Source organism: Phymastichus coffea, unplaced genomic scaffold (assembly GCF_024137745.1).
Source record: "Phymastichus coffea isolate CEN01 unplaced genomic scaffold, Cenicafe_Pcof_1.1 PCOF00004, whole genome shotgun sequence".
NCBI classification, from domain to species: Eukaryota; Metazoa; Arthropoda; class Insecta; order Hymenoptera; family Eulophidae; genus Phymastichus; species Phymastichus coffea.
In genome coordinates, this window is record NW_026706815.1 from 2,071,456 (window position 1) to 3,184,527 (window position 1,113,072).

General features: G+C 38.9%; 2 protein-coding genes across 2 annotated transcripts; both read left to right on the top strand.

Annotated features, from left to right (window-relative positions):
• Positions 1-654: 654 nt before the first annotated feature.
• Positions 655-957,767, top strand: LOC131666732 (protein unc-13 homolog A-like). The gene is made up of 16 exons (XM_058939609.1): positions 655-703; positions 101,871-101,942; positions 167,409-167,628; positions 191,159-191,279; positions 244,749-244,855; positions 356,048-356,189; positions 389,233-389,679; positions 449,342-449,492; positions 498,833-499,558; positions 499,631-499,852; positions 564,289-564,729; positions 577,923-578,054; positions 684,788-685,013; positions 784,546-784,644; positions 888,392-888,554; positions 957,158-957,767. The coding sequence occupies exons 2-16, from the start codon at positions 101,874-101,876 to the stop codon at positions 957,450-957,452; spliced, it is 3,561 nt and encodes a 1,186-aa protein (XP_058795592.1). The 5' UTR covers positions 655-703; positions 101,871-101,873; the 3' UTR covers positions 957,453-957,767.
• Positions 957,768-962,554: 4,787 nt separating this feature from the next.
• LOC131666967 (uncharacterized) lies at positions 962,555-964,213 on the top strand. The gene has a single exon (XM_058940100.1). It carries the CDS (start codon positions 962,555-962,557, stop codon positions 964,211-964,213), a length of 1,659 nt encoding a protein of 552 aa, XP_058796083.1.
• Positions 964,214-1,113,072: the final 148,859 nt, after the last annotated feature.

The window sequence follows — 1,113,072 nt, forward strand, 5'->3', positions numbered from 1 at the left end:
ACCGCGAACTAACGCACGGCGCGATTACAAAAAATAACGCTATCACGAATAAACAAAATATCAAATATATTTTGTATCGCTTAATATGACGGGAGGTGCACCTACCATGCGGTGCAATTACGGTGATCAACCGTAATTGTTGTTGTAAAATTTCAACTGCCGCTGCTCCTCAATTATCAGCTGTTCCGCCTTATATTTCCTCTATCAGCTTTTATCTGCTGCTTCTATACCGCTGCTTGCTGCTGCAATATCGTCGTTGCACACCCGCACGTATTTGTCCCAGAGAAAACTTATTATTTTTGCGAATCAAAGTGCAAAACACAAATCGGCGATAAACTCGCGTAAACAGCTGAGGCGTAACTGCTTATTCAAAAGATCGCGCGCCCCCTCTCTCTCTCAATAGTTCGAACTAACGCGCGAGAAGCAGAATCGCGAACGGTTCGATTAATTAAATCGACTACCGTTGCATATATTATTTTAAATAATTAAATATTATATTATATTATATTATATTATATATATTTTTTTCATATTGATTGAATATTGAAGCCCATAAAAAATAATGTTATTAAATAAATAATATTTTTAAATAATTGATTTTTTATTTGTTATCTATGGTGACGGCTTACATGGCATACTCTACAACTGGATACACTGACCTTCCAACTAACAATTATCAATCAAAAATTTGCAGGTATTAAAGGTATTTATAATATATTTCTCATAAATTTATAAATTTATTTACAAAATGATTATATAATTGTTCATATTTGTATTCCAACACAGCAGAAGACTTCTGTAACTAAATACTTAATTTATGTAGGTAAAGAAACAATAATATTCAACCGCCAAATGTTAAACCGCGCCAAATGAATGCGAATAACGAATGAGAAAAAAAAGAATTAACTTTATAAGGCGGTACCTTGTCTGGTATGTTAGAAATACAACAGAGTTAAATGAAATTTGTACGTTATTTAGAACTAATATTTTACATGGCTTAAAATTTACTTGCAAAAAGCATCTAAGCATCTATAATAGAGATAAATATTTAAATATAATTAAAACTGAGATCAAGCTACGCGTATATAACATTGAACAACAAATAGACTATTAATAACAGTCACCCAAACAAAGTGGTCTGTATCAAAAACGACATATATATATTCTTATGTACTTTGATACGTTTAATCCAAATCCGCATTTAGTTTGACCTCATTATGTCAGATTCAAGGGTATTTGTAGGCCACATTAAGGAAAAAGTTGTTTAAAAGAACCTAACTAGTGTTTCTTTGGTTTGAGGATTTTTGGTTGTGAATCTAGAGTTTGTTTGATCTTAATATGTCTCTCAGTCAAGTTCATTTTAAGGTCAAATGTTTACTATGCAAAAACTTTAATTTTGATTGGAAATTCGGAAAGTACATTTTAGAAAGAAAATTTTACGTTATTTTAATTTAAAAAATTTCACGATATTTTTAATTTTTTTTGTTATGACCTCGAATATCATTTCGAATGTCATTTCAAGGTCACTGTATATTGATATCATGAGAATTAGTTTGACGATTTCAAAAATAAAAAAATATGCTTTCATAGAACTAGGCAATGATTTTCATACGCTTCGAGGATCGCTTAATGCGGGTCCGAAATTCAGTTGATCCCATTCAGTTCAGATCGAGGACAGCTTAAAATCAACAGAAAAGATCACTATAGTCCAAAAAATTACTCTCGTGATTTCAGCGGTCGCTGAATCTGACTCCAGAATTAAAATTGCTCTAAGAATACCCTAATCACGTTTGGTATGCAAATAATTCGTGGTACTTTTATCCAGACATAGATGAAATTTAAAGAAGCAGCCGCTAACATAAATCGAGTTTTGAGAAGTAATCATTAACGAAGTAAATTGACCACTGCTCTCATCAGTAGATGCACTCGTCGAGACTAATGTGTCCTCCAGCAATATAGTCGTTTCCGTACGAGTTAAAAAAGTATACTGTGTTGCCGATACTGGTGTGAGTGCATGTTCTGATGCTTGCAAATACTTTAAGGAATTTGGTACTCAGTGAAAAAGTGCAGTGGTAGTGGCAATCAGGTACCTCTTTCTGTTGTTATAGCTGCATCCCATCAAAAGGTTTGTTTGCTCTCTCTCTCTCTCTCTCTCTCTCTCTCTCTCTCTCTCTCTCTCTCTCTCTCTCTCTCTCGTTTGAAACGATGTCGCCGGCAATCAATGGTGTAATAGGAGAAGCTCGACGCGGCGGTCCTTCGCCGGAGCCACGGCGCAGAGTTACGGTGTTGGAATACATTCGTGCTCGTCATCGCCGAGTTTCTGTGGTCCTTCTCTAAAACTCTCTGGTGACTCGATGACACGCATCAGAATCTGGCTCTCATACATTTGTCGTGAGGACCTGCAAATAACCGGTCGCACCAGAGAGAGAGAGAGAAAGAGAGAGAAAGAGAGAGAGAGAGAGGGAGAGAGAGAGAGAGAGGAAGAGAGAGAGAGGGAGAGAGAGAGAGAGGGAGAGAGAGAGAGGGAGAGAGAGAGAGAGGGAGAGAGAGAGAAGAATATCTTTGTCGCTGTGGGTTTATCAGCAAAAGGTACGAAAGCTGAAGATCATCCTGTGAGGCAAGCTATCCTGTCGATCTACGAGTCATTCGAGCCATTCTGCTGAGCTATTATCTAGTCTACAGGTCGCTTCCTTTCCTCTCATTTCTCTTTCTCATTTTGGCAATTCGCGGCTCATGTGGTGCACCAGGTTCTTACGGGTCGGCACGATTATTAGTAATAGTTGGGTTAATTGTTTAGGTCCGTAGACGTGTTGGCAAGGCGCTCACGTGCTGGTTATCTCGTCTTATAATAAGTATTTATTAAGTTAGATTAAGTTGTATATATGTTTTGGTTAACACTTACAAAAATGCTTTTGTAATAAAGAAATGTTCGAAATCATTGTAATTATTTTCCTCTCTACCTTGCTGGAAGCGATATACTGCCTCCCTTACCTCTCGTTTTCAAATAATTAGTAATAAGGATAGTCGGCTTTCGACGGCCGACGCTATTACAATTGATTACAACTCTATTGATTGATTTTGCCTGTTCTTCTCCTTATCTTTTCCACGCGTGCAAAAAACGTTGTCTCTTCGTCCACTTGCAAAGCAGTATAGCTTTCGGACTCCTTCTTTAATAAATAGTTCGTCGGCTAATCTTTCAGAGAAATGCAAATAAAAGAATAGTACGACAAGTTTCGCATCACTTATATCCGAAAACATCTGTCCTAAGTATCCAAAATATTCTCCATACTTGTCTAAAGCTTTGACAAACTTCTTCATGAGACCAAGTTTGATGTAAAGAGATGAATGCATAATTTTTGAAGGATCTGTTAACAGTTTAAGAAAGATAGTTTTTAATCCTAAATTAAAATTTGTTAAATTCGGTCACTTTTTCTGTTTATAGTGATATTTTTCTATCTTTACTATCCCATAGTCACACAAAATAGGCATGATTTATAACGTGACTGTTGTTCCAAAATTAGAGTTGAAATTTTAAAATCACTACAAACTTTTCATTGGTGTTCTAATTTTCTTATTCAAATTCTCGTATGTTTGCTTCAATTCCGTTGAATGAGCTGTTGGGATAAGTGCAAATATGTTTTTATTGTTTAAAAGTTTTAGCTTTTAGGTTCCGCTTAGAAGAGTCGATAAATAACATTCACTCTTCATCTTTATAAATATTAGATTCCAATTCAATGATTAACCCTCTTCTATTTATTCTGAATGTGATAGAATTTTCTCTATCTTTGGCAACGAACTCATGAAACTTCTTTTCCCTTAACCGACAAAAATAAACTTTAGTCCACTTGGACAACAGATTTTTCTTTTTCAATATTGCGGCAACATACTCAGCTCCATCTTTGGATAATACTAAATCTCTTGAGATCATTCAACTTCTTTTTATCGAAGATTTCTGGTACTCATTTTTGATAACGGCTCATAAATCTTTATTTTCCTCGCTATCACCTTGACTGTCGCATTCCTCATCCGAGCATTCACTAATTTCCATTTTCCCTGACGCAAATGATTTGTTAACTTTCATAGGTTCTTTGACTATTGAACTTTGAACATTGAAAGTTGTCATTTAGTAAATTGTTGATATTTTTATTGATCGAACATCTACATACAAGATTTTAGATTTCGGAATTGCGCTAAAACTAAACATATTGATCATACAGAAATAGTAATCCTCTCAATACTATGGCTCAGACCATATCATAGGCTGAGTAAATACGATCCCGATTTTTCTCCCATCGCAATAACATTGTTCTTATAGTAGAGTAATTACAAATCATGTGAGATATACTAACTTCTTCGTAAATAGTTATGAACTTCTCAGATAAATTTCTTCAATGTTTCGGTACTTCAAATTTTTCAAAAACCATAACAAAAATTATTAGATTTTCCATCACATGTATGAGATGTAGAGTCTATTCTTAAAATATTATACTCTACAGAGGCCAAGATTTCCGTTATTGTAGATCTGCGGTTACTTGACGACGATTGCGGGCCCGTTTGCTCACCCTAACCAACTACCGATACTGGGAATCTAAAACTCTGTATCATACACTCTCATATATTAGCCATGGTGGCATTATATCTTTTCTCCAGGGTTTCACTGAAAAACAACAAACAGAAAAAAAGACATTTTCTGCTGTCATTACGTGGAGGTGTCCAGGTGGAGGCACACAAAAACTTTAAGTGTGATAACAAATCTTATGATTTCTGTTATGTTGCGGTGAATTTTTAACTAATAAAAAACAGAAGTTATCTAATATGTTGATGATAAATTACAAAAAATGTTTTGATTCACTGGTAGTAAATCAAAATATGTACTAGATGCTTCGCATAACTTGTAATTATTGCATAAAGAATTAAAATATTAAATCATCTGAAATACAGGAAACCATTTTGCCAAGAAGATTACTTTTTTTATGACCAATCCATTTCGATTCAATGTAACCAATATATTTGAAATTATGTATGGTAATATATCTTCAGTAAAAACATCCAACAACCGAAAAATAGAAACTGCAGTCCAAGAATTTATGGAAGTTGAGAAATCATTTGCGCCAGATAAAATAGGACTTATTGTTAGTGAATCTTCAGATGAGCAATATGACAATCAAAGTGATAGTCAAGAAGATAAATATTTACCAAGTGTTATCAAGAATAAGACCTTAGACACTTTCTATCAAAAGGAGTTAAAAAATCTCATAAAAGATTTAGAATTACCCAAAGATGGAGCTAAGTAACTAGCCGCAGTATGCTATTAACAAAATTCAGTTGGAAATTCCAGCTGAATTTCTATAGGGAAATTCAATTGTATATCTATATCGATTGATATGAATCCGATATAGATTCCATAAGATTTTTAGGATGGGTTTTCAGCTGGATCTACGTGGATTTTTAATAAATTCAGGTGTATTTCCTCTAAAATGCAGGTGGATTTTCATTGTGTTATTTACAAAAGATTTTTTTTTTCTAAAGTTATCCATTTAAATAGTTTTTAAATATCTTTTAAAATATTAACACGAATAAAAAAGAAACAAAAAAAAACAAATAAGAAAAAAAAGAAAATAGGATAACAATCGTAGCTTAAACCCAGGATCTCTTGCTTTTCAACCTATTGAATTATTTTTTTAATATTACATTAGAATATTTCACGTATATAACTGATTATTAGGTTTATATTGTATTTATCCCATTAAGTCTCAATCCGATGGTTAAAACTTGTAAATTTATTTTCTCACTCTAAATATTTATTTATTATTTAACTGTTTCCATTTACTTAATCCTGCAGGTGTGAATCAATTAGTAATAGAACTTATCTGGTTTGTTCTTTCTTCCGCCTTTTGCTCGTGTGCTGTTATAATGCGCTACTCTGTTCACTTAGTTTTTTATTTAACACTGGCAATTCGATTTGGCTTTTCAATGAGGTGACGACAGCATTAATAAATATACGCAAACACTTAATGTTCAATGATATAAATTGTGCTTCTTTTATAAGGAAATAATATATAAATTCACTAATTATTAACATTGTTAAACGGACAATGTGTAAGCGCTGTAATTAGTCGTTCATCTGTCGCGCGTTGCGAATCAACTATCGAAAAATTGAGGTGTTGTTAAGTGTCTCGCCTTTTAGACCTACTGAATTTGCTGAATTCTATCAATTGCGAAGCTTCTGTAAAGAAAGAAAGAAATTATATTTCACCTTCATGCCGAGATCGTTCGATATCAGTGCGATATCCAACGTAAACTAATGGAAAAAAGGTAATTTTAGCAATTAATTGATTTTAATAAATATTATATTATATAATAAATACAAGTATAATACTTTTCGTTACAAAGTATTATACCATTGTAGAATTACATTTGAGGATTCTGTATTTAAATCATGAAATCTCCTCTTAATGTAGTTCTAACGTGAATTGTGAAATGTGCTGTTTTACATTTACTGAAAGGATATTTGAGAATAGAGTTATCATTTTTTTTCCAGTTATTGTAGAAAAGGTATAGTATTATGTTTGGTAGTATGAATGGAAGGGGTGGAAGTATTTTTGAGCTTAAAATTTCGTTTATTTCTTCTTCTGAATAAATCCCACTGGCTGTCAATGAATCTAATTTTGTTGGTTCCCATGTCATTTTCGTTGAAGATTCGAGCGTCATAATCTTGTTAAATTAATCCACTCTTTACCGATTTTTTAATATTGCGGTGTTATTCTTTTGTAATTTATTTCCTTTCCTTTTTGAGTAATATGTATGCTTTCGGAGTCATGTATACGAGGTCTGTCCGGAAAGTATCGGGCCTACCTTTATATTTTCGTGCTAGCGTTATTCTTTATCATCTGGTGGGTGGCATTCTTCAAAGTAATCCCCACTTGATTGAATAACACGGTTCCATCGATGTTTCCACTTTTCAAAACAGTCCTGGAACTCACTTTTAGGGATAGCCTTAACTACACTCATCGCATTATTTTCAACCGTTGTTTTGTCATCGAATCGGTGTCCTTTGAGTGGTTTTTTTAGTTTTGGAAACAGCCAAAAGTCACAAGGGGCTATGTCGGGACTGTATGGAGGTTGTTGAAGCAATGCGATATTGTGTTTGCTCAAAAACTGCTACAAAAGATTGGATGAATGCGCTGGCGCATTATCGTGATGGAGAAGCCAATTACCACTTTCCCAAAAGTGCGGCCGTTTTCTTCTTACTGCATCACGCAAACGTTTCAAAATTTAAACGTAGTATTCTGTATTGATTGTCTGACCTGTTGGTATATAGTTGTGATGTATAACACCTTCGCAATCGAAAAAAACAATCAACATTGACTTAACATTGCTCCGACTTTGACGTGCTTTTTTTGGTCTTGGCGATTCAGAATGCTTCCACTGTGAAGATTGTTGTTTTTTTCAGGATCATAACCATAAACCCTTAAAATTTCCTGAATAAATTTCCCAAAAAACTAAACTACTGTTTTAGAAAAAAAAATTTTTTTATTCTTTACATTAATTTGAAAAATCAAGAAAAAAAGAGTATTTGGTGGCTTTTAGGATATTCAAGTGCTAAGTTGGAACTATCGAGAAAACCAGAAATGTTAAGCGTGTCTTTTACAGTTCATTATGTCCACAAAAACCCCACAAAGTTTCAATTCAATCGATCAAGCCGTTTTTTTGTTTTATTCAATCAAATTTTTGAAAAAAATTAAAGGATCACAATTTTGACTTTAAATGATCATAATCTTGAAAAAAAGGCAAAGAAAATTTTTTTGTTTAATTTTGAAACTTTTTTTTAATGACTCCAAAAAATTTGGAACAAAAACTACCACCGGCATCAGCATTACCCGAAGCATAACCACATGGAGGTTGCCCGGTCGGATTTACGATCATAAATGATCATAATCTTTGCCCTTTTTAAAGCGATTCTGTTATAGCATTTCATAATTTTCCTTATTTGTAAACTTCAACTAAAATTAAAATTTTAATTAAATTGTAAATAAAGTTGATATACCCAATCGAATTTCGAACTCGATCTACACGTTTTTCAGAAATTGCTTATCATTAATTTTCGTGAACTCTTGCAGCGCTAAAAAAACAGTTTTTTTTCAAAACCACTCCTTTTGCATTACAAAAAAAAATTCATAAATTTGCAAAAATCAAAAATTCATTTCATTTTCGATCATGGTTAGACGGCATTTATCAGAACCGGAGGTTTCTCGTTTGATCACCCTGCTTGAAGAAGGTTACAGTCAACGTGATGTTGCTATCCAGATGAGTCAATCCAGATAGTCAATCTGTCGTATCTCGAACGTATGCGCGATACCGGGAGACGAACCAATACAATCGTCGCCTTGGACAAGGTCGCCATCGTGTCACGATTATTTGCGATAATCGGGCGATTGTCCGACAAGTTCGACGTGAATTTTCATCAATGCAAATATCGTGGCAAGAAATTTCCCAAAACGGGTACAACAGCGATAAAGACATCGACAACGGCATCAAGTGCGAAACATTTCTTCCCGAACAGTAATCAACCGTCTTCACGAAATTGGGTTAAATGCACGACATCCTAATCGTGTACCCCTTTTGATAGCGAGACATTGCCGAGCACGCTTAGCATATGCTAATGCATATCAGGTTTGGACATTAAGACAATGGGGAAATATTTTATTCACTGACGAATCCCGGTTCGTCCTTAATGGGAGCGACCGACGTCCCCTTGTTTGGCGTTGTCGTGGAGAACGTTTTCGCCAGAATTTTGTTCGTCCAATTGTTGCCTACGGCGGTGGATCAGTCATGGTCTAGGGCAGCGTTTCACAAAATTGGAGAACACCTCTGCTGATTGTACACGAACACTTAACAGCTCAGCGCTACATTAACCAAATTTTAAGACCGATTGTACTGCGCAGACGACAACATCAGAGGGCGTTTATTCTAATGCAAGATAACGCACGTCCACACATAGCTAACATCACCAGACGCTTCTTAGAACGACATGACATCACATTGCTACGGCACCCACCAATGAGTCCAGATCTCAACCCCATCGAGCATGTTTGGGACATAATGGGTCGTCGTTTGTGCAGAGAGTATCCAAATTTGTACAACTTGGCCGCATCAGAGCGTGCACTTCTACAACACCATTCCGCATCCCAGATTACCCGCTGCATTAATATGACTGAACGCTTGGCACCCGTTATTGAGAACAGGGGTGGCAATACCCGTTATTAAGAGAATTGCAATGCTTTTTTTGAAAAATTTTTTTCCCTCATCACATACACACACACACACACACACATACACATTCTTAGGAGAATGAGTTTGGCGTCATTAACTTCGGAGGAACTGATGAGCCTCCGGGTCTCATTTCTCCTAAAAAAACACACATGAAGCGTAAATCCAACCGGGCAACCTCCATGTGGTACGCTTCGAGTAATGCTGATGCCGGCGGTAGTTTTTGTTCAAAATTTTTTCGAGTCATTGAAAAAAAAGTTTCAAAATTAAAAAAAAAATTTTCTTTGCCTTTTTTTCAAGATTATGATCATTTAAAGTCATAATTGTGATCCTTTAATTATTTCAAAAATTTCATTGAATAAAACAAAAAAACGGCTTAATCGATTGCATTGAAATTTTGTGGGGTTTTTGTGGACATAATGAACTGTTGTAACGGTCGTTGATTTATTAAGTGTAATAAATCGTCGTCCGTTAACAAAATCTATGTACTACCGTCGTCCGTTATTTTCCTCTTCTGACTAGCTCTGTGCTTGTCGCGCAACCTGAAAACGGGCGCGAAAGCACGAAATAATAAGGGAAAGCAATGGTCGAAGGTTCTTAGAAAACGGTGCGAAGGAAAAGGGAACGTAGAGAATATTTGGGATCATCGAGTGAATATGCCGGCTTATTTAGTATATCTCTGCCGAATTTATTAACTGCTTATATTCACATCAGCGCACTATTTAGGCTGGCCGAGAGATTCGCGATACGCAGCCTAATCGTACGAACGCGTGAGAGAGAGAGACGGAAAATACAACTCTGAATAACACGCAGCCGATGCTGTTTACATGCGCTCGCTGCTCGGAATTCCCGCTCACAATATCGAAAAGAAACGGACAACTTACGCGGGCGAATGCTGCTGCAGACAGCTACGCCTTAATTCCCGGGTCTGATTATGCGAAGGTCATCGCCCAAGGTTGTCGAGATTGGGAGGCCTATGGGTCGATCCTCGTGGATGGTGGGCGACGGATCGGATCTCCCTGTCCGGGTGACGGCCTTCGATTCGGTCGTCCTCACACGCCAGTCACTGCTGAATATCTCCCTCAGTCACAGTGTTCACACTTCTCAATTTCTTGATCTCACTCCGCCGGAATCGGTACGTCGCTCGATTTTTCAATAAAAAAACAAAGGGATCTCGATCGCGTGCGGTCTCCTTGTCGGTCTCACGTGTACTCTCGAACCCGCGTGCCTTTTTCTATTTCTCTCTCTCTCTCTCGCTGCGCGGGTCTTCCGCGCATGGCGCGCTATTTTAAAAATCGCTCATCTATCTCTTAACGAGCCCACTCGTTACAGCCCCTTCCTAGTCTAAACTTACCGGGAGTTTGGACGAACCCCTTGTTTGCGCGATGATGAGCGAGGGTGGCCAGGGGTGATCATGAGGTGAAATGAATGTACGACTTGTTATGGTAAAATGAGATCTCTTTATTCAAGGAGAGGAGCTAAGGGGGTCGGCTTGGTTTTCCCACTGGCGGGTGGTTGAGGATGTTTGGACATCTGCTGGACCGGGTCACACCCGGATGTCCGCATCGGGCGCATCCCTGCGCCTGCGAGAGGGAGAGTCCTTCCCTCCTATTGCTGGGGTCGAGCTGGTTCGGGTTCACCTTCCTTCGGGTTGCGCCGGCTCTGCTTACTATAGAATTCCTCAGGCAGCACTCGTCCGCGCTGCCCACTCTGGCTCCTTTCCCTACTCGGGGCGATGGTGATATTCACCGTCCCTCCTCTGGACGAGGATGCCTCCATGCTGATGTTGGCGCTGGAGGTTGACCCGGGACGGTGGCTATGGGTCTCGCCCGGAGCCTCTCTGTGGCCTCTGCGAGCCCGATCCTCGTGCTCTTGGGTCCGGGTGGCTCAGATCTTCCTGATGGCCGTGGTATAGGACTGCCAGGTGTCGATCTTCTCAGTCCATCCCCCGGCCATCTGGGCAGCGCCGGCATAGTCTTGGAATTCGGCGAACCTCATGGTGGTGTTGTAGGTGAGGAGTCGCACGAAATTCCAGGCACTGTCTACCTCTTGGAGGGCATTGCGAAGGATCCCCCACTTTTCCTCCAGAGAAGATTCCATAGGCCAGACCAAGGGGGAGGTAGGCCAATCATCCCGGTTGTACGGGCGGTTTCGCCTGGGGTATTCCCGCTGATGCCATGGTCTCTCCGATTGTGGGGCAGCAGCGTCCTCTGGTCCCGTGTCTGTTGGCCGCCGGCTCGTGTTGTGGCTGCGGCGCTAGGACCGGTGGTGGGCTCCCGGTTGGCCGAGGAGCCCATGGAGGAGGGAGGAGCCTCCGTGCGGCCGGGTGTATCGGTGGAGAGAGCAGCCTCGGTGTTAGTGGCTGCCTCTGCCGTCCCCACTCGTCTCGCCCCCGCTGGTGAGTTTGGGTGTCCCGGGGCTGGTCGTGGTCGCCCATTACTCGTGGGCATCGGCAGTAACTTCTCCCAGAGTTCCCTCAGACCGTCCGATGGAGGTGGTGGGGCCAAGCCCGATCTGTGGGTGACCACTGGGATTCCCGGGGTGGGATTCCTCACCTCGGCGATTCGAATTGGATGATCGTTCTGCCGATCTCCCGGGGCGAGCATCGCTTCTCCTTGGCTGTTGGCGCGTCCGAGTTGAGCGAGGAACCGTACTTTAGTGTGCACGATCAGTTCCCTCGCGACGCGCCCAATGTTCACCTCGCTTAGTTCGTTGAGGGCCGCGTCGGCCACGTCCACCATCATTTCCTCCACGCGGGTCGGGTCTTCGAGGTCTCGGGTCTTGACCAACTTTCTTTTCATCCGGCCCAGGATCTCTGTGACTCTCGTCTGCGCGGAGTCCGATAGGTGGAGGTACTGGAGCTTTTCCTCCATCCAGTCCACGTTCCCTCTGATGATTGTCTCCATCCTGGGGTTGGGAAGGAGGAAGACATCGGGTTGAGGTAGATGAATGATGTTTGACATGAGTACGATATATGATATGATAGAAAAAGATAAAAAGATAAATGGTTACATAATATGGATTTCTCGTATCCCGGGGTGGGTATTACAATTAACGAGTTTATGCTACGATTTCCGAGGTTGCCCGCGTCTTCGTATGGGAGGCTCGTCTCCCCGCTTTTCGCTCGAAGCCGCGCGCTCGACTACCCGACGCACCACTGGTACGGTTTTCTTTGGGCGACCCCTGCTTCTCTTTTCAGAGATCGGGGTTCCCTGACTCTGTGATCTTCTAGGGGACCGCCCACGTCGTCGCCGTCCTGGTGCGTTCCCCACCTCGGAATCCTTGGTTTCCGATTGCGGGGGTGCATCAATTGAGTCCGTGGTGCGTTCGGGGCCGTCCCTCTCGCGGTTGCCGTCGTTCGATTCGTCGCATGTCGCTGGCGGGTCGCACTTCGCCTCGATGTCCCTCGGCGGTCGAATGTCTTCGCCTTCTTCTTCCTTGGTCGCTTCGTAGAATGGTTTGAGGTCTTCGGCATGTACCGTGCCTTCGATAGTCTCCTGGTGGTTGGCTATTCTGAAGATATTCGCACCCAGTCTTTCAATGATGACGTACGGGCCCTTATACAGCGGCGCCAAGCCAGCCGCTATTCCCTTTGCCGCTGATGATAGGACGCGGTTACGGTACCACACCCAGTCGTCAACCTTGAACGAGACTTGGCGTCGCTTTCGGTCGAACATTTTCTCTGGCGTTCCTGTTTACGTCGCGCCTTTTCAGTGGCTGTTTCGAACAGCTCGGGCAGGTGACTCATGTAATCCGCCCAGTCTTCACGTGATTGGTCTGCTTCGTTCTCTGCCCTTACCAACTCCTGTTTGCGCCGGACCGTCGAAGGCGGCACCGGTTGTCTCCCATAATTCAGCATGGCGGGACTAACCTTGGTTGAGCTGTGGACGGCGGTATTAAGAGCGAAACAGAGATCACGAAGTTTCTCGTCCCAATTCTTGTGTTACTCCTCGAGGTATGATTTGATCATACGTAGTCTTTAGGGTACGGTTATATCTCTCCGTCGGATTCGCTCGTTGGCAATAAATTGGTGGCAGGTCCCGCGATATTCCATTACTGTCGAGATATTCTCCCACCAGTTTATTTTTAAATTCCGTGCCATTGTCCGACAGGAAGATCTCTGGCGCACCGTGTGACTATTTGATCGTGGAATTCTCGTACTATATACTTGGCTGTGGCCTTCCGAAGGGGGTACACTCTACCCATTAAGTGAATAGATCCACGAACACCAAGATATTCTCATGCCCTCTAGGACTTCGAGGAAGGGCTCCAGCTATATCCGCGGTCACTATCTGCCACGGCTTTTCTATTTGGCGGCGCCCCATCGTGCCATAGGGTGGGCGTTGTTCCACCTTGCACTGTTGGCACACCGTACAACTTCTTACATATTGGGCGGTGTCGCCTAGGAGAGTTGGCCAGAAGTAAAAGCGGCGTCTTTTCCCGCCCAAGGTGCCCAGCCGTCGGGGCGTCGTGGTACTCGGCCAAAATTGACTTCCTTTGTTCTTTGGGCACTACTAACTTCCATGCTTCTTCCTCATCGCCCAACTCACCGAACTATGTGTCTGGGCGGTATGTATATAAATTTCCTCCCATGACTTTCCATGTCGAGTTCTTCTCCGGCTCATCCGTCACTGCCTGCAAGGTTTCCAAGAACCACTTATCCTGAGTGCACTCACTCGAGGTCATGGCGCACAGGATCGAGTCTTCCTCGCCATCCTCTTCATAAGCTCTTGAGAGGCAGTCAGGCACATGAGTAGGGCACCCTTACGATGTTCTACCTCAAAGGTATACCCCTGTAGCTTAAGCGCCCATCGAGCTAAGCGGCTTGTCGGATTCTTCATGCTCCTCAGCCACTTGAGGCAACTATGATCGGTTATCACCTTGAAGTGATAACCTTCTATGTATGGCCGGAATTTCTCAATGGCCCATACTACTCCGAGGCACTCGCGTTTGGAAACCGAGAAGTTCCTTTCTGGTTGGCTCAACGTACGACTGGCAAATTCGATGACTCTTTCACTCCCTTCCACTATCTATGTCAGCACCGCCCCCAAGCCTGTATCACTTGCGTCGGTGTGTCTCCTTCGGATCGGGTGGTTGGAGGATTGGTGCCGTCGTCATCAACCTTTTTATCAGGTCGAACGACGTTTGTTGCTCAGGGCCCCATACGAATGAAAACTTCTTTCTCAAGAGCGTGTTGAGGGGTTCTGCGATCGTGGCGAAGTCATCTATGAATTTCCTGTATCATGAGGCCATACCCATGAAGCTACGGAGTTTTCTCACATTCCTGGGAACCGAAAACTCTAGGATTGGGCGTACCTTCTCGGGATCCGGACGTATCCCGTCTCGATTCATTAGTACGCCCAAGTATCGTACCTCCGATTTGCAGAAGGCACTTTTCTCCAAGCTTATGGACATGCCGGCTTCCTTGAGCGCCTCTAATACCTTTCGCAAATGCTCCTTGTGTTCTTCGAATGTCGATGAGACGATTATTATGTCATCGAGATACGCGAAGGCGAAAGGATCCATATTAGGGCCGATTACTGAATCTATGGCCCGCTAAAAGGTCGCGCCGGCGTATGAGAGGCCGAATGGCATTCTCACAAACTGGAAGTGACCCATACCTGGTACTGTGAACGCCGTCACCGGACGGGATTCCTTCTTCAGGTTAATTTGATGGTAGGCCGAATTTAGGTCGAGGGTCAATATGAACTTGGCATCCCTTAGCCTGCGTAAAATATCTTGCATGAAGAGGATGGGGTAAGCGTCTAGCTCCGTGACCGCGTTCACCTCCCTCAAATCCACGCAGAACCTCCAAGTTCGGTCCCCCTATTTGACCATCACTACGGGGCTAGACCATCCACTCTTGGATGGCTCGATGACCACCGCCTTCAGATCTAATTCAACGCGCACATCGAGGGATAATAATAAATATAAATATGCCAAACATGAGATACATGGATGACACAGAAGTAGAAATAGAGGAGTGGATAAGTAATCTAGATAATTATCGACTAGATCAAACTCTAGCAACTTTGGAATTAAGAAGCGACGGTGAAAAGATAACCAGGGCAAAGAAACTCCAGCGTTGGTTAATGGGCGACTATACATCGGCTGATTTCGACGAAACGACAGCCCAAGAAATCGCCCAAGACCCTATTCGGAGAAACGAGTTAAGATCCGCCTACATCTCCAAGGAATGCAAAGCGCTGGAAGACACGGGAGCAACCGATCGCGAAAACCACCCCCTATATAGGTTACTTACCGACGATGAAATCGCAATCAAGCTCAATCTAACAGTGGGCCAATCCCTATCAAAAGGAGCAGAAAAGATCTCAAAAAGCGACGGGCTCGAAGAAGACCAAGCTTCGATAACGTCAGATACCGAGATGCTCACGCTATATTATGAAAGGGTCAACCCCGTTACAATCCTTGCAGAGATCAAGGAAGTAATGAACGAATGGATACATCGACTTAAAAGAGTCGAAAAGGCAATGGAAAGAGAGCGCCAGTACGTGTTATCAATAGCACAGACGGCACAAACCATATGCGCTACCCAGGCCACGGAAACATCCAGGATGACTAGGGCTCTGCAGAGGATAGGCAATATAGAAAATAAAATATACTTGCTCCAGGAAAACCAGCCATCGTCGCCAAGCAAAGAAACATAACAGCCGCCCGGTAGAACAGTGAACTTTCAAGACACGGTGACACTGCACTATGACACCGTGATTCCTGCAAGCACTTCAAAGAGGCCACCACCAACGAAACAGCCACGATGGAACCCCCCAGCACAGCCCTCGGGGGGGAGTTGACAGTAGAATACGGCGAATAATTCTGCTGAAGGTGGTTTTACGAGACACACAGGCAGCTATGCGCAGAACACGTCGATGGGTCTGTCAACCACACGATGTAGATGTTTGTTTTGTGTGTGTGTACTTTTATATTTTTATAATTTTCGATACCACTTAAAGAAATATCAGAAAAAAAATTTATCCAAAATCAAAAAAAATTATTATAATCCGTTAGGGTGATTAAATTTTAATTTTTACTGTGGTATTCACCGCGAAGTTTCTTAATTTGCCTTTTCTACGCTGATTTTACAATTTTCCTACCTATTAATTTTCTCTTACTGTTTGTAGGTGAAAATTTGTTAGTTTTTATCGGCGTAATTATTTGTATAAATTTGTCGTCGTACAGTGAGCAGTTTTCTATTTTCTATATTTTTCTATTTTTAAATTTTCTATCAATAATTTTAAAAAATTTGAATATTTTGAAAAGACAATTTTATTGAAGCAAACAATTTTCTCGCGCCGTGATATTTTTGCCGAGAGAGCGGGCTCAACTTGTTTTAGTCTATGTTGAAAAGAGAAAGAATGAAGGGAAAAAAATAAGTGTTACAAAAAAAATGTGCACGTGAAATTCGATTCTCTTATTAAATATAAGTCTGTTTGAATAGGTAGTATTCACTGCTCTATGCTATGCGACGAGCCTGTTACCGCTGTGTTTTGCTCGCTCTCTCTCTTCACGGCTTATGACGTCACGGTGTCGGTGCTTCTTGAGCGCGCTACAAGTACTACAAGCTTACGCGCTCACTTTATCGTGCTCACTGTATTCTTCTCTGGCCTCGAAATTTTGTTTTCGTTAGTAGCTACTCTCGGCCTTACAATGGTCTGTTTATACAATATGTTTATTTCGTGGCCAGAGTACGTTCGACAAATTTTACCGCTTTGAAACTCCGTGGTGTTTGCTTTTATACACACACACTTTTATTTTTAATTTAGCGCGAGTCTCTCTCTCTCGGAATTTTCTTCGTGCGCGCCCTGTCAATTCTCTCGTCGGGGTTCTTTATTTTTCCTACACTTTGTTTTCGTGTAAGTTGGGTGCCACTGTAACGGTCGTTGATTTATTAAGTGTAATAAATCGTCGTCCGTTAACAAGATCTATGTACTACCGTCGTCCGTTATTTTCCTCTTCTGACTAGCTCTGTGCTTGTCGCGTAACCTGAAAACGGGCGCGAAAGCACGAAATAATAAGGGAAAGCAATGGTCGAAGGTTCTTAGAAAACGGTGCGAAGGAAAAGGGAACGTAGAGAATATTCGGGATCATCGAGTGAATATGCCGGCTTATTTAGTATATCTCTGCCGAATTTATTAACTGCTTATATCCACATCAGTGCACTATTTACGGTGGCCGAGAAATTCGCGATACGCAGCCTAATCGTACGAACGCGTGAGAGAGAGAGACGGAAAATACAACTCTGAATGACACGCAGCCGATGCTGTTTACATGCGCTCGCTGCTCGGAATTCCCGCTCACAATATCGAAAAGAAACGGACAACTTACGCGGGCGAATGCTGCTGCAGACAGCTACGCCTTAATTCCCGGGTCTGATTATGCGAAGGTCATCGCCCAAGGTTGTCGAGATTGGGAGGCCTATGGGTCGATCCTCGTGGATGGTGGGCGACGGGTCGGATCTCCCTGTCCGGGTGACGGCCTTCGATTCGGTCGTCCTCACACGCCGGTCACTGCTGAATATCTCCCTCAGTCACAGTGTTCACACTTCTCAATTTCTTGATCTTACTCCGCCGGAATCGGTACGTTGCTCGATTTTTCAATAAAAAACAAAGGGATCTCGATCGCGTGCGGTCTCCTTGCTGGTCTCACGTGTACTCTCGAACCCGCGTGCCTTTTTCTATTTCCCTCTCTCTCTCGCTGCGCGGGTCTTCCGTGTATGGCGCGCTATTTTAAAAATCGCTCATCTATCTCTTAACGAGCCCGCTCGTTACACTGTAAAAGACACGCTTAACATTTCTGGTTTTCTCGATAGTTCCAACTTAACGCTTGATTATCCCAAAAGCCACCAAATACCCTTTTTTTCTTGTTTTTCAAATTAATGTAAAGAATTGTAACAAGCTGCCGTTTAACCACTAATCCCTATCTATTATGATTATTCGTATGGTCAAACGACGCCTTGTTATCTATGTGCTATAAGCACACTAACTCACCTTGTCCTGGAGTGCGCCTGCGCAGAGTTCTCTTACCGTCCCAAGTTGGGTTCTCGATCTCTCCGCTAGGGGCGCTGGCGCGCTCGCTTCGCAGCGCTCCGTCGACCACTGCCGACAACTCGGTTGACGAGCAGCTTCGTATATTGCTTAGGTGTTTCGTGCTGAACTACCGGCGCGTAAGAATCGAACGTAAACAATAACACAGCTCTCGGACAAAGGGGAGACAAAACAATGAGATCGTTACGTTTTAACCTCAGATCACTTTATTTATTCAAAACTTGTATAAGGGAGGGATTTGCCAAGAGACTTTCGCACGCAATTTCGAATGACAATACAAACGAGGAGAGAGAGAGTGAATTTCGCGATCGTCGCGGACTATTCGCTCGCACGCTTTTAATAATATCACCGCGCACGCAGCGCGGGATCGCAGGCCAATTATAATTAATAAGGCTGGGCACCTACCGCGGAATTGATCGGGATACGGTGGCCAACCGTATCCGATGCACGCGCTTCGGATCAACTGCCTCTGCGGTTGCTGATCTGCTGTTGTAGCTCTGCTGTTGCTGTAGCGTGGTAGCAGGGGACGATGAGGTTGCTCTAGCAACTCCTGTAGCCGGGCACGTTTAACAGTGCACGCACTTGTCACTCCCTTCGCTCTACTCTCACTAATTATGCTGCACTCCCTGGATCTCACTCAGAAAACGGTAAAACGTTTGGAACTCGATCGCTATGATGCAGCCGGACTGAATGTCACAGTCATACTGGCTAGCTAACTCTCCCCTCCCGGTCATTGCCCCTAACACGCCCTCTCTCTCTCTCTCTCTCTCAAACCGATCGCGGCTGTTACGCTCAACCGCTTAGTAACCCACGCGAGTCAAAACGATTTTCGTCGATCGTTGCAGAATAAAAAAAAATTTTTTTTTCAAAAACAGTTGTACAGTTTTTTGGGAAATTTATTCAAGATTTCAAAACCTACCTTCATTTTTTTGTGCAATCAGCGGTTGCTGAGATATTGATGGTTAAAGACAAAAAGATCCTTTTCCATTCAATGTTCAATATCTTAGTGAGAGGTGGGGGTATTGAACTTTTCAAATATGAAAATTAAAGCTGAATAAACAGTTATCCGATTCATATAGTGGCTGAGTTAGAAAAATTTTTTCCAAGTTCGTAGACTAAAAAAAAACTGAAAAAATTTCACAAAAAAATTTTTTTTGGTATTCATGAGGATTGAGCAAAAATGTTGCTTGAAAAATTTTTTTATTATGAGATCTCAAAACTAGAAACTTTAAACTTGAAAACGCTTTTTTTTTAATTCCAGTACGACCATTTTCAAAGGAAATACAGCCATTTAAAAAGCATCAAAAAATTTTGAATTTTTTTTTGATCCTTTGATTTTTTCCACAAGTGTAGTATACATTTTTTTTGAAGTTGCGATTTATTGAGTAAGATGAATCGCTAATATAACGTATATATCGTTGTTAGAAAAAAAATTTATGTCAAATATATTGTTCAATATTATCATAATTATAATGACGAATTTCTTGAAATATTCAGGTCATACTATTTGAAAAATTTGAAAATGATATTAATAATAATAATATTATATTGCATATTACAAATATAATAATTTAAATATAGATGAGCTACACTTACGAAATGTATATAAAGAATATTTAAAATTATTTTATGGTAGGGATTAAAGGTAATCATAAAAATAGAATAATGTGTGTAAATGTTTGATTTCATTCACAATTTTACTGAAAAATATTACAATGTCAATACAAGGATACGAAAAATTAGATAAAAATAGATATAATAACGATACGTACAACGAAGTTGCAATAATAATTGTTGGGTAGAACAGGCAACCTCCAAAAGAACGTGATCTTAGAATATACTCAAAATATGAAAAACCTATTAGTATTCTGCCTATTAGTAAACATACCGATTCAATGACGTATCCACTTATTTATCGTAACGGTTAATACGGATGGATACCAGGTATGAAAACTAATGCTGGGAATAGGAACATATCAAATCTTCAATTTTACAATTACAGAATGTGTGTAAGAAATGGATTCAATCCATGTGTAAATCTTGGAAAAATAAGTCAACAAGCTACGGTTGATGCATTCGTAAAAGAAGGAAGCTCAAGATTATATTACATAAAAAAAATCAAGATAGATTGAGAAGTGAATGTTATAGTGGCATTATTTACGTTGAAAAAATTAATCTAAAAATATGAAAATTTTAATAATGGTTCTCTTACCATCAAATTTTACGGGCAGTTCGAGGTTTTTAAAACAAAATTATATCGATTCTATGAAAATTGTAAATCACTATAGGAAACCAGATTTATTTATAACAATGACATGTAATTCAAATTAGAAAGAGATTACTGAGAATATAGAGGAGTATGAAAGTCCTATAGATAGCCCTGATATTATTACCAAGGTATTTCAGCAAAATGTGGAAGAATTAAAAAATGAAGTAATAAAAAAAGGGATTTTAGGAAAATGTACCATATAACCATATAACCCATATGTATTGCTGAAATTTGATGGGCATATTAATGTTGAAGTATGCTCGACTGTACAATGTATCAAATATTTCTTCAAATATTGTTGTAAAGGTCATAACTGTGCATTTATTAAAATAAAAGACGCAAATGTAAATTTGAAAAAAAAATAATGAAGATTCGCTTGAAAAAGAGTAAAGTGATATCGATGATAAATATAATAACTATGATGAAATTAGGCAATATCTAAATACGAGATATTTATGTCCACCAGAAGCTATGCACAGACTACTAGAGTAGCCATTACATGATATTTCACATGTAATGCATCGTTTAGCTGTATACAAAGGAAATCAATAAAAAGTAAAGAAGAGAATGAAGAATCAATTATCAATATAATTATAGAAACTATATTAACAGCATATTTCGAATTGAATAAAATAGACTGAAAGGCAGGAGAATATTTATAGTTAGTTAGTTTAGTTTAGTTTATTTATTTACATCTTATATGTTACATTTGGTTTACATTTCTTATATTACTATTTGTGTCTCGTATCTAGTTTGTGTAGTTGATTATGTATGTGTTTTGTGTGTGTGTGTGTGTGTGTGTGTGTGAGTGCGCGCGTGCGTGTGTGTGTGTATGGGTTGTGTAAATATGTGCGTTTGTAGGTGTGTCTGCAACTCTTGTGTCCGTCTTCTGCGCCTGCCTTTTCCTCTTTTCTTCTCATTTTTCTTCTGATTAATCTTCTCTTCCTCTTTCTCTCTCCACAATCTGCCTTTTCCGCTCTTCTGTTTATTTTTTTTTTCTCTCTTTCTTGCATGTTTTCTTTTCGGCTTTTCCTTTATTACTTTCTTTTGCCTTTTCACCTTTGCCTTTCCTTTGCTTTTGCTCTCCTTCTTGCTAATCATTTCATCTATCTTTCTCCTTATTCAGGCTTTGACACCTTTTTCTTGTTTCCTATTGCTCCCTCTGCCTTTCCTTTCCTCAACCTCACTTATTTTTCCTTAGTATCTTATGATTTGCCTTCTAGTTTACCTGTTTCTTTCTCTTCTTCGATTCTTCTTCTTTTACATTTTGCTCCATCCTTCAATACCTGATTCGTCTCGCTTGTGTAGTTGCTGGTACTTGTGTCTTGTGTGTGTGTGCATGTGTATGTTTATGTTTGCGCGTATGTTTGGGTTTAGTGTGTATGTGTGTGTATGTATGTGTGTGAAGATGTGTCTGCGAGTCTTGCTTCTCTGTCTTCTGTTTCCGTCTCTTCTTAGGGTCTTGCAGCTTCGTCTTCTTGCTTTTCTTTTTCTTTCTTCTCTTCGTTTGTTCTTCTTTTCCATTTTATCTCCATCATCCACGCTATCTTTTCTTTGCTTCCTATTATTATTTCCCATTCTTCCCATTCCTTTCTGCTTTTTTCACATTTTTCTACCATGTGCTTCCAATTTTCTTCCTCTTTCATACACATTCTGCATCTCTTATTTTCTTATTTTTCCCAATACCTGCTACTCTCGTTTCATTACCTAACCTAAACCTTTCCCTTATTTGTAGGCCTTTTATTCTTCCCTCTCCTTGAATTTCCTTTAACTTATACCTTTTCATTTCTTCTTTCAGCTCTTTCCACTCGTTTATGTATCTTGATTTTTCTAGCTTTTCTTCTAGTTCTTTTTCATCTTTTTTCTTTAGCTCATCTCTTATTTCTTCCCAAAACTCTTCCCTCATTTCATCTCCCTCTTCTCTCTCTCTCTCTGTATATTTTACTTTTTTCCAGCCTTTCCTCTCTCTCCTCCTTCTTACCCTTTATATTTTTTTCATTTCTTTCCCTTTTCTTTAATTCTCCCCATGCTTCTTTTTTTATTGAGTCATCTCTTTCTTCTCTTATTTTGTTTTCATACTTCATTGCTCTTTCTAATGCTGTTTCTTTCATTTCTTGTCTTCCTGTTTCCCATCGTATTAGGTAACTTGGCGTGTTTCTATCTAATCCTAATACTCACTTTATGTATTTTAGTTATAGTCTCTCTATTTCCTCATATCTCTTCCATCTCCAGATTTCTGCTCCATACATAATCACGCTTTTCGCCAGAGCATCGAACAGGTTCATCCTTAGCTCCCAGTTTTCTCTAAATAGCTTTTCTCCTAGTCCCCATATCTTTCCGAGTCCCATATTTATTTTACCTTCTACCTTCTTTATCTGCTTTTTATTTCCATTATTTCTGCTTATCACATATCCTGAGTAGTTGTACTCTTTCACCATCTCTATCTTCTCATCTTCCCATTCCAATTCTTCTTCCTCCTCCTCTCCTGCATTTCATCATCTTTGATTTTCCTACATTTAACTCTAATCCCCTTTCTTCCAGATATCTTTTTAATTTTTTCAGCATTGCTTTCATTCCACTTTAACTCTTTGCCATCATCACTATATCATCTGCGTATCCTAATGTCCATATTTTCTTCCTTCCTATCATTACCCCTCCTTCCTGCACCTGCTTGATCTTCACTTCCAGGTCGACGAAGGCAAGATTAAATAGCGTGGTGCTCAAAGGGCACCCTTGCCTTACGCCTTTGTAAGTCTCAAACTCCCCAATTATTTCTCCTCCAACTTTTACCTTACTCCCAGTTTTCTTGTATATTTCTTCTATTCTTTTCCTAATTTTTCTATTTATCGCTTTCTCTTCCATTGTTTCTCATATTTTCTTTCTCTTTATTTTATCAAAAGCGGCCTTCATGTCTGCAAAGAATACGAACAGTTTTCCTCCTTTTCCCCTTATTTCCTTCCCTATTATTGTTTTTAATATAAATATCGCGTCCATTGTTCCTCTTTTCATCCTAAATCCCATCTGCGTATCACTTAGCGTTTCTTTAGCTTCTAGTTCTCTTTCCAGCTTTTTTCTCAGTATTTCCGCATATATTTTATATCCCGCATCCATCAGCGTTATTCTTTTATAGTTTCCTACTTCTTCTTTCCTCCCTTTCTTATATATTGGTACTATTATTCCCTTCCTAAATTCTTCCGGATATCCTTCTCCGTTCCATATTCCTTTTAAGCATTTTGTCATATCTTTTATCAAGCCTTCCGTGCTTCATTTTCCACGCTTCATTTTCTATACCATCTTTTCCTGTCGCCTTTTTCTTTTTCATTCTTTGTATTACCTCTTCTACTTCTTTTACTTTAATTTCTTCACCTTCCTCTCCTTCGCTGTTTCGGTTTCTTCCCCTTTACTTTCTTCCTGTTCTTTCTCTCCCAATTGTTCCTTGAAGTGCTTTATCCATTCTTCTTTTCCTATATTTTCATCTAATCCAATTCTTTTCTTCCTATTGCCATTCACTTTATCCCAGAATTTTCTTCTCGTCTTATCTGTTCTTATTTCTTCTGCAACTCTTTTCCCTTCATGTTCTTTTGCTTTTCTTATTTCCTCTCTGTATTCTCTCTTTGCTTCTAAGTATTTGCCTCTGTCTCCTTCCCCTTTTCTTACCTTATTTAACTCTGCCATCACCCTTTCCCTTTTTGCCTTACATTCTTTTCTCCACCAGCTTTTTTTTTATCCTTTTTTTTCCTTAACTTCTTTTCTACAACTGCGTTCTTCACCCTATTTTTTATATCTTTCCATTTATCTGTTCCCGCTATTGCGTCTATCCATCTCTGATACTCCCTTATACCTTCTTCACTCCAGTCGTCTATCATTCTTTCTTCCTCTTCTTTTCTTTCTTCCGCTATTTTGTCTCCCAATTCCACCTCTATTGTAAGTGGTCCGACTTTACCCTCTCCTTTATTTGAACCTTTTTTATCGCCTCATCACATTTCTCTTTACCTACTACATAGTCTATCGTTGACATTCCTCTCGCTCCTATATATGTTATTTCTCCCTCTTCATCTCCTTTTCTCCCATTCGTTATCACTAAGCCCATTTCTCCTAGCCATTTTATCATTTCTTCTCCCTCCGCGTTTTACACTTTATCTTCAGCCTTAATTTCTTCTAGGTTTTCTTCTGTCTCCTATTCCCTTCCTTCGTTTCCTGATCTTGCGTTGAAGTCTCCTATAATTACACAGGCCGACAAAATTTAAAAAATGGAAAAACCCAGAAACCAGACAGTACGTTCCCAAACGTTTTTGGTGCGCTGAAACCGAATCTGACCTCAGAATTGCTCCATCACCCTAGGTTTTCGAGAAATCCTAACCTAAAAGTTCAAAAAACACGATTTTTCACTATATTTCGCGTAGTATTACGTCGTAAGCCAATTTTATTTTAAAAAACTAGCAATGCTATCTCCAAGTACTACTTTTACCCTTCAAAACCCTTTTTTCAGATTTAAAAAATCTTTTTTTTCCATCGAGATATCGTAAATTGAATTTGAGTGATTTAGCGATATCGTTACAGCACGAAATAGTGGCGAATTTCCGAATAAGGAGTTACAGTGTAATTATATGTTTTTTCGGTCACTGAATCCAAATTTAACGTCAGAATGACTCTATAATCTCATATCCCTTAACCTTAGAGCCCCATAACCGGCGACGCTGTAACCCCTGACCGACATACTCCAAAGTCCTTAACTCTCGAGCCCTTTAACCTGCTGCGGTATAACCCCCGACCCTCACACCCCAATTTCCTTAACCCTCGAGGCCTTTAACCTGCGCAGCTATAACCCCCGGCCCTATCGAGGGTTAAAGAAATTCGGGTTTAGTTAACGGGGAATACCGCTGGGTCAATTGAACAACGATAGACGTCATTTCTGCGGTAAAAGAAGGTAGAAGAATTTGTGTCTGTGATAGGAAAATTCATATCCAACTTACGTATACAAGTACAATTTACGTTTACTTACAAGTGTCTATAACTTGCGAAATCGATCAGCTAGGATTTTTAATCTTACATTTTTCTGGTCTACTAACGATGAAGAAAGTATCTACGTTAGCAGATATCGGATTCACTTAGGGCCTACATTTCCTTACTTGAGGATAACCGTGTATGACATTGCTCAAGAACTACAAATTTTTGTGTTTCGTTCTTCATCCCTGTTAGAGGTCATGTTTGAGCGGCAGGCTAACGGAGAAGTCACTGGAATTAAATACTTTCTATTATTTCTCATATAACACTGCGTGTAGTACTTTTACTGATCTTTATTATTACTTTGTCTTCTAGAAATTTAATTATATTTACCCATTTCGTTATTAGAATAAGTTTATAATATTACTCGTGATTTCCCATTAACTTATAAGTTATTGAAGATGTCGGCATGTCGAATTCCATGCAAAGGAAAAATCGATTCCTTTTGTAATATCTGCGGTAAATTTGAGGTAGCTCGACTTCGTCGATCAATCACTGATATTATTAAAGATCAGTTTGAAGAATGTTACGAGACACCTATGAAGAATTTAGACAAACCATGGGTTCCTAAATATATTTGTGAAGACTGTCGCCGAAGTTTGAAAAACTGGAATAAAACTAAAACCGCAGTTGTTCTTCAACCAACAATATGGCGTGAACCTAAAAATCACCATGATAACTGTTACTTTTGTAAATGTGATACTTTAGGTTTTAATCATAATAACAAAGCTTCTCTCCTTTATCCGAACGTTTCTAGTGTAACAGCAGCTCAGTATGGAAAAATAGAAAGAAAAAAAAATTCTGATTCTGAGCCAAAAAAACTTCAACCAATAGAAGTTCCGGTAACAGACAAAAGCAGCAGTAGTGATGAAGAAGATTTTTCTGACTCAGAAAAGCCCAAACTTTTCGACCAAAATTCTTTGGATGATCTGATCCGTGATTTGAATCTTCCGAAAGATTCTTCAGAAGTCTAAGCTTCAAGACTAAAAGAAAGAAATCTTTTATTACCTGAGACAAAAGTTTCTATTTACAGGAAGAGAGATATTAAATTTCGGCCATATTTTACTTGCGTGGATAACCTTGTTTACTGCAACGATATAAAGCATCTCATCAGTTTATATGGAGTGCAAGGAGGTTATAATCTAGAGAACTGGCGACTCTTCATGGATGTATCTGTACAAAGTCTCAAGGCAATACTTCTGCCCAATGGGAATGAGTATGCAGCTATTCCCGTTGCTCATTACACTGTGATGAAAGAGTCTCACGATAACTTTCGATTCCTTCTTGAGAAAATCAATTACAATGAACACAAATGGCTCGTTTGTGGCGATTTCAAGATGATCAATATATCAGTTGGCTTGCAATCTGAAAATACGAAGCACCCCTGTTTTTTGTGTCTCTGGGACAGTCGTGCATGAGAAGAACATTGGGTTCGGAAAGAATGGACGAAAAGAATCGGAATGGTTGTTGGATCACACAATGTCGTCCATGAGAACCTTGTTGATACTAAACATATCTTGTTACCTCCACTCCATATAAAACTAGGCTTGATGAAGCAATTCGTCAAGGCACTAGATAAGGAAGGCGAATGTTACAAGTATCTTCAGGGCAAATTTCCTAAATTGTCTGAAGCGAAAATTAAGGAAGGCATATTTGTAGGGCCAGACATTCGAGCACTTATGAAAGATGATGAATTCCTCTTGACAATGACGACTAATGAGAGAAATGCTTGGATAAGTTTCAAAAGTGTCACCGAGAATTTTCTCGGAAACCACCGGGACCCTAAATACAAAACTATTGTGTCGACAATGCTACAGAATTTTCAAAAATTAGGATGTTTGATGAGCCTGAAAATACACTTTTTGTTTTCACATTTGGAATACTTTTCGGACAATGTTGGGGAGTTCAGTGAAGAAATGGGTGAAAGATTTCATCAAGATTTCAGCAACAAAGAGGAACATTATCAAGGTAGATGGAATGAGAGCATGATGGTTGACTATTGCTGGGCTCTACACCGATACGATACATTGACAGATCATCATCGACGCAAATCTCTTAAACGTTCATTTCAAGATAAACGACAGTGTTTTCATAAAAAAAAGAAGTGAAAAACTGTAGGGTTGCACATTCAGATGCAACACTCACAAACTGAATAAATGAGATTTAAAACGCATAATTGAAAGCTGCGTAGAATACAAGGCTTGGATATTGAAGGGATTGAAATGTAGAGACATACGGTTATACGATAGCAGCTTGAAGTGCTGATTGAGGAAGTTCTGGCAAAGGAGTCTGAGGTTGCAGACTTGCAGGGCTCGGCGGTTGAATATTATTTGGAGGCTTGAGGTATTCTGCGTAGCGAATTTTGGTATGAGGGTTGGGGTTATAGCGTCGCGGTAATAGGGCTCGAAGGTTGAGGAAATGGGGTGTGAGAGTCGGGGATTATAGCTTCGCAGGTTAAAGGCTTGAGGGTTGAGGAAATTGGGGTATGAGGGTCGGGGGTTATACCGCAGCAGGTTAAAGGGCTCGAGGCTTAAGGAAATTGGGGTGTGAAGGTCGGGGGTTATACCGCAGCAGGTTAAAGGGCTCGAGGTTTAAGGAAATTGGGGTATGTCGCACTATAGGATAAATCGGGAAATTTTGCTCAAAATAAAATATCTTGCGAACGAATAAAGATAAAAAGATGCGCCGGGCGGCATTTGAAACATGAAAAGATGTTGAATAAGGGAAAAATAGTCCGAATTCCGGGAATTGTTTATAGGACCTTCAATTTCAAGGTCAAAGTTTCAATTTTTGAATTTTTGAGCACTTTTCTTCAAAATGCGTCTAGTTACGGAAATATTTTTTGACAAGTAATATTTTTTTGCAAAAGTAGATCAAAAAACAAAAAAAATGAGAGGTCGCGCGTCAATAAAGATTAAAAATTCGCGGAGATATAGGCTTTTGAAAACATGATGTTTTATTGAACTTTCAGGCAAAAAATTTATAGATATACAGGGTGAGTCATTTTAATTTCCCCAGTCTAATAACTTTTGAAACAAGCAAATTACGCAAAAATGTTTCAGACCAAAGTTGTAGGGGTTCAAGGGGGACATCTAGGGGTGACTTTGAAATTGACCTTGAGCTTGACCTTGACGGCTTTCTCAAGGTCAAGTCTATTTTTTTATTGGGAACCCCTATTTCTGACCTCGGAATCGGAAAGAGCGGGAAATTTTACATCCAGATAACATCTTTTAACATGAGTCAAAATAAACCCTTAAGGTCATGCTAAGGTCAAAACTATCCTGGAACAAGAATCGAACAATGTAAGCAAAATACGAAAAAATGACTCAGAAAAAAGTTGTAGGAGTTCAAGGGGACGTCTAGGGGTGACTTTGAAATTGACCTTGAGCTTGACCTTGACGGTTTTCTCAAGGTCAATTCTATTTTTTTATTGGGAATCCTTATTTCTGACCTTGGAATCGGAAAGAGCAGGAAATTTTACAGGATTTAAATTTTTTAAATTTAAAAATTTTTAAAATTTAATTTTTTTAAATTTTACGGGACTATTCTTGTTTCCGTTCCCTATCCTTTTTTATTTTTCACCGGACTGTATGATTATTATTAATAAATTTCAAATATTGGAAGTTGTTGCTAATAATTTGCTATTACAAGTCTATTAAATTAATGAAACTATTTCAGTATCAATCTGATGTTCTGCAAAGAAATAAGAGTAAAAGTTAAATACATAAGGATAAATTTCATGTTCAATGAAGAATCTATTACATTTGGAAGTCGTTTAGAAAGTAATCGCAATACGTTCAGTCGTGATTTCAATTTTGAAAAAGCTTTAAATATTACTTTTGTTTTAACCATGCTTGTGTTCATTGTATCACTATCATTATTTCTTCATATTTGAATAAGAGACCTTTCTTATTGCCATCGATCATATGAAATCTAATTTGGACAATATTGCCTCTGTTTTCAGTAATATTTAATTTGTATCATCTTTCTATGATCTTTGCCTTTGTTGATTTGTATTGAGGTTTTTTGAAAAAATCTTTTAAATATGGCTGATTTTACCCCAACAGAGATAGTTGATATGATTTGGATTTTAGGAGAATGTAGAGGTAATTACCGTGAAGCGTCAAGGTTGTATCGAATTCGATACCCACAAAGGCGCCATCCTGATCACCGTACCATTCATCGTCTTGAAGAAAGAGCTCGACAAGGGCATCTACGAAGAAGTCGACCAAGACATGAGTATGATGATAGAGATGCTAGGGTTTTGGTTGTCTTAGGATTGGTTCACCTAAATCCTCATATCAGCAGCCGACAAATAGAGAGAGAAACAGGAATACCTCAGAGAACCGTTATTAGAATTTTAAGAAGTAATAGATATCATCCGTATCATATTACCTTAACGCAAGCATTAAACGCTGATGATATGAGAAACAGAGTAAATTTCTGTCGGTGGGCTCTACAGATGATTTTGCAGGATCCGAATTTTTTTAATTATGTCCTTTTTTCTGATGAAGCTACGTTTCATAGTACTGGCCAATTGAATCGTCACAACAGTCATTATTGGTCTGATCAGAATCCTCACTGGTACAGACCAGTCGATAATCAACATCGTTGGAGTGTAAATGTATGGTGTGGAATAGTTAATGGTCATCTCATCGGGCCATTCTTTTTTGAAGAAAACGTCAACGGCAATGCTATTTTAGAACTTTTAAGGGATCATCTCCCACTTTTACTTGAAGACGTAGATCTTGAGACTAGACGTCGAATGTAGATACAACTGGATGGTGCAGGACCGCATTTCGCTTTAATTGTACGAGAGTTTTTAAATAGAAATTTCCAACAAAGATGGATTGGAAGAGGTGGTCCAGTTGCTTGGCCTGCACGATCACCGGACTTAACTTCCCCAGATTTCTTCCTTTGGGGATACTTAAAAAATACTGTGTTCGCCGAAGCGCCCACAACAAGAGAGAATATGATAGAAAGGATTAGAGTTGCATGTAGACAAATCTCTAGAGATATCTTACTGCGCACTATTGAAAGCTTCGAACAGAGGCTCAGGCAATGCATCGACGTAAATGGTAATAATTTCGAGCAAAACCGATAGGAAATAAGTTTATTCTAGTTTCATCACGATTTGTGAGAGGCAAGGGGACTCACATTAATAAAGCACCCCAAATCATGAGAGGCAAGGGGATTCACGTTAATAAAGCACCCCGAATCGTGAGAGGCAAGGGGACTCACGTTAATAAAGCACCCCAGAGGGAACATAATCCTATTACGTCCACGTCGTTGTTCCTGGGTAGTGCTAAAGATAGGAAGTTTATGATCTTAAACATCAGCATCGTTAGTACATGGCCAGTCCCTTATTCTTTGGAAGTTTATTTAACAACGGTCATATGCGATAAAAGCTTCGCCTCGAAATGTAACAAAAATAAGAGAATTTTCAAGAATTTGACCTTTGCTTCACATTGAGAATAGAAGTACGACAAAGGTCTTCGATGCTCGTTAAACCTTTTGATGTTTGAAAGCGGCTTCAATTTCTTAAGTAAAAACTGAAATATTGTTTATGTTCTTATGAAAAAAAACTAAATAGATACTTGAACGTAAAATTTCCCGCTCTTTCTGATCCTGAGATCAGAAATAGGGGTTTCCATTAAAAAAATAGAAATGACCTTGAGAAAACCGTCAAGGTCAAGCTCAAGGTCAATTTCAAAGTCACCCCTAGATGATCCCCTTGAACCCCTACAACTTTGGTCTGAAACATTTTTGCGTAATTTGCTTGTTTCAAAAGTTATTAGACTGGGGAAATTAAAATGACTCACCCTGTATATAAAGTTTGCAGAGCTGAATTTGCACAGCTTTTTACTATGTTTTTTAGATCAGTACCCATATAAAACACTACGTTACCATTTGCGGGTACTGTTTATATTGAGGATGGTTAGGAAGGTTACTGTAATGAGGCTCATTTATAGAATATTACGCCTGCTTTCTAGAGTCAACTAATGAGCAGGCCTTTCCTGAGGGTACTTCCCTTAGTACGGATCGGTACACATGTACATTTGCGTACACACACACACATATATATATATCTTATCTTTTTCAACTGCTTATGATTTATTTTTGTTATTGTTTTATTGTTTTCGGCTCTGAAATGAAAAGATCTAACGATTATTTCTTAGAAAGCAATGATCACTGTTTGAATTTGAACCTCACATTAGGAAACATCAATTTTGACATGAACAAAGGAAGACAAACCAGGTATTTTATTTAAATATTTCTTACGTAATATCATTGTATTTTAAAAACTAGATTTTATTATACGATTATTTGTATTTACATATGTAAACATGAAAAATTAATTTGTAACAGTAAAATAAGGAAGTACCTAAGATTACATGAATGGTAAAAAAATCTTTGGGTATCAAATATTATCCTGAAAGGATATATAGTTTTTTTTTTTCAAATTGCGTGTATATGCAGAATACAAATAATTTCTGTTACGTGTCAATTCATATTTTAATACTTTTTCGATAGTTTTCGATGTATTTTGTGAAAATAGAGCTTTTCAGAAAAAAGGCATTTGTCAGATAGACTGATTTTTAAATAATTTTGAAAAACTTAAGATTAAAAAGAATTTTAATTTATTTAATCGAAGTTGTGCGCGATGTTTTTTAGTCAAGAAATATACTTTTCTATTATCAATGACTTTTTGATATTAATGAATTAAAAATTTGTATGTATCAGACAGTAATTGAAAATGAGTCGAAGTAATAAGAATAAAAGATCAAAAGGAATAGGCAGGCCAAAAAAGAAACAGCACTCTAGCATAAAGGGTGGCCGAAAAAAAAAGCCGTTGAATATTGTATCTCAAATGACTTTGTACCGACGAGCTCAAAGTTTGCTCAGCGATCCAAACTACAATTCTACAATCATAAATATTGCAAACAAAATAATAGGCAAGAATAGTTCTACTCCACATCCTGAAGTGCAAAAAAAAGATAATCTTCCAAAAACTCATACGCCTAGTTCAGCCTTAGCATTTATTATAGAAAATAGTTTAACTAAAAGTCAATACGAAGCAATAGTGAATGATACAAAAAATTTAGATTGTAAAATTTATCCAAACTATAAAACGATAATTGCAGAGAAACAAAAATGTTATCCACGTAAATATGAAACACTCAATGAAATTGAAATCTGTGTTTCTTTGCAAGAGCTACTCAACATTACTGGTGAGCGTTTATGTGAAGCGATAGTTCTTGAATGGCCTGAAAGTATATATCGTAACTTACAGATGCGCGTATCCATAGGATTTGACAGTTCTTCGGGCCATAAGAATCCTCAGCAAAAGTTCGAAAACGAAGAGTATGAAGATAAAAATGCTCAAGTATCACTTTTTGTTACCTGTATTGGAGTTATTCAGCTTTTTCATTCAAGAAGTGATGAATATAGTTGGATAAACCCTACTCCCATGAGTGTTAGATTTTTCAGACCTGTGAGAATATGTTTTGAGAAGGAAACTCCGGAAAATACAAAAAAAGAATACGCACGAATAGAAAAAGAAATTACTAGTCTTTCTTCTCATTCTTTTACTTTGTCAAATGGGAAATCGGTACGTTTGAAATACGAAGTTTTCAAAACCTTATTTGATGGAAAGTGCTTAAATACCATCACTGGTAACCGTTCTTCGTCAAGGTGTCTATGCTGTAATCTCACAACTTCTTCATTTTGTGATTTGGAAAATGAATTCATACCAAAACCTGCATCGTTGAAATACGGGTTAGGTATTTTGCATTGCGAAATTAAGGCCTTGGAACATTTAATGAACTTAAGTTATCGCAAGCCCTTCGAACAGTGGGAAAGAACTGACCCAGATAAAGGTGTGTATTTTAATTATATATATTAACATACAAAAATGTATTGCGTATAAAATATCCCTCTTTTTCAAGTACAAATGGAAATATATGAAGGGTCCAGGGGAAAAAGAGGAATTGTCAGTTTGAAATTACGTCTGTTTTTTCTATTTGTAGTCGATTTTTAAGCGTGACAATTATTACCAAACTGATTAAGATTAGAATTAAGTTGTTATGTAACTATTTAAGAATGTTTTTTAATGTATCAAAAGATGAAAATACCAGGGAACTACGATTTTCACATGCAAAACAAAAAAATTTTTTTTACGACAATCACCCTTTTTTCCACTGGACCCTTCATATCATCTAATAGCAAAACTCATAAAAACTTTTATGAATGCTTTAATCTTCAAAAAAGCTACCCGTACAATAGGCAGCATTTTATAATAATGTCCATGTAGGACGATAGAATGCCTGGACGAAAATTCATTATTTTATCAAATTGACATATCACTTAAAATGTAATCATTTTGCAGAAAAATATAAAGAAAGAGAAGATTTTGTTAAAGAGAAATTATATGATAAATTCAAAATTAGAGTAGATCAATTATTGCAAGGTGTCAGAGACAACTAACACCGGAAATTTAGCTAGAACTTGTTTTAGAAATCCATCAGCTTTTGCAGAAGCGTTAGAGCTTGATAAAGAATTAGTTACAAATATTGCCATCATTCTTGCAGCATTCAGGTGCAAAAAACTATTAAATTTACGAAAAATGAGAGCATTTTGTTGGGATACTTATAAACTATATTATACCTTATACAAATGGGCTAAGATGAACCCAACTACACATAAGCTTCTGATACATGGTTGCCAAATTGCTGAAAATTTTCCTCTTCCTATCGCATACTTTGCTGAAGATGGCTTAGAATCATCGCATAAATATTATAGATCGAATAAAAATGATCATTGTCGTCAAAGTTCGCGACTGAATCGTATAAAAGATCTATATAATAGGGCTATTGAGATGAGTGATCCTTTAATATCATTAATAGGCATAAAGAAAAGAATAGCACTTTTGCGTAAGCAATCCATTGCAGTCGAAGTTGAAAAATATATACAAGAAAAGTAGGTATCATAACTAAATATTTTATGCCCGTGACTTCCATCATAAAAAATAATAAAATGTGACTTTTCAGTCTTCTTCAGTCAGTATCTGATGAAATGGAAATCGATGGGCCAAGTGATATAGAAGAAAACGAGCTAAGTGATGAGTGATGAATTATTATAGAAATTAGATTTGCGATTCTTAAATTGAATATCGTGCCAATAATCTGATTATCAAAATCTAATTTGCATGTATCAATTTTTGTCTGTATATCTAACATTAAAACTAAATGCCAGGATCCTACGAACTGATCAAAACGAAATTTAGGTAAATATTTTCTTTAGATTCATTAATGATTTGTTTCAGCAGTAATTGTATATAATTATTTATAAACAGTGTAACCTTCGTATACGGATTGGTGTTTTGATTTTTCAAATTCTATTAGTAATAAATGAAAATATGTTTGCAACGATATTACAGTTGGATCGTAAATATGCAAATACACAATATATATATATATATATATATATATATATATATATATATATATATATATATATATATAAATGTACGAAAATGTACACATGAACCGATCCGCACTAAGAGAAGTACCCTCAGGAAAGACCTGTTCATTAGTCTAGAAAGCAGGCATAATATTCTATAAATGAGCCTTATTACAGTAACCTTCCTAACCATCCTCAATATAAACAGTACCCGCAAATGGTAACGTAGTGTTTTATATGGGTACTGATCTAAAAAACATAGTAAAAAGCTGTGCAAATTCAGCTCTGCAAACTTTATATATATCTATAAATTTTTTGCCTGAAAGTTCAATAAAACATCATGTTTTCAAAAGCCTATATCTCCGCGAATTTTTAATCTTTATTGACGCGCGACCTCTCATTTTTTTTGTTTTTTGGTCTACTTTTGCAAAAAAATATTACTTGTCAAAAAATATTTCCGTAACTAGACGCATTTTGAAGAAAAGTGCTCAAAAATTCAAAAATTGAAACTTTGACCTTGAAATTGAAGGTCCTATAAACAATTCCCGGAATTCGGACTATTTTTTCCTTATTCAACATCTTTTCATGTTTCAAATGCCGCCCGGCGCATCTTTTTATCTTTATTCGTTCGCGAGATATTTTATTTTGAGCAAAATTTCCCGATTTATCCTATAGTGTGTCGGTCAGGAGTTACAGCGTCGCAGGTTATGGGGCTCTAGGGTTAAGGGAATTGAGATTATAGAGTCATTCTGACGTTACATTTGGATTCAGTGACCGAAAAAACATATAATTACACTATAACTCCTTATTCGGAAATTCGCCACTATTTCGTGCTGTAACGAAATCGCTAAATCACTCAAATTCAATCTACGATATCTCGATGGAAAAAAAAGATTTTTGAAATCTGAAAAAAGAGTTTTGAAGGGTAAGAGTAGTACTTTGAGATAACATTACTCGTTTTTTAAAATAAAATTGGCTTACGACGTAATACTACGCGAAATATAGTGTTTTTTGAACAAATCGTGTTTTTTGAACTTTTAAGTTAGGATTTCTCGAAAACCTAGGATGATGGAGCAATTCTGAGGTCAGGTTCGGATTCAGCGCACCAAAAACCTTTGGGAACGTACTATCTGGTTTCTGGATTTTTTTCCTTGTCGGCTTGTGTTATTGTTTTTACTCTGTTCTCCTCTATCTCTTCACTTAGGTATTCATATTTATCTTTTTTCTCATGTTGCATATACACCGATGCTATCATGTATTCCCTCCCTCGGATTTTTATTTCTCCTACTATTATCTCACTTGTCCTTTCTTTCTTCCATTCAACCTTATTCATCCCTTTCCTCTCTCTTACCGCCATTATTCCTCTCCCTATTACTCTCCCCCTTCTTCCTTCCGTTCTTGAGTCCCTCCACTCTATGCTGTACCCTTTCAGTTGTTTCTCCACACCAGTTCTTGTCCCTTGCCTCTTCACCCAGGTTTCCGTTAGTATGTCGAATTCCCTAACATATTCCCAGTCGTCTTCCTCCATGCTCCTCACCCCCGCCACGTTCCAGAATAGTATTTTTACTGCCTATCTCCCCTCTCTCTCCCTTCTCTCCTCTCTCTCTCTTTTATCCCTATTGTTTTCGAAACCCTTCCACCCTCTTTCCTACCATTTTCCCTCTCTCTCGCTCCACCACCATTCTTCTTCCTCTGATTTCACCCCGTTATGCCACATCTTTACCTCTTTACCTTTACTTCTTATTTCTTTCGCTTTCCTTCTTACTTCCTCTCTTATCCTTCTCTGCTTCCACATCCAGTCCTGATCTATGTATATCTTTTTCTGTGCCAGATTCTTTTTCTTCTTCATAATTCCTTCTTTTTATTCCCATGACGCGCATCTAATTTGCCACATGTTTTTTCTTCTTTCTCTCCGATCATCTCTCTCCGCTGTTCCTCCTATTCTTCTCAGATTCACTATCTCTCCTTTCATCTCTAGTACTTCCCTTAACCAGACCTCTGCCTCTCCCTTCTTTTCCATCTTAACTCGCCCTCTAAGTCTGTCACTATTATATTGTTTAACCTACTTTCTCTATCCATTTTTTCTCTCATATGCTCTAATTCTTCCTTATTGCCTACTTCTGTTCCTCTTTGCTTCTTGTTTCCTCCTTCTATGCTTTCTTTTAGTTTCACGCACTCTTCTTCCAACTAGTCCATCCTCTCTCCCCATTTTTCCTGCAGTTTCTTTTCTCTACGTTCTGCTTTTTCCCTTTCTTCTTTCGTCTCTTTCTTTGTTTCTTCTCTCTCTCTCTTGTTCTTTCCTAACTTTTCCTGTTTCCTTCTCCCACCTTTCTTCTCTTCTTTTCCCCTCTGCCTCCCTTCTTTCCATTTTTCCCATTATATCTATAAACATTTCTGTCCATTCTTTCCATGCCTCCTCCCATACCTCTCTTAATTCCCTTATATCTGTCCGTATTTTTTCCATTATATCTTTTGCACCACTACTTTATCCCACTTCTCTTATCGTGTTGTCCAATCCTTCTCCCCCCTCCCCATCCATCTCGCTTCCCTCGCTCTCACTCTTGCATCTCTTTGCCTCTCTCATTTCTCCTCTAATATTCTCCCTCAGCCCCTCCCCGCTCTCTCTCCTCCTCACCGCCTTTACTCTTTTCTTCTTTTCCTCCTCTGGGCCTTTCTTATCCAACCTTCCACCTTTATCTCTTAATTTTTCTGTTGTCACAAATCTTTCCATCCTATCCCGTACGCCTTAATTCGACTCTCTATAACTACCCGTGATCCCACCTTTATTCCCTGTCTTACCTTTTCTGTCTCTGCCTTTACTTCTTACCGCTCCTCCTCTCTGCCTGCATTTCCCGCTTTCTGATTTTCTCTCTTAACCTCAACTTTTATTTTTTTTCTTTATTGCTCTCTCTCTGCTTTTTCCTGCTCTTCTCCAGGCCTCTCTCTCTCTCTCTTTTCCACTCCTCCTCCGCCTCCACCCTCTTTTCACCTCTATTTCTCTCCTCAAAGACTTTTCCTCTTTGACTTTCTCACCAAAGCTCGCGCTCACATCCAAGACACGTCCACACTCCCCTCGAGTGAAATCTAACCTGTATTGAAATCAGGAGAATATTTATATTGAGACATACACATTGTTAATCCAAGCATGGATATAATTAGTAATACTTAGTTTATTGATTTAAAGTACGAATTAGTAGCTTAAGAGCTGAGGACGGATGAGCTGCGTGACTGAGAGCAAGGAAGCGTTTGGGGAGGGTAGAGGGAAGAGAAAATAAAAGAGAGCGAAAAAAGAGGAATAAAGGACAATTTTGTGTATAGATTCGGCTCGGTGGGTCGCCGGTGGTAGCAGCAAGAGAAGTGATTTAGCTTCAATGTGATAGATTGCAGCAGAGCGTTACGGTTTGGTTTGTTGTCGTTGGCGATTGATTTGGCGAGCCTGGTCGTTTCCAGCCTTTGCAGGACATCCATCAACGTTGTGCTTCATCATCACCGATGTCCAAGTCCACCACAGGAAAAGATGTAGCAGCTGAAGTCGATCAACCTAGTATGAACTCTCTCTTTCTTTTCTCTCTTTCCCCGTTTTTCATTCATCACCGGTGTGTACATGACGACTGCGGTATCTCAAATTTCGAATGACCTAGTGCTCCGCTGTGAACAAAAATGCAACAACTAAGCGATCTTTGGTTGTCTGAGTCTGTAACATGGTGTTTTGCCGACTAATAATCACCACGGTACTCGGCGTAATATAAATAACAAATTACGATAATTAATTTATGAGATTATTGGGCACCAGGCACTACTACTAATGAATTGGGCATAATTAATTTTTCAGGGGAGTGCCACCCTTAATAATAATTGGTGTTAAGAATTTTAGCTGACACTGCAAGTGATTTTATATAAAGCAGTCTAATATTTCGGCAGACTAATTCATTTGAACTATGAAGCTGACAAGATATTATTCGCGATTTAATAGGGTATAGATATGTTTACCCGCGATACGTATCCGTGGCTAAGCTCAATTTGATGCTGAGTCGTGGCTTACTTTGATAGCAAACAGTCGGAGAAGATTCAGCTCAACATGTTTACTAACTTCCTTTGTTCTCTGTGGGATTTGAATAATACTCAAGGTCGGATAGACAGAGGAAGCAGGTTAGTGGAATAAGTAAAGTAATTCGAGTGGTATAAAATTGAGCCGATTTATTAAATAACAATCTATGTAATTGTTTTGTTAAAACTAGTAACAACTGGAATAACTGTTCGGCTAGGCACACATAATTTAAGGCTAATAACAAAATAAAAAATTTAAACTTTGAAATTAGGTACACATACAATGAGTTTCGAACGCTGACGCGCTAGTACGTACTCTTCTTTGCACTATTTACCTAACTCTTAATTTCGCTGATGTGCAATGCAGTGAAATTACTGGTTAACAATAAGTCGTGCAGAACTCACTTTTAGACTGGGGTAGATTTGATATCTTTATGCAATCTAAATTTTCTATTGTCAGTTTAGCGGCTTCCGTATTTAGCAAAGTAATTTTTATACAATTCCAAATCAGGCACGGTGAGCACGAGCGAGCTATGGTGCTTCCAAATAAATGCACTCCGATTCTAGGAAAATCACGGGGAAAATCTGCAAAGCAATTCAAGGACACAGAACTATACGTCTGTATTAGGTAAAAGCCATCGGCAAACTCCGGCTAATTCTCCGTCTATCTCTTTCTCCTAGTCATAAATTTTCGTAGTCGTAATATAATTTCGATTTCGATGATTTTTGTGCTTAATGTTATTTCTCTCTATCGCATCAATCCATGTACAAGCTTGTCTCTGTCTATTAGGCAAGTTGAATGTGATGCGCCGTCCTTTTCTATCTATTAAGCTATCTCTTTCTATTTAACATAGGCATAGATACAAGTGGGCGTGGCTAATGCAGCATATGAATATGTATATCAAGCAGCATTTTAATTGCTGTTACACTCACGATATACGAGACAGATTTTACAATTATTTTGATAGATATTTGTGAGAAGATAATTTAAATATTTTAACATACACTTTTGCGGCAATTATTAACACGCTTTCGCATATTTTATTTTGATATTGGAAATATGAAATATTTATTGCATACGCAGGCCAAATCAGAAAAGCTGCCCTGTATACATTTAGGCAAAGTCAAAAAGTGTTTTTAACATACGCTTTCGCAAAATTAAAGAAAAGTTATAACGGGGTTCCTGCTCAGCTTCGCTCGAGCGGGACACGCTATATAAAAGTAACCGCGGAAGAGTAGATAAATGGCTCTCCAGAGCAGATCGGCACTCTTGCACCGAACGTCCTGGGTCCAGCAGCTCAGTTGCCTCCTTCTCGAGTCGAAAATTTGGCCCGCGGAGAGTGTCGTAGGCTACGCGTGAAGATGCGCGACGTCCAAGAAGAGAGACTCGCGCGGGTACAGTCGCACACACAATTACGGTTCGAGGAACGGGGAGTCGGCGGACAATAAACACTCGAATACGATTAATAGTGGATGCGTGTAAATGTTAATTAGCAACAATGGAGTACATAATATCACAACGCGTCGATATAAACAAAGTCAATCGTAACGCAAGGAAACTCGCAATAATTTGACGGAGAAGCGGACGAGGCTGCGCACGCGCTGTGCGGTTATGGTCGCGCAAGCACTCGCTCTGTTGTGAGCTGTGCACAATGACGACAGTGAACCGGCGCGCACCGTTCGAACGAGGAGGCGACAGCGCTTAACCTTGTCGGATCAAGTAGCAGCAAAATCGCCTTGTAGGAGCCGGGTGTTCACAAACGGCAAGCGGCACTTATCCAGTTAAAGTACGACGAAAGTACGAAAGCGACAGCGCACTCGCGGAGAGAGAGAACATGCCGGTATCAACGGTGGTCGCGGCGCAACGCGTACAAGAGAAAAAGGCGAGCGTAAACGCGCGACTTAACTAACGTAACAAAAGGGAGAGAGAGCGGTATAGAGAGAGAAGACAAGCGCTAGACCTGGTACTTACAGTATCGCCGCTTGCACGCTTAATCTAGCCGCTGTCCAAGAGCGTTAAGTAGCGAACTCGCTTCTGTCGTGTATCCGCTCTTGTCGTCGATAAATTGGCGATGACGCTTCTCCCCTGATAGGAGCGGCGCTGATCGTCCGTAGCAGGCCTCTGCTTCAGCCCCGCTGCAGCGATATTCTCTGCTACCTCCTAATACCGATTCGTCGAGAAGAAAAGCCGGAGAATTTGTGGTGACTCGTGCGAGAAGTCTTAGCCGGTCGCGGATTGCAAGCCAACTGTCTCGATTTTCGAAACTCTCTCTCTCTCCTCGCAAGGAAGCGTCTCTCCGCGAGGTCCGCGCCGCGAGTCGATATCGATTATCGTACGCCAGTCGCGTCGCTTACCAGTTCGCTGACGTCCGCAATGCTGTAACTATTCAAACGATATGAAAATTTATAATGTTTAATAAATATATTAGTCACTGGCTTCTTGGGGAGAGAGAGACATAACGAATATACAAGCGATTCGTTATAAAGTAAAATACATGTTAGATATATTTTCCGGACGCGCTTCTTGAGTTAATCGGCGTATCTTAGGTGATTGTTCAGTAATTCCATATTCTTTTTTCTTGCAATTTATGTTTACGGCAGCGTTGGTTAGTTTCTGCTTTTTGAAGTAAACAACCTTTATTGGTGTGATGACTTTCGGAGAAGGTTTTGGAAGAATAACAGGTTAGAATAATTATTTAATAATAGTACCGCTGGTGCTCATCGTGTAACAGCATATGAAAAAAAAAATAAATTGATAATTGTAAATTATTTTACAATTCACTGCGCTAGTGTAATTTGGAGTACGGAGAGCTGTCGCTGGACTTTCCTGGACCACCTTGCAGTAATTCACCGGTTTTTATTATTAATTATCAAACAGCCCGTTACAAGTCGGCCGATGAAGCTCAGTACCATATGCCGAGTATAAATGTAAAGTTTACGGTGGTTGAGCGACTCTTCGTGAACGCCGCTTTACCCACAAAAGATTTTGTTTTTTTTTATTATTCTTTTTTTGTTTTTTCTCTTAAATTAAAATTGTAATTTTTTTTCAATTGTAATTGAATAAATTGTCAATATTTTGATTTTCAATCGTATAATGTAATTTACACTTGACTTCCTGTTTCTTCTCGTCTTAAGCTTTCTTGCACGTGAACGTTGCTACCTTCATACCCAGCAGGTTGCTCAGTAGTCGAAGCATTTTTGCTTCTCGGATTCTCACGTAAATAATTCAGTAAATACACTCACGAGCAAATATTTATTATAACAACGAATCTCTCTTTACAATTAAAAAAATTTATTGCTAAGAAATACTATACAGATTTTTTTTATTTATGTAAAAATTTTTATTGAATAGTAGACAAATAGTTTCGTTTTCTACCGCTAGGTGGCTACATAATTTGTAAAAGTGAGTAAGTGTACTCTTTAACTTATATAAAAATATAAATGTTGATTTTATAGCAAAATATTAAAACTTATATTTGAAGTATAAGTAATGTTAGAATTGCCAAATAATAAAGATTGCAGGAGAGATCGATATTATAATCCCTTTAATGAAAAGGGGAATAGAGGAAAAGATCTGCCTACAATTTCATCCGAATTATATGCTAAACATATTAATATTCCTGTTAGTGCTTTGCTTTGTCAAAATTATAGGAAAAAGAGTTACGTAAATTCTCCCAACTATTCATAAATTTATATAAATGATTTATTTTTGGAACCGGAGAATGAAATTGATGAAGCACCTGAGCCTAATAAAATTTGTTTATTAAGAAAAAATAATTTAGTACAACTTATGGATGGATTGAAAAAAAAATGTTTTTCGCTTCCATAAAACGATCCGCTTAGAATATTGATGTTGATAATAGTACCTAATTGCTAAACATTACGAGATATTGCAGAGTAATTTAACGTTTCTATGAGAATTGCGAAGAAAACGAGAAATCTAAGCTGAGGGTAGAACGCAAGACATGAATCTGATGTTTTAGTAAGTCGTGATCTAAAAGAAGGTAAGCGTTTACCTGTAACTTATAAGTATAAGTATAACTTAATATCTCTAAAATAGTACATTACGATACAAGTGCGGGAAAGTAGATTCTTGTCTCGTCTGGCGTTTATTTAAAGTCATAGAACAAGTAATGTATTTATTTTTAAATATATTTATTATCACAATTCTAAAAATTACACATTGGAATACTTAGAGTTTTGGAAGAAGTGATAGAATAAAAATGAACGATATACTGTTATTTGTAACATATACGTTGAGTACTAGTCACCAATAATTTAAATACATTTTACATAACTCTCATTCTTGCCGGGCCTCTTGCCATCATTATAATCAATAATGAATCAAAATTTGTCTTCTGATTAGAATAAATATTAATTAAAAAAATTTACCCTGATTTAAATGTTATTACATACTTTTTCAATCAGAAAAATGAATCTGATGTATGAAAATAGATATTGACATGTCATTATCAAACGCACGTATTTGTTTTTTAGACCACAAGATGACCTTGAGGTTGTTTTCTACTACCGTCTAGTAAACTAATTTCAGTAAATTATAAATGCATTCTTCTGACGATTCGTATTATCAATAAATTATAAATGCATTCTTCTCATTATCAATGACTTTACGTTTTAATCAGTATTTGTTCTTCTGATCTAAACTTGTTATGTTATCTATTACCATGATTTATGAAAAAAATTATGAATTTGCCGATTTATCCAAAAAGCTAATATCTTGATATTGTAGTTGTAAACTAAAAAATAATTATGTGAAATCATTTATATGCACGTATAGACGAGTAGAGTTAAATTATACGATAACATGCATGTATTAAGTCAGTAGATTATATGATATATAAAATTGCTGAAAATACAAGCTTGTAACGGGGTAAAACCGTTTAATTATTTTATGCGCGCAAATACACTAAAAGGACGCGCGCAGTTAATTATGCTAAGTATGTAAATCGGAGAGCATGCAAAGACAGGCGTCAGTCAACCAGTAAGTTCTCTTATCGAAGGAAAGTGAGTGGAAGCTATGAGGTATAAGTGAATCGAAAAGCACTTGTTAGTAATACGAATTAGATCTTTTATTATCCCTCATACCCTACAGAAGGTCGGCCCGCGCGTTTGTTTACGTTGACGCTCGCTCATCGACAACACGCTTTGCCGGTATGCTCGCTGCTCTTTGTTATTAGAGCCGTTACATGCACGCATCGAATATTAGAAATTGATTATTAATCGCGCAATCGCGATCGCGAAATTAAGCTGGCCGGCTTACCTTATATTTGCAGGCGATCGGAGAACACAGCGACAAATCGCACAGCACGGAACAGTTTCTAATGTTTAGTTCGCGGGTCGCGAATGCGCGCACGGAATGGTTTCGCCCTCGATGGCGAAACCTCACACACACACACACTCGGCTTGGCCTCAAGCTGGTAGCTGGATGGCTCCTTGGCGGCTACAGTCCTGGATAACTGGCTCTCAGCTGGATATCACTGTCTCAGCGTATGGTGGTCAAGGGCACGTGAATCGGCGGCGGTAATAGCGAAAGCGGGCGGATACAACAACGGTCAATGCTTCACTGGTTCGAATTCAATCGCGCGCGTTCCGTCTGCTCGCGTGCCGAATTCCTTAGTTACGAATTTCGTCCCCCTCGGCAGGTGCTGCCCTCACAGGCGGCAATTAAGCTAAATAATCAGCGCTAATTTGATGTTTACCGTCACAGCCCCCTTCCAGTCTGGACCTATAGGGTCCTCGACGATAATTCCATTAGCGCTACCCTTTCCGAGGAGGAGAAGAGGAAGGATAATAAAGGATTATAATCCATGTGGCGTCAATTAACAATTTATTTGCCGGATGACATGATAGTGCCCCTTCCCACGGGGGCAGGGGGAGATCACCTGGCTGGTCTTCCGGGTATCTCCTGGTCCTGGTCATCTAGTGGAGGATGGCCGCGCGCCTCCCACCCCAGCCTCTCTTGGACCAGGTCGGCATGTTGTCGCACGCGGGGGCAACGATCCGTGCGGGTCACCCCGGGGTAGTGGCATACGTTGCACCCTTCCCACTGAGCGTGGGAAAGGCTGCCCCGTGGGAGACCGCGTTCTCTGGGGGTCAGAGGCAACCCGTTTCTACGGTTCGGGGCGGACCACAACGGTCTTTCAACCGTGGGGTTCTCACCCGCGGGGCCTAATACCACATTGATGTGGATGGGCCCCGTTCCTTGACCGCACTGGCTCCCGTCCACATTCATCACCAGGTTTACCCCGCACGTTTGCGGGCCCTGGTGCGACGTGATCCCCGACCTGACCTCCGAAGCCATTGTTCTGGCTCCGGTGATCGGAGGCTGAGGGAGGCTCGTGTAGTTGCCACTCGCCGGGCCCTCGATGGGGGCCCTCGCGTCGTCGCGCGTGATGCCGGGTGTTGTCGCCGGCGTTGCGGTGGTCTCCTCCGTCGGGAGCTCTTCTATGAGCACGGAGGACGAGCTCTCGTGAGCTCGTACCCGTGCTCGCTCCTCCTCTTCCTTCTTGGCTGCTATAAGGTGCAGGGCGGCATGCATCACCCCTTCAACGGCTGGACCCAAGTCTAAGCCGATGAGGGCGGCTGCCGCTTGCTCGAACTGTTCGAGTGTAATCTGCATCCTGTAATAACCCAGCAAGTTAGTATCCTGAATATCATTGGATATCGAAGGTCGGCGCCTGTTTGGCTGCCCAGGACCTTCGTCGCCGGATTCGAAGGTGGGGTCCTTGGCGTCGGTCTCCCAGGTCCTTCGTTCGCCGTGTATCATGCATTTACGGTTGGCACTTTCGGTGGTCTGCCCCTCTTCCTTTTCCCGATGATGGGAGGAGGGGCTCGTGTTGTCTGTCGATGTTGTGTGATCCGTGTGGTTAGTGTACACTTACGAGGTCTCCCTCGTGGGCGTTTCGCTGTATTTGTAGGAGAGGTATTTAGTGGGACTCGGCTGGGGGGATTACGGCAGGTACGGCGCGGTGATTTCGGAGTTGTCGCGTCGTCATTTCGGAGTGTATTATCTGTAGTGTCGGCGCTCCCGTTTCCGTGTATCGATGTATCGCTCGCGTTGGGCGGTACGCTCATCGCCTTGGTTCCCTCGGTGGTAGAGGTCTCGTCGTCATCTCGTGTTCGGGGCCCATCTTCCGGTGTATCGTCCTCTCGTCCATAATAGGGTTTGAGGTCCTTAGCGTGTATTAGCTCCGTGACCTCCTCCTGTTGGTTGACGAGGCGATATGAGTTGGCGCCGAGTACCTTCGTGACGATAAAGGGGCCTATGAATTTGGGTGCTAGTTTCGCGGAAATGCCCTGCGCCACGCAGGACAGTACGCGATTCTTTTTCCACACCCAATCACTTTCTTTAAACCTGTGGTCCCTGTGCTTGGCGTTGTAGTACTTGGACTGCCTCAGGGACTCATCCGAGGCGCTCTCGTGAGCTTGCTGAATGGCGGAACGGCGATTCTGCATGTCCTCGTTCCATTGCCCGATTCGAAGCAAGCTCCCCTCTTGTGCGGCGAGCTCGTCCATCCGTTTCCGAAGAGTATTCGGGGCTCCCGGTTGTCTGCCGTAATTGAGCATGGCCGGACTAACCCCGGTGGAACTATGGACGGCCGTATTCAACGCGAACATGAGTTCGGGTAGCGCTCGGTCCCATTCCCTATGATTCCCCTGCAGATACGATGTTATCATCGTCTTCAAGGTGCGGTTAACCCTTTCCGTAGGGTTAGCCTGCGGGGTATAGGTTGGGGTGAAGGTCCGTTTTATCTCCTGATCTCTCAGGTACCCGTCCACCAACTGATTGCGGAACTCGGTGCCGTTGTCGGACAAGAAGATCTTTGGCGTGCCGAAACGTAGGATTATTCGTTCCCGAAGTTCCTTCACTATCGTCTTGCCGTTAGCACTACGTATGGGTATACATTCGACCCATCGTGTGAATACGTCGATGAATACCAGGACGTATTCGTGCCCTCGTGGGCTCTTCGGAAAGGGTCCGGCGATGTCGCCCGCGACCACTTGCCAAGGCATAGACCATGTTCGGTCCTGCATGAGCCCGCGCGGCGGTCGCTGCTCGACCTTGCACTGTTGGCAGACCTGGCACTTTTGGACGTATCCCTTCACATCCGTGTATATTCCCGGCCAGTAATAGGACTCGGCGACGCGGGCGAAGGTCTTCTCGCGTCCCAAGTGTCCTGCCGTCTCTAGGTCATGATTTTCGAACAACACCGCTTTGCGTTCTTCCGGGGACACGACGGGTTTCCATTCGTCGCCATATCCGTCTCCTCCTTGGTGATCGTAGTTCGGCTTTCGGTGATACATCACCCGGCCGACGACCTTTCAATTCGGGTATCTCTCTGGTTGGCTCTCGACGCGTCGGAATTGATCCGTGTACCAGGCGCTGTCCCTTGACTTCGGTTGGTCCATTGCGCCAACCTCTGCCTTCGTGGGCTCAAAAGCGTGTGATAAGGCGTCGGGCAACACATTGTCTGCCCCCTTTCGGTATTCGATCTCGAAAGTATGGCCTTGAAGTTGCAAGGCTCATCGGGCGAGACGTCCAATCGGGTTCTTCAGGTTGTATAACCATTTCAGGCTATTGTGGTCAGTTACCACCCTGAACGGGTACGCTTCTATGTATGGGCGAAATTTTTGGATGGCCCACACGACCGCCAAGCACTCGCGCTCCGTAGCTGAGTAGTTTTGCTCAGCCGGATTAAGGACTCTGCTAGCGTACTCTATGATTCGGTCGCCATCTCCTGCTTTTTGTATCAGGACGGCCCCGATTCCGGTAGCACTAGCATCTGTCTCCAGCACGTACTGCCCATCGGGTTCCGATAATCCCAGGCATGGTGCAGACATCATGAGTGCCTTAATTTTGGCGAAGGCTTGTTCCTGTTCCTCTCCCCATACATATTCGCTCTTTTTTCCTGTTAACCTCGTTAACGGTTGAGCGTGTGTGGCGAAGTCGGTCAAGAATCTGCGGTACCACGAAGCAACCCCCAGGAAGGTGCGCAGCTGTCGCACGTTTCCTGGTCGTGGGTACTCCATGATAGAGCGCACCTTTTCAGGGTCTGGCCTGATTCCCTCGCGGTTGATCAACAGGCCCAGGTATTTGGCTTCAGACTTGCAGAAGACGCTTTTCTCTCGATTAATCGAGAGGCCAGCTTCGCACACCCTGTCCAATACGGTTTTTAGATGTCGTAGGTGATCCTCGAAACTGGACGATACCACTATGATATCGTCCAAATAGGCGAAGGCGAATTCGCCTAGTTAGGGGCCGATCACACTATCGATCAACCGCTGGAAGGTGGCGCCGGCGTACGAGAGACCGAACGGCATTCGTACGAACTGGTAATGTCCCAGTCCGGGTACGGTAAAGGCCGTAATCGGCCGAGATTCGGTCTTGAGTGGGATCTGGTGATACGCGCTACTGAGGTCGAGCGTCGATATATAGCGTGCGTTTCGCAAACGCCTTAAAATATTTTGCATAAACGGTAAGGGATACGCATTCGGCTCGGTGACTTTGTTGACCTTTCTGAAGTCAATACAAAATCTGTACGAACCGTCCTTCTTGCGTATCATAACCACTGGGCTCGACCAGCCACTGTCTGCTGGTTCGATTACCCCTTGGGTTAACATTTCCCTTACCAGTCTATGCATTTCCTGCTCGACCTTGTGCGATACCGGGTAGTAACGCTGTTTAATTGGCTTCGTATCACCGACCCGAATCTCGTGCTCGATGCCTGCCGCACATCCCAAGCCCGTCGGGGCTCGAGATAGGGCCTGGTCGATGGTCTTCTGAAGCATGGTCTGTTGTGTAGCCGTAACCTCGTCTAGTCCGATTGTGGCTAATCTCGGACCAGCCTCCAAGCTAGCTACTTCTAGCTCCATTTTGGCCTGCGATCCCTTGAACAGCAACGTGTTATCGTCTGGATCAAGTACCGCTCTGAACAACCTGATGAAGTTCACTCCTAAAATACATTCTTCGACGAGGGTAGGGAGGATGGCTACTCTCGTCGGCATCGTCAATCCTCCCACGGTGAAAGGTAGCATGGCGTGACCAACGATCGTTAACTTACGACCGTCTGGTAATCCTGCTGTTCCTGCGTGGGTGGTGTCCAATCGGACGCCCAGCACAGACGCTATTTGTAGAGCATTACTACCCATGGCTGTGGTGGAAGCTCCCGGATCATAGAGGGCCCGTATTTGGAAGTCCCCTATTTTCACCGGTAGCCACCAACGCGTCTCCTGTTCCGGGGAATATCGGGAAACAGCTTCGACGGCTCCACAGCTTTGCTCTTTATTCATCATAGCGCTAACCACTGTGCTCTTGCGTGGTCGAGTGACGTTACTTGTCGTCCGAGCCCCTTTGGTTCGGACGATCGGAGTTTCCATGGGGTTCTTCTTCGTCGATTTATCCGCCTTAACCCGTGCCCCCGAGGGTGTGTGCGATCCATACGTCACCGCCTCGGCTGGTTTAGGGCCTTTGGCTCTGTTAACGTCATTACCCTCATTCTCCGCACGCACTCTACCGCCACGCTTATCTTTGGCGTCACTAAGGGAGTTCTCGCTCTCGTCGCTCAACACGCTCACTACTAACGGCGTGGGCTGTGTTGGCGGAGGCTGCGAGATCTCTTTGACGGGGTTTGGGTTACTGGATGAAGGAGTGGGATCAACCCCATCTATCCACTCCTTTGTTCGTTTCCCTTATTGCATTGGGGACAGAACTTTCTGTAGTAACCCAGTAGGCCGCACTCGGCACATTTGATCGGCCCTGAGAACTCTCTTCCTCGTTTGCGGGGAGTCTCCGGCCTTTTAGTTCGGTCCTCGGAAGTCAAGCTTTTGTCGGCTCGGTTATTCTTCATTTCCGCCGTCATTTCCTTGATGGACAACAGCAATTGGTTAAACATGTCGATGGGTAGAACCTTTTTCTCGCCATCGACGGATTCCAGACTCGGATTAGGTGTCGCCCCCGAGGGCGTCGGCGTGTAGACGACCTGGTGCGTCACCTTCTCGAGTACCTTCTCCATGCGGTCCAATCTATCACTGAGTTCCGGTTTGTCACCGGACATAGCTGCCACCTTCCCCTTACGACCCTTGCTCGCGTCGGTGCGGGGGTGATACGCCAACTCGGGATATAGAGTCGACTGAGGGTCTGGTATCGTCCGCTCCATCCTCCGCTGATGCAAGTTGTTCTGGGCCGTTGTGGCCAGGTCGTTTAGGGTCCGGACGGAGTCCACTTCTGATCTCCGTATTTGGCTCTGGATTTCCGGTAGGAGGTTGGCATGTAGCAGGTCCAGCTGGCTCTCGTGCGTCATTCTGGAGTTTAGCCGACTCATTAGGCCCATCATGTTCGCGATGTATACGTTCGCGGGTTCGTCTGGGCCCTGGTATCGGCCCTGGACCTCTTTGGTTAGACGCTGCTGTTGTTGCCTGCTGGTCCCAAACCATGCTCTGGCGTCTGCCTCGAAATCCGCGTAGGAGAACCACTCGTTTCGCATTGCTTCGAACTAGACGAGGGCAGGACCGGCGAGTAGCTCGGAGACAGCTGTGAGCATCTCGTCTTTGGTGAGTCCGGCGCTGCTCCTCGAATTGTCCAACCTCGATAAGAAGGTGTCGATGCTCGCGTTGCCTTCTCCGGAGAACCTGAGTTTCCATCCCCGGACGATGCGGCCGACGTCCCTTGTTGTCGACCACGGGTTTGACGTCTGTTGGGATGACCACATGCTCGGCGGGTGGTTGTCCACTTCAGCATTAACTCCACCGAGTTGATGCTGTCCACCCTCTCCGAAAGGGGGCGCCCGGCGGGGGGTCCTGCCGGCGGCCCCCGTGGGCCTCAGTCCGGGTCCGGCTGGAGTGCTCTGGGGTAGCCTGGCGTCGTAGTGGCATGTAAATGTATCCTGGAATGCGACGCTCCTACGCGTGTTTTCTCGTTGCGGTTCCTCATTGGAACTGTTTGACTCGTCTTACCGCATATCACTGTGTACGGCATTTTCCAGTTCCTTCATCCTGGTTGACAGGTTGTCGATTTGTTCCTGCACCTTAATGTTGGTCCTGACAATTTGTTCTACAATTTGGGTTAGGTTAGACGCGTTCGAATTTCGTGAGTCTTGTACCTCCCATTTCCTCTCATGTTCTCTGGACCGGAAAATGAGGTCTTGAATGCCGGCGGGAGTTTGAACTGGCTGCCATCGTCAGCCGTTATAGTAATTTCCTTCTTACTATTTGTGTTTTCTCCGCTGTCCAGGGCATTCGCGATATTTATCGCGGTTTTTTGAACTCGCGATATTACGTCCGCACTCTGCATTAACTGGGCTAGCGGATGTTCTCCCTCCTACTCGGATGCTGTGTGTTCCTGGCATAAGGATACTATTAGCTCCGAGCGTAGGGCGGCTCTTTTGGCTGGACTGCTGTGCTGGTTGTTGACTTCTGCGAAATCTGCTGCCGAGTAGTCACCAAGCAACCAGTGATGTAGTCGTGTAGCTCTCGAGAGCCTGGTCCCGCTTGTTTTGAGCTCCAGTTGCTCGAGGTATTCTTCGATTTCCTCCTCCTGGAGCGTCAATACCCAATTTTCTATCTCTGTCTGAGTGCGGTCCATAATTGTCTGTTTGATTACTAGCGTTGGATTTCTTTGTAAAATTTACAGTTATGTTACGCGGGTGCGAGTGTTGTACTAAAATTCGTACGCCAAATGAAAATAAAAAAAATATTTTATTAGCCAACACTGGGCTTGATCAACGGCGTTTTACGAATTATTTGCCGAAAGATTCTTCGCTCGTTAACACGCAATATACTGATCCTGCCTATCAGACGCACTAACTGTTTGTTAGTACGGCTGTGTGAGTTAGTATCTAAAATATGGTAACGAGCGTTGTGCGCAATCACCAATAACCGCAGTTAATAATATTATAAAACATTTACGTTAAGACAATATTATGTCAAATAAAATTATTCAATTGAATTAATTTTGTTTGAAAATTGTCGGTGTTAGTTTTCCCCGGGCCAACGGGTATAATATTATTTGCGGCAACTTTCAAAATTCGTTGGTGTTTACGCTTGAGAATCTTTCGGTCGCACTCGCACGCGTTCACAGCTATTATTTACAATTTTTCGCCGCGGCGGGCCTTCGCAAGCTAGCTAACAGGCTTTGTTTACTAACGTGGCCTTCGGTATCAAGTACGCACAACAACACTTGACTGCCACCTAAGTTGCTGGTTGACTGGGCGCGAGGTTACTATTGAGAACCGGTGTTTTGAACAATCAAAAACACCGTAGGTTCTTTTGCGTTGGGCGCCATGTAACGGGGTAAAACCGTTTAATTATTTTATGCGCGCAAATACACTAAAAGGACGCGCGCAGTTAATTATGCTCAGTACGTAAATCGGAGAGCATGCAAAGACAGGCGTCAGTCAACCAGTAAGTTCTCTTATCGAAGGAAAGTGAGTGGAAGCTATGAGGTATAAGTGAATCGAAAAGCACTTGTTAGTAATACGAATTAGATCTTTCATTATCCCTCATACCCTACAGAAGGTCGGCCCGCGCGTTTGTTTACGTTGACGCTCGCTCATCGACAACACGCTTTGCCGGTACGCTCGCTGCTCTTTGTTATTAGAGCCGTTACATGCACGCATCGAATATTAGAAATTGATTATTAATCGCGCAATCGCGATCGCGAAATTAAGCTGGCCGGCTTACCTTATATTTGCAGGCGATCGGAGAACACAGCGACAAATCGCACAGCACGGAACAGTTTCTAATGTTTAGTTCGCGGGTCGCGAATGCGCGCACGGAATGGTTTCGCCCTCGATGGCGAAACCTCACATACACACTCGGCTTGGCCTCAAGCTGGTAGCTGGATGACTCCTTGGCGGCTACAGTCCTGGATAACTGGCTCTCAGCTGGATATCACTGTCTCAGCGTATGGTGGTCAAGGGCACGTGAATCGGCGGCGGTAATAGCGAAAGCGGGCGGACACAACAACGGTCAATGCTTCACTGGTTCGAATTTAATCGCGCGCGTTCCGTCTGCTCGCGTGCCGAATTCCTTAGTTACGAATTTTGTCCCCCCCGGTAGGTGCTGCCCTCACAGGCGGCAATTAAGCTAAATAATCAGCGCTAATTTGACGTTTACCGTCACAAGCTATATTATTACAGAATTATTTTTTGTATATATATGAGCTTGATACTATTGGCGAAGAGGCCCGGTAAGAATGAGAGTTATGTAAAATGTATTTAAATTATTGGTGACTAGTACTCAACGTATATGTTACAAATAACAGTATATCGTTCATTTTTATTCTATCACTTTTTCCGAAACTCTAAGTATTCCAATATGTAATTTTTAGAATTGTGATAATAATTATATTTAAAAATAAATAAATTACTTGTTCTATGATTTGACGACGGGTCATATATGATCAAAATTTTATAAATTTCAAAAGAATAATTTTTCCTAATATTAAGACCAACGGCAGAGTTGAAACCGTTTGCCATGAGCTGTGGGAACTGAGTCGAGTGTCGCAGGGAAATTTTTCTTGATAGTCTCCAAACGGCAATAAAATCTATAGTCGAAATTTATGTAAGCGTGCATTCCTTTTTTTTCATTACGCTCTTCTGCCCCTCGCACCATCGCACTTGCATATGAAGTGTATACAGCCTGCGAACACGTGGGCGCTGAGATGCCGATGAGAGACGAGGGTCATGGGATCGCGTCTGCATCCTATTCACATCATAACTAACGAATTTTTCCCTTTCCAACTAGAAATTAGATATTAGAAATTATGAAATAATATTTTATGAACTTTAATATTTTGACTTCAACAATATATCAGAAATAATTTTGGCCTCTCAAAACCTCTTATCGAGTTTCCGCTCCGGAACTTAGTTTAAGCAGAAAATAGAGAAAAATAAAAAAAATATATGTAAATTTTAATGAATACACAGTTACTTAGGGAACTTTTATTTTAAGAAATTAATCTACGAATTTATACAACGTAGCGTGCGAAATAACAAGCATCGCTCTCATATTTTATTATTAGATAATTATTGATAACTATATTTTGCGGCGAATTTAATTATAATGTTGATTTTTAATATAAGTAGTTATGTATTGGTCAATTATGTTTGTTCCGACTGTTACGTGACGGCCTATTATATTACAATTATATACTATCGAATAATATTTTGCTTTCGGCATTTCCGTTCGGACACAGTATAGCTAGCAGTATTCGTATGCGCGACTCGGTGGGAATGAGCGGCAGAGGCTGATTCACGCTGCGTCAGCATGCTGGGACAGCATGCTGCAGTCGGCGTGCTTAGCTAGGTAAGACGAGCCGCTACGAGAAGCGTAAACGTCTAAAGCATATGCGTGAGAGAGAGACGGTATGCTAGGGACAAAGGCTATATAATAAACCAGCGAAAGCAGAGCAGGAGAGATTTAGTCAGTTAGAAGCGAGCGCTTAATTAAGAAGGCCGCATATTTTTCCTACTGAAATTAAAACCATAATAGAAGTTTGAATTTTTAATTGTTTTGAGTTATAATTAAATATTAGAAGTGTCGAGTACGATTGCTTCAATAATTTTGCGTAAACAGAAAATCACAGGAATTATCATTTTCTTGCGTGTTGTTACGTTATTGGATAAAGAGGATATTAGACAACTAAAATCATAGCAACTAGCATTGTCTTGCGTGTTACTACAGCATTGTATAAAAAAACATATTGGACCAGTTGATCTGATCAGATTTAAAGAAAAAGTGATTGGCCATTTCACGAAGCGAATAATATTCTGGACCAATTTATATTTACAATAATAATACAAAGTAAGTTATACTTTTTATGTAACCGAAAGAATACTAGACATCGCGACGCGAAAATTACGCGTCTGAGAATAAATTCTGTTTAACTTATTTAAGTTGTGAAAGAAACTAGAATAAATATTATAATTGTAAACATCCATAAGTGTATCCATATGCTTCCCCACTATATTAAAGAGAATCGCTATTACATTTTTGGTTCTAATAAGTAAGCGAAGAACGTTATAAACGTTCAATTATTTATTTTACGAAAACGTTATCGAGTATCGAATTATAATTAACAAAGATTTCATTATTGACGCGCGAACGGGCCGGGGTGCCCAAAAGCCTGACTACCGCCCGAGTCTAAGGCCGCTTGGCTGTTAAAAGAGCCTTCGTACGGGACACTCGACTCGCGCGAGTTGTCACCTATCACCGACTTCAGTTAATTAATAATTACGAAATTTTAAACTAATCTTGGCTGCGAATGATACTTGAAGAGCCATCTTACGAGCTATTTTCTCCACGCCCCCGCTCCAATCAGGGCCCGAAAATCCAGCGAGGAAAATCAGAAGAAACAAACAGACCAATTAACACATCGTTGCCTGCTCCACTCCTCCCGAAACCGAGAGGCTGAGAGAGGGACTTATCACCCAACCACCCACCTGATATAAAAAGGGCTGCACATGACCCAAAAGTCAGTTGCCGTAGTTGTCAGTTGCCGTTGTTGTCAGTTGTCGTAGTGTCTGTGCAAAGCATAGATTGACTACCAGTGAGTGCTGAAGGAAGTACAGAAATCAGTAGTGTCAAGAAGTCAGCCAAGGAGTTAGCAAAGAAGTCAGCCAAAAACTCAACAAAACTCGGTCAAGAAGTCAGTCAAAGAGCCAAGCAGCCAAGCAGCTAAGCAACCAAGCAGCAGAATAAGAAAAACGAGAAAAATCAGTTAATATAAAATAAGGACGCACAGACCGAAAAGAGTGAATAATTCAATAAAAACAAAGAGTAAGCAAACAAAAAAATTTTTTGGTAATTTATCTATCTCTCCACTTTCGTAACGTAAAATTCTTCCTTTTTTTGTATCTGAAGACTACTTTTGATAGGCTCTAGGTACGATTTTGATAGGAAAACCGGGTTCTAATATTGATAGGATCCAGAGTACCTCCCGTTCTCGGATTACAACTATTGATTGGAATCCAAGAGTAGAAGTACAGGTTTAGTGGCACTGCCCCCTTCGGTATTATTAATTTTCGAATAGTGATCCCGCTAGTTTATGCGAGAAATCGCAGACTAGCAACAACAGAGCCCTGAGACTGCGCTAAGCCTCAGGTGCATCTGAGATGTGTCATTGCCACGACGTCACAATGACATTAAATATGAAAGCTATTTTCAACTACATTTTTCAGTATCCGTTCTATTTTCAAATAATATATCAGACTCATTGATTTGCTAGATGCGTACTTAATTTATTCAAGTCATGTGTATTAATCAAATTAGCCTTCGTGCCATTATAAAATAGATTTCACTTCTTTCACAAATTGAGAAACAATTCGTAAAAAATAGTAAGACTCAATTGAGGTACATAAAAAAGTGTATTTGAATACATAAATAATTTAAATAGATATTTGATAAGAGTAAATAAAGCAACTGTTTACGCAACAGTTTACTTTGTAAAACATTGTATAAATGTATTTAAATAAGATTTATATCAAAATAGTGTATTTAAAAGAGAAGTAGTAATAAAAAAAAACTAATAAATATAATATAATTATAATTTTTGTTATTGTACAAAAGCTTTCATGCAACCTTTTTCTTTGTCAAAAGTTTTTTGTGTTTAAAATTCACTAGTTTCAATGTAAGCCAAAATAATAATAATAAAATACGAATTGACAGCAATCAGTTAGTCTCCATATGTAAATCATTTAAATGGAATAGTTGTTAAATGATAAAGGTATCTTTATTATTTAAAAATTTTAACACTTCTGATTGAATAATAATTTTTCTTTATATATCTATTATAGATTAATGTCTTTTTTGAGGGGCATTAGTTTGTTCTAAAAATATTATATAAATATCTTTCGCCCACGGTTTTTTAACAATTTTCGAATTAGAAACATGAAACCAGTTAGTGTCTTCGCGTAGTACGTGGAAATATTCTCCACATTCCAAATTTCGCCCACTATGAAAAATTGTATTATTGGTATAACAATAATAATCATTGCAAGCAGAAGAACCGAATGGTGATGGTGATGACGAGGTAACTCAAACGGAAAGGCGGTTGATTAACAATTCATATGTCTGCAGGTTGCAGTTTCAAGTCAGACAATCGATCGAGATCTCGAAATCGATTATCGAGTGTGTAACGAAACCTCGTTCGTTAACCATTATTTAAAGGTGGGCAAGTGAGGCGCACTCGCTCATAGCAATTGAGGCGGGAAGGGGGGGAAGAGGCAAAGAAATGAAAGTGGTTAATAAATTATACACACATAACATTCGCTTTTTAACAAATCTAATCAAATCAAATAAAAGTTATATTACACTCAAACTTCGCAATACCGTACATTAACAAATCGCATAAGAATAAGCAGCATTACACAAACTCTTAATCTAATAAATACAACGACGTTCTTAACACCTATTACAAAGAGAACAAGTTAACTAACTAATGGCGCCTACAAATCTATAGAAAACACAATGCGAGTCGCCTGGCAGATGACCGCCTTGACGACAACTCGACTTAGGAAAACATTCTGACTCTGCCCTCGACTTACTACCGTCTGTCGATCGTTTTTCCTCGCGACCTACAGTTTCTTCGTCGTTCTTTTTCTCTTCCCACTTGACCTACTTATTAGGCGGCGCGCGACCAATGCGCTAATTTGTTCGAAACACGCGCCTGCCTAATCTTGCGTAGGGCTCGCACGCCCCCGACTATTTTTCTCTCTATCTCTAACACCTCTATACTCTGTCACCAGCGTAGCAGCTACGGGCCTGCTCGGCCCCGCTCGGCAATCTCCGTCAGCTGAAAACAGAGACCATGCATTAGATGCATTCTTAAATGCACCTAACGCTAGTCACCGTGCCTTGCCGAGAGAGAGAGGAATTTGGAAAAATTCCGACGAGAACAAGCGCAATGCTTGCTCTCGTCACATCCCCTTCCACGCCAAAGTTCGTACCTGCGAACGGCCTAATCCCCACTCTCACAATCCCTCTCTCTCTCGACTGGCAACTGGCATCCACACATAGGTCCTTAGCAGCCGGAAATTTGAACAAAAATGACGACAAAAAGTGGCAACGGGGTTTCATTTGTTATCACAAAATATACTAAAATTGACTGGAATGAAAATCGGCGGAGCAAGGATATTTGTTTTTTACACAAATTTTGATTTTTTTCATGAATTAATTTTTTTCATATATTTAATATTGCATAGCTGTCGATAATTTCGAAGAAAGTATTGTTTTTAACTGCGAGCGTGAATATGGCAGTAAGCAAAAATACTTACTTTGTGTATCTAAGTATAAGAAATTTTGCACGATACGGGTATGTGGCGAAAAGTAAACAAAGAACAGAAAAGAAAAACTGTTAAGCTAGTGTACATGTTTATTTTTGTTTATTCGGACAGATTTTGTGTGGTGCTTTGTATTTTTGTTAATTTTGAAAATGCCTCCTCATTTAAGTCACGAAGAAAATAGAAAAAAAGTGTGCGCTGTTTGTGGTAACAAAATATTCCTTAGACAAAAGAAGCTTGAGTTTTATTTAATTAATGAAACATGTAGTGCTTTAATTAGAAAGTTAATTAACAAAAAATTTACAATATGTGACAATAAGTTTCCATTAAGTATCTGTGTGACGTGCAGATTAACATTGAATGAGCACGATAAGAAACAGAAAAAAAGGCCACTGCCCTCAATGCCTAATTTCAGTGATATTCAATTAATAAAAGAAACCAGAAATGTCAACAGTGATGTTCAGCGTTGTTACTGTTACATCTGCATTACAGCGAGAAGTAGTGTTTCAAGAAAAAATGTTAAGGGAAGAGGAATGGTTCGGTCTAATATTTCAAACAAAATCACTACCGCAAATGGAATGTATGGTAAAGAACAAAAAATTAATTCTTCTAGCGCACTGCCTTCTAGTAAGATTGGTGTTGTGAAACCAATAGAAAGAAATGCACAAAAAGTTATTAAACTTTGTAAAAAATGTTTACAAGAAATAAAAAAAGGTATTAGTCACAAATGTCAAAATATCAGTGAAAATATTGAAAACTTAGTTTTTAATAATCTTTCCGAAAAATCTCAAATGCAAGTTGCCTCTTCTATTATAACGAGAATGCAAGAAAAACAGTCTAAATCCATAAGTTACAACAATAATGTTGAACTAAACTTAAATACTAAAGGGCGTAAAAGAAAAATCATTCTCAATAGTAAAAAACAAGAAAATGTATCTTTTTCGGAAGAAAAATTAGATAGTCTTAAAAGTACTAGTGGTTTTTCATCGAAACAAATGAAAAATTTAACAAATTTCATACGTTGTTCTGCTGGCAAAAAATCCGTACCTACAAATTATCAGTATATGACTGAAAAATCTTCATTTTTGAATAATTTATACAAATCCAGTGGTTTCAAATTTGATGTCGGAAGCGGTAAAGCAAAAGAAGACAGGACTGTGATTTGGGCGGATGCAAGTGAATTATTAGACGCTATATTATGTGAACGATATGTAGTCGGCAACTATATTGTAAAAGTAATGGCCGACGGCGGACAAGGTTTTTTTAAAGTGTGTATGTCGATTATACTAGCTGATGATGTTATAGAAAACAATGATCAACCTTTCAAGAAAAAAAGAAAAACGTACCACGAAGGAGGAAGTGTGAGTGCAAAATCCAAGATAACTAGTGTTTATCGTTTGATAATGCTGTGTATAGTTCCTGACATCAAAGAGACCTACGAAAACGTTAAAATTTTATTTGATTTAATACAGATCAATAATATTTCCTTTAATTTTGCTCCGATTTCAAGCTGCTCTTATTAATAAATGGTCAACAGACTGCTACTTCTTCTTTCCCTTGCCCTTACTGCAATATAACACTGGACTCTTTGAGACGTTCTTCAAATCGTAGCGATGTATTACCATTGAAAACTTATGGGATGCTTGAAAATGATTATGAAGCCTTTTGTTCTATCGGAAAAGATAAGAAGGTAGCCAAGAATTACCACAGCGTTATTAATCGACCTCTATTTGAAGAAAAGACCGATTTTTGCGTGTTGGAACGGTGTGTGATTCCTGAATTACACGTACTTCAAGGTTACGTGAACCATATTTTCTGGCAGGGATTAGTACCTCTATTAGGTCGGGAAAAAGCTCTTACGTGGCCAAAAAAATTGAATGTGATTCCAAAAAACTATCATGGAGAAATATTTGAGGGCAACGCTTGTCGGAAACTTTTAAAAGAATCTGATAAGTTGTTTGATTCAGACATTTGCAACGGAGTAGAAAAATTAGCACTCTTACGCTTTGTGAACGCCCTGAAAGCCATGGATAAAGTAGTTACTGCCTGCTTTTCAACAACGCAACCAAAAAGTGATATAGATACTCTCATCGTAAATTTAAAAAAAAGTTTTCAAGCGACAGAATTATCTACAACGTTAAAAGTTCATGTTGTGACGGAACATTTAAAAGATTGTTTAGGTTTCTTGGATAACGTTGGCTTGGGGGTATGGTCTGAACAGGCTGGGGAATCAGTTTACAAAGAATTTTTAAAATACTGGAATAAATATAAAATAAATGTAACAACCGATGCTTCATATCCTCACAGACTAAAAAAGGCCGTTGTTGAATTTTCATCTCTGCATATTTAATTATATTTATTTGTCAATGCAATATGAGTTCGATGTTTGTAAAGTTTGTAAAGCGTTTGTAAAGCGTTATTTGTATAATAAAAATTGAATAATTATGTATCGAAAATAAATCTAGCTTAACAATTAAATTATTTTATTAAATTATTAATGGTTGACTAGAAAGAAAGAAAAATTGTGTAAAAAACAAATATCCTTGCTCTAACTTTAGTATATTTTGTGATAACAAATGAAACCCCGTTGCCACTTTTTTTCGTCATTTTTGTTCAAATTTCCGGCTGCTAAGGACCTATGTGTCCAACGTTAAACGCTCATACCTAAATAAACAACTTAAACACAGCTTAATTAAACTTAAGTCTAGGTTGGTAACAACCAAATTAGACCAAGGGCAAATGTTTATAGTTTTACCCGAAACGTCAAATCGAAGTACCACGCCCGTCATCGCCGAGAATCGACTAATCCACGATGCTTCAAAGATCGCGACTTAACCAAAACTTAAACTAGACAAAAGGAACTTACCACTATTGTTGTCGCCCAAGCGACTCCAAATACGGGAGCCTGAGCGCTCGGAGTCCTTCCACTGTAAGTGGAGGTGAGTTCGATCCGGATAGTCTACAGCCGGCAACCTCAGCCGCCTCGGACACGGTTACCCTGGCGTCATGATCCATCGACAGACTCGCGGATACCGGCGCCTGTTTCGTCCGCGCCGCAACCTCTACTCGCACGGTGCTGGTCGTACTGGTACCAGCTTGGTTTCCCTCTACGGCAAGTATTCTACGCCCGAGCCTCTCCCTGTGCTTCTTACCGCACCTGTGTAGGGGTTTCTTCGCCTTTGGCTCCCCGACGGAAGACTCGGGACTGGCTATCTTTGGCTTCGCTTCAGGGACCCTTGTCTCCGGCTACACGGTTTTTGACCGCGAAGCCTGGAGTCCTACAGGATCACTGGAGTGTTCCCGAGCTCTTCCCTCCTCCACGAGCATCCTGCGCGCCTGATCTGCCCTAAAGGCATCGCAGCAGCGTGGACAGTCATGGACGAGAACGCCGAGTCGCTCGCAATTCCGGCAGCAGTGCTCGTACCAATTCTCGAGGTCCTTTCTCCATCTGCCGCCGAAGCAACCGGTGGCTGGAGAGTGTTTATAACAACAGCTCCCTCCGCCGCCCGGGATACTGTTGACGTCTGACTGGAGGATGGCCTCTCGAAATTGCATGCGGAGAGGTTGAAACGCATGGTGCACTTCCTCTTGCCCGCATTTTGCCGAGCCTCAGCCTCCCTTTTCCGCTGATCCTCGAAATAACTAGCTGGAGGGAATCGCGCGGGCCCACCCCTGCGAACAAACTAGTACGCAGGTTCCGACCTCTGGTGCGCGAGCGGCTTGTATGGGAGAGGAGCATGGACGTGCGGCGTTAGAGCTACTCGAGGTAGCTCACGAGCCGGTATCGTCTCTTCCTCGGAGTCGCTCGAGCTCAGTACCACCTCCAATATACCATTGGTGGCACCTTGCAACGAGGGACTCCTGCTCCCACTACCAATCGAAGCCCTCATGCTTCGGACCCTGTTCGCTGCTCTACCGGCGAGGTGGCCAGCCGCGGCCGCTCGAGAGCCCGGCGATCTCTCGCCTTGGCTACTTGATTCCGCCTGCGGGAAGACAATTCCTCCTTTTGCCGCAATAACCTTCGACTTTTCTGACGCTTCACGGATACAAAGTGTCATAAACCTAAACGTTGCGCTCCGACGTACCGCTTCATCCCAGGTACGCGTTGGCGCCGCGAGCCGGATTATCGAGCGTGCCTTTCGATTACCCGTTAACAATAGTACCCCTCGTCGATTGCTTACGAACGGCGTCGGAGGTGAGGGCAAAGTCGGCGGCAAAGGAATTTCCTTCGCCTTTTCGTCCTCGCCTTCAACGACCGACGTCTCGGCCAACTACGAGGTGCAAGAGGCAATGTCGGCGTCGTAAGAGGCCGCCTGCTCTAAGCCCGAAAGCGGGGCGGCAAACCTCGACGCCTGGTCAACCTCCATTATCTCAACAGCTTCCGGCGAATTTACCAGTTCGGTCGTGACGCCTGAAGGTACTTGGCCCTCGGCGATGTGAGAGATGCGGCTCGAGTCTCCGGACTCATCCATCATCACTTTCGACACTGCACTCGATAAACCTTAAAAAAGAAGAAAGAAACAAACAAACAAAAATTATCACACCTGAATCATCCCATGAACGTATTTCTTTATCTTTTGCGAAGGCACTTAACGCTTAATTTCAGAGACATGTACTCGAGTAGTACGATGTTTACTGTCTGTCGCTAACTCGTAGATCTCGGGCGAAATCACTGAAATAATTTCAAACGGTCCGTCGAATTTCGGATCGAGTTTCGCTTTTTTACCATCCGCTGCGTTCGAAAGCGTATGCACCTTGCGCCAAACCAAATCACCTACCTGGAAAAGCACCTGACGCCTACCCTTATCGTAGTTTATCTTTTGCTTTTCCTGAGTTTCATAAATATGCTTAGCTACCAGGTCTCGTAACGCATTTAAACGTGATAGTCTGTCTTCCCATGCCTTCGTATCTATCTTAATAATAAGGGCTTTTACTTCAATCTCGCGCCTTAACCCATTAACGACCAAAGAGGTCAGTTTTTGGACATATTTTTGATCGCAAAACTCATTTGTAAAACGAAACAATAAATTGATCCAGGGTACCATACCATATGTTTTTGGGTGTGCTGAATCTAAATCCGGGCTCAAAATTCAAAAATTTTGCTTACATAATTAAATATGGCCGTTTTTTTATAAAAAAATAGGGAAATATTGAAAAAGAAAATTTTTTGGAATTTTTTTCTACCATAACACATGTAATATCGAAATCTTTCTTCAACCATGAGTGTACAAAATTGTTAAACTTTAATAGAAAATTTTTATATTCAAAGGTTTTTTTCCAAAATGGCGGAAAAAATGCTAAAATCTGCAAAAAAAATGCGTTTTAGGTTACTATTTTTTTCTCAAAAACTATGAGGTTAAGGAAAAAGTTTTATATAACAAAAATGTTTTATGATTTGTCAAGGAACACTCTAAAATTTTTTCAAATTTTTTGAAAATTTATTTTAATTTTATAAAAAATTACAGAATTGAAAATTTCAAAAAAATTTCGAAAAATTCTGGAAAATTTAGAGAGTATTCTTTGACTAAGTCTAAGACATTTTTGATCTTATAAATTTTTTCCGAAAGCCTATAGTTTTAGAGAAAAAAATTCTCAAACAATTGTGGAAATTCTATTCAACCGTTTCAACTTTTGGAATTTCATAAGATAAGATGTACGGGATTTCCATTCTCCATGAGGTTGGAAGAAAAAATCGTATTACCTGAGTATTACCTGAGTGCTCATAACATTTATATTTAGATTTTACTCTCAGCGTAGCCCATCTCTTCTCTTAGAAAAGTTTTACCAAAACCTATTTGGGCAGATCGATTGAAGTCGATAAACATAACGTAGTTTTTCAACTCAAAAGTTATTCAAATTGATCCTTTGAAATTAGGAGATTTTCTTAACACTTTCGTGTTTATACTAGCAATGCCTCGAAAAAGATCGAGAAATGCTGTTTCTTCTGAATCTGGAAGTGAATCTGAATTATGCACCACAGACGATGATGAAAATTGCATGATACCAAATGCAGAATATTCTGGTTCGTCAGATTCTGAAAATGATTCAGATAGTGATTCAGATAATTACCGTGATGGAAAAATACCGAAAGCTACTTACAAGAGAGTTTCAAAAAGTTATCAAGCTAAGCTTGAAAAAGATCATAAATTTGATTGGGTAGATGGTGAAATATATATTCGATATAATTGAAGATAAACAATTATTTCCTAGATCTACAAAAGAAAAAATTAGAAAATGTGATCCAAGAGAACTGTTTGAAAATTTTTTTTCTATTGAAATGAAAAATTATATTATCGATGCATGTAAGGAAAATTATTTTGACTTATCATTAGTTGATCTAAATACATTCATCGGAATCATTATAACAAGTTCATTCAATAAACGACAATCTCAAAGAGATTATTGGTCAACTGACCCTTTTTTTCTTGTGAACAAATTTCTTCAGCAATGTCACGATCTCATTTTGAAATGATAAAGTCTAAATTGAAATACTCAAAGGCCAAAGATACAGATCCACAAGATAAGGCTTGGCGAGTTCGTGCCTTGTTGAAACTGTTTCAAAAGAATATTCTGAAGTTTGGCTTTTGGAAATCAGCTTTATCAGTGGATGAAATGATGGCTAAATCGTATGCTAGAACGTGTTTGAAACAGTTTATACGAGGAAAACCTACACGATTCGGTCTTAAATTTTGGGGTTTGTGCGCTGCTAATGGATACTTATTCAATATAGATTTATACTTTGGAAAGAACTCTGTAATAGGAGATAAGTTATCTAAATGCGCTTGAGGATCTCGCGTGGTTTTACATTTATTGAAGCCTTTTTTTGAATTGACTTCTGATGCAAAAATTCCTCTTTATCATCTTTATTTTAACAATTACTTTACAAATTTAGATCTTGTTGTGCATTTAAACCGATTAAAATTGAAATGTACTGGAACTGTTAGAGACAATCGTGTCCCAGTAAAAAATGTCATTCATAAAAAGGCTCCGCGTGGAACATATGCAGTAAAGCATGAAAAAAACTCTGGAATAAATTACATCACGGTTATGGATTCAAAGCCAGTATTAATACTATCTACAGCTGCAGGGGTCACTCCATTATCATCAGCAAAGAGATACAGTTCGATCGAAAAAAAAAAGTCTATATACCAGTTCCGCAAGCTTTTCATCTATATAATCAGTCCATGGGTGGAGTTGATGTACACGACGGTCACTGTAACAATTTGTTGCCAAGTATTCGTTCAAGGAAGTGGACGTGGGTGGTTTTCATTAGACTTATCCAAGCAGCAATTACAAATGCAGTTGTAATATTCAATGTTGCTGATGATAGTAAAAAAAAGTTGGAACTAAAGAATTTGCAATGTCAATAGCGAAAAGTTACATTCATGATGCTGAAAAAAATAAGGAAAAGCATACAACAATTCGAAAAAAGAAACAGAACAAGTGTTCCATTTGTCCAATAAGAACATATGTGTACTGTGAGAAGTGCAATTTGTTTTTTTGCAGTGCATGCATGAAAGCAAAGCATGTCTGATCACAGTGAGAGACCAGGGAACTCACTATAAAAAAGCACCTCGTAGAGTGAGAGGCGAGGGGACTCACTATAAAAAAGCACCCCGAGGAGTGAGAGGCAAGGGGACTCACTATAACAAACACCCCATAGAGTGAGAGGCAAGGGGACTCACTATAAACAAGCACCTCGAAGGAGACATGATTTTACTACGTCCACGCTGTTGTCTCTGGGTTACGCTAAGAGTAAAATATAAATATGAACTGAAAGTAGTCATACTTTAGAGGTACTTACGCAATACTTTATTTAGAACCTCTTGATAAATTAAACTTAGGTACGTTTATACCCCAACTTATCTTATAAAATTCCAAAAGTTGAAACGGTTGAATAGAATTTCCACAATTGTTTGAGAATTTTTTTCTCTAAAACTATAGGCTTTCGGAAAAAATTTATAAGATCAAAAATGTCTTAGACTTAGTCAAAGAATACTCTCTAAATTTTCCAGAATTTTTCGAAATTTTTTTGAAATTTTCAATTCTGTAATTTTTTATAAAATTAAAATAAATTTTCAAAAAATTTGAAAAAATTTTAGAGTGTTCCTTGACAAATCATAAAACATTTTTGTTATATAAAACTTTTTCCTTAACCTCATAGTTTTTGAGAAAAAAATAGTAACCTAAAACGCATTTTTTTTGCAGATTTTAGCATTTTTTCCGCCATTTTGGAAAAAAACCTTTGAATATAAAAATTTTCTATTAAAGTTCAACAATTTTGTACACTCATGGTTGAAGAAAGATTTCGATATTACATGTGTTATGGTAGAAAAAAAATTCCAAAAAATTTTCTTTTTCAATATTTCCCTATTTTTTTATCAAAAAACGGCCATATTTAATTATGTAAGCAAAATTTTTGAATTTTGAGCCCGGATTTAGATTCAGCATACCCAAAAACATATGGTATGGTACCCTGGATCAATTTATTGTTTTGTTTTACAAATGAATTTTGCGATCAAAAATATGTCCAAAAACTGACCTCTTTGGTCGTTAATGGGTTAAACTCTTACCGGACGCAGATCCCTACCAAAGTTAAGAAACGCCGGCGATACCTTTGTAAACGCCTGAGTCGCCATATTGATAGCATGACGAAATTCATGCATGTACCTATCCTAGCTCCTGTGATCGGAATCTACAAACATCGCTATCATCGTTTTTAGCGTTCGATTTACACGCTGAACCGGGTCACTTTGCTGATGATACGCAGGGCAAAATACATGTTCGATACCGTATTCTTGCAACATATCTTAAAATACTTTGCTCCTATATGCCTTCGCATTATTACTAACGATATATTCCGGAGTTTCCCACCTAAACAGGATTAACTCCTCAAGCGCGGCAACAAGAGCAGAACCGTCCACCGAACGTAGGTTTTAACTCGACCCACTTTGTAAATAAGTCTTGAAAAACCACAAGGTATTTAAACCTATTTTTGCTACGGGGCAGCTCTATCACGTCAGTCGCTACCACGGCCCATGGTCTTTCTACTACGCGTTTACCCATTAGGCTTTGGGGCGCCTGTTGGACTACCTTGTACTTCTGACATTGAGAGCACTCATCTACGAACGTCCTCACGTCATACCACACTCCTGGCCAGTAATACTCGTGAGTAATTCGATCGTAAGTCTTTTCACGGGCGAAATGTCCGGAGAACGGTTTGCAATTAGTGTCTCTCAACACCCTTTTCCGGTACTTCAGCGGCACCACAATGCGCCAGCATTCCTAGCGATAGTTATCGGATCGAGCAAGTGATCGCGCATGAACCGATACAGGATGTTATTCTCTACTCTCAAATTCTCGAATTTCTTCGGTCTTTGAAGAACGTCTTTCACGCGTTGTAGATACCAAGCATCCCGTATCTTATCGAATGTGCAAACTTCGAGCTCGTCCTTAAATTCTCGCGAAACTGCGTCCGGCACATGGTACAACGCTCACTTTCTATGTACTATTTCGCAATCTAGCTGTTGAAATTCTAGTACTCATCTTTCCAATCAACCTGTACGATCTCGTTTATTGAGGATTCTAGTGAGTGCACTATGATCCGTAACGATGACAAAATGTGAGCCTTCTATATAAGGCCTAAACTTTTTTACAGCAAAAAGTACTGCCAAAAACTCGATTTCGCTCACTGTGTAATTTCGCTCGTGCGCGTTTAGCATCCGACTGGCGTAGCATATGGGATGCTCGCCGTCATCGAATACCTGGACCAATCACGCGCCAACCGCCAAGGAAGAGCCATCGTAATACAAGTAAAAGGGGCGCGCGAGTACCGGTGCTTCTGTTAATGCGCGCTTTAACCTCTCAAATACAACTTGCTGTTCTTCCTTCCATTCCCATGACTGGTCCTTTCGAATAAGCTTGGTCAACGGGACCTGTATCTCACTCTCGTGTTCGATAAAACGCGCATACCATCCTACCATACCAAGGAATCGGCGTAATTGAGCTACGTTATTTGGCGCAGGATAATCTATTATCGACTTCACCTTGTCATCTTCCGGACGCAAACCCTCGCTATCTAACCTGTATCCTAAATAGGTTACCTCGGTACAGAAAAAATCGGACTTTTCTAAGTTGATTTCTAGACCGACACTTACTAAATGATTCAGAACCTTCTCTAACCAAATCACGTAGCTATCGAAATCCGCGCTAACTACCAGCAAATCGTCGAGATACCAAAAAACATGCGACTCTTATTCTGGTCCGAAAAGTGCATCCATAAGATGCGTGAAAGTAGCCGGCGCGTTTATCAAACCAAACGACATTCGCTCGAACTCCCATAAATCGAGACCAGGGACCGCGAACGCTGTACTTATATTGTTTGCTATTATCTGATAGCGGAGTTTGCCAAAACGCCGCTCGCAGATCTACGAGGGTGGTCCGATAAGTACTTAGCCTACAAAAGAAAAACGAAAATTTTGGAAAAGTGGCGTTTTATTTTTTAACATAGTCTCCTTTTAGTTTGATACACTTGGCCCAGCGATGCTCCAGCTTCTTTAACCCGTCTGAAAAATACGTTTTCTCAAGGTCTCAAAAGTAGGCTTCCGTGGCAGCGATTACCTCCTCATTCGACTCAAATTTCTGCCCGGCGAGTGACTTTTTCAAGTTCGGAAACAAAAAGAAGTCGCACGGAGCTAAATCTGGAGAATACGGTGGATGGGGCAGCAGTTTGTAGCCTAATTCGACAAATTTGACCATGGCGACAGCGGAGGTGTGAGCCGGTGCGTTGTCATAGTGGAAGACTACTTTTTTCTTCGTCAAATGGGGCCATTTTTTCTGCAATTCGACGTCGAATCGGCCCAATAATTCGGCATAGTGACCGTTTTGCCCCTTTCCAGGTAGTCGATGTAGATCACACCTTGTGAATCCCAGAAAACGGTGGCCATCACCTTTTCGGCCAATGGGGCTGTCTTCGCCTTCTTTGGAGCACTTTCGCGGGGTAAAGTTCACCGTTTCGACTGTTCCTTGGTCTCTGGTGTATACCAGTGGATCCATGTTTCGTCGACTGTCACGAAACGACGCAGAAACTCCTTCGAATTGCGCTTAAACAGCGTCGGACATTGCTCTGAAGTTGTCTCATGGTTGCGCTTGTTGCCCGGAGTGAGCAAATGCGGCACCCATCGCGCCGACAGCTTTTTCATGCCTAAAATTTCATGCAGGACATGACCCACGCGGTCTTTTGAGATGCCTACGATCTAAGCTGTCTCGCGCACCTTCAATCATCGATCTGCTAAAACGAGATCCTGAATTTTTGTCACGTTATCCTCCGTGGTAGCCGTTTTCGGAACACCTGGACATGGCTCTTCAAAAATCGACGAGCGACCACGTTGAAACTCGTTAAACCAATTTTTGACGGTCACCATCGAAGGAGAAGAGTCACCGTACACAGCATCCAAGGGCTTTTTGATTTCGCTGCGCGATTTCCCTTCCAAAAACAAGAATCGAATCACCGACCGATACTGCTCTTTTTCCATTTTTCAAAAATCAACGGACACACTGGCTTTCACACGCTCTGAAAAATAAACTACAACTCCGATCCGGCTAAAATCTTGACAGTAACCATCGAGAAGGTTGTACTACGTGATAGAATATTTCTTTTGCGAGAGTGGCGCCATCGGGTGGTGAGGTTAAGTACTTATCGGACCACCCTCGTATCTTCGACAGGTATACTGCTCCGCGTAGCCTGTCCAGATTTCATGAATGCTAGGCATCAGATACGCATTTACTTTCGTGACTTTATTTACCGGTCTAAAATTGAGGCAAAATCTATAACCACCGTCCTGTTTACGTACGATTACCGGCGCGCTACTCCATTGACTATTCGATGGCCTAATTAGTTTTGCTTTCCAAAACCGCATAGTTTCTTCTTGCGTGAACGCTAATATCGGAGGCGACATTCGACGCATCGGAGTCTTTATCGGGTGCGCATCACCTATATCGATGACGTGCTCGATAACTCTTCTAACCGCCGGTGATTCACCAGGCTCAGGGACAATCCGGCAAACTAACGCCAGGATTGCCTCTCGCTGAGCTTCCTCGTACTTACTTAAACCTGCGCATTCCGCAAAAACGACTATCTCGTTACTACTCTGCTCTGCTAACGGATACCAATCGCCTTGGTTACCTGCTCGCCAAGCGCGATTACTGTAGCTAATATTTATATTCCACGCCATCCAAAAGTCGGCTCATAAGATCAAGTTGTGCTTAAGCGTAGATACTACCGTCGCAATTAACCAATCCGTCCTGCCTTCAATTTCAAAACATTTTCTTCGGAATTTCTAAGTTCCACTCAGACCCTCCCCTCACCAAAATGGAAGGTGCGTCGGAACCGACGACCGAACGTCTAAACCCTATTATCAACAAGCTTACTTCTATCACGCGTGACCATGACCTTTGTTGCAGCCCGCTCCGATGGGAGCGCAGCGCCTGAGCTCGCTTTCTCACAAACAAATTCTACCGCAGGTTCGCCCTGATTTCCTAAAGCAACGGCCTTTTCTGAAGCCTGCCCAACTGTGGGCGAAATACTCGAACCCTGCCTCACTCGTGTTCGTGCGGAACGATGGCAATTCGTTTTACCTCGCTGGGCATTTCTCGAGCGAGCTAACTATCGCGCAAAATTTGTTAAACTCGATCACATCATGCGCATCCTTATTGGGCAAAGTTTACCGCGTATTAGTGTCTCGACCTTTTTGAAGATTTTCCGCATCCTGCTGTAACGAGTCGCATTTATTTGCCTCTTCGGATTCATTGCTGATCCTACTAGGGAAACTCACGCCCTCGTCACTCTGCATCCGAAACTCTTTCAATGTCGAACGACTAAACTCGCCTTTAAACACGTTTTTAAACTTTACAATTTCCCTACTACCTTTTTCCGGATCCTCATATTCTACAAATACTGCACGCTTGACTTTAGCCTTAACTTTCAAATATTCCCCTATTACCTCGTCTAAGAGAGGACGCGCAGAACTGGCAATTTCTGCCTTGTTCTCACCTTCCCTTTTTGCCTCAACTCTATACCTTTCTTCCTCGGTGCCTTCGATCTTTGCGCGAAGCACTTTCTCTACCTCAATGGCCCGCTCGATCCATCTTAGGCAGGAGTCGTCGAGCGGTCAACGGCTCACAGTGGGAGATTTGGAAATTTTTTTGGACAAAATTGAATATCTTTTGATTGGAAAAAGATATCGACATCAATCCAAGGGCATTTTGAAGCTTAATTGATGCTGAATAAAGGAAAACTATCAGCATTATCATTATATATATCTTTGACCTTTAAAAATAAGGTCAAAGTTGGCATTTTATGAAAAAATTTCATTCTTTTCAATTTTTAGCCTTTAAACGGATGATAATTTAATATAAATATATCGCATTTTTACAGGATTTTGAACGAGGATTCCGAATCCGTTATCAGAATTTCGATTAAGTATAGTAGTCATTGAGAAAAACGAATATATATTTCATTAGGAACGAGAAACCCGAATTTATTGTCAGAATTTCATTTATCTATATTGTTAATTGGTAAAAGCACTTGCAAAGTCGAGGAAACCCCGGTTTTCCATGACTCTTGTTCTCTAACTAATTGACTATACTAAATAAAAAATTCTATTACCTAAAATGACAACTATAATGTACGCCATAATAATTAAAAATAATTATTTTATTACAACAATACATTATCAAGAGAAATTATTTTCAAAGTTCTTTATTCTACTTTCACATTTGTAGTGCTCTTCTAGATTTTACTTTTTTATAGTAGATTTCAATTCTATTATCCCATCCAGAGTGCTTTTCGGGATTCCCATTTTGATAGACGCTTAGAAAAGTTATATATTTACTTCAATAAGTAGACCTTTAGATTTACTAAACTTACAACAATACTGGTGAGTTATTTTCGTTATGAATGTTGTTAGCTGTAGTTTTTCATATGATATTCATGATATTATGTGTTTCTATGTTTATTCTTCTTGTTGATGTCCATTTCATATTGAATTTCATATTGAATTTCTCCGTACCCATTCATGGGGAAATTCGATCATACATAAAACAACAACATATGTTTGTCATGAAAAAGACGATATCCACAGTTTGCAGGGAGATAAACCACAAATAACAAGGAAAACCGGGCTTTCCTTGGCTTCGGACGCGTTTTTCTCAATGACTACTATACTTAATCGAAATTCTGATAACGGATTCGGAATGCTCGTTCAAAATCCTGTAAAAATGTATATTTCGTTTATGGAATAAGACGATATCCACCGTTTGCAGGGAGATAAACAAGAAATAACAAGGAAAACTGGGCTTTCCTTGGCTTCGGACGCGTTTTTCTCAATGACTACTATACTTAATCGAAATTCTGATAACGGATTCGGAATTCTCGTTCAAAATCCTAAAAAAATGCGATATATTTATATTAAATTATCATCCGTTTGAAGGCTAAAAATTGGAAAGAATGAAATTTTTTCATAAAATGCCAACTTTGACCTTATTTTTAAAGGTCAAAGATATATATAATGATAATGCTGATAGTTTTTCTTTATTCAGTACCAATTAAGCTTTAAAATGCCCTTGGATTGATGTCGATATCTTTTTCCAATCAAAAGATATTCAATTTTGTCCAAAAAAATTTCCAAATCTCCCACTGTACGGCTCCCGCACTGAAGATTCCCTTCTTCACCTGGTTGCAAGTAGGGCAATCTCTGTACACGTATCTGATTGTCCCACAAACCTGACAGTAAAGCGTCGGCTCCGAAGTTTGCGTCGGGCAGTTATTAGCATAATGCCCTGGTTGTCAGCATTTGTAGCAAACTACCTGCGAATTAGCCTGAGCTAGTGGGCATTGAGCTTTCCTATGGCCTAACGCGTTGCAATTAAAACAGGACCCCGTAGATGGCCTATTTGAATTACTACCTCCTTGATTGCGCTGCTGCGGAAACAAGCTAGGGGCTACACCTGCACCCGGGGCCCAGGAAGCCTGCGCGCTATGACGAGCAAGCGCGGCTCCGTTCGCAAGCAGGTTCGTCGTCTGTGGCTGTTGTTTATTAGCTGTAGCCACGGCAATTTCACCATTTTGCTTCTTGCCCTTCTTTCCTAGCTTCTTGCTCCGCTGCTGCGCTGTCTCTTTAGAAGGTTCAATTGTTAGGACCTCATCAATCGCGTCGTTTAAACTGTCTATGGTTTCATTTACTGTAGTTGTCTGTTCTCCGCGCTCCCAGTCTTCTACCCAAGAACTTACCCTAGGCGCGTGGTACTTCCTACTCACCGATCTATCTAAATCGACGTAGATGGACCCTACTTGCTAAATTGTTTCGCGCACTCATGAGCAGGTGGTTCAGTCGCAACCACTGGCACGTTTATCGCCACGCAATCACTAAGCGGCTTGGCCTGAGGCGGCAAGGGATGCTGCTCAGCCTGAGTCGCTCCACTGTGCACCGCCTCACTCTCTACTCTAAAAACTGCATTCGCGCCATCCGTGATACACTGTCTCACTTCGCGTTTATAAATCCACCACGGTACTGACGCAAGGGCCCCCCAGATTTGGCTTAGCGCACTGGTGCTGCTTTCGCTCTGTTTTCGGCGTTCCAGCTCACGTAAATTCGCGCCATCCGACGGCAACCGAGATGCTGACGGTGGCTGGACTGCCGAACGTAGCACATCTCTGTTGACAGCCGCATCCGTGCCTTTGCCCGGCGACTGGGTTTGCGTGCGCGGAGCGGCGACGCTTGTTACCTACGTTGGCTTCTCTTGTTCGCGTGGCAATTCAGCCGCCAAGGGCGCAGCAGCTGTTGTGGACACGTCGCCGAAATTTGCGTGTCGCGCGCTGTCTGCTGCCGCCTCATGCGATTCGTCATGCAGCAACTCCGGGATCCAATTAACCCATTTCTTCCCAATCAACCATGAGACTACCGATTGGTTTATCGTCTTGTAAAATGGGTAGAATCGCTTGAAATTGACATGCAAAATACCATTTCCGAAGCAAAAAGACTTGCTCTTTTCGAACCTGCAAACAGATTTTCCAAATTTTGCGATCCAAAAACAATATGGCTGCTCAAACTTAGTGAAAATTTCATTTTTTATTTTAACTGAATTTCCTTTTTTTTCGAGTAAAGTATGTAACGTATACCTACTAAACAATTTTATTTCACTATTAGTATGGTTGTAGGACTTCTGTTATCGATTATTGATATTTTTGAAAATCTAAAATTTAATATGGCGGACGGAAAATAAAAATTCTGAAAAATGAAAGAAAATGAGAAAACATATATTTCTTGTGTTTTTGAGGGTGCTGATTTGATATCTGGTGTTGATTTTTAAAAATTCTTGCACCGGAAATAAATATGGCGCATTCAAAATGACTGCCAAATTGAATTTTTTCGAAAAATCAAAGTTTTTCGCCAAAATACATTCTTTTTGCGTTTTTGAGGGTGCTGATTTGATATTTTATGTTACTTTTTGAAAATTCTTGCATCGAAAATCAATATCGAGCATTAGAAATGGCTGATAAACTTAATTTATTTTATAAATATATTTTTTCTAGCGAAAATCCACAGGTTTAGCATTCATTAATTTTCTAAATAATAAAAGTTACAATAAAATTATTTGAAATCATATTTCACTTATAAAACGGCCGCTAGGTGGCGAACAGTCATTTTTTTGTACTTGCAGTAAAATCTGCAATCCAAAATCCATATAGGTACCCGATATTTTCCGCAAATTTGTATACTTAAAAAAATAAACTACAAAATTTATATTACTATTGTATTACAATAATAATAATTTATATAAAAACTTCGACTACTACTGCGATTGATTTATTATAATATTTTTGAACCTCATAATATTATAATTTTGAATATCTTTACAAAATAACATCTGGTGTAAAGTATGCCAAAGAAAAACGCAAAGCAATCCGACAGTAGCATTACTGTTGAAACTATTAAGCTTATGGATTTAGATTCCGATCATCTTGACGGAACAGATAAAACGTTTTCTAATTTACCCGAAAGTTTATTCAGAAACGTTGCTGTGATTCCTGATGATATTGGAAGTGGAGATGAATCAAACAATGAAAACGATTCAGCTGACAGTTTTCAGATAATTGAAGGACGCAATTGTCCAGAAGGGTATCAAATAGTTGACGAATCCCTCATTTCTTCAAATAAAAAACTAGAACCTTCACATGAGTATGTATGGAAAGATGGAGAAAAATTTTATTATTCGATAACAAAATCAGAAATATTTTTGAATGAGGAGATAAAAAGTAATTTGCGTGAAAAAACATGCGATGAGTTGTTTGAGTTATTTTTTTCAGATGAAATAAAAGATTATATAATTGAAGCAAGTGCTGAAAATGATTTAGATATTGATACTGATGATTTGAATAAATTCATTGGGATAGTTATGTTTTCTATTATCAACAGTCGTAAATGTTATAGGGATTATTGGTCTAACGATTCTTTGTACCATTCCGATACAGTTTCTGAAACCATGTCGCGTAATAATTTTGAAAATATAAAAAATAAATTTAAAATGAATAAAAAAGAAGGTAGAAATGATGCAGATAGAGTGTGGAGAGTCAGAAAAATAATAAACATTTTTCGAAAAAATATTCAGCAATTTGATTTTTTTTGTTCTGCCCTTTCGATTGATGAGATGATGGTTAAATTTTTTGGTCGTACCATACTCAAACAATTTATAAGAAATAAACCTGTACGATTTGGAATAAAGCTTTGGGTGCTTTGTACAATTCAGGGATATTTATTAGATTTTGATGTTTACTGTGGTCACGATTCAAGTAGCGAAGAAAAATGTGCTTTGGGTTCTAGAGTAGTGATAAAAATGTTAAAAGAATTTTTTCAGAGAAAGTCGGCAAATGAAATTTTGAAATACCACGTCAGTTTTGACAATTATTTTAGTTCACCTGATTTACTCGTACGATTGAAAAAACATGGTCTCAGAGCAACTGGGACAGTAAGAGACGAGCGAGTTTTTACTAGAGATATGTTCAAAGAATTATTAGCTTCTAATCAAGAGAAAAATAAAAGAAAAACAAAGTCTCTAATTTCAAATAAAGTTAAAACTGTTAAAAGATTGACTAATAAACAATCAGCTAAAAAACAACCAGCTAAAAATAAAAACAGCTAAAAAACAAGCAGCTAAAAAAGTAAAAGAAAAATATACGAAAGCAACGAAAAAAAATAATGCAAAAAATGTAAAAAACAAAATAAATAATCTAACAAAGAAAAAATCAACTTTGAAAGCAGGCAAGCAAACAAAACAGAAAGCTAACAAACAAGAAGTAGTTTCCTAACTTGATACTTTAAAAAAAAAACATACCATCGATAAAAAATCTGAGCGTGGTACTTATGTAGTAACTCACGAAGTAAATACTGGCATAAACTATGTTACAGTAAAGGATTCTAAAAATGTTTCTATCATTTCAACTGCAAGCTGTGTTACACCACGATCTGAAGTGGAAAGAACTGATAAAAGTATAAAAAAAAATTCCACTAGAGTTTCCTCTGGTTTTTATAATTTATAATATGTTTATGGGAGGTGTTGATCTTCATGATCAACATTGCAGTGATTTTCGACCAACTATTCATGGTAAAAAGTGGACATGGCCTATGTTTTGTAGGTTTATACAATCATCACTAACTAATGGTATGGTCTTATATAATTTAGTGCATAGTAAGAAAATATCAGCTAAAGAGTTTGTCTCGAATGTCATAAGAGTATACTTGAAACGAAGCGAAGAATCACTATCTCAACATTCACTCGTCATGATTCCTAAGGCACGCAAAGTATGTAAGGTATGTAAAGATCGAACTACTTATTATTGTTATGATTGTAAAGAACATTATTGTGTTCAATGTTTCATGAACATTATTGTGTTCAGATCCTACCATGGTTTGCATCAAAGTTCTCAAAGATATATACAACAAACATGTAAATTAGGAGAAAAGTGTGATAAACAACGTACTAACAACTTTTGCGAAAAATGCGATAAATACATATGTTGTAAATGTTTTGACAGTTATGATCATACTTTTTCGACATCTCAGTAACTCAATTATTTACTACTACTATTCACTAAACATAATTTTTACACTGAAAATGATTTATAACTATATATAATGAAATATCAGTTTATTAGCTTCAAAAGCATATAAAAATGTGTACTTTTTAAAAAAAAAACTCGAGTAAAAAAAATTAAGTTTATTAGTCATTTCGAATGCTCCATATTGATTATCGATGCAAGAATTTTCAAAAAGTAACATAAAATATCAAATCAGCACCCTCAAAAACGCAAAGAAAATGTATTTTGGCGAAAAACTTTGATTTTTCGAAAAAATTCAATTTGGCAGCCATTTTGAATGCGCCATATTTATTTTCGGTGCAAGAATTTTCAAAAATCAACACCAGATATCAAATCAGCACCCTCAAAAACACAAGAAATATATATTTTCTCATTTTCCTTCATTTTTCAGAATTTTTCAATTTTTCGTCCGCTATTTTAAATTTTGGATTTTCAAAAATATCAATAATCGATAACAGAAGTTCTACAACCATACTGATAGTGAAATAAAATTGTTTATTAGGTATACGTTACATACTTTACTCGAAAAAAAAGGAAATTCAGTTAAAATAAGAAATAAAATTTTCACTAAGTTTGAGCCGCCATATTGTTTTTGGATCGCAAAATTTTGAAAATCTGTTTACAGGTTCGGAAAGAGCAAGTCTTTCTGCTTCGGAAATGGTATTTTGCATGTCGATTTCAAGCGATCCTACCCGTTTTACAAGACGATAAACCAATCGGTAGTCTCATGGTCGATTGGGAAAAAATGGGTTAAGCGCAAGGTCGCTCGGATATACCGATGGCTGCAAATCTGGTCGCTTTTTTCTTAATAAAAAGCGCAAGTATCGGTCTCGCAGCTCTTCTAAGGCACCGCGCAGAACAAGTCCGCGATAGCTCATTAACTCAAACAGTACGGCCGGTTCTATTGAGTCAATTTCGCGTTTAAGACTTTTCGCGTGCGCGTCGCGTAATATTCTGCACATTATGATCCTGTCTCTACAAGCTAGCGATATTTTTTGTGGGAAACCAAAATTCAAAATATCGAGGCAGCGTGTATTTATCGCGTGTTATTTTCAAATTTATTTTCGAATTCTCTTTCAGGCTTTCAGCCAGCGAGCGATCGCCTTGCATAAGCCTCACAGAGAAAACTCGCCATATGCCCAATCCAATGTTTAAGTTTGGGTCCGATGTCAAAACAACCAAATGACGCTATCGCGGCCACTCGACTCCCCCACTGAGAAAAGGTCACTGGTAATCCGAGACAAAACACTCCTAGAAAAGTAAACACGGAACTAGAGGTTCTTTTCTTTGTGCGCGTGTTTTGCCCTTAGTATACAAAGGAAAACTCCTGATTATCCATCTATTAATTTACCATTCCTGATCCCGTTACCTTAATTGCTAGACCCAAAAGGGTTGCCATGTAACGAAAGCTCGTTCGTTATCGATTATTTAAAAGTGGGCAAGTGAGGCGCACTCGCTTATAGCAATTGAGGCGGGAAGGGGGGGGGGAAGAGGTAAAGAAATGAAAGTGGTTAATAAATTATACACACATAACACAAATTCGCATTTTAAGAAATCTAATCAAATCAAATAAAAGTTATATTACACTCAAACTTCGCAATACCGCACATTAACAAATCGCATAAGAATAAGCCGCATTACACAAACTCTTAATCTAATAAACACAACGACGTTTTTAACGCCTATTACAAAGAGAACAAGTTAACTAACTAATCGCGCCTACAAATCTATAGAAAACACAATGCGAGTCGCCTGGCAGATGACCGCCTTGACAACAACCCGACTTAGGCTATTTAGCTAAAAGAGAAAGTCGCCCGGCGAGGGATCGCCTGGACGATTTCTCTTTGAGCGATTTATTACTCGTCCGTAATCAGGGCAGGTATCCGACGTGTGCACGCCTTGCTACACACCTAATATTTAAATTTACGCACAGTGCAGTCGTTGAGAAGAGAGAGAGAAAGAAAGAAATTAATTTGCGAACTTGACCTTTGATGCTGGAACGGGAGTCATGGCTGCGCCCTGCTCACGATGTTGTAGGTTGTCACTGGGCAACTCCTGCTGGCTTCCCAGGTAGCGTCCCGGGTAGATGTAAGACCAAGTCGTCTTCTCCTCTCGGTTTTCTTCTCGGTCCTTTGTCCTCGGTTGAGCTTCTAACTTTTTCACCGCTGGCCGTCCACCGTCTTGCTCCGATCGACTCGGAAAACCTTCTGACTCTGCCCTCGACTTACTACCGTCTGTCGATCGTTTTTCCTCGCGACCTACAGCTTCTTCGTCGTTCTTTTTCTCTCCCCACTTGACCTACTTATTAGGCGGCGAGTGACCAATTCGAAACGCGCGCCTGCCTAATCTTGCGTAGGGCACGCACGCTCCCGACTATTTCTCTCTCTCTCTAACACCTCTATACTCTGTCACCAGCGTATCAGCTTCGGGCCTGCTCGGCCCCGCTCGGCAATCTCCGTCAGCTGATATAGAGACCATGGATTAGACGCATTCTTAAATGCACCTAACGCTGGTCACCGTGTCTTGCTGAGAGAGAGGGGAATTTGGCAAAATTCCGACGAGAACAAGCGCAACGCTTACTCTCGTCACAAGTGCTTGATGATCGAGCATGAGCAGTAAAAATGATTAGCGCCTTACCTCAATAAAGACAGAAACAAGCAGGAGACCAAGCTCTCAACGCACAAACTCGCAACTTGGCATGGTGCGCGAACACAGTGAGAGCCTGACGGTAGACCGTCAGTCATGCAGCGGTTCGGCGAGTTCAGTTTCCTCGCGGCGGGACATACCGCTTCAATTTCTTCACATTAACGGAATCCACCTGCTTCTTGCTATCTGTACACATATTATACTATTTTCAAGAGCATCTTTATCACTTTATATGCTCCGATGTACGAAGGATTCAGCTTAGCATTCCTGCCTTTAACTGCGTTAGAGAGCGTGTGTGACCGTCGCCACACCAAATGACCTTCCTGAAACTGGACAAACCTACGGCCGCTATCATAATGCCTCTTTTGTTTCCCTTGCGCGGTCAGGAGCTTCATTTGGTTTGATCATTCCTCAGGAGAAAACCGCACGAATGGCTCTCATTTCGTGAGCTCTCTACGCAGGCTCTTCGCTTGACACGATTCTTTACCAAAATTCAGTAACGTGGGCAACACCCTCGTACTTGATTCAACAGTCGTATTCATCGATTGCTGAAACTAGTGCCGGTGCTTATTCCAGTCGCGGTGATCATGATCCACGAAAATCGATATTATGGTCCGTGTTATTTCTTTTGTTTGGCCGATTGGCCTTTTGCGCTAGGGGCAAGCGTTATGTGTTTTGCCTACTGTTTCTTAACTGAAACAGCGTTTTCAGCTCCACCACGTGAAGCTACACACATTCGCATTTGTGATTGCAAGTCTTCGTTCAAATACACATTGCATTCACTTCGGATCGACTAGCATTAATTGCTTGTCGAGGGCAATCGGTGACGCATTTTGTACTTCAGCATTTGCATTTGCATATGCCCGTACAGGTAAGAGAAGTTTACGACATCCTCTCCCAAAACAACAAGTTGTTTGTTTGAGAAGTCTCCATTCTCTGTTGAGGAAGACAATTACTGTCCGCCGCTTTGACAAAAGATTTTTGCACAAAGTAACCTGGCCAGCCGCGAGGCTGGCCATATCATGCACTATGTGCATCATCTATGTTTTTGCTAAGCGGACTATAATCGAGCTTCCTGAGAGCGTCGTGATTGCAACTGCCGGGGCGTTAGGACAACCAGCGCTCGCAACGAGTAGCATAGTTACAGAGAACTTGAATGAAAACAGCCTAGCTGCAGCTAGCGCAAGTACAGCAACCAAGCCGACGGTAGCATCAGTAAATGAAATCACGAAGGTGCTTGCTGATTTAAATTTATTAGAAAAAATGACGAATGAATCAGTTAGCATAGCAACTGTTTGTCAACAACTTATATGTAATTTCGAAAAGATTAATACTAACCACAATAAAGATATGGAAGAAGTCATTAAAAAGTCAGAACAAGATACAGCTGATATCTTATAACAGCTTGAATTTAATTTATGCAAAATATGTATGGATGCGAGAATTGGTGTTGTGGCGGGGAATTTCGGGGGTGTTGACCGCGCTCCGAGTTTCTTCCGCCACAAGGCCTGTTTGGCTCTACCCCCGATTATTTAGGGCGCCAGACCGTCGGCTGATTACGGCGATCGTCGGGGGTAAGGCCAGTAGGGTTGTCGCGTATCCCGGTCTGCCTAACGGCGACTGCGCAGATTGGGCAAACGGGGATACGCGTTGTATCCTCACTTCAGGCCTTGGTGTCCAACTCTCAATTCCAATTTTCCTCCTTAATTAGGGTATGCCGGCAGCTCAGGTGATGGCTCCTTGATTCAGGTCGTGAATATGTTCGAAATCGCGCGTATGTTACCTATCGAGTGACCCGAAAATATAGCGAATTAGTGATACCCGATTATGACCGCTCGCGGCTGAAAATCACTAACATACAGTCGAGGTGGGATATCAAAGTAAATTATATGTACATAGATAATTAATTACTTTATTGATATTTTAATAATTTACAAGTAAGAGGTCGGAATGAATAGAGTCGGTAAAAATCTGAATAACTATAAATCCGTAAGGATACAATTTAATCGGAACGTTAATAATTTTCCGGTCGGTCTTCGGTTAACAAAGAGAGAGGGTCAGCGCAAATAACTCAGTCACGAATTTCCTTTGTCTGATCTTACCGCTCACACTCGGTTCATAAAATGGCGGAAAGGTCAGCGCGAATATCCTCGATCTCAATTTTCATGGGTTAATCCTAACGCTCACATTCGGTTTACGAAATGGCGGGAAGGTCAACGCAAATAGCTAATCAAGACAATTTTATTCGATTAAACCTACGTTCGTAATAAATAACTAACGAAAGGTCAGCGCGAATCCTAACTCGCAATTTTTATTCGTAACATCTAAAACTCAATAAAAGTTAACGAAAGCTCAGCGCGAATACTAAATCGCAATTTTCTTTCATAAAATCTAACACTCAATAAATAGTTAACGAAAGGTCAGCGCGAATCCTAAATCGCAATTTTCTTTCGTAAAACCGAACACTCAATTTACATCTACGGAATGGCGGACAGGTCAGCACGATTCGATAGGCACCGGCGTCGACGGATCCACGCGTCGCGACGATCTACGGCACTGAACGATTTATTCCCGCACTCCGCGATTAAATAAAAACGAGTAGCACTTTGCCTACTTACAATTTTTTTCTTGCGGTATTGGCAAACAAAATTGGCAAAAATATCTGAGAGGCGTCTAGCGCTAATAATTCGGCAGCGAGATTAGCTGATAGAGAGGCTCCTTCTATCTAGATATCCAGTGGCAAAATGGACGAGAATCGGCTTCCCGCGGTCAAAGATCGCTTTACTTCTCCTCTTTCCAAGAAGAAATGTTATTATTGGTCGGTATGCTAATTCGGATATCGGTAGCGCCCTCCGAATATTTTATTATTGGTCCGTATGTAAATTAGAAGGATACAGCGCCCTCCTTAACTCTCCTACTTTCGTCATTATTTACCCTCTCTCACCCCCCACTAAGGTAGCTATCGTTAGTTGTTGGAAAAGATCTACCCCTACTCTTATCTATTTGTCTATCCGGACGGAAATCAAATTTTATTCTAATTTGCTCATTGGTCGTGACGTCACTAGCGAAATTTGTCAGAGGTTCAAATTCGGTCAGTTAAATTATTATTTAAACCTAAAGGGGTAGTTGTCGTTCGCTATCATAATAGGGGTGTCGGTCGCGTGCGAATTTTACACTTCGATATTTGTTTCATGTTCATTCTTTTCTAATTTATAATTTTAATTTTATTGTCAGAGATACGTATATAATATACGCCGTTTCATTTGTCGCGCCCTCTTCTTCGCATTTGCATATTATTCTATCTATTATTTTATATCGTCTGTCTCGCTCGCTCTTGTTTCGTTTATTTCGCTCGCTCTGTCTCGCTCGCTCTGTCTCAGTCTGTCTCGCTCGCTCTTGCTTAGTCTGCTTCGCTCGCTCTGTCTCGCTCGCTCTGTCTCAGTCTGTCTCGCTCGCTCGCTCTCAGTCTATATCGGCGGTTCAATATGGCCGCTCAGTTCCTAGCGCGTACGCCTCGTGTCCTTGTGCCGGTTGTTGGAGCGCCTCCTGCGGCGCTCCCGTGTCGGTTCTGTGATGTTCCCCCGGATATTTGTGTGTGTGGTTGCTGATATTCGTGTGTGTGGTGCTCAGGATGTCGCCGATGGTGTTCGGCAGCCCGACACAGCTGATTGCCGGCTGCCACTTCATCGGCGATTTTCTGCTCGCCCCAGGAGTGTCAGTGCCTCGGGAGTGTTAGTGTTGGTGTCTGGGAGTGTAACGGATCTGCATGTGTCATCAACATGCATTTCCGTTGCATTTCCAAGTCAAGTTTTGCATTTTTCTTTTGCCGGTCGGCAACACGTGGTCGGGAGTGTATGTGAGTGAGTGTGTGCGTGCGCTCTCTTTTTCTGTGGTGCGCTCCTTTTTTTCTGTCTGCTCTTTGAGCGTCCGTCGGATCGCGTTAGACAAGTTTGTTTCATCCATATCTCCGGCGTGGTCATTCGGACATAAAAAAGAGTAATTGTTCGGTATAGGGCGCGTTTAACTTTATTTTATACAACCGGTTACGGGGCGGCAAGGGACGGGGATGGCCTTTCTGAGGTGTTGCAAATAATGCAGCACTCAGGAAAGGCCTTGTAATGTACCGCATTACAGTGTAGTCTTTTTACCATGGGCGCATGTTGTTTCATGAGGTGCATGTGCAGTACAACTCAATCACTGTCTGATATATCGCCAAGTAATTACGAGACGTGTTCATGCTCATTTTGTATAAATTTTCTTTAATAAAACATTTTTTATTTTAATTGTGCGTATTAGTTTTGTTACTATCAATCAGTGAATTAATTTCCACAAAAGGATTAAATATTTCAAATTGTTTATAGTAAGATATTCATTTCATGATTAAAATCATATCGAGAAGACTTTTTTTAATAAATCAGTATTTATTTTGTTTTTATTTTAAGTTATATAAACTCTGATACATAAAATAATAGTGTAATTATAAATGATATCTAATTGTATATTTAACAAGCAAGCATCCATTTGGTAATAGCAAGTGCGTTTTTGTAGGCACACGATGGATTTGAGCGACACTTGGTGTGGTTACTGCATAAAAAAAAAGTTTGATTTGATAGTTTCTTGAGTGAAGGACAACCCAAATCTTTAGCATTGATCACAGTTGTTCTTTAAAAAATAAAATAAATAATATAATAATAAAAAATAATATAAATGAAGTACTCACTATTCTAACAGCAACTAGCAAGAAGAATACGCTGAGTGTTCCAAAGACAATTTTTGACGGAATACTTCGTAAGTGCACAAAACAATGTATATCTAAGAAGATGAATTCATAAATTTTAATCGAAATATTTAATATTGTTTTAGAATTTATTAATAATGCAGTGCCAGAGAACGAGAAAATTTCGCGAGGTAAATATAGAAAAATACTGACAAAAATGTTACACAACTTTCATAACCATTAAAGTTATAAAAAAATGAAATACATGGAGAAGTCCATCAAAAATTCTTCGAACAATTCTAACATAAAATACACAAAAAAGTCATTGAAAAAGTTCTCAAAACAGTATTTAGAATAGTTCTCAAAGAAGTCCTTAAAAAACTTCATGAGAAAGTTCTCAAAAACGTACATAAAAATATTCAAAGATGTATGAGGACTTTTCTGACAACTTTTTTGATGACTTTTTGGGGAATCCTATGTGGACTTTTTTGAGGACCTTTTCGAGGACTTTTACAAGGACTTTTTCGTGCATATTTTTGAGGACTATTTTAGGTACTTTACGGAGGGCTTGTTTAGGTACTTTTTTGAGAAATCTTTAGATACTTTTCCGAAGACTTTTTTCAGCTATGTTATTAAGGGCTATTTAGCGTATTTTCTTGGATTCATCTCTAGATAGTTTTCCCTGTACTTTTTTTACGACTTTTTTGGGTACTATATTGAGAATTTTTCGAGCACTTTTACAGGATATTTCTAGGACATGTACTGTCCCTGAAAATTTCGTAAAAAGTACTTAGAAATGTCTTCGGAAATCATTTAAAGATTTACAAATTCAAGTAGAATTTTTTAAGAACTTTTTGTAGAGTTTTCGAGAATATTATGAATACTCTTTAAAGACTTGGAGTATTTTTTAAGAATTTTTTGGAGGACTTATACAGAGGGCGGTCAAACAACGGATGGGAGAATTGAGGATGTGGAAAGAAACATGTAAATCGAAAAAACATTTTCGTCCACTAAAACTTTTATTTACATTGACATGTAATAATTTGATGATTATGAATATAAATATTTTCATTTCCATTCAACACCAAGCAACTTATCATCGGAACTAAATTAGACTTCCTATAATTAAAACCTTATAATATATAAAATATATCAACAATATTTACAATAACATAATTAGATATGCCAGTCAGTTTATCGCTATTGTCTTCATCAACTATATCTATGCTTCATCATCTTCATCAACTTTATCTAAATCTTTATCTTTTTTATCAACTCCATCCATATCTTCATAATCTCCATCACCTTCATCCATATCGTCAACATGTCCCATATCATTATCTTCATCGTTATCATTCTCTTCCGCCACCCCACAACCATCACTATTCAAGCACTACTCAAAATAATCTTCTCTTTGTTGAATACACAAAAAAACTCTGTGTCTTATCTGATGTGTAGTCCTTTGTATTTTGTTGGCTTCTAGGTCATCGGCGTGATCGTGAATCCCTTCGCGCATATTATCGCGATTTTCAGGATCATAGCGATGATAAACTTCTCTTTCCGATGCCTCTAAGTAGAAGTATTTTAGTGGATTCACGTTAGGTGACCACGCAGGTCATTATATTGGTCCGTTGTTTCCCATCCAATGATCAGAATATAAGATACAATACATAAGGTTATCAAAAATAATAATGGATTGGTATGCATGACTATAAGTAATTGAAAGAGAATGACAGCGTAATATTATGATATAAACAAAGTTTTCAATAATTATTATCAAAGAAATAGCTCCAGAAAGTACCGAAATTGAGCAAAGCTCTTTTAAATATCTAATTTATAGAGCTATTTTTTCCATAATATCATGCTTTCTCCTGAAGACGAACCTTATATAAAAAAAGAATGTAATAGCATTTGTTTAATATAACAGGAAAGCATATGGATACACTTAAGCGCGTTTATAATAATTTATGATATTTATTCTAGTAAGTTTAACTACATAAATAACTTAAGTAAAAATAGAGAGAGATATATAGACGCGTAATCTTTACCTCGCGTTGTCTATTATATTTTTCATTACATAAAGAGTGGTACTCACTTTTTGTTAATATTGTAAGTATAAAACTGGTCCAATATATTTTTTTGTTTTGTTATGTAAGCAATCGCTTTTCCTTTTTTTCCAATTTAGACAGATTAACTGGTCCGATATATTTTTCATCCTATTATGTAGACAATCGCTTTTCCTTTTTTTCCAATTTAGTCAGATAAACTAGTCCGATATATATCTTTTTTTTATCGGATAATATAATGATACACAATAAAATTTCCTGATATTTCGTTTTACACAAAATTATTAAATACAATTATTATAACAAAATTACTATATTTTATTATGACTCAAACTCTTATAAGAGATTTAAATACAGTCGAAAAAAATTGCAGGCTTCTTGATTGAGCGCTCACTGCTAACTGAAGAATCTGCTCCGCTCGTTCTCACCAGTTGGTTATACGAGTATATCCTTTGTTTCCCTCTCGTTCCTCACACTCCATCTCTCTCTAGTGCATACTTTTTAGTTATTTACGCGTCTCTAATTGCTTCATATTACTTAGCCGAACATACTGAGTGCAGCATGCTGTCGCAGCATATTGCAGCAGTATGCTTAGTTTCTCCCACTTATTCCTGCCAAGCCGCGCAAACGAATACTGCTGGCTATAGCGTTTGATCGCTATGTTGTTGGCCTTGGCGCGACTCGAATGGGACTCCCGAAAGCGAAGTTCTAATCGGAAAATAAAATAAAATGGTACGTCACTTAACATATATATTTCTGTCGTTTACAGTTCTGTCAGCCATCCATAGCCTAGTCTTACAGAGAGTGTATGAAGGAAATCGGTGCACTTTTTAAGAATTATTGGAAAGACAAACACACGTATTGGCTTGTGCACTGATAAAAAGAATAACAACTGTTAAACATAGCGATCCATTTTAGAACACGTTGTGCTGCAAATAAGATGCATTTTAGCTTGCCAATACAAAACGAACTAATTAAATTATTTTACTTTCTTACTTCAAAATATTTTAATATAACTTGCAAAACAAAATATTAAAAAGAATTTGAAAGCTCGTACCAAAAGTTAGAAGTCATCTAAGGTATTTATAAAACAGGGAGATTAAGTAATACTCAGAATTTATTTGTGTAAAAAATTTTTGTTAGTGAAAATGGAAAATATAATTAACGCCTGTCAACTTTTAGAAACAGTAAGTAATCATTTCTTTTTAAATTAAAAATAATTATATATATAATAATTTTAATAATTTTTATAATTTATAGAATACTAATACTATTCCGCCTGAGTTGCTGTTTCGCCGCTCATTGTCCTGTTAAACGCAGTTCTTTTTTTTATATTATTTAATATTTAATATTTTAATATTTATTTATTTATTTTCATTTACTCAGGTATACAAGCAATACAGAGCACATTGCCCAACTCACACAGATGATTGCGGTTGCTCGTGAAGTAAATGTATTTATATTTTTTTTTACAAGGAGTTGCGGAATCCTTTTTGCGAATTCCCCTTAATCTTTCTGACTAAGGAGTTATGTGGGACTCTCCGAAAAAAACAGGCCTACCCACTAAATCGCCATCTCCTTGGTGTCCTTCCCCCAGCCAGGGACTATATGGATATTACCTCTGACTGGAGGTTCTGTCTGTGTTTGTCCGTTCGTGTCATTCCTACGTATCTCTTTACGTCGCGACACTTCGTCTGCTCAGTCATCTGTCAGGCAGCCGTCCACGTTCTTACGTCTCAGTATAGTTTCCGTATGGTAGCGACTAAGCGCCACCATTCGGGTTCACGCAGTATCACAGCCACAATGTTATTGGGAGTGATGCTGCCGATGGTTTCTTCCAGTTCTTGTCTGAGTCTTGTCCAACGATCACACGCGAAAAACGTGTGTTCCGCGTCGTCTCGTTCGTGTCCACAGTACTTACAATCGGGTGTTCGTACTCTGTTCATATTGTAAAGGTACCGTCGGAAGTACCCGTGGCCCGTCAAGAGCTGAGTGACGTAGAAATTTACATCAACAAATTTCCTTCCGAGCCACAGCCTCAAGTCCCGTATCAATCGTCTCGTCCAGTTACCACCTCGTTCCTCTGTCCATCGGCCTTGCAAAAATGTCAATTGTCCTGTCTCGCTCAGCGATTGCCGCGTTCTTTCGTCTTATGTCCGCACTGCTCCCGTAGATCCTTTTGCGTTCAAAGGCCAGAAGATCCACGGGTATTACACCGGCCACCACCAAAACAGCCTGCGCAGAGACTGTTCGGTAGGAGCAAGCGATTCGCAGTGCACCGTGTCTCTGTACCATCATTATCGACTTGCAGTATTTCTTTGTCTTCAGGGAGTCTGCCCATATTGCGCAGTATAGAAGGATCAAGTGAGCTGTCGCCATTAACAGTCGTCATTTTCCCGATCTCGGTCCCGTCGTATTTGCCATCAGGCGCCTCAAGGAAGTTATCCTCTCTACGGCTTTACGGGTTGTTTTCTGTATATGAGGCCAGAAGGTCATCTTCGTATCGAGGGTTACCCCAAGGTACTTGACTTCCCTCTTGGTCTCTATCTCGCATGTCCCCACCCTCATGTGCAGTATCGTCTGTATGCGTCTTTTCGTGAGAAACATCAGTTCCGTTTTTTCCGTTGCGAGTTGTAGTCCGTGGTCTGTCATCGATCGTCCGACTCGTCTCATGGTCTGATTCAACGCCAACTGCGCCAGATCGGGGGACCTCTCCGTAACCACCGCCGCCACGTCATCGGCGTAAACGACGAGGGTCACTCCGAGCAGCATCCCAAGCCGAAGCAAGCTATCGTATAAGCCATTCCAGAAGTCAGGTCCCAGTATCGACCCCTGTGCCACCCCAGCGGTGACCTGTCTCGTTACTTGTCGTTCGATCGTCTCGTACGTTATCCGTCTGTTTGTTAGGTAATCCTCCACAACCCAAAGCATGTATGGCTGGATCCCGAAGTTGCTTTTCAGCGCCTCCAAGATATCCTTCCACCTGGCCGAATTGAAAGCATTCCTAATGTCGAGTGTCGCCAGCAACACTATAGGTCGCGCAGCGTGGGAGTGTCTGTCTAGTTCCAGGAAAGAATCGACCACCTTTTGGATCGCTCCAATCGTCGATCGACCCCTCCTGAAACCGAACTGCAAATCTGATAAACCTCCTCCGGTCTGTATCGCATCCATCAGTCTCGGTCTCAGTAGTTGTTCAAAGAGTTTACCAGTCGTGTCAAGTAAACTCAACGGTCGGTAAGCCGCTATATAGCGACTACATACTTGTGTCGTTGCAAGTTCGGGAGAGAGGAGCGTGACGATCGGCGAGGTGTCGCCGTGAGTGCGAGTGGGAGCGAGAAGAGCGAGAGAGAGAGAGAGAGAGAGAGAGCGATTTTGACTGATTTTTGACGGCGAGAGAAGTGGGAGCACGGCGGCGCAAGGCTTAGAAAATTAAGAGAGAAGAAGGGCAGTTAGGCGCGAGCTCTCGAGTAATTAGGGCCGCCTAAGGAAAGACTGGAGAAGACAAGATTTCGGCAGGAAAGGAACTACCGCCAAGAGTGCGACTGCCACGATTGCCAGGAGAACAAGTTGTTCGAAGCTGAGCCAGTGCAAGCAGCGACCATTCGCCGTCCACGAGGCAAAGGCCGTGCTGCGACCCTTCCTGCAGCAACCTCAATCGTCACCAGGACACCGTTTCCTACGGGTCTATACTTTCGCCGGCGTCGCCTCTCTACCGATGAACCGTCGGCATCCGGTGGGTATAAGGCCAGTTTGTCTCTCTCGCGCCAGCTCTCGCTCGATTACGGACATTAGCTTATTTTGAAAAATTTATCGCGCACGCTGAGCGATCTCGCTCGCGTGATCCCGCGAACTCTGGTCGCGGAAAGGCTGAGCGAGCCCGCTTACCTCGGTGAAGTAGATCTTGTAGCGATATTTGTGGAAAGACGTCAATAAATAAGATCGCCATATGTAGTATAAGTGAATTAAAGTGTCCGATTATTTGTATCAACCTCCCGAACCAGAGCGAACTTCGGCCTGTGAAAGTCAGCGCCGGCTTTCTTTACCGAGAAAGAACCCAGAAAAATTAGCAGAGACCAGCCCAAGGCACACGGTGGCTGTCCCCTCTCGCAATTTTACACGTTCATTTTAATTAAAATTAATTACTATTTTAATATTTTACTGAGAATTGTGCCGAAGAAACCACTAATTAAGAGCAGTGAGGCTGTTCGGCGTAAAATAATTGTGATTCCGACTGAACCGATAATAAGAAAGCCGATTTGCCTCCTCAAGGTAGTAGGAACACATAAGAAGAAAGAAGACAAAATAACATAAAATAAAACAATGTTTTTTTTTGTAACTATTAATGTATATTTTAAATAAAATAAATTAAAATAAAATGCTTTATTATTTTTGTTGTATTAGAGAGAGGGAGAAAAAGAAGTGATAGAGAGAGAGTGAGACAGAAATAGATATATAGATAGAAATATCAACCCAAGCGATGATGTGTGGGAGAGAGAGATAGAGAGCATGCATTTACTATTATAAAAGTGCATCCACAAGCTAGAACTATAGACAGCATGCGCACCATGGTTTTATTTTATTCATAAAATTTAACGTGGTGTACAGTATGTTACACATTTTAATTTGTTTAGCTTATATTTAATTGTATTAATTACATTTTATTTAGAGAATAAACTATATTAAACTAATTTTTTTACATCACTCGTGATAGGATTATACTGTACAATTCGATCATGTAGAATTAAATAATAGGCTGCAGTATTATCAGGAAAATCTTCTCTCGTGTCAAACTCTAGGCGGACGTCTACAGGAGCACTTTTGATAAATTCATTTTGTTTCGAACAATCTATCACGATAAAGGTAATTTTTCGATGAAATTTATTTTATCAAGCAATGGTTCATTTTCTTTTCCATAATATGCGCTTTGAAAGTTAGCTTACATATCATAAAGTACTGCATACTAGTTTTGATTAATGTTTAAATTAAGATTTATATATGGATAGCATTGAGAGTTTGGAAATAATTTAACATCGCAAATGTTACAATGGTCAAAGTGACTGACAGCAGCGGATACTTCATTTTTTCGTTGTGTTTGAAAGGCTAAAATAACGAAACGAGGTTTTTCCAATTGATTGGATGTCTTCATACTCCAAACATGTTTAGATGTGCGAGGTAATTTTGGATACTCGTATAACTTCCAGATGCGATAACTCATAGTGGTCGCTCTATCATGATTAATTTGATTAAGTAAATTGATTTCTTCTCTGTCAGCTGCTACTATATATGGCATTAACCATTCAATTTTATTCAAAGTAATTTAAATTTTTTCATAAGTAATTATTTCATTTGTATTGGAAGGTGTAGTTATGGTAGCATTCAAATCATTTCTATTGTAATAATAAGCTCATGTTTAACATTTACTACAATTTTTCAATAATTTTCAGCAAATCCAAGCAGCATACTGAGGGGTATAGTAACATCGAAATAATCTTCGTCATTTGTAAATGATACTTCTTTGTCACTAGGCCAACCAGCATTTTCAACTATTAAATTTTACTCGGATTGAGTGATAGCTAGTTCTTCATAAGACTTGTCAAGCCAACATTTTTTACTTCAATGATAAATTTTGTAATAATGGAAAGAAAGGAAATAGTGAGAGATGGAAATTCACTTAATTTTAATTATATTCAGCAAAGTTTCGTCATCACATTTACTGACCTGTTCAGGGTTTATTAACCGAAAAACAACAAATTATTAACAATAAAGTTGCTAATCTAATTTTAAAGGCAAATTATATGTATATGTGTGTACCTGATTTCTCTCGTAGTCAAATTACTGTAGGCTAAAACGAACAGCTCGTAGTCAGTCACGTTGCAATACAGCAAGAAATCAAGTATTTCAACACACATATATATATACAGGGTGGTGAAAAAGTATGGAAACACCTGAAAATCTCAGAGGGTTGGTCATAAAAATAAAATTCTTAAGGTCAGGTCCTATATAACTTTCAACGAGGAATCCAGTGATGACCTTGAATTTGACCTTGGACCTTACCTTCAAGGTCATTTCAAGGTCAACCTCATTTTTTCAAATGAGAACCCCTATTTTTGATGCCGGAATCAAAATGAGCGGGAAATTTTACGTCCGGATACGTGATTAGGTATGAGGTTAAAGTAACCTCTGGAGGTCAAATAGAGGTCAATGTCGGAAAAAGTATGGAAATCCCTGAAAATCTGAGCGTTGGTCGTAAAACTAAAATTGTTAACATCAGGTCTTATGTAACTTTCAACGATGAATCCAGTGATGACCTTGAATTTGACCTTGGACCTCACCTTCAAGGTCATTTCGAGGTCAAATTTCCTTTGTTCAATGGGAACCCACACTTTTGACATCGGCAATTGAAAGAGAGTCAAATTTTACGTTAAAATATGCCTTGAGGTCCAAGGTCAACGTGACCTCTGGAGGTCAAATAAAGATTAACAGTATATTTATATCGAAACTCCAAAAATGTGTCTATTTTGATTATTAAACAAGAAAACTAGTTTCTCAATCCAGAATCCTTCTTTTAGCGCTATCCAGGAACAACGACGTGGACGTAGAAGGATTCTGTTCCCTTTGGGGGGCTTTTTTAGAGTAAGTTCCGCTTGCCTTTCACGTGGGGTGCTTAGTTGAATAGGTTTTAGTATCACTGATCTCGATCACGCTACCCTGAACCTGAATCGGGATACACGGCTACACGGAAACACGGCGATTTCCAAAATCACTGAATAAGTTGGCTAAAATAAGAAAATAATTTAGAAAATCGGATATGTAGTTTGTAATAATTTGCAAAAACGATTCACTTGCAGAAATTTGCAAAAACTATTCATTTACGAAAATTTGCTAAAATGATTCATTTGCATAAATTTGGTAAAACGTTTCATTTGCAAAAAATTTCTAAATCGTAGCCTTTCAAACAAATAGCGAAAACGAAGTTGGATCCCGCAAAAATTCGTTTCTATTTTCATTAACATTCATTTACCATTCAAACCGTTACATTAAAAAAGTATTGCTAAGTTTAAATTAGACAAGAAAAAATTATTTTCGTTACGCCCGCTTCTACAAGAAAGAAAGAAAAGAAAGAAAGCCAACGTATACACATTTTCAAATGAAAATCCGACGTGTCCGCTTTTACAAATAAAAACTCAACTTGTCCGATTATTCCGCCAAACTGACGAAATGTATCTTTAACAAAATAGCTGTCTCATTAAAAGTCGAAAATTCAATATTATGTGTGGCTTTTTCATGTCCGCGTAGTTACATAAATGATATTGTTAAAAAAAGGTTTTCTTTAGATAGAAAATAAATTTATGAATGAATGAATTTTTATTTCAATTCGCTTGACGAATACATTTTTGGTATTACTGCATAAATAACACTCTGTAGTTGCAAGAGATAAAATTTGACAAAATCACCAAATATTTTTGTTGTAAATTAGTTTTGTACGAAGAAGTCATTTTGAAACCAAAATGTTTCGATTGTCCGAAAGAGAACGGATATCACTTTTGATGATGAGAGGTTGGGTTGATATGCATAGGTCATATACACAGGTAACTAATCTGTTTAATGCAACATTTCGAAACGATGGTATTCCTATATCAAGAGGAACTGTTTCAAAAACAATAACACGTTTTGATAACACGGGATCTGTTCGAAATCGTCCTGTTGCTGGTAGACCATCGACAGCAACAAACGAAGAAAAATCTTTACATGTTTTACAGTCTTTTGTAGAAAATCCTCATGAGACTCTTCGATCTGCAGCTTTACAACACGACATCCATCACACATCTGTTCTTCAAATTTTGAACAGAAACAAATTGCATCCCTTCAAAATTAAACTCGTGCAAGAATTAAATGAAGATGATCCTGATCGTCGCACTGAATTTTGTGAGACGATGATGGAAATGATAACTGACAATCCACAATTTTTAGGAAATATTGTCTTTTCAGATGAAGCAACGTTTCAGTTAAACGGTAATGTCATTCGACATAACTTTCGATATTGGTCTGATACAAATCCTCACTGGATGGACGCAACTCACACTCAATATCCTCAAAAACTAAATGTGTGGGCAGGAATTGTAGACGACACAATAATAGGTCCCTTTTTTATCGAAGGAAATTTAAATGCACAAAATTATGAACAGCTATTGCGAAACCAAATTGTTCCAGCAATACAAGCTGTAAAAGGAGACGATTTCAAAAACACATGGTTCCAGCAAGACGGTGCAGCACCACATTTTGCAGTTAATGTTAGAGGATTCTTGAATGAAACATTCTTCGAAAGATGGATAGGTAGACGAGGTAGCATAGAGTGGCCTCCAAGATCTCCAGACTTAACACCATTGGATTTTTTCTTATGGGGTTATTTAAAAGATCGCGTTTACAGAACAAATCCAGAAAATCTTGATGAATTAAGACGTAGAATTATTGAGGAAACTGCTCTCATTACAAGAGATATGATTCGACATGCAGTTAAGTCATTTTACATCAGGATTGGTTACTGTCAAGAAACAAATGGAGAACAATTTGAGCATCTGTTATAAATTTACTCATCTACTATAATAATTCATAAAAACGCCCTAAGTGAGAGGCAAGGCGAACTCACGATAATCCAGCACCCCGACGTGAGAGGCAAGGGGAACTCACGATAATCCAGCACCCCAAAGGGAACAGAATCCTTCTACGTCCACGTCGTTGTTCCTGGATAGCGCTAAAAGAAGGATTCTGGATTGAGAAACTAGTTTTCTTGTTTAATAATCAAAATAGACACATTTTTGGAGTTTCGATATAAATATACTGTTAATCTTTATTTGACCTCCAGAGGTCACGTCGACCTTGGACCTCAAGGCATATTTTAACGTAAAATTTGACTCTCTTTCAATTGCCGATGTCAAAAGTGTGGGTTCCCATTTAACAAAAGAAATTTGACCTTGAAATGACCTTGAAGGTGAGGTCCAAGGTCAAATTCAAGGTCATCACTGAATTCCTCGTTGAAAGTTATATAGGACCTGACCTTAAGAATTTTATTTTTATGACCAACCCTCTGAGATTTTCAGGTGTTTCCATACTTTTTCACCACCCTGTATATATATATTCTTCATCTATCATCTTTTCTTCATCGATCTTAATAAAGGCTTATAAATATGACTAAGATATTGTATATCCTCTTTTCTATTTAAAGTGTTTTTATGTAAGCCGATGTGCAACATTTCGAATATTCTGTGTTTCTTGTAATTCTTTTCATAATCCAATATCTTAGCTTTGTCCCAGTCAAATTCGTGTGAGAGAGTTCTTCTATGTGTAGCTACTACTGTATCTGAGTAAATGCTTCTTTGTTTTCATTTAATATAATTTTTCAGGATCGCTTACTTTCACCTATGTAGACAGCTGAACATTATTTGCAGTTAAAACTGTAGATAATTCCAGTGTTGTCTAGTAAATCAGATTTGTTTTTTCCTAAACGAATGAATTCTTGTAATGATTTTTGTAATAAAGATATTGGAGTAATTTCATGTTTTTTTAACACAGAAGAATATTTTTTAAAGATGTTGCAATTATTTGGAATAGCGACTGTAGGTAGTTTTTGATTTATCAATTTTTTAGAATTATTCTTCCATTTTTATATTTGTCAATCCGTTTGTGTACGTGTTTTTTATTAAAATCAGATAGATAATTATTCTTTTTCAGGATATGAGTAACTATTTATAAATTGCGTGAACGAAATTTTTTGTCAGCAAGTAAGAACACCCGGTCAACTAAATTTGAAACTATATTAACTTTTTAATGAATTGTATGTTCTGAGTTAAATTTTAAAATTCTGTCAGTTTGTGTTATTTTTCTACACGAGTCAAATTCTAAATTATTATTTTTTTTTATCAATTTTAAGTCGGAAAATGGAATAAAATTATTCATTTCAATTTCAAACGTAAATTGTAGTCTATTATGATATGAATTAAACGTCCCGACAACTAAATCAATTTTATCATTTCGAACGCACATCAAAGTATCATCAACATATCTATAGTAGAAAACCGGATTGGAATGATAATGGTTTTCTGAATAGATATTGGCATAGTAATGATTTGACTCAAACCGACATATCTACAGCAAAATGCTATTGATTAACAAAAATACATAAAGTAAATGTGCCACTACGATCAATAATTTTATCAATTAATAGCTCTACTCATAAATTAGAAAAATTCTTATATAATGCTCTTAAAACAGTTATAAATAAATTTACCTCTCAGATTTTAAACAGTGGACAGTTTAAACAGAAACTGAAAGATTTTTTTATTCGAAACGATCACGTTTTAATATCATTAGATGTAAGGTCCTTATTCAAGAACATATCTTGTGATTTAGCCTTGAAGGAATTGAACAAACGTAATGCACAAATTAAAAATTGTGAGATTCCCATGAAAGAGATTCGGAGAGCTATAAAATTTTTTTTAATAACACATATTTTGTGTTCAACAAAATTTATTATAAACAAATATTTGGAAGCCCTATGGGTTCCCCCACCTCTCCGTTATTGGCTGATATTATAATAGAAGACTTACAAGGGAACCACCCCAACCCGACCTCACCGATTTAAATGATTTTGGTATATGTTGTAATACTTGAAAAAAAATTAGATACGTGTTTTTTTATCGGCACATAAGGGCTTTTAAGGGGTGAAATCCACCCTGAAAATCAACCCCTAAAATCAGTTTTTTTAATATTTCTCAGCATCAAATGAATATTTTTCAGTAAACTCAACGTTAAAAAATTTCTTATAAAAAGGAGCTTTTAAGAACATAACATTTATACCGAAGGGTTGCAACCCCTTTTTAATAGGGGTAAATACACTATTTTTTGTACTGTTTTACGACATGTAATATATGCAGATTTAAAAACTGCACTGATAATTTAAAAATACCAAAATTAAAATGATGTGTTTCCGGATTTAAAAAAAATTATATTTAAGGGATGTTTTACCCCCTAGAAAACACCCCCGTCAAACTATCAGCAGGTTAATCCACCTAACCCTGGGATAAACAAGTTTAGAAAATGTGCATTTGGAAGGTTGGGGTTTCCCATATTAGAGAAACACTGCCTGAACGTGTTGTGGAATAAATATCAAATTAATCCTGTTTTCTACTATAGATATGTTGATGATACTTTGATGTGCGCTCCGAAAGGTAAAATTGATTGATTATCGAGACGTTTAATTCTTATCATAATAGACTACAATTTACGTTTGAAATTGAAATGAATAATTTTATTCCGTTTCTTGACTTAAAATTTATCAGAAATAATAATAAATTAGGATTTGACTCGTCTAGAAGAACAACACAACTGACAGAATTCTAAATTTTAACTCAGAACATACAATTCAAAAAAAGTTAATATAGTTTGTAACGGAGGAGTTTATCTGAAAAAATGTGAAATTTATTGAAGCACAAACTCCCACGATGCAGAGCTAACCGCCGCTCCGTTAAACACGTATAGTTGTACGTGTATTCGCCTTTATGTCTGAGGATTTTGCTTACGTGTCTTCTATCAAACGGAGTTGAACTCACCTTAAGTCACGTGACTTGTGACACTCGATCTATCTTAGGTGTGGGCGACTTTAACCCTAATCCGCTTAATTCCCTAGATGTAATCGGATTAAAACCTAAGCCTTTACAAATCGCTTAAGCTAATGGGAAAATTAATTGACGTAATCGGCGAATGAATGAACTTTAATTAGTAAAAATAACTACAGTTCTTTATGGGCCGAAAAACTAATGCACGCGAACAGGATTTTACAATGAAATATTATTCGGTGAGAGAGGGAGAGAGAGAAGATTCGAAATTTACCGCGAGCTAACGCTCGGCGCGAAAACAAAAAATCGCTATCACGATTGACAAAATACCGAATGTATTTTGTCACGCAATAATAACGGGAGGTGCACCTACCCTGCGGTGCAATTACGGTGTTCAGCCGTAATTGTTGATAAGATAAATCAACTGCCACTGCTTCTCCTATTTATCAGCTGCGTTGCCTCACTCTACCTCCAATCAGCTATGATGTGGCTTCTGCACTGCTGCTACTTGCTGCTGCAATAAAGTCTTTGCACTCACGCACGTAATATTGTCCCAGAAAAACTTATTATTAGGCGAAACAAAATGCAAAATAAATTTGGCGATATCGACACGTAAACAGCTGAGGCGTAACTGCTTATTCAAATTCTCGCGCGCCCCCTCTCTCTCTTAATTGTTCGTACTAAAGCGCGAGTTATCGAATCGCGAACGGATCGATTAATTGAATCGACTACCGTTGCAAGTTTCAAATTTAGTTGACCGGCTGTTTTGACTTGCTGACAAAAAATTTCGTTCACGCAATTTAAAAATAGTTACTAATATCCTGAAAATGAATAATTATTCATCTGAATTTATCTAAAAAAAAAAACATACACAAACGGATTAACAAATAGAAAAAAGGGAAGATTAATTTTAAAAAATTAATAAATCAAAATCTACCTAAAGTCGCTATTCCCGATAATGACAACATCTTTAAAAAATGTTCTGTGTTAAAAAACATGAAATTACTCCAATATCTTTATTACAAAAACCATTACAAGAATTCATTCGTTTAGTAAAAGACAAATCTGATTTATTAGACAAGACTGGTATTGTCTACAGTTTTAACTGCAAATAATGTTCAGCTGTTTACATAGGTGAAAGTAAGCGATCCTGAAAAATTAGATTAAATGAACTAAAAGAACCATTGACTCAGATACAGTTATACATATAGAAGAACTCTTTCACACGAATTTGATTGGTACAAAGCTAAGATATTGGATTATGAAAAGAATTACAAGAAACGCAGAATATTCGAAATGTTGCACACATCGGCTTACATAAAACCACTCTAAATAGAAAAGAGGATATACAATATCTTAGTCATATTTATAAGCCTTTATTAAGATCGATGAGAAAGTGATGATAGATAATGAATATATATATATGTGTGTGTGTGTGTGTGTTGAAATACTTTATTTCTTACTGTATTGTAACGTGACTGGCTATGAGCTATTCGTTTTAGTCTATAATAATTTGACTACGAGAGAAATCAGGTACACATATATACATATAATTATATGCCTTTAACATTACATTTGCTACTTTATTGTTAATAATTTGTTGTTTTTTTGTTAATAAAGCTTGAAGAGGTCAGCAAATGTGCTGACGAAGCGTTGCTGAATAGATTTAAAATTAAGTGAAGTTCCATCTCTCACTATTTCCCTTTTTCCCATTATTACAAAATTTATCATTTAAGATAACTATGAAGGAATCAAGGTAGTATGTTACGTAACAAATAAAAACTGTAAGTAGAGAATAAATTAGACAAAAAATGCTAAACGAAATAGGACATGAAAAACAAGATACAGATGGTCAAAAAATGGAAACAACTACTTTCGAAAATTATGATGAATTACATGCATTAAAACTAAAAAATAACTTATTAAAAGAACTTTACGAAGAAACGGCAAGAATATTATAAATTTATGTGATAATGTGATTTATAAGTTTGTTATTGTATAAGCGACATATTGATGATGGTCTTTTGATTGTAAAGAAGGATAATGAGGATAAATTGTAAGTTTTTAATATCTTTAATGCCTTTAATACTTTTCATACCTATCTCGAATCCAAAATATTCTGAATCCCCGTCAAACTGGATTTCTTTGTGGCTATAATGCTTAGACAGTTCTAGTAGTACCGACTGATAATATCAGGCGTGCCATCGATAATAGAAAGCTTACCATGTTAATTTTGCTCGATTTTTCAAAGCGTTTAGCTCCATTCCGTCTAATATTTTGACATGCAAACTCTGCTGTCTAAATATCTTAATCACTACTTATAATTGCATTGTACTTACTATGATCCATAATACTATTGAAAATACTCAACTCGAAATCAGTGAAGTTGTTCAGTGGGCTTCATAAAATGGGTTGGACTTGATTAGATTAAGAACAAAGATAGTATTGATTGTAATAAACTGTGTATTGGCAGAATGTTTCAAACATTATACATTATTTAACAAATTTTTAAACATAATCCTTCTAGCTCTCTCTCTCTCTCTTTCTCTCTCTATCTCTCTCATACCCAGCCCCTTGCATCGGTCTGGAATCGATCGTTTACTATAACTGGAGCTGGACTTATTAATACTTTTCCAGAAACTAATTTCGATTTTAATCGCTTTGATAAATTTTAGTTGTAGTTGAGAGCTATGACCTTTACAAGCAGGCAAACTAAGGGTCATTTTCGAAAATTTCACCCATGAAATGAGTCTTCTACCGGTAAAAAAAGAATTGCTGGTAAAGAACTCATTTTTACTTTACATGAAAGCTCGTAAGATCGAATAATTTTTGTAATTTATGATTAAATAACAATTTTTAATATTGTAATTTATGTTTGCGACTATTTTTCGACAATCCCTTCGCTAACATATACTTGTTGTATAATACGTTAATGTCGATGGCTGTTAATAATAATAATATATCATCGGTGTGTCCATTCCCTTAAAGTAAGTTAATGAATATTTATAATAATTGACGGAAGATGACCAAGCGTAGTGTATTACAGTTTCTGTCCATGTCAGTAAATATACTGTCAAGTTAAATAAAAGCCATTCACGACTTTTATTATTGGAAAGATGAAAATTTTTAATCGAATGAAAATATATATTTTTTGAAAATATGAATTTTTTTCTTTGAATATAAAGTTCACAACAGAATTTTTGATTCACTTGATGAACATTGACACCATACTTTTTTAAACGAATATTTGAATGTATGTTTCAGACTATGGCTGCTACGAAACGAAATGCTGGTTTATCATCAGTCGCACGACCCACTCTCAACGACGAGGAACTTGTAAGTAAAAATTTTAATTTAACTCACGTGCTTGAACAATATATTCTATATTACTTTTCTCATCTTACTTATCAATAAATGTTTTCTGGCAGGGCCGTCTATTTATGCTTATTGATAAAATACAGTTGCGTGTAAGAATGTTCGGCTAAAGATAATTTTATGTTTTCATAATGTATGAAGAATAAAACGTGAAAAAACAAATATACCTTCGTCGAGGACTTTTATCATAATATCAATCTATGTAAATTAACCAATCATTTTAACTATTAACAAAATGTTAATCCGAAAATAACAATTTTTCCTCTTCCATAACTATCCGGCCAACTACGAATTTGACACTTATATATAGAAAAAATATAGTAATATGAAAAAGAAACAGCTGAACATAGTATTAAATCTAACATAGTCATTATGACCTCGTAGTCATGCCCTTATATCCTATCACGGCAGCACAATGGTGAGGCATCAAATCAATAAGTTACATAATTTTATCATGAGAGCCATTTTTTCTCTGTTCATGAGCATTTTCCCACAAAGTAGTTTTAATAGCATAATTTTGAATCTCTAACCATCATTTCATCGACATAAATTTTTAATATGATTTAAGTCCAGAGACTGATTTGACCAGTTTAAAACTCGAATTTTGTTCTTGATAAAGACTTGATAAAGAAAGATAAATGCTGAAGGATCTGTGATCGATGTTTGGGATCATTATTCTGCTAGAATATTCATACTTTTAACATGTTATGATAACCAGAAGGTTGCATTTGCTGCAATATAATATTCTTGTATATGACAGAGTCCATAAGGATTTTTATTTTAAATATTGGATCTATACCTTTCTAAGAAAATGCACTCCATAGCATAATACTACCTCCAGTGTTACATAGTCGGTATTTGATATCGGCAATCATATTTACTACCCTTTAATAGCCGTACATGCCTTCTGCCATAATTTCTAAAAAAATTAATTTTCGTCTCATCCGATAATCAGTATTTGATCTTTGAGAAGAGTAGATGTGATGTCTCTACGCTCTCCTCGAAAAGTATTAGTAAGTGAAGTGACAGGTAATTCAAATTTACTGTTAAACAACACAATACAAAACAAGTAACTGCTTAAATGATTTCTCACTCAGGGGATACAAAATCTAATCCTACGCGAAATAACGTCGAAGAGTGGAAATCCGTAAGAAATAAAAGATAACGAAGTAGTCCAGTAGATCAACTACAAAACGAGAAACAAGTAAATTCAGTTATCAGATTACTGGCTAAGTCAATCTATAAACAAATATGAGAAAAAAATACACAATTTTATACATATCAGCACAAAGAAGATAAGGAATTTAGAGTAATATTGAGAAAGATGCAATCTTTAGTTGATATTGAAAAGTTAAAAACTATTATAGAGAAACATGGACATACAGAATTTTTTTTATTTATTTCAAAATTTATTTACAATCTGTCTTCATTTATAAACACAATAGGTAAATTTTATTGCTATACTAAAATCTTTTCATGAATTCAGCACAGTATTCCAGTGAGCATTCTATGATGGTCTTGAAATTTGGAAGTACTTATGTGGTTGTTATCTTGAGTTTTGATTATGCTTTCATTATTTTATGTTTCTTGAGTTTCATGTTTGTAATTGATTTCAAGAGAAATTTGCTAATAAGTTTGCTTAAGTGGTATTGTAGTCTTATGTTGTATTTTACGTAAAAGTTTTTAATTTCGTCTTTTACTGTTGCAATCAGTAAATTATTTCGGATAATGTTGTTTGAAATGAACTACAGTGCGTGTACTATGTTACATAAAAAAACTAAAGTAGTAAAGCGTGGAAATTATGACGGGAATCCTACTGGAAGTTATAAATGATGCCCAGTCCGTAAACAACTTCAACAAAAATTATATTCCAGAGTAAGAGAAAAAACACGAAGTTAAAACAATAGTCATCTCTTATTCAATTTAAATATAAATATAAACAAAGTCAGGCCAAATAAAATATATGTCCAAGCAAAGACAAAATAAAACAAACAGAGTAAAACAGAAGAATAAAATCAATTAGATTGTGGAGCTAAGTATTTAAAGTATGTTAAACATGACAACGAACAAATAAACTTGAACATATGATGGAACAGTTAATGTGAAGAATGGACAATATGATATATATAAACATAATAACAGTATTAGTAAATATAATTCCGGAATATATAGTTTGAATATCGCTATCTGTAACGCAAACGGTTTTATGCAGAGACACTTCGAATTAGGAATATTTTTAACCAATGAAAATATGGGCATAATGTTAATATCAGAAGCATACTTTACATATGAAAACTATCTTAATATACCAAACTACACTGCATATAAAACCAATCACCCGCTTAATAAAACACAAGCGGGTACTGCAATTATAATAAAAACAAAATTATTCCACGTTTCCACACATAGTACTAAAGTAGTATACGTAGCAATGTATGTTCCAGCACACCTGCGGAGGGGAGGTCCATAACCCTTTGGTCCCCCCCCTGGCTTAACCCTTTCATGTTAATAATAATTGGGTTATTGTTAACAATTATTATTAACAATATTCGTGGGGGTCCCTGGTTTAACCCTTTGGTTCCCTGGCCTAACCCTTTCATGTTAATTATTATTTATAATAATTATTATTATTTTAATGTTAATCTTTGATTATAATTTTTTGAGGAAGGTTTCTAGGGCTCCTAGTCTTTAGGAACCCTATACCTAGTGCTTTTTGTCTAATTTAATTAAATATATTTTTAAAAAGTTATAAATATATTATTGACAATTTACTTGCTACATTGAAAATGAATGAAGTCAAAATGAAACGAAGAGTAAATAGCGACGATTAAAAAAAATGAAGAGACAGACCGGAGAATCGAATCGGAGTCCTGTGGGTTGGCAGGCTAGCGCTCTACCACTAGAGCCAATGCCACATGTACCTTAGAGGATGCATATTGTGTATATTAGCTACACGCGCATACATTTGGTATAGGACCCGAGCGTGCGGAGAAGGGGGGAGCGCAAGCTGTCTATAGTTATAATTTGAGGATGCGTGCTCTCTCTCTCTCTCCTATGCTCTAGCTAATCGTATACCACGGTGCGCGGAGGGGAGCGTATACTATCTATAGTCAATGCGTGCTTTCTCCACAAAGGGAACTTCACTTAATACCATAGCTGTTTTCGTGAGAATGCTAGAGACTACGAGTGCAGTCGCTCGACTGACACCTCCTTGAGATGTTCCTCCTAAAGATCTCTGCTAGGAGAGAACCTTATTCCCATCTGTTTGCCCTTTCTTGCAATCGTTATGATTATTTTATTATTTAAATAAGTTCACATTTTATTATCTATTTTTAATTATACATTGAGTAGAGTACATTATGTCTATAATCTTTATGTTCAGTGTCCGACATAGCTATTTTTAAATATTCAGTTGGATTTTTAAATGAATTATAGTCGTCTGTAAATCTTTCGACTGTATCGATCTCTTTTAATTTTGCTTGTTTTTGTCTTTCCATCATCCAATCGTTATCTTTTATGTATTTACCGTAGCACATACTATATTCTCGCGATTTCGACTATGATATATGCATGGGATTTAAATTTAAGACTTAAATCTTCCAATCGCGAACATCTCATTTCTGTTTCGATATCTAAAATGTTTCTGTAATTTTGTACTATTGTATATTATTTGAACCTACTTTTCAAGAATAATTTTTTGGCGCCATTGCTTCTTTTGTAGTCCTTTCACATAAATATTTGTACAATTATGTAAATGATTGCGAATAATACAATTTCAAAAATTATATGGTAAAATACCATTTCTCCATAATATACCTATAAAATTGATTATATTAAATATTTCAAATAAAATCAATGTTAATTAACGATAATAAAAAATAAATACCATGATGATGTAATTCCAACCACTTATTCACACTTTGATATTCAATAGGCGGTTTGAGCCAATGATATGGAGGTTTAAAAAGTAGTACTGTAGGTGAAGTATTAGAACATACTGGTAAATAGGCAAACTCCTTACAAATAAAAATATTATTAGGACTCTGAAAGCCTTGAATATCTAAAATATAGTCCATCTTAGAGTATAAATCCAATTATTCTCTATGATAAGTGAACTGAATCGTATCTCAAAGCAATAATGACTATATTTTTATTCGAAAGATCTATACATAAATCCTTTAATACGAAATTAATAAGTTGGAGGGTGCTACAATCGGTTCACCCCCACTCTTTCGTTTTAGCTTTCCCTTCCATATACTGCCTACAGCGCCGTCATAGGCAATGCCTTTGTAGGCAGTGCCCTCAGTTTGCTGGCAGCACCCTCACTTAACCTTTATAAGCCGCTTCGACCTAGCAAAAGAACGCAGTCTTTCGAGACAGCCTGCGAGCTAAGCTTGCCTTACCTTACTCCATTTGCAAGTAGTTCCTCAGTAGTTAGTTGAATCCTTATTGATTTGTTAAACAAATCAATATTAATTACCAACTGAGAACAAGTTCATTTTAGAGCTGTTCACTAGCTTTTCCATCCTTACATCATAATAATCCTTTATACAACTATAGAAAACTATAACAAGTGACTCTACAAAACAATAAAAACCAGATAACTAACAACATGACTTCTATCGCCTATTTTGAAGAAACAATGTAACGGCCCGGAAAATAATTAAATTATTCTCGCGGCCTGTTAACAAATTTATCTTCGCTGCTCGGTGCGAGGCTTACCGCCGCCCCGATCAGGTGGGTGCTTCCTGGTGTTCCGCCGCGTACGGGCGGACACGTGGCTGCCCTGAAAAGGGATCGCGAAAGCGCGGCTAAGCACGAGAGCGTGTGTGGATTTTAACCACGGGCGTGGGAAGGGACAAAGGTGCCTTCCTGGGTACGCCCAACACAATGGCAACACTTGAGTAAGTCAAACCGCACTTTATTCACTCAATCAGATTTTCCTTTTTACACAATACCGCATGCCGAGATTTTGCTTCGAGTACTATCTTAGAGAGAGAGAGACGCTCGCTCGCGCAATTAACGCACGCTAAGTAATCGCTTACGAACGCAAAGAAACTCACCGGGAAGTAGCTGATGCAGACAGACTACTCCTTCTCGCTAATCGCCCTCGCTATCGCCCTTGTTCGGGCGGACAAGCTCTGCTCCTTGAATCGCCCACCGGAGATGACGGTCCACGGGCCCTGGTGATCCTCGGGGATGGCGTCAAACTTTCTAGCGCACTCACACTTTCCTTTTTCCACGATCGTTTTCCTTTCGTTTGCGCGCGCACGTGACGACAGCTCGAGCTCCCCGGTATCAGTTCCCGAAAATCGTCTCCTCTCCCCACTCTACCGCTACGGCACGCGCCTCATCGAGTCTCCCCCTGTCTCCCTCTCTGCTTCGCTTCGCGCTCGCTGGCCCGCTTGGCCATGCTCGGCCTTGTGCGCGGGCAACTTTCCGCGAAAACGGCCCCGGCCGTTATAGTTCCCTCCTAGTCGGATGATACCCGAGGTAATCTCCGACGATCATAGCGTGGAATGATTGTGCGAGGGTGAGGACTGGCGAGGTGAGAGGGGTGAAGTGTAATAAATGTGACGGTGACATGAGATATAAATCTTTTATTTAGTTGCCCCAGTGGGCAACTGTCAGCGACGCCGATGGCTGCAGTCGCGATGGAATTCGCCGTGGCGGGCGAGGTTCGGGCAGCGCGATGACTTGGAGACGCCGGGATGTCCGCAGATGTAGCATCCCTCGGCGTCTCGGTGCGATTGGCCCTCTCGGCGACCCTCCGGGTGGACGACGTTGGGGTTGGGGGTCCGGCTCGCGCTCCTCACGCGGCTCCGCTCTCTTCGCTCCAGGGAATGGGCACTCCGTTGGCGATGATGCTCTGACCAGCGCCCGTGACGCTGACTGATATTAATCGTCACCGTGCTTCCCCCAGAGGAGTTGGCGTCCACGCTCACGCGGCCGTGATGGGCTGACTCGGGGGTAGCTGCGTCCTCGACGTCTTGGTTGGGCGTTGCCTGGGCTGCGGGCCTAGTAGCCCTGGGCCCTTGGGGGCGCTGGTCTTCCATGCTGGGCGCCCGGCGGAATTCCGGGTAGGGCAATACTGGAGGGGGCGCCGTAAATACAGGTGACTGCCCCTGCTGTATTGCCCGGACCGCCAACTCGTAGCGCTGCCACCGCTCGAGTTTCTCCAGCCACGGGCCAAGGAGGGTTACCGCACCGGGTAGTTCTAAGAACTGCGCCGACTTGGTCAGGACTTGGCGTTGGAAGCTCATGACGAACTTCCACGCGTTTCCGAGTTCGGTCAGCGCTCGCCCGATGCTTGGCCAGCCCTCCTCACTCGATCGGCTCGCCCGCTCGCTCAACGGGGAGGTGGGCCAATCCACGCTTTCGTACGGCCGGTCGATGTGGGGATATACGCGGGCAGACCAGGGGATGTGTTTCGGGTTGCAGCCCACGTCGCGTGTCCTGCGGCCGCACTCGAAGGGCGCGCTTCTTTGGCTCGGGGCCTCTTCTCGGCCCGTCGCGGCTCCTGGCGCGCCCGTGGATGGCCAGGTCTGCGAGGCCACCTCCTGCTGGTCAGGGTAGGCCTGAGTCGATCGGGCTAGCCGGGTCGGTGTCGCCTGGGTTGACACCGCCCAGCGGAACGGCCTGACCTGAACTCCGCAGCGTACCGTTGAGCGGGGGGTCTGGGTGGTCGCGTCCCTCTTCTCGCCGGTGGTCTGTGAGGAGGCATCCTGGGTTTTGGGCGCGGGGCGATCCGGACTTGAGGCGGGTCTTCCGGTGGGTACGCCCTTGGGCGCGTATCGCCCGTACAGCCACGCGTGTGCCGACGTCTTCGGCGGCGGGGCGGGGTGGCTTATGTGCCCGCCGCAGGTCGGCCAGCTTTCCGGGACCTCACGGACCTCTTCCAGGGTGAGCCCTGGATTCGGCCCTGGGCGTGGCGGCGCGATGACGCCCTCTTCCTGGAGCTGTTGTACCCGCAGGATGAGTCGAGCTCGGGCGTCATCGAGCCGGCGGAGCACGGTGTCTTGCGTGATGCCCTCCCGGATCTGGTTCGCAACCCGGTCAAAGATGCGGGCGAACTCCGCATCCCTCTTCTCTTCGCCCTCCAACTCGAAACGCATCCGCTCGAAGGTCTTGTGAGCGCCGAAGAGGGTTCTTTTCTCCGGCCGTTCGAGGTCCTCGTGTCGGGCGTAGCTGAAGAACCAGGCGGCGACTTCGACGACTGCGTCTTCCATCTGTAATGGGGTGACAATGGATGGTATGAGGTGAATGAATGATCATGGCTGATGGGGGTAATAATTGCGAATGACGCGGGGGTGACTGCTAAGCCTTTCGCGGACTCCCAGGCTTTCGCTTGTTCGCTTCGACGGCTCGGCTCGGATTCGGCATAACCCGCGTCGCTGTGCGAAGTACTAGGCGTGCCGTCTTTCTAGGCCGGCCTCGTGGCTTTCTCGCGACAGTGGGCTGTGGGCTTGCCGCTTCGCCTTTGCGGGGCTGGCCCGGTCCCCGCTTCGCTGGCGCCGGCGCGGGTGTCGGATCCAAAGGCTCGCCCGGTTCGTCGGACTCGCGCTCGCTCATTTGGTCGCACACTTCGGGCGGGTCGCCTTTCGCCCTTGTTTCCCTCGGCGGTCAAGCCGTGTCTTCCCCATCTTCCGGCTGGGTTTGGTCCTTGAACTCGGCCGAGTCCTAAAACTGGTGGAGGTCTTTGGCGTGGACGAGGGTGTCTAACTCTTCTTGGTGGTTAGCCAGTTTGAACGCGTTGTTGCCGCAAACTTTCGTGATGACGTACGGCCCGGCATATTTCGGTGCCAGTTTTGCCGCCACGCCTTGGGCCGCCGAGAAGAGGATCCGATTCCTCTTCCACACCCAGTCTCCGACCTTGAACTTATGCGGCCGATGTTTTTTGTCATAATGGGGCGCCTGGCGCTCTTGCTCATCCTTTGCGGCCTCATCATACCAGTCACTCAGTAGCCCCAAGTGTTCGGCCTATTCTGCTCTAGCTTGTTCTTCTTCGTTCTCAGCTCTTGCGGAATCCTGTTGGCGGCGCTGAGTGCCGGGCGGAACTGGTTGTCGACCATAATTCAAAAGGGCCGGACTGACCTTGGTGGTGCTGTGTATGGCCGTGTTCAGGGCGAAGGACAATTCAACGAGCTTTTCGTCCCAATTTTTATGTTGGTCTTCCAGATAGGTGACGATCATTGTCTTGAGAGTTCGGTTGTATCTCTCTGTCGGGTTGGCATGAGGGCTATACGCAGGGGTTAGCCCGGACTTTATGCCTTGCTTAGCCAAGTAGTCTTCGACGAGTTGGTTTTTAAACTCTGTCCCGTTGTCCGAGAGGAATTATTCCGGCGCTCCGAATCTCATTACGATTTTGTCGTTTAACTCTTTAACGATGGTCTTGGCGTTGGCTCGGCGGATTGGTACGCACTCCACCCAACGCGTGAACAAATCGACAAAGACTAGGAGATATTCGTGGCCCCGGGGGCTGCGCGGGAACGAACCGGTAATGTCGCCGGCCACTACCTGCCATGGGCGCTCGACTTTGTGTCGCCCCATAAGCCCATAAGCGCGTCGTTGCTCTACTTTGCACTGTTGGCAAATTTGGCAGCCGCGCACGTATTCTTCTACGTCGCGCTTAAGCGCCGGCCAAAAGTAAAGGCGGCGTACGCGGGCGAGTGTTTTGTCTCGCCCCAAGTGCCCTGCTGTCACTGCATCGTGACACTCGGCCAAAACTTTCCCCTTCTGCTCTTGGGGCACTACTAGCTTCCACGCCTCATCGTCCTCAAGCAGTTCGGAGAAAGCTCGGTCGGAGCGGTAAATGTACAAGTTACCGCCCGTGATTTTCCAAATCGGATGGGCACCGGGCTCATTCTTCACCTCTTCGATTTTGGACAAGTTCCACTCGTCTTTAGTTTCTTTGGCCCACGTGAGAGCACTTATCGTGGGCCCATCTTCGTCGTCGTCCTCGAACGCGCGTGACAGTGCGTCGGGGACCACGTGCAGGGCTCCTTTACGGTGCTCGACTTCAAATTGATATCCTTGAAGTCGTAGAGCCCACCTCGCTAGACGGTTCGTCGGGTTTCTCATGCGTTTTAGCCAGCGCAGAGAGCTGTGGTCCGTTACCACTTTGAACTTGTAGCCCTCTATGTAGTGTCGGAATTTTTCAATTCCGTACAGCACTGCTAGACACTCACGCTCCGAGACCGAATAATTACGTTCTGCTGTCGACAAGGTGCGGCTCGCAAATTCAATCACGCGCTCTTCACCGCCAACCGACTGGACTAGGACGACTCCGAGTCCTGAGTCACTGGCGTCCGTGTGTAGCGAGTAGTCTCCCTTGGGGTCTGGTGGCTGTAGGATTGGGGCTGACATCATCAAGTTCTTGATGGTTTCGAACGCCTCTTGCTGTGCGGTTCCCCACACGAATGGTTCGGCCTTTCTGTTCAGCTTGACGAGGGGTTCAGAGATCGTGGCGAAGTCTTCGATGAATCGCCGGTACCTTGAGGCCATGCCCATGAAGCGCCTGAGCTTCCGAACATTGCTGGGCCTCGGGTATTCTACAATCGGCCGGACTTTTTCTGGATCCGGCCTGATTCCGTCGCGATTAACGAGTAATCCGAGGTATCGCACCTCAGACTTGCAAAACACGCTCTTGTCCGAGCTCACTGTTAGCCCTGCCTCTATCAAGCGGTTCAGAACTTTCGCCAAGTGGAGCTTGTGCTCTTCAAATGACGAAGAGACGTTGATGATGTCGTCTAGGTACGCGAACGCAAAAGGGTCCATGTCTGGACCGATGACGCCGTCTATCAGGCGTTGGAATGTCGCCTCCGCATATGCAAGGCCGAAGGGCATCCTCACGTATTGAAAATGCCCCAAGCCCGGTACGGTGAAGGCTGTATACGGGCGACATTCCTTTTTCAACGGGATTTGGTGATAGACGAGGCTCAAATCCACTGTTGATATATACTTGGCGTTGCGCAGCCGCCTCAGTATATCTTGCATAAAGGGAATTGGGTAAGCATCTGGCTCCGTAATCGCGTTCACCTCGCGGAAGTCGACGCACATCCGGTATTCTCCTTTATTGCCTCGCGGTACCATCACGATTGGACTTGACCAACCGCTTTTCGATCTTTCTATCACGCCGGCCTCGAGCAACTTTGCGACCTGCTTGTGCATTTCCTGCTCGATCTTGGGTGAGACCGGGTAATATCTCTGCTTGATCGGTCTGGTGGACGTCAGCTTGATGTCATGCTCGACGTCTTCTCGCCGCCCCTAGAAGTTTGCTGGGCGGTGGCAGCATACTTTTCACCAAACTTTCTATCTCCCCACGCTGCTCTTCTGTCGTGTCAGCGATACCGATCGTGGCCATTTCGGCGGCTCCCTTTAAGCCAGCCATCTCCATTGGTACCGTTACGTTATCGTCTTGCAGAAAAATGGTATTATCAGTGTGGTCAGTCACTGCCTTGAACTTTTTCATGAAGTTGACCCCTACATAACATTGATCTGCGAGCTCTGGGATTATAGAGACGCGTACATCTTTGGTCACGCCTCCGGTTGTGAAAGGCATCGCTAGATGGCCTATCACGGGCACTGATCGGCCGTCCGGCAACCTGCACGACCCAGCCTTGGTTACTTCCAATTTAAGTCCGAGTTCAGCGGCAATCAGCAGACCTAACGCTCCCATCGACGTGCAGGAGGCTCCTGAATCGCATAGGGCACGAATTCGGAAAGTCCCGATCTGCACGGTGAGCCACCACCTCGACTCGTCCTCCGGCGCGTATTCTTTCTCACGGCTTACGGTATGGCGTTCCTTTGCGACCGCGGCAGTCGCCGAAGACTCGCCGCCCAAATCACAAACTCCATTAGCTACAGTGAGCCCTTCTCTCGCTGCCTGCTCCGTCTGGGCTTGCGTAGATGCGCGGGATCCTGAGATCTCCGGGTTCTCTGGTGCCGAGGCCGATACCTTGCCATTGCTGTGGAAAGAATGTCCGTCGCGCTCATCTGTGAGGACTAATTCGGCGCTGCTGGGTCCGCTGACTCTCTTTTCCTGTGTTGTAGCCGAATCTTTGCTACCTGCCGCGGTCCCACAGCCGATGTTACCGTCGTCACCGCTTCCTCGCCCTTATGTCAGCTGGGCGCTCGCTGGCTTCAGCGAGTCGTCGTTGCCCGCCGATTGCGAGTTTATTCTGGTGACCGGCATCGGGGGCATCGGGCGCTCCTTATCGCCCGGGGTTTGCCCTGCCTGTGGGATCTGGGATTTGGGGAGAGCGGTAGTGATCCCTTCTAACCGCTTCCCGTCCCGTTTCCCGCCGGCTCTGACGGGTTACAATCTGGGCAATACGTAACGCTGAAGTCGAGTCTGCCGCACTTGGAGCAGCTCAACGGTTTCGAATAGTCTATGGCCCTTCGCTGACCTCTTGGCCTGGGTGTCGTCTCGCCCTGGGCCTGCGGCTTGGGCGGTGCTCTTGTTGCGGAAGGAATCTGGGCGAGTTTTTTACTGAGCTTATCCATTATGGATTTTTCCAGCTTCTCCATCCAATGGCTCGCCGCCCTCTTGTGAGCGACCGCCGCGATCTCTGCCTCGGCCGGTTCCTCTCCTTCCTCGGGCTGTTCGGCACTCAGTGCCGACACTTTTGCCTTTTTTGCCCCCGCCCCCGGTGGAGTATAAGTCCATTCCGGAAACAGGGCGGCTTTCGGCTCCAGCATCACTCTTTTCTGGCTCGCGTGAATTAGGTCGTTCTGGACCTCTGTGGCCAGGCGGTATAATTCACGCACCGCGGTCACTTCCGTGCGTCTGATGTGGCGCTGGGTTTCCGGCAGCAAGTTGGCGTATAGCAGTTCAAGTTCTTCCGACGCGGGCATGGGTGGCTGCACTTTTCTCACCATGGCTTGGAGCTTGGTAATATAATCCCTTACCGGCTCATCTTGCCCCTGGTAGCGCGCATGCACCTCTCTCTTCAATCTCTGTTGCTGCACGATGCTGGTGCCAAACCATTGGCGCACGTCCTCGAGGAAGTCCTGATAGCTGATCCAATCCTGGTGGTTGTTTAAGTACCAGGTTTGGGCCGCCCCCGTTAGGACGTCGGGCAAGCCCATCAGCATCTCTTCCGCGGAAATTCCGGCGGCCATCCGTTGCGCTTCCAACTTATCTATGAAGACGTCCACACTTTGGCCTTCACTTCCAGCGAACCTGACCTTCCATCCTCTCACTATTTTTCCCGCATCTCAGGTCGTGGAAAATCCGCCGGTATTTTGGTGTGACCCCGCCGACGGGCCCATGCTGTACCTGGGCAGATAGGTGCTGTTGAACTTGTTCTGCCCTGCACTGCGTCCCAGTCTGTCGGTGGTGGTCGGTTCTGTCTGCCCAAAATTCCGTCCGACTGCGGTACTATGGTGAATCCTCGGCTGCCCTGCTGAGTTCGGTACAGCGGAATTCAGGTGGGCATTCTGCTGTCCGCCTCCTCCTGAGGGCTACGCTAGGGGTGGTTGGTACGGCGCCCCGGGCATTTGATTGCCTCTCAATGGCGTGCTGCCGCCCGTGTCGCTCGGGTAGTGAAGCGTGAACGTGTCCTGGAAGCGCGCGCCCGGGCGCGGATTGTCTGATGGCGGGGCGTCTTGTTCAGCGTGTGTCTGCGCTTCTTGCGCATCCTGCAGGTCATCCATGTCGTTTTCTAGCATTCCCACTCTGTGCTAGAGTGTCTCGATTTGGCTGACGATTTTGGCTTGTGCTGCGCACACTCCTTGCATCAGCTGCGTCGCTTCCCGAACCCTCTGGTTGTTTAGGGCCACGGACTTTTCCACAGCTCGGAGTTGCTTCAGCCAAACTCCTATTGCTTTTATGAACTCCCGTGAGACCTGCACTGGGTCTCCTCCGGTTGTCAGCAGATCGTCGGCCTCATCCACGGGTTGCTCTGGCCTTGGGGGCGATGTTGGTGCTTCGCCCGAGTGCATCGACTCCTCCAGAATCAGCCTCGTTAGCTGCATATCCATTTTTGATATGAGCATGTCATTGGTCAATGCTATTTGCAGTGGATGTTCTGCGACGCCCGTCGCCTCCGCCAACGCTTCCTGCTCTTGCAGGATAAACGTTGTCCTCCGTTCCATCCTGGCTCGCATAGCCGTCGCTGCTGACGCTTGCATCGTCTGCTGAAAATCTGATGCGGTATAGTCTCCCAGTATCCATTTCTGCAGGCGGCTCTTCTTTACTGCTATGTCGCCGTCTTCTTTCAAATCTAGGGATGCCAGTGTCCTATTCAGCCCATCTTCTTGCAATTCGGCGATCCATTGCTGAACGCTTACTTCCGGGTCTCTTAGCGTGTCCATTATTAATTGGTTGCGAGCGCTGTTGTAAATGTCAATAATCGCCTAGTACGATTTACAACCTCGCTCTGACAACCTAGCGCACGTGAGTGTATTCTTGATTAATTGGTGGCCAACCAAAAACAAATTAATTAATCGCGTCTTAAATTCCAACGAATTCAATGCTCCAACGCGAGCTTTTATCTTAATGGCCTCTCAACACGCGGCTTGGGGCGCGCCACTCTACGCAAAAAAAACAATAATCCTACCTATCAGCAGTGCTAACTGTTTGTTAGCGCCGGTGCGTTATTCATTCAATTTTGGGCACGCCCGGTGTTGCAGTTCGTTGGGGTTATATGTGACGATAACTAGAATCTAAGAAAAGTTCGATTCGCTTCGTCTGCTATAAGTTCGGCGTAGCAAGGCGGCTTACGACGAGTCAAAAAAAAAAATAGTGAGAAGGAGAAAAAAAAAATTTTCAAACAAAAGCAAAAACAAAAAAAAATATATCGACCGCTGCGAGGAGTCACACACTACTACGAAAAAAAAAAAACAAAGGAGAAAATCAGAAAAAAAAGAAACAAGTAAAATAAAAAAAAACAATGATAGAAAAAAAAACTTCTCGCAACTGTCGATCGCCTTGCTCGCGCGGGCGGCGGCACAATTTTCGCTGTCCGCGCGACTGCCGTCGAACCTATCTAATGGCGTTGACGACTACGAATTTTAGTAGTCGCGATACTCGGCTACAATGATAAAATTTTGAACGACATAAAAGTCGTCAAGGACGCTATTCTCCCCACGAACTCTAGCTCAAGCCGCTTGTTTGTAAACACTCACGCGCGCCTGACACAAAGACTCTCTCTCTCTCTCGCGCCGGTTTCGACCTGTCGAAGGTTGCCGCGCGCCGGTCAACCGTCGTTGCCCGTGATTTTAGCTAGTTGGGCGCCACTGTAACGGCCCGGAAAATAATTAAATTATTCTCGCGGCCTGTTAACAAATTTATCTTCGCTGCTCGGTGCGAGGCTTACCGCCGCCCCGATCAGGTAGGCGCTTCCTGGTGTTCCGCCGCGTACGGGCGGACACGTGCTGCCCTGAAAAGGGATCGCGAAAGCGCGGCTAAACACAAGAGCGTGCGTGGATTTTAACCACGGGCGTGGGAAGGGACAAAGGTGCCTTCCTGGGTACGCCCAACACAATGGCAACACTTGAGTAGGTCAAACCGCACTTTATTCACTCAATCAGATTTTCCTTTTTACACAATACCGCATGCCGAGATTTCGCTTCGAGTACTATCTTAGAGAGAGAGAGAGACGCTCGCTCGCGCAACTAACGCACGCTAAGTAATCGCTTACGAACGCAAAGAAACTCACCGGGAAGTAGCTGCTGCAGACAGACTACTCCTTCTCGCTAATCGCCCTCGCTATCGCCCTTGTTCGGGCGGATAAGCTCTGCTCCTTGAATCGCCCACCGGAGATGACGGTCCACGGGCCCTGGTGATCCTCGGGGATGGCGTCAAACTTTCTAGCGCACTCACACTTTCCTTTTTCCACGATCGTTTTCCTTTCGTTCGCGCGCGCACGTAACGACAGCTCGAGCTCCCCGGTATCAGTGCCCGAAAATCGTCTCCTCTCCCCACTCTACCGCTACGGCACGCGCCTCATCGAGTCTCCCTCTGTCTCCCTCTCTGCTTCGCTTCGCGCTCGCTTGCCCGCTTGGCCATGCTCGGCCTCGTGCGCGGGCAACTTTCCGCGAAAACGGCCCCGGCCGTTATAACAATAAAACTTGTGGAAAGCTTATCATTCGAACGAGTTAGATATAGACGATTGTATTAGATGAAGAAATCTAACAATTAATGCTATAATTTCAATTAATGAAACGATCTGATTTAAGTAGAGCAATCGACAAAGATGTCAAACTTCTGCTTGTCATTTCAATTCTATTGAAGTCAATTTAAGTAAAACTATAAAAGTTGGTGGAAGTATACATCCATTAACAGCTATTCAGGATGAAATTCCAGGAGATGGAGTTGTTTGGAGGACAATTCATTCAGCCTTTGAAAATCGAATTAGTACAGTCTGTAAAGTTAATCAACATCATTTAGATATAAAAACATTTCTAGTTGCCGCAAACCAACTTTCACAAATTAAAATACCTCAATTTCTTGGTATCCATTATAACTTAAAAATAATTACAGAAATGGCGTCACAATTTGTCACAAAGAAAAATCAAGAAGAAGATATTCAAATCAAGTATTTCAATACAGAAAATGTTTGCATTTATAAGACTACTGATCTTGATAGATGATTTTAAATTAACGTTAAAGATATTATACTTAAACAAATCGAAGAATTTTAAGAAAGAGACTCAGGCTGGTCGTTAAAAATTATTGTTGGTCTCACTATTAATATAAATAAGTATAATCCATTTAAAGCATGCACATATACACCATTACTGTCAAGCATAGATAATAAAAGAGCCTGTGTTAATGTTAAAAATGAAGACAATTAATGTTTTAAATGGGCTATACTTTCATGCCTTCATCTAGTTGAAAGAAATCCAAACAGAGTAATTAAGTACAAGCCCTATGAGAATGAACTGAATTTTGATGGTATAAGCTTCCCTGTAAAAATAAAAAGTATACCTAAATTTGAAAAGTTGAATAATATAAGTGTAAATTTAGATATACAAAAAAAATATGGATCGAAATATGAAGTCTTACCGTGCTATATAACGAAATTAAAACAAACTAAACATGAGAACTTACTCTTAATACAAAACGAATATATTGATGAAAATGATACTAATAGACCTCGAATATCAATAGATGATGAAAAATTCAAATTAGAAAAATTTATCTGCTCTTCCTCGTAGTTAAATTACTCCACATACTGAAAAAATTTATCTTTGTGAATGTTGCCTTCATTATTTTACTAACGAGGAAAATTTGAAATCTCATGAAGTTGACTTTTCCAAAATAAATAAGTGTCGGATTAATTTACCTGACGATGCTACTTTAGAATTTGAAAATTTTAAGCATAAAGAGGAAGTTCCATTTATTATATACGCCGATTTTGAATGTCTGTTAAAACCTATAGAAGATGCGAATAGAAATCTCAATGTTAAGAGAAATAGTTTTATTTTTTTTAAATAGAAACATGAAGCCTATAGCATTGGATTATATGTAAAATGCCGTTATGATGATAGTAAGTCGATATACGAGGTCTGTCCGGGAAGTATCGGGCCTACGTTTATATCTTCGCGCCATAGTGTTCGAGCGACCTCTACCGGACAGAAACGTCAATAGTAAAGCCTCACGAATCTATTGGTTACTTACTGACACCTGCCGGACGTATAGTTCATGCGCAGCGTGTCTTTGTTTACAGTGCCTTTATCGCGTTCGTCGGATTTTGATATTGTCAAAAATGACTGAAAAACAAGATCAACGAATTTGCATCAAATTTTGCTTTCAACTCGGAAAATGAGTTCGGAAACTATTGAAATGATGAAAAAGGCCTTCGGAAGCGAGTGTATGAGCAAAACACAAATAATAGAGTGGTATAAACGGTTCAAGGATGATCGCACTTCTGTCCATAGTGATTCTCGTTCCGGCCGACCTTCGACGACAAAAACCGCAGATAATATTGAGCGGGTGCGACTTGCAATCGAACTAGATCGTCGTATGACTGTACGAGAACTAGAAGAAGACCTTAGGATACCAAAAACTATCATTTCAGAAATATTAACCGAAAATTTAGGAATGAAACGCGTGTGTGCGAAATTCATCCCAAAATTGCTCACAGCAGAGTAGAAGAGCATTCGCTTAGAAATCGCTCTGGACAATCTGGAAATGGTCAATAATGATGATAATGTGCTTAGAAAAGTTATTACAGGTGATGAATCATGGGTTTATGGTTATGATCCCGAAACAAAACAACAATCTTCACAGTGGAAGCATTCTGAATCGCCAAGACCAAAAAAAGCACGTCAAAGTCGGAACAATGTTAAGTCAATGTTGATTGTTTTTTTTCGATTGTGAAGGTGTTATACATCACGAATATGCACCAGCAGGTCAGACAATCAATAAAGAATACTACGTTCAAATTTTGAAAAGTTTGCTTGATGCAGTAAGAAGAAAACGGCCGCACTTTTGGGAAAGTGGTGACTGGCTTCTCCATCACGATAATGCGCCAGCGCATTCATCCAATCTTGTGCAGCAGTTTTTGAGCAAACACAATATCTCATTGCTTTGACAACCTCCATACAGTCCCGACATAGCCCCTTGTGACTTTTGGCTGTTTCCAAAAATAAAAAAACCACTCAAAGGACACCGATTCGATGACAAAACAACGGTTGAAAACAATGCGACGAGTGTACTTAAAGCTATCCCTAAAAGTGAGTTCCAGGACTGTTTTGAAAAGTGGAAACGTCGATGGTACCGTGTTCATCAAGTTAAATGGGGATTACTTTGAAGGATGCCACCCACCAGATGATAAAGAATAACACTAGAACGAAAATATAAAGGTAGGCCCGATACTTTCCGGACAGACCTCGTATATTTGATTTATCAATTTATTTTATTGACAATTAGAGTAACTTTACTAGAAACAAATTCTTACTCATTAACACAACTAGATACGAGAGTATGAATTGTTATTTATAAGTGATACGAACATATGAACATCACATTTAAATTCAAAGTTTGAACCGACAATATGATAAATAAACAGCTCTTTCTTCTCACTAGACTGGTGTAGGGTTTTCAAAATTTCGTCATCTTTTTCGAGAACTATATTTACTCTTTTAGGTAAGAATACCTCAAATTCATCATCAATTGTAATAACAACACTAAATCCGTATTTTGTTGTTAACCATCTAACTTTTGTAACTTGGTATAAAGTATTCGATGTAAGTTGGGACATCGCCTTCTGAAGAAGGAAAGTCGTCTTGGGAATCTTATTTATTGCTGAGAAATCCATTCTGTAAAATAAAAAATCAAAGAATTAATTATTTATTTATTTATTACTAAGGTATTAATAAACTAAAATTATTTAAATATCTTACTTGTTTGAATGGTTAGTAGAAGATGTATTGGAGGTTGAGGGTAAGACTGTTGCTTGAGTGAGAGCTGAGCAACTGTTTCGAACTAGAGTGAGGTCTCAGTTTTATAAGTTTAAACCCCACTCTTAAAGCTCAAGCCGCCGTCGACGCTTTCCTCTCTTTCAGTCTCCCCTCTCTCATGATTCTTCATCTAAAACCATTCTTCCACTCTGTAGACTCAGGTATGCATTGTTTCTCCCTCTCCATTACTAGTCATCAGCGCCATCTAGTAACTGTCGAAGGATTAGAATTCTCTCGCTAGTGCTGCCCTCTTGAATTATTTTCTTCAATTCTGGATCTTTTAATATTACTATTTTCTTGTATCACTTCGTCTTCTTCTCTATACCTCTTTCTTCGTAGCTGTTCAACTCTTTCTTTCATTTCGGCAATTTCGAGAGTTAAATAATGCCCCCACGGAAGTGTGTCCGGATTATTATCAAAAATACAACTTTTATCATCATGAGGGCTTAGTGCTGTCTTTTCCTCTCTCTCTGTTATTACTTGATGTAATTTAGATCAAATATTACATTGGGTACATTTAATAATTTCCATTTCGTTTAAACACTTTCGATAATCTGAGTGAGTGATTGTATTTTTTACTGTATGATTTTTCACTCCTTTTGCCTTTTTCAAGGGCTCCTTATTTATTATTTCGATACTGTATAGTTTACTTCGTAACCCAATGTACTCCCTCATAATAGCAGCATTGCACTCATCCTTCATAACACCAAGAAATTTTTTGTTAGCTAGAGGCATTCCAAATTGATTATCAGCAGGATAGTCCGATGTGTCAAATTTATCAATGTCTACTTTCATGATCTCATATATATCGACATCTTGAATTTCATAAATGAGGCTGTCAGTATCAGTATAAAGTAATTTACATTTTTCACCAATTCGTTGCTTCATGTAACCATAGTGAAAGTCATAGACTAATGTTTTTGAAAGATCTAATACACATAGATCGATGTACGAGGTGTGATCAAAAAGTAAGGTGAATTTTCATTTTTCTCAAAAAATATTTATTTATTCATCAATTTTTATTTTATCTCCTTCAAAGTAATCCCCCTCGGATATAATGCACTTGTGCCAACGCTTTTTTCAATCCTCAAAGCATTTCAAAAAATCATTTTTTGTGATCTTGTTTAGTTCATCCTTCGATGCCGTCTTTATCTCCTCAATCGTGGCAAAACGCCGTCCTTTCATGGGCCTCTTCAGTTTTGGGAACAAGAAGAAGTCACAGGGAGCCAGATCTGGGGAATACGGTGCCTGTGGCATCGTTACTGTGTTGGTTTTAGCCAAAAATTCGCGCACAAGCAACGATGTGTGAGCAGGGGCATTATCATGGTGCAAAAGCCAATTTTTATTTTTCCACAAATTCGGACGTTTCTGGCGGATTGCTTCGCGCAAATTGCGCATAACTTACAGGTAATATTCCTTATTTACTGTTCTACCCTGTGGCAAGAACTCATGATGCACCACGCCCCTGCAGTCAAAGAAAACTGTAAGCAAAACCTTTACATTTGATCAAACTTGGCGTGCTTTTTTTGGTCTTGGTGATCCAGAATGCCTCCACTGGGACGATTGAGTCTTAGTCTCGACGTCATAATCGTATACCCATGTTTCGTTACCTGTTATAACCTTGTTGAGTAAATCTGGATCATCGTTGACGTCATTCAGTAGCTCTTGGGCGATGCTCATGCGACGTTTCTTTTGGTCGAAATTGAGCAATTTCGGAACAAACTTCGCTGACACACGTCTCATGTCTAAAACACTCGTCAAAATTGATTGGCACGAACCAAATGAGATGCCAATATCATCAGCAATTTCTCTAATGGTAATTCGACGATTTCCCGACACTATTTTCTTCACTTCTTCAACATTCTCATCAGTTGTTGATGTGCTGGGGTGTCCAGAACGAGGTTCGTCGTCGGTGTCTTCTCGGCCTTCTTGGAAGAGTTTATACCACTTGTAAACATTTTTTTGGCTTAAAGTAGACTCACCGTATGCCACTTTCAGCATTTCAAGTGTTTTGGAACATTTGATTCCATTTTTCACACAAAATTTAATGCAAACTCTTTGATCCATGTTTTTAGACAGCAGCAAATCGTGGAGCACGCAAAACACTTCTAACCTTGATGCCTCTCACAAACAAACCAAACATATTACAAAGCTGAAATTTGGAACGTATGTTCTAGACGAGTGTACCGACATAACCAAATAAAAAAGTCGAAGATCGAACGGACGTAGCCAGCTAAATTTCAAAATTCACCTTACTTTTTGATCACACCTCGTATATAGGTTTTTTAATACAGATAGTTGTCCAGGATAATTGAATAGCAGCTAAATTTTCATGAAAGATGGAACTACTATGGAAATTTGGACTATAATTCATTTAAAAATTCATCTGAATATTTTAAAATAGCTTGTTTGGATCATCCCTATATACATAATCAAATAACGTTCCTTTTCTAGCTATTTTATAGTTAGGAAAAAGACCTCTTCCATCAATAGTCAATTTTCGCTTCTTAGTGCTACTGCTCAAAGATATATTTGGACCAATATACTTTTTGAATTTATTTACATGCTTATTGTGATATTCTCCATTTGTTTCGTATCTATTTCGATGAGCGTTAGTGATTTCAAGAATTTTTATATAATTTTCAATATCCAATGAACTGATTAATTTAGAATCAGATTCTTTACGAAAGCGAAGTTCCATTAAACCAGGCGTCTTGCTGTATGCTTTATCATTCACAGTCACGTTATCGTTTTGGAAGGAATTTGGAGAATTGCCTATGACATATGTATTTTCATGCAAGCGAACCCCAAATGTCTAAATTACTTTTCTGCTGAGGTTCATGCAATAGTCGAACATAGTTTCCTACCATCAAATCATCCAATAGCTGTTGTCTCTGTTCTGTAATTACATTTGAACTACTTTTGTTCAAATTTATAGCAGTTGTATCAAGTGATCATTCATCATCATCATCATCATCATCAATAGAAATAGTAGACTCAAATGTAGTATCAAGCGGTTGCAATGTAGGATTTAATTCATTAGCAGTACTATTGACATATCTAGATTTGTAGGGAGTGTCAGCTGCTACTTCTGACTTGAAAACAATATCGAACGAGATTTTCTTTTTCTTTTTCGTTGGCTGTTCAGCAGTAGTAGTAGTAGTAGTAGTAGCGTTACTTTTATCAGTAGTTACCTCTACGAGTTTCTTCAATGGATCAACCATAGGTTTAAAAGTTTCATGAAATGTCTTCTAAATCAACATTACCGCGTTTTATTAGTTGATACTTGCGTCTTATGGCATCACAAGCGATGGATAATTGCTCGAGCACCTTCTTGTCTCTTTCAAAGTCAACCATGTTTACGCTTGTAATTTCTAAAGGTTAATAATCTTCATCCACTCACTCCTTTATATTTATAGCAAAAGAATCAAATCCCTTTCTATATCATCCATGATTTGTTGGTCTGTCTCAGACCAACCAAAAACACATGATTTATCGTCTCTCCAACATTTTGAACAAATTGCTTTAAACTTCTAAAAAGACATATCTGAGTTAACATGATAATTGTAAATGTGCTTAATATTCACGTCATCTTGTCGAAATAAAACAAGTAAATTCACATTATCTCGAATGAGATGCTTCGAAATGCGAGCGTACGATTGACAGAGATAGAAACTATCTACTATCTTATGTCTTCCGATATAGAAGAATGCTCTTACGTTATCTTGCTTCTAAGTGGCTATATCGTCTAAAATTATGATAGGATTTGGTCGTGTTTTATCTGGTGAAACAACTGTCTCATGCTCGCTGAAAGCATGATACTCTATACCATTAATAGGCTCTAATAAATCTTTCAAAAATTTATATTTAGGCTGATTAAGGGATTTTGAATAGACACATACGTTTTCAAATCTAAGACCATTAGGATGAGTGATTAATGTTAATTAATAAATAATTGGTTTTTCCACAATTACTAGGTCCACAGAAAACGGCACGGATACTATTGGGCAATAGTTTACTATATTTTTTTTTTATTTTTCCGTCTCTACCACTATATCGAAATTAATGACTTTAAGCTTAAAAGGCTGTTCTTTGAAATCCATGTTGTTTACTCGTCATCGACACCTCAATGAATGAGTTTGTTAGGTATAAAAAGACTGCTTATATATCTTTTATTTCATTAACATACTGTCTTTCGAAGAAGTATGATCACGTAATGTAAAAGAAAGACAGGTGATGATCTTGTGAACAAGATTATAAATAACTTGCCTATTGAAGCTCAGTTACCTGGATATCAGTATTGCGGTCCTGGTACAAAATTAAACAAACGATTGGGACGTGGAGATCCTGGTAAAAATCCACTAGACGTTGCTTGTAAAGAACACGATATTGCTTATGCGCGAAATCTGGAGGATATTGCGACAAGAAATAAAGCTGACGAAATTCTAGCTAAAAAAGCTTGGGAAACAGTGCAAGCTAAAGATAGCAGTTTTGGTGAGAAAGCAGCTGCTTTGACTATAGCCAACATTATGAAAGTTAAAAGTAAGCTTGGTATGAGTGTTGATATGAAGAAAGGTAGTAAGAAACGAGGTAGAGGATTCAAAAAACGCCAAGCACGAAAGAAATGTAGAAAAATCAAAAAGCCGTCAGTGACATCGAATAAAATTATTAAGACGGTCTAGAAAAGTAGTGTGCCTCACAATATAGCTCTTGTAGTTATTCGTTCGACTATAAAAGGAGCCAAAGAAGCTGCGAAAAAGGCTGGCGATAGAAGTAAAATAAATATACCACGTATTTTACCTATTCCCAGTAAAGTTGGTGGAGCGCTTCCTTTTTTAATTCCATTATTTTCTGCTTTAAGCACCACTGGAGCTCTAGCTGGAGGAGCTGCTTAAATAGCAAAAGCCGTTATCAGTGCTAAGGCCGCTCAAAATTAATTGAAAGAAGCTCATAGACACAATAAAACTATGGAAGCTATTGCTATTCGTAAAGGACTTTATTTGAAACCATATCGTAAAGGTTATGGTCTTCATCGAAAACCATATTCAAGTGCAAAAGGTTTAAAAAAAAAAGCTCGAAGTAACTTTATCTAATCGAGCACTGACAGATCATGATATAAGAAAATATGCTAAAATACTAAAAATTGCAAATATTCAAGGTGTTTTCATGCGTAATGCTCTGCCAGCCGATTGACCACGATATAAAGAGACAGCTATTGTAAATTTAGATGATAAACGTGGACCAGATACTATTTGGCTAGCATATAAAAGGAAAGATGATGAGGTTATGTATTTTGATAGTTTTGGTAAACTACTGTTACGTCTCGTGCATAAACTACGAATAGCAAATGTGCGAAACGTACCAATATAGTACTAGTGGCTGATTGAGGCTCACAAGTAATGAATAATATACGATGTATGAATAAGAATGAATGTGTTCATTTATTTTGTTGTACTTACAGTTTCTAGAGTACTTTCAGTATCGTAGATCTTGGTATTTCGATAGGTTCAATAATGAATTTGCACGTTCTCACTTTTAATGGATCGCGTATTTATTGAGATCAAATAATATAGTTTGACAGATAATAATTGAATAGTTAGCCAAATTGTCGAACAGGCTTGCACGCGACTGTAGTGTCGATACGTAGAGTTTATTCGTCAATTGTCGAACTGACGTGTACGGAGTAACGATAATTGCTGATCACCTTTCGGGTGGTTCATCTTATATACATAAATTTGTGCTCAATTAATCGCTGATGTTTCTGTGTAGTTGAGTAATTTTCCTTTTGAGTTCATTGTGTGTTGTGTAATGCTGAGTACGGTCTTTGTGTTTTGCTGCCGTATCGTTTTCTGGTGGACGTGTATATAGTTTTGATTTTACGAAATTCGGGATTGCACTTTTAAAGAATGTAAATGAGTAAAGATGCGTCTTGAGACGTAACACCTCGGGGCATAAGATATTGCAATTAATATGTATTGATTGCAATGGTTGGTTTTCGGTGGAAAAGATTATTTCATTATGTGCATTTCCGAGTTTCGGAAGTGTTGGAATTTGATTGCGTCGGTGGGATCATTTTTCTGCAAAGTGTACAAATTATTTGGTATATAAAGGCTGCGTCGCTTCAATAGTTTACAAAGTGTTCTCTGCGCTTGTGACAAAAATACAGAATTCAACATGTATGGTTTCTCGAGAAAACGCCATTTGATGGTTTGCGTAAGTATTTTACAATTTGATTTCTTATTTATTGTTATTATTATCATTATATTTCTTTATTCTAGTTTGCGGATTGGCAGTATTCCCGTGCGGTAAAGAAAGCCAGACGGGAGGGCTTGCCTTTACCAGTCGCACCTAAGCCCGGGACCCGAAAATATGTGAGAATAGATGTAAGTGTTTTACAATGTATGTTTGTATATTGGTATATTGATATGTCTGATTAATTTGTTTCCTATTTGTTTGTTAGTTTCAGAGATGGCAGTTAGTGCGTACTCTGAGGCATTGCGATCGAGTGACGCAGACGGCCTTCTTCTTGGGGGAGTATGGTCCAGATGAAGATACTTGGAATCTGCGCGAACTATTTTTTTATGATTTGTTAGTGTATTGTAATGGTTTTCGTCAAGTATGCGTGGAGGTTTTTAGTGAGTTTTACAATGTAATCATAGGTCCAAGTGTAGATCATCGATACAATTGTAATTGTATACAGGGTGTCCAAAAAGTAACGATACACCTGAGAAATTTTTAAGCCGGTTATTTTTTTAACCGGGTGAAGGTTGTTCTTGAAGTAACTTTTTACGAGGAATCCGATGGTAACCTTGGATTTGACCTTGAACCTCATTTTCAAGGTTATTTTGAGGTCAACCTCATTTTTTTAAATGGAAACCCCTATTTTTTATGGCGGAATCGGAAAGAGCGGAAAATTTTACGTCCAGATATGTATTGAGGTATGAGGTTGAGGTAACCCCTAGAGGTCAACTAGAGGTCAAAGTATGAATTCTTATAAATCTCGCGAATTCAGTGGTTAAACAAAACAAACAAAAGGATAACCCCAGGTAACTTTCAACGGTACTCTTTAATTTGTTCTTGAACCTCATTTTCAAGGTTATTTTGAGGTCAACCTTATTTTTTTTAATGGGTACCCCTATTTTTTATAGCGGAATCGAAAAAAGTGATGAAGACTCTCACGTATGGATGAGTTGAGGTTTGAGGTTAATGTGACCTCTAGGGGTCAGATGAAGGTCAAACTGTGGCTTTGTAATAGTACCGGGATTTTAGTGGTACAAGGAAGCAAATAAAGGTCATGGAAACCCCCATTTTCGACAGCGGCAATCGAAAGAGCGGAAAATTTCACATCCAAATATCTACTTAGATCATAAGTCAAGGGCGAACTTAAAGTTTAAGGTCAGTCAAAGGTCATCCAAACTTAAAGACGCCCTAAAATTTTTTAAAGTTTTTTTCATAATGGAGAAGGGTATTTATTTAATAATTGCCCATCGGAGATCCGTAACCTTGAATTTAACCTTCAACCTCATTATCAAGGTTTTTTCAAGATCAATTTTTTTTACTTTTAGCGTTATCCAGGAACAACGACGTGGACGTAGTAAAATCTGTCCCCTTGGGGTGCTTTATTTTCGTGAGTTCCCCTCGCCTCTCACGATCGGGGCGCTTGATTTTCGTGAGTTCCCCTCGCCTCTCACGATCGGGGCGCTTGATTTTCGTGAGTTCCCCTCGCCTCTCACGATCGGGGTGCTTAATTTTCGTGAGTTCCCCTCGCCTCTCACGATCGGGGTGCTTGATTTTCGTGAGTTCCCCTGGCCTCTCACGTATGATTTATCTTACATCAGCACATCTTATTTTAAGTGCTCGAATTGTTCACCGTTCACTTCTTGACAGTAAGCTAATCGGTGGTAAAAAGCATCAACAGCATTTTGGATCATTTCAGTGGGAATGAGAGCTGATTCGTCTATGATCCTTTGACGTAATTCGTCCAAGTTTTGGGATTTAGTTTTGTATACCCGATCCTTTAGATAACCCCAATAGAAATAATCTAAAGGCGTCAAATCCGGGGACCTAGCTGGCCATTCAATTGTGTCTCTCCTTCCTATCCACCGATTATCAAACACCTCATCTAAGTAAATTCGAACGTCTCGTCCATAGTGAGCTGCAGCACCATCCTGCTGATACCATGTATTTTCGAAGTTGTCTCCGACTATTTCTCTAATTGCTGGAACTATTTGATTACGAAGCATCTCTTCATAATTGTGAGCGTTTAAGTTACCATCAATAAAGAATGGCCCTATGATTCGATTATTCACTATTCCAGCCCAAACATTCAACTTCTGCGGATATTGCGATTTATCTTCTCGCATCCAGTGTGAATTTTCCGCAGCCCAGTACCTGCAATTATATCGATTTAATATTCCGTCAAGTTGAAAAGTTGCTTCATCAAAGAAAACTATGTTTGATGGAAGATTTGGATTTTCAATTATGCGTGCCACCATATCTTCACAAAACTCAACACGACGATCGAAATCGTCTTCATTCAACTTGTGAACCAGGTGTACTTTAAACGGATGGAATTTTGCTGTTTGTAAAATGATATGTACGGACGATGTACTTATGTCATGCTCTTGAGCAACTCTGCGGATGGAATTATGTGGATTTTCAGTGAATGATAATAGAACATTTAATAAATTCTCTTCATTTGTTGCTGAGCGTGGTCTGCCTGACTTAGGTAGATTTCTGACATGGCCAAAATTTACAGACCTTGAAATAGTATTCTGAACAGTAGACACAGCAATTGGAGTTCTATTAACCCGAAATGTCTCATTAAAAAGATTTCTCACTGCCCTGTAAGATCTTTCTACTCCACCCCAGCCTCTCATCATAAGAAGTGATATTCTTTCTCGTTCAGTGAGGCGTTCCATTTTAAGTCAGCGAATCGAAATTTACTCAAAAATCAATCAGAATTAAAAACAAAAAGTTTGCAACCCATATAAATGTTTTCAAAAAATGAAAATTATAATTTGAGTACTTTTACAAAAAAGTTCTACTACAGTCCGACTAATGCACTAATGCTTTATGGAGATTTTCGAATGGTAAAATATTTTCAAATATGTTGCTTTTTTAAATATTAATTTTTGAAAATGCAATTGTCCCGAAGAATAAGCTCAAAACGATAAAGTTAGGCATAGTACATTTCCTAAGGATAAAACCAAGTAAAATTGTTAGTGGATTTTCAATGAATAGGTATGGGATAGTAACCTTAAAAAGTTTAACCGGCTAATCAAGTTATTAAGAAAATAAGCGTAAAAAATCATAGTTGATAGGCGAGGGGAACTCACGAAAATCAAGCACCCCGATCGTGAGAGGCGAGGGGAACTCACGAAAATAAAGCACCCCAAAGGGACAGATTTTACTACGTCCACGTCGTTGTTCCTGGGTAACGCTAAAAGTAAAAAAAATTGATCTTGAAAAAACCTTGATAATGAGCTTGAAGGTTAAATTCAAGGTCACGGATCTCCGATGGGCAATTACTAAATAAATACCCTTCTCCATTATGAAAAAAACTTTAAAAAATTTTAGGGCGTCTTTAAGTTTGGATGACCTTTGACTGACCTTAAACTTTAAGTTCGCCCTTGACTTATGATCTAAGTAGATATTTGGATGTGAAATTTTCCGCTCTTTCGATTGCCGCTGTCGAAAATGGGGGTTTCCATGACCTTTATTTGCTTCCTTGTACCACTAAAATCCCGGTACTATTACAAAGCCACAGTTTGACCTTCATCTGACCCCTAGAGGTCACATTAACCTCAAACCTCAACTCATCCATACGTGAGAGTCTTCATCACTTTTTTCGATTCCGCTATAAAAAATAGGGGTACCCATTAAAAAAAATAAGGTTGACCTCAAAATAACCTTGAAAATGAGGTTCAAGAACAAATTAAAGAGTACCGTTGAAAGTTACCTGGGGTTATCCTTTTGTTTGTTTTGTTTAACCACTGAATTCGCGAGATTTTTAAGAATTCATACTTTGACCTCTAGTTGACCTCTAGGGGTTACCTCAACCTCATACCTCAATACATATCTGGACGTAAAATTTTCCGCTCTTTCCGATTCCGCCATAAAAAATAGGGGTACCCATTAAAAAAAATGAGGTTGACCTCAAAATAACCTTGAAAATGAGGTTCAAGGTCAAATCCAAGGTTACTATCGGATTCCTCGTAAAAAGTTACTTCAAGAACAACCTTCACCCGGTTAAAAAAATAACCGGCTTAGAAAATTTCTCAGGTGTATCGTTACTTTTTGGACACCCTGTATAGGTGTAATTATATTTGTAAACATAATTGTAATTTTGTAAAAATATATTTTTCTTTTGTTTTTTAGATAAGGAATTTGTTTTTTAATTTAGATTCCTAAAGCGAACATCTCGCTTCCCTCCCCGCTTAAAATGTAGCAACATTTGAGGAGTGTCATGTTTGTATTAGTTTAATTCTAGTGAAAACAAATGTTTATGTGTAGTTGAAAGAGCGGTTTGATTGTTGAAGGTAAAAGGTGGTCTGTTTGGTAGAGGAGGTGGTGTTATGCATCTAGGTGTTGAGATAGGTATTGTGTGGATAATCTTGATTTCTGGCAGTTCTATGTGTTTTTCTTTGTCGTTGTCTGTTCTGTTTTTGCTTGGTTTCTCGAGTTTGATGAGGAGGTGTGTAATAGAGCTGAAGATGGCTCCGAGTAGGTGGAGCGACCAGCCGTAGATTGCGTGTAGTGCATATCCTCTAATTATTGTATCTATTATTAATTTTATTGTGTTTATTAAGATCAATGTCATAATTATAACTGAAGAGATTGATCCGCAAGTGATCATTTTGTTTATGATCATATTCCAGGTGCTGACTGCAATGTTTTTTATGGTATTTTCTGAGAAGATGCTTCCACTCGTTGTCACGTCTCCCGTTATTTCTCTTGCTATGTCATTGAGTATTGATGTTCTCTCCATAGGGAACATTATTTGTTGTTGTAGTTCGTCTAGTTCGTCTTGAGAGTATACTCCGCTTGTTGCTAATGAATTTATTGATTTGAAATTCCATCCTATTTTTGTGTTAGGTCTGAGTGTGTTTGGTGCTACGCATGGTTGAGGTTTGGGTGTGAGTCTTACCCATTCCTCTTCGAGTTTGTAGTATGTTGGGACGAGTGCGTTACAGTTTATCTGTTCCCCTTTCTTTTTGAGGATGTGTGTTTTTGGTGTCAGGAACCATGTTTCATTTCCAGAGGTTACTGGGAGTTCGTTGTAGCATTCTTCTAATTTAATTATTTTTACTGTCTTTGGTACACATTTTATTAAGTGTACTGCTTCTCCTGCAACTCTTGCGATGTATCCTGGTTTTTTCATGATGTCGTATGCGAATTCGTCAGGGGAGAGGGTGGCAATGGATAGGGCATTTTGTATTACCTTTCTTTCAACTTCGCATCTTTCTGTTATTAAATTCAAGTATAGTTTGTTCAATTGACTCCTTAAATGTTTTTCTACGTATACAAATTTAGAATTGACATATGTAAATAGGTCTAGGTTTACGGTGCTTCTTGTACTTACTAAATCATTTTCTAGTTGGTATGCGTTTATGTATTTGTCTTCTTCTACGATGAATAGTTTCGGGTGTTCCGTTCTTACAAGTTCTCTGTTGCAGCGTTGTATTTTGTTTCTGGCACTTAGAGCAAATGTTATTTCACTATGATTTAATGCGTAGATTATTTCGTGGTCGTAATCACTAGAATATTTCGTTGCTATGCCTTTAAATAGTATATCAAATTCATTTTTGAAGCATTCTTCTCCTGGTAAAATATCCCAGAAGGTATAGCCTGCTTCCATGTCTATACATGTTTTGTCAGAGAACTTGCATACGGTCCCTGTGTTTAGTCTTAATTTATCGTTATCTAAGTTTACTTTAGCTCTACTTTGTATTAATGTTATTTTGATAAAGTCATGAACGAATACCTTATTCCATGATCCGAAGCTATCAGCGTAGGCTGCTCCATAGCAGGAGTTTCCTTCTGCGCTACCCGCGAAATCGATACTTTTTGAAGTAGTTGCGTTTATTTTTAGATTAACAATTTTATGAATATTGTCATATACGAAAGTTCCCGTTTCATGGATAAATTTACATTGTTCATGACTTATTTCGTAAATGTACTCCTGTTCTCCAGTTGGTGTGGGTATTAAGTGCCCGAATATTCCACATGTGGAGACAGTTCTATGTATTTCTATTTTACATTGTAGTACGGAAATTTCGCGGAATTCCGCGGTTTGTATTAATTCTATATATACATTTGATTTATTTACGGGAGTGTTGTGAAAGTCGCATTCTCCCGTGTCTACTAAGGAGTACGTCGTGATGTTTGGCGTTGTTGTCCCGCAGTCGTATCCAATGATGGCTGATGTTATTTTGATAATTGTAATTATTATTAAGAATTGTTGATACATATTGGAGTGGTCAGTTTCTAGAACATAAATTATTGTTAGATTTTTTTCTTGTGCATAATTAATTTATTTGCATGGACTGTATTTGCATTTCCACCTTTATTTATGATAACATTATTTTTGTCTGTAACCTTTAAGATTTCAAATGGTCCCAGGTTTTGGTTCTTTTCAAGTTTGCCTGGTTTAGGTTCTTTTATGAGCCAGACCTGGTCTCCAACTTTGAAATCTGTTGGGTTTATGAAGCGATCGTAATATTTTTTTGATCTTTCTTTAGTAGTTATTAGGTTTTTTCTTGCAAAATTTGCAATATCTTTCATATTTGTGATTAACTGTGACAGGTAATTATTGAAAGTGGGTAGTTGTTCTGAAGCTTTTAAAGCTTCACTTGAAGGTAATCGAGGTGGATAAGCAAAAACTAGTTCATGTGGTGTGAATCTGTGGGCGCTGTGTACGCTTATGTTATAATGGAATTGTGCTAGTTCTAGTAATTCGTCCCATTCAATTTTTTTGGTTGAAAAATTTTTTAAATATTCGCACAATGGATGATGGGCTCTTTCTAATGAACCGTTTGATTGTGGCGAAAAGGCTGTTGTTTCTATTTTCGTGAATTTAAATCTGCGCGCTATGCATTTCAAGAGTTTGCTTGTAAAGTTTGCCCCTCTGCCTGTGAGCACGATTTTTGGTGAACTGAAAACGCATATAAATTTTTTTATGAACGCGTCTGCGATTGATTCGGCAGTTTGATCGGGTAGAGGTATTACTATTAGAAATTTTGATAATAAATCTTGAATGGAGAGGATGTATTTATTTTGATTTTTGGTAATATTTAATGGGCCTACTATATCCATAGCGATTTTGTCGAAAGTTTTAAACGGTGTTTCCGTTATAACCATTGGTTGTCTTGTCTTTACTCTTTTTAATTTATTTCTTTGGCAGTCTTCACAATTTTTTATTCTTTGTTCTATGTCTGTTTTTAAATTTTCCCAATAATACTTAAGTTTGATACCATTTAATGTTCTATTTACTCCTGCGTGTCCTCCTAAGGCGGATGAGTGGTTGAGATTGAATATTCTATCTCGGTCTTCGATTTTGATATATTCTATATAGTTTAAGCAAATAACTATGTTAATTCCTGAGTTCTGAAAGGTTTTTGTGATTATTTCTTCTATTTCTTGCCAATGGATATTGTTTATCTGTAGGTCTTTTGAAATGCTGAATCTATTTTCTTTTTGTTGTGTCATAATTTCTTTCAGGGTTCCTAGGATGTGGGTGATATTTTGTTTTATTGTTATTGCTGATTGGCCTGAGTCTATGCATAGAATGAATAATTTTTTTGAATTTATTTTTATAATTTCGATTTCATTTGTGCGAAGGTCTTTATTGATATTGATTTTCTTTGACTTAATAAATTGTTCCATTTTTTTGTCTAATATTTGTCGTGATTGGTTTAAAAATATTGCAACGTTGTCGTTCCGTGATTCTATGGATTTTTTTGTGAAGACTATATGTTTCTGTATTTCTAGGTCTGCCTTGCTTGTCGTGATTTCTGGTGGGTAATCTTGAATGTTTACTATTGTTTTTTCCTTTGGGCTTGTTTTTTGTTCTCTTTTTTTCTTGATTGTTCTTTTTATTGTTGTATTATTATTTTGTATGTCTGTTGTTTGTGTTTTTCCTGTTTCTTTAGCTTTTTGTGCTCTGGTTACGACTGTTACCATGGTATTTTCTACGGGATTTCTTGATAGTGCGTCTGCGTTTGTGTTTATCTTCCCAGGTTTGTAGATGATATCATAATCTTAATTCAGTAAGTTGAGTCTCCATTTTTGTACTCTGGAGTTATTATCGGCAGATTTGAAAGATAGCAGTGGTTTGTGGTCACTTACTATTGTGAATTTATTTCCATATATGTAATTTCTGAATGTTTTCACAGCGAATACAATTCCTAATGCTTCGCATTCATATGTGTGGTACTTCTTTTCTGCTGGTTTTAGCACTCGTGATGCAAATGCAATTGGTTTATCCTCGCCTATTTTGCCTTGTGAGAGTACACACCCTAATGCGAAATTTGATGCGTCTGTTGTTATTATGAAGGGTTTTGTCATGTCTGGATATTGCAGTATTGGTGCAGAGCATAGAGCTTTCTTTAAGTTTTCGAATGATTTTTGTCTCTCTGTATTCCAGACAAATTCTATGTCTTTTTGTAATAGCTGTATTAATGGTTTGGCTATATCTGAAAAGTTGTCTATAAAGCGTCTGTAATAGCTAGTAAGTCCCAAGAATTCTCTAATATTTTTGACTGTTTTAGGGATAGGAAATTTCTGTTTTGCTTCGATTTTCTTTGGGTCAGTTTTTACGCCTTCTTCATTTATGATATGTCCTAGAAATTCTACTTCTTTTTGAAAGAATTTGCATTTGCTGGTTTCTAATTTGAGTCCTGCTTCTCTTAGCTTTTGTGCTATGAGCTTGAATCTTGCGTTGTGTTCTTCTACTGTATTTGCCACAATGATTACGTCGTCAATGTATACATAGCAGAAGCCTTTTTCTCTTAAGTCTCCGAGTACTGTTGTTAGTGCTCTTTGAAAAATTCTTGGCGAATTGATTAGTCCAAAAGGTAGCACTTTAAATTCGAAGCGTCCCAAACCAGGTATGCTGAAGGCGGTCTTTGTGTTTTGCTGCCGTATCGTTTTCTGGTGGACGTGTATATAGTTTTGATTTTACGAAATTCGGGATTGCACTTTTAAAGAATGTAAATGAGTAAAGATGCGTCTTGAGACGTAACACTACAACCGCCTATAGATCTATTTCTTTATCTCAAAGTAAATAGAATCATGTATAATTATATTAGATATCAAGATTTTAATACATATAATTGCGGCCATCTTTGTCTCAAATTTCTTTTAAACAAACTATAGAAAAGACGACTAGTATAAAAAATACTCATTAAAAGAATGACTATCATTTGATATGAATCTGTCATGCAGAATACACTGACATTGAGTCTTTTGGGAACATCATCCGTACTCGGAACATATTATTTTCCACCGATGGAATTGATACCAAACAAAAAATACGTTCTTGGTTTAGTTGAGCTATTAACATTTAATTCAATACCAAACATTGACGTTGGTTATAATAAGTTTTACATTGAAGGTCAAGAAGCTATCACTTTAGCGACTGGTAGCTATGAAATAGAAGATATTGATAGCTTTCTCAAAGAATCATTAGTACCTAAAGATATATTGTTTAGCCTGAAATCAAAGAATAATACTTTACGTAGTGTCATTCAGTGCAGTCGAAAAATATATTTTGAACCAGAAGTTTCTATTGTATTAATTTTAGGCTTTTCTAGACGCACGTATGTTGAAAACGTAACACATAGTTCTGACTTACCCGTCACTATTCTCAAAGTTAACGCTTTACGTGTAGAGTGTAATATTACTACAGGCTCTTATATAAAAGATCGCAAAGTACATACTATATATGAATTTTTCCCAGCAGTCCCACCTGCATATAAGGTTATAGAAGTTCCCTCTTAAGTAATTTTCCTTCTAGTCACTGTGAGGAGCATTGATCATTTTCAAATTCGTATAGTTGATCAAGACGAAAACCTAGTTAACTTTCGAGAAGTCATCACAGTGAAAGTACATATAAAGGCCATACCTTAGTAATGGGTATCATTTACAATATAAAGACCGATCGAGGCTATATTAAAAGACGAAAATATCAATCAGCAACCAGTCAACAGCGAGCTATCAGACCGCTCACACCTCAGAACATTCAATTCCTGAAAAGCTTGAGACTAAAATTCGTCGAAAATCGTGGAAGAAAATATTTTGTATATCAGTGTGCTGTATAAAACAACAACAACAATATGGAGGGAATTCTAGACATTTATTTAGGTGTCGGTCTCGATGAGTCTATAGCTCATTATGAAGTTCATGCGCATCAGCCTTATTCATTATCATATTTCAATAATAGTGATGAAATCCATAGAGCAATTCAACGTCAAGATTTATATCTGCTTCCATTACGCACTATGATTCATATTTGCGGTCGGTTGACCAAGCCGGACGGTACTACACCAGTGGAGAACACTTTCTTAGTCAACAACGCCCTCTGTCATTTGTTCGAGGAAATACGATATGAAATAAATGCTATTGAAAAAATCTGAAATAAATGCTATTGAATAAATTTTATAATAAATATAAGTGTTTTCTTACCTTAGTATACAAATCAATTACCTCATCATGTTGCAAAATGTCAAGCGAAGGCAGCGATGATGTCGCAGACGCAGATATGGTAGACGCAGATGAAGACGACTCAGACGTAGACGTCGTAGACATAGACGACGCAGACATCGCTGACGTAGACGATGCAGACGTAGACGATGATGACAATGTCTCCGATCCTGAAGATGTTGATGGGGGCGACGCTGATGAGGATGATTTTACTGGAACTAATCTCTTTTTTATTTTGTCTGCTAATTCATCCTGCACCGTCTTGGTCAGCTCAGCTTTTCTCTTGCACTCTAATCGTGAGAATTCTTGTTTTTTTCTCATTATTTCTACGCGCTTCTGGCGACATAGCTGCGCCCTCACTCGATCTTCTACGGTCTTTTCAATTTGATAGGCTAATTGTTGCACGACCAACCTTTCAGTCAATGATTCTTTCATCCACTCAAAAATAAAAAATCTGTATAAGTACATGTATAGAATTAAATAATAATAATAATAACATACTTACTTCACGAACAACCGCAATTATCTGGGTGAGTTGGACAACGTGTTGCGCGTTGCCTGCACACCTAAGCAACTGAAAATAAATAAATAAATAAATATTTTTATATTAAATATTAAATAATATAAAAAAAGACCTTACTGCGTTTAAAAGGACAATGAGCAGCCGATACAGCAGCTCACGCGGGATAGCATTAGTATTCTATAAATTATAAATAAAAATTATTAAAATTATAAATAATTATTTTTAATTTTTAAAATGATTACTTACGGTTTTTAGAAGCTGACAGATATTAACTATATTTTCCATTTTCACTAACAAAAATTTTTTTACACAAATAAACAGAAAAACTAAATTCACAATGTGCTATGACCAACTCGAAGTTTTCCTTGAGACTGACCGTTGAAAATCCTACCGAACGCTCATAATATTAACACGTAATATTTTTCTACAATATGAGTTGTGACGGGGGAGAGGGAGGGGAAAAATGAATGATAGACAATTTTTCTAGTCTCGACAGCCGCCAGCGGCGCAGTTAGCCGATGATGTGTGCAGCTTTTATTTAATTGCGATTTCGCGCGGGCTATCACCTATGAGAGAGGAGAGTGGGAGCACGAAATCCTATATACGGGTTCGTTAGAGACCTAGAATATCGAACGAAAGAGAGAAGGGACAACGGGTGGTTTTGAGCCACCCACGGCTGCAGCTCGTTCGGCTAGTCAGGTGTAGTCCGGGGCACGATGGCTCTTGGCTCAGAAGCGGGTATATCGAGGAGCCGTCGCAAGTGCGCCTCGACTGATGGATCAGTAACCGGGAGAGAAGGTTCCCTCCGGTTCTTCGTTGACTGGTGGCGTGGTTCGCGCGACATCGGTCATTGGGGCTGGGCGGCAATCAAGTCGTTTGCATGCGCGCTCGTTAATCTTGGAACCGATCGCGATAGCTACGGGGGATGAGGTAATCAAGAGGGCAAAGTCAATAATAAACCATAATTAATGAGGACTTGCATTTATTAGATCAACTACTTCCTAGGTCAGCCTAGTAGTCAGTCCCTCGCGATGGTCAGCCTGATCTGAGTTAATAGGGGCACGAATGGCCTACCGCGACGCAGCGTCGACTTAGGTGGGCGATCGTTGATACGATCGGTCTCGATGGATCGCGAACGCGTAGTTACGCCGTACTCGAACTATTTGCTTCACGCACTAGCTCAGGGATTTGCTCGAGTAAACACACACGCACGGAATCGGTCGGTCGCGCGAAGGTCGGGCTACTCAATCGGCAATGCTAACATCTCAAAGCAATAATCCTATGGTGAAAACAAGAGCTAATAATGCGCACACAGAACTCGTCGGTCGAACGAAGGTCAGACGTGACTCGCGCAGTATCCGATCGGCTTCACGCAAAGGAATTTGTCAACGCTCTTAAGAGACTCGTCGTCCGCGCGAAGGTCGTGCGGTATTCACTCTTGTTTGGCACTTAATAAAGCCCAACAGGAAGAACGTTTGTGAATAGACGCGCGCACTGGAAATCCGTTGCCCACGCGAAGGTCGTACGGCACTCGACAATTTTATTTAACAAGAATATCGCATAAAGGGAATCAACGAAACTGATGCGCGTACGGGGAGTTCATGCCCGCGCGAAAGCCAGAAACTCGTTAATTTTAACAACTTAGTCGAGGAAACTTGCGTAAGAGAAAATCGGCGGTCAACCTATCCACGCGCGAAGAACTTACGAATGTACGCGCGCGCGTGAAGAATTTGTCACTTAGGCGACACTCGACATGACGGAAACAAGAAAGGCGTCCGAGAGGTCCATGGCAAAGGTGCGCACTCGAGATAATCTTATCGGACGCGCGAAGGTCATGCGGCACTCCCGAGAACGCGGACACGGACAATTACTCGACTCACAGACGGAAAAGGGACTCGTTTTGAATCGGCAACTCGTTAGTTAGGCGGAGGTTTTGCGGCACATGGACGCGCGCACGCGAAAACTCGCCTTGGATACCAGACGGCAACGACGCAACAATAAACTTCGCCCGGAAGGTCGATGACAATGAGGTGCGCAAGTAGATCGGACTGGCGCGCGGAGGTCATACGGCACTCCCGATAACCTAGCATTTAACATTCGCGCGAAGGTCGCGCGGCACTCCCAATAACGCGGAGGTTCGACAATCACGAGATCTTTTAAAAAAAGAAAAGCGTACTCACTCGGGCGCTTCCCTGGTACGATCGCGATCGCGAACTGTTGAGACTATTGCTTGTGGCTTGCTGGCCTGTTGCTGCGGCTACGTTGCTCTGCTTCTGTTACTGGTGCTGTTGCTGCTGCTCCGCTTCTATTACTGTTGCTGCTGCTCTGCTTCTGTTCGCTCTGCTGCTCACGGCACTCGCGTTTTTAGGTCTGGCTCGCTCCAGGGTCTCACGGGATGTCTGGTCGACACCAGGGCTCAACGGGTACTGGCGCGGCGTTTTTCGGCGATGCGCCGCTTCTCCTTAGCGGAGGTAATCCCCTTAGCGGTTAGATGATTGGTTAGCCTGTTGCTAAGCCAGGTGTCAGCGCCGTCTATATCGGTATTTCTCGCGCGCGTAATTTATTCATTGGTCGTGCCTTGGCACCTAATTACTGGCTGCGAAGATAACGTCGGTTTCGTTCTATTAGTCTAGCTACCCCTAAGCCGATAATGATTGGCTGACCAGTTAGCCTCGCTTGCCTATCCTTGTCTATCTATTGCTCGTTGGTCTTGCCGATTCCCCTCACTCGCGTCCGATCGGTCTCGTATCGGCGGTCTCGCTTGCTCTCACGCGCTCGGTTGTCCCTACTTTAGTCTAGCCAGGTCTGCCTCAGTTAACGGGGGCTGCGATCAGCTGATCACGACTGGAATCTTTAAGGGCTTCCAGCTTCCCGGGGGAGTGTCGGACCGGATCGTGAGTGCGCGAGGGGTTGTACGCGGGCGTAAGGGTCGTGCGCATCGATCGGGAAGACTTCGGGGGACCATAGGTCGCGAGATCCGGACGTGCGTGGGCGGGTGCATGCGGCAGTAGCTGTTCGGTCGCATTTTCTAGCCGGAGCGGGGCTAGCACAGGTAGCGTATATTTTCTTGTGATGATGCATCATCACAGAGTATAAAATAAAGAGGGTTGGTAACAAAACATAGCTGCTCTCTCTTTCTCTCTTCCAGAAAGTAGTGGAGAAGCTTGATCACCATCAAACCAGCTGTGATCTACATTTGTGATAGACATAGTCAACTTATGATAAGAGGGTAAGTAGTAAGCATAGCTGTACATGCGCTCCTCTCCTCCTCCACACGCTGTGGTCCACGCTGAGTCGGAGCTAGAGAGAGAGCACGCATTTACTACTATAGCATCGCATCCTCAAGTTAGAACTATAGACAGCATGCGCTCCCCCTCCTCCGCACGCTCGGGCCCTATACCAAATGTATACGCTTGTAGCTAATAAACACAATATGCATCCTCTAAGGTACATATGGCATTGGCTCTAGTGGTAGAGCGCTAGCCTGCCAACCTAGAGGACTCCGGTTTGATTCTCCGGTCTGTCTCTTCATTTTTTTCAATTGTCGCTATTTTCTATTCGTTTCATTTTGACTTCATTCATTTTCAATGTAGCAAGTAAATTGTCAATAATATATTTATAACTTTTTAAAAATATATTTAATTAAATTAGACAAAAAGCACTAGGTATAGGGTTCCTAAAGACTAGGAGCCCTAGAAACCTTCCTCAAAAAATTATAAACAATTATTAACATTAATAATAATTAACATTGAAGGGTTAAACCAGGGACCTCCCACGAATATTGTTAATAATAATTGTTAACAATAACAATTATTATTAACTTGAAAAGGTTAAGCCAGGGGGGACTAAAGGATTACGGACCCCCGCAGGTGTGCTGGAACATACATTGCTATACTAAATTTTATTTACAAGGAACCAATGTAATCATACATGATTATAATGGCCAGATAACAGTTTCAGCTGGTTAGTATCCACGAACAAAACAATAACACAAGAAAACTTGACAAACTGTAGGAAATCGCTTTATAGCAGGAAGCGATTATAATGCGAACCATCAAACTGGCCTACAAATGTAAGTAAGCTTCTAGATTTGACAGATTCTGCAATCGCAAAAGGTGTGAACAAAAAATATTCTGAAATATTATTTTGCCTAGAGATAGCATCAGACCATTCTTGAGTATTAATTAGTTTGCTCTCCTGCGTACTCGCGTTTACGAGCGTAATTTTTTTTATAAACAATTAAGTCTTCCAAATTTTTTGTATTTTCCCACGCTCTACGGAGCCTTCTAACATTCTCGCACTCTCAGTCCCACCTGGAATCTAGGTTATGTCGTCATCTCTATTTTTGTTATTAAGTATTCTTTTAGAGTTGGATAAATTTGTTGCGTTTGCAATGATTTGTGTAAAATAATTATATTTGTCGCTAGGACTTAGACTCTCAAAATCCTCTTTAAGAAGTTTACGTATGAGTTTTCAAGAATCGCATGAAATTTTTCCCAGTCAATAAGTTTGGTTTTTAACTTGAAGAATAAACATGAAGGTTTTTTACAGTATATATTTTTTTCTATCTGTATATCTATAAAGATAGGATAGTGATCAAATCTCCAGATCTCATCTTTAATTTTAACAAAATCTTTTTTTGCTATTATGGCTGAGAAGAAAATGAGATCTAAGTTTGATTGGTAGTCTCGTCGCTCATTTACGTATGTTATTGCGTTGTCGTTATGTAAGATAAAATTTTTAACTGCGAAGAATGATTTGTGACACTATTCTTTAAATTTGCCAACGCGGTTTGGGGGAATATACTTTTTAATAATTCCCACGAGCCAAGCAAAGGCCCGTGCCCAAGCGCCGTGTCACAAATTATTTAAAAGGGGAAAGTAAGGAAGGCTCTTTCGCTCCTCTGAACGGTGATGATGAGCCTCGTCACTAAATTGGCGTTTTGGGCTTTGAATTGAGAGGAAGGGAGTGACGGACGTACACAATGATCACTCCCAATATTCCTTAATAATATTTATTCCTCAACGTTTAACAATCAAAAGAGCGACGACGCGGGTTTACGGCCGTGTGCCTGCGCACGTGCGGACAATCGCACGGGGGCACGTTACAATAGTTTGAGAAGACTACAAAAGAGGGACTCGCCTTGTTCGCCGATTTCGCCGTGATCGCGGATGATCGCGAACACTTCGCCGACGCGACGCGCACTCGCGAATAGAGAGAGATAAAGAGAGAGAGACGACCTGACTTTGTGAAGGCTGCTAGAAGGAAGCGTTGCTGGTGCTGCTGGCAGGAAATGCTGCGAATGCTGCTGGTAGGAAATACTGCTGGAGCGGCTGTCAGGAAATACTGCTGGAGCTGCTGGCAGGCTTACGGCATGTCCAATTGGATTCCACAATGCCTCAGGTGTCGATGGAAATTCCCTCCGGGCTATACTCTGCTCGACGTGGATTAGCTCCTTTGATTCCGCTTAGCTATTCGGTTTTCTCGCGTGCGCACGCTTAACCATCAATATTGATCCTTATTACTCAAGATCTCGGCTTGAACTCTCATCCCTATCCGTTCGCGCACCGGCTTGAGCAACGCCGGCGGCTTTGCTCTTGCAAGCGGATCGCCGCGGGTCGCTCGCGCTCGCTTACACTTTACTCGCGACGCGTCTATCTCTTTTTTCATCTTGCTACAGTCGTTCTCGCTACTAATTAACTCCCAATAACGATGCCCTGCTCAGGTATTGACCCTGAAATAAAGCGGTGCGAGCATCGGTATCGGTTTGTAATTTCCACCATTCTATTAACCTATTGGCTATTTACGAAATGGCAGACATTGACAAATTTCTTTGCTAATCCTTGATTTTAATTATAACAGTAAGTTTGATGAGTTATATTAATGCCAAATATAACACGTTATGCAGCAATATTAAATGTTCAGAAGGTATTGATTTCCATTTTCAAGGTTCGATTGGTGAACTATTATGCTTTACAGCACGTAAATTAGAAGAAAAAAGAAAAAGTAACAGCTATAACCTAACTGTTTGAATTCTTAAGGCAAACACTTTAAGAATAGAATATTATATGATCACAGGAGCATCTATAAACAAAAAGAAAGTTTACAATATTCATGAATTTTTTTTCAATAGTGCAATCTAAACATAAAATCAGTGAAATTCTTTTATCTGTGATTTGTTAATCAGTTATTATGAAAAATATAAATCAATTACAGTTACATATCTTCGATTAGAACTGAATTTCGATGTATTTTCATGGTGAAGTTGTAACCATCAGATTACATCATAAAAGTGTATAATCTAAATAATTTATAATTACCAAAGAAGCTGTATAACCATTGTGATATGTAACCCAGCTATCAATTTCAGCGAAAAGTGAAAGCATTACATGTTCAGATGTCAATTATTCACGAAAACTGAAAACGTTAACTAGTATATAGATTCTAAAAATTCTAGGTGTAAAAGTAGCTGGTGATAAAAAACAACTTTCATTGAACTTGATATTTCAGACTCTAACAGCTGTCATACTATCGGTTGATCTATCATTTAATAGGTTGTGAGCCTCTTATTAGTGTAACCTCTCAAGGCTCCACTGAGCATTCTCGTATCGATTCTAATAGTTTCATCAGTGATTTATTCTCTCGTCCTCTATGATGGAGCTTTTCTTACTTAATATACTAGACTCTGAGGAGCTGGTTGTGTCCCAACTGCGTATTTCTTACTATCTCTACCTACTATCTCCTAGGCCTTGGCTTCGGTCAAGCCGTCTCGTTCGACTAACTTCACGATAGGACTGAAGAACAGGCGCTCTTGTTAGCGCTGGCCGCAGCTCTCCTTCTGCAGCTCTTAAATTCACAAAGTACTGCGGCCACTCGCAACCGTGCTTACGCGCCCCTTGCGCTCGCAGTTTTTTTTCTCTGCAGTCGTCGGCCGCTCTTGGCTTAACCGATCAGCTCATCCTCCGCACCTTAAAATAGAAAATAGGTATAAGTGTTTATACACTTACATACACACACACTCATTCTCAGTCCGGAACCGGCGAACGATCGATTATGAGAGCCAACGTTACATGAAAAATTGGCTATATCTCAATCAAAGTCAAACTTTGATTTATTAATAAGCTGGATGAGTACACATAGGAGAATGATTTATTAACCATTGCAAATTGTTACTGTAATGCTTACAGATTACTGCAATGTTCCAGTGAACTTGAAATATGATTATTTATCATTAAATAAATTAATGAAGAAAATCTTAATCATAAGTTAAGAAAATGATAGACAACGTCAAAATTGATATTACACATTACGAGTGGCTTACGTTATATGTAACTGTATCGAATGCTGATAAAAGCCATCTATTTGATTTTTTGAAAAATGAAAGAAGCATTTTGATGACCTTGAGCAATTGGCAATTATATGAGTATCTCATTCAACCTACAAATAGAAACCATTTTTGGATGGTTAAAACTACAGAAACATTGGAAAAACTAGGCTGTTATTTTAGCTTTATAAACCGATCGAAAAAATTATCAAGGCATCCAATGTTCATCGATTCAATTATTGCAATATCAGAAATGTAAAACTTAACCTCAATTCCCAGGTTATCCATGTTATCCTAATATTGTAATGTGATTCTTACGTTGGATTCGTAGCAAGACTTATTATTTATTAAAGGTAAGTAACTCTCGCGTCTTTTCAACACTACTGCTCCGCGAAATTGATCGAAAGAGTTTTTTAGTAGAAAATGCCGGGAATCAGTTTTTATAGATTCACACCTGTTGCTACGCTTTACTTTGTAACACGATGGAGAGATTTGTTCAATTTCTAGAGCTTTATATGTAGGTTGGATATCGGGAGAGGATCGAAGAATGATTGGATCCGTTGCTAGTTATGTGTGAGTTCCAATTCGAGTTCTGTCCAGTTTGGAAGTCTCAGTAAGAGTGCCGGCTCTAGCTTATACCTTACATGAGTTGAGCATCGCATTCGAGTCGGAAGTTCGTCGTACTAATTACAGTTAAAGTTGTTTATCTATCTCATAGATATTCAACTTTCTCCAATAATGTTACTGTGTTGCGTAGTTACAATATCGATATAGATAAAAACCAATGTGCTGTATTGTAAATATTCATGCTAATTTTGAAGGTTCGTATTGTGGGAAGCATTCTTAATCAGTGATTAAGCTTAGATTTTCAAATTTACATTACATAGTGATTGATTATTTCAAGTAAAACGAAAGTAAAACGAAGTCTGCTTCTGTTTTTCATTTAATTCATCATAATAATAACATAAAGATTCGCAGTGGACAATGATTTTCCGTTATTAACTTAATTTTAATAATTATTTTTAAAAATTTGCTTTGTAAATTGGGTTATATATACTTATTTCTGTACTTCCTATAATTAAATTCTGTAACTCATAATTTCATAAAAATATACATCTTATATTTTGTAACGTTAGACGATAGTTACAAGAAATGAAAGTCGGAATATACTAATGTGATTATAATATGTATTTAGGGACTGGTGTGCATTAACTACATCTGTAGAGTGAGTGAGAGAGAGAGGGATTGATTGATTAATCTTTATTAAACCATGGGGTAGGACCCCGTGTGGTTGGAAGAAATACACAGTTGACAATATATAATAGTGATAGTGACAATAGCAGTATTGTAAGCGTACAAACGGCATGTTTTAGCAAGCGGATTGTTGCAAGACAGCAGTCGAATCTAGTTGATACATAGAAGTGCAAGGCAGCGCAAATGTACATGTAGAGACTAAGCTAATTATATAATCTAAGAATACAAATAAGAGAACCTCAGAGAGGTGCGCACGAGCTTAATATATAAACTTAATTAACGTAGTGGGAGGGGGCATATTTACAGTTTAGATTGGAGGGAGAGATTTGGTTCATCATTCAGGAATCGATAACGCAAATATCTGCCGCCCACCAGTAGATATGAAGGATTAGGAGCGAACGCAGAGACGTTGTACGGGCGTGAAATATGGGGTAGGTAAGCGAAGGAGGCTGTACTATACCTGTCATTTGCTCCTGTGCAACCCGGATAGCGAATCTGTCAATTTCAAGGAGGAAAAGAAGATCAAATAACCAGTATTTGAATTCAGTGAGTCGTTCCAAGGAAAAAGTGGTCACTGCAAGTTGGTTTAGGAGATCCATACCTCTGATTGCGAATGATCTCTTCCAGGACTCAGTGCGTGGAGCACGAAAGTGGAAGGCCGCGGGTATATTGCGAATAGAGCGGCGGGCGATAGTAAGTTGGTTCAGTAGTGATATGTGGCCAGTCAGATACGACGGGCCATTGTTACAAACGACCTTATAAAATAGTTTCGCGAGGGCTAGTTGACGTGTCGATGAGAGTGTGAGCCAACGTAGTTTCAGGCGGTGGAACGTAACATGAGAGGTGAGGTTATTATTTGGTAGGAATGGGATGTTACCAGAGATGAATCGGACACAGGCATTTTGCGCCACCTGGAGGTCACGAGTACGTGTCTTGTCAAGATCCATGAAGACGGTGGACGAGAAGTTTAGCAGTGGGAGTACCAGTGACTCAACCAAAGTCTTGCGGAGAGCGAGCGACAAAGAACGGCGATAGAACTTAAGAGAGCTGAGAGAGCCGTAAACCTTCCTCACTACGTCTGAAGTATGTGACTTCCATTGGAGCGTAGGAGAGAGGGTGGCCCCAAGGCTCCTTGCCGCCATCACGAAGGGGATCTTATGTCCGTTGACGGTGATGCAAGGCAAACTGGTGAGGTCAAGGGCAGTCACATACAATTCGCTGCCCAAGATCATAGCCTTCGTTTTGGCAAGGTTGAGATCAAGGCCATTGCCCAAAGCCCAATCAGCCACCGCTTGTGCATCTCGCTGGGCCTCCACGATGCCACGCTCAATGTCCCGCGGGGAACAATGCACATATATTTGCGTGTCATCCGCATAGATGATATACTTGGCAGATGACAAGACCATCGGAAGGTCGTTGATGTAGATGGCAAAGAGTAGAGGGCCAAGGACACTCCCCTGCGGGACACCGGTGGAAGCGCGGAGCCACTCAGAGACAACGCCTCCCTCATCTACCACCGCCTGAACGCGATCCGCCAAATAGTTGAAAAACCATTTGAGGACTTTGTCGGAGAGGTTTATATTGCGCAGTTTAGTGATCAGTCGCAAGTGGCAGATGCGATCAATGGCTTTTGAGAAGTCAAAAAGCACAAGGATGGTGAGAAGCCTATTTTCGGTAGCAAACCGAACATCGTCGAGAAGACCAAGGAGCGCGGTCTCGGTAGAATGTCCCCTTCTAAATCCGGCTTGGCGGGAGTCGAGCAGGTGATGCTGCTGAAGGTAGGCTGACAATTGACGATGGACGAGGCGCTCGAAGAGCTTCGAAGGCTCACACAGCTTAGCAATAGGTCGTGTGTCCGAAAGGGGGGTAGGAGACTTCACTTTGGAGAGCGGGACAATTTGCGTGCGCTTCCAGAGCGTGGGGAAAAGTGAGTTGGCAATTGAGTGATTAAAAAGCATGGTGTAGTACGGAAGGACAGTTTGCGAAACCATCGAGAGCATTCTCAGCGAGATCCCGTCCTCTCCTTTTGACTTTGAGTGGGCATCCGCGAGAACATCCTCCACGTCCTTGACTGACACCGGGTTTAGATTGAATTGGGGAAATGAGAATGAGCGAGAGAGTGGTATCGATGTGAGATTGTCGTAGCAGGAAAGAGTAATAGGCGGAAGCTGGTTAATGATTTTGGCGAAGTGACAGTTTAACGCTGTGGGTGAGAAAAATGATAGTGGAGACGGCATGGATTTTTGTGCAATACCGAGACAGGGAAGCTCTCTCCATTTGGTCTTGGGATCTGTGGCAGATGCAAGTTTGGCCGAGATGTGGTTATTTTTTGCAGTGTCAAGCTGGTTTGAAACACGGTTTCGAAGGTCTTTGTACCTCCGAATGTCACCTGGAAGCGCAGTTATTTTTGCTCGCTTGTACGCCGCCGTGCGAGCACGCATGAGGATGCGAATGTCAGCTGATACCCACGGCTTAGCCTTGGCAGACAGTTTTGTCTGGCGAACCGGGGCAAGGTTGTCGAAGGCTTTCAGCACGGCGTTTGAGAGGAAGCGTTCGAGTGAATCCAGGGACAATTGACTTGGGTCAGTAAGAGTAGTCTGCGGTGGTGGATACTGTACGGCAACGCCCTCGGCAACCAGTAAATTTAGCTGTACTGTGTCAACACTTTTCAGTTTGCGAATGAAGATGGTTTTCGTGGCTGAGGGGGGAACCGTGGCGTAGATAGAAAGCTCGATAAGGTCGTGACAGTCAATAAATGGGGCCGGCGTTTTTGAAAAGGAGTGGATATCTGTGTCATTTTTAATTAAGAAGAGGTCCAGAAGAGTGTGAGAAGCATGACCATCCTGGAATCGATGACAAGTAGGCAGCATGGAGACGACTTTTAAGGCGTAACGCTCGATTTGTTCTCGGAGCACGTTGACGTAGTGTAGTGTGTGCGATAAGAGATTGCAGTTGAAATCTCCACAAATTATCACGTCATGATAATTTGGGAGAAGAGGGACAATGGTTTGGAAAAAATTCAGTGGAGACAACGCAGACGGGCGACGATAGACTACAGCAAGTAGAAGTTTTGCATGTTGTTGTAATTCCACCACCAAAAATTCTGACGCATTGTAGTCATCAGGATGCGATTTGGCAATTATGCGAACGGAGAAGCTGTCACGAATGTAGAGAGCAACACCACCACCTTCCATGGCTGAGCGATCATGTCGAAATAGGTTGAATCCAGAGAGAGAGAGAGGTGAGAGTCAGCCACAGTATCCTTTAGGAACGTTTCTGTGATGGCAACAGCGTCATAGTGTGAGTGGGATACTCTGTCCTCAAGAAGGGCGAAATGGCCGCCGTGGTTCAGGCGGTTTACATTTGCATGTGCTACACAGAAAATGGGAGGGGGGGCAACAATTGAGGGCTGTATTGACCCTGAGGGTTAATCAATGGTAGGTGGATTTCCCATAGTGCATTCAGTGGGAAGGGATGCATCATCTGCGATGTGGGAAGGTTGACGGTAGTTCGTCCCACTTGAGAGTGAAGGCTCCGCCGTATCCATTGCCAGTGAAGACATTCGAGGGGCAGCATCGGGACTGATGCTCGGATGATTTAGAAGTGGGGGTTGGCCAGTGTGAGAATTGGAGGATGCTGTAACAGCGGATGAGGGATGAGCAGGCAGAACGGGGAGCAGATGCGGACCAGAGTTTTGCCCCGTTTTCCGGCCACGGTTTTTCTGCAAGCATTTTTATTGGTGCGTGGCTTGCAGGTGCGGTAGCTGGGGCTGTTGGAGTGGCTGATTCTGGAGTTGGGCATGGAACGTTTGGGGCTGGTGATATTGTTGCTGCAGGGACGGGGGTTGTTGATGAAGCTGTTGAGACAATTGGGGTGGCGGATGCTGTAGTAGCTACTGACTATGCAGAGGTTCCTGTTGTTGCTGCCGTTGAGGTGGTTGCTGCTGCTGTTGCTGTGGTTGCTGCTGCTATTGCTGTGGTGGTTGTTGCGCTTGTTGGTATTGTAGTAGTGAAGGTAACTGATGCGGGTATTGATGCTGATTACTTTGTGGTTGCTGCAGTCGCTGGGACTTTCGTGGAATGAATGGTCGAGAGCCACGAGTAGGGGTAATAGCGTTGAGTGAGAGGTTTGCTGAGCGATTTTGATTTTGATTGGGGGGGGGGGAGACAGTGTAGATCCTCCTCGCAGAGAATCGGCAAAAGCTCAGAATTAAATGTCGGTCGCACGAAGATACGCAAATTGCGGACTACAGGACGGAGATAGCCAAGAGATGTGCAGGCAGCTCTAGCTTTTGTGAGGAGATCGTAGATGACTTTGGGGTAGACTGGGCGCACGTAGACAGGGGTGCTTCCACCGCACCCAAAAATGGATAGGGCGGTGAGCTCACGAATACGAGCTGTTGCAGCGATAACGCGATCGCGAGAGGAGGTTGATGAGAGGTAGAATGAGAAAATGATAAAAGGGGGGCATGGGTGAGAGGACTCTGCGGGGGCGTCAACATTTTGTTGCGCATTTTGGTAGCGGTTTGGCTGATCCCATTCTCGGGTGGCCTCGATAGCAGGCATGTCATGGCCGTGGCCAAAACCAAGAGCGCTTAATATGTAGCGAGCGGCATCATACAGCGAGCCATTAAACTGCGAGGGGAGCCCGCGAACCATAACCTCTGGGGTATCAATGTGTGCAGCAAGTTTATTGTTGATATCATTTTGTTTGACGGAATGCTGGAGAGTGGAGCTGATAGAGTTGATATCGCTTCTGAGGTCTTGGAATTCCTTGAGGAAGCCAACAAACCAAGTAGGTGGTTTATCAGACATGATTGGCTCAGATGTAGGCTCTACCTGTATAGTCTGGTGAGAGGCAGTAGAGGAATTCTCCAACGATGCAGGCGAGGATCTGTCTACAGTTGTTGAATTGCGGCGTAACAATGGAGGACCCAGGCAATGGAGTTTCGGTGCGTGTAAGCTAGACAGAGTGGGCGAGGCGAGCCGCTTCTTGGAGAGATAAGGTAAGAGGGACGCACCAGCGGCCGGTGGACCTACTGGTGAAGACTGGGGAAAAGCCTCGACGACAGACGCCAACGACGAGTCGCTGCTACTTGTATGTTGATGACTCCTGCAGATGAATGGTTCAGATCCCCTGGGACGCAGTGACGGCGATACACAGTCGATATGAAGGAGCGCGTTACATTCAGTGCATAAAAGAGTATTGTCAATACGGCGCAGGGAAAACAGGCATTTAGCGCATTGACTGGACATAGAACCAGGCCGGTGTAGACAGACAGGGGAAAGCTACTTGAGCGAGAGATGCTGGCAGAGGCAACAGTTGATTGTCCGAACGTGAGAGTTTGACGAATTTCGAATTTCGCGGGTGATTGCGTGCCAAGCAGACTCTAGCCAGCAACTTTGCCCAGCTGAACAGGTATACAAACGTACAAGCAAAATGTAAACATAAACACAGTATATGGAAACTCAGCAATACTTATAAGAACGTATTATATGAAATGCACGATAACGCAAGGGAATACAATAATGCAAATTTATGCAACGCATATAAGGATGCAGATAGGCATGCACGAGATTTGTGTTTTTTCTCTCTCTCTCACCAACATGTAGGTAGAATACAGTCGAGAACAGCTACGGCAGGTTGGAGCAAAGTCGAGTGTGTTCAATGAGTGCAGCAGCAACGATATGCAGCTAGTGCAGTGGACGCAGATGAGAGCGTAGTGTGTAGTAGCACAGATGAAACCGTAGTGTGTAGAAGCGTAGGTGTGCTGAAGCGTGTGTGTGTAAGGCGTTATTGCTTAAGTTTGTAGGTTATGTTGTGTAGCCGGGTATTTAATCGCCTCCGCGGCTCGAAAAAGGCAATAAAAATTGCGATTTATTGCCCAGGCATAAGAGCCGCAGTTGGCGAATACCCTGCAAAATGAGTTTTCACTCCAAGAAGGAAAACAAAATGAGTAAGGCAGAGTATTAACGGAGCGGAAGAAGAAGGTGTTGTACGTACCACAGAGAGAGAGAGAGAGAGATAGAGAGAGATCACGTAAAAACAGAGCAAGCAACGTTGTTATAAAGTTAAAAATACGTATTCATTGTGTGCATCAACGCTATCCATTGAAAAAAGGAGTGTGGTGATACATAGGGTAAGCGAAGATGCACTGTAGAATCTAAATGAACTCGGATCTGGCTTTTGAAAGAGCCGTTACTTTTTTTCGTGTGTAATGCTCGGCATTACCAGGCTTATCTTGAGAGCACTATATTATTTGCAATACCTCAGGAAAGTCATCTCCATCCTTTGCCACCCATAACCAACAGAATAATTATGCCCTACTTGCGCTCTAATAGAAACAACCTTCTATTTTCAAATTCGTTCACCCACATCCGACAGAATGACGTTACAAGCCGGTGACGCGATCCGACGGAAGGCGAACTACGAGGAGAGCAGCTGAGACGAGAGAGAACATTAAAAACCGTAAGCGCTCTACCTTGCACCGACATCGCTACGAAGCGAAAAACAATGCTAATTCATGACTACGCAAATGACACTCGGCGACCGCGGAGGAGTAAAAATAATTGGAAAAACGATGACAAATTCGTCTAAAATATGAGACGGCTGAACTCGCGTACTCACAGGGAAAGCATACCGGCACTCGCTGAAAAACTGCAAAAGAACGAGCAAAATCACTGGAAAATCCAACGTATCGGACACTTACGCGCCACACACACTTTTTTCTGGCGCCCAAGGTCAAATCGATACTGCAGTTGACGGAGACAAGCGATCGACAATCAGCTGGCATCGATTGCTCATACGAGAGTGGTTCCAGAAATACCCGGCGTGACCTAGAGATGGGAGTAGTTGTTTGAAAAATACCACTGTTTTAGAAAGTAAACAATCTATAAAGTATATGTTTCAACTTTCAAGATCCCACATTGTTTAGTCGTTGTTTGGCAGCTATTAATAGCGAACGTTGACAATGAATTTGTGAAAATGGAAAAAATTGGTCATCGATATGTGATACAATACCTTTATTTGAAAGGTCTCAGCCCAACCAATATAAAAGATGACCTAGATTCTACTCTGGGTGAATCTACTCCTTCGTTTACAACAGAAAAACATTGGGTTTGCGTCCGAGCTGTCAAGACGAGTATCGCAGTGGTTGACCAAATGAGGTGACGACTCCAGAAACGATGAAAAAAATCCACAAACTGGTACTGGTTAATCGTCGACTGAAAGTGCGCGAACTAGCAGACATAATAGGCATTTCAAAATGCGCAGTACATCGCATATTATCTGAAAATTTGGACATGAGAAAGCTGTGTGCAAGATGAGTGCCACGTCTGCTCACACACAAACAAAAACCGTGTCGTGAGGATGTTTTAATTGAGTGTTTAGCGGAGTTTCACAATAACAAAGCAGAATTTTTACGCCGTTTCATAACCATGGATGAAACATGGGTCCATCATTTCACACCCGAGATAAAAGAACAAAAACAATGGACTAAAAAGGGAGAACCGACTTCAAAGAAGGCGAAGACCGTTCCATCTGCAGGCAAGATCATGACGTCGGTTTTTTGGGATGCGCGTGGAATAATTTTCATTGTTATCTTGAAAAAGAAAAAACTATAAACGGCGAGTTTATGCTAATTTATTGCAACGTTTGAGTGAAAAAATCAAGTGAAAATGGCCACATTTGGTTAAGAAGAAAGTGTTGTTTCATTAAGAAAATGCACCAGCTCACAGATCCGTTATTGTGATGGAAAAAATTAACGAATCAAAGTTTGAATTGCTACCTCATGCACTCTATTCGCCAGATTTAGTTCTGTCGAATTATTATCCGTTTTCAAATTAAAAAAAATGACTCAGTGGGCAAATATTTTCCAACGATGAAGAAGTGATATCAGCAGTTAGTGGCTATTTCGAAGAAAAAGACAGTTCCTATTATAAAAAGGGTATCAACCTCATTGAATATAGATACATTAATATCTTTTAACATATTAATCTATTTTCCACAGAGTAGGATAGTATTTTCTAGAAGAATATTATGCCTCATTACTAGAGCGATTCATGCTATACTGAAGGAAAAGTACCTCTATTTGACAAAAAAAAAAGTTATTTTCCACCTACATACTCGTAATGCACCAGCTCATATAATTTCCATTGCAACGGTCAAATTATTTGATTTACGCTACGAAATATTTCCTCATCCACCTTATTCTTCAGATTTGGCTACTTCTGATTATTTGTTGTTTCCTGATATGAAAATTTTGGTTGTGGCTAAAAGATTTTCATCTAAGGAAAAGATATTGCTCCAATAAATGAGTATTTTGAGGAGTTTGTTAAAAATTACTTTTCAGAGGGCAAAAAACAGTTCGAACACCGCTATAATAAATGTACGAGGTCTATTCAAAAAGTATCGCAAATTTTGTATGTTTTCAAAAATTATTTATTTATTCATGAATGTATATTTTATCTCCTTCAAAGTAATCCCCCTCGGATATAATGCATTTCTTCGAACCTTCTTTTTCCTGGCGCCTTCTTTCCAGTCCTCAAAGCACTTACAAAAATCATTTTTTTGCTATCTTGTTCAGCTTCTCCTTCGACACATAGGTCCTTAGCAGCCGGAAATTTGAACAAAAATGACGACAAAAAGTGGCAACGGGGTTTCATTTGTTATCACAAAATATACTAAAATTTACTGGAATGAAAATCGGCGGAGCAAGGATATTTGTTTTTTACACAAATATTGATTTTTTTCATGAATTAATTTTTTTCATATATTTAATATTGCATAGCTGTCGATAATTTCGAAGAAAATATTGTTTTTAACTACGAGCGTGAATATGGCAGTAAGCAAAAATACTTACTTTGTGTATCTAACAAGGAAGGTACCCGAGGTGTACCTCACCGATTTTCTTGAAATTGTGATATGTTGTAGAACATCAAAAAATATTCGACGCGTATTTCTTTATACGTGCCCATAAGCCTATTTAAGGGGTCAAACCCACCCTTGAAGTTCACCCCTAAAAACAAATTTTTTTTAATTTCTCGAATACAATTCGTAATTTTTTACTGAAACAAAGTGGGTAACACTTGTTATTGAAAAGCACATATTTATGCATTGTTTTTAGTCATCAGACTCGTAACCCCCGTTTTTTATTAATGAAAAACTATATTTGATGACCATTTTTTTCACTATACACATTCCAAAATCTGTTAAATATTGACAAAATTAATTGTTTTATGCACAATAATCAAAAATAAAGTTGACCTGTTCCGGCATTTACAAAAAAAAAATCCCTTGAGGGGGTGAGCTACCCCTAACATTTATACTATTATATTTCATTATTCCATCACGATATCATGGTGTAAATCTCTTGGATACTATTAAAATTGTTAAGTAGTTGATGTAGTTTGAAATTTTCTGAAATCAGCCTTTACAAATGAATTCATCCCTAAAACTCAATCTCAAGTATTATTTTTTCATTACTTGAAAATACCCTAGGACTATTCAGTGGCGTAAAACGTGTAATAATATTAGTTCACATCCTTGGTATTGAATTAGAATTCTTCACCCCACTAATGTATCAACCCCTATTTTTCAATAAAAAAATGACACCCTTTTCCATATGAAAATACTAGTTTCTTGAGTTTGACGAAAAAAATTTTGGCAGTATGCACAATATTCAAATACGAAATCGACTGTTCTCACCTTAATAAAAATAACCTATAATAAGGGGTGTACCAGCCCCACAGGAGATATTGTCGTATCTCTATGATTTTATTCTTTTTCTATGGGACTTTCAAAAGTAATAAAAAATTAATGATTCAAAGCAAGAAGAACTAACTAATTTTCGAATAAATGCATACGAAGAATAAACGTATAAACGCTTGGAAAACAAATTAAGAGAAGTGAACAGCTTAAAATAACAAGATAAGATTAAATTTATCATTTTCTTGTTGTTGTTGTCGAGATCGGACGGTGGGAAAAACCTCAACGGTTAAATTATCGTCTTGCTATGTTTTGGATAGATAAGACCTTTTTCGACGATGCGATCACACTCTTGAACTCACAATCAGCTCGCCAAAACAACACTCGAATACTCGATATTACCTCTCTTCATCAGTCTTTAGTCAGAGCTTCATCGAGCTCGTTTGAATCAGTATATTAATTGTGAGTGCAGTGTTTGTTGAATTTACAAGAAATTACATTGGAATCCAATAAATGTGCAACCAAATTTCAAACTTCAAATTTCATCAAAGTATAACATAGTATTTTGGAATTCGTACATATTAATTCTACCATATAATTTTTGGTCAATACTTCTTTCCTGATTGTAAGTAAAATTTCCTTTTGCGTAAAATTTCTTAACGCGGTAATTGATAGATATTGTATACATGCCCTCGCCATTTTTCAAAAAACGCACAGAAATTGAAAGTACTCTATTTTACAGCTCTTTACAAGCCCTATCTAAAGAAACTATAAAAAATTATTTTCATCATTTTTTTTACTCTACATTTTTGAATTAAATATTTTTCCGAAGAAAAAAGCTCAAAAATTTTCATACTCACATCGTATTTGACGAAAATAATTTTTTAATTAGTTATTTAGATATAGCTTATAAAGAGTTATAAAATGCAATACTTCATATTTTTATGTGGTCTTTTTCCAGAATTGGTGAGGGATCAAAGATGGACAAGAAATTTTGGAATTTTCAATATTCAATTATCGTTCGAAGAAATTAGAAATGAAATTGATACGTAATTGTCAGTGTAATGTTGATTTAAATGATATTAAAAATTATTGCCTGACTTTGTAAAAAAATATTCAAATTAATGCACTTCGGATTTCATCATATAAAAAACAAATAATAATTATTATTTCTAGGTATTGGAAAAATGACTATTAATCCAATAAATGTTATACAATTATTATTATTATCTTTTCAAGCTATGAATATACAAGAAAGTCCCATTACTAAAGATGAAATTGCTTTGAAGGATAATATAGAAAAACTATTACTTGATTGTATAAATAACTTTGAGGATCCAGAATTCATTGTGGAATCTACATTAGCTTTTCAAGAACCATTTAAGGATATTGAAATGCATATTGTTGAAGATATTGATAAAATCTAGTCAGCGGATGTTGATGAACACTCACTAGTATGTACAGCGGATACAGAAGATCTATCTTGGGATTACAAACGAAAAGCTGTGGACTATTGGAAAAGCGGAGTTACGAAAAATCTCGCTCTGTAAACTGTGCAGCATAGATTTCGAAAAGTCCAATCAATTACACAGTTGAATCGATGGGCGCATACTTTGAATAAAGGAGGCACTTATAAAGAAAAAATTGGAAGAATCAATAAATTTGTATTAGATAATTTTCAGTCGGCTTCCGATGTCGGTTATATAATTCACGATAGAGATTTACAAAAATGGGCATTACAAGCTCAGAAAATCGTTGGACATGAAGATATAAGGTTTAAAGCGTCACGTCATTGGCTACAAAATTTTAAAAAGGCTCACAGAATAGTCAGCAGAAAGATAAATAAATTCGTAACAAAAAAGACTGTTGAAGGGAGAGAATATTTACAAAAAACAGCTGATGATTTTGTTTCAGATGTGAAAAAAATAATTAAAAGCAAAGGTTTGGAATCAATTTACAATTCAGATCAGAGTGGATTTCAAATTGAAATACACTCGGGAAGAACACTAGCTATTGAAGGCGAAAAGCAAATTGAATGTCTTGTAGAATCTGTAAGTTCGACGACTCACAGTTACACAATTCAACCACTCATTTCAGGTGATGGGAGACTGCTTTCCCCATTATTCATTGTTTTAAAAGAAAGTAAAGGAACCTTTGGACCGGTAGTAGAATCCAAATTATTCAAGCCATCAAATATTTACGAGATGCCTTCCGCTTCTGGCAAACTGACTTCAGGTATGATATTTATTATTGATGATTACAGTTTTTAACTTATGTCATGTGAATAAAAATGAGTTTTTTCAATGGTTACAGAACATTTCAAAACATGGCTGAAGGATGTGTATTTTCCCAATGTTGGGCATTCAAGTGTCTTATTAATTGATTCGTGGAGTGGGCATTGCCCTGATGCTGTAAAGGAAGCAGCACCTCCAAACAAAATTGTTGATGTAAAAATAATTCCAAAAGGAACAACAGGCAAAATTCAGCCACTAGATGCTTTCGGCTTCCGAGTGTGGAAAAATTACGTCCGTCGCTTCGAGGACAGTGTAACATTAATGAATGAGGATATAGAACTTCATAAAAGAAATAACATTATAAAACTCCAATCCTTGGTACATAATCAATTGTCATCTCCTCGATACAATAACCTATTCAAATATTCATGGTATAAAAGTGGCTACGTTGAATCAAAGCCAGATAAATTTGATAACCCCGTAGATTTTAGTTTTGGTAATGATTGGTGAGATGCTCTTGGTGTAAGAAATCATTATGCTTGAAACATTTTTTTAATGATTATCATTATTACCAGGATTATAAAAAGTAACATTAAAACTCGAAACTATTGAAATATTAAATTTAAAATTTTTTTGTACTTTGAATCATTAATTTTTTATTACTTTTGAAAGTCCCATAGAAAAAGAATAAAATCATAGAGATACGACAATATCTCCTGTGGGGCTGGTACACCCCTTATTATAGGTTATTTTTATTAAGGTGAGAACAGTCGATTTCGTATTTGAATATTGTGCATACTGCCAAAATTTTTTTCGTCAAACTCAAGAAACTAGTATTTTCATATGGAAAAGGGTGTCATTTTTTTATTGAAAAATAGGGGTTGATACATTAGTGGGGTGAAGAATTCTAATTCAATACCAAGGATGTGAACTAATATTATTACACGTTTTACGCCACTGAATAGTCCTAGGGTATTTTCAAGTAATGAAAAAATAATACTTGAGATTGAGTTTTAGGGATGAATTCATTTGTAAGGGCTGATTTCAGAAAATTTCAAACTACATCAACTACTTAACAATTTTAATAGTATCCAAGAGATTTACACCATGATATCGTGATGGAATAATGAAATATAATAGTATAAATGTTAGGGGTAGCTCACCCCCTCAAGGGATTTTTTTTTTGTAAATGCCGGAACAGGTCAACTTTATTTTTGATTATTGTGCATAAAACAATTAATTTTGTCAATATTTAACAGATTTTGGAATGTGTATAGTGAAAAAAATGGTCATCAAATATAGTTTTTCATTAATAAAAAACGGGGGTTACGAGTCTGATGACTAAAAACAATGCATAAATATGTGCTTTTCAATAACAAGTGTTACCCACTTTGTTTCAGTAAAAAATTACGAATTGTATTCGAGAAATTAAAAAAAATTTGTTTTTAGGGGTGAACTTCAAGGGTGGGTTTGACCCCTTAAATAGGCTTATGGGCACGTATAAAGAAATACGCGTCGAATATTTTTTGATATTCTACAACATATCACAATTTCAAGAAAATCGGTGAGGTACACCTCGGGTACCTTCCTTGTAAGTATAAGAAATTTTGCACGATACGGGTATGTGGCGAAAAGTAAACAAAAAACAGAAAAGATAAACTGTTAAGCTATTGTACATGTTTATTTATTTATTCGGACAGATTTTGTGTGGTGCTTTGTATTTTTGTTAATTTTGAAAATGCCTCCTTATTTAAGTCACGAAGAAAATAGAAAAAAAGTGTGCGCTGTTTGTGGTAACAAAATATTCCTTAGACTAAAGAAGCTTGAGTTTTATTTAATTAATGAAACATGTAGTGCTTTAATTAGAAAGTTAATTAACAAAAAATTTACAATATGTGACAATAAGTTTCCATTAAGTATCTGTGTGACGTGCAGATTAACATTGAATGAGCACGATAAGAAACAGAAAAAAAGGCCACTGCCCTCAATGCCTAATTTCAGTGATATTCAATTAATAAAAGAAACCAGAAATGTCAACAGTGATGGTCAGCGTTGTTACTGTTACATCTGCATTACAGCGAGAAGTAGTGTTTCAAGAAAAAATGTTAAGGGAAGAGGAATGGTTCGGTCTAATATTTCAAACAAAATCACTACCGCAAATGGAATGTATGGTAAAGAACAAAAAATTAATTCTTCTAGCGCACTGCCTTCTAGTAAGATTGGTGTTGTGAAACCAATAGAAAGAAATGCACAAAAAGTTATTAAACTTTGTAAAAAATGTTTACAAGAAATAAAAAAAGGTATTAGTCACAAATGTCAAAATAGCAGTGAAAATATTGAAAACTTAGTTTTTAATAATCTTTCCGAAAAATCTCAAATGCAAGTTGCCTCTTCTATTATAACGAGAATGCAAGAAAAACAATCTAAATCCATAAGTTACAACAATAATGTTGAACTAAACTTAAATACTAAAGGGCGTAAAAGAAAAATCATTCTCAATAGTAAAAAACAAGAAAATGTATCTTTTTCGGAAGAAAAATTAGATAGTCTTAAAAGTACTAGTGGTTTTTCATCGAAACAAATGAAAAATTTAACGAATTTCATACGTTGTTCTGCTGTCAAAAAATCCGTACCTACAAATTATCAGCATATGACTGAAAAATCTTCATTTTTGAATAATTTATAAAAATCCAGTGGTTTCAAATTTGATGTCGGAAGCGGTAAAGCAAAAGAAGACAGGACTGTGATTTGGGCGGATGCAAGTGAATTATTAGACGCTATATTATGTGAACGATATGTAGTCGGCAACTATATTGTAAAAGTAATGGCCGACGGCGGACAAGGTTTTTTTAAAGTGTGTATGTCGATTATACTAGCTGATGATGTTATAGAAAACAATGATCAACCTTTCAAGAAAAAAAGAAAAACGTACCACGAAGGAGGAAGTGTGAGTGCAAAATCCAAGATAACTAGTGTTTATCGTTTGATAATGCTGTGTATAGTTCCTGACATCAAAGAGACCTACGAAAACGTTAAAATTTTATTTGATTTAATACAGATCAATAATATTTCCTTTAAATTTTGCTCCGATTTCAAGCTGCTCTTATTAATAAAAGGTCAACAGACTGCTACTTCTTCTTTCCCTTGCCCTTACTGCAATATAACACTGGACTCTTTGAGACGTTCTTCAAATCGTACCGATGTATTACCATTGAAAACTTATGGGATGCTTGAAAATGATTATGAAGCCTTTTGTTCTATCGGAAAAGATAAGGAGGTAGCCAAGAATTACCACAGCGTTATTAATCGACCTCTATTTGAAGAAAAGACCGATTTTTGCGTGTTGGAACGGTGTGTGATTCCTGAATTACACGTACTTCAAGGTTACGTGAACCATATTTTCTGGCAGGGATTAGTACCTCTATTAGGTCGGGAAAAAGCTCTTACGTGGCCAAAAAAATTGAATGTGATTCCAAAAAACTATCATGGAGAAATATTTGAGGGCAACGCTTGTCGGAAACTTTTAAAAGAATCTGATAAGTTGTTTGATTCAGACATTTGCAACGGAGTAGGAAAATTAGCACTCTTACGCTTTGTGAACGCCCTGAAAGCCATGGATAAAGTAGTTACTGCCTGCTTTTCAACAACGCAACCAAAAAGTGATATAGATACTCTCATCGTAAATTTAAAAAAAAGTTTTCAAGCGACAGAATTATCTACAACGTTAAAAGTTCATGTTGTGACGGAACATTTAAAAGATTGTTTAGGTTTCTTGGATAACGTTGGCTTGGGGGTATGATCTGAACAGGCTGGGGAATCAGTTCACAAAGAATTTTTAAAATACTGGAATAAATGTAAAATAAATGTAACAACCGATGCTTCATATCCTCACAGACTAAAAAAGGCCGTTGTTGAATTTTCATCTCTGCATATTTAATTATATTTATTTGTCAATGCAATATGAGTTCGATGTTTGTAAAGTTTGTAAAGCGTTTGTAAAGCGTTATTTGTATAATAAAAATTGAATAATTATGTATCGAAAATAAATCTAGCTTAACAATTAAATTATTTTATTAAATTATTAATGGTTGACTAGAAAGAAAGAAAAATTGTGTAAAAAACATATATCCTTGCTCCGCCGATTTTCATTCCAGTAAATTTTAGTATATTTTGTGATAACAAATGAAACCCCGTTGCCACTTTTTGTCGTCATTTTTGTTCAAATTTCCGGCTGCTAAGGACCTATGTGTCGATGCCATCTTTGTAGCCTCGTCCTTTCATGGGCCTCTTTAGTTTTAAGAACGGGAAAAAGTCACAGGGGGGTTAGGTATGGGGAATACGGTGGCTGCGGCACCATCACTCTTGTTTTTGGCCAAATATTCGCGCACAAACAACGATATGTGAGCAGAGGCGTTATCATGGTGCAAAAGTCAGTTTTTGTTCTTCCACAAATCCGGACGTTTCTGGCGGATTGCTTCGCGCAAATTGCGCATAACTTGTAGGTAATATTTCTTATTGACCGTACTACCCTGTGGCAAGAACTCGTGATACACCACGTCCCTGTAATCGAAGAAAACTTTGAGCAAAACCTTCACATTCGACCGAACTTGGCGAGCTTTTTTCCGTCTTGGCTCATGCGGCAACTTCCATTGGGATGATTGAAATTTTCTTTCCACATCATAACCATAAACCCATGATTCATCACCAGTTATGATCCTCTGGAGAACATTTGGGTCGTCACGGACCGAGTCCAACATCTCTTGAGCAATGTTAACGCGATGCTGTTTTTGGTCGAAATTGAGCAGTTTTGGCACGAATATTGCGGCGACCCAAGTCATACTCAAATCATTGGTTAAAATCGAATGGCATGAGCCAATCGATATGTTCAGATCCTCAGAAACTTCTCTAACGGTGATTCGACGATTGGTCACGAGCGTCCGGCACGTTATTCGTCGTTCACATCTTCTAGGCTCTCTGAGAACGTTTTGTACTACCGTGTAACAAAACTCTATCCTTTCAACGCGCACCGGTCGTCGCATCAACAGAGAGAGAGAGAGTGTAGAGAGAAAGAAGAAAAGGAAGGCTTGACCTTTTATCTCCTATTCCTCGCAACGTCGAGAATCCTGAGCGATGCGCTGCCGCAGGAAGTACCGGGTGTCGTCGCTGGTCAGATCGTCGCTAACCGCTGTCGCTGACCGGGTATCCGTAGGCGACGTTGACTCTCCTAGCAGGTGGGCTGGATGCAGTTGCTGGCAAAGCCGTTGCCGGTAGGGTTGATCTTCCTTCCTTCCGGCTATCCCAAACTGCTCTCTCTGCTGGGCTCGGACTTCCGCACTCTAGTAGGACTAGGCTTCGACTCCCTCACTCTAGTAGGACTCGGCTGCGACTCTCTCACGCACTGACTCTTGCGCTCGTCTTGCAGCCGCTCAGCGGCGCTCGCTCCTCTCCCTACCTTGACCTATTAGTTAGGCGGCACGCGACGCGCCGCTTATCGGTCACGCGTTGCGCGCCTGCCAATCCCTGCATAGGCCTAATACTCTCTCTCTCTCTCTCTCTCTCTTTCTCACTCTCTCTCCGCGCTCTTCAACTTTTTCTTGCGCTCAACTGCGCTGGCTCGTCCTTGGCGCTGAAACAAAAGGCCAAGTGTTAGACGCGTATTTTAATGCGCCTAACGTTGGCCAACACGCCTTGCCGAGTGGGGGAGGGAGAACGCAGACGAGAGAACGGCACACGGCCTGCTCTCGTCACAACCGATAAACGTTGCTTTGATCCAAGGTAGCTTCACGATATGCCACAGTCAACATTCGGAATGCATCCGCGCACTTTATTTTGTTTTTCACATAAAATTTGATACAGATTCTTTAATCCATTTTTTAGAATAGGCAAAAATCCAAGCAAAACAGCTGTCAAAAATTAGCTAAACATTCAAAATGACTGACCTTGGCAGCATAAGTAAGGGACGGTACCAACATAACGCTACAAAAAATCAAAAATCAAATTTACGTATCCCGTGGATTCGCTATACTTTTTGAACAGATATTGTATAGTGTCAAAAGGGGGCTATGTTAAAAAATAAATTAAAATTATTTAAATAAATAGTGTTTTTTTATTGAAAGTCACGGACTTATTGAATGACCCTCCTATAAGTTTCTTGTCTATCTAAATTTCTTATCTCGACACGATGAACTTAACTGGCAAGTGTTTGGGCAGAAGTGTGACTTACGAATTACCTATCTACTATACAATATTTGGTCCCTTCACATTACTTTGCCACTGTCTAACGTGCTTCCGTCAAAATTCAAAGACCTAGGAAAGTGCTCAGTTTCCTAGAAATCTAGAACCTAAAGGGACTAAACAACCTCTTAGTTAGGTAAGTTATTCCGAAACTTTGAGTGATGCGTATCCAGGCTATCTCCTCTTGAGAAGCTGCTTAGTAATTGGGTATCTCTCTCCCGTTTTAACAAATTAGTCTACCTTTTCGTCGTGATAGCATCAATGTGGTGGCATTCTATCTATCAAGGAGAAATATACAGAGTATTATTGAAAGAAGTAAGCTTAACAGAATCAAGCTGAAAGGCTAAAAAATTTTAAACTGGAAGATATTCTATCATTTTTATTTTTTTATTATCTATTATTACATTCAGATTTTCTGTGCTCAATCGAATTATAAAAATTAATTAGATATATGTTCTATTCTCAAAGAACATTCATGATAATGCTTGGTTAATCTGATTACTTATTAAACTAACTCGTAAAAAAACTTACAAAATGTTTTTGAAATCTTTATGAAACTTATTATTTCAGCAATTATTAAGTTAGTTGTTAAATTGAGATCATATATTAACAAATTTTTCCAATTGATTCTTTTTTTAATTATTTGTGTTTATTGAAGTTAATATAATTAGAGTAAATGTCGTTCTTTTCTACCACGGTATTATTTGTTTCTAAGCTCATAATTAATAGATAATAATCACTTGTAACACTAATTAAATACGTAGGGGAATTATCGTACTTCATTATTCCCACGAGCCATACAATGGGCCCTTGTCCAAGCACCGTGTCACTAATCTTTTTTTAAGGGGAAGGTGTGGAAAGCTTGTTTCCTCCACTGCAATAGTGACGATGGGCCTCGTCACGAAGTTGACGGGCGGGAAAAAAAGGGAATGACGGGCACACACAGAAATGACTCTCCATAACCTTCAATTATCTTTATTAACAGTTAATATCTACAGAGACAAAAAGAGAGAAACGACGCGAATTCACGGAAGAACGCACTAAGGTACGGTACAAAAATAGGTTTGAGAGGTACCGGAGGGAGGACTTCGCCGGTATCGCAGTACTCGCGGATGATCGGTTTCTTGCTGCTCTCCAATAGTCTATTTAAAAATCCTGTCACTTTCTGTTCTAGTGCGCGCATTCTCGGCCGTTACGGTAGATAGTGCCGATCAAATGCTCAAACTTTCTCCTCTCACCGCACGCGTGCCGGCTCAAACAACGCGACATCGTTCTCGTGAGTGGATCGCTGCGGGTCGCTCGCGTTCGTTCCGCCGTTTTACGCGGCGCATTTATTCTTCTCTTTCTTCTCGCCGCTGCTGCTCTCATTCTCAATTGGCTCTCGCTAACGAAAAAAATAAATTGAAAATGGTGTCAAATGTAACATATTCATCAGTACTTTCTAGTCATACTCTTACGAGCTATCACAGGAGCACATCGGTAAGGCATCGATTCAATAAGTTTGGTAATCCTATGATGAGGAATATTTTTCCGGACTTCTAGTTAGGATAATTTTGAGTCCCTAATCTTAATTTTAGCTCTTGCCATAAATGTTCTATTGGATTCAAATTCAGAGATTGACTAGATCAATCGAAAACTCGAATCTTTCTCTTGCTAAAAAATTATTGAAGGAGCTGTGATCGATCTTTTAAATAGTTATCCTGCTGAAATATCCATTCTCTTGGTATGTCATGACCAATAAGAGGTCATATTTACAGTAGTAAAATATCTCTGTATACGTGAGAGTTCATAGTGCATTTTCCAAGAAAATGCACCCCATAGCATAATGCTACCTCCATCGTATATCACAATTAACATTTAATATCGAAAATCATATCTACTACCCATTGGTCACCATACATATCTCCCAACATCGTATTCAAACAAATTACTTTTAGTTTCTCTGGAAAATAGCTTTTTTTCAGTCCTCAGCAGTCTAGCTTTGATGGTCTTTTCCAAAATCTAATATAACCTTCTTATTTTTCTTACTAATCAGTGGTTTTTTTACACTAATAAGCCCAAAAAGTCATACTTTTCTTATTTTGCGTAAAACAGTACTTTGAATTATATCTGCTACATTTTCTTCGCGTAACTCGCGTGCAATAATGGCAGCGTTTTTTTTTATATTTGAAAAAGCCTTTCTTTTAATAATTTTATGAACACGATTACTGGATTTTCTTAGTCTCTCGGGACATTTTTGATCTTCTAGAGTGTGAGTATTCTTAAATTTATTCATAATATCATTCCCAGTTAATTTTCCTGATGCCAAAGTTTTAGCTATTTCACGTGAAACTTTTCCTTCGTTGTATAATTTAATCAAGAGTTTTTGAAAGTCTTAACACATGCGCTTCTATATATCTATTGATTGATACTGATTTAAAAGTATAAAAGAAACATATTCCCAGCGTTTACATACCTTTGCAACCTATAACGTAAAGAAAGTGAAGCAAATTGTATCTACTTAATATTTGACCGAATACTTACGGATACGCAAAATTTATTACTTTCGTGTTAAAACTTTATTAATTGTTAAAATAAATTCTTAAATCACATGTTTTAATTAAGTAATAAAAGTACTTTACGAAGGTATGTTTGTGTTTCCACATATCACCATTTATACATTACTTAAACATACAATATCTTTGGCCAGACACTTTTGCACGCAATTGTATCTAGTTTATCAAAAATTTTATAAATGTAAGAACCTAAATGAATGACAATGAGCAGCTCTGAGTTATGAAACTAGTCATATCTATTTTGTATAAAGAATTTATTGTATGTTTCAATGAATACGTTGTTTCTTATTTTCTATTAATCTTATTAATGTGGTTATTTCCTTAAGAACGTCTAACTGTTACTATTACAAATTGAAATTACAAAATTAAAAAAAAATGTTTCACGCAATAATAAATTACAGAGATTAAAGTAATAATTAAAATGATTTATTTTCTAAAAAATACAAGTTTCATTTACATATAAATCAATTCTATATTTTCCAGAAAATGCATGTTTACAAGAAGACTCTACAAGCAATGATTTATCCAATTTCTTCAACCACACCGCATAATTTTGTTACATGGACAGCAACATCTCCCACATATTGCTATGAATGTGAAGGTCTCCTGTGGGGGATAGCACGTCAAGGTGTTAGATGTGTCGAGTGTGGCGTCAAATGCCACGAGAAATGTAAAGATCTGCTGAATGCCGATTGCTTGCAAAGTGAGTATTATGTGTTTTTTAGACTAAAATTCGGATTTCAAAGTTGTGAAAATAAAAAATATAACGCAATATTCTTTAGTATATAATTATATATGTATTTGTAATTAAAATTTCAATATCTTCTTATTGTACAATGCGAACAGGATAAAAGGTGGCACTAAAATGCAGTAGTAACTCCCGCAGTGTCTTCTCCGCACTACTATTTGTTATTCTCTTCTCTTTGTCTGTTTATCTCAGTAGTGCGAGTTATGTATATTGTATTCCTAAAATATGCTTCATTACTGAGCCGATCCCTATGCACTTTGTGGCTGAGCTCAGGGGCATGCGAGTGTCCAACATGATTACTAGGAGACTATGCTGGACTCGCCATCACACCCAAGTGTAGAACCCGACCTTATTTATTTAATCACACGTTAAGAACGGGCTCCACCTACAACTGTGTGTTGTCTGTATTGTGTATTGTGTATTTTATTTGCGCTTGTATGTATAGTGCGTATCCTCTCATTTCGATGCTGAACTGCTCCGAAGGGAGGAACTGGGTTGGGTTTCGTCAGTCGTGTTCGCGTTCCCCTAAGTTAGTTGGATCTGGGTGTAGTGAGCCAACTCAGCGATAAAGGAGCTCATTTATAGGGTTACCACATCGGTTTGTGAATCTATCAGTGATTACCTCCCCTTTTTAAGGGGGGGGGCACGTTTATTCACGTTAGACGACTCTAGGATATCCGCTTTCCGCTCTCTAAACGCCCATACGGCCTCCTCAGTGAATGTATGGCTCGTTTATAGAGCCCTTCACTTCTTTTTACTAGCGGGGTGTTCAGCAGTTTTAGCAGTAGGAGGTCCTGTTACAGATCCACCGCGTCAAGCATATCCTCCAGCTTTCAGAACAGGTCTTTCCCCCTCATCCCGCCCAGGAAGCAGTCCAGCCCTCCGTGAGATTATGTGTGTCTGTGTTGTGATTATGAGTGTGTATGATTTCGGTATATTTTTATACTGACCCACCGACGGTCCGCGTCTTACGCCTAGTCTCAATCAGCAACCCGAAAAATGTGGTGGTGGGTGCCCACTCTCTTCCCCTCGCAAGAAAAGCACAGATTAATAGTGGTAGTAGTAATAGTGGTAGTAGTAGTAGTAGCAGTAGTAGTAGTAATAGTAGTTGTAGTAACTATTAAATAGATATCGAATTCAATTGAAGTAGCATACAATTATTCTATATAAACTACTATCAAGATGATTTCTATTTTGTACTTGGAAGATCTAGTGCGAAATATTTGGAAAATCTAATACAATACAATCCAGATGTAGATGACTTGATTAGATTGAAAATGTTAACAATTCTGCTATTAATTCATTAGAAATTTATATAAAACAATCTGCTTTAGAAAGAAAAGGCTTACTGTAAAGAGGCTGAGGCTAAAGGGTGCTGTAAGAGAAGAAAAAGAAGACAAGCAGATAGGAACAATGCTCCAGTTCATGGATTGGGCAATGGACAGGAATTAAGAAAAAAAAGAAAGAGGAAAACGAAAAAGAGGAAAGCAGTTTAGGTGGGTATGGAAGATGAATTGAGGTGCTAGGTACAAAAGCGAATTCACTGTAGTACAGCACAATTGTTCAATAGCAGCTCGAAGAATCAGTTTAACCTCCTCCTCATCCTCTCTTGTAATAAAAACTAGCAAACCTCCAATAAAAGTAAGCTTTTCTAGAATTATTTGATATAACTACTAATTAAATTAATTGTAGAATATCTAATGAATGTATTTAATTGCAGAATGGGTTTCTCATCAATCAACAAGATTGACAAGTCAACTTACTTGCCGTAGAAGATCATGTCGTCATTGGAAAATAATACCACGTACATGGTTATTAAAGTGAGAATCTTGAACACTAAATATGGATTTAGTATCGTACTCACTATTAATGGTCAATTTGAGGTCTTCCTACCTAAACGAGTGAGCACTATACTTTAAACAACAGAGCAACACCAATTGAAGAATATGTTTCAGAATTTTTTTATCTTAGCTATCTTGCGCACCTTCAATCGTCGATCTACCAATACGAGATCGTGAATTTTTATCTCGTTATCCTCCGTGGTAGCCGTTTTCGGAGCACCTGGACGTGGCTTTTCAAAAATCAACGTGCGACCACGTTAAAACTCGTTAAACCAAATTTTGACGGTCGCCATCGAAGGAGAAGAGTCACCGTACACAGCATCCAAGCGCTTTTTGATTTTGCTGCGCGATTTCCCTTCCAAAAACAAGAATCGAATCACTGACCGATACTGCTCTTTTTCCATTTTTCAAAAATCAACGGACACACTTGCTTTCACACGCTCTCAAAAATAAACTACAACTCCGATCCGGCTAAAATCTTGACAGTAACCATCGAGAAGGTTGTACTACGTGATAGAATATTTCTTTTGCGAGAGTGGCGCCATCGGGCGGTGAGGCTAAGTACTTATCGAACAACCCTCGTAAGTACGATAATTTTGATTTTATAACTTTACCGAGTTGGAAAGCATATCTACCAACTAGGAATTTCCTTGCAAATTGAATTTTTTCTACATCTGCTGGTAGTTTTCGAAAATCTGATTACTTGGATAGTACTACAAACAAATTGGATACCACACTTTAATATTTCCACCTTGCATTTGAATCTGCTATTGATGACAATGACAATGGTTTTGATGATAATTTTCATAAGACAGCCAATGATTCTTTCAATATCACTACTATAGAAAATAATTCACTAAGACAATTTTTGGATGATTCATTAACGGGAAAATATATTCATCTGTTACATGAGAAGAAAGAGAAAAATAATCTAGATAAAACTTGTGGGATTCGTCTGAAAATTGGTGATTATATCATTGAAAATACACCAATTCAGTTTAAAAAAGAACAACTAAAATATAATAGGGAAGGGTAAGAGAGATACCGCAAAAAGCGGGAGAACGCGGAAAGTACTAATCTGATCAGAGTTGTGACGCATTATACGAGTGAGTGCGAAGAGAATCACGAGTGAGGCGTTAACATACCCCAAAAGAGAGACGTTTGCTCGAGCGGTGTTTAGTTACATTTTCTCAGCTCGAACTTGGAGTGAGAGAGGGTCGCGTGTCCGAGCAAGAGTGGGAAAAGCAGTTATACACTAGGCATGATTTTTGTTATCGTCACTGCGATCAGGCATAGGTAAGTGAGTCACCGACCTAACGTATCGAAGGCCGCTAAACACCATATTTACAGTATATGACCGGTGAAGAAGCAGATAAGCGTTGAGCTGTTGGGCGGATGTTGTGTTTGTGTAATTGGGATGCTTGACCTGCCTGGCCATTCTGAGTAATAATCTTTTGTTTTGATCAGTAGATTAAGGAAAGATGTGCGACGAGTGTGTTGTAGTTTTGGAATATTGTTGTGTTGCGATTTTGAATTACGGACTCAAGTTATTGCGTGTAATCCGCACTGCCAAGAATTTTATTTTAAATTAGAATGGACAGAAACGAGCTGCCCTTGGTATTGAGACAAACGACAAACGAATGCGTAGAAGTCGCATTCGTGGACGAAGTTTTTGTGTAGGTTCGAACTCCCATTTGAATAACTAGTCAGCGATGGTAAGAAAGACGCTTTGATATCATATTCTCAATTTTTTTTAATATAAGACAGCTGTGCAACAAGGTCGTCTGTTTTGCCCATACCGCGAGAGTAACGCTGGTTACTCGGGTGTTCGGGGCGGCGTGGAGAGTAAATGGTCGAGATGTTGCTGGATAAAACGACGAGAATAATAATGCGCTATATTATAAAAGATAGAGTCATGCGAGCTCTTAAGCGACGGATTAATGTGTCGCATTCTGCGGAATTGGTTGATCTTTTAAAAAGGTACCGGCGGAATGTGACAGGTAGTTTCCGCGAGTTTCAGGAGGGCATGTTGCGCTTCATAATTTCCCGCAAGTGCCCGGAACTAAACCCGCCCGTAATCCCTGGTGATTTTGAAACGGGCTTTATACCAGGCCCATCTGAAGGCATATTACAAAAGGAGTCACGCTAGGTCAATATGGATCCGCACTCCAGTAGAAGCGAGAGGAATAACGGACGAGTAGAGAGTCACACCGGGCGTGCGTCAATACGTAAGCGAGAGACCGCTGCAGCTAATAACAACCTATTACAGCGCATAGAAAAGGTACGGAACTCAACGCGTTGGATGGACGGGACGCGACGGATGGCGGGACGATGGCTGCCGCTGAGGCAAAATAGGAACTGGCACCTCACACGGGGGTAGCGTTTCATGACATCGAGAGTGAGCCGAACATATTCAGCCGGGTATGAAACGTTTTCGTGAGTCTGCCAGGATTGATAATGCGCAAGGAAGTGCGAGCGACGTGATCCGAAAGTGCAAATAATTCATATCGTGTGGAAGAGGCCACAGTGAAAATGTAGGCGGGATATCCCGAGGAATGAAGACATGACGGCAAATCGGACACCGCGTGGACAAGTGCTAGAAGAGCGATTGTCTTATTCGGAATTGCATCGATCACGGGAAGACAATCTTCACACACCGATCTCAAAGGACGAATTTTTCACAACACACACACACATACACACACAACACACAATAAATAGCAGTAACTTCAGTGAGTATACTGTCTTTGTTTAATAATATGATTGAAATAATTATGTTAATTTATTTGCGCATTCATTAGTTTATGTCTCTTCAGTCTAATATTGGCGATAGATGTCTTGAAAAGTTTGTTGACAAGCTTATTTAGGTGATTTGAAGTTTGGAATTATATTTTGCGTTAAATTTTTTAATTTCTTCTTCAACTGTAGGTATGTGTAAGTCATTTCGGATTATTTCCTTCAGTACGAACCATGGTGCCCGTGCTATTTTGCATAGGACTTTCGATTGAAATCTTTCCAGGATTTCGATATTCGAGCTAGAAACAGCACCCCACAGTTCAATGCCATATGTCCAGACTGGTTTAAGTATAGATTTATATAATAGCAATTTATTTTTAATTTATAGATCCGATTTTGTTCCGACGAGCCAGTACATTTTTCTTCATTTTAGACCCAACTATTTACGTTTAGTAAATATATATTCGTTCCATGTAAGTCTTCGACATAGGTAAATACCTAAATATTTTGCTTGATTACTTTGGGGTATATATATATTCTTTAATGTGATGTTCGTATCACTTATAAATAATAATTCGTACTCTCGTGGTCTTGTTGCGTTAATGAGTAAGAATTCGTTTCTTGTAAAATTACTCTAATTGTCAATAAAATAAATTGATAAATCAAATATATGCGAATATGAGTAAAATTCTAAGAAAACTCAGACTATGTCCTAATTTCTTATGGTGCAAATTGTCCCATAAGCAGAACTAAAGTCTTCCTTGTAAAGGATATAATTCGGCCCAAGTTTCTTATAGCGCGAGATGTTCTGTAAGTTGAGCTCGAATTATAGGAAAGAAAAGGTCTTGCTCAGTTAATCACAACGAGACAATGAACTTAGGTATTAGCCAAGTTTATTCAATCTCATGCGTTCACTTTGCAAGGCTAGAAATGAATACCAGCCTGTGCAATAGTGGGCGTATTTATACACAGATTTTCCCACCTATTTTCGCAGGAGAGTTCTCTTCGAAAAGTTTTCGAATCTTCGAGAAACATTCGCGAATTTTGAGAAATGAATTTAATTAATTTACAAGTAAATAAATATCAATACTAAACTTTCAATACATGTGAACTTTACAGCATTAGTTATTGGTCGATTTAATGTAATTTACAATTATCACAAATAGTATCGTCAAAAGTTATTGACTAATAAGGTTAATTAATGCAATATTACAATATTTACAATAGAACAATATTAAATTTTTACATAAATTTATCGTTTATTAATTTTAGAAGTAATTTCTAAAAAGAAATACTCAAATTAGTTAATAACATTTAAATTATAACAAATTTTCATATTTGTAACGGTTTTTTCTATAATTTTATCACGTGTGACGGTAAACGTCTTATTAGCGCTAACAGCCCAACCATGAGGCTGCCTGCGAGGGCAGCACCTACCGGTTGAGGCAAAGGTAACGAGGGAATTCGGCACGCGACGAGACGGAACGCGCGCGTATGAAAATGAACTATTCGAGGATTAGCTATCGATATCGCCTGACAGAGTCAAGGATTAGCTGTCAATACCTCCAGCCGCAATTTACTAAGAAATAAAGTTTTTCCCGAGTTTTTCCGGTGCTTCGAGACGAGCTGGTTAGGAGAGACAGAAGCTGTGCCTTCGCCTGACGGAGACGAGTGCGTGCAAGCGTGCGTGAGTGAGGAGTTTCGCCATCGAGGGCGAAAGCGACAGCGAGAGCTGATTGACCACAGAAGCGGACTTCTCCGAGACACGTTTACGAACTGTTTTCGCGTTCATCGTGCGACTGCTAATAAGGTAAGCTGGCCAGCTTAATTTCGCGATCGATACGTAATTGACGATAGCTAATCTCTCGTAGATCATAAGAAGCGTGCATGTATTAACTCGGCGAACAAAGAGCGGCGAGCGATCCGACGCTGCATGTTATTGTCGCGCGCGCTCTTTGTAAACATAAACACGCGGGCCGAATACAGTGTAGAATTAAGAGGCAATAAACAATCTCGCTTGTGATATTGATCGTAATTCTGATGTAGTTATTTCTCGCTTGTAGATAGTTGGTTGACTGATACCCGTTCCCTCCTGCCCTCCGATTTTCGAATTTGAATGTATAGGCAATCCCGCGCGCTCTTCGATGCGATCGCGCGCATAAATTAAATAAACGGATAGCTACCCCGTTACAAACGCAATTACTAGATTAATTATCTAAGATTTATAAATTACAAAGCTATCATTATTACGTATAAAATTAACGCTTTCGTTCTATATACAACTTACTGTTTAAATAAATTATTAATTATTTATTTATTATTAACAGTTATTATTAAGCTGTTATTAATGAAACCAATTCTTACTCATGTTCTTTAGATATTCATTTTGAATATGGTGTATTCACATTTTTTTAATAATTAATATTTATAGTGTAATAAACAAATTAACTTTGTATATTAAAATTCATTATTATTTAATAATTGAATGCAATTCGTATTATTATAATCTAAATCGATGTACTAAAATCTATATAAAAAATGCTTTGTTACATCAAAATTACGTCTAATTAACATATTTTATTCAAATAATAAAAACTATTATATTTATATCTATCAGTCTGTGACGTCACGCTCCTTATATGGTCATGAAATTAAATTCTTGTACTAAGACAATCGAATAATAGGTGAGGTGGCGCCGTTTAAGATGCTAATTTGTGTGATGAGTTTGACGGGTTGCAGTAATACAGTGAAATAATAAGTTAGCTCATAGATACGACCGTTACATTAATCAAATAGGAGGATAGGTATCTTTTCGAAGTGTGAATGTCATATGTATTGATTTTCTTTCATTTACTTTATTCTCCAGGAGTTCAACCAATCTTGAAGATGATTTTTTAAATGGTTTTGTAATGTTCTGGTTGCTATTGTTGCCTCTGAATATACTGTTAAAATTACTATATAATCTACATATTTTGCTGTCAAGATATTAATGGACTTTGGTAGGTCCGAAGTATATAACAGATATAGTGTTGGATCTAGAATACTGCCCTGCAGTATTTCTGCTATTAATTGAAGCTTTCAGAAGTTTTTATTAATGTTAACTTGATAGGCTCTATTGTATAGATACGACTGCAATAATTCTTAGTGGGCTGAGGAAAAAGTCTCTTGAGCTTGTGCAGTAGCTCTTTATGCCAAATCTTGTAAAAGCCTAGGCAACATCCAGGAATATACCAGTGCAGTATTATTTATCTTCAATGGCTTTCCTTGTGACAGATACTATTCTATTTACTTGCTCAATCATGGCATGATTACGCCTGAAACCGAATTTACGGTGATGGATAAGTTTTCTAGTTAGTATTATTGGGTTAATTCTAGATATAATTAGTTTTTCAAAGATTTTAGAAAGTGGTGATAAAATGTTAGTGAGGTCTAATGACGTTACCAATTCTGATTTTTTGCCGGGTTTAGGTATTAAAACAATCTCTGCTACTTTCCACTGAAAAGGAAAATAGCCACGACGTAAGTACGCTTTGAAAACAATTTTGATTATTTTTTTCTGTGATATTACCAGCCCTTGGATTTTTTCTATTCTTAATATTATTAATAATTTGTAATACTTCCATTATTTTAACCGAAGTTCTTGGATGTCAGAACCTTCTAGTAAAGTTTTTTCTTCTTCTATGATTATTCGTTGGTGAATGTTGAATACTGTACTAAGATGATTTGCGAACGTTCCAGCTATTTCCTCGAACTTGTCTAGTTGACATCGGATTATTTGGTAGGCGGTATAAATGTAGTTTTTATTTTACGAGGTTTATTAGCTTTTCATAACGAATAATTTGCTGCTTCTGTAGGACTCAGTAATCTGAGGTAATTCTATATTTGTGTGTGTGTTTTTTTTCATGTAAAATATTCTTTAGATCTTTGGATGCTTTAGTTACTTTAGTACTTTAGTTACTTTAGTTACTTTATTTACTTTAGTCTTGACTCAATCTAGTTATCTTTTTCTCAATAATCTCTTTTTTTTATTTTTTGAGTTATTTTAGTGGACGTCATTTGCTGTTTTTTATTTCTATTTATTGTATTAGAGCATATTTTAATAGTTTCACTTACAATTACGTTAAGTGGATTGCTGCTGCTTTCTATATTATTAGCTTTTTTAAGTAGAATGTTCACGTTATGCGTTCCTCTACGTGAAGAGAATATTTTTTCCAATCAACGTTTATGTTATTGTTTACTTTATTAAATATGTGGTATTGAAGAGTAATTAGTATCAGCGAATGATCTAATAATAAATCGAAGCATGACGATACTTCAAAATAATTTCTGTTTATACCTTGTTTATATCAGTCGACCAGTATATTGGTTCTCCAGCGAAGTAGTATAGCAATGTATGTTCAGCACACCGGAAGTGTGCTGAAACATACGTATGTTCCAGCACACCTGCGGGGGGGGGGGGGGTATTGTTAATAATAATTGTTAATGTTAACAATTATTATTAACAATATTCGTGGGGGGTCCCTGGTTTAATTCTTTCATTCCTTGGCCTAACGCTTCAATGTTAATTATTATTAATGTTAATAACACAGGCCGACAGAATTTGACAAAAATATTTTACCAAGAACCCGAGTATAGTTTTCCGAAGGTTTTTTGCGCGCTGAATCCGAATCCGAGGTCAGAATTACTCTGGTGGCTCCGGTTTTCGAGATATCCTAACCTTAAAGTGCAAAAAAACGCGATTTTTGCCTATATTTGAGGTTATGTAGCAAAGAAAAGAAATTTTTTTTCAAAAAACTGTATACATCAAATTAAAGTATGAGTTTTCTTCTTTCAAATGCCGTTGAGTATGCTCGGATATCTTTTTTTTTCACGAAGTTACACAAATTTGAAAATTTCAAATTTTATGAATTTAAAAAGCACCACATCATTCAGCCCAAGCTATCTAACAAGTAACCATATTAAAGAGCCACTCACCAATTTAAACCAAACTTGGAAATATGACAAAACACTAAAAAATATTGTGAGCATCGTGCTTCTATTTACAAAATGCTCTCTTACGGGTAGAAACCACCCCTGCCAACCCCTAAACAGGCTCACCCACATAACCCTGGGTAGAGCAAGTTTAATTAACTGCTTTTTGATAAAAAAACTCATTTTCTAATCACAGGTATGCGTACTAATATGATCTAGATAGGCCTCATCCCCAAATACCTCCTCAACCCTTTAAAACCAGCCCTCCCAACCCCTAAGCAGGCACACCCACATGACGCTGGGTAGAGCAAGTTAGCCAAGTGCTTTTTATTTCAAATTTGTGTAACTTCGTGAAAAAAAAAGATATCCGAGCATACTCAACGGCATTTGAAAGAAGAAAACTCATACTTTAATTTGATGTATACAGTTTTTTGAAAAAAAATTTCTTTTCTTTGCTACATAACCTCAAATATAGGCAAAAATCGCGTTTTTTGCACTTTAAGGTTAGGATATCTCGAAAACCGGAGCCACCAGAGTAATTCTGACCTCGGATTCGGATTCAGCGCGCAAAAAACCTTCGGAAAACTATACTCGGGTTCTTGGTAAAATTTTTTGTCGGCCTGTGTAATTGTTTATAATTTTTTGAGGAATGTTTCTAGGGCTCCTAGTCCCTAGGGATCCTATACCTAGTGCTTTCAGTCTAATTAAATTTAAATATATTTTTTTTTAAATTTATAAATATATATTATTGACAATTTACTTGCTTTATTGAAAATGAAACGAGTAGAAAATAGCGATAATTTTTGAAAAAAATGAAGAGACAGACCGGAGAATCGAATCGGAGTCCTCTGGGTTGGTAGGCTAGCGCTCTACCACTAGAGCCAATGCCACATGTACCTTAGAAGATACATATTGTGTATATTAGCTACACACGCATACATTTGGTTCTGGGCCTGAACGTACGGAGGAGGGGGAGCGCATGCTGTCTATAGTTCTAACTTGAGTATGCGTGCTCTCTCTCTCCTTCTCTCTAGCTCTGACTCAGCGTGGACCATAGCGCGGAGGAGTAGGGGAGCGCATATGCATCTATGCTTACCCTCTTATCTTAAGTTGACTATGTCTATCACAAATGTAGATCACAGCTGGTTTGAGGATGATCAAGCTTCTCCACTACTTTCTGGAAAAGAGAAAAAGAGAAGAGCTATGTTTTGCTACCAACCCTCTTTATCTTATACTCCATATTGTAGAAAAATATTATCTGTTATTATTACAAGGGTTCGGTAGGATTTTCGACAGTCAGTCTGAAGGTAAACATCGAGTTAGTCATAGCACATTGTGAAATTGGTTTTTCTATTTATTTGTGTAAAAAAATTTGTGTTAGTGAAAATGGAAAGTATCGTTAATGTTTGCCAGCTTCTAGAAACTGTAAGTAATCATTTTAAAAATTAAAAATAATTATACAGGGTGGCCCATTTTAAGTGATCCACTCAGATATCTAGATTGGAGTGAGTTTTATCGAAAAAAGTTTCAGACAAAAGTTACTCAACTTTGAGGGGGCCATGTTTCTATGACCTTGGATTTGACCTTGGAGGTCATGTTCAAGGTCATTTCAAGGTCAACTTTGTTTTTTTAAATAGGAACCCCCATTTTTGACCCCGGATTCGGGAAGAACGGGAAATTTTACGTCCAAAACGGTATTTTTAAATTTTTTTTCATGGCCTAGAGAAGGTCGATTTAAGGTCAAATGCTTGAAAAACTGCCTAAAAGCGTTTTTTTAATTTTTAAGATATCGAAAAATGACCTCTACAAAATTTGTTCAGAATAGAGTGGGCCACCCAATGCACCAAAAACCTTTGACCTTTAACCTCATTTTGAAGGTCATTTCAAGGTCGAAGTGTTTTTTGTAATGGAAACCCCTCTTTTTGACCCCGGATTCGCACATAGCGCGAAACTCAACACAATACCTTATCCAAACGTCGGATTTCGCGCTATGTGCGTATCCGGGGTTAAAAAGAGGGATTTCCATTTCAAAAAACACTTCGACCTTGAAATGACCTTCAAAATGAGCTTAAAGGTCAAAGGTTTTTGGTGCATTGGGTGGCCCACTCTGTTCTGAACAAATTTTGTAGAGGTCATTTTTCGATATCTTAAAAATTAAAAAAACGCTTTTATGCAGTTTTTCAAGCATTTGACCTTAAATCGACCTTCTCAAGGCCATGAAAAAAAATTTAAAAATACCGTTTTGGACGTAAAATTTCCCGCTCTTTCCGAATCCGGGGTCAAAAATGGGGGTTCCTATTTAAAAAAACAAAGTTGACCTTGAAATGACCTTGAACATGACCTCCAAGGTCAAATCCAAGGTCATAGAAACATGGCCCCCTCAAAGTTGAGTAACTTTTGTCTGAAACTTTTTTCGATAAAACTCACTCCAATCTAGATATCTGAGTGGATCACTGAAAATGGGCCACCCTGTATATATATAGTTTTAATAATTTTTAATTATAATTTACAGAATACTAATGCTATCCCGCGTGAGCTGCTGTATCGGCTGCTCATTGTTATTTTAAACGCAGTAAGGTCTTTTTTTATATTATTTAATATTTAATATTTAAATTGTAACAGGCTGCCGTTTAGTCTATAATATCTCTTGAACCTACCTATATAATGACCAAACGACGCCTAGTTATATATGTGCTCGAAGCACATCAACCTACCTTGTCTTGGAGTGCGCCTGCGCAGAGTCTCTTCGCTACTCCGAGTTGGGTTCCCCCAACTCGCCGCTTGGCGGCGCTGTCGCTCTTGCTTAGTAGCGCTCGCGCGGCCGCTGCTGGAAACTCTGTTGACGATTCCCGTCTACCGGTATCCGCGTGATCCGTGCTACGCTACCGGCTAATTCGAATTGAATGTAAACAGACGCGACCTCCAGACAAAGGAAAGACTAAATAACGATGACTAGATTAAGTAAAGACTATCGTTCACTTTATTCAGGCAATTCAATTACACGGGGGATTTGCCGAGAGTCTTGCGCACGCTAGCGCGAATGACAATATACGCTGTATGAGAGAGAGAGAAAACCGCGATCACCGCGAACTAACCGCTCGCACGCAACAATTAATCCCTTCGCGCACGCTGCGCGGGATCGCACGCTATTAACAATAATGGGAAGGTGCACCTACCGCGAGATAGTAGAGGATACGGTGGCCAACCGTATCCGATCAACAAGCCACTGAAAAGCTGCTTCGCTGCTCGCCGCACCGCCGCGATTACTGTTGTATCTGTTGCTGTTGCTGCTGTCGCTGCTACTGCTGTTGCTGCTATTGCTGCTGCTGCTATTGCTGCTGCTACCCACGCACTCAAGTTCACGCTGTCCGATTTAGCACCACCAAACGAAAACGCGTTGAAGGCACGGAAAAGGGTTAGCTCCACGATACAGGCGGACTGAGTGACACAGTCATACTGCCTGTTGAACGCTCCCCTCCCGGTCATTGCCCCTACGCGCCCTCTCTCTCTCGCGAACCGATCGCGGCTTCTCTCGTTCAGCCGCTCATTAACCTCGCGCGAGTCGAACGATTTTCGGTAATCGTTGCAAAATATTTATTTATTTATTTTCAGTTGCTTAGGTGTGCAGGCAACGCGCAACACGTTGCCCAACTCACCCAGATTATTGCGATTGTTCGTGAAGTAAGTATATTAATATTATTATTTAATTCTATACATGTACTTACACAGAATTTTCATTTTTCAGTGGATCAAAGAATCAATGACTGATAGACTCGTTACGCAACAATTGGCCAATCAAATTGAGAAGACCGTAGAAGAGCGAGTGAGGGCGCAGCTATGTCGCCAGAAGCGCGCAGAAATAATGAGAAGAAAACAAGAATTCTCACGATTAGAGCGCAAGAGAAAAGCTGAGCTGGCCAAGACGGTGCAGGATGAGTTAGCGGAGAAAATAAAAAAAAGATTAGTTCCAGCAAAATCATCGTCATCAGCGTCACCCTCATCTACATTATCTTCAGGATCGGAGACGTTGTCATCGTCGTCTACGTCAGCATCGTCTACGTCTGCGTCATCTACGTCTGCGTCTACCACATCTACGTCTGCAACATCATCGATGCCTTCGCTTGACATTTTACAACATGATGAGGCAATTGATTTGTCTACGAAGGTAAGAAAACACTTATATTTATTATAAAATTTATATAGTTTATGCGTTTATTTTAAACAAAATTAATTAATATTTTTAATATTTTACAGAGAACTGTGCCGAAGAAGCCACAAGTGAAGAGCAGTGAGGCTATTCAGCGTATAAAAATCATGATTCCGGCTAAACCGACAACGAGAAAGCTGACTCGCCCACTCAAGGTAGTAGGACGAGAGTTACATATGCTGTTATGATTAGTTATTATATATTTAAAATTAAATTATTATTATATTTAAAATTAAATGCTTTTATTCATAAAATTTAACGTGATGTACTATATGTTACACATTTAAATTTATTTAGCTTATATTTAATTGTATTAATTCCAATTTATTTAGAGAGTCAACTATATTAAACTAATTTCTTCACATCACCGCTGATTAGATCTGCCAGTGGGCCCTCCGACAGACTGCCTTCCCCAACAACCCATCCACCTACTCCACCCACCCACCCACACCCACCAACCTACCCTCATCAACCCACCCACCCACACCCACTTACAGAGGTTATTAAGGTAGGATGCTGTAGAAGTTGGTAAGATATTTAGTAAGCTATATGATGGTCTCTTTCATTCTCCTTCTATAGTAGGGAGCATAGTAAGCTTATGCTGGCTAAGTTTGGGCCCTCGGAGAGGGGGTAGCGTCTCTAGCTTGCTAGGTGCGTACGCCGTTTAGTGTGGATGCTGTTCTCTCTCTCTCTCTCTCTCTCTCTATGTTTATAGGTAGTTTGTATTAAATTCTAACAATATATATAGTGTATATATATAATTTTATTTTTTTATTGAAAAGCATTGTGTACATTGATCATATAATGTCTTGTTAATTTTAAATTAATTTTTTAACATCACGAGTAATTAGATTATATTGTACAATACGATCGTGTAATATTAAGCAGTAGGTTGCAGTATCTTCAGGAAAATCGGTCCGAGTTTCAAATTCTAGGCGAACATGGACTGGAACGTTTTTTAATGTTTCATTTTGTTTGGAACAGTCTATAACTATTAACGGCACTTTATTAATGAAATCCTTTTTATTGAGTAACGGCTCGTTTTCTTTACCATAGTAAGCGTTTTGATAATTGGTATACATATCGTAGAGAACAGCAAACTGATTGTGATTGATATTTAAATTGAGATTTCCATACGGATAGCATTGTGAATTGAGGAATAGCTTCACATTACTAATATTACAATGATCAAAATTACTAGAATTAACACTCGCTGAACTTTTACGTTTAGTTTGAAAAGCTAAAATAACAAAGCCAGGCTTTTTCAATTGATTGGAAGTCTTAACACTCTAGACATGCTTTGACGTACGAGGTAATTTGGATTACTCATACATTTCCCAATACATAATCCTCATACATTAACCCATACTCATTCAGTACATAAACTATAAATGATACCGCATTGAATAATAGTTTTTGCTTCTGCCTAATAATGACCATTTTGTCAATTTGAAATATCTCAGGAATTACGAAAGACAAAAAAATATCAAATATGTGAAAAATAAGGATTTGTGATTGTTATTGACCAACTAAAGATCATTTTCAAAGTTATAAACTAACCTAGTGAGGAGAAAAAAGTTCTTGGTATATTTGAGGTTCTGTAATATCTTGAATATATTTTTTTTATAAACAAAGAGAAACCACTGAAAAATTATCTCCGACTCTTCAGAATTCCTTTTTTCAGATTTGAGATATCCTCTTTTTTTTCATCGAGATATTGTTGATAGAAGTAAAATATTTTCGCATATGCTATATATGCGTACTGGAAAATTAGCTCATCGGAACGCTTCAATTATATTTCATATACATATTATTTGAAGGATCTTGAAAAAACCTCCTAAATGTACAGAGTGGAGTACATTTATTTTTCAGTTAAAAATAAGATTGAAATTTCGACCATATTTTTCTTTGGTGGGTAAAAGTAATGGCCTAGTATTGTAAATTTTTTCATTTTTAATAATTGTACAATGTTTTATTTACTATAAACAGTGAATACTTTGTTTTATGTACTGTGACGGTAAACGTCTTCTTTGCGCTATCGTCTCAATCACGAAGCTGCCTACGAGGGCAGCACTTACCGGCCGAGGATAACGAAAAACGGGAACTCGGTACGAGACGGGTCGGAACGCGTGCGAAGATGAAAGAACCAGTCGAGGATTAGCCATCCGAGAATCTAGCTGCACAGAAGAGTAAGACGCAAACAAGACCATGAAAAGAGTGCGGAAGTGAACCAGCTGACAACTGACATCGAAGTTTTCTTTGTCGTTGCCGTTTCGAGGGTGCGTGTGAAGTTTCGCAATCGTATGTGACTACGAGGGCGCGGAACCCCTCTTACGAAGTTGATAAGACAACGAGAAAAATTACAGAGACAATAACCTGAGATACCGGAAGCGGCAATACTGATTTGTTTCACTCTAATAGTGCGACCGTATATCTAAGGTAAGCTGGCCAGCTTTACACCGCGATTTCTAACGAACGGCCGCGCTTAATTGCTATGCCCTCGTACCAGCGATTCTGTAAAAATCGGTAGCGTGCATGTGATTTAACATTGCGAACAAAGAACTGTAAGCGACCTAGCGATGCATGTTATTGCCGCGCGCGCCGTATAAACATAAACACGCGGGCCAAGCATCTTGTAGAGTTAACAGAAAATAAACTAATTCAGGTTTAATTGAAACGGAAATTCATTATTATCATTAGTAATAAGTTGGTTGACTGATCCCCGTTCCCTCCTGCTCTCCGGTTCGAATTAGACAACGGCGGAAATGGTAATAGTAATAAAAATATTACTATAACGGCTAATGATGGCAACCAGTTTCAACTCCCCACTGCATTCGCTGTAATGATCCAGGTCCTCACCTTCCGGTCCCGAGAGAACGAAAAGAAGCTCGAGCTGCTAGACTCGCTAAGAGTAAATGTATCAAGTCTAACAAAGGTGTTAAACAAGATATACAATAATTGTAGCAATGTTAAGAGTCAATTTGATGACTTATCCGCAAGAATAAGCGTATTGGAAAATGCCGAAAACAGGAATACACAGCAAGATGATGAACCATTCGAGTGAGTTACGGCAGCAAGAGAACACGCGCAGGAGCGTCGCATTTCAGGATACCTTCACCTACCATTATGACACACAATTACCTCAAAGTACTCCAGCTGGATCCGGACAGAGGCCCACGGGGGCCACCGGCAGGACCCCCCACCCTACGCTCCCTTTCGGAGAGGGTGGACAGCATCAACTTAATGGAGTTAATGCTGAAGCGGATAAACAAACGCCGAGCACGTGGTCACCTCAACAAAGAACAAGTCCTTGGTCGACTACAAGGGATATTGGTCGCATTGTCTGGGGATGGAAACTGAAGTTTTCCGGAGAGGGCAACGCGAATATAGACACCTTCCTGTCTAGGCTAGATAATTTGAGGAACGGTGTAGGACTCACAGAGGATGAAATGCTCTTAGCAGTATCAGAGCTACTCGTCGGTCCCGCCCTTATCTGGTACGAGGTGATAAAGGAAGAATGGCTCTCCTACGCTGAATTTGAAACGGACGCACGGGAATGGTTCGGAAACAGCGTACAACAACAGCAACTGATGAGGGAAGTACAAAGCCGACATCAGAGCCCAGATGAACCGGTCAATGTATAGTATCAAATTAATATTTTTCAGTAAACTAAACGTTAAAAAATTTCTTATAAAAAGGCGCTTTTAAGGACATAACATTTATACCGAAGGGTTGCAACCCCCTTTTTAATAGGGGTAAATACACTATTTTTCGTACTGTTTTACGACATGTAATATAGTAAATCAGCTCGAGTGATTTAAAATCGCACTGATAATGAGAAAATACCAAAATTAAATTGACGTGTTCCCGGACTTAAAAAAAAAATAGGTTACAGGGGTGTTTCACCCCCTAGAAACCATCCCCGTCAAACTATCAGCAGGTTAATCCACCTAAGCCTGGGATAAATTATTTTAGTCGTTTGTTATTTCTTGAAATAATTTAATTTTACACCATAAGCGAGCTACCCCAACTAACCAACCTGCCTCTAACCCACCAAACCCCCATAAACCACCCTTACCGAACCAAATGCAGGCTAACCCACCTAATCCTGGAAAAAGCAACTTTAGTCGTTTGTTATTTTTTGAAATAATTGAATGTTACACCATAAGCGAGTTATCCCAGCTGAATCACATACCTCTTATCCACCTACCCCTAACCTATATAACCCCCACCCTTAGAAACCACCCTTACCGAATCACATACGAGCTAACCTTATATAAATAGCGAAAAATAAATGTATTTCTTGAATAACATTCATGTTGCATAACAATATGTCCCAAGTATTACAAATTTTATGTAATAATTATTATTTTCTTTTCATTATGAATACAAAAAAGATAAAAATAATTAATAACGGCTTATAAATATAAGATTTGAGACTAAAATAAATTATAAATAATTATTAACTATTTTGTTTTTTCGAAATTAATAATAACAGTTATAGTATCAGTTTTTTTTAATATTATTTGCATTATATTACATATAGCTGTGTATAAAAGAGAAATAATAATAGTTATTATTTTTTAAACGTAAAACTTATTTGTAATAAAGAAAAATAACAAGTAATAACAGTTAAAAATTATTAATTTCAAAAGTCGAAGTTTAATATAGTTATTATTTCTTTTTTGATCATTTACAATTTGTCAATGAGAAAAGAAATTATAACAAATAATTGATTATATTCATAGTTATAAATAGTTATTATAGTCTCAATTCCTATACTTATAAACTGTTTACTTTTTTCGATTTTCACTTGTGGTTTAGTTTACTTTTTGTTGGTACTTCACTTTGCTGTACACTTTATCTTATTTACAATTTTGTCTTATCAATGGCTCGAAGAATATAAGTTATATCAAATCTACGCCCCTTACGATAATAAGACATCCGATACATATTTCATTATTCATAGTAGTTGAAGAAAACTCAATTATTCAAAAAGTTAAAGTTTTTTTATAGTGCTGGATTTATAAATAAACTTATTTCTATATTTACATACAAATTTCCCGAACACGAAAATATAGTACATAACAAGAAGAAAAATTTTTGTCTATAACATAAGTATTTATGTTACTTATCATATATAATTTTATTCAAATATTTTTATTTGTAAACATGTGAAATATAACTCTTAAAAACGTATGATCGAATTCTATCTATAGACTAGGTTTTCTTTTGTCTTTTGTAAAATTATTCAACTGCAAAAAAGAGTATTTATATCTTGATTTTGTTTTAAATTAAAACATGAAGATCAATCCTTTGAACATAGTCAATTTATTATTTGTATATTTTCAAAGTTTACAAATACCAGATAGCGAGATTAATTTCAAATAAATTAAATTATCAGAAAAGTTGAAAGAAATATTAATAGATGCCGTGTATGAGTTTAATGATATTGATATGATTGTTGAAGAGACGTTAGATTTTCATGAAGATTATAAAGATACTGATGCTAAAATAATCGAAGATGAAGTTCAACATCACTTTCCTGATCCTGATTTTGCACCAACAAATCAGTGCACAAATGATGATGAAGAAATTACATTTGATTATAAACAAAGAGTCGTAGAATTTTGGAGGAGCGGAAAAAACAAAAACTTAAAACTAGATACTGTACAACATAGATTCAAAAAAGTTACATCTATAAGTCAACTTAAACGTTGGGCGAAAACAATTAATAAAAATGGAACTTACCGAGAAAAAATTGCGCAGATTTGTCAATACACGTTTGATAATTTAAAAGCCGCTATTGTTGGCCATGAAGATATAAGATTTAAGGATTCTCAAAATTAGTTACTAAAATTTAAAAAAGCTCATAGAATAGTATCTAGAAAAATAAATAAATTTATCACCAAAAAACATTAGAAAGTAAAGAAGAACTACAAACTAATACTGATGCTTTTGTAGCTGATGTTAAATCATGTATACCAGAAATCGGCATTGCAAACTTTTATAATTCAGATCAGAGTGGTTTCAAATTAGAAATGCACTCGGGAAGAACATTAGCAGTTGAAGGAGAAAAGCAGGTGCTATGTCTGGTACAGTCGGTTTTATCGACAACGCACAGTTATACAATTCAGCCAACTATATCAGCAACCGGGAAACTTTTATCACCACTTTTTATAGTATTAAAAGAAAAAAGTGGTCAATTCGGTCCCATAGTGGAATCTTCGTTATTTAGACCAAAAAATGTGCATGTGGAAGCATCTAAATCTGGAAAATTAACGACAAATTAGTATATTTTTGTTTATTATAATGCAATGACATAAAAAAATGTCAACATTTTTTTATTTTAGATCATTTTAAAATTTGGTTGAAAGAACTTTTTTATCCAAATGTTGGATCTCAATCTGTACTTTTACTCGACTCTTGGAGTGGACATTGAGATAAAGCTGTAAGGGAAACGATGCCGACAAACAAAATTGTGAATATAAAAAAAATTCCCACAGGAACGACAGGGAACATCCAACCACTCGATGTTTATGGATTTCGTATCTAGAAAAATTTCGTTCGACGTTTATCAGATCAAGTAATTTTGGTGGACTATAAAATGAATCTACATTTAAATAATAAAATCATAAAAATAACATCATAAAAATGCAGTCTCTTGTCCATAACCAGCTTTCTTCACCAAGATATACAAATATTTTTAAATACGCTTGGTATAAAAGCGGCTATATTGCTGAAAAACCAGCTAAAACAGATAACCCTGTTGATTTTAGTTTTGGAGATTCTTGCAATATACATTGCGAAGTAGAAGCATGTAAAAATGTTGCTATAATACGGTGAGGTTCGTATAAAAGATCATTATGTTTCAAACACTTTTTCGATGATTATCATTTCTGTAAGGAATTCGTTGAATGATATATTTTAATTTACCAATAAATAAAAAAAAGTAAAAGATGAAAATTATTATGAAAAATCAAAATATATGTAGTATCGCGTACGATGGCTCTTACGTAAATATATTTATGTATCTACATACGAATATAAATATATACTTGTATGTACGAGGTGTGCTCAAAAAGTAAGGTGACTTTGTATTTTTAAGAAAAAATATTTATTTATTTATCAATATTTATATTGTCCCCTTCAAAGTAATCCCCCTCAGATACAATACACTTATGCCAACGGTTTTTCCAATCCTCAAAGCACTTCTCATAAGCACTTTTCGGTATAGTCTTGAGCTCTTCCAGCGATGCAGTCTTTATCTCTTCAATCGTTGCAAATCTCCGTCCTTTCATAGGTCTCTTTAGTTTTGGGAATAAGAAACAGTCACATGGGGCCAAATCCGGTGAATATGGTGGTTGAGGCATGATGGTGATGTTGTTTTTGGCCAAAAAATCTCTCACAAGCAAAGATGAGTGAGCAGGGGCATTATCGTGATGCAAAAGCCATGAATTGTTTTTCCACAATTCTGGGCGTTTTCTTCGTATTGCTTCTCGCAAACGGCGCATAACTTCAAGATAATACTGTTTATTGACCGTACGTCTATATGGTAAGAACTCCTGATGTACCACGCCATGGTAATCGAAGAAAACAGTGAGCAAAACTTTGACATTTGATCGAACTTGGCGTGCTTTTTTCGGTCTTGGCTCTACTGGGCTCTTCCATAGGGACGATTGGACTTTGGTTTCGATATCATAACCATATACCCATGATTCGTCTCCAGTTATCACCTTTTTTAGTAAATCTGGGTCGTCGTTGACGTCATTCAACACTTCTTGAGCGATGCTTATACGACGGTTCTTTTGGTCAAAATTTAGCAATTTCGGAACAAACTTCGCTGACACACGTCTCATGCCCAAAACGTTAGAAAAAATTTCATGGCACGAGCCAAGCGATATACCAACATCCTCAGCAAGTTCTCTGATAGTGATTCGACGATTTTCCAGCACAATTTTCTTCACTGCTTGAACGTTTTCATCAGTTGTTGACGTGCTTGGGCGTCCAGAGCGAGGCTCGTCATTGGCATCTTCCCGGCCATCTTGGAAGAGTTTGTACCACTTGTAAACATTTTTTTTACTCAGAACAGTTTCACCGTATGCCACCGTCAACATTTCAAGTGTTTCGGAGCACTTTATTTTATTTTTTACACAAAATTTGATGCAAATCCTTTGATCCATATTTTTCGATAGCAAGAAATGCAAAACACTTATAATCTTTACGCCTCTCACAACCAAACAAAAAATGCTATACACTTGAAACTTGGTACAGATGTTTGGGAAGAATGTACCAACATAACAAAAAAAAAAAATCGATAATCGAAAGTACGTTGCCCGTGAAATTTGAAAAGTCACCTTACTTTTTGAACACACCTCGTATAGATCTATAAATGATAATTACCTCGTGTTATTCTCGTGTTTATTTTTAAGAGATATTTCTCGTCATTTTAGTACTATTAAAATAGAATGTATTAAATATATTGTTATTTGTCATAAATTATGTTTGAGCTACAGATATAATTTATCAAAAAAAATGGGATATCTCACGTACGGTGTGGAAATCAATTATTTTAAGAAAAAGCAACTGATAAACTCAATTCTCCCAAAGTTAGGTCTATTAGCCTACATTTGGTTGGGTAAGGGTGGTTTATGTAGGTTTGGCGGGTTATAGGCAGGTTGGTTAGTTGAGGTAACTCGCTCAGGTGTAGGATTAAATTATTTCAGGCAATAACAAACGACTTAACTCGTGTTTCTCAGGGTTAGGAGGTTTAGCCTGCTTGTGTTTCAGTAAGGGTGGTTTATAAGGGTGGGGGTTAGATAGGTTAGGGGTAGGTGGATAAGAGGTATGTTATACAGCTGGGATAACTCGCTTATGGTGTAAAATTCAATTATTTCAAGAAATAACAAACGACTAAACTTGTTTATCCCAGGGTTAGGTGGATTAACCTGCTGATAGTTTGACGGGAGTGGTTTCTAGGGGGTGAAACACCCCTTAAACATATTTTTTTTTAAATGCGGAAACACGTCAATTTAATTTTGGTATTTTCTCATTATCAGTGTGATTTTTAAATCACTCGAGCTGATTTATTATATTCCATGTCGTAAAACAGTACAAAAAATAGTGTATTTACCCCTATTAAAAAGGGGGTTGCAACCCTTCGGTATAAATGTTATGTCCTTAAAAGCGCCTTTTTATAAGAAATTTTTTAACGTTTAGTTTACTGAAAAATATTCATTTGATGTTGAGAAATATTAAAAAAATTGATTTTAGGGGTTGATTTTCAGGGTGGATTTCACCCCTTAAAAGCCCTTATGGGCCGATAAAAAAAAACACATATCTAATTTTTTTCAAGTACTACAACATATCCTAAAATCATTCAAATCGGTGAGGTCGGGTTAGGGTGGTTCCCTTGTTAATACACTTAGTACACTAATGATGTTATCATTAGTAATAAGTTGGTTGACTGATCCCCGTTCCCTCTTGCTCTCCGGTTAGCAAACGTGAATATTTCGATTTCTCCGCGCGCCTTCCGGTACGATTGCGTGTCGAGCGAAATACTGAAATAAAAACGGATTCTCACCCCGTTACAGTACTATAAAAAATTTTTGTCATTGGAATGTTTAACATCATTTTTATTTAAGAACGAAAGTGGTATCTGTGCGAAGAAATAAAAATATGCCTTTGATATGCACCTAAAAGTAAACAGAATCATATTGATATTTTATAGGGGCAGCAGAAAAAAGCTCAAAACATGGAGCAGAAGATAAAGCTAATAGTATCATAACAGCAATGAAAGAAAGAATGAAACAGCGAGAACGAGAAAAACCAGAAATATTTGATCTTATCCGGTAAGACTTTATGTTTATTACGTTAAACTAATTCACTTATTTATATACTACCGTTTATATTTATTTGCCCACACAGAGAAGAAATTACATAAAATAAAAATTTTTGTTATTAAAAAAATATTCATCCTCTAGAACCCTTCCGTAGTTTATTTTATAGGTTCTCGTAAGTACTTTCAGGTATAATTCCATTCCAATCGATTAATAATTTTTTTTCATGTTTTATTAATACATAAAGATAAGTTAAAAAGAAAAAAATTTTTGCCCACTTTTAAGTCCGAATATTTTTATGGGAGAAATTCCCCCACGATAAATCTAAAAAAAGGATTTGAAAGCTTCTTTAAAGAGCTTTCGAATGCAAGGTAACAGGATGTTTTGTATGATTAGCTTAAAAGTTACAGAAGTTTAAAAGGAAAAAAAAAACAGTTTTTTTCATGAATTATTATTTTGGTATCATTTATTCGTATAAGAAAATTTTACTTGGAAAAAATGTCTAATTTGTAACGTAGGATGAACTAAAATTTTCTCAGATTTATTTCGAAAAATTTTTTTCCTACATTTTGAAGTCGATTATTGTACGACTTTGTGGTATTCCATGAATGAAAGAAATCGTTATTTTTATTTTCTACAGTTTTTCAGTTCTCTGATCTATAATCAATCTAGGAATTTTCATAAAATCAGAAAAAAAATTATAACGAAAGGTTTTTATCATCTTTAAGTTACAAAGTATAAGTAATAGAAAGTCATATCCAATATATCAACAAAGTTGAATTCTTTCGGAATCATCAAAATAATATAATAAGTGTAATTCAGCTTTCTTTATAAACATAAAATAACACCGTGATACTCTAGGTAAACTGAGTTAATAAATTGCCAGTTCATTCATACTATCTTTTTAGTCGTCATAGTACGTAAACAAGAGAGATCACAGCTCAGGGGGTAACAGCTCACTGACTAGTGAACCACCCCAATCCTCCGCCTCCGATTATTCTGTAATTGAGATAAGTTATACGAGGTGTGTTCAAAAAGTAACGAGAATTTTTAAATTTCGCGGGTTTGGAGAGTCCGCTTGTATAAAATTTTTTTTTATTATGTTGGTACACATGCCCCTGAAGTACGATAAAATTTTCAGCAATATTCATTGCTTACTTTTTAAGTGGCAGCCGCTAACGTTAGACGTATTTTTCGAGCTCGGCGATTTTCGTTTGTGAAAAAAATAGATCAACGAATTTGTATTAAATTTTGCGTAAAAAATGAAATAAAGTGTAGTAAAGTTTGTCAAATGTTAACAAAGGCATATAGTGAGTCTGCTATGAGTAAAGCAAGGATTTATGAGTGGTATAAGCGTTTCCAAGATGGCCACGAAAACGTTGAAGATGACGAACGACCCGAACGCCCAAGCACATCAACAACCGATGAAAACGTGAAAAAAGTGAAAGAAATGGTTATGAACGATCGCCGAATCACAATCAGAGAAGTCGCTGATGATGTTGGCATATCAGTTGGCTCATGCCATCAAATTTTTTCGAATGTTTTGGGTATGAAACGTGTGGCAGCAAAATTCGTTCCAAAATTGTTGAATTTCGAACAAAAACAGCGGCGAATGGAAGTTGCTCAGGAGTTGCTAAATGAAGTCAATAACGATGCAGAACTACTAAAACGTGTTATAACAGGTGACGAAACATGGGTTTACGGATATGATGTCGAAACTAAGGCTCAATCGTCCCAGTGGAGGCATTCTGGATCGCCAAGACCGAAAAAGGCTCGACAAGTGCGGTCGAATGTGAAGGTTATGCTCACTGTGTTCTTCGATTTTAATGGCATAGTGCATTATGAATTCTTGCCACAAGGTCAAAAAATCAATAAGCAGTACTACCTACAAGTTCAACGTCGTTTGCGTGAAGCAATCCGAAAAAAACGCCCGGATTTGTGGCAAAACAATTCATGGCTTTTGCACCACGATAATGCGCCTGCTCACACTTCATTGCTTGTTCGTGAATTTTTGGCCAAAAACGAAACTGTAACGATGCCTCAGCCTCCATATTCGCCAGATATGGCTCCATGTGACTTTTTTCTATTTCCAAAAATAAAGAGAACATTAAAAGGCCGTCGTTTTACAAGCATAGATGACATTAAAAGCGAATCGCTGAAAGAGCTAAAAGCTATTACAAAGATTGAGTTTCAAAAGTGTTTCGAGGATTGGAAAAAGCGTTGGCATAAGTGTATTGTATCCGAAGGGGACTACGTTGAAGGCGACAACATTAATGTAGATGAATAAATAAATATTTTTTTCATAAAACGAAAATTCTCGTTATTTTTTGAACACACCTCGTAGTTCGTAAAAGAATAAAAGGCACGTATTTTTTATTATCGGCGGAAAAAGCTATCTAAGGGATGAAACCCACCCCCAAAAAACAACCCCAAAAGCAGTTCTATAGCAATATCTTTAGTTGTAATCAATATTTTTTTATGAAACAAAAAAGCACAAGATACACATCAATCTGGTCCCCGGGAGTTACAACCCCTACGTTGTATATAGAAAAAACTGTATTTTTAACTGTATTTTTACCTTACAAAATCAAAAAAATATGTTAAAAAAATTTAAAAAATGATATTCTAGTAGAAAATGATAAAACAAAATTGACGTGTTTCGGGGTTTTCCTATTATCTATTATTTCGAGGGTGAACTACCCCTTAATGTTATTAATACTATATAAGCAGTTGTTAACCGCAGATTATGCTGGTTATTTCATGTTCTATGACGCTCAAAAAAGCCAAACACATGTATACTTTTGTTCTGCCGAACACATAGGTCCTTAGCAGCCGGAAATTTGAACAAAAATGACGACAAAAAGTGGCAACGGGGTTTCATTTGTTATCACAAAATATACTAAAATTTACTGGAATGAAAATCGGCAGAACAAGGATATTTGTTTTTTACACAATTTTTCTTTCTTTCTAGTCAACCATTAATAATTTAATAAAATAATTTAATTGTTAAGCTAGATTTATTTTCGATACATAATTATTCAATTTTTATTATACAAATAACGCTTTACAAACGCTTTACAAACTTTACAAACATCGAACTCATATTGCATTGACAAATAAATATAATTAAATATGCAGAGATGAAAATTCAACAACGGCCTTTTTTAGTCTGTGAGGATATGAAGCATCGGTTGTTACATTTATTTTATATTTATTCCAGTATTTTAAAAATTCTTTGTGAACTGATTCCCCAGCCTGTTCAGACCATACCCCCAAGCCAACGTTATCCAAGAAACCTAAACAATCTTTTAAATGTTCCGTCACAACATGAACTTTTAACGTTGTAGATAATTCTGTCGCTTGAAAACTTTTTTTTAAATTTACGATGAGAGTATCTATATCACTTTTTGGTTGCGTTGTTGAAAAGCAGGCAGTAACTACTTTATCCATGGCTTTCAGGGCGTTCACAAAGCGTAAGAGTGCTAATTTTCCTACTCCGTTGCATATGTCTGAATCAAACAACTTATCAGAGTCTTTTAAAAGTTTCCGACAAGCGTTGCCCTCAAATATTTCTCCATGATAGTTTTTTGGAATCACATTCAATTTTTTTTGGCCACGTAAGAGCTTTTTCCCGACCTAATAGAGGTACTAATCCCTGCCAGAAAATATGGTTCACGTAACCTTGAAGTACATGTAATTCAGGAATCACACACCGTTCCAACACGCAAAAATCGGTCTTTTCTTCAAATAGAGGTCGATTAATAACGCTGTGGTAATTCTTGGCTACTTTCTTATCTTTTCCGATAGAACAAAAGGCTTCATAATCATTTTCAAGCATCCCATAAGTTTTCAATGGTAATACATCGCTACGATTTGAAGAACGTCTCAAAGAGTCCAGTGTTATATTGCAGTAAGGGCAAGGGAAAGAAGAAGTAGCAGTCTGTTGACCTTTTATTAATAAGAGCAGCTTGAAATCGGAGCAAAATTTAAAGGAAATATTATTGATCTGTATTAAATCAAATAAAATTTTAACGTTTTCGTAGGTCTCTTTGATGTCAGGAACTATACACAGCATTATCAAACGATAAACACTAGTTATCTTGGATTTTGCACTCACACTTCCTCCTTCGTGGTACGTTTTTCTTTTTTTCTTGAAAGGTTGATCATTGTTTTCTATAACATCATTAGCTGGTATAATCGACATACACACTTTAAAAAAACCTTGTCCGCCGTCGGCCATTACTTTTACAATATAGTTGCCGACTACATGTCGTTCACATAATATAGCGTCTAATAATTCACTTGCATCCGCCCAAATCACAGTCCTGTCTTCTTTTGCTTTACCGCTTCCGACATCAAATTTGAAACCACTGGATTTGTATAAGTTATTCAAAAATGAAGATTTTTCAGTCATATGCTGATAATTTGTAGGTACGGATTTTTTGCCAGCAGAACAACGTATGAAATTTATTAAATTTTTCATTTGTTTCGATGAAAAACCACTAGTACTTTTAAGACTATCTAATTTTTCTTCCGAAAAAGATACATTTTCTTGTTTTTTACTATTGAGAATGATTTTTCTTTTACGCCCTTTAGTATTTAAGTTTAGTTCAACATTATTGTTGTAACTTATGGATTTAGACTGTTTTTCTTGCATTCTCGTTATAATAGAAGAGGCAACTTGCATTTGAGATTTTTCGGAAAGATTATTAAAAACTAAGTTTTCAATATTTTCACTGATATTTTGACATTTGTGACTAATACCTTTTTTTATTTCTTGTAAACATTTTTTACAAAGTTTAATAACTTTTTGTGCATTTCTTTCTATTGGTTTCACAACACCAATCTTACTAGAAGGCAGTGCGCTAGAAGAATTAATTTTTTGTTCTTTACCATACATTCCATTTGCGGTAGTGATTTTGTTTGAAATATTAGACCGAACCATTCCTCTTCCCTTAACATTTTTTCTTGAAACACTACTTCTCGCTGTAATGCAGATGTAACAGTAACAACGCTGACCATTACTGTTGACATTTCTGGTTTCTTTTATTAATTGAATATCACTGAAATTAGGCATTGAGGGCAGTGGCCTTTTTTTCTGTTTCTTATCGTGCTCATTCAATGTTAATCTGCACGTCACGCAGATACTTAATGGAAACTTATTGTCACATATTGTAAATTTTTTGTTAATTAACTTTCTAATTTGTTTATATCTACTTTGTTAATTAACTGTTTCATTAATTAAATAAAACTCAAGCTTCTTTTGTCTAAGGAATATTTTGTTACCACAAACAGCGCACACTTTTTTTCTATTTTCTTCGTGACTTAAATAAGGAAGCATTTTCAAAATTAACAAAAATACAAAGCACCACATAAAATCTATCCGAATAAATAAATAAACATGTACAATAGCTTAACAGTTTTTCTTTTCTGTTTTTTGTTTACTTTTCGCCACATACCCGTATCGTGCAAAATTTCTTATACTTAGATACACAAAGTAAGTATTTTTGCTTACTGCCATATTCACGCTCGCAGTTAAAAACAATACTTTCTTCGAAATTATCGACAGCTATGCAATATTAAATATATGAAAAAAATTAATTCATGAAAAAAATCAAAATTTGTGTAAAAAACAAATATCCTTGCTCCGCCGATTTTCATTCTAGTAAATTTTAGTATATTTTGTGATAACAAATGAAACCCCGTTGCCACTTTTTGTCGTCATTTTTGTTCAAATTTCCGACTGCTAAGGACCTATGTGCGAATGAACTATTTAGAGAATGAAAGCTACCCCCGAAAGTTACCCCTCACACCATTTTATAGCGAAATTTTCGTATTTTATGCACAGTTTTCGACGAAATAAACTCTACAAAATTCTTTTAAAAAATTTCAGCTAAATATATGGATTTCGTCTACAGGGGATGCAACCCAACCCAACCCTCTAAGTCGCCTGAAAGAAAATCTATGTTTCTTTAAAATATTTTCATGCAAAATTATTTCAGAACAAATGAAGTTTATGAAATTCCGTTTAAAATCTAACACAAAAGTATATAGTATCCGTCACCAGGGGCTGCTACTCTTTCATTGGAGAGTAAACAAAGCATTCATTTGTTACCCTGATCCCCTACCACCCCGAACCCAATTTCCATAAACCTCGAGCTGGTTACCCTGCCACGCTGTAACTCCAAACTCTTAACCCCAATTTCCTTAACCCTCCAGCTGGTTACCCTGCCACGCTCAAACCCCGAACTTCTACACCCGATTTTCATCAACCTTCAAGCTGGATACCCTTCCACGCTCTAACCCCAATTTCCTTAACCCTCGAGCTGGTTACCCTGCCATGCTCTAACCCCGAACTCCTACACCCGAATCTCATTAACATTCGAGCTGGTTACCCTGTCATGCTGTAACCCCGAACTCCTGCATTCCAATTTTCTGAAATCCGGAACCCAGCTCCCTAGCATTCATAATCCCGATTTCGAAATATTTATAGTATCTTCAAATAAATGGACATATGCACATTTTTTGTAGAAGATAACGTTTAATTAATTACGTATATTTAAATATAGGTAGGAAATGGTAAATGCAAATTCGAAATAATGCAAATTTTTGAAGTTCGAAATAGCTACGGGAATTTTCATTTTTAAATCATTATGTTAAAGAAATATTACTACTATCCCTTAGGAAATTCGATTATTACGTTATTACGAAAAAATTCATTAGACAAACTGATTTTACCATACTATTTCGCGAGGCGGTTTTAGCCAATATAAAAATACTGACATGAGATAATGTTACGCTTATTTTCCACCTTAAACACACTCGAGTATGTACGTGGCAAAACAAAATCAAACTGTGGCATGACGTGGAAACCACAATCAACGGATGCGGTTCATGTGGTTCAAATAGCAAGATTGGAACTACAACTGCTTTTTTTCCTTGATAGAAATCGCAATCTTTGACGTATGTGATAAGCCAAGATCTAACAGTGGAGGAATCTCGGGCACCTCAATTTGATATCGGTTTGTGTGGTGCCAACTTCAAAACATGTTTGGTTCACTTACAGTATATATAAGCATATTCGATCAGCATACTTAGTAATAGAACTTTGCTTTACGTTTTTGAATATAAAAATTGTGTTAGAATGGCAATTGAAATTCACAACGTCATTCAAAAATTACTGAAAACATTCCACTTAAGTGCGGTTGTAGAAAGCTTACCTATATTAAACGATGCAGAGAAGCAGCTACACGATTATGTTGAAGATATATTGAGAAAAAGCATTAAAACGAATTCAGGTATTGAATGTGAGACAAGTGAGAACTTATGTTTCCTGGATGATGATTTTGATATTAACCCATTAACGCTCACAGGACGGTTTTTCGAGACCTGAGTTTGAACTATTCTCATGTCATGAATTCTCGTAGAAAAAATTCAGGAACCATTGTTTCTTATGTTTTCGAGTGTCCTCTTTCCAATGATGCTGGTTAAAATTGTCGCTGAAAAACTTTTACGGTCCAAAAATCAAAAATAAATAAAAAAAACATGATTTTCTGATTTAATTTTTTTTTTTTAATCGACTTTTCGTTCCCTAAGCATTTTTTTTTAATGCCTAAAACCCTTATAGATCGCGGCCTCGAGGTTTTAACTACAAGTTACTATGGTTCTCCGGATATGAAAATTTTTCGTATAAACAAAATGGCGGCCGAAGTGAAAATATTTATCTAAAACTTTACAAATTTTTTTCTCGAATACTATAGATTTTCATGAAAATTTTTAAAGAACAAAAATGTCTTAGAATTAGTTATAAAATACTCTAAAATTTTTTCAGAATCATCCGAGAAAATTTTGGGATTTCGGAAAAGTCTCTGAATTGAAAATTTAAAAATTGTCGGAAAATTTTGAAATAATTTGAGAGCGTTCTTTGTTTGTTTTTAAGATATTTCTATTCTCAGAAAAACTTTCGTAAAGTGCATGGTTTTTGGTAAACAAAATATTTGTTTAGCAAACTTTAACATTTTTTTTCTCGAAAAGTATACTCTTTAGGAACATTTTTCTGAGAATAGAAATGTCTTAAAAACAAACAAAGAATGCTCTCAAATTATTTCAAAATTTTCCGACATAATTTTTAAATTTTCAATTCAGAGACTTCCGAAATCCCAAAATTTTCTCGGATGATTCTGAAAAAATTTGAGAGTATTTTATAACTAATTCTAAGACATTTTTGTTCTTTAAAAATTTTCATGAAAATCTGTAGTATTCGAGAAAAAAATTTGTAAAGTTTTAGATAAATATTTTCACTTCGGCCGCCATTTTGTTTATACGAAAAATTTTCATATCCGGAGAACCATAGTAACTTGTAGTTAAAACCTCGAGGCCGCGATCTATAAGGGTTTTAGGCATTAAAAAAAATGCTTAGGGAACGAAAAGTCGATTTAAAAAAAAAATTAAATCAGAAAATCATGTTTTTTTTATTTATTTTTGATTTTTGGACCGTAAAAGTTTTTCAGCGACAATTTTAACCAGCATCATTGGAAAGAGGACACTCGAAAACATAAGAAACAATGGTTCCTGAATTTTTTCCACGAGAATTCATGACATGAGAATAGTTCAAACTCAGGTCTCGAAAAACCGTCCTGTGAGCGTTAATGGGTTAATCCAAAAGTAATTGACTATCAATTTGAAGAAATACATGGTGTAGACTATGCCGAGGTACCTACTTGTACGGTAACAAATACGGTATTCGACGATGGATATAAAAGACAAGCTATTAAATACTGGGAAAGTGGTAAGAAAAAGAAACTCTCTTTAAGTTCCGTCCAGAGTAAATATAAACAACTTTCGTCAGAACGTCAGTTGACAACATCGAAACAGCAAATTTTGACAGGCGGGACCAAAAGAGAGAATCTGTTTAAAGTTTCAGAATATACTTTACAACAACTCAAAGGTGCTTTAGATCAGAAGTTAACAGTGCATGATTTAGATCTTAAAAGATGGGCTTTACAAAAAAAGTATGAATTAGGTATGCCTTAGTTTAAAGCTTCACCCAATTGGATATAACTATTCAAAAAAAAACATAAAATTGTATCGCGTAAAATAGCTATATATGTGACTAAAGTATCTGTTGAAAATGAGGCTAGTTTAAAGTTAGATTGTAACAGAATTATCAACCAAAAGTGCTAGTAACATATATAATTCCGATCAAAATGGATTCAATTTCGAAAAGCATACTGGCAAAACATTGAGCGAAAAAGGTATGAAGGCAGTCAAATCAGTAGTACAATCAGTATCATCGACTAGGTATAGTTATACAATTCAACCGATAATATCTGCAGAAGGTACATTGCTATCACCACTCTTCATGGTATTAAAAGAAACAAACGGAACAAATATGTTAACATATTTTTTTGATTTTGTAAGGTAAAAATACTTTTAAAAATAGTTTTTCCTCTCTACAACGTAGGGGTTGCAACCCCTGGGGACCAGATTGATATGTCTTACTTTTTTTATAAGTATCTTGTGTTTTTTGTTTCATAAAAAAATATTGTTTACAACTAAAGATATTGCTATAGAACTGCTTTTGGGGCTGTTTTTTGGGGGTGGGTTTCATCCCTTAGATAGCTTTTTCCACCGATAAAAAAAATACGTGCCTTTTATTCTTTTACGAACTATAACTTATCTCAATTGCAGAATAATCGGAGGCGGAGGATTGGGGTGGTTCCCTAGTGAGCTGATTCCCTGAGCTGATGCCCATAATCTTCAGTTCGCACTGTCTTACGTGCTTCGGCACTGTCAACTCGCCCCCCCCCCCTTTCCTACTGAGTTGATGCCCGTTCGTTTGCATGCTTTCCGTTCATCGTGTGTCTGTGTGTGTGTTAAATTTTCAGCAGTTCAACAATGAAAAGAAGGACTAATAATCCTATATACACATGTCATCATTATACACCACCTCAACTATAAAAATAAATATTTTTTTTTTCATCTAAATTCTTCGAGTATGTTGTATAAATTTTTTTTTTTGATAAAAATACGAAATTTATTATAAAATATGAACTGCTGCTGCTGTGGTCGTCAGAGTCAGCGAAGAAAAAAAATTTAACAAACACAATCACATGGTAAACGGAAAGCATGCGAATGCACGTGCATCGGCTCAAAGAGCACATCAGCTCTGTAAGGGAGGGGGGCATAATGAATCGAAAGTGTGGAACACAGAACGCACGGGCATCAGCTTAGTGAGGGAGGGAGGTGAGTCGACAGTGCCGAAGCATGATATAAAACGCACGGGCATCAGCTTAGTGGAGGGGAGGGAGGTGAGTTGACAGTGCCGATGCACGTAAGAGGAGTGGAGTTGTAAGTTAACAGCGCTGAGCTGAACATGTACGGGTATCAGCTCAGTGAGCTGATACACCTTGAGCTGTGGCCTCTCTTGTTTACCTACTCGCCAGCATTGGAAAAACTGTGAATTTAGCAATAGAGCTGTAGTGAGATCGTGGCTCTTTACAAAATCCGTAAGAGCAATAAGGATATAGATAATACGCTCAATTTATCACAGCGTATTGTTGATTATAACGTAAAAAAGTTTTTAAAATTTGGCACAGCGAGCATAAGAAAAAACGCAGATAGACCGAGGAAAACGACGAAGAAACAAGATGATAATATAGTTTGCTTGAGTACTCAGAAACGCCGCCTGACAGCTGTTGAATTATATCATCAGAAGTAAGTAAAAGTATTGGTAAATCCATTAGTGTCACTAAGGTCAAATGAAGGCTCGCAGAAAAAGGGCTTCATGGAAAAATAGCATTCAAAAAACCACTTTTAAGAAAAATAAATGTGACTATGAGAATGAAATGGGTCAAAGAGTATAAAGATTGGACTGTGAATAACTGGAGGAAAGTATTGTAGAGTGACGAATCGTAATTTGAATTTTTTAGTTGGAAAAGAAAAGTATATGTTAGGAGGCACAAGAATGAGTCATTCTTGGGAGTGTATTGTACCTTCTGTCAAACAAGGTGGAGGATCTGTGATAGTTTGGGGCTGTTTTGTAAAGTCTAGAGTAGAGGATTGCATCCAAAATGAGATATATTAAATAAAGAAAAATACAAAAGTATACTTCAAAAGAATATAGAAGACGTCTACTCGGTCCCAACTTTATTTTCCAACAAGACAATGATCCGAAACATAACTCGAACATTTAAGAGATAAAAATTAAGAGATAAGAGTGGAAGGATGGATAAGAAAGGCCCGTAGGAGAAAAAGAAGAAAAGAGTAAAGGTGGTGAGGGGGAGAAAGAGCAGAGAGGGACTGAGGGAGAATATTAGAGGAGAAATGAGAGAGGCAAAAAGATGCAAGAGTGAAAGTGAGGGTAGCGAGATGGAAGGAGAGGAGGGAGAGGGATTGGACAACACGATACGGGCAGATATAAGGGATTCAAGAGAGGCATGAGAAGAAGAAAGGAGAGAATGGACAGAAATGTTTAAGGAAATAATGGAAAAAATGGAAAGAATGGAGACAGAGGAGAAAAGAAGAGAAGAAAGATGGGAGAAAGAAATAAGAGAGAACAAGAGAGAGAAAGAGAGAGAAGAAAGAAGAAGAGAGATGAAAGAAAAAAGGGAAAAAGCAGAACTTAGAGATGTGACGGTGTAGGCCTGTCATGGCCTGCACCGTGTGCTTGCCTCCCTCTCCTTCTTAGGCAAAGGCGCACGGCCGGCATCAAGCGCACGTTATTATCACGTGCCTGATGCCTGCCCTTTTATTTTTCAGCAACGCACGAGAGTGGAAGGAGAAGCCGTGGACGCGACGACGCGATCGAGTATTGAGAGTGCGAGAGAGAGAGAGAGAGAGAGAGAGAGAGAGAAAAGCAATAGTTTGAGTGTTGGGCTTGGCGCGCGGCACTTGTCGCGACCGGCATTGCCGCGTGCCGCCGATTAGGAGGAGTGGTGGGAGAAGGCGTGAGAAGCCGGCTCTCATGCACTCGCGACGGAGAGTTACGCGACGCGCGCGACAGCAATGAGTCGTACGAGCTAGTTGGTGACCATCGCTGCCTGCCCTTTGTTCGGGAAGAAGTCAGCATTCCTCAGCAGATTGGCCGGACGGAACTTCCTCTGCCAGCGACGCAGCAGTCAGGAGTTGCCCTGCAAGAAGCCGTCATCGAGGCAACACCCAACAGCCTTTTCTGCCAGGTCGCCGGCCACGCAGCAGCCAGGGGTTTTCCAGCCTAGCCGCCGGTGGGACACCTTCAAGGTTGCCAGCAACAGCGACGAAATTGGTCAGGTCACCGATTCCTCTCTCTCTTTATATCTCTTCCTTTCCTCGGCGATTCTCACGGTTCGCGTTGCTACGCCAGGCTTTTCCGAGCCGGCGTAGTTTTCGGCAGTGTGTAATTTAAGTAATTGTTTGAGCCGGTTAACGAGGTGACATGGCGCTAACGTGCCGGTCATCTCGTTTAGATTAAGTTCGCGCGTTATTGTTAATAAGTGTTTGTACTTTCACCGGCACTCTAGGTAGTGCGTTGTAATAAACGGTTTATCAACGAGTTGTGTGTGTGAAGTTATTTTGCCCGCTGTTCTCCTTCCTGCTTTGCCTGGAGTGATACACCGCCTCCCTTGCCTTCCCCCTTTATAAATAATTGGTAATAGTAGTGAATATATCGGCATTGCACGCCGACTCTATTACAGAGAAAAGAAACTGCAGGAAAAATGGGGAGAGAGGATGAATCAGTTGGAAGTAGCGTACGTGAAATTAAAAGAAAGTATAGAAGGAGGAAACGAGAAGCAAAGAGGAACAGAAATAGGTAATAAGGAAGAAATAAAATATATGAGAGAAAAAATGGATAGAGAAAGTAGGTTAAACAATATAATAGTAACAGACTTAGCGGGTGGGTTAAGATGGCAAAAGAAGGATGAGGCAGAGGACTGGCTAAGAGCGGAACTAGAAATGAAAGGGGAGATAGTGAATCTGAGGAGTATAGGAGGGATAGCGGGGAGGGATGATCAGAGAGAAAGAGGAAAAAAGATGTGGCAAATTAGATGCGCTTCATGGGAACAAAAATAAAGGAATCATGAAGAGGAAAAAGAAGCTGGGGCAGAAAAACATCTTTATAGATCAAGACTGGACGTGGAAGCAGAGGAAGATAAGAGAGGAAGTAAGAATCAAAGCGAGAGAAATAAAAGGTAAAGGTAAAGAGGTAAAGATGTGGCATAACCGGTTGAAGACAGAAGAAAAAGAATGGTGGTGGAGCGAGAAAGAGGAAAAAATGGTAGAAAAATAAGAGAGAGGAAAGGGATGAGTAAGATTGAATGGAAGAAAGAAAGGACAAGTGAGGTAATAGCAGGAGAAATAATGATCGGAGGGAGAAAATACATAATAGCAACTGTGTCTATGCAACATTCGAAAAAGGAAAACTATGAATACCTAAGCGAAGAGATAGAGGAGAACAGAGGAAAAACAATAATTATAGGAGGAGACTTCAACGCAAGAATAGGAAACGAAGGAAGAGAATGGGAGACAGAAGAAAACCTAGAGGAAATAAAGGTCAAGGATAAAGTGTTAAACGTAGATGGAGAAGAAATGATAAAATGGCTAGGAAAAATGGGCTTAGTGATAACGAATGGGAGAAAAGAAGGAGATGAAGAGGGAGAAATAACATATATAGGAGCGAGAGGAATGTCAACGATAAACTATGTAGTAGGTAACGAGGAAGGTGATGAGGCAACAAAAAGGGTTTAAATAAAAGAGAGGGTAAAGTCGGACCATCTTCCTGTAGAAGTGGAATTGGGAGACAAAATAGCAGTAGAAAGAAAAGAAGAGGAAGAAAGAATGATAGACGACTGGAGCGAAGAAGGTATAAGAGAGTATCAGAGATGGATAGACGCAATAGAGGGAACAGAAAAATGGAAAGAGTTAAAAAATAGAGTGAGAAACGCAGTCGTAAAAAAGAAGATAAGGAAAAAAAAGGATCTAAATAAAGCTGGTGGATAGAAGTGTAACGTTTGAGTCTTGTCTCACATTATCAAATAATAGTTCGGACTCTTTCTGTTGTATTCGTAATTGCGTTTCCGAGAGTAGCAAGAAGTTGACACGTGTATATTCTACTAGAAAAGAAATATCAAAATTTGTCGAGTAGCAAACGCAAAATTTTCTATCTCGATAAACCGTGTTGAAATACAATTGAGCGTGATTACATCTATCGTGGAGAGGCCCGACAGCGCCGTAACCAATACTCAATTTAACTTCTCAACAACTCATAAATTTGAAGGAAGGAGATCTCTATGGCTACTTTTTTCTCATAAGAGAGTTAGTCTTGTGAGTTGAGTGCTTAGGTATCGAAAGGAGAGAAATTAGCAGGCTAACCACTGAATAAAGAAATTAGTCTTAGGAAATTGCTGAGCCTTTATTTCTAATCAATGCTCGCGTTGCTAAGCAAGGTAGGATAGTAAATCCTCTTGCCGCAGCCACGAGCGAATTTATACTTGCAAAATCAGCTCCTTGCTACGCTTGGTAGCCCTTATTACGCTATTTTTGAAATTGATTCAAACTTTGCAAATGTTTTGTCGCAAAATGCCTCGATCAAATTTGCAATTTTATGATTTAAAAAATTAAATATGAGATTACGAGTTTTTTAACATAAATCGTTTCTCGAGGAAAAATCAACTTTTAGAGTTATAAGTAATACAATTTGATAATCAAAGAACGCCAATTTTACAATAAATTTTCGGAAAATTTTTACATAAAAAAATCGCTTGTGATTAAGGGAACATTATTCAAATTAAAAAAGATTAATATAGCTATCCAATTTTGAATAATAATTAAACAACGAATTTGCAAATTTCTTTTTTAACCATTTAAAAATCAGCAAATTAGTGACAATCATCATCATGAATTTTACAGATATGTATAGTCGACTCGCTGTCTAACAACGCAATTTTAATTATTTAAATAAATTATAAATTTTTTATTTATTGATAACTCAGTAAATAATTAGTTACCAAAATGTTAAATCCTTCTTCTCTGTTTCAATTCGTCGCGGACGTAATCGCATATTCGAATTAACAATATAATTATTCATTGCAAAATAACTAACACTATTAACTTGTAAATTAAATTAAATAGATACTGGCTTGAAAATTATAACAACATGAAATTCAAGATCAGCACATCAAAATTGACTAAAAGATTGCTTTTGTTCGTTTAAAAAACTTTACAATTGTCGATTTTGCATTGTAAACAATATATTTCCGACGGTCGTGACGTCACGCTCCTTATATGGAATTGTTTTCGCTGAGTTGCCCTAACACATTTGTACTCGTATATGTGTGAGAAAAGCGCCTTCGCTCAATGACCGCTTGTCTTTAATTGTCTCGTGTACGACGGGTTGCTATTTTGCAGCGGAAAAAAAGGGACAAATCAGACTGAACCGTTACAGAAGAATGGAGGATAAAAAGGGCTAAGGTTAAGGCAGAGTTAAATAAGGTAAGAAAAGGGGAAGGAGACAGAGGCAAATACCTAGAAGCAAAGAGAGAATACAGAGAGGAAATAATAAAAGCGAAAGAAGCTGAAGAGAAAAGAGTGGCAGAAGAAATAAGAAGAGATAAGACGAGAAGAAAGTTCTGGGATAAAGTGAATAGCAATAAGAAAAAAAGAATTGGATTAGATGAAAATATAGGAAAAGAAGAATTGTCAAAGCACTTCATGGGACAACTGGGAGAGAAAGAAAAGGAGGAATGCAAAGGGGAAGAAACCAAAGACAGCGAAGGAGAGGAAGGTGAAGAGATGAAAGTAAGAGAAGTAAAAGAGGAAATAAGAAAAATGAAAAAGAAAAAGGCGACAGGAGAAGATGGTATAGCGAATGAAGCGTGAATGGAAGGCACGAAAGGCTTGTTAAAAGATATGACAAAATGCTTAAACGGAATATGGAATGGAGAAGGATATCCGGAAGAACGGAGGAAGGGAATAATAGTACCAATACATAAGAAAGGGAGGAAAGAAGAAGTAGAAAACTATAGAGGAATAACGCTGATGGACACGGGATATAAAATATATGTGGAAATACTGAGGAAAAAGCTGGAAAGAGAACTAGAAGCTAAAGAAACGCTAAGCGATACGCAGATGGGATTCAGAAAGAAAAGAGGAACAATGGACGTAATATATGTATAAAACAATAATAGGGAAAGAAATAAGGGAAAAAAGAGGGAAACTGTTTGTATTCTTTGCCGACATGAAGGATGCTTTTGACAAGATAAAGAAGAAGAAAATATGGGAAAAAATGAAAGAGAAAGGAATTAATAGAAAAATTAGGAAAAGAATAGAAGAAATATATAAGAAAACAGGGAGTAAGGTAAAAGTTGGAGGAGAAATAATTGGGGAGTTCGAGACTTACAAAGGCGTAAGGCAAGAGTGCCCTTTGAGCACCACGCTATTTAATCTTGCCTCCGCCGACCTGTCAAGATCAAACAGGTGCAAGAAGGAGAGGTAGTGATAGGATGGAAGAAAATATGGACATTAGGATATGCAGATGATATAGTGATGATGGCAAAGAGTGAAAGTGGTATGAAAGCGATGCTGAAAAAATTAAAAAGGTACCTGGAAGAAAGAGGATTAGAGCTAAATGTAGGAAAATCAAAGATGATGAAATGCAGGAGAGGAGGAGGAAGGGGAAAGGAAGAAGAATTCGAATGGGAAGGTGAGAAGATAAAGATGATTAAAAAGTACAATTACTTGGGATATGTGATAAGCAGAAATAACGGAAATAAAAAGCAGACAAAGAAGGTAGAATGGAAAATAAATATAGGAATCGGAAGACTATAGGGGCTAGGAAAAAAGCTATTTAGAGAAAATTGGGAGCTAGGGATGAACCTGTTCAACGCACTGGCGAAAAGCGTGATTATGTATGGAGCAGAAATCTGGGGATGGAAGAAATATGAAGAAATAGAGAGATTACAACTAAAATACATAAAGTTGGTATTGGGATTAGATAGAAACACACCAAGTTACTTAATACGATGGGAAACAGGGATACAAGAAATGAAAGAAATAGCATTAGATAGAGCAATGAGATATGAAAACAAAATAAGAGAAGAAAGAGATGGTTTAATAAAAAAAGAAGCATGGAGAGAACTAAATAAAAGGGAAAGAAATGAAAAAGATAAAAAGGGTAAAAAGGAGGAGAGAGAGGAAAGGCAAGAAAAAAGTAAAATATATAGAGAGAGGGAAGAGAGAGACGAAATGAGAGAAGAGTTTTGGGAAGAAATAAGAGAAGAGATAAAGATAAAAGAAGAAAAAAACACAAAACACAAGTACTAGCAACTACACAAGCAAGAGAAAGCAGGTATTTGATGCAAGAGCAAAAATGGAAAAGAAGAAGAATCGAAGATGAGAAAGAAAAGGGAAAACAAGAAGACAAATTATAAGATACTAAAGAAAATAAGTGAGGTTGAGGAAAGGAAAGGCAGAGGGATCAATAGGAAATAAGAAAAAGGTGTCAAAGTCCTAACAAGGAGAAAGACAGATGAAATGATTAGCAAGAAAGAGAGCAAAAGCAAAGTAAAGGCAAAGGTGAAAAGGCAAAAGAAAGTAACAAAGGAAGAAGTCGGAAAAAATAAGCAAGAAAGAAAAAAACAAGAGCGGAGAAGGCAGATCTCGGAGAGAAAGAGGAAGAGACAATTAATCAACAGAAAAATGAGAAGAAAAGCTGAACAGACAGAAGCAGAAGACAGGTACGCAAGAGTTGCAGACACACACATACATCCCTACACATACGAGGGTGGTCCGATTAGTACTTAGCCTCACTGCCCGATGGCGCCACTCTCGCAAAAGAAATATTCTATCACGTAGTACAATCTTCTCGATGGTTACTGTCAAGATTTCAGCCGGATCGGAGTTGTAGTTTATTTTTGATAGCGTGTGAAAGCGAATGTGTCCGTTGATTTTTGAAAAATGAAAAAAGGGTAGTATCGGTCGGTGCTTCGATTCTTGTTTTTGGAAGGGAAATTGCACAGCTAAATCAAAAAGCGCTTGGATGCTGTGTACGGTGACTCTTTTCCTTCGATGGCGACCGTCAAAAATTGGGTTAACGAGTTCCAACGTGGTCGCACGTCGATTTTTGAAGAGCCACGTCCGGGTGCTCCGAAAACGGCTACCACGGAGGATAACGTGACAAAAATTCACGATCTCGTATTGGCAGATCGACGATTGAAGGTGCGCGAGATAGCTAAGATCGTAGGCATCTCAAAAGACCGCGTGGGTCATGTCCTGCATGAAATTTTGGGCATGAGAAAGCTGTCGGCGCGATGGGTGCCGCGTTTGCTCACTCCGGACAACAAACGCAACCGTGAGACAACTTCAGAGCAATGTCTGACGCTGTTTAAGCGCAATCCGAAGGAGTTTCTGCGTCGCTTAGTGACAGTCGACGAAACATGGATCCACTGGTATACACCAGAGACCAAGGAACAGTCGAAACAGTGGACTTTACCCGGCGAAAGTGCTCCGACGAAGGCGAAGAGTGCCCCATCGGCCGGAAAGGTGATAGCCACCGTTTTCTGGGATTTACAAGGTGTGATCTACATCGACTACCTGGAGAGGGGCAAAACGGTCACAGGGCTGTACTATGCCGAATTATTGGGGCGATTCGACGTTAAATTGCAGAAAAAAAAAGTGCTCTTCCACCATGACAACGCACCGGCTCATACCTCCGCCGTCGCCATGGCCAATTTGGTCGAATTAGGCTACGAACTGCTGCTCCATCCACCATATTCTCCAGATTTAGCCCCGTGCGACTTCTTTTTGTTTCCAAACTTGAAAAAGTCACTCGCCGATCAGAAATTTGAGTCAAATGAGGAGGTAATCGCTGCCACGGAAGCCTACTTTTCAGACCTCGAGGAAACGTATTTTTCAGACGGGTTAAAGAAGTTGGAGCATCGCTGGGCCAAGTGTATCGAAATAAAAGGAGACTATGTTGAAAAATAAAACGCCACTTTTCAAAATTTTCGTTTTTCTTTTGTAGGCTAAGTACTTATCGCACCACCCTCGTATGATAGATCATTATCAGAGACGACGTGCAGGGATTTAAATTGATCGTGAAGCTGGGCTTGATCGTCGTTAGGAACTTCAAACACTACAACGTTGTAAACCAAAGGAGACAACTGCATAATATAACTACTAGTACGAGATGAGAAAGCTACTTAGTCTCAGTGAGTCATCTGTAAATTATAAGAACAACTCTCCTTTTGGAAAAACTAGCTCAGTTTTATCAACGATGAGATGAGTTAGAACTTCACTGTTACATGAACAATACTAATAATCAACACATTTAACATAAAAATACCACAGATTAGGTTAAAAGCTGAAAATACGAATATAATTATATCCCCTTGCATTGGGGTTATAGAAACTTTTAAATTAAAGCGTATAATCTCTTTTATGGTTGCTCTTGCTCGTTCTTTGAAAGTTCAAGCTATTAAAAAACTAAATAAGAATTCAATTTCTCGAAAGAGTATCAGATTTTATCAATACATTCAAAATTCTTCTGAAAATATTTAAAATAATAGTTAAAGCATTGCAATATACGACCAACTATTCATTTCTCAAGAATGGTTAAAAATCTTAAATGTTGGTGTTGTCATAAGAAAAAATATATATGCTCTAGATGTCTGAATCAGGGAAACTAGAAGTTTCAAGCTTTTATAATCAGCTTTGACATTTAGGTTCCGATCAATAATATTCTTTGCTCTGATTGTTTAAATTCACGCGTTTGTAGGGTTCTTTGGAATTCTAAAATTTTTTTATTTTATGGCGGTATATACAGAAAGTCACGCATTTCTTACATAGATACAGTTTTAGACTTGACAATCGTAAATCAGAGATTTGTCAATCCACATTGTCATAAAATTCCCTATAATGGTTCAAGTATAAGGTACTCCATTGGCGAGAAGTTTTCTGTTAAACTTAAAACGGCAGTCCGGGTCAGTCTGGTTGGTTGTTTTTGTTGCAGATATTCTGACGATTGCATACTTGGGTGCAATTTTTTTAATAAGATTGGAATTATATAAATTATAAATAAAATTTTTTTAAATACCCTAAGTACAATCGATAGTAATGATGATAAGGAAAAATGTCATAGAAGTACAGTGTCAACTAAGAAATTTCTAGAATGCTTCAATAATAATACTCGTAGATTCTTCAAAGAGAAATTTGCTCAATTCTTGGTCAACTTTCAGAATATTTTAGAAAAATGTGCTAAATATGCCAACGATTTGAAAACAAATCGGCAAATACGACATACTTGGCGCCTAGAGTGAACTCGTGGGTTGATAACTAGGAGCTCGAAGTGAGAGTTGACAGAAAAAGTACAGATGGCATGTTACAGTTTAGGCAAAGACAGACGGAATGGTTAGAGAAGCGTAGCGTAAATGATATAAGTACGTGTCTGTTGGATATAATAGTTACGATACTAGAAAAAGTAAGTCGCCGAGAAAGAGCAGGATAATTAAAGCAGAGAGACTGATCAAAGAGAGCAGCCCTCTGTGAGTAAAGTATATCAACGTTATACTTGCGGACGGGGTTAACCCACTTAATAACATGGTCTTTTCGTTTTTCGGGTAAAGACGGTATAAACGCATTTTTTATCGGGTTTCAGCGATTTCCAGAGCTATCACGGTACCTCTAATACAGAAATTCTAATAGCCATAAGTACCGTATTTCACGAAAAGGAGCGTTCGTGGTATGAGATTCATCGCGGCATATGGAAAACGTTCAAAGATTTCAAAAGAGTTTTTAGCGAATTTTGCCGCAAATTAAACAGGAAACAGCTTTACGGCAAGTTGCATCAGAGAACGCGAGGTAAGAATGAAAAAATAGCGGACTATGTCGCGTTTTGCCAAACAACATTGCGCCGTTTTGATTTGCCGATTTCGCTAAATTGGCAATTACCGATTTTAATAGAGGGACTACATCTGTGGTATAAGCGTTATCTCGAAACAAAAATTTTTAAAGACTTAAAAAACTTTATAGACGTGAAAATAGTGTTAAAAGATCGTATGACCGGTTGAAAAAAGTGGCAGCAGTCTCCGACCGCCGATGCAACATTAATACCGGAATCTGCATACTCTTATGTCTTGCAAGTTACTAGGACCAGAGCATTATGCTAATAATTAATTGCCCGGTATACGTATATACCTGAATGTCAGGTATGTGGGTCTGTCGAATTTATTTTCAAGGACTGACCTGCTTGTAATCAAGTGAAACAGAGAAAGCTCATTGCAGAAATCATCAGCCGCTCGTCGACTACTGCCTAAAATAGATCGAACGGACAATAGAGATAGGAAAATTCTCGCTTGGTGCGAGAAACGAAGGCACTGTAGTTGAGAGAAAACACGGAAAAATCTGCCGATTATACGCCTATTTTTTAGATAGGATAGTAGAAAGGTATTTGACTGAGAATGCTAAAGTGAAACATGTGATAATTCTATAGTACGAGGGTTAGGTAAAAGGTAGCACCAATATTGTAGAATTAAAAAACGGATAGTATGATATTGTGAATACCGTGTTCGAGAGTAAACTTTCCATTTCGACATTAGAGAATTTTCAAGCGTAGAGTAGCGTAAGTATAGTTTTCCACTGTAATGAATATCAGTAATGAATTCAACCAAGCAAATAAATGCGACTTGGGAAGGGGGAGGGGGGTGTAGAAGTTCTTCGGAAGTGTTGAAACGCCAAAACGCACAATTTTTTCCCGACAAGGATGTACGGAATGCAATCGATGTAAGTAATCTACGTGCGAGGTTTAGCTCACTCGAGAATTGCGAAGTAAGGCAAATTGAGTTGTCGTCGCTGCGTATGAATGCGAAAGATGCAGGTTTAGGTATTATGCCCACAAAAATGCATGCTTTGGAAATGGTTGTTGCTTCAAGAAATAAAAAGGAACCTGTTGTTGATAGTTGATAACTTATTACGTAAAAAAATGAGCTCAATCATTGCATTCCCATCGAAATGGGCTGCGACAAAGGTCACCGTTATGCACAATCGAGGTGAACAACCGCCGATGATGCTGTTATATATAGTGGACATTCGATCGATTTGGTACGGACGTATCGTCCGTTTGGATGAGGAGTTTGAGTGTAACTCAGGATTTCCTAATCAAATGGAAGATTATTGAGATACAGCGGTTTTTACGATAATAGAAAATAGGTTCTTTATTAAGATTGACTTAGGAAGACAGGTATATACAGCGCTGTTACATTTGGATGATCCGGTGTCAATAGTAGAACCAAATCCTGGCTTACTGACTTAGGGCTTACTGGTTTAGGGACTGATTAATGACACCCACGATATTCGTGCAGGGTATCTCAAGTGAAAAGCTACGAACGTGGAGTGACTGAAAGCTAAGTTTGGAAATTGGTGGTGGAATTGATTGATTATTTGCGATGGTAATATTTATACTAACAAGGAGACTGCCAACCTTTTGGGTCATGGATTTTGATGAAACTTTGCACACACCTTTTTTAGTCGAAAATATGGGACACGTGTCTCTCAGTTTCTCTGAATAGGCTTATATTTACCAAATATCCATATATATTCATTTTTCTCTCTTTGGCCGACGTAGCGGATACTATGTTATTTTTGAAGACTACAAAAAGTTATTTCCAAATATGTGATATATATTTTCGATGTATTTTTTTACGTAGAATACAATGATGCTATTAGATTTATCATAAAACTTACCCTGACAAGCGCTAAAAGCCAAAAACTGAATTTCTTAGAGGTTTTAGTGGTTTTTTTTTGTAGTATTTTGCTTTTAGCACTTGACAGAATAGGATTTATGATAAATATAATAGCACCTTCGTATTCGACATAAAAAAATACATCGACAATATATATCATACTTTTGAAAATAACTTTTCGTAGACCTTAAAATAATACTCGACGTCCCTTGTCCGTTATCGACGAACATCGAAGACATTGATTTTACGCCAATCTCTCACGGCAACTCAAAATTTTGTTCAAAACTTATAATACGTGTTTTCAATGTTCGTCTCTATATAACTTAAGTGAGAATAGGAAAAAAGTGAAAAACAAATTTTTCACATAAATTTTTATTTTTTTGTCCACTCCACCTATCCAAAAGAAGTAAAAATGGATTGTACTCTACATGTGGCAATATAATATTAAGCGTATATGAATGAAATAAGGTCGATGACAATTTCCCAGATTTCGAGCAAGTTATAAAAATGTTTGGAAATTCTTACGACATTGCCTCTATATCTTTCACAATTTTTGGACCAAACACACCATTGACCTCTTGCAAACATATGAAAACTTGGTAGAAGTTTACCTGCAGCACTAATTGTATATTGAATTGTATAGCTATGGGTCACTTTATTATAATCATCAAGGTATGCTTCTATAGTTTTTGTACTAGCGATTTCCAACGTCCTATTTACATTTGGTCTGTATTCGCAACCTATTTGATCTGTGTTGAAAACATAGCTCTTATTCATACTTTTTATTGTATTGTAACACTCATCTTGAAATCTTTCAGCTATTGAAAATATTTCTGTAATTGACATCCTTTCTGTAGGTTTTACATATCTCGTGACTTTCGGTGCTTTATTCGGTAATGTTTTTTAAATCTGTTTACCCACGATAAGAAAGCACTAAATTGGCAGTCTTTTTGATTAAATTGCATAGCACCTTGCAATGCCCATTCTTGTAAGTTTCAAGTACTCACAGGAAGTTTTCTTTCTCTGGCATCTAAAAATCTATCATATGTCCATTTGTTTATGAATTCCTGCTTATCAAATTGAGTACCTCCTTTCTCCCATCTCTTTTGTACGTCCAATCTAGTCAAAAATGAGATCCTCTTTGTTGCAGAGTGGTAAGCGACCAACCAGGATGTTCTTTAGCTAAATTTACACATTTAATTTTAATTTCCAAATGAACATCTAAATAATCTTTTTTTATTTTTTTGGTTTCAAGTTGATAATCACTCCCTTGACTGTCAAGAAAGTTATTCACAAATGTACAAAAGCTAATGTATAAGTTTATCCAAAAATTGTTTAGTGTATGAATACTTATTTGGTGGGTTTTACAAATGATATCAATTGTTATGAAAACTTGATTTTTGTAATGCACACCCACCTTCTTCTTGACTTTCTAAATTTTCCAATATATAAAATTCTTCTCGTGAACATTGATTGATATTAATTTAATTTACATATTCAGCATCTGTATATAGTTCATCAATTTCATCTAATATTAATTCCTCTTCTAAAGTCAATGTTTCAAATTAGTCGCATAGAACTACTGCCATATCATTACCAATTTTGCAAGCTTGCTCTGATGGATCTTGTAAGAACTCTTCATTAAATTTATATTTTTAATTTTCCAGACAAACTTGTAAACACTGATTGAAAAGTTTTGAGTTTGATTCAATATTTTTGTATTGATTAGTCATTTTCGCGAACAATTATAGTTAATTATAATCGTTTCATGGAATTCTGATGGAATACTAAAATAAAAACAAATAAAAATTAAATAAATCTATCAACTTTTTAATATTAGATATATAAGAACAACTTATAATACATACTGTAATTTGTTTGAGTCCAAAATCTTTGAAAAACCTTTCACAAAGCGCAAAATAATCTTCGAGTATCACTTTTCCGTTACTATTAGTTACATATTGTCATCTATTAAACTAGACGTACACTTTTCCTAAGATTTTTACGCGCAATGTCGATGATATAGCTAGTGAGAAGCAAGATAACGTAAGAGCATTATTCTGTGTGGGAAGACATAAAAAAGTAGATAGTTTCTCGATCGTACGCTTGCATTCCGAAGCATCTCATTCGAGATAATGTCTATTTACTAGTTTTGTTTCGACAAAATGACGTGAATATTAAATACATTTACAATGATCATGTTAACTCAAATATGTCTTTGAAGAAGTTTAAAGCAATTTGTTTAACATATTGGAGAAACGATAATCATGGATTTTTGGTTATCAACAGAGACAGACCAACAAATCATGGACGATATAGAAAGGGATTTGATTCTATTGCTATAAGTATAGCGGAGTGAATGGATGAAGACTATTTAACTTTAGAAATTACGAGCGTCAATATGGCTTACTTTGAATTATCTGAGGCTCGTAATGCCATCAAACGCAAGTATCAACTAATAAAACGTGGCAAAGCTGATTCAGAAAAGACATTGCATGAATCTTTTAAACCTATGATTGATCCATTGAAGAAACTTGTGGAGGTAGCTATTGATAATGATAAAAATAACGCTACTACTACTGAAAAGTCAACGAATAAAGAGAAGAAAATCGCGTTTGATAAAGTTTTCAAGTCAAAAGTAACAGCTGAAACACCCTATAATTCTCAATATTTCAATAGTACTGCTAATGAATTGAATTCTACATTGTAACCGCTTAATACTTGAATCCGCTATTTCTATAGATGATGATGATGACGAATTTGATAAAACTGCTGAATCATCACTTGATACAACTGCTATAAATTTGAACTAAACTAGTTCAAATGTAACTATAGAACAGAGAAAACAGCTATTAAATGATTTGATTGTAGGAGACTATGTTCGACTTTTACATAAACCTGAGCAGAAAAGTAATTTAGATAAGACATTTGATGTCCGCCTGCAAGAAAATACATATGTCATAGGTAATTCTCCAATTCACTTCGAAAAAAATAACGTAACTATGAATGATAAAGCATACACCAAGACACCCAGTTTAATGGAACTTTTCTTTTGTAAAGAATCCGATTCCAAATTAATCAGCTCATCGGATATTGAAAATTATATCAAAATTCTTGAATTCACTGACGCTCATCATAAGCGATATGAAGCAAATGGAAAATATCACAATAATCACGTGAACAAATTCAAAAAGTACATTGGTCCAAATTTATCTTTGAGCAATAGTGCTAAGAAACGTAAATCGATTGCTTCTTTCTATTCATTGGTAGTCGTGAGCGACATCTATTAACTGTCGAACGAGTAAAATTCTCTCGCTAGTGCTGCCTTCTAGAATCAATTTCTTCAATTCTCCTTCTTTTCGCATTGCTGTTTTCTTCTATCACTTCATCTTCTTCTCTCTGCCTCTTACTTCGTAGTTGTACAACTATTTCTTTCATTTTAGCAATTTCGAGAATCTTATAATGCCCCCATGAAAATGTGTCTGGATTATTATCAAGAAGGCAGCGTTTGTCATCATGAGGGCTTAGTGCTGTTTCTCTCTCTCTCTCTCTCTCTCTCTCTCTCTCTCTCTCTGTTATTACTTGATGTAATTTAGTTTGAATATTACATTAGATACGTTTAATATTGATGCGTGATAATATTTTATACTATATGTTTTTTCACTCCTTTTGCGTTTTTCAGAGGCTCCTTATTTGCTATTTCAATACTGTACAGTTTATTTCGTAATCCAATGTACCCATAATAGTGGCATTGCTAACATCCTTCATGACTACAAGAACTTTTTTATTAGCTAGAGACATACCAAAAAATTATCAACTGGATAGTTTAATGTGTCAAATTTATCAATATCTGCTTTTATGATCTCATACCTACATGTCAACGTCTTGAAATTCATACATGAGGCTGTTCTTATTAGCATAAAGTAATTTGCATTTTTCACCAATTCATCGCTTCATATTTCCATAATAAAAGTCATAGACTAATGTTTTTGAAAGATCTAGTACACATAGACCGATGTATATAGGTTTTCTAATACTGATAATTGTCCAGGATAATTGAATAGCTGCTAAATTTTTATGAAAGAGGGAACTACTTTGGAAATTTGGTTGTGCAATTCGAACTTCAGCACCATATCTACCACCCCATTGATTGATCAGTTTGACATCTTTTCTTTGCCTTTCGTCTTCCATCATTTTTTCATATACTGCATTAATCATGAGCTTGTAAAATAATATTTCAAAATCATTTTTAGCTTGCTTTCTTTTTTCTGTATTTAAATCAATGTATGGTTTCAGCCATAGTTTTTTCAATTCTAGCGCTCTATACATTTTTTTGAGTTTGAGGCTATATTTAAGAACTTGGTTTAACGCTCTAAAATGAATAGCGTATCGTTTTTTATCATAAAGCGTTGTCAACAGTTCTTTTTTTTTGTTTTCATCCAGGCGGTTTAGCATGTTCAGAACAAAGAGGAAGATCTTTATGATCATCATATAGCTCTTGCGGATACTCTAGATCTACTTCTAAAATATAGCAAACGTCACTGTCATCGCTGACATTCAAAAAATTGGACTCGTCTACATTTGCAACCCATTTAAAGCCATATGGTGGTGATTGAATCATAGCCTAACCGTAAAGGTTATTTAGGCCATAATACATTAAAATTATACTTGGTTCATTCTCATTGAATTCTTCTCCCATATATTTATTTTTTATTTTTGAAAATCTGATTATTGATTAAGAATACTTTCGCGAATACTTGGGTTAAGCCAATACTCAGTTTTAATCAAGAATAAATTTATTTATGTAATCTTCAAATGAATCTGTAGTCATTCATAACTTCATCAGCAGCATCTTCAAAATCTATCTTAGCTTTTATTTGCACAGGAATAAATCCAGTTGGTAACTCAATTTGGCCTGAATTGTCTTCCTCATTATTCTGTATCATTGGATTTAGAATGAATGATATTGCTACCATTTCTCGAATAGTTTCAGATTTATCATTTGTTAGAGGTTGGTTATTAAATTAATAATAATCAGTGCGCTTTATTTCGCTTACTTTATTTCTGAATGTTATAGTCAGTAAATTTTGACTTGTGATTGCGAATAAAAATAAATGTAATAAATAATAGTTTATTACAATACCTTGAAGATTGCTGTTGAATACTCTGCAAATCAGGTCAGGTGATATTGGAATAAACAAGTCTCACTTTATAACCACTAATTAAAATTTAGCAAATAGCAGAAGGTTTAAACACGTTTACAATAAAAATGAACATGATAAGTAAAAGTAATATGCAAAAGTAATATATAAAACACCAAATTCAGTACGGTTCGAGTAGACGTGCGAGTAAGACATATTAGTCAATTGCTCTGCTCTGATCCCTATTTGATTACAAATATTCACTGCGGGTGGCCACGGTGTTACCTATATATCTAGCTCTAGCTATACGCGTAGTGGTAAAATGAAAAAGTTTACACAAATGAATAATGTTAATGAAGATGGTGATAAGATAACAGAACAAGTTCCAAATCCAATGAACAATGAAAAGTATACTCAAAATGATAGTGAAAAAGATAAAATTACCAATGAAACAGATAGTTATTCAAGCAAGACGAGTGCAACCAAGGATAACAGCACTGAAAGTGTTGGCAAAAAACACAGTTCGTTCTCCAGAGTTGTAATAAACAGCATGTTCCCTAAAAAGAATCAAGCAATCCTGATTGATACTGTTGACGGTATTGAGTTGAAAACATATATCAAAGCCATTGCTACTAAAACTCCCCCCCACTAATATAGTTACGGCGTCGAAGATTTCTGTTCCGGATGACTAAGCATTACGCGTTCGGATGACTAAGTATTTACGCGTTCGTATGCTAAGTGAGGAAATAGTCGGAATCAAAATCACGCGCTAGCTACAGAATGTCCGTTCGCGATACATTTCTTTCTTAGACCAAGGCGCAACTGCATCTCGAACCGCTAACCACCCGATATCCAAATGTGCGGGAAACATTTTAAAAACAAGCAGAGTGCGCCTAAGAATGATTTACGGCCACACTTAAGAGTAGCGCCTGCAAGAAAACCCGACCCGACGATGGCCGCTGATCGCGCACATGTTTTCGCTCAGGTTTCCGCGGGCCTTCTCAACGCGCAAAGACCTTTTCCGACTAGTTTCTTTTACTAATAATATGTTAAGAATCATAAGAAATATTGTAAGCCAGCGATAAACATAAGATAAGCACCGTAGAATTTCAAATTTGTAAGAGGGCGAGTGGCGAGTTGAACGGGTCATGAGCGATTCTGCGTGATGCGCGCTGACACGAGTCAATTTCAATTACAATAAAGAATCAAACGAGACGTTGAGATCCTCGAATTTTAAATTGTTCAGTTAGAAAAACTGCACCTGTGTGCGAAAGCCGCTGTCCGTCAAGCTCGATTAAGCATGCGCATCGCCAGAATTGATGTTAGCTTGCGAATCAAACCAGCAGATCGGAAACGTGTATTTCCGAATCTCACATCGAGATAAATACTCGAAGGTTGAAAAGGTTGAGAGCGGGGGCCGTGGGTCCCCCTCGAAAACCAATCGTGAAACGTGAAGCGAGCAGGACAGCAGGCTGAAAAACACCAACATTGGCGGCAAAGCGAAAATAAGCAACGCCCCACGGCCCTTGAGCCACGAGAGAAGGAAAATTAATGGGAAAGCGGGAGAGGGAAAATCACATGCTTTTTTTTGACTCGCTCAGCGAATTCGGGCAGAACCGTTCAACCTTTCGCCTAGGCAAGTTAGCGCCGTTTTTCTTCGTGCGATAGTTGTTCGCAGCTACTTGTGGTTTTTCCTCACTTTATAAGAAACCTGTGAACCACCTCTGTACCTAGCGCTAGTTTTATCTTTGTGTCATTGATTGTGTTTGACTTGTAATTTTTTTTTGTAATAAATCTTAATTCACCTTTTACCGATTTGTCGTTTCACTCCTCAACCCGAACAATTTCTCAGAACAGATTTTGCTGTTACTTGAATAGTGAAACACTTGTTGAAGAGCTAACGCGCGAAGGTAATAACGTAATTGAAATCAATGAACATAAACTGACTATTAGACCGTATGTGACTAAGGCTCGAAAAGTCATTCTTTGAAATGTGCACCCTTGTATTCCACACGACGAGATCACAACAATATTAACAGCAAAGGGTATTACACCAAAATCTAACATCAGCTTCATCAAGCTTGGCCTAGAAGATGAAGGCTTTACACAGATTTTGAGCTTTAGAAGACAACTATTTGTTGACCCATGCGATGTTCACAAACTGCCAAAGATGATTACCATCAACTATGACGACACACTACACAACGTACGAGGTGTGTTAAAAAAATACCCAGAATTTTTAAATTTCGCGGGTCTGGAGAGTCCGATTGTCAAAATTTTTTTTATTGTGTTGGTATACATGCCCGTGAAGTATGATAAAATTTTCAGCTATATTCACTGTTTACTTTGTCTGCGGTAGTCGTAAAGGTTTGACGTATTTTTATGAGCTCAGCGATTTTCGTTTTTTAAAAGAAATGGATTAAAGAAGTTGTATTAAATTTTGCGTAAAAAATGAAATAAAGTGTAACAAAGTGTGTGAAATGTTACAAAAAGCCTATGGTGAGTCTGCTATGAAAAAAGCAATTGTTTACGAGTGGTATAAGCGTTTCCAAGATGGCCGCGAAGACGTTGAAGACGATGAACGCTCCGGTCGACCCAGCACGTCAACAATCGATGAAAATGTGAAAAAAGTGGAAAAAATGGTTCTGAATGATCGCCGAATCACAATTAGAGAAGTTGCTGATGAAGTTGGCATATCAATTGGCTTATGTCATAACATTTTTTTCCACCTGGAAGTATTCAACGTCACCAAGAGCCAAAAAAGCACGTCAAGTTCGATCAAATGTGAAGGTTTTGCTTACAGTTTTCTTTGACTGCAGGGGCGTGGTGCATCATGAGTTCTTATCACAAGGTCGTACGGTTAATAAGGAGTATTACCTTGAAGTATGCGACGTTTGCGTGAAGCAATCCGAAAAAAACGCCCCGATTTATGGAAAAACAATTCATGGCTTTTACATCACGATAACGCACCTGCTCACTCGTCGTTGCTTGTTCGTAATTTTTTGGCCAAAGACAATACCGTAGTCGTACCCCAACCTCCATATTCACCAGATATGGCTCCGTGTGACTTTTTCCTGTTCCCAAAGTTGAAGAGACACATGAAAGGACGGCGTTTTTCCTCAATTGAAGAAATAAAGGCCGAATCGCTGAGAGTGCTCAAGGACATACCAAAAGTGAATATCAAGAGTGCTTCGAAGATTGGAAAAAACGCTGGAAAAGTGTATTATATCTGGGGGGGATTACTTTGAAGGGGACCACATTGATGTAAACGAATAAATAAATATTTTTTTGGAAAAACGATAATTCCGGTACTTTTTGAACACACCTCGTATATCTCTACAGATAAAATCACGTGTTTCATCTGCAATAAAGAAGGGCACACTACAAGGTATTGCCCCACTACTTACGTATCGTCTCAAGTTAATTCAGTCGATAAGATACTAGATAACTGTTTAAATAAGGTGATTAACAAGGTCGACGACACTGGAGACAATACGACTCAACTTATTTCCAATACACAAGGGCAGTACAAACAACCCGAGTCCACTCAAGTATACAATATAAGTGATTCAAAATATAGTGCTTTGCAATTCAACGGTACAGTTTTATTCCACAAACCAAACACTCCTGTTAACCTCTCCACTATTAAACGACCTGCCCCTTCAAGCACTACTTCTACTAAGAATACATCACAAAACTCCAACCAACCCAAACCACCAAGAAAACCAACTAAGAAATAAAAATCCGCGGAGAATAGAGAACCACCTACAATCCTGCAGTCACAGATCGAAGGCGCTTCATCCCTCATTTCTGCAGAGACTACAGCCACCTTTCCGATTACAACCGATGAACTTTACACATTCTTGGCAGACTCTTACAACTATACGTACAACGAAGTCCCTGAATTGGCCCTAAAGTATTTGACAAAGAAAAGCGCCATTGGCATCATGGTTTCTGAATTTAGAAAACATATAGACATAAGCAATCGTGCCCAAAAGACAAAACTCCAACAACAGACATGGACATTGACGAAGAAGGATCGTATACGACTGCTGATAGCCAAGAAGAAGAGTAAAAGGATATGGTAGATTGAGAAGAAAGACGAAATTATATCTTCTCTTACACATTAAATTTAATTCAGTAACTACATCGCTCGAATTATGAATTTAGACAACCAATATAACTCTGATAATAAAGTTTACTCCACCCAATTACGAGTACTGTATTGGAATCCAAGAAGCGCACGTAACAAAATTGAAGAAATACAAATAATCATTCAAGATTTTAACATCTTGATTTGCGTAGAATCTTGGCTTAAGGAAGATCACAAATTCCAATTTGCTGGATTTAATACATTTCGTAAGGATAGAATGAGCTCTAGAGGCGGTGGAATTGTTATTCTTATTCGAAAAAATTATAATTACGCTGAAATTAAAAACTTGTTAAATGACAATTCAACTGCGGAATTATGCGGAATTGAAGTTACCAATTTAAAGGAACCAGTTGCAATTATAGCTTGCTATAAACCGGCACATTTGAAACTGAGCGACGATGAGTGGCATACTATTGTAAGTAACACTAATATAAAACAACGGTGTATTTTCCTTGGTGATTACAATTCACACAATATTGCTTGGAACTGTGCTGATACGGACAATGATGGCAACTTACTACTTGAACAAACGGAAAAAATTAATCTATTTTTACATAATTCGAAAACTTTATCTCGTTTTGATCCTGCTACAAATAAAAAATCCAACATTGATCTCATTTTCTCAACGATTAACATTGCGCACCTGTTGAGAGTAGAAGTCACTGATGACCCACGTGGGTCCGATTACTTTCCCATAAAGATTTTGTACGACATTGAAAAAATTATATATAATAAAGTATCATTTAAAATTCAGTCACAACGGACAAACTGGAAATTAATTACAAATCAGCTTAATACCGAATACGATAAATTTTTAAATAATGAATATAACTCTCTCTCCTCTGCAAAAATATGACTTTTTTATTGATACAATAAAAGAAGTAATTGTCACCCATACTCCCAAAAAAAGAAAATATAATAAGACTCAGACTGCGGCAGAGCTAATCGATTAAGACAAGCTTCTCTCAAAAAATGGGAATATTCAAATGAACTACGTGATTGGATAGAGTATAAGAAATATAAGGCCATAGCGAAAAAAACCTTTAAACTTAAAAAGACTGAGAGTTATCGTGAATTTGCCGAGTCTCTTAATATCAGAACTTGCAACACGTACACATGGAATACTACAAAAATTTTCAAAAATAAATGGATAAGGGTCGATGCGACTAGTCGAAATGAATACTTACTGAAAAATAACAAGATTGAGTCTGCCCTTAATATACTCTGTCCCGAATGGGTACCTTCTAATTCAGATAACCTCCCTGTAGTTAATGAAAACCCTGTGTTCGACGAACCTTGCACTTTCACTGAATTCAATACAGCACTTAACTCTAGAGGCAATAAATCGGCTCAGGGAATGGACGGAATAAACTATGAAGTATTGCATAATTTGCCTATAAAATACCACTTAATTTTACTAAATATTTTTAATGAAATGCTAGCCAACGAAATTTACCCAGACAGTTGGACTAATATCTACATACATTTTGTAGAAAAGCCCAGCGGTAAGGGCCTGCCCCCACTAGCACTCACATCATGTATTTCTAAAGTCTTCGAACTCATGTTTTCTTATAGAATGCGTTGGTGGGTTGAGCATAACAATTGCCTACCGAAAAGGCAAACGGGATTTCGCAAAGGTTTGTCCTGTGCGGACAACCTCGCTACATTCAAACTAGACGTAGAAAATACCCTTAATAATAAAAAACAAGTTCTAGCAGTTTTCCTCCATGTTAGCAATGCCTTTAACGACGTGCATAGGCAAATACTGCTTCAGATACTGGAAGATATTGGCTGCTCGGTGAATGTTTTGAGATTTGTTAAATTCATTACCTATCACAGACAAATTCTTTCAGAAATTAATCTGCAGCTCCCAAAACATATGTACAAAGGGGTTCCGCAAGGAAGTGTATTGAGTCCCTTATTTTATATATTGTACGTTTGCGGGATATTCGAAGGGCTCATCACACATATCAAAAACTTGCAATTCGCTGACGATGTCGTTCTGTACATTGAAACGTACGATTCAGTCGAAGCTAAAGAAATATTAGAGGAATCCTTAATGCAAATCGTGAGAAGATTGAGATCAGTTAGTTTGGACGTTGCCGCAGATAAAACTAATTACATGCATTTTAATTCTGAAGGTATTTTACCGGGCGAATCTGCGATAACCATAGACCATGCAATGATAGAATCGGTCGAAACAGTTAAATTTTTGGGTATCTACTTCGACTACGAACTAACTTTCGATATACACTTGCGGTACGTACATGAGAAAGCAAACAGAGCCCTCAACATAGTAAAATTCCTTAGAGGTACTTAGTAGGGATCTGATCCCTCAAATCTTATCACCTTTTACAAAAGTTATGTTCGATCTACTATTGACTACGGCTCTTTCATATATTATTCTGTATAAAAGCTAAGGAAAGAGAAGTTAGAACGAATACAGTCCTCTGCTATACGCATGGCACTAGGGATGAGAATGAGCACCCCTACCAACGTACTTCTGGGAGAATCTAAATTGATGATGTTATAACATCGGGCAATGATGCTATGCATAAACTTCCTACTCAAAGCTGTTAGTATTAAGCACTCTCTTGTTAATGAAACCATCAAAAAATATTTACCCAGCATAATTGAGGATAGAAGGAAAAAAATTACAACACTCAATTATTGTATCATGAGAGTTATTAGCGTTGAACACCTGATTGACTGTGACCTGCATCCTACTCTGTATAATTATGAATATCACATAATGAAGACTCCAATCCCGACTGATCACGATATAGAAAAATCGATACAAAAATGCACTAACCCTAATGCCATGTTCAACCAGCTATTCAATTCCTCAGGTTCCTTACTTATTTTCACTGATCGAAGTAAAAACTACTCGGGATTATCTGTCGGTACTGCCTGTGTATGCCCAGAGCTGACTGTTCTGTTTACTAGGAGTATTATACCCAAAGCTTCAATTTATACCGCCGAATGCATGGCCCTAACAGATGCAATGGATGTTGCTCTAAAGAATGAGAATATGAATAGAGACTTTCATATTATCACCGACTCACTTAGCGCTGTTTTAGCACTGACTTACCCTAAAAATCAAGTTAATAGTAATTGATACATACTTGAAATCCGTAATAAATACTGTGAATTCATGAAAAACAGAAAAAGTAATATTGAAATCAAGATTTTTTGGATTCCTTCTCATGTAGGTATTACAGGGAATGAAATCGCTGATCAACACGCTAAAATAGCCACAGAGCAACTCCAACGACCTTATCTTTACCATATACTTATTTCAAATTAATGTACAAAAATCACGCAAACAACCAAACCATGAAAACCATCAAGAACCAAGGAATAAACAAAGGGCAATATTATTTTCAGCGATACTACCATCAAACTACAAAACATTGGTACATGAAAAGCTTTCTTAAGCGGAATGATATTGTTACAATTTGTAGGTGTAGAAGCAATCATATTAATTTGAACGAGTCACTAGCCAAGATAAAAGTTATAGAGGATCCAAGATGTGAGTGCTTAAGCGAGGTTCAGGATCTCAATCATGTCATATGGCAATGCCCAATGCACGAAAAGCAAAGAAAATGGTTGATAACGGCTTTAGCCCAAAACAAGCATTTTCTTCCTCTCGATATAAAATATTTCCTAAGCGCCCCCGACATCAACGTTATTCAATTAGTCTGTAGGTTCTTTGAAAAATGTAATATTAAACTATAAGCTCCACAGTGTACACAAAGGCCTGTTTGACTTATGTATTCTTATATATAGTCATTATACTTCCGTATTATTATCATTATTATTATTATTCTTTATTATATATATTTTTTTTCTGTAAATAGCTAAATAACCTTATAAAAAGAGTTAATAAAGCTTAATTAAAAAAAAACACCAAATTAATGAACTGGTAAAAGTACGGAGCTCTAATTCTCAATTGTCGGCAAAAGCGTATGCAAAGCATTTAATATCGTCTTTATTACATTAATCATCTTCCAAAATTTAGGAATAGTATTATGTTGAAGTAGCAATTACTTGCTATATCGCCATGTTCTTTCGACAAGTGTTCATTCATAACATAGATTTTATGAAAGTCTGACGGGTCTTGCCAACGCTTGCATAATTTTAGTATATTTTAAAGTTTGAATTTCAGAATTGTATGGGTAATGTTTAAGATAAAACTTTTTCGAAAATACCATGGCAAGATATAACATATGATATTCGATAGCTTTAGTTAAACTGTCTTTCTTTTTTATGAAAAATTAAAAATAACTAGATTCTGATTCTTTCAGTTCAAGACTTCTTCAAGGTAAGAAAGAAAAGTAATAATAGTGATTAATAATATACTTGTGGTTGAGTTATTGGATTATAATTGCAATGGTTTATAAAATATATCATCTCTTTTAAAGCAATATAAATCTTCACTTATTTTATAGAATTCTCGATTATTTTTCGGTAATGATTTATTTACATTAAACCATTTTGCAATCGTAATTTTTCTGAGTAAATAAGATAATAAGAGTCAATGAATTGTTATAAAAATATGTCGTAGATTCACGAGCTAGTTTCTCAATTTTTCCAAACGATTTGAACCTTCTACTTCGAATAATTTTTATAATCAGCCATCGGAATACAAAATTTACAAAAATCTTTATCAGTAGTCTGGAGATGGTGTCTTAAAAATATATCAACAGCTTCAATTGCTGCACATTCTTTATGGTTCAAGTTTCGAAGCCTGATAGACTATAATAGATTGCATAAGGTATATTATTTTTTATTTCTGATAAATGAAAATTAATTATGCTTTTTTCCCTTTTTTATCATAAGAACAGACGTACTTATAAGAAGATAAGATAGCTGACCAATATACAGATCATCTATATTTCCTTTCTACAATACACTAATAAACTTAGCACATAATCATTATCATTCATAGCATATAATATCTAGTTTGATGATAGTATAAAGCTAAAGGTGGATATTATAACTCGGTAGTAGTCGTAATAGATACTACGTTGTCGATAAGTTTAGACAGTAGACCATCTCCCACAATGTTTCAGCTGTGGTATACCACGGTTAAAAACTGAGAAGAGACGGAGTCCGATACAATATACATGAAAGTTTGTCAATTTTTTAACCATCTAGAAAAAAAATATATTTGCTGTATACCTGGGTGAAGAGTATTATAATTTTCATTAGGAAATCGTGTGATTGTCTGGCTTTTTGTATTAACAACATTATATGTCAAATTTAAAACTGCATTTTTGAAATTATATGATGTTTGAACAAAATAAGCTTGCGCACTTGAACAATGTTTTACTGATCCACACAACCTAGATACAGTAAATAGTTTGTAACAAAAGCTTCGCTCGTTATCAATTTTTAAAGGTGTACAAGTGAGGCGCACTCGCTCATAGCAATCGAGGAGGGAGGGAAACAGCCAAATTTCAGCCAGATTGGCCAATTACTTTGCGTTTTACATTCGTTTCAATCAAAGAAATCGAGTGGTTGTAAAAAAATGGACGAAAACGAATTTCGTGCATTGATTAAACATTACTTTTTCAAAGGCAAAACGCCTCAGGAGATTAAACAGAAGCTTGATAAACATTATGGTTATTGTGCACCTTCGATTAGAATGGTTTATAAGTGGTTTCAAAATTTTCGGAGTGGCCATATGAGCACAAAAGACGCTGAACGTTCTGGACGCCCTGTTGAGGTTACCACTTCAGAAATCATTAATAAAATCCATGATATGGTGATGGCTGACAGAAGAGTGAAGGTGCGTGAGATTGCTAGTATTGTAGGCATCTCCAGCGAACGAGTACATAATATTTTGCACCAATATTTGGACATGAAAAAGCTATCCGCTAGATGGGTGCCGCGATTGCTCTTGATTAACCAAAAACGAGATCGTGTGAAGTGTTGTAAAAATGGTTTGCAGCTGGTCCAGCAAAATCCGCAAGACTTTAAGCGTCGTTTCATCACTGTAGATGAAACATGGATACATCACTACACTCCTAATACCAAAGAACAGTCTAAACAATGGGTTACCAAGGGGGAATCTGCTCCGAAAAAGGCGAAGACAATCCCTTCGGCCGGGAAGGTTATGGCGACTGCCTTTTGGGATTCGCAAGGAATAATCTTCATCGACTATCTGGAAAAGGGTAAAACCATTACAGGCGAATATTGTCCATCGTTATTGGATCGTTTGAAAACCGAGTTGCTAGAGAAACGTCCAAGATTGGCCCACAAAAAAGTCCTCTTCCAACACGACAATGCGCCAGCTCACACCTCAGCAGTTGTGGCCGCAAAACTGATGGAGATAGGGTTCCAACTCGTTTTACATCCCCCTATTCTCCAGACTTGGCTCCGTCGGACTACTATTTGTTCCCTAATATGAAAAAATGGCTGGCGGGAAAAAGATTTTATTCAAACAAGGAGGTGATTGCAGAAACGAATGCTTATTTTACAGACTTGGAGACTTGGAGAAATCCTATTATTTGGAAGGGATTAACAAACTAGAGCAGCATTAGATGAAGTGTATAAGCCTAAAAGGAGACTATGTTTAAAAATAAAAAAGATTTATTGAAATAAATCAAGCAGTTTTTATTTTTGCACGGACTTTTCAAACGACCCTCGTATATCGCGCTACATGGAGACGATGTCGAACCGAAGACTAAACTGGTATTTTCGTAGACATCCGGTTCGCGTTCCGGGTCTGTTCCTCGCCATAGGAATCGTTGTGCACCTCTATCGCGTTCGATCATTTTGACACGTGTAACGGAATTATTTAAGCCGACTATTCGTTGGAGAATATTTGCTCGCGGCCGTCCGCACAATATTTATCAAAGGAGGGCTCGGGAGGCACGAATGCTCCCACGACTGAATGGCACACCGAGCGTGTGTGCCAATCGCGCACGAATTAAAGGAAAATCGGGAAAACGAACGGGTTGACGCAGTGATTTATGACACAAATATATATATTAACAATTTATTATTACAAACACAAGAAATGAAAAATAAAGAAATACACACAAATTAATAATTAGACGGAGCACGCGCACTCCGTCTCGCAAATCGGCCTAATACAAGAAAACGCTAATCCGCTTAATCGGATTATCGGCAATCACTGCCCGATAATCCGCTTAAGCCCAAACGCCCGCGAACGCACTCACGACCTCAACACCCGGCAACGGGGGCCGGCATCACTGCCCGACCTGCACCGTTGCACCCGCGAACACCTCGGACATGCAAGAGAGCGAGAGAAAGAGAGAGAGAGAGAGAAAACCGGCACCGACCTTCACAACGGCGACCTCAGGTGAAGATGGCCGCTCCCGGTCAACGGCTGCGGCTTGCTGCTGCTACTGATGTTGTTGCTGTTGCTGTTGCTGCTGCAGCTGTTGCTGTTGTCGCTGTTGCGGCTGTTCAGCTGTTGCTGCTGGTGCTACTGCTCAGCCGCTCGCCGGATTCGCTCGCCGAACACGCGCGCGCCAGCGGTACGGGCTTCGCCGTTACCCGCGCACACCGGTGCTGGGCGGCAAGGCTTGGCTGGGCGCGACCCAGCCACTCACTCCAAACACGAGAAAAAATTACCACCGATGCGCGCCCACACACCGGATGCGCATCCACCAACAAAACGACGACGAAGCACCGCACCGCTTCAAAAACCAACGGAAAAACCAACAAAATCGGCGACGAATGAAAGTAACGCGCGCACGCGATCGGCCAGCCCAAACGATACTACCGATTTCCCCCCTCGGCCGCGCTCTCCCCATTCCGCTCGCTCTCCCGCATGACGATCCTGGCAACGGATCGCCAGCTCGTCGGCCGCCTCCAGCTCCGCCAATGCCCGTTCGCCGCACCTCAAACAGAGAAAAACCAGGCATGAGAGCGTATACCAACACACTCTCAGCCCGGGCGTAGCGAACGGACGAGAGAGAGACGAAGGAGAAGTCGGCGAGCCGAAATTCTCCGTCACACACGTAAATACATGTCTTTTATGTCGGCTTTGATTGCTACTGTTACGTCTCGTGCATCAACTACGAATGGCTAATGAATGAGACGTTCCAATATGTTAACTAGTGGTTAGATATGTCTCACTTATAATAAATGTATGTGGAAATGTAAATATGTATGTATGATAATTGCACTACTTTGATAATCGTAGGTTTTAATTGTTGGTAGAAATGCAGCAGGCTCTAACTGCTTGTTGAATTGTATTGGATAGGTCGTTGAATAATACTTGCACGATATTACTTTGTAACAGTCGCGAGTTTATTAAGTAAAGTAATCACCAATTGTCGGACCGGTGTGTACGGAGTTGAGTCTCACAGGTACTTATTGACTGACTGACGGACTACTGATCAATTGCCCCCCGAGTAATTTTGTTCATTCCTTTTTATATCTTTTACAGCTCTTTTCAGCTCAGTATTGCGATATGGTGTGACATTTTGTTTTTGCTGAACATAAATTCTTGCGTTCGGTGACTTTATTTCGGAGTGTCATTTACCTCGCGTTTCGTCAGCTTTTTGATGACGTGCGAGTAGTTTAGCAGCTTTGAATTTCATAAATGTGCATTTGTTACAAAAAGGATGCGTCGTAAGACGTAACACTACCTTATGCTCCCGAAATCGCATTAAAACGCCATGCAGCGATTGTAATAAATCCGGCCCTATTTCGAGCATATCGTTTAGCGAAATTGCTTTGGTCTTAGCTGCCGCCTCAAATACTAGTCGAACTTTGCCTGGCTTGTTTTCGTTCTCCCTACTGAAATGTGGCAAGAACCATATTCGCGGTCTAACTAATTCTCTCGATACTTTCACGACATAACCATTGTTAACGAGTCTTTCCATTTATCGCTTGGCGTATTCAGGATTTTTGTCTAATTTTCGCTCTAATAATTCAAGCCTTTTCCGCGCAGTAGCTTCGCTGTCAATATTCGGCATTAAACCTGGCTTCTATAGTAATCCTGTTTCCCACTAATTTTGCTTAAAACGCGTCATTGCTTCCAGAATCGCCTGGGCCCTTTCAAACTTGGAATCGTCTATCGTTCTTATTGCAACCCCGAAATTTTCTGCTTCGATGTAATCTCGCACTAGTTTCTCTAGGTTCAATAATCTATGTTGTTCTTGACCGTTCCGTCTCTTTACGTTAAGGCAGTTTACGTCTAATTCTACGCTTCTATTCTCGTCGGTTCTTACTTTCGTGAATCCGTGAACTGTCCAACCAAGTCGCGTACGTGAAATGATGAGCCCACTATTTTCGAGTTTTCGCGATTCTTCAGCCATTATAAGATGCCAGTTATCTTGCCCTATTAGAATTTTTAAAGGTGCTTCGCGATATGCGCATAAATTAACATTCGCTTTTTTGTTGATTAACAAAGCTAAATCTTCGGACAAGGATTGATGTGGCAAGTTTAATGAGGAAATAATAAGCGCGTTTTCTACCTGCTGCTCGATGAACGCACCTCTTATGGCTAACATGACTCTCGCAGTTTACCTGTTCAGTGCCATATATGCCTTTTAAGGTTACCCTGATCGACCGCCATTTTAAACCTAGTTGTTGTGCAAATCGCGAGTCTATTAGAGTGACCATCGCGCTTACGTCTAACAACGTGTATGTCGCTATTTCACCCTTCGGCCCCATAGCATTTATTGGTACCACGCGTAGATATCCCCTTCTCGGTAATAGTCAATCCTTCCGCGATTGTGATGCTTGATCTCGCGTAGGAGAGAGACCTCGATTCCTGTCGTCCGCGCGTTCGTCTTGATCTCTTCCGGAGTTACGTTTCCGATGATTTCGGCCTTTTTCTTTCGAAGCCCTGCTTCCAGTCATTCCCAAAGGTATGCAATTGCGTGTGGTGGTGTTTTTTACAGACGTTGCAAGTACTTTTCGAGCTACATTTTTCGCGCACATGTCCGCTGTCTAAACACACGAAACAAAGTCTTAAGCGCTTTGCTACCCCTCATTTACGCTGTCTACTTTGTGTTTCGAACTCGCGACAATCCGTGATCTTATGACCGCCGCGATGGCAAAAAAGCCATCCCTCGAGGCGGGATTCGCATTCTTCTTCGTTATTTTGCTCGGTTTCCTTGTTCATTGGTGACTGATGCGCATACTGCCTTCTGGTGGACTCATTTCTAGCGGAAAGCACTTCGATGTTGAAAATACCCGAATTCGCATTCATTTCCGCCTCTTTCGTCGCGAATATCGACAATTTTTCTAGGATAAAAGCGTTCGCCGGTACTTCCGTCGTTTGTCTCGCAAACCTACTGTATGCGGACTTCACTTCACCCGGCAATTTGTTCACGACACTCGCGAGCAAGTCTTCGCTAGCTAGCTTGCTTGTCATATTTAGTGCTTTAACCGTGTTGACGCCGCTTCTGAGATGCGTCGCAAATAAAGCCAAGCTACATTTCCCGCTTTTAAGACACGGCAACGCGCGCAAGTTTTTCTCTATGTCGTTCGCGATCAGCTTTTGATTTCCGAAATGCACCTCTAATTCATTCATAACGTCGCCGGGATTGTCCGTCGTAGCTAGTAGCATTTTTACTAACTCGTACGCTTTACCTTTTAACGCCCGATCTAAACGTCCGATATTTTGGCGGTTGCTGTAATTGTCCGCAGTTTCTGCATACGTCCTAGCGAAATGCATCCATTGCAACGGTTTTCCGGAAAATTCAGGCAGCTTTTTATCTAATTCTAACTGCACGGACGCTCGTGAATTTTCGCTGTTTTTCGCAGTATTACGCTGTTTACTTGATAGAGGTGCAAGTAAGAAGTGAGGCACAAAGTTAAATTATACTCTGTGATTCGAAGTCCGAATGATATTGTTATTTATTTTGTTTTGTTTTAAGGGAGGTTTGGATTGACTTTACACTAATAACCAGAATTCTTTAACGTACTATTTTATTAATAAAATAAGGATTATAAATATAATTATAATTGTCAGCCGGCATAAAAAATCCCAGTCGTAGGTGAGGGAAAAGCCATTTGGCAATCACAAATATACAAATCCGATTGGTTTGAATAAACAAGGTCAAACAAAGAACAGAAAGATGTTACAATACATTACATGAACTTACATTAAGGCGCGGTTGAATGGCCACTCAACTTACTTAAAAACTACTCCGGTGACTTTCGCATACGCACAATCGGGCAGAAAGGTGTCCCCAGGATAATGAAAAGGCCCTCGGTAGCTCCGACGTCTCGGAAACGGGTCAGCCCTCGCTACCTCGTAGCCGAGAAGAGAATGGCAAAGCCGCGTGGTTGGAGACACCCCAGAGGACGCGTCTCGTCCTCTCCCAAGGCAGCAGGCTGTCCTGTCCTTGGACCTCGACGGGTCACCGGGTCGGTTGCAGCTTCGCAGAAGCTTGAGATAGCAGCGGGCACGTAGGCACAACTCACACACTTAAGTTGCACACGAAAAAATGGACGCAAAACAAGAGCGAAGTGGGCTCCTCTATCCTCTGAAGACAACTGGCCGTCACTCTGTTAGGTCTGCTGCATTGAAAACGCAGAAAACGCCTACTCTCATTAGGGGCTTCAAGCAGAAACCAATGAGGAGCCTTGAAGATGATGCATCTCTCCATCCAGACTTTTATCTAGCCGACATCAAGGACGGCTAGTTTAGGCCAGTATGACCTCAACGTATGTAACGTCTGTCATGCGACCGGTGACACATGTAGGGACCTTAGGGTTTTCCCCACACGTGTTCAGCTGTTGGTGGAGAGATGCAGCGTCCTCACTGATGATCGCAGAGATAGCGCACGAATCAAAAATATTGAACGCACATGTCGCGAACATTCCGCCCGCCTTCGTCCTCTGGACGAATTGTTACGTCAACATAAATACTCATACATGCATATACATATACACACACACTTATATGTATACATGTACATACATATATACATATACACCTTAATAAAAAAAACTACCGCAATTAATTTTTCTTGGATAGCTCTTCTTCATCTTCTACGTGAATAGGGGCTAAACAAGCAATGTATCGTCGGAGTGTATTATTTGCCGTTTTCACTGTGACAACTCGCACAAGGCCATCTTTGCCAGGATGAGTCTCGATGATTCGCCCCAGTGGCCACTTAGATGCAGGATACCTATCGTCTTTTAAGATCACAAGTTGACCTATTGTAAAATTGTCTATATCGTTTCGCCACCGTTTTCTTTCTTGAAGTTGGACTATATATTCATTTGACCAACGCTTCCAAAACTGATCTCGTACCCTTTGGAGTAGTTGGTAACGATCGAGCCGATTGAGTGGGATACCTGGTGTTTCTTTGTCCAGTATAATAACTGAAGGTCTTTCGTTGAGGAAGTGAGCCGGTGTTAAGACACGCAAGTCTTCTGGATCTGACGTATATGCGTTGAGCGGCCGAGAGTTGAGATACGTAGCTATATCCGAGATCACCGTGGAAAATTCTTCAAACGTCAGCTTGTTTTCGCCAATAGTTTTTTTTAGTAGGTTTTTTGCGGACTTTACGCCGGCTTCCCAAAGACCGCCGTAGTGAGGGGTAGTCGGAGGAATGAAAGTCCAGGATATTCCTTTCTCAGCCAACTGAGGGACTACTTCCTGATAAAATACTGAGGCATTATGAAACATGGTTCGCAGCTCGGCGTCTGCTCCACGGAATGTCGTTGAGTTATCGCTATAAAGATGTATACAATGTCCCCGTGTATTTATAAATCGACGAAGCGCTAAGATAAAGCTTGCTGATGTTAAATCGCCGACCAATTCTAAGTGTATACCTTTGCTGGTGAAGCATACGAATAATGCTATGTAGCCCTTGCGAGTAGTTTGCCCTCTTCCCTTAGAAGCACGAATATGAAATGGTCCGGCGTAGTCCAGTCCAGCGGTGGCAAAGGCACCTTTCGGAGTTAGGCGTGCAGCAGGTAGGTCACCCATTAATTGATGAGCCAGGCGAGGTTTATGTCGTTGACATTTTACACAGCTATATATCGCAGATTTAACTAAAATTCGCATGCTTACAATCCAAACTTGTCGCAAGAGATAACTTATAGTTAAGGTAGGTCCACCATGTAAAGCTTGGGTATGCGCATATCGAACAAACAATTTACTAAGTGCTGAATTTTTGGGTAATATAGGCGGGAATTTTAAATGAAAGGGCAAGTTCGCGTTACTCAAACGCCCACCCACACGTAAAATACCGTCTTGATCTAGAAACGGCTTGAGTGTATGCAGCCGATTTCGTTTAGGTAAATCTCGGCCTTTTGTCATCAAATGAAGCTCTTCCGGATACGCGTTAGCTTGCGCAATTTTTATTAAGGTATCGCGAGCGTTGTCTAGTTCTGCTACGGTAAGCCATGTTCTCGGATAAGAGCCCTGGCCGGCTTTACTTCTCACGCGCTGCAGAAATGGTCGCAGGCTCCAAGCAATTATTCGAATGAGTCTAATAAGATTTGAGTAAAGTATGAAGAATCCAGGCTCCACAACTTTAGACACAACGTGCAGAGCTTGCACTGGCTGTGAGCACGCGAGCGGGAGAGGCCAGTCTTGTGAGGGAGACTTGAGCCATTCGGGACCGTACCACCATAAAACTAGAGCTTTCAATTCTATCGGAGTAGCACCCTTAGTAGCTATATCAGCGGGGTTCTCTCCTGAGCTTACATGACTCCACATTGCTGACGGAAGTTCGGTTTGTATTAAGGATACGCGATTCGCGACAAAGGTCTCCCAATGACACGGGTGTTTTTCAAGCCAGTCGAGCACGATTTTGCTGTCGGAGAATAAGCAAACCGGTATATTTTTAAGAAAATCTATTTTTTGTAAGTGGCATACGAGTTTGACGAGCAAAGTAGCACCGAGCAATTCGAGCTTCGGAATGCTTACAGTTTTTACGGGAGATACTTTGGTTTTTGCAGCCAGCAATATAATGCGATACTTTCCGTCACCCAGGTAGATTCGCAAATAAACTACGGCGGCGTACGCACGTTTAGAAGCATCGCTGAACCCGATAAGCTCGCAAGTTTTACCCTCTGTTAGTCCTAACCACCGATCCACAGAGAGAGAAGGAAGATCAGAGAGTGAATGACAATAATCTTCCCATCTTTGAGAGAGGTCTGCGGGAAGGCGCTCATCCCAGTCATACTTCATTAACCAGATATCCTGCATTATAATTTTAGCAACAACTGTTACTGGCGCGAGCCAGCCTAATGGGTCGTATAATTGCGCGATTTCGGAACACGTTGATCTTTTCGTCAGCCCTTCTGTCTTTCTTTTGATGTTTGACGCGTTGAAGCTAAATTTATCATTCGACGGATTCCAGCTCACTCCTAATGTTTTCACGGAAACGTCACGCTCGATTTCTTTAATTGCACCTTTGTCATTCTCATCTTCGCGCACAGGTAACAGTTCCGATTTATTCGCTGCCCACTTGTCCAATCCGATGCCAGCTGAGCGAAGAACACCGATAAGCTCATCGCGTGTGTGCATAGCGGTTGCAAAGTCGTCAGCTCCAGCGAATATATCATCAACATAAGTATTCGATTCTAAGCACTTTGAGCCGAGGGGAAAACGTACTTTTTCGTCGCGAGCTAACTGCAGCAGTGTGCGTATTGCGAGAAATGGAGCGCTAGCTGTCCCATACGTAACTGTCGTTAAACGATAGTCCGCTATAGGTACTTCGTGGGACGGAGACCATACTATTCGGTGTAAATCTTGATCTTCGTGAGAAAGACGTATTTGACGAAACATTTTTATGATATCAGCCGTGAATGCATAGTGATAGCGGCGCCAGTTTAAAAGAATCAGCATAAGGTCACTCTGCAAAGGTTGACCTGTCATAAGGAAGTCATTTAAACAAAGCTTCTCGCGCGTTTAACGCGAGGCGTCGAATACAACACGTGTTTTTACTCTCTCGCCATCACCTGTGATCACAGGTGATGGCGAGAGAGTAAAACGACGACGCCTCGCGTGATGGGGCAAATACCATGCGCATGGATTGTGAATTTCGTTCTCTGGGACGCGTTCCATATGCCCGAGCTCTAAATAAGTATTCATAAAATCCTTGTATGCCTCTGCTAAACGCGGATCGCGCGCAAATCGCTGCTGCTGGTGCTTCAAGGAGCCTAACGCCATTCTTCGCGTCTCGGCAGCTACTCGTGGTAATTCAGTAGTCAACGGGAGTCGCACTGTAAAACGGCCGTCAGCATCGCGTGTATGGGTGTCAATAAAGAGCTTTTCACAAGCTTCATCCATCGGTTTAAGATTCGCGCTTGCGCTCGGCACCTCTTCTAATGTCCAGAATCGCTGAAGTACCTCAGTCAAGTCATCACTGACGGCACACCGAAGGGCCTTCACTGACGCACGTCGAGTAGCTGCCGCCCGCCGTGACGGACTTTGGTTTGTTGGTCCTGAAATTGTAATAGCGCCGGCGTGCAATGCCGATATATTCACTACTATTACCAATTATTTATAAAGGGGGAAGGCAAGGGAGGCGATGTATCGCTCCAAACAAAGCAGGAAGGAGAACAGCGGGCAAATGATTTTCACACACAACTCGTTGACAAACCGTTTATTACAAATGCACTACCTCAAGTGCCGACGAGAGTACAAATCACTTATTACTAATAACACGCGAAACTTAGTCTAAACGAGATGACCGGCACGTTAGCGCCATGTCACCTCATTAACCGGCTCAAACAATTACTTAAATTACACACTGCCGAAAGCTACGCCGGCTCGGAAAAGCCTGGCGTAGCAACGCGAACCATGAGAATCGCCGAGGAAAGGAAGAGACACAAAGAGAGAGAGAGGAATCGGTGACCTGACCAAATTCTGGTGGGCGTCGCTGTTGCTGGCAGCCTTGAAGGTGTCCCACCGGCGGCTAGGCTGGAAAACCCCTCGCTGCTGCGTGGCCGGCGACCTGGCAGAAAAGGCTGTCGGGTTCTGCCTCGATGACGGCTTCTTGCAGGGCAACTGCTGCGTCGCTGGCAGAGGAAGTCCCGTCCGGCCGATCTGCTGAGGAATGCTGATTTCTTCCGGACAAAGGGCAGGCAGCGATGGTCACCAGCTAACTCTCGACTGATTGCTGTCGCGCGCGTTGCGTCACTCACTCTCGCGAGTGCATGAGAGCCGGCTTCTCACGCTTTCTCCCACCACTCGCCTAATCGGCGGCACGCGGCAATGCCCGTCGCGACAAGTGCCGCGTGCCAAGCCCAACACTCAAACTATTGCTTTTCTCTCTCTATCTCTCTCTCTCTCTCTCTCGCACTCTCAATACTCGAGCGCGTCGTCGCATCCACGGCTTCTCCTTCCACTCTCGTGCGTTGCTGAAAAATAAAAGGGCAGGCATCAGGCACGTGGTAACAACGTGCGCTTGATGCCGGCCGTGCGCTTTTGCCTAGGAAGGAGAGGGAGGCAAGCACACGGTGCAGGCCATGACGGGCCTACACCGTCACAAAATAACCCATCCTAACGCGGTGTTTTGTCCTACTAAGAGAGTGTCAGGGAACTTCTTAAGCCCGTCGCGCAGTAACTGACCGTATAAGTCGGCTCCTACCATAATATCGACTCTGTCCGAGAGGTAAAAATCAGGATCCGCAAGAGTCATGCACTCGAATAGCTCAAGGTCAAAATCGATAGAAGTTCGAGATGGCAATGCGGAAGTAAGTTGCCGTAAAATAAACGCGTTTACTTCAATTTCAAAATCGGAATCAACATCCGATTTAATCGTGAAGCTGGTTGCAAACTTAGCAACTCCGGCTTGGCAGCCAGCGACACCCGTTAAATTGGTGTCGGTAATGCGATCTCTCGGAAGTCGGAGTAACTGAACAAGTGATTCGGATATGAAAGTAGCCTCGGAACCCTGATCAAGGAGTATTCTCGCGCGCGCCTGCCTTCCCTTTGGACCTATCACTTTAACCCGAGCCGTCGCTAGAAGAATAGTGTTCTCGTTGAGAACAGTTGTTTTGCATGTATTCACCGTCAGGACAGGTGAAGTTCGAGCATCGTTCAATTGACCTTGCGACGCGGGAATTATTTTATCGCTTGGTACGTTCGTGTCTGAGATGTTGTTAGGCTGTTTATTCGGTTTTCTGCTGAAAATATGTAATAAAGAGTGGTGTTTTTCGCGACAATGCTTACAGCTATAGGTAGATTTGCAGTTTTTAAATTTGTGGTTTCCAAGACAATTGAAGCACAGTCGTAAATGTCGTACATCGTTTTGTTTTTCGTCTACGTTTTTAGCATTGAAAATACGGCAACGCGAGATGAAATGATCGCCCGAGCAAAGAGCACATTTAGCTGCTTTAGTCGGCGTTCCAGCTTGCATGTGATTAACTCTTCTCGACAAAGAAGAGGAATTGAAGTTTGAATTTTGATATGACCTTTTGTCATCTTTATTTGCAAGTACAGCCGAAAGAGATTGAGCCCGTCTCTCCAAGAACGCGATTAAATCGACAAATTTCGGTAAGTTCGCGATGTAATTAGTCTCGTTAGTGTGCCTATCAATAGCTCGTTGGCGATCTCTTGCAGTTAATTCCGATTCCCAGGATTTTCGCGACTCGGAATCCAGACGAATTTCAATTATGTGAACGAGGAGCAGATCCCAATGTGCTACCGGTGCTTGCAGATTGGTGAGTGCGCGAATAATTCTGTGTGTCTCATCAACAAACGCAAGCAATTCAACAGCTGATTCTCTTTTTAGATAAGGTAAAGTTAAAAGGGAATCTAATAGTTTATTTATGGTTAAGCGCGGGTTATGGAATCGGTCTTGTAACGCCTTCCATGTCGACGCGTAATTGATACCGCGAACAGCTACATCTTTGACTAATTCGGCTGCCGCACCCTTCAAGCACGATTTCAAGTACTGCAGCTTGGTAGTGTCCTTGATTCGCGGCGCGTCGTGTACCAGCGAAGTGAAAAGATCCGCGAAGCTATCCCAGTCTTCGTATCTACCTGAGAAGGTTGGCAAATCAAGCTTTGGCAATTTTACTGGGTAATCATCTTTGTCATCGTCGTCACGTTCACGTCTTCAAGGATTGCGCTCCTCTCCGCTCGGGAAATTCGCGATTATTGTGACTAACCAGTCGAAAGTTTCCTCGTACACGCGACGCATATTTTGAAATACATTCTCCTGGGTGTACGGATGCTCGTCCGAATCCGCGCGCAACGTGATGTCATTATGCGTCTTGCATGCATCAGCCCAAATAGTATTGATAGTGTCAATACGGGTTTGTACTATGGTTCGATTCAGCGTGTCATTATCGCGTTCCTTCATTCGATCACCGATTTGCCGAATTTCGTTATCTCGGCTATTTTGCAACGCTACAAGTCGAGCTAACGGTATTGGTGGCATGATGCTACACTTCAAGACAATGGTAATGAACGATTAATTATTAAGCTAAGTTGAAGAATAAAGCTACAAGCTCGTGATGGACCTTCCAACTTTACACTATATTCATAATCTTACAAGCTATGATTCAATATCGAACGCACATATTCATTCTCTTACATGCGACGGTGTGACATATCTCTGTTTTGTCGTATAAAGAATTCTGATTATGCAATTACAAAATCGTGCCCCACGTTGGGCGCCATGTTTACTTGATAGAGGTGCAAGTAAGAAGTGAGGCACAAAGTTAAATTATACTCTGTGATTCGAAGTCCGAATGATATTGTTATTTATTTTGTTTTGTTTTAAGGGAGGTTTGGATTGACTTTACACTAATAACCAGAATTCTTTAACGTACTATTTTATTAATAAAATAAGGATTATAAATATAATTATAATTGTCAGCCGGCATAAAAAACCCCAGTCGTAGGTGAGGGAAAAACCATTTGGCAATCACAAATATACAAATCCGATTGGTTTGAATAAACAAGGTCAAACAAAGAACAGAAAGATGTTACAATACATTACATGAACTTACATTAAGGCGCGGTTGAATGGCCACTCAACTTACTTAAAAACTACTCCGGTGACTTTCGCATACGCACAATCGGGCAGGAAGGTGTCCCCAGGATAATGAAAAGGCCCTCGGTAGCTCCGACGTCTCGGAAACGGGTCAGCCCTCGCTACCTCGTAGCCGAGAAGAGAATGGGCAAAGCCGCGTGGTTAGAGACACCCCAGAGGACGCGTCTCGTCCTCTCCCAAGGCAGCAGGCTGTCCTGTCCTTGGACCTCGACGGGTCACCGGGTCGGTTGCAGCTTCGCAGAAGCTTGAGATAGCAGCGGGCACGTAGGCACAACTCACACACTTAAGTTGCACACGAAAAAATGGACGCAAAACAAGAGCGAAGTGGGCTTCTCTATCCTCTGAAGACAACTGGCCGTCACTCTGTTAGGTCTGCCGCATTGAAAACGCGGAAAACGCCTACTCTCATTAGGGGCTTCAAGCAGAAACCAATGAGGAGCCTTGAAGATGATGCATCTTTCCATCCAGACTTTTATCTAGCCGACATCAACGACGGCTAGTTTAGGCCAGTATGACCTCAACGTGTGTAACGTCTGTCATGCGACCGGTGACACATGTAGGGACCTTAGGATTTTCCCCACACGTGTTCAGCTGTTGATGGAGAGATGCAGCGTCCTCACTGATGATCGCAGAGATAGCGCACGAACCAAAAATATTGAGCGCACATGTCACGAACATACGCATTACATTTATTGTTTCAATTAACGTTTCGGACAATAAGAGTAACGCGTTCTCGACTGAGTTCTCGCGCAAGTTATTAGCATCATCACGCATGCTGCTAGCACTTACGTCGTCGGCTGCACTGATGTCGTTGATGTGAGGTTGATTCCTCGCACGAACAGTTATCGGGGATGATGCAGTTGTCCCCGTTGTTGTTGGTCAACCACTCTGCTTCGGCGCCGTAATTGCTCGTGGCGTCCTTAGAGGTGGATCCGTTGAAGTAGGTGCTGTTGCTTCCTCTATCGGGGCAGTTGCAGGAGCGGGTGGTAGATTTGTCGCTGGAACCTCTTGGTTAGCGTTAGGTTGACGTCTTTTAGCGTTCGTGGCTGCAATTTTTGTGGTAGCTTGTCGTTTTTTGCGGCCATAGTGTCTAGTGTTGCACAATTATTCCCTTAATTTTCACAATACTACACAGTTCACTTCCTTTTTTCCAGTTTCTGCTTACTTTTTTTTAGATTCCTCACCCGGGGCACTAAATTCGTAAGGGGTGAGGAGCAGCAGAAAAGATTATTTATAATTTTGATTGGTTTATTTATTACTTAATAATAGACCAGCATCAAAAACCTGGTATTGAACGGTAAAAAGCCAGTTTACAAAAAATTGACGTAAGTAAATTATAAGAGGGGACCGGTGTGACCGTTTTTGTCAAAGTTTTCCGTGGACTGAAACTGAACGCGTCTTAGCAGGCTATATTTACCTGATACCGTAACATGTGCAATATATTCTCGCCTTTGTTTTCTACTACTTTCGTTACTGCTTGCGCCCCTGCCCGTCAGCCTCCGGACCCAGAGTCGACACGAAGCCTACCCTGCCCGTAAACATATGACCTGCATATCAAGGAGATAATCTTCCTGTGAGATCTACAGCCTTCAAGAATTAATGTCTGGAAGCTGCAAATTGTGGCTTCACGGTGACGATGTGCACTCGGCACACGCCCACGTTAATGGGTCAGACCGAGAGCGCAAGCGAGTTCAACACGTTTTTCATTCATGCTATATCAGACGGGACGATCAACCCGCTCTCCTCTTACACTTAAACACATTGTCCTTAAACTAACGCGATACATTAATGCAACATATTTCTTTAAGCGACTCGGCATGTGTTTTATATTACGGTTATAATCGCTCTTCATTGCCCGGACCGCTTGTCGTCAGGCTATCTATGCGCACGCTTTGTTTGGCTCGCCTGTCGCACATGTGGGCCAGACTCCCAGATGCTCTAGCGCCCTTTCTCCGATGTCAGGTAGACGGGGTAGCCTTCTTACATGTTTTCTATATTACCTTAGATGGAATGAAAAAAAATGCATCTGAATATTAGATTACTTTGTGGGTAAACTTGGTGGCTTACCGGGCCAACAGATAGTACTTTATCTAAATGTATGTATCTAGAATTTCTTGCTCTTGCCGAATTCAGGAAAAAGTAGGGTTTGCTATTTATTAAAAACAAAGTTATTCTTAAAATGACCTTCACAATCAAATTCAACGTTCATGACAAGGTCCCCGCGATATGTACCTTTTTGTAACTTTTATCTAAACCATTGTTCTTGTAAACTTGTATTTTTTTTAAATATTTAAAAGAGATGTAAGGATAATCTGGAACATCCTTCATATCTGAAACATTCTATACATACATATATATATATATATGAACAAAGGTATGATATGCTAAATAAAATTAGAAAAACATACTTTTGTATCAGTTATACGTATTTAATTACAATTTAAGATTTTTTCAAAACTAACTAAGGTACATTATTTTTATACTTATGAAATTTTATGGAAATTCAGGTTGGTTTTTGGAGTGGAGCATGAAGCTCACATCGAACATATGACATCTATTAAACAATCAGTCCTAGATGGTACTAGTAAATGGTCTGCCAAAATCGCCATTACAGGTTCGTATATTCTTTAATCTATATGTGATCTATAAATTTTTTTATTAGTTTGAAAATTTTTATATATTTGGATGCTGTATTAATCAAGTATTTTATTGCTACTTGTACTTGTAAGTATAGCGTTTGAATAATCTTTACTTTTAATATTAAGTCTGCACTACATTTTATGAAATAAATCGAAAAAAAACATATTTTTTAGTGTATTAATTTTGTAAAGGTATTATAAAATGAAAATTTTTTATATTACAGGTTGAGTTTATTCGAACATAAAATTCGAATCAATGGTTATTAATCTATGCATTAAAAACCACTGAGTTATTTTATAAAAATCAAAAGATGATATGTGAATAATAAATTGGCAATTTGTAGTTGTAACAAATCATTTCAACTTTGTAAACTATTTCCTTTTGGTTCTCTCTTTCATCATTCACCTATTATGGCCAGCTAAGAGGATCACATGAAGACTTAATATTCTGATGCTTGAGCTATATTTATCTAGATATGAGCACGGACTAATAAAAGATATATACACATGAGAGAGAGAGAGAAAGAGAGAGATATGTACTTTATTTCTTCCTTAAAGTACAACTTCGTCTGGAAGGATAGAATATATTCATGAATGACAAAATTTTAAATGTACAATTTACAAATAGTATATAATAGATAAACGATAGATTGAAAATAAAATATACATATAGGCAATAGCTTAGCCAAATATAAAGAATAATATAAAAAGCTTAAAATTCCTATTATAAATATAAAGTATTATAATATAATAGAAAATCCATCTATGTATCTTAGAAACTAAAAAACTTGAAGTTAATAGGCAGAATGGAAACGACGGGGTATGGGGGAGGAATTGAATGAAGATGAACATTCAAAGAGCTTCTAGCTAGAATGTATTTCAGGAGATCAGGTAGTAATTTGTAGAGAAGTATGTAAATATCCATTCTAATAGATTTGCATAGGAATTAAAATAGGATTATATATGTAGGTTAGGGATCTATGAAATTTAGAGATAGTCGAAATAATTTATATTTGTATGAAGGAAAGGTAAAGTCAGGCGGCATCCAGGGATTTTGAAGTAGTTGTTACAGGTAATGAATGCGGCGAAATTTACAGATTGTGAATAAATAGTGTGATGATGCGTCATCACAGGGAAATCTATGCTACCTTATGCTAACCCCACTCCTGCTAGAAACGTGCGGCCAAACAGCTATTGCCCATATACCCGACCGATGCGCACGACTCTTACGCCGGCGTACAACCCGTCGCACACTCACGATCCGATCCGATACTCCCCCGGGAAGCTGGAAGCCCTTAAAGATTCCAGCTGTAATCAGCTGATCGCAAACCCCCGTTAACTAAGGCAGACCTGGCTAGACCGAAGTAGGGGCAACCGAGCGCGTGAGAGCGAGCGAGACAATCGATACGAGACCGATCGGACGCGAGTGAGAGGAACCGGTAAGACCAACGAGAAGCAGATAGACAAGGATAGGCAAGCGACGCTAACGGATTAACCAATTGTTATCAGCTTAGGAGTAGCTAGACAAATGGAGTAAAACCGACGCTATCTTCGCAACCAGTAGGGAAATTAGGCACCAAGACTCGACCAATGACGAAATGACGTGGACAAGAAATACCGATATAGACGGCGCTAACATCCGGCTTAGCAACAAACCGACCAATCGCATAACCGTTAAGGAGAGGTAAGCAAGGAGAAGCGGCGCGTCGCCGAAAAACGCCACGCCAGTACTCGTTCAGCCCTGATGCCGACCAGACGTCCCGCTAGACTCTGGAGCGAACCAGGTCTAAACCCGCGAGTGAGCAACAGCAGAGTGAGCAGCAGCAGCAAAGTGAGCAGCAACAGAGCGAGCAGCAGCAATAGCAGCAGCAATCGGCAGCAACAACCAGCAGCAGCAACGGCAGCAACGACGGCGGCAAAGACGGTGTTAATTTCGGCGACGATAGCGGCGATAATCACGATCGTGATACACCTGAACAAACGCAAGAGTGAGTACGTTTCCCCTTTCTCTCTTAAAGAGTCGCGCGATCGTTTAAATATCCGCGTTTTCGAGAGTGCCGTATGACCTTCGCGCGTCAGACCGATCTATTTGTGCGCATTTTCGTCATCGATTTTCCGGGTGAAGTCCATTGTTGCGCCGTTGCCGTTTAATGTCCGAAGGCGAAATTTTCACGCGCGCGTGTCTATGTGCCGTAAAACCCTCGCCTAACCATAACGAGTTGCCGATTAATAACGAGCCTTTCCGTTTTGTGAGTCAAGTAATTGTCCGTGTCCGCGTTTTCGGGAGTGCCGCATGACCTTCGCGCGTCCGATAAGATTTCCTCGAGCGCGCACCTTTTGCCAGGACCTCTCGGACGCCTTTCTTTGTTATTCCGTCATTTTGAGTGTCGCCTGAGTGACAAATTCTTCACGCGCGCACGTATATTCGTAAATTCTTCGCGTGTGCGTCGGTTGATCGCAGATTTTCCCTTACGCAAGTTTTTTCGGCTAAATTGTTATATTAACGAGTTTCTGGCTTTCGCGCAGGCACGAACTCCCCGTACGCGCATCAGTTTCGTTGATCCCCGTCATACGATATTCTTGTTAAATCAAATTGTCGAGTGCCGTATGACCTTCGCGCGGGAAACGGATTTTCAGTGCGCGCGTCTATTCACAGTCGTTTTTCCTGATGGGCTTTGTTACGTGCCAAACAAGAGTGAATACTGCATGAACTTCGCGCGGGCGACGAGTCTCTTATTCGCGTTGACAAATTCCTTCTCTGAAGTCAATCGGATATACATACATTACGCGGGCCACGCCTGACCTTTGCGCGACCGACCGATCCCGCGCGCGCGAGTCTACTTAAATAAATTCCTGAGCTAGCGCATGAAGTAAATAGTTTGAATATTGCATAACCACGCGTTCGCAATCCATCAAGACCGCTCGTATTAACGACCGCCCAAGTCGACGTTGCGTCGCAGTACGCAATTCGCGCCCTTATTATCTTAGATCAGGCAGACCATCGCGAGTAGCTGACCACTAGGCTGTCCCAAGGGATAAATTAGTCTAATAAACTCGAGTCTTTATTAATTATTGTTTATTATTGACTTTGCCCTCTTGATAACCTCATCCCCCGTAGCTTTCGCGATCGGTTCCGAGATTAACGAACGCACATGTAAACGACTTGATTGCCGCCCAGCCCAATAACCGTTGTCGCGTGAACCACGCCACCAGTCGACAAAGAACCGGAGGGAACCTCTCTCCTGGCTACTGATCCGTTAACGAGGCGCCCCTGTGACGCCTCTCGATTTACCCGTTCCCGAGGCGAGAGCCTAGTGCCTCGAACAACACCTGACTAGCCGGACGAGCCGCAGCCGTGGGTGGCTAAAAACTACCCGTTGTCCCTTTCTCTTTCGTTCGGTATTCCCTCCACCCTACCCGAACGACTTACGTATAGGATTTCGCACTCATCCTTTCATTTCTTACAGGTGATCATCCGCGCGAGATCGACGACGACGAGAAAGGAGACAGTGTGAAAACCACCCGATACCCACAGCGACCAGGACCCGACAGCCGACGTTGCAGCGCTACCTGTTCTCCTAACGCGAGAGCACGGTAGCTGGCGCCCAACTCAACTAAACAAAGCTGCACACCTCGGCTAACTGCGCCGCTGGCGGCAGTCATGACCGGGAAACTGACTACTACTTATTTTTCTCCTCCCTCTCCCCCGTCTCAATAGGTAATACAAATCTTGCCGGTAGATGTGAAAAATACTCATGGCATATAACATTTTCTCTTTGTTCGATTTCTAATGTGAAAAAAATGTCGGTTACCCATTTGCCTAGCTCGTTAATCCTATTTGTGTCAATCTACGTATGTCATACTTAGAGTATTTAATAGCTGCTGACCAGAATAAGCAAACGACTTAGTCTCATACTCAGAAAAAGTAGGCTTTAAATCAAACACTCGTTGCTGGAATTGAAAAGAGATCATGAGCGCGAGTTGGACATTCACAAAATGGCGTTTTAGCTACGTGATTATCACGTGGCTGAGACCAAAGACACGATTTTCGGTTTTTGAGCTTTTTGATGAATTAGATAATTCGTCTTATTGATATAAATCGAATTTTTTACTACGTTCTTGAGTACAATTAATAAGTGTAATGTTGTAATTTATTGCTTCGAATTTTTTGGACTTTAATCAGCACTAAAAGGAATAAAAAGAGAAATGCAATAGTAATTGTAATCTAGGGGTTGACTTATATTAAATCTTGTAGAACTAGCTTGTATGTTTTCTGTTATACAATGATGTACTAAAAGAAATATTATACCATTATAAAGTAATTGCATATTGACAAGAGGATGTTTCCTCATAATTGGACAAATAATAATTCAGACAAATAATCTTTTGTTTTATGTTACTAATTGAAACTTGATTAGGTAGAAAACACATCAACAAAATGTTATGGCTCGGTAGAGCTCCGCCTCGACAAACTCGGGTATTGTTGTCCGTAAGTCCTTAGTCACTTCGTCCATTATGGGTTGGTTTGGGTAGAGTCCATCAACTATTGCGTTCATAGTCTTTCTGTCCATTGGCTGTATAAAGCCTAGAGCCCATAGTTTCTTTGTTATAATCTTTTAACCTAACCTCCAGGGGTTCCACTCCACTTCTTCGCAGGGTTTTACACATCGGCTTTTGCTGTCTCTAATTAAAGCAACCGAAATCTTTCGTGTCGTTTAGTACAAAGTTACCAATGTGTCTGGTCTTCCTTTTTTTCGCGCATGGTGTACCTTCCAGCGGCGAGCAATACTTCCCGTATTGCTGTACTATTTTTTTTTCCAATTTTTTCGAAAAAAAATTTTTGTCGATTTAGAGAAAATTTTTTTTCTACAGCTGGTACGCCAAAAAGATAAAAAACTACATGAATTTTTTTTCACTCTATTATGTCTCGTAAAGTATTTTTGCAGAGGTTTTGAAATTCTTTCTCACAATTCAAAAGGAGACCAAATTTATGTATACATCCTATTGAAACTGGGACAAGCGAACGCGTACCAATAACAAAACCACTTATTCAGCAGATTATAATGTAATAAACATGGACTACTTTTAATTAGGATACTCATCTTAAAAAGAGTATAAAAAGTTTTGAATGCGCTCTTCCAGTCCAGTTCTCATCGCAAGTTTCTTTTGAAATAATTTATACGCGGAACTTCGTACTACGCCAGTCCGACAAGTTTCGGTGTTACTCTTATTAATTTGTTGCAAATGAAAGATTGTAAAAATCTGCCACCTTTTCAATAAATATTATTCTAAATGTGAAATCAGTCTAAGGTTTATTCTAAATATCAGTACGCGAACTCTAACTGGATCAACAGATATCCCTTTTAACAAGCCTTTTAAGGTATTCTAACAAATAATTATTCACTCTACTCATATTATAAATAATCAGGATTTTAATTATTTTCTCTAAAGTGAGTCTTATCTATTAGATTCATATGGGTACGCGTTGATTATTAATCAACACGTAATAATTGGTTCCGGTACAGAATTATTTAGTCCCGTTATCGTTTTTTCTCTCTTTCGTTTGCAACTTTAAAGAATAAACAAATGAATAAAAGCATAAACCATAAATCGTAGCTTCAGAAATAAATGAGCCTAAACCGAAGTATCGTAGCTCCTAAAATATAAGCATAAACCGTAAAACGTAGCTTCTATGCATAAATCGAAAAAATCGTAGTTTCGAAAATAACATAAGATAAGCATAAACCGAAATATTGTAGCTTCATTTTCTATATATAATATAATATCTGCAACTAATGCAGCATATACGATAAATTAAAAAGACTTTCAAGAATTACCTACATGGCATATAAGTTACACACTCAATAGGAGTGTTAACATTCTGAAACAACAGATGCAGAGGTAAATGACCCACATAAAACGACAACACTAGCAAAAAAAAAGAAAAAAATGATATAATGCTGCACTCTGGAGAAATACAATAACTAGTTCACCAGAATTATAAGCTCAACATTTAAAGAGCAACCTTTATATAAGAAATGTTCAAATGAGTAATAACGAAAGATCAGATAATAAATTAACAGATCAGATTAAACTTACACGTCAACAAGGCAACCAAAATTCAAAACTTAGAAATCAACTTAGTGACGCACTAAAAGAAATGGCATTCAAAAGAAGTTCAAAAGAAGAAAACACTATTTCACTTGTAAGAGCCATAGAAATCGAAAATGACATCAATAGGAGAAAGGTAATGGACAAAGTAGTCATTAACATGTGTAACGGAAATAGATACTAATTTGTCAAATTTGCATAGATTTGTAGCATGAAGCTCTTTTTTGTAAAAAAGCAGGCTGCGTATATTGCAAAGGACAAGATCATCTTTCTAACAACTGCAGAAACGGAAAAAGTAAAATCAAAATAATCTGTAGTTTTTGTAATCAACCAAGCCACTTAATTAGTACATGCAGATTAAATAAAAGGCAAAATATGCACTATCAAGACTTAGGGCATGAAGTAGATCAGTGCCCTTACACAAAAGAATATGAAGCATGTTAGAAATGTGAAGGAGTGGGTCACGACCCAAATACGTGCTCTAAAAAAGCAGAACCAGAAGAAATCAGGTGTGAATTTTGTGATAATCTAGGACATTCATGTTAAAATTGTCCAGATACAATCTGTGGTTAATGCAATAACAGAGGACATACAGTAAAAAATTGTAAAGTAGATGAACGACAAATAACATTCAAGATCTGTACAATCTGTGAAAATGGAATACACATGGAAAAAATTGAGAACAAGCTAAAATATTAATAGTAGAATATAAAATCAGACAGCAATATAAATATCAATTATGCGAATAATCTGGTCATATAGCAAAATTCTGCCCAACCTTAAAACAGATGCCGGCAAAAAGGGCATAATGTCCCGTCACTGAAACCAAAGCGGACCTTCCTGGACCTGGCCGGTCTGACTTCGGCTAGAACTAGAGCACTCCAAGATTCTATGGCCTTCTCTGTTGCAGCCATAGCGTCGACCCTGAAAAACAGCTCTATCTCGTCCGTTCCTTGGGTTATTCTGGCATTGACCGATAGTAGATAAGCAATGTATTTTCTGGGACACAAAGGAGCCGATAAAGGATGCCACCAATGTATAAAGGATATATGTATGTCTTGGGACACAAGGAGGCCGCTCGATGAAGGTGTCGCGGTATCACGCTACTCTACTATGTTATCGCGATAAGGTGAGACCCCATGCTGAGCGTCTAAAACGCATTCGATGTACCGTTTACACCTCCCGCTGAGTGTCTAAGAGATAATCGATGAACCTTTTGCATTGAAGATGCGTCGCCAATGCATAAGGGATATGTGTATGTCCTGGGTCAGAAAGAGGACGCCCGATGAAGGTGTTAAGCTTTCGCGATAATTTGAGATCTGTTTGTCTACAAATGGGCCCTTCGACAGAGTGCACCCCCCCCCCCCCCACCCACAGAGGTTGTTAAGGTAGAACGCTGTAGAAATTGGTAGGGTGTTTGGTAACCTATATGATGGTCTCTCTCTCTTTCTTTCTCTCTCCCTCTCTCTCTATCCCTCTCTCTCGCTCTCCTTCGATAATAAGGTGCTTAGTAAGCTTATGCTGGCTGAGTGTGGGCCTTCGGAGAGGGGGTAGCATCTGTAGCTTGGTAAGCTATATGTTGTTCTCTCTCTCTCTCTCTCTTTCTCTATCCCTCTCTCTCACTCTCCTTTGACAGTAGGGCGCTTAGTAAGCTATGATTTTGGGAACCTTTCAACCACTCTCTAATAACACTACATCTCATGCTGAGAGTCTAAAGCATAATCGATGTTTCTTTTTAAATGCATTTGATTTTGGAAAACTTTCGACTACTCGCACCACCTTGCACTCTCTTCGATAACGCTACACCTCATGCTGAGGGTTAAAAACGCAATCGATGATCCTTTTTCAATGAAAATGCCTTCGAAAGTATGCATTGCGCAGCGGGTGATTGGAGAGAGGGTGATCTTAATGACGAATTGTCTCTCAGTTATCTTGATCCTTTTTTACTTAGAGATAAGGTTTTTAAGTTAGCTTTGGTTAGTTGCGTTAACAATCCCTCACATGTTGACCATCTAAGACGAAATAGATGTTCCTCTTCCTTTAAAGATTTTATCGTAGTATGACTAGAGTTTCTTTCAGAGATTGGGAATCATCTCGATTTTACAGGGAAATCTTTTCCAGAGTCAATCGTTCGCCAGTTATCAACGAGAGTAAATCGCGTTCTTTCTTCTTTAGAAGAAGTTTCTTTTTTTTGAAGAAGTGAATATTTATTATGTTTTTGTAATTTTTATTGTGTTTTTGTGACTTTTTGAAAAAAATGGGTATCTTCAAATTATTGCAACAGTCAATGCCATGATTGTATTCATGGTAAACGTAAGTATATATATTTTACTAATTATTTAAGCTCGCGTTTTCAAAATAAATTTTTTATAAATTTTATAATTTTTTAGACTCCACTAGTCCTGTTGGCAAGTTTGCCAAGAAGTGTATTTTACTTTTTATTAATTTCTATTTCGAGATTGGTAGGTATAACAACCATTTTTATATAATATAAATATAAAAATATATTTATTTTTAATCATTTCATTTTTTCTTTTCAGCTTAATATAATTGTGCTATATATATATATATATAAAATTATATTTAAATATATATATATTTTTTTCGTTCTTAGTTACAGCACGTTGTTGAGAGATCTGGAAGACTAATGTGGAAACCACCAATGCAGGAAAGGGCTGCGGCCGAAAGAGCTGCGACCGAGAAGACTGCGAGCGACAAGGCCACTACCATAAGGGCTGCAGTCGGAAGAGCTGCGGTTGAGAGGGCCGCGACCGAGAGGGCCGCTACCATGAGGGCTGCGCTCAAAAGGGCTGCGTTCGAAAGGGCAAAGGCCGAAAGGGCCGCAAAGGCTACAAAAGATATGGCTGAAAGGGCTAAAAAGGCTGCTAAAGCTGCGGCCGAGAAGACGGCTAGGGCTGCGATGCCTGCAGTCGAAAAAGCTACGAGGGCTGTAGCCGAAACGACAGCTGTAAAAGCAGCACAAAATAGATGTGTAAACGCTGTATCGTTAGAAGCGTTTACAAGTCTTCCACCGAAAAAAAATTTATGAAGGTAAGATTATTCATTATTATTATATAAATAAATTTTATAATTAAATTAAAAATATATATTATTTTTAGGTCAATAATGATGCTACTGCTGTAGGAAGGCAACCAATGTGCAGCATTGAAAATGCCCTTCTGTGACGTGGTTTCGGGTAGACACACACGAAGTTAATGTACTTTTAGCAAACGAGTGGCACTTCAACTCGATGTGGTGAATTGCTGCATGTATGAGGCCCCGCTCACTTAACGCTCGCAAGTTATTTGATAAATGTAATTTATACACAAGTATATTTATGGGACATAAATGGTAATTAAGTAAATCAGTAAAGATTACTTCACAGGGTATTATGGTGAATTTGGCGATATACTATATATCCGTAAAACAAATTACAGCGTGTGATTACTCGATATCAATACGTTTACATAACTCTTATGTAACACGTACGTTAGTAATTTAAGCCCGAACAACGTTGCGTCACAAATTATTTAAGGGGAAAGGCTCGGAAGGCGCATTCGCTTCGTCGCGAAAATTTAACGAGGGCTATGTCGTCCGGTAATATCGATAATCGCAATTTAACTAATTACAAGAGAGACAGGTTTAAACAGAATAAACTCATCAGTTCAACTATTTTACACTTTATTACAATAATAACGTACATACGGCGTTTGACGTGTGCGTCGGCCGAGTCCGGGCTAAGTTCGTTCCGTGCGAATTAACGCACAGGAGACAGAACATCACCTTACAACTTGTCCCGTGAATTCCGCGAGGGCGATGCGAGTTCACGCATACAACCGCTCGTCCGCGTCCGGCCTATACGATGCTCGGAGAGAGAGAAATCGAGGCACGCACCGAGAAACAAAAAGGGTACCTGACCTTGGGAGGGAGCGCTGCTGCGGAAGTCCGCGTCCTCTGAGCCAACGATGTCGTCCTCGAAAGGCGGGATTCTGGATGCAGCCGGTCTTCCTCCTTGGTGATGATCGCTCGATGGCAATCAACTGCACGAACACTGATTCTTGTCGCGAGGCTTAACTAGTTGGCAATTAGTTGCCGGTCAAAACCCTACTGACCGCGATCTCGCGCCTTCCGCGATTTCTTACGCGCCCCTCCCTATAGGTACTCAAAAACGGCCGAGCGCCGCCGGCTATGCACACATGTGCGACTCATGCCGGCGACACTATTTCTCTCTCTCCTCCTCTGCTCCCCGCTCATGCCTATCCCTCCAACGCCAGGCATCTCCGCCGATCAGGAATCAGACCTGCAACAAAGCCATATCGTGCGTCGATACTCGGTTTTACTCAACCAAGACCGATGTGGCAGCGGCTCAGGGGAAGGCACGCGGAAGAGAGAGAGAGAGAGGCGAACAGGGCGATCGAATTCAACGATTGATTCGCCCGTCACACTTAAAAAAAAGTAAAATTATTTTCCATGTAATATTCGTGGCTACGTTTGACGAGCAATTTGAAATTAAGTTCTTTTAAATATAATAAAAAAAATCGCAGACGTACTATTTATCTTATACACATGCATATCATAATATCCGGCAACGCGCTTAATTGTTAAACACTTCGTCAGCGTAAGCTATTATACGACGTTTTCGTAGAGATCGTATGACGCTAATCCGACCGGTCGGCGCGAGCGGTATTTATAACAATAAATAAAAAGAATCGCGAGAATAAAATGCCAAAGCCAAAATAATTAAGAATTTATTAATCTCACACACACACACATATATACGAGTATACCTTAATCGAGCACTTTGGGGTGATTGCATATTTTCATAGATAGAATTATTAATATCATAGATAGGTTCTCTACTGTTAGAATATTATTGCCAATTAGACTGGTTCACTATCTATGGCTTTTTAAACAATCTATGGTCATTTATAATAATGGCACTTTGGGGAGATCTCCTTAAATTGCCATCTATGAAAATAAATTTTCAAATCGACTTTCGTAATGCGTATTTACCGTGATATTATGTTGAAACTTTTAAATACTTTGATACGTTTTGATTTAATATAGCCTCATATTCTTTAACTACGTATTAATCATAAAATAGATCCTCAAATAATAATTTCTTCATTAAGTTCTTTTAAAAAATATTAATATCATTACGTAATAAAAGAAACAATTAAAAACCGATAGCTATTATAAACAAAATCTAAAAATGAATTTTGAAAAAACTGCATTGTATTTCTGTTTAGAAATAGACAATAATTTCACAAATTAAATTTATTCTTTGAAACTATTGACTTAGGCTCTCGACTATTCGTCAATGATTATAATATTATAATAATAAAATATTGCCTATTAAACTCGCTTATTACTGCTATAATACTTCCTTTAATTAATCAATAATAAAATGAACAAACAAATCTTCCAGCATTTAATAAAATATATTTTTAGGGAGCTCAGGTTATAATTTCTGCAATTGTTGGGGCTGCTTCTAAAAAAACTTCAATAGCGCAAACGAATACCCTCTTTAGTTTAATATGTAACTTTATTTTATGGTGATATTCAAAATTGACTCAACATGACTTTTATCTTATACTCTTTATCTATTCCATAGCAGAAAATTGTAATACACACTCTAAAAACAATTATATAAAATTTACAACAAATATGTCTAATAAAATATGCAAATATCAATATATTGCCATTCAATAATTTAAACATTGATAAAATTTATAAATTAACAAAAATATTTGAGTGGGTATGTCGGTTAGTGATATGAATTATCGTTTATGCGTCGTTCGTACTAATTATTTTTATATGAAAAACAAGTAAAATAAATCTTAGGTGTTGCTTTCTGAATTCAATTTGACTCTCCAAATCCGATGGTTTATAATGTAAAACAAATTTCATTGAATAATTCAATCGAATGTGCGTCTCAAGCATGATTTGCACACGCAGAAAAATATCAAAAAACTTTTTATTTAATTAATTACAATGTCTTATCGAACTTGCGTATTGTTCCCTGCACATGGTGCTGAAGGTTTCGTTTCGATATGCTGTAATTTAACATTCGTGTAGTGTAAACATGATTTGGAACTGGATCTATTCCATATGAACTCCTTTTGGACTAGATTCCAGTGCACATGCGCAGTACACGTATTAATCGAAATGGTATAAATTTAATTGTACTAGGTAATTGATTATACAATTATGTAAATTTCATATAGGTCCAAACAAAAACTCTAAAAAATTGTTACTACTACTAGTGCAATTTTTTACATAATTAAATCGAAAATATAAATTTACAACTAAATTAGAAAATTTTTGATTGTTAGTTTTTTAGGCAAATATCACTTAGTTTAAATTGATTTTTCAAGAATACTGACATGCTGCTTGAAATAACTGAAGTCACTATAAAAACACTTTTAATAAAGTAAAAAGTTGCATGAATGATATTTAAAAAGTCTTTTAATAATGCAAAAACGTATTAAAATAATTCAAGTATTAGATTTAAAAATTCACAATATTAAATGTTAATTCTCTCCTTCTCCAGTCGTGAAAATTTCTTCCAATCCTACCTTTAGTATCCCTCAATTTTTATCCGTCTCTGCCTTATCTTCCTACCTATCTACATGCCGACTTTTATGCTTGTGCTAGGACCTAGCGCCCAAAGTAGAACAGCCCAGAAAACCGATAAAAAGTAACCAAAATTGATTGTAGGCTAATACATTCGTTTGGGCGCCCCACAAACTATTGGCGCCCATGATAAAATCCTTACTAAGTTGATTAGAAAGCGATCAAAAATCAAATAAATATTTAACATAACCGCATGCAACGATGGGTGCTGTAAACAACACACCACAGGAGAAAATTCTCACAACAAACAATCTTTATTTTGAAGGAATACGATAGTTTGCCATTGTTTGTTTTTTTTTGATTGTTTTTTTAACAATTACCGATTAATGACAGGCACAGTACAATCACGAATAAAATATAAGAACCATTGTATTTTGTGGGTTCCATTTCTTTTTGCAGCCACATCAAACATTCCGAAGTGTTTATTATGGACTTTCTCATCAGTGTGAAATATGACTAGAAAAGGCACAGATACTATGTTTCCTTCCAAATGCAAGAAAACTATCAAATAATAACGTCACTATACATTAAATTATATATTCAGTCATTATACTATATCTATAAATGTTCTTTTGAATAAACAAGATAAATAATCAACTGTTCAAAGAAATATGTTTATTATTTATAAAACTATCTGTTGTAGAATGAACTGACTATAAAAAAGTTGTATGTAATTAAAAATTAAGCAGGTGTGCTTTTTCTACATATGTTTCACAACTCTCAGTATATTTGAAATAATCTTGACGGTATATAAAAAAAATTGAAACAATAATAAATTCAAAATAATGAAATGAATTGCACAATAATTTTTTATATAGTAATAATATAAATATCATTAATGATGTTGTATTAAGTAGCTATTTAAATTGATGCTTATAATATCATTTAAAACATTTTTGTATAGTAAAAACAATATAGTTTTCCTGAATGTTTCCTTTTGTACATTCAAATAAATCAGAAGGTTTGCAATCGATGTCATTATATACCAGTTGAGGATGACATGATTCACACATTCTGCGTTACGATCATCTGTAACTTCCGACCGACCGGGTTATCAAGCCACTTTTAAAAAAGGAAAATTATCTAAATACCCCTGTGATTTGTAACGTTCAACATGTATGTATTCTGAAGTCAAATGCTTCAAAAGATCCAAAGCGTCGTAACTCAAAGCCCGCTGAAATAAATAGTGCCTAACCCATTCCGAACTTCCTACAAGCGTAACTTTCGAATGACCAGATTATGAAGCAACTAGTAACGAAAAGAAATTATCTCATGTCCTTGTAATTAGTAACGTTGCAACAGTGTCTATTCTAAAGTCAAATGCTATGAAAGGTTCTGAAACGTCGTCGGTCAATACCCGCTGAAATGTGTCGTGCTTAACACATTCTGAGCTTCGATCAACCGCAACCTCGGGTAGACCGGATTATCAGGCCACTATTAATGAATGGACATTATTTCATGTCCCTATTATTCGTATCTTCGCTCCTCTGTATTGTGAAATACAATGCTTGTGATGGTTCAGAATCGTCGTCGCTGAATGCCCGTTAAAATGTATCGTGCCTAACCGATTCTGAGCTTTGTACTAGCGTGAACTACGACTGACCAGATTATGAAGAAACTAGTAACGAAAGGAAATTATCTCATGTCCCTGTATTCCGTAACGTTACACCTCTCTGTCTCATAAACTCAAATGTCTTGAAAGATTCAGAATCATCGTAACAGAATTCCCCTTGAAATTTATCGTACTTAACAAATTCTGACGTTCAGTTAGTCGTAACTCTCAGATAGACCGGATTATCAGGCCACTATTAATGATTGGAAATTACTTGATGTCTCTGTGATTCATTACCTTGCTCCTCTATGTATTGTGAACTACAGTGCTTGGTATGGTTCTGAATCGACGACGCTCAATGCCCGTCGAAGTGTGCTGTGCTTAACCCATTTGAGCTTCAATCAACCGTAACCTCGGGTAGACCGGATTATCAGGCCACTATTAATGAATGGACACTATTTCATGTCCCTGTTATTTGTAACTTCGCTCCTCTATGTATTGTAAACTACAATGCTTGTGATCGTTCAGAATCGTCGTCGCTGAATGCCCGTTAAAATGTATCGTGCCTAACCGATTCTGAGCTTTGTACTAGCGTGAACTACGACTGACCAGATTATGAAGAAACTAGTAACGAAAGGAAATTATCTCATGTCCCTGTATTCCGTAACATTACACCTCTCTGTCTCATAAACTCAAATGTCTTGAAAGATTCAGAATCATCGTAACAGAATTCCCCTTGAAATTTATCGTACTTAACAAATTCTGACGTTCAGTTAGTCGTAACTCTCAGATAGACCGGATTATCAGGCCACTATTAATGATTGGAAATTACTTGATGTCTCTGTGATTCATTACCTTGCTCCTCTATGTATTGTGAACTACAGTGCTTGGTATGGTTCTGAATCGACGACGCTCAATGCCCGTCGAAGTGTGCTGTGCTTAACCCATTTGAGCTTCAATCAACCGTAACCTCGGGTAGACCGGATTATCAGGCCACTATTAATGAATGGACACTATTTCATGTCCCTGTTATTTGTAACTTCGCTCCTCTATGTATTGTAAACTACAATGCTTGTGATCGTTCAGAATCGTCGTCGCTGAATGCCCGTTGAATTGTACCTTGCGTAACCAATTCTGAGCTTCGTACTAGCGTGAACTACGACTGACCAGATTATGAAGACACTAGTAACGAAAGGAAATTATCTCATGTCCCTGTATTCCTTAACGATACACCTCTCTTTCGAATAAACTCAAATGCTTCGGAAGATTCAGAATCGTCGTAACAGAATGCCCTTTAAAATTTATTGTACTTAACAAATTCTGTCGTTCAGTTAGTCGTAACTCTCAGATAGATCGGATTATCAGGCCACTATTAATGAATGGAAATTATTACATGTCTCTGAGATTGGTTACTTTTCTCCATTATGTATTGTACACTACAATGCTTGTGATGGTTCTGATACGACGATGCTCAATGCCTGTTGAAGTGTGTTGTGCTTAACCCATTCGGAGTTTTGTACTAGACGGAATTTCGAACGACCGGATTATAAAGCCACTAGTAACGAAAGAAAATTATCTCATGTCCCTGTATTCCTTAACGATACACCTCTCTTTCTAATAAAGTTAAATGCTTCGGAAGATTCAGAATCATCGTAACAGAATGCCCTTTAAAATTTATCGTACTTAACCAATTCTGACGTTCAGATAGCCGTAACTATCAGACCGACCGGATTATCGGGCCACTATGAATGAATGGAAATTATTACATGTCTCTGAGATTGGTAACTTTTCTCCATTATGTATTGTACACTACAATGCTTGTGATCGTTCAGAATCGTCGTCGCTGAATGCCCGTTGAATAACATAATCTGAAGTTCTTTTCGAGAATTTGACACACCTTAATTACATCTTCAGACGGTTTGATTAAACCTCCACGATTTTTTTTATTCACTAAAGATAAATGACTTCTTTCATTTGTTAATAAAAATGGACATTGAAAACATTTCATGCGTCTGAAAATCGTTCTAACTATGTACACAACAACGTTATCTATATATAACTTATTAGTTCCAGAGCCGTAAAAATTATCACAGCTTAGTGAATAATTATTCTTTAGCTGATAGTTATTCTAAGCATTATCTCCTATTTATATCACTTTCTATCGCAACTTGCTCGTGATCCATAAAATTATCTTCTACGCTTGGTAACTGACAATCATCTAATTGTCTGAAGCAAAGAATCATATCATCCCAAGATAAATTATCATATTTGAATACAGATAAAGAAACTGATTTAAAAAGTCACCCATACCTTGTATCAAAATTGTTATCATAAAGGTCTTTAGTGATGCTGGCATCATTCGTTGAACTTGTAGATGATGGAACCATACTCACTTTTGAGGACAAATCTATTTCGTTACGAAGTAAATCACAATTATTTGTATCTGATGAACTTTGTATTGGTTCATTTTGCTCCGCTTTTTCAAATTTCGTTGGACATGCCCCCTTTTTAAGCCTTACTACTTTAGATAAACCTCCATAGTTGAAACATGACGGTTCAAAGTGCATAGCACAAACATAAGATATATTTTAAATTCTATTACAGTCTTAAAATACTTTTTTATGCTATTAGCCCATTCATTTCGTGAATCCTCATCTTTCGGTACTCTAAAAAATATACAAACAAAAATAAAAATAACGAGAAACTCGAGCCCTTCCTCGAAATTAACCACAAAATACATATATGTACTACGTATTTAACTTACCGAAAGAAATTCAAATTTAAACAGTCAAGATCATCTTTCTGCAATCTGCAGTTGGGAATGCAGCACTTTTTAACCATCTTTTATATTTACGTACATAAAAAACCATTTAACAAAATATTTGTCAACAGTCAGATTTGCGGTGGAAGACTTTTTCCAAAGTAAATATAGACAGCCAATCACGTGCGACTAGAGAGAGATAGCATATCCTCCCATACATGCTATCTCTCTCTTCGACTAGTAACGCGCTCGACCGCTTGAACGTTACCTCCAGTAGAATATGCTCGAAGTTCTATTACCTTAAATTATTTGTTTTTAGGTATTTTGATGATTCATAACGCTTAGTTTTATTCCAATGTTAGCTATTGCTTAGTATAATGTTTAGTATTTTCTGTAAGTTTGAGTCTTACGTCACAAAACAAAATTGCAAATAAGGTGCAAGAAGTTAGCTCCTAGAATATTAAATTTATGTTTTATGATAATTTGCTTTTATTAAATCGACTGCGCATTAAAAATTATAAAAAAAATTTAATAACTTTTGTTTGCTCGTATTCACATTTTCGAAAAATATTAAAATTAAAATTCGGTGCTGCCTTGTCAGCACCCAAACATGAAATCCTTGTTTTATTAATAAAATATAATATTTCATATGTTTGACCAATCATGTCGACTGCGTGTATCACGCGCGGATACACATGAAAGAATTGATTGAATATTATAACTGAATTAATTGATAAATGATTTTTTAATTTATTTTCGCTTTGCGGGTGCTAAAACATCGTTCCGGTTCCATATATTCCGGATATTCTAGTTATAGTTAGAATTACGAATATAGACGCTTATGTCTATAAAGAGGCTTAGATAGGACCTAGTTCACCATGAAACTATCTGTACCAGCGACGCGATAGTGTTACTGTCGTTCGGTGTACGGCTCTATAATTTCCCATTACAAAGCATATACGAAAGTATCCTTATATACCTCAATTAGGCTGGTATACTAAGATGTGTACCAAATGTATACCTTATTGCATTTATCCGATTTTTATGATTAAAAAACGAGAATAAATAGTTTTGCACAAACCACCAAACAATACATATATTGTGGTGAAAAAATTTTTATTAACACAAATAAACTAGAAATCGTAGTATTTTGCCAATGTCACCCCTAATAGAGATTATGTATCACCTATAGTGGCCTTATGGCCGGAACGATGTTTTGCACTCGTCAAGCAAAAATAAATAAAAGTATAATTTATTAATTAATTCAGTTGTATATATAATATTCAATAAATTCTTTCGGATGCTCTCGATGCGTGATACGCGCAGTCGGCATGATTGATCAAACATATTCAATATTGTATTTTATTAATAAAACAAAAATTATAATTTTCATAATTTTCGAAAACGTGACCACGCGCAAATAAAATTTACTAAACTTTTTTTCATCATTTTTAATGCGCAGCCAATTTAATAAAAGGAAATTATTATAAAATATTAATTTATTATTTTTGATGCTAAGAATAATATTATAAAATACTGTTACGGTTATAACCAACACTGATTTTAAATCTTCAGGTTTTTAATAGGTTTTAGTAAAGATGATGTAGTAATAAAAAAACGTCTCTGTTATAATAAAATGTACTGATTAAATAAAATATTAATTGAAATAATAAATATCGACATATTACTTACCTCTGAAGAAATCTGATATGGTATGATAATTTATTGCAATTAATGCTGAGAAGAGACTACTTAACCTATGTCACAGATCACGATTTCAATCGCTATGAGTGTTAGAATTAAATTGTCTAGGGTCTAATCCGTAGTATATTTAGGATATTTTATATTTTGTATTGAACTTGTTATACATGATTAGTAATCATGAATTTTGAAAGTCTGAGGTTGAATTTTTAGAAAGCGAGCTTAAAAACCTGTTTATTATTAATATCATTAATAAAAAATTGCAATATTATCATATCCTCAAACGGCTCATTTAAGGTATGGCACTTTAAGGAGATCTCCCCAAACTGCTCGTCTAAGATATGGCACTTTGGGCATCTCCCCAAACTGCCTCATATATCCCCAAACTACTCAATACGAGAAAAAAATCACCCTGAAGTGCTCGATTAAGGTATATATATGTGTATGTGTGTGTGTGTGTATTCACATACAAGGTGTTCCAGACCACCCGTACACCCCCTCAAGAATCCAAAATAATGGATTAATCAAAAACTGCTTCAGACAAAAGTTGCTAGGCTTCGAGGGGGACATATCCGTACGACCTTGGCTTTGACCTTGGAGGTCATGTTCAAGGTCATTTCAAGGTCAACTTTGTTTTTTTAAATAGGAACCCCCATTTTTGACCCCGGATTCGGAAAGAGCGGGAAATTTTACGTCCAAAACGGTATTTTTAAATTTTTTTTCATGGCCTTGAGAAGGTCGATTTAAGGTCAAATGCTTGAAAAACTGCCTAAAAGCGTTTTTTTAATTTTTAAGATATCGAAAAATGACCTCTACAAAATTTGTTCAGAACAGAGTGGGCCACCCAATGCACCAAAAATCTTTGACCTTTAACCTCATTTTGAAGGTCATTTCAAGGTCGAAGTGTTTTTTGTAATGGAAATCCCTCTTTTTAACCCCGGATACACACATAGCGCGAAATCCGACGTTTGGATAAGGTATTATGTTGAGTTTCGCGCTATGTGCGAATCCGGGGTCAAAAAGAGGGGTTTCCATTACAAAAAACACTTCGACCTTGAAATGACCTTCAAAATGAGGTTAAAGGTCAAAGGTTTTTGGTGCATTGGGTGGCCCACTCTATTCTGAACAAATTTTGTAGAGGTCATTTTTCGATATCTTAAAAATTAAAAAAACGCTTTTAGGCAGTTTTTCAAGCATTTGACCTTAAATCGACCTTCTCAAAGCCATGAAAAAAAATTTAAAAATACCGTTTTGGACGTAAAATTTCCCGCTCTTTCCGAATCCGGGATCAAAAATGGGGGTTCCTATTTAAAAAAACAAAGTTGACCTTGAAATGACCTTGAACATGACCTCCAAGGTCAAAGCCAAGGTCGTACGGATATGTCCCCCTCGAAGCCCAGCAACTTTTGTCTGAAGCAGTTTTTGATTAATCCATTATTTTGGATTCTAGAGGGGGTGTACGGGTGGTCTGGAACACCCTGTATATATATATATATACAGGGTGTCCCATTTTAATTTACCGCCCCCTAACACAGGTTAATAATTTGCTCTGAGAAAAAAATGTTTCAAATAAAATTTGTTGAGTTCGAAGGGGGGCATCTTTTGGCTATTTCAGCTGCGACCTTGAACATGACCTTCAAGGTCATTTGAAAGTCAAGACCAAATTTTCATATGAAATGTGCATATTTTATGGCGGATTCGGATTCTACTAAAAAAGAGAAACACTTTTTGTATGAATCATTTTTTGAAAAAATCCCAAATTTTTGTTGTAAACGGCTTTAAAAAAGTAGAAAAAATCACTAGATATCTCTACCTTAAACTGAGGTTAGAATTTTTCCCACAGTTAAGAATGATTTTGATGAATGTTACTAGATTCAATGAGGGACATACTGTAGTGACCTTCACCACGAACTTGCTTAAGAGCCATCAATGTCATTTGAAAGTCATCAAGATTTTTTGAAGGTCAAATGTTTATTTACAGGTAACCATTACATTTTATCCGAGGAATTAGAATATTAGAATTAGAATATTTTTCTCGTAAATGCTTTATTTCTCGCTAAAAGACATTTTTTTGCTTCGTTATCGTTCTATTGGTAAGGCTTATAAATTCTTACAGCTCCTCAAAGCTTCTCATCATTAGGTTTTCATTGACTTTCTGAATTTCAGATTAAAGAAAAATTAAATTATTAATTTAAGATTAAATATTTGCTAAAAAATCTACCTACAACAGATAATGGCGGACTACACGCCAGTAGAGATAGTCAACATGATCAAGATTCTGGGAGAATGTCACGACAATTATAAGGCTGCAGCGAGGCTGTACGCTGAAAGGTATCCGGACGCTCGTCATCCTACTAGGAGGAATATTAAACTTCTAACGATAAGAGCTCAAGGAGGTAACTTAAGAAGGAAGAGGCGACGGACGGGCCCAAGAGAGCATATTGCGCTTGGGGTTCCTGCTGTAATTACCGAGGATCCTCATATTTCGACGCGACAAATTCAGCGAATGCATGGAGTACCCAGATCAACAGTTTCCCGTGTATTGCGTCATTTTAGATTTCATCCATATCACTTGCACCTTACACATGCCATTGAGCCTGGTGATCCTGCCAGGCGACTTAGATTCTGTCAATGGGCGGAAACACGAATGCGCATAGATCCATTTTTCTTTGATCGGACTCTCTTTACAGACGAGGCAAAGTTCGACAATATGGGAGGAGTTAATCTTCATAACGCGCATTATTATGCAGAAGAAAATCAACATTGGCAGCGAGATCACCGTACACAAAGACGGTGGTTAATTAATGTTTGGACGGGCATAGTTGGGGAATACGTTGTGGGTCCAATTTTTTATGACCGTAATTTAAACGGCGAGCTTTATTTAGATATTCTCGAGAACCAAATTCCACCTCTTCTAGAAAACATTCCGCTAGAAATAAGAGAAATCCGCGAGACATGTGGTTCCAGCAAGATGGTGTTCCCGCTCATCGTCGACTACTTGTCAGGAGATTTCTGAACGCGACATACCCAAATAGTTGGATTGGAATAGGTAGTCCCATCTGTGAATTCCCTGCGCGATCGCCAGATTTGACCCCATTGGACTTCTTTCTGTGGGGGGGCCGTGAAGCAGAGAGTTTACGGGGAAGCCCCGACGACGGCACAAAATATGATGGAGAGAATTGTTGCAGCATTCCAGGCGTTAACCCCACAAACATTAATAGATGTCCAAAGAAGTTTTCGGCAGAGAATACAAATGTGCATTCAACAAAATGGACAATTGATAGAGCACTTGAGACATTGAAATTTCCGTGACTAGCTGAACGAAGGGGTCTTGCCTTAAGTGGTTGGACGTGAAGGTCTTGCCTTAAGTGATCCAAAGGAATTCGGCTGTCTTTGTTTGAAGCTAGTAACATTCATCTAAAACATCTTATTTCTAGAACAAATTCTCTTTTCAGTTAAAGGGAGAGCTACCTACCTATTGATGATCAAAAAATGATTCAGACAAAAAATGTTTCTCTTTTTTAGTAGAATCCGAATCCGCCATAAAATATGCACATTTCATATGAAAATTTGGCCTTGACTTTCAAATGACCTTGAAGGTCATGTTCAAGGTCGCAGCTGAAATAGCCAAAAGATGCCCCCCTTCGAACCCAACAAATTTTATTTGAAACATTTTTTTCTCAGAGCAAATTATTAACCTGTTTTAGGGGGTGGTAAATTAAAATGAGACACCCTGTATATGTAGTTACATGCAAAATGAATACGTGGAATTTGCCAAATGGTAATTACTCCAAGAATTATTATTATAGAAAAATAAGTAAGAAGAAGACAGTTTTATAATAATGAACTTTGAGTTACTTACTTGTTAAATGTTTATTTGTTATTATTATTAATAGACTTGTCCTTGAATTTATATAGTTATATATATATATATATATATATATATATATATATATATATATATGTGTGTGTATATTGTTAGAATATTTGTCCAAGAAATATAATCTTTTATTTTAACTCGTCCTTATAATAACTGTTGTCCTTGCAATAAGTAATTGTGCTGGAATTTGCCTGATCGTACGCTGTATACGTATATATATATATATATATATATATATATATATATATATATATATATATATATATATATATATACAGTGCCGCTCACGCACTTTTACCCCCCCCACGGGCAAAATCAGTCTAACTTCAAAGTTTTATATCTCTGGTAGAAATTAACGTACAGAGACGCGCGTGGGTGCGTTTGAAAGGTCTTTCGGAGAGCTTTCAAATGATATGACTCACGGTTGCCATCGATTGTTTTTTTAAATTTTGCAACAATTATGCAAAATTGAAAATTCTGAAATTTTTTTATTATTTTTGACAATTAGCCAATTTTGGAAAAAAAATCGTACGAAAATTTGAAGTACACCATTTTTTAGCTATTACCAAGCCCTATCTGAATCACTCATCAAAAATTTATTTTCGTCAAATATGACGCGCGCACGGGCATTTTTTCCTGGAAGTGACAGTTTTTTTCAACATTTTTTATCTCCGTCAAATTGTAACAATCGAAAAAAATTTATAGGAGAAAAAATGTTTGTTTTTTCACGTAGAATACTGCAATAATTTTTTTTTTTGGTTTTTCGAAAAATTTTTTTTTTCGGTTTTTTTCAATTTTTTTTTCTCACAGTCGGTACGCTAAAAAGATGAGAAACCACAAAAAAAAATTTTTTTCCACCCATTCAATAATACTACATAACAAGTATCGTAAATTACATAAAAAAAAAATCTTTTTTTTTTCGACCTTGAAAAATAATTTAAACCGAAAAAAAAAATTTTTCGAAAAACCAAAAAAAAAATTATTGCAGTATTCTACGTGAAACAACAAACATTTTTTCTCCTATAAATTTTTTTCGATTGTTACAATTTGACGGAGATAAAAAATGTTGAAAAAAACTGTCACTTCCAGGAAAAAATGCCCGTGCGCGCGTCATATTTGACGAAAATAAATTTTTGATGAGTGATTCAGATAGGGCTTGGTAATAGCTAAAAAATGGTGTACTTCAAATTTTCGTACGATTTTTTTTCCAAAATTGGCTAATTGTCAAAAATAATAAAAAAATTTCAGAATTTTCAATTTTGCATAATTGTTGCAAAATTTAAAAAAACAATCGATGGCAACCGTGAGTCATATCATTTGAAAGCTCTCCGAAAGACCTTTCAAACACACCCACGCGCGTCTCTGTACGTTAATTTCTACCAGAGATATAAAACTTTGAAGTTAGACTGATTTTGCCCGTGGGGGGGTAAAAGTGCGTGAGCGGCACTGTATATAATACGTTGTAACGGGGTAAAACCGTTTAATAAATTATGTCGCGTGATTACCTCGAAAAGACACGCGAAATTGTCAAAGCTCACTGCTATTAATACGGGAGAGCACGAGAAAGCATACGCCGGTCAACCGATTATCGTTTATAACCTAAACTAAATTGAGTGGAAGCTATGTGAGAAGAGAGAATTAATGAAAACGCTTGTTAGTGGGGACAATTAGATCTTTTATTATCTTTCTAAACTCACAAAAGGTCGGCCCGCGCGTTTGTTTACACGCACGCTCGCTCATCGGCAACACGCTTTGCCGGTACGCTCGCTGCTCTCTGTTATTAGAGCCTTACATGCACGCATCGAGAGTTAGTATTAAGTTATCATTTTATGCTCGCGATCGCGAAATCAAGCTGGCCAGCTTACCTTGTAATTGCGGGCGATCGGAGAAAATCACTGCAAATCGCACAGCACAGAACAGTCGCTTAATGTTTTATTCGCGGGACGCGAAAGCACGCACATACCGGTTTCGCCCTCGATGGCGAAACCTCACACACTCTCTCTGGATCTCTCGACCGGGCCTCTGACTCGCAGCTTGGCAGTTCCTCGGCGGCTACGATCCTAGATCACTGGCTGCTAATTGATGAAGCGTATTGATGGCTAGGGCACGTGATTCGGCGGCGGTAATAACAGAAGCGGGCGGACTCAACTACGGTCGATGCTTCACTGGTTCAAATCTTGTCGCGCGCGTTCCGTCTGCTCGCGTGCCGAATTCCTTCGTTACATATTTTTGTCCCCCCGGGAGGTGCTGCCCTCACGGACAACAATAAGGTTAAGTAATTAGCGCTAACTTGACGTTTACCGTCACAGCCCCCTTCCAGTCTGGACCTATAGGGTCCTTGACGATGATCCCGTTAGCGCTATACCTTCCGAGGAGGATAAGGGGAAGGATAATAAAGAATCATAGTCCGAGTAATGGCAAATTTAAGTTTTATTGGACGACAGGGCGATGTATCAGTGGTCCTGCCCACGGGGGCAGGACATCATCACCTAGCTGGCCTCGGCGGTATCTCCTGGCCCTGGTCGTCCAATGGAGGTCGGCCGCGTGCTTCCCACCCCAGCCTCTCCTGGACCAGGTCGGCGTGTTGTCGCACGCGTGGGCAGCGGTCCGTGCGAGTCACCCCGGGGTAGTGGCATACGTTGCACCCCTCCCACTGAGCGCGGGAGAGGGTGCCCCGTGGGAGCCCTCGCTCTCGGGGGGTCAGAGGCAACCCCTTCCTACGGTTCGGGGCGGACCACAATGGTCTTTCGACCGTGGAATCCGCACCCGAGGGGCCCAGAACCACATTGATGTGGATGGGCCCCGTTGTCTGACCGCCTTGGCTCCCATCCACATTAACCACCAGGGTTACCCCGCCTTCTTGCGAGCCCTGGTGCGGCGTAATTCCCGACCTGGTTTCCGGGGACGTTGTTCTGGCCCCGGCGGTCGGAGACTGGGGGAGGCTGTCGGTGTTGACACTCGCCGGGCCCTCGAGGGCCTGGCGGAGGCGCTGCTGTACGCCCCTGATCGCCGACGCGAACTGGCGACGGCGGGACACCACCTTATCCCAATAGTCCAAGTCTTCCGGGTGGTGTCCCGCGGCTGTGTACGCATCGAACTCTGCGTACACAGTCCGCTGGAGGGTGTTGAGGGTCGTCCAGCCGCGCTCGACTTCCCTCAACCCCTCGACGATGTCTCCCCAGGTTCGCCCGCCGGACGGGGTGTCTGGCTGGTAAACCTGGGGCGCCAGGTCGCGTCGGTGGCACCCTCCTCCGTCTGGGTGCCGATGGTCGCGGTCGGAACTTTCCGGGGAATTGGTCCCTTTGGTGGTCCGGGCAGTGGCGTGGTGTCGTCTCGCGCGATGCCATGGGTCCTCGACGGCACCGCGGTTGACTCGTCGGCCGGGAGCTCTTCGATGAGCACGGATGACGAGCTCTCGTGAGCTCGCACCCGTGCTCGCTCCTCTTCCTTCTTCTTTTCGGCAAGCAGGTGGAGCGCGGCATGAACCACCCCCTCGACGGCGGGACCTAAGTCCAGGCCGATGAGGGCGGCTGCCGCTTGCTCGAACTGATCGAGGGTAATCTGCATCCTGTAAATGTCCGGCGAGTTAGTATCCTAAAAATAACTTTAGATATCGAAGGTGGGCGCCTGTTCGGCTGCCCAGGGCCTTCGTCGCCGGAATTGAAGGTGGGATCCTTGGCGTCGGTCTCCCAGGTCCTTCGTTCGCCGTGTATCATGCATCCACGGTTGTCGCTTTCGGTGGTCTGCCCCTCTTCCTCTTCACGATGATGGGAGGAGGGGCTCGTGTCGTTTGTCGATGTTGTGTGGTGTGTGTAGTTCGCGCGGACTTACGAGGTCTTCCTCGTGGGCGCTTCGTCGGGTTAGTAGGAGGGATATCTAGTGGGACTCGGCTGGGGGGATTACGGCGAGTACGGCGAGGTGATTTCGGAGTTGTCGCGTCGTCATTTCGGAGTGTATTATCTGAAGTGTTGGCGCTCCCGTTTCCGTGCATCGATGTACCGCTCGCGTTAGGCGGGACGTTCATCGCCTCGGTTCCCTCGGTGGTAGAGGTCTCGTCGTCATGTCGCGTTCGGGGCCCATTTGCCGGTACATCGTCGTCTCGTCCATAATACGGTTTGAGGTCCTTAGCATGTATTAGCTCTGTGACCTCTTCCTGTTGGTTAGCGAGGCGATATGAGTTGGCGCCGAGTACCTTTGTGACGATAAAGGGGCCGATGAACTTGGGTGCTAACTTCGCGGAGATGCCCTGTGCCGCGCAGGACATAATGCGGTTCTTTTTCCACACCCAATCACCTTCTTTGAACCTGTGGTCCCTGTGTTTGGCATTGTAGTACTTAGACTGCCTCAGGGACTCATCCGAGGCGCTCTCGTGAGCTTGTTGAATGGCGGAACGGCTCTTCTGCATGTGCTCGTTCCATTGTCCGATTCGAAGCAAACTCTCTTCCTGTTCGGCGAGCTCGTCCATCCGTTTCCGGAGAGTATTCGGGGCTCCCGGTTGTCTACCGTAATTGAGCATGGCCGGACTAACCCCGGTGGAACTATGGACGGCCGTATTCAGCGCGAACATGAGTTCGGGTAGCGCTCGGTCCCATTCCCGATGATTCCCCTGCAGATACGACGTTATCATCGTCTTCAGGGTACGGTTAACCTTCTCCGTAGGGTTAGCCTGCGGGGTATAGGTTGGGGTGAAGGTTCGTTTTATCCCCTGATCTTTCAGGTACCCGTCCACCAACTGATTGCGGAACTCGGTGCCGTTGTCAGACAAGAAGACCTTGGGTGTGCCGAAACGTAGGATTACTCGTTCCCGAAGTTCCTTCACGATCGTCTTGCCGTTAGCGCTACGTATGGGTATACATTCGACCCAACGTGTGAATACGTCGATGAATACCAAGACGTATTCGTGCCCTCGTGGGCTCTTTGGGAAGGGTCCGGCGATGTCGCCCGCGACCACTTGCCAAGGCATGGACCATGTTCGGTCCTGCATGAGCCCGCGCGGTGGCCGTTGCTCGACTTTGCACTGTTGGCAGACCTGGCACTTCTGGACGTATCCCTTCACATCCGAGTACATTCCCGGCCAGTAATAGGACTGGGCGACACGGGCGAAGGTCTTCTCGCGTCCTAAGTGTCCTGCTGTCTCTAGGTCGTGATTTTCGAACAGCACCGCTTTGCGTTCTTCTGGGGGCACGACGAGTTTCCATTCGTCGCCATACTGATCTCCTCCTGGATGATCATGATTTGGCTTTCGGTGATACATCACCCGGCCGACAACCTTCCAATTCGGATATTGCTCTGGTTGGCTCTCGACGCGTCGGAATTGATCCGTGTACCAGGCGCTGTCCCTTGGCTTCGGCTGGTCTATTGCGCCAACCTCTGCCTTCGTGGGCTCGAAAGCGCGTGATAAGGCGTCGGGCAATACATTGTCTGCCCCCTTTCGGTATTCGATCTCGAAAGTATGGCCTTGAAGTTGTAAGGCCCATCGGGCGAGACGTCCAATTGGATTCTTCAGGTTGTACAGCCACTTCAGGCTATTGTGATCAGTCACCACCCTGAACGGGTACGCTTCTATGTATGGGCGAAACTTTTGGATGGCCCACACGACCGCCAAGCATTCGCGCTCCGTAGCTGAGTAGTTTTGCTCAGCCGGATTAAGGACTCTGCTAGCGTACTCTATGATTCGGTCGCCGTCTCCTGCCTTTTGTAACAGGACGGCCCCGATTCCGGTAGCGCTAGCATCTGTCTCCAGCACGTACTACCCATCTGGTTCTGGTAATCCCAGGCACGGTGCGGACATCATGAGTGCCTTAATTTTGGCGAAGGCTTGTTCCTGTTCCTCTCCCCACACATATTCGCTCCTTTTTCCTGTTAACCTCGTTAACGGTTGAGCGTGCGTGGCGAAGTCGGTCAAGAATCTGCGGTACCACGAAGCTACCCCCAGGAAGGTGCGCAGCTGTCGCACGTTTCCCGGTCTTGGGTACTCCATGATAGAGCGCACCTTCTCAGGGTCTGGCCTGATCCCTTCGCGGTTGATCAGCAGGCCGAGGTATTTGGCTTCAGACTTGCAGAAGACACTTTTCTCTCGATTGATCGAGAGGCCGGCTTCGCACACCCTGTCCAATACGGTTTTTAAGTGTCGTAGGTGATCCTCGAAACTGGACGATACCACTATGATATCGTCCAAATAGGCGAAGGCGAATTCGCCTAGTTCGGGGCCGATCACACTATCGATCAACCGCTGGAAGGTGGCACCGGCGTACGAGAGACCGAACGGCATCCGTACGAACTGGTAATGTCCCAGTCCGGGTACGGTAAAGGCCGTAATCGGTCGAGACTCGATCTTGAGTGGGATCTGGTGATACGCGCTGCTGAGGTCGAGCGTAGATATATAGCGCGCATTTCGCAAACGTCTTAATATATCTTGCATAAACGGCAAGGGATACGCATTCGGCTCGGTGACTTTATTGACCTTTCGGAAGTCAATACAAAATCTGTATGAGCCGTCCTTCTTGCGTATCATGACCACTGGGCTCGACCAGCCACTGTCGGCTGGTTCGATTACCCCTTGGGTCAACATTTCCCTTACCAGTCTATGCATTTCTTGCTCGACCTTGTGCGATACTGGATAGTAACACTGTTTAATCGGCTTCGTATCACCGACCCGAATCTCGTGCTCGATGCCTGCCGCGCATCCCAAGCCCGTCGGGGCTCGGGATAGGGCCTCGTTGATGGTCTTCTGCAGCATGGTCTGTTGCGTAGCCGTAACCTCGGCTAGTCCGATTGTGGCTAATCTCGGACCAGCCTCCAAGCTAGCTACTTCCAGCTCCATTTTGGCCTGCGATCCCTTGAACAGCAACGTGTTGTCGTCTGGATCAAGTACCGCTCTGAACAACCTGACGAAATTCACTCCTAAAATACATTCTTCGACGAGGGTAGGGAGGATGGCTACTCTCGTCGGCATCGTCAATCCTCCCACGGTGAAAGGTAGCATGGCGTGACCGACGATCGTTAACTTACGACCGTCTGGTAATCCTGCTGTTCCCGCGTGGGTGGTATCTAATCTGACGCCTAGCACGGTCGCTATTTGTAGAGCATTACTACCCATGGCTGTGGTGGAAGCTCCCGGATCATAGAGGGCCCGTATTTGGAAGTCCCCTATCTTCACCGGTAGCCACCAACGCGTCTCCTGTTCCGGGGAATATCGGGAAACAGTTTCGACGGCTCCACAGCTTTGCCCTTTATTCGTTATAGCGCTAACCATTGTGCTCTTGCGTGGTCGAGTGGCGTTACTTGTCGTCCGAGCCCCTTTGGTTCGGCCGATCGGAGTTTCCTTGAGGTTCTTCTTCGACGGTTTATTTGCCTTAGCCCGTGCCCCCGAGGGCGTGTGCGATCCGTACGTCACCGCCTCGGCTGGTCTAGGGTCTTTGGCTTCACCAGCGTCGTAACCTTTCTTCTCCGGGCGCACTCTTCCGCCACGCTTATCTTTGGCGTCAGCAATGAAGTTCTCGTCCTCGACGCCCAACACGCTCGTTGTTAACGGCGTAGGCTGTGTTGGCGGAGGCCGCGAGATCTCTTTGACGGGGTTTGGGTTATTGGATGAAGGAGTGGGATCAACCCCATCTATCCACTCCTTTGCTCGTTTCCCTTATTACACTGGGGACAGAACTTCCTATAATAACCCAGTAGGCCGCACTCGGCACATTTGATCGGCCCAGAGAACTCTCTTCCTCGTTTACGGGGAGTCTCCGGCCTTTTACTTCGGTCCTCGGAAGTCGAGCTTTTATCGGTGCGGTTACTCTTCATTTCCGCCGATATTTCCTTAAGGGATAACAGGATTTGGTTGAATGCGTCGAAGGGTGGGACTTTCTTTTCACCATCGACGGCTTCCAGACTCGGGTTAGGTGCCGCCCCCGGGGGCGTCGGTGTGTAGACGACCTGGTGCGTCACCTTTTCGAGCACCTTCTCCATGCGTTCCAATCTATCGCTGACTTCCGGTTTGTCACCGGACATGGAAGCCACTTTCCCTTTACGAGCCTTGCTCGCGTCGGTGCGGGGATGATATGCCATCTCAGGATACAAAGTCGACTGAGGGTCTGGCATCGTCCGCTCCATCCTCCGCTGATGCAAGTTGTGCTGGGCCGTCATGGCCAGGACGTTTAGGGTTCGTACGGAGTCCACTTCTGATCTCCGTATTTGGCTTTGGATTTCCGGTAGGAGGTTGGTATGAAGCAGGTCTAGCTGACTCTCGTGCGTCATCCTGGGGTTTAGCCGACTCATTAGGCCCATCAGGTTCACGATATATACGTTCGCGGGTTCGTCTGGGCCCTGATATCGGCCTTGAACCTCTTTGATTAGACGCTGCTGCTGTTGCCTGCTAGTTCCAAACCATACTCTGGCGTCTGCCTCGAAGTCCGCGTAGGAGAACCATTCACTCCTCATCGCCTCGAACCATACAAGGGCGGGACCGGTGAGCAACTCGGAGACAGCCGTGAGCATCTCGTCTTCCGTGAGTCCAGCGCTGCTCCTCGAGTTTTCTAATCTCGTTAAGAAGGTGTCGATGCTCGCGTTGCCCTCTCCGGAGAACCTGAGCTTCCATCCCCTGACGATGCGGCCGACGTCCCTTGTTGTGGATAACGGGCTTGACGTCTGTTGGGATGACCACATGCTCGGCGGGTGGTTGCTCACTTCAGCATTAACTCCACCGAGTTGATGCTGTCCACCCTCTCCAAAAGGGGGCGTTCGGCGGGGGGTCCTGTCGGGGGCCCCCGTGGGCCTCAGGCCGGGTCCGGCTGGAGTGCTCTGGGGTAGCCTTGCGTCGTAATGGCATGTGAAGGTGTCCTGGAATGCGACACTCCTACGCGTGTTTTCGGGTTGCGGTTCCTCATTGGAACTGTTTGACTCGTCTTGCCGCGTACTTTTGTTCACGGCATTCTCCAGTTCCGTAATCCTGGTTGCTAGGTTGTTCATGTGTTCCTGCACCCTGATGTTGGTCTGGACGATCTCTTGCATTACTTGGGTAAGGTCAGACGCATTTCTATTTCGCGATTCTTGGACCTCCCATTTCCTCTCATGTTCCCTGCATCGGAAAATGAGGTCTTGTATCATAATTGCGAATGCCGGCGGGAGTTTAAACTGGTATCCTTCGTCAGTTGTTATAGTAATTTCTTTATTACTGTTAATTTTCTCTCCACTGTCCAGGGCATTCGCGATGTTTATCGCGGTTTTTTGAACCCGCGATATTACGTCCGCACTCTGTAGTAGTTGGGCTAGCGGGTGTTCTCCTTCCTGCTCGGATGCTGTGTGTTCCTGGCATAGGGACGCAATTAGCTCCGAGCGTAGGGCGGCTCTTTTGGCTGGACTGCTGTTTTGGTGTTCGGCTTCCGCGAAATCTGCTGCGGAATAGTCGCCGAGTAGCCAGTTGTGCAGTCTTGCAGCTCTCGAGAGCTTGCTCCCGCTAGTCTTGAGCTCCAGCTGGTCGAGGTATTCTTCTATCTCCTCTTCCTGGAGCGTCCATACCCAATTCTCTACTTCAGTATGAGTGCGGTCCATGATTTACTGTTAGGTTACTTGCGGTTGACTTTTTTTTTTTTTTTTGTAAAAATACAGGTATTATACGCGCGTGCGAGTGTTATATTAAAATTCGTGCGCCGAATTGAAAAATAAAAAAAATTTTTATTTGCCAACACTGGGCTTGATCAAGGGCGCTTAACGGATTAATTGCCGAAAGATCCTTTGCTCGTCAATACGCAATACAGTGATCCTGCCTATCAGGCGTACTAACTGTTTGTTAGCACGGCTGTATGAGTTAGTATCTAAAATATTGTCACGAGCGTTGTGCGTAAACACCAATAACCGCAGTTGATAATATTAAAAAAAATATGCTAACACAATACAATGTCGAACAAAATTATTCAATTGAATTAATCCCGTTTGAAAATTGCCAGTGTTAGTTTTTCCCCGGGCCAACGGGTATAATATTATTTGCGGCAATTTTCAAAATTCGTTGGTGTTTACGTTCTAGAATCTTTCGGTCGCACTCGCACGCGTTCACAGGTTTTGTTTACAAATTTTCGCCGCGGCGGGCCTTCGCAAGCTAGCTAACAGGTATTGTTTACACTTGTGGCTTTCGGTGTCGAGTGCGCACAACAACACTTGACTGCCACCTGAGCTATTGGTTGACCGAGCGCGAGGTTAATAATAAGAACCGGTGTTTTGCACAATCAAAAACACCGTAGGTTCTTTAACGTTGGGCGCCATGTAACAGGGTAAAACCGTTTAATAAATTATGTCGCGTGATTACCTCGAAAAGACACGCGAAATTGTCAAAGCTCACTGCTATTAATACGGGAGAGCACGAGAAAGCATACGCCGGTCAACCGATTATCGTTTATAACCTAAACTAAATTGAGTGGAAGCTATGTGAGAAGAGAGAATTAATGAAAACGCTTGTTAGTGGGGACAATTAGATCTTTTATTATCTTTCTAAACTCACAAAAGGTCGGCCCGCGCGTTTGTTTACACGCACGCTCGCTCATCGGCAACACGCTTTGCCGGTACGCTCGCTGCTCTCTGTTATTAGAGCCTTATATGCACGCATCGAGAGTTAGTATTAAGTTATCAGTTTATGCTCGCGATCGCGAAATCAAGCTGGCCAGCTTACCTTGTAATTGCGGGCGATCGGAGAAAATCACTGCAAATCGCACAGCACAGAACAGTCGCTTAATGTTTTATTCGCGGGACGCGAAAGCACGCACACACCGGTTTCGCCCTCGATGGCGAAACCTCACACACTCTCTCTGGATCTCTCGACCGGGCCTCTGACTCGCAGCTTGGCAGTTCCTCGGCGGCTACGATCCTAGATCACTGGCTGCTAATTGATGAAGCGTATTGATGGCTAGGGCACGTGATTCGGCGGCGGTAATAACAGAAGCGGGCGGACTCAACTACGGTCGATGCTTCACTGGTTCAAATCTTGTCGCGCGCGTTCCGTCTGCTCGCGTGCCGAATTCCTTCGTTACATATTTTTGTCCCCCCGGGAGGTGCTGCCCTCACGGACAACAATAAGGTTAAGTAATTAGCGCTAACTTGACGTTTACCGTCACAACGTTTATTAACGCATTCGCGATTTCGTCACGCGTATACGTTAATCACTGATAAAAAGAATATAAATATACTGATTTTAGGAAATAATAATAAAAACTGGTTTACAAGAAACTGAGATGAAAACTGATATAAAGAATTATTATATCAGATTACAGAATTATTTTTGTTTAACCACAATGTCCTCTGGTATTGCCACTTACAAGTATAGAAGTGTTCATCTTCTAGTTTTGCATCGACATAATCGTCACATATCCAGCATAATACGGTTCGCTTCGCCTCTTGTTCTCGGTCTTTAGCATATTGTTCACCATACTCAGGGTTACTGTATTGTAAAGCTCTAGTTGCATCTTTCTCATCATAGTATTATACATACCCCAATGAAAGTCGTCCTCTATTGTCTCTTACTACTCTATGATATAATAGTCGTCCAAATTCGACAAAATGTTCAAAAAATTCGACCTCCCTATTTTGTTCCGGGACTGCCCAAGGCAGCTTACAAAATAATCTTTTCTTATTAATGGGTGTCTGGTTTTATTATCACACTCTTGTATATTCGAGATCTCAAGTCGGCTGAATATACGGCTTCTTTTCGAGAAGTTCCAGTAATACATTGCGCCAGCTTTCTAGCCTTTTCAGCCTGTCTGGTGTCTTGATATCGGCACAGAGCCAATTTTGTATCCGGTCCTGATATACTTTCTATGAAATGGAATTTTATAATCGTCCCTACAGATTCCAATTTTACGAGTAAGTCACTCAGCTTTATGTCGGCCGAGTACAAGAGTCTAATGCCTCTTGGATCTTCAATACTCGAAGCAGGCTGATTGTTCATTATGTCCAAGAAGAATACTAGGTCTGAAAAAGAAAATACAAATCTGTCCATCATGTTTCCATACATGAGATAAAGTCCGGTACTAGCGGTCCCAGTTGTGTTAGTTAGTAGTTTAGATTGTTACAGGGCTTTGCTTCGGAAGCCCCGATTTTGTCTCTCGACTGGGTAAGGAGGTGGGAATTTCGGAATCGGGTAACATATTAGTAAGGTCGTGTTGAGCGACGCTAGTTGTTTCCGGAGTATTGGTGAAGGTAATTATAGTAGCAGGGTTCTGTTTCATGTCCAATTCATTATTTTTCTTAGTATTGTTAGTACATGTTCCCCATTTTTTTGTTTTGCAACATTTATAAGCTAGCAAGAGTGTAGCAGCTAGGAATATAATTCCATTCACTCCCAACCCTCCGTAAATTAGATTCGAATGATAAGACGTTACAAGTTTATGTTCGCCCACTACTTTCATTTTGTCCATTATTTCGGTTAATGTTCTTTCTTTATTTTTCCAGGCAACCAATTGAGGTGCCCATTTTATTGTTTCTTGTCGTTTAGATGATGTTATTTGGAGGTTATTAGGGGATTCGTTTAGTATAGGATAAAGGAAAGTTATATTGAGGGTAAGGTCCGGTTTGTAGATATATTGCTCTGTAGCATTTCTATCCATTTCGGTCATTAACGTTGCATCAATTGTATGTCCTATACACCCTGGTGCTAATTTAATAATACCAATGCCCTCCAGACGAACAGGTTCATCTTTATGACCCGGACAACTGATACGTAAGTTTTCGGGTTTTACCGCTGAAAACAACCAAGATCCGTCAGATTCGATGTAATTCCATTGCGTTGTTTGTTGTGTCCTAATTACCAAGTCGCAATTATAGATTTCTTTTTGCGACGGTTGTAATAGCATTCGGACTTCACAATCCTGGTTGAGGTTAATGTCCAGTAGCGGTGCCTTGGTCGGGCAAATGAATGCATAATGTGTACTTATACATTCTTTTAGAGTGGCGTAATCCAAACGTATGTATTGTTTTAGATCATTGTTCAGGGCTAGATATGAGTATCTGTATCTTATGTAGGCTGAATTTCCGGTAGATGTGGATGGTTAAGGAACTAATATGGAATGCAACCTGTAAAGGTTATATGAATTTCTGTCCACTAAGGGTAGATGCAAAACTATGAATGTCTGTCCTGATTTGTGAATTGCATCTACCTTAGAAATTTTTACAATCTCTTCTATTCTTAAATATTCCGAAGGTATCGGAAAAGCCAAGTCGTGATATGCGTGTTTGATATCAGAGGTTATTTGGTGTAATACGTCGGTGGTAAGCAGGTCTGGATGTATCCTACCCTCTCTGACATTATGCAATATGACCAATAGTCTTCTGGATTCATCAATACAATGATCTAAACGTGCTTCTAGTGCTCTTCCGTAAGAATACAAGAGCATAATGTAGTCCCATTGTTTCCGGTCGTCCTCCATTTTATTTAGTACATCCGCAACTTGCGATTCTAGGTGTGTTATAATTTCGCTATCTTTGTCCATCATAGTATATAATTTGTCCATGCCAGTCAATATTACATGAGTTTTCTTTTCTACTAGATTTGCCATAGTTTTCTGATCTGCAAATAGCCGATCTATATTTTTATTTATCTCATTAGTTTCGTCCTCTGTCACTAGTCCAAATAAGCTATGGCTAAGCGTACCAATGCCTCCAAAAGGCGTTAGACGTTTAGTTCTTATACTACGTAGGCTCCTTATTTTGGGCGGAGCAATACTGTCCATTGTTTTAGAAGCATAAATGACTTCCTTGTGCAAACTATTTAAAGTTTTCATTTTTAGGTCCAATCCCTGTTCTCCCAAAGTATTGGCACAGGTCGCCATGTGTAAGTGAATAACACATTTGTTATAAATTTGGTGGAAATCCACCGATTATCGCGACTGTGTTATTAAATAAGCGATATCGAGAGCTATATAAACTTTCCACTCAGCTCTTTTCATTGTAACCTGACTCATTTGTTCATAATACAGTCCAGGATTATTGTCTAATTTTTCCATTGTATATGTTTCCTGTCCTTTTGTCCATAAGAAAGATAGAAATAGCAACGACAGTAGATAGAATCGAATACACATATTGGTTAATGTGAGAGAAGAAAAAAACATAGTAGGATAGTCCTAGAAATAGATATAATCACATGTAAAGAACAAGAATACAGATTCGTCGTAGGAGAGAGAGAGAAAAAAAAATAAACAAATAGGAACAGAAAGAAGAGAAGAAAAAGAATTTCAACATGTATAAATATAGATAATATGTACAAAGTAGCAATTATGAGAATAATAGTGCAAATAATAGTGAATAATAAATAAATAGTAAAAATTAAAATAGAATATATATATACTATAGTTTTAACTTAAGCTTGTCTACATGCTTTCTAATTCTTTTACCATTTGGCAACTCCAAAATAACATTCTTGTGTCCTAGTATTTTAATAATTTTAAGGGGGTTCTTATAATAACTATCTGCCTTGCCTACCGGGGCTCATTTAAGACCCAGGCATAATCGCCTTTCTTACCCTTAAACATGTTTACTTTACTGTCGTATCGTTTTTTAGATCGTACTTTCGCAGTTATTTGGTTCGTACCGGCAGCTAATTTTAGTTCCGATAATCTATTACTGAGGTCTATTAAATACTGATTATAAGTACGCAATTTTTCTTCCCGTGGTATCATCATTGGGAATCGGGCTACTCGTCCGTATACAAGTTCATGAGGCGTATAGCCTGTCGCAGCATGAACGCTAGTGTTATAAGTAAAAACCGCAAATGGAACCAACTTATCCCAATCATCGAAGTTATCTGAATAAGTCCTCATAAAGTCCATAAAAGGGGCATGGCTACGTTCCAATGACCCGTTCGTTTGAGGCCTATATGCGGACGTAGTGAGGTGATTTACTTTAAAGAGGTGTAACAAAGATTCAACTATATCCGACAAGAAGCTCGTGCCTCGATCTGAAAGAATAGCTCTGGGGGCTCCAAATTGACAAATCAGATGTCTAGCAAGTGCATCGGCTATAGTAGTTGCCTTTAAATCCTTTATGGATACAATGATTACATATTTCGTTAGGTGGCATTGCATTGTTAATAAATGACAATTACCACGAGGTATCGTCCTCAACTTGCCTACCGTGTCTATTGAGACTTTGTCAAAAGCTTCTATAGGAGTTTCGGTGACAATTAACGGTTCATGGGTTTTATGTCTGTCTATTTTCCTTTCTAGACATTTCGGACATTTCCTAACATAGTCCAATACATCATTTCTCATGCCCTGCCAGTAATATCGGGCCCTTATCTTCTGATAAGTTTGGTTTACGCCCTTATGTCCTCCTATTAAGCTATCGTGCAACGTTTTGACGATATTTGTTCTTTCTTCTTTGGGAGACAAAGTCGTTTTGCCGTAACATACGGTGACTGTTATCGGACTACCTTCCAAGGCTCCGATTAATAGTTCCATTAACGGACCTGGTCCCAAATCATCTGTGTAATCACCTTTTCTAGACATGCGGAAACTATTAACCTTATCACGAATTAAGAGCTTCTTTAAATTGGTCAATTCGACCTTTATAGTTTCTACGCTCGTTGAGTTATAATATTTGTCCTTACCACTATGGAATATATCTTATGTTTTTTATAATTTGTCGTTAAAATTTCTCCAATCTTAGGTTTCTTATTTTTTAATAATCTAGCTGTTGCCGTAGTATTATCACAATCCCGTGAAATCAAACGTACTATATTGTCTCTCTGGTAAGTCAAGCATTGTTGAGAGTTTCTCACATTATTTTGTAAAGTGAAATACCCAGGACCCAAAAGGGTTTCGCTATCTTCTGTACTTGAGGAACTAGGATTTTTATAATCGCTAGATCTTTTATACTGATTTATGGGTCCCTTTGCATGAGGCAGGATGAAAAAGAAATCATCATCTATTGGAGCCTTTGAAAAGTTCAACTCGACCGGGGACTGTGTAGTCTCGCTATTTATACTCTCTTTTTCTTCCGGTATTTCTTCGAGTCCCTTAAATTTAATACCCGTTTGTCCCTTATTTAATGGAGTACTTCGGCTTTTAGGTTCGCCAATTTTCACATTAGGCATCACCGATAACTCTCGTCTCTGCAAAGAGATTAGCTCATCCCTTTCGTTAAATTTTTCATGTTCACTGACATGAACAGAGTCGTTGTCCGACGTTATTGTATCGCTCTGTGGTTCAGAATTTCTTTGTTCTATTTCGGATTCCACAGCATGTTAGGACAATTCCACTAATTTTTGTATTCTTCTTTCCATTTCTTCATCTGAGTTTTCGTCACTGCATGGATCCATTTCTCCTAACACATTCTGAAATTCAGGATCTACTTCGTCCCCATCAGAGAAGTGGCTGATTTCGTACGGTTCTAAATCTCTATTGTCCCAATAAAACGTCACGTCTTCGGCACTACGGTGTCGTCTCAAACTCTCCTCGAACCTAGCATACGATTCTGCAAGTTCATTTTGAGTTAGGTTGGTCACGATTTTCTTTTCGGTAGAATCGTATTTGTTCTCAAAGACGTCGTCGTCATTGGTACTATCAGTGTTATCACTCGTTTGAGGACCAGTCACTTCAATATCTAATGATCCATCACTTTCGTCGGATTGCGACGTTTGTTGTGTAGCCGATTCAGCGTTTTCAACTAATGTTTTGTCCTTTATACTTTGAGCTGAATCTTCTAACTTTTCGGTTTTCTCCTGTTCCCTTAATCCAGTACGAGTAAAATCCGGAATCGGCGGCTCACTTTCAGAACTCCCTTGTTTACGTGCGTTAACGTCCGTTTCCTCTATACCCGTCGACGACATCATAGACCTCTGAAAAAATTTCGGGCTTTTAGCAGTGATCCTATCGGTTTCTACACTGGATTCGTCCGTTAGAGCCTCATAAGATCCTGCAGTGTCAACCTGACTCTGGATTTCTTGGACTCTCGGATGTTTTTTTATTTTGGACGTCGTTGGAGGCGTATCTTTCCGCACTAGCAGCCTCCGTGAAATGTCAGTCCTAGTTCCGCTTTCTCGGTTAGTCGAGATATTACTTGAATTTTGACCTTGCGGTACCTTCGGTCTAGTTCCCGAAGGTCGTGTCGTAGGGTCCTTTTTATTCGTAGGCAATCTAGTCCCTGCTTTTGACCTTTGACCAGATGTACTAGGCTGTGGGTCGGCGGCAGTTGTCAAGGGAGCAGGATTCTTACTCCTCGTTCTCCCAGCTATCACACTATGTTCTAACTCCGGCCTTTGTTTGTTGGTTTTAAAGCCTAAAGGTCTACCTATCGGTCTAGGTTCGCCAGCAATCGTGTTTGCTCGTTTGCGCATTCTTTTCTTTTCTTCCTCTGACTTTTCTTTAGCGGCTTCTTGTTCTTTTGATTTATCTTTCCATTTCTTGAACATCATTACCTGTATATTAGGTATATTGTCATTGAGGTCCTGTTCACACTTTTCTTTTTCTTTTAAATACACATTCAGGTCCACTGGATTGCGGGAAAGTGAATCGGCATTGTAGTTCAATTTACCGGGTTTAAATTTGAAGGTGTACTGAAAATCGGTGAACTTGAACATCCACCTCATCAATCTTTGCCCTGGGTCCTTGCGATTGTGCATATAATTCAATGGCTCGTGATCGGCTATTAGGGTGAATTTCTTGCACATTAGGTATGGGCGGAATTGATTCATGGCATATAGACACGAAATGCATTCCTTTTCTGTCGTCGTATAATTTCTTTCTGATTTATTTAATAATCTCGATAAATATGCCACCGGGCGCTCCACACCATCTACTTCCTGCGATAGGATAGCTCCTACAGCATAGTCCGAAGCATCGGTAGTCAAAGTGAAAGGTTTCTCGAAATCGGGGAACGTCAGTATGGGAGCTTTACATAAGAGTTCTTTTAGTGTATTGAAGGCTTCTTCTTGTTCGGATCCCCATTCGTATTCTCTGTCCTTTTTAGTTAGATCACTCAGCGGTTTTGCTATTTTCGAATAATCTTTAATAAAACGTCGATAGTAGCCTGATAGTCCCATAAAGGATCGGATACTTTTTACACCGGTTGGACGAGGGAAGTCCATGACTGCAGAGACCAATTTTGGATCCGGTTCTATGCCTCGTTTGCTAATTATATGTCCTAAGAATTTGACTTCTCGACGCAAGAATTCTACCTTGTCCGGTTGTAGGACCAATCCTGCATTAGACAATCTTTCGAATAGTTTTCTGACCTTTCCCTCGTGGTCGTTCAGGTCCTTTGCATAAACTATTATATCATCAAGGTAAAATAACATTTCAACGTTTAACAGTCCTCTTAGTAAATGGTCCATCATTTGTTGAAACGTAGCCGGGGCGTTCACCAAACCCTCGGGCATGCGTATATACTGAAAATGTCCTCGTAAAGTAGAAAATGCAGTTTTAGCTCTGTCCTGGGCCTTCAAAGGAATTTGTTGAAAGCCATTTGCAAGATCGAAAGTTGAAAAGTAGGTACAGCCTCCTAGCTGGTCTAAGATATCTGCGATATTAGGGAGAGGATAAGCGTCACCAATAGTTCTATTGTTCAATTCACGGAAGTCTATCACAATTCGCCAACGCGGTTTGCCATCGCTTCCGGCTTTCTTTGGTACAATCTATAAGGGCGAATTATAAGGAGAATTTGACTCCTCTATAATTCCATCCTTAAGTCGTTTTGTAATTTGTTCCTCTATAAACTGCTTATGCGCCGGCGGGTGTCGATATTGTTTAGTGTTAATGGGTACATTGTTTTCCAGGTGAATTTCATGTTCAATAATATTTGTACATGGTAGCGGCTCACCTGGCAGTAAAAATACATTTTGGTATTGTTTTATCAAACGCTTAATACTTTTATGTTCGTTTGGTGCCAAATGTCCTGTTCTCAATAATTTAAGTAACCTCTTATATTTTTGTTTGAGCTGTATTTCAGCATTCTGTGGACTAGTGCATTCGCCTTCACTTTCCGAAGACGAACTAGCCTCGGGATTCATATGCTCGAACGGCAGTATGACCCTCGGGTCCACTTCTATTGTTACGTTCTTATCAAAATGAGTATTAACAGCCATAATTTTACAAGTTCCATTTTGATTTGTCACTACTCCTTGTCCTATATATACTCGATCGTCTCCTACGTTGATTCGGGGGAGATAACCTTCCGCTAGATGTGTCCGTACCAAGTTTATTTGAATAACTTGCCGTGACCTTGCAGGTATCTTATATTTTACCTTGCCATCGTCGGTGTCAGCATCATTACATCACTTTCAGAAGAATCGGTCTCCCCTTCATAAGGAGGTATTTTACCTTCTTTCAGCATTTCTTGGTACTTGATGGGGTACATAGCGATAAGATCGTTCCGTAGATTGTTTATTGGAACATTCTCTGGCAAGAACGGCACTGGGTTCATCACATCGCTGTTTAAAAGGCATCGCTGTGATAAGATATCACAGCCCTTGTAGTTTTCAGAAATGCTCTTCCCAACATTCCATCTTCTTGAATTAGAAAATTGTCCCAAACAATATGAAATATAGTACTTCGTCCATTTATGCTTAACATAACAGTCCCCAACGTCGGTACTGTATGAGCTGTAATGCCACTAAGCGAAGTAGCTTCCTTCGGATTAAAAGTCGTTGTCCACCTTAAAGTCTTAAACTTAATTATATTTACTGAAGCGCCATTGTCTACCATAAATACTGTCCATTTTTTATTAGTTTCAGGTATACAAAACCTTACTCTCGTCGGCTCATGGACCTCACAATCTCCATCGCCAGATCCCCGATTCGCGGCAATGTAGACGCCTGGTCCTGCATACTGGAAGCCAGGGGTTTCTGTAACACTGTCATTACTGGTGCCGGTGGCATTCCCTCTTTCTGACTCGGCTGGTCTGCCAGTCGTGCTAGAACTGCCTTGACTTCCTCGATCATTGCTTGTGTTGGTTTTGCAAGGCTCGTCACCTTGATGTCGGGACGAGCCGTTTGCGAGTTTAAAGGCTCAGCATTAGTCGGTTGGTTATATGGCGGATTAGGTCTTAATTCTCGCTGATATTGTCCAACTTGTTTCAACTGGCCGTTTTGTCCTTGAGGCGATCCAAGACTTGGTTGATCATAACTAATCATGCCATACCGTCTTCCTGTAGGATACAGATATGTGTCTGTATCCGGATTGTATAATCTTCCATTATTTTGTTCATAAGAGCGGCCTTGCGAGCCTTGAAATCTCGGAATCCAATTCCCAGTCTTAGGCTGATATTGTCTCTGACCTTGAAATCTATTATTCTGAGAGTTATTTCCAGAGTAACCTCCGTTATTGGAGTACTGATTATTATTATTTTGGTAATTATTACCGTTCTCTGAATTTTGTTGAAATTGCCTTTGTTGGTACTGGCTCTTTTGAATATAGAGTTGCTGAAATGCAGCAGGCAATTCTTCGAATTCAATGGGCAACTGTTCTTCTGATTCCAATCCCTGCTCTTGCACGTAAGCAACGTCCAAATTTTTGTTGAAACCAGTCCATTTGTTAGCTTCAAACTTAGGTTTCATATTATTTCGAGCCTCAATTCTCAAGGCTTCTTTATAAGCTTCGCTCAAAGAAGTAGGGCATCCACTAGATCCCCTATTTCTTTAGGTAAACCGTTTACGAATATCTTTACTACAGCTGACTTCAATGGTGTCAACATAATCTCATTAAATTGTACTCCCAATTCGTCTTTTAATGCATGTTCTGCACAATTCAACAATATATTTATTCGGTCATGAAAATCTCCGACAGTGTCGCCCTGTTTCATTCTTAACGCGTGTAATCTTGCATCATAATAAGCAAAATCCTTACACGGTGCAAATCTTTCCTTTAAAGCTTTCGTTAATTCTTCTGCAGTATTAACCGTTTTGCCATACAAACAGTCCCTAGCCGGCCCCCTTAATTTTGCTATGACGGCCTTTTCATAGTTTGGTCTTTGGGCGACAGGTACTGTAGCAGATCCATTTTTTATATCTTGAATAAAATCTTTTAATGGAAGATTCCTTCCATCGAACTCTGGGATTCCTAACAAGGAATTTTGTAAAGCAAAACTCGCTGATGCCGATTGCAGCATAACGAGAGTCGCTTGTTGCTGCTCTTGTGCCTGCTGTTGTGCTGCTACTATTGTTGCAGGGTCTGCCATTTCGTTCTCAAATAATGCGAATGTGTACTATCAGTCTTATCTCTGATTTCTACACTAATCGTATAATATTATCCTTCTATTTTAACGTATTCAAAACGTTATCATAGGGATTGCCTACAGATTTAAGATAGATATATATAGTTAAATAGATATATGTATATATATATGATTCAGGATATATATACTTAATTAGCTAAAACTTAATATTCTGAATGTGTGTTCTTATAAATCGTTAACGTAACGTAGTTTATTACGCGTTATTTAATGTTACTATTTATTTCGGGGACGGTATCATGGGTATAAATTATACACCCATTTGGTAAATATTATATTTTTTTTTTTATTATATTTTTTTAGTTTTTTTTTTTATGTCAAAATTTAAAATTTTTTTGATATTAAATGTTAATAATTAATTAATTAAGAGCGTTAAAACAGCAAACAACCACGCTCTGCTACCATCTGTGACATGGTTTCGTCGTTAGTCTACTTTTAGCAAACGAGTGACACTACAACTCGATGTGGTGAATTGCTGCATGTATGAGGCCCCGCTCACTTAACGCTCGCAAGTTATTTGATAAATATAATTTATACATAAGTATATTTATGGGACATAAATGGTAATTAAGTAAATCAGTAAAGATTACTTCACAGGGTATTATGGTGAATTTGGCGATATACTATATATCCGTAAAACAAATTACAGCGTGTGATTACTCGGTATCAATACGTTTACATAACTCTTAAAAAAAATAAAATTATTTTCCATGTAATATTCGTGGCTACGTTTGACGAGCAATTTGAAATTAAGTTCTCTTAAATATAATCAAAATATCGCAGACGTACTATTTATCTTATACACATGCATATCATAATATCCGTCAACGCGCTTAATTGTTAAACACTTCGTCAGCGTAAGCTATTATACGACGTTTTCGTAGAGATCGTATGACGTTAATCCGACCGGTCGGCGTAAGCGGTATTTATAAAAATAAATAAAAAGAATCGCGAGAATAAAATGCCAAAGCCAAAATAATTAAGAATTTATTAATCTCTCACACACACACACACACACACACACACACACACACACACACACACACACACACACACACACACACACACACACACACACACACACACACACACACACATATATATATATATATATATGTAGTTACACGCAAAATGAATACGTGGAATTTGCCAAATGGTAATTACTCCAAGAATTATTATTATTATAGAAAAATAAGTAAGAAGAAGACAGTTTTATAATAATGAACCTTGAGTTACTTACTTGTTAAATGTTTATTTCTTATTATTATTAATAGACTTGTCCTTGAATTTATATAGTTATATATATATGTGTATATTATTAGAATATTTGTCCAAGAAATATAATCTTTTATTTTAGCTGGTCCTTATAATAACTGTTGTCCTTGCAATAAGTAATTGTGCTGGAATTTGCCTGATCGTACGCTGTATACGTATATATATATATATATATATATATATATATATATATATATATATATAATAATACGTTTATTAACGCATTCGCGATTTCGTCACGCGTATACGTTAATCACTGATAAAAAGAATATAAATACACTGATTTTAGGAAATAATAAAAACTGGTTGACAAGAAACTGAGATGAAAACTGATTGTAAACAAGAAGGACAAAAATTTCAAAAGAACTGAATAAAAACTGTACGTAATTCTGAAGAGAATTGAAATGTGGCACGACTGGACGTGATTAACTCTGGCATGAGATTACTTTATTAGGCGTGGGCGATACAGTAATGCAGCGCGAGAGTGTTACTACGCAGTCACTGCATTACTACGCGGCCGCCGAACCGCCCACGCGCGCTAAATGCGTACGATTAATACGCGCGGCGCAATTATACATAATACTAATACATATACATTATTACATATATCAGGATTAAGTGAATTTTGAAAGTTGTCACTTAACACCTTCCAAGGGCAAACACCGTTACCACCACCAGCAGCATGATGATCACCTCCACCGCTACCACTAGCCTGCAGAAAATGGTACCACGAGTGAAGAATATAGAAAATGTAAGAGACCCCAGCATATACTCTTGTTTCACTAGAAAACCGATGCGATCTACCAAACCATGCGGTAGGAAAAAAAATTGAATAAAAAAATTTATGTAATAATATTTTTATAATTTAATAAATAAATAAATAAACCATTTATTTAAAAAATATCTCTCTCTTTCTTTCTCTCTTTTTCTTTCTCTTTCCTTCGTTATAAAGGAGTTGGTAAAGCGCTTAGGTAAGCTATATGCTGGCTCGACATATTGGGCCCTCAGAGAGGGGGAAGCGTCTCTAGTTTGCTAGGCACGAACGCCGTATAGTGTGGCAGCATCCATCTCTCTCTCTATCTATCTATATAAGCAAACGCTATAGTAGTTTTATGCAATTTCGGGAACCTTTCGACCCCATTGTTAATTTTATTCAAATATTAATTAATAAAACTTATAGAATTTTTGTTTACTTATTAATTTATTGTTCAACTATACATTGAATATAATACAGTCTGTTTACAATTTTTATTTTCAGTAGTCGACATAGCTACTTCGAAATATTTAGTTGAATTTTTATATGAATACTGTCAACTTCATCGATACCTTCAAGTTCAGATTGCTTCTGTCTATCTTTAAAACATGAAAACAATTTTTGAACATTTGTAACGGCACATACAAAGTTATCTCGATTATTGTAATGATATATACACATCGTTTATAATGGGAAAGGTAATACTCTCAATGGCGGACATCTCATGTCGCTTTCAAGATATAAAATTTGTATATAAAAGGAAAAAAGAAAAAAGTTTCTAATTAATAATGATTTTAATTTCTAACAAAAAAAATAATTTTTATACTTACTTTTCAGGTAATATTTTTTGTAACCATTGTTTCTTTTTCAATCCTTTTACATAAATATTTCTGGAATTATGTAAATGATTGTTTAGTACACGTGCTAAAGTTTTATATGGTATAATGCCAGATCTCCATAATAAACCATGATGACACTTTTGTAAGAATTTATTCACTTTACGACACGTGATAGGAAGTTGAAACCAATGATACGGTGGTTCAAAGAAAAGCACAGTTGGAACAGTATCAATATCTAAAGGTAAATAGGCGAGTTCTTTACGTACAAAAGATTCTTTTGAACCTTGACAGCCTTGAATATCTAATACGAAATCCATTTAAAAAGATGAAGAAGTTAATGTGAACTCTACGAGATACCAAAGCCGTTGTGAGAGTAGATGCAAGTATTTGTTCTATATAAAGCCCATATACCTCACCATTTGAAAGTAGAGGGCGTTATAGTCACCGTACCCCCACCGAATTATATAGTATGATTATAGGTAGTTTGTATTAAATTCAAAAAATGTATATATCTTTTTTTTTTATTGAAAAGCCTTGTGTACATTGATTACATAATATCTTGTTAAATTGAAACTAATTTTTTAACATCACCACTAATTGGATTGTATTGTACAATACGATCATGTAATATTAAGCAGTAGGCTGCAGTATTTTCAGGAAAATCGGTCCGAGTTTCAAATTCTAGGCGAACATCGACTGGGGCGCTTTTTAATGTTTCATTTTGTTTGGAGTAGTCTATAACTATTAGCGGCACTTTATTAATAAAATCTTTTTTATTAAGTAACGGCTCGTTTTCTTTACCATAGTAAGCGTTTTGGAAATTAGTATACATATCGTAAAGAACAGCATACTGATTTTGATTGATATCCAAATTGAGATTTCCATATGGATAGCATTGTGAATTGAGGAATAGCTTCACATTACTAATATTACAATGATGAAAATTACTAGAATTAACACTCGCTGAACTTTTACGTTTAGTTTGAAAAGCTAAAATAACAAAGCGAGGCTTTTTCAATTGATTGGAAGTCTTAACACTCCAGACATGATTTGATGTACGAGGTAATTTGGATTACTCATACATTTCCCAAGTACGATAACTCATTGCAATTGCACGATCTCGTCCAATCTGATTGAGTAATTTGATTTTTTCATTATCTGCAACCATCACATATGGCATCAACCATTCAACCTAAGTTAAAGTAATTTTTTATTTTTCTGAAGCAGCAGGATTCCCTACTGGAGTACTTAAAATAGCATTCAAATCATCTCTTGATCTTGTGAGAATAAGTTCATGCTTGACATTGACTACAATTTTCCGATAATCTTCAGCAAAGCCCATCAACATACTAAGAGGGATAGCCACATCAAAATAACCTAGAGCATTACATATCAAAACTTCATTGTTATCACCATTCCATCCGGCATTTTCAGCGATAGAGCTCTGACATGGATTGAGTGAAAGCCAATTTTTCATGAGGCTCGTTAAGGCTACATTTTTCACTTTATCAATTTCAATAGCATTTATTTCATATCGTATTTCCTCGAACAAATGACAGAGGTCGTTGTTGACTAATAAAATGTTCTCCACTGGCGTAGTACCGTCCGGCTTGGTCAACCGACCGCAAATATGAATCATACTGCGTGATGGAAGCAGAGATAAATCTTGATGTTGAATTGCTATATGGATTTCATCACTATTATCGATATATGATAATGAATAAGGCTGATGTGCATGAACTTCATAATGAGCTATGACCTGAATGAATGTCTAGAAATCCCTCCATATTCTTCTTGTTGTTTTATACAGTACACTAGTATGCACAATATTTTCTTCCACGATTTTCGACGACTTTTAGTCTCAAGTTTTTAGGAATTGAATGTTCTGAGGTGTGAGCGGTCTGATAGCTCGCTGTTGACTGGTCGCTGATTGACATTTTTGTCTTTTCATATAGCCTCGACCGGTCTTTATATTGTAAATGATACCCATTACTAAGATATGGCCTTTACATGTACTCGCACTGTGATGAATTCTCCTCGAATCTAGGTTTCCCCGTCTTGATCAACTATACGAATTTGAAAATGATTAATGCTCCTCACAGCGACTGGAAGGTAAATGACGTGAAAGGGAACTTCTATAATCTTATATCCAGGTGGGACTGCTGGGAAAAATTCACGTATGGTATGTATTTACGATCGGTTATGTAAGAGTTTGTAGTAATATTACACTCTACACGTATAGCGTTGACTTTGAAAATAGTGACGGATAAGTCAGAACTATGTGTTTCGTTGTCAACGAGCGTGCCTTTAGTGAAGCCTAAAATTGATCCTATAGAATCCTCTGGTTCAAAATGTATTTTTTGACTACACTGAATGACACTACGTAAAGTATTATTATTTGGTTTCAGGCTAAACGATATGCCTTTACGTGCTAATGCTTCTTTGAGAAAGCTTTCAATATCTTCTATTTCGTAGCTCCCAGTCGGTAAAGTAATAGCTTCTTGACCTTTAATGTAAAATTTATTATAACCAACGTCAATGTTTGGTATTGAATTAAATGTTAATAGCTCAACTAGACCAAGAACGTATTTTTTGTTTGGTATCAATTCCATCGGTGGAAAATAATATGTTCCGAGTACGGATGATGTTCCCAAAAGACTCAATGTCAGTGTATTCTGCATGACAGATTCATATCAAATGATAGTCATTCTTTTAATGAGTATTTTTTATACTAGTCGTCTTTTCTATAGTTTGTTTAAAAGAAATTTGAGACAAAGATGGCCGCAATTATATGTATTAAAATCTTGATATCTAATATAATTATACATGATTCTATTTACTTTGAGATAAAGAAATAGATCTATAGGCGGTTGTAGTTTACCAAAACTATCAAAATACATAACCTCATCACCTTTCCTTTTGTATGCTACCCAAATAGTATCTGGTCCACGTTTATCATCTAAATTTACAATAGCTGTCTCTTTATATCGTGGTCAATCGGCTGGCAGAGCATTACGCATGAAAACACCTCGAAAATTTGCATTTTTTAGTATTTTAGTTTATATTTTTTCTTATATTATGATCCGTCAGTACTCGATTAAGTAAAGTTACTTCGAGCTATTTTTTTAAACCTTTTCCACTTGAATATGGTTTTAGATGAAGACCATAACCTTTACGATGTGGTTTCAAATAAAGTTCTTTACCAATAGCAATAGTTTCCATAGTTTCATTGTGTCTATGAGCTTCTTTCGATTGATTTTAAGCAGCCTTAGCACTGTTGGCTTTAGCTATTGAAGCTGCTCCTCCAGCTAGAGCTCCAGTGGCGCTCAAAGCGGCAAATAATAGAATTAAAAAGGGAAGAGTTTCATCCATTTTAATAGAAATTGGTAGAATACGAGGTATATTCATTTTTCTTCTTCCTCCAGCCTTCTTTACAGCTTCTTTAGTGCCTTTTATAGCCGAACGAATGACGAAGAATGATTTATTACTAGGTACAACACCTCTCGAGGCAGCGTTTATAATTTTTTTCAATGTAATTGATAGATTTTTACTTTTTCCAAGTGTCTTTCGTCGCTATCGTTGTTGTTATTTACGACTTTTTAATCGCTTGCCTCGTTTCTTTCCTCGTTTAAAAATTTTAACATCTATACCAAGCTTATTTTTAACTTTCATTATGTTGGCTACAGCAAACACAGCAACTTTCTCACCGAAACTACTATCTGTCGCTCGCACTCTATCCCAAGCCTGTGTAGCTAGAATTTTGTCGGCTTCGTTACTGGCGTCAATGTTCTCTCGATTCTGAGAATAAACAACATCCTGATCTTTACAAGCAGCGTCTAGCGAATTTATTCCAGGATCATGACGAGCAAGTCATTTTTTCAATTTATTTCTCGGTCCGCAATACTGTTAACCAGTCAAATGAGCTTCGAATGTTAAGTTATTAATCATCTTATTCACTAAGCCAGCACCACCAGTCTTTCTTTTGTGACAAATGATCATACTTTATCAGAAGTCTTAATGAAACTAAAAATATATAAACAGTGTTTTTATAGTTAGTAGTCTCATTTGTCTTTCGATCCGTGACTAGAAAACAATATGGACTTCAAACAGCAACCACTTAAGTTGCAGTCATAAATTTTGATTGTGTGGCTGAGACAGAAAAACGAGAAAAAAGACATGGTGAACTAATACCTGACAGTATACGAACAGTTTTCTGTGGTCCTAGTAACTGTAGAAAAACTAACTGTTTGCTAACATTAATCACAAATCCTAATGGACTTAGATTCGAAAACATTTATGTTTATTCAAAGTTCCTCAATCAATCAAAATATAAGTTTTTAAAAGATTTATTGGAACCTATTGATGGTATACAGTATCATGCATTCAGCGAGCATGAGACAGTTGTTTCACCAGATAGAGCTCATCCAAATTTCATCATGATTTTTGACGATATAGCCACTGAAAAGCAGGACAACGTGAGAGCATTCTTCTGTATGGGAAGATATAAAAAATCTCTGTCAATCATACGCTCGCATAACGAAGCATCTCATTCCAGATAATGTGAATTTACTAATTTTATTTCAACATGATGACGTGAATATTAAACATATTTACAACGATCATGTTAACTCAGATATGACTTTTGAGAAGTTTAAAGTAATTTGTTCAAAATGTTGGAGAGACGATAATCATGGATTTTTAGTTATCGATAGAGATAGACCATTCAATCATGGACGGTATAGAAAGGGATTTGATTCTTTTGCTATAAATATAGCAGAGTGAACGAATGAAGACTATTTAACTTTAGAAATCATGAGCGTTAACATGGTTAATTTTGAAAAAGAAAAGAAGGTGCTCCAGCAATTATCTGAGGCTCGTGATGCCATCAGATGTACGAGGTGTGTTCAAAAAGTAAGGTGACTTTGTATTTTTAAGAAAAAATATTTATGTTGTCCCCTTCAAAGTAATCCCCCTCAGATACAATACACTTATGCCAACTGTTTTTCCAATCCTCAAAGCACTTCTCATAAGCACTTTTCGGTATAGCCTTGAGCTCTTCCAGCGATGCAGTCTTTATCTCTTCAATCGTTGAAAATCTCCGTCCTTTCATAGGTCTCGTTTGTTTAGGGAACAAGAAAAAGTCACATGGGGCCAAATCCGGTGAATATGGTGGCTGAGGCATGATTGTGGTGTTGTTTTTGGCCAAAAAATCTCTCACAAGAAAAGATGAGTGAGCAGGGGCATTATCGTGATGCAAAAACGATGAATTATTTTTCCACAATTCCGGACGTTTTCCTCGTATTGCTTCTCGCAAACGGCGCATAACTTCAAGATAATACTGTTTATTGACCGTACGTCCATATGGTAAGAACTCCTGATGCACCACGCCATGGTAATCGAAGAAAACAGTGAGCAAAACTTTGACATTTGATCGAACTTACGTTAACTTAACTTAAATCGATACTTTCGATAATCGAAAGTACGTTGCCCGTGCAATTTGAAAAGTCACCTTACTTATTGAACACACCTCGTAAGTATCAACTAATAAAACGTAACAAAGCTGATTTAGAAAATACATTGAATGAAACTTTTAAACCTATGGTTGATCCATTGAAGAAACTTAGTAGGTAGCTATTGGTAAAACTAACGCTAATACTGAACAGAAAACGAACAAGGAAAAGAAAATTATGTTCGATAAAGTTTCCAAGTCGAAAACAGTAGCTGACACTCCCTATAAATCTTGATATTTCAATAGTACTGTTAATGACTGAAATTCTACATTGTATCCTCTTGATTCTACATTTGAATCCGCTATGTCTATTGCTGATTATGATGATGATGATGGTGCTGATGAAGATGAATTTGATAAAACTAGTAAATCATTACTTGATACAACTGCAATAAATTTAGACAAAGTTAGTTCAAATGTAACTACAAAACAACAAAAACAGCTATTGGATGATTCGATTATAGGAAACTATATTCGACTATTGCATGAACCTCAACAGAAAAGTAATTTAGACCAGACATTTGGTCTTCGCTTGCTTGAAAATACATATGTCATAGGCAATTTTCCGATTTCCTTCCAAAACAATAAAGCATTCAACAAGACGTCTGGTTTAATGGAACTTCTCTTTCGTAAAGAATGTAATTTTAAATTAATCAGTTTATCGGATACTGAAAATTATATTAAAATTCTTGAAATCACTAACGCTCATCGTAAAAGATACAAAACAAATGGAGGATATCGCAATATGCATGTAAATAAATTCAAAAATTATATTGATCCAAATTTATCTTTGAGCGGTAGTGCTAAGAAGCGAAAATCGACTATTGATGGAAGAGGAAGAAAGAAAATGAACATTATTTGATTATATATATTGGGATCATCCAAACGAGCTCGTTCTGGCGGTGATGCTACATGAACCCGAATGGTGGCGCTTAGTCGCTACCTATATGGAAACCATACTGATACGTAAGATCGCGAACGACTGTCTAACAGATGAATGAGCAGACTAAATAACGAATGGACAAACACAGACAGAACCTCCAGTGAGAAGTAATATCAACATAGTTCTTGGCTGGGGGAAGGACACCAAGGAGATGGCGATTTACTGGGTAGGCCTGTTTTTTTTTGGAGTCCCACATAACCCCGTAGTCAGCAAGACTAAGGGGAATCCGCAAAAAGGATTCCGCAACTACTACTACTACTACTACTACTTCTACTACTACTACTACTACTACTACTTCTACTACTACTACTACTACTACTACTTCTACTACTACTACTACTACTACTACTACTTCTACTACTACTACTACTACTACTTCTACTACTACTACTACTACTACTTCTACTACTACTACTACTACTACTACTACTACTACTTCTACTACTACTACTACTACTACTACTTCTACTACTACTACTACTACTACTTCTACTACTACTACTACTACTACTACTACTTCTACTACTACTACTACTACTACTACTACTACTTCTACTACTACTACTACTACTACTACTACTACTACTACTACTACTACTACTACTACTACTACTACTACTACTACTACTACTACTACTACTACTACTACTAATTTCCGATTGATCTCGCTGGACACTGCTGGTCACTCGTCGCTGAAGCCACTGAGCCTCGTCCATGCTTCTGGGAAAGTCCGTGACGACCTGAGAGCTGGGGTAGCCTGGATCAACTCACTCTCTGCTGCGGCGTGCCGACGACACTCGGAAAATGACTGAGGCGGTGGGAAACTGCGCCACCGGAGCCACATACCCTGCCATAGCTCGACCACCTGTACCAAACCTAAACTCTTGCAAGACCAGCACTACGAGCATGGTCCGATAAATACTTAGCCTACAAAAGAAAAACGAAAATTTTGGAAAAGTGGCGTTTTATTTTTCAACATAGTCTCCTTTTAGTTCGATACACTTGGCCCAGCGATGCTCTAACTTCTTTAACCCGTCTGAAAAATACGTTTCCTCGAGGTCTGAAAAGTAGGCTTTCGTGACAGCGATTACCTCCTCATTCGACTCAAATTTCTGCCTGGCGAGTGACTTTTTCAAGTTTGGAAACAAAAAGAAGTCGCACGGGGCTAAATCTGGAGAATACGGTGGATGGGGCAGCAGTTCGTAGTCTAATTCGACCAATTTGGCCATGGCGACGGCGGAGGTTTGAAAACGGTGGCCATCACCTTTCCGGCCGATGGGGTAGTCTTCGCCTTCTTCGGAGCACTGTTGCCGGGTAAAGTCCACTGTTTCGACTGTTCCTTGGTCTCTAGCGTATACCAGTGGATCCATGTTTCGTCGACTGTTACGAAACGACGCAGAAACTCCTTCGGATTGCGCTTAAAAAGTCGTTTTACGAGAGTGGCGCCATCGGGCGGTGAAGCTAAGTACTTATCGGACCACCCTCGTAGCTGGTCAAGCATTGCTGAGTCCATCTGCGCAATGGCTGGTGGTAAAGTAGGGCCGGAGAGTACCTCATCTCCCCTTCCAGCCCCAACACCGGGAGCCGCTGCACTACCCCGCGGTACAGTTGAGGCAAACACGGACGTCTTGTCCCCCCCCCCCTCGACCACCGATGTATTCGACTCACGTTCAGCACCCCTTTCATCGAGGGTCCGCTGTGCGATGTCGGACAGTTCAGCTAACCCTGAAATCGGAAGCGAGTGCTCCATCTCCTTACACTCGGAAGGATGAAACAAGGAGAGGTCATCATCTCCCAAGGAATTCGACTGAGACTCACGTGTCAATGTCTGTTCCAGCATGTTGGCCAAGCTCTGATCCGTCCCCATATCTCCATCATTACCGCGGATGGGTTCCGGCAACAGGCCAGATAAGAAGTTCTTGGGATACAGGGGAGCGCCGGTCTCAGGTCGCGATTTCATAACGAACGCGCGGAAAAAGCGGTTCTGAAGCACGACTAGCGTCTCCTCCGATCTTAAGCCCTCTTAAAGCATCAGCTCGATCAGCTGTTTTAGCGACATTTTTAAAATACGTGCCCGCAAATGCTGGAGTTCCGGCTACCTGAACAGGTGCCGCATAAAAAGCTCCGGCTTTCTTGAAGTGGGCGGCATCTCGATTTGTCTCCCGAATAAGGGGTGCAACACATCAGTCAACCCACAAACCTAAGAGAAAAAAAAACGGAAACTCAGACAACGACGAGATCTCCCGGTATTTGTGCGCTCCGTTAGCACGTCTGCTGGTATGGATACCTTCTGTGTACGCGCTGGGCCCTCCTAAATGGACTGCGCAAGCTCGCTGAACTGTCTACCGCGCTATCACAGTCAAGGCACCGAACCAATCTCCACTTCTTGTTACCGCACCTGTACCTATGGGTGGATACACGCCCCTACGACTAGCAATCAATAACCCAAAAACCAGGAAAACAACCAAAACAAATCTAAAAAACTACTACCCCGCAGGATGGGCCTTCTCCTTGCTCCAGTAGTACCCAGTTGATCCTGTGCAGCAGTACCCCAGTCACCACGCACAGTAATACCGCGTCTCAGTGGACAACTAAGCTAAGACTCTACTACGCACGTGCTTGAGCCGCTTGCGCACACCCTACCGCCGGCTGTTACCTACTCAGCCCGCCATGGCGTACGCGCCCCGTTTAACCGTCGTCAACTGAGATACTGCACACCGCAACGGTTGCACCACATAACTATTCGCTCTCAAAGTACCCCTACACTCAGGCAGTCACGATGCAATCAGGTAACCTACTGGAGGTCACCACCAACCTAGGAGAAAAACACGCCCTCATGACGATACCGCCCCCGCGCATACGAATCGCGATCGTACATTCCCGCGATCACCCGACTCAATCACGCGTCCGAGTAACTGTCACTCTTCAATCGAACTTCACACAAAATCTCATGCGCGTCGCGAAATCCCACAAGGGATGCCATATAACGGTGATATCGGCCATTCCCATCTGAGTAGCTCGCGGCCATTTGCACAAATTATTTATTTGAAGATTCGGGAAGCAAAAGACGTTCGCACGACTGAATAACGCGTCGAGCAATACCACGTTAAACACACGGATTCGAAGTCGGGATGAGAAGTGATACAGCGGCGAATAAACACAGCACCGGATTAACACACTAATCCTTTACTTGTCAGCAATCGACTAGAAGATGGCGATCTCACGACGATATACTACGAGCGGTACAATAACAAACACGGGTGAGAAGGTGAATCGGTGACTGGTCAGACTGCCGATTCTGTTTTTAAAGCTAATTATTACAATGAATGTCCGATAAACAATTTCCGCCGTCGTTTCGTCAACGGGGTAGCCGGCAGATCTGCCACACTACTCACCCATCAGCTGGCGCCCAAACATGCAAGAGAGAGAGAGAAAAGAGAGAACACGGCATCGATCTCGACCTTCATCCTCTCTGACGGTTAGAACGCATCACTGTATGACGTCATTGGTGCGCTCCTTCTTGCTGATCATCTCGCTGGTATTATTGTCGTCGCTGTTTGTTCTCTCGCTCGTCCTCTCGTTCGGTCTACCAATATTGCTTCCTCAACCTGTTGTTACGCTCGTTGTTGTTATTGCTTCCGCCGCGGTTACCGTTGGTCCCGCTGCCCTTCGGTCGCTCGGTGTCTGCAGCAGCGAGGAGTTCCGCTCACGCGCACACCTCGACGGTTACCCACACGCACCGGTGCCGGGTATTCTTCGGGACACGACTAGGCCCGACCCAGCTACAACACTATAATTCTTCTTCGCGCACCTGGCGTGTCTCCGAAAACATATGTTGACGAGGTCGCGGGGACAACTCCGTAAAACCGTTGACTTCGGTTAAATTCGCGTGCGTGATTTTCTCTGTTAAAGCCCAGCAGATACTCTCTCAAATTTTTGCGGTGATCCGCAACTAGAACTCTCTTTCTCTCTTTTCCGCTCTCGCTCTCTCTCTCTCTCTCTCCCGCTCTCTCTCTCTCTCTCTCTCTCTCTCTGGTGAGCGCCGCACGCACTTTACATCGGCTCCAGGTTTTTATAGTTTTACTAATATAATTTTGTTGTACTTCCGCGGGCAACTTGTTCCAGGTGATGTGTGGTCCAAGGGGCAGCTAGGCTTGAGATAGTTAGTGCATAATTTGCCCTGGAATTACACATTACCTCAATCTACAGTTGTCACATAACCTGTTCCATCTCAATCTGAATGTACGTGAGACTTCAGCAGCCACTGGTATCATCTGGCATCATTTCGCACCACATAGATTATTCCTGCACATCGGATTCCTGCAACATTGGCTGCTAAAGAACACATTGTCATCGCCTACGCACCGCTTTAGTGAGAGAGAAACATCAAAAATTTAATTTAATAACTATCGCCCCGTTATCCGGCTGTGCCCTTCATCAATTTCTCCTGTATCCGTCATCGTTGCCTCTTCGATTGAGTGATTTGTTTGTTATTTCTGTTAGTCTTCTGCCAATTTATTGTTAAGCGACCTATTTTAAATACTCATAATTCCGAGCGCCTTTTATGTTCAGTTCCTTCGCTAATTAATATTCCCGCTAAATTTTCCAATTTTCCCGCGAAATTCGAAATATCTAGCATTTCATGTAACTGCGGGTAGGAGTCACGAAACTCGCTTATTCTTGTTCGCGCCAAATTTTCTATGTATCACATTAATACTATCTTGACCATTTCGACTACGTTAATTCGCTCTTTCCTCTCCAGTTTATTTACTTGTTGAGTTTAACGTAGTTCGACTCCCTCTTAATCCTCTAATCCTTAAGCCTGTAATCCCTTACGTTTTCTTAATGTCAATTAGAGACTGCGCTAAGTGTCATCTTCCATTACGACGACTCGACAGATCTCTTTTGTGCGGCTCCTGCAATTCACTTTACCACCTTAACTGTATATCCCCAAATTCTAGGCCGATATCTAAAACTACTGAATTTATATGTTGTGCTGACTCGTCACCCTCCAACCAATTACCGATCGCCAATACAGCTGCGCTATTCGCCACGCCTACCGGACACTCTCCATCGATACTCGTTCGGGCCAAGAAACGCCTAGCCTCGCCTACTCAGCCGTTATTGTCGTCGGTAACCAAAGAACTCTGTACTGCGCCTCTTCATTCGTCACCTGAGTCCTCTGTTCCTGCAACCAACGTTTTCGCTGCGAATCAGTACCACCTTCAATCGTCGTCGCACTCAATCTCACATCTAGGCGTAGATCGCTCCACCACCATGGCGGATGCACCTGAGTGGTTCAAACAAGAGGCCCAACTAAATGCCAGCAGACACCAAGAGATGCGCGATTTGTGGTCTCAATTGCGCATGGAGCACCAGGTCAGGGACGCCCACTTTGCAGTAACAGATGAGCCGGAACTTCTCGTCCACGGTCTTCCCTCTGACTAGAAAGGCACACTCTTCCAAGCAGCAACTTCACTGCTTGTTGCGCTCGGTTTTGGCGGGATGCACAATTTGCCGCAAATCATACATACGCGTGATTGGAGCCATTCTTCTGCCACTTCCCAAAGCTCTTTACCACTTCCCGGCGCTGCTCGTCGGTCTACTCGCTCATTCGCCTTTCTTGTGGACTCTCCATCAATCAGGGACAGGATTCTGCGTTTCTCGCCGAAGTTAAATGAGCAGACCGCCCAGTCCATCTTTGGTACCGGTGGACCGACGAGAGTCTACGTTCGTCCAATATGGCCGAAGCCGGTCTTCGAACTTCTCACAAAGGCGAGAAAGGTTAGTGCTGAGCTTGGTTATGCCTGGCCAGTGGTCCGTAATCTGAGAGTGTTCTGCAGGCAGACTCAGCGCTCCGAGCTGATCCCCATTATAACTGAGGCTGACTTACGCGGGCTCGTGGCTCTCCAACGCGTGACACCGTCTGCCGTGAGGCCACCCACGCAGCATACTCATACTCACAGACGATTGTCCCCCTTACCCTCTTCGCCCCATCAAATCAATACCAACCAAATCTGACATACACTGAAATCCAACAACTTAGATGAGTCAAACTTATCTTTCACTGCTGCACACGTCAATATTAACGGATTAAATGTACCCTCTCATTTCTCTCTCCTTGAGGCTGAAGTCCAGACTGTCCCTTATGACTTAATAGCTATTTCCGAAACTAAACTCAGCGAATTTGTATCAGATGCTCACCTTGCTCTTCCGGATTACAATTTTGTACGACATGATCGTGTGGGCAAGGAGGGTGGAGGTGTTGGTTTTTATGCGCGGAACCCATTGACGATCAAAATACTAGCCGAGTCAGATCCCGTCTATGATAATACTCCCGAATTTATAATTGCCGACATTCAACAGAATCGACGTAACAGGCTACTTTTTGCCGTAGTTTATCGTCGTCCCTCAGCCTCCATCCCCACTTTCTTCTTTGACTCCATCTCTACTTTTCTTCCTTATTACAACGATATCCTAATCACAGGTGATTTCAACTGTGATCTCACCTCTGATCTTCCACATGTTCGTGCTTTTCGTGATCACCTGGACTCTCTTGCCTTAAGGGTTGTTTCTACTGCACCTACACATCATCCTATCTCAACCACTGGGGAAATCACACACACAACCCTTGATTTATTTATCACCAACTACTCAACTAACATCTTACAGTTTGCTCAATCTAATTCACCCTTTGTTCCTTATCATGACTTAATCGCTGTCTCAATCTCAGCTACATACATAAAAAATACCATGAAAACTTTTTCCTCCCGTCCTCTCCAACACATTGATCCCTCAGCCCTTAATTTGATAATCGACACTAATCTCTCAGTTTTCTCCTCCGGACCTTTACCGGACCTTTCGCACTCACTTGATCAGCTTGAATCTGTCTTTACTCTCAATGTACTTGCTGCTTTTGATCAGCTTGCCCCACCTCGCATGATCACTATTCCATCCATGAAAAAGCCCTGGGTCTCAGGGGAGCTACGATCCAAGATGCGCACACGTGATCATCTTTTCCTTCGCTACAAAAAGACAGGTTCTATTGAAGTACTTCCCCAATACCGGTTACTCCGTAACCAAATCTCAAATTCCCTAGACACTGCAAAGAATTCCTTCATTCATGACACTATCCACAATGCAAAGTCTATCACACACAAATGGGGAGCCCTCCGGGACATAGGTGTAGCTTCCAACCCTCTTCCTTCCCCACTACTCCTCTTTTCCCCTGACATTCTAAACGTTTACTACGTTTCAGTTGCCTCTCGTCACCCTGCTTTAACTAAACAAGCTTTCGATGACATAATTAATGCTCCTATATTCGAACCGATTCCCGCTCATTTTCCACAATTCTTCACCTTCTCTACTGTCTCCCAGCGTGAAGTTGAGTTCGAGGTCCTTGCCCTTCGCTCCAAAGGCAAAGGAAACGATGGCCTCTCCTCCCGAATGCTAAAACTTGGTCTTGGTTCTCTAGCTCCCTTCCTCACACTTATAATAAACCAATCCATCCTCACTTCAGTCTTTCCCTCAGCCTGGAAACGCACTATCATCTGCCCTCTCTCAAAAACTAAATCACCCCAGTCTCCCTCTGATACACGGCCGATAGCTCAGCTTTGCGAGTCCTCTAAGGTCCTGGAGCGCTTACTTCACAAGCAACTCTTGAACTATCTGGAGGCCAGCAATTTCTTTGACCCAAGACAGGCTGGATTTCGCAGGGGGCACTCAACTGAGACCGCTCTGATTGGTCTGTTGGAGGATGTCAGACGTGCTGTTGAGATGCGTCAGCTCACGATCCTTGTCTTGTTTGATTTCTCCAAAGCGTTTGACAGTATTCCCCATGACCTGCTTGTCCGGAAGCTGCGGGCCTGTAACCTGGCTGACTCAGCTCTTCGCTGGTTTTTCAGCTATCTGTCGGGTCGATCGCAGGCTGTGGTTGATCGGGCGGGCTCATTGTCTGACTGGCTGCGTGTCTGTTCAGGAGTGCCCCAGGGCAGCGTTCTTGGACCTCTTCTATTTTCCATTTTTATTAATGATCTTCCCAAGGTACTGCATTTCTGTGAGCATATGATATATGCTGACGACACCCAAATTTATCACCATTGCTCTTCCTCTGAAATTACTCCGGCCCTCACCAAAGTTCAACTTGACGCCCAGGCAGTCGCGGACTGGGCTACCTCAAATGGTCTCCAACTAAATGTTTCCAAGACCCGTGTCATTGTTATTGGCAGTGAGCTTTACTTATCCTCCTTACATCTTGACTCCCTCCCCCAAATCTCCATCAATAATATCATCATTCCATTTTCCTCATCCGTAAAAAGCCTTGGACTCACGATCTCCTCATCATTACAGTGGAAAACTCACATCAACAATACGCTCAAAAAGATCTACAGGAATCTAAATTCACTTAAGTTTTACAGGAAGTCCCTTTCGATTTCTACCCGATCCTACCTAATCAAATCCCTCATCTTCCCTCACTTCACTTATGCTTCTATTGCTTTCCACAACCTGGATAAAACCAGGCGGCTTGCTCTACAAGTTGCTCACAATGCTTGCGTCCGTTTTGCTACTGGTTACATCCCTTTCATCCCATCTTCTGACATTGAATCCCACGTCACCTTTCATAGACTACGTCTTGGATGGCTCTCCCTTGAATCTCACAGAAATATTTCACTAATCCTTCTTGCATACAAAACAGTTTGTCTTTCTCATCCCTCATACCTTACTACCTATTTCCAATCTCCAAACTGTCTTTATATAAAACGTTCCTCTCGTAATCCACCTTCAGCTTTCTCATATCCGGCTCCACGTACTTCGACTTGGAACCTCTCTTTTACAGTTCGTTCCATGTACCTCCTAAATCAATTATCCATAACTGACTTTGACATTTCCAGATATAAGGAGCTTAAGTCATGGCTGTTCTCCCTCTTTACGGTCCTGGAACATCAGCACTTCATCCAGAGGGTCACGTCCGAATCTTTAACAAATCTCTCATCCCTTCGAAAATTACCCACAGTATCCCTTCCTTTCAACGTCTCAGCCTTCACTGACAGTCCAAATTACCTGCAGACACCTGGTTCCTACCTCTCCTATAATTTCCCTCCCTTTAACTCATAAATCCTGGAGTATTGAATCTTCCTCCGTCTTCTGTCTAGATCTTATTTCTTCTTATCCCTCTTCTCCTCCCTCTATCCTTCCGACGTAGTTGTCACATGACTCGCATTAATTGTCGTTACCAACTAGATTTATCTGCCTCCTTGAGGTCATTTCTTTTTTTGAGGCCCACCTATTCTTTTTGCTCACACGACTCTCTTCCCTCTTTCTTTTATGCGACTTATTTTCTTTTTCTGTACTCTGCGACCTGTGTATCTCCAGTTTTGTATTGTTATTTATATTATTTTATCAGTGTGATATTATTGTCTCACACTCCGTCATTTCTTATTGCCTTTCTTATTGCGTCTTATCCTGTTATGTTTCTCGTTATAATGCCAATGTATAGCGCATATTATCTAATGTGTTTCATTGTTTTATTATTATTGCGTATTTTCGGTTTATTAATGTTTGTTGTTGCGTATTATTATTGTTATTTTATTGTTTTATTGTTTTATTACTATAATTGCACTTTATTTTTCTTGAAGCCTACGGGGTTATACCCCATGGCTAAATAAAAAATGGTTTAATCTAATCTAATCTAATCTCTGTCTCTCCATCTCGATCACTCCAACCGTCAACTCAGCCCGTATACAGCACCTCGAAAATAAAATCCAAGCATGAGTGTGCGTACCATATGCACACACTCTCAGCTTGGCGCGGCGCGCGGACATTGGCAACAGCTAAATGAACGAAATTGGCCCATCCGGGATTCTCCGTTACAAATAAATATATACGTATTAAAAGTAACGTTTTCGAGGATGGCCAAACATTGTGCAACGAAACAAACAAACTGACACACCTCTTATATATCACATAAAATGTTCACTAAGTAAAAATCAAAACTAAAACACTTACAGAAACTGAAGGTATAATGAACTCGAATACCGCTGAGTCATACATTCCTAAGAACTTAAATATAAGAAATGTGTTGATTATCGCTAATTAACAACATTAATTACGAAATTTTAGGCCCTGAGGTGTTACATTTTTCAATGTATTTTTGCAGAGCTTTTGAAATTCTTTCTCACAATTTAAACAGAGACCAAATTTATGTGTACATCCTATCGAAACTGGGACAAGTGAACGCGTACCAATAACAAAATCACTTATTCAGCAGATTATAATGTAATAAACAAACACTACTTTTAATTCGGATACTCATCTTAAAAAGAGTATAAAAAGTTTTAAATGAGCTCTTCTCATCGCAATTTTCTTTTGAAATAATTTATACACGGAACTTTGTACTACGCCAGTCCGGCAATTTTCAGTGTTACTCTTATTAATTTGTTGCGAACAAAAAATTGTAAAAATCTACCACCTTTTCAATAAATATTATTCTAAATGTGAAATCTGTCTAAGGTTTATTCTAAATATCAATGCGCGAACTCTAACTGGATCAACAGATATTCCTTTCAACGTATCTTTCAAGGTATAGTAACAAATAATTATTTACTCCACTCATATTATTAATAGTCAGGATTTTAATTATTTACTCTAAAGTGAGTCTTACCTATTAAATTCATATTGGTACGAATTGATTATTAATTTAATAACCAGCACGTAAAAATTCAATATTATTCCATAATACATATCATAAATTTTGCAAAAAAATGAATTTTCTTTTTTTTTTGGTTATCTGGCAAAGTCCGCTCTTGAATGACCAGCGTACACAAACATTATAAAACTAAGTTTCTAAGTCACTGTGAAAACATCATTGAAATTAGCAGAACCAAATATACCGGCATCAAAGTGTACTGTCTCATTTCTAAATAAATGTAATATAAACTTGTAATTTGATATTTTTGTGTAGCGAATAAATATATATTAATTTGAAGTTTGATAATAAAATAATACATTTTTATCATAATTAATTTGATTAAAGTATCGCAATGAATTATCATATATCACAGTATTATCACATAGATATAATACAAGAAATACAACCTCAAGGTTCGTTACCTCTTCACTAAAAGGGACAAAAGTCTTTCGAAGAACGTAAGCTGACAACTCAAACGATTATTTATGACAAATTTTACATCAATGTTGATCTATGTTTATAAGGCTATGGTACTACAAATACTGAGAATTTGACTGGAAGTTTCAACGATCTATCACTATTTGCTGGATATTTGGAATTGGATGACACGCTGGTTAATAATATAGCACAAATTTTATTTGTTTCAAGTAAAAAAAATTTGGAGTTTGATAAATTAGAAAAGGCTTGTTTTAAAACGTACGAGGGTCGTTTGAAAAGTTCGTGCAAAAATAAAAACTGCTTGATTTTTTTTGAATAAATCTTTTTTATTTTTCAACATAGTCTCCTTTTAGGCTTATACACTTCATCCAACGCTGCTCTAGTTTGTTAATCTCTTCCGAATAATAGGATTTGTCCAAGTCTGTAAAATAGGCATTCGTTTCTGCAATCACCTCCTCGTTTGAATAAAATCTTTTCCCCGCCAGCTATTTTTTCATATTAGGGAACAAATACTAGTCCGACGGATACAAGTCTGGAGAATAGGGGGGATGTGAAACGAGTGGAACCCTAACTCCATCACTTTTGCGGCCACAACTGCTAAGGCGTGAGCTGGCGCATTGCCGTGGTGGAAGAGGACTTTTTTGTGGGCCAATCGTGGACTTTTCTCTAGCAACTCGGTTTTTGAACGATCCAATAACGATGAATAATATTCGCCTGTAATGATTTTACCCTTTTCTAGATAGTCGATGAAGATTATTCCTTGCGAATCCCTAAAGACAGTCGCCATAACCTTCTCGGCCGAAGGAATTGTCTTCGCCTTTTTCGGAGCAGATTCCCCCTTGGTAAACCATTGTTTAGACTGTTCTTTGGTCTCAGGAGTGTAGTAATGTATCCATGTTTCATCTACAGTGATGAAACGACGCTTAAAGTCTTGCGGATTTTGCTGGAACAGCTGCAAACCATTCTTGCAACACTTCACACGATCTCGTTTTTGGTCAATCGTGAGCAATCGCGGCACCCATCTAGCGGATAGCTTTTTCATGTCTAAATGTTGGTGTAAAATATTATGTACCCGTTCGCTCGAGATGCCTACAGTACTAGCAATCTCACACACCGTCACTCATCTGTCAGCCATCACCATATCATGGATTTTATCAATGATTTCTGAAGTGGTAACCTCAACAGGGCGTCCAGAACGTTCAGCATCTTTTGTGCTCATATGGCCACTTCGAAAATTTTGAAACCACTTATAAACCATTCTAATCGAAGGTGACCATAATGTTTGTCAAGCTTCTGTTTAATCTCCTTAGGCGTTTTGCCTTTGAAAAAGTAATGTTTAACCCATTTCTTCCCAAGGCGCCATTTTATAGTCGATTTGTTTTTGACCGAGGAAAACCTCAAAATCATCGAAAATGTATACTAGAAGTCACTTTTCTATTGTAAAATTTCCCGCTCTTTACGAATCTGTAGTCAGAATTAAGATATTTTTCACGGAAAATTACAAAATGGCGTCTCGAATGTTGATGAAAATTTAGTCTTACATTAGAATTTTTCTTTCAGAAATTAATTGCTGAAATTTATAGAATTAGGATGAAAATGTAGATTTACATTAAAAATGTTAGTTCTTTGATAAACCTAGGCATTACGAATTTTCCTGGAACATTTTTTCAAGATGGCGGCCAGCAACATGTTGACAAGCGGGGAAATCTAAAATTTTCTAAATAAAAGCCGATTTAGAGAATGAATATATACTATCTATACTTTCGATGTCGCTGAATACAATGCTAGTGTCAATTTCAATTTTACAAAATGGCGGATCCAATATGGCGTCGTTAATACCAAAATGATGAGCACCAGTGAGTGGGTACTCAATTCCTATGTTTTCGATATCGCTGAATACAATGCTAATGTCCGTTTTCAATTTTACAAAATAGCGGATCTAATATGGCGTCGGTAGTACCAGAATCAGGTAATGTTGATAAAATTGCGAATCTAATTACTATATTTTTTTCTGGATTCTTTGTCCCTACAGTTGGATAAATCCTTTGTCTTCTCGAGTATTGTAAAGTATGTATTTCTCTAACGGTCTTTTTCAAGATAGTTGGAGCATATTCACTCTTGTTCTTCGGCTGCCTCTCCAATAGTCCTTTTCAGGATAATTGGTGAACTTTCCCATCTTGTGGAGGATTGAAAAGTGCGTATTTCTCTAACGGTCTTTTTCAAGATAGTTGGAGCATATTCACTCTTTTCTTCGGCTGTCTCTCCAATAGTCCTTTTCAGGATAATTGGCGAGATTTTCCATCTTGTGGAGGATTGAAAAGTGCGTATTTCTCTAACGGTCTTTTTCAAGATAGTTGGAGCATATTCACTCTTTTCTTCGGCTGTCTCTCCAATAGTCCTTTTCAGGATCATTGGCGAGCTTTACTATTCACCGAGTATTTTTTCAAGATAAATATTTATCAGATTCGGACTCTAAAAGAAGTTTCATAAATCTGGCAAAATCATGCCGAAACGTAAGTCGATGAGGAATGCCAGTGTTGATAGCAGTGTTGTAGAAAACAATGATCATAGTGATGAAGATGAAAATGATCATGAAGTTATGTGGGTACCCGATGATGATAATAGTGACGTAGAAGGTCTCGATAATGACGGAGAAGCCTCACATAAATACGAATGGATAGATCAAGAAAGACCATACGATGTTCAACTTGAATCAGAAATATATAATTTTGAAGCAATAAAACAAAATGTACTAGGAAAGGAACCTCGAGAATTATTTGAAATGTTTTTTTGTGATAGAATGAGAGATTACATTATTGAAGCGACAACTGAAAATGGATTTGAATTAGATCCAGATCATTTCAACAAATTTTTAGGTATTATCATTTTTTCCACTTCCAATATTCGTAAAAGCTATAGAGATTACTGGTCGACTGATGAAATGTGGCATTCCGATGTTGTTTCAGAAACGATGAATAGAAATTTGAAAAAATTAAGTCTAATTTGAAAACTTCGAAAAATTCGGATAAGACTGATAATGACAAAGTTTGAAAAGTTCGTGTAATTTTAAGCATTTTCAGAGAAAATGTAAAACAGTTTGGATTTTTTTGCTCTTCTTTATCAATAGATGAAATGATGATTAAATTTTTCGGTCGCACGCTTCTAAAACAATTCATCAAAGACAAACCAATACGTTTTGGAATAAAATTATGGGCCCTTTGTACTTCTAATGGATTTGTTTTAGAAATAGATATCTATTGTGGAAAAAATGATTGTCAAAGTGACCCGAAGTTCTCTAAATGCAGTTTAGGATCTCGGGCAGTGATGAATATGCTTCATGTTTTTCTAACATCGGTCGATAAGAATGATGTAGCTAAATATCATCTATATTTTGATAGATTTGTCACATCCCCTAATTTACTGGTACACTTGAAAAAACAAAACCTGCGTGCAACAGGTACGGTTAGAGATGATCGTGTTTTTACAAAGGAGAGGTTTCCAAAAGTGTTGGATAAATCAAGTAAAAACTCGAAAACATTGATCAAAAATCCCGAACAGAAGATATTGATAGATAAACATAAACTAGATAAAAAGAAAGCTGTTAGAGGATCTTATGTTGTAAGTCATGATAAAACTAGTGGTATAAATGATATTACGGTAATGGACTCGAAACCAGTGTCCATATTATCTACAGCCGTTGGCGTTACACCTACTATTCCAATGGAACGATTCGATAAAACAGCTAAACGTAAAGTACCAATTGAATTTCCTGGAGCATTCAAGACATACAACAAATTTATGGGAGGAGTTGATCTTCATGATCAATACTGCAGTGATCTAAAAACGAATATTGGTTCAAAGAAATGGACATGGGTTATTTTATGTAGATTGATCGAGTCTTCACTGACAAATGCTTTGATTTTGAACAATATGGTGAACAAAAAGAGAATGTCTAGTAAAGATTTTGCAAAAAGTGTTGCAAAGTCTTATTTAGAGCAACCGATTGAAAAGTTATCAAAGCATTTGAAACTCACAATACCTGATCGTAGACGAATGTGTATAAAGTGTACCATAAGAACAATATTTTATTGCTATGAGTGCAAAACTCATTTCTGTGATACTTGTTTCAGAGAGTATCATCATATCCACAATAAATCCACAAAATCTTCACAAAGAATATGCAAAGCTAGCAATGACTGCAAGAAACGTACGAATATTTATTGCGAACAATGTCAAGAGTATCTATATGCAAATTGTTTTGACTCTTACCATCTTGAAAAAACAGGTACGCTTGATGAATAATTTCTTCCACTATTGCATCAATTATTTTGGAAAATACTAGAAAAAGTGCTAAAAATTCAAGACAAAATGTAGCACTTAGATTTGCGATTTTATCAACACAAACTGATTTTGGTATAACCGACGCCATATTGGATCCGCCATTTTGTAAAATTGAAATTGACACTAGCATTGTATTCAGTGACATCGAAAGTATAGGTAGTATATATTCATTCTCTAAATCGGCTTTTATTTAGAAAATTTTAGATTTCCCCGCTTGTCAACATGTTGCTGGTCGCCATCTTGGAAAAATGTTCCAGGAAAATTCGTAATGCCTAGGTTTATCAAAGAACTAACATTTTCAATGTAAATCAACATTTTCATCCTGATTCTATAAATTTCAGCAATTAATTTCTGAAAGAAAAATTCTAATGTAAGACTAAATTTTCATCAACATTCGAGACGCCATTTTGTAATTTTCCGTGAAAAATATCTTAATTCTGACTACAGATTCGTAAAGAGCGGGAAATTTTACAATAGAAAAGTGACTTCTAGTATACATTTTCGATGATTTTGAGGTTTTCCTCGGTCAAAAACAAATCGACTATAAAATGGCGCCTTGGGAAGAAATGGGTTAATAGAAGAAATATGACAGAAAGAGATCACCAGAAGAGCAGAAAAACCAGACTTTTAGTTGTATTCAATCGGGCTATGTATTTATCAGATACAAAGAGTATACATTTACACATGGTCTAACTTTCAAAAAACTGAAAAGGATTCATAGCTATTTGAAAAATTTTTAATAAGGTAACTGTTACGAATTTTATTCGTGAAGTAATGACTAATTGGTTAATAATTCTTATTTCTAAAATGATGTCACTTATCACATGCATAATTCTTGGAACACGTACGCATACACATACAGATATATATTTTTACTATCGCTTGAAAGAATCTGCGTCTGAATCAGTTAAGCCTAAAATGCAATAAATGTGATAAAACAATTTTTTATAGCTTCGACACCAACAAAGACGAATATGTGAATTAATTAAATTGGCAAAGAATATATTGAATAATGACATTGTAATTAGATAATTAGCTTCGAAAATTGGCTGATTAGCGTTTGACTTTAGAAGTATGTGTGCTTGGTGATGAGCAGGAAGCGGTCAGAAGAGCTAATATGAGCGCGCCACAGCTGAACAAAATTGGTGCTCTACTTTAATACGTGTCGTGACATTCCCATTCCAAGGCATTGAAATGCGATTTTATATTATTAGAAGCAAGATCGATTAATGAAATTAATAAATTCATATTAATTTTGTATGCCTATTTGAGGGGTTCGATTTTTCTAAAACGTGACTGGTCGATAATATATTTTCAAATGTTAAAAATCTAAAAAAATAAAATATAAAATTTTCCATCATGCTCGGAATAATAATTGCTATCTTTTATACAACTTTTATTTTCTAGTAGCATGTCAAGTTTAAGAGAAAAAATAAAAATTGAATTAAAAAATTAAAAAAATAATATTTTAAACATGATTTTTTATACTTTTTTCTCAAATAATTCGCTCTAGCCTCGTCAAATATCATCCTCATTCATAAATTCTTTTTTCCAAATACGTATACGTAATGATTTGGCAAATACGTTAAACGGATACGAAAATCATTATGGAATAATGTTAATTATTTCTTTAATTCTAAGTAAACTATTTCGAGTCACATGTTTTTACTACACTCAACGACAAAATGTATATAACGTACACGTATATAGGAAGTTGAAGACTGAAATAACTTTCAGCGAAACATTTGTTCATTAAAAATCAATGAAGATTTCTGCTAAGTTTTAGATTGATTCAATAAATAATCGCTACATCGTGCTACGCTACCAGCCATGGAAGCATCACTTCGTTGTTGCCGCCAGTACGCAGATTTTGTATAAACGCTCTTTATCAATGATTTTTTTTTATCGATTTGAAACTTTGTAGAAATCTTTCTTGATTATTATCGGAAAAATATCTCGCTGAAGTCTTAAATTTGCCTGCATACATTTCTTTGTGGAATGGATTGAACCAATGTGACCCAATATTGTCAAAATCAAATAAATAATTAACATTATTCCCTTTTTTTTTATTCGTTCAATGTGTACATTAGATAGTGACGCGCATTAAAAAAAAAGAATCGATTTTGATAATATTTTACCAAGTTCGTAACGAAAAACAAAAATACAAAACAAATAAATACGTCGACAACTATTTTGTTTTTATAATCATGCTAAAAAAGGCGTCAGTTGGCTATTGTACTCTGATTATAGCGGATGAAATGAAAAAGTACTGTATAGTTTTGTGGAAAGGTGTGAAGGAATATAATGTGGTTCGATGGACGAATTTGAGGCGTGTGGGAAAACGAATTGAAGCCACATTCGGGAAAAATTGATTCGCGGTGGACATAATAGCGAATAGCGGTGAGTATTTTTTATATTATTTACAAACTTTGTATATTATTTATTTTATAATTTAAAGTTTGCTATATTATTTATAAACTTTTTAGCACCGAAAAAAGCGCGTTATTATTTTTACATTCAGTAACCTTTGCGTACCAAGCGTAGAACGTGTAGCGTGCTAACCGTGGTGCGCTCGGAGTCCCACTTCAAAGATGTAATGGGGAATTAGCTCGGTTCACCCCGACATAAGAGATATAAGTATATATAGGTATATCTCATGCACGCTAGGTGCGTCGTCAGGAATGCGTTTACGTCGTCTGTTGTGCGGCCCAGACGACGTGGATACGTCGTGTTAACTGAAAGAGCGCTAAATACGATGTAGCGCCAGTAGAATGGACGCAGATGAACTAGGTAAAAGGGTAGAAAGTCTATTCACAGATGCGCGATAGACATATTTAAGGAGATTCCTTATACAGAGACAACAGCGGTACACGAGAGAGGGAGAGAAAGTATGTGTCGTACCAAGCGAGAGAGAGATAGCTATCGAGCGGGTACTTATAAGGTTTACGTCCTCGCTAGTCGCAACTATAGTATATCAAGGCGTCGACTCCGCCGAATGCGTCTTCGCTCTCACCTCTCTTGTTCTGCAACACGTATACCGCACTCACCACAGTCACTATGTGCACAGAGTTCACACACGATAAGGAATCTTCTCCTTTTATCTGCGATCGTTGTCGCCGAAAATTCTGAGGTGTCGAACCCTTTTCTTTTTGTCTCTGTCTCTTCTCTCTCGAAGCTCTCTGCTAAGTTACTCAACTCGGGAGCCCCACTAACTCTCCACGCGCGCGTCTGTGTCGACCAATCAGCGTGCGCGGTAATAAGTTTGCGTCATGTGCACATGTATCTCTCTCGCAGTTTCACTCAAGCGCGTTAAGACTCCGTCGCATATGTGCCTCTCTCTCTCTTCGTACTCTCACTTACCTTGCGCTAGTAATCTTGAACAATAATTAATTGATCCGCATACAGCTGTAAATATTATTCTATAAAGCATAATCTCAAATGCAACATAATAATATTAATACATAGAAAGGTAATTTAACTAACAGGGAGAGAGAGACATAACGAGTCAACATTCTTACTCGTTATAAAAACAGACACGATTTTTCGATTGGATTTTAATTTAGAACCTAAAGTGTTTTTAGGTGCGTTGACAAGTCCCTGCGATAATACAATTTCTATTTATGTTTTTTAACATATCGAATTCAAAAATTGATGTTGCAATGCTTTCAAATAAATCAATTTTGTGTTGACAAAAAAAAGAGAAACCATAGGTTCGTAAGTATATATTGATTCATGCAGAAAATGCTTGGGCTCTATATTACGAACTACCTGACAAATTAAGCCCATCCACGGAGTAAGACCCTTAGTGCACTACGGTTGGCGTGCTATGTGTTCTGCGCCTTGTTTGAGAGTCGCCGAACAATTTAGGAATAACCCTAGTTTTTAAACCGAACCGTGACCTGGTTGCCTTCGCTGATTGTCAAAATAGCATCGAGAGTTTACACGACACTTGTGCATACTCGACCAGTTGCCTACGGCCCTAGATTTGCCTGATAGCACCCAAGCACGTCATACGAACGAAGCCACGGAGGAGTGATGTTGATTGGCCATAGTATGGAGGGCGGAAATCGCTAATGACAGACCAACTCCACAACGTAACTTACATTTTTCATTCTCACACTGTTCGCATCCGTTCGTCGCCATAGAGTGCCTCTCTTATAACCCATACATCGCACAGATTCCATCTGTTATCTACTGATCGCTCGCGCAGTGACAAGGTTGCATATCTAGCGTCGTTGCATCGTGTGTTCGCTACGCGTTTACAAAAGTCGTAAACCTACACATCTGGCCGGTCATACGAGGAGCCACTCGGCGCTGCCTCTCTTATCTGCACGTGGATCACCTCTGTATGCGCGCGTACCCTAAACGGAAACTAATTAAACAAAAGATAAAAAAGACTGAGCGATTCAATTTCTTGGCCATATCCGTACGTCTAGATTTATAAGGGACAGATGTGGCCTAAGCTTTGCCACGTGCATGGACCCTGGTTACGCGCTTACCATCCGCAACATGTATTCTTTTTTCGATGTAGGATAACCGTTGATATACTAATGCACACACATATACACCACATATTTACACACGCATATTCTCACTTGATTCATTTTGAACACATGGTATGGATGAAGCTGAAGAAAATTTTTTTATAGATGATGAAATGTATTTCGAAAGTTTGGATATTTTCACGGATAGAATGATGCTACCGAAAAATCAAGGTCACTATTTATGCCTTTACTCACTCTCAATTAAACTTTTATTTTTTCTATTGAATTAAAAAATTTTCAAGTAATATAAAATATAATAATATTAATGAATTGACACTTTTATTTTTATGAAAACGAACAGGAGGAGAAGGAGAAAAAAGAGTGAAGATATGAAAGAAGTAGAAGTAGACAAGGGAGAACTGATGCAAGAAGAATAAGGACACAACAGAGAAGAATTGCAAGAAAAAAGAGGACGAAAAGGAAAAGAGATAGAGGAAGCAAAATATAAACCAGAGAAGTAATGGAAGAAAAAAGAGGACAGTAAGAAGAAGGATTGAAAAAAAAAAGAGGACAACAGGGAGAAGGGATGGAAGGAGACGAAAGAACAGAAGAAAGGATGGAAGAAGACGAAAGAACAGGAGAAGAAATCGAAGGAGACGGAAAAAAAGAAGGCGAAGAAAGAGTAGAAGAACAAGATCAGAAAGAAAAGAAGGTAGAGAATTATATTCAATTCCGAATTTCAGAAATTATTACACAAATAAAATAAATAAAATTAATCTTCTATTTTTGTTACATAAGAAAACATTATCTACAAGAAGGGGAAGAATTAACTGCATTATGGAGATCTCTAGATGATCTTGAATAGTATGTAGTAGATTTCTTATTTTATTTGAAATATCGAATATTATTATTTTTCCCTTTTCTGCAGTGGGAGAGTAAAATTATCAACTGACCCTGATGGGGAATACGATAACTCATTTGCAATACCAAAAGGACAAATCATCTACCCTGTTACTTCAAATTCAAATAGAGTGAATACTCATATTACTAGTGAATGTAGTGAGTAATATTGCTTTGAGAACTTTTATTATTGATATTACTAGAACATTCCAAGCTATTTTTATTCGATTACATGTACTTTATTTTCATAGGCAAAACGAATAATGATTCTTTTTCTGAACCATTGAAAGCATTGAGTCCATCTACTTCTACTCATACTTCTATTGGAATGATTTCTCATGGTGATGATTTCAATTATCAGTCAGTTGTCAATCAAAATGATGTAGCTAGTGTCAATCAAAATGATGTAGCTAGTGTTAGCATATTACTAGAACATTCCAAGCTATTTTTATTCGATTACATGTACTTTATTTTCATAGGCAAAACGAATAATGATTCTTTTTCTGAACCATTGAAAGCATTGAGTCCATCTACTTCTACTCATACTTCTATTGGAATGATTTCTCATGGTGATGATTTCAATTATCAGTCAGTTGTCAATCAAAATGATGTAGCTAGTGTCAATCAAAATGATGTAGCTAGTGTTAGCAATGACTCCCAAACCAAAAACAAAACAAAGTATGTACAATATAACTTTGATTAACATAAATCTAGCTACAATGCACATTAATTTACAAAATATTTCAGCGAAAAAGTTGAAAAACACAAAAGTGGAATTTGGAATCACGCGACAAAAGTCAAGGATAAAGACGGAGAGTACTTGAAATGCTCATATTGTTTTAAAAAATTCAAAGACTGTGGCAATACGTCTAACATGATTAAACATCTGACTAACGTGCATCCACTCCTCTACAATCCCACACAAGGTAAATCACCAAAGAATGTTGTGTCAACTGGAACATCAAATTCATTAAAAAGAAAAGCTACCACTACTATGGTTAATTCAGTACAATCTAGTGAGAAACGTTGTACTTCATTCACACCTGTAAGTCGAGAAAAAATTACAGGGTATTACTGTAATATTATTTAATTTCAAATGTATTATCGATTGTCATAAAATACGTTATTTTTAGAATATCTCCACTGCTTTCAAAAAGATCGAGTCATTTCAAGGTAAGATACTGACAGTTGAAAGCATAATTTATAATGTATAGTTATAAGAGGTTTATAAAATTTTTTAGGGGGAAAGAAGGCTGAAGATTTGACAAATGCCGTTTTGTTCATGATTTGCAAAGGTATGCGTCCCATTTCCATAGTAGAATGTGAAGGATTTCGATACTTAATGAGAACGGTAGCACCCTTGTACAAAGTTCCTTCGGCAAAAACCATGACTAGGAGATTGGAAGCTCGATATGCAGTATTACACAAAGCAATGGTAGATAAGCTCAAAGAAATAACATCGTATTCTTTGACAGCTGACATTTGGACTGATCAATCAACGAAAAGTTACTTGGGAGTAACCATTCACTATTTTGACGTTACACAAAATGATAGTGAAATGCAATCTTTTCGTCTAGGATGTGTACCTTTGCATGAACGTCATACATCAGCTCATCTAAAAAAGTGTTTTGAAAAAATATTTGAAGATTTTGAAATAAAATTAAATAAAATCTCAGCTCTTATTACTGACGGGGGCGCAAATATTTCGAAAGCAGCTGAAGATCTTGTTGGCAAGGATAAACATATTATTTGTTTAGTTCACAGGGCTGCTCACATTTTACCTGACTCAATAGACAGTGAGAAACAATTAGATGAAATAATTTGCAAGTTGAAAACTATTATAACAAGTATTAGGAAATGCGGTCCTGCTTCTGACGAGCTGATAAAAGGACAACAAGAAGATATTGACCGTCATAAACAAAGATCAACAGAGGCATCGGGTGATCAAGAAGCAATTCATATCAATGAAACTCCACTAAAAATAATCCAAGACGTGGATACAAGATTTACGTCAACAGTTGACATGATAGAGAGATATCTCCTATTAGAGAATTACATGTATAATGCTTTGAAACAAGTGAAAAATGGTAGGGATCCATTAAATAGAAGGGAAGTTGAGGTGCTTAGCGATGTTCTCAATATTATGATACCTATACGACAGATAATTACGGATTTAAGTACTGAAAAGCACGCTACCTGTAATTTAGCTATTCCTATGGTCAATTGCATGGTGCATGTGCTTGAAGAATATCAGCCATCTACAGCAATCGGTAAGAGTTTCAAGGATAAAGTATTGATGAACGTCCAGAAAAGACTGTCTAACTTAGAGTCGACTCCTATGTTGGCTGCAGCCACTATTTTGGATCCGAGGTTTAAAAAACTCCACTTTCAAAAAATACAATGTGCCTCTGGGACCTTAACTAAAATTAATAAGTTATTGCAAGAAACTGTATCCTCTAACAATGGAGCATCAATGAAAGCTGTTAGTTCACGTGCTGAACCCTTAACTTCCTCAAGTAACATAAAAAATATTTGGAGTTATCACACATCTTTAATTAACAGTCAACAACAGAAGCAGCAAGACGCACATTTTCATAGGCAGGATGTACAAAAATATCACTGGGAACTTGAACATTATATGCATGCACCTTTAGCCGACAATAAGGAAAATATTTTAATTTATTGGAAAAAGAACAGCGCAGCATATCCAGAGTTAAGCAAAATTGCTTTACAAAAAGTCACGATACTCGCTACATCTATACCCTGCGAAAGATTATTTTCATTAGCTGGAAATATTAAAAATGACTTACGAAACCGATTAACTGGTATGCACTTAAATATGTTAACTTTTTTGAGTTCGTTTGGCGTAGCTGATTGGTAGTTTGTTTTGCCTAATCTTGCTTTTATGTCATGGTATTTGGAGTTTTATCATATCATGATAATCATTCATATTTAATATATAGTCAATCGTTCTTAAAATAAATCTTGTGTTTGCATGAATGCGTGCTGTTTTATATATTTAATATTTATACTATTTATTGCGGGGTTGAGTATGATTCATTCATTTCTCATTTCTTTAGGATATTAAAATTTATTAACATTTTAACATAATGAGATTGGGTATCCCTTCATTGCTTTCCTTTCTCATTTTTCATCACTTATTTATGATACATTTCATGTGCATCTATTTTTTGATTAAAAATGCTGGTGCTGGATTGTGTTTAATAAAGATAATTAAATTAAAGAATTTCTATGTTTATTTTTTTTCAGTATCAAGTGAGAAACAGTTACCTGCAATTTTGAGGTATATGCATCTATATAGAACGAGAAAATATCTAAAAAAAACACGAGGCCATTGCTGTTAGAGTGGTCGGACATGCGTTTTTCAGTAAAATATTTATTAAATATAACCAAATGAATTTTGTATATTCCTTTTATTTTCTAAAAAATAAATATAAATCAATATTTATTCATATTCATTTGAAAAGCGGTCATCTTGGAGAGCGGGAAATTTGAATTTCAAATTTTAGAAAAATTTTGATTCCTACTCGATTCCTCGATTCTTTTCGTGGTCAATCGATTCTTCAGTATCGATTCTTTACGGCGCTGTACTGAGAATCGATTCTGAGTACTCGATTCTTTTTGGAGGAATCGCCGATCCCTAATTTAAATATTGTTCTTAAATTGGAATTCTTTGGAAAATTTTTAGTACAATTTTTGATATCATCCATACCTGGAGAATAAAAATTTTGTTTACAACATGGACCATGTATCATGAATTGCTTTACTAAGTTATATATTTTTTGATAAATATCTTTATTTGGTAGCTCTGTATTAATTATTTCTTCAACTTTTTCTGGAGTTAGAAATTTATCATTCTTATTTAAAAATAATAACATATGTGTGACGAGAGCAGGCCGTGTGCCGGTCTCTCGTCTACATTCTCCCTCCTCCACTCGGCAAGGCGTGTTGGCCAACGTTAGGCGCATTAAAGTATGTGCCTAACACTTGGTCTTTTTGTTTCAGCGCCAAGGACGGGCCAGCGCAGTTGAGCGCAAGAAAAGTTGAGGAGCGCGGAGAGAGAGTGAGAAAGAGAGAGAAAGAGAGAGTATTAGGCCCATGCAGGGATTGGCAGGCGCGAAACGCGTGACCGATAAGCGGCGCGTCGCGTGCCGCCTAACTAATAGGTCAAGGTAGGGAGAGAAGCGAGCGCCGCTGAGCGGCTGCAAGACGAGCGCAAGAATTAGTGCGTGAGGGAGTCGAAGCCCAGTCCTATTAGAGAGCAGAGTTGAAGCCTAGTCAGACTAGAGTGCAGTAGTCCTGCTAGAGAGTGCAGTTTGGGATAGCCGGAAGGAAGGTCAACCCTACCGGCAACAGCTTTGTCTGCGATCGCAGCTAGCCCACCCCTGCAAGGAAAGTCAACGTCGCCTGTGGATACCTGGTCGGCGATAGCAGCCAGCAGCTAGCAACGATCTGACCAGCGACGACGACCGGTACTTCCTGCGGCAGCACATCGCCCGGGATCCACGACGTTGCTAGGAGCGGTGAACAAAGGTCAAGCCTTCTTTTCTTCTTTCTCTCTACACTCTCTCTCTCTCTCTGGTGATGCGACGGCCGGTGCGCGTTGAATAGGAGAGCCAGGCATCCACGTGCCGGCTATCTAAAGGTTCGCGCTTAAGCTTAATTTATAGTAACGTAAGTTGCGACCGGCGAATTGTCCAGGCGCCCACGTGCCGGGCAGTTCATCCGGTATAGGTTCGCGTAATTTAAGTAAGTTTGTAATAGGTTAAGTGCGCGATTGGGGATTAAAACGATATGCGAAATATTCATTTGTGAATACTATGAGTAGTTTATTATTCTATTGTGTAGTTGGTTAGTTAGTAATTAGACCATGTTATGCGCGCGTATGTTTAGTTTGAATAATGATTAATAATAATAGGTTGTAAGTGAGATTTAATTTCTGTCTTTCTATAATTCATTTATCAGCCTCTCCTCGTTCTTCTCCCTCAATTGCCTTGAGCGAAAGTGCCTCACTTACCCCGCAAAGAATTGGTAACAAAGGATCGAGTTTTGTTACATGTGCATATGCGGAATACTACGTTTTTGGAATGCAATAACGTAAGTATGAGCAATACATTTCCCTCAAACCCTTTTTTCATTACTTTAAATTCTTCCACTTTTTAATGAAATACCTTGGCAACAATATCAGGTCTATCTATAGGACTGCCATACTTCTCTATATTCCCAGTAATCTCTTTCCAATTTGGGTTGCATGTCATTGTTATGAATAAATCTGGTTTCCAATTTTCATATTTTCTGATTTATTTTTTCTATTTAAATAATCTATCAATCCACTATAACATTTACTTCTCAATCTATCTTAATTTCTTTTTTTGTAATATAATCTTGAGCATTCGACTTTTACGAATGTATCAACCGTTGCTTGCTTAGTTTTCTAAAATTTAGATATGGATTGAATCAATTTCTTACACTTATTCTGTAATTGTAAAATTGAAGGTTTGATATGTTCCTGTTCCCAATATTAGTTTCCATACTTGGCATTCATCCGTAATCACCGTTTGGATAAATAAGTAGATACGTCATTGGATCGGCATGCTTACTAATAGGCGGAATACTAATAGGTTTTTCATATTTTAAGTATATTACGATATCACGTTCTTTTGGAGGTCGCCCGTTTTTCCCAACAAATATCATTGCAACTTCGTTGTACATAGCGTTATTATATCTATTTTTATCTAATTTTTGGTGACTTTCTTATTGACATTGTAATACTTCTCAATTAAATTGTAAATAAGATTTATCAAAAATTTACACATATTCTTCTATTTTTATCATCACCTTCTAATCCGTACCATAAAATAATTTTCAATATTCTTTCTATACATTTCGTAAATGTAGCTAATCTATATTTTAATTATTATATATGTAATATGCAATATATTATTATTATTACATCTGTAACAGGCTGCCGTCTAATCAATGAATCCTTGAATAAACCTAAAAGTGATCAGACGTCGCCTAGTTATCTATGCGCTAGATGCGCATTGACCTACCTTGCCCGTAGTGCGCCTGCGCAGAGTCTCCTCGATGTTCCGAGTTGGGTTCCCCCAACTCGCCACTTGGCGGCGCTGTAGCCCGTACTATTAGCGCTCGTGCGGCCGCCACCGGAACCTAGGATGTCGACTCGCGTCTAGCGATACTTACGCGATTCGTGCTTCGCAACCGGCGAATTCGAATCGGAATGTAAACAAATATGCGCGACCTCCGGACAAAGGGAAAACACAATAACGGAAACTCGTTCGAATAAAGACCAAGGGATGATTTATTTAACAAAATCAATTACACGGGGATTTGGCCGAGAGACTGACGCGCGCACGCGTGATTGACAACACACGCTTTTCGAGAGAGAGAGAAAAAAACCGCGATTGCCGCGAACTACCTGCTCGCACGCAAAACAATAAACTCTCCGCGCTCGCTGCGCGGATTCGCACGCAAAATCGTCATTACAATCAACAAAAGGGGAAGGTGCACCTACCGCAATACCGCAGGGGATATGGTGGCCAACCGTACCCAAAAGACAAGTGCTGAAACGCCACTACGCTGCTCTGCCTCTGATGCTGTTGCCGGAGTTGTTGTTGCCGCTACTGTTGCTGCTGTTATTGCTGTTGCTGCTGTTGCTGTTGCAGTTGCTGCTGCTACTATTGCTGCTGCTGCTGCTGCTGCTGCTGCTGCTGCTGCTGCACCTCACCCACGCACGCTCACCAGGAACAATGTCAATGTCCAAAACCAAAACGACAAAACTCGGGACGGATGGAGGTTAGGCGCACGGATCGACTGAGTGGCACAGTCATACTGGCGCTCGGAGCCTCCCCTCCCGGTCGTTGCCCCTTACGCGCTCTCTCTCTCTCGCGAACCGAACGCGGCTCACCTCGCTTAACCGCTAATTACCTCGCGCGAGTCGAACGATTTTCGGCAATCGTTGCACATCATTTTCAAATTTTTCATCATTTTCAAATTGTATGACCTGAATATTGCAAGAAATTCGTCATTCTAATTATGGTAATATTGCATAATATATTTGACATAGATTTTTTCTAATAACGATATATATTTATTAACTATTCATCTTACTCAATAAATTGTAATTAAAAAAAATTTATACTACAATTGATGAAATGAATTGATAATGATTCAAAAATTCGGCGAATGTACATTAACGATAATTTGTTATGTAATTCATCATGATCTATGAAAATATAATTTTACAAATATTTATTTGCATCACATTCGCAATGAAGGTATAGTGTATTTAATATAATTTCCTTCAATAAGTTTATCATTTTCAATAAATTTGATATGTCAAATAAATTCACTTTATTCATGATCTATTTCTCTAAAAATATTTCATGTATATAAAAATTTTATTTATAAAGATACTGCAATGGTAGTCGATTTAATTAATCGAACCGTTCGCGATTCTGCTTCTCGCGCGTTAGTTCTAACAGCTAAGAGAGAGAGGGGGCGCGCGATCTTTTGAATAAGCAGTTACGCCTCAGCTGTGAACGTGAATTTACCGCCGATTTGTATTGCACTTTGTTTTCGCCGAATAATTAGTTTTTTTGGGACAATTTCGTGCGTGACTGCAACGGTATTTTCGAGATAACAAGTAGTAGTGTAGAAGCAGCAGCTTTGTAGCTAATTTGAGGCAGATCGAGGTAGCGCAGCTGATAATAGAGGGGCAGCGGCAGTTGAAATTTTTACAACAACAATTACGGCTGATCACCGTAATTACACCGCATGGTAGGTGCACCTTCCGTCATATTAAGCGAAACAAAATACATTCGGTATTTTGTCTATTCGTGATAGCGTTATTTTTTTGTATTCGCGTCGTGCGTTAGTTTGCGGTAGAATTCAAATCTACTCTTTCTCTCTCTTTCTCACGGAAAATAGTTAATTGTAAAATCCTATTCGCAAGCGTTAGTCTTTCGCTACAAATTATGCTGCCGAAAATCTAATTTCTGACTAAATTATATTTTAAGCAAATATAATCATGAACTCTTTTAATCCTTCACAATCGCTTAAAAAAGTAAATACTAATACCGCGGAATAGATAAGCAATGTATGTTTCAGGATAGATTTGTCCCTAGATTCTATGGACCCAGGCAACAAATGGCCTATGCTCAAGCATATATGTATGTTTCAGGACAGATTTGTCACTAGGAATTAGGCCTTATACTTAAGTATATATGTATATTTTAGGTCAGGTTTGTCTCTAAGGATTATAGTCTCTAGTGCTCTCGTTCTGGTAGTTTTTGATGAACAGAATTAATTTATAGGCAGATTGATTTGAGTTTAATTATTATATTTAATGCGCAATTAAATAATGAAAATAGAAAGAATGCATTGTCATGTACTTAACTAAGCTAGTAATTTTCAAAAAAGGAACGGACGGGTCGAGGGATCGAACCCGCGTTCTCTAGGTCCACACGCCGGCGCTTTACCATTCGAGCTACTGCGGGGCGTACCTTAGACAGTTCTCAGTATGTATATATGCTAGCTACGTATTTGGCATAGGGCCTGAGCGCGTGCTTTCTCTCTCTTGTCCTGATGTAGCGTGGCTTGGTCGCGCGTATTGGTGGGGAGCGCGTACTAGCTCTAGCTGAGAACTGGAGACCGCTAGCTCAGTTTCTGATCTGTTTCCGTCTTGAGACGTTGCGTGCTTCATTCTATTATTATCTTTATTCATTTAAAAAGGAATTCAAGTAGGTATTAGCTAATGTTGTAATCCATATTCGAAAGCTAGTAATCGTTACATGGGTGCAGAATATAATAAAAAAGAGCAGAGTAAGATATTGATGTATTTTGATGTCAATAAATTATACGGATGGGTCATGACACAGGCACTACCATATGGAAAATTCCAGTGGATCTCTGAAGTTGAAGAGTTAGATTTTCATAATATTTCTAATGATAATGAGGTTGGTTATATTTTGAATTAGATTTGGAGTATCCTGCAGAGCTTCATGATGAACATAAAGACCTTTCTCTTTGTCGTTAGCATGATACACCTCCCGGATCAAAACAGAACAAACTTTTAACAACTCTTTACGATAAATAACGTTACATAATTTATTATAGAGCATTAAAGAAAACTCTCAAATATGGACCTCAAACTGAAAAAGATACATAATGCTCTAGAATTTCATCAAAAAACGTAGCCCAAAACTTACGTTGATTTGAATGATGAAAAAAGAGAACGGCTAAAATTGAATTTGAAATATTATTTTCTAAGCTTATGGTTAATTCAGTATATGGAAAAACTATGGAGGATGAAAGGAAGCGAAAAGATGTTAAATTTATCAACAAATGGGGTGGTCGATATGGAGCAGAAGTACGGATTGCACAATCCAACTTTTATAGTAGCTCCATCTTTCATGAAAATTTAGTAGCAATACAATTAACATGAACGTCTATTTGTATTAAAAAATCTATATATATCGGACTGTGTGCTTGATCTCTCAAAAACAATAATGTACGACTTCCACTATGGATATATGAAAGAAAGAGTAGGTGATAAAGTTAAATTATTCTATATGGATACAGACAGCTTTATGTACGAAATTCAAGATGTTGATATTTATCAAATTATGAAAGAAGACATTCATAAATTTGATACATCCAGAAAATTTGACCATCTAGAAAATAATAGATATGATATACCCCGAGCCAATAAAAAAGTTCTCGGCATAATAAAAGATGAATGTAATGAAAATATTATGAGAGAATTCATTAGTCTTAGAAGTAAAATGTATAGCATACAAATAGAAGATCAGCAAACAATAAAGAAAGCAAAAGGAGTGAAAACGCATACTGCTAAAAAAACTATATTTCATGAAGATTATTGAAAAAGTTTAATAGAATCAGAAATTATAAGGCATGAGTAATGCTGCATACGTAGTGTATTGCACCATGTCAGAACTGGGAGGGAACAGAAGGTAACACTGAGCACTTATGACAATAAACGTTGTATAATTGAAATCAATCCAGATACACTTCCATGGGATCATTATAAAATAATTGAAACAGCAAAACTCATAATCAATGCTGCAGTACAGTGAAGGAAGAAGGCAGCTTAGGATATTTCTGGAACAAATATATTTAACTATAGTGTTGATATTCCTCCAACCTCCGGCAGATGTCGCTCGAAAGAAGCTATTAGCGGTGGGGAAGAAAAAGAGTCTATTAGGAAGCGACTAAGATTGAAAAAATAACGAAGAAGGAAGAGGAGTGGATATTGGTAATAAAACCGAGAGCTTGCTCCAGTCCAGCACAGTTGTTGAATACTTGCTTGAAAGAGTAGTCGCATCCTCATCTTTCTTCTCTCGTAGATCTTCACTAATACAGGCCGACAGCCAAAAAAACTCAGACAAGTAATTAGGTATACCCGAAGGCTTTTGATGCACTGAATCCAAATCCGGCGTCAGAATTTGCCCATCACCCCTGGTTCTCGAGATACGAGGGGGAGGGGTCAATAAGTCTTTACAAAATGAAGGAAAAAAAAATTTTGCGTATGTAATTTTTTTTATTTTTTCACATAATCTCCTTGAAGGTTGATACATTTTATTAAACGACCTTCCAGTTTTTTTAAGTCATCAGAAAAATATGACTTCTGAAAACCCTCAAAATAGGCATTTGTTTCGGCGATGACTTCTTCATTCGACGTGAATCGTTGTCCGGCAAGCCATTTTTTTTGGTTAGGAAATAATAAAAAGTCACTGAGAGCCAAATCAGGCGAATATAGTGGATGATCAATTAATTCAAACTTTAAATCGTTAATTTTTGCCATCGAAACTGCACAGGTGTGAACTCGAGCAACGTCTTGAAGAAAGAGGCACTTTTTTTGTTCAAGTGCGGACGTTTTTGTCTGATTTCTTCTTTCAGCTAACCTAATAATAACGCATAATATTGTCCAGTGATCGTTTGGCCCTTTTCCAAGTAGTTGATGTAGATGTTTTGTGGGGCTGATTCTCCTGCGGTAATCCATTGTTTGGACTGTTCTTTGGTTTCAGGAGTGTAGTGGTGTACTCATGTTTCGTCTGCAGTTACGTGTCGATGCCAAAAGTCTTCCGGATTACGACCTATGCGTGCCAAATGAGCCTCAGAGGTGACCACGCCGGTTCGTTTGATTTCAACAGTGTGTAAACGCGGCACCCATCTTGCTAATATTTTTTTCATCCCCAATATTTCATGCAAAATTGAAATGATTGTACCCTTTGATACCCCTGTGGTCTCAATTAATTCTCGCAATTTTAATCTTATATCACTCAACACCATATCGTGGATTTTGTTGACCATTTCGGACGTACTCACCTCTACGGGTCGTCCTGAACGAGGTTCATCTTTTGTTGTTGTACGGCAGCGTTTAAATTCATTTACCCAGTTATAAACAGTCTTAAACACAGGGGTAGACTTGCCATGATCGGCGTTCAACTCAACTGTGGGAATCTTTTGGTGTAAGGCTTTTCAAATGAAAATGTTTTATTACCGCTCGAAACTCTGTTCTTTCCATTTTTCAAATAAACCAATAACTTTTTGTTCAACCAACGCTCACAAAAAAACGACTTAATGAATCGAGCTGAAACTTTGTACGATATCTATTTAGTAGTATTGCTTGCCAAAAACATCTTAATTTAAGCGTGATGAGCGCCATCTCTTGGATTTTGTAAAGACTTATTAACCCCCCCTCGTATCCTAACCTAAAAGTGCCAAAAACACTGTTTTTGACTATCTTTGAGGTTACGTCACATCTTGGTTAAATTTTTTTCTTCAAATCAGAAATACTACTTTAAAGTGTAACTTTTACTCTTTAAAATCCTTTTTCCAGACATCAAAAATCTTTTTTATTCACCCAAATATCGTTATTTGAAGTTTTGTATTTTAGCGATTTCGAGAGTAACTTCGAATGCCAGGAATTCTTACTCAATCTTTTTGGAAGCTGAGAAAACTGAACTTGGATGCAAGTGATCCATATATATTCTACTGACAGTAACACTGGACCCTCACAACCCAACCCGATTTCTTTCATCCACGAGCCCTGTAATTTGCACGGCAATTGTCCTAGATCCTTACAACCCAATTTTCTCCATTCACGATCTCTATAACCTGCATGTTAATAACCCCGAACCGTTACAGTCCAATTTTCTTAATCCACAGATCTTGTAACCTGTACGGTAATAATCTTTGACCGCCACAAATCAGTTTTTTCGATATCACTAAAATACAAAACTTCAAACAACGATATCTCTCTGAAAAAAAACATTTTCCAGGTCTAGAAAAAGTATTTCAAAGGATGAAAGTTATACTTTAAAATGATATTCCCGGTTTTAGAAAAAAAAATTTATTTAAGGTGAGACGTAACCTCAAAATTAGCGCAAAACAGTGTTTTTTACACATTTAAGTTAGAATATCTCGAGAACCAGAGGTGATGGACGAATTATGACGACAGATTTGGATTCAGCGCATCAAAAGCCTTCAGGTATACCTAATCGTGAATTTAGGTTTATTTACCCACCTAACGTGGGTTTTTTCCAATTTGGAATATTGTCGGCCTGTGTAATCCTCTAGTAAAAGTGAATTTTTATATAGTTTTCTCATTATTTTCCAATAGAAAAGTAGATAGAATTAACCTATTGATTTTATTTTAGAAGAAAAACCCAAGAAAACCATCTCACAATTAGATAAAGATTACATCTACTTGATTACCAAATTGAGATGATTCATATCTAAATATGGATTTAGCATCGCTATTACTATTGATGAAGAATTTGTGATTTTCTTACCAAAAAGAGTGACCTTGGCTCTTGAAAAGGATAGCATTTTGAAGAAACTTTACGAAACATTTAAAAAGAACAAACTATTCCTTCTACATCATGAAGGATCAAATTTTTAATTTAAGAACTCTAGTATTTAATCTTCTTTTGTATTAGTAATATAAAAGTTATAATAAAATTATATTGACCTTAATGAAATCCTGTTTTTAATTATTTAATCCTTATTCATCTATTCAATTATCACCCTTCTCACCTATCCTTTTTTTCAATTCAATTTTTATTTTTGACTCTCATACTTGACATATTACTGTAAAATGCAAGCTGTAAAAACAATAGCAATTATTATTCAGAGCATGATAGCTAATTTTACTTTTTTGGATTTTCAACATTAGAAAATATATTATCGACGAGTCACATTTTGGAAAAATCGAGCCCCTCAATAACGCATAAGAAATCACTTTGGATTTATTAATTCCGTGAATTGATCTTGCTTCTAATAATATAAAAATGCATTTCATTGCTTTGGCATCAGAATCTCATGACACGCCCGCCCGCCACCGAGCGCATATACTTCTAAAGCCACGCACTTATTGGTTGATTTTTGAAGCTAATTATGTAATTACTCAATTGTCGAACAAAAAACTAATAATTGCATCTTAAATAACTTTTCAAAACGAATCCGGCAATACCAATTTCCTTTAATGTTTTTAAATCACCCTGTATATTATATATATATAGAACAGAGATCTTATTAGAACAAATTACATACAAATTTTTAAAAACATTGAAAAATGAGGTAATAAATTTTTGTATTATGTAATGATTGATTAACACGGATATTGGTGTGTATGGGATTTTACATTCACTAATTTAGAGAAAGTGTAAATTAAAATATTTATGAAAGTATACAGTTTCGTTTATGTATCTACATATTTCAAAAAGTTAAAGTCGAACGAATAGTTCGGATTTTCTTAGTTACACTTCAAATTTTTTGTCGAATTGTTGTATTATTAAGGACTTTTTCAAATTTTGTAGAGTAGGTGGTGAGTTTTTCTGATACTCATAATGTAGAAATCTTGTTAAACAATTATGAATACGTGAAAATATGTATTCAGTTTATTGAATTCAGACAATAGCTAACACATAACCTAATACTGTAGTTAACTTAAATTATAGTTTTTAAATATGTTAGTTTGACTTTTTATATCACAGTTGTAACTTGATGAAAAAAATTTTTGAAAGCCATATTCTTATTCCTCGTAAGCTCAGCGATCCAAAAATACCTTTATTTTTTAAAAATTTCGGGGTAAAGGTGATAAAATTACGAAAAACTATTTTTTTTTTCAAAAAGTTCGACCTTGAATATGAAGGTCAAAAATTCCACATATGTAAGCAGGACTATTATTCCCCTATAGTACTATTATTATTCCGCTATTATTCCGCTCAGCTTTGAAATCCTATTCCATTCGCGCGCTATTATTTTTCTTCGCGATATATTTAATTTCGTTCATTTTTGGAAAATTTCGAACACAGTGTCTGCTACTTATCCTGGAAAGCAACTGCAAAAATAAATCAACCACAAAATTCTTTCTCCCTATAATAAAAAATGATATGATATGAGACAGAATAATAATTATTGATAAAGCTAACATATTTGCCAAGCACCTACAAAAAGTATTCAATCGCAAAATATCAGATTAAGAACAATTTTTAGTAAATAACATATGAATGCTAGAAATAACTCATTTAAAAATATTCATATAAAAGATACAAGACAAAAAATTCGAAGCTTCAAAAATATGAAAAGCCCCAGGTACGATAACATAAATGCAAAGTTACTAAAAGAACGTCCCGTACAAGCAGTAAGATATATAACTATTGTGCTAAATTCAATATTCCGTTGACAATTTTTCCGTATGGTATTGAAAATAGCCACAATAATATTTATACCAAAACCTGAAAACCCCCTTCAGTACTTCTTATAAGCCAATCCGTTTACTACTGACACTATTCAAAATTTTGAACCGCATCACGTCTATAAACGAGCACTCGTAACACCACGACAACTTGGTCAATAACAGTGTAGTACCAAAAAGGAATGATATCGTTAATTGAAAATTAATAATATGTTGATAACTATGTCGGTAATACATCAACATGTAGCAATAAATAAAGTTACCAATGGTGTCAACTCATATATAATAGTACAACACAGATCTTGTTTTAAACTTAATAAAAGAAACTAATTATGACTATGTAAATTTTGTAAATGAATTGAAATCAATTTGAAAACTTAGACTTAAATCGTATCTATGCATAATACAAATTCATCCCTGAATAAATAGTAGAAAGTAATAAAAATGTATCTAACAGTAATTGAAAAAATAATCTTATATGGAGCTAGTCAGTGAAATTTACAGTTAGACTGGATATACATTTGTATTATCTTTATCAGTTTCACTAGATTATCATAATCTACTGTACATATTCCTTTGTTTTTATTATAAATTATACAGAAGTTCAAGATTATTACTTGATCGTTACGTACGTATTGTTACGTCTCACGTAATGGTCGCGAATTGACAAGAGTTACTCAAACGCGACTGTCTCTTTTCGGTCAACGCGTAAGCGCTTTACCACGGGTGCGAGACTTAAACGAGAGTAGGCCGGCAACGTATCTAAAGCACCGAGTGAAAAAGTCCCATCTTTTCATGATGATCTGTAGCTGCTCGTTAGTCACATCTGTTCCAGGTGCTAACGGTAAGAGTAAGTCGTATCCCATCATGCAAGCACAAGTCTCCGATGCCTTTCTGTAGTCCTCCCAATTTTCGTAGCACATCTGACCTAGTACTTGTGCTTGATTGATAGGGTTAACTGCTCTGGATGGTCGCCCCATTTTTACTGCTTCACTATTCAACCACATGACGATTCCACGTCGATACATCTCCGGTAAGATTACATTGTTGTATGGTTCCAGGCTGTTGAATAAATTCAAGGGATCACTTATAATCCTTTCTTCGGTGATGACAAATCCGTGACCTTCTCCATAAGCCGCCTCCAACTTTTCCAAAACTTTACTCGCGAACATGTTGCACTATCATTTGTAGAGCCATGGACACAAGATTAGTTGACACGATGATGTCTCACAGATAACTAAGTCCCTTTTATTCTGCTTTACCCTTCAAACCGGGAGCTTAATCACTAATCTAGCCATCAAATTCTAATTTTACTTCTTTCCTACTGCTAGATACTACTTAATTTATTCGAGCACCAGGTGTCGAGTTTAATGTATTATTTATCAACTGTTTTTGGAGGAGCCTTGCCGGGAAATTGCAGTATAAATTCATAATTTTTGTTTATTTATTTCTATTTTTTATATAAAAATACCAACAAAATAATTTTATTCACTAAAGATTTAGCCAATAGCTACTGTTTTCTGAATATAACTCGGCTACTTGCCTACTCCACGCCTGAACTAACTCACTACCTCCTTGGTGGAACCGGCACCTTTCGTCATCATTTTCTAATGACTTGCGATATTCTGCAAAGGGGCACTCCAAAATTTGCACCAACACGTCCTCATACTGTTTGTGCTTAAGTGTAACGCCGTGCAGTAACGACAATTATGTACTGCTAATAATGGTACTTGACACACTGCACAATATCCAAACGTAAGGCAGTTATCTGTATTAAGACTACCATAATCTATCTTAAACAGATGCTGAATAAAGATATCAGTACGTTCACTGACGGTTTGAGACAGACAATGAAGCAAATTTTGGTTTCTGAATAAATTATCTTTTGGTACTGTAGAATATTCAGGATATTGAAATATCTCATTATTGCTTCTTAATGTAAAACGTCTGCCTCTGGCTTGTTGTTGTGCCACTATGAGTCCTGGTATTACTGGACCTAGCAGTGAGTATCCCATTTTTGTTACACTCTCTTTGCATATTTCTTGAAATTCCGATGAATTATTGTATAGTATTTCCTCGATTAATTCATACGTGTTGGTTGGCTGGAAGGTTTACACTTTGTATCCGTATTAACTTGCTGTTTTATTCAACCAGCGGCAAGCTCCCCAGCGATAAACATGAAACGGTTCGGGTGTCCTACAGTAGTTTTCACTAGTTTCAAACAGTCCTAGAGGATCTCGTTGCACAACACCTTCTTCGTTAAAGAGGAAACCGTGGCAAAATCCCCTTTCACTTATGAGTTTGATGCAAACACACTAAACGTACATTTTTCACTGAATTATATCAATTACTTGCTCTGTTGTTTTCTATAGACTAACTAATTTCCTCTTGCTCCATTTATTTTAATACTGATTTTTTCTAATTCCCTACTTCTCTCTTTCTACTTTTATGTTCCTGGAAGATTATCATTTTACAATCCATGACCTACTCTAGTCACACTAGGAAAAATTTATTACCCACCCTGGCCTAATACTACGGATAACGTTCCCCCCCAAAACTAAATATTTCATATGACTGCTAAAACTGCTACTAGCCGGCTGACTCCCACAACATAAGGTATACTTATTTATTCTTTGGTATTTATTGATTCTGAGCTTTCAATACCTATTTATTTTGACGAGTCTTCCTTTAGTTCTTTATCCTGGGTTGATTATAATAGAGTTGGTAACATATTTTTATAGTCATGAATCTTTTTAGGAGGTATATGGGGTATCTCGTAAAACGGTAGCCCTGTAAAATCGTATCTAAATCCGGTATCTAATCTCGACATTGGTATATATGTTTCGCTTACTGTAATGCCTCTTGTACTTTGTTTTTTGTTGATATAGCGATATACAATTAACATAATTAGAGAGCTTATAATTAAACATAAAACTGCAATGCTGATACAAATAAAGTTCAAAGTTGACAAGTCCACTATTCTTGATTCTACTTTTATTGTTAGGGTACTGATTGGTTTTATCTTAATTTTAGTTGTACTCTCTAACCGCTAGTCTATATTTGAAAGGATTAGTCGAAATCGCGGAATAATTAGATTTTTTATTACTTTATTGCCGGTCGCATCTCTATAAATTTTTCCGTCGGCCCATATGTTACATGACCTTGGGAGTTCAATTATGCCAGAGGAAAGTTTCGGAATAGATATCAATTTGTTAGTGCATTTAATTTTTAGTGAATCATATTCTCTCGTGGAAAATAACCAGAGATGTCTCCTAGCAGTTTTGATTAGAAAATAATCTTCATCTTGACTAAATTTAACATTACATTCATTTTGATTTTTGGCTTTATTAGCATGTTGAACTCACAAGATGCTTTAGTATTTTCTATTAATTCGAAACTACATATTCTATAATATTTTACCATGTTACATAATTCAAAGGCCATTTTGCTCATAAAGAAATATGAGTTATTAGTTTCTGATACAACATTGTAATCATTCTGTGGTTCAATGTATGCAGCGATGTCTCAGATTGTTGAAAAACTGGAAAAGACATCATTTTGTACACGACAAACTGTTCGGCATCTATGAACGGTAGTACTATTTCTACTATTAGTACTTTTTCATACATCATAAAATGTAACTGTGCTATGTCAACAATATTTGCTGTATTAATACTATTAGGTTTAACAATGGATTTTAAAAGTGATGTCTTTTCAATTTCATATACTACTGCTTGTAAAGTGTGCATAGCTAATGAATATTTGTTAGATTTTAACCATTAATAACATAATTTCTTTGCTTCTATGTTGTATTTCTTTAATGCTTTGTGGAAATTTGCGGCCTGATTTTTGTCTGTTATGTTCGGATTCTGTTTTAACAGTTGCATACATCTTTTTAGATAGTCAGTTTTCAAGTTTACTGATTTAATTTGTTCATGTAGGCTTTTGTCAAAGAAATAAGTGTTCGGTTCATCGCCCATAATATAAGATAGATCGTTTATACGCATGTTAATTACTCTTTTTATAACTTTTTTAGTATTACTCAATGCGTAACTGTTTTGAAAAGATAAAGCTTTTCCTCCCCCCTTAATTTTGTCAACATGCAAAGTGTTGACAAGACGATTCAGGGAATCAAATTGTAGGAAGGAATTAATCGGAAAAACAAAAGCTTTTCTTTTCATTCAAGGATCTTTTTCGAGCGTCACTTTATTTAGCAATAATTAATTTGCCAACGTTTCGGGTGTATTATTGACACCCCTTGTCAAGGCTGTAAAGCAACAAACATACAAATAACTCACAAAATACATCACACATACATAATTGAAATTTTACAACAAATTAAAAACATGATATCTTACCAATTAAAATTAAATACAGTACGCTTGCACGATCATAATCCAAAATTTGCAGAGAGTGAGAGGTGGAAGTTGCGGTAACAACAAACACCTTACTAAGTAAACCGTTTTTAATTTAACGTGTGCTAACATCACAAAGAGATATACAAGGGGATGTACAAGGAAGATATCCCCTGGCCGTTAGTCTCATACTCCTAATACCTCTATACTCCTAATACCTCTTCGTTCCCAAGCGGCGCAAGTTATAACGTGGAAGAGTGTTAATGCTAGGTAGTGGGCGGCAGATACTGTCAACAATTGTCTTATAGCAACTTTTTAACTTGATCGTATCAGTTTGTCTATTCATATTATCCCTCGTATCATAAATATGTAGCATTTCCGAAAAAAGACGACGACCTAAGTACTGTTCACAATCGAGAACTCGTACTTTATCACAAAAAAGAACTGCCAGTACGTATCATAGTGTCTACAATCAATTCTCCTACCTATTTTCTTGACAAAGCAATTTGCACCTTTTTTAATAAATATTTGCCGAGACCGCAATCGTCGTTACGTAACACTGTTGATTTGCTTAATACTGTATCTACTCTTAAAATTCCCGACAATTATCAACTTTTATTCTTTGACGTCGTATCTTTGTTTACCAACATAAATTTAGACTTAGTTTTGTTAGGTATTAAACGTAAATGGAAGTATTTGCAAAGTCGTACGATGTTGTCTTTACAAGAGTTTCTTGACGGAATAATCTTTTTAATGAATTCAACGTTTTTCGCATTCGATGGCAAATTTTTCAGGCAGACTCTCGGTGCCCCGATGGGGGGTTGCTGTAGTCCGTGGTTTGGTGAATTGGCCCTTGAATGTTTGGAAACACATTGCTTAAATTTATTGACAAACTCGATTTTGTATTATAAACGTTATGTCGATGATTGTATTTTGGTGGCAAAAACAGACGATATTGAGGATTGCCTCTCGATTTTTAACAACTACAACGACAATTTAAAGTTTACTATGGAGAGAGAAAAGGACAATAAGATTAGTTATCTTGAGGTAGAATTAACAAGAGAAAACAATAGTGTAATTTCAAATTGGTACCGTAAACTCTGGCAGGTTTGTTAATTATTTCTCGCATCATACGACTAGTCAAAAGAGAGCAATTATATATTGTTTGGTGGACAAAGCGATAAAATTGTCACACCCACGCTTTCACATGATAATTTGAAATTGGTAAAATATTTTCTCCGTGAGAATGACTATCCTTCTAAGTTTATTGACAATAATATTAGAAAAAGACTTAGTATAATGAATTGTAACAATAGTATTAATAATAATAGTCAACTTACAAACCGTAATAAGGAAAGAGAGAAACTTATTGTATTACCATATATTAAAAATCTTAGCTGTAAGCTACAATCAATTTTGCAACGGGATAACTACAGAGTGATACATAAACCAGTCAATAGTTTTCATTGTTTTGTAAAATTGGGAAAAGACGCTATCAATAACAATGATATGAGTAACGTAGTGTACAAAATTAATTGTAAAGATTGTACTTCGTCATACGTAGGACAAACTAGCCGACAATTGCAACAACGTATTAACGAACATAAGCGCAGCGTTATTAATAAGGACACTACGTCAGCCTTAGCCGAACATGCAAATAATACAGGACACAAAATTAACTTTGATAAAGTACGAGTTCTCGATTGTGAACAGTACTTAGGTCGTCGTCTTTTTTCGGAAATGCTACATATTTATGATACGAGGGATAATATGAATAGACAGACTGATACGATCAAGTTAAAAAGTTGCTATAAGACAATTGTTGACAGTATCTGCCGCCCACTACCTAGCATTAACACTCTTCCACGTTATAACTTGCGCCGCTTGGGAACGAAGAGGTATTAGGAGTATGAGACTAACGGCCAGGGGATATCTTCCTTGTACATCCCCTTGTATATCTCTTTGCGATGTTAGCACACGTTAAATTAAAAACGGTTTACTTAGTAAGGTGTTTGTTGTTACCGCAACTTCCACCTCTCACTCTCTGCAAATTTTGGATTATGATCGTGCAAGCGTACTGTATTTAATTTTAATTGGTAAGATATCATGTTTTTAATTTGTTGTAAAATTTCAATTATGTATGTGTGATGTATTTTGTGAGTTATTTGTATGTTTGTTGCTTTACAGCCTTGACAAGGGGTGTCAATAATACACCCGAAACGTTGGCAAATTAATTATTGCTAAATAAAGTGACGCTCGAAAAAGATCCTTGAATGAAAAGAAAAGCTTTTGTTTTTCCGATTAATTCCTTCCTACAATTTGAATCATAGCACGAGCTGCTCGGTTGAGCATTTAAAGATTCAGGGAATCGTCGACACGTTTAATATCTCTCAAATGATCCTTAACATGCTGTATAATCGAACTTGCCTCTATGTTGGATATATTATCTTGTACGAAAATGCTATTTAAAGTAGTTACTTGATTAGTAAGCACCTTGTTCCAGATGAAAATGTGTTGCAGGTCAATGGTTGTTAGTAAACTCCAATTTTCACGTTCAATTTTATGAAACGCAATCCCTGGATTGTCTTCAATCAGATGTACGACGGGGTTTTCTTCTCGTCCCCTAACTGCCATAAATCCAAGAAGAAAATAAAGGCAAATTGCTGCTTTTTTCATCTTGTTTGTTTTTTTTCTGTGCGTGTTCTGCAAACTGTAATTCGATATAGATTATAATTATTATTCAATAAGTTATATTTTTTATACAAGCTTATAGGACCATTAACGTCAAATACTACTGTGGGCAAAAAGTAAGGTGTATTTGTTTGTAAAATGAAAAATCTTTATTTATTCTTCTACATCAATGTCATCCCCTTCGAAGTAATCCCCTCCCGATAAAATACACTTATGCCAACGTTTTTTCCAATCCTCGAAACATGCCAAATAGTCCCTTTCCGGTATAGCCATCAGCGCCTTCTTCGATTCAGCTCTTATCTCCTCAATCGACTCGAAACGCGTTCCCCGGAGTGGTCTCTTGAGTTTTGGGAATAGCCAGAAGTCACACGGAGCCAAATCAGGCGAATACGATGGTTGCGGAACGATATGCGTCGAATTTTTGGCGAAATGGTCACGAAGAACGAGTGCAGTGTGAGATGGTGCATTATCGTGATGCAAAAACCAAGAGTTGTTGGCCCATAATTCTGGTCTTTTTAGACGAATTGCTTCACGCAAACGACGCATAACGCTCAAATAATATTCCTTATTAACAGTTTGGCCGGGTGAAAGGAATTCATAGTGCACCACACCACGAAAATCGAAGAAAACTGTCATCATGACCTTGATTTTTGAACGACTTTGACGTGCTCTTTTCGGTCTGGCCTCGCCTTTAGCACGATATTCGCTTGATTGGTCGGTTGTTTCAGGGTCGTAAGCATAAATCCAAGTCTCATCTCCCGTAATCATGCATTTGAGCTTGTCCTGATAGTCAGAAAGCATTGTTTCACACACATCAACGCGGCGACTTTTTTGCAAGAAATTGAGCGTTTTCGGTACCAAACGAGATTTGACTTTTCGTAGGCTCAAATGGTCTTTCAAAATTGTTTTCACAGATCCTTCTGATATTCCGATCATATCAGTAAGGTCTCTAACAGTCAACCGACGATTTTCGAGCACTAATTCCTTCACTTTATTGACGTGTTGGTCATCTGTTGACGTCGATGGTCGTCCGGAGCGCTCCAAGTCATCAACACGTTCTCGACCCTCTTTGAAGTCTTTGTACCACTTATAAACATTTTTCTGCGACATGGTAGAATCACCAAAGGCCTTCCGCAACATCCTCAACGTTTCCGCAGCCGAAATTTCATTCCGCAAACAAAATTTGATGGCACTTCTTTGCTCAATTAAATCAGACATTGTAAAAATCGAAACATGCACTCTTGGTCGTTTGGTAAACACAAGCGTAAATATATTACTGATGATGACATTGACATGAAATTTGTCCCAGATGTCATTCGCAGTCCTACCAACTCAAGAAAAAAAGAACTAGCCCGAAATGTTAAGCCCGCGAAGTTTAAATTGAAAATTCACCTTACTTTTTGCCCACAGTAGTACACTTGTGACGGGGCCCTGGCTAGGATAGCCGGCCCTGTCTGGCTCGCTCTCTCTCTCTCTCTCTCTCTCTCTCTCTCTCTCTCTCTTGCAGCCTCGCTCCTTCGCTGTTGCCCTGGCGAGCGTTTGAAATTACGAACCAATACCTATGCTCGCACCGCTTTATTTCAGGACCAATACCTGAGCCGGGCATCGTCATTTGGAGCCAATTGGGAGCGAGAGTAGCTGCGGCACGAAGAAGAGAGAGAGAATGACACGTCGCGAGTAGAGAGTAAGCGAGCGCAAGTGATCCGCGGCGATCCGCTCGCGAGAGCGAAGCCGCCGGCGTTGCTCAAGCCGACGCGCGACCGATTAGAGGAGAGAGTTCGAGCCGAGATTCAGAGTTAGACGGATCGTTTGACGGCCGAGCGTGCGCACGTGAAAGAGAACAACTCGGTCAAAGAAGCAGAGGACGATTAGCAGTTAGCAGCAAAGAGAGAGGACTTCCAACGACGCTAGCATGGTTGAAGCCACATTCGAACCTGCCACGAGCCTGTCTGCAGTCCAGCAGTATTTCCTGCCTGCTAGCAGTTACCAGCAACAGTTCTTGCCAGCAACTACCAGCAACAGTTCCTGCCAGCAATTACCAGCAACAGTTCCTGCAGCGGCATCAGCGGCGATTCCTGCCAGCAGCCTCACCAGGTCAGGTCGTCTCTTTCTCTTTCTCCCTGTCTCTTTCTCTCTACATTCGCGAATGTGCGACGCGTCGGCGAAGTAATCGTGATCTTCCGCGAATGCGGCGAATTCCATAATTGTAACGAGCCCCTCCTTTGTATTCTCTCTAATCATTGTAACGTGCCCCCGTGCGATTGTCCGCACGATCGCAGGCACGCGGCGTTGGGAACGACACGTGAACTCGCGTCGTCTCTCTTTATTGTTAAAAGTCGAGAATAAATATTGTTAACGGTTATCGCGAGTGATTATTGTGTCCGCCTTACATTCCATTCCTCTCAAGCCGAAGCCCAAAACGCTAATTTAATGACGAAGCCCATCGTTATCGTTAAGAGGAGCGAAAGAGCCTTCCTTACCTTCTCCTTTAAAAATAATTTATTATACGACACTTGGGCACGGGCTCTTGCATGGCTCGTGGGAATTACCATTCCCCATGACGTGTTAGATTTTTAATCATCAGTGTCATACACTATTGTTAATTCATGCTTGGCTTATATCGTGTATTATTGTTATTACAAATTTTCTTAAATAATACTCTTTTACAAATTTTATGTAATGAATCATATACATTATGTAATTAAAAAAAAGATCTTTGGATATTTTTATATTGATCAATTGCTAAATCTGTTGTGTTTGCAATATTTTCTAATTCGTTTAGATTATTGCTAATTTGTTCAGCGTGCGCAACTGTTTGCTGTAATGAACTATAAAATTTGTATTGACGCATATATCTTTTTATGCCTTTGTTTAGGTATTCGACAAAACACATCGTTGCTAATTGGTCTCTTTCTTCCATAGTGTCTGTTACTTCATCTAACTATAACTGAGATAAATGACCTGCAATCTTGTATGATTTTAAAAAGTTTATGGCTCTTTTTCCAAATTCATGAGTTGATTCGTTATTTCTTTGGGCCATACATATTAATTTTGTCTTTATACAAATTAGATTTTCTAATACTTCGATTTTTTCTGAATCATTCATGATGACAAATCTAATTTTAATACCAATTTTTTTATTTATTCGTCCCTATCTGAACGGGCCCGTTTTTTCCTTGCAGGAATTGATCAAATGCAGGGCTCTTGTAACACGGGATAGAGACTAGTATCTATTAATCTGTTTTCTACCTGCTGTGTGTTAGTTTAAAGGTATACTCGATTACTTTCGCTTTCAATGCTGATGCGTCCGGGGAACTCGGAGCAGATAGGGAATTTGGAGGGGCGTTTGTATAACTCTTGTTGGTCTCTGATCCCCACTCGATTTTATTTTGATTCTTATCTCGTTCTCGTTCTTCCGTAGGAGTCCTAGCTAAATGGAAAAGTAAATTTGTAAGTGAATTCCACACTGTACCTATTATTTTGATAGACCATCCGGAAAGCGACTAGAGTGCGTATCCATGAATGCTTGTATGGAGTATAAATTTAATCACGCCAAAAAGCATAATTACGGAAATAATGCCTGCGCTTACCGAACCAAAACTCATAAATCTTCCCCATAATTTCGACCATGTGGATTCGGCTAATTTCTCTAGCGCTTTTTCATCAAGCATATGATAAAATGATAATTTTGCTCCGGGACGTCCGTTCAATAATACACTTTTTGCTACTTTATTCAAAATCGCGGAACATGAAGTTTTTTAATTTTTCAATATCTGACAAACTATAAATTTCGCTGTTAGTTATGTCGATGGGTGCTAGATATTTCGATGTTTATTTTGTCTGAGGCTTTGAAACTCCTGGTCCGTCTCCAAAATAGAACGGTCGTGGTAACATCTTAAACCATCCACTTTCCACCTTAAACATTACTGATACTGTCTCATCATAGACTGTTTCTGTACCGAAAAATTTCAATATGTTCATGCGAGGTATCATAAACATAGGTCTACCGTCGCGCTCTACCGGTAGTTCTAGATAGCACTCTGAAGAGTTTCTTGTGCACGCGTCTACCGGTAAGCACTTAATTATGTGAATGACCTCGCCTGCGAGTAAGCTCATGTCTGGTCCGTTCATCAAATAATAGGCCAATAAATCCTGACTAATTGTCGCGATATTTAGTGCATTCATTATAACTTTCTTTTATAACTCGCACTGTTAAAATAATACGTCATAATATAACTTTTGTAAACTTTTTCTTACGTATTTTTCAAAGAAAAGTATCTTTGCATGAAAATATGCAAGTCGATGTTTTTAATATTTTTATATTTTATTGCCGGAAAGGTATGTTTATTTTCATCGTCTAGGATAAAAATTCTCGGATGTTCTGTTCTGGTTAAGACAAACCCGCATTTAGGTAATGCTCCTAGATCTTTAATTGCGAAGGACACTCCTTGTGTATCTAACACGTATAGTGGTCACCTTTCGCTACCCTGTTCCATAACTTTTTCTACGTATCCAGTGTAAAGTTCTGTGAACTTATTTTCTTGTCACTCGTGCATTAGAATTAGGTCCTATAAAGCGTAACTGAGAATGTTATCTACGCATTTATCGTCACTGAGTTTACAAACCGTACCTGTTGATAATGTGATTTTATTATTATATAGCGATACTGTTTCCCAGTATTTTTGCAACGAAATTTTAACATAACCTGTCACAAAAACGTCTTGAAATTCGCCATATGGATCATTACACAGGCCTGCAAGGTTTTGTTCTTTTGCAACTGAGGGTCATTTCCGAAGTAATTTTTGGCGTAGAATTCGAATCCGTCATCAGAATTTCTCCATCACGTCAGGTTTTTGAGTAATTATCCCGAAAAAACACGTTTTTTGGCCATATTCAAGGCTTGATTACATCATGAGTTTATATTCTTTTCAAAAACGGTTGACGGCATCTTAAAGAAGCACTCTTACCCTTCAAAACCCATTTTTCAAATTTAAGATATCATTTTTTTTCATCAAGATATCATCAATTGAAGTTTGCCATTTTTGAGGTTTCACCATGAGCTTAAAAGTTCGGCCAATTTTCCTGGAAGAATACGATATATTTCTTAGTATTTTTTTTTGGTTCGGGGCCACTTAAAAGCCAAACATAATCGTTTATCTTAATTTCTCTCGGATTTATTTTTTTGTCGTAATAATATTTTGACTTAATCTTTGCAAGTGTAATTTTTTCACGAGCAATTTGGTGCAAAGCATTCAAACGGTTAATTAGTTGTGACACATAATCGGCATAAGTAGACACAAGATCTTCTGGTTCTAGCGGAGTTGCTGATGGTATTCTTGTAACTCTTGTAAACATGAGTTCATATGCACTATAATGCGTAACATCATGTCTGCTAGTGTTATAATTGAACATTGCCATTTCTATAAATTCATCCCAATCTTCAAACTTATTTGTAAAAACTTTTTAATATTTGTTTAATGAGGAGTGTTGTCTTTCTTTTACTCCATTGGATTCTGGATGGAAAGCGCTTGTGCGAAATTGTTTAATACGAAATCTTTTTGCAACTCTTTTCATTAATTTTGACAAAATATTTTGCCCGCAATCGGTAAGCAAACCGTTTGGTGTTCCGAATACATAGACCACGCGTTTAATAAAAGCATCTGCTATAGTAATAGCCGTTTGATCATGTACTGGAATAATAATACCTATAGCGAAACGTCTAAATATGCACTAAAATGTTAAACAGTAACGATTATTTAGTTTGCTCGTTGGCATCGGTCCCACAATGTCCATTGCTGTTTTGAAAATGGTACTGGCGGAGAATCTATGACGACTATTTTCTGTTTAGTTTTTTCACGTACTAATTTTTTTGTTTGACAGTCAACACATCGTTGTATGAAACTAAGTACGTCTTCTTTAAGATGTTCCCAATTTGATTTGTGTCGAATACGATTAAATGTTTTATTAACTCCCACGTGTCCCCCGACTGCTGAACAATGTGCTTCTCGTATAATCTCCGCTCTCTTTATGTTTTACCTCTCCGGTGCATACTATGACCTTGACATCTAGTTTTCCAAGTATTTCGTATACAGTTAATAATTTTACTGAATAACACGTTCTCTATGCTTTCACTTTTGGCTAAGCTAAAAGTGACTATCTTGTTTTCATCAATGATGTTTCTTAAATTCATGAGTAATGCTTTTAGCATCATAATTATATCCTCGGTGCTTTCTCGTTGTTTACACCTTAGCGGTATCACTAAATGATATCTTTTTCCAACTTTAATTAGTTTAGGGTATCCTATTTTTAAATTTTCTAAGCTTGGTAATTTATTTACTTCTTTTAATAGACGTGCTCCTTCATCGAGAAGTTCACCTTTATCATTGACAAAATACAAATAATTATCTTTTCTCATGAACAATTTTTCGCGACAAAAAATGATGTTGCTTTGAGGTAATTTATTTTCTATTTCGTTCTCATTATTTACGATCTCTTCTATTGTGTCTATCTTAGTTTCGTTTGATTCGTATTCATCCTCTTCCTTGATAGTTTCTAAACTGGTTTTTAATGGCACATCTGTCCCCTTGCTTTGTACGTCTGTTGCTTGGTACTGGGTTTGTTGCGTACACGGTATGTTGCCATTGGTGTTCGCAAAGGTTTCTAACCTCTTGTCTTCCCTCTGTTGTGTTGTTACGCTACTGGCACTTTGGTCTTGTCTCTTTTTCTGTTTACTAGGTTTCAGCGCGCTTATAGCTTCTTCGTATTTAACGCTAGGTTTTCGTCCAGTGCGCGATCGTGCGATCATCCCTTCCAGTTCCGGTACTTTATCATCATTTGCTTCTAATCATTTTACTATATTGATTGGTTCTTGAATAAATTGCGGATCTAATGTATGTAATTCTATTGGGTTACGAAACGAAACATCTGCTTTTATATTGGTAGCTCCTGCTCTATATTTAATTTCATATTGAAAATCTGCCACCTTCAGTCACATTCTAGTTACTCGTGAGTTAAGATCTTTGTGCAATCTTAATCCAACTAGAGGTTTATGATCAGTAATGACGGTAAATTTTTATGCATATAAGTAAGGTCGAAATTTAAGAATTCCGAAAACAATTGCTAACATTTCTTTCTCAAAAGTGCTGTAACGTCTTTCTGCGTCATTTAACGCTCGTGATGCATAAGCTACTGGCTTATCAAAGTCGTTCTTATCCTGTTTTTAAGATAAAACGTATCCTACACAGTATCCACTAGCACCTGTTGTTAAAATGAATGGTTTTTCGAAGTTCGGATGAACCAATACAGGTGGCTCACACAATTTGCGTTTTAACAGTTCGAAGGCTTTTTGCTGCTCTTCTTCCTATATAAACTGCTGATCTTTTCTTAACAGTTTGTTTAAAGGTTGCGCGATGTCAGAAAATTTGTCAATAAATCGTCTGTAATAGCTACACAGGCCAATAAATTGTTTAATATTCCTTGGATTTCTCAACGTGGGAAATTGTTGGATGGCTAAAATTTTATCGTTGTGAGGTAGTAAACCATCTTTCGGAATTACATAACCTAGGTGTTACTACCTCTGATTTAAAATACTCGCATTTTTCCGGATTTAATACTAAATTCGCTCTTCTTAGACGTTTCATTAATTCAGTAATACTCTCACAATGTTCCTCGATAGTCTTACTATGTAAGCAAATATCATCGAAGAAGGTTCCCTTCATTTCATTCCTATCGTTCAAAGATGGATTAATGATATAAAGATCGGCGTGCTTGTTTTCAATCCGAAAGGCAACCTTGTAAACTGGAGAAGGTCTTGGTCGCATTGAAATGCTGTCACCTGCCTGTCCTCTTTTTTAACTAGGCGTTAATGATATCCTGAATAAAGGTCAAAGACCGAGTATATTGTGGATTCTCCAAACGCATCTAACTGATCGTCTACATTCGGCACTGGAAAATTGTAATCCGGAATCAGTGTATGTACTGCACGGAAGTCTATTACTGGTCTTTTCTTGATTATGCCTTCAGCATTCCTTTTCTTGTCTACGTAAAATATTGGAGGCGAGTAAGGACTAAAAGACCTTTCAATTATACTTTGGTCGAGCATATTTAAAACTTGAGCATCAATTTCTTTTCTTAACTCCGGGGGTTGTCTGAAAGGTCTTATCCGAATTGGTACTTTCGACGTTAATGGAATTTTGTGTTGGAGTAGATTAGTATATCCTAATTTATCTACAGGTAAGTAATATCTGTCGTTGAATTTATTTATTATATCAACTATATGTTCCTTTTCATTTAAATTCAAATGATCTAGTTGTGACATGCCGATTATTCTTGATGCCCTATCTACCGTATTCTAATTCATACTTATTTTAGCTATCCGCACGTTTTCGTTGGTAGTAGAAGGCATTCGTGTCTTCCCCTTCAATAAAAACTTTTACGGCGACCAAAAGTTGTAAAACCATTCGTTATTTATTGGACCTTTGAAGGTGGATTATAGTTTTATATTTTTCGGTTATTTGTGTCACGCCCTCTAATAATTCTTTAATGTATTCTTTATCTTTAATTTCGTTTAATGTTTTGAGCAGGGTGGTTGCAGAATTAATTACTGATAAAAAGTTGCTCATGGAATATTGTTTATTACTTGTGTATGAATTCGTATTATTTAACCCATTAATACCCAAGCCGAATCTGGTAGAGATAGCCTTGAAATAACTATTGAGTTTATGGTATAGCTCAAAAATAATTTACACGTGTTTTTTCTTGTTGCATTTCCAATTGTTTATAAAAAGTTATTTAAACAAATTGACAAAAGTTTTAGTTTTTTGAAAAACTTTTTACGGCAATCGATTCTACGGGAAAAACCAAGGCGAAAACCTCTGTTAGATTTTCTTGTGAGACTCGATTTTGTTGGTGTATATTCTTTATAAACAATTTGAAACTGAGAAGTGATGCTGACAAAAACCTCTCTAACATTATTTTTTTCGACCAAACTGTTTTTGTTAATCATTATGGGTAAAAGAACTACTTTCTTCAAAACAGATCCTTAAAAACAATTACGATTGATTTTCTCTGTGAGTTTTGCAAAAATCAATATCACATTTTGAACAACAATATTCAGTCAATACTGAACAATTTTCGTTGTCACACTTTCTACGTTTCCCAACCTTTATTTGATGTTCCTCTGTCGGAGTTTTAACGTTTTTCTGTCGTTTGGGTCGATGAGTATTTTCGAGTTTTTGAATATAATATTCACAAACTTCCTCCACAATATCTTTTAAACCTTTCTTCTCATCTGGATGGAGTTTATTGTAAATAACAATAGCATTAGCTAATGAAGCTTGAATAAGTCTCATGAAGAGACACCACGTCCATTTTTTGCTTCAGATTGTAGGCATAAGTGCATTACAATGCTGGTCGTGTAAATCTACTCCACCCATGTGCCTATTATACATTGAGAAAGCTTGAGGAAAGAGAATTTTTTGTTTAGTTTTATTATGCCATCTTTTCATTTCAATTTTCGGTTCATCTTCGTATTTAGTTGAGAGAACTGATACGGGTTTTGAGTCCATCACCGTTATGTAACTCAGTTTTGAATTGGCTTCATGAACTGAGGTTGTGGTTCCTTTATCAGCTTTCTTTGATATATCGATTTTTGCTTTGACGCGATTTTGACGAACAGTTCGTGTAGCCGATACAATGTTTCTTAAGTGAATCATGAGATCTGGAGATGTAAAGAAGTTATCAAAAAACAAATGATATTTTGCTAGATTTTCATTTTTAACCGTCTCCAGGAACCTTTGAAGTAATTTGATAACCACTCTCGATCCCAAATAAACAGAAGCTAGAGGATTTTCAGATTCAGTACCAAACTTGCCCGTATATATATCTAAATCATATATATATCCATCTGAAGAACATAGTGCCCATAGCTTTATCCCAAATCTTATAGGTTTGTTCCTAATGCATTGCTTGATACTGAATCTTCCAAAATATTTGACCATAACTTCGTCAATTGACAAATTATAATCAAAAAATCCATATCTCATATAATTTTCCCTAAATAATTCAAATAAATATCTGACTTTCCAGACTTTATCTTTTTCATCTTTGTCTTGAAGTTTATAAAACCTAATGTTTTTTTTTTATTTTTACAAATTTTTCCCTTGGCATAAGTTCTTTTATTATTGAACATTGCAAAAGTCGTTTGTTGGACCAATAGTCAGACTGCTTTTTCCTAGAATTGACTATAGTAATCATAATGATCACGATGAATCGGTCGAAATCATAATTGGTCAATTTAAAGTGGTTTTCGGAAGTAGCTTCTATAATAAAGTTTTTCATTGATTGAGAAAAAAAGAGTTCAAACAATTCCAAAGAACTTTTTGAGTAAAATGATGAAATAGATGAAAGATCATAGTCATTATCTGGAAGATCGTCATAATTCAAAGCGCTTATCACGCCAATCATACTTATGATTCGGTTCTAGTAAGTTCTGGTCACTAGTATAAGAACTCTTTATATGTTCATACGATCCTGTAGGAAGCGGCCAAAGTGAAGTATATTCTTCTTCTTCATTACTTGAACCTTCATCTGAGCTCTCATGCTCTGTTGGAAGAAATGCAATATCAACATGATGGTCACCATCTATATCATCACCGTCAACCATCTCATTCAAATCAGCAATTCTTCGTCTCATCATGGTATTATAGTTTTATATTGAAGTATATAAAAAGAACAAAATCAGTAATTTATTCAATATAATAGAATGGTCTTCTATTTCACTGAGTGACAAGCTATCGTCGAAATAGTATATGACACCGAACTATTTAGTCGATTTACATTTGAAATGAAGATAGAAATGAAAATTAGAAAGAATTATAAAATTATGAGGAATTTCTACTTATGGTGTGATTATTTCAGTACAACCGTAAAAAATCTTTTTAAAGTTATTTTTAGTTCACATTCGGTTCGTAAAATTCAAATGATGGAAACTGCTTTATGATTTCTAATTACAATTGTATGATAAAAGGCTAAAGAGGTTTTCGCCTTGGTTTATCCCGTAGAATCGATTGCCGTAAATATTTTTTCAAAAAACTAAAACTTTTGTCAATTTATTTGAATAACTTTTTATAAACAATTGGAAATACAAAAAGAAAAAACACGTGTAAATTATTTTTGAGTTATAACATGAACCCAATAGTTATTTCAAGGCTATCTCGACTAGATTCGGCTTGAGATACAACGAGGTCAGCATCACTTCTCAGTTTCAAATTGTTTATAACGAAATTACACCAACAAAATCGAGTCTGAGAAAAAAACGCTACAGAGGTTTTCGCTTTGGTTTTTCCCGTAGAACCGATTGCCTTAAATAGTTTTTCAAAAAACTAAAACTTTTGTCAATTTGTTTAAATAACTTTTTATAAACAATTGGAAATGCAACAAGAAAAAACACGTGTAAATTATTTTTGAGCTATACCATAAACTCAATAGTTATTTCAAGGCTATCTCTACCAGATTCGGCTTGGGTATTAATGGGTTAATACGTTAATACCTTTATTAACCCTTTTCAATAGAATAGTTTCGTCAGTATTATCGTTACAATCTACACTTTTGCGATCTTTGCAACTACTTTCTCTAATCTTCGACATATAATATGGCTGTATACTTAATTTATTTTCTGTCATTGAGAGTTTCGTGGGGTGAATTTTATCATCTACAAAATTTTTATGGAGGGTGCTTTCATTACGGCTTTGCTTAACCCTACTTATTATATTGTTCTGAATAACTAATGAATTAGCTTTTGTGGAACTTGGACGTGCACTCCCGTATTCTTTGTTGGCTAATGCCAAATAGAAACTGAGTACGTACTTTGTTTTTTTCTAATTTCTGATTTTTTACAATTTTCAACATTCGAATTTCTAATTTCGGATGTACAGATTTCAGGTTCACTAATTTTAACTTCGCTAGCTATTTCCAGTCCAATTTCGGAATTATAAATCTGAGATTTTTTGTGTTGTAATTTACAGATTTCAAATTTTATTTGAACGATTGCAATTTGTTATTGATTTTGAATAACTATTATCATCTTGCGATGTTATATATTGATTATCAGCAGTTGTATTGTTGGTGGATAAACAAAATACTTTATCAGTGATTTTTAAAATATTGTTTTTATAATCTATTTTAGCGTTGAATTGACGCAAACATTCACTGCCGATTAGTCCGTCTTCTTCAATAGGTAAATCATCGAGTATCATATGAAATTCGAATTATAAATCTTTTATTGTAATATTTATTTTTCCTAATGTTACTACACTGTTATGTGTAATACCTCGCAACTCTAAAATATTCAATTTATTCAGATATACTTCGTTTGGTTTCTTAGACCATTTCAGTCGAGATGGTCCGACACCAGTATCTGATATATTTTGATTTTTATCTTCTAAAATGAAAGTTGGTGACTTACTATTTAAGTTTAACAACACCAGTCTTTTCGTTACTTCTAATTTCTTTGTATTCTTACTTAAACTCGGCGCTCCATCTGGCTGGACGTTTGCCCGGTCGCGCCCGTCACCTGGAAACCACTGGCATTTCCCTGTCGTTGTTTCCTTTGTTCATTAAAAATTCTGTTGTTACATCTTATTTTCCAGTGACCTTTAATACCACAATAATTACAAATAGTCGGATCTCTGCTTTGATTTCCTGATCCGCGATCGTTAGAATTAAAATTTCCCTGGTATTGATTTTTTGATGTAGAGTTCTGATTTGCTTGGGGCGGAGCTACTTACTGGCTCATTCTTTCTCTATTGGCTGTATTTTGACTATTCATTTGCTTTTAGCCTTCGTTACTATTGAATGTTTCATTTCTAAATTTCTTACTGCCATTGTTACGGTAAAAACAAGTATCTGCTAAATGATTTCACAACTTACAAATTTGACATACTTACAACATTATATTTTTTTTCGCGTACTGCTGCGCTTACTAATTCTCACGCTACCGTTTTAACTCTCTATGAGAATTTTACTACATTTTCTGAGGCTTTTTGCTTAAGCATAGCCAGCTCACCGGATAATTGGTTGAAAGTTTTGTCTGATCCGAAAAGATGATCTAAATACATTTCAATCTCGCTAATTGTCTCAAAATTTTTTCCATGTATACTTAATAATGCGTTCCGTATAATCTCATTTTAACTAATCTTGCTACATCCGCTTCATTTCCAGGTGGAATAACATTATAAACTTCCCAACAACCGTCTAGAAAATCATGTAGCGGAATGCAGTATCCATCGTAATTAGGAATGAAATCTACGATATCTTTCAAACCTACATTTTTCATAGAGCTAATTGTAGAATTTTGTACCGTACGGGTTACCTCTTGTGGAGTTGAATGATTGTGCTGGTAAATGATCTGCATGTTGACTTTGGTGTAAAGTATTCTGAATGCTACTTTTCTCGTTTTGACTTTTTTCAATATATTTTGTTATGAAAAAATTAACGTTTTTATGATTTATAACAGGAATTTCGTTTCTTGTCTTATTTATTTCGTCTTCGTTATCATTATCAATTGTCGAGTTTGTCAAAGCTTGAAAATATTCTCTTGACTCGTCTTCCGTTATTTCCGCGTTTGACTCAATTATTGGTTGAAACTTATTTTCAAATTGTACTACTTTGTCTGTATAATTCACTGCTTCTAGAATTTCTTGTGGATTTATATTACGTTTTGTTAATTCTTCTACAATGTGTAGTAAAAGTGGATCTTGACATGAATTCCTTATTAATTCTCCATTTATATAATGTTCTAAAATTTTTATTAATTTTTCTAGTTGTTGTTATTTTTTGCCCTCTATTTCGAAACCTAAATGCTAACGAGCGTGCAGAAATTGTATACATTCTAGTAATATTGGTTCTCTACTAGTTATATAATTCGGATCTACTTTTCCTATGCAGTTTTTTAAAACTAATAGTGCTTCCGCATTTCGTTTACCTCTCAAATCAGCTTCCGTAGCCATGTTTGTAAAAACAAATTACTTTTGCCTAGTCCTGCTTTTCGTTAAAAAAAATAAACCCGGAGGGGTCCCCAATTGTTACGTCTTGCGTAACGGTCGCGAATTGGCAAGAGTTACTCAAACGCGACTGTCTCTTTTCGGTCAACGCGTAAGCGCTTTACCACGGGTTCGAGACTAAAACAAGAGCAGGCCGGCAACGTATCTAAAGCACCGAGTGGAAAAGTAACAATTTAAATAATTTTACCTGTAGTTTAACTGGTTCAGAAACTCGTACCTCAGAAGCCAGAGATGTAACGTAGATACAAGAATTAGATATAACTCTCAAATAAATTATTATAGAAATAGAGTTAAAATATTTATTGTTCAAATTACAGAAGTTCCGTAGTCTTACAGAGTCGAATACAGAGTGTCTTTTACAATCGCTTTGCGCCCTCTTTTATGGTACAAAATAAATAAAAACTAATCAATAATGAATTGAACCCAGAAGGGATAAGTGCGTCATTGACAATAAAGTCAGCTATTAAATGACTATTACTTTAATTACGGAAACTCCCCCTTCATAAAAAAAATTCAACTTTTACCACTATAAAGTAGTCTGACTCGTCCTCGACGTAATAGTATATGAAAGATAAACATGTTTTCATCATTTTCGGAACAAAATTGAATTATGTTCATATACAAAGAGTACTATGTACTTGTCTTGAATCAAATAAAAATATATGATAAAAAGAGAGTTTAGATAAAATTCACAGTATGTTAATCTTATTAACAAAAATAAATTTCTGAAAATTACATTATATGAATTAAAATTTTCTTTGAATGAAAGATTGCAATATGAACTCTCTATTCTAGTAATAAAATAGTTATTATGTGATACATCAATTAAGAAATATTAGAAGGAATCTCGATTGCCATATTATTTGTTGTACGAGTATGTTACGTACTTTGCACCTATTTGCATTTAATTCACTACAGTAACCTTTGATATGTTTAATAAAACTTAATGAAGAAGCAATTCTTAGAAATATCTATAGAAAACAATCAATTATATCTAGTGATTATTGCAATTCTATTAAAAAAGTTTTTCTGATTCATCATTGGTCCTAAAAATTTTTATTTACAAAAAAAAATCTTTTTCTTTCGCTCATTGAAAATAATAATCAAGCAAAATGTATATAAAACCTTAATTTGTCTTATTATAATAGAAAATATTTTATTAATGCATTTATAAACCATTTCACTTTTTTCTTCCGAAATATAGATAAAAGTATAATAATTTATACTTATTATAATTTATCTTTAAAATAAAACATATTTTTTCTAATTAATGATATATTTACAGTTATATGTGCGCAAGGTCTCATTGCAAAAGATAAAAGTGGAACATCAGATCCATACGTCACAGTTCAAGTAGGTAAAGTTAAAAAGCGCACAAAAACGATGCCTCAAGAATTAAACCCAGTTTGGAATGAAAAATTTTATTTGTAAGTAAAAATACATATATTTTGATGAACAGCTAAATTTATTGATAAGAACATGCTATTTATCTAACTAAAACGTATGCGATTTTGTACAGCAATGAGATATTATTCATAGTATTTATGACTGTTCCGAGCGTGAGGCTGGAATATTGATTTTATAACAGTTGAAAAGTAAAAGACTTTTCAACATATTCATTATCTTCCGGCAGGCCAATTACTTCCTGCCGTTTCTCGCAACTATCCCTTTTGCAATAGCCACAAAAATCAAAAAATTTCAATCCGTGCTTTTTGCAACTACAAGTACACTTACACCGTTTTTTACGATTGCACCGGATGCTTTTAAAAATTTCGTTCTGCAAAAGCTTTCCATCAACGAACCCCGGTTTATAACAATTATTATTAAACTTCCAGCCCCAGTTGTTTGGTATCAAGCTTTTAGAATCGGTTGTGTCGCCCTTCTTTTGTGTAAAACCAAACCAATGTTAAATTTGGTAGTACACTCTCTATGAGTGACATATAGTTGCTAATTCACTAGATGGTAAATGTTTTAAATCGATTGATTTATTATTTCGCGTACCAAGATCGAAGCAGCGATACCGAAATTCATTTAATTTCAAGACTTGGTTTGGCTTTGCACCGTACAAAGCCATTATTGATACATTCCCGGCTGAAATTATTTCCGATTTACTTGCATTCGAATTATTGAAAATGGCTAGTTTACCTGCTAAAATAGTATTTCGTAATAAAATCTTCATCAATTTGTTTTTGCCTTGCTTGTAAAATGTCAAAGTTGTGTGGCAATCAGTAAAAGCGTGTAGAAACAAAATTAATGATTTAAATTCAGGGTAAATAAAGCTGTTCTCGTCATATAAGTTGTAACGGGGTGTGAATCCGTTTTAATTTCTTTGTCTCGCCCGATGTGCAGTCGTTCCGGAATTCGCGCGAAGAGATCGAAATAATCAATTTTTGTTAACTAACCGATAAGTGGGGAACGACAGGTATCAGTCAACCAACTTACTAATAGTAAAAGACAACAGTAAATTAATGTTTCAATCATGCACGGACTAGTTTATTTATTATGTAATCTACAACGCATTTGGCCCGCGCATTGACGCTTATACGATGTGCGCTACAATCTAACGCGCCGCCATTTCGTTTACAATCGTTCGTTTCTGTTACTCGTTTGCATGCTCGCTACCGATTTCTTTACGTTCGCAGACGTGAGGGGAGAGCTAAAATATTACGAGCGGTCCCTTATCGAAAACAATAACGCGAAGCTGGTCATCTTACCTTATGCGATTAGTCGCGCTGTCAGGGGGAGCAATTCAACGTCGTCTCTTAACACATGGCTCAGGTTGCCACTTTTCCAAATTAAAAACGAGGCTCTCTCTGTTATCCTGCTGCTTCCGTCGGACATATTCGGCGACCTCTTGGCTGGCCTCCGATGGCGTCTCGGCTAACCACTCGAAACCGCAGCAACAACAAAAACTATTAGTCGGCTAACGTTCACGCTCCTTGCGACGTTCACATGCACGCACGCTGTTGCCGATGCTAGAGGCACTCCTGAGTTCAGAAATGCTATTCGCGATTTTCGAGTAACTGCTCAACTCTAGCGTTAATCCTCGACTCCTGCACATTGTTACCGGTGTCAAAGGCGCTCTCCCACTGGTTCTTTTCTCTTTGCGTGCGTTCCTTCCCATTTCGGATTGAGTTCCCGTTTTTGACTTCCCCAGCCGGTAGGTGCTGCCCTCGCAGGCAGCCACGCGATCGAGACGGTAGCGTGAACCGGACGTTTACCGTCACAAAGTCTATCGTTTCCTTAACATCTCTTAAAAAATAGTCTTTTTTATTAAGTGGAGTTTGTTGCTTCATAATCACTAATAAGTCTGTATTTGTCCCAACGATTACAGATGCTCTTCATCTCTAGTTTTGTGAATGGTAGTTTCTACAATTAGTGTGTCAGCGTCTTTGGTACTTTGTAAAACATGTTTGTTATTACTTATTAATTTTCCCATTAATAAATTTATAAATTTATTTTTATTTTCGTCATTTGTGAAAAAGTCTGTTTGGGTTTTTGAAAGGGTCGTTTGGTCATCAAAGACTATTTCCCTACAAACACCAATGGCTTTTCGATGGATTCTTTCGTGGATAATTTTGTATCCATCGAAAACAATTGTAATTTTTGATTCGGCATATTTTTGATTTAAATAGTTAACATACAACTATGCAATATCGCCATAATTTGTAAACCTTACATTTTGTGGGCACACAACTTTTTGTAAAAAAAACCCACCATCAATAATATATTCTACTTTATCCGGTAAGGCATCTATTGTCTTAAAATTGTCTATAAACTTAGATTTATCAGTTTTTTGCATTAAGCCATTGTCAAAAATTGACACCGAATATAGAGTTAACTTAAAACTTATAAATTCTTTTAAATTTTGATTAAGGTTAACCGCAACCGTAATTCTTTGGAAAATCAAAATAGGATTGGCTATAATAATATCATCTGCAACAACAATTTTTTCAGTAGCTGCTTATAAAGATACAACGTTATTTTTTCTGAAAAATTTAACTTCATCGAACGTGGCTGTACTTTGAAATTGTTCCCGTATAAGTCGCTTACCCATCTCCAAAGTTCTATGGCAGTTTATACTGGAATCACCCATAATTCCTGTGCTAAGAGAAACTGATGAAGAGGAACTCCTGTCCTTGTTTGACCCGCAGCAGGGCTTATCCATAGACCCTATGGCGTTCGGTCACCTTTTGCCCTCTCCCCGAGCAGTTCTTCTATGGCATGGCGGTCCATAAAGCGTCTCAGGTGTTCCTGCACCTGAGACTGGAGATCTGCTGCGGACCGCCAGGCACTCTCCAGCTCGTTGAGCCCTAGACGTACATGTCTGAAGTCGAGGAGGAGAGTCGGCTGCTCAGGGATTCGGGGGTAGTTACAGACCCAGTGCGAAGCCCCACAGGTTTCCCTGGGTCGCACAGTCCGACCGTGGCTCGCACTGTCCGACGTCTGGGGTACACCGGACTTAAGGGTCTGTACCTCTAGGTCCACGATGAACTTGGGACACTTGACCTCTTCCTCTTCTTCCATCTGGCTCGAAGCGTCTCAAGAAGACTTCTACGGAGTGACCCATGTCGCATCCCGGAGAACTTCCGCCACTGATCTGTGATGGCGCTCCCCTTGAAGTGGACCCTGGTAAAGTTACGTAGATCTTCAATAAGCTGAGTAGCATCAGGGCCCAGCTGCAGATCTAACCTCATCTGGGTGACCACCTCGAAGGTCTCTTCCTCCACGACGATTCTTCGGTCCATCTGTAACATTCAAAACAAAAAAATTTTGGATGAAACTTCCTGCGCGAAGAAAATCCTATTATGCCGCATCCCACCAAGTTACGCGTTACCTCGCTTTTCCCTGCGTGAAAGCCCTGGCCCTCCTCGGTTACCGCTCCCTTCCCGTTAACAATAATGTTGTGACGGGAGCAGGCGACGATGTCTTGTCGTGCACCGTTTCCTCCCCTTCCTCTACTCTCGGCTGGCCTAGCGACCGACCTTGGGCACATTCTAAAGTGCGCCTATTATGGATTGTTTTCTATCAGCGGTGAATAATGATCAGTGAGCCGATAGTGGGGTCAGAGAGGGCTACAATGAGTAAGAAAAGGAGAGAAAGAGAAGAAAGAGAGAGAGAGAGAGAAAGAGAGATATGGGACAAGTGCCGGTATTGGGCAATGGTTCGCGACAGGTGCGCGACCGATTAGCGGCGAAATTAGGTCAAAAGGAGATGCGTCGGACGTCAAGAGAAGAAAAGGCTTGAGTGACAGTTAGGTACAGGTAGTCGAGGACTGAAGGATAGGTAGTCGGAGAGTCAAGGTGAAGAGTGGAGTACGAAGTGAGAAGTAATACTAAGTTAGTCAGCAGAGGACGTCAACGGCCAACCGCGTGCGAAGAACGAGCACAGACGAGGCTGAGTACGAGGAGCAAGAAGCCGAGGAGAAGCTGCTTAACGGAGGACAACGACACGCCTGTGCGGAAGGTGGCCCAGCACTTCCTACTCATCGAGAAGCCACAGCAGTCTCAAGGTTAAGTGCTCTTCCAGAATTCTCTTTCTCTCTCTCTCTCAGACGTGGCAATCACTCTCGCTTGTTACGGGTGCCGCAAATAGTTAGGCGTTCATCCGCCAACTATTGCGACGGTCCTTTGTGCTGGTGTTTGCGCCGTTGCCATGGCAATATTTCGCCAGGCAATAAGCTGACTGATTGTCGGGCTTCTTTATACAGTAGGTTAAGTTATTGTATAAATATAGGATAAGATTTGGAATTTACGAGATCTACACCGCTTTATTTTCCTTTCTCTTACCCAAATCCTCTCTCAGTTACTCAGAGTATCATTCCCTTTCTTTCCCGCCTCAAATAATTGGTGACGAGCTGTATTGTCTCGTTACAATATTGAAGTCATACAGCCATGCAATAATGATAATAACAAAAAGAGTATTAATGTATATAAATAAAGCTCATCATCTCATGAAAAGCTATAACGAGTAAGATTGCTAACCGTTGTGTCTCTCTCTTTCTTTATGATTTAATAATTATCATTATTTTATAATTACTATTGTATGACATTATACTTTGTATGATTCCAATTATGTATATCTATGATCTCACACAAGGTAAGTAGAAGAAAGAAATACGAATACGCAGCGATACGCTCAATGTGTGTAAGCAAGACAGGGAAAGAAAGACAGGTACATCTCAGAAGAGTAATCACGGGCGCTAATTGGTCAAGACAAACAAAATGCGAGGAGAGATCTTGCGAAGTCAGACAACAGCTTTCTTGATTCTCTTGCGAGCAGACGCACATATCTTATTCATTTCTAAAATCTGAAAGCAAAATAGAGAGGTGAATTGTCGAGATTTGAAGTATTTACATAAGGAGAAGAAAGGTAGAAGGAAGATTGTCGTTGCGACTACGCGAGTGAGGAACTGTAGAAGGTATTCTTTGGTGCTGTGCAGAACTATGATGCTATGTTAGACTGAGTTATCATGCGTGATGCTCGATTTTCTCATTGATAAAGACAAAGTGTCGTATTTAATCTCATAAGTATTTTTGTACTTACGCATTTAGCGGAACAGTTGTTTGATTGGTGTATCGACATATTTCGCGTTTTTCAGCCCAAACCACACAGCGGTGAACACGAGCGGATTAAAATAATCCGCCTAGTTAAATTTCGTATACACGAGTGAACGAGATAGTTGATAAAATAATTTCGAAATTTTAAATGACTTGACTAATTTTGTTCCGAACTTGTATTTCGTTTGTAGGTATATGCATCTGCACTAATGTGACCTCATGTTATTTATACTTATATGATAATTCTTTTTAATTCTGTAAATGCGAATGCATTGTAGTTATGTGTAAAGCATTAATTTTTTTTCTTTACATCGAAAATTGTTTGCGTTGCGTAAATGAATAATTAATAGCGTGTGTAATATATATAAAATTTTTTTTATTAGTTATCCCTGCTATAAATTCACTATCATCAAATTAATTATTAACTACACAGATAGTTTTTTTTCTTTTCTTTTCGCAATATATCTCTAGATTTTATAAAAATAAATAATGTCAAAACCAACGCAAATTCCGCCTCACATGTCAAGAACGTTGCCGTTAAACGTAAACTTGACTGCGCCAATGCAAATAGTTGTCTCTGCTTGCTCAAACTGTGGAAGAGGGTTCTTAGTCGAAGACTCACAGTCCTCGCTCTTGCAAGACGTGGTACGCAATGGAGCACAGCCAACATTGCGGCATACCCGATAGCGAATACGGAAAGCTACTACGATACCAAGTTTACTGGAGAATTTGGTATGAGTATCGAAGAGTTCTTAGAGCAAGTAAAAGAGAATTCACACGTAGATCGCGTAGTGGATGAGGAGTTGTTAGATTTGTTGATCTCGCTATTTTGAAAACCAGTTCTCTATTTTAGTACCGAATGCCTAGGCCAACGTGGCATATATACCAAGATTACGCCGCCTTCACCAGCTGATAAATGCTTATTACCAGAAGCAGCTAAGTCGGCTATAGCTTCTCTTTCCAAAAATATTTCAAGAGTTCAAAAACGGGCTGAGGAATTTATTCCAGCAGTTTTCAGACGGAAAATAAAAAAATATTGGCACTGCTCCAAGGTAAAATTTTTTTACCAGTGGAAAGAATGCCGACTAGTGGAGATGCTTCACCACGAAAGCAAAAAAGGAGTGAAAATGCGTCCATAGAGAAAATTTCAACTAACTCTCTTAGAGAAGGTCGAAGGAGGAGATGTCAGAACGTATTGTAAAATAGCGCGCGAACACTGAAAAGCGATAAGAACAAGACGCATGGTCCTGCAGAGAAGTTATTATGTTAGGGCTGTAGCTGGCCTGGCTATATTAAACGTAACTACCCGAAGTGCTTGAAAGTAAAACACAAAGAATAAGGCAAGTATATGAGGTCCCTACTGCTCCACTGAACACCCGGACCTTGGAAACTGATGGAGTTATAGGAAAAGTATCAGCTTTGTGTAACAAAATAGCTAATTGGATGCTAGCCACGAGTAGTTTAAATAATGCGCAGATACAAGGCGATGGAGCAATGGAGATACTGTAGCAAACACCTTAGTTAAAGAGTATCCCAAGCGGTGGTTGACGGCATACGTTGGGTTATTCACATATCGACCGTTATATAGTACTGGAGTCTCGCGCAGAGTCCTTAATTCTCTAAGTTTACAGATAGATAAATTGGAGGGAAAGCTAAAGAGATACTTACAGTACTCTCATATTTGCGTACGGAGGAAGCCATGTTACTAGCCTCCTTAGGTATAGAAGATGTCACAAACGGTTAGCGTGAAGAGGTAAGAAAGGTAATCGACGAATTACTGATGGAGTTTTCGTGCAAGCAAATAAGTTGCATTAATTAAATCCAGGACGACATATATGTTGGTAGAGTGAACTCGATAAAACAATGCTATTATTTCATTTCTCCAATAATTAAAAACGAGATGTACGAGCAAGTGATAAGATATATGAGGTATGTACGAGGTCTGTCCTAAAAGTATCTAGCCTACCTTGATTTCTCAGCACTTGATTTAATCTTTATTATCCAGGGGACGGCATCCTACAAAGTAGTCGCCATTAATTAAATAAGATGCTCATATTGATGTTTCCACTTATTAAAGCACTCTTGAAAGTTAGACTTCGGAATCTTTTTTAGTGCATCCGTCATATTAGTTTCAACAGTCTGTTTATCATAGAATATATGTCCCTTAAGCGACATTTTCAGTCGAAGAAACAGCCAGGGAGCTATATTGGGACTGTATGAAGGCTGGTGGAGCAGCGTAACACTGTTTTTCAATAAATACTACTGTACGAGGTTTGATGCGTGTGCTGGAGCTTTGTCGTGATGACGAAGTCAGTCGTTGGTTTCCCAAAGTTACGGTTGTTTTCTCCCTATTACATCATGCGATCTTTTTAAAACTAGTACTCTTTGTTGCTTCTCTGGTCTGTAGAAACATGATCGTGGTCCACAACATCCGTATAATCGAAAAAAACAATCAACATTAACTTAATTTTGCTTCGAGTTTGACGGACTTTTTTCTGTCGAGGCTCGAATGGAAGCTTCCACTGCGAAGATTTTTATTTTGTTTGCCACATTTTAATAGATTTCGCACAACTTTTACCGAGATTAAAGCAAAATTTTATGCAAATTTGCTGTTTGGTTCGTTCTGCTATTTTGAGCAATGAACGAATTGCGACGACGCAAAAAAGTCATTGATAACAAATACGATACACGTTGTACGAGAACTAAGGCATTTCATCGATATCTCGGGCTACTGACGAGAAGATTAGAAGCTGTGGGCGATGTTCGTACCCTCTAGAGGTCACCTGAGTCTCTCCACGCGAAGATATGAACGCAGGTCGGATACTTTTGAGACAGACCTCGTATAATTTGCAATTCGATCTCGATCACAGCATTTACTGTTCCATGCATGGGATTGTTTACGTAAGTTCGTTAGGATACCATATAGACTGGTAGGTGGACCTGTAATCTTTTAATCATTCGCACACAATGTGATCACTCCGGAAATGAAGCCTTATGCGTTTGCTAGTTCAGACGATCTAATCCTCGCGACCGAGACATTTGCAGATCACGTTTAATGGATTAGAGTAATTCTAGGTAAGACTAAAGAAGCTGATTTGACTATAAATCGCAAAAAGTTACGAATATGGATGTCTGAAGTACACTACCTTGGCGTGTTAGTTACTCGTAAAGGCTGTCGTCCTGGCTCTGTAAAAATTCATCTTATTTTAAAATACCCTGTTCCAAGAAATCTCAAGCAACTACGTAGACTCCATTGGATGGCTACATAGTTCAGGAAGTTTTTAGACTCTTATGCAACGACCTGTACCTCTTACTGTGTTTACGCGTAAAGACGTTAAGTTTGACTAGAGAGACGAACAGTGGATGGCTTATGAACGAGATAAAATACTTATTGCGATAGTATCCGTATTAGTTTGTCCAGATTATAAAGCTCCATTTATTTATGAATATGATGCTAGCGACACAGGTCATAGGAGTGTTTTACTACAACGTATCGAGAACTTCTTAGCGTGATGTGATTGATAGAAAAATATTGGCCACACATCGAGAACTATCATTTTACTGCCGTAACTGATCATCACAGCCTTACTTGCCTACGTAACCAGAAGATCTCTAACAATAAGCTAATTTGCTAGTCTTTGCACTTACAGTTGTATGATTTCGATATAATACACAGAAAAGGGAAAAATAATGTTGGGCCAAATGCATCGTCTCGTACGTACGTGACCGAAGAGGACTTGGTAGCTACTGTCACCTCTTTATGAGTTGATGAGAGCGTCAAGGACTCATGATACCGAGAGAAGATACAGAAATTCTTTGAAAGTCTTAAAGAACACTTGTAATAGAAAGTTTCCGCTGGTAAATTATTCATGTATCGGCTCAACCTAGCAGTTGATAACATGCTAGGTCATGATTATGAGGTATGTAAGCTTATAATACCTTGAGATCAGCGTGAACGCATCCTCGCAGAATGCCATGAAAAGTCCACAGCTGGACATTTAGGATATTTCAAGACTCATCAACGGGCAATCACACAATATTTCTGGTCTATGATATATAAAGATGTAACTCGTTACGTTAGGAACTGCACCATTTGTAAATAAGTGAAGACTGAGCAGAAAGCTCTTGAAGAACTTATGAAGCGGCATATAGTTGATGGCCTATGGGAAATAGTCTCGGGAAATACGATGGGGCCAACACTAAAAAAATTAAATGAGAGCTAAACGAACACATATTTCTGCGTTATGGTATTCCCGACAATTTTCTCTCTGATAATAGGACAACGCTTAAAATTAAACTTGTCGACAGCTTTCTCGAGTCTCATGAAGTAACTCATGCGACTTGCACACCTTACTTTCCTAAGTCTAACCTAACGGAAAGGGCTAATAGGACCATTAAGACCATTATAGCTACATTCATTGAATAGCGGTACGATACATGGAATAAACTCATAGTTTCTTATGTACATTTGTTTCAGTAAGAATTTTGATATAATTCTTATTATCCTTATTGTTAATTAAAAAAGTATACTAGGCTCTTTCGATACTAAAAGTTCCATTAGACCAAATGTTTTCAAATACTTGTTCCCATTAACGTTGGGACTGTCTCGCTCAAGAGTAATTGAATAATTACCAATTACACAATTTCCTCCTAGTTTGCGCATTCCATGTGATCTATATATGAATTTATATTTGTTATCGGTGTTCAGTAATCACAAGTACTTTCCCGATACAGAATCCTTGAAGTCAAGTCTGTCAAAAAAATAATGACTCATAATCATCATCGTTAGCACCATCATCATCAATTCGCTATCAGCAGTTTTGAAAGAGGTCTCGTGTGCTCGAATAGTAGTGTTGAATTCATCAGAAATTTGAGAATGATGGAATTAATGGATTCAAAAACTTCGTTAGTATGAAAAGTCACATTAACTTAAATTTATCACTCTTTTTAAGAATTGACTTTTTCATCCTTTCTTTAGTACTATTACTGATCGATGTAACAAGTTTTTCAAAAGGATCAATGATAGGTTTGAAGATCTCCTCCAGTATCAAAATTAATTTTGCTTTCCTTCAACAACTTATGGTTGCGTCTGATGGCTTCACGAGCTTTGACCATCTGCATCAACACATTCTTTTCCTGTTCAAACTCATCAATGGTAACTCTACAACATCTCTACACATAATAACCTACTGACAACTAGGACGTTATATTTATAGCAAAACAGGCAATATCATTCCTGTATTCATCATGATTGATTGCTCTATCTCGGTCGATAACGGTGAACCCATATTTTTCATCTTGCCAACATCTTATACAAATTTCTTTGAATTTAATAAAAAATATGTCAGAGTTCACATTATCGTCGTAAATGTGACGTGAATTGGTATTATTTTGATGAAATAGGGCGAATAAATTGACATTATTTCTGATTAAATATTTTGGAATTCTCGCATATGATTCACACAGATAAAAAATTTTATGTCTACCCATAAAGAAGAATGCTCTAAAGTTGGCTTTTTCAGTAGCAATGTCGTCGAACATCGTAATGGAGTTTGGTCCCATGAGATGACTATTGGATGTTCGCTGATGGAAAGTAATTGACAACATTATCGACTTCAAAAGTTCCTTAAGAAACTTTTATTTTGGTTGATCAAAGTTGGTGACTGAAAGTCTCAGAGACTGTTCCTCAAAATCCACGTGTATCGTTCATTATCTCGACTAGTTCAGAGCTCAGAATAAAAAGTTGAGCGTTTATATACCAAAGAGCTCAATCGTACAGCGATTATCGAACAGTGATGATCAAATATCACAAACGTCGATAACGTGACATTGTCAACAGACTCATCTCATCAACTCGCTTCTGTTCGAGCTATATTGATCACGAGGTTATCAATACTATAGTCCAATAACGGGACTAAAGAAATAACAGATACGTGGTGATTCAAGTTATCAATGCTCTTGACCTAGCGTGCAAGGAATATGATTTTGCATATTTGTAGAATTGAGAAGACATTGCAGCGAGAAACGAAGCAGATAGAGTTTTGACTAATAAAGCTTACAGCAAAGTACTGGCAAAGAACAACATCTTTGGTGAAAAAATGGCAACATACGCTGTGGCAAACGTCAGGAAGATTCAAATAAAGTCGGTATTTTTAATGAGTATCAAGAAAAATCGTAGGTATACTTTAAAAAAAAAAAAAAAAGAAGTGAAAAGGAAAAACAAAGATCGTTTGCAGAAACCAAAAAAATGGCGCTGGAATAAACAGGAAGAAAAAGAGCATTACACTGAACAAAATTGTAAGCGCCGCTTCAAAAGCTGCAGCAATACCAACTAATAAATCTATTACTGTTATTCTCTTGGCTTTGAAAACTGCGAAAGACGCTGTGAAAATGGTTGGTGGTAAAGATCGAATCATCATGTCTCAAATATTGTCAGTTTCAGAGAAAACTGATGGTGCACTATCATTCCTCATTCCACTATTTTCTTGTGTGAGTGTAATTAGTGCTCTTACTGGAGGTGGTCCTGGCATAGCAAAGGTTGTCAATGATCTAAAGGCAGCTCGAAAATAATTTGAGGAATCTCAAGACCATAATCAAGCAATAGAAGCTATTGTTACGGGTAAAGTTATACTTGAGACCTTACAAAAATGGGTTCGGTGTATACTTAAGACCACGATTGAGAAGAGATATTAAGAAAATTTGGAAAAAAATATATTAACGTACAAAATAAATTTTTTCATAAAGTTTTTCCAACTATTCTACCAGGATATAGAATCGTTGAAGTTCCATCTTACGTCATTTATTATGTGATAATTGCAAGTTCAATGATCATCTACAAATACGTATTGTTGATCAAGAGGGTAATTTACTTATAAAAAATTCAAAAATTATGCTGGCAAAAATAGAGTGATTGATGCCTTAGGTCGTTGTGTCAAACAGAGAAAAAATGAAATTGCTAATATTATATAGATAAGGACCGAACTACCACCATGAGTTTCCGTTCCTGGGAGTTGTACCAGTATTTAAGGTTACCGGCTACTTCAAGAAATATTTGGACCGAAAAAACATTTCACCAGCTGAAAAACTTACGCTTCATTGTATTGACTTTCCAAACTAAACGAAATAATGAGAAATCTAACAGCGTTAGTGAATTTGATTACTGCAATATCAGTAACGTCAAACTACTTCTCAATTCGCAGTACTACGCATATGAAAATCTTAATGAAAATCAGTACGTCATATTCTACGATATGTTTGCGAATTTTTAAAATGCTTTCTACAGTAGAGATGCAGAGTCTGTACTAAACAAGAAAGATTTCATAGAGAAACTGTCACTCATAGTGATTCTTCGAAGCAAATCAAAACTCTAAAGAGTACGCTGGATCGCCGTAAAAATTAAGTTTGAGTCCAGAGAGAATTTTTAGGATAATACTGTAGTCTACTGTCTAATTCTACATCATCGCATTATATAATATAATCCTATGAGTGGGGATGTGAAAAAATGATATAGTGATTGATTGAACAAAAATGGCTTAACAGGGTGGTAAGGTATGATACAAATATAAAACGAAAGCAGCATGAATAGGCATTCATATTCGAAATAGTTTTCATAGTAAACCTGCAGGGATTCCAGTAATCTGAAGGAATTGCATCCTGATGAATGCAATCAGGATTATATTCTGATACATATTATTTATAATTCCTTTCGAGTACGACGCAGATCCTCTAGTGCGACTCTTCCAGCCGTCCTTTTCCTGGAAAAGACTAACACAGAAATACAGAAAAGAGAACTCTTAGCGGGAATATCATCTTCACAGCACCTCTTGGAGTTAAGGGAACTGGTCTTACAACATAATTGCCGAAATTATCAAAGGAACTTCGTCAAAGGTAAAAAAAGCATTCATCTCTAGAGCGGCACATAGGGAGTGGTAACAGACATTCAGATTGCCTGTTCGCAACATTAACGATTTCGTCTACGGAACGACAAAACAAGCTAAATTAATTACGCTGTGTTCAAATCGCAGCAGATCATTCAAGCCTCAGTGTTCACTGCACAACGCCAGGTTGATGAAACAATTCTATCGTGATAACGTGTATCTGAACTAAGAACCTACCAGCGAATCAAATCAAACAAAAACAGAGAAGTGGATATATGAAACTTAACGATAAAGTCGGAGTAGAAAAATAAGGAGAAGTATTCTAAAAAATACTCGTCCAATACCAATTCTTTTCCTAAAAATGCTGGCTTTAAGAAGTTTATTTATTGTTATTTATTATTTAATTGTTTATTAAATAAATGATACATTTTATTAATAGGAATAAAAGTCTTCCGACATAATGTCGAGCGGATGTTTCAGCCTAAAATACTAACTGTTTCAGTACTGAAAGAGTATTGTTAATATTGTTAATTGTTATATATACATATATATATATTGTTGTATACATATACATATATACAATATATATATATATATATATATATATATATATATATATATATATATATATATATATATATATATATATATATATATATATATAATATAAATAAATGAATGTATTAAATTTTTTGTTTATTTATTACATTTACAGGATAAGATCGTCTAGACTGTCCATTGTGATGAGAGCAAGCAGTACGCTTGCTCCTCGTCTGCCCTCCTTCTCTCTCTCCCTCTTATCGCTCGGCATGGCGACGTGGTCAGCGTTCGGCGCATATATTTATTGCGCCTAACCACTGGCCTTTATGTTTTTCCAGCCGCCGAAGATTGCCGAGCAAGGTTGAGAGCGCCCGAAGAAGCAAGAGCGCAGCGACTATCAGACAGAGAGAGACAGAGAGAGAGAGAGAGAGAGAGAAAGTTAGCGAGCATGCTAGAATGCGCGTCTATGCACGCACTATGCAGGTTTGGGCTAGCGTGACGCGCGACCAATTAGCGCTTTTGTCGCACGCCGCCTAATGAGTGGGCTTGGTGGGAGAGCCCGGCGAGAGCGCGAACGCTGACCATGCGTCAAGTCGCGTGAGCCAGTTCCCGGAAGAAAGTTAAGGAGAGAAGTTGGAAGTAGCAGCGCAAAAAGAGAAGAAGTACACGTGCAGGAGTGACCAGACCAGGGCGAGACGAGGCAACGTGTGGCGACAATACCTGCAGCAGGGTACTCAGTGTCGCCCTCGCCACCGTGCACGGCATGACTTCCAGTGGGTTCACCACGGGCTACGCCGAGGAAGAAGTCCAGCCAGCGGCCAGGTCAACTCCCCGTTGCCGGCTCATCGCCAAGGACAAAGGTCAGATTATCTCTCTCTCCTGGTATTTCTCTCTCTCTCATGGTGATGCGCGGCCGCGTAGGAACGATAGGTAACCAGGCGATCACTTGCCGGCTACGCTCATCGTAATGCGGTAGAGAGGTTTCGACGTATTCTTTCCATTGTAAGGAGGCAAATGGTCAAGGCGACTTAGTCGCCGGGCCATTCATCCTCCCGCGTTGGTTTAAGTTGTTCTGTACATGTGCGCGTCATGCAAACTTTATTATAACCGATTTTGTATTTGTTTGTCTGAATAAATTTAAGTTGTATGTTCCAAGTAAGGAAAATTATTTATTCGTTCGACCTATCCTCTCGTTCCCCGATTGTTAAAGAGCGAAAGTGCCTCTCTTACTCTCCCCTTAATAAATTGGTGACGTCAGTGCCGAATAAGGCGCTACCCCCGTTACACCATAATAAATAGATTTTTTATCTATGATGGTTTTTCGTGAAAAGGTTATGCTGATTCTAAAACACTTATAACGCTTGATGACGCAATAAGTCTTTTAAAATCAGCATAGATTATCTACTATTACCGTTGACCAGATATTCACAAATTCTTTTACACTATAACGGGGGCTTCGGTCGAAGCAATAGTGATGTTCGTTGATGTTAAAGGAGGTTGACCACCTCTCGCAAAATTCTGTCAAACTATACATTAAATCGATCGACTCGTTAAGGGTAGCAGAACAGGCTACTCGAAACTTCATCAGATAGCTTAGTAATGTCTATGGCGAGCAAAAAGAACTCCTCTAAACTCAAGTAGAGTACCAAGCTTATAAATTAATAGGAGGGCATACGAAAAGGTTTAATAACATTAATCAGGATTCGTACACGGCGATGAAAAATGCGGCTTCCTGAAAACTTATGTCATGTCCTATCATGAAAAAAAAGAGAGGCCAATGTATTGTTCGGTGATTTTTCACCAAGATTCCAAGATTCTGTTCTAGGAGCATGATAGGTAAAGAGTGTGGGAGGATGTCTGAAAGAAGTTGAAGTAGGTAGTTGAGTTTTAGAGGTTAGTAACATGTTTGAAAGATAAGAGGGAGTACAGATAGCTATTAATTTAGAGAACAGAGAACCGAGAGAAAATAAACGGTTGTTTGATAATGTAAGCCATCTTAGAACAGCCTATGGTGTGTAATATGCGAGGAGGCGAGACAATTAGATATGAAAGGAAAAAAGCCAATCACAAAAGGTACAAATGCATTTTGTGCAGTCTGTAAGTCAGCAACACGTTGTTTGTCAAGGTTAAGGTAAACTGATGAGCAATAGTCGAAATGGGGAAAAACAAGTGACACAAGGAGTCTCTTTTTTAAATCTATAGATAGACTTTTTGTGAAATCTGAGGGCATATAATGTTTGATGGACCCTACGAATAACCGTACTACAATGTCGCTTTCAATCTAGTTTATTGGATAGTATTATACTTAAATTTTTAACGAATGTTTAATATTCAATAGTTACATTATTGAGTGGAAGGCGTGGGAATGTATTGACGTTTATAAGAGAAATAAATATTTCGCTGGCAAAGATAATAGCCTTAGTTTTGTTGGTATTTAATCTAAGACCATTAACATGTGCCCAATCAGTAATACCGTCAATTTCCACCTGTGCATCTGAGATTAAAGAGTGAAGATCATCAAACTTACCGTGAAGGTAAATTTGTAGATCATCAGCATACAACATATAATTGGCTCTATTAAGTATACTTGGGAGGTCATTAATGAAAATGGAAAAGAGGAGAGGCTCTAGAACGCTGCCCTGCGATACACCGGACGACGTGCTGAACCAATCTGAAAGGTTACCATCATCATCAATAACGGCAAAGAGACGTATAGTGAGGTATGAATAAAACCAGGAGAGAGTAGTGTCATCAATAAGATTAAGTAAGCAGCGTTTTTTTATTAGTAAATCATGAGGGATAAAATCGAAAGCTTTAGAAAAGTCGAAAAATAACAAAAGAGTTAATTTTTGCTTCTCTATTGTGAATCGAATATCGTCAATAACGGCAATAAAGGCAGTCTGGGTACTATGGCCTCGACGGAAGCCAGCCTGGCGCAGGTCTAGAAGATTGTTTGATTCAAGATAATTAGATAACTGATTAAATACTAGATATTCAAGTGTTTTGGCAAAGTTACATAAAATTGAAATCGTGTGAGTATCAGAAGGAGAGGTTGGCGTATTTGTTTTTAACAAAGGTTATATGAGAGATTTTTTTCCAGGTTTTGGGGAATACACCTATTTTAAACGATTGATTAAATAGATTAGTAAGATGAGGGAGTACAGCATTAAAAATAGGTTGAGTCATTTTACCGGATATTCCGGCAAACACCTGCCCTGAGGAGAATGAGCGACTTATTGCCTTACTCGCATCATTTTCAGAGACCTTACTAAGCGAAAAAGCGGACCAATTGTTTGTATCAAATGGAATATTTATAAGAAGGGTGGAAAAGTGGCGGTAATCGAATGGAAGATGACTAAAAGCTACAGAGGCATAACGTCAATTTAACTGGTTTGATGTAAATAATGTACGAGAGGACAAAGGCTACGCCATTTTGCCACAATAGTTGGAGCTTCATCGAGTTGCTTCTTAATATAACTGTTTTTTGCCGTGTCAAGAGTGCTATAGACCTGAGATCGCAGTGACTTATATAAAGTGAGGTCGTAACTAGATTTAGTTGAAGTAAAAACCTTATAGGCGCGATTGCGATGAAACATGAGAGCATGACAGTACAAACAGGAGCAACCTGATGAAAAGAAAAAGTAATTGAAGAAGTTAGGGAGGATACATAGGAATTTAAGTATGTTGTAGAATTTAACTGGGACAAGGTAAGTAGTGGTTGGTTTGAGAGATGAGGCAAGCTATCGAAGCTATGATGAAGTGTGTCCAAGAGCTTGATAGGATCGATTTTACTGGACTGACGAGTCCGAATGGACTTAATTTTGGGGCTAGTACGACTAAAGCGAATGGAGATGTTAATAAAGTCATTACCCGCTATAAATGGACTGGAGGGTTTATGAAAGTCAATCACATTGTCTGGATCATTTACAATAAACAGTTCATGGGTAGTTTGGGAGGACATTTCTTTGTCTATGCAGTGGTGACTGGGTTCAAGAGAGACTACAAAAAAATCATGCTTATTAAGGAGGTTGTTTAAGGTAATTGTATCATAAAATTTTGGTGTTGTTGTAGCTAATTTCGAAAATAATGAACTCAGGAGTATTATCGTAAAGAGGGTTAGAAGTAAAAAGAATTTTAAAGCAAAAGTGATCTCGCAAATAAAAGCCAAATCCACCGCCTCGTTTACCCACTCGTTCGTGACGGAAAAAATTGAAGCCATCCAACTGTAAATTACTATCGGAAATATCAGGCGTTAACAAGGTCTTGGAAACAGCAATGATATCATAGTAATAAATGGAGGCTTGAGTTACTAGAAGAGAAAAGTGGGAGTGACAATCAAGTCTATTTACATTAATATGCGCTAGTCTGAATTTTTCTGGAGTACAATTTACAGCTGGAGTAGGTGATAATCGGAATACATTAGAAGTAGAAGATAAAGAATTAGCTGACTTTGGGTCGAGAAATCCCGCAAATAAATGATCAAAATGAAATTTATTCAGCTGATCGAGCGATAATACAGGTATGAGCTCGGATTTAAGGTTCGTTCGTAAGCACACTCGCAGATTCTTGACAATAGGTCGCGAAATTAAGGAGCCTACTGACCTCCATAGCCTCCACAAAAAGCTCATAGATCATCTTCGGCCAGAGAGCTCTTACAAAAACCGTGGTGTTACGGCCACAGTCGAAAAAAGTTGAAGCGCGCTTATTACGGAATTCAAGAGACCTTTGTAGTATTTTGTCGCTCAAAAGAGGTTCATTGCTCTAAAATACAAAGGCCTTTGTAATTGGTTGCTGTGAGCCTATACCTGAAATCCTATCAGACGTCCATAAGCGGGTATCAATAACCTAGGGACAGTCGTGACCTTCGCCAAAGCCCAATGAGCGCAATAAACTACGTGCAGCATCCGGAAGACCACGATAGTACTCGTTCGACAGACCGTGCACAAGAAGCTCGCAGGTATCTGTCATTACCGCGTATTTATCGCGAAGCAGATCTTCGGCCGACTTACGAGTCAAGTCTGAACGGAGAGATTCGACTAGAATCTGTGTACGATAGCCCGATCAATGATAAAGAAACGACTCAAACCATGCAGGGGGGGGGGTGATATAGCTGAAGAGGTATCGAGTGAAGAACCAACTGAGGAAGAAAGAATATTACTTTGAGCCACTCTCGACTGTTTGTGCGAGGACAATAATGGAGATGAAGCTTGTCTTTTTTTGCTGCCACGCGTAGCTGAAAAGGCTGCAGATGGAGAAGAAATCGAATTTTGAGAGCGAGCAGAGTGTTCAGAATAGGTCGAGCAGGCAAAGATGTCAGGGGGACTAGTGAGTGTACCGGGACTCAGACAATCACGATGATAAAGCTGGTTGAAAACAGAGCACTGGACCGAACGTCCAGTCTTACGTTCAATAACACGCGAGCAAACAAAACAATACTTTGCGACCATTGAAGGTACTCAGCAACAGTTTCAAACAGCAAGACGAGCATAGACACTAGCATTAAATGAGTGGACCTTTAAATTTTAAAGCGAAAGTAAACAGTAGAACGTATTTTAAAACTAGTAAACAGCAAGTATATGATTTACATATGCTGTATGTGAATAAGTAAACAACAACAAATGGAAAGGCAATCCGGAACGTCTGCGGTCGCACGCAAATTTGAATTTGAACAGGCAATCGTTAAAGCAACGGACAATAGATGAATTTACATATAATGAAAAACTAGTAATATGCAAAAACTTATCGCAGAACGTTGGCTATTGCAGAGAAGTCAGCAGGTGCAGTTGGAGAGCCAGTGGTTGCTGGTGTGTAGCAGGGTAAGAGATCTTTGCAGAGTTGATTAAGCAAGGCTCAGCAGAAGAAAAGAGGTCAACTGACGAGAAGGTGGAATAAAAGAGCGACCAGTGTGCAAATTTTGCAAATAAAATTACAAAATAGTCTGTAAAGCCCCCACAGCACTGGCAGTCTCCGCCTAAAACTCAACTCAACTAGGAAAGTTGAACAAATGAGTATTAATAACAAGATTTCCGAAAGCGAAGTAAATTGTGACTGTCTATACACAGAGAGAGAGAAAGAGAGGGGGAGAGAGAGAGAGAGGGAGAGAGAGAGAGAGAGAGAGAGAGAGAAAGAGATAGAGAGACATGATGACTGTAATTTTTAATTAATATACAAGCATGACTTTTGTTATTCTTTTTAATTTCACTCATTCACTAGGTGTAATTCTAAAGACATATTGTGATGTTCGTATCACTTATAAATAAAATAATTCGAACCCTCGTATCTAGCTAATGAGTAAGGATTTGTTTCCAATAATTTTACTCTACTTGTCAATAAAATAGATAGATAAATCAAATGTCATCTAATAAATAAATCAAATATATATAAATAAGTTCAATATTTCGAGGAAAGTCAGACAATGCCCTAGTTTCTTATGGTGCGAATTGTCCCATAAGCAGAGCTAAAGTCTTTCTTTGATAGGATATAATTCGGCCCAAGTTTCTTATAGCGCGAAATGTTCTATAAGTCGAGCTCGAATTATAAGAAAAGAACAGTTTTGCTCAGTCAATCACAATGAGAGAAAGAACTTAGGTATTAGCCAAGTTTATTCAGACTCATGCGCTCACCTTGCAAGGCTAGAAGTGAATGCTAGCCTGTGCAAAGGTGGGCCTATTTATACACAGATTTTTCCGCTTATTTTTGCAGGAGAGATGTCATCGAACATTCGAGAGACATTCGCGAATTTTCAGAAATGAGTTTTCTTAATTTACAAGTAAATAACCATTAATATTAAGCTTTTAACACATATAAACTATACAAAATTTGTTATTTGTTGATTTCATATAATATACAATTATCGCAAATAGTATCGTCAAAAATTATTAACTAATAAAGTTAATTAACGTGATATTATAATATTTACAATAGAAAATTATTAAATTTTTATATAACTTGCAACGATTACCGAAAATCGTTCGACTCGCGTAGGTTACGAAGAGGCTGAGCGTAGCAGCCGCGATCGGTTTGAGAGAGAGAGGGCGCGTAGGGGCAATGACCAGGAGGGGAGAGTTCGACAATCAGTATGACTGTGTCATTCAGTCCGGCTAGGTCGTAGCTATTGTTTTTTGTGCTGCCAACGCATTGGATAACTGTGAGTGAGATCAGGAAGCCAGGGTACATTGTTAGAGAGTGCTGCAGTGGGTGTACACATTGCGAGGCGTGTGCGGAGGCGACAAGTGACGATAGACAGTGCGGTGGAAAGAGTTAGCGCACTGTTCAACGTGCGTGGCTCCAACACCTGCAATCCTAGTAGCGAGTAGAGTGCTGAGTGCGAACACTGTTCTACGTGCGCGACTTCGGCAGCTACGAGAGTATCAGCAATCCCGGCAGCAACGCAACAACAAGCAGCGGAGCGCAACAGCAGCAGATTAGCGAGCGTAGGAGCGGTTGACCTGCAGCGAGTGCGTCGGATACGGTTGGCCACCGTAATCCCAACAACTCCGTGGTAGGTGCACAATATTGCTATTGTCATTGGCGTGCGATCCCGCGCAGCGTACGCGGCGAAATTATAATAAGCGTGCGAGCGTTTAGTTCGCGTCGATCGCGATTTTCTCTCTCTCTCTCCCCTTATTCACATTGTCAATCGTATTCGCGTGCGTGAGTCTCTCGGCAAATCTCTCCCGTGTATTTGATTTAATTCAATAAAGCGAACAGCAGTTATTCGTAACCGAGTTATTGCTTTGTCTTTCCTTTGTCCGGGGTGCATGTTATTGTTTACGTCCGATTCGAATAAGCCGGTAAGATAGCACGGATCGCGTAGGTATCGAGAGAAGCTGCTTGTCAACAGAGTTACCGGTAGCGGCCGACGGAGCGCTGCTAAGCAAGCGCGACAGCGCCACCAAGTGGAGAATTCAAGAACCCAAATTAGATTGGTAAGGGAACTCTGCGCAGGCTCACTCCCGGACAAGGTAGGTTAACGTGCTTACGGCACGTAGATAACAAGGCGTCGTTTGACCGAATTAACGAATAGGTTTAATAGGTTAACGGTTAAATGGCAGCCTGTTACATGGCGCCCAACAAATATTAGGACTCACACAGGGGGAGTCGATTTGCAAGGAAAGAGAGAGCGACGCACGGGAGAGAGAGACGTTTGCGCGCGTGCGTATTAAGGTGCGAGCGGGTAAAAGAACACGTGGCTCGTTCGGCACGTGCTCTGCTGTGGGGAAAAGACGCCTCTCCGACCCAATAACACCTGCTTTTGTAAGCCGAGAGCACACTAACCCCAGAGGTCGAAGAGACGTCCGGAGTCGCTCTAACGTGAATAAAAGAGGTGACAAATTGTGTTTTTGTTTACTTTTTCGCTTTTTATTGAGTGGTGATCCACACCTTAGAGCTTAGGTGGGGGTTAGTCACTGAACGACAATATCTGCAGAGCACGCAATTCGGGTGTGTGTAGGGTTAGTTTTACTAACCCGGTGGAGCTAACAAATAGTTAGCCTCCACCTATAGGCAGGTAGTTGCGAGTGGATGTTCTTACTTCCTTAGGGTACGCGGCACCTGCACACACCCACGAGCCTCGTGGATTGTTGCCTTGGAATTGAAGGCGTATTAGTGTAGTTGCTGATATAAATTGTAACACTCCGCTCGCGCCTTGGGCGATAGGAGGGGGTAGTGGTCGAGTAGGCAAATTAACCTCAACCATCACCTACGCCCCAGCGATATGGAGGATACCGCCGACGCGATAACCCGATGGGCATCGGAACTGCCTTCGACACAGCTTGATAGATACCTGACGCAACTGGAGTTGCGTACAGACGGTCCCAAGCTCATGCAGGCAGTTCGGCTGGCGTATTGGTTATTAGGCGAATATATCGACCTGGATTTCCGAGGAGCAGCGTTGGATAGAGAGGCGGCGCAGCGGAGACGAAGAAGCCGAGAAAGGTGGCTCGAGATCAGGCGACAAGAACTAGAGGCAGCTGATGCCGAAGATCTCGTCGCCCACCCGCTCATGCTGCTAGATAGAGACGAAGCAGTAAAGGCGAACCTGACGCGGACTCTTGCGGTCTTCGACAACCTAGAGGAGGATAGTCGGAGCGAGATGGGGGAGCGAGAGCCCGTAGAGGAAGGGGGAACCGGTGAGGTCAAGGGGCCCTCAGAGGGGGTCAGTAGTGAACACAAGGGTTCCACCGGATCGCCAGATAGGCGAAGAGCTCGTCGTTTCGAGAACGCGGAGCTACAACCTCAAGAAGAAGAGGAGGAGCGGTGCGTGACCGAGCGATTGAAGGAAGAAATCGAGCGCAACCGTGTCGGGATTAACCGCATATTAGAGATGCTGGAAAAGCACGACCAGGTATGCGCGCGGTAGAGCGACCAGGTGACCGCCCTGCAGGTGGAAGTCCAGCAGTTGAGGAGCAGGGACCCCACCAATCGACAAACAACCATACCGGAGAGGCCCAGGAGAACCGTGGACTTCCAGTCCACGTATACGTGCCACTACGATCCGGGTGTACCAGGAAGTACCCCGGAACCCCAGAGACCGACCCCTGGCGAACCTCGAGAGGCTCCTCAAAGGCAGGTGCCTTTACGGACGGAGCAGCCGCCGCGAAGAGGACCAAGAGACGCCGACATGGGTGAAGAGCAGGCGATCCCGGAAGGATCCGCCTGGTATGACACCAATGCGGCGTCAGGGTACTACGCGACTCGGGATGCGGGTAGGATAGTCCGAGGATGGAAGCTGCGATACTCAGGTACGGCTTCAGAGTGCGTGGACACCTTCTTGTCAAGACTAGAGGATCTACGCGCGGGCTCAGGGCTAACCGACGGCGAAATTTTGTGCTCGGTATCAGAGCTCCTCGAAGGTGTTGCGAGGACCTGGTACGAGCTCAACAAGTTTAAGTGGAGGAGTTACGCCGACTTCGTAGCTGGCGCTCGACGTTGGTTTGGGTCGAGTGAATTGCAGCAACAAAGATTGCTGCAAGAGGCTCAAGCTCGGTACCAGGAGAAAGGAGAGTTGGTACGAGAGTATGCCTGCCACCTCCTCTTCATGCTGGCCCAGCTACGCCCGCCGCTACCAGAGCAGCGACAATTAGATTTGTTATACGCAAATCTCCTTCCCGCCATCCGAATGCAGCTGTGGAGGAACACGTTTTCCAACGTGGACGAATTCCACGTTTTCCAACTGAGATCGAGACCGCTTTGCGGGACGACGAGCGCCCGAGGACCAGGCTGGAGCCTACGTCCACGTTGTACCCCGAGCACATGGGTGTGTCAGCGAAGGCACCACCGCCCCGGGCAGGACCCCGAACGGCGGCCATGTCCAATAAACCTCGCGGTACAGAGCAGCTGCAACCCGAGTCACCGGTAAAGAGCCAGGCCAGGAAACCCGAGAACCGGCCTTCAATCTCTGCGACGCAGGCAACGGACCGTTTCGAAGACTTGTCGTCACAGGTGGCGACCCTGCGACGCGAGATAGACCAGTACTTCAAGGAGAGGAAGGCTAACTCTTACAAGCGGCCAAGGGGTCGGCCGCAAGACAGGGGGAGGAATAAAACCCCCCCTGGGTCTTCTGGCCAGCGACGAGAGGGCCAGAGGAGAAAAATAGACTTCTCCCAACCGATCAAGTGCTCGTCTTGCGGCAAGCTGGGCTTCACCAGGAGGTACTGCCCGTATTACAACAAGGGAAACGGGCAGGGAAACGGATGACGGAGGTCCCCTCCGCGTCCCCAATAGAGGTGACCTCTCGTCGCGGGTCGCTAGAACGTGGCAGAGGCCCGTCAGCGACCCCAGGGTTCAGGCAGGTCTCGGAAGGGACATTGGATCCTACGAGACCCGGCAGTACGGTGGCGTTAGAAGCGACAGTGCCCGAGCTGATGCCTGATCTGGGTAACCGGGCATTTTGTATCCTCGAAGGGTATGGAGGTCGGATTCAAGTGGTGGAGCACGGGTACGAATGGATCGGAGAGGAGACCGTCGGACCCAAAAGCTCCAGGAGACCACCCGACGCTCCTGAGGATACGCCTGTGACCCAGAAGCCCACGGGTGAGAGCACGTCGATGCGAGTAGCGGCTGCCCTTGGCAAGAAGAGCCGTGAAAGCCTCCGGTCCACAGAGGAGAGAGGGACGGAGAAAGCTCTCCGTAGGTATAATCCCGAGGATAAGACCAGATGGTGGCTCCAGGTGGACATAGGTGCCTACAAGTTAAGGGCACTATATAATACCGGGGCCTCATCGACGGTAATGGGTCAACTCGGGCTGAGGTTGGCATCGAACATGGGGCTGGGCCTAGATTTGACACGTGCGGGAGAAGCAAAGCTCGCCGACGGTCGCCCATGCCCCATCTTGGGTCATGTGATTTTCCCCTTCACGGTAGGGGGAATCACGAAGGATGTAAGAGTCGCCATAACGCCACTGCTGTCTGATGACTGCTATGTGGGCGCGAATTTCGTGAGGGAATTCAGCGCCAACCTGAACCCTGACACGGACCAGCTGTACTTGGCGAAAGCCAAAGTGGCGGTACCGTGGGAAGTGGCAAGCGTCACTGGTACGTCGTGCCTCGCACCCGTAGGCCTGGTAGAAGCCACGGAAGCACAGCGCCAAGAAGTGGCTAGCCTCGTCGATGGATTAATTCCTGACGCAGGCGAGAGTTTAGGCTGTGCTGTGGGGGTCGAGCATGAGATAGACATCGGAGATGCTCGACCCTGTAAACAGAAATACTATCCGGTCTCCGACAGGGTGCGAGACGAGATGCACGCGCTGGTCAAGGCCATGCTGGACAACGACGTCATTGAACCAGCAACCAGCGGGTGGTCAAGTCCAGTGGTGATGGTGAAGAAGGCAGATGGTAAATATCGGTTCGGCGTAAATTACCAGAAGGTAAACGCGATAACCAAGCCGGACGCCTATCCATTGCCCTTCATGAGCAACATCCTGCGAAGGATCAGGGATGCTAAGTTCATCTCGACACTGGACTTGAGTAGCGCGTACCACCAGATTCCTCTTAAAAAGGAGTCGCGCCCCATTACGGCGTTCACAGTCCCCGGCCTGGGGCATTTTCAGTTCAAGAGAATGCCCTTCGGATTGTCCTACGCAGGCGCGACCTTCCAGAGGTTGATGGACAAAGTGATTGGCCCGGATTTAGATCCTTTCGCTTTTGCTTACCTCGACGACGTGATTATTATCTCGCCGTCCTTTGAGGAGCATAAGCGACACCTGGGATTGGTTTTACAACGAATTCTGGGTACGGGCCTCACTGTAAATAAGACCAAGAGCCACTTCTGTAAATCGGAAGTCAAGTATCTAGGGGTCCTTGTGAACCGTGAAGGGGTAAGGCCAGATCCGGAGAAGATCAAGCCTATTATGGAGTATCCAGCACCACGGACCATCAAGCAGGTGAAGCGATTCATGTGGATGAATTCGTGGTATCGTCGCTTTATACCTGACTTCGCGACAATCGCTGAGCCGATAAACCGCCTGACGAAGAAGAGCATCCTGTTTGCTTGGCAGCAGGAGCAAGAGCAGGCTTTCGAAAGGTTACGAGACGCAATGGTCTCAGCACCAATCTTGCAGTCGCCAGATCCCAGCGCACAGTTTGTATTATAAACGGACGCGAGCGATAGCGGGATAGGCGCAGTATTGACGCAAGAAATCGATGGACAGGAGCGCGTAACTGAGTACGCTAGTCGCTCCCTAAACAGTGCGGAAAGGAACTATACAGTCTCCGAACGAGAATGCCTGGCTGTAGTGTGGGCTATCGGGAAGTTCCGACCTTATGTTGAGGGGCACCACTTCAAAGTCATCACCGATCATAGTTGCCTTAGGTGGCTCCACAGTATGAGGAATCCTACAGGAAGGCTAGCGCGTTGGGCGTTAGCACTACAGGGACATGTTTTCGATATAGAGTATCGAAAGGGAGACCTCAACGTGGTGCCAGACGCTTTGTCTAGGGCCTATGAGGAGAGGGTGGTAGAAGTGGGTGCCATGACTCATCAGCCAGAAACTGCCGATGCCTGGTATCTACAAAAATACCGAGAAGTATGCCAGGATCCACATTCTCAGCCTACCTGGAAGGTAGTTGGAGGGAGACTGTATCACTACAATCCGACTGAGGAGGGCGAAGGGTCCATCGACAACGAAGAAGCCTAGAAGCTAGTAGTTCCTGCTGAGAAAAGGCATCAAGTGCTCGAGGAGGTACATGATGCGCCAGCAGCGGGACACTAGGGGAGAGAACGGACGTTCTCCCGGGCGAGGCACCTGTATTTCTGGCCAAAAATGTATGAACAGGTCAGAGAATACGTTAGGAGTTGCCCGGTTTGCCAACAGTGCAAGGCGGAACAGAGGCCGCCTTGCGGACTGATGGGTCGACGAGAGGTTTCGCGACCCTGACAAGTGGTTGCCAGTGATATTACTGGCTCATTCCCAAAGAGCTCAAGAGGGTTTGAATACATCTTGGTTTTCTTAGACCTGTTTACTCGGTGGGTTGAGTGTGTACCCGTACGCAAGGCCAAGGAAGGACCATCGTGCGGGAATTGCATGAGAGGGTGGTAACCAGGTTTGGCGCGCCCGAGATATTTCTTTCGGACAATGGGACCGAATATAAAAATCAGGAGGTCGATGCCTACTTACTGAGGAACGGCATCCGGCGCGCCCTTATCCCAGTTTACCACCCACAGGCAAACCCTACAGAGCGAGTGAACAAAACCCTCAAGGCCATGCTCATGTCGTACGTGGAGCGGGACCATAAGAGCTGGGATGAGCACCTGCCAGAGTTCAACTTCGCGTTGAACTCGGCAACTCATAGCGCGACAGGCTATAGCCCGGCTATGCTCGTTTTCGGTCGACAGCTTTAGGAGAGCCCAGGATCAGTTGGCCCGAGAAGCGTCAGAGGGCCAAGAACTGACCGAATGGGGTGAGCACATGCGCCAGTTGCCTAACTTATGGGAACGCGCTGGCACTAAGTCCAGGGAGGAGGCGGACCGTCAGGCGGTCTATTATAACAGGAGGAGACGTCAGGCCGACTTCAGGGTTGGGGACTGGGTGTGGAAGCGGAACCGTATCTTGTCTTCCGCAGCTCAGGGCGTATCGGCGAAGTTGGCACCGAAGTATGCTGGTCCGTATGTTATCGAGGAGGTATGTGGGACTAATACCTACCGCCTCGGTAACCAGCAGGAAGAATTGCCCGAGCTGGTCCACGCCAAGGATCTCAAGCCCTATTTCTGCCCATTCTCGGACCAGGACGACGAGGAACCGGAAGGCGGGGACTTAACACCGTTGGAAGAAGAGGAGGGCGCAGGCGACCCGCCCGCGAAGGTTGAGGATCCCAGCGGGGTCCGATATGCGAGCGCACCGCGATTGCAGCCCCCGCGAACGAGTGTGATGAATCCGTAGCGGCTTCAAAGACGCCGATCGAGGCGCCGGCTAAGCGAGGCCGTGGTAGACCGCGCAAGAACTCTGCGAGCGAACCCCTCGCACCAGGTGGCGATGACCTGAATGGCAATACGGCAAGGGGAAGAGGCAGGCCCCGCAGAACCACCGTGTGGAAGGTAGTCCTGCCAGTTACCCCCGCAAGTGGGCCATATTCGCGAGGGAAGCGTAGGGGACTCGTAAAGTGTAGCGTCAAGCGTGACGCCACGACGGTTAGGTTAAGGGCTGAACCTGAGATATCCCTTGACCACCCTCTTCTCTTTTGCATATGGAGAGGAAGCTGGTGATCAGCGAAGAGGCGTTCGAGGTGGCCACCCGGATGCTTCTGGATCTCAGGCTGGGCCCGGACGCCGATCGGCTGATCGGCGAGGCCCGAAGATTTGTCCGGGCCCAGGTCGAGGTAGCTGCCCGGGAAGGACGCTCTCGCCAGCGGGTGGACGACTTCCTCCGGGAAGGATTGAGGCCGCAACCAAGAAAGGCGGAAACCCGGGAAGTGTCCACCCAGACCGACGGTCCGTCCGAAGAGGGTCGTCGGTCTACGTCCACGACGGACCAGGGGGTGCAGACCCCAGAGCCGAGCAAGCCAGAGGTGGCTGACTGCTCGACTCAGTGCCCCAGGCCAAAGAAGGCCTGTGGGCCGGGGCAGTGGGTCTGCAATCACCCCCGGATCCCCCAGCAGCAAGGGCTCGAAAATTCCTGGAGGCACGTGAGACTGGGCCTCCAGAAAGTGGAGAACGCATGGGAGTTCATCGGGGAACTCCAACGCCAAGTGCATGCGCACCTGGAGGAGTTCCTCGACTTCCAAGGAGCCCGAGAGATGCTGGGGGAGTGGGCTCCGGTAGTCCGGCGGCAGAGGGCCTATGGCGAGGCCCTGCTGCGCGTTGACCGGGGGCAGGAGTCCCCAGAGGCCGCGGGCCCGCCGGCGGTGTTACCACCAACGGCACCAGCGAGTAGGACCGCGGCCAAGACTCCGGCCAAGCCACCGACACAGACTCAGGTCAAGAGAGTCTCGGGGGCCCCCGGTGCCGGGCAGGAGTTCACGGTTCGTGTGGACGGGTCGGTGGTTTCCGACCCTACCGTGGTGGTGCGCACCCATGGGGGACGCACCTCCGCCACGGTGGGCGGCGTGACTTTCACCGCCGCCCCGGAAACCCCGGCCCCGCAGCCCCTTCCGCCAGCGGGCAACCAGGGCCAAGGGTCGGTGCCTGGCCCCAGCAGACAGCAGCGGAAGGGCTGCTACATTTGTGGCCATCCGGGAATCACCACCACGTCGAAGTGCCCGAACAAGGTGGAGCACTGGTGCTACCCGAGACACAAGGCACCAGGAGGCTCCGGCAAATGAAGGAGGAGAGTGGTGGCCCGGACGGGGCGAATAAAGAGTTAAATTTCTAAGGATGGAGTGTGTTGATTTCCCCCCTTCCCTCTCCTGTCCTTAGAGTCGCGAGTCGGCGAAATAGTTCGGCCCGGTAGTCCGAAGCTAGGAGGGGGCTGCAACGATTACCGAAAATCGTTCGACTCGCGTAGGTTACGAAGAGGCTGAGCGTAGCAGCCGCGATCGGTTTGAGAGAGAGAGGGCGCGTAGGGGCAATGACCGGGAGGGGAGAGTTTGACAATCAGTATGACTGTGTCATTCAGTCCGGCTAGGTCGTAGCTATTGTTTTTTGTGCTGCCAACGCATTGGATAACTGTGAGTGAGATCAGGAAGCCAGGGTACATTGTTAGAGAGTGCTGCAGTGGGTGTACACATTGCGAGGCGTGTGCGGAGGCGACAAGTGACGATAGACAGTGCGGTGGAAAGAGTTAGCGCACTGTTCAACGTGCGTGGCTCCAACACCTGCAATCCTAGTAGCGAGTGGAGTGCTGAGTGCGAACACTGTTCTACGTGCGCGACTTCGGCAGCTACGAGAGTATCAGCAATCCCGGCAGCAACGCAACAACAAGCAGCGAAGCGCAACAGCAGCAGATTAGCGAGCGTAGGAGCGGTTGACCTGCAGCGAGTGCGTCGGATACGGTTGGCCACCGTAATCCCAACAACTCCGTGGTAGGTGCACAATATTGCTATTGTCATTGGCGTGCGATCCCGCGCAGCGTACGCGGCGAAATTATAATAAGCGTGCGAGCGTTTAGTTCGCGACGATCGCGATTTTCTCTCTCTCTCTCCCCTCGTTCACATTGTCAATCGTATTCGCGTGCATGAGTCTCTCGGCAAATTCCTCCCGTGTATTTGATTTAATTCAATAAAGCGAACAGCAGTTATTCGTAACCGAGCTATTGCTTTGTCTTTCCTTTGTCCGGGGTGCATGTTATTGTTTACGTCCGATTCGAATAAGCCGGTAAGATAGCACGGATCGCGTAGGTATCGAGAGAAGCTGCTTGTCAACAGAGTTACCGGTAGCGGCCGACGGAGCGCTGCTAAGCAAGCGCGATAGCGCCGCCAAGTGGCGAGTTCGAGAACCCAACTCCGCTTGGCGAGGGAACTCTGCGCAGGCGTACTCCCGGACAAGGTCGGTTAACGTGCTCGCAGCACGTAGATAACAAGGCGTCGTTTGACCGAACTAACAGATAAGTTTAATAGTTTAGAGGTTAAACGGCAGCCTGTTACAAACTTTATAGTTGATTAATTTTCGAAGTATTCTCTAAAAATAAATATTTAAATTAGTTAATAACATTTGAATTATGACTAATTTTTTATATTTGTAACGGTTTTTTCTAATCTTATAATGTCATTATCAGATTAATTATCTAAGATTTCTAAATCATAAAGTTATCATTATCAAGTATAAACTTAATATTTTCGTTTGATATACAGCTTATTGTTTAAATAAATTATTGATTGTTTATTTACTAATAACAGTTATTATTCAGCTGTTATTTATGAAACCAATTCGTACTCATGTTCTATACTTATTCATTTTGCATATGGATTATTTATATTTTTCTCATAATTCATATTATTAGTGTAATAAATAAATTAACTTTGCATATTGAGATTCATTATTATTTAATTATTAAATGTAATTTGTGTAGTTATATTCTGAATCTACGTACTTAAATTTATACAATAAATGCTTTGTTATATTAAAATTATCCCTAATTTACATATTTTTCTTAATAACCAAAATCACTATATCTATATCTATTACTTTGTGACGTCACGCTATTTATTTTGATTTGACTCTTATATGAATACAATCGAGTAAACAGTGAGGTAGCGCCACTTAATGTATTATAAACAGATAGATACGTTAGACTAGTTGCAGTCATTCAGTGATTTAATAAATATCTCATAAATAGGACCGTTACAATGTTTATTATATTTATGTGATAATTTCTACCAAAGTTGTCGCATCACGTACGCACTTCGCCAGCGATTCTTTAAAAAGGGAAATAAGAGAGATGTTTTTACTCTCAATGATCAAAGGGACGATAGGTCAATAAATGATTTCGCGTATAAACTTTCGAAATTCAATAGAAACTTATTAGCATAAACCATACAAACAAACTAACTCGTAAGATTTACTACTAATACAAACAATTAATAACATATTAACTCGTATGTCTTACCACTAACAAATAATACCGAGAACGCGCGTACCTTATCATTACTACCAACAAGGTACGGATCGCCTGGAAACAAGGTCGCCTTTACAATCCGTGTTTCATAAGAGCGGTTGCTCGTACAAAAAATCTCGGTAGCCATCGAGTAAATGCCTGGCTACTGAGTATTGCTGTACTTAGTGTAGCCGGTGAAACCCTTGAGAGAAAGAGAGAGAAAAACGAAGAGAGTGAGAGTGAGAGAGAGAGAGATATGACCTGACCTTTGTTTTCCTGATTTGCCGGGTGATGCAGATCTCGCTGTAGAGCCAAAGTACAAAGGGATGCTATCGTCCTCATAGGCGTCTCTACAGGGTCAAAGAACTTCTCTTCACACAGGTTGGCAAATCTTATCGCGTCGAACTACTAAATACTGCTACTTGTTCTACCTTTTTACGTCAAGGAGCCCGTGAAAGAACTACTTAATGACTACTCACACTCTCTGCCGACTCACACTTCCTTTCTACCAACTTTCTCCCGCTACTTTATCACCGCTCACTTTCGTTCTACCGCATCCCTACTTATTAGATGGCGTGCGACAAAGAACGCTAATTGATCGTATGTTGCATGCCTACCTAAATCTGTATAGTTCGTGAGTACTCTCTCTCTCTCTCTCTCTCTGTCTCTCTCACTTTCTATCTACCGCTACTTTTCTTTTTCGCTGCTTTGAGACGCTCTTATTCGGGCTTGTTCCGTCTCCTCCGGCGATCATCGGTAGCTGAAACAAAGGCCAGTAGTAGTTAAGCGCATTTTTAATATATTCGTATGCTCAATGCTGACCACTATGCCTTGGCGAGTGCAAGGAAAATTGAGGGACAGCAGACGAAGAGCAAACAAACGCGTCACAAATAATACTTTCTAAATTTACAATCTCGTTAGAAGTATAAATTGGTATTCAACATTAACACAAAGTTATGATGAAAGCAACTTTCTGATGTTTCAGACTTTTTTAAAATTATCCAAAACCAATTTATATTTTCCGTATAAAATTCGGTTAAATAAGTAGATCGAAAGAGAAAAAATATTATCCTGAAGAAATATTAGGTACTGAATATAAAATCAAATAAATATACAATTAATTGATATTACATCCTTCTTTGATATTCGCACATAAAGAGAAAATAAAGAGACCTGTAGATTTTACCAGACCGATATATCTATCTATTATTTGAAACACTGACTAAAAGTCTAAATTTAAAATTGTGCATACCAATTCAACTTTTTATTACATTAATCAAGAAAGCTCCCAACAAATTTAACGCGATGAAAAATAAAAAAAATTCAGGTATTATATATATGCAACATTCCTTTTCTTTAAATTTGCATTTACTGAATCCAAATATATGTAGATAGTTAGGTTGTGGTAAAATGGTATTAATCATTTTTTTATGTGCAGATGTTATTGAAGCTTAACTATAATTATCTAATATCAACTATAGTAACTGTTATTATCTAGTTAAAAAAAATATTATTTCTAAATTGCAGTGAATGTCACAATTCATCTGATAGAATAAAAGTTCGCGTTTGGGATGAAGATAATGACTTGAAATCCAAATTAAGACAAAAATTAACAAGAGAAAGTGACGATTTCTTAGGTCAAACCATAATAGAAGTTCGCACGCTTAGTGGTGAAATGGATGTTTGGTATAATCTAGAAAAACGTACTGATAAATCTGCCGTATCTGGTGCTATAAGGTTGCACATCAGTGTTGAAATTAAAGGAGAAGAAAAAGTAGCACCCTACCATGTTCAATACACTTGTTTGCATGAAAATCTATTCCATAGTTTATGTGAAAACAATGACGGAATGGTAAAATTACCCCAAGCTAAAGGTGATGATGCGTGGAAAGTTTACTTTGACCCACCTGGCGAGGAATTAGTTGATGAATTTGCTATGCGATATGGTATAGAAAGCATATACCAAGCCATGACGTACGTATAATTTAGTTACAATAATATAACCATTTTGTGTAATATTTTGTATATTTTAAAGTAATATTTTTCAACAACGGTTTATTTGTATTAAAATATAATTTGCTCAAAGCAGCAGTGAATGTCGAATAAAAAATGACATAGTTTCCGTATTACCTACTATTGAACTTTTTATTAGCTTTAAAGATAAATAAAGACATTTGCAACGGTATTCGATTTAATTAATCGAACCGTTCGCGATTCTGCTTCTCGCGTGTTAGTTCTAACAATTAAGAGAGAGAGGGGGCGCGCGATCTTTTGAATAAGCAGTTACGCCTCAGCTGTGAACGCGAGTTTACCGCCGATTTGTTTTTCGCACTTAGTTTCGCCAAAATAAAGTTTCCTTGGGACAATTACGTGCGTGTGTGCAACGACAGTATTGCAGCAGCAAGCAGCGGTGCAGAAGCAGCAGATTGCAGCAGATAAAGGCAGATCGAGGTAGAGCAGCTGATTAATCGAGGGGCAGCGGCAGTTGATATTTTGCATCAACAATTACGGCTGATCACCGTAATTGCACCGGATGGTAGGTGCACCTTCCGTCATTATATACATTCGATATTTTGTCTAATCGTGTTAGCGTTATTTTTTGTATTCGCGTCGAGCGTTAGTTCGCGGTAGAATTCGAATCTTCACTCTCTCTCTTTCTCACCGAACATAGTTAATTGTAAAATCCTGTTCGCGTGCGTTAGTCTTTCGGCCCTACAAAGACTGTAAAGATTTTTATTAATTAAAGTCTGTTAAATTTATTCGCTATTTTCGTCATTTAATTTTCCTAGTAGCTTAAGTAATTGAAAAAGGCTTAGGTTTTAATCTGATTACATCTAGGGGATTAAGAAGATTAGGAGTAAAGTCGCTCACACTTAAAACTCATCGAGTGTCACAAGACACGTGACTTAAGGTGAGTTCAACTCCGTTTGATAGAAGACAACTAGGATAAATCATCTGACGTTAAGGCGAATGCACGTATTATCATACGTGTTTAACGGAGCGGCGGTTTGCTCTGCATCGTTGGAGTTTGTTCTTAAATAAATTTTCCATCTTTCAGATAACCTCCTCCGTTACACATTTTATTAATATATGTTAATACTTTTTTAACGTCATAAGACGTTTTATTTTATTTTGAACGAAAAAATCAAGATATAACTGAAACAAGTTTAGTCGGTTGTGATCTCTTAAATATGCAGTGTTAGCATTTAGCGTGAAATACGAAGTTTCGCGCTATATTACAAATGACCAGAAAGTCAGTTCAATTTGAGTGCTCCGTACTATTGCCGGTTTGACAATTGTTTGATATACTCGAATTGTGAATTCGTCATAATTAACTTATCTGTCATACTACATTACCTACTTTTCAAATAGCTATCAATCATGTACATTGAGCATTATACTAGTATTTCATATATTCAATTAATTTGCTTGTAAAATAACTATATGGAATAAGGTCTGAATCAATTACAAATTATACGATTAATTACAATATATAAATTATATTATTTATACGTGTTTGTGCCACATTATTTCATCACTGACTCAAAACTCCTCTCCTTTGGAATTCAATGAGATTACAATCAACTAAAGGTACTGTAATTTTTATACGACATTAACATCATTTGAAACAAAATATAAATTAAAATTAGGTAATTTACTAGATGTCATACTAATTCGTGATTGATTATTTAACGTTAACGTTCAAGACGAAAAAATTGGTTTCGGTACTAAATTTGATTTTTTTTAATTGTTCGCGACATCTGCGCTATATATATGCGCGGACGGTAACATAGGTAAATGTCATTCAGCGCGTCATTATATTTATTTTGGGAAAAACCCAAATCCTGTATGTTTAGATTCGCATCTAGACGCCTTAAACGGGGCCCGACGCGCACGAGCAAGGCTTACATGTTAATCGTGTACGGGCTGTCATGAGCGCAGGAACGGAGGATCCGTTGTCGGCTGTTGTCCTATTAGTGGAGATGGTTGGGGATCACTGGTCCCCACTACCATGCCGGAAAACTGCGATATAAGGACGCTGCACGAGAGGTTGATGCTCAGTGCTTCAAGAAAATTTGTGGCAGACAGTTCGAACTGTCGTCGCTTGACTGCTGTAGAGTGATTTTTATCGGTGCGCAGTAAGTCTACAAGTTAGTCTCGTGTTTGTGCCGTGAGCTACACCGACAAAGACAATCACTGAGTTTCCTTTTTGTGGAATTGGGCTGAGCCGGCAAATACAATGCACGGGCTATCGGTAACCTACGGCCTAGCTGAGAGTACCTGCCGTTTCGTCTAGGGGCTGCGCAGTGCGGGCTGTGCCCGTGACCAAGACGTTGGCACTGCGCGGATCCAAGAGACGCTCACCTTCTTGCACGTGTTGTACACTTAGTAAGCTGCGAATAAAGCGTAAGTTCATTTGTAATCGTTGCGATAATTTAAGTAGCATTGTAAGCGTTACGTTTAAATGGCCTTTCCCCGCGCATAACTGGGCTTTTTATGACGGCTAAGCGTAACTCTTCTATTTATTAAATAAATCAATAAAACCGATCGATTGTCTTTACTTACGATATCACACAGGCAACCCCACTTCTTATAATCCACCTAACTACATACCTCTTCAATTAATTTTAACGCGCAGAATATTCATTAATTATATTTATTATTTTATAATCTAAAATTATATGCATATTTAAATAATTTAATATAAATCCACTTTTTGTACTGAATCAGAATTTCTGTTAATGAGTTAGCATATTGGGTGAGTGAAAATACATTCAATATCGTTTCTATCTCGGTAGCTACATGTATGTCTATATATACTATGAGCAAAACGAGTTCTAGTAGTTAGTCGATTGAATATTATAGCGATAATGAAGGCATTGGCATATTTCGGGTACATGTTGTGTTACAAGCGCGGAAGCGCGCTTTAACATTTCCCATTTAAAACTTCGGATGTCGCATAGCAGTGAAAAATTTATTTTTCGGAAAAAATCTGAAAAAATTCCACAGTATTCTACATAGAAAAAAGAACATTTTCTTTCACGTGCACTTTTTTCTATAATTTTAACTTAGAAAGTAATGTAAATTTGAAAAAAAAACTTAAATTTTCGATAAAAATGCTCAAATATGGGTCATATGGATGTAAATAATTTTTAAATGAGTTTTGAAAGGAGGAAGAAAATTCTGTGCTCAAAATTTTCCTTCGATTTTTTCAAAAAGAGAGATAAAAAATGTACTTAAGATTTCGAAATTTTCATCGATGCATAATCGTTTGTAAAAAAATAGAAAAACCATTTGATTGTATTTATGATATATACCATTTGACAGCTTTTGAAAAGAGCTTTCAAATGCCCTGCTGCTTAGTGTATATTAGTTTTGAAGGAACATATGAAACTTCAAAACTTGAACAACTTTGCTCGGAGGGGGGTAAAAGTACGTAAGCCGTAATGTAAGAAAGAGAATAAAATGTAGATCTATAAATTTATTCCTTGTATTATTCGTAGACATTGTATGTATATATATAATTTGTATATATACATATAATGTCTCTAAATAATATTTTTTATTGATACCGAGAATCTCTCTATTTTTTTAGAAAAATGTCTAAATGAACAGGTATATAAATATAATAGACGCTAAGTGTAGCGTTCATCTACAAGAGTTAGCTAAAATATACCAACAAAAATAATATCTATTGAAAAGTCATCAACACGATATACACATAGTTACCATTTAAAATAACATGAACGAATTTGAAGAATCAGTTGCAATAATTCAACATCCACTTGCAATTGTTGATTACTCGGGTTATTAACAGTTTTATCAGATATCAATGGTACAGTGAAGTTTGATAAAAATCAGAGGTCTTCAGTCTTCGGAAAAATTCACAACGGTGAGAGCCTTATATTAGGCGTTTCAAAAGAGACGTACTTAAATTTGGACTAATTATCATTGAGTGAAGCCTTCCGGGAAATAGAGTACCTGAAGGAGGAAGTTGACCGCAACCGCAAGCTGGTAGGTCGAATCCTAGAAACTCTTCAGACTCTACAGGGAATATAAGTATGTGCGGAGCGCGAGGCGCAGGTTATGCGCCAAAGAATACGAGAGCTGGAAGACGGAATGCATGAAATGGCTAATGCAACCCGTTCTTCACAGCGTGACTCAGTTCAACCGCGCTCCAGACGTAATGTCGACTTTCAGGACATATTCACCTGTCACTATGATTCTGGGATTCCGGGAAGCACACCGATTCCTCCAAAGTAGAGGAGGTGAAGAGGATCCGGAGAAGTATGAGAGATCCGCACCTGTTTGACAGAGGAGTCGAAGCGGATCGTCTTCCTCCGGTCCTCAACTATCCTCAGGGCTCTCCACAACCCGTGATGTTGGAAAAATTGTCCGAGGATGGAAATTGAGGTTTGCGGGTAGTAGGGCACAGAGCATAGACACGTTTCTGTCGAGGTTGGAAGATCTGCGCGTGGGCGCAGGGCTAACTGATGATGAAGTACTTTGTTCCGTGTCAGAGATTCTCGAAGGTAACGCGAGGACCTGGTACGATAACAACAAGTAACAGTGGCTCAGTTATGCGGAATTCGTCGCTGACGCCCGGGATTTGTTCGGCACTAGTACACAACAGCAACAAAGGCTGTTGCAGGAAGCTCGGAACCGATTCCTGGGCGAAGACAAATTGGTGCGAGACTATGTGCCCAACCTGGTGACTCTTGTCAATAGACTGGAACCACCAATGCTCTTGGAGAGGTTATTAGACGTGCTCCATACAAATCTCCTTCCAAATATCCAGATTCAGCTGCGTCGGAACGAGTTGAAGTCAATACGCGAATTTAACAGAAGGGCGACGGACGAACAAAACACCTTGTCATACAGTCGTTGTCCATGCGTATTTGCAGACCCTAACTCGACGATATTCTCTCAGCACGCATACCAACCGAGCAAAAGATCAGCTGGTAATCAATCTCAAAACGCTGCAGTGGCCAGCGAAGGAAAGGCGCGTACGAAGAAGGAGGGAGATCAGCAGCGCGGACAGGGCGTCGAGAACCCTGCCAGGTGGCCTACCGAGCAAGCGACGGTATCGGCTACACAAACCTCGACTTCTGATAAGAAGATGGAGGAGCGTCTGGAAGGCATTAAGAGGATTCTGCGTAAATTAGCGAAGGAAAGGCAGAACAACCCTCCAGAAAAGCGTAAAAGTCGATGGCGTGGAGGAAGGAAGAATTCTCCTTCTACTAGGTCTCCTCGCGAGCGGCGAGAAGGACAGGCGGAAGATTGACTTCACCTAGCCTCTCCAGTGTTCCGCTTGTGGCAAACTAGGCTTTAGTCGTAAATTCTGCCCAGATTGCAACAAGGGAAACGGCAAGGCGAGCGAACATAAGAGGTCATCTTCGCGCCTCCAGCAGATTCGACAATTCGCTACGGGTCGCCGATGGGAAACAGCAAGTTGTCAGCGACCCAGGGATCCAAACAGGTCCTGGAAGGGCATCAAGAGAGCCTGGAGCGATATGTTGGAGCAGAAGGCGATCGAGACCGATGCCATCCCTCGCCAGAATAGAGAAGTGGTCATCCTGGAAGGACCAGGTGGCCACATACAGGTTTTTGAGGAGGGTGAAGACTCGATAGATCTGAGGATCGAGCAACCCTAATTAGGAAACCACGCCAACCCTCCGCCTCCGATTTTTCTACAATTAAGAAATGTTCGTAAAAAATAAAAGACCGATATTTTTTTTATCGGCTGAAAAAGCTATCTAAGGGATGAAAGCCACTCCCAAGAAACAGCCGTAAAAGCAGTTCTATAGCAATATCTTTAGTTGTAAGGAATATTTTTTTATGAAACAAAAAAAATAAGATACTTATAAAAAAAGTAACAGACACACATCAATTTGGTCTTCGGGGGTTGCAACCTCTACGTTGTACAGAAGAAAAACTGTATTTTTAAGTGTATTTTTACCTTACAAAATCAAAAAATTATGTTAAAAAAATTTTTAAAATGATATTCTAGTAGAAAATAATAAAACAAAATTGACGTATTTCGGGGTTTTTCTATTATCTATTATTTCGACGGTGAACTACCCCTTAATGTTATTAATACAATATAAGCAGTTGTTAATCGCAGATTATGCTGGTTATTTCATGTTCTATGACGCTCAAAAAAGCCAAATACATGTATACTTTTGTTCTGCCGAATAAACTATTTAGAGGGTGAAAGCTACCCCCGAACGATACCCCTCAACACCATTTTATAGCGAAATTTTCGTATTTTATGCACAGTTATCGACGAAATAAACTCTAAAAAATTCTTTTAGAAAATTTCAGATAAATATATGGATTTCGTCTACAGGGGTTGCAACCGAACCCAACCCCAATTTCATCAACCCTCGAGCTAGTTACCCTGCCACGCTGTAACCCCAAACTCTTAACCCCAATTTCCTTAACCCTCCAGCTGGTTACCCTGCGACGTTCGAACCCTGAACTTCTACACCCGAATTTCATGAATCCTCGAGCTGGTTACCCTATCACGCTGTAACCCGTAACTCCTGCAACCCAATTTCATCAACTCTGGAGCTAGATACCCTGTCACGCTGTAACCCCGAACTCCTACACCCGAATTTCATCAACCCTCGAGCTGATGACCCTGCCAGGCTCTAACTCGTAACTCCTGCATCCCAGTTTCATCAACCCTCGAGCTTGTTACCCTGCCACGCTGTAACCCCGAAGTCCTGCATTCCAATTTTCTGAAATCCGGAACCCAGCTACCTGTCATAATCCCGATTTCGAAATATTTATAGTATCTTCAAATAAAAGGACATATGCACATATTTTGTAGAAGATAACGTTTAATTAATTACGTATACTTATGTATAGGTAGAAAATAGCAAATGAAACTACGAAATCATGCAAATTTTAGAAGTTCGACATATCTTTGGGGAATTTCATTTTTAAATCATTATATTTAACGAATATTACTACTATCCCTTCGAAAAGTCGATTATTATGTTATTACGAAAAAATTCATTAGACAAACTGATTTTACCATACTAATAGGTATATGTACGTATTTCGCGACGCGGTTTTAGCCAATATAAAAATACTGACATGAGATAATGTTACTCTTATTCTCCACCTTAAACACACTCGATTATGTGCGTGGCAAAACAAAATCAAACTGTGGCATGACGTGGAAACCACAATCAACGAATGCGGTTCATGTGGTTCAAATAGCAAGATTGGAACTGCAACTGTTTTTTTCCTTCATAGAAACCACAATCAACGAATGCGGTTCATGTGGTTCAAATAGCAAGATTGGAAATACAACTGTTTTTTTCCTTAATAGAAAACACAATCAACGAATGCAGTTTATGTGGTTCAAATAGCAAGATTGGAACTGCAACTGTTTCTTTCCTTGGTAGAAACCACAATCAACGAATGCGGTTCATGTAGTTCAAATAGCAAGATTGGAACTGCAACTGTTTTTTTCCTTCATAGAAACCACAATCAACGAATGCGGTTCATGTGGTTCAAATAGCAAGATTGAATCTACAACTGTTTTTTCCCTTCATAGAAACCACAATCAACGTATGCGGTTGATGTGGTTCAAATAGCAAGATTGGAACAACAACTGTTTTTTTCCTTAATAGAAATCGCAATCGTTGACCTATGTGATAAGCCAAGTTGTAACAGTGGAGGAACCTTGGGCACCTTGATTTGATATCGGTTTATGTGTTACCAACTTCAAAACATGTTTTGTTCACTTACAGTATATATAATCATATTCGATCAGCATACTTCAGTAAATTAGTAATAGAACTTTGCTTTATATCTACGTTTTTGAATATCAAAATTGTATTAGAATGGCAATTGAAATTCACAACGTCATTCAAAAATTATTGAAAACATTCCGCATAAGTGTGGTTGTAGAAAGCACACCTATATTAAACGATGCAGAGGAGCAGCTACACGATTATGTTGAAGATATATTGAGAAAAAGCATTGAAACAAATTCAGGTATTGAATGTGAGACAAGTGAGAACTTATGTTTCCTGGATGATGATTTTGATATTAATCCAGAAGTAATTGACGATCAATTTGAAGAAATACATAGTGTATGCTATGCCAAGGTAATTGTACGGTAACAAATACGGTATTCGACAATTGATATAAAAGAAAAGCTGTTGAATACTGGGAAAGTAGTAAGAAAAAGAAACTGTCTTTAAGTTCCGTCCAGAGTAAATGTAAACAAGTTTCGTCAGAACGTTAGTTGAGAAAATGGAAACAGCACATTTTGTCAGGCGGGACCAAAAGAGAGAATCTGTTTAGAGTTTCAAGATATACTTTACAACAACTCAAAGATGCTTTAGATCGGAAATTAACAGTGCATGATTTAGATCTTAAAAGATTGGCTTTACAAAAAAAGTATGAGTTAGATATGCTTTGGTTTCAAACTTCACCAAATTGGATATTACTATTCAAAAAAAAGCATAAAATTATATCGTATAAAATAACTAAAAATGTGACTAAGCTATCTGTTGAAAATGAGGCTAGTTTAAAGTTAGATTGTCAAAATTTTATCAACCTCATCAAAACAGATTTATCAACAATAAGTGTAAGTAACATATATAATTCCGACCAAAGTGGATTCAATTTAGAAATGCATAATGACAGAACATTCAGCGAAAAAGGTAAGAAGACAGTCGAATCAGTAGTACAATCAGTATCATCGACTACGTATAGTTATACGATTCAACCGACAATATCTGCAGAAGGTACATTGCTATCACCCCTTTTTATGGTATTGTGACAGGGCTATAGCGATGCTCGCTGGCCCTGTGTGCGGTACTCTCCTCGCGTGAACGCAGCGACCAAGTGTACGCTATATGGCGACTACATACTTGTGTCGTTGGAGGATCTGAAGAGAGGAGCGCGACGATCGGCGAGGTGTCGCCGTGAGTGCGAGTGAGATCGAGAAGAGCGAGAGAGAGAGAGAGAGAGAGAGAGAGAGCGATTTTGACTGATTTTTGACGGCGAGAGAAGTGGGAGCGCAGCGGCGCGAGGCTTAGAAATTAAGAGAGAAGAAGGGCAGTTAAGCGAGAGCTCTCGAGTAATTAGGGCCGCCTAAGGAGAGACTGGACAAGACGATATTTCGGCCAGAGAGGAACTACTGCCAGGAGTGCGACTGCCACTTGCGAGGAAGCCAGCAGTTCCAAGCCGAGCCCGGACAAGCAGCGACCATTCGCCGTCCACGGGGCAAAGACCGTACTGCGGCCCTTCCTGCAGCAGCTTCGATCGTTGCCAGAGCGCCGTTTCCAGCGGGTCTATGCTTTCGCCAGCGTCGCCTCTCTGTCGACGGACCGTCAGCATCCGGTGGGTCCAAAACCTGTTTTACTCTCTCGCGCTAGCTCTCGCTCGATTACGGACATTAGCGTATTTCGATTTTCTCGCGCACGCTGAGCGATCTCGCTCGCGTGATCCCGCGAACTCTGGTCGCGGAAAGGCTGAGCGAGCGCGCTCGCCGCGGCGAAAGTTAATCTTGTAGCGATATTTGTGAAAAGGCGTCAATAAATGAGATCGCCATATGTAATATAATTGAATTAGAGTGTCCGATTCTTTGTATCAACCTTCCCCAACCAGCGCGAACTTCGGCCTGTGAAAGTCAGCGCCGGCTATCTTTACCGAGAAAGAACCCAGAAAAATTAGCAGAGACCAGCCCAAGGCGCACGGAGGCTGACCAATCTTGCAGTATTAAAAAAAACAAACGGAGAGTTTGGACCAATTGTTTCAAAAAAACTATTCAATGCACCTAATATATTTTTGCGAGCAAGTGCATCAGGAAAGCTATCGAGTGAATTACTTCAAACATGGTTGCAACCTGTATTTTTTCCTAAGTGTGGGAAAAAAGCAGTTTTATTACTAGACTCATGGAGTGGACAGTGTGAACGAACTGTAAGAGAAGTGACACCAGCAGACACAAATTTTCGATTGATGACAATTCCTAAGGGTACGACAGGCAAAATTCAACCACTGGATATATTCGGTTTTTGATTTTGGAAAAACCTTGTAAGAAAAATATCTGACGCCATTATTTTATTCGGATCAGACATCAGTTTACATGAGAGGAATAATATTACAAAATTACAGTCTATCACACAGAATCAATTATCTTCACCTAGATTCAAAAAGGTATTTAAATATCCTTGGTACAAAAGTGGGTACTTGGATAAAAAACCTGATTCGTTCGACAATCCTGTTGAATATTGCTCCGAAATTTCAGAACAGTCTATCTGCGAGATTTTTGAGAAAATAGCACTTATAAAATGTGTATGGTGCAAGAAACTAATATATCTACAGCATTTATTTATAGAGAATCATTATTTTCCACAATGTGTACAGTGATAATGAGTGCGGATCATCTTTATATATTCAAAAAATGTTATCTCAATATCAGATGTAATGAAGAATTAATATAACGTAAATATAATATAAAAATGAAATAAATTTAACGTTATGTTCTACAATTATTTCGCTTATGTCCTTTTCTTCAGAGATATTACAAATACTATATGTCGAAATTGGGATTATGAATAACAGAGAACCGGGTTTCGGACTAGAAAATTGGAAAGGGCAGGGTAACCAGCCCGAGAGTTGTTGAAATTCGGGTGTAGAAGTTACGGGTTACACCGTGGCAGGATAACCAGTTCGAGGGTTAAGCAAATTGAGTTTAAGAGTTTGGGGTTACAGCGCGGCAGGGTATCAGTTCAAGGGTTGATGAACTTTGTGTGTAGGATTTCGGGGGAAGAGCGTGGCAGGTTAGACAGCTCGAGGATTGATGAAATACGGGTGTAATAGTTCGGGGTTAGAGCGTGGAAGGGTAACCAGCTCGAGGGTTAAAGAAATTGGGGATAAGAGTTTGGAGTTAATGCGTGGCACGTTAACCAGCTCGAGGGTTAAGGAAATTGGGGATAAGAGTTTGAGGTTCCAGCGTGGCAGGTTAGATAGCTCGAGGATTGATGAAATACGGGTGTAGAAGTTCAGGGTTAGAGCGTGGAAGGGTAACGAGTTCGAGGGTTAAGGAAATTGGGGATAAGAGTTTGGAGTTAAAGCGTCGCAGGTTAACCAGCTCGAGGATTGATGACATTCGATTGTAGGAGTTCGGGGTTAGAACGTGGCAGGGTAACCAGCTCGAGGGTTAAGCAAATTGAGCTTAAGAGTTTGGAGTTATAGCGTGGCAGTGATCTCAGCTGGAGGGATGATGAAATTTGAGTGTAGGATTTTGGGGTTAGAACGTGGCAGGTTAACCAGCTCGAGGATTGATGAAATTCGCTTGTAGGAGTTCGGCGTTAGAGTGTGGCAGAATAACCAGCTCGAGGATTGATGAAATTCGGCTGTAGGAGTTCGGGGTTAGAGCGTGACAGGGTTACCAGCTCGAGGCTTGCTGAAATTCGGGTGCAGGAGATCGGGGTTAGAGCGTTGCAGCGTAACGAGCTCGAGGGTTAAGCAAATTGAGCTTAGCTGTTTGGGCTAACAGTGTGGCAGGGTAATCAGCTCGAGGCTTGCTGAAATTCAGGTGTAGGATTTCGAGGTTAGAGCATGGCAGGGTAACCAGCTCGAGGGTTTAGAAAATTGACGTTAAGAGTTTGGGGTAACAGAATGGCAGGGTAATCAGATGGAGGAATGATGAAATGGGGTGTAGGAATTCGGGGTTAGAGCGAGGCAGGGTAACCAGCTGGAGGGTTAAGTTCATTGGGGATACGAGTTTGAGGTTCCAGCGTGGCAGGGTAATCAGCTCGAGGGTTGATGAAATTCGGTTGTTGGAGTTTGGGTTTAGAGCGTGGCAGGGTAATCAGCTCGAGGGTTGATGAAATTCGTGTGTAGGAAATCGGGACTAGAGCGTGGCAGGGTAAACAGCTCGAGGGTTAAGGATATTGGGGATAAGAGTTTGAGGTTCCAGCGAAGCAGGATAATCAGCTCGATGGTTGATGAAATTCGTGTGTAAGAAATCGGGACTAGAGCGTGGCAGGGTAACCAGCTCGAGGGTTGATGAAATTCGGGTGTAGGATTTCGGGGTTAGGGCGTGGCTGGGTAACCAGCTCGAGGGTTAAGCAAATTGAGGTTTACAGTTTGGGGTAACAGCGTGGCGGGGTAATCAGATGAAGGGATGATGAAATGGGGTGTAGGAAATCGGGACTAGTGCGTGGCAGGGTAACCAGCTCGAGGGTTGATGAAATTTGGGTGTAGGAGTTTGGGTTTAGAGCGTGACAGGGTAACCAGCTGGAGGGTAAAGGAAATTGGGGATCAAAGTAGGGTTCCAGCGTGGCAGGGTAATCAGCTCGAGGTTGGATGATATTAGGTTGTAGGAGTTTGGGGTTAGAGCGTGGCAGGGTAACGAGCTGGAGGGTGAAGGAAATTGGGGATCAAAGATTGAGGTTCCAGCGTGGCAGGGCAATCAGCTCGAGGGTTGATGAAATTCGTGTGTAGGAGTACGGCTTTAGAGTGTGGCAGGATAACCAGATGGAGGGTTAAGGAAATTGGGGATAGGAGTTTGAAGTTCCAGCGGGGCAGGGTAATCAGCTCGATGGTTGATGAAATTTGTGTGTAGGAAATCAGGATCACAGCGTGGCAGGGTAACCAGCTCGAGGGTTGATGAAATTCGGGTTAGGAGTTGCGAATTACAGCGTGGCAGGAGTACCAGTTCGAGGTCTGATAAAATTCGAGTGTTGGAGTTTGGGTTTAGAGCGTGGCAGGGTAACCAGCTAGAGGGTTAAGCAAATTGAGTTTAAGAGTTTGGGGTAACAGCGTGGCAGGGTAATCAGCTGGAGGTATAATGAAATTTGGGTGTAGGAAATCGGGACTAGAGCGTGGCAGGATAAACAGCTCGAGGGTTGATGAATTTCGGGTGTAGGATTTCGGGGTAGCGCTTGGCAGGTTAACCAGCTCGAGAGTTCATGAAATTTGGATGTAGGAGTTGCGAATTACAGCGTGGCAGGAATACCAGTTCGAGGATTGATAAAATTCGGTTGTAGGATTTGGGGGTTAGAGCGTGGCAGGTTAACAAGCTCAAGGGTTGATGAAATTCATGTGTAGGAAATCAAAACCTGAGCGTGGCGGGGTAAACAGCTCGAGGGTTAAAGATATTGGGGATAAGAGTTTGAGGGTCCAGCGTGGCAGGGTAATCAGCTCGATGGTTGATGAAATTCGTGAGTAGGAAATCGCGACTAGAGCGTGGCAGGGTAACCAGGTCATGGGTTGATGAAATTCGGGTGTAAGATTTCGGGGTTAGCGCGTGGCAGGTTAACCAGCTCGGGGGTTGATGATATTATGTTGTAGGAGTTTGGAGTTAGGGCGTGGCAGGGTAACCAGATCGAGGGTTAAGCAAATTGAGGTTTACATTTTGGGTAACAGCGTGGCGGGGTAATCAGATGGAGGGATTATAAAATGGGGTGTAGGAAATCGGGACTAGAGCGTGGTAGGGTAACCAGCTCGAGGGTTGATTAAATTCGGGTGTAGGATTTCGGGGTTAGAGCGTGGCAGGTTAACCAGCTCGAGAGTTTATGAAATTTGGGTGTAGGAGTTTGGGTTTAGAGCGTGGCAGGGTAACCAGCTGGAGGGTAAAGGAAATTGGGGATCAAAGATTGAGGTTCCAGCGTGGCAGGGAAATCAGCTCGAGGGTTGATGAAATTCGTGAGTAGGAGTACGGCGTAAGAGCGTGACAGGGTAACGATTTGGAGGATTAAGGAAATTGGGGATAAGAGTTTGAGGTTCCAGCGTGGCAGGGTAATCAGCTCGAGGGTTGATGAAATGGGGTGTAGGATTTCGGCTTTAGAGTGTGGCAGGATAACCAGATGGAGGGTTGATGAAATGGGGTGTAGGATTTCGGCTTTAGAGTGTGGCAGGATAACCAGATGGAGGGTTAAGGAAATTGGGGATAGGAGATTGAGGTTCCAGCGTGGCAGGGTAATCAGCTCGATGGTTGATGAAATTTGTGTATAGTAAATCGGGATTACAGCGTGGCAGGGTAACGAGCTCGAGGGTTGATGAATTTCGGGTGTAGGATTTCGGGGTTAGCGCTTGGCAGGTTAACCAGCTCGAGAGTTCATGAAATTTGGATGTAGGAGTTGCGAATTACAGCGTGGCAGGAATACCAGTTCGAGGATTGATAAAATTCGGTTGTAGGATTTCGGGGTTAGAGCGTGGCAGGTTAACAAGCTCGAGGGTTGATGAAATGGGGTGTAGGATTTCGGCTTTAGAGTGTGGCAGGATAACCAGATGGAGGTTTAAGGAAATTGGGGATAGGAGATTGAGGTTCCAGCGTGGCAGGGTAACCAGCTCGAGGGTTGATGAAATACGGGTTAGGAGTTGCGAATTACAGCGTGGCAGGAGTACCAGTTCGAGGATTGATAAAATTCGAGAGTAGGAGTTCGGTTTTGGAGCGTGGCAGGGTAACCAGCTCGAGGGTTAAGCAAATTGAGCTTAAGAGTTTGGGGTTAGAGCGTGGCAGGGTAATCAGCTCGAGGGTGGATGAAATTGGGTGTAGGATTTCGGCTTTAGAGTGTGGCAGGATAACCTAATGGAGGGTTAAGGAAATTGGGGATAGGAGTTTGAAGTTCCAGCGTGGCAGGGTAATCAGCTCGATGGTTGATGAAATTTGTGTGTAGGAAATCGGTATCACAGCGTGGCAGGGTAACCAGCTCGAGGGTTGATGAAATTCGGGTTAGGAGTTGCGAATTACAGCGTGGCAGGAGTACCAGTTCGAGGATTGATAAAATTCGAGTGTTGGAGTTTGGGTTTAGAGCGTGGCAGGGTAACCAGCTAGAGGGTTAAGCAAATTGAGTTTAAGAGTTTGGGGTAACAGCGTGGCAGAGTAATCAGCTGGAGGTATAATGAAATTTGGGTGTAGGATTTCGGGGTTAGAGCGAGGCAGGGTAACCAGATGGAGGGTTAAGTTCATTGGGGATAAGAGTTTGAGGTTCCTGCGTGGCAGGGTAATCAGCTCGAGGGTTGATGAAATTCGTCATTAGGATATCGGGACTAGAGCGTGGCAGGGTAACCAGCTCGAGGGTTGATGAAATGGGGTGTAGGATTTCGGCTTTAGAGTGTGGCAGGATAACCAGATGGAGGGTTAAGGAAATTGGGGATCAAAGTTAAGTTCCAGCGTGGCAGGGCAATCAGCTCGATGGTTGATGAAATTCGTGTGTAGGAGTTCGGCGTTGGAGTGTGGCAGGGTAACGAGCTGGAGGATTAAGGAAATTGGGGATAAGAGTTTGAGGTTCCAGCGTGGCAGGGTAATCAGCTCGAGGGTTGATGAAATTCGTGTGTAGGAAATCGGGACTAGAGCGTGGCAGGGTACACAGCTCGAGGGTTGATGAAATGGGGTGTAGGATTTCGGCTTTAGAGTGTGGCAGGATAACCAGATGGAGGGTTAAGGAAATTGGGGATAGGAGTTTGATGTTCCAGCGTGGCAGGGTAATTAGCTCGATGGTTGATGAAATTTGTGTGTAGGAAATCGGGATCACAGCGTGGCAGGGTAACCAGCTCGAGGGTTGATGAAATTCGGGTTAGGAGTTGCGAATTACAGCGTGGCAGGAGTACCAGTTCGAGGATTGATAAAATTCGAGTGTTGGAGTTTGGGTTTAGAGCGTGGCAGGGTAACCAGTTAGAGGGTTAAGCAAATTGAGTTTAAGAGTTTGGGGTAACAGCGTGGCAGGGTAATCAGCTGGAAGTATAATGAAATTTGGGTGTAGGATTTCGGGGTTAGAGCGAGGCAGGGTAACCAGATGGAGGGTTAAGTTCATTGGGGATAAGAGTTTGAGGTTCCAGCGTGGCAGGGTAATCAGCTCGAGGGTTGATGAAATTCGTGATTAGGAAATCGGGACTAGAGCGTGGCAGGGTAACCAGCTCGAGGGATGATTAAATTCGAGTGTAGGATTTCGGGGTTAGAGCGTGGAAGGTTAACCAGCTCGAGAGTTTATGAAATTTGGGTGTAGGAGTTTGGGTTTAGAGCGTGGCAGGGTAACCTGCTGGGGGGTAAAGGAAATTGGGGATCAAAGTTAAGTTCCAGCGTGGCAGGGCAATCAGCTCGATGGTTGATGAAATTCGTGTGTAGGAGTTTGGCGTTGGAGCGTGGCAGGTTAACCAGCTCGAGAGTTCATGAAATTTGGATGTAGGAGTTGCGAATTACAGCGTGGCAGGAATACCAGTTCGAGGGTTGATTAAATTCGAGTGTAGGATTTCGGGGTTAGAGCGTGGCAGGTTAACCAGCTCGAGAGTTTATGAAATTTGGGTGTAGGAGTTTGGGTTTAGAGCGTGGCAGGGTAACCAGCTGGGGGGTAAAGGAAATTGGGGATCAAAGTTAAGTTCCAGCGTGGCAGGGCAATCAGCTCGATGGTTGATGAAATTCGTGTGTAGGAGTTTGGCGTTGGAGCGTGGCAGGTTAACCAGCTCGAGAGTTCATGAAATTTGGATGTAGGAGTTGCGAATTACAGCGTGGCAGGAATACCAGTTCGAGGATTGATAAAATTCGGTTGTAGGATTTCGGGGTTAGAGCGTGGCAGGTTAACAAGCTCGAGGGTTGATGAAATGGGGTGGAGGATTTCGGCTTTAGAGTGTGGCAGGATAACCAGATGGAGGTTTAAGGAAATTGGGGATAGGGGATTGAGGTTCCAGCGTGGCAGGGAAATCAGCTCGAGGGTTGATGAATTTCGTGAGTAGGAGTACGGCGTTAGAGCGCGTCAGGGTAATCAGCTGGAGGGATAGGATATTGGGGATAAGAGTTTGAGATTCCAGCGTGGCAGGGTAATCAGTTCGTGGGTTGATGAAATTTGTGTGTAGGAAATCGGGATCACAGCGTGGCAGGGTAACCAGCTCGAGGGTTGATGAAATTCGGGTTAGGAGTTGCGAATTACAGCGTGGCAGGAGTACCAGTTCCAGGATTGATAAAATTCGAGTGTTGGAGTTTGGGTTTAGAGCGTGGCAGGGTAACCAGCTAGAGGGTTAAGCAAATTGAGTTTAAGAGTTTGGGGTAACAGCGTGGCAGTGTAATCAGCTGGATGTATAATGAAATTTGGGTGTAGGATTTCGGGGTTAGAGCGAGGCAGGGTAACCAGATGGAGGGTTAAGTTCATTGGGGATAAGAGTTTGAGGTTCCAGCGTGGCAGGGTAATCAGCTCGAGGGTTGATGAAATTCGTGTGTAGAAAATCGGGACTAGAGCGTGGCAGGGTAAACAGCTCGAGGGTTGATGAAATGGGGTGTAGGATTTCGGCTTTAGAGTGTGGCAGGAGTACCAGTTCGAGGATTGATAAAATTCGAGTGTTGGAGTTTGGGTTTAGAGCGTGGCAGGGTAACCAGCTAGAGGGTTAAGCAAATTGAGTTTAAGAGTTTGGGGTAACAGCGTGGCAGGTTAATCAGCTGGAGGTATAATGAAATTTGGGTGTAGGATTTCGGGGTTAGAGCGAGGCAGGGTAACCAGATGGAGGGTTAAGTTCATTGGGGATAAGAGTTTGAGGTTCCAGCGTGGCAGGGTAATCAGTTCGAGGGTTGATGAAATTCGTGATTAGGAAATCGGGACTAGAGCGTGGCAGGGTAACCAGCTCGAGGGTTGATTAAATTCGAGTGTAGGATTTCGGGGTTAGAGCGTGGCAGGTTAACCAGCTCGAGAGTTTATGAAATTTGGGTGTAGGAGTTTGGGTTTAGAGCGTGGCAGGGTAACCAGCTGGGGGGTAAAGGAAATTGGGGATCAAAGTTAAGTTCCAGCGTGGCAGGGCAATCAGCTCGATGGTTGATGAAATTCGTGTGTAGGAGTTCGGCGTTGGAGCGTGGCAGGGTAACGAGCTGGAGGATTAAGGAAATTGGGGATAAGAGTTTGACGTTCCAGCGAGGCAGGGTAATCAGCTCGAGGGTTGATGAAATTCGTGTGTAGGAAATCGGGACTAGAGCGTGGCAGGGTAAACAGCTCGAGGGTTGATGAAATGGGGTGTAGGATTTCGGTTTTAGAGTGTGGCAGGATAACCAGATGGAGGGTTAAGGAAATTGGGGATAGGAGTTTGATGTTGCAGCGTGGCAGGGTAATTAGTTCGATGGTTGATGAAATTCGTGTGTAGGAAATCGGGATTACAGCGTGGCAGGGTAACGAGCTCGAGGGTTGATGAATTTCGGGTGTAGGATTTCGGGGTTAGCGCGTGCCAGGTTAACCATCTCGAGAGTTCATGAAATTTGGATGTAGGAGTTGCGAATTACAGCGTGGCAGGAATACCAGTTCGAGGATTGATAAAATTCGAATGTTGGAGTTTGGGCTTAGAGCGTGGCAGGGTAACCAGCTCGAGGGTTAAGCATATTGAGTTTAAGAGTTTGGGGTAACAGCGTGGCAGGGTAATCAGCTGGAGGTATAATGAAATTTGGGTGTAGGATTTCGGGGTTAGAGCGAGGCAGGGTAACCAGATGGAGGGTTAAGTTCATTGGGGATAAGAGTTTGAGGTTCCAGCGTGGCAGGGTAATCAGCTCGAGGGTTGATGAAATTCGTGATTAGGAAATCGGGACTAGAGCGTGGCAGGGTAACCAGCTCGAGGGTTGATTAAATTCGGGTGTAGGATTTCGGGGTTAGAGCGTGGCAGGTTAACCAGCTCGAGAGTTTATGAAATTTGGGTGTAGGAGTTTGGGCTTAGAGCGTGGCAGGGTAACCAGCTCGAGGGTTAAGCAAATTGAGTTTAAGAGTTTGGGGTAACAGCGTGGCAGGGCAATCAGCTGGAGGGATGATGAAATTGGGGTGTAGGATTTCGGGGTTAGAGCGTGGCAGGTTAACCAGCTCGAGGATTGATGAAATTCGGTTGTAGGAGTTCGGGGATAGCGCGTGGCAGGTTAACCAGCTCGGGGGTTGATGATATTATGTTGTAGGAGTTTGGAGTTAGGGCGTGGCTGGGTAACCAGCTCGAGGGTTAAGCAAATTGAGGTTTACATTTTGGGTAACAGCGTGGCGGGGTAATCAGATGGAGGGATTATAAAATGGGGTGTAGGAAATCGGGACTAGAGCGTGGTAGGGTAACCAGCTCGAGGGTTGATGAAATTCGAGTGTTGGAGTTTGGGTTTAGAGCGTGGCAGGGTAACCATCTAGAGGGTTAAGCAAATTGAGTTTAAGAGTTTGGGGTAACAGCGTGGCAGTGTTATCAGCTGGAGGTATAATGAAATTTGGGTGTAGGATTTCGGGGTTAGAGCGAGGCAGGGTAACCAGATGGAGGGTTAAGTTCATTGGGGATAAGAGTTTGAGGTTCCAGCGTGGCAGGGTAATCAGCTCGAGGGTTGATGAAATTCGTGATTAGGAAATCGGGACTAGAGCGTGGCAGGGTAACCAGCTCGAGGGTTGATTAAATTCGAGTGTAGGATTTCGGGGTTAGAGCGTGGCAGGTTAACCAGCTCGAGAGTTTATGAAATTTGGGTGTAGGAGTTTGGGTTTAGAGCGTGGCAGGGTAACCAGCTGGGGGGTAAAGGAAATTGGGGATCAAAGTTAAGTTCCAGCGTGGCAGGGCAATCAGCTCGATGGTTGATGAAATTCGTGTGTAGGAGTTCGGCGTTGGAGCGTGGCAGGGTAACGAGCTGGAGGATTAAGGAAATTGGAGATAAGAGTTTGAGGTTCCAGCGTGGCAGGTTAATCAGCTCGAGGGTTGATGAAATTCGTCTGTAGGAAATCGGGACTAGAGCGTGGCAGGGTAAACAGCTCGAGGGTTGATGAAACGGGTTGTAGGATTTCGGTTTTAGAGTGTGGCAGGATAACCAGATGGAGGGTTAAGGAAATTGGGGATAGGAGTTTGATGTTCCAGCGAGGCAGGGTAATTAGTTCGATGGTTGATGAAATTCGTGTGTAGGAAATCGGGACTAGAGCGTGGCAGGGAAAACAGCTCGAGGGTTGATGAAATGGGGTGTAGGATTTCGGCTTTAGAGTGTGGCAGGAGTACCAGTTCGAGGATTGATAAAATTCGAGTGTTGGAGTTTGGGTTTAGAGCGTGGCAGGGTAACCAGCTAGAGGGTTAAGCAAATTGAGTTTAAGAGTTTGGGGTAACAGCGTGGCAGGTTAATCAGCTGGAGGTATAATGAAATTGGGGTGTAGGATTTCGGGGTTAGAGCGTGGCAGGTTAACCAGCTCGAGGATTGATGAAATTCGGTTGTAGGAGTTCGGGGTTAGAGCGTGGCAGGGTAATCAGCTCGAGGGTTGATGAAATTCATGTGTAGAAAATCGGGACCTGAGCGTGGCAGGGTAAACAGCTCGAGGGTTAAAGATATTGGGGATAAGAGTTTGAGGGTCCAGCGTGGCAGGGTAATCAGCTCGATGGTTGATGAAATTCGTGTGTACGAAATCGGGACTAGAGCGTGGCAGGGTAACCAGGTCGTGGGTTGATGAAATTCGGGTGTAGGATTTCGGGGATAGCGCGTGGCAGGTTAACCAGCTCGGGGGTTGATGATATTATGTTGTAGGAGTTTGGAGTTAGGGCGTGGCTGGGTAACCAGCTCGAGGGTTAAGCAAATTGAGGTTTACATTTTGGGTAACAGCGTGGCGGGGTAATCAGATGGAGGGATTATAAAATGGGGTGTAGGAAATCGGGACTAGAGCGTGGTAGGGTAACCAGCTCGAGGGTTGATTAAATTCGGGTGTAGGATTTCGGGGTTAGAGCGTGGCAGGTTAACCAGCTCGAGAGTTTATGAAATTTGGGTGTAGGAGTTTGGGTTTAGAGCGTGGCAGGGTAACCAGCTGGGGGGTAAAGGAAATTGGCGATCAAAGTTAAGTTCCAGCGTGGCAGGGCAATCAGCTCGATGGTTGATGAAATTCGTGTGTAGGAGTTCGGCGTTGGAGCGTGGCAGGGTAACGAGCTGGAGGATTAAGGAAATTGGGGATAAGAGTTTGACGTTCCAGCGTGGCAGGGTAATCAGCTCGAGGGTTGATGAAATTCGTGTGTAGGAAATCGGGACTAGAGCGTGGCAGGGTAAACAGCTCGAGGGTTGATGAAATGGGGTGTAGGATTTCGGTTTTAGAGTGTGGCAGGATAAGCAGATGGAGGGTTAAGGAAATTGGGGATAGGAGTTTGAGGTTCCAGCGTGGCAGGGTAATCAGCTCGAGGGTTGATGAAATTCATGATTAGGAAATCGGGACTAGAGCGTGGCAGGGTAACCAGCTCGAGGGTTTATTAAATTCGGGTGTAGGATTTCGGGGTTAGAGCGTGGCAGGTTAACCAGCTCGAGAGTTTATGAAATTTGGGTGTAGGAGTTTGGGCTTAGAGCGTGGCAGGGTAACCAGCTCGAGGGTTAAGCAAATTGAGTTTAAGAGTTTGGGGTAACAGCGTGGCAGGGCAATCAGCTCGAGGGTTGATTAAATTCGTGTGTAGGAAATCGGGACTAGAGCGTGGCAGGGTAAACAGCTCGAGGGTTGATGAAATGGGGTTTAGGATTTCGGCTTTAGAGTGTGGCAGGATAACCAGATGGAGGGTTAAGTTCATTGGGGATAAGAGTTTGAGGTTCCAGCGTGGCAGGGCAACCAGCTCGATGGTTGACGAAATTTGTGTATAGTAAATCGGGATTACAGCGTGTCAGAGTAACCAGCTCGAGGGTTGATGAAATTCGGTTGTAGGATTTCGGGGTTAGCGCGTGGCAGGTTAACCAGCTCGAGAGTTCATGAAATGTGCATGTAGGAGTTGCGAATTACAGCGTGGCAGGAATACCAGTTCGAGGATTGATAAAATTCGAGTGTTGGAGTTTGGGTTTAGAGCGTGGCAGGGTAACCACCTCGAGGGTTAAGTTAATTGATCTTTAGAGATTGGGGTAATATCGTGGTAGGGTAATCAGCTGGATGGATGATGAAATTTGGGTGTAGGATTTCGGGGTTCCAGCGTGGCAGGGTAATCAGCTCGAGGGTTGATTATATTAGGTTGTAGGAGTTTGGGATTAGAGCGTGGCAGGGTAACCAGCTCGAGGGTTAAGCAAATTGAGGTTAAGAGTTTGGGGTAACAGCGTGGCGGAGTAATCAGCTGGAGGGATGATGAAATTCGTGTATAGGATTTCGGGATTACAGCGTGGCAGGATAACCAGATGGTGGGTTAAGGAAATTGGGGTTAGAGTTTGGAGTTACAGCATGGCAGGCTGACCAGGTGGAGGGTTGATGAAATTTGGGTGTAGGATTTCGGGGTTAGAGTGTGGCAGGTGAACCATCTCGAGGTTTGATGAAATTCGGGTGTAGGAGTTGCGAATTACAGCGTGTTAGGGTAACGAGTTCGAGGATAGATGAAATTCGGGTATAGGAGTTGGCGTTATAGCGTGGCAGGGACACCAGCTCGAGGGTTAAGGAAATTGGGGTAAGAGTTTGGAGTTACAGCATGGCAGGGTAATTAGCTGGAGGGATGATGAAATTTGGGTGTAGGAGTTTGGGTTTAAAACGTGGCAGGTTAACCAGCTCCAGAGTTGATGGAATTCGGGTGTAGGAGGTCGGGGTTACAGCGTGGCAGGGTAACCATCTCGAGGGTTGATGAAATTCGGATGTCGGATTTCGTGGTTGTTGGTATATCCCTTGGCTCGTTCCATGAAATTTTTTTAACGTTTTGGGCATGTGTCAGCGATTGACGAGACGTGTGTCAGCAAAGTTTGTTCCGAAATTGCTAAATTTTGACCAAAATAACCCTCGCATGAGCATCGCTGAAGAACTGTTAAATGACTTCAACGACGACCCAGATTTACTCAAAAGGGTCAAAACTGGTGACGAATCATTGGTATATGGTTATGATATCGAAGCCAAAGTCCAATCGTCCCAATGGATGAGCCCAGATGAGCTAAGACCGAAAAAAGCACGCCAAGTTCGATCAAATGTCAAAGTTTTGCTCACTGTTTTCTTCGATTACCATGGTGTGGTGCATCAGGAGTTCTTGCCATATGGACGTACGGTCAATAAACAGTATTATCTTGAAGTTATGTGCCGTTTGCGAGAATCAATACGATGAAAACGTCCGAAATTGTGGAAAAACAATTCATGGTTTTTGCATCACGATAATGACCCTGCTTATTCATCTTTGCTTGTGAGAGATTTTTTGGCCAAAAACAACACCACAATCATGCCTCAGCCACCATATTCACCGGATTTGGCACTGTGTGACTTTTTCTTGTTCCCACAACTAAAGAGACCTATGAAAGGACGGAGATTTGCAACGATTGAAGAGATAAAGATTGCATCGCTGGAAGAGCTCAAGGCTATACCGAAAAGTGTTTATGAGAAGTGCTTTGAGGATTGGAAAAACCGTTGGCATAAGTGTATTGTATCTGAGGGGGATTACTTTGAAGGGAACAACATAAATACTGATAAATAAATAAATATTTTTTCTTAAACCTAGAAAGTCACCTCACTTTTTGAACACACCTCGTAGATTGGATATTTTTTGTTCGACATTTCAGTAATACAATCAAAGAGATGTAAAAGATAAAAACAATTTAATAAGCTACTTATTTAAAGCCAATAAATGATATTTTCCTTTAACTCAGTTAATTTTGACAATAGAAAATTTTTGTTAAATACATAAGTAAATTAAATTGATTATTTTCTCAATCTCATTGTTAATAAGAATTTTATAATAAAAATAACTCTATAATTCATAATATTGTAATTTTATTTAAATAAATAATTTTTATAAGTAAACAAATAGTAATTAACATAAATTATGCACCGGGAGCTGGCCGAAATGCCATTATATGTTCCACGATGTCAGCTAAATGATTTAAATCAGAACTCATATTTTCAAACTCGTATCAAACAATCGCATATTATGTTTATAATTTTTTACTAAGTGAATAAATGCATTCACAAGTTCCGAATATAAGTCGCGTAATTCACGTACTTCTTTCTTTAAAGACGCATTTCTACGGCTTATATTCCAGTCGAAGCGGATCGTCTGGCACCGTTCCTCAATTATCTTCAGGGCTCTCCACAACCCGTGATATTGGGAAAATCATCTGCGGATGGAAATTAAGGTTTGCGGGCAGTAGGGCACAGAGCGTGGATACGTTTCTGTCAAGGTTGGAAGATCTGCGCGCGGGCGCAGGGCTGACTGATGACGAGGTGCTTTGTTCCATATCAGAGATTATCGAAGGTGATGTGAGGACCTGGTACGATAATAATAAGTACCAGTCGCTCAGTTATGCAGAATTCGTCGCTGACGCCCGAGATTGGTTCGGCACAAGTATGCAACAGCAACAAAGGCAGTTGTAGGAAGCACAGAACCCATTCTAGGGTGAGGACGAATTAGTGCAGGACTATGTATCCAACTGGTGGCTCTTGTCAACAGACTGGAACCACCTTGGAGAGGTTGTAATAGCGTGAGCCGTCCTTGGCCGATAACACTTTCCCGCTATCACCAAATTCTTTAAGGGGGAGATAAGGGAGGCGGTGTATCGCTCCCAGCAAGGCAGAAGAGGAAAGGCGATCGCAATAAACATTCAAACCTTTTACCAACCAAATACGTTTATTATAAAATCGCTACCTTGAGCGATGACGAACGAAACAATCAATCAAACCTTAACCTAATGCACAATAACTTCTTACCAATAAATGAGATGACCGGCACGTAAGCGCCTTGCCATCCTACAACCGACTCGATACACAATAAAGAAAGAGAATTTAATCACTAATTCAGCTGTGCCGGCCCGCGAGAGCCTGGCACAGCGCACAAGTCGTGAATAGCCAAAAAGGGTTAAAACTGATTAAGAAAGAGAAACGAGAGGAGAGAGTATGACCTATTAATAGGCGAAGTCCTCTGGGCTGGCGAGTTGATCGTTTCTCTGCCGGCCGGTGATCTCCTTCGATATGTTGTGACTAGTGGACAAAGGGCCACTTTCGAGGATACTCTTCTGGTGCACTAGCTGGTATGCTCTCGCTTGCAGGGTCAATTCCTGAATGCTCGCAAGAAGCGACGCAATAGTGCGTGAGAGACTGCTTCTCACGCTCTCACTTGCCTAATCGGCGGCACGCGGCACCGCCAAGCGTGGCCAATGTCGCGCACCTAGCCGCACTATAGTTGCACTATAGCAACACTCTTTCTCTCTCTCTCTCTCTCTCTCTCACTCTCTCTCTCTCTCTCTATGACTAACGAGAGCGCATGTTGTTGCACGCTCCTGGCCACTAATACTGTTGTTGCTCTCTCGTTCTTTCTTGACGAAGAGAGAAACCAATGCTGAAACAAAAGACTGGCATCAGGCATGAAACATACGTGCGCCAGATGCCCACTATGAGCCCTTGCCGATGTCGGAGAGAGAGTGAAAGGACGCACGGCGTAGGCCATGACCAGCCTACACCGTTACAAGGTTATTAGACCTACTCCATGCAAACCTCCTCCCATACATCCAAATTCAGCTGCGTTGGAGCGAGGTGACGTCGATACACGAATTCAACAGGAGGGCGACCGAAGTATACAACACCTTGTCTTACGGTCTTCGTCCACGTGTATTCGCCGATCCCAACTCGACGATCTTCCCTCAGCACGCTTACCAGCTGAGCAAAAGAACGGCTGGTAGTAAATCCCAAACCGCTGCAATGGCCAGCGAAGGGAAGACGCGTGCGAAGAAGGAGGGAGACCCGCAGTGCGGACAGGGCGTGGAGAACCCTGCCAGGAGGCCTACCGAATAAGCGACAGTATCGGCTACGCAAGCTTCTACTTCTGATAAGAAGATGGAGTAACGTCTGGAGGGCATTGAGCGGATGTTACGCAAGTTGGCCAAAGAAAAGCAAGACAGCCCACTAGAACAGTGTAAAAGTCGATGGCGTGCGGAAAGGAAAAATTCTCCTTCTTCTAGGTCTGCTGGCGAGCGGCGAGAAGGACAGACGCGGAAGATCGACTTCACCAAGCCTCTCCAGTGTTCCGCTTGTGGCAAATTGAGATTTATCCGTAAATTCTGCCCAGACTGCAACAAGGGAAATGGCAAGGAGAGCGAAGAGAAGAGGTCATCTTCGCGCCTCCAGTAGATTCGACCTCTCGCTGCGGGTCGTCGTTGGGAAACAGCAAGTTGTCGGCGACCCAGGGATCCAAACAGGTCCTGGTAGGGCATCAAGAGAGCCCTGGACTTAGCAGTACGTTAGAGCAGAAGGCGAACGAGCCCGATGCCAGCCCACGGCAGAATAAGGGAGTGGTCATCCTGGAAGGACCAGGTGGCCACATACAGGTTGTGGAGGAGGGGGAAGATTCGATTAATGTGAGGATCAAACAACTCGAAGACCTAAAAGGTTCGGACCTCGCCATACAAAAAGCTCCTCTGCCAAAAGAATCCACGAATGAACGCAAGCCCACCGTCGTCGCAGCAGCGGAAGGGAAAAAGCCGCTAAAAAGCACGACGAAGGGAGGTAAAGATGCGACTCGTGGATATGATCCTGAGGATTAGACCAGGTGGTGTTTGCGGGTAGATATAGGTGACTTTAAAATTAGAGCACTCTATGATACCGGCGCCTCATCCACGGTCATGGGTTAATTAGGGTTGAGATTAGCATCGGAGATGGGACTCGGATTGAATGTGACCAGAGCGGGCGATGTTCCCCTTTAAGGTAGGAGGAATCACGAAAGATATCAGAGTCGCCATTATGCCACTGCTCACGGATGACTGCTACGTAGGGGCGAACTTTATAAGAGAGTTCCGCGCAGTTTTGGATCTCGATGAGGATGAATTATGGCTTAAGGGCGCCCAGGTGAAAGTACCAATGGAAGTGGCTGGAATTGATGGTACGGCATTTCTCGCACCGGTAAGATTGTGGGAGGTCACGGAAATATAGCTGAAGGAAATAGAAGACCTCTTTAGAAGATTGATTTCTGACGGATATCAGGCTTTAGGCTGTGTACCCAGTTTCTGATAAATTACGAGAGGAAAGGCACGCGCTGGTCAAAGATATGCTGGAAAAAGATGTAATCAAACCAGCGACCAACGGATGGTCAAGTCCAATAGTAATAGTAAAGAAGGCTGATGGAAAATATAGGTTTTCAGGAGGTTTTCGGACTCTCATATGCAGGAGCGACCTTCCAGAGGTTTGGTGGACAAGGTGATAGGCCCGGATATGAATCCATTCGCTTTTGCTTACCTCGACGACGTAATAGTGGTTTCGTAGTCATCCGAGAAGCATAAATGTCGAATGGTATTAAAGAGAATTCTAGTTGCGGGCCTAACTGTCAACAAAGCTAAAAGCCACTTCTGCAAAACGTAAGTCAGGTTCTTGTGAACCAGGACAGAATAAGACAAAATCCCGAGAGTATCCAACACCCCGGAATGTTAGATAGGTTAAGCGATTGATGGGAATGACCTCGTCGTATAGACGTTTTATACCCGACTTTTTCGCTGAAACTATAAATCGTATGACAAAGAGGAATGTACGTTTCTCTTGGGAGGAAGAGCAAGAGCGAGCTTTCATGAGGTTGCAGGAGGCGATGACTTCCGCCACAATACTGCAACTGCCCGATCCTAGCGGTCAGTTTGTACTATAAACTGATGCCAGTGACAGTTGGTTCAGGGTAGTCCTCATGCAGGATGTCAATGGAGAGGAACGTGTGATAGAATACGCCAGCCGATCACTCAACAGCACTGAGAGAAATGATACGGTCTCCGAGAAAGAGTTCTTGGCAGTGGTATGGGCCATTGGAAAGTTCCGGCCATACATTGAAGGGCATCACTTCAGGGTCATCACTGATCATAGTTGCCTGAAATGGCTCCACAGTATGAGAAATCCCACGGGAAGACTAGCGCGCTGGGCACTAGTATTGCAAGGCAATGTCTTCGATATTGAATATCGAAGGGGAGATGTTAATTTAATGCCGGACGCAGTATTTTGGACCTATGAGGAGGAGGGGATTGAAATTAATACCATAAATATTCGACCGGAGACGATTGACGCCTGATATTTACAACAATACCAGGAAGTATGTAAAGAGCCACACTCACACCCTACATGGACGGTATTAGGGGAGAGGCTGTATCATTATCAGCCTGATGAGGACGGTGAAGGAATCCATCGACAACGAGAAAGCGCGGAAGTTTGCGGTGCCTAGGGAGAAAAGGCACCACGTGCTCCAGGAGATCCATGATGCTCCTACGGCAGGGCATCAAGGACGAGAGCGTACGTTCTCCACGGCTAGGCACTTGTACTACTGGCCCAAGATCAGGTCAGGGAGTACGTAAAGAGTTACCCAGTATGTCAGCAGTGCAAGGTGGAACAAAGGACACCTTGCGGGGTGATGGGTTGTAGACAAGCGTCACGACCCTGTCAGGTGGTGGCCGGTTATATCACTGGTCCATCCCCCAAAAGCTCTCGAGGTGTTAAGTACTTCCTAGTCTTTGTAGACCTATTTACTCGCTGGGTAGAGTGTGTTGCGATACGCAAAGCCAATAGGAGGACAATCGCAAGGGAATGACATGAGAAGATTGTCACCAAGTTTAGCGCGCCAGCGGTATTTTTTTCATATAACAGAACCGAGTTCAAGAATCAGGAAGTCGATTCATACCTCCAGATGAACGGCATCCAGCGCGCCTTGATTGCCGTGTATAATCCCCAAGTGAATCCCACAGAGCGAGTAAACAGTACGCTTAAAACCATGATAACGTCGTATGTGAGCCGTGATCATAAGAGCTGGGACGAACACCTGTCAGAGTTCAACTTCGCGTTGAACACGGCAACTCATATCGCCACCGGATATAGTCCTGCGATGCTCATCTTTGGGCGTCAGCTGGTACTTCCTTTGACGTTCAGGAGATCCCAAGATGAGCAGGGCCTTGAGTATTCAGAGGGTCAAGCTGTGGTAGATTGGGCTGAACATACGGAGAAGCTCCCTAATTTATGAGAGCGGGCCAACTCCAAGTCAAAGGAGGAAGTTGTCCGTCAGGCGGCTTATTACGACCGGAAGAGATGGCAACCGGAATTTAAGATCGGAGATTGGGTATGGAAGTGGAATCGGATTCTCTCTTCGGTTGTCCAAGGCATTTCAGTCAAATTGGCGCCGAAATACGCCTGTCCATATGTGATTGAATAGGTTTGCGGTTCCAACACGTACAGACTGGGCAATCAGCTCGAGATCATGCCCGAACTCTTCCATGTCAAAGACCTTAAGTCGTACTACGGTCCGGGAGATAAAGAGGATGTTACAGATGGACCGGAAAATCATCGTGGAGGAAGAGACCTTCGATGTGGTCACTCAGATGTTGCTGAATCTGCAACTCGGCCCGGATGCGACGTAGTTAATAGAAGATCTGCGTAGCTTCGCCAGGGTTCAGTTGGAGTGGGCCAACCGAAGGGAGCGCCATAATGGATCAGTGGCAGACGTTCTCCGGGACGCATCGTGGGTCGCCCCGAAGAAGGCTTCCCGGGACGCTTGTACCCAGATGGAGGACCAGGAAGAAGACAAGCGCCCCAAGTCCATCGTGGACCAGGGGGTGCAGACCCTCAAGTCCGGCGTATCCCAAACGTCGGAGAGTGCGAGCCACTGCCCAGGACCCAGGGAAACCTGTGGGGTATCGCACTGGGTCTGCAACCACCCCCGTATCCCGGAGCAGCTAACTCTTCTCCTCGACGTCTGGGGATCAACGAGGTGGAGAGTGTCTGGCGGTTCGCTGCGGACCTTCACTCACAGGTGCATGAGCAGAGAGCCCCGGGAGCTACTGGTGCTGGGCCGATGCTCACGGTCCACGTGGACTGGTGTGTGGCTCTTGACACCACAATGGTTGTCAGGTCGCAAGATGGACGTGCGACCCTCACGGTGAGAGGCTTAACCTTCACCGCCTCCCGGGGAGTCAGCGCCCAGCAGTCCCCGCGGTCAGACCACACCGGATCGGGAGGCTACTTAGTCGCGATCGCAGCTGAGGAGCTGCTACATATGTGGGGAGCCTAGGGTGACCAACTCCCCGGGGTGCCCGAAGAAGGCTACACACTGGCGCTACCCGAAACATCGAGCGCCAGGTGTAGCCAAGAAATGATGTAGGCCCTGGAGGGCTAATAATAAAGTAGCCCTATCCCTAAAGAAGGAAAGTTTTTTAATTCATTTGGTTTCTTTGCTTCTTCACTTTTTCAGGTTCCTGATGGCGGCGAATTGCGGGTATTCGTCCTGCCCGGGTAGTCAGGACTTGGAAGAGGCTGCAACGGTAGTCGATTCGATTAATCGATCCGTTCGCTATTCGTACACTCGCGCTGTTAGTTTGAATGACTAAGAGAGAGAGAGGGGGCGCACGAGGATTTAAATATTTAGTTAAGCCTCAGCTGTTTTCGCGAGAATACCGCCAACTTGTTTTGCACTGTGTTTCACCGTTTTTTATAAAGTTTTCCTTGGATTTATTAATACGTGTGAATATAACGTGGAAGCTAAGCAGCAGCAGCCTTATAGCAGCGGCAGCAGTAGTAGAATTTCAGCAGCAGGAAGCAGCCGCAGATATTAGCATCGAGGCAGCGTAGCTGATTGATCCGAGGAGCATCTATGAATTTCGCTTCAAAAATTACGAATGATCAGCGTTATTGCACCGCAGGGTAGGTGCACTTCTCTTTATTATTGCACGACAAAATACTGTGGAAAGTATTTTGACAATCGCGAGCGTATTTTTTTGTATTCGTGCCGAACGTTAGATTTCGCGGTTATTTTCGAATTCTCTCTCTCTTTCTCTCACCAAATTATAATAAATAATTGTGAATCCTATTCGCGTGCGTTAGTCTTTCGACCCATAAATGGCTGAAGTTTTTGTTAATTAATCTTTGTTAATTTTATTCACCGTTGACATCATTTCGTTTCCTATTAGCTTAATAGATCTATAAAGGCTTAAGTCTTAATCCGATTTCGTCTAGGGGATTAGGAGAATGAGGCATTAAGTCATTCATCCTTAAAATAGATCGAGTGTCACAAATCAATTGACTTAAGGTGAATTCAACTCGTTTGGAAAGAAGAAAAGGAATGATCAAACGTAAAGGCGAATACACATATAACTATACGTGTTTAACGGAGCGGCGATTAGCTCTGCATCGTCGGAGTTTGTGCTTCAATAGATTTCTCATTTTGTAGGACAACCACCCTGTTACAATATACTCATGTACGAGTATGTACTGTAAAGGAACAAACTACTTTACCAACCATTATAAGAACATGTTAAATAAAATAACTTTAATTTGGAAATTTTGTAGTCAACATGGTGATTCAAAAAGTGGTAAATCAATGTGTTTACATTATTAAATATAAAACTATTTGAAAATATACAGAAATAGGCCATGATTTCAATATGTGCAAAAATAAAACGATAGTTATATCAAATAAAAGCGAATAATGACGGAATTTATCACCATATACAAGATTATCTAGATATCATCTATAAAAACTGCAATAATACGAGTCACACAGTGAAATTTTGTAATTTTTGCTGAGAACGTAGGTTATTGTAACGGTCCTATTTATGAGCTATTTATTAAATCACTGAATTACTGCAACTAGTCTAACGTAACTATCTGTTTATTCAAATTAATACATTAAGCGGCGCTACCTCACTGTTTACTCGATTGTATTCATATAAGAGTCAAATCAAAATAAATAGCGTGACGTCACAAAGTAATAGATATAGATATAATGATTTTTGATATTAAGAAAAATATGTAAATTAGAGATAATTTTAATATAACAAAGTATTTATTATATAAATTTTAGTACGTGGATTCAGAATATAATAACCCAAATTGCATTCAATTATTAAATAATAATGAATTTCAATATGCAAAGTTGATTTATTTATTACGCTAACAATATGAATTGTTAGAAAAACGTAAATAATCCATATGCAAAATGAATAAGTATAGAATATGAGTAAGAATTGGTTTCATTAATAACAGCTGAATAATAACTGTTATTAGTAAATAAACAATTAATAATTTATTTAAACAATAAGCTGTATATAAAACGAAAGTATTAATTTTATACTTAATAATGATAGCTTTATGATTTAGGAATCTTAGATAATTAATCTAATAATTGCATTATAAGATTAGAAAAAACCGTTACAAATATGAAAAATTAGTTATAATTCAAATGTTATTAACTAATTTAAATATTTATTTTTAGAAAATACTTCCAAAATTAATCAACTATAAAGTTATATAAAAATTTAATAATTTTCTATTGTAAATATTGTAATATCACGTTAACTAACTTTATTAGTTGATAACTTTTGACGACACTATTTGCGATAATTGTATATTGTATAAAATCAACAACTAACAAATTCTGTAAAGTTTACATGTGTTAAAAGCTTACTATTGTTGCGCTCACACGTACATTCAACAAAATAATAATAACTTTGTTATAAAAAGAACGAGAATGTATTTATTTAAAATAACCACAAATATATGTTTATCGTCTCAATGCAAAACATACTCTGAGAAAACAAAGCGAACAAAACAAACTAACAAAATCGCTTAGCAACGTATTTCGTTCGAAATCAGAGGAGAATACATAACATTATTCCCCCTCTTTTAGATTATCGTCCCGACAATCTCACAAACGAAAGAAAGACCGTCCTCTTCAAGCGGGTTGATCCTTGACTCACCCGGCCAAAGGACCTGTCTCTTTAAAAGATGATCAATCTTCATTCTTGAAATTAGCGTATCATCAACTTGAAATCGTGAAATCTTAAAAATCTTCTATTTTTAAGCGGGTTAATCCTTGACTTATCTGGTTACAGGACCCGTCTCTAAAAATATAGAATCATCAAATCCAGGTAACATCAGGGTATCATCGATGAACATCTATCTTTTAGGTAATTCTTGGATAGAAGTGGGGGGTAGACTTGTCGTGGTACCGCAACTTCATCCCTGCTCCAGCATTTTCTCTACAGCTCACGGAAAAACCACGACTCAAAAACCGTGAGCGGAACAGAAGAATCTACCTATCGTGGTATGTCGCTAATCGGTCAATGTGGAGAATGTTTTTTTATGTCGTGGAATCTTCTGGATACAGAAGACTACATCATTGATCTTCTTGATAATTGTAAAAGGACCTTCCCAATTACTCTGGAGTTTTGGTGTCCTTCCTTTGAGCCGTCGAGGGTTGAAAAACCATACTTTTTGGTTGTTTGTGAAATTTATGTGTCGAGCTGTTCTATCGTAATATTTCTTCGATCGTTGTAATATAATCTTGATGTGTGTTCTTGCAAAATGATGTATTTTGTCGATGTTGTTTTTGAGTTTGTGTATGTAGCTTTTTCGTGTATGAGGAGTCTCTACTTCAGGAAGACGTCCGCGCATCAAGTCTAAGGGAAGTCTCAGGTCTGAACCGTTGTACATTTCCGTTGGACTAACTCCAGTTGTGGCATGAACAGAAGATCTGTAAGCTAAAAGGTACAAGGCAATCCAACGATCCCAATCTTTTTGATTATCTGATATGTATTTAGCTAAGTAGTCAAGTATTGTCCTATTCTGTCTTTCTACTTGGCCATCTGATTGTGGGTGTAATGGTGTTGTCCTAGTCTTTTGTATACCTAACAATTGGGATAGTTGTTTGATTAGTGTAGCGTCAAAATTACGACCCTGGACAGTATGAACTTCAAGAGGAACTCCGTATCTACATACAATTTCACGAACAAATATCTCGGCGATAGTTTTTGTTCTCATATTAGAGAGTGGAAAAACTTCTACCCATTTTGTAAAACAATCTGTTATGACTAAGAGGTATTTATTTCCTAAAGAAGAAATCGGAAAAGGGCCTAAAATATCCATTTGAACCCTTTCTAAAGGTAATCCTACGTTGTAGATCTTCATCTGACTGTGACTTTTATCTGAAGGTCCCTTTCTCGCTATACATTTCGAGCAAGATCTACATCAATTTTCAACATCTTTCTTACAAAAATCCCAATAAAATCTTTTCCGTACCTTCTGTAGTGTTTTATTAACACCAAAATAACTACCGGAAGGGGAATCATGAGTCTCTTCTAAAACCGTGTTAATATAATTCCTAGGTATTATTAATTGAAGAACTTTTGACTTCAAATTAGAAGAGATCCATTCTCTATACAAAATGTCATCTAAAATAACTAAGGAGTCCCATTGAGATGTATATGTTTTCATGTATTCATCTTCAGAAGAAATATCTTGCCATGATAATCTTTTACCTTTCTTTTTACTATTTAAAATAGTACGAATGACATCATCCTGAAATTGACGATCTTTCCAAACTGAATGAGGAGTTTCTTCCAAGACAATCCGCCCTACACAATCACCCTGTGCATACTGTGATTCTATATTAAAACAGTATCTACACGAAGAATTACTACAGGGTCGTCTAGAACAACCATCTGCATTACCATGTGACCTTTGCGGTGTAAAATTTTGAAATTATATTGAGCTAATTTTCCTAACTATCTAGCTAATTGACCATCCAAATCCCTAAAAGAAAGAAGCCATGTTAACGGCGAATGATCGGTACGAATGAAGAAAGCTCTACCACATAAGTAGTAATGAAAATGTTTAGTTGTATCTACTACTGCCAATAATTCACGACGAGTAACACAATAATTTCTCTCGGCTTTTGTTAGAACACGACTATAATAACCTATTACTCTCTCTACCCCATCCTGAACTTGTGACAAGACAGCTCCTATCTCATGATCTGAAGCATCTGTGTCTAAAATAAAAGGTAAATCGGTACGAGGAAAAGTTAAAATAGGTGGAGTTATTAAAACTTCTTTTAATTTCACAAATGAATTTTGGCAATCACTTGTCCAATTGAATTTGGTTCCCTTGCGACGGGGGAGAGGGAGGGGAAAAATAATAGACGGGTATTTTTCCGGTCTCGCACTGTCGCCAGCGGCGCGCAGTCAGCCGAGACAACGTATGCAGCTTTATTTTTTTTTTATTTCGTTGGGCGCCAGCTACCGTGCTCTCGCGTTAGGAGAGCAGGTAGCGCTGCAACATTGGCTGGTTCTCGGCAAAGTCCTGCTGGTCGCTGTGAGGTCGGGTGGTGTCCCCGTTGCCTCCCTCCTCGTCGCCGTCGGTGTTCTTGCGCGTGTGGCCGGCTATCACCTGTGAAGAATGAAGCGGGAGCGCGAAGTCCTAGGCGACGAATTCGTTCGAGTGTAAAGCGTATCGAGCGAAAAGGGGAAAGGGGGGGCAACGGGTGGTTTAAAAGGCCACCCACGGCTGCGGCTCGTTCAGCTAGCTAGAAGAAGTTCGGGGCATGGCGGCTCTTAACCCAGAAGCGGGTACATCGAGGGGGGGGGGGGGCGTTGCAGGGGCGCCCCGACTGACGGACTAGAGGTTTAGGGGATAGCTCCTTCCGTGGACTGGTAGCGTGGTGGCCGTGACGGCGGCTATCGGCTAGATGATAATCAGGGCAGTCGCGCACGCGCTTACCGATCTCAGACCGATCGCGAAAGCTAGGGGGGATGAGGCGATCAAGTGGGTACAGTCAATAACAAGTCAGACCTAAAATAATTCAGGTTTATTTTGCAAAAGAAAACTTCCCAAGTCAACCCCAGTGATCTATTCCTCGCGATGGTCAGCCTGGTCTAGGTTACTGGGGGACGCGAATGGCGTACTACGACGCGAAGTCGGTCTAGGCAGACAACAATTCAGTTGGATACTTCGGACTTCGGATACAATTACACGACGTCGGTCTGTTTACTCGCGGCGAAAATTCCAGTTCGTTCAAGGCAAATAAGTGAAGGAATTCGATCGGTCGCACGAAGGTTAGCTACTGTTCGCGGTGTTGACGGTACTTTGTAGCAACGATCGCGAGCAAAATAAAGGCGACAATGTATCCGAATTCTGCCGGTCGAACGAAGGTCTAGCACGACTCGTGTAATGTTTAGGTCGACTCGGAAAAGGAATTCATAGACGCGCACTCTAAGGAAAACTCGTTTCTCGGATGACAACAGTACGGCGACACGGAAAATGATGCTCGGAAGGTCGGTGGCAAAAACATGCGCAGCAACGGCAACGGGCGCGCGAAGGTCATACGGCATACCCGCGCGCGGACATTCGGCGATCATGCGACAATTTCAGATACGGGACAATGAAACGACGTGACAAAGAAAAGCTCGGAGACAACGGCAAACATATACGATCACAAGGCGTAATGCGCGCGAAGGTCGTACGGCACTCCCGAAACGCGGCGGTCGGCAATGCGCGGCAATCTCGCGATCATCGGTCATACAAAGAAAATCAGTAGTAGAAAAAAAGGTACTTACTCCTGTTAGTTTTTCGGGCAATGACTATCGCGGCTACGGCCGCCAAGGCCGCTGTAGCAGCCGCTACTATTGTCGTATGCGTCTCCGTTATTGGTACTGTCGTTGCTTCACTAATCTATTTTTCTATCGCTATTTTTCTCACTACTCTCACTGTTTTTCTCTGTACTCACTGCTCTCACTATCTCCTTTCTGTACTCGCTACTTACTATTTCCTCTCTGTATTCGCTACTTTCACTATTTTCTCTACTACTCTCACTTTTCTCACTATCTTCGCTTCTAGTCTTACTTCTCTGCTTATGTCTGCTTTCTCTATTTCCTCTGCGTTATCTATTTTCTCTGCTTTATCTATTTTCACTTCGGGTACCGCGCGTCAGCGAGGCTCGGCGGGACTACTCACCGTCGAGGCTTAACGGTTACTGGCGCGCCGTTTTTCGGCGACGCGCCGCTTCTCCTAGCTTACTTCCCCTTAGTTATTGTCGATTGGCTGGCTTGTTGCTAAGCCGGGTCTCAGCGCCGTCTATATTAATGTTCTTTGCCCGCGCAATTTGTTTATTGGTCGGTCCTTCGCGCCTAATTTGCCTACTGGTCGCGAAGATAGCGTCGGTTTTCACTCATTAGTCCGACCACCCCTAAGCTGATAACGATTGGCCAGTCAACTAGCGTCGCTTGTCTATCCTCTTCTATCTACCGCTCGTTGGTCTTACCGATTCCCCTCGCTCGCTTCCGATCGGTCTAGCATCGGTGGTCTCGCTCGCTCTCACGCGCTCGGTCGCTCCTACTTCTAGTCTAGCTAGACCTGCCTTAACTAACGGGGGCTTGCGATCACCTGATCGCGGCTGGAAACTTTAGGGGCTTCTAGCTTCCCGGGGGAGGGTTGGATCTGGTCGTGAGTGCGCGAGGGGTTGTACGCGAGCGAAAGGGTCGTGCGAATCGGTCAGGGAGACTTGTAGAGGTCATAGTTCGCGAGATCCGGGAGTGCGTGGGCGGGTGTATGCGGTCGTGGCTGTTCTGCCGCATCGTGCCGGTAGTGTATAATTTTTCGTGTGATGACGCATCATCACATAGCCCCCCACTAATCCGGTGCATACACATGCACCGTGATTCGTCGGCCATCGTCTACTGGTGATTTGCTCATGACTGGTCCTCAGCTACTAGTTTAGTGACCTGAAAAGGGGTGTTTAAGGGATCGGATTAGGTTAAATAATTGAGACTGAGTTCGTAAATTAGCTCGGTTTATTAATTAATCAGTCACTGCTGGACTCATTATTGATAGGGTTTCTTCGCCGTCTACTCAGGTATAGCCGATCCCGCTCCGCGGCCAGCATAGCTTCTACTGCTTGTCGCAGTCGGTCCAGCTCTCTTAGACGGTCTGTGATCGCTTCGGTGTCGTCTGACGGTGATTCTGTCCGGGGTTTGGTATGGTTGCGGCGGTGGTATGGGCGTTCCTCGGGGCGGGGTTGTCGGGGAATGGCGCCTGTCGATGGTCCCGGCCGTTCCAATCCTGGACATTCTAGTCCTTGTCGTTCTGATCCTTGTCGTTCTAATCCTTGTCGTTCTAATCTTTGTCGGTCTAATCCTTGTCGTTCTACGACTTCATAGTAAGATGGATTTGAGCTTCTGGGTGTTTCGATTGGAGCTGTTGGTAACCTGGGGGAAGTCCCCACCGGTCACCGGGTGTCCCCCGTCTAACCTCGGTTTCATCCTGACGGCGCCAATACTCGCGGGCACAGCGCGGGCAGGTGTGGACCGTGGTCCCCCGTCGCCCGCAATTGCCACAATATTCGCCGGTGGCCTCCGTTTGGTGTGGGCACGTTCGGAAACTGTGTCCAGGGAGCCAGCAGTGGAAGCAACTCCGGCCTGGTGGATCCACTTTTGGGTCCGTTGGGATTAATTCCAAGTTCCCGAAACCAGCCCCGGTGTCTCGGGGGCGGGTCTCGGAGTTCGTCCACTGCCGGGGTCCCCTGATCGTGGTCATGCGTGTTGGAGGGCCTGGTTCCTCGTCGGGAGATTGTTCGGTGTCCACTGCGCTCACGAGGTCATCCATTTGCAAGTGTCTTCGGGGGTTGTAACGCCGCCGACGGCCATTTTCCCCACGCACCATGATTGCACTGAGTTCCCGTTCCGTCGTTCTGGTAGCTGAAGATGAGCTGGGGTTGGTCGCTCTTCCTGGGGTTACCAGATTTGTTGGGCTGTTGACTGGTAGCCATCCCGGGTGCGGGGTCCTCTTGTGGGATTGGTCTGGTGTTTCGTGCTGGTCTAATTGGCGAGTCGGCGGTGTCATTTGTTTTGGGTTTGATTCTGCTGTGGGTGGGTCCTCGGTGGGGCTGTCTAGGCCTTCCCCCTTGGTTAGAAGAACAATACCTGATTCATCCGAGCTTTGGCTGCTCTCCCCGGGCTTGTTTCCTTCTGATTTTCCTAGTAGTCCGGCCAGGTGTAGAATCTTCTGGTCGTCCCCGGTCTGTTCTTTTTGGGGCACCAGGATTGCCACCCTCTTAGCGGCCGCTGCTAACCGTTCCTGCAGTCCTGAGGGCGGTTGGTCTTCCTCAAGGCGGGCTTTTTCTTTCAGGATCTCCTCCTCGATCTCCATGATGTACGAGGAGATCGAGAAGGAGGGCGATGGTGCTGCTGCCCTCTGGTCCGGTCGGTTGCTGTCGTCTTCCTCATCCGAGGAGATTGTGACGAGTTCGGGCTGGGTTAGTGGTCTACCTTCTGTTGGCCGGAATTCCAATTCCGGTCGGTGGTGGGATGGCCGATGTGTGCGCGTCCCAAACTTGGAAGGCATGGTCGAGCCTGTAAATCAGAAGGTCTTAAGCTTTGGTCAATAGGGGAGGTCTGTTAGTGAAGGTCATCAACCAGCACCAGTCGTGCGATGTTAGTCTGGTTAGTCAATTAGTTTGTTACGCGACCTACATCTCTCCCCCCCCCCTTTGTAAAACTAGAGAGGCTTGTCCTTTCTAGTTCTCGACTCAATATGATTTTCGGGGCGTGATTTTATCTGCTTAGCTTCTATGGCCCCAGTTATGCGGTGGTCGTTCGGAAACTAACCTAACATTTATCGGATTTTTCTCCTTTATAAGGTTTTAACTGGGTGGCATGGACCTTTCCTGTTTCTTTGCCGGACATATTCTCGATAATATACACGTTATCTGATAGCTGTTCTTTTATCCGGAATGGTCCCTCATATTTTCCGGCTAATTTTGCCGAGAATTGGTTGGCCGCACTGGATAGGTGATGAGCTTTTCTCCATACCAGGTCTCCTGTTTTGTATTTTGTCGGCCTCTGACCTTTATTATAACGGTCGGCCATCTGGTTATGGGCTTGGTCCATTCGATCTTGGATCGTTTCGCGAAGGTCGTCCAGTTTCTTCAGTCGGTTCACCCATTCATTTGGGTTTGACGCTACTTTAACTTCGGTGGACTCCACCTTTCGGCGTAAGCTCTTTGGAGGCTTTGGTTGCCGTCCGAAGTTTAGAAAGGCTGGTAACGTTCGCGTGGTCGACTGTACTGCCGTGTTTATCGCGTAGCGAAGCTCATTTAGATGTTGGTCCCAATCCTTATGGTTGTTGTCGACAAAGGTCGCTATCATGGTCTTTAGTGTACGGTTCGTGCGTTCGACTGGGTTAGCCTGCGGATGGTATGGCACGGTGGTAACATGCTTGATACCATACTGTTGTAGCATGGTATCTACGCATTTGTTGGCATATTCCTTGCCGTTATCAGTTAACAGGTAATCCGGAGTCTCCCACCGAAATAAAATCAACTCTTCGAAGGCTCGGGCGACATTCTTGCCGTTAGCTGCTCGTACCAGCTTCAGCTCTATCCAACGAGTGAACAGGTCTTGGAACACTAGTAGGTATTTATTCTGAGTCTTGCTCCTGGGGAATTCCATGGTGTCAACTGCAACTACGGCCCATGGTCGGTCGATATTCCGCCGGCCCATTAGGCCTTGGGGTCCTAGTTGGCTGGCTTTATACTTCTGACACTTTTCGCAACGGGTCACGTAGTTGTATACGCTTGAATACATCACCCTCCAGTAGTAGTCTTGAGCAATCCTCAGATAGGTCTTTTCGACCCCTAGGTGGCCGGTCGTTGTCAAGCAGTGGGCGTCATACATTATTTGCTGTCTATATTCGTCCGGTACCACAAGCTTCCAGTTAGTCTCTCCGTCAGTGACCGGGTCGGTCGACTCATCCAGTCGGTGATAGTATAGCATGTTGTCCTCGACCTTCCAGTCCGGGAATTTTGCTGGGTTCTGGTTAACATCCCATCGTCGTAGTAGGTACCAGGTGTCCTTGATCAGCTTGAAGGCTGATACGGCATCTGGTCCTGGCGACATTCGTGATAGGGCATCGGGCAGATTATGTAGGTTCCCTTTCCGGTGTTTCACAGTGATTGGCCATTGTTGTAGTTCCAGGATCCAACGGCCTAGGCGACCTTTTGGTTCTTTGTTGTTAAAGAGCCAGGTCAAGGCACTGTGGTCGGTCACGACGGTGAATTCGTAGACTTCTAGATATGGCCTCAGCTTATTTATCGCATATATCACTGCCAAGCATTCCTTTTCTGTTACTGAATAATTACGCTCCGGTCCTGTCAGGGATCTGCTGATGTATACTATGGGGTGTTCGCCGTCGTCGAATTCTTGACTCAGTACCCCTCCGATGGCGAAATCACTCGCGTCGGTCTGGACGGTGAAAGGTCGACTGAAGTCGGGACGGGCTAATACCGAAGCTTGCGTTAAGGCTTGTTTTAGTGTTTCAAAGGCCAGTTGCTGTTCCGGTCCCCAGGTATACACTTGATTCTTCTTCGTTAATTTCTGTAACGGGACTTTAATTTCGGAACAATTTTTGATAAATCGGGAGTACCATTCCACCATCCCTAAGAAGCTCTTCAGCTGCGTGACGGTACGAGGTACTGGGAATTCCAGCACTGGTCTAGTACGGTCTGGATCTGGTCGAAGGCCGTCGTGGTCCAGTAGGAATCCCAGGTAATTGAGGCGAGAGCATCCAAATTCGCATTTCTTAGCGTTGATCTGTAGGCCAGCATCATTGAGTCGTCTGAGGACTAGTTCCAAGAAATGTAGATGGTCATCAAAGCTCTCTGTTGCTATTATAATATTATCCAGGTAAGGGAAGACGTATGGCTCCCAGTCCGGTCCGAATAGGGCATCAGCCAGTCGTTGAAACGTGGCTGGTGCGTTTACTAGTCCGAAGGGCATTACAACAAACTCCCACAACCCTTCACCAGGGCTCGCGAAGGCTGTGTATTGGCAACTATCTTCTTCTAATGCAATCTGGAAATATGCTTGTCGTAGGTCTATCTTGCTGATGTATCTTGCATGCCTAAGTCGGTCTAATATCGAGTCCATGTTCGGCAGCGGATATGCGTCCTTACGGGTCACCTTATTTAGGTCTCGGTAGTCAATGCAAAATCTCCATGTCCCGTCAGGCTTCCGGATCATTACTGGTGCGCTTTTCCAGGCACTCTTGGACGGCCTTATAATCCCTAGATCATACATTCTTTTAATCTCTTCTCGGACAATCTTCTGCACTGCTGGTGACATCCTACGCAGCCCTTACCTTACCGGTTTAGAATCTCCTATGTCAATCAGATGTTTTACTACAGGCGTACGTCCTAGCTCGTCTGTCTTAGGCGGTAGCAGTCTTTCTATCACTTCGTTCAGCTTTGCGGTCTGGGCGGTTGTCATTTCGATCAACCCCGCACATTCCGCAGAGAAGGTTATAATATCGTGGGGTTTGCGAGGCCTCAAGTGGTGCCATCGCCCCCCACGTACTCTCCATTTCTTGTCCTTGAATAGCAACACCATGTCCCATTCGGTCAAGAAATCTAGTCCAAGAATGACGGGTGGTCCGGTCAGGTTAGTCATAGCTTTGAAGTTGAACCTGGCCGTATGCCCATCGCAGCTCACTTGGAGTGGTAATTCTCCTTCAGTTCGTTCAATTACCCCGGTCACTCCCTGTACCTCACTGAAACGCGGTATAAGTCGGTCTCGGTACTGGGCTGTGATCGAGGGTCCGATGATAGATACTGACGCGCCTGAGTCTATCAGGGCGTCGTATACTACCTTACCGATAGCGATAGGAATAAACAAACGGTTGTCGCAGTGTGCGCTCTTAACCGAGAGGGTCCCTGGCGTATTCGTAGCCCCATACTGGTCAGTTTCGGACTCGTCTGGTCGATCGGTTAATCCGGCGTCGAATGACGTAGTCGTTCCTGAGCAGTCGGCTGGCCCGCATAGCTGGGTGTCCTCCTCCCTTTGTGGGTTCGCATTTGACTCCGAGTTATTTTCGCTGTCCTCGGGGTCGGCGAAGGTCACCGTCTTTACCTTGGTGCCAGTGTCTATCCCACCTGGCTCCCAGGGTCGTCCTATCGGTCCTTTCGGCGTCCGTCTCCCTGAGTTATCATAGCTCTCCTCAGGGCCAACGGTCATTGCTTCCTGCTGCTTCATATTCCTGGGGCCTGCATCCATCTGGTCTGACGCCCAGGAATCTGCTTCACTGTATTTCCCCCTGGGGCCTACACTAGTCTGGCCTGACTCCCAGGGGTACTTGCCTACGTTGCTCATCGTCCCCGGCTCTGAGTTATTCGTGCTGTCCTCAGAGTCGGGTGAATCTTCTCGCTTCTGCATTGTTCTCCTGGGGCCTACTCTAGTCTGGCCTGACCCACAAGAGTTTTCTTCATTGCATTTCCCCCTGGGGCCTGCATCCATCTGGCCTGACTCCCAGGGGTTCTCTTCATCGCACTTCCCCCTGGGGCCTGCATCCATCTGGCCTGACTCCCAGGGGTACTCTTCATCGCACTTCCCCCTGGGGCCTGCATCCATCTGGCCTGACTCCCAGGGGTTCTCTTCATCGCACTTCCCCCTGGGGCCTGCATCCATCTGGCCTGACTCCCAGGGGTTCTCTTCATCGCACTTCCCCCTGTGGCCTGCATCCATCTGGTCTGACTCCCAGGGGTTCTCTTCATCGCACTTCCCCCTAGGGCCTGCATCCATCTGGCCTGACTCCCAGAGGTTCTCTTCATCGCACTTCCCCCTGGGGCCTGCATCCATCTGGCCTGACTCCCAGGGGTTCTCTTCATCGCACTTCCCCCTGTGGCCTGCATCCATCTGGTCTGACTCCCAGGGGTTCTCTTCATCGCACTTCCCCCTAGGGCCTGCATCCATCTGGCCTGACTCCCAGAGGTTCTCTTCATCGCACTTCCCCCTGGGGCCTGCATCCATCTGGCCTGACTCCCAGGGGTATTCATTCGCATTGCTTGCTCGCTCTCTTACGGGTCGGTCACCGGAATTCTGGTCGTTGCTGGGCTTAGGGTCCGATCTTTCCACGGCCCGGTCAGCAGGGTCCAGTTTTTCCAGTTTCCTTTTACTCAAGGGTGGGTACGCTGCGTTCTCCACCCGTGAGTCGGTCGGGATGCACTTGGTCGGAAGTTGCAGGATGAGAGTGTCCGGTGTCTCGAGCGTCCGCAATAGCTTGCTTAGAGGCTCGTCGTCCGTCCAGAGAGGTCGGTCGATGGGCATGTCTTACTCCTCAGAGCTCGTCTGCAGGGTCAAGTAAGGCGTTTCGACTACGTTCTGGTCCCTAGGCCCCAGCTCCGTAGTCGCTTTTCCTCGTCCAGTGCGCCAGCTCTCTATTTTCTCATCCTCTTCTCTCCATTGTGCGTCCGTCTCGAAGCCCTTTATCGCAGATTGTCGATGAGTCGGGGAAGTAGCGGGCTCGCCTGCTCCCCCGAAACCTCGTTTCCCAGAAGCCCTGTACGACGATTACTGCAGTTTTTGCAGAAGTCAAAGGGGGCTCCTGGTAACTTGCATACTTGGCAGAACATTCCTCGTGCTTCTCGCGGTCTTTCTCTTGGAAATAGTGCAGCTCTTTTCGGACATTGTCCGGCCATATGTCCAGGCTCGTAGCAAAAGTAGCATTTCCGTCTCGGGCATCTTCGATAATCGTGGTCATCCGGGAACGCTCTACATTGGTCAGGCCTATACAGCTGTCGGTCTGGCTGGGGCGGCTGGGGGCTAACAGGCGGTCGTAGGGGGAGAATCGAGGGTCGTAACCATCGAGACTTATACCCTTGATCTAGCTGTGGAGGATTCGAGTTCGTCGTGCCGTTCGAAGGTGGAACGGTGACGGTCGGGGGTGTCGGTGGTAGCCCCAAATACTGGTGCGGGTTCATCGACGACATGATCTGGGCTAACATCGGTGCATCAGGAGGTTCCTTGGGTACCGTGGTCGTGTTGACCTTCACGGGTTCCTTGGTCTTTGGCTTCCTGTCTGGTTTCGGTGTCAGGTCCGGTAAAGTCTCCTGGCTCCGGTTCGGTTCTACCTTATCTGAACTTATCGAAGAAATCTTGGCCATTCTTTTACTGGTCTTCGGAGCCGCTGCTGGAAAACGAGTCTTATTCGACGGAGGATGATACTGTTCATCCATCTCCTCTAGGTTCTCCCATTTTCGCCCATAGTAGGTTAGGTCGCTGAAATGTCGTATGGACTTATCAGCCATATACCTCCTATAAGCTGGTAGCAAGTTGCGCTGGGCTATCTTGATCTGGGTCGAAGTGGAGAGTGGATGTTAAAAGAAGCTCGCGATATGTCGGAAGGCATCGAGGTAGTCGATGATGGTCTCCCCCGGGGCTTGTGATCGACGTCGCAGCTCCTCTTCAATGTCGTCATCGGTCAACCTGCGTCCGTAGTGGTCTCGCAGGGCTCGTTTCAGGTCCTTCCAGCAGTGGATTTCTCTGGCCAGGCTACGGTACCAGGATGCGACTTCTTTGGTGAACGTGGACGATATCACATGCAGTAAGTCGCTGCTGGTCATTCCGGTCCGGGCCTTAACTTCCTCAATCTGTCCGATAAACTCTTCCGGGCCGTCTGATCCGTTATACTTTATCTTCCTGCTTTCCAGTATTCGAATATTCCTCAAATCTCGTTTAGCTACATCATACTCCTTGTAATGCCTGTCTCGATGTGGGCGCCGTCGGTCCGAACTACTCTGGAGGTCGCTCGAGTATTCTGATTCGCTGGTCTCGGATGCGTAACGTTCAGGTTCACGCTAACGGTCGTGGTCACCTTTATGACGATGGTGTGACTGGGCCTTGGCGGGTTTGTGGCGGCGGGCTGGACTGTCTCGTTCACTACTGCTGTCTGATTCCGAAGATGAATCCCTATCTCGATGGGAGTGTCTCGAGTGTCGGTCGGCTCTCTCAGGCCTACGTCTTCGACTGCAGCTCTGGTGCCTTTGGCGTGTTTGTGGCTTCGGTGAATCGTGGTCGCAGCAGTGGGCCTTTCCATGTGATCGCATAGGGCTCGAGATCACCTACCTTGACCTAGACTTGCCAGAGCGGGTCGATTTTGTTGGCCGTCTGATCGTCCGATCCGGGGATCCGCAGTCAGTCGTATGTGATCGAGTACCGCGTTTGTCGCTACGTCGGTCCGGACTCGAATGTTTAGTGTGTCTATGCTTATACTGTTTTGAAGAGGGTCTACGCGGGGACGTCCTCCTATCGCTCTCACTGGCTGTATCATCTGATGGCAAGGCAGCCATACAAGTAGAAGTCCTGGTCTGGCGGTGCGAACTGACGAGCCGATCTTCACTAGGACGCAGCTGTCTACTGCATGATGTCCTAGATCTCTCTGCCCCATATCCGGTCAGGTTACCCTTCCAGCAGGTTTCTGGTTCAGCTGACAGGTCCATTCGGTCCTCTTCTGCCAACTGAAGCAAAGATCGGTTCAGGTCCGCCCTCCTAAGAGACTCTTCGCCTCGGCCGGTCCCTCGGCTCTCCCTGATGGCTGGCTCGTCGGTATCGGTCCCTCTGTCTACCCTACTTGATTCAGCAACACTTCTCTTCAATCTAGTAACTCGGCGAATGGTTCCGGTGTGTTCCGAAAGCTCCAGATGTATCTCGGGTCGGTCGGCTGCCCCATGCGGCGGTATCCTTCGAATATTCCTGCCCTTCTTGGCCGGCTGTTCTATGACAGCGTCGGCCTTCTTGTGATTGCGCGCTCCACTGATCGCTGAGGCTTGTTGGGTCCGTTTGGACCGCCGTAATCTTCCTGTCGGATCGGCTGTGTCATCCTCTGAGGTACTCGGATCAACTAGGTCGGACTGGTCAGCTTGACTTGGTACTTTAGAAAGCGGGCGGACTTTAGGTGCCTTCACTCCCGATCTGGTGTTCTGGTCGTGATCGCTTTCTTCGATAGCCTTAGCAACTTTGGATTTTGGACGACTTCGTCCTTCCGCTGCTGTGGATTCCGATTGGTGCGTTTGGGCATCACTACTGGTCTCCACAGGGCGCCATAGTACGGTGCAATATGCTGGGAAGGTGTTAAGGTGTAGGGATCCTTTGATTCGTTGATCCGGTTTTACCCGCTCCTCCCGCAGACGGTACCGCAGGTACTCCAGGCGGTCAACGTCAGGTAGTCCAGTGATAGGGAGTCCAAGTCGTTCCATTTCCCCATGTACTTCGTCAAGCGTCATCTCCTTAATCGTCACGGCTATTTCTCGTCCAGCATGTGATTTCTTAAGGGTGTCCCACATCCTCAGGTTGTCCCATGGCTGGTCCTCGGATCCTTCAAGGGTGTCCACATCCTCGGTCCTGGAGGTCGGTATTCCTGCACTTGCGTTGGATGCCATTCTGCGCCAAACAGCTAGTGCGTTAAGCACTGTGGTTTCCTGGCTTAATACTCGGTCTAACCTAGTTATCACTGAAGGGGTTAAGTCCAGTTGAGGTCTATCACTGGGTTCTACGGTCGCGAGGTCATTCAGTTCCCGAAGGTCAGGCTTATCCTTACTGGCCAGATCGACTGGTCAAACTTGGTCTCACTCCACGTTCGGAGTTAAGTCCAATCGGGATTTGCTACCCGGGACAGAAAGTCGCGAGGTCGTACGGACCCAGTGGTCAAACCCCTAATCAACGACCTATCCAAGGTCGGTCAATAACTGGTTTCGAGCCCTTAGCTAAACAAAAGGTCTAGCCGGATACTCTCGCAGGTCTACCACAGAGAATATTCCCAACGCAAACAGAGGGGATATAAAGGTCCCAGGTCAGGCCCAACAATCGCGATCTCCTTAAATTTTACCCGGACAACTTATAATTATTATCTCGGTCAGCCCACACATAGGTTAGTAAGTTATAATTAGCAGCATAAATTTATACATATAAACACAAATAATCACATATACATCGCAAATAATCATGTAATCGCCAAATTCATCAAATCATTCGCTTCTGATTATCGCCTTATTCACAGTCGCAGTACGCCGCTTGGTCGGATCGGGGGCGGGGGGTGTTGCCCTAGCCACTAATCGTCAACTAACTTGATGGCGTGGGCCCCACGTTGGGCGCCATTTGCGACGGATCAAGGGCGAGGATGCTATCCGAACGACTAGTCAGTGGTCGGCTCGATGGCGCTGCCCCACGTTGGGCGCCATTTGCGACGGATCAAGGGCGAGGATGTTATCCGAACGACTAGTCAGTGGTCGGCTCGATGGCGCGGCCCCACGATGGGCGCCATTTGCGACGGGGGAGAGGGAGGGGAAAAATAATAGACGGGTATTTTTCCGATCTCGCACTGTCGCCAGCGGAGCGCAGTCAGCCGAGACAACGTATGCAGCTTTATTATTTCTTTTATTTTGTTCGGCGCCAGCTACCGTGCTCTCGCGTTAGGAGAGCAGGTAGCGCTGCAACGTTGGCTGGTTCTCGGCAAAGTTCTGCTGGTCGCTGTGAGGTCGGGTGGTTTCCCCGTTGCCTCCCTCCTCGTCGCCGTCGGTGTTCTTTGCGCGCGTGGCCGGCTATCACCTGTGAAGAATGAAGCGGGAGCGCGAAGTCCTAGGCGACGATTCGTTCGAGTGTAAAGCGTATCGAGCGAAAAGGGGAAAGGGGGGGCAACGGGTGGTTTACAAGGCCACCCACGGCTGCGGCTCGTTCGGCTAGCTAGAAGAAGTTCGGGGCATGGCGGCACTTAACCCAGAAGCGGGTTCATCGAGGGGGGGCGTCGCAGGGGCGCCCCAACTGACGGACTAGTGGTTTAGGGGATAGCTCCTTTCGTGGACTGGTGGCGTGGTGGCCGCGACGGCGGCTATCGGCTAGATGATAATCAGGGCAGTCGCGCACGCGCTTACCGATCTCAGACCGATCGCGAAAGCTAAGGGGGATGAGGCGATCAAGTGGGTACAGTCAATAACAAGTCAGACTTAAAATAATTCAGGTTTATTTGGCAAAAGAAAACTTCTCAGGTCAACCCCAGTGATCTATCCCTCGCGATGGTCAGCCTGGTCTAGGTTACTGGGGGACGCGAATGGCGTACTACGACGCGAAGTTGGTCTAGGCAGACAACAATTCAGTTGGATACTTCGGACTTCGGATACGATTACACGACGTCGGTCTGTTTACTCGCGGCGAAAATTCCAGTTCGTTCAAGGCAAATAAGTGAAGGAATTCGATCGGTCGCACGAAGGTTAGCTACTGTTCGCGGTGTTGACGGTACTTTGTAGCAACGATCGCGAGCAAAATAAAGGCGACAATGTATCCGAATTCTGCCGGTCGAACGAAGGTCTAGCACGACTCGTGTAATGTTTAGGTCGACTCGGGAAAGGAATTCATAGACGCGCACTCTAAGGAAAACTCGTTTCTCGGATGACAACAGTACGGCGACACGGAAAATAATGCTCGGAAGGTCGGTGGCAAAAACATGCGCAGCAACGGCAACCGGCGCGCGAAGGTCATACGGCATACCCGCGCGCGGACATTCGGCGATCATGCGACAATTTCAGATACGGGACAATGAAACGACGTGACAAAGAAAAGCTCGGAGACAACGGCAAACATATACGATCACAAGGCGTAATGCGCGCGAAGGTCATGCGGCACTCCCGTTCGGTAATTACGCGACAATTTCGTCTTGCGGACAATGATAATACAACGGCTCGATAAAAGATTTTCGGAGATCAGCAATGAAGGAGCGCGAATGTTATTATATCGAACGCGCGAAGGTCGTACGGCACTCCCGAAACGCGGCGGTCGGCAATGCGCGGCAATCTCGCGATCATCGGTCATACAAAGAAAATCAGTAGTAGAAAAAAAGGTACTTACTCCTGTTAGTTTTTCGGGCAATTACTATCGCGGCTACGGCCGCCAAGGCCGCTGTAGCAGCCGCTACTATTGTCGTATGCGTCTCCGTTATTGATACTGTCGTTGCTTCACTAATCTATTTTTCTATCGCTATTTTTCTCACTACTCTCGCTGTTTTTCTCTGTACTCACTGCTCTCACTATCTTCTTTCTGTACTCGCTACTTACTATTTCCTCTCAGTACTCGCTACTTACTATTTCCTCTCTGTATTCGCTACTTTCACTATTTCCTCTACTACTCTCACTTTTCTCACTATCTTCGCTTCTAGTCTTACTTCTCTGCTTATGTCTGCTTTCTCTATTTCCTCTGCGTTATCTATTTTCTCTGCTTTATCTATTTTCACTTCGGGTACCGCGCGTCAGCGAGGCTCGGCGAGACTACTCACCGTCGAGGCTTAACGGTTACTGGCACGCCGTTTTTCGGCGACGCGCCGCTTCTCCTAGCTTACTTCCCCTTAGTTATTGTCGATTGGCTGGCTTGTTGCTAAGCCGGGTCTCAGCGCCGTCTATATTAATGTTCTTTGCCCGCGCAATTTGTTTATTGGTCGGTCCTTCGCGCCTAATTTGCCTACTGGTCGCGAAGATAGCGTCGGTTTTCACTCATTAGTCCGACCACCCCTAAGCTGATAACGATTGGCCAGTTAACTAGCGTCGCTTGTCTATCCTCTTCTATCCATCGATCGTTGGTCTTATCGATTCCCCTCGCTCGCTTCTGATCGGTCTAGCATCGGTGGTCTCGCTCGCTCTCACGCGCTCGGTCGCTCCTACTTCTAGTCTAGCTAGGCCTGCCTTAACTAACGGGGGCTTGCGATCAGCTGATCGCGGCTGGAAACTTTAGGGGCTTCTAGCTTCCCGGGGGAGGGTCGGATCGGGTCGTGAGTGCGCGAGGGGTTGTACGCGAGCGTAAGGGTCGTGCGAATCGGTCAGGGAGACTTGTAGAGGTCATAGTTCGCGAGATCCGGGAGTGCGTGGGCGGGTGTATGCGGTCGTGGCTGTTCTGCCGCATCATGCCGGTAGTGTATAATTTTTCGTGTGATGACGCATCATCACACCCTTTTCAGTTAAGCGATACAGAGGTTTAGCAATAGAAGAAAATGCTTTAATGAACCGTCTATAATAAGAGCATAATCCAGTGAAACTTTTCACGTGTTTCTTACACCGAGTGACAGGCCATGTAACCATAGCCTCTATCTTTTTGGGATCAGTTTTTTTTCCGTTTTCTGAAACAATGTGTCCTAAGTATTCTATCTCGTGTTGGAAAAAAAAAAAACATTTTTTTCTATTCAATTTTAAATTAGCGTCACGTATCCTCAGAAAAACTCTGCGTAAATTGGCTAACATCTCATCGAATGATTTTGCCATAACCATAACATCATCAAGATAAATTAAACAGATTTCATTTAAAAGATTTTGGAGCAATTTCTCCATTAACCTTTCAAAAGTGGCCGGAGCATTACATAAGCCAAAAGCCATAACGATGAACTGCCACAAACTATTTCCAATTGAGAAGGCTGTTTTCTCTCTATCTTCCGGACGAATCTTCACCTGCCAATATCCACTTTTGAGATCTAAAGTCGAGAACCAAGATTTGCCAGCTAATTTATCTAAAATATGGTCGATCTTAGGTAATGGATGTGAATCTTTAAGTGTTTTTTTATTCAACTTCCGAAAATCTACACAAAATTTCCAAGTTTTATCCTTTTTTTTTTTAAACTACTAGAGAACACCAAGAACTAGAAGATTCTTCGACAATACCCTGCTTTTGCATATCAGTAATCATTTGATTAATATCTGTTTGGATATGAAAAGGAACCAGACGAACTGGTTGTTTAATAGGATGAGGATCGCTCAGCTCAATTTTATGTTCCATTAAATTACATTTTCCCGCAACATCATCATCTTGAAAAATGTCTTGGAAATCAGTCAGAAGTTGAGCAAATTTCTTCTTTTGTGAAGGATCTAAATTACTAATGTTATTTTCGAAGAGGTCTAGCAAGAAATCTGGTACTTCTTTAACATATTCTGTTATTTTACAACATTCTGCGGTAGCATCACTGACAACCATACCTGTAGTACTCTTAAAAATGTCACTTATTGATTCTGTAATTCCGGTCTTATTTAAAAAATCACACCCAAGTATACAGTCGTCAGTAATGTCTGCAACAAAAACTGTCATCAAGATTGAATATCGACCCAAATTAACGCGGACAATTGTTCTGAATTGGATAGGAACTTTTTCACCAGTGGGATACCTCACATTCGGAGCATCATAGAAAATTTTATGATAATGAGGATCAACAAATCGAAGATTGACGATTGTCACGTCTGAGCCTGTATCTAATTTAAAAACGCATAACTGTCTGTCTATACTACCCTCAAACCTAAAAGTTTTCAAATTTCCAAGAACTCTACGAACGCGCATATTCGATAAATCATTATTGGAAGGAGCTTGTTCACTAAATGTCAAACCCGCTCCTAAAAATTCGACACATCCTAGTTTCCCTGCTCCGGGCATCGAGAGCGTGTATGTCCTTTTTTATGACAATGATAACATTCAATATTCTTCAACCATTCTCGAGGATTGAATGGTTGACTCTGTTTGCTATTATCTATACTATTTGCTTCACTTTGAAATTTATTTTCTGAAGAATTTGGGTTATTTTGAAAATTTCGCGCATTTCGAAAGACAGGAATCTTGTTTCTTTCTTTGATCGATTTCACTTCTAGAGCGCGAGCTAAAGCTATTTTCAAAGAAGTGATACGCTCTAGTTGAAGAACTTCTCTAACCCCAGTATGATAGATACCTATAATAAATTGAGCACAAGCAATTTTGTCGCGAATCTCTAATGAACATTCAGGATAAGCTAACGATGCCAGTTTCTCGATATCAGCAGCTAATGTTGGAAGATCTTCGCCTATTTTCTGTCTTCTATTTTGAAACAAGAAATAACTATTTGATTCTAAATATTCACCGAATCGTGCTTCTAGTTTCTCCAATAATGATTTCAAATCCAAAACTTCCATATCGGTAAAGCTACTCAATACACCTTTTGCCTTATCACGTAACGAAGCTGCTAATGCTATCATTTTCTTTTCATCATTCCACCCGTTAGCTCTTGCAATTAAATTAAATTGATTTAAGTATTCACATAGAGGAGTTGTGCCATCATAAGTGTCAGGTTTGAAGTTATAGCCTAAACCTTCTTCAATTGATCTGGTTGAGCTTACAATAGGTGTATTTACCTCCCTATTTGTTTTATTATCTAACCTTATCTGTTGTGTACACGTGTTACTTGTATTCGCTATATTAATTGTTGGTGTAATTTGTGTAGTAAGGTAGGAAGAGGAGCTCATCTGATTTAGTTGTTGACGGAACTGGATCAGTTGTTGTTCAAGAAGACATTGTTGTGACTGTAGATTCTCAATGGTTCGATGATGATCGACAGTAGTAGCATCGCGTAGACGAAGCTCCGTCGTAGCGTTCTGTTCTTCGATGCTGCGATGTTGTAATCTTTCTTCCAATTGTCTACTATATGTTCGCTCTGCCTCTCGTTCGGTTTGTATAACCTCCAGTTGTCTTCGGTACTTATCGAGTTCAACCCTTGCATCGTTAAGTGCTAACAGCACTTCCTGGAGAGGAGCTTGTGGCAACAGGATATCGGTCACTGTAGGCGCAAGGACGGGTTCAGTCACCGCCCGCAACTCACCGTACCCTAAGGAAGTAAGAACATCCACTCGCAACTACCTGCCTATAGGTGGAGGCTAACTATTTGTTAGCTCCACCGGGTTAGTAAAACTAACCCTACACACACCCGAATTGCGTGCTCTGCAGATATTGTCGTTCAGTGACTAACCCCCACCTAAGCTCTAAGGTGTGGATCACCACTCAATAAAAAGCGAAAAAGTAAACAAAAACACAATTTGTCACCTCTTTTATTCACGTTAGAGCGACTCCGGACGTCTCTTCGACCTCTGGGGTTAGTGTGCTCTCGGCTTACAAAAGCAGGTGTTATTGGGTCGGAGAGGCGTCTTTTCCCCACAGCAGAGCACGTGCCGAACGAGCCACGTGTTCTTTTACCCGCTCGCACCTTAATACGCACGCGCGCAAACGTCTCTCTCTCCCGTGCGTCGCTCTCTCTTTCCTTGCAAATCGACTCCCCCTGTGTGAGTCCTAATATTTGTTGGGCGCCATGTAACAGGCTGCCATTTAACCGTTAACCTATTAAACCTATTCGTTAATTCGGTCAAACGACGCCTTGTTATCTACGTGCCGTAAGCACGTTAACCTACCTTGTCCGGGAGTGAGCCTGCGCAGAGTTCCCTTACCAATCTAATTTGGGTTCTTGAATTCTCCACTTGGTGGCGCTGTCGCGCTTGCTTAGCAGCGCTCCGTCGGCCGCTACCGGTAACTCTGTTGACAAGCAGCTTCTCTCGATACCTACGCGATCCGTGCTATCTTACCGGCTTATTCGAATCGGACGTAAACAATAACATGCACCCCGGACAAAGGAAAGACAAAGCAATAACTCGGTTACGAATAACTGCTGTTCGCTTTATTGAATTAAATCAAATACACGGGAGAGATTTGCCGAGAGACTCACGCACGCGAATACGATTGACAATGTGAATAAGGGGAGAGAGAGAGAGAAAATCGCGATCGACGCGAACTAAACGCTCGCACGCTTATTATAATTTCGCCGCGTACGCTGCGCGGGATCGCACGCCAATGACAATAGCAATATTGTGCACCTACCACGGAGTTGTTGGGATTACGGTGGCCAACCGTATCCGACGCACTCGCTGCAGGTCAACCGCTCCTACGCTCGCTAATCTGCTGCTGTTGCGCTCCGCTGCTTGTTGTTGCGTTGCTGCCGGGATTGCTGATACTCTCGTAGCTGCCGAAGTCGCGCACGTAGAACAGTGTTCGCACTCAGCACTCTACTCGCTACTAGGATTGCAGGTGTTGGAGCCACGCACGTTGAACAGTGCGCTAACTCTTTCCACCGCACTGTCTATCGTCACTTGTCGCCTCCGCACACGCCTCGCAATGTGTACACCCACTGCAGCACTCTCTAACAATGTACCCTGGCTTCCTGATCTCACTCACAGTTATCCAATGCGTTGGCAGCACAAAAAACAATAGCTACGACCTAGCCGGACTGAATGACACAGTCATACTGATTGTCGAACTCTCCCCTCCTGGTCATTGCCCCTACGCGCCCTCTCTCTCTCAAACCGATCGCGGCTGCTACGCTCAGCCTCTTCGTAACCTACGCGAGTCGAACGATTTTCGGTAATCGTTGCAAGTTATATAAAAATTTAATAATTTTATATTGTAAATATTGTAATATCACGTTAATTAACTTTATTAGTTAATAACTTTTGATGACACTATTTGCGATAATTGTATATTGTATAAAATCAACAAATAACAAATTCTGTAAAATTTACATGTGTTAAAAGCTTAATATTAATAGTCATTCACTTGTAAATTAAGAAAACTCATTTCTCAATATTCGCGAATGTCTCTCGAATTTTCGATGACATCTCTCCTGCAAAAATAAGCGGGAAAATCTGTGTATAAATAGGCCCACCTTTGCACAGGCTAGCATTCACTTCTAGCCTTGCTAGGTGAGCGCATGAGTCTGAATAAACTTGGCTAATACCTAAGTTCTTTCTCTCATTGTGATTAACTGAGCAAGACTGTTCCTTCCTTATAATTTGAGCTCGACTTATAGAACATCTCGCGCTATAAGAAACTTGGGCCGAATTATATCCTATCCAAGAAAGACTTTAGCTCTGCTTATGGGACAATTCGCACCATAAGAAACTAGGGCATTGTCTGACTTTCCTTGAAATATTGTTCTTATTTGTATATATTTGATTTATTTATTATTATTAGAGTACATTTGATTTATTTATTTATTTTATAGACAAGTAGAGTAAAATTATTAGAAACAAATTCTTACTCATTAGCTAGATACGAGAGTTCGAATTATTATTATTGATAAGTGATACGAACATCACATTATATTTTAAAATATGTGTGAAGACATAGAACATGATGAAATATATTATGATTGAGTCAAGATTCTAGTTGCTTAATACAAAAATAAACAGAAATATAAGTGCCAATTATGTGAAAGGTCAGGATTTGCTCGACTTTACGAAGCACTCAACGAACAACATCAAATCTGAACAACTACAATAGTAGATTTAATAAAAATATTGTGTATTTTGAAAAAATAAAAGACATCTGGTAAAGAGTTGCAGGAAATTGCAAACTTTGGAAAATTTGAACACTGATAGCAAATAATTCACTTCTAATTGGTGATGTTGTAGGGCATAATATTTATAGCTGCAACAGCCTCAAAGCACATAAAAATAGGATAAAATCATTTTACCAAATCTGCAAGAGCTTGGAACATACAGAAGAGAAATGTTTCAAAAACAAAACTGGTGCAGGAAACTTCGTCGTTCTTTGCAGAAGGAACGTTTAGGAAGACTATCGACCAAAGTAACATTCCCACAAACGAATAAATAAATACACTACTTTAGAAAACACATATAAGATAAATCATATAATTTAATTAAAATGAAAGATTCCACACCAGAGACACAGTGCCCAGCACATACTTTTACCCACCCTGAGACAGCATTTGCCAAACTTTAAAGTTTTATATCTCAGCGAAAAAGAGTCGTAGAATAAAACACTTGACACCATTTTAAAGATAATAGTAAAAGCTTTAAGTAACGTGAAGAAAGTATTCTTTGTACTAGAATTAAGTTTTTTATGCTTAAAAAAGAGATTTTTGATCATAATTAAATATAAAAAAAATAAAGAATACGAAAAGTAAAAAAAGGCTAGCGTGAAAAAATGAAAAAACATAATTTATTCCGGATCTTAAATTTCACTTAATTTTTGTATTCTTTACCAAAAAAGAAACAACTTTTGTTTTTAAAGTTTTTTTATTTCATGCATAGTAATCGAGATATTAGCTGATGAAAAGAAAACGATTTTTTTTATGAAAAAAGGTATATCTCTGTATAAAAAAATAAAAAATCAGTTCTGTCACTATTATTTTAAAGAGGAACATTTCACCTTTTGATTTTGCTTAGATTTTTAATGATCCGCTGATTTGCGTAGCAAATAAATAAATTTGTACATGGGCAAAAAAAAGAAATTTTTTATGTTTATTTTTTAATCATAAAAAACTTAATTCTAGTACAAACAATATGATCTTTATGGTACTTAAAGCTTTTACTATTACCTTTAAAATGGCGTAAAGTTTTTATTCTACGATTCTTTTTCGCTCAGATATAAAACTTCAAAATTTGGCAAATTTCGCCTCAGGGTGGGTTAAGTACGTGCCGGGCACTGTAGATAGTGTATCGAACTAGATAATTATAGCATTTTTACAAGTCATTATCTCACAATGCGTTGAACTAAAATATCGAAAGCTAAAACTTATAAGATCTTCGAAATCATCGGATCGATTCGCAAGATATCTACTTTTATACCACGAATAGTTTGCAAAATTGCCAACATAAAAAAAATGTATTGTTATATAACTTTCAAATGAATGTAACGGGGGAGGTTATCTATCAAATGGAAAATTTATTTAAGCACAAACTCCCACGATGCAGAGCTAATCGCCGCTCCATTAAACACGTATAGTTGTACGTGTATTCGCCCATTTATTTTTTTGTCAGATGATTTCATTTAAGTGTCTTCTTTCCAACGGAGTTGAACTCACCTTAAGTCACTTGACTTGTGACACTCGATGTATCTTAGATGTGAGTGGCTTTATGCCTAATCCGCTTAATCCCCTAAATGAAATCGGATTAAAACCTAAGCCTTTGTAAATCGCTTAAGCTAATAGGAAATGAAATGACGTAAACGGCGAATGAAATTAACTAACTTTAATTGATAAAAAACTACAGTCTTTTATGGGCCGAAAGACTAACGCACGCGAACAGGATTTACAATGAATTATTAATATTCGGTGAGAGAGAGAGAGAAGATTCGAAAATTACCGCGAAACTAACGCTCGGCGCGAATACAAAAAAATTGATATCACGGTTGAAAAAATCCCGAATGTATTTTGTCACGCAATAATAACGGATGGTGCACCTACCCTGCGGTGAAATTACGGTGATCAGCCGTAATTGTTGATGAGGAAAATCAACTACCGCTGCTCCTCCACTTAATCACCTACGCTGCCTCGCTCTCCTGTCGCCTGCAATTTGTTGCTGCTAATCTATTGCTGCTATTTGCCGCGGTAATACCGTTGCACTCTTGCACGTAAGATTGTCCGAAAAAACTTGATAATCGGCGAAACACAGTGCAAACTAAACTCGGTGGTATTGTCACGAAAACAGCTGAGGCGTAACTGCTTAATTCAAATGCTCACGCACCCACTCTCTCTCTTAATTGTTCGAACTAACGCGCGAGTTACAGAATCGCGAACGGATCGATTAATTGAATCGACTACCGTTGCACAATATAGAAATAAATACCAACAATATTAATATCTCTTATGGCGGCAAGTATCGAAATATTAAAGTTAACATTACAAGTGTAATGTCATAAATATAATGTTACAATCATAATGTTACATCATTAATAATACAGATCAACATGAAATTTATTTAAGAATACTGACAATATATCATGAAGAATTACAATACGCCAAACACGAATCTGTCCTTGAGTCCTTGAAATTGCTCTATTACGTCACACTTTCAAGATATCCTAACGTAAAAGTGCAAAAAACACATATTTTGAATATATTTGAGCTGTTACTACATCACGAGAAACCTTTTTTTCTGAAAACGACTCATACTATATAAAAGTACAACTCTTACCCTTCCAAACTCATCTTTTAGATTTGGAATATCTTTTTTTTTCATCGAAACGCTGAGGCTCTCGACTCCTAATAAAGACTGTCAATAGAGAGCTCACTCGAAATATCAATCGAGAATAGAAAAAACTCCAGACCATTCTGAAAAGGATTGCCGAAAATATTGCACTCGATTACTAGTGGAAATGCTAAAGTTAGCCACTACTTCTATGATTCTGTAGTGCTGAATGACAAAAGTAGTAGTGCTGGAATCTCCAACTACACTAAAAAATACAGTAACAAAATCTTTTATTTTGTAGACTTGTGTAATACCTCGAAAAATGTTGTCTTGAATTGTTAGTATAGTATTGTTTTATATATGAACAATAATTTTTATTTTAAATTATAAGAAAAATTAAATCTTTAAGATAATCTGTTCTTAAATTAAACATGTCGTAATCCTATCTTCAAAAATACGTAACTTTAATTTTTCATATTCAAGTAAGGAAACTAGTTTAACGCGATTTTCGTTAAATGACCGCACTTGATTACTCTCCCTTCACGCCGGTGATTGTGAGAAAATCGATAGCGAGCATGCAAACGAATATTGTGAGTGAGAGATTATAAACGAAATGCCGATGCATAAGATTGTCGCGCGCGTCGCATAAGCTAAATGCGCGGGCCAAGCGTATTGTAGATTATATAGAAAATAAACTAGCTGATTTATGATTGAAACGTTAATTTATTATTGTCTTTGCTAATAATAAATTGGTTGACTGATACCCATCCTGTCCTGCTCTCCGGTTAGTTAATTGACTCGATTATTTCGATCTTCCCGCGCGCATTCCGGTACGACTGCGCATCGGGTGAGACAAAGAAATAAAACGGACACCCCGTTACATACATTGCTCAAAATTTTTAATGCAATTTAAAATAAAATTTTTAGTGCCAATAATGCCAATAATAAATTAAAATTTAGATTTAATATAATTTAACTTTTTTTTTTAATATAAGGATTGCTAGCCATACAATTTAAATTAATGCTGATTTGTAGCTTTTTTCGGTGAAATTTCGAAGTGAATATCATCTTCTCAGATTGCATATTAGCTTTTATAAAAATTATATCTATCTTATTTCTCAATGTACTATTATATATTTTGCAATATCATCCCAATCGGCGACCCACACTTGGGGTACCTTTCTTGTTATTCTTATTATTGTAATACTATACCTATTATGGAATGATAGGCCTAACCAGAATATCATATGTTTGAAAATCATTGGTAATATGAAATATAATGTCTTTAGAATAATTAGTGTGCTGTTATATCCTTTTGTGAAAGGGAGAAAAAATTATTTTTATGAATTGGAAATCAATATACAGTTAGTTCAGATTTAAAGTTCTATCAAAATGATATATTATTTAGTTGATATAATTTTTTTTAATATTTTTATTCCAGACATTTTCACTGCCTTTCCACAAAATATTTATGTCCTGGAGTTCCAGCAGTTATGTCATCTCTTTTAGCAAATATCAATGCATATTATGCCCATACAACTGCTAGTTCAGCAGTATCAGCTAGTGATAGATTTGCTGCTAGTAATTTTGGGGTAAGCTAAATCAATAAATTATCTCATATAAATTATTTTTACATGTATTAATAACTTATATAGTAAATATTAGTTGAAATAGTTAAATGACTTCATTTAAATAATTAAGGTTAATGATGTAACGATTGGAGATCATTGCGCGGCATGGTAGTTCTCTCACACTTGAAAACCAAAAGAGAGAGAGAGAGAAAGAGAGTAGGGAAAGACTGGCTGTGTGGATCAGGACAAGCAATATAGTTTAGGCTTCATACGAGAACACTTCTTCAAGTAGTGATCCCAAACAGCGTTCTCGTTACACTTGATGAGTCACGCATCCCTGGAACCTCCTACCCAGTAGGAGGTCCTTGAGCACCGTATACAGTCTCCCCAGGTCTAGTTTCCTCGTCTCCAAGAAGCTAGGAGAAAGTCAACGAGCTTCGATGTCATCTTCCAGTTGGCTGGCCAGTAACTGGCATCAAAGAAGGTAGCGCCTGATTTCACGAGCCTGCGCATGATGTCTAATCACAAGCGAATTACCTTTCAGGATCGCGTATGTTTCTTCTTTCTCTTTCTCGCGCTACTCGAATTCATGCGTGCGTCCGGCCTTAATGATTTGTTTTATACTTGTAAGATGGCTGGTGTCGGCGTTGCTCAAAGCACCCTCGAAAAGTAAATGTAAGCATTAGCGCACTATTTGTGAGTAATACTGTGACCAGTTATTTTTCGGATGTCAGTAAAGCAACCAGCAGTGAATCTTCTACCACAATGGCTTGTTTCTTTTACTTTCACACAATAATGTGCTCGGGTGCGGTCATAGCTATATAGATCAGCGTGTAGCATTCCTGCATTCCTAATCTGCAATTGAACTGGTGTGATAATTGATTGTCGTCAATGTCAACAGTTGGCAGCAACTATGCAGTATTGCAAGCTACCTTTATTATGAAAGTACACGCCGCAGTATTTTCTATGAGTCACCATTTTATATACGCATGGAACATACGTATCAATATAGTATTCGCTGATATTCCGTTTATAAATAAATGAGTACGCGTTTATTTGATTCTCTCTTCACCTTTCATAGTAATTTCTGAGCTAAACTGTATTTATACTATTCAATAATTTTTCAACGGTAAAGTGTCCCAAAAAAACCCTCAAAGTTGCAAGGTACTATGATTTATTTTTCTTTGTACTCGAAAGGTTCGAAATTAATGTTTCTGTCAAAAATCACCGTAACAACCAATTTTCTACATGTTTATTCATTTTTTTATCTTTCAAGTATTTTTCTAGCATTAATAAGTAAATTTCATATTCAAAGACAAAAATTACTAAACAAATATGCATAAAAAATGTTGAAAAAAAAGTAAAAAAAACATTATTTATTTCAGCATGTACGCAATATTTTATTATCATAATGTTCTTATTATTTTCATGAACAGTAAAAAAATGCAGCCAATTTTTCCAAAATAATTTCCAAAAAATAAAAAAAAATTTCCAATTTTTCTAGCTTTTGAACCACTTTTTTTTTAAATGTCATTTAGAAAATTAATGAAACAAAGTTTTATATCCACTATCGGTCAACTGATTCTCTTCACAAAAATCTCGAATTCACAAAAACCAGTATATTTGATTTCCAGTTTTTATCGTTTAAATAGCTTTTCAACAACCATAAAGCAATTTTTTTCAAAAAAATCTCAAAAAGTTTGCTACTTGGTACGTGTTGGAGCCACATTTTTCTGTAATCATGTAGGGTCCAGCATACGGAATCGCTAAATTTGAGACGATTTCTTAGCTGCGGAAGGCAGGATTCGATTGTCGCGCCACATCTAGTCATCCATCTTGAAAGGAACGATATGATATTTACCATCGAATATTCTAACCTTTCATTCCTGCTCAATTTTCGTTCGTTTCATTATGTTGTCAAACATGTCACATATAAAGCCCAAGTGCTCTGTCCGAAAACTTTGACCGCTTTCAAGTTTGTTATCTTGAACTAGTTAATCTTGTCCGCAGCGATGTGTACCAGGCAGTACACGTTGACGATCGTAGTTCAAAATGGCAAAATGGCGTACATGCGTACAATTGTACACATTGCATTTCCCTGAAAGAAGACATCCAAATCCAAATATGAAGATGAAAATTGAATTTCTCTAGCACATCGTGGTGCTAGTCATGAAGTAGTTGGTGCTCCTCGAGTAGCGAGAAACGTTGAAAATGGATAAGCCGTGATTCACTGTCTCGAAGAGGTGCAAAGGAGGGAAAATATTCTTAAAGATACAGCCAAATGCGCTACTACTGTGCCCCTGTGATTTATTAAAGGGTCCTATTTCGGTGAAGAAAGCCGGCGCTGACTTCCACGAGCGCGAATCTACGGCGGTGAAGGTGAAGGGAAGAAGTCGAAATAATTATAAAAGGCGATCCCTTTAGTTACGCCATCGAAAAATACATCTATAGATTTTTACAAATTACGATGATGAGCGCGCCCGCTCAATCCAGAAAACGCGATAGTAGGCGGCGGTTAGAAGCGCATTCGCTCAACTATCATACGCGACGAGTCTATAATATTTAGGAGCGGGTTCGCTCAAGTATCAATCGCGACAATTCAGTTCATGGCATTGCGCCATGCGAGAGCTGGTACATGAGAGAGAGTCCGCGAAATAAAACAGAATCTAACCCACTGGGTAGCTCCTCCCGCGGCTCGCTAATGGAGAGTCGGTGTCTGCGAAACAGCTGTTTTGCAGGCAGTGGAGATCGCTGGATCACCGACGGCGGTTTGTTGGCTGCTGGTGGCTGGGATCGGCTTCTCGATCGTCTAATGATGTCTACTGTGGAGACTGCTCAAAGCAACCGGAGATTCGCCACACAAGAGATTCCCTCGCTCGATCTTAGCTTGCTCTCCGTCGGTACACCGTCAAAACTCACTTCTCGCCGTGACCTGATTAGCGTGCGGTCACTCTTCAACTGCTCCCAATACTTCTTCTTGCGCTTCCCTACTTCTCGCGGCGCAAGCCGCGCTTTCCGCGTTCTCGCTTCTTCCTCTTCCTCTCTCACTCTCTATCTCACGCTCTTCTCGCTCTCGCTCTCTCTCGAGCCGTCTTCTCCGCCTGCAGCGTTCTCCCATCTCCAGGCCCTGCAACGACACGAGCGAGTAAATGCTATGTCAATCATAGCCACGCTCGGCCGCTACATCCGTGCGAGGAGAGTGCCGCCGTGTTTTCGATTCTTAATGTTATTAATTATTTGTAATACTTCCTTTATTTTAATCGATTTGATATGTGCACTATCTTGGATCTTAGAAAGTTCCCGTAAAGTTTCTTATTCTGGTTCGGTGATTAATCTTTAGTGAGTTGTGAATACTGTACAGAGATGATCTGAGAATGTTTCAACTTCACCTCGTCGAATTTATCCCATTTTCCTGCAGGCCTTCGAATATGTGGCATAAATGTAACTCGTTTTTTGAGTCCTTTTATAGCTTTTCATAGTGCATAATTTGAAGAAGACCTAGAGACCAGACCTAGTATACTCAGAGGAATTCGATGCGCTAAATCTAAATCTAGCCTCAGAATTGATCCATCACCGCCAGTTTCTGAAATATCCTAAACAAAAATGTAAAAAAGACTGTTTTTAGCTGTTTTTGGACTTTTTTAACAACGCTAATTTCCAGTTTCTTCAAAAACTGAAAAGAGCATTTGGAAAGGTTAGTTGTCTACTTAAAAACTCATCTTTCATGCATGTTTTACGTTATTGGATGACTCAGCAATTGGGGTTCGTGATTTGACACCAAAGACATTTTGAATTTATTAGTTGTTTAAGATTGCAATTGTTGTCTGAGTAGATTACATTATAAACTGGAATTTGCAGATTATATATGTATTATCAGTCTCTTTTTACACAAATCACATTATTTTTCATGTAGTTTACAGTACCATTGAAAACTCAAATTTTCTCTTAAAGAACGATACCTCCGCTTCCAAAATTTTAATTGAAAAGATTAAGTGGTGTTTTTTAAAGTAGATAACTTGCCTTTTTAATTGCTCTTTCCTGTTTTTGAATAAAATGGAAATTAGCGAGGTGAGAAGAGTTCAAAAACATCGAAAAACAGTCTCTTTTGCACTTTTAGATTAGGATATCTCAGAAACTGATGGCGATGGATCAATTCTGAGGCCAGATTTAGATTCAGCGCATCAAATAGATAGAGAGCACATACGAGGTGTGTTCAAAAAGTAAGGTGACTTTTCAAATTTCACGTACTTTCGATTATCGATTTTTTTGTTTTGTTATGTTGGTACACTCTTCCCGAACATCTGTACCAAGTTTCAAGTGTATAGCATTTTTTGTTTGGTTGTGAGAGACGTAAAGGTTATAAGTGTTTTGCGTGCTCGGCGATTTCTTGCTATCGAAAAATATAGATCAAAGGATTTGCATCAAATTTTGTGTAAAACATAAAATAAAGTGCTCTGAAACACTTGAAATGTTGACGGTGGCATACGGTGAAACTGTTCTGAGTAAAAAAATGTTTACAAGTGGTACAAACTCTTCCAAGATGTCCGGAAAGATGCCAATGACGAGCCTCGTTCTGGACGCCCAAGCACTTCAACAACTGATGAAAACGTTCAAGCAGTGAAGAAAATTGTTCTGGAAAATCGTCGAATCACTATCAGAGAAGTTACTGAGGATGTTGGTATATCGCTTGGCTCGTGCCATGAAATTTTTTCTAACGTTTTGGGCATGAGACGTGTGTCAGTGAAGTTTGTTTCGAAATTGCTAAATTTTAACCAAAAGAACCGTCTATTGAATGACGTCAACGACGACCCAGATTTACTCAAAAGGGTCATAATTGATGACGAATCATGGGTATATGGTTATGATATCGAAACCAAATTCCAATCGTCCCAATGGATGAGCGCAGATGAGCCAAGACCGAAAAAAGCACGCCAAGTTCGATCAAATGTCAAAGTTTTGCTCACTGTTTTCTTGGATTACCATGGCGTGGTGCATCAGGAGTTCTTACCATATGGACGTACGGTCAATAACCAGTATTATCATGAAGTTATGCGCCGTTTGCGAGAAGCAATACGAAGAAAACGCCCAGAATTCTGGAAAAACAATTCATGGCTTTTGCATCACGATAATGCCCCTGCTTACTCATCTTTGCTTGTGAGAGATTTTTTAGCCAAAAACAACACCACAATCACCCCTTAGCCACCATATTCACCGGATTTGGCCCCATGTGATTTTTTCTTGTTCCCAAAACTAAAGAGACCTATGAAAGGACGAAGATTTGCAACGATTGAAGAGATAAAGTCTATATCGCTGGAAGAGCTCAAGGCTATACTGAAAAGTGCTTATGAGAAGTGCTTTGAGGATTGGAAAAACCGTTGGCATAAGTGTATTGTATCTGAGGGGTATTACTTTGAAGGGGACAACATAAATATTGATAAATAAATTAATATTTTTTCTTAAAAATACAAAGTCACCTTACTTTTTGAACACACCTCGTACGCATACAATACTACACACATTTGTAACTATAATTTGGAGTATGTGACTGTCAAGATTGACGTTGGATCTACTTTTCTTCTCTCTGTTGCTTATGTAGCACCGATATCGTCGCTGCCTCCTATCTGATAGTAATCTGATAGTAATCTTCTCATCTTCTAAAGATGACTACTGTGCAACCTTGGAAGACCTCTCACAGCTATATTATACTGCACCGTTACTTGTCATAGGTGACTTCAACCTCCATGTTGTAAATGGTCCGACATTGATGGTACACTCGCAAGTTCTGCAATACATTTAACGGCGCATTGTTTTGAGAGCTGTATGAATTTTCTTCAATATTCTCAAGTGGTGCTGTCAGCTAATAGTTCTGGTATCAGCTTAGATCTGGCATTTTGCAACTATAAGGCTGTGTCTTATTTACCGCTAGATCTACTAGCATACTCCGACAAATTTCATGAGCCACATATAGTTGGCATTCAGTATTGCAGTGCAACGAGTGCAACGATTTGAACATGAAATAGTCGTTTAACATTTGAAAAGTCACCTTACTTTTTGAATACACCTCGTATATATATTATAACGAGTCGCATTTTCGTTATGTCTCTCTCTCCCTGCAGCTAGTCTATTTATTAATCATATTTATACCTTACCATGCATCATAATAATTTGTAATTTGTAGCGCAGTTGAAATGTCAGCGAACAAGGTAAGAGTCGAGCCCTACGATCTATACTATCTATAGTCCTTAGCGCGGATGTCACGGAGAGACGGCGATCGCGAAGGGAAGAGAGAAAGAGAGCGCGCAATGAGCCAGTTGATTGACGATTGAGAGAGATTACGAAGGAGTAAGCGAGTACGCAGTGGCGATTATACGAGCCCGAAGATCGTCAGTGATAAGCGAAGACACATAGTTAATGCTGTCAGGAATTCCGTCAGCTATAAAGCTTAGAAGCGAGAACGCCCGCGCGAGCGTAGGCTAGGAGTAAGCGTGGTCGCGATCTATCGTACGCGCGTTTCTGTCGTTCTAACAACCGACGACAACAATTGTAAGTACCTACTCGATTCTTTTCTCTCTCCCTTTGGCTCTCTCTCTCCCCTATTGCTTGCGAATTGCATTTGTTGCTTTAGCTTTTCGCCCAACCTACGCACTCTGTCATTTTGTTCTGCCTTGCGTCTTACCTCGAGCCGCTTTAAGCGAATTCGTCGTCCGATCGTGCTCGGTCGCTGACAAGATCGGCGCGTTGCGTTTTGTTGTCGCCTTGTTCGCTGCCGCTCACATTTCGTCAACACGCGCGCTTGCATGTATTCGCGAGTACCTAAATACATGATTCATTTTTACTAAAATCCGCAGTGTCTTATTCCGATACACCTGCCTTATTGCATAACCAATTCGCAGCGAGACTCTTTAGGTTGTCTCTCGCCAAGTAACCTGTAGCTCACGACACTCTCCGCGGGCCGAATTTCTACGTAAGGAAGAAGGCAAGCTGATGCAGCTGGACCCAGCCACTGTTCGCGCTGGCGCACAGGGTGGCCTTGGATAGCGCACTTCGCTTTATTAAAATATTAATCCGCGAGAATTATTTATTATATAGCTGATTTAGACCGAAAAGAGCTCGAGCTAAAACCCCGTTATAATATACATAAATAAATTATATTAAATTAAATTACACATACATATATTTTAACATGTATTTAAAATACATTTCAGATAAGGGGGAAACTGTGTGGGAGCTCTCGCCTGTGATTTAAGAGAGCTGATCTAGAAGCTCATCTACTTCAGACCACTAATCTGAGGCTTGCACTGATCTGATAACTAATCTGATGACTGATCCTCTAATCTGTGACCTCTCTAGTTTAACTTCTAATAACAATGATTCTGTACTAAAAAATTTTATTACTGGTGATGAATTACGTTCATTATTACGTTCCCTATTACGTTCAAATTTTGAAACGTTTGCGTAAAGCAGTGAGAAGGAAACTTCCACATTTTTGTTTAAGTGGTAACTGGTTTCTTCATCACGATAATGCATTAGCATATTCACTTAATTGTGCAGCATTTTCTAGATAAACGCAGTATCACATTACTTCAACAACTTCGATACTGTCTCGACATAGCCCCCTGTAAATACGCGGTCTGTCCAGAAAGTATCGGGCCTACGTTTATATCTTCGCGCTATGGTGTTCGAGCGACCTCTACCGGACAAAAACGTCAACAGTAAAGCCTCACGAATCTATTGGTTACTTACTGACATCTACCGGACGTATAGTTCATGCGCACCGTGTCTTTGTTTACAGTGTCTTTTTCGCGTTCGTCGGATTTTGATATTGTCAAAAATGACTGAAAAACAAGATCAACGAATTTGCATCAAATTTTGCTTTCAACTCGGAAAAACGAGTTCGGAAACTATTGAAATGATGCAAAAGGTCTTCGGAAGCGAGTGTATGAGCAAAACACGAATAAAAGAGTGGTATAAACGGTTCAGGGATGGTCGCACTTCTATCGATAGTGATTCTCGTTCCGGCCGACCTTCGACGACAAAAACCGCAGATAATATTGAGTGAATGCGACTTGCAATCGAATAAGATCGTCGTATGACTGTGCGAGAACTAGAAGAAGACCTTGGGATACCAAAAACTAACATTTTAGAAATATTAACCGAAAATTTAGGAATTAAACACGTGTATGCGAAATTAATCCCAAAATTGCTCACAGCAGAGCAGAAGAACATTCGCTTAGAAATCGCTCTGGACAATCTAGAAATGGTCAATAATGATGATAATGTGCTTAGAAAAGTTATTACAAGTGATGAATCATGGGTTTATGGTTATGATCCTGAAACAAAACAACAATCTTCACAGTGGAAGCATTCTGAATCGCCAAGATCAAAAAAAGCACGTCAAAGTCGGAGCAATGTTAAGTCAATGTTGATTGTTTTTTTCCATTGTGAAGGTGTTGTACATCACGAATATGCACCAATAGGTCAGCCAATCAATAAAGAATACTACGTTCAAATTTTAAAACGTTTGCGTGATGCAGTAAGAAGAAAACGGCCGCACTTTTGGGAAAGTGGTAACTGGCTTCTCCATCGCGATAATGCGCCAGCGCATTCATTCAATCTTGTGCAGCAGTTTTTGAGCAAACACAATATCGCATTGCTTCGACAACCTCCATACAGTTCCGACATAGCCCCTTGTGACTTTTGGCTGTTTCCAAAACTAAAAAAACCACTCAAAGGACACCGATTCGATGACAAAACAACGGTTGAAAACAATGCGACGAGTGTACTTAAGACTATCCCTAAAAGTGAGTTCCAGGACTGTTTTGAAAAGTGGAAACTTCGATGGAACCGCGTTATTCAATCAAGTGGGAATTACATTGAAGGATGCCACCCACCAGATGATAAAGAATAACGCTAGTACGAAAATATAAAGGTAGGCCCGGCACTTTCCGGACAGACCTCGTATTTTCAACATTCAAAAAAGTATTCAAAGGAAAGCGATTCAATGACAAAACGACGATTGAAAATATTTCGATTTTTGACTAGATAATAAAAAACATAATTTCCAACTGTGAAATTGTAAAGATTAACTAATCGATCATAATATTTTTTTGAACATAACTGGAATTTAACAAGATTTTTATGGGCTAATTTTTGTATATCAGTGATTCTAATGACTTAATCTATTATATAGCTTTATAAGTGGAGACTAGATTTATTTCATTCATAGGGATCACTTAACAGTAAACGAGCCAAACACCCAAACGTTTCTTCCTAAGGCATGTGTTTTGCGTTTTCTTGTACGAACGTATTATAATTTCGCATGACAATTTCGATTTAATTATATCATTAATCGCTATTATTGGTATATTGTTTAAGAAATCTACTTAAGTTGTAGTAGCTACGTTGGAAAGAGAATCATGTTATTTGGGTAAAACGTAGTGTTCCTTATTCTCTTATCCTAATTCTTTTAGAAACTCGGATCATTAACCTGCTCAAAAAGGTTTTGTTCTTAATATGACTATTTTAAGTATACAATAATATACAAATAATATACAAATACAATGGTTAGAAAAAGTATCATTCATAGTACTAGGTAGTATATCAGCTAGTGAAACGCATACATACGAGGGTGGTCCGATAAGTACTTAGCCTCACCGTCCGATGGCGCCACTCTCGCAAAAGAAATATTCTATCACGTAGTACAACCTTCTCGATGGTTACTGTCAAGATTTCAGCCGGATCGGAGTTGTAGTTTATTTTTGAGAGCGTGTGAAAGCAAGTGTGTCCGTTGATTTTTGAAAAATGGAAAAAGAGCAGTATCGGTCGGTGATTCGATTCTTGTTTTTGGAAGGGAAATCGCGCAGCGAAATCAAAAAGCTCTTGGATGCTGTGTACGGTGACTCTTCTCCTTCAATGGCGACCGTCAAAAATTGGTTTAACGAGTTCCAACGTGGTCGCACGTCGATTTTTGAAGAGCCACGTCCAGGTGCTTCGAAAACGGCTACCACGGAGGATAGCGTGACAAAAATTCACGATCTCGTATTGGCAGATCGACGATTGAAGGTGCGCGAGATAGCTAAGATCATAGGCATCTCAAAAGACCGCGTGGATCATGTCCTGCATGAAATTTTGGGCATGAGAAAGCTGTCGGCGTGGTGTGCGTTTGCTCACTCCGGACAACAAGCGCAACCGTGAGACAACTTCAGAGCAATGTCTGACGCTGTTTAAGCACAATCCGAAGGAGTTTCTGCGTCGTTTCGTGACAGTCGACGAAACATGGATCCACTGGTATACACCAGAGACCAAGGAACAGTCGAAACAGTGGACTTTACCCGGCGAAAGTGCTCCGAAGAAGGCGAAGACTGACCCATGGGCCGGAAAGGTGATGGCCACCGTTTTCTGGGATTCACAAGGTGTGATCTACATCGACTACCTGGAGAGGGGCAAAACGGTCACAGGGCTGTACTATACCGAATTATTGGGCCGATTCGACGTCGAATTGCAGAAAAAACGGCCCCATTTGGCAAAGAAAAAAGTGGTCTTCCACCATGACAACGCACCAGCTCACACCTCCGCCGTCGCCATGGCCAAATTGGTTGAATTAGGCTACGAACTGCTGCCCCATCCACCGTATTCTCCAGATTTAGGCCCCGTGCGACTTATTTTTGTTTCCAAACTTGAAAAGTCACTCGCCAGGCAGAAATTTGAGTCGAATGAAGAGGTAATCGCTGTCACAGAAGCCTACTTTTCAGACCTCGAGGAAACGTATTTTTCAGACGGGTTAAAGAAGTTGGAGCACCACTGGGCCAAGTGTATCGAACTAAAAGGAGACTATGTTGAAAAATAAAACGCCACTTTTCTAAAATTTTCGTTTTTTTTTGTAGGCTAAGTACTTATCGGACCACCCTCGTAGTATTTCAAAAATTGCTATTTAAAAGTAAAAATATGTTCCATATTAGCACGGATTGGTCTTAAAAAACCTACAATGTACGAGAGGTGTTCAAGAAGTAAAGTGACTTTACGGTTTTCTCAAAAAATATTTATTTATTGGTCAATATTTTTTGCTCCTTCAAAGTAATCCCAGTTAGATACAATACACTTGTGCCAGTGCTTTTTCCAATCATCAAAGCACTTTTGATAGTCATTTCGAGATGTAGCCTTGAGTTCTTGCAGCGATGTAGTGTTTATCTCCTTAATCGTTGAAAATTGATGTCTTTTCATGGGTTTCTTAAGTTTTTGGTTAAAAAAAAGAAAAAAATTACTGAAAGCCAAATCCGGTGAATATGGAGACTGAGATATGACTGTGGTATCGGTTTTGTCGTGAGAATTTCTGATGAAATACACGATGGTAATCAAAGAAGACAGTGAGCAAAACCTTAACATTGGATCGAACTTGGCGTACTTTTTTGGGTGTTGGCTCTTCTGGGTTTTCGGGTTATTGGGTTATTGGACTTTCTTGGGACGATTGGACTTTAGTTTCGATATTATAATCATATACTTACATGGGTATATGATTTATCACCAGTTATAACCCTTTTGAAAAAATCAGAATCTTAATTGACTTCCTTCAACATCTCCTGAGCGGTGGTCATGTGACGGTTCTTTTAATCAAAATTAAGCAATTTTGGAACGAATTTCAGTGTGATGCGTGATAACTCGCGCGAAGTGAGTTTGTCCCGTGCGAAGGCCTTTCAACAGCCAAGCGGCCTTTGACTCGGGCGACAATCAGGCTCTCGGGCACCCCGTCTCGTTCGCGCGTCAATGGGATATTCGATCGCCCGTATATATTTATCCGTAATCAATTATATATAGAATAAACAATGGGTAAGCATATGGATACCCTCGAGTGCGTTTAATAATACTTATAAAATTTATTGTTTAAAGCTCGAGTATATGAATAAATGATAGAGCGAGAATAGAAAAAGATATAAGTATATATAGGCGCGTGTCCTTCGCCTCGCGTTGTCTATAATTTATAAACTATATGGTACTCACTTATTTTTTTAAAATAATGTTACTGACAATCGGTCCTTTATATATTATTTCCTATTTATTGGTCCTCTCTCCTTTCTGTTTCTTTTTAAACGGATTGTAAGGTCCGGCAAATGTACGCGTATATTTGTATATGTCCAATTAATACTGTGGATTATTATATTTCCTTGGTCCTAGCGGCGTGAACAAGTTGCCTGTATGGTTGCTGTCTTACTTTGCCTTTTATTAACACTCAAGCTCTGATGAAGTAAACTGAACTCAACTTTTAATTAAGTAAAAGAGTAATACCGGATAACTCGGACAAATTAAACCAAACTAAATTTAAATTTCAATTGGCGAGATAAACTGTGAATTCGGAAATATTGCGGCCTAGTTGCTCTAGCGCTCCTGACTGACTAATCGAAGCTCCGTTGTTTTCACCGGTTTATTATATATTCTTTTTCCCTCGATTTCCGTCTCTCTCTCGCACATATGCTTTAGACGTTTACACTTCTCGAATCGGCTCGTATTACTTAGCTAAGCACGCTGACTGCAGCATGCTGTCGCAGCATGCTGCACAGCGTGAATCAACCTCTGCCGCTCATTCCCACCGAGCCGCGCACACGAATACTGCTAGCTATAGTGTTTTATTGCTATGTCCGAACGGAATTCTCGAGAGCGAAATCTTAATCGTAAAATATAATTATAACATAATGGAGCGTCATGTAACATCCCTTCCCCCTTAGAATCGTTGCCGTCCTCGGTAACGTTTTCGGTCCAACTAGGGTAGTACAGGAAGAAAATAATTATATACATAATAATGATAAATAATAATTGTAAAATAATATAAATGGTCCTCATTATTGATATACAAGCAAAATAGTTAATAGAAGTAGGCAAAAGCTCGTCAATTTGATCCAATCTTTATTTGCGCAACGCAAGTTGGCGGTTATCCTGTCCGGTTGTTAGATCTAGCCTCTAAGTCTTATAGACAAGAAGTTTGGACCTGGAGTAACAAAATTTGGTCCTTTGGTTTGGCTGAGGGAATTTGCAAAAACAAGGTCAGCTTGTTTATACTATCAAAGGGGGACCCGTTGTAGTCGTAGATCTCTAGATTACAGTCTTGCAAATGTTGGTCCCAATCGGAAACATACACTGCTCTTCCACAGAGCCAATGCGTTCTCAGCACATTTCTGTTTTGGTATTGGCAAATGGTCCTATGTGCTTCCAATTCTGTCTTGGTAACATAGTGTCTGCAGGCACCATGATAAACGTACATGGACCTATTCTGGAGTTTGGCTGTCAGATGTCGAAGTGGCGAATGTTTTGCCTTATAACGTTTATTTAAGTTGCTTAATGCCGAAGTGACACTCCAACAAATACGTATTTCATTACTCCCATAGGCCCGCAAGAACTTTGCCATGTTTTAATATAATCTACTAGTCCAAATTGCATGAAGTCGTCGTGGACCCGCTGTTCTGGCCATAGTTTACCCTGTTCATCGCGGTGCGGTATGAGGAAATGCAGTCGTCGGTTGGCGTTATCCTCTTTCGCATAGGGTGGTGTAGTCAATCGTGGCGTGAACCCAATTGGGTCCGTTGTTTCCCCGTCTTCGTCTTCCGAAGAGTGTTCATCTGAAGTATAAGGTGACCATTTCCCTACGGTACACGGGAAGAATCTTAGTATCGCCGCAAGGTAGTCATCCTCGAGAAGAAATTCTATAATGATTTCTCCATAATGTGAGGAGGATGGGGCTGCTATCGTTGTAGTAGAGCGTATGGTCCCCACAGTACTAAATAATTTGATGACCACAGCTTCTTGTTGAGGGTCATCAAACTTGACTCGAATTGTAGTAGAGGAGTCATCTACTGGTGCCATAGCTCGGAGACGAATCCCGTTAATTTCTTCCATCCTAAGGTAAAAATATGGTCTAGTTAGTTGCGTGGTCGGGGGGAGAGAAAAAGTACAAAGATTTAAGACTAGACATAAACAAGAGTAAAGAAATAGGTCAAAGATTAAAGAGTTATGGGTCCGTTAAGTAAAATAATAATATAATTGAATGGTTCAATAATTTTTTTTTTTTTTTATCCTACGACGTATAATTTATACAGCTGATTCGAAGTATCTTCTATCTTCAGGGTCAATTCCTGTTATCACGTCTTCTTCCGTTAGGTCAATTCATCGGACTTTTCGTAAGGTTGCCCATGGATTAGGAGTGGGGTCCATTAATTTAATTTCCATGAGCGTAACAAAATCTGTAGAGGGTTAATTTTTGTCTAATCCTATGTTAGGTCGGCTTGTTTTGGTAGAATTCACCTTATACACTCTTCTCACTTCTGATTTAAGATATTGTCTTTTCATTTTTCCTTCCCTGAGTTTATTTTAGTGCTGCCAGCTGCAGGTGGTATTGTGATCCTCATAGATTGATGCGTCTATCCATTTGTTGCAAAGCCAGTGGCGCCTAGTTTCATCACTGTGGTCCCATCTTCTTTTCCTTATGTCAGCATATCTAGCGCCGTAAATAGGGTCGCATTCTTTTAAGGCTGTTGCGGCATCAGCAGCTTTGTAATACTGACCGTAGCCTATAGCAAGGGCTCCTTTATTATCTCGTACCACTTTATGATACACTAAGGATTCGAATTGTACGAAGTGTTGGAAAAATGAGATTTCCCTATAACTCTCTTCGATTATCCAGGGAAGTCGACAAAATAGTCGGGTTTTCTCCGTGGGCCTAGAATCGTTTGTTCGTAATGGTTTCGGTTTTCCAATACGGGCACGATTTATCGCGCTTATGTTTCAATTTTTTATTTTTCTTGCTTCAACTGCATATTTAATCCTAGTAAATTTGCAGAGAATAATTCTTGTACTGTTGTTTGTGAGATTTTGTAGTGAATGAAACTCCTCTATGGGTCCGATACTCTCTAATCGTGTCAAGAGTTCGCTCAGCGGCTTATGCTTTAAGTACCGTATCTTGATGCAAGTCGGGTCTATTATCAAGTGCTCGGACATGTCACTCATGACGATATTCGGTACTGAAACAAATGATCAATAATTTATTGATTAAAAAAAAAATTCATACAAACTCCGCTGTTTGGATTTGTAAACCCGAAGAATTTTCAGATTTTATCAACGGATTTTATCAGACATCCGAGCAGGCGTTTGCTTATTCGTAATCAGTCCGAGGCTATGAAGAATTGATCTGTGTCGAGGATCCGGTGTATTTACGTGAGGTGATTCGTGTACTATGGTATTATTTAACGCTTTTGTGCGTACGATGCAACATTTATAAATTATACTGATAATTATTATGATTAGGATATTAATACTGAATCCTCCATAAATCAGTTCTGATTGCGCTGTTGTGATTTTTTTATGATTTCTTATCATTTGCGTCTTTTCCATGATGTCGCTTAATGTTTTTTCTTGGCTGGTCCAGGTTTCAGCTTGTGGAGTCCATTCTTCCAATTTAATATCTGTTTCAGATAAGTAGGTTAGTGTCGGGTAAAGATTCGTTAGTTTAAGGGTTAAGTTTGGTTGATATAGGTAAACATTTGTATTGTCTTTGCCCACTTCCATAAACAAGGTCGCATCCTTGGTATAACCGATGCACCCCGGAGTAATTCTTAATATTCATACCCCTTGTATTTCGGTTTTTTGGTCCACTTGGTTCGAGCAGATAATTCGGACTGTATCCTGCTGGTTGGCTGAGTATATCCATGACTCATCCGTTGATATATAATTCCAACTGGTAATTCGTTGTATTCTCAGAACTATGTCACAATGGTATAGTTCATGACTGGATGGTTGTAATAGCAGTCCTAGTTCGCATTTACTATTTAGATTAGCATCTAAAACAGGTCCTCCTACCAGACATATAAAGGTATAGTGTGTTCGCGCACAACTTTGCAATGAATGGTGGTCCATCTGTATATACTGTTTTTGATCCGAACTTAATGCCAAGTACGGGTATTCGCGTCTAATATATGCAGATTTTCCAGTTGAGCTTGGTGATTGCGGTATCAATACTGAGTGCAGACGGTATAGATTATAGTAATTTCTGTCAACTAGAGGTAAATGAATGACAATATATGTCTTCCTTTCTCGCTGGATCGCGTCAATGCTGGAAATTTTAATAATTTCTTCAGTTCGGAGGTGTTCGGTTGGAATTGGGAAATTGAGGTCCGTTACCATGAATTTTAAATCATTTGCTATCTGGTGCAACATGTTAGAATCTATAAGGTCCGGATATATTTTGCCCTTTTTCAACGCATGAATAATTTCAATAAGTTTTTCCGAGCTTTTGATAAAATGATCTAATTTTGCCTCTAGCATTCTTCCAAGTGAATGTACTGAAAACATGTATTCCAGTCGGGCATTTTCATTTTCTAATTTCCTGAATTTTTGTCGCATTTGGAGGTTTAAATTATAAATTCTGTTCCCGTGGACGTCCATCATTTTATATAGTTTATCCATTCCTGTAGTAATTATATGGGTCCTATCATTAAAGAGTTTAATGATATCTTTTTGGTCTGCATATAATTGATTTACGTTGGCTTCTATTTTATCAGTTTCGTCAATGGTCACTAATCCAAATAAACTATGACTCAGTCTTCCTATGCCTCCAAAAGGTACCAGTCTTTTCGGTCTGATATTTTTAGGTCCTTGGACATCGGGTGGCTGAATATATCCCATGTTTTCAATAGCTCCTTGAATCTTTATTCGTATTTGTTCAAGAGCGATTGTCTTCAGATCAATGTGATCCTTGCCGATTATATTACTGCATGTTTCCTCATTGAGAGGCCCAGTACAATTTTGTAGTAGTGACCGTAGGTCAATTATAGCAGTGGTCTTCGCCAGGAACAAATTGAAGTCGATGGATATGTATACTTTGCAATCTGCCCTCTTTATTCTCATTGGATCTATTCTTTCGTAGTAAATTCCTGGGTTGTTGTCTAACTTTTCTATAGAATAAGCTTGGGGGTCCATAATAGATGGGGTGAATACGGAGAGAAAGGAAAGTAAGATTAGATACATATTAAATGAAAGGAAGTATATTAAAAGAAATAGTACCTGAAAGAACAGAACAAAGTAAATAGTATAGACGAAGAATATAGAACAGATAAGATAAGTGAATAATTGAATTTATAAAGCTACGCCTGAAGTAAGTTTATCCATATGCCTTTAAGTTTATCCATATGCTTCCGTATTGTTTTTCCATTGGGTAATTCTAATAAAACGTTCTTATGATTTAAAATTTCGACGATTTTTAGGGGTTTTTTATAATAACTATCGGCTTTTCCTACCCGAGGTTCGTTTAATATCCAGGCGTAATCACCGACTTTACCTTCAAAGGGTCTAGCATGTTTATCATATTGGTTTTTAGATTTTTCCTTTTCACGAATTTGATTATCACCCGCCGCTATCTTTAGTTCTGTCAAACGTAAGACTAGATCGCGTAGGTATTGATTATAGGTCCCTAATTTTTCCTCCCTAGGTATCTTCATGGGGAAACGAGCGATTCGTCCGTAAACTAGTTCAAAGGGGGTGTAATCAGTTCCATTATGTATACTTATATTATATGTAGGAACCGCAAAGGGGGTTAACCGATCCCAATCGTCGAAACTCTCCGAATATATCCGTAAGAAATCGATTAATGGTGCATGACTTCTCTCAAGAGACCCATTAGTCTGAGGTCTATATCCGGAAGTTCTTGAATGATGAATTTTGAATAAGTGTAATAGTGATAATCTCCGAAAGAAAGCTTGTACCGCGATCTGATAATATTGCTCTAGGGGCACCGAATTGGTATATTAAGTGTCTGACTAATGCGTCAGCGATAGTGGTTGCTCTAAGGTCCTTTATTGGTACTACAATTAAGTATTTGGTCAGATTGCATTGCATGATTAGCAGGTGAGAATTTCCACTAGGAGTGGTTCGTAATTTTCCTACGGTGTCTATCGATACCTTGTCGAACGCCTCGATTGGTGTGTCCGTAATCAGCATCGGTTCCCTAGTCTTGTGACGATCAATTTTCTTCTCAAGACAACTCGGACATTTCCGTACGTAATTTAATATGTCCTTTCGTAGTCCTGGCCAATAATATCTTGATCGAATTTTTTGGTATATCTGGTTAATACCCTTATGGCCACCCACTAGGCTGTCATGTAGTGTTTTAATTATTTTCGTCCGCTGGTTTGCCAGTGGTAGAACCATGTTCCCATAACAAACAATTACTTTTATAGGACTCTTCTCAAAAATTCTTATTAATATTTCTGTTAGTAATCCAGGTCCAAGGTCATCAGTATAGTCCCCTCGTCTAGCAATCTGAAAACTTGCTATATTTCTTTTAATGAGTATCTTCTTTAAATTTTTAAGTCCGACTTTTATAGCCTCTATAGTAATGTAGTCATTATATCTGTCTTTTATGACTACAGAGAAAATATTATGGCTTTTATATTTGGTCGTTAGTATTTTTCCGACCTCCGGTTTCAAAGATTTCATATTGCGTAGGTCTATAGCCCCAATTTCACTTAATAATTTCGAGATAGCAGTTTGGTCATTACAGTCTCGTGATATAAAATGTACAATCTTATCTCGTCGATAGGTTAAACATTGTTGGCTCGTGCTTACATTATTTTGTAAGATATATTTTGCAGTTCCTATTGAAGAATTTCCGCTCTCGGTTTCACTATACGCAATGCTTCTTTATAAGCATCCTCCAAGGTTTTAGGCTGTTTAATGTCCACTAAGTCTCCAATTTCTTTTGGCAATCCATCTATGAAAGTCTTAATAGTTGAGTTGCGCATTGGAGTCATCATCGTCTCGGTGTACTCTTCTCCGAGCTCTTCTTTCAGTGCGTTCTGTGCACAGTTCAAAAGGATGTTTATCCTGTCGTGAAAGTCTCCAACAGTGTCCCCTTGCTTTATACACAGACTATGGATTTTGGAGTCGTAGTAAGCGAAATCTTTGCAAGGTGCGAACCGTTCCTTTAAGATTCTGATTAAGTCATCAACTGCCTTAATGGATTTTCCATAAATACAGTCACGGGCGGGTCCCCGTAGTTTAGCAATTATTAACCGGACAAAATGTTGTTCCTGTAAATTTGTTATCAATGCTCTTCTATTGCGAATATCCTAGATAAAGTCTTTAAGTGGCACATTTTTTCCATCGAACTCCGTAATTCCTTGTACTATATTCTGTAGGGTAAAACTGGCCGACATACTAGTCAAAAACTCTAAAGTAGCCGACTCCATTTCGTTACGGTCCTAGGTACGTTGCTATCTTGCTATGTATCTTGTTTTCGTTTTCATATAAGGTCGCACTAAATTTTCCCCGTAGTAGTTTATAGATTATATGTGACCCAGGGTCTTATTTTTATTTTTAATATTATAGATAAAAAAGATAAAATAATAGTAAAAAAAATAAATAAAAGCGACAATACAATAAAATTTTCCGTTATCAATAAAAAAAAAATAATAATAATAATTATTAATAAAATACTAATTATAAATAGTTAATATATATACCTGTAATAAAAAGGGTAAAATGGTTAAGAGAAATTTAATAACAGGATGGTACGGTATAATGTCAAGTATCAATCCCCTATTAGAACAAAATAAAAAAAATTCGTCTATTTCATAGAAGGGAAATATTTCGTAAACGCGCACATCAAATTTCGAACGATCGTTCATGAAATAATATCCTAAAGAAATTTTGCTTACTTGCGTTTAAAATTTCACGTTGCCAATACTAGTCGGTCAACTACACAAAGTGTGGGAATGGAAGAAACACACACCCGATCTTAGAAGCAAAAACTCTAATTACGCTCACGCGACCAAAAACGAAACTTCGCTGAATTCCAGACTCTCCGATCGTGTAAAAAATAATTTTCCACGTTTCTGGCGTGGCCTTTAGCTTGCCGGTGAAACGAGCGTCTTATTCACCCGTATCGCATTTCACCAGTACGGGAAAGAAGTTATATTTTTCCGATCGCGATTATAATTAAATATAACTTAAATATTATACAAAATTAAAGGGAAACAATATATGAAATAAAAAAAAAAATATTAATAATAATGAGAATGACGGTGGATTAATTAATATGCATCAATATGAATTAATACGCGTCAACATATACTAACACTATGTAACAATATATTTTTTACGCACTAGTCAACACGTATAGTGTATTAATACCAATTGCATTTAATACACATGCTAGCCAATATACCTATAAAAATCAATATGGAATAAATTTATAAAGGTATTCAATGAATTATTAAAATTTTATCAACGCGAGAAAAAAGCGAAAAGATAAAGCCTGAGAAACCACGCTCTGCTACCAGTTGATGGGTGATAACTCGCGCGAAGCGAGTTTGTCCCGTGCGAAGGCCTTTCAACTGCCGAGCGGCCTTTGACTCAGGCGGCAATCAGGCTCTCGGGCACCCCGTCCCGTTCGCGCGTCAATGGGATATTCGATCGCCCGTATATATTTATCCGTAACCAATTATATATAGAATAAACAATGGGGAAGCATATAGATACCCTCGATTGCGTTTAATAATACTTATAAAATTTATTGTTTAAAGCTCGAGTACATGAATAAATGATAGAGCGAGAATAGAAAACGATATAAGTAAATATAGGCGCGTGTCCTTCGCCTTGCGTTGTCTATAATTTATAAACTATATGGTACTCACTTATTTTTTTAAAATAATGTTACTGACAATCGGTCCTTTATATATTATTTCCTATTTATTGGTCCTCTCTCCTTTCTGTTTCTTTTTAAACGGATTGTAAGGTCCGTCAAATGTACGCGTATATTTGTATATGTCCAATTAATACTGTGGATTATTATATTTCCTTGGTCCTAGCGGCGTGAACAAGTTGCCTGTATGGTTGCTGTCTTTCTTTGCCTTTTATTAACACTCAAGCTCTGATGAAGTAAACTGAACTCAACTTTTAATTAAGTAAAAGAGTAATACCGGATAACTCGGACAAATTAAACCAAACTAAATTTAAATTTCAATTGGCGAGATAAACTGTGAATTCGGAAATATTGCGGCCTATTTGCTCTAGCGCTCCTGACTCACTAATCGAAGCTCCGTTGTTTTCACCGGTTTATTATATATTCTTTTTCCCTCGATTTCCGTCTCTCTCTCTCGCACATATGCTTTAGACGTTTCGCTCATTCCCACCGAGCCGCGCACACGAATACTGCCAGCTATAGTGTTTTATTGCTATGTCCGAACGGAATTCTCGACAGTGAAATCTTAATCGTAAAATATAATTATAACATAATGGAACGTCACGTAACACGGTGACACAAGTCTCATGCCCCAAATGTCATGGCATGAGTTAACCGATATGCCAACATCTTTTGCAACTTTTCTGATGGCGATTCAACGATTTTTTAAAACAATTTCTTCTACTGCTTCAACGTTTTCATCTATTGTTGATGTGCTGGGACGTCTAGGGCGAGGTTTGTCTTTGATATTCTCTCGGCCTTCTTGGAACAGCTTCTACCACATATCCACATTTTTCTTACTTACAGTAGACTCACCGTATTCAATTGTCAACATTTGAAGAGCTTTAGAGCACTGGATTCCATTTTTCACACAAAATTTAATGCAAACTCTTTGCTCCATTCTTTTCGATAGAAGAAAATCACCGAGCACACCAAACACTTCTAACCTCAAACGTCTCTGTCTGCCAAAAACATAGCATGTGCTATATAGTTAAAACTATGAATATCATACACAACAACAACAAAAATTCAAAACTTAAATGTACGTTGCCCACGAAAATTGAAAAGTCACCTTTCTTTTTCTCCTAATAGTAATTTTATTTATTTTATTTAAGCAATTGGAACGCTGAATGGGTTATATTTTTAATAGTATTTTTATTTAATTCTATTATGTATTTTTCATACAACGTGATAACCGCCACGCAGTAAGTAATTCGAGAAAAATATCGACACCCTAATATTTTAGGTGTCAGAAATGTTTCCAAACTAATGAAGATAAAAATAATGTCTAAATTATTTGGATACGACGGCAGTAAATTTAACTTTATTTAAAAAGGTATCAAGTTTGAAGTTGATTTGTCGATTAGAAAACTTTTTACAGCAAAAAATTTAACATGTTATTTGCGAGTTGAGATAGAGAATAATAAAAAATGTGGCAAATAAAAATAATCAGCTCAAAAGTCCCTAATCAGAAAATAATATTTTATACATGTTTTGGTAGACGCATTAAATTGAACTTTATTTAGAAAGTCATACTGAATTTGAAGTTAATCGGTTAATTAGGTAACTTTTTATGATGTTTCGAAAAAAGATTAACATGTTATTACATAGGGTAAAAAAGGTAAAAATCGGTTTTTATTTAATGCTATAAATAGTTTTCTAATTAACCAATAACTTTAAATTTGCCATATCTTTCGAAATATAGTTAAGGGGGTATCCTCGTATAGATCGCGAAAAATGAAGACAAGCTTTAGAAATTTTATTAAAAGAAACTATTCAATATTTTTATTTGAAATTTTATTACGTGGTTTCTTATAGTTTGTAGAAACATGAAAAATTTTTATATATACATAATGTTAATTAGGTGAGCCACGTAATCAAATGAAAGGTGAAGATATTTTTTTTTTGGTCTCAATTGGCGCCATGTTTCGTTGTTGCTGTGTCATTCTGAAACATAAGAAACAAAGTTTTTTGACATTATTATACCAATTCCTCGTCCACTTACCTAATTTTGAAATGTCAAAAAAATTTGAATTGAATCCGTCATTAAAAACTACGGCAGTTATATAAGCAGCAATTTCCACGGTCTTTGCGCCACAATGCAAGTGTTTTGGTGCTAAACGCCACACGAGCGCATTGAAACTCTCGTTATCGTTTTGAGTGTAGCCACCTAAACATCTTTCCAATAAATCATCTTTGGAAAGATCTTGGTAGATTGAAAGAAGGTGTTTTTGAACGTCCGGATGCAGCGGCGGAGGATGTTCATAGATGTTTGCTCCAATACATTGTGAGGCTTGCCATTCGCACCAACTGTCTACTCCAGCAGGGCAGTTTTCGTGCTACGGGTTCTCGGCGGTTGCAATCACGACGCTCTCAGGAAGCTCGATTATAATCCGCTTAGCAAAAACATGGATGATGCACATAGTGCACCATATGGCCAGCCGCGAGGCTGGCCAGGTCACTTTGTGCAAAAATCTTTTGTCAAAGCGGCGGACAGTAATTGTCTTCCTTAGCAGAGAACGGAGACTCCTCAAACAAACAACTCGTTGTTTTAGGAGAGGACGTCGAAAACTTCTCTCTTTTGTGTACGGGCATATACAAATGCTGAAGTACAAAATGCGTCACCGATTGCTCTCGACAAGCAACTAATGCTAGTCGACCCGAAGTGAATGCAATGTATATTTGAACGAAGACTTGCAATCACAAGTGCGGATGTGTGTACCTTCACGCGGTGGGACTGAAAACGCTGTCTCTGTAAAGAAACAGTAGGCAAAACACACAACGCTTGCCCCCCAGGGCAAAAGGCCAATCGGCCAAACAAAAGAAACAACACGGACCATGACAACACGTGGTGAGGTGCGGCCTGTAAACGCCCAAACATTCAACGCGGAGTCTACCACACCCCAAGAGCTCAACTCGAGCCCAGAAAAGCCAAAATCCGGGAGTCACTTGAGGGGAAATCTCTTAGGATTGTGGTACCGCGCGCCCTCTTAGAGGACGGAAGACCGCTCCGGGAGCTAGTTGCAGAGGACCGATGGTCCCGGCAATCCAAATTTAATTCGGGTAGATAAGAAATTACTTCCTATCGACTGGCAATCGGTAGGTGTGACTACTGTGGGTAAAGAGTCGCGGCCGTGGTCATAGCAGCCACCTAAAGTTCTTTGCCTCGAGCTCCTGGAGTAAGGCCCGACACCTTTGTGCGAGAGAACAGTCCATTGGGCCGAGTAACTCTCGATGACTAGAACGCACTACGGATGCCGAAACCCTTAGGAAAAATATTTCCACAGAAGGGCAGCATCCTTCCTGCTAAGGAATTGATTAAGCCCTAATAGCTAAAACAATTTTACATTTGAAAGCGAAATTAGTGGCTGTCAGCCCTTTGAAAGCGAAAACCATGCACTAAACATCCATCAGATCCAGTGCTGCTAATGGTGAACACAGGCCAAGATGACAGAAAAGGCAGAAACCCGACATGCTCACTAAAATGCTACTTTGGTTGCAATTCGTCAAATACCTAACCCTGACTTGACCAAAACGAGGTTTGATTAATATCATACCCAGCGTGAAAGATAAACACGCTGGTACACTCGTAATTAGTTTTAAGTTATATTATAATCAAATTAGTTCTTAAGTAGTTAACAATAATTTAAGCAATAATATAAGCAGTAGTGTAGTAAATAGTAAGAAAGTTACCAATCAAAGTAAAATAAATAAGAAAGAATCAAAAATTACAAAAATTACAGATTTAAACCTATAAATTTAAAATCTCTAAATCAAATCAAAAAGAAATAAAATAAAATAAAATAAAACAAAATCAAAATAAATAATCTAATAACAGATTAAAATGCTAGAAAAATAACTAGCTTAATCAATTTGTAAATAAAAGAGCCATGGGAAACCATGGAGAAACCCGCCAAGGTAACTAACGAAGCTCACGTCAACACACACAAGTACTCACTGCTCGCACTCGAACGCCACTCGCTTAATTGAACGCGCACGTTAACGCCAGAACTAGAATTGAAAGCCACCCTTCAGAATCGCCAGCAGCGATTCCAAAGGAGGAAATATATAACTAGACATTGCGTTGTACCTTGAAAGCGATATGGTCAACCATTCTAGGTATAATAAGGCGAAGAAACGTAAGCAGGAGGCGACCGTCAAGAAACCAGAGCACTGCTCCAATACTCTGGCGTCAACTCAGTTTCCTTCGCAACCAAACAATCTTGACGAAAGCTAAGACGATTGCCCACTAGTTAAGAGCTTTAAGTTGAACGCATAACAAAACCCTGAACTGGGCCCAAAACTGAAGATCATACAATTGAACCTCAACAAAAGGCAAGTAGCCAACGATGAGCTGGGAGAAATCATGACAGACAGAAATCTTGACATACAGGTGGCACTGGTGCAAGAACCATATCACTGGAATAACGCGATTTCAGGTATGGGCAGCATCGCAGCTATTCATGGAGCCAAAAAAGGCGAAAAGATCCAAGCTGCGATACTTTACAATCAGCACAAAGTCACTGCTACCAAGATTTCTAATCTGCGTGACTCCCACTGTGTTTGTGCACAAGTAGTCGGAGCCTTTGGTGAAATTTATTTCATAAGCATCTACTGCCAGTTCAACCACAGCAGGAAGACCTATCTTGACAAACTAGCTAAGACTCTCGAGCAATTGAAAGGCAAAAGAGTCTTAGTTGGAATGGACGCAAATGCCAAGTCAAAGATCTGGTCTAATACACAGGACAAGAATGGAACAGTCATTGAAGAATTCATAGACCAATACGGGCTAATAGTGGCCAACAGGAGGGGCCAACTTCCAACGTGCCATAGCACGAGGGGCGAGACGGATATCGATGTAACTTTACATACGTCAAATCTGTCAAACTTCTTGGCTAGCTAGACGGTGAAAGAATGGACCACCAGTGACCACAAGCCCATAGTGATCGAACTGGATTTTGCCTCACAACCAGCCAGACTCATACGAACCGAAGAAACACTAGAACCAAGGTTCAACATGAGAAAAGCTGATTGGGAGAAATTCGGGAAACTTTGTAAATTCGAGAAAGAGAACCTAGCTAAACTCCCTTTAAGAACCTCTGAAGACATTGAAACATATGTTTCAAAATTTGAAGAGGTCTTAGTAAGGGCAGCAAAGAACTATACTCCACCAAAAAAGAGAAGAACGCGTTCTCTACCCTGGTGGAACCCTGACTTGCGAAGTAAGAAGCGAGCGATACAAAAAGAACGCAAAATCGTCGCTCTGAAAGACAAGGAAGGATCGAATAGAAAACAAAGGAAAGCCCTCCAGAGATCACTTGACAAATTGAGTCAAATGAAATCTGAATATGCAACGGCTATTAAAAAAGCCAAATGTAACAGCTGGAGAGACTTCTGCACTATTGAAAGCGAAAAGAATGCTTGGGCGTATCGATACAAACGAGCATCCAACAAAGTCAGAATCTCAAAAGCAATGTGCACGGTTAACCGTAATGGTTCTGTTACAAAAGATTGGAAAGAAACAAGCATGACTCTACTAGAAGAATTAATGCCTGATGACGACCCAAGCTGCGAAAATGATACACACGCAAAGATTCGCAGAGATATGCGGGAGGTTCCAGTAACCGGCGACGCAAAGCCTTTCCTAATAAGGGAAGTTGAAATGGCCCTTAAAGCGAATAAGGCAGGGAAATCACCAGGCAAAGATAGAATAGAGTCGGAAATGCTTGTCAACGCAAAACCATTACACCAGGAACTGACACGACTTTTTAACGCCTGCCTAAAATGCGGAGTATTCCCTAGAAGATGGAAAAGTGGAATGCTAATCACGTTGCTCAAAGGGGCTGAAAAACCCGAGAACGAGATTAAATCATATAGACCCGTATGTCTACTCCCCATAGCCGGGAAAACACTCGAGAGGCTTGTGATTCAAAGAATTTCCAACATTCTAAACAGCTCGGACTGGTCTTCGGAGGATCAATTTGGCTTTAAGGCAAACAGATCCACAGAGGACGCCATCAAAAGACTATATGAAATAGTAGAAGAGGTAGAATCTGATCCGTCGATCAAGTACGTAGCCGCTATTCCACTGGACGTCTCAGGAGCATTCGATGCCTTATGGTGGCTAAGCTTGCTCTCCCAATTGAAAGGAAGAAACTGCCCGAGAAACATCTATAAGCTCCTCCAGAGTTACTTCAGTGATCGAGAAGTGGGCATATATGCCCACTTCGAAGAAACACTGAAAACAGTGACGAAGGGGTGCCTCAGGGTTCAATTTTCGGACCGGTAGGCTGGAACGTCATCTTTGACAAACCACTCCGGGCAATCAGGGACGCAGGATACGAAGTACTAGCCTACGCAGACGATGTGCTTCCTATCATTAAGGCAAAAACACGCATTGACTTTGAAAGACAAGCCCAAGAAATCATTAATATAATGATGGACTGGTGCAAGTCTGACAAAATGAACTTGGCAGTACAAAAGTCAGCACTAATATGGCTAAAAGGCCAACTAAGCGAGAGTAGGAACCCTACAGTCAAAATTGGGAAAGACAACATTAGAACGCACAAAACAGTCAAGTACCTAGGAATCACAATCTCGAAAGGCTTCCGATTGGAAGAACATATTCGAAACGTGATTCAAGACTGTAATAACACCTACTTCGAGCTAAGTAAAATAGCAAAAGTAAATTGGGGCCTAAAATTCAATTCTATGAAAGAGATATACAATGGCTTCCTACTATTGAAAGTTACATATGCCGCTGCGGGCTGGTGGCAAAGGACCAACATCAAACAGCAATCTGCTTTAGAAAGATTGCAACGATCGGTTCTTTGCAAAACACTCAAAGCCTACAGATCGATCTCTCATGAAGCGGCCCACGTGCTTGCAGCCTCCCGACCGATAGCTCTAGAGCTTGACGCGAGAGTTGCAAAGTACTGCGTCAGGAAAGGGAAATCGATTAAAATGCACGGCATCCGAATTAAATCGGAGGAACTTCGATCGGGCAGACTAAAAATCTCGAAAGCCATACAACTCATCAACGATGAAATCGAAAGGGTATGGCAAGAGAGATGGCAGTCAACTACAAATGGCAGGAGAACGTACTGCTATTTCCCAGTAATCAAAGACAGATTAAAGAGGAGGTGGCTAAACCCCAATCACTACGCAGTACAGTTCATGACTGGACATGGTGCTATTAAGTCATACCTCCATAAAAGAGGATTAGGCGAAGACCAACTGTGTAGCTGTGGAGAAATAGAAAGCGAAAGCCATATTCTCTTTAGCTGCGAAGAATTAAGAGAATTAAGAAAGCCATTAATAGAGGCTGTTGAAGAAGAAGGCCACATATGGCCTTGCCCAGAAACAGCCCTAGTATCCAGCAGGAAAATCTATAAAGCCTTTGGAGACTTTGCTAGAAAAGTCATAGAGCCCAGGGAAGGAGCACCCATAAAGAAGAGAAAGCGCAGAAACGTAATTATAAACTACGGTAGAAAGATGCCGCCTTTTACAAGGTCCCTAACCAAAGGACAAAAACTCGCACAATAATCTAATTTTTGAACCCAGACAAGCTTATAAAGCTTGAAATTTTTGAACGATAATTTTTGAACATCAACTTCAGAACTAAATTCTGAAGTTCGAATATTTGAACGCGATGAACCCCATTTAACCCAACGACGGAGTTTTGAACCGAATGCGTGGCATGACAGGCAAGAATACTGAAAACTGCCTGGGGAGTCGCCTTGTCGACTAGACGAGACCCCGCCCTGACATAACAGTCAAAAACTAAATCGAAAGAGCAAATATCAGTATCAGCCAAGTCATAAAAACCATTCTTTAGAAAGCGAGATCTGACTTTGGGACAAAACGGAGTAACAACAACCTTTCGAATGACGGATACCCACCAGCGTGAGCGGGGATGACCGAAACGCAATGGGAAGACGTACCTCGGTACGTCGAAGCGATGGACCTGTGAGTCGTAGGAGAAATCCTTTAATACAGGTACGCAGGGTGGGATGTTTTTCGAACGCGAGCCCAGGAGGGGAGACTTAGTTGGTTGATCGTCTTAGGAATCTTCCTCTGGCTGTCCTGGCTGAGTTTCCCTTCTGACATCCCAACTTGGGATTGGCCTCTGTGGAGTAGTGGTACCAGGTCAAGCAAATCTCGTAAGATTGGTATGCTGCGTGCTTCCGACGCAGTAGACTTTGAGGCAACTAGAGTCCCGTCGCGCACAAACCGAGGGTCAAGCCTTTAGTTCCGCTCTCCTTGAGCGTCGAACCGTGAAAAGATCGGTACTCCTTTCGAGGAGGTCACCGCCTTAGATCAAAAAGGTTCCGACTCGCTGAGTGCGTCAGGGATGTCGTAGCAAACTTGACTTCCCGATCCCCAATGTATTTAAAAGCGAAGGGGTGAAAGACAGTGGGCTATGCCAACTTATTGGCTCCCAGAGAAAGGGGTGGAAATGTCTTGAGTACGCTATACCACCCTCAAAACGGAAAAGTGTGAAACAACGCATACACTAGCTGCGGGTTCTCGTCAGTTGAACACATGTGGTAGTATGTTGCTATTATAGCTTTTTTCATGTCTTCAACGGAGTTATCATTTCTTCTGATCGCAAGTCCATAATAATTGGTTAACTTTTTGATGAGCGCATCGGTGAGCTTTCCTTTTCCGCCAAGTTTATCACTTTTTTTCAAATTTCGCAAACGCGTACCCATTCGTTTCTGAACGTGTCCAATGCATTCACATTTCTTGACAATGCAGTCTTCTCCATAAAGATTTATTTTAAGTATAGCCAAAAAAGTCTTGGAGTCACCATCGCCGATGTAAATAGTGTACATGACGCCGTAATACTCTTGCGATCTCAAAAACATTTCGACGACTGCATCGACCTCCATTTTGCCAGCGGATCCGGTGTGGTTTGCGCTGCATTCGTCTGCGTGCTCTTCATACCAGTCCAGATATTCTTGTGTGTCTTTTTTGTATTTACATGTTGCGCACGCTTGACATAACGAGCTTTTCACGACTAAATCAATGATTTTCCCGCTCTCGTATGCAATCAAAGTGGTGATACCAAGTTTTGATGAGAAACTACGCTTTTTCCACGATCCATCGCCTAAAACTTTTAACTTGTAGAAGTGGCCTGTAATTTTGTTCGTTGAGCTTCTTCTCCTCTTCAATAGCACTTTAGCAACTACTCATAAAACAGATCTTCGACGCTTGATGTATATGCTCCAATATACCATCATATGCCTTTTTACTTAATCCTTCGCCAAAGTCCACAAACTTGAGAATAAATTGAGGCCTTTCAAGCCTACACCTAAAAGTCTCATCACAAACACTATTCTACGATTGACTTCGAAGCCGTTATTGATGAAAGGGTCAGAGTTCACTTGAGTGTCACTACATCTACACGAAATCACTAGTTTCCAACCAAGACCGCAATGCCCAGCCTCCTTGAAATTCACCCCTCCTTTACATTTTTTGCAGCACAGTAATTCACTCAACACGATAAAAACTGTCACAAACTCGATTATGCGGTACCGATGATCATAGTCAATCGAAACATCATCAGTAGATGCTACTGACAATTTTCGGGCACTTGCACTAGCACCTTTTGGCTCGCCCGTTTCCGTTGTATGCTGGTTTCCTTGAAAAGAACGCTTGCATTCTGATGCTCGATACCTCCCGGCCTTTTCACCTTTATGGTAAGACGACATTTTGCACGCAAAACAGCAGTGAACTAATCGACAGCTACGGGAATACTGAGTCAACTGTTGTAAAACTCTTCGAAATAAACCTTTCTACCTATAATTTCAGTCGGCTTAGACTGTAGTAATCCTTTTATTTACACTATAGAATCTGCCATAGTACAATTGCGAAGCATCTCGAAGCAATCTCTTGAGCGAGCCGCCAGGCACTCTCCACCTCGTTGACCCCCAGACGTACATGTCTGAAGTCGAGGAGGAGAGTAGGCTGCTCCGGGATACGGAAGTGATTGCAGACCCAGTGTGATGCCCCACAGGTTTCCCTGGGTCCTGGGCACTGGCTCACACTGTCTGACGTCTGGGGTACGTCGGACTTGAGGATCTGCACCTCCTGGTCCACTGTGGACTTGGGACGCTCGACACGGTCCTGGTCCTCCGTCTGTGTCGAAGCGTCCCGAGAAGCCTTCTTCGCGGCGATCCACGATGAGTCCCGGAGAACGTCTGCCACCAAAGCATTGTGTCGCTCCCTTCGGGTGGTCCCCTCCAACTGGACCCTGGCGAAGCTCCACAGAACTTCAATTAACTGCGTCGCATCAGGGCCCAGTTGCAGATCTAATAGCATCTGCGTGACCACCTCGAAGGTCTCCTCTTCGACGACGATTCTCCGGTCCATCTGTAACATCCAAAACAAAAAAATCTCAGATGAAACTCCCTGCGCGAAGAAAAACCCTAATATACGCCGCATCCCACCGACTTATACGTTCCCTCGCGATTATTTGCGGGAACGTCCTGGCCCTCGTCGGTTACCGTTCCGGTTTATCGGCCCAACCGTCCTTTGCACAACTGGCACGGTCTTTTGAGGCCTACCTCTCCCTCTTGTTTCCTTTATGGAAGAGTTGATGCCTCTTACTGGACCGGTGACCGTCTCTGGGACCTTTCGAGGTCGACCTCGACCTCTCTTGGTTGAGGCAGATACCGGTAAATCCGACGTCTCGGTGGGATCTTTATCTACGGCCGTGGGGGCTGCTAATTCGATCCTCTCGCTTGGTAAATCCCCTCCCAGATCTTCGCACGAATTCGCGGAATCGTTCGCCTTCTCCGACGGCTGGTTATTTTGCGGCCCGCGAGGATCGATGACGTCCTCGCTTTCCTCATCCTCACCCGGACCGTAGTACGGTTTAAGGTCTTTGGCATGGAAGAGCTCGGGTAGGATCTCCAGCTGATTGCCTAATTTGTACGTGTTGGAACCATAAACCTCTTCAATCACGTACGGACCGGCATATTTCGGCGCCAAATTGGCTGAAATGCCTTGGGCAGCCGAAGAGAGAATCCTGTTCCTCTTCTAAACCGAATTTCCGACCTTAAACTCGCGTTGCCGTCTCTTCCGGTCATAATAAGCCGCCTGACGCGCAGCTTCCTCCTTTGACTTGGAGTTGACCCTCTCCCATAAATTAGGGAGCTTTTCCATATGTTCAGCCCAATCCACCACAGCTTGACCCTCCGAACATTCAAGAGCCTGCTGATCTTGGGTTCTTCTGAACGTCAAAGGAGGTACCGGTTGACGTCCAAACATGAGCATCGCAGGACTATATCCCGTGGCGCTATGAGTTGCCGAGTTCAACGCGAAGTTGAATTCTGACAGGTGTTCATCCCAGCTCTTATAATCACGGCTTACGTAAGACGTGATCATGGTTTTGAGTGTCCTGTTTACTCGCTCTGTGGGATTCGCTTGGGGATGATACACGGGATTCAAGGCGCGCTAGATGCCGTTCGTCTGGAGGTATGAATCGACTGGCTGATTCTTGAATTCGGTTCCATTATCCGACAAGAATACCTCGGGCGCGCCAAACCTAGTGACAATTCTCTCGTGTATATCCCTTGCGATTGTCTTCCCATTGGCTTTGCGTATTGCAACACATTCTACCTAGCGAATAAACAAGTCTACAAAGACTAAGATGTACTCAAAACCTCGAGAACTTTTGGGAAATGGACCAGTAATATCACCGGCCACCACCTGCCAGGGTCGTGACACTTGTCTACGACCCATCAGCCCGCAAGGTGTTCTTTGTTCCACCTTGCATTGCTGACACACCGGGCAACTCTTTACGTACTCCCTGACCTGATCATACATCTTAGGCCAGTAGTACAAGCGCCTAGCTCTGGAGAACGTACGCTTTCGTCCCTGATGCCCTGCTGTAGGAGCATCATGGACCTCCTGGAGCACCTGGTGCCTTTTCTCCCTAGGCACGGCAAGCTTCCACGCTTCATCGTTGTCGATGGACCCTTCACCGTCCTCATTAGGCTGATAATGATATAGCCTCCCTCCCACTACCTTCCACGTGGGGTGAGAGTGTGGGTCTTTGCATACTTCCTGGTATTGTTGCAAATACCAGGCGTCAGTGGTCTCCGGCCGACTATTTATGGCACTCACTTCAATCCTCTCCTCCTCATAGGCCCTAGACAATGCGTCAGGCACCACATTGAGATCCCCTTTTCGATAGTCAATATCGAAGACATTGCCTTGCAATGCTAGCGCCCATCGCGCTAGTCTTCCCGTGGGATTTCTCATATTGTGGAGCCATTTCAGGCAACTATGATCAGTGATGACTCTGAAGTGATCCCCTTCAATGTACGGCCGGAGCTTTCCAATAGCCCATACCACTGCCAAGCACTCTTTTTCGGAGACCGTAAAATTTCTCTCAGCGCTGTTGAGTGATGGGCTAGCGTATTCTATCACACGCTATTCTTCATCGACATCTTGCGTGAGGACTGCCCCGATCCCACTGTCACTGGCATCAGTTTGTAGTATAAACTGACCGTTAGGATCGGGAGATTGCAGTATTGGGGCGGAAATCATCGCCTCCTGCAACCTCGTGAAAGCTCGCTCTTGCTCCTCCTCCCAAGAGAAACGTACATTCTTCTTTGTCAGGCGGTTTATAGCATCAGCGATCATGGCAAAGTCGGGTATAAAACGTCTAAACCACGAGGTCATTCCCATGAATCGCTTCACCTGTTTGACACTCCGGGGTGTTGGATATTCCAATATCGTTCGTATCTTCTCTTGATCTGGTCTTACTCCGTCCTGGCTTACAAGAACTCCCAAGTACCTGACTTCCGTCTTGCAGAAGTGACTTTTGGCTTTGTTGATGGTTAAGCATGCACCTAGAATTCTCTTTATTACCATTTCTACGTGCCGCTTATGCTCCTCAAAGGACGACGAAACCACAATTACGTCGTCAAGGTAAGCAAAAACGAATGGATCCATATCCGGGCTTATCATCTTGTCCATCAACCTCTGGAATGTCGCTCCTGCGTATGACAGTCCGAAGGGCATTCGCTTGAATTGAAAGTGCCCTAATCCAGGTACTGTAAACGCTAATATCGGACGCGATTCTTCCTTTAGGGGAATTTGATGGTACGCACTGCTCAAGTCCAGAGTAGATATGAACTTTGCATCCCGTATCTGTCTTAGGATGTCGGTCATATATGGTAAAGGGTAGGCATCAGGTTTGGTAATCGCATTTACCTTTTGGTAATTTACGCAAAACCTATATTTTCCATCAGCCTTCTTTACCATTACTATTGGACTTGATCATCCGCTGGTCGCTGGTTCGATTACATCTTTTTCCAGCATATCTTTGACCAGCGCGTGCATTTCCTCTCGCACTCTATCAGGGATTGGGTAGTATTTCTGTTTGATGGGTCGAGCATTTCCAACATCTATTTCGTGCTCGACCCCCACGGCACAGTCTAAAGCCTGACCTCCATCAGGAATTAATCCATTAACGAGGTCTTCTATTTCCTCCATCTGAGTCTCCGTGGCCTCCCACAGTCCTACCGGTGCGAGAAATGCCGTACCATCAATTCCAGCCGCTTCCATTGGTACTTTCACATAGGCGTCCTTAAGCCATAATTCATCCTCATCGGGATCCAAAACTGCGCGGAACTCTCTTATAAAGTTCGCGCCTACGTCGCAGTCATCCGTGAGCAGTGGGGCGTAATGGCGATTTTGATTTCCTTCGTGATTCCTCCTACTTTAAAGGGAAACATCACGTGACCAATTATAGGGCATGGGCGCCCATCAGCAAGCCTTACATCACCCGCTCTGGTCACATTCAATCCGAGTCTCATCTCCGATGCCAATCTCAGCCCTAATTGACCCATGACCGTGGATGAGGCACCGGTATCATAGAGTGCTCTAATTTTAAAGTCATCTATGTCTATCCACAACCACCACCTGATCTCAGGAACCCTGGAACCCTCACCCTGGAAGTCGATTTTCCACCTCTGTCCTTTTCGCCGCTCGCCAGAAGAACTGATAGAAGGAGAATTTTTCCTTCCCCCATGCCATCGGCTCTTACGCTGTTCTAGAGGGCTGCCTTGCTTCTCATTGGCCAACTTGCGCAACATCCGCTCGATGCCCCCCAGACGCTCTTCCATCTTCTTATCAGAAGTGGAAGCTTGCGATACTTGTTCGGTAGGCCTCCTGGCAGGGTTCTCCACGCCCTGTCCGCGCTGCGGATCTCCCTCCTTCTTCGCTGGCCATTTCAGCGGTTTGGGATTTATTACCAGCCGTTCTTTTGCTCGGCTGGTAGGCGTACTGAGGGAAGATCGTCGAGTTGGGGTCGGTGAACACACGTGGACGACGACCGTAAGATAAGGTGTTCTGTACCTCGGTCGCCCTTCTGTTGAATTCGCGTATCGACTTCATCTCGCTCCAACGCAGCTGAATTTGGATGTTTGGGAGGAGGTTTGCATGGAGTAGGTCTAATAACCTCTCCAAGGGCATTTGTGGTTCTAGTCTATTGACAAGACGCACCAGGTTGGACACGTAGTCTTGCACTAGTTCGTCCTCACCCTGGAACCGGTTCTGGGCTTCCTGCAACAGCCTTTGTTGCTGTTGCGTACTAGTGCCAAACCAATCCCAGGCGTCAGCGACGAACTCAGCATAACCAAGCCACTGGTACTTGTTGTTATCGTACCAGATCCTCGCGTTACCTTCGAGAATCTCTGATACGGAACAAAGCACTTCGTCATCAGTTAGCCCTGCGCCCACGCGCAGATCTTCCAACCTTGACAGAAACGTATCTACGCTCTGTGCCCTACTGCCCGCAAACCTCAATTTCCATCCGCGGACAATTTTCCTAACATCTCGGGTTGTGGAGAGCTCTGAGGATAGTTGAGGACCGGTGCCAGATGATCCGATTCGACTCCTCTGACGAACAGGTGCGGATCTCCCATACTCTTCCGGATCCTCTTCACCTCCTCTTCTTCGGAGGGATTCCGGTGGGGTGACGTCCCTTCTTCTGGGTGGTGGTCTTAGAGGAGCCGTTGTGCTTCCCGGAATCCCAGAATCGTAGTGACAGGTGAATGTGTTCTGAAAGTCCACATTACGTCCGGAGCGCGGTTAAACCGAGTCGCTCTGAGAAGAACGGCTAGCATTGGCCATCTCATGCATTGCGTCTTCCAGCTCTCGTATTCGTAGGCGCATGTCCTGTGCCTCGCGCTCCGCACACACCTGTATTCCCTGCAGAGTCTGAAGGGTTTCTAGGATTCGACCAACCAGCTTGCGGTTGCGGTCGATTCCCTCCTTCAGGTACTCTATTTCCCGGAAAGCTTCACTCAAGGATAATTCTTCCTGAGGTTCCTTCCGGTTGCAGGATTCCTTCGACCTGAGATCCGGAGTGCTCCGTCTCCTCTCCCCCTCCTCCTGCTCCTGGGTGCGTAGGGCCTTCTGGATGAGCTTATCCTCTTCTTGGCGGCTAGCTTCACCCTCAAAGTCCTCATCCGGGCAGGCGAATGTCCTTGACATATCTGTCAAGGATATTCCCCCCCTATTGATGATCCTCAGGGGATGGTCGCTGTTCTCGTCTACGCTGTGGGTTTCCAACTCGTCACAGACTGTATCGAGCCACGCTTGTCGGGTTTGCCTCCTACGCCCCGCCACCTCTTTACTGTGCGTGGTCTCTTCGAAATCCGTCACGGTGTACTCTCCTAGCAACCTTCTCCCTAGCCTAGCCGCCTGCTGGATGACACTTTCATCCTTGCGCAGCTCTAAATCCGCCAAATAGCTTTCGCGCTATGCCAAAGTCAGCTTTAATGCCCAATTGTCAATCTGAGCTGGCAACAGAGCCATCTTGCCTCCGCACGGGTGTAGGATGCGGTCAAGGTTTGAAATTATCGGCCTACTCGATCACTACCGCTTCCTATCACCCAAGGTATGAGCGGGGTATACACAATTTAGTGTAACTACCCTTAATGCCTCCTTTTTATAAGGCACAAACTCGCGAGATTATGAGCGCGCGTAGTCTCCGCAAACTATCTATAAATATTATACAAATATTCTATGTAAGGTCGGAGCCTGCTGTTTGCTTGCTCCACCTGGCTAATATTTTCTGGACTGCACGCTTGGGTCGGGCTCTCTGCTTTTATCGTCGTTCAGGTGCTTCCAACCCCCCTTTATCCATCAAACTATGTCTAAAATGGGTTAACACCTGATTACTCCAAACTACCTGAAATCACTTCGACCCACTTATAATTATCGCTTTCTGCCCTTTTTACAATCAACTTAACAATTTTTTTAGTAAAAAGTTTCGTTTTTTCTCCAGCAGAGGGCGTACCGCTCACGATCTCGCGCTACCACCCGTTCAAACCTTCCTAAGCGCTCGCGCAATCGTCTCTCTCTCTCGTGCGTCGATTACCTTCGACGCACAATCCTATTCGTACTAAACGGACCCCACGTTGGGCGCCATGTAACGGGGGAGGTTATCTGAAAATGAGAAATTTATTTAAGAACAAACTCCCACGATGAAGAGCAAACCGCCGCTCCGTTAAGCACGTATCATAGTCCTTTTATTCGCCTTAACGTCAGATGATTTATCCTAGTTGTCTTCTATCGAACGGAGTTGAACTCACCTTTAGTCACGTGTCTTGTGACACTCGATGAGTTTTAAGTGTGAGCGACTTTACTCCTAATCTTCTTAATCCCCCAGAGTTAATCAGATTAAAACCTAAGCCTTTTCCAATTACTTAAGCTACTAGGAAAATTAAATGAAGAAAACGGCGAATAAATTTAACAAACTTTAATTAACAAAAATCACTACAGTCTTTGTAGGGCCAAAAGACTAACGCTCGCGAATAGGATTTAACAATTAACTATTTTCAGTAAGAAAGAGAGAGAGAGAAGATTCGAATTATACCGCGAACTAACGCTCGACGCGAATACAAAAATTAACGCTAACACGATTAAACAAAATACCGAATGTATTTTGCATCGTATATAATGACGGAAGGTGCACCTACCATGCGGTGCAATTACGGTGATTCAGCCGTAATTGTTGTTGCAAAAAATATCAACTGCCGCTGCCCCTTGATTATCAGCTGCGCTGCCTTGTACTGCCTCCAATTAGCTACAATCTGCTGCTTCTACACTGCTACTTGTTATCTCGAAAATACCGTCGCACTCACGCACGAAATTGTCCCAAAAAATTAATTATTCGGCGAAAACAAAGTGCAATACAAATCGGCGGTAAGTTCACGTTCACAGCTGAGGCGTAACTGCCTATTCAAAAGATCGCGCGCCCCCTCTCTCTCTTAACTATTAGCACTAACGCGCGAGAAGCAGAATCGCGAACGGTTCGATTAATTAAATCGACTACCGTTGCATTACTCAATTATTTAGAATTTTCTCCACGGATGTAAAGTTAAAATTAACAATATTTGCCTTGTAACTTGACTTCTTTGATTTCTCTCGTATTCATCTTTATTTTTTCATTAAATTTATTTTAAGTATGTTTTAATAATTGTTTGGTCCTTTCTTTGAGAGGTCGATTAGTACTTGATATGAAGCGCGACATTATGCTTAACAATAAATGAATTTTGCTGAGCCCAGAATTTTGATTTTTTGTATTTTATTCGATTTAGTGAAATTTATTGCATTTAAATTGAAATTTTGTTATTAACTTTAGCTTTCAAAGATATTTCGTTAGAAATTTAGTTTACTTTAGAAATGAATTTTTCTTAGCTATAGGAGTGAGTTTAGCTTCAATTTCGTCAGTCGATTCAATATCGCTTTCATACTAATTCTTAGATTATTTATTGTTGATGTGACGTCGAAGTCACTCTCAGGTACGCTTGGAGTAAGCGTAGACTCAGGGTTGCTCTAATTTGGCTTGTGCGTAACACTTTAGCCGGGACGAGCAATATTGTTGCTCCAGAAACTCCTAATTATGGGGATAATAATAACCAAATGTTATTATGAGCACACCAGACTTCTAGCTTAATGTGCTCTTAAGGGGGCTTGAATGGAAATCCACCAGACTCAGGCTTAATGGATCTCCGAAAAGGGATAACTATTACGGAAGGAAAAGATAGCCAAATAAATTTTGTAACTTACTCTTTTTTATTTGTTTCGAAGTAAGGAAGATTTCTTTCTTTAAAGTTACTCTTGCTCTATCTATCTTGCTCTTGCTCTCTTTAAATTCGGCTAGTTTCATTTGGGCTAACGAGGTTTCTTAAAATAGTTTTGGCTCCTTGAACTTGAATCTGAGTTTATTAATTTCCAGTGAACTGCCTATCGCGACCTTGTGCAGGGCTTTTTATAACCGGGGGTGGTTGGGTGGAAATCCCCTTTTTCAGGCCCATGGAGTGACAAACTCAAAGTTTTCTGCATTGGCCGATGAATTTTCTTGGCCGAAGAATTTTCTTGGCCAAACCGGAATACATAATTGGTTGGAGGGCGTGAGTTTTCAGAAAGAGAGGTCGATTCTTTTCTAAACTTGGGCCCTTTTCTCCAGAGATGGCTCTTAGAGTTTCATTTTTGAGAGCAAGAGTGACGTTATTATTTTTAATTAATTAATGCAAACGAATGTTAAACAGAGTACATAATTGTAATTTTACATTATCACTTAATACTAGGGAATCAATTACAAGTTGAAATAATGCTAAAAATGTAAAAATTCTATGATTAATTATTATAAACGAATTTATAATATTTGTGAATTTGTCTGAACTTAGTGTTACGTTATTAGTTACTATACACTATTGTTGCTTATGGTCCTATTATTTAACTTAAATTGTATATTTTGATGTTTGAAAATGGTGAGTCGATAAAAGAATGAGAAAAGCCATAATTATTTATAATAGAAGGTGCAAGGTTAATTTTTATAATTTCAATATTTCTATTTCATTCTCTTTGAGGGTAAAAATTTTTTTTTGTCTTATTAAAAGAGGAAAAATTAGAACGGGAAACAGATTGCAGTTTTATGGCCCTCTTCTCTCATCGGCATCTCAGCGCTCACGTGTTCGGAGGCTGCATGCACTTCATATGTAAGTGCGAAGATACGAAGGGCAGAATAGCGTATTGAAAAAATGAATGCTCGCTTATATAAATTTAGACTATAGATTCTATTGCTTGGAGACTATCAAGAAGAATTTCCCTGCGACACTCGGCTCGGTTCCCACAGGGGAAACGGTTTCAACTCTGCCGTTGGTCTTAGAAAAATTATTCTTGTGAAATTTGAAAATTTTAATCATATATGGCCCGCCGTCACATTGATAAGAATAAGAAAAAGCTATTACAATAATTTTGGCCCGCATGAATATAATACTGGCCCATTCCATATGGATTCAACCAGCAAATAAAATCGATGTCTGCGGTCTTTTTGAAAATTTGGGATATTAATCTACATTGAATTTCATTAGATACGTGTTTTTTCTTTTGTGCGAAAACCCTTTTTGAAGCCCTGTAGTACTATGACAAAGCTGACAGGATATAAGCGTTATTTTAAATGCAAAAATAACCACTGTGTTTTAAATGGTCGGCATTTTCACCCAAATAATTCTACACAAACCGTTTTTCTTTCAAAATGTGAGTAATTTGAGCAGCTTTCATTTTCTGCATTTAGATTTCGATTATTTTGAAAACTCTTTTTTTAATTAAAAAATCCAAAAAAAACTACTTTTTTTTAAAAATCAAATTTCTCAAAAAACACATGTTCGATTTATTTGAATTTTGAATATGATTTTCATGACGTCATAAGCTATCTTTCTGCCAAGCGGAAATATGCTATTTTTTTCCGTTCCCGAGATGTAGCTTTGCAAAGAAAATGACTACTTTCACGTGTTTCAGTATTGTGGGCTATGTGCAAAATCTATATTATTCTTTCAAACAGACGCAATCATCTTGGAGTTTACTAAATAAATGTTTAATAGTAATGCTTGAAAGTGTTATCAACATTAACCGGAATTTAATCAGCTTGACGACTTTATTTTTACGAAGAGTTACGTTATATTATTTTGAAATACGGGGATAAATCGGCGAACAAGGCTCTATTTTGAAAATTGCTTTTTTCAAATACATCACGCTTAATTTCCTTGAATTTTGAATATACGAGTATATTGTTCAGGGCCTTATGAGTTATATGTCCACCGAACGGCACAATGCCATTTTTTCCCGTTAGTGAGAAATGGTCTGCTGATCTTTATGTCATTCAGTGTTTTATGCGCTGTGTTAAAGCATATTGTATTGTTGTATATTAAAATTTCATCGCATATAAATTAATGGTCGAAGGAAAGTCAATTAGAAATGTGTTTAGAAATAAAATTGACAAGTAATAGTTACTAAAAATACATTATTTTGTTTAAAACTATTATTTCACAATCATTTGGAAATTGTTACTTAAATGACGGGTAATAATGGAAATGTAAATAATATTATAATAATAACAGACCGCCAGACGCACTCATTATTGTTCAGCATACAACTTTAAGCCACTCATGCTTGTTCGTTTTTCTCATAGATCGTTCAACATTGGTATTGCCTTCTTTATCTAACTTGCGGATTACCCACCACTTAAGTTCCTTGAATTTTGGATATGTTGCCTTATGAGCTGTATGTCCACCGAACGGCATAATGTCATTCTACCCCATTTGCGAGAAACGGTCTTGCAAAGTAAATGGCGATTTTTATGTGATTTAGCAGTGTATAAGTACTTTATGTACAAATGACAATATGCTTATAGCCAACCACTCTCACCTCGAAATTGTCTAAATCTTAAAATATTATGCCTAAGATTATTAAAATTAGTGCCGATGCGTCGCTTCCCAACTACTGTGACAAAGTTTGTTAACTTTAGTACCGTCTAGTCTTTTAAAAAGTTATATTATATCACACATGAATAGAACTACTGATCATATGATTAGAGTTTCGCGACAGTTTGTAAAAAGTAAAGGTATATATACGGTAAACCAGATCCGTATTCTGGAAATTCTTTAGACGCTGAAACTTTCAAGCTAGTAGAAAAGTATTATCTAGACGACGATTTTGATTGTTCACGACAAAGTCCTAACAAAGACGATGTAGTAAATGTTAAGATCAACGGAGTTGTCGAAAAGAAAGTTAAACGTTTTCTTACTCGCAATATCAAAGAAATTTTCGATCTATTCCAAGAACAGCGTCCGGAGATGTCCATTTCAGGATCTAAGTTTTATGATTTACAACCGAAATGGGTTATTCCTCAACCTTTAAATAATGCATGTTTATGCGTTTATTGTACAAATTTTGATCTTATGGCAACTACATTGAAAAATGCTTTCAAAAAGAGGGCTCTCAATTTTCGATTCTTAAGCAAGAGCTGTTATCAATGATTGTTTTCTCTAAAATGAATGATACCTGCGTTTTTCGCGAATGTCAAGATTGTAATAATAAAATTATAACAGAGGCAATTTTTCAATTAGAAGATATTTATGATGAAATTACTTTTGCAGTATGGAAAAAAAATGATCTTGTAAAAAAAACGTTACTTTAGACGTATTTTTTAAAGAACTAAACAGTTGCGTTAATCTCATTAGCTAACACGGACGGATAAAGCAACTTCAGCAAAATGAAAACAAAATTAGAAAAACAAGATGGTCTTGCAAATATCAATCGTTTAATTTTACATGGGGATTTCGCAGAGAATTGGGCTGTAATTCAGAAAGATGCAATCCAGGGGTATCACTGGACTAATACACAAATTTATATTTTCACATCTGTTTGTTACTTTGGAAAAAATACTGTAAGATTCGGCATTATTAGTGATTATAGGAAACATGATACGGCTTTTGCGTTAGCAGCGATGAAAATGGTAATAGCGTTAATTTTTGTATTCGCGTCGAGCGTTAGTTCGCGGTATAATTCGAATCTTCTCTCTCTCTCTTTCTCACTGAAAATAGTTAATTGTAAAATCCTATTCGCGAGCGTTAGTCTTTCGGCCCTACAAAGACTGTAGTGATTTTTATTAATTAAAGTTTGTTAAATTTATTCGCCGTTTTCTTCATTTGATTTTCCTAGTAGCTTAAGTAATTGGAAAAGGCTTAGGTTTTAATCTGATTAACTCTAGGGGATTAAGAAGATTAGGAGTAAAGTCGTTAGCAGCGATGAAAATGATAAGGAGCGAATGTGTTACGAAAGTTCGTTCGTTAACCATTATTTAGAGGTGGGCAAGTGAGGCGCACTCGCTCATAGCAATTGAGGCATGAAGGGGGAAGAGGCAAAGAAATGAAAGTGGTTAATAAATTATACACACATAACACAAATTCGCATTTTAACAAATCTAATCAAATCAAATAAAAGTTACATTATACTTGAACTTCGTAATACCGCACATTAACAAATCGCATAAGAATAAGCCGCATTACAGAAACTCTTAATCTGATAAACACAACGACGTTGTTAACACCTATTACAAAAGAGAACAAATTAACTAACTAATCACGCCTACAAATCTATAGAAAACACAACGCGAGTTGCCCGGCAGACGACCGCTTTGACGACAAACCGACTTAGGCTATTTAACTAAAAGAGAAAGTCGCCCGGTGAGAGATCGCCTGGACGATTTCTCTTTGAGCAGTTTATTACCCGACCGTAATTAGGGCAGGTAGCCAGCGTATGCACGCCTTGCTACCCACCTAATATTTGAATTTACGCATAGTGCCATCGTCAAAGAGAGAGAGATAGAGAGAAAGATTAATTTGCAAAGTTGACCTTTGATGGTGGAGCGGGAGTCCTAGCTGCGCATGATGTTGCAGGTCGTCGCTGGGCAACTCCTGCCGGCTTTCCAGGTAGCGTCCCGAGTAGATACAGGACCAAGTCGTCTCCTCCTCTCGGTTTTCTTCTCGGCCCTTTGTCCTCGGCTGCAAGTCTGACTTTTTCACCGCTAGCCGTCCACCGTCTTGCTACGATCGACTTGGAAAACCTTCTGACTCTGCTCTCGACTTACTACCGTCTGTGCGATCTAGAACTTCTTCGTCGATTTTTTCTCTCCCCACTTGATCTACTTATTAGGCGGCGCGCGACCAATGCGCTAATTAGTTCAAAACGCGCGCCTGCCTAATCTTGCGTAGGGCACGCACGCCCCCGACTATTTCTCTCTCCCTCTAACATCTCTATACTCTCTGTCGCCAGCCTAGCAGCTTCGGGCCTGCTCGGCCCCGCTCGGCAATCTCCGCCAGCTGAAACAGAGACCATGCATTAGACGCATTCTTAAATGCGCCCAACGTTGGTCACTGTGCCTTGCCGAAAGAGAGGGGAATTTGGGAACAAGCGTAACGCTTGCTCTCGTCACAAATGTATTGATTTAATTGAGAGCGACGAATAGGACATTAGAATAATTTCAAACGGCGCAGCTGCGCATTTTAAAAATCGATTTCAGTTTCGCGATTTGGGAAGCGATATCGATACAGGCAAGTGGATTTTTTCAGTGACGGGGCATGGACAGGGAGCATGTGACGGCATAGGGGGTTTACTAAAACATTATGCTACAACGCATAACTTGTCATCATCGCCGACCAAATATATGTAAATAAATATACAAGTAAAATAAGAATACTGCTTTTGAAAACTGAAGAGCTTCAGAAATTCAGAGCTGATAAGGTCGCGGTGTGGAAAGAAGTTCAATCAATTCATGGCATTCGCGATAGTCATATTTGATGAGGAATCCGCAAGTCAGATAATGAAGGCAATACCAATGTTGAACGATCTATGAGAAAAACGAACAAGCATGAGTGGCTTAAAGTTATATGCTCAACAATAATGAATGCGTATGGCGGTCTGTTATTATTATAATATTATTTACATTTTCATTATTACCCGACATTTAAGTAAAAATTCCCAAATGATTGTGAAATAATAGTTTTAAACAAAATAATGTATTTTATGTAACTATTACTTATCAATTTTATTTCTAAACACATTTCTTATTGACTTTCCTTCGACCATTAATTTATATGCGATGAAATTTTAATATACAATTATATACAATTATTATACATTGACCAAATCACACAGATAAATTTGCGTCGATCATGCAAACTACAAACATTTATAATAGAAACGTTGCTATGCACCAGTCGTCAGAAATAATGTCTTGCTTGCTCAAGAGCTGACAGAAAAATGAAGAAGTATAAGAAACCATACTGGCTATTCCAAAATACTTGTTTATTCCCACGCTCACCCTCGTTCGTTTCCTAGTTGCCATATTTAGTTTTACGGCCTGTAACCTTGTGTAAAATGCATCGGTGGTACTGCGCTCCGAGGAATCGTTGGTATATTTATTGCCATAAATAACGACGGCCCCAAACGATAAGCGGCGCGGTCGGATTAGAGCTCGGAAACTGCGAGTCATTAGGGAGTCTTAATTCCTCGAACGTGTTCGGGCCCGGATTTTTTTTTATAGTCCCTTTGTCACAGTAGTTGGGAAGCGACGCATCGGCACTAATTTTAATAATCTTAGGCATAATATTTTAAGATTTAGACAATTCCGAGGTGAGAGTGGTTGGCTATAAGCATATTGTCATTTGTACATAAAGTACTTATACACTGCTAAATCACATAAAAATCGCCATTTACTTTGCAAGACCGTTTCTCGCAAATGGGGTAGAATGACATTATGCCGTTCGGTGGACATACAGCTCATAAGGCAACATATCCAAAATTCAAGGAACTTAAGTGGTGGGTAATCCGCAAGTTAGATAAAGAAGGCAATACCAATGTTGAACGATCTATGAGAAAAACGAACAAGCATGAGTGGCTTAAAGTTGTATGCTGAACAATAATGAGTGCGTCTGGCGGTCTGTTATTATTATAATATTATTTACATTTCCATTATTACCCGTCATTTAAGTAACAATTTCCAAATGATTGTGAAATAATAGTTTTAAACAAAATAATGTATTTTTAGTAACTATTACTTGTCAATTTTATTTCTAAACACATTTCTAATTGACTTTCCTTCGACCATTAAATTATATGCGATGAAATTTTAATATACAACAATACAATATGCTTTAACACAGCGCATAAAACACTGAATGACATAAAGATCAGCAGACCATTTCTCACTAACGGGAAAAAATGGCATTGTGCCGTTCGGTGGACATATAACTCATAAGGCCCTGAACAATATACTCGTATATTCAAAATTCAAGGAAATTAAGCGTGATGTATTTGAAGAAAGCAATTTTCAAAATAGAGCCTTGTTCGCCGATTTATCCCCGTATTTCAAAATAATATAACGTAACTCTTCGTAAAAATAAAGTCGTCAAGCTGATTAAATTCCGGTTAATGTTGATAACACTTTCAAGCATTACTATTAAACATTTATTTAGTAAACTCCAAGATGATTGCGTCTGTTTGAAAGAATAATATAGATTTTGCACATAGCCCACAATACTGAAACACGTGAAAGTAGTCATTTTCTTTGCAAAGCTACATCTCGGGAACGGAAAAAAATGGCATATTTCCGCTTGGCAGAAAGATAGCTTATGACGTCATGAAAATCATATTCAAAATTCAAATAAATCGAACATGTGTTTTTTGAGAAATTTGATTTTTAAAAAAAAGTAGTTTTTTTGGATTTTTTAATTAAAAAAAGAGTTTTCAAAATAATCGAAATCTAAATGCAGAAAATGAAAGCTGCTCAAATTACTCACATTTTGAAAGAAAAACGGTTTGTGTAGAATTATTTGGGTGAAAATGCCGACCATTTAAAACACAGTGGTTATTTTTGCATTTAAAATAACGCTTATATCCTGTCAGCTTTGTCATAGTACTACAGGGCTTCAAAAAGGGTTTTCGCACAAAAGAAAAAACACGTATCTAATGAAATTCAATGTAGATTAATATCCCAAATTTTCAAAAAGATCGCAGACATCGATTTTATTTGCTGGTTGAATCTATATGGAATGGGCTTACTATTAAAGGAGAAACTATTATAATACTCCCACTGGCGAGAGCCATCGAAAAAATTAAATAATATCCGATTTCAAGATAACGATCAAGATAATCGCTGAGTGTATGGTATTGAGTATGGTTCAGATAGCAACTATTGCCCGGATATTCTGCTATTTGACAACCACGGACCAAGAATTGGACGAAATGAACAACGACTTGAATATTTTTGTAAGCTTTCTAGCATATCAAAGACCGGCCTGGTATATAGTACGAGGGTCGTTTGAAAAGTCCGTGCAAAAATAAAAACTGCTTGATTTTTTTTAATAAATCTTTTTTATTTTTCAACATAGTCTCTTTTTAGGCTTAGACGCTTCATCCAACGCTGCTCTAGTTTGTTCATCCCTTCCAAATAAAAGGATTTGTCCGAGTCTGTAAAATAGGCATTCGTTTCTGCAATCACTTCCTCGTTTGAATAAAATCTTTTCCGCACCAACCATTTTTTCATATTAGGGAAGAAATAGTAGTCCAACGGAGCCAAGTCTGGAGAATAGAGGGGATGTGAAAATAGTTGGAACCCTATCTCTATCAGTTTTCGGCCACAACTGCTGAGGCGTGAGCTGGCGCATTGTCGTGGTGGAAGAGGATTTTTTTGTGGGTCAATCGTTGACGTTTTTCTAGCAACTCGGTTTTCAACCGATCCAATAACGATGAATAATATTCGCCTGCAATTGTTTAACCCTTTTCCAGATAGCCGATGAAGATTATTCCTTGCGAATTTCAAAAGACAATCGCCATAACCTTCCCGGCCGAAGCAATTGTCTTCGTCTTTTTCGGAGCAGATTCCCCCTTGGTAACCCATTATTTAGACTATTCTTTGGTCTTAGGAGTGTAGTGATGTACCCATGTTTCATCTACAGTGATGAAATAACGCTTAAAGTCTTACGGATTTTGCTGGAACAGCTGCAAACCATTCTTGCAACACTTCACACAATCTTGTTTTGGTCAATCGTGAGCAATCGCGGCACCCATCTAGCGGATAGCTTTTTCATATCCAAATGTTGGTGCAATATATTATGTACCCGTTCGCTCGAGATGCCTACAGTACTAGCAATCTCACGCACCTTCACTCTTCTGTCAGCCATCACCATATCATGGATTTTATCAATGATTTCTGAAGTGGTAACCTCAACAGGGCGTCCAGAACGTTCAGCGTCTTTTGTGCTCATATGGCCACTCCGAAAATTTTGAAACCACTTATAAACGATTCTAATCGAAGGTGCACAATCACCATAATGTTTATCAAGCTTCTTTTTAATCTCCTGAGGCGTTTTGCCTTTGAAAAAGTAATGTTTAATCAATACACGAAATTCTTTTTCGTCCATTTTTTTACAACCACTCGATTTCTTTGATTGAAACGAATGTAAAACACAAAGTAATTGATATGCCACTACCTGAAATAATCTTGATACACACTAGTAGCGCCATCTCTCTGACTTTGCACGGACTTTTCAAACGACCCACGTACTTGAGGAGCCTTTGATAACTGAGGTCATTGATCAGATGATTAGGCATCTACATCAGATCAGATCACCACAGGCATTCATGTACTACTTGTCGGGCATTGCACCGTGGATAGCTAGGTCAGCTGAGTTGTGCTTCATGGGTACATGGGTCTATGTTGTAGAAGGCAATTCAGTTTGTATTAATGAAAGGCGATTAGCGACGAAGATTTTTCATCTACACAGATGCTTATTTACTTGTAGCTCCGTAAGAACAATATGGCTGTAAGACTACAATTTAATGGGCGAATTATGCAGAAACTTCTATTTTTGCAGATGCTTGGCAAGCTTAATCAGAAGAGTTGCACTGTATAGCTCAAGGTTCGGAATGCCCGCAGTCTTTACGAACGCGACTTTCAGTTTTGCTATAAACAGTAAAATATAGGATTTATTGTTTCCGTCATAGATTCGTAAGTAAAACATGACAGCGTATGCACGTGGTAAAATATCGGAAAATCCATGTATCTCAAAGGGGTTCTGCTTTGACAAATGGAGTCAACGATCAGTGGACAGTGTGTAAGGCGTTGAAAGCGATTAGCAATAGTCATGCCAAAGGTCTCGAATGTCAAAAAATAACGATTCATCCGAATCGTATTTCCCTGTCCATAAATCTTGCATGATTGATATTTTTGTATTTACGGCAATAAATGCAAGTACGTCAAGTGGAATATGCAAATAATCAGATCTTTTCATTTCATTGATCGTATTCGTGATTTTTACGATCAAGCTATATACGTCGAGGAATTGATTCCAATGCACTTCGAGAGTTTTCACGATGTTATTAGGATCGATATCTTTGACTCATTACTTGGCGGGGATCGCGAAGGCAACAAATCGGAATGATTGGCTGCTCATTTGTTCAGCTGGATTCCCACTGATTTTAAAATGTCGATGTTTTTCACAGGATTATCTACGAGACCCGAAAGATTCATGAGACATGTTTTCTTTTTACGATGTGCGCGTTATGACGCGTTATGACAGACTTGACACGTATTGAGACTTCCCTTTTGAGGTCCGTCTGGGACTCTTTACCTATTGCCTAAATTTTATATTTATTAATTTTTTGACCATAAACAGTGAACAAATAACAATAATATATTTAATTAATTTATTATAATATTTATAATTTTATAGTGTTCGATATATTAAAAAATATAAATATTTTTTTACAGAAAGAAAAATTTGTAAAGCTATTAGATCAGTTGCACAACTCATTAAGAATTGATTTATGCATGTACCGAAATAATTTCCCAGCTTCTAGTCAAGAGAAGCTTATGGATTTAAAGTCCACAGTTGATTTATTAACCAGTATAACATTTTTTCGCATGAAAGTACAGGAATTAACGTCTCCTCCAAGAGCTAGTAATGTCGTAAAAGATTGTGTGATAGCTTGTCTGAAATCAACCTATCAGTTTCTTTTCCAGAATTGCTACGAACTCTACAACAGAGAATTTCAAGTTGATCCAAATGAAACTCGTCGAGATGAAGAAAACTCTCCTGCCTCACTTGATTTCTGGCATAAACTGATTGCTCTCATAGTTTCTGTAATTGAAGAAGACCGTAATAGTTATGCTCCTGTACTCAACCAATTTCCACAAGAACTCAATATCGGTCAGCTATCTGCTGCAACGGTTTGGTCGCTTTTCGCAATCGATGTAAAAGATGCACTTGATGAACATGAACAAAGTAGATCATGTAAATCATCTGCTTATATGAATCTTCATTTTAAAGTTAAATGGCTATATACTAATTTTGTACAAGATGTCCCTCCATATAAAGGTCAAGTTCCCGAATATCCAGCTTGGTTTGAACCATTCGTTATGCAATGGCTGAATGAAAACGATGACGTCTCTTTAGAATACTTACATGGTGCCTTCAGCCGGGATAAAAAAGATGGTGTAAGGATATATGATATTTACAGGAATTCAATTATTATAAGATAATTTGTAAAATGTGTATTCATCTTTTAGTTTCAAAGAAGCAGTGAACATGCTTTATTCAGTGTATCCGTTGTTGATGTATTCACCCAGTTAACGCAATGTTTTGATGTTGTCTCAAAACTTGAGTGTCCTGATCCAGAAATTTGGAAAAGATACATGAAAAGATTTGCCAAGACAATAGTAAAAGTATTAATAGCGTATGCTGATATCGTAAAAAGAGAATTCCCTGAGCATTTAGAGGACGAGCGAATAGTAAGTAATTCAGAATATTTTACTAACATTTATAATTAAAATATTTATCTAATATATTGTAACGAGAAAAAGCGCTTTGCTAGTGATTTTCCCTTCATCCGTTACCTCTCAATTATAACGGTCCAGTCTGATTTTTTCTTTCCTACACAATTACAACTCAACAACCACCTAAAATTTTCATTGATATGATATCAATCGTGCACTGCCGCCTCATCTATATGTAAATGTGTAGGAATATATGCTCAGAACTTTGACCAGATAAGAAGCGTGACGTTACTGTAATCCGAATTTTCTCAATGAATTTCTTGAAATTTTGCAAAAACATTGACTGAGTGCTTTTATAATAAACATAAATACCTTTTTATACTTATCGATCAATAGAAATCGAATATGTAAGATTCAATAGTACATTACGATACAAGTGCGGGAAAGTAGATTCTTGTCTCGTATGGCGTTTACGCCTGAGCGAAGTGAGGGTGGAAAGGGATACGAGACGAGAAACTCTTTCCCGAACATGTACCGTTACCGTTTTTGCTTTTTGGATTTATCGGATTGTTTGAAAAATTAAAAAACTTCCCAAGATCTTTTACAAAAATTCAAAAACATCGCTCAAAGGAATTCGAAAAAATTCACACTTGTGTTTCGATGAATTTCAAGCAATTTTGTTCCTTAAATTTTTTTTCCAAAGTCATTTCTTTCTGAGTAAAAAAATCGCAAAGTTTTTTATTTTTGAAAATTTTCAAAAAATTATAACTTTTTTATTTTTCATTTTAGCGAAAATAGTCTCTGTTACTTTTTTGTAGGAAATGAGCCAGATTTTCATAAAAAAATATGAAATATTAATTTTTTTAACATTTATTACTAAAAATTTGAAAAATAAAATTTTTTGTTTACGAGTTTGTCTCTTGTAGCCGCCATATTGAAGCCGCCATGTTGGATTTTGCAAAGGCGCACACAGCATCAGAAAGTAGATATCCTAAGCTTTAAATTGAGTCGTTGCACGATTTTTTTGGTCACATCAAATTTTGGACACAGCAGTGATCCGGTTGACATGGATCGTCCCATATATATATATATATATATATTGTAACAGGCTGCCGTTTAGTCTATAATCTCTGGAATGTACCTTTATTAAGACTAGACGACGCCTAGTTATCTATGTGCTCGAAGCACATCAACCTACCTTGTCTCGGAGTGCGCCTGCGCAGAGTCTCTTCACTATTCCGAGTTGGGTTCCCCCAACTCACCGCTTGGCGGCGCTGTCGCCCTTACCTAGTAGCGCTCGCGCGGCCGTTGCTGGAAACTAAGTTGACGATTCCAGTCTACCGGTATCCGCGTGATCCGTGCTACGCTACCGGCGAATTCGAATGAAATGTAAACACTAGCGACCTCCGGACAAAGGAAAGAACAAATAACGATGACTCGTTTATTTAAAACTATTAATCGGTTTATTCGATCAGATCAAATACACGAGGAATCTGCCGAGAGTCTTGCGCACGTTTGCGCGAATGACAATCTACGCAATATGAGAGAGAGAGTGAGAGAGAGAAAACCGCGATCACCGCGAACTAACCGCTCGCACGCAACAATTAACTTCCTCGCGCACGCTGCGCGGGATCGCTTGCTATAACAATAATAGGGGAAGGTGCACCTACCGCAAGGACGATGAGGATACGGTGGCCAACCGTATCCGATCAACACGCTGCTAATAAGCTGCTTCGCTGCTTGCCGCACCGCCTCGATTACTGTTGCTGCTGTTATTGTTGCTGCTGTCGCTGCTACTGCTGTTGCTGCTATTGCTGCTGCTGCTGTTACTGCTGCTGCTGCTGCACCCAGCACACCGCACCAAAGTTCGCACTGTTCGCCTTAGCACCACCACACGAAAACTTCAAAACGGCTCGGGAACAAAAGGTTAGATCGACACAGGCGGACTGAGTGACACAGTCATACTGCCTGTTGAACGCTCCCCTCCCGGTCATTGCCCCTACGCGCCCTCTCTCTCTCGCGAACCGATCGCGGCTTTTCTCGATCAGCCGCTCATTAACCTCGCGCGAGTCTAACGATTTACGCTAATCGTTGCAATATATATATACACTATTAAAACTGTCGATAATTATGGCTGGCCATCACAAACAACTGAAAATTTTGCAAATTTCAAAATTAATTTTTAATTCAAATTCTGTTGTTTAAACTGAAAAACGAAAGACGCTAGTATGTTCTACGAGTTTAACCCATTTCTTCCCAATCGACCATGAGACTATCGATTGGTTTATCGTCTTGTAAAATGGGTAGAATCGCTTGAAATCGACATGCAAAATACCATTTCCGAAGCAAAAAGACTTGCTCTTTCCGAATCTGCAAACAGATTTTCAAAATTTTGCGATCCAAAAACAATATGGCGGCTCAAACTTAGTAAAAATTTCATTTTTTATTTTAACTGAATTTCCTTTTTTTTTTCGAGTAAAGTATGTAACGTATACCTACTAAACAATTTTATTTCACTATTAGTATGGTTGTAGGACTTCTGTTATCGATTAATTATTGATATTTTTGAAAATCCAAAATTTAAAATAGCGGACGAAAAATTGAAAAATTCTGAAAAATGAAGGAAAATGAAAAAACATATATTTTTTGTGTTTTTGAGGGTGCTGATTTGATATCTGGTGTTGATTTTTGAAAATTCTTGCACCGAAAATCAATATCGAGCATTCGAAATGGCTGATAAACTTAATTTATTTTATAAATATATTTTTTCTAGCGAAAATCCACAGGTTTAGCATTCATTAATTTTCTAAATAATAAAAGTTACAATAAAATTATTTCAAATCATATTTCACTTATAAAACGGCCGCTAGGTGTCGAACAGTCATTTTTTTGTACTTGCAGTAAAATCTGCAATCCTAAATCCATATAGGTACCCGATATTTTCCGCAAATTTGTATACTTAAAAAAAATAAACTACAAAATTTATATTACTGTTGTATTACAATAATAATAATTTATATAAAAACTTCGACTACTACTGCGATTGATTTATTATAATATTTTTGAACCTCATAATATTATAATTTTGAATAACTTTACAAAATAACATCTGGTATAAAGTATGCCAAAGAAAAACGCAAAGCAATCCGACAGTAGCATTACTGTTGAAACTACTGAGCTTATGGATTTAGATTCCGATCATGTTGACGGAACAGATAAAACGTTTTCTAATTTACCCGAAAGTTTATTTAGAAACGTTGCTGTGATTCCTGATGATATTGGAAGTGGAGATGAATCAAACAATGAAAACGATTCAGCTGACAGTGTTCAGATAATTAAAGGACGCAATTGTCCAGAAGGGTATCAAATAGTTGACATACCCTCATTTCTTCAAATAAAAAACTAGAACCTTCACATGAGTATGTATGGAAAGATGGAGAAAAATTTTATGATTCGATACCAAAATCAGAAATATTTTTGGATGAGGAGATAAAAAGTAATTTGCGTGAAAAAACATGCGATGAGTTGTTTGAGTTATTTTTTTCAGATGAAATAAAAGATTATATAATTGAAGCAAGTGCTGAAAATGATTTAGATATTGATACTGATGATTTGAATAAATTCATTGGGATAGTTATGTTTTCTATTATCAACAGTCGTAAATGTTATAGGGATTATTGGTCTAACGATTCTTTGTACCATTCCGATACAGTTTCTGAAACCATGTCGCGTAATAATTTTGAAAATATAAAAAATAAATTTAAAATGAATAAAAAAGAAGATAGAAATGATGCAGATAGAGTATGGAGAGTCAGAAAAATAATAAACTTTTTTCGAAAAAATATTCAGCAATTTGATTTTTTTTGTTCTGCCCTTTCGATCGATGAGATGATGGTTAAATTTTTTGGTCGTACCGTACTCAAACAATTAATAAGAAATAAACCTGTACGATTTGGAATAAAGCTTTGGGAGCTTTGTACTATTCAGGGATATTTATTACATTTTGATGTTTACTGTGGTCACGATTCAAGTAGCGAAGAAAAATGTGCTTTGGGTTCTAGAGTAGTGATAAAAATGTTAAAAGAATTTTTTCAGAGAAAGTCGGCAGATGAAATTTTGAAATACCACGTCAGTTTTGACAATTATTTTAGTTCACCTGATTTACTCGTACGATTGAAAAAACATGGTCTCAGAGCAACTGGGACAGTAAGAGACGAGCGAGTTTTTACTAAAGATATGTTCAAAGAATTATTAGCTTATAATCAAGAGAAAAATAAAAGAAAAACAAAGTCTCTAATTTCAAATAAAGTTAAAACTGTTAAAAGATTGACTAACAAACAAACAGCTAAAAAACAACCAGCTAAAAAAAAACAGCTAAAAAACAAACAGCTAAAAAAGTAAAAGAAAAATATACGAAAGCAACGAAAAAAAATAATGCAAAAAATGTAAAAAACAAAATAAATAATCTAACAAAGAAAAAATCAACTTTGAAAGCAGACAAGCAAACAAAACAGAAAGCTAACAAACAAGAAGTAGTTTTCGAACTTGATACTTTAAAAAAAAAAACATACCATCGATAAAAAATCTGAGCGTGGTACTTATGTAGTAACTCACGAAGTAAATAGTAGCATAAACTATGTTACAGTAAAGGATTCTAAAAATGTTTCTATCATTTCAACTGAAAGCTGTGTTACACCACGATCTGAAGTGGAAAGAACTGATAAAAGTATAAAAAAAAAATTCCACTAGAGTTTCCTCTGGTTTTTATAATTTATAATATGTTTATGGGAGGTGTTGATCTTCATGATCAACATTGCAGTGATTTTCGACCAACTATTCATGGTAAAAAGTGGACATGGCCTATGTTTTGTAGGTTTATACAATCATCACTAATTAATTGTATGGTCTTATATAATTTAGTGCATAGTAAGAAAATATCAGCTAAAGAGTTTGTCTCGAATGTCATAAGAGTATACTTGAAACGAAGCGAAAAATCACTATCTGAACATTCACTCGTCATGATTCCTAAGGCACGCAAAGTATGTAATGTATATAAAGATCGAACTACTTATTATTGTTATGATTGTAAAGAACATTAATGTGTTCAATGTTTCAGATCCTACTATGGTTTGCATCAAAGTTCTCAAAGATATACACAACAAACATGTAAATCAGGAGAAAAGTGTGATAAACAACGTACTAACAACTTTTGCGAAAAATGCGATAAATACATATGTTGTAAATGTTTTGACAGTTATGATCATACTTTTTCAACATCTCAGTAACTCAATTATTTACTACTACTATTCACTAAACATAATTTTTATACTAAAAATGATTTATAACTATATATAATGAAATATCAGTTTATTAGCTTCAAAAGCATATAAAAATGTGTACTTTATAAAAAAAACTCAAGTAAAAAAAAATTAAGTTTATCAGCCATTTCGAATGCTCGATATTGATTTTCGATGCAAGAATTTTCAAAAAGTAACATAAAATATCAAATCAACACCCTCAAAAACGCAAAGAAAATGTATTTTGGCGAAAAACTGTGATTTTTCGAAAAAATTCAATTTGGCAGCCATTTTGAATTCGCCATATTTATTTTCGGTGCAAGAATTTTTAAAAATCAACACCAGATATCAAATCAACACCCTCAAAAACACAAGAAATATATATTTTCTCATTTTCCTTCATTTTTCAGAATTTTTCAATTTTTCGTCATTTCAAAAAAGGAAATTCAGTTAAAATAAAAAATGAAATTTTCACTAAGTTTGAGCCGCCATATTGTTTTTGGATCGCAAAATTTTGAAAATCTGTTTGCAGATTCGGAAAGAGCAAGTCTTTTTGCTTCGGAAATGGTATTTTGCATGTCGATTTCAAGCGATCCTACCCATTTTACAAGACGATAAACCAATCGGTAGTCTCATGGTCGATTGGAAAAAAATGGGTTAAGGCTTTTTCTCGATGTAAATGAAACTTATAATTCTATTATAAATTTTGCGATATTAACTAAACATACATTATCTGTAAACAACTATTTATAGCGACTTTTTTTAGATTTCGTATTTATGCCATAATCTTTGGCATTATCAATTTAGATTTTTAAAAGTAAAATAAAACGTCTAATGTAGTTAGATTAATAAATTTATGCCAAAATAATAAATAACGTTAAACGGCCATTTTAGCGTTTTTAAAAGGTGAAAAGTTGGGTATCTTGACATGCCCGTATTAACTGTTTTGTGTGTTGATTATTCAATTACACCGCCAGATAACCTCATCGGGACATGTTATATACGTTTTTCTTGTATTTTTTTACCGTAGAATACAATGGTGCTATCCATTTTATCGCAATTATACAGGCTGACGGATCAGGGGTCAAAAATTACAAATAAAAACCGGAAAAATACGTTTTATGCCTAAAAGAGGATGGCGCACTACTCCAAAAAATCTGAAAAAATTCAGGCTGATAAAATGTGTATAAAATAATATTTAAAACTTAAAAACTCAATATAACTTGATTTGAGAGCGGTTTGAATTAAAAGAAAATTTTTGTTTAGGTTAATTAACTTATTTCTGGGACATTCAAGAAAATTACACTAAAACTGCGTACTTTAAAAAAGAGAATGCCGCAAGCCCAGTATCACTATCAACTTCAAATCCAGAATAAAAAATAAAATCCATGCAACGGAAATTTTTACGATCAGCTTTGCAATTAGAAACATGGTGAGATGATGGGATGAGACCTCTTGAAGCAAGACATGGTGGATCTCGTCTACACTATGCTAGAACTTATGGACAATGATCGATTCGACAGTGAAGAAATGTCTTGTTCACAGACGAGTCAAGATTTTGCCTGTACAGTAACGATGCTCAAATGCGAATTTAACGTCATAGGAGGGAGCGTTTTGTGCCAAACTATATTAAACCAACCAGAATTTTTTTCATTGGATACGTCATAGTATAGGGAGCAAACTCTTTAAACGATCACACTGACCTTATTGTGGTTCCACCTCCCAGCTTAACAGTTAAACGCTACATCGATGAAATTTTGAAGCATTACGTGCTTCGAATGAGTCCACATAGGTCTAAATTTCATTTTCATGCAAGATAATGCACCACCCTAATCAGCAACTCTGGCTTACATCTGAGAACACCACTTGGAGATACTACCGCATTCATCGAATAGTCCAAATCATAATCCAATTGAACATGTAAAAGACATAATAGGTAGATGATTTTGCAGTAGGTAAAGACAGCCAAGAAATCTTGAGGAATCGAGACTAGATCTAAACAAAATATGGCTCAAAATACCTCAAGACATGATAAAAGCTTGTATTAATAGTCTTGCAAGATTAGCAGAGACTATTAGACGCCAAGGTGATAACACAATATATTAAAGGCTTTATGTAATCGGCTCTTTTCAAGGCCTTTTACAGACATGTACACACAAACACACACAAATACACACGCATATGATAAGCTAAACTCGATTTACTACCTCTTCGTGGTGCTTATTAGGTAACGCTAAATTTAACGGTAATATTAGTTTCGTCGGATACGAGTTTTCCATTTCCATTTGATCAGAATCAACCAAGAAATATCATTCGAATCCATACAAATAGCATTTTTAACCTAAGATATCGATCTATGAAGTCGAGTCATTCTACACCGCTTATTCAATCGTACAATGAATCGAAATTATCAAACTTTTTCACGAAAAAAAGCGTGTTTTTAAGACACTTTTTGGAATGTTGCAAAATCATTAAAAAAATCATAATAGATTAATTTTTTGAAATTAAGGAGAAAAAGTTGTACTTATAAGATGTAATGATCATAATTATCGAAAAAAATCACCAATGCCGGGCGTGTTAAGAAAGTTAAGGATTTTTCAGCTTTAAAAAATAACCTTCATTTTAAATGGAACGTAAGTAAGGATTGCACCAAATTGAAAATCGAGTTCCACTATCATAAAGTAGAGACGCCGATCTTCAATTAAAAAAAATATGATCCCCTTACCATATCGATCTCCGAATTTGTGCCCTTTTTTAGTCGGAAGTAGGTGTTACGTTAATTTTATTGCGGAGTATGAATATCAAGAGCACTTATGAGAAATAAAATAACATAATGTTTTTTATAATCCAGTATTAGGAATTCGTAATATTCTTCTGCAAGAATTTCACAATTATAATAACTTTTATTTTATTAACAACGATACTACTCGTATTATACTCTTATAATAATAAACCTCATTTAATATTAGTTTGCTAGTACATTAGTAATATAGCTTACTATTTGTATCGGTGTCTTTTTTAACTAGTTTTTTTAACTATTCATAGTCACGTCTACGCCAGATCACGTTTAGGCGTGAGGTTCAAAGCGGATAGTGTTTTAGCACTAAGTGCGAGGCCGAAAAGTATACGATAATTAAAACGAGGATAGAATAATAGCTATTTGCATGCATAGGGTGCTTAATAGTTTAAGTATATTCTTACCTTGAGTTTTGCTTGTTGATAATTAGTTGCAGTACGTCTCTGTTAAAGGATTCGCGTGATACGCAGTCTGACTCGAAAGGTAAAGTTATATAAATTTGCGGAATATTCCAATTACTCCTTTAATCTAAGTTTGAGATACAAATAAACTTATACTAAGTAATTTCAGATTTTGATTGATACAATATTTAAACTAAGAGAGTTCAGGTTTACCGGAATATGAAACGAGACCAGAGTCGGAGATCGAGTGTAACGAGCTAACAGAAGAGCGAGATCGTAAGAGAGCGAGTACAGCGGCGGAAGGCTCTTTTTATACTCGCGCTACGGAATCATTCCCTTGACTTAAAATTAGGACACTAATTCATAGAAAGTTATTGCGATAAATTCTGATTCATGCATAAATTAAACTGGTTTATAGTGTCGGGATACGTGTCAGGTAATACAGTAGAGGCAATATTATAGTGCTCTACGATATCAGTAACTGTTGGAGGATACAAAGTCAATGACAGGTATATTATAGTTTTACATCAGTAGGTACAAAATTATTTTATAAATACGTGCACATACGAGGGTCGTTTGAAAAGTCCGTGCAAAAATAAAAACTGCTTGATTTTTTTTAGTAAATCTGTTTTATTTTTCAACATAGTCTCATTTTGGGCTTATACACTTCATCCAACGCTGCTCTAGTTTGTTAATCTGTTCCAAATAATAGGATTTGTCCAAGTCTGTAAAATAGGCATTCGTTTCTGTAATCACCTCCTCGTTTGAATAAAATCTTTTCCCCGCCAGCCATTTTTTCATATTAGGGAACAAATAGTAGTCCGACGGAGCCAAGTCTGGAGAATAGGGGAAATGTGAAACGAGTTGGAACCCTATCTCCATCAGTTTTGCGGCCACAACTGCTGAGGCGTGAGATGGCGCATTGTCGTGGTGGAAGAGAACTTTTTTGTGAGCCAATCGTGGACGTTTCTCTAGCAACTCGGTTTTCAACCGATCCAATAACGATGAATAATATTCGCCTGTAATGGTTTTACCCTTTTCCAGATAGTTGGTGAAGATTATTCCTAGCGAATCCTAAAAGACAATCGCCATAACCTTCCCGGCCGAAGCAATTGTCTTCGTCTTTTTCGGAGCAGATTCCCCCTTGATAACCCATTATTTAGACTATTCTTTGTCTTAGGAGTATAGTGATGTATCCATGTTTCATCTACAGTGATGAAACGATGCTTAAAGTCTTGCGGATTTTGCTGGAACAGCTGCAAACCATTCTTGCAACACTTCATACGATCTCGTTTTTGGTCAATCGTGAGCAATCGCGGCACCCATCTAGCGGATAGCTTTTTCATATTCAAATGTTGGTGCAATATATTATGTACCCGTTCGCTCGAGATGCCTACAGTACTAGCAATCTCACGCACCTTCACTCTTCTGTCAGCCATCACCATATCATGGATTTTATCAATGATTTCTGAAGTGTTAACCTCAATAGGGCGTCCAGAACGTTCAGCGTCTTTTGTGCTCATATGGCCACTCCGAAAATTTTGAAACCACTTATAAATCATTCTAATCGAAGGTGATCATAATGTTTATCAAGCTTCTGTTTAATCTCCTGAGGTGTTTTGCCTTTGAAAAAGTAATGTTTAATCAATACACGAAATTCTTTTTCGTCCATTTTTTTACAACCACTCGATTTCTTTGATTAAAACGAATGCAAAACGCAAAGTAATTGGCCGATCTGGCTGAAACTTAGTGTGTGTTCTTCCGAGATATGCCACTAACTGAAAATAACCTTGATACGCACTAGTAGCGCCATTACTCTGACTTTGCACGGACTTTACAAACGACCCCTGTACATTGATTTATATCTAAACACATACGTTATAAGTTCGCGTGATACTTCATGTATCGATGGTACTTGCCCTTCCTCCGAGAGTCCTTAGCTATAGTTAGCTAAGTGACTGACGTTCTCCTGAACGTTATTAACTGGTAGCAGTAGATTCTTCTACATTAGAAGCGTTTATGTCCACCTTTGCCTTCGTATGCAATAATAAAATATATTCAGAGATGCATGCATATAACAGGGATACATGCTGTAGAATATAACGCGGTAGATTCGCCAATTCTATTTTAAGCTATATAGTTGTCTTTCTTCTTCTTGTAGCATTCAGCACTAGTCAGTTGAATTGAGCTAACATCTGATTTGAAATAGCGTGAGGCGCGAAATTCCCCTATCATTATTTATTTTATAATACATGTTCATGATTATGCTATATCTATATAATATTTAATTAATCGTATGTTGTTACAAATATCTTGTTTCCCTATAGAATCTCAAATTATATTATACAATATTTATCAATTATATTATACAAATATTTATCTAAAGTTACATGCAAACGAATGATTACAAAAATTTTGATAGTGATCATTGAAGAATTCTAGTTGCTTCATCTAGATACGTGTGCTGAACTGCAGTAACCTTTGTTCTCCCACGCATTTGGCGCATGAGACGTTGGAGAGCAAATAATGCTCTAGCCGGGTGCATTCCACTTTTATGGTCAGACCTTCCTCCGAGGGAGCGTGCCTAATTGCTGGTCCGCATCCGTGGCATCGCTTCCAATGGATGGTGTCTTCGCCACAGATTCGGCAAGGGTTTGTTGGTGATCTCCCGAAGCCGTCTCCACTAAAGTTTTCCTCTATTAACAATCAAATGTGAAGATGGCCGAACATTGTTTCCTCGCCCACGTACCGAAGAACTTGGTAGTAGTCTAGGTAGTTGTCTCCTTCGTCCACAGTCGGAGGCTCCGAGTGCTGCATTCGCTCCTGAGCTTGTCGACACAGCGCCCTTTGTAGCCGTATATCCTGTTCTTTCTTAGTAAAAATTTGGGGACGCGGCGTTACATTACGGCGAGGCCTCTTAGGGCGGTTTGTCGGTATAACAATTACTGCTGCCACAAACGCGATTAGCACACTGACAAACACCATTTTGACTGGACTGTTAAAAAAACAAACTTTCGTTTTGAACTTAAAGAAATTCTAGTACTGTGCTCAAAATGAGGTGCTCGTCGCCTTATATATGTTTTTTTTTTTTGGGAAGGCTCCGCCCCGTATAGCACGCTACAGGTGACTTATGATACATGATTGTGTAGTGGGATAGAGCTTTGGACCGGTATGGCTGGCCATCGCGGAGTATCGTACTCAGATTTACGCTTAAAGTATACGTTAGGAAACAATGTTTGACTGGATTTACATACGGAGTTAGTTAGTAGGTTACCTGTAGGGGACGCGGGAAATGTATTCATTTCTATGTCGCAACTTCGATTTTTCTTATGAGTCCTTTTGCAGTGTTTACATACGTATACTGAAGAGACAACTAGTAATTGCTGCCGTTACGATTACCGTGATAACTAGTAGTACAATGTTAATATGTACAAGGGCTGGAAGGGTTGGTTCGGGTGGATCAAGAGTACTGTTGTCGAGTTTCGATGGATTTTGTTTTGTTGAGATCAGAGGTATGATATTTTCAGAATAATAAAATTATCGGACTTATGCTTACCACTGGTGCTCGGGTAAACGCGACCGTTCACCAGTGCGCTGCAGTGTTGTGGGATACATAATATGCCTGAGCCGTTGAAATGAATCAGTGCAATAAAATTGTCGCATTTGTAGGATACTTCATTGCTGCTAAGCGTTGAGTATAAAAATATATTGCTTAGTAAGGTGGAATTAGAAAGTATAGTCGTTTTAAGTGTACTTCAGTTTTGCAGTTTTTAAATGATTCATAACTGGCTCGGTCAATAATGCACATTCATACGAGTCATTATTAATATTCAGTTCGCGCGGTTGTTCACAAGTAAAAAGGTATTGATGTTTTTGCATAGCGCATTTACATCGTTTAGACATAGGAGAGCGTGTGTATTCTTTCCTTTGGTAGTGAAAATATATTCTTTCTGAGGTTCGATGTATACAGCATAGTTTTTATTAATGTCTGTTGTGAACACTGGTAATGCATAGGTTCTATAAATTGTTGAAGTCTGAGTTGCTACGAAAGGAAAAATTACTTCGATAATCAATTTTTTTCTAAAGTAAATTACGTTGATTTTTGTAATTTGCTGAATGGTGATAATATTAACATTTACTGTGGGAATAGGTATGTTTAGTTTTGAAATTGTTTTAATAGAACCAAGTGCATTGTGGAAATGGTCGATCTGAAATGAGAACTGTTTGATTTGCAGTAATCTTCGTAATTCTTTTACAAATTCTTCGATTTCGGTTAATATACTATTTACTTCAGTTAAGATGAGACGTAATTCTGTAGTGTTGAAATTTTCTATAACATAGTTATCGATTGCTGCACAATGAAGCTTATTCATTGTTTTCTAGAATTTAAACTTTTTGCAGTGAATTGTAGGTTATTGGTAATTATATATGTTCTATCCTACTCGGCTATTTGTTCAGTATTATTAAAGGTACAGGCTTTGAGTGTTTTTTTAACGTGAGTTCTACGTGTTTGATAAAGAGGCTGTCTTGTGATACAACGGCATCCCGCCCCCCCACTGTTATAGTCGATAGTATACGTGTCGAGGGATGAAACGATGGCTTCTCTTTGCGTACGGATGACCGCTATTTTCTCGTTCGCTTGATATATAGCATTATTGATGTAGGCATTTACCTCAGTATGTTCACAGGCTGTTGGTATTTTTTCGAATTTGTCCGTGAAGCAGTCTTCGGGGCTGGAGATTTATTTTAGGTTAATTGCGGTGATAATATTCCATTTTCCCATTATAAATTTCATTTCTGCGGCTTTTTCAAAGGTGATACCTGGTTGTGTATTATGCGGCTTGAACGAGGGTGCTTCTAGGAAGGTAGTGGCGGCGAACAGATAAGCGAGGACGATCGTAATTTGCAGCATTTTGATTTTTAATCAGTATTTACTCATTTGTTTTGGAATTGTAAATAATATCTGAGAATAGTTCAATCCATTCCCAGAGCTCGATTTTGTTGAATAGGTTAATTACTGTTGCTGTTAGTTGGTTAGTCAGTGTTGATGCCAGGGCATTTCTGAGATGTATGTTAATTCTGTTATCTGTTATCAGTTGTTGTCTGGCTGTTGCGAAAGATAATTTAGGTGATAGATGTTGTGGGTTATTTACATAAAGGTTACAGTATTTTTCAAGGGTGTTTTTTATCCTGGATGAGTAGCTGGCCATGGCTGATAAGCATCTTAAATAATGATCGTTAAATTCTTTCATAGAAGTGACGTTGCGAGTGTTGAAGGGTAGGATGTTAGCTATGCCGGTTAGTTGAAGAGTTATGTTTACAATTGGGATTGGATCTATAGGGTTTTTAATGTCGTATTGGATTTGTTCTTTGCATATTGAGCAAGTCAAGTTCTTGGAAGGTCTGGTCGGACCTACAATTCTAATTATGACCATGCTGTATTTGCATTGTAAGCGAGGTATTATGTACATGTTATCTGAGGGGGGGTCATTAAGTCTTTACAAAAAGAAGGAAAAAAAAGTTTTGCGTACGTAATTTTTTTTTATTTTTCAACATAATCTCCTTAAAGGTCGATACATTTTATTAAACGACCTTCCAGTTTCTTAAGCCATCAGAAAAATATAATTTCTGAAAACCCTCAAAATAGGCATTTGTTTCGGCGATGACTTCTTCATCCGACGTGAATCGTTGTCCGGCAAGCCATTTTTTGATGTTAGGAAATAAGAAAAAGTCACTGGGAGCCAAATCAGGCGAATATGGTGGGTGGTCAATTAATTCGAACTTTAAATCATTAATTTTTGCCATCGAAACTGCATACGTGTGAACTCGAGCATTGTCTTGAAGAAAGAGGCATTTTTTTTTGTTCAACTAAGGACATTTTTCTCTGAGATTTTCTTTTAGCTGACCTAATAATGACGCATAATATTGTCCAGTGATCGTCTGGCCCTTTTCCAAGTAGTCGATGTAGATGATTCCATACGCATCCCAGAAAACCGTGTCCATAATCCTGCCAGCTAACTTTACTGTCTTTGCCTTCTTTGAAGCTGGTTCTCCCGCAGTAATCCATTGTTTAGACTGTTGTTTGGTTTCAGAAGTGTAGTGGTGTACCCATGTTTCGTCTTCAGTTACAAGTCGACGCCAGAAGTCTTCCGGATTACGACGTATGCGTGCCAAAAAAGCCTCAAAGGTGACCACATGGCTTCGTTTGTTTTCAACAGTGAGTAAACGCGGCACCCATCTTGCTGATATTTTTTTCATCTCCAATTTTTCATGCAAAATTGAAATGATTGTACCCTTTGATACCCCTGTGGCCTCTACTAATTCTCGCAATTTTAATCTTCTATCACTCAACACCATATCGTGGATTTTGTTGACCATTTCGGGCGTACTCATTCCTTCGGGACGTCCTGAACGAGATTCATCTTTTGTTGTTGTACGGCCGCGTTTAAATTCATTTACCCAGTTATAAACAGTCTTAATTACAGGGGCAGACTTGTCATGAACGGAGTTCAACTCAACTGTGATTTCTTTTGGTGTAAGGCCTTTCAAATGAAAATGTTTTATCCCAGCTCGAAACTCTGTTTTTTCCATTTTTCAAATAAACCAGTTATTGTTCAATCAACACTCACAAAAAACGACTTAGTGAATCGAGCTGAAACTTTGTACGATATCTAGATAGTAGTATTGCTTGCCAAAAACATCATAATTTAAGCGTCTGTTAATCACTGGCTCGATTATGAGGAAGGGGTTAGTAACGAATCGTAAATAGCATCTAAAGCAATACGGTAGAACGTAGTCGTCGTCACAGAGGATTACTCTATTAACCTGGGTGGCGGAGTACCAAGTTCTGCAGTTAAGTCGTTCCACGGCAGTTCTAAAGTTAAGGTTCATTAGTCGTCCTGCGAAATGAATAAAAATTAATATGTTGATGGAACAGTGATATTTAGTTGAAATTATTATGAGGTTAGTTTGCGATGCGGAAAGAGTCGGTTATTTTATGGATCGAGTTTCGTTCAATTTTTTAAGATGTAAGAGATTTTTTTTATTTGTGAAGCATGTCGGCGTGCAGGGAGTAGGGATTTGTAGAAGGTGAAGGGGCATGTACAACGCTTGACTTCTTGTCGTAGGCCCTTAATGAAGACGAAGATTGCTAATTCTTCCCGTTGTTTGGAGTTGTGTGTTATTTCTGTTATGAATATTTGGATCTTATTTTCCCATAGAGTCGTAGCTTTCCAGGAAGTTGTTCATCCGATTACTGAGTTGCTGAACTGTTTTTTCACGTAATTATGCTACCCAGGTTAATCGTTTCTTTGCGAAAATCAGTTTCTCGAGGGTTTCTCTTTTTTCTTTGTATTCCATTTTGTTTATTTTGTGTTAATGATTTGTTAGTGTTGCGGTGAAAGGTTTAATTTGATGATTGTGGATTAGGATAAAGGTACGGAATTTCTGGTTTCTGTAGATGATGGTATACTTTTGTAGAGATCGATGGCTTTTCAGTCTGTGGTGGTGCAGCTATTTTACTGCATAGGCCGTTTATTGCCGGTCTATATTCAAAAGAGGTTGTCAGCTGCATGTCTGTTGTTATTTGTTTCTCTTTCCGTGTGTTTTTTTTTCTGTTTTTTTGCAAGATATAGTAGCAGATTAGTTAGTGAATTCTAAAATGCTCCGAGTAAGTGGATGCTGAAACCATGGAAGGAATGAAGGGCACATCCGTGTATGATTGTATCTAGTATGAATTTAATAGCTCGAAAAATCATAGAATTGCTAGTAATGCGACGCTTGCAGATCCCAAAGTAATAAATCTGTTGCAAAGGTTGTCCCAAGTAGAATTTGCTATATGATTAAGTACATCTTTGTCTAGCAGACGTGTTACAGAAATTCCGGGGGCTAGTTTAAATTTTCCAGCGAAACCGAGTGCTATTTGGTTTAGTACGGCGGCTCGTTCATTTAAAAACATAATGAATGTTCTTAAATGTTCAATGTCGTTATAAGTGTAATTGTCGCTTATTGCTGAATGAATTGTATAATGAACTATTGTATATCCATGTTTGTTTAGTTTGAGGTTTTATAATGCGTGGTGCTTCTTGGTTTGTAATATCAGGTATAACTTTAATCCATTCTTCGCTGAATTTTGACATTACTGACATTTTCGTGTCACATGTTTGTTTTAGTTCCGAAATGTTTTATTCCGTGACTACGCGTTGTTATAAACATAGGTGTTTCACCGTGTATGATTGGTAGCTCCTAGTAGCAGGTGTCAGCTTTTCTAGTTTGTACTTCTACGGGTGTATATTTGAGGATGTATACTATTTCTCCTGCCATTATGCTTATGTATCCTGACTCTCGCATACGGTAATAGGCAAACAGGTCTGGGCATAGTGGAGCGATATTTAATGCGTTTGTTATTACTTTTCTTTCTAACTCGCATTGTTGCAGAAGTTACAGAAGTACATCTCTGTACAATTTTTGTAGGTGGTTTCTGATGTATTTTTCGATAAATAGCACTTTCGAGTTGACGTATGTGAATAAGTTTTAAATCGTGCATATTTTTTGCGGGCCTGGTGATAAAATGTTCTCTTAGTTTATTCTCTAGAATAAATGGTCTAGAGTGCTTAGTTTTTGTTAATTTGATGCCGCATTGTGCAATTTTTCCTAGGTCCTTGAAGGCAAATGATATGTCGTTTGTGTCGAGAACGAATAGAGGTGCGCGTTCGCTACCTATTTCAATTATTTTTTTTACTGGTCCTGAGTATAGTGTAGTATATTTGTTGGCTTAAAAAGCTTGCGACTGTATTTTTTCCCAAAATACGTATCCGTACATGCTGTCTATACAGCGTTCTTCCGTGAAAGGGCATACTCGTATAGTGTCTGATTCTAGTCGGATTTTATTTGTTTCCAGGGTCACAGGATTATATCTTTCTTTAAGCAAGATTTTTACGTATTCTGTAACATGTACGTTGCTAAATTGTCCGTATTGTTGGTCTGAGTAGTTGGCAGCATTAGTACAGTCTCCGTTACTATCTATATAATCTGCTAATTCTACTGAGTGTAGAATTGTAGTGGATCGATATAGGTGCATTCTATGGCATTCTTTGCGTGTAACTTCTTTTTTGTATTCTATTTTTGACAACGGTCAGGACCATTTGTGTGTGTTTTAACCGTTCGTTTTATTTGTACTTTGCAGTATATATACAGTATATATGCAGTATATATGCAGTATATATGCAGTATATATGCAGTATATATACTATAGCGAAGTCATTTAGTTGTAGCAATGATATTTCAGTGATTGATGAATTTATTATCGGATTTGGTATATCGCATTCAGCAATATCTACTAGAAAAAATGTAGTAAAAATTTTATATCGTTGAAAACAGTCATAAACTATAATGGAATAACAAATGGATTGAAGAGGATAAGAAGTATTGCTTTCATCTGTAAACATAATGATTATTAAATCTGCATTTTAATTAATGTTTATTGTAATTTTTCTATGTGTGATAGGCGTAAGCCGTTTGCGTGCACTATGTGTGATTCATTTTCTTTTATTTTAATTTTAATATTTTCTTTTTCATCGACTTCCAAGACCAGGTACGGGCCCAAGTAGTGATTGTCTGTTAATATATTTAGTTTAGGTCCGCTCTTTAAAAATACCCATTGACCTACTTTGAAATTTTTTGAATTTGATTTTTTGTTATAATATAGTTTAGATTTTTCTTTAGAAATTAATAATTTTACTCTGGCTATTTTATGAAGAGCGTGTAATTGCTTTACTATCTTTTCAATGTACCCTGAATAAGTAGGAAATAAATCTTGTTCGAGCGGTGGGTCAGCACTTGGTACGCGTGACTTGTGCGCGAACAAGGAGAGAACTGGTGGCTACTATGCCAGCTCGTATTATAGTTAAACATAGCTAACTCTACGTATTTGGCCCATTCCTTGGTCTTGGTAGCAAACATTTTTAAATATTAATTTAATGACAAGTGAATTCTCTCTACATTATTAGCTTGCGGGTGATATGCTGTGGTAATTATATGCTTAATTTTAAAGCGAGCTTAATGCATTTCATAAGCTTAAAAGTAAAGCTTCTACTGCGGTTGCTAATGATAACCTTGGGTGATGCAAAAGTGCAGATAAGTTTTTTAATAATATTGTCTGCTACAGTAGTTTCTGATTGATCGGGCATGGGTGCGACTATAGCGTATTTTGTGAAAGTACACATGCATGTAAGCAGATAGGTGTTGGATGCATTTTTCTTTCCGAAGGGACTGACAATGTTTATACTGATTTTCAAACTCGGGTTTTAACCATAAAATTGGTTGTAGAAAGGGTGCGCGTGACAGCCTATATTCTATCCCAGTACGTACTTCCGGAAAAGTCGACGTGAGGGTGCGTGTGCAACTCCTTTTTTCTTCTTTCCCTCTGTCCTTCTCTCTCTATCTCTCTCTCTCTCTCTCTCTCCTCGCTAAATACCTCGCTCGAAAAAGGCTAGCATGAGTGTGGTGTACTCTCAATGCACGCACTCGCAGCCTGGCGCGGCGCGCAGATCCCGACAAGAGCCCGACAGTAGAAACGAGGGCCATGCCGTAATTCTCCGTCAAAATATATCCAAACAAATCTTGAAAAATACGTTTAACTCTATATAATGATAACTCTCATAATTTGATCACACATGGTTGCCGTACGAGTGACAACAACACATTACTATGAAAGAATCAGAAATCAATCAAGAAAATTAGGAATACAGAAAGAGAAGAAGAATAAGAAGAAGAAAAAGAGAAGAGAGGATTATCTATAGTTAACAAAGCTTAAGCTGACAGTAAAATATATCACTGTAGTGAATTTAACTAGTTTCTTTTAAATGCTTGTATGATTACGTACTTTTAAAATGATTTAAAATGTAAAAAATTACTGAATTGTCAAAAATTCGATTTGAAGTCGTTAAAAGAAAAAGCGCCATCTCTACGATTTCGATCGCTTCATAAGATATGTCCATACAGGTCCAAATTACAGGATCAACAATAAAATTTAAGGTACAATTAATTTTCATTTAATTTCAACTAGATACACTGAGATTTATTTACATATGACACAGTAGAATACTCCACTGTGCTTTCTATCTTAAGGTTGATACTAGTGATGGATGACTTAAAAAGATTGTTAATTAATTTATTTTGAAGGTTTTATAATCTGGTGTTAAATATCGTGTAAAAAGTTTTAATTTCTTTTTTCACTGATGGTATCTGTAGATTATGGTGAGTAATTTCGTTAAAATTATTTATGATACTGTAACGGGTGAGGCAATCGTTGACATTGCTTGCCTTGTTTGCCTCTTTCTCTCTCTCTCTCTTCCGCGAGCCCTTCCCTTCGCCTCTGCCACATCGATGTCTTGGTAATTCGGACCAAGTATGGACACTCCATGTGACTTTGTTTCAGATTTAGTTCCTGATCGGCGTCGGTGGTTGGAGCCGTATGAGGGAAGGAAAGAGATAGACAGAGAGAGAGAAGTAGTGTCGCCAGCGTGACTCGTACGTGTGTGCGTAGCCGGCGGTGCTTGGCCAATGTTGGGTACTGAGGGAAAGGGCGGGAATGCCGCGAGGAATAGGAGAGCGCGAGCAGTATCGGCCAGGCCAGCGTCGTGAGCAATAGCTGACAAAAGGGAGAAGCGAGAAAGTGATCTGCAATATTCATCGACGCTCTTTTTGGCGACAGAAAGCAGTGAGGAGACTGTCAGATGCAACCAGCCCTTCTTCGACTTTCCATGGAGCTCGAGAAGACGCACAGCCACAGCGAGAAAGACGTCAAGAAGTGGCAGAGCAATACCGGCTGCAGCCGATCGCTGGGTTCTCGACGACGCTCCTTTCTCAGGTCAGGTACTCCTCTGTATTTTCAGTGTATCCCTCGGTTTTCCTTCTCTCTCTGTCAGATAAATCGCCAGAATGTGGACAGGTAGATGCGTGCATTTAACTCGCACCACATCCACCGGACGACCGGACAAGTAAGTGTGAGGTGATTCTTTGTCTCCGCTGCATTCACTCGCACGGCCTTCTTTCTGATGCGTAAGTCGCATCGAGCCTTGTAACCGATTAGGGAATAAAGACTGTTAATGATAAACGATTTTGGATCATTCTTGCTTCTTCTCCTGTCTTTTGATTGCAGCATCCGGACCACTGAACAACGAAAGCCCATCAACGCCTTCCTCGGCGAAGCGTATGCGCCTTCCGTACTTTCCCCTTTATAAATAATTAGAGACGCGACATTATTTTGGATTGTTGACTTGATGCGCAAATCGCAAAACCAAGTTAAAGAAACGAATCATGTTATAATACTTCTACAATGTTCGACGGAACTTTCAATTGAAATCTTTCCAGGATTTCAATATTTAAATTTAAAACAACACCCCATATTGGAATGACATAGGTCCATATCCATTTAAATACAGCTTTATATAACAGTAATTTGTTTTCCATTGTAAGCTCCGCTTTTCTCACGATGTATAAGTCCATTTTTCTTCATTTTAATCTCATTTTAATACAAAGATATATTCTTTCCGTGTAAGTTTCCGGTATAATTGTACTAGATATTTTACATGAATGCTTTGCGAATTGTAATAGTTGTTAAGTTTAATAAGTAGTCAGATATTTTTTCGAAGTGTTAACGTTGTTTGTATTGATTTGCTATTATTTACTATAATGCTCCATTAGTTGAAACAACTTTAAAGCCAGACGTTTACATAAATTTTTATTGCTTCGACTACGATGTTAAAATTACTACATCTGCATTACTGTTCTGATATTTGGAAACTTTGGTATATTCAAGGTGTACCAAAGGTAAAGTTTTGGTCATAAAACATTACCTCGGGATACTTTTGCTTCTATTTACTGACATGTTGATAAGTCTTTAATTATTTCTACTTGAAAAGTTGTATTTTATAAATAAGGCTTAAAAAGCCCATAATGGCTCTTTGGAAACTATTTCTTTTGTTTGTGAAAAGCCCTTGATATCAGATTTGTCAAACACCTGGGAGATATAAAGAAACGTGCCAGTGTAGTACTATTTATTTCCAAGAGATTTGCAGCAAATAATATTCTGTTTACGTATTTCATTATGGAGTGGAGGCGTTTAAAATTAAATTGATAATTTGGAAAAAGTTTTCTATGATTATTATTCAGTTATGATACAAAATTAATAATCGAAGATATTAAAAACTATCAATTTCTCTTTTTATTTAGGATCTTTATCGAGTCAATTAATTCAAATAATGTAAATTCTTAGATACCGATGTTAAGGAAATTTTATTTATTTCCCTTTTCAAGGCTATAAGTAATAATACAACCAAAATACCATCAATTTTTCAACTTTCACTTATAACAATAGTATTAAAATTATATTTTTTACATTCCAATTTAAATATATCTAATTATTCAATTAAACAAGAAAGAGTTGACGATTAATCCCCTTCTTTCGTGGACATTACCTCAAGCAGATTGATTGTTGTAAAACTAAATATAAATTAAAAAATTAGTTATAACTTTACATGTAAATTAAATAAGAGTACAATTTTTGAATTAGTGAAGAGTATTGATTGCTATACGAGGCCTGTTCAAAAAGTATCGCGAATTTTGAATTTCCACGGGCTACGTAGATTTGATTTTTGATTTTTTTGTAGCGTTATATTGGTACTCATGTCCCTAACTTATGCTGATAAGGTCAGCTATTTTGAATATTTAGTTAATTTTTGACATTTGCTTTGCTTGGATGTATTTTGGCTTATTTTTGATTTTTGCATATTCTAAAAAATGGATCAAAGAATCTGTATCAAATTTGTTGAAAAATAAAATAAAGTGTGCGGACGCATACCGAATGTTGACTGTGGCATATGGTGAAGCTACCTTGGATCAAAGCAATGTTTATTGGTGGTACGAAATGTTCTCAGAGAGTCTAGAAGATGTGAATGACGAACAACGTGCCGGACGCCCGAGCACGTCAACAACAGACGAAAACATTGATAAAGTGAAGAAAATAGTATTGGCCAATCATCGAATCACCGTTAGAGAAATTTCTGAGGATCTAAACATATCGATTGGCTCATACCATTCGATTTTAAACAATGATTTGGACATGAGTCGGGTAGCCGCTAAATTCTTGCCAAAACTGGTCAATGTTGACCCAAAACAGCATTGCGTTAACATTGCTCAGGAGATGTTGGACTCGGTCCGTGACGACCTAAATGTATTCCAGAGGATCATAACTGGTGATGAATCATGAGTTTATAGTTATGATGTGGAAATCAGAGCTCAATTATCCTAATGGAAGCTACCGCATGAGCTAAGACCGAAAAAAAACGCGCCAAAATCAGTCGAATGTGAAGGTTTTTACAGTTTCTTTCGATTACATGGGTGTGGGGTATCATGAGTTCTTGCCACAGGGTACTACGGTTAATAAAGAATATTACCTGCAAGTTATGCGCAATTTTTTCTGAGCAATCCACCAGAAACGTCCGGATTTGTGGAAGAATAAAAACTGACTTTTGCACCATGATAACGCCCCTACTCACACATTGTTACTTGTGCGCGAATATTTGGCCAAAAACAACACAGTAATGGTGCCACAGCTACCGTATTCTCCAGACCTGACCCCTTGTGACTTTTTCCTGTTCCCTAAACTGAAGAGGCCCATGAAAGGACGACGCTACGCCACGATTGAGGAGATAAAGAAGATGGCATCGAAGGAGGAGCTGAACAAGATAACAAAAAATGATTTTTATAAGTGCTTTAAGGATTGGAAAAAACGTTGGCACAAGTGTATTATATCCGAGGAGGATTAATTTGAAGGAGATAAAATAGATATCCATGAATAAATAAATAATTTTTGAAAACATACAAAATTCTTTTATGAAACTTTTTGAACAGACCTCGTATTAGAGATAGTAATGATATAGATGACAATGTTAATAAGAAAGACATACAATTACGTAACGATTTGATACAATGTATTAATAAATTTATAAAAATAAAAGAATATTGTAAATGAGTGAATTTGTAATGAATAAAATCACAAAACTACAAATTTTAGAAGAAAGATAACATTTCATTCACGAAAGTGGATAAAGGAAAATTTACTTTTGTTGTTGATTGGGAAACGTATAACAAAAAAGTTTTGCTAGCTCTTTCAGACAATAAATATTACAAACAAATTACAAAAAATTCAGTTAACAAAGTTGAAAACGACAATAGAAAATTTAACTAATAAATCGTTAAAATTAGATGCACATTAACTTCGAAGTAGTTTTAATATTTTAAATAACAATAATACAAATTTAGCAAAAGTTTATGTTCTGATATAAATATATATAAGAACTATTTTCCAGTATGAATTATATTTTTTTGTAGTTAACAATCCTACTGATTTTTTAGACAAAGATATTTGTATTTTTATTAATAATTATTTACTGAAACCGAAATTGGCATTACGGAACACATATAATCTTCTCAATGCAATATACACAATCGATGTTCCGAATAATTATAGATTCGCTTCATTTAATGTGATTCATTATTTACGTTATTAATATTGATCGAGTTTTATTGGGTATTAAACGCAAATGAAAATTATAAAAAAATATATTAGAAGTACAATTCAATTCGGTCCGTTTTTAAAAGATGGCTTCGGCTGTTATGAATGGTTCACAGTGACAACTGATTTTGGTGGTTATGGAGAAGTTAGAAATGTGCTAATAATATCAGGTTATATCGCCTATGAGTGTATATAAAAACCGTGTTTTTCACTACTGCTTATTACTGTTTATTGCTGTGTTAAAAATTTTGAATTTTGTGGTAACGAAGCAGCAATTGTGGGAAGTTTTACTTCTCTGCTATAATTAGAAGAATATCGAAGCTGAAGCCTATCGGACGCTTGTGGAAGTTTATGGTGACACTGCTCCAATCGATAAATCATACAGAGAATGGTTTCGACGTTTCAAGAATGGAGATTTTAGTGTTGAAGAGAGGCTCTGTTCGGGACAGCCTAAAAAATTCAACGACACAGAATTAGAGACATTACTTGAAGATCAAAGTCAAACGCAACAGGAGCTTGCCGAATCATTGGAAATAACTCAACAAGCCATTTCTGTACGATTAAAGGCCATGGGCATGAATCACAAAATAAACAAGGAGATTGGGTGCCTTATAATCTCAAACCCAGAGACACTGAAAGGCGGTAATTCACTTGTGAACAGTTTCTTTAAAGGCAACGAAGAAAAGGTTTCTTGCATAAGATAATAACTGGGTAAGAAAAGTGGATATTCTACGACAACCCCCCCAAAAAAAATACTATGCTAAGCCCGGACAATCGTTGCCATTTCAAAATCAACACCAAAACCAAACAGTCATGGTTCGAAGATCATGCTATGTATCAGGCAAAATAAAACAGGAATTGTTTAATATGAGTTACTGTAACCTGACGATTTCATTACGGGTAATCGGTATCGACTCCAATTAATTCTTTTGAACTTTGCATTGCGAGAAAAAAGGCCAGAATATGAAAAAAGACATTATTTTTCTTCATGACAACCCTCCACCTCATGTCGCTAGTTAGCTAAAATTATTTGTAAGCATTAAAATGGGACGTTTTATCGCACCTGTCATATTATCGGGATATTGCTGCTTCGGATTATTGATTGTTTTGAAGAATACAGTGTGATTTGGTAGGTCACCGGTTCACTCCTCTCGCAGAAATCGAAACTTGACTACAAACTCGGATTGCCTCAAAAGATAATTATTTTCTCGAGATGAAATTCAAAAATTGCCGGAGAGATGTGAAAAAGAAATAACTAGCGATGGCCAATATTTTAATCAATTTGTACATTCATTTTGTTTACAAGTAAATGCATTTTTTAACACCAAAAAACGAACCAAATTAATTTTTACTCCTAATAACTAATTTCTGTTTAAATAATTTTCTAGGTGGTATCATTTTTCTTATAAATTCAACTTATTTTAAGGTTGATGGGAAATGTTTTAAGCAGGTCTTGAAAACTTCCATAGGTGGTTGTTGTAGCATATGGTTTGAAAAATTAACACTTGAGTTGTAGGAGTTTGAATTATTTCAAGCTAATCAATAACAGCATTTTATATTATAAAAAATACGTAGATAACTGCATTTTAATTGTGAAATAATATAACATTGATAATTGCTTAAATCTGTTTGATGATTTTAATGAAAATATTAAGTTTCCTATAGAGAAAAAAATGAATAATAAAATTAGCTTTTTAAAATTTTAACTTATTAGGGAAAATAATGTTATTATAATCATTTTGTTTATAATAATGTCAGTATAATAATATCAGTAGGTTTATAATAATGTTATTATAAACCTACGCTGTCCATCAATCACTTTTGCAATACCTACATCATAATCAGGCAATCTTGAAAGTTTTGTATCTCAGTTGGAAATTATCATATGAAAAAAATCAAAGTGTGTTTTGAATATTATTGTAATAATTTCCATATAACGAAAAAAGTTAAAAAAAATAAAAAACTGTGTTTTTTGACGATAAAAAACAGATTAAAAAATTTTTTTCACGCAGATTCAAATCAATGTCAGTTTAAAACCAGTAATAGGAAAAAAATATCCTAACAGAGATCAAAAGCTAGTCCCTTCCTCTTTACGAAGACCACCTGTGGCTTTTCGTGCGATCTTTTTTACCGGAATTACAGTCATTTTTGTAAGAAAAAGCCTTATTTTAATTCTATCATTACCTCGAGCTCTATTGGTTTTATGGAATAGTACATTACGATACAAGTGCGGGAAAGTAGATTCTTGTCTCGTGTGGCGTTTACGCCCGAGAGAAGCGAGGGTGGAATGGTATACGAGACGAGAAACTCTTTCCCGAACATGTGCCGTACCGTATTTTTTGATACGACGTGTGGAAAATGCGATTTTCAACGTACGATTTTTGCCAAGCGTGCGGAAAAAACGCTCTTTCCGCACGGAGTGTCGAAAAAATGTTATTCAGTAAAAAGTTTGGTTTTATGCCGCAAAATACGGAAATAAAGTCAAAATAAAGAATTGGAAATTTTCACTCGTTTAATCTACCATACTTTTATCTCTCTATAATTTTGTTGTATGCATTATTTAGTTATATGATTATTTATTTATTAATTATTTATTGATTATTTTTTCATGTTTTTTGTTTAATAATTTATAAAATGTTAAAAATAATAAACTTAATTACGTTACATTTTTTTGTGATTTACTGTAGCCCTCAACATTTTGAAATCAAATATTGAAGAAAATAGATTAATTCTTTTTCTTTATATGCTAAAAAAACGAAAACAAAAATATTTTTCTATTTCATTATTTTTACTTTATTACCGTATAATGGCATAAAACCAAACATTTTTCTTAATGATATTTTGATCTTGATATTTTCCTGATGATATCTTGATACTACAAGGTGTGTTCAAAAAGTAAGTTGAATTTTTTAATTGGGCGTCTTCGTAGATCTCTCAAGTATGTAGGCGTGCTAGTGTTCGCTGAATGGTATTCTTTGTAAAGATCGGTTCCTTATATACCTATCCACCTATCCACTACCCTTTCTACCGTTTTCAGGATCAATGACGTTAGGTTTCTAGGGCAGAAGCCTTTTGGCGAGATGTAGATCGTCCGGCCCACTTTAGGTATGAAAACTATCTTACTGACCCTTCAGCTCCGTGGTACATACCCTAGTGCCAGACTAACCCCGATTAACATTGTCAGAGGCTAAACATTTTAATGGCTTATCTTATTAAGTCGGAGGAAACGATTTCTCTGGCTAGTATTCAAGGGTCACCTTCATGGTAGGCCTTCCCTCGTCCGGCTACCACTCGAAAATCATATGATTCCGAGCAGCTAATTGTATGATATCAATTTTCGAGCTTTTCTAGAAATAATATTATTCAAAATCTTGTTGGCTTCAGTTGAGTTACCGTAAACAAAAGTACCAGCATTCTTAGATAATTTTGTAAAATAAGTTCCAAGTTCTTTAAGAAGTACTTGATTTTTCGAGCCTCCATTGATTATCACTTGATGTTGATTATTTTTCTTATTTTTGATATATCTACACCACTCATCACAATTATCGCGTATATTAAAAGCATGGTAGGTACATTTTTAATAACTGTTACCAACTTATAACGTTACTTCCATTTTGTGTCATAGTATAAGTAAAAAATTTTGCAAATACTCTATTCCTCCTGAAGTCAACTCTTTATCAGAATCTTTATTTTTATCTAATTTATAGAGTAATGTTTTCACACCTTTGAATGTGTGATCACACATTTGTCGGACTGCTTTATCGTGGCATATTTTATTACTCTTTTTATAGGACAGATAGTTGAGTTATCGTTGTCTCTGATAAAAACACTTACTTCTATGTTCGCTTCCTTTAAAACTGGATTTCTAGCAACTAATTCAATATCTGCATTTGGCTCTTCTAGTTCTATAGTCTTTACTGTATTTTAGTAATTCAGTCAAAAATCGTGATCACTTTGCGAATGATTTTTCTCGCACATCCGACATGTTCTATTTCTAGTAGCAAAATCGCATACTTTGTCAGATTGACTGTTAATAAGCCGTTCGACGTCACTCAAACTGTCATACTCATATTCCGATCCATGTATGGATTAGTCCATGTCATAACTTACGAATATTCAATATCAGTCCATTATTACTATTATTATTGTTGTCAGAAACTGAACAAAACTAATTGTAATTGTATTGCATCTGTTTTCTATTGAGTTTTCTATTGAGGTACTACGATACGACTGTATATTATAGATTGTAATTCTGAAAATACTACTAAATTCAAAGATTATTCTAATTTTCTAAACCACTGATTTCAATTTCATTAGATAATGACGATGTACTAGACCTGTCTAGAGTCAGGAAATTTGGTGCGATGAAATCAGGTCTAAATAAAAAAAAATGTTTATATTCATTTTATTTTCTTAATTTTTGTTTCATTTTATATATTTTTTTATTTAGAAAGACATTCAAAAACATTTATTTTTATTACATTATTTTTATTTAAAAAAATTTTACATTTTTATTTAACCTATTTGTTATATCTTATTTTACATATTTTTATTGATTCACATTACTGAACGTAGATTACAATTTGTATTTTCTTTTGTAAATTTCTTATAAATAGTGAAGACAAAGAAAATTTGAAGCGTAATAATGTAATACTATAACAGCAATATAAATAAAATTTTTCAACTAAGGTTCTTATAAATAATTAATGTGCGTTCGTTACTCATTCTCTGTGTACTGGAAATATGAAAAAAAACTGATAAATAGCCGATTATGCTTATTATAAGTAAATGTATTTTTCTTAATAACGTAAATATTTACTTAGCATGATGCTATTTTTAACTAATTATTTTCAGACACTGTTTATAAATCAACTCGATATCTGATTTTTTACGTTATTTGTCTGGCTTTTATTGAATTCACATAAATTATTTCGTGGTTTCTTAATATCAATTCGTAAAATCAATTAATTCATAAATAAAATAAAATTGTATTTTGTAAGCATATGTTTTTTTAAAATGCTATATAATAATTTAAAAATATGTAGCATTTTATTAATTTAAAAAAATGTAGCATTTAATATACAAGCGAAAATAGTAATTTAATGAACTGATTATTATTCTTGCTTTTAAAAAAACTAAACATTTTGAATTATCAAAATGTTCGGTTCTTGATGAGCCAGTTCATGAATTGTAACGGGGTTGGTACCGTTTAATTATTTTTATTCGGACGATCGCGTAGATGGGTGCGCGTAATCACCTATATCAAATACGAAAGTCGGAGAGCAAGAGGGAACGGGAGTCAGTCAACCAACAAATCTACAGGAGTGGAATCAATAAGGAATAAGCACGTCAAAAGTACTGGTTAATATCACGGACGAAAACTCTTTATTATCCTCTCTGAATGCTACACTAGAATTGGCCCGCGTGTTTATGTTTACAGTGGCGCTCGCACGACGACAACATACAGTGTCGGATCGCTCGCCGCTCTTTGTTAGCAGAGCTATTACATGCACGCTTCGCTTCGAGTACGGAAAATTAGTTATCATACATGCAATCGCGGTCGCGAGATTAAGCTGGCCAGCTTACCTTTATTTTGCAGACGTACGAAGACGAAGGGAATAATTCGCACTCTCAGTACGGGAAAGTCTGTCTGTTCTATGCCGCGGATCGCGAGTTCGCGCGCACACGGTTTCGCTCTCGATGGCTAAGCCTCACACACACACACTCTGGATTCCGCAGGGAGCGACGCTGCTTTTTCTGGCTCAGGTCTGCGCTCCGTGTAGCTCTGTAGCGACAGCCTCTCGATTTCTCTCGTGCACACAGGTAAATAGCTTGTCGGTCTCGATTTCCGTGGCCTCCGTATCGGTAGCTGATTCTTCACTGGTTCGTTTTCAATCGCGCGCGTTCCGTCTGCTTGCGTGCCGAATTCCGTTGTTACATTTTTCGTCTCCCGGTAAGTGCTGCCCCCGCAGGCAGCCACTAGGTTAGGCGATTAGCACTAATTTGACGTTTACCGTCACAGAATATATATATATATATATAATAATGTTCCAAATAATTGAAAATATGTACAATTTTATTGCCATACAAAAATGAAAGTCTTTTTTTAACAATGTTAATTTCTCCAATTATATCTACAAATTTATTAATGGATGCATGTTCCAATCCAGAATAAAGTCTAACACATATTATAAGTAGGTAAACTAGAGGGGCATCAACTCAGAGGGGTATCAGCTTACTGAGTTGAAGCGTGTGAGTTGAGGTGTGTGCATGTTCACCTCACCCCCCCTGCTACTAAGTTATACCGGTGCGTTCTACGCACTCCCTCCTCCCCTACTGAGTTGATCTGATGTGGCGTATACCGGTGCGTTCTACGCACTCCCCCTCCCCTACTGAGTTGATCTGATGTGGCTTGATCTGATGTGGCGTGCGTTCTCTGCATTTCCCCCTCTCCCACTGATTTGATTCCTATGCACTACGCGCGTTCTATGTTACGCGTTTTGATTTTTTTATTGTGTCTGTGTGTGTGTGTGTGTGCGCGCGTATGTGCGCGCGTGTGTTAAAAATTTTTAGATTTATCTGAAAAAAAACGGACGGATCGGGGGATCGAACGCGCGTCCTCCGGATCCGCAGGCCGATGCTCTACCGCTAGAGCTACAGCCACTGTTACTACGGGCAATACCGTATTGTGTATACTAACTACACGATTGATATGCAGGGGGCGGCGGCGGCGGTGGCGGCGGCGGCGGCGGCTGCTGCTGCTGCTGGGGAGGGCCCAAGCGCTTGCGTGTCTCATCTACCGAAGATGGTTTAATAGAAAAAACGTGCAAGTACCTGCTTACTTTCTTTTATTTGTAGACTTCGTGGTTGTAAGCTACTATAAATAGCACAGTGTAAGAATGATCGAATCTTTCATCAACCAGCATTCCAATAAAATGGATCGCTACTCTAAAGTAAAGTACTCTCGTCTTCCACAGGAAGACCCGGACGAAAAGAAGAACAAAGAATCATCGACATGGAAACGAAGTATTTCCAAACTTTCGGTCAATACTAAAAATTTTCCTGAACAAAAAGGCTATCAGCAGTTCAATATCGAAAAGAAGAAATAATAATCACATTTATACATGTCATCATTGTACACCACCTCAACTAATAAATAAACATTTTTTTTCATCTAAATTCTATGTTGTATAAATTTTTTTTGTTGATAAAAAAATACAAAATTTATTATAAAAAGATGAACTGCTGCTGCTGCTGTCATCGTCAGAGTCAGCGAAGAATTTCGCTTTCTTTGGATGGTTTAATAAAAAAATAAAAGAATATTTTTTTGTATCAATTAAAACAAAAATTTTTTTTATTGATAAAAAAAATATCTTATTCTACATGTTCTTAAAAAATACATATTATTCTACAAAGTATTTACTTAAAAATAAAATCTCTATAGAAATCCTTCAACGACTTCATCGCTCTCTTCCCAATCCATACAACAGCCATCGATATAAAACTTTTTCATTAATTTAACGTTTTGGTGTGCACATGTCGTTACGTATTTGCCGTTATGATTAGGGCACACGGTAGCTGATTTTAATTTTTCGAAAGGCGAATAGCCCCAATCATTCAAATCGAAAACGTTGAGGCCATATCGTTTTAACCACTCTTTTTTCAAATCTCCGGAAACGAAAATTTTTGTGGCATCTTTGAGTGTATCTGTGATGATGAATTTATGCTCTTCGTATTTATAATCGCTAGAGTTCCATGTTAATCCATGATAGTAGAGTTCTAACCAGAGATTTTCTCGCTTATATTTCTCCGTTAGTCTTCGCCATGGAAAGGGAGGTTTGAACAAGCGTACAAGCGGTTCTTCGTTGTAGTTAAGTGGAAGTATCGCTAACTCTTTCACAGCATAAGTTTTGCCAGGCATCATGAAGCCTTGCATATCCACTACGTACTCCATTGCGATAGAAAGCTACTACTGAGCTGCTTAAGGAAAGAATCAATTCTTTAATACCCCCCCCCCTCTCCTAAATAAGTTTCTTCACATCTCCATTTATCGGATTATACTGAACGATGCGATCGTGTAGAATAAGATAATATGCTGTAGTTCCTTCGGGAATATTTTCTCTGGTTTCGAACTCCAAGCGCACAGCTACTGGAGCAGTCTTTAATGATTCGTTTTGTTTCGAACAGTTAATCACTACGAGTGGCATGTAATTTTTATATTCGAGTTTTTTGAGCATCGGTTCGGCATCCTTACCGTAGTATACGTTTTGAAAATTGGCATACATATCGTACAACATTGCGTACTGGTTTTTACTGAAATCAATGTTGAGATTACCGTATGGATAGCACTGAGAGTTGAGGTACAGTTTTACATTTCTGATGTTACAATGATCAAATATACTAGCGTTAGAGTTTGGTTCATTTTTCCGATTGGTTTGGAAGGCTAAGATGACGTAGCGTGGTTTCTCCAACTGATTTGTCGTTTTAACTGTCCAGACGTGATTTGTGTTTGCAGGCAGCGCTAGATATTCGTACAGTTGCCAACTACGAAAACTCATTAAAATACTTCGTTCGCTTTTTAAAAAGTCGAGTAGACGTATTTTCTTTGCATTCGATGCAGTCGCATAGGGCATAAGCCATTCGAGACGTGTTACATTAATCTTGAATTCTTCGTAAGCTTCAACGTCGGCCACGGTCTTCTTCGTTTGATAAACTGCATTTAAATCAGTACTCGATCTTACGAGAATTAATTCATGTTTCATATTCACTAGCACTTTGCGATAGTCCTCAGCGAATCCAAGTATGAAGCTCAGAGGAATCAAAATGTCAAAGTCGCCATTCGCATTAGTTATTTTACGGTCCTCTTTTTCTAAGGTATTTATCCATCCGGCATTTTCGGCAATCAAGGTTTGACTTGGAGTGAGTGATAACCAGTTCTTCATAACGGTTGTGAGACCAACGTTCTTACATTTATCTATTTCTATAGCATTCAGCTCATACCTAATTTCTTCAAACATGTGACAAATGGCATTATTAACAAAATCAGTATTCGTTAACAAAGTGTTATTGTTGCTGCGTACTCGTCCACAAATGTGTAACGAGTTGCGAGATGGTAAAAGGCACAAGTCTTGATGTTGAATTGATATACGAATCTCGTCACTATTTTTGAACGATGAATTGGTGTAAGGTTGATGAGCGTGGATCTCGTAATGAGCCAAAGATTCATTGAAGACGACAGGTGACTATATTTCTAGAATGTTCTCCATTGTTTCGTTGAAAGCAGCAGCAAAAAGAAAAAATTAGGCAATTTATTTTCCACCTGGAACTACTCTTAACCCAAGACTTTTTAGGAACTTTATACTTTGACGTGTTAAAGCTTTCGCTTTCCGATGACGATTGATGACTGGAGTTCGTCGTGTTGACGTTTTCAATTTCAGTCGACGACTGATGGGTTTGCATTTTTCAATGCTTATATAGTCCCTACCACTCTTTGAATCGTAAACAATTCCCATTATACGCTTTTGAGATGTAATCTGACGGTTATGACTTCACCGCGAAAATTAATTAAATTTCCGTCTTGATCGACGATGTGTAATTGTAAATAATCTATAGACTTTTTCGAAACTGGATGATAAATCACGCGAGAGGGAATTTCAATAATTTTATATCCAGGCGGTACTGCTAGAAAAAATTTTTTCCGATTTTGCGATAAGCCACCCAGTGCGTTCCTGTTCCTTCGACGCCATCAAGATTGACTATAGCTGATTCGTGATAATATGGTCCAGAACTCGGTAAGTCATTTCTCATGAAGACTCCGCGAAAATTTGGTATACTCAAAACATTTGCATACTTCATCAAGTCGGCATTTGTGAGGGCTCTATCCGGTAAATTTATTTCGAACTTTTTTTTTTTCAAACCTGATCCCAGATAAGGTTTGAGATAAAGTCCATAGCCTTTTTTTATAAGGTTTGAGATACAGGCCTTTTCCCAGAGTAATGGTCTTCATCGTTTAGTTGTGTCTCTTGTTCTCTTCCAATTGCTGTTTTGCAGACTTTGCATCGTTCACGGCTTTTGCGATTCCCGCGGCGCCACCAGCTAGAGCGCCAGTTGCACTCAAGCCTGCAAAAAGTGGTATGAGGAAGGGCAAAGCTCCACCCATCTTAGTTGATATTGGCAGAATTCGTGGAACATTGATGTTTGCTTATCCACCAGCTTTTTTAACGGTTGTACGAGCTTTTTTCAAAGCAGAGCCGATGACTTTGCGCGCACATTTACCCTTGGACCATTTGAATGTGGCCGCTTTGATGACGCTTTTCAAATTAACTAACTTTTTCGTTTTCTTGCGTCCTTTCGTCTTGGTTTTCTTTCTTCTCTTTGCGAGACCCATACCAAACTTTGATTTTAATTTCATGGCGTTAGATATAGCGTAAGCAGCTGCTTTCTCATCAAAACTAGAATCCTTAGCGAAGACTCTTTTGATCGCTTTTTCAGCTAAAATTTTGTCTGCGATATTTCTAGCCTGGATATTTTCTCGATTTTTCGAGTACGCTATATCGTGTTGCTTGCAAGCTGCGTCGAGAGGATTGATTCCTGGATCGCCGCGAGCTAAACGTGTCTGTAACTTAGTTCCTGGTCCGCAATATTGATAGCCTGGAATATGGAGTTCAAATGGAAGTTTATTAATGATATTATTGACGAATCCTCGTCCTTTCTTTGCTCTTTGACGTTTGCATATGATCATCCCTCGACCAAGTCCAACATACGACTAACGTTTTAAACTAGAAAAACAGGTATATATATAGCCATGTGGTCAGTTATCGTTCGAACTCTGTCTCGTGAGTATGAATTTCAAGAAACAAACTGTGAAACTTCCCGTAGAAAATTTTGACGTCATCGTGCGGGAGGATAAGCAACCAAAGCGTCACGGAGATTTACTGCCGAATAGCATCAGAGCTATTTTTTGTGGTCCGTCCAACTGTGGCAAGACCAACAGTCTTTTGGCGCTTATCACTCACCCCAATGGCGTTAGATTCGAAAATGTTTACGTGTACTCGAAATCGCTCGATCAGCCAAAGTATAAATTATTGGAAGAGATGTTAAAGCCGATAGACGGAGTGAAGTATTTTCCGTTCAAGGAGCACGAATCCGTGATCGATCCCGAGCATGCATTGCCTAATTCAATTATGATATTCGACGACATCGCCTGTGAGAAACAGGACAATGTACGCGCTTTCTTTTGTATGGGCAGACATAGGAGCGTCGACTGTTTCTATCTCTCACAAACATACGCGCGTATTCCTAAGCATCTCGTGAGAGATAACATCAATTTATTGGTAATTTTTCGACAAGACGAAGCAAATATGAAACATATATACCACGATCGTATGAATTCAGATATGACTTACAATCAATTTAAAGAACTTTGTGCAAAATGCTGGTTGGATGATAAATATGGGTTTTTAGTGATCGACAAAGACAGAACTATAAACTGTGGAAGATATCGAAAGGGCTTTGATTGTTTTGTTATAAATATATCACGATAGTAATGCGGTACACAGTCTCACGATGATCGTCGAAGCGTTAACATGGCTGATCATCAAAGGGAAAAACCTGTGCTTTCTCAACTCGTAAAAGCGCAAGACGCGATAAGACGAAAATATAGTTTATTGAAGCATAACCGAGAGTATACCGACGAAGTTTTGAATAAGACATTCAAACCAATAGTCGATCCTCTTAAAGTCATAATAAGTGAGAAGGAACAAAAAAAAAATCTTCCCCTCAAAACTCCCGTTACAGTTATTAAAAAGCCGAAATTTCTAAACAAAAAAAAATTAAAATACGAAATCAATTCGGCTGATAATGTCGACAAGTACGAAACCGCTCAGTCTAGTGGTGGAGATAGCGATGCTACTGTCACGCACAATACTACACAGTTTTATAACAGTTTATCCGACGAACCGAGCGAGGATGAGCATTTAGCTGGCGACAAGTACACGAATGCATTGGATAAAAGTGATTCGAATTTTGTGGACTTGATTTATGGAGTACGTAAAGAACGAAATGGATCATACACGCTTGGTAAATCTACGGTGATTTTTGACAAAGATAACGTAGACGTCGATGATTTCAAGTATCCAAAAACACAGGGTTTGATGGAGTTACTGGTTGCAAAGCAACCTGATCAAAGTTTAATCACTTCCAATGATCTCAAGAGCTACAAAGAAATCTTGGAGATTTCTAATATTCATAGGAAGAAAAATAATCCAAACGAGGCTATACGAGCGCACAATAGTAATAAATTCAATAACATAGTTGGTCCGTTATTTGGTTTGACAAAAAAAAATGCAAAAGGAGGCGAGGGGCTGCTACAGACGACTGGTACGTCTTTGCCTACCTACAAGATTGCTCGAAACAATACTTCTATGGTTTACGTATACTGGGATAATCCGAATGAGCTCGTTGATCGTCTTCGATTGTTATTGGCTGAGCAATCAGCTGGTAACAATAATCACATCAGCGAAATTCATTCGATAATCGAAGAATTACGCGAGGGTAGATATATATACTAAGAGCACACCTATCGTTCGAGCATTATCAAAATGAACGTCGACGTATTCGGACGTAAATATAAAGAGCAAGGAGTTCACGGTCTTCGCGGTCCGCCCGGAATTGGGTTCAAGCTCACGAGCGAGTACCATTACGATCTAGAGAATAAAAGATTGAAAAATCTTGCTCCTCCGCGGAAGGCTAAAGATGCTATAAATTGGGAAACTGCGGAAAACATCGTTCAGATGGCAATCAAATCTACGAGAGACGTGATCGCACGATTAAGGAGTGATCTTGACGATTTGGATGCAATTATCAAAGAGGAATTACCACGAATAAAGTCAAGTGTTGAAAATTTAGAAAACAGTCGATTAGATGGAAGCGGTGGTGGAGGAGTTGCACAAAAACAACGAGACGTAATTATCCAAGACGAAAGTACGACGTTCGAGGTATCGATGAGACGTGGCAAGCCGATCTCGTCGATATGCAGGCCTATTCTAGACAAAATCGCGGCTATAATTGGCTTCTCACGATAATTGATAATTTTTCCAAGCACGCGTGGACGGTGCCAGTGAAAAGGAAAACCGGTCGCGATGTGACAGCGGCCATGAAATCTATTTTAGCGAAAGGTAGACGGCCAAAGAATCTTCATACGGATAGAGGCAAGGAATTCTACAATGCAGATTTTCAAGCTCTCGTGAAAAAATATAATATCAATCTGTATTCTACCAATAGTTCGCTCAAAACTTCGATATGCGAACGATTTAATCGCACGTTGAAGAACGCTATGTGGAAAAAGTTTAGTCTCCGTGGGAACTACAAATGGTCCGACGTACTACCGAAGCTCACAGCTGCTTACAATAATCGCAAACACAAAACTATTGGTATAAAACCTATCCAAGTTACAGCGGCGAATCAAGCTCAAGTATTAAAAAAATTTATACAATACGTGGGAAGAAGAAGAGAAAGAAGAAAGCCAAAGTTCAAAGTTGGCGACAAAGTCAGAGTGAGCAAAGCGAAGCAAATATTTGAAAAGGGATATACACCAAATTGGTCAACGGAAATATTTACAATTGTGCGCGTGGCACCAACAAATCCAACTACTTATCAGTTGAAAGATTATCAAAATAAGCCTATCCTGGGTGGCTTCTACGAACAGGAACTTCAGAAAACCAAATATCCCGACATCTATCTAGTGGAAAAGGTTATTAAGAGGCGTGGTAATCGAGTTTTCGTAAAGTGGTTAGGATTTGATGATTCGCACCATAGTTGGATAAATAGAACCGTATTGTAGAGAAAAAAAAGAAAAACTATTTAGATTGAAGAATTAATAAATAAACACACACACATATTTTGATTTGAAAAAAATATAAAGGAAGTTTATTCTCTTCTTTTTTCTTGTTATGCGTACATTGATATACATATATTTATGCAGTTGTAAATTCTATACAACCATTACCCTTATGGCTGAGAAATAATTTAAGTTTATTAGCGTAATCCAACATATCGTTGAACAGCTTTTCATTCGCGATCAGTGCACTCGATACCTTGTTTGGTAGAAACAGCTGAAACTCCTCGTTCACTTCAGCTCCAATTTTTGCACCGTATCGTGTTTCAACTTGTTTGAGTCTGGTGATCATATACTTGGATTCTGTGTCCAATTCACGAATCTTCATAGTGGGTTTGAATTGATTACAAGCTAAATTATTCAGCTGCGCGAGATCCATCTGTAGAAAAAAAACAATGATATTTAAACTCAGTTGACTTGAAACAAAACACACATAAAATCGCAATTACCTCGTGTAATTTTTTTATTATTTTCTAATTTTATCGACAAACCGAGCTTCCAGTAACTTTCTTTTCCTCGGTGCAAGTTGACTAAGAATGAAATTCGAAGACTGCTGCTGTTGCTGCTGCTGCTCACTACTCGTCGTCAACGTTGCTGGTAACTTTGTCTCGATGAGAATGAGCTGCGAAGCCTCGGATGTCGATTGATATAACCTGTCCCCCACTCCGCTCTTTTTCGGCGACGGTGGCTCGACGGCGGTGGTTGGCGGCTCGACGTCGGTGGTTGGCGGCGTCGGCGGCAGCAGCGACCGTTGGCTCGACTGCGATCATTCCCAACGCCTCTATCCGCCCCTCCCTCTCCTCCAATGGAATGCCGTAATGGCTCCAAGGAAGCGTATCGGTGGTTCCGGGCAGCAAGAAGCGTTTATCGTCGTGCGCGCTGAGCGCGATCTTTGTTTGTCTCTCGCTGTATAATTGATGATGACACGATCTGATGGACTTTTGCTGTCGGCTCAAAATCACATTTTCTCGGAGACATTTGACGTAGTCAGCGAACGTTATCGTAGTATTCAGCACCGAACTCTTGATCCCCTTTGCCTTCTTTATTGCATCTCTATTCCGAACTCTCACACTGTACATTTTGCTTCTGAGTCCCACGAACTCGAGCATGAGCATTCCGGGGTTCTCGTCCTTCATCTTGCCGACCACCTTCTTATTGGCTCTGGGAATCGCGGAGCGATTCGGCTCTGGAAAATTCGACGTATCGAATTCGCGAATATCACGACGCATGACCTCGTACATGTCTACATTGGTGATCTCATATACGAGACTGTCCGTGTCGGTGTACAGAAGCTTGCAACGCTCCTCGCTAACGGCGGCACCGCGCATGTAGTCGTAGTGGAATCGATATACGAGCGTCTTGGACAAGTCGAGAACAGTGAGACCTATGTAAATGGGTTTTCTCACAGTGATTTCCGTACGCAACAGTTGAATCGCCACCAGTTCGTCGTCGAAAATGTCGCTACTGTGGAAATTTGGTCGAGCTATCAGAGTCTCGGCACCGTATCCCCCCTCCCACTTGTTCACCAACTTGATGTCGATGTGTTTCTTCTCGTTTTCCATGGTCTTGCCGTACACCGCATTGTTGAACAGTTTGTACAGCATTTTTTCGAATTCGTTTGCCGCTCGCTTACGCAACTCGCTATTCAAATCGATGTACGTCTTGAGCCATGGACTCTGCTTAAACTTTAAAATCCGATGTATCTTCGCGAGGTGCAAGCCATGCCCTATTGCTTGTTTTAGAGCTCTGTAGTGGATTACGTAACGCTCATTATTATGGAGAGTCGTCATGAGCTTTTTCTGTTTGGATCCCGGAGCGGCTTTGTGCTCCGGACGAAATGGCATATCTCTGTGCGCATCGTGAATTTCTTCTGGATACTCCAAATCCACCTCGAGTATGTAACCGAAGGCTGAGTCATCGGGAATATCGAAAGAAAAGTTGGCGGCGGCGTCAATATCGCACCATTCGAAATCACCGAGTGGAAGTGGCTCGGTCATACTCCAACCGTAAAGGTTATTGACATCAAAATACATCAAATATTTGTCATCTTTCTGTGGATCGTAGTTGTCGTCGTCGTCCATGTATGGATTGTTCGCGGCAGCGTACCTATTGCAACACTGGCTAACTCCACCGCGAATGCCGCGCTCGACAAACATGAACATGTCGATACCCGTCAAGAGCTCCAACCTTACACCCGTATACTTCAACATGGCCTCCCAACTTAATCCGGGCGTCGTATAGTAGTGGGCCGGATCCAAATGATACGCCGTTCGACACTTGGCTCTGAAATTTTCAAAAACTTCGGCCAACAAGAGAACGTCTTGAAATACAAATCCGAATAGTTGCCGAGTTCGGCGATGTCGAACGTTCTCCAAACGTTCTCCGCGTGACTGTACTCCTCGTCGCTGATATCCGAATCGTACAGACTGCTTTAAAAATCTTGCTTTCGTGGAAGCGTCGTCGTCTCCTCGAATTTTGTAAATGACGACACATAGTCATACGGAAATACACCTTTTCTCTTGAGTGGGGCAATCTGTGGCAGTGTGTATCCGTCATCTTGCTGAAAATGTCGCTCTAGAATATCGTGTTTTTCCAAGTACGACGATAGTTTGTCGAGCGAAGACGCCATAAATCGAAACGAATCGACGAAACGCAGCTTTATATCGGTACCTTCCACGTACTTCGTAAAAAATATGTATTTTTCCTTGGTTTGAGGAATGAGGCTCACTCGACTGGGAAATTCGTTCGCAATTTCCCGGATAAATAGATGCGCATCGTATCCGCTGATATTGTGAAAAAAAACGGGTATAGTTCGCGATTCTTGATAAGCAATGTTACACGTGCTGTGAGCAGCTCCACGATACTTTCCCGTAAAGTGACAATGATCGCGAACTTTTCTGTCTTTTTTTTTTTCTTGACAAAAGACCTATTACATATATGACATAGCGTAGCACGAAGAAAGCTAAATGCCTCTTGGAACGTTAAATTTTCCATAGGCTGCGGGCTTCTGTACAACTCTTGCAGATACTTGGCCAAATCGTGAAGATTGCGAACGAATCACTTGGCCGGACCAACGTCATCGACGGTTTTCTGTCTGCAGCTTCGATAACGCGAAAGAGAGTCATCGTAGCTACACTTGACAAAAAAGCCAACGCTGTACGGTTTGTGACGTTGATTGATCCGCTCGTCGTTGGACACCGCTTCCAAGAGACTCTCAAAATCGGCGTACACGACGAACGGTACCGCGCACTCATTTTTAAAGTTTTCAAATTGTAAATATTTATCCTTGACACTGGGAAGCACAATTTTACAATTATTCACATTTTTACAGTCGATCTCGTGCGTTTTCAATCTCTCTTCAGTTAGAAAATAGTGCAAGCAACGATCGCATATGTACGACTTACATTTGCGAAATGACAACTGTCGATACATCAATCGAGATAAGTCTTTTATCCAAACGTAGTGCACTTTGTATGGTATACCGGGACGTTCCATTTGCTGCTGCTGCTGCTGCTTTTCGTTCACATCGATATAATAATTTTCCACTAGAAGAAGATTCACGTGCCTGTCTTTTTTCTCATCGGTCAAATGTTGCGGCAACACATCGTAGGATCCATTATTCAAATTTAAAAAGTACACGTTCACTGAAACGTTGTTTTGCTTTTCAAATTTCACGACTTCTTTCGGGTGTACCGGAAATGATAGATTTTTGAAATTATATTTATCTTGATGAGCAGTATAGGCAGTGACACGGCATGCATTCCTTGCGACTGGATGTAACGCCGAAAGGATGGCCCATTTGAAGCATTCGTTGTCGTTGTTCCGCACGTTCACACAGGCTCTCTAACTTTTAATAGGCTTGGGCAATTCAATTATATCAATGTAAGAACTAGCTCTCATAGGATTGTACTTGCTGATATTTACGGTTAAGTTTAATATAACGCGAAGAGACCAGCCTGAGTCTTGCTCTTGAAAGTCTTCCGTGCTCTTACTGATTGGTTGTAAAACGTTTTCGACGAACCACTCGTCTATGTCTGTGGTTAGGTATATCGACGCCATCTTCGTATTGAAATGCTTCACATCGAGCTTTTCATCGCAATTATTCTTTTCGACTGCATACTCGGCATCCAGTACGGCATTAACTTTTAAAGAACTATGTTTCTTCAAGGTCTCCTTAATTTGAGCATGGAATAATGGTTTAGCATGCCTCAAAAACGCATTTAAATCCAGATGTTTCAGATTGGTTATCACACCAGTCTTTATTCTGCCTTTGAACGCACTATTGATGTCGTTCCAGTGAACTGTTGAGTCTTGAGCTGGATTAACAACAGCCGGTGTAGTGGTAGTAGTAGTACTAGTAGTAGAAGTAGTAGTAGTAATAGTAGTAGTAGTAGTACTAGCCGGTTCGAGACCTTCACCAACTACATCCAAAATATCGAGAGGTTCGTATATGGGTTGTTCGCTATGCTTGCTCACCACAGGTTCAGCAATCGACGAGGTGGCAATGGGGGGCTGTGCCAACAGCCTACTCTTGTATTCGTTTAGCAGATGTAAAACGCTTCTAATCATGCACATAGCTGCCTGCAGCTTCTGTTTGCTAGACACGATCAAGCTAGGCGAACGAGAAAGCTCATCGGCTTTGCGTAAAGCCAATGAATCCAGTGTCAATCATCTTTCGATGTCTTCGACACTAGCATAACTTGCATTCGCCAGACGATGTGCGCGCAAGAGCAACAATGCTGTGTTCTTGAAATACTCAGCCATGTTGCTAGTTACTCAACTGAGCAGATTTGACAAATCCATCGCGTTATATTCATTACTCGTCAATGCTGATTGGTTGGAAAAAGTATGGGGGGGGGGGGAGGTGGACGATTGTGATTGATCGAAAAATTATAGTGGGGCATCAACAAGTGCAAGCTCAGTATAAAAAGACATTCATTCGTCTGTATTGACGCAGTCGTCGACGTCGATTCCTTAGTTACTACGATGTATTTTGTTGTAGAAGTACAGGGCTTCAAAACTACCTTAAACGAATTCGTATTCAAGGAGATTGCTGTTTGTCCTCTGGAAGAAGATCCAACTCCGTCGGTGCTTCTGTTTAAACCACCTTAGCCATGGGAGTGGTTATTAAAGAAAAATCAGTGTGAAAAGCGGTGGTTAGTGAGAAATTTTCATGGTATTCCGGGGGAATCTGGCGATTTGCCGTACGACGATATTGGAAAAATAATGAAAAAAACACTTTTTGGAGCAACTATTTTTGTCAAAGGTCTTGAGAAAACAAAATGGCTGAGAAATTTGTTGACCAATGCACAGTAACTGTCTTTTCGTAACGTATCATCTTAAAGAGAAAAAATGATATCTAATGATTTTTTTTTACAGAACGACTGTGGTTAACGTTGAAGATTTAGATTGTCCATCACTCAAGAATCTTTCAAACGATAGCATTTCCGTATGCAGTAACCACAACGCGTATCTATCAAATCCACCGTGTGCCTTTAAAAACGCGCTGGTTATCAGTAGATGGATGCTCGCTCGCAAAAGTCGTGATATGTAATTTGATTTTTTTTATATCTAAGTTTGAAAATAAATTTAAAAAATTAACGTATCGATCAATCCTTGTTTTTTACTCACTTATAATATATAAATTTTAGAAACGAAAAAATTTAACATTAAAATACAAAGAAATATTAGATTAAAAGAGAAAAAAAGTACACAAACATTTTTTAAAAATAATAGGAACTTTATTAACTCATTAAGGCCCAGGCCAAACCTGGGAAAGATAGCGCCAAACTAACTATGCCAATCGTAGCTAAATCGTAAAAAAAATACCCGTGTTTTTTCTTTTGCCATTTTCAATTGTTTATAAAAAATTATTTAAACAAATTATCAAAAAGTTATTATTTTCAAAAAACTGATAGCGGCAATCGATTCTACAGGAAAAAACATGAAAGAAATGTATATAACGTTTTTTTGTCAGACGTCAATTTGTTAGTGTAAAATGGCTATAAACAATTGCAAGTCTGTCAGGTACCTGTGTATACGCCAAATCCCAAGCAAAATCTATTGCCGATAGCGCCAAACTAACTATGCCAATCGTAGCTAAATCGAAAAAAAAAATACCCCTGTTTTTTCTTTTGCCGTTTGCAATTGTTTATAAGAAATTATTTAAACAAATTATCAAAAAGGTATTATTTTTAAAAAACTGATAGCGGCAATCGATTCTACGGGAAAAAACATGACAGAAATGTATATAACGTTTTTTTGTCAGACGTCAATTTGTTTAAGAAAATAGGACAGAAAGCTTTGAATTTTCACAAATTGTACATTTGGAAATTTGACTAACATAGTAATTGTTGGGTTACGAAGTTGCAAAGAGTTTGCAAAATTTTTTTTCTATTGAAACCGTGTTAGAGATCACGTTTGAGTGGCGGGCTAACGGTTTTATGTAATATTATGGATTCAGTTTTCATTACAAAAGGTTTTAGTATATTTGGACATTTCTAGTACATTTATTTTACAGTTATTTGTTTTTGGAACGAATTGACATTTGACAAAAAAACGTTATATACAATTCTTTCATATTTTTTCCCGTAGAATCGATTGCCGCTATCAGTTTTTTAAAAATAATACCTTTTTGATAATTTGTTTAAATAATTTCTTATAAACAATTGCAAACGGCAAAAGAAAAAACAGGGGTATTTTTTTTTTCGATTTAGCTACGATTGGCATAGTTAGTTTGGCGCTATAGGCAATAGATTTTGCTTGGGATTTGGCGTATACACATGTACCTGACAGACTTGCAATTGTTTATAGCCATTTTACACTAACAAATTGACGTCTGACAAAAAAACGTTATATACATTTCTTTCATGTTTTTTCCCGTAGAATCGATTGCCGCTATCAGTTTTTTAAAAATAATACCTTTTTGATAATTTGTTTAAATAATTTCTTATAAACAATTGCAAACGGCAAAAGAAAAAACAGGGGTATTTTTTTTTTCGATTTAGCTACGATTGGCATAGTTAGTTTGGCGCTATAGGCAATAGATTTTGCTTGGGATTTGGCGTATACACATGTACCTGACAGACTTGCAATTGTTTATAGCCATTTTACACTAACAAATTGACGTCTGACAAAAAAACGTTATATACATTTCTTTCATGTTTTTTCCCGTAGAATCGATTGCCGCTATCAGTTTTTTGAAAATAATAACTTTTTGATAATTTGTTTAAATAATTTTTTATAAACAATTGAAAATGGCAAAAGAAAAAACACGGGTATTTTTTTTTACGATTTAGCTACGATTGGCATAGTTAGTTTGGCGCTATCTTTCCCAGGTTTGGCCTGGGCCTTAATGGGTTAAAACCAAACAAGAACAAATTTACGCTAAATAAGCATGAACGCGTTTGGTAATAGTTTGACGACATATTGGACAATCGTCAATTCTTGATGCACATTCCATGCATACAGTGATATGTACACAAGGTAAAAAAAGTACAGCGACCCTATCATCCAAACATATCTTACATCTGGTAATTTCAAGTTGACGCAAAATATTGCCTATATCTCGCTGCGACTATTCAACCCTTTCGCGAATTTTATTCATTTTTTCATTTTGTTTATCGATACTCTTCTTATAACCGCGTACAAATTCTTCGCAAACAGATACCATACCAACAGTTGCATTTGCTATGGTTTTCGAAGCACATTTCTCCGTCAAATGGAAATCGGAAAAAAGCTTTGTAACAAGACTCTCAATCGATAACGATAACGCAGGCTCGTCTGTACTCGAAGGTGGGCTAGTTGTTGCGCACGCTTTTGCTGCCCGATACTCGAGCTTATATGGTCCACAAACATCTTTACTTTTTCTTCGAGGAGGAGGTACCGGTACGGGGCTCGATCCGATCGGCACATTGCCGCAACTTCTGTTACGAATGAAAAGGCAGCCGCCATCCTAGCGCTTATGTTCCGTCATAGGGTCGTTACCTTCTTCCCAACGACAGACTTCCATACCACATTCAAAACAGCGCACTTGATCGATCTGCCCCATATAATAAAAGCCGGCCACAGCAAGATCTGCTGATCGTACGTGTGCGCATGTCCATTGAGACGTGAAGCTATCCAGCCTCGCTTGCTCAAATCTGCACAAATAAAAAAAATATTTAAAAAATATATAAAGTATGGTCTATAAACAATAAAACAAATAATTACCTATAGTCAATCTTGTTGGAGCTCATTGTAGAATGTTCGTATAACCTTTTTTCTTTCACACTTTACACTAGTTCACTCTGGATGCGAATGCGACTGCTGATGAGATGCAGCTCATTTTTATAACGAACGATCGAGATTTCCCCCTCCATCCTCCATTAAAAAATTTCATACACGCCATACGTACCATACATTCCATTCATTCCATACGTGCCATACATTGCATAATAAAATTCATTTAATTTTTATGAGTTATACATACACGTGCGCGCGCGTATGCGTATGTAAAGCATACAACTTGTGGAGAATTGACTCAACGGCCTATGCGAGTGACGTCATTTAAAACTGTCGCATACACGCACTGATTTTTAGAGACATTTTTGTTGTTTGTGACGGTGTAGGCCCGTCATGGCCTGCACCGTGTGCTTGCCTCCCTCTCCTTCTTAGGCAAAGGCGCACGGCCGGCATCAAGCGCACGTTATTATCACGTGCCTGATGCCTGCCCTTTTATTTTTCAGCTACGCTCGAGAGCGGTGGAAGGAGAAGCCGTGGACGCGACGACGCGTTCGAGTATTGAGTGCGAGAGAGAGAGAGAAAGAGAGAGAAAAACTATAGTTTAAGTTGGGCTTGGCGCGCGGCACTTGTCGCGACCGGCATTGCCGCGTGCCGCCGATTAGGAGGCGAGTGGTGGGAGAAGGCGTGAGAAGCCGGCTCTCATGCACTCGCGACAGAGAGTTACGCGACGCGCGCGACAGCAATCAGTCGTACGAGTTAGCTGGTGACCATCGCTGCCTGCCCTTTGTCCGGAAGAAGTCAGCATCCCTCAGCAGATCGGCCGGACAGGACTTCTTCTGCCAGCGACGCAGTAGTTGCCCTGCAAGAAGCCGTCATCGAGGCAGAACCCGACAGCCTTTTCTACCAGGTCGCCGGCCACGCAGCAGCCAGGGGTTTTCCAGCCTAGCCGCCGGTGGGACGCTTTCAAGGCTGCCAGCAACAGCGACGTCCACCAGAATTTGGTCAGGTCACCGATTCCTCTCTCTCTATATCTTTTCCTTTCCTCGGCGATTCTCACGGTTCGCGTTGCTACGCCAGGCTTTTCCGAGCCGGCGTAGTTTTCGGCAGTGTGTAGTTTAAGTAACTGTTTGAGCCGGTTAACGAGGTGACATGGCGCTAACGTGCCGGTCATCTCGTTTAGACTAAGTTTCGCGTGTTATTAGTAAAAAGTATTTGTACTCTCGTCGGCACTCGAGGTAGTGCATTTGTAATAAACGGTTTGTCAACGAGTTGTGTGTGAAATCATTTGCCCGCTGTTCTCCTTCCTGCTTTGCTTGGAGCGATACACCGCCTCCCTTGCCTTCCCCCTTTATAAATAATTGGTAATAGTAGTGAATATATCGGCGTTGCACGCCGACGCTATTACACGTTGTTATTTTTAATAACGATATTTCAATTATTTTTAATTAAGAAGAAATTACCTGTCCTTTCTGTTGAATTTAATTGTTGATAATTTACATATAAATAATTAATTGTCTACATCTAATACTCTATATGAAAAAATTAGTAACATTATTTATCGAATTTTTTCTCGTAATAATCTTTCGGTAATATTAAAACTGTCGCATATACGCACTGATTTTTAGACATTTTTGTTGTTGTTATTTTTAATAACGATATTTCAATTATTTTTAATTAAGAAGAAATTACCTGTCCTTTCTGTTGAATTTAATTGTTGACAATTTACATATAAATAATTAGTAACATTATTTATCGAATTTTTTTCTCGTAATAATTTCGGTAATAGACATACAGGAGAATCGAACCTAGCCTCCTTTGCATCTATACGACAGTGCTCTACCGTCTGAGTCATTGTCGCTCTTTCTAAAGATAGTGCATACTAACTGTATATTACTTTATGATTTAGGAAAAAAACTATCATTTTTTAGTATTATTTTGTACACTGAATTAAACGAACTATTTTAATTTTGTATATTTTGTAACAGGCTACCGTTTAACCTGTAATCCCTCTTGAATATACCTATTCGATTGGCTGAACGACGCCTTGTTATCTATGTGCTAGAAGCACATTAACTCACCTTGTCCGTGAGTGCGCCTGCGCAGAGTTCCCTTACCGATCGAAGTTGGGTTCTCGAACTCTCCGCTTGGAGGCGCTGGCGCGCTTGCTTAGCAGCGCTCCGTCGGCCGCTGCTGATAACTCGGTTGGCGAGCCGCTTCTTAAGTTGCCTACGCGATCCGTGCCTTGTTACCGGCGCGTTCGAATTGAATGTAAACAATAACACGGTTCTCGGACAAAGGGAAGATAAAACAATACGATTGTTCCGTAAAAACCACTGACCGCTTTATCTACTCAAAGTTAATACAAGAGGGGGATTAGCCGAGAGACTTTCGCACGCACTTCCGAATGACAATACGAACGGGGAGGGAGAGAGTGAAAATCGCGATCGCCGCGGACTAATCTCTCGCACGCTTTTTATAATTCGCTGCACGCGCTGTGCGGGATCGCACGCTAATAACAATAAGCAGTACCGTTCACCTACCGCGGAGTCGTTGGGGATACGGTGGCCAACCGTACCCGTCTAAACAGGCTGTCTGTGAGCTGCCTCTGCGCCTGCTCTCCCGCCGCGGCTGTTGACGCTGCCGGGGTTTCTCTCGTGGCTATCGAGGTCGCGCTCGTACTCCACACTCGCTATCGCTGCACTTCACCTCCTGGATCTCGCTCAAGAATGTCACACGCGCTGTTGTTTCTCACTCGTAGAAATCTGTGATGCAGCCGGACTGAATGTCACCGTCATACTGGCTAGCAAACCCTCCCCTCCCGGTCATTGCCCCTACGCGCCCTCTCTCTCTCAAACCGATCGCGGCTGTTACGCTCAGCCGCTTCGTAACCTACGCGAGTCAAAACGATTCTCGGCGATCGTTGCAATTTTTAAACTAATTAAAAAAATACTTACCTTATACTTACCTGCTCGTTTCGCTGAAAATGGAGGGGGTAAGAATAAAGAAAAACACAAGGTTGAATTTATTCGTAATTTCAAATTGTTATTGTTATAGCCTTACCTTTGCGGCTACGATATACTTGCACATACGTTTGAATAGCACTTAAAAGTGCTGATTTTTTAACAAAATTATATAAGTTTTTTTATTAAACAAATAGTTAGTCTATGTTATATTTAACCATACGTTTGAATAGCACTGAAAAGTGCTGATTTATAAAAAAATAATATAAGTTTTTTATTGAAAATTTAGCACTGAAAAGTGCTATTTTAAATTTATCTGATCTGATCATGATATCGATTAACTGTCGGGATTGTACAGCTTCGTCAACTTGAAAAAAAAGTGGCCCAGAAAAGGGCCGATCGTTCGTTCGCTGCAACTGGTCACTACCAACGGCTTGCCACCACCTACTCTTCGTCCGTTGCGTGAGAAAAAAAGAGCCTACGCGCTATCGCGATCCTATATTAATACACATTGGCGTCTTTTCAAAAATCAGTGCTGTCGCGTAGTCTCGCGTCCCTACTCCTAAATCTTCAACCAATGACCGAAACGCGGCTAGTGTTTCAAAAAATGAATCAAATTCGAACGCCTTGCAACGATACGTCATTGTGATTTTTTTTGTCATGAAGTTAAGTCAAGTTTAGTGAAGAAATAATACAGCAAAACGATAGTGAAGTGAGTGATGAACTGTTGGAACAATTGTTTTCGTCGGACGATCTGTCGTGGCAAGACGCGTTAAATGAAGCCATCGAAGCATTTGGCGAGGACATCGATCTTTCCGAAGATAAAGAAGTCTTCGGATTGATAAATTTACCAGCACAAGAAGCAGCGGCGGACGAAGTCGTCGAGCAGCCGCGAACACCTTCGCCGAGGAGAAACGACGACGACGACATCCACGAAGCGGCAACAATTCGGATGCCGCTGACACCTCCACCTACAATAATATTGTAAGTACCTATTTTTTTCATTCTCTTTTACTCTCTCTCTCTCTCTCTCTCATTCTGTTTTTTATAATATAAAGAACAAAATCATTGAAATGTAAATAGATATGTTCTTATTATAATAAAATTTTATATATAATTAATACCATTATACTAATAACACAATTATATTTAAATTTTATTAATTTATCAATATAATTGTATTAGTTATACATAAATTTTTTTAAAATACCACAATTATATATCTAATAATATTGTATTTATAAATTGATAAAATTTTATACAGATAATTTATCAATTTATTAATGTAAAAGTATTATTCGTTATATAATATGTATGTACGTGTGTATATGAGAGAGAGAGTATATACTCCAATTTTAAATTTAACATTCTTTTCTCTCACGTACTTAAAATTTCTTGTTTTGTTTTTTGTATCGCATTTTTTTTTTACGATGTCCGGTTTTCGTCGTCGTAGTCGCGTTATCGGCATAGTATACTGTTACTATCACGGTTTTATTATGCAGGAAATTTTAGTATAAATACAAGTGTTTCCGATTACAGCAGGCATCGGTGGCCATTTGAAATGCCGCCACCGTCTCCATGTTCCCGATCGTCTTCAACGGTGAATGTGTAAGTTGAATATTTATTAAATTTTTAATATTTTTATTATACAGATAGATATATGAAATGATTTTTTTTTCAAATAAAGAATCTTTTTTTTTTTGCAGGTCTGATGACGATGACGACGACGTGGAGATGGTCTGCGAGGTGATTGTCTTGCGTCGACCACCACCACCACCACCATCACAACACGTGACATACGTCGACCTGGTGACGCCTCGAGCAGCACCCGTGATAATCGACATCACAACTCCACAACAGCCGCTCTTGGTGAACTTAGTTTCGCTAGAGATACAAGAGACGCCCTGCCGCCGACGAGAACAGGTATGATATTTTTCTCTTTTCTTTTTTTCTAATCGACGGTAGTATGTTCTAAGTTTTTTTCATTTTTTTGTTGCAGGTCGACGACAACAAAATCAACAACAACAACAACAACAACAACAACAACAACAACACCATGCCAGTATGCGAAGGCTGGGAGTGCGTATACTGCGCCGCTGGTCGCTGTAGTCGGCAGCCGCAGTGGGTGGAATCACCACCGCAGCGCGGTAGCAGGCGGCACGTCGATCGAAATGGGCCGGTCAGACACGTGGTACGCAACGACGACGACGACGACGACGCAAACTGCTACTTCAGCAACATATCAGTGTCTGATGTCTGGCTTTCTTGGGACGTAATAGTGCGTGTAAACCGTTGGATGATTTGGTTAATCCTTACAATCCGCACATCGCTAACATGCAACACTGCCAGATTTAACTTGAAATTTAAAAATGAATTCGAAGTAGTGGGGGCTATAGGGATCTTGGCCTATATTTACCATCCGAGCAATTACTTTGTTTCATACCAGCAGTCGATAAAATCATCTTAATGTACAAGCATTTTTTTATCGACCGCGGGTATACCGACATTTCCTTATCGGTGTGTGATGGTGGTATCTCAGCTGGTCACATACCAACATCGGTGAGTGTGCCGCAGCCTGATGAGAGTCCCTATGCTGTTTTACTGATTGTCTCCCTGCTCCATACTCCCATGCGTGCGTGTGACAAATAATGGGAAGAAAGAAAAAAGTACTATCTCATAAGGATCTGCATAATTCGTTGCTATGTATTTACGACATTTTAATGTTTTATGTTTGAGAGGAACTGATGATCAAAAGATAAAAGTTTCATATACGTTTGATAATTTTTGTATTAATTAATTAGTATTCAGACAGTGTTTGAACCTTGAGCGGAGCGGACGTATTTTGTATTGCGCTCTACTCAAAAATCAAAAACATCAGTTAATCAGAAAAAGTGACAGTTAACCCTTTGTTGCACTGTGGTAACGTGGGTTACCACCAACTTGATTTCACATTTTTGCTATTTAATCAATTGTTAACGTATTTACATCCGGTTTTTTTTTTGTTCATATACTAATTTATTAGTAAGAGAACATATGAAAATCGTTTATTTGGCAAAATTGTTTATTATAATTGTTATATAAATAAACAAACATGAAAAAATGTCATTTTTTTCGGAGAAATTCATTATTGAAAAACATAATCAGTGTATTAACTTGAAAATCTGTACTTGGGGGTTTTCGAGGTCGCTGATTACGAATATGAAGTCCAAATCCCAAAATTTTCAATTCAAAATGGCGTCTTCAAGATGGCGGTTCCAAAATTTTGAAATAAAGAGATATATCAGCTTAAAAATCTCTACTCGGGGGTTTTGGGGTCGCTGATTACAAAAATAAAGTCGGGATTCCAAAGTTTTCAATTCAAAATGGCGTATTCAAGATAGCGGCAGAAATTAAAAAAAAATAAATGTATCAACTTGAAAATCTCTACTTGGGGGTTTTTAAGATTGACGATCATAAATCTAACATCAAAATTGTCAAATTTTCAATTCAAAATCGCGGATCTAAGATGGTAGTTTCAAAATTTTAAAAACAGCTCATAAATCATTACTTGTTGTTGAATCCAATTCGAAATTACTTTATAAAAATCGAGATAAAAATTATATGTAGTTTAGGTTTACATCTAAATCGTTCAAATCGTAGATGAGGTGATGTCTTTCGAGGTAATTTTTTGTTTTTATCACAACTCTTTTTTATTATGAATAGTAAATAAACATAACTTTTTTTTACAATCCTGAAATATTTTCAAAAATTCTGACTTTTCATTGCAAATGCTATTGATCAAAACTAATACTAATTTTATATTTTTACATGACTTCGTGAGCTTATATTTTTTTTGTAAAAGTTACTTTTTGCACATTGAAAGTATTCAAAGTTACAAAAAGTTATAAATATGGGGAGAAAAGAAAATGTTGTTACAACCGAAATTCCTAGCGATTCTGAATCGGTTGATGGGCTTCAAGATTCTGACAACGAAGAAGATGTTGTGAACTCAAGATCACTTTTAGATGAAAATGTTTCTACTGTAAATAATAACGATGACGAAGAAGAATCAATGGACGCAGAAGACATTGATGATTCAAATCAATCTGATATTTGGGAGTCTGTTAGTCGGCCAAGATCGGATTTTATGTTTTCTAAAAGCTTTGGTCCAAACATTCTAGATACAGCGAAATCACCATTAGACATATTCTCTTGTTTATTTTCTTCTGATCTATTGGATCATATTGTACATCAAACTAATCTGTACATTTCTCAAAAAAGGGTAAGCAAGATCCCATCACAAAAGAAGAATTAAAAATATTTTTAGGCATTAACATTCTGATGGTTATAAAAAAATTGCCATCTTACCGAGATTATTGGAGTGAAAACCCTCAGCTACGTGATTCTTACATATCATCTCTCATGACTGTTAATCGTTTTAGTTTTTTTCTGTCTCATATGCATGTCAACGACAACTCTAAAGAACCAAAAAAAGATGATCCAAATTACGATAAACTGTATAAGGTAAGACCACTTTTAGACGAGCTTTCTCGAACCTTCAAAGAAAGTTTCAATCCTGGTAAGCACCAATCTGTAGATGAGTCTATGATAAAATTCAAGGGAAGAAGTACTATGAAACAATACATGCCAGCTAAACCTATAAAGCGCGGATATAAGTGCTGGACTCGCGCAGATGAGTCTGGTTACGTATGCCAGTTTCAAATCTATACTGGAAAAGCAGACAACACTGAAAAACAATTGGGAACAAGAGTTGTAAAAGACCTTACACGAGAACTTGTTGATGGCAATCATCACGTATATTTCGATAATTTTTTTACTGGGGTGGAACTTCTTTCATCACTGAAAGAAGATAAAATAAACGCATGTGGCACGGTTCGGCAGAATCGTTCTGTTCTACCAACGAATATCAATGATAAAAAATTCAAAAAAAAATGAACATAGGAGAATATGAATTTATGACTACCAAGACAGGTCTTACCTGGATCAAGTGGATGGATAAGAAACCAGTTTATTTTCTATCCAACTTTCACGATGCATTTGAAGTTACTACCGTACATCGTAGACAAAAAGATGGCTCTCTAAAATGTGTCAATTGTCCTGTTCTTTTTTCAGATTATAATAAGCACATGGGTTATGTAGATTATGCTGATCGACTTATTTCAGTTTATAAAATTGATCGTAAATTTAAAAAGTGGTGGTTTAGAATATTTTGGCATTTTCTCGATCTAACAATAAGTAATGCATATATTTTGTACAGAGAAAAACATATAAAATGTGATGTTCGTATCACTTATAAATAAAATAATTCGAACTCTCGTATCTAGCTAATGAGTAAGAATTTGTTTCTAATGATTTTACTCTAATTGTCAATGAAATAGATAAATAAATCAAATGTAATCAATAAGTAAATCAAATATACATAAATAAGTGCAATATTTCGAGGAATGTCAGACAATGCCCTAGTTTCTTATGGTGCGAATTGTCCCATAAGCAGAGCTAAAGTCTTTCTTTGATAGGATATAATTCGGCCCAAGTTTCTTATAGCGCGAGATGTTCTATAAGTCGAGCTCAAATTATAAGGAAGGAACAATTTTGCTCAGTTAATCACAATAAGAGAAAGAACTTAGGTATTAGCCAAGTTTATTCAGACTCATGCGCTCACCTTGCAAGGCTAGAAGTGAATGCTAGCCTGTGCAGAGGTGGGCCTATTTATACACAGATTTTCCCGCTTATTTTTGCAGGAGAGATGTCATCGAAAATTCGAGATACATTCGCGAATTTTGAGAAATGAGTTTTCTTAATTTACAAGTAAATAACCATTAATATTAAGTTTTTAACACATGTATACTTTACAGAATTTGTTATTTGTTGATTTTATACAATATACAATTATCGCCAATAGTGTCGTCAAAAGTTATTAACTAATAAAGTTAATTAACGTGATATTACAATATCTACAATAGAAAATTATTAAATTTTCATATAACTTTATAGTTGATTAATTTTGGAAGTATTCTCCAAAATTAATTATTTAAATTAATTAATAACATTTGAATTATGACTAATTTTTCATATTTGTAACGTTTTTTTCTAATCTTAATATGCAATTATTAGATTAATTATCTAAGATTTCTAAATCATAAAGTTATCATTATCAAGTATAAACTTAATATTTTCGTTCTATAAATAGTTTATTGTTTAAATAAATTATTAATTGTTTATTTACTAATAACAGTTATTATACAGCTGTTATTAATGAAACCAATTCTTACTCATGTTCTATGTTTATTCACTTTGCATATGACTTATTTACATTTTTCTAATATTTCATATGTTAACGTAATAAATAAATCAACTTTGCATATTGATATTCATTATTATTTCATAATTGAATGTGAATTTTGTTATAATATTATGAATCTACATGCTAAAATCTATATAATCAATACTTTGTTATATTAAAATTATCTTTAATTAACATATTTTTCTTAATATCCTAAATCATTATATCTATGTCTATTACTTTGTGACTTCACGCTGTTTATTTTGATTCGACTCTTATTTGTATACAATCGCGTAAACAGTGAGGTAGCGCCGCTTAATATATTGATTTGAATAAACAGATAGATACGTTAGACTAGTTGCAGTAATTCAGTGATTTAATAAATAGCTCATAAATAGGACCGTTACAAAAACCAACGTTGAATTTGAAAAAATTTCGATTAAATTTAGTAGAACAAATGGTAGGACACAAAATTCCAACTGCCAAAGGTTGAAAGCGCAAATCTGACCATTCGGAAGATTTTCGTTACCAGAAACCACAAGTTTCTTTAGAGAAAAGACGCAATCAAGCAGCTCATATGCCTGTTTCTATTCACAGCGCACAACGATGTGTTCATTGCAGTACAAGAAAGGATCAAAAGAGAACGAAGTGGAAATGTATGACTAGCGATGTACCATTGTGTCTTTTGCAAGATAGAAATTGTTTCCAAAATTACCACACTTAGGTCAAGAATAATGCTTACTTTTGCATAACTTCATGGGCAAAATCGAAAGAAAATACATAAAAAATAGTTTAAATATTTCTAAAAACTGAGTAAAATACTAAAAAATTTACTAAATTACTACTAAAATACTAAAAAAAGAATAAAAAACAAAAAAAAAAACAAAAAACAAAAAAAATGGAGCTAGTACTCTTTTACGTCCTCGTCGTTAGCTCTGGTTTACGCAAAAAAAGAGTGAATTTTCGAAAGTCCCCAATATTTTAACCACTGTTAATGTCGTAGTATTCGTCATATTAGATCTACAATGAAGAACTATAAAAAAAATTAACAGATTCGTAATCAGCAACCGCAAAAACCCTTGGATAGTGATTTTTAAGCTAGTACATCTAATTTATCGAAAATTCCCGAGCCGCCATCTTGAATCCGTCATTTTGAATCAATAATTTCTGCATTCTGACTTCATATTCGTGATCAGCGACCCCGAAAACCCCTTAGTAACGATTTTTAAGTAGATGCATCTATTTTTTGGAAATTTTGGTACCGCCATTTTGAATTCGCCATCTTGAATTAAAAATTTCAAAATTATGACTTCAAATTCGTGATCAGCGACCCCAACACCCCCTGAGTAGGAATTTTCAAGTAAAACCACTGAACAGAAAATATGTGCAACAAAGGATTAATCCAAATAAATTTCGCAACGTTATAATAACAATAGAATAAAGGCGAACTTGCCACACAATTAGGGGACATAATGTCTACACCCACACAAAAGAACACAGTAAAATGGACAACTGTAAGTGGAAAAAAAACAAAAAAATAGCCCAGACATTCAAATACCAAACAAAAAACGGCAAGCCTAGCTATCTGATTACTGGCTCAGTCAAACCACCAATAGATTCGAGATTCTTGAAGATACACAAAAAACAGAAGAAAACACGGTAAATAGTGATATAAACTCTTTAAAAATTAAATTACCCCCCATTTTTTGTCTACAATGTAAAAAACATATGTCCACTTGAAAATCTCTTAAATGAAATAGCAAAAGATAACTATACAATAACAGTTATAGGACAAAGCAAAATAAAAATCCAACCGTTAACAGCTGAAAAATATCTGCCTATAGTTACTGTATTAAAAGAAAAAAATACTCAATTTTACACATATCAGCAAAAAGAAGAGAAAGGATTTAACATAGACGTCATGATGATTTCAGAAACACACTTTACAAGTAAGAACTATCTTAACATACCAAACTATACTATACACAAAATAAATCACCCGTTTAATAAAGCACACGGAGGTACTACGATCATAATCAAAACAAAAATAAATCACTACATCTACTCACACATTAGTGAAATTAACCTACAAACAACCAGTGTAAACATTACAAATAAAAAGGGACCGATAACAATATCAGCTGTTTACTCTCCTCCAAACAAAACAATTACTACAGAAAACTAGACAGACTTTTTAAAAACTTTAGGTAATCGCTTTATAGCAGGTGGCGATTACAATGCGAAGCATTCGTGGTGGGGATCTAGATCATCCACTACAACATATAGAGGCAAAGTACTCTATGAAATAGTATAAAAAACATAATTTCATCCCGATATCAACTGAAGAACAAACATACTGGCCTACAGACAAATTCCCTGATTTGATTGACTTTGCTATAGTAAAGGGTATAAACAAGAATTATTTTGAAGTGTCATCATACTTAGACTTGTCGTCAGATCACTCTCCGATACTGATTACATTACACCAACAAGTATCTAAAAATGTATACAAACAAACTAGTTGATTTGAAAAAATATGCCTCCTATATAAAGGAACGCATAACGTGTAACGTTCCTCCTAAAAGAGCTACAAATATTGAAGACAGCATAAATTCACTCAATCTGCTACTGAGGTGTGAGCGAAGAGACACAGGGAGAGAAAAAGAGAGACAGAAGAGAGAAGAGAAAAGAGGAGAAAGACATAGACGCTAGCAGAGCTGCGCGCGCACCCTATTGTGGCAAAAGACCAGCAGTTGAGCTCGAGCTTTGAACGATCGTCGCGTGCACAGTCTTGTAAAAACGTTTTCGTGAGTTTTCCCGTATTCTTTCCGATAATTATTGTACGCGGATATGTGCCCTGTGCGCGGAAGTGGTGCAACGGAAAATTGTTGTTTGGATCGAGCTCAACCGTGAGTGACGCGGGGCCGGCACCGGTGCACGTGAGCAAACCGGCGAGGTGTCACGGTTCGTGCGCGCGAGCGGCCATTTTAAGTTCAAGTGAAGTGGATTAGTGAGCGAAAAACAAACAACAATAACAATAGCCACAACAACAACAAACAACAATAATAATAGCCACAAAACACAATAACAACAATAATAACGATAGCCACGTCAACAGTCACATCAACAATAGTAACAATAACCACATCAACAATCATATCAACAAATAATAATAGCATCAGGAATCTCAACGACAACAGCAACAGCAGTATCAACAACAACAACAGTCATATTAACAATAAGAGCAGGGTGTACGAAGGAAGGCAGGGGTGCAAGGGGTTAAGGACAGTACAGCGACAGTGAGCAGCACAGAGAAGATCGGTGTCGTGTTATTTCTCTCTCTCTCTCTTTCTCTCTCTCTCTCTCTCTCTCTCTCTCTCTCTCTTTCTGTTTGAGGTGCCAGCTGAGGTGCGCGTAGCTCGCTTGCTAGCTAGCAGCTTTGCCAGTTACGCGATCGAGCGTATTTTCTTTTGTCGCGTGTAATTAATATTGTTTTCTTATTATAATGTTGTTTTTCGATTAATCAGCGGATCGGTGAGCAGACCTGCAGTCGATCCGTTGAGCGTTTCGCGTAACTTTGTGCCGCCAATTTATAATGATATTACTGGTTAATAATGTTTGTTTATTTTGAATTATATTGATATTTGATAGAAATTTTATTATTATTGTTGTCCTCGCTCGACTTACTCCTGATCCCGAATTTCTTTCGTGCGTTTAACGTGTTTGCTCAGCGCGTTATTTATTCGCGAAAACGTTCACGCTTCCCGAATCCCCCCCCCCTTAAATAAACAATTTATGTGGACAGCCGCGAGCTACCCAGACGGAAACAGCTAGTCATCCGTTACAATTGTTAAAGTCAATGAGCAAATTTCTGAAGTATAATAATATGGATTATGGTTTGGATCACTGCTCGAAATGGCCTCTTCTTCATCAGCAGCACTGACTGGTAGCATGAGCGATATGATTTTCATCCACTTTTTGAGTGCCTTTACGTTTTGTAAGGCGAAATTTTTAGTCAGGCCAAGTTAATAATAGTTGAGGACAAGAAAATCTTGGAAACCTGAATCATACAGAGAAGAAGACAGAACATTTTCCAGATCAAAGACATGATCTACACATCGAGTTAACCACTTGAAGTTATGTTTCTCATTAACAGTCATTACAGAATCTGTTCCGATTATTAAACGACTGATTATGTGTTGATGACGATTATATGGAGTTGTTTTCATTTCTTTGCTCTAAAATTCATAACATTTTATATGATTAGAAGTAATAATATGATTAATTATTCATATGGAGTAGTAATTGCATTCCAATTTATGCCATAGAAATTGGCAATCAACCAAGAGTTTTATCTCTTGGAATGACGTGACAGACCAGCCACGGAAATGTAAGAGAAAAACTTAGTGTGCTGGCTGAATATCATCATTTAAATTCATTAATCCCAGCTCTTTGAAAATCGGTTCATCGTTGAACTTAAACGTTTGCTAGTTAATGACGATTTTCATACCAAATCTGTAATTTTAAAAAATCATCAAAGTGATCTAGAATAATAAGTGACTAAGATAAAAGTTTTGCTTACCGTATAAAGGGTTCAGCACACGCCATGGTTGCTATGCACAATTTAATGCATAGCAGCGTCTTAATAAGCATCATGTATATAGCATTTTCAACTTTCCACACACATTCTTACTCTACCCCATCCTTTATATTCAATGTGACGTGAAAAAATGTCCGGACAATTACGGTCTATATACACGCTACGGCTATGTTCCTATGTTCCTTTAAAAATACTTACAACTCATTAACTGCTACGAGACCAACACCGCACGTATGCTCTCTCATACTGATATGACTCAGCGGCTATGTTTAATAGCCACCTCGAGGTTATGTTCTTTCCACCTCTACAGCACTAACTAGGGAACCACCCCAACCCTCCGTCTCCGATTTTTCTGCAATTGAGATATGTTATAGTTCGTAAAAAAATAAAAGACACGTATTTTTTTATCGGCGCAAAAAGCTATCTAACGGATTGAACATACCCCCAAAAATTAGCCCCAAAAGCAGTTCTATAGCAATATCTTTAGTTGTAATGAATATTTTTTTATGAAACAAAAAACACGAGATACATATAAAAAGAATAACAAACACACATAAATTTGGTCCCCGGCCACCCCCCGAGTTGCAACCCCTACGTTGTATAAAGGAAAAACTGTATTTTTAAGTATATTTTTACCTTGCAAAATCAAAAAATTATATTAACAAAATTTAAAAAATGATATTCTAGTAGAAAATGATAAAACGAAATTGACGTGTTTCGGGGTTTTCCTATTATCTATTATTTCGAGGGTCAACTACCCCTTAATGTTATTAATACAATATAAGCAGTTAATCGCAGATTATGCTGGTTATTTCATGTTCTATGACGCTGAAAAAAAGCCAAACACATGTATACTTTTGTTCTGCGGAAAAAACTATATAGAGGGTGAAAGCTACCCCCGAAAGTTACCCCACAACACCATTATATAGCCAAATTTTCGTACTTTATGCACAGTTTTCGACGAAACAAACTCTAAAAAATTCTTTTAAAAAATTTCAGCTATATATATGGATTTCGTATACAGGGGTTGCAACCCCATAAATCGCCTGAAAGAAAAGTTATGTTTTCAAATATTTTCTTGCAAAATTTTTTCAGAAAAAATGAAGTTTATGAAATTCCGATTAAAATCTAACACAAAAGTATACAGTATCCGTCGCCAGGTGCTGCTAACCCTTCATTGGAGAGTGAACAGAGCATTCATTTGTTACCCTAATCTCCTACCATTCCGAACCCAATATCCTTAAACCTCGAGCTAGTTACCCTGCCACGCTATAACCCGAAACTCCTACACCCGAATTTCATCAACCCTCGAGGTGGTTACCCTGCCACGCTGTAATCCGTAACTCCTACCCCCCTATTTCATCAACCCTCGAGTTCGTTACCCTGCCTAGATCTAACCCCGAACTCCTACACCCGCATATCATCAACCCTAGAGCTTGATACCCTGCCACGCTGTAACCCCAAACTCTCAACCCCAATTTCCTTAACCCTCGAGCTAGTTACCCTACCACACTGTAACCGCAAACTCTTAATACCAATTTCCTTAACCCTCGAGGTGGTTACTCTGCCACGCTGTAACCCCAAACTCTTAACCCAAATTTTCTTTACCCTCAATCTAGTTACCCTGCAACCCTGGAACCAGTAACTCCTACACCCATATTTCATCAACACTCGATCTGGATACTCTGCCACGCTGGAACTCCAAACCCTTAACCCTCATTTTCTTAACCATCGAGCTGGTTGCCCTGCCACGCTGTAACTCGTAACTTCTACACACCAATTTCATCAACCCTCGAGCTGTTTACCTTCCCACGCTATAACCTGTAACTCATACACCCCTATTTCATCAACTCTTGAGCTGGTTACCCTGCCTCGATCTAACCCCGAACACTTACACCCGCATATCGTCAACCCTAGAGCTTGATACCCTGCCACGCTGTAACCCCAAACTCTCAACCCCAATTTCCTTAACCCTCGAGCTAGTTACCCTACCACACTGTAACCGCAAACTCTTAATACCAATTTCCTTAACCCTCGAGGTAGTTACTCTGCCTCGCTGTAACCCCAAACTCTTAACCCAAATTTTCTTTACCCTCAATCTAGTTACCCTGCAACCCTGGAACCAGTAACTCCTACACCCATATTTCATCAACACTCGATCTGGATACTCTGCCACGCTGGAACTCCAAACCCTTAACCCTCATTTTCTTAACCATCGAGCTGGTTGCCCTGCCACGCTGTAACTCGTAACTTCTACACACCAATTTCATCAACCCTCGAGCTGTTTACCTTCCCACGCTATAACCCGTAACTCATACACCCCTATTTCATCAACTCTTGAGCTGGTTTCCCTGCCTCGATCTAACCCCGAACTCCTACACCCGAATTTCATTAACCCTCGAGCTGGTTACCCTGTCTGGGTCTAACCCCGAACACCTACATCCGAATTTCATCAATCCTTGATCTGGTTACCCTGCCACGCTGTAACCCGTAAATCCTACACCCCAATTTCATCAACCCTTGAGCTTGTTACCCTGCCACGCTGTAATCCGTAAATTCTACACCCCAATTACATCAATCATCGAGTTGGTTACCCTGCCACGCTCTTACCCCATACTCCTACACCCCAATTTCATCAACCCTCGAGCTGGTTACTCTGCCACGCTGTATCCCCAAACTCTTAACCCAAATTTCCTTAACCCTCGAGCTGGTTACCTTGCCACGCTCTAACCCGTAACTCCTACACCCGAATTTCATCTACCCTCGAGCTGGTTACCCTGCCTCAATCTAACCCCGAAGTCCTACACCCGAATTTCATCAACCCTCGAGCTGGTTACCCTGCCACGCTTTAACCCCGACATTTGTACCTGCTGGTGTCTCTTCTCTTACAGTTCTTTCACACTGTTAACTCCATGAGTTTAGTAATAAAACTGCTATTTTCCCACAGTTAGGAAAAAATACATGTTGCAACCATAGTTTTTTTGAAAAAATGGGTCCAAACTCTCTGTTTGTTTCTTTTAATACCATCAAAAAGTTAGATTGCAATGTACCTTCTGCAGATATTGTCTGTTGAATCGTATAACTATGCATAGTCGATGATACTGATTGTACTACTGATTCGACTGTCTTCTTACCTTTTTCGCTCAATGTTCTGCCAGTATGCATTACTAAATTGAATCCACTTTGATCGGAATTATATAGGTTACTTGCACTTTTGGTTGATACATCTGTTTTTATGTGTTTGATAAAATTTTGACAATGTAACTTTAAACTAGCCTCATTTTCAATAGATACTTTAGTCACATATTTAGTTATTTTACGCCATACAATTTTATGCTTTTTTTCGAGTAGTAATATCCAATTAGATGAAGCTTTAAACCAAGACATATCTGACTCATACTTTTTGTAAAGCCTCTCTATTGAGATCTAAATCATGCACTGTTAACTTCTGACCTAAAGCATCTTTGAGTTGTTGCAAAGTATATTCTGAAATTTTAAACAGATTCTCTTTTTTGGTCCCGCCTGTCAAAATTTTTATCGCCTGTTTCCATGTTCTCAACTGACGTTCTGACAAAAACTTGTTTATATTTCCTCTGGACGGAACTTAACTAATATAACGTAAATATAACATAAAAATATAAGAAATTTAACGTTATCGTCTACAATCATTTCGCCTATGTCCTTTTTTTCCTGCTCAACAATGCAGTGTTTGGCAAAACTATAGAAAATGAAAAGAAACACATTAATGTTAAGTTGGTAAACAAGTGGAAAGGGCGATATGGTACTAAAATTCTCATGGTTCAGTCACTGTACTCGATTGAAACAATGAAAACGAGGTATAGCCAATGTGGTTATATTACTATCTCGTGATAAATTTATTTCCATTTTTTCTCATATATGAATACTTTTACTATCCAATCCTTTGTTGATAATTTAGAGAATCCTGCATATAATCTAAATTTTTTACGGTTGAATCATGTACAGAGCTAGCACATAATATGCAGTCCACAACATAACATGCACAAAAGTTGTTGATAGTTCTAGACCCTCGATTAACTAAATATTCAATAAAAAAATCGTGACCGCTAAGTTCTCATGTCAGTCTGAACTCCATGGATATATATCCAAGGATACTATTCCTCAATATTTAGTATTTATGTATCAAATTCAAAACCGTTATTTCTTCAATATTAACTTTCTTTCTTATATGTAATGATAAGAAAACTCCTTTTGTATAATATCATAATTTATTTAATTTAGTTTTACAATTAATACTCCTGATAAATTAAAGAAAAGTACTCTTTATTAATTAAAAGCACACCTATCAAATGATAATTTATATTTGAAATCTATAAATAAATATGAAATATAATTTATTTTGAACCGATATGTTAAAATTATTGTCATTCTCAATTACAGGCTTGTATTCTTATGAACAATATCCAGCAATTACGAGTGCAATTAGAAAAAATGTTCGAGTCGATGGGTGGAGAAAATTTAGAACAAGATGCAGCAAATATATTGAAAGAGCTTCAAGCCCAATTGAATAGTGCCTTAGATGATTTAGCTATGCAGTTTGCCAAGAGCCTTGAGCCTCGAATAACGATTTCAGTGAAAGAACTTGGCGATTTATTGGTGGCAATCAAGGGGAATAGTCAAGTCCCTCAAATTTCTCAAAGAACCAACGTAGAAGCTGATGAAGTTCTTAGACCATTGATGGACTTATTAGACGGTAGTCTTTCCTTATATGCTCAATCTTGCGAAAAGACTGTTTTAAAACGACTGCTAAAAGAGCTCTGGAAAATTGTTATGCGGATACTTGAAAAAACCGTAGTATTACCTCCTATGACCGATAAAACCGTAAGTAACAAAATTACTTCAGAATATTTGAATAAAATTTTATTTTCAAACAAACAAGTTTTTTATTTATATTTAATTTAATTATTTACATTTAACACTATTTACCTAACCGTAAGAAAATCAAATATTATTATAAACCAAATCTTCAGTTTAGTCATGTAAATTGATCAAAATATTCTTGAAAAAGGGCTTAGCTGGATAAGATGGTCAAATCCCCCCCCCAAAGGTTTCGTCAACGGAATAGCAGTTTCTTGTAGGGCTTGATAAAAGACTCTCCTAGCCAAAATTTCAGACCCCTAGATGCCCAGGGGGGCCCTATAGACCCAAAAATCTGACAAATAGATTTTTGATGATATCTCGATCAATTTTTGAGCTAGAAAAAAAATAAAAAATGCAAATTATAGGATTTTTAAAGTTCTTCAAAATTTTTGGCGCGAAATTCAAATTTTTAAATCAGTTTGAAACATTTACAATTTATTTAAAAGAAAACAAAAAAAACAACTAGCTGGAAAAAATATATTTTGTTCATTTTACGTTATTCTACGAGTATATGCCTGAATTTTTTCAGATTTTTAGATGAGGTGGAATACCAAAAAAAAAAAAAAATAAAAAATCCATTTTCCATGTATTTTTTCGGTTATAAGGACGATGAACAACAGAGGCTTCTCGTGCATGACTGATTCTTTTGCATTTTCTTGAAATGCCGTTTCAGGAACTACTCTCGGGCTACTTTCCAATTACACATAGCTACTTTGCGATTACACATAAACAGCCTGGCCCATATCAAGCGCTGATCGCATCAATCATTTAGGTACCTATACTCAATATGATCACAAAATAAATGAAAACTCTGTTTTTATTTTCTTTGTCCCAATAGACTTGGCGTATAGTTGAAGAAAATCTTCATCAGGAAGTATCGAAAAACCATTTAGAAATAATTTCTTTATTATTCAATAGTTTTCACAACGATTAACAGGCACTGTATGTATACATTTATGACATAATATTCAAAAAGGCAAGCCTCATCTTTGATGGTAATTTTAAGCAGTAAAAAAGATATATCCCTGTTTCAAAATGAAATATAAAATATTTGACATCGCCTATTTCAAACCCAGAAAGATGGAAATCAATAAGACATTATTTTCAAGAGCGATCATTTATTAATAATACAATTATTAAATTACAATGTATCTAAATTTAGTTTTCATCACTGTCATCATTGATGACTGGAACCATCTCTTTTCTTTCATAAATTTTTGTCAATTTCTCAGCTGGCCTTATAATTTTTGAGAAGTACCTTGCACGAGATAGAAAATAAATTATTGCAGCTACATGTGAGCAGCAGCCAATAGTTCTCAACCCATTTGCACATTTACAACAATATCGTTTGATTCCGGCAGCTCCAATTGACTCTGGTGCATTCTCGATATAGCAGTTATATTTTTTTGCAGATATGTGACGAGAACGAACTTGAATCTTAATTATAGTCTTTATTTCCTTTAGATAATCTACGTGCAATTTTCCGTCATCATCCATCAATTCGGCTAAATAGGAAATTGCTTGGCCTAACTAATATCGTAAGCCCCAGTGAAAAAAATCTTCAAATCCTGGTCAGTCATCTCTGGGATATCTAAAAGGTCATTTGAAGTAAGTTCTTCGAATTTAGTTTTTCGTCTACCCAACCCCACCGTTCAGATTCTGCTTCTTCTGCCAAGCTATTGCCTAATTGATTATGTAGCAGTCTGAATTTTTGACTAATTACGCCATGCACTGCTTGAACGACCCAACGTACTATTGTCACCAAGCGTAACTCATTCGCTTCCGCGGCTGTGTGATTTTTAATCAAGTATTCACGATTCGTTGCTTCTATTTCAAAACGAGTTGGTAGCACATCTCTCTTTAATGATTCCAATACAAAAATCGAAAAATCTAATACTTGTTGACGACGTTCTAATCCGAGTATAGAACAAATCAAGTTATTAGAGTTTCCTGTCCGCATTCTAAATAGAAATACAACAATGGCTTGAGCAACATTTCAAGAATCTGAATTTCGAAGCGATGTTATCATTGCGCGTAGCATGAAAAGATTTTCCCACGTCAAACCCGTCAAAATAATAACACGACTTTTGGGTAAGGAGAAATCTCCGATTTTATCGGTCAGCTCCTTGTCAACATCTATTCTGCATTTCAGTAAAATATTTGAAACGTCGGAACCCTTCATCCTGCTGAAATTAGATGCTATTGTAATACTATGCATATCTTCCTCGTAGAAATGTTTCTTGACATGATGCTCTTTACAACATAGATTATCAGCGGAAACTAAGATATTTCTCACAGTGAAGACTTGTGTAACGTCGGGCCGTTTATTAGCCAATTATTTTTTTTTTCCTCATGTACTTTTGTGTAGCTTAAATTAAAACTCGGTAAACTAGCAAAGGAGAGCCTTCAGCTGAAGCAGCTGGAGGACACGTGAAAATAGTCGTCCCTTTATCGCGCGCTTTCCGATGTTTACCTCGAACGATCGTAAAGTTTTTTTGAGTAGGTTTAGATAAAGAGTAAAGGAGCCGCGGAATTCCACCTGTATCCTGTTATTCGATTTCACCCAAAAGATTTCCACTTTTAGAAGTCAAAACTTTTGCTATATAAAAAAAAAACCTTAATAACTAATTTTACATAAATGAATCGGGAAAATAACAGCATGATAGGAAAATTTCGCAGCTTCTTGAAACCTCCCACACACTTTTTGATTAGAAACATAGTTGCCGCGCAATCATTGAAAATAACTCAAAGTTTTAAAATTACAAATTAGAAAAATGAGGTAAATAGTCGAAAACAGTTACTTGAACGAATTTTAGCAAATCAGTTATATAGTCCACAATTAAATAATACCCTTTTTTCGTTCCAATTTATTTAAACAACGAAGTGAGTTAATTAATTAAGTTACTAATTGTAAACATGTAGGATCAAAAGATTTTCGCGTAAAATATGTTAAATAATAAGGAACTTGCGTTATTTTTAAGAATTAATTGTAATAATTTTATATAGTAAATAAATTAATAATTATAAGAGAAACTGTAATAAAAATGGTACTTGGAGAGTCATCTAGCGAGATAAGGCCCAAACTCTTGAACGCGCACCCCCAATTCTCACCACGCCCCCGAACCAATTAGGGCCCGAAATCCGAAAGAGAAAAGGAGGGAAAATCTCGGTTGGCCAATTAGAATTCACTGGCATTTCCACTCTTCCCAAATTTTGAGGGACTGAAAGAGGGATTTTCCTCCCAACCACCCCCAGGGTTTAAAAGGGCGTGCGCAAGCGAAAATCGCTCTCTCTCACGCTCCTCGCAAGGCTCTAAGTGCATCTCATTGACCAAGTGCCAGGTCCAGATTGACTTCTCCCAGTACCAGTGAATTAAATAAAAGAAAAGTAAGTTGAAACAAAATTTTATTCACTATCTCTCCTTTTCCTCTTCTTGTTAGAGTACTACTGTGGGCAAAAAGTAAGGTGAATTTTCAATTTAAACTTCGCGGGCTTAACATTTCGGGCTAGTTCATTTTTTCTTGAGTTGGTAGGACTGCGAATGACATCTGGGACAAATTTCATGTCAATGTCATCATCAGTAATATATTTACGCTTGTGTTTACCAAACGACCAAGAGTGCATGTTTCGATTTTTACAATGTCTGATTTAATTGAGCAAAGAAGTGCCATCAAATTTTGTTTGCGGAATGAAATTTCGGCTGCGGAAACGTTGAGGATGTTGCAGAAGGCCTTTGGTGATTCTACCATGTCGCAGAAAAATGTTTATAAGTGGTACAAAGACTTCAAAGAGGGTCGAGAACGTGTTGATGACTTGGAGCGCTCCGGACGACCATCGACGTCAACAGATGACCAACACGTCAATAAAGTGAAGGAATTAGTGCTCGAAAATCGTCGGTTGACTGTTAGAGACCTTACTGATATGATCGGAATATCAGAAGGATCTGTGAAAACAATTTTGAAAGACCATTTGGGCCTACGAAAAGTCAAATCTCGTTGCACCATCTCACACTGCACTCGTTCTTCGTGACCATTTCGCCAAAAATTCGACGCATATCGTTCCGCAACCACCGTATTCGCCTGATTTGGCTCCGTGTGACTTCTGGCTATTCCCAAAACTCAAGAGACCACTCCGGGGAACGCGTTTCGAGTCGATTGGGAGATAAGAGCTGAATCGAAGAAGGCGCTGATGGCTATACCGGAAAGGGACTATTTGGCATGTTTCGAGGATTGGAAAAAACGTTGGCATAAGTGTATTTTATCGGGAGGGGATTACTTCGAAGGGGATGACATTGATGTAGAAGAATAAATAAAGATTTTTCATTTTACAAACAAATTCACCTTACTTTTTGCCCACAGTAGTATATATATATATATATATATATATATATATATATACAGTAGTATATATATAGTAGCCGATCGAAACTCGTGAGAAATAGGTCTTCGAAAAAGTATTTCAGCAGGAATTGGGATACTTTTTCAATAAGACAGTCGCGCCGTTAAATAAAAATTAAAATACTTTTTATGTGATAATTCTGGCAAGGTTTGGGATTTTCACATCCAAGTCCCGATTCCATTGGACCCTGGTGTTTGATGGAAGGCTTGTAGTCCAGTTTATTTTTCACTATTTTTACGCGAAACGCGAAGTAGAAAAGCTCTAATTCTCCAATCGCTCGTCCCGGTTTAAGCGTACGCACGCAAACCAAATAGAGCGCCTGAGATTACGTCCGCCTCAGACGTACCTGAGATAGTGACCCGGACGTCACACTTGCAACCGGGCTTAAAATGGTACTGTAATAAGTTTTTGACGTTTTCCGCATAGACAACAATATTTTTGTGTGGTAACACACCTTTGTATAGGTAACTCCACTGTTTCTTCCTCTTCTATATTTTTTGTAGGATATGAAACAAGTGGTTCTGTTGGGTTAGTATTTTGAGAGAAACTTGCAGAGGAAGAGTAAGATGGTTTACTGAGAGATAACGATGACATTGCATCAGATACATTTTCTACCGTTAGAAGCAGAGTTTTTTTTTGAACGCAAAAACTGTGTGGCAGGTTTTGCATTAATAATCTCCTACTTTAGCATCTAAGTTTAAACATTCTTTCAAGTCATCAACCATGGTTTCTGTTTTAACGTATCTTTTATATCCAGATACTTTTTTCTCGTTCAAGTTACATTTAATACAATTTTTATACTGTTTTGTAGTTTATATTATATTAGTTCGAAGGACCACCTTTCAGCATTGTGCAGTTTGTGATCATCTGTGAAAAAAATCTGCGAGGGAGATACGTCTCGAAAAGGCACACTTGAATTCCCGCGGTTTTATGGACGTGCAAACAAACCTCACTAAAAATTATAAACAAAAATTCTATCAACAAGTTGTCGCACATAAATATTATTTGAAAAATTATTGTATAAAAAGAATATAACAAAATCTATATCTTTAATTGAAAAAAATAATGTATTCGGTCGACTTGCCTATTGACCAAATAAGTTATTGTCTTTAATAGAAAATGTGTGCCTTTTCGACAAGTATCCCTCTGGCGGATTTTCTCCGTACTACCACACAACTGTTAAAATATAGAGGTGGTCCTTCGGACCACCTTCCTTTCTTACGCCAAGTACTATAACTTTATTAGTTGTTAGTCAGCCCCTCAACTAAACCCCCATAAGACCTGCGCTGCGCTTCTATAAGCGTCTATCTTCGTTGGTATTAACAAAACTATGAATTTTTGGTACAATTTGTTTGTGAATCATCATAACTACTGCTTTGAAATGAGGTCAAAAACTAAAGAATTGAAAAAAAATGTTACGTAAAAGTAGAAAACCAGTGAGAAGATTTTAGTTTTTGTGATATTTATAGTATAGATTTTTCCATTGAAAGCAAGAAAAAACTATTGATGATTGACGATAACATTAAATTATTTATTGTAAATTATTTATAAGGCATTTAACAGCTTCTTCAATTTCAATTAATCAATGTTGAAAAATAGTTAAACTTATTCGATATAATACTTGATAATTTCATATTAAATAATTTCATCATTTATGAAATTCTTCTGTCAAACCGTTCAACTTGAATAAATATTTATTTGCTGTGACGGTAAACGTCGAATTAGCGCTAATAATGTAACCTAATTGCTGCTCGCGGGGGCAGCACCTACTGGGGAGATTAGGAACGTAACGAAGGAATTCGGCACGCGAGCAGATGGAACGCGCGTACTTGAAATTGAACCAGTGAAGCATTGTCCATCAAGGAGTTCGCCCGTGTAGAGGAGATCAACTATTGCTACCCGAGTTACCGGAGCCGAATTCCATCGCAAAGCAGCCAGACGAGAGAGCCAGAGATTGTTGCAGCCGAGGAGCCGTGCAACTCACGAAAGTGAAAGCTTGAGCCAGCAGGCAAAAGCACCGTGCGCTGCGATAACGCTTGTGTATGCGTGAGGTTTCGCCATCGAGGGCGAAACCACGTGTTTATAAGTTCGCGACTCGCGACACGAATAAACAATAGACCTTTTCTCGAGTGCGACTTATTGGTGTCATCCTCGAGCGTCCGCAAAACAAAGGTAAGCTGGCCAGCTTAATCTCGCGATCGTGGTTGCATGTTTAACAATTAATTTCTCGTGTTCGAAGCGTGCATGCAATAGCTCTGTTAACAAAGAGCAACGAGCGTCCCGACACTGTGTGTCCTCGATGAGCGAGCGCCGATGTCAACATAAACACGCGGGCCGATCCAGTGTAACATTTGATAGATAATAAAAGATTCTGTTCGTGTTATTAACAAGTGCTTTCGACTCGCTTATTCCATATTGCTTCCACTCATTTTTACAGATTAGTAGATCTATTGGTTGACTGACACCTGTTTCCCCATGCTCTCCGGATTATGTATTGAGCATAGATGATTACATTCGCCCTCCTATGAATTCGCGCAAATAAAAGTAATTAAATGTTAAGCTACCCCGTTACATTGCATAGATGTTAATACTAATATAAATCAAATGTAAACATGTTTTTTTAGATGACTTAATGTTTGTTATTAAATATTGTGGTAGTAGTCCGTACCAATGCAAATGTTCAATACAATTGTATATAAATATAGTCGAGTTCAATAATACATTGAAATAATTAATACATTAAAGTTGATTTCACCAAAAAACTGCAGATATTTTATAATCAGGAATGCTGTATAGAAAAATAAGTTTTTCAAGCAAATAAATATGTAATGAAGTAAAATTGAATTTTGAATTCAAATGCATGTTTTATTATGTCAAACTCAAATGAATCAAATTGATTAAAGATTAGTATCAGACTGAAGAATATTTTTTAAAATGTAATAATGAACTCTTTGTAATGAAGAAATATTTATTTATTTTCAAACTTATGGAATTAATTTTCTTATTTAAAGAAAATATTTGAGCAGTATTTGTGAAACAAGTGATTACAGTTATGGAAAATTACATTGATTATAGTAAACTTTTTTTTAATTGTAATATTTATATATCAAAACTCTAGGGAACTTTTAGGGAAAAGATCAATTCATAAATGGAATATGCATATATAAAAATGTTTCTTTTTTGTTATTGATGATATGAACTAATAAATCTCAGTGGTATTTTGAATTTAGAAAATTTAAATTAAGATTAGGGTAATAGAATCACTTGATTAACTTTTTTTATTTGAATGATTGTTTTGTTGAATACATTTCAAAGTGAATAAATCTTGTTTGAATTTGTCAATAAATGAAAGCGTTACAATATTACTACCGACATGAAATTGATATCAGAAAAGCCGTCTATTATCCAAGTAACTCAAGATGAAAAGCGTAGACAAACACTCGCCAATTTTTACAAAAGCAAATGCAAAAATGTTAGAATATTAAAGGAGATATTCATCAAGTCGCAAACAAAAGATTCTACGGAACCCCAAAAATATTTTTCATGTTGTCATCATAATTTTTGTTCAATAAATCATTCATTCCAAAAAAATAATTTTCTTTAAAAACTTTTTTAAATACAGTATATTTCCCACAAAACTATGATTTTAATGTGTAATTAATATCTAGAACTTTCCTGTAATCTTTAAAGTTAGTAAAAGATTACGAGGGTGGTCCAATAAGTACTTAACCTCACCGCCCAATGGCGCCACTCTCGCAAAAGAAATATTATATCACGTAGTACAACCTGCTCGATGGTTACTGTCAAGATTTCAGCCGGATCCGAGTTGTAGTTTATTTTTGAGAGTGTGTGAAAGCAAGTGTGTCCGTTGCTTTTTGAAAAATGGAAAAAGAGCAGTGTCAGTCGGTGATTCGATTCTTGTTTTTGGAAGGGAAATCGCGCAGCGAAATCAAAAAGCGCTTGGATACTGTGTACGGTGACTCTTCTCCTTCGATGGCGACCGTCAAAAATTGGTTTAACGAGTTTCAACATGGTCGCACGTCGATTTTTGAAGAGCTACGTCCAGGTGCTCCGAAAACGGCTACCACGGAGGATAACGTGACAAAAATTCACGATCTCGTATTGGCAGATCGACGATTGAAGATGCGCGAGATAGCTAAGATTGTAAGCATTTCAATAGACCACGTGGGTCATGCATGAAATTTTGGGCATGAGAAAGCTGTCTGCGCGATGGGTGCCGCGATTGCTCACTCCGGACAACAAGCGCAACCGTGAGACAACTTCAGAGCAATGTCTGACGCTGTTTAAGCGCAATCCGAAGGAGTTTCTCCGTCGTTTCGTGATAGTCGACGAAACATGGATCCACTGGTATATATCAGAGACCAAGGAACAATCGAAACAGTGGACTTTACCCGGCGAAAGTGCTCCGAAGAAGGTGAAGACTGCCCCATCGGCCGGAAAGGTGATGGCCACCGTTTTCTGGGATTCACAAGGTGTGATCTACATCGACTACCTGGAGAGGGGCAAAACGGTCACAGGGATGTACTATGCCGAATTATTGGGCCGATCCGATGTCGAATTGCAGAGAAAACGACCCCATTTGGCGAAGAAAAAAGTGCTCTTCCACCATGACAACGCACCGGCTCACACCTCCGCCGTCGCCATGGCCAAATTGGTCGAATTAGGCTACGAACTGCTGCGCCATCCACCGTATTCTACAAATTTAGCTCCGTGCGACTTCTTTTGTTTCCAAACTTGAAAAAGTCACTCGCCAGGCAGAAATTTGAGTCGAATGTGGAGGTAATCGCTGCCACGGAAGCCTACTTTTCAGACCTCGAGGAAACGTATTTTTCAGACAGGTTAAAGAAGTTGGAGCATCGCTGGGCCAAGTGTATCGAACTAAAAGGAGACTATGTTGAAAAATAAAAGGCCACTTTTCCAAAATTTTCGTTTTTCTTTTGTAGGCTAAGTACTTTTCGGACCACCCTCGTAAGTTAAGAGATTTTTTCTTGTGAAAATTATAAATCACATTAGTTGAAGTACAATTCTGGAACATGAATTTTTATGATTACATTATAGGTGTAGACTACTAATACTCACATTAACTTCAAAAATAAGCTTTTAAAAAAATTACATTTTCAATGTGAACTTTTTTGTTGAATACCATGAAAAAATTAAATGAGTTTTTTAAAAGTCAAAATAATTACATAATCAGGGATGAAGAAAGAAACGTTACATAAAAACATGTAAACAATACACGTGGCGCAGATTGCATGTCAATGTAAATAATATAACTAGATTACTCTCTTTAAAGTTACAACTCAAATCAATTTTTTTACGTAATGTTAAAAATAATTATGCTATTTGATAGTTCGTCAAATAAACAAACGATTTTGTCCTCATCGTTCATTAGTACAATTACTGTTAATGCCTTAAAAAAATAAAATAGATTATAGGCGTTAGGCTTACGTTATAGGTTTATTGGGCCCACACGTCGTACGGAAAATTCCTTAGAAAAAATGTACAAACACGTAAATTTTTCGTTCAACTCACAAATTAAAGGCACCCACAATAAATTGCCAATAATAATAATAATAATAATAATAATAATGCCGGGCTGGTCCAGTAGCCTAGCTGGTCCAGTAGCCGAGCTGGTCCAATGAGTAGTTACACCTCACTGTGCAAATGCTAGCTAGGACACGGCCAAGAGGAAGATATGGTTCAGAAATGACGCAAAAAATAATGGTAATCTGTTGATGTGCCCAACCATTAATCACTTACACACACCTACACTCACACATTACACAAACACTTACACACACACGCCTTTTGGCAAACCGGGATGAATGAATGCTTGGCGACCCTATTAACGGGGCTTACCAAAAGCGCCAATGCCGGGGATCCCTATAAACGGAGCTGCCCGAAAGCGAATGAGGGGGATCCCTCTAATTGGGCTCTCCTTGTGAACGAAGCCCGGTTTGCCACTATGGGGACTCACAATCACGCACACTCTACAGGGGGAACACTGACCACACTCGGGTAGAGGAAGGGGGACCTTAGGGGCCGTGAGTTATTCCAGCGCGGTTCGCGGAGTCGCGACCACGAGGGACCTTTAGCACAACGGGACGAAACAAAAATATGAACATGCACAAAAAAAACATAGATTTACTCAAGTGGTAACCCATTCTTAAGGGGAATCGACCCCGGGTTCCGATCTGGTGAAAGCTCCGGTGACCACAGGCCGTGGCACGGATTTTGAGGGCCGTACTTTGTGGACGGAGAAGAGGAGTTAGATACGAATCAACGACACGAACCAGAGCCTACTGAACCTACTAAGACGACAGAGGACGAACAACGTGTCGAGCGGCGGCAGCGGGCTGAGCTACGACTCTGCCGCTGACAGCCAAGAACCGACGACAGGACGAACATCCACAATGACAAACGACACACGAGACGTGACAGAACTGCTGTGGCTCATACAAGAGACGGCGGCGGAAAGACTGACAGACGAGACCGCCAAATTAATAGACATCTTGTGCAGAAGCACAATGCTGAAACGTCGACAGATACAACAAATACAATCACAATACTGGTGGATGAACGAGATAGCCGAGCTACGAAGAATACGTTTGACAAATCGAAGACGACTGACAAGGGCAGGGGGTGGACCCGAAAGGGAAAATCTCCAAGCCATATACAAAACAGCCCAGAAGACGCTGACGAAAGCAATACGACACAGCAAGACGCGATGCTGGAGGAAGCTCTGCGAGGAGGTAAACCAGGATCCCTGGGAACCGGCTACAACATCGTGACCGGGAAACTAGGAGCCCGAGTCTCACCGGAACTTAAAGATGCCGAAACAGCAGGACGGATTGTTGACGGATTGTTTCCGATGCACCCGATTCGGACAAACGTGATGGATGACGTGGACGCACAAATGCCCCCTGCCTTTGCCGCTGAGGAACTCATCAGAGCAATGAATGCGATGAAGACTTGCAAGGCACCGGGACCGAACGGAGTACCATCCGAGATCCTCCGGCTTGTGGCTCGTCTACGGCCGGAGATACTCCTCGACCTGTACAACACGTGCTTGGTGACAGGAACGTTCAGCGACCGGTGGAAGGTGGTAAGGCTCGTTCTTATCCCAAAAGGTAGAAGCGATCCTGGCACGTCTTCGGCTTACCAACCGTTGAGTTTACTTAACGCGACTGGTAAACTCTTTGAACAATTACTGAGACCGAGACTGATGAATGCGATACCGACCGGAGGGGGGTTTATCAGATTTGCAGTTCGGTTTCAGGAGGGTTCGGTCGACGACTGGAGCGATCCAAAAGGTGGTCGACTATTTCCTGGAACTAGACAGACATTGCCACACAGCGCGACCTATAGTGTTGTTGGCCATGCTCGACATTAGAAATGCTTTCAACTCGGCCAAGTGGAGGGATATCTTGGAGGCGCTGAAAAGCAACTTCGGGATCCCGCCATACCCGCTTCGGGTTGTGGAGAATTACTTAAAAAAGAGACAGATAACATACGAGACGATCGTAGGACAAGTAACGAGACAGGTCACCGTTGGGGTGGCACAGGGGTCGATACTGGGACCTGACTTCTGGAATGGCTTATACGATAGCTTGCTTCGGCTTGGGATGCCGATCGGAGTGACCCTCGTCGCCTACCGTGATGACGTGGCGGCGGTGGGTCCTTGAGTCGCCTGATGGCAAATACGACGGGACCGAGATCGGGAAAACGACGACTGTTAATGGCGACAGCTCACTCGATCCTTCTATACGGCGCAGAAATATGGGTAGACTCCATGAAGACAAAAAAATACTGTAAGACGATGATGATGGTACAGAGACATGGCGCACTGTGAATCGCTTGCTTCTACCGAACAGTCTCTGCGCAAATTATTTCTAAATGGTTTTTCGATACTTCCTGATGAAGATTTTCTTCAACTATACGCCAAGTCTATTGGGACAAAGAAAATAAAAACAGAGTTTTCATTGATTTTGTGATCATATTGAGTATAGGTAACTAAATGATTGATGCGACCAGTGCTTGATATAGGCCAGGCTGTTTATGTGTAATCGCAAAGTAGCTATGTGTAATCGCAAGGTAGCCCGAGAGTAGTTCCTGGAACGGCACTTATAGAAAATATACTTAAAGAAAATGCAAAAGAATCAGTCATGCACGAGAAGCCTCTGTTGTTCATCGTCTTTATAACCAAAAAATACATGGAAAATGGATAAATTAAAAATTTTTTTTTGGTATTCCACCTCTTCTAAAAATCTAAATAAATTCAGGCATATAGAATAACGAAAAATGAACAAAATATATTTTTTCCAGCTAGTTGTTTTTTTGTTTTCTTTTAAATAAATTTTAAATGTTTCAATCTGATTTAAAATTTGAATTTTGTGCCAAAAATTATTTTCGTTCTGATAGATTTGAAGAATTTTAAAAATCCTATAATTTGCTTTTTTAATTTTTTTTCTAGCTCTAAAGTTGACCGAGATATCATCATAAAACGATTTGTTAGGTTTTTGGGTCTATAGGGCCCCCCTGGGCACCTAGGGGTTTGAAATTTTGTCTAGAAGAGTCTTTTATCAAGCCCTATAAGAAGCTACTATTCCGTTGCCTAAACCTTGGGGGTGGGGGGGGGGGGGGGGGGTGGATTTGACCATCTTATCTGGCTAGGCTCTTTATATTCAAAATGGAACACTATTCAAAACATTCAATTATTGTCCTCTATTCCGTAGATGATGTTCAAAAGTTTGACTGATAATGCCAAAAATTTAGCCGCTAATGCTAAAATTGAAGACATGTCAAGATTATTCAAGAATCATATGGCAGGAAAACCAGATGTGAAAAATGCATTAAGCGGAGTTATGGTATGTTCAGATATATCTAATATTCTTATCTATTAATGTTGTTAAAAACAATATAAAACGCTAAACATTAAAATTAAAAAAATTTATCTTATTCTATGAAAAAAATTCCATTTTACTATAGTAGCGATTAAAGATCATAAAATGCCATTTATTCCTTTCATTTTTCATGCTTATAAAAACTATCGCAATATTACTAAAATGTTTCCTTTGTAAAAAATGTTGTTTGGTTTCAGGATCATAATCATAAACCAATAATTTATTATCAGTAATGATCTTTTTGAGTTCATTTCGATCATCAAAAATTATTTATAAGTTCTCCTGAGTGGTTTTTAAAAGAAGCTTGTTCTTCTCTTCTCTGAGCAATTGTAGAATGAATTTTGCACGCACGCACACACACACACACACACACACACACACACACACACACACACACACACACACACACACATACATACATACACAAACACACAAGAATCATTCTGAGTTTCATAGTTGAAATTTTCCAAGCTATGATTTTGGGAATTCGAAGATCATATTCCAGTTCCCGCACTATCAATGAGCAATCATTCCAAAGATGTTTTGTATCATTGTAACCGTTTCCGCACAAGTCTTTTCAAGTGTAAAGCAAAATTTGATGCAAATTCGTTGTTTACAATATTTTTGGTTATTTTTAACAATAAACAAATGCGACGATCGACAAAGAAAACGATCGAAAAGAGATTTCGTAGAAAAAACTACACTGTGCACGATCGAAGACGTCTTGACATCATCTGAAACATTTCACATGAATCATATAATTATTTATTTATTTCTTTTAATAGATATATTTATATAGATATCAACAGTCATCAGATACAACTTTTTCTTTATGATATACATATGCTTGTTATTTTTGAGAACTGTTTCATGTAACTATTGTATATAATTCTAACAAAAATAATATCCTAAAAACAAATGATTTATGCATAACTTTTTTTTACACCAACTACAAATTATAATTGTAGTATTGTCTTCGAAGTTACATAGAGGTTCTTCTTGTATGGCAAAGCAAAATTCAACAGGATTATCTTATTTTGAAAATCTATCAATATAACCATTTTTGTACGATGAATACTTGAAGCTATTCTAATATCTCGGAGAAGATGACTAATTATGTATGACGGATTGCATTTTAATGATAAAATTTCTTTCGCGTAAATGAATATTTTATTCCAGTGAAATAATGATATTAGATAGCTTTCTTACAAAATTTTTCTAGAAGCGACAACCTTAAACATCTAAAGTCCAAATTATACCTGTCGTACAAGGTGATATTGCCATTGACTTTAAACTTACTTCTTTCGGTACTAATTATTATACGGTATTATTGCATTACTCCAGGAAACACAAAGGAAAATCGATGAATTCTCAGTGTTTTTTTGAAAATACTTTCATATTAATACATTTCTTATCGTATGTCTCAATAATATCTATTGTAACAGGCTGCCATTTAGTCGATAATCTCTTAAAAGTGCCCTTTATTACGACTAGACGAAGCCTTGCTATCTATGTGCTCAAAGCACAGTAACCTACCTTGCCTCGGAGTGCGCCTGGGCAGAGTCTCTTCACTATTCCGAGTTGGGTTCCCCCAACTCACCGCTTGGCGGCGCTGTCGCCCCTTGCTAGTAGCGTTCGTGCGGCCGCCGCTGGAACCTGAGTTGTCGATTCGCGTCTATCGGTATTCGCACGATTCGTGCTACGCAACCGGCGAATTCGAATCCACTGAAAATAAACACTGACGCGACCTCCGGACAAAGGAAAGACACAATAACCGAAACTCGTTTAAATAAGTATAATGATTGATTTATTCAACTAAATCAATGACACGGGGAATCTGCCGAGAGTCTTGCGCACGCTCGCGTGAATGAAAATACACGCTAAAAATGAGAGAGAGAGAAAACCACGGATGCCGCGAACTAATCACTCGCGCGCCACAAACAAATTCTTCGCGCTCGCTGCGCGGGATCGCACGCAAATTAACAACAAATGAAACAAGGGAAGGTGCACCTACCGCGAGAACGACGAGGATACGGTGGCCAACCGTATCCGACTAGCGAATCGTTAAAACGCCGCTTCGCTGCTTGCCGCACCACCGAAACTACTGCTGTTGTTGTTGTTGCTGCTGCGGTTGCTTCTGTTGCTGCTATAGCTGCTACTACTGTTGCTGCTGTTGCTGCTGTTGCTGCTGTTACTGCTGATGCTGCTACTGCTGCTATTGCTGCTGTTGCTGCTATTGGCACACCACCAAACACAAAACTCGGCTCGGGAACAGGTTAGCGCGACGCACTGACTGAGTGACACAGTCATACTGCCGGTCGGAGCCTCCCCTCCCGGTCATTGCCCCTACGCGCTCTCTCTCTCTCGCTAACCGAACGCGCTCGCTCTTAATCCGGTACGCGGATCTAAACGATTTTCGATAATCGTTGCACTATTTAACTCAAAGTCCAAAGTTTCCACTTGCTTCTTTCAATACTAAAAATAAAGGTAAATGAAAATTACCCTCTTCTGATATAACAGGTTGAATAGTGTAACTGTATGTTAATGATGATTGTGCCTTGCTTTTAATTTTATCATTCCTCTATAAATTAATATTTTACCACTGTAAATCTCCAAATTAAATTAGTTTCCATCGGAATTATGTACGTTGCTTACACCGTATCTTGTAAACAGTTGTTTAGTTTCAACTCTAAAAGTTTCACATTTTCAATTTTCATAATATTTTTCAATGAAGCTACTGTAACAAATTGAGTGATTTCCCAAGCTATTACATAGTGTTTTATTTTTAATACCTAGATTCTTCAATTCGATGCTTTAAGGGGGGGGGGGGGGGGGGGGGTAGGTGAATTTTCAGCCTACCTTTAAAAAAATCGCAGGAGGCTGATAATTATATTTATAACGTAGTTTTTCCCGCTGAATCGAATGGCGTTATCAGAAATTAAAAAAAAAAATTTTTTATGCTTATTTTGGCCGATTGCTTTTTTATAATATTCTGTTAGTTTTTTTATTGTCGTGTCTTTGAGTTGACCATGACCTTTGCCTCCCAAAGTGACTTTTCTGCTCCTTTCTTCTTTTATAATTTTTTTTATACCAGCATAGACTCTGGATAGTTATTGATAATAAATAAATGTGATCAAATTGTATGATGATTGACACATTCTTCTTTTTCTATTTTATAATCTTCTCCAAGATTCAACGATACGACATGAGTGAATGCTTTTGAATCCCCATCTGAAAGCATTTTCGTATAGCGAAATCCATAATTTTCGGACCGTTTCCATAAGTTTTCAGCAATTGTAGCTTCCATTGCTCCTGACGATCCTGAATGATTTTTACGACATTGGCCGACATGACCTTGCGACCAAAACTCGAATTCCGGCGAATCTTCACCCAATAGAGCTGCTGTGAACGAACATTCTTGGCAAAACTTCGTTGCAATATCAAAATCGATGATGAATCCAGTAACCAAATCAATTACACTGGCAAAACCAACTTGCGATCTAAAACCTTTGATAGGTCACGAACCGTCATAACTGTCACCTAAATTCAGTTTCTTTTCAAGCCCTTGCTCCGTTCGAATTTTTGCTGCACTTTCTAATTCGTCATTAGAAATCAAATAAGAACTATTGTCACTGTCACAATTCATTTCTTCGTCGTCGTCAGAGTTACTGTTTTCGTCACTGTCACTATCGACTTGTTGATCTTCAACCACACATGAACTTGTGTATGTATCTTTGACAACAGTTCGACATTCGTTCAAAATCACTTCAGTCGACTCATCAACAGCAGTTTCGATTCGTTCCATATGATCTTTGAAAGAAGCACAGGAAAAAGGTTGCATGTTCATAATCATAGCAAAATTTTGTATGCTTGAATAGCCTCTACCTTCATACAAAAATGCTAAGCTCAGCCTTACATTCACATCGAAAGGAGGCCTGCTACTACTTTTGGTGCAAACTCTTTTTGACGTATATATACTTGTCTTATCTGTCTCTAATCCAAGCAACTCACAGTATGAACATTTCAAAACAATTTTCCTCGAGAACCCCCAAGACTATGAATCTAACTCGAAACGCAATGTACTATGATCGCAATCGACACACTTCGTTTTTGACAATAATGACGATATTTGTGAAAAATCGAGCAAGATGTACTGCGATTCACTAACTTTTTCTTGGTCGCACTCATCCATCGTTTCTTCAGCTGTAGTTTCAGTTATATCTTCATAAAATTCTTCAGACACTGCATTTATTTCTTCTGCTTCATTGTTTTCATTTTTATTTCTTTCACTAATATTCGCTATGGCATCCGCTTTCATTTGTGAACGTAAGCTTTTCTGACACGAAGCTTTTTTCCATTTTTTTGTTGCCAATTCACTATAATACACCGACCGATTTTTACGTCGAGGCATGATTGACAGTGATAACTACTAGGTTCACGTCTGACTGTATCTCAAGTTCGCACTGAATACACTAATCGATTACACATCTTCATATTTATTATACATAAAAGCTAGTGCTGTTTGAAAAAAAAAAAAAGAAAAAAAAGTGGCTTTCGAAAAAATGCTACTCCTCCCTCAATTTTTGAGATTTTGAGGTCAAAATTTTTTTGTATATAGTTTTTATTATTTTAAAGAAGATAGCGCATGGGTTTTAAAAAATATTGATTCCTTCCACAAAAAAAAAATAAAAACCCAAAAAAAAATTTTTTTTTTGTTGAAAAACGGCCAAAATAAGCATAAAAAATTTTTTTTTTTAATTTCTGATAACGCCATTCGATTCAGCGGGAAAAACTACGTTATAAATATAATTATCAGCCTCCTGCGATTTTTTTAAAGGTAGGCTGAAAATTCACCTGCCCCCCCCCCTTAAAGGAATATTCAATATCAACCACCTTTGATTCGACAGCTTCGTTGAATTATTAAAAACAGATTCTGATATCTTGAATAATTTATCATACCCACTGACTTCTACTTCAATTTGCTGTTTTCATCGATGTAATTGTCGCTCACTACTTGTTTAAATTTGTACTTTACAGTATTAAATGCATAAGGCTTACCTTTTTTACTCAACTGAAACTTTACTGCTTTTTCTTGATGTACAAAGTTAATTATTTTTTACTCACGTGGATTATTTAATTCTGATTGTACCCTTTGATACCCCTGTGGCCTCAATTAATTCACGCAATTTTAATCTTCTATCACTGAACACCATATCGTGGGTTTGTTGACCTATTCGGGCGTACTCACTTCTACGGGCGTTCTGGACACGGTTCATCTTTTCTTCTTGTACGGCCGCGTTTAAATTTATTTAGCTAGTTATAAACAGTCTTAAACACAGGGACAGACTTGCCATGAACGGCGTTCAACTCAACTGTGATTTCTTTTGGTTGAAGTATAGCAACGAGGCGCACACAAATATACTTTTATCTGTGCGGAAGGAAAAGCCAGATATATACATTTTCTGCAAGGCCCAAATTTTATTGCTTTTTCCTTTCCGCCAAGAGTTCCGAAGGATGCACCACCGCGGTCAGTCCGCCCGTAGCCGACCCGACAGTCAGTCGCACCCCCAGCAGTTCACATCAAATTATCCAGTGTTTATTCAAAAACATTAATAGTTTTGCTAAATTAATTATCCAAGTGTATATTTGCGTACTGCGTTACGTGCCACCTTTTATTCTGTGTTATTGTGCTTCTGTTTTATGTATTATTAATAAAGTCAATTTAATAATACCTATTATTTATTAACACATTACAACACTTTTCAAATGAAAATGTTTTATCACCACTCGAAACTCTGTTTTTTCCATTTTTCAAATAAACCAATAACTTTTTGTTCAACCAATGCTCACAAAAAAACGACTTAACGAATCGAGTTGAAACTTTGTACGATATCTAGTTAGTAGTGTTGCTTGCCAAAAACATCACAATTTAAGCGTGACGAACGCCATTTCTTGGATTTTGTAAAGACTTTGTTGTTTTTTAATTACATTTGAACTAACTTTGTCTAAATTTATTGCAGTTGTATCAAGTGATGATTCACTAGTCTTATTGAATTTGTCTTCATCAGCACCATCATCATTATCATCATCAGCAATAGACATAGCGGATTGAAATGTAGAATCAAGCGGTTGCAATGTAAAATTTAAGTCATTAATAGTACTATTGAAATATCAAGATTTATAGGGATTTATTAGCTATTGTTTTTGTCTTGAAAGCTTTATCGAACGTAATTTTCTTCTCCTTCTTCCTTTTCTGTTCAGTATTAGAGTTAGTTTTATCAATAGCTAAATTTACTAAAATTTACACATTAAAAACGTTGTGTATTTAATGTATAAATCATTACGATAATCGAGCTAATTTTATATGTGCCGTTATAAATGTACAAAAATTGTTTACATGGATTAAAGATAGATAGAAGCAATCTAAACTTGAAGGTATCGATGAAGTTGACAGTAATACATATAAAAATTGGTCTAAATATTTCGAAATAGCTATTTCGACTACTGAAAATAAAGATTATAGACAGCCTGTTCTATATTCAATATATAATTGAACAATAAATTAATAATTGAACGAAAATTTCATAAGTTTTATTAATTAATATTCGAATAATATTAACAATGGAGTCGAAAGGTTTCCGAAATCGAATAAAACTACTATAGCTCTTGCTTAGAGAGGGGAGAGAGAAAGAGAGAGAGAGCAGCATCCACACTATACGACGTACGTAGCTAGCAAGCTAGAGACGCTACCCCCTCTCCAAGGTCCCACACTTATTCAGCATAAGCTTACTAAGCGCCCTACTATCGAAGGAGAGCGAGAGTGAAGGATAGAGAGAGAGAGAGAGAGAGAGAGAGAGAGAGAGAGAGAGAGAGAGAACAGTAACCACGCTATACGCTGTTTGCAAACTCCCTCTACTCTATAGGTATAGCATATTGAAGGAGAGAAGCATCTATACTATTAGGCACGTAACTGGCCACCGTATAGCTTAGCAAGCTAGAGACGCTACCCCTCTCCATAGCGAGCGCACTTCAAGCGTTAGAGACGCCTTTCCCTCTCAGAGGGCCCACTATGTCAAGCCAGCATATAGCTTACCTAAGCGCCTTACCAACTCTTTTATGACAAAGGAAAGAGAAAGAAAGAGAGAGATATTTTTTATTTAAATGGTTTATTTATTTATTTATTAAATTATAAAAATATTATTATATAAATTTTTTTACTTAATTTTTTTTCCTACCACATGGTTTGGTAGGTCGCGTCGGTTTTCTAGTGAAATAAGAATATATGCTGAGATCCCTTAATTTTTCTATATACTTCACTCGTAGTACCACTTTCTACATGCTAGTGGTAGCGGTAGGGGTGATCATCATGCTCTTAGTGGTGGTAACGGTATTTGCCCTTGGAAGGGCATTTTCAATGCTGCACATTGGTTGCCTTCCTACAGCAGTAGCATCATTATTGACCTAAAAATAATATACATTTTCAAGTTATTTATAAAATAAAAATATATTTATATAATAATAATAATGAATAATCTTACCTTCATAAATTTTTTTTTAGGTGAAAGACTTGTAAACGCTTCTAACGATACAACGTTTACGCATCTTTTTCTTGCTGCTTTTACTGCTGTCGTTTCGACGACAGTCCTCGCAGCGTTTTCGGCTGCAGACCTCGCAGTCCTCGCCGTCTTCTCGGCCGCAGCTTTAGCAATCCGTTCAGCCCTTTCAGCCACATGTTTTGTAGCCTCTGCAGTTCTTTCGAGCACAGCCCTTTCGAGCTCAGTCCTCATGGTAGCGGCCCTCTCGGTCGCGGTCCTCTCGGCCTCAGCTCTTTCCTGCGTTAGTCTTTCAGATCTCTCGACATCGCGCTGTAACTAAGAACAAAAAATATATATATATTTAAATATAATTATATATATATAAACATACTCTATAGGCATTACATACTGAATATGACGCCTATGCGACGGATCCAGCACGATTATATTAAACAAACAAGAATAAATGAAATGATTAAAAATAAATATATTCTTATATTTATATTATATAAAAAATGGTTGTTATACCTACCATTCTCAAAATAGAAATTAATAAAAAGTAAAATACACTTGGTGGCAAACTTGCCAACAGGACTGGTGGAGTCTGAAAAATTATAAAATTTATAAAAATATTATTAAAAAAACGCGAGCTTAAATAATTAGTGGAATATGTATATTTACTTTTACCGAGTGGGTTTCGACTCGTGGAAGGGAGTAGACGTGTCTTGACTGTGAGTGCGAGTTTTGGTGAGAAAGTTTGAGAGGAAAAGTGTTTGAGGAGGGAGATAGAGGTGAAAAGAGCGTGGAGGATGAAGAGAAGTGGAGTAGAGAGAGAGAGAGGGGGCTTGGAGAAGAGCAGGAAAGAGCAGAGAGAGGAATAAAAAAAAAAGAAAAGTTGAGGTTAAGAGAGAAAATGAAGAAGCGGGAAAGGCAAGTAGAGCGGAGGGGCGGTAAGAAGTAAAGGCGGAGACAGAAAAGGTAAGACAGGGAATAAAGGTGAGATAACGAGTAGAAGTAGAGAGACGAATTAAGGCGTACGGGATAGTGATGGAGAGATTTGTGACAGCAGAAAAATTAAGGAATAAAAATGGAAAGATGGATAAGAAAGGTCCAGAGGAAGAAAAGAAGAAAAGAGTAAAGGTGGTTAGGGGGAATATTAGAGGAGAAATGAGAGAGGCAAAAAGATGCAAGAGTGTAAGTGAGGGGAGCGAGATGGAAGGGGAGGGGGGAGAAGGATTAGATAACGATAGAAGTGGGAAAAACTAGTGGTGCAGAAAATATAATGGAAAAGATACGGGCAGAATTAAGGGATTTAAGAGAGGTATGGGTGGAAGAAAGGAGAGAATGGACAGAAATGTGTAAAGAAATGATGGAAAAATGGAAAGAATGGAGACAGAGGAGAAAAGAAGAGAAGAAAGGTGGGAGAAAGAAATACGAAAAGTTAGGAGAGGACAAGAGAGCGAGAAGAAAGAAGGAGAGAGGCGAAAGAAGAAACGAAAAAAGCAGAAGTTAGAGAAAAGAAACTGCAGGAAAAATGGGGAGAGAAGATGAACTAGTTGGAAGGAGCGTACGTGAAATTAAAAGAAAGTATAGAAAGAGGAAATTAGAAGCAAAGAGGAACAGAAGTAGGCAATAAGGAAGAAATAGAGTATATGAGAGAAAAAATGGATAGAGAAACTAGGATAAAAAATATAATAGTGACAGACTTAGAGGGTGGGTTAATATAGGAAAAGAAGGATGAGGCAGAGGACTGGCTAAGAGCGGAACTAGAAATGAAAGGGGAGATAGTGAATCTGAGGAGTATAGGAGGGATAGCGGGGAGGGATGATCAGAGAGAAAGAGGAAAAAAGATGTGGCAAATTAAATGCGCTTCATGCGAACTCAAAGAAGGAATTATGAAGAGGAAAAAGAAGCTGGTGCAGAAAAAGATATTTATAGATCAGGACTGGACGTGGAAGCAGAGGAAGATAAGAGAGGAAGTAAGAAGGAAAGGGAGAGAAATAAAAAGTAAAGATAAAGAGGTAAAGATGTGGCATAACGGGTTGAAGTCAGAAGAAGAAGAATGGTGGTGGAGCGAGAAAGAGGGAAAAATGGTAGGAAAAAGGGCGAAAGGGTTTCGAAAACAATAGGGAAAAAAGAGACAGGAGGAAAGGGAGAAAGAGGGAAGAGAGGCAGTAAAGGTACTATTCTGGAACGTGGCGGGGATTAGGAGCATGGAGGAAGACGACTGGGAATATGTTAGGGAATTTGATAAAATCGGGCTAACTCAAACCTGAGTGAAGAGGCAAGGGACATAAACTGGGGTGGCGAAGCAACTGAAAGTGTATAACATAAAGTGGATAGACTCAAGAAGGTAAGAAAGAAGGGGGGGGGGGAGAAATAGGGGAGGAATAATAGCGGTAAGAGAGAGGAAAGGGATGAGTAAGGTTGAATGGAAGAAAGAAAGGACAAGTGAGGTAATAGCAGGAGAAATAAAGATCGGAGAGAGGAAATACATGATAGCAACGGTATATATGTAACATGAGAAAAAGGAAAACTATGAATACCTAAGCGAAGAGATAGAGGAGAACAGAGGAAAAACAATAATTATAGGAGGAGACTTCAACGCAAGAACAGGAAATCAAGGCAGAGAATGGGAGACAGAAGAAAACTTAGAAGAAATAAAGGCCAAGGATAAAGTGTTAAACGCAGAGGGAAAAGAAATGATAAAATGGCTAGGAGAAAGGGGCTTAGTGGAGGAGATGAAGAGGGAGAAACAACATATATAGGAGCGAGTGGAATGTCAACGATAGACTATGTAGTAGGTAACGAGGAAGGTGATGAGGCAATAAAAAGGGTTTAAATAAAAGAGAGGGTAAAGTCGGACCACTTACCAATAGAGGTGGAATTGGGTGACAAAATAGCGGAAGAAAGAAAAGAAGAGGAAAAAAGAATGATAGACGACTGGAGCGAATATGGTATAAGAGAGTATCAGAGATGGATAGACGGAATAGAGGGAACAGAAAAATGGAAAGAGATAAAAAATAGAGTGAAGAAAGCAGTCGTAAAAAAGAGGATGTGGAGAGAAGAATGTAGGATAAAAAGGGCTAGGGTGATGATAGAGTTAAATAAGGTAAGAAAAGGGGAAGGAGACAGAGGCAAATACCTAGAAGCAAAGAGAGAATACAGAGAGGAAATAAGAAAAGCGAAAGAAACTGAGGGGAAAAGAGTGGCAGAAGAAATAAGAAAAGATAAGACGAGAAGAAAATTCTGGGATGAAGTGAATAGCAATAGGAAGAAAAAATTGGATTAGATGAAAATATAGGAAAAGAAGAATGGTTAAAGCACTTCAAGGGACAACTGGGAGAGAAAGAAAAGGAAGAAAGCAAATGGGAGGAAACCGAAGACAGCGAAGGAGAAGAAGGTAAAGAGATTAAAGTAAGAGAAGTAAAAGAGGTAATAAGAAAAATAAAAAAGAAAAAGGCGACAGGAGAAGATGGTATAGTGAATGAAGCGTGGATGGAAGGCACGGCAGGCTTGTTAAAAGATATGACAAAATTCTTAAACGGAATATGGTACGGAGAAGGATATCCGGAAGAATAGGGGAAGAGAATAATAGTACTAATATATAAGAAAGGGAGGAAAGAAGAAGTAGAAAACTATAGAGGAATAACGCGCATATAAAATATATGCGGAAATACTAAGGAAAAAGCTAGAAAGAGAACTAGAAGCTAAAGAAACGCTAAGCCATACGCAGATGCGATTCTGGAAGAAAAGAGGAACAATGGACGCAATATATGTATTAAAAACAATAATAGGGAAGGAACTAAGGAAAAAAGGAGAGAAACTGTACGTATTCTTTGCTGACATGAAGGCCGCTTTTGACAAGATAAAGAGAAAGAAAATATGTGAAATCATGAAAGAGAAAGGGATAAATGGGAAAATCAGGAAAAAAATAGAAGAAATATATAAGAAAACAGGGAGTAAGGTAACAGTTGGAGGAGAAATAATTGGGGAGTTTGAGACTACCAAAGACGTAAGGCAAGGGTGTCCTTTGAGTACCACTCTAATTAATCTTGCCTTCGCCGACCTGGAAGACAATATCAAACAGGTGCAAAAAGGAGGGGTAGTGATAGGAAGGAAGAAAATATGGACATTAGGATATGCAGATGATATAGTGATGATGGCAAGGAGTAAAAGTGGAAGGAAAGCAATGCTGAAAAAATTAAAAAGATACCTGGAAGAAAGAGGATTAGAGCTAAATGTAGGAAAATCAAAGATGATGAAATGCTGGTGAGGAGGAGGAAGGGGGAAGGAAGAAGAATTCGAATGGGAAGGTGAAAAGATAGAGATGGTTAAAGAGTACAACTACTTGGGATACGTGATAAGCAGAAATAACGGAAATAAAAAGCAGATAAAGAAGGTAGAGTGGAAATAAATATGGGACTCGGAAGACTATGGATGAACCTGTTCGACGCACTGGCGAAAAGCGTGATTATGTATGGAGCAGAAATCTGGGGATGGAAGAGATATGAAGAAATAGAGAGATTACAACTAAAATAGATAAAGTGGGTATTGGGATTAGATAGAAACACGCCAAGTTACTTAATACTATGGGAAACGGGAAGACAAGAAATGAAAGAAACAGCATTAGAAAGAGCAATGAAGTATGAAAAAAAAATAAGAGAAGAAAGAGATGGCTCAATAAAAAAAGAAGCATGGAGAGAATTAAAGAAAAGGGAAAGAAATGAAACAGATAAAAAGGGTAAGGAGGAGAGAGAGAGGAATGGCTAAAATATACAGAGAGAGGGAGGAGGGATACGAAATGAGAGAAGAGTTTTGGGAAGAAATAAGAGAAGAGCTAAAGAAAAAAGAAGAAAAAGAATTAGAAGAAAAGCTAGAAAAGTCAAGATACATAAACGAGTGGAAAGTACTGAAAGAAGAAATGAAAAAGTACAGATTAAAGGAAATTCAAGGAGAGGGAAGAATAAAAGGCCTACAAATAGGGAAAAGGTTTAGGTTAGGTAATGAAACGAGAGGAAGCAGGTATTGGGAAAAAGAAAAAAATAAGAGATGCAGAATGTGTATGAAAGAGGAAAAAAATTGGAAGCACATAGTAGAAAAATGTGAAAAAAGCAAAAAGGTTGGGGAAGAATGGAAAAAATTAATAACAGGAAGCAAAGAAAAGATAGCGTTGATGATGGAGCTACAATGGAAAAGAAGAAGAAACGAAGAGGAGAAAGAAAATGAAAAACAAGAAGACGAAATTTTAAGACCCTAAGGACAGAAGGAAACAGAAGACAGACGCAAGACTCGCAGATACATCTACATACGCAAACATACATACAAAACACACACACCCACATGCAAACATATATCACACACACACACAAAACACAAGTACTAGTAACTACACAAGCGAGAGGCAGCATGTATTGGATGCAGGAGCAAAAATGGAAAAGAAGAAGAATCGAAGAAGAGAAAGAAAAAGGAAAACAAGAAGATAAATTATAAGATACTAAAGAAAATAAGTGAGGTTGAGGAAAGGAAAGGCAGAGGGAGAAATAAGAAATGAGAAAAAGGTGTCAAAACCCTAATAAGGAGAAAGACAGATGAAATGATTAGCAAGAAAGAGAGCAAAAGCAAAGTAAAGGCAAAGGTGAAAAGGCACAAAAAAGTAACAAAGGAAGAAGTCGAAAAGAAAATAAGCAAGAAAGAGAAACACAAGAGCGGAAAAGGCCAATCTTCGGAGAGAGAGAGAGGAAGAGAAGATTAATCAACAGAAAAATGGGAAGAAAAGCTGAAAAGACAGAAGCAGAAGACAGGGACGCAAGAGTTGTAGACACATCTACATACGTACACATATACACAAAACACACACATACACATACACACACAAACACATACATTATTAATTACACAAACTGGACACGAGATACAATTGTAATATAAGAAATGAAAACCAAATGTAACATATAAGTTGTAAATAAATAAACTAACTATATACTTACGTTTAGCACGAATATAATCATGGCATTGATTGATGTGACAATTTGAAGATTATCTATTTTTTCAAAAATCACAAAAACACAATAAAAAAAAAAAAAAAAATAATAAATATTCACATCTTCAAAAAAAGAAACTTCTTCTAAAGAAGAAAAAGCGCGGTTTACTCTCGTCGACAACTGGCAAACGATTGACTCTGGAAAAGATTTTCCTGTAAAATCGAGATGATTCTCAATCTCTGAAAGAAACTCTAGTCATACTACGGAAAAATCTTTAAACGAAGAGGAACATCTATTACGTTTTAGATGGTCAGCATGTGGGATATTGTTAACACAACTGAACAAAAGACTAACTTAAGGGGGTATTACCGGTTATAATTTTGAAAAAATCATTTTTTTTTCATTTTTCAACAAATTATGCCTTCAGAAAGCACGTCCTAAATTTTTATTATGATATTCCAGAAAATGAAAAAATTATAGCAGTTTGAGCGCGCGCACTTTTTTCGGTCGGGAAAAGTATTTTCTGTAGATGGTACTCTATCGGCAGCTGTTCACCGTTTACTTTCAAATAATATACGAGGTGTGTTCAAAAAGTAAGGTGACTTTTCAAATTTCACGGGCAACGTACTTTTGATTATCGATTTTTTTGTTTTGTTATGTTGGTACACTCTTCCCGAACATCTGTACCAAGTTTCAAATGTATAGCATTTTTTGTTTGGTTGTGAGAGGCGTAAAGGTTATGAGTATTTTGCGTGCTCGGCGATTTCTTGCTATCGAAAAATATAGATCAAAGGATTTGCATCAAATTTTGTGTAAAAAATAAAATAAAGTGCTCCGAAACATTTGAAATGTTGACGGTGGCATACGGTAAAACTGTTCTGAGTAAAAAAAATGTTTAAAAGTGGTACAAACTCTTCCAAGATGGCCGGGAAGATGCCAATGACGAGCCTCGCTCTGGACGCCCAAGCACGTCAACAACTGATGAAAACGTTCAAGCAGTGAAGAAAATTGTGCTGGAAAATCGTCGAATCACTGTCAGAGAACTTGTTGAGGATGTTGGTATATCGCTTGGCTCGTGCCATGAAATTTTTTCTAACGTTTTGGGCATAAGACGTGTGTCAGCGAAGTTTGTTCCGAAATTGCTAAATTTTGACCAAAAGAACCGTCGCATGAGCATCGCTCAAGAACTGGTGAATGACATCAACGACGACCCAGATTTACTCAAAAGGGTCATAACTGGTGACGAATCATGAGTATATGGTTATGATATCGAAATCAAAGTCCAATCGTCCCAATGGAAGAGCCCAGATGAGCCAAGACCGAAAAAAGCACGCCAAGTTCGATCAAATGTCAAAGTTTTGCTCACTGTTTTCTTCGATTACCATGGCGTGGTGCATCAAGAGTTCTTACCATATGAACGTACGGTCAATAAACAGTATTATCTTGAAGTTATGCGCCGTTTGCGAGAAGCAATACGAAGAAAACGCCCAGAATTGTGGAAAAACAATTCATGGCTTTTGCATCACGATAATGCTCCTGCTCACTCATCTTTGCTTGTGAGAGATTTTTTGGCCAAAAACAACACCACAATCATGCCTCAGCCACCATATTCACCAGATTTGGTCCCATGTGACTTTTTCTTGTTCCCAAAACTAAAGAGACCTATGAAAGGACGGAGATTTGTAACGATTGAAGAGATAAAGACTGCATCGCTGGAAGAGCTCAAGGCTATACCGAAAAGTGCTTATGAGAAGTGCTTTGAGGATTGGAAAAACCGGTGGCATAAGTGTATTGTATCTGAGGAAGATTACTTTGAAGGGGACAACATAAATATTGATAAATAAATAAATATCTTTTCTTAAAAATACAAAGTCACCTTACTTTTTGAACACACCTCGTATTGATGCGTATATACAGGGTGGACCATTTTAAATAACCCAGTCGATTTTCTCGGAAACTATGGGGGTTAGCGAAAAATAGTTCAGATGAAAGTTGCCCAACTTTGAGGAGGACATATCCGTGTGACCTTGCCTTTGACCTCTAAGGTCATGTTCAAGGTCATTTGAAGGTCAACTTTGTTTTTTTAAATAGGAACCCCTATTTTTGACCCCGGATTCGGAAAGAGCGGGAAATTCTACGTTTAGATAAGGTAATATGTGTGGGATCCGCATGAACCTCATGGCCATGTACAGGTCATTTTTCCGGCCGGAATAATCTGGGACGTCTAAGGTTAAGCGTAAACTCTTCAAACAAGTTTCTTCAACTTTCAAGGGTACATATCTGTATGACCTTGCCTTTGAACTTTCAGGTTATGTTCAAGGTCATTCCGCCTTCATCTTCGGTTACAGACTAAGCTTTCGTTTTTATGTTTTTCTCATTAAAGAATTATGTAGATATTTATTGTCATATTCTGACATCACCATTCCAAAATTCAGATGATAATCTTAAAGTTATTATTTGTATTTTATAATTACATAAAATCAGAATGATGTAACATGTAAATTAAATATTCATTGCAAAAAATTACTAATGCATCATACTACAAATGTATGAAAAATTCTTCAACTTAACAAAAACAAAATAACTTCAATTCCTGTACGTTCCAAATTTTAAAAAATCGTCAAAAAGAAATTAATTATGAAATTTGAGTAATTTTTCAAATTTTCTATTTCCATCAGTTTTGAAAGTTCCGATTGAAATTACGTGATCTTAATTCTTATGACGCAAATGATGTACGTGTTCTGGTTGTTCTTGCAATCATTCACCTTGATCCTCATACCAGCAGTCGCCGAATGGAAAGAGGGCATGATATAGCAAGAATAACAGTTTTAAGAATTCTCAGAGTCCTAAAATATCATACTTATCATATTACTTTGGTCCACGAGTTACAACCTGCACATTTCCAAGAGCGAATTGCGTTTTGCCAATGGGCCTTACAGATGATACAGAAAGGTCCAATTTTTTTCAACTATGTCCTTTTTTCTGATGAGGCTAAATTCCAAAGTGACGGAGAACTTAATAGGCATAATTGCCACTATTGGTCGAATGAAAATCCTCATTGGCACAGAATTGTGAATCACCAGAGGCTTTGGAGCCTGATGGTTTGGTGTGGAATCATCAATGGTTATTTGATCGGTCCTTATTTTTTTGAAGAAAACGTTAACGGGAATAGTTATTTACAGCTAATAAGAGATGAGTTACCTGCAATGATGGAAGATGTTGATTTACACACGCGACAAAGAATGTGGCTTCAGCAAGACGGTGCAGCACCATATTTCGCTCGAATTGTACGGGCTTTTTTGGATGAAAACTATAATGGTAGATGGATCGGATGAGGAGGTCCAGTTAACTGGCCTGCAAGTTCACCTGACCTCACATCCCTAGACTTTTATTTATGGGGCTATTTGAAAAATGTTGTTTTTGAACAGCAGCCGACAACTAGAGAAGACATGCAGAATCGCATTCGCCGAGCATGCGCTGCAATACCAAGAGAAACTTTGCTTGGCACTGTGCGCCATTTCCAGAGGCGGTTCAATTTATGCCTCCAAGCAAATGGAGGTAACTTCGAACATTTGCTTCGAGGTTAAATGAATGATATTTAGAATATGCTTAATAAATAACTTCGTAAATAGCAGACATAAGTTGTATTTGACCTTGCAATCCTCCGATACAATAAAATAAACATTACAATTTTACTTTGTTCTAATTTCGAACCCTGACCCCACTCATATTACCTCATCTAAACGTAGAATTTTCCGCTCTTTTCGAATTCGGGGTCAAAAATAGGGGTTCCTATTTAAAAAAACAAAGTTGACCTTCAAATGACCTTGAATATGACCTTAGAGGTCAAAGGCAAGGTCACAGGGATATGTCCCCCTCGAAGCCCAGTAACTTTTGTCTGAAGCAGTTTTTGATTAATCCATTATTTTGGATTCTAGAGGGGGTGTACGGGTGGTCTGGAACACCCTGTACAGTATTAACAAATCATTAGCATTCTTCAGTGTTATCTTTTAAATATGTATGACGACTTTGATACTTCTTCACAGAATGGCCAATTATTCAGGAAATTAAGTTATGGAAGTATTATTAGTTCTCGGTGAATGTCGCCGAAATAACATAGCTACTGCTCGGCTATATACTAAACGTTTGCCTAACTAACGCCATCCAAATGACAGGAAAATTAGAAATATTGAAAGTCGCTGCCGTATGAATGATCTACATCTACGGAGAGCTAGAAACACAAATTGGAACAACCATAATCCGACTTCTTGCTGTGTTGGGAATGGTTCATTTCAACCATCACATCAGTATAAGAGAAATTAAACATCGATTGGGTGTACTTCGGAATACAGCTCATCGAATATTAAGATCCGTGGGTTATCATTCATATCGCATTATCCTACATCAGGAACTGCATAAAAATGATCACTTACTCAGGATAAATTACTGTAGGTAGACTCTTAATTGACTGGACAAGAATCCGAATTTCTTTTGGAATTTTTGTTTTAGTAATGAAGCTACCTTTAAAAGTGACGATGGACTTAATAGACATAATTGCCGTTATTAGTCACCAGTCAATTCTCGTTGGCATTACCAAGTGATAAATCAACATCGTTGGAGTCTTAAAGAGTGGGAATATTTAATGAACGTATTATTGTTCTTCATTTTTTTATGGCAATTTCAACGGCCAAGCGTATTTTGATTTTCTGAAGAATCATCTATCTGGATATTTGGAGGATATTTCACTGAATGTTCGACAGCATATATAGCTACAACAGATGGCGCTTCTGCTCATTTAACATAAACATTATAGCATTTTTGAATGCTCAATTCCTTGACCATTGGATAGATTGTGGTGGTCCAATTCCTTAGCCACCTAGGTTTTCTGACCTCAATCCATTGAACTACTATTTATACTAGACTAGATATAACGGACAAAATTAGAAGATCTTGTACACTAGTCATGTCAGAAGTACTTACTCGTACAGAAGTTTTAAATAATTATTATCGACGTTTGGAAACATGTTTAGCGAACAATGCAGGGCATCTAATGTAATTGTGCGAACCATTTATCATTAATTTTTTGCCAGATCATTCATATTGTAATTATTAAGATTTTTATCATCAGATTGATACTCTTGATTATTACCAGTATGTACTAACATTTTTTTTTAAACTTTGTATACAATGAACAGTTGATTAAATTTAGCGTATTTTAATACTAACGCATACTTTCATATCTCTTATCAAAACGTGAAACTGTTTTGAGTAAAGTAATTTGTCATTATTTTTATGTTTCAAATGGCTATAGAATGTTGAACAAATTCTTTATATAAAACTTTGAGAACTTTCCCTACTTTTCGTATCTGGTGTCAAGAATAACGGTTGCTATAAAAAAAGTTAAACTTCATATGACTTTGTGAGGTCAACTAGACACTACATGTGATATATTTCCTAAACGTAGGATTCATTGTTGTTTCCGAATTTGCGATGAAAAAAGTAAGGCACTCCAAGAAACACATGGTTGATCTTCAAATGACCTTGAAAATGACTCTTCAGGTCAAAGTTAAGTTTACCACAAAATACTCCTCTGAAAGTGCAATAATTTTTATCTGTAATATTGTTTGCAAAACCTTACCATTCTTAGGTCAGTTAGATGGAAAGATTAAGATAAAATAATATTGAACTTTATGTGATCTTGGGCGATTTTCTGGAGTCGACGTATCTATAGGTCATCTGAACGGAAAATTTCCCGCTGTTTTTGAATCCGGTGTCAAAAGCCGTACGCTTGCTCCTCGTCTATATTTCTCCCTGAATTAGGTTCGTGATTAGTGATCCCAAAAATTATTGTACAAGCTGTATTTCCAACGATACTGATATCATGGGAATGTGACCTTTATAATCTACAAATTACCACAGCGTAAAATTTTTCATTGCCGATAACAAAAATAGATGTTTTAGTTTGAAAAAAATTTGTCATTTATGTCCTTTACTAATCCTGCGACATTTCCAGATGTTTCCCTAACAACACATGTTTAACCTTTATTTGACCTCTAAGGTTGTCCTTGACCTTGGACCTCGATACATATTTCAACGTAAAATTTTCTGCTCTTTCAATTACCGCTATGAAAAAGAGGGGTTTCCAGTTGAAAAAAATTTGACCTTGAAATAACCTTGAAGGTGAGGTTCAAGATCAAATCCAAGGTCACCATTTAATTCCGTGCAAAAAGATACGAAAGACCTGACCTTAACCTTTTTCAAAAATACCATACCTGAAAAAATACAGGACCGTTACGGTACTTTTGTTATGCTCTGTATATATATACATACACACACACACACACACACACACACACACACACACACACACACACACACACACACACACACACATATATATATATATATATATATATATATATATATATATATATTGTTAAATTTTCATTATGTTAGGTTCTAATAAAACAAATTATCATTATTTATGTTATTATAAACAAATGTTGCTACTGTAACGAAATCTATTATGTTTTGAGAATAAAGATTTTTATCTCGCTAAACTAATTTGTTTTGGAATTTCATTTCCCCTAATTTCATAAAAGTACGCTATGTAAAGACATAGATTAATAATAACAAGAATAAATGAAAAAACGACGAGATTCATATTTTTGTAATATTAAGGCTGAAATTTTAAAAGTACTTCATTCTTGATAAATCTAATATTTTTTTTTGTTTTACCTCTAAATGACCTTGAATTGACCTCAAAATGACCTGATAAGATCAAACTCACCTTGGATTCGGACTCAGCGACCCCGAAAACCTCTTAGAGGAGCCACATTATCCTATTCCATTGTTAAAACGTGCATATTCGCAGCTTGAGTACGAACTGGTGGATTACAGACTTCAGACGTCAATTAGAGGTCAAATATCAACTTTTTTCAAAAAATTCTTCTTATGAAATTTTCGTATTTTTTACCGTAGAATCTGAATCTGAAAAAAAAGTATGCATGTTCTAATTAAACAAATGGATTTTCATACACTTCCGGTCTGAATAGGCCATTTCCGGTTGGAACCGGAAGTTGATTTCACGTCCAATCGATAGAGCGTACTCGATTTATATATAATTGCGTTATCAATTTTTGAAAAAAAAACTTTTTCGGCACACTTTGGGGGGTGGACGGGTGGTCTGAGACACCCTGTATATAGATAGATATATATACAGAGTGTTTTTTTTAATCCGACCACGCGCATAACCTAGTAAAAACAAACGTTATCGAAAAATGACCTCTACAAAAGTTGTAGGGGACTGAGTGGGCTCCTAAATGCTATCATCAACTTTGACCCTTAATTCGATTTTTAAGGTCATCTGAAGGTCAAAGTTCTTTTTTTTAATTGGAACCTCTATTTTTGACCCTGAAATCGTGTAGAACGGGAAAAATTACATCTAAAATGATATTTCAAGTTTATATTTATGACTTGAAAAGGTCAATTGAAGGTCAAATGCTCAAAAAACCTCCTAATAACTAGTTTTTTTAATTTTTTGGTAGAATAAATATTGTAAAGATAATTTTTTTTATCAAGAATTCAAAAATGGAAAAATATACAATTTGAATATGACAATGTCCTCGACTCTATTATCGATATTCAAGGTCATTTGAAGGTCAAAAATTTTACTACTGTGGGCAAAAAGTAAGGTGAATTTGTTTGTAAAATGAAAAATCTTTATTTATTCTTCTACATCAATGTCATCCCCTTCGAAGTAATCCCCTCCCGATAAAATACACTTATGCCAACGTTTTTTCCAATCCTCGAAACATGCCAAATAGTCCCTTTCCGGTATAGCCATCAGCGCCTTCTTCGATTCAGCTCTTATCTCCTCAATCGACTCGAAACGCGTTCCCCGGAGTGGTCTCTTGAGTTTTGGGAATAGCCAGAAGTCACACGGAGCCAAATCAGGCGAATACGATGGTTGCGGAACGATATGCGTCGAATTTTTGGCGAAATGGTCACGAAGAACGAGTGCAGTGTGAGATGGTGCATTATCGTAATGCAAAAACCAAGAGTTGTTGGCCCATAATTCTGGTCTTTTTAGACGAATTGCTTCACGCAAACGACGCATAACGCTCAAATAATATTCCTTATTAACAGTTTGGCCGGGTGAAAGGAATTCATAGTGCACCACACCACGAAAATCGAAGAAAACTGTCATCATGACCTTGATTTTTGAACGACTTTGACGTGCTCTTTTCGGTCTGGCCTCGCCTTTAGCACGATATTCGCTTGATTGGTCGGTTGTTTCAGGGTCGTAAGCATAAATCCAAGTCTCATCTCCCGTAATCATGCATTTGAGCTTGTCCTGATAGTCAGAAAGCATTGTTTCACACACATCAACGCGGCGACTTTTTTGCAAGAAATTGAGCGTTTTCGGTACCAAACGAGATTTGACTTTTCGTAGGCTCAAATGGTCTTTCAAAATTGTTTTCACAGATCCTTCTGATATTCCGATCATATCAGTAAGGTCTCTAACAGTCAACCGACGATTTTCGAGCACTAATTCCTTCACTTTATTGACGTGTTGGTCATCTGTTGACGTCGATGGTCGTCCGGAGCGCTCCAAGTCATCAACACGTTCTCGACCCTCTTTGAAGTCTTTGTACCACTTATAAACATTTTTCTGCGACATGGTAGAATCACCAAAGGCCTTCCGCAACATCCTCAACGTTTCCGCAGCCGAAATTTCATTCCGCAAACAAAATTTGATGGCACTTCTTTGCTCAATTAAATCAGACATTGTAAAAATCGAAACATGCACTCTTGGTCGTTTGGTAAACACAAGCGTAAATATATTACTGATGATGACATTGACATGAAATTTGTCCCAGATGTCATTCGCAGTCCTACCAACTCAAGAAAAAATGAACTAGCCCGAAATGTTAAGCCCGCGAAGTTTAAATTGAAAATTCACCTTACTTTTTGCCCACAGTAGTAATGCTATCATTAGCATCTCCCAGGAATAACGACGTGGACGTAATAGGATTGTATTCCCTTTGGGGTGCTTGATTAGAGTGAGTCCCCTTGCCTCTCACTTTTCTTCAGAATTCAACGTACGTTTTCAAAGATACCACCATTTTCTTAAATACATAATTGTATTCGCTGCTGAAATTGTTCTACTGTTGTGAGTAATATAGCCCTTGGGATGTTTTGACAAGCGGTTCGAATTCTTTGCATCATGTCTTCTCTTGTTGTTGGTCCGTGTTCATAAACAATATCTTTGAAATATCCTCATTAATTGAAAATTAGATGATGTTAAATCTGGAGATCTTGGTGTCCATCGTACAACAAAATCTCCACGTTCGATGCGTCCAATCCACTTGTCACGGTATCCATTAACAATTCCACACCATACGTTAAGGCTCCATCGATTTTGATTATCTATCTGCTTGTACCAATGCGGATTAACATCCGACCAATAATGACAATTATGTCGATTAAGCTGACCATTGCTTTGAAAGTTTGCTTCGTCTGGAAACATTACGTACTGAAAAGTTTGGATCATTGGCAATCATTTGTCGCGTCCATTGTCAAAATGTAGGCGTAATCTCAGCAGGTGTGATGACTTAAGATAAAGTGATATGATACGAATGATAACGATGATGTCTTAGTATTCTCCAAACAGTAGCCGTTGGTATATAACGGTTTGCAGTTGAATGCTACGAATTATTGTATGACTCTGGTGTCTCCTGTCGAGATATCGAATTCGATAAAAAGCAGCAGCTTATCGGTAATTACACCTACATTCACCAAGAACCAATAGAATATCAACCCTTTCAGCCGCTGGGTAATCAGCCATAGTGAAAATTTTGATTATAACAAAGTAAAAAAAAACGAGATAATTTTTTTGCGACTATTAAATTTATGAAGAAAACAATGTTAAACAAAAGAAATTTAATTAGTTTAATTATTCAATAATTAGTGCTATATTAAATATAAACTGTATGTAACAATAATCAGAGGTCAAAGACAATATGAAAAATTATTTTTAAATGAAAAAATTATCTACGTCATTAATAAATAGAGGACAAATTCATAATGGAGAATCAGAGAATTAATTAATTTAATTAATAAATCGTACAGAGACATCGGTATGAGAAAGATACAGTTTTCTGAGCATTTGATCTTTAATTGACCTTCTCAGATCACAAATACAAACTTGAAATATCATTTTGGATATAATTTTTCCCGCTCTACACAAATAGTGGCAACAAGAGATTTAGTCACATATGAAAAAAACGAAGTTTATCTTCAAATGACTTTGAAAATGATCATCAAGGTCAAAGTAAAGTTCCCATAATTATAACCCGTTAATGACGAGTAACTTTTATTTAAAACATTTTACGCTAGCTTTCATAGTTTTTGGTGCATAAGTTATAATAGGCCATGTGTATATGCATTTTCGACCATACAGTTTTCAATAAAACTCATCTATTTCAATAAATACATGTTACAGCTAGGAAGTACCGATATAAAAAACTAAATCCGGTACGAAAAAGGTGTTTACATTGCATGGTGTAACAGTTTATGTAAAAATAATTTTTAATGGACAATAAAGATTCTCCTAGTTCTAATAACGCGCAAAGACTTAGACGACTACATTTACACGACTTCCATGAAAAAATGAGCACATCTACCACCAATCCTCCTAGAAATCGAATAAATTCGCGGGTTCTCCTATTAGAGCAAATAGCGAAAACAATACAATAAAACCCCAGACGATTTAGAAAAATCTAGCGATTATACGATACAAGAGGAACAACTAATTGATACGTTGGACACCGACATTCCCGAAGAAAATTTGCAATAAAACTTTATATTAAACTGTAAATATCCGAATTTATTGTTAGATCTACACGTCACTTTCTATAAAAATTACTCCTCACTTCATAGTAACGAGTATACAGATACTGGCGGTACTTTGAACGAATAAAGTATTTGCAAAGAATCGAAAAATGTAATAAACAAAAAACAAGAAAAACGGAAAATTAATGCCTTATCATTTAAGTATTCAAATAAATAAAATTGAACAAGACGAAATTAACAGTAGTGAAGCAAAGGTTAGCAGAATAATACATCCGCTGAGATTGCCACTTAAGTATGTCGCGGATTGAGTCCCAGAATTCGACGGAAAGAACATAACGCTCAACGAATATTTTGACAAACTAAAACATACAAAGACAACCGTTTTTAAAATAGTAATCGCAGTTTTTAAATTTAAATTAAGTGGAGAAATTTACAAAGCATTAGAAAACATTGAAATCGATTGAATAGATGATTACATTAAATCTATAAGATAACTATTTCCTTCTTTTAATAGCACTCATAGTTTATACTGGAAATTTACGGAAATTATCCAAACAATAAATGAATCAGTTCTAATGTATGCAAATCGATTGAAAGATTTAGTTATACAAATTAAAGAAATAAAAAAACTGAAAATACGTGTTGACGAGGCTTTCAGAACATACAAAACAACAGTAAATGACGCATTGAAAAATTTTTAAAAAAGTTTACAACAAAGGATTTGACTAGAACTGGGAAATGATGACAATTTAGGCGCTGCTTTCCAAGTGGCCATAGAAATCAAAATAAATTAGTAAAAACAAAAAATATTAAGGGAAGATATCGTTAACACTTTCCATACTAGTTCAATTTCAACTATTACTTCAGCGAATGTTACTAACATTTATAATTGTTAAATTTGTCAAAATGATAACCATGAAGTTTTAGTTTGTCATAACGAATCTTGTGTAAATTGTAAATCCAACGATCACTATTCAAACAATTGCAAAGTTGCAAAAACAAAAATTGAACTAACATGTAAATTTTTTAATGCCAAAGGGTATTTCATATATGGTTGCAAATTTAACAAAATAAAGGGAAAACACTGTCAATACTGTTAAGTCATAGGCCACTCGGTCACATAATGCTCATTATAGAATACGAAGTATGTTATAAATGTAAAGAGAGCGGACACAATCCATACACTTGCTCGAAATTACTCAAGTTACCAGATTCTTGTGCGGCTTGTGACAGTGCAGGACACACGGTGCTAAATTGCCCATATATTACATGCAAATGCTGGAACCAAGTCGGTTACTCAGTAAAATTTTGGCCAAATGCAGACGAAATGAGAAGATACAGATTTGTAGCGTATACAATTTGTAACAATGAAAGTTATGAAACAAACGATAGCGAATTGGTAAAAATTTTGAATAGTTATAACAAAAACAATAAAAACAAAGAAAATAGAGAGGGTCTAAATCCTAAAGAGCCCTGCCGGGTAAGCATGCCAAAAATGCCCTTGAGGATATCGGATTCCGGACTGGAGGGACTTTTTTGTCATCAAAAGATATGACTTCTCTCAAATTTTCAGACCCCTAGGTGCATGTGGGGCAAGATGGGACGGGGTAATATGGTTTTTGGTTTTCGAACCATATCTTGGTCAATTTTTGAGCTACGTAAAAATTTTTTTTGGAAAATGTGTCGTTTTTTAAGCCCTACAAGACTGTCTAGTTGAAAAAATTTTTGGCGCGAAATTCAAATTTTGGCGGCCATTTTAAAATTTGAATTTGCCGCCATTTTGTCTGTTTTATAGGTGCATAGCTAAAAAAAATCTTACAATACTTCTTATGAACGAGAAAGTATGTGTGAATTTTTTCAGATTTTTAAAATTGGTGGAAGGAGGTCAAAAAAATTAAAAACCACATTTTCGATGATTTTTTGTACGTACGTGGCCCCTAAATATCCGTAAATTGTTTTCCAAGTAGTTTTCACGCTAAAATCTATTTCATTGGCCTCTTTCATACATTAATAAGCATATCCGTTTTTCAGAACAATTAACCAACGTGTTTTTCACGGATATTCTTCGAAAATAATAACCCACGTGACTGATAAATCATTGAAAAAATAGGTTAATTAATTAATATTTTAGAGAAAGGGTGGGCTAGCGTTATTCAAATAATTTCAAAGATTTTGGTTTCTTATAATAGTGGAAAATCACGTTTTTTTCATGTATCAACTCTACTTTTCATGTATCAATTCTAATCAATATTTTTCAAATCTAAAAGAACCGATATATTCGTTATGAAATAAGGGATGTTGCTAAAAAATGTTGCTAAAATAATAAATGGACTTTTTATGGTTTATAACTAATTTTCTGTTAAATTTTCGCCAATCTACTTTCGAGATTTGTGTTCAGCATGTTAAAGTACATAAAATAACTCTTGGATTGTAAATTTTTACCCCCATCGGCCAGCGCCTGAACAAGAAAATCTATTCTCACTTCTACACTACTCGTAAGATATAAATTAATATTTAAAAAAAACTAGACATAATTTAACAACTTCTCAACTATACAAAAATCAAAAACATAATTTTCTTTCAATTTCAGTTGATTTTTACGTATTCAGGGCCCAGGAAATTTTTTTTTTATGGAATTCATGCCTTTTCCTATGCTAGTTTTCAAACTTTCAGGCGTTGCTCAGTTTTCTTTCTTGGCCACCAGAGCGGCGCATTGGTATCGTTGAATTTGTTGAATTGCCAATCGGAACTCAGAATTTATAACGGATTTTGATTTGTTCAGGTGTAAATGAATAACGCACAAATGGTTTTGTAATTATATTCGACGTTGAAAGAGATGCACAATCTGAAAAAATTATCAGTTTTCGAATTATCTCACATTTATTATATCCGAGTGACAATTTCAAAATTCGTTATGGTACACTTGTTGATGTCGTTCATGACATGTATACAGATTTTTAAAGAATCATTTCTTATGTTATTCTTGTTTGTCCATTGCTGAAAATATTTTGATCACAATTTATCAAATAAAGTATATATCATAAACAGTATTGACATAAGAGTTGGAAGTCAAGTGTTATGTTGACAATAACAAGTTTATGATTGTGTAACAGATCCTATCAATTGAATATATTTTTCAAGCTTCAAACGGAATTGATGTTAATAAAAGTGAGCTTTCAAATTAACTGAGTATTTTATAATTAAATAGAAAATGAACAGCATATAATACAATTTAAAAAGGTTTCTGAATTCTGTTAAAGAAGCTTTTTGTCTAGTAATTAATAATAGTCTGAAAAACTATAATTAGTTTAATCTTATAAAGAGCAAAGAAATGTATTGAAACTTTATTATATTATAACGTACGATAAATATGATAATTACTGCATAACATTTCTGAAAAAAATTAAAATGTCCATTTCTTATTGAACTACTATTCAAATTGATTCAATATTTGCCCAGTCTGAGACAACATTCATGTGAACATTTATCTGAAAAAAATAAAGTTAACAACCTAACCCCTTTCTTTACACAGATTATTCTACATGGAATGAATTAGTAAGATTTTACTGTTAGTACTGTTTTTATGGCAATTGGTATAATATAGAACCATGTAAGATAGAAACTGAAATGCGTATTGTTGTATACTTAGAAAAAATATTATAGACTCATGGAAATAGTAACTAGTCTCATATTAGTTTCTGAATTAATTTTAAATCTAGAACTCGGGTTCAAGATTTGCAATTTATCGATATTTCTTGTCACCATTCTTTATGAAAATTTGACTTGAGGTTTATAATTTAATGGCAATATTTATTATGTACCAGTTCCTAACAAAGGTACTCATGAAGCTATTTGTGTCTTTATTTTACTTCTTGCCTTGAGCTTGCCTAAGCTACTTTTGATTAAAACATACTATAGTTTACTCCACATGTTGAATAAAATTTACAATTGTACTATTTGCATCTCACTCGCTTAGTTTCTAAACATTAGATTCTATACACTGAATACTCATTGAACTGTAATTTCACTTTAACAACCCATTGGACGGCATTTCTTACAATTGTTTTAGTTCACAAAAATTATTTTCTATGACATGCTGCACAGAACTTTTTAAAATTTTTTATCATACCATTTTTACAACTTTTTTCCAATTCTTTGTTGTATTATTAATTTTATAACCATTTTCATCGTCAATCAAATATCACAGTTTACAATATACTGTTTGGAAAGCTTTAATAGTTTTACTTTTATGAAAACATAATTTGTTAGTTAGTTTTCAATGTCAACATGTAGTTCGAAATATATTTTAGATATTCTATGATAAATAAAGCAAATATGATTACTTTTCTCGCTATTAGAATGCTCACTCGCACGTAGTAAAAACAGTTTATTTCGCTTCATTGTCATGTGATCACATTCTTGATCTTGAATAAAACTTTTGATGATATTCTTGAGATTTTTCAGCTGTGATTTATCTATAACATCATATCATTTAAAAGATTCTCTATAAAAATTCTTGGGTAATCATGATTCTAACAGTAGGACAATTCTAATTTCTTTTAGTCAAATCAATATGTACATTATCACAAGGTTTGTTTGAAGCAAAAATTATATTTTGTTTCTCTCAAATAATCACTCCGACAACTGAATATTTCTTTAACTTCATATTTTTCATTTTTTATCAAAATGTTAACACCGGCCAGTATTCTTATTTATTCAGAGCCATTATAGTTTTCAGTTAGCTGCATTTGAAAAGTTTATTTATTTCAAACTAATCACTTTACAATTCAGTTTATTGAACACTAGTATTGAACTGCAAAATTTAAAACATTTCTCGGACATTTTGTTGTATTGAATGAGAAATTTTACGGTCTTTGAAATAAGATGTGTAAAGAATTAGAGATATATTTTACGAATGCTTGTTAAAAATTATTATTTACAAAAACAGTGAAAAAATCTAATCATTCGAAAAAATTATGCTTTTTTATGCAGTATTTCATTGCTCTTTAGAGATTGTTTGCTTTTTTTTTCAGTTGTATCAGAACCTTTTTTATTCATACACTAATTTTCTTAAATGAAAGATTCCTTTTTTGATTTCGAAAATTTATTTACAGATTATCATGTCAGAGCAAAAGAAAAAACAAACAAAGTGTCCAGGTTGCAGCATTCCCCTGAAGAAACTTTCAGGATACAAAAAATCGTTAGATACTGATGAAGAAATATCTCAATTTCATGCAATATTCGATGAGACAGTAGATCTCAATACTATAATATGTTCAAAATGTTTCTCGAAGATGAGGAAATTCGTGCATCAGAATAAAGAGAATCAAGTCAAAACTGCAGTTCTGGAAAACGCGGGAGAATTATTTTCAGAAACACCTCCTACTGAAACCCAGTCATCTCTATCATCTACAAATAGTCCAGGAGTTTTTTATCCAGAAGCAAAACCGATGGAAGAAGTCGAATTAGTTGAAATGTCAATTACAAGAACACTCAGCACTCATGCTTACTGCTGTTTATGCAAATCAATTAAAAACCTTGTGTTAGTTCCAGATCAGGCTCGGATGCAAGTTTATGCAAAAAAGAGAATATATATTCCTAACGGTAATAGATGTTGCATTAAACACCTGATAAACAAAAGGTTTTATGACGAAGAATTGAAGAGCATTGAGGTTTTCTCATCGACAAGTATGATTCCAGTTCCGGAATTATCAAAACTACTTGAACAATTATCTATTCGAGTAGATTCTGAAATTCATGACAGAATTGGAGATTTTTCTTTTCCGGAGGAGCGCTTGAACGTGCTGACTGCTGGGTTGAGTTGGGAAAATATTATAGAATTATGCGATATGATGATATCCTTGAGAGATTCGGAATCTCGAAATGTGACACAAGCATTGATTGTTTTTCTGTTTAAATTAGTAAGTGGAAATTCAAATAAAGTCATTTGCGCTGTTCTGGGTGTTCAACGCGAGCAGCAGGTTTCGGCTTTCTGTCAATCTATTTTAACAGCTTTTGAAATAGATGTACTTCCAACACGTTTTGGTATTGGTGCACTAAGTAGGGAAGAATTAATAAGTCATAATACTCCAGTCGCCAAAGCATTACATAATATTCGGGAAGATCAGCTGGCTTTGATTGGGGATGGAACTTATCTCCGACACGAAAAGAGCGCAAATAATGAGTATCAAAGGAAATCTTTTTCTGGTCAGAAAAAAGTACCTTTATGCAAACCGTTTACGATCTGTGCTTTGGATGGATACATTATAGACTCAGCAGGCCCTTTTGAGGCTAATCTGAATGATGCACAAATTTTAGATCACCTATTGAAAAAGCCAGATGGTCTGAAAAAATTGATGATCAGTGGAGATATCTGGGTTCTAGACAGAGGTTTTCGTGATGTAAAAGACAATCTTGAAAGTATGGGATACAAAATATTAATGCCAGCTCTCAAAGGAAAACAAAAACAGTTAACAAGATAAGAATCTAACGACTCTCGTTTTGTTACTGCGGTCCGGTGGCCAGTTGAAGTTGTACATGGTGTGATCGGTAATAAGTACAAGTTACTTCGTCATAAGTTTTACAATACAATGTTGCCAAAAGCTGGCTTGTATTGTAAGATAGCGTGCTTTTTACAAAACAAGTTCGGAAAGCGATTCGTAGCAGACCCTTCCATGACGGATGAAATTGTTTCACGTATGCTTCAACGAAAAGATGTGGAGAATACTTTAGCTTCAGAAGCTGAAAATGGTCACTGGAGTAGAAGAAAATTACCTTTTCGACCAATGACATCCAGTGACGTTCTAGATTTTCCAGAATTAACTGAAAGGGATTTGAAGATATTGTTTTCAGGAACATACCAATTGCAGCAGAGCGTATCTTATCTGGCCGAAATGATGAACGAAGATAGCGAGCTTGAACTTTACTATTTAAAAGCAACAAATGAAATTCTAAAAGTGCGTGTGAAGTCGAGACACGTTAATAGAAATACGTATAATTGTTTCGTTCATTACCGCCCACAAACAAACGGCTGTGCAGGTATCGTTAGATACTGTTGCGAGTGCGCTAACGGCAATCGCACGATCGGTTGCTGTGCTCACGTTGCTGCTGTGATATATTACCTCTCGCATGGAAGATATCTTGCGAAAATAATACAACCGGCTAAAATTTTAAGTTCCCTTTTTGCAGTTCAACAAGTACCGCCCGTCATTAACGAAGACAGTGATGAAGATTAGGACAAAATCAAAATTTTTTTCAATTCAATCTCTGTACATATGTATTGGAAAATATATTACTCTGAAATTCCTTGAATACACCAAACCGAAATCTTCGAATTTATTTGAATAACGCTAGCCCACCCTTTCTCTAAAATATTAATTAATTAACCTATTTTTTCAATGATTTATCAGTCACGTGGGTTATTATTTTCGAAGAATATTCGTGAAAAACACGTTGGTTAATTGTTCTGAAAAACGGATATGCTTATTAATGTATGAAAGAGGCAAATGAAATAGATTTTAGCGTGAAAACTACTTGGAAAACAATTTACGGATATTTAGGGGCCACGTACGTACGAAAAATCATCGAAAATGTGGTTTTTAATTTTTTTGACCTCCTTCCACCAATTTTAAAAATCTGAAAAAATTCACACATACTTTCTCGTTCATAAGAAGTATTGTAAGATTTTTTTTAGCTATGCACCTATAAAACAGACAAAATGGCGGCAAATTCAAATTTTAAAATGGCCGCCAAAATTTGAATTTCGCGCCAAAAATTTTTTCAACTAGACAGTCTTGTAGGGCTTAAAAAACGACACATTTTCCAAAAAAAATTTTTACGTAGCTCAAAAATTGACCAAGATATGGTTCGAAAACCAAAAACCATATTACCCCGTCCCATCTTGCCCCACATGCACCTAGGGGTCTGAAAATTTGAGAGAAGTCATATCTTTTGATGACAAAAAAGTCCCTCCTGTCCGGAATCCGATATCCTCAAGGGCATTTTTGATATGCTTACCCGGCAGGGCTCTTTAGTAATGATCGACGTAGAAATGGAAACAACGACAATAATAACGGATCTTCACGATATAATAATTTTGGAAGAAGAAACAACGACATTAAATGCGATTATTGTCACATGAATAACCAAGCAGTCAAAAATTATTTAAAAATAAAATCACTTGAAAAAAATGCCAAAAAAATGTATGATACGTTCTTATTGCAAAGAATCAGGTCAAATAATCGAGTCATGTCCATTTATAAAATCACTGGAGAATAGTCAAGAAGAATTTTTTTTTTAATTTTGTTTAACGTCGCTCTATTTATTATTCTCCATCAGTGCTAATCAGCGACTGAGGCTGGCAATGTGTTTTGGAACAAAACATATAAAAATTTTGTTAGTGGTGTTTGTATGAATCAGCAGGGCCTGGGAATCGAACCTGGGCTTACTGAGTGCGAGTCCGTCGCCCTACAGACCGAATCATTACAGGCCCCTTAAGAAAAATTCTGCTCCATTTGTAAGCAAACAGATCATACAAAATTGAACTGTTTCAAACATAATAATCAGGAAAATGAATAATTTTTTCTGAAATTGAATGCACGGAAGAATCATATAGTAAGCCACTCACTATAGAAACAAAAAGCGATATAATGACAATGCTATGTGTTGAAATTGCTGACCAAATCGAATTTGATACAATTAGTTCAGCAGGTCAACACAATCCGTTAATCAAAAATGAAAATGATTACAAATTATATTTTCAAAATAAAACATAAGAAAAATTATGTTACAAATGTAAAGGAAACGTAGAGTTTAAGCTCACGTTTAGAACTAAAGTATCCATGTATCTTCTAAAATTGGAGAATTTATTAGAATATATACAGTGTAACGGGGAGGTTATCTGAAAAATGGGAAATTTATATAAGAAAAAATTCCCACGATGTAGAGCAAACCGCCGCTCCGTTAAACACGTATGATAGTACGTGTATTCACCTTAACGTCAGATGATTTATCCTAGTTGTCTTCTGTTAAACGGACTTGAACTCACCTTAAGTTACGTGTCTTGTAATACTCGTTGAGTTTTAAGTGTGAGCGACTTTACTCCTAATCTTCTTAATCCTCTAGATGTAATTGGATTAAAACCTAAGCCTTTTTCAATTACTGAAGCTACTAGGAAAATTAAATTACGAAAACGGCGAATAAATTTCACAGACTTTAATTAATGAAAATTACCACAGTCTTTGTAGGGCCGAAAGACTAACGCACGCGAATAGGATTTTACAATTAGTTATATTCGGTGAGAAAGAGAGAGAGAGTAGATTCGAATTATACCGTGAACTAACGCTCGACGCGAATACAAAAAATAACGCTATCACGAATATACGAAATATCGAATGTATTTTGTATCGCTTTATATGACGGAAGGTGCACCTACCATGCGGTGCAATTACGGTGATCAGCTGTAATTGTGGTTGCAAAAATCAACTACTGCTGCCCCTCGATTATCAGCTGCGCTGCCTTGTACTGCCTCCAATTAGCTACAATCTGCTGCTTCTGCGCTGCTACTTGTTATCTCGAAAATACCGTTGCACTCACGCACGTAATTGACCCAAAAAAAACTTTACTTTTTGCGAAACAAAGTGCAAAACACAAATCGGCGGTAAACTCTCGTGAACAGGTGAGGCGAAACTGCCTATTCAAAAGATCGCGCGCCCCCTCTCTCTCTTAACTGTTAGAACTAACGCGCGAGAAGCAGAATCGCGAACGGTTCGATTAATTAAATCGACTACCGTTGCAACAGATACCGACCCATTTTCAAACATTAACTTTAATTTACTGGTTGATAGTGAAGCTCAAATAAATATTATAACAAGTAATTACTTACCACTAAATGCTGTACTAGATTCAGAGAGAAATTCGTTATTCGGTATTACTGATATTACTGATTCTGATAAAATCATCGAAATATTAGGCTTAGTAAGAATAGTCACTATTAGAATATTAATCAATTTCCATGTTGCTCCAAAAGAATTTTTGATCCCTTATGACAGTATACTAGGAATACCTGTTTAAAAGAACACAAATTAAGATTAGACGAGGGTTATTGACAAAATTAATAATAGAAAAATACAACTTGTATCAGTACCATTAAATCCCGACAAATCAATCGGTTTTCTTGAAATCAAAGAGAAAATAGAAACAAAAATAACAGAAGAACAAAATTTTGTTTGAACAAAACTTACATACGTATTATTAACAAAGAAAAAGGAGAATGTGAAAAAGAAAAATATAAATATCCTGAGACTTCTGAAAGTGATTACACTTTGTATATTTCAAAGCAAAATGATCTAAAGCCAGCTATATTCTACAGCTTCCGAACAATTTCATAGTATAACGACAGATAAAATAAACGATATAATTCCATCAGGTGATCCTAATACGAAACATGACATCGAAATTTGTAAAGAATCACATGAAATACTTTTTTTCAGAAGGACTTATAAATTTGAAACTAAAATTAGAAGAAGATCCTTTGAAAATAGGTTATTTATTTAACCACATAAAGATATCAGTGAATAATGATGAAATACGCAAATTAAATGACGAATATATTAAAAATTATACTTATAAATAATTTATATCTATAATAAAAGAAAACACTTAAATAGAATTCCTTTTTGAAAATAATATTTTGGAAGAAATTCAAACATTAATACGAGGTCTGTCCGGAAAGTATCGGGCCTACCTTTATATTTTCGTGCTAGCGTTATTCTTTATCATCTGGTGGGTGACATCCTTCAAAGTAATCGTGACTTGATTGAATAACACGGTTCCATCGATGTTTCCACTTTTCAAAACAGTCCTGGAACTCACTTTTAGGGATAGCCTTAAGTACACTTGTCGCATTGTTTTCAACCGTTGTTTTGTCATCGAACCGGTGTCCTTTGAGTTGTTTTTTTAGTTTTGGAAACAGCCAAAAGTCACAAGGGGCTATGTTGGGACTGTATTGAGGTTGTCGAAGCGATACGATATTGTGTTTGCTCAAAAACTGCTGCACAAGATTGGATGAATGCGCTGGTGCATTATCGTGATGGAGAAGCCAGTCACTACTTTCCCAAAAGTGCGGCCGTTTTCTTTTTACTGCATCACGCAAACGCTTCAAAGTTTGAACGTGGTATTCTTTATTGATTGTCTGACCTGTTGGTGCATATTCGTGATGTACAACACCTTCACAATCGAAAAAAACAATCAACATTGACTTAACATTGCTCTGACTTTGACGTGCTTTTTTTGGTCTTGGCGATTCAGAATGCTTCCACTGTGGAGATTGTTGTTTTGTTTCAGGATCATAACCATAAACCTATGATTTATCACCTGTAATAATTTTTCTAAGCACATTATCATCATTATTGACCATTTCCAGATTGTCCAGAGCGATTTCTAAGCGAATGTTCTTCTGCTCTGCTGTGAGCAATTTTGGAATGAATTTCGCACACACGCGTTTCATTCCTAAATTTTCGGTTAAAATTTCTGAAATGATAGTTTTTGGTATCCCAAGGTCTTCTTCTAGTTCTCGCACGATCTTGTTCGATTGCAAGTCGCACCCACTCAATATTATCTGCGGTTTTTGTCGTCGAAGGTCGGCCGGAACGAGAATCACTATCGACAGAAGTGCGACCATCCTTGAACCGTTTATACCACTCTTTTATTCGTGTTTTGCTCATACACTCGCTTCTGAAGGCCTTTTGCATCATTTCAATAGTTTGCGAACTCGTTTTTCCGAGTTGAAAGCAAAATTTGATGCAAATTCGTTGATCTTGTTTTTCAGTCATTTTTGACAATATCAAAATCCGACCAACGCGAAAAAGGCACTGTAAACAAAGACACGCTGCACATGAACTATACGTCCGGCAGGTATTAGTAAGTAACCGATAGATTCGTGAGGCTTTACTGTTGACGTTTTTGTCCGGTAGAGGTCGCTCGAACACTATGGCGCGAAGATATAAACGTAGGCCCGATACTTTCCGGACAAACCTCGTATATTTCTTTCGATTCAGAAAACTTTCCAGACAATGGCAACTTAACGGAAAACACAAACTTCAAAGTTAATGAGAACGACATTTTTCATGCAGGCGGTATAAATTTTTTAGGAGAAGACAAAAACAATCTGAAAAGGATCATTCAAACCATACAGAAGAGGTTTTTGAAAAAATAGATTTTAAAGACCTACAAGGAAACAACTACAAGAAAATGTATAAACTGATCAAAGAAATTGAAGACATACGTATTTTGCGTTGGAGGTGATAAACTAGGCGTCTATAACATAGAACAACATGATATTAATTTAACTTACGACAAACCTATTTACCTTATAACGGGGTTTTAGCTAACTCGTCGTTATAATCGAGAGGATAAAATGATTGACAGCTCGGCTTTACCAGTTACGAATGCTACGAGGCTAGTACGCTGGTGCACGTGTGGCCAATCCCTTCGATTAGCCACAATATCAGGCAGCCTCGTGGCCCGCGTAGAGCGTCGCAGGTAGCAGTGGCTGAAAAGCGCGAAAAGTAGCGACGAGCGCAGAGAATTCGCTAAGGATAGGGAGCGAGAGTCGGGTGCAAAGTCAGAGAAGCACAGAGGATAAAAAGGGTAAAAAATATAATTTATACAAAGCGTCCAAGGGAAAGTACACAGAGCAGTAAGTCGGCAAAGAGAGAGAGAGAAGCGGCAAGTCAGCAAGAGAGAGCCAAACGAGTAGGTACTCACAATACAATGGCAATGGCCAGGCCCTCTGGGCAAAGAGTATCCGCTCACCGGACGGCGTTCCCGGACGCCGGTTGCAGTGGTGAGGAAGCGCGGGTCCGTCTAGCGCTAGGTCCCAGCACGCGCACACCACTCTATCAAATCGCCGCACTACGGTACGCGCTCACCAAACACTTCTAGGCAATGAAGGTCCAAAGTCTCCAGTAAAGAGGACAAGTTGACGGACGCTAAATTGCGGCGATTGCAAAAAAGAAAGGCAAGGCCCTTGCGCGTCCAAACACGTGTCGCCCGCGTTACGTCTGCCAGTCAATTGCCTGTCACTTTTTCGGCAGCGCGACCACACGCATACACGCATACGTGCGAGCGCGACTCTCTCTGCTTGTACGCACATGAGTAGACATGCCAGGCTCTCTCTCTCTTACCTCACACTTCGGCGTTGTCGGCTGCTGCAGGCTGCTGTACATTATAATGTGAATTCAAGTATAGTACAAGTATATAAATTGTGTACATGCATGCGTGGGAAGAGAGAGACATAACGAATGAATTAAATTCGTTATATGCCCCTCCCCCAGACGTTGGTAACGGGAGCGGTACCAACTCGAAAGGTAGTCTCTCTCTTGAAGAAGGAAAAGAAAGGGGAAACTTCAGTTATGAAGCAAAATAGCATTTTATTTCTTAAAGTAAAAAAAAAAGGATTAGTATGTGGATATGTTGTTCTCTCTCTCTCTTTTTACAAGAGGGGTTTTAAAATGAGACATAGTTTATACGCGCAACGGCGCGAGGAAAAGCGTAAGGGTACAAAACATAAAATAGGAGGAATTGAATAGGCACGGCCGTAAACGAAAACGAGCGCAGAAGGCGCAATCTTCTATTTCTTCTCTTAATTAAGGCAGGGCCGTGTCCAAGTCTAGGCGCTGAAGACGCAATCTTCTTTCTTCCTTTTGGCGACGGCGAGAAGACGGTGGTGAGATAGTCTTAGCGAGGAGCGCCTCGGGGCCCTAGCTCGGCGGAGTAATCGTACTTCTGCTCCAGGCCCTGCTCGAATTTCCAATGTTGAAAGAAATTCGGGCAGTTATCTGATCTTGACACTGAAGTCAGATTGCAACCGGAGCAGAAGCGTACCCCGTATTTTGTAGGAGTAGGACCCTCGAATTTGCCGCAAGGCTGTTCCTTGAAGCGGTTGAGCATGGCAAAGTACTGAGGGACCAAGTTTCCGTTGGCCGCGCAGTACGTCCGGCGGTCGTCTTGGGCCGCCCTGGCTGCTTCAAGGCGTTGCTCTTTGGTCCATGGCCCGTTGCTCTGAGCAGCTGATCCTGCTGCATTTGGGGCAGTGCCAGGAGGGCGGGCGATCCTCTGGGAGGCCGAGCCGAGAGAGGATCGTCGGTCGCTAGAGGCGGTGCCAGAAGAGCCGGGGGCACCTAGTAAGGTCGAGGCCCGAAGGTTGAGGGCCTCGATCCTCTCTTGGAGGACCAAAAGCTCTTGGCGCTTCTGCTCCTGTTCAGCCGCAAGGCGAGCGCTCTCGTCTTGGGCCCTTCTTGCCTCTATCCATCGAGTGGCTGCCTCTGCCAGGAAGGCCTTCTTCTCGAGCTCTCTCTCGACCTTCCTGACAAAGTCCGAGGAGACGCAGGCCCTGACGCGGGCGTCAGGATGTTCCGAAAAGTTCAGGACGTCCTGAAATGCCAGGCACTCGGCCTGCTCGGCAGCCAGCCTCGCTCGGCGGGCGCTGCGCGCAGCAGCCTCCACGGCGGCCCAGCGGTCCGGCCAGCTGACGTCCGCTGTGTCCTGGGCTCCTTGGGCCAGTGCCTCTGGAGTCGAGGAGGAGGCAGTGCCGCCCATCAGCATACGTCCTCTGACTGGGGCTGATGCGGGAGTATTGTTGTCCGCCGGTTGGCCTTGCCTTTGCGTCCAGCACTGCAGGAGATCGCTGATGCTGGGGGCTCCGGGTGTGGGAGTGTCTTGGGGATCGCCCAACGACAAGAGTTGCTGGGCAACCCAGTTCTGGAGCCTCAGCATCACTTCCATCGGTCCCTCTAGGGTGAGGGTGACTTTCTCCTGATCTCTCTTAGTCGGCCACATTCTCTGTAAAGCGTTGGAATGATGGAGTGATATAGGGCTTAGTAAAAAAAAAAATTTTGCGGCAAGCTCAAGCGGGCATAAGCGGCAGGAAGCATAGGCTGCGAGAAGGGTTAAAGGCAGAAGAAGGAGTAGCCGGGAGCGGCAAAAAAAAAAAAAAAAAAACGAAGCTTAAGCGTCGAGGTTGTTCCTCGCACGTAAGCGTCGGGGCGAAGCCGCGACAGGTGGCGGGGCCACCTTTTTCGAGCCAAGTGGCCGTCCTCGCTTGCGCGGAACAGCCACTATCGGATCTGGCAAGGCCTGGCTCTTATTAAGCTGGATTAGGGCGTCGACCGTTGGAGAAGATGAAGGGGCCACTACTAATTCGCCGGCATTCGGCTGCTCCGCAGCCTGGTTACCCAAGGACTTTTCGGTTTCACTTTCAGAGTCGTCTCGGCCATCAAGTCTCTCGTCTATAGGAAACTGCTCGTCATCAGAGCAAGGTTTGAAGTCGCATACGGCCACCTTTCCGATGTCAACCCCATTTTCCGTTTGAATTTGATACGAGTTCATGCCGAGGCGAGTCGTTACAACAAAGGGCCCCGCGTATTTAGGACAAAGCTTAGCAGCTATGGCCTTGGCTGCGGAAGAAAGCACGCGATTCCTCGCCCATACTTTATCGCCCACCCCATAATCGATGTTACGATGTTTCTGATTGTAGTACTTCTCCTGCCTGGCTTGAGCAGTCTTGGAGTTTTCGAGCGCGTTTGCTCGGAAATCGTCGAGCTTGCTCATGCGGGAGTGCCAGTCGGCTCGGGTGGCGGCCTCGAGCTGTTCGACAACTGCGCGCTCCTCCACGCGTCGAGCATTATTTGGCGGCTCTGGGTGGCGCCCGTAGTTAAGAAAAGCCGGGCTAGAGCGAGTGGCTTCATGGATGGCCGTGTTATAAGCAAACGCGTGCTCGTCAATCAGCTCGTCCCATCGAGTGTGTTTCTCGATGAATGCAGCAATCATGGTTTTGACTGTGCGATTGACCCGCTCTATCGGGTTTGATTTTGGTGAGTACGGAGCGCAGGTCCCATGGACAACTCCATGAGCCTCTAGAAACGAATCAACCATCGTATTTTTAAAGGGCGTGCCATTGTCAGACAGAAATAGTTCCGGAATCCCGAAACGTAAGAAAATGCGATGGTTAATTTCCTTTTTAATTGTCTTGGCATTGGCCTTACGCACTGGGATGCATTCTATCCACCTAGTGAAAACATCCATGAAAATCAATAGATGTTCATGGCCTTGGGGCGAACGAGGGAAAGGACCCATCAGATCGCCGCAGACAACCTCCCATGGACGGGTAACGATATGTTTACCCATAAGTCCTGCAGGCGGCTTTTGCTCCACTTTTATTTGCTGGCAAACTTGACAGTTGCGTACGAAATGTGCAACGTCTTTGTAAAGGGCTGGCCAATAATAGCGGAGCACTGCCCTTTGATGAGTCTTATAGCGGCCGAGATGACCGGCCGTAGGCTCATCATGGCATTCCGCGAGAACCTGTTCGCGCTGTTCCCGCGGAAGCACCAACTTCCACGCTTCCTCGTCGTGGCCCATCAAGTCGTCGACGATAGGGTCCAGCCGGTAGACGAACAAGCGGCTGCCGACAATTTTCCAATAGGGATGAGCCCGCGGCTCGTCGGCTACTTGCTTGAACTTGCGCAAATACCACTTATCCTTAGAGGGCTCGTCGACATTGAGGGAGGCGAGGGAAGTTTTGACGTCCTCGTCGGTCTCGTACATACGAGACAGTGCATCAGGAACGACATTGTCTTTGCCCTTTCGATGGACGATGTCAAAGTCGTAGGCCTGTAGGCGCAACGACCATCGGCCCAGCTTGCCGTTTGGGCTCCTCAAATTTTGCAGCCAGACAAGGCTATGGTGATCGGTCACGACTGTGAAGTGATAGCCTTCAATATATGGTCGGAATTTTTCTATCGCCCAAATAACTGCGAGGCATTCACGTTCCGTCACCGATAACCTTCGTTCAGTGGCTGCGAGGACACGGCTAGCGAAACAAAGAGGACGTTCTTCCTCGCCAATTTTCTGGAGAAGAACACTGCCTAGGCCGGTATCACTGGCGTCGCATTCCACGATGAATGGCGCGTTGAAATCAGGCCTGGCCAGAACGGGTGCCGACGCAAGTAAGGCTTTTACTTGTTCGAAAGCCGCCCAATGCTCGTCAGTCCACACATAGGTAGAATCTTTTCGGGTAAGTGAAGTAAGAGTATCGGCTACGGTCGCAAAATCTCCTAGGAATTTGCGATACCAAGAGGCCATGCCGAGAAAACGACGTAATTGTCGCAAATTCCTCGGCGCAGGGTAGTCTAAAATGGGCTGTACCCTTTCAGGATCAGGGCGACAGCCGTCACGATTAACTAGCACGCCGAGGTAGCGAATCTCGGGCATGCAAATCTTTGACTTCTTACGGTTTATCGTAAGGCCTGCCTCGTTGAGTCTTTTTAAAATTAATGTGGGCCACTTCACATGGTCGGCGCATGTCTCGGTGGCGATGATCAAGTCGTCTAAATATGCAAAAGCGAAGGGTTCCATTTCTGGCGTGATAATTTTATCTGCCAGCATTTGAAAAGTGGCAGGGCCTCCGGCCAAGCCATATGGCATTCGCACGAACTCGAACAGACCCATGCCAGGAACCGTAAAGGCCGTAATCGGTACCGACCTCTCCGTGAGAGGTATTTGCCAAAAGGCTCCAGAGCAATCTAGAGCACTGATGTACTTTGGGTGTTGAATTTTACGCAAAATAACATCCATAAAGGGCAAGGGGTAAGCCGAAATTTTCGACACTGCATTGACTTTTCTGTAGTCAACGCAGAATCGATACGAGCCATCGGGCTTTAGAGTCATAACGACTGGACTTGACCACTCGCTCATGGATCTCCGGATGACTCCCATCTTTAGTATTTTGTGCACTTGAGCGTGCATCTCGTCCTCTATCTTCTTAGATACTGGGTAGTACTTTTGTTTTATGGGGCGCGTGCTGGTGAGGTCTATGTCATGCGCGATCCATCCTGTGCAGCCTAACTGTTCACCGGAGGGCTCCGGGAGCAACTCGTGCATGACTTTTTCTATCTCTGCTCTCTGCTCGTCTGTGGGATCTTCGATCCCCAGCGAGGCCAAGGCCGTTGCCTCCTCAGACTTCTCTGACGAGAGAACTGCGGGCACGCCTTCTTCGCAGCCATCAAATATCAGCTTATTTGTTTTTGGACACAGATAAGCCGAAAAGGCGCGTTTGAAGTCAGCACCAAGGGTGCACTCTGTGTCGACTTCTTTTAGAATGAGAGCATTGATAATATGAGTCACCCCTCCGATCGTGAAGGGTAACTTTACGCTACCGACAATGGGCACGTAATGACTATCCACCGCTCTTGCCCCTGGGCCCACGTACCGAAGTACGCGCCTATTTAAGGCTGCAGCCATTGAAATGGCGCTCGGGCCGAGGACGGTACGGGAAGCTCCGGTATCCCAGAGACCTCTAAACTTATAGTCGCCAACATTTACTGTCAGCCACCACCTAGGTGACTTATCGATCAGGGCGCTTGAGACAGTACCTCCATCGCCGGCTGGCTGCACGTCGGAAGGGCTAACCGGGGCCAGCATTGGGTCGCCCACCGTGTTGCACAGCGCCTGCGCTACTCCTGTCACGCCACTGACTTCAAAGGTCCGGGTGATAGGGGGAGCCGTCTGGACCTCGCTTACTGGCTCCCGCTGGCGTTTTTTGGTTCTTCATGATTTGTCTGCTTGGGCGAACATTCTGGGCAGGTAAACTTAGTGTAGCCTGGCCAACTGCACTCCCAGCAGAAAACTTTGTCGGCATCCGGACCAGATTCCTTATCTTTGTTTTTGTCTGATTTGGGGGCGACCTTCAGAGCACGACTGCCCGATGGTCGTCCCCCACCTCTCCAGCCGGCTCGGCCGCGGCCACGGTAATTACCTCGAGGAGTATCACCATTGGAGCCATTCCGCGATTTCTCTGTTGTTGCCTCTAATTTTTCGCCAGAGTTCTTGCCTTTTGCCGGGGGAGTCGGAGGCCTGTTGAGGCCAAACTCCTTGGCTTTCTTCTCAAAAAATTTCGACATTAGCTTTTCCAGATCGGCTTCGTGAGCTGGGGAGGCCTTGTCGTTCAAAGACGACAGGTTCACTGGCCTGGCCTTAGCGGATTTGGTCCGTGGCTTATAAGCTGCTTCGGGCCACATGCTTTGGTCTGCCGCAGGCGGTGGCTTCCACTGTCCCTGTTCATCGTCTTCGGCCTCTTGGGCACGGGTCAGTAGCAGCTGCACATCAGTGAGATTGTCCCTGAAGCATTTTAACTTCTTCTTGAGTGGAGGGAGCATATTGTCGATGATGAGGTTGATTTGGTCCCGAATGTCCCAAGGCGGATCCATCCTTCTTAGTATGGTGCTTAGCGAGACTGCGTATTCCAGTACAGGCTCATCGGCGCCCTGAGTGCGCAAGTGGGCCTCCACTGTCATGGTCCTTCTATTTTTCTTGGACTTGCTGTAAGCGGTGAGAGCCGCTTCTTTAAAATCGGCGAATGTGGACCACGCAGGCCTCATGGCACGATACCAAAAGAGAGCTGACTTCTCGAATAGAGGGGTCATAGAATCGAGTAACTCCTCGTCTGCTACTTTATCTAATCGTTTGTTGTCCTCGATCCTCTCTAGGAACTCCTCAATACTAAGGCCTTCGCCTCCGGAAAATTTAATTTTCCATTCTCTAACTGTTTTTCCTAGATGTTTGCTAGGAAGAAAGCGAGACGAAGAGTTGAATGTCGTGGCCTCTATGCCATTAGCAGGCGTGCCTCTTGGCCCTTGCTGTGTCGGCGGCACTGGTGTAGCGCTGGGCAAGTCCCCCCTCCCCCAGCACGAACTTACGGGAGTGAGCGAGCTTGCGTAAGAGGGCCCAGGGACGCTAGAAGGGGCCGGCGAAAAGTTTAGCGACGGCTGTGATGTAGTCGCCAATGAGGGTTTAGTCGTCGAATGAAAGATCGGTGCTTGAGGATCGAGGGACAACGGCATGTTATATCTCTCCGAGCCGTTGAGCTGGTTTGATACATCGTAATAGTTTAATTCGAATGTATCCGCGAATTGAACATTTTTGTTTTGGTAGGCATCTAATCTAGCTTGCTCTGCAGCTTGTTGTCGGGTTGTGGCCACTACTTGTTTTAACTGCTTTTGCAGCTCTTTATTGAGTGCGGCTTCACTCTCTTTTTCTTTTTGTAGCCTGGCTAGGTTAGCTTGTAACCCAGCGGCTAAATTTTTATAGTACGTGGTTAATGCCTTTAAATTTTCTTTTTCCACATCCTGAGCTTCTATATGCCTCTGGGCCTCAGCCTCTTTCCGCCAAGTTCTGTTTAACTCGCGCGCGATGGCCGGGGAGGCATATTCTACTGCACCGTTTGGTAACCCTATTCGGACTGTCTTGCTGTGTTCTGTTAAAGAGGTCGTCATCGCATGCGTGTAAGTCGGTACATATGTCGAACCCGACGCACCTGTTCTAAAGGTCGTTGATTCCTGTTGTTGGATCGTATCTGTTACGATGTGTGTCGCATTCGCACCTAAAGTGAGTGACATGTCTTCTTGTATTCCTGTTGGCGAACTCGTCCGGATATTCTCTCGAGCGCCATGGCCCGTCTCAAGCTTTGAATTTTCAAAAGGCTCGAGAAGCTCATTTGCCTCTATGGCCGCGCGCAAGTCCGCACGAACTTCTTTTGGCAGGGCCTCTGACTCAAAGAATATACGGGTGAGGTGTTCACGTCTTTCGTATGCCATATTTTCGTCCTGGTTTTCAATCGCTACAAAATCTTCTGCGGTATAATCGCCGTTCAGTCTACGATACAAGCGGTTCGCGCGTTCGAATAGTGTACCGTTTGTGTGTAGTTCCAGTTGAGTTAGCATACAATCCACGTCCGTGCTAGAAAGGTCTTTTATCCACTTGCAAATTTTTTCGTCGATTTGTTCTTTAAATATTGTTAATTCGCTCAGCGACCAATTGGAGGCCATTATTATAAAATAGAGCTGTGCTATTTACAACAAATAATCAAAACAGAATAGAAAAAAAAAAGGGAACGAAAAAGGCAATGCCAAAATGACGTGGATTTTATAAGTCAACTAGACTACACGGTACAGTCAGTGTAACAAAAAAAACTAACACGCAGGAAATTTTATACTTTAACGCACTCGAGACAACAACAACAGTAGAGGACGACGGAGAGGAAAAAAAAAAAAGAGAAGAAAATGATAACAAGTTGCTTTTAGAAAGACAAAAAAAGTCTAACTGTTGTAAAAGCTGAGCGCTGCGACTTACAAACTATACCTGTTATGTGTGTATACGCATGTATATATATACACACATAACCATGCGCACGCTACGTGAATTGACTGGCCGGCGAACGAAATTCGGTAGAGTCGATTATCGTACTCTACTCGTAATTCGGCCAAGCCTTGAGGACGTACGACTGAAATTTTCTGTATATAAAATTTTGTTTCTAAATGTCTCAAGGCCAAGCTCGGAGCTTATGAGTGTCGCGCGGCGTATATGCTTCGCTTCGTATTTACTACTTTGCGCGGCCTGACTCTCGCGCGTAAACAAAGGGGGGAAGGCGCGCACGTTGTTGTTGTCCGCGCCGAGTTTCGAATTCCGTAGGCGCTGGAATTCTCGAGAAACGTTTGCGCTCACAAAGATTTCCTCTCGTCGCACTATCTGCCACACAAAGAAAAGTTGCCAAATCAGAGGTTGGGCGCCAATATAACGGGGTTTTAGCTAACTCGTCGTTATAATCGAGAGGATAAAATGATTGACAGCTCGGCTTTACCAGTTACGAATGCCACGAGGCTAGTACGCTGGTGCACGTGTGGCCAATCCCTTCGATTAACCACAATATCAGGCAGCCTCGTGGCCCGCGTAGAGCGTCGCAGGTAGCAGTGGCTGAAAAGCGCGAAAAGTAGCGACGAGCGCAGTGAATTCGCTAAGGATAGGGAGCGAGAGTCGGGTGCAAAGTCAGAGAAGCACAGAGGATAAAAAGGGTAAAAAATATAATTTATACAAAGCGTCCAAGGGAAAGTACACAGAGCAGTAAGTCGGCAAAGAGAGAGAGAAGCGGCAAGTCAGCAAGAGAGAGCCAAACGAGTAGGTACTCACAATACAATGGCAATGGCCAGGCCCTCTGTGCAAAGAGTATCCGCTCGCCGGACGGCGTTCCCGGACGCCGGTTGCAGTGGTGAAGAAGCGCTGGTCCATCTAGCGCTAGGTCCCAGCACGCGCACACCACTCTATTAAATCGCCGCACTACGGTACGCGCTCACCAAACACTTCTAGGCAATGAAGGTCCAAAGTCTCCAGTAAAGAGGACAAGTTGACGGACGCTAAATCGCGGCGATTGCAAAAAAGAAAGGCAAGGCCCTTGCGCGTCCAGACACGTGTCGCCCGCGTTACGTCTGCCAGTCAATTGCCGCGAGAGGCGTCCCCACTCTTTTATCGCACTTTTTCGGCAGCGCGACCACACGCATACACGCATACGTGCGAGCGCGACTCTCTCTGCTTGTACGCACATGAGTAGACATGCCAGGCTCTCTCTCTTACCTTACACTTCGGCGTTGTCGGCTGCTGCAGGCTGCTGTACATTATAATGTGAATTCAAGTATAGTACAAGTATATAAATTGTGTACATGCATGCGTGGGAAGAGAGAGACATAACGAATGAATTAAATTCGTTATAACCTAAAACAATTTCCATTGTCACATAAACTACGTGATATTGCAATAGACGAAATAAAACAGCTAATACCCAGCAACCTAATTTGCAAATCATAAAGTGCTTTTAATGCACCAAAGTGGGTAGTTAAGAAAACGAGTTTGGCGGATGGAAGAACTAGATGGCGTTTGATAAGAGATTAGAGCAAATTGAATGAAAAAACTGTTCCTGATCCATACTTAATACCAAATATAACTGAAATGTTTGATCAACTAGGAAAAGTAAAATATTATCATGTTATTGGCCTAAAATCAGGTTTTCGTTGAGTGAAAATGCACTCAAAAGACATTTTTAAAATAACATTTAGTATATACCCTTTAGGATGATTAAAACTTATTGTTTTACCATTTGCTCAAATAAATTCACCTAGAACATTTCAAAGAATATTTAATACAGTTTTCAGCGACCTAATTGCCAATATATGTTTCGATTTTATTAATGATATAATTGTTTTCGATCAAACAGTAGACAAAGTTAACGAACGTTTTTACAAAGTAGCTTAAAACCTGAAAAAAGCTGGTTTAAAATTCGAATCTCAAAAATGCGATTGGCTAAAAACAGAAGTATCTTTTTTGGGGCTCATGATTAATGAATCCGGTATTAAACCAGACAAGAAAAAAATACATGCTGTTGAAGCTTTTCCTGCATTGAATGTTCCAAAAATTGTAAGAGAGTTCCTCGGAATTTGCAATTATTATACATGCTTTGTTCCGAATATTTCTGGAATATAGAATAACAACAAGCATTAGATGAATTGAAGAAGGTACTGCGTTAAGTTCCTATTTTACGATATCCTCAGTTTGATAAACCTTACATTATTATAACTGATGCCGCAAACCATAGTTTAAGCGGTGTGCACTCACGAGGATAATTGAGTTACGACAGACCCATCATATATGTGAGAGTTTTAAACAAAACAGAACAGGAATATATGATTTACGAAAGAGAGGCCGTTGGAATAATTGTCAAATTAAAATATTTCAAACTTATGTATTGAATAACAAATTTATCGTAGTAACCAACCACAAATCTCTACTCTCATCAAGATCAGCCGATACTAATAGTAGGGTACAAAAATGTTGATTAAAATTAGTCGATTATGTCTTCGATATAATTTACTGCCAGGATAAAATGGCCCAGCTGATTGTTTATCAAGGAACACTATAGAAGCCAAAATATGTGTCACGACACGGGCACAGAGCAAAATTAAATGATAAAATAATACCAATTCAAACGTTAAGTAACACCGATTAGATAAAAAATGACAAAAGGATGCAAGAAAAGAAAAATCGAACACGTAAACTCAGCAACATCAGTAACATTTAAAAGAAAAAGAACGAACATCTCATTATAGACAGAATTAACAACACAGACTGTAATAGCAAACACATTGTTACCAGTAAAAATTCAATACGATTCCGTAACCATAATGTAATTCATATAATTTTTAAGAAATATAAAATACTAGATAAAAACAAGTGTGTTATATACTCGTATTAATAAAAAAATCTAAAAATAAATCAAAGTTAGTTTATAAAAGAAATAAAAACATTAAATTTTAGAAAATGGAAAATGTTTATTTTATGTTTAAACACTGCTACTTTAGCAGAAATAGGAAAACAAAATTTAGCCTAGTTTGAAAATTTGAAAAACCTTTTAATACAAATAATATTTCGACAGTGAACATTCAAAAAATATCAATGTAGAAGAAACATATTATGTTAGAAAATAGAAGATATAATCAACGCACCCTTTAACAAGAGTAATATTAAAATCATCGTTTGCATGAATTATGTATACTTAAAGCGTAAAGCTCTAGCCGTTATTCCTTCACTTCAACGCGAAGAAGAAAAAACTCTTCACTTCTCCCCTTTTTTTTGAAATAAATATCTTACTCGTACTTCGAACTTGGTAGGAAATTGTGGAATAGGAAAGGTGTCAAATTAAAAGAAACACTTAGGAGCAAAATGATGTATAATTTTGGCTCCAAGGAAGAAAGCCTGTTGCCAGGCAAAACTCCCTCGAACGGAAACTAATAAAAATACAATGATAATGTGTGATATTGTTGTGTGTGTGTGTTATGTGTGTGTAAATTGTGGGTTCTGCGTCTGTTTGAATAGGCTGCGAAGCAGCGGTTGATCAATCGATGCGTTATTCCGATAGGCTGCAAAGTAGCGGTTGATCAATCGATGCGTTGTTCGGATAAGCTGCGAAGCAGCGGTTGAATAAGTGAATGTTATGAATGTTGGCACGTCACGTCAGAAATCAAGAATAGATATAGTTGGAATGCAGGAAATAATGATAAGAGAATAGAGATGAAAAAGGTTAAGAAGATTTCGTGAGATCAAAAGGTACGAATCGCGACCGCGCACACGGGCGATTCGCGAACACCCTTTGTGCGACAATATTGAAAACTACTGGTTGAAATTCAAGTTCTCTCGCGAGCGATTAATACGTCCGGAAATGTTGGATGCTGAATCTAAACTAACTACCTTTTTGTTCCTTCGACCTCTCGTGAGAAAAGCAGAGAAAGCAGAGAAATAGAGAGAGAGAGAGAGAGAGAGAGAGAGAGAGAGAGAGAGAGAGAGAGAGAGAGAGAGAGAGAGAAATAGAGAGAGAGAGAGAGAAACAGAGAGAGAGAGAGAGAGAGAGGGAGAGAAAGAGAGAGCCATAGGGAAGATCAAAGATCAGATAAGGGCTTATTTTGAAATGACGTGGCGCGCCAGCTCATAGTATTGATTGACATGATCGTGTTATTAAGGAGTGACGATATGTCTGCAAGTGGGTTGAATTTTAGTCGAGTTCGACTAGACATGCTCCCCGCGTTGCGAATCGGTGAGCAATAGTCAGTATCTAGTCAATCCAAAGTCATGTGAATTGTGTGTTACATATAAATTGTAAGTGATACAATCAATTAATCGAAATTGTCTGTAGCAACAGGTAATCTGTACAGCTGCGTGATATTCCGTTTGTAGATACCATGATTTGTTTTGACTGTGACCACTCTCACGATCCCGTCGCTATCTGGATGAACTTCGGTAACGATACCCAAACGCCAATGTCTACAAGGTTGATTTTTGTCGATGTGAAGAACAATCGCATTGATTTCGATCTTGTGATTTGAATTAAGCCAACGCTGGCGTTTCTGTAACTCGTTCAGATGTTCAAGGTGCCACCTCTTCCAAAAGTCTTGGCGTGCTCGAGTGATGAAACGCCATATAGATAGACGATTGCCTGGAATAGATAATAAGTCATCATCCGGTAAAAAATCCAATGGTCTTCCTATCAACAAATGGGCCGGGGTGATGGCTGTTAAATCATTAGGATCGGTAGAGATAGAATACAGTGGACGAGAGTTCAAAATCGCCTCAATTTCTATCGCGAAAGTATTCATTTGTTCAAACGTTAGCAATTGATCTCCTACCACACGTTTAAAATGGTGTTTAAATGATTTGACACATGCTTCCCACAAGCCTCCGAAATGCGGTGAGAGCGGTGGATTGAAGTGTCAATTGATTTTTCTATGTACTGCGAAAGTGTCGACATCGGAGCGGAATGACTCTGAATTTAAAAGCGAGTTAATTTCGATTAGCTGACTATTAGCTCTGACAAAATTTGTGCCGTTGTCTGAAAAGACGTGTGAAGGAATACCGCGTCGCCATATGAAACGTTTAAAAGCTCCTAAAAAGCCCTCGGTGGTTAGGTCGCTTACGATCTCGACATGTACGGCCTTTGAAGACATACACACGAATATGCATCCGTACGCCTTTACCTTATTCCGGTTCCGAAACTTCTTTTCCTTAATAAAAATTGGCCCAAAGAAATCTACTCCTACGTGAGAAAATACCGCACTTTCGTTAACTCGACTCGAAGGTAAATCGCTCATCTTGCTGTGTAACATAGTAGGCCGATGTCGCACGCATTCCACACAATCACGTACGATAGCATCGAATATCCAAAAGCGTTGTCGTATGGATGATAATGTCGAAAGGCAACCTGCATGAAAATTTCGCAGATGCGTTTCTCGAATTATTAAGTCGGTTACGTGATGACGATAACAGGGGGTATTTTTGATCGAAAGAGATGTTTGCGTTTTTTAAGCGGCCTCCCACGCGCAAGAGTCCGTGTTCGTCTAGAAAAGGGTCGAATGCTGCAAGTCGCTGAGTTTTTGCAGGCTTAGATTGAGAAAGAAGAGAAATCTCACTTGAGGATTGCTCTCCTTGAACGATTTTTAGAATGATACGCTCAGCTTCGCGTTTTTCTTGTACTGCGATAGCTCGGGACTTGTATTTATTAGCTGGTCTGAAACGCAAACAGAATGCGATGACCTTCAACAACGTCGTATATGAGGAAAATCGACTGAATATGTCGTTTCTTGTACGCTACCAAGACTTAGAACGGCTCTCAGCCCTGGCAAAGTTTTCAGTAATTCCATCTTATCGACGGGCCACATAGCCTCAGAGTTCGTCAGCCATGTAGGGCCCTCTAACCACCATCTATTGTCAAGAAAATCGACTGGCAATTGCCCAAGGGAAAAAGCGTCAGCCGGGTTGTCGTTAGTTCGAACATGTCGCCATTCACTCCCCGCGCTGAGCGACTGAATTTTATTGACTCTGTTACCTTCAAAAACCTTGAGAATATTTGGCGATTTCTGCAACCAGTGAAGTACAATAGTCGAATCTGACCAAAGAATAATCTTGTCTGCTGAGAAATTGAAAGCCGGTTGCACTTCATGCAATAGCTCGGCCAATATTAACGCGCTACAAAGTTTAAGTTGAGGAATAGTTTTGACTTTAAAAGGAGCTACACGCGACTTGGCGCACGCAAGTCTGACTGTTACGCATTCGTTCCTGTTCACCGACCGTACATATATACACGCACCGAATTCTCGTTGACTCGCGTCACAGAACCCGTGGAGATCGATTTGCACCGGGTCGTCTATCAAGAGTCTACGTGGAATAGTAAAATCGCGAATCAAACCTAACTGCGAAGCGAATTCTAACCAACGCGAATGTAGTTCCTGTCGGACTAATTCGTACCTTTCGCATTTCACCTTCCAACAATCCTGCATTATCTCTTTTGCGTACAAAATTACCGGTCCTAAGAATCCGGGCAGATCGAAAATCTTTGCGATCTCGGAAAGAATGACACATTTTGTGATTCTATTTGATGTGTCGATGTCGTTAACGGTGTACACAAATTCATCGGTCTTCGCATTCCAAATGACCTCAAGCGTTTTTGAAACCGTTTCTCCTTTTGATGTATCGAATTTGAAAAATTTTTCAACGAGAGAATCAAGCGCGTGTTGATGATTAGAAGCCCACTGTCTAATATTGAATCCTCCGCGGTGTAATAACTCTATAATTCCGTCACGTATTTGGCGAATCTCGTCCTTATCTACCCCCGTAAATAAGTCGTCGACGTATAAATCTTAATATTTGTGAGGCACGTGGAAGCTCGATCTCTTCGTCGTTCGCGAGTTGATGAATGGATAGCTAAATAAGACGCAGAGGCTACCCCAAATGTTACTGTATTTAATCCGTAGACTGCACTCTGTCATTGGTGGAACCAAAAAATTCGTTGAAATTTTCTATCTTCCGGTTTTACGAGCACCTATCGGTACATTTTCTCGATATCGTCTGTTAACAAAAATGTGTGTGTTCTAAAACGGGTGAGGATTACAAACAACTTATTTTGGATAGGTTGTCCGATGAGTAATAGGTTGTTTAAAGAAACTCCTCGATCTATTTTTGCCGATGCATCGAAAACGACCCGTACCTTCGTAGTGTTGCTCGTCGGTTTTATCACAGCGTGATGAGGCATATAATAGCCATCGGAAGTTTCGTTCTGTACTAACGACATGTGTCCTAATTCAATGTACTCATTCAACACCTTGCTATACTCAGCTGTGAATGTCTCGTCGCCCCGAAATCTACGTTGCAGTGCGAAAAAACGACGCAAAGCGATAGAACGCGAGTTACCTAGTTCGGTTCGGCATTCCTTAAAGGGCAGGCGAACGACATACCTACCACTCGCTTCGCGAGTAGTAGTGTCTTGAAAATGTTTCTCACATTTTGCTTCGACATTGATTTTGGCCGCGTGAATTCCGACTTCCTCAATCTCCCAGAACCTTTGCAACTGATGGCTCAATCCTATTACATTACAAAAAGCCGTAGACCTGAGCTCGTCGTTAATCGCACCTCCCGCGATGACCCATCCTAACAATGTAAAAACAAATCGTTCCCTCCACGCGACAGATTGATTTTCTCCAAGGAAAAAAGGGATAACGTAACGCCCGAGCCTATTAACATATCTATACCACGTGGTATATGAAATTTAGGGTCTGCGAGTTTGATGTTTGCTGGAATATTTAGCCCTTCTCGAGCAAACGGTTCGTCCGGTATGAAATCTGTGATTTTTGGAATTACGAGAAAGTTTAATGACTTTGAAAAATCGTTGTAACGTGAATGGATTTGAATGTCTATGCTGTTTTTTGCGATAGTACTTAAAGAATTAATCGTGCCTACAAAGATATTGCAAGATTTCATAGAAAGGCCCAAGTCGCGAGCAAACTTATCGGTGACAAAATGTGCGGTTGCACAGGTATCTAATAATACACGTGCTTCAATAGCATTCCCATTTGCATTTTTACAATGAATCAATGCGCTCATCATAAGCTGAGATCTCGATGACCGCGAGAGTGTTTAAAATATATTGACGTCTAGTCATGCCTGCGAAGTGGTAGGCACAGGCTGCTCGTTACGGTGCAAAGATGTATGATGGAGTTGATTACATTTTTTGCATTTGCCTGAATTACATGTGCCTTCATGGTTACGCAGGCAATTGCGTTTCTCTTCTACAAATGCCCATCGATCACCGATACTAGCTTTGTTATATTCAAGGCAACGGTATAAATAATGTAAATTTCCACATCGTAAACAGGGCTTCGTTGCGGCAGCAGTCATCAAAAGGCGCGCACTGTCCTTCTTGGGCTTTTTTGCATTGCCCGTGTCCGATTCTCCCGCGCGCTTCTGCCCTATTTCCTTTCTAATACGAGTATTTTCGGTTTCCATTGTTGAAAGGCAATAAATAGTTAAATTGATGAACTTGAAGAATTCATCCAGAGTCGGGAACTCGTCGAGCTGAAGAGATTCCTCCCATTTTGCACGTATATCAATCGGTAGGGCGCGCTCTAAGATTCGAACCACGATTTTTTCATCCGGTTCGAAATTTATGGATTTCAAAACGGATAAGCGCTGACGTGTATCGTCCACGAGCCGCGACAAACTACAAACAAGTTGCGATGCCTATAGTCAATGTATCAAGAAGAGCATCCACATGCCTTGCGATAAGAATACGCTTGCGATCATAAGCATCTATGATCGACTTCCACGACTTTTTGTAATTCTCAGCCGTAGCGCTAAAAATAGCTATCTTGCTCGCGGCTTCCTTTTGTAATGCATCACCTAAGTATAAAAACTTAACCAAATCGTCAATATTCGTGCCCGTAACTACCATCGATTCGAATGAATTTTTGAAAGCGATCCATTGATCACAGTTGCCATCGAATTTCGGAATATCAGCCACTGGCAACTTTAGTTGATGCTGCTTTTCTAAAAAAGTGGACGATGCCGTAGGTATACCTCGTCCCGTTGAAGCGTCGGATACTTCGGATAAAATCCGTTAGGATTTGGCATCGATGCAACTCGAGACGCGAGCATGTAATAATCGTTTGATAAAGCTGTTATGCGTTCTAATGCTTTGTTTGTGGAATCTTCAATTTCCACGACGTTGTGTAACTCTTCATGCGCATGAAAGAGATCGGTCTCTCTCTGCAAACGGAGGACAGCGTTTGTACGATCTACGGTACCCTGCTCCATCGCGTCAGAAAGTACCTTGATTGGCCGATTCAAAGCATTTCGTTTTTGATTGTAAACCTTGATATGTGAAGCCATTTTAAAGAGAAATGAACTGATTAGTAGTTGTAATGCGCACGAGAAAATAAGAACAAATATTTAAAAAAAGAAAAACTTGACGCCTCTATGTATATTTATGACAACGTGTTTCAATACCGACGACAAAAAAAATACGTGCTTTGTGAAATGCCGAGTCGAATATGTCTACTCGAGTTACAAATGCTTATCAACGTTTCTCTAGTCCTGACACTAACGAATCTGAAATTCCTCGAACTACGGAAACAAAGGAAACTACGATGCAAATCGAAATAAAACTCGCGCCTTTCCTTTACGCGATAAATTTTGATATATTTTTTACACTCATAGAGTTGATATATTGTTACTCATCTTTGTATTTTGGTCGATCCACTTAGTCGTATTATGCTGATCTTCGTACCTCACAGGAGGCACCAATTTCTGTATGCTTAAAGCGTAAAGCTCTAGCCGTTGTTCCTTCACTTCAACGCGAAGAAGAAAAAACTCTTTACTTCCCCCCCTTTTTTTTAAATAAATATCTTACTCGTAGTTCGAACTTGATAGGAAATTGTGGAATAGGAAAGGTGTCAAATTAAAAGAAACACTTAGGAGCAAAATGATGTATAATTTTGGCTCCAAGGAAGAAAGCCTGTTGCCAGGCAAAACTCCCTCGAACGGAAACTAATAAAAATACAATGATAATATGTGATATTGTTGTGTGTGTGTAAGTTATGGGTTGTGCGTCTGTTTGAATAGGCTGCGAAGCAGCGGTTGATCAATCGATGCGTTGTTCAGATAAGCTGCGAAGCAGCGGTTGAATAAGTGAATGTTATGAATGTTGACACGTCACGTTAGAAATCAATAATAGAAGTAGTTTGTAACATGGTGTTTTGCCGACTAACAATCACCATGGTACTCGGCGTAATCTAAATTACAAGTTACGATAGTTAATTTATCAGATTATTGGGCGCCAGGCACTACTAATTAATTAAGCATGATTAATTCTTCAGGGGAGTGCCACCCTGAATAATAATAACACGGGCCAACAAATCTCAGAACCTGAGACCGGACCTAGTGTACCCGAAGTATTTTGGTGCGCTGAAAACGAATCCGAGCTCAGAATTTAGCCTATACGTCTGAGTTGCGAGATATCCTAACCTAAAAGTGCAAAAAACACCGTTTTTTGCTATTTTTGAGGTTACATAGCATCTTGAATAAATTTTTTTTTCCAAAACGAGTAGAAGCATCACAAAGGAGCACTCTTGTCCTTTGAAATTCATTTTTCAGATTCAAGATGGCTTTTTTTTTCGTCGAGATATCATTGATTGAAGTTAAATATATTCGGAGTTTTGTAACAACGTTAAAACAGCCTATGTAGCATATGTGAGGCTATAAGCCCAATTTATAAGTGATCGTATTCGATCGAAAAAATCTATATATGGGTTTTTGAGGTTGCTGTTAAAGAATATAAGGACAGATTTTGAAAATTCAAAATGGCGGATCCAATATGGCGCATGTTTTGAATTTTCAAAATCTGTCCTTATATTCTTTAACAGCAACCTCAAAAACCCATTTATAGATTTTTTCGATCGAATACGATCACTTATAAATTGGGCTTATAGCCTCACATATGCTACATAGGCTGTTTCAACGTTGTTACAAAACTGCGAAAATATTTAACTTCAATCAATGATATCTCGATGAAAAAAAAAGCCATCTTGAATCTAAAAAATGGATTTCAAAGGACAAGAGTGCTCCTTTGTGATGCTTTTTCTCGTTTTGGAAAAAAAAATTTATTCAAGATGCTATGTAACCTCAAAATGAGCAAAAAACGGTATTTTTTGCACTTTTAGGTTAGAATATCTCGGAACTCAGACGTATAGGCTAAATTCTGAGCTCGGATTCGTTTTCAGCGCAACAAAATACTTCAGGTACACTAGGTCCGGTCTCAGGTTCTGGAGTTTGGTCAAATTTTGTCGGCCTGTGTAATTGGTGTTAAGAACTTTAGCTAACACTGTAAGTAATTTTATATAGAGCAGTCTAATATTTCGTGAGGCTAATCCCCTTGAACTACAAAGCTGACAAAATATTATTTGCGAATCTATAAGTGTATAAGTTTGTTTATCCGCGATACTTCTCCGCGGCTTAGCTCAATCGAGGCTTCGTCGTGGCATACCTTGATAGCAAGTAGTTGGATCAAAGTTGGCTGTATGTTTACTAACTTCAATGGTTCTCTATCGAAGTTGGAGCGAAACCCAAGGTCGGATGGATAGAGGACAAGGCGGAAGGTTTAGAACATAGGATATAATTAGATTTGAAATTAATTGAGCCGATTTATTAAACAAAGAAATTGTGTAAATGTGAAGAGTAAAGAATGTACAACGAAAATAGTGTTATGTGTAAATGTTTGTCTGAGTGTGTAGGCACTCAGCTTAAAACTACTAATAACAAGATAAACGAGATTTCGCAGTATAAATGTAGGCACGACGAGTTTTCGAACGCGAATGCACTATTACGTACTCCTCCTTGCATTATTTATTAAACCAGTAATCTCGCTGATAGGCGGCGCATTTATGCGAACGGTGATGAGTAATTAAATGAAATTGGCAAAAGTCTGGATAACGATAACACAGGCCGACAGAATTTGACAAAAATATTTTACCAAGAACCCAAGTATAGTTTTCCGAAGGTTTTTTGCGCGCTGAATCCGAATCCGAGGTCAGAATTACTCTGGTGGCTCCGGTTTTCGAGATATCCTAACCTTAAAGTGCAAAAAACGCGATTTTTGCCTATATTTGAGGTTATGTAGCAAAGAAAAGAAATTTTTTTTCAAAAAACTGTATACATCAAATTAAAGTATGAGTTTTCTTCTTTCAAATGCCGTTGAGTATGCTCGGATATCTTTTTTTTTCACGAAGTTACACAAATTTGAAAATTTCAAATTTTATGAATTTAAAAAGCACCACACCATTCAGCCCAAGCTATCTAATAAGTAACCATATTAAAGAGCCACTCACCAATTTAAACCAAACTTAGAAATATGACAAAACACTAAAAAATATTGTGAGCATCGTGCTTCTATTTACAAAATGCTCTCTTACGGGTAGAAACCACCCCTGCCAACCCCTAAACAGGCTCACCCATATAACCCTGGGTAGAGCAAGTTTAATTAACTGCTTTTCGATAAAAAAAACTCATTTTCCAATCACAGGTATGCGTACTAATCTCGACCTAGATAAGCCTCATCACCAAATACCTGCTGAACCCTTTAAAACCACCCCTACCAACTCCTAAGCAGGCACACCCACATGACCCTGGGTAAAGCAAGATTAATCAACTGCTTTTCGGTAAAAAAAACTCATTCTCGGGGATTTTGGAAACCCTTCAAGTTACTATTTTTCGAGCGAAATATTGATTTCAAAAAAATATCCTCCACCATTTTGAATTCGCTATCTGGCGTTCGCCATCTTGGATTTGAAAAAACGAAATTTTGGTAGTATATTCGAACTCAGCGACCTCGAAAACCCCCGAGTACTAATTTCCAACCAAAAATATGCTAATTTTATGATTTTCATCCACCATCTTGAATCTGCCATCTTTTTTAGTGTTTTGTCATATTTCCAAGTTTGGTTTAAATTGGTGAGTGGCTCTTTAATATGGTTACTTGTTAGATAGCTTGGGCTGAATGGTGTGGTGCTTTTTAAATTCATAAAATTTGAAATTTTCAAATTTGTGTAACTTCGTGAAAAAAAAAGATATCCGAGCATACTCAACGGCATTTGAAAGAAGAAAACTCATACTTTAATCTGATGTATACAGTTTTTTGAAAAAAAATTTCTTTTCTTTGCTACATAACCTCAAATATAGGCAAAAATCGCGTTTTTTGCACTTTAAGGTTAGGATATCTCGAAAACCGGAGCCACCAGAGTAATTCTGACCTCGGATTCGGATTCAGCGCGCAAAAAATCTTCGGACAACTATACTCGGGTTCTTGGTAAAATTTTTTGTCGGCCTGTGTAATTCGTGCGGTACTTACTCTAATTTTATATAAAACTGGTACAGTTGCTCAAAATAATCCCTTATCGCCAGTAATGTATATTCCATTAAGTAACGTGACAATTAATCCCAAAATTTAGGTACGGTGAGCACGAGCACGCTATGGTGCACATACACTTGAACTTTGAAAAAATCACGGGAAAAAGATTTGCAAAATGATTCAAAGAAACAGAACTATACGTCTGTACTTGACTAAAGCCATCGGCAAACTCCGGCTAATTCTTCCCTTTCCATTTTCTCCTAGTCATAAATATTCATAGTCGCAATACAATTTGATTTCGATCATTTTCACTCATAACGTTATCTCTCCCTATTGCATCGATCAAGATATTATTATGTCTCCATCTACTAGACAAGCCGAGTGTATGACACGCCGTCCTTTTCTATCTATTAAGCTATCTCGTTCTTTTCGCATAGACTTAGACATAAGTGCGCGTGGCTAGCGTAGAATATGAATATGCATATCAAGCAGCATTGAAATTGAGACGAATATTAAAATAATTCTTATTAAATAATAGCGAGAGGTTAATTTGTATCTCTCGGTATATAAATTCGAGATAAATATCGAGACGATTTTTACATCTTTTTATTATCGAAATTTTCGAGTATTATTGCGCATATTAACTAAATTAAGAAAGTTATCGCTGCTGTCCATAGGCAAAATTATAAAATATTTTCTGTGTGTCGGCAACATAAAGAAAATATCCGATACGCTTACGCAAAATTAAAATAATTATTTAATGCATGGTATGTATATTTTCGGACGTAGATCTTGGAGTTTTATATCGTGTACGTCCAGCATTTGATGACTCCTTATTTTTCTTGCATCATGTAGGCGTACATAAGTTGGTTTTTCTTTCTTTAGCAGCGTTGATTATTTTCCTGTGCTTGAATTCATATATTGACTTTTAGGAGTAGTCGTTGGAAGAATAGCAGGTATTAGTAATTAGTAAATTTGTAACGCTGGTGCTCATCGCGTGACAGCATATGAAAAAAAATTAAAATAAATAGTTGTTAGTTGTAAATTATTTTACAATTTGCTGCGCTAGTGCAATTCGGAGTACGGAGAGCTGTCGTTGGCTTTGTGGACCATTCTGGAGTTATTTAAAAGGTTCTTAATCGAACGACCAGTTACAAGTTGGAATGCAGGAAATAATGATAAGAGAATAGAGGTGAAAAATGTCAACAAGATTTCGTGAGATCAAAAGGTGCGTATCGCGACCGCGCACACGGACGATTCGCGAACAGAAACCCCTTTGTGCGACAATATTGAAAACTACTGGTTGAAATTCAAGTTCTCTCGCGAGCGATTAATACGTTCGATTCTGAATCTAAACTAACTACCTTTTTGTTTCTTAGACACACGACCTCTCGTGAGAAAAGTAGAGAAAGCAGAGAAATAGAGAGAGAGAGAGAGTCATAGGGAAGATCAAAGATCAGATAAGGGCTTATTTTGAAATGACGTGGCGCGCCAGCTCATAGTGTTGATTGGCATGGTCGTGTTATTAAGGAGTGACGGTACGTCTGCAAGTGGGTTGAATTTTAGTCGAGTTCGACTAAACAAATTATATTGAATACGTGGGTGATTTAGACCACAGAACTGACTTGTTTAAATATACCACTCTCCTAAACTTGATTGTTATTCAGGAATTGATTGAACTTACAATAGATTTAAAGATATATATTGCTGGGAAAATTTCAAGAATGACATACGAAATGAAATTTCAATATGTAAGGAATTTCAAAGCCATAAATTAAAATGTAAACCAATGAGACAACAAATGAATTTGATCGATACACATTTCAAACCTTTTAATAAAGTTACCATGGACATAATGGAGCCATTCGACAAAATAACAATCGATCAAGAACAAAGGGACGAACTCTTGGAACTGACACAATTTAATTATACTACCAGCATTCACACTGGTCACAACTTCATATTGCATGAACTTGTTTTTTCCTTTTCAGCCAAATTACCGTTCAGCGTACTTTTGAAAAATCTGATAACTTTAAAAGAAAAGTCAAATGAATATTAGGATCTTTTCAAATATTAAAAATAACGGAAAAAAGGCCATGTTGTAATTAATTACAACAGAAAACTAAAAACAGTTCATGCTAAGAAATTAATTTTAGTGAAACAAAGAGATTAACATTTTTCAAATTTTTCAAATTTGGGTACGTTATGTAAATCTTCAGAACAACATTGTACTGATATGAAAAAAGGCTATACCTTTTGGACGTTATTACCACACGTAGACTATTTTAAGAACCAATACGATGTTTTGTATAGAGGACTGGTCACTAAAATAACCTCACCTAATTAGGAAACAATATTGAGCATAAGCACGGATGAAGTATCTTTCGCATTACCGATCAGAGAAAATAAAAATTTTTGTAACAGACTTTTGACAAAAACCGAACATTCAAAACTTTTTATGTACGAAAAATCTGGACTTAATGTTCTATATGATAACGATGTTCAGATAAAGCAAGGGATACTTAATTACGATTTGTTCAAGTATTTTAATAGTAAGTTTGTGTATGTAGAGAAACATTTAAAGACAGAAATAAAGTCTTTACTTTATTCTTTAGATATTTTAAAACAAAAATATAAATTAGAGAAACAATCCTTTACAATTCCTTAATTATTGCATCCATCTTAACTAATGAATTTATATATAACCTCATGGAGAAGCCCGAATACATAATTCGGCTGGCAGGGGAAGCTGTACATATCGTACAATATACGCCTACTGAAGTCCAAGTTCTCTACACGAACAAGTGTTTTGCACAACTATCAGTAAAATCAAAAAATGAAACATACTACCTCACATTAAAGACAAACATTCCTTCTGAAGACGGGAACAGAAATAAACTGTAATACAATCATTCCCCAATACTACAAAATAGGAAATCAATGGATAAATCTCACACCAAAACCGAGTAAAACAATAAACACAATCTTGACCTTGAAACCAAATACTACAAGAACATGGCAGCCAACTGAATTAGAATCATTAGCAACTAGTGGCATTCACTTCCAAGAAGATCTGCAACAGTTACAAAATCATACAGGGTTAGGAAAAAGTATGGAAACCCCGGAAAATACGGAAAATCGCATGAGGTTAGTCATAAAACAAAGGTCTTACCCTATGTAACTTTCAACAAGGAACCCGACGGTGACCTCAGATTTGACCTTGAACCTCATTTTCAAGGTTATTTTAAGGTTAGCCTCATTTTTCATATGGGAATCCCTATTATTTATACTGGAATGGAAGAGCGATAAATTTTACGGGTGGGAACGATTCAAACATAGCGTGACCCCTAATCCTCCTTGAAACCACGTATTTTCAAAATCATCACATCTTAACGCCTGGATAGCTGAAACAACCTGATTTCACAAAAGTTAAAGCGTTCAAATTTCCTGTGATAAAAAAGGGACCTATTATTGTATCGCCTACCATTTATGCCCACACGTTTAATTTTTGAGGATATTGTGTCTGACTTTCTCTCATCCAATGAGGATTTTGTCGTACCAATACCTAAAGTTATGGCGATTGACTTCGCGCATTTAATTAAAATGTAGCTTCGTCTGAGAAAACAATATTTTTTTTTAAAATAAAAAAACAGGGTTGATTTTTGCTAGAAAACGAATAAAAAGCAATTTGAAGATCTGTCTTTCTCGTATTTTAGAAATATAAAATTATTTTGAAGGTATTTGAAAGAAGTGAAAATTTAAAAATAAAATAGAAATGCTTTTACAAATAATAATTAAAAAATTGTTATCATTTAGATTTTAAAATCTTATTTCTTCTTAACTTCTAGTAATTGGAAGTTAAAAACATATTTTGTTGTTTTCATAATAAATAGGCTCTAGAAAAAAAGAATACTTGACCAATACAAAAAAAAAAATTCGAGAAATTCGTCAAATATTTCATAGTTTTTTTTTAGTTACAATAACAACATTAAATTTTTTTTTTTAAACTTTTAAAATGTTTTGTTTGTCCGAAAGAGAACGAATATCTCTTCTAATGTGTAATGTGTAACGGTTCTAATGTGTAACGGTTATGTAACGGTCCTATATATGAGCTATTTATTAAATTATTAAATGACTGCAACTAGTCTAACGTATTTATCTGTTTAGTCAAAACAATACATTAAGCGGCGCTACCTCACTGTTTACGCGACTGTATACAAATAAGAGTCGAGTCAAAACAAACAGCGTGACGTCACAAAATAATAGACATAGATATAATGATCCATAATATTGAGAAAAATATGTTAATTATAGATGATTTGAATATAACAAAGTATCGATTATATAGATTTTAACATGCAGATTCACAATATCTCATTCAATTATAAATTAATAATGAATATCAATATATAAAGTTAATTTATTTATTAACATATGAAATATTAGAAAAATATAAATAATTTATATGTAAAATGAATAAGCATAGAACATGAGTAAGAATTGGTTTCATTAATAACAGCTAAATAACAACTGTTATTAATAAATAAACAATTAATAATTTATTTAAACAATAAGCTATATATAGAACGAAAATATTAAGTTAATCCTTGATAATGACAATTTTATGATTGAGAAATCTTAGATAATTAATCTAATAATCGCATATTAAGATTAGAAGAAAACCGTTACAAATATGAAAAATTAGTCATAATTCAAATGTTATTAATTAATTTGAATAATTAATTTTGGAAAACACTTCCAAAATTAATCAACTATAAGGTTATATGAAATTTTAATAATTTTCTATTGTAAATAATATAATATCACGTTAATTAACTTTATTAGTTAATAACTTTTGACGAAACTATTGGCGATAACTGTATATTGTATAAAATCAACAAATAACTAATTCTGTAAAATTTACATATGTTAAAAACTTAATATTAATGGTTATTTACTTGTAAATTAAGAAAAATCATTTCTCAAAATTCGCGAATGTCTCTCGAATTTTCGATGAAATCTCTCCTGCAATAATAAGCGGGAAAATCTGTGTATATAGTAAATAGGCCCACCTTTGCACAGGCTAGATTCATTCACTTCTAGCCTTGCAAAGTGAGCGCATGAGTCTGAATAAACTTGGCTTAATATCTAAGTTCTTTCTCTCATTGTGATTAACTAAGCAAGACTAACCTTTCCTTATAATTTGAGCTCGACTTATAGAACATCTCGCGCTATAAGAAACTTGGGCCGAATTATATCCTATCAAAGAAAGACTTTAGCTCTGCTTATGGGACAATTCGCACCATAAGAAACTAGGGCATTGTCTGACTTTCCTTGATATATTGCAATTACTTATGTATATTTGATTTACTTATTTATTATATTTGATTCATTTATCTATTTTCTTGACAATTAGAGTAAAATCATCGGAAACAAATTCTTACTCATTAGCTAGATTACGAGAGTTCGAATTATTTTTATTTATAAGTGATACGAACATCACATTTGGCAACCGTGACAGGACTCTTGTTACATTAGTTATTGTTAAGTATTTGTTATTTATTTTATATCAGTTTGTAATTTAATTGTAAATTTTTATTTTATTATGCCGAAAAGAAACAAACATATGCGAGCAGTACTATGTAAAAATGCGTCACTGGAAAAAGAAATAAGTGAACTGCGTACATTGTATATGGAACTTGCGGAATCGTTTGTTAATTTAGGTAACAATTACAAAAAGAACATGAAATTATTTGATACTAGTTTGAGAAATATGAGCTCTGATTTGAATCATTTGGCTGACACCGTAGAACATATATTAGTATCTAGGCCTGCTCCAGGCGCATAAATTGTATTATTATTTATAATAAATTTGATTACTATGATATATAATTTGAATTTGTTCAATTATTTGTTAAATCCTATATATTATTGAAAATTGATTGATTAATATCATCTATATATATTATTTATTATTGGTGTTGAATTAATTGTATGCTTTGGAATTTTTTTGTTGATATTACAATGTCAAACGAAAAACGTTCAATGTATAATTCTACTGAATGTGCTCCCGAAACAATTCTTAACGAACTTAGTGAATCACTAATTGGTGAAGAATTGACCGTGCAACAAAAAAGAACGCACGAATAGGAAAAAGCTGTAGTAGATGAATTAAAGACATTTCATACTGATCAATTTAAATTACAAAATGATTTTAAGACAATTTGTGAAACTATTAACAATTTAAGTAATAAAGTTGATAGATTAACGAATAAAATAGTTGAACAAGATCAAATAATTAAGAGTTTAGAATCAAATTTAAAAAAGTCAAATGAAATTATTGCTATTTTAAAAGATAGATGTGAAGATAATTTTAATGATATTGTTCGAGCGAAAAATAATGTTACTATGGAAATGAATGAAACATTTTCAGTACTTCGTGAGAATATTGATAAAATTAAGAATAATGAACAAAATAGATCAATTGTTAATGAAACTATTATTGAAACTATTAAGCAACCTGCTTTAACGTGTCCAGTTTTTGACAATAGTTATAAATATCGACCAGTAAAATATTTGATATGATCTCAAACGTTATTTGCAAGCAAGTAATTACAATACTGCTCAATTGTTATGTTTGTTATCTCAATCTATGACGGGAGTAAATTCTTCTTGGTATGATTTAGTACAGCGGGAAATTAGAAATTTTGAAGATTTTGAAATGTTATTTAAAGAGAAATTTTGGAACGCTGAAATACGTAGAAATATTACTCGCGAAATAGAATTTGGAAAATATTTTGGTGGAAAATTATCACGTTATAATTATGCTATACGTAAAATTAATTTAGCTTTTGATATAAATGAAAATCTAGATGAAGAAGAATTAATAGATAAATTATCTCGACATTTTGATAGAGATGTGCGTTTATTAGTTCAAGCTAGACATATAAAAAAGATATCAGAATTTATTAAAGTTTTATCTTCTTTGGATAATGATGATTATATTAGTTCACGTCATGCTCAAAAAGATAGCGGCGGAGAACAACAAATTAATAGCATAACAATTGAAAATAGTAAGTCGAATAATAAGAATAATAAAGCAAATAAAAATAAGAATATTGCAAAACCGATTTTACAAGATGTACCTAGTACTTCCTCGGGAAACGAGTAAATGTTGCTTCTCGGAAATCGGATAAATGCAAAAGCTTACAACGAGTTGCAACAATAAAATCAAGTAACGATTTATTATCAAAAGAATTATTAACTATTTTTGAAGATCCTAGACATGAAATTAACGGTGAATTATCAAATAACGATAATAGCAATGGGGGCAGAATTTGTCCTGAAATATTTCTTTTATTAGAAAACATTCCAGTAAAAGCTCTACTTGATTCGGGTAGTGAAGTTTCTGCTATTTCAGAAGAATTTTACAATCAAAACTTAAGTAATTTTAAAGATAAACCTACTTTGCCGATTAGTGGACACGTTATTAAGGTAGCTACAGGCCAAAAATCGGTGAGATTGAAAAAGCAAATTTATTTGAATGTAAAATGGGGTAGTCAATACATTGATATTATCTTCATAATTATTCCTAGATTAATAAAAGATTGTATTATCGGTTATGATACTATGAAAAATATAAAGCTCAAACTTGACACATTTAAAGTGCAAATTTATTTTGAAATTAATAATACTTTGGAAAACATGAAATATAACGATGCATTTATAGATGAAAGTACATATCAAAGCTTAACTATTCAGTATGATACTGTCTCGGATTTTGGGGATGACATACCATCACTCATTGATCTAACTCGTAATGAAATAGATGCAGGCATCACAAATGATGATTCTGATAATCTAACTCGAGGGGAAATTGATGAGAAAGTTGATGAAAGCTCTAACCTTACCGATGCTCAAAAAAATGAGATAGCTTCGCTTGTGTACGAGTTTAAAGATGTATTTCGTAAAAAATTAGGTTTATTGAAAGTATATACTCATAAATTGATTTTAAAAGATAAAGAGCCATATTTCTCAAAACAGTATCCTATACCGTTAAATTATCGAGAAAATGTTCGAATTGCAATCAAAGAAATGCTAAGAGATGGCGTTATTCGTCGATCAATTAGTAATTATATTAATCCAATTGTTATAAGCATTAAAAAAGACGGATCAGTGCGATTTTGTTTAGATGCTCGAAAATTGAATAAAAAATTAGTTAAAGATTATGAAGCCCCACTACATATAGATGATATCTTTCAACATTGTTTCGGAGTAAAGTTTATTTCTAGTTTTGATTTGACAAGTAGTTTTTGGCAGATTCCTCTCGATGAAGAAAGTAAAAAATATACAGCATTTATTATCGAGGGTAATACCTACGAATTTAATGTAGTTCCTTTCGGTACATGTACTAGTACAGCAGCTTTAGTGAGAGCTTTAAATTTGTCAATTGGCGATTTAAAACAATTTATCATACCATTTGTGGATGATATACTATGTATTTCTAAAACCTTTAATGAACATATTTATCATTTACGAACATTATTTACGTGTTGTCGAAGAGATAATTATACATTGAAATTTTCAAAGTCTAAATTAGTCCAAGAAGAAATTGAATTTTAGGGACATATTATAACTCCACAAGGTATAAAAGCTCAAGAAAGCAAATTAGAAATAATTCAAAATTATAAAGCTCCAAAAAATTTGAAAAGCTTGCAAAGCTTTCTTGGTTTTGTTAATTTCTATACAAAATTTGCAAAAAATTATGCTGAAATATGTAGACCTTTAATGAATTTATTGCAACAAAGTAAAGGCTATCAATGGTTACCTGAACATGAAATAGCTTTTAATAACGTGAAAAAAATATTTATTGATACAATCACTTTAAAATTTCCTAATCCTAATAAACCTTACATATTAACTACTGATGCCAGTTATCATACTATAGCCGCTGCTTTGTCACAATTGAATAATGAAGGTGATGAAGAAGTTATAACATTTATATCTAGAACTCTAAAAGGAGCAGAATTAAATTATTTTACTACTGAAAAAGAATTATTAGCTCTAGCTTGGTCATGTTTAAAATTAGAAACGTATCTAAGAGGTGCGAAAGAAATAATTATTCGTACTGATCACGAAGCGTTGAAATTTTTAACGACTTGTAAATTTACAAATGCGAGATTAATGAAGAATTATTTTTATTTATAAGTGATACGAACATCACAAATGATGAGGGGTTGGGGTGATCAGCAAAGGTCGTATACTATTGTTGTTAATCTCTTCAATAGAACGTTTCGAAACGGCGATGGCGAAACTCCTTTGTCTAAATCCACAGTTTTAAAAACCTTAAAACCTTTTCAAGAAACGGGGTCTATTAAAAATCGTTCTATTACTGGAAGACCACGAACAACAACAAATGAAGAAAAATCTTTAGATGTTTTACTTTCTTTTGTGGAAAATCCACATGAATTATCTCAATCAGTAGCTTTACAATAGGAGATCGATCAAAAATCTGTTCTTAAAATTTTAAAGATAAACAAGTTTCATCCTTATAAAATGAAACTTGAACAGGAATTAAATGAGGATGATCCTGATCGTCTAGTAGAATTTTGTGAAACGATGATGCAAATGATTACTAAAAATCCAATATTTTTATAAAATATTGTTTTTTTAGTTGAAGCGACATTTTAATTATATGGAGAAGTCAATCGTCATAACTTTAGATATTGTACCAACACCAATCCTCATTGGATGAGAAAAAGTCACACTCAATATCCTAAAAAATTAAACGTGTGGGCAGGAATAATAGGCAATACAATAATAGGTCCCTTTTTTATCGAAGGATATTTGAACGCTGTAAATTATGAACAACTTTTGCGAAATCAAATTGTTCCTGCTTTCCAGGCTTTAAGAGGTGATGATTTTGAAAATTCATGGTTTCAGCAAGATGATGTTCCAGCTCATTACGGTGTAAATGTCAGACAATACCTCAATGAAACATTTTTTAATAGATGGATAGGTAGAAGAGGTACAGTAGAGTGGGCTCTAAGATCTCCAGATTTAAGCTCTTTGGACTATTTTTTGTGGGGTATTTAAAAGTTCGGGTATACAGAAGTAATCCACAAAATCTTGAAGAATTACGACGTAGAATAGTTCAAGAAATTAATGCCATTGCACGGCATATGATCCAAAATGCAACTCAATCATTCTACAATAGGATTGGTTACTGTCAAGAAACGAAGGGAGAACAATGTGAACATCTGTTGTGAATTCATTTACGTGAAAGGCAAGGGGAACTCACTATTGAAAAGCACCCCGAAGTGAGAGGCAAGGGGAACTCACTAATAAAAAGTACCCTGAAGGGAACAGATTCCTTCTACCTCCACGTCGTTGTTCCTGGATAGAGCTAAAAGGAGGATTAGGAGTTACGATATCTTCGGACTTGAATCGTTCCCACCCGTAAAATTTATCGCTCCTTTTGATTCCAGTATAAAAAATCGAGGTTCCCATATGAAAAATGAGGCTAACCTTGAAATAACCTTGAAAATGAGGTTCAAGGTCAAATCTGAAGTCACCGTCGGGTTCCTTGTTGAAAGTTACATAGGGTAAGACCTTTGTTTCATGACTAACCTCATGCGATTTTCCGTATTTTCCGGGGTTTCCATACTTTTTCCTCACCCTGTATACTCTTTCCCATAGAGAATGTAGCACTCCTCAACGTAATTACGAATGGTATACAAGGCGATGAAAGCAAGCAAGGAGGATTTATATCAAACTTAATATTTACGAAAAAGACCAACCTAGCGGAAAACACCTAGAACAAAGTCATCACCAAACTAAGTTCGGCACCATAAGTTCCGCCATTATAATGAGTGTCATTATATTTCAATACGTTAAAAGCTTATCTAACGTAATAATTGGAGGCTATACGTTGCCCTTAATATATGGATTCTCAACATATCTACTAACAGAATTTAAAGTTTAATGAACCCGAAGTTCGAAACACCTGAGACTTTAATTTCTTGATTGCTCGACAAATTTAATGTATGCCGAAAAGTTAAAGTGTAAAACAACGTCTCGATTTTTCGGCAGTTTAGTCGCCACTTGCAACAATACAACTGTAATAAATTACTTGTCACTCACTGACAATGAGTGGAATTCATTTTTGAATAAAGTGAAATATTCTATTAGTGAATTTATTTCAACGACGTCCAACCAAAATATCCTTAACTAAATACAAAGATCAACCAAAGAAAATAACATAAAGAAATAAAGGAATAAAAATAACAATTTGAAATATATACTACGATAAATATTCGATATATAAAGATTTTTATATATGTGTTTGAAAGCAAAAAAAAATAAGAAACAAAGAAGCAAACAATAATCTTCATTGCAAATAAATAACCTAGGTAAGACCTGTCATTATAATAATCCACATCAGCATAATATATATGTTGTGACGGTAAACGTCAAATTAGCGCTGATAACCTAACTTAATTGCTGCCTGGGAGGGCAGCACCTGCCGGGGGGACGAAATTGGTAACGAAGGAATTCGGTACGCGAGCAGACGGAACGCGCGCGATTGAAACCGAACTAGTGAAGCTTAGACCATCATTGTGTTCGCCCGCTTTTCTTTCCGCTACCGACAATTTACGTGCCGTTGTCGCCCACTCATTAACCCATTAACGTCCAAAATGTCAAAATTTCTTGCACGTTTTCAAAGTGATTTTTTCCTATGTAATTGGCGTTGAAAAAATTCTTGAACCACATATTCTGATGTAAAATTGCATGCTCTTTCAGAATCCGTTGCCAGAATCATGATAAAACTCACAGAAAAAGAGATATGCTTGATTGAAACATAAAAAATACCTAAATTTTCGAAAAAAAAAAATTTTTAGGATTTTTTTTCGAAGTGTTACGGTGAAGATATCACCTTGAGACTGTGATCAAAGGTGATCATGGGATTTGAAGTTTAACAGGGAATTTTTTTGTTTACCTTGAACCATCGCTTCTTTACAAAATGGCGGAAAAAACGAATTTTTTTTTTTCAATCTTCATCAATTTTTTTCTCAAAATCTATGGACTTTAGAAAAAAATTCATAAGAATAAAAATGCCTTAGAATCGCTTGAGGAATATTGTCAAATTTTTTCAGAATTTTTTGAGACATTTTTGAAAATCCCATTTCCCAAGTTTCCCGGAAAATCAAAAATTGTCTTAAAAAATTCTGAAAAAATTTGAGAATGTTCCTCGAGTGATTCTGAGACATTTTTGTTTTTATGAATTTTTCTCTAAAGTCCATAGATTTCGAGAAAAAAATTGATAAAGTCGAAAAAATAAAAATTCGTTTCGGCCGATGTTTTGAAAACCTATTGGTAAAAAAACGTTCTGTCTACGAAAACTCGGAAAAAATTTTAATATTGCTCGAATGATTCTAACTTATTTTCATTCTTTTTTCAAAGACTTATAGATTCCGACAAAAATTTCATCCTTTATTTCCATTTCATTTCGGCAGATAAGCGTAATTTTTGGTCTCATGTATTCATGAATATTCGTCTTTTTTTGTTCTCTTCTTTCGTGTTTTTGTACATACGGATGAGTGATAAATAAACGAAATCATTAATTTCATACATTATGTCGCGGAAACGTGTAAGATCTTCTGAATATGAATCAGATTCTTCAGATAGTGATTCAGAACTCAACGTATTGATTCCGGATCCTGACTATTCAGGTTCCGATGATTCTGGTTCCGATTTTGATTCAGATTGCGAACATGAAATACCCAATATCACTTACAATAAAGCTCGTGCAAATTATTCTAAAAAACAAGATAAACTTGAAAAAGGTCATGAATTCACTTGGATTGAGGGTGAAAAGTTACACCCTGATTCTTGTGAAGATAAAGTATTATTGTCCGAATCGCAAAAAAAGAAAATACGTAGGAGCGAACCTTTTCAATTGTTTGAAACCTTTTTTTCTATTGAAATGAAAAAATATATTATTGATGCGTCTAAAGACAATGGTTATGATCTGAAATTGAAAGATCTTGATACTTTTATTGGAATAGTTATTTTTTCTACATTCAATCCCAGAAAATCACAGAGAGATTACTGGTCATCTGATCCGTATTTATCTAATGAAGTAGTTTCTTCTGCAATGTCTCGCCAACAATTTGAAATCACAAAATCTAAATTGAAGTTTTCAAAAAACAAAGACAAAGATTCAAATGATCGTGGATGGCGCGTTCGTTCTCTACTGAAACTTTTTCAAAATAACATCATGAAATTCGGAATATGGAGAACTGCTCTATCCGTTGATGAGATGATGGCCAAATCCTATTCAAAAACTGTTTTGAAACAATTTATTCGAGGAAATCCGATAAGGTTTGGTTTGAAATTTTGGGGCTTGTGTACTTCGGACGGCTATCTACTGAATTTGGATCTTTATTGCGGCAAGAATTCTCAAATTGGAGATAAGTTATCTAAATGTGCTTTAGGTTCACGAGTAGTATTATATTTATTACAACCATTTTTTCAAATAATAAGTTATAACAAAATTTCTCAATTTCATCTGTACTTTGACAACTTCTTCACGAATATGGATTTGGTATTACATTTGAAGAAATTGCGTTTGAAATGCACTGGTACTATCAGAGATAATCGAGTCAAAGAAAAAAATGTGCTTGATAAGAAAGCTCCAAGAGGGACATATGTGGTGAAGCACGACGTAAACAGTGGCATAAATTTCATTACTATCATGGATTCGAAGCCCGTCTCAATAGCTTCAACTGCAGCAGGTGTCAATCCTCTATCTATTTCAAAAAGATACAGCGCAGAGGCTAAATCTAAAATTGAAATACCTTTTCCCGCAAGCTTTTCACCTATATAACAAATTCATGGGAGATGTTGACCTGCATGACGGACATTGCAATGACATACTCCCAATTATACGATCAAAAAAATGGACATGGGTAGTTTTTATGAGACTTATACAGGCGTCTATTACTAATTCTCTTGTAATTTTCAATGCTGCTAACGATGGAAAGAAAAAAGTTGGAATAAAAGAGTTCACTATTTCGATTGCCAAATACTACTTACAAAAAAGTAGTCGCAAAAGTAAAGCACATGAACGATCTAATAGTGACAAATTGAGGATTTGTTCGAATGGAAACTGTCCAATAAGAACAAAAATTTTCTGCAAAACATGTAATTTAAATATTTGCAATAAATGTTGGCTAAAAAAGCACAGCTAAAAGTATGAATAAGTGAGAGGCAAGGGGACTCACGGAAAACAAGCACCCCGAGACGTGAGAGGCAAGGGGACTCACGGAAAACAAGCACCCCGAGACGTGAGAGGCAAGGGGACTCACGGGAAAAAAGCACCCCAAAGGAGACAGAATTTTACCACGTCCACGCCGTAGTCTCTGGGTAACGCTAAGAGTAAAAAAATGTTCCTAAAATTTGCACAGAAATCGTTTTTTACCAATAGGTTTTTAGAACATAGCGGCCGAAACGAATTTTTATTTTTTCAACTTTATCAATTTTTTTCTCGAAATCTATGGACTTTAGAAAAAAATTCATAAGAACAAAAATGTCTTAGAATCACTCGAGAAACATCCTAAAATTTTTTCAGAATTTTTGGAGACATTCTTGAAAATTCCATTTCCCAAGTTTCCCGGAAAATCAAAAATTGTCTCAAAAAATTCTGAAAAAATTTGAGAATGTTCCTCGAGCGATTCTAAGGCATTTTTGTTTTTATGAATTTTTTTCTAAAGACCATAGATTTTGAGTAAAAAGTTGATGAAGATTGAAAAAAAAAATTCGTTTTTTCCGCCATTTTGTAAAGAAGCGATGGTTCAAGGTAAACAAAAAATTCCCTGTTAAACTTCAAATCCCATGATCACCTTTGATCACGGTCGCAAGGTGATATCTTCACCGTAACACTTCGAAAAAAAATCCTAAAAATTTTTTTTTTTCGAAAATTTAGGTGTTTTTTATGTTTCAATCGAGCATCTCTTTTCCTGTGAGTTTTATCATGATTCTGGCAACGGATTCTGAAAGAGCATGCAATTTTACATCAGAATATGTGGTTCAAGAATTTTAGCAACGTCAATTACATAGGAAAAAATCACTTTGAAAACGTGCAAGAAATTTTGACATTTTGGACGTTAATGGGTTAAAAAGAAGGACGCACAGGAGTATCAGTTAGCTGTGACTGCCGTCGTCGAGGTGCCATCCAGCAGCCTAAGGGAGAGATCCGAGCCAGCGAGGAAGCACAGGCCCCAGGAGATCGGCAGAGTGTGTGTGGTTTCGCCATCGAGAGCGAAACCGTGCGTGCGCGTATTCGCGACCGACAAAGGCGAACAAAAACAATTCCGCGCAGTGTGTGATTGTCGTTTTCTCCGTACGCCTGCAATAACAAGGTAAGCTGACCAACTTAATCTCGCGATCGCGGTTGCATAGTTAACAAATAAAGTATCGTTTCCGAAGCGTGCATGTAATAGCGCTATTGACTAAGCGCAGCGAGCGTTCCGACATTGTGCGTTGTCGATGAGCGAGCGCCGATGTAAACAAACGCGCGGGCCGACTTTGTGTAGTATTTGAGGAATAATAAAAGGATTAGTTCGTATTACTAACAAGTGTTTTTCGACTCGCTTATACCTCATAGCTTCCACTCAATTTATTATAGGTTAATAAGAATTACTGGTTGACTGGCGCCTGTCTCCACATGCTCTCCGGACTGCATTTTGAGCATAAATAATTACTTTCGCCCCTTTGATTCAATTGCGCGAATAAAATATAATTAAACGGTTTTAACCCGTTACAATGTATATATATATGCATCTTTGACCACACATTTTTAAATAAAAATTATCTTTCTGAATAAATACATGTCATAGCTACGAAGTCGCGACATAACAGGATCAACTACAGGTTTAAATGTTTCATTCATTGTCTTTTTTAAATCAGCTTTATCGTGTTTTATTAGTTGATACTTGCGTTTGATGACATCATGAGCCTCGGATAATTGTTAAAGCACATTCTCTTTTCTTTCAAAATAACCACGTTAACATTTATTATTCCTAAAGTAAAATAATAATTATTCACTCACTCCGTAGTATTTATAGTAAAAATATTAAATCCCTTTCTAACACGTCTATGATTTATTGGTCTGACTCTGTCGACAACTAAAAATTCATGATTATCATCTCTCCAATATTTTGAACAAATTGCTTTAAACTTCTCAAACCATATGTTTAAGTAAACATGATTATTGTATATATAAGGTGTCAAATAAGTAACGGAACAAGGCTGTAAAGATTATTAGACCAAGGTCAAGGTCATTCCTTTAGTAACTTTCAACGCGGAATCCGATGGTGACCTTGGATTTGACCTTGAGATTGACCTTCAAGGTTATTTCAAGGTCAACTTTGTTTTTTTAAATGGGAACCCCTATTTTTGACAACGGCAATCGAAAGAGCGGAAAATTTTACGTCCAAAACGGTATTTTTAAATTTTTTTTCATGGCCTTGAGACGGTCGATTTATGGTCAAATGCTTGAAAAACTGCCTAAAAGCGTTTTTTTAATTTTTAAGATATCGAAAAATGACCTCTACAAAATTTGTTCAGAACAGAGTGGGCCACCCAATGCACCAAAAACCTTTGACCTTTAACCTCATTTTGAAGGTCATTTCAAGGTCGAAGTGTTTTTGTAATGGAAACCCCTATTTTTGACCCCGGATTCGCATATAGCGCGAAATCAGGAAGAAACATTCAAAACGCAGTGAGTGGAAAAAACTTATCCGGCAAAAAAACTGTACCTATGTCTCTGCTTGCTCCTCATTTAAAACAACTTGACTTTCGGTTTGGATAACCCGTTACTTTATTATTCAAACAATCAAAGGTCAAAGATAAGGTCACTGTAACATGCTCTCAGTAGAATTTAATAAATTTAGCCCGAAACATTTTGTAAATGTTTCGCGAATAATATTGGATCTAAATTTCACATGACCTTAGCGATGAACGTCGTGGATCAATCGAAACTCAACATAATACCTTATCCAAACGTCAGATTTCGCGCTATGTGCTAATCCGGGGTCAAAAAGAGGGGTTTCCATTACAAAAAACACTTCGACCTTGAAATGACCTTCAAAATGAGGTTAAAGGTCAAAGGTTTTTGGTGCATTGGGTGGCCCACTCTGTTCTGAACCAATTTTGTAGAGGTCATTTTTCGATATCTTAAAAATTAAAAAAACGCTTTTAGGCAGTTTGTCAAGCATTTGACCTTAAATCGACCTTCTCAAGGCCATGAAAAAAAATTTAAAAATACCGTTTTGGACGTAAAATTTTCCGCTCTTTCGATTGCCGTTGTCAAAAATAGGGGTTCCCATTTAAAAAAACAAAGTTGACCTTGAGATTAACCTTCAAGGTTATTTCAAGGTCCAATCCAAGGTCACCATCGGATTCCGCGTTGAAAGTTACTAAAGGAATGACCTTGACTTTGGTCTAATAATCTGTACCTAAAAAGCTACAGCCTTGTTCCGTTACTTATTTGACACCTTGTATATTTAATATTCACATCATCTTGCCGAAATAAAACTAGCAGATTAACATTATCTTGAATGAGATGTTTTGGAATGCGGGGGTATGATTGACAGAGATAAAAACTATCCACTTTTTTAAGTCTTACCCTGCAGAAGAATGCTCTTAGGTTATTTTGTTTTCCCGTGGCTATAGTATATCATCGAAAATTGTTATGGAATTTCGTTGTGCTTTCACCGGTAAAATAACTGGCTTATACTCGCTGAATGCATGATACTGTACAGCATCAATTGCTCACTATGAATCTTTTAAAAATGTATACGAGGTAGTACTTAGGTTAGTAGAGGGACTTTCAGTAGACATATATATTTTGAACTCTAGGTCCATTGAGGTAAGTAATTACTGTTTATTGTTAGCAAACAGTTGGATTAGATCCCACAGTTATTAGGTCCACAGAAAAATACTCGTATACTGTCAGGTAGTATGAGGGGGGGGGGTCAATAAGACTTTACAAAATCCAAGAGATGGCGCTCGTTACGCTTAAATTATGATGTTTTTGGCAAGCAATACTACTAACTAGATATCGTACAAAGTTTCAGCTCAATTTATTAAGTTGCTTTTTTGTGAGCGTTGGTTGAACAATAATTGGTTTATTTTAAAAATGGAAAAAATAGAGTTTCGAGCGGTGATAAAATATTTTCATTTGAAAGGCCTTACACCAAAAGAAATCACAGTTGAGTTGAACGCCGTTCATGGCAAGTCTGACCCTGTGTTTAAGACTGTTTATAACTGGGCAACTGAATTTAAACGCGGCCGTACAACAACAAAAGATGAACCTCGTTCAGGACGGCCCATAGAAGTTAGTACGCCCGAAATGGTCAACAAAATTTACGATATGGTGCTGAGTGATAGAAGATTAAAATTGCGTGAATTAGTTGAGGCCACAGGTGTCTCAAAGGGTACAATCATTTCAATTTGGCATGAAAAATTGGGGATGAAAAAAATATCAGCAAGATGGGTGCCGCGTTTGCTCACTGTTGAAAATAAACGAACCCACGTGGTCACCTCTGAGACTCTTTTGGCACGCATACATCGTAATTAACGATTTAATGTTCGAATTAATTGACCATTCACCATATTCGCCTAATTTGGCTTCCAGTGACTTTTTCTTATTTTCTAACCTCAAAAAATGGCTTGCCGGACAACGATTCACGTCGAATGAATAAGACATCGCCGAAACAAATGCCTATTTTGAGGGTTTTCAGAAATCATATTTTTCTGATGGCTTAAAAAAACTGTAAGGCCGTTTGATAAAATGTATCGACCTTCAAGGAGATATGTTGAAAAATAAAAAAAAATTACATACGCAAAACTTTTTTTTCCTTCTTTTTGTAAAGACTTATTGACCCTCCCTCGTAGTTCACCATATCTTTTATCTCGTTTTTCCATTTCCTCCAGGCTATCAACATTTCTAACTTGAAGCTTAAGCGGTTGCTTTTAGAAGTTTATGTTGTTCGCAAGTTGCCGATTCAACAACGAATAAGTTCAGATGATATAAAAAGGTTGTTTATATATTTTTTAATGTCATTAAGACTTCGTATTTCAACGCGGAATGATCATTCAAAGAAAGACTGGTTGTGGCTTAATGTATAAGAATATCAATAACTTGCCATTCGAAGCTCATTTGTCTGGATCAATACTAGACCAGGAACTAAATTGAAAAAACGATTGGTTCGAGGTAATTCTGAATAAAATCCGCTAGACGCTGCTTGTAAAAGTCGTGATTTTTACAATACAATAGGTACTATCGTGCATTACTTATTTGGAGAATTCTGAAAACATTTGCATTAAGAAACGATGTCGATGAAATTCTAGCTAAAACGGCCTGTGATATAGTGCGAGCGAAAGATAGTAGTTTTGATGAAAAAGCCACCGCTTTTGCTGTAGCTAACATTATAAAAGTTAAAAGTAAGCTTGGTATGGGTATTACCAAACGCGGTAAAGGACTCGGAAATAGTCAACAAAGAAAAAAAAATGTGGAAAAAAAAGGAAAAAGGCCTCAATTAGATTAAATCAAATCGAAAACCCGACTTCGAAAAGTGTTGTGCCTAGTAACAAATCACTCTTAGTTATTCGTTCGGCTATAAAAGGTGCTAGAGAAGCTGTAAAAAATTGCGTAAATAAACCACATATCTTGCCGATTTCAAGAGTAGTTGGTGGAATTTTACCTTTTCTAATTCTATTATTTTCCGCTCTGAGCATCATAGGAGCTCAGCTGGGGGAGCCGCTTCAATAGAAAAAGCTATAAACAGTCCTAATGCCGCAAAAAATGAATTTAAAGAAGCTCATAAACATAATAAAACTATGGAAAATATTGCTGTCGGTAAAGGCCTTTATTTGGAACCGCATCGTAAAGATTATAGTTTTCACCTCAAGCATATGTAAATAAAAAAGGGTCTTGTTGCTAATTGTGGGATTTGTTGGATAAAAAATAAGTCGATATTTGAAGATTATTTAAATGATTATTTATTATCTATATACATTATTTTCCTTTTTATGAGCTAAGCAAGCACACGTCCTTATAGCATGATTTTTATTCTTAGACAGTGCAAGCTTTTCGGTAGCTCGGACTTGGACTTGGGCTCGGCTTGAGCTCGCAGTGGAGGGGGAGCTCGAATACACTTTCAAGTTTAGATTGTAATATTTACACATATTCCAACACGCCTTTTTAAATTTACAATCTGAAATATCTTTAGCAGTCTTATATTAGATTCAAACTTTCTCTATTTCTCACAAATTTGTTTTTGTCAAGACTTTTGATTAGTATATCCGCTAGGTTTGAATTTGTGTCTAGTTTCACTATATCTATAATCCCATTTTCATAATTTTCATTTATATAATGATATTGCACTTCTATGTGCTTTGAATTTTTAGTAAAGTTACCAAACTTTTCAATTAATAATGGTCCTGAGTTGTCCTCATAAATATTTACAGCTTTATCAAAATTAATATTAAATAAATCAATCAACAAGGTTCTATTAAATAATATTTCAGTTACAGCTTCGGACCCGTATACTCTGAAAAGGTTGAACATTTGGACACCGTGCTTTGCTTATGTGTTTTCCAATTAATTAAGTTACCTTAAAGTCTTATTATAAATCCAGTCGTGGATTTCCTGTCTAAATTATCTCCGGTAAAATCAGAATCGACCATACAGTCGAAATCATCATAATTATCCTTATAAGTTATTTTTAAGTCTTTCGTTTTATGCAAATATTTTAACACACTCATTGCATATTTATAATGATTTGAATCGTAACAGCTTTGAAATCTACTTAAATAGTTTACTGAATACGATATATCAGATCGCGCGCCTGTACTTATAGATAACAGTTCGCCAATCAAATTTCTATACTTAATCGATTCATCATGTTTAATAGCTGGTTCTAATTTTAAATTTGCCTCCATTGGTGTATCATAAAATTTTGCATTTTTTAAGCTATCCTTTCAGGTAGATTCAATATACTCCTATTTTGTTTGACTTAACGTCATTTATATCCTTCCATCATTACGAGTATATTCAATATCTATACCAATATAGCTTTTTACTTTACCTAAATCTTTCATTACGAATCTTTTCATTAAACATGCTTTAATTTCATCAATTTTACTTTTATTTTTGTAACATATTAATAAATCATCAACAGAAACTAGTATATATATTGTATCTTTACCTTATTTATTTAGGAACAAACAATAATCATAGTTACTTCTCACGACATTTAATTTCTCAATATATTTATGAAAACAATCATACCAAGCTCTCGTGCTTTGTCTTAAGCCATGTAGTATTTTTTTTAATTTATAGACTTTGTTTTCATCAATTTCATAGCCTTTAGGTGCGTTTACGTATACTTCTGATTTTACATAGCCATTTAGAAATGTTGTTTCAACATCCATTTGATCAATATGAAAATTATTTTTACAACAGTAAGATAATAGTATTTTCAACATTTGCAGTTTACTTACTGGTGAACAAACATTCTCAATGTATTCTCATTATTGAAAACCTCTTACCACTAATCTGGTTTTGTATGTATTATCACTTTTCCTTTTATAGACCCATTTTACATTAATAATCTTTTTATCTTTGGCTTTTTCTACAATTTACCAAGTGTCATTTTTCTCTAAACTATTGATTTCAGAATCCATCACTTTTTTCCAATCATTAGAATTCTTACTTTTTAACGCCTCTTCAAAGTTATAAGGTACATTTGCATTAGTGTAATTTACATATATACAGTGTACGAGGTGTGATCAAAAAGTAAGGTGAATTTTGAAATTTAGCGGGCTACGTCCGTTCGATCTTCGACTTTTTTATTTGGTTATGTCGGTACACTCGTCTAGAACATACGTTCCAAATTTTAGCTTTGTAGTGTGTTTGGTTTGTTTGTGAGAGGCATCAAGGTTAGAAGTGTTTTGCGTGCTCCACGATTTGCTGCTGTCTAAAAACATGGATCAAAGAGTTTGCATTAAATTTTGTGTGAAAAATGGAATCAAATGTTCCAAAACACTTGAAATGCTGAAAGTGGCATACGGTGAGTCTACTTTAAGCCAAAAAAATGTTTACAAGTGGTATAAACTCTTCCAAGATGGCCGAGAAGACACCAACGACGAACCTCGTTCTGGCCGCCCCAGCACATCAACAACTGATGAGAATCTTGAAGAAGTGAAGAAAATAGTGTTGGGAAATCGTCGAATTACCATTAGAGAAATTGCTGATGATATTGGCATCTCATTTGGTTCGTGCCAATCAATTTTGACGAGTGTTTTAGACATGAGACGTGTGTCAGCGAAGTTTGTTCCGAAATTGCTCAATTTCGACCAAAAGAAACGTCGCATGACCATCGCCCAAGAGCTACTGAATGACGTCAACGATGATCCAGATTTACTCAACAGAGTTATAACAGGTGACGAAACATGGGTATACGGTTATGACGTCGAGACTAAGACTCAATCGTCCCAGTGGAGGCATTCTGGATCACCAAGACCAAAAAAAGCACGCCAAGTTCGATCAAATGTAAAGGTTTTGCTTACAGTTTTCTTTGACTGCAGGGGCGTGGTGCATCATGAGTTCTTGCCACAGGGTAGAACAGTAAATAAGGAATATTACCTGCAAGTTATGCGCAATTTGCGCAAAGCAATCCGCCAGAAACGTCCGGATTTGTGGAAGAATAAAAACTGACTTTTGCACCATGATAACGCCCCTACTCACACATCGTTACTTGTGCGCGAATGTTTGGCCAAAAACAACACAGTAATGGTGCCACAGCTACCGTATTCTCCAGACCTGACCCCTTGTGACTTTTTCCTGTTCCCAAAACTGAAGAGGCCCATGAAAGGACGACGCTACGCCACGATTGAGGAGATAAAGAAGATGGCATCGAAGGAGGAGCTAAACAAGATCACAAAAAATGATTTTTTGAAATGCTTTGAGGATTGGAAAAAGCGTTGGCACAAGTGCATTATATCCGAGGGGGATTACTTTGAAGGAGATAAAATAAAAATTGATGAATAAATAAATATTTTTTGAGAAAAATAAAAATTACGTAATATTATCTGTATGAAAACCTCAATCTAAATATTAAACAAAATCAGTATGCTATGCTATATATGATATGTGTGATAAATTTTCAAAGCTGTTACCATGTGAAAGAAAACTAACAAATGCCTAATAAAACGAATTTTATTAATAAATTACCTCTAATTGTTATCAACTGTTCAGAACATAATGAATTAATCAAGAGTGTTGCAGTAGACTTTCGATTTGAATTTGAAATAAGAATCGATTTTCCCAATGATACTGCTGCCTACTACTTAATTTTTCATAATAGAATTGTACAATATAATTTGATCACTAACAATGTAAAAAAATTAATATAGTATATAAGTAACAAGAAAAAAGAATTATGTAATATAAAATATGTACTATATTATTGTATAAAATATCAATAAATACAAATAAAATTTACAAATACGATTCTCTCTTTTTCTATACTACCCGTGTATACTTTTACCTCTTGAAGATTTCATACTGAATGTATTATTATCTAAATGATTGCATTATTTCATTCATTACATAATAATGAGAAAGGGTAGCGCTATTGAAACTATTGTATGCTCTCAACATTTCCGACTCAGTATCGCTATCTCTTTATAATGCCGCCTCCATAGGCTGTACGCTATAGAGCCCGTTACGTATTCGTAACTATATAGCGATATAATAGCGTTCTTCTCCCCTCTCCAAGTTACACGCTAGCTCGATAGGACCTAGCATACTATAGACTCACACCATGCTATACACTAGCTCGATAGCACCGCCCCCTCCCGCCCTGCATACTACTGACTCACGCGTAATATTTTCATTAATAAAAATAAGTCATGTTGAGAATTAATAATTTGAGTTTTATTTTCAACAGGTTTGATCAATGATAGTACTACTAATCAAACCTATCAATAATTAATTGCGTGATTAATACTCATTATAATTTTTTTATTAGCTACCATCATTGTATCCTGATATCACCGCCAATTCCCATCGTATCCTGACATCGCCGTCAGATCTCCCTCCCCCCGTATCCTAACGTCGTTGCCAGCTCTTACCCTATCCTGACGTCATCCGCCAGGCCCACCTCATTTCGATGACATTAGCTGCCAGAACATACTTAGCTTAACTACTCACGTATATGTGAATGTAAGATGCTACATTTCAACCTAACAGCGAACCTATGAATATTGTATATAAATTTCTCAAGAAATGTAACATAAATGTTTGACCGAGCAAAAAATTGCCATAACACAGCGTACAATGCAATTTTGCATTTGTACCCCCTTCTCTTTTTTTTCTCTATTTCCTACCTATAATTATTAATATTACTACAACTATCATTTTCTCCATAAACTTAAGCTAAGCTAAATAACCTTGTAAAATAAGTGTTAATAAAGCATCCATTAAAAAAAAAACAAAAAAAAAAAAGATGCTACATTAAATAATAAAATATATATAATGTAACGGGGTGGATTAGCTGGTACAAAATGGGTTTATGAAAGAACAAACTCCCACGATACAGAGCTAACCGCTGCTCCGTTAAATACGTATGAGTATACATATATTCGCCTTTAAATCGAGTATCACAAGTCAGGTGACTAAAGGTGAGTTCAACTCGGTTAGAAAGAAGATACTGAAACGAAAGTATCAAAAGTAAAGGCAAATACATGTATACTGATACTAGTACATGTTTAACGGAGCGGGGGTTAGCTCTGTATAGTGGGAATTTGTTCGTCAATAAATCCTCATTGCATTAGTTAATCCACCCCGTTACATGGCGCTCAACTAGTATTAAGACCCGTTTCGTGCGAATAGGATTGTGCGTCAAAGGTAATCGCCGCACGGGAGAGAGAGAGAGAGAGACGATTGCGTGAGCGCTTACGAAGGTTTGAGCGGGTGGTAGCGCGAGATCGTGAGCGATGCGCCCTCTGCAGGAGAAAAAAACGGAATCACTTCGACCTTTTTTCTTATAAATTGTTGAATTTATTGTAATAAGGGCCGAAAGCGGTCATAATTAGTAGGTCGAAGCAATTTCAAATCGTTGTAAGGTATCAGGTGCTAGCCCATTTGAGCCACAGTTTGGTGAACAAAGGGGGGCCGGAAGCGCCTGAACAACGATAAGAACAGAGAGCGCGATCCAAACGTGCAGTTTAGAAAATATTAGCCAGGCGGAGCAAGCAAACAGCAGACTTCGACCTAGGTAGGATATTTTATCTTATTATTAGATAGTTTGCGGAGATGGCAAGCGCCCATAATCTCGCGAGTTTGCGTCTTAAAGACAAGGCAATAAGGGTAGTTACACGAATTAGTGTGTACCCCGCTCATACTTTGGGTGATAGAAAGCGGTAGTGATCGAATAGGCCAATATTTTAAACCTCGACCGCATCCTACACCCGTGCGGAGGCAAGATGACTCTGCTGTCAGCCCAGATTGACACGTGGGCATTAGAGCTGACCTCCGCACAGCACGAACGCTTCTTGGCGGATTTAGAGCTGAGCAAGGATGAGATAATTAATCTTAAATTATAAATTTATCTTCTGACACAAATGTTTTCTTTTGAGTTTCACCTCTTCTATATTTAATGCCATTTCTGTCACAACAGTACGCCTGTTAAATTTTAGTGATTACTCATTTACTCAATTATTACTTAATTATTACTCAATTATTACTCATATTTTTTTTATAAAGAGCAATAATACGATAACAAGTAAAGTCGGATAAGTTTTTTTTCTTCATCATGATGTTCTCTGTATAAACAGTGACTATCAATATCAAAGGCTAAATACGTAATGAAACTGAAAAATTTTAGGCGTCAATAAATCATAGATGACTGCAGAATATATCAAATATGCAAGGGTACGAGAAGGTTTGTATGTGAAAACGGGATGATATGTTATCAAACACAGTACTACATTTTCTATTCATAGTACTTTTATCTTTCTCTGTAATTTTATTACATGCATTATTTAGTTATATGATTATTTATTGTAACGGGGGGATAAACCTGCAAAAATGGGAAATTTATATAAGAGCAAACTCCCACGATGCAGAGCAAACCGCCGCTCCGTTAACACGTATGTTAATACGTGTATTCGCCTTAACGTCAGCCGACTTAACTTGGTTGTCTTCGATCAAGCAGAGTTGAACTCACCTTAAGTCACGTGCCTTGTGACACACGATGAGTTTCAAGTGTAATCGACTTTGCTCCTAATACACTTAATCCCCTAGCTATGATCGGATTAAAACTTAAACCTATTTCAATTGTTTAATCTACCAGGAGAAATCATATGACGAAATCGGCGAATAATTTTAGTAGATTTTATTAATAAAAATTACTACAGTCTTTGTCGGGCCGAAAGACTGACGCACGCGAATAGGATTTACAATTAAATAATTTTCCGTGGGAAAGAGAGAGAGAGAGAGAGAGAAGATACGAAATTTGGCGCGATCTAACGCTCGGCGCGAATACAAAATTATTAACGCTAACGCGGCTAAACAAAATAATAACTATATTTTGACACGCGATAATAATGGGAGGTGCACCTACCCTGTGGTGCAATTACGGTGATCAGCCGTAATTGTTGATGCCAATAAAATGTATCAACTGCCTCCGGAACTGTTATCTCAGCTGCGCTGTCTCGTGCCGCCTATCAGCTGCAAATGCTGCAAATACTGCTCCCGTGATGCTGTAATCTGCCGATCACGTTGTTGCACTCGCGCGTGTAATTACTCCTGGTAAAAATATCACTCGGCGAGAAAACAGTGCAAACAAAATACGGCGGTATCCACACGTATCAACAGCTGAGACGTAACTGCCAATTTTAAAGATCGCGCGCCCCCTCTCTCTCTCAATTCTTAGAACTAACGCACGAAATTCAGAATCGCGAACGGTTCGATTAATTGAATCGACTACCGTTGCAGCCCCCTCCAAGTCCTGACTACCCGGGCAGGACGAATACCCGCGATTCGCTGCCATCAGGAACCTGAAAGTAATAAAGAAGGAAAGGAAACAAAATAACACTCCCTTCTTTATTTCGGCTAATTTATTTGCCCTCCAGGGCCTACATCATTGTTTGGCTACACCTGGCGCGCGATGTTTCGGGTAGCGCCAGTGTGTAGCCTTCTTCGGGCACCGCTGGGAGTTGGTCACCCCAGGCTCTCCACAGATGTAGCAGCCCCTCAGCTGCGACCGAGATTGAGCAGCCTCCCGTCCTCGTGATGGCTGCTCAGCAGCCAGAGGGGACTGCTGGACACTGACTCCCTGTGAGGCGACGATAGTCACGCCTCCCACCGTGGCGGTCGCACGTCCATCCTGCGACCTAACCACGATGGTGGTATCAGGAGCCATGCGCCCGTCCACATGGACCGTGAGCGTTGGTCCAGCGTCAGTAGCTCCCGGGGCTCTCTTCCCTTGAGCCGGCGCCGGGAGCGCTGCGGAGGACTCTTGTCCGTTATCCACCCGCAGCAGGGCCTCTCCATAGGCCCTCTGACGCTGAGCCATCCCTGCCCACTCCCCGAGCAGCTCTTCTGCGCCCTGGCGGCTCAAAAAGCGTCTCAGGTGCTCCTGCACCTGAGACTGGAGTTCTTGAGCGAACCGCCAGGCACTCCCCACCTCGTTGATCCCCAGACGCACGTGTCTGAAGTCGAGGAGGAGAGTAGGCTGCTCAGGGATCCGGGGATGATTGCAGACCCAGTGCGAGGCCCCACAGGTTTCCCTGGGTCCTGGGCATTGGCTCGCACTGTCCAACGTAAGGGTTACGCCGGACTTGAGGGTCTGCACCCCCTGGTCCACTGTAGACTTGGGACGTTCGACACTGTCCTGGTCCTCGGTCTGTGTCGAAGCGTCCCGAGAAGCCTTCTTCGGGGCGACCCACGACGAATCCCGGAGAACCTCTGCCACCGAGGCATTGCGCCGCTCCCTTCGGGTGGTCCCTTCCAACTGGACCCTGGCGAAGCTCCGCAGATCTTCAATTAGCTGCGTCGCATCAGAGCCCAGTTGCAGATCCAACAACATCTGCGTGACCACCTCGAAGGTCGCCTCTTCGATGACGATTCTCCGGTCCATCTGAAACATCCAAAAAACAACAAATTTCGGATGAATCTCCCTGCGCGAAGAAACAATCCTAATAATAGCCGCATCCCACCGAGTTATACGCTCCCTCGCGATTCTTTGTGGGAACGTCCTGGCCCTCGTCGGTTACCGCTCGGTTTTATCGGCCCAACCGTCCTTTGTACGACGGGCACGGTCCTTCGAGGCCTACCTCTCCCTCTAGTCACCTTCACGGGAGAGTTGTTGCCCCTCGCTGGACCGGTGACCGCCTCTGGAACCTTTCGAGGTCGACCTCGACCTCTCTTAGTTGGGGCAGATACTGGTAACTCCGACGTCTCGGTGGGAACTTTATCTACAACCGTGGGGGCTGCCAACTGGACCCGCTCGCTATCTGCTAAATCCCCTCCCGGATTTTCGCGCGCATTCGCGGAGTCGTTCGCATCCTCCGACGGCAGTTCTTCTGGCGGCTCGCGAGGTTCGATGACCTCCTCGCTTTCCTCATCCTCACCCGGACCGTAATATGGTTTAAGGTCTTTGGCATGGAAGAGCTCAGACAAGATCTCCAGCTGATTACCTAGCCTGTACGTGTTGGAACCACAAACCTCTTCAATCACGTACGGGCCGGCATATTTCGGCGCTAATTTAGCTGAAATACCTTGAGCAGCTGAAGATAGAATCCTGTTCCTCTTCCAAACCCAATCTCCGACCTTAAACTCGGGTTGCCGTCTCTTCCGGTCATAATAAGCCGCCTGACGCGCAGCTTCCTCCTTTGACTTGGAGTTAGCTCTCTCCCACAAATTAGGAAGCTTCTCCATATGTTCAGCCCAATCTTCCACAGCCTGACCCTCCGAACATTCAAGGGCCTGCTGATCTTGGGTTCTTCTGAACGTCAAAGGAGGTACCGGCTGACGCCCAAACATGAGCATCGCAGGACTATATCCGGTGGCGCTATGAGTTGCCGAGTTCAACGCGAAGTTGAACTCTGACAGGTGTTCATCCCAGCTCTTGTGATCACGGCTTACATAAGACGTGATCATGGTTTTGAGTGTCCTGTTTACTCGCTCTGTGGGATTCGCTTGGGGATGATACACGGGAGTTAAGGCGCGCTGGATGCCATTCATCTGGAGGTATGAATCAACCTCCTGATTCTTAAACTCGGTTCCATTATCCGATAAGAATACTTCTGGCGCACCAAACCTAGTGACAATCCTCTCGTGCAATTCCCTTGCGATTGTCTTCCCATTGGCCTTGCGTATCGCAACACACTCTACCCAGCGAGTAAACAAATCTATAAAGACTAAGATATACTCAAAACCTCGAGAGCTTTTAGGAAACGGACCAGTGATATCACCGGCCACCACCTGCCAGGGTCGTGACACTTGTCTACGACCCATCAGCCCGCAAGGTGCTCTTTGTTCCACCTTGCACTGCTGACATACCGGGCAACTCTTTACGTACTCCCTGACCTGATCATACATTTTAGGCCAGTAGTACAAGTGCCTAGCCCTGGAGAACGTACGCTCTCGTCCTTGATGTCCTGCTGTAGGAGCATCATGGACTTCTTGGAGCACCTGGTACCTTTTCTCCCTAGGTACCGCAAGCTTCCACGCTTCATCGTTGTCGATGGACCCTTCACCATCCTCATCAGGCTGATAATGATACAGTCTCCCTCCCACCACCTTCCAAGTGGGGTAAGAGTGTGGATCCTGGCATACTTCCTGGTATTGTTGCAAATACCAGGCGTCAGTGGTCTCCGGCCGACTATTTATAGCACTCACTTCAATCCCCTCCTCCTCATAGGCCCTAGATAAAGCGTCTGGCACCACATTGAGATCCCCCCTTCGATATTCGATATCGAAGACATTACCTTGCAATGCTAGCGCCCATCGCGCTAATCTTCCAGTGGGGTTTCTCATATTGTGGAGCCATTTCAGGCAACTATGATCGGTGACGACCCTGAAGTGATGCCCTTCAATATACGGCCGGAACTTTCCAATGGCCCATACTACTGCCAAGCACTCTTTCTCGGAGACCGTATAATTTCTCTCAGCACTGTTGAGTGATCGGCTGGCGTATTCTATTACGCGCTCCACTCCATCGACATCCTGTGCGAGAACTGCCCCGATCCCACTGTCACTAGCATCAGTTTGCAGTACAAACTGACCGTTCGGATCGGGCGATTGCAATATTGGGGCGGAAGTCATCGCCTCCTGCAATCTCGTGAAAGCTCGCTCTTGCTCCTCCTCCCAAGAGAAACGTACATTCTTCTTTGTCAGGCGGTTTATAGGTTCAGCGATCATGGCAAAGTCGGGTATAAAACGTCTATACCACGAGGTCATTCCCATGAATCGCTTCACCTGTTTGACAGTCCGGGGTGTTGGATATTCTAATATCGGGCGTATCTTCTCGGGATCTGGTCTTACTCCGTCCTGGTTCACAAGAACTCCCAAGTACCTGACTTCCGTCTGACAGAAGTGACTTTTCTCTTTGTTGATGGTTAGGCCCGCACCTAGAATTCTTTTTAATACCCTTTCTAGGTGCCGCTTATGCTCCTCAAAGGACGACGAAACCACGATTACGTCGTCAAGGTAGGCAAAAGCGAATGGATCCATATCCGGGCCTATTACCTTGTCCATCAACCTCTGGAAGGTCGCTCCTGCGTATGACAGTCCGAAGGGCATTCTCTTAAATTGAAAGTGCCCTAATCCAGGAACTGTAAACGCTGATATTGGACGCGATTCTTCCTTTAAGGGAATTTGATGGTACGCACTGCTCAAGTCCAAAGTAGATATGAACTTGGCATCCCTTATTCGTCTTAGGATGTCGTTCATATATGGTAAAGGATAGGCATCAGGTTTGGTAATTGCATTTACCTTTTGATAGTTCACACAAAACCTATATTTTCCATCTGCCTTCTTTACCATCACTACTGGACTTGACCATCCGCTGGTCGCTGGTTCGATAACATCCTTTTCCAGCATATCTTTGACCAGCGTGTGCATTTCCTCTCGCACTCTATCTGAGACTGGGTAGTACTTCTGTTTGATGGGTCGAGCATTACCAACATCTATTTCATGCTCAACCCCCACGGCACAACCTAAATCCTGACCCCCGTCAGGAATCAATCTTCTGACGAGGTCTTCAATTTCTTCAAGCTGTGACTCCGTGGCTTCCCATAGTCCTACCGGTGCGAGAAATGCTGTACCATCAATTCCAGCCACTTCCATTGGTACTTTCACTTGGGCGTCCTTAAGCCATAATTCATCCTCATCGGGATCCAAAACTGCGCGGAACTCTCTTATAAAGTTCGCGCCTACATAGCAGTCATCTGTGAGCAGCGGCGTAATGGCGACTCTGATTGCCTTCGTGATTCCCCCTACTTTAAAAGGGAACATCACGTGACCAATTATAGGGCACGGGCGTCCATCAGCAAGCCTTGCATCGCCCGCCCTGGTCACATTCAATCCGAGTCCCATCTCCGACGCCAATCTCAGCCCCAATTGACCCATGACCGTGGATGAGGCGCCGGTATCATAGAGTGCTCTAATTTTAAAGTCACCTATGTCTACCCGCAACCACCACCTGGTCTCATCCTCTGGGTCATATCCACGAGTCCCATCTCTGCCTCCTTTCATCGTGCCTTTCAGCGGCTTTTTTCCTTCCGCGGCCGCGACAACGGTGGGCTGGCTCCTACTCGTGGATCCCTTCGGCAGAGGAGCTTTTTGCGTGGAGGGGCTCTCCCTGGAGTCTTCCCCCTCCTCCACAATCTGTATATGGCCATCTGGTCCTTCCAGAATGACCACTGCTCTATTCTGCCGAGGGCTGGCATCGGGTTCGATCGCCTTCTGCTCTAACGTACTGTTAGGTCCTGGACTCTCTTGATGCCCTTCCAGGACCTGTTTGGATCCCTGGGTCGCCGACAATTTACTGTTTCCCATCGGCGACCCGCGGCGAGAGGTCGAATCTAGTGGAGGCGCGAAGATGACCTCTTCTCTTCGCTCTCCTTGCCGTTTCCCTTGTTGCAATCTGGGCAGAACTTGCGACTGAATCCCAGCTTGCCACAAGCGGAACACTGGAGAGGCTTGGTGAAGTCGATCTTCCGCCTCTGACCATCTCGCCGCTCACCAGGAGACCTAGGAGAAGGGGAATTTTTCCTTCCCCCACGCCATCGGCTCTTACGCAGTTCTGGAGGGCTGCCTTGCTTGTCAGTGGCCAGCTTGCGTAACATCCGCTCGATGCCCTCCAGACGCTCTTCCATCTTCTTATCAGAAGTGGGAGCTTGCGTAGCCGATACCGACGCTTGTTCGGTAGGCCTCCTGGCAGGGTTCTCCACTCCCTGTCCGCGCTGCGGATCTCCCTCCTTCTTCGCACGCTCTTTCCCTTCGCTGGCCATTGCAGCGGTTTGGGATTTACTACCAGCCGTTCTTTTGCTCGGCTGGTAGGCGTGCTGAGGGAAGATCGTCGAATTGGGGTCAGCGAATACACGTGGACGACGACCGTAAGATAAGGTGTTCTGTACTTCGGTCGCCCTCCTGTTGAATTCGCGTATCGACTTCATCTCGCTCCGACGCAGCTGAATTTGGATGTTTGGAAGGAGGTTTGCATGGAGTAAGTCTAATAACCTCTCCAAGGGCATGGGTGGTTCTAGTCTATTGACAAGAGCCACCAGGTTGGACACGTAGTCTCGCACTAGTTCGTCCTCGCCCTGGAACCGGTTCTGAGCTTCCTGCAATAGCCTTTGCTGCTGTTGCGTACTTGTGCCGAACCAGTCCCGGGCGTCCGCGACGAACTCTGCATAACTGAGCCACTGGTACTTGTTATTATCGTACCAGGTCCTCGCGTTACCTTCGAGGATCTCTGATACGGAACAAAGTACTTCGTCATCAGTTAACCCTGCACCTACGCGCAGATCTTCCAACCTTGACAGAAACGTATCTACGCTCTGTGCCCTACTGCCCGCAAACCTCAATTTCCATCCGCGGACGATTTTCCCAACATCTCGGGTTGTGGAGAGCCCTGAGGATATTTGATGTCCGGTGCCAGATGATCCGCTTCGACTCCTCTGTCGAACGGGTGCGGATCTCCCATAAACTTCCGGATCCTCTTCATCTCCTCTTCTTTGGAGGACTTCCGGTGGGGTGACTTCCCTCCTTCTGGGTTGTGGTCTTGGAGGAGCCGGTGTGCTTCCCGGGATCCCAGAGTCGTAGTGACAGGTGTATGTGTCCTGGAAGTCCACATTACGTGCGGAACGTGGTTGAACCGAGTCGCGCAGAGAAGAACGACTTGCATTGGCCATATCCTGCATTGTCTCTTCCAGCTCTCGTATTCGCAGACGCATATCCTGCGCCTCGCGCTCCGCACACACCTGTATTCCCTGCAGAGTCTGTAGGGTCTCCAGGATTCGACCTACCAGTTTGTGGTTACGGTCGACTCCTTCCTTCAGGTACTCTATTTCTCGGAAGGCTTCTCTCAAGGACAATTCTTCCTGAGGCTCCTTCCGGGTGCAGGTTTCCTGCGACCTGAGATCCGGATTGCTCCGCCTCCTTTCCCCCTCCTTCTGTTCTTGCGTATGGAGGGCCTTTTGGACGAGTTCATCTTCTTCATGGCGGCTGGCTTCACCCTCAGAGTCTTCATCCGGGCAGGTGAATGTCCTTGACATGTCAGTCAATGACACTCCCTCCCTATTGATGATCCTGAGGGGGTGGTTGCTGTTATCCTCCGTGGTGGAGTTTTCCAACTCGTCACAGACTGTGTCGAGCCACGCCTGTCGGGATCGCCTCCTGCGCCCCGCTACCTCTTTGCTGTGCGTGGTCTCTTGGAAATCTGTGGCGGTGTACTCACCCAGCAACCATCTCCCAAGCCTAGCCGCCTGTTGGATGACACTTCCATCCTTGCGCAGCTCCAAATCCGCTAAATAGTGTTCGCGCTGTGCGGAGGTCAGCTCTAATGCCCAATTGTCGATTTGAGCTGACAACAGAGCCATCTTGCCTCCGCACGGGTGTAGGATGCGGTTGAGGTTTAAAATTTTCGGCCTAATCGACCACTACCGCTTCCTATCACCCAAGGTATGAGCGGGGTATACACTATTTAGTGTAACTACCCTTATTGCCTCCTTTTATAAGGCTCAAATTCGCGAGATTATGAGCGCGTGCAGTTCCGCAAACTTTCTATAAATATTATAAAAAATATCCTACCTAAGGTCGGAGCCTGCTGTTTGCTTGCTCCGCCTGGCTAATAATTGAACTGCACGCTTGGGTCGCGCTCTCTGCCTTTATCGTCGATCAGGTGCCACCAACCCCCCTTTATCCACCAAACTGTGGCTGAAATTGGTTAACACCTGATTATCCCGTACGACCTGAAATCACTTCGACCTATCAATAATTATCGCTTTCGGCCCTTATTACAATATTCTTAACAATTTTTAGCTAAAGGTTCGAAGTGGTTTCGTTTTTTCCCCAGCAGAGGGCGTACCGCTCACTATCTCGCGCTATCACCCGCTCAAACCTTCCTAAGCGCTCGCGCAATCGTCTCTCTCTCTCGTGCGTCGATTACCTTCGACGCACAATCCTATTCGCACGACACGGGTCTTAATACCAGTTGGGCGCCATGTAACGGGGGGATAAACCTGCAAAAATGGGAAATTTATATAAGAGCAAACTCCCACGATGCAGAGCAAACCGCCGCTCCGTTAACACGTATGTTAATACGTGTATTCGCCTTAACGTCAGCCGACTTAACTTGGTTGTCTTCGATCAAGCAGAGTTGAACTCACCTTAAGTCACGTGCCTTGTGACACACGATGAGTTTCAAGTGTAATCGACTTTGCTCCTAATACACTTAATCCCCTAGCTATGATCGGATTAAAACTTAAACCTATTTCAATTGTTTAATCTACCAGGAGAAATCATATGACGAAATCGGCGAATAATTTTAGTAGATTTTATTAATAAAAATTACTACAGTCTTTGTCGGGCCGAAAGACTGACGCACGCGAATAGGATTTACAATTAAATAATTTTCCGTGGGAAAGAGAGAGAGAGAGAGAAGATACGAAATTTGGCGCGATCTAACGCTCGGCGCGAATACAAAATTATTAACGCTAACGCGGCTAAACAAAATAATAACTATATTTTGACACGCGATAATAATGGGAGGTGCACCTACCCTGTGGTGCAATTACGGTGATCAGCCGTAATTGTTGATGCCAATAAAATGTATCAACTGCCTCCGGAACTGTTATCTCAGCTGCGCTGTCTCGTGCCGCCTATCAGCTGCAAATGCTGCAAATACTGCTCCCGTGATGCTGTAATCTGCCGATCACGTTGTTGCACTCGCGCGTGTAATTACTCCTGGTAAAAATATCACTCGGCGAGAAAACAGTGCAAACAAAATACGGCGGTATCCACACGTATCAACAGCTGAGACGTAACTGCCAATTTTAAAGATCGCGCGCCCCCTCTCTCTCTCAATTCTTAGAACTAACGCACGAAATTCAGAATCGCGAACGGTTCGATTAATTGAATCGACTACCGTTGCATTATCTATTAATTATTTATTTATTAATTATTTATTGAAATTTTTTGTTAAATAATTTTTTAACACTGTTAAAAATAAACAACTTAATAACGTTACTCTTTCTTGTGATTTACTGTAGCCCTCAATATTTTAAAACCAAATATTTTAGAAAATAGATAAGTTTTTATGTTTTTTATATGTTAAGAAAACGAAAAAAAAATTTTCCATCTCTTTATTTTAACTTTATTTCCGTATTTTGGGGCATCACACAAAGTTTTTTTTTATGACATTTTTTCCTAAAACCAATAGAACTCAAAGTAATGATAGATTCAAACAGAAGGCTATTTTTTTACGAAAATAACTGTAACTTCAGTAAAAATGGTCGCACTAAAATTCGCAGGTGTTCTTTATAGAGTGTGGCAGGAAATTTTGGGGGTTTTAACCGCGCTCCGAGTTTCTTCCGCCACAAGGCCTGTTTGGCTCTACCCCCAATTATTTAGGGCGCCAGACCATCGGCTAACTACGGCGATCGTCGGGGGTAAGGCCAGTAAGGTTGTCGCGTATCCCGGTCTGCTTAACGGCGACTGCGCAGGGTGGGCAGACCGGGGATACGCATGGTATCCTCACTTCAGGCCTTGGTGTCCAACTCTCCTTCTCTACGTCTCCTTGATTAGGGTATGCCGGCAGCTCAGGTGATGGCTCCTTAATTCAGGTCGTGAGTACGTTCGAATCCGCGCGTAAGTTACCTATCGTGTGACCCGAAAATATAGCGAATCAGTGATACTCGATTATAACCGCTCGCGGCTGAAAATCACTAGCATGCAGTCGAGGTAGGATATCAAAGTAAATTTTATATATAAAGATAATTAATCACTTTATTGATGTATTAATAATTCACACATAAGAGATCGGAGTGAATATGGTCGGTAAAATTCTGAATACTCATAAATCCGTAAGGATACAAATTAATCGGAATGTTAATAATTTTCCGGTCGGTCTTCGATTAACAAAGATGGAGGGAGGGTCAGCGCAAATGACTCAATCGCGAATTTCTTTTGTCTGATCTTACCGCTCACGCTCGGTTTATGAAATGGCGGAAAGGTCAGCACGGTAATCCTATTCGGCTAATCCTACTCTCGTAATAACTTGTCAGCGAAAGGTCAGCGCGAATAACTCAACCACTGCTTCTAATTCGTATAAACCTAACACGTACGTTAGATCTAGGAAATGGCGGAAAGGTCAGCACGATTAAATAGGCAGGGTGAGTTTATTTGGCTAATTCTACGTTCGCGGCAATTTGTCAGCGAAAGGTCAGCGCGAATATCCTAAATCACAATTTTCATTGGTTAATCCTAACGCTCACGTCCGGTTTGCGAAATGGCGGGAAGATCAACACAACTAAATAATCAAGACAATTTTATTCGGTTAAACCTACGTTCGTAATAAATAGTTAACGAAAGGTCAGCGCGAATCCTAAATCACAATCTTTCTTTCGTAAAACCTAACACTACAGATCTACGGAATGGCGGACAGGTCAGCGCGATTCGATAGGCACCGGCGTCGACGGATCCACGCGTCGCGACGACCTACAGCACTGAGAGATTTATTCCCGCACTCCGCGATTAAATAAAAGTGAATAGCACTTTGCCTACTTACAATCTTTCCTTGCGGTTTTGGCGAACAAAATTGGCAAAAGAAAATGGAAGGCGTCTAGCGCTAGTAATTCTGCAGCGAGATTAGCTGATAGAGGCTCCTTCTATCTAGAGATCCAGTGGCAAAATGGACGAGAATCGGCTTCTCGCGGTCAAAGATCGCTTTTCTTCTCCTCTTTCCGAGAAGAAATGTTATTATTGGTCGGTATGCTAATTCGGATATCGGTAGCGCCCTCCGAATATTTTATTATTGGTCCGTATGTAAATTAGAAGGATACAGCCCCCTCCTTAACTCTCATACTTTCGTCGTTATTTACCCTCTCTCCCCCCCACTAAGGTAGCTATCATTAGTTGTTGGAAAAGATCTACCCCTACTCTTATATATTTATCTATCCGGACGGAAATCAAATTTTATTCTAATTTGCTCATTGGTCGTGACGTCACTAGCGAATTTTGTCAGAGGTTCGAATTCGGTCAGTTAAATTATTATTTAAACCTAAAGGGGGTAGTTGTCGCTCGCTATCATAATAGGGGTGTCGGTCGCGGGCGAATTTTACAATTCGGTATTTATTCCACGCTCATTCTTTTCCAATTATAATTTTAATTTTAATGTGTCATAAATACGTATATAATATACGTCGTTTCATTTGTAGCGCCCTCATCTTCGTATTTGCATATTATTCTATCTATCATTTCGTATCGTCTGTCTCGCTCGCTCTGTCTCGCTCGCTCTGTCTCAGTCTGTCTCGCTCGCTCTTGCTTAGTCTACTTCGCTCGCTCTGTCTCGCTTGCTCGCTCTCAGTCTGTCTCGGCGCTTCAAGATGGCCGCTCAGTTTCTAGCGCGTACCTCTCGTGTCCTTGTGGCGGTTGTTGGAGCGCCTCCTGGGGCGCTCCCGTGTCGGTTCAGTGATGTTCTCCCGGGTGTTTGTGTGCGTGGTTGCTGTTATTCTTGTGTGTGGCGGTCAGGATGTCGCCGATGGTGTTCGGCAGCCCGACACAGCTGATTGCCGGCTGCCACTTCATCGGCGATTTTCTGCTCGCCCCAGGAGTGTCAGTGCCTCGTGAGTGTTAGTGTTGGTGTCTGGGAATGTAACGGATCTGCATGTGTCATCAACATGCATTTCCGTTGCATTTCCCAGTCAAGTTTTCCATTTTTCTTTCGCCGGTCGGCAACACGTGGTCGGGAGTGTGTGTGAGTGAGTTTTTCCGTGGTGCGTTCCTTTTTCCTGTCTGCTCTTTGAGTGTCCGTCGGATCGCGTTTGACGAGTTTGTTTTGCCCATATCTCCGGCGTGGTTGTTCGGACATAAAAAGGGGTAATTGTTTTATATAGGGCGCGTTTATCTTTATTTTATTCAACCGGTCACGGGGCGGCAAGGGACGGGGATGGCCTTTCCGAGGTGTTGCAAATAATGCAGCACCCAGGAAAGGCCTTTGTAATGTACCGCATTACAAGAGGAAAAAAGATTCGCTCTTGATCTTTGTTAGTATATTTGTCCTATTATTAGTTCTAATTTGACATCAATTTGAATTGAAGTGAAAAAAATCGAAAATTTTTAAATCCATTTTTTATTTCTTTAACTTTCTTTATATGTTAAATGGAAATTATAACAACAACCTTCAAAATCCACTTGGTTTTTTTTTGATACGATAATTTCCGACTGAGATACAAAACTTTCAAGTTTGCCTGATTTTGCTGTAAGTATGGTAAGAGTGATTGATGGGTAGTGTAAATAATATATGCTATTATACGTTTAAATATATTTTTTATGAAGCGATTGCCTGTTTTGCGTTGTAAATGAAAATTGTTACTAAAGTTCGTCCACCAATAATGTATTCATTACAAACTAATGTCATTATAACTGGAAAAAAAAATCGTTGTTTCATCAGGTGGATACTTATAAGGTATTTCACAGTGATTTTTATAAATTAATTCTAATGTATATACAACGTGAAGAAATTAAAAGAGGTATAGACTTCCTTGGACCAGGTAACTTTTGATCAACTTCTCGAAAGAATACTACGATTGGTAAGTTTTGTACACTTTTCTGCAATCATATCTACTGGTAGCTGATGGTTTCTGTAATACATGTACAAAACTTACGTGATATTTCTGCTAGCCAAGAGAAGATAAATAAACTCATATATACAATGTATAGAACAGCTAAAGAGCTAAAACAATATTACTGTTCCTTTACTGTTTTAACTAAGCAAATTAATTTACTTTAATACAAACATCTGTTACGGGTTAGGAGTCCTGGATATCTAATTCGTTCGGCAACAAAGATAATTATGAAGGCGGAATGAAATGACTAACGGATATCACATAGAAAAATTATTTATTTTTATTCCAAATAAGTAAAATACGTAAAGAAATTAGGCTACTTACAAAAACAATAGCTACTAGCTATGATTCACGCCGTTTATTGATTAAACGCATTAATTAACGTGCATTACTCTTGGTCAAGCAATGACACATCCCCCTCTGCCTACCTAAAATAATCATGAGTCTAGATGCACAGTCGTGCGCGTTCAATATAATACAGTCCTACAAAAATACCTTAATTTTTTGCACAAGCAAACCATATATGTTTTCCCAAAGAATTTTTGGCGCTGAAACCAAATCCGGCCTCTGAATTGCTCCAGCACGTCAGGATTTTGAGATATCTCAATCTAAAAGTGTGAAAATAGCGATTTTTACCTATATTTGAGGTTATGTAGCACCACGACATTATCTACACGTAAAAAACTACAGACGACATATTAAAGAAGCAGTCTAGTCCTTTTAAATGCCGTTGAGTTTGCTTAGTTTGCTTATTATTTCTTTGAGATATTAAATTTCAAAGTTTTTCATTTCATAAATATTGTACCTTTCAGAACATATAGCTTTGAACGTTTCGACGTCGAATTTTGTGTCAAGCGTCTTGAATCAATTACTATTCTACAACAAAATTAAGATATATACCATGGATAGGCTAACCCAACTTCAACCTAAATTACGTCATCCCCACGAACCCTTACAGCCCTTATAAACCACCCCTACGTGAGAAGGGATATATTAGAGACAATGTCAATGAGATATTCATTTTTTTACAGAAAAGCAGTTGATTAAACTCGCTCTACCAAGGGTTAGGTGGGTTAGTTTGCTTGGGGGTTAGTAGAGGGGGTTTCTGAGGGTTGTAGGATTTTCTGATGATAGAGTACATCAAGGAGACAACAGGTAAGCCTATCTGGTTGAGATTTTACGTTCCTCATAGAAAAGCAATTGATTAAACTCATTCTAACCAGCGTTAGGTAGGTTAGCCTGCTTGGGGGTTGGTAGGGCGGTTTATGAGGGTTGTAAAAGTATCTGGAGATAGAGTTCGTCAAGGAGAAAACAGATAAGCCTATCTGTGATTGAGATCTTAGGTTTCTCATAGAAAAGCAGTCGATTAAACTCGCTCTACCCAGATTTATCGTAGGTAGGTTAGCCTTTTTGAGGGTTGGCAGGGGTGGTTTTTAAGGGTTGTAAGGACTTGTGGGAATGATATAATTTAGGTTAAAGGTAGGTTAGCCTGTTTATGGTATATATCTTAATTTTCTTGCAGAACAGTAGTTGACTGAAGTCGTTCGACATAAAATTCGACGTCGAAACTTTCAAAGCTGTACGAGTATGTTCTGAGACGTACAATATTTATGAAATCGAAAAACTTTAAAATACAATATCTCAAAGAAAAAATAAGCTATTTGAGCAAACTCAACGGCATTTGAAAGGACTAGACTGCTACTTTAAGATGTCGTTTATAGTTTTTGGTGTATAGAGAATGTCGTAGTATTACATAACCTCAAATATAGGCAAAAATCGCTATTTTCGCACTTTTAGGTTAGGATATCTCAAAATTCTGACGTGTTGGAGAAATTCTGAGGCCGGATTCGGTTTCAGCGCCAAAAATTCTTCGGAGAACCATGTATGGTTTGCTTGTGCAAAAATCTTGTCGGACTGTGTAATCTGTCGCGCGTTAGGCTCCTGTGATGCTTCATAAGTACTTCTGCTCTTAGTACACTATACTACTTATACTTTTAGTTTACGAGATTTTTGAATCTGGCATAAGTTTGGAGGGAGACGACTTTGTCTCATGATCTTACCGAAAACTGTGCCATCTCCGTAAACGCTAAATGTCGGGTAGTTGCCGCGACTCAATGTTTGCATTTGTAAGAAAAGTGTCATGCTACCACGATGTATAAGCACTTTGTGATGCAACGTGCTGATAGTGTTAAGCGTTTTGGATATATATCACATATATTTTTAATTCAGTAATAGTTAATCAGTTTCATATTGATTTCAGTTAATTTTAACTTTATAATAATAAATTTCAACGCCTTAACTTACTGTAGTAACAAATGATTATATAATTTTAGAAATTACATTCTTGATTAGTGATAAATATGATTTATAAAACTCTTCTCGTTAAATTTTATTCTAATAAAACTTCTAATAAATTACTAATTTATTCATCGACAATCCTAGTTCAGTGAAATCTGTCTTATTCCTGCTCAACCTTAACACTTTTTGCGATTGTTCAAATTCGGTAATAGGATATATAACACAGCCCGACGTGAAACTTGTTCATGAGATGAGACTAGTTATTTCTGGTAGATTTTGGGTTACTGAATTCAAATATGACCTTAGAATTATTCTATCACATCAAGTTTTTCAAATATCCTAAGCTAAAAGTGCGAAAATTACAGTTTTTCGATGTTTTTGAGGTACAATAACATTTTTAATAAATTTTTTTTGGAACTAAGCACGCTATCTTAAAGAAGTACTCTTATCCTTTAAAACCGTTCTTAAGTTTAAGTTTGGAATATCTTCTTCTCTGTCCAAGATATCGTGATTTTAAGTTTACTGATTCAGCAATTTCATTAAGGCCTGAAAATGGAGTGAGTCATTTAAAAAATCGATGTAACGTATTTTATTGTCATTTGGATCACCGAATCGATACTTATTATCAAAACTGCACCATAACCTTAGAATACCCTGATAACTTTGCCTAAAAATTCGAAAAAACCCTATTATGGAACCCCATGAAACGGTTTTCAACAGATATAAAACTAGTAAAAACTAGTTACTACAGATATAAACAAATACAAAAATTCCAATAAGATAAACAATCGGGTGACATTTCAGAATTTTGCTTTTGAGCGCTACATATGTTAATATTTTTAAAGAAATCATAAGTATCAGTATAAGCTAACTTAATCAAATTCTCATTAAGATCTTTAATTTCGAAATTATAAAGCAATGGTATGAGGAATATCCCAGAAACTAACTATATCAAAACTTCAACACTGCAACTTAATTCAACGTTTCACCAATTTATTGATGGCCTCTTCAGGAATACTTTATTATAAAAGTACACAAAATTATTAATACATGAAGATTATTAAAATATCAAACAAAAGATTAACAATAGTTGCACTCAAAATTTCAAAATACTTTCTAAACATTGTCAAATAAATTTTCTTTCAGTGAACTGAAACTGTCAACTGTGGAAATTATAGTCAATTACGAGTATGTGTATCACGATATATGATTTAGAAAGGGCTGAAATATAAATACTTCTGCCGTCAAAATTTCAAATTAATCTTATTATGAACAAACTAACATTTGCTGGTTGTGAAACATTAAACTATATAGTTAACAAATTTTTCACAGTTAAATTTCACAGGTTTAGACTATTTAAAATTGTATTAATTCTCCAATACTACTTACTAAGAAAATTTGTATCTTCTTTCTACTTATTGTGCCACTGTGACTATTTACGTATAACATTTCTGGTTTTATTCTTATTTTATAATTACTTTTACTTTAATTTCTCTGTCTAGGATTATTGTATTATTCCAATCAAAACTGTGATTCAGATTCTTAGAATTATGTGATGAAACTGGTAAAATGTTGTTTTCTATTAATTTTTTATTTTCATTTATTCTAGTTTTTAAACTGCGTTTTGTTTCACCTATGTATATAGCAAATGTACAATGTATATTACAAATGTAGTAATAATTTAAAAAAATTTAATATTACAAGCTCTTTGTAATTGTTTCCTTTTTTATTTCTTAAGACACCATTTATGACTTTTTGAAATGCAAACCAGGCATTTTTTTCTTTGACAGACATAGTTTTCTTGAAATCGTCATCTTTACATAGCACTTTAATTTGAGGTCCAATAAAAAATTTTTTTTTTATCATTTTATTTTTATTTTATTTTTATGTCACTGAGTTTTGGAAATTTTTTATGTAAAAACTGAAAACGTGTACTTGATTGATCGAGCGCTTTTACGAACTGCTTCATTAAACCTAATTTTATATGCAGTGGAGGTAAGAGAATTTTTGTTGGATCAATTAACGCTTCGTGAAGGATGTTCATGAATCCGGGTATCAAACTCTTCCTACTAGGTCAGTTTTTTTTACCCAGCGTTCCTTATCAGCTCTACTATCTCACTCGCAGATGAAACATGGGTATTTGGTGTATCCACTTTGTTGGCCTAGAAGAATGGATATGACTTTAAAATTACCGCATATCTTCCATTTATGTTTTTTGTAATCTATTTTCTCAAGAAGCAGTTTCATGTTTTCATATTTCTCATCTAAAACTATAGAATATCCAATAGGAACGGACACATACATATTTCCACTATGAAGGAGAGCTGCCTTCAAACTACAGGTAAAGGAATCTATAAAACGTCTCCACACGCCTGGATTATAAGTTTTAAGATCTGCAGCAGCCATTATACCTGAAAAATCGTTGCAAAAAGTTAATGATTCCGTCTCCGTAAAATATTTTAGAAATTCTTCCTCACGATTTTTGTATCAAGCAAAAGTAATTCCGGGAGAAAGCGCACATTTTTCTTGCAATCTTGAAACCAAGAGCATTGACTTCTTTCGAACTCCTTTAATCTCGATTTAAGTAATTCAACTCAGCTTGATTAAACGTACAAGGTTTACCAAACGATGCGCGCAGTTCGTTGCTACTATAAACAACTTCAAATTCAATTTTATCTTTGTATCTTTTTGTCTTTCGTCTTCTTCTTCTTCTTTTTCGTCTTCATCATCTTCTTCTGCTTCCACTTTCATTTTTGGAACAGGAATAAGACTTTTAGGCGTATGAGGAGTAAATCTTGTAACAAATTGGATATTTGCATATTTAATAGTGTGTTTATTTTTACTATTGAAGGTACTGATTTGTTTACCAGTGCGTTATAAATAAAAATAGCAATCATCAACGTAATTATTTGGTTCTCGCCATACCGTGGGAGTGCCTAAAAGCATATACTTTTTTTTCTATTTTATTCCATTATTAAACATTTTATTCCATTTCCATATTAAACCTACTCTGCACGTATCACAAATCATGTTAAGAACCTAAGTTTTATTTAAATTGGTCAATTCATTATTAAAATATTCTTTGTACAATAATTTGATAGACGTTGTTATGAATTTACGTTGTGTAGTTGGGACGAAATCACCACAGACATAACAAAACTTCTGCGGGTCATTTACACACTATTATGAAGACATTTTTTATGAAAATTTAAGTTTTTGTCTTAAAAAAATATCTAAAAAGCTCTTTAACACGAAGTGCTAAGAAAATGTCTTGATGACGTAAATATTATGAGGGGGGGGAGTCAATAAGTCTTTACAAAATCCAAGAGATGGTGCTCGTCACGCTTAAATTATGATGTTTTTGGCAAGCAATACTACTAACTAGTATCGTACAAAGTTTCAGCTCGATTCATTAAGTCGCTTTTTTGTGAGCCTTGGTTGAACAATAATTGGTTTATTTGAAAAATGGAAAAAACAGAATTTCGAGCGATGATAAAACATTTTCATTTGAAAGGCCTTACACCAAAAGAAATCACAGTTGAGTTGAACGCCGTTCATGGCAAGTCTGCCCCTGTGTTTAAGACTGTTTATAACTGGGCAACTGAATTTAAACGCGGCCGTACAACAACAAAAGATGAACCTCATTCAGGACGGCCCATAGAAGTTAGTACGCCCGAAATGGTCAACAAAATTTACGATATGATGCTGAGTGATAGAAGATTAAAATTGCGTGAATTAGTTGAGGCCACAGGGATCTCAAAGGGTACAATCATTTCAATTTTGCATGAAAAATTGAGCATGAAAAAAATATCAGTAAGATGGGTGCCGCGTTTGCTCACTGTTGAAAACAAAACGAACCCGCGTGGTCATCTCTGAGGCTCTTTTGGCACGCATACGTCGTAATCCGAAAGATTTTTGGCGTCGACTCGTAATTGTAGACGAAACATGGGTATACCACTACACTCTTGAAACGAAAGAATAGTCCAAACAATGGATTACCGCAGGAGAACCAGCCCCAAAGAAGGTAAAGACAGCTAGCAAGATTATGTCCACGGTTTTCTGGGATGCGTATGGAATCATCTACATCGACTATTTGGAAAAGGGCCAGACGATCACTGGACAATATTATGCGTCATTATTAGGTTAGCTGAAAGAATAAATCAAAAGAGTACAATGCATGGTTTCGGATGCCCAGTATCAGCTGTTGATCTAGGTAAGCAAGCGGGCCCACTTTTGTCATCATCAAGAGACTATAGCTTTGTATTGGCTGGTGACTTAGCTAGTAATAAGTATAAAGCTATATAAACTGAAGATGCTGTATGTCACGTTTACAGCGCTGATAACAATTTTTTTTGTTATATTTGCAGTAAGTATGAAGTCAATATCATAATTCAATTAATAGCAAACGTACAAATATATATAGATAATATTATGAAAAAGAACTTTCTACTCAAAATGATACTTTTACTTCAGAGAATATTTCATGTTCTTGTTTCATTACGCTCATCCGATGGATTGATACGCAACAGTATCTTCCGTTGTACCAGCAACGTAGAGTATGAGAAGTAGAGCGTGTTAACGAAAAAATAGATGCAAGTCAATAGATAAATAAAGTTTCATCGATTACAGAAACTGATAGAGAAGAATTGTTTGACAGTGAACAAAGATCTCTCGAGAGCTTCAATGAAGATGATCATCAAGAAGAATATATTCCGAAATTGAGAAAGGAACGAAATATACCTGTAAATCTATTTAACCAAAAAAGTTTAAGTAATTTTATCAAGTGTACGGAGCTTCCTAAAGATGCTTCTGAATACATGGTTCCTGAGTTGGACAATCGCGAAACGCTTGAATGGGAAACGAAGTCATTCTTTTATATAAATCGAGAAAAAACAATCTGTCAACATTTCAAGAAAAACGAAAAAAGTATTTTAATTGATTGTCTAGATGTTTATGGGTTTATGAACGAAATAAATGAAGATATTTATTTTTTTAAAGAATGGAGATTGTTTATATATGCTTCGAAACGAAATCTAAAGGAAATGCTTCTCAACAATGGAACTAAGTACGCAAGTCTATCGTTAACGTACTCAACATAATTGGAAGAAAGTTATGAAAATGCAATACGTATTAGATCAAATTCGATGTAATGAACATAAGTGGTAAATTTTAATGTACCGTTAAAATGGTAAAATTGTGACTTGTATGAAAGCTTTATAAAGACGGCTAGGTTTCAAAGCGATTATGAGTAAGATACCAGAAGAATAATGGTTGTTTGCATTTGACCTTTTGTAGCTGATGAAGATCTCTTGACCTGTACGTGTTTCTGTCTCTTACGGACGGCTAGCTGCTCGCACATCTGTTCTCGCTCTATCTCTCTCTAATTTATGCTTATATGAATATTCGCTGATTCTACCCTTACTACATAATTTATCTGTTTCTACCTTTGTTTCCTTGTCACAGTCTGCTGTCCCTTTCATTGACACTATACTCAACTATACAAAATTATAATATAGCATGAGACACACTCAATTCTTATATTGCGATAGATCCATTATTTCATAAGTTAATCAATGCTAAACAAGCGTAAATTTTCAAATAATCTTTAGGTACGGATGTCGCGAGGTAAATTTAATATACCTATTCAAAAAATCTAAATGACGCGATTATCCAAAAATACATCGATAAATTTATTTAAGAATACTTTATAAATAATAAGTAACGTTATACATATATTCTTCCAATAGATAATAATAGTAATAACTTGATTAAGTTCACATAGAGAACTCTATGCGAATCATAAAATGATTTGTATTTGTAATTTTATTATTCACTATTATGGATAATTAAAACTGAATTTTATTTTTATATATATAATATTAACATAAGATTTAAAATCTATTTTATAAAAACATCATTTTTTTTTATTTTATTTTATGAATGATATATAACAATCATGTTAAAATAGGTCAACATAATTTTTTCATTTCATAGGATATTTCTAAAGAAGTTGAAAAGAATTTGTCTCCTAAACAATGTGCTGTCTTAGACGTGGCTTTAGATACGATAAAAACTTATTTTCACGCTGGAGGAAGTGGTTTAAAAAAAACGTTTCTCGAAAAGTCCTCAGAATTGCAAAGTCTACGTTACGCTTTAAGCTTATATACTCAAACTACAGATACGCTTATTCAGACATTTATTACTTCACAACTTTCTCAAGGTATGTATTACAAACTATTTATGTTGAATAGATATGACCTTATATTTTATATATATATAATTATATATATGATTTCATTTAAGAAAATTTATTATTTTTTCTTATCATTTACTTTTAAACTTTCAAGTTATATATATATATATATATATATATATAGTTCAAAGCAAACTCTTTATTCTAATCACATTTCGTGGAAGTAAATGAACGAATAAATTAGCATATAGTTAAGAACCATTTTGCACACATAAATAGTAGCGAGAAGTATATACAAATCGACCAAATTAACTAATTGATACCAGTCCAAATGACTTGAATTCTATTGTTAAGTCAGTCATCATTTGATTTCTGAGGAGAGCAGACATATTTTCATCACGTTCTACTTGAAAAGTATTAGCTAATCAAGTGAAGTGACAGATAATTTACTGTTAAAAAATACAATAAAAACTAAATAACGGCCAAAATGATCTTCCATTCAGAGGATATAACGAATTGTCATATGCAAACAACTTTGAAAAATAAAAATTCACTAGTAACAAAAAACAACGGAGTACGCTAGAAAATCAATTACGAAACAACAAACGGCAAACTTAATTACCAGATTACTGGCTAAGCCAATCTACAAAAAAATATGAGGTACTACAGGAAAATCATCAGCAAACCCGAATAAAGTGAACTCGGTTAATATCTCCTCCACACTTTTGGTTTATTGTGCCCCTTCCCCTACTGAGCTGATATGCTCTCTGAGCCGATGCCCGCGTCCTCTGGATCCGCAGCCCGATACTCTACCACTAGAGCCACTGCAACTAATAGTACCCCGGACAGTTCTTATTGTTTATATATTATTAACTCATTTTGATGTGCTCGTATTTAATTAATAATATTTCTATTATAATTTGTGCGCGCGCGCGCGTGTGTGTGTATGTGTTCACGGTAATAAAAGATATATTATTATTAATCATTTATTACTATATATACATAATTATTATAATAAATTTGAAAAATACAAAAATACAAAAGAACAGTTAATATATAAATTTATAAAATGTAAATACAAATATTAAATTACGCTCAGTTGTCGTCGTCGTCATCGTCATCGTCATCGTCGTGGTCGTCGTCGTGGTCGTCGTTATCCGTGGGGAAAAATGTTCCTATTCTGTAGCGCTAGGCGCCGTCGACTGTGTCGTCCATAAGGGATAGTCGCTTTTTTCCCACGATAACGAGATCGTGCAGTATCTCCGATGTGGATGGTCCTGCGGGGGTATTTTCGGAAGTACGTGATCGCGATCGGAATAACTGGCGCACATGTCTGACGGGTCCGATCCGATCGATGTGCCGCCTGCTCTCGCGGTGTGGTGGAGATTTCACACACTACAGCTGTCGACTGCAGTGACCAGCGGTGCAGTACGCGCACTCCCAGCATTCGCATACGGGCATGGTGTCATCGTGATAGTTGACTTGCAACAAAGAAACTTATAATAAACTACCCCGATTAGAAGAAAAAGAAAAAAGAAAAATTCATGCCTGTTCTTGTTGGAAGGACGTCTCTTGTTGCTCTGGTAAAACTAAGTTCACCAAGAACGGTTGAGGCATCGTGAGATCGATCACGGGTGCTGGAGGCGTCACCAGGTTGATGTGTGTCACGCGTCGTGGTGGTGGTGGTGGTGGACGCGAGACAATGACCTGGTAAACCATCTTCACATCATCATCATCATCAAACCTGTAAAAAAATTATTTATGAAAAATTAATTGATATATCTATATATAACAATATATTAAATATTAATATATATGAAACTTACACATTCACCGTCGAAGACGATCGGGATCATGGAGACGTCGGCAGTACTTGAAGTGTCGACCGACGTTTGCTGTAATAGTATTACATATATATTAATAAATTGATTAAATATAAATTGTATAATAGGAACATATCTGTGCTTCATATGAAATTCTTTTTATTATAAAAATAAGAGTGCACGAAGTAACCGTGCACTATGCTGATAATGACGAAAACCGAGGTGCAAAGTAACGTAAAAAGAATGCGATCGAAAACAAAATAATAAATTGTAAGTAGGAGAGACAGAGAGAGAAAGAGAGAGAGAGAGAGAGAGAGAGAGATTAAATTTGAAGTTGAGTATCTATATAAAACTTTATCAATTTATCAATTTATTAATACAATATTATTAGCTATATAAATTTTTAATAATATATAAATTTTTAATAACATATAAATTTTTAATGATATATAAGTTTTTAATAAGAGCACATCTAGTCATTATAGTAAGACGATTCTCTTTTAAATTTAGTTTTACTCTCTTGTACTTACTTATATTGTTCTCTTTCGCATTTTATTTTTGACTGTCTATTTGACACCTCGGTCTCGTCAGTTTACTCACTTGCTTTATCATGTCCTCACATTCTTTATTTCATAAAAGCACAGAATCTTTTTTAATGTAAAGAACATATATGCTCTTATTATTATAAAATTTATGTATAACTAATACCATTATATTAATAAATTAATCAAATTTAAATATAATTGTTTTATTAGTATAATGATATTAATTATATATAAATTTTATAATAATAAGAACTGTAACGCAGTATAATTTCCGTGTGTTAGTACCTTATGTCTCACCTGGTACGCCATTGTTCTGGAATGCGCGCGATGAGAACAAGCGATTTAAATTAATCAAGGAGCGGGGAACGACGGGTAACAGTTAACCAACTAATAATAAAAGGGACGAAGGTAAATTATCGTTTCGGTAGCACAGATTCGTTTATTTTCACTGTTCTTACAATAGATTTGGCCCGCGCGAGAACATTTATTTTAAATGTACGATAAAGTTGTGTGCCACCATTTATTCGACACCGCGAATTCAATTCGCTCGTTCGCTGGTTCGCTACGGGTTTCTTAATATTCGCTGACGTGAGAGAAGAGTTAAGATATTACGCGCGGTTGTTTGATAAAATCATGACGCGAAGCTGGCCAGCTTACCTTGAACAATTGATCGCGTTATCGGGGGGAGCAATTTGTCGTCGCCTTTCGACGTGCGGCTCAGGTTGCCATTTTTCAACACAAAACGAAGCCTCCTCAATCGCCTTACTGCTTCCACCGGGTTGATTCGGCAACTACGTGACCGGCCTACGATGGCGTATTACCTGTGCTAATGCGATAGCAGCAACAACAAATTATTGGCAATCCACGATTTTTGTATCTACCCTCCTTGATTTCTGGATATTACGCTCATACGCACTAACTGTTGTCGATGTCAGAGGTACTCTCTCACTGGTCTTTCTCCTTCCCCTACCACTACCACTACCACTATCACTACCACTACCACTACCACTACCACTACACCGACTGTTGTCAATCCAGCTCAAGACTCAACAGTTCGCTGGAACGACATCAATAGTGCGTTCAAAGGCAGAATAAAATCATACCTACATATATAGTTAGAGAATGGTTACAGAAATGGAGTTAAAGACAGGTGTGATAACCAATCTGAAACATCTGGATTTAAATGCGTTTTTGAGGCATGCTAAACCATTATTCCATGCTCAAATTAAGGAGACCTTGAAGAAACATAGTTCTTTAAAAGTGAATGCCGTACTGGACGCCGTGTATGCAGTCGAAAAAAATAATTGCGATGAAAAGCTCGATGTGAAGCATTTCAATACGAAGATGGCGCCGATATACCTAAATACAGACATAGACGAGTGGTTCATTGAAAACGTTTTAGAACCAATCAGTAAGAGCACAGAAGAATTTCAAGAGCAAGACTCGGGCTGGTCTCTTTGTGTTATATTAAACTTAACCGCAAATATCAACAAGTACAATTCTATGAGGACTGGTTATTCCGTTGAATTGCCCGAGCCTATCAGAAGAAATAAAGCCTGTGTGAATGTGTAGAACAACGACAACAAATGCTTCAAATGGGCCATCCTTTCGGCGTTATATCCAGTCGCAAAGAATGCATGTCGTATTACTGCCTCTACTGCTCATCAAGATAAATATAATTTCAAAAATTTATCATTTCCCGTACACCTGAAAGAAGTCGTGAAATTTTAGAAACAAAACGACGTTTCAGTGAACGTGTACTTTTTAAATTTGAATAATGAGTCCTACAAGGTTTTGCCGCAAAATTTTACTGATGAGAATAAAGAAAAGCACGTGAATCTTCTTGTAATGGAAAATTATTATATCGATGTTAATACCGATGTGAACGAAGAGCAGATGGAACGTTCCAGTATACCTTACAAAGTGCACTATGTTTGGATAAAATACTTATCTCAATTGATGTATCGACAGTTGTTATTTCGCAGAAGTAAGTTGTACATATGGGATCGTTGCTTACACTATTTTCGAACTAAACGGAGGTTGAAAACGCACGAGATCGACTGTAAAAATGTGAATATGTGTAAAATTGTGCTTCCTAGTGAGAAAGATAAACTTTTACAATTTGAAAATTTTAAAAATGAGTGCGCAGTACCGTTTGTTGTGTAAACTGATTTTGAGAGTCTCTTGGAAGCGGTGTCTAACGATGAATGGATCTATCAATGTCACAAACCATACAGTGTTAGTTTTCACGTCAAGTGTAGCTATGATGACTCTCTTTCGTGTTATTAAAGCTACAGACAGAATACCGTCGACGACGTTGGTCCAGCCAAGTGGTTTGTTCACAATCTTCATGATTTGGCCAAATATCTGCACGAGTTGTACAAAAGCCCACAGCCTATGGAAAATTTAACGTTCCAAGAGATATTTAGCTTTCTTTATGTTATGATATGTCATATATATGTAATAAGCCTTTTGACAAGAAAAAAGACACAAAAGTTCGCGATCATTGTCACTTTAATGGAAATTATCATGGAGCTGCTCACAACATGTGTAACATTGCTTATCAAGAATCGAGGACCATACCAGTAGTATAGCAATGTATGTTCCAGCACACCTGCGGGGGATCCGTAACCCTTTGGCCCCCCTGGCTTAATCCTTTGGCATCTCTGGCTTAACTTTCATGTTAATAATAATTATTATTGTTAACAATTATTATTAACAATATTCGTGGGGGGGGGTCCTTGGTTTAACCCTTTGATTCCCTGGCCTAACCCTTCCATGTTAATTATTACTAATGTTAATAATTGTTTATAATTTTTTGAGGAAGGTTTCTAGGGCTCCTAGTCACTAGGGCTCCTAGTCCCTAGGGATCCTATGCCTAGTGCTTTCAGTCTAATTAAATTTAAATGTATTTTTTTAAAAAGTTATAAATATATATTATTGACAATTAACTTGCTACATTGAAAATGAAACGAGTAGAAAATAGCGACGATTTTTGAAAAAAATGAAGAGACAGACCGGAGAATCGAACCGGAGTCCTCTGGGTTGGCAGGCTAGCGCTCTACCACTAGAGCCAATGCCACATGTACCTTAGAGGATGCATATTGTGTATATTAGCTACACACGCATACATTTGGTATAGGGCCTGAGCGTGCGGAGGAGGGGGAGCGCATGCTGTCTATAGTTCTAACTTGAGGATGCGTGCTCTCTCTCTCTCTCTCTCTCACTCCCTCTCTCTAGCTCTGACTTAGCGTGGACCACAGCGTGCAGAGGAGGAGGGGATCGCATGCTGTCTATAGTTCTGGCCTGATGGGGATGCGCTACTGTAGTAGTAGTAGTAAACGTATGCTCTCTCTTTCTCTCTGTCTCTCTCCGGGAAGGAGGAATTTTTTTAAATTCATCTTTACGAGATATGGTATTGAATCAGAGAATATTTTGAGGAAATGGACAAAATACAGATGTGACCTTGCGACAGCAAATGCTAGAATAAAGTTTTTAATCAATTGCAGACGTAATAATAATGCCTTCGCATATAGAACGTTTTCGTTCAAAAGGTTTTCAATTTTATAGTGAATCATGCGCGATGGAATTTACAGCATTTTGCAATTCGCAGTCAAAAAGAATTTTAAAATTAGAAAATATTAAGTAAAATTGATTCCAATTTTGAGAGCCAACCCGTTGTAAAAAATAAATCAAACACTCATATTAGGTTACACACGTATGTTTCGTTGGCAGATATCCAACCTCATCAGATCTCAATCTATCAATCACAATCCAATTAACAAAAATTAAAGTATTAAACTCATCTTCTAACTTTCTCTCACACAAATATTCAAATTTCAACTCCGACAACAACTATGAAATAAGAATAGAAGATAGACTAAGATCTGATGAGGTTGGATATCTGCCAACGAAACATACGTGTGTAACCTAATATGAGTGTTTGATTTATTTTTTACAACGGGTTGGCTCTCAAAATTGGAATCAATTTTACTTAATGAATGGAGAGTGCTACATATAATACATCGAATGGAGCGCTTTTTAATGTTTCATTTTGTTTGGAGCAGTCTATAACTATTAACGGCACTTCATTAATGAAATCCTTTTTATTGAGTAACGGCTCGTTTTATTTATCATAGTAAGCGTTTTCAAAATTAGTATACACATCATAGATAACAGCAAACTGATTTTGATTGATATTTTAATTGAGATTTCCATACGGATAGCATTGTGAATTGAGGAATAGTTTCACATTACTAATATTACAATTATCAAAATTACTAGAATTAACACTCGCTGAACTTTTACGTTTAGTTTGAAAAGCTAAAATAACAAAGCAAGGCTTTTCCAATTGATTGGAAGTCTTAACACTCCAAACATGCTTTGATGTACGAGGTAATTTTGGATACTCATACATTTCCCAAGTACGATAACTCATAGTAATTGCACGATCTCGTCCAATCTCATTGAGTAATTTGAGTTTTTCTTTGTCTGCAACTATCACATATGGCATCAACCATTCAACCTTAGTTAAAGTAATTTTTGATTTTTCTGAAGCATCAGAATTCCTTACTGGAATACTTAAAATAGCATTCAAATCATCTTTTGATTTTTTGAGAATAAGTTCATGCTTGACATTGACTACAATTTTCCGATAATCTTCAGCAAAGCCCAGCAACATACTGAGAAGGATAGTCACATCAAAAAAACCTAGAGCGTTACATATTAAAACTTTATTGTTATCACCATTCCATCCGGCATTTTCAGCGATAGAGCTTTGACATGGATTGAGTGAAAGCCAATTTTTCATGAGGCTCGTTAAGCCTACATTTTTCACTTTATCAATTTCAATAGCATTTATTTCATATCGTATTTCCTCGAACAAATGACAGAGGTCGTTGTTGACTAATAAAGTGTTCTCCACTGGCGTAGTACCGTCCAGCTTGGTCAACTGACCACAAATATGAATTATACTGCGTGATGGAAGCAGAGATAAATCTTGATGTTGAATTGCTATATGGATTTCATTACTATTATTGAAATATGATAATGAATACGGCTGATGCGTATGAACTTCATAATGAGCTATAGACTCATCGAAAGCGACACCTGAATGAATGTCTAGAATTCCCTCCATATTGTTGTTGTTGTTTTATACAGGCGGTTGCGATCACGACGCTCTCAGGAAGCTCGATTATAATCCGCTTAGCAAAAACATGGATGATGCACATAGTGCACCATACGGCCAGCCGCGAGGCTGGCCAGGCCACCTTGTGCAAAATGTTTTGTCAAAGCGGTGGACATTAGTTGTCTTCCTCAACAGAGAGTGGAGACTTCTCAAACAAACACTTTGTTGTTTTGGGAGAGGATGTCGTAAACTTCTCTTACCTGTACGGGCATAAGCAAATGCAAATGCTGAAGTACAAAATGCGTCACCGATTGCCCTCGACAAGCAACTAATGCTAGTCGACCCGAAGTGAATGCAATGTGTATTTGAACGAAGACTTGCAATCACACGTGCGGATGTATGTACCTTCACGTGGTGGGGCTGAAAACGCTGTTTCTGTAAAGAAACAGTAGACAAAACACACAACGCCCGCCCCTAGGGCAAAAGGCTAATCGGCCAAACGACAATAAACAACACGGACCATGACAGCACGTGGTGAGGAGCGGCCCGTAAACGCCCAAACATTCAACGTGCAGTCTACCACGCCTCAAGAGCTCAACTCAAGCCCAGAAAAGCCAAAATCCGGGAATCACTTGACGGGAAATCTCTTGGGATTGTGGTACCACGCGCCCTCTTAGAGGACGGGAGACCGCTTCGGGAGCTAGTTGCAGAGGACCAATGGTCCCGGCAATCCGAATCTAATTCAAGTAGATAAGAAATTACTCCCTATCGACTGGCAATCGGTAGGTGCCACTATTGTGGGTAAAGAGTCGTGGCCGTGGTCATAGCAGCCACCCAAAGTTCTTTGCCTCGAGCTCCGGGAGTAAGGCCCGACACCTTTGTGTGACGCTAAAACACCTGATTTGAGCCTGGATCTCGGAAATTGATTTGAATGAGTGGCATGACTGGCACGAATATTGAAAACTGCCTGTGGAGTCGCCTTGTCGGCTAGGCGAGACCCCGCCCCTGACCCAAGTCAGAAAATTAATCGAAAGAGCAGAGATCAATATCAGCGAGTCATAAAAGCCTTCCATGGAAAGCGAAATCCGAGACTCGGGACTCCGGGCAAAATCAGAACACAACCTTTCGAATGACGGATACCCACCAGCGTGAGCGGGGATGACCGAAACGCAATGGGAAGACATGCCCCGGCACGTCGAAGCGATGGACTTGTGAGTCGTGGGAGAAATCTCTTAATACAGGTACGCAGGGTGGGATGTATTTCGAACGCGAGCCCAAGAGGGGAGGCTTAGGTGGTTGATCGTCTTAGGAATCTTCCTCTGGCTATCCTGGCTGAGTCTCTCTTCTGACATCCCAATTTGGGTTGGCCTCTGCGGGGTAGTGGTACCAGGTCAAGCAAATCTCGTAAGATTTGTACGCTGTGTGCTTCCGACGCAGTAGACGTTGGGGCAACTAGAGTCCCGTCGCGTCCAAACCGAGGGTCAAGCCTTTAGTTCCGCTCTCCTTGAGCGTTGAACCGTGAAAAGATCGGTACTCCTTTCGAGGAGGTCGCCGCCTTAGATTAAAAAGGTTCCGACTCGCTGTGTCGCAGCAAACTTGACTTCCGGATCTCCAATAATGTTTGAAAGCGAAAGAGTGAAATACAGTGGGCTATGCCAACCTATTGGCGCCCAGAGAGAGGGGTGGTAATGTTTGATTACGCTGCGCCACCCTCAAAGCGGAAAAGTGTGAACGACACACATACACTAACTGTTGTTTTATACAGCACACTAATATGCATAATATTTTCTTCCACGATTTTCGACGACTTTCAGTCTCAAGCTTTTCAGGAATTGACTGTTCTGAAGTGTGAGCGGTCTAATAGCTCGCTGTTGACTGGTTGTTGATTGACATTTTTGTCTCTTAATATAGCTTCGACCGGTCTTTATATTGTAAATGATACCCATTACTAAGATACGGTCTTTATATGTACTCGCACTGTGATGACTTCTCCTCGAAAGTTAACTAGGTTTCCGTCTTGATCAACTATACGAATTTGAAAATGATCAATGCTCCTTACAGCGACTGGAAGGTAAATGAATTGAGAGGGAACTTCTATAATCTTATATCCAGGTGGGACTGCTGGGAAAAATTCATATACAGTATGTACTTTGCGATCGTTTATGTAAGAGCCTGTAGTAATATTACACTAAAAGCATTGACACGTAAAGCATTGACTTTGAGAATAGTGACGGATAAGTCAGAACTATGTGTTTCGTTTTCAACGAGCGTACGTCTAGTGAAGCCTAAAAATGACCCAATAGAATCTTCTGGTTCAAAATGTATTTTTTGACTGCACTGAATGACACTACGTAAAGTATTATTATTTGGTTTCAGGCTAAACGATATACCTTTAGATGCTAATGCTTCTTTGAGAAAGCTTTCAATATCTTCTATTTTGTAGCTACCAGTCGGTAAAGTGATAGCTTCTTGACCTTCAATGTAAAATTTATTATAACCAACGTCAATGTTTGGTATTGAATTAAATGTTAATAGTTCAACTAGACAAAGAACGTATTTTTTGTTTGGTATCAATTCGATCGGTGGAAAATAATATGTTTCGAGTACGGATGATGTTCCCGAGAGACTCAATGTCAGTGTATTCTCCATGACAGATTCATGTCAAATGATAGTCATTCTTTGAATGGGTATTTTATATACTAGTCGTCTTTTCTATAGTTTGTTTAAAAGAAATTTGAGACAAAGATGGCAGTAATTATATGTATTAAAATCTTGATATCTAATATAATTATACATGATTCTATTAACTTTGAGATAAAGCAATAGATCTATAGGCGGTTGTAGATTATCAAAACTATCAAAATACATAACCTCATCATCTTTGTTTTTGTATGCCACCCAATGAGTACCTGGTCTACGTTTATCATCTAAATTTACAATAGCTGTCTCTTTATATCGTGGTCCATCGGCTGGCAGAGCATTACGCATGAAAACACCTCGAAAATTTGCAATTTTTAGTATTTTAGCATATTTTCTTATATCATGACCTGTCAGTGCACGATTGCTCGTCTGCGTTTCTCCCTCCTTCTCCACTCGGCAAGGCGTGGTGGTCAACGTTGGGCGCATTAAAGTATGCGCCTAACACTTGGCCGTTTTGTTTCAGCGCCAAGGACTGGCCTGAAAATTGAAGAGTGCGGAGAGAGTGAGAAAGAGAGAGAGAGAGAGAGACAGAGAGCGAGCATTAGGCCTATGCAGGGATAGGCAGGCGCGCGACGCGTGACCGATAAGCGGCGCGTCGCGTACCACGTAACTAATAGGTCAGGAAGGGAGAGGAGCGAGCGCCGCGAGACGAGCGCGAGAGAAAGTGCGTGCGCGAGTCCATTCCAGTTCCGGACAGTGAGAAGGAAGAGAGCCAGAAAAGATCAACTCGAGGGCAGCAGCATTGTTACAGCCTGCCGGGACAGCAACCTCCACAGCTTCTACTGTCCCCCGGAACAACGATCTCGCCACGGTTGCAGCTCTCCTTGGAAAGCGACCACGCCATCCACAGCAGCTCTTCCGGGATTGCAACCTCACCGATCTAAAGGTTGGCGATTAACTTTAATTCGTAGTAGTGTAAATGGCGACCGGTGAATTGTCCAGGAACTCACGTGCCGGGCAATTCATCCGGTATAGATTCGCGTAATTTTTAAGTAAATTTGTAATGGGTTAAGTGCACGATTAGGTATTAGTTAGGATGAAATGTGGAATATTCATTTGTGATTATTTTAAGTAGTTTACTGTTCTATTTTGTAGTTAGTTGGTCAATAATTTAGATTATGTTATGCGCTATGTTTATGTAAATAGGTATTAATAATAATAAGTTGTAAGTGTGATTTGATTTCTGTCTTTACATAATTTATTTATTGACCTCCCCTCTCTTTTCTCCCTCAATTGCCTTGAGCGGAAGTGCCTCACTTACCCCGCAAAATAATTGGTAACACGGACAGAGTATTGTCACAGCTTCCATAGTTTTATTATGTCTACGAGGGTGGTCCGATAAGTTCTTAGCCTACAAAAGAAAAACGAAAATTTTGGAAAAGTGGCATTTTATTTTTCAACATAGTCTCTTTTTAGTTCGATACACTTGACCCAGCGATGCTCCAACTTCTTTAACCCATCTGAAAAATACGTTTCCTCGATGTCTGAAAAGTAGGTTTCCGTGGCAGCGATTACCTCTTCATTCGACTCAAATTTCTGCCCGGCGAGTGACTTTTCCAAGTTTGGAAACAAAAAGAAGTCGCACGGGGCTAAATCTGGAGAATATGGTGGATAGGGCAGCAGTTCGTAGCCTAATTCGACCAATTTGGCCATGGCGGCGGTGGAGGTGTGAGCCGGTGCGTTGTCATGGTGGAAGTGCACTTTTTTCTTCGCCAAATGGGGCCGTTTTTCTGCAATTCGACGTCGAATCGGCCCAATAATTTGACATGGTACAGCTCTGTGACCGTTTTGCTCCTCTCCAGGTAGTCGATGTAGATCACACCTTGTGAATCCCAGAAAACGGTGGCCATCACCTTTCCGGCCGATGGGGCAGTCTTCGCCTTCTTCGGAGCACTTTCGCAGGGTAAAGTCCACTGTTTCGACTATTCCTTGGTCTCTGGTATATACTAATGGATCCATGTTTCGTCTACTGTCATGAAACGACGCAGAAACTCCTTCGGATTGCGCTTAAACAGCGTCAGATATTCCTCTGAAGTTGTCTCACGGTTGCGCTTGTTGTCTGGAGTGAGCAAACGCGGTACCCATCGCGCCGACAGCTTTCTCATGCCCAAAATTTCATGCAGAACATGACCCACGCAGTCTTTTGAGATGCTTACGATCTTAGCTATCTCGCGCACCTTCAGTCGTTAATCTGCCAAGACGAGACCGTGAATTTTTGTCACGTTATCCTCCGTGGTAGCCGTTTTCGGAGCACCTGGACGTGGCTCTTCAAAAATCGACGTGCGACAACGTTGAAACTCGTTAAACCAATTTTTGACGGTCGCCATCGAAGGAGAAGAGTCACCGTACACAGCATCCAAGCGCTTTTTGATTTAGCTGTGCAATTTCCCTTCCAAAAACAAGAATCGAATTACCGATCGATACTGCTCTTTTTACATTGTTCAAAAATCAACGGACACACTTGCTTTCACACGCTCTCTAAAATAAACTACAACTCCGATCCGGCTGAAATCTTGACAGTAACCATCGAGAAGGTTGTACTACGTGATAGAATATTTCTTTTGCGAGAGTGGCGCCATCGGACGGTGAGGCTAAGTACTTATCGGACCACCCTCGTATGAGCTTTTTTCAATTAATTTTGAGCGGCCTTAGCACTGTTAACGGCTTTTGCTATTGAAGCAGCTCCTCCATCTAGAGCTCCAGTGGGCCCTTCAAGCAATAAATAATGGAATTAAAAAAGGAAGCGCACCACTAACTTTACTGGGAATAGGTAAAATACGCGGTTTATTTATTTTACTTCTACCGCCAGTCTTTTTCCCAGCTTCTTTGGCTCCTTTTATATCCGAACGAATAACTACAAGAGCTCGATTGTTAGGCACACTACTTTTCGAGACCGTCTTAATAATTTTATTCAATGTAACTGACGGCTTTTTGATTCTTCTACATTTCTTTCGTGCTTGGCGTTTTTTAAATTCCCTACTTCGTTTCTTACTACCTTTCTTCATATCAACACCCATACCAAGCTTACTTTTAAATTTTATAATCTTGGCTACAGTGAAGGCAGCTGATTTCTCACCAAAACTGCTATTTTTAGCTTGCACTCTTTCCCAAGCTTTGTTAGCTAGAATTAATGCTAAGAGCATTCTTCTGTATGGGTAGACATAAAAAAGTTGATAGCTTCTATCTCTGTCAATCGTACGCTCGCATTCCGAAGCATCTCATTCGAGATAATGTGAATTTACTTGTTTTGTTTTGACAAGATGACGTGAATATTAAGCACATTTATAATGATCATGTTAACTCAGATATGTCTTTTGAGAAGTTTAAAGCAATTTGTTCAAAGTGTTGGAGAGACGATAATCATTGGTTTTTGGTTATCGACAGAGACAGACCAATAAATCATGGACGATATAGAAAGGGATTTGATGCTTTTGCTATAAATATAGAGGAGTGAGTGGATGAAGATTATTTAACTTTAGAAATTACAAGCGTAAACATGGCTGACTTTGTAAGAGAAAAGAAGGTGCTCGAGCAATTATCCATGGCTCGTGATGCCATAAGACGTAAGTATAAACTAATAAAACGTGGCAAAGCTGATTTAGAAAATACATTGAATGAAACTTTTAAACCTATGGTTGATCCATTAAAGAAACTTGTGAAGGTAGCTTTTGATAAAACAAACGATAATACTGAAGAGGAAACGAACAAGGAGAAGAAAATTACGTTCGATAAAGTTTTCAAGTCAAAACAACAGCTGACACTCCCTACAAATCTAGATATTTCAATATTACTGCTAATGAATTAAATTCTACATTGAAACCGCTTGATACTACATTTGAGTCTCCTATTTCTATTGATGATGATGATCATCATCATGATGAATCATCACTTGATACAACTGTTATAAATTTGAACAAAAGTAGTTCAAATGTAACTACAGAACGGAGACAACAACTGTTGGATGATTCGATTGTAGGAAACTATGTTCGACTGTTGCATGAACCTCAGCAGAAAAGTAATTTAGACAAGACATTTGGTGTTCGCTTTCATGAAAATACGTATGTCATAGGCAATTCTCCAATTTCCTTCCAAAACGATAACGTGACTGTGAATGATAAAGCATACAGCAAGACGCTTGGTTTAATGGAACTTCTCTTTCGTAAAGAACCTGATTCTAAATTAATCAGTTCATTGGATATTGAAAATTATATAAAAATTCTTAAAATCACTAACGCTCATCGAAACAGATACGAAAAAAATGGAAAATATTGCAAGAAGCATGTAAATAAATTCAAAAAGTATATTGGTCTAAATTTATCTTTGAGCAGTAGCGCTAAGAAGCGAAAATAGACTGTTGATGGAAGAGATCTTTTTCATAACTATAAAATAGCTAGAAAAGGAACGTTATTTTATTATGTATATTGGGATGATCCAAACGAGCTCGTTGATCGATTGAGATTGGTTATTGCCGAACAAACCGCCAGTAATTCTAGTCATGTTAATGAAATTCATTGAATTATTGAAGAACTACGTGAAGCTGGCTATATATATTAAGAGAATCTTAAATATTACTCAGTAATAAAATGAGTGTTAATGTGTTTGGACGTATATTGAATAAAAAAAAAGGAGGGAAATCGAGGTCCTCCTGGTGTAGGGTATAAAATCACTAAAGACAGACAATACGACGCAAATAACAAAAGAATTTGTAATATAGCCGATCCTCAGGAGAGTAACGAGATACGATGCTGTAAACTTACGAACATTGCGAAAAACTAGTGAAGCTAACGTTACTACGCTTACAAGTATGATAAATGATCTTATAAGATCATTGGATACAATTAGATTACGATTAGAATTAGTAAAGCATCGAGTAGTTATTAATTAGTTAGAAGAAGATAATATTAATAATAATAAGGAGAAAGAAAGAAACATTGGACCGTTTGACTTTTTAAAACAATTAAAAAAATAGATTAAAATGAAACATCAAAGAGTGGTGGATGAGTTACATAAACCAGCACGTCGAAACTATCCCCGTAGAAAAGTTGATGTACGCGGAATAGATGAGACGTGGCAAGCTGATCTTGTATAGATGCAAGGCTACTCGAGAGAGAACAAAGGCTTTCGATATCTATTAATTGTTATTGATATATTTTTAAAGTGCGCTTGGGCAGTTCCTGTGAAACAAAAAACTGGTGTAGATGTTGCTTATGCAATGAAGTCTATATTAAAAAACGGACGCACTCCTAGAAATCTACATGTGGACTATGGCAAAGAATTCTACAAATAAAATTTTCAAAGACTAATGACAAAGTATAAAATAAATCTATATTCAACCTATAGCAATCTTACGGCAACTATTTGTGAACGTTTCAATTACACGCTAAAAAATGTCATGTGGAAAAAATTCAGTCTTCAAGGAAATTACAAATGGATCAACAATCTAGCTGATTTATTGAAATCTTACAATAATCGAAAATACCGTACAATAGATGTGAAGCCTAAAGACGTAACTAAAGAGAATGAAATGCAGGTGTTGAGACGATTCTCTTACGACCGACGTCTTTTCGTTAAGAGCCCTAAATTCCAAGTAGGCGATAAATTACGTGTGAGCAAGTCTAAACACATTTTCAAAAAAGGATACACTCCTAACTGATCTACTGAGATTTTTACTATCCAACGAGTTGCGAAGACAAAGCCTATCACTTATCACTTAAGAGATTATAAAGACAATCCAATTGTTGGAGGTTTTTACGAGCAAGAACTACAGAAAGCTATGTATCTTGATGTTTATCTCATTGAAAAAGTTTTAAGGAAACGTGGTAATCAAGTATACGTTAAATGTTTGGGATTCGACAACTCGCACAATTCATGGATAGATAAGACTTTATACGTATATAAGAATAAAGACGTTTATGTAAAGTAACTTTTATTCAAATAAATATCATAATAATAATAAATTTTTTTTTGTTTTATTTTAATGGTAAGAGCCCCAACCTTCGCTCTCACCTGTGAGGTACTTCCATTTGAGTATCATCACTTATGAGTCTATTAGAACAAGTCGAACCCTGCTTTAGTAGAAACACCTGTGACTCATTTACCTCTCCACAATATATTTTATAATAAATTTATTGTACATACTTTATTGAAATAAAGATACATTTTTGTTACATTAAATAATAAATTGAAATCTACCAGCGCTACGATATTCAATCTGTAAACAATATTTTTGTACATGATCTAAAAGTAATATATAAAGATCATAATGTTTCATGGTGGCTTTTGAAATTCGATCTGGTAAAATAAGTTGGAATTCAGCATCGAGCTCGAGAATGATTCGATTGTTATCTTCTTCCTTAAAGTTTGTTACTAAATAACAACGATTTTCTTCAAGTTCATGATGATTTTTCTCCGGGAGTGGATCAAAGGGCTTCATAGCTATTTTATTTAACATTTCTAAGTCCATCTTGCTATCGAAGACTTGAGAATAGTGGAGAAGGAAGTGGATACTACTAGTGATGATTCTTCCAACAGAATGACGTTTTCCGAGCTCTTCTCTCTCTCTCTTAAGACCTTTACCCCACTACTACACTTTTTTCTAGCCGCCACGACCGCCTCCCTTCACTTCTTCCACCTCTACATGCTCTTTCTTCCACCTCCACTTAGATTTTTAGTTTATTAAGTGTATATACTATACAATGATTTTTTAGTATAGGTTCAAAAATATGATTCATCATTATACGTTTTTTAAATAGTGCTCGCGATATTATACTACTTAGTTGCATAATACGACGTTGGAAGCGTTCTCGATCTCGTGCAAGCTGCTCCCACACTCCTTTCCTCGAGTCTTTGTCTTCAGTAGGAAGATGATGAATTTGAATATTATCCGAGAACCATACATATTTTGAAGCTCGAATGCTCTTCTTGAATCTTCTAATAGGCGCCATGATAAATCACAAGAAGATAGTCTTGCTATAGCTATTTCTTCTCACTGAATGATGGTAAAGCAAAATATGCATCCTTCTTATAAATATATTAGAACTCAAATGACTGCCCTCTATCGGAACTTAAGGTTAGTTTTAGGAATAGTGAGAGCTCCAACCTTCGCTCTCACCTGAGAGGTACTTTCTTTCGAATCGTCGCTCATGAATCACCTTTACATTGAGATAAAATTATTTTCTTCAATTCTGGATCTTTTCATATTACTAATTTGTTCTATCACTTCGTCTTATTCTCTATACCTCTTTCTTCGTAGCTGTTCAACTCTTTCTTTCATTTCAGCAATTTCGAGAGTTTATAATGCCTCCATGGAAGTGTGTCCGGATTATTATCACAAACACAACGTTTATCGTCATGAGGGCCTCTCTCTCTGTTATTACTTGATGTAATTTAGATCGAATATTTCATTGAGTACGTTTAATAATTTCCATTTCGTTTAAACACTTTCGATAATCTGAGTGAGTTATTGTATTTTTTACTGTATGTTTTTTCACTCCTTTTGCCTTCTTCAAGGGATCCTTATTTATTATTTCGATACTGTATAGTTTACTTCGTAACCCAATGTACTCCGTCATAATAGCAGCATTGCACTCATCCTTCATAAGACCAAGAACTTTTTTGATAGATAGAGGCATTCCAAATTAATTATCAGCAAGATAGTCTGATGTGTCAAATTTATCAATGTCTACTTTCATGATCTCATACATATCGACATCTTGAATTTCATAAATGAGGCTGTCAGTATCAGTATAAAGTAATTTACATTTTTCACCAATTCGTTGCTACATGTAACCATAATGAAAGTCATAGACTAATGTTTTTGAAAGATCTAATACACATAGACCGATGTATATAGGTTTTTTAATACTAATAGTTGTCCAGGATAATTGAATAGCAGCTAAATTTTCATGAAAGATGGAACTACTATGGAAATTTCGTTGGGCAATTCGAGCTTCAGCGCCATATCTACCACCCCATTGATTGATCATTTTGACATCTTTTCGTTTTCTTTCGTCTTCCAACGTTTTTTCATATACTGCATTAATCATAAGCTTGTAAAATAATTTTTCAAACTCATTTTTAGCTTGCTTTTTTTTTCATTATTTAAATCAACATATGGTTTCAGTCATTGTTTTTGTTTGAATTCTAGAGCTCTATATATCTTTTTGAGTTTTAGTCCATATTTGAGAGCTTGTTTTAACGCTCTATAATGAATAACGTATCGTTCTTTATCATAAAGCGTTGTCAAAAGTTTTTTCTGTTTTGATCCGGGTGGTTTAGTATGTTCAGGACAAAGAGGTAGGTCTTTATGATCATCATACAGCTCTTGTGGATACTTTAGATCGACTTCTAAAATATAGCCTACGTCGCTATCATCAGAGATATTGAAAAAATTTGACATATCCACATTTGAAACCCATTTGAAGCCCTCAAATGGTAGTGATTGAGTCATAGCCCAACCATGAAGGTTGTTTACGTCATAATACATTAAAATTTTGTTTGTCTCATCCTCATTGAATTCTTTACCCATATATTTATTGTTTGCTTTTGAAAATCTATTGCAGCATTGACTAATACCTCCACGAATACCTTTTTGAATGAATAAAACCCTATCTATATACAGTTGCCGGCAAAAGTGTCCGGCCAAAGTTGTTTTTATGATTTGATCATGTATAAATGATGCAAAGTAGCAACACAAACATATCTTAGTAAAGTACTTTTATTATGCATTCAAATCATGTTGTCGAACAATTTGTTATAATGCTTAACAAAATTTTATATCGATAATAGAAAATATGGCTTATTCATAAGTATCCGGCCAACTATTACATAGATACAATTCGCGTGGCTTTGTTTACGTTATCGGTCACAAAGGTATGTAAGCGCTGGAACTGTCTATCAGTTATACTATGACATCAGTATCAATCGGTTAACATGCCGAAACGCACGTCTGTAGATATTTGACAAGTCGTAATTAACTTATACAATGAAGGAAAGATTTCTCGTGATATATCTAAAATTCTAGGTATAGGAAAATCGACTGTGAATGATTGATTATTAGATTCCACAGCACTAACACTCTGAAAGATAAAAAAAGTTCTGGGAGACCAAGAAAAACCACTAATCGTGTTGACAAATTGATCAAAAAAAAAGCTGTCGTAAATGTTAAAAAGAATGCCGCCATTATTGCACGCGAATTACGCGAAGAAAATGTAGCAGACGTCAGTCGTAGTACTGTATCACGTAGACTGAGAGAAGTAGGACTTGTTGGACGGTTTGGTGTGAAAAAACCACTTATTAGTAAGAAAAACAAGAAGGCCAGACTAGAATTTGCTAAAAAATATGAAAGCTATACTGTTGAGGATTCGAAAAAAGTGCTGTTTTCGGATGAAACTAAAATCAATCTATTTGGAAATGATGGTAGAAGATATGTGCGGCGACCGGTAGGTAGTAGATATGATTCAAGATACCAAATACCGACTGTGAAGCATGGTGGAGGTAGCATAATGCTATGGGGTGCATTTTCATGGAAAGGCGTCGGTCCAATCTTCAAAATAGAAGGCAATATGGACTCTCATGTACAAGGATATTATATTGGAGCAAATGCTACCGTATGCTCGACAAAACATGCCCAGAGGATAGATATTTCAGCAGGATAATGATCCAAAACACAGGTCACACCTCCTTCAGCAAGTTTTTAGTAAGAAAAAAATTCGAGTTTTACAGTGGCCGAGTCAGTCTCCAGACTTAAATCCTATTGAACACTTATGGCAAGAGCTAAAAATGAGATTAGGAAATCAAAACTATGCTAATAAAGCCTCCCTATGGCAAAAAGTGCAAGAAGGGTAGAACAATATCTCTCACGATAGGATTGTGACACTTATTGAATCGATGCCTCACCGATGTGCTGCCGTGATAGCTTCTAAAGGTATGGCTATGAAGTTCTGATGACTGCGTTACATTTAAAACTATTTCTAGTTTGTTTTGTTTCATGTTACTATATTTTTTCTACTTGTAATTGCCACATTCATAGTTGGCCGCATACTTATGAATAAGCCATAATTGTTATTATCGATATTAAATTTTGTTGATTGTTAAAATGAATTGTTAAATTACATGTTTTGAGTATATAATAAAAGTACTTTACGATGATGTATTTGTGTTGCCACTTTGCACCCTTTGTACATAATTAAAACATAAAAACAACTTTGGCCGGACACTTTTGCCCGCAACTGTATCTCTAAGATTTCTTTGTAGCTCTTTAGTCATTGGAACTAATTAAACTTTGATTAGGTTGCTTTGCTACCAGTAACTCCATTAAACGCTGTGTTTTTGGATACTTGAAACCGTTGACGTCTATGTTATTTTTGTCAAAAATCACCGTAGATTTACCAAGCGTGTATGATTCATTTCGTTGACTACGTACGCCATAAATCAAGTCCACAAAATTAGAATCACTTTTATCCAATGCATTCGTGTACTTGTCGCCAGCTAAATGCTCATCCTCACTCGGCTCGGATATACTGTTATGAATCTGTGTAGTATTGTGCGTGACAGTAGCATCGCTATCTTCACTACTAGACTAACCGGTGTCATACTTATCGACGTCATCAGCAGAATAATTGATTTCGTATTTTGAATTTTTTTGTTTAAAAATTTCAGCTTTTTAACTGTAAGAAGAGCTTCGGGAAGATTTTTCTTCTCACTTATTATATTTTTGATTGGATCCACTTCGCTTATTATTGCTTTAAGAGGATCGACTATTGGTTTAAATGTCTTCTTCAAATTTTCGTCTATATAATCTCGGCTATGCTTCAGTAAACTATATTATTGTCTTATTGCGTCTTGCGCTTTTACCAGTCGAGAAAGCACATGTTTTTCCCGTTGATAATCAGTCATATTAATGCTTCAACGATTGTCGAGAGACTGTATACTGCATTACTATCGTGATATATTTATAACAAAACAATCAAAACCCTTTCGATATCTTCCACAGTTTATAGCTTTACATTTGTCGATCACCAAAAATCCATATTTATCATCCAATTAGCATTTTGTACAAAGTTCTTTAAATTAATTATAAGTCATATCTGAATTCACATGATCGTCATATATATGTTTCATATTTGCTTCGTTTTGTCAAAAACTTGCTAATAAATTGACGTTATCTCTCACGAGATCTTTAGTAATACGTGTGTACGTTTGCGAGAGATAGAAACAGTCGACGCTTCTATGTCTACCCTTACAAAAGAAATCACGCACATTGTCCTGTTTTTCACAGGCAATATCGTCGAATATCATAATTGAATTGGGCAGTGTATGCTCGGGATCGATCACGATTCGTGCTCTTTGAACAGAAAATACTTTACTTTATTTATCGGCTTTAACATCTCTTCCAATAATTTATATTTTGGCTGATTGAGAGATTTCGAGGACACGCAAACATTTTTGAATCTAACATCACTGAGATGAGCAATAAGAGCCAAAAGATTGTTGGTTTTACCACAGTTGAACGGACCACAAAAAATACTACTTTTATATTTGGCAGTAAATTTCCTTGTCGTTTTGGTTGCTTATCTTCCCGCACGATGACGTCAAAATTTTCTACGGGAAGTTTCACAGTTTGTTCTTTGAAATTCATACTCACGAGATAAAGTTCGAACGACAACTGGCCACATGGCTATATATATATATATATATATATATATATATATATATATATATATATAGATAGATCTGTTTTTATAGTTTCAAACGTTAGTCTTATGTTGAACTTGATCGGGTGATGATCATATCCAAACGTCAAAGAGCAAAGAAAGGAAGAGAATTGGTCAATGATATCATCAATAATCTTCCATTTGAGCTCCATATCCCAGGCTATCAATATTGCGGACCGGGAACTAAGAACATAATAATTACAGGAACTAAGTACATAATAATTACAGAAACAATTGTTTATCACTAAGTTGATTACAATAGCAATAACATACATAATAATTATTTTCAATGCTTGCTTGAGTTTAGGCGATTTCCCCTCTCAGTGGAAAGTAACAGAGATTATTTTAATACCTAAGCTCGGTAAGCAATCTGAACTAGTAATGCAACGGTCCTATCTATGAGCTCTTCTCTTATTTTTACTAGATTACTGAAACTCGCTAAACTCGTCAATCTAGATATGTCAATTAAGATATTAAACGGCGCCATCTCTCATATTATATGATTGTATTAGTGCTAAGGTCAAATTTCATGGCCATATAAGGAGCATGATGTCACTCTACTTATAGATATAGATATGATAATTTTTGTTGTTCAATTAAAATACGTTATTAAGAGTAATTTCAATGAAACAAAGTATTTTTTATATAGATTTTAGGGCATAGATTGAGATTATAATATTTTTACTTAATTTTAACTACTAAATCGTAGTGAATTTTAATGTGCAAACTTAATTTGTTTATAACGTTGTAAATATTAATTATCATAATAAAGCGGATACTCTGAACTCAAGATGATTATCTAAAAAACATGAGTAAGAATTCGTTTCATTGATAAAAGCTTAGTTATTATTGATATCAATAAATAAACAATTAATAATTTATTTAAACAAATAATTGTATATGAATCGAAAGCGTTAATTTTGTTCATAATAACAACATTATTATAATGTATTAAACTTAATTAACCTACTTAATATTTACATTATAAGATTTTGAAAAAATATGAAAATTAATTATTATTCAAATGTTATTAATTCATTTAAGTAGTTATTTTTTGAAATTACTTCTACAAGCGATAAACTATTGCTATATATAAATTTTTCTCATTATTTTATCGTAGATATTGCGATATTGTATTAACTAACGTCATTAGTTAATAACTTTTGACTCTACTTTTTACGATAAGTGTAAATTATACTTCAATGATCGATATCAACTTCTGTAAATTATGCATGATTTAGAATTTCGTTAGTACTGTCTAATCTATTGTAAACAAGAAAAAATGATTTGCACACTTACATAAACAGTTTGAAGAGGGCTGTCTTGCAAATATAGGTGGAAAAATCTGTGTATAAATACGCTGATTTTTGCACAGACTGGTATTTTCTCCTAGCCTTGTAAAGGGAGCGCTCGAAATTGAATAAACTTGTTTTATACCTTGTAACGGTCCTATCTATGAGCTATTTTATTATATCACTGAATCACTACAACCAGGCTAACGCATCTATCTGTTTATTCAAATCAATACATCAAGCGGCGCTACCTCACTGTTTACGCGATTGTATACAAATAAGAGTCGAATCAAAATAAACAGCGTGACGTCACAAAGTAATAGATATAGATATAATGATTTTGGATATTAAGAAAAATATGTTAATTAGAGATAATTTTAATATAACAAAGTATTTATTATATAAATTTAAGTACGTAGATTCCGAATATAATAACACAAATTGCATTTAATTATGAAATAATAATGAATTTTAATATGCAAAATTGATTTATTTATTACGCTAACAATATGAATTATTAGAAAAATGTAAATATGCAAAGTGAATAAGTATAGAACATGAGTAAGAATTGGTTTCATTAATAACAGCTGAATAATAACTGTTATTAGTAAATAAACAATTAATAATTTATTTAAACAATAAGTTGTATATCGAACGAAAGTATTAATTTTATACTTGAAAATGATAGCTTTCTAATTTAGGAATCTTAGATAAATAATATAATAATTGCATTATAAGATTAAGAAAAACCGTTACAAATATGAAAAATTAGTTATAATTCAAATGTTATTAACTAATTTAAATATTTATTTTTGGAAAATACCTCTAAATTGAATCAACTATAAAGTTATATAAAAATTTATTAATTTTCTATTGTAAATATTGTAATATCACGTTGATTAACTTTATTAATTAATAACTTTTGACGACATTATTTGCGATAATTGTATATTATATAAAATCAACGAATAACAAATTTTGTTAAGCTTATATATGTTAAAAGCTTAATATTAATGATTATTCACGTGTAAATTAAGAAATCTCATTACTCAAAATTCGCGAATGTATCTCGAATGTTCGATGACGTCTCTCCTGCAAAAATAAGCGGGAAAATCTGTGTATAAATAGACCCACCTTTCCACAGGCTAGCATTAACTTCTAGCCTTGCAAGGTGAGCGCATGAGTCTGAATAAACTTGGCTAATACCTAAGTTCTTTCTCTCATTGTGATTAACTGAGCAAGATTGTTCCTTCCTTATAATTCGAGCTCGACTTATAGAACATCTCGCGCTATAAGAAACTTGGGCCGAATTATATCCTATCCAAGGAAGACTTTAGCTCTGCTTATGGGACAATTCGCACCATAAGAAACTAGGGCATTGTCTGACTTTTCTTGAAACATTGTACTTACTTATATACGAGGTGTGTTCAAAAAATAACGAGAATTTTCGTTTTATGAAAAAAATATTTATTTATTCATCTACATTAATGTTGTCGCCTTCAAAGTAGTCCCCTTCGGATACAATACACTTATGCCAACGCTTTTTCCAATCCTCGAAACACTTTTGAAACTCGATCTTTGTAATAGCTTTTAGGTCTTTCAGCGATTCGCTTTTAATGTCATCTATGCTTGTAAAACGACGGCCTTTTAATGTTCTCTTTATTTTTGGAAATAGAAAAAAGTCACATGGAGCCATATCTGGCGAATATGGAGGCTGAGGCATCGTTACAGTTTCGTTTTTGGCCAAAAATTCACGAACAAGCAATGAAGTGTGAGCAAGCGCATTATTGTGGTGCAAAAGCCATGAATTGTTTTGCCACAAATCCGGGCGTTTTTTTCGGATTGCTTCACGCAAACGACGTTGAATTTGTAGGTAGTACTGCTTATTGATTGTTTGACCTTGTGACAAGAATTCATAATGCACTATGCCATTAAAATCGAAGAACACAGTGAGTATAACCTTCACATTCGACCGCACTTGTCGAGCCTTTTTCGGTCTTGGCGATCCAGAATGCCTCCACTGGGACGATTGAGCCTTAGTTTCGACATCATATCCGTAAACCCATGTTTCGTCACCTGTTATAACACGTTTTAGTAGTTCTGCATCGTTATTGACTTCATTTAGCGACTCCTGAGCAACTTCCATTCGCCGCTGTTTTTGTTCGAAATTCAACAATTTTGGAACGAATTTTGCTGCCACACGTTTCATACCCAAAACATTCGAAAAAATTTGATGGTATGAGCCAACTGATATGCTAACATCATCAGCGACTTCTCTGATTGTGATTCGGCGATCGTTCATAAACATTTCTTTCACTTTTTTCACGTTTTCATCGGTTGTTGATGTGCTTGGGCGTCCGGGTCGTTCGTCATCTTCAACGTTTTCGTGGCCATCTTGGAAACGCTTATACCACTCATAAATCCTTGCTTTACTCATAGCAGACTCACTATATGCCTTTGTTAACATTTGACAAACTTTACTACACTTTATTTCATTTTTTACGCAAAATTTAATACAAATTCTTTGATCCATTTTTTTTCACAAACGAAAATCGCCGAGCTCGAAAAACACGTCTAACGTTAGCGGCTGCCACTTAAAAAGTAAGCAATGAATATTGCTGAAAATTTTATCGTTCTTCAGGGGCATGTGTACCAACATAATAAAAAAAAATTTTATACAAGCGGACTCTCCAAACCCGCGAAATTTAAAAATTCTCGTTACTTTTTGAACACAGCTCGTACATTTGATTTATTTATCATTATTAGAATACATTTGATTTATCTATTTATTTTATTGACAAGTAGAGTAAAATATTTGCAAATAAATTCTTACTCATTAGCTAGATACGAGAGGTCGAATTATTATTATTTGTAAGTGATACGAACATCACAACCTAAGTTATTTCTCTCTAGTGATTAACTAAGCAATTCTTTCCTTTCCTATTGTAATTGACGCTTGACTCATAGAACATTTCGCGCTATGAGAAGCTTGGGCTTAATTACATCCTTTTATTTAGAGAGACTTAAGTTCTGCTTATGGGACACTTCGCACCATAAGAAACTAAGGTAAACCCTATCTTTCCTTAAGTCTAATCCTAACAATTATAAATATTTCATTTGTAGTTTTACTTCAAATTCAATATTCATATTGTAACAGGCTGCCGATTAGTCGCTAAACCCCAGCAATTATTATTGCCGCAACGGCCAATCGGTGCTCTGCTAACTGCGTGCTTGGAGCACGCTAACTCACCTTATGCCGGTGTGCGCTTGCGCCGAGTCCTCGTAGCGATCCAACTCCGATGTTCGTACTAACCGCTAGAGGTGACCACTTTATTAGACTAACTAAATCTTATACACGGAATGAGTTACCGAGAGTCTTCGACGCACGCTGTGTATACAAAATTAATCTAACGGGGAGAGAGAGAATTAATACCGCGGACGCCACGAACTAATCGCACGCACTACAATATCACAAAATTCACCGCGCACGCTGCGCAGGATCGCACGCAAAATTGACGCAAAAAGTGCAGTGCACTTACCGCAATGATGATTCGGATACGGTGGCCAACCGTATCCGCCCACAAAAACGATGAGCTGCCGCTGCAACCAACTTTTGCTGCTGTTGCTGGGCTGCGCGGCAGATGCTGCTGCAAAGTTGTTGTTGCAGTCGTTGATGCTGTGCACGAGGTGTAGGAAACACTCTCGGTCATTGCCCCTAATGCGCCCTCTCTCTCTCTCCCTCTAACCTATGCCGATCACGGCTATTTCGCCTAGCCACGCTTGACGGTCCGCGCGAGTCATAACGACTTTCGGCAATCGTTGCAGCCCCCTCCTAGATTCGGACTACCGGGCCGAACTATTATACCGACTCGCGATCTCAAGGACAGGAGAAGGACGGGGAGAAATCACCACACGTCGGTCTTGTAAAAAAACACTTTATTGCCCCACCCGGGCCACTACATATCCGGTCGGCGCCCCCTGGCCCCTTGCTGCGGGAATAGCGCCAATGTGTCCCCTTGTTCGGGCACTTTGATGTGGTGGTGATTCCGGGGTGGCCGCAGATGTAACAGCCCCTCCGTTGCGACCGGGAGGACCCTGGCGTCGATCCCGGTCCTTGGTTCCCTACAGACGGAGGTGGCTGAGGGCTTGAGGTTCCCGGGGCGGCGGTGAATATCACGCCGCCCACCGTGGCGGAGGTGCGTCCACCGTGCGTCCGCACCACCACAGTAGGGTCGGAAACCTTCGACCCGTCCACGTGGACCGTGAACTCCTGGCCCGCGCCGGGGGCCCCCGAGGCTCTCTTCGGCTGAGCCTGCACCGGGGGCTTGGCAGGAGGCTTGGTCGCGGCCTTGTCACCAGGCACCGTCGGCTGTACCGCTGCCGGCGGGTCCGCGACACTTGGGGACTCCTGCTCCCGGTCCACATGCAGCAGGGCCTCTCCATAGGCCTTCTGCCGCCGGACCACTGGAGTCCACTCCCCGAGCAACTCCCGGGCTCCCTGGAAGTCGAGGAACTGGTCCAGGTGCGTATGCACCTGGCGCTGAAGATCCCCGACGAACTCCCATGCATTTTCCAGCTCCTGGAGGCCCAATCTCACATGCCTCCAGGAGTTCTCGAGCCCCTATTGCTCGGGAACGCGGGGGTGGTTGCAAACCCACTGTTCCGGGCCACAGGCCTCCCTTGGCCTGGGGCACTGGGTCGAGCTGTCGGCCATCTCCGGTTTGCTCGACCCCGGGGTCTGCACCCCCTGGTCCACGGTGGATGGCGACCGACGGCTCTCTTCAAACGGGCCGTCGGTTTGGGTGGACGCCTCCCGGGTTGGCGCCTTCCTTGGCGGCGCCCTCAACCTCTCTCGGAGAAAGTTGTCCACGCGCTGGCGTGGGCGCTCCTCTCGGGTGGCCAGCTCTACCTGGGCCCGGACGAAACTCCTTACTTCGCCGATCGACTGATCGGCATTCGGACCCAGCTTCAGATCCAGGAGCATTCGAGTGACCACCTCGAAAGTCTCCTCCCCGATCACCAGCTTCCTCTCCATCTGTAAAAGAGAAGAGCGCGATCAAGGAATGTCTCAGGTTTGCCCTTAACCCCTGGCGGGCGGGTCGCCTATGCCCTCCTCCTCATCCGGCGGTGTTGAGTCCCCATGTTCCGGCTCCTCGTTGTCTTGGTCCGAGAATGGACCGAAATAGGGCTTGAGGTCCTTAGCGTGGATGAGCTCGGGCAATACCTCCTGCTGGTTACTAAGGAGGTAGGTATTGGTCCCACATACCTCCTCGATAATGTACGGGCCAGCATACTTCGGCGCCAACTTCGCCGACACGCCCTGAGCTGCGGAAGACAGGATACGGTTCCGCTTCCACACCCAGTTCCCAACCCTAAAGTCGGCCTGACGTCTCCTCTTGTTGTAATAGACCGCCTGACGATGTGCCTCCTCCCTGGACTTGGAGCCAGCGCGTTCCCATAAGTTGGGTAACAAGCGCATATGCTCACCCCATTCAGTTAGCTCTTGGCCCTCAGAAGCTTCTCGGGTTAGCTGATCCTGGGCCCTTCTAAAGGTCGAGGGAGGAGTGGGTTGTCATCCGAAAACGAGCATAGCCGTGCTATAGCCTGTTGCGCTATGAGATGCCGAGTTCAACGCGAAGTTGAACTCTGGCAGGTGCTCGTCCCAGCTCTTATGGTCACGCTCCACGCATGACATGAGCATGGTCTTGAGGGTTTTGTTCACTCGCTCCGTAGGGTTGGCCTGTGAGTGGTATACAGGAGTGAGGCCGCGCCGGATGCCGTTCCTCAACAAGTAGGCATCGACATCCTGGTTCTTATATTCGGTTCCATTGTCCGAAAGGAATACCTCGGGCGCGCCAAACTTGGTTACCACCCTATCGTGCAATTCACGCACAATGGTCCTTCCATTGGCCTTGCGTATGGGTACGCACTCAACCCACCGAGTGAACAGGTCTAAGAAGACCAATATATACTCATGGGTCGCGAGACCTCTCGACGACCCATTACCCAGCAAGACGGCCTTTGTTCCGCCTTGCATTGTTGACAAACCGGCCAACTCCTAACGTACTCTCTGACCTGCTCATACATCTTAGGCCAGAAATACAGGCGCCTAGCCTTGGAGAACGTCCGTTCTCTCCCCTGATGCCCCGCTGCCGGAGCATCATGGACCTCTTCGAGCACTTGGTGCCTTTACTTGGCAGGAACTGCAAGCTTCCAGGCTTCCTCGTTGTCGATGGATCCTTCGCTGTCTTCCGTCGGATTATAATGGTACAGCCTCCCTCCAACTACCTTCCAGGTAGGATGAGAATGCGGATCCTGGCATACTTCTCGGTACTTCTGTAGATACCAGGCATCGGCAGTTTCCGGCTGATGGGTCATGGCATCCACTTCCACCAATCCCTCCTCATAGGCCCTAGACAAAGCGTCTGACACCACGTTGAGGTCTCCCTTTCGACACTCTATATCAAAAACGTGTCCTTGCAGTGCTAGCGCCCAACGCGCTAGCCTGCCTGTAGGATTCCTCATACTGCGGAGCCATCTAAGGCAACTATGATCGGTAATGACTTTAAAGTGGTGCCCTTCGACGTAAGGTCGGAACTTCTCAATAGCCCATACTACAGCCAGACACTCTCGTTCGGAGACTGTGTAATTTCTTTCCACACTATTTAAGGAACGACTAGCGTACTCGATGACGCGCTCCTGTCCATCGATTTCTTGCGTCAGTACGGCGCCGATCCCGCTATCACTCGCGTCCGTTTGTAAAACAAACTGCGCTGGGATCCGGCGACAGCAGGATTGGTGCAGAGACCATTGCGTCTCGTAGCCTTTCGAAAGCTTGCTCTTGTTCCTGCTGCCAAGCGAACGGAACGCTCTTCCTCGTCAGGCGGTTTATCGGCTCAGCGATTGTTGCGAAGTCGGGTATAAAGGGACGATACCACGACATCATCCCCATGAATCGCTTCACCTTCTTGATAGTCCGTGGTGTTGGATATTCCATGAGCGGCTTGATCTTCTCCGGATCCGGTTACTCCCTCACGGTTCACAAGGACCCCTAGGTACTTGACTTCCGATTTACAGAAGTGGCTTTCGGTCTTGTTTACAGTGAGGCCCGCCCCCAGAATTCGTTGTAAAACCAACTCCAGGTGTCGCTTATGCTTCTCAAAGGACGATGAAATAATGATCACATCGTCGAGGTAAGCAAAAGCGAAAGGATCTAAGTCCGGGCCGATCACTTTGTCCATCTACCTCTGAAAGGTCGCGCCTGCGTATGACAATCCGAAGGGCATTCTCGTAAACTGAAAATGCCCCAGGCCGGGGCAGTAAACGCAGTGATGGGGCGCGATTCCTTTTTTAGAGGGATCTGGTGGTACGCGCTACTCAAATCTAGTGTAGAGATGAACTTGGCATCCCTGATCCTTCGCAGGATGTTGTTCATGAAGGACAATGGATAGGCATCAGGCTTGGTTACCGCGTTCACCTTCTGGTAATTTACGCAGAACCGATATTTGCCATCTGCCTTCTTCACCATCACCACTGGGCTTGACCACCCGCTGATTGCTGGTTCAATGACGTCGTTGTCAAGCATGGCCTTGACCAACGCGTGCATTTCATCTCGCACCCTGTCGGATACCGGATAGTATTTTTATTTACAGGGTCGAGCGTCTCCGATATCTATCTCATGCTCGACCCCTACAGCACAGCCTAAACTCTCACCTGCGTCTGGAATCAATCCGTCGACGAGGCTAGCCACTTCTTGGCGCTGTGCTTCCGTGGCTTCTATCAGGCCCACAGGTGCGAGATACGACGTACCAGTGACACTTGCCACCTTCAACGGCACCGCCACTTTGGCTTTCGCCAAGTACAGCTGGTCCGTGTCCGGGTTCAGGTTGGCGCTGAATTCTCTTACAAAATTCGCGCCCACATAGCAGTCGTCCGACAGCAGTGGCGTTATGGCGACTCTAACATCCCTCGTGATTCCCCCTACAGTGAAGGGGAAGATCACATGACCTAGTATGGGGCATGGACGACCGTCGGCGAGCTTAGCTTCACCCGCACGCGTCACATCGAGGCCCAGCCCCATGTCCGATGCCAACCTTAGCCCGAGCTGACCCATTACTGTCGATGAGGCTCCGGTATCGTAGAGTGCCCTCAATTTGTAGGCACTTATGTCTACCTGAAGCCACCATCTGGTCTCATCCTCGGGCTCATAACTACGGGGCGTTTTCTCCGTCCCACCCTTCTCTGTGGTCTGGAGGCTTTCGCGGCTCTTCTTACCTTGGGCAGCCGCTACTTGCGTCAACGTGCTCTCGCCCGCTACATCTTGGGCTCTAGGCATATCCTCGGGAGCGTCGGCTGGTCTCCTGGAGCTTCTGGGGTCGTCGGTCTCTTCCTCGACCCATTCGTACCCATGCTCCACCACTTGAGTCCGACCTCCATACCCTTCGAGGATACAGAACGCCCTGTTACCCAGGTTAGGCACCGGCACGGTCGTTGTCGCCTCGTTCGCCACCTCGCTGCTAGGTCTCATAGGACTCCATGGCCTTTCCGAGACCTGCCTAAACCCTGGGGTCGCCGACGAGCCACTGCCCCGTCTGAGCGACCCGTGGCGAGAGGTCACCTCTATTGGGAACGCGGAGGGGACTTCCGTCCTCCGTTTCCTTGCCCGTTTCCCTTGTTGCAATCCGGGCAGTACCTCCTAGTGAAGCCCAGCTTGCCACAGGACGAGCACGTGATAGGTTGGGAGAAATCTATCTTTCTCCTCTGACCCTCTCGCCGCTAGCCAAGAGATCCAGGGGGGGTTTTAATCCTCCCCTTACCTTGTGATCGACCCCTTGGCCGCTTGGGAGAGTTGGCTTTCCTCTCCCTGAAGTACCGGCCCATGTCGCGTCGCAGGGTCGCTACCTGTGACGACAGATCCTCAATGCGGTCTGTCGCCTGCGTCGCAGAGATCGAAGACCGGTCTTCGGGTTTCCTGGCCAGGCTCTTCACGGGTGACTCGGTTTGCAGCTGCTCCGTACCCCGATGTTTGTTAGACATGGCCGCTGTTCGGGCTCCTGCCCTGAGCGGTGATGCCTTCGTTGACACACCCATGTGCTCGGGGTATAATGTGGACGTGGGCTCTAGCCTGGTCCTCGGGCGCTCATCGTCCCGCATAGCGATCTCGATTTCGTTTGCCCGGGCGTGAAACTCGTCCACATTGGTTAACGCATTTCTCCGCAGCTGCATTCGGATGGCGGGTAGAAGATTTGCTTAAAGCAAATCTAGTTGTCGCTGCTCTGGCAATGGCGGGCGTAATTGGGCAAGCATAAAGAGGAGGTGGCAGGCGTATTCTCTTACCAACTCTCCCTTCTCTTGATACCTAGCTTGGGCCTCTTGCAGCAGTCTCTGTTGCTGCAATTCGCTTGACCTAAACCAATGGCGAGCGCCGGCTACAAAGACGGCATAGCTCCTCCACTTGAGCTTATTAAGCTCGTACCAGGTCCTCGCAACGCCTTCGATGAGTTCTGATACGGAGCACAAGACTTCGCCGTCGGTTAGCCCAGAGCCCGCTCGTAGATCCTCCAGCCTTGACAGGAAGGTGTCCACGCACTCCGAAGCCGTACCCGAATATCGCAGCTTCCATCCTCGGACTATTCTACCCGCATCCCGAGTCGTGTAGAACCCCGACGCCGCATTAGTATCATACCAGGTCGATCCGTTTGGGATCGCTTGTCCTTCTCCAACGCTGGCGTCCCTTGGCCCTCTCCACGGCGGCTGCTCCGTCCGCAGAGGCGCCTGCCTTTGAGGAGCCTCTCGAGGCTCCCCAGGGGTCGGCTCCGTGGGCTCCGGGGTACTTCCCGGTACCCTTGGGTCGTAGTGACACGTATACGTGGACTGAAAGTCCACAGTTCTCCTGGGCCGCTCCTGTACGACACTTTGTCGATTTGCGGCGTCCGTGCTCCTTAATTGCTGGACCTCCACTTGCAGGGCGGTCACCTGGTCACTCCACCGCGCGCATAGTTGGTCGTGCCGCTCCAGCATCTCAAGTATGCGGTTTATCCCGACACGGTTGCGCTCGATTTCTTCTTTCAACCACTCGGTCACGCATCGTTCTTCCTCGTCTTCTTGAGGCTGCAGCTCTTCGTCCTCGAAACGACGAGCTCTTCGCCTATCCGACGATCCGGGGGAACCCTCGCGTCCACTACTAACCCCTTCCGGGTACCCGCTGGTTACGCCGGTCCCAGTTTCCTCGACGGGCTCTCGCTCCCCAATATCGCTCCGACTATCTTTATCGAGGTTGTCGAAGACCGCGAGAGTCCGCGTCAGGTTCGCCTCCACCGTCTCGTCGCTATATAACAGCATGAGTGGGTGGGCGACGGGATCCTCGGCGTCAGCTGCCTCGAGCTCTTGGCTTCTGAACTCGAGCCATCTCTCTCGACTTTTTCTCCTACGTTGCGCCGCATCCCTGTCCAACGCCGCTCCTTGGATCGATGTCTTGGTCGATGTACTTGCCCAATAGCCAATATGCCAGCCAGACCGCTTGCATCAGCTTGGGACCATCTGTGCGCAACTCCAGCTGCGTCAGGTACCTGTCAAGCTGTGTGGAAGGCAGTTCCGATGCCCATCGGGTTATCGCCTTGGCGGTATCTTCCATACCGTCTACACACGGGCGTAGGTGACGGTTGAGGTTACTTTACCTATTCGACCACCACCGTCTCCTATCGCCCAAGGCGTGAGCGGGGTGTTGCAACTTTTACTGGCAACTTCCTTGATATGCCTTAAGTTGCAAGGCAGCAACGCACGAGGCTTGTGGGTGTGTGCAAGTGACGCGTAAACGAAGGAAGTGAGAACTTCAACTCGCAATTACCTACCTATAGGTGGAGACTAACTGTTTGCTAGCTCCACCGGATTAGTTAAACTAACCACGCACACACCCGAATTGCGTGCTCTGCGCTTATTGTCGCTCTGTGACTAACACCCACCTGAAATTATTCTAGAATGTGGATAAAAACCCAAAAAAACAAATTTGTCACCTTTTTTTAGAGCGATCCTAGATGTCTCTTCGACCCCTGGTGTTAGTATGCTCTCGGCTTACAAAAGCAATCGCTATTAGGTCGGAGAGACGTCTTTTCCCCACTGCAAAGCACACGCCGAACGAGCCACGTGTTCTTTACCCGCTCACACCTTAACACGCATGCGCCCAAACGTCTCTCTCCCCCGTGCGTCACTCACTCTTTACGAGCAAACCAAATCCCCTTGAGTGAGTCCTAAAAACTGTTGGGCGCCATGTAACAGGCTGCCGATTAGTCGCTAAACCCCAGCAATTATTATTGCCGCAACGGCCAATCGGTGCTCTGCTAACTGCGTGCTTGGAGCACGCTAACTCACCTTATGCCGGTGTGCACTTGCGCCGAGTCCTCGTAGCGATCCAACTCCGATGTTCGTACTAACCGCTAGAGGTGCCGGTGCGCTCGCTTACCAGCGCTCCGTCGGCCGCAGCAGGTAACTCGATTGACGAACGACTCTATCAGTCGCACTCGCGATCTATGATAAGTTCTCGGCCCGTTCAAATCAAAATATAAATATAAACACAGACACCGGTGCAAGGCGAGACGAAATAACAAGGTCGTCTCGTATTATTCACGAACCACTTTATTAGACTAACTAAATCTTATACACGGAATGAGTTGCCGAGAGTCTTCGACGCACGCTGTGTATACAAAATTAATCTAACGGGGAGAGAGAAAATTAATGCCGCGGACGCCACGAACTAATCGCACGCACTACAATATCTACAAAATTCACTGCGCACGCTGCGCGGGATCGCACGCAAAATTGACGTAAAAAGTGCAGTGCACTTACCGCAATGATGATTCGGATACGGTGGCCAACCGTATCCGCCCACAAAAACGATGAGCTGCCGCTGCAACCAACTTTTGCTGCTGTTGCTGGGCTGCGCTGCGGATGCTGCTGCAAAGTTGTTGTTGCAGTCGTTGATGCTGTACACGAGGTGCAGAAAACACACTCACTCACAATACTCGGCACAGAATATCTCTAAATAGTTCCTATATAACTTTTCCTACCAATAAAATGACTGGGCGAAAGATACGATGCAGCTAGGATGACGAACTCTGCTATACTAACTCGCTAGCCCTCCCCTCTCGGTCGTTGCCCCTAATGTGCGCCCTCTCTCTCTCTCTAACCTAAGCCGATCACGGCTATTTCGCATAGCCACGCTTGACGGTCGGCGCGAGTCATAACGACTTTCGGCAATCGTTGCAATATATATTTTCAAAGTTAAATGAATTCTTACTCATTAACGCGACAGACCACGAGACTACGAATAAAATAATAAATGATAGGTGATATTAACATCACAGTAACTTCATACACGCCGATTAGTCTCTTACCAGTACTTTACAAAATGTGTGAAAAATTAATCTTAGTAAAAATCAATCCAATAACACCGCACGTGTTATTGTGTGGATAATCACTGGTAGTTGTATTAGTAGGACTCAAACTGACTAGAAAACACCCTCCATTTGTGTTCCAAAAGGTTTGGTCGGTGTAAAATTAATGCATCTTTGAAGCCATTCATGATTTTGTCAATTGCGAGTGTTTTTGAAAGCTTGTAATAGGCCGTAGGCTTCAGATGTTGACTTTTTACTGTAATAAAGGGGGTGCATACAGTTAATTTGGTTTTGAAGTTATAGGCTTTTTAGGGTATTTGTAATGAAAAAAATTCTCGTTTTTTGGAGTTCTTTTACAATTAAAAAAAAATCATTTTAACGGCTTAAATGAAATGACTGGTCTTAGGAACCCTACTATTAGGGAAAAATAACTGGACTGATTCTTGGCCTCTGTATAGGTATGGGCGTAAGCCTAAATTTTCATCGTAATTTTGGTATATTTTGACAGTTTTTTATTCTAAATTTGAAACATATTTGAAGGCACAAAAATAAAAAAATGTATAATCTAAATTGCCGTTAAGCACTTCCTGCAACAGAAGAAAAAAATAGGCTTCGCTTACGCAATTTCTGTAATAGGTATCCTGGCCCTGACTAGGAAGACAGGTTCAGGAAAAAAAAATTTGGAACCGTCTGTGAAGGGCGATCTGTAGGGGATTTAACCAATAAAAATAACAGTCTGTTTCGTGGTTAATGGGTTTGCTTCAAGGTCTTGAAACAGCGAAAAGTAAGCGACAATCTGTACCTCGGGATCAGTCTGGAACAAGTAAAAAAGACGTTAGGATTTTTAATCTCTCTTCTTCAACTTCTCAAAAAATCAACAAAAAATATATTCAGTTAATTTTATTTTAGAAAGAGTCCTCGATATGAAGAAAATATAGTAGTGCTCTAAATTATAAGGCAACTCTGATTTCGCTTTATTTTATTTACTAGTTTTGAGCTTTACAAAGCCTTTCTAGTAGTCTTTTCCAATATATCACTTAAAAATCTTTCACTTAAAATTGAAATGTTTCTGAATAAACGACCTCGATCCGATATTGATTTGATTTACTACAGAATTTTTATGCAAATTTGAATTTAAAAAGTAATGGTTTTTAAAACAATAAAATATCGTTGATTTCACTATACTTAAGACACTCTACAAATTTTATATCACTATATCACGGAACAATTCTTTTTTTCTGTTTAAGATAGCTTGCTCAGCATTTCATATGTGTGCGCATGCGCGCACTCTGTAAGAGTGTGTGTGTACTATAGTTGCGTATAGCGGCCTGCGAGCCGCCGCTATATGTATGTTAAGCTTCACTTGGATTGTAACCGTCTGGCTGTACACAACTCTCTGCGAGACGTACAAATAAATCTCTCTGTTAAAATAGAATCTTGTGTCAACCATTTATTCTATCCTCCGGTAACTTACAACAGGTTATGGGCCCAGCACGCTTCCGCTGCGCAAAGATTGACAAGTAATCAAGTTAGTAGAAGTGAGTGATTTAGAAGAAAAAGTGTAGATGAAAAATTGATGAAATCGCGAGTGGCTTAGAAGCTAGAGAGGGTAGACGAAAAGATAGAGATGACACGATATAAAATGTGGGTTTAAGTTTAGAAGTGGGAGTGTCACAGAAATTTGAGTTTTCAAAAGTTTGCGATTTAGAAGCATGAGTGTTACTAGAGAAATAGTGCAAAATAAATCTATTGAAGATAGTAGCATCGCAAGTGTTTTAGAGGCTGTCGTAATAAAAAAAAAATTTGGAAGTTCGTTTGATAGCAAGCGTTACATGTCTCGACCGGCTTAACAAAGGCGCGACGCCATGACGCCGAGTCGAGCACGTGTAGAAGGCATAAAGATGCGAGCATATACAGTAACGCCGTCTTCTTATCGTGTTTCCGAGCAACAGGTCGGCGCGTGCCTGAAATTCGAGGAAAAAGAAAGAATGTGAAACGAAAACAAAAGTTATTGGGTTATAATTTCAAATCATCAAATTAAGTGATATAATAAAATAGATGTACTTCGAAAGTAAAATTGATGTGACTATGAAATTAAATAGAAGTAACTAGAAGAATAAATTAAAGTGATTGACGAATAAATTTGATGTATTCGAAGAATAAATTAGACGTATTTTATTGATGCAAAATTAGAAAGTTGTTAAAATTATAAAATGTTATATCAGCCAGATTGTACAAAATCAAAGTGAAACTAATCATAACATAAATCCTAAATGCAAAGTCGAGTAATTTCGGGCGATGTTCGAACGTTTTTTTCTTAATAGAGTGTCGTAAGCTTGGAACACATTTCTGGTGCTTTGCATGTGTCCGATCACCCCCTACTTTTAAAACTTTGTCGTTGTACAATTTTGTTTTTAGTGGGGTGTATGTGTTGAGTATTAGTGTGTGCTAATAGCAAACGTTGTTTCCAATCCGAACTATCAAATGTTTTGACAGGAAGGAAAAGAAACTGCAAAATATCCATGAGAAACTAATTGAAATGTTTGGTATTTATCTAGAGGCCTACTACTCAACGAAATAGGTGACGTCACACAACATATTGATGCCAAAATCGGCACTCCTCCGGGAACACCACCCACCTTAAGAAGGGCTCATGTTTCTCATGGTAAGGATAACAAAATGATAACAGTTAAAATAAAATTACATATTGTGACGGTAAACGTCAAATTAGCGCTGATTATTTAGCTTAATTGCTGCCTGTGAGGGCAGCACCTGCCGGGGGGACGAAATAGGTAACGAAGGAATTCGGCACGCGAGCAGACGGAACGCGCGCAATAGAATTTGAACCAGTGAAGCTTAGATCATCATAGTGTCCGCCCGCCTTCATTTTGAGCTACCGATCTACGTGCCGCAAAATACCGAAACTCGACGAGAAAGATAAGTGTCAGCTAGCTGTGACCGCTGTTCACGAGGAGCCACTCGTCTGCAGAGGAAAGGGAGCACGAGCCATCGAAAGAGTGTGTGAGGTTTCGCCATCGAGGGCGAAACCATAACCGCGTGTGCGCGTTCGCGACCGGCGACAAAGACGATAATAAACAGTTTCGTGCAGTGTGACTGCTCTCCGTTTTCTCTGATCACCCGCAAATATAAGGTAAGCTGGCCAGCTTAATCTCGCGAGCGCGGTTACCCGATTAACAAATAAATCATTATTTTCGAAGCGTGCATGTAATAGCGGCTCTAATAACAAAGAGCGGCGAGCGTCCCGGCAATACGTGTTGCCGACGAGCGAGCGTTCATGTAAACAAACGCGCGGGCCGACCTTCTGTAGAGTATGAGGGATAATAAAAGATCCAATTTATATTACTAACAAGTATTTTCTTTGATTCTCTCATATCTTATAGCTTCCACTCACTCCCGATTGATTATAGGTTATTTACACTTTCCTTAGATATTCACAACTACTGGTTGACTGGCGCCTATCTTTACATGCTCTCCGATTTACGTACTGAGCATAATTAACTGCGCGCGTCCTTTTAGAGTATTAGCGCGCATAAAATAATTAAACGGTTTTACCCCGTTACAATATATATAAATTACATGAAGATTTAAATAGAAGTCATATTATAAGTAGATGTGCGGATCCGCCACTAGAAGTTCATTATAGAAGTTATAAACAAAAATCCAAACATTAATTAGATTTTCATTCTATTTAGATGACGCAAACAGCAACAACTATGCTGAAGAGACTTTCAGTAGCTCTAGTAATATTGAGGAGGATGTTGCTGTTCAGGGAGGTGTTGATGACTTCCCTACACAATCCACATTGAATTCCGATACAGGTGTTCAAACAACACCTGGAGGAATTGTGGACTCTGCCAGAATAGCAGATGCTGTTCTAGACAGAATCACTTTAGAAGTGATTAATAGACTGAACCAAAAGTTCCCTGGTTTGCTTGAACCAAGCACACCAGCTGCTTTTCTGTTGCCGTCCGACAGAGGAGCAAACAGTTTGCTCAGACAAAGACTGGACCAAGTAAAAGAGATGCTGCAATCAAATGAAGCAGCGACAGCAACTCTGAAGGCAGCTGTGGCAGCAGCAGAAAGAGTACTCTAAAAGAACCTTGATTTAGAAAAAGCTACTATTAGACGTTTAAAGGTAAATCACACACAGCCCAACAATTTATTAACTCCTAATAGCTCAAATCCTTTAAATAATACTAATTTAGCAACCCAAATACCAAATAATTCTGCTATATTAGATGCCACAAACATTAATTTTCAAAACTTAGTACAACTAGTTTCAAATAACACTATGAGAGAATCCGTCACTGAAAAATCAATTGACATTAATAAAGAATTATCAGAATCTATAGGCACGCTAGCACACTCTATTGCATAAAATAATACTGTAGCGAAGGATAATTTTAAACGTGAATACAAATTGAGCAAATATGGCCAATACTGTTCAGCCTTCCCTTGGTCACCGTGGTGGCACTGATGCTTGTTGGCGTTGCAATGAGCATGGGCATGCAAAAGGTGACTGCCCACTCATTGCAACAAATGAGTGGTTCTGCTACGTATGTCGTAGGATAGCCTCTCACAATGGAAGAAGCTGTCCTAACAATGGACGAGGCAATTATGGATCTAGAGGGTATCTAAATATCAATTATAGAGGTAATTACAAAAGGAGTCAGGGTTCAGAGGAAGTCGGCTATAACGGAGGTTTTAGAGGAAGAGACAATAATAATAATAACAATAGAGGTAGAAGTAATAATGATCGAGGTAAAAATAATAAAGGAAATAGAGGTGGGGGTATATTTTGAGGTTAAAGTCGATCCTTTAAATCCAACGCTAGACCATACACCCCACACAATCAGCAACAGAATAACGCCAAAACTGCAGCAGTACATGCAGCGGTCCAAGGTAAGAGTAATGCTCATACCTCAATCCATAATATAAGTTTCCTGGCTGATTCCGGTGCAACAGAACATATAGTAAATAAAGGTTTTTTTCTATCCAACTTTAAAGAATGTCCCGGGGCAGTTATTAGAAGTGCGAATAAAAATAGTACTGCTGATATTAAAATAGATGGAAAAGGGGACATTGTTCTAGAAAAACTTGATAGTCAGGGTAAAACTATTGTACTATCAAACGTTCTAGCTGCGGATAATATTAGTGAAAATCTAATGTCACTTACAAAGTTTGTTGATGCAGGTTTTAGTATATATTTAGATGATCGAATTTTGAAAGTTTTTGACAAAGAAACAAATCATGTGTATTTATCAGGCGTTTATAGTAAACCAAATTGGATTATATCGCTGAGTATTAAGAGTCCTGTTGATGCTTTAGAGGAAAAATATCATAGATGTGACGCGAAAATGATCACTCTTGATGAAGTCCTCGATGAAACTCATATTAAATCATCCGATCAGTTAGACGAAAATAACAAAAATAAAGATATAGATGCTGAAATTGAGAGAGAGTGCATTGTGGACGAAATAAATTCCAGTTCAATACTTAACAATAATCCCTCAATCAAATACTTAAATTATAAATCGGTAGATATAGATAGTTTAGAAGATGCAGATAAAATAGAAAAACCTGTTCACGTCATTTGAATTAGAAAAACTCCACACTGAAAAATTAAACGAAGGTATGTTATGGCGTGTTAGATTAGGTCACCCTTCATTGGCTTATCTCAAAGAATTACAGAAATTAGATGTAAACTTGAAAGGGATAAAATTCGATAAAAATATAATGAACTGTGAAATCTGTATTTTTGCTAAATTGACGAAATTATCATTTAAAGAAACTAGAACCAGAGCGACAAAGCCACTTTATATGATTCATGCAGATACCATTGGTCCAATTAAACCAACTTCATTCCCAGATCAATGTCGATATATAATAGTTTTTGTAGATGACTACACCAAATTTGCAATGGCCTATTCGGTAAAACACAAGTCTGAATCAGGTGATTGTTTAGAGGTTTTTCTGGTTAGTGCACGAAATCTGCTAGGTAAAAATGAAAAGGTCAGTTTTATCCGTGCTGATAATGGTACTGAATTCACAGGAGGAAAGTTTTTGGAAGTAATGAAAAAGGAGGGCATTGAACCAAATTTTTCTAGCCCTTACACTCCACCACATAATGGTACTGCAGAAAGATTTAATAGAACCCTTATTGAGAAAACTAGGTCACTTATGATTGATTCCGATTTGCTCAAGAGTATGTGGCCACTTGCTGTAGATGTATCTATAAACTTATATAATAGAACTCCTAATAAATCAATTGACTTCAAGATTCCTTTGAAGTTAATAAATCCTGAAGGCAAATGCCACATAGACAAAATTAGAAGGTTTGGAAGTATTGCTTATGCTACGAAACACGCCCTTGAAATAAAATTCTCAGCCAAGGCTATTAAAGGTGTGCTGGTAGGTCAGACATCATATGGTTATATACTATGGCATCCCAGCTCGGGCAAATTTGTTCACTCAAAGCACGTTAAAATCAAGGAAAAACTAACATACAAAAATATTGAGAACAAAAGAATTTTAGAAGATAGCATTAAAATAAATTAAGATATTGAATTAGAAGATGAAAAAGAAAAGACAGTCCATTTATATGGAGATAATTTAGAAGTATTAGAAGTCGAAGAAGATAATCTTAAAAACATGAAACTGACATCAAACCAAAACATGGGAGTCGATAGTTCAGCCAAACCTAAATTTAAAGGGAGTAAGAAGGCCCGATCTAAGGAACAAACTATAGATGTAGAGCCCATTAGAAAGCAACCGAAAAGAAATGTAAAAACTGCCAAGGACTATAAGACCATGGATAAAGGAACTTCTGATGCTCAAATGGTAGTAGATGTCAGCTTTGCGTTTTTAAGTGAAATAAAAAGCATTGACTTAGAAGATAAAGATGAGTCAGTATTTGCTCTTTTAGCGGTCATAAATCATGATCCCATTAGTTTTAAAGAAGCAATGAGTATGGAAGACAAAGATGAATGGCTTATAGCAGTTAAAGAAGAGTTGAAATCAATGGAAATCAACAAAGTTTGGAGTTTGGTGGACAGGCCAACAGTCTTGAAGAATGGTAAACGAGCAAATGTTATTGACTCTAGATGGGTATTTAAGAAGAAATTAGATGAATTATACATACTGAAAAGAAAAGGTAGGCTCGTTATTAGAGGATTTATGGATAAAAATAATTATGAGCTCAGAGAAACATATGCACCAGTTTCTAGACTGCCGGTTATAAGAGCAGCTCTAGCTATTATAAACAAATTGGATTTAGAAGTCCGCCAGTTAGATGTTAAAACGGCTTTCTTAAACGGTACTTTAAATGAAGATGAAGAAATTTATATGGAGATACCAGAGGGCTTAGAAGTAGATGAATTCACTAGAAAGACTAAAGTTTGTAGATTACATAAGGCACTGTATGGTTTGAAAATAAGTCCCAAGAAGTGGAATGAACGTTTCACAGTAGAAGTGCTAAAACTGGGTCTGCAAAAAGATATTAATGAGCCCTGCCTGTTTACTTATAGATATCAAGGGATTGTTGTTTTTCTAATCTTGTATGTGGATGACATTATTGCGGCGAGCAACTGTTCAAAGAAATTAAAAGAAATAATAGATTATTTGAGCGGTGTTTTCCAAATGAAAAACTTGGGCGAACCAAAACAGTTCTTAGGCATGACTATAAAGAGAGATAGAAGTAACAAAATATTGACAATCAATCAAACAGAGTATGTTTGCAAAGTGTTAGAAAGGTTTGGAATGACTGATTGTAATCCACACGAAACACCTATGGTTACTCGACAAGCTAGAAGCAAGAAAATCAACCAAGATCAAGAAAAGACTAGAAGAAAATTAGATGTCCCATATAGAGAAATCATTGGATGTATTTCTTATTTTGCGAATGCTTCACGACCGGATATTTTCTTCGCGGTAAATTTCCTCTCGCGTAAGCAATCTAGTCCCACCGAAGAAGATTGGTTAGATGTCAAAAGAGTACTTAGATATTTAAAGGGGACAGCCAAGTTAGGACTTACTTTTAGAGGTAATGGTGATACTTTAGAAGCTTACTCTGATTCAAGTTTTAAAGATTAGCCAGATTCCACTTCCACAAGTGGCTTGGCCATTTCATTGTTTAAAGACACCGTTGCATGGAGAAGTCATAAGCAAACTTTGGTAACCTCTTTAACTTGTGGGTTAGAGTATTTGGCTATGAGTGAGGCATGCAAAGAAATCGTTTCGTTAGATAAGGCATTAAGAGATATATTAGGCTACACCATGTATCCAGTTACTCTGTACTGTGATAACCAATCTGCCAGAAATTGTACCCAAAAAGAGGGTAGTCACAAACTTAAAGATTTTGATGACACTTTAGAAGAGATTAAGAAACGTCTGGATGAAAGAGAAAGAATAGGTGTTAAAAGAAAGTTGTCTGATACTCACGGAGATTACGTGAAACAGTGTGCTTTAGAAGGTAAAGTCAGTATTAGAAGGGTATCTACTCATGATAATACCGCTGATATATTTACTAAGCCGCTTCCTCTTCAACCATTTAGAAAATTTAGAAATATATTGTTGAATTATTGTAATTGATTTTAGATACATATTAGAGTTTAGATGCATTGTAAAAACATTTTCTTACTTAAATTTTTCATAGGAGGCTGCTGTCACTAATGCTGATTAGAGACGATAATGAGTTGTTTAGATGAATTTATAAGTACTTAATTAAGAACATGTAGTATGAAATAAGTCAAAAGTTAACTATGAGAAACTGTTAGTTCCTATTTTTTATTTTTGTATTTTAGATAGTAAGATAGATCACAATATTCATTAGAATATTGTGCGTTCTGTGATCAAAATATATATATTATTTATTTAATTAAACAAATTTAGTTTAAAAGTTAGATGTGACATAATTAATGTTTAGAAATTTTTCCTTTTTTGTATTTAAACATATGGAATGCAAAGCAAGAGAGGGAGTGTTTAAGATAGCTTGCTCAGCATTTCATATGTGTCCGCATGCGCGCACTCTGTAAGTGTGTGTGTACTATAGTTGCGTATAGCGGCCTGCGAGCCGCCGATATATGTATGTTAAGCTTCACTTGGATTGTAACCGTCTGGCTGTACACAACTCTCTGCAAGACGTACAAATAAATCTCTCTGTTAAAATAGAACCTTGTGTCAACCATTTATTCTATCCTCTGCTTAACTTACAATATTTTCTAACATTCTTTCAACCTTCAAATTCAACTGTTAAAAATTTTAAATAGTTTATGTATAAAATTGTTTAAACCACACACAAATAACGTTTAGTTTTTATTATTCGAAAATTACTCATTTTTTATATTTCAGGCCGATTTTTTTCTAATGTTCTCATTTTTTTTCAAATAAAGTGTACACAAATTGCAGGAAAATAAATTTTTTATTCGTTTTAAACTAATTTGTTTTGAAAAAAAATACTTTTGAGATATCTTAAATTTTTTTTACATTTTTATAATATTTATTTTAATCTTTGGGTTATCGAATGTTACCTTCAGATCCTTATAAATCATGTTGTGCTTTATCTTTTAGCAAAGTGAGGTCATGCCTACTGAATTATTAAAATCAAATATATCTAATACTAACTGTTACATATTGTTACGTCCCAAGCAAGCCAGATATCAAACACTGATATGTTGCCGAAGTAGCAGTTTGTGAGTGACCTTTACTCTTTCTCACGCGAACGGTTAACTGCGCGGTTCCTCGCGATCAGCAACTTCGGTACGAATTGACCTCTAAATGGAATGTACATGTAAGTCGATGCCGTTTCCTGCGGAGAATGGAAATCGCGTATAAATAGTATAGCAATGTATGTTCCAGCACACCTGCGTGGGGGTCCGTAACCCTTTGGCCCCCCTGGGTTAACCCTTTGACCCTCCTGGCTTAACCCTTTCATGTTAATAATAATTATTATTGTTAACAATTATTATTAACAATATTCATGGGGGGTTCCTGGTTTAACCCTTTGATTTCCTGGCCTAACCCTTCAATATTAATTATTACTAATGTTAATAATTGTTTATAATTTTTTGAAGAAGGTTTCTAGGGCTCCTAGTCACTAGGGCTCCTAGTCCCTAGGGATCCTATGCCTAGTGCTTTCAGTCTAATTAAATTTAAATGTATTTTTTTTAAAAGTTATAAATATATATTATTGACAATTAACTTGCTACATTGAAAATGAAACGAGTAGAAAATAGCGACGATTTTTGAAAAAAATGAAGAGACAGACCGGAGAATCGAACCGGAGTCCTCTGGGTTGGCAGGCTAGCGCTCTACCACTAGAGCCAATGCCACATGTACATTAGAGGATGCATATTGTGTATATTAGCTACACAGGCATACATTTGGTATAGGGCCTGATCGTGCGAAGGAGGGGGAGCGCATGCTGTCTATAGTTCTAACTTGAGGATGCGTGCTCTCTCTCTCTCTCTCTCTCTCTCTCTCTCTCACTCCCTCTCTCGGTGAGTAGCGACACATTGGTCTTTGAGGCTCTTTTCCTTAATAATTATTTTCTCAATTTTGCCACTTCCTCGAGCGGCATATTTTTGCAGGCGAGTTCGTCCAGCTGGCCACTGCGCTTCCTGCTAAAAATTCTTGGCTCTTAGTCAATTTTTTGGCCAGTGGATGAAAAAAACCGCTTGCCTGGTTACAACATAACCTTCATCAATTCTCCAAATTTGAACGAGTTTTGATTTATACACTTCTGCATACAACACAAACAACAACACAGCCTCCACTTCAGGACCGCTACACTCTACACACTACACACTACACATCTCACCGAATGCAATACTTCCAACATTTTTGCTGCTAAGTACCAGTGTCAACTATTTTTACCGTTATCCACATATTTGAATCTTCTCGGAGAGACTCCTCATAGCCGGTGCTATTTCTTCGCCGCATCACTTCTCTTACTTAATTTGTGTCTTGCGCTCAGTCATCGCGATGGCTGTTTTAATTTTAAGCTCATTTTAATTTATATTTATTTTACAACATCTTGTTTTGTTTTATTTAGTTTAATACTGTTGTATTTTCATCTAGCGCTATTTACACACTAGACAATTTTATTTTTAATCTTAATTTTAATTTTATTCTATCGACTGTGTCAAATCGCGTTTACTTTCTTGCTTTTTCACGTAATTTGTAATGTAATTTTTCTGCGTTCGCGTCATCAATCATTTTCTCTCATTTCATTCTTGCGTCTAAGTTACTCATTTATTTTTGCGTTTCAATCATCTCTAGGTTAATTTGCGAATTCCCTTACCGTCTATTGTAAATGGCATCATTTTACTCCCATGTCTCCCGCCAATTTTGATCCTTAACTAACTGAGTTGGTGCCACTGAGGCGCCAATTTTCAAATCTTTTAAATCCAGACTTTTCACAACTACCGTGTATGACTGGTCAGTGACTCAAATTTTCGCGCGAAATTCAAACTGCTTAATTTGTCGTGTCGATTGGTCCTTTAAACTATCTCACTTGTTACAGTTTCTTGCGTAGTTTTGAGATCCGGAGAGGAGATATGGGAAACTTTTTGACACAATCTATGAATTTTTATTTTTTGTTTTAACTAGTTTTAAATTTTCAAACCTTTCACTCTTATCAAATGGTCTTGTCTTCATGCGCCGAGTGTGGTGAAGCGCTGAGTGATCTGGGTGCTAATGTCTTGCGGTGCGAGTCCTGTGTCAGATCTTTCCATCGCCACTGTTTCCATTTAACCTCAAATCCTGATCTAGCGACCTTTACTTGTCGTGCCTGCTCTTTTCAGTCCGCGGTTTTAGCCAACTCTCGTCAGTCCGGTGGCGTTTTTTTGGAATCCCCTTCTTCTACCCAATTTGACTCTGCTTCTGTTGGTGCTTTGCCCTTTATCGAAACCTCAGGCCGTAAGAGACAGGCATCTCCTTACCAGCTTTTCCCATCGAAGACGTCGAGAGTGGAATCCCGGAGTGACTTCCGTGGTGCTGACCGATCGGCCGTCCTTCCCACTGTTTCTCCCTCCAGTGAGGACCAAACCCACTTGCTGGATAGTATGGCATCTACCACGGGCGACAAACCACCAGCATGGTTTTCTGGCTTCGTGAATAATGAATTCACTGAATTTCGGAACGAGATCAGAGCCACCCAGACTTCCATTCTAACTAAAGTAAATCGTGTTGCCGACGAGGTGAAGAGCCTCAAGTCCGTAGTAGGTCTGAAGGATCGCTCCGAGCTCCTTATTATGGGCCTACCGCAGGGGTTCCAGGGTTCGCTGGAGGATGCCGCCGGGATGCTTTTTGAGGCGATTGGCTGTCCAAACGCTGGTGGTCGCATAGTGGCCACCAGAAGATGGACTGCCACTCGCTCTTGTCCAAATCCGACCGACACTACGTCCACTTTCGTCGTGCGTATCGACTCAACGGTGGTGCGTGATGTCATACTGGAGCGCTCGGGCAAGCTCGCTAGGAAGACGGCGAGGGACATTTTTAAGTGCGGTCACGGAAATCCCGTCTTCATCCGCCAGCTGTTACCACAGCTCATCCACAATCTCTTTGTAAAGGCACTCGTGCGCAGTCGTGAGCTGGGTTTCGCGCGCCCTTTCGTCTCGGGCATGGTCGTCCATATGCGGGAGAACACACGTTCCACCCCTATCCCAATCACGTCGGAGAGTGACCTTGACACCTGCGCGCCTGTGCCTCCTGGTCAGCCTCCTGCCCAGGCGGCTCCGCGCTCTGGTGCCATGTCAGTGGCTGCCACTCCGATCGGCACTCGCAGACATGCTCCACTCAACCTTAACTTCGCGCCCCAGGTTGTCAAATCGCGACCTACTGCCTCCATCCCAAAAAATCCGGCTCCGCAACTTAGCAAAACAGACGGCTGTTTCAGCCCGACAGTGTCTGTCTTTCCGGCCCAGCTATCTCAAGCCATCCCAACTTCATCTCCTCCAGTTTCTGGTCCATGATGCCAACTAATCCGGGACCATACCCCGCCCTCTGCTTCCTTCGTTGTCGGCCACATCAATATTAACAGACTAAATTCCCCCTGTCACTTTGCTCTTCTCGAAGCACAAGCCCTTTCTACACATTTTGATGTCATAGCCATTACTGAAACTTTCCTCTCACCTGATATCTCTGACTCCCACCTCTCTCTCTCCGATTTCAATTTTTTCAGGCTTGACCGAATTGGAAAGCAGGGTGGCGGCGTTGGTCTGTACGTCAGATCTCACCTTAAATTCAGCTTCCTAGCCACTTCAGATCCAGTTTTTGATAACACGCCTGAATTCATCCTAGGTGAAATAAAGTCCAACACCAAGCTTTTAATGGCGGTGGTTTACAGACGTCCCTCTGCTTGCTCTCCCACACATTTTTTCAACTGCTTGGCCACTTACCTCCCTCTGTACGGAAATGTCATCATCACCGGTGACTTTAACGCAGACCTAGGTTCCAGCTCTCTGCTGGATGCTCGAGCTTTGAGATCTCTCGTCGACCTGCACAACCTTCATTTCGTATCTACTGCTCCCACACATCACTGTCTTGATACAAATCCCCCTTCCCATACCACTCTTGACCTCTTCATAGTGAAAGACCCAAATGCTATCCAGGCATTTGGAAGGTCTGATACTCCTTTTATTGCTGGCCATGATTTCATCTCGCTCACCTATCGCTTCACTTCTAACAATCATATCACCAGAGTCATTAGGTCCCGCGGTTTGAATCGGGTGGACGAAGCAGCCTTAAATGGGACCCTCAGGGGCCTCCTCTCGAATCTGGTCGACATTTCTTCAACACGACTGCAGCACTCTTTCGACCCGTCGATCGAAGCCGACGTGCATCCCCTTGACAACTTGGTGCACTCTCTCACTGAAGTCCTCATAAAATCCTTTGACGAGGTAGCCCCTCTTAGGTGCATCAAGTTGTCTTCTAGGCGTAAACCCTGGGTGACTCCGAGCATTCTTGCGCTTATGAAAAAGCGTGACGCTGCCTATAAACTGGCATCCTCCTCCCGCTCGGGCAGTGACGTCGCTGGATATCGAAGGCTACGCAACGATGTCTCAAATGCCCTCGACTCTGCAAAAAATTCTTGTATTTCAGGCAGACTGTCTTCCGCAGCCACCAGCAAGGCCAGATGGAGAGAGCTACGAAACTTGGGAGTCACAAGGCGCGCTCTTCCATCCCCGTTTCAATTTTTTTTCTCCAGCCATACTTAACACCCACTTTGCCAACATAGTCAACTCATCCCCTCCATTGACACGTGACTTTTTGGACGCCCTTTTAGCGAGTCCCCCAAACGCTCCTCACGTCCACTCCCCATTCAATTTTCGTGAGGTCACTTGCCAGGAGGTCATGGATGCACTAAACTCGTCCACATCCAGAACATTCGGTCCTGATGGTTTGTCTGTCAAGATGCTTAAACTCGTCTCCTCTTCTTGTCTCTCATCTCTCACGCATCTTGTCAACAAATCATTACTGTGCGGCGTCTTCCCTACCTCCTGGAAACGGTCTCTCATCACCCCTCTTGCCAAAGTACCTTCGCCCGCTCTTTTATCGGACATTAGACCGATAGCAAGGTTATCTGAGGTATCAAAGGCGCTTGAGAGGCTCGTTCATTTACAACTCTCGTCTTACCTGGACCGCCACAAGCTGCGTGATCCACGGCAGGCGGGTTTCGTGCGGTTTCACAGCACCCAGACAGCTCTCCTGGGTGTCCTGGATGACGTCCGCAGGGCTATTGAGGAGCGTAAAATTACAATCCTCGTCCTGCTGGATTTCTCCAGGGCTTTCGACGTTATCCCCCATGGTCGTCTGATGGTCAAGCTCAGGGACCTATGCCTGTCTGATTCTGTCCTGGGATGGTTTTTTAGCTATCTGACTGACAGGTTTCAGGCTGTTATGGGGGAGGATGGCAGGGTGTCGGATTGGCTAAGGGTTGCTACTGGTGTACCGCAGGGTAGTATCCTGGGACCATTGCTATTTGCAATCTTTATCTCGGACCTGCCCTCTGTTCTCTCCTTCATGAACTATATGCTATATGCCGACGACACGCAGGTCTATCTTCACTGTCATCCTAGCAGCCTTGCGGAGGCTTTGGGAAGGGTACAGCTTGATGTGCAGGCTATAGCGGATTGGGCACTAGGGAACGGTATCTCCCTAAACCTCACCAAGACCAAAGTCATGACACTGGGCAGCGAACAGTACGTTAGGGCTATCAACTTAAATAACATCGTGAAGATCACCATCAACGAGGTTCCACTTGACTATGTTACTAGTGCTCGTAATCTGGGTGTGACACTTACTCCCACGTTAAACTGGTCCGAACACGTGAGAAGCGTGACGAGGAGGGCATACAGCTGTCTGGCTTCACTTCGTTTCCATAGGAAATCTCTCTCGACTACCCTCAGAAAAGTTCTTGTCGAGCAACTCGTTTTCCCACATTTCGATTACCTCTCAGTGGTTTGTATCCAGCTTGATGGAGAGCGCTCGTCGAAGCTTCAAGTTGCACAAAACGCCTGCGTACGCTTCGTAATAGGATGGATCCCTTTTATATCTTCTCTATCCTTAAACAGCCACATCACGCACCATAGACTAGCCCTGGGCTGGCTATCCCTCACCCCAAATAGGTATAGAGCCCTTGCCGTTCTGGCCTACTCCGTTGTGTCCAGAAAATCGCCGCATTACCTGGCTAAAAACCTGTCTGTCCTGCTCGATGGTGTCATTATCCGGCGCTCGGGTCGCCACCCGCCGTCGGCGTTCGAATACAAGGCCCCTCGAACTGAGGCATGGAACCATTCCTTTGCTATCCTTGCTCAGTGAATACTCAACTCACTGAGCGTGACCCTGTTCTCCACCGATCGGATCCCTAACTTCAGGGATTGGACCCGTGATCTATTCTTGAACTACGAGGCTAGAGCATGGATTGAGAGGGCGACTCGTGAGAAGTTAATGCCGGTACCGGCACTGTCCGATTATACTCGCATACCAAACAGGGTCAATCCAGCCGCGTTCTCCCAAAATTATCCATCGTCCCACACTTACCCCTCTATCGACCTATGGTTCATGAAATAGCCAATTGAATGGTTATTTTCTAGCCGAACGCACGTCGATCCGTCTTTATACCTTTCCTCTTTTCAGGCCTTCCTTCTGTAAAACAGGTGCCATTCCCGTCTTTACTAGTCTTGCTATTTTTATTATTTTTTACTACTTTTAGTATTTTGTTGTTGTTACTATTTTTATTGTTTTCTATTACCTTTATTGTCTTTATTATCTTAGTATTATTTTTCATCTTTTATTATTGTTAACTTTGTCGTTTTATCTGATAACTCATTTATATTGTTCTTAATATATTTTATTTTACTATATTTTCATATTTAATTCTATTTTATTTTTACATATATACTCTTAGTGTTTACTGTTAATGCCATTGGAAACTCGCTGCTCACCGTATATACTACTCACATAGTTTCACGTAATTCATCTCCTTCAAATAGTCAAATGCGTCACTTTTCATCCTTGCATCTCGTCTTTTGTCATGTTTAAATTTTGTTATTATTTTGTTATGTACATTTTCCAAACTGCCAGACGGGGTTCCACCTCATTGGCGCAATAAACGAACTAATCTAATCTAATCTAATCTCTCTCTTTCTCTCTCTCTCTCCTACGCTCTAGCTAAGCGTGGACCATGGTGCGCGAAATATAGCGTATGTTGTCTATAGTCAATACGTGCTCTCTCGACGAAGGGAACTGTTTTCGTCAGAATGCTAGAGACTACGAATGCAGTCGCTCAACTCCTAAACATCTCTGCTAGGAGAGAACCTTATTCCCATCCGTTCGCCCTTTCTTGCAATCGTTATGATTATTTTACTATTTAAATAAGTACATATTTTATTATTTATTTAATATTTATTATTTTTAATTGTACATTGAGTAGGGTACACTTTGTCTATAATCTTTATGTTCAGTGTCTAACATAGCTATTTTTAAATATTCAGTTGAATTTTAATATGAATTATAGTCATCTGTAAATGTTTCGACTGTGTCGATCCCTTTTGATTTTGCTTGTTTTTGTCTTTCCATCATCCAATCGTGTATCTTTTGTCTATTTACCGCAGCACATACTATATTCTCCCGATTTTGACTATGATATATGCATGATGGCTTAAATTTAAGACTTAAATCTTCCAATCGCGGATCTCATTTCAGTTTCGATATCTAAAATATTTCTGTAATTAAAAGAAAAAACCAATTAAATTCGAATTTAGAATTTTGTACTATTGTATATTATTTGAACCTACTTTTCAGGAATAATTTTTTTGAGCCATTGCTTCTTTTGTAATTTCACATAAATATTTTTACAATAATGTAAATGACTACAAATAGTACAATTTAAAAAATTATATGGTAAAATACCATTTCTCCATAATATACCTATAAAATTGATTATATTAAATATTTCAAATAAAATCAATGATAATTAACGATAATAAAAAATAAATACCATGATGATGTAATTCCAACCACTTATTAACACTTTGATATTCAATAGGCAGTTTGAACCAATGATATGGAGGTTTAAAAAGTAGTAATGTAGGTGAAGTATTAGAACATACTGGTAAATAGGCAAACTCTTTACAAATAAAAATATTATTAGGACTCTTAAAGCCTTGAATATCTAAAATATAGTCCATCTTAGAGTATAAATCCCATTATTCTCTATAATATGTGAGCTGAATTGTATCTCAAAGTAATAATGATTATATTTTTATTCTGAAGATCTATATAAACCCTTTAATACTAAATTAATAAGTTAGATGGTGCTACAGTCGGTTCACCCCCACTCTTTCGTTTGAGCTATCCCTTCCATATACTACCTACAGCAGCCTCAGTTTGCTGGCAGCGCCCTCACTTAACCTTTAAAAACCGCTTCGGCCTAGCAAAAGAGCGCAGTCTCTCGAGATAGCCTGCGAGCTAAGCTTGCCTTACCTTACGTCATTTGCAAGTAGTTCCTCAGTAGTTAGTTGAATCCTTATTGATTTGTTAAACAAATCAATATTAATTACCAACTGAGAACAAGTTCATTTTAGAGCTGTTCACTACCTTTTCCATCCTTTCATCATAATAATCCTTTATACAACTATAAACAAGTGACTCTACAAGACAGTAAAAACTCGATAACTAACAACATGACTTCTATCGCCTATTTTGAAGAAATAATTAAAAATTTGTGGAAACCTTATAATCATTCGGACGATTTAGATATAGACGATTGTATTAGATGGAGAAATCTAACAATTAATACTATAATTTCAATTAATGAATTTATGAAACTATCTGATTTAAGTAGAGCAATTCGACAAAGGTGTCAAACTTGTGCTTGTCATTTGAATTCTATTGAAGTCAATTTAAGTAAAACTATATAAGTTGGTGGAAGTATACAACCATTAACAGCTATTCAGAATGAAATTCCAGAAGATGGAGTTGTTTGGAGACCAATTCATTCAACCTTTGAAAATCGAATTAGTACAGTCTGTCTAGTTAATCAACATCATTTAGATATAAAAACATTTCTAGTTGCCGCAAACCAACTTTCACAAATTAAAATACCTCAATTTCTTGGTTTCCGTAATAACTTAAAAATAATTACAGAAATGGCGTCACAATTTGTCACAAAGAAAAATCAAGAAGAAGATATTCAAATCAAGTATTTCAATACAGAAAATGTTTGCATTTATAAGACTATTGATCTTGATAGATGGTTTCAAAATAACGTTAAAGATATTATACTAAAACAAATCGGAGAAAGAGACTCAGGCTGGTCGTTAAAAACTGTTGTTGGTCTCACTATTAATATAAATAAGTATAATCTTTGATGGTATAAGCTTCCCTGTAAAAATAAAAAGTGTACCTAAATTTGAAAAGTTGAATAATATAAGTGTAAATTTATATATACTAAAAAAATATGGATCGAAATATGAAGTCTTACCGTGCTATATAACGAAATTAAAACAAACTAAACATGTGAACTTACTCTTAATACAAAACGAATATATTGATGAAAATGATACTAATAGACCACGAATAACAATAGATGATGAAAAATTCAAATTAGAAACTCACTACGTATGGATTAAAACTTTATCTGTTCTCCTTCGTAGACAAGTTAATCAACATACTGAAAAAATTTATCTTTATGAACGTTGCCTTTATTATTTTACTAACGAGGAAAATTTGAAATCTCATGAAGTTGACTATTCTAAAATAAATAATGTCGGATTAATTTACCTGACGATGCTACTTTAGAATTTAAAAATTTTAAGCATAAAGAGGAAGTTCCATTTATTATATACGCTGATTTTGAATGTCTGTTAAAACCTATAGAAGATCCGAATAGAAATCTCGATGTTAAGAGACATAGTTTCTAAGAACATGAAGACTATAGCATTGGATTATATGTAAAATGCCGTTATGATGATAGTAAGTCGATATATAAGTCATATAGAAAAAAATTAAATAAAGACGAATCACCAGCATTATGGTTTATAAAGCAATTGAAGTCCCTAGTGATTGAGTTAGAAAAGATATATAATAATGCAATAAAAATGGATTTATGATTTATGAATGAACAGGCATTCAAAACGGCAAGAAGATGTCATATTTGCAACCAATATTTTCAAGATAACCAAAAACGAGTTCGTGATCATTGTCATTTAACAGGAAAATTTAGAGGTGCAGCTCACAATCATTGCAATTTGAATTATAAAAATGCTGTTTTCATACCAGTTGTATTTCATAACTTTACAAGCTATGACACACATTTTATTATAACATAAATTGCTACTAACTCAGAATTTGAAGGAAAGATCTCTGTTTTCGCTGAAAACAAGGAGCGATAAATATCCTTCACAAAAGAAGTTGCAAACAGTCGAACTAGCTTTCGTTCCACAAGAGCTGCATGATGGTATTAAAGACCTTTGTCCTGAACATACTAAACCACCCGAATCAAAACAGAGAAAACTTTTGACAACGCTTTATAATAAACAACGATACGTTATTCATTATAGAGCGTTAAAAAAAGCTCTCAAATATGGACTAAAACTCAAAAAGATATGTAGAGCTCTAGAATTCAAACAAAAATAATGATTGGTACCATATGTTGATTTAAATAATGAAAAAAAAGCAAGCTAAAAATGAGTTTGAAAAATTATTTTACAAGCTTATGATTAATGCAGTATATGGAAAAACGATGGAGGACGAAAGTAAACGAAAAGATGTCGAACTGATCAATCAATGGTGTGGGATATATGGCGCTGAAGCTTGAATTGCCCAACGAAATTTCCATAGTAGTTTCATCTTTCATGAAAATTTAGCTGCTATTCAATTATCCTGAACAACTATCAGTATTAGAAAACCTATATACATCAGTCTATGTGTATTAGATTTTTCAAAAACATTAGTCTATGACTTCCATTATGGATACATGAAAAAACGAATTGGTGAAAAATGCAAATCACTTTATACTGATACTGACAGCCTCATTTATGAAATTCAAGATGTTGATATGTATAAGATCATGAAAGTAGACATTGATAAATATGACACATCAGACTATCCTGCTGATAATTAATTTAGAATGCCTCTAGCTATCAAAAAAGTTCTTGGTCTTATGAAGGATGAGTGCAATACTGCTATTATGACGGAGTACATTGGGTTACGAAGTAAACTATACAGTATCGAAATAATAAATAAGGATCCCTTGAAAAAGGCAAAAGGAGTGAAAAAACATACAGTAAAAAATACAATAACTCACTTAGATTATCGAAAGTGTTTAAACGAAATGGAAATTATTAATCGTACTCAATAAAATATTCGATCTAAATTACATCAAGCAATAACAGAGAGAGAGGCCCTCATGACGATAAACGTTGTATTTTTGATAATAATCCGGACACACTTCCATGGGGGCATTATAAAACTCTCGAAATTGCTGAAATGAAAGAAAGAGTTGAACAGCTACGAAGAAAGAGGTACTAGATGGCGCTGATGACTAGTAATGGAGAGGGAGAAACAATGGATACCTGAGTCTACAGAGTGGGAGAATGGTTTTAGATGAATAATCATGAGAGAGGGGAGACTGAAAGAGAGGCAAGCGGCGACGGCGGCTTGAGCTTTAAGAGTGGGAATGTCACTTATAAAACTAAGAGATCACTCTTGTTCGAAACAGTTGTTCAGCTCTCACTCAAGCAACAGTCTTACCTCATCCTCTAATACATCTTCCACTATCTATTGAATCAAGTAAGATATTTAAATAATTTTAGTTTATTAATACCTTAGTAATAAATAAATAAATAATTAATTCTTTGATTTTTTATTTTACAGAATAGATTTCTCAAATTAAAATTAGATCATTAACAACGAAATATGGATTTAGCATTGCACAAAAGGGTTAATATAGTACACGAAAAAGATGAAGAAATGTTGAAAAACCTACATCAGACTAGTGAGAAGGAGGAGTTATTTATTTACCATATTGTTGGTTCAAACTTCGAATTTAAACATAATTGTATCTTCAACGAATAATTATTAAATGTATTATAATACTAATGTAAATAGCTGCACTATGAATAATAAAAAAAATATGTCTAATTGAATAGTCTTTTTTCGTTTATTTAACTATCCTCTTATTTCGTTTTGTGGAGAGGTAAAAAAAAAAGTTCTTGATATAGCCCTTTCCAATGAATTTTATCTCAATGTAAAGGTGACTCATGAGCGACGACTCGAAAGAAAGTACCTCTCAGGTGAGAGCGAAGGTTGGAGCTCTCACTATTCCTATAACTAACCTTAAGTTCCGATAGAGGGCAGTCATTCGAGTTCTAATATATTTATAAGAAGGATGCATAGTTTGCTTTACCATCATTCAGTGAGAAGAAATAGCTATAGCAAGACTATCCTCTTGTGATTCATCATGGCGCCTATTAGAAGAAACAAGAAGAGCATTCGTGCTTCGAAATATGTATGGTTCTCGGATAATATTCAAATTCATCATCTTCCTATTGAAGACAAAGACTCGAGGAAAGGAGTGTGGGAGCAGCTTGCACGAGATCGAGAACGCTTCCAACGTCGTATTATGTAACTAAGTAGTATAATATCGCGAGCACTATTTAAAAAACGTATAATAATGATGAATCATATTTTTGAACCTATACTAAAAAATCATTGTATAGTATATACACTTAACAAACTAAAAATCTAAGTGGAGGTGGAAGAAAGAGCATGTGGAGGTGGAAGAAAGAGCATATGGAGGTGGAAGAAGTAGCAAGTGGAGGGAGGCGGTCGTAGCGTCTAGAAAAAAGTGTAGTAGTGGGGTAAAGGTCTTCAGAGAGAGAGAGAAGAGCTTGGAAAACGTCATTCTGTTGGAAGAATCATCACCAGTAGTATCCACTTCTTTCTCTACTATTCTCAAGTCTTCGATAGCAAGATGGACTTAGAAATGTTAAATAAAATAGCTATGAAACCCTTTGATCCACTCCCGGAGAAAAATCATCATGAAAAATTACGATCTTTATATATTACTTTTAGATCATGTACAAAAATATTGTTTACAGATTTCAATCGTAGCGCTGGTAGATTTCAATTTATTATTTAATGTAACAAAAATGTATCTTTATTTCAATAAAGTATGTACAATAAATTTATTATAAAATATATTGTGGAGAAGTAAATGAGTCACAGGTGTTTCTACTAAAGCAGGTTTCGACTTGTTCTAATGGACTCATAAGTGATGATACTCAAATGGAAGTACCTCACAGGTGAGAGCGAAGGTTGGGGCTCTTACTATTAAAATAAAACAAAAAAAAATTTATTATTATTATGATATTTATTTGAATAAAAGTTACTTTACATAAACGTCTTTATTCTTATATACGTATAAAGTCTTATCTATCCATGAATTGTGCGAGTTGTCGAATCCCAACCATTTAACGTATACTTGATTACCACGTTTCCTTAAAACTTTTTCAATGAGATAAACATCAAGATACATAGCTTTCTGTAGTTCTTGCTCGTAAAAACCTCCAACAATTGGATTGTCTTTATAATCTCTTAAGTGATAAGTGATAGGCTTTGTCTTCGCAACTCGTTGGATAGTAAAAATCTCAGTAGACCAGTTAGGAGTGTATCCTTTTTTGAAAATGTGTTTAGACTTGCTCACACGTAATTTATCGCCTACTTGGAATTTAGGGCTCTTAACGAAAAGACGTCGGTCGTAAGAGAATCGTCTCAACACCTGCATTTCATTCTCTTTAGTTACGTCTTTAGGCTTCACATCTATTGTACGGTATTTTCGATTATTGTAAGATTTCAATAAATCAGCTAGATTGTTGATCCATTTGTAATTTCCTTGAAGACTGAAATTTTTCCACATGACATTTTTTAGCGTGTGATTGAAACGTTCACAAATAGTTGCCGTAAGATTGCTATAGGTTGAATATAGATTTATTTTATAAATTGTCATTAGTCTTTGAAAATTTGATTTGTAGAATTCTTTGCTATAGTCCACATATAGATTTCTAGGAGTGCGTCCGTTTTTTAATATAGACTTCATTGCATAAGCAACATCTATACCAGTTTTTTGTTTCACAGGAACTACCCAAGCGTACTTTAAAAATATATCAATAACAATTAATAGATATCGAAAGCCTTTGTTCTCTCTCGAGTAGCCTTGCATATATACAAGATCAGCTTGCCACGTCTCATCTATTCCGCGTACATCAACTTTTCTACGGGGATAGTTTCGACGTGCTGGTTTATGTAACTCATCCACCACTCTTTGATGTTTCATTTTAATCTATTTTTTTAATTGTTTTAAAAAGTCAAACGGTCCAATGTTTCTTTCTTTCTCCTTATTATTATTAATATTATCTTCTTCTAACTAATTAATAACTACTCGATGCTTTACTAATTCTAATCTTAATCTAATTGTATCCAATGATCTTATAAGATCATTTATCATACTTGTAAGCGTAGTAACGTTAGCTTCACTAGCTTTTTCGCAATGTTCGTAAGTTTACAGCATCGTATCTCGTTACTCTCCTGACGATCGGCTATATTACAAATTCTTTTGTTATTTGCGTCGTATTGTCCGTCTTTAGTGATTTTATACCCTACACCAGGAGGACCTCGATTTCCCTCCTTTTTTTTATTCACGTAGTTCTTCAATAATTCAATTAATTTCATTAACATGACTAGAATTACCGGCGGTTTGTTCGGCAATAACCAATCTCAATCGATCAACGAGCTCGTTTGGATCATCCCAATATACATAATAAAATAACGTTCCTTTTCTAGCTATTTTATAGTTATGAAAAAGACCTCTTCCATCAACAGTCTATTTTCGCTTCTTAGCGCTACTGCTCAAAGATAAATTTGGTCCAATATACTTTTTGAATTTATTTACATCCTTATTACAATATTCTCCATTTGTTTCGTATCTGTTTCGATGAGCGTTAGTGATTTCAAGAATTTTTATATAATTTTCAATATCCAATGAACTGATTAATTTAGAATCAGGTTCTTTACGAAAGAGAAGTTCCATTAAACCAAGCGTCTTGCTGTATGCTTTATCATTCACAGTCACGTTATCGTTTTGGAAGGAAATTGGAGAATTGCCTATGACATACGTATTTTCATGAAAGCGAACACCAAATGTCTTGTCTAAATTATTTTTCTGCTGAGGTTCATGCAACAATCGAACATAGTTTCCTACAATCGAATCATCCAACAGTTGTTGTCTCTGTTCTGTAGTTAAATTTAAACTACTTTTTTTCAAATTTATAGCAGTTGTATCAAGTGATGATTCATGATGATGATGATGATCATCATCAATAGAAATAGGAGACTCAAATGTAGTATCAAGCGGTTGTAATATAGAATTTAATTCATTAGCAGTACTATTGAAATATCTATATTTGTAGGGAGTGTCAGTTGCTACTTCTGACTTGAAAACATTATCGAACGTGATTTTCTTTTTCTTTTTCGTTGGCTGTTCAGCAGTAGTTGCGTTATTTTTAACAGTAGTTGCCTCTACGATTTTCTTCAATGGATCAACCATAGGTTTAAAAGTTTCATGCAATGTCTTTTCTAAATCAGATTTACCGCGTTTTCTTAGTTGATACTTGCGTCTTATGGCATCGCGAGCCATGGATAATTGCTCGAGCACCTTCTTTTCTCTTTCAAAGTCAGCCATGTTTACGCTTGTAATTTCTAAAGTTAAATAATCTTCATCCACTCACTCCTCTATATTTATAGCAAAAGAATCAAATCCCTTTCTATATTGTCCATGATTTATTGGTCTGTCTCTTTCGATAACCAAAAACCAATGATTATCGTCTCTCCAACACTTTGAACAAATTGTTTTAAACTTCTTAAAAGACATATCTGAGTTAACATGATCATTGTAAATGTGCTTAATATTCACGTCATCTTGTCGAAACAAAACAAGTAAATTCACATTATCTCGAATGAGATGCTTCGGAATGCGAGCGTACGATTGACAGAGATAGAAGCTATCTACTTTTTTATGTCTACACATACAGAAGAATGCTCTTACGTTATCTTGCTTCTCAGTGGCTATATCGTCAAAAATCATGATAGAATTTGGTGGTGTTTTATCTGGTGAAACAACTGTCATGCTCGCTGAAAGCATGATACTCTATACCATTAATAGGCTCTAATAAATCTTTCAAAAATTTATTTTTTGGCTGATTAAGGGATTTTGAGTAAACATATACGTTTTCAAATCTAAGACCATTAGGATAAGTGATTAATGTTAATAAACAATTAGTTTTTCCACAATTACTAGGTCCGCAGAAAACGGCACGGATACTATTAGGCAATAGTTCACCATGTCTTTTTTCTTGTTTTTCCGTCTCCACCACTTTATCGAAATTAATGACTTGAAGCTTAAGAGGCTGTTCTTTGAAATCCATGTTATTTACTCATGATCGACACCTCAATGAATGAGTTTGTTAGGTATAAAAAGCCTGCTTATATATCTTTTATTTCATTAACATGCTATCTTTCGAAGAAGTATGATCACGTACTATAAAAGAAAGACTGGTGGTGATCTAGTGAACAAGATTATAAATAACTTGCCTATTGAAGCTCACTTACCTGGATATCAGTATTGTGGTCCTGGTACAAAATTGAACAAACGATTGGCACATGGAGATCCTGGTAAAAATCCACTAGACGTTGCTTGTAAAGAACACGATATTGCTTATGCGCAAAATCTGGAGGATATTGCGACAAGAAATAAAGCTGACGAAATTCCTGCTAACAAAGCTTGAGAAAGAGTGCAAGCTAAAGATAGTAGTTTTGGTGAGAAAGCAGCTGCCTTCACTGTAGCCAACATTATGAAAGTTAAAAGTAAGCTTGGTATGGGTGTTGATATGAAGAAAGGTAGTAAGAAACGAGGTAGAGGATTTAAAAAACGCCAAGCACGAAAGAAATGTAAAAAAATCAAAAAGCCGTCAGTTACATTGAATAAAATTATTAAGACTTAAGGGTCAAAGGGTTAAGCCAGGGGGACCAAAGGGTTACGGAGCCCCCGAAGGTGTGCTGGAACATTCATTGCTATACTACTCGTATAACTTTCCGTCTAATTGCGCTTTGACAATAGCACGTTGCGAAGGCGAGAGAGACTGTTCTCTTTTTTCACACTTTCGCGAGATTTGCTGAATGGAATATGCAACGACTCGCGAAGCTGATTAAGTAATTAGCCCATTGGCCGGTGACAATGGCGAATACGTCCATGGGCGGGTTATCGCGAAGCTTTTTCCTCGATTGCAGGAGGACTCGCGACACTCGGTAACCGCCAGTGAAGCAGCAAAGACGTACGCGTGAATTCTAGTAAATGTGTCGAAACTTTAAAAATTAGAAAAGTGCATTCAAAACCGATTAAATTTTCTTATAAACGTCAAGTATAAGTATTAATTTAATAAAAGTGTCGATACTTCTTAAAATCATAATTTCAACTTAACCAAAAACTTCCGAATTCCCTCTCGTCTTGTGGAGTGTGACTGGCCGTGAGCGGTGCTTCAGGCACAATCATTTCCTTGGCAAGCGACGGACTGCAGATCAACAAATTAAAAGGAAACAACTCGAAAAACAAATCGAACAATAAAGGAACAATTCAAAAGGTAGCGAAGGGTACCCGCTACAACAGGTTCTCCCTTTATTTCTTTTTTTCTCTTTCGATAATTTTCGCTTACTCTAGGCGGATTTTCCAAGTAAGTTTAATTAAATATTGATAAATTCCGGACGTAATAATAGCTTACTTATTTTTTTGATAAAAATTTTAGGTAAGTATGACATATTGTAATTTATGTTCGTCTAATGTTTTTTTGTATCAATGCAACTGGTAAATTTGTAGATTATTAGAAAGACCGGAACAGGTATTAATTAAGTGAATCAGTATATTATATTATAAATATAAATGATTCCCATAAATGTAATATTCCTTTATTTTAAATAGAATTAATCGAAAATGACATTTCCTCTTTATGAACCCAAAGACTGGAAAAATATTAGAAAAATGTATTGAGCCGCGGTGGCTCAGTGGATAGAACGCAGGACTCTAACGCGGGAGGCCTGGGTTCGATTCCCGGTGCGGGCACCTCTGACTTTTTTCGAAAGAAAAATTTGTGTGTGTGCCAAAAGCCACAACACCGCGGTTCTCGCAGTGATTCGGATTCCACTGGCCTAAGTAATGTAAATTACGGAGCATTAAACTGTAGGTCCAGTAAAGCTAGGCAGGCTGACAACCTCGCTTTACTATAGGTTTCGTCGCAACGCAAGGCGTGAGCTACTCTGGTAACAAAATCGCACAAAAGTGCACCAAAAAATTACAAAAAACACCAGAGAGCTCATGCTGAGCACCCACCGTAGAAGCGAATAAATGACTATCTTTGGAAACCGCGGTAGTCCGATGCTTCTCGGGAACACCTCACAGCACACAATATGGAAGTGGTGGGTGAGGTGCTCTGAAAACCGATTGTACGGTGCAGGGTACAGGAAACTAAAACTAAACTAAACTATTAGAAAAATGTGAAGAAATTTAGGAATATACTAAATATTTTTTTTTCAAAACAAATTAGTTTAAAACAAATATAAAATGTATTTTCCTGTAATTTATGTATAATACATTTAAAAAAAACGGGGTATTTGAAAAAATTACCTTGAAATACATAAAATGAGCGATTTGCAAATGATAAAAATTAGACATTATTTGTGTGTGATTTGAATAATTTTATATATTAGAATCATATAGTGCACTTCGCACGCTTGAATTTTCGTTATTATTAAAATATTATTGGGAATATTTTTGTTCAAAAAGTCTTCAAATAAATATACAATTATAAATGTGCCTAATGTCATCCAAATTATTTTCTATTATAAATGAAGCTCTTTAAAAACATAATTAATGACTGTAAAATTGTTCTATTGCTGATTTCCAAGATAAATTTAAAGTGTAATTTAAGGTGTTTCCCACGAACGTACTCTAGATATTGCTATATACAACTGTCCATGATTGAATACATCTCTACGAAGATCAATAGCAATACTATTGTGACGGTGTAGCCGATTAGGAGGCGAGTGGTGGGAGAAGGCGTGAGTAGCCGGCTCTCGTGCACTCGTGACAGTGACGCGCACGCACGCGAGAGTAACCGGCAGTAGTTTTTGGTGACCATCGCTGTGAAGCCTGCCCCCTTTGTTTGAGAAGTAGTCGGCAGTCCTCGACAGATTGGCCGGGCGAGATTCTCTCTGCCAGCGACGCAGCAGTCAGTAGGTTTTCCTGCAAGAAGCCATCAATACGACAGTACCCGACAGGTTCTTCTGCCAAATCGCCGGCCACACAACAGCCAAGGGTCTTCCTGCCGAGCCGCCGGTGGGACACCTTCTAGACTGCCAGCGACAGCGACGTCCGCCGACATCGGTCAGGTCATATATTCCTCTCTCTCTTTATATCTCTCCTTTTCCTCGGCGATTTTCACGGTTCGCGTTGCTACGCCAGGCTTCCCCGAGCCGGCGTAATTTTCGGCAGTGTTTAATATAAGTTGTCGTTTGAGCCGGTTAACGAGGTGACATGGCGCTAACGTGCCGGTCATCTCGTTTAGAGTAAGTCTGCGTGTTATTAGTAATAAGTAGTTTGTACTCTCGTCGGCACTCGAGGTAGTGCGTTTGTAATAAATGGTTTATCAACGAAATTGAGTGTGTGAAATTATTTTGCCTGCAGCTCTCCTTTCTGCTTTGCTTGGAGCGATACACCGCCTCCCTTGCCTTCCCTCTTTATAAATAATTGGTAATAGTGGTGAATTTATCGGCATTGCAGGCCGACTCTATTACACTATCTGATGTTTGAACTTGGACTTTATGAATTCTCATTGCGAATGTTAATTTGACTAGAAATAGCCGTCTTTTAATACACAACAACAACAAAATAATAACAATTAACGAAACTTTGAAACCAAACGAAATAGAAGCTCTGAACTAAATTCAACAGAATTATTCATACTATGCATTGATATGAGCCAATCATTCCCCTTAATAATAGAAAACATAAAACAAACAGTCGTAATCTTCAAAGAACTCATGATGAAAAGAAAAACCAAAAACTTCAATATCTCTAGACTTACTAATACGAAATTTTGATTGGCAAATATTAAAAATATTCTTATACGACACTTTCAGAGATACCGACATTAATATAACACTATGTTTAAACTACGTAGATTATGTAAAAACAAAGGATCGCGACAACATTTTCAACTTACACCATACATTGGTGTTCGGTAGCCATTTAAATATAAATAAAACATTGAACCACATTAAAAATAAATATTTCTGGAAAAACATCAAAACGGATTGAAAATCTAATAAAAAACTAGAAGGATTGCCAAAAAAACAAATTAATAAGAATAAAACTAGAAAACCTATGATTATCACAGAGACACCTTTCAAAATATTTAACAAAATAGTTATGGACAAAAAATAATGATAAGTACATGTTATCAATATAAGATCAACTTTCAAAATACCTCGTCGTAAGCCCATTATCAGACCAAACCGCCGAATCAGTAGATGACGCATTCATAAAAAAGTAGTCTTATCAGACCGAGGTACAAACTTACAAATTACTAAAATTGATTTAAAAAAGATTGAAATTCTCAAAAATTGAAACAACAGCATTTTCATCCCAATCAAATGGTTCATTAGAAAGAACCCATTATCCCTTATGTAAATTACTAACAAATTTCATTTCAATTTCATTCAAGAAAATAGAATGGGATGACCTATTAGAATTAGCACAATTCCATTACAGCATTAGTGTACGTACACAGTGCACATAAATTCACGCCATACGAACTAGTTTTTATTTACCTTCCAAAATTATCCTACAGCGAACCTATTAATGCCTATGAACAATTACTTACATTTAAGAATTATATTGCTAACCTAATAAAAAACATGAAACATATTTCAGATATAGCATACGACAATATTATACTCGCAAAAGAAAAATCAGAAATATACCATGATCGATTTATAAACCCACAAAATTTCAAAATAGGCGATCTAGTCATGTTTATAAAAGAACCAAAACCAGAAAAATTACAAAAGAACCAAAATTTATAACTATATGAAATCCTAGACCTAACAAATAAAAACAATATTATAATAAATAAGCAAGGAAAACCACACATAGTCCATGCGACTACTACAACTAGTCCAAACTAGTTATTCATAAAAAGAAAAACTAACACATTATTACTATCTTAGGAAAATAAACATGATTATCATCATAATTGTTACCATTTCACTTCTCAAACTAAGCAATACAATCATTGGCTATGACTGTGAAACCACCACACCAAACATCACAACCATTTTACTTCTTGACTTTAGAGAATGTGTTTGGCACAACACTCAAGTGAACCGTTCAACAGTAACCATAGAATTAATTCAAATAGCAGACTTCCGAGAAATACCAATTATCTAATATAAAATTGAAATTCACTCCGCCATCTTCGACTGCCGATACTTCGATCATCTTATTCCAGTACCAAATGCAGAACTACAATACATCGAAGATATAAGTCACGAACGGTGTAAAAATATTAACGACACAGGAATACTCAATTACGATAACACACACATCATAGCCAATCAAAAATGAACGCCACAACGACTAAAGGCATAGATTTCGCAAACAGCGCGCAACGATGATCCTGTTCAGGTACAAATTATTATTGTCCACATCGGAAAAATGTCCAAGATACAATAATCAGAGGATACACACTACATAGAATTTACGGATGGTCAATAAACCTACTAGGAGATTTCTTCAGTTACATCACATATTTCCTAGCGTCAAGTCAAAATACATCAAGAACAAAGAAAAAACAGGAAAAAACAAACAGAGAGGAGGAAACCTAACTCAAAGAAATTAAAATAATACCAAACAATTTTCAAATATCCACACCGAGAATACCCTCCCCTATACCTAAAATATCACCAAACACCTTCTCCAAATCAGATTTTTCAATTTCGAGAACAACCTTATTTACCCTAGAATAAGGTTACTGTTTACTTTTTACTTAATGTATCTTTTATCTTCTCTTTGTTATTTCTTCTTCGCTTCATTTTCCTTTCTTGCACCACGTAAGGCGCTCATCTGAGCCCGAAGGGATCACATCAGATACGCAACACATATTTTATAAATATTTAATTTGATCTAAAATACAATTACAGGTATACCTATGAAGAATGCTTGGACCTACAAACACATTGTAAAATTTTTTCACTGTGTTAAACTCGAACCGATACATCTCTTATATACCACATAAAATGCTCATGAAGTAAGGGTCAAAATTGAAACATTTGCAAAAACTAAAAGTATAACAAACTCAAATACCGCTGAATCATACATTCCTAAGAGCTTGAATATAAGTAATGTGTCGATTATTGCTAATTAATAATATTAATCGTGATATCTTAGTCCCCAAAGTGTTACGCCTCGCAACGTATTTTTGTAAAAATTTTTAAATTCTTTCCATTTCACACGCAATCTCGCAATTCAAAAAGATACCAAATTTACGTATACATCCGCAAAAAATCAATCGAAACTAGGACAAGCGAACGCGCACCAGTAACAAGAACTACGTATTCAGCGAATAGTAGTAAAATAAAATACCATTATTCGCTGTTTTTGAGGTACAATAACATCTTGAATAAATTTTTTTATTTGGAACACTGAGTACGTTATCTTAAAGAAGTACTTTTATTCTCCAAAACACTTTTTTAAGTTTGGAATATATTTTTTTCTGTTCAAAATATCGTAATTTGAAGTTTACTGTTATAGCAATTTCGTTAAAGCCTACAAATAGAGTGAGTCATTTAAAAAATTGATGTAACGTATTTTAATGTCATTTGGATCACCGAATGGATACTCATTACCGAAACTGCACGATAATCTCCTGATAACCTAGCCCTATTACGGATCCCCATGAGACGTTTCTTCTACAGATATAAAGCTAATGTGGATGATTGAAATAGTATTTTTTATAGGACGAAGTATTACTGGACACCTTCAAATACCTAACCTATATCTACTGATACCGTAGGTATTTAAGCAGACGTCGGTTCAACGATGAACATTTTAACTTAAAGCAGTCCAAGATACTCTTACAATCCAATTTCCTTGACCCTCGAGCCCGGTAACCTGCTAGTTTTCAATTCCCGACCCTCACAATAAGAATAATACATTAACCAAGTTTTGTCGGCTGGAAAAAATTATAATCTTTACAAAGGGAACGAAAATATAGTACGACTGAACAAAATTATACTAAAATCTATTTACATTGTTTTTCAACATAAAATTTGAGATAATTTATATTTGGTAATGATCATAGTGATGATAAGAAACAATTTACCAAATTTGTTGTAAGAAAAACTTTAGGACCTATATAAAAGGGGAGCGAATGCAGTGAAAACACGATTTTTCACACAACACATAATCTACGAACCCTAAACTCACCAAATCCCAAGTTCACAACCCTCAAACTAAAAACAAATATCGGACATTTGTAACAGCAACCTGCGTTTCCGGAACTAACAACGAGGAGGTATTGATCACTGAGTCCTCTTTTTTTTGGTTTTATTTTTTTTAATTTCACTAGTATTATTATTATTAAAGTTTTAAACAATATACTGTTAGTATTACGTACGGTTGTTGTAATTTTATTGTTCTTAAAAATACTTGAGTGAAAAGTTACTATTTAAAAAAACTAGTATCTTGAGTTTTTATATAGGCAGAAATCTAAGCTTACTAGCCGGTCGTTTATGCACAGTTTTTACATCATCACGATTAAGTAACCAACAGTAGTCAGCTATTATAACAGAATCCCATCGTTCCTAAATTCAATAGCTAGTAGGTCCTGGTGAAATCTCTCTCCCTGCTCATTACTTATATCACCTAAATTTTCATCCAGAATGAAATCAAAATGGTCATGCAAAAAATGTAGTTTTTGACTCATACGGCATTCTAGATCTTTAAATTTTTCTAACATATCTTTTACAAGCTCTTTCTAGTTGTTTTCTTTTTTATTTCCTAAGAAACCTTTTATAACTTTTTCAAATGCAAACCGGGCATTTTTTTCTTTTATAATATAGTTTTTTTGAAATCGTCATCTTTACACAACTATTTAATTTAAGGTCCAATAATAATTCCTGATTTTATTTTTACGTCACTAAGTTTTGAAAATTTTTTATGTAAATACTGAAAATATGCACCTGATTTATCAAGTGCTTTTACGAACTGCTTCATTAGACCTAATTTTATATGCAGTGGAGGTAAGGCAATTTTTTTGAATCAACTAACCATTCGTAAAGGATTGTCATGGATTCGGGTATTAGACTCTTCCTACTAGGCCAGTTTTTTTTCTCCAGTATTCCTTAACAACTCTACTATCTCATTTACAGATAAAACAAGGGTATTTGGTGTATACAGTTTGCTGACCTAGAAGAATGGATATGACTTAAAAATTACCGCATATCTTACATTCATGTTTCTTGTAATCTATTTTTTTAAGAAGCAGTTTCGTGCTTTCATAGTTTTTATCTTAAACTATTGAATATCCAATAGTCACAGGCACATATAGATTTTCATTAAGAAAAAGAGCTGCCTTCAAACTTTGGGTAGAGGAATCTTTAAAATGTCTCCACACTTCGGGATTATAAATTTTAAGGTCTAAAGCAGCCATTATACCTGAAACATTATTGCAAAAAGTTAATGATTCCGCCTCCGTAAAATAATTTAGAAATTCTTCCTCGCGATTTTTGTACTAAGCAAAAGTTACCTCGGGAGAAAGCGTACCTTTTTCTTGCAATCTCGAAACTAACAGCATCGACTCTTCTTTCGAATTCTCTTTAATCTCGATTTGAGTCATTCAACTCAGTATGATTAAACGTACAAGGTTCACCAAACGATGCGCGCAGTTATAGCAGTAACTATAAACAACTTCAAATTCATTTTTATCTTTGTTATATCTGTATTTTTTCTTCTTCTTCTTCTTCTTCTTCTTCTTCTTCGTCTTTATTGCTTCCACTTTGATTTTTGGAACAGGAATGAGATTTTTAGGTGTATGATGAGTAGATTTTGTAACTGATTGGACGTTTGCTTATTTAATAGTGTTTTTATTTTTGCTATTGAAGATAATGATTTGTTTACCACGGCGGTATAAATAAAAATAGCAATCATCAACGTAATTTTTTGGTTCTCGCCTTACTGTGGGAGTGCCTAAAGATAAACACTTTTTTTTCATTTTTCCAGTACATTAAACCTACTCTACACGTATCGCAAATTATATTAAGAACCTAAGTTTTGTTTAAGTTAGTCAATTCATTATTGCAATATTCTTTGTACAATAATTTGATAGACGTTGTTATGGATTTACGTTGTTTAGTTGGGACGAAACTTGCAAAAAAAATCACCACAGACATAACAAAACTTCTGCGGGTCATTTACACACTGTTATAAAGACATTTTTTATGAAAATTTAAGTTTTTGTGTTAAAATAATATCTAAAAAGCTCTTTAATACGAAGTGCTAAGAAACTGTCTTGATTATGTTAATGTTATCTGAACATTTTCAGTTTATTGTATTGATAGGAACACAGCTAGTATTTTCAGTATTCAAACTAACTTAATATAAATGATGAAGGTCTGCCGTTCACAAAGATATAATATATGATATAACGAAAAATACAAAGATAATGATTTTCAATTTTATTGAACATAAAATTCTAATTGAACAATAGCATCTTTACGACTTTTTGAAGTGAGCATAAATAAGAAGTAAAAATAAGTAAATAAAAATAAATAAGAAAGAAAAGTGAAAAAAAAAATATAATTAAGTAAGAAATAGAAATACAAAATAAAATACTTGAAATATATCGTAAAATAAAAACAATTGACTTTACAAGGAGTTTTACAAGTTTTATCTTTACAAGGAGTTTTCGATATTTTGAATACTTATCTGTCAAGCTTGCTGCACAAACGCAATCTCTAACACGGATAGTAATATTTGCATTGTTAATATCAAGTTAGAACTATATCATTCCACTGTATTCGAGTAAAGTAGAACAAACTCTGCTATTCCACTAGACGAAGATGGTAGCCAGCTAGTAGATGAAAGGTGAACTTGTTAGAATAGCGCCTGTATTAAAGTTACCGGGCTCGTGAATCAAGGAAATTGGCTTGTAAAAGTCTCTTGCATCGCTGTAGGTTAAAGTGTTCATCGTTGAACCGACGTCTGATTAAATGCCTACGGTATGAGTGGATATAGGTCAGGTGTTTAAAGATGTCCAGTAATACTTTGTCCTATAAAAAATACTATTTCAATCATCCATACTAGGTTTATATATATCTCTTTGTAGAAAAAACATCTCTTAGGGGTCCGTAATAGGGTATTCTGAAATTGTGGTATAGTTTCGATAATGATTATCGATTCAGTGATCCAAATGACAATAAAATACGTTAGATTGATTTTTTGAATGACTCACTCTATTTTCAGGCTTTAACAAAATTGCTATAACAGTAAACTTGAAATGGCAATATTTTGAACAGAGAAAAAGATATTCGAAACTTAAAAAAAGAGTTTTGGACAATAAGCCTACTCCTTTAAGATAGCTTACTCAGTTGTCCAAAAAAAAATTAATTCAAGATGTGATTGTACCTTAAAAACTGCGAAAAATAGCATTTTTGCACTTTTAGGTTAGGACATATCACGATACAACCAGATATACTTCAATAGAGCTACATTTCAATAAAAAACCTGACGAATATAGGGGAAATGTAGGAAAACGGAAAAAAATGAAGACATCCCATATGAAATAAAACTACGAGGGTCGTTTAAAAAGTCCGTGCAAAAATAAAAACTGCTTGATTTTTTTTAATAAATCTTTTTTATTTTTCAACATCGTCTCCTTCTAGGATTATACACTTCATCCAACGCTGCTCTAGTTTGTTAATCCCTTCCAAATAATAGGATTTGTCCAAGTCTGTAAAATAGGCATTCGTTTCTGCAATCACCTCCTCGTTTGAATAAAATCTTTTCCCCGCCAAGCATTTTTTCATATTAGGGAACAAATAGTAGTCCGACGGAGCCAAGTCTGGAGAATAGGGGGGATGTGAAACGAGTTGGAACCCTATCTCCATCAGTTTTGCGGCCACTACTGCTGAGGCGTGAGCTGGCGCATTGTCGTGATGGAAGAGGACTTTTTTGTGGGCCAATCGTAGACGTTTCTCTAGCAACTCGGTTTTCAAACGATCCAATAATGATGAATAATATTCGCCTGTAATGGTTTCATTCTTTTCCAGATAGTCGATGAAGATTATTCCTTGCGAATCCCAAAAGACAGTCGCCATAACCTTCCCGGGCGAAGGAATTGTCTTCGCCTTTTTCGAAGCAGATTCCCCCTTGGTAAACCATTGTTTAGACTGTTCTTTGGTCTCAGGAGTGTAATGATGTATCCATGTTTCATCTATAGTGATGAAACAACGCTTAAAGTCTTGCGGATTTTGCTGGAACAGCTGCAAACCATTATTGCAACACTTCACACGATCTTGTTTTGGTCAATCGTGACCAATCGCGGCACCCATCTAGCGGATAGCTTTTTCATGTCCAAATGTTGGTGCAATATATTATGTACCCATTCGCTCGAGATGCTTACAGTTCTAGCAATCTCACGCATCTTCACTCTTCCGTCAGCCATCACCATATCATGGATTTTATCAATGATTTCTAAAGTGGTAACCTCAAGAGGGCGTCCAGAACATTCAGCGTCTTTTGTGCTCATATGATCACTCCGAAAATTTTTAAACCATTTATAAACCATTCTAATCGAAGGTGCACAATCACCATAATATTCATCAAGCTTCTGTTTAATCTCCTGAGGCGTTTTGCCTTTGAAAAAGTAATGTTTAGTCAATACATGAAATTCTTTTTCGTCTATTTTTTTACAACCACTCGATTTCTTTGGTTGAAACGAATGTAAAACGCAAAGTAATTGACCGATCTGGCTGAAACTTGGTGTGTGCTCTTCCAAGATATGCCACTAACTGAAAATAACCTTGATACGCACTAGTAGCGCCATCTCTCTGACTTTGCTCGGACTTTTCAAACGATTCTTGTATTCTTAGCAAAATCTAATGTGCATAAGAAGTTAAAATCAAGAGCAGATAAAAATAATTACAGAACAAATCACACTACATACAATATTGATTACAAAGTATTAATAAAAGCAATGAACGTATGGATAGCAGAAAACGAGCAAATTCACAAATTTTCCTAAGTATATTCTGGTCCATTCATTGTTAAAGTATAAATAGCGCCAAATACATATATAATTACAGACAACAAGGGTAAAACGAAAGGAAAATCATATGAAGCACATAAAACAATTTTCGAAGGCAAAATATAATAAATAAATAAATAGCATATGAGAAATTTTATACCAGTCCTAGATAAGTATATGTATATATCGTAAATAATGTAAACACATTCCTATGAAATGTATATGATAGTAAATGAAATTTAAAGAGCCAAGCCTGTAACAGCTTCATAACATATTAATATATAGATATCAAGCGACTAATGGGGGCACACTACAACACACACATAACAGAAACAAAACGAAACACTTACTTTAGTAGAAGTTTAACAGTCACACTAATTATTACAGATATGCCGACATTCAAAAGAAACTCAACCAAGCAGACTAAGAATCAACAATTAATAAGAACAGTGAAGACGTAACAAGATAAAGAGATCAGCTACATTACAATAATACAAACAGTAATAGAGGAACGCGAGGAAAAAACAATAAGACCATTCACATCTGGTTTCCGTTCGGACGAATGGAGATTTAACGAGATTGGCACTTACACTCAAAGGGATTCACATAAATACAAAGCGACAAAAACACCTCAAAGACAAACTCGACGAAACGCATAAATATATAAGGAAACATCAACCGGGAAAGAAGCAAATTAAACATAAGAATGGACGAGTGGAGACAAGGAGCACTACCAGCAAACCATGACCGCATGAAGCGGAATGAAAGCTGGGAAAAATGGTTACACAATGTAAAGCGGCAATGGGAAGGACAATAAAGGGCACAAACTAACATATATAGGTGTTTTATTTTTTTTTGTTTCATTTGGGTGGTTTAGCGACCGTAGTATTGAGAAAATTTGTCCATTTGTTAACAAATTTTCTCGAGAGGAGCGATGTAACGATTGCAAATAGACAATCCGCCAAGCACTGATTGTGAGATGATTAAGTGCGTCACTTGACGGATTATCTCATCGGATAGGATGACAATTAGCACACCCATCGAACGTATAAAATGTGGGTTGCGGGCTTGGTAGGGTACTCTTATCTAGTTCCCCCGACTGTTCGGATCGGAAGAGGTTCCGTGGCCTTCACCATTGTATGGAAATCACCAACGAGGTCACAATTTCGAATTAACTTCCTTTTTCTGTCCTTGGCTAGACAGAGTCATTTTGGTGAACAGAGCTTCACGGTATGTACCAATACATGCATACTACCAACGAGCTGTTCACCAAACATCCACAAATTATCCATTCCTTAAACAACACGTTCTGCTCTGAGGTATACACACAAGGCGTGTTGTTTCCTTTACTTATTTCCATGTCAATTTATATCTGGATCCTCGAACTCGACACTGAAGTATCACACTAATTAGTTGATTGTTGTTCTATAAAGGCGGTTGCAATCACGACGCTCTCAGGAAGCTCGATTATAATTCGCTTAGCAAAAATATGGATGATGCACATAGTGCACCATATGGCCAGCCGCGAGGCTGGCCAGGTCACTTTGTGTAAAAATCTTTTGTCAAAGCGGCGGACAGTAATTGTCTTCCTTAACAAAGAACGGAGACTCCTCAAACAAACAACTCGTTGTTTTAGGAGAGGACGTCGAAAACTTCTCTCTTTTGTGTACGGGCATATACAAATGCTGAAGTACAAAATGCGTCACCGATTGCCCTCGACAAGCAACTAATGCTAGTCGACCCGAAGTGAATACAGTGTATATTTAAACGAAAACTTGCAATCACAAGTGCGGATGTGTGTACCTTCACGCGGTGGGACTGAAAACGCTGTCTCTGTAAAGAAACAGTAGGCAAAACACACAACGCTTGCCCCCAGGGCAATAGGCCAACCGGCTAAACAAAAGAAACAACACGGACCATGACAACACGTGGTGAGGTGCGGCCTGTAAACGCCCAAACATTCATCGCGGAGTCTACCACACCCCAAGAGCTGAACTCGAGCCCAGAAAAGCCAAAATCCGGGAATCGCTTGAGGGGAAATCTCTTAGGATTGTGGTACCGCACGCCCTCTTAGAGGACGGGAGACCACTCCGGGAGCTAGTTGCAAAGTACCAATGGTCCCGGCAATCCGAATTTAATTCGGGTAGATAAGAAATTACTTTCTATCGACTGGCAATCGGTAGGTGCCACTACTATGGGTAAAGAGTCGCGGCCGTGGTCATAGCAGCCATCCAAAGTTCTTTGCCTCGAGCTCCTGGAATAAGGCCCGACACCTTTGTGCGAGAGAACAGTCCATTGGGCCGCGTAACTCTCGATGACTAGAACGCACTACGGATGCCGAAACCCTTAGGAAAAATATTTCCACAGAAGGGCAGCATCCTTCCTGCTAAGGAAATGATTAAGCCCTAATAGCTAAAACAACTTTACATTTGAAAGCGAAATTAGTGGCTGTCAGCTCCCCTTTGAAAGCGAAAACCATGCACTAACGTCCATCAGATCCAGTGCTGCTAATGGCGAACACAGGCTAAGATGATAGAAAAGGCAGAAACCCGACATGCTCACTCAAATGCTACTTTGGTTGCAATTCGTCAAATACCTAACCCTGACTTGACCAAAACGAGGTTTGATTAATATCAAACCCAGCGTGAAAGATAAACACGCTGGTACACTCGTAAGTAGTTTTAAGTTATATTATAATTAAATTAGTTCTTAAGTAGTTAACAATAATTTCAGCAGTAATATAAGGAGTAGTGTAGTAAATAATATTAAGAAAGTTACCAATCAAAGCTTAATTAAAACTAAAAATAAGAAAGAAAGAACAATTACAGATTTAAACCTACAGATTTAAAAATCTATAAATCAAATCAAAAGAAATAAAATAAAATAAAACAAAATCAAAATAAATAATCTAATAACAGAGTAAAAGCTAGGAAAATAACTAGCTAAATCAATTGTAAATAAAAGAGCCATGGGAAACCATGGAGAAACCCGACAAGGTAACTAACGAAGCTCATGTCAACACACACACACAAGTACTCACTGCTCGCACTCGAACGCCACTCGAACGCCACTCGCTTAATTGAACGCGCACGTTAACGCCAGAACTAAAATTGAAAGCCACCCTCCAGAATCGCCAGCAGCGATTCCAAAGGAGGAAATATATAACTAGACATTGCGTTGTACCTTGAAAGCGATATGATCAACCATTCTAGGTATAATAAGGCGAGGAAACGTAAGCAGGAGGCGACCGTTGAGAAACCAGAGCACTGCTCCAATACTCCGGCGTCAACTCAGTTTCCTTCGCAACCAAACAACCTTGACGAAAGCAAAGACGATTGCCCACCAGTTAAGAGGCTTAAGTTGAACGCACAACAAAACCCTGAACTGGGCCCGAAACTGAGGATCATACAATTGAACCTCAACAAAAGGCAAGTAGCCAACGATGAGCTGGGTGAAATCATGACAGACAGAAATCTTGACATACAGGTGGCACTGGTGCAAGAACCATATCACTGGAATAACGCGATTTCACGTATGGGTAGTGTCGCAGCCATTCACGGAGCCGAAAAAGGCGAAACGATTCAAGCTGCGATACTCCACAATCCGCACAAGGTCACTTCTACCAAAATTTCTAACCTGTGTGACTCCCACTGTGTTTGCGCACAAGTGGTCGGAGCTTTTGGCGAAATTTATTTCATAAGCATCTACTGCCAGTTCAGCCACAGCAGGAAGACCTATCTTGACAAACTAGCTGAGACTCTCAAGCAATTGAAAGGCAAAAGAGTCTTAGTTGGAATGGACGCAAATGCTAAGTCAAAGATCTGGTCTAATACACAGGACAAGAATGGAACAGTCATTGAAGAATTCATAGACCAATACGGGCTAATAGTGGCCAACAGGAGGGGCCAACTTCCAACGTGCCATAGCACGAGGGGCGAGACGGATATCGATGTAACTTTACATACGTCAAATCTGTCAAACCTCTTGGCTAGCTGGGCGGTGAAAGAATGGACCACCAGTGACCACAGGCCCATAGTGATCGAACTGGATTTTGCCTCACAACCAGCCAGACTCCTACGAACCGGAGAAACATTAGAACCAAGGTTCAATATGAGAAAAGCTGATTGGGAGAAATTCGGGAGACTTTGTAAATTCGAGAAAGAGAACCTAGCTAAACTCCCTTTAAGAACCTCTGAAGACATTGAAACATATGTTTCTAAATTCGAAGAGGTTCTAATAAGGGTAGCAAAGGACTCTATTCCATCAAAAATGAGAAGAACGCGTTCTCAACCCTGATGGAATTCTGACTTGCGAAGTAAGAAGCGGGCGATACAAGGACAACGAAAAATCGTCGCTCTGAAAGACAAGGAAGGACCGACTAGAAAACAAAGGAAAGCCCTCCAGAGATTACTTGGAAAATTGAGACAAATGAATTCTGACTATGCAAGGGCTATTAAAAGAGCCAAAAACAACAGCTGGCGAGATTTCTGCACCATTGAAAGCGAAAAGAATGCTTGGGCGTACCCATACAAACGAGCATCCAAAAAAAGTCAGAATCTCAAAAGCGATGTGCACGGTTAACCGTAATGTTTCAGTCACAAAAGACTGGAAGGAAACAAGCATGGCTCTACTAGAAGGATTAATGCCTGATGACGACCCAAGCTGCGAAAACGTTGTATATACAAAGATTCGCAAAGATATGCGGGAGGTTCCAGTAACCGGCGACGCAATGCCTTTCCTAACAAGGGAAGTCGAAATGGCCCTTAGAGCGAACAAGGCAGGGAAATCACCAGGCAAAGATAAAATAGAGTCAGAAATGCTTGTTAACGCAAAACCATTACACCAGGAACTGACGCGACTTTTCAACGCCTGCTTAAAATGCGGAGTGTTCCCCAGAAGATGGAAAAGTGGAATGCTAATCACGTTGCTCAAAGGGGTTGAAAAACCCGAGAACGAGATTAAATCATATAGACCCGTATGTCTACTCCCCATAGCTGGGAAGACACTCGAGAGGCTTGTGATTCAAAGAATATCCAACATTCTCAATAGCTCGGACTGGTCTTCGAAGGATCAATTTGGCTTTAAGGCAAACAGATCCACAGAGGATGCCATCAGAAGACTATATGAAATAGTAGAAGAGGCAGAATCTGATCCGTCGACAAAGTATGTAGCCGCTATTCCACTGGACGTCTCAGGAGCATTCGATGCCTTATGGTGGCCAAGCCTGCTCTCCTAATTGAAAGAAAGAAACTGCCCGAGGAACATCTACAAGCTCCTCCAGAGTTACTTCAGTGATCGAGAAGTGGGCATATATGCTCACTTCGAAGAAACACTGAAAACAGTAACGAAGGGATGCCCTCAGGGTTCAGTATTTGGACCGGTAGGATGGAACGTCATCTTTGACAAACCACTCCGGGCAATCAGGGACGCAGGATACGAAGTACTAGCCTACGCAGACGATGTGCTTCCCATCATTAAGGCAAAGACACGCATTGATTTTGAAAGACAAGCCCAAGAAATCATTAATATAATGACAGACTGGTACAAGTCTGACAAAATGAAATTAGCAGTAGAAAAGTCAGCACTAATATGGCTAAAAGGCCAACTAAGCGAGAATAGGAACCCTACAGTCAAAATTGGGAAAGACAACATTAGAACGCACAAAACAGTCAAGTACCTAGGAATCACGATCTCGAAGGGCTTCCAATTGGAAGAACATATTAGAAACGTGGTTCAAGACTGTAATAACACCTATTTCGAGCTAAGTAAAGTTGCAAAAGCGAACTGGGGCCTGAAATTCAACTCCATGAAAAAGATATATAATGGCTTCCTACTATCGAAAATTACATATGCCGCTGCGGGCTGGTGGCAAAGGACCAACATCAAACAGCAATCTGCGTTAGAAAGATTGCAGCGATCTGTTCTTTGCAAGACACTCAAAGCCTACAAATCGATCTCTCATGAAGCGGCGCACGTGCTTGCAGCCTCCCGACCAATAGCTCTAGAGCTTGACGCGAGAGTTGCAAAGTACTGCGTCAGGAAAGGGAAATCGATTAAAATGCACGGCATCCGAATTAAATCGGAGGAACTTCGATCAGGCAGACTAAAAATCTCGAAAGCCATACAACTCATCAACGATGAAATCGAAAGGGTATGGCAGGAGAGATGGCAGTCAGCCACAAATGGTAGGAGAACGTACTGCTACTTCCCAGTAATCAAGGATAGATTAAAGAAGAGGTGGCTAAATCCCAATCACTACACAGTCCAGTTTATGACTGGACATGGTGCTTTTAAGTCATACCTCCACAAGAGAGGATTATGCGAAGACCAACTGTGTAGCTGTGGAGAAATAGAAAGCGAAAGTAATATTCTCTTTAACTGCGAAGATATAAGGGAACTAAGGAAGCCATTAATAGAGGCCGTCGAAGAGGAGGGTCATACATGGCCTTGCCCGGAAACGGCCCTAGTATCTAGCAGGAAAATCTACAAAGTCTTTAAAGACTTTGTTAGAAAAGTCATAGAGCCTAGAGAGGGAGCACCTATAACAAAGAGAAAGCGCAGAAAAATAGTCACGAACTATGGTAGAAAGACGCCGCCTCTTACAAGGTCCCTAAGCAAAGGACAAAAACTCTCACAATAACCTAACTTTTAAACCCAGACAAGCTTATAAAGCTTGAAATTTTTGAACGATAATTGTTGAACATCAACTTCAGAAATAAATTCTGAAGCTCGAATACTTGAACGCGAATTACCCCATTTAACCCAACGACGGAGTTTTGAACCGATAGCGTGGCATGACCGGCAAGAATACTGAAAACTCCCTGGGGAGTCGCCTTGTCGGATAGACGAGACCCCGCCCTGACATAACAGTCAAAAACTAAATCGAAAGAGCAAATATCAGTATCAGCCAAGTCATAAAAACCATTCTTTAGAAAGCGAGATCTGACTTTGGGACAAAACGGGGTAACAACAACCTTTCGAATAACGGATACCCACCAGCGTGAGCGGGGATGACCGAAATGCAATGGGAAGACGTGCCTTAGTACGTCGAAGCGATGGACCTGTGAGTCGTGGGAGAAATCCCTTAATACAGGTACGCAGGGTGGAATGTTTTTCGAACGCGAGCCCAGGAGGAGAGGCTTAGTTGGTTGATCGTCTTAGGAATCTTCCTCTGGCTATCCTGGCTGAGTCTATCCTCTGACATCCTAACTTGGGTTGGCCTCTGCGGGGTAGTGGTACCAGGTCAAACAAATCTCGTAAGATTTGTATGCTGCGTGCTTCCGACGCAGTAGACGTTGGGGCAACTAGAGTCCCGTCGCACCCAAATCGAGGGTCAAGCCTTTAGTTCCGCTTTCCTTGAGCGTCGAACCGTGAAAAGATCGGTACTCCTTTCGAGGAGGTCGCCGCCTTAGATTAAAAAGGTTCCGACTCGCTGTGCGCATCAGGGATGTCGCAGCAAACTTGACTTCCGGAACTCCAATATCGTTTGAAAGCGAAGGAGTAAAAGACAGTGGGCTATGCCAACCTATTGGCGCCCAGAGAGAGGGGTGGTAATGTTTGATTACGCTGCGCCACCCTCAAAGCGGAAAAGTGTGAACGACACACATACACTAACTGTTGTTCTATAAAGGATTATTATGAGGAACAGGAATAGGTATCGAACAACTCTAAAATAAGCTCGTTCTGAATTATCAATGAATATTGATTTAATTAACTAATCAATAAGGATTTAATTAACTATTAAGGATTCTTGCAAATAAAATAGATAGACAAGCATAGCTCGACGGTTACCTCGAAAGACTGCGCTTTTTTACTAGACTGAAGCAGATTTAAGGGTAAGTAATAGCGCTGCAAGTAAAGCGATGGCACTGTAAGTAGCAGTATCGGCACTATTGAATGGGAAGTGGATAGCTAAAATAAAAAGTGGGAAAGGGTGGTGAACCTACTGTAACGTAAAATATTTTCGAAAACTGTACATGATATAATTTTGAAGAGAGAGGTTTATACAAACCGATAAATCAAAAAAATAGTCAATTGCTTTGAGATACGATACAGTTGACATATCTAAAAAAACAATTGAATTTAACTCTAAGAGTGTACTATATTTTTGATGTGCAAGGATTTCAGGATCCAACAAATTTTTTATTTGTAGAAAATTCGCTTATTTATCTGTATGTCCTGAAACTTACCATGCAATACTACACTTTAAATCTCCGTATCATTGGTGTAAACTTCCTACGAGGGAGGGTCAATAAATTTAAAAAAAAAAAAGGAAAAAAAGTTTTGCGTATGTAATTTTTTTTTATTTTTCAAGATAATCTTCTTGAAGGTCGATATATTTTATTAAACGGCCTTCCAGTTTTTTTAAGACATCAGAAAAATATGATTTCTGAAAACCCTCAAAATAGACATTTGTTTCGGCGATGAATCGCTTCATTCGACGTGAATCGTTGTCCGGCAAGCCATTTTTTAGTTTAGAAAATAAAAAAAAGTAACTGGGAGCCAAATCAAGCGAATATAGTGAATGGTAAATTAATTCGAAATTTAAATCGTTAATTTTTTCCATCGAAACTGCACACGTGTGAACTACAGCATTGTCTTGAAGAAAGAGGCATTTTTTTTGTTAAAGGGAAGGCATTTTTCTCTGATTTTTTCTTTCAGCTAACCTAATAATGACGCATAATACTGTCCAGTGGCCCTTTTCCAAGTAGTCGATGTAGATTATTCCATAAGCTTCCCAGAAAACCGTGGCCATAATCTTGCCAGCTGACTTTACCTGTGCCTTCTTTGGGTCTGGTTCTCCTACGGTAATACATTGTTTAGACTGTTCTTTGGCTTCAGAAGTGTAGTGGTGTACCCATTTTTTATCTACAGTTACGAGTCGCCGCCAAAAATCTTCCGGATTACGACGTATGTGTGCCAAAAGAGCCTCAGAGGAGACCACGCGTGTTCGTTTGTTTTCAACGGTGAGCAAACACGGCACCTATTACGCCGACAACTTTCCCATGCCCAAAATTTCATGCAGGACATGACCCACGCGGTCTTTCGATATGCCTACGGTCTCAGCTGTCTCGCGCACCGTCAATCGTCGATCTGCCAATACGAGATCGTGAATTTTTGTTACGTTATCCTCCGTGGTAGCCTTTTTCGGAGCATCTGAGCGCGGCTCATCAAAAACCGACGTGTGACCATGTTGAAACTCGTTAAACCAATTTTTGACGATCGCCATCGAAGGAGAAGAGTCACCGTACACAGCATCCAAGCCCTTTTTGATTTCGCTGCGCGATTTCCCTTCCAAAAACAAAAATAGAATCACCGACCGATACTGCTCTTTTTCCATTTGTCTAACACGCCTGCTTCCACACGCGATCACAATAGAATAGTGATAATTTTAGCCCCTGATTGGGCTAAAATTTTGACAGTAACATAAAAAAATTTTTTATTTATTGATAACTTAGTGAATAATTAGTTATCAAAGTGTCAAATTCTTTCTTTTCTGTTTCAATGCGTCGAGGTCGTAATCGGATACTCGAATGAACAATATAATTGTTTATTGCAAAATAACTAACAATATTAACTTGTAGATTAAATTTGACTGATAAATATCGACTTAAGAGTTATAACAACATGAAATTCAGGATTAGCGCATCAAAATTGACTAAAAAATACTTATGTTCATTTGTATTTCATTCATTTTCTATTGTAAACAATGAATTTCTCACGGTCGTGACGTTACGCTCCTTATATGGTAATGTTTTCGCAGAGTTGCCCTAACACATTTGCATATATGTGAAGAAAGCGCCTTCGCTCAATTACCGCTCTTCTTTGATTGTCTTGTGCATGACGGGTTGCCACTTTGCAGAGGGAATTAAGAGACAAATCAGACTGGACCGTTACAGTACGATACATGAAAATTGTAGATTAATGATTGATGCCACTGACCTAAAAAATTAACAGCTTATTCAGAACTTGGATTATCGGATTATAAAGATTGTTTAGGAATAGTCAATTATTATTATTTCAATGATTGCGAAAATGCAGAAATCTAGAAAAATTAACAAATTATTTGCAAGTAAGACTAAGTAAAAGAAATATTTTCCAGGTGGAATTTTCATCGTGGACAACAATAGTTAGACAACGATAGATGTACATCATTATTAACTCAAATTCTTCTTTCAGACGATTTCGTGGAACTTCTAATGGAAAAACTGATTACTTCAAAAACTCATTCATTTATTATCAAAAAACAAGCGGATTTTTATAAGTCGAAGAAAAACAATTGAAACCTATAGAGCTGTTATTTGTTTTAGATTTTTCTGAAAAGTATAAATTTGTGGCACAGAATGTGCTACACAAGATTTCATTTTATCCTTGTTTGTCTTTACAATAAATCTTAAAAAGTCTACCGATTTCCCTCATGATTCCTTCTGTAGATTAGACTGTAGGTTAGACTGTAGATGTCTGATAAAACTGTAAACGACATCTACACCAAGCTTTTCTAACATTACTATCTATTTATTAGATGTAAATCGTCTCTTCTACCATTGTCACTCAGTATTCTATTACATTTCACTTTCAGGAATATAACATATCCAAAATCAAAAAGGTATACGTATTCTACTTCCCCTTAACTACAAGGTTAGGACCATAAAGGTCTACAGTGACAAAGTCAGATGGCTTTGCAAAATCTTTTGAAACATTTCTCAACATTTTTTTAACAATCTATTTTAGTCAATAGGTACACAACTTCTTTCTATTACCTATTTTCAAGAACTATTTCTTTTTGAATTACCTTGTATAATGAACTAAATTTTTACAAAATTATGGATCTAATTATTTGGTTGAGAAATATCACAATAGACATGTCATTACGTATATTAGTTTATTACCACTATTATTTAAAAAAAAGATTTTCAAATAAATTTCAAAATAGCTTCTCAAAAAACATTTGGATAGACCTATACAGGGATCGAATGATCGGACCGTTTGAGCTTCCAATGCTGCGATAAACCTCGACTTTCTGCTTAACGATCTGCCAGATTTATTAAACGATTTTTCAACGTAAGAACAACAGGCTAACCTTACAGTTATACATGACGGGGCACCACCACATATTGCAACAATTGTTCAAGATTACCTTGACGAGGGAACTATCAATTTCTTTACTTTTAATTTTAAATGTCTCTCTCCAAAAGAAAGCATGATATCGTAGAAAAAATGGCTCTATAAATTAGGTATTTATAATCACTTTGACTCAGCTTTTGCACTTACTGGAGCCATTTTTTGATAATTGTTGAAAACTTCGTCTATATCATAACATTACATTGTCATTCTTTTTCAAGTGCTTATAACCATACATAAAAATCCATTATTATTTTTAATAAACTAATGTATTGTATCTTATTGTATAAAGGTCTTACTTGATATTGCATGTAATTTATTTTTGCTTTATATCCAATTATATTTCACTATTTTATTATATGTTACAAAAATAAAAAGAATGCAGTGATGAAACCTAAAGACAATTATATAAATTAATCTAATTGACTTTGTACTGGTCAACATGGATTTTCACATAAAAATAATTTAAACTAATGTAATTTTTGGAGCTTATTATGGAATGTTTTTTTTTCAATATTTCAAAGTATATCCCGATCGTTGGATGGTAAACAATGGACGGATTCAATAGCCTGCAGGTTGCCTGACTTGAATTTACTAGATTATATCTACTTTAGGGCATCAAAAGAAGAATTTATCATGACGACGGCCTTGAAAATCGCGATGAGATACTTGAAAGGATTAACAATTACGCCGATCAGTTAGAACTCGACACTATAAAAAGGTTACACGTCAGATAAGACGTAGAATTCTTTTGTGCATTCATCAGATTATTTTGAGCAGTGCTTGGATAGTGATGATGGCGGTGGAGCGGAAGATAATTATAACAATAAAAATAATGATACGGGTGGAGTTGATGGAGATGCTGACGATATAGATACAGGTAATGGTGAAAATATGAATGAAGTTGATTAAAATAATGTAAGTTTGGATGAAATTGATGAAGACAATGAAAAATGGATATAGTTAATGAAGACGATGGCGGTGATCTAACTGGCATATGTAATTTGATATTGTAAATATTGTTGATATGTTTTATACATTATGTAACGGGGTAAAACCGTTTAATAATTACGTCGCGTGATTATGCTAAGGGGACACGCGTGAATCGTTAATGCTCACTACTAATACGGGAGAGCACGAGAAAGCATACGCCGGTCAACCGATTGTCGTTTATAACCTAGCTAAATTGAGTGGAAGCTATGTGAGGAGAGAATCAACGAAAACACTTGTTAGTATTATAGATCGGATGCTTTATTATTTTTCTAACTCACAAAGGTCGGCCCGCGAGTTTGTTTACACGCACGCTCGCTCATCGGCAACACGCTTTGCCGGTACGCTCGCTGCTCTCTGATATTAGAGCCTCACACGCACGCATCGAATACCGAAAGTTATTTATCCGACATGTAATTCCGATCGCGTAATTAAGCTGGCCAGCTTACCTTATAATCGTGAGTGATCGGAGACAGTCACAGCAACTCGCACAGCACGGAACAGTCGCTTATTGTTTTTGATATTCGCGAGCCGCGAACGCGCGCACGTACTGGTTTCGCCCTCGATGGCGAAACCTCACACACTCTCCCTGGATCTCTCGATCGGGCCTCTGACTCGCAGCTTGGCAGCTCCTCGGCGGCTACAATCCTGGATCACTGGCTGCTAGTTCACGAAGCGTACAGACGGCTAGGGCACGTAAATCGGCGGTGGTAACAACAGAAGCGGGCGGGCTCAACTACAGTCGATGCTTCACTGGTTCAAATTCGTTCGCGCGCGTTCCGTCTGCTCGCGTGCCGAATTCCTTTATTACATATTTTTGTCCCCCCGGAAGGTGCTGCCCTCACGGACAACGATAAGGTCACGTAGTTAGCGCTAACTTGACGTTTACCGTCAAAGCCCCCTTCCAGTCTGGGCCTATAGGGTCCTCGACGATGATTCAGTTAGCGCTATACTTTCCGAGGAGGAGATGAGGAAGGATAATCAAGGATTATAGTCCGAGTATTGTTAAATTTACGTTTTATTGGACGACAGGGTATTGTATCGGTGGTCCTGCCCACGGGGGCAGGACATCATCACCTGGTTGGCCTTGGTGGTAACTCCTGGCCCTGGTCGTCCAATGGAGGTCGGCCGCGCGCCTCCCACCCCAGTCTCTCCTGGACCAGGTCGGCGTGTTGTCGCACGCGTGGGCAGCGGTCCGTACGGGTCACCCCGGGGTAGTGGCACACGTTGCACCCCTCCCACTGAGCGCGGGAGAGGGTGCCCCGTGGGAGCCCTCGCTCACGGGGGGTCAGAGGCAACCCGTTCCTACGGTTCGGGGCGGACCACAATGGTCTTTCGACCGTGGAATCCGCACCCGAGGGGCCCAGGACCACATTAATGTGGATGGGCCCCGTTGCCTGACCGCTTTGGCTCCCGTCCACATTGACCACCAGGGTTACCCCGCCTTCTTGCGAGCCCTGGTGCGGCGTGATCCCCGACCTGGTTTCCGGGGCCGTTGTGTGGTGTGTGTTGTTAGCGCGGACTTCCGAGGTCTTCCTCGTGGGCGCTTCGTCGGGTTAGTAGGAGGGATATGTAGCGGGACTCGGCTGGGGGGATTACGGCGAGTACGGCGAGGTGAGTTCGGGATTGTCGCGTCGTCATTTCGAAGTGTATTATCTGAAGTGTTGGCGCTCCCGTTTCCGTGTATCGATGTATCGCTCGCATTAGGCGGGACGTTCATCGCCTCGGCTCCCTCGGTGGTAGAGGTCCCGTCGTCATCTCGCGTTCGAGGCCCATTTGCCGGTATGTCGTCGTCTCGTCCATAATAGGGTTTGAGGTCCTTAGCATGTACTAGCTCTGTGACCTCTTCCTGTTGATTGGCGAGGCGATATGAGTTGGCGCCGAGTACCTTTGTGACGATAAAGGGGCCGATGAACTTGGGTGCTAACTTCGCGGAGATGCCCTGTGCCGCGCAGGACAATATGCGGTTCTTTTTCCACACCCAATCACCTTCTTTGAACCTGTGGTCCCTGTGTTTGGCATTGTAGTACTTAGACTGCCTCCGGGACTCATCCGAGGCGCTCTCGTGAGCTTGTTGAATGGCGGAACGGCTCTTCTGCATGTACTCGTTCCATTGTCCGATTCGAAGCAAACTCTCTTCCTGTTCGGCGAGCTCGTCCATCCGTTTCCGGAGAGTGTTCGGGGCTCCCGGTTGTCTGCCGTAATTGAGCATGGCCGGACTAACCCCGGTAGAACTGTGGACGGCCGTATTCAACGCGAACATGAGTTCAGGTAGCGCTCGGTCCCATTCCCTATGATTCCCCTGCAGATACGACGTAATCATCGTCTTCAGGGTGCGGTTAACCCTTTCCGTAGGGTTAGCCTGCGGAGTATAGGTTGGGGTGAAGGTCCGTTTTATCCCCTGGTCTCTCAGGTATCCGTCCACCAATTGATTGCGGAACTCGGTGCCGTTGTCAGACAAGAAGATCTTGGGTGTGCCGAAACGTAGGATTATTCGTTCCCGAAGTTCCTTCACGATCGTCTTGCCGTTAGCACTACGTATGGGTATGCATTCGACCCATCGTGTGAATACGTCGATGATTACCAAGACGTATTCGTGCCCTCGTGGGCTCTTTGGGAAGGGTCCGGCGATGTCGCCCGCAACCACTTGCCAAGACATAGACCATGTTCGGTCCTGCATGAGCCCGCGCGGTGGCCGTTGCTCGACCTTGCACTGTTGGCAGACCTGGCACTTCTGGACGTATCCCTTCACGTCCGAGTACATTCCCGGCCAGTAATAGGACTGGGCGACACGGGTGAAGGTCTTCTCGCGTCCTAAGTGTCCTGCTGTCTCTAGGTCGTGATTTTCGAACAGCACCGCTTTGCGTTCTTCTGGGGGCACGACGAGTTTCCATTCATCGCCATACTGATCTCCTCCTGGATGGTCATAATTCGGCTTTCGGTGATACATCACCCGGCCGACCACCTTCCAATCCGAGTATTGCTCTGGTTGACCCTCGACGCATCGGAATTGATCCGTGTACCAGGCGCTGTCCCTTGGCTTCGGCTGGTCCATTGCGCCAACCTCTGCCTTCGTGGGCTCGAAAGCGCGTGATAAGGCGTCGGGCAATACGTTGTCTGCCCCCTTTCGGTATTCAATCTCGAAAGTATGGCCTTGAAGTTGTAAGGCCCATCGGGCAAGACGTCCAATTGGATTCTTCAGGTTGTATAGCCATTTCAGGCTATTGTGGTCAGTTACCACCCTGAACGGGTACGCTTCTATGTATGGGCGAAACTTTTGGATGGCCCACACGACCGCCAAGCATTCGCGCTCCGTAGCTGAGTAGTTTTGCTCAGCCGGATTAAGGACTCTGCTAGCGTACTCTATGATTCGGTCGCCGTCTCCTGCCTTTTGTAACAGGACGGCCCCGATTCCGGTAGCGCTAGCATCTGTCTCCAGCACGTACTGCCCATCTGGTTCTGGTAATCCCAGGCATGGTGCGGACATCATGAGTGCCTTAATTTTGGCGAAGGCTTGTTCCTGTTCCTCTCCCCACACATATTCGCTCTTTTTTCCTGTTAACCTCGTTAACGGTTGAGCGTGTGTGGCGAAGTCGGTCAAGAATCTGCGGTACCACGAAGCTACCCCCAGGAAGGTGCGCAGCTGTCGCACGTTCCCTGGTCTTGGGTACTCCATGATAGAGCGCACTTTTTCAGGGTCCGGTCTGATCCCTTCGCGGTCGATCAGCAGGCCGAGGTATTTGGCTTCAGACTTGCAGAAGACGCTTTTCTCTCGATTGATCGAGAGGCCGGCTTCGCACACCCTGTCCAACACGGTTTTTAAGTGTCGTAGGTGATCCTCGAAACTGGACGATACCACTATGATATCGTCCAAATAGGCGAAGGCGAATTCGCCTAGTTCGGGACCGATCACACTATCGATCAACCGCTGGAAGGTGGCACCGGCATACGAGAGGCCGAACGGCATTCGTACGAACTGGAAATGTCCCAGTCCAGGTACGGTAAAGGCCGTAATCGGCCGAGATTCGATCTTGAGTGGGATCTGGTGATACGCGCTACTGAGGTCGAGCGTAGATATATAGCGCGCATTTCGCAAACGCCTTAGTATATCTTGCATAAACGGCAAGGGATACGCATTCGGCTCTGTGACTTTATTGACCTTTCGGAAGTCAATACAAAATCGGTATGAGCCGTCCTTCTTGCGTATCATGACCACTGGGCTCGACCAGCCACTGTCTGCTGGTTCGATTACCCCTTGGGTCAACATTTCCCTTACCAGTCTATGCATTTCTTGCTCGACCTTGTGCGATACTGGATAGTAACGCTGTTTAATCGGCTTCGTATCACCGACCCGAATCTCGTGCTCGATGCCTGCCGCACATCCCAAGCCCGTCGGGGCTCGGGATAGGGCCTCGTTGATGGTCTTCTGCAGCATGGTCTGTTGCGTAGCCGTAACCTCGGCCAGTCCGATTGTGGCTAATCTCGGACCAGCCTCCAAACTAGCTACTTCCAGCTCCATTTTGGCCTGCGATCCCTTGAACAGCAACGTGTTGTGGTCTGGATCAAGTACCGCTCTGAACAACCTGACGAAGTTCACTCCTAAAATACATTCTTCGACGAGGGTAGGGAGGATGGCTACTCTCGTCGGCATCGTCAATCCTCCCACGGTGAAAGGTAGCATGGCGTGACCGACGATCGTTAACTTACGACCGTCTGGTAATCCTGCCGTTCCCGCGTGGGTGGTATCTAATCTGACGCCTAGCACAGTCGCTATTTGTAGAGCATTACTACCCATGGCTGTGGTGGAAGCTCCCGGATCGTAGAGGGCCCGTATTTGGAAGTCCCCTATCTTCACCGGTAGCCACCAACGCGTCTCCTGTTCCGGGGAATATCGGGAAACAGTTTCGACGGCTCCACAGCTTTCCCCTTTATTTGTTATAGCGCTAACCATTGTGCTCTTGCGTGGTCGAGTGACGTTACTTGTCGTCCGAGCCCCTTTGGTTCGGACGATCGGAGTTTCCATGAGGTTCTTCTTCGACGGTTTATTTGCCTTAGCCCGTGCCCCCGAGGGCGTGTGCGATCCGTACGTCACCGCCTCGGCTGGTCTAGGGTCTTTGGCTTTACCAGCGTCGAAACCTTTCTTCTCCGAGCGCACTCTATCGCCACGCTTATCCTTGGCGTCAGCAATGGAGTTCTCGTCCTCGACGCCCAACACGCTCGCCCTTAACGACGTAGGCTGTGTTGGCGGGGGCCGCGAGATCTCTTTGACGGGGTTTGGGTTATTGGATGAAGGAGTGGGATCAACCCCACCTAACCACTCCTTTGGTCGTTTCCCTTATTACACTGGGGACAGAACTTCCTATAATAACCCAGTAGGCCGCACTCGGCACATTTGATCGGCCCAGAGAACTCTCTTCCTCGTTTACGGGGAGTCTCCGGCCTTTTACTTCGGTCATCGGAAGTCGAGCTTTTATCGATGCGGTTACTCTTCATTTCCGCCGATATTTCTTTAAGGGACAACAGGATTTGGTTGAATGCGTCGATGGGTGGGACTTTCTTTTCACCCTCGACGGCTTCCAGGCTCGGATTAGGTGCTGCCCCCGGGGGCGTCGGTGTGTAGACAACCTGGTGCGTCACCTTCTCGAGTACCTTTTCCATGCGTTCCAATCGATCGCTGACTTCCGGTTTATCACCGGACATGGAAGCCACTTTCCCTTTACGAGCCTTGCTCGCGTCGGTGCGGGGATGATATGCCATCTCAGGATACAAAGTCGACTGAGGGTCTGGCATCGTCCGCTCCATCCTCCGCTGATGCAAGTTGTGCTGGGCCGTCATGGCCAGGACGTTTAGGGTTCGTACGGAGTCCACTTCTGATCTCCGTATTTGGCTTTGGATTTCCGGTAGGAGGTTGGTATGAAGCAGGTCTAGCTGACTCTCGTGCGTCATCCTGGGGTTTAGCCGACTCATTAGGCCCATCAGGTTCGCGATATACACGTTCGCGGGTTCGTCTGGGCCCTGATATCGGCCTTGTACCTCTTTGATTAGACGCTGCTGCTGTTGCCTGCTGGTTCCAAACCATACTCTGGCGTCTGCCTCGAAATCCGCGAAGGAGAACCATTCATTCCTCATCGCCTCGAACCATACAAGGGCAGGACCGGTGAGCAACTCGGAGACAGCCGTGAGCATCTCGTCTTCCGTGAGTCCAGCGCTGCTCCTCGAGTTTTCTAATCTCGTTAAGAAGGTGTCGATGCTCGCGTTGCCCTCTCCGGAGAACCTGAGCTTCCATCCCCTGACGATGCGGCCGACGTCCCTTGTTGTGGATAACGGGCTCGACGTCTGTTGGGATGACCACATGCTCGGCGGGTGGTTGCTCACTTCAGCATTAACTCCACCGAGTTGATGCTGTCCACCCTCTCCAAAAGGGGGCGTTCGGCGGGGGGTCCTGTCGGGGGCCCCCGTGGGCCTTAGGCCTGGTCCGGCTGGAGTGCTCTGGGGTAGCCTTGCGTCGTAATGGCATGTGAAAGTGTCCTGGAATGCGACACTCCTACGCGTGTTTTCGGGTTGCGGTTCCTCCTTGGAAATGTTTGATTCGTCTTGCCGCGTACTTTTGTTCGCGGCATTCTCCAGTTCCGTAATCCTGGTCACGAGGTTGTCCATGTGTTCCTGCGCCCTGACGTTGGTCTGGACGATTTCTTGCATAACTTGGGTAAGGTCAGACGCATTTCTATTTCGCGATTCTTGGACCTCCCATTTCCTCTCATGTTCCCTGCATCGGAAAATGAGGTCTTGAATCATAATTGCGAATGCCGGCGGGAGTTTAAACTGGAATCCTTCGTCAGTTGTTATAGTAATTTCTTTATTGCTATTTGATTTTTCTCCGCTGTCCAGGGCATTCGCGATGTTTATCGCGGTTTTCTGAACCCGCGATATTACGTCCGCACTCTGTAGTAATTGGGCTAGCGGGTGTTCTCCTTCCTGCTCGGATGCTGTGTGTTCCTGGCATAGGGACACGATTAGCTCTGAGCGTAGGGCGGCTTTTTTGGCTGGACTGCTGTTTTGGTGTTCGACTTCCGCAAAATCTGCTGCGGAATATTCGCCGAGTAGCCAGTTATGCAGTCGGGCAGCTCTCGAGAGCTTGCTCCCGCTAGTCTTGAGCTCCAGCTGGTCGAGGTATTCTTCTATCTCCTCTTCCTGGAGCGTCCATACCCAATTCTCTACTTCAGTATGAGTGCGGTCCATGATTTGCTGTTAGGTTACTTGCGGTTGAATTTGTTTGTAAAAATGCAGGTATTATACGCGCGTGCGAGTGTTATATTAAAATTCGTGCGCCGAATTGAAGAATAAAAAAAAATTTTTATTTGCCAACACTGGGCTTGATCAAGGGCGCTTAATGAATTAATTGCCGAAAGATTCTTTGCTCGTAAATACGCAATATAATGATCCTACCTATCAGACGTACTAACTGTTTGTTAGCACGGCTGTGTGAGTTAGTATCTAAAATATTGTAATGAGCGTTGTGCGTAAACACCAATAATCGCAGACAATAATATTAAAAAAACTATGCTAACACAATACAATGTCGAACAAAATTATTCAATTGAATTAATCCCGTTTGAAAATTGCCGGTGTTAGTTTTTCCCCGGGCCAACGGGTATAATATTATTTGCGGCAATTTTCAAGATTCGTTGGTGTTTACGTTCTAGAATCTTTCGGTCGCACTCGCACGCGTTCACAGGTTTTGTTTACAAATTTTCGCCGCGGCGGGCCTTCGCAAGCTAGCTAACAGGTATTGTTTACACTGGTGGCTTTCGGTGTCGAGTGCGCACAACAACACTTGACTGCCACCTGAGCTATTGGTTGACCGAGCGCAAGGTTAATATAAAGAACCGGTGTTTTGCACAATCAAAAACACCGTAGGTTCTTTGACGTTGGGCGCCATGTAACGGGGTAAAACCGTTTAATAATTACGTCGCGTGATTATGCTAAGGGGACACGCGTGAATCGTTAATGCTCACTACTAATACGGGAGAGCACGAGAAAGCATACGCCGGTCAACCGATTGTCGTTTATAACCTAGCTAAATTGAGTGGAAGCTATGTGAGGAGAGAATCAACGAAAACACTTGTTAGTATTATAGATCGGATGCTTTATTATTTTTCTAACTCACAAAGGTCGGCCCGCGAGTTTGTTTACACGCACGCTCGCTCATCGGCAACACGCTTTGCCGGTACGCTCGCTGCTCTCTGATATTAGAGCCTCACACGCACGCATCGAATACCGAAAGTTATTTATCCGACATGTAATTCCGATCGCGTAATTAAGCTGGCCAGCTTACCTTATAATCGTGAGTGATCGGAGACAGTCACAGCAACTCGCACAGCACGGAACAGTCGCTTATTGTTTTTGATATTCGCGAGCCGCGAACGCGCGCACGTACTGGTTTCGCCCTCGATGGCGAAACCTCACACACTCTCCCTGGATCTCTCGATCGGGCCTCTGACTCGCAGCTTGGCAGCTCCTCGGCGGCTACAATCCTGGATCACTGGCTGCTAGTTCACGAAGCGTACAGACGGCTAGGGCACGTAAATCGGCGGTGGTAACAACAGAAGCGGGCGGGCTCAACTACAGTCGATGCTTCACTGGTTCAAATTCGTTCGCGCGCGTTCCGTCTGCTCGCGTGCAGAATTCCTTTATTACATATTTTTGTCCCCCCGGAAGGTGCTGCCCTCACGGACAACGATAAGGTCACGTAGTTAGCGCTAACTTGACGTTTACCGTCACAATTATTAAGTTTTAGTTCTGCGAAGTTTAATTTGGTTGCGATGATGAGTTGGTTGGTGTAGAATGAAAATGAAAATATTTTTTTCCATAATCATAAAATTATTACATATCAATGTAATAAAATTTTTAGCGGAAGAAAATGTTTTTTCGCTTTGTATGTTTTACTTTTTCCTCGGTCCTCTGTTCGTTCATCCACCATTGCCACCCTCTGCAGATTCATAGGTAATGTAAAAATTTTTTATAAAATCCTCAAAAACCCGTGGAAAAGTATTCAGAAAGTCTTCGAAAACTCCTCAAAAAGTCCTTAAAAGATTCCACTTGAATTTGTAAATTTTTGAAGGACATCTGAAGAAATTTCTGAGTAATTTTGAAAACTTGCAGGGACAGCATGTCCTTGAGGCGTCCTGAAAAAGTCCCCAAAAATTTTTTAATACAGTACCCAATAAAGTCCTCAAAAAAAAAACACGGTAAAATATCTAGAGATGAACGCAAAAAATACTCCAAATAGTCTTTAATAACATAGTTGAACAATGTCCTCGGAAAAGCATCTGAAAATTTCTCAAAGAAGTATCCAAAATAGTAATTCAAAAATGTATAAGAAAAAGTCCTCAAAAAAGTCTTCAGAAATGTCCTATATTAAGTCTCCGAAAAAGTATACACAAGAATACACGAAAAATCCTCAGAAAGTTCTGAAATAAGTCCACGAAAATGTTCTCAAAAAAGTACATGAAAAAGTACTTAAAAAAAGAATAGTCCTCAGAAAAGTACTTTTTTCTGTACTTTCTTAAAAACTTTTTTAAGGACTTTTATGTCTATTGTCTTGATAACTTTTCCGAAGACTTTAGTGTATATCTTTGAGGATTTATTTTTGTACTTTTACGAGAACTTTTTCGTGTACTTTTTTGAGTAATTTTTCGAAGACGTTTCTGAGGACTTTTCTGAGAACTTTTTCGAGGAAGTTTATGAAAACTTTTTCAAGGGCTTATTTGAGAATTTTTCTAAAGACATTTTTTAGAATTTTTTCGAGAATTTATCTGAAGACATTTCTGAGGACTTTGCTGTCTACTTTTTTATTTACTTTCTTGAAAACTTTTTTGTGGTCTTTTTCGTGTACTTTTTCGAGGACTTTTTCAATTATTTTTTCGCATATTTTATTTTGTAAGTCTTTGAGGACTTTTTGGTGAACTTTTCCATGTATTTTTATCATTCATGACTTTTATTTACAAAATTTTGACAAAAATCATATAATTTTAACGATTTCAAAAGTTGTTTAACATTTTTATCAGCATTTTCCTATATTTATCTCGCAAAATTTTTTTGTTCTTAATCACTGCATGTTGACAAACTCTAAAACAGTATTCAATATTTCGATTAAAATTTACGAATTTCAATTCTTAGATATACATTGTTAGCTCCGATATTTCAATGATAGGATGAGATTTCGAATTTAAATTCATGTTTTTTAGTATGTATAGGTTTATTGAAATACTATTCAACTTTTCAAATTTAGGAATATTTTTTATCTCAAGAGAAAAGCTTATGCTATCGAATGTTAATTTCTTTTGCAAAAAAGATATATTTATTAACTCTTTCGCTATGAAATCTAGTTGGATGAAGACAGGCAAGCACAGCCCATTGAAAACATTCATTATGTGTATTTTAAACATTGACACATATTTTTTTATCTACTATTTATTTTGATAGTTGAATATAAGAGCCAGGTTTGAAAGGATTAAATTTATTTATATTAACAGTAATGCCAATGATAGTTTTTAATGTCCAACTGGAATATTTATCTTGAAATTCTTCTAAATTTTTAAATATAACATCTTCAATATTTTTTTGTAAACCATAATTGAAGATCTGTCGTTCTATAAATGAAAACATTTTCAGTATTGAAATACTTTATTTGAATATTATATGAATCCTTTATATTATATTTTATTACAGAAAATTGAGCTCACATTTCTATATTTATTTTTAGAGCATTATGAATTGTAAGATATTTTGGTATTTGTAATTGTAAGAGTTTATTTGCTACTTTTAAGAATGACTTTATATCTGTATGTTCTTGATTGGCTATGAATGCAGTAATGATACGTTTTTCACATACAGAATTTATCACACTCCAAATAACTCCATCCCCTTGAATTTAGTTTGGAATGATTTGTAATAGGTTAACATTTCCACTGACTTTTAAAAAATTATTTAAATTGATTTCAATTGAATTTAAATGAGAAGCGCAAGTTTGATATCTCTGTCGTATTGTTTTACATAAGTTAGTCCACAACATATATTCTTCAAGAGAATTCAAAGCAGTATATACCTTAAAGAAATATACATATCTAATAAAATCATCTTTGTCTGCATCTGAGTTGTAATAAGCTTTCCATGAATCACGTACTGTATTTTCAAAATGAGAAATAGAAACCATTGGCCATTACGCTGGAAATGCGCGTAGGATAACTACAACTACTACTACTAGTACTACTACTACGAGGGTGGTCCGATAAGTACTTAGCCTACAAAAGAAAAACGAAAATTTTGGAAAAGTGGTGTTTTATTTTTCAACATAGTCTCCTTTTAGTTCGATACACTTGGCCCAGTGATGCTCCAACTTCTTTAACCCGTCTGAAAAATACGTTTCCTTGAGGTCTGAAAAGTAGGCTTCCGTGGCAGCGATTACCTCTTCATTCGACTCAAATGTCCGCCCAGCGAGTGACTTTTTCAAGTTTGGAAACAAAAAGAAGACGCACGGGGCTAAATCTGGAGAATACGGTGGATGGGGCAGTAGTTCGTAGCCTAATTCGACCAATTTGGCCATGGCGACAGCGGAGGTGTGAGCCGATGCGTTGTCATGGTGGAAGAGCACTTTTTCCTTCGCCAAATGGGGCCGTTTTTTCTGCAATTCGACGTCAAATCGGCCCAATAATTCGGCATAGTACAGCCCTGTGACCATTTTGCCCCTCTCCAGGTAGTCGATGTAGATCACACCTTGTGAATCCCAGAAAACGATGGCTATCACCTTTCCGGCCGATGGGGCAGTCTTCGCCTTCTTCGGAGCACTTTCGCCGGGTAAAGTTCACTGTTTCGACTGTTCCTGGGTCTCTGGTGTATACCAATGGATCCATGTTTCGTCGACTGTCACGAAACGACGCAGAAACTCCTTCGGATTGCGCTTAAACAGCGTCAGACATTGCTCTGAAGTTGTCTCACGGTTGCGCTTGTTGTCTGGAGTGAGCAAACGCGGCACCCATCGTACCGACAGCTTTCTCATGCCCAAAATTTCATGCAGGACATGACCCACGCGGTCTTTTGAAATGCCTACGATCTTAGCTATCTCGCGCACCTTCAATCGTCGATCTGCCAATACGAGATCGTGAATTTTTGTCACGTTATCCTCCGTGGTAGCTGTTTTCGGAGCACCTGGACGTGGCTCTTCAAAAATCGACGTGCGACCACGTTGAAACTCGTTAAACCAATTTTTGACGGTCGCCATCGAAGGAAAAGAGTCACCGTCCATAGCATCCAAGCGCTTTTTGATTTCGCTGCGCGATTTCCCTTCCAAAAACAAGAATCGAATCAGCGACCCATACTGCTCTTTTTCCATTTTTCAAAAATCAACGGACACACTTGCTTTCACACGCTCTCAGAAATAAACTACAACTCCGATCCAGCTGAAATCTTGACAGTAACCATCGAAAAGGTTGTACTAGGTGATAGAATATTTCTTTTGCGAGAGTGGCGCCATCGGGCGGTGAGGCTAAGTACTTATCGGACCACCCTCGTATTACTGCTACTACTACTAATACTACTACTATTACTGCTATTACTACTACTAGTACTATACTATCACTACGAATACTACTATTACTACTATTACTGCTACTGCTGGTTTAGCTGAAAAAGCTAGTGAAACGAGCTGTCTCGGAAGACTGTTCTCTTTGCCGGATGAGCACGGCTGTTAAGCACTATGGTGTCACTGAAAACAGCGATTTCCACTATGTAGGCTGATGAGGGGATAGTTACATGAAAGAGTGAAATAAAGGATTTATATAATTTAAATTCATAGATAAATCGTCACAATTGCTAGAGAGAGAGATTGAAAGAGCCTGATGTACGCGCCTAGCCAGCACATAGTTTATCAAGCTAGAGACGCTATCCTTTCTCGGAGAGTTCACGCCTAGCTAGCATTCAACTTAATAACATTTATTAGTATATTAGGTATTTACTATTGGGGGGGGAGTCATGACTAGATTAAGAAACGACTCTGGGGGGTCGTTTCATCACCCTCTTTCTGACTACAGCATATCCATGCTATACAATGTACGCTTCTAGCAAGTTAAAGACACTACCTCTCTCCAAGGGCTCATATCTAGCTAGCATAGCATAAAACGCACCACCTTCATCGGGCGGCCTCTTTATGTCCCAGGACATACACATATCCCTTATGCATTGGTACTGCTGGAACACATCTTCAATACGAAAGATACATCGATTGCGTTTTAGACGCTCAGCATGAGGTCTCGAAAGGTATATCGATTGCGTTTTAGACGTTCAGCATAAGGTCTCGCCTTTTCACGATAACACAGACAGGTATCGCGGTATCGCGATATCGCGACACTTTCATTGGATGGCCTCTTTGTATCCCAGGACATTCATATATCCCTTATACATTGGCGGCTTCCTTTAACGGCTCCTTTGTGTCCCAAGACATACATTGCTTATCTACTTCCTTCCTCTTAGATCACGTTATGCTCGACCAATCATCATATTTTTCAAGACAGACAGATGTGGCTTTCACTTTCTCTATCTGTCTTTTTTGCCCTTACTTAGTTTCTGCCCTGCTATCAGTGACATATCTCTCTAACTAATAGAAATTTTATCTATTAGATTAAATAGAAAAATAAAGATATATATTTTTTTAATACAAATAATACTGGATAGAGAGATATATACAAGCTTAAATCTTGCTCGTGATAGTATGTAACAGTGCCATCCTTTTTGTTTACTTGTGTGTCGTTTCTTCACGTCTCAGTATTATGCGTAGTTTCTGAATAGAATCTTTACTTGAAACAAAAACAAATTATATAAATCAACTAAAATTTCAAATATATTAATTATATTAATATCATATTACAGACATTGCTGGCATAGAAGATGATACTGTAGGTGAGATCAGTATTCAAGTAGATATTTTTACAAATCCTGGAACTGGAGAACAAAAAGTAACTGTAAAAGGTATGGAAAATTTACATCTTAAATATTAATTTTATTATATAACATAACATTTTAAAAATTTTGTGACCTTATTTCTAATATATGTATTATGTTATGGGGAGGCGTATTTTCGCTTTGCTATTCCGACAAGATAGATCATTTAGAAGTATTATTATACCAAACTTTATAATACTGTCCAACTTCAGAGTAACCATTACTTTAATCAGAAATATATAGTACATTTCTTGATAACTGATTACACCTTGACCGGTGATATGAAAGTATATTGAGGAAGTTTATTAAAATATTTCCAATATTATACTTTTATCATTATATTAATATACAATAGTATTTTATTAAGGGAAGTTTGTTATTGTCTTTTTTTGTTTTTAATGTTATTTGTTATTAACAAATTAAGGTCCATTACAAAATCGAAAGAGATAATATTAAACTAACTATACCACTATTAAGCAAAGCTAAAAAAATATACTCATATTTTTCATTTATCATTTGCAATTTTTTATAAAGAAAGTTAGTTAAACAAATTATCTAAAAAGTGCTTGTTTTTCGAATCTGATTACATTTTATAACGGGGTTTTAGCTCGTGCTCTTTTCGGGCTAAATCAGTTATATAATAAATAGTTCTCGCGGATTAATATTTTAACAAAGCGAAGTGCGCTATCCAAGGCAACCCTGTGCGCCAGTGCGAACAGTGCTTGGGTCCAGCCGCATCAGCTTGCCTCCTTCCTTACGTAGAAATTCGGCCCGCGGAGAGTGTCGTGAGCCACAGGTTACTTGGTGAGGGACAACCTAAAGAGTCTCGCGGCGAAGTAGTTATACAATAGGGCAGGTGTATCGGAATAAGTTGCTGCGGATTTTGGTAGAAACGAATCGTGTATTTCAGGCACTTACGAATAGATACAAGCGCGCGTGGTGGCGAAATGTGAGCGGCAGCGAACAAGGCACGATGCAACGCAGCGCGCCGATTTTGTCAGCAACCGAACAAGATCGGACAACGAATTCGCTTAAAGCGGCTCGAGGCAAGACGCAATGCCGAGCAAAATGACAGAGTGCGTAAGTCGGGCGAAAGACTAAAGTGACAAATGCAGTTAGCAAGCGATAGGAGAGAGAGAGAGTCTAAGAGAGAGAGAGAGAGAACCGAGTAGGTACTTACAGTAGTTCTCGTCGGTTATTAGAACGGCAGCAACGCACGAGCAGTAGATCGCGACCACGCTTACTCCTGTCCTACACTCACGCGGGCATTCTCGCTTCCTAGCCTTATAGCTGACGGAATTCCTGTCAACATCAGCTATGCGCCTTCGCTTATCGCTGGCGATCTTTGGACTCGTATAATCGCCACTGCGTACTCGCTTACTTCTTCGAGATCTCTCATAACGCAAAAGAAAAGATGTTACTGTCAAACTATGCTAGCGTCCGTACTTGTCTCTGCTCGCATGCCAACTGACTAATTGCGCGCTCTCCCTCTCTCTCCCCTTCGCGATCGTGGTCTCTCCGCGACATCCGCGCTAGGGACTATCGATAGTATAGATCGTAGGACTCGACTCTTACCTTGTTCGCTGACATTTCAACTGCGCTACAAATTGCAAATTATTATAATGCATGGTAAAGTATAAATATGATTAATAAACAAACTGGCTGCAGGGAGAGAGAGACATAACGAGAATGCGACTCGTTATAATTTTTTTGTTAGACTTTAATTTATAGCTGTCAAACATTAAAACTTTGATACCGACGGTCACCTAATTGTAAGTGACGCATTTAATGGTTGCGTGCTTAAGTTGGAAAAATTTATTTTTCATTGGAAAAATTTGTAAACCATATTGAAGATAACTTTAAAAGTTTACGAGTAAACATCTTAACAAGTGAAGGAACTTAAGTCATTTTTTATCATATAAACACGAAATAAAACAAGATATGGAAAAAATATATAACATATCATCGTGTAAGATGAAGACAGCATTTTACGGCTAGAAATGTTCTGTTCCTTTATGCAAGATATACCTATAAGTACACCTAAATAATACTGAATTAAAATTCAATCGAATTAAATGATCAATGTTTGATAGATAATTTTTATGCCAAATTGAAGTCTAACAAAAAAATGTTATATAAATTTTTTGCATACTTTTCCTTGTACAAGCGATCGTCGCAAGCAGATTTGAAAAACAATAACTTTTTAGGTAATTTATTTAAATAACTTTCTATAATCAATTGTAAATAGCAAAACAAAAAACGGATTGTAACGTTTGATTCAATCTCACGTTAGTGAAGTAAATAGTTCGGACTCTTATTGTTTTATTTGTAATCGTGTTTCCGAGAGTCAACAAGAAGTTGCCATCTAAATACTCTATAAGAACTGAAATTTCAATAATCACCGAATAGCAAACACAATATTCGCTGTTTCGATGAGCCGTTTAAAACACAATTGAGTATTGTTGTATCTATCGAGGAAAAGCCCGACAGTGCCGCAACGAATATTCGATTTTATTTCTAGGCAATTAATAGTTTTAGAGAGGAGATATTCTAAGGCTACTTTTTCTCGTAAGAGAGAGAGAGTCTTATGAGTTGAGGGCTTAGATTATCGTAAGGAAAGAAATTAGCAGGCTAACCATTGAATAATGAAATCAGTCTCAGGAAATAACTGAGTCTTTATGTCGATTCAATGCTCGCACTGCTAAGCAAGGTAGGATAGTGAATCCTCTTGCCGCAGCGACGAGCGTATTTATACTTGTGAAATTGGCTCCTTTCTACGCTTGGTAGCCCCTACAACGCTATTTTTGATATTAGCATAAACTTTGTACAGGTTTTGTCGCAAAATGGCTCGATCGAAATTGAAATTTAATGATTTAAAAAATCAAGGATGGAATAACAAATTTTTTAATATAAATCGTTTCTATAATAAATAAAAATTTTTTATTTATTGATAACTCAGTCAAAAATCAGTTATCAAAGTGTCAAATTCTAGCTTCTCTGTCTTAATACGCTACGATAACAGTTGTATATTCGAATTTACAATATACTTATTTTTTGCAAACTTACTGACACTATTTACTTGTAAAGTAAATTAAATTAACAAATACATATTTAATGACTATAATAACTTGAGATTCGAGATCAGCGCATCAAAATTGACTAAAAAATGCTTTTGTTCATTTGAAAAAACTTTGCAATTGTCGATTTTGCATTGTAAACAATAATTTTCCCACTCTCGTGACGTCAGGCTCCTTATATGGTCTTGTTTTCGCCGAATTGATCTAACACATTTATATGTATATGAGAAGAGCGCCTTCGCTCTAGTACCGCTTTTCTTTAGTTTTATCGTGCACTACGGGTTGCTATTTTGCAGTGGGAGAAAAGGCATATCAGGCTGGACTGTTACAAGATAATTTTGTTTTAAATTGCCTTTAAATGGCATAATTAGTTTGATGCTATCTCTTCCAGTTTTGGCATAAACCTTAATGAGTTAATGTATTTAATTTTTATATTACTACGACTCACGGTTTTGAATTCACAATCGAATAGTTCTGAACCGGCACTTCGTTCTCAAGTCTACGCAACTCCTTTACGAGTCGAGCAGCGTGCAATACTACTCCGCTGCAAAGACTCGCACTCACGCGCATTCTTCGGGCCCGATGTTGCGTGTCTGTGGCAACGGTTCTCAGCTTTCTCACACACTGGGGTAGTTGCTAGCATGCGCACAAAAGACTGGGAGAGAGAGAAAGAAAGAGAGAGAGCACTAACCGTCGACGGGGCTGTTCTTGGACACTGCTATTTGTGAGCCGGCAACGACGCACGTAAAGTTACTGGCGGTGATCGCGTGTTGACTCGCTGATGTTTGCTGTTGCACGATCGGTGACCTTTTCGTGCGTTGGAGATGCGACTCATTTCTGTTGGCGATGACAGTAAAGCCAGTCGATTACTGCCGGCAATCGTTTCGTCGATACATACCCTCTTCCCTTTTTTAGTTCTCTTCCTCCCTCTCTCTCTCCCTCTCTCTCTCTCTCTCTCTCTCTCTCTCTCTCTTTCTTTCTTTATCCTGATTTCTCCCTTGTGGGCTTGGAAAGTTAGCAAAACTAGCGCGATTCTTTCTTCCGGTCGCTCAGCAAATGGCCGCCACACCTCAAACAAAAATGAAAGATTAAATTAAATATGAGTGCGCAACTGAATGAGCACACACACACACTTCATAGCGACGGGCGAGCGTTAAATGGGAAATTGGTCAACAGAGCCGATTCTTTCATTGCAAACAGATTCTAGATTACGTGCATGTAGTATGCTATACGAGTGTAAACATTAAATAATCATATGCAAGCTTAAAAATGAAACTCCGCTGAAATAAAAGAATACGTGTTTATTATTTGTCGATACTGAGGAATTGAAAAAATTAGAGAAAGATTAGAGATTTGCACTTAGGTACAGTACCGGTCAATAATTTTAGACGGATAAATTCATTTTTTACTCCAACATGCAAATCATCTCAAATATCTGTCGAAAATATCTTTTGAAAAAACCATTGAAATGTTCTCGCCAAAGGTTTCTTTTTTGAATAATTAAATATTAAAAAAAAAATTTTTTTTTTTGAATTATTAAGCTCTTAAACAGTTTAACAAAATTTTCCATTTTTCATTATTGTTCAACCACTTTCAATTTTTTTATTTTATTTTATCAGGCGTTATTCCGAAGACTATGTTTATATACAGGGTGTCCCATTTTAACTTTCGGATGAAGATTACCCGGAGATTTCATGGTGACCTTTTCGTGACCTTCAAAGCCATTTTTAAGGTGTTTTCAAGGTTAAATTCATTTATTTAAATGGCAACCCCTATTTTTGACACCGGATTCGGAAAGAGCGGAAAATTTTACGTCTAAAACGGTATTTCAAAATTTTTTTCATGACCTTGAGAAGGTCGATTTAAGGTCAATTACTTGATAAACCGGCTACGGGTGATTTTTTTTAATATTTAAGATATCGGAAAATGACCTCTACAAAATTTGTACATAACAGAGTCGGGCCCCTGAGGGTATCAACAACTTTGAACTTGAACTTTATTTAGATACTAAAGACAAGAATTCTCGATATATTTATGTCACGCATCAGTTGACAATGAATTTCTAGCAGTGATCCTAAATTCAAAATTTAAGTAACTTAGTTATTTCTCTTCATGCAATCGCAAAAACATTACGTGTTTCTTACTATCGAGTGTGCAAAGTACCGTATGAAAGTGTACGTAAATCAAGAAAACGTGAAGTCAAACATGACAAATTAAAAACTAGTACTTTGTCTAAAAAGAAAAGCATGTAAAAGTTGAGGTTAGCTTTACGAAATGAAGATTTATCATATTCTGATATTTAATAAAAATTGGGAATGTCGTATAGCTCAGTATTTCGCATGTCAAAGATATCAAGATTTACAAAGTAATACTGATCAACCACGTAAAGAAAAAGTTCGGAAAAGTAAAAAAGACGAATTCATTGTTGTATTAGTACACATGATAGAAAAATAATTGCTTTTCAAATAATATCAAATGTTAATGCATCGAAAAATAAACCAGTTATTTTAATAATAGAAAATCGGAGCTTGTGTGAAGCAAATTTAAATGGACGCATTTCTGCTAAAAAGCCCCTCCTTCGATTCATTAATCGTTAGAAACATCTTGCACGGGAAAAAAAGTATATAGATAGAGAATTAAAAATTGGAAAAAGCTTTTATGAACAAACGAATCAAAATTTTAGTTATTTGGCAGCAAACGTCAACAGTACATGTGGCGTAGATTTGGAGAACGATTTTTTAAACAGTGTCTTACATTAACGGTTAAGCATGAGGGAGGAAGTATCATGGTGTAAGATTATTTTGCTTATGATTAAGTGGACAATTTTTTGTAATTATTAATCAATACTTTGCAAGACTAGGTAAATTAGAAAGGCCTCGGATCAGGGGGGGGGGGGCATCAGATCAGTAGGGGCATCAGTCTACTTCATGATCTGAGATCCGTGCGTCTTTAAATCAACACTTTCTGATCATGTGTAATCTTAAATCTATGCATTTCTAAATCAACATTCATAGCGTGATATAATATTTTAAAATCTGTAATGCGGTACATTACAAAGCTTTGCCTGAGAGTGTTGCATTATTTGCAACACCTCAGAAAAGCCATCCCCGTCCCTTGCCTCCCCGTAACCAGTCGTATAACGCGAACCCAGACGCGCCCTAAAACAAACACTCATTTTTTCAATGTTCGAACAACAACACCGGAGAAATTGGCAAGCCAGATGAACGCGATCCGACAGACACTCAAAAATGAAGCGCACTACAAAATAAGAGAGCGCACGCACACACGCACTCACGACCACGTGTTGCCGACTGGAGAAAAAGCACGGGAAACTTAACTGGGAAATGCAACGGAAATGCATGTTGATGACACATGTAGATCCGTTATACTTCCAGACACTAACACTAACGCTCGTGGAACGCTAGCATACCTGGGGTGAGCAGACAATCGCCGATGAAGTGGCAGCCGGCAATCAGCTGTGTCGGGCTGCCGCACACCATCGGCGACATCCTGAGCGCCACACATTCACAATGATGACCACTAGTGACATCCGGAAAAAAAACACTCGGAAACCCATCACCTGACTGAAACAGGAGTGCTCCAGGAGGCGCTCCAAAGACCGGTATAGGAACAAGAGGTGCACGCGCGAGAGAGCGAGCGGACATTTTGAAGCGCCGAGACAAACTGAATATGAGCGAGCGAGACAGACTGAGAGCGAGCGAGCGAGACAGACTGAGAGCGAGCGAGCGAGACAGACTGAACGTGAGCGAGCGAGACAGACTAAACAAGAGCGAGTGAGACAGACTAAACAAGAGTAAGCGAGATAGACTAAATAAGAGCGAGCGAGATAGACTATATGAAACGAGCGAAATGATAAATAGAATTAAATGTAAATGCGAAGATGAGGGCGCTACGAATGAAATGACTTAAATTATTTTATTACTCGCAATTCATTAAAGTTGAAATTAAAAACGAAAATGGAAAAAAACCGAATTATGAAAATTCGTATGCGACCGACATACCCTTTAATATAATAACGAGCGACAAACATTCCGACAAATTAAATTGATAAATTAACCGACGAAATTCGAACTTCTGACGAAATTCGCTAGTGACGTCACGACCAATAAGCGGATTAGAATAAAATTTGATTTCCGTCCGCATAGAAAAATAGATAAGAGTAGGGGTAGATCTTTCCCAGTAATCAATGCTAGCTAACTTAGTGGGGGGGGGGGGTGAGAGAGGATAAATAGCGACGAAAGTAGGTGAATAAGTGAGGGCGCTGTATCTTTCTAATTTACATACGGATCAATGATGAAATATTCGGAGGGCGCTACCGATATCCGAATTAGCATATCAACCAATCATAGTATTTCTTCTCGGAAAGAGGAGAAGAACAGCGATCTTTGACCACGAAAAGCCGATTCTTGTCCATTTTGCCGCCACTCTTATAGCCAGAAGGAGTAATTGTGCTAGTTCTTCTCGCAGTAATTTCGCTTGTCGAATCTTCAGCAGAAATTTGTAAGTAGGCAAAGTGCCACTCTCTATTAGAAATTGCGCAGTGCGGGTGTGAATTTCTCGGTATAACAGGTCTCCGCGACGCGTGGATCCGTCGACGCCGATACTTATTGTTTTAAGTGATTCGCGCAGACCTTTCGCCACTATTCTAATTTACCGCGAGTATTAGAATTATGCGAAGAAGATTAGTATTTAGCTAATTCGTGCTGACCATTCGCCTTTATCCGAATTTAGAGTGAGTGTTAAATTAATCGGAAGTTAGTTAGTAGTTGAATTAGGCCGCGCTAACTAATTGTTCGATTATTAGGACGTAGATGGAAATTAAGCCTAATTAAACCAGGTAGTAATTCTTCGATTACGTCGCGCTGACCATTCCGCCATTTTCGTTTAATCAAAGACCGACTGAAAGAACTTTAGTTTCTCTATTAATTCGTATCCTTAATTTACGTAGAATTGTGCTGAATTATACTGACCTTTAGTTAATTAGACCACGTGCGTATGTAGGGCGAAATAAATTTAATAAAGAGTGATCAATTTTTCTTCATAAATTTTGCTTCTTGTTACCCTACCTTATTTTCATGCTGATTATTTTCAGCCACGGATGATTGTAATCGGAAAACACTGGTTCGTTATTTTTCGGTTCCCACGTTAGGTGACATACGCGCGAATTCGAACGAACTTCCGACCTGAGGTAGAGTGTCATAACATGAGCTGCCGGCATATTACAAACGAGAATACGAAAGGAAACCAAATTGTTGGCCATCAAGGCTTGGAATAGAGGAGATCGCGATTCCCCATACGTTTGCCCACACTACGCAGTCGCCCTGAAAGCAAACCGGAGTACGTTGCGATATTCGGCCCTATCCCCGACGATCGCCCTAATCAAACGGCGGTCTGGCGCCCTAAAATAATCGGGGATAAAGAGCCAAACGGGCCTTGTGGCGGAAGAGATTCGAGAGCGTGGCTAAGACCGCCGGAAATTCCCCGCCACAGATCAATGCGTGACTGAGCTGATTTCCTCTCTGATCAGAACATTTCAGGTTCCCCCCGCCCCCCGTAGTCCACATATATGAGCTAATATTTTTCATATTATATATGTATATTCCATATACATGTATTATATATGTATATGGAATATATATGTACGAGAGGTGTTCAAAACGTAAGGTGACTTTATGGTTTTCTCAAAAATTATTTATTTATTGGTCAATATTTATGTTGTCCCCTTCAAAATAATCCCCGTTAGATATAATACACTTGTGCCAGCACTTTTTCCAGTCATCGAAGCACTTTTGATAATCATTTTGAGATATAACCTTGAGTTTATTCAGCGATGCAGTTTTTATCTCCGCAATCGTTAAAAATCGATGTTCTTTCATGGGTTTCTTAAGTTTTAGGAAAAGAAAAAAGTTACTGGGAGCCAAATCCGGTGAATATGGAGGCTGAGATATGACTGTAGCGTTGGTTTTGGCTAAAAAATCTTTTACAAGCATTGATGAATGAGAAGGGGCATTATCGTGATGCAAAATCCACAAATTGTTTTTTCAAAGTTCTAGATGTTTTTTGCGTATTGTCTCCTGCAAACGGCGCATAACTTTAAGGTAATACACCTTATTAATCGTACATCCTTGTGATAAGACTTCCTGATGAACTACGCCACGGTAATCAAAGAAGATAGTGAGCAAAACCTTGAAATTTGATCGAAATTGGCGTGCTTTTTTGGGTGTTGGCTCTTCTGGGGTCTTCTATTGGGACGGCTGGCCTTTAGTTTCATCATCATAATCATATACCCACGATCTATCACCAGTTATAACCTTTTTGAGAAAATCAGGATCTTTATTGACTTCATTCAACATCTCCTGAGCGATGGTCATGCGACGGCTCTTTTGATAAAAATTAAGCAAGTTTTCAGATTTGTTTGTTGTTCCAGATGTATAAGTTACTGTTCTTGTTGTTGCTGTTGTTTTTCCTATTGTTGATCCCCTCCTCTCTTTTCTTCCAACTCTCTCCTTCACAATCTTCTTCGTCATAATTCTCTTCTTTACCTATGTTCACGAGCACAGAAGCGGCCAGTCATGTGCGCGCACGCCCGCGACACTTCACCGGAGAACACGCGCACCGGTGCGGAATCCGAAACTGTTCGGGCTGGGTGTGACTCAACCGACGTCTCTTGCAGCACCCCATCTAACTCTTTCACGCACAGGGCGCGTAACCTTATTTAACGAAAAACTAAAACCATGGTTTTACAATACAAAATTATCTAGAGAATATTACAATAAACCGATGCTGATTTAAATATTATCACCTTAACGCCTCACTCGTAATCAGCGTTTGACCACTGAGGTGTGCAGACGTGCCAACACTGCGCTCTACTCGAAAAGATAAAGTATTAGACAATCAGTGAAGTGACAGTTCAATTCAAGATTTAATTTAATAAACCCAAAAAAAAGAAAATAACGACTGAAATGGCCACTTAGTCAGGAGATGACAAAACCACCCCTAATAGAAATATCGAAAATTGGAAGATCTTAAGCAGCAAAAGACAAAGAAACAGCCCAGAAAACCAAATCCAAAATAAAAAACGACAAACACAATTATCGGATTAATAGCTAAGTAACACAAGAAACAGGTACAAAATATTTCTAGAAAAAAAAGAAAATCATAGTGAAGAAGAAAACAACGAAGCAAATAAGTTGAAAATCAAATCTCCTCTGATCTTCGTTTATAATGTAGAGAATATTAAACTATTAGAAAATCTACTAAACTAAATAGCTAATCAAAATTACACCTTAAAATTGATAGGACTAAACAAAATTAAAAATCAGCCAATAACTTCCGAAAAATATTTGCCAATTAGTACTGCATTGAAATAAAGAAACACGGAATTTTACACTTACCAGCGCAAAGAACAAATGGTTTCAAAGTTATATTAAGAAGTATTCACCTGTCAGTTGATATGAACTTGTTACGTCTTACGACTCCTCCCGAATTCCTTTATAAAATTCCGAAACTCAAGCTCTTAAAGAAACTCAATATCTGTATATGTCAGCAAAAGTCGTTCCACTCTCATGAACTCAGACAGGCGGCAAAATTAAAGTCTTACTCTGCAAATTGCGATAAAGTAAATAAAACCTATTTGCACATATCGATAATTTAACAAAGTTCGGCAGCTATAAAAGCCCGCGAAGCCACGCAGCAAGCAGTTCATTAGTTCATAAGAGTTCAAGTCAAGACTACAACTTAGACCTCCATCTTCACTGCCACGTAAAATCAGTGTATTTGATAGTTACGAGCGTACCTCACACGCTTGTTAAGAACTGTGAATAAATTCCACTTTATCGGAAAATATCAAAACCCACTTATTTTTGCATCTCTCTTTGAAAACTCGTTCTACAAGCTTCTCAACGATAAGAGTACAGGTATCACAACACGCATTTATTCATCTCTCTGTTTTCTCTTTACTTATATTTCTACATGAAAAATAACAAGTGAGCCTCAGCCACAAAATTTCATATTGGTTAGTCTTAAATGTTAGATTTTACGGGTAGCTAACACATAACATATAACAGACGAATTAAAAACAGTCATAGAAGAACATGGATATAAAGTATTAAGTATTCATATCACGTTTAAGGCATGGTATCACAATACTATCATTGCCGCTATTCACAGATGAAATTGAACATGATTATAAAAGCCAGAAAATTTATAAAGTGAAACGACTATTAAACATGATAATCAAATTCGAGCCACTGCACGTTAAAAGAGAAATTCCTCAATGTTAAAATTTCCCAAAAAACGGGCATACAAAAAACTATTGTTACAAAAATGTTGTGTGTGTAAAATGTGCTGAACAACACCAAATTAAAGAATGTCCTATTAAACAAACAATACCAAACGTAACATGCGCAAACTGCAGAGGAAGTCACACTGCAAATTATAAAGGATGCCCAGTTCGTAAGCAATTACAGCAAAAACTATTTCCTAGACTAAGAAAAAAAAACGTTAAATTTATTTATTTATTTATTTACCAGAGTATATATACATTAATTACATAATCGCAATAAATATACATACATTACAGAACTAATAAATTATGTAATCCAGCAGAGGAAATAGTATTCCTGTTTGCCGGTCTGGACATTCTTAAGCTTAAAATTAATAAAATAAAATAAAAGTAATGAAAACAAAAAATATATTTGTATAGTCCACTTGAAATTTAATAATCAAGAAACTATCAACTCAAGCAAACTATTATAATTTAGTTAATGTACTTCACAATATTATACACTTATCACCAAAATTGAATGAGCATTGTTCTGACCATAGTTCTATTGCTGTAAGTTGCTTTTCTATCACTTGCATAGCAGATTTTCTCTATGTGATAAAGTTTGGCCGAGCATTTAAGTCCTACTGCACATGTGACCCTATAATGGGGAACAATGCTTTGATTTTGTTAAAAAGAGTAGCACTTAAAGTTTGATGTAAAGACTGTGTTATCAACAACTATTATATCTTTATGCTTAGGTTGGAATTTTAGTCCGTAAACGGAATTGGTATAAATTTGGGTACCTTGTACACCTCTGCTGAAGTAAAGAATAGCTTTATTGTTGCCTAAATAATTGATGTCACCATAACTCATTCTAATGGAATTTGTTTGTTCTATTGCCTTGCCTGGGGCCGACTCAATTTTGTTTGTTATTACTTTAATGTTGTTAGCTTCAGCCATTCGGTCTATAATGTCAAAAACCGTTTCTATAGGATTATATTTTGTAATGTTTTCATCAGGTGATTATTCTGGTTCTGAGTGTAATGCTTTTAAAAAAGTTATTGGTTTAAAACTCTTAATGTAGGGTTTATAGGATTCATCATTGTATGTATCTAGTATAGTTTTATTGGTTGTTATATCATATAATTCATTGAATTTGTTGGTTAGCTTAATTATGTTTTCCATTTCTTCAGTTGGTCTCTTTATAATTTTTTTATGATTGTAAATGGTCATTCTAGAGTGTGATCTATTATTATGAAGGCTACAAATACCTTGAGCACATATATATGTTATAAGATCTAATAATATGTTGTTTGAGAAAATTGTATCCTCATGGATTTCCGATGTCGGATACTTTTTCTTGGTACTTATAGGCTGTTGTTTCTTGTTTTCTTGCTTTTATTATTGTATGTTATAGAAAGTTCATCATAATGATACAGTAGTGATTCTAACCTAAAGGTTTGTCCTACATCAAGAGGTTGTTTCTCAATGATGAATTTATTTTTATTAGCTATTTTAAGTAAACTGTTTTGGAAATTTCGTAGTCCTTTAATTCTACCAGAATAAGCTCCTACCCATGCCATAATTGCGTAAAATGCAATGCTATGGAATAAGGCGTAATAAATCATCCTGAGCACTTCCGTGCTCATTATTCTCGACAATTTGTAAAGGATAAAGGTTAAATACTTCGTTCTTTTGTATAAATTTTGTAAGTGAAGGTCCCATCTCATATTGCTATCAAAAGTTACACCTAGATACTTTATGTAGTCTTATCTATGATATGTTTTGCCTTATACAGAAATATTCAAGTTTTTGTGCGTGCTATTACAGTTATTTCTAAATTGAAGATATGCTGTTTTATCAATGTTTAATGATAGTCTATGTAAGGCTAACCAGTCACCTACTTTTTATAATTGGTTATTCATGTTTCTTTCAACTTCTATCCAACTCCTACCACATGCGATGACTACTGTATCATCTGTAAAAGATAGAAGAGAATTTTCTGACATATTCGAAAGAATATCATTTATGTAGAGTAGGAAAAGCAGGGGTCCTAGGATCGTTCCTTGTGGTACTCCCATATATATTGTTTCAGGTTTACTAATGTAGTTAATTACTTTCACAATTTGTTTTCTGTTAGTTAGGTAACTTTTGATAAGATTATAAGCTTTTCCTCATATTCTGTAGCAGTATAATTTATTTAGCAGTATAGTGTAATTTACTGTAACAAAAGCTTTTGCTAAGTCAAGGAAGGTGATAATGATAGGATCTCCTTGATCAAGTTGATTGTATATTATATTCGTTATGTGGTAGAGTACATCTTGTGTACCTTTATTGTTCTGGAAACTATATTGCTTGTTTCAAATTAGATTGCAATCATTTACAAAACTAGTTATTCTTTTGTGTATTAGTTTTTCAAAAATTTTAGCTAAGTTCGATATAAGTGATATAGGCCTGTAATTTGTTGATAAATGTTATTCTTTGTCTCTATGAATGGGAATTATCTCTGCTTCTTTAAGTGCATCTGGCCATTTTTCTTTGTCAATGCTAGTGTTTATTATGTGGACTAGGGTGCCGAGAAACTTGTTAAAATTTTAATTACTTTTGAGTTTATTCTGTCAACACCACCTTTTTTGTTTTTCATTTTATGGATTATTTCTTGTATTTCATATGTATTTGTTGGCTTCAAAAATATAGTTTTGTTGTTCACCTTTGGCATTTCTATGTTTTTGTTGTTTGGTGTATTGATTTTATTACTTAAGTCTTTTCTCACGTTGCAGAAGAATTCGTTCATTTTATCGGCTATTTTTTGTGTGTCTGTAATTTTCATATTTTTCTTAGTAATAAAATCGATATTATTAGTTTTTTTTAGAGTTTTTTCCCAATTTGTTGTTTAGTATTGTCCATAGATTTCGAGGGTTATTGATATTGAGGTTAATTTTTATTCAGTCAAAGTTTTCTTTTGCTTTATTTATTACCTGGTATAAAGTTTTAACACATTTCTTATAATTTTCTTTTTTCACTATGTTATTGGGATCGTTTTTCCAAATGTCATAGAGTTTTTCTTTTGTTTTACATGAATGAATGATTGCCTTAGTTATCCTGGCATTTCTTGGTTGGTTACTATAATTATTATTTTTAGTACTGTAATTTGCTGCATTTATACATAATTGAATGTTTCTTATTAGTTTCATGATAGCTTGGTTAGGATCTGTTATAGTTATTATTTCTGAACAATTTATTGCTTTTGTAAAATTTATTAATTTGTGGAAATTTATTTTTGGATTGTTATTAATCTGCTTTATAGCTATTTTGATGGATTTTAATGTCATTAAAATTGGATAATGATCATTCAAAGGTATGTTAAGTAGGTAAGTATTGTATTTAATATTTTCTAGTTTTATAAAAAAATGGTCCATACATGAGCCCTTACTAATATCATCAATAGAAGGTCGGATTATGCAATTGTATCCTGGGCAGTAACCATTTTCTAGTAAAAGTTGTAAAAATTCTTGGTCTAATAATTCTTGACTTAGTATATCTCAATTAAAATCGCCAACTAATTTACAATTTTTCTTATTGTTATGTATTAGTAAAAGATTTTTTATGTTTGCTAGAAATTTTGTTTTATGTATGTCGTGTGATCTGTAGATAACTAATAATACTAGTTCTTTTTTATTTTCGGGCTTAATTGTAGTATTTACAATTTTTACCTTATTGATTTGGATTGTTTCAGTGGTTTTTGTAATTTCAGTAGTTTTTGTAATTTCATTGTTTATATAGACTACAACACCATCTGATTTATTCACTTTACTATTATTATTGTGCCTAACATAACCATTTATATAGAAAAGCTGATGATAATCAAGATTTCCATGATTCTGTGCATATTATAATATTTGGTTTGTTGGACTTGGTGTAGATAAAGAAGCGATTGTCGCACTGCTGTTAATTCTGAATCGCATATTCGTTACCTCGCGTTGTAAATTATTACGCTCTACTTTACCAAAAAATCTTTGATAATCAGGTTACATCAGATAATCTGTCATTTCTATATATTATGACGGTAAGCGTCCGGTTAGTGCTACCGTCTCGATCGCGTGGTTGACCGCGAGGGCAGCACTTACCGGCCTAGGGAAAGAAAAAGGGATCTCGGTCGGAGATGGGGTGGAACGCGCGCAAAGAGAGAAGGACCAGTGTGTATGAGTTAACCTTTGACGTCGAAAGGAGAGAGAGTGTAAATGTAATAACCTCTTTAACTAAAGAGAAGTCACAGAAGCAAGTGAATTGTAATCAACCCGTTGCTGCTGTTATCACTATTGGATAGTCAATATGCTCTCGTAGGCTGGTTATTAGTCCGGCGAATTGGTCCGATGGAAGAGACAGGGCGATCAAGGAAGCCTCGTTTTGTGAAGAAAGGCGGCAATCTGAGCGGCACGTCGATTGGCGATGACGGATTGCTCCCCCTGATAACGCGACGAATTGTTCAAGCTAAGCTGGACAGCTTCGCGTCACGATTATATCAAACAGTCGCGCGTAATATTATATAACTCTCCTCTCACATCCGCGAGCATTAAGAAACCGGTAGCGGGCGAGCGAGCGCACGAATTGCATCCGCAGTGGCGAATAAATGGCGGCTCAAAACGCTGTCGTGCATTTTGAATAAACGTTCTCGCGCGGGCAAAATCTATTGTAAGAGTAGTGCAAATAAACAAATCTGTGCCACCAAAACGGTAATTTACTTTCATCCCTTTATTTATTCAATTGGTTGACTGTTACCTTTTTGTTACCCGTTCTTCCCCGCTCCTCGATTAGTTAAAATCGTTTATTCTTGTTTTCATCGCGCACATTCCAGCGCAATTGCGTACCAAGTGAAATATGGATACTAATACACGGAAAGCATACCCCGTTACAATAGTTTTTAATTTTGTTTTTAAGAATCTCACAGTTCTGGCTGTCATTCGCACAGTGAGTAACATCATAATTGCTTTTAAATTTTATATTGTAAAATGTGCAATTCGGGTACTTGGGTGTGTCACAACTGCATTTATCTGCTGAGTGTTTGACAGCGCATTTTATACACGTGGCATCGTTTCTGCATTTATTTGCACTATGTTCAAATCTGGAGCATTTATTGCATGGTATTGTGTTAATTATGTCAAAAACCCTGCAATTCTGATAGCCTATGAAAATTCTATTTTTGTTTTCTCTTATACGTTTGTATAGATTGGCTGATACTTCAAATATTGCTGTACTTGTTTTGTCTCTTTCATTTATGTAGATATATAAAACTTTACATTTCTCCTCATAATTAGCAAAAATTCTTTGGTTTATATCTATTTCAACATCTTTCTCATTAGTTGTAATTGATTTACTTATACCTGTGACTTTGACTGTTGGTTTTTTGATTTGTTCTTTTTCTACTTTGCATGATTTGAAGAATTTTTTAGTTTAAGTATCTTCTAATTTGTTAACATTTTCTTCATTCATACAGTTAATAATTATAGTATCTTTGTTTTTAGAAATTACTTTGTTAGTTTGTATTATTTTGTCTTTGATCAGATAATGAACAATAGTACGAGGTGTGTTCAAAAAATACCCGGAATTTTTAAATTTCGCGGGTCTGGAGAGTCCGATTGTCAAAATTTTTTCTTATTGTGTTGGTATACATGCCCCTGAAGTATTATAACATTCTCAGCTATATTCACTGTTTACTTTGTCTGCGGTAGTCGCTAAGGTTTGACGTGTTTTTATGAGCTCGGTGATTTTCGTTTTTTAAAAGAAATGGATCAAAGAATTTGTATTAAATTGTCGTAAAAAATGAAATAAAGTGTAACAAAGTGTGTGAAATGTTACAAAAAGCCTATGGTGAGTCTGCTATGAAAGAAACAAGTGTTTGCGAGTGGTATAAGCGTTTCCAAAATGGCCGCGAAGACGTTGAAGATGGCGAACGCTTCGGTCGACCCAGCACGTCAACAATCGCTGAAAATGTGAAAAAAATGGATTAAATGGTTCTGAATGATCGCCGAATCACAATTAGAGAAGTTGTTGATGAAGTTGGCATACCAATTGGCTCAGTCATAACATTTTTTCAAATGTTTTGGGCATGAAACGGGTGGCAGCAAAATTCATTCCATAACTTCTGAACTTTAACCAAAAAAACAATCGCATGAACATCGCTCAGGAGCTGTTAAACGACGTCAACGACGATCCAAGTTTGCTTGAAAGGGTCATAACTGGTGATGAAACATGGGTGTACGATTATGATGTCGAAACCAAAGCACAATCATCCACCTAGAAGCATTCAACGTTACCAAGAGCGAAAAAAGCACGTTAAGTTCGATCAAATGTGAAGGTTTTGCTTACAGTTTTCTTTGATTGCAGGAGCGTGGTGCATCATGAGTTCTTATCACAAGGTCGTACGTAAGGAGTATTACCTTGAAGTTATACGACGTTTGCGTGAAGGAATCCGAAAAAAACGCCCCGATTTATGGAAAAACAATTCATGGCTTTTGCATCACGATAACGCACCTGCTCACTCGTCGTTGCTTGTTCGTAATTTTTTGGCCAAAAACAATACCGTATTCATGCCCCAACCTCCATATTCACCAGATATGGCTCCGTGTGACTTTTTCCTGTTCCCAAAGTTGAAGAGACCCATGAAAGGACGGTGTTTTTCCTTGATTGAAGAAATAAAGGCCGAATCGCTGAGAGTGCTCAAGGACATACCAAAAAGTAAATATCAAGAGTGCTTCGAAGATTGGAAAAAACGCTGACATAAGTGTATTATATCTGGGGGAGATTACTTTGAAGGGGACCACATTGATGTAAACGAAGAAATAAATATTTTTTTGGAAAAACGATAATTCCGGGTACTTTTTGAACACACCTCGTATTTTCTAGGTTCAAATTATCAACATTGTTTATTTTTTTTATAACTAGTCTTGGTACTCTCTTATTTTTTTATATATTTTTTGCAATAATCTCTGCATATGTGTTTTTCAAATTGTTACTTGTTTTATTTTGTCTTTCTTTAGTGAGAAATTTTTATATTAATTCATTCCTTTCTTTAGTTTCTTTGTAAAGTTCTTTTAATAAGTTATTTTCTAGTTTTAATGCATGTAATTCATCATAATTTTCGAAAGTAATTGTTTCCATTATTTGAACATCTGTATCTTGTTTTTCATGCCCTATTTCGTTTAGTATTTCTTATCTAATTTGTTCTCTACTTACAGTTTTTATTTGTGCTATGAATTTTGCTGCTTCTTCTGTTAATGTGCCAGATGGTAGCTGAGAGGTTAGTACCAAGTCTGTATGATCTTGACATATCACAAAAGAGTTGTTTATTATTTTAATTAAACTGCCAGCATTTATTTTTGCCACTATTTCAGATGTGTGATTGAAATTTCCACAAAATATGCAAACTGCCGCACCCACTTCTACATTAGGATGACATTTGTAGTACTGAAGGAGTGAGCCATCGGGCGGATCCGTTCCGCTCGACGTGATGATTGCGACTATATCAAAACAGTATTCAAGTTTATCAAAGTTCAAATACAAATTTAAATGCTAATGTCTCAAATATAACATATGCACAGGTAATATCAAAACAAACTGATCAGAGTGAGATAGAAATATCAAAACAAACAACAAAAGCTGTAAAAAAAGTAAGCAAAGAATGGATACTATGTGAAATCTTTTAATTGTAATAGTAAACAACAGGGCATAATGAGCAGTCTATAACTCAGTACCTAGAATACAAACGGTCTTCTGCAGACGCATATTCAATTAAAAGCATTTTTAATCAATGAAATTAAAGACATCATGTTGATATTAGAAATACACTATACAAGTAAAAACTATCTTAATATACCAAATTAAACTGTACAGAAAACCAATTATCCATTTAATAAAGTACACGGAGTTGCTGCAATTACAATCAAAACAAAAATAAACCACTTTATCCACACTTACACTGATGATATCTCTTTACAAGTAACCAGTATAATCCTCAAGAATAAAGATGGACCAATAAAAATATCAGCTTTTTACTGTCCTCCAAACAAAACAATTATAAAAGAAAATTGGACTGACATTTGTAACACACTTGGAAATCGTTTAATAGTAGGAGGCGATTATAATACGAAACTTCTGTAGCGGGGAACAAGATCATCAACTCCAACATACAGAGGCAGAGTACTTTATGAAATACTATAAAAAATAGCTATATTCCGATATCCACTGAATAACGAACATACTAACCTACAGATATAAACAAGCTTCCGGATTTAATTGACTTTGCTGATCACTGAGTCCTACAGAAACAACAAGTTACTTATTATAGAAATTCACTAAACGACTTCAAAGATCAATTACATTTATACCGCATATCAGAAATCCTGGTGTTAACTAGCCTAATTGGACGAGGAAAAAGCTGAAATGTTCGCAAATAATCTTAGTACAGTATTCAAGCCTCATCAAAGAATAATCACCGAAGAAGAAGAAATCTTACTAGAAGGCTATGACGTCCAAAATAATACACCAATCAAATTGATTAATAAAATAGAAGTATTATAAATTATTAATAATATTAAGAATAGAGAAGCTCCCGGTTCAGATAGTATCGCAGTAAAAATTATTAAAATGTTACCCCCAACTGCTGTGAGATATCTAACAATTATTTTTAATGCATGTTTGCGTCTTTGATACTTTCCTTCCCAAGGGTAAGTAGTAGAGATTGCTTTAATACCTAAACCTGGTAAAGAACCAAAACTGGTAACATCATATAGACCGATTAGCTTTTTATTAGCACTTTTTAAAATCTTTGAAAAACTAATTCCAGCTAGAATCAACATAATATACTTAATAGAAAACTTATCCCTGATCATCAATTCAGTTTCACGTCTAACTATTCCACAATTGAGCAAGTAAATATAATAGTATAGAATAGTAAAATAAACAATACTGCACTGGTATATTCGTGGATATTACCCAGGCTTTTACCAAGGTTTGGCATAAAGGGCTACTGCACAAGCTTAAGAGATTTTTTCATCAGCCGCACTACAAATTGTGAGTCTTATCTATACAATCGAGCCTATCAAGTTAAAATCAATAAAAACATATCAAAACGCCAATTAATAAAAGCAGGAGTACCGTCCAACACTATATCTGTTATATATCTCTAACCTACCAAAATCTATTGGTCTAATTTGCCTTTTCTCCCACTGCAAAATAGCAACCCGTCGTACACAAGAAAATTGAAGTAAAGCGGTACTTGAGCGAAGGCGCTCTTCTCATATATAGTACAGTAAACGTGTTAGCGCAATTCGGCGAAAACAAGACCATATAAGGAGCGTGACGTCACGAGCGTGGGAAAATTATTGTTTACAATGCAAAATCGACAATTGCAAAGTTTTTTCTAATGAACAAAATCATTTTTCAGTCAATTTTTATGCGCTGATCTCGAACTTCAAGTTATTATAGTCATTAAATATGTATTTGTTAGTTTAATTTAATTTACAAATAAATATCGCTATTAATTTTGTAACAAATAAGTATATTGCAAATTCGCATATAAAACAGCCATTGTAACGTATTAAGACAGAAAAACTAGAATTTGACACTTTGATAACTACGAGGGTGGTCCGATAAGTACTTAGCCTACAAAAGAAAAACGAAAATTTTGGAAAAGTGGCATTTTATTTTTCAACACAGTCTCCTTTTAGTTCAATACACTTGGCCCAGTAATGCTCCAACTTCTTTAACCCGTCTGAAAAATACGTTTCCTCGAGGTCTGAAAAGTAGGTTTCCGTGGCAGCGATTACCTCCTCATTCGACTCAAATTTCTGCCCGACGAGTGACTTTTTCAAGTTTGGAAACAAAAAAAAGTCGCACGGGGCTAAATCTGGAGAATACGTTGGATGGGGCAGCAGTTCGTAGCCTAATTCGACCAATTTGGCCATGGCGACGGCGGCGGTGTAAGCCGGTGCACCTGGACGGAGCTCTTCAAAAGTCGACGTGCGAACATGTTGAAACTTGTTAAACCAATTTTTGACGATCGCCATCGAAGGGGAAGAGTCACCGTACACAGCATCCAAGCGCTTTTTGATTTCGCTACGCGATTTCCCTTCCAAAAACAAGAATTGAATCACCGACCGATTCTGCTCTTTTTCCATTTTTCAAAAATCAACGGACACACTTGCTTTCACACGCTCTCAAAAATAAACTACAACTCCGATCCGGCTGAAGTCTTGACAGTAACCATCGAGAAGGTTGTACTACGTGATAGAATATTTCTTTTGCGAGAGTGGCGCCATCGGGCGGTGAGGCTAAGTACTTTTCGGACCACCCTCGTAATTTTTGACTGAGTTATCAATAAATAAAAAATTCATAATTTATTTAAACAATTAAAATTGCGTTGCTAGATAGCGATTCTATATGTCTATAAAATTAATGATAACGGTTGTGATCCATTTGTTGATTTTATAATGGCTAAAAGAGAAATTTACAAATTCGTTATTTAATTATTATTCAAAAATGGATTGTTAAGTTAATCGTTTTTATTGTGAATAATGTTTCACTTTTATGTAAAAATTTTCCATAAATTTATTGTAAAATCTGTGTTATTTAAATATCTAACTTTTTTTTTTATTTAACATCGCTCTATTTATGCTACATCAGTGCTAATCAGCGACGAAGACTTGCAATGTGTTTGAGAACAAAGCACATGAAACTTTTTTCAGTGGTGCTTGTATGAATCAGCAGGGACTGGGAATCGAAAATATCTAACTTATACCACTTATAATTTTGAAAGACGATTTTTCCTTGAGAAACGACTTATATTAAAAAATTTGTTATGCTATACTTAATTTTTTAAATTACTAATTTTCAATTTCGATCGAACCATTTTGCGTCAAAACCTGTACAAAGTTTATGTTAATTTCAAAAATAACTACTGACTCATATGCTATTTTTCTTGAAATCTTAAAGGTGAATTACAAACTGGACGTCACATAAAGGGTATCCTCCATCAAGATAGTGAAAAAGACACCCGAAATGAATCTTGAAACTAAGTTTTCAGTAGCATTCTACATCGAAAAAGATTAGGTTTGCCGCCAACCGGACCTTCCTAGAGCCTCCCTATATATATACAAAAAACGTGTTTTTACTCATTTTTTTTTTCTTCGGATCTAAAAATGATATCGACACCGGGTTTCCGGCATTGATATTCCTGGAAAATGTAGATTCACTGTGATTTTTTCCAAGATTACAGACTTGTGGGACCTAACCTAAAAAAAAATTTTAAACTTCAAACTCCTCTACAATTCAGCCATATTAAGGTACAGACATAAAATTTTCACAAGATATTCAAAATTATCTAAGATATCTCCTTAAATTGGTTTGAAGTCGGTTCCAGTGGTGCGCCACCTTCAAAAATGCAAAAAAAAACCGTTTTGTAGTGGTTTTTGGCCGTTGGCGTTCTACCAACGGCAGCTTCGGTAAAACTTATATCACCATCGTATTATACGGGAACAAATACATCAAAAACATGTATTGTATGATCTCTCTACTATTTTCTACTTGCGGCAAAGAAAAGAATTACAATGGCGGCTACGCCAGGCATGCCAAAATGGCCTCCTGCCTCTCATGACTCATACCTTTAAAGCTAATTATCAAAGACTTTATCGATCCTTACATATATTCTTTTGTGATTTTTCCCGTACAATACGATGGCATCATTCGTTTTACCGTTATTGAGTTTCGTGAACAGCTAACGGACGAAAACGGGGTATAAATCATGTGTTTAGTCGTTTATCAGCGGGTTTTCGCTATTAGCGCTTCACAAAAGTCAGCTTCGGTAAAAATGACTTCATCATCATATTATATAGAATAAAAGATATTGAAAGCATGTGTAACTCCATTTATAAATCTATTATTACCATCTAAAGAATCCAATGATGCAAAACCGCATTGCTGTAGAACCACGAAAAAACCAATCTTCTCCTCGTCGATTCCTTCATTGCTTCTCAAAAACACTCTTACCTCGTGCTACACGTACGAGTATGTTTTTCATATATTCTTCATAGAATACGATGCATCGTATCGTCAGCATTTACGTATCTATAATTAAAAATTAGATAAAAGTAAAAAAAACCTTCAATAATCAATTATCGATATTTTTATATATATATATATATTTTATTTCCAGAAATGTATAACATTAAGTTTTTTACATTACCCCCCTCATACAATATCCCCATACATACAAAAACTTACAGAAATTTTTACACAAATTACAAAAATTATAAAATTACAAAAATTACAGAAATTACAAAAATTACCAAAATTACAGAAATTACAAAAATTACAAAAATTACAAAATAATGAAAATTGTTAAGAATATTAAAAATTACAAAAATTATTACAAGAATTACAAAAATTACAAAAATTATATAAATTACAAAAATTATATAAATTACAAAAATTATAATAATTACAAAAATTTACAAAAGTTTTCATATAATGTATTTCATGTTTCATCCTCCATTGAATCCTCCTTCCTTGTATCTTCATCCTTCCGTTGCCCTGCGACTTCCCTCTTCTTCTTTCTCCCTGTTATCCTTCCTTATTTTTCCGCACCAGCTCCTCAAATTGCTTCGCGTATTCACAAGTCCCTTTGTCACTCGGTCCCTTCAGAATCTTTTCCAGTCTCTCGATTAGAGCCTCCCCTCTACTGTCCCCCCTCCATTTGTCCACCGCTTCCAGCCAATCTTTCTTTATCTTCCTTCTCGCTTCTTAACATACCCAAATATGTTGCAGGTCTTCCTCTTCGTCTTTACATAGCCTACATCCCCTATCCTTAAACCCTTTTTCTCCCTCCAAGCTAATGCTTCCACATCTTATCCTTGCCTATTGCTCCTTCAGGTAGCCCGCTGTTCCCTTCTCCTGCCAATAATTTTCCAGTCCGATCGCTACCTTCCATGTTCTGTAGTATTTCCAGTACCGTGATTTATCAATCTTGTTCCAGTTGTCTTGCAATTCCTGTTCCGCCAATATTTTCACTGCCATTTCTAATCTGCTCAGCCATTCTTCGCTCCTCATGCCTTCCCATAACTACTCCAATGTTACTTCATCTCCTACCGATCTCATCGCTTTTTCCCAACCCCTTCCCCATCTCGTAGGTTCTCTATTTCTTATGGCCCTTAATTCTTCTCTCAAGCAAATCTTAGGTAGTCTATTCTCTTCCACTCCCATTATCCTTGTTATGTAGCTCCCCACCCTCTTTAGCGTCTCCAGCCTTAGGCTTCCTAGTCCCAACTCCATTCTCCATATGTAGTTAGGAGTGTTCCTATTTATCCCTAATATCATCTTTCCCATTTTCGCTTGAATCCTTTCCATTACTTCTTGCTGATCCCAACCCCATATTTCCGCTCCGTATAAGCCCTCTGATTTTCTCATGACTTTCATCAAATGGAGTCTCTTCTTTATAGAACTTATTCTTGCCCTTTTCATGATCCCCCATGCTGCATCTAAAGCTTTCCTTGCCTTTTTCGCCATGTATTTAGTATGAGCTCCGTTTCCTCCCCTCTTGGTGAACCAGTAACCCAAATATTTATATTCCTTGTCTACTTCTAGTTCCTCCCCCCCATATTTCCAGCACAAATTCTTCTCAATGATCCCTCCTCTTCTGCAAACAATCACCTTGGTCTTCTTGGTGTTAACTTCCATTCCATTCTTCCCGCTGTACCTCTCCATACTTCGAAGCATATCCTGTAACCCTTCTGGCGTATCCACGACCATAAAAATGTCGTCCGCAAATTTTAATATTTTAATATTCCCAATCACTGTGCCACGCTCCTTCTTCCTTTCCCACTCCTCGTCTATGTCATCCAAGTACAGACCAAAAATTGTGGGGCTAACTGGGCACCCTTGTCTTACCCCTCTTCTTGTTCTGTAACTATCTGAAATTCCCTCCCCAGTGATTATCTCACACTTCGTTTCTTTATAAATTCTTTTTATCATTTCGCCGCTCATATCATTGACCTCCCTCCCCGCCTTTTCGTCAAAATGCTCATCGCCTTCAGCTTCCTCTCTTTCACTCTCCTCTCTTCGTTGTTCCTTGGCCCCCTCGTGTCTCTTTCCCCCTGTTGCCGCTTGCCGGCATGCTGCATCACTCTCCTCCTCCCCCTCTCTTAAGTTCCCTTCCTCACTTACGTCATCTGCCTTTTTTGTATCCCCTTTTATTATAAATTTATCCATACCTGCCGCAATCCTTTCCTGCTCGCACCTTAACTTCGGCGGTCTACCTCGTCCTCACTTTCCTATTTCTTGTCTTGAACGCTGATGGCTCCCCGTCTCCTTCTCGCTGCTCTCCTCCATGCCTTTAAACAACACCTTCCCCTTGATTCCTTCTCCGCGTCCTAACCTCTGACAGCACTCTCCACTTCAAGCGCCTGCCTTTTCCACCACACTTTTCCTCTCACTCCACCTTCACTCTCACTTGAACCTCCCCTTTTTCTGGACTGTTTCCTTCTGCTTTTTACACTCTCCCTTCGCTTCTACTTTAATTACTTTGTTTTATTTTTTTTTTATATATTATTGATCTACAATACCTTAAGTGATGATTATGAGTATTCAAATGGATTGTTGAATCTTATAACCAGAATGTGATCATATATATAATTTTATTGATACATATAAATTATTAGTCGTGTCTCGAATCCATAATCTCAGCAAAACTTACTAATTGATATAAAATCATATTATTTGCCCATAACTGATAGATATTTAAGTATAATTGTTTTTCAATAAAAAGAATTATTGATAAAGAGTGAAATAACTCAGGGATTACGAGCTTGCAGCTATTGAGATGTGTCGGCAATGAGGTTTCGAATTGATATCGTATTTTCATGAAAATATAGGAATGGTCATGGTACAACTGTATATTACAAATAGAAAGTTCAATCTTCGTCTTCGTTATTATCTTCGATAACTGGTTCAACTTCTTCATAATCGAATAACTCAGTTAATACTCTTGCTGAATTAATTATCATTTAAAAATATCGAGCGTGACTCAAGTAAAATATAACAGCTGCTACATGTGAATAACATCCTACGGTATGGTTCCCATTGGCACAACTACAGCAATATCGTTTAATGCCACTGATGCCAACAGTATTCGAACAGTAGTGTACGTAACACTTGTATGATTTGCTGTTGATATGCCTAGAGCGTATTTCAAATCGTACTATGTTGGGCTCTTCTTTGGCATAACTTAGCATAAGAGTATTATCGTCTTGAATCATTTCGGCTAGATAAGAAAAAGATTGTGACAACTGATATGATCCTGTAAAAAGTACTTTCATATCGCTTTTCGTCATTTCAGGAAAGTCTAATAAGTCATTTCAAGACAATTTCTGAAAAGGCTATTTTTCTTTTGATTCCATTTTTTATCTCGAATTTCATCTGCTAAAGTATTTTCTACATTCTTGGTGAGACTTATTCTCTGTATGATTTCGGCCAACAAGCCTACGTCAGAATTCAATCTTTTTCCAAATTAGTCCAGTCAACAGAGAAATTTTCAGACAAAAATTCCGGGATGGGTTTTCTCAACGGAAATCGCTTCAGTACAATGTAAATAGGAACTCTTGATAAAATGCAACTCCTAATTTATTGTCAGATTTTTTTTTATGAGCGCTCAAAGTTGACGAAATATGGTATTTCAATCTGCAAGCCACGGTATGCATTTTAGCTGAAAAAGTTTCGTATAAAAGTTGTAGGCAATAGCAAAAGCTACAATTTGAGCTGTCGTGCAATTTTTTTCGTTTGTTAGTTATTGAAAAAAGCCCCAAAAACCCTTAAAAATGGCCATTTTTACTATATCGAATATTTATTGCAAAAAGAACTTTTTTTAATGTTTATGACTCTTAAAAGAAAGCTCTTGTGATTCTAAAAAAAATGAATCGTCGCACGACTATTTATTTTTATTAGTTACTGATATATTCTAATTAGTTAATTAAGAGACGTCCAAAGTACGGGGCTGTAAATTTTTTTTGGCCGAAGATATCGAGTTGTAAAACAACTCAATCTCTTTGTCAAAACGTCAATTTTAATAAATGATTGGGAACGAATCAAAAAATTAATTTGCAACCCCTAAATTTTGACTTTAAAAAAGTGCGCCTTTTTTCTTGGCAAAAACAAACATTTTTTCTCCTATAAAATTTTTTTCGATTGTTACAATTTGACGGAGATAAAAAATGTTGAAAAAAACTGTCACTTCCAGGAAAAAATGCTCGTGCGCGCGTCATATTTGACGATAATAAATTTTTGATGAGTGATTCAGATAGGGCTTGGTAATAGCTAAAAAATGGTGTACTTCAAATTTTCGTACGATTTTTTTTCCAAAATTAGCTAATTGTCAAAAATAATAACAGAATTTCAGAATTTTCAATTTTGCATAATTGTTGCAAAATTTAAAAAAACAATCGATGGCAACCGTGAGTCATATCATTTGAAAGCTCTCCGAAAGACCTTTCAAACGCACTCACGCGCGTCTCTGTACGTTAATTTCTACCAGAGATATAAAACTTTGAAGTTAGACTGATTTTGCCCGTGGGTGGGTAAAAGTGGCTGACCGGCACTGTATATATCTGAGCAACTGTATATATATATATATATATATATATATATATATATATATGGAATAGATATATTTATATTCCAAAAAGGCTGTGCAGCAAATATGGCCTCAAATGTTCTCGCTTGTGTGTATTTTGCTGTACGAACGTAAAAGATATTGACAACGAAGAGTATAATTTAAGTAGTCTTGTAGAAGTAATGTTAAATGAAGAATGCAATGAAAACGAAATAAATGAGTCTGCGCCGAAAAGAACTAGGTACGATTAGAAAATAAGAAATCATGTAAACTATAGCCTACGTATGCATATAAATTAAAATATTGTTATTAATAATTGAAAATATATTGATTATTATTTATCTTTATCCATATTTACGGATAGCAAGTAATAATTAATTGGAATTTATACATACACTGATATGTATGAATTCAATTAAGTTAATAATAAACGATTGGCACTAAATATAGTAATTACAACTACACCAATCTCAATAAATTTTGAAGCTACCCCAAATTAAAAAAAAATGATCGAATTTGATGCAATAGTTCGCGAGATAAGCCTGATTTTTGCGAAGCGCGTCAATTTGAACGCGGACTTTCAGTATTTCCAAGCGCGCGGGGGAGGCCCCTCACCATCGGCTCCGGCCTTTGGCTTTTCTCGTGCTGGAAATGAAACGTCATTTTAATTGTTAAAAAGCCAAAATATGTAAAGCCTTGTATCGTAATGAGAAAATATAACTTAATAACGATCGAATGCCCTTGGACCGATTTGTTAATTTTCATTATTACAACAATGGCGATTTAAACAAAAAAAAAATTATCTCGGCTCCTATTGGTCGAAAAACAATTTTTTTTTTCAAAATATGCACCTTGATCTCAGATATGTGAATTTCTAAAAAAGAAATCTCTATAATGCATAGGGAAGCCGCAATTCTAATTGTTTATAAAAGAAAAAAGGCGCACTTTTTTAAAGTCAAAATTTAGGGGTTGCAAATTAATTTTTTGATTCGTTCCCAATCATTTATTAAAATTGACGTTTTGACAAAGAGATTGAGTTGTTTTACAACTCGATATCTTCGGCCAAAAAAAATTTACAGCCCCGTACTTTGGACGTCTCTTAATTAACTAATTAGAATATATCAGTAACTAATAAAAATAAATAGTCGTGCGACGATTCATTTTTTTTAGAATCACAAGAGCTTTCTCTTAAGAGTCATAAACATTAAAAAAAGTTCTTTTTGCAATAAATATTCGATATAGTAAAAATGGCCATTTTTAAGGGTTTTTGGGGCTTTTTTCAATAACTAACAAACGAAAAAAATTGCACGACAGCTCAAATTGTAGCTTTTGCTATTGCCTACAACTTTTATACGAAACTTTTTCAGCTAAAATGCATACCGTGGCTTGCAGATTGAAATACCATATTTCGTCAACTTTGAGCGCTCATAAAAAAAATCTGACAATAAATTAGGAGTTGCATTTTATCAAGAGTTCCTATTTACATTGTACTGAAGCGATTTCCGTTGAGAAAACCCATCCCGGAATTTTTGTCTGAAAATTTCTCTGTTGACTGGACTAATTTGGAAAAAGATTGAATTCTGACGTAGGCTTGTTGGCCGAAATCATACAGAGAATAAGTCTCACCAAGAATGTAGAAAATACTTTAGCAGATGAAATTCGAGATAAAAAATGGAATCAAAAGAAAAATAGCCTTTTCAGAAATTGTCTTGAAATGACTTATTAGACTTTCCTGAAATGACGAAAAGCGATATGAAAGTACTTTTTACAGGATCATATCAGTTGTCACAATCTTTTTCTTATCTAGCCGAAATGATTCAAGACGATAATACTCTTATGCTAAGTTATGCCAAAGAAGAGCCCAACATAGTACGATTTGAAATACGCTCTAGGCATATCAACAGCAAATCATACAAGTGTTACGTACACTACTGTTCGAATACTGTTGGCATCAGTGGCATTAAACGATATTGCTGTAGTTGTGCCAATGGGAACCATACCGTAGGATGTTATTCACATGTAGCAGCTGTTATATTTTACTTGAGTCACGCTCGATATTTTTAAAGGATAATTAATTCAGCAAGAGTATTAACTGAGTTATTCGATTATGAAGAAGTTGAACCAGTTATCGAAGACAATAACGAAGACGAAGATTGAACTTTCTATTTGTAATATACAGTTGTACCACGACCATTCCTATATTTTCATGAAAATACGATATCAATTCGAAACCTCATTGCCGACACATCTCAATAGCTGCAAGCTCGTAATCCCTGAGTTATTTCACTCTTTATCAATAATTCTTTTTATTGAAAAACAATTATACTTAAATATCTATCAGTTATGGGCAAATAATATGATTTTATATCAATTAGTAAGTTTTGCTGAGATTATGGATTCGAGACACGACTAATAATTTATATGTATCAATAAAATTATATATATGATCACATTCTGGTTATAAGATTCAACAATCCATTTGAATACTCATAATCATCACTTAAGGTATTGTAGATCAATAATATATAAAAAAAAAATAAAACAAAGTAATTAAAGTAGAAGCGAAGGGAGAGTGTAAAAAGCAGAAGGAAACAGTCCAGAAAAAGGGGAGGTTCAAGTGAGAGTGAAGGTGGAGTGAGAGGAAAAGTGTGGTGGAAAAGGCAGGCGCTTGAAGTGGAGAGTGCTGTCAGAGGTTAGGACGCGGAGAAGGAATCAAGGGGAAGGTGTTGTTTAAAGGCATGGAGGAGAGCAGCGAGAAGGAGACGGGGAGCCATCAGCGTTCAAGACAAGAAATAGGAAAGCGAGGACGAGGTAGACCACCGAAGTTAAGGTGCGAGCAGGAAAGGATTGCGGCAGGTATGGATAAATTTATAATAAAAGGGGATACAAAAAAGGCAGATGACGTAAGTGAGGAAGGGAACTTAAGAGAGGGGGAGGAGGAGAGTGATGCAGCATGCCGGCAAGCGGCAACAGGGGGAAAGAGACACGAGGGGGCCAAGGAACAACGAAGAGAGGAGAGTGAAGGAGAGGAAGCTGAAGGCGATGAGATTTTGACGAAAAGGCGGGGAGGGAGGAGAGCGAAAGCGGAATAGAAGAGTTTATCGACGGAGGGACAATGGTGTTTAGTAGACATGACGAGAAAAGGCCAAAAGACGTAGGACGGACTATCCAAAGGAGGGGTGAGGGGATACATAAGACGAATGAAAAAAAATCATGCGACGGTTGCTCAAAAAAATTTGATAAAATGGAGAAAATGTTATGGAAGACATTGGAGAAAGTAAAGGAGAACAATTCGAAGAGGATCGGGGTAGTTGAGGGGAAGTTGTCTGAAGTAATGCAGGAATTGGAGAGGAGCAATATTGAGATAAAGAGGCTAAAGGCGAAGCTGCAGGGAGAAGGGAAACAAAGAGAAAATTTGGAAATGAGACTATGCAATAGAATTAATAGGGGAAATGGAAACGGAGGGAAACGGACGACGCTCTAATGCAGCAACACAAGGAAGGATCGAGGACAACGGCGAAGAGAGGAATACGGCACAGCACGTCACCGGGGAGGCTAAAGATTGGCTAGAAATGGGAGAAAGAGCAAATGAAGGGGAGGGGGACAGAAGAGTGATAGAATCAAGAAGAGCTAAGGGGGGAAGGAGAGTATGGGAAAGGGAAGGTACAAGGAGCTTTAACACTAAACCGGACAAGATAGCCAAAGGAGAGTTGGAGTTTGAGCTAAAGGAAAGGGCTGCGAGAAAACAGAATATCAAGGTTAGGGGACTGGCGGCGATAAGGGGAAGAGATGTAATTAAAAGAATGAGGGAGAAAATGGAGGAACTTATGCAGAGGCCGGTAAGGGTCTACAAAGTAGAATGCACGAGGGAAGGGATGATCATGACAATGTGTAGCATGGGGGATAAGTTGGATTTAATGAGGGATTGGGAAAGATTGAGGAAGACGAATTTAATGCTTGAAGATGATTTAACGCCTAGGGAATGTGAGGTGATGGAGTAGCTACTGAATATAGAGAAAGAGGAAAAGTTGAAAGGGAACACAGCAAAGATCGGATTTATGAAAATAACGAGTGGAGGGAGAGAGAGAGAGAGTTCTGCAGGTCTGAGAGAGGAAAATGACGGAAAACTTACGTTAAAGGATGTCAGAAGGAGAGACAAGGGGGGATTAGTGGGGTATCATGGAACGCAGTAGGGATTTACATTGTACTGAAGCGATTTCCGTTGAGAAAACCCATCCCGGAATTTTTGTCTGAAACAGGCCTTTTTTGTCTCTGTTGACTGGACTAAATTGATTGTTCAAGAAGCAAGCAATTTTACAGTACAGCCCGGCTTTTGGTAATGAAGCATTATAGAATTGATGATGTAACAATTTAAACTTCTGTCCTATAATCCCATGAATGGCTTTAACAACCCACCTGAGTTTGGTTACCAAGCGAGATGAATTTGATTCTTGTGTAGTTAGTTGAGATCGTTTACCTTTTAGTGTTGGCATTAAAACTTTGAATCCATGCTCGATCAACCAATCTACAATATCTCGGAATCCCCTGTCAAGAATATAAATATCACCTTTTTTTAAAATCCGTTTGAGACCATTTGGTTGATCTAGTAAAAGCTTTAGAATTTGCGTATCATTAAGATTTGCTGTAAATAGACCAGGTTCATCCATTACATAACCATTGGTTGTGGCAACAGTGAATGGTTTGCACAATGGAACTTTTTTCTGTCCGGAATACGATTTACGCTGATAACCATTATTGCTACTCTTTTGATGACGTAGATATGTACCATCGCATAATATATATAGCGTATCGATTTCAGAATCATGAAGCTTTTTCGCCGCTTTAGCTGTTTGGGCAAGAAAAAATCTCTATTGTGAGAGTCAAATCCGAAATTGTCAGGCAATATTACTTCTTCAAAACATTGCAATACACTATATATGATGTTTTTAACTTGTTCCTGTAGACCAAAAATCGCAGAGATACATCTGTTTGAGTTACTAGTCCTCATCTTGAATAAGAATATAACTAAGGCTTGCAATATGTTTCGATTATGGGATGTTCTCATTGACTTCATCATACTTTCAAGCTCCTTAATATTGTGCAACGTATAGCATGTTACAGCTTTTATACGCTCTTCTGTGACTGCATATACAGGTTGATTCTGAAACATATGAAGAGTTTGGTACCATTCGATTCGTTTTGAAAAATGGAATAAGATGGCACAGTTAAAATTTTTTTTTGATAATTAGTCAATTAGATAATCGCGATTGAATGTCAGCCAATGAGCGGCTGGTTACGGCCGACGGGCCGCGCGACGGCGAGTCGCAACGGAGAAGGGAGGTCGACTCGTGCATGTTATTCAACAGGTGACAGAGGTGCTCAACTCTTGACCTGTTACTGCTAGCAGCCGTTATGTTGACGTATTTTGATATTATGAATATCGATAATAATATGAATAAAATTATTAAAAAATACGTTGCAATGTAATAATGCATTACATTGTTTTGTATCGTAAAAAAACATGAATTTTATGAGATCAATAAAAACATGTGTACTACATGCGCTTTTACGAAAATATTGCACATTGTGCAATTACTTGCATGTTTAATAAACGCATATTAAACTATACGAATAGTTACAATAGGCATTACTTACATTGTAGCTACATACAATACAATACGTGAAATACATTTTTCAAACAAACAATCAATCAATCAATCAATAAATTGATTAATTAATGGTCTGCATTAGTTGCAATAGGGTAATGGATTTAACGCTATTTATTTAATTATCTCAACTTAAGCATCGAATTTTCGATAGTTCAAGGATTTGAATATTTTGTAATATGCAAACTCTCAAACAGTCAAACATCAATAGTTCCAAACAAATGAATAGTAATGTTTTTTTTTTTGCTATTCATTTGTTCATTACTATTGATAGACTTAGTTGCAAAATTTTCTTGACACGGTGTACTCCATCGTTGCAAAATGGCAAGAAGAAATGCTTATTCCAACGAGGAGTACACCGATATGGTGTTGTGCTTGGGCTGGGCTGAGGGTAATGCGAATGCAGCTGCTCGACGGTACGCTGAGCTTTACCCTCTCAGAGCACAATACCCCAATCTTCGGACGATAGAAAATACCGTGAGGAGGTTGAGGGAAACGGGCAGTGTCGTGGTCAGGAATCCTGATGGAGGACGTCAACGCCAATGCGATCGCCTTCATGACCCTATCGTCGCAGCTTTCGCCGCCGATCCGACAGACAGCTTGCGATCTGTTTTGCGGCAAGTCTCGGCGGCGTTAGGTGTGGCGTGTTCGTACAGCACTGTACAACGGGTCATGAAGGATGATGGTCAACATGCGTATCATCTCCGGCGAGTGCAGTCACTAGGTAAGTGCATAATTTGTTATTTATAGCGGTTATGTATTCGCATGTAACGACAGGAGGTCGATCCTGTAGTAACTTTGATATGCTGACGGACACAGTATTTATTTTTATGTTTTGATCAATTATATCTCGGTTTGTATTAAAGACAATGGACCGTTTAATCATTTATTAGAATCTGGAGATCCGCAACAGAGATTGAGGTACTGTCATTGGCTTGTGGACGCGGTTGACGAAGATCCTAACATCTTGGATCGCATTTTATGGACGGATGAATCCACTTTCGGGCGAATCGGAATGTTCAACCAACACAATGAACATGTGTGGGCCCACGAGAATCCATTTGCGGTGCGAGAAGGTATATTTAAGAATAATATTGTATTTGCTTGCACAACAAAATATTTAACAATATTTTTCAACATAATTTAGATCGTTCACAGCATAGATATGCCGTAAATGTATGGGCTGGTGTGATTCGTGACCGAATTGTGGGTCCATTTCGTCTACCGCGAAACCTCAATGCTGGTGCGTACCTCGATTTTCTGCAACATGATCTGCCAGCTCTTCTAGATGACGTCCTCCGAGATCAAAATAACATCATCCTGATGCACGACGGAGCCCCAGCCCACTTTGCGCAGCCTGTCCGGGACTATCTCGACGAGGTAATTGATTACTGTTTGTTTTTTATTAATTTATAAAAAAAAGTATACTGATTTCTATGTTTTTCCAGTCTTACCCTGAGTGGATAGGCCGTGGTGGTACCGTAGAATGGCCAGCACGTTCCCCAGATCATAATCCATTGGATTATTATGTTTGGGGAACGTGCAAAGAGGCCATCTACTCTAACGGTCCACCTTACAACGCAGATGGATGCTGGCAGGCTGTTCAAGAGTGGGCAGAAAATGTGGCCCCCGATCAAATACATAGAGCGACGCTCCAACTTTTACGAAGAGCTCGCCTATGTATACAAATGGATGGGGGCCACTTTGAACAATGCATGAAGGCAGGGGGGGATCCTGGTGATGGAGTAGGCGACGAGGAGTTTGAGAGGGATCCAGAAGATGATAACGATCCAGACTGGGAGATGGACGAATAGAAAGAGGTAAGTCGTAGAAAAGTCGTAAACAAAGTTGTTGGGTTATTGGGTTATTGGGTTCATAGAAAAGTCGTAAAACAGTCGTAAAAAAAGTCGTAAAAAAGTCGTAGAAAAGTCGTAAACAAAGTTGTTGGGTTATTGTGTTTATTGGGTTCGTAGAAAAGTCGTAAGCAAAGTTGTTGGGTTATTAGGTTAAAGAAAAAAGAAAAAAAAATATAATATTTTCTATTTATTTGCAGTGTTTGGCGGAATTGCGGTCCTGGCTGGAGATTTCGTTAAACTTTTTGTTATTGTTGTTAATTTTTTTTTTCATTATTTATTATTAATTTATCTTATTATTATGTTATTGTTATTATTGTTTAAGTTATTGTGTTAAAAAATGTTATTGTTCAGAAATTGTTTATTATTAATAAGTTTTACAAATAAAAATTAATATAAAAAATGTAAAATTATTTTTTAATTCGACGCGCGTTGTCGCATATCCGCGTCAGAGCTAGCCGATATCTATCCGTCGCCATTTTTTCCGCCCCCGTCGAAATCTTGTTAACCAATTCTGGAAAACAAAAACAAGAATAATTACTTTTCAATGATTATATTATTAGATAATATCTTACCGAGTACGCCTTCATAAATGGCTTGCGGAATGGCAACCGTACCGGCTTTCCCGGTAGGTGTCATGCGACGAAGCTCATCTTTGATCACCAGCATGTTGATGAGCTTCGTCACCAGTTTTTGTGGGTCCCCTTTGTATTTTTCGGTTATGTTGTCCAATTCAATTTGGACAACATAAACCGAAGAACCATCACAAAGCCGTACCTATAACAATAAGTATTGTTATTTTTATATTAGTTGTATGTATCATGTGCGTATGAATGTATGTTTTTTTAAGCGTTATGTCCGAGTGTGCTTGGCAGTGTGTGTGTACCTGTGTGTGAGATTGCAAGAGTGCGTGAGCGCATGCGAACTAGCGTGGTTGTATGTCCGTGGGCTTGTGAGCTTGCAAACGTGCGTGAATGCAATGTGCATGTGAACGTGTATGTGCATGCATCGGTGTGTGGGTAGATGAGCTTGCAAGCGTGCGTAAGTACTGGCTGTATACAGCGGGTGTGCGTGTGTATGTTTATAAACTTGCAAGCGTTAGTAGGCATGACCCTGTACGTCTGTAAGAGCTGTGTATGTATGTTTTTTATTGTATGAGTATATGAATGTATGTATGTATGTATGTAAGTTGCCCTACCTTGCCATTTCGGGGTTCCAGTCCGGCAAACTCCTTTCTCAAAATCCTCTTCAAAATAGCCTCCTCGTCATTATCTCCCGAATCTAAAAAATAATCATATTTTTATTAATATAATAGATTAACAATTTTTTTATTTAAATTACCTTCACTGCGCTCATTTCCAAGAATCACCTTACCATCAGTCGAAACTTCCAATTCGTTTAAATATTCCCTGTCATCTAAATAAACATTAAAGGTTAATAATGTGTATATGATAATTGTACTAACTTACCATTTGCTGCCACCAAATCCACTGCAAGCCATTTACGCCAGTATTTTGCCTCGTGCAATACTCCTACACGACGCAAATTCTCGGACGCCACGACACTGCACTCTTTACTATTTTTCCACAAGACCAACGAAAACATTCTTGCATGCGCATGTAGTACACAACACTTATTTGTTTTGAAAATATTGTTCAATAAACAATATGAAGTTATCGTTGCTGGCATTTAGTTATTCTTTTATGCCTCGTTCGAAATTTCATCAATGTTTTTATTCATTTTGTACAATTCATGTTTTTTACAATACAAAACAATGTAATGCATTATTACATTGCAACGTATTTTTTAATAATTTTATCCATATTATTATTGATATTCATAATATCAAAATACGTCCACATAACGGCTGCTAGCAGTAACAGGTCAAGAGTTGAGCACCTCTGTCACCTGTTGATTAAAATGCGCGAGTCGACCTCCCTTCTCCGTCGCGACTCGCCGTCGCGCGGCCCCTCGGCCGTAGCCAGCCGCTCATTGGCTGACATTCAATCGCGATTATCTAATTGACTAATTATCAAAAAAAAATTTTAACTGTGCCATCTTATTCCATTTTTCAAAACGAATCGAATGGTACCAAACTCTTCATATGTTTCAGAATCAACCTGTATACTAATTTGGTCGTGAAGCCTTGAGTCTGCTTTGTCTGATAATTTATCCATAAAGTTAGAGAGCTCTGTTTCTGCAATTTTACAATCTTTGGAGTAGATCTGTATTTTTTCGACCTCGTCATCATAAAATCTTCTGTTTAACAAATGAAGACTACAACATTTATTTTTTTCTGGGATAAAAATTTTTCGAACAAAAAAAACTTGCATTCGAGCTTCAAATGGCACATCTTGAATATTTTCTGTACATTTACATATGAAGCAGGTCCGATGACTAATGACGACTCTTGAAAATGACATAAGTACGTATTTAACATCGGGTTTAGTGGCTGGAACGAAGCCTAGTGTATCGTTAGAGTTTTGGCTAGAGCTTTCCCTCGATTTATGAGTAGAACTTTGGCTATCAATTTCATTCAAGTAACCTTGATTAGAACTCGCTGATACTTCTGGTGAGCTATCATTTGATATAGTGAGGTTACCAATGTACTCTTGCATTTCACTAGGCTTTGAAATCGCATCACTTGTATCCACATTATTAGTGACTGGATCTAGTATCTTTTCTTCAACGGGTACTACAACAGTTTCTCCTTGCTTTCTTCTAAGATTTCTAAGAACACAACGACATTTTGAACAAATAACTTCATCTTTCTCTACTCTCGAATTTCATCAACCCTCGAGCTGGTCACCCTGTCATGCTTTAACACAACCCAACCCCAAACTCCTAACCCAAATTTCATCCATCCTCGAGCTGGTTACCCTGCCACGCTGTAACCCTAAACTCTTACACCCGAATTTCATCTATCCTCGAGCTGATTACCCTGCCACGCTCTAACCCCAAACTCCTACACCCGAATTTCATCTATCCTCGAGCTGGTTACCATGCCATGCTCTAACCCCAAACTCTTAACCCCAATTTCCATAACCCTCGAGCTGGTTACCCTGCCATGCATTAACTGCGAACTCCTACACCCTAATTTCATCAACCCGCGAGCTGGTAACCTTGCCACGCTATAACCCTAAACTCTTAACCCCAATTTCCGTCGCCTTCGAGCTGATTACCCTGCCAGGCTCTAACCCTGTACTCCTACATCTGAATTTCATCAACCCTCCAGCTGGTTACCCTGCCACGCTTTACCCCCAAAAACTTAACCCAAATTTCATCAATCCTCGAGCTTATTGACCTGCCACGCTCTAACCCCGAACTCCTACACCCGAATCTCATCTATCCTCGAGCTGAGTACCCTTATACTCTGTAACCTCGAACTCCTACACCCGAATTTCATCAATCCTCGAGCTTATTGACCTGCCACGCCCTAACCCCAAACTCTTAATCCCAATTTCCATCGCCTTCGAGCTGATTACCCTGCCAGGCTCTAACCCCGAACACCTACACCTGAATTTCATTGATCCTAGAGCTGATTACCCTGCCACGCTCTAACCCCGAACTCCTACACCCGAATTTCATTAATGCTCGAGCTGATTATCCTGCCACGCTTTAACCCCAAACTCTTAACGCCAATTTCCATAACCCTCGAGTTGGTTACCCTGCCACGCTCTAACCCCGAACTCCTACACCCGAATTTCATTAATCCTCGAGCTGATTATCCTGACACGCTCTAACCCCGAACTGCTACAACCGAATTTCATCAACCCTCTTGCTGGTTAATCTGCCACGCTCTAACCCCGAACACCTACACCTGAATTTCATTGATCCTAGAGCTGATTACCCTGCCACGCTCTAACCCCGAACTCCTACACCCGAATTTCATTAATCCTCGAGCTGATTATCCTGCCACGCTTTAACCCCAAACTCTTAACGCCAATTTTCATAACCCTCGAGTTGGTTACGCTGCCACGCTCTAACCCCGAACTCCTACACCCGAATTTCATTAATCCTCGAGCTGATTATCCTGACACGCTCTAACCCCGAACTGCTACAACCGAATTTCATCAACCCTCTTGCTGGTTAATCTGCCACGCTGTAACCCCGAACTCCTGTATTCCAATTTTCTGAAATCCGGAACCCAGCTCCCTGTCATTCATAATCCCGAGTTCGAAACATTTATAGTATCTTCAAATAAAAGTACATAAGCACGTTTTTTGTAGAAGATAACGTTTAATTAATTACGTATATTTATGTATAGGTAGGAAATAGTAAATGCAACTACGAACTAAAAATACTGACATGAGATAATATTACTCTTATTTTCCACCTTAAACACACTCGAATATGTGCGTGGCAAAACAAAATCAAACTAATGCATGACGTGGAAACCATAATCAACGAATGCGGTTCATGTGGTTCAAATAGCAAGATTGGAACTGCAACTGTTTTTTTCCTTTATAGAAATTGCAATCGTTGACGTATGTGATAAGCCAAGATCTAACAGTGGAGGAACCTGGGGCACTTGATTTGATATCGGTTTGTGTGGTGCCAACTTCAAAACATGTTTTGTGACTTACAGTATATATAAACATATTCGATAAACATACTTCAGTAAATTAGTAATATAACTTTGCTTTACATCTACGGTTTTGAATATCAAAATTGTGTTAGAATGGCAGTTGAAATTCACAACGTCATTCAAAGTTTACTGAAAATATTCCACATAAGTGCGGTTGTAGAAAGCATACCTATATTAAATGATGCAGATAAGCAGCTACTCGATTATGCTGAAGATATATTGAGAAAAAGCATTGAAACGTATTCAGGTATTGAATGTGAGACAAGTGAGAACTTATGTTTCCTGAATGATGATTTTGATATTAATCCAGAAGTAATTGATGGTCAATTTGAAGAAATACATGGTGTTGACTATGCTGAGGTATCTACTTGTACGGTAACAAATACGGTACTTGACGATGGATATAAACGAAAAGCTTTTGATTACTGGAAAAGTGGTAAGTAAAAGAAACTGTCTTGAAGTACCGTCCAGAGTAAATATAAACAAGTTTCGTCAGAACGTTAGTTGAGAACATAGAAACAGCAAATTTTGACAGGCGGGACCTAAATTTGTTCAAAGTTTCAGAATATAATTTACAACAACTCAAAGATGCTTTAGATCGGAAGTTAACAGTGCATGATTTAGATCTTAAAAGATGGGCTTTACAAAAAAAGGTATGAGTTAGATATGCTTTGGTTTACCTTTCCTTCACCCAATTGGATATTACTATTAAAAAAAAAGCATAAAATTATATCGTGTAAAATAACTAAATATGTTACTAAAGGATCTGTTGAAAATGAGGCTAGCTTAAAGTTAGATTGTCAAAATTTTATCAACCTCATAAAAGCAGAATTATCAACTAAAAGTGCAAGTAACATATATAATTCCGATCAAAGTGGATTCCATTTAGAAATGCATACTAGCAGAACATTGAGTGAAAAAGGTAAGAAGATAGTCGAATCAGTAGTACAGTCAGTATCATCGACTACGCATAGTTATACGATTCAACCGACAATATTTGCAGAAGTTATATTGCTATCACCCCTTTTTATGGTATTAAAAAAAAACAAACGGAGAGTTTGGACCCATTGTTTCAAAAAAACTATTCGATGCAACCAATATATTTTTGCTAGCAAGTGCATCAGGATAGCTATAGAGTGAATTACTTCAAACATGGTTGCAACATGTATTTTTTCCTAACTGTGGAAAAACAGCAGTTTTATTCCTAGACTCATGGAGTGGACAGTGTGAACAAACTGTAAGAGAAGTGACACCAGCAGATACAAATTTTCGATTGATGACAATTCCTAAGGGTAAGACAGGCAAAATTCAACCACTGAATGTATTCTGTTTTCAATTTTGAAAAAACTTTGTAAGAATATCTGATGCCATTATTTTATTCGCATTAGACATCAGTTTACATGAGAGGAATAATATTATAAAATTACAGTCTATCACACATAATCAATTATCTTCACCTAGATTCAAAAGCGTATTTAAATATGCTTGGTACAAAAGTGGATACTTGGATAAAAAACCTGATTCTTTCGACAATCCTGTTGAATATTGCTTCGAAATTTCAGAACAGCCCATCTGTGAGATTTGTGAAAAAATAGCAATTATAAAATGTGCATAGTGCAAGAAACTAATATGTCTATAGCATTTATTTATAGAGTATCATTATTGTTCACAATATGTACAGTGACAGCGGATCGTCTTTTTATATTCAATAAATGTAATCTCAATATCAGATGAAATGACGAATTAATATAACGTAAATATAACATAAAAATAAAATAAATTTAACGTTATCTTTTACAATTATTTCGCCTATGTTCTTTTCTTCAGAGATATTACAAATATGTCGAAATTGGTATTATGAATAACAGAGAACCGGGTTTCGGATTAGAAAATTGGAAAGGGCAGAGTAACCAGCTCAAGGGTTGGTGAAATTCGGTTGTAGGAGTTCGGAGTTAGAGCGTAGAGGGTAACCAGCTCGAGAGTTAAGGAAAGTGGGTTCGGGGTGGTAGGGGATCAGGGTAACAAATGAATACTCTGTTCACTCTTCAATGAAGGGGTAGCAGCCCCTGGTGACGGATACTGTATACTTTTGTGTTTGATTTTAAACGGAATTTCATAAACTTCATTTCTTCTGAAAAAATTTTGCAAGAAAATATTTGAAAATATAGCTTTTCTTTCAGGCGACTTAGGGGGTTGCAACCCCTGTAGCTGAAATTTTTTAAAAGAATTTTTTAGTGTTTGTTTCATCAAAAACTGTGCATAAAATACGAAAATTTCGCTACAAAATGGTATTTAGGGGTAACTTTCGGGGGTAGCTTTCACCCTGTAAATAGTTTATTCGGCAGAACAGAAGTATACATGTGTTTGGCTTTTTCGAGCGACATAGAACATGAAATAACCAGCATTATCTGCGATTAACAACTGCTTATATTGTATTAATAACATTAAGGGATAGTTCACCCTCGAAATAATAGATAATAGGAAAACCCCGAAACACTTCAATTTTGTTTTATCATTTTCTACTCGAATATCATTTTTAAAATTTTTTTAACATAATTTTTTGATTTTCTAAGCTAAAACTACACTAAAAAATACAGTCTTTCCTGTATACAACGTAGGGGTTGCAACCCCCCGGTGACCAAATTGTTGTGTGTCTGTTAGTTTTTTATATATATCTTGCGTTTTTTTGTTTCATAAAAAAATATTTATTACAACTAAAGATATTGCTATAGAACTGCTTTTGGGGCTGTTTTGTGGGGGTGGGTTTCATCCCTTAGATAGCTTTTTCCGCCAATAAAAAAAAATACGGGTCTTTAATTTTTTTACGAACTATAACATATCTCAATTGCAGAAAAATCGGAGGCGGAGGGTTGGGGTGGTTCCCTTGTTAGTCAGGAGTTAAGCAGAGGTTGGTTAAATGGATAGCATCTTTACTATTTGTAGCGTGTTTAGGTAGATAACTTAGTTTCTTACCTTGTTAGGACTGGGTTTCAGAAGAGGTTTTTATAAACAGTCTCAGGTGTTTGCGCTTGATTTAAGATTTATTGCTTAAAGACAAGTTTATAGATGCTTTATAGATGATTTATGCTTAGCAGAGTATAATTCCGGCTCTGAGTAGCCGGATAGCGAAACTTAGAAATAACTAAATCATTATAAGTACGGGTACTTGAGTATGAGTGTTAATCTGAGCTGCTAATACAAGCGCTAATGTAAACTGTAATATTAACTGCGCGAACTATGTAGCGCGGATCCCGATCCAGCCTTTCTGTACCATAGGCTGATGGGCACCTTCCTGTGTTTTCGCCGAATTAATATGGGGTGAGTAATATTCGCGGAAATATTATAGAGAACGTGCTTAGACTAATCTATTCCACTAGATAGATTTACAAATGTTCCCGGGAGGGTTGATACGATAGGAAATTAAATTACTTATACCCGGTTAATTACCATAACCCGTTATGTGCGACATTTACTTATCATAGTTCATCACGTACATTTTCTTTGTATCGCCGTGACAGTATCTTTAAACAATCTTTGCTCAGAGTGATTTGGGACTCATAGCCAATCTACTTCGACAGAGACTATTATTATCATATAAAGTGATATATGATAAAGCACTAAAAAAATATTTGTAACTTCTGAAACATACTTTCAAGAATATTTTTCACTCAATAATGTAATACAAACATAATTTTTTTTACTTATTCAAATTATATTTATTAAACATGCAAGTTCCCTATCGTTCACAGTTAATTACTTTAGTACTGATTACAGAGTATAAACGAGTTGAGAACTTACTACTGATGAAAACGAGTATCTTAATCCGCCTATACCTCTGAGTTGTAATCAAGAGATTTTGGAATTTACTGTCGCAGAAAACTATATAGAGTAATCACAGATAATTACACGTAAAGTTAAATTATGTCTGTCTGTCTGTCTATATCTGTACTTACTTTATTGACACCACTGCAGCTCTCGGAGTGTCCAGGAGCTTAGGGTCTCTACACAACGGTTCTGACACATTGAAGAAAACATGGATTCTGACATATGACAAGTGTAGAGATGGTTGATTATTGGCTACAAAAACTCTAGGAATGTTAAAAATATTATAATATCATAATTGCATTAATATGAAAAACTCAAAATCATTTTCACAGATGGAAGTCATCAGATAGTATAAATGACATGAATTATGACAAGATTTATGTCATGTTATTAAAAGACTGCGTCTACAATACAGTATTAAATGTTTTTTATATCATATTCAGTGCAATTAATTATTACGATAATCCCTACTTTAATATTTTAAGTATACTAAAGCTTAAAATATTTTTTTTACATGTCAGAATTCGTATCATTTTCAATGTGTCAGAATCATTTTGCAAATTCACTTCCTATACGGTCAAGGTTAACCCAATAAAGACATCATGTAGTGCTATACTTATAAATAGTAAAAAAATGTTTCCCGCATTCATCAATACTTATTGCTAGTCCACACGGTACAACTATTAGACTCAAGACTATATTGTCTCGTTTCGTGGCACTAGTGTATCTATCAACATTTGTATAATGTATGTTTTTTATCACTTTTATCTACTTTTAATTATAAATACGTAAATGTTGACGATACGATGCATCGTATTCTAGGAAGAATATATGAAAAACATACGTGTACCACGAGGTAAGAGTGTTTTTGAGAAGCAATGAGGGAATTGACCAAGAGAAGATTTGTTTTATCGTGGTTCTACAGCAGTGCGGTTTTGCGTCATTAGATGGTTATAATAGATCTATGAATGGAGTTACACATGTTTTCAATGTCTTTTATTCCATATAATATGATGGTAATCTCATTTTTACCGAAGCTGACTTTTGTGAAGCGCTAACAGAAAAAGCCGCTGATAAACGACTAAAAAACATGATTTATACCCGATTTTCGTCCGTTAGCTATTCACGAAACTCAATAACGGTAAAACGAATATCGCCATCGTATTGTACGGGACAAATTACAAAAGAATATATGTAAGGATCGATAAAATCTTTGATAATTAGGTTCAAAGGTATGAGTCATGAGAGGCGGGAGGCCATTTTGGTATGCCTGGCGTAGCCGCCGTTGTTATTCTTTTATTTGCCGCAGAGTAGAAAATAGTAGAGATATCATACAATACATGTTTTTGATATATTTTTTTTCGCAGAATACGATAGTGACATTAGATTTACCAAAGCTACCGTTGGTAGAGCGCCAAGAGCCAAAAACCACTATTAACGGGTTTTTTTTCATTTTTGAAGGTGGCGGACCACTGGAACCGACTTTAAACCTATTTAAGGAGATTTCTTAGATAATTTTGAATATCTTCTGAAAATTTTATGTCTGTACCTTAATAGGCTGAACTTTAGAGGAGTTTGAAGTATAAATTTTTTTTTAGGTTAGGTCCCATACGTCTGTAATCTTTGAAAAAATCGCAGTGAAACAACATTCTCTAGGAATACGAATGCCGGAAACCCGGTGTCGATATGATTTTTAGATCCGAAGAAAAAAAATAAAAAGTGAGAAAACCTGTTTTTTGTATATATATATATATATACATATTAGAGTGACCGTTCTTTCCCAATATACTTACATACCGGTTCCCGGCACGAAAATCATTTATTTATATCTTAAAACTAAGAACCAAATCATAAAATTCAGCAAAAGAAAAAATTTTACGGTTTCACTTTTAAAAAAACATTTTATTTTTATTTTTTCCAAATTTTCGCAGTTCTAAGCTCCGCATCTTGTATATAAATATTTTAAAGACCCTCAGTATATTTAGTCCATTTATGTGGTTGAAAAAAAAACTTCTAGTAATTATTTTGAATACAAATAATATTTTTGCCCTAAGATATAGCTGTTCAAAGTAGTGAAAAAATTCAAGAAAACGTACTTTTCTGTTAATTTTTCGGGTTTATCGATATGTTACCTTTATTTCAAGCCTAAATAAGTTTTACCAAAAAAACTAGAGTTAAAAAGCTTTGATTTGGTATCCCGCAGAAGTTTCTAGGTGCTTTCGTTGCCGAGATATGATCATTCAAAGTTGGTGAAAAAAATCGAAAAATGAAATCTGTGAACCTGGTATCCTTGTTTTGAATTTTTCTTCAAATTCTACGCTTCGCTTCTTATACATAAATATTTTAGTGACCTCCAGTATATTTAGTCTAACTATGTGGATGAAAACTAAACTTTCAGTAACTATTTTGAATCTTTCAATCTTTCTATCCTTTAAATATAAAAGTCTGCGATTAAATTTTTTTAATTAAGTTGTTTAGAAAATTGAACTTAAAGTTAGTTGAAATCATAGTAAAAGGTTTTTATTAATTATTACATATCAACAAAGTTTTCAACATAAACGTACAATATATTTAGAAAAAAATTGTACAAAAAAATGTGAAAATATTTTCCTTCACTTTCATTACTTTGACACTACGTTTTCAATTTTTTCATCAAATGTTCTTTATTTGTACTGTTTAATAATTTTCTTCTACTTTCATCCACAAACTAAAGTTAATATTGCTTTTGTTCTTCGTCGCGAGATCGGGTATTTACATATTCTTGAACGAGATGAATCGCCCTTTCGGCCCAATCATTTGCAACAGTAAGATTTTTCAATTTTTCGCGGCACTCTATGTATGAAGGATTTTTATCCCATGAATTACAATCGTATTTCAAAAACGTGTCATCCAAATTCAACATTTTAAAAAATTTCAAACTATGTTTGTTTGTGAAATAGTCGAGTGTTTTATCATGAAGTGCCCTGATACCTTTATCAGATATATCAAATTTTTTTATATTATCATCATCGTGTAATGTATAGATTCGCAGTGATTTTACAATTTTTTCCTTAATACTATTGTTAACATTATTGTCAAGAAGTGCAAGGATAGTTAACTCTGGCGACAAGTACCATAAATGGTTACTGAACTTTTTCAAAGTAGCATCTGATATTTCTCTATCTATGGCTCTAAAATCAACTAGTGATTTTATTAAATTCAAATCATTGTTTGGAGCAGAAATAGCTAAAGGAGCAGTGTACCATGAAGGCAGATATGTAAATATAATGAATTTACATACAGCATGTAATTTTCTTGTATCTTCCTTACTCATTTTGAAAGATTTCCTAAATAAATACATTTTTATCGAGTAAATAGCTTTAGCCATCCAGCGAGCATGGTGAATTTTCTCCTGGCTTTTTAAATGTTATTTCTTCTCCAACACCCAAGAAAATCACAGACAACTCTAATAATTCTTTGTAATCATTTTTGAGCTGGTGTTCTTTTAAGAACTTTTCTATTTTTTCGGTTACATCAGGAACTTCATTTTTCAGAGATGTCTCTAATCCAGCTAACCCATTTTGAAAAGATTTCAAATTGAATGTAGACCATTCATTTCGAAACTTTTTGAATATCGGTACATCTGGACCACTAGTACCAGGAAATTTTCCTTAATAGAAGCTCAAAAACATGACGGCGGCAAGCTAAATAAAGCAAATCTTTTTCCATTAACTGTTCTAAGATCATTGCTGCACCACCTTTGGATCTTAAATTAACATTTGTAGTATCACAGCACAGAATGTTTATCAAGTCAATTGATCTCCAATCTATTAATGACTCATAGACTGCTGAAGCTACTGTTTTTGCTTTTTAGTCATGCAATGCTGGTACATTAAGGAGTTTCGTGAATTTATCGCTAGATACTAAAACTGGTAATCTGTTGATCTTCTTGCAAGATATATTATCCGGAATAAGTTTTCCGTCTCAGTGAACTACCATGAAAGTTACAGGAGTACCTTGAATCACTTGCTTCATTTTTTCATATTCACGCTTCCTTACTTCAGCCCTTGCAGTATTGATGGATCAAAGTCTGAAGATTAATATCCAATGCTGATACGATAACGCTGGTTAGTAAAACAGCATTCCTGTCAGAAAATTTAGCTTTGTCAAAAGCTGCTACAACTTCTGGAGTCATCACATTGATCGTACCTCTTTCATTTTTGCTGTCATAATTCCTCCCGGATCCTTCATAAACTACACCAGAACTTTGTGAGCTTGCAATCGTTTCTTCACTGGATGGTTGTTATGTTTCAGGCAATAAGTAAGCTTTCGATCCTAAAACAAGTATAATTCAATCATCAACTAGAGCGGATAAAGATATTAACAAGTGAAGATATTTGTCTGAACTCAAATGTCTAAGCTTGGATGTTTCATATTAAAACAAAAAACATATGTACTTGTTATCATTTCTGTTGCTGAGACGATATTTGCATCTTCAGTAGATTCGGCTTCGCTAAAAGATACATTTTGAATGAATTTTTGACATTTTGATGAGTTTTGCATCAACTTCAGTCTGTTCTGCAGACAACGATTGACCAGATTCTTCAACATTTATTTTAGAACTCTCTTCATCTGGAATAAAATTATGAAAAACCCACAAAAAATAATATCATATTATTACATATTATTATTGCATTATTTACCAAAAATATTTTCAGATTCTATAACAGATAATTCAGAATTTATAATACTTGTATGAACTGGTTTAGAAAGAAATGCCTTTTTTCCACCTGATTCATTGAATCAAATAACGCTAATGAACCATTTTAATAATGTCAAATACATTATTTATTTCAGAAAGGAAATCATTGACTTTTTTGCTCGACCTTCAGTAAAATTTTCTTACTGCTGCATAGTCGTGATATAGTTTCTGTAATTTTTTACTGCAATAATCGATTCTTTTAATTGTTATTGATGAACTTTCCCATATATTTATAACTTCCATTATCACAGTTTTAATAGCGTTGGTTAATTTTTGGAGTTGCATATTCTGTGTTTCGTACAGCAGTCTTTTGAGAATATTTACATTACTTGGTAAGTATCTCTTATTAAATTCGGAAATCAAGTTATTTGATATATCACATAATTGTAAATTTTGTTGAGCAGAAGCCATTTTCAATCTCTAATGTAAACCGATAAGATCCTCTGTCTTTAAAATTATTTGAAAACACAGTGGAATAAATATCCTGCAAAAAAATGATTACATAACACAGGCCAACAAATCTCAGAACCTGAGACCGGACCTAGTGTATCCGAAGTATTTTGGTGCGCTGAAAACGAATCCGAGCTCAGAATTTAGCCTATACGTCTGAGTTGCGAGATATCCTAACCTAAAAGTGCAAAAAACACCGTTTTTTGCTATTTTTGAGGTTACATAGCATCTTGAATAAATTTTTTTTTCCAAAACGAGTAGAAGCATCACAAAAGAGCACTCTTGTCCTTTGAAATCCATTTTTCAGATTCAAGATGGCTTTTTTTTTCGTTGAGATATCATTGATTGAAGTTAAATATATTCGGAGTTTTGTAACAACGTTAAAACAGCCTATGTAGCATATGTGAGACTATAAGCCCAATTTATAAGTGATCGTATTCGATCGAAAAAATCTATATATGGGTTTTTGAGGTTGCTGTTAAAGAATATAAGGACAGATTTTGAAAATTCAAAATGGCGGATCCAATATGGCGCCCGTTTTGAATTTTCAAAATCTGTCCTTATATTCTTTAACAGCAACCTCAAAAACCCATATATAGATTTTTTCGATCGAATACGATCACTTATAAATTGGGCTTATAGCCTCACATATGCTACATAGGCTGTTTCAACGTTGTTACAAAACTGCGAAAATATTTAACTTCAATCAATGATATCTCGATGAAAAAAAAAGCCATCTTGAATCTAAAAAATGGATTTCAAAGGACAAGAGTGCTCCTTTGTGATGCTTTTCCTCGTTTTGGAAAAAAAAATTTATTCAAGATGCTATGTAACCTCAAAATGAGCAAAAAACGGTATTTTTTGCACTTTTAGGTTAGAATATCTCGGAACTCAGACGCATAGGCTAAATTCTGAGCTCGGATTCGTTTTCAGCGCAACAAAATACTTCGGGTACACTAGGTCCGGTCTCAGGTTCTGGAGTTTGGTCAAATTTTATCGGCCTGTGTAATTAAAAGACTCAAATCTCACAGAACAGAATTTCATTAAAAAAATTTCTATGTTATTATAGTGTTTCCAATTAATATTTGTTTTTAAAAAATACGTAAGTGCTTACAAATTTAATGAATTTCTTTAGATTTGATTAAACAATATTTTTGGAGATTTTCTAGATTGAAAGACTTACCATTTGAAAATAAATTTTTTCAACTTTATAGCTTTCTGACATTGAATGCAAATGCTCAAATTTTTGAGATTCCATTTAATGTTCAATTTTATAATTGAATCATGTGGCTCTATATTTATTAAAGTAGCTTTGTACCTCAAAAATGACTCCAAAATCTATTTTTGGGTTATTGCAGAAACCTAATCTATAAATCCCATAGAATGAGACAAAACAATCACCGATACGAAAAAAAAAATTTTTTCTGCTCGAAATCGATAGATAAACTAACAAAGGGTTATAAGCAACAATCTTAGTTTTTTTCTTTAAATGCGCTTTTCTCAGCTTTTAGTTTTCAAGAGTTCAAAGTGAGCTTTGCGTCAAGGATTTATTTATTTTAAGTACCGCGTGGGCTTCTTCGTTTCTTTAGCACCTGCCAAACAATCATCACCTATGTAAAAAATGAGATATTAATTTTCATTATAGTGAGAGTCCAATGTTCAATGAAAAATCAGGAAATTTAGACTTTTTCAGAGGAAATTAATTTGACTTTGACCTTTCATGCTGTAATTTGAATAGAATTGTTTTTCAAATTTTTATATTAGATAACTTTTATTCGGTGTGGCTTCCCCAACAAAATGAGCCCCCATATAGTCATTTTTCATGAAAAATTGTAACGCCAAGCTTATTTTGAACTTGTATCAAAAAATGATATAATATTACCTAAACATCCGTATAACTTATGTTCAAAAAATTGTAAAAATATGGGGTTTGTTGGGAAGAGCTTCTTTTTCCACATAAAATATAAGATAAAAATTTCAAGTATTTAACTTCAATATTAAGGAAAATAGAAAATGTGGTAGAAAGCTACCTTAAGCAAATTATTGACTTTAGTACATGAATGAAATTAACAATAGACCACTATAAAATCATATAAACACACCAAGTAATAATTATTAGAGCTAATAATAATTTTCAAAGGTACTCCAAAGATTTATTTAATATTTTATCTATCTTTCAAGATGACATTTGTCTGAATGTTTGTGTGCAAAGATAAATTGAAAACTAATCAAAATTTCGATGCCAATCAATCTACTGCATTGAAATTGGTAATTGCATTATAGAATCTTAGTATAAATTAAACAAAGAGATCTATAAAAACTGAACATTCACGATAAATAACAAAACCTTGCAGTCCAATGAATTCAACAAACCAAAGCTACTATTATAATACTTAACAAGAAATCGTATTAAGCAAGTTATCTTTTAAAAATTTCTATTAATACTGCAATGAAATTTAATAAAGACAAATAAAATACCTTTTTTCCTATGAAAATATCTGTAAAACATCTCAATATTAAACCTTGCAGACGATTGACATGGAGTTAATAGAACAGATTTTGTCCAATCAGCATATTACAGGATAATACTATTCAATTCCGATATATGTTATTAGATTATCTTATAAAATAATCACTTCATTTTTTAATATTTTGGTGTGATAGTAACAACTCTTCATCGATTATAATAGAATTTAATGTTCACATAATGTTTTTACACACAAGCTTTGTAAATTAGCTTCCATAACGTCTACAGCATAGTAATTAACTTACTTCCCGTAAATTTTCAACATTAAGAGTAAGCTGATAGTTGAAAATATGTTTAAATGTTTATACCTTAGTGGATTTTTATACAGTTAAACCGTATACTAACGTTATTGCACTACTAACAGGATGTTATAGAAAGAGCGTATCTAAACCACGGTAATAAACACACAGGTAGATTAGCAACTCTGTTAGTAGAATGAACGCTAGACTTTTGAAAGTGTCCGCTTGATCAGCGCTGCAGTCGCGCGTAGATATGATTTTTTTCCGATTCATGTAGATTTCATTCTTCATTTTTTCTATCAAGATTGGATGATTGTAACTCGATAGAGACAGTACTTAGAAAGTTCCGCGGAATATAAAATCAAAGGTTTTCAACTCCATTTTCTCTTGGAGAAATTTATTTGGGCCTGCAATAATAACGACACATCCGTAAACTCGAAATATCGAAAAATACGATTTTTAATGAATTTTTCTCTTTTTCAAAAAGCTATGTTTCGGCGAAAAAATATTTTTTTGATTCAAAATAATTACTAGAAGTTTTATTTTCAACCACATTGTGATGTTCGTATCACTTATAAATAAAAATAATTCGAACTCTCGTAATCTAGCTAATGAGTAAGAATTTGTTTCCGATGATTTTACTCTAATTGTCAAGAAAATAGATAAATGAAATAAATATAACAAATAAGTAAATCAAATATACATAAGTAATTGCAAAATATTGAGGAAAGTCAGACAATGCCCTAGTTTCTTATGGTGCGAATTGTCCCATAAGCAGAGCTAGAGTCTTTCTTGGATAGGATATAATTCGGCCCAAGTTTCTTATAGCGCGAAATGTTCTATAAGTCGAGCTCAAATTATAAGGAAAGGTTAGTCTTGCTTAGTAAATCACAATGAGAGAAAGAACTTAGGCGTTAATCCAAGTTTATTCAGACTCATGCGCTCACTTTGCAAGGCTAGAAGTGAATGAATCCAGCCTGTGCAAAGGTGGGCCTATTTATACACAGATTTTCCCGCTTATTATTGCAGGAGAGATTTCATCGAAAATTCGAGAGACATTCGCGAATTTTGAGAAATGATTTTTCTTCATTTACAAGTAAATAACCATTAATATTAAGTTTTTAACACATGTAAATTTTACAGAATTAGTTATTTGTTGATTTTATACAATATACAATTATCGCCAATAGTGTCGTCAAAAGTTATTAACTAATGAAGTTAATTAACGTGATATTACATTATTTACAATAGAAAATTATTAAAATTTCATATAACTTTATAGTTAATTAATTTTGGAAGTATTTTCCAAAATTAATTATTTAAATTAATTAATAACATTTGAATTATGACTAATTTTTCATATTTGTAACGGTTTTCTTCTAATCTTAATATGCGATTATTAGATTAATTATCCAAGATTTCTAAATCATAAAATTGTCATTATCAAGTATTAACTTAATATTTTTGTTCTATATATAGCTTATTGTTTAAATAAATTATTAATTGTTTATTTATTAATAACAGTTGTCATTCGGCTGTTATTAATGAAACCAATTCTTACTCATGTTCTATGCTTATTCATTTTGCATATAAATTATTTATATTCTTCTAATATTTCATATGTTAATAAATAAATTAACTTTATATATCGATATTCATTGTTAATTTATAATTGAATGAGATATTGTGAATCTGTATGTTAAAATCTATATAATTGATACTTTGTTATATTCAAATTATCTATAATTAACATATTTTTCTCAATATTATGGTTCATTATATCTATGTCTATTATTTGTGACGTCACGCTATTTGTTTTGACTCGACTCTTATTTGTATACAGTCGCGTAAACAGTGAGGTAGCGCCGCTTAATGTATTGTTTTGACTAACAGATAAATACGTTAGACTAGTTGGAGTCATTTAATAAACAGCTCATAAATAGGACCGTTACAACATAAATGGACTAAATATACTGGGGGTCCTTAAAATATTTATATACAAGATGCGGAGCTTAAAACTGCGAAAATTTTGAAAAAAATTAAAAATAAATGTTGTTTTAAAAGTGAAACTGTAAAATTTATTCTTCTGCTGGATTTTATGATATGCTTCTTAATTTTAAGATATAAATAAACGACTTTCGTGCCGGGAGCCGGCATTTAAGCATTTCGGGAAATAACGGTTACTCTAATATATATATATACATAGGAAGATTCTAGGAAAAACTCTGAATGGTAAACAGGGAAACGAAAAATGAAACTCAAAGTTAGGACTAATACATATCGAAGAAACCATACAGATTGAAATATCCCATCAACAAATCAAGTAACTTTCTAGAATACTGTGAATCGATTTTAAACGTGAGAAAGGAAACATGATCATGAAAATACAAGGAACTAGCACAATACGAGATTTAACAAAGTAGAAGCCTCGTGTAACTAGTTGGATTCACATAAAAAATGACAGATCCGTGAAGAAAACCGTGGGCATAAGACCTAAGCCATGCGTTTCCCGTCGAAAGAAGAAACTTAATTTTTACAATGAAAATGTTAGACCAAGAACTATGAAGATAACGGTGAATATACTCGATTATAAAATATTTACTTTATGCTATTTACTTTATGGAGTGTGGACGCGTTTTTGTCTTGGTTAGAAGACCTGCACGTGAGCGCAGGACTAACCGATGATGAAGTACTTTGTTCCGTATCAGAGATTCTCGAAGGTAACGCGAGGACCTGGTACAATAACAATAACTACCAGTGGCTTAGTTATACCGAATTCATCGCCGAAGCCTGGGAATGGTTCAGCACAAGTACGCAACAGTAACAAAGGCTGTTGCAGGAAGCACAGAACCGATTCCAGGGCAAAGATGAATTGGTTAGAGACTACGTGTCCAACCTGGTGGCTCTTGTCAATAGATTGGAACCATCAATGCCCTTGGAGAGGTTATTAGACCTGCCCCATGCCAACCTCCTTCCAAACATCCAGATTCAACTGCGTCGGAGCGAGTTGACGTCAATACGCGAATTTAACAGGAGGGCAACCGAAGAACAAAACACTTTGTCCTACGGTCGTTGTCCACGCGTATTCGCGGACCCCAACTCGACGATCTTCCCTTAGCACGTTTACCAGCCGAGCAAAAGAACAGTTGGTAGTAAGTCCCAAATCACTGAAGTTGTCAGCGAAGGGAAGGCACGTGCGAAGAAGGAGAGAGATCCGCAGCAAGGACAGGGCGTGGAGAATCCTGCCAGAAGGCCTACCGAGTAAGTGACGGTATAGGCTACACAAATCTCTACTTCTGATAAGAAGATTGAGGAGCGTCTGGAGGGCATTGAGAGAATCCTGCAAAAATTGGCCAAAGAACAGCGTAAAAGTCGATTACGTGGGGGGGGGGGGGCGGAAGAATTCCCCTTCTCCCAGGTCTCCTCGTGAGCGGCAAGAAGGACAGAGGCGGAAGGTAGACTTCACGAAGCCTCTCCAGTGTTCTGCTTGTGGTAAACTGGTTTTCAGCCATAAATTCTGCCCAGACTACAACAAGGGAAACGGCAAGGAGAGCGAAGAGAAGCGGTCATCTTCGTGCCTCCAGTAAGTTCGACCTCTCGCTGCGGGTCGTCGACTGGAAAGAGCAAGTTGTCGGCGACCCAGGGATTCAAACAGGTCCTGGTAGGGCATCTAGAGTCCGGCATATAGCGGTACAGCAGAGCAGAAGGCAATAAAGCCCAATGCCATCCCTCGGCAAGGTAGGGGGTGGTTATCCTGGAAGGACCAGGTGGCTATATACAAGTTGTGGAGGAAAGGGAAAGACTCGATAGATATGACAATCGAGCAACCCGAAGACCTGAAATGTTCGAGCCCCTCCACACAAAAAGCTTCCCTTCCGAAGGAATCCATGAGTACGAGCAACCCCATGATCGTAACATCAGCGGAAGGTAAGAAGCCGCTGAGAAGCGCGACGAATGGAGGAAAGGATGAGACTCGTGGATACGACTCAGAGGATGAGACCAGATGGTGGTTGCGGGTAGACATAGATGACTTTAAGATTAGAGCACTCTATGATACCGGCACTTCATCTACGGTCAAGAGCTAATTAGGGCTGAGATTGGCATCGGAGATGGGCTCGGTCTTAATGTGACCAGGGCGGGCGATGCAAGGCACGCCGACGGGTGCCCATGCCCCATCATTGATCACGTGATGTTTCCCCTTAAAGTAGAGGAAATCACAAAGAAAATGGGAGTGGCCATTACGCCCCTGCTCACGGATGATTGCTAGGTGAGACGGTCAATAATCTTTACAAAAAGAAGAAAAAAAAAGTTTTGCATATGTAATTTTTTTTTATTTTTCAACATAATCTCCTTGAAGGTCGATACATTTTATTAAACGGACTTTCAGTTTTTTAAGCCTTCCGAACAATACGATTTCTGAAAACCCTCAAAATATGCATTTGTTTCGGCAATGACTTCTTCATTCGACGTGAATCGTTGTCCAGCAAGCCATTTTTTGAGGTTAGAAAATAAGAAAAACTCATTGGGAGCCAAATCAGGCGAATATGGTGGATGGTTAATTAATTCGAACTTTAAATCGTTAATTTTTGCCATCGAAACTGCACACGTGTGAACTCCAGCATTGTCTTGAAGAAAGAGGCATTTTTCTTTGTTCAAGTGAGGACGTTTTTCTCTGATTTTTTCTTTCAGCTAACCTAATAATGACGCATAATATTGTCCAATGATCGTCTGGCCCTTTTCCAAGTAGTCGATGTAGATAATTCCATACGCATCCCAGACTTTACTGTCTTTGCCTTCTTTGGGGCTGGTTCTCCTGCGGTACTCCATTGTTTGGACTGTTTTTTGGTTTCAGAAGTGTAGTGGTGATCCCATTTTTCGTCTACAGTTACAAGTTGACGCCAAAAGTCTTCCGAATTACGACGTATGCGTACTAAAAGAGTCTCAGAGGTGACCACACGGGTTCGTTTATTTTCAACAGTGAGTAAACGCGGCACACATCTTGCTGATATTTTTTTCATCCCCAATTTTTCATGCAAAATTCAAATGATTGTACCCGTTGATACCCCTGTGGCCTCAACTACTTCTCGCAATTTGAATCTTCTATCACTCAACACCATATCGTGGATTTTGTTGACCATTTCGGGCGTACTCACTTCTACGGGGCGTCCTGTACGTGGTTCATCTTTTCTTGTTGTTCAGCCGCGTTTAGATTCATTTACCCAGTTATAAACAGTCTTAAACACAGGGGCAGACTTGTCATGAACGGCGTTCAACTCAACAATGATTTCTTTTGGTGTAAGGCCTTTCAAATGAAAATGTTTCATCACTGCTTGAAACTCTGTTTTTTCCAATTTTCAAATAAACCAATAACTATTTGTTCAACCAACGCTCACAAAAAAATAACTTAATGAATCGATCTGGAACTTTGTACGATATCTAGTTAGCACTATTGCTTGCCAAAAACATCATATTTCAAGCGTGACGAGCGCCAAATCTTGGATTTTGTAAAGACTTATTGACCCCCCCCCCCCCCTCGTCAAAGCGAAGTGTTCACTATTACGATAAAAATATTTCAACTTAGAAGATATACAATGACTATATTATGTAGTGCATATTAAAATAATACATATTAAAATAACAATTACTTCCCTGCGCTCGAAGATATATATCTATAAGTGTGCGTATGGGTACGCCATATTGGCGGCAAGACGAAATAATAACAAAAATAAATAGTATACTAGAGAAAAACTAAATATATTTAAAATTAATTTCAACTATGTATAAAAGTAAATTGTCAGAACGAAACATCCTTGCAATGTCACCAAAGAATATAATATCGAAACATTTTTTATTTTTCCATCATAATTTTATAACAGAAAAATAAGAAGATTATAATAATAATTAATATAATAATATGAAATTCACAGGTTAACTTATTTCGTAATTAAAAATTTAATTGTTTATCTTATCAACTTCGTGAATGCATATTATTTTCGATTTGTCAAATGGATAACCTAGCGATTGAAACAGCCATTGCGAAAGTATGAAATTACTGAAATGAGATTGTAAAAACATTGTAATGCCTGGAATTCTATTTTCGATATATGAAGAAACCTGACTCGCGCGAGGCGAGTTGTCACCTATCTTTGAATCTGATCAGATTCAACTGGTCCAATATGTTTTTTTTTTACAATGCTGTAGTAACACGCAAGACAATGGTAGTTGCTATGATTTTAGTTGTCTAATATCTTCTTTATCCAATAACGTAGTAACAGGCAAAAAAAATGATAATTCCTGTGATTTTCTGTTTATGCAAAATTATTGAAGCAATCGTAATCGACACTTCTAATATTTAATTATAACTCAAAACAATTAAAAACTCAGACTTCTATTATAGTTTTAATTTCAGTAGGAAAAGAATATGCGGCCTTCTTAATTGAACGCTCGCTTCTAACTGACTAATTCTGCCTTGCTCTGCTTTCGCTGGTTTATTATATAGCCTTTGTCCCTAGAATACCGTCTCTCTCTCGCGTATATGTTTCGGATGTTTACGCTTCTCGTAGTGGGTCGTCTTACCTAGCTAAGCACGCTGACTGCAGCATGCAGACCCAGCATGCTGGCTCAGCGTGAATCAGCCTCTACCGCTCATTCCCACCGAGTCGCGCACACGAATACTGCTAGCTATGCTATGTCCGAACGGAAATCCCGAGAGCAAGGTTTTATTCGATAGCATATATTTGTAACATAATAAGACGTCACGTAACATCTTATATCATAAGTTAATATATATCAAGTATTGCACATAGATGATAATGTTAGTCAAAAAATATACCTAGGATGGACTCTCATCATTGAAAAGATTAATTTTATATCTGATTAAATTCTAGAGATAATAATACATTTCATAGGGCTTATGAAAGAATAAATATATTTATTGATTAGGTTATTACCCAATTACACGTTAATTTGTCGTCCAGTGTACTGTCTCGAAATTTTGTCGTACTTGTTGATGAGCATACCTGGTTCAACGAACATCAACATAAGTTTAAAAGTACGTATTGCTAAAATTTTTACCACGTCGATATTCAACATTTTTTTAGAAAAGTGGTATACTAATTAGGGTAGTTTGCTATATATTTTTAACGCTTCCATTTTTGTTGGTATTGCTTACTTTTTGACTTTTATCGTACATTGCAAAAGTAAAAGATGTTTTTGCTAACATCCTATCATTGTGCGTTGTTATCATTAGTTAGACTATCATAAAATTTAATTTAATTATTATCCAGTAGCACACTATATAGACTATATTATAATTCCTTACGATAATATAAGCGCTCAATTCATAAGACTCTCTCTCTCTTATGAGAAAAAAATAGCCTTAGAATATCTCCTCTCTATAAAATCATTAATTGCCTAGAAATAGAATTGAATATTCGTTGCGGCGCTGTCGGGCTTCTTCTCGATAGATGCAACAATACTCAATTGTATTTTAAACGGTTCATCGAAACAGCGAATACTGTGTTATTCGGTGATTATTGAAATATCAATACTTAAAGAGCATTTACGTGTCAACTTCTCGCTTATTCTCGGAAACGCGATTACAAATAAGACAATTAGAGTCCGAACTATTAATTTTACTAACGTAAGATAGAATCAAATGTTACAATACTATTGGAACACTGTCTTACTCCTGCTTGAATCAGAGATTAGTGGAGAGATTGTTAACCGCAATGCTTAAGTGCGTCGAACTGGATGCACGTTCCCCTCTGAACTGTGGAAGGGGTATACAAACGTACGTCTTTCGAGTGAGGGGAACGTGCATCTGGCTACAGCTGACTAAAAGGGGCGGAGAAAAGGCGTGCGCTTACTCGCTCGCTCGGAAGCATATTGGACTGATGCGTATTATTGTCGATAATTTAGTAAATTTCAGATCAATGCCAGAATAATTGTGCAATTAACTATTGGCTAAGCACAAGTATTTAATCTTAAGCCTTTATGCTCCTTTATGATCATATGTAACTTTCAAAACTAACATACTCACTGCGCTAATAGCCGATATGGCTAAGGCGCACACGTTATGCTTTCGTTTTTCCTACCGTGGATGCAATTCCCCTTGGATTCAATTTTTTTTTTCATTTCTATCAAGTATCTTTATTTTATCTCTTCTTTTACTTTTTTATGATTGTAATATATTTAAATTTAGTACAAATGTTATGTAGTTATTTTTGGAACAGTAATAAATATATTTCTCATATTACATTTATTAATAGCATGTTTTTTATATATTTTTCTGAACTCGCCCGCTCTTAGTAAATTACGTATACATTTTTTTTAATTGGACTACATCACCTACATATCGATCTATATAACTATGTATAAGTTATAATATATTATAACTTATTACGTTCGTATATATAAAAAAGGTCAATATAGTGTGCTACTGGATAACAATTAAATTAAATTTTAAGTAAGCAAGAAGTTGACACGTGAATGCTCTTTAAGTATTGATATTTCAATAATCACCGAATAACGAACATAGTATTCGCTGTTTCGATGAACCGTTTAAAATACAATTGAGTATTGTTTCATCTATCGAGAAGAAGCCCGACAGCGCCGCAACGAATATTCAATTCTATTTCTAGGCAATTAATGATTTTATAGAGAGGAGATATTCTAAGGCTATTTTTTTCTCATAAGAGAGAGAGAGACTTGTGAGTTGAGCGCTTAGATGTTGACTTAACAATGTTGTTTTTACAATCTCATTTCAGTAATTTCATACTTTCGCAATGGCTGTTCAATTGCTAGGTTATCCATTTGACAAATCGAAAATAATATGCATTCACGAAGTTGATAAGATAAACAATTAAATTTTTAATTACGAAATAAGTTAACCTGTGAATTTCATATTATTATATTAATTATTATTATAATCCTCTTATTTTTCTGTTATAAAATTATGATGGAAAAATAAAAAATGTTTCGATATTATATTCTTTGGTGACATTGCAAGGATGTTTCGTTCTGACAATTTACTTTTATACATAGTTGAAATTAATTTTAAATATATTTAGTTTTTCTCTAGTATACTATTTATTTTTGTTATTATTTCGTCTTGCCGCCAATATGGCGTACCCATACGCACACTTATAGATATATATCTTCGAGCGCAGGGAAGTAATTGTTATTTTAATATGTATTATTTTAATATGCACTACATAATATAGTCATTGTATATCTTCTAAGTTGAAATATTTTTATCGTAATAGTGAACACTTCGCTTTGACGAGGGGGGGGGGGGGGTCAATAAGTCTTTACAAAATCCAAGATTTGGCGCTCGTCACGCTTGAAATATGATGTTTTTGGCAAGCAATAGTGCTAACTAGATATCGTACAAAGTTCCAGATCGATTCATTAAGTTATTTTTTTGTGAGCGTTGGTTGAACAAATAGTTATTGGTTTATTTGAAAATTGGAAAAAACAGAGTTTCAAGCAGTGATGAAACATTTTCATTTGAAAGGCCTTACACCAAAAGAAATCATTGTTGAGTTGAACGCCGTTCATGACAAGTCTGCCCCTGTGTTTAAGACTGTTTATAACTGGGTAAATGAATCTAAACGCGGCTGAACAACAAGAAAAGATGAACCACGTACAGGACGCCCCGTAGAAGTGAGTACGCCCGAAATGGTCAACAAAATCCACGATATGGTGTTGAGTGATAGAAGATTCAAATTGCGAGAAGTAGTTGAGGCCACAGGGGTATCAACGGGTACAATCATTTGAATTTTGCATGAAAAATTGGGGATGAAAAAAATATCAGCAAGATGTGTGCCGCGTTTACTCACTGTTGAAAATAAACGAACCCGTGTGGTCACCTCTGAGACTCTTTTAGTACGCATACGTCGTAATTCGGAAGACTTTTGGCGTCAACTTGTAACTGTAGACGAAAAATGGGATCACCACTACACTTCTGAAACCAAAAAACAGTCCAAACAATGGAGTACCGCAGGAGAACCAGCCCCAATGAAAGCAAAGACAGTAAAGTCAGCTCGCAAGATTATGGCCACGGTTTTCTGGGATGCGTATGGAATTATCTACATCAACTACTTGGAAAAGGGCCAAACGATCATTGGACAATATTATGCGTCATTATTAGGTTAGCTGAAAGAAAAAATCAGAGAAAAACGTCCTCACTTGAACAAAGAAAAATGCCTCTTTCTTCAAGTCAATGCTGGAATTCACACGTGTGCAGTTTCGATGGCAAAAATTAACGATTTAAAGTTCGAATTAATTAACCATCCACCATATTCGCCTGATTTGGCTCCCAATGAGTTTTTCTTATTTTCTAACCTCAAAAAATGGCTTGCCGGACAACGATTCACGTCGAATGAAGAAGTCATTGCCGAAACAAATGCATATTTTGAGGGTTTTCAGAAATCGTATTGTTCGGAAGGCTTAAAAAACTGAAAGTCCGTTTAATAAAATGTATCGACCTTCAAGGAGATTATGTTGAAAAATAAAAAAAAATTACATACGCAAAACTTCTTTTTGTAAAGACTTATTGACCGTCTCTCGTAGCAATCATCTATGAGCAGGGGCGTAATGGCGACTCCCATTTTCTTTGTGATTTCCTCTACTTTAAAGTGAAACATCACGTGATCAATGATGGAGCATGGGCACCCGTCGGCGAGCCTTGCATCGCCCGCCCTGGTCACATTAAGACCGAGCCCATCTCTGATGCCAATCTCAGCCCTAATTAACTCATGATCGTAGATGAAGTGCCGGTATCATAGAGTGCTCTAATCTTAAAGTCATCTATGTCTACCCGTAACCACTATCTGGTCTCATCCTCTGAGTCGTATCCACGAGTCTCATCCTTTCTTCCATTCGTTGCGCTTCTCAGCGGCTTCTTCCCTTCCGCTGATGTTACGATCATGGGGTTGCTCGTACTCATGGATTCCTTCGGCAGGGAAGCTTTTTGTGTGGAGGGGCCTGCACGTTTGTTTCAGGTCTTCTGGTTGATCGATTCTCATATCTATCGAGTCTTTCCCCTTCCTCCACGACTTGTATACGGCCACCTGGTCCTTCCAGGATAACCACCCCCTACCTTGCCGAGGGATGGCATTGGGCTTTATTGCCTTCTGCTCTGCTGTACCGCTATATGCCGGACTCTAGATGCCCTACCAGGACCTGTTTGAATCCCTGGGTCGCCGACAACTTGCTCTTTCCAGTCGACGACCCGCAGCGAGAGGTGTAACTTACTGGAGGCGCGAATATGACCTCTTCTCTTCGCTCTCCTTGCCGTTTCCCTTGTTACAGTCTGGGCAGAATTTATGGCTCAAACCCAGTTTATCACAAGCAGAACACTGGAGAGGCTTCGTGAAGTCTACCTTCCGCCTCTGTCCTTCTCGCCGCTCGCCAGCAGACCTGGGAAAAGGGAAATTCTTCCGCCCCCCACGCAATCGCCTTTCACGCTGTTCATTGGCCAATTATTGCAGGATTCTCTCAATGCCCTCCAGACGCTCCTCAATCTTCTTATCAGAATTGGAGATTTGTGTAGCTGATACCGTCGCTTGCTCGGTAGGCCTCCTGGCAGGGTTCTCCACGCCCTGTCCTTGCTGAGGATCTCTCTCCTTCTTCGCACGTGCCTTCCCTTCGCTGACAACTGCAGCGGTTTGGGACTTACTATCAACTGTTCTTTTGCTCGTCTGGTAAGCGTGCTGAAGGAAGATCGTCGAGTTGGGGTCCACGAAGACAAAGTGTTTTGTTCTTCGGTCGCCCTCCTGTTAAATTCGCGTATTGACGTCAACTCGCTCCCACGCAGTTAAATCTGGATATTTGGAAGGAGGTTAGCATGGGGCAGGTCTAATAACCTCTCCAAGGGCATTGACGGTTCCAAGCTATTGACAAGAGCCACCAGGTTGGACACGTAGTTTCTAACCAATTCGTCTTTGCCCTGGAATCGGTTCTGTGCTTCCTGTAACAGCCTTTGTCCACTGGTACTTATTGTTATCGTACCAGGTCCTCGCGTTACCTTCGAGAATCTCTGATTCGGAACAAAGTACTTCATCATCGGTTAGTCCTGCGCGCACGTGCAGGTTTTCTAACCGAGACAAAAATGTGTCCACACTCCATAAAGTAAATAGCATAAAGTAAATATTTTATAATCAAGTATATTCACCGTTATCTTCATAGTTCTTGGTCTAACATTTTCATTGTAAAAATTAAGTTTCTTCTTTCGACGGGAAAAGCATGGCTTAGGTCCTATGCCCACGGTTTTCTTCACGGATCTGTCATTTTTTATGGGAATCCAACTACTTACCCGAGGCTTCTACTTTGTTAGATCTCGTATTGTGCTAGTTCCTTATATTTTCATGATCATGTTTCCTTTCTCACGTTTAAAATCGATTCACAGTATTCTAGAAAGTTACTCGATTTGCTGATGGGATATTTCAATCCGTATGGTTTCTTCGATACGTATTAGTCCTAACTTTGAGTTTCATTTTTCGTTTCCCTATTTACCATACAGAATTTTCTCCGCAGCTGGAAATATCGCTAGTCAACGTATTTCACTGTTTTCGCTTGAGCGTGATAAATGGTTTCCAACTTTTAACCTAATAATTAAGTCTCAAGTCTATTAAAATGTGAATCGGATGTTTTACAACAATCAAAATACTTAAGAAGCTTGTGACCAATAACGACTACAAATTTTCGCTATAGATCAGCCGAAACTGGTCAGTGGCAAAAACTGTTGCACACAACTCACCATATTAAGTCGAATAAGGTAAATCAAGTCCCTTTATATATTATGATACGTAAATGCATGACTTATTGGAACCCACATGATCTTGATTTAGTATGACTAATAAGGTGTAATCTCAGGTATCATTGTGACGATAAAATTCTTCACCAGATCAGAAGTTATCGATAAAGGCTCACCTCATAAGATTCTTGAAATTGATTAAATGCCTTCTTTTTACTCCATGTGAAATTCTTCAGATTGTAATGTCATTCAAAAAAGTGATCAGACTAGCCTTGCAGATCCGTTAATAAACTCACGATAGTAGCTAGTTGAATCCGGAAGTGATCTTACTTTCTTCAAATTCATAGGCACGGAGTCATTATGCATGACTTCAACTCTTTGAGGATATAGTTTTATAGTATAATTACTAACTATCTGGCAAAGTATAGCGGCTAATGGCGATACAATTCAAACAAAATAATGCGCTTAACAATCGATATTTTGTTTATTGAACTTTTATTTTTTATACATCATTCTGTTAATTACATTTAAAAAGCTAGTTAATTAATAAATAAACGCTATTAACTTATGGGAATTAAGTCTATATTTAATCAAATAAATACTATATAGTATTCTTATAGACCTATCCTGTACCAGATCGCAATTTTTCTAGCATCTCAATCGTAAAATTCGCTGGATTTAATGGATCCAAAAATGTTGTTTTGTAAGTATCATTTGGAGTCATACCAAAAAAAATCTTTTTTCAAATCCATCAATCAGATGAATCGCACAGCGGCTCTACGCTTTTGATGATTGTTATGGTGTTCAGCTGGCTGAACTCTGCGTTCATTCACCATTTCTTCTTACCATCCGAACCTAGTTTCTTAACGACAATCCATATTTTAAAATCGTAAAGTGAATTAAATGGTTTGACTACGTGGACCTCTGTTAGTTTATTAATTTCTTTACCAAGATCGACACAAAAGACGGGCGGGTGGCGATATCTTTTCATCTATATTAGATCGTTGTAGAAAGTTACTATTATATGAGAAGAAGATTTGTAGCACAAAGGATTAACCCAAATATATGCGGTCGATGCTTTTGTTTTGCCTTCAAGTGTCTTGCGATCTTATTCCTTAAAAATGTTCTTCAATTTTTCTTCTATGCCACCTTTAAGTTCTTCTGCTATTGTTGTTTTTATTACTTCATCTTCAGTGTTTTTTTTCTTCATCATCCGAAATATATTGACATAGTGATGTTCGCTTATTATTTCGTTAAAAGATTTGTCTTTTCTTATTATTGTTTCCCACGTTAGTCAGGAGGTTCAATAGTTATCGCTTCTTTCGTCGTTTGATACTGTTATATCTTGATTATAAAATTAATAAACATCGAAACGAACCAATACGAATCCAGTGGATATGGCTCACTTTATGAAGATATTAGTAGCAACTGTTGTTTGGATCGTTTAGAGGAAATGTAGATTATTTCTATCTCGATAAAAAAATTATTATTCGCTTCAATATAATTTTTAGTACTGTACCTTGGAAGATCAGTAATGAATGTGTCTATAGCTCAGGTCGGACGTTGGCAGAAGAATAACATACTAACACTTTGTATTAGATGTAAAATGCTTTATCAAAATTAACCAAGCATTCACTTTTTACAATGAAGAATTGAATAAGTAAGTACAAAGTAATGGTAGAAGTATAAGCGCCTAATTATCTAACTGGCATATGCATGGAGCTCTGAGTTCGAAACTGTCTGCATAAGCGTATGCAAGGCTTTATATGGTGTATGTATTACAGCATACTATCTTCATGTTTTGGAAATATTATTATTTTGAAAGTAGTGCGAGCTTGCTACATTGTATTCCTTTTATAACATAAATCGACGCAAGTCGTTGATTCTTGTAAAAGCACCCATAAATTTGATCTCTTTAAGAGTGTATCATTTTGTGTTGGTGCTGATGAAATTTCCAATTATCGAGACCTCTCGATTATCTTTCAGAGGCACATAAACTTTCATTCCTTCAAGATTATTGATGTGAATACCTATTACGTATCTGATGGTGTAATTAACTGACCAACTTTCTTGAAGAATAATCCTAATCAAAAAAACTCGACAAGTCCCCACTCGTGTTCACTTTTTCCATTTTTATAAGCATCCAAATACAGACATCCCATCTAAGTAGCTCTTCTGTTTTAGTAAAGAAGTTGTCAGGTATGACGTCAAACAAGAAACACATCTCTTGGAGGTTAATTTATGTTGTACGTAATGTAAATATTTTTAATCTACGAGTCACATCTAATATATGAGCTATTTCATTGCTATTAACTTGTAATAATGCAACTTAATTTTATGATCGAAATTTTAGTACCTGTGTCTACTACAAATTTAGTATTCCCACCTCTCAAATGCTCGCATTTAAAATAGTTTATAAAAGGTCGTTATGTGATTTCTGCAAGCTTGAGAGTATATTTTTTCATTACGGCCAACAGAATCTTACATTCTTGTTCATACAACTCTTATATTAATTATTGTATCAACTTTGTACATATTGCGGGACTTCCACCCCAATAAACTAACGATCTCCTTTCAATGATTAACAATCGTTAAAAGTCAAATGGACATTTTTGGCTTATTTCTGAATTACTTAACATTAAGAGCCTTTCATTTTTTCGTTTTTTATTTACTTACTCGGCACATTTTCTTAGCACTGAGCATTTTAAATTTAAGGGGATCAGCCGGTGTTTAATAATAAAAATTAAGCGTTTTCTTTGTTAGCATATAAAAATCGCACTAATAAAGATATTGTGATGAAATATATTACACCTTGAAGGACTCAATATGTACTTTCATTTTCTTGCTTGTGAGTCTCAAAATTTTATTAGCGGACCTAGAAAATTTCATGAATCATAACATCTTTTTTTCTTTAAATTAACTTTACCACGCCTTTCTGAATCTTAAAGTGAATATAAATTATTTAAACTAGACTCGTTGTCCTTGTTTGAACTTATGCTATGGAATAAATGAAACAGATTTCCAAAAAATAATTATTTTTTCATATTCTTCGAGCGGTTATTCAAATTTTATTAAAAAAAAAAAGAATTCATAATTTTTGGAAAACTGGTAGACAAATGTGAACAAATATTTGTTTTAAAAATTGTGTTCACTCATTTCATAGTACAGGTCCTAAGAAATACAACGAGACTTCTTAAAATAATTTCTGTTGAGTCTAAAGTTTATAAATATGTTAATAAGGTCTAATGTTTATAAGATGTAGTAAAGTTAATTTTTTCAACAACTAAGATCTTACGATTAAAAGAATTTTCTAAGGCCTCTAAATGAGATTTTGGTATTCATGATCAAGAAAATAAAAGCTATTATTAAGCCCTTCAAAATGAAAAAGCTTTCGTGATGATATCTTTATTAAAACGATTCTTATATGCCAACAAAGAAAACTTTCAATGTTCATCATTTAATACCGGCTGGTCCCCTTAAAGACTTGTCACAGTATTTCTTCTGGCAACTGTGTTGTGGTATTGATTAAATTGCGGCTAGTGAGAGTCATTATCGTTGGTACATTCAGAATTACTTCTGTAATCGTTGTTTTGAACGTTGTTGCATTTTTTATTACTATATCCGTGATCATCGGAGTAATAATTTTTTTGGCTGACATAATCTTTATACAGCCTATAATTACAGTAGCCATGGTTATTCCTCAGGACATTATAATGCGGTCTAAAATAATAAACCGTTGTTGTTATAATTTTCATAATTTATTGGCCCTCCACTATTGGCATAGATTCGACTTCGATTAGCCTTATTTTATAGTAATACTAATTTCCATTGTAATGATTATAGTCACAACTTCTAATATTTTGTCAGGTATTGCCGAATTTGATCAACATTATAAAAATGTGACTACTCACCTACATTTTATTCCCTGAGAAATATATTATGTTAATAACGCCCAAAACTAACAAATTATACTGCCGACAATCCAATTTATCACAAAATTAATTAAAATCAAACTAAGCAGTGGGACACTCAAAAGCGTACAAGGAAAAACGTTTGATAATGCAGAACAAATCATTAAATTTTTAAACATGCTATTTGGATCAGCAGAAACGTGCAATCAATTAACATGCGAATTAGCGACCTTAAAACAAAAGCGTGGCGAAAATTCGGTTACATTTTGAAATAGATTAAAAACAGTGGTTGTCGAACTCTTTGAAGCAGCAATAAGGGAAAATCAAAACCATGCCGGGTTTAAAAATCAACTTGAAAAAGATAAAGTGAAATTCCTTATCCGCGGTCTGTATTAGGCCATCAAGGCGCATATGGGGGAAGATAACAATTTAGAACTAGCCACAACTAAAGCAATTAAAATTCAACGTATAGAAAGCTGAAGAAATAATTGAATCAGTAAGCGCGCTATCCTAACCTAAAGTAGAACCAGTCCGATTAGTAAAAGCGGAAAATGATAGCATTTGCAAAATTCGCAATAAACCAAAACACAGAGCTAAGAACTGTTGGTATCGGATACCGCAAAATCAAAATCAACCACAGGCGACTACGCAATAGCAGCAATGGTAGCAGCCTAAGCAACTGCCGTTGGCGGAGCCTCGCGCTGCAGCTAAAGCTACTCGTAGCACTAGTCCTCACTTCAACCAACAGCCACAAGGAACCGCCCAAATACAATTGAAATTAAGCATATCAGCTAACTTAAATTCGCAAAAAAAAATCGCAACATACAAATTCTACGACTTGCAATTACTGTAAGAAATCGGGTTACTGGAAGAGTGATTGCGTAAAACAAAAACTTAGAAATCAAAATTTTCAACAGACGGAAATAGACAAGGATTCCTAGGCCCATGGGGTGATCCGGGAATCTCTATAGATATAGCGTCTCGAACATCGCATGCACAAAAAATCATCTTTTTACACATTAACAGTCAGTCACCCACAATACAGCTTGAAATGAATAAGACAAAACAAAAGTTTAGCTTCTTCGTAAACACCGGAGTAGCAGTCTCACTACTAAAAATTTTAGGTAAACCGGACGATGTCCACACATATACAATGGACAGATATGAATTACAAGGGATCACGCAAGAAAGTATCGCGACAATAGGAAACAATTTTACTAACCTTTCACTACTTTGCACTAGATTTTTACCTAGTACCGGAAAATTTTCCTATGTTAGAAGACGGTGTAATAGGAAGCGAGTCATTAAGAAAGTACAAGGTCCATATTGAATGTTTGGCCCATATTGATTTGGCCCATATTGAATATATTTAACACATTTTATTTTATTAATACCAAAATGGCGAGAAATATCTCTTAAAAATAAACACGAGAATAACGCGAGGTCTAATTATCATTTATAGATCTATACATACGAATATATATTTATAGTCGTATGTAGATACACAAATATATTTACGTAAGATCCATCGTACGCGATACTACGAGTACATATATTTTGATTTTTCATAATAATTTTTATCATTTTCTTTTTCTATTTATTGGAAAATAAAATGTATCATTCAACGAATTCATTACAGAAATGATAATCATCGAAAAAGTGTTTGAAACATAATGATCTTTTACACCAACCACACCGTATTACAGCAACATTTTTACATGCTTCTACTTCGCAATGTATATTGCAAGAATCTCTAAAACTAAAATCAACAGGGTTATCTGTTTTAGCTGGTTTTTCAGCAATGTAGCCGCTTTTATACCAAGCGTATTTAAAAATATTTGTATATCTTGGTGAAGAAAGCTGGTTATGGACAAGAGACTGCATTTTTATGATGTTATTTCTGAAATGTAGATTCATTTCATAGTCCATCAAAATTACTTGATTTGATAAACGTCGAACGAAGTTTTTCCCTGGATGTTCCCTGTCGTTCCTGTGGGAATTTTTTTTATATTAACAATTTTGTTTGTCGGTATCGTTTCCCTTACAGCTTTATCGCAATGTCCACTCCAAGAGTCGAGTAAAAGTACTGATTGAGGTCCAACATTTGGGTAAAAAACTTCATTCAACAAAATTTTAAAATGATCTAAAATAAAAAAATGTCAACATTTTTTTATGTCATTGCATTATAATAAACAAAAATATACTAACTTGTCGTTAATTTTCCAGATTTAGATGCTTCCACATGCACATTTTCTGGTCTATATAATGAAGATTCCACTATGGGACCGAATTGACCACTTTTTTCTTTTAATACTATAAAAAGTTTCCCGGTTGCTGATATAGTTGGCTGAATTGTATAACTGTGCGTTGTCAATGAAACCGACTGTACCAGACATTACACCTGCTTTTCTCCTTCAACTACTAATGTTCTTCTCGAGTGCATTTCTAATTGAAAACCACTCTGATCTGAATTATAAGTTTGCAATGCCGATTTCTGGTATACATGATTTAACATCAGCTACAAAAGCATCAGCATTAGTTTGTAGTTCTCCTTTACGTTCTAATGTTTTTTTGGTGATAAATTTACTTATTTATCTAGATACTATTCTATGAGCTTTTTTAAAGTTTAGTAACCAATTTTGAGAAGCCTTAAATCTTATATCTTCATGGCCAACAATTTTTTGAGCTTGCAATGCCCATTTCCGTATATCTCGATTATGCACTATTGTACTAGCTGCAATAGCAGCTTTTAAATTATCAAACGTGTATTGGCAAATTTGCGCAATTTTTTATCAGTAAGTTCCATTTTTATTAATTGTTTTCGCCCAACATTTAAGTTGACTTATAGATGAAACTTTTTTGAATCTATGTTGTACAGTATCCAGTTTTAAGTTTTTGATTTTTCCGCTCCTCCAAAATTCTACGGCTCTTTGTTTATAATCAAATGTGATTTCTTCATCATCATTTGTGCATTGATTTGTTGGTGCAAAATCAGGATCAGGAAAGTGATGTTGAACTTCATCTTTGATTATTTTATCATCAGTATCTTTATAATCTTCATGAAAATCTAACGTCTCTTCAACAATCATATCAAAATCATTAAACTCATACACGGCATCTATTAATATTTCTTTCAACTTTTCTGACAATTTAATTTCTTTGAAATGAATTTCGCTATCTGGTATTTGTAAACTTTGAAAATATGCTAATAATAATTTGACTACGATCAAAGGATTGATTTTCATGTTTTAATCTAAAACAAAATCAAGATATAAATACTCTTATTTGTAGTTGAATAATTTTACAAAAGACAAAAGAAAACCTAGTCTATAGATAGAATTCGATCATACGTTTTTAACAGTTATATTTTATATGTTTACAAATCAAAATATTTGAATAAAATTATATATGATAAGTGACATAAATACTTACGTAGTTGACAAAAACTTTTCTTCTTGTTATGTACTATATTTTCATGTTCGGGAAATTTGTATGTTGCAACGATTACCGAAAATCGTTCGACTCGCGCGAGGTTAATAAGCGGCTGAACGAGAAAAGCCGCGATCGGTTCGCGAGAGAGAGAGGGCGCGTAAGGGCAATGACCGGGAGGGGAGAGTTCAACAGGCAGTATGAATGTGTTACTCGGTCCGGTGAGATCACCTCTACGCTTTGTGTGCCAAAGAACTGGACATTTTATATCTAAGTGAGATCCAGGGAGCAAGGGCTTGTTGAAGTGAATGGAGTGTTCGTGCGCAGCCACAGCAGCAACAACCACAGCAGCAACAACCTCGACAGTAACAACCTCAGCAGCAACAACAACAACAGCAATAACAGCGGAGTGCAGCGAGTGGCGGAGCAGCAAATTACCGACGCGTGCATCGGATACGGTTGGCCACCGTATCCCCAACCATCTCGCGGTAGGTGCACTATTTGCAATTTCATTGTTGACGTGCGATTCCGGGCAGCGTGCGCGAAGAAGTAAATTATAGCGTGCGAGCGATTAGTTCGCGGTGATCGCGGTTTTCTCTCTCTCTCCTATCTAGCGTGTATTGTCATTCGCGTTTGCATGCGCAAGACTCTCGGCAAATCCCCCGTGTACTTGGTTAATTTGAATAAAGCGATCAATCGTTATTTCTAAATCGAGTCATTGCTTTGTCATTCCTTTGTCCGGAGTTCGCGTTTGTTGACGTTCAATTCAAATAAGCCGGTATCGTGGCACGGATCACGCGGATATCGGTAGATGAGAATCGCCAACATAGTTTCGAGCAGCAGCTGCAGGAGCGCTGCTAAGCAGGAGCGACAGCGCCGCCAAGTGGCGAGTTGGGGAACCCAACTCGGATTGGCGAGGAGACTCTGCGCAGGCGCACTCCCGGGCAAGGTAGGTTGATGTGCTTCGAGCACATAGATAACTAGGCGTCGTTTGGCCATCATATAGGTATATTCAAGGGGAATTACAGGTTAAACGGCAGCCTGTTACAATGTAAATATAGAAATAAGTTTATTTATAAATCCAGCACTATAAAAAAACTTTAACTTTTTGAATACTTGACTTTTCTTCAACTACTATGAATAATGAAATATGTATCGGATGTCTTATTATCGTAAGGGACGTAGATTTGATATAACTTATCTTCTTCGAGCCATTGATAAGACAAAATTGTAAATAAGCTAAAGTGTACAGCAAAGTAAAGTACCAACAAAAAGTAAACTAAACGACAGGTGAAAATTGAAAAAGATAAACAGTTTAGAAGTAAAGGAATTGAGACTATAATAACTATTTATAACTATTAATATAAACAATTATTTGTTATAATTTCTATTCTCATTGACAAATTGTAAATGATTAAAAGAGAAATAATAACTATATTAAACTTTCACTTTTGAAATTAATAATTTTTAACTGTTATTACCTGTTATTTTTCTTTATTGCGAATTAACTTTACGTTTAAAAAATAATAACTATTATTATTACTCTTTTATACACAGTGCAACGATTACCGAAAATCGTTCGACTCGCGCGAGGTTAATTAGCGGCTGATCGAGAAACGCCGCGATCGGTTCGCGAGAGAGAGAGGGCGCGTAGGGGCAATGACCGGGAGGGGAGCGTTCAACAGGCAGTATGACTGTGACACTCAGTCTGTCAGCGTCGAGCTAACCCTTTTCCCGATCCGTGAGTGTTTTCGTTTTGGTGGTGCGAGAGCGTAGCGAATTTGGGTGTGGTGCGTTGGGTGCAACAGCAGCAGCAATAGCTATAGCAGCAGCAGCAGCAACAGCAACATCAGCAATAGCAGCAACCGCAGTAGCAACAGCAACAACAGTAATCGAGGCGGTGCGGCAAGCAGCGAAGCAGCTTATTAGCAGCGTGTTGATCGGATACGGTTGGCCACCGTATCCTCGTCGTTCTTGCGGTAGGTGCACTTTCCCCTATTATTGTTAATAGCGTGCCATCCCGCGCAGCGTGCGCGAAGAGATTAATTGTTGCGAGCGAGCGGTTAGCTCGCGGCGAACGGGTTTTCTCTCTCTCTTTCCTCATACTGCGTATATTGTCATTCGCGCTAGCGTGCGCAAGACTCTCGGCAAATCCCCGTGTAATTAAATTGCATAAATAAAGTGAACATTAGTCTTTACTAAGTCTAGTCATCGTTATTTAGTCTTTCCTTTGTCCGGAGGTCGCGTCTATATTTGTTTACATTCGATTCGAATTAGCCGGTAGCGTAGCACGGATCACGCGAATACCGGTAGGCGGGAATCGTCAACGGAGTTTCCAGCAGCGGCCGCGCGAGCGCCACTAAGCAAGGGCGACAGCGCCGCCAAGCGGCGAGTTGGGGGAACCCAACTCGGAGTATCGAAGAGACTCTGCGCAGGCGCACTCCAAGACAAGGTAGGTTGATGTGCTTCGAGCACATAGATAACTAGGCGTCGTTTAGTCATTTTATAGGTACGTTCAAGAGATATTTTAGACTAAACGGCAGCCTGTTACATGGCGCCCAACTAAAATTAGGACTCACACACGAGGAAATTTGCACAAAAAGAGAGAGCGACGCGCGGGAGAGAGAGACGTTTGCGCGCGTGCATAATAAGGTGCGAGCGGGTAAAATAACGCGTGGCTCGTTCGGTACGTGCTCTGCGGTAGGGAAAAGACGCCTCTCCGACCCAATAACACCTGCTTTTGTGAGCCGAGAGCACACTAACCCCAGGGGTTGAAGAGACGTCCGGAGTCGCTCTAACGCGAATAAAAGAGGTGACAAATTGTATTTTGGTTTACTTTTTGCTTTTTAAGTGGTTATATACACCTTAAAGTATTTAAGTGGGGGTTAGTCACCGAGCGACAGTACCTGCAGAGCGCGCAATTGGGGTGTGTGTAGGGTTAGATTTACTAACCCGGTGGAGCTAGCAAACAGTTAGCCTCCACCTATAGGCAGGTAGTGGCGAAGTGGAAGTTCGTACTTCCTTAGAGTACGCGGCACCTGCACACACCCACAAGCCACGTGTATTGTTGCCTTGGAATTAAAGGCGTATTTAGGTAGTTGCCGATAAAAATCGCAACACCCCGCTCGCGCCTTGGGCGATAGGAGGCGGTAGTGGTCGACTAGGTAAATTAACCTCAACCGTCACCTACGCCCCAGCGTAAGCGAAATGGAGGATACCGCCGACGCGATAACCCGGTGGGCTTCGGAACTGCCTTCGACACAGCTGGATAGATACCTGACGCAACTGGAGTTGCGTACAGACGGTCCTAAGCTGATGCAGGCAGTTCGACTAGCATATTGGTTGTTAGGCGAATATATCGACCTAGACTTTCAAGGAGCGGCGTTGGATAGGGAGGCGACACAACGCAGGCGAAGGAGCCGAGAGAGGTGGCTGGAGTCCAGGCGACAGGAATTAGAAGCAGCCGATGCTGAGGATCTTGTCGCCCACCCACTCATGCTGCTATATAGGGATGAGTTGGTAGAGGCGAACCTGACGCGGACTCTCGCGGTCTACGACAATATAGAGGAAGAGAGTCAGAGCGAGACGGGGGAGCGAGAGCCCGCAGAGCAAGGGGTGACCGGCGAGGTCAAGGGGCCCTCGGAGGGGGTCAGTAGTGAGCACAAGGGCTCCACCGGATCGCCAGATAGGCGAAGAGCTTGACGCTTCGAAAATGAGGAGCTACAACCTCAAGAAGAAGAAGAGGAACGGTGCGTGACAGAACGATTAAAAGAAGAGATCGAGCGCAACCGTGTCGGGATTAACCGCATACTTGAGATGCTGGAAAGGCACGATCAGGTATGCGCGCGGTGGAGCGACCAAGTGACCGCCATGCAGGTGGAAATCCAGCAGCTGAGGAGCAGGGATCCCACCAATCGACGAACGGTCATACCAGAGCGGCCCAGGAGAACCGTGGACTTCCAGTCCACGTATACGTGCCACTACGACCCAGGAGTGCCGGGAAGTACCCCGGAACCCCAGAGGTCAAACCCTGGCGAACCTCGGGAGGTTCCTCAAAGGCAGGCGCCTTTACGGACGGAGCAGCCGCTAGGCAGAGGACCAAGAGACGCCGACATGGGGGAAGAGCAGGCGATCCCTGAAGGATCCGCCTGGTATGACGCCAATGCGGCGTCAGGGTACTATGCGACTCGGGATGCGGGTAGGATAGTCCGAGGATGGAAGCTGCGATACTCAGGAACGGCTTCAGAGTGCGTAAACACCTTCTTGTCAAGACTGGAGGATCTACGCGCGGGCTCAGGGCTAACGGACGGCGAAATCTTGTGCTCGGTATCAGAGCTCCTCGAAGGTGTTGCGAGGACCTGGTACGAGCTTAACAAGTTCAAGTGGAGGAGTTACGCCGACTTCATGGCTGGCGCACGACGTTGGTTTGGGTCAAGTGAGTTGCAGCAACAACGATTGCTGCAAGAGGCCCAAGCCCGGTACCAGGAAAAAGGAGAGCTGGTACGAGAATATGCCTGCCACCTCCTCTTCATGCTGGCCCAGCTACGCCCGCCGTTACCGGAGCAACGACAATTGGATTTGCTGTACGCAAATCTCCTACCTGCCATCCGAATGCAGCTGCGGAGGAACGCGTTCTCCAACGTGGACGAATTCCACGCCCGGGCGACTGAGATCGAGACCGCTTTGCGGGACGACGAGCGCCCGAGGACCAGGCTGGAGCCTACGTCCAAGTTGTACCCCGAGCACATGGGGGTGTCAGTAAAGGCACCACCGCCCCGGGCAGGACCCCGAACGGCGGCCATGTCCAACAAGCCTCGGGGTAGGGAACAGCTGCAACCCGAGTCACCGGTTAAAGCACAGGCCAGGAAACCCGAGAACCGGCCCACAATCGCTGCAACGCAGGCGACAGACCGAATCGAAGACCTGTCGTCGCAGATTGCGACCCTGCGACGCGAAATGGACCGGTACTTCAAAGAGAGGAAGGCTAACTCTCCCAGGCGGCCGAGGGGTCGACCGCAAGAAAAGGGGAGGAATAAAACCCCCCCTGGGTCTCCTGGCCAGCGACGAGAGGGTCAGCGGAGAAAAATAGATTTCTCCCAACCAATCAAGTGCTCGTCTTGTGGCAAACTGGGCTTTACCAGGAGGTACTGCCCGGATTGTAACAAGGGAAACGGGCAGGGAAACGGAGGACGGAGGTCCCCTCCGCGTCCCCAGTAAATGTGACCTCTCGTCGCGGATCGCTGGAACATGGCAGGGGCTCATCAGCGACCCCAGGGTTCAGGAAGGTCTCGTCAGGGATATCGGACCCCACGAGACCTGGCAGAGCGGTGGCGTCGGAAGCGACAGCGACCGAGCAGATGCCTGATCTGGGTAACCGGGCATTTTGTATCCTCGAAGGGTATGGAGGTCGGATTCAGGTGGTGGAGCAGGGGTTTGAATGGGTCGGAGAGGAGACCGTCAGACCCAAAAGCTCCGGGAGACCACCTGACGCTCCAGAGGATACACCGGCGACCCAGAAACCTGCGGGTGAGAACACGTCGATGCGAGTAGCGGCTGCCCTGGGCAAGAAGAGCCGTGAAAGCCTCCCGTCCACAGAGGAGAGAGGGACGGAGAAAGCTCCCCGCAGGTACAGACCCGAGGATGAGACCAGATGGTGGCTTCAGGTGGAAATAGGTGCCTACAAGTTGAGGGCACTCTACGATACCGGGGCCTCATCGACGGTAATGGGTCAACTCGGGCTTAGGCTGGCATCGGACATGGGGCTGGGCCTGGACGTGACACGTGCGGGAGAAGCAAAGCTCGCCGACGGTCGCCCATGTCCCATCTTGGGTCATGTGATTTTCCCCTTCACGGTAGGGGGAATCACGAGAGACGTAAGGGTCGCCATAACGCCACTACTGTCTGATGACTGCTATGTGGGTGCGAATTTCGTGAGGGAATTCAGCGCCAACCTGAACCCTGACACGGACCAGCTGTACTTGGCGAAAGCCAAAGTGGCGGTACCGTTGGAAGTGGCAAGTGTCACTGGTACGTCGTGCCTCGCACCCGTAGGCCTGGTAGAAGCCACGGAAGCACAGCGTCAAGAAGTGGCTAGCCTCGTCGACGGATTAATTCCAGACGGAGGCGAGTGTTTAGGCTGTGCTGTGGGGGTCGAGCATGAGATAGACATCGGAGACGCTCGACCCTGTAAACAAAAATACTACCCGGTCTCCGACAGGGTGCGAGATGAAATGCACGCGCTGGTCAAGGCCATGCTGGACAACGACGTCATTGAACCAGCAACCAGCGGGTGGTCAAGTCCAGTGGTGATGGTTAAGAAGGCAGATGGCAAATATCGGTTCTGCGTAAATTACCAGAAGGTGAACGCAGTAACCAAGCCGGACGCTTATCCATTGCCCTTCATGAGCGACATCCTGCGAAGGATCAGGGATGCCAAGTTCATCTCGACGCTGGACTTGAGTAGCGCGTACCACCAGATACCTCTTAAAAAGGAGTCGCGCCCCATTACGGCGTTCACGGTCCCCGGCCTGGGGCATTTTCAATTTAAGAGAATGCCCTTCGGATTGTCCTTAGCCGGCGCGACCTTCCAGAGGTTGATGGACAGAGTGATTGGCCCGGATTTAGATCCTTTCGCTTTTGCGTACCTCGACGACGTGATTATTATCTCGCCGTCCTTTGAGGAGCATAAGCGACACCTGGGATTAGTTTTACAACGAATCCTGGGTGCGGGCCTCACCGTGAATAAGACCAAAAGCCACTTCTGTAAGTCGGAAGTCAAGTACCTGGGGGTCCTAGTGAACCGTGAAGGGGTAAGGCCTGATCTAGAGAAGATCAAGCCCATCATGGAATACCCAGTACCACGGACGATCAGACAGGTGAAGCGATTCATGGGGATGATGTCGTGGTATCGTCGCTTTATACCCGACTTCGCGACAATCGCTGAACCGATCAACCGCCTGACGAAGAAGAGCATCCCGTTTGCTTGGCAGCAGGAACAGGAGCAGGCTTTCGAACGGTTGCGAGACGCAATAGTCTCGGCACCAATCTTGCAGTCGCCAGATCCCAGCGCGCAGTTCGTGTTACGAACGGACGCGAGCGACAGTGGGATAGGCGCGGTATTGACGCAAGAAATCGATGGACAGGAGCACGTAATTGAGTACGCCAGTCGCTCCCTAAACAGTGCGGAAAGGAATTATACAGTCTCCGAACGAGTGCCTGGCAGTAGTATGGGCTATCGGGAAGTTCCGGCCATATGTTGAGGGGCACCACTTCAAAGTCATCACCGATCATAGTTGCCTTAGGTGGCTTCACAGTATGATGAATCCTACAGGTAGGCTAGCGCGTTGGGCGCTAGCACTGCAAGGACACGTTTTCGATATAGAGTATCGAAAGGGAGACCTCAACGTGGTGCCAGACGCTTTATCTAGGGCCTATGAGGAGGGGGTGGTAGAGTGGGTGCCATGACTCATCAGCCGGAAACTGCTGATGCCTGGTACCTTCAAAAATACAGAGAAGTATGCCAGGATCCACATTCTCCGCCTACCTGGAAGGTAGTTGGAGGGAGATTGTATCAATACAATCCGACTGAGGAGTGCGAAGGGTCCTTCGACAATGAGGAAGCCTGGAAGCTAGTGGTTCCTGCAGAGAAAAGACCTCAAGTGCTCGAGGAGGTACACGATGCGCCAGCAGCGGGATACCAGGGGAGAGAATGAACGTTCTCCCGGGCTAGGCACCTGTATTTCTGGCCAAAGATGTACGAGCAGGTCAGAGAGTACGTGAGGAGTTGCCCGGTATGTCAGCAGTGCAGGGCGGAACAAAGGCCGCCTTGCGGGCTGATGGGTCGTCGAGAGGTCTCGCGACCCTGGCAGGTGGTGGCCAGTGATATTACTGGCCCTTTCCCAAAGAGCTCGAGAGGGTTTGAGTATATTTTGGTCTTCTTAGACCTGATCACTCGGTGGGTGGAGTGTGTACCCGTACGCAAGGCCAATGGAAGGACCATCGTACGGGAATTGCATGAGAGGGTGGTAACCAGGTTCGGCGCGCCCGAGTTATTTCTTTCGGACAACGGGACCGAATTTAAAAACCAGGAGGTCGATGCCTACTTGTCGAGGAACGGCATCCGGCGCGCCCTTACTCCAGTTTACCACCCACAGGCAAACCCTACAGAGCTAGTGAATAAAACCCTCAAGGCCATGCCTATGTCGTACGTGGAGCGGGACCATAAGAGCTGGGATGAGCACCTGCCAGAGTTCAACTTCGCGTTGAACTCGGCAACTCATAGCGCGACAGGTTATAACCCGGCTATGCTGGTCTTCGGTAGACAGCCCACTCCCCCCTCGACCTTTAGGAGAGCCCAGGATCAGTTGGCTCGGGAAGCTTCTAAGGGCCAAGAACTGACCGAATGGAGCGAGCACATGCGCCAGTTACCCAATTTATGGGAACGCGCCTCCTCCCTGGCTCTAAGTCCAGGGAGGAGGCGGACCGTCAGGCGGTCTACTATAACCGGAGGAGACGCCTGGCCGACTTTAGGGTTGGGGACTGGGTGTGGAAGCGGAACCGTATCTTGTCTTCCGCAGCTCAGGGCGTTTCGGCAAAGTTGGCGCCGAAGTACGCTGGTCCGTATGTCATTCAGGAGGTATGTGGGACTAATACCTACCACCTTGGTAACGAGCAGGAAGAGTTGCCCGAGCTGATCCACGCCAAGGACCTCAAGACCTATTTCGGCCCATTCTCGGACCAGGATGACGAGGAACCGGGAGTAGGGGACTCAACACCGTTGGAGAAAGAGGAGGGACACGTTCTCGACCCTCTTTGAAGTCTTTGTACCACTTATAAACATTTTTCTGCGACATGGTAGAATCACCAAAGGCCTTCCGCAACATCCTCAACGTTTCCGTAGCCGAAATTTCATTCCGCAAACAAAATTTGATGGCACTTCTTTGCTCAATTAAATCAGACATTGTAAAAATCGAAACATGCACTCTTGGTCGTTTGGTAAACACAAGCGTAAATATATTACTGATGATGACATTAACATGAAATTTGTCCCAGATGTCATTCGCAGTCCTACCAACTCAAGAAAAAAAGAACTAGCCCGAAATGTTAAGCCCGCGAAGTTTAAATTGAAAATTCACCTTACTTTTTGCCCACAGTAGTATTTACCGATTTTGATGAGCGATCTCTCATTCGATGTGGATTTTTAGTAGAAAAAGAAGGTTTGAATTATTTTTATCTCAATTCGTAACCGGTTGAGACATTGCGAAAAAACCAATTTTTCAATCAAAATGCATTATTTAAACAAACTTCCACACTTCTGCGATCGAGGATAAATTGAGAATCTGTTGAGCATCAACATTGGAACAATTTCATGACATAAAATTGACTCTGAAAATTAGGAAACTAAAGTTTGGGAAAAGTCTGTCCAATATTCTTTTGTTATTCTTTGGTTGGGGACAGTAAACAACTGATATTGTTATCGGGCCATTAACATAATTTATGATTACATTAAATGCTTGTAAATAAATTTCACTAGTTCATGGTAGACGAAATGGTTGATTTTAGCTTTTATTATAATTACAGTGCCTTCGTGTGTTTTATTGTATGGGTGATTTGTTTTGTATAAGGTATAGTTTGGTATATTGAAATAGTTATTTATCATGAATTATACTTCTCTTATTAATATGAAATCTATATTTTGGTTGATAAAAAATGCTCTTAATTCGAGCTGCCTCTATATAAGCCCGTTTGTGTTACAGATAGCATATTTCAAAATATTGATTGTGCCAATTGATCTACTGATACTGTTAATAGGTTTAATTGTCCATTTTTTGCATCAACTACTTCATTATATTGAATATTTCATAAACTTCGGATATTGAGATATCGCAGTTTATGAATTAATTATTATATTTTCTTGTTACAATGATTTCCAATAAAAATTAATATAATTTCAATTACAAGTAAATATTATATCGTACTATATAGCTGTACATCTTTATATATGGCGAAACTACGTTCGTATATCTACATAGTGTTTGCGATGTTGCCACATTGCTTTGATTTGTACCGTTTGCTTTGAATGAGCTAGAAAATTTTTCTAATATATTACTGTTATTTCATCGAAATGCGTGTTAAGCCATGTTTTTAGCATCATCAAACCAATCTTGATTTATTTCTCTTGCAATTCATGTTAATAAACCCAAAATCTGTGCATTATCATGAAACTCCTGAACTTCCTTAAATGAAAGATCATGGCAGCAGAGACTAGGTATAATATTGGGTGTAACACGAATTTTCGTGAATTATTATTGAAATTTTGGTAAATATTTGTGCTGTAACGGGGGAGATAAATCTGAAAGTGGGAAATTATAATACCGCTTATAATCTCGCGCTACCACCCGCTCAAACCTTCCTAAGCGCTCGCGCAATCGTCTCTCTCTCTCGTGCGCCGATTACCTTCGACGCACAATCCTATTCGCACTAAACGGATCTTAATACAAGTTGGGCGCCATGTAACGGCGGAGATAACTCTGAAAATGGGAAATTTATTTAAGAACAAACTCCCACGATGCAGAGCAAACCGCCGCTCCGTTAAACACGTATGATAATACGTGTATTCGCCTTAACGTCAGATGATTTATCCTAGTTGTCTTCTATCGAACGGAGTTGAACTCACCTTAAGTCACGTGTCTTGTTACACTTGATGAGTTTTAAGTGTGAGCGACTTTATTCCTAATTTTCTTAATCCCCTAGATGTAATTGGATTAAAACCTAAGCCTCTTGCAATTACTTAAGCTACTAGGAAAATTAAATGACGAAAACGGCGAATTAATTTAACAGACTTTAATTAATAAAAAATCACTACAGTCTTTGTAGGGCCGAAAGACTAACGCTCGCGAATAGAATTTCGCAATTAACTATTTTCCGTGAGAAAGAGAGAGAGAGAGTAGATTCGAATTCTACCGCGAACTAACGCTCAACGCAAAAACAAGAAATTAACGATAACACGATTAAACAAAATACCGAATGTATTTTGTATTGCTTAATATGACGGAAGGTGCACCTACCATGCGGTGCAATTACGGTGATCAGCCGTAATTGTTGTTGCAATAACTTCAACTGCCTCTGCCCCTCTATTATCAGCTGCGCTGCCTCTATTCGCTTTTATCTGCTGCAATCTGCTGCTTTTGCACCGGTGCTTGCTGCTGCAATACTGTCGTTGCTCACACACGCACGTAATTGACCAAAGAAAACTTTATTAGGCGAAAACAAAGTGCGAAAAACAAATCGGCGGTAACTCGCGTTCATAGCTGAGGCGTAACTGCTTATTCAAAAGATCGCGCGCCCCCTCTCTCTCTTAACTATTAGAACTAACGCGCGAGAAGCAGAATCGCGAACGGTTCGATTAATTAAATCGACTACCGTTGCAGCTCCCTCCAAGTCCTGACTACCCGGGCAGAACGAATACCCGCGATTCTCCGCCATCAGGAACCTGAAAAAAATAAAGAAGGAAAGGGACCAAAGAATAAACTCCCTTCTTTATTTTAGCGAATTTTATTTCTATCCAGGGCCACATCATCGTTTGGTTACACCTGGCGCTCGATGTTTCGGGTAGCGCCAGTGTGCAGCCTTCTTCGAGCAACGCTGGGAGTTGGTCACCCCAAGCTCCCCACAGATGTAATAGCCCCTCAGCTACGATCGAGATTGAGCAGCCTCCAGATATTGTGTAGGCTGCTCAGTAGTCAGAGGGGACTGCTGGGCGCTGACTCCCTGGGAGGCGGTAATAGTGACGCCTCCCACCGTGGCGGTCGTACGACCATCTTGGGACCTGACAGCGATTGTGGTATCTGGAGCCATACGCCCGTCCACATGGACCGTGAGCATTGGTCCAGCGTCATTAGCTCCCGGGGCTCTCTTCTCCTGAGCCGGCGCCGGGAGCGCTGCGGGGAACTCCTGTCCATTGTCTACCCGCAGCAGGGCCTCTCCGTAGGCCCTCTGACGCTGAGCCATCTCTGCCCACTCCCCGAGCAGTTCTTCTGCACCCTGGCGGCTCATGAAGCGTCTAGGGTGCTCCTGCACCAGAGACTGGAGTTCTTGAGCGAACCTTCAGGCACTCTCCACCTCGTTGATCCCCAAACGTACGTGTCTGAAGTCGAGGAGGAGAGTAGGCTGCTCCGGGATGCGGGGATGGTTGCAGACCCAGTGCGACGCCCCACAGGTTTCCCTGGGTCCTGGGCACTGGCTCGCACTGTGCGACGTCTGGGATACGCCGGACTTGAGGGTCTGAACCCCCTGATCCACTGTGGACTTGGGACGCTCGACACTGTCCTTGTCCTCCGTCTGTGTCAAAGCGTCCCGGGAAGCCTTCTTCGGGGCGACCCACGATGAGTCCCGGAGAACGTCTGCCACCGAAGCATTATGTCGCTCCCCTCGGGTGGTCCCCTCCAACTGGACCCTGGCGAAGCTCCGCAGATCTTCAATTAACTACGTCGCATCAGGGCCCAGTTGCAGATCCAATAGCATCTGCGTGACCACCTTGAAGGTCTCCTCTTCGACGACGATTCTCCGGTCCATCTGAAACATCCAAAACAAAAAATCTCGGATAAATCTCCGACCTTAAACTCGGGTTGCCGTCTCTTCCGGTCATAATAAGCCGCCTGACGCGCAGCTTCCTCCTTTGACTTGGAGTTGGCCCTCTCCCATAAATTAGGGAGCTTCTCCATATGTTCAGCCCAATCCACCACAGCTTGATCCTCCAAACATTCAAGGGCCTGCAGTTCTTGGGCTCTTCTGAACGTCAAAGGAGGTACCAGCTGACGTCCAAACATGAGCATCGCAGGACTATATCCCGTGGCGCTATGAGTTGCCGAGTTCAACGCGAAGTTGAACTCTGACAGGTGTTCATCCCAGCTCTTATGATCACGGCTTACGTAAGACATGATCATGGTTTTGAGTGTCCTGTTTACTCGCTCTGTGGAATTCGCTTGGGGATGATACATGGGAGTCAAGGCGCGCTGGATGCCGTTCGTCTGGAGGTATGAATCGACTTCCTGATTCTTGAATTCGGTTCCATTATCCGACAAGAATACCTCAGGCGCGCCAAACCTAGTGACAATTCTCTAGTGTAATTCCCTTGCAATTGTCTTCCCATTGGCTTTGCGTATTGCAACACACTCTACCCAGCGAGTAAACAAGTCTACAAAGACTAAGATGTCTCAAAACCTTGAGAGCTTTTGGGAAATGGACCAGTTATATCAACGACCACCACCTGCCAGGGTCGTGACACTTGTCTACGACCCATCAGCCCGCAAGGTGCTCTTTGTTCCACCTTGCATTGCCGACACATCGGGCAACTCTTTACGTACTCCCTGACCTGATCATACATCTTAGGCCAGTAGTACAAGCGCCTAGCCCTGGAGAACGTACGCTCTCGTCCCTGATGCCCTGCTGTAGGAGCATCATGGACCTCCTAGAGCACCTGGTGCCTTTTCTCCCTAGGCACCGCAAGCTTCCACGCTTCATCGTTGTCGATGGACCCTTCACCGTCCTCATCAGGTTGATAATGATACAATCTCCCACCCACTACCTTCCAACTAGGGTGAGAGTGTGGGTCTTGGCATACTTCTTGGTATTGTTGCAAATACCAGGCGTCAGTGGTCTCCGGCCGACTATTTATGGCACTCACTTCAATTCCCTCCTCCTCATAGGCCCTAGACAATGCGTCAGGCACCACATTGAGATCCCGTTTTCAATATTCAATATCGAAGACATTGCCTTGCAATGCTAGCGCCCATCGCGCTAGTCTTCCCGTAGGATTTCTCATATTGTGGAGCCATTTCAGGCAACTATGAACAGTGATGACCCTGAAGTGATGCCCTTCAATGTACGGCCGGAACTTTCCAATAGCCCATACCACTGCCAAGCACTCTTTTTCGGAGACCGTATAATTTCTCTCAGCGCTGTTGAGTGATCGGTTAGCGTATTCTATCACACACTCTTCTCCATTGACATCTTGCGTGAGGACTGCCCCGATCCCACTGTCACTAGCATCAGTTTGTAGTATAAACTGACCGTTGTGATCGGGAGATTGGAGTATTGGGGCGGAAGTCATCGCCTCCTGCTACCTCGTGAAAGCTCGCTCTTGCTCCTCCTCCCAAGAGAAACGTACATTCTTCTTTGTCAGGCGGTTTATAGGTTCAGCGATCATGGCAAAATCGGGTATAAAACGTCTATACCACAAGGTCATTCCCATGAATCGCTTCACCTGTTTGACTGTCCGGGGTGTTGGATAATCCAATATCGGTCGTATGTTCTCTGGATCTGGTCTTACTCCGTCCTAGTTTACAAGAACTCCCAAGTACCTGACTTCCGTCTTGCAGAAGTGACTTTTGGCTTTGCTGATGGTTAGGCCCGCACCTAGAATTCTCTTTAATACCATTTCTAGGTACCGCTTATGCTCCTCAACGGATGACGAAACCACAATTACGTCGATTATATATTGCACTCTTCATGTTTTGTTGTTAGTTAAATCCAAGATTGGAAGAGTCAACCCTTCGTATTTGCTGGTATAAAGGCCAACAATTAAAACCACATCTCTTCTCGATAACGTTTCGTTGGTATGGTCACCAACCTCCTCAGATCTTTATTACAAATATGGTCAATATAAAATCACAAAAATAAAATTCCACTAACCAAATACATTTCTCAAAAATTACATTCTAAAAAACTCGCCAAGCTTTTCGTCAATAAATAAATTCATGTCCACCGAGTAAGAACAAGACAAACACATATCAGACCGTACAACATTTTGATCAAAAATGATCATGTCATTAGTTGGATTGCACTAATCATTAAGCAGACCACAACCATATATATCCAGAAAATATTAATAGTGGCTTTGACTATATGTATAAGGTGAGAAAACCATACTATACAAGAAACAGGTAAAACAGAAAACTATGTTACCCATTTTTCTCTATCCAAGAAGCAATAGTTAATTAGTCATATATTCATACAATCTTTGGTATTGTTTACTTAGGAATTTAGTATCCTCTTGTCTATTAAGAGTGTTCTTATTTATGTTAATGTAAATCATTTCCGCAGTCAGTCTTTTTTTTTTATCAATCTCTCTATGTAAAATTTTAACATTATCAAAATCAAAACTATGTGAGGGATTTTGTGTAATATGTAATGGTATCGGTAGTAGTTTGTCTACTGGCGTATTTTTATGTGTATAAATTCTAGTTTTGAGACTTCTTTTTGTTTGCCCTACATAAGAACATTCACAATCCTTATAAGAAAACTTATATATCACATTAATTTCAGACCATTTATCCAAAGTATCCTTTCCTAAAGTAACAATACCATTAAATTTATTATTCATCAATGGGAAACAATTAATATTAAATTTTTTCAATTTTGATTTACAAGTGTAGAAAAAATTTTTAAGAAAAGGCAAAGAGATAGAAAAAACATTTCTTTCACCCTCAATGTTATTGATATTTTTGTTGTTATTGTTATTATCAACTATGTGTTTATACCTTTGCATACAGAGTCGGTGTGAAATACAAGAGTTAATAAAGTCCATAGGGTAATCATTATCAATCAAAATGGTTATAACTTTGTCAATGTTTTGTTTTTTAAAGGACTCATGAGACAGTAAAACAGCTCTGTCTAACATATTATAAATAATATTACGTTTTAATTGTACAGTGTGATTGGAATAAAAGTACAAAACTCTACCTGAACATGTTGGTTTTTGGTACCAATTCGTCACAATTTCATTTCCCACAATAGACAAAGTTAAATCTAAAAATGGAATTCTACCATTATTCTCCAGTTCATATGTGAATTTTAAATGGTTATTGTAACTATTGAAAACCTGTAAAACAATATTGATATTTTCCCTCCTTATACACAAGATAGTGTCATCAACATATCTATAATAAAATAGAGAGTTACAATTATATTTATCTTTCAGCAATAATAAGCAAGAAGTTTCTAAATCTTCCATAACTAAATTAGCAAATAACGGAGACGTAGGCGAACCGATTGATGTAGCAAAAATCTGCTGATAATATTTACCATTTAATTGGAAGAAATTATTAGCAAATAAGAATTTAACTGTATCAATGATAGTATTGAAAGGAATTTTACATTGAGTGTGAATTTGGTGAAATCTTTAAACTAAACTATCAATAACCAACGACTCTGGTACATTCGTGAACAATTATGATACGTCCAACGAGAGTAAACAATAATCATGGTGAATAACCATTAATTTTAGCTTCTGGATTAATTCAAAACTATTATTAACATGCGAATTTGGATTTTTAATACACTCCTTAAGCCTTTTATCTAAAATTTTTGACAAAAAATTTAACGGGCTATTGACAGTTGAAACAATCGGACGAAAAGGTGTGTCAAGTTTAAGAATTTTTGGAAGGGAATAAGCTCTTGCTACAACTGTTTGCATTTGAGACAAAGATTCATTACTGAATTTGAAATCACCCAGATACCCATTTTCATTAAAATCTTTGAGGGTATTGTATACTGATGATTGTAATTTTTTTAAAGGACACTTATTTAAAACTTTATACGTATTTGGGTCACTAAAAAGTAATTCTGTTTTTGATATATATTCATTTCTATTAATACAAACTATAACATTCCCCTTATCAGCCTTCGTAAAAAATATTTCCGGATTCTCTTTCAAGAATTGTTTAGTAAATTTGACATCCCCAATCAGACTCTTCTCAAACTTATTCATAACCTGTGATGATTTTTTGGCACTTTCCAAAGTTTTAATAATTATTTCTCTAACCTCTTTTTTATTTTTATATTCATCATCAGTTCTCAATTCAAACTTTTTAAACCTATGTTCCACATTCTTAATAGTGCTAATAATATCATTGTCAGACAAAGGGGCATTCAAATTAAATCTGTCATCCCGAGATACGACATTTATAACTTGACTAGGAAGCTGTGTATCTGTAAGATTTTTCATCCATTTTCCTCTATCCTTCTTACTATCTAGATTAATTGTATCACGAAAAGTTTTTTCAAATATAGGAATTTTTTATTCAGATTTGATTCCAATCTATAGAAAATTTGTAAACTCTTTCTTTCCGTTAGTAATCTAAACTCCTGCAAAGCATCACCGTCTATACGCAAAGTACCCATCACATGTGACAAAGCATTGAGTCTTTTCCTCAAAAAGTTGATATGAATATACAAGTCATTGGTCTCTAATTTTAAAAGTATCTTTTTTTGGTATTCTAACCGTGTCAAGAATTTTTTATTACTTTGTCTACTATTAAATGCGAATATAGCTTTGAAGAATGTGTTTTGGTAACATAGGGTAACATAGTTTTCTGTTTTACCTGTTTCTTGTATAGTATGGTTTTCCCACCTTATACATATAGTCAGCGCCACTATTAATATTTTCTGGATATTTATGGTTGTGGTCTGCTTAATGATTAGTGCAATCCAACTAATGACATGATCATTTTTGATCAAAATGTTGTACGGTCTGATATGTGTTTGTCTTGTTCTTACTCAGTGGACATGAATTTATTTATTGACGAAAAGCTTAGCGAGTTTTATAGAATGTAATTTTTGAGAAATGTATTTGGTTAGTGGAATTTTATTTTTGTGATTTTGTATTGACCATATTTGTAATCAATGTTGATTGTGTATTTATGAATTAATAAAGATCTGAGGAGGTTGGTGACCATACCAACGAAACGTTATCGAGAAGAGATGTGGTTTTAATTGTTGGCCTTTTTACTAGCAAATACGAAGGGTTGACTCTTCCAATCTTGGATTTAACTAACACAATTACGTCGTCAAGGTAAGCAAAAGCAAATGGATCCATATCCGGGCTTATCACCTTGTCCATCAACCTCTGGAATGTCGCTCCTGTCTATGACAGTCCGAAGGGCATTCTCTTGAATTGAAAGTGCCCTAATCCAGGTATTGTAAACGCTGATATCGGACGCGATTCTTCCTTTAGGGGAATTTGATGGTACGCACTGCTCAAGTCCAGAGTAGATATGAACTTTGCATCCCTTATCCGTCTTAGGATGTCGTTCATATATGGTAAAGGGTAGGCATCAGGTTTGGTAATCGCATTTACATTTTGATAATTCACGCAAAACCTATATTTTCCATCAGCCTTCTTTACCATTACTATTGGACTTGACCATCCGCTGGTCGTTGGTTCGATTACATCTTTTTCCAGCATATCTTTGACCAGCGCGTGCATTTACTCTCGCACTCTATCAGAGACTGGTTAGTATTTCTGTTTGATAGGTCGAGCATTTCCAACATCTATTTCGTGCTCAACCCCCACGGCACAGCCTAAAGCCTGACCTCCGTCAGGAATCAATCCATTAACGAGGTCTTCTATTTCCTCCAGCTGTGTCTCCGTGGCCTCCCACAGTCCTACCGATCCAAGAAATGCCGTACCATCAATTCCAGCCACTTCCATTGGTACTTCCATCTGGGCGTCCTTAAGCCATAATTCATTCTCGTCGGGATTCAAAACTGCGCGGAACTCTCTTATAAAGTACGCGCCTACGTAGCAGTCGTCCGTGAGCAGTGGCGTAATGGCGACTCTGATTTCCTTCGTGATTCCTCCTACTTTAAAGGGGAACATCACGTGATCAATTATAGGGCATGGGCGCCCATCAGCGAGCCTTGCATCGCCCACTCTGGTCACATTCTTGTTGTCCGAGTCCCATCTCTGATGCCAATCTCAGACCTAATTAACCCATGACCGTGGATGAGGCGCCGGTATCATAGAGTGCTCTAATTTTAAAGTCACCTATGTCTACCCGCAACCACCACCTGGTCTCATCCTCAGGGTCATATCCACGAGTCGCATCTTTGCCTCCCTTCGTCGTGCTTTTCAACGGCTTTTTCCCTTCCGCTGTTGCGACGACGGTGGGCTTGCTTCTACTCGTGGATCCCATCGGCAGAGGAGCTTTTTGTGTGGAGAGGCTCTTCCTGGAGTCTTCCCCCTCCTCCACAATTTGAATGTGGCCATCTGGTCCCTCCAGAAAGACTACTCCTCTATTCTGCCGAGGGCTGGCATCAGGTTCGATCGCCTCCTGCTCCAACATACCGCTAGGCCCCGGGCTCTCTTGATGCCCTTCCAGGACCTGTTTGGATCCCTGGGTTGCCGATAACTTGCTGTTTCCCCTCGGTGACCCGCAGCGAGAGGTCGAATCTACTGGAGGCGCGAAGATGATTGCCACAAGCGGAACACTGGAGAAGCTTGGTGAAGTCGATCTTCCGCCTCTGTCCTTCTCGCCGCTCGCCAGGAGACTTGGGAGAAGGAGAATTTTTCCTTCCCCCACGCCATCGGCTGTTACGCTGTTCTGGAGGGCTGCCTTGCTTCTCATTGGCCAACTTGCGCAACATCCGCTCGATGCCCTCCAGACGCTCTTCCATCTTCTTATCAGAAGTGGAAGGTTGCGTAACCGATACCGATGTTTGTTCGGTAGGCCTCCTGGCAGGGTTCTCCACGCCCTGTCCGCGCTGCGGATCTCCCTCCTTCTTCCCACGCGCCTTCCCTTCGCTAGCTATTGCAGCGGTTTGGGATTTATTACCAGCCGTTCTCTTGCTCGGCTGGTAGGCGTGCTGAGGGAAGATCGTCGAGTTGGGGTCGGCGAACACACGTGGACGACAACCGTATGATAAGGTATTCTGTACCTCGGTCACCCTCCTGTTGAATTCGCGTATCGACTTCATCTCGCTCCGACGCAGCTAAATTTGGATGTTTGGGAGGAGGTTTGCATGGAGTAGGTCTAATAACCTCTCCAAGGGTATTGGTGGTTCTAGTCTATTGACAAGAGCCACCAGGTTGGACACGTAGTCTCGCACTAGTTCGTCCTCACCCTGGAACCAGTTCTGGGCTTCCTGCAACAGCCTTTGATGCTGTTGCGTACTAGTGCCGAACCAATCCCGGGCGTCAGCGACGAACTCTGCATAACTAAGCCACTGGTACTTGTTGTTATCGTACCAGGTCCTCGCGTTACCTTCGAGGATCTCTGATACGGAACAAAGCACTCCGTCATCAGTTAGCCCTGCGCCCACGCGCAGATCTTCCAACCTTGACAGAAAAGTATCTACGCTCTGTGCCCTACTGCCCATAAACCTCAATTTCCATCCGCGGACAATTTTTCTAACATCTTGGGTTGTGGAGAGCTATGAGGATAGTTGAGGACCGGTGCCAGATGATCCGCTTCGACTCCTTTATCGAACAGGTGCGTCCCTTCTTCTGGGTAGTGGTCTTGGAGGAGCCGGTGTGCTTCCCGGAATCCCAGAATCGTAGTGACAGGTGAATGTGTCCTGAAAGTCCACATTACGTCCGGAGCGCGGTTGAACCGAGTCGCGCTGAGAAGAACGGCTAGCATTGGCCATCTCATGCATTGCGTCTTCCAGCTCTCGTATTCGTAGGCGCATGACCTCTGAAGGGACCCGTAAGAGTCTGAAGGGTTTCTAGGATTCGACCAACCAGTTTGCGGTTGCGGTCGACTCCCTCCTTCAGGTACTCTATTTCCCGGAAAGCTTCACTCAAGGATAATTCTTCCTGAGGTTGCAGTTCCTTACGGGTGCAGGATTCCTGCGACCTGAGATCCAGATTGCTCCGTCTCCTCTCTCCCTCCTCCTGCTCCTGGGTGCGTAGGGCCTTCTCGATGAGCTCATCCTCTTCTTGGCGGTTGGCTTCACCCTCAGTGTCCTCATCCGGGCTGGCGAATGTCCTTGACATATCTGTCAAGGATATTCCCCCCTATTGATGATCCTTAGGGGATGGTCGCTATTCTCGTCTGCGCTATGGATTACCAACTCGTCACAGACTGTGTCGAGCCACGCTTGTCGGGTGCGCCTCCTGTGCCCCGCCACCTCTTTACTGTGCGTGGTCTCTTCGAAATCTGTGACGGTGTACTCTCCTAGCAACCATCTCCCAAGCCTAGCCGCCTGCTGGATGACACTTTCATCCTTGCGCAGCTCTAAATCCGCCAAATAAATTTCGCGCTGTGCGGAGGTCAGCTCTAATGCCCAACTGTCAATCTGAGCTGACAACAGAGCGATATTGCCTCCGCACGGGTGTAGGATGCGGTCGAGGTTTGATATTATCGGCCTAATCGACCACTACCGCTTCCTATCACCCAAGGTATGAGCGGGGTATACACTATTTAGTGTAACTATCCTTAACGCCTCCTTTTTATAAGGCACGAACTTGCGAGATTATGAGCGCGCGCAGTCTCCGCAAACTATCTATAAATATTATAAAAATATCCTACCTAAGGTCGGAGCCTGCTGTTTGCTTGCTCCGCCTGGCTAATATTTTCTGGACTGCACGCTTGGGTCGTGCTCTCCGCTTTATCGTCGTTCAGGTGCTTCTAACCTCCCTTTATCCACCAAACTGTGACTGAAATGGGTTAACACCTGATTACTTCGAACGACCTGAAATCACTTCGACCCACTTATAATTATCGCTTTCGGCCCTTTTAACAATCAACTTAACAATTTTCTAAGTAAAAAGTTCGAAGTGGTTTCGTTTTTTCCCCAGCAGAGGGCGTACCGCTTATAATCTCGCGCTACCACCCGCTCAAACCTTCCTAAGCGCTCGCGCAATCGTCTCTCTCTCTCGTGCGCCGATTACCTTCGACGCACAATCCTATTCGCACTAAACGGATCTTAATACAAGTTGGGCGCCATGTAACGGCGGAGATAAATCTGAAAATGGGAAATTTATTTAAGAACAAACTCCCACGATGTTAAACACGTATGATAATACGTGTATTCGCCTTAACGTCAGATGATTTATCCTAGTTGTCTTCTATCGAACGGAGTTGAACTCACCTTAAGTCACGTGTCTTGTTACACTTGATGAGTTTTAAGTGTGAGCGACTTTACTCCTAATTTTCTTAATCCCCTACATGTAATTGGATTAAAACCTAAGCCTTTTGCAATTACTTAAGCTACTAGGAAAATTAAATGACGAAAACGGCGAATTAATTTAACAGACTTTAATTAATAAAAAATCACTACAGTCTTTGTAGGGCCGAAAGACTAACGCTCGCGAATAGAATTTTGCAATTAACTATTTTCCGTGAGAAAGAGAGAGAGAGAGTAGATTCGAATTCTACCGCGAACTAACGCTCAACGCAAAAACAAGAAATTAACGATAACACGATTAAACAAAATACCGAATATATTTTGTATTGCTTAATATGACGGAAGGTGCACCTACCATGCGGTGCAATTACGGTGATCAGCCGTAATTGTTGTTGCAATAACTTCAACTGCCTCTGCCCCTCTATTATCAGCTGCGCTGCCTCTATTCGCTTTTATCTACTGCAATCTGCTGCTTCTGCACCGGTGCTTGCTGCTGCAATACTGTCGTTGCACACACACGCACGTAATTGACCAAAGAAAACTTTATTCAGCGAAAACAAATCGGCGGTAACTCGCGTTCACAGCTGAGGCGTAACTGCTTATTCAAAAGATCGCGCGCCCCCTCTCTCTCTTAACTGTTAGAACTAACGCGCGAGAAGCAGAATCGCGAATGGTTCGATTAATTAAATCGTCTACCGTTGCAGTGCATTATACCAATTGTCCATTAAAAAATACGTCATAGTGAGAAAAAAAATTCTTAAAAATTATAAAGTCATGTATAAAAAAATTAAGCGTAGGCTAGTTGATCACAAAAGCATGCTAATTGTTAATATTTTCATTTGCTACCCCTTAAAAAAATGTTAAAACTGGTGGGTAAGTTCTCGAGTTAGAGCAATTTTTTTTCCGCGCAACCGATTTAAAGTAGTGCGTTCAGTTTTTGAGCGCATTCCCCCCACCACTGGGCGTTGAGGTCGCGTGGAGGCCGTCTCGTGTGTTTTATTGTATGGGTGATTTGTTTTGTATCAGGTATATTGAAATAGTTATTTCTCATGAATTATATTTCGGTTATTAATATGAAATCTATATTTTCGTTGATAAAAAATGCTCTTAATTCGAGCTACCTCTACCACGGTGGTCCTGAACCAACTTTAAATAGCATGGAAAAGCACCACGAAAAAAATCATGGGGTTCGATTCAGAAACACAAAATGTAAGCTCATTTAAATTTTTACAGAATTTCTGAGGGCCGTTTTTGAAAAAACTCATTTTTGAAAAAAGAAATATAAAAAAGTGAAAAAAAATCACGTTTATGTCAATTTTTTTCACGAAAAAAATATTTGCAACGTCTAAATATATTTTTCGAAGCTTAAGTAAAAGTAGTTTGTCTAATTGGTATTCAAATAAAAAATTATTTTTACAAAAAATTCTCTATTAGCATAAATGATACGTTGGAAAATAGAAATAAAAATGACAATTGAGTTTTTGTAATAAATATATTCTTCATAAAACACATAATAAATAAAATAACTTCATATAGTAACGCATAACAATTATACAAGGCACATATATAACACAGTTTATAGTTTTCGAGAATAGATTTCTAATTGATCGATCACTTATATGTGCCTCGAATTGTATTCTTGAACGGCTCTTAACAATTTTTCGGCATAGTTTGGATGAGACTCATGAACTTTATATTTCGCCCAAATACTTTGAAAATCGGAATGCAATGACTCCAAAGCTTGTTCGCTGTAGAAACCAAGACCTCTTCCAACTTTGGCACAAAAATCAGGTACATGAAAAAAAACTGCATGAACTTTCGGCGTGATTGAAATATCCAAAGCAATATAACTACTTCTAAACTTAGCGATACAAGACCGAAAATCAGGTTTAAGCACAGAAGAAAAACAAGAGTCAACCACGATTCGGAAATTTTGTAAGCACTGAACGTATTTCAAGCAATTGATACAACATTTCGCTCGTAATAAATCAACACTATTCAAAAGTTTCTTACAAGAATTTCCGGCAAATGCTGGACTACCGTGCACGAATTCACGAGTTACATTACAATCGTAAGCCCACAATCGTAAGCTGTCTTTTTCGCAACAAGAGAGCATATCTTTATATACAGTATTTAGAACGCCAATTAAAAGGTGTAATTCAGGTGGTGGTATTATATCAATGATTTTCTTATTGTTGTCTTGTGATGAAAACACTGGGTTATCTGTACAGTTATTATAATTTTTAGCATTTGTTTTAATACTTCCCTTTTTCTTCCAGGAACAGGCACTATTTTCACAATTTTGAATAGTTCTATAAACTCCACATTCATTGAGATTATTTTTCGATGCAGTGCACCGCGTACAAGGATGCATGCTTGAGTGTGCCATTATACCTGTTAGAACATTTGCTAATTTCAAGTCCGTCGCTATTGTACTTTCAATATTTTTAATCTTCAAAAGTTGCCATAACATCAAAGCATTTTCATAATTTTCTTGTGTGTGTGCGACCAAGCCAAGCAATAATATTTTTTTCACACCTGTATCTTTAAACTGCTTTGCAGCAATACCATCCCTATAACTTTGCCGTGTATTTTTTCTTGTTTCTATAATACTGTCATCGTCGTTTTGTATTGAAAGAGAGACTTTTAAGAAACCCCCACCTCCGTCTATTCCGAATTTCAAGTGTTTATTATTAATATTTCTTTTTTCTACAATTGTGCTTACTAATTTTTCAACATTGTTACAAAATACGAGGGTTTGGGAGGAAATAGTTCTTTTTCCATTCGCTATATCTGTTATATCGCAGTTTTTGACTTCAAAAAAAGAATCGAGTGTGTGATTTAGTTTCTGTAATTTAGTATTCAGGTTGGATTCGAAAAATTTTCTATCATTCGTTGCAACTCGAATAGCTCTAGCACAACGTTTAGCTTTGTTTGATGATAAATTGAGATCTATTGAAATTTTGTTAAAGTCTTCATCCGAAATTTGTCGACAAAGTTTTTTACCTTTTGGTTCAGATTTATTAACTTCTATTCGCATTCTCTTTCCGTGAGTTTGGGATAATGCTACTAGTTTACCTTTATCAAACGATGTATTTGTTTCTTCTGTTATGTTTTTAATCAATTTACAAACCAAATGTTCCTTTTCTTTCAAGGTCAAATCTTGTGTGACACGTTCTATTTTTTTATAGTTCATAACTTTTCGACAAATATGTTTTCGTCCATAAGTGTAATTCCGTTGACACTTGGCACATTTTCTTTTCTCTTGGTTTGCAGTGTCATTTTTATTAGATGTAGCACGATTTGATCTTCCAATCATACACAAGCCGCACTGACAAATATTACCATCAACATTCCTCGTATTACGAATAACTTTTTTGAAACCAGAATAATCTGGCAAAGTGATTTTAATTGTACTATCACCATTTTCTTTTTTCTTCGCAGCACGATATACTTTAATTTTACATGAACTACAAATAGCACTGGGTAAATTAACATCATTAACATCATAACTGCAAACTTTTTCAATCTTTAACAGTAATGCACCAGCAATATCCCTCAAATCATTTTTCTTTTGTAAACACAACAAACATATTTTCGATCGATTTTCTTCGTGGGTTAGAGCGTGACTTTTTATTTTATGCATATTCGCGAAAGACTACAATACTTCTCATGCATTGACGCGATCAAAACAGAGAAATAACTTCCACAACACACCTGACAATCGAGTGCGACGCTCTGTTTCAACATTTCGACGAAGACTGATATATTGATACGCACTATAATGAAACGATGTACATTTATGCTAATAGAGAATTTTTTGTAAAAATAATTTTTTATTTGAATACCAATTAGAAAAACTACTTTTACTTAAGCTTCGAAAAATATATTTAGACGTTGCAAATATTTTTTTCGTGAAAAAAATTGACATAAACGTGATTTTTTTTCACTTTTTTATATTTCTTTTTTCAAAAATGAGTTTTTTCAAAAACGGCCCTCAGAAATTCTGTAAAAATTTAAATGAGCTTACATTTTGTGTTTATGAATCGAACCCCATGATTTTTTTCGTGGTGCTTTTCCATGCTATTTAAAGTTGGTTCAGAACCACCGTGCTACATAAGCCCATTTGTGTTACAGATAGCATATTTCAAAATATTGATTGTGCCAATTGATATACTGATACTGTTAATAGGTTTAATTGTCCATTTTTTGCATCAACTGCTTCATTATATGATTCTTTTGGATTTGCGTTATTGTCGTGTTTACTTGATACTACCTGAGTATTTGTTTGATTTGATTCTTCTGTCTTATTCTCTTGTTTTTGTTTTGACGTTGCTTGGGCGTGTGTTTTATTAGGTCTGACTCTGTTTTTATTCGTATTTAAATAAGATTGGAGATTATTATTTTGACTTCAAGTTTTCTTTCCTTAATCCGAGGTATAATTTATGTTGAAGCTGTTCGGGAACTGGGTATTCTTTATAATTTATAACGTGATTTGCACTGTGATCATTTGTACATTCTACTTCTTTAATATTTTCTCTAATCAAACAGTCTTCACTTGCGTGTTGTTTAGCATACGAGGTGTGTTCAAAAAGTAAGGTGACTTTTCAAATTTCACGGGCAACGTACTTTCGATTATCGATTTTTTTGTTTTGTTATGTTGGTACACTCTTCCCGAACATTTGTACCAAGTTTCAAGTGTATAGCATTTTTTGTTTGGTTGTCAGAGGTGTAAAGGTTATAAGTGTTTTGCGTGTTCGGCGATTTCTTGCTATCGAAAATTATGAATCAAAGGATTTGCATCAAATTTTGTGTAAAAAATAAAATAAAATGCTCCGAAATACTTGAATTGTTGACGGTGGCATACGATGAAACTGTTCTAAGTAAAAAAAATGTTTACAAGTGGTACAAACTCTTTCAAGATGGCCGGGAAGATGCCAATGACGAGCCTCGCTCTGGACGTCCAAGCACGTCAACAACTGATGAAAACGTTCAAGCAGTGAAGAAAATTGTTCTGGAAAATCGTCGAATCACTATCAGAGAAGTTTCTGAGGATGTTGGTATATCGCTTGGCTCGTGCCAAGAAATTTTTTCTAACGTTTTGGGCATGAGACGTGTGTTAGCGAAGTTTGTTCCGAAAAAGCTAAATTTTGACCAAAAGAATCGTCGCATGAGCATCGCTCAAGAACTGTTGAATGACGTCAACGACGACCCAGATTTACTCAAAAGGGTCATAACTGGTGATGAATCATGGGTATATGGTTATGATATCGAAACCAAAGTCCAATCATCCCAATGGAAGAGCCCAGATGAGCCAAGACCGAAAAAAGCACGCCAAGTTCGATCAAATGTCAAAGTTTTGCTCACTGTTTTCTTCGATTACCATGGCGTGGTGCATCAGGAGTTCTTACCATATGAACGTACGGTCAATAAACAGTATTATCTTGAAGTTATGCGCCGTTTGCGGGAAGCAATACGAAGAAAACGCCCAGAATTGTGGAAAAACAATTCATGGCTTTTGCATCACGATAATGCCCCTGCTCACTCATCTTTGCTTGTGAGAGATTTTTTGGCCAAAAACAACACCACAATCATGCCTCAGCCACCATATTCACCGGATTTGGCCCCATGTGACTTTTTCTTGTTCCCAAAACTAAAGAGACCTATGAAAGGACGGAGATTTGCAACGATTGAAGAGATAAAGACTGCATCGCTGGAAGAGCTCAAGGCTATATCGAAAAGTGCTTATGAGAAGTGCTTTGAGGATTGGAAAAATCGTTGGCATAAGTGTATTGTATCTGAGGAGGATTACTTTGAAGGGGACAACATAAATATTGATAAATAAGTAAATATTTTTTCTTAAAAATACAAAGTCACCTTACTTTTTGAACACACCTCGTATTTGGCTGAAACTTTATTTTTGTTTCAATAGTTTTTTGTATGCTCAAGTTCTTACCAATTATGATATTGCGGAATATTTCGTTTAACGTGCGATGGTTTATATTTAATTACGGCATTCTAAAACCTGTTGACTTTATATTTTTCTTGGCTGTTATAATCATGTTCTATTTTTACAGTGAACAGCGTAGTGGTATCTTAACGGTAGTAGTCATATGATACCGATTATTTCGGTTGTTTAATACTCTATAACTTTCTCTTTCTTAATACTTAATACACATTCCGTGGACTTTTGCGGCAGATGTTATCTCTTTAATATCAACTAAAGGGTGTATATTTCTCAATATTACATTAAATCTCTCATCTTCTTCACGTTTGCTCTCCACATATATAAAACGATGACTGAACTCTCTAGTAAGAAGATAAATATGATAAGTTGGTCTATATAATAACTTAATAAAAAATCTTATATAACATAATACTGAAAGTTATCCTCGTGTTGATGATTAAGCAATGCTTACTCCGCGATGATTACAACTGGAACCACAATGATAAATTTCGACATCCTTCCTGTCCTTCCCTCCATTCATTCAGATTTTTACTAGAAGAAACAGTCGAACGTAAAGCACGAATACTAAATCCATAAAATGTGAGATCAACAAATTTTCCATAAATCTTAATATTGTGGCGGAGAATTTCGGGGGGTCTAAGCTGTACACTCGAAGTGCTTTCGCCACAAGGCTTGAGTGGCCCTTTCTCCTCGATTAATTAATAGGGCGCCAGACCGCCCTACCTAATTAGAGCGATCGTCAGGGATAGGGCCAGAATATCGCGACGTATTTCTGTTCGCCCATGGTGCGACTGCGCAGAGTGGGCAGGTATACGTTGTCCCGCGATTTCCTTGGATTCAGGCCGTTAGTGTCCAACAATTTGTTTCCTTCCGTTCTCTCGTAGCCGTAAAATGCCGGCAGCTCAGGTTGTGACTCTTTATCTTCCCGATATTAACCGTCCACGGCTGAAAATAATGTTAGTATGCAGGGAAGGGAGGGTAATATGACGCAAAATTATGAAAATTGGTCACTCTTAATTTTCATTTATTTCAAACTACGTGTACAAAAGCGGTCTAATTAGCGGATAGTCAGTGAAACTCGACACAACTCAATACACAGTGGTACGGATCTACACGTCCCGGCGAATTAAATCTGCGACGATCTATACTTCTGATCTCTGACTTGGAAACCGTGATTCCCTAGTCCACTATCTAAATTCTGTTACTCTCTCCTAGCACGACAAATTTGAAGAAACGGCGAAAAGTCAGCGCGACTTAACTAAGACTAGCATTCTCTTCGTTTGATCTTTAATTAAAAAAATGGCGAAATGGTCAGCGTGACGTAGCTGAAGCACTCAAATACTGTTCGATTAGATCTAGCACTCAGGTTAAATTTTAATAAACGGGCAAATGGTCAGCGCGAAGTAACTAAAGCACTAAAATACTTTTCGCTTAACTTTAACACTCACGTCAATTCGGAGAAATGGCGGAATGGTCAGTTCGAATTAACTGAAGCACTAAAATACCGGCGTCGATGGATCCACGCGTCACGGCGATCTATTAGCCCTAGAAAACTCACGCCCGCGCTTCACAATTACTTTAGGTGGGTGGCACTTTGCCTACTTACGAATTTCTGTGGTCAAAGATCAGCTTTCCTCTCCTGTTTCCGAAAAGAAATCCTATTATTGGCTGATATGCTAATTCGGATATCGATAGCGCCCTCCGAATATTTTATCAGTGGTCAATATCTAAATTAGAAAGGTACAGCGCCCTCATTTTATCTCCTAATTTCGTCGCTATTTACCCTCTCTCACCCCCACTAAGTTAGTTAGCATTGATTGGTGAGAAAGATCTACCCCTACTCTTATCTATTTTTCGATGCGGACGAAAATCAAATTTCATTCTAATTCGCTTATTGATCGTGACGTCACCAGCGAGTTTCGTCAGAAGTTCGAATTTCGTCAATCAATTTGTCAATTTAATTCGTCAAATTGTTTGTCGCTTATTATTCTATGTAAGGGATTGTAGAGGTCGCATACAAATAATTATGTATTTTAATGTTTCATATCTAAGTTACATTGTTAAATTATTTTGCAAATAATAAAATAATTAAAGTCGGTTTTGTCATCATCGCATTTACATTTGAATCTATAATACTTATTAGTTCGCTCGCTTCATACGGTCTGTCTCGCTCGCTCAATTTGAGTCTATCTCGCTCGCTCATGTTTAGTCTAACTCAGCGCTTCAAAATGGCCGCCCGCTCTCTCACGCGTGCACCTCGTGTCTCGGTACCAGCCTTTGAAGCGCCTCCTGGGGCGCTGCCTTTTCGGTTATGTGACATGTCTGTCTCCGGGTGCCACTAGTGATCAGCAGCAGTGTATATGTGTGTGTGGCGTTCAAGATGTCGCCAATGGTACTCAGCAGCCTGACACAGTTGATTGCCGGCTGCTGCTTCATCGGCGATTTTCTATTCGCCCCAGGTGTGCCAGCGTTCTCTAAGTGTGAGTGTTAGTGTCTGAGAGTGTAACGGGCCTGCATGTATCATCAACATGCATTTCCGCTGCATTTCCCAGTCAAGTTTTCCGTGTTTTCTCTCCGGTCGGCAACACGTGGTCGTAAGTATGTGTGTACGTGCGCTCTCTTTTTCTCATAGTGCGCTCCATTTTTTCGAGCATCCATCGGATCGCGTTCGTCTACTTGTTTCGTGGATTTCTCCGGTTTAGGTGAACAGATATGGAAAATAATCAGTGTTTGAATGAGGACGCGTATAGGTTAATATTATACGGCTGGTTACGGGACGGCAAGGGACGGAGATGACTTTCCTGAGGTGTTGCAAATAATGCAACACTCTCAGGCAAAACCGTGTAATATACCGCATTACAGTATAACTTACACTTAGAAACAGTTTTTGATCATGAGTTAGGTGGTCATTAGTACTTAAATTCACTCCATAATAGAGATACTCATGAAGACGAGAATATAATAAATTAAATAAATATCGGGCAAAAGCAGATTTATTACTGCTTCAAAAAGGATGTTTGAGAGAGTTTTTGTTTTAATTATCGTAACGATAGCTACTGGACAGTAGTCACGATGAGTAAATAAAATCAACACACAGTGTTTTTTGCTCTTGTTTGATTAGTGATACCAAAAAAATATCATAACCTCAAATGCAATAAGACGAGTCGTATAGGTTAATAATTTGATCACGATTAAAATCTAGTATGGTCACAGCTTGAGTGACTGTTTATATTATATTGCGTGGTATATATATACTTGGTTTTGATGAGTCTTTAACTTCGCATAAATTTAGAGCAAGATGAATTGATACCACGACCTAGCCTTTTTTTGAATTATGTTATTTGAGTAAACGAAGTGTAATACAATTTATAAAAATATGAGTACTAGTAACATAATACACTTTTACTAACTACACCATTATGAAATACATAACCCAATCGAGCATTATTTTCATGGATCTTTATTTAATAGATAAAGATTTCAACAAACTGAATAATCCATGTCATTTTAATGCAATAAGTAATCCATAAATATATTAGATTTTCAGTATAGAAGTCTTCAAGTCAACTAATGCTTCTTGTTATTTATCAGTGTTTTAAACTTTTTGCTTATCATACAGCATAAGATAGATTTTTTGTTTTATCGGAATAGATCAAAAATCACAATATGCTCTCTAAGTAAATAAAATTATATAGAAAAAGTTTGTTTCAAGCATATATGATGTTCCGAAGAAAATCTTATTCACATGGTTTAAATTATTAGAGATTAGTATTAATTTAGTATTAAAACTTCCAAATATCTATTCATGTATGAATTTCATTATTATACATTTATTTCATGAATTTTTTTATGAATATTAAAAATTTATAATTAATTTTTTCTAATTACAGTCATGTCTGCAAATAATTTGAAGTGGCCCTTGGCTAGTGGCATGTTTAAACCATTTGTAGAAGTAAATCTTATAGGACCAAATTTAGCTGATAAGAAGAGAAAACAAGCAACAAAGTCTAAAAATAATACCCTATCACCCAAATACAATGAAACATTCTACTTGTAAGTAACTCTAATATAAGATGATTCTTTTCTAATATTAGTTAACATTTAATCGTTATGTTGTAGTGATGATAATTCAATTCAAGTTACAACTATTTACTGTGAGATACTGTATAGCCTATCAATGTTTGTTGCCACGTTATATAAAATAAGTGTTCATATATCTACATATATATATATATATATATATATGAACGGATATAGAATTATAATAATTAATAATAATAATATATGAACTATACGTATTAAAATAAGAGGTGTGTGGTTGGATCGTAAAAGAAGCTTAAAGACGTTACGTGATTAGAACTTACAATTTATTTAACCAATAACATGTACATGACCCGAAGGTCGGCGCACTACGTGCCGTCGGGAGCAAGAGCCGAATTCTTTCTATCGTGCGTATACGACGCGATGCTCGCGGACTCTTCAACGTACAGTGTCGCTCAGTCATATATTTATTCATACAAGTATAACTAAGATAAATTTATTCATAACTCAACACGCCTCCTTAAATTTAGCTTGCCAAACGATTCTCATATTACATTTTTTATTTGATTATTATGATAAACTAACATTAATTTACATTTTCTCTACACTTTTCAAACTTAATTCGTCCTAAGGACTTTGTAAAAATATCGTCAGTATTTTTCTCAGAGTGTATTTTCATTACAACAATTTCTCTATTCAAATAACTTTCGTTTACAAAGTGGTCATGAGTCTTTATGTATTTTGAATTCTTCGTTGAATTTCAAAATTCACTTATACTTATCGCGCCACTATTATCTTTATATATACATATTGGATTTTTAATCTCAATTTCAAAAACATTTAACAATTTCTTAATTAACTTAATTTCGCTTACACATATTAATAGTGCTTACATACTCTACTTCGGTAGATGACTTAGTTACAATATTTTGTTTCTTTGATTTCCAATATATAGGGTTTTCGTTCATTCTTATCAATTAACCCGTTGTAGATTTTTCGACAATAATATCTCCTGCCCAATCAGCATCAACAAAACGTAATATATCAGCTTTTAAGTCTTTCTTAAATTCTAACTTTAATTCTTTAGTATAATACAAATATTGTAATATTCTAAGGAAGTATTTAAAGTAACTATCATCATAACAATTTTGGAATCTACTTAGATAATTTACAGAATAACATATATCTGGTCTAGTATTTGAACTAATGTATAGTAGTGCTCCTATTAGATTTCTATAGTTTACATTACTTGGTTCTGATATCGCAGGTTCACATTTTTAATTTTGCTTCACTGGAGTCGCATATAATTTCGCATTTTCTATTACATATTTTTTTGCCAATGATTTCATATAATTTTCTTAATCTAACATTAAACGATGATTACGTTAATCATAATTAATATTTATTTCTAGATATGTTTTTACTTGACCCATATCTTTCGTTCGAAATTTTTCAGCTAAGTTCTTTTTGTCACGTCGATACTAAGAAAACATACGTGACGAACCATGATAAGAAATTAAATGTCACGAGAACACACATAACGAGTTATGGTAACTAATCGGGTGTCGGTAATTTAACTTCCTACCGTATCAACCTTTCCGGGAACATTTGTAAATCTATATTACGAGATAGATTAGGCTAAGCACGTTCTCCATAATATTTCCGCGAATATTACTCACCGCATATTAATTAGGCAAAACAAGGGGAGGGGCACATCAGCCTATGGTATAACAAGGCTGGATCAGAATCCGCGGTACCTCATATTCACGCTAGTACTCATACATACTCATACTTATACTGATTTAGTTATTTCTAAGTTTCGCTGCCCGGCAACTCAGAACCGGAATAGTACTCTGCTAAGCATTATAAACTTGTCTTTAAACAATAAATCTTAATCAAGTGCAAACACCTGAGGCTGTTTAGTAAAATCTCTTCTGAAATCCAGTCCTAACAAGGTAAGAAACTAAGTTATCTACCTAAATATACTACATATAATAGAGGCGCTATCCCTTTAACCAACCTTAACTCCTGACTAAGATCCAACTTTTACCAACGCGACAGTATTTTAAACATTATTACGTCTAGCCATAACATCTCCTCGCCTAGACATAACATTTTGAATAGATTCTAATAATTTTCTGTCTTTACTACAGATTAATAAATCATCAGCAAAAATTATCAAATAAACCTTTTCATCATTAACTTCTATGAAATACAAATAATAATCAATTTTACTTTTCTCAAATCCTAAACCTATTAAATATTCGTCTAGGCATTCATACCATGCGCGTGAACTTTCGTGTAGTTCGTACTGTACTTTCTTGAGTTTACACACTCTCCCCGTGTTATCATCGTAACCTTGGGACTGTCTCACATATACTTCGGACTTTATTTTTCCATTAGGGAATGTGGACTCAACATCCATTTGGTCTATTTCTAAATCTTTTTGTAAACAGTAATTTAACAGAATCTTTAGTGTTTGTGTTCTCGCAACAGGTGAATAAAAATTTTCAACTATTTCGCTTTGTTAAAAGCCTCTTACTACAATTCTGGCCTTCAATTTGTTATCAGCCTTATTTGTACAGGGTGATTCAGAAGGATTATAGTTCCCGAAAATGGGTTGTAGAACAAAATTTTCTGAATCGATTGCCGTTTTCAAAAAATTTTTATCATCAATACTTTCCGAGAAAATTAATTTCAAAAATTAATAATTTCAACCAATCAGAGCGTCGTTTCGGTCGACTACCAAATTTCTCCTCTTTTGCTGTTTTCCCCTCCACTTGGCCGTAGCAACCGAAGCGGTGATTGAGACGACGCGGTAACTAACATTGCAAAATATCATTGGTTGCTTAGCAGCGCATAGAAGAAAGAATCGCCTTGTAAAGATGTCATTTTCTTAGAATAAACTGTCTAACAATGTCTTATAATTTATTTTTTTTATAACTTTATAACAAACATATACATTTAAAGTAATTTTACGTAATTTTATAATAATTTTACGTAATAAGCGTACGAAAGTACGCAACTTAGATGTCGATCTTGGCAATATTTTGCCACTTTAATTCGAATGAAACCTTTTTCATTCAAAAGGTCATGATAAGATGTGTTCACGAATCTTTTTCTGACGCTCGGAAAAGCCTCTGACATTAACCGGAGAAGAGAGGGAGAAAGCCGTGCGGCCGCACACTCGTGAGTATCCACCTTCAATCGCGTTTTTGGCAATGTTTTGCCACTGTTATTTGAATGAAATCTATTTCATTCGAATGATCATAGAGGAGAGAGGCTGTAAAATTTTGCCGGCGCTCCGAAAAGCCTCTGACATTAACCAGAGAGGAGAGAGGGAAAGTTTTATCATTTATTTTTGTTAATAACTTTATAACAATCATATAAATTAACAGTAATTTTTCTAATCAATTCAAAAGTGATTCTTTTAGTTATTACTAGAAATACAAATAAAGAGCATTTAAGTAAAAATTTAATACTGAGACTTTTTATTTTCAAATATTGCTTATTGAGTGAGATTAATTGTATCTCGCTCACCATTCGGTATTACTGACGGTGACATTACTATTCGTCAAACTTTTGCCGACACTCCGAAAAGCCTGTTACATTAGCTGCAGAGGAGAGGGGAAATACGCGCGGACAAGCGTACGAAAATACGCGACTTCGATGTCGATTTTGGAAATTTTTTACCATTTCTATCAGAATAAAACTTTTTTTCTTTATCATTCGCTGTTATTTATAAAAAATATTTTGAATCAATTATTTAACAATTTTTTATTTTAAAAAATTCAAAGTACAAAAAAAACATAAACTTCATAAATTAAAATCTTGAATTTTGACGGAAACTTTTGTATTTAAAATTAAATATCAGAACATGTTTATTAAAAAATTTGATGCGTTTTTGTTGTCAAAGTTTTTTTTTTACAAACATGTGGTGGCGCTATCCTTTACAATAAGTTTCATCATAGTGTGTAACCAATTTTGTTTAAGTTGCGTTCGGTGCGAATAAAAGTGGCAATTTTTAAATTACATTCCGGCATTAATTATGGGTGATCACGGGGGTCGTGGCGGTAAAGGTGGAGGTCGAGCTGGAGGTTGTGCGGGTGGCCGAGGAAGGCCTGTCGGTCGTGGTGCACCGTATACGGGGGCAGAGTATACGGAGATGATTATTTTTTACGGCGAGGCCGGGCGCAATGCTAACGAAGCCGCGCGTTTGTACACGGCTGCGTTGGACCGCAGGAACCCGCCTGATTTAAGGCGTCCGGATGCAAATGTCATTTTGGAAGCGGTATATCGTGGTCGAGAGAACGGCAACCTCATTTCCCTTGCTCATCAAGGTGCTGGACAAGGAGTATTCGGTGCTCCACGTGTTAAACGCAACGTGGAAAATGAAGAAAATGTATTAGAGTGTTTAGAAGAGGATCCGACTAGGAGCATTAAAAACGCGGCAGGCATGCTGAATCTAACCTACTCCACGGTAAGTAACATATATTATGTTCAGGTGAGGTGGGTGAAAATAATCGACTCATGATTCAATATTTATAACACTCTAGATTTATTTAATTTCACAAATACAAGGAACCGTTTGACGATGAATATTACAAAAAACAAGCAATTTAAAACTACGAGAATATTACAGATATAAAAACAAAAAGAACGCTTATGCAACAAAATAGGTAAACTTTGAATTACTCAAAAATCGCGGAATCGAGAAAAGATCCATAAAACGTCTGGAAGGTGTCCGGCCATCCCTCGCTAAATTTACGCGAAGTCGCCTCTAAAATCGCTAAAGTCCGTTCGTTGTTTTTGTCTCTCGATTCGGTTTTAACTACTCCGTAATTTTCCATTTCTATATAGTCATGAACTAATTTTTCTAATTCCGTGAGCTTTTGTTGTTCCGTCATCTCCTCCTCGGTAGCGATAAAACATTTCGCGAGTATTTGCGAATCTCTGTTTCGAATTCTGCCTGTTTTCGATGTATCCGTGTACCAACCAGCCCGATCGCGTGTGTGAAACAACGAGCCCGCTATCCCCAATCCGCCGCGATTCGTCACACATAATCAACGGCCAATTGTCCTGTCCTATCAAAATGCTCAACTTAGCGTCTTTGTACGGGTATATCGGGATATCGTGTTCCTTTTTAACGTCCTGTACGAGCTCTATCGACAACGTTTGCAGAGGCAGATCTAGCTTTGGTACAATTAGCGTACGAGCGATCTTTTCTTGGCCAAACAGCCCGCTGACTAAAAAACTAACTCTCTCGAAACGAACTACACTCATACCATACAAGCCGTGTATGCTTGTCCTAAAGGGCTCCCCCGTCAAACCGACATGATCCGCGAATCCCCTGTCGATTAGCGTAGCCGTTGCTCCACAGTCCAACAATGCGCACGTCGTCGCTTTCCTTTTTGGCCCGTCGATGTTAAGCGGTACGGCGCGTAAAAGGCTCGTGCGAGCTGCTAGTCAATTTCTTCGAGAAGTTGACTTGTGATCTCAGGTGCGTGATTCGTCGCGACGCCTTCTCTCATCGCGGTCTCTCTTGGCGCCACGGTCCCTCTCATTATCGCGACCCCTCTTGTCGCGATCTTCCCTTCGATCAGCATTATCACGTCGGCTTCCGCGGTCAGAATTATTCCGGCGGTCATGGCTACCGAAAGAATGCAAGAGAGTGTGATGGTGTTTACGGCAAGGTTCGCAAGTTTCCTTCGCGTCGTAGTCCCTTCGCGAGTGCTTGTCGCCCAGACACTTGAAGCAGAGTCGCCACTGCTTGACCAAAAACCACCTGTGCCTAGTACTTTCGTTTTTAAACTCGCGACAGTTTCTCAATTCATGGTTCCCGCGGCGACAATGCAGACATCTGTTCCCCGCAGGTGGTCTTTCTTCATCGTCCCCTTGTCCCTCCGCTGCAGCGCATATCACGGCAGCTCTCGGTCTCCTCGTTGAACCGTCGCTGCCTCTTGATGACGCGATCTGGATGTCGAATACCCCAGCACGTACTGCCAAATCCGACTCCCTGCTCATAAATTTCGCGAGCTTTTCCAGAGACGTTGCGTCAGATAGCAAGTTGCTCGCATTTTCGACGTATCGATAGTATGTCGATTTCAATTCGTCCGGGATCTTACTAGCCACGCTTAATAGCAAATCCATGCTATGCAAATATTCGTTCAATTTCAGCAACTTCAGCCCGTCGATACTGCATTCCAGCTGAGTCGCGAACGAAACCAATTTGCCTTTGCCAGATTTCAGACACGGCAGCGCATACAGGTCACGAACGAAATTCTGAGCTATCATAAACCTATTCCCGAAGTATTTTTCTAACTTGGTTATGACATCTTTCGGATCCTCGGTTGTTGCCAAAAGTGTCTTCACTTTCAACGCTCTTTCTAAGCGCCCGATGTTACGACGATCGCTAAAATTACTCGCGGACTCGGCGTACATCCTATGAAAATGAATCCATTGCAGAGGCTTTCCGGAAAGCTCCGGTAATCGCTTGTCATAATCTAATTGATCGCTCTGCAGAACATTATTTGCTGCGCTCTCGCGGATTACATTGGCTGTACTGATTAAACTACCGGATAACAATGATACCGCTCTTTCGAGTAAATTTACGCCTTGAAAATCGCTAACGCTTGCACTACCTTGATCGTGAAGTTAACGATTCGCCTCGCTGGTGACCACGTAACTCGTTGATGCTGCTGTTGAAGACGCTGTACTAGTGACGTTGACCTCCGGCTCGAGCGAAAGACTCAGCTTCGGTCGTTGCCGTTCATCAGATGGAGTCGATTTTGTCGGTGACACTACAGGTGGCTCGGTTGTTCGCTTCCGTTAACGGCGGGTAGACCTTGGTGCCCTTTGTGCACCACCGCGCCCTGACCTCATGCGGGTGACTTCCCTTGGCGGAGCTGCTACAGGAGTTGCAGGTGCCGCAGGTGCAGCTGCTGGCACAGCTGCGATAACCTCTCGCTGGACTTGCTTCGCAGGTGGCCCCTGCTTGTTGGCCGGCGCGCGTCATTTTCTCATCACCATCGTAGAGATACAGATGAACTTCACGAACACCAGAAACCGCACAACAAACCACTATAGCAGCAATCTCGACTTCGCACAATTTGAACGATGTTCCTCACCCGGGGCACTAATTTGTTAGAGGTGAGCAATTGTGCGGCAGAGATTGAATAAAGGAGTACACTGAGTTTAATATTTCTTTTTTTTTTAATAAACTAAGTTACAATTAAATTAGAACTAAATAGTCGGCGTAAAAAACCTCACCGTGTGAGGAAAAAGCCGCTATTTTACAAATTAAAGATCTCGACTAGGATTGAGTTAACGCGCACGAGTCCAAAGAGAGGCACAACTCGCCTCGTTAGAATCTGGACGTAAACTGATTCGCATCTCAGTTTCACGTCGCATGTTGCCCAATTTTCTCGCTAGCCTCGCCGTCAACGCTGCCCCGCCGCGTGCACATGTTTACTTTTGGGCCTTGCAGGCGTGCTTTGGTACGCTGGCACGCTTATCGCGTTCCCGCTCTCTCGCCCTCCGACTCTCTCGCTCGCTCTCACTCGCCAGCCTGCCGGTCCTAGGAGCAATCTCAACATTGCCCTATCCGTAAAATTCATCAAGTAAGATGAGGTGACCCATACAACCAAGAGTAAAACTCCAAATGGGATCTGCAGCCTTCGGGGAGCAAGCTCCGCAAATCTGAAAATTCTGGCTTCAGGGACACGTAACGCATCCCGCGCTCGCGCACGTCCATGAGTCGAGTTTGAGCTCCGAGAGCAGTACCGCTGGCTCGATCGCAGGTTCGCAACAAGCCGCCCCGGTGTACATCCTTGCGACATTCGTTCTCGTTTGTCATTTCACACTCAACATCGACGATCGCACTCGTACGTCCATTCCTATCAAGCAAACGATTACAAGAAATTGTCGTAAGCCGCTCGATCCTGAGTTCGTTACAGACTTATCCTCTAACCGCAAGCTAAACTAACTATCATAATTAAAGTAACTTATCAATTACTCAGTCGTGGATTCATTTTCCTACTTGTCGCGCCGCGTGATAATACCCAGACTCGAGAGCAGCAGTTATTTTTTTATGGCGCGTCTTCGGATTTCGGCCGAAGGTTGGAAGTCGAGCAGTGTGTGCGGTGACTATGATTCACACTTCTCGTTAACGTGCATGTCTCATCTCACGCGACCCATTTCGTCCATTCTTTGATTTTTAATGCCTTCCTCGACGTTTTTTACAAGTGTTATTAATTTCCTAAATTGTTCTTCGGTGGCTTTAAAGCAATTTCTCTTTTGAGGAAACAGGCGACAACGAACACAACCCTTGCGCTTTCTCTTTAAAATAACAGGTGAAAGCTAATACAATCCTTACACTTTCTCTTAAAAAAAAAAATCAGGCGAAAGTGAACACAACCCTTACACGTGTGCCTAACCCGCTCGGGCGCGTTAATTTCCCTATTTCCCAATGTGCTACGCTTTCATTTTCAAAGGTCCGTCCTGCACACCACGTGTATAACTCAAAAACTCTTTCTCGTCTGCATAATCCCTTGGTCGATATTTGGAACGTCCGGAACAAATTATGAATGTGAAGTTCGTAACATTAATTTGCACGTAAAACATTAAATTATTTTTAAATTAATTTTTAACTATTTTAGTCGACTCGTGTGACCTTAGTAGTGATATAAAACTACATATTAATCAATAATAACCCTTAATAACAGCCCTGAAATAACTAACCCTAAGAGTCTAGTTCGCTCTGTGACGATATCGGAGTACACGACTGCGTTGGCATATTTGGCAATGTTTTGTCACTTTTGTTGCAGTGAAATCTTTTTTGTTCCAAAGATCATAGTGGAAAGAGGCTGTAAAACTTTTGCTGGTGCTCGGAAAAGCCTCTGTCCCTTGCAACATAGAAGGGAAAGCGCTCAGCCGAGAATACGAAATTACGCGAATTCGATGGCGTTTTTGGCAGTGGTGTGACACTTTTATTGGAACGGCACCTTCTTCATTCGGACATAAAGTATTCGTGAAACTTTTACCGATGCTCGGAAAATCCTCTGATATTAACTAGAGAGGTGTGGGAGAAAACGTATAGTATACATCTTCAATTTACTCAGTGAATAATGGTAGTGGTATGGTTGTTATGCGATGCCGAATATTCCGATTGCTTAAGACTTTATATCTACGTTCCGTATAGCAGATTTCAAATCGTTAATGATGACCGACGGATGCATAGACTTCTCAATATCACTTTAAATCCTTTCTATTCTTTACGCTGTTATGTTTTTTTTTCTTTTAATCCATTTATTATTGGTAGATATTTTTCAGATGCTGTTGATTGCATATTTATTTTGTTTTGGCCCAATATTTTGAAAAGATAGTTTTCTTTGGCTATTCTGTTTAGTAGTTTTTCCAATGTCCAACAAGAAACTTAGAAATAAAACAATTAAGAGAAAGTGTCCGGCTGCTCAAATAATTTTATTGCGTAGAGCCTTTGTGTATTACATTTACAGCATCATCGTTAAATAGTTTTATTTGTAATACATTAGTAATAGCAGTAAATGTAAATCCATAAAACATGTTTTATTTGTCGTTAGATTAATCTAATTTGTATTCGATAATTTATATCTAATCACTATTCTATATTTTTAACTTAGGTACAACAGATCATTAAGGACAACTTCCTCCATGCGTATCACTTTCGTAAAGTTCAACAACTGAACGAAGGAGACCATGTGCGGATTGAATTTTGCCAAAGGTTATTACGTAGAATCGAAAACGATGAACATTTTTTAGAAAACATTTTATTTACCGATGAATCGACGTTTGGGAGAGACGGAACGTTCAACATGCATAATAACCATTATTATGCTGTAGAAAATCCCAGATTAGCTATTGTAAATAGACACCAGAATCAATTTTCCTTGAATTATTGGTGTGGAATCGTGAAAAATGAAGTTGTAAGTACACGGAAAAAAAAGTAAGCATAGAGCAAGTGCGTAATTTCGCATCCAACGGCAAGCACAGAAGCCTAGACCTCAGATAGGTAAAGGTTCGACTAATTGCTAGTCGGCACCCACTGTACTGTCGTTAGCTGCAGAACTATAGTATGGGCAGGTCACTATGCGGACGCAGGCCAACTCGAGCGCGCTAGACTTAAATTTGCTCCAGTACGGACTTGGCAAGACCCAATGCTGATACGCTTAGTATGGTCTAAAGTAGCCCGATTTTTACGATTCGAAAACGGAAATGTTTATTTTTTTATATAGAAGCTAACGTTTTATATTTAATTAAGAATAAATGATTCATTGAAGTAGTCAATTATTTCAAGATCAAATGATAGCGGCCACTCGGCCGGGCTCCCTGCTGTGTAGGACCCGGCCAGCGGTCGGGCGTTTTTGACCTGCTCTCCAAAAAGGTCAATCAAGAAATATCGAAATAATTGACTACTTCAATGAATCATTTATTCTTAATTAAATATAAAACGTTAGCTTCTATATAAAAAAATAAACATTTCCGTTTTCGAATCGTAAAAATCGGGCTACTTTAGACCATACTAAGCGTATCAGCCATGGGTCTTGCCAAGTCCGTACTGGAGCAAATTTAAGTCTAGCGCGCTCGAGTTGGCCTGCGTCCGCATAGTGACCTGCCCATACTATAGTTCTGCAGCTAACGACAGTACAGTGGGTGCCGACTAGCAATTAGTCGAACCTTTACCTATCTGAGGTCTAGGCTTCTGTGCTTGCCGTTGGATGCGAAATTACGCACTTGCTCTATGCTTACTTTTTTTTCCGTGTACATACAAATATATTTCCACACAAATATATTTATTTTTTATTTATTTACAAAATTTATTTACAATCTGTCAACCTTAAATAAAAAGGACAATCAGTAAATTATTTTACGATATAGACAATTTTACATGTTATCAGCAGAGTACTCCAGTAAGTATTCTATTTTGATCTTGTAATGCGAAGGTACTGCTTTTTATCTTGAGTTATATTGTGTCTTCTTTATTTTACGTTTCTTAAGTCCTGTATTGGTAATCGATTCCGAAAGAAGTTTGCTAATACGTTTGTTTGAATGGTTTCCTAGTTTTGTGTAGTATTTTGCGAATAAAGCTTGAATTTCTTCTTTCTCTGTTGCGATCTGTACATCATTTTGAATAATTTCGCTTGGAACGAACTACGGTGCGTGTGTTATGCTGTGTAGGACTTTCGATTGGAATCTTTCTAGGATTTTAATGTTCGAGTTTGAAGCGGCTCCCCATAGTTGAATGGCGTAGGTCCAGACTGGCTTGAATACTGCTTTATATAGCAGAAGTTTATTTTCAATTATTAGCTCGGATTTTTCCTCAATAAGCTAGTACATTTTCCTCCATTTCAATCATAGTTGTTTCCTCTTTGTGAATATATGTTCTTTCCATGTCAACCTTCTATCCAGATGTATACCTAAGGATTTGACATGGTCTTTCTGCGTATGTATTTGTCATTCAACGAAATATGTGGACATGTATTTTTACGGAGAGTCAATGTGGTGTGAATTGATTTACTCTCGTTTACTATTATTCTCCACGTATTTAGCCAGTTTTGGAGATAGTTATTAACGTAATTTTATAGTGTTTCCCATGCTATTGTTATTTCTTGATGTGTTGTTAATATTGCTGTATCGTCTGCATATGTTACTGTCAGAATATTTGGAGACTTTGGTAGGTCCGATGTGTATAGCAGGTATAGCGTTGATCCTAAAACACTGCCCTGTTGTACACCTGCTTTTATTATTTGCCATGTTGATACTTTTTTATTGAATTTTACCTGAAATGTTCTGTCTTGCAGGTAAGATTGTAGTAAATCACTGTAACATTTGGGAAAAAATCCCCCTATGTTGAGAAATTTGCCTGTATAGTACAGTTTGTTTTCTATGGATTTCCTCGCTGTTGATACTATTCTTTTCACTTGTTCGATCGTGGAATAATGACTTCTGAATCCGAATTGGTGGTCCGGGATAAGTTTACTATCTATTACGATTTGATTTATTCTTGCTGGTATGTTTTTTTCATAGACTTTTCAGAGTAGAGGCAGTAGACTAATTGATCTGTATGAGGTCACAAGTTCATTTTCTTTACCAGGTCTAGGTATTAAGATAATCTCTGCTACTTTCCATTGAGAAGGTAAATAGCAATGACGGAAGCATGCATTAAATATTATTGTTATATATTGAATTACTATCGTGGGAAGCTTTTTAATCATTTTTCCTGTAACGATATCATAACCGAGGGCTTTTTTATTATTTATGTTATTAATGATTTTGAGTACTTCCTTTAGTTTAACTGGTTTCGATGGAGTGTGATCCTGTGTATTATGATCTTCTAGTAAGATTTCATTTTCTTGTTCAGTGATTATACGTTGATGTGGTTTGAACACTTCGCTTAGATGATTTGCAAAAGTTGCCATTTTTTCCTCGTCCGATCTAGCCCATTTTCCACAGTTTTTACGTATGGGTGGAAGAAATGAGGTTGGTCTATTTAATCTTTTTATCGCTTTTCATAGTGAGTAATCCGTTGCTTCGATTGGACAAAGTGCTTCTTCTGTATTTCTGCATTTTTCTGTACGAACAATACTTTCTTCAGTTCTTTAACTGCTCTATTCTAGATTTGTTTTATCTTGGCTCAATCTTGTAATCTAATACCTTTTTCTCAGTAGTCGTTTTTCTTTAATTTTTTGTTCTACTACTACTATAAAGATGATTTGTTGATATTCTGTCTTCATTACAGTAGTGGAGCATTGGTTAATAGCTACAGTTAGGAGTGAGTTTAATGTTTGTATACTGTTTTCTATGACAGTAGTTGATTTGAGAGGTACATTACATTTATACGTTCCTCTAGGAAGCTTGTATATTTTTTCCAGTCTGTTCTTGTGAGGTTGTTTACAGTTTTGTGCACAGTAGAGTTTAGAGTGACTATTATCGGTGAATGATCTAATGTAAGGTCACAGCATGAGGAAGCTTACATATGTGTTTTATTCATACCTTCAACTATTGCGAAGTCAATCAAATCTGGTTTCCTGGACATGTCCGTTGGCCAATATGTTGGTCATCCAGTGGATATTGGAATGTATTTGTTTAATTGTAATATTTCGTATAGTACTTTGTTTATCCTCGATTATTACATTGGTTGCTTGAAGGTAAATTTCGCTGGTGTGTGTGTGAATGTAGTGGATTATTTTTGTTTTGATTCTTATTGCAGTTCCTCCGTATGCTTTATTGAGTGGATGATTCATTTTATATAAGGTGTAGTTTGGTATACTGAGATAGTTCTTGCTTGTAAAGTGTGTTTCTGATATCAACATGATGTTTATATTTTCATAGATTAAGAATGATTTTAATTCCAAGTACCTTTGCATTAGACCACTTGCGTTACAGATATCGAGTTTTAAACTACTCATTTTGATAGTTTGTTTACTAATACGGTTAAGGGATTGAGCATAGTGTTCATTCTTTGCATCAGCTGCTGCATGAAAAGTTTATTTATGTTATTATTGTTGGAGTGTTTACTGGGCTTTTGTGTAGCACTTGTAAATCAGCCTGATAAATAAATACAATAATGAATAATAATAATTAAACTTAAATCTTATTACGTTTGATGTATATACAATTTTTTTTTAAATTCTCTGTATCTCAAGTATATTGAAAATACAATTTTTTTATTATATTCATATTCAGATTGGTCCAGTACAAATGCCTAATTATTTGGGCGCTGATAATTATGTAGACTTCCTGCAAAATCAGCTTCCGAGATTGTTGCGCCATTTACCTAATGAAGATCGGCAAAACATATGGTATCAGCATGATGGAGCTCCTGCTCATCGAGCTGCTGGAGTGATTAATCTGCTGAACCATATGTTTCCGAACAGATGGATTGGTCAAGGTGGAGAAATCCATTGGCCTCCACGATCACCGGATTTAAACCTACTTGATTTTTTTTATGGGGTTATTTTAAAGACTGTATATACGGAACAGAGATAGAAAATTTAGAAGATCTGGAAAACAAAATAACAATGGCGTTTGAAAGCGTAAAGCCTGAAATGTTAGCTGCAGTAAGACGTAATTTTGTACGCCGGCTGCAGTGCTGCATTGAAAACTGTATCTAAGTTATTAGTTATTATAATTTTCAAAGTAATATAATAACAAATTTGAGATTATGAACGTGTCGTATTATTTGAGATCAGCATACTCAAGCACTTGTATATATTTTGTTTTTCGAGCTTTGTTCGCGATAAGAGTAGAGTAAATAAAAACAATTATTACTGAACAAATTGGACAATTCTTTAGTAGAAATGCCAAGTTAAATATAATCAACACAGAAATTCAAATCACCTATAAGAAAGAATTTATAAGTCTCATGTATATCAAGTTCTTTGAAAATTAATACGGATATGGTGCGTGAATATTGAATAAATAAAGGATATGGATTTAATTTTATTATATTTTTATCAAGTATAATTAGGCTTGTATTTATCCGGCATAAAAACCCCAGTCATAAGTAGGGAAAAGCCATCTAAATATGAGCAAATACAATCGACAAATGTACAAAGAGTTATACTACATATTTACAATTAATAGATTTCGGTATGCTCGTTTTGCCTGTGAAAGGCCATTCAAGTTAAAACTACTCGCTTACCACACGACGCTAATTGCACTTTGTACGAGAAGGAAGGTCGTCTCCTAGAGCAGCACAGTGCCAACGTCTTGGTCACGGGCACGGCCCGCACTATACTACCCTTAAGAGTAGGGCCGAGTTGCTGCTGTTTGAGCTGCCCAGGATCGGAGACGCCTCAAAGGATATCACGCATATCCTCAGCTAGGCCAACGGTGTCGGTAGCCCTTGTTGCGATCGTGGGTTCGCCAAGTCACAGGATAAAAGGCACGACACTGTGCTCGCACGCAATTGTTGTCCACAGAACGTGATGTAAGACCAGGAACTCCCACTCACATTCAGCACACACGTTACCAGTGAAGGCTATTACGATAAACTATCACAACGACGTAAACAACTGAAAGCAGCAAGTTAACTGAGAGAGCAACTAGATAACTGAAAGAGAGTGCAACGAGGTGCCGAGAGAGAGAGAGAGAGATGCGAGGTGCAAGGATCGAGTTCTCGAGAACTACTGACTGCTTCCTCCTTCCTGAAGAAGGATCAAAGAATTTTCTCCAACATTGGGCCTGTTCGTGGGGCCAATTAGAGATGCCAGGGTTATAGTGCCGAATTTCCCTCCAAACGTTTACCTGCGCGACAATTGCTGGACGACCATACCCTTTTTTTTTTGCATCGCGCGCGCACCGTTGGAAATACATGTTCATATTCTAGGTTTTCCCCATCCGCAAAAAAAAAACATTAAGCGACAAAGGACCGCATCTCCAAATAAACTTTCACTTTTACAACAACAACAAAAAATGTTATAAATTATTACTCTCTACTTTCGTGTTACGCACATGGAGCGCAGATACCGCGAACAATTACAAAATTATATTTAATTTATTATTATGACAAAAAATTATGAGTATTTATTAATTATAAATAAACAAATGAAATCAAATTGTAAAAATAAATAATGTCTTTAGACGATCGGAAATGCCTCGCTGATAGCTTTCTGACTAATACTTGAATGATGCCTGTCGAACGAGCCGAGAAACCAAAGCATTATTCTCCTCCATCCTTTTCTTCCCCTCAAAGGGATCTAGAGGTGGAAGGCGTCAGTTTTCGTTTTCAGCTTATCATTTGGACTATAGGCGTAGCTATGCGCACCATACTGCTCGCTCTATCAATTGATCGTGTGTCTTTGCACGGCTTTTCAAACGTTCAAATAATGGTGTAATGTTACACGCTAAAAATGCTTAAATGAGAATGTGCCTTTGCACGATAAAAATTCAACAATGATGTGCCTTTGCACAATAAATATTCGAAGGTGGTGTGCCTTTGCACGATAAATGTTCGAGGTTGGTGTGCCTTTGCACGATAAATGTTCGAGGTTGCATATATTGAGGTATGCATAGCTCCCATTTGATCTATGGATGTGCAAGCGATTCGAGTTGCAAGCTTGAGAGCAGGTGGCAGTAGCTTTCGTATTTTTTATTTAAACATGATATGTGGCAATTGTACGGTTCTACTTTCGATCAAATTCTACTCAATGTTTGTTATAATTCGACTCCCCTCGGCTGGCATCATTCTGCATAGTTTTAATCGCTCGGTTTACAATAATTTTCGCCAATAAATTATGATTGCGCTTACTCATTCAGCTTATGTCTAGGTGATTAATACTACGGAGGTTACAAGTTATAATCGCAGAGAAAACGTGAAACGGTTTAAAATTAAACAAAATTTAAATAAATGGCCGACATAAAAAACCTCGCCGTCTGAGAGGAAAAAACCTGCCATTTTACAAGCCAAACTTAATCTAAAAAGGCGCAGAGACAATATTAAAAGATGGCATAATCGCGTACATTTCGTTGCAATTTATTTTTCTTCTCCGAAGAATTTTTCGAGTGTCGGCTCGGCGACACTTGATTGTACGGTCGTAGATTCGAGAGCGAAGGCTTTATCGGATTTTGTATGCGTATACAAGTTGTATTGTATATCGGCTATGAATCATGGGACAAAGAGAGAAATTTGAAATAGAAACACACCATGAAAATTAAGACACACGTTATCGTCGGCACGAGTTTCGATTTTGACACAAGCATGATTTCGTTGCAAGCAAACCACGGTTAAATTATACTCGGTCGTACGGAACAAGCTTTGAAGATTTACAATTACAATTTTTTTATTCCTCTTTTATTTAATTTTTTCTTTAATTCCATGATTTTCATGTTTCATTCTTTGTTATATATGTTTTATTAATTTGGTTCAGTGTTTCATTGTTTTACTTGTTTACTTATATTATTGTTCCTTATTTACACATTCACTTTTTTTGTTATAAAATATAATGTGTTACAAATAATGTGTACAAATAATGTGTTAATTATTTGCATAAAAAATTGCATAAAAAGTTGTAACTGTTTAATTTATTATTGTATACTGTATATTGTAATTCATGGAAAATTATTCGTTACTTTTTTTCTTTCTTTATTTAACATGGCTCTATTTATGCTCCATCAGTGCTAATCAGCGACGGAGGCTTGCAATGTGTTTGAGAACAAAGCACATGAAACTTTTTTCAGTGGTGCTTGTATCAATCAGCAGGCCTCTATTCGTTACTTAAATCTGATACCATTGTTACCTTCTTATCATCTATGGAAACATGGGTGCCTGATGAACCACATCACAATAATTGAAAAAAGAAATAAGTGCAGCAAACTATAATAAAAATAACTCGAAAAAGTCATCAAAAAAGTCCATGGGAAAATCTTTGAAAAACTCCCCAGGCAATTCGTCAGAACAATCCCCAAAAAAGTTCTGAAAAGTCCTCAAAAAATTCCTCAATAAAGTCTTTAAAAAAGTACTCAATAAAGTCCTCGGAAAAATTTCTCCAAAAAGTCCTCAATAACGTTCTCAGAAAAGTCTACGAATTAGCCTTTGAAAAAGTTCTCAGAAAAGTGCTTAAAACAGTCCTCAAAAAAGTCTTCAAAAAAGTCCTTTTTTTTATTATTCGACTTTAAAAGAAAAAGAACAACTAATGCAGGTGGATTAGGTTTTCCGCAGGGACTGAGAAAAATAATTTATATTTCCATCGAACGAATAAAGAGATTGACTCAAAAATGTTCTTAAAACTCCAACCGATTATAGTTTGTTAAACAGTCATTAATCAATCGACAATTGTATCAATGATGTTATAAAAGCTGAACAATTTTCAATTAAGCGATCTGAGATTTACATCATGCTTGAAAGAATAATTTTTTACTGTTTGGTCAGTATAGTGAAGTTCAGACTTTCTAGACGACTGAAAGACCGTTCGGAGTTTCTCTTGATGACTAAGAATACCTCTGGAGCCCTTTCGATAACTCAAAAAACCTTCGGAGTATCTCTCGACGACTAAGAATATCTCCGCAGTATTTTTCGAGGACTAAAAAGCCCTCTGGAACTATTTCTCGAATCTTTAGTCGATTGAGTATACCTCTGGGGCCCGTATCAACAACTGGGGATACCTCCGGAGTATTTTTCGAACCTCCCCAGGGGTTTAAAGACCTATGAAGCCTTTCTCGACAACGAAAGATCTAGCAATAATGAAAATATATATTTAAAACATTGAGCAATAAGTTTTATTTATGATCATCGAAAATGTCTTTGAGGCAATGCTTCTAGCATTTAAAAAAAGCGTCTTTCAAAATATTGCAACTTGCATCTTTCAATATAATTCCGAGTACTTATCAATCATCATTTAATTATGCTTTGCAACCAAAAATAGTAATGAAGAAGTTCATCTTGCTATAGTCTAGTTATGCAGGAGAACGTCTTCGACGAATGTGACGAGGTATTTTCCGTCGTCGAAAGGTTCAAGAAATACTGCAGCGGTTTTTTAGTCACCGAGAGGTACTCTGGAGGTCTTTTCTGTCGTCGAGACAGGCTCCAGAGGTATTCTCAGTCGCCGAGAAATACTCTAGGGTCTAAAAGAATACTTGCATTAGTTGTTCTTTCTCTTTAAAAGTCGAATTTATATTTAAGATGAAACGTGTGAGGAGGACGGAGAAAAAGAGAGTGAGTAATTTCTTTTCCTTCAATTAGACCATTTGTTTAGGGCGTAAGGGCCTGAGGAAGGGGATTCTTGCCCTTGTTTATAAAAGTCGAGTTTTTTCATAATGCAGGCAGATTAGTTTTTTTGGGCGTTGAAGGGCCGAGGAAGGGGCTTTAAGTCCTTGCTTATAAAAGAGATCAATTAAGTTTTCGGATTAATAAGCAGTACAATTCAATTCAATTTGATTAGTAGTGCAGTTGCAGTTGCAGTTTAGTTCGGTTAGTGAGTCAGTTGTACTTTTCATCAAGAGTCTTAGAGCAAGAGCAGCCTAGGCCATATTTCAAACCATTTATAAGTAAGTCAAAGAATAAATACAAATTAAAATTAAATTACTTTTACTTTTCTCTTCTTCACTTTTCTATTAGCTAAATCGCGAGTTATGATCTTTTCAGTCAACCTTTATAGTCACGAAAGGCCTTATAGAAAACCATTCCAATTATATCCTTGTTGGGTCCTTTCTAATTTTCATTCAATTTTGATGATTTCTACAATAAGCGAGATAAATATGAATGTAAAAATATTTAATTATTGAACCAGTAATTGTTTAGGGCAATGACTTGGAGTAAATTTTATACGCAGTAAACAGGCTAATACAGCGAATCGAATAGTCATTTGAGTCAAAAGTTGCAAATATTTTTAATAAATTCATAATAAAATACTTTATTTTTGCAATTATACAAAATTTATCTGAAGACAAATACCATTTGGTTCATAAAAACTAAGTACTGCTGAAAATGAATTCATGAATTTGAGATTAAAAGATGAAATAGACGAAGGTAAATTCAATTTTTTTCGTTTGTATTAGCTTATAATAATTTATTTAAAATTATAAACACGTTTATTGATATTGAATAAAATAATGATAGAATGTTTCACATTTTCTAATTTGAGAACTCATTCGAGGACTTTTTTGAGGACTTTTCTGGGGACTCTTTCGAAGACTAAATTGAGGACTTTCTCGAGGACTTTTTTGAGGACTTTTTCGAGGACTATTTTGAGGACTTTTTTGAGGACTTTTCTGAGGGCTTTATTTACGATTTTATTGACGACTTTATTGTAGACTTTTTTGAGGACTTATTTCAAGATTTATTTGAGCACTAATTCGAGGACTTTTTAGAGAATTTTTTTGAGGAGTTTTCCGCGGACTTTATTGAGAACTTTTCGGTTGATTTTGTTGGTGACTTTTTTGAGAATATTACTAGGACTAATTACAGGAATAATAAATTATCCAAACGCTGTAGAGTTTTTCTTATAATAAAACGAGAACATAAATTTACTAATTTAATTATTACATCTTTTTAATTCTAACGATATCGCAATTTATTGCAAAATTTAGTGAGCAGGATCCTGTATCTATTTCTTGAAATTCTCTGGTCCTCTTCGACTACGCTATTTACAAATTCTAGAAGAATATAACATTTTAAGATTTCATTTAATTGAATACAATAAATTATGATAAGTGGTATGAGTGCTTACCAAGAACTCCTTCGAATATCGACGTTGGAATTGATTCACTATCTCCTTTGCCAGTTGGCGTCATCTTGATCAAATATTCTCGTTTTATCAAGGAATTCATCAGTTTGCTGACCATACGGTGGCTATTTTTCATAAACTTTGCCTTAATTTCTTCAATTTCTACCTTCGAAACGTAAATTTCTAGGCTTGGTGTTAATCGTATCTGAATATAGTAATAGAAATATAGTAATTTTCAGTGTAATAGGACTATAATCGTTTATAATTGGGTGAGTTTTTGTTTAAGTGTATGCGTATGTGCTTAAGTCTTTGTTTTAGTGTATGCGTATATGTATATTCATACATACGTTGCCAGCCTTTGGTTCGCAACTCGCAAACTCTCGTCTCAAAATACGATTCAAACCTCCATTTTCATAATATTCTAATCCTTTCATATTCTTTCTTTCTTTCACGTCTTCATTTCTATTTTTGTCCCCTTTTTTCCCTTTCATTCCTATCCTTCCTTCTCTTTTTTCTTCACTGTCTTCTTCTTCGTCTTTTCCTTTTTTTCTTTTTTCCATAAATTCTCCTTTCTCTATTTCATCTCCCATTACTCCTTCTTCCCCTTCATTTCCTTTGCTTTCTCTTCCTTCCATGTCTTCTTCCAGTTCTTCTCCTTCGCTCTTCTTGTTTATCTCTTCTTTCTTTCCTTTTCTTTTTCCTACTTTACACCAAAAATCGAATTATTCAATTATATAAATTTAACTACATGTTTACGAACCTTGGTAACTGGATTGTGTAGTCCCATATGTAAATACCTCGAGACTCTCCAGATATTTCTTATTATCTATGTAAAAAATATAATGTTAACATTGATTTAATCAAATAATATTAATGTACTAAAGTGGTACTTTCGAAATAACAACTGCATTTTCTTCGGCGCCATTAATACATAAAAATATTTACTCCGCCCCCGAACTAGCACGTTCAGTTATTAGTGTACAAGAAATAATATTCACTTTGTTACGGGGAAAGTCACTTTAGAGCGTTTTATATCATTTCACCATTGCTTTGCACGGGAAGGATAGACATTGGTACTATTTATATTTTCCTTTTAACTCATACGAACATTTTTCAAATAGCTTTTACGACGAATTTGATAATACAAACATTCAAATCGATTTCAAAAATTAATTGCCGAGCACAAGATTTAATAGTAGAGAGGATACACATTTACAAACATTTTCTATAGACAAATGAAACAAGCTAATTTCCTAAGGCCGATATGGACGTTATAAGAAAAGAATATAACTATAATCAGGCAACTCCCTATATCAGTCAGAAGAAGTTTAGTTCTTATCGACTGTAATCATTCAAATAATCTAATAAAGTCAATGATAAATTTAGACAATTTGTTTACAGAAAGAATAAGAAACTATGAATTCGGGCAAGATAGATGTGGATATAATAAGCATGAAAATATTCAAATTAGCCAGTTTATCATTAAAAAAGCATTATATATATTATAATTCAAATTATAGAGGTAGACAAAATTAAAACAGACTTTGGACACGTGGTAGGCCACATGGTTTATACAATCGAAACTTTTATCATCGAAATTTGTCGAATGAAAACGTTTTTAATCAGATCCCCCTAAGCCATAACTATCCGACTCAAACGTACACAAGCTAGCAAGATCCATCAGTTCAATTAACGCATTATCTTCACTAATACCCAGCACTCGTTTTCCGCCTCCAATACATAACAATACAAATCATCACACAGCCATTAATGTCCAAACACAACAAAATAATTTAAACGCAAAATACGCGCGTTGAGGTGCGGTCCGTCAGCGCGTCAATTTCACAATGATGTTGTTTCCGAAATACATATGGGAATGAACGATAAGGACCCCTGTGATGGGACGCCGAAAAAAACAATTTATGAATTTATCTTTTTGGTTGTTGCATTCTTAACAAGTTAAATCATATTAGGAAATTCATATTCATATTCACATTCATATTCACACGTCGATAGGCTTGCTCATAAATTGCTGGCATATGTCAATACACATAAAAAATTACCAAATTCGTCGACTTTGTTTGAACCGGGCGTGTCAGAGAGACTATGCATAATAAAGGAAAAAGATAAAACACGCATATACAAAATTATTTGCGATAGAGAAATCATCAAAAATGAAAAATTATCAGAAAAAGAAAGAAGTGAAAAGGATGAAACTTTGCAACTAAATGATATAAATAATGAAGAGCATAATGGTGAATTATCCAAGGAAATAAAGCAATTCAACTTGATGAATATATAAATGGAATAGACAGGATAATGAATACAAATAAAGTTGGAATAAATGCATGCACGCGGAAAAGTGAAGAGCGAACCAGCCTTTCTAAACAACTTGATTCAGTCACGAAAAAATTTTCAAATATTGACGAAAGACAAAAAGAGATTTTTTTCACCATGTTAAGACAGTTTGAGTATCTGTTTTCCGACTAACCTGGATGCGTAAATAATTACACACAAACTGAGATAAAAAAATCAAAATCCTACATTAAAGCAAAAGTATCCTGTGTTGTATGCTCTGCGTGACAAAGTCGAGGCGTGCCTAAACAAAATGATGGAAGCTAAAATTATCGAACTAGCAGTAAGTCCGTACTGCAATCCGCTCCGAATCTTTTGCAAGGACGATGGCACAGTGCGAATCCGTCTTGACACTTGCAATCTGAACAAATACTTAGAAGCTGATCATGAGGCCCAACCTATCGTAGATGACAAAATGCAATTTTTTTATAGATATAAATTTTTCTTGAAGGTAGATATGACAATGGGCTATAGGCAGATTCTGCTTGACGAACAATCACGTCCCCTTACAGCGTTCGTTTTCAAAGGTAGAAGTACTAATTAATTCGCGTCATTTTTGGAATTAGTACTGCGGGCAGCGCTTGTTTTCGCGCTTTTTCCTTGGCGCTACTTAAAGAAGTAAAAATAATCGATATCTTTGAAATACATCCGGAGTTATAGAGTTATGTTAATAAAGACCAGAAAGACATTGTTAGCCCGAAGGATATAAATATTTACAAAGAATCAGCCACATACGTTAATGACTGTGCGATCGGAACGCAAACTTTCAACCATCAAATATTAGTCCTGCAAGTAATTTTCTCGAAACTAATGGTAAGCGGATTTACTATTAATTTAAAAAAATGTCAATTCTTATTAAGCAAAATCCTTTTTCTTAGTTTCGTTTTATGATTTCACGGGATCAAAGCTAACCCGGATCGTATTCAGGTAATAGTAAATTTTTTAATTCCAAGAAACAAACAACGGCTGTAACATATTTTTGGCGTATGCAACTACTACAGACGCTTTGCGATAAGATATAACAACTTTATTACCCCTTTTCGTGATCTATTGAAGGATGATAGTGGCTGGTTATGTACAAAGGAGCATACCAACGCATTTGACGTTTTCAAGCAAAACTTTATAACGCCGTTTGTTTGAGTCATGTCATGCCGAATGTGTAGTTGGAAGTCTTTTTTCAGATTGACGAAAACGGGAATAGATGCATAGTTTCCCTCGTGAGCAGATGTTTGATAGATACAAAAACAAGGTGGACGACCACAGAGCTGGAGGTTTTATCAATCATTTACAGTATATCAAAATTTAGTATGTATCTGATGGGACAGAACTTTGAAATCCTGACCGATCACAAATCATTGGAATTTTGAGAATTCTACGATTTTTCACAATTCTCGTTTGATCAGGTAGTCGCTTTGCCTTCAACAATTTACATACACAATTGTACATTCCGAGGAAAGGACAACACAATAGTTGATTTTTTTAGTAGAAACCCCGACGTAAAATTACATTACATGAACACACCAAGGAAACAATCGTTATTTCATCGCTACATAATTACAGCAAACTAATCATAAAAATCATCGGAAAAATGCAAAAAATGATGTTGCCCGTCAAAAGATTCTAGAGATAATAGAAAGTAAAGGAAATGGAAATAACTGTTTGCAGTTATACAACGAGTACAATGTCAAACCACTTATAAAGAGAATAAAAATAACTGTTGGCGCATAATAGTCCCAAACGAATTAGAAAAAGATTTAATAGAGATAAGGCATTTGCAACTAGAACACCCCGGTATTTATAAAATAACATGCTATCTGAAATGGTATTACTATTGGCAAGCTATGTCAAAAGACGTACATCGTACGAAGGCCGTTTCCCTTATCAACATCTCAAACATCGCAGCATCGCCAGAAACGCAGCGAACCCGATTAACTTAGGTAACAGAGGACTCAACATCTCCATGCCATGTAAGCATCAAATAGCCTTTCCGATACGGGGTTTTGATAATGTCTGTAAATTAGCAATGTTTGCGAATTAATGCGACACGGAAATCCGAATATGATGATAAAAACTCGACTCCAAGATTAATATAATTTTCACGCGATTTTAATGAAAACGAGAAACGAAATGTTTTGTTTGCCGAAATAAAATTCAAGTTGGAAAAGAAAAGTGCTCGCTGATTATCTTTTATAATTGACTTTAAATCCCGTCACCGCGCACTCTCTGGCGTCGACTTGCTTTGTGATAATCGAGTCTAATAGCAAATAAAATTTACAGATTGTAAAGACGTAAAATCATCAAAGCGCTGATTAGGTTTGATCTCATATACATCTAAGTTATAAAGTATGTAACGGGGAATGCTCGCTCACGAGCTTGCCCAGTTTCTCGCTTCACCGTGCCTGTCCGTCGCCACAATGTCATGAGCAAGAAGAATTGTTGCTGATGCGTTGTATTGTCATTTTGGAGATGCGACGTGGTAATGTGGCGACGGACCAACTTGCGGCCACGCGCAGTATTTAACGTTTTCGTCACAGGCTTTCCTCGGGGCAACTGTCGCATCGGTACATTAGAGCGGGCTGCGATTCGGTATTCTCGGGTGAATCGCGACAGCGAAGCAATTGTCGGATCATCTGCTAGTTCGTAGGGCAGAGTGAATATTTTTATACGGATAATGTCACCAAATAATAATATAATTGTTATTTTTTATATGATGTAGAAGATACCATATTAAACCAAGTAACTTGTACATACTGCGCCACAAAAAGCATAAAGCTCCAGTTTCAGCATAATTTTATGTAATAAAATAATAACTTTAATTACTCACTACTACTTTCTATTATTTCCGCTTCAAACCATTTCTTCCCAAATTTTACTTCGATTCTATTCCTATTCTGTCTCACGTTTTTGCTTTGCACAACACTATACTCTTTCGGGTCACCTTTCCACAGAACCAAAATATACTTATTTTCCGCCATAGCCAAAGAAAATACAATTGCCAACTAACCACTTCGCTATCAGCAATTTGATTATAAACATTTAACAGTTACTAAGATATCGATTTGTTCGAATATTCCCAACAAAAGAAAAAATAATTTTTCAATATGATTGAATATACTTCAATATGACATTTTTCAATATGATTAAATTAAATAGCATAATGATATTTAACGCTATGTAGCATAAATTTTCAATTTAATGATCATTCAAATGAAAAGTTTCATTCCGATAGAAATGGCAAAGCATTGCCTAAATCGACATCGAAGTCGCGTTCTTTCGTACGCTTGTCCGCGCGCCATTCACCCTCTCCTCTGTAGCTAATGTCGAAGGCTTTTCCGAGTGTCGACAAAAGTGTCTGCAAAAGTTTCACGAATAGTATTGTCACCGTCAATAATACTGAATGGTGAGCGAGAAACAATTAATCTCACTCAATAAAAAGTCTTAGTATTAAATTTTTACTTAAATGCTCATAATTTGTATTTCTAAAAATAACTAAAAGAGTCACTTTTCTATTGATTAGAAAAATTACTTTAAATTTATATGTTTATTATAAAGTTATAAAAAAAATAAATTACACAGGCCCACAAAAAAAAATGAACTTGGATGTCCATCGACAAAACCCATGTACTCCTACGTATTTTTGCGCGCTGAGTCCGAATCTGGCATTCGTTTAACCTCAGCACGTCGGGTTCAAGGGCATTTGAAGGTCACATTGCAGAAATCAGCAATAACTAATACAAGACATCTGTCTGTTAAGTTTTTGGGGTCGCTGAGTTTAAATCCGGTATTTGTTTTCCTCCATGAGGTAAGTTTGAAGGTTAGTTCAAGGTCAAAGCTGTTTACTCTAGGAAAAATGAATTTTTGACTGCAGATTCTGAAAGAGCGGGAAATTTTACGTCCAGATACATATTCAATTTTTTTTAATATAACCCTCAAGGTCATGTGAAGGTCACTTAATCTTGTTGGATGGAGGATTCGTATGACAATAAGATAATGGAATTTCATGGGGCAAACTACCATGTCGTTATGTTTTCAGGGTCGCCGAATCCAAATCCGCGGTGTTCGTTTGTCTCCATCAGGCCGCATTGAAGGTCGTTTAAAGGTCAAATCCTCGACAATTAGTGAAATCGAGTCAAGTTATCATTCTAACATATTTTTTGAGCATCTGAACCCAAATATAAAGACCGCTTAATACCTCAGGGTCAAAATCAAGGTCATCCCAAGGTCAAATATACATTTTTTTTATTAAAAAAAGGAAATTTTGACCACAGTTGCATGAAAAATAGAAAATTTCACATATTAGTGAATTATGTGCCATAAATTAGTATTTGAGAAAAATACTGAAGCTGACTAATCGTCGCATGACAAACAGCCACATATGGAGACATGGGTATCATGTATTACAAAACTCATGATTTTCTTTTTTTTCTTGTTCTTTTATCTTCGAATGATCTATGTAGGGGATTCCGCTTTCGTTTCTTTCCGTCGATAATATGTTCTCTTTTCAATGTCCAACAAAAGTCCGCTATCATATTTATGTCCCACCGGCCCTGGTATCGCTGTTCCATTACTTTAATATCTTGGTGAAACCGTTCCCCTTGTTCTTCGCTATAATCTCCAAGATTTTGTGGAAAGTAGTCTAAGTGTGAATGAAGAAAGTGTAGCTTGTAATTCATCAAGCAACCCAAACTATTGTAATTTTTAAGTAAGTCTTCAACTAGTTTTTTGTAGTTCTCGCTCTTGTGATTCCCTAAGAAATTTTCCACTACATCCTTGAAGCTAATCCATGCTGCTTTCTCTTTATCGTCCATCTTGTCTATGAATGCTTCATCCTTTAACAATGTGCGGATTTGGGGACCGTCAAATATACCTTCTTTCAATTTAGCGTCAGATACTCTTGGAAATTTTGTTCCCAGGTACGAGAAACATAGCCCTTCTTTATTCAACGCTTTAACGAATTGTTTTATTAAACCAAGTTTAATATGGAGAGGAGGAAGAAGGACCTTGGATGGCTCTACTAATGGCTTGTTAATGATGTTATCCTTACGGGGTTCGAACGTTGATCTATCAGGCCATTCTGCTTTTACATAATGATTCTTACGATCCCTGCTATCCCACATACATAAGAAACATGGAAACTTTGTGAAGCCTGATTGCTGACCTAGCATGATGGTAAGAATCTTGAGATCACCACAGATTAGCTAGTTGTGTTTCTTGTACTGTATTTTATTTAATACCAACTCAACATTTTTGTAATCTTCTTTCAGGGTAACCGAATGGGCCAGAGGTATTGCAGAATATTTATTAGTGTTATGTAATAATACAGCCTTCAGGCTTCGCTTAGAAGAATCCAGAAATAATCTCCATTCCTCAGATTTATAAACATCCTTCTTAAATTCGTTCATCAGATCCTTAACATTGTTGCAAAATACGAGATCATTCTCCGTAGAGAAATATTTTCTGAAGTCTTTTTCTCTATTCCGATAGTAAGAACATTTAGTACCTCTCGCCAGTAAATTTTTTTCCTTCAACCTCGAAGCAAGCAACTCTGCTCCCTCCTTTGATAAGCCTAACTCTCTAACTAGGTCATTAAGTTCTTTCTGATCAAATTCTCCTTTTATCTTTGTTTGTGATCCAGATGGCACATACTCGTCATTACTCTCGTCCGTTTCTTCTCTTTCACTCTCGGCCTCATCAGAACTAGAAATCTCTAATTCAGTAAGTGCAGAAGAAAGGTCACTTTCTACATCTGTATCTCTTTCTTCTGTTGGAGCTATAAACGGCTTGATTACACTAGACACACTCGCGTATACAATTTTGTGGACATTAGATGAGTTAAAACCTATAGTTTTTGTCATACAAAAATAACAATTCTCTACATTTTCTGGCTCACTCCAAACCATAGGTTTGACAAATTTTAATGGAGTTTTGTCCTTTTTGTACCGGCTAAACATCAGCCTACAGCTATTGCATATCAATTGTGGCAGCCAATCTTGCTCACCATCAGTGACTTTACAACCGAAACACTCATCGTATACTAGTTTCAAATCATCTGTGAATTTGCGAAGATCCGACTTTTTCAAAAAGTATTTGCCACACACATAGCAAAAGGAATTCACTTTTTGCTTACAACTATGAGAATTAGAGCGTATTCTTGTATTGTTGTACTCTACAGAGACCAAGTTTCCAACCACTGTAGAGCTGCAGTCGCATGATGACGACGATTGCGGACCTGCTTGCTCATCCTGACCAATCGCCGATACTGGGCATCCGAAACCCTGCATCGTACCTCTTCGTGTGCCAACCATGACGGCATCATGCCTTCACCCCAGGGTTTTGCCGGAAAACAAAAAGCCAAAAAAAAAGCCGTTTTCTGCCGTCACCACGTGGAGGTACCCTGGGTTGCGGCACACGATTATTTCGGGAGTGTGATCAAAAAAATAAGTAACGATCACAGCTAGATGTAAGATTTTCCATTTTCTCTGAATCTGTGGTCAAAATTTTCTTTTTTTAATGAAAAAATGTATATTTGACCTTGGGATGACCTTGATTTTGACCCTGAGGTATTAAGCGGTCTTTATATTTGGGTTCAGATGCTCAAAAAATATGTTAGAATGATAACTTGACTCGATTCACTAATTGTCGAGGATTTGACCTTCAAACGACCTTCAATGCGGCCTGATGGAGACAAACGAACACCGCGGATTTGGATTCGGCGACCCTGAAAACATAACGACATGGTAGTTTGCCCCATGAAATTCCATTATCTTATTGTCATACGAATCCTCCATCCAACAAGATTAAGTGACCTTCACATGACCTTGAGGGTTATATTAAAAAAAATTGAATATGTATCTGGACGTAAAATTTCCCGCTCTTTCAGAATCTGCAGTCAAAAATTCATTTTTCCTAGAGTAAACAGCTTTGACCTTGAACTAACCTTCAAACTTACCTCATGGAGAAAAACAAATACCGGATTTAAACTCAGCGACCCCAAAAACTTAACAGACAGATGTCTTGTATTAGTTATTGCTGATTTCTGCAATGTGACCTTCAAATGCCCTTGAACCCGACGTGCTGAGGTTAAACGAATGCCAGATTCGGACTCAGCGCGCAAAAATACGTAGGAGTACATGGGTTTTGTCGATGGACATCCAAGTTCATTTTTTTTTGTGGGCCTGTGTTATAAGACATTGTTAGACGGTTTATTCTAAGAAAATGGCGTCTTTACAAGGCGGTTCTTTCTTCGATGCGTTGTTAAGTAACCAATGATATTTTGCAATATTAGTTACCGCGTCGTCTCAATCACCGCTTCGGTTGCTATGGCCAAGTGGAGGGAAAAACAGCAAAAGAGGAGATATTTGGTCGTCGACCGAAACGGCGCTCTGATTGGTTGAAATTATTAATTTTTGAAATTAATTTTCTCGGAAAGTATTGATGACAAAAATTTTTTGAAAACGGTAATCGATTCAGAAACTTTTTTTCTATAGCCCATTTTCGGGAACTATAATCCTTCTGAATCACCCTGTATAACTCTTTGTACATTTGTCGATTGTATTTGCTCATATTTAGATGGCTTTTCCCTACTTATGACTAGGGTTTTTATGCCGGATAAATACGAGCCTAATTATACTTGATAAAAATATAATAAAATTAAATCCATATCCTTTATTTATTCAATATTCACGCACCATATCCGTATTAATTTTCAAAGAACTTGATGTACATGAGACTTATAAATTCTTTCTTATAGGTGATTCGAATTTCTGTGTTGATTATATTTAACTTGGAATTTCTACTAAAGAATTGTCCAATTTGTTCAGTAATAATTTTTTTTATTTACACTACGCTTATCGCGAACAAAGCTCGAAAAACAAAATATATACAATTGCTTGAGTATGCTGATCTGAAATAATACGACACGTTTATAATCTTAAATTTGTTATTATATTACTTTGAAAATTATAATAACTAACTTAGAGACAGTTTTCAAATTGTCGTCCTCCGTTTTCAATGCAGCACTGCAGCCGGCGTACAAAATTTCGTCTTACTGCAGCTAACATTTCAGGCGTTACGCTTTCAAACGCCATTGTGATTTTGTTTTCCAGATCTTCTAAATTTTCTATCTCTGTTCCGTACATACAATCTTTAAAATAACCCCATAAAAAAAAATCAAGTGGGTTTAAATCCGGTGATCGTGGAGGCCAATGGATTTCTCCACCTTGGCCAATCCATCTGTTCGGAAACATATGGTTCAGCAGATTAATCACTCCAACAGCTCGATGAGCGGGAGCTCCATCATGCTGATACCATATGATTTGCCGATCTTCATTTGTTAAATGGCGCAACAATCTCGGAAGCTGATTTTGCAGGAAGTCTATGTAATTATCAGCGCCCAAATAATTGGGCATTTGTACTGGACCAATCTGAATGTGAATATAATAAAAAAATTGTATTTTCAATATACTTGAGATACAGAGACTGATTTAAAAAAAATTGTATATACATCAAACGCAATAAGATTTAAGTTTAATTATTATTATTCATTATTGTATTTATTTATCAGGCTGATTTACAAGTGCTACACAAAAGCCCAGTAAACACTCCAACAATAATAACACAAATAAACTTGAACATATCATGCAGCAGCTGATGCAAAGAATGAATACTATGCTCAATCCCATAACCATATTAGTAAACAAACTATCAAAATGAGTAGTTTAAAACTCGATATCTGTAACGCAAGTGGTCTAATGCAAAGGTATTTGGAATTAAAATCGTTCTTAAACTATGAAAATATAAACATCATGTTGATATCAGAAACACACTTTGCAAGCAAGAACTATCTCAGTATACCAAACTACACCTTATATAAAACGAATCATCCACTCAATAAAGCATACGGAGGAACTGCAATAAGAATCAAAACAAAAATAATCCACTACGTTTATACACACACCAGCGAAATTTACCTTCAAGCAATCAATGTAATAATCGAGGATAAACAAAGTACTATACGAAATATTACAATTAAACAAATACATTCCAACATCCACTGGAGAACCAACATATTAGCCAACGGACATGTTCAGGAAACCAGATTTGATTGACTTCGCAATAGTTGAAGGTATGAATAAAATACATATGTAAGCTTCCTCATGCATTGACCTTACATTAGATCATTCACCGATAATAGTCACTCTAAACTCTACTGTGCACAAAACTATAAACAACCTCACAATAACAGATTGGAAAAAATATACAAGCTTCCTAGAGGAACGTATAAATGTAATGTACCTCTCAAATCAACTACTGTCATAGAAAACAGTATACAAACATTAAACTCACTCCTAACTGTAGCTATTAACCAATGCTCTACTACTGTAATGAAGACAGAATATCAACAAATCATCTTTATAGTAGTAGTAGAACAAAAAATCAAAGAAAAACGACTACTGAGAAAAAGGTATTAGATTACAAGATTGAGCCAAGATAAAACGAATCTAGAATAGAGCAGTTAAAGAACTGAAGAAAGTATTGTTCGTACAGAAAAATGCAGAAATACAGAAGAAGCACTTTGTCCAATCGAAGCAACGGATTACTCACTATGAAAAGCGATAAAAAGATTAAATAGACCAACCTCATTTCTTCCACCCATACGTAAAAACTGTGGAAAATGGGCCAGATCGGACGAGGAAAAAATGGCAACTTTTGCAAATCATCTAAGCGAAGTGTTCAAACCACATCAACGTATAATCACTGAACAAGAAAAAGAAATCTTACTAGAAGATCATAATGCACAGGATAACACTCCATCGAAACTAGTTAAACTAAAGGAAGTACTCAAAATCATTAATAACATAAATAATAAAAAAGCCCTCGGTTATGATATCGTTACAGGAAAAATGATTAAAAAGCTTCCCTCGATAGCAATTCGATATATAACAATAATATTTAATGCATGCTTCCGTCATTGCTATTTACCATCTCAATGGAAAGTAGCACAGATTATCTTAATACCTAGACCTGGTAAAGAAAATGAACTTGTGACCTCATACAGATCAATTAGTATACTGCCTGTACTCTGAAAAGTCTATGAAAAAAACATACCAGCAAGAATAAATCAAATCGTAATAGATAGAAAACTTATCCCGGACCACCAATTCGGATTCAGAAGTCATCATTCCACGATCGAACAAGTGAAAAGAATAGTATCAACAGCAAGGAAATCCATAGAAAACAAACTGTACTATACAGGCATATTTCTTAACATAGGGGGATTTTTTCCCAAATGTTACAGTGATTTACTACAATCTTACCTGCAAGACAGAACATTTCAGGTAAAAATCAATAAAAAAGTATCAACATGGCAAATAATAAAAGCAGGTGTACAACAGGGCAGTGTTTTAGGATCAACGCTATACCTGCTATACACATCGGACCCATCGGACCTACCAAAGTCTCCAAATATTCTGACAGTAACATATGCAGACGATACAGCAATATTAACAACACGTCAAGAAACAGCAATAGCATGGGAAACAGTATAAAATTACGTTAATAACTATCTCCAAAACTGGCTAAATACGTGGAGAATAATAGTAAACGAGAGTAAATCAATTCACACCACATTTACTCTCCGTAAAAATATATGTCCACATATTTCGTTGAATGACAAATACATACGCAGAAAGACCATGTCAAATCCTTAGGTATACATCTGGATAGAAGGTTGACATGGAAAGAACATATATTCACAAAGAGGAAACAACTAGGATTGAAATGGAGGAAAATGTACTAGCTTATTGAGGAAAAATCGGAGCTAACAATTGAAAATAAGCTTCTGCTATATAAAGCAGTATTCAAGTCAGTCTGGACCTACGCCATTCAACTATGGGGAGCCGCTTCAAACTCGAACATTAAAATCCTAGAAAGATTCCAATCGAAAGTCCTACACGGCATAACACACACGCCGTGGTTCGTTCCAAACGAAATTATTCCAAATGATGTACAGATCGCAATAGAGAAAGAAGAAATTCAAACTTTATTCGCAAAATACTACACAAAACTAGGAAACCATTCAAACAAACGTATTAGCAAACTTCTTTCGGAATCGATTACCAATACAGGACTTAAGAAACGTAAAATAAAGAAGACACAATATAACTCAAGATAAAAAGCAGTACCTTCGCATTCCAAAATCAAGATAGAATACTTAGTGGAGTACTCTGCTGATAACATGTAAAATTGTCTATATCGTAAAATAATTTACTGATTGTCCTTTTTATTTAAGGTTGACAGATTGTAAATAAATTTTGTAAATAAATAAAAAATATATATTTTTGTGTAGAAATATATTTGTATGTACTTACAACTTCATTTTTCACGATTCCACACCAGTAATTTAAGGAAAATCGATTCTGGTGTCTATTTACAATAGCTAATCTTGGATTTTCTACAGCATAATAATGGTTATTATGCATGTTGAACGTTCCGTCTCTCCCAAACGTCGATTCATCGGTAAATAAAATATTTTCTAAAAAATGTTCATCGTTTTCGATTCTACGTAATAACCTTTGGCAAAATTCAACCCGCACATGGTAATCTGCTTCGTTCAGTTGTTGAACTTTGCGAAAGTGATACGCATGGAGGAAGTTGTCCTTAATGATCCGTTGTACCTAAGTTAAAAATATAGAATAGTGATTAGATATAAATTATCGAATATAAATTAGATTAATCTAACGAAAAATAAAACATGTTTTGTGGATTTACATTTACTGCTATTACTAATGTATTACAAATGAAACCATTTAACGATGATGCTGTAAATGTAATACACAAAGGCTCTACACAATAAAATTATTTGAGCAGCCGGTCACTTTCTCTTAATTGTTTTATTTCTAAGTTTCTCGTTGGACATTGGAAAAACTACTGAACAGAATAGCCAAAGAAAACTATCTTTTGAAAATATTGGGACAAAACCAAATAAATATGCAACCAACAGCATCTGAAAAATATCTACCAATAATAAATGGATTAAAACAAAAAAAAAACATAACAGCGTAAAGAATAGAAAGGATTTTAAGTGATACTGAGAAGTCTATGCATCCGTCAGTCATCATTGACGATTTGAAATCTGCCATACGGAACGTAGATATAAAGTCTTAAGTATTCGGAATATTCGGCATCGCATAACAACCATATCACTACCATTATTCACTGAGTAAATTGAAGATGAATACGTTTTCTCCCACACCTCTCTGGTTAATGCCAGAGGCTTTTCCGAGCATCGGCAAAAGTTTCACGAATACTTTATGTCCGAATGAAGAAGGTGCCATTCCAATAAAAGTGTCACACCTTTGCCAAAAACGCCATCGAATTCGCGTAATTTCGTATTCTCGGCAGCGCGCTTTCCCTTCTATGTTGCAAGGGACAGAGGCTTTTCCGAACGTTGGCAAAAGTTTTGCAGCCTCTTACGACTATGATCATTCGAATGAAAAAGGTTTCTTTCTGGTAAAAGTGGCAAAACATTGCCAAAATCAACATCGAAGTCGCGTAACTACGTATTCTCGGCCGCGCGCTTTCCCTTCTATGTTGCAAGGGACAGAGTCTTTTCCGAGCACCAGCAAAAGTTTTACAGCCTCTTTCCACTATGATCTTTGGAACGAAAAAGATGTCATTGCAACAAAAGTGGCAAAACATTGCCAAAAATGCTATCGAAGTCGTGTACTCCGATATCGTCATAGAGCGAACTAGACTCTTAGGGTTAGTTATTTCAGGGCTGTTATTAAGGGTTATTATTGATTAATATGTAGTTTTATATCACTATTAAGGTCACACGAGTCGACTAAAATAGTTAAAAATTAATTTAAAAATAATGTTTTACGTGCAAATTAATGTTACGAACTTCACATTCATAATTTGTTCCGGACGTTCCAAATATCGAGCAAGGGATTATGCAGACGAGAAAGAGTTTTTGAGTTGTACACGTGGTGTGCAGGATGGACCTTTGAAAATGAAAGCGTAGCACATTGGGAAATAGGGAAATTAACGCGCCCGAGCGGGTTAGGCACACGTGTAAGGGTTGTGTTCACTTTGGTCTGTTTTTTTTTAAAGAGAAAGTATAAGGATTGTATTAACTATCACCTTTTTTTTTTTAAAGAGAAAGCGCAAGGGTTGTGTTCGTTGTCGCCTGTTTCCTCAAAAGAGAAATTGCTTTAAAGCCACCGAAGAACAATTTAGGAAATTAATAACACTTGTAAAAATCGTCGAGAAAGGCATTAAAAATCAAAGAATGGACGAAATGGGTCGCGTGAGATGAGACATGAACGTTCACGAGAAGTGTGAATCATAGTCACCGCACACACTGCTCGACTTCGAACCTTCGGCCGACATCCGAAGACACGCCATAAAAAATTAACTGCTGCTCTCGAGTCTGGGTATTATCACGCGGCCCGACAAGTAGGAAAATGAATCCACGACTGAGTAATTGATAAGTTACTTTAATTATGATAGTTAGCTTGCGGTTAGAGGATAAGTCTGTAACGAACTGAGGATCGAGCGGCTTACGACAATTTCTTGTAATCGTTTGCTTGATAGGAATGGACGTACGAGTGCGATCGTGGATGTTGAGTGTGAACGGACAAACAAGAACGAATGTCGCAAGAATGTACACCGGGGCGGCTTGTTGCGAACCTGCGATCCAGCCAGCGGTACTGTTCTCGGAGTTCAAACTCGACCCATGGACGTGCGCGAGCGCGGGATGCATTACGTGTCCGTGAAGCCAAAATTTTCAGATTCGCGGAGCTTGCTCCCCGAAGGCTGCAGACCCCATTTGGAGTTTTACTCTTGGTTGTGTGGGTCACTTCATCTTACTTGATGAATTTTACGGATAGGGCAATGTTGAGATTGCTCCTAGGACCGGCAGGCTGGCGAGTGAGAGCGAGCGAGACAGTCGGAGGGCGAGAGAGCGGGAACGCGATAAGCGTGCCAGAGTGCCAAAGCGCGCCTGCAAGGCCCAAAAGTAAATATGTGCACGCGGCGGGGCAGCGATGACGGCGAGGCTGGCGAGAAAATTCGGCAACATGCGACGTGAAACTGAGATGCGAGTCACTTTACGTCCAGATTCTAACAAGGCGAGTTGTGCCTCTCTTTGGACTCGTGCGCGTTAACTAGATCCTAGTCGAGATCTTTAATTTGTAAAATAGCGGCTTTTTCCTCACACGGTGAGGTTTTTTACGCCGACTATTTAGTTCTAATTTAATTGTAACTTAGTTTATTAAAAAAAAAAGAAATATTAAACTCAGTGTACTCCTTTATTCAATCTCTCCCGCACAATTGCTCACCCCTAACAAATTGGTGCCCCGGGTGAGGAACATCGTTCAAATTGTGCGAAGTCGAGATTGTTGCTATAGTGGTTTGTTGTGCGGTTTCTGGTGTTCGTGAAGTTCATCTGTGTCTCTACGATGGTGATGACAATTACAATCGATCAACGAGCTCGTTTAGATCATCCCAATATACATAATCAAAATTTCCTTCTCTAAATATTTTATAGTTAGGAAAAAGACCTCTTCCATAATTAGTCAATTTTTGCTTCTTAGCACTACCGCTCAAAGATAAATTTGGATCAATATACTTTTGGAAATTTATTTACATGCTTATTGCGATATTCTCCATTTGTTTCGTATCTTTTACGATGAGCGTTAGTGATTTCAAGAATTTTTATATAATTTTCAATATCCGATCAACTAATTAATTTAGAATCAGGTTCTGTGCGTAAGAGAAGTTCCATTAAACCAGGTGTGTTGCTGTATGCTTTATCATTCTCACTCACGTTATCGTTTTGGAAGGAAATTGGAGAATTGCCTATGACATATGTATTTTCATGCAAGCGAACACCAAATGTCTTATCTAAATTACTTTTCTGCTGAGGTTCATGTAATAATCGAATATAGTTTCCTACAATCGAATCATCCAATAGTTGTTGTCTCTGTTTCGTAGTTACATTTGAAATACTTTTGTTCAAATATCTAGCAGTTATATCCAGTGATGATTCATTAGACTTATGAAATTCATCATCAATATCATCAATAGCAATAGAAATAGCAAAAATAAATAGCAAACTGAAATGTTGCAATGTAGAAGTTATTCATTAGGCGGTTGCAATGTAGAATTTAATTCATTAGCAGTACTATTGAAATATCTAGATTTTTGGGGAGTATCAGCTGCTACTTCTGATTTGAAAAATTTATCGAACGCGATTTTCTTTTCCTTTTTTGTCGACTGTTCAGTAGTAGTACTAGCGTTACTTTTATCAGCAGTTACCTCTATAAGTTTCTTCAATGGATCAACCATAGGTTTAACAGTTTCATGCAATGCATTCATACTTGCGTCTTGTGGCATCACGAACCTCGAATAATTGCTCGAGCGCCTTCTTTTCTCTTTCAAAGTCAGCCATGTTTACGCTAGTAATTGCTAAATTTGAGTAATCTCCATCCGCTCACTCCGCTATATTTATAGCAAAAGAATTAAATCCCTTTCTATATCTTCCGTAATTTATTGGTCTGGCTTTGTCGATAACTAAATACCCATAATTATCGTCTCTTCAACATTTTGAACAAATTGCTTTAAACTTCTCAAAAAATATATCGGAGTTAATATGATCATTGTAAATCTGCTTAATATTCACGTCATCTTGCCGAAACAAAACAAGTAAATTCATATTTTCTCGAATGAGATGCTTCGGAATGCGAGCGTATGATTGACAGAGATAGAAACTATCTACTTTTTTATGTCTACCCATACACAAGAATGCTCTTACGTTATCTTGCTTCTCAGTGGCTATATCATCAAAAATCATGATAGAATTTGGTCGTATTTTATCTGGTGAAATAACTGTCTCATGCTAGCTGAAAGCATGATACTCTATACCATTAATAGGCTCTAAAGAATCTTTCAAAAATTTATACTTGGGCTGATTAAGGGATTTTGAGTAGACATATACGTTTTCAAATCGAAAACCAGTAGGATGAGTGACTAATGTTAATAAACAATTAATTTTTCCGTAGTTACTAGGTCCACAGAAAACGGCACGGACACTGTTAGGCAATAGTTCACCATGTCTTTTTTCTTGATTTTCCGTCTCTACTACTCTATCGAAATTAATGACTTGAAGCTTAAGAGGTTGTTCTTTGAAATCCATGTTGTTTACTCATCATTGACACCTCAATGACTGAGTTGTTAGGTATAAAAAGTCTGCTTATATATCTTTTATTTCATTAACATGCTTTCTTTCGAAGAAGTATGATCACGTACTATAAAAGAAAGACTGGTGGTGATCTAGTGAACGAGATTATAAATAACTAGCTTATTGAAGCTCACTTACCTGGATATCAGTATTGTGGTCCTGGTACAAAATTGAACAAACGATTGGCACGTGGAGATCCTGGTAAAAATCCACTAGACGTTGCTTGTAAAGAACACGATATTGGTTATGCGCAAAATCTGGAGGATATTGCGACAAGAAATAAAGCTGACGAAATTCTAGCTAACAAAGCTTGGGAAAGAGTACAAGCTAAAGATAGCAGTTTTGGTGAGAAAGCAGCTGCCTTCACTGTAGCCAACATTATGAAAGTTAAAAGTAAGCTTGGTGTGGGTGTTGCTATGAAGAAAGGTAGTAAGAAACAAGGTAGAGGATTCAAAAAACGCCAAGCACGAAAAAGATGTAGAAAAATCAAAAAGCCATCAGTTACATTGAATAAAATTATTAAGGTGATCTTGAAAAGTAGTGCACTTAACAATCGATCTCTTGTAGTTATTCGTTCGGCTATAAAAGAAGCCGAAGAAGCTGTGGAAAAGGCTGGCTGTAGATGTAAAATAAATATACCACGTATTTTACCTATTCCCAGTAAAGTTGGTGGAGTGCTTCCTTTTTTAATTCCATTATTTGCTGCTTTAAGCGCCACTGGAGCTCTAGTTGGAGGAGCTGCTTCAATAGCGAAAGTTGTGAACAGCGCTAAAGCTGCTCAAAATGAGCTGAAAAACGCTCAAAGATACAACAAAACTATGGAGGCTATTGCTATAGGTAAAGATCTTTATCTGAAGCCTCATAATAAAAGGTTATGGTCTCCACCTCAAACCACATGTGAGCGGATAAAGTTTAAGAAAAAAAATACTTTATAATAGTTTTTCCTAAACACGCCCTGACTGATTTAGATATAAAAAAATGTGCTAAAATAATAAAAATTGTAAATTTTCGAGGTGTTATCTTGCGTAACGATGTACTATCTGACGAACCTTACTATCAAGAATCAGCTGTTATCAATTTTGATGACAAAAATGAACCAGGTACGCACTGGGTGGCATATAAAAAGAAAGGTGATGAAGTTATATACTTTGATAATTTTGGTGATCTTCAACCTCCTATAGATTTATTACTCTATCTCAAAGTCAAAAGAGTCACATATAACTATGTGAGACATCAAGATTTCAATACCTATAACTGCAGACATCTTTTGTAACGGTCCAGTATGATTTGCTCGTTTAATGCATCTCTATTAAGATAGCATGCTCATCGTTTAATGTAAAAAAGTATTGAGGCTCAGAGCATCTTTGACTTTAAATAACATAAACAGATGGTCAACTTATATCCAAATAAGGAGCGTGACGTCATAAGTAGCCAGACCTTTAAACTGGTGACACAGTTTTCAAAACAAAGACCTTTAAATGAATGGAAATATTATCGTAAGCCTTTAAAGGGACTTATAATTATCTTACTCCCAATACAGATATAATTTGAATACTTGAATTTTATTAAACAATGATATTTTAACGTAAAAGTATAATAACTAATAATTTAGCGGAACTTATCAAAATAACTATAGCAAAGAAAATTCATTTCTGTTTGACGAACTAAAATATAGATTGAATTTCATACAATAATAAATAAACATAGTAAAATGTGCTCAATGGAACAAAACTATTTTAGACCTACACTTAGATATGAATAATTCTTAACTTCTATGATAATTCATATTGACAATTTTACTAAAATAAAAACTTGTACGAAATAGGATTTTCTCTAAGCTAAAAATCCTATTTCACCTAAGCAGTTAATATGAGCTAATCATTGTTATACGTACTGGCGAGGTAGCGGAGATAATCTAAAGGAAATAGCTCCGACTCGTATACGCTCGTCGTATCTGTCTCGAGGAAGTCTGAGCCCGAGGCTTCACCGAGTAGTGGTACGAGCTCTGTTTGAATAAAAATCAAGCTAACACCTATGATGAGTAATTCTTCAACAGTAGCAGTCCCTATTCGTCACCTTATCCTATCATTCATGATTTCGTGTTCAACTTAAAAGAGGAATAAATCTCTTAAGCAAAAGTAGCCGAATCATATGTTTCACGTTCTCCAATTACAATTTTTACTAAACACGTCTGTAAGAATTGATAGCAACACTACTGAGCTTAGCTCAGTAGACGCATCAGTTTCTTTGGCACTTTGCTAAACATATGGTAATAGATGAAATAGAAAGCCTATTTTGAAGGCCACATAATTCCATTAAGCACATTTCACTATTAGAAGAAATAAGAGAAAAGCGTAAGGTTAAATAGCTGAATAACAGAGAGTCTGATCACTCTTTCAATTACGTTTTGTTCTAATGTACGATTCTGGATGATATAAGAAAGTGACGTTACACTTTGCTTAAAATTTCGTTTGAATAAACTAAAACAGATGTAATGAATGAGAAAATAGTCATTTAATAAAACGTCTGATGGAGAACACACTAACGTTGAGTCTGTCAGGAAATTCATCAGTTCTTAAAGTAAATTATTTTCCACCAATAAAGCTGTCGCCTAATAAAAAATATGTACTAGGCTTAATGGAGCTATTAACATTTCATTCAATACCAAATATTGACATAGGCAATAATAAATTTTACGTTGACGAACACGAAATCGTTTTACCGACAAGTAGCTATAAGATATTGAGAGATTTCTACAAGAAACGCTAACGCTTAATTAAATAACAATTAGTTTAAAACCAAACAATAAAACTCTACGTAGTGTTATTTAGTATAGTCATAAAATAAATTTCAAACCAGAAGATTCTTTTGGTTCAATTTTAGACTTAACTAGACGAGAGCTATGTGCAACCAAAACTCATATCTCTGATTTACCTGTAACTATACTCAAAGTGAACGCTTTACGCGTATAGTGTAATATTACTACAGATTCTTATATAAACGAACGTAAAGTGCATACTATACATAAATAAATAAAGTGCATACTATACATACATGAATTTTTTCCTGCAGTACGACCTGAATATAAAATCATCGATGTACTCGTACCTTCACACATAATTTATTTACCAGTCGCGGTGAGAAGTATTGATCATTTCGAAATACATATTGTTGATCAAGACGGAAACCTAGTTAATTTTCGAGAAGAAGTCATCTCAGTACGTGTTCACATCAAAGCAATATCGTGATGGGAATCATATTTAACAACAATAAAATTGGACGAGGACATAGGAATAGACTGCAAGGTCAGTCAGCGATCAGTCGACAGAGAGCTACTGCAGCGCTCACACGTCAGAATATTCAGTTCCTGAAAAGTCTAGGAATAAAGTAATAGAAACTACATTAGCTGGTGCAAAGTATCGTGTATATTAGTGTGTTGCTTACAACAAAATGGACGAAATTCTAAATATTCATTCAGGTGTCGCTTTTGATAAGTCGATAGCTCATTACGAAGTTCATGCGCATAAACCTTTTCATTATCACATTTCAATAATAATGATGAAGTTCGTATCTCAATTCAACATCGAGATTTATCCATACTTCCAACTCGCAGTATAATTTATGTTTGCGGTAGATTAACTCAGGAAAATGGAAATGTAGCAGTTAAAACTAAATTAGTTAATAATGCTACATGTCCTTTGTTCGAGGAGATACGATACGAGATAAATGCTATCGAAATAGATAATGTAAAAAATGTTGTTAATACGTAACATACTGTCTTAATTCCCTTATAGTTTTCTTTCTTCAATGATAAATTTTGTAATAATGGAATGAAGAGAAATAGAGAAAGATGGAAATTCACTTAATTTTAATTATATTCAGCAACGTTTCGTCACCACATTTACTGACCTGTTCAGGCTTTATTAACAGAAAAATAACAAATTATCAACAATAAAGTTGCAACTGTAATTTTAAAGGCAAATTATATGTATATGTGTGTACCTGATTTCTCTCGTAGTCAAATTACTATAGGCTAAAACGAACACCTCGTAGCCAGTCACGTTACTATACAGTAAGAAATCAAGTATTTCAACATATATATTCTTCATCTATCATCCCTTCCTCATCGATCTTAATAAAGGCTTATAAATATGACTAAGATATTGTATATCCTCTTTTCTATTTAAAGTGTTTTTATGTAAGCCAATGTGCAACATTTCGGATATTCTGCGTTTCTTGTAATTCTTTTCATAATCCAATAACTTAGCTTTGTCCTAGTCAAATTGGTGTGAGAGAGTTCTTCTATGTGTAGCTACTACTGTATCTGACGCAATGTTTTTTACTGTTCATTGTTGTTTACTGTGTTCATTTAATTTAATTTTTTTAAAGATGCAACATCTTTAAAAATGTTCTTCTGTGTTAAAAAAACATAACATTACTCCAATATCTTTATTACAAAAACCATTACATGAGTTTATACGTTTAGAAAAATACAAATCTGATTTATTAGATAATACTGGAATTGTCTCCAGTTTTAATTGCAAACAATGTTCAGCTGTCTATATAGGTGAAAGTACGCGATCCTTAAAAATTAGATTAAATGAACACAAAAAAAACATTGCGTCAGATACAGTAGTAGCTACACATAGAAGAACTCTCTCACACCAATTTGACTGGGACAAAGCTAAGTTATTGGATTATGAAAAGAATTACAAGAAACGCAGAATATCCGAAATGTTGCACATTGGCTTACATAAAAACACTTTAAATAGAAAAGAGGATATACAATATCTTAGTCATATTTATAAGCCTTTATTAAGATCGATGAGGAAGGGATGATAGATGAAGAATATATATATATATATATATATATGTGTGTGTTGAAATACTTGATTTCTTGCTGTATTGTAACGTGACTGACTACGAGCTGTTCGTTATAGCCTACAGTAATTTGACTACGAGAGAAATCAGGTACACACATATACATATAATTTGCCTTTAAAATTAGAGTAGCAACTTTATTGTTAATAATTTGTTGTTTTTCGGTTAATAAAGCCTGAACAGGTCAGTAAATGTGATGACGAAACGTTGCTGAATATAATTAAAATTAAGTGAATTACCATCTCTCACTATTTCCCTTCTTTCCATTATTACAAAATTTATCATTGAAGTAAAAAATGTTGGCTTGACAAGTCTTATGAAGAACTAGCTATCACTCAATCCGAATAAAATTTAATAGCTGAAAATGCTGGTTGGCCTAGTGACAAAGAAGTATCATTTACAAATGACGAAGATTATTTCGATGTTACTATACCCCTCAGTATGCTGCTTGGATTTGCTGAAAATTATTGAAAAATTGTAGTAAATGTTAAACATGAGCTTATTATTACAATAGAAATGATTTGAATGCTACCATAACTACACCTTCCAATACAAATGAAATAATTACTTATGAAAAAATTTAAATTACTTTGAATAAAATTGAATGGTTAATGCCATATATAGTAGCAGCTGACAGAGAAGAAATCAATTTACTTAATCAAATTAATCATGATAGAGCAACCACTATGAGTTATCGCATCTGGAAGTTATACGAGTATCCAAAATTACCTCGCACATCTAAACATGTTTGGAGTGTGAAGACATCCAATCAATTGGAAAAACCTCGTTTCGTTATTTTAGCCTTTCAAACACAACGAAAAAATGAAGTAGCCGCTTCTGTCAGTCACCTTGACCATTGTAACATTTGCGATGTTAAATTATTTCCAAACTCTCAATGCTATCCATATATAAATCTTAATTTAAACATTAATCAAAACCAGTATACAGTATTTTATGATATGTAAGCTAACTTTCAAAGCGCATATTATGGAAAAGAAAATGAACCATTGCTTGATAAAATAAATTTCATCGAAAAATTACCGTTAATCGTGATAGATTGTTCGAAACAAAATGAATTTATCAAAAGTGCTCCTGTAGACGTCCGCCTAGAGTTTGACACGAGAGAAGATTTTCCTGATAATACTGCAGCCTATTATTTAATTCTACATGATCGAATTATACAGTATAATCCTATCATGAGTGATGTAAAGAAATTAGTTTAATATAGTTTACTCTCTAAATAAAATGTAATTAATACAATTAAATATAAGCTAAACAAATTAAAATGTGTAACATACTGTACACCACGTTAAATTTTATGAATAAAATAAAACCATGGTGCGCATGCTGTCTATAGTTCTAGCTTGTGGATGCACTTTTATAATAGTAAATGCATGCTCTCTATCTCTCTCTCCCTCTCATCATCGCTTGGGTTGATATTTCTATCTATATATCTATTTCTGTCTCACTCTCTCTATCACTTCTTTTTCTCCCTCTCTCAAATACAAAAAAAATAATAAAGCATTTTATTTTAATTTATTTTATTTAAAATATACATTAATAGTTACAAAAAAAATATTGTTTTATTTTATTTTATTTTGTCTTCTTTCTTCTTATGTGTTCCTACTACCTTGAGGAGGCAAATCGGCTTTCTTATTATCGGTTCAGTCGGAATCACAATTATTTTACGCCGAACAGCCTCACTGCTCTTAATTAGTGGTTTCTTCGACACAATTCTCAGTAAAATATTAAAATAGTAATTAATTTTAATAAAAATGAACGTATAAAATTGCGAGATGGGACAGCCACCGTGCGCCTTGGGCTGGTCTCTACTAATTTTTCTTGGTTCTTTCTCGGTAAAGAAAGCCGGCGCTGACTTTCACAGGCCGAAGTTCGCTCTGGTTCGGGAGGTTGATACAAATAATCGGACACTTTAATTCACTTATACTACATATGGCGATCTCATTTATTGACGCCTTTCCACAAATATCGCTACAAGATCTACTTCACCGAGGTGAGCGGGCTCGCTCAGCCTTTCCGCGACCAGAGTTCGCGGAATCACGCGAGCGAGATCGCTCAGCGTGCGCGATAATTTTCTCAAAATACGCTAATGTCCGTAATCGAGCGAGAGCTGGCGCGAGAGAGACAAACTGGCCTTAGACCCACCGGATGCCGACGGTCCGTCGGTAGAGAGGCGACGCCGACGAAAGTGTAGACCCGCAGGAAACGGTGCCCTGGTGACGATTGAGGTTGCTGCAGGAAGGGTCGCAGCACGACCTTTGCCTCGTGGACGGCGAATGGCCGCTGCTTGCACTGGCTCAGCTTCGAACAACTTGTTCTCCTGGCAATCGTGGCAGTCGCACTCTTGGCGGTAGTTCCTGTCCTGCCGAAATCTTGTCTTCTCCAGTCTTTCCTTAGGCGGCCCTAATTACTCGAGAGCTCGCGCCTAACTGCCCTTCCTCTCTTTTAATTTTCTATGCCTTGCGCCGCCGCGCTCCCACTTCTCTCGCCGTCAAAAATCAGTCAAAATCGCTCTCTCTCTCTCTCGCTCTTCTCGCTCTCACTCGCACTCACGGCGACACCTCGCCGATCGTCACGCTCCTCTCTCCCGAACCTGCAACGACACAAGTATGTAGTCGCTATATAGCGTACACACGGTCGCTGCGCTCGCGCAAGGAGAGTGCCGCACACAGGGCTAGCGAACATCGCTATAACCCTATCACAAAATATATAAATTTTATAATAAATAGAAGTGTTTTCTTACCTTAGTAGACAAATCCATTCTCTCATCTTGTAAAATTTCTAGCGATGATGTTGTAGATGTGGCAGATGTCGTAGACGACGCAGACGTCGCAGACGCAGATGACGTAGCCGACGATGACAACGTCACCGATCCTGAAAATGATGATGATGTTGATAAGGGCGACGCTGACGAGGACGATTTTTGCTAGAACTATTCTTCTTTTTATTTTATCCACCAATTAATCCTGCTCCGTCTTGGCCAGCTCGGTTTTTCTCTTCCGCTCCAATCGTGAGAATTCTTGTTTCTTTCTCATGATTTGCGCGCTTCTGGCGACAAAGCTGCGCCCTCACTCGATCTTCTTCAGTTTTTTCGATTTGATAAGCTAATACTAAGCTAAGACTCTTTGATTCACAGAAAAATAAAAAATCTCTATAAGTATATGTACAGAATTGAATAATAATAATAATAATAATAATAATAATAATAATAATAATAATAGGTAACGAGACAGGTCACCGCTGGGGTGGCTCAGGGGTCGATACTGGGACCCGACTTTTGGAATGGTCTATACGATAGTCTGCTTCGGCTTGGGATGCCACTCGGAGTGACCCTCGTCGCCTACGCTGATGACGTGGCGGCGGTGATCACGGAGAGATCTCCCGAGATGGCGCAGCTGACGTTGAACCAGACCATGAGACGAGTTGGACGATGGATGACAGAACACGGACTGCAACTCGCAACAGAAAAGACGGAACTTATGCTTCTCACGAGAAGACGCATACAGACGATACTACCCATGAGAGTGGGTACATACGAAACGGAGACCAAAGAGGAAGTCAAGTATCTTGGGGTAACCCTCGATACGAAGATGACCTTCTGGCCTCACATACAGAAGACAGCCCGAAAAGCGGCAGAGAGGATAACATCCTTGAGCCGCCTGATGGCAAACACGACGGGACCGAGACCAGGAAAGCGACGACTGCTAATGGCGACAGCTCACTCGATCCTCTTATACGGCGCGGAAATATGGGCAGATTCCTTGAAGACAAAGAAGTACTGTAAGACAATGACGATGGTACAGAGACAGGGCGCTCTGCGAATCGCTTGCTCCTACCGAACAGTCTCTGCGCAGGCTGTCCTGGTGGTGGCGAGCGTAATACCCGTGGATCTTCTTGCCTCTGAACGCAAAAGGATCTATGGGAGCAGCGCAGACATAGGACGAAAGAACGCGGGAATCGTTGAACGCGAAAGGACGATCGACATGTGGCAAGACCGATGGACAGAAGAACGAGGTAGCAAATGGACGAGACGACTGATACGGGACGTGAGACCGTGGCTTGGAAGGAATTTTGGTGATGTGAATTTTCACGTCACCCAGCTCTTGACGGGCCACGGGTACTTTCGACGGTACCTCCACAATATGAACCGAGTACGAACACCCGACTGCAAGTATTGTGGACACGAACGAGACGACGCGGAACACACGTTTTTCGGGTGCGACCGCTGGACAAGACTCAGACGAGAACTAGAGACAACAGTTGGCAACATCACCCCCGATAACATTGTAGAGGTGATGCTGCATAAACCCGAATGGTGACGTTTAGTCGCTACCTATACGGAAACCATACTAAGACGTAAGAACGCGGAAGACTGTCTGAAGGACGACTGAGCAGACGGATTGACGCGCGTGCGTTGTTCCAGCGCGGTTCGTGGAGTCGCGACCACGAGGGACCTCTAGCATAACGGGACAGAAAACTATGGAAAATGCACAAAGAAAACATTGATTTACCTCAAGTGGTAATCCCTTCTCAGGGAGAATCCACCCCGGGTTCCGATCGGGTGAAAGCCCCGGTGGCCACGGGCAGCGGCAAGGATTTTGAGGGCCGCACCTTGTGCATGGCGAAGAGGAGGACCAAACGAAACGATACGAACAAAAATACACTGAACATACCAGAACGACAGAGGACAGACAGTGTATCAAGTGGCGGCAGCGGGGTGAGTTACGCCTCCGCCACAGACAACCAAGAACACACGTCAGGACGAACACCCACGATAAACAAAACACGAGACATGACTGAACTGCTAAGGCTAATACAAGAGACGGCGACAAAAATGGCCGAAGCAGCAAACATACAAAAAAACATGAATATGACAGTGAAGACTGGAATCAAGACAATTCTCGAGACTGTGGACATTGCGCTGCACAAGCGGATGGACACAGCTCCGGAAGGACACCGACGAGACAGTAACAAGACAAGCACGACGACGAACAACAACGCAGAGACGCCACAGACGAAACGGAAACGTTCGCTGACCGGAACCACGCCGGAGCCCTCACAAAAGAGGCCACCGACGACAGATTCGACCAAAGACTGGCAGACCGTTACACGGAAAAAAACAAAAAAGAAAACGGACGCAAGGAATCGACCTGACAAGGACAGACCGGCCCACCAGAAAAGGGGACTCGCTGTCCTCGTCAAACCGGGGACACACGCGTCGTACTCCGATATCGTCCGAAAAATCCGGACAACGATCGATCCGAAGGAGAGTCACGTACAAGTGACGACCCTGAGAAAGACTAAGAACGGTCTGTGCCTATTGAAGCTGCAGGTAGACGCAGACAAATCAGACGGACGCGACGTGTTTGAGCGACAGATCCAGGAGGCCATCGGGGAAGCGGGCAGTGTCAGGGCTATGACTTCCAAGGTACAATTGGAGATCATGGATCTGGACTGCGTTGCGACTCCGGAAGACGTGACAGACGCGCTCAGACGAGAGTCTGGGCGAGACACAGACTTTCGGGTCCACATTTTCGGTCCTAACCGCGCTGAGCAGTATATGGCGGTCTGCGAAATGGAATCGCCAGAAGCCGAGGCGCTGCTGCGGCGCGGTCGGATCGGAATTGGCTGGGTGCACTGCCGCGTCCGAAAAAGACTGACGGTGACGAAAAGTTACAGGTGCCTGGGCTTCAGCCACGTGAAGGCCGAATGTACGGGCAAGGACAGGACGAAATGCTGCCGCAAATGCGGTGCATCCGGACATTACGCGACGGAATGCAAAGGAGAACCGGTTTGCCCACTGTGCTCCGAGGCCGGGCATGGGAACGTCGCCCACCTCGCCGGAAACGGCAGGTGTGCCGTGTTTCGGGCCGCGCTGGAGGAGTGCAGGAGGCGTGCCGGAAGACGGACAGAGTAGTATAAGGAAACCTGAATAGAAGTAGGACTACAGACATGCTCCTACCGTAGATAGCCGACGAACATGACGCGGATATTCTGATCCTGTGTGAACCATACAGGAAAAGGATGTCCCAGACATACATTACAAACAGGACAGAGACCACTGTTATCTGGGTAAGGGGCGCCGCTCAATTTAGAGTCTCCAACCGCGGAGTCGGGGACGACTACGTCTGGGCTACAGTTGGCGCTGTCACTTATGTCAGCGTCTACCTGACACCCAACTGCACCGCGGCGGAGTTCGAAAGGAAGGCGACGCTGTTAGAGGACGGGATCAGGGACCTGCCCGGAGATGTCATCGTTGCGGGGGATCTCAATGCGAGGGCGATCGAGTGGGGAATGAACGAAACGAACCGACGTGGACGACTGCTGCTGGAAATGGCCGCAAGGTTGGACCTAGCAGTAGTAAATACGGGACACACGCCGACGTACAAACGACCAGGGATTGGAGACTCCATCCCTGACGTGACGATGACGTCGGACAGAATCCTGCCACGGCTGAGGGGGTGGCGGGTGGTCGAGGACTATACAGCCAGCGACCATCAATACATCGTCTTCGAAGTGGCGGGACGGACAGAAACGAGACAAACGAGAATCCACCAACCCCCGCGGTGGAACCTTAACAAACTTGACCGACAAAAATTTTCGGAGGAGTTGATGGCGGCATCAGCCCCGGGGTCGAAGATTCCTCCTGAGCTAACGGGCCGGCGAAGAACGGAAAGACTGACAGACGAGACGGCGAAATTAATAAATAACTTGTGCACCAGCACAATGACGAAACGACGACAGATACAAAAAAGACGGCCACAATACTGGTGTACGAACGAAATAGCCGAGTTACGCAGGATATGCCTGATAAATCGGCGACGAATGATAAGGGCAGGGGGCGGACCCGAAAGGGAAAACCTCCAAGCCATAAACAAAACAGCACGAAAGACGCTGACGAAAGCAATACGGGACAGCAAGACGCGATGCTGGAGGAAGCTCTGTGAGGAGGTGAACGAGGATCCCTGGGGAACCGGCTACAAGATTGTGACCGGGAAACTAGGGGCCCGAGTCTCACCGGAACTTAAAGATGCCGAAACAGCAGGACGGATTGTTGACGGATTGTTTCCAACGCACCCGATTAGGACAAACGTGATGGATGACGTGGACGCACAAATGCCCCCCGCTTTTGCCGCTGAGGAGCTCATCAGAGCAACGAATGCGATGAAGACGGGTAAGGCACCGGGACCGGATGGAGTACCATCCGAGATCCTCCGGCTTGTGGCTCGTCTACGGCCGGAGATACTCCTCGACCTGTACAACACGTGTTTGACGACAGGAACGTTCAGCAACCGGTGAAAGGTGGCAAGGCTCGTTCTTATCCCAAAAGGTAGGGGCGATCCTGGCACGCCTTCGGCTTACCGGCCGTTGAGTTTACTTGATACGACTGGTAAACTCTTTGAACAACTACTGAGACCGAGACTGATGGATGCGATACAGACCGAAGGAGGTTAATCAGATTTGCAGTTCGGTTTCAGGAGGGGTCGATCGACGATTGGAGCGATCCAAAAGATGGTCGATTCTTTCCTGGAACTAGACAGACACTCCCACGCTGCGCGACCTATAGTGTTGCTAGCGACGCTCGACATTAGGAATGCTTTCAATTCGGCTAGGTGGAAGCATATCTTGGAGGCGCTGAAAAGCAACTTCGGGATCCAGCCATACCTGCTTCGGGTTGTGGAGGATTACCTAACAAACAGACGGATAACGTACGACACGATCGAAGGACAAGCAACGAAACAGGTCACCGCTGGGGTGGCACAGGGGTCGATACTGGGACCTGACTTCTGGAATGGCTTATACGATAGCTTGCTTCGGCTTGGAATGCTGCTCGGAGTGATGCTCGTCGTTTACGCTGATGACGTGGCGTCGGTGGTTACGGAGAGGTCCCCCGATCTGGCGCAGTTGGCGTTGAATCAGACCATGAGACGAGTCGGACGATGGATGACAGACCACGGACTACAACTCGCAACGGAAAAAACGGAACTGATGTTTCTCACGAGAAGACGCATACAGACGATACTGCACATGAGGGTGGGGACATGCGAGATAGAGACCAAGAGGGAAGTCAAGTACCTTGGGGTAACCCTCGATACGAAGATGACCTTCTGGCCTCATATACAGAAAACAACCCGTAAAGCGGCAGAGAGGATAACTTCCTTGAGGCGCCTGATGGCAAATACGACGGGACCGAGATCGGGAAAATGACGACTGTTAATGGCGACAGCTCACTGGATCCTTCTATACTGCGCGGAAATATGGGCAGACTCCCTGAAGACAAAGAAATACTGTAAGTCGATGATGATGGTACAGAGACACGGTGCACTGCGAATCGCTTGCTCCTACCGAACAGTCTCTGCGCAGGCTGTTTTGGTGGTGGCCGGTGTAATACCCGTGGATCTTCTGGCCTTTGAACGCAAAAGGATCTACGGGAGCAGCGCGGACATAAGACAAAAGAACGCGGCAATCGCTGAACGAGACAGGACAATTGACATTTTTGCAAGGCCGATGGACAGAGGAACGAGGTGGTAACTGGACGAGACGATTGATACGGGACTTGAGGCTGTGGCTCGGAAGGAAATTGGTTGATGTAAATTTCTACGTCACCCAGCTCTTGACGGGCCACGGGTACTTCCGACGGTACCTTTACAATATGAACAGACTACGAACACCCGATTGTAAGTACTGTGGACACGAACGAGACGACGCGGAACACACGTTTTTCGCGTGTGATCGCTGGACAAGACTCAGACAGGAACTGGAAGAAACCATCGGCAGCATCACTCCCAATAACATTGTGGCTGTGATACTGCGTGAACCCGAATGGTGGCGCTTAGTCGCTACCTATACGGAAACTATACTGAGACGTAAGAACGCGGACGGCTGCCTGACAGATGACTGAGCAGACGAAGTGTTGCGACGTAAAGAGATACGTAGGAATGACACGAACGGACAAACAGACAGAACCTCCAGTCAGAAGTAATATCAATATAGTCCCTGGCTGTGGGAAGGACACCAAGGAGATGGCGATTTAGTGGGTAGGCTTGTTTTTTTCGGAGAGTCTCACATAACTCCTCAATCAGAAAGATTAAGGGGAATTCGCAAAAAGGATTCCGCAACTCCTTGTAAAAAAAAATATAAATGGGACGATCCATGTCAACCGGATCACTGCTGTGTCCAAAATTTGATGTGACCAAAAAAATCGTGCAACGACTCATTTTAAAGCTTAGGATATCTACTTTCTGATGCTGTGTGCGCCTTTGCAAAATCCAACATGGCAGCTCCAATATGGCGGCTACAAGAGACAAACTCGTAAACAAAAAATTTTTTTTTTCAAATTTTTAGTAATAAGTGTTAAAAAAATTAATATTTCATATTTTTTTATGAAAATCTGGCTCATTTCCTACAAAAAAGTAACAGAGACCATTTTCGCTAAAATGGAAAATAAAAAAGTTATAATTTTTTGAAAATTTTCAAAAATAAAAAACTTTGCGATTTTTTTACTCAGAAGGAAATGACTTTGGAAAAAAAATTTAAGGATCAAAATTTCTTAAAATTCATCAAAACACAAGTGTGAATTTTTTCGAATTCCTTTAAGCGATTTTTTGCTTTTTGGATTTATCGGATTGTTTGTAAAATTAAAAAACTTCCCAAGATCTTTTACAAAAATTCATGCGTAGTCTACGACTAATTATAAGAACTTTTTTTCAAATTAGTTGGTCTATTTTAGCTTGTTCTTTCTACGCCTTTTATTTTCGGAAACGACAGTCTTTTTCAAGATAGTCGTTTTTCTGATATATTGGGTGGTACTCAGCATCGGTAGAAATTCAGTAACGGTCCTTCTCAGGATAGTTATTGAGATAATTTTCCAGGTTTGTGCGGAACATCGGTGGTCAATTTCCAACAGTCCTTTTCAGAATAGTTGGTGTATTTCCTACTTGTTTCATTTCTTTTAATTTTCTTATTTTATTTCCATTGTTTTTACAAGTACGTATTCGCATCCTAACTGTGGACATAGCTGATTCGTCATAAAATCTCCATTCTAAGAGATGTTGTAACCCACTGGGTAAAGATGGTCATGTGGGTAAAAACTTGCGGAATATTTCGCAAGGTATTTTTGAGTCCTATCCAAATTTGCATCCACTATCAAAAATTTGTCACACTTGCAGAAAAAGTATTTATAACTCATAAAGATCTTTCTTTTGAAGGTAATAGTCGAGATTACATGGAATTCGATGACTCCTTGAATGAACCTCCGAATAAAGGAATACGCAAATCCTGCAGTAAAAATGATAGTATAGAGGACATGAAATTTGATGATTCCTTGGAAGAACTTGCATGCAAATCTAGAGAAGAACAGTTAATAGAACTCTTGAATGGCCTTAAAAAGAAATTCCTAAGTTTATCTGAAAATGATCCAATGCGTACGTCTATTCTCACTATAGCTCCTGATTGTTAGAGCATTCGTACAATCATGGAAGAATTTAAATGTTCTTATAGACTGGTAAAAAACTCTAAGGATTTGAAAAATTCTGGTAGAGTATTATCAGTACCACCTTTCAAAAGAGGAAAAAATATAGATGAAGAAACTGTATCGAAAGTTATTGAATTTTACGAAAATGACACAAACGGTCGCATTATGCCGCATAAAAAAGAAGTTATCAAGGTCAAGATAGATGGTGTGATAGTTTCTAAACAAAAACATTTACTACTGTATGATGTTAAAGTTTTACATTTCATGTTCAAGGAGAAATATCCAGAACATCTTATTGGATCATCTAAGTTCGCAGAGCTGCGTCCTAAATGGTGTGTTTTAGCTGGATCATCAGGAACACACAGCGTTTGCATATGCACGACTCACCAGAATGTTAAACTAATGTTAGATGCTATACATCTTAAATTTTTGAGCAGGGATTCTGAATTTCAATTATGTGACTACAAAGATTGTTTTAAATTCATTCAGTGTAAGAAACCTACAACTGATTGTCATTTGCTACAGTGTAACAAATGTCCTAATATTGAGAAGCTTTCCGACTTCCTTTTGGAATTATTGAAAAAAAATAAAATCGAACAAGTTATATTCAGCACTTGGCAGTCTACTGATCGCTGTACCCTCAAACAAGAATGTCTTCCCTCAGATGAATTTATAGAAGTATTGTGTGATCGCATCAAAGTTCTCATTACGCATAGTTTTATATCAAATGAACAAACAAAATTTATATCTGATAAAAGGGAAAATTTAAAAGAAAATGAAATATTGCTACACTGTGATTTTGCGGAAAATTATGTATACGTGCCTCAGGATGCCGCTCAAGCTTTCCATTATAACAATGACCAATGTTCGGTTTTTACTGCTGCATTTTTACTATCGCTCCAATGCCGAATTAAAACATCACAACATGATTTTACTATCAGATTGCACAACCCATGATGCAACAGCAGTTTCTTTAATGCAGCAGAAAGTGATACCAATAATTAAAATGTTGTGTCCAAAAAGTACAAAAATTTATTATATATCTGATGGTGCCAAGCAACATTTTAAGAATAGAACTCAAATGATGCACCTTGCCCATCACAAGACTGATTTTCAAATTGATGCGGAATGGCACTGTTATGCAACGTCTCATGGTAAATGCATCTGTGATGGACTAGGTGCTTCTTTGAAGAGTGAGGCAACCCGATATAGCTTACAAGCTGAACCAAAAAATGCTATATTAAATTCTATAACTCTCTTTAAATGGGCTAAGGAAAAGTTCAAGAACATACAATTTCTTTACTATACAAAAGAAGAACATAAGAGGTTATCTGATACATTAAAAAGAAAATTCCCCAACCCACCTGCTGTAACCAAGATTCAAAGTAGCCATGCGTTTATTCCAAATACTGACAATAAATTGATAGTAAAACGCTACGCGGCTGCAAAAGATAATGTGGATATAATACAATATTATAATTAACAACAGTTGTACATGAATTGGATAATATCTTACACCATATCTAACCACTGAATTATTCCCAGTATAATTTAAAAACAGCTGTCCCCCGGGTACACATGTTTAACGCCTTGGGGTTATAATTTATTGAATTTTTAATTGCAAACAGTTTGCCTCATAGCTTGTGTGGGTTATTTGGTTATTGGCCTCACTAGTTTATTCTCATTATAATTTAAAAATTGCTGCCCCTGGGCACGCAGGTTTAATAGCTTGGTGTTAGTTTTCTTACATTTTTATTTATAAACACCTTCTCCTGAGCTTGCGTGTGTTATCTGGTTGGTGTCTAGCGGTCCAAGTTACTTTTTCGATTTACTCAAAAAGGATCGCCTTTACTGAACAATCTTATAAAATAAAAAGTTCTTATAATTAGTCGTAGACTACGTATGAATTTTTGTAAAAGATCTTAGGAAGTTTTTTAATTTTTCAAACAATCCGATAAATCCAAAAAGCAAAAAATCGCTCAAAGGAATTCGAAAAAATTCACACTTGTGTTTTGATGAATTTTAAGCAATTTTGTTCCTTAAATTTTTTTTCCAAAGTCATTTCCTTCTGAGTAAAAAAATCGCAAAGTTTTTTATTTTTGAAAATTTTCAAAAAATTATAACTTTTTTATTTTCCATTTTAGCGAAAATGGTCTCTGTTACTTTTTTGTAGGAAATGAGCCAGATTTTCATAAAAAAATATGAAATATTAATTTTTTTAACATTTATTACTAAAAATTTGAAAAATAAAATTTTTTGTTTACGAGTTTGTCTCTTGTAGCCGCCGTATTGGAGCTGCCATGTTGGATTTTGCAAAGGCGCACACAGCATCAGAAAGTAGATATCCTAAGCTTTAAAATGAGTAGTTGCGCGATTTTTTTGGTCACATCAAATTTTGGACACAGCAGTGATCCGGTTGACATGGATCGTCCCAAATACATTTACTTCACGAGCAACCGCAATCATCTGTGTGAGTTGGGCAATGTGCTCTGTGTTACTTGTATATCTGAGTAACTGAAAATAAATAAATAAATATTAAAATATTAAATATTAAATAATATAAAAAAAAGAACTGCGTTTAACAGGACAATGAGCGGCGAAACAGCAACTCAGGCGGAATAGCATTAGTATTCTATAAATTATAAAAATTATAAAAATTATTATATATATAATTATTTTTAATTTAAAAAGAAATGATTACTTACGGTTTCTAAAAGTTGACAGACGTTAATTATATTTTCCATTTTCACTAACAAAAACTTTTTACACAAATAAATTCTGAGTATTACTTAATCTCCCTGTTTTATAAATACCTTAGATGACTTCTAACTTTTGGTACGAGCTTTCAAATTCTTTTTAATATTTTGCTTTGCAAGTTATATTAAAATATGATTGAGTGGTTTTGAAGTAAGAAAGTAAAATAATTTAATTAGTTCGTTTTGTATTGGCAAGCTTAAATGCATCTTATTTGCATCACAACGTGTTCTAAAACGGATCGCTATGCTTAACAGTTGTTATTGTTTTTATCAGTGCACAAGGCAATACGTGTGTTTGTCTTTCCAATAATTCTTAAAAAGTGTACCGATTTCCTTCATACACTCTCTGTAAGACTAGGCTATGGATGGCTGACAGAACTGTAAACGACAGAAATATATATGTTACGTAACGTACCATTTTATTTTATTTTCCGATTAGAACTTTGCTTTCGAGAGTCCCATTCGTGTCGCGCCAAGGCCAAGAACATAGCGATCAAACACTATAGCCAGCAGTATTCGTTTGCACGGCTTGGCAGGAATAAGTGGGAGAAACTAAGCATACTGCTGCAATATGCTGCGACAGCATGCTGCACTCAGTATGTTCGGCTAAGTAATATGAAGTGATTAGAGACGCGGAAACAACTAAAAAGTATGCACTAGAGAGATATGGAGTGTGAGGAACGAGAGGGAAACAAAGGATATACTCGTATAACCAACTGGTGAGAATGAGCGGAGCAGATTCTTCAGTTAGCAGTGAGCGCTCAATCAAGAAGCCTGCAATTTTTTTCGACTGTATTTAAATCTCTTATAAGAGTTTGAGTCATAATAAAATATAGTAATTTTGTTATAATAATTGTATTTAATAATTTTGTGTAAAACGAAATATCAGGAAGTTTTATTGTGTATCATTATATTATCCGATAAAAAAAAGATATATATCTGACTAGTTTATCTGACTAAATTGGAAAAAAAGGAAAAGCGATTGCCTACATAATAGGATGAAAAATATATCGGACCAGTTAATCTGTCTAAATTGGAAAAAAAGGAAAAGCGATTGCTTACATAACAAAACAAAAAAATATATTGGACCAGTTTTATACTTACAATATTAACAAAAAGTGAGTACCACTCTTTATGTAATGAAAAATATAATATACAACGCGAGGTGAAGATTACGCGTCTATATATCTCTCTCTATTTTTACTTAAGTTATTTATGTAGTTAAACTTACTAGAATAAATATCATAAATTATTATAAACGCGCTTAAGTGTATCCATATGCTTCCCTGTTATATTAAAAAAATGCTATTACATTCTTTTTTTATATAAGCTTCGTCTTCAGGAGAAAGCATGATATTATGGAAAAAATAGCTCTATAAATTAGATATTTAAAAGAGCTTTGCTCAATTTCGGTACTTTCTGGAGCTATTTCTTTGATAATAATTGTTGAAAACTTTGTTTATATCATAATATTACGCTGTCATTCTCTTTCAATTACTTATAGTCATGCATACCAATCCATTATTATTTTTAATAACCTTATGTATTGTATCTTATATTCTGATCATTGGATGGGAAACAACGGACCAATATAATGATCTGCGTGGTCGCCTAACGTGAATTCACTAAAATACTTCTACTTAGAGGCATCGGAAAGAGAAGTTTATCATCGCTATGATCCTGAAAATCGCGATAATATGCGCGAAGGGATTCACGATCACGCCGATGACCTAGAAGCCAACAAAATACAAAGGACTACACATCAGATAAGACACAGAGTTTTTTTGTGTATTCAACACAGAGAAGATTATTTTGAGTAGTGCTTGAATAGTGATGGTTGTGGGGTGGCGGAAAAGAATGATAACGATGAAGATAATGATATAAGACATGTTGACGATATAGATGAAGGTGATGGAGATGATGAAGATATGGATGGAGTTGATAAAAATGATAAAGATTTAGATAAAGTTGATGAAGATGATGAAGCATAGATATAGCTGATGAAGACAATAGCGATAAACTGACTGGCATATCTAATTATGTTATTGTAAATATTGTTGATATGTTTTATATATTATTAGGTTTTAATTATAGGAAGTCTAATTTAGTTCCGATGATAAGTTGCTTGGTGTTGAATGGAAATGAAAATATTTATATTCATAATCATCAAATTATTACATGTCAATGTAAATAAAAGTTTTAGTGGACGAAAATGTTTTTTCGATTTACATGTTTCTTTCCACAATCCTCAATTCTCCCATCCGTTGTTTGGCCGCCCTCTGTATAAGTCCTCCAAAAAATTCTTAAAAAATACTCCAAGTCTTTAAAGAGTGAAAGTCTTAAAAAAAAAAAACTTTAAAGTTTTTTCTTTAAAACTTTAAAGTCTTTAAAGTCTTTTAAGTTTTACATAATATTCTCGAAAACTCTACAAAAAGTTCTTGAAAAATTCTACTTGAATTTGTAAATCTTTAAATGATTTCCGAAGACATTTCTAAGTTCTTTTTACGAAATTTTCAGGGACAGTACATGTCCTAGAAATATCCTGGAAAAGTGCTCGAAAAATTCTCAATATAGTACCCAAAAAAGTCCTAAAAAAAGTACAGGGAAAAGTATCTAGAGATGAATCCAAGAAAATACGCTAAATAACCCTTAATAACATAGCTGAAAAAAGTCCTCGGAAAAGTATCTAAAGATTTCTCAAAAAAGTACCTAAACAAGCCCTCCGTAAAGTACCTAAAATAGTCCTCAAAAATATGCACGAAAAAGTCCTTGAAAAAGTCCTCGAAAAGGTCCTCAAAAAAGTCCACATAGGATTCCCCAAAAAGTCATCAAAAAAGTTGTCAGAAAAGTCCTCATACATCTTGGAATATTTTTATGTACGTTTTTGAGAACTTTCTCATGAAGTTTTTTAAGGACTTCTTTGAGAACTATTCTAAATACTGTTTTGAGAACTTTTTCAATGACTTTTTTGTGTATTTTATGTTAGAATTGTTCGAAGAATTTTTGATGGACTTCTCCATGTATTTTATTTTTTTATAACTTTAATGGTTATGAAAGTTGTGTAACATTTTTATCAGCATTTTTCTATATTTACCTCGCGAAATTTTCTCGTTCTCTGGCACTGCATTATTAATAAATTCTAAAACAATATTAAATATTTCGATTAAAATTTACGAATTCAACTTCTTAGATATACATTGTTTTGTGCACTTACGAAGTATTCCGTCAAAAATTGTCTTTGGAACACTCAGCGTATTCTTCTTGCTAGTCGCTGTTAGAATAGTGAGTACTTCATTTATATTATTTTTTATTATTATATTATATATTTTATTTTTTAAAGAACAACTGTGAACACTACTCGCGGCTGGCCAGGTCACTTTGTGTAAAAATCTTTTGTTAAAGCGGCGGACAGTAATTGTCTTCCTCAACAGAGAGTGGAGACTTCTCAAACAAACAACTTGTTGTTTTGGGAGAGGATGTCGTAAACTTCTCTTACCTGTACGGGCATATGCAAATGCATCACCGATTGCCCTCGACAAGCAATTAATGCTAGTCGCGCCGAAGTGAATGCAATGTGTATTTGAACGAAGACTTGCAATCAGAAGTGCGGATGTGTGTAGCTTCACGTGGTGGGGCTGAAAACGCTGTTTCAGTTAAGAAACAGTAGGCAAAACACACAACGCTTGCCCCTAGGGCAAAAGGCCAATCGGCCAAACAAAAGAAATAACACGGACCATGACAACACGTGGTGAGGCGCAGCCTGTAAACGCCTAAACATTCATCGCGGAGTCTACCACATCCCAAGAGCTCAACTCGAGCCCAGAAAAGCCAAAATCCGGGATTTACTTGAGGGGAAACCTCTCGGAATTGTGGTACCGCGCGCCCTCTTAGAGGACGGGAGATCGCTCCGGGAGCTAGTTGGAGAGGACCAATGGTCCCGGCAATCCGAATTTAATTCGGGTAGATAAGAAATTACTCCCTATCGACTGGCAATCGGTAGGTGCCACTATTGTGGATAAAGAGTCGTGGCCGTGGTCATAGCAGCCACCCAAAGTTCTTTGCCTCGAGCTCCGGGAGTAAGGCCCGACACCTTTGTGTGAGAAAACACAATTTGAACGCTAATTTCGAACGCTAAAACACCTGATTTGAGCCTGGATCTCGGAAATTGATTTGAATGAGTGGCATGACTGGCACGAATATTGAAAACTGCCTGGGGAGTCGCCTTGTCGGCTAGGCGAGACCCCGCCCCCGACCCAAGTCAGAAGTTTAATCGAAAGAGCAGAGATCAATATCAGCGAGTCATAAAAGCCTTCCATAGAAAGCGAAATCCGAGACTCGGGCAAAAATCAGGACACAACCTTTTCGAATAACGGACACCCACCAGCGTGAGTGGGGATGACCGAAACGCAATGGGAAGACGTGCCTCGGTACGTCGAAGCGATAGACCTGTCAGTCGTGGGAGAAATCCCTCAATATAGGTACGCAGGGTGGGATGATCTTCAAACGCGAGCCCAGGAGGGGAGGCTTAGCTGGTTGATCGTCTTAGGGATTTCCTCTGGCTGTCCAAGCTGAGTCTCTCTTCTGACATCCCAATTTAGGTTGGCCTCTGCGGAGTAGTGGTACCAGGTCAAGCAAATCTCGTAAGATTTGTATGCCGCGTGCTTCCGACGCGGTAGACGTTGGGGCAACTAGAGTCCCGTCGCGCCCAAACCGAGGGTCAAGCCTTTAGTTCCGCTCTCCTTGAGCGTCGAACAGTGAAAAGATCGGTACAACTCTCGAGGAGGTCGCCGCCTTAGATCAATAAGGCTCCGACTCGCTGTGTGCGTCAGGGATGTCGTAGCAAACTTGACTTCCGGATCTCCAAAGTGTTTGAAAGCGAAGGAGTGAAAGACAGTGGGCTATGCCAACCTATTGGCGCCCAGAGAGAGGGGTGGTAATGTTTAATTACGCTATGCCACCCTCAAAACGGAAAAGTGTGAAACAACGCATACACTAGCTGTCCTAACGCCCCAAACCGATACTCGAACTCATACATTCCACAATCATCCCTACCTCTTTAAGGCAGTATGGATACATTGCTCGATCCGATTGGTACATTACCGCACGCCTTATTACGAACAAAACGACATAGAATAAACCATCGTCGATGTTCTGTCATAGGATCGTCATCTTCTTCCCAATGACATATTTCTATGCCATATTCAAAGCAGCGTACCCGATAAATCTGTCCTCAATAATAAAAGCCAGCTGCCGCTAGATCAGCTGGTTGCACATACTCGCAATACCATATACCGGTAAAGCTATGCAACCTCGTTTGCTCAAATCTAGAAAAAATGCATCTGATAAAAAGAAATTATATAAATTAATTTCGAATAAAAATAGTCACCTGTAGTTCATCACCTTCTCACTCATAATCGTTGCAGAATATCACTTTTTCACACGAAAACGTTGCGTTACAGAAAGCTCTTACCACTTCTTTTTTAACACTAACACGCTTGATGCGAATAGTTAAATGCGACTGTCACTAAGTCACTGGAATAGTTGGAGTAAACATTAGGTCACTTACACCTAAGTAAGCAAGTGTCACAAGTCAGGTAACTTAAGATGAGTTAAACTCTGTTGAAAAAGGAGACAGTGGAACGAAAATATCAAATGTAAAGGCGAATACATGTACACTCATACGTGATTAATGGAGCGGCGGTTAGCTCTGCATCGTGGGAGTTTGTTCTTTAATAAACCCAATTTGTACCAGCTAATCTACCCCGTTACAGAATATATGCATTCAAACACACACACACACACACACACACACACACACACACACACACACACACACACACACACACACGATAACGTGTGATCTTAAAACACGTGCACATATACGGATGAACTCGCGGGGGGGGGCAACGTAGTCTAGTCGCTTTTTTATTGTATAGCTAATATACGCAATAAGAGCTATCAAGAGCTAAAAGCAGCCGTGGTTCAGTTTATTAGAGGCTACGGTATATCGATCCATAGGACGCGAGATCGATTCCCCGTGGTGTCTGCTAATTTTTTTCACTGAACTAAATCTGAATTACATTGTATACACGTATTTGCATAAATAAATTAAGTTCAATTATACATAAATAAATTTTAATATTTAAAACGCATTTCACATTGAGCGGACGGGGGAAGGGACTGGGACTCTTGCGCATGATCTAAGAGTACTGATTTGATAGCTCATACGCTTCAGATCACTGATTTGGAAAAGAGGGGGGCGGCGGCAGGGGCTCTCGCGCATGATCTAAGAGTATTGAGCTGATAAATCGTGCACATCAAATCATTGATCTGAGGCCCTGTGCTGAGGCCCCCCTGATCTGTGACCTCTCTAGTTTACCTACTCCAAGCATACATCAAAATTATGCTAAAACTACCTTATAAATTTAAAAAAAAAGAAAAAGTTAAAAGTTATGCAATGGCTAGCCCAATCACCCGTTTCAAACCCAATCCCATCAAATTTTATGGAAAGAGCTCGACCGAGCAGTGAGAAAGTCTTGTCCAAGCTCTGCTGCAGATTTGTCGAAAATTTTGTAAAGAGAGTGGAATAATCTTCAAAAAACTAAATTGGATAAAATAATTGCAAGAACGTCAAGGATATGCAAAGCTGTAATTGAGCATAAAGAAGGAAATTTCGAGAAGAAAAAAAGCTTAATTTTCATTACATAAATTCTAGTTGTCGCACCTCTATTTTTGCTAATCGAGATATCTTGTGTTATTTTTGGTTTGTACAGAGCATTTATCCACTTTAACTATACAGTTGCGTGCATAAGTTTTTGGCCAGCCTATACCGAAATTATCAAAAATTCAAAGTTTAGTAGCTCGCTCGAAAATAGTCGTAGGTGAACCCGCGGAGGCTCATTTGAAAGGGTAAAGCAATACTTTTCATATTTCACTAGTTTTTTTAAATAACTGAGAATAGCATTTTTTACACTAAAAAACTGGATCACATTTTTTCACTTTTTTCAAACCGCAAAAAACACTTTATAACTTTTGAAGGAGTCTGCAGATTTTTTGAAAAGAAGATGGAATGGATATGTATTTGCCTCCTCTTTAAAATAAGTTCAACAAAATTCTTTTTATCGAGCCGATCTAAAGTTACGCTGGTTTCATTTTTGAAATCAATCTTTTTTCAACTTCGTCTGTCTTCGAATGTGTATATCGTAGAAAAAAACTCCTTAGATAAAAAAATGTGTTTATGTTTTCAAGAAAAATAAGTATCTACTATTAAAATTCCATTTTAAGAAAAACAATTTTTTTCTTTTTTTTATCGTAATTTTTTTTTCAATCCATCCATCCATCTATCCATCAACATGAAATAGACGATAATGTTAATATTTGTAGAATTTCAGCTAAATATATTTAATGTAAATTTATTATTTCAAGTAAATAAAATTCCCGATAAAAATGCAATTTAATTCGAATCCTGACAGTATTATTATTTTTATTAACAAATAATGTTTTTGTAACGAAAATAAAAGGGAAAAAAAAAGTTTTTGAAAATTATAATTTTTATGTTGAGTAATTGAATACGATGTGTTATCGTTTTTTTTAGCTGAAGAGGGCTATCGCAATTTTATTTACACGTAATTCTTATTTTAATCATGTTTCAGACAATTTTTTTATTTTTTTCTGCATCAACTATTTAGTAAAAGAAGACGAAAATTTTTTTTTTTTTTTTCGAAAAAAAATTTGAGAAAATTCCACTATATTCTACATAGAAAAAGAAACATTTTCTTTCATGTACATTTTTTTCTAAGATTTGAATTATGAACATTTCAGAAGAACCGTAAATTTTTGAAAAAAATGCTCAAACGCGGATCATATTTGATGTAAATAATTTTTAAATGAGAGATTCAGGTAGGATTTTGAAACAGGAAAATATTCTGTACTCATGATTTTTCTACAATTTTTGCCCTAGAATTTACAAGAGATAAAAAATGTACTTAATATTTCGGAATTTTCATCGATGAGTAAACGTTTAACAAAATTAGGAAAGCTATTTGATTATACTCATGATAAATATCACTTGAAAGCTCTTGGAAAGAGCTTAAAGGGGTAAAAGTACGTGAGCGGCAGTGCATGTAAGGCGTTGACATTTTTTGAAAGACCGAGCAAAAATAACAGGGCTTGTAACAACACTTTTTACGCTAAAATACGTTTTTCGCTGTCAAAAATGACATTGAAAATGTATCCTATGGTGGGATATTGGAATTAGAATGGCAAATTTTTGGTTTCAAATAACCTGCTTTTCCGAGGTTCTTACTTTGGCTATCGATACTAACAACGACATACCAAAAAGATGGTTTTTTTTATAGTGATTAGTTGTAATGATGGTTTTAGCCAAAAGTTGATCTGTACTTTTCTTTACCGATACAAACTCATCAACTCAAAAGTATTGGAATGAATAACTTCGGTCGAAAGAAAAAAAATTATATAATTATAGAACTAATGCTAGTTAGCAGAGTAGAGTTAGCCGAGTCAGTCAGCCGTGTACGCATACGCCACCCCAAGGAGCAAGGAGTTAAGTCGAAAGCTACGGAGACGAGGGAAAGCACGACAAATACTAGTGCCCTTTACCAGCACCTCTGCGAGGAACGCTACCGGGAAGAAGCCGGCTAGGAATTTACCCAGAGACGGCCAGCAGCACCATTCATAGGGCGCAGCTAGGCTTCCCCAACATCCCGCACAGTAAAGGTCAAGGCCATTCTTTTTTATTCTTTCGCTATCTCTTTGGCGGTATGACACATGTGTGTAAGAGTTAAGTAGGTGGCAAGGCGTTAGCGCGCCGGCTACCTGCTGATAATTACACGGCTAGTGTAGTAATGTAAGGTAGCGATCGGTTCAGGTAATCCTTTGCCGGGCGGTTTCGTTTAGCGTAATTAGGCTAAATCGGTTTGTCGCCAAGGCGATTACCTGCCGGGCGACACATTCCGTTGATCGTTAATATTGTGTAAGCGCAGGTAATTTTAGTTTATTTGTCCTTCCGTTTCTTTTGTGTGTTGTATATGATAATAATTCCGTTATGTTCATTCGTGTTTAAGGTTTATATAGTTTGTGTCAATATAATTCGATAAACTGATTTAATGGTTTTCTGAAGCGCGATATTATTTCATTTCCCGATCATTTTCCTTCCTCTTCCCTGATTGCTTTGAGCAAGAGAGCCTCACTTGCCCACCCAAAAATTGGTAATGATGCAGAATTCGTTACAAAATGTGTTGAGGATGAATTTCAGGGGTAACTTTCTTTTTCAATAGTTCATTCTGTAAAACAAAAGTGTACATGTCTTTCGCTTACTAGAGCGTCATAGCACATGAAATAACCTGCATAATTTACGATTAACAATTGCCTATATTGTAAGAATAACGTTTAGAGGTAGTTCACAATCGAAATATTATACGAAGTGTGTTCAAAAAATAACGAGAATTTTCGTTTTATGAAAAAAATATTTATTTATTCATCTACATTAATGTTGTCGCCTTCAAAGTAGTCCCCTTCGGATACAATACACTTATGCCAACGCTTTTCCCAATCCTCGAAACACTTTTGAAACTCGATCTTTGTAATAGCTTTTAGCTCTTTCAGCGATTCGCTTTTAATGTCATCTATGCTTGTAAAACGACGGCCTTTTAATGTTCTCTTTATTTTTGGAAATAGAAAAAAGTCACATGGAGCCATATCTGGCGAATATGGAGGCTGAGGCATCGTTACAGTTTCGTTTTTGGCCAAAAATTCACGAACAAGCAATGAAGTGTGAGCAGGCGCATTATCGTGGTGCAAAAGCCATGAATTGTTTTGCCACAAATCCGGGCGTTTTTTTCGAATTGCTTCACGCAAACGACGTTGAACTTGTAGGTAGTACTGCTTATTGATTGTTTGACCTTGTGGCAAGAATTCATAATGCACTATGCCATTAAAATCGAAGAACACAGTGAGCATAACCTTCACATTCGACCGCACTTGTCGAGCCTTTTTCGGTCTTGACGATCCAGAATGCCTCCACTGGGACGATTGAGCCTTAGTTTCGACATCATATCCGTAAACCCATGTTTCGTCACCTGTTATAACACGTTTTAGTAGTTCTGCATCGTTATTGACTTCATTTAGCGACTTCTGAGCAACTTCCATTCGCCGCTGTTTTTGTTCGAAATTCAACAATTTTGGAACGAATTTTGCTGCCACACGTTTCATACCCAAAACATTCGAAAAAATTTGATGGCATGAGCCAACTGATATGCCAACATCATCAGTGACTTCTCTGATTGTGATTCGGCGATCGTTCATAACCATTTCTTTCACTTTTTTCACGTTTTCATCGGTTGTTGATGTGCTTGGGCGTCCGGGTCGTTCGTCATCTTCAACGTTTTCGTGGCCATCTTGGAAACGCTTATACCACTCATAAATCCTTGCTTTACTCATAGCAGACTCACTATATGCCTTTGTTAACATTTGACAAACTTTACTACACTTTATTTCATTTTTTACGCAAAATTTAATACAAATTCTTTGATCCATTTTTTTTCACAAACGAAAATCGCCGAGCTCGAAAAACACGTCTAACGTTAGCGACTGCCACTTAAAAAGTAAGCAATGAATATTGCTGAAAACTTTATCGTACTTCAGGGGTATGTGTACCAACATAATAAAAAAAAATTTTATACAAGCGGACTCTCCAAACCCGCGAAATTTAAAAATTCTCGTTACTTTTTGAACACACCTCGTATAATAAAAAAACGCCAAAACAAGTAAATTTCGTTTTATCATTTTCTTCTAAAAAATTAGTTTCTTAATTTTTTTAATATTCTTTTTTAATTAAAAAAAATGTTTAAAAATAGTAGGTTAAAAATACACTTAAAAATATCATGTTTTCTCTATACAATTTAGGGGTTGCAACCTTCGGACAAAATTCATGTGGTTCTGTTACTTTTTTTATAAGAAGTTTGTTCCTTTTAGTTTAATTGAATATATTCATTACAACTACAGATATTGCTATAATACTGCTTTTAAGGCTGACTTTTGGGGCTGGGTGTCATTCTCTAAATAGCTTTTACCGTTGATAAAAAAAATATGGGTCTTTTATTTTTTTGTAAACTATAATATCTCAATTTTAGAAAAATCGGAGGTTGAGAATTGGGAACGTTCCCTTGTTAGCCGTGCCCATTAGAATCTCTATGTTGACATAAGAGCTTCAAATAATGTAATAAATAACTAGAAAACATAAAAATAAGAGCGCATTAAGTACGCTGAATAACACTAGTATCCTAAATATATAAGTTGCAATCGCTAATTCGAAATATAAATTTCATTTTGTTTTGTAATAAATCTAATTGTAAGTGAAATTTGCAAAAAAATTTTATCTTTCAAACGTTGAGATGAGTTAATAGGTTCAATTTAATATCGGAAAAAGTCATTACCACAATAGAGGTCCAATTGTAAAACACACTATAAATATAAGAAATATGACTTATAATTAAGAATCGTGGTGACGTCCATAGTTATTATCTTGTAAATATCATTAAACTTGATTACTATGGATGAATAATAACTCATTAAAAAATAATTGTTTATATAAAAATATTTAATGCATTCATGGTACTTATTCTAAATATATAATGACATTAATATATTTCATATATTTTTTTCAGTACCATTGGGAGTGATCAACAGCTTAATTTTTACGAACTACATATTTGTGTGAAAGATTACTGCTTTGCTCGAGATGATCGTCTTGTAGGAGTTACTGTCGTCCAACTAAAAGATATAGTAGAACAAGGATCGTGTATACGATCAATCTTATTAGGTAGACGTATTCAAATGGATGAGACAGGATGGACAATTTTGAGGATTCTGTCCCAGCGAAACAACGATGAAGTTGCCAAGGAATTTGTCAAACTTAAAAGTGACATAAGACAGGAAAATATTTTACCCAATTTAACTTGAACTGATGTGATTTGAAAAACTAGATAAAATATAAAAGAGCTCATAATTGAGCTCAGAATAACTGCTCTGACAGTTACAATTTTTGTACTGAACCGCTGCCAATTCGCAAGCAATTTACAAATATATACATTTGTGCACACATACACACAAATCCATGTATTAGCAGTCTTTGTAATGATTTATAAATATACTATCACCTATAAATTGTATTAATAAGATCGAAAAAATTGTTTGAAAATGATTTATATAACAAAATAACTACTAAAATCTGTTCAATCAACTGTGTACCATAAATTTCTATGACAAATATTTCTATATTTCTCTGAATCTAATGCACCTTAACATTATAATAAATTTCTTTATATTTTGGAAAATTCGTTACGTATTATATATCATGTGTTGATTTGAAACATTAATTGATTGTAGAAAACTTTATTTAATTCTATTTTTGACAAAATTAGGTGATATAAAATGAAATAAAAGATATATTTCTAATAGAATGTTATGTTAAAAGGCATTTTTTATTCTGAACTAATGTCTTCGAGCATATTAATCTTAATATTTATCTTATATTAAAATAGTTTCGTAATTTACTTCAAATTAAAATAATTTTGTAGAAAAATTGCCTTTGACCAATGTAAACATCACTGGTTCAAAATAAATTTGTATCACCTAATTAATAATTTAATGAATAAGGTAATCATATAAATATCGAAAAATTAAATATATGTATAAGAAATATCTAGGTGAATGCTGTTAAAACAACAGAAGATACAAAAAAGAATCAATGTATTTGATGAATTTTATTATTACTCTAATTACTCGCTTTAATATTAATTTTATTATAGAATAAAAATTGTTAATATATTATTGAACGAGAATCTAGAAATCATCGTAGGGATCACATAATAACTAGAAATATGATTTTCTGCATATTTATAGTACCGATGAATGATTTCTATTTTAGGTTATTCATAAAAATTACACAAACCGACAAGGAAAAAAACCCAGAAACCAGACAGTACGTTCCAAAGGTTTTTGGTACGCTGAAACCGAATCTGACCTCAGAATTGCTCTATCACACTAGGTTTACGAGAAATCCTAACCTAAAAGTTCAAAAAACACGATTTTTCACTATATTTCGCGTAGTATTACGTCGTAAGCCAATTTTATTTTAAAAAACGAGTCATGCTATCTCAAAGTACTACTCTTACCCTTCAAAACCCTTTTTTCAGATTTAAAAAATTTTTTTTTTCTATCGAGATATCGTAGATTGAATTTGAGTGATTTAGCGATTTCGTTACAGCACGAAATAGTAGCGAATTTCCGAATAAGGAGTTATTGTGTAATTATATGTTTTTTGGGTCACTGAATCCAAATTTAACGTCAGAATGACTCTATAATCTCAATTCCCTTAACCCTAGAGCCCCATAACCTGCGACGCTGTAACCCCTGACCAACATACCCCAATTTCCTTAACCCTCGAGCCCTTTAACCTGCGAAGCTATAACCTCCGACCCTCACACCCCAATTTCCTCAACCCTCGAGCCCTATTACCGCGACGCTATAACCCCCAACCCTCATACCGAAATTCGCTACGCAGAATACCTCAAGCCTCCAAATTATATTCAACCCCCGAGCCCTGCAAGTCTGCAACCTCAGACTCCTTTGCCAGAATTTCCTCAATCAGCACTTCAAGCTGCTATCGTATAACCGTATGTCTCTACATTTCAATCTCTTCAATATCCAAGCCTTGTATTCTACGCAGCTTTCAATTACGCCTTTTAAATCTCATTTATTCAGTTTGTGAGTGTTGCATCTGAATATCTGCAATCCTACAGTTTTTCACTTCTTTTTTTTTATGAAAACGCTGTCGTTTATCTTGAAATGAACGTTTAAGAGATTTGCGTCTATGATGATCTGTCAATGTATCGTATCGGTGTAGAGCACAGCAATAGTCAGCCATCATGCTCTCATTCCATCTACCTTGATAATGTTCCTCTTTGTTTCTGAAATCTTGAAATCTTTCACCTATTTCTTCACTGAACGCCCCAATATTGTCCGGAAAGTATTCCAAATGTGAAAACAAAAAGTGCATTTTCAGGCTCATCAAACACCCTAATTTTTGAAAATTCTGTAGCATTGTCGACACAATAGTTTTGTATTTAGGGTCCCGGTGGTTTCCGAGAAAATTCTCGGTGACACTTTTGAAACTTATCCAAGCATTTCTCTCATTAGTCGTCATTGTCAAGAGGAATTCATCATCTTTCATAAGTGCTCGAATGTCTGGCCCTACAAATATGCCTTCCTTAATTTTCGCTTCAGACAATTTAGGAAATCTGCCCTGAAGATACTTGTAACATTCGCCTTCCTTATCTAGTGCCTTGACGAATTGCTTCATCAAGCCCAGTTTTATATGGAGTGGAGGTAACAAGATATGTTTAGTATCAACAAGGTTCTCATGGACGACATTGTGTGATCCAACATCTTTTCGCCCATTCTTTCCGAACCCAATGTTCTTCTCGTGCACGACTGTCCCAGAGACACAAAAAACAGGGGTGCTTCGTATTTCCAGATTGCAAGCCAACTAATATATTGATCATCTTGAAATCGCCACAAACGAGCCATTTGTGTTCATTGTAATTGATTTTCTCAAGAAGGAATTGAAAGTTATCGTGAGACTCTTTCATCACAGTGGAATGAGCAATGGGAATAGCTGCATACTCATTCCCATTGTGCAGAAGTACTGCCTTGAGACTTTGTACAGATGCATCCATGAAGAGTCGCCAGTTTTCTGGATTATAACCTCCTTGCACTCCATATAAACTAATGAGATGCTTTATATCGTTGCAGTAAACAAGGTTATCCACGCAAGTAAAATATGGCCGAAATTTAATATCTCTCTTCCTGTAAATAGAAAATTTTGTCTCAGGTAATAAAAGATTTCTTTCTTTTAGTCTTGAAGCTAAGAGTTCTGAAGAATCTTTCGGAAAATTCAAATCACGGATCAGATCATCCAAAGAATTTTGGTCGAAAAGTTTGGGCTTTTCTGAGTCAGAAAAATCTTCTTCATCACTACTGCTGCTTTTATCTGTTACCGGAACTTCTATTGGTTGAAGTTTTTTTGGCTCAGAATCAAAATTTTTTTTTTCTTTCTATTTTTCCATACTGAGCTGCTGTTACACTAGAAACGTTCGGATAAAAGAGAGAAGCTTTGTTATTATGATTAAAACCTAAAGTATCACATTTACAAAAGTAACAGTCATCATGGTGATTTTTAGGTTCACGCCATATTGTTGGTTGGAGAACAACTTCGGTTTTAGTTTTATTCCAGTTTTTCAAACTTCGGCGACAGTCTTCACAAATATATTTAGGAACCCATGGTTTGTCTAAATTCTTCATAGGTGTCTCGTAACATTCTTCAAACTGATCTTTAATGATATCAGTGATTGATCGACGAAGTCGAGCTACCTCAAATTTACCGCAGATATTACAAAAGCAATCGATTTTTCCTTTGCATGAAATTCTACATGCCGACATCTTCAATAACTTATAAGTTAATCGGAAATCACGAGTAATATTATAAACTTATTCTAATAACGAAATGGGTAAATATAATTAAATTTCTAGAAGACAAAGTAATAATAGCAGTTGTAATTTCGCAGTCATAACGAGCAGACGTGTGTCGCGATCTCTGTTTACATTAGCCTAGTGTAGTGTAGTGATATGTAAACGTCTCTACGTTGAGGTCTCAGTATACACTCGGAGTTACATTTTACTTTTGTGTGCTTTTCGCAGTTTTCCAAACTGCATAACTCTTTAGCAATGGCTTCCATAACAGGGGGCCTTGCGGAAAACTCAAGTTCTTCTACCCAAAAAGCTAACTTCCCATCCTACGCACAAACCATCTACCAACCAAAAAGCGAGCACGCCATTGTGATCGAAGCTATTGACGGTCTCTCTATCGATGATTATATTGATGGCCTCGAAAAACTAATCGATGTAAGCCTCATCAAATTCATGTCCAAAATCTCCGGCGGTCGTGTTTGTGTTTTTCTCACTTCAAAAGCATCTGTCGAAAGTCTTGATAATCAAAAAGTACAAGTTAAAGAACATAGTCTCAGTATCCGCCCTCTCATCGAAAAAAACAAACGAGTGGTGATCTCAAACGTCAATCCGGTTATTCCAAACCAAGTTATTATCGATGCGCTGACCGGAAAAGGCATACATCTTGTCTCGCAAGTTCAGTTCATCAGAGCAAGCACGAGCAAACCCGGCCGTGCTCATATTCTCTCGTTTCGTAGACAAGTGTACATCAAAGAAGGCGAAGAATCTCTCTTACCTCAATCGCTACCGATAAATTATAACAACACAAACTATTGGATATATTTCAGCACCGATTCTACCAGTTGCTTTGTTTGTAACCAGCCGGGGCACATAGCTAAGCAATGTCCGAAGAATTCCTCTTCTCCACCATCACCGCCTATGGATACCCCCTCTTTAACACCGACTTCGACGTCGACGTCGGAGCATGGGGACTCTACTGATATGATGAACTATGCTAACCAATCAAGCGAATCGACAGATCCCGCTGCCCTAGTAAACACTGCGAAAAGACCTCTGTCTCTCTCTAGTCAATCTACTGCTTCTACGACGACTGTTCCCAAACAGAGCAGAAATTCAGCCAAGCCTACTCACTCTTCGAACCTAAATTCTAAAGAGCAGATCAAGCCTCCTGCAAAGAAAAAAATCAAAAACTCCTTTTCGCAAGATAACTCCTCTAGTGAGATGGAAGCCACTGATATCGACACTGCCCTAATAGAAATCAAGCAGGAAATCACATCCAACCCTTCCGCGTACTGTCTCGACTTTTCACAATACCAAAAGTTCCTTGTATATACGTACGGTAAAAGCAACATCAAAGAAATTGCGGAAACCTTCACCTCTGACCTCAAAGTTCTTCAAAAAATGGTCAGCGCTTCGGTGGAATTTATCACTGACGCTAAGCTCAAAGCTCGATGCAAAAGATTGTCTAAAAAATTGAGCCTATCGTGTAGAACTGACGACGAATCCGGAAGCGAATCTGAAAATTATAATTCATAATGGCGGAAATCATCTCTGAAGATCTAAAGATTGTTTTTTGGAATTGTCGTAGCATCAGAGCAAGAATAGAAGAAATCCCCAAGATTCTACAAAAGATCGACATTTTAGTGTGCGTTGAATCGTGGTTAAATGATCAAGACAAAGGTTTACATTTTCCCAGTTTTAAAACTATAAGGATAGACCGCATGCACAAAAAAGGCGGTGGCATCGTAATTTTTATCACAAATAATTTAGTTTATGTCCAGATCCATAACTTAGTCTCTCCCAGTCAAGCGTTCGAACTACTAGCCTTTGAAATCACTAATATTACTCCTAAAATCGTTTGTCATACTTATTACAGAGCCCCGGGTTCCGATCATACGCAGAATGAGTGGAACACAATTTTTAATAACATTAATCCTAACCAAAAAACGATTGTGATGGGAGATTTCAATGCTCACCATACCTTTTGGAATTGTGGCGACAGTGATAACAATGGTGAATGTCTTTTTTTAGCTCATACCAATTCCGACACATTTCTGCATAACTTCGACTCTCACACTTATATTCGCAATAACTCTAACTATTTTTCCAATCTTGACTTAATCTTCTCATCAAATAATGTTGCTGATAAAATCAATGTCTTAGTAAACGACGAAACTTGGGGCTCCGACCATTTCCCGATATTCATCGACGTTCACATTAATAAAAATACATATCGCAAAAAAACATTTAACGTAAAATCAACTCGCACTGACTGGGCTAAAGTTACTAGCTACCTTGATAACAACTACGTTCATTTTCTTAGTTACGATTTTGTAAATGCCGAACCAAATTACAAATACTCTACTTTCACTGACGTAGTAGCCAACGCTATTAAGACAAACACTCCGGTAAAGAGAGTCGTGAATAACAAAGTCCATAGGAACCCTGTGTCCTGGTGGGATTATGATTGCGACAAAGTCATAAGACTACGAAGAGCTGCCTTCAAAAAATGGCGTTTCTCCAAAAATCAGCTAGACTTTTTTGAATACAAAAAAGCCTCTGCTCTGGCCCGTAAGACGTTTAAGACAAAAAAAAGAGCCAATTTTCGAAATTTTGCTGAATCGCTCAACTTCAGCGTTAATCAAACATACGTCTGGAATAAATCTAAACTTTTGAAAAATAAATGGATCAAAATCACTCCCAATAGCTCCCACGAAAACCACCAGAACTTCAGACTTATTAATGACTGTTTAGACCGCATCAGCCCTAGCTGGTGTGCAAACGATCCCAACAATTTGCCTAACTGCCAATTGAACCCCTTACTCGAATCTTTATTCAATTTTGCCGAATTCAACGCCTCACTTAGCAATAAAAACACTCGCTCCTCTTTCGGTGTGGACGGCCTCGACTACGAAGCCATCCAACGACTTCCGCTCAAATATAAGCTTCTACTTGTCGACATTTTCAACGACATGTATCAAGCTCCTTTCCCGATGAGTGGAAAAAGTCTCACATTCATTTCATCAACAAGCCTAACGGTAAAGGCGTTAGACCCATTGCGCTTAGCTCCTGTCTCTGTAAAGTTTTCGAAACCATGCTCAAAAATAAATTACAATGGTGGGCTGAAACCAATGATATACTCCCTAGCTTTCAAACAGGCTTTAGAAAAGGACAATCCACCATCGATAATTTAATCGGCCTGACGCTTGAGATCGAAGAAGCCTTCTCCGAGCACAAAGACGTTCTTGCAGCTTTCCTCGATATTGAAAGCGCATTCGATAATGTCAACATCGAAATCCTTCTTGATAAACTTGCCGCTGCCGGCTGCCCCCTGATCTTTATCAAATTCATTCAGCATCTTACATCCGATAGAATAATTCACGCGGAAGTTCTTGGCGAAAACACTCGAACAGTCAGCAAGGGCGTCCCGCAGGGAGGTGTGCTCAGCCTTATACTTTTTTGCATCTACATTGCCTCCGTATGTAATCATCTACCCAAAACAGTTAAAATTGCTAAATTCGCCGACGACATTGCGCTGTACTGCAAGCGTCGCCCTCTCTCCTCCAGCAAAAGATTACTTGAAAAATCCATTGATATTATCAACAATAATCTTTTCGAACTCGGTCTCGATCTGGCACCCCATAAAACGGAACTAATTCACTTTAACAAGTCAGGTGTTATACCTGGCGACACTTCCATACAAGTTAGAGATAATACTATTCACTCCTGTGAAACTGCCCGCTTTCTCGGCATCATTTTCGACTACCAACTCACCTTTAAACAGCATACTCGCTCTCTTATACAAAAGGCCCACAGGGCCAATAATATCATAAAATTTTTACGAGGCGTCTCATGGGGCTCAGACCCCGAAACACTACTCATCCTATATAAAAGCTATGTCCGCTCAACGATTGACTACAGCTGTTTTATTTATTATCCAAAAACTATGGAGCACAGCTCGGCTCTTGAAAAAGTCCAATACGCCGCCATAAGATTCGCCCTTGGCTACCGCATCAGTACTCCAACAAATATCCTTTTATCCGAATCTAAGTTGCCCTTTCTGGAAGAACGCGCATACTTTCTTTGCAGTAATTATATTAACAAAGTCATATCCAATCCGAGTTTATTAGCACATAAAAACATATCGCGGATTTTCAACAAAATTCAACATAGACAATGTAAGCTCAAAAATAGCAGACGATTACTTATCAAATGTATCAAAAACTCTAAATTTATAGATAATGCTATTTACACAAACAATCGCTATAATATCTATATGTACAATTATGACACACTCTTCAACCCAATTAATATTGACACTGAATTCGGCCTTGAGCTTAGTAAAGCTGCTAATATCAATGCTTTAATAGATAATAAAATTGCCAATAATGACGCTTATGCGATATTTACTGACGGGAGCAAAACACCTAATGGTTCCTCCGTAGGCGCTGCCATGATTTGTGAATTTTTCTCTGTTTCAACCGTCAACAGACTCGACAGTAGAGCCTCGATTTTCACGGCTGAATGTATAGCCATCAATGAAGCAACTAAATACGCTCTCAATCACGCCAATCGAAATGTAATCGTTTTCACTGACTCGCTGAGTGCGCTGCTATCCCTCAGAAATTTCCACTTAAGTGTTAAAGACAATCCATATATCTATGAAATTAGGCAAAATATCCTTGAATTTCAGATCAAAAGCACTAACAATAGTTCAGTTCATCTCGTATGGATTCCAGCGCACTCAGGGATTCAGGGAAATGAACGTGCTGACTGCCTGGCCAAAGAATCCACCCTGTCAAATCCTGACTCTGACCTTAAAATCCCCTTCACTGATCTGAAAATGTACCTTAAAAGCGCCGCTCGCACCAACACACTTGAAGTAATTTCTGAAGAAGGAGCCTATAAAGGAAAACATTACTTTCAGAATTTTCATAACGATAGAATTAAACCCTAGTTCTCCAAACTTAAAATTTCGCGTCATATTATTACCACCATTAACCGATGCAGATCCGGACACTATAATTTAAAATCATCCTTGTTTAAAATAAAAATTTGCAACAATACAATTTGTGAATGCGGTAATGAACTGCAAGATCTCGATCATATCCTTTGGCAATGCCCCTTGTACGATATGCACAGGATAAAATTCATCAACAATCTTAAACACTCCAGTATGCTCCTTCCTTCCTCAAGTACAGTGATATTAAGTAACAGTAATACCAAAATCGCACGTCATATTGTTAAGTTCCTCGACGACTGTAAATTAACTATCTAGACTGTAGCTCTATCGTGTATCTCATCAATATATTTATAAAGCGTATTATTTATTCTGTACACTACTCCGTATATTATACTACTCCCATGTAAATCTCGATGTAACTCTCTTTTTCAGCATTATAACCCTTCTTCTGGGTTGAAAATGCTCTAATAAATAAAAAAAAAAAAAAAAAAGTAATAATAAAGATCAGTAAAAGTACTGCTCGCAGTGTTATATGAGAAATAATAGAAAGTATTTAATTCCAGTGACTTCTCCATTAGCCTGCCGCTCAAACACGATCTCTAACACGGATGAAGAGTAGAACACAAAAATTTGTAGTTTTTGAGCAATGTCATACACGGTTATCCTCAAGTAAGGAAATGTAGGCCCAAAGTGAATCCGATATCTGCTAACGTAGATACTTTCTTCATCGTTAGTAGACCAGAAAAATGTAAGATAAAAATCCTAGCTGATCAATTTCGCAAGTTATAGACACTTGTATGTAAACGTAAATTGTACTTGTATAAGTAAGTTGGATATGAATTTTCCTATCACAGACACAAATTCTTCTACCTTCTTTTACCGCAGAAATGACGTCTATCGTTTTCCCATTGACCCAGCGGTATTCCCCGTCCACCAAACCCGAATTTCTTTTACCCTCGATAGGGCCGGGGGTTATAGCTTCGCAGGTTAAAGGCTCGAGGGTTAAGGAAATTGGGGTGTGAGGGTCGGGGGTTATCCGCAGCAGGTTAAAGGGCTCGAGAGTTAAGGACTTTGGAGTATGTCGGTCAGGGGTTACAGCGTCGCAGGTTATGGGGCTCTAGGGTTAAAAGAATTGAGATTATAGAGTCATTCTGACGTTAAATTTGGATTCAGTATTTCGTGCTGTAACGAAATCGCTAAATCACTCAAATTCAATCTACGATATCTCGATGGAAAAAAAAGATTTTTTAAATCTGAAAAAAGGGTTTTGAAGGGTAAGAGTAGTACTTAGAGACAGCATTACTCATTTTTTAAAATAAAATTGGCTTACGACGTAATACTACACGAAATATAGTGAAAAATCGTGTTTTTTGAACTTTTAGGTTAGGATTTCTCGAAAACCTAGGGCGATGGAGCAATTCTGAGGTCAGATTCGGTTTCAGCGCACCAAAAACGTTTGGGAACGTACTGTCTGGTTTCTGGGTTGTTCTATTTTTTAAATTTTGTCGGCCTGTGTTATCTTTCTAAAATTATTGATTTATTTTTTTAATACATTAAATTATTAATATTAACAAAAAATAAAAAAATTAGTGACTCGATCGTAGCTCTAACTCAGAATCTCTTGCTTTGGTTACGTTCACCCTAAAATGTAGAGGGGCGTGGTTCAAAGCGAGCAGGTTTATAAGGATTTATAAGGACTAAACGCGGAAGATAAGCGATAGAAGTAGGATGTATTAATGAGGCGAAAGAGTAATAGTTATACTCATGCATAAGGTATTTTGAATAAAAGTAACAAGTCAGCTTGATGTTTATTAGATGGTAAATTTGCAGGTAATGTCTGAGGAGTTTCCTTGGTTGCCGGTTTTCGTGAAATGAAAGGGAATTCTAGGACTCGACGTTAGTTAAAAAATAAATTTATAAATGTAAATAGGTTATTCAGAGAAATTTAAAGAAGGAGAAGAAAAATGTATGTTTTACAGATAAGTTATAGACTTAAGTACAGTCTTATACATAGTTCTTCAAATACGCACGTAGTAAGCACGAATAAGCTTTAGTAATACCTCACATAGCCAAGCGACATCGTTTTTATGCTCACGCTGGCTTAATCCTTTCCTATAACAGTAGTAAACTTAATTTAAATTCAAGTACGTATTCTAAAAAGTTACCAGATACATATTAACATCTAAAATTGGATCTGCTACAGAAGTACGTACATATAGTAGGTAATGTCATGGTGAATGATATACTAATGCCTTACCGTATCGGTTGAAAGCATAACGGGCATTTGTGACATTTCTAAATGGCACGCTACTATTAGGTAATAATAGGCATACATTATCAAGTGCGGGCTACCCGAGTAATTGATATATCACATTTTTCAACCTCATATTCTACCGTCTGAAATGTGAGCTATTTTCTTAACTTAATTACATTAAAGTATTTCACGTATATAACTGATTATCAGAGTTGTATTTATACTAATTACGTAATTTATGTATCATACATGATTTTACATAAATAATAAATTATACTCGTACATACCAATAATTGCAAACATCAAAATTAGCTTATCAACATCCTTCGTATTAGTAAATTCTACCATTATACAGGCCGACATATTCATATTCAGACACCAGAAAGAAATAGATGTGCTAAATTTGAATTTGAGATCAAAATTTTTCCATCAACCTAGATTTTTAAGATATCCTAACTTAAAAGTGCAAAAAACACGAGTTTTTACTATTGTTAAGTACTTTTCACATCGTACATTTTTATTTTATTGTGTAATGCGGTACATTACAAGGCCTTTCCTGAGCGTTGCATTATTTGCAACACCTCAGGAAGGCCATTTCCGTCCCTTGCCGCCCCGTAACCAGTTGCATAAAATGTAAATAAACGCGCACTAAAATAAACAATTAACCCTTTTCATGCCCGAATACCACAACCGGAGATAATGACGAAATAAGCGACGAACGCGATCCGACGGACACTCAAAAGAGAAAAAAAGGAGCGCTCCACGAAATAAGAGAGCGCACGCACACACTCACTCACAACCACGTGTTACCGACCGGCAAAAGAAAAACGGAAAATTTCACTGGGAAATGCAGCGGAAATGCATGTTGATGACACATGCAGATCCGTTACATTCCCAGGCACCAACACCAACACTCACGGAACACTGACACCCCTGGGGCGAGCAGAAAATCGCCGATGAAGTGGCAGCCGGCAATCAGCTGGGTCGGGCTGCCGAAGACCATCGGCGACATCCTGAGCGCCACACACAATCACAACGGTAACCGCACACAAACACCCGGGAACACGTCACTTAACCGACACGGGAGCGCCCCAGGAGGCGCTCCAACGACCGTTACAGGAACACGAGATGTATACGCGAGAGACCGAGCGGCCATTTTGAAGCGCCGAGATGAACTGAGCATGAGCGAACGAGATCCACTGAGAGCGAGCGAGACAGAGAGAGCGAAATAGACTAAACAGAGCGAGCGAGACGGAGCGAGCGAGCGAGACAGAGCGAGCGAAATAGACTAAACAAGAGCGAGCGAGACAGATTATATGAAATGATGAATAGAATTATATGTAAATGCGAAGATGGGGGCGCTACAATTGAAATGACGTACAGAATATATGTATTCACAACGAATTAAAATTATAATTAGAAAATGAACATGAACGAAATACCGAATTTATAAAAATTCGCATGCGACCGACACACCCCCTATTATAATAGCGAGCGACAAATACCCCGTTAAATTTAATCAATAAATTAACCGACAGAATTCGAACCTCTGACAAAATTCGCTGGTAACGTCACGACCAATAAGCGAATTAGAATAAAATTTGATTTCCGTCCGGATAGAAAAATAGATAAGAGTAGGGGTAGATCTTTCCCATCAATTAATGATAGCTATCTTAGTGGGGGGGGGGTAGGAGAGGGTAAATAACGACAAAAGTAGGAGAGTTTAGGAGGGCGCTATATCCTTTTAATTTACAGACGGACCAATGATAAAATATTCGGAGGGCGCTACCGATATTCGAATTATCATACCGACCAATAATAACATTTATTCTCGGAAAGAGGAGAAGAAAAGCGATCTTTGACCGCGAAAAGCCGATTCTTGTCCATTTTGCCGCTGTTCTTCTAGCCAGAAGGAGTGTTTGCGCCAGATATTCTCGTCACGCAGGGTTAATTGCGTTAGACACCTTCTTTTCACGCTAATTTCGTTCGCCGAATCTCAGCAAGGAAAACTGTAAGTAGGCAAAGTGCCACTCATTAGTCTTAATGGCGGAGTGCGGGAGTGGAATTTTCGGTGTAGTAGGTCGTCGCGACGCGTGGATCCGTCGATGCCGGTGCCTATTGAATAGCGCTGAACTTTCCACCATTTCGTGGAATCGAATGTGAGTGTTAGGATCATACGGATTAAAAGCAGTGATTAATTTATTCGCGCTGACCTTTTGCCGATATAGTAGTTATTGCGAATGTAGAATTAGACGAATAAAATCATTGATCCTATTAATCGCGCTGACCTGTCCGCCATTTATCAGAATCGAACGTGAGTGTTAGGATCAGACAAAGAAAACTTGTGATTTAAGATATTCGCGCTGACCTTTCGCCAAATTAACAATCTATTGCGAATATTAGAAGTAGCTGAATTAAAATTCGTGATTTAATTATTTGCGCTGACCATTCCACCATTTTTGTCAATCAAAGACCAACCGGAAGAATATTAGTATTTCGATTATTTCGTGTCCTTGCTATTTCATAATTATGCAGAGTCATATTGACTCTAATCAATCCGACCACTTGCTTATGATTTAATAAATAAGTCAATAAAAGTGATTAATTGTTCTTTATATAAAATTTACTTTTGTTACCCTGCCTCATTTGCATGCTGATGATTTTCAGCCGCGAGTAATTCATTCAAAAAAATGAAAATGCGCTGAGTGAAAAGAACTCAAAAATAAGTAACTTTTTTAAATACATTTTGAGAATATATGGTACCTCACAACATAGCTGTTTGAGAAGATGGACAACATTTAGACATGACTTGGCTCGCAGTAAAGCGAGATTACGTTTTCTTACGTATTGTAGGAAAAATGATGTTACTCCTACTTACATTACAAACATTTTCAATCGAGTATTTCATTTCCATAGTAATTCAACCAGTGGAAAGTACATAAAATTAAAATCTGATTTTGATAAAAAATTACTTAATACTGAAATCTAATTTTTATTTCAATCAACATTGCAATACAAAGCATATTAAAAAACGTAGGTTTATATTTAATTTATTACTATATTTGATTTGAAATTATTCATTTTATATATTTAACAGATGTATACTGAGGTGGCAATAAATTGAATTGCGAAACGTTTACAAGAAAAACAAGGTGTGTAATTATTTACAGGGATAACTCCTAAGATCAGAAATTTAATAAAATAAAATCATCAAATATCAGGAGTGAAAACATAAGAATTTTTGTGATAATAAATTGATGATCTTCGTATTTCAAATCACCAAAGTCCATGATAGTAGAATTCATTCGAAAGATTATGATGCTTACCTTTTTTAGTTAGTTTAGTCTTCGCCATCGAAAGGGAGGTTTGTATAATCGTACGAGTGTTTTTTCGTCGCAGTTAAGAGGCAATATCATTAGCTCCTTTAAGGCATATAATTTGTCAGGCATCATGAAATCTTGCAGATCCACTACATACTCCGTTCTGGTAGTTACTGAGCTGGTTGAGGAAAGAGTCATCTCTTTAATACAGCCATCTCCACCTCCTCAATAAGTTTCTTCATATCCCCACTTATTGAACAATGCGATTATGTAAAATGAGACAATACACTAAAGTTCCTTGAGGAATATTTTTCCTTGTTTCAAACTCCAAGTGCACATCCATTACAGAATTTTTCAATATCTCATTTTGTTTAGAGCAATCGATGAGAATGAGTGCTACTTTTTCTATAAAGGTATATTTTTTTAGTATCGGTTCAGAATCTTTGACATAATATACCTTTTGAAAATTGGCATTCGTGTTGAAGAACATGGCAAACTGATGTTTACTTATGACAAGTTGAGAAAAAGTTTCACATTCCTAATGTAGCAATGATTAAATACGCTAGCATTAACTGTTGAAATATTTTTTCATTAAGTTTGAAAAGTTAAGATGATATAACGTGATTTGATTTGCAGTTTTGACTGTCTCTACATAACTTGTGTTCATAGGTAGCACCGGATACTCATATAATTCTCAAGTACGAAAACTCTATGAAATGCTTTTTTCTCTTTTCAAAAAATCAAGTAGATAAGTTTTTTCAATATTTAATACAGTAACGTACGGCACAAGCCATTCGATGAGCGTTATATTGATCTTTTTTAATTTTCAGTGATTGTTTTTAGTTTTATTAATTTTTTTGTTTGGATAACGACATTTAAATCACTGCTCGATTGTGTGAGAATTAATTCATGTTTTATGTATACCAATAATTTTCGATAATCTTCAGCAAATTCAAGAATTAAGTTTAAAGGAATAGTGACATCGAATTATCTATACTTGTTGATTATATTCTAATCATCTTCTGTTATCCATCCGGTATTTTTAGCAATCCAATTTTGACTTGGATTAAATGATATCCAATTTTTCATAATAGTTATTAGACCATCGTTTTTGGATTTATCGATTTCTATCGCATTTAATTCATTCCTAATTTCCTCATACAAATAACAGACGGTGTTGTTCACGAATAGAATATTCTTTGAGACTTCATTATTTTTGTCATACAATTGACCACAAATACGTAATGAGTTACGAAATGGTAGAAGACACAAGTAACAGATGGCGTTGTTCATAAATAGAATATTCGTTGAGACTGCATTATTTTTGTCACCTAATTCACCACAAATACGTAATGAGTTACGAGATGGTCGAAGACACAAGTGTTTGATTTATATACGAATTTCATTGCTATTTTTGAAAGATGTATTAGTGTCCGGTTGATGAGTATGAATCTCATAATGAGTCAAGGATTATTCAAAGGCGATAGGTAACTGAGTAGATAAGCAATGTATGTTTCAAGTCGCTTCGTGGGGGATCCAGGTGGCTTGAAACTACATAGAGGTTTGCGCATGCGCGCGCATCGTGGATGGTCAGACAGTGGGTGGTGCCTCCCACCGACCCTTGACCTAGTCGCGACATAGAGTTATGTAAATCATTGTTCAATACACATGGTCTAATGCCAGATCTCCGTAATAAATGAAACATTTCTAACAATTTATTCACTTTACGTCATAAGATAGGAAGTTTAAGCCAATGATGCGGTGATTCAAAGAAAAGCAGAGTTGGAAAAGTATCAATATATAAAGGTAAATAGCCGAGTACTTCACATACAAAAGACTCGTTTGAGCCTTGAAAGCCTTGAACATCTAATACGTAATCTATTTAAAAAGATGAAGAAGTTAATGTGAACTCTACGAGATAACAAAGGCGTTACGAAAGTACATGAATGTGTTTGCTCTATATAAAGTCCATACCTCGCCACTATTCGAAAGTAGCGGTCGTTATAGTCACCATAGTACCCCCCCCCCCCCCAAGAATGTATATATCTTATTTCTTTTTATTGAAAAGCATTGTGTACATTAAGGGGACCTATCAATGTGACAGCCCAAAAAAAATCGATTTTTCAAGAATTTTTTTCTCAGCAACTACTGCATATAATCAAATGAACCTTTTTTCCCTTAAAGGTGTGATTCGAAAAAATAAAAAAAAAATTTTTTTAGTTTGATAAAATGTTTATTTATTTATTTATGAAATAATTAGGCAACATGGAAAAAAAAAGTTGTTCGTTGGCGTGCATGATTCTGGCTGTTCTGGTCATCTGAAACAGAAATTTCAAAAAGATTCTTAAATTGTTATGTAAATTGAAGGTAATGAACCTCTGAATAATTATTTTATAGAAAATTAACAAAATGGTGGCGTTTCTCGCAAAAGTGGAAAAAAAGGTCTTTTTTTTTGTACGATTAATCGTGTGTAACTTTGGTTAGGTTCAAGCAAACATTTAGTTAGACGTTCATTCCCTGCATTTTATAATTCTGAACATTTTCCAAACAGATTCAAGTCAATACGATCAACCGTTCTTGAGTTATCGTGCACGCCAGTTACAAAAAAGTGGTTTTGAGAAAATCGCGTGCTGGTAGCGAGCGCAGTACGCTCTCACTTTTGAAGCAGTAAAATCGGTCAATAAGGTAGAATTCGACCAAACCGACTGTGGGACATCAATTCTGGAGGTAAATACTATCGAAAAATGCAAAAAAAAAACATCGATTTTTTCAACCAGTCACATTGAAAGGTCCCCTTAATTACATAATCTACACAATGCTTTTCAATAAATGTCTTGTTAATTTTAAACTAATATGTTGACTGCACCACTAATGGGATTATGTTGTACAATATGATCGTGTAATATGAAGCAGTAGGCTGCAGTATCTTCAGGAAAATCGATCCGAGTTTCAAATTCTAGGCGAACATTGACTGGTGCGCATTTTAATGTTTCATTTTGTTTGGAATAGACTATGACTATTAGCGGTACTTTATTAATGAAATCTTTTATTGAGTAACGGCTCCTTTTCTTTACCATAGCAGGCGTTCTAAAAAATTAATATACATATTGTAGAAAATAGCATACTGATTTTGATTAATGTTCAAATTGAGATTCCCATATGAATAACATTGTGAATTGAGAAATACCTTCATATTACTAATGTCACAATGATTGAAATTACTAGAATTAACGTTCACCGAACTTTTACGTTAAGTTTGATAAGCTAAAATAACAAAGCGCGGCTTTTCCAATTGATTGGAAGTTTTAATACTCCAAACATTCTTTGATGTACGAGGTAATTTTGGATACTCATACATTTCCCAAGTACGATAACTGATTGTAATTGCACGATCTCGTCCAATCTCATTGACTTATTTTACTTTTTTCTTTGACGACAACCATCACATATAGCATCAACCATCCAACTTTAGTTGAAGTAATTTCTGATTTTTCTGAAGCAGCAGGATTCCCTGTTGGAATGCCCAAAATAGCATTCAAATCATCTATTGATCTCGTGAGAATAATTTCATACTTGACATCGGCTACAATTTTCCAATAATCTTCAGCAAAGCCCATTAACATACTGAGAGGGATAGTCACATCAAAATAACCTAGAACATTACATATCAAAACTTCGTTGTTATCACCATTCCAACCAGTATTTTCAGCGATAAAACTTTAACATGGATCAAGTGAAAACCAATTTTTCATGAGGCCCGTTAAGCCCACTTTTTCACTTTATCAATTTCAATAGCATTTATTTCATATCATATTCCCTCGAACAAATGACAGAGGGCGTTGTTGACTAATAATGTGCTCTCTATTGACGCAGTACCGTCCGGGTTTGTCAACCGATCACAAATATGAATCATACTGCTTAAGGAAGCAGAGATAAATCTTGATGTTAAATTGCTATACGGATTTCATCGCTTTTATTGAAATATGATAATGAATAAGGCTGATGCACATGAACTTCATAATGAGCTATAGACTCATCGAAAGCGACACCTGAATGAATGTCAAGAATTCCGTCCATTTTGTTGTTGCATACAGCACACTAATATGCACAATATTTTTTTCCACGATTTTCGATGACTAAGTGTCAAGCTTTTCAGAAACTGAATGTGTTGAGGTGTGAGTGATCTGATAGCTCGCTGTTGACTGGTCGCTGATTGACATTATTAGCTTTTAATATAGCCTTGACCCGTTTTTATATTGTAAATGATACCCATTACTAAGATATGGTTTTTATAAGTATTCGCACTGTGATCCGTCTTGATCAACAATACAAATTGAAAAATTATTAGTACTCCTCACAGTGACTGGAAGGTAAATGACGTGAGAGAGAAATTCAACAAACTTATATCCAGGTGGGACTGCTGGCAAAAATTCATATATAGCATGTACTTTGCGATCGTTTATGTAAGAGCCTGTAGTAATATTACACTCTACACATAAAGCGTTGACTTTGAGCATAGTCACGAGTAAGTCAGAACTATGAGTTTCGATTTCAACAAGCGTGCGTCTAGCGAAGACTAAAATTGATCCAATAAAATCCTCTGGTTCAAAATGTAATTTTGACTGCACAGAATGACACTACGTAAGGTATTATTATTTCGTTTCAGGCTAAACGATATACCTTTGGGTGCTAATGACTCTTTGAGAAAGCTTTCAATATCTTCTATTTTGTAGCGATCAGTCGGTAAAGTGACCTTCTTGACCTTCAATGTAAAATTTATTATAACCAACGTCAATGTTTGGTATTGAATTAAATGTTAATAGCTCAACTAGACCAAGAACATATTTTTTGTTTGGTATTAGTTCGATCAGTGGAAAATAATGTGTTTCGAGTACGAATGATGTTCCCGAGAGACTCAATGTCAGTGTATTCTCCATGACAGATTCATATCAAATCATAGTCATTCTTTAAACAAGTATACGAGGTCTGTTCGGAAAGTATCGGGCCTACGTTTATATCTTCGCGCCATAGTGTTCGAGCGACCTCTACCGGACAGAAACGTCAACAGTAAAGCCTCACGAATCTATTGGTTACTTACTGACACCTGTCGGATGTATAGTTCATGCGCAGCGTGTCTTTGTTTACAGTGCCTTTTTTGCGTTCGTCGGATTTTGATATTATCAAAAATGACTGAAAAACAAGATCAACGAATTTGCATCAAATTTTGCTTTCAACTCGGAAAAACGAGTTCGGAGACTATCGAAATGATGCAAAAGGCCTTCGAAAGCGAATGTATGAGCAAAACACGAATAAAAGAGTGGTATAAATGGTTCAAGGATGGTCGCACTTCTGTCGATAGTGATTCTCGTTCCGGCCGACCTTCGACGACAAAAACCGCAGATAATATTGAGCGGGTGCGACTTGCAATCGAACAAGATCGTCGTATGACTGTGCAGAATTAGAAGAAGATTTTGGAATACCAAAAACTATCATTTCAAAAATTTTAACCGAAAATTTAGGAATGAAACGCGTGTGTGCAAAATTCATCCCAAAATTGCTCACAGCAGAGCAGAAGAACATTCGCTTAGAAATCGCTCTGGCCAATCTGGAAATGGTCAATAATGATGATAATGTGCTTAGAAAAGTTATTACAGGTGATGAATCATGGATTTATGGTTATGATCCTGAAACAAAACAACAATTTTCACAGTGGAAGCATTCCGAATCGCCAAGACCAAAAAAAGTACGTCAAAGTCGGAGCAATGTTAAGTCAATGTTGATTGTTTTTTTCGATTGCGAAGGTGTTGTACATCACGAATATGCACCAACAGGTCAGACAATCAATAAAGAATACTACGTTCAAATTTTGAAACGTTTGCGTGATGCAGTAAGAAGAAAACGGCCGCACTTTTGGGAAAGTGGTGACTGGCTTCTCCATCACGATAACGCGCCAGCGCATTCATCCAATCTTGTGCAGCAGTTTTTGAGCAAACACAATATCGCATTGCTTCGACAACGTCCATACAGTCCCGACATAGCCCCTTGTGACTTTTGGCTGTTTCCAAAACTAACAAAACCACTCAAAGAACACCGATTCGATGACAAAACAACGGTTGAAAACAATGCGACGAGTGTACTTAAGGCTATCCCTAAAATGAGTTCCAGGACTGTTTTAAAAAGTGGAAACATCGATGGAACCGTGTTATTCAATTAAGTGGGGATTACTTTGAAGGATGCCACCCATCAGATGATAAAGAATAACGCTCGCATGAAAATATAAAGGTAGGCCCGATACTTTCCTGACAGACCTCGTATTTTATACTAGTCGTCTCTTCTGTAGTTTGGTCAAAAAAAATTTGAGAAAAAGATGGCCGCAATTGTACGAATTAAAATCTTCATACGTAATATAATTATACATGATTCTATTAATTAATAAATTTTGTAATGATGGATCGAAGAGAAATAGTGATAAATGGAAAATCACTTAATTTTACTTATATTGAGCAACGTTTCGTCAGCACATTTTCTGACCTCTTCAGACTTTATTAATAAGAAAACACAACAAATTATTAACTATAATGTTTTTACAAGTAATTTTAAAAGTATATAGTTATAAATGTATGAGTATACCTGATTTCTCTCGTAGTCAAATTATTATTGGCAAAACGAATAAATCGTAGCACAGTCAAAATTAAAGTGAGAAATCAAGTATTTTAACTACATATATACTCTTCATCTATTGTCCCTTCCTCATCGATCTTAATAAAGGCTTATAGGTGTAACTAAGATATTGTATATCCTCTTTTCTATCTACGTATCTGCGGGCTACGTAGATTCAATCATCGATATTTTTTTATTATGTTGGTATACATGTCTCTCATATATGCTTACAGTTTCAGCCAGTTTGTATGTTTACTTTTCTTCTGCGAGACAGAAACGTTAGACGTGTTTTTTGTGCTCGGCGATTTTCTGTTTTCGAAAATACTGGATCAAAGAGTTTACATAAAATTTTGTCTAAAAAATGGAATTAAATGCTCCAAAACACTTAAATTGTTATTGAACTCAAGAAACCCATGAAACCCTGTCGGAAATAATTTCTGCGACAACCTATTAGTAAACGTAATTTGCAGTTATTTGCAGTTTATAAAAGTTTTAAAACGTCAGATTTTAGACACATATAACTATTGATAACAATTACTTTCAGCTTCTAACAGTTTGTAACAGTTATTAACAATTATTAGCATTTAAAAAAAAATATTTTTATGATTTATAAATGAAAATATCTGTTAATAGTTATCTTATTCTTAGCACTCTCCATTTTTTTAAACAAAAAATTTTTTATATCCAATTTTAGAGCCAACCCGTTGTGAAAACAATAATAATCAAACAATCATCTCAGGTTACACACGTGTGTTTCGTTGGTGAATATCCAACCTCATCAGATCTTTATTAAAAAACAAAACGAGAAAATGGTTACAATAACAGATATAAACCAAAAAACAAATAATAATCACGCTAAAAAAACATTTACCTCAATTCGCAAGTCACAATCAAATTAAAAATCACAATAAAGTCAAAAATACACTGTCAAAATCATCCTATAACATTCGTTCGAATATTCAAAATTCAAATCGGACAACGACTAAGAAATACTGCAAATCAAAACAGTGTCTGTTGCCTTTTATACCAAAACAGATCACACAATCAGATGTATCCCCTCTCTTAAGCCATGAAAACAGTACATTAATCATCATTGTACATCAAAACAAACTTTAAAAATTTATTATAAATAAATGTGAGATCAGTCAGCTAAAACATCAAATAAACCTTTATATTGTTTACTCAGTAAACTAGTGTCTTCTTGTCTATTTATAGTGTTATAAGACAAATTAATATATATCATTTCCGAAATTAATCTCTTATAATAATTAGACTCTCTATCTAAAATTATTGTGTTGTCCCAGTCAAACGAGTGTGTAGGATAATTTTTTAAATGCATAGGAACAGGAAGAGATTTATCTAAAGGTGTCTTCCTATGTTCCTCTATGCGTTTTTTTAAACTTCTCTTAGTTTGACCAATATATACAGACGGGCAACTATCACAACAAAATTTGTATACTACATTTGTCTCATTCCACTTTTCTGTTACATCTTTACCCAGTTTTATTATATTGTCCAGCTTATGATTAATTAATGGTAAACAATGAACATTAAATTTTCTTAAACTATGGTTGCATAAGTTAAAAAATTTTTTGTGAAAAGGCAACGTTAAAACCATCGATTTAATATTCGTATTTTTTCTATCATCTTGAGTAGCAATACTATTCCAAAATCTATGTTTACGAATGCGATCTAATATACATGTTTTAACAAATTTTTTCGGGTAATCATTATTTTTTAAAATGCTCTCAACAATTTTTATATTATCTTTATGAAAGGTTGCATCAGATAGTAATAAAGATCTATCAATCAGATTATATACAATGTTTCTTTTTTGCTGAGTTGTATGGTTAGAATAAAAATTCAAAATTCTGCCTGAACAAGTCGGTTTTTGGTACCAATTAGTGACAATTTTACCATTTTTGATTATTAACGAAATGTCTAAAAAAGTTATACTATTATTACATTGAATTTCGTGTGTGAAATTCAAATGATTATTATAATTATTAAAAATGTCCAAAACCAATTGTAAATTATCCCTTTTTATACATAAAATAGTGTCATCTACATATCTAAAATAAAAAAGCGGTGAACAATTATATTTTTCTCGCAAAACATTTAAACAATCTGTCTCCAAATCATCCATAACTAAATCAGCAAACAATGGCGATATTGGAGAACCCATCGGTGTACCAAAAATCTGTTTGTAAATTATTCCATCAAACTGGAAAAAAGTATTATCAAACAAAAACTTTACCGTATCAATTATTTCAGTAAAAGGTATCTCCGAAACAGAGTGAATCTTGTTAAATCGCCTATCGAGACTCTCAATGACTAAATCACATGGAACGTTTGTAAACAAAGAGCTGACGTCTAATGAAATTAACATATAATCTGACGGAACTGTTATGTTTTGAAGTTTTTTTATAAGTTGAAAACTATTATCTATATGTGAAAAAGGACGTAAATTACATTTTTTTATTTCTTTGTCTAAAACTGTAGATAAAAAATGAACCGGGCTATTAATAGTTGAAATAATAGGTCTAAGTGGATATCCAGCTTTGTGAATTTTAGGAAGGCCATAGGCTTTTGAGAGTACCGTGTTAGTTTGCGTGAGAGCATATTTATTATACTTAAAATTTAAATAACCCTTTTCATTAAAATCACGGAGAATTTTATAAACCCTTAATTGCAACGATCTCAAAACATTTCCACTAGTTACAATTTTATATGTATTCACATCATTCAATAATTCAATCATTTTTGATTTATAATCCCCGACTTCCAAACAAACCGTTAAATTACCCTTGTCAGCTCTTGTAAAAAATATATTGTCATTATCTCTAAGAAATTGCTTACTGTGATCTATTTTTTGTTTCAATTCCCTCTCAAACTTTGATACATGCAAAGTATTGCTGGCAACTCCTTTCAAATTCTTTATTATAGTATCTCTGATTGTATAGCTATTTTTTATTTCTTTTTTCCGCGAAGCAGTATCATGCACAATATCAACATCACCATCATCATTCACATATGATTCATTTCGTAAAAAATACTCGACATTTTTAATTGTCAAAATAATATCTTTTTTTGTGAATTCAGATGTATTAAAATTTGGGCCCATCGATACGACCTCTATTACTTCAGTAGGTAACACAATATTAGTGAGATTTTTAACCCATTTTTCACGATGTTTGACATTACGAACAACATACTTCTTTCTGTATATCATTGCAAACTTATCACTCAATGTCTTGTTCAATCTTTGAAAAATATTACTACTCTTTATTTCAGTAAAGTATCTAAATGAATTTAAAATATCCCGATCCATCCGCAAACCATCCAACACATAAGACAACGCATTAAGTCGCTGCCTAATATGATTCATATGAACACATAAATCTTTAATTTCCAATTTTAAAATTCTTTTAGACTGTGAATTACAAAATGCTGCAAATTCCGCCTCGCATGATTTACTATAAAATTGAAAGCCCTTCGAACGGAAACGCACTATATGTGAGGGTAACAGATCCTCACGTCTACAATTAATTAAAAACTGCAATCTAGCATTTGCTGTAGCGAGGTCAAATCTGAATTCTGTCCATCTTCTCAAAATATTTTTAAACTCTACTCCATATCTAAAAGCAATAAATTTGAAAAAGTTCCTCCTTCTCGGAACCTGGTCTTTATTCCATTGGCGAAAATATCTGTTAATAACTGTTAATAAAGGTAATACATTGTTATTTACAATTACCAACAGTATATAATTGACAGTAACTGATAATAACAATTTTTAACATTTATAATAATTTTTCAAAATTGAAAAATTCAAGATTGTAAGTCGACAAATGCAAGTAAGAGACACTAACCGTTAATAACAGTTATTAACAGTTATCAACAGTTATTATCGGTTACTATCGGTTATTAATAGTCACCAACAGAAAAATATACATAGTATATTCCAAAATGAATGTAAAATCCAGACTAATTGTAATAATATAATAGTAAATAATGACTTTATTCACTCAATAAAACAAGGAGGTACATAATAGTTAAGTATAAACATATTTATTCTAATATTTAAAAAAAATAGTTGCTCAATATTACTTTATCAACGAATGTTATCGAACTTCATAAACATATTAATACTTTTGATTAGAAACTACATATCGCATGTATAACGTTATTAACTATACAGTTAATGAAATAATAATCATTAAATATTTCATACAAACGTTTTTTTCTCATGAATATAAGAATGTTTTTTTGGTAAAAGAAAATATCAAATCGTTATTTGTTATAAATTAAAAAAATTAAAAGTCTCTTTTTGATTCTCTGTAATTATATAATCTTGAATGTATTTACCAACTAGTTTTCCAAGTTTGCAGCCTCTAACTCTGCTAATTTCTCTAATTTTTTTTGTCTAATGGCAGCTGAAGTAATAGCTTTATGATGGTTTCCATTAATGTCATTTAAAAAATCATCTACTTGACTAATCGTTTTATCCTTCGCTCTCATAAAGCAATACACTCGTCTTTCTATAGCCATCCGTTTCACGGGAGACAGTTCTTTTTTGTGTAGCGTATTTTTCTGTTTTCTCACACATCTTTGCGTTAAATCTTTTAACCCATATACGCCTTCACTTAATATTGACAAACATTTATAAGGATTTTTAGTTTTAAAACTATCGTTGTATGCTGCAGGATTACAATAAACATTGTATCCAATATGCACGTTCCCTTGGTCATCGTACTGTAGTTCCTCCGTTAATTTCTTTTCAGTATATCCAAAAGTTTTATCGTGAACTCGAAAAGGATCGCGTGAACAGCAAGCTGAGTTGTCTGAGCTGTCGCTGCTTTCTTTATTTCTTTCTGTTTCCAAACTTTCAGCTCTGCTGGTTGAAGCTTCCTTTCTAGCTTCTTCTAACTAGTCTCGCATTTGTTTAATTACCTCATTTTGATTATTGATCATCTTATCTTTTTCGTCTTCCTGTAAATAGTTGGTAAATTTACATTAAAATTGATTTTAAGCAAAGTATTTATATTCAAATCGATTAGCTTCATAAAATTTATAGAAAATTTAGGGAACTCTTACTGTAGATGTATTGCCATGTCTGGAAATAGGTGTGGATGTAGCAGCAGGAGTATCAATTGGATGATTCAGAAGATAATTATCTAAAATTTGATCGTTGATGAGATTTTGATTATCTTTTATCTTTTTCTTTTTCTCTTTCCTAGCCTTCTTAGTCGATCGCATTGTATATACATCCTCGGTATCCGTATCTTGGATTGTACAATTGGTCTCATCAGAATTGTCGACTTCTAAAACCGTATTTTCATTATCATCCGTTATTGTTGTACCGAATGATGGAGGAGAAAATCTTTTTGTCTCTGAAGAAAGCTGAACGTCATCGTAACTGTCTAAAATATTGAAAATAGCATATTAAAAAAATTGAACAATTTTATTTGTATTCTGTGATTGCTTTCTGCTCTATTTATATAGTTCATTATTTACTCACCACCAACATATAACACAAAACATTTCACCTTTTTTTCATTCGGTCGCCTCCAAAAAAAATGTGAATTTTTGTATTGTCTCTTGATTTTTGTATCATTCTTATATGCCTCGTAATCAAAACGTTTTATTTCACTAAGAGGTACGATTACTTTGGTACCTTGTTCTCCAGTTTTAGTAGGTATAATGTAAATATAGGCGTAAGGTTTGTTCAACTCTACCTCTGAGTCTGACATTTTATAAAAGAAGAAAAACTGAAATGAAATATAATTTTATTTATTTTTAATTTTACTAAATAAAAAATATTTATCTCTTTGCGTTATCGTAGTTATGCAAAAAGACATGAATATTAAAAATGATTTAAAATGAAACTTCTTGGTAGCTTTTAAAGATACATGCTTATACATGATTCATAAGATTGAAAAAGTCGACTTATAGTTTGAAGATGTCAATAAATACATTTTTGAATAGGTGAAACTGATGAAAGGAAAAGCAAACAACTCTTCAAATAGATAGGCTTCATGTGAATCCAAAAAAAGTGCATGAAGTAGATCCTTTTGTAAGAGTGAACGAGTCGGCTAACACATCTGGGGCTAACACACAGTTGCAACCCTCGAGTGGAATGAAAAATTCCTCTGGATACACTGAATTGGTTGGACGTAGCAGCTAGCTGAAAGTCACAAATATAATGAATATAAGTCTCATCGACAATATATTTAATTTGATGAAAGTATTCTTCCACAATTATGATGATATTAATAATACCTTTTTACAGTAAAGTAGCTCTTTTGGTAGAGGTGAACTTGTTGGTTAACTCATCTGCGGGAAAAACTCTTAACACCTCCGTGCTCTCATTTTCTCTCTCTCTCTTTTTCTCTCTCCCTCTCTCTCTCTCTCTCTCTCTCTCTCACTCTCACTCTCACTCTGTTGTTCGCCCACTCCCTCTCTTTTGCTCGCTGTCTGTCTCTCTTTCTTTCCATCTCCTCATACCTTCCTATATCTGACATGCGTGCGCTTTAAGACAACGAAATCATTAGGAGCTTTGACAGCATTTCCGGTAAGCTTGAATTATATAAAAATAGATATACTTGAATATGAGAAACAATTATTGAAAAGTTTCTCGATAAACGCAAGTAGTCTGAACATTGACGTAGTTTTTAATTACATAACCTATCAATTGACTAAACGTACATTGTTATGATATTATTAATTTATTAATTAAAGCAGTACAAGTACATACTTAATACTGTATACTTGCAATGGCATATATATTATTTATTCATAGTATTTCAATTTATTCTCAAAATACTTCTCAAATACTAATTCTTTGTCTTTGCAGTTAAAGTTGAGTAATGTTTATATACTATAATTGTGCAAGAGTGTATTAACCAAATTTAATATAGTGTCGATGAGACGTATATTTATTGTATTTGTGATTTGCAGCTGCTACGCCTAACGAATGCAGTGTATCCAGGGAGCTCTAGGATTGGACTCGAGAGATCTTTGCTGTTTTATCGTTGACAACTGTAACTATGTTAGCCACAGATGAGTTAACCAACAAGTTCACCTCTACCAAAAGAGCTACTATACTGTAAAAAGGTATTTATTAAGATAATGATAATTGTGAAAGAATGTTTTCATCAAATTAAACATATTATATTTCTGATTTTCAGCTGTTATGATTAACCAATTCAGTGTATCCAGGGAGCTTCGGCATTCCACTCTACGCTTCTTTGCTGTGTTCTTATCATTGGCAATTGTAAGTTTGTTAGACCCAGATGTGTTATAGCCAATCCGTTCACTTTTTCCAAAAGATCTACTGCATGCACTTTGTTTGGACTCACATTAAGCCTACCTATTTCAAGATTCGTTGGCTTTTCTATTCAGCTGTTTCATCTATTTACAAAGGTATTTATTGAAATCTGCATACTATAAGTAGACTCTTTCAACGCATATTTCTTTAAAAGCTATCAAGAAGTTGCATTTTAATTTTCATGACTTTGTGCGTAACTACAATAACAAAAATAGATAAATATTTTTCATTTAGCAAAATTAAGAATAAATAAAATCATATTTTGTTTCAGCTGTACTACAAGTCTACAATGTTAAAAAAAACATTCAGGCCATACAAGACCTATTATTCTATAAATTCTCAACAAAAGATTCCTCGATCAACATGTTATTATAAAAAAAGAGCAATAAATATTAATTCAAAGGCCAATGAAAAAGGAGAACCAGATGATTTTCAAAAAGATTCGTTTTGTGCTCCTTTCTTCGACCAGTCAATAAATACCGTTTCAGTAAGTATGGATAAATTTTGTAAGAATTATTTAAGATCATAACTTTTCTTTCAATTAATTACAGGATAATGCCGATCCACGAATCTCAGAGAAATCCATTATCAGCAAGTCTTGTAACGCAAATGTGCAAGACATACATACTGTACGTAAACTTTTTATTACATTACTTTAGCGCATTGTATTTATTCAAATTTACTGTAAATTATTAAAATGTGATAAGCTTTCATATTCAATAGTAATTAACTTTTTTAGGCGGCAGAATATCCTAAGAAAAGTCCTACCATTCCTTTATCTAACGATAAAAAACGCAATAAGCTATTGAGTGGAAAACTTTGTAATTGTACAAATGTATCTGTTAGAGAAGTATTGTTAATTATAATGAGCATAATGAAAAACATTGTTTAACATGGGTAGCAGTGATAGACATCTTTTTGGTACTGAATTTCATTTTTAAAGCAGATATGTTTCCTACTACAAAGTATATGATTAAAAAATTGATGAAAGTGAATGCTGACGTTGTAACTAATATTTCGGAAGTTCGTCGAAATCAATTCCCAATTTGCCATGTGATTGCAGTAATAATACAGTATCATCGAAGCCACCATTGGCATCTTTTTTTGTTGAAGTAGATATAAAAAGCTAGTTGCAAGAATTATTTTCTAACCGAGTGATACGAAAAAGTCTTGATAAACGATTTCATAGACAAAAACAATATGAAAACAATATAGAAGATATTTATGACGGATCACATTACCAAGATTGTAGTAGTAACATATTAAGCAGCCCTTGGGATTTGTCATATACGTTCAATACAGATGGTTGCCAACCGTCAATGAAATCAACTTTATCAGTGTGGCCTATATTTTTAATTATACACGAATTTCCAGATGAACTTAGAAAAAAATGTATGGTGTTGGCAGGTTTTTGGGTTTCGAAAGTTGAACCTTCTATGAACATTTTCCTGCAACCGTTTGTAAACGAAGCAAATAATTTGTCGTCAGCTGGATTTACATTATTTATCAATAATGTAAACATTAAAATTAGATTGTTTCCTTTAGCATGCTGTCTTGATTCAGTAGCACGATGTGCTGTCTTGAACATGAAGAGGTTTAATGGAATTTATGGATGTACTTTCTGCGAACATCCGACTATGAATGTCAATGGAGTTCGGAAATACCCTATGATGCAAAATGTTCCTAAGAGGCGAACAAATGAAAGCATTAAATGCCAAATGATTGCTGCTCATACAAATAAGGAAAACATAGTTGGAGTATGGGGACCATTTTGTTTGATTATTTTGAAACACTTCGACATGGTGAATGGTATAATTGTAGATTTTATGCACTCTGCATTGCTTGGTGTGACTGAATTGTACACAAACATTATAATGTCAAGTACGAAAGCGAAATACTACGTTGGATCTCATGCTGCTACTTCTATTATTAACAAGCGCCTTCTATCAATCAGGCCTCCAACATGTATTGGAAAAGTTCCACGAAATATACAGGAAAGAAACAACTGGAAGGCTTCAGAGTGGCTTTTTTGGCTTTTGTACTACGCTGTACCGTGTTTAAACGGACTTCCGCCGAGAAAGTATATCAATCACTTAGCTATGTTCGTTACAGCCATGAATATTCTACTTCAAGTTAGCATATCGTTTGATGATCTTGAAACTGCTCGACAATTATTAGTAAAATTTGTATTTTATTTCGGTAAATACTTTGGAGATGAATATATGCATTACAATGTCCATCTTCTTTTACATATATGTGATACTGTAAGAAATTGGGGCCCATTATGGTGTATAAATACGTTTCCTTTTGAAAATCAAAATAAAAATTTATTAAGAATGAAGAAAGGTAATTGCAACGTTGCTAAAGAAATTGTATGAAATTAGCAACTTACCAGGCAATTTATCAATTAGAAACTGAAAAATTTATAACTCAATCATCAATAGATTTTTGTAATCAATTGCGTAGTAATCACCTTCAGAAAGCACTAAAAATTAAAGACTGTGTTTTATTAGAAGTGGGAAAAACGAAAGAACTTTGCGATGAAGAAATTTTGAGTATTAGTGATAATATAGATATTAATAAAATAACTGAATGTAAAAAATATGATCAAATATTATATGGAAATGTGAGGTATACAACTTGCGGTTTTTCGAACAGCAAAAAGACAAACGATTCTGTCTTTGAAACTAAAGATAAAAAGTTTGGTATCATTACTGCTATTAATTTAATAAATTATGAGAATAAATACGACGTCTTTGTCTTTTTCAAATTGTTGTGTACATCAAATATTTCCATACTGAGAAATGAGAAATTAGAAGACATAATAAATTTACGAAGAATTTCATTAGATTCCAACGACACTCATTGTATACATTATTCACAACTGCATAGATCTTGTATCGTAACTAAATGTAAAAGTCAGCATTATATAAGTTCTCTTGTAAAAGGATCAATTGCTAGTTATATAAATTGATACTCTATTTCATTTTCATGTAAAATTATTAATTTCAAATATACTCGTATAACATTCAATACAGTTTGATGAATTATTATTTTTATATATCCATCAAAATAAATATTTATTGAGATTTGGTTACTAGATATTTTGAACAGTTAATTTCAGTTACTATTAGTTACTACATGATCTCCAATGTAACAGCAAAGTAATTGTCAGTAACATTTATTGAAAAAAATAAAAAGTTTTTTTCAGATATTATCATTTACTAACAGTTTACTTTACCAACCTAAAAGTTATTTTCGGATATTACCATTTACTAGCTTTTTTATTCGCGAACCCAATTTTTTTGCGACGAATGATAAAAGAAAATAACTGTTAATAAGTGCTATGAATTGATAATAACTGTTGATAACATTTATTAACTCAATTAATTTGATAATAACAATTATATGTGTCTAAAATCTGACGTTTATAAACTATTATAAACTGTAAATAACTGATAATAAAAGTTATTTTATGTTCATATTTGTTCACTGCAATTATATGCATAAATTTATTTCCGACAGGGAAGAACCGAGGTTTAGAACGATTAAGGAGATAAAGAAAAAATTGCTGGAAAAACTCAAAGCTATACCAGAAAGTGCTTACTAGAAGTGCTTCAAGGATTGGAAAAAACGTTGGTATAAGTATATTATATCTGAGGGAGATTACTTTGAAGGGGACAACATAAATATTGATGAATAAATAAATATTTTTTCATAAAAATAAAAATTCACTTTATTATTTGAACACACCTCGTATAATTAAATTAGGATTAAAGACATGGTTAAAATTAAAAAATATAATTTTATTACTACATTTATACATTATTCTAAATTAATTTTCAAATCAAAGTTGGAGTCTTCTGGATGGTGTAGAAATAATTCCTTCTTCTGTGTGGCCTCGTACAATTTCTGTAGCATCTCCTCACATTTTTCTAATGTCAAGCTTACTCGCTTCGTTAGAAAAGCCTCAAATTCTTCGTCTACAGTTACTACAATGCTAAATTCGTAGGAAGTGTTCAGCCATCTCAATTTAGTTACCATGTATGGACAGTTTTTATCTAACAGTGACATAGTCTTTTCAGGTAAGAAAAAACTGATTGTATAATCTTATTGATTGATGAGAAATTCATTCTATGAAAAAAATTCAATTATTAATTGATTATATACTTTTTTATTACTATTAGAGTTAGAGTTCGAGAACTGTACAAGAAACTTACTTTTATTAAATTTACTGGAAAGCTTCTACTAGTGGAGAAAGAGGAGGATTAGGAAGAGACTGCTGCTTCAAGCGAATGCTGAACAACTACGTTGGACTGGAGCGTGTTCTCCGCTTTATAATCAGCATTCCCTCTCTTAGAGCTCGTATTTTCTCTCTCTTTTCACCCAATCCGCGCTTCTGCACCATACTAACCAAGCCATTGAGTAACTAACTTAACGTTTTTCCGTTTTCTCTCGTCTTTCATTGTCTTCCCATAAACAGCGTTAACCATTAGCTTATAAAATAATTTTTCAAACTCGTCTGTAGCTTGCTTCCTTTTTTCTGTATTCAAATCCACATAAGATTTAAGCCAAGGCTTCTGATTAAAATTTAACACTCTATGAATCTTTTTGAGTTTTAGTCCAAACATTGCGACGGGGGAGAGGGAGGGAAAAAATAATAGACGGGTATTCTTCCGGTCTCGCACTGTCGCCAACGGTGCGCAGTCAGCCGAGACAACGTTTGCAGCTTTATTTAATTTTATTTCGTTGGGCGCCAGCTACCGTGCTCTCGCGTTAGGAGAGCGTGGTAGCGCTGCAACGTTGGCTGGTTCTCGGTAAAGTCCTGCTGGTCGCTGTGAGGTCGGGTGGTTTCCCCGTTGCCTCCCTCCTCGTCGCCGTTGGTGTTCTTGCGCGCGTGGCCTGCTATCACCTGTGAAGAATGAAGCGGGGGCGCGAAGTCCTAGGCGACGATTCGTTCGAATCTAGATCGTATCGAGCGAAAAGGGGAAAGGGGGGCAACGGGTGGTTTCAGGGCCACCCACGGCTGCGGCTCGTTCGGCTAGCTAGAAGAAATTCGGGGCATAGCGGTTCTTAACCCAGAAGCGGGTACATCGAGGGGGGGGGGGGGCGTCACAGGGGCGCCCTGACTGACGGACTAGTGGTTCAGGGGGTAGCTCCTTTCCTGGACTGGTGGCGTAGTTCCTGATGGCGGCTATCGGCTAGGCGATGATCAGGGCAGTCGCGCACGCGTTTACCGATCTCAGACCGATCGCGAAAGCTACGGGGGACGAGGCGATCAAGTGGGCGTAGTCAATAACAAGTCGGATGTAAAGGTAATTCAGATTTATTGCGCAAAAGAACTTCCCAGGTCAACCCCAGTGATCTATCCCTCGCGATGGTCAGCCTGGTCTAGGTTACTGGGGGACGCGAGTGGCGTACTACGATGCGAAGTCGGTCTGGGCAGATGATAATTCAGTTGGATACTTCGGACTTCGGAAACGATTATACGACGTCGGTCTGTTTACTCGCGGCGAAAATTCCAGTTCGTTCAAGGCAAATAAGTGAAGGAATTCGATCGGTCGCACGAAGGTTAGCTACTGTTCGCGGTGTTGACGGTACTTTGTAGCAGCGATCGCGAGCAAAATAAAAGCGACAATTTATTCGAATTCTGCCGGTCGAACGAAGGTCTAGCACGACTCGTGTAATGTTTAGGTCGATTCGGAAAGGAATTCATAGACGCGCACTCTAAGGAAAACTCGTTTCACGGGTGACAACAATACGGTGACGCGCAAAACTATGCTCGGAAGGTCGGTGGCAAAAACATGCGCAGCAACGGCAACGGGCGCGCGAAGGTCATACGGCATACCCGCGCGCGGACATTTGGCGATCATGCGACAATTTCAGGTGCGGGACAAAGAAACGACGTGACAAAGAAAAGCTCGGAGACAACGGCAAACATGTTCGATCACAGGGCATAATGCGCGCGAAGGTCATGCGGCACTCCCGTTCGGTGATTACGCGACAACTTCGTCTTGCGGACAATGATCATAAAACGGCTCGATGAAAGATTTTCGGAGGTCAGCAATAAATGAGCGCGTATGTTATTATCTCGAGCGCGCGAAAGTCGTACGGCACTCCCGAAACGCGGCGGTCGGCAATGCGCGGCAATCTCGCGATTATCGGTCATACAAAGAAGAATCAGAAGTAGAAAAGAAGGTACTTACTCCTGTTAGTCTTGCGTGCAATTACTATCGCGGCTACGGCCGCCAAGGCCGCTGTAGCGGCCGCTACTATTGGCGTATGCGTCTCCGTTGCTTCTATTTTCTATCGCTATTTTCCTCTATCACTCTTACTTTCTCACTATCTTCTTTCTATTCGCTGCTCTCACTTTTCTCACTATCCTCTTTTATATTCGCTGCTTCCACTATTTCTCACTACTATCTATTTTCTCTCTATACTCGTTGCTTTCACTATTTCTCACTACTATCTATTTCCTCTGTTATATCTATTTCCTCTGCTATATCTATCTTCTCTGCTTTGGTACTGCGCAACAGCGAGGCTCAGCGGACTACTCACCGTCGAGGCTTAACGGTTACTGGCGCGCCGTTTTTCGGCGATGCGCCGCTTCTCCTAGCTTACTTCCCCTTCGTTATTGTCGATTGGCTGGCTTGTTGCTAAGCCAGGTCTCAGCGCCGTCTATATTAATGCTTTTTGCCCGCGCAATTTGTTTATTGGTCGGTCCTTCGCGCCTAATTTGCCTACTGGTCGCGAAGATAGCGTCGGTTTTTACTCATTAGTCCGACCACCCCTAAGCTGATAACGATTGGCCGGTCAACTAGCGTCGCTTGTCTATCCTCTTCTATCTACCGCTCGTTGGTCTTACCGATTCCCCTCGCTCGCTTCCGATCGGTCTAGCATCGGCGGTCTCGCTCGCTCTCACGCGCTGGGTCGCTCCTACTTCTAGTCTAGCTAGGCCTGCCTTAACTAACGGGGGCTTGCGATCAGCTGATCGCGGCTGGAAACTTTAGGGGCTTCTAGCTCCCCGGGGGAGTGTCGGATCGGGTCGTGAGTGCGCGAGGGGTTGTACGCGAGCGTAAGGGTCGTGCGAATCGGTCAGGGAGACTTCTAGAGGTCATAGTTCGCGAGATCCGGGAGTGCGGGGGCGGGTATATGCGGTCGTGGCTGTTCTGCCGCATCGTGCCGGTAGTGTATAGTTTTTCGTGTGATGACGCATCATCACAACATTATAGTCTGTTTTAACGCTTTATAATGAATAACATATCGCTCTTTATCATAAAGCATGGTCAAAAGTTTTTTCGGAATCGAACCAGATTGTTGACTATGCTCAGGACAGAGAGGAAGATTCTTATGTTCGTCATGTAACTCTTTCAGATACTCTAGATCTACTTGTAATATTATATCCTATCTTACTATCATCATCAATATTGAAAAAATTTAAATCGCTAACATTTGAAATCCACTTAAATTGCCTATATGGTAAAGGTTGGGTCATTGCCCATACGTATAGATTATTTACATCAAAATACATCAAGATCTTGTTTTGTTCATTCTCATTGAAATCTGCACCCATATACTTATGTATTTGCTTTTGAATGTCTGTTAGAACATTGGCTAATACCTCCACAAATGCCTTTCTGAATAAATAAGACCATATCAATATCACTTAACAGTTCGAGTTCAATAGTTGTACACTTTAACATAGCATCCTATGTTAATCCTGGAGTTGTGAAATAATGTGCTGGATCAAGTTCATACGCATTCATACAGATTGTACAAAAATTTTCGAAAATATCAGCAAATAGTTAAACGTCTGTTTTTAGATAAAGATCAGAATACTGACCTAATTCTTTAATTTGAAAAGTATTCCAAACGTTTTGTGCGTGTATGTAGTCTGCCATGGATATATCACTATCTGTTAATTGACTATGAAATCCTTCAATAAATGGTAATTTATTTTCTGTCAGATTATTTAAACTGTTAACGTATTTGTATTGGAAGACACGTTTCCTTTTAACCCGTTAACGTCCACAGGACACATTTTTTAAGTTTGAGTTTGAATTGTTACCTCGCAATGAATTCGAACTCAAATAACTTAAAACTAACCGTACCCTATGTTTTCGAGGGTGCTCTTTCGAATGGTGATAATCAGAAGTCAAAAAAAAGATTTCTAACCTCTAAAAATCAAAATTAAAAAAAAAAACGTGATTTTGAAAAAAGAAATTTTTTTTTAAACTGTTTTTCTGGAGCCTATACATTTTTGTATCGGTCTAAAACCGATTAGAAAGGTGTCCTCTATATCTGAACTAAATGTTAGGATGATGACATTTATTTGAATAATTTTTCATCTAAGCAAAATGGCGGCCGAAATAAAAAAATGTTGTTCTAAACTTGATAAATTTTTTTCTCAGAAAGTATAGGTGTTAGCAAAAAATTTATAAGAATAAAAATATCTTAAAATCGGCTAAGAAATACTCATAAATTTTTTCAAAACGTTTTGAAACAATTTTTGATTTTTGAAAAATTCAAAAAAATGAAATTTCAAAAAAGTTGAAAAAACATTTTGAAAAAATTCAAGAGCATTCCCTGATTAATACTAAGATATTTTTGTTCTAATAAATCTTTAGTTAAACTGCATAGTTTTGAAGAAAAAATTACGTGAATTTGTAAAAAAGCACTTCTTATTTGTATAGTTGGATACAATTTAATCTTCATGCATTTCAAATCAGTTTTTTAAATTATTATTTTGATAATTAACTGTCAACGTATTGTCAGCTTCACATAATATTATACTACTTTCAGAAAATATATAAAAGAATCTTTGTATAAAATGTAAAAATATGTTATCTTTACACTAAGTAGTTTGATGATTACTAAAGCTCTAAAAATTTTTTTTATTTCTTCCTTGAGTTCGGAAACAATTTTTAGTTGTTTAGATAACTTAAATAATAATTTTTTATTGCATTATTACATATTCTTATAAGAAAATAGTAGAATTATTTTATTGTGAAGTCGGAAAAATGCCACCCAAAAAACGATCAAAAAATTCTGATCAACAATATGATATTGAAACCGAAGAAAATGACGAGAATTTTGATGTCATTATGATTCCCAGTTTAGACGATTCTCAAGATTCTGAGTCTGATTCAAATTCAGAAAATGAAAATGATCACCTTGATGTATGCTCATTCCTTGAAAATCTTATACCTACTACTTTATACAATCAAGTTCTTGATAGCTACTCGGAAAATCAAAAGAAGTTAGAACCAAACCATGTTTATGAGTGGTTGGACGGCGAAAAAGTTTATGGAGAAAAGTTAACAAGTGAAGTTTTTCTTTCAGAATCTGATCGTAAAAAGATCCTCGATTATTCTCTGACTGATTTGTTTGAATTATTTTTTTCTGATGAATTAAAGGTATTTATAGTAGAAGCAACAGTATGCAATGGTGGTGATCTTACTCTACAAGACTTGAACACATTTTTAGGAATTATTATTTTATCGATCTTTAATTCAAGAAAAAGTCAGAGAGATTACTGGTCAAATAATCCTTTTCTAGTCTGCGAATTAGTAAAATTAGCCATGTGTCGTCAAAAATTTGATAAAATAAAATCAGAAATAAAGCTATCAAAAAATGAAGACAAAAATGCAAATGATAGAGCTTGGCGTATACGTGTTCCTTTAGATATTTTTCGAAAAAACTGCCAACAATTTGCGATTTTTTCCACAGCTTTATCAATTGATGAATGTATGATCAAATTTTATGGTAGGACAGTCTTGAAGCAGTTTATGAAAGGTAAACCTGTACGTTTTGGTTTGAAACTGTGGGCTATTTGCAATAAAGAAGGATTTATTTTTGATTTTGATATATATTGTGGGAAAGGATCAAACCATCTCCCTTCGAAGCAGTTAGAGAATTTAAGAAATTGTGCTTTGGGTAGCCGCGTTGTTCTACAAATGCTCCAGAGGCTCCTAACAACTGTGTCACCAAGAAAGATCAGTCGTTATCACATTTATTTCGATAACTTTTTCAGTTCACCAGATCTTTTCGTTCATCTACGAAAAATTGGTCTTCGAGCTACAGGTACTGTGAGAGCAAATAGAGTAAGCGGAGTCACTATTGATCTTAATAATAAATCAAAGAGAGGAACATATTTTGTAAAACATGACAAAAATAGTGGTGTCAACTACATATCAGTCATGGACTCTAAAATTGTCTCATTGCTCTCGACGGCTGCTGGCATTATTCCATTGTCTTCAGCAAAACGATATACTAAAGATGAACATGGTAAAGTTGAAATACCTTGTCCTTATGCTTTCAATTTGTACAACAATTTTATGGGTGGAGTAGACCAACATGATTATTACTGTAGCAGTCTGTTGCCGTGTATTAGGTCGAAAAAGTGGACTTGGGTAGTTTTAATGAGAATTATTCAAGGATCAATTACAAATGCCGCCGTACTCAAGAATTTGGTGTGTGGTAAAAAAGTTGTAACCATAAAAGACATTGCACTAGCTGTAGCATCAAAATACTTGAATGAAACCAATAATCGACAATCTCACACACACCAAAAAGTCATGGCAAAAAATAAATGTTTCAACTTCACAAAATGTTCTAAAAGAAAACAACAATTTTGCGTTGATTGCCAAAACTATTTTTGTTCTACATGTTTCCTTGATTTTCATAAATAATTTTATAAGTTTCAATTAAATCTAGTTATCAGATTTTATCCAAAACATTTAAGTATAAAAAAAATTTGAATAAGGCGAGAAACAAAAAAAAAATAAAAAAAAAGTAAAAAAACAAGGCAAAAAACAAAAAAAAAGAAAATGTCTCTTTCTATTGTCGACCTCCCCGTGGTAAGAGATGGACAACGGTGATGTACCATCGCCGGCTAACAGGCATAACAATTAGAGAACCGAAAATCCCATTGGTTCGGCCTTTTTATTTATTTGTTGCTCATTATTTTAAATATACAAATAAGTTTTTTTACAATTTCACACATTTTTTCTTCAAAACTATGCAGTTTAACTAAAAATTTATTAGAACAAAAATATCTTAGAATTAATCAGGGAACGCTCTTGAATTTTTTCAAAATGTTTTGTCAACTTTTTTGAAATTTCATTTTTTTGAATTTTTCAAAAATCAAAAATTGTTTCAAAACGTTTTGAAAAAATTTAAGAGTATTTCTTAGCCGATTTTAAGATATTTTTATTCTTATAAATTTTTTGCTAACACCTATACTTTCTGAGAAAAAAATTTATCAAGTTTAGAACAAAATTTTTTTATTTCGGCCGCCATTTTGCTTAGATAAAAAATTATTCAAATAAATGTCATCATCCTAACATTTAGTTCAGATATCGAGGACACCTTTCTAACCGGTTTTAGACCGATACAAAAATGTATAGACTTCAGAAAATCAGTTTAAAAAAAAATTTTTTTTTTCAAAATCACGTTTTTTTTTTAATTTTGATTTTTTAGAGGTTAGAAATCTTTTTTTCGACTTTTGATCATCACCATTCGAAAGAGCACCCTCGAAAACATAGGGTACGGTTAGTTTTAAGTTATTTGAGTTCGAATTCATTGCGAGGTAACAATTCAAACTCAAACTTAAAAAATGTGTCCTGTGGACGTTAACGGGTTAAGTAAATCAATTTGTCTTGCAGTGAAATTATCCTTCCCAAATTCTCTTTTTACAATATCTAGCTTAGGTAAATATGATGCTAATGTATCTAGAGATGAAGACGTAAAACGAAACGAATTAAAAAACGTAAACTAATGGCATAACCCTGAAAGTTTTTTGTAGAAGATATAATGCTCTTTGTTCAATTCTCGAACAGAAATTTTTCTCTCAAAATTTGTATAAGTAGCAATTTCTGTCATGAAAAAACGAGAATCATAGCCTGGAAAATTGTGAAATACTACTGGAATGAAATTGGCTTGTTTATAATTAAAATTACAATGATTGTGTGCAGCTCCTCTAAATCTACCAGATAAATGACAATGATCTCTAACTTTTCTTTCTTCTCCCTTAAAAGTGTTATTGCACATATGATACTTCGTAGCTCATTTGAATGTATACTCATCTATAAAGGAAAAATTCGATGATAAATTATTTTTATATACTAACTCAGCTAATAATATTCTAAATTGTTTTATAAGCTATTGAGCAGGCGTCTCATCTTCAATTGTTTGTTTGCTAGAAGACTTATACTCTGACTTATTATCATCATATCTACATTGAATATATAATCTAATACAAAATGCTTCGTGTTTTTGAAAAGCACGATTATTGTCGACAGGTTTGAACAAACATTTTAGATCAGCATATATGACATATGGAACCACTTCTTTAGGTTCCGAATGTTTGAATTTTAGAATTCTATCAGCAGACAATTTGATTCTACACTTATTAATTTTTGAACAATCAATAACATGAGCTATCAAATGATTCTCAGTAGTAAAATACTAAAGGTAGCGTTCACAAAGATAGATTTTTTAGTATGTGAAGTTATTTGACTTCTAATAAGAACAGACATATTTTTAATACAAACATAGTGAAACTCTTTGGAAATTGGTTCTTCATTGTAAATATATTGGCTTTTGCTATCATATTCATCAATATATTCTTTTTGCATTAAAAGAAGATTAATATGTTTCAAATTCTACTATACACAGCTATAAGCTGTTGAAGGAGAGAAAGAGAGAGAGAGAGAGAGAGAAGCACCCACACTATTTAAGATACGCTTAGCTAGTATATAGCTTAGCGAATTCTACTAAATTTTATACGCGTCCTACCTTAACAACCTCTATAGGAGGAATCTACCTTGGCAGTCGACCTGTTAAAATTTATCATTTTATAATTTACCATTAAGGGGGGAGGGACTCTGGGGGGGGTCGTGACTAGGTCAGGAAAAAATTCTGAAGGTCGTCAGAAGGCACTACCCACTCTCTGACCATCTGTGTCTACGCAGCATGCACTTGTGCATGCGCAAACCCCTGATTCAAGCCACCTGGATTCCCCCCAAGATAGCTTGAGACATACATTGCTTATTTACTCGTACATTTTTTTCTGTATGTTGAATAATTTAACTTGTAAGGTGAAACAGGGAAGTATTTCCCTCTTTTCTTTATTTTCTTGAAACTTTGCACATAAGTAGATTATTGAAAAATATTAAATACATGTTTTTTCTGCTGCTGATATGATGATTGAAGGGGTGAAAGCCAACCTTAAAGCTTACAACTAAATATCGCCATTAAAACACTTTGACACATATTTTCACTTCCAGTCAATATTTTTTTAATAAATATTTTAACTAAATAATTTTTTAACTAAATAATTTTTTAATAAAATTATTTTTATTAACCAGTAGTATAGCAATGTATATTTCAGGCCACCCTGCGAGGGTGTCCGTAACCTTTTGATTCCCTTTATTGTTAATAATAATTATTAATGTTAGTAATTATTTATAATTTTTGAGAAAGAGTTTTATACTAAGGTAGGTTCCTAATGCCCCAAATCCATAGGGACCCCAGTCTCATTTATTTAAATGTACTTTAAATAATTATAAATATTATTTATAATTTAATAGTTAAATTGCAAATGAATAAAAAGGGTTCATTGGAAAACATGAAGAGACAGATCGGAGAATCGAACCGACGTTCTGTGAGTTGGCAGGCTAGCGCTGTAATGTCTCTACTAAGAGACTATCCTATCCTTCCATGCATGACTATTTTATTATTGTAATGAGTTAAATATTATTGAAATAAGTTCGCATTATATTATTTATTTAATATTTATCGTTTTTTAATTATACATTGTGACGGTAAACGTCAAATTAGCGCTAATTGCCTAACCTAGTGGCTGCCTGCGGGGGCAGCACTTACCGGTAGACGAAAAATGTAACGACGGAATTCGGCACGCGAGCAGACGGAACGCGCGCGATTGAAAACGAACCAGTGGAGATCCAGCTACCGGTATGGAAGCCACGAATGTTAAGGTTCGCGACCTAATTGCGCGTACGTGCCCCAGAGTCCTGAGTAATTGTCATCGAGCTACACGGCGTGCAGACCTGAGCCAGCCGAAAAAGCAGCATTGTTACCTGCGGCATCAAGAGTGTGTGTGTGAGGTTTCGCCATCGAAGGCGAAGCCACGTGCGCGCGAATTCGCGATCCGCGACAAAAAGAACAATCAGACTTAACCGCAGTGCGAATTGTTCCCTTCGTCTTCGTGCGTCTGCAAAATAAAGGTAAGCTGACCAGCTTGATCTCGCGACCGCGATTGCATGCATGATAACTGATTTTCCGCATTCGATGCGAAGCGTGCGTGTAATAGCTCTACGGACAAAGAGCAGCGAGCGTCCCGACACTGACACCCGTTCCCTCTTGCTCTCCGACTTTCTTATTTGATCTAGGTAATTGCGAGCGTATTTACGCGATCGTGTTAATAAAATTAATTAAACGGTAAGCAACCCCGTTACAACATTGAATAGAGTACACTTTGTCCATAATCTTTTTGTTTAGTATCCGACATAGCTATTTTAAAATATTCAGCCGAATTTTTATATGATTATATTCATCTGTAAATCTTTCGAATATATCGACCCTTTTTGATTTTGCTTGTTTTTGTCTTTCCATCATCCAATCGTATATCTTTTGTGTACTTACCGCAGCAAATACTGTATTCTCTCAAGATTTAAGTCTTAAATTTAAATTTAACATATTGGTAAATAGGCAAACTCCTTACAAATAAAAATTTTATTAGGACTCTGAAATTCTTGAATATCTAAAATATAGTTCATTTTAGAGTATACGAGTACAGGGTGTCCTAGACCACCCGTCCGTCCCCTTCTAGTTTTTCAAAAACGCATTTTCAGAAAATATGAAACATACAAAATTTTAGTAAATCAGTCTAGGATTTCAGTGGTGACCTTTAATTTGACCTTGGAAATGATTTTCAAGGGCATCTCAAGGTTAACTTGGTTTTTTTAAATAGCAACCCCTACTTTTGACCTTGAATTTTTAAAGAGCACGAAATTTTGAGTCAAAAGTATTTTTATAATTTTTTTTATTAGGGGCACAGTTTAACGAGAAAAAAATCCATTAACATTTGTAATTTAAAATGTGAAACCTTTCAGATAATTGTAATCCATCGGTTTCACGAGTTAAATTACAAATGTTAATGAACTTTTCGTAACTATGAAACTTGAATATTCATTCGAATGACGTGGCTTGAAGTCGATATCTTAAAGAAAAAGATATCCATTAATTTAAGTTTGCATTACTTTTCATTACTTGTTTCACTGGTAATTAGTCACGGAGTGAATAATGAATTGACTGAGTGAAGTTCAATCGTGTAGTATATGAAACGTCATTGACCTATTTTGTTTTTATACCTGCAGGTAAGATTTAATTAATTTAATATCAAATTATTTGCAATTTAACATGTGAAGCCTTTCAGATGATTGCAAAGCCATTAGTTTCACGAGTTAAATTGCAAATGTTAATGAATTTTTTTCTCGGAAACTGTGCCCCTAATAAAAAAAATTATAAAAACACTTTTGAATTCAAACTTTCGTGCACTTTAAGAATTCAATGTCAAAAGTAGGGGTTCCTATTTAAAAAAACCAAGTTGACCTTGAGATGCCCTTAAAATCATTTCCAAGGTCAAATTAAAGGTTACCGTTGAAATCCTTGAATGATTTACTGAAATTTTGTATGTTTCATTTTTCTCAAAATGCGTTTTTGGAAAACTAGAAGGGATGGACGGGTGGTCTGGGACACCTTGTATATACACACGATGGACCATTTTAATCTACCTAGTAAGTTTTCTCGGAAACTATGGGAGTTAGTGATAAACGGTTCAGATGAAAGTTTCTCAACTTTGAGAGGGACATATTTTATATGATTTTGCCTTTGGCCTTGGCGATCATGTTGAAGGTCATTTCAAAGTTAACTTTTTAGATTAAGTTTGCGATTTTATGTTTTTTTTATTTGAGATTTCTATATGTGAAAAAATCCACGGAACTGCAATTTCTTTTTGAAAATACAATTGATTTTTTTTTTGGAAACGTACTTATTAAACCTATTTAGTCATGATTCTAAAAGCTTTCAAGTTTAAAATATGGCTGCGTAATTCATTTTTATTAACTGCTCACTGAGTTATTTTAGAAAAATTAATAAAATAAATTTTTTGAAAAAACGATAAATTTCTTACAATTGCATTTTCATTTAAGTAAAATCCTAGCCAACTAAATGATATTTTAATATCTAAAAATGGTATACAATGTCTGGAAAACTTTTAAAAATAAAATTATTGAAAAATTGCATTGTTTTCAAGCGGCAATTTGATATGTTTTTCTATTTCCGACGACAACTTTTGGCGGGAGTTAAAAATCAATATGATAAATAAATTAATTCGAAAATGTGAGGATATCTTCCTCACAAGTGAAATGATGCCTGCATATTTTGTTTTATAAAGAAAACTGTTGTTCCGAGATAGATAACTGAATGACAAAAAAATTCGAAGTTCCGTGGATTTCCCCATATATCGTCGCGTTTATATAAGCTAAAAGCGTTAACATAGGGCAGATTCTTTTATATATTCTGTAATGGAATACAATTAATTGAAGTTGTTTTCTATTATGGTTAGACGTTGTTATGGAATTACTTATTTTGATTCCTATCCAGTTATAACAATTTTGCAACCGTCTGTCTTTGTTGAAATTCATCTGGATTGGCGCCTTTTGAAGTGTCCTTGAACGTTGAATTGAGTTTTGATAAAATTAGGATTTTTCTGATATTGTTCTTATCATGATGCAGTTCGCAAAAGATGCTGGCGATATCGCTGACGAAATCTACAAACTTTATATTAACGTCCCGATTAATTTCGATAGCGTTTCTTAAGGTTGGAGAGATGTTGGTAACAGAGGTTTCAGACCTATCGGCAATGTCACCCATTCGCATAAAAGTGTCGCCAAGCATTCCCACGTATTGTGTGTGCTCGGCTTCAAGGGCATTGTTTATGGCGGTTACGGCTGACAAATAAGCAATTGTATTTTTTGACGACTCTATAAGTTGATGACTATTGGAGAAGTATGCGTCCGTGGCTTTGCAATTGCTGGCCGTTACGACGGCGCGCGAAGCTGAAGCTACATTGTCGGCAGTTACGACCATGGCTGCGATCTTGATCGCGATAATTCTTTCGATTACGGCTATGATTTGATCCATGATTTGATCGAAATAAGTCTGTGGAACAGCCACATGAGTAGTCATTACGGAAGCCTACTTTTCAGACTTCGAGGAAACGTATTTTTCAGACGGGTTAAAGAAGTTGGAGCATCGCTGGGCCAAGTGTATCGAACTAAAAGGAGACTATGTTGAAAAATAAAACGCCACTTTTCCAAAAATTTTCATTTTTCTTTTGAAGGCTAAGTACTTATCGGACCACCCTCGTAGTTATTCGTTCAATAATCAAAGATGCCAAAAAAGTTGTGACGCAGAATGGAGGTAGAAAAAAAATATATACTGTGTATTCTACCAATTCCTAAATGGCAGAGCTCTTCCTTATTTATTACTTGCCGCTTTGAGCGCCACTGGGATTTTAGCTAAAGGGACTGCTGAAAAAGTAGAAGTGGTGAATAATACTATAGTCGTTAAAAATGCATTGAATCAGGCTCATAGACACAACAAAACTATGGAAGCTAATGCTATAGACAAACGTATTTATCTGAAGACTCATAGTAAGGTTATGATATCCATCTCAAGTCATACATCAGTGGAAAAGGTTTAAGAAAAAAAAAACTTTGAAATAACTTTGCTAAATACGCTCTCACTGATCTTAATCACATTTTCCTAGTATTTTTATGCGAAGAGATAATTGGGGTAAAGCGGAAAATTTTTTAAAAACTTTAAAAAATTCTAGAGAGCACAAATATACGTCTGTACGCGTCAGTATACTATAAAGTTTTGTTTGTGTTCATTACAAATACATGTCAGTAGAGTATGACAAATACTCGTATTTTTGATAGTTTACCCAGAAAGTGACATTTCCAACTCTACTCTATTTCCCATTTTACTCCACTTACCTCTAACATTTTATCGATTAAAGGTTCTCACTACCATGAATCGGCTGTTGTGAATTTAGATGGCAAAACTAAACCGGGCAGTTATAGGATAGCATATAAAACAAAAAGTTATAAAGTCATATACTATGATAGTTTTAACAATTTTCAATCGCTTATAGACTTATTACTGACCAATTCCATCTCAAATCTTGCAGGCCATAGGGGTGAAAATTCGGATCGATTTGTAATTCAAGTATGTTATTTTACTTACAAATAAGGATACACGTGTTTTTTTATTTTTCGATTCTACGAAAATTGCTCCATCGACAAATTCCCAACTAGAATGAGAATCGCAAAGCCTATTCTGTTAATCTTCAGATTACTATACCGTCGATATTTTTCGACCTCGAAAACTAGGGTTGACAGTTATTGTCGAGAATTCTTTACTCTACACGATTACGTAATCAAAATAAAAAATTGTCTTAACTGGCGGGAAAAACTTCGTTTTTCCGAAAAATTTCCAAACTTATTTTCTCAAAAATTTTATTTCTTGCTGAAAATTTTATACGTAATACGAGGGTGGTCCGATAAGTACTTAGCCTCCAAACAAAAACGAAATTTTTGGAAAAGTGGCGTTTTATTTTTCAACATAGTCTCCTTTTAGTTCGATACACTTGGCCCAGCGATGTTCCAACTTCTTTAACCCATCTGAAAAATACGTTTCCTCGAGGTTTGAAAAGTAGGCTTCCATGGCAGCGATTACCTCCTCATTCAACTTAATTTCTGCCTGGCAAGTGACTTTTTCAAGTTTGGAAACAAAAAGAAGTCGTACGGGCCTAAATCTGAAGAATACGGTGGATGGGGCAGCAGTTCGTAGCCTAATTCGACCAATTTGGCCATGGCGACGGCGGAGAGTGAGCCGGTGCGTTGCCGTGGTGGAAGAGAACTTTTTTCTTCGCCAAATGGGGCCGTTTTTTTTGTAATTCGACGTCGAATCGGCCCAATAATTCGGCATAGTATAGCCCTGTAACCGTTTTGCCTCTCTCCAGGTAGTCGATGTAGATCACATTTTGTGAATCCCAGAAAACGGTGGCCTTCACCTTTCCGGCCGATGGGGCAGTCTTCGCCTTCTTCGGAGCACTTTCCGTAAAGTCCACTGTTTCGACTGTTCCTTGGTCTCTAGTGTATATTAGTGAATACATGTTTCCATGTAAACAGCGTCAGACATTGCTCTGAAGTTGTCTCACGGTTGCGCTTGTTGTCCGGAGTGAGCAAACGCGGCACCCATCGCGCTGTCAGCTTTCTAATGCCCAAAATTTCATGCAGGACATGACCCACGCGGTCTTTTGAGATGCCTACGATCTTAGCTATCTCGCGCACCTTCAATCGTCGATCTGCCAATACGAGATCGTGAATTTTTGTCACGTTATCCTCCGTGGTAGCCGTTTTCGGAGCACCTGGACGTGGCTCTTCAAAAATCGACATGCGACCACGTTGAAACTCATTAAACCAATTTTTGACGGTCGCCATCGAAGGAAAAGAGTCACCGTACACAGCATCCAAGCGCTTTTTGATTTCGCTGCGCCATTTCCCTTCCAAAAACAAGAATCGAATCACCGACCGATACTGCTCTTTTTCCATGTTTCAAAAATCAACGGACACACTTGCTTTCACACGCCGTCAAAAATAAACTACAACTCAGATCCGGCTGAAATCTTGACAGTAACCATCGAGAAGGTTGTACTACGTGATAGAATATTTCTTTTGCGAGAGTGGCGCCATCGGGCGGTGAAGCTAAGTACTTATCGGACCACCCTCGTACCTATTTACTATATCTAACAGTTCATGTAAAACTGGCTTGGAGTTTTTTTATTGCGACGGAGAAAAACTTTGATTTCCTTTTTTTTCTTGTTATTTTTGATTGGACAAGATTTTTTGAAGAATAAATAAGAATTAGTAAATTCAGTGAATATTAATTTATTAAATAATACGTACAACTTACCATCATATATAACAAATGATCAATTATCAACAATTTTAAAACCAGTAATTAATATTTTTATCTAAATAACGATGTTTTGACTTTTGGTATTTGCGTTTTTTCATTCTAGTTGATTTTTTCGTTTTATTCTTTTTAATTGCCAATACTCTAGCTTTTGTTTTCCTTCTGTTACTAAGCTCTTTCTTGTCTTTTAACACCTGGGTTGCTTTCAAAGAGACGATATTAATTAAATATTATTAATATCACAGTGCAGATTTTGCACGAAACACTTTTATTATTATTGACCATAGTAAATATACAAAATTATAAAAGAATAATCGTATATATTATAACGAACGGCATGTAAGTTCGTTATGCCTCTCTCTTCCCAGGAAGCCAACAAATAATAATAATTAATTATCATGTAAACGTGTTTAAGTAATTACAGCGTGGACGTCAGCGAACGGGTAAGTGACGCGACTATCGATCGATCATCGATATCGACTCGCGGCGCGGACCCCGCTGAAAGGTGGCCCCCTTCGAGGAGAGAGAGAGAGCGGTAACAAAGAAAAAGTAAGTCTGCTTCCGACCGGCAACGGAGAAGCAACCGGCAACGCGAGCTCGCTAATTACCGGAGAGAGCAATTAAGTTAAGTAGCCACACACGTGACAACCGCCAACGCTGTTCCTGAAGAGTCTTGTGAACATTCGGTGATAGCGGCAGGGAGAAAAAGCATGAACGCAAGAAGCGATAACGCGACTACCCAATCCTTTATAGGCGAGCGCGCCGTGAGTTACTCACGAATTAACTATAGAGCGACTCGTCCGTTTCAGCACTGTAAGTACCAGTTTGTTAACTTGGCCTCTCTCTCTATGGCTCTCTCCTCCTGCGTTGCTTAAACTGTGTATCCTCATCGATACTTTTCCGCATGGTTGATTATTTCTTTTTTGTTTTCGTTCGGCCTACGAATAGGATTCCGTTACACGCATACTGTCGCTTCGTCCGGTTTACAACGAGCAAGTGCGGTTACCGTTTCCATCTCAGTCAAGTTACCGAGACATTTCGACCGGCTAAAGAGCCGACACGAACAAGCGACGTTGTTTTCTCGTTCGAACGGTGCGCGCCGGTTAGCCGTCGCCATTGTGCCTAACCGCTCTTAACAGGGCGTGCGCGTGCAAGTCCTCGCTGCGTAGCGTGTGCGCAGCTCGTCGGCTGAACTGAAATTTGACGCGAGACCATCCACGCTGCCGCTTATACTGCGTGCGAATTACGCTACCGTTTGTTTGTTAAATAAATGAATTGAACTCATCCCTTTGCTGTCTATCATTTTCCTCGATTCCTAGTCGTACATGCGATTACGCGCTTTAGCTTCTCTTTGGCTGTCGCGCCTTGTCACACGAAAGCTTACGACACTCTCCGCGGGCCAAGTTTTCGACTCGAGAAGGAGGCAACTGAGCTGCTGGACCCAGGACGTTCGGTGCAGGAGTGCCGATCTGCTCTGGAGAGCCATTCACCTACTTTTCCGCGGTTACTTTTATATAGCGTGTCCCGCTCGAGCGAAGCTGAGCAGGAACCCCGTTATATTTTGGCGCCCAACGTGTTCATCGATTTACGTGTGACTTTGCTGCGATACCCTTCGCGGAAAATTTAAGTGAAGCGTACGTGTAAAAACGTAAACACGACAAACTGTAGAGGATAGTCACAAATGCTCCTCACAGTATAAACAACATCGAGGAATTCAGAGTGTTTATATCGTATAGATATACTCTGTAATAAAGGCGTTCGAAGCGAGAATCGCCACGCAAAGGTATGTAAATACGACAGTCCGAATATTTTCAATTTAAGCGTTTGCGCTATATATTACGTATATAGATACTGCGAATATAAGCGAATATTTTGAAAGTACCGTGTACATAGGACAATCCCAATTTATATATCGTCAACAATTAACGATAATAACATTATCCATAAATACCCAACAATTTATATGTATATATATAATCATATATTTATAACGCACATGTATTTCGCTAAAATTCTTAATAAATAATTCAAAATTAAAATAAGAATTTAGCAAAGAAGAATAACAAGAACCAAATCAAGGATTATAACAAGAAAATAATAATAAATAACAAATAATTATAAATAATCAACCAATTAAATAAAAATGGAAAATATTAGCGATTTAACGATATTTAAAGATGAAATCGATAACAAAATTAAAAATTGGATAAGATCTTTACCCAGCGACACGTTAAATAACATTTTAAATGACCTTGAAATAGATAATAACGGTTCAATATACGAGCGCGCGAATAAACTTTACAGACGACTACAAGGAGACTATTCGACGGATGACTTCATGGAAACGATCGACAATTTAACGCTAAAAGCGAAAGAAAGACGCGATAGATTATGTGTGGCACTGATGCAATCGGAAGTCATACCGAAGTCATTACGCGATGACCTTAAGCTTATTGCAGAATTGGATAATGAAGAGGATTTTGAGAATACAAATAACACCAACACTGAAGATAATAGCGTACACGAGGACATGTCGCTAACGCCGACATCTAATACAACACAAATTTTAACAAGAGAGACTTCAACAAATAATGTGAACGCAGAGAGCACACACACGGCGCAGACAATGACAACAACAAGCTTTGTCAACACACGGCCAAGAGCATCAACATCGGAAAACCGATCGATAGGCGAAATGTCACAAACGCCAGAAAGAATGGTATGGTGTTTATTGCCAACAGGAAAAACACAATACATACCAGAATCTACGGCTAGAGAGCTAAAGAGATTTATGATTAATGCGACCACGCTTCAAGAAAAGGTAGATAATTTACAAAACGATTTATCAAGAGTGCAAAGCGAGAACGCTAGAAAATCGAGTCACAGCAACAACAGATAAAGTCGTTGTCTGAAACCATGGGTAACTGGAAAGCAACAAGACAGGACAAAAATGTAAATTTTCGAGAAACCTATAGTCTTATAGATCCAGAGTTTGACTTAACAGTAATTGAAAAGCCAAAACTAAACCCAGATGCAGCAGTGTTCTCATCAACAAGAAGATCGCAAATAGCTACCGATAGAACAAGCATACTAAAGAATGGGATGCCAATCGACACAGCTAATGCGAAAAGTACGCAAGACTTTCGGCCTTGCGGAATGACTTCTACCCCCGCAGCTTCGAGCTGGGGAAGGGGGGTCCTAAGAGACGAAGCGTTTTCGCTCTCGCATGCGACGGGATCGCAACCAACAAATGCGACACGGCAAGCGACTAGTTATGGACTTCCAAATTGGAGAACAAACGCCAACAGCTCAGATAATACACGAATTCAAACAAGAAACCTGGGAAAAACGGTCAGAGACTGGAAAATCCAGTTCTACAATGACTCAAATACCAGCATTGAGGAATTCTTAGAGCGTGTGGAAGAGAACTGCTGTTTAGACCGTATCACGGAGGATGAAATCCTGGATTCACTATCTACTCTTTTCAGAGGTCAAGCGCTCCACTGGTACCGCCTCTTGAGACCAACATGGCACACTTACCAAGAGTTTCGAGATGCAGCGCTAACCGCTTATAGCAAGTCACGTCGGTACAACCGAAACTTGTCAGTTGAAGCGCATTTAAGGACGCAAGGACCTGATGAACCCGTGAGAGATTACTTATCAGCCTTACATACGATTTTCAGCCGCTTTGAGCGACCATGGAGTATCCCTGATCAAGTCAGCTTGGCAATCGATAACATGGTCCCAAGACTCAAGAAGGAGCTGAAGAAACAACAACATTCCATCACATCGTTAGTACAGCTCCTTGCCCGAGCGCAAGAAGTGGAAATCGCTGAGTCTGACGAACTTTGGAAGCCGCCGCCGTCTCCAGAGCAAAGCTTGCTGCCAGAGGCCGCTTATAAGCCAAAGACTAAGACGACAGTGAAGCCAAAGGCGAAGGTCGCTTCAATGGCGGAAACTGCTAGTTTGTCAGACGCTGATTTAGAAAAATCTCTTCATAATTATCTAACGAAGAAATACCAGGAGTTTACCGTGACCTCGCCCAAGAACTTGCCCATCGCCAGTGTGGACACCACTCCAACTTCAACGAAAGCTGCAGCACGACAGTCACCTACTTCTCCACGAAGAGGATCCGATTCTCGTGGCAGAGGGGGCAGGAATGGAGGACGATGGAACGCTAGAGGTGGTCGAGGAGGTGATCGACTGCCTGGAGGTCGAGCAAAGGTTATCACACCACGCTCAGACAAGAATAAAGATAAAACTCCTGGACCAGACGCAGATAAGTTACTCTGCTGGGAGTGTAGTTGGCCCGGTTATACTAAGGCTACTTGCCCTGAATGCTCGAAAAATGAGCCTGCAAAAAACGCAGACAGGAGCGAGTAGACGGGGTCCCTATCGCTCCCCTGATTCCGAGGGCCTCATCAACTAACGCCGACTCAGGAGACCGTCAGGCACAGCAATTAGCGAAAGTCGTCCGTTCGCCGGCACGGAACGATCAAGCGATTACGCTTCTGCCAGACCAAAGTACTGCGACGTGTGCTTTAGTTGAAACGTACCCTCGGTGGTGGCTACCAGTACAAGTAGGCCATTTCACGTTTAGAGCACTTTATGACACCGGTGCATCTCGGACTGTCTTAAGCCCCATTGGCCTTCAAATAGCTGCGGCCCTGGATCGTCCGGTCACATTGTACGACGGCCCAGGAGCGCGCGCTATCGATTGACATTACGTGCCCATCATTGGCAGTGTTCAATTACCGTTTTCGGTCGCAGGAGCGTCTTATACGATAGATGCCCTTATTTTAAGCGAAGCCGAGTCTGAATGTACTCTAGGAGGAGACTTCATTCGTGCGTTTTCCGCTTGTCTTGATCCCGAGACGAATACCTTACGGGTAAAAGGGTGTGATCAACCCGTGTCACTTACCGTCTCGTCTTTGAGCGTTGATAGTCCGCTCGCTCTGTCCGCACTTGGTATTGCAGAGATTACTCCAGAGCAACGAAAAGGGATCGACCGAGTAATTGAGGAGATACTGCCGGAATCAAAGAATGGCCACATTGGATGTACTTCATGGATTTCCCATGACATTGACGTTGGAGATGCCCGGCCGATCAAGCAGAAATACTACCCTGTTTCGCATGTTATCGAAATGGAAATGCATGCGCAGGTATATAAGATGCCTTTGAGGCGAAGATAATTCGGCGTTCGAAAAGCGAATGGTCGAGCCCTGTCGTTATGGTTAAAAAACCAGACGGTTCGTATCGCTTTTGCGTAGATTTTAGAAAGGTCAATGCAGTGTCCAAGGTTAGCGCATATCCGCTTCCCTTCATGGACGTGATTCTGCGAAAACTGCAGCACGCTAAGTACATTAGCGCTCTTGACTGTTCAGGGGCCTTTCACCAGATCCCTCTTACGGAGCGATCCACGCCGATTACAGCATTTACTGTTCCTGGCCTCGGGCTATTCGAGTTTGTGCGAATGCCCTATGGAGTGGCTGGAGGACCAGCTACCTTCCAAATGCTGGCAGATATGCTGATACCGCCTGAGATGGAGCCCTATGCCTTCGCATATATAGATGATTTGATCATAGCCACCGAGACCTATGATGAACATCTGAAATGGCTTTCGTGTATCCTTAATCGGATCAAAAAGGCGGGCTTAACCATCAACTACAAGAAGTCGCGCATTTGTATGACAGAAGTTCGCTACTTAGGCGTTTTAGTCAACAAGGATGGGACTCGTCCTGATCCAGAGAGGGTTCGTCCTATTTTGGACTATCCGCCGCCACAGAATCTGAAGCAATTACGCAGATTCCTTGGAATGGCGTCATGGTATCGGAAGTTCTTGCCCGATTTTGCGAGCATAGCGGATCCGCTTACCTTATTAACCCGAAAAGACACTAAGTACGAGTGGACTGAAGCGCAGCAAGACGCTTTTGAGCGCATCAAAGGACAGATCGCCACTGCCCCAGTCTTGGCACGGCCCGATTTCGCGGCCCCGTTTATAGTCGAATGTGACGCAAGCAATTCAGGACTGGGCAGCGTTCTCCTACAACACATTGGAGAAGAAGACAGAGTACTCTGTTTTGCCAGTCGAGTACTCAGCGCTACGGAGAGGAGGCTCTCAGTAACAGAAAAAGAGTGTCTCGCAGTAATTTGGGCGATTGAGAAATTTAGGCCTTATATAGAAGGTTATCATTTTACAGTGATAACCGATCACTATAGTCTGAAATGGCTACGAGATTTGAAGCATCCGAACGGTAAGCTCGGACGCTGGTCGCTGATCTTACAGTCGTACAATTTCGATATAGTGCATCGCAAAGGAAAGTTCAACGTCGTTCCAGATGCCTTATCACGGATGTACGAAGAAGATGGCACGACTACCGCCGCCGACTTAGCATCGCTTTCAGCGCTAACTCCAATCAAAGACCCTTGGTATTTGAAATGGGTTCAAAAGGTTCGAGAAAATCCAACCGAACACCCATATTGGAAGTATAGCGGAGATAAGCTATATATCTACAAGCCGGATCCTCTTGTTGACGATCTGATGGGCGCGGACGAGGACGCATGGAAACTAGTGCTCCCGCGAGAACGCAGAGCTCAAGTGCTTGTAGAAAGCCACGATAGCCTGACAGCAGGACATCTAGGGCGATATAAGACGCTAAAGCGAGCAGCGCTGAAATATTATTGGCCTGGCATGAATAGAGACGTAGCACATTACGTCCGTAATTGCCTTGTCTGCCAACAAACCAAAGTGGAGCAAGTCGCTCCTGCAGGTTTAATGGGAAGGCACATAGTCTCTCGGCCATGGGAAATAGTGGCAGGCGACACTATGGGCCCTTTTCCAAGGTCAGCGCTGGGTCACGAACATCTTCTCATTTTTGTTGACCTCTTTACTCGCTGGATAGAGTGCATTCCATTACGCAAAGCTAGTGGGAAAGCGATCCGCCGCGAGTTAAAGGAGCGAATCTTTTTGCGATTCGGAGTGCCCGATAAATTTTTATCGGATAACGGTACGCCGTTCAAAAATAAGTTGATGGATGAGTTCTTGGACTCATTCGGCGTAACGCATAGCACGTGCGCGCCGTATTCTCCTAAGAGCAATCCGACGGAGAGAGTGAATCGCACTATCAAGACTATGATTAGTGCCTTCATTCAAGAAAATCACACCACCTGGGACGCTCACATAGCGGAATTCGCTTTCGCTTACAACACGGCTATACATGAAGCGACGCGCGCTAGTCCCGCTTTCCTTAATTACGGGCGGCACCCCGAACTCCCCGATACCAAGAAAAGGAAGGAGGATAGGGACCGAGTCCGTAACCTTGAAGCCGCCTCCGTGGAACACTGGCACACAAGGATGGAGAAGCTAGATGATTTTCGCGCTGTCGCTAGAGAGAACACTCAAATCGCGCAAGATCGCCAAGAGAAGTATTACAACGTAAAGCGAAGAAGTGTAGAGTATTGCGTGGGAGATAAAGTCTGGGCCAAAAACCGCTTACTTTCTTCAGCTGCAATGAAAATAGCTGCTAAGCTGAGTCCAAAGTTTGCGGGACCTTTCATTGTAACTGCTCGCCTGGGTATGAACTCATACCAACTGAGCAATGAAGAGGGCCAAGATATAGGCAAGGTTGCTGTATGCGACTTGCGGCCTTGTCACAGCGAGGACCAATGTCCGGACGTGGACGAAGAGGAGAAAGGAGAACCTAAGTCCGAAGAAGAGTTGGAACTCAACGATTTGTTCTCTCCCGCGCCTGCGGAAGGTATATCCGAGTTAAATAGACCGGGAAGTAGTGAGGCGAACGCCGAACCGCGGAAAAAGCGTGGCCGACCGAAAGGCAAGAAGAGACCTGCGTTGCACGCAAACCCACCGTCGCCGAGACGACTCCGTTCCCGCCGTAATTGAGCGACTTAATCGCGTTTTATTTGGATTGTTTTGCTTTGTTCGCTTGTGCTTCTGCTTAATTTATTGCTTGCTTGATCTATGTTTTGCTGCCTTGCTCTATCGCTTCCTGTTGCTAGACCTTCCTTCGCTTGCTGGACCGCTCTTGTCGCTTAGAAAAGATGCTACATCAATCTTGGAATTTTTCAGATGGAATCTGCTCAGCAGAACGCAGAGGGAGAGACCCAGCGAGTCGACACTCCAACCGAGAGCGGCGTCGCTGAAGCCGCTGTAAGCGCAGAGCCCAGCATGGACGGAAGCGATCAACCGCTAAGTGCTGAGGCTGCCCCCTCCGTAGAAACGCTTGAAGCGACCGACGAGGAGACGCCCTGCGCGGGAGCTGAACTTGCGCCGCCGCTCGAGCTTCTCCACCTGGTCCCTGCCGCCGTAGCTTCCAGCGAAGAAGCCGAAACGCCCGGGGAAGATACTGACATCGAGGGAGGCTCGGAGGCCGCCCCGGACGCCCTGTCGATACCAGCCCAGGACGACGTCGACTCCAGCGACGACGCTCAGGGCTCTGCTTTCGGTCCGAAAAACCTGGAAGAGACCTGGAGGGACCTCTTCCAGCGTGTAAGAAGCGTCCGCGCTGCCCGAATTGCCGCCAATCTGGAGGAGACAGCCGTCCTCACGGAGGCGGCGGACTTCCTCCGAGTAGTGGGCCCAGAAGCGAGACGCGCGGCAGGAGAGAGCGCCGCTAAGATTGAGCGAGAGCTTGACTGGAAAGCGCACCTCGCTGAAACCCGGTCGGAATGGATGGCCCTCCGTCTGGTAGAAGAGGAGAAGCGTGCGCTCGCCGAGGCCGTCGAGGCAAGATTGCGGGAGGTGGACGACCTCCGCGCGCAGATGAGGCAGTTAGATCGCTCGGTAGCGGACCCACGTCGTCAAGCGCTCCGGATCCGCCAAGCTGTGGGGTCTTGGGACTCGGAGTCCCAAGCAGCTCATCGCCAGACCCGTCGGGCGGACCGAACAGGACCGGCCTCGGAGATGGTGGTTGCCCAAGCTCCGGCATGGTCCGAAGACGCGACCCAGAGCTTCGCAAGAAGCAGCATTAGACGGCCACCTGGTCACATGGCGCTCCAAAATGCTTTCCGCACTGAGCCCTGCGGAAAGTGGGAAGGGCCGCGAGACGACCTCATAGGCGTGAGGTTCTGCCGCATGTGCGGCTTAACCGGCGTTGCACGCTCCACGGACTGCCCAAACTTCTCGCTCCACCCGTTGTGGCTGTCCGAGCAGCGGGCGCATTACGCTTACACTGCTAGCGAACTGCGCGACCACCGGAGCAGCCGATAAGCGATTACGCTCAGCGTATACGCTTATAGCGATTTGCGTTCATGTTTTCTTCTTTTTGTTTCTCTCGTTACCGTACCTGATTGTTACGCGATGCGCGTAACGCTATGCGAGGGCTGCGTCCCTAATCAATAAACCCAATATATTATTTATTTTTATAATTCTAACTTAAGGAAAATTATAGCGAATAAACGCCTAGTTTGTAAAGGAGAGAATCACTGCAACTACCTCACCCTTCCCATCCTTGTGACCGCGCTTGTTCCGCTTTGATGCGATGACCCGCACGTTAATTAATTTCCCTCAAATGAATATAAGTTTACATAAGAAGAGAGAGAGACCAGGTTTCGAGCTGGTACCCCACTGGCAACCAGCGTCTGGGGAAGGGGGATATAACGAACGGCATGTAAGTTCGTTATGCCTCTCTCTTCCCAGGAAGCCAACAAATAATAATAATTAATTATAATGTAAACGTGTTTAAGTAATTACAGCGTGGACGTCAGCGAACGGGTAAGTGACGCGACTATCAATCGATCATCGATATCGACTCGCGGCGCGGACCCCGCTGAAAGGCGGCCCCCTTCGAGGAGAGAGAGAGAGCGGTAACAAAGAAAAAGTAAGTCTGCTTCCGACCGGCAACGGAGAAGCAACCGGCAACGCGAGCTCGCTAATTACCGGAGAGAGCAATTAAGTTAAGTAGCCACACACGTGACAACCGCCAACGCTGTTCCTGAAGAGTCTTGTGAACATTCGGTGATAGCGGCAGGGAGAAAAAGCGTGAACGCAAGAAGCGATAACGCGACTACCCAATCCTTTATAGGCGAGCGCGCCGTGAGTTACTCACGAATTAACTATAGAGCGACTCGTCCGTTTCAGCACTGTAAGTACCAGTTTGTTAACTTGGCCTCTCTCTCTATGGCTCTCTCCTCCTGCGTTGCTTAAACTGTGTATCCTCATCGATACTTTTCCGCATGGTTGATTATTTCTTTTTTGTTTTCGTTCGGCCTACGAATAGGATTCCGTTACACGCATACTGTCGCTTCGTCCGGTTTACAACGAGCAAGTGCGGTTACCGTTTCCATCTCAGTCAAGTTACCGAGACATTTCGACCGGCTAAAGAGCCGACACGAACAAGCGACGTTGTTTTCTCGTTCGAACGGTGCGCGCCGGTTAGCCGTCGCCATTGTGCCTAACCGCTCTTAACAGGGCGTGCGCGTGCAAGTCCTCGCTGCGTAGCGTGTGCGCAGCTCGTCGGCTGCACTGAAATTTGACGCGAGACCATCCACGCTGCCGCTTATACTGCGTGCGAATTACGCTACCGTTTGTTTGTTAAATAAATGAATTGAACTCATCCCTTTGCTGTCTATCATTTTCCTCGATTCCTAGTCGTACATGCGATTACGCGCTTTAGCTTCTCTTTGGCTGTCGCGCCTTGTCACACGAAAGCTTACGACACTCTCCGCGGGCCAAGTTTTCGACTCGAGAAGGAGGCAACTGAGCTGCTGGACCCAGGACGTTCGGTGCAGGAGTGCCGATCTGCTCTGGAGAGCCATTCACCTACTTTTCCGCGGTTACTTTTATATAGCGTGTCCCGCTCGAGCGAAGCTGAGCAGGAACCCCGTTATAATATACATTACAAAATTTTTTTACAAAATTTGCAATTCAGCACAGGAAAATTTTCTGTTCGCCGGTCTGGATGCACTTATAACTAACTTAAAAATAACATAGTAATTTAAAATAAAATTTTTATTAAATAATTCCACTTTTTCGGTATTCTTCTTTATCAGAATCTAATAAGTCTTGATCTAGCTGTGGTATAATTTCCTAATATGGCATTTTAATCCATAAAGTATCATATTCTTTCACTCAATTTTGTAGGGCAAGTAAGTCTAATTGCACAAGTTACTTTGTAGTCGGAGAAAATTATCTGATGTTGTATTATAGAGGTACATTGGCAGGTTGAGGTGAATACGATGTCATCAAGTACTATGAGGTCTTTGTGTTTAGGTTGAAGTTCAAGTGAGTAAACAGAGTTTACAAAAGTTTGTATACCTCGTAAACCTCTATCAAAATAGAGTAGGGCTTTATTATTTCCCATGTAATTGATATCTTCATAAGTCATCCTATAGCAATTTGATTGTTGAATTGGATTACTAGGAGTTGATACTGGTTTATTTGGAATTATTTTATCGCTATTATCTTCAGTTATTTTATCTATTACGTCGAAGACAGTTTCAATTGGTTTGTATTTCATTTTTTCATTAGCTATTATAGATTTAAATTTTGAGTAAAATGCTTCTACAAATGTTATTGGTATGAAGTCCTTGTGAAAGGGCATATTTAAGTTGTTTTTTTTCTGTTTATGTGAGTCTGAATGCTGTTTATAGCAGTCTTGGAATTCATTTGCTATTTTAATGATTTTGTTGAAGTTTTTGGTGGATGTACATTGTATTTTATTATAATTACAATTTTTTATAGGAGGATTACGTACCTGCCATTACTCTCAGTTGAGCTCACTCTCAGTGCTAGATTTTTCTGGTTGAGGTACGACGGCGGCGGCGGCGACGAGCGAGCGAGAGAGAGAGAGAGAGAGAGAGTTGCGCGCGTGTCCCCGCGCCGATTTTTTGGCAGTGAAGTCAACGCTGTTGATAAGGCCGTCATGCGCGTATCGTTTTGGAGATCATTTTGTGTGTGAGTTTCCTGCACCCTCGTCGTTTGTTTGATAGTCTTTGGATACGCTCCCGGTGCGGAGTATTCAAGGCAGTTCCGCACCGGTACGCGTGAGTTTTCGGCGAGGTATCGCAGGCACGCGCGCGCATGAGCGGACATCACCGACAAATTGGAGAGCCAGAAAGAGCGTCAGCAGTGCCAGCGACACCCACAACAACACCAACAATACCAGAAACATCAACAACATCAGTAACACCAACAACATCAACAGCGTCTGGTTTTGTTTTGTATATTCAGATTAGGCTACGAATCGGCGAGCAGATCTGCCACCGATTCGTATCGTGTGCGCGTGAATTTTGTCGTTGCGTAGCATTTAGCGGTGAGATCACTTGTACATTGAATTGGTTTCTTTTCTTTTTTTTCCTTTAATATTATTGCTTTTGTTTTCAGTATATCTTTTATGGAACTAAATAACTTTATTCTGTAATGTATTACCCATTTTGATTAATGACCTTTTGCTATCTTTCAGACAGCATCATAATCCCACGTTCATAAAACTTCTGATTTTTATTAGCAAAAAACTGAATCAGGTACGATTTGACATCATCATTATTGAATTTTTTATTATTCAAGGAGTTTTGTAAAGATCGAAACAAAAAGTAATCAGATGGTGCAAGGTCAGAATTATATGGTGGATGTGGCAAAACATCCCAACCAAGCTCCAATAATTTTTGCCGAGTGACCAGAGATGTGTGTGGCCTTGCATCATGATGGAATACAACACTTTCGATTTGTCTATTCGGGCAGCTTTTCTTCAACTACATTCTTTGATTTCGTTAGTTGTTCAATGTAGATATCAGAATTGATCGTTAGGTGAGGTGGTAAGAGTTCAAAGTAGACAATTTCTTTGTAATCCCACCAAACGGATAACAAAACCTTCTTTTGATGAATATCAGCTTTTGATGTTGTTTGAGTTGGTTCACCTGGCCTGCTCCACGACCTTTTCCGCTTGATATTATTCGTTTATAACCCATTTTTCATCGCCAGTATCAGTCGTTTTAAAAATGGATCATTTTCATTACGTTTCTATAGGAAATCACAGCTGTTAATGCGTTGCGTTAAATGCGTTTCTTGCGTGAAGAATCCATGTATCGAGTTTTGGAACATAGCTAAGTTTTTTGAAGTGATTTTCAATGCATGTATATGATACATGAAGCTTCTCTGCAATCTCACGTGTTGCACTGTGACGATCCGAATCGATCATTGCTTTTATTAGGTCATCAACTTCAACTGGACAACCAGAGCGTTTTTTATCTTTGAGTGAAAAATCACCAGAACGAAATTTGGCAAACCAATTTTGACACTGCCGTTCTTTTAAGGCTTCGTCACCATAAACAGCACATAACTTTTTATGAGCTTGCGATGCGTTTTTCCCTTTGCGGAAATAAAAAAGCAAAATATTACGAAAATGTTCCTTTTGATTTTCCATTTTTCAACGAAGGCCAAACGAAAACTACAAAAACGATCAAAAAATTTTTTTACTGATTGACAGCTGAATTACCAGGTATCAAATAACAAAATGTGTTTTAAATTTGTACTACATCTGCAAACCTATAAATTCAACTGAAGCCATCTATGAGTAAAATCTGCAATTACTTAGTTGTCATCCCAATATACGATATAGGCAACAAAAAGCACACGATATTAAATGTGTCATTCATACTAATACAAGATTAGATCTATAATCACTACATCAAGTATGTAAAGTTTAGTGTTCTACAATAATATAATTTATTGATCGTAATTTGAATTGATCTTTCAGAGAATTTTTGTAATATATCGTGCTATGAGTAAAAGTTCATCGGTTTTTATTAAAAAATGGGTGCAAGCACTATTGTTATTCATCAATTTATATGGATGTATGTAGTTATAACCTCACTGAGGATAAATTGAACATATTCATTGGCATAATTATACACACCATTTACAATAGAAGGCTATCTCAAAGAGGCTATTGGTCTACTGATCCTATGTTGAAATCAGAAGTAGTAATATCAGCAATGTCGAGGCATGAATTTGAAAAAATAAAATCCTCTATAAAATACTCAATGCCTGAAGATCAGGACGATAATGACAAAGAAAGATGCTAAATATTTTTAGAAAAAACATCAGACAATTTGGATTTTTTTCGACAGCTCTTTCCATCGATGAAATGATGGTGAAATATTTTGGAAGGAATTCCCTGAAGCAGTTTATAAAATCTAAGCCTATTAGATCTGGGATAAAAAAGTAACCATCTGCTTTATACAGTGCAGATGGTTACTTATTTGACTGCGATATATACTGTGGAAAGAAATCGAATGCATCCGATTTCTTGCTAAACTCTGCTCAGGGGAGTAGGGTCGTTCTTGGAATGCTACAACAATTACTTATCAGTACTCCACCTAGAAAGATATCTCTTTACCATATTTATTTTGATAACCTCTTCACAAGTCCAGATTTACTAGTTCATATGAAAAAAATTGGTCTTAGAGTAACTGGAATAGTTAGAAGTGACAGTTGCAGAAAAAAATGATATAGATAAAAAAGCTCCTAAAGGTACTTATGTTGTGAAACATGAAAAAGGCAGTAAAATGAATTTCACAACAGTTGTTGATTCAAAGTCTGTATCAATTCTTTGTACAGCTGCGGGTATCACTCCACTATCAACTGTTAAATGTTACGATAAAATTGAGAAGAAAAAAACCGATTTACAATATCCAAATGCTTTTACTTATTATAATAAATTTATGGGGGGCGTAGATGTACATGATCAGCATTGCAACAAACTTCTTCCGATAATAAGATCAAAAAAGTAGATATGCGTTATTTTCCAACGCTTGATACAATCATCCACAACTAATGCTACTGTTTTGTACAACATGTGCAACAAAAATAGTGGAAAAGTTGGTACAAAAGAATTTGCTCTCGAGATTAGTCGACAAGATTTATCAAAGAAAAAGAAGTACCATTCACGAAAAACTTGTGAAATAAAGAAAAATTGTAATGAAGGAAAATGCGTAGTTAGAAGTAACAAGATTTGTGAGGACTGCAATTTATGTTTCTGTATCCAATCTTTCAATAAAACTCATTTGTCATAATGGCTGATGATAAAAAAATTACATAAAAAATTTTAAAAAATAAAAAGAAATTACAAAATGAAAAAAAAAAAACGAGATTCTCGATAACGTCTACCTCCTCGTGGTAAGAATTGGGCAATATTTAGATAATATAAATGGCTGAAGACGTTTTTATTTTTGGTAAACAAAATATTTGTTTAGCAAACTTTAACATTTTTTTTCTCGAAAAGTATACTCTTTAGGAACATTTTTCTGAGAATAGAAATGTCTTAAAAACAAACAAAGAATGCTCTCAAATTTTTTCAGAATTTTCCGACATAATTTTTGAATTTTTAATTCAGAGACTTTTCCGAAATCCCAAAATTTTCTCGGATGATTCTGAAAAAATTTGAAAGTATTTTATGACTAATTCTAAGACATTTTTGTTCTTTGAAAATTTTCATGAAAATATATAGTATTCGAGAAAAAAATTTTTAAAGTTTTAGATAAAAAATTTTCACTTCGGCCGCCATTTTGTTTATACGAAAAATTTTCATATCCGAAGAGCCATACTAACTTGTAGTTAAAATCTCGAGGCCGCGATCTATAAGGGTTTTAGGCATTAAAAAAAATGCTTAGGGAACGAAAAGTCGATTTAAAAAAAAAATGAAATCAGAAAATCATGTTTTTTTATTTATTTTTGATTTTTGGACCGTAAAAGTTTTTCAACGATAATTTTAACCAGCATCATTGGAAAGAGGACACTCGAAAACATAAGAAACAATGGTTCCTGAATTTTTTCCACGAGAATTCATGACATGAGAATAGTTCAAACTCAGGTCTCGAAAAACCGTCCTGTGAGCGATAAATGAGTTAAACAACATAAGTTATTTTTGCCCATTAGAATCTCCAAGTTTTCACGTAAAGGCTTTAAATAATGTAATAAGTAACAGAAAAATTTTAAATAAAGAGCGCGCAATGCCCACTCAATAACACTAATAATATATAAATATTTAAACTAACATTTCGTTTTGAACGAAATTTCAAAGGAAAATTTTTTAAATATTTTTAAACTAACTTCGGCGATGATATTTTTACAATACTTACCGTGCGTGAAATAGCTTGTGCTGCTCGAATTTTACGTAGTTTCAAATAGTCAGGATTTTGGCTCACAGCTATTCCTAAGTAAAACGTGGTTAAGAAAAAACTAAACAGATACATATCTTTAATATACTTATTGATAGTATTAAATTATATTACATTTGAACTTAGTCTTACGATTTCTCGCGAATTATCATTATACTTTTCATTCATATAAAATTTATATTTTTAGGACACATACATTAAACTATAAACGTATGATTACAAAACTATTAGATTGTCAAACGATGAAAAAGTCTCTTACAATAAGATTGAATAATTACATACAAAAATAAGAAATTCTGTAAATCAAATATTACAATTGAACTAAGCATTTTATTAAATAGTAATTGTCCTGTCCAGAAGATACCATATACGAGTACAGGGTGTCCTAGACCACCCGTCCATCCTTTCTAGTTTTTCAAAAACGCATTTTCAGAAAATATGAAACATACAAAATTTCAGTAAATCAGTCAAGAATTTCAGCGTTGACCTTTAATTTGACCTTGGAAATGATTTTCAAGGGCATCTCGAGGTTAACTTGGTTTTTTTAAATAGGAACCCCTACTTTTGACCTTGAATTCTTAAAGAGCACGAAATTTTGAGTCAAAAGTATTTTTATAATTTTTTTTATTAAGGGCACAGTTTCTGAGAAAAAATCCATTAACATTTGCAATTTAACATGTAAAACCTTTCAGATAATTGTAATCCATCGGTTTCACGAGTTAAATTCCAAATGTTAATGACTTTTTTTCTCGGAAACTGTGCCCCTAATAAAAAAAATTATAAAAACACTTTTGAATTCAAACTTTCGTGCCCTTTAAGAATTCAATGTCAAAAGTAGGGGTTCCTATTTAAAAAAACCAAGTTGACCTTGAGATGCCCTTAAAATCATTTCCAAGGTCAAATTAAAGGTTACCGTTGAAATCCTTAAATGATTTACTGAAATTTTGTATGTTTCATTTTTCTCAAAATGCGTTTTTGGAAAACTAGAAGGGATGGACGGGTGGTCTGGGACACCTTGTATATACACACCCCTATTGAAAAAATCCAGCTGGAAATCCAGGCTGGATTTCCACATGGATATCCAGGTAGATTTCCAGGTGGATTCATATGGATTCCATATGGATTTCATATGGATTTCCTGGCTGGATTTCCATATGGATTCCAGATGGATTTTTTTGAAAATCCAGGTGGATTTATCAATCTGGATTTGACGTGAAGTAAAATTTCAAATAATAAATAAATAACGTATTGGTTATCAGTATATAAAATTTTACTAATAGGTTCTATGGAGGATGAATTATAAAAAAAAAAAAAAAAAGTGTCTTGACCAAGGCTTGAACCCGGGATCTTTATATTATCAGACTTGTCCTTTACCACTTTGCTATCGATGACTGTTGGGATGCATTCGTTTTCTTTCCTATATCACGTGCAACTTGAAAGTTGCGAATAAGCCATATTTCTACTTATTGTATTGTTCATCTCTGATTATATGCATGATATTCAAATTAAGGACGTCGTCTGGTCCATTTCAAATAATGACAGAATTTACTGAAACTCAAACTGATCATCGTTTGAATTCTTCTGTACTCACACCAGTTTTTTTGGGACATATAGTATAGTACTACATAAAGAGAAATATGATGTTTAACATGTGCTCTTATGAGACGGCATCGAAATTATGCGTAAAAAAATAAGTGCACTTATGGGGCAGTGTCAAAACTATAAGAAAAAAATGTAAGCTGCTAACGCCGAGACTGCGATGATGACTTAAGAGAGTCTTCTTATAATAAGGAATAAAAAGTAAAACTAATGAGCGTTAGACTCGCAGGGTACTTCGGTTGTTGCTCTCGTGGTTTACCTGTCTGAGTTGTAGCGCTGTTACAGATTACGGTTTTCTTTCTAAAAGAAAAAAATTAAAATAATAAGCCTAAAACTCGCAGGGTATAGGGTTAGAAAAGAAAAGCACTAATCTGAAACAACGCTACAACTAAGAGAGGTCAAACTCGAGAGCCAAAATCCAAGTACCCTGAACCCTGTAAGTTTTACGCTACATATTTTTTCTCACGCTCCCGGTGAAATATAAAATTTTACGCTCGATATTCTTACACGCATTTTCCATTAAGAAAAAAAAATAGAGCCGACGCTACACCTACGCCGGCTATTTCCGGGAGCCGAAACCAAACCACCCTGGACCCGCCGAGTTTTACGCGCATAATTTTCTATTTTTTCCTGTAGAAAAAAAAACACTAATTTGAAACAACGCAACGACTCAGAGAGGTAAACCACGACAGTCATAACCTAAAAATCTTGTACCCTGCGAGTTTTACGCTCATGATTTTTACTTTTTTCTTAAAAAAAAACACTAATCTAAAACACCGCTGTAATTTAGACATGCAAACCACGAGAGCCAAAATCCAAGAACCCTGTACCCTGCGAGTTTGGTGCTCATATTTTTTTTTATATTATATCTAATATTTCGTAAGTATATGTTATATTTTTTGTAGGTATTTCTATGAAAGCAAATAATTTTTGAATAAATAGAGCTAAATTTCTTAAAATTTTGTTGTTGATCTTGATCAACAATTAAAAGCCGAGATCAAATTCTTCAGAGTGAACAAAATTTGTTCAAGAAGAAAGAAAAACTCGTGTAAAAGTCTGGAGCATAAAACTCGGCGGGTCCAGGGTGGTTTGGTTTCGGCTCCCGGAAATAGCCGGCGTAGGTGTAGCGTCGGCTCTATTTTTTTCTCTCAATGGAAAATGCGTGTAAGAATATCGAGCGTAAAATTTTATTTTTCACCGGGAGCGTGAGAAAAAATATGTAGCGTAAAACTTGCAGGGTTCAGGGTACTTGGATTTTGGTTCTTGAGTTTGACCTCTCTCTGTTGTAGCGTTATTTCGGATTAGTGTTTTTCTTTTCTAACCCTATACACTGCGAGTTTTAGGCTCATTATTTTAATTTTTTTCCTTTGGAAAGAAAACCGTAATCTGTAACAGCTCTACAACTCTGACAGGTAAACGACGAGAGCCTGCGAGAACCGAAGTACCCTGCGAGTCTAACGCTCATTATTTTTACTTTTTTTCCTTATTTTAAGAAGGCTCTCTTAAGTCATCATCGCAGTCTCGGCGTTAGCAGCTTACCTTTTTTTCTTATAGTTTTGACGCTGCCCCATAAGTGCACTTATTTTTTTACGCATAATTTCGATGCCGTCTCATAAGAGCATATGTTAAACATCATATTTCTCTTTATGTAGTACTATACTATATGTCCCAAAAAACTGGTGTGAGTACAGAAGACTTCAAACTATGATCATTTTGAGTTTCAGTAAATTCTGTCATTATATGAAATGGACCAGACGACGTCCTTAATTTGAATCTCATGCAAATAATCAGAGATGAACAATACAATGAGTAGAAATATGGCTTATTCGCAACTTTCAAGTTGCACGTGATATAGGAAAGAAAACGAATGCATCCCTACAGTCATCGATAGCAAAGTGGTAAATGACAAGTCTGATAATATAAAGATCCCAGGTTCGAGCCCTGGTCAAGACACTTTTTTTTTGTTGTTTTTTTTATAATTCATCCTCCATAGAATCTATTAATAGAATTTTATACACTGATAACCAATACGTTATTTATTCATTTTTTGAAATTGTACTTCACGTCAAATCCACATTGATAAATCCACTTGGATTTCCAAAAAAATCCATCTGGAATCCATATGGAAATCTAGCCTGGAAATCCATATGAAATCCATATGGAATCCATATGAATCCACCTGGAAATCCACCTGGAGATCCATATGGAAATCCAGCCTGGATTTCCAGCTGGATTTTTTCAATAGGGACGATGGACCATTTTAATCTACCTAGTAAGTTTTCTCGGAAACTATGGGAGTTAGTGATAAACGGTTCAGATAAAAGTTTCTCAACTTTGAGAGGGACATATCTTATATGATTTTGCCTTTGGCCTTGGCGATCATGTTGAAGGTCATTTCAAAGTTAACTTTTTAGATTAAGTTTGCGATTTTATGTTTTTTTTATTTGAGATTTCTATATGTGGAAAAATCCACGGAACTGCAATTTCTTTTTGAAAATACAATTGATTTTTTTTTTGGAAACGTACTTATTAAACCTATTGTAACGGGGTAAAACCGTTTAATTATTTTATGCGCGCAATTATACTAAAAGGACGCACGTAATTATTTATGTTCAATACATAAATCGGAGAGCATGTGGAAACGTGCGTCAGTCAACCAGTAAGTCCTCTGATCTAAGAAAGGTGAGTGGAAGCTATATGAAATGAGCGAGTCGAAAAACACTACATAAAGTCGGCTCGCGCGTTTGTTTACATTGACGCTCGCTCATGCGCACGCGGTTATGGTTTCGCCCTCGATGGCGAAACCTCCCGCACACTTTCTTGACCTGGCTCCGAACTGGCAATCGTATGGCACCTCGGCGGCAACGATTATAGATAACTGGATATTGCTGCACTGGATATTCTTCTGGTAATCTAACTCAAGCGGCACTCGAATTGACAACGGCGAAATAGCAAAGGCGAACGGGCGTGTTGACGGTTGACGCTTCACTAGTTCGGTTTCAATCGCGCGCGTTCCATCTGCTCGCGTGCCGAATTCCTTCGTTACGAATTTCGTCCCCCCGGCAGATGCTGCCCTCACAGGCAACAATTAAGTTATATTATCAGCGCTAATTTGACGTTTACCGTCACACTATTTAGTCATGATTCTAAAAGCTTTCAAGTTTAAAATATGCCCGCGTAATTCATTTTTATTAACTGCTCACTGAGTTATTTTAGAAAAATTAATAAAATAAATTTTTTGAAAAAACGATAAATTTCTTACAATTGCATTTTCATTTAAGTAAAATCCTAGCCAACTAAATGATATTTTAATATCTAAAAATGGTATGCAATGTCTGGAAAACTTTTAAAAATAAAATTTTTGAAAAATTGCATTGTTTTCAAGCGGCAATTTGATATGTTTTTCTATTTCCGACGATAACTTTTTGCGGGAGTTAAAAATCAATATGATAAATAAATTAATTCGAAAATGTGAGGATATCTTCCTCACAAGTGAAATGATGCCTGCATACTTTGTTTTATAAATAAAACTGTTGTTCCGAGATAGATAACTGAGTGACAAAAAAATTCGAAGTTCCGTGGATTTCTCCACATATCGTCGCGTTTATATAAGCTAAAAGCGTTAACATAGGGCAGATTCTTTTATATATTCTGTAATAGGATACAATTAATTGAAGTTGTTTTCTATTATGGTTAGACGTTGTTATGGTGTTACGTCTTACGACGCATCCTTTTTATAAAATGCACATTCGCGAAATTCAAAGCTACTAAACTATTTGCAAGTCAGCAAAAAGCTAACTAAACGCAAGGTCAATGACTCTCCGAAATTAAGCCTTACGACGCATCCTTTTTGTAACATATGCACATTCAAAACTGCTAAGCTATTCACACGACAGCAAAAAGCTGTCGACACACACTCCGAAACTAAGTCACCAAAACGCAAGAATTTATAATCAGCGAAAACAAAATGTCACACAATATCGCAATACTGACCTGAAAAGAGCTATAAAAGATATAAAAAGCAATGAACAAATTCCTCTCAGCAGTTGATCAGTAGTCCGTCAGTCAGTCAATAAGTACCTGTAAGACTCAACTCCGTACACACCGGTCCGACAATTGGTGATCATTTTACTTAATAAACTCGCGACTGTTACAAAGTAATATCGTGCAAGTATTATTCAACAACCTATCCTATTCAATTCAACAAGCAGTTAGAGCCTGCTACATTTATTCAATTCAACAAGCAGTTAGAGCCTGCTACACTCATACAATCCAACAAGCAGTTAAAGCCTGCTACATTTTATCAACAATTAAAAGCTACGATTATCAAGGTAGTACAATTATCAGACATACATTTCCATATACATTTATTATAAGTGAGACATATCCAACCACTAGTCAACATATTAGAACGTCTCATTCATTAGCTATTCGTAGTTGATGCACGAGACGTAACAATTGGTTCCGGTACGAAAAATATATTCGATTGAGATAAAGAAAATTATTTTGATACATATTAAAACTTAGTTTTTATTAATGAATTAACACGTCAAACGGAAAAGAGAGAATTCGAAAACCGCGGATATTCGATTAAGTGTTGTATTACAGAAGTAAATAGCACACGTCACTTTCTTTCATAGTGACCGAATTTCAAAATTGCAATTTTGCAAAATTGTGAAATTAAGACAACAGCAGAAATAAGTGACTGAGAAATAATTTTCAGCTAGTAGGTCAAATACCATACGTAGATAGAATTTCCTTTTTTCTTTTCTTTTTCCCCTTTTATTTTTGCCATCTCAATAAGTAATTGTATTTCCATATACTTCTACCATAATTTTTTGCTAACAATAATTTTTCTTATTTTATATATTTTCCCTGCTTCACTCGATTTTGATTTTGTCGAATTCCCTTTGTTTATTCCGTTTATTACAAAAGTGCAATAAATGAGCAAGAAGTCCAGCACAACGAAGGACTCATCATCCATAATTAGGAAACTTACGCGATCACAAATCGACAAGAATCCAAAATTAGAAGACCTTTTAGAAATAGGACTGGATGAGATAGCTTTCAAAAAGAGTAACAAGCTACAAAGATCGCCGATTAAGACCAAGACCCAAGAAGAAATCGTAAGAAAAGAGAAAAACACAGAAGCAATAAAGAAATTTCCTATCCCGAAAACTATCAAAAATATCAGAGAATTTTTAGGCCTAACAAGCTATTACAGACGCTTTATTGGACACTTCTCACAAATAGTAAAACCTATCATAGATTTACTGTAAAAAGAACAACCATTTATTTGGACTGAAGAAAGACAAGAAGCTTTTGAAAAATTAAAAAACGCCCTATGCACAACTCCAGTTCTTCAATACCCAGATATGGAAAAACCATTCATCATTACAACAGACGCTTCAAACTACGCGCTGGGTTGTGTACTCTCTCAAGGAGAGATCGGTGATGACAGACCAATAGCATTCGCATCAAGAATCTTAAAATCAGCAGAAAAAAAATACCATACATACGAAAAAGAAGCACTTGGCATAGTATTCGCAATAAAAACATTTAAAAATTACATATATGGAAACAAATTTACCGTCGTTAGTGATCACAAACCATTGTTATCCTTCAAATCAGCAGACAACAATTCAAGAGTACAAAAATGGAGACTAAAACTGGCAGATTATGATTATGATATTATCTACAAACCTGGCAAAATAAATACAAATGCCGATGCACTATCACGAAATCCGATAGAAGATATAAAAATAAACGCAGTTACCAGAGCACAAAAAGTAAAACAAGAATCAAAAGAAATAGCAACAAATGAACAAGAACAACAAGAGGAACAAATCAAAATAATAAGAAAACAAGACAAAGAAAAAGAAAATAGAAATAAAAATATTACACAAGCACAAGTACATAGGGAAAATGACGAAAATACAACACAGAAACAACATAACATTCGATTTACGAAAAAACCCATCGAATCAAGAAAAGACAACATTATACATTTTATCGACAACAAACATCAATCATTAGATAACGCAACAGAAAGACTAATAAAAATCAAACAGATACAACCAGACAGAAATCTACAACCCCAGGAAATTGAAATAATACAGTCAAGAACAAAAAATATCTTCATAGCCTGTCTTGACACAAGACAGTCCGCTATGAGGATAAAGGAGAATCTCAAAAGTCTCTTCAAATTATTAAGAACATTAATAATTCGCAAGAAAATAAAAACATTCAGCATCTCAAAAGACCTACAATTAAAAAACATACACTGGACCGAAATAGAAAACATTCTAGCAACAACATTCGAAACTTCTAAAACTAAAATTATCATTTGCCTAAATTACATCGATTACGTAAAACTCACAGACCGAGACAATATATTCAACCAATATCACTCAAGCGCACTACGAGGACATTCGGGAATCAACAGAACATGGAACAGAATAAAGAATAAATACTATTGGGAAAATCTGAAAACTGATATAGAGAGAACCGTATTAAAAATTGTGAAATTTGTCAAAGAAACAAACTAAAAAGAATAAAAAGTAGACAACCAATGATAATAACGGACACTCCCATGAAAACATTCGACAAAATCGCAATGGACATAGTAGGACCTCTAAACGTTACTAATAATAAGAACAAATACATTCTTTCTATACAAGACCTCCTCTCAAAATTCATAATAGTTGTTCCACTCAGTGATCAAACGGCAGAAACAATTGCAGCTGCCCTAATTAAAAGATTTATATGTATTTTCAGTTCAAAAGTAGTCCTCACCGACAGAGGAGCAAACTTTACAAGTAAAATTTTAAAAGCCATTGCTCGTAGATTTAAATTTGCAAAAATAGAAACAACCGCATTTTCACCACAATCAAACGGCTTCCTAGAAAGAGCACATCAGCCCCTTTGTGAATATTTAAAAAATTTTTCTAGTAAAAAAATTGAATGGGACAATTTATTAGAATTAGCCCAATTTCATTACAATACAAGCGTTCACAGCGCACATAGATTTACTCCGCATGAACTGGTCTTCGCTTATCCACCACGATTACCATCTAGTGAACCGTTGAAAACTTCAGAACAATTGCCAACATTTAATAATTATCTATCAACACTTATACAAAACATGCAGGATATTGCATGCTTAGCGCGAGAAAACCTCATAACAGCAAAAGAAAAATCAAAAAAATATTATGATCGCCACATAAACCCTTGCAATTTCAAAATAGGAGATCAAGTGTGGCTCATTAAAAAACCTAAACCAGGAAAATTAGAAAAGAATCACAACCTGGGTCCTTTTGAAATATTAAACATCACAGACAAATATAATGTAACAATAAATAAGGGTGGAAAACCGAATACAGTTCATGCAAATAAATTAATATTACACAAAAGTATATAAACTGATAAACCTTTCTCTGTTTTAGGACAAACAAATCATGTATTCAAAAATAACGTTATTCATTACATTTTTTCAAATTACTTATGCATACATTGGATATCACTGCGGCACCACAAACACAAACATCACAATATTCTCTCTACTGGACGCTGACGAATACGACTTTAACACCGAAACCATAAACTCAACAATAGCAAATATAGAACTTATCCAAGCAGCCGAATTTAGAAATGTTCCAGTATATCAATGCAAAATTGAAATCCATCGGACAGTATACCAATGCGGATTATTCGGACGCCTCGAACCTGAACAAAACGGAGAACAGGAATACTTGTATGAATTGAACCATGAATAATGCCAAACTATCCACGAAACGAGAATTTTTAAGTATGATAATTTTCATACGATTGCCGATTTAAAAATAAACGCCACAACAACCAAGGGCATAGACTTCGCTGGCGATGCAGGAAGCTGCAGCGGCGTAGCCTACGCAGACAGGTTCGGATCATGGAGTAAGGTACTTGTTCAAGGCACAATTAAAATCACGTTAATACAAGCCTATGCGAAAATTTGTCTGAGTAATGACAAATTACATTTAAACTCAGGAACGATATGTAAATTTTCAGACATAACTTGCGTAGACTCTGACGGGGGTTATACATTTTGGGACATTTTACCTCAGGAAGAATGTTTTACTAACACTTACGATATTTTATATAAAGGTCCAGTAACAAAATACTTTAACACACACAATGACAACATAATATACATGGTAAACACTAGCGACACGACCTTTGCTTTAACAGCCAAAGATAAAATATTGAAATGCTACAGAGAGTTCATAAGAACAGAACACCCAAAACTCTTTATCGCGGAAGAAAACAATAACTTCAACAAATACAAATTCGATAAAGATACTGTTACTAGCAAAAGCAAGGTCAACATAGATTTATTCACATACGTAAATTCTAAATTTGTATATGTCGAAAAGCATTTGGGCAGACAGCTGAACGACCTTTACAGAAAAATCATTACAGATAGGTGTGAAGTAGAGAGGAAAACAATACAAAACTCCCTATCCCTTGCAACCCTCTCCCCTGACGAATTCGCATACAACATCATGAAGAAACCTGGATACATTGCCAGGATCGCAGGAGAAGCAGTTCATGTCATAAAATGCACCCCTACTGTAGTGAAGGCACAGCACCTTAACGAATGCTACAATGAATTACTAGTAATTTCAGGCAATGAAACCTGGTTTCTTACTCCAAAAACACATATCCTCAAAAGAAGAGGTACTCCAATGAACTGCAACTCCATAATACCTACATACTACAAAGTAAACAGCAAATGGATAAAACTAACACCCAAACCAATGGAAACAATACCACCACAAGCACTCAAACCTAACACAAACATAAAATGGAAATTTGAATCTATAGATTCATTAGCAACTAGCGGCATATACTCACAACAAGAATTGGACCAACTACAACAACAAATAATGTTCCCCATGGAAAAAGCATCTCTGTTAAATATTATAGCTAAAGAAATATCAGGAGAAGGAACAACAAAGGATATTTTTACAGAAAATACACTTACAAAATTGGCCGAAAGCACGTGGAATCACATATTCAACAAACTAATCACGTGCGGATCAATCTCGTCAGTAATCATAATGATATTAATGTTACTGCAAATAATAAAATTGACAATTGACACCATCATCAGAGGATATACGCTGCACATGGTTTATGGCTGGTCTATGAACCTACTATGGGCCTTCTTCAGCTCAATAACCCACCTGCTAATGATACTAGGACGACAAAACCATGAACGTATGACAACAAATAACAAACAAAACGTAGAAATTCAACTAGACACAATACACACAAACCTGAACGACACAGACGTCAAGATACAAATTTACCCCGATACCCACTGTCCTCTTCCTCAACAAAACTTACCTCTCGAATCAACAATAATCAAATACAAACACGACCTATTTTCAACAAAAGTCTAATTGTCGCGTTGTTCAGTACCCCAAATGCTTTACGTCATGGCCACATTTTAAGCGGGGAGGGAAGCGAGATATTCGCTTTAGGAATCTAAATTAAAAACAAATTCCTCATCTAAAAAACAAAAGAAAAATATATTTTTACAAAATTACAATTATGCTTACAAATATAATTACACTTATATACAATTACAATTATATCGATGATCTACACTTGGACCTATGATTACATTGTAAAACTCACTAAAAACCTCCACACATACTCGACGAAAACCATTACAATACACTAACAAATCATAAAAAAATAATTCGCGAAGATTCCAAATATCTTCATCTGGATAAAGCGATAAAGAAATTTCTGTATAAACCGCTAATAGCTTTGAATTTCAGAAGTATTTTTATGCAAACATTGCAATATCTTAGGCCCTGAGGTGTTACGTCTTACGACGCATCCTTTTTATAAAATGCACATTCGCGAAATTCAAAGCTACTAAACTATTCGCACGTCAGCAAAAAGCTAACTAAACGCGAGGTAAATGACTCTCCGAAATTAAGCCTTACGACGCATCCTTTTTGTAACATATGCACATTCAAAACTGCTAAGCTATTCACACGACAGCAAAAAGCTGTCGAAACACACTCCGAAACTAAGTCACCAAAACGCAAGAATTTATAATCAGCGAAAACAAAATGTCACACAATATCGCAATACTGACCTGAAAAGAGCTATAAAAGATATAAAAAGCAATGAACAAATTACTCTCAGCAGTTGATCAGTAGTCCGTCAGTCAGTCAATAAGTACCTGTAAGACTCAACTCCGTACACACCGGTCCGACAATTGGTGATCATTTTACTTAATAAACTCGCGACTGTTACAAAGTAATATCGTGCAAGTATTATTCAACAACCTATCCTATTCAATTCAACAAGCAGTTAGAGCCTGCTACATTTATTCAATTCAACAAGCAGTTAGAGCCTGCTACACTCATACAATCCAACAAGTAATGCCCAAGGCGATTAGTATCAACTAGCAGAGCGAGACAGCAAAGCGATAGATGTTTTTGCAGAATGTGCAGGTTTGAGTACGTATAAAGAGGCTCAGCGAAAGACAATCATGGCGTTAATTCACCAGAGTTTCTCTGAGTCTGGTGAATCGCCGGCGGTTACGAAGGTTATCGAGTACATCATAAACATAGGTGATGCGCGTCCGATAAAGAGGCCGATGCGCCGAATGACGCCTCTAATATTAGCATTGACGCAGGAAGAAACCATGCGGCTATGGAAGGTGAACATAATTAGGCCATCAAATAGTCAATGGTGTAACGCGCCCGTGATAGTGCGTAAACAAAACGGCGGTTACAGGTTTTGTCTCGATTTCGGTACGATAAATAAAGTAATGAAAGTAAACGCGTATCCGATGCCTAGCATAGACGCTATTTCGGATAAGTTGCGCAGAGCAGAATATCAGTCAAAAATAGATCTGCGAACAGCCGAACGTTTTGGCCACTTTCACTATCGGAAAACAGCAAATAGTATACGACGTTTACAGTCCCAGGTCGAGGTCTATGGGAGTTCGAGCGAATGCCGTTCAGTGTGATTAACGCCCCGGCTACAGTTCACCGCGTTGCTGTCAAGTTACCGTCTTTTTGGTCAGACCGGCTTAGAATGTGGTTCACTTACGCAAATAGATTCACAGTTTATCATTTCCAATATCATGAACAAAGAAACAAAATTTTATTATGTTGTTTCACAAGTGGAGACTCGCATCGCTGTCGAAGTTGAGGATGTCATCGTCGATCCTCCCTCCGATAATCTGTATACCTTTTTGCACACCCAACTTATTGAGCGTTTTTCTGCTTCTGAAGAACAACGCGTAAGGTGCCTGATCAGTGAAGAGGAACTCGGCAACCGCAAACTCTCGCAGTTCCTTCCCCATCTTCGCACGCTTATCGGCAGGACGGTTATCCCGGTGAAACGGTCCAGTCTGATTTGCCTTTTCTTTCGTTTCCCACTACAAAACAGCAACCCGTCATACATGAGAAAACTGAAGAAAAGTAGTATCAAAACTAGGGTGCTACTTCACATGTACACGTAAATGTGTTAGGGCAGTTCGGCGAAAATTAAGACCGTATAAGGAGCGCGACGTCGCGACATGGGAAATTTATTGTTTACGTTACTAAATCAATAATTACAAAGTTTTTTTTAACGAACAAAAACAATTTTCAGTCAATTTTTATGCGCTAATCTCGAATCTCGAGTCATTATAATCATTTAATATGTATTTGTTAACTTAATTTGATTTGCAAGTAAATATCGCTAGTATTTTTGCAATAAATAAATATGATGCAAATTCGAATATACATGAGCCATCCTAACACCTTAAGAAAGAGAAACAAAAATTTTGATAAATGATTTTTAACTGAGTTATCAAGAAATAAAAAATGTATAACATATTTAAACGATTAAAATTGCGTTGAGACATAGCGATCCAACTGTACATACATATAAAATTACTGATCACGACTGTTACTCGTTCGTTGATTTATAATGGCTAAAAGAGAAATTTATGAATTAATTATTTAATTATTATTCAAAAACAGTTTGTTAATTTGATGGTTTTTATTTTGTATAATATTCCACTTATCAGGAGTAATTTCTTGATGTAAAAATTTTACATAAATTTATTGCAAATTTTGTGTTATTCACTTATCTAACTTAAATCATTTATAATTTTAAGAAGCGATTTTTTCTTAAAAAACGATTTATACTAAAAAATTCGTTATCTTCGACTTAATTCTTTAAGTCACTAAATTTTTATTTGCGAGCGAGCCATTTTGCGACAAAATCTATGTAAAGATTATGCGAATATCAAAAATAGCGTCATAGGGACTACCAACTTACAATCCTGCCTTGCCTAGCTGCGCGAGCACTGTTTGAAATAAAGACTTAGCTATTTCCTGAGATCGAATTTCATTATTCAGTGGTTAGCCTGCTATTCCTTTCTTATATGATAATCTAAGCGCTTAACTCATAAGACTTTTTCTCTTATGAGAAAAAAGCAACCTTAAATTATCTCCTCTTTCAAAATTAATATTGCCTAGAGATTAAACTGAGTGTTCGTTGCGACGCTGTCGAGCTTTTCCTCAATAAATGCAACAGTACTTAATTGTATTTTAAACGGCACATCGAAGCATCGAACTACGTGGATAACACTATGTTCGCTATTCGATGGTCGTAACATTATCGAAACACAAAGTACTTTTACATGTCAACTTCTTGCTTACTCTCGGAAACGCGATTATTGATATATCTGAGAGTCCGAACTATTTATTTAGATAATGTAGGATAAAGATTATTATACCGGATAACCTATTGCGTCAATTTTGACTCCAGAGCCTTCCGTGTCGCATTAAAGCGAGCATTACTGCGCAAATGACTGCTCAACTGGCCTTGAAACTCAATAATCAATCTGAAATCGCTGACAAGCTCATCGAGATGTCTCCGGCAACTCCTCTATCCGTCCGAGCCACCTCTGCTTCAACCTCTACCGAGCAAGATCCATCAAACAACACGCTGATTTGTACTATCGAGTTACTGACGAAGCAAGTCGCACAGCTTTCTATGCGTGAACTACGCAATCGTAGTCGCAGTCGTGGACGTCGTCAGGATATCAACTGCAGGGAAGATTTGAATTTTTCTCGTTGTTGCTGGTATCACGATAACTTAAAGGAGAAGGCTAAGAAGTGTATTCAGTCTTGCACCTACAATTCGGAAAACCGCAGTGACAGTTCGTAAGTTCACTGACCACAAATGGCGACGAATTGTTTATTTTCGAGCAGCCGTCTCTTTGTTACTGATTATACTACCAAACGAAATTTTCTCATTGATACAGCTTCTGATATTTGACATTTTCCTCGACGCTTATTACGAAAGCGTTTATCTGTTACTAGTTTTCATTTGATCTTACTGCAATTAGCTGCAGTAAGATCAAAACATATGGTTTTCTTACAATTAATCTTAATTTTCGTTTTCTTAGGGAATTCAGATGAAAGTTCGTCGGCGCTGACGTTGATGTCCCTATCATCAGGTCTGATTTTCTGTCGTATTTTCATTTACTACCTGATTGTTGAACAAAACAACTCATTAATGGAATTACTAATTTACGAACAATCGCATAGGTTCGGAAAAGTTCTCAATTAAGTGTGAAAACGGTCGAGATATGCTGTTCTCCTGAATTTTCGATTATCCTCGCTAAATTTCTTGAACTGCCTCATCCTTGTGGCAAAGACCGCGAGATTGAACACGAAACTGTTCATCACATTCGAATAACTTCGAGTCCAGCAGTCTCCAGCATGCCTCATCACTTAGCTTTGGACACATTCAAGATTGTCAAGAAACAATCCGACGACATGGTCAAGGCTGGTATAGCTCGTCCCTCCTCGAGTTGTTAGTCATCAGCGTTGCATCTTGCTCCAAAAGGCAAATCAGATTGGAGACCTTGTGGTGACCATCGGCAGATCAATAGGCGTACAATCCCGGATCGTTTCCTGTCTGGCTCATCCACGATTTCACATGTAATTTATACGGTTGTACAATTTCTTCTATAATTGATTTGGTCAATGCTTATAACTAAATTCCAGTCGCCAAAGATGATATTCGCAAAGCAGCCATCATAACACCTTTTGGTCTTTTTGAATTTCATTTCATGACTTTCGGTCTCCGTAGTGCTGGTCAAACTTTTCAGCGTTTCATGGATGAAGTTTTTCATGGTTTAGATTTTTGTTACGCTTACATTGATGACATTTTCATTTTCTCTCATTTCATTGAAGAGTACAAACACCATCTTCAATTTACATTTGAGCGTCGTTCTCGTTACGGAATACTCGTCATTACATCAAAATGTATTATAGGTATTTCAGAGCTTAATTTTCTGGGTTATTTTGTATCTGCTGATGATATCCAAGCTCCTAAAGAGCGCATCACAGCCATACAAGATTTTACTTTGCCAGAAACTACTGAGGGTCTACATCGTTTTCTTGGCATGATGGATTTTTATCAATGGTTCATTCCGCATGCGTCTGAGTTTGAAGCACCTCTTTATGATTTCATCAGTAAACATGTACTTAAAGGTAAACAAAAGGTATCATGGACTCTAAATCTCGAAAAAAGCTCTCTGAGCTTGCAAAAATTGTCTTTCCTCAGCCGCTCTTTTAGTTCATCCTCAATCCAATGCACTTTTTGGTTTGTTTACTGATGCTTTGAATATTGTTATCGGTGGATGTCTTCAGTAATTATTTGACGATTCCTGATAACCCCTCGCATTTTTCTCAAAGAAATTGACCACTAAACAAGCAGAATCACCGGCGTACTACCGAAAACTCCTTGCTATTTACGAATCAACCCAACACTTTCGTCATTTTCTTGAAGGTCATGAGCTTACCATTTTCACTAACCTCAAACCTCTTATTTACATTTTCCAACAAAAGCGAGACAAGTTGCCTCCTGTACAAAGAAATCAAGTCCATTTATTTCTGAGATTACCACAGATATTCAACAAATTAGTGAGGCAAAAAATATCGTGGTAGATACTCTTTCTTGTGTTGAGTAACTTTCCAAACCATTAGATTACGAGGTATTGGCAATGTATGAATAAAACGATGAAGAGCTAAAAATTTTACTCATGAAATCTATGTCCCTTCAACTCAAGATAATTAAGGTTCCTGGATCACAAACATCAGTATATTATGATGTCTCTTCGAGTAGTTCAAGGCCATTTCTCTCAGCACCGTTTCGACATCAAGTTTTCGAGCAACTCTACAGCCTTAGTCATCCTGGTGTCAATACGACCGTTAAGTTAATTAGCGATCGCTTTGTTTGGTCTTCCATTCGAAAGGATTATCATAACTGGACTCGAGCTTGGTTAGATTTCCAACGTTCTAAAATTTCGCGTTACGTGAAATCGTCGATTGGCAGTTTTGATTTCCTAACTCATCGTTTTTCGCTCGTTCACGTTGATTTTGGTGGTCCTCTGCCTCCTTGTCGCTCTTTTCAGTACTGTTTAATAGTCGTCGATCGTTTTTCCCGATAGCTTGAGGTTTACCCATTAGAAAATATCACTGCAGAATCTGTTGCCGAAGCATTCCTTAATGGTTGGATTTATCGTTTCGATTGTCCTCAAATTGTAATTTCTGATACAGGTACTTAGTTCACTTCTTTTCTGTTTCGAGTTTTCAAGGATTATTTTGCCATCAAATATAAGTTTACTACAAGCTTGTATCCTCAAGCTGACGGTCAGGTCGAGTGTTTCCATCAACCCCTCAAAGCGACCATCATGGCGCATGGTAATAATAATAATTGGATTGAAACTCTTCCTCTTGTTCTTCTTGGTATTCGTTCTGCATTTAAAGCCGATATTGTATCATATTCAGCTGATTTAGTTTATAGCGATCTTTTACGTCTCCCAGGCTAGTTTATTGCTACCAACACTCTAAATGCCGAAGATCATCCGACCTTCCTGGCCGCTCTTTGTGATCATATGGCTCGCTTGAGATCAACGCCTGCATCAAGATATTCAAAACCTAGAACCTTTGTTTTCAAGGAACTTTATGACTGGACGCATGTATTTTTACGCGAAGAGCCAGAGCGACGATCTCTCCAGTCATCATACAGAGGAACCTACGAAGTTGTCGACCAAAACAACAAGACTATGACTCTCAAAATTGACAACAAATCCAATACAGTGACAATTGATAGAGTTATTCCAGCTTTTATTTTTAACGACGATGAAATACCTACGTTTGCATTTACGCATGCGCCCAGTACGATGCCTCCTTTACCATCACCCACACCGTCATCATCACAACCGGAATGCGATTACGGCGATCGATTGTGAAGTTGAATGAAGAATAATGTTTTGTTTATTTTCAATATAAAAATGTTATACATGATTTTTCACTCTGGAGTCACTTTCTAACAGCTAACGATTTCGATATTAATAAAAGTTAATACTGTTAATTCATTGACAACCATTCATACATCGATTCTCATAGTTCTTAATTGAAATGTGAATATGTAGTCAGCTAAATAACAAGAAACTTGGAAATCAGACTGTGATCTCTACAAATTATTCATTGCATTTGCTTGCAACTTGAAGATTGATATCTGGGTGTAAAATTTTCATATTGTGGTTATTAAATATTATTGAGATAGTTAATATAATAAACAATCTGTATTCTTTTGTTTCAGATGTAATGTCAGTGACTTTATATTTTACTATATACGAGGTGTGATCAAAAAGTAAGTACTTTACTCTACCCCCTTACTCAACAGGGTTATAACAGGTGAAGAAACATGGGTATACGGTTATGACGTCGAGACTAAGACTCAATCGTCCCAGTGGAGGCATTCTGGATCACCAAGACCAAAAAAAGCACGCCAAGTTCGATCAAATGTAAAGGTTTTACTTACAGTTTTCTTTGACTGCAGGGGCGTGGTGCATCATGAGTTCTTGCCACAGGGTAGAACAGTAAATAAGGAATATTACCTGCAAGTTATGCGCAATTTGCGCGAAGCAATCCGCCAGAAACGTCCGAATTTGTGGAAAAATAAAAATTGGCTTTTGCACCATGATAACGCCCCTGCTCACACATCGTTGCTTGTGCGCGAATTTTTGGCTAAAACCAACACAGTAACGATGCCACAGGCACCGTATTCTCCAGATCTGGCCCCCTGTGACTTCTTCTTGTTCCCAAAACTGAAGAGGCCCATGAAAGGACGGCGTTTTGCCACGATTGAGGAGATAAAGATGGCATCGAAGGATGAACTAAACAAGATCACAAAAAATGATTTTTTGAAATGCTTTGAGGATTGGAAAAAGCGTTGGCACAAGTGCATTATATCCGAGGGGGATTACTTTGAAGGAGATAAAATAAAAATTGATGAATAAATAAATATTTTTTGAGAAAAATAAAAATTCACCTTACTTTTTGATCACACCTCGTACATTATATGAACTACGGACCATACATATTTGTCTACACGTATAATACGAGTTAATAATTAAATTAACTCGTAATTATTTAATTTAATTCGTAATAATGCAGGTTAGCATGACTGTTCCATTTTCTTCGTGTAATTTATTATAGTGGATGACAAATTATCCTTTTTTTTCCCAATCTCTATTAGTATATTTAAGATATGCGTAATAGTGATCCAAACCTTTTTCTACATATTTTCCTGTTATTTTGTTTGGTAGAATAAATGCTATTATTCCTGTCAACGTATATTCTTCTTTTAGAATTTTTATTATTGGTATTTTATTATTTAATGATTGGTATTTTAGAGGTAAGCTAGAGCATTTTCGTGCAGCAAATATATAGAGTTAACATTAACGCATATCCATTCTCTTACTTTGTACGTTACTGTACATACATGTTCATGACATTGCAAGCATGATTTATTTTTTTTTAAATACTTTTGTTCCAGGTACTCTTTCATTATACGTAAAGACGGATCTTGTTCAATTATATTAGTATTTAAATATTCTGATGTGGAGGAATGTCTATTTTTATATCCGCAAGATTCACAGTTATTTATTTTTATAATACTGTTAGGATAATGGTATAAATTAGAATGTAATTTCTATTATTTTATATATATTCTTAAAATATTAAAGTATAAATAATATAAGTGGATACCACAGAGACACGATCTACCTCGTGCAGCCGCTCTCTCTCTACTCCCACACTTATCACACAACTATTCTCACACACACTATATCGCGCATCCCATCTTTGTGCATGAGCACTTTTCAACATACCTTGGCGGCAAATATAAATTCATATATTTCAACACACCTCCTTGAATTTATATTTCCTTGAAAAAAAATATAACATTTGTAAACTTCATTAAATTTTAAAAATTTACATTTGTTTTCTTATAACTATTGAAGCAATATTTAAATCTTTCCTGAAAATATCAAACTTAACTCTACCTAAAGCTTTTGTAAAAATATCTGCAATATTCTTATCGCTTTTAACTTTTATAATGTCAATTTCTTTTCTGACATAATTTTCATTAACAAAGTAAAAATGTGTTTCGATATATTTTGATTTTTTTGTTAAATTTCCATATTTGGCAATAGCAATTGCATCAGAATTATCTTCATAAATTTTTATAGGTTTAACAATATTTACATCAAGATCTTTCAAAATATTTTTGATTACTTTAATCTCGCTAACTACATCAGATAAAGCTACATATTCTGCCGCTGTGGAAGATTTAACTACACTAGTTTATTTCTTAGCTTTCCAATAAATTGTATTTCCAAAGTATCTAATAACAAAACCTGTCGTAGAATGTCTATTGTTCTTATCACCTGCCCAATCAACATCAACATAACAGTCTAAAATATTATCATTACTCAATTTCCTGACAAAATTCAATTTTTTACTTTTAGTTAAATACAAATATTTAAGCACTCTTAGAGCATATTTATAATGTGTTTTCTTATAACAATTTTGGAATCTACTCAAATAATTTACGCTATAGCTAATATTTGGTCGAGTACAAGTACTAATGTACAGTATTGCTCCAATTAAATTTCTGCACTTTATCTCTGTAGATGCTGTTTGTGCTGGTATTATGTGTAATCTTTCTTCCATAGGAGTTTTATACATTTTACTATACTTTAGATTATAAAGATTTCCTAACGAATTAATATAATCAGTTTGATCAAGACATAAATTTCCTTTTTCCACATCATTTTCAACATTGATTCCTAAATACTTATTTATTTTACCTAGATTTTTCATCGCAAATCTTTTCATTAATTTCTTTTTGATTTGGTCTATTATTTTTTGATTTTTTGAGCAAATTAGTAAATCATCAACGAATAAAAGTATATAAGCTTTTTCTCCATTTTCAATTTTATAATATAAACAGTAGTCGCTTTCACTTCTTTCAAAATTCATACTTTTAAGAAAATTATCGAAACATTCGTACCAATCTCTAGGACTTTCTCTCAAACCATATAAAGCCTTTTCTAACTTTAAAACTTTGTCTGAATTTTCAATATTATTTTCGTAGCCTTGTGGTATTTTTACATATATTTCTGATTTAACTTTGCCATTCAAAAAGGCCGTCTCAACATTCATTTGATCAATATGTAATTTATTTTGATTACAGTGGGCTAAAAGTAATTTCAAAGTTTGAAGTCTAGCAACAGGAGAATAGATATCTTCTATTATTTCATCTTGTTGGTAACCTCGCACAACAAGTCTCGCTTTTTTTCTACCATCACTTTTATTTGTATATATCCATATTAAATCTAAAATCCTTTTATCTTTTGGTCTGTCAACTATTTTCCAAGTTTTATTTTTCTTTGAATACTTTGAATTTCTTTTTTCATAGCTTCATGCCATAAATCTGAATCATTACAATTTAAAGCCTCCTTATAGGTGTGGCGGGGAATTTCGGAGGTTTTAACCGCTCTACGAGTTTCTTCCGCCACAAGGCCTGTTTGAATCACTACCCCCGATTATTTAGGGCGCCAGACCGCCGGCTAATTAGGGCGATCGTCGGGGGTAGGGCTAAAATGGGGTTTCGTCGCGGGTATCCCAGCTTGCCTTCACGGCGACTGCGCAGGGTAGGCAAGCGGGTGAGTACTCGCGATTTCCTCAGTTCAGGCCTCGGTGTCCAACTACTCGATTCCAATTTTTCCTCCCCAAGTATGGTAAGCCGGCAGCTCAGATGATGGCCCCTCAATCCAGGTCGTAAGTCCGTTCGAATTCGTGCGTGTGTTACCTATCGTGGGACCCGAAAATATAGCGAGTCAGCGTTACCCGATTATAACCGCCCGCGGCTGAAATCACCAGCATGCAATTGAGGCAGGGTAACAGAAGTAAATTATATGTAAAAGATGTAACGGGGTATTTCTTTCGGGGCGCGAATAGAAATCTCACCCGTTAGAGAAAGGATATTTCTTGCGTTGCGAGGCTGACCGCCACCTCGATCAGCTCGTTCGGATCAGCTCGATCTTCTGACCTCTCGCCCTAGAGCCCGAGAAAGCCCACACGTGGAGGATACGTGCGGGGATTCCGGGTTGCCCAGTGACTCAAGGTCGGGCAGGTTCTGTTATGGACGATAGGAGAGGAAAACCAAAGGGAGTTCGAAAGGAAAAGTCTCAGCCAGTTGTCGAAAAATTTACAGATTTATTCTCCTTTGCCGCGTTTGATCATACAAAGGTGACGCCGTGGCCGAGAGATTTCGCAGGATATATCGCGCTCGCGATAAGAAAGAGAAAGACGCGCACTATCTAATTTCGCTTTCTGGCCGCGCGCACTTACAATTAATGTCGGGAACTTACGCTGCGGGGTCGAGTTGCTGCTGCCAAGGGTATCCTCGACGGTATTCGCGAGTTTCGTCGGCTTTCAGCCCTTCCTCGCGGCACGCCTTCCAGTCAAGGTTTTCCCTGCCCGGGTTTACAGTTGCCCGCGATCCTCGACTGTTGCTTCAGATCGCTCTGGGCAACTGGCAGTAATGGGCAGCGAATGACCTTTCCCTGGGGCGTGATTCTCAGCGACCATAGAACCACCGAGTCTTCGCGTAATATCGGTCGGGAAGCTCCTTCAATTTCCAATGCACTCACTCGTGTTTTTCTTGCCCGCAGGTCCGGACTTGACTAATCGTACGCATTCCTCACTCCTCTGTCGCGCACGCCGGCCGGCGGCCTAATCGCTCTCTTTCCCCTTCCCCTTATTCCTACTGTCCCGTGCTACGCGCGCCTAATACGCGCTGACCGGCGCCCTAATCTCTCTCCTCTCTCTCACTTTTTCGTTCGTTCGTCTTGCGGGCGCTTCTCCTTTTCTGATTTATTTTCTCGGGCCGGCTTTTACGTCGCCCCACGCGATGGAGGCGCTTAGACTTTACCTTTAACGAGCGACACTCGTTACAGCTTCCCCCTAATCGACCGATGTAGGGACGACATCGGCGACGATCTTCGTTCAAGCGTCTCGGTGATATGATGAATGAGAGATGGACGGGTAGGGATTTTCGGCGAGATTGAATGACCAGGGGAAACAGACTTCAAACTTTTCTCTTTTTCTCCTTATTTTTTTTTTTTTATTTCTTTCTATCCGCCGTCGTACAACCTATTCTCCTGTTCTTCGGGTCCGGTTCTTCTCCTTTTCCTCCTGTCTCGTCGGATAGCTCCGTGCTCCTCTATCCGCGGACACCGGCTGGACTTCGCTACCCCTGGGTGCCCACAACTGTAGCAGCCCTGATCGTCCTTCCGCGATTTTCGCTCGCGTACCCCCAAGGGGTCGACGATGTTGGGATTGGGCTGCCTCAGGTAAGCCCGACCTTGCGTCTGGGGAGTTTGATTGGGGCGAGGACGTGATATTTCCCTCTCCCGTTTCCCAGATCGTCCGCCACCCAGGTTGATCGTGATGTTCACCGAGCCAAGGCCCGACGGAGACGCATCAACGCTTATTTTGCAGGGCGAAGGATTTCGACTTCGCCCTGCCGTCCGGGTGGCTGATGTCGGGCGTTCGGGCATCCTCAAAGGTGTCTGCCCTGTGAACTTCTGGGCTCGCCGAATGCTCACGATGGCGTCGCGGTACGCCTGCCATCTTAGCACCCGGTCCACCCAGGGCACGACGGAGGGATGGGTCCCCGGTAGCTCGTTGTACGCCTGGAACCTCGCCATTACCCGCGTGTGTAAGCGGCTAATGAATTTCCAGGCGTTTTCCAATTCTCGGAGACCCCTCTCCATTACTCGCCACCGCTCCTCTGGTGACGTTACCTCGCTCCACAACAGTGGCGAGGTGGGCCAGTCTTCCTCGTCGAAAGGGCGGTCGGGCGTCGGTGTCCCGTGGCCCTGCCGGGCCGCGTGGGCGGGTTCCCCAGCGTCGGATGATGTTCCTGTGTCTCCGATGGCGCTAGGAGTTTCGCCCTCTCCCTTGGCGGAAGTGGGCGCGTGGTCCGGATCTTCTGGTGCTGCGTGTTCGCTCCTTCCTTTTTCCATGGGCGGCTCGGTGGGGCGTGGCACCTCCGACCTCGAGGTTTCCTTGCCGGGGACGGACCGACCTCGTTCGGGAGAGGCGGTTTCCGGTGATGTCTCTTCCTCCGTGGGTGGTTTGGAAGGGGGAGAGGTTTCTTCCTCCTCGGTGTGGGTGTCCTGCCCATCTTCCTCGTCATCCACGAGGTCTATTAGTTCGATGACATGGGGCTTGGGCCTTCGTTTGGAGGTCCCCATTGGTATGTACCGCGAGAACAACTCCTTGCGGAGATCGTTCGTGGGCGGCGGGCAAAGTCCGGGCCGCCCCGCGATATTTATGGGTAACCCCTCCGTGGCCCCACGAGCCTCGTGGATGGTTGCCTCTGGTACCGTTTTCTGCAGGTATGCCGGAAGATCTGGTTCCTTCCGTGCGCGTTGCAACCCTAGGGCGAAGCGAGCCTTCGCTCCGTCCAATAAATGTTGGAACGCCCGCCCTAGCTGGGATGCCCACAGGGCGTCGGCCAGCAGGTTCGCGGCTTCCAGCAGCTCCGAAACTCGGCTCTCATCGTCTTCGATGGACGAGGCGCGCCGAAGGGCATCGCGGAATCGCCTACGGGCCGCGATGAAAACGGCCCTCTTCTCGGGCTCGAGCTGCAGGTACTCCACATTCTCTACGAGCCATTCCACGGCCTCGTGAAGGGCGCTTTCCATCCTGTAAAGGAGTTATATGGTTTTGATGAAGAGGTAGGATAGGGAGCCCATCAGGCTGAAGGAAAGAGATGAAGTTTAGATGATTTAATGAATTGATTCGCCCACTCGCTTCGCTCTAACTCGCACGTTCGTCCGGCAGACCACTTGTACGCTTTTCCGTGGTCGGCGTCGGGGGCGTCTTACCGACGGTAATTCGAGAACTGGGGCGGGGATTTTCCGCGGGCGACCTCGCCCCCTCTTAACTGGTCCGACGGGGTTTTGACCCCCTGGGTGTCGTTTTTGTCTTGCGATGGCTGATTACCTTCCTGGGGCGGGTCGCGCTTCGCTTCGCTTCCCTCCGGTGGTTAGGTATACTTGTCTTCTTCTCCGTCGAAGTCCTCTTGATGATTCGCCAGGCGATATGTATCGGGGCCGAGTTTTTCTCTCACTATATAAGGCCCCGCGAATGTCGGCGCCAATTTCGCCGTGATTCAGCTGTCCGTTGAAGACAAGATGCGGTTCACTCACCAAACCCAATCTCCAACTTTGAAGGGAGTGGGGCGGCGCTTTCGATCAAAAAAGCTCGCCTGCCGTCCTTGCTCTATTCCTGATCTATTCATTGCTTCCTGATATAGCGCAGGCAGACCTTCCAGGTGGTCTGCCCAGTTCTGCCGCTCTCTCTCGTCCTCCATTCCGCTAACGAGAGAGTCTTGAGTACGGCGCAACGTATGGGGCGGGATCGGCTGCCGTCCGTAATTCAACATCGCTGAACTCATTTTCGTCGTGCTATGTTTTGCCGTGTTTAATGCGAATACCTGAGTTTTACGTCCCACTCACTGTGCCGTCCTACGAGATACGACTTAATCATCGTCTTGAGAGTGCGGTTATAACGCTCCGTAGGGTTCGCCCTCGGACAGTAAATGGGCGTCAACTCATGTAGGATACATTGTTCCGACAAATATTCGTCGAAGTACCGGTTTTTGAATTCCGTTCCGTTGTCCGACAGGAACGTCTCCAGCGTGCCGAAACGCGTCAATATTTTCTCGTGGAACTCCTTCGCTATCGTCCTAGCATTTGCTTTTCGGATCGGCACACATTCTACCCAGCACGTGAAGAGATCCACGAAGACAAGCATATATGAATATCCACGTGCTGTTCTGGGCAGCGGTCCGGATATATCGCCCGCCACGACTTGCCAAGGGCGGCTTATCGAGCGTCGCCCCATATAGTACGTCCATAAGAAGGGCGCTGTTCCACCTTGCATTGCTGGCAAATCTGACAGGTCTGTACGTAATTTTGGACGTCTTTGAGTAATGAGTGCCAAAAGTAGAAGCGCCGAACGCGGGCGAGCGTTTTTTCTCGCCCTAAGTGCCCAGCTGTGGGAGCGTCGTGGCACTCCTCCAACACCTTTTTCCGGTATTCGCTAGGCACGACCAGCTTCCAATTTTCGTCCTCCCTCATGTCGTTGGACGAGTCCTGGTCGGGGGAATAAAAGTACAAATTTTCCCCGGCAATTTTTCACGTGGGCCACAACTCCGGGCTCTCGATGATTTGCTCCTTGCGACCCATAAACCATTTGTCCGAGGTTTGATTTGCCCAAGTGAGGGCGCTTACTGCCGCCCCGGGCTCCTCCTCTTCAAACATCCTAGACACGGCGTCGGGCACTGCATGGAGTGCCCCCTTACGATGTTCTACCCCGAAGGAATAGCCCTGCAGCTTGAGCGCCCATCTAGCCAACCGATTTGTCGGGTTTTGCATGCTTCGTAGCCACCGCAAGCAACTATGGTCGGTGATTACCTTGAAATGGTAACCTTCCAAGTATGCTCTGAATTTTTCGGTGGCCCAAACTACCGCAAGGCACTCCCGCTCCGACACTGAAAAATTCCTTTCCGCTTTGGAGAGTGCCCGGCTGGCGAATCCAATCACTCTCTCCTCCCCTTCCACGGTCTATGTCAGGACCGCTCCCAATCCGGAGTCGCTCGCATCAGTTTGCAGGACAAAATTACCATCAGGATCGGGAGGCTGGAGGATTGGGGCCGAAATCATGCGGCTTTTAATTTTCATAAAAGCCATCTGTTGTTCGTCGCCCGATACGTAAGGTTCCTTTTTTCTTGTGAGCTTTATTAACGGTTCGACAATAGTCGCGAAGTCATCGATAAACCTCCTATACCAGGATGCTATTCCCATAAAACTGCGCAATTTGCGGATTGATCGGGGTATCGGATACTCGACGATGGGTTTGACTTTTTCGGGGTTCGGCCTGATTCCTTCTCGGTTGACCAACACTCCCAAGTATCTCACTTCTGATTTGTAGAAAACGCTCTTGTCCTGGTTTACCGTGAGACATGCGCTTTTCAATTTCAACAGTACTCGCCTCAGATGTTCTTTATGATCTTCGAACGTAGCCGATACTATTATAATGTCATCTAGGTAAGCGAAAGCAAACGGATCCATTTCAGGTCCGATCACTGAGTCGATTGCTCTCTGAAAGGTCGCCCCCGCGTACGATAGCCCGAAGGGCATGCGCCGAAATGGAAAGTGACCCATGCCCGGTACCGTGAATACGGTGATCGGGCGAGACTCTTTCTTCAGGCTGATCTGATGGTAAGCCGAGCTGAGATCGAGCGTCGATATATATTTTGCATTTCTCAGACGCCGCAAAATATCCTGCATGTACGGAATTGGATAAGCGTCAGGTTCGGTCACTCTGTTCACTTCCCGAAAATTTATGCAAAAACGATATGATCCGTCCGCCTTGCGTACCATCACAATGGGGCTTGACCACCCGCTGTTCGACGGTTCTATCACGCCTGTAGCCAACATTTGCTTCACTTGGCGATGCATTTCTTGTTCTACTCGTGGTGAGACGGGATAGTACCTCTTCTTAATCGGGCGGGTGTCGCCCACGCTGATTTCGTGTTCCACACCGATCGCGCAGCCCAGTGTTTTGTTGGGCTCGGGCAACAACCGCCCTGCAAGCTCTTTTATCTCCTTGCGTTGCGATTCGGACACATCTGCGATTCCGATCGATGCCATCTCTGGTACACCGTGCAAACTCGCGAGCTCCATCGGCACGCTCACTCGCTCGTCTTTCAAAAGTAGCGTGTTGTCCGTTGGATCGGGGATTGCTTTGAATGCCTTCATGAAATTCATACCGGCGTAGCACTCACTTTCCAGATGAGGAATAATTGCTACTCTCACTATCCGCGTTATGCCGCCAACCGTAAAAGGCAACATCGCGTGTCCTATGATAGTGATAGAGCTACCATCGGGAAGCCGGCACGAGCCTACTTTCCTTACGTCGAGAGTGATTTTCATCTCGGCCGCTATCTGTTGGCCTAATGAACCTATCGTCGTACATGATGCTCCCGAGTCGTACAATGCCCGAACTCGAAAACTACCAATTTGGACGGGTAACCACCATCTCGTCTCGTTTTCAGGTTCGTAATCGTCGCATTCCCCACTACTTGAGCGATTCCCTCTTGTAGCTCCTACTGCCGGTGAATTGCCGTTTGCGTCCTTTAGCACGCTTTTATTCACAGTGTCTGTGCTCGTGAATTTCTCCGCGTTGCTCTTCGACTCAACACGACGTCCCGAGTCACTTCGGCCTTGTGTCGAAGCCGTCTCGGTCACTCCACCCCTCAGCGCTGCTTCGCTACCGCCGGGCGAGACCATGGGCAGCGCGCGGCTTAACTCCTCACGCGACTGCCTTGCCTGGGGGAGCCCTTTAACGTTGGGAGCAGCCCGGGCTCCTCCTATCCGCTGCCCCTCTCGTTTACCGTCCCGGCGGGTTTATTGCAGTCGGGACAATACCTCGCGCTATAACCTAATTTGCCGCACTGGAGCGGCTTCGAATAATCCACTGGCCTCCTGGGCTTGGGGTTAAACTTCGCTCCTTGTCCTGTAGGGCTGGTGCGAACCTGGCTACCCTCATTGGGCGGGAGGGCCTTCGCCAACTCTTCCCTCAATAGGCGCGTAAGCAGCTCCTCCATTTGACTCATAGGGGCCGCGGTGCCACTGTTGTCGGCCGTTGTTGAGAGGTGCGCTTGGTTCGCCTCCTCTTTTACCTCGCTCTTCTCCGCCCCCATGCCGGAAATTTTAGTCCTTTTCAGCTGGGATTGGCTGGAGGTGGCAGTCGTAGGGGACTGGTACATCCATTCGGGAAAGAGTGCTGTCTTTGGATCAATCATTTGTCGCTTCTGCTGAGCGTAATGGAGATCGTTCTGGACTTCAGTTGCTCGTTTGCATAACTCTCGTATGCTTGAGCATTCCTTCCTCCGAATGTGTTGTTGGATTTCCGGCAGCAGGTTCGAATAGGCCAACTCCATTACTTCTTCCTGAGGCATTGGAGGTTTGACTTTATTCATCATCGCTTGGATTTTCGTCAGGTGTATTCGCGCGGACTCGTCGGGTCCTTGATACCTCGCTTGCGCTTCTCTTTTCAAGCGTTGTTGCTGCTGTATACTCGTGCCGAACCACTCTTGTGCATCACGAATAAAATCTCCGTACGAAGTCCAGTCTTTATTATTATTTAGGTATCACGTTTGCGCTGCTCCCGTGAATAAATCCGCTAGCCCATTTAGCGTTTCGTCTTCAGTCAGCCCCGCTGATATCCTTTGTGCCTCGAGTTTCACCAAAAATACGTCGATGCTCTGCTGATCCTCCCCCGAGAATTTATTCCGCCAGCCTCGGACTATTCTGCCGACGTCTTTTGGGAACGCAAAACTGGCCGTCGCGTTGTACGGGAGATTGTTTGTATGTCCGGCGACGCGATCACCTGAGGAGTCATTAGGCCTCTGCTATCCACTCCCTCCTGAGGGCGGAACCAGGGGGCGCTCGTTGGGCCACCGAGCGCCCGGCGTCGGGTTCGCCCGGAGGGGAGTGCTACCCGGCAGGGCGGGATCGTAGTGGAGCGTGAATGTGTCCGCGAAATTTACCGATTTCACCGGAGGTTGTGGGCTTCGACTATTTTCTTTGCTTGTTTCCACCATATCGTCGAGGTCATTTTCTAGTATACCTATCCGATGTAAAGCTCTATTTAATTTATCCGTTTCTATTGCTTGGGTAGCGCATATTGATTGGCACATTGCTGCTATTGACGCCGTATTTTCCATCGCTCGCGTTAGCGCTTTTTCCAAATAGTCTATTCGCTCTTTACATTTGCCGAATAGGCTCAGCAACTCGGGTGGCGTTTGCTGCAGGTGCTTTTCGACGTCAGTGGGCTCTGATGTTTGCGCGTTTGGGCGAGTCGACTCCTCGCCTTCCTTGCCCCGCGCATTCTTTGCTGCTGCATTCTGCATTGCTGCCCCTGTTGTGAGGCTTAGCTTTGTGTTAATTTCGTCATCGGTCATAAGCCTGTACAGAGGGTGGCCACTTGCTTCTGCTGCTTGCGTTTTCTCTAGTCCTGTGCACTCTTGTTCTATGTATCTGGTTCGGAGGGCTATCCTTCTCACCGGGTCCGATGTCTTGTTTGCTGTCTTCGTTATATCGAAATCGGCTGCTGTGTAGTCCCCCATCAACCAGTTTTTTAATCTTTCTTCCTGGGCGGTACGCTCTCCCGCCTGTTTGAGCTCTAATTGATTTAGTGTTCGCTCGAGCTCTGGTTGGGACATGCCTTCGACGAAAGCTTCGATTTCCGATGTTGTGTTGTCGAGATTGGACATTTTAGTTTTGAAACTTTTTATCAACAGGGAGACAAAAACGCGTATTTGTTTCTCTGTTTTTGGGTTTCGCTTATTGTGCGCACGTGTATTTGCTTTTTTTGGTAATAGACGGCCAGTCGTTTTCTACTTGTCGGGATGACTTCGACAATACAGACTATTTTGTTAACTGGCCGATTTGTACGCGCGCGACTCGTAGGCGCGTCCTGCTACGCTTTTTGTTAACAATTGTTCTACTTATTAATTTCGTCAGCTATTTGCTGGCGAAATTATTGTTAGTTTCCTGGGCGCGCCGTTCTGTACAAGCTCGTCGCTGGGCGGTTGAGTGAGAAAAGGAAAACAGCAAAAATAGGTAATATTCGAATGAGATTTTTAGGATTGTGTCTCCGCGTGTTATGTTATTGTGAGTTCGACTTCGGCCGATGTTTACATCGGCCCAAGCCTAGCTCTATCAAATTCTTGAAATTTAATGCTTTTGCTTCGCACTTTTGTCTCACTCGTGACCGCTCTTTGTCCTGCCTGCTCGGTGTTGTTATTATGTACTCTCGGCTTTACAAGAGTTACGCAATTTTTATTTCCAATCAGGCTGGAATTTTTCCGGCGAACTTGTATTTTTGAGTCGCGCGTTCTCGAGCTTTACACGTGCGCTCTTACAATTTGTTTGTTCGACCTATCTTTGTTTTTCTCTCTCGGGTTGTAAAAGAAATGCGAGTGTTTAATGGAGGTTTCCATTCCTTACCCTTACCACTAGTTAGGCGCCACTGTAACGGGGTATTTCTTTCGGAGCGCGAATAGAAATCTCACCCGTTAGAGAAAGGATATTCCTTGCGTTGCGAGGCTGACCGCCACCTCGATCAGCTCGTTCGGATCAGCTCGATCTTCTGACCTCTCGCCCTAGAGCCCGAGAAAGCTCACACGTGGAGGACACGTGCAGCGATTCCGGGTTGCCCAGTGACTCAAGGTTGGGCAGGTTCTGTTATGGGCGATAGGAGAGGAAAACTAAAGGGAGTTCGAAAGGAAAAGTCTTAGCCAGTTGTTGAAAAATTTACAGATTTATTCTCCTTTGCCGCGTTTGATCATACAAAGGTGACACCGTGGCCGAGAGATTTCGCAGGATATAACGCGCTCGCGATGAGAGAGAGAAAGACGCGCACTATCTAATTTCGCTTTCTGGCCACGCGCACTTACAATTAATGTCGGGAACTTACGCTGCGGGATCGAGTTGCTGCTGCCAAGGGTATCCTCGACGGTATTCGCGAGTTTCGTCGGCTTTCGGCCCTTCCTCGCGGCACGCCTTCCAGTCAAGGTTTTCCCTGCCCGGGTTTGCAGTTGCCCGCGATCCTCGACTGTTGCTTCAGATCGCTCTGGGCAACTGGCAGTAATGGGCAGCGAATGACCTTTCCCTGGGGCGTGATTCTCTGCGACCATAGAACCACCGAGTCTTCGCGTAATATCGGTCGGGAGGCTCCTTCAATTTCCAATGCACTCACTCGTGTTTTTCTTGCCCGCAGGTCCGGACTTGACTAATCGTACGCATTCCTCACTCCTCTGTCGCGCACGCCGGCCGGCGGCCTAATCGCTCTCTTTCCCCTTCCCCTTATTCCTACTGTCCCGTGCTACGCGCGCCTAATACGCGCTGGCCGGCGCCCTAATCTCTCTCCTCTCTCTCACTTTTTCGTTCGTTCGTCTCGCGGGCGCTTCTCCTTCTCTGATTTATTTTCACGGGCCGCCTTTTACGTCGCCCCACGCGATGGAGGCGCTTAGACTTTACCTTTAACGAGCGACACTCGTTACAAAGAAGTTACAAGAACAATTAATCACTTTATTGACGTATTTATTAATTTATAAGCAAGAAGTCGGAGTGATTAGGGACAGCACAACTCTGAATAATTATGAAATAGCAAGGGTACAAATTAATCGAAATTGAATAATTTTCCGATCGGTCATCGATTAACAAAGTTGGTGGAATGGTCAGCGCAACTAACTAAATCACGAATTTTCTTTGTCTGATCTTAACGCTCATGATCGGTTTGCAAAATGGCGGGAAGGTCAGCGCAATTAAATAAGCACGGTAAGTTTATTTGGCTAATTCTGCGTTCAGAATAAATCGTTAGCGAAAGGTCAGCGCGAATATCCTAAATCACGAATTTTCTTTGGTTGATCTTAACGCTCACGTTCGGTTTGCGAAATGGCGGTAAGATCAGCACAATTAAATAAGCACGACAATTCTATTCGGCTAAATGGCGAGCAGGTCAGCGCGAATAAATTAATTCAATAATGTTATTCGCCTACTCCTGCGTACGCAATTAAATTCTATACGGCAAAAGGTCAACGCGGATAATTAATCACGACCTCTAATTCATATAAACCTAACACTCACTTTAGATCTAGGAAATGGTGGAAAGGTCAGCGCGATTCGATAGGCACTGGCATCGACGGATCCACGCGTCGCGACGACCTACGGCACTGATAATTTTATTCCCGTACTCCGCGATTAATATAAATGAGTGGCACTTTGCCTACTTACGATTCTTCCTTACTGTATCGGCGAACAAAATTAGCTAATTTCGGATTGCTGTGTTCAGATCACAGAATATCTGCGTAATTAATCCTGTGACGAAATTATCTGGCTCAATCACTCCTTCTAGCTAGAAGACCGGTGGCAAAATGGACGAGAATCGGCTTTTCGCGGTCAAAGATCGCTTTTCTTCTCCTCTTTCCGAGAAGAAATGTTATTATTGGTCGGTATGCTAATTCGGATATCGGTAGCGCCCTCCGAATATTTTATCATTGGTCCGTATGTAAATTAGAAGGATACAGCGCCCTCCTTAACTCTCTTACTATCGTCGTTATTTACCCTATCTCACCCCCCACTAAGGTAGCTATCATTAATTGTCGGAAAAGATCTACCCCTACTCTTATCTATTTTTCTATCAAGACGGAAATCAAATTTTATTCTAATTCGCTGATTGGTCGTGACGTCATTAGCGATTTTCGTCAGAGGTTCGAATTCTGTCGATTAATTTATTGCTTAAACCTAACGGGATAGTTGTCGCTCGATATCATAATAGGGGTGTCGGTCGCATGCGAATTTTAAAATTCGGTATCTATTCTATTTTCATTCTTTTTCAATTATAATTTTAATTTGTCTTGAATACGTATATAATATACGTCGTTTCATTTGTAGCGCCCTCATCCTCGCATTTGCATTTTATTCTATTTATCATTTCATATCATCTGTCCCGCTCACTCTTGTTTAGTCTATTCCGCTCGCTCTGTCTCGCTCACTCTTGTTTAGTCTATTCCGCTCGCTCTGTCTCGCTCGCTCTGTCTCAGTCTGTCTCGCTCGCTCTTGTCTAGTCTACTTCTCTTGCTCTGTCTCGCTCGCTCGCTCTCAGTCTGTCTCGGCGTTTCAAAATGGCCGCTCGGTCTCTCGCGCGTACGCCTCGTGTTCCTGTATCGGTTGTTGGAGCGCCTCCTGGGGCGTTCCCGTGTCGGTTGAGTGACGTGTTCCCGGGTGTTTGTGTGGTCGCTGTTGTGCTTGTGTGTGGCACTCAGGATGTCGCCGATGGTGTTCGGTAGCCCGACACAGCTGATTGCCGACTGCCACTTCATCGGCGATTTTCTGCTCGCCCCGGGAGTGTCAGTGCTTTGTGAGTGTTGGTGTTGATGTCTGGGAGTGTAACGGATCTGCATGTGTCATCAACATGCATTTCCGTTGCATTTCCCAGTCAAGTTTTTCCGTTTTCTTTTGCCGGTCGGCCACGTGGTCGGGAGTGAGTGTGTGCGTGCTCTCTCTTTTTCCGTGGTGCGCTCCTTTTTTTCTCTCTTCTCTTTGAGTGTCCGTCGGATCGCGTTTGTCAAGTTTGTTTTGTCAATATCTCCGGTGTGGTTGTTCGGACATGAAAAGGGGTAATTGTTTTATATAGGGCGCGTTTGTTTTTATTTTATTCAACCGGTTACGGGGCGACAAGGGACGGGGATGGCCTTTCTGAGGTGTTGCAAATAATACAGCACTCAGGAAAGGCCTTGTAATGTACCGCATTACATAGGTTATAGGCGAATCTGCACTTACAGTATTAACATATATAAAACTTGTTACTGGTTGACCATACCATTCAGGTTGTTTTCTATTTCGCGTTGACTTTCTCCTCTCGGAATTTAAATTTTCTTTCCCATTATCAGTATTATCAGAATTCGTACTAGATTTTTTCTTTTTCTTACTTTTATCAATCATTTCTATATTCTCAGTTTCATAAAATACTTCATCATAATTTGTACTTTCATTACTTATTTCAGATTCATTATCGCTCTCATTTTCACTATCAATTCCTACCCATTTTACATCATCTTCAACTACTTCTACATGTCTCGCAATTACAATTCTACCATTCATTAGAACTCTATATCCTACATTATCATAGCCAACCCAATGATTCCCATGTCCGCTTTTCTATCCCACTTAGAAAGTCTTTTTTCTTCGGGAGTTCTTACAAAAATTTTACAACCAAAAATCTTTAAATATTTCATACTCGGTTTCTTATCAAAAAATATCTCGTAAGGTGTCTTATTAAGAATAGTATTCGCAATCGTTCGATTTTTTAAGTACGTTGCAGTTTTTACTGCTTCTGGCCAGTATCTTATATTCAATTTCGCTTCGGATAATAAGCATCGTGCGGTATCCAGTATGGTTCTATTATATCTTTCTGTTGTACCATTTAGTGGATGTACACAAGGTGGGCATGGTTCTAGATATATTCCTTTTTGTCTTATCAAATCAGAAACATTATTGTTTATATATTCTTTACCATTATCACATCTAAGTTTTTTTATTTTCTTACCAGTTAAATTTTCTATCAAATGTATGTATTCAAGAAAACAATTATAAACTTCACCTTTACTATTAATAAGAAATATCAATGTGCATTTACTATAATCATCAATAAATGTTAAAAAATCTTTAGAGCCTTCATAGCCTATATTTCTATGTGGACCATTTAAATCTGTACGAATCAATTGAAGGATTTCAGTTGCTCTTGTTCTATTATTTTCAAAACGTATATTATGCATTTTATTTCTAATGCAGATGGCGCACTTCATATATTCTTTTTCTAAATTTTTAGGAAGTCCTTCGATTAGTTCATATTTACAAAGTTTATCCAAATAATCAAAATTTACATGGCCAAGAATTCTATGTAGTTTTTCTTTTTCGCTTATTATTCCAGAATTATTTACACTAATATTCATTTTATCAACATATGATGAAACTTTATATAGACCATTTTCTTTGTATGCTGTACAAATTTTATAATCATTTTTATCAAAAATTTCAGATTTATTTCCTTGAGATAAAATTTTTAAATTTTCATTATTAGTGATTCTGGATGTGCTTAATAAATTTCTATCTAATTCTATTACACAAAAAACATTAGATATAATTATTAAAACATTAGAAATAATTATACCGTTCTGAAATTTTTGTCAAAAAAAGATGTTACAATATTTCCTACTTTTGTGCACTTTAACTTTCTGCCATCCGCAATAGTGACGTCAATTGGTCTATCTAACTTTTTATAATATGAAAAATATGCATCATTATTTATTATGTGGTCTGTGCAGCCACTATCCAAAATCCAATTAATTTGAGTACTTTGATTTATGTTATTATATTTATAGTTTTGATTTTTATTCATTGAATTTACTCTACTTACATAATTTTTGTTTACTCTACATCTATTTACATAAAAGGTGTGTGGAATATTTTCGCTATACCTATTGTTGTAACTATAACGTGCGTCGTGTTGTTGTTGACTCTCTTGTTGATGAAAATGGCTTCCTCGTTGACCATATCCTCGGTTTTGATTACTGTAATCTCTGTTGTTACTGTAGCCTCTATTGTTGCTGTAACCTCTGTTGTTGCTATGGGAATGGAAGTCTTCCCCTTGACTGTGAGCGCCTCTGTGCCAGTTTTCACGAGAGTTGTATTGACCTCGCCAATTTCTTCTGGTTGAAGCACCTCCTCGCCAGTTTCCTCGGAAATTTGAAAAGGCTTTAGATTTAGATTTACAGTTTTTTTTAATATGACTTTTTTTGTGACAATTAAAACATTCTATGTCCTTTTATTCTACTGTAAATAGATTTGATTTTTTACTATTATCTTGACTGTGCTGTATTTCATACATTTTAATTTTATTCTTTACATAACTGCAATTTATTTCTGAATCTTTTAAGATGTCAACTAAGTCTCCAATATGTGCAAGTGAATCAGGTAATGTTTTTAATAATTAATCCATCTTGTCTTGTTCTTGGATATTAGCACCAGCACTTTTTAATTCATTAATCAACTTTTCAAATTCAATAAAAAAGCTATCAGCATTATCAAAGTCTTTTAATTTCAATTTATTCAATCTATTACGTAAAATTATTTGTAAAGAAGTTGATTTTTTTAGATAAATCCCATCAAATATTTCTAAAATATCGATTGTTGTTTTTGCTTCAGTTACAAACTGTAATTGTTCATTATTCACGCTAGAATAAATTATATTCATTGCTTTGCAATCATGTTTATTCCAGTCTTTATCTTTTGTTTCATCACGTTCCCGAGTAACTACTTCATCACAATTACGAAATTTTAAACAAAGTAATAATCTTTTTTTCCATAAATTGTAGTCTTTACCATCGAAAATCGGTAATTTCATATCAGTGTCGTCAGTCATTTTGAAATTCTTAATTTCTCAGTTTAGATTCACAAACTTTACTCTAAGTTCACGTTCTAGCACGTGTAGCGTATGCTTCGTTACTCAATTTCAATCTATTAACATCAGTTACTTTATTGCGAAATTTAACAAAATTATTCAATAATCCTTACTCATTTATCACTAAACTTTAAGCCTTCAAGTATATTTTTCGAATTTTAGGCTTGTTCGATATCAACTTTGACTTCAAAAGTTTTGTCTGTATCTGTTTAACTTTTTTCTCACAAAAAAAGAAGAAAAAGATTTGTTACCTTTATATTTCTTCAAATACTCATCAATATTCTTGGTTTTTTTTTTTTTTTATTTCTCTGAGCATTTAATAATTATCTTCAGAGCTCATTTATTCATAGATAACCTCAAAATTGCCATGTTCTTGGGCCTTCAAGGCATAGCGGTTTCAAACCTCAAAATCGTATCCACTTCAATCTTCCTCAAAAATTTTAATAATCCTCTATAACTTATTATTTGGTATACTCTTGAATAGTATCTCGACTGATCCTTAATAATATTTTTCGTCTTGACAAACACTTTATTCAGTACTGTACTTTGACAACTCTTCAACTCTTATTTCACTTTTTAACTTTTGACAACCATTTATTCAATAAACTTTTTGATAAATAAACCAAGCTCTGCTACCACGTTAGGATAATGGAATAAATTAGAATGTAATTTCTATTATTTTATATATATTCTTAAAATATTAAAGTATAAATAATATAAGTGGATACCACAGAGACACGGTCTGCCTCGTGCAGCCGCTCTCTCTCTACTCCCACACTTATCACACAACTATTCTCACACACACTATATCGGCGCAGCGCGCGCATCCCATCTTTGTGCACGCGCACTTTTCAACATACCTTGGCGGCAAATATAAATTCATATATTTCAACAAATACAACAAGCATCCTTAAATAGGTATTCATGTAATGAATCAATTGATTCTTTGCAGTCTAATTGTTAATGATTGTCAATGACTTTTAGTTTATATTTTTGGTTGTTTAAGCAAAAATCTAAACGTATCTGATAGTATGATGTTCGGAAGAAGTGTTTAATTCTATAACTATCTAGCATTGTAAATATTTTTATTGTAGACCCTCTTAATATCATTTTTGATATGTAGTTACCAAAAGAGTACCTGAAGCACATACATCCATCTAATACTTCAAATAAATTGTTTATTGAGTACGTATTTATTATCATTTATACTGCCTGATCATACTTATAATTTATAGAAGACAAGTTTGATCCATTTTTTAATAACTTCCTTTCACACTGGCTTAAAAGAATTACGACTTCGCATAAAAATCTTGATGATTATCTGTTTAAAATAGTTTCTTTCAATAAAGCAACGTATAACAATATTGTACCATCAAATTTGATTGCTGTTTTTATTGCTTGTACTGAATCCACAGTTAAATTTTGCAAACACATATCACTGTACTTATCACAATTTTTGTTGTATGAAACTATACTTAATCCTTCCATTATTTCTTTGGAATCAGCGTATATAACATTTGGAAAATAAATTGTTTTCATATGTTGAAAAAGTTCTAATAAAAAGTAGTATACATCGTAGCTATTGACATTTTATTGTAATAAATTAGCTACTGGTATAGCATTGTTATTATAAATACAAAATAATGTATGTTCAGTCACATTTTGAATCATAAATTTTTTGTTTGCACCAATATCAATCTCTATATTTTTAAAACAATATTGTCCATTCATGAGAAGGAACGGTAGTGCTAATTCATAGCTAGTTTTCCAAATATTAATTTTTTTTGGTGAAAAATTAATTAAGCTGAACTTATAAATATTGATATATTCGATAGTTGCTGCATAATTGGCAGTTTTTTCAGTTTATGCAATTCTTCCAATGAATCTATTTTACCGTTATTATGGGTACTTTTTAACGCTACGCATCTTTCTTCAATTTTGATCGGAGCTTTTTATAAATAACCTTCAAAAAGACGCTTTTTCAATATACTATTTGTATTCTTGCAATCATCATATACTTTTTTATAAATTATTGAAACAACCAATTTGTTATTTACATCTGGATGTTCATCTATTTATTGCCGAATTTCATTCGATAGAGAATTTCTTCGAATATCGTGAAACTCAATTATTTTGAATAATACTTCATCTGGTATTGCAGGTTTTCTTCCATCTTTTTTTATATTTGTAGTATTCTTTCTTTTATTGGTCATTTTATCGATCGTCTTCTAATTAACTTAGGACTTACAACACTGACCAGTACAGTTTGATGATAATATGTATATAATAATAATATCGTCTTTTATAATATGTATATAATAATAATACGTTTCTGACTATAACAATGGCAATTAATAACAACACGAATTTCATAAATAGAGTCATTAATTTACAATGAAACATAACAACCTGTTATCTTTTTATAAAAAAATATGAAACGAGGCACTCATTCACATGTGACAAAAAGACCGGGGAAACCAGGTGCTATTGCAGACGAAGTTATTGTTAAAAATCTACAATCATTCAATTTATTTGATAAAAATGGAGAAATTTTGCCGCTATCGCATAAAGTTTCGGGACAGATTGAAAAGGAAACGAATTTCCTATAGGAAAGAATATCAATACAAACTTTGCAATCGCATTTTTCAAAAAATCGGAATAACATTTGCTATAAGTTTTTAGAAAGAATTTATTTGGAAGTACAGAACACGATAGACACATCATCTGCCTCTTGAATGAATAAAAATGGAAAGTCATATCCGCCTTTTAACTTCAGAATTATTATTTCAAAAGAAAATAGTTTAAAAATCAAACCTGCCGTAGTTGTTTGCAGAGATGAACGAGTGTATCATAAATTACAAGGGCCTTTGACAGAGATCATTTCCTATTCAATATGGAATGAAGTTAAACTGACGTGTGCGTGGAGTTTTAACAGAAATAAAATAATAAATAATTCGAAGGACAAATATTTGTGGATTGAAGTGCACTGTGCAGATCTTGATTGTGGAGTACCGTTGAAATGCGTTTGTTACACAGAACCTGACTTCATCGAAGAATTCAGTATGGATATTTTTACTTATAATGTAAAAGAAATTCAACATATGATGAAACGGCAATGTCTTGGTGACTCTCATAAAAATATTATTGAAAGAATAGTTAATAAGAAACCTGCTGCAATTGTAGAAGATGAAGCTACTTTAATGATAACATTTGAGGATCCAGTTCCAGCTCTTATTCTTAATAAAGCATGTATAGCAAAATGCTCCAAGAAGAAAAGGCTGCTAGTGTTAATATGGAAGATCCGAAGAATATTATGAGATCATTATTGACGATTATTTCAAGCGACAGGTGTATACGTAGTTTTTCTATGAATTTGTTTCATATATTGTAACGGAGAATTTCGGCTAAACCGATTTCGTTAGTTTGGCTCTCGCAAATGTCCGTGCGCCGCGCCAAGTTGAGAGTATGTGCATGTGGTACATACACTCATGCTTGGTTTTGTTTACGAGGTGCTGAACATGGGATAAGCTGACGACCGGAGCGATAGAGATGGCGCAGAAGAAGAAGAAGAAGAGAGAGAGAGAAAGAGCGCTCTAATTGCGGATCACCGCGGAAAATTTGGGAGAGTCTCTGCTAGGCTGTGAGCAGAGGAAGTCGCGGGCGCGGATCAAACCGAAAGGTCACGGTTTTCCAAAGTTGGCTCCGCGACCTCGCCGACGTTTTATTCATTTTCGGAGACACGCCCGATGTGCGGACGAGTATTAGAGCGTGAGGCTGGGTCGCGCCCAGCCGTGTCCCGAAAGATATCCACCCCGAATAAATAATTTATGCGGACGGCCACGAGTAACCCAGACGGGAACGGTCGCTGATTCTCCGTTACAATATTTTATTGGACAGATGATCAACTGACGTTATAGAGAACTGCGTACGAATTAAATTATACTTCTATTTCGCTTGATACTTCAGAGCAATTTGTGAAAAAAATAATTTTTGAAGGTTTAGAGAATTCATATATTTATTTATACGTGATTTTCATGCGTATAAATGGCCAAATGTGCCCTTTGGTACAGATGCTGTCTGCTCGTTATGATACTCTTTTCATCAAGATATGGCTCAAAACGTGGTTAGCATGCGCTATCCTCGTGCCGAAGCAAGTGACAACGGATAACTCCTTAACTTTACAGTACGGAATATGCGCAGCATTTAATAAAATGAGTTAAAGGGAATATACTCTTACTAATTTACAAATTTTATTAGAATTGAACGCAGTGTTACTGTCGTGCTTGTTAAGATTAGATATAGCACATATGTATAATGCACGCTTGTAGTAGCTAGAAATTGTTTGATAACATGTTGTCTATTGTTAAAGATTTATGTTTGAAAGCTATTGGTTTTATGAGCAATGAGCATAATATAAATTTATTTATACAGGTACTGACAACACTGTTTTTAATTAATGAAAGTAAATTCATTGACTGTAAAGTTACTAAATATAAATATTGGTTGATAGAAAAGCTCGAAACTTACAACATGGATGAATTTCAAAACGGTATCGTTTCTGAAGAAAAGTGCCTGATAGGTGCTAATTCGTATAAAGCGAATTCATCCTGTAAAGTGTAGGTCTTTTTTAACAGCCGAGCGGCTTTGGACTCGGGCGGTTTCTAAGCTTCACAGGCACTCCGACCTGGCCGCGCTTTGATTGTAGTATATTTAATTGTAAGGGAAACGCACGGTATCACGAACCAAAGACTTCGACTTTATTATTCATTTTTATCTAAACAATGAACATCTAAATCACTAATCCTGAGAGGGAATTCGAATATAGGCTCAATGAACGGAGAAACACGTATAGTAATATCGAATTTTCTCGTTGTAACGGTCCTGTCTATGAGCTAGTTTATTATTTCACTGAATCACTGCAACCCGTCAAACTCATCTATCTGTTTACACAAATTAGCATCTTAAACGGCGCTACCTCACTGATTATTCGATTGTCTTAGTACAAGAGTCTAATTTCATAACCATATAAGGAGCGTGACGTCACAAAGTGATAGATATTGATATAATGATTTTTGTTATTTGAATAAAATATGTTAATTAGGCGTAATTTTGATATAACAAAGTATTTCTTATATAGATTTTAGTACGTAGATTTAGAATATAGTAATACGACTTGCGTTTAATTATTAAATAATAAGGAATTTTAATATACAAAGTTAATTTATTTATTACACTATAAATATGAGTTATTAGAAAAATGTAAATAGCCCATATTCAAAATGAATATCTAAAGAACATGAGTAAGAATTAGTTTCATTAATAACAGCTTAATAATAACTGTTATTAATAAATAAATAATTAATAATTTATTTAAACACTAAGTTGTATATAGAACAAAAGCGTTAATTTTATAGGCAATATTGATAGCTTTGTAATTTATAAATCTTAAATAACACAGGCCAACAAGGTTTCAGAACCAGAGACCAGACATAGTACACCCGAAGGATTTTGGTACGCTGAATCCAAATCCAAGCTCAGAATTGCGCCAGCACGTCAGGATTTTGAGATATCCTAACCTAAATGTGCGAAAATCACGTTTTTTTAGATATATTCGGTACCTTATAACATTGGGAATAAATTTTTTCATGCAAAACTGACCACGGCATCTGCAAGAAACTCTTGGCCGACAAAATGCATTACCGATTTTTTTGTCTTTTTCCAGCAGAGATACCGTCAATTGAAATGTGCCATTTATCAATTGATTTATACTGGAGTATGAAAAATCTTTTTTTTTTTTAAATCTTCAGTAGTAGGAAAAACTTACACTGGCATATAAAGGTCTACCATTGTACTAATTTACGGCGAATCTAGCTGAATTTATTAGATGTACTCTAAAATGGCAGCTATAAATTTAGGGCAGGCTAAGGCAGATGGTTATGACCTAAATGCACTGAAAATCCTATAACTCTAGAACCAGCGACAGATTAACTTAAGTGCGTATAACCTGCAAGCTCAAAACCATGACAGGATTGCCTAAGTGCGCTATAACCTACACTCAGCTTAAAACCACGACAAGTTAACCTAAGCGCTCTATGACCCGCGAGAGGTTAAGCTAAGTGCGTTATAATACGCGGCTGGTTGACTCAAGTGCACTATAACCTGCAAGCTCAAAATCACGGTAAGTTAACCTAAATTCGCTATAACCTGCTACAGGTTAATTTAAGCGCGCTATAATCCGCAACAGGTATATTGAGTACGATATAACTTGCAAACTAGAATCCACGACAGTATAACCTATATGCGCAGTAACCTTCGAGCTCTAGACCACTACAGGTAAACTTACGTTCGCTATGATCTGCGAGCGCTAAACTCACAACAGGTTAAACTAAATGCAGTGAACAGTGAGGGTTAAGCGCAGGACAAATTAATTTAAGTGGACTGTAATCCATATTATTTCAACCTAAGCTCCAATGTAGTTAGAGAGGTTACACTAAGAAGCTGACAATCTTTAGAATATATATTCTTAAACCTATAACCGCCAATTCTGTGATGTTATGCTTTCTTTTTGTGAAAACGTTGGCGCTTCATTTCAAACGATCGTTGAAGAGATTTATGTTTGTGACTAGTAGGGTTATTATCATTCCTTTTCAATGACCAGCAGTAGTCGGCCATCATTTTTTCGTCCCACCTTCCTTGGTAGTGTTGTTCCTTTTGTTTAAAGTCTTGGTGAAATCGTTCACCCATCTCCTCACTATATGCTCTACGATTTTCTGGGAAATAGTCCAAATGAGAATGAAGGAAGTGTATTTTAAGGCTCATTAGACAACCCATTTTTCGGAAATTCTGTAACATGTTGGACACAATAGTTTCAAACTACGGGTCTCGATTATTGCCTAAAAATTTTTCTGTAACATCTTTGAAGCACAACCAAGCATTCTTTTCAACGAGATTCATGGTTTCGATAAATGTATAATCTTTTATGAGTTTTCGTATATCAGGCTCAACGAAAATGCCTTCCTTAATTTTAGCATCACTCAATTTCGGAAATATGGCTTTCAAATGATTGAAACATTTACCTTCTTTATTCGAGGCTTTCACAAACTGTTTCATTAAACCTAATTTGATGTGAAGTGGTGGCAGAAATACTCTCTCTCTCTATCAACAAGACCTACGTAGGTGACGTTATGAGAACCTATTTTCCATTCTGATCTTGTGGGCCATTTTTTTGTTACCCAATGCTTATCTCTTGCACGGCTGTTCCAAAGGCAGAGGAAACACGAAAATTCGGTATTTCTCGACTGCAAGCCAACTATAAGATTTATCATCTTAAAGTCACCATAAACAAGCCAATTGTGAGTCTTGTAATTTATTTTTTCCAGTAGAAATTGAAAACTATTGTATGATTCTTTTAGTGCAGTTGAGTGACCTACAGGAAGTGCCGCATACTCATTTCCGTTGAATAGTAACACAGCTTTGAGACTTTGTGTGGAAGAATCAATGAAGAGACGCCAGTTTTCTGGCTTGTACAAATCTTGGATATACAAGTTAACCAATTCTTCGATGTTATTACAGTACACCATCACATCCTCCATTGTAAAGTACTTTATGAACGCCTCTTCTCGGTTTCTGTAAATTGAGGTCTCGAATAAGATCATCTAACGAACTTTGGTCAAAAACCTTAGGACTCTCGTCATCAGAACTATCTTCAAAAGAGACATCTTCAGTTGTATCAATATCCATCGGTTCAACTTTTGCCGAACCAACTTCTTTTCCGGGTTTACTTACTTTTCCTACTTTGGCTGGTGTTACACTCGCTACCACAGGGTAGATGATTTTATTTGAATTTTGTTTATTGAAACCCGTTGTATTACATAAGCTGAAGTAACAATCAGTTTCATGGTCCTTGGGCTCACGCCAAATGGTCGGTTCAATAACAGTCATATTGCTGCTATTATCATCCCACTTCAACATAGCAAGTCTCCAAGAATTACAAATTGAAGATGGTACCCATGTCTTATCTAAATTGTCGATCGGAACCTTATAACATTTCATATATAGAGTTTTGATTGAATCATTAATCGATCGTCGATAAGAAGTTATTTCAAACTTCCCACAAACATAACAAAATGTATCAATTTTTCTTGCACAAGGGCTTCTGGAACTCATTTTTCTTATAATAAATAACAAAGAGGATAAAAAATGTTCTTATGATAAATATTCTTATAATAAATAAAGTAGAAGAAAATAAGATAATAGCATTTACAGGAAATTCAACCGTTAGCCCGCCACTCAAACGTGATCTCTAACACGGAAGGATTAGCATGTCACAAAATCAGTTATCTCAGCTTTCACCTATCTCAGCTTCAGCATACAATCATACATTTCAAGTTACGTAATATTCGACATCATCTATCTACAGAATTTCAAAAACGAATGAAAGATTTCACGTTTTTTGATTCCGCTAATCGTATCGAATATCAGATTTTCAAAACATATTTTATTCAAGCAATTTGTTTAAACAAATTTATGCACAATTGAATATTTTTCCAAGTTGCACCTCATTTCCATGGTTTTAGGAGTCACTGATTACGAGTTTGATGTCAGATTTGTGAATTCAGATTTATTTAAACAATTTATTTAAACAAATGTTGCAAGACTCAATGTTTTTGCAAGTTCCACGTACTTTTGCTGATTTTTGAGGTCTCTGGTTATGAATCTGATATCAGATTTGCAAAATGTATTTTATTTAAAAAATTTCTTTAAACAAATTCCTGTATAATAGAATTTTTTTGCAAGTTGCACCTCATTTCCATGGTTTTAGGGGTCACTGATTACGAGTTTGATGTCAGATTTGTGAATTCAGATTTATTTAAACAAATTATTTAAATTTTTAATTCTAATATTTGTCTGTCTGTCACAGGCCGACTAACTTCAGAACCAAAAACTATACATAACGCACCCGAAGAATTTCGATGCGCTAAATCCAAATCCCAGCTTAGAATTGCGTCAGCACGTCAGTATTCCGAGATATTCTAGAAGGCTATAATCTGCGTGGCCATAACCCTAAATCCGTAAACCCAAAAACCTCTGACCCCTTAATCTTTAACTGCCCCCTTAACCTTCAATCCGTTAACCCTGTAGCCCTGAAACCTGTGATGTTATAACCCTCGATACCGTTACGCAAATCCCTTAATGCCTGAGCCCAGTAATTTTCGCCACAAGGAATCTAGGGCTATTGTATCGTAGGTTACAGGATTCCGAGGTAAAGAAATTCGGGGTTAAGTTGGTAGGTTTTATTGCCGCGCTTGTTATAACCTTCTAGGGTTAAAATATTTGGGGTTAAGGGGACGGGATTGATGCATCGAAGGTCACAGGGCTCAGGGGTTAAGGGATTTAGGGTTAAGTGGGCAAGGTTTATTGCCCCGTAGGTTACAATGCACCAAGATCAGGGATTTGAGTCTAATAGTCGAAATTCATTGCGTTGCCGTATAAACCAATTGATAAGTAGTACATCTCAATTGAAGATAAAAGAAGATATAAACTAAAGATTGTTAGTGCTTTTGTTCGATAAGAATTGCTTTTTAGATGCCGTTGTCAATTTTGCACAAAAAAAATTATTCGCAATGTTATAAGGTACCGTATATAGCCAAAAAAACTTGATTTTCGCACTTTTAGGTTAGGATATCTCAAAATCCTGACGTACTAGCGCAATTCTGAGCTCGGATTTGAAATCAGCGCACCAAAATCTTTCGGGTGTACTATGTCCGGTCACTCGTTCTGGTGTGTCGCAGTATAAACAAATTCATAGGTGTTAAATTTCAAACGATGATATCTCCATTACCAAAAGACATAAAAACAAAAATCGGTAGTGCATTTTGTAGGCCAAGAGTTGCTCTTTGAGATGCCGTGGTCAGTTTTGCATGAAAAAATTTATTCGCAATGTTATAAAGTACCGAATATAGCCAAAATACGTGATTTCGCACATTTAGGTTAGGATATCTCAAAATCCTGACATGCTGGCGCAATTCTAAGCTCGGATTTGGATTCAGCGCTTCAAAATCCTTCGAATATATTATGTCTGGTCTCTGGTTCTGAACCTTTGTCAAATTTTGTTGGCCTGTGTAATTAATCTAGTAATTACGTTATAAGATTATAGAAAAAACCGTTACAAATATGAAAATTCGTTATAGTTCAAATGTTATTAACGAATTTGAATACTTCTTTTTAGAATTTACTTCTAAAATTAATAAACGATAAAGTTATGTAAAAATTTAATATTGTTCTATTGTAAATATTGTAATATTGCATTAATTAACTTTATTAGTTAATAACTTTTGACGATACTATTTGTGATAATTGTAATTTACACTAAATCGACTAATAACTAATTCTGTAAAGTTTACATGTGTTGAAAGTTTAGTATTGATATTTATTTACTTGTAAATTAAGAAAATTCATTTCTCAAAATTCGCGAATGTATCTCGAAGATTCGAAAACTTCTCGAAGAGAACTCTCCTGCGAAAATCTGTGTATAAATACGCCCACTATTGCACAGGCTGGTATTCACTTCTAGCCTTGCAAAGTGAGTGCATGAGATTGAATAAACTTGGCTAATACCTAAGTTCTTTCTCTCATTGTAATTAGCTGAGCAAGACCTTTCCTTTCCTATAATTCGAGCTCAACTTATAGAACATTTCGCGCTATAAGAAACTTGGGCCGAATTATATCCTTTACAAGACAAGACTTTAGCTCTGCTTGTGAGACAATTCGCACCATAATAAACTAGGGCATAGTCTGACTTTCCTTAGAACTTTATTCATATTCGCATATATTTTATATATCAATTTATTTTATTGACAATTAGAGTAATTTTACTAGAAACGAATTCTTACTCATTAACGCAACTAGATACGAGAGTACGAATTATTATTTATAAGTGATAGGAACATCACATCGTTTTATTACACGACAACAATACTTAAGAAAAAGCATTTTTATTAATTTAATTATCTTAAAGTAGCCGATCCGAATTAATTAATAATTAATAATTTCGTTCGCGCAAACACGTGGATAAGATCAAGCTTATAGTTATATGCAACAATAATAAAAATTAGAGAGAGAGACAGACAGTAGAGAAAGATATGAATAATTTCGCTGTGTAAAGTCTATCACAAGAAATATTATATAGGTACTCACTTTTTTTAGTTAAAGTTCTGGTGATAGATAACACAGGACCACAAAATGCAACCTAAAAAAGACAAAGAAACTACTTCCATAGCCTTATGTTTTTTGATGCTCTGAATTCGAATCTGAGCTCCGTTTGACTCCAGCCCGACAGGTTCAAGGTCAATTGAAGGTCAAATTTTTATTTTTCGATTAATCTAATTTTTGACTTTAGCTTCGGAAAGAGCGGTCAATTTATAGTCAGATAAGCTGGTATACTTTTTTCAAAATGATACTTGAAGGTCATATGAAGGTCAAAGGCTGAGATACAGGCAAAAAAGACGAAACTACCCATGCTCTACCATATTTACATATTTCATATATTTTAACGAACTACTACCGATGCCGATCTCCGTTTGACCTCATCAACTCAGGTTCAAGGTCATCTGAACGTCATTGCCCTTATTTGCGCAGAATGATGAATTTCAATCACGTACTAAAAAAATAGGACCATTACTTAGTTAAAGAGCTACAATATATTTCCAAACATGACCTATCGTCGTTCTTTTACGTGAGCCCTAGTTATACCTTCATCCGCCCTTCAGATACAGTATTCACAAATCCAAAAATTTAATTTTATATCTTTTAAGTCTCAAATTTCTTCACTCTGAACCATCATACGTCGATCAAAAACTGAACTAATAAGTTGCCATATCCGTAGGTTTAATTTCAGAGTTTTTCAAATCTCAAACATTTTCATCCCTAAAAAAACACGATGTGATAAACAAGTTCTGAATATTCACTATACTTGAATATATCTAAGACTGATTTTGGTAAATATTTTATAAATCGCAATATTTATAACTTAACATTTATCAAATGGTTTTCTTTCTTATTTTTCGATCATTTTTTTCCAGGCGTATTAAGTACTCTGCAGCAATATCCATTTGTAAAGAAAGGGATACTTTATGCATTGTTTGCGAAAAATATGTGATTCCCGAAAAAAGGAGTTTCATAACTAATGTAGAAGAAAATTATGAAAAATGTTTTAATATACCATTCGACACTCTTGACTACATATGGGCTCCAAAAATCATATGTTACAAATGTTACATGTATCTTTCTAACTTAGCTAAAGATGCAACTTATGAAAAATAGATTCTTAGTTCAATGCTTTGGAGAGAACCTCTTGATCATAGCACAGATTGTTATTTTTGTTTGTGTAAAACAGTGGGCTACAACAAAAGAAACAAAAACTCTATACAATATCCTGATGTTCGATCCGTCACTTTCCCTATCTTGGCTAACCAGCATATTGACTCACTAGTAAATAGAAATAGTAGGCAATCTGAAGACACCGACGAATTTGAAAGCAAGGAATCTATATAGGATGAACAGCTATCAAAAAGTACTTTCAATCAGCATGAATTAAGTGATTTGATCCGAGACTTAGGACTTTCGAAAGAAAATGCAGAGTTGTTAGCATCCATATTGAAAGAAAAAAATTGCTTGTCCCACAAAACGAAAGTAACATTTTATCGCACACGAGATGAACCATTCAGAACATTTTTTTCTAAAGATAACAATTTAATTTACTGCAGTAATGTCCAAGCTTTAGTTGAGGAATTTGGAATAACTTATGATGCCAATGAATGGCGACTTTTTCTTGATTCATCAACAAGAAGTTTTTTTTTTTTTTTTTTTTTTTTTTTCAACAAGTTTGAAGGTAGTTTTGTTACATAATGGTAATGTGTATGCTCCTATTCCGATATATAAATACGATATATAAATCTTCAATTTGTGTTGCTAAAATTATAATATGATAAGCACAATTGTGTGGAGACCTGAAAATTATATCCATTATATTAGGGCAACAAAATGGTAATACCAAGTATCCGTGTTTCTTGTGCGAATGGGATAGTCGTGCCCGCACTCAGCACTACATCAGAAAAGAGTGGCCTTCTCGCGTGAATTTAGAACCTGGTTCCAAGAACATAGTACGTAAAAGTTTGATACTTAAAAATAAAGTATTACTTCCTCCACTTTATATCAAATTAGGCTTTGTTAAACAATTTGTGAAGGCTATGAAAAAACAAGAAAGTAAAGCATTTAAGTATCTTTTTTTTCCTAAGATTTCTGAAGCTAAAATAAATGAAGGAGTGTTCGATGGTCCGTAAATAAGAACCCTGTTGAAGGACAAAACTTTTGAACAAAAAATGACGGAAAAAGAAAAGGCTGCATGGCGAAGTTTCAAAGAAGTAACTGAAAAATTCCTGGGAAATACAAAGGACTCCAATTATAAAAATATTGTCGAAACAATGGTAGCTGCATTCAACGATGTTGGCTGTCTGGTGAATTTGAAACTCCACTTCTTGGATTCTCATGTAGAATATTTTCCTGAAATCCTCTGACACTTTAGCGATGAACAAGGTGAGAAGTTTCATCAAGATTTAAAAGATGTTGAGAACAGATATCAAGGAGTTTCGAATGAGCACATGTTATCGGACTATTGCTGGGGCTTAAAGAGAGACACTTCACTGGCACATAAGAGAAAGGTCATCCGTCGAAATTTTGCATTAAAAAAAATACGCCATTCATAAAGCATAAGCTGTATATAAAATATGTGTACATAATGTATATAGAATTACTTTATAATAAATGTTTATTTTATCGTGTCTTTATGCGTATTTTGTAGTATATTTCTAGATGTCTTTTGAAGCGAATATTCTCAGATCCATCGGAGTGAATAAACAAAGACTTTGAGTTCTTCCAACTGTATGTACAGTATCTATGGTATTGATCATTCCCCGTAAATAAGGGCAATTTCCTTCAGATGACCTTGAACCTGAGTTGATGAGGTCCAACGGAGATCAGCATCGGTAGTAGTTCGTTAAAATATATGAAATATGTAAATATGGTAGAGTATGGATAGTTTCGTCTTTTTTTCCTGCACTGTACTCTCAGCATTTGACCTTCATATGACCTTCAAGTATCATTTTGAGAAAAGTATACCAGCTTATCTGACTATAAATTGACCGCTCTTTCCGAAGCTAAAGTCAAAAATTAGATTGATCGTAAAATAAAAATTTGACCTTCAAATGACCTTGAATCTGACGTGCTGGAGTCAAACGGGGCTCAGATTCGGATTCAGCGCATCAAAAAATATAAGGCTGTGGAAATGGTTTCTTTATCTTTTTTAGGTTGCATTTTGTGGTCCTGTGTAGTATATATCGGTCCAATGTATTTTATTCTAATAAGTCCAATAAATCTAACAAGTCCAATAAATTGAATCAAATCCAAAAGGTCCAATAAATTCAGTACACTCAACGATTTCAATAAACTTTATTCTATATTTATGTACAACGTAACTCTTTCTAATTATTACAATCCGATAAAGGACAATTTAAAAATAGGCGTTTTTTGGCTTCTTCTTGAAAACGAAGTTACACACCAAAATGGTGTTGGGTTCTGTTATTATTGTGTGTCAGGGTACCTAATTATAAACTTTTAAAGTTGTGATGTTCGTATCATTTATTATTTATATTGTAACAGGCTGCCATTTAGTCTATGATCCTGCAGACGTACCCTTAATTGCGACTAAACGACCCCTTGTTATCTCTGTGCACCAGGCACAGTAATCTACCTTGCCTCGAAGTGCGCCTGCGCAGAGTCTCTTCACCGTTCCGAGTTGGGTTCCCCAACTCACCACTTGGCGGCGCTATCGCCCCTTGTTAGTAGCGCTCGAGCGGCCGCCACTGGAACCTAAGTTGAAGATCCGCGTCTACCTGCACTCGCACGGTTCGTGCAACGCAGCCGGCGAATTCGAAACGAATGTAAATAAACACGGGCGCGACCTCCGGACAAAGGAAAGACACAAAAACGACTCTTTGATTCGGTAGAAACGGTAAAAATGCACTTTATTACTGCAATTAACCTACACGGGGGAATTGGCCGAGAGACTTACGCACGCACGCGTGGATGACAACACACGCTGATCGAGAGAGAGAGAAAAAAACCGCGATTCCCGCGAACTACCTGCTCGCACGCAATAAACAAATCCTTCGCGCTCGCTGCGCGGATTCGCACGCAAACTGTGACAATAATTAAACGAGGGAAGAAGGTGCACCTACCGCGAGAACGATGAGGATACGGTGGCCAACCGTATCCGACAAACACGCCGTCAATCGGCTAATCCGCTGCTTGCTGCACCGCTTCTATTGCTGTCGCAGCTGTTGTTGCTGTTGCCACTGATGTTGCTGCTGTTGATGCTGCCGCTGTTGCTGCTACTGCAGTTGCTGCTACTGCTATTGCTGCTGCTGCTGCTGCTCACCCACCCACGCACTCCAGTCACAATGTCAATGGCAGAACACAAAACTCGGGAGGATGGAGGTTAGCGCGATGCTGATGGACTGAGTAGCACAATCATACTACCTGTCGGATCCTCCCCTCCCGGTCATTGCCCCTTACGCGCTCTCTCTCTCTCGCGGACCGAATGCGGCTCCCCTCGCTCAGCCGCTCGTTAACCTCGCGCGAGTCTACGATTTCGGTAATCGTTGCAATATTTATTTATGTTCGTAATCTTGTAGTCTATCGCGTTAATGAGTAAGAATTTGTTTCGTTTTTCAAAATGCTTCTAATTTTTACTTTGAAATAAAATAATAAATAATATATGTGATTATATGAGTGAGATTTCAAGGAAAGATAGACTTTCTTATGGTGCGAAGTGTTCCATTAGCAGAGCTTAAGTCTTTCTTACAAAAGGATGTAATTCAGCCCAAGTTTCTCATAGCGCGAAGTGTTCTATGAGTCGAGCACAAATTAAAATTGGAAAAGAGAGGATTTGCTCAGTTAATCACTATGAGAGAAAGAACTTAGGTATGAGCCAAGTTTATTCAATCTCTTGCGCACACTTTGCAAGGTTAGGAGTGAATGCTAGCCTGTGCAAAAATCAGCGTATTTATACACAGATTTTTCCGCCTATTTTCGCAGGACAGCTATCTTCGAATTGTTTACGCAATTGTAAGAAAACATTTTTCCAAATTTACAAGAGAATAAACAGTAATAATGAAATTTTAAAACATGTAAACTTTACAAAAGTAGATAATGATCATTTTAGTATAATTTACTATTATACTAATAGTAAATTATATTAATAATAGTAAAATATTATTACTATACCAAATAAATTATTAATTATATATTTATTGATAACAATAATAATTAAACTGTTATCAATGAAACCAATTCTTACTCATATTTCTAACAAGGGAACCACCCCAACCCGACATAACCGATTTAAAAGATTTTGGGATATGTTGTAGTACTTGAAAAAAAATTAGATACGTTTTTTTTATCGGCCCATAAGAGCTTTTAAGAGGTGAAATCCACCCTGAAAATCAACCCCTAAAATCAGTTTTTTTAATATTTCTCAGCATCAAATGAATATTTTTCAGTAAACTCAACGTTAAAAAATTTTTTATAAAAAGGAGCTTTTAAGGACATAACATTTATACCAAAGGGTTGCAACCCCCTTTTTAATAGGGGTAAATACACTATTTTTTGTACTGTATTACGACATGTAATATAGTAAATCAGCTCGAGTGATTTAAAAATTGCACTGATAATGAGAAAATACCAAAATTAAATTGACGTGTTTCTGGATTGAACAAAAATAGTTTAAGGGGTGTTTCACCCCCTAGAAACCACCCCCGTCAAACTATCAGCAGGTTAATCCACCTAACCCTGGAATAAACAAGTTTAGTCGTTTGTTATTTCTTGAAATAATTTAAGGACGTTTCCCTGCCTTAACCATTCCACAGTAGTTGTCTTGATTATCGACGTTGAGTTGAAACTTGGCAACGTCGCGCATGAGATACTTATATATGTGTACTGCTATGCGTGATATACTTACATGCTGCTAGGTAGACTGAAAGAGGCGAGTTTTATTTATTGACAAATAAAGTGCAATGCCTCCGGCAAGGTATCACTGGAAAGGTAGATATGTGAAGAAAAGATTCATAATTTCATACTATCCTTTATTAATATTATTTATAGCGATAAATTAAGCGTTGAAAACATTTTTAATATTTATATAAATGATACGTACTGTTTTGTAGTTCTACGAATAAAAATTTTGTTTATTACAAAGTATTATTACTTGAAAGATTATGACAATTTTATTTTCTAGCTAATAAATAAACAAAACCATATTTCTTTCTATGCAATATTGATATACCGATGTAAAATATCAATCGATCTATTATTCCGATGTATTTAAAATTTACCGCCGACTATCGTATGCGCACGCGCGGCGTCTCTCATAGAACTGCACGATGCGGCGTTGCCAAGTTTATCTCAAATGTACTATTTTCTTGTTATTTATATTAATTTCGTAATAATAACTGTTATAAGATGGTTTGAAACTTTGAGTGTTTAATAATAATATGTTTTTCTTATTAGTCATCAAAAATTTGTTCGCCTGTGTTATTTCTGGCAAGATTTATTGGCCATTTCAATCGCGCTTCCATAAGACCACGTGTTAAAATGCTCATCATAATTATTAAATTTCTCTAGTTTTTGGATTATAACGTATCTCCAAAAAACGCGTGTGGGTTCGGAATACTCTAAAGTATCATACTAAAAAGTTTCGTGAAGTTCTGTTATACTTTGGTTAAGGCAGGGAAACGTCCTTAATCCTATGCATGAGCGAGCTACCTCAACTAACCAACCTGCCTCTAACCCACCAAACCCCCATAAACCACCCTTACTGAACCACATGCAGGCTAACCCACCTAATCCTGGGAAAAGCAACTTTAGTCGTTTGTTATTTCTTGAAATAATTGAATTTTACACCATAAGCGAGTTATCCTACCCCTAACCTATCTAACCCCCCACCCTTATAAACCACCCTTACTGAAACACAAACAGATTTATTAATAATAAATTATCAAACGTGTATTGGCAAATTTGCGCAATTTTTCTCGGTAAGTTCCATTTTTATTAATTGTTTTCGCCCAACGTTTAAGTTGACTAATAGATGAAACTTTTTTGAATCTATGTTGTACAGTATCCAGTTTTAAGTTTTGGTTTTTTCCGCTCCTCCAAAATTCTACGGCTCTTTGTTTATAATCAAATGTGATTTCTTCATCATCATTTGTGCACTAATTTGTTGGTGCAAAATCAGGATCAGGAAAGTGATGTTGAACTTCATATTCGATTATTTTAGCATCAGTATCTTTATAATCTTCATGAAAATCTAACGTCTCTTCAACAATCATATCAATATCATTAAACTCATACACGGCATCTATTAATATTTCTTTCAACTTTTCTGACAATTTAATTTCTTTGAAATTAATCTCGCTATCTGGTATTTATAAACTTTGAAAATATGCTAATAATAAATTGACTGCGTTCAAAGGATTGATCTTCATGTTTTAATCTAAAACAAAAACAAGATATAAATACCCTTTTTTGCAGTTGAATAATTTTACAAAAGACAAAACAAAGCCTAGTCTATAGATGGAATTCGATCATACGTTTTTAACAGTTATATTTCACATGTCTACAAATCAAAATATTTGAATAAAATTATATATGATAAGTGACATAAATATTTACGTAGTAGACAAAAACTTTTCTTCTTGTTGTGTACTATATTTTCGTGTTCGAGAAATTTGTATGTAAATATAGAAATAAGTTTATTTATAAATTCAGCACTATATAAAAACTTTAACTTTTTAAATACTTGACTTTTCTTCAACTACTATGAATAATGAAATATGTATCGGATGTCTTATTAGTACCAACAAAAAGTAAACTAAACCACAAATGAAAATTGAAAAAAGTAAATAGTTTATAAGTATAGGAATTGAGACTATAAAAACTATTTATAACTATTAATATAATCAATTATTTGTAATAATTTCTTTTCTCATTGACAAACTGTAAATGATTAAAAAAGAAATAATAACTATATTAAACTTCCACTTTTGAAATTAATAATTTTTAACTGTTATTACTTGTTATTTTTCTTTATTACGAATTAACTTTACGTTTAAAAAATAATAACTATTATTATTACTCTTTTATACACAGCTATATGTAATACAATGCAAATAATTAAAAAAAAACTGATACTATAACTGTTATTATTAATTTCGAAAAAACAAAATAGTTCATAATTATTTATAATTTATTTTAGTCTCAAATCTTATATTTATAAGCCGTTAATACTTATTTTTATCTTTTTTGTATTTATAATGAAAAGAAAATAATAATTATTACATAAAATTTGTAATACTTGGGATATATTGTTATGCAACATGAATGGTCTTCAAGAAATACATTTATTTTTCGCTATTTATATAAGGTTAGCCCGCATGTGGTTCGGTAAGGGTGGTTTATAAGGGTGGGGGTTAGATAGGTTAGGGGTAGGTGGATAAGAGGTATGTGATTCAGCTGGGATAACTCGCTTATGGTGTAAAATTCAATTATTTCAAGAAATAACAAACGACTAAAGTTGCTTTTCCCAGGATTAGGTGGGTTAGCCTGCATGTGGTTCAGTAAGGGTGGTTTATGGGGGTTTGGTGGGTTAGAGGCAGGTTGGTTAGTTGAGGTAGCTCGCTCATGCATAGGATTAAATTATTTCAAGAAATAACAAACGACTAAACTTGTTTATTCCAGGGTTAGGTGGATTAACCTGCTGATAGTTTGACGGGGGTGGTTTCTAGGGGGTGAAACACCCCTTAAACTATTTTTGTTCAATCCAGAAACACGTCAATTTAATTTTGGTATTTTCTCATTATCAGTGCAATTTTTAAATCACTCGAGCTGATTTACTATATTACATGTCGTAATACAGTACAAAAAATAGTGTATTTACCCCTATTAAAAAGGGGGTTGCAACCCTTTGGTATAAATGTTATGTCCTTAAAAGCTCCTTTTTATAAAAAATTTTTTAACGTTGAGTTTACTGAAAAATATTCATTTGATGCTGAGAAATATTAAAAAAACTGATTTTAGGGGTTGATTTTCAGGGTGGATTTCACCTCTTAAAAGCCCTTATGGGCCGATAAAAAAAACGTATCTAATTTTTTTTCAAGTACTACAACGTATCCCAATATCATTCAAATCGGTGAGGTCGGGTTGGGGTGGTTCCCTTGTAAGATATTCATCATGAAATATAAAAAATTCTTATGTTTTCACTTCTGATATTTGATGATTTTATTTAATTAAATCCTAAGATCAGAAATTTAATAAAATAAAATATTCATCATGAATTTATAGTATTTGCATTATTCTAATAATTAATATTTACAATGTAATAAACAAATTTATTTTGCATATTAAAATTCAATATAATTTAGTAATTAAACGCAATTAAAATTATTATAATCTAAATCTATGCCCTAAAATCTATATAAAAAATACTTTGTTTCATCAAAATTACTATTAATTAACATATTTTAATAAAATAACAAAAACTATTATATCTATACCTTTAAGTATATGACGTTACGCTCCTTATGTGGTCGTGAAATTTGACTCTCTTACTAAACAATCAAATAACATGTGAAGTGGCGCCGATTAATATGCTAATTGATGTAAACAGATTGATGAGTTTAGCGGGTTGCAGTTATTCAGCTAAATAAGAAAATAGCTTATAGATAGGACCGTTACAAAGTTTCAAATGTGCGAAGAAACTGTACAGGTACCCCCTATATAGGGGTGGCTACCCCTACTTTGAGAAATAATAACACAGCCACACAAAAGAAAAGTCACTTGATATGAAGATCAGACCATATTTACTATATGTTTTTGGGATCGGTGGATTCAAATCCGGAGTCCTTTTAACCCCATCATATCATAATTTTTCATAACTTCAAAAATAGGCCGAAAATCCCCTATATTTCCACTTATACAAAAGAACAAGTTGAATAATATTATCGATTTAAGATTATTTCAAGGGGTACATTTTTTATCGGTAAGTGATTTTTTTTAAATATACACTAATTATACTGCGTGGGAGGGTCATTTAGTCACAGATTGTGTTTCCAAGATGCACTGCAAGGAGGCGACCCTCTGCTACATCCCGTTTTTTTTTTAATTATTCTTTTTAATCCTTAATGAAAAATATTTAAAAAATGTCATTTTTAAAGACTTTTTTATTCTGTTTCTCCCAATTCGTTATCACTGTCGCTTATAAATTCATCATCACTTAAAGACTCAAATATAGAAAAATGATCTGTTCCTGTTGGTATTTTTTCTAAATACCTGTCATACCCAAAGTACCATAACACGACCATTACGTGAGAACAGCAGCCTACCACTCTTTTTCCTACTTTACACCCACAGGTATAACCAATAATTGCATCATACTTCTCCTTCGTTTTATCAACCAGGATGTAAACAAAATATTTTGTTGTAGCTGCATGCCTCGAATTAATACGTTTTTTTATAATGAATTAGTTGTCGGTTTCAGTGTTGATATCAAAATTATTATAGTGTATATTAAGATTCTCTTTTGAGACTAAGAATTCATAATTCCCCATATCTTTGATGTCTGCAAAGTAAAACGGAGCCATTATCAGTTGATATGTGCTACATCCATATAATTGTTAATCTATTACATCCAATCGTGGAAATATATCCAAAGAGATTAATTCCAATCGTTGAAAGTACGATAAACGTGAATTCAAATTCAAAGTTGATGCTAAGTGTGATAGCTTATTATCTTTGTCTAATAACTGTAGTATCCTTTGAGCTATTTTAATATCTAAATCAGTACTTTTAACCGCAGTAAAAGTTAAGTTATATATTGCGCAGGAAACTACAAAATCATTATATGTTGTCTCAAATGTTGTATTGCGTATTGTTTTTGCAAAATACTTGTTATTCCTATTTATTCTACGATTTACGATTTCAGTAATATATCGATTCCTTGTGATCAGTCTTGAATCGTAGCTTGTCTGGTAGTAAGTTGCTTTTGATCAGTTAAAGCTGGTATCTTAACGACGAAACCTATTTTTTTCAATTTCACTGACTGAGTTATGAAAACCCCTATCTAGTATCATAACCTCCTCTGATTTAAAGTGCGACCAAATATTCTGTTTTAAAAAATCATTTAGGATAGAAGCATCATTTTTGCGACCAGGATATATGGCCCCCAAACAACAGCAATATAACCATTAGGGTACTTAGCCACCATTGATTTTATAAGATTATAATGTTTATGAACGGACCAAGTTTGTCTCTGAAACTCGAAATCAAAAATGTGTTCTATTTTCAAATATGTACCATCAAATATTACTGATCCCTTTTCTGATGAACCTGTTTTAAGAATTGTGGATACAGCAGTTAATATCTCATCCCTACTTCCCATAAAACTTAAATATTTTTTTCGAAATGATTGCAGTGATGTGTTTCGAATGTTATTGTAATTTTTACTAATAGTTTGCTAGAATTATATTGGGAGTACAAATAGAAAATCGCCGTTTTTTCTAATAATTTGAGGTTTTATTGTAAAAAACTCGTTATAATCTCATTCTTCAAAATAATTTCCATCCTTAGTCACAACTTTTTCCCATCTTTCTGGCAGCTTCTGAATTCCTCTTCGAAAAAACTGTTCGTCTTTTGACGCGATCCACGAATCGATCCAATTTTTGGTTTCTTCGTAAGAACGAAAGTGCTGTTCGGCCAGGTCATGCGTCATCAATCGGAACAAGTAGAAATCAGAAGGGGCGATGTCAGGAGAGTACGGCGGGTGCGATAGGATGTCCCATTTCAAAGTTTCCAGGTATGTTTTCACGACCTTGGAAACATGTGGCCGAGCGTTGTCATGCAGAAATATGACCTTGTCGTGCCTTTCCGCGTACTTTGGGCGTTTTTCCTTTAACGCTCGACTCAAACGAATCAATTGCATCCGATAGAGGACTCCTATGATGGTTTCGCGTGGTTGCAGGAGTTCATAGTAAATTACGCCAAGCTGGTCCCACCAAATACACAGTATCAGCTTCAAGCCATGAATGTTTGGTTTCGCTGTCGAAGTTGATGCATGGCCGGGAAGACCCCACGATTTTCTCCGCTTTAGGTTGTCATAGTGTATCCACCTTTCATCGCCGGTCACAATGCGATGCAAAAAACCCTTCCTTTTTTGCCGTTGGAGGAGTTGTTCGCACGTGACAAGACGCCGTTCGATGTCCCTCGGCTTCAGCTCGTACGGCACCCAACATCCCACTTTCTGGATCATTCCTAAGCATTTTAAGCGATGGGAAACGGCTTGCTGAGTTACGCCCAATAAATTTGCAAGTTCCTGTTGCGTTCTGTAAGAATCTTCATCAAACTAAGCCTCCAATTTCGCATCCTCGAACTTTTTTACGGGTCCGGGACGATCCTTGTCATCTACGTCATACTCGCCATTTCTAAACTTTTGGAACCATTCCCGACACGTTTTTTCACTAATACAGCTGTTACCATAAGTTTCTACAATCATTCGACGCGCCTCAGCTGCATTTTTTCCCGAATGAAATGCAAAAAGCAACATTTCCCGCAAATGTCTCCTGTTCGGCTCGAATTTTGCCATTTTTGCGCACGAACAAAACAAAGCACAGTAAAAATAGACAAGCGAGGTGATGAAGAGTTGTTGACAAATGCCTCAGCTGGCTATGTAACGTTCCTGTTAACAATTTTTTACCGACGTGCAATGCTGACGCCACCTATGGGAAAACGGCGGTTTTCTATTTGTACTCCTAATACTTCAACTACAACTTATCCAAGGTATAGCCTCTTCGAAGTCTTGACAAATACATTCCTAAAAATAAACTGTTATCGTGGGTTTTTATATCTTAGATATATTCCAAGATTGTTTTAAACGCATCATGATTTACATCTGTTTCAAAAAACAATTCACGTGCTTCCATAGTTAAAAATGATTTTGATCTTGAATTGATTTTACGTTCCTCAATAACCATACTTTTGAATGTAAATAGTAATTGTTTAACTTCGTCGGCGGTCATGATAACTTTAGGCTTTGTACTAGTAAATGAATCAGGAATTTATAAGGAGTCATCAGAATCATGATTAATGCAGATCCTGTTACCGTAAGAAACGTAAATGTTTGAAAACATAAAAATATTTAAACATTCTTCTCGACTTAGTCTTCTTAATATTTGACCTTCTTCACATTCAAAAAGACATCTCTTGTGATCATTGGAACTCCCTGGAATATCTACTGTTATTTGGTTTCTACTTTCTAAGTTTATCTCTTCTCCATCTGTCGATCCAATATCTCTTACACGCAAAGATTGATGATTGCGATCACTGCAGCATTTTTTGCATTCATATTCGTCAGAATTTTTTGAAACTTCATGATAATCCCTGCTTCGTCTTTTTTTGCGAGAGACTTACCACAACCTCGATAATACATTTTATACCGTGAACAGAACTATTGACACAGTATGTATTTCAGATAAAAAAAAACATTAAAATATATTTTATAACTGAACTAAAAATTACGGAGACATTTATATTTTTCTTCTATATTTAAATTATTTTACGATATACGAGGGGTGATCAAAAAGTAAGGTGAATTTTGAAATTTAGCGGGCTACGTCCGTTCGATCTTCGACTTTTTTATTTGGTTATGTCGGTACACTCGTCTAGAACATACGTTCCAAATTTCAGCTTTGTAGTATGTTTGGTTTGTTTGTGAGAGGCATCAAGGTTAGAAGTGTTTTGCGTGCTCCACGATTTGCTGCTGTCTAAAAACATGGATCAAAGAGTTTGCATTAAATTTTGTGTGAAAAATGGAATCAAATGTTCCAAAACACTTGAAATGCTGCAAGTGGCATACGGTGAGTCTACTTTAAGCCAAAAAAATGTTTACAAGTGGTATAAACTCTTCCAAGAAGGCCGAGAAGACACCGACGACGAACCTCGTTCTGGACGCCCCAGCACATCAACAACTGATGAGAATGTTGAAAAAGTGAAGAAAATAGTGTTGGAAAATCGTCGAATTACCATTAGAGAAATTGCTGATGATATTGGCATATCATTTGGTTCGTGCCAATCAATTTTGACGAGTGTTTTAGACATGAGACGTGTGTCAGCGAAGTTTGTTCCGAAATTGCTCAATTTCGACCAAAAGAAACGTCGCATGAGCATCGCCCAAGAGCTACTGAATGACGTCAACGATGATCCAGATTTACTCAACAGGGTTATAACAGGTGACGAAACATGGGTATACGGTTATGACGTCGAGACTAAGACTCAATCGTCCCAGTGGAGGCATTCTGAATCACCAAGACCAAAAAAAGCACGCCAAGTTCGATCAAATGTAAAGGTTTTGCTTACAGTTTTCTTTGACTGCAGGGGCGTGGTGCATCATGAGTTCTTGCCACAGGGTAGAACAGTAAATAAGGAATATTACCTGCAAGTTATGCGCAATTTGCGCGAAGCAATCCGCCAGAAACGTCCGAATTTGTGAAAAAATAAAAATTGGCTTTTGCACCATGATAACGCCCCTGCTCACACATCGTTGCTTGTGCGCGAATTTTTGGCTAAAACCAACACAGTAACGATACCACAGGCACCGTATTCCCCAGATCTGGCCCCCTGTGACTTCTTCTTGTTCCCAAAACTGAAGAGGCCCATGAAAGGACGGCGTTTTGCCACGATTGAGGAGATAAAGACGGCATCGAAGGATGAACTAAACAAGATCACAAAAAATGATTTTTTGAAATGCTTTAAGGATTGGAAAAAGCGTTGGTACAAGTGCATTATATCCGAGGGGGATTACTTTGAAGGAGATAAAATAAAAATTGATGAAAAAATAAATATTTTTTGAGAAAAATAAAAATCCACCTTACTTTTTGATCACACCTCGTATACCTAAATTATCCTTTTTTTGATTAATATAATAAAATTAAGAACTAAATCCAAAATAAAATTAAGATGAATACATAAGATAAAGTAAAATAGAAAAAATGGAATAGTTTTGATCAAGTTTTATTTAAAAGGATTTGTTAATATAGTTATAATTTGATGTTAGAAAAAAAAGACTCAGAAAATTGGTTACCTAAACACCAGCGACTAAACTCGTTGTTCCCAGGGTTAAGTGGGTTAGCCTGCTTGTTTTTTTGTATAAGTGGTAATATAGGAGTTTTTGGCCTATTTTTTTGAGGTTATGAAAAATCTTGACATAATGGGGTTAAAAGGACTCCGGATTCGGATCCACCGACCCCAAAAACATATAGTAAATATGGTCAGATCCTCATATCAAATGTCTTTTTTTGTGTGTGGCTATGTTATTAAACAGTGGGGATTTACAGTACACCTGTACAGTTTCCCCACACATTTGAAACTTTAAAAGTGTATAATTAGGTACCCTTGACACATCCCAATACTGTTTTGGTGTGTAACTTCGTTTCCAAGAAGAAGCCAAAAAACGCCTATTTTTAACATTGTCCTTTGATACTGTGTATATGAAAAAAAATATATATATATATATGCATGTATACTGTAACGTGGTAAGATGTTTGGTAGACTACACGATTCGAAAGTTTGCGAGCAAGTCTCTTCCTATACGTACGGATCAGCATGTGCTATGCGAGTATTGCTGCGTCGTGCATAATGGCGCACATTTTAGCGGCACTCTGTGCGTTTTTAGTGGGCTGCCCTAGGTGGTAATCGCATGCGCCTCTTTTGCGCCGATCTTGTACCGAGATCTTACCTTAGGAGTGTGCCCTTGCTTCCAGGCGAAATCGCCGTTAATTGCTGCCGGTATTTTTACTGAGCAGCCTCAGTCTCGCTCGGAAGTTCTGCTAAATTCTGTTAGCTAAAATGGAACACGTAAGCAAAAAGGTGTTTGTCAGAAACGAATATGAGAGTATGGGAATGGATACTTCAAGGGCCAGTCAATGATTAAATCAGTCGTTCTTAATTATCACAACGGTATCCTTTCTTAGACAATGGTCCAGTCACAAATTGAGGCCTGTGCAACGATAATAATTTCTAGAACGCGACAGATGTAGACGCCGCCATCTTGTCCATTGTCATATGCATCCAGCGATCGTTTTTCTATGGATGAGTTATAATCCGCGCACAATTATATCATCGCGGTTTTCGAACTGGCGTGAGATTGATCGGCAATCAATCTCGGATTATGCCTTATATTACACGCCTAACACAACGACAGATAGCGCGGGTATATTGCGTGGAGCTGGACAGCTTACCTGGCGATATCTGCAATTTCGCGCTGTTCAGGCCCCCTTAATCGGGAAATAAGGTTTTTCCTGTCCTTCCTGTGGTAACTGGTATGCTTATAAGAGTTTATGATCAATGTCTCGTAGCCTCTGATGCTTGCTTAAAATGCTTTCCTTTCTTTTGGGAAGAGAACATCACGGTAACCTCGTCTGACATCAAAGCTCGAGAGTCCGGAACTCAGCGAGGAACGTGTGTGTCCAAGGGCGATCTCTACACGACTCTATCTGGGTATTTTCTCTCCATATCAACGGGTATGCAACGCGTGACCTCACTTTCTAGCCGGTAGGTGCTACCCCCACGGATAGTCTTATACATGAGACGAATGCGCGAATATAACGTTCATCGTTACAATCTTATATTATAATAAAATAATTCCATATTTTTCTCCGTAATGTCCGTCGGACAGATTTTTAACTCTAGTAACTCATCTTAATTATTGCTTTATTTTAATGATGGAGATGTAGCACGATAATGGGTATCAAGGTTTTCCTAATTCGTCGGAGCTCCCGTGCATGTCCTCGTGGATGGTATCTCCTCGATCTCAGGGGAGATCTATTCTTATAATATTTATAATATTATGTTATAATTATATAATTTACATTATATTTATTATTATATTATTATATATTTATTTACATTATTATTTATTTATTATATTTATTATTATATAATTTATAATTCATATAATAATTCCTATAGTCCATAAGGGAATTTCACTTTAGTAGCTTCTTGTAAACACCGATCCCATTCCTCGCCTTCTTTTACCAAATTTTTAGCTTTGGCTACTTCATAAAACGTATCTTAAAGAACATTATCAACTGTACGTAATTCTTGAAAGGATCTTGCTCCTTTGACATGTAAAAGTAATAGACTAATAAAATATCTTTCTCAATCCTTCAAATTTATAAAGTACATTTGGCTAAATATAGCTTTATTAATTTTTTCTTTTATAATATTTATTCAACTTTAAAAAAAAGGAATATAAGTCTGAATATGAATATTCTTGTACCTTTTAGTCTATTTTATTCAATTCAGAATATGTTGTTAATGTAGTTTCTATATTTTTATTGATTATTGATTCTTCATCCCTTCTTCAAAATACACACTTTGCTGATTTTCTTCGTGTAAAGCTAAACGATGTATTACATGTGAAATATCATGTAATGGATACTATAGTCTATTGTCTGTGCATAGCTTCTGGTGGACATAAATATCTCGTGTTTACATATAGCCTAATTTCATCATAATTATATTTATCATTGAAATCACATTGCTTTTTTCCAAGCGTATCTTCATAATTTTTTTCAAAATTTACATTTGCGTCTTGTATTTTAATAAATGCACAGGCATGACCATTATAACAATATTTAAATAAATATTTGATACATTGTACAGTCAATCATACTTAAACATTAATGTATGCATTAAATTTCAACAATAAATATAGGTTATATAGAAAAATAAATCGATTATCAGCTATTCTATTAGAGAATTTACTCTTAAAATTCATAGTAATAATAATTGGAAAATTTTTAGTACAATTTTTGGTATCATTCATACATGGAAAATTCAATTTTTGTTTACCACATGGACCATGTATCATAAATTGTTTTACTAAGTTATATAATTTTGGATAAATATGTTTATTTGATATCTCTGTATTAATTATTTCATAAACTTTTTCTGGTGTTAAAAATTTATCTTTCTTATCGAAAAATAATAACATCTGCATATGCAGAAGTCCACGCTTTTTGAACATAATAACTAAGTATAAGCAAAACATTTCCCTAAAACCTTTTTTTTTATTACTTCATTTTTTAATTCTTCCACTTTTTGATGAAATACCATGGTAACAAAATCACGTCTATCTAAAGGACTTTCATACTCCTCTATATTCTCAGTAATTTATTTATTTATTTATTTATTATCAGAGTATATATACATTCATTACATAGTCGCAATAAACATACATACATTACACAATTAATAAATTGTGTTATTCAGCAGAGGATATAGTATTCCTGTTTGCCGGTCTGGACATACTTAAGCTTAAAACTAATAAAATAAAATAAAAGTAATGAAACAAAAAAAATGTATTTGTATAGTCAGTTTGAAATTTGATAATAAAAAACTCTTAAGTCAAACAAACTATTATAATTCAGTTTATGTACTTCACAATATTATACACTTTGTGACGAAAGCAGGCCGTTTGCCCGTCTCTCGTCCGCGTTTCTCCCTCCCCCACTCGGCTAAGCGTGGTGGCCAACGTTGGGCGCATTTAAGTATGCGCCTAACACTTGGTCTTTTGTTTCAGCGCTAAGGACGAGCCAGCGCATTTGAGCGCAAGAAAAGTTGAAGAGCGCGGAGAGAGAGAGTGAGAAAGAGAGAGAGAGAGAAAGAGAGTATTAGGCCTATGCAGGGATTGGCAGGCGCGCAACGCGTGACCGATAAGCGACGCGTCGCGTGCCGCCTAACTAATAGGTCAAGGTAGGGAGAGGAGCGAGCGCCGCAGAGCGACTGCAAGATGCGCGCAGGAATTAGTGCGTGAGAGAGTCGCAGCCGAGCCTTACTAGAGTGAGGGAGTAGAAGCCTAGTCCAGTGCGGAAGTCCGAGCCCAGCAGAGAGAGCAGTTTGGGATAGCCGGAAGGAAGCACGATCAACCCTACCGGCAACGGCCTTGCCAGCAACAGCTGCCAGCCCACCTGCCAAGAGAGTCAACGTCGCCGACGGAGACCTGGTCAGCGACAGCGGTTAGCGACGATCTGACCAGCGACGACGGCCGGTACATCCTGCGGCAGCACATCGCCCAGGATTCTCGACGTTGCGAGGAACAGGAGAACAAAGGTCAAGCCTTCCTTTTCTTCTTTCTCTCTACACTCTCTCTCTCTGTTGATACGACGACCGGTGCGCGGTGAAAGAGATAGCCTGGCACTCACGTGCCGGCTATCTGAAGGTTCGCGCTAAGATTAATTTGTAGTGACGTAAGTTGCGACCGGTGAATTGTCCAGGCGCCCACGTGCCGGGCAATTTACCCGGTATTAGTCCGCGTAGTTTTTAAGTGAGTTTGTAATAGGTTAAGTATGCGATTTGGTATTAGGATAAAATGCGAAGTGTTCATCTGTGATTATTTTAAGTAGTTTATTGTTCTATTTGCAGTTTGTTAGTCGGTAATTTAGATTATGTTATGCGCGCGATTGTTCTGTGTGATAATTAATAATAATAATAGGTTGTAAATGAGATTTGATTCTTGTCTGTGCATAATTTATTTATCAACCTCCCCTCATTCTTCTCTCTCAATTGTCATGAGCGAAAGTGCCTCACTTACCCCGCAAAAAATTGGTAACAAAGGATTAAGTTTTGTTACAACTTATCACCAAAATCGAATGAGCATTGTTCTGTCTGTAGTTCTATTGCTATAAGTTGCTTTTCTGTCACTTGCGTAGCAGATTTTCGCTATGTGATTAAGTCTGGCCGGGTGTATAAGTCCTACTGTACATGTGATCCTATAATGGGGAAACATGCTTTGATCTTGTTGAGAAGAGTAGCATTTACAGTTTGATATGAAGACTATGTCATCAACGACTATTATATCTTTATGCTAAGGTTGGAATTTTAGTCCGTTAACCCAATTGGTATAAATTTGGGTACCTTCTACTCTTCTGTAGAAGTAAAGAATAGCTTTATTATTGCCTAGATAATTGATGTCACAATAAGTCATTCTAATGAAATTTGGTTGTTCTATTGCCTTACCTGGGACTGACTAACTTTGTTTGTTATTGCTTTTATGTTGTTAACTTCAGCCATTTGGTTTATTATATCAAAAAAAAATCGTTTCTATAGGATTATATTTTGTAATGTTTTCATCAGATGATGATTCGGGTTCTGAGTGTAATACTTTTAAAAAAGTTATTGGTTTAAAACCTTTAATGTAGGGTTTATAGGAGTCGTCGTTGCTTATATCTAGTACAGTTTTATTGATTGTTATATTATGTGATTCAGTGAATTTGTTGGTTAGCTTAATTATGTTTTCCATTTCATTAGTTGGTCTGTTTAGCATTTTTTTGTAATTGTAAATGGTCATTCTAGACTGTGATTTATTATTATGTAGGTTACAATTACCCTGAGCACATATATATGTTCTAATATCTAGTAATATATTGTTTGGGAAAATTGTATCCTAATGGACTTCCGATGTCAGATACTCAATTCCATTTTGCCATTTTTCCAATGATACTATGAGTAAATTCTTGCAGTTGTATTTATCTTTCTTAGTTTCCTTACTCGGTGCAATGAGTTTTATGGGTTTTGTTGTATGTAAAGAAGTATTTATGTGTCGATAACATTTTTAAGTTTTTAAATTACGTTAATCATAAGTGTACATGATATCTTCATTTGGTTCATCTGGATCTAATACTGTCCTAAATAACTTGATGAAGTTCATTTCTGGAATACATTCATCAACAAGAGTAGGGAGTATAGCTATTCCCATTGGTAACGTGAGGCTTCTTACCGAATTTCACGTGTCCTATTATCTATAGCTTCCTACCATCCTATAAACCAGCTGAACCGGGCATCGGTGACCTCAAGTTTCACGTTCAAAGCTGACGCCACCTATAACGTCGATGTACCTATAGCCGTCGTTGGTGCTTCTAAATCATACAAGGTCTCAAAACGAAAATCCCCACTCTTAATCAGTATTCACCATCGCATTTCTTGCTCTGGCGCATACTCCGTCAGGTTACCATATGGATATCTGTCCTCTTCTCGAGATGTCCTTGCGCTCGCCATCCTATATATTTGAAGAGATGCAAGGACGCCCCCAAGAGTTCCTAGATTATTCGATACCATGAGTTCGACTCAGAAATATCCAAGAGTGAGAACACCTCTCGTCTCTATTACCTTCCAATCGGCGGACTTTCTATTCTTCATCAGTCCGGCTGGAGCGTCGGGGCTGATCGAAGTAATCACCCTTTCCTCGTTGAAATTATTACCAAACCCCGAACCATTAACATGATAAGCGTCACTGAGCTGAAGCTATTTTCAACCGCATGATCCGCGGTAATTTCGGAGCGGGTTTTATACCGTTTAATCGCTCCTCTCTTCGTTTGCCTTATTACATTTAGGGTAATACTTAAGATTATATCCAAGCTGTCCACACTTGCTACCTTAGACTGGCTTGGATTAGTCAATTTCTCTCTTATGACCGGAACTAGTTCGCTCAGTTCAATCCTCGAGAACTGAGATCACTATAGCTTTGTTCTATTTCAAGGCATCCAGGAGCTCTTGCAGTGTCTTTGTCATCAGCTCAAGCGACTTGACGTTGAAAACCTTTCCTTCGCTTAATATTGCCGCTACCATAACGCTCTCGCTTTCATTGTTCGGAGCTATTGAACTGGTGACTGGGTGCGGCACCTTCTGCATCACTCGTTCTATTCGGTCCAGACTATGATCCACATCGGGTATATTTGAGCTGATTGCATTGATTTTCGCCTGCTCATTTTTGTCTTCGTTGCTGGACAAGCGATAGGACAACTCTGATTACAGCATCATCTGAGGATCAATCGCTCTATCTTCCTTTGATTTAAAGTGTGTTTTGGACTGCGATTGCCAGAGAGTTAAGTTCTCTGATCGCTGATACCTCCGAACGTCGTATCAATCCTTGAATTTCTACGAGAAGATTTACATGGAGCAAATCTAGCTGCTTCTTGTACTCTATTGGTGAAATCAGGCGACGCATCAACTCATCATATTTGAGATAAACACGTTGACTGATTCATCTGGCCCTTGATAACCTTCTTTCTCTTCTCGCATTAACCGCTACTACTATTGAACACTCGTGCCGAACCACTCTCTCACATCAGCTGCAAATTCGGCAAACGTTTGACATTTATTTTTATGGATTCGAACAATGGCAACACTGGACCAGAAACAATTTCACGACAACATGTCGTCTTCTGATAGTCCAGCGTTATTCCACAGGTTATCAAGTCTTAATAAAAAGGTATCGAAATTTGCGTTGCTTTCGCCTGAGAACTTTAACTTCGATCCTCGGACGATAAGGTCTATGTTTTTTGTTGACGTCCATAGATTCATAGATCCCTAATTCCAAGACTCACAGTATCTTTCTTGAGATTGCTACGTTTTGTTATGTATTTTTCACAGAAATTTTATTTTAATCATTGCACATACAATTCCGAAATTTAAGCTCTTAAAAAAGACTAAAATTATGCGACCATTTGCAAGAACAAATTTTGAAGATGATTAATGTAATAAAAATGATATAAAAAGCCTTGTATACGCTTTTGTAGGCGTTTCAAAATTAGAGCTCTGTGCACTTATCAGTTCATCAATTCGCTGTTTTACATATTATTTTTACTTAACTTACTTATATTACTTACCTTATTAACTTTTGCTGTAAATCCATTTAAATTTTTGTTATTTTTTAATGAATAATACTTAGTGGTTATAAAATGAGACTTGTTCATTTCAACATCATCTTTTTATCACGTAGATACAGTAGATATATAAAACAAACGAACATCTCTAAATTAAAAGAAATTGTGTATATCCCAGTCATAAATTGAATTCAAAAAACAGCAAAACTGTAACGTCTGCAGAAAAAAAAATCAATATTAAATTTCAAAGAAATATAATGAGTAAGTCGAAGAAATTGAAACTTTGACATTTATAGGGCAATTATTATTCATTTAACGAATGTTCAAATAACAAAATAACGGAAAAAACAGATAATAAACAAATCAATCAAATTAAACTTACGCGTCAACAAGTAAGCCTAAACTCAAAACTTAGAAATCATCTTAGTGGTGCACTAGAGAAAAGTGTATTCAAAAAAGCTCAAGAATAGCAAGGTCTTGGATAAGTGCTCAATGAGAAAATCCAGCAATCAGTGTTGGTTTAGCTGAATAAGGAAATAGAGGAGCTATTTCAAAAATGACGGCAGAAAGAAAGAGTAACGTGCAACTTGAATCAATGGAAAAGATATTAGTGCTCCACCTTCCGATTATAATAGAAAATCGATTTCGAAGTAAGTGAGAAATATTCAGATATCGGAGGATATTTAGCGAAGCAAAGCCTAATTGTAGATATTTCGAGAGATATTCGTTTTAGCTCAGAAGATAATTTAATAAATATTACATCAAACGAAAGTCAATCATTACTTCTAGGTACAATGAAGTATAGTAAAAAAAAGTCGAAAGAATAGTAAAGTATAGTAAAAAAAATCGAATTTTATATATACTTAGAAACAATCTGAATAACAGTAGCAATACAATACTTGTTAACATGGTAGAAAGAATACAATCATCAAAGCAATTAAATTGCATTTATATGACGTTGTAAATTATGTTCCCGAATGTGATGGAAAAAATATGTTAACTATAGAATATATAATGAAATTAAAACAAGTTAAAGGTCTTATTAACGATAAAATAAATCTCACGAATTTGCTGAAAGTAAGAATGAAAGGAGAGTTCAGCGAAGCACTGAGTAGCACATGTATAAACAACACAAATGATTTAATAGCTGGAATAAGATTGTTATATCTAGAAAAGGTAAACATTTACAAGTTATATACAAAACTCCCTAGTACCATTCAGGGAGAAAATGAAACAGTAGTACAGTATCGTATATCATCAGATTACGTGAACTAGTGATGAATATAAAAGAAGTTCCGGTGTCTTGCCCGTTTTCATCGCATTCGTTGCTCTGGTGAGCTCCTTAACGGTAAAGGCGAGGGGCACCGGTACATTCACGTCGTCCGTCAGGTTCGTCCTAATCGGATGCGTCGGAAACAATCCGTCAACAATCCGTCCTGTTATTTCGGTATCTTTGAGTTCCAGTGGCACATACCATTCCCCAAAGATCCTCGTTCACCTCCTCGCAGAGCTCCCTCCAACATCGCGTCTTGCTGTCCCGTATTGCTTTCGTCAGCGTCTTTCGTGCTGTTTTATGTATGGTTTGGAGGTTTTTCCTTTCGGGTCCGCCCCTAGCCCCTGTCACTCGTCGCCGATTTTCCAGCCATATCCTGCATAACTCAACTATCTCGTTGGTCTATCAGTATTGTAGTTGTCTTTTTTGTATCTATCGACGTTTCGCCATTACAATAAAAAATTATTTCTTATCATAAAAATTTTCACCCTTTAGTGCTGTCATTTATTTGAACGACTCATATTTGATATCATGAATTACAATAACTTTTCCTTAATAAAACTGATTCTGGTGACATAATTGGATTCAGCAGGGAAAAAAACACGAGAAATTCGTGTCGCATTCGAAAATGTCGAATATTATATACAGGTATACGGATACACGAATATTAAGAGTTTCATTGCTGATTTTTCATGATAAAATGATATTAATGATTAAAGTATTACATATTATTACGATGTATTTTTTTACATAGAATACGATGAAGAAATCGGTTTTATCTTAGGATTACTCTAGAAAGTGTAGGAGGCGAAAAACGGTATTTTTCAGTGGTTTCTCGCCTCTCGTGCTTTCTAAATAGGTCCTATGATAAAACAGGAAGCGCCATCGTATTCTACGCAAAAAATATATCGAAAACATGTGATACAGCTTTCAAAATAACTTTTGTGTGTCCTTCAAATTGAGACAAGTATAAATGTGGAATGTATACACCGTGAGAAGGAGCCGATTGGATTTATTTGCTGAATTTTTCAGGGGTTGCCAACAATTATTTCTGAGAATAAAATACAGGTTTTCGATGTATTTTTTTACGTAGAATATGGTGATGCTATTAGTTTCAGCATAGAAGTAACCTAAAAAGTGTTAGGACCAAAAAACTACTAAAAAAATGGGTTTCTTGAAAATTTGAGCATGGCGCCAACTAAAATACGGTTCAATCATTATTTCCTTTTATTTTTTACAAGAAAACGAAGGTTTTGATGATAAATCCAACCCTGAAGCCCCCTCCAAAAAATAGATACAACGACTTATAAATTAAAAACAAATTTTTATGTTAAAAGAACTATACCTATGGCATTGAAAAAAATTTACAGATAACTAGGCTGCACACAGAAGATGATGCCGCTAATCCAGTGTCGATAGCTATTTTAGTTTTGGAGAAAAAAAATAAAAACAAAACTTGCCATTTTTTAGCTATATAACGGCTTAGGAGTTGTCTAAGAAGGTCCGGTCGGCAGCAAACTTCATCTTTTTTTTACGTAGAATAGATTTACAAATCTTATTTTCCGAACCCGGAAAAGGGGTATTTTGACTATCTTAACGGGGGTACCCTTTAAATGCGAATGGCAATAGAGTTAAACCAAAAATTACATATGCATAGGTAACATCAAAATGAAATGACCTGAGTGAAATAGAAATAACAAAACAAACAACTGTTCAAGCAGAGCTAAGCAGACATACCAACGAAGTAAAGACAAGTAACAAACTAGAACAAATTATGGAGCAGCTGATGCAGAGAATGGATACTATGTTAAATCTTTTAACTATAATACTAAATAAAATGGTATAATGAACAGTCTAAAACTCACTGTTTGGAATGCAAACGGTCTTATGCAGAGGCACCTTGAATAAAAAACTTTTTTAATCTACAAAAATATACACAACATGTTGATATCAGAAACACATTTTACAAGTACAAACTATTTTAATATACCAAACTATACGAGATCTGTCCGGAAAGTATCGGGCCTACGTTTATATCATCGCGCCATAGTGTTCGAGCGACCTCTACTGGACAGAAATGTCAAGAGTAAAGCTTCACCAATCTATTGGTTACTTACTGACACCTGCCGGACGTATAGTTCATGCGCAGCGTGTCTTTGTTTACAGTGCCTTTTCGCGTTCGTCGGATTTTGATATTGTCAAAAATGACTGAAAAACAAGATCAACGAATTTGCATCAAATTTTGCTTTCAACTCGGAAAAAACGAGTTCGGAAACTATTGAAATGATGCAAAAGGTCTTCGGAAGTGAGTGTATGAGCAAAACACGAATAAAAAAGTGGTATAAACGGTTCAAGAATGGTCCCACTTCTGTCGATGGTGATTCTCGTTCCGGGCGACCTTCGACGACAAAAACCGCAGATAATATTGAGCGGGTGCGATTTTCAATCGAATAAGATCGTCGTATGACTGTGCGAGAACTAGAAGAAGACCTTGGGATACGAAAAACTATCATCATTTCAGAAATTTTAACCGAAAATTTAGGAATGAAACGCGTGTGTGGGAAATTCATTCCAAAATTGCTCATAGCAGAGCAGAAGAACATTCGCTTAGAAATTGCTCTGGACAATCTGGAAATTGTCAATAATGATGATAATGTGCTTAGAAAAGTTATTACAGGTGATGAATCATGGGTTTATGGTTATGATCCTGAAACAAAACAACAATCTTCACAGTGGAAGCATTCTGAATCGCCAAGATCAAAAAAAGCACGTCAAAGTCGGAGCAATGTTAAGTCAATGTTGATGGTTTTTTTCGATTGTGAAGGTGTTGTGCATCAGGAATATGCACCAACAGGTCAGAAAATCAATAAAGAATACTACGTTCAAATTTTGAAACGTTTACGTGATGTAGTAAGAAGAAAACGGTCGCACTTTTGGGAAAGTGGTGACTGGCTTCTCCATCACGATAATGCGCCAGCGCATTCATCCAATCTTGTGCAGCAGTTTTTGAGCAAACACAATATCGCATTGCTTCGACAACCTCCATACAGTCCCGACATAGCTCTTTGTGACTTTCGGCTGTTTCCAAAACTAAAAAAACCACTCAAAAGACACCGATTCGATGACAAAACAACGGTTGAAAACAATGAGACGAGTGTACTCAAGGCTACCCCTAAAAGTGAGTTCCAGGACTGTTTTGAAAAGTGGAAACATCGATGTAACCGTGTTATTCTATCAAGTGGGGATTACTTTGAAGGATGTCCCCCTCCCAGATAATAAAGAATAACGCTAGCACGAAAATATAAAGGTAAGCCCGATACTTTCCGGATAGACCTCGTATTGTATATAAAACCAATCACCCGCTTAAAGAAGTACACGGAGGTACTGCAATTATAATCAAAACAAAAATAAACCATTATATCCACACTTACACTAGTGAAATCTACTTACAAGTAACCCGTGTACTCGTCGTGTAGGATAAAGACGGACCAATAACAATATCAGCTGTTTATTGTCCTCCAAACAAAATAATTACAAAAGAAAATTTGACAGACTTTTTTAACACATTAGGAAATCGCTTTATAGCAGGAGGCAATTATAATGCCGAGCATCCATGATGGGGTTCAAGATCACAAACTTCAACATACAGAGGCTAAGTACTATGCGAAATATTACAAATAAACAACTATATTGCAATATCCACTGGAGAACCAACATACTAGCCAACAGACTTAAACAAGCTTTCGGCTTTGATTGACTTTGCAATAGGAGTATCGATTCACTCAATTTAATTCTATCTGAAGTTATTTACAAATGTTCTATTAATATAAATAATAATAAAATACAGCAAACCAATTTTAATGTAATATTTGATATAATAATTAATACATTAATAATTTAATGTAATATAATAATAATTTAATTAAATAATGTAATTAATTTAATGTAAAAAAATCCAAGAAAAGAGATCACTAAGAAACTAGGTATCAGTAAACCAGATCGATTCAAGATAAGACAAAAATAAACAAAGCATCTAAAGAACTGAAAGAATCTTATATGAAGAAAAAAACGTAGAAATGCAGGAATATATCAAAACTGTGAGTCCGACAGAAGCAACAGATTATTCACTATGGAAAATTGCCAAACGAATCAAAAGACTAGTTATATTTATGCGACCTATCAGAAGGCCTTCAGAAAAATGGACAAAATCCGACGAGGAAAAAGCTGAAACGTTCTTAGACAATCTTTTTACAGTATTCACACCTTACCAAAGATTAATCATCGAACAAGAAGAAGAAACCCTACTGAAAACTCATTTTTGGTTAGTGTGTTTAAATTGATTATACTTTTTTAATTATTTTTTGTTTTATTCAGATCATACATACTATATTTTCTGTTTAAATACTGTAGGGATAAGCTTGTTCGTTATCGGTTGAGTCGTCGAATTACGTTCGACTTCGTGGAAGTATCTTCAGTGTATAGGTTGTATTAAATAATCAATCAGTAATGTATTTGTTAATTTTATTTTTCAGCGCCATAAATAATTCACTCTCAATTGTGCTATGATTATCATCATATGCTATTATTATTATTATTGTGACTTAAAGAACTATATCCATGTGGAACGCTGCGGAGGTGAACTAGTTACCTCTACGCATTACTCTTAGTTTCCTATAGTCACGAGTATGTAGACCCACCTTCCCCATCATTGTTTGAAAATGATGTAAGAGGAGAAAGTTTTAAATGTACTGTTGAACCTCGATAATTCGAATAGCAAGGGACCGAGCCTAAAGTTCAAATTAGCGAGATTATGCATGTACTCGTACATCTCAAAATTACACATTATTTACGCATATTTATCAATAGTTCTATTCTATTCAGCAATAGTTAATTAACTTTCTCATAGTAATTACAAATATATAGAATATATGTATATTATTAATAATAAAAATTTAAATAATAATTATTAATTTATATAAATATTGTCATTGAAGAGATAAAGTATGAGGGCGAAAGTGAATGAGTATGGAAAAGTCTAAAAAATGAGATGTCCTCCTTTGATTTTTATGTAACTATAATATATTTTGGAACATAGAAAATTAAGAGACACGTATTTTTTTTATCGGCGGAAAAGAGTTTTTAGAAGCTGAAAAAATCCTTAAAAATCTCCCCTGAAAATAAACTTTTCTTAATATCTTAAAAAAATAGATTATTGATATAATGTCAACGTCAAATTATTTATTATAAAATGGCAGTTCTATGATAATTATTTGTATCCTAAAGTGTTGAAATTTTTACACTCGAAAAGTTTCTATTTTCGCATGTTAAATTTCTGTAATAACTCTTACTGATAAAATAATTTCAAAAAGTTATTCTGAAAAAGAAAAACAATGTCTATAGGAAGCATCTGGTATTTTTACACGTTAAGAAGTTGCTGTTTGCGTTTATTTAATTCCTGTATTAACTTCTACTCTTATCAATATAAGATTAGTTGAATGCCGTCGCCTTCGCCGTCGCACAGGTTTTCTTAATTGAGGAAGTAGAGTACTTTTGTAATTCCTATAATAGCTGGTATACTTGGAAGTGGCGGCTCTCAATGTCTCATATAGGCTCTCCTATACCGTTAGCACATTCAAGTATGCTCAAAGAAAGATATTTAAATCTTTAGTTGATTTTAGTACTTTACATTTATTCTTCAAACTCATAATAAAAGTAGAGTAACGACAAAATTACTCAACAAAAAACAACAATATTTACTTCTACACAAAACAACATGAAAAAGTAAAAAATCGTAAGTTATAGGAAAACAGTAAACTAGTTCGGAATATTAAATACAAAATAAAAAATAACGAGCCCAATTACCAGATTACTGGCTAAGTCAAATCATAATTCTTCACGAAGAAGTCGATCAAGCAAATAATAAAGTGAATAAGATAGAAAAATAAATTTCCTTCGATTTTTGTTTACTATATAGAAAACAACTATCCGTTATGAAACTAATTGAAAGCTATAGCTCGATAGCTATACATTGAAAGTGCTCGGAAAAAATAAAATAAAAATACAACCATCCATGTCATAAAGATAACCATTTATAGTCAGAAGATTAAAAGAAAAAAATACAATTTTATAGAGATAAATGTAAAGAAAATCAAGGATTTAAAGTAATATTAAAATATGAGTCTAATTAGACGAGAAAAAATGGCAACATTTGCCAATTATCTATATACACTATTCAAACATCATCAAAGAATAATCACCAAATAAGAAGGTTTCTTACTAAAAAACTTTGATATCCAAAACATATATCAACTGCCACTGCCCTCCTATTTATCAGCTGCGCTGCCTCACTCTGCCTTTAATCTGCTGCAATACTGCTTCTGCACTGCTGCTAATTACTGCTGCAATACCGTCCTTGCACTCACGCACGTAATTGTCTCAGAAAATCTTTAATAACGACGAAACACGGTGCAAAACAATATCGGCGGTAAACTCGCGTAAATATCTGAGGCATAACTGTTTATTCAAATGATCGCGCACCCCTCTCTCTCTCTTAATTGTTCGTACTAACGCACGAGAAGCAGAATCGCGAACGGATCGATTAATTGAATCGACTACCGTTGCAGCCCCCTCCAAGTCCTGACTACCCGGGTAGGACGAATACCCACGATTCGCCGCCATCAGGAACCTGAAAGAAAAAAAGGAAAGGAACTAAATAAACCCAAACTTTCCTTCTTCAACATGGCTAATTTATTTGCCCTTCAGGGCCTACATCATTTTTTAGCTACACCTGATGTTTCGGGTAGCGCAAGTGTGTAGCTTTCTTCGGGCGTCGCTGGGAGTTGGCCACCCCAGGTTCCCCACATATGTAGCAGCCTCTCAGCTGTGATCGGGATTGAGCAGACTCTCGATCTTGAGTGGTCTGCTCGGCAGACCGAGGGAACTGCTGGGCGTTGACTCCCTGGGAGGCGGTTATGATGACGCCTTCCACCGTACCGGTCGCACGTCCATCTTGCGATCTGACCACGATTGTGGTATCAGGAGCCATACACCCGTCCACATGGACCGTGAGCATAGGTCCAGCGCCAGTAGCTTACGGGGCTCGCTTCTCCTGAGCCGGCGCCGGGAGCACTGCGGGGGACTCCTGTCCATTGTCCACCCGCAGCAGGGCCTCTCCGTAGGCCCTCTGGCGCTGAGCCATCTCTGCCCACTCACTGAGCAGTTCTTCTACGCCCTGGCGGTTCATGAAGCGTCTCAGGTGCTCCTGCACCTGAGACTGGAGATCTTGGGCGAACCGTCAGGCACTCTCCACCTCGTTGATCCCAAGACGTACGTGTCTGAAGTCGAGGAGGAGAGTAGGCTGCTCCGGGATAAGAGGGTTGTTGCAGACCCAGTGCGATGACCGATAGGTTTTCCTGGGTCCTGGGCACTGGCTCGTACTGTCCGACGTCTGGGGTACGCCGGACTTGAGGGTCTGCACCCCCTGGACCACAGTGGACTTGGTACGCTTAACCTCTTCCTGGTCCTCCGTTTGGGTCGAAGCGTCCCTGGAAGGCTTCTTTTCTGGACGACCCACGATGCGTCTCGGAGAACGTCCGCCACCGAAGCGTTATGGCGTTCCCTTCGGGTGGTCCCCTCCAACTGGACTTTGGCGAAGCTCCGCAGATCTTCTATCAACTACGTCGCATCAGGGCCCAGCTGCAGATCCAATAACATCTGCGTGACCACCTCGAAGGTTTCCTCTTCGACGACGATTCTCCGGCCCATCTGAAACATCCAAAACAAAGAATCTCGGATGAAACTCCCTGCGCGAAGAAAAACCCTATTAAATACCGCATCTCAACGAGTTATGCGCTCCCACGCAATTCTTTGTGGGAACGTCCTAGCCCTCGTCGGTTACCGTTCGGGTTTATCGGCCCAACCGTCCTTTGCACGACGGGCACGGTCTTTCGAGGCCTACCTTTCCCTCAAGATTCCTTTAAGGGAAAGTTGTTGACTCTTACTTGACCGGTGACCGTCTCTGGGACCTTTCGAGGTCGAGCTCGACCTCTCTTATTTGGGGCAAATATCGGTAAAACCGAGGTCTCGGTGGGACGATTATCTACAGCCGTGGGGGCTACTAATTTGATCCGCTCGCTTGATAAATCCCTCCCCGAATCTTCGCTTCGCGGAATCGTTCGCCTCCGACGGCTGTTCGTTTTGCGGCTTGCGAGGATCGATGACCTCCTCGCTTTCCTCATCATCACCAGGACCGTACTACGGCTTAAGGTCTTTGGCATGGAAGAGCTCGGGCAGAATCTCCAGCTGATTACCTAACCTGTACGTGTTGGAACCACTAGCCTCTTCAATCACGTACGGACCGGCATATTTCGGTGCTAATTTGGCTGAAATACCTTGGTCAGCCGAAGAGAGAATCCTGTTCGTTTTCCAAACCCAATCTCCGACCTTAAACTCGGGTTGCCGTCTCTTCCGGTCATAATAAGCCGCCTGACGCGCAGCTTCCTCCTTTGACTTGGAGTTGGCCCTCTCCCATAAATTAGGGAGCTTCTCCATGTGTTCAGTCCAATCTGCCACAGCTTGACCCTCCGAACATTCAAAGGCCTGCTAATCTTGGGTTCTTCTGAACGGCAAAGGAGGTACCGGCTGACGCCCAAACATGAGCATCACAGGACTATATCCAGTGGCGCTATGAGTTGCCGAGTTCAACGCGAAGTAAAACTCTGACAGGTGGTCGTCCCAGCTCTTATGATCATGGTTTACGTAAGACGTGATCATGGTTTTGAGAGTCCTGTTTACTCGCTCAGTGGGATTCGCTTGGGGATGATACACGGGAGTCAAGGCGCGCTGGATGCCGTTCATCTAGAGGTATGTATCGACTTCCTGATTCTTAAATTCGGTCCCGTTATTGGATAAGAATACCTCAGGCGCTCCATACCTAGTGACAATTCGCTCGTGGAAATCCTTTGCGACTGTTCTCCCATTGTCTTTGCGTATCGCAACGCACTCTACCCAGCGAGTAAATAAGTCTACAAAGACTAATATGTTCTCAAAACCTCGAGAGAATTTTGGAAACGGACCAGTGATATCACCGGCCACCACCTGCCACGGTCCTGACACTTGTCTACGACCCATCAGCTCGCAAGGTGCTCTTTGTTCCACCTTGCACTGCTGACATATCGGGCAACCCTTTCCGTACTCCCTAACCTGATCATATATCTTAGGCCAGTAGTACAAACGCGTAGCCCTGGAGAACGTACGCTCTCGTCCTTGATGTCCTGCCGTAGGAGCATCATGGACCTCCTACAGCACCTGGTGCCTTTTCTCCCTAGGCACCGTAATCTTCCACGCTTCGTCGTTGTGGATGGACACTTCACCGCCCTCATTAGGCTGATAGTGATAAAGTCTCCCTCCCAATACCTTCCATGTGGGGTGAGAGTGTGGGTCTTGGCATACTTCCTGATATTGTTGCAAATATCAGGCGTCAGTGGTCTCCGGCCGACTATTTATGGCACTCACTTCAATTCCCTTCTCCTCATAGGCCCTAGACAATGCGTCTAGCGCCACGTTAAGATCCTCCCTTCGATATTGAATATATAAGACCTTGCCTTGCAATGATAGCGCCCATCGCGCTAATCTTCCCGTGGGATTTCTCATATTGTGGAGCCATTTCAGGCAACTATGATAAGTGATGACCCTGAAGTGATGCTCTTCAATGTACGACCGGAACTTTTCAATAGCCCATACACCTGCCAAGCACTCTTTCTCGGAGACCGTATAATTTCTCTCAGCGCTATAGAGTGATCGGCTGGCGTATTCTATTACACGCTCTTCTCCATTGACATCCTGCGCGAGGACTGCCCCGATCCCACTGTCACTGGTATCAGTTTGCAGTATAAACTGACCGCTAGGATCGGGCGATTGCAGTATTGGGGCGGAAGTCATCGACTCCTGAAACCTCGTAAAAGCTCGTTCTTGCTCCTCCTCCCAAGAGAAACGTACATTCTTCTTTGTCAGGCGGTTTATAGGTTCAGCGATCATGGCAAAGTCGGGTATAAAACGTCTATACTACGAGGTCATTCCCTTGAATCGCTTCACCTGTTTGACAGTCCGGGGTGTTGGATATTCCAATATCGGTCGTATCTTCTCGGGATCTGATCTTACTCCGTCCTCGTTCACAAGAACTCCCAAGTACCTAACTTCCATATTGCAGAAGTGACTATTGGCTTTGTTGATGGTTAGGTCCGCACCTAGAATTCTCTTTAATACCATTTCTAGGTGCCGCTTATGCTCCTCAAAGGACGACGAAACTACAATTACGTTATTACAATTACGAAATTACAATTACGTTACAATTAGTACGTCGTCGAGGTAGGCAAACGCGAATGGATCCATATCCGGGCCGATCACCTTGTCCATCAACCTCTGGAAGGTCGCTTCTGCGTATGACAGCCCGAAGGGCATTCTCTTGAATTGCAAGTGCCCTAATCCGATTCTTCTTTTAGAGGAATTTGATGGTACGCACTGCTCGAGTCCAGTGTAGATATGAACTTTGCATCCCATATCAGTCTTAGGATGTCGTTTATATATGGTAAAGGGTAGGTATCAGGTTTGATAATAGCATTTACCTTTTGGTAATTCATGCAAAACCTATACTTTCCATTAGCCTTCTTTACCATTACTATTGGACTTTACCTTCCACTGGTCGCTGGTTCAATTACATCTTTTTCCAGCATATCTTTGACCAGCGCGTGCATTTCCTCTCGCACTCTATCAGAAACTAGGTAGTACTTCTGTTTGATGGGTCGAGCATTTCCAACATCTATTTCGTGCTCAACCCCAACGGCACAGCCTAAAGCCTGACCTCCATCAGGAATCAATCCATTAACGAGGTCTTCTATTTCCTCCACCTGTGTCTCCGCAGCCTCCCACAGTCCTACCGGTGCGAGAAATGCCGTACTATCAATTCCAGCCACTTTCATTGGTACTTTCACCTGGGCGTCCTTAAGCCATAATTCATCCTCGTCGGGATCCAAAACTGCGCGGAACTCTCTTATAAAGTTCACGCCGACGTAGCAGTCATCTGTGAGCAGTGGCGTAATGGCGACTCTGATTTCCTTCGTGATTCCTCCTACTTTAAAGGGGAACATCACGTGACCAATTATAGGGCATGGGCGCCCATTAGTGAGCCTTGCATCGCTCGCCCTGGTCACATTCAATCCGAGTCCCATCTCCGATGCCAATCTCAGCCTTAATTGACCCATGACCGTAGATGAGGCGCCGGTATCATAGAGTGCTCTAATTTTAAAGTCACCTATATCTATCCGCAACCACCACCTGGTCTCATTCTCTGGGTCATATCCACGAGTCTCATCTTTGCCTCCCATCGTCGTGCTTTTCAGCGGCTTTTTCCCTTCCGCTGCTGCGACGACGATGGGCTTACTTCTAATTGTGGATTCCTTCGGTAGAGGAGCTTTTTGTGTGGGGAGGCTTCCCTCAATCGAGTCTTCCCCCTCCTCCACAACCTGTATGTGATCACCTGGTCCTTCCAGAATGACTACTCCCCTATTCTGCCGAGGGTTGGCATCCGGCTCGATCGCTTTCTACTCCAACGTACCGCTAGGTCCTGGGCTCCCTTGATGCCTTTCCAGGACCAGGGTCGCCGACAACTTGCTGTTTACCATCGACGACCCGCAGCGAGAGGTCGAATCTACTGGAGGCGCGAAGATGACCTCTTCTCTTCGCTTTCCTTGCCGTTTCCCTTGTTATAGTTTGGGCAGAATTTACGGCTAAATCCCAGTTTGCCACAAGCGAAACACTGGAGAGGCTTGGTGAAGTCGATCTTCCGCCTCTGCCCTTCTCGCCGCTCGCCAGGAGACCTGGGAGAAGGAGAATTTTTCCTTCTCCCACGCCATCGGCTCTTACGCTGTTCTGGAGAGCTGTCTTGCTTTTCATTGGCCAATTTGCGTAACATCCGCTTTATGCCCTCCAGACGCTCCTCTATCTTCTTATCAGAAGTGGAAGCTTGTGTGGCCGATATCGTCGCTTGTTTGGTATGCCTCCTGGCAGGGTTTTCCACGTCCTGTCCGCGCTGTGGATCTCCCTCCTTCTTCGCTCGCGCCTTCCCTGCGCTAGCCATTGCAGCGGTTCGGGATTTACTACCAGCCGTTCTTTTGCTCGGCTGGTAGGCGTGCTGAGGGAAGATGGTCGAGTCGACGACGACCATAAGATAAGGTGTTCTGTACTTCGGTCGCCCTCCTGTTGAATTCGCGTATCGACTTCATATCGCTCCGACGCAGCTGAATTTGGATATTTGGAAGGAGATTTGCATGAAGTAGGTCTAATAACCTCTCCAAAGGCGTTGGTCGTTCCAGTCTATTGACAAGAGCCACCAGGTTGGACACGTCGTCTCGCACTAGTTCGTCCTCTTCTTTGGAGGGCTTCCGGTGAAGTGACGTCCCTTCTCCTGGGTAGCGGTCTTGGAGGAGCCGGCGTGCTTCCCGGAATTCCAGAATCGTAATGACATGTAAATGTGTCCTGAAAGTCCACATTACGTCTGGAGCGCGGTTGAACCGAGTCACGCTGAGAAAAACGGCTAGCATTGGCCATTTCATGTATTCCGTCTTCCAGTTCTCGTATTCTTTAGCGCATATCTGGTGCCTCGCGCTCCGCACACACCTGTATTTTCTGCAGAGTCTGAAGGGTTTCTAGGATTCGACCTACTAGCTTGCGCTTGCGGTCAACTCCCTCCTTCAGGTACTCTATTTCTCGGAAGGCTTCACTCAAGGATCATTCTTCCTGAGGATCCGAATTGCTCCGTCTCTTCTCCCCCTTCTCCTGCTCCTGGGTACGGAGGGCCTTCTGGATGAGCTCATCCTCTTCTTGGCGGCTGGCTTCACCCTCAGAGTCCTCATCCGGGCAGGCGAATGTCCTTGACAGATATATCAAGGATATTTCCACCTCGTCACAGATTATGTCGATCCACCCTTGTCGGGTGCGCCTCCTACGCCCCGCCGCCTCATTACTGCGCGTGGTCTCTTCAAAATCTGTGACAGTGTACTCTCCTAGTAACAATCTCCCAAGACTAGCCGCCTGCTGGATGACACTTCCATCCTTGCGCAGCTCAAGATCCGCCAAATAGCGTTCGCGCTGTGCGGAGGTCAGCTCTAATGCCCGATTGTCAATTTGAGCAGACAACTGAGCCATCTTGCCTCCGCACAGGTATATGATGCGGTCAAGGTTTAAAATTATCGACCTAATCGACCACTACCGCTTCCTATCACCCAAGGTATGAGCGGGGTATACACTATTTAGTGTAACTACCCTTAATGCCTCCTTTTTATAAGGCACAAACTCGCGAGATTACGAGCGCGTGCAGTCTCCGCAAACTATCTATTAATATTATAAAAATATCCTACCTAAGGTCGGAGCCTGCTGTTTGCTTGCTCCGTCTGGCTAATATTTTCTGGATTGCACGCTTGGGTCGCGCTCTCTGCCTTTATCGTCGTTCAGGTGCTTTCAACTCCCCTTTATCAACAAACTGTGGCTGAAATGGGTTAACACCGGATTGCTCCGAACGACCTGATTCAATTCGACCTACTAATAATTATAGCTTTCGGCCCTTTTTACAATTAATTTAACAACTTATAAGCAAAAGTTCGAAGTGAATTCGTTTTTTCCCCAGCAGAGGGCGTACCGCTCACGATCTCGCGCTACCACCCGCTCAAACCTTCCTAAGCGCTCGCGCAATCGTCTCTCTCTCTCGTGCGTCGATTACCTTCGACGCACAATCCTATTCGCACTAAACGGGTCTTAATACCAGTTGGGCGCCATGTAACAGGGGAGGTTATCTAAAAAATGGGAAATTTATTTAAGAACAAACTCCCACGATGCAGAGTTAACCGCCGCTCCGTTAAACACGTATGATTGTACGTGTATTCGCCTTTACTTCAGATGATTTCGCTTAATTGTCTTCTATCGAACGGCGTTGAACTCACCTTAAGTCACGTGCCTTGTGACACTCGATGAACTTATGTGTGGACGACTTTACGCCTAATCCGCTTAATCCCCTAGATGTAATCGGATTAAAATCTAAGCCTTTTACAAATTACTTAAGCTAATGGGAAAATTAAATGACGTAATCGGCGAATGCAATTAATTAACTTTAATTAATAAAAAGAAACTACAGTCTTTACTGGGCCGAAAGATTAACGCATGCGAATAGGATTTTACAATGATATTATTTTACAATGATTTACAATGATATAGTGTAGAAATAATATAGGCAATACAAATAAATTATGTAAAAAGAAGAACAAATGAAAACAACTTGTAACAAATAAATAATATCGAAAAACAATAAATAATTAAGATAACGCAGAAACAGTTTCTTAAAAATATAGGCCCGACGATTTGCTAGGACTTACAAAATACAAACGGCACCAGAAAACATAAGTGAAAAGCGGTCGTAAGGTAAACGCCAGTATTAAAATATGTTGATAAGCCGTAGAAAATAAACAGTTACAAGTAATATTAAAATAACAAGACTAATACAAGCAGAATTAATAGTAAGAGATTAGTTATACAATTTAATATGACAAATGTGAGTGAATAACAGTAGATTTAGAATTGAAGGTGTAAGTAAGATAACTTAAAATTAAGATAACTAGTAGAAAGACTCGCGGATGAGGCTAATATTAAAATGTTAAAATTCTGGTTATGTTTTCAGTGAAAAAGACTAGAGATGCAGTGATTTCATGCGCTCAAAAATCACAAAAGTATGGCGATAACGCACATTTATAATAGTTAATAGTTGAAGCGTTTAGTATATAGATTTATAGCACGAGGATGATGTTTAGGGAAAAAAAAAAAAAAAACTTGGACAAGGAGCGGAGGGTACAGAGGACGATTTTGGACGATATAATTTGGTTGATAATGTGGAAGAGTTCAAATGAGGGTATACCAGGGATAGGGTTTAATGGCTATTTAAGCAAGGTGGATGAGATGTAGATCAAGGTAGAGAAGGGAAAGAAATATACTAGGTTTTTTGTTTTAGAAACCATAGATCCAAAACCAAGTTTTTATGAGAGGTTCCGCAATCTGGAGCGAAGGCAGTGACGTTTACTGATTCGGGAACAGTTGGATATGTGGAAAATTTGGGTGTTGGTTCTAGTTTTTCGTGTGTAGCGCGCTGCAGCCATAATTTGGTTTCCTGGTTTAAGAGAATGCTGTGTATCCAGTGTTTAAATGTTGAGATTTGGTCCGTAGAAAAACTGGTGACGCTGAGGGCGTTAAGAATGCGCTGAGCGAGTATGGCAAACGAGTAGTTCCATGCCTCGGTGCGCGGAGCCTTATACTCGAATACTGATGGGAGAAGGCGATTTGAGCGACGAATAGGAGCATTTTCTAGTAGTCGTGAGATATGGTGTACCAGGTAACACGGTGACTCCCTGGAAATGGTGGTATAAGCAAGAGTTGCAAGGGCTCTGTAGCGAGTCGAGGTTAGGGAGAGCCAACCTAAAGCGAGTCGGTGGTGAGTGATGTGAGAGTCAAGGGAGATGGTGGGAATGAATGGGATCCAACCGACCACAAAGCGTACACAGGCATTCTGAGCAACCTGCAACCCACGGGCTCGCTCACCGTCAAGCTGTAAAAAAACTATCGGGGCGTAATTGAAATGAGGGAAAATCAGTTGCTCCACTAGCTGTTTTTTGAGGGAGATGGACAGAGATTTCCTGGAAAATCGGAGAGAGGCAAGGGATCCATAAACCCTTCTAAGGATGGTTTTCACGTGATCGTTCCAGTTTAGAGTAGACGTTAGGGTTATACCTAGGTTTTTCGCGGAGGAGACATAATCAAGTGGAATGCCGTTTATTGTTATTTTAGGGATGGCGTTTACATCAATGGCCCTGACATATTGGTCACTACCCAATATCATGACCTTGGTTTTGGATAGGTTTAGTGGGATCCCGTTTTGTAGGGCCCAGTCTGCAATAGACTGAGCGTCTAGTTGAAGATTTTGAAGGGCACAGATCAGGTCACAGGGGTGGCAATGCAGGTAGACTTGAGTGTCGTCAGCGTACATCATATAATTAGAATAAGATAAGGTCGAGGATAGATCTTTGATGTACATAGAGAACAATAGAGGTCCTAGGATGCTGCCCTGAGGTACTCCAGTGGAAACACCAAGCCAGTCGGATACATTTCCCTCATCGTCGACAACAGCCTGAGACCTGTTTGAGAGATAGCTGAAAAATCAGTGATGTGCTCGATCGGAGAAACGTGAGTTTCGAAGTTTGAGAAGAAGACGATCGTGGGGAATTACATCGAAAGCCCTGGAGAAATCCAGCAGTAACAAAATAGTGATCTTTCGGTCCTCGATGGCTCTACGAACATCATCCAGGACCCCCAGAAGAGCTGTCTGGGTACTATGATGTCTAACAAAACCAGCCTGACGTGGATTTCTGTAATGATGCCTGTCGAGATAGGAAGACAGCTGGTTGTGGACCAGTCTCTCCAACACCTTAGAGACCTCAGATAGTCTCGCAATCGGTCTAGTGTCCGATAAGGAAGCGGGCGAGGGTATCTTGGCCAATGGAGTAATGAGAGAGCGTTTCCACGAAGTAGGAAACAGGCCGCAGGTCAAGGACTGATTTACAAGCCTAGTAAGAGAGGAGATGCAAGAGGATGAGGCAAGTTTAATCATTTTAGTGGATAAGCCATCGTATCCCTGAGTCCCGGATGTTGATACATTCAGAGCATCCAAAACTTCCTGTCGTGTGGCTGGACAAAGGTCAAAGATGATGGATGGAATAGTGGAATTTAGAGTAACCGATGAGAGTATATTGAAGGAGTCGTATGTAATGGGAGGAGCAGAGTTTACTATGTTTGCAAAGTGGGAATTTAGGGAATTTGGGGAAAAAAACTTGAGGGGGGAAGGATGAGATCTTTTGGTGATGCCCAGGTTTCGCAATTCACACCATTTTGCTTTGTAATCCCTGGCAGAAGAAATCTTATTGGCGATGAAGGAGTTTTTGGCGGTGTCGAGTTTATTTAAGATGTCATTTCTGAGCCTGCGGTACGTGGAAAGGTCATTGGGAGAGTGGGTGGAACGGGCCAGTTGGTAAGCGAGATCTCGCTGTTTCATTAACGAGATAATGCTGGGACTGACCCATGGCTTACGGCTCGACGACAGAGTAATCTGTCTGAGAGGAGCAACAAGGTCAAAGGATTTAAGGAGAGCCTCGCTGAACTGACGCACTGAGTCGTCTAGGCAGGCAAGGTTTTGGCTATTTAATTGGTCAGTTTGTGGCTGAGATTTCGTGGGGAACTATATAATGCTGTTTGTAGGGCGGGCAAATTGGCGAAACCGTCGTGCAGTGCTGATTCGAGAGCCGACCGATCCACGTGATTCAGTCCTCGTGTGAGGATAGTTTTTTGAGCAGGGGTTGTGGATTTAAATGTGTAGATTAGAGAAATGAAATCGTGACCAGCTATGAATGGAGCAGTGGATTTGCTAAAAACCTGGACTGCATTAAGGTCGTTTACAATGAAAAGATCAAGGGTGGTGTGAGAGGGCGGATGTTGGTCAAGACAATGGTGGGTAGGTAGTGTAGAGACGATGTGGAGACGATGAAGATCGAGAAGAGACAGTAAAGCTTTGGTATCAGGAAGAAATTGAGAGTTGAGGTCAGCATTAAAGTCGCCGGTGATAATAACGTTGTTATAAAGGGGTAGGTAGATTGAAAGGCAGTTGAAAAAGTGGGAGGGAGAGCAAGCAGCAGGGCGCCTATAGACCACAGCAATCAGCAGTTTGTAAGATGCGATTTAATCTCGCCGATCATAAATTCAGGTGTGTTATCAAAAGATGGGTCTGAAGAAGTCGAAACAAGAATCGGTCAAGATGTCGAAACTGAGGTGCGATCGAACATAGATGCCAACACCACCCCCCTGCTTGCCTATCCTATCAAGTCTGTAGAAATTAAAGTTGTCAAGGGCAAGATGAGAATCAGAAATGTCAGGCGAGAGGAAAGTCTCAGTGATAGCTATAGCATCATAATGGGTGGACTGTACGTGGTTTTCAAGGAGAGCGAAATGACGAGGAGAGTTTAGACGGTTGACATTTATGTGGCCTAGAGAGAAAGCAGTGGATGAGTTTGCTGATTTGTTATCCGAATGGCGTCATGATGTGGTAGGGGGGTTTGAGGAGTGATTTGTTGGTTGGACGGGGAATTGTGAGACTGTTGGGCTAAAACAATTGGTAGCTGAATTTGAGTGTGCGGAGGTAATATGAGTGGTGTGAGCAATACTAGAGGATGAGACCGGTGGCCTCGATCGGGGAGCGAAGCGCAATTTTTCCGGGGGATGATTTGAAGCCCTCAAGGCTGTAGCATGAGTGGACGTGTCAATAGGACGAGGACCCCGTAATGGCCTGCCATTTCGAGCAGGACGCGGCGAACAAAGATCAAGGTCGCCTTCAGAGAGTACAGGGATGAGTGGATCTCGAAGACTTTCACGCATGTGGATAATCATGCCGGAGATAACGGGGCGGGCATACCCAAGCTCACGACTACGGGCCTGAGCCTTGACAAACAGGTTATGCAGGGGTTGAGGCAGCAACTGACGAACGAAAATGGGGTTTCCTGAACCACAACCAAACACGTCTCTCGCCGTCTTGCCAGCAAGCCTCTTCGAGCTCTCGATCAGGATGTCCCGAGAGACAGTAGAGTCGATTCGGACCACAAAAGCTGTTGTTGTGAGAGAACTGGAGGGCCCCGGTGAAGCCACGTCATTTTGTATTGGGGGAGAGCGAGAAGGCGTCCATTTTCTGGTGGAGGCTATGTGGTTTCGGGCATTTGAGTAGCCCACTGCATCAAAAAGCAACCCAGCGGCGTCCTCCAGCGTTCCGGAAAACTCGTTGGGAAGGCCCAAAATCAGCAGCTCACATCTATCCCTAAAACCCAGGTAGGACCTCAACGTCTTCACATCGTCAGCGACGCGCTCCACCCTGGAGAGGACAGAGGCCTGTCCAGCACGCATTTCGCTACGAAGGGCCTTAAAGTCATTCTCGACAAATCGAGAAAACCAAGCCGGAGCAGC

Bases quoted from the DNA above. Each gene is read 5' to 3' on its own strand.
- LOC131666732 (XM_058939609.1), top strand. From the start codon at position 101,874: ATGGCTGCTACGAAACGAAATGCTGGTTTATCATCAGTCGCACGACCC. The intron at 167,629-191,158 runs GTGAGTATTATG...GATATTTTATAG, and splicing joins GAATGCCGATTGCTTGCAAA to GGGCAGCAGAAAAAAGCTCA. The intron at 685,014-784,545 runs GTATGTATTACA...ATCATATTACAG, and splicing joins TACTTCACAACTTTCTCAAG to ACATTGCTGGCATAGAAGAT.
- LOC131666967 (XM_058940100.1), top strand. From the start codon at position 962,555: ATGGCGGAAATCATCTCTGAAGATCTAAAGATTGTTTTTTGGAATTGT.